Source organism: Castor canadensis, chromosome 12 (genome assembly GCF_047511655.1).
Source record: "Castor canadensis chromosome 12, mCasCan1.hap1v2, whole genome shotgun sequence".
Taxonomy (NCBI): domain Eukaryota; kingdom Metazoa; phylum Chordata; class Mammalia; order Rodentia; family Castoridae; genus Castor; species Castor canadensis.
This window is the reverse complement of record NC_133397.1, coordinates 38943199-40083218: the sequence shown is the minus strand read 5'-3', so window position 1 is coordinate 40083218 and position 1140020 is coordinate 38943199. Positions and strand designations below refer to the sequence as shown.

General features: G+C 41.6%; 5 protein-coding genes, 2 long non-coding RNA genes and 3 other non-coding genes across 13 annotated transcripts; 5 read left to right on the top strand and 5 right to left on the bottom strand.

The window, feature by feature from the left end:
- Nucleotides 1-19638: 19638 nt before the first annotated feature.
- Nucleotides 19639-20302, top strand: Atp6v1e2 (ATPase H+ transporting V1 subunit E2). Its single transcript, XM_020185204.1, is given in 2 exon segments — nt 19639-20036; nt 20038-20302. Coding segments are annotated over 2 exon segments (663 nt in total).
- A 25139-nt stretch (nt 20303-45441) lies between these two features.
- Tmem247 (transmembrane protein 247) lies at nt 45442-50582 on the bottom strand. Its single transcript, XM_020185203.2, has 3 exons — nt 50442-50582; nt 48927-49253; nt 45442-45696 (listed from the first exon to the last, which is right to left on the bottom strand). Exons 1-3 carry the CDS (start codon nt 50556-50558, stop codon nt 45442-45444), a joined length of 699 nt encoding a protein of 232 aa, XP_020040792.1. The 5' UTR covers nt 50559-50582.
- Nucleotides 50583-124911: 74329 nt separating this feature from the next.
- Epas1 (endothelial PAS domain protein 1) lies at nt 124912-207941 on the bottom strand. Of its 2 annotated transcripts, XM_020182984.2 has the most exons (17): nt 207374-207941; nt 183740-183883; nt 163563-163753; nt 155386-155537; nt 154646-154730; nt 150772-150890; nt 150459-150664; nt 141400-141506; nt 135313-135460; nt 134503-134717; nt 133317-133507; nt 132565-132675; nt 130876-131369; nt 129856-129982; nt 129588-129705; nt 129185-129358; nt 124912-127201 (listed from the first exon to the last, which is right to left on the bottom strand). In XM_020182984.2, the coding sequence occupies exons 3-17, from the start codon at nt 163609-163611 to the stop codon at nt 127050-127052; spliced, it is 2448 nt and encodes an 815-aa protein (XP_020038573.1). In that variant the 5' UTR covers nt 163612-163753; nt 183740-183883; nt 207374-207941; the 3' UTR covers nt 124912-127049. The 2 variants fall into 2 exon arrangements, with proteins under 2 accessions (XP_020038573.1, XP_020038572.1); XM_020182983.2 differs by lacking the exon at nt 183740-183883.
- Nucleotides 160784-165759, top strand: LOC141414807 (uncharacterized). The gene is made up of 3 exons (XR_012439676.1): nt 160784-160878; nt 164409-164441; nt 165289-165759. It is a non-coding gene; the product is annotated as an uncharacterized lncRNA (long non-coding RNA).
- A 95535-nt stretch (nt 207942-303476) lies between the features above and the next one.
- Prkce (protein kinase C epsilon) lies at nt 303477-794710 on the bottom strand. Its single transcript, XM_074049619.1, has 15 exons — nt 793862-794710; nt 613841-613904; nt 495460-495619; nt 493109-493143; nt 491709-491794; nt 487607-487736; nt 472932-473074; nt 470420-470516; nt 467525-467724; nt 464748-464921; nt 402600-402754; nt 341063-341201; nt 336271-336459; nt 329979-330125; nt 303477-306761 (listed from the first exon to the last, which is right to left on the bottom strand). The coding sequence occupies exons 1-15, from the start codon at nt 794207-794209 to the stop codon at nt 306615-306617; spliced, it is 2214 nt and encodes a 737-aa protein (XP_073905720.1). The 5' UTR covers nt 794210-794710; the 3' UTR covers nt 303477-306614.
- LOC141414806 (uncharacterized) lies at nt 402750-425930 on the top strand. Of its 2 annotated transcripts, none has more exons than XR_012439675.1 (3): nt 402750-402885; nt 422976-423151; nt 424687-425930. It is a non-coding gene; the product is annotated as an uncharacterized lncRNA (long non-coding RNA). The 2 variants fall into 2 exon arrangements; XR_012439674.1 differs by having other exon boundaries at nt 422971-423151.
- On the top strand, nt 473995-474103 carry LOC141415177 (U6 spliceosomal RNA). The gene has a single exon (XR_012440192.1). It is a non-coding gene; the product is annotated as a U6 spliceosomal RNA (small nuclear RNA).
- Nucleotides 794711-794832: 122 nt separating the features above from the next.
- Nucleotides 794833-1021992, top strand: Srbd1 (S1 RNA binding domain 1). Of its 2 annotated transcripts, none has more exons than XM_074049618.1 (21): nt 794833-794960; nt 836093-836172; nt 838758-838938; nt 841569-841943; nt 851389-851555; nt 853852-853969; nt 855511-855649; nt 859841-859937; nt 861206-861341; nt 866697-866800; nt 871939-872046; nt 875867-876024; nt 880423-880513; nt 881243-881350; nt 938613-938704; nt 946222-946304; nt 992519-992625; nt 993911-994087; nt 999367-999546; nt 1017366-1017550; nt 1021108-1021992. In XM_074049618.1, the coding sequence occupies exons 2-21, from the start codon at nt 836093-836095 to the stop codon at nt 1021395-1021397; spliced, it is 2976 nt and encodes a 991-aa protein (XP_073905719.1). In that variant the 5' UTR covers nt 794833-794960; the 3' UTR covers nt 1021398-1021992. The 2 variants fall into 2 exon arrangements, with proteins under 2 accessions (XP_073905719.1, XP_020024569.2); XM_020168980.2 differs by lacking the exon at nt 794833-794960 and adding an exon at nt 830251-830328.
- On the bottom strand, nt 854002-854192 carry LOC141415125 (U2 spliceosomal RNA). The gene has a single exon (XR_012440150.1). It is a non-coding gene; the product is annotated as a U2 spliceosomal RNA (small nuclear RNA).
- LOC141415171 (U6 spliceosomal RNA) lies at nt 927262-927365 on the bottom strand. The gene has a single exon (XR_012440184.1). It is a non-coding gene; the product is annotated as a U6 spliceosomal RNA (small nuclear RNA).
- Nucleotides 1021993-1140020: the final 118028 nt, after the last annotated feature.

The following is a 1140020-nucleotide window of genomic DNA, read 5'->3' as shown; positions in this document are numbered from 1 at the left end:
CCGCCGCTCGGCGCCCGCGCCCTCTCCGAGGCCCGGCCTCCCCAGGAGGATCCGCTGGATCATAAGACTGTCCGGCCCCGGGGGAGACAGCAACTTTGGGGAGGGCGGCGAAGGGGAGGGGCCAGCCGGCTCTCCCCGCCCGGCTCGGCCCGGGAGGAGGGCGGGCCCCGGCACCTCCCCCGAGTGCGGGCCGCCCGCCCCGCGCCCGCGCCCCCGCCCCCGCCCCGCTGTCGCCGCGCGGCCCTGCGGCTCACCCTAGCTTGACTCCCCGCGAGGCCGGCGCGGAGGGGCGAGGAGGAGGAGCCCGGGAGTGGGGGGGACGCTGGGGGAGGGGGTCGGCAGGGAATCGCTCTCCCGGAGCCGAGGGCTCCTCGCGAAAGTGCCCACAGCGCCCGGAAGCGTCCACAGGCCCCGATGCCGAGAGAAGGAGGAGGCCTCTCGGGGAACCACGACGATTTCAACGATGACGCAATAGTCATGCAAAATTATACATATATATTTAAACCCCACCCGGAAGGCAGGAGCCATCCTAACGGCCTCTAAGTGCACAACGGAACTAGAAATCAGGAAGAAAGGCAAACAGGGTTTAAAAAAAAAATTAGAAAGGAGCGCGGAGTGGCACGGGGAGGGTGGTGGGGTCCCTTGAGCTGGAACGAAGGGCCTTTCGCGCTTATTGTGTAGTCTCCCGCATCACCAACCCCACGCCTTTCACAGCACGAGCTTCAATAGTTTTCTGTGAAACTGGTGACTGAGGGAGGTACAGCATGTGGAACCACAGAAGCACCCCCAAGTAGCCGGAAAAGGGAGACCCCGGTTAGCTCTGGACCTGGGAGATGTACCTGTGCTCCTCCTGGAGGCGACATTTTCCGAGACCCCCTTTCGGCTCCAAGTGTCCCTCCATAGTATTTGGTTGTGATCCCTGAGGAGTCATACACTCTCCTGCCCTAAGACTTGGCCTGGGATCCTGGCGGCCATCCCTGCCCCTCTGTCTGGCAAAGTTTTCAAACACCGGTCTGCCCAGGGCGGGTTCTCTGGTCCAGAGCGTTGCTTTGAACATCGGGGACTGGAGCGAAGGCTCACTTGGCGCTGACACCGCACCGCACCCCATCCCCAAATTGCTGAGACAAGGGAAATTCTTTCCTCTCATCGACTCCCAAGTAGTAGAAAATGCTGTGTTGAGAGGCAGCAAGCGTAGAGGTCCGTTGGACCCTCACCTTTAGATTGTAGGTGAGGAAACCTGGACAAGTGAAGTGGTTATCACTACTGGTAGCGTTCATGGACTTTGTTCACTTTGGGAAATACTTATTGTATTCCCAAATGATACTTAGTGTATCATTTCTTGATCCCCAGCTCTCAGTTCTCAAACCCTGAATCTGATTTCTTCTCCCAGGAAGACTTTGAAGATTATTGGGAGTTCCTTGTAGAATCACATACTGTCTCTCCTCCAGACCCCGCCCAGACCCACCCATTGCGTTTGAGCATAGGTATTTACATTGGCTGCTTTACATTGAGCAATAAATCTGGAAGATAACTTTGTATGTACCGAATGAAGAGTTAAGAAAGGCAGTGGGTGCCTTAAAGTCAGGCCTTGCCACTTTCACTTATAGAAGAGAGGAGAGCTTGCGCCTTTTTTGTCTGCAGGACTATTTGCTCTGGCAGCATTTGCTGGGACTGTATTCTGAAAGAAGGGTCTATGGGAAAGGTTTAAGAGCTGCAAGAAAGGGAGGCCACTGGTCTAGGAGAGCTGACTTTGGTTCCAGCTCTGACACAAGTTAGTATTGCCTGCTAACTTTGCTCCCTTTCCCTGGGCCTCGGCTTTTTGTTCTGTAAATGTGAGCTCATCTCACAGGGACCCTGGGTTCTAAATGCTCTCGGTGAAGCTCTGGGAATGTCAGACCACTCCAAGTGGGGAACTGATGTTGGGTGAATCATGCAATGGTGACTTCACTGGCGACAGTGACCTCATTCTTTTGGCCCACAGTAATGCCAAAGAGACTGACAGGAATATTTAGAGCTCTGGAGCTGATCCCACCTGATGATGTGTGGGGGGGGGGGGCGGTGAGAAGAGAGGGTTATCCAGAATGCCCCCTCTCCAACCCCTACCTGCTTTAGCTGGGATAGCCAAGCAGAACTCTCCAGGAGCCTCCTATTTCTATTGGCAAAGAAGATAATGCCCCAAATGGTTTAAAAAAAAAAAATTCTCAAATGTTACCAATTGGAGGGACAGGAAACAACTTTGTTTCTAAGCTCCCATAGGCCTCTGCTTGCTCTTTTCCTTTTGTTTGAACTGGAAGTATTGAAACAGACACAGGTCTGTGTGAAACAATGAACTTTTTTCCGTAGCCTCCTCCTTCTCTTTTTTTCTCTACCCCCTCCTTCCTCCTTGTCATTGATTCATTCAGTATTTCATTTAACAAGCATGCATTGAGGTCTGCTAGAAGCTTTATTCCTGAGCAGTGGACGAAGAGCTGGCAAGCTGCAGTCACTTGGAGGGGGAACGGAAAGGAACTGATGAGCAAACAGATAATTACTATATAATGTGATCGGTTCTGTGGTAGAGAATAAAGAGCAGGCTTCTGGAAGTGCAGAGGAGGCGGTAGTGTGTAGCTGTGGGTGTGCTGAGGAAGGATTTGAAGAAGTGGTGTCATTGGCCTGGGACTTATGAGGCTAACAGAAGTAAGGGAAGAAGGGCTGGGAACGGCAGAGGACCCTGCACCAGGGCAAGAAGGAACAGCAATGATTTCCTGGGTATGGTGAACCATCTGAGGTGGACAGAGGGCAGAGTTTGTGGCCCATCTACCATGCAATGCAACCAGTCCATGGGCTTCTGAAAGACATGTAAAAGCCTTCAGAAAGCAGGGCCCTGCCCAGTTTGGGCAGCTGTGTACTATAAAAAGGCAAAGGGCCAGGGAGAGAGGGGATAAAGGAGAATGACAGAGGAGGTGAATTCAACTATGATGTATTTGATATATTGTAAGAACTTTTGTAAATGCCACAATGTATCCCCAGCACAACAATTAAAAAAAAAAAAAAAAAGGTGACGGGCCAAGGCAGAAGGAGTCATTGAGGGAGAAATTTGGCCCACACACTACCACAAAGTCACAACCTTGGCTCAAGGCTATGTTTATTACAAGAAGGGACACATTTTTCTTATTACAGATGTGACTTCTGTTTGTCAAACCATGTCCATAAAGGTATATCCATTCAGAGGGGGATACCTTTATCTACTTAACAAGATATAAAGGTACTACCTAAAAACTGTGACCCTGGGAGCAAGGATAAGATGAAGTAAAGAGAAAAAAATTTGCAGAGTATCTGCTGTGTACTGTGCACACTGCTGTGGGTACATCATGCTCATTGATGTTAGTCATCTTACTTTATCTCAGAAAGACTATGCAAAGTTGAAATTGTGCAGATAGCCATTGGTTTGTATATCCAAAGAATTGTGCAGATAGCCATTGGTTTGTATATCATTGCTTCTGATTAATGTTCAAATTTCATCTCTATCATGTGGTCTAACTGGAGGCTGCTATCTTGTACACCTTACCCTGACCCCTGTTGACTAACCCTAGGTGAGTACTTGCTCCAAGATAAAACCAGAGAGCTCTGTCAAAATTTTGAATTTGGGTTTCACATCAGGAGTTTTCCATCTTTTTGGTTTTTTTTTTTTTCTTTTCTTTTTTCTTTTTGCAGTACTGTGGCTTGAATTCAGGGCCTTTACCTTGAGCTACTCCACCTGCACAATTTTTTGTGACAGGGTTTTTCAAGATAAGGTCTTGCAAACTAGTTGCCTGGGCTGGCTTTGAACCGAGATTCTCCTGAGTAGCGAGGATTACAAGCATGAGCCACCAGCACCCAGCTAGTTTTCCGTCTTTTACTATACCTAAACTGGATAATGTGGTCATGCTGGCCATTCATGAACTACCCAATCCAACAAAATGGTCAAAGTTCAGAGAAGCTAAGATGGGAAGCTAACCTGCCCTGCCCTCCAGCAAAAACAGGCAAAGCAGGAACAGGCCATTTGTGAATTATTGATCCTAGTTATTTCTGTAATGTTATAGTACTGCTGTCCTTTGATTGATCATTTGGGTTAATAAATCTCTCTCTTTTTTGCCTAGAGAGTTAGGGTTAGAGTTCTGTCACTGGTAACCAAAACGATCCTGACTATTACAGTATTGTCACTATATCTGGGACAAGTGATAATAGAGATTAAGAAACGTGCTCAAAGTTACACAGCTAAGTGGCAGAGCTAGGTTTCAAAATGATCTGTCTTCAAAGCTCATGCTATCTGCCATGCTCCCTACCTGCAAGTGAGTAGGAAATTGACAAGTTCACATCTGCCATTTGAAATGGTCACTGGGACTAGAGAGTGGATTGGAAGAGTAGGAAAGTAAAGGCAGTAAGAGTGGGGAGGAAGGAGATCATGCAAGTCTCAACCAAGCTTGGCCATGAACATGAAGGTGAGAGTGGGGGTTTCAGGGATATTTACAGAACAGAATCCACAGGGCTTGGTAATGGCGTGGGAGGAGTCACATCACCATCTATTTACCACACTGCCCAGGAGAGTTTCCCTTGACCTATTCATTGAACAAAATTGAACTTCATCTGATTAAATCAACTTACTTTATCCCTGAACCAATCACAGTGGCCAGCAAAATGGCAGGTGGTTATTGCATTAGGCCTGGGCGATAGTCCCTGCCTAAAACCATCATACTGACAAGAGGTTGGGACTCTCCTGATTGATCCTATTAACTTCCCATCCAGGTATGGGATTTCACTCCCACTCAGATTCTGTGACTCCTGCATGGTGGGTGGCAGGTACTGAAAGGGAATCAATAATTAGCAATATCAATTATAAGTGGGTTGTTGCTTATCAAAGTTGGGTCTCCCCACCCAATAAAGGAAATAAAGAATTTGAGGAGAGCTCCAGGTGTGGTGATGCACGCCTGCAATACCAGTTATGCCAGAGGCAGAGGTAGAAAGATTGAGTGTTCAAGACCAGTCTGGGGAAAAGTTAGTGAGGCCCTATCTCAAAAAATACCAACAAAAGGGTTGGGGGCGGGGGATGTGGCTCAAGTGGTAGAGCTCAAGTATGAGACGCTGGGTTCAACTCCCAGTACTGCAAAAAATAATAATAATAATAAAAATGGAGGAGAGAAGCAAATGTCAAGGGAAGAGGAAGGTGAGAATGATCCATGTCAAATCCTTGATTTGTTCCAGATTCCTGTTTGTTGGCTTATCAATACGAGAGTCCACCTCACTTCGAATACCCATTCTTGGTCTGTCTCTTCTCCCTCTTGGAAATTCCTTCTTAGAAGTTACTGATAAGGAAGGGAAATGATATTGTCCTTTACCCTGGTGTTACTCTGCTCTTCCATGATGCTTCTTTCCTCCACATATACCTCCTATCTTCAGACTGCAGCCTCTTTACTGCCCAAGGCTCTCCTGCCACCCAAATGTAGCATCAGACCATTTGACATACCTGTTTCTCTATTCCTTCCCACTAACACCATCTATCTTTACCCTTTTCTCTTGGGACTCAGATGTAACGTACATTGCACAATATTTTGAGTTAAGGTATTTATGGCTTAAACACTGTAGGAACGCCTTAAAGTTCAGTGGTCTCCAATGATCAGAATGATTTTTTTAAAATCTAGTAAGATTTCAGTTAGGATGTATCTAGATCCCCTTTTTTCAGTTCATTACCTCCCAGCCTCTGATAATTCTGGCTCAAGTGACCTTAATAATGTTTGCCCATCTTCACTTCTGATTTTCTTCTACTGCAACCTGAGCTCAGGAGACCAGTCATCATGACTGGTGGCATCATCACCCATTGCTAAACTATTGGAAAGTACCCTTTCATAGAAGGTGCTGGAATGATGTGTCCATGTAATCTGGGGGTGGCCACCTTCCACAGGCTCCAAAGAGGGCCAGATCACAGATCCCTCTTCTAGAAATGAAATCAGTAATTTTTATCCCATGTTCCAGAATGAAGAGTGCCAGAAAACCATCCCAAGACTCATTTGTGGATGGCTATTCTTTCACGGTTGATGTTTTGGCCACTGAACATCAGAATCACATTTTGAGTTTGGAGAGTCATCTACTTTGAGTTTGGGTGGGAAGAAAAGAGCAGCTGTTATAGAAGCTGGAAATTACAGCTTCTCGCATTCCTTGTCAGACTCAAGAGCTAGTGAAACTAGAGTTAAATGTGAGGCACACTTTCTGGAGGTGTGACTTCAGTGGTGGGTACACAATTCAGTTCCTGACATAGGAAGTAGCACATCGGGGCAGGCAGTGGGGGTGGATGTGGTATAATTGAGTTCTTTGTTAAAAACTGACAGGTACACATGTGGGTTGTCTAGAACTTGATGACAGCAATGGTACTGGAAGTAGTTTTTTCACTGGAATAGCTCCTGAGGCAAGGGTTGTACACCATTCCTGTTTCCAGAGCTTCTTTAGCCCTCACACAATCCTATGAGCTACCTTTGGTCCTCTAAAGATTCCTTTTCTGTTTAATCATCCACAGTTTCTGTTGCTTGCCTCCCAGTCCTCTGAGAAAGTGTTAGAGAAGTAGATTACCATATTGCATGTGCTTCACATAGTGAGAGTAGAAATTTCCACTTCTGGACTGGAGATGTGGCTTAAGCAGTAGAGTGCCTACTTTGCAAGCGTGAAGCCCTGAGTTCAAATCCAAGTCACACAAAAAAATCAAATAAAACTAAATTGGGTTGACAGAGTGGCATAACTAAAAAGGAATTTCCATTTCTACCATAGCCAAGTAACTTGTGGTAGACTTATCTTCCCAATGTAAGCAACTTAAAAATTGCACAAAATGTATGAAACCACTGTTTTCAGGTATCAGACAGCATGTAGCACAGGGCTGTGGTTCCTTGAAATAATGGGGGAAGCCCTACCATCACCCTAACTTCTTGAAGGAATGCTTTGTGAATGGAACCATAGTGCGGGGAAACCCCAGCAGAGCACAGTGGTCTTGCTCAGCTGAGGAGATCATTGGGAGACTTTCCAAGACTTTCCCAAGAGTATCATAGAGGAGGGAGTATGTAGCAAAGAGGCTCCTGAGATCCCCTTAACTGGTTTTGTTGCACATGCGTGGGGTGAAATTCCACAAGACTAAGCAAAGAACTTCTAGGGTGCTATGAACTGATTGGCTCCCAGGACTCTTGCAGTGCTAGAAGATGTTTGAATTTCAATTGGCCAATGTGACAAGACCTTGTTGAATGTCCAGAGAATTCAGTAGAAACTACAGAAAGGTTATGTAGGAATATACGAACTAAATTAGCCCTAGAGTAGAGGTAAGTCTAGACATCCCCCCACCAGAACAAGAAATAAACTTCAATAAAAGCAAGTTCACCCACTATTAACCATAATGGCCAACCAAAACAAATTCATCATTTATACATAACAATAAAATACAGACATCCAACAACTTAAAATACAGAATGTTAAAAATTACTAGATGTGCAAATCTAGTAGGGAAATATAACCCCAAATTATGAGAAAACTCAATCTCTAGAAACAAACACAGAAATAACAGAGATAATGAAATTAGTAGATAAGGACTTAAAAAGAAATTTAAAATATGTACTAGGATTTAAAGGAAAACATGAACATGAGAAAGAGGAAAACAGAAGATATTTTAGCAGGTTTTGTTTGTTTGTTTGTTTGGTTGGTTGGTTGGGTTTTTTTTGGCAGTACTGGGGTTTGAAAACAGGGCCTCATGCTTGCTAGGCAGGTGCTTTACCACTTAAGCCATTACACCAGTCCAATAAAGATATTTTTAAAAGAACCAAAGAGAACATCTAGAGATGAAAATACATAATAATTCATTGTCTAGGTTAAACAGTAATTTAGACCTTGTAGAAGGAAATATTTATGATGTTGAAGACATAGCAATAGAACCATCCAAATTAAAGCATACACAAAGAAACACATGCACACACAAATGCACAATCTCTGACCTGAAAGACAACATTAAATGATTTAATATTTAAAATATAATTGGAGTTGTAGAAAAGGACTGAGAATATTTTGAGATGTAATGGTCGAAACATTCTAAATTTAGTGAAAATTATAAACTATGTATCCAAGAAGCTCAACACACTGAAGTAGAAAAACACAAAGAAAACCATATCAAACAAGCACTTCACAACTAAATCACTGAAAACCTGTGATAAATTGAAAATTAAAAGTAGAAAGAGAAAAAGGACATATACTGGGGAACCAAGATAGAAATAATTGCAGACGTCTTATCAGAAACAATGCAAATTAGAATTTAATGAAATACCGTCTTTATAGTGATGAAGCAAAGAAAAGAAAGCACTGCAATCCAGAATTCTATATCCAGCAAAAACTTGCCTTTAAAATTGAAGGAAAAGTAAGTGTTTTGTTTTTTAGACAATAAAAGGCTTAAATAATTTTTTTAAACCAGAAGATCTGCACTACAAGAAATATTAAGGAAGTTCTTGAGGCAGAAAGGGCCCAATGCCACATGGAAACTCAGATCTATACAAGGCAATGAAGAGCACCAGAAGTGGGAAATATGTGAGACATTTCTTTCTTATTTAAATTTTTTCTTTAAAAGATAATTGACCCTCTAAAACAAATATAGTAACAATATATTGCACCATTTATAACATTAGGAATTAAAATCTACAGCAATAACACAAGGATAGAAAAACAGAAATAGAAGTATATTCTTATAAAATCCCTACCTTATACATCCAGTGGTGTAGTATTACTTGAAGGTTGTCTTCAGCCATTCATGCTGTTATAACAAAATGCATTAGACTGGGTAATTTATAAATAATAGAAATGTATTTCTCATTTGTCTGATAAGGGTCTGGCATCCAGAATAAAAAACTCTTACTATTCAAAAATAAAAAGGCAAAATGACCCAGTTTTTTTAAATGGGCAGAGGACTAATAGACATTTCTCCAAACAAGATATGCAAATAACCAACAATATCTTTCATGTGAAAAAGATATCCAACGTCATTAGTTTTTAGGTAAATGCAAATAAAAAGCACAAGTCTACTCTGTGCCTGCTAGGATAACTATTATTAGAGGTGGGAAAGAAAGACAATAACAAGAGTTGATGGAAATGTTGAGCTATTGGAAACTTGCTCATTGGACCTTTGTATGGTTCCTAGGAGACACCCTGGCTCAGGATGCATAGAGCTCAGTGCTGTACTGCAGATGCTTGATGCATTTTTCCCATAACATCACCTAATCTCATTGAAGATGTGCTGCTTTTCAACAAATCTCAAATTTTTACCTTATCACTTAAATTAAGTACATTCACTTTTACCTTGCTTTTTGGCACCATTTGCTTTTGGGTGGCATAGTTTCACAAAATTCAGGGCAGGGAAACACTTAACAGATCGCTTAACACTTAACAATGATTTACACACGACTGAGAGTAACACTGAGAGCTTTTCCACACCAACTGAACTTCAGAATGCATGCAGGAATTAAAATTTGGGGGTTTTGAAATTTCATTTTAATTAACTAATATTAATTTGTTTACCATGCTTGGTCAAAATCACGTGTAAATGTGGAGGGCTTACATTATATAATTGATGGAAATATAAAACGGTCCAGTCTCTATGCAAAACAGTTGGAAGGTTCCTGAAAAAGCTAATCATATAATTACTCTACAACCCAGCAATTCTACTGCTTGGCATATATTCAAAAGAATGGAACATAAGTACTCAAACAAAGGGCATGACCTTTTCAAAGAAGTACAGTTAGCGATAGCCAGGAAGTAAAGAGAGACCAGTGGATAAGCAAATTGTGGTACAAGCATACAATGGAATCCTATTCAACCATCCAGAGTATTGAAGTACAATACATGCTGCAAGGTGGGTGAACCTCAAAACATTATGCTAAGTAAGGGAGACAGACATAAGCACTTGCCTCCTGTGGGTTTCCATTCATCTGACATATCCATAGCAGGTGAATTCATAGACACAGTGCAGATTGGTGGTTGCTATGGGCTGGAGGTGCTAGAGTGGGAGGCGAAAATGGGGAGCAATTGCTCGATGAGCATTAAGTTTCCTTTTGGGGTGATAAATATGTCTCAAATCTGGATAGAGATAAATGCACCAAATGCAATGAATTATTCACCTTAAAAAGTTAATATTTTATGTTATTGTGAAATTCACCTCAATTTAAAAAATGCACCAGTAACAAACAACAACAACAACAAAAAGGATGGGAAAAAAGGAATAAAAAAACAGCTGAGACAAATAGAAAACAAACAGCAAAGTGATAGACCTAAACCTAACCATATTGATAATTACATCATACATAATGACATCAGGGGAAGATGTAGGACAAGTGACCCTATTATCCACAGAAATGAGGAATATGAGAACCTTTGTGTTCTAGGGCTTAGAAAGAAAAACTGTTTGTTCTCTGAATGCACCTGAGGAAGAGAAGAGGATGGTGGTTCTGGATTCCTGAGGGGTGGGCGGGAGACTGACCTATCCAGAGATAGTGACCACCCCACCCACCACCACCACCCTGGGACCAGCACAGGCCTGAATGTCCCCCTCAGCTTCTATTCAGCTCAGTCTCCTCTCCTGGAGCCATCCTGCTCTCTCATATTTGGGGAGAGGGTTCTGGAGGCAGGTGTTACGAGGCTGAGCAGCTGCACTCTGGCATTGTGGGAGGCAGAGCAGTTGTGGCCTTCATGGAGTGTGCCTGAGACCTTCAGGTAAGGTTGGGAATTTCTAGCAGATGCCATAGGTCAAGGGCTAACTTTCAACCCCCGTGCAAAATGTGACCAAACAGGTTGTAAAAAATACCAATTTCACTTTCTTTGGTGAACACTTCCTGCTCCCTGGGGGGCCCCGGTCACCTCCAGGCCTTTCCCTGGCTCCCTTTGACCTCCTGGTTCTACTTTTAAAGGGGTCAATGCCTCAATGAGCAGGAGGGGCTTCAGTACCCTGTTTCAGTGGAAGCAGGACCACCCTGGTTGGTGTCAATCTTGAGTAGGGCATAGGTTAGAATTGTGACAACCTTCATGGGCCTCCAAGTCACCTCTCTGAGTAGAAAAGACTTCATCAGAGGACACTAAGCAAATTCATTTCAATAACTTACACTTTAAAAGTTCTGATGAGCTCTGTCCAGCAAAGTGCACAGGATGGGAGGAGGTATTCCTGTGGGGCAGTTCACTACATTACCGCTTTATCATCACGTTCATTCCTCACTCTTTCTAAAAAAGGGTATGAATCCCAAATTTTGTTGGAAGTTTATAGTGGGGACCATGTCCTCCCACCCATTCATAGGTCCAACAAATATTTATGATCAGACTGTTGCTACCTACTGGACTTTGTTAGATGAGATGAGTGCAGAGGTGGAAACAATTCTCTTCCTAGTGAGATCCCTGAAAATGTCCCTAGACATGGTGGGACATTGATGGATGGTATATGTTTCTTGCTTGCAAACCAGAACCTTCCCTTCTGAATGACAACATCTGACATTCACCTAGAACTTTCCAAAGCCTGTTCATTCCTAAGGCCTTTGGCCCTCCTAGTTCTATTGTGAGGGGGCAGAACTTGATTAAGGAACAAATCAACATCCTGATTTTATAGATGAAGTTTGTGTATTTATCTAAGACAGGATTTGGGCAGACTGTGGACCTTTATCCAAATCGTCCAGCCTGAGAGTGACATCAGGATCCATATTGGGATCCAAACCTTGGATCCAAATTCAGTGTGCGTCCCATAACACCAAGCTGTTATCTGCACTGCATCCAAGAAGAAACACACTTCCTATTTAAAGGGCAGCTCAGTTCCTGCCCTCATTCAGGGGAGAAGTGAGTCTCCCTGCATCAAAGGAGTTACCATTCTGTGATGTCCCATGTCTCCCCAAGATGGGGTCATATTGTTAGCTATATAAATTGACAGTATGCCATGTAGTCAATCTCACACCACTCTCCCCACCTTAGAATAGGTCTATTGGGGGGAGGGGACAAATATTTTCATATTCATATTTCAACTTATCTGAATCAAATAGGTGGTAGGAGGCTGAGCAGCTGCACTCTGGCATTGATTTTGCAGTTAAGCAACTATGAATTGTAACTTATGCAATACTTACCCTGGAAGGTATCAGGAACTCCCCTCAATCCACTTATGAACAAAACAAAACAAAAAACAAGCAAACAAAAAACCTCAAAAAATAACAAATTTTAGCAAGGATGTAGAGATATTGCTGGTATGATTGTAAAATAGCACAGCCTCTGTGTTTCTCAAAAAGAATTAAACAAAAATAGTTTCTGCCGGGTATCGAGGGAGTGGTGGGGAGAGGGAGGGGATAGGGTGGGTGGTAAGAGAGCGGGTGGGGGCAGGGGGGAGAAATGACCCAAGCATTGTATGCACATATGAATAATAAAAAAAAAATTTTAAAGTTACATTTTTCAGATACTTTTGCTTTATAAGACTTTCCCCCATTTCTAAGCCCAAAGTACTAATTTCTACCTTAATATTACTTTTCCCACTGATAAAAAAAAAAAGAATTAAACCTAGAGCTACCATATTGTCTTAGTCCATTCAGGCTGCTATAAGAAAACACATTAGACCAGGTAATTTATAAACAGCAGAAATTTATTGCTCACAGTTCTGGAGGTTGGGAAATCTAAAGTCAAGGCACTGGCAGATTCAGTGCTGGTTGAGAGTCCACTCCTCATAGATGAGACCTTCCATGAGCTCACCTGGCAAAAAGGGCACAAAGTCTCCTTTGAGCTTCCCATTCATGAGGGCCCCACCCTCTTAATACCATTGTATTGGGAGTTAAGTTTCAACATATGAATTTTAGAGGGAAGGCCAAGAACAGACCATCACACATATGACTTAGAATTCCACTTCTGGATATATACTCCGAAGACTTAAAAGCAGGCATTCGTACACCCCCTATTCATAGCAGCACTATTCACAAGAGGTGGAAAAAAACCTAATGTCCACTGATGCCTAAATAAACAAAATGTGATTTGTGTAGTAGTATTCAGCCCTAAAAAGAAAAGATTCTGATACATTGTACAACACGGATGAGTTTTGAAGACATTATGCTAAGTCAACTGAGGTACCTAAGGTAGTCAAATTCACAGAGACAGAAAGTAGAGTGGTTGTTCTCAAGGGCTGATCCCTGAAGAGAATGGAAGTAGTTTAATGAATCCTGAGTTTCAGTCTGGGAAGATGAAAACATTCTGGAGATGGATGCACAGGAATGTGAATATACTTGGTGCCACTCAACAGTACGCCTAAAAATGGCAAAATTTATGTTGTGTCTATTTTGACACAATTAAACAGAAACAGTTGATGGTTTTTGCTTTTAAGATTTTCTCCCTAGGAAAAACAGCCTCTTCAACAAAAACTGCTGGGAAAACTGGTTAGCAGTCTGCAAAAAACTGAAACTAGATCCATGTTTATCACCTTATACCAATATTAACTCAAAATGGATCAAGGATCTTAAGACCACAAACTCTAAAGTTGATACAGGAAAGAGTAGGAAATACTCTGGAGTTAGTAGGTATAGGTAAGAACTTTCTCAATGGAACCCCAGCAGCACAGCAACTAAGAGATAGCATAGATAAATGGGACCTCATAAAACTAAAAAGCTTCTGCTCAACAAAAGAAATGGTCTCTAAACTGAAGAGACCACTCACATAGTGGGAGAAAATATTTGCCAGCTACACATCAGACAAAGGACTGATAACCAGAATATATAGGGAACTTAAAAAACTAAATTCTCCCAAAACTAATGAACCAATAAAGAAATGGGCAAGTGAACTAAACAGAACTTTCTCAAAAGAAGAAATTCAAATGGCCAAAAAACACATGAAAAAATGCTCACCATCTCTAGCAATAAAGGAAATGCAAATTAAAACCACACTGATTCCACCTCACCCCTGTTAGAATAGCCATCATTAGCAACACCACCAACAACAGGTGTTGGCGAGGATTCGGGGAAAAAGGAACCCTCTTACACTGCTGGTGGGAATGTAAACTAGTACAACCACTCTGGAAAAAAATTTGGAGGCTACTTAAAAAGCTAAATATTGATCTACCATTTGATCCAGCAATACCACTCTTGGGGATATACCCAAAAGACTGTGACACAGGTTACTCCAGAGGCACCTGCACACCCATGTTTATTGCAGCACTGTTCACAATAGCCAAGTTATGGAAACAGCCAAGATTCCCCACTACTGACGAATGGATTAAGAAAAGGTGGTATTTATACACAATGGAATTTTATGCAGCTGTGAAGAAGAATGAAATCTTATCATTTGCAAGTAAATGGATGGAACTGGAGAACATCATTCTGAGCGAGGTTAGCCAGGCCCCAAAGATAAAAAATCGTATGTTCTCCCTCATATGTGGACATTAGTTCAAGGGCAAACACAACAAGGGGACTGGACTTTGATCACATGATAAAGTGAGAGCACATAAGGGAGGATAGGAAAGACACCCAAAAAACAAGATAGCATTTGTTGCCCTCAATGCAGAGAAATCAATGCAGATACTTTAAAACAACAGAGGCCAATAGGAGAAGGGGACCAGGAACTAGAGAAAAGGTTAGTTCAAGAAGAATTAATTTAGAATGTAGCACATATGTACAGGAAAGCAATGTGAGTAAACTCCTGTATAGCTATCCTTATCTCAACTAGCAAAAACCCTTGGTCCTTCTATTATTGTTTATACTCTCTTTTCAACAAAGTTAGAGATAAGGGCAAAATAGTTTCTGCCTGGTAGCAAGGGGATAGGGGAGAGAGGGGAGGGGGTGGAGGTAAAGGGAAGGGGTATGGGGAAGGGGGAGAAATGACCCAAACATTTTATGTACATATGAATAAAAGAAATAATAAAAAAAAGATTTTCTCCCTAGGCATCACCTCCACTTCTCAGCCAAATGAACAACTCTCTGCCCTAGCTTCTTTCTGAAAAGCAAGGTACCTGGATCCTTCTTTCCAACATCCTCATCCTGATCCCCACTGCTGTCCCCTGTGAAGGCCAGAACCTCAATCATCAAACCTCTTGGCTCTTGTGCCACATCTCCTTCATTCCCAACACCTTGTCACTTATCCCAGGCCTTATCCTTGCAGTCTCTGTCTGGTTTATAATTGGCCTTTCCTGCCTCTGCCTCCACCAGTTGAATCTTACTTAACCCAGGTTTGGCCAGGTTACAGCCCTGCTGTGAAGCCTTCAATGCGCCCTTTTGCCTAATCCCCCAACTCTCAGTCGCACATTGCCAGTTGAACCCCAACATTTTTCTAGGCATTGCCTATTGCAGGTTGTTGGCTGCCACCAAACCCATGTGCACCCAGCCCTCCCACACCTTCCCACCTTCATGATTTTCCCACAGCAGTCTCCCTACTTTGCTGCTTTAGTCTCTCTTTCTGCTTATGGGAATGTCCATCTGCAATGCCCATTTTTACTCCCCTCTCCTCAACTGACCCCTAACCACAGGACCACTCACTCCATTAGCTGGAACTTGCAAACACTGCACCTGTGCCCTTCTCTGCCCTTTACCCATCCCATTTTGAGTGACTCATACCTGTCCACATGTCTAAACTAGGCCCTCTCTGGAAACCCCAAGGCATTGCTTAGGTCTCCCTTAAAGACTTGATCCATCCTTGTCTATTTCAATAAATTCTTCTTAGAGAATACCACCTACTTTCTGCCTTTACCCGGTGACTTCCTCAAGTTAAGGTACTACATTGGGTGCCCCTGAAAACTCATTTTCTCATCTGAGTTTCCCAAATTGCTGTATATCCTTTTAGTCATCTTCATTCTTGTGCTTCCTCATTGGTGTTTTATTGCCACCAATAGGACTTTGCAAACCATCCACTGCAGGATTGAACTGTCTTCAGATACATTATAAAAGAGCCTATGATGAGTTTGGGAAGGGGCTTCAGGACTGGCTCTCTTCATTCATTTAGCTTTCTTGAAATTGCTGACTACTAACTCACCAGGCTGTGATGTGATCACCTGCTTACGGAATCCTCTCTCCTATCACAATTGTAGGCATAGGGACCAGCTGGCTTCCTCCTTGTTCACTACTCTTTCTCTGTTGCATACATAATACCAGACACATGGTGTAAAGAATATTTGTTGAAAGACAGAAAAGGGGATGTCCTTTCCACACATACTTAATATTTGAAAGCCCCAAAAGCATTTCCTGAATTTCTTCACCTTCTTCCTGGGTTCTATGCATTGCGCTGTACTCCAAGCTCTGGAAAGCCCCTTCCCTTTCTCACTCAGCAATCCCTAAAGTGTCTGGAGTCCTGAGTCTGATGCTGCTTCCCTTTTGGCAAGGGGTGGGGAGACCACACCAGACACATCGGACCCTCAGACTTGCTTACTAACCCAACTAGAATGAAGGACAGTTGCTTCAGGGTCTGAGCAGGGCTCCTGGCCAGCAGACACATTTTGCTTACCAAGCACTCCAGCCTCCTCCTCCTCTTGCCTCCCATAGAGCCAGGATTCTGTACTTCCCTGGCGTGCACACAGCCTCACATAGGTGAAGGCCCAAAGAAAACAGAGATCTCCAAGCTCACGCTTCCTGTAGGGACTCCCCTACATCCAATCAACACTTGTGAATGTCTCCTCCAAGGTCATAGGGAGGGGCTTCTGGGAGTGTGGGCAGTACTCTCTTTCTTGACGTGGGTGGAAGTTACAGCACGTTTGCCTCATAATAATTCACTACGGCATTCTGTGCACTTTTCTGAATGTGTATTGCATCTTACAATTTAAAAGTCAACAAAAGGAAAAAAGGAGGACCTATCTGCACCAGCCCCTTCTGTAGAAGGAGATCCTGTTCTCAAGGCATTCTTTGGAGAAAGCAAAAATACTTGGAATGACAAAGGACACTGGATCCAGTTCTGAATTGTATCTGGAAAATGGGCCATGCTATCACAATTTTGAGGAGTCTAGAGGCCCAAGAAGTGATGGGACTTAAACTGGGCCTGAAACTAAGGATAGAACACAGCAAAGCAGGACATTTTGGTGGGGGAGGAACAGGGTGAGCAAAAGTTGTTAAGTGGGACTGAGCTGCTGCATTTGGGGACACAAAGAAGAGGCCCTCGGACTTCATAGATGATGAGAAGTAAGTCTGGTTTGGAGGGCCCTCCTGTTGCTCCAGCCCGTCACAGGCAACACAGATGCTACTTTCAGGCCAGCCTGCCTCAGTAAGAGTGGAGGGATCTGAGCTCTCATAGAGAGAAGACAGTGTGTTTCTTGGTTTGTTTTGTGTTTTTGTTCAAGCCACGGGCCCATGTGGACTCATAATCCCCATCCCAGACAGCCTGGAAGTTGCATCTGCCAGACACATTACAGAGTCACCCACATTCCTGCAAAGAGAGAGACATTTGCTGGAGCTCTGACTTCTAACCTGCTCCACCCTGCGGCTGCGTCCAACCTGACACTAATATGCTGTTTAAAAGGAGGGGTGCAGGGAGTAACTGCAGAATCAGGGATCTATGACAGGCCATGAGATGACTCCATTCTACCCTCAGCCAAAAGCTCTGGAATTCAGGAAATTTGCCCACCATCACCAAGGGTGTGGCTGTGCCTGAGACTACAGGCAAGAGTGCCATGACACATTGGGGGAGGAGGGGTTCCCTGAACTCCAGATAGGGCTGCTAAGTCTAATAAAGACTAGAATGTGGTTCCACTTTAGTGAGTGGAAATCAAATCAGTCCTGAGGAAACGGAGACTTTGAGGATCAAGCTTCTTCGCCAAAGTCACACAAATGGTCAGTGCAGAGCAGGGCATTCTGGCAGTGTGACTGCAGAGCCTGCAGAGTAGAAGCAGGCGATGCCACTTACGCCTGTCTGGGTGTGGAGAGGCACCTCCTTTGTGGGCAGGAGCATGACACCCCTGTGGCAGGAGTGGCTCCTCTAAGGACCATCTGGTGAATTGTGAATTGTGCTGCTTTCTCATTAGACAACCTTCGGATTTGGCTGTCCAGGCGCCTTACATTCAGGGAAAGGAGGCCCATGTACTGCCAGCACGACAGCTGCATTTTTCATTAGAAAATTGATAAAGTGACTGCCCAGGTCTCCACACAAATCTCTCAGGTCAGGCCCACTCCAGAGTGGAGCCCACCGTGTGCCAACGTCATTGAGATTCTGAGTGTGCAAGGCTAAGCTCCAGCCATAGCCCTGGTGCCAAGGAAATCCCTTTTGGCCTCCTCCTGGCAGGCATTGCCAGCCATCCCCAGTGACAGCCTGGCTCTGTGGACTCAGGCTGTGTGGCCTGTACAAAGAAGGAGGTGACAGTGCCAGGTTCCAGCGTGTGTTCCAAGTTCCACATTCTATGTGCAGACTCCTGGCGCCAGCGGAAAGGTGGCCTTTGGCAGGGGACTGGTAAGAGTTCGCCTGGTATATTCTTTCCTCCAGGCACACATAACCAGGATTTGGTCCACCTCTGTGTTCACTCAGAGTGGCTCCCCAAACTGGTGACTAGCAGGGTCACAGGGGAAGCCTTTTTTTTTTTTAAACAAAACAAAAACATTTAATTGACTTGTGTAGAAGCAAAGAAAGTTTCACTGTATTTACAAAAATATGGTTTTGTTTAAAAGTACATCATGAAATAATGTGAGGAGATCGGCTAAATGGTGTTCTTTTTGACAGTGTGCAATGCTGGGGATCAAACCCAGGGTCTTTCTCATGTTAGACATACCACCAGTCTGAGTCTTTTCTTCTGGGGAGAGGAATACTGGGGATTGAACCCAGGGTAAGCAAATGCTCTACCACTTGAGCTACGACCCTAGTCCTTTTGTTTTTATTTTGTTTCTGAGACAGGGTTTGACTAACTTTACCTAGGGTTGACCTTCAACTCATGATCCTTTGCTTCACCTTCTGAGTAGCTGGGATTATAGATGTACACCACCATGCCCTCTCTGAGAATGTGTTTTTAAGATACAGATTCCCAGATGGTACTGACAGAGCTTCTGCCAACAGCAGTTGTGGAGCAGGACCTGTAAAACTCTATGTCTTAAAGGTTCTCCAGATGATTCAAAGGTATAGAGAGGCTTGGAAACTGTTCCCAGTGAAGACTACTTTTATGCCCTCCCAGCTCTGTCCAAAGTGGCATTATCCACCTAACAGCAATCTATGTCTTTGCATCATTTGAACGTTCTTGAAACCCTCTGTCTCCAAGCAGCTTGCCTGTATTGCACCTTGTCTGACCAGTTTCTTGTGCTTCCCCCTAATCCCCACCACTCCATGTATATAATTTGGTATTTCCATTCCATAGGCTTCCTATCTGAGTCTTAGGCCTGAGAACTTCTGGACTAGATCTACCCTGACTCTCTATTGTTATTAGATGACAAAAAGACAATGAGTTGTATGAGGGATGGAACAAAGGCTGAAGCCTCTGTTCTTCTAGGGGGTCCAACCTCTAACAAATTGCTTTCCCTCTCTGGTCCTCAGTTTCCTCCTCTGTAAAATGAGGGCTGTAGAAATGATCCTTTCCTTTAGACTTTCTCTTTCCTCCTTTTGTGTACTCCACAGTGAGGAAGTGGAACTTCAGGGACACTCCTGAAACTGCCTGAAATTAAAGAAACCACAAAGACCAACAGCCCTCCACCTCCACCTGCCTTTACGAGAGCCGCCATGGCCTTGAGCGATGTCGACGTACAGAAGCAGATAAAACACATGATGGCTTTCATTGAGCAGGAAGCCAATGAAAAGGCAGAAGAAATAGATGCCAAGTCTGAAGAAGAATTCAACATTGAAAAAGGACATCTTGTGCAAACCCAACGACTGAAGATCATGGATTATTATGAGAAGAAGGAAAAGCAGATTGAGCAGCAGAAGAAAATTCAGATGTCCACCATGAGGAACCAGGCCAGGCTGAAAGTCCTGACAGCCCGCGATGACCTCATCTCAGAGTTGCTCAATGAAGCGAAGTTGAAACTCAGTAGAATTGTGGCGGACCCCAAAACATACCAGGGAATGCTGAATAAGCTAGTGCTCCAGGCTCTGCTCCGACTGCTGGAGCCCGTGATGATTGGACATCCTCTTGGTAGAGGCTTCGGTGCAGAAAGCCATCCCTCAGTACAGGATAGTTTCCCAGAAACAAGTGGATGTCAAGATTGATCAAGAGGTACACCTGCCTGTGAATTCAGTTGGAGGTGTGGAGGTCTTCAGCAGCAATCAGAGAATAAAGGTTTCTAATACCCTGGAAAGTCGGCTAGATCTCCTAGCCCAGCAAAAGCTACCAGAAATACGAAGGGCTTTGTTTGGAGCTAATCCCAACAGAAAGTTCTTTGTATAAGACTCTGGAAAAAGCAGCTCAGGTTGAACAGCTAAGTCATAAAAGTCTAAGTTATTTGGGCAAAGAAAACGAGTAAGGTTTCCTCTTCTTTGAAAGCTCTGATATTGTCCTATGTTCTTTCATGGAAAAAAAAGTTTTAGCTTTGAGTAGCTACAAGCATTGTATGTTGTTAACTGCATAATAAAGATCAAAATAATGCTCAGAAATCAAATTCCAGTTTACTGGCGCATGGACACGTACAACAGCTTCTGGATCATTCTGCAGTCCAGAGATGAGGGGTGTGGAAATGTCTGGAAATGCCTTAGGTGAGATGTGAATTGTGTCCTTGACCCTGCATGCTCTGTTTTTTCAATATGCATGTGGAGTGTGTTTTCCTTCTTTTCTTCCACTCCAGTACTTGCACTTAAGTTATTTAATGAAATCTAGAGGTCTTCCTCGTGTACAGGAACAACTTTAAGGGCTTATGGCCAGTCACACAGGGCTCCATGCCCAGAAGGGCCCAGCACTTGTAGTATAATGCTTTGTAGTCACTGCCGTGAAATTCCTGATTTTATCTTTGGAGTTGTGTTTTATAAGTAAAACCCAATGGAACATTTTGAGCATGTGCCACAGGTCTGGAACATCAGCTCACGCATGCTACCTACTCCTAAAGCCTACCCACTCCTCAAGACAGATTGTTGGCCACCTACCTTCCCAGGCCTCTTGAACTCCAAGGCCTAGCCTTACCCTACCTCACCTGTGAAAGGTGCCACCCTCTATCCCTGGCAAAGCCTGGTATGTATGCAGGGAAGGTCAATGTGGAGAGTGCATGCTCTGTGGCCATCCCTGCCCTCAGCTAGACACAGTGCATAGGAGGCTGGTGGGAAGGGCAACCCAGAAGTTGACAAACTTGCTGGTCCTACCTTCAGGAGCTTAGGAAGGTCTGCATTGGGCCTGAAAAGTATCCCTGTGACTGGCAGAGTGCTCTCTTAGATAGTTCAATGTCTCGGGGTGGGGCAGGTGTTACTTAGGCTCACCTGTTCTAGCCAAAAAAGATTGTGTAATTTCAGTGATTTTGCCTATGGACACTACACAATATAAAAATGAATGGTAAAATCCATGCCGGTAATGAAAATGTTATTTTTTTAAACTAAGGATGACATTAAATAGCACCAAATAAAGTAGAGAGACTTCAGACAGAAAAGAGCTTTGTACCTGAGTCCTTTGACTGGCACCTTTTCCTGCTTTCAAACAAAGAATCCCACATTTTTGTTTTGCACTGGACCCCACTACATAGCTCAATACTCATGGGTATGAGTGCTTTAAAGTCCAACCTATGCCTAAGGATGCTTCATTTATTAAAAAGTTTTGGAGAGAAGAAACCCCAAGCAACTCTCTTGAGGGCAAATGTTGTGGACAGTCATGTAGATTTTATGAAAGTTTTGTGAGATGTTTAGTCCCATCTAAATATCTCTGTGTTTCCCCAACTTTTCCCTCTCCCAGAGCTCCCACACCTTCCCTTCCCTCCCTCCCTCTCTCTCTCTCTCTCTCTTTGAACTTTTCCTTCTCCTTCTCCCTGTGGGTTCCAGTCTCCTCCTTCACCACTTCCCCTTAGCAAAACAAAAACTAGTGGTTAATCAAGCTTTGGCCACAAGGACCCACCTGGCTTTCAGGACTTTGAATGCACGACCTTCATTTACTGTTAGCTACCTTTCCCACATGTCATCTTCTGCACACAGTGCCTCCTAGGCAGGGAATGTTTTTTTGTTCTTTTTTCACATCCCTGCTAGGTTATGACTGGCCCCTCACACAAGCTGCTTTGGACGTCATGGATGATTGCTACATCCTTCTTCCCAAATCCGAACCTGGTTCCTGGATAGAGGATTCCAGAGTCTCTCTTCTTCTGACCCAGAGGATGGGACAACAATGCCAGATGGGGGTCTGAGGAAAGGCATCTGCATTGTATTCTGGGTCCATTGTGACAAGAAAATTTTTCTCTATTGCTCTTGGGAAAAAGGCTGAACTTGAGAAAGGCCGTTCCCCTGCCTTGCTTCACTGAGGGGGATAGTTACCCCCTCGGTATGCCCAGGGGGGATGGGTACAGCACCTCTTTCTTCCATGGGAAGCAATCAGGAAGGGCTTTGCTTTGTAACTTGGTGCACAGGCAGAAGGCTTTGGAGGGACTGGGCCCAAACTGTGTCCTACACAGAGACCTCTCTGTGGAAGGGGCATATCTCAGCCTTCATGCCTGTGTGGTCCACAGTACTAACTTGACATTGGGGTAGGGTGCTGTCATCAGGCTGAAGATCTGCAACATCTGCACCCCTCTCAGGGTGTTTGGTTTAGAAATGCTTGCACTTTCTGTTGATGTGCATTCTATATTAGCATTCACAACCTACCCTCAAGAAGGCATGAGCCAACAGGAGCAAACTGTGACAACCAAAGGCAGGCAGGCACAGCACTTCCCATGCTCTCCTCATTAGCACTTCCTCCCCAGGTGCAAGGGAAGCTGTTGACTGTGAGGCAGAGGCTGTACTTGCCTTGAGATTCTGCTGTAGCCTCCTTCCCACTGTGGGGAGCTGGGGGAATCCCAGCCAGTAGCAGCCCTGCCCTGCATCCTGCTGCCTCCACCCAGCCCACTAGACTCAGGAATGTCAGCAGGTGGAAGGACAGTGTAGATTTAACTTTGCTTCTAAGCTGGCTGGAGAGCCCAAGATGGATGCTTTGACCATGTGGCAGCCCTGGGAGAAGGCAGGGAGACCAGACCAGCACCATGGAAAATGCTGCAGGGCTTCCTCTCCGACCCTGGGGTCATAAGGCCAGCAGATCTATTTTGGGCTCAACCACAGCCCTCTATCCTAGGGGAGCAACTGTCCCTTTGCTGGGCTCCCTAGGGACACTGCTCTTTGCCCCCTTCTTATGCTCTCCCCAGTATACCTCATACCCACTCTAATTCATGATCACATCTCTGAAGACATACTAGTCATTGACAGCACAGGGAAAGGAGTTCAATCTCTACCCACTGTCACCCACCATGTTCTGGTCTAAAGTATGAGAAACCCAAGCTCACAGCTCATGCCATGGGCTTTATTGGGAAGCAGGCTACTCCTGTACAGCTCCCATACCTACAGCCACCTCCTTGGAGTGACAGAATTGAGCACATTCTGTCATCACTGGGTGAAGAGCCCATAGAAGATGATGTTGAACTCATCCTGGCTACTACCAAACCAAACATGGGTAGATCCATGTTCTAGAGATTAGAGGTTTCAAACTTGAGGGGATCTTGAGAGCCTAATGTTTGTTTGAATCTGAAGCCCCGAGGAAGCAAGGAAGCAGTGCAGGATCATAACCAGATAATAAATCTCCTGGGACTCAAACAAAGTGCCTGAGAAGACTGCAGTTGTCACCATTCATTTTATGAAAAACTTATTGTAGAGAAGCTTGAGAGGCTGGGCTTCCAGCAGGACAGATTGGATAGCAGATGTATGACCAAAACTGGGACCTTGGAGACACCTTCATTCCTCCTTCCCAGGGTATCCTGAGCTCAGGGTTCAGTCACAGCGAAGGTGCAGAGCAAGGTGCCTGTGGCTGACTGCACAAGGGATGTGACTAGAAGGGGCCAGGGAAAGACTGGACTCCTGTACAAAGTCAGGGCACTGGGAATACCCTGGGGAGCAGTGGGTAGGAAAGTAATCCCAGCACATAGCACCTGGCCAAAGGCTGGCTTAGAGTAGGTATGAATAAACTTCTGAGAAGGAAGGAAGGAAGGAAGGAAGGAAAGTAAGGAGAGAGAAGAGGGGTAGATAAGGGAGGAGAGGGGAAGGGAAGAAAGGGAGGAGTGGAAGCAAGATGGGTTGGTGGAAGGAGAACAATGGGGGGGGGCATTTGAAGATTCTTGTATTTGCTCCTTTGCAATTTGAGCCTTGGTTAAATTCAAATCAGCAGACTTATTCATTCATCCACTCCACAAATATTTATTGAGTTGCTACCAAGCGCCAGGTGCTCTGCCATCCACTGCATTCCATGCAGTGAACAGGACAGTTAAGGCCCAGCCTTCAAAGAACACTGTACTATGCATGAACAGGCACAGATGAGAGGTGTCAGGGCCCATGAGAGGCACTAAAATAGGCAATGGCGATTTTCGGTTCAACTACCGAGAAGTAAAGAGTTAGGGACTGGGAGGCCTTCCCTGACCCTTGCTCAGGTAGGGCCCTCCTAACTCTCCTTGGTGATTAAAGGACAAGGAGGAAACAGGGTGGGGGTGGAGATGAGAAGGGTGCTCTTAGCACAGGGAACTACAAGTGTCTCACACTTGTCTTGGTCTGTTCATGCAGCTATAATAAAATTCCTTAGATAAGGTAATTTATAAGCAACAGAAATTTATTGCTCAGACTATGGAGACTGGAAGTCCAAGATCATTGATTCGATGTATGGTGAGGGTCCATTCTTCATAGATGGTGTCTTCTATGGGTTCCCACATGGTGGAAGCAGTCAATAGACTCCCTCTGGCACTAATCCCATTCATCGGGGTGGGGTCCTCATGACCTAATCACCGTCCAAAAGCCCCACTTTTTAATACTGTATGATCACAGGGGTCATTCAGTTTCCACATATGAGTTTTAGGACACAAACATTCAGATGACAGCAACACTTACACCATATTTGAACTATAAGAACATCAATGCAAATGAAGCTCTGCTGGTTTGAGAAGCAAAAAGGAGACAGTAGGGCTTCACTCAGTGAGTGGATGGCAGAGAGACAGGGCAGGGCCAGATCTCTCAGAGTCTTGTGGGCAGCATTTAAGATATTCGGATTTTTTCAGAGTAGGATGGGAAGCCATGGAGAGCTTGCAAGTGTGAAAAGGCAAGGGCCTCCTTTTACTCTATGCCCATTTTGACAGGTGCCAAATATGGGACTTGCTCTTCCCCTTCCTTGTCAAAAGAAATCTCACCGACTGTACAGAAATGGGATGCCAATGCACTGGGAGCAGCCAGCTCAGAGCAATGCACAGGTTTCTTTATAGGCAAAACTTCTCCCTGTCTCTCTCCCTTCTCCCTCTTCCTCCTTCTCCTCCCCTACTTCTTTTTCTGAAAAACTCCTTGTACATAGCATTTGGGCCAATGAAACCCCTTTTCCTTACAAAGAATTCCATTAACTTCACCTTAGTCTTTGGTAGCAGCACCTGCTGACATTCAGGTATTCCATAGTTGGAGTGGGAACAACACTTTTTTTTTTAGTGGTGGAAAAAAATTTTAATTCAAAATAGACATTTGGAAAGCAGTAAATAAAAAAAATGATAATAAAGTCCAACAAGCTCTCTCTGCGTTTACAACGGAGTACACCAAGAGTCACAGGGCAGTTTCACAACTGCCTTGAAATGCATGTCACAGCAATTACATACAAATGTTATATTTTTTAAATCTATATAGCAACATTAGGGAACAGCTAAATGCACTATTTCTCTGCAGAAATCCTTTAAGTCAGCAAATAACATCATCCCTGCACTCCTATCTCCTTTTCTCCTTATTGGGGCTGTGCTCTGCCAGCAAAATTGTAAAACCTTGGCTTAGCTCCCCTCTTAACTTTTTGTACCATACTACATATGCACTGTCTTTTGGTCCAAATTCTCTGGGTTGCCCAGTCTTCAAACCCTTTGACTGAACCAGCTGTCACTGTCCTTGACCTCTTCTAATCCTCTAGGCTTGCCTCACTGGTGCATGCCTGGTTTGCTACTGGCCTTGGGCATAGTAGGGTCCCTGCTTCTCCTACTGGGGCTATGGACAGGTTTGTACTTTAAAGGGGAGGATGAACTATAAGCCTACTGGCCTCATCCTCCATCCAAGATCCTGCAGGGCATATTCCTAGGGAGCCTGCTTTTGGGGACAAGGGTACCAGTGTGTGCATGGGCTTGGGAGGGTTGCAGGAGAGAGTGCTTCAGGCCTTAGGTGTTCCCACTCTGAGGACAAAGACGGCATGGTCTCCAGGCTCACCCCTGAGAGAACCCACACTTGGATCTAAGAGTTTGGGTTCTCAATAATGACAGTCTGTATTCTCCAGGCAGCACCATGCAGACTTTTACATAAGGAAATCAGTGTGTCATAGGCCAGAGTACTGGATGGAAGATGGACAGAGTAGGTGTTTGTTCCAGAGTTGCCATTCATTTGCTAGTTTACTCCAAGTAACTCACTCACTTCTATGCCTTAACTTTCCTATGAGTAAAGTGGGGAAGAAAATGCCCATTTTCGTTGGGCTGTTTTGACAGTGAAATGAGACAAAACAAAAAAAGCTCTCTAAAAAACCAAAATAGAGTCCCATGTGCTCCATACTAACTTTGATACTAAACCTTAACTAAGTGAAATTATTTTTTTACAAGAAATAGAAAAATATTTTGGAAGTTCAACAATGTTTACAAGTTTTGTTTTTAAATCTAGGTGCTTGTGGCTCATGCCTGTAATCCTAGCTACCTGGGTGGCTGAGATAGAGAGGATGGAGGAGGTGCAAGACCAGCTCCAACAATAGTTCACAAGACCCCCATCTCCAAAATAAACAGAGCAAGACCAACTGGAGGTAGGGTTCCAGTGATAGAGCACCTGTTTTATAAGCACAAAGCCCTGAGTTTGAGTCCAGTCCCAGCAAAGATAAATAAATAAGTTTTGTTTAAAAGTTTAAAATTTTGCCATCCTGATATAGTAGTTATCATTTTTCTCTTTCCTTACAGATTTCACAACAATATCTTTAACCAATCATAACACACAATATTCCTACAACTTTGTATCTTGATTTTTCACATATTGGTATCACTGGGTCCTCATAATCTTCATATATATACATATATAATAAATATGTATTTTATAATTTAATCCAATAGCAACTGATGTTTGAGCTACTTTCAAGCTTTCATTACAATGAATAATGCTATAATTAGCACATGGCTTTTTAGTGAAATCAATCCATATATAACATTTTGTCTAATTCTTTTTTTACATTTTACATTAATAATTACACTATTAGCATATATTAGTTGTACAGGAGGTTTCATTGTGACATTTATATATGTGCTTACAATGTATCTTAATTACATTCACTCCCTCTACCATTCTACCTCATCCCCTCTACCCGCTTCTTAGAACAATTTCAACAGGTTTCATTGTATTCATACATGTATACAAAGTACACTAACTATATTGCTCTCCTTCACCCTCTTTGTCTAATTCTTAAACTAATACATATATACTGTAGAAAATTTAAAAGAAAGTTCAAGTCACTATGTGCCACTGTACTGCAGTGAAGAGGTGGGAGTCTGCTTCTCCACTTTTTTTTCCACGTATATTGTGTGTGGGCACCTATGTGTTTGCATACATACACATCACTGGCCTGACAGTGGATATGCAGTGTTATATCTGATTTCTTACTGGTTACTGTTGTGGCAGGCAGTGAAGAGCATGACGGTTGAAAGGTCAGGCTCTAGACTCAAATTAACCAATAACTCAAATCTGGCCTCTGCCACTTAGCTCTTTGGATAAACTCTAAGCCTCAATTTTGAAACTTTATTAAGCTAGTCAACCTTGGGCAATTTCCTTCTTTAGGCCATGGCTTTTAAAAGAAGGATAATAATAGTATCTGTTTCTTCAGGATGTAAGAATCAATCCATCAAAAGCAGTTAGCACAACTGGCATCTAGTGTGTGCTCAACAAATACCAGACATTGTCATATTTTTATGCATACTCAAATTCTTGGAAATCACCATTTTAATGGCTTCCTATTACATTGCTCCTTTATACACTAATTTATTCCATCTCATCATATATTTTGTTCACTTTAATTAACAAGGCAGGGAATTTTGGGTACCTAAACCTTTGCCTCAGTTCGGATTATTTCCATAAGTTGGCATCCTAGAATTGTAATTAATGAGTTGAAGAGTAAGACGATTTTTAAACGACTGTTAAAACACATGCTAAATTGCTTTGGCTGAAACTATTTCAAAGAACAGAGCTTAATTAAGCAGGGTGTTCGAACTGCAACAGCAAGAATTGTAATCTCAGACTTCGTCCCTGCCTCACGCCTCCTTTCTTAAATTGCAGCATTTGGGAGCCAGCTATTTCCGATTCCTAGACTTTTGAGACGGTCCCTTGGTGGGAAAGGGGCCAGCGCCGGGGAGAGGGAGGAGGTGGAAGGAGCGGGTTTGGATGTCATAAACGCTCTGTCTCAGTAATTGTATCACGGTTGACAGATGCAGCAGCGGTCACGTGGCCTGAGCATGACCTCATAGCTCGCGGGCTGGGAGGCCAGCAAGTGACCCGGCAGCGGAGGGGGGCGGGGAGGGCGCCTCATGGCTCCAAGTTGGCAAGTTACTTAAAGGAGACCCCGGGCCTTGGGAACTCTTTTGGTTCTCCGGACACCGGAGGGAGACGTTGGGAAGTCCTGAGTTCTCTAATCGCAGGGGAGCGATATCTAAAACCACCTTACCCAGTACACGTTAAATGCAGCGGGTGCCCAGTTGTGCAGCCAGCGCCTTGCACATTTCATGTCACCGCATAGTGACCATCGCGTCTTACTGCTCACGACACAGGCACCAAGAGAAAACTTAGGTTCCAGAGGGAGGGAGGACGCTGTGCTTGCCAAGCTGGGGCCTGCTGGGTTGGGGTACAGCCGGCTGGGGGACGTTTCCTTTCCCAGAAGAAAGGAAGGGGAGAGCAGCCTGGGAAGACTCAGAACAGAACTCACTGGACCTCACGGAGACTCTGTAGTGCAGAAAACGGACTTCAGAGAAAAGCTAAAAATAAAGCAAGAGAGTGGACAGAACGACCAGAGGAAAGTACTCAGAACGAAGGAGCCCCTTGGCTCCTTTCCCACCTACCAGCGCCAGTTACCCCTATCTTCCGGCAGGTCCTCCAAGACCAGAGTATTCACAGCCCTTGATTTTGCACCTATTCCAGACACCCTCCCCTTTCGGCCACACACACACACACACACACACACACACACACACACACACACGCACACTTTCCTTTTTGTTTATGCAAATAGGGTTTATTGCTAAGGAAAGAATTGCTTTTTTTTTTTAGGTGTGGTTTTTTTTTTCCTTTTTCTTTTATTATTCATATGTGCATACAAGGCTTGGTTCATTTCTCCCCCCTGCCCCCACCCCCTCCCTTACCACCCACTCCGCCCCCTCCCTCTCCCCCCACTCAATACCCAGCAGAAACTATTTTGCCCTTATTTCTAATTTTGTTGAAGAGAGAGTATAAGCAATAATAGGAAGGAACAAGGGTTTTTGCTGGTTGAGATAAGGATAGCTATACAGGGCATTGACTCACATTGATTTCCTGTGCGTGGGTGTTACCTTCTAGGTTAATTCTTTTTGATCTAACCTTTTCTCTAGTACCTGTTCCCCTTTTCCTATTGGCCTCAGTTGCTTTAAGGTATCTGCTTTAGTTTCTCTGCGTTAAGGGCAACAAATGCTAGCTAGTTTTTTAGGTGTCTTACCTATCCTCACCTCTTCCTTGTGTGCTCTCGCTTTTATCAGGTACTCATAGTCCAATCCCCTTGTTGTGTTTACCCTTGATCTAATGTCCACATATGAGGGAGAACATACGATTTTTGGTCTTTTGGGCCAGGCTAACCTCACTCAGAATGATGTTCTCCAATTCCATCCATTTACCAGCGAATGATAACATTTCGTTCTTCTTCATGGCTGCATAGAATTCCATTGTGTATAGATACCACATTTTCTTAATCCATTCGTCAGTGGTGGGGCATCTTGGCTGTTTCCATAACTTGGCTATTGTGAATAGTGCCGCAATAAACATGGATGTGCAGGTGCCTCTGGAGTAACAGTCTTTTGGGTATATCCCCAAGAGTGGTATTACTGGATCAAATGGTAGATCAATGTCTAGCTTTTTAAGTAGCCTCCAAATTTTTTTCCAGAGTGGTTGTACTAGTCTACATTCCCACCAACAGTGTAAGAGGGTTCCTTTTTCCCCGCATCCTCACCAACAACACCTGTTGTTGGTGGTGTTGCTGATGAACACACACACTTTTCTTGCAGACGCCTGTAAGAACTTTTTGAAAAAATCGATGAATCCCTTTGTACATTTTTGGGTCCAAGCATTTAATTTTTTCCTTAAGTTCAAATAGTTACTTAGTGCATGCGTTCTGGTGTATTGCAAATATTGACATTTTAAAGAGTTACAGTATTCTGAAAAATGTTTCTAAATGCAAGACTAGTGATTGGCTATGCACAATCATGCCTTTTAAAAAAACAGGAAGAAGCCGAAAAACTTGTCTTTTTCTCCTTGAACTTATATTTCCCTTCTCCTTCCCCTACAGAATTTCACCTATATTTTTGACTAAAAATCTTTTAGTATCACCCTATCATACTTCCCCACAAAAGTGTATATTTATTTTTAAGATGTCCTGTGACCATAGACTTTAAATGTCTAGATTTATATCGTAACCAGTACACAATTAATCAAAACAAATGCAATTACAACCCTTAATAGATAATAAGGGAGCATAAAAATAAAGTCTAATTAGGAATACATCTTTTAAGGAGATGAAACTTTCCCCACTCTAATTAGTTCATAACCCATGGATGACTATCACATTGCTAGAAGGGGTCAGAGGTCAGCATTAGTTGTATTACTGTGTTTTGTTTTGTTTTTAACTAATGCAACAGCTGAGCTCAGAAACTTTTTTCCAGACGTGTACCAAGGAATGCAAAGACTTTTGTGATAGCAATGCCACTCAGTGTTACAAAATCCTTTTGAGTTACATGGTGACTCAAATGTGGGTAGGAGATTAAGGATCAGCCGACTACCAGAATGACACTGTTTCACTTTGAATGAAAGCAGAGAACTGAAAACTACTGGAGTTGCTCAGTCATGGGAGTCACTCCTTTTCTCAACATGAACACTAGGATTTAGATTTTCTTCATTACATCAGATATTTCCCCAATGCGCCAGGCTACAATTGAGGATGAGTGAGAGGTATGCCTTTATATCAGGAAATGGGGAAGGGAGACCATGAAAGAGAGGCAGGAGGGAGAACTGCCAGCATTCTTGTCCACATGCCTGGGCTCAGACGGGTCACCTGTATAGCAGGACCCTTGTAGAAGTTGAGGACTTGTTATGAGTCTCTTAAAATGACTAGGCCAAACATGTACCCTTTGGAAAACCTTCATGTATCCCCAAGAGCATCTGGGTTTTAGTTTATACTGGCCCCTTGCTAGATCAGTGAGCAGAGGTGGGCCAAGAGATTCCTGCAGGTTCTGAAGGTCTATTTGTAGGATAGGAGGTGCTCTGGGCAGAAGTGACTCCCTGAATTGTGGCCTTATTTATGTAGGGTCTTTCTTCAGAGGGGGCAGAAGCAAGAGCAATCTGAGTCCCAGACGCTTTGGCTGCTGTCTGTCCAGACCCAGACTTCTCTCAGAGCCTTCCTTCTCCTTTCATTTCAGACAAACCGAGCTCTTAGAAGCACTTCCTCCTTCTCATGTCTCCATGGGGGGGGGCCTCTTCAGGCAGGGTGGGGTTCAAATCACACCAGTCAAAGCAGAAAGGAGCAGAGAGGGGTCTTCTACTGGGCAAGCTACAGTCCCATCAGATTTTGACAGAGTGCTGACCTCCTTTGCTGGTTTATCTCTCCTTGCCATTTTGGGGTATGCTTATTCTGGGGACTTTGCTGCCCTCTGTGGCACCATTGCGTCATTAGGGAAAGGCCCTCTTTAGACAGATGCAGCACCATCAACCCATGGGGTGGGGAGCACGAGACACCTTTGTACCAAGGGAGAGGCTCCCCTTCTTCCTGGCTGATGATGCAAGTGAGCACCAAGGGACATGGCCTGACCAGGGGAAGGGGACTGCATTTCAGTCCCCACTTGTCTTCTCAGCTGGGCAGTGTTTGGCATATAGTTTTTGGCAACTATACAACCACATGAGCTATGCTGCTTGTTCCTGCCTCTCTGCCTTGGAGTACATTGTTTCCTACCTGGGGTGCTATCCCTCCAGCTAGATTAGCCAACTCCTCTCCATCCTCTGAAGCTCAGTTCAGGTGACCCCCATCCCAGGAAGCCAGGCTCCACCAGCTCTGCACCCCCCATTACCTCCACCTTTGGACCTTCCTTCTATAGGCATTGATTACACTGCAAATAACGGGTTGTGGGGGGGAAGCTATAGAGTGATTCTCAACAGGGAAGGGCTGACCTCCAGGGGATACTGGGCAAGTGTGTGGAGACATTTTTGACTGTCCCAGCTCGGGGCAAGGAGTTAGCTACTGGCATCCAGGAGGAAGTGGTCAGTAATATTGCAAACATCCAATGCACAGGATGACCCCCCCACACCAAAAAAAAAAAAAACAACCAAAAAAACCTACAGCAAAGGGTTATCTGGCCTCAAATATCATTCAGAACCAGGTTGAAAAACTCAGGATTAGATGCGCTCCCCTTGAAAACACTTTATGTTGAACCTGAAAGTACATTGTGGGGTTGTTGTATATGTGTGTTAGCACCAGTGAGTGTTTTAACACTGTTTACAATGTCGGTGTTAATTCCTCAAGGAGAAGGTGACTTCTTGAAGGTCAGATCATGTGACTTGCAGGTTTCTGTCCCCAAGGGCATTAGCATAGCATCCCCCAGGGTTTACACATGGGGAGGGATATAAAAGGATGGACTGATGCTCCCTGGCCTGCCCCAGTCCTTTTCTCAGATGTTCCTCATGTGCTGCTGCTGGAATTCCCTACCAACTGGACTCTATTAATTTACATCTTAAAAGAAAAGCCAAATAGCCAGACGGCCATGGAATTCTTTAGTACAGCTCATAGAACCTACCCTGTCTGCAGCCTGTACCTCACTGCATGCCCAAATCCTTGGGCTCAGCTAAGACCTCATTGAGAGAAATCATTAAACTTCAAGGTTGCAAGCAGTCATGTGGCAGCTTTCTCTTTAGCCTGGAGCAAAGAATAAACAAACTGCTCTGCGTTTTCCTAATCGGTAAATGCAGCCTGAGAAAACCTCACACCCTGATTCACTAGAAAGAAAAGGTCAGATTTCTCCCTTAAATGTTGCACCTCCCAGTAGATCAACTAACATTTGTGGGTCCAGGACAAGAAGACAGAGATCCACAAACCATGTGCTTAAATATGTTATAGTTACAAAGTGAACTAACAAACTGCCAAGCCTCCTATCTTGACAAATCTTTGTAACGACCTGGAAGTCAAGTTTAAATTTAAAATTCTCATGTTCTTCGGATCTCCATGCTGGAACCTGTGACATGGTGGTTGTGGGGAGAGCTGGTTCCAGCCCCCCTTCCAGCCCTCTGCCTGCCTGTGCTTATAGCCCATGGCCTGTTCTCCTCCTCTCACCCCCAGCTCTGTCTCAATTGGTACACATATTCCAGTCCACATCTCCAAGTTCCAAGCACACTACCTGGCCTACTCCAGCAACTCAGCTTACCCTAGGGAGGGTGGACTTGGGGAAGAGGACTGCAGGTTCCAGAAACAGGTTGTAGGTCCTTTGGGAAAGGAATTCTAATGAATTCTGTATAGGAAGAAGGAATCTTGAGCTTGGGTGGACACATGCACTGCATCCCATAAATTTCCTACCCTGTCAGGAATATTGAGGCTAGAGGAAAGCCAGAGTGGAGGCCTCTTAAAGTGTCTGTCTAGAGTAAGGTCTTTCATGTCCAGGTCTGAGGGCAGTAATGCCTCCTAGAATGGCAGCAGCTATGTGATGTGCCCTGGGCCTTTTGGAAGCTGACCTACCCCCCACCCCCCACACACACACATGAACTGGGTAGGAATCCTAAGAACCTTGTTTTTTTTGTTGTTGTTGTAACTGCTTCATTAATTCACATGGCATACATTCACCCATTTAAAGTATACAGTTCAATGGCTTTTAGTATATTCAAAGGATTGTACAATTTTAGAATGTTTCAGCTTCCCAAAGGAATCCCTTTAGCTATTATCCCCCAGTCTCCCTGTTCACCCTAGTCCTAGGCAACCACTAATTTACTGTCTATGATTCACTCACTCTGGGAGTCATACAATATGTGGTCCTTTGTGTCTGACTTCTCTGACATCATATTGTTTTAAAAGTTCATCCATTTCATAGTAATCAGAATTTCATTCCTTTTAATCACCAAATAATATTGTATCATATGGATGCCCTATGTTTTATTTACCCACTCATCAATTGGTGGACATTTGGGTTGCTTCCAGATCTTTCTTGGACCCTCTCATGAGTGCTTTCCTGGACTCCCTTGTGAGGGCAGTCCACTGTACGTCAACAGTGCGCAGCATACACTTGTTTGTGGGATTTCTCCTGGTCTTTCCCTCTCAGTGAGGCCCTGCCACTATTTCCCTTGGATCTATCATCAATGCCCCATCACTCGTAGTGCTAAAGCAGGGCTGTTTTCTCCCCAAAAGTGAGGAAACAAACTCCCTTCCCTTCAGAAGCGTATGTGTTTTCACATATGCCCCTAAGAGCTCTGCTTCTTCCCGTGTCTCAGAAACTCCCTTCCTTAAGTTCATCTTCACATCTTTCTTCATAAACAGGCTGGGGACAGATGGCAACATGTTTCTCTTATTAGCTGTTGCAGAGCCCAGGTGACAACTCACATAACGGGAAAGCCAGTGCAGAGCTCTTGGTTGCAAATGACAGAAACCCAGTTAAAATCAAAGTTCAGAAAAATGGAAGCTGAAAAGACGTCAGGGATGTGTCTTATTTCCAGTGGATTCAGAGGCTCAAGTCATGCCATGACAGGGCTCCCTTTCTCTGTCCTGTGCCTCCTTCCTCCTCTGTGTCTTTCCATCTCTTGGCTGTGCTTTTGTCTATATCAGTTCATTCTCAGGTAGACTTTCCCCAGTGGAACAGGAAGACTACTAGCAGTTGTACACACATATTCTACCAGGGTGGAGTGGCTCAAATAGTAAGAATGCCTGCCTAACAAGTGTGAGGCCCTGAGTTCAAACTCCAGTGCCACCCCCCTCCCCAAATAAAGAGTTCTAGTAGGAGTTTTGGGTTTGTGACTCATTGGTCAGGATTAGGTCATATATCTACACCTGAACTAATCATTTTGGACAGAGGTTGGAATGCTCTGATTGGCCACACCTGAGTCCTGAGTCCACTTCTTCCCTAGAAGTCAGCTCACCTGAATGTCAAGGACTAAGATTGAGGAAAAGGAAGCTCCCCAAAAGAAAATGAAGGGAAATAAATTCTGTACACACATAGCAGCTATCACTGGAACCATTCTGAGAATTGGCCTATCTGTGGTTAGCTCCATCAATTTATCTACACATTAAGCTATGCCTAAGTCCTGAGTGAACAGTCCTGGGCTGAAGCTGAGATAGTCTAAAAACTGACAGTCATGATATTAAACCTTCCAAAAAGGATTTACAATTGAACAGGAACAAAACTTTCATCCAAGAAATTCTGCCCTAATAGCAGAATCATAGGCTTTATGGCAGGACAGTGGAAAAAATATTTTGAATCCAAGAAGCCTTTTGGAGATCCAGAGGCTCGCTAAGCAGGCACCCATTCATTCTACCAGTGTTTAAGATCTAAGGTCCTTGACTTAGTTTCGTAATAATTGATCCATGCCAGGGATGAGCAGAGGTGATACCAGAGGGGCCGGAGTCCTAGACAAAGGTGCCTGAGTAGAGGGGTGAGTTTGTTGTAGGCAGCAGCACAGTGCAGCTCTTCTCTGAGATTCCCTCATTTTTCCTCCCCCTTTCCTTGTTCTTTTGTTACCATGGCAACTAATGATGCTCCTTCTTCCTCTTCCTTCTGGATCTCTCTGATCCCCAGACCCTACCATCTTCACAGAGCAGTTGCTAGCCTCTCCCCTCATTGCTCAACATGGGTCCTGGCTTTACCCTCTTTTCACCCTTTACCCCTAAAACCTTCTCCCACCTCATTTCCCTTCTCCCAGGCCTCCAAATTGAGTCTTCCTTAATCTTGATGTAGGCTTAGCTAAATTCCCATCTCCCTTCAAGAAGTTGTATGAAAATTAGATTTTTGCCACTCTAACCTGATTTGAAATGCATTAAGAGATCTGTCTCTTGAAACACCTCAAGGTGAGGCAATTTGGGAAGGGAAGAAGCACCCCTTACTGCTGCTTCTGAGCTTAAACATTGTTAGGGAGTGAATCACATTCTATTTTTGTACTAGGAGTGTTTTCTGTTTAAAGAAATCCCCCAGTGTGTCTGAGTGAAACAGACTATCATAAAGGAAATAGCATTTCAACTTCAGAGATTGTGAGCTGGCGGTCCGGCAGACTTTTGTTAGGTTTATAAAGTGGCTAAAGAAAATTGAACCAACATTTGAAAACCAGCAAGGTATTACATGAAAGTCTGGATCTCTGGCTGCCCTGGACTTGGACACAGGGCTAGCATCTCCATGTGATAAAGGTGAGTGGGAGAGAAGTGAATAGGGGCTTCCTGCTTTTACTGGCTCTTCATTTCCTGCCAGCTACACCTGGCCAGTTTCCTTCATTTACCTGACCCACCTGGGCCCTCCAAGCATCCAAGGGTCTGACCCTTTCCCTAACTGTTCCGTTTGGATAATTATAATTGTCCTCTAGTGTTTGTGGTTTGCTTAGGGCACTGGAGAGCAGATGAGCTTTCTGCCACCCACAGTGCTTCTAGAGCCTTCCAATCAAATCTCATCCTTTTTCTTTCAACTAACTCAGGCCAGCTCAGATAGCAGGGTTTTTGTGTATGTGAGGATACAAAATTGCCAGAAAGGAAATATGGTGAGAATTCCCTCATACCTCCTTTCCCCCACCACCCCACCTCCATCTTAAACCTGTTCCTATCCAAGAATGGGTCTTAACATACTGGTCTTCAAAAAACAAGCAAGCCATGGCTGATTCAGGAGGGAAAACTCCCAGACTGCAAGTTCTAGACTCACTGTCCTCCCTTCAGGGACCTCATAGATGATGTGGGTGGGGTCCAGAGGAAGCTATTCGGGTCTTTGAGCAACTGGCAGCTATGTGGAACAGGTGTGCCAGTGAGTGAGCACTTACCTTCTGTACCCTCTCAAGGACATGTTTCTCCTTAGTCTTTGGTGAGGGGAACAAGGACATAGAATTAAAGGTAGAGTTAACAGAACTCTGAAGCTCTACCCCTAGGTGTACACTTAAAGTGACATATGGATGGACTATGCAATACCACCTGAAATACAGTAACACTTCATGTATGTGATCAAAGAAGACTGAATCTTCATCCACAAACCAAAGAAGTCTAGGCAACTGATTTATTTGCTTTAAATCAGCTTTCAGCTCCTTGCTGCAATTGGTCTTTGCCTCCTTTTGACTGAGTAATTCAGGCATTTCCGGACTCTGTTTTCCCCTCTGCAATGTGGGTGTTAGGGGCTGAATGTGCTCCTCCCAAACTCATAGTTGAAGCAAGCTCTAATCCCTAGTACTTAAGAATGTGACCTTATTTTGACATAGTATTTTTAAGTTTTTTATTACCATAAGTTAATTGCACAAAGGGGTTTCATTGTGATATTTATATAATGCATATAATGTAGTTTGACTAAATTCACTCCTTCTATTTTACTCTTTCTTATTCTTCTCTCATTCCCCCTCCTTATTAGTAGTTTTTAGTGGGCTTCATTATGCTATTTTTGTTGTTGTTGTTGTTGCAGTGGGGGTTGAACTCAGACCTCATGCTAGGCAGGTGCTCTACAACTTTAGCCAACTCTCTAGCTCTTTTTGTGTTTGTTATTTTTCAGATAGGGTCTTGCTTTGAGAGTGGGCTGGCCTGGATTGCACTCCTCCTATTTGTGCTTTCCTAAATAGCTGGGATAACAGGTGCATGCCACCCCACCCAGCCATTGGTTGAAACAGCGTTCTTGAGAACTTTTTGCCTGGGGCTGGCTTGCTCAAACTGCTATCCTTCTGATCTCTGTTTCTAGAGTAGTTAGGATTAGACTCAAGCCACCTCACATCTGGTCTTCATTATGCTATTTGCATACACACACACTATTCACCCCTCCTCTATCACCCTTGTATTTGCCCCTGAGATAGGGCTTTCAAAGAAAGTGACAAAATGAGACCTTATTCCAATCTGATGGGTATCCTATACAAATAGGATATTTGGACACACAGAGAGATGCCAGGATGTGCCCACACAGAGGAAAGGTCATGTGAGGGCAGTAAGAAAGTGGCCATCGACAAGCCAAGGAGAAGGGTCTTAGAAAAAACCAGACCTGCTGACACCATGAACTCCCAGCCTCTTGAACCATGTGAAAATAAATGGCTGTTGTTTAAACCATCTAGTATGTGGCACTTGTTGTAGTAGCCCAAACGGACTAATGTACTAGGAATGATAAGAGTGCTCCTTTTCAGGATGGTCGTGGATGAAACATGACAGAGTACACAGGCAGGGACAACACCCCATAGGTGTTGTCAAGGTGAACTCCCTTCCTTGCTGCAAGAAGTCCTTGAGCTCGCATTGCTTCTTCCTTTTATTTCGCAATCCACTTGAACACAGAGGGAGCTCCTGTGGACTTGCTGTTGACCCTAGCAAGGGGTGAACCATGTAGTAGCACTATTCATTGCTCTGGCATCTCCAGGGCACGAAGCCATGGCAGGTGGTCAGGGAAGAGCTGCCCACAGAAGCGCAAGTACAGCCCCTGGCCAGTACTGGGGTAGAGGAAAGCTCCTGACATACTGGCCCAGCCCCCAACAGGGTCCCCTTGCTCAGCATTTTCTGTGAGGCTTCCTGGTGGCTGTCTTCCAAGGCCTGCTTTCTGCCCCAGGCCCTTACAAAGGCCCCTTTGATGAAAAGTTTCGGGCAAAGTGACTGTGTCATTTGACACAAGAGGCTTGAAGGGTAAAAAGTGTAGCTTTCTTCTCCTATTTTTGGATTTTCTAACCCAGAGAAAAATAGCTGGATTGGGCTGGGGGTGGAAGCCAAGAAGAAGAGGAAATGCCAAGTTGGAGACCTCAGGGCTTCTTTTAGCCCTGTGATTAGCAGCTGGAATCCTGCAGCCGACCTGCTCACTAAGATGCACCTCCTACCCAGTCAGACTACTTCCTGAGCTCAGAAGTGTATGCAGGGCTGCTTGTCCTGGAAGTGGCTTTGTCCCACACCCCAGACTACCAGACTCAGTGCCTTCTACCCCCTCAAAATGCACAGAGGCTTTTCCCTCCCTCCTGCTGATGGAGGCCAAGGACAGTCTCTGCTCAGGGTGGGATTTGAGAGGAACCATGAAAGCCTTTGACCCCAGGGTCTTCTTCACCTCCAGGGCTAGCTGCATGGGTGTGTATAACCAGGGCAGTGGCCTAGGGGCCTGCACGGCTTTAATGCTCTGCTGTGCGGATTGGGGAATTCTTAACAGATTTTGAACAAGGGATCCTGCATTGTCCTCTTTATTGATCCCCACAAATTCTGGAGTCTGTCCTTGCCACCTCACCCAAGTCTTGAAATTCAGGTGAGTCATCACTTCTCTTCACTGCTCATTTTATGCTAAGCCCTCTCACCTGTAGAGTTCCACATCCATCCCAGTTTTCACTTCCTTATCACACTAATTGTCACCACACCCCTGTGAGGGGCTGACATCTCAGACTGGGGCCTATTGTGGGGATTTGCCCAAGGAACCCAGGCCTTGATGCCACCTCTCTGCTCTCTGAGGAACAAAAATGCCTTTATCCTGATACCACCTTAATCCCCTCCTACTTGAGTGTGAAAAACTTGCAGGTCTAAAGCCTATCCCCCACTTTGTTCTTAGAGCCCACAAAGCCCTCTGAGGACCCTTAATAAATACTGACTAATGAACCTGCAGCTGCTGCTCCTTTGTCTAATTAAATCTAAATAAGTCACAGACTTTAAATTATGCAACAAGGCTTGGCCAAAAGTGCTTAAAAATGTGGGAGTCCTCACTTTTCTGCTGTGCCCTGTGGAAAAATCCTATCTTTTATCATGCTTAACCTTCCTGAAGGAACAGTGGTGACTTTTAAATAATGAATGAATGTATATGAGCAAGATTTCCTCAAAGCCACAGATAGAAGCCAGATCAAAAAAGAGAGAGAGGTGGACACTGGCCTGGGGGCATTCTAGAACTCTGTGGTGATTCCTAGGGTGCCAGGCAAAATCATTCAGTTCCTCAGAAACCTGGAGGAAGGCCTGGTGAAAGAGTGCAGAGGGAGGAGGGGCAACTGTGCTGTCTCCAGGCTCAGCTTCCTAAGGACACAAGGTGGCAAGTTCCTGCCACCACTTCCCTACTCCAGGTGTGGATGGAGGACGCTCTCTTTTGGTGTTGATGTTGATGGAGGAGGCTTTTTTTTTCTTTTCTTTTCTTTTGGATAGGGTCTCTTGTTTTTGCCTGGGTTGGCCTTGGACTGCCAAGTAGCTGGGATAGTAGGCATGTATCACCACACCCAGCTTGTTTGTTGAGATAGGGCATCTTTAATTTTTTTCCCCCCTGGCTGGCCTCCAACTGCAATCCTCTGATCTCTGCCTTCTGAGTAGCTGGGATTATAGCCTTCATCACCATGCTAGGCCAAGGAGACTCACTTCTAAGGTACTACACCCAGTTCTCTCTCTGTTTTATCTTGTCCCCTCTACTCTTTTCTCAAGGCCCTACAGGCCAAGAGCTGTGCCTTTCCAGCAGAGGATCAGTTGAATTATGTCTCTTCACCTGGAACAGGCTTCCCAGCTTGTTGCCAAACAATCACCAGAGTATTGGTCAAAATGTACCTGATTCGGTGTGTCTGGGGCAGGGCCTGGGATGCTGCATCCTAAGGGGTTTCCCAGCCCCTGCTGATCATGCTGGTCCACAGACTCCATGCCAAGGAACAAGGATTTAGCAATCCTGGTTGCACATTAGAATCAACTGAGAACATTTAAAGATAGCAAGTCACCTCTGGACACCATTGTAGGGCAATTAAATCAGACCCTAGGCTTGGGATCTTTTAATTTTTGCACTGAGTTAGAGTCTAGATAATTTACAGGCCACCCAAGTGAAGGAAGCTTAGAAAGCTTAACCAGTCACCTGCTAAACTGGGATTAGGAACAGACATGGCCGGGAAGTGGACTTTGGAATCAGAGCTGCTCCCCACTTACCTCCTGAGATGTCAGTTGTCTCTGGCTCTAGCCTGTCTTTGGACTGGTGTTGGTACCTGTGAGATGTCAATTGAGGAGCACGCAAGATTTTCCATCTTTTCCACCCTATTCCTGCCTGAAACTTTACTATTAGTCCTTCATTACTTGGGCTAAAGCTGTCATATGATCCCCATTACATGGTGTTTAGTAGCTGGTAGCTGAGCGGAACCCCATAACTGGCACTGGGCTGTGTGCTGTGAGAGGGCTCTAGACCACAACATGCATCCTCTAGTCACTTTGGAGGGACACTCAGCACAGAGTGGCATGCCCTTCTAAGTTCCTGGGCAAGGCTACTGACCTGGCAGTGGAGGTCGCAAGCAGTGGTCAAGGAAGGAGGAAGGCAGAATGGCTCCAGGCGTGTGTCCAAGGAAAGCCGTGACCTTCCCACTGTGGCATGTGGTTGTGGCCTATGGTACTCTTCCTCAGGGCAGGTGCAGCAGCTGGCCAGGCCCAGACTGGCTGCTGCTGAGCTCCACCGGCCTGTCTCACCCCACCAAGCTTCTGGGGCGCTACAGCTCAGCAGGGAGTAGGAGCTGGACCTTCGAAAGCTGGGATGGTGGTAGCCATTTTGTGATAACAAGGCTGAAAGTCATAGGATGAGGACAAAAACTGTGTACTATAAGAATGACAGAGCAAGGAGTAGCCCGAGTCCTCTGTGACTTCAAGGCAGTTTTATCAGCCACAGATGGTACAGAAGAAACATAATCCTCTATTTGACTAAGCCACTGGGCTGGGTTTCTTTTATAGCCGAATGCAATCATCAAACTCAGGTCGTCCAGAAGAATGTTTCTAGACCAAATGGGAAGGGAAAGTTGCAAGGACATGGTTCCAGAAGTTACAGGGGACAGGAGGCTTTTATCCCTCTCCCCTCTTTGGTCACTCCTCCACTCTATAAGTTTCAGTGATTCTCTGTTTCCCTAGGGATTAAGTTCCTATCCCCCAGACGAGCATTCAAAATTCAATAAAAGCAGGCCCCAAGCCAATTTTCCAGGCTTGTTGCTTTTTTCGGGGGCAGCATTGGGGTTTAAACTTGGGGCCTCTTTCTTGCTAAGCAGATACTTTTACTGCTTGAGCCACTCTGCCAGCCCTTTTTTTGTGACAGGATTTTTTGAGATAGGGTCTCACAAACTATTTGCCCAGGCTGGCTTCAAACCATGATCCTCCTGATCTCTGTTTCTGAAGTAGCTAGGATTACAGAGGTGAGCTGTGGCACCCAGCACCTGATGCTCTTTACACCAGTCACCAAAGCAAGGATGCCTTTTCTTCTGCATGGGCTCTGTGCTCCCTCCCTGATCTTAGTTCATGTAGGTTATCTTCCTCACTTCCACGGGCCTTCTGGAGAAGCCTTCCCTGTCACCCTTGGGTCCAGGGAACTCCTTCCACCAACTGCTTCATAACTGAGGTCTATATAGTGGTAGCTCTTTTAAATTTTCATATGCATTTATCTCACCTTCCTAGCAAGGTTGTGAGATTCTCCAAGTCAGAACGAGGGAACATGGAAAGAGCATTACTTTGGAACACTCTCTGAACCTCGGTGTCCTCCTCTGTAAAATGCTACTAATGTAAATTTCTCTCTCCCAGGGTTTAGGCAAAGATCACCTCCCTAAGCATTGAATGGAGTGGCTGGCACACTGGAGGTGCTCAAGAAGTGCTCGAACGTTGAGTTATCATCTGGCTGGTCACCATTTAGCTGTGCCTTTTTCTATCCTTTGTAGCCTGCTCTTTTCTGATTTTCTGCTTTGCATTTCAATCAGAGATGTATATTAATTTTAGGAAAATGGTTCTTATTTTCCTAAAGAGTAGAGCTTAGACTCCTAGCTTTAGACTTCAAACGCAATAGAAGGAATAGTGGGGGAGAGTTCATGTGCACAGAGAAGGGTGTGAGAGGCCATGCTTCCCTAATTACTCAGGAGAGTTAACTAAATCTTTCTCTGAAGGGTTTTAAGGAAAATGAAAATATTGAAGTCTAGTTTTACTTGGTAATGGGGGAGATTGGCTAAATGGTCTTAAAGCACTTGGGCTTTTGTGTTTTTACAAATGACAACTTCTCTCTGCTATGACCAGGGGAACAGGTGGGCCCTAAGCTTTTTGTCATTCTGATCTTTTTCTCTCACCTAAATCTTATACCAAATACTTGGATCAAATAATTGTGGGACGTGACCCATTGCAAAAAGTCCTATCTTAGAAAATTTAATGAGAAATGACAGTTTTAGCACTTCCAAGATAAGTAGCTGTCACACACAGCTATAAGTGGGGGTGGATGCATTGAATTGGATGGCAAATGAGAAGTCACCACAGACTTAAATGGCATGCTAATGTGTACTGACAGTGAAGTCCCAAGACGGTCTTCTTCGCTTCACAAGGTTTCAGTGAGCCATACTGAGAGAGCCCAGCCAGCCAGAAACTTAGTTTCATGTTTCTTAAGGCAAAACCCTATGCTATAGGGAAGAGGAGGAGCCAGCAAATACAGACTTTGCTGAGTGGGACTGGACATACCTGTGCAATCACCACACCAAGCCTCCTGTGCCATGGCTGGCCAGCCATCTCTGTCAGCCTGGGCTGGTGGGACCAGAGCATCTGACAGTCTGCAAGGCAGCATGTGTTGGAAAGAGGGCTGGGAACAGCCAGTGGGAGAGTCAAACTCCTTTTCTTTGTTGCACACTTGTGGGGCAGCTTCATTTTGTCCTGTTGTGAGCCCTTTAGTGTTCAGTCTGTTCTGTTTGGTTGTTCCTACATATTTATTTGGAGGGTCGTGAACATCTGTTATGGACAAACTATTTGTTTTACTCTGTGTAGGTCAGTATATTTGTTTCTGGGTTAGCTTTTCTGCTTTTTGGTGAATCTGAGTGCTTGGGTGGGTAGGTGGGCATGGGGAGAGGGGTGTGTGTGCGTGTGTATGCGCTTGAGGATTGGGTTATGTGTATCTGGTTTTTGTTGATGCTATTTGTTTCCTCCTCCCAGTTTTCCAGTAGAGCAGCATTGGTGACTTCCTTCAAGCCTAATCGGGTGTTTAATTCTAACTTTTTCTATCCCTTGGGAGTGTGTCCCTGTTTTGCCATCTGCCTTTCCAAGAGATGCTCTGCTGCTTCACAATAGGGATATCCCTTCCCACCAGGTTCTCAGAAGGCTGCCCTGAGCTCCCTGGCATCAGTGTCTCTCCTTTTAAGCAGATGTCTGAGGACAGGCTCCAAGCCCGCATGGCAGGCTGAGTACTGTTCTGCTCAGGCCCGGTGCTAAGTGGGCCTTGCCAATGACCTGGTGATATTCTGTCTTGGTTGCGTAGCAGCAAAGAGCTCAGGACCCTGGGCTCCTATGGGAGGTTTTTTTTTTTTTTTTTTTGCTACTGTAAAGAGGTTACCACAAACTTAGTGGCTTAACACAACACAGATTAATTATTTTATAGTTCTGGAGGTCAGAGGTCTAAAATAGGTTGGCAGGGCTGGCTCCTCCTGGAGGGTCTAGAAGATAATCCATATTCTTGCCTTTTCCGGCCTCTAGAAACTGCCACATTTCTTGACTTCTGGCCCCACATCACCGGCCCTGGAGGATCACTTCCCCTTTCTTTCACCTTCTCTCTCTCTCTCTCTTTTTAAATCAGAACACCCTAAGTTATTACATTGTTCCAGGATCAGATCTCCATCTCATGGTCCTTAACCATGTCTCAAGGTCTCCTTTGCCATGAAGGTCAAACACTCATGATTCTGGGAATTGGGGCATGGCCGTTTTGTGGAGAGGTGAGCTATCATTAAACCTACCACAGGCTCCCACATCTCAGAGAAAATCTATGACAGTGAGGTGAGTAGACACGGGGAACTCGAGCCAGCTTGGTCACGGTGTGTCTATGATTCTGGAAAGCCTTCTAAACCCTTCCTCCCCACAGAGACATCCTTAACCCACTAACTTCTGATAAAGCTTGGTTGCCCAGTGAGAAGAGACTGAGGACAAGGGAACTGAATGTTTTTGTTTCTTTATACTCAGGTATCAATGGCTGGCAGCTGCAGCTTTCCTAAGAACAGACTCCACAGGAGGGAGGCCCAGCATGGGGGCAGGGGAAGTCAGGGAGGTTCACATCCTAATGACACCACCATGGGGATTTCCAGTGATGGAGAGAGCAGAGGCACTTGGAAGTAGGACCACAAAGTTTTAATCAAACACAGCAAAATGGCCGCAATGCAGAACAGGTAGTGCTTGGAGAAGAGAAAGAAGACCATCTCCTTGGTGACATAGATTATGTGTACAAAGATGAAGCAGTACAGGAACATGGCAAACTGGTTCTGGGGGAGCAGGAGGTCCTGGAGGCCTCCTGAGAACTGTGGGAGGAAAGAAGACAGCAGTGCTGGCAATACCAAGGCTGGCAGCATGCAGGTCTGGATTTAATCCTGCTCTGTCCATTCCTGAATCTGACTTTGGACAGGTTAGTATCCTTATCTAAGGAAAGAATAATACTGACCACTTCCTGAGATCATGAGGAAGAAGAAAGAGAAAGTGAATGGAAAAAATTCCTAGTAAGGTCACTGACACATAGTAGAAATTCACTAGTTTTTAAATCTTGAGCTTGCTAACCAGGACATCAGGACAATACTTTCCTTTCTCTTTATATCCCATTCTGCCTGTGGAGTTACACATGTCAACAATTCTCTCTGACCCCAAGATCCCCAGATCTGGACTCTGGGTCTTGGGATTGCTCTCTGGACATTGCACCCTGACCCTCAACCTAGTTCTCTGGACTGTGGCACAATGAGCACAAATCAGTGTTTTTGACTTCCAGGTACATGTCATTTGGATCAGTCCATTTTTTGTCTTGGTATACTGGGGTTTGAACTCAGAGGCTTGTGCTTGCTAGGAAGGCATTCTACCACTTTACCACATAAGTCATTAGTCTATGGTTCTGTAATCTAGGATTTGGTCTTTCCTGTGTGTAGGTGCCAAGAGATGAGTGATAGCGCACCCTAAACCCATGGAGCACTGGGCTTGGGAGAAAGCAGTTTGAATGGTCTGGTCGATTCTATCTGTGATTTGTTCTTTTCTGGAATAATTTATATAACTGGGATCTGACAGACTTAACTTTAACTGTAGAAAGCATCAATATATAAATGAAGCAAAAGCTGATATAAGTCTTGATCATAGTTAAGAAAGTATTAGCCATAGTTTATTCTTTAAATACTTAAAAAAATCATGCCACATTTTAAAAAACAGCCAGATGGCAGGGACTAAAATGCCCTAAACTAGCAAGATATCTACCCAGAGAGGTATTTTCAGAACAATGAAATCTATCCATCCACCCTCCCCCTTCCCATCACCCAGAAAAAGAGAAGCGGTGGAGCTCCAACGTCAAGTCAGCCCACTGCTTTTTAGTAAATGCACAAGAAGTAAAACACTTGTAAACTATGACCAAAGATCTTTCACCGTTGCTGAAATAGCTACACAAAATGCGAAGGCAACTAAATAAAATTAAAAGGGACAGAAAATGATTCCGTCAGTGCTGCCTCTAAAATGAATAGCAAGGAAGGTTGGAGAGTAGAGAAATAACCCAGTGTTCTTCTAGGAGTGGAACAGGGCTCTGCAGACTATGGCTCAAGCTTCTGCCGCCTCTCTTCAATCTACGTGTTTCAGTCTGAGATGGTGATGAGGGGACAGTTATGACTTTGATATCAAAACATGCATTTGTAAAACCCTTTAGACTTTTTCAAAAACACTTTTGATGGTCTATCTTTTGAGCAGAAGGTGAGGCTATATGCCAAGGGTTTCTATCTCATTGCAAGGAGAAAAAAAAATTCAAACTTCCCAAGGTCTTTCTCATGATCTTGGGAAGTGAGCACTATTACCTTTCCTTGGGCTAATAAACTGTCCAAAGTTACGTTCAGGAAGGGACAGGGCAGGGTGAAATCCAGAGACACAGATCAAAGGCATGATGCAATACCGTACTTGCTTTAAATATTTTCAGGCTCAAATTTGTGACCAATTTTATTCCACAACACAGAGAAAATCCACATGTTTGGGAAATGAAGTTTATAAGAATTCAAAAATATCAGGAAATGTAACAGAATCTTAGAGACAAGCAAATATATTCTAGATGTTCAAAAAGAGGGAGAAAAAAGGATTTTTTCAATCTTATTGAAAAATAAGATTGGCTTGGCTCAGTGACATTATTTAATGTATAATTAAGCTGTTATTTCATGGCAAGTGAAAAAGATAATTGTTAGTAAGACAGCAGGTGTTCATTGAGAACAAATCATGTAAAACTAAGCCTATATTTTTAAGAAAAAATTGGCTGGTTAGTTAGAGAAATGTTACTATAATATCTTACTTCTGGGAAACCACTTGACAGTAGGTCTGGGGATAGTTTTGGGGTTTTTTTGGCCAAGCTGGAGAAATGTGAGCTGGATAAAAGGTAACTCTAGCATGTTGATTAATGGAACATTGCTAACCTATAATGAGATCTTTTAGTAGTGTTTACTTTAGGGTACTGTCTTCCTCAACAATTATAGCAATGACTTGAATAAAGACAGAAGGCCAGCTTCTCAGAATTGAGGATGAATCAGAGATGGGAAGCATAGCTAATACATTACATCCCAATAAAATTGAAAAGTGATGAATGTAAATTGCTGCATTTGGGTCAAGAAGTGAATTGCATGAGTACATAAAAATGGTAATATCTAACATTTATTGAGTGCTTACCTAATGTACTGGACTCATGGCAAAGTGCCTTACATGCATTCATTCTCCCATTGAATCCTCATAAGGACCCTAGGAGGTAGGTATTACCTACCAAGGATACCAAAGAGGATTAAGAACTTGCTTAAGGGTAAGGTAAGCAGCTTATATGAATGGTAGAGCCAGGATTTTAATCCAGCACTGTCTGATTTCAAAGCCCAGGAAACACTGTTTTGAACAGTATCATCTTTCATTAATGAGTGCTTATGATGGTCTGGCCACTGTGCTAAGCACTTCACACCCATTTCATCTCAAGTGGGCATCCTTATCCCCATTTAGTACTGGCAAGGGCTGAGTGTACATTTCTTGTGAAGAGAAGGCTGCTTCAGTTGGTACACCAGAAAAAAAGGCAGTTCTGAGCAGGAACCTGTAGTTCTATCAACATCACTGGCACCCCTGCAGGGCTTGCTGGGTCTCCCAGCATCCCATTTTATGAGATGCAAAGAGGAATGAATGGGGAAATCCAGTCATAGAGGGAGTGTTGAATACTGCTTCCTTAAGCTATCAAAAGGGCTATTGGGTGGACGGTGTGGTTCTAGCTCCCTCCTAGCCTCACCTCTCTCTAGAGTGGGATCTTCACTTAACATAAAGCTCTAAGCTCCTTCTGTGGGGTAGAAGTCTCAACCCATTCTGAGAAGTGACCCAAGGCAGCAGGGGCTGGGGATGGCTGCCTGGACGCTCAACCCCTCTCTGCCAGAAGGTAGATGTACAGCCAAGCAGGTAAGGTGGGCTTACTTCTGCCCTGGCCTGCAGGACCAACTACTGCTCTCTTCTTACCCCCCTCAAGTCTGGAACTCCTGGCACAGTGCCCCACCCCCATACCTACCTGGCGGGGGCCCGCCTGTTGCTGCAGCTGCTCCATCACCTCCTCATGTTGCCGCTGCCTCTCGTTCTCCTCGTGCAGGTACTTTAGCCGTGTCAGCTCAAACTCCATGCGTACCTTCTCCAGTTCCATCGCATTGTTGCATTCTGTCCCGGAGGTGGGGGGCAGCTCCGGAGATTCAGGTCCGGGTCCGTCGCCTGCCTGGCCCTTGGTGGTGGGACCAGCCTTCGGGGATGGTGAGTTAGGGGGGCCGTGGCAGCTTTTGTCCTCACAAGTTTCCATCTCCTCCAGGCAGTTATTGGAGGAGTCTGGCTTGGGGACCGCTGTCTCCTGGTGCAGGGAAGGAGTGAGAGGGAGGACAGTGTGGGGAGTCGGCGTAGCACGGCATTCCACTCCATCTCCAAGCCACAGTGGTCTGGGGTGTTGCAGAGTGTTCTGGATTTTAAAGCTCCAGACAGGGCTCTTATCAAATGTGTGCTCAGGTGGAGTCACCGGCCCGGAAAGTTAGAAAGGAGATGGCAACTAAACCAAAGGGTGGTGCCCTAAAATTATAAGCAGGTACTGGGAGTTGAGTTATGTGTCTGTCTTGCTAGTGATTTGCAAACAAATAACTATCCAGATAATTTTCCCACTCCCCACACTCTACCTAGCTTTAAGATACTAGGTCCTTATGTTCTCCCTCATATGCGGACATTAGATCAAGGGCAAACACAACAAGGGGATTGGACTTTGAGCACATGATAAAAGCGCGAGCACACAAGGAAGGGGTGAGGATAGGTAAGACACCTAAAAAACTAGCTAGAATTTGTTGCCCTTAACGCAGAGAAACTAAAGCAGATACTTTAAAAGCAACTGAGGCCAATAGGAAAAGGGGAACAGGTACTAGAGAAAAGGTTAGATCAAAAAGAATTAACCTAGAAGGTAACACCCACGCACAGGAAATCAATGTGAGTCAACTCCCTGTATAGCTATCCTTATCTCAACCAGCAAAAACCCTTGGTCCTTCCTATTATTGCTTATACTCTCTCTACAACAAAATTAGAGATAAGGGCAAAATAGTTTCTGCTGGGTATTGAAGGGGGGGAGAGGGAGGGGGCGGAGTAGGTGGTAAGGGAGGGAGTGGGGGCAGGGGGGAGAAATGAACCAAGCCTTGTATGCACATATGAATAATAAAAGAAAAAGGAAAAAAAATAAGATACTAGGTCTTCTAGAGGCCCCAGAAAGAGAAAGAAACCTAAGGTCTATGTTGAGTGAACCTAAATCTGTAGGGACCAGCATCAGGAATTTGGGAGGGGGGGATACTATCCACAAAGAGAGGAAAGGGCCTCAAATGGGAAGGTACATGGGTGAGATAAAGCCAGCTTCAAGATGGGTGCCAGTTAGGGAGATGGGGTACAATCCTGCCCTTCTTAGCAGCCCTCTTAATCCCATAACACTTGACTTCTACCACGTGTCCTTAGTGTGCTCTTCTCCTCCTGATGAAATGCCTATGGCAGTGAGATGAGGCATCTTTCTTACCAAAGAAGCTCTCGGCTTCCCTTCAGACATGGAGTCACCAGGCACCAACTTGGAGAAGGTGGGACAACTTTCTCCTGCCCCCTGGGCTTCCATCACCTCCCTGTCCTCTGTTGCCATCCAGAAGCCCACAGTGCTGGCAACAGGGGCCAGAGGACATCTTTTGAGGCAATAACACTTGGCCTCACTGGGTTTTACAGCCTGGCCACATCATAATCCCTTGTCCTCATAATAAATCACATTCTATCAGTTGCTAGGGCCCCTTTGGTAGAGGGTGTGACACCTTTGAGGTGCCATTATTAAGAACTGCAGGATGGACCTTTCTTGCCCCCTAAGGACTGCTTTGAAAACTAGAATCCCACCACTTGATATTCAGAATCCTACCATATGAAATTCATTCCCTTGGGTTCATCTTTTAAACACAGATTACATGGGGGTGAGTCACAATTAGCTTCATAAATTCGTTTATGGACTGAGTCTGGTTCCCCTATATCCATTCCCATGTTGAAGTGCAAAATCCCAGTACCTCATTGACTTTATTTGGAGATAGGTTCTTTACAGAAGTGATTAATAGAATTAGGGTGGTTCCTAATTCAATATGTCTGGTGTCCTTATAAGAAGAGAAAATTTGAACACTGACATGTATAGAGGGAATTTGTAGAAATAAGAGAAGCTTGGCATTGGGTTCTCTGGAGAAACAAAATACATAGGAGATATATAAAATGAGAGACATTAGAAGATTTGACTTAAGAAATTATGGAGACTGAGAAGTTCCACAATCTCGGTCTGCAAACTGGTCACCCAAGAAAACTGGTGGTGTAAATTCAAGTTTGAATCCAAAGGTCTGAGAACTAGGAGTACCAATGGTGTAAGCCCCAGTCCAAGGGCAGAAGACCCATCAATCAGTGTATGTAGTTGGGCAGAAAGAGTAAATTCAGCCTTCCTCTGCTTTTTGTTTTATTTGAGACTTCAGTGGACTGGATGAGGTCCACTTTTCTTAGTTCATTAATTCAAAAGCTAATGTCTTCTAGAAACAAATTCAAAGATATACTCAGGTATAATTGCTTAACCAGATTACTGGCCATCCTGTGGCCCAGTCAATGTGACAAAACCATCACACCTCTCTCACCACTCTCTGAAGGACCCAACCTTGCTGATACTTAGATCTCAATGTCTAGCCTCCAGATTTGTGAAAATATAAATATCTGCTGATTAAACCATCCAGCTTGGAGTACTTTGTTATTTATATATATATATAACAAACTAATACACCAGCAAACTAATACAGCCTGTGTTAGTCATATGTACTGATGGGTAGGCTGAATTAAGGATAGGTGACAAAGAGATTGGGGGGTTGGGAAAATTAGCTTTGTTGTCTTTAGTTTTATGAAAACTACAATGAAACATTTTTGGCAGGGTCACATTAGTGAAGGAGAAAGGGTTATGTTTCAGTTCTAACTTTGCTACCCTTCCAGCTGTGTGACCAAAGGAAGTTATTTTGCCAGTCTGATGCCCAGTGCCCTCATTTATGAGTGGTAATAATGACTTAGCCATCTCCCTACATTTTAGTACTGATGTGCCAATAAGATGGTGGGTTCAGCCTTGTCCATAAAGGGTCTAAGCAAGTGATAATCACTTTCATTATTGCTACAAAGAGTGGGTTCGTCATGAAAAGAAGACTGCTCAAAATTTGCGTTTTGTCCTTCTAGTAGATCTTTAACTGAACCATGGCTCTCCTCTCCTGGCTTTATGGTAGTACCACATGAACTTTCTCACAGCTGTTGTGTGTGATGTCTATCCTACCTCAAGCACTAGGAATAGGATTGCCAGATACATACAGGGTACCCAGTTGAATTTGAATTTTAGGTAAATAATTTTTAGTATAAATATGTTTAAAAATGTACAGGATGCTTTCTACTAAAAATGTTCATTGTTTATCTGAAGTTCAAATTTAAATTGGCATCTTGTATTTTTATTTGTTAAATCTGGTGGTCTTATCTAGGAGTGACCTGTCCCAAAACTGAAGAACAGGGTGTGTCCTGCTACAAGTTACTCCATATTGTGTAGAACAGTAACTTTTAGTTGGTACATTGCCCTGAGTGTCTCCATTTTATAAAACAGCATTTTGCTTCATTTTGAGTGCAAATGCTGAGGCAGAGTGATTCTACACCATTTTTCCACAAACCATGAGGTAAACTGATAAAAAAAAACCTTATTTACACAAAATATTATCACCTATGAACATATCAAATTAAATCAGGGACACAAGGGCATAGCAAAACCATACTGGAAAAACTAGGCCCATGAGCTTATTGAACACACAAAAGAATGATGCAGCCCCTTCACCTGGATCATAAAGGAGGAACACCTAACACACACTGACTTGTCATCAGACTATCTGTTGCATGCATCAAGGATCCATAGGTGATGAACTCCCAACTCTGTCCCCAGGGCTTCTATTGAGTTCATTACGTTAAAATCTAACTATCTGCAATGACTCTCTTTGCATGTATATCAGCTTTCTTCTTTTGTCTTCAGTAAGGCTTCTTTGAGCCACACAGCTGTTTTAATCCTTTCTTAGACATTGTGTAACCTATATATCATGTGAAGTGTAATGTGTGATCTGAGAGTTAATATTAGTAATTAAGATTGGAATAAAAGCACCTGTGATTGCAAATGGTTCTGGGGCTATCAAGTGAACTCAGTAGTACTTGGCAAATTTGATATAGCTTGTGAATTTGTTACTCAATAAATTCTGACATTGTGGAAAGACAAGCATTTTTTGTCCATGTTTCTGACAAAGTTTGTTCATGTCAGAAACAATTATATATAGCCAAATCTTTTGCTGTTAAAGCCCAGCAAGTACAGACATGTACAGTAAGTGCTAAGGGTAGCTGCATCAGCTATATACCAAATAACTATAAAATCTCAATGGCATACAATAATACTGATGTCTAACAACTGGCTGACATAGGACTCAGGTTGGACTCAGTTGGAAGCTTGACGGAATAGCTTTGGTTCATGTGTCTCTCATCCTCTTCTTGGGAATAGTGGGCTAGCCTGGACATGCTATTTTAATGGCCATGGAAGAAGCAAAAGAGACTTTGGAACTGGCACACCATTACTTTTGTCTTATATTCTTGACCAAAACTAGTTATGTGGCCAAACCCAAGATTAAAGGATGGGGAAGGATTCAAGAGTTGAGTGATGATGTTATTGGAAGAGCCTGGGTAAGTTTGGTGGAGGAGATGACATGAAAGGTGGGTGGGATTTGAATAGGAAGAAAGGATCACCATGGACAAAGTCTCAGTTGATCATCATTATCCATTTGTTTCCTCATTTCTACTCTCTGCCCTTCTCCACCCTGTCCATTCTCTAGGAGGCTGACTCCATGAAACTACATTAATTCATTAAGGAAAGCAACTTACTCCAAAGCAAAACAGAAACTAGTACTCATTCCCCATTCCCCAAGATAGGATGATCATAAGCCTGCCCTTTAGGGAGTGCCCCAGGAAGTTGGGGAGACAGGTTTCATGAGCTTTGGGTTGGTTTGTCACTCATGACAGCATGAAAAGAGCCTCTGCCTCCTCCACTGACGTAGAGAAAATGATTGTGTAACAAGGCCAGGGGGGAACAAGAGAGACAGAATTACATGGAGCCTGGCAACAAGGACTTGGGATGCTTGGCCTCACAGGGACTGTGCTGGATTCAGGGTGGTGCTGGAGACCAGCAGCCCCTTTACATGTGTTTTTCCATTGCTATGACTTGAATGATTTGGGGGTTTCTGTCTCTGTGTCTTCACATTGCTCACCATGGTCCTTCCTCATTTTCCCCCCATCTCATAGCTTCAGGGTACAAAAAGTTTCTGCTTTCTCCAAATTTCAGCTTACTTATAACTTCAGCCTCTAGTGGTCTTTCATGGCCCTGACACATGGCTTCTTTCCATGTCTTTGTGTTGTTTGTCTTGATTCATTTTTTATTTCCTAGTAGTTTTCCAAGGGCAAGAATAAGAATGACCTGGCTTATTGGTATAAGTACAGAGCTTCTCATTTTAACTACTGGGCATCCTATAGAAGGTACCCATTCCAATTCTGTCCCTGGTGAAGAAATGGAAGGATGGAGAGGCCAGGGTCATACACTACAGTAGCCTCAGGTGTCCAGCAGTAGGAACTGCAGGTGGGTCAGTTGCCCTTAGAAGGGGCAGTGGGAGTATAGCAGAAATCGTGTTGAAGAATAGAAGACACATTCTTAGGGAACTGCATTAATTGGAGGTTTGGCAAATAACCAATGAGAGACTTATGTGTTAGCACAGCACTCATAAGCTTTCTTGTGCATTAGCTCATTTGATTCTCAGGAAGCCCTTGTGAGGCAATGTAAAGCAGGTACAATTACTGCTGCCTAATAACCAGGGAACTTGAGTCATGCAGAGACATGAGGTGATTTATGTCTGAGTGCAAAGGCTGTTAGAGTTGAATGAAAACCAGAATGTAGGTTTCCCATTTCCTGTTCCTGCGTCTTCAAACTAGACAATCAAGATGGTCTTTGCGGCTCCAACTCTAAGACATGAGATAGTTTTCTGCCTCATAAAGAGAAAAGTTGGCATACACATATAGGTCTATTAAAGCATTATTTATAACAGCAAGAGACTGAGAGCAACTTAAATTCTACCAGAAAGGAACAGGTTAAGTAATTAGTACAGTATCCAGATCAAGAATACTAAGCAGGTGTTAAAAAGGATGAGATTAAGTCAACAAGAAAAAAGAATAGTGTAGCTGCATCAGTGCACATATCTTGTTCTCAAAGCATATTTGGAAAAGTGACAACTACTATTTGTATTAAAGTATGAAAATATACCCATATATGTCTGGAATACATCTGGAAAGACACATAAGAAACTGGTTCATGATGGCTGTCTCTGAAGCAAGGGAACTGAGGGTTTGGGAGCTCAAAGTGGGAGGAAGACTTAGTCTTAACTGTATGCCATTTTGTACTCTGACTTTTAAAAAGTTTATATATTATAATCTCAGTTAAAAATTTAAAAGTGTTGGGAGGAGAGCTTTGCTCAGCACAGGCTGGTTACTATGTGAGATTTGTTCAAGTTGAAGACAACAGCTGTCTCACATCGAACTTGCACATCACTTACCCTATCCCTTTGTCTCCTCTCCAATACAGACCAGTCTGTATTTCAGACAAGGATGGATATCTTCTTGCTAAAATGTCCTCTTGCCTTCCTGGTTGCCTCAGTTATGGCCTCTCTGCGACTTTGAGATACTTTACTCAGGGGACTAGAATATTTAAAAAATTATGATAAGAATAGTAGCAGTAGTTTACAGATATTGGACACTAACCATTTGCCAGGCACTAGGAGTTTTTTGCAGACTATTCCTCTAAATTTTCAGAGCAGCCTGTAAGTTAGGTACTATCATTATCTCTCCAGAAGTAGAAACTGAGTCATAAAGATGCTACATTGCCTGTCTACAATGTCTACCTTACATTGAATTCCTTCCTGCTTGAAATACTTAAAGGGGTTTTCTGTCTTCCTGATTGAACACTGCTGATAAAGGAGTATTCAAGAGAAGAAGGAGGTAACTGAAGATGCTCTAAGGATTTGTTGGGAGGAAATGACTGAGGAGAGAGCTAGGAGCTGCCTGACAAGGGTCCTTCCAGGGAGCTTATAAGGATGTACATGTGTGAGTGTTGTATTCATAAGGGCCCAGACAAGAGACAGAAACCACTCAGTAATCCCACCTCGGCAGGTAGAATATAAAGAATTATTAATTAGTAACGGGGTTTGGTTTCTAAGGGGGTAAAGAGAACTCTAAGAAATACAGAAAAGAATAAATTTGGGAAAGGCTGAGATTCAGACCTCCATGGATAGGATGTGGTTGAACCATTGGATGGTGTAAAAGTTCACTGAGATCAAGGTCAAGCAGGTCAAGATGGCAAGCCCACTGGGGGTGCCAACAGAGCTAACTGGGAAGTTGCCTAGGGGATGTTGAACTTGTCAAGAAGTTCCTGAAGAGAATTTAACTGGGAAATTTATTGGCGAGCTGCCCCCAAGGTGCTGCTGAAATTCTGAGGAGGTGAGTGCCACCAGGTGTTCTGCAGGTGGGCCAAGCATTACAGCATTATTTCCAGAGTAATAAAAAAGGAAGGTGCCCTGGAGTAAGGAAGAGGAGTCCCTGTTCTGTGCTGTCTCCCCAGTGCCCTCTACAGACAAAGCTTTAAAAAAGACATGCCAGTAGGCAAGAGAAACTTCATAGGGTTCAGCTTCAGAATCACAAGCAAGTAGATTTGCAGCAGAGTGGCCACACATTGATAATTGGAACAGCTTGTGCACACCAGCAAGTTAGTTCCCTCTTCAATATACCTGTCTCAATGTTCTACCTTTTGAGAAGTCACCAAAAGCCAATATTTCATAAGGTCCTTCCAGGTTTATGATTCTGTGTAGGGAAATACCATATGCAAGTTTTGTCTTTGTGGAGTATATAATAAATAGCACTGGAGAGAAAGGGAATACTTTTTTTTTTTTTTTGGCAGTACAGGGGATTGAACTCAGGGCCTTGCCCTAGCTAGGCAATTGCTCTACCATTTGACCCACACAGGCCTTTGCTTTAGTTTGTTTATTTTTTATTAGAATACATTCATCATACAGGAGGGATTCATAGTGACAATTCCGATTAGACTTATATTGTACATTATTTACATTGCCCCCATCGTCTCTCCCCCGCAGCCCCCTCCCCACCCAACTTAAAGCAATTGGAAGTTTTTTGATTCTGTTTCGTATAGGTATATGAAGTCCATCAGCCATATATTGTCACCTTTATCTCCTTCCTTCACCCTCTCCCTCCCACTAGTATCCCCCTGAACACATTGTGCCTGTTCTTCAGTACTGATTTTTGTTTATTAATATTTGAGTTGATGTTTGAAGGGGTGTCTCAATGTATGCCCACCGTGGGTGTGCTTTACTTTGATCTGTTCAATCCCTTCAAATATTCTCCCTCATCCCTTTACCTCCCACCCTGTTTTTCAAAAGCTTTCAATACACCTCCTTATATCCTCTACTTTCACGTGTTATGGTATGTGATATTACTGATGCTTTACCATTCTCTTTTCCTTTTCCTCTTTCCCTGAGTTCCATAGAGCAGTTCCACTGTTACAAACATGTTCAACTTCTGAGTTTGTATATGGTCATGCTTGTTTTGTGTATATGTTTATCTTTGGATCTCTTCCACATGAGAGAAAACATGTGTCTTTTGTGTTTCTGATCCTGGCTAACTTCACTTAACGTGATGTCCTCCAATTGCATCCATTTACCTTCAAACCTCATGTCATTATTCCTTGTGGCCGAGTAATACTCCATGTGTTTATATACCACAATTTCATGATCCATTCATCAGTTGTGGGCATCTGGGTGTTTCCAGAGCTTGGCTATTGTGAATAGTGCTGCAATGAACACCTGTGTACAGGGGGCTACCTATCCTGTCTTATGTTCTTTTGGGCAGATGCCCAGGAGTGGTATCATGGATCACATGGCAGTTGTATATCTAGTTTTTCGAGGAATCTCCATACTGCTTTCCATGGTGGTTGTACTATTTGCATTCCCACCAGCAGTGTATAGGGTTTCTGTTTTGCCACATCCTCACCAGCATTTGTTGTTGTTACTAACCTTGATTATGGCCATTCTAACTGGGGTGAGATGAAATCTAAGTGTTGTTTTGATTTGCATCTCTTTTATAACCAGGGAAGTTGAACACTTCTTCATGTATTTACTGACCATTTGTACCTCTTCCTTTGAGAATTCCCTGTTTAATTCATGTGCTCATTTCTTCACTGGGGTATTGATTCTTTGAAGGCTGAGTTTTTTTGAGCTCCCTGTAGGTTCTGGATATTAGTCCCTTATTGGATGAGTAGCTGGCAAAGATTTTCTCCCATTCTGTGGGCTGTCTCTTGACTGTTTCCTTTGCTGTGCAGAAGCTCTTTAGTTTGATGCAGTCCCATTTGTTCATTGTTTCTCTTAGATGCTGAGCCTTTTGAGTTCTGTTTAGGAAGTCGTTCCCTATACTGATCTGTTCCATGTATTTTCTACTGCTTCTTGGAGTTGTTTCAGATTTTCAGGACTTAAAGTCCTTGATCCACTTTGAGTTGATTTTGATACAGGGTGAAAGATGGGGATCTAGTTTCAGTTTTCTGTATGTGGATATACAGTTTTCCCAGCAGCAGTTGTTGAAGAGGCTGCCTTTTCTCCACCGTGTGTTTTGGGCTCCTTGTTCAAAGATTAGTTGGCTGTAGATGCATGGGTTTATGTCTGGATCTTCTATTCTGATCCATTGGTTTTTCTGTCTGTTTTAGTGTCAATACCATGCTGTTTTTATTGTTATGATTCTGTAATATAGTTTGAAGTTGGGTATTGTGATGCCCCCAGCATTGGATATTTTGCTCTGGCTATTCGAGGTCTTTTGTGTTTCCATAAGTATTTCACAATTGTTTTTCTATTTCTGTGCAGAATGTCATTGGAATTTTGATGGGATTGCATTGAACATGTATATTGGCTTTGGTAGTATGGCCGTTTTCACAATGTTGATTCTACTGATCCACAAGCATGGAAGGTCTTTCCATCTTCCGATGTCTTCTTTGATTTCTCTCTTCAGTGGTTTATAGTTTTCATTAAAAAGGTCTTTGGTTTCTTTTGCTTAAGTTTATTTCAAGGTACTTTATTGGTTTTGAAGCTATCATAAATGGGATTGTCTCTCTGATTTCTTTCTCAATCTGTGTATTGTTGGTATATAGAAAAGCTACTGATTTGTGTATGTTAACTTTGTATCCTGCTACTTTGCCAAAAGAATTTATGATTTCTAGTAGTTTTTTGGTAGAGTTCTTGGGGTCTTAGGTATAGGATCATGTCATCTGCAAAAAGGGATATTTTGACTTCTTTCTTCCCTATTTGAATCCCTTTCATTTCTTGTTCTTGTCTTATTGCTCTGGCTAGGAACTCCAAAACCATATTGAAAAGGAGTGGAGAAAGTGAGCAGCCCTCTCTCATTCCTGACTTTAAGGGGAACAGTTTCAGTTGTTCTCCATTTAGTATGATGTTGGTTCTAGGTTTGTTGTATATAGCTTTTATTGTGTTGAGGAACATTTCTTCTATTCCTAGTTTCTCTAGTACTTTTATAATGATGGGGTGTTGGATTTGGTCAAAGGCTTTTTCTTCATGTATTGAGAGGGTCATATGGTTTTTTTCCCTTGCTTCTGTTTATATGTTGTATTACGTTTATGGATTTGTATATGTTGAACCATACTTGCATCCCTGGAATGAAAACTGACTTGGTCATGGTGTATGATCTTTTTGACATGTTGGATTCTGTTTGCCAGTATTTTGTTGAGAATCTTTGCATCTATATTCATTAAAGATATTGGTCTGTAAATCTGTTTTCTGGTTACATCTTTGTTTGGTTTTGGAATGAGTATAATACTGGCTTATAGAATGAGTTTGGTAGTGTTCTTCCCTTTCTATTTCCTGGAAATGTTTGAGGAGTGTTGGTGTTAGTTCTTCTTTAACAATTTGGTAAAATTTGGCTGTGAATCCATCAGGTCCTGGGCTCGTCTTTATAGAGAGACTCTATATTACTGCTTCAATTTCATTGTATGTGATAGGACTATTTATGTGGTAAATATCTTCTTAGTTCAAGTTGGGTTGGTTATATGCATCTAGGAATTTATCCATTTCATCTAGATTTTCCAGTTTACTGGAATATAAGTTTTCAAAGTACTCTCTAATGATTCTCTGGATTTCATTGGGATTCGTGGTTCTGTCCCCTTTTTCATCTCTGATTTTATTAATTTGGGTCTTATCCCTCCTCTCTTCTGTCATGTTGACTAAGGGTTTGCCAATCTTGTTAATCTTTTCAAACTTTCATTTTATTGATTCTTTGTATTGTTTGTTTGGTTTCGATCTTATTTATCTTGGTCCTGATCCTTACTATTTCTCTCTGTCCGTTGGTTTTGGGTTTGGTTTGTTCTTGTTTTTGTAGGAGCTTAAGGTGCATCATTAGATTGTTTATTTGAGAGGTCTATCGTTTTTTTGATGTAGGTACTTATAGCTATAAGCTTTTCCCTTAGCAAGCCTTTGCTGTATCCCCAGATTCTGGTAGGTTGTATGTTCATTTTCACTGGATTCTAGGAACTTTTTTATTTCTTCCCTTATTACTTTGGTCACTCATTTGTTTTTCAGCAGTGTGTTGTTCAGTCTCCATGTGTTTGAATATTTTCTGGGGTTTCTTTTGTTGAGGTCTAGTTTTATTCTGTTGTGATCTGATATGATTACAGGGGGTTATTTTGATACTACTTTAGTTATTTTTGATAGTCTTGTGCTTTTTGCCCGGGCCAGCTTGGACCATAATCTTTCTACTTCCACCTCCTCACTAGTTGGGATTATTAGGCATTCATTTCTCCTGACCAGAGGGAATGCTTCTTGCTGCAAATACACCTATGCTCTTTCTTTTATCTTCACCTATGAGAATCCCCTCCAGTCTCCAGCCACATCCACCTGTGAGACTGTGCTTCACATACTTCTGGCCACTTGTGAAGATGATCTGGTGGTCATTTCAACTCCCTACTAGATTAGTAGATGGTTGAGGGCAGAGCTTTACTCACAGCAGGTGTCAGTAAAGAGCAGGTTAGCCCATGACCCTGGCTAGGCTATTGGCTCCCCTCTGGCTAGTGTGACATGGGCAAGTAGACCATGTCAGAAGGTCATGGAGCCATACCTTCTCTTTTTTATGTTGGAACACCCCAAGAAGGGCCAGAGACTTCCCTCCTTTCCTTTTTTAAAAATCTCTCTACCTTGATATATAGGTGAATTCCTACAAAGTTGGATGTAAATCCAATTTATGAAAGCTTAATTCTGTTTTCAGAGCTTGGGCAATAGGCCTTCCTGCACAGGTATGGGAGCTTTGCTGTTTAAATTTTTTTTTTTTTTTTGAGACAGAATTTCACCATCGTAGCCCAGATTGGCCTTGAACTTGGAATCTTCCTGCCGTAGCTTTCCAAGTGCTGGGATTATGAATGTGTGCTACCATGTATGGCTTATTTAAGAGAACTTTGCATAGTTTAACAAAGTTGCTTTCTCCCAGCTTATAGTTTATAGGACCCCAATGGCCATTCATATATAGGGTTTGTTAAAACAAAGCTCACTTAAGGTGACCTCAGAGAAACCTGAGTAAAGGTGCCTTTGTGTTTTAACTAGCACTCTCCTGGAGGAGAAATAGGAAGAGCCTGTGTTGAGCTGAAATCCTGGACTTTCATCCTGTGGAACTGGAAGGGGCCCTGAAGGCCCTCCATCCTGGGCCCACAGTAGCTTTCACCAACCACCAGCAGATTGAGTCACTTGAGGTCTGAGAAGGGGCCTGGTGATACCAGGGATAGGAATCCTGGGCGTCTGGTTCCACCTCAGCCATTAGCTAGGCTATGACCTTGCCAAGTCATTAAGAGTCCTCTGGGAGTGCAGCTTCTGCTTCTAAATCATGAGGACGATTAAGCCTGCCCTGCTTAATGATAAGGGCTGTCACCATTATCATTGAATTTGACTCTGAGGAGCCCAGCCAGGCACATGCTATTGGTGTTGCTCTCAAATGACTTTAGAAATGTGCTTCTAAACCAGCTCAGGTAAATGAGGAAATGGAGGGTCTTCCCCCAGTGCTGTCTTCATTTCATGCAAATTAACACAAATTCCCATAAAGAACTCCTCTCTCTCACCTTTGCATGCTCTACCTTCACAGTGTGGAGGGTGCCCCAGACTCTGGGACCCACATGTGGGCCAACACTGCCCCCTTGTGGTTCCAGTTTGTCCCTGTTGGAAGGTGTTCAGATCAGTTTTTCCAGGGAGTCCTACTCCTGGCCCTTTGTGGAATTATCAGAAGCTGCTCACCACAGAGACGCTCAATCCACAGACCTTTGGGAGGGTTTTAAACTCCAAGAGAGTACATGGTGACAATCTAAGTATGTGTTACTTGCTCTGTGGAGGCTTGTGTTCCAGATAGGAGAGGAATGTCCTACACAGGAACACCTGGGAGGTGGATCAATGAGACAGACAATGGCCTTAGCCATAAGGGAGATTTGGCATTAGAGACATCAACAAGAAGCAGTAGGAAGCTGTTCCAGTAGACAGGTGGAGGGAGCATGGGCCTTGGTGGCTCCTCCAGCGTGGGAAGACATTGGCAGACTGTGACAGTATGCTTATCCTGGGGTTTGGAGTAGGACTTCAGACCCTTGTAGGGATATAGGCCTAAGAGCTGGGGACCTAAAGTGGCAGGGACAGATAGAGAAATGAGGCAGGGTGGGAGTCAAGGGTGGGGCTCAGGAAATAAAGAGATAAGAGTATGGGTTCAGATCTTGGAACTGGGGTTAACAAGTGAGGCTCAGTTACCAGAATTGGTGGGTAAGTTACGATAGGTCTGACCCAAGACTGACCTATGCCCTTAAATGCTGCACAATCGCACAGGTAACCTAGGGGTCCCTGGGTAGAGCAGAATCTCCAGAGGCAAGCTGAACCTACAGGGAAGGATTAAGTGACTCTATTTGCATGTGAGGGGCTGTTAGCCCACACCTGTGTTGAGATTTTTAGTAAAATTCTGCATAAGGCCTGTCTTGGCAATACCGAAGCATGTAGCTTATGTATCTTCCCTGCAGCTCAGCCGGACTCCTGCCCCTTCCCTATGTGTGCCCCACTGAGACCTAGCTTTGAGTCTCAAGGATATCCTTGCCAGGAAAACAAAGCTTCTGCTGCAGCTGTGACCCTAACAGGGATTCTATCGATGAAGACCACTAAATCCTGGTAACTAACTCATAGCGGTTCAATTCACTCTCCTAGGCACATTTGCATTTGAACTAGTATCAAGGCCTCTTAACCCAGGTGGTGGAATTTTAGGTGCAGAAGTAGAATAGTGGGAGAGACGACATACATGTTTGTACCACAAGGCAATGAACATCCATCAGCTTAAAGTACAAGCACTTAATGTGCTTATAGATAACAGTATGGGACAGACCAGGAAGGGGCCAGGGCCTGTAGTGATGACCTTCTGAGGAATACAAATGGATAGACATTCAGAAGGACAAGGAAACAACTGAAAGGGAAAGAGGCCCATGCCCTGCCTCAGCAGCTGTGTCCAAGCATCAGATTCAGCCCTTCGATGGGGTTCCAGTGGATGAAGAGTGCCTTTGTCCTGTAGGACACCTTTCCTTACTCCCTGCTTCCCTGGGTGGGGCTAGGGAATGTTGGTCTACATGGACAGAGGGTCAAGGCTCTTGGAGGCTCCCTGGGGAGGCGGAGGCCTGGGTGGCCTGGTATTAGCAGCAGCAATGTGTGAAGCTGGTCAGGGACCAAAGGCTGGGGTGGGTCCACTGAGCAGCAAGGCCCATGTCCAGGGCAGATCCCCCACCTACCCTGTCTCCCATAGCAACATGGTGCAATAAATAAGGTTTCAAGTAGTAAGTCAGTGTCAGGCAGGAGAGCTGGAGGTTGGCAGGCAGGCAGGAACTTAGGAGAAGCCCCCCAACCAACTACCAAACCCTTTCAGAGTACTTCAGCTCTGTCAAATCTGTCTCAAGCCCCGGGTGGGCATCTGCCCCACAATGTCCACATGGGCACTCCTTGTAGGGGCTCAGCTCCTCAGACCAGCACCACAGCCTGCTCAGTGAGGTAAGAGCCCACAACATACACTATGGCTTCCAGGTGCTGGCCTTGTGCCTGAGGCCCATATTGCTGCATGAAATCTGCCAGATGCAGCAAACACTAGAGGGGGTGGCCAGAGAAACCACATTTCTTGGCATTGAAGACTGTTTGTTTGTTTTGTTGTTGTTGTTTTCTTCATGGCCCTCTCCTGGTAGCTTTTCTAGTTTACAGACGCCTGGGCCCATCACCACCTTGGCTGCAGTACTGGCTCTGTCCAGAAGATGGTAGGCAAAGCCAGCAGGAAAGATGGAGGCCCTCCAGGGCCAAGCTGGAGCAGTCCATTCTGTCTTATAAAAGTTGCAGGAACTGAAAACTATTTGTCACTGCTATAAATGTGTGTGAAGGGTAAGAACTGGCCTTTGAGGCAGGTTCTCTGGCTGACTCCTGAGAAAAGGAGTCAATTGGAAGGGGCATTTGAAGGGAAAATATAACAGGCTGTGAAAGGGCTGGACTTCACAAGGCCCCTTTGAGTACTGCGCCTTAAAAGGCTGTTTAAATGACCTCAATATAAGGCAAGAGACAGCCCTCCTACTCTAACTGGCTCTGGATACTGCCCTTCTTGCCTGGTGAAGCTCATTTATTTTGGAAATCTCTTGGCTCTGTGGCCCTTGGCAGCCCCTTCTCAACCCCCAGCTGACTGGAAGTTTCCTTTTTTTGCATACCACACCCCTTTTTGCACAGGTCCTTATACTCCACAGAGGTCAGTAAAGACTTTCTGACTTGAACCAACTGGAAAGAGGTTATAGCCTAACAAAATGGCTTGGGAAAATTCCACCAAAATGGGAATTTGCCAAATTTTGTGGGACTGATGAAGCCCATTCTCCTCAGTCAGCTGTAATCTGTCCTAGGGGCATAGGTGTGACTGTAGGAAGAGGTGAAACACCTCCCTAATCTTTAATTGAAACAGATTTTAAGACTGCAGCCACCCCCACCCCCATTTTCCTTCTGACCTAAATCCTCCCCTGAAGCCAAACTGGGCTCTGGGCCAGGGTATCAGCCATGCACAAAGGCACCCTGTTTTGAAGGCCTGGCTGGTGTGTTTTCCTGCAGGGTCTGACAAATGCTGTGGGCCTCCCCTAGTCAATGTGATAACATAGAAATACACAAAGATGGCAGTTGCCTCAGGCCTCCCTCTTGGGACCCAGCAACACTGCCCCCCTCAGGTTCTACCTGATGGGAAGGGCTACCTACATGAAGCAGCCCACTTCTCTGCCTCAGAGCTGCCTGATCACGTGGTGGGCACTGGGTTAGATTCTTCCTCTAGCTGAGCTTGCCCTATTTTTTCTGGCTGACTGGGGAGCCGCTTCTCTTCAGGGTCTTTGGACCGTGAAAGAGTGGCATCCCAATGTAGCCTGTTCTCCCTCCCCCTACTTACCACTTTTCCTTCACAATACCATAGCTTCTCTGCCCCTGGCATTGCAGAGACACAGTGGCAGAGGACCTAGCTGTGCTGGAGACCAGGAATAGTTATGCAGAAATATCTGTTGTGCATGATGGGAGGGAGACAGGTCTTTGAGCTCGCAGGAAGTAAAATGGGGATGATATCATAGGGCCTGTCCAACCTGCCTGTCATTTGGGTGCCATGATTACCCATCTAAGATAGGCAGGCCTCTGTGGGCCTGGAAGGTGCAGAAAGAAAGATGCAAGGTAGAAAGCACGAGAAGGATATAGACTTGTGCACACTATAGGCTGAGGGTGTCAGGTGGGGAAATGGTGGAAGCAATGGCACAATGACAGAAATCCATGGGACATTTCTGACGGACAGTGGGCTTAATCAAGCACAGTGTATGTACACACATGTGCAAGTACCTTTGAGGAGGAGGTGAGTCTGGAAACATGGTATGAGTTGCAATTACAGAGGGCCTCATGGTCCCAGCTCACTACTCTGGAACACTTCAAGTTCATGAGTAAAGATGCTGAAAGTCATGTTAGGAAGATTAATGTGGTTGTTTGTGTATGAGTGTGTGAGAGAGAGTTGGAGAGACCTGGGGGGAGGGTCTCCATTTAGGAGATAATTGTGAGTTCTGGGCCAAAGTGGATGGTGTGGGAGACCAAGATGGCACCTAGGGACAGAAGAGAACTATTATGCAGGAGGAATCAACAGGTCGTGCCTGAATTCAGGTCTCAGAGACCATAAGAATGGTGGTACTGAAAAAGAACAGAGGACCACAGAGGAAATCCCAGTGTGGGCAGAAAGCTTAGCCTCAAAGGTGATCCCTGCCCCCACATGAACCACAGGACCATGTTCATTTGGCCACATGTATGCATGGCAAGTGGGAAGGAAAGAAGAGCCCACAATTGGACAGGACCCCTTCAGTAGCTTCCCCTCTGGGCTCCTTGCCCATTCAGAAGTTTCTCTCCACTCTGATCCTGCACTTGGTTCCACTTCCAGCTGCCAATCAGTTTAAGAAGCAGGTCTGCTGGCCTGGTTCTCTGCTGGGGCCTGATGGTGGACTAGGCAGGAAGATCCCAGATCAGAACAAACCATGCTCAAGTCTCAAACCATGCTTACATCACCAGGGGCTGATATTTTGCTCTCAGATCCAACACGCAACTGTTTTAGGGGTCAGAAGAGAATGGAGCCATGTTTGGCAGGCTCTGTTTGGGGAATGGAGCCAGGAATTGTGCCTAAGAAGGAGGAATTGTCCACACAAAGGTGAACAGAAAATTTCTGGGAAGAGCAAGTGGCCTCAAGACGAATTTCTTTGGTCCAGTTAGGCTCTTTGAGAGAGCTACTCATATGATTGATGGTGACATTTCTTTGCTACGGTTTTCTCAGGATCACTGATCTCTAGTAATGCCCAGCGCTCTGTGGGAGAACACTGCTGGCATTGTGAGGTGTGCATTTTAATTCTAAAAGAGTCTCAGAGGCAGGCAAGACGTTGATTAAACCAGAGAACTGGCAGGAGAAGATGGGTGTAAGGACCCACAAAGAGGAGTCAGGGCGAGGTCCCAGCCCCATGACTAGTTGGGCCCTTCCTCCATCCATACAGCAGTTTTCTCATCTGTGCAGTGAGGCCACAGGGCTGGAGCATCTCCAAGCTCCTTTTGTACCTTGATGTTCCGTGACTTGCCTCGTACCATGATCCCAGCCTGGAGCTGGGTTTTATGGCAGTGATAGAGAAAACAGCATAGACTTTGCTCTCTGGACAAGGCAATCTCAGAATTGGCCACCTCAAGTCTCAAAAGCTTTTAGATTGGCCTGAACGGTATTCTGTCTTGCAGGCCAGTGTCAAATCTCATATTGTGTTCTGTTTGGCTCATACCAGAAATTGATTTTAAGAAAACACTTTTAAGAGAGATAGACAAAGACTAATTTTCAAGTACTTTCAATTGCAATGAAATCGTTTTTTCAGAGGGCATTTCATGTGGAATTGAAATAAGATGGATAGATAAAACTCTGGTCAAAAACCTAGAGTCTGCTCAGCAGCTCCTCCTAACACCTGTTCATCCCCCATCTCCTCTACAGAACCTGCAGACTCTGAGTAGGACAGTTTGACAGTGACCAGCCTAAAGGCCAGACAAGCTAATAATAGATATGGGGACAAGTGAGGTACAGGATTAAGTGTCCATGTTATGGAAGTCACATTAAGAACCAGTACAGGCAGGACTGGGGAGTGGCTCAGGTGGTAGAGCACTGCCTAGTAAGTGCAAGGCCCTTTGTTCAAATCCCAGTACTGTCAAAACAAAACAAAGCAAAAGCAAAAAAGAACCAGTACAGGAATTCTGTGTCTGCTGTGAGACTTCCACTGAAAGACATGCAATATGTGCTTCATTGGACCTCACACCACATCCACTATGGAAGTTCCTCTCCCCACTGGGAAACTTCCTTCAGCTGTTCATATTAACAAAAACCTTATCTTTTTCTCAGGAACTGAAATGTCTCTCAGCTCTTTGTTCTAAATCCACAAACCACCAGGCAAACAAAACTTTTGTCTTTGCCTAGAGAAACTTTTCCATTATGAGATATGGACCACTCTGTGCGTTTCCTTCTTTGTGCTGGGTGGGGGATGTGGGGAACTGGTCCTTAGTATACATTTCAACTCTTTCTGTATATCTTCCTGCTCCTAGTATTCTGTATAGAAATTAGTGTCTACCACTGTTCTAATGTAGTCTCTGAAGTTTCCACATGGAAACTCTCTCTCTGGGCCGCTGGCTTTTGTTGGTGATTAGTACAGTTCTGGGGTGTGAATGTTTCTGCAGCAGTGGCTCAGTGTTCAGCTGCTCACTCCCAAGGGTGGCCTGGTGTCACAGTGGGGTGCAGTATGCCCTGATTCTCGGATTGGAGATTTGGTAGTATGCTCTAGATCTGAACAATTCTGTGTGCTAAGCTTTGGTTGTCTGGTATCCTGATTACAGCTGAGATGGTAAATCCCATGCAGGTGAGTCAGGTGACAGGGTTCTGATTGTCACTTCTGATGGCCTAGCCTGTAGCCCTCTTCTCCTGCTATGCCTATGATCTATCTATAAGCACCATGCATTACAGCCTTTTTGCTTAAAGAGCAAACACACAAGAGTAGATTCTATTTCCTGTCCTTGAACCCTGACTGATACTCCTCAGTTATCAGGATGCTTAGATTCAAGTCTTTTTGCTTCTTGTTAAAGCTGTCTAAGGTCTCTAAGCCTCTGTTTCCACACTTTTAGTTCCATGACATTAATAAGCTCAATGTCTGGTCATTGTTTGGGTCCTTGTACATCTCCCTATTGGAGACATATGCCTCCAGAGTGATGACCATCTAGTTGAGGTTTTATAGCTACTGTCCCTATTATTACGTAACCAGCGCAGCCACCATAGGAAGTCAGTAGGGAAGGCTTATTGTAATTACAAGACCACAAGGTAAGCGCCATGGTGGAGACACATAGGAAATGTGGTGGGAGCTCAAGCAGGATGCTTCATGTTGCCTGGAGTCAGGCAAGACTTTTGGAGGATGTGGCACCTGAAATTTAAGGCTGTGATGTGTGAAGACAGATGGGCAGTAGGCCTTCAGCAACAGTGAGAAAAGCATGCACAAAGGCTCAAAGGCAGAGGTGGTTACAGTCCTTTGGGAGACTGCAAGGGTCAGGACTGTAGGTATGGGGTACAGTGAGGTGTTGGTGGAGAGGAGGCTGCCAGACAGGGTCTGTGTGAAGGGCCTGGCATTCCTGTCTGAGGGCAGTTTAGATTTCTTCCTGTAGATCAGGGAGCTATATGATCACACCATGACAGGCCAGAGGAGCAGAGTTATCGTATAGTACACAGTAGGGTAACAATGATCGCTGACAAATATTTCAAAATAACTAGTAGACAGGATTTTGAATGTTCCCAACTCAAAGAAATGATGCATGTCTGAGGTGATGGATATGCTAATTACCCTGACATGACCGTTACACGTTGTATACCCAGACTGAAATATCATATTGTAGCCCCAAATAGGTACAATTACTTTGTGTGTATTAAAAAACAATGAAGTGAGCCTGAGGCCCTGAGTTCAATCCCCTGTACCCCCCAAAAAAAAATGCAATAAGAGACTGCAGGAGGCTGTGAGGCCAGCTCAAGTAAGAAGTAGTTAGAAGATGGCAGAGGGGGACACGGGACTAGAGGTCAGTCAGACGTGGAGGCTTAGTGTGGGAGTAACCTGGGATGACTCAGTTTTCTGGATTAGCGTGCCAGGCAAATGGCACTCTAGAAGAGAATAGGCTTGGACACACTGAATCTGAGGTTATCTGGTAAGCAGCTGGTTAATGGGTTTGAAACTTGGGAGCTTCTCTAGGTTCAAGAGGCAATTGACTCCTTGAGTGTGGATGACTGTTTTTAGAGGAACATGGAAACTAGGGAGGAGGAAGTATTGAGGATATAGCTGGTAGGAATATTAGTACTTAAAGGAAAGAGAATGATAGAGCAGGCAGGGAGGGATATCCAGAGCAAAAGAAGGAAAATGAAAGGAGGAGAGAGATTCAGGGAAGATGCAGAGGTCAATAGAGGTGCAGAAATATCTGGCAAGGAGGAAGTCTGGAAATTTCCCTTTCCACAAATGTATGTTGAATGCCTTCTATATGACAAGAACTGTTCTTAGACCCTGGGATCAGTGAACAATTTCGTTCTAATGAGGGAAGGATAGCTAATAAAGAGTCAATATAACTAATTAGTACATTTATAGTATGTAGAACAAGCTATAGACAATGAAAAGATTTCAAACATATAAAAGAAATCAGGAGTGTTGGGAAGAAGTTGCAATTTTAAATATCTTAGTTATGAAGTTACATTTGAGCAGAGACTTGAAAGTGGTGAGGACTTGATCATGTGACTATCTGGTGAAAAAGTATTTCAAGAAAGCCATGAAAAAAGGTCTGGGGGTGGGATGTGCCTGGTGTAGTCTGACACCAGCAAGGAAGGCAGTGTGGCTGGAGTGGTGTGGGAGAGGGAGAGTGGAAGGAGGTCAAGTCAAGGAGTAGGGGGCAGGATAGAAATAAATTTTCCAGGCCCTGGTAGGCTGCGTCTGGAAGGAATTTGATTTTGGAAAGCCCTTGGAAGCTTTTGAGCCAATGAATGACATAGTATAACATATGCTTTAAAAATGTCACTCTGACTATTGCATTGATAACAGGCAGGTGGGAGGGTAAGAGAGTATAGAAAGATGAGCTGTCCCTGTGATCCAGGCAGGAGATGATGGGGACTTGGATCAGTTATAGTGAAGGTAGAGCCATAAGCATTTCCACTGGATTGACATGTGAGGATGTGAGAAAAAGAGAAAAGATTACTTTGGATTTCTGAGTGTGAGCAGCTGGAAGGACGCCATTACTCTCAACTGGGGTAGCAAAACTGGTGAAGGTTTGGGCTCAAAGACCAGAAGTCTGGTTGTGGACATGGTGAGTTTCAGCTGTCCATTAGACATTCACATGCAGATGTGGACTGGGGACTTTTGGTAGCATAGGAGGGGTGAAAGCCAGATTGCCCGATAGGGACGAATTGGAGGTAAGTCAGTGGAGACTGAAACTCCTGGCTACATACATGTGGCTGTGAAAGAAAGGTGTACCATGTGGTGAAGTTGAGGGGGATGGACTTGTGTATATGGAGGGTTAATGAACCCAGTGGGAATTCAAAAGCTTATAGTCATAGAGGAGAACTTGGCTCCAAGTTCTCAATGTCCACTGATTGAGGACATCAGTGATAACTACACCAAACACCCAGGATGTCTTTTCCTCTTAGGAGGGCTAAGGTTGAAAGAACATGCAGGTAGATTTCTACAGAGTGATGAAATGCCTCTCCCCATCTTTACTTTTATTTCTGTAAAATAAGAATTATGGAAAACTGAGAGAGAGAAGGTTGTTGAGACTTGAGGAAAAATGTGGAAGTTCAGAAGAGACTGGGAGGGGAATGGGAATTGAGCATTGAGGATGTTGTAAATGTGGTGGTGAGATTTTCTCCAGCAGCCTTAAAAGTGACCTTGGCTAGGGAGATGTGTGTTTAGATCACTTCAGGATTCACAGGAGGGGGGAATAGGATGGAAAGATAAGATGATAGAGCTGACAAGAGTACAATTGGAGGGAAACCCTTTGGGGCTTCAGCTGGACAGGAAGTAAAGTCAGGAGATGCTGACAGACAGGAGATCCAGGTAAAGGGAGATGCTCAAGGGTCCAGGGAAAGTCAGAGAGGTGTAGTGGAAGGCCGTGAGTAAGACTTGGAGGACTAAAGGTTGTGATCTGAGTGATACTGAGGTTAAGGCTGGAGTGGTAAGGTAGTTCTAGGCAGTATTAAAATGAAAGGTGTGGCTGGGTATGGGGGCATATGCCCATAATCCCTGACACTTGGAAGACATAGGTAGGAGGTCCAAGGCTGGTTAGGGCAAAAGTCGAGAGATCCTATCTGAAAAATAACTAAATCGAAAAACGAGTAGGGGTGTGGCTCAAGTGGTAAAGTACCTGCCTAGCAAGCAGGAGACCTTGAGTCCAAACTCCAGTACTGCCAAAAAGGAAGATGGACGGTTTGATGGGGGATGAGCGTCCCGATATGAAAGGAGGTGGAACGCTTGGGGATATACCCAAAAGACTGTTACTCCAGAGGCAGCTGCACATCCATGTTTATTGCGGCACTATTCACAATAGCCAAGTTATGGAAACAGCCAAGATGCCCCAGCACTGACGAATGGATTAAGAAAATGTGGTATCTATACACAATGGAATTTTATGCAGCCATGAAGAAGAACGAAATGTTATCATTCGCTGGTAAATGGATGGAATTGGAGAACATTCTGAGTGAGGTTAGCCTGGCCCAAAAGACCAAAAATCGTATGTTCTCCCTCATATGTGGACATTAGATCAAGGGCAAACACAACAAGGGGATTGGACTATGAGCACATGATAAAAGCGAGAGCACACAAGGGAGGGGTGAGGATAGGTAAGACACCTAAAAAACTAGCTAGCATTTGTTGCCCTTAACGCAGAGAAACTAAAGCAGATACCTTAAAGCAACTGAGGCCAATAGGAAAAGGGGAACAGGTACGAGAGAAAAGGTTAGATCAAAAAGAATTAACCTAGAAGGTAACACACACGCACAGGAAATCAATGTGAGTCAACTCCCTGTATAGCTATCCTTATCTCAACCAGCAAAACCCCTTGTTCCTTCCTATTATTGCTTATACTCTCTCTACAACAAAATTAGAAATAAGGGCAAAATAGTTTCTGCTGGGTATTGAGGGGGGGGAGCGGGAGGGGGTGGAGTGGGTGGTAAGGGAGGGGGTGGGGGCAGGGGGGAGAAATGAACCAAGCCTTGTATGCACATATGAATAATAAAAGAAAAATGAAAAAAAATAAATAAATAAAAAATAAAAAGAGACACCTCCATAAAAATAACTGCAGGTTTAATTATGCTCATTAAGGTGTAACAAGATGTCGTCGGTGTAACAAGATGTCGTTGGTCCTTAAGTGTGTAGATTAATTGTTCCAAATAAAGGGAACAGATGCAAATATGAAAAAAAAAAAAAAAGAAAGGAGGTGGAAGTCACTGGGGTTAAGAACGTTAAGGACCTAGAGACTGGGATGGTGAATATCATTCACTCACTTGGATGCAAAGTTCTCCAAAGATAAAAGCAGCAATTGTGCAAAGGAAGTGACCGGGAAGCTGAGACTCCTCAGTCTAGGCTGTGGAGACCCAGGTAGTCCCTGAAGAATAGAAGGAATGAAGAGTGGCGCACAGTGTGATGCTTGGCTTAGCTACCAAGTGTGTGTGTGTGCGTGGTGGGGGAGTTGCCTCAAAGCTGAAGAAGGGTGGTCTGGTAAGCTAGTGCCTCTTTCTTAAGTCCTTCTGCATGTGTTTTGTACCTCTTTGACAACCTCAATTCCATTTGGCCTCCTCCCATTACTCTTCATGTCTCTTTCTTCTACAATATGGTTAGGTTCTTGAGGACAGGTATAATGTGCTCTCCTATGGCAGGTGAGTAAAACTAACTTCATAAGAGTTGGTTTAAACATAGAAGGCTGGCCAGATTATGATTTATATTGGATACATTGCCTGAAACAAATTGACGAGGGCTTTATTTTTCCTCCATCAATTTACATTTTCAACAAGAACACCCCATTTCTGAAGTTTAAGGCCTGAGGATTTCTGGCTTCACATGGAAAACAAGAGAAATGTTAGATTTCCTTATGGGTCACCTCCTGAGAGCTTGAGATCTAAAAGTGTCTGTGAAACCTGAGTTTTCTTGGGCTCCTGATGACCTGACTACTGATGGGAAAACACAAGGAATTAGAAAAAGTGCCAAGCCCAGAAGTGGCTGCTGGCAACCAAAGACTTTAACAGAAGATTACTTGTACAATAAACAGCAAACTGTATGCAAAGGCAAATGTTTAATTTGAGGTGGAGTTTTATTTTCCTTTTGTCAGAATAACAGAGACCTTGGATCAAAGCCTCTGTGACTAATGACAAAAAAATTAAATTAAGTTTAATTATATGCCTCTCAAAGACTCCTGGAAAGCCATTCGAATATGTAAGTGTTCTTTGTGAGAGGAGGACTAGGCTCTTCATGATTGAGAGAGGCAAACTGAGGAGGAGGAGGGCGGAGTGGAGGTAATTGTATTTGATAAATTCAATTACCACTCCTCAGCAACTGTAATGGGCTCTCTGCTCAAGCAATGGAAAAATGATTCTGTCCATCTCTTTGATGATCCATATGAACAAAAGAAGGAATAACAAAGTTTCTAGAACCTGACAACTTCAAGGCAAGACCAGGTCCTAAATTATGGAAGATACTTCAGGACTTATTAATATCTATTGGACTGACCCACTTAGCCTGCTGGTGGATAGCAGACCTCCAAATGCCAGGGACAGACGGATATTGGTAACTCCCAAAAGGCAGGTACTATGCTTAATATTCTGATATTTTCCTGCCCTTGGCATAGGTGTGTCCATGGTTGGTTTGAAAATGTTCCATTTTTCTCCCCTGAGTAAGGAGGCTTTGCTGTTTTTTGGTTTTACTATAGTTGTATATATAGTTGCCTACATTGGTTTCACTTTGGAGGGCAGATGGTAAGAGGCAGCTTTAATTCACACACTGATTCTATGTAGAAGTTGGAGACTTAGATCAGTAAAAACTAGTAAACAAAGCCAAAACAACACCCTAGCTTTAGCTAGTTTTGCTAGTATTGGTTCAAGCCAAAAACTAGTTATGACTTGATTGGATTAGCATTATTCTTTCCTAGCAGGATGAGTGCCAGTAAGTGTTTTGGCTCTCCAATGTAGTAACCTCTATCTTTGAGAACAAAGACTAGAAGTCCTCAGATCACATGGCCAGCTGTGTATTGACTGCTTCCATAGGCACAGGTTTGATCCCTCCCTTCTGTTCCAAAACCTTCTCCTTCTCCCCATTTGTCCTTCACTTCCCTCCCCAGAGCTTCAGCCAACTCGTGGGAAGGATCTGAAGTCTCCTTTCTCTGTGAGCTTGTATAGTAGCTGCCTCCAAAGTAGCCCATTCTTCTGTGTCCTCTAAAGCCTGTCTTCTTTCTCCAACTCCAGTGACACAGTCATAGTCCATGCCTTCTTATCCATCCCTTGGCTGGGTGCAGCCAGTCTCTAGAGGGCCTTCCTGACTCCATCTTATCACCAGCCATCCTCTATGTTGTGACTCTTTGCAAACATAATGGGATTGCACTGTTCATGGCATAGGGGTTGGGAGCACAGCCCAGATTTGAAGGGCAGTTTGAACCCCAGCTCTACCATTTCCCAAATCAGAACCTTAGCTGCTTTGTTGGTAAAACAAGGACTAAAAACAGTCTTCACTTCGGAGGGTTATTGTGACAGTTCAGAGTGACTCTGTAAAGAACAGGCACAGAGTTAGCATTTGATGATTTAGTATCTTGAGTCTTATGAAATCCTGTCAGTGACCAGTGATAGCTTCCAGTACTCCTTTGCAGAGTGCTTTGGAAAGCCTGGGTTTCTTGTGCTAAGTATTCTGAAGGAAGACACATGAAAGCTTGTTCAGGGACTGTTTGCATTTCAAATTTTATATTAACTTTTTTTTTTTTTCAGTACTAGAGCTTGAACTCAGGACCTTGCTCTTGCTATGCAGGCACTCTACCACTTGAGCCCCTCCACTAGCCTGATGTATTGACATTTTTAAATTGAAAAATAGCTCTCCTTTAAGCTAACTTGCAAATATAATAACTCTATTTGTCAACCTAGCAAATTCTTAGTATCACATTAAAAGGTAATCACATATAATTTCCCCTAAAGTGCTCAAACTGCCTTTAAATTCTACATATTCTGTTTTAATTTTTCAATTCTACAACTGTGATTGGCCAACACTATCTTCTGAAGTATCTCATTTTTGAAAAATATGGTAACTGTCAATATTCCTTACAAATTTATGAGAGCATATTATAGTTTTCAACTCAAAATTGTAGGTCTAAAATAATACACATTTTAAATTAGAATCATAGTTTTAATTTGTTAGGTACTCTAATATGCAAATTCTCTTAAACATGATAAAAATTTGAATGTTAAATTTATACAGATTATTTCTAAATTTAACACCTTTCTTTTAGACAAGTTTCATTTATTTAATCATTTCTATACTTAGATCTCCTAAGGTTAGAATGTACTTACCCAATAAGAAAACAATTGTGGCTATCTTGTGTTAAGTGGCCTGTGGCTTCTTGATATCATGTTCCAAATTTTTTATTGGCCAGAGAAGTCCCTGGCCAGAGCACAGGGCTTGATGCTTGCTCATGATACTGGAGGAGAGCTCCACTCCCTGACCTCCGATGAGCACTGTAAGCCCATTACTCTATAGTTAATACAAAGTCACACATTGCCTAATTTTTGGTGACTGTATATAACCTCACTAAGAATACAACTGCAACTTTTTCCATTAAAAATCTACATTTCTTTGATTTCTTAAGGTATTTGCATATATTTTGTTCCTGACTCTTTATACCCTTGCAAAATAGTTTTATCATGTCTGATGAGACGGATGCTGTCTCATTCCCCCCATATCTTTCACTCAGAGATAACTATCACTGTCACAAATATTAAAATGATATCCACAGTTCTGACTTCTACTTCTGCCCAATATAGTGTAACCGGGACTGAATTGACCCTCTTACCTGAAACAACAAAAAACCCAGAGAGAGTCTATGAAACAATGATTATCAAGACTTGGGACAGGAATCCCAGATAGAAAAAAAGCAAACAAGATGAATCCTACAGTTTCCATAGCTTACTGCCTGGAGAAGAACTTCAGGCTGTGGATCAAGGAGGGAGATCAGAAACTACACACTGATCTCCTTGAGTTAAGTGGATGGAGGCAGGAGTATGGGGAATCAAAGATAGTGGGACTTTGCAGAATATAGAACAGAAAGGAGAGAACTACACACAGAGAGAACTCTAGAGATCTGTGGAGGGTCCTTGTCAAGTGTTCTGTTGTATACAGATCAGAACAAGCATGTGAGGGAACTACCTGAGGCCTGGAAAAAAGTTGTCTGAAGGAATCAGAAGGAACAGTGGCTAGAAATCACAGAGATGAGATCATGCCTGTGTGATAAAGCCTCCATAAAAATCCCTAAAATATAAGGAGCTTCTGGGTTGATGAACACATGCAGGTACTGGGAGGGTGGCACACCCCAACTCCACAAAGATAGATGCTCTTGCACGTGGGCCCCCTCCAGACCTCATCCTATGTTTGCCTTCATCTGGATGTTCATCTATATCCTTTGTAGTCATCACAGATGGCTGGAAACCCTTAAAACTTACAGAGTGTTGGGTAGACTAATTAAGAAGGATCTTCCCTTAGTAATGGGGAAGATGAACCTCAGACTAAATGCTGCTCTGGTGCATAAAACTTTTCCTCCAAACGAAGCTTAAGAATAATTATAGGAACACAAAAATATTTAGAATTCAACAAGAAAAAATTAACAGTGTTACATCCAAAGACTCCCAGACATGTAAAGAAAGAAACCAAAAATACAGCCTTAACGAGGAGAAAGATCAATTGAAACTGACCATTAAATGATACAGATGACAGAATTAGAAGACAGCTTAAAACAATTATTATGGTAACTATATCCTAAATGTTCAACAAGTTAGAAAAGAAAAGATTAGATTGAACATATTAAACAGAGACATGAAGTTATTTTAAAAAGTTGAACTTCTGAAGGTGAAAACTACAATGTCTGAGATGGAAAAATACACTAAATAGAATTACAGGCAGATTATATAGAGCAACAGAAAAGACTAGTGATCTTGAAACTCAGTAATAGAAATAATTCAAAATGAAACAAAGACACTGGAAAAATAAACCATGTATCAATGAACTTTGAGACAACTTCAAGTGTTTAGTTACTCCTGGGTTAGCATCCCAGAAGAGAGAGGGAAAATTATGGCTTAAAAATTTCCAAATTTAATTAAAAAAACCCTATAAATCCACTGAAACCCAATCCAAGAGCAAGAACTATGAAGAAAACTGTCCTAAGACACATCAAATTGTTTAACACCTGTGATGAAGAGATATCAACTAGGTAACCAGGGGAAAAAAGAGAAAGAAGCAAAGATAAGAGTGATAACAATTCTCATTAGAAAAAATGTAAATGAAGAGAGTGGAGCAATATCTTCAAAGTACTGAAATAAAACAAAAATGTTGATCCAGACATTTGACACTGTATATCCAGTGACAATATTCAAAAGCATATGTAAAATGAAGATTTTAGCAGACCTTAAAAAAGATGAAAAATTTCATCACCAGCAGACCTTCACTGTAAGAAATCTTAAATCTTAATCTTTTTTTCTTTATTAATTTATTCATATTAAATCTTAATCTTAAGGAAGTCATATTCAAGCAGGAGGAAAAAGATATCAGAAAGTAATCTGGATCTATACAGAGGAATAGAGTAAGTGCATAGGTAAATTTATAAATTTTCCTTATTTTTTATATTTCTTTAACAGATAGTAGCTTTTAAAGCCAACAAAACAAAACTATAGTGAGTTTTATAACATCTATTGAAGTAAAATATATGTTGGTAATACCGCAAAGGGCAGGAGAGAAACCTGGAAGTATATTGTTGTGGGGTTCTTTTTACTCCATGTGAAGTAGTTTGACACTTGAAAGTAAAGATTCACATTGCTTATGAAAAACAAACTGCTTTCTTCTCCTCCCACAACACTTCTGACAGTATATGTGTATGTGTGGTTCTTCCGAAACCAAGCGATTCTCCAGGTCTATGGATGCCAACTGAGTTTCTTGCAATTCAGTTCAGTTCTGACAATGGCTACCCAAAATTAGCTCAAACTCTGCAGGTTACGTGCTCAGACCTACAGACGGTTCCCAATTTCAGATGCCAATGGCAAGTGATAAGTTCCTTGGTTACCCACAGCAGCTGTATGACTTGGCTTCAGACTGGAGATTTCTTTGACCACCTTTTGAGCTTTTATCATTTGCAAGAGTGGTTCACAGAACTCAGGGTAACAAGTTTATCAGTTTATTCCAAATACACTGCAGAGGATATAGATGAACTTCCAGATAAAGGCACACACAGGATGAGGTCTGGAGGGACCACATACACGAGCATCTATCCTTGTGGAGTCATGGTATGCCACCCTCCCAGCACCTGCATGTGTTCATCAACCCAGAAGCTCCTCATATTTTAAGGATTTTTATGGAGGCTTTATCACATAGGCATGATCAATTATTAACACAGTTTATCCCTCGAGGGTGGGAGATAAAGCTGAAAGTTCCAAATTTCTTTTTTTCTTCTTCTTCTTTCTTTTTTTTGGCAGAACTGGAGTTCGAACTCAGGGCCTCATGTTTGCTAGGCAGGCACTTTTACTGCTTGAGCCACTCCCACCAGCAAAGTTCCAAATTTCTAAATTTGGTTTTGTCTTTCTGGTGACCAACCCCCATCTAGGAGCCCACCAAGAGAGCCTCTTGGAAAAAAAAGATATTTCTATCACCCAGGAAATTCCAAAAGATTTAGGGCCTCTGTTTTAGGAGCTAGGGTCTAATGCCAAATATTAGAACAGAAGGTGGGACAAACAGAAAACAAATACCAGAATTGTATATTAAAACTCAACCATATAACTAATCACATTAAGTGGAAATGGTATAGGCCCCCAAGTTAAAAGGCAGATACTGTGAGTGGGGTTAAAAAAAAAAAAAAAAAGCAAGGTGCAACTATGTGCTTCCTATAAGAAACCCATTTTAAATATAAAGAGTTAACCTTATTTATTTATTTATTTGGCAGCACTGGGGTTTGAACTCAGGGCCTCATACTGCTAGGCAAGCATTCTTACTGCTTGAGCCATTCTGCCAGCTCTTTTTTTGTGTGTGTGATGGGTTCTTTTTTTTTTTTTTGAAATAGGGTCTCCTGATTTCTGCCTCCTGAGTATCTAGGATTACAGATATGGGCCACTGGCACCTGGCTAACCTTCATATTTAAAGATTAGTATGAATAGTTTAAATATACAGACAGCAGATTTAAAATAAAAGGATGAAAAGGATATGCTGACTATATGAATGTCAAATAGTGGTTTTCAGAATAATTATAGATTCATTTCATAATGATAAATGGGTCAATTCAAGAAGACACTAGTCCTAAACATTTATGTACCTGATAACAGCTTCAAAATATATGAAGGAAAAATTGATAGAACTGCAAAGAGGAATTAGAAAAAAATCCACAAAGCAAGTAGAGCGGAAACCAATACAGATCCAAAAACACTTGAACAACATTACCAAACAACGTGATCTAATTGATACTTCACAGGTCACTCCACCCAACAATTGCAGAATATTGTACACAGGAAAGTTACCAAGGTAGAATGGATTGTGGGTCATAAAACAAGTCTCAATATATTTAACAAATCCAAGTCATACAAAATATATTCTCTGAACATAGTGAGATTAAATTAGAAATAAATAAAGGAAAGGTACAGGGAAAATATTCATATTTAGAAACATTGTAATATACTTCTAAATGACACATGGGTTAAATGAAAAACCAAAGGGGATAACAAAAAGTATTTTAAACTAAATGGATATGATAATATAGGATTTCAAGATTTATGATGTGTGGCTACAGCAGAACTTTTATAGTCCTGAAATGCCTATATTAGAAAATAATGTCTCCTATCAATGATCTGAGCTTTCACTCAAGAGAGTAGAATAAGGGAGTGAGATTTACCTCAGTGGTAGAGCTCTTGGCTAGTATGCATCAGGCCCTGGGTTTGATACCTCACACTGAAGGAAAAAAAATAAGCAGAATAAGAAGAGCAAATGGAACCCAAAAATGTAAGCAGAAAATAAAGAGTAGAGTGAAAACCATGTAAATAAAATAGACAGGGACAAATAAATAGGCAAAGACTGGTACTGAGAGAAGATAAAAGTGGTACACCCTTACCAAACTTACCAAGAAAAGACAGAAAACACAAATGACCAATACTGGGTCCAAGAAAAGCAGTATCACTATTAAAAGAAATGTTAATATGTAGCAATATGGTAATGTTATGAACAATTTTATGTCAGAAAATTTAGCAATTTAGATGAAGTAGACAAATTCCTTGAAAGGACAGTTTACCATTTTTCACTCAAGAAGAAATGAATAACATGAATGTTAAGTAAATGGAATTCATTTGTGCCTGACATATATCACAATTGCACTTTTAAAAATATTCAAATTTTCACTAGACTGGCATTTTCCCTCAGTTTTTCAAGCAAGTGCGCACATGTATGTGTATTCATATGCATCTGTGTGTGCGGAAAATTTTGTACTTTTTTCCTGAAATTAAAAAATTTCAAGTTTCTGAATAAAATTCCTTTCCATGAATGCCAAGTGCTCAAGAGGAAAGGTCTGTCATTCGAAGCTGGGCTGTACACAGGAGGCTTCCAAGCACTGAGTATCTGGAGATATCGAAGTCAAATCATGGGTTCCCCTTGTTTAAGGTCTAGAAAGTTCTGTGTGGCTTCATCTGGAAATAACCTTTGGGAGACATGAACAGCCTAGGGCTCCTGCACCTGGTTTTCTAGGCACAGTATACTCCAAGGACATGGGGAAAGGTCAGGCAACTGGCCTTATCTGCAATATCAGGGTTATTGGGAAAACCTTTAGCTTTCCTCCAAGGTGAGAGGGAGCCCTCTGGATTGCAGGACAAATTAAGGTGAAAATTGCTCAGGAACACCGTGGAGCAGGTACTCTGTTTTGAAGGCCACCTATGGCCTGACCGAACGCTTGTTTGTAAGAATTGTGGACACCAGAAGACACAGAAGCATTCAGGGGATTGGACCCCAGCCCGTAGTCTTGTTCCAGGGGCTAAACTGGGCTCAGTGTCTTCAATACAGCATTTGTTGAATGTTAAGCTCTGAACAAGTAACAGAGAAGCCATTACTGCCCAAAGAGAGGCTAAACTCAGGCACCAAGAGGTGCTGGCTGGCAAGCCTCTTCCTGTTGTAACAGACACAACACCTTTCTTGGATGAGACAATGAACATTAGACTTACTGCTGTTTTCTTATGGGATTTGTCCCATGCATGGAGATTTAGAGTGCACAACCTGTGGCTACTTCACATAAAAACCAGATTAGCCACAACAGCCTCCATTGACATATGACTGTCTCTTGAGGGGAAGGAAACTAGCTCTAAAAGGTAAGGCTGAAATGATCGAATATTTGTTTAAATTATTACTTGCTATGCAAATGATGTTAAGAAATTAATGGAAATTTTAAATATAGGTCTGTGGAGGAAGAAGGAAAATCTGTGTTTTAACTATTTGTCTTCAACTACTTTTTCTTTTTACACCATCATACATGTGCATGTGTATTTCATAAGTTATGGCCCCATCATATGTCTGATGTTTTCCCCTTGTGTTGGCCTTTGTACATAGCTACTTCATGGGTTTTCAAGGTGCCTTACTGCAGCATGATGGAATTGCATCATTGCAATGTGCCAGCGGTTCAGAGTTCAAGGACATATCCCACTTCTGTAGGAGAGCTAGGCTGTTTCTTGTTTTCTAATAGAAACAGTATTGCCCCATCAAGAGATGTGTAGGCTCTTGGATCAGAAAGATCCAAAGTTACTAGCCAGGCATGGTGGTACATACCTGCAATCCCAGCTACTGGAGGGGCAGAGGCAGGAGGCTCATGAGCTTGAGGCCAAGAGAGACTGTCTTAAAAACAAAAGATCTGGGGCAAGTGGTAGAGTGTTTGCCTAAGCATGAATGAGGTCCTGAGTTCAATCCTCAATACTAGGAGGATGGGGAGGAAAGACCCAAGTTACCTTTTCAATTTGCAAAGGGATAATTGGAGTTATACAACTTTAAAATAAATAGTGCACTGCATGTGAAGTGCTATGAGCCAGAAACCAGGGGAACCTTAACCAAAGGCTTGGGCCTCCCCACTCCCTTGTAGATCTATGGAAAAGCAAAGACAGGCAGTACTTACAGGATTCAGCTCACAATAATTTAGGAAAGTAAAAAAAAAAAAACAAACACTAGAAAGTATAGTGATTGACATTTGCTGAGCTTCAGAGTCAACTCTGGGGGAATATACACTCCCCTCCACCTTGGAAAGGCCTATTGGGCCCCTCATTTTGCTGACTATGCTCTCTGGGTCCTCCTGGCAGATGGGCATACAGCCTGGTAGACCAGAACCTTTCTTGAGACAGGGAGGCTACTCCCCGCATGAGCCATCCCCAGAGGTTCTATTTGTGGTCAAGCTTTGCTAGTGGTGACATCACCTGCCTTCTAAGAGCTTCCTCTGGTGGCACTCACCTCTGCTCTGTGGAGCAACACCAAATAACCTGTCTCTTCTGTCTATCCTGCCATTGTAACAGTGTTCCCGGGTCTGCTCCTGCCCAACCCGAACCCTTGTTCCTTATTGAACAAGGTTCTCAGATCCTTGCTATCTGGTCAATCTTGTTCCTTATTGAACAAGGTTCTCAGATCCTTGCTATCTGGTCAATCTTCTTTGGGCACAGTTTGGTCTGTCAACATCTGGCTTCAAGTGTGGTACCCATGACATTTCTCAGGTCAGAACTTGAGAAATCCCATTTAAAGCCCCAATGGGCAGAAGAAAACTCCCTCCAGTGACTTTGTCTTCTTTATGACAGAATGGAATTTAAAAACAGAAAAAAATAGATCTACTGAGTCAACTCAACTCTAGTTGAGTGCCACTGGCGCTCTCATGATGGGGCCCTTATTTCCCTGACTCATTAGGGGATGTAAGGGAGTGACCGGATGAAGGAGCACCAGAAAAGAAAACTTGAGTCTGACTTGCCTCTTCCCAACACAGAAAACAGGATCTCTTGTATTTGCAGTTCTGGAGGGTCAGAATTTCAAGATTTTTACAAGTCACTTCCGTCAACCTCCTGAAAACCTGATGTCCAGATAGGTTTATGGCACAGAGATTTTATGACAGATCTTAAGCCAGAGTCCAACACGCTAGGTTTCTTTCCATCAATTTCTGCTGCTTCCTACCTCTTTCTTCTGCCTGCTCTCAGCTTCTAACTCTGCACCTTCCCGGAGACCCAGTTTTTAGTCTTTCTGACCATTATTCTTACCTGAAAGCTTAATGCTGAAAACACAAGCACCAAAGTCATAAGATATCTTGGTGCCTTTTTTTCTCATGAGAATCTTCTGCACTGTGGTTTGTGGAGGAAGCTGACTAGCAATCTAGGTGACGTGGTGGTTATCAACAGAGAACCGTGGCCGTTAAGATAATTTATGTATCTAAGTATGTCAGCAGGTGCAAGAGCTGTCTTGTCCCACTGGGGCTACAGGAAATGTATTCACCCAAATGTTCAGGTCACAGATAGGTCAGAGAGATAGCATAGTGCCAGGGGTCAAACCAACCACAGTGTGGCTTTTATAGACATATATGGTCTCCCTAAGTCTGGAGGAACATAAATGCCCATCTCTAGAAAATGTTTGAGTGCTCACAAGGGCACTCACAGGGCAAAAACTCATTGTAACACAAATTTCTTCAGCAATTATGGCCTAGCTTTAATTTTAAGCTCTCATCAACTCACTGCAACTAAACTATTTCTTGGCTCTTCCGACTTCTTCTTTTGTTTTTCAATGCTTTCATTCATTCATTTATCCATTCAATAACTAATTTTGTGTGCCTCCTTACTTCTAGAAACTCTCTCTCCTTTGTATCTGAATTCTACTCTGAATCCTTTAATCCAGACTCAACTGGAATCCCACATCTTTTGGGATGCCTTTGCTGTCTACTGCCACTCACAGATTTCTTCCTCTGCTTTATCTTCTTTGGGCATTTAATGCACTCAGGTATAGGTTTTGCCAGCTGACCTTACCAATTGGATAAACAAACTGAACATTTGCTCAGTCATTTGTAGCCAGCCAAGTTCATGTGAATTGTCTCTTTTCACCTTCATAACATTCAGGTAGATATTCTTATCATTATTATCCTAAAAGTGAGAAAACGAGGGCTTGGACAGAGTAAGATCTTGTTTGTCACATCAAGAGTATCAGTGCAAGATTCAAAACTCAGGTTTGGCTCTCTAATTCTAAATTTTTTGCCTTTTCTCTTTCACCACACTATATTTATCTATACTTCTTCTTATTCCCTGTTAGGTCTTGATATTGTTGGCACTCAACCACCTTCTCACTGAAATGTTCTGAAGTTTGGTATTCTAGTGTGGTACATATAAAAAGACATTCATTTGGAAACCATCAAGAACATATGTAAAGGTTAGAATAAATTATGGCCATTTTTTCTAGTGTTATGTTAATTGCTTGTGATAAGGCTGACAGAAGATGAGGAAGAAGATGAAATAGATACATTGTCATTTTAAAATAGCATTTTAGTACCCAGCGTTGGCTACCATCTCATGCCCCTCCATCCCTCAGAACAAAAGTCAATATATTTGATTGAGGAGGGTGGCAGAGAGTACAATCAAACTGGCCTAAACAGGTTTGCTCAACACCTGACATCTAGTATAATTCTGCACTTTTTATTTAAGTGCTTTAACATTTGTATCAACTTAGTTCAAATTTGCTATTTAAATTTGGGGTTTGGCTAGGTATGGTGGTACATGCCTGTAATCCCAGCAGTTGGGAGGTTGAGCTAGCAGCATTGGGAGTTCTAGTCCAGCCTTGGCTACAAGGGGAGAGCCTGTCTTAAAAAACAAAAACCATAAATAAATAAATAAATAAACAAACAAACAAATAAATAAATAAATAGGGAGTTTGACTTAATTTGCTTTTTTTCCTCTTAAATTATGTCAGCTCTGGCAGGTCTCTAAGATGAAATTATTAAGTTAGTTGTTCTGTCTTGATTCAAAATTACACCACAAAATTAGTAAGGGTTCCTCCTATACTGGGTGCCAGATTGTTCTATTTACATAGATAATCATGTCATCTGTGAATAAAGATAGTTTCATTTATTATTTTCCTATCTATATACTCTTTCTTTACTTTTCTTGTCTTATTGCAGCAGCAAGAACTTCCAGTATGACACTGAAAAGGAATGGTGAGATTGGACATCTTTGCCTTGTTGCTGATATTGGTGAGAGGAGAGCATCGTGTTTCTCACCATTAAATATGATATTAGCTATAGGGTTTTTGTTGATGTTCATTATCAGTTTGCTAAATTTCCCTCTGCTGAGAATCTTTACCATGAATGGGTGCTGGATTTGGTCAGTTATTTTTTCTGATTAATTAATATGAACATGACTTTTCTTCTTTTGCTTCTTTCTAAAAAAGTTTGATTTATCATACATTAATAGTATGAGAGAATTTCATTGTGATAATTCCATACATGCATACAGTGTATATACCTTGAACAAGTTTACCCCCTCAATTATATTCCTGTTTCCCCTGGTCTTCTTCCCCCCCTTTCAGTGTTTGGAGGGTTTCATTATGCTGTCTTCATGTATATATATGTAGCATACTTTCTTTAGCTTCTTAATGTCTTGGGTTATACTGATTGATTTTTCAAATGTTGAACCAGCCTTGCATGCCTAGGATAAATTTCACTTGGTTATGGTATATAATTATTTTTATATGTAATTGGATTTTATTTGCTAATGTTTTATTGAGAATTCAGGTTGATCTACTTGAGGTACATCCAGGAAGAAATCAAAAGCCTTTGGCTCTCAGGTGCAATCAACTAAAATCCAAACATCTCTGTCATTCAAAACCCTATATAAGCTGGCCGAAATTTTTTTTCTATACTTCTCTCCCACTACTTTCTGTGAAGTACCACTATTTCCACAAACTTTTTCTATATTTTCTCACCATCCTGTATTTGAATACCCTGTTCCCTTCATTTGTTACTAGGCATAATACTCAACTCTTTTCACCCCCATTTTCTGAAATCTTATTTTTAATATGGAGCTCAAATACCAACCCTTCATCTACCTCAGTGTTTGTATCTTTTTTTCATCTCTGTATCTCCTGAAGCATACTGTGTCATATATAAAGTACTTACTGTGCATTTTTTTGAATGAAAAGAACCTGGAATTCAACTTTGACTCATTTCTTAGAATCTGACTCTTGGTCTTTGCTTTTTATTTAGATATGAGATCACCTAGGTTAATTTTTCAACCAGAATAGTGACCATCTCTATTGTTGTCTCAGACAAAAAGTTGTTTCTGCGATGAAGTGTTCATTACCTCACTGTTTATACTATTGCTGGACTTTGGAATGGTTAGGTGCTTCATGGGAAAGATTAAGCTGAAGTTTGCCCACCTGTGCTTTTTGTCATTAGTACAGCAATCACTGGAGGAACATGTAGCTCCAGTAAAGTGTCTGTGAAGAGGAAACCTTCTAGGCAAAGTGCAAAGAATGTAGGCTTCAACACTGGGTATCTGGGGATCAAAGTCCACTCTACTGCGTAGAAGCTATGTTGTCTTGGATGAGTCTATACATTTGCCAGAACTTTTGTTTCCCCACCTTAAAACTGTATATAAGAAATACTCTTCTAGGAGAATTATTAAAATGAATGACAAAATGTATCCTTCAAGTGCAACTCCTGGAATAAAGGAAGTGTTAACTAAATGGTAGCAATTATTGTTAACCTACACTGTATGCAGTACTCTACTAGACATCATGTTTATACACTAGAGTGTATAAGCAAATCCTTTCCTCTTAATGCACCTCAGGCTAATTTGAATTGTATCCCAAATTTGTTGATCCCCTGAAGAAAAGACAAGATACTTTGCTGATTCAGTTACCTGTGGAACTTGTAAGATGAACTCTCACCTTACAAGTGAAGGTTATAACTTCTAATGTCATAGTTTCTTGCGATCAGAGGTGACCTTCTAGAGTTAATTGATATGAAGTTGCCAGTGGTGGTTTGGGGAGGTTCAGTGTGATGCTTGTATAGAAAGGAGAAATGAAAGAGACCCTTAGGGCTGATGTGAACTGAGTGAGTTGTAGACTCACAGGGTGGGAGGGGAAAACAAATGAGAATTCCTAAGAACTTTCTTTTCACATCATCAGAAGACTTTGTGGGGCCAGTAACTATTTTCAAAGACAACTACTCATAGCCAAACCTTTTTTTAAACATTGGCATCCTCTTCCCCTTTCCCCTTTCCTCCTCATGCCAGCACTCTCATTTCATGGCTTGCAATGATAACTGTGTCTAGATTGTTTCGATGAGGCCATGCAATGTTGTTCTTGTTGTTTGTTTTTTAGCTATGGATTAGTATTAGGATTATAATGTCTTGGGAATGTTATTAAGTGTTGTGATCTCAGTGGGCAGTCAGTAATGGCTGCTTTGAACATCTAGGATAGGGGTTGATCCCTATGACCTACAGCTTTTGGAATTTGGCCTCAAGTTGGAATAGATGAAGAACTAACTCCTATGGGAAATTTTGTGGCTCTTGTTGGCTCCTTTATGAGTGGAGGTTTGCTGGATTTCATGCTGGCTTTCATCCCAATTAGACTTCTTAATTTGGCAAAAGAGGACATTGGCCCCACCCTGTACTTGGTTGATGGTTGAAGCAAATCTAGTGTTCCTTTAATGGAAGCCATAGATTATGTGAATTTCAAGCTTTTCCCTGAAAGTATAACTTTAACCTCTGCAACTTTACTCTCATCAGAAGCTCATTTGGAAGAAATAACACTCATGGAAAATTGCTTGAAGCATAAGCCATTGATCTCTTTCTATATTCTAAGTATTATCCTTGCATCAAGGGCCATTGTCTTGGTCTTTCAAGGAATTCATTTGGATGAGTTGAACTTTGACTTATACCATGAGTCAACATTAAGGAATTGAAGCCTGAAATTGTATACAGCATGGATCATTACTGAAAGTGGAATTCACTCCAATTCACTACATTGGATGGGGAGAAAAATTCTCCTTGGTTTCAGGACTTCACCTGGGCCCTGTTTTGAGAAACCAGGAAAGTTGTAATTGACATTACCCTCTGAACTTGCCATGGGGAAGCACACCGTCACCTCTGTCTCCCTGGCATCCTGTCTTATTTCTTTTGCCTCCTTTCTTTTTTCCTCAGCTCAAGTTTTTCTTTGAAACAAAACTCTAATTGTATTGCATGGATATCTGTAACTGCCAAAATCCCTTCTGGAGCAAATAAGAGCCTGCTCTACCTTGGTGAAGATCAGCACAGTATGTAGGAAATTCCAGAGGGAGAACAAAGGGGGAATGCTCTCCTTAGAGAACAACGGTCAGCACTTGCTTTCCCCTCTCTCTGCAAACCCCCTTTAGCCCTCACTGGTTGCATGCGCTATGCTTAGTCCACAAAATTCAGATTGCTCAGGAAATCACGGTGGTGTCCATAAATGGAAAGTCTGGGCCTTTCACTAGAAATTCAGTCACATTTTGTAGGTGGTTGGGGTAACAACCACCAAATCCAAACACACCCTTTGTCAAGACTCCACAACCTCTGTTGTTCTTACATCTGGGAGGAAAAGCAGTTGATCTGAGCACCCTTCTTCCTTCATGACAGATCCTGTAGAGTCCTAGACATCACTGTGTCTCTGAACAGTTAATTTTATTTCACTACCCAAGAGGCAGGTAGTCCTGAGAGGGTGACACAATGACAGGCAGTTTCTGAGACACCTCCCAGACAGAAGTTATCAAGTCTTCAAGCTGAGAATGTCTTCTTTGGCTATGACCTGTCTTCTTATGACCTCCCATGATCTATGTCCTTTCTCAGCCTACAGTGGCTCCAACTCTTTGGACATTCAAGTGCTATTCATCTTTCAAGGCCCAAAGCAAGTCCTCTATGTTTTCTCCACAACTCTAACAATTGTTCCTCCACCTGGCAATTCCTGCAGTGGTTGGTCTAGAACACACTTGTCCCATGCATTCTGCTGCCCCTGTGACTGGGCCATTTTATTTGTATATGGCTCCACTCCAATTAGATTTTAAACTTCTAGAGGAAAAATATGTGTTAAATTTCTCACAGACATTATCATGATTATAAGCACCAACAGGAGCTAAAAATATTAACTCTCTTCTCTCTCCCCTTGTCATCCTGTAGTGTCCTCTTTCTGCTCTTCCTGTTTCTCATCATTCACTGTTTAGGAACTCTATTATAAATTCTCTTTGCTGTTATAACAAGTAATCTCTGACCCTTAGCTGCTTATGAAGCATAGATTTATTTCTGTTTCATGAGCACTCTGGATCAGCCATGGCCCTGTTTCATGTGTCTTCTCATTAGAGCCCCAGGCTGAGGGAGAAGCCCTGCTTTGAGATGAGTCATGGCCAAGAAAAAGTGCAAAAGAACTGGAAGAAACTTATACTGTCCCTAAAGCCTTTTCACTGTCAGTTTCACTCACATATCAAATAAGTCCCATGGTTGAACCTGACATGGACAGGGGAATGTATCCTGCCCACAGGACAGCATTCAAGTCACATGGCAAAGGGTAGAATCTACTATCATCTTTCAAGGGAAGAATCCAAGAGTTGGGAAGAGTGAAGCATTTCACCAAGGACTCCTTCTACGAGTCTGGCTCTTCTTGGTGCATCACATAAGGCAATGTATGTTCAGCTTCAGGTACTGTAATTTTATGAAATATAACAGTTTCATAAAATGAAAGTTCAGATAATTTAATCAGTATTTGAGTGAGTAATGAACGGATGAATGGATATCTGCATTTCTCTCACTTTTTCTTGACACTTGCTCAGGTCCAGGTGCCAACAGTGTTTTTCCTATCCTGACAGTGCTGCCTCTTCCACTCTTATCATTTTCTACAAGATCCCATAGAAATAAGCCCGGTGCCAGTGGCTCATTTCTGTAATCCTAGCTACTCAGGAGGCAGAGATCAGGAGGATTTCGGTTCAAAGCCAGCCCAGGCAAATTGTTCATGAGACCCTATTTTGAAAAAATCCATCACAAAAAAAGGGCTGGTGGAGTGGTTCAAGGTGTAGGCCGTGAGTTCAAGCCCTAGTACTGCAAAAAAAAAAAAAAAAGAAAGAAAGATCTCTCAATAGATCTGAGTAGATTATTTCTCATCTCTCAGATTAAAGTATTAAAGGGGCGTCTGGGGCTGAGGATGCAGTTCAGTGGCAGACCACGTATGTGGCACACACAAGACCCTGGATCCAATTCCCAGTGTGCAAAACAAATGAAAAACAAAATAAAACAAAAGAAGTTCATTAATTCCTAATGGTGAATCTGGTGTTGGAAACTTCAAATACCACCCATATGTAGGAGTAAGAGAATCTGGGCCCTCTTACTAAGTGTTCCAAACTGCTGGTCCCGATCATTAGTGGGTCTTGACTTGAAATCAATTTAATGAGCCATGGAAAAATATTTTTAAAAAACGAAATGAAATAGGGTAGAAAGTATCAGACTGCCTTACATGTACTAAGGGTAAAAATATGTATGCAAATGTGTAGTTCCAGTTTAGGCTCTTGATACCTGAAAGAGAGATCGAACCTATTCAGGTCATCTAGGTCTGCCCTGCATGGCAGGGATGGAACATGAAGATGGACTTTGGCCTTCAAAGCTATTTATTTACTGGATGTCAGAAAGGGTGGATCTGGTGAATGAATGAATTAAATGAGGTATTATTTAGAGCAATGGCTTTCAAAACTTTTTGGGTAGCAACTCAGTAAGAAACACATTTTACATTGCACTTCTGTAAATTCATAGAGACAAAAAGTAGATTAGTGGTTGCCAAGGGTAGAGGGAGGGAGGAGGAGGAGTGCCTGCTTGATGGATGTGTGGTTTCTTTCGGGGTGGTGAAATGTTTCAGAATTAGAGATGGGAGCTGCACAACACGTGAATGTACTAAATACTGCCAGCTTAAACCCTTTGAAGTGGTCAAGTTTTGATTGTGTGAATTTGCAGCATTCAGGGTGGCTCCCAGCCTTGGGGAGGATAGGCATAGCGCTGGTGCTGGTTCTCAGAAGCACCTGGAAGCAGGGATTAGAAGGGCTCTGAATGGCTCTGTGATTCCTTCTGCTTTCTGCGTATCTACTTCATGCTGTCTGGCTGCTCACGGAGGAAGTGGGGAAGTGGGCACACAGAGCACGGCTGCCTCACAGTTTCTGTTACCATGTTAGATATTGGGCCTGCATGGACCAGTGGCCCACTGCTGGGTCATTCCAATGCAGTGAAGACAGACTCAAACACCTCATGGGGAACAGGAAACAGATGAAGGTAACAATGGTACGAGCCAATGTATGGATTAGATTTCCAAGGGAGAATAAAGAGACCTCTCCAAAGTAAGTTCACCTGGCACATTTCACACAAACATTCAAAGTAAAAGTCACCTCTCTGGGAAACCCCTGCCTCAGTGTACCTCCTCTTTCCCCAAGTATGACAAGTGATTCTCCCCTAAAGGGTCTAAAATAGACTATGGAGGAGTTTTGCTTTCATTGCTGGTGGGGTCCCAAAGGGCCAGTCCTGCACAGAGTAGGTCCTTTAGTGGTGCACAGTGGTACTGTGGCAGATTCCTGGACTCCCAGGATTTCTCTTATCCTTGCCTGGCTTGTCCCCTGACTCGCTTTACTGTCCAGTGGCTCCTAACTGGCTGCTAACACCCCGCTCCCTCATACAGTCCATTCTTCACAAAGCCTCATTCCTTAGCAGGTAAATTGAATCTGGTCACACTCACCCTGGGCTCTTCTTCACCTTCCCACTGCACTTAGAACAAATGCTAACTACTTACCAGAGTTTCCCTCAGTGGCTCTCAACACTGCCTAAAGGGCTGGGGGGTGTAGGTCGGTGGAACCACCTAAGCCTTATAATCACTTGGAGTGCTTTTAAAAAATACTGATACCTTCACTTTCTACAAATTAATCAAACCAGAGTATTGGGTGGATTGGTGTATGTGTGTATGGAGGAGCTGGGCATGAGAATTTTGTAGAAACTGTGTAGCATTCTAGTGCAGCAAGGATTGAGAGCTACTGCCTCCCATAGTCTCATGGCTGCCTGCCTCTCTTACCTCCCTTGTATCATTATCCCCTTTATTGTCCACACGCCTGCCACATTGTCCTTATTTTTACTCCCTGAGCCCATACTAACTCGTCCAGATCTACAGCCTTTGCACTGACCTTCTCTCCTTACCTTGAGGTCTTCACTGACTGGCTTCTTGCTTTTCAGGTGGTACTTAAATTTCACCTTCTCAGAAACTCCTTCTGACCCTGACCATTATATCTAAAATGTCTTCCACAATTCCAACCCCAGTTGGAATGTAAACTATCTTGTTAATAGTTTAAATTTTGTGATTACATGTTGAAATGATATTTTTGATATATTGAGTTAACCACAGCATATTATTAAAATGAACCTGTATCTCTTCCTTTTTTGCATTTTGTCATGTGGTAAATTAAAAAAATTCTCCTGTGCCTGGCATTCAATTTCTGTTGGACAGCTGAAGAGCTGAAAGGACAGGTAGCACAACAATTGCCTCTTGCAAGTGCCTTGTCAGTAGTCATCCTCACCAGTTCCCACAATGCACAGTGCCTACACTAGGAGTTTCGGTCCCAGATAAGTTTGATGATGTTAATGATTCCTTATTTCTGCAAACAATTGCCCATGGAGTTGCCTGTCTAAGGGTCTTTATTAGTTTGGTTTGAGTCCTCTGTGTCCTCTGTCTTGCATCTCTCTTTTCCATTACTCCATCCTTATTCCCTTCTTGAGTCTTCATTGTATGCAGTAAGTACTTAATCATTTCCACCAACAACTAGCTTTGTGAGCTTCAGTTACACATAGTAACCATGGTCTGAAAATATTAAGTGGAACATTCCAGAAATGAATAATTCATAAATCTTAAACTGCCTGCACTTTTAAGCAGTATGATGAAATCACTTGCTGTCCCACTTGGGGCATGAATCACCCTTTACCCAGCATAACCATGCTGTGTATGTTACCTGCTCATTAGTCGGGTAGCAGCTGTCACAGTCATCAGATCAATTGTCATTGTATCACAGTGCTTGCATTCAAGTAATCCTTATTTTACTTAAGAATGACCCCAAAGTGTAAGAGTAGTGATGCTGTCAATTCAGACATGCTAAAGATGGGCCAGAAAGCACTTCTTTTAAGTGAAAACAAGTTCTCTGGGTACACATAGGGTTTGGTACTCTTTGGTTTCAGGCATCCATTGGGGGTCTTGGTCCACATTCCCCACAGATACACTGTTTGGTTACAATCATTTTAATTTTCCATTATATCTTTTCTAAGAGTCACAAAAAACTGTTTAAAAAAAAGAATCATAGAATTAGAGCTGGATGGGACTTCCAGCTCTATTATATTATAAATTAGTGGACTTGATCCTTGGAGAGCACAAGGGCTTTTTCACCAAGAAGGTAGTCCTTCAACCCAAACTCAAATGCAGATGTCCATTAGGTATGTGAAATGTGAAGTGATATACGAACTATACTCCTTGTGCTCAGGAAACATACAGCAGCGTAGGTAGATAGCCAAGCACAAACAGATGAGGACATAACAAACCATACGTGTACTCCAGGAGCTGAGGGCTGGTGCTTGTGCTGATGAGAGGAAGGAGGCTTGAGTGAAAGAGATGGGGAACTTCTAGTTAGGTCAACTACTTTGGTACTTTCCTGAGTCCTGCTGTGACCCAGGATCACAGGCATATTGGTTTCCCCTAACTTAGATAGCAATCAGGGGTTGCTGAGGATCTGAGCCAAGCTTGGTATTCAAATCCTGTCTTTGGGCTGGGGTGTGGCTAGTGGCAGTGCCTTGTCTAGCATGTATGAGTTAGATTACCAGGACTGCCCAAATCCTTATTTTGTGAGGCTGAGTTCTAGGTCTATAACTAAATCCACTTGTTTGTATAGGATATTTTCATCTATGGTTGTAAGTAAGATAGGCTTGTACGTTTCCTTTCTTAAAACATCCTAAAGTCAGGTTCCAATTTCAACATAATGCTGATCATATAAAATCAGGGGTTTTTTCTTGGCATTATTGGGGTTTGAACTCAGAGCCTTGCACTTGCTTGGCAGGTGATCTATTGCTTGAGTCACACCCCAGCTCCCCCCGGCCACCTTTTTTTGTTTGTTTGTTTTAGTTGGTTTTGCATTTTTTGCCTGTGCTAGTTTCAGACTTTGATTCTCCGACATATTCCTCCTGTGTAGCTGGGATTACAGATGTGAGCCACCATGCTTGGTCCTTAAAATGAGTTGTGAAGCTTGACTTTTCTTTTGACACTATGTAAGAGTTTGTGTGAAATTATAAATTATCTTCATTAAATGTGGGGTAGAATTCAGTTGTAAGCATATGGGCCTAGAATTTCTTTGTGGGAAGGTTTATAGATTAAATTTCTTTAAAAGTAATATGCCTATTTAGATTTTCTCTTCCCTCTTTTGTTGCTTTGGTGCACTTTACTTTTCTAGGAATTTGACCATTTCACCCAAATCTCCAAACATTACTTTTATTTATATAGATATGATTTTGTTTTTATCAAATACCAAGAAAAGGCAAACTTATAGAGAAAAAGTAGATTAGCTCCTGCCTAGGGCTCAGGTTATGAGAAGGCCTCAACTGTAAATGAGCATGAAGGATCTTATTAGAGGGGTGACAATATCTGGAGCTAATTTATTATTTTTTTATTATTGTTGTGCTGGATGGGGGTACATTGTAGCATTTACAAAGGTTCTACAATGTATCAAATATATCATACTTGAATTCACCCCTCCCCTGCTCTCTTTTATCCTCCCTCCCCTGATTTCCTAGAACAGTTTCAACAGGTATCATTTTTGCATTTACATACATGTGTATACATTCTCAAATTTATTACTTCTCAGTTCAAAATGTCTCTTCTGAGATATGACTATGAGAGAACAGTGTCTGGAGGATCTGTAGTGATGCCCCTCATTTTATTCATAAAATTGGGTGTTTGAACTTTCTCATTTTGCTCAAACAATCTCAGCAGGATTTATGAATTTTGCTAGAATTTTCAGAGAAACAACTTTTGGCTATATTCTCCCTATTATAGAGGACTGCCGTATACAAACTGCAAACAATATATTCTATCCACCCTTCACAAATGCATCTTTGTAACAAGAAGATCAACTATGTGAAACTATGATTTTTATATGCCTAAAGTTGGTAAGATATCAGAGATGAGTGAATTTAATTTTTTTTTAGTGGTACTGGGGTTTGAACTCAGGACTCTGCACTTCCAGGCAGGGGCTGTACTGCTTGGGCCAGCCCTCAGCCCCGCATTTAATTTTTAATGAGTGTACTGGGTGCTCTGCATATGGGCCAATAATTTTTTGAGTGCTGAGAAGGACCAATAGTATTTTGATGAAAATATTTTGTTTCTTGTCTTCTTTTAAATAAATTTAATGATTATTTTGTTAAACTCAATATTTTTACAAAATTTACATTTGATCAACAAGTAATGCCAAATTAGGCATGCTATCCTGAGTTGTAGTTCTTAATTTTAAAAATTAATTTTATTTGGAAAACTTCTCTCTGTAGGAATAGCAGCAGGTGAAATTGTCAATAAAATGCTTAAAGCAGTACATTATTTGAAAATAAGTTTTGCATATAAGTACAAACATTGCATTGGAGTTACATAACATTATTACTAAAGAAATATGACAAAACATTTTTATTTTATCAGTCTTCCTCACCATCAATTTAAAGCCATGTCTACATTCCTCTAGGTTTAAGTTATTTTTTCCTCACACTTTTCACTGTTTAGATTTTATAATAAAGGCTATGCCTGATCTATAATTGCTGAAAAGTAGACTATCCAAATTATTCAGGGACCTCTTTGAATGTGAATCTTTTTCCTTCATATTTATGCAAATATTTTTGTTTCCTGGTTCCGAGCCTCTCGTGACTTATTAGATTGACTCTTCTTTTTAAACAAATTTTTATTAGTAGTATATTGTACAGGGGGTACGTTGTGACATTTACATAAGTACTTATAATATATCTTAATTAGATTCACCCCCTTCATCTTTCTCCTTTGTCTCTCTTCCCCCCTTCTAGAACAATTTCAACAGGCTTCATTGTTCTATTTTCGTACATGAATGTAAAATGCATTCACTATATTCACCCTCCTTCACTATTTCCTTATGCCCTCCCTCCTTCCACTGGTACCCACCTCCAGATAGTACCTGTTTTGCCTTCCTGTCCTTCATTAAAAAGAAAAAGACATTTCATTAGCTTATGATAGTTACACAGGGAATTTAGTTGTGACATTTCCATATATATATATATTTATATGCATTAAACCCTGAATAGGTCATCCCCTCCATTACTCTCCTTCCTACCCAATTGCCCTTCTTTTGGTGGTTTCAACAGGGTTGAATGTTCCATATTCATACAGGTATAGGAATTACAGCAAACATATTCACCCACTTTATTTTCTTCATTTTCCCTTCCCCTCCCACCAGTGCCTTCCCCTTTAGGATGACCTGTTGTATGTTCCTGTCCTTCATTGTTTAGGTGTCTGGTCATTGTTCAGTGGGAATTTTGCCTTGCCATTTTACCTGTAAATATATTGTGCTTAAGTTAGTCTAACCCCCTTCCACTTACTCTTCCTTACTATCCTGGGTTGCTCAATAGTTTTTAGTGTGTTTCCTTGTGTCTTGTTCTTACACAGATTTGATGTATTTCATTTTTGTTCACTAACTTTCTTTCCTTCTTTTCCTCCCCCCTTGGTTTCCTCTAACAGCCTCACATTTGGCCACATGTTCTGTATATATTTCTATGTGTATATGATAATGCTTGTATTTATATAGGCTCTACCTTCCACATATGAGAGAAAAATGTGACTTTTGTCCTTCTAAACCTGCCTAACTTCAGGTTCTGTTCTCCAGTTCCATCCATTTTCCTGCAAATGACAAAATTTTGTTCTTTATGACTGAATACAATTCCATTGTATATAAATAGCACAATTTCTTAATCCATTCATCAGTTGTAGGTCATCTTGGCTGTTTCCATAGTTTAGCTATTGTGAATAGTGCTGCAATAAACATGAGTGTACAAGTGTCTTTATTGTAACCTGGCTTACATTTCTTCAGATATATCCTTAGGAGTGGTATTGCTAGATCATATGGTTTTTTTTTGTTTTTTTTTTACTTATTTGAGGAGCCTCTATACTGCCTTCCATAGTGGTTGTACTAATTTACATTCCCACCAGCAGTGTATGAGAGTTCCTTTCCCCCTCAATCTCCAACATTTGTTGTTGGTGTTCTTGATGATAGCCATTCTAATAGGAGTGAGGTGGAATCTTAATGTGGTTTTGATTTGCATTTCCTTTATGATGAGGGATGTTGAACATTTCTTTGTGTGTTTTTTGGTCACTTATATTTCTTCCTGTGAAAAAACTCTATTCAGTTAATTTGCCAATTTCTTCATTGTGTCATTGATTCTTTGGGAGTTTAGGTTTTTGAGCTCCCTGTATATCCTGGTTATTAATCCCTTGTCAGATGTATAGCTGGCAAAGACTTTCTTCCATTCTGTGGGTAGCCTCTTCAATCTGGTTACCATTTCCTTTGCTGTGCAGAAGCCTTTTAGTTTCATGTAGTCCCATTTGTCAATCCTGTCTCTTAGTTGCTGAGCCACTGGAGTTGTATTTAGGAAGCTATTGCCCATGCCTATAAGTTCCAGTGTATTCCCTGCTCTTTCCTGCACTAGCTTCAAAGTTTTAGGTTTTATATTAAGGTCCTTAATCCACTTTGAGTTGATATTTGTACAGGGTGAAAGACATGGATTTAGTTTCCGTTTTCTGCAGGCAGATAGCCAGTTTTCCCAGAAATATTTGAAGAGGCTGTGTTTTTTTCCATCGTATGTTTTGGGTGCCTTGGTAAAAAATCAGGTGGGAGTAGCTGCATGGATTCGTCTCTGGGTCTTTTATTCTGTGTCATTGGTCTCTGTGTCTGTTTTTGTGCCAGTAGCGTGCTGTTTTCATTCCTATGGCTCTGTGGTATAGTTTGAAGTCAGGTATTGTGATCCTGCCAGTGTTGCTTTTTTTTCTCAGTATTGCCTTGGCTACTTGTGGTCGTTAGTGCTTCCAGATGAACTTTAGGATTGATTTTTCAATCTCTGTGATAGATGTCATTGGAATTTTAATGGGGACTGTGTTGAACATGTAGATTTCTCTTGGTAATTCTGCTAATCCGTGAGTGTGGGAGATTTTCCATCTTTTGCTATCTTCAATTTCTTCCTTCAGTGGTTTGTAGTTTTCATTGTTGATGTCTTTTATTTCCTTTGTTAAGGTTATTTCTAGGTTATCTTTCTTTTGTCTCTTTCTCATGTAGCTTCTTTTGACTTTGAAAAATAACTTTCTCTAAAAAAATTTAAAAGAATGTTTTAGCCCTTTAGAAATGCAGTAGTCAAATTAGAACTGCTTAGATTTTTTGCTAAGTTTTTCTATATTGTTAAATAGCAAGCAAAAGTTCATACAAAATGACTGTGTATTTGCAAATTTAAAATTATTGTCATCTTTCACTAAAGACCACAAAGCTTTCTTAATTTGAAAATGTTCTATTCTTTTGCTTATTTAGCACATTTCATAACTTGTCTTGATCAAATCTCTTAGCGTAAGAATATCTAGTCGGTTTTCCATCATGTCGACAAGATTAAATTTAATGGGTTTCACCAAGATGCTCCAGATATACTGTTATGTATAATCAATCTTCGGGTTGTTTCGAAGAATATCATTAGCTATTGACACATTTGGGCCCTTTGTCCTAGAAACAAATTCAAGCTATGTGCTGTATAGCACAAAGATTACTCATAGATTTTTGGTCAAAAAATGTGGTTTGTGATGTCTTTGTATTCATCAACTATCTTAGTGCTTGCACTTGACAGTTTTTTTTTTTAATCAGTTCCTTCACTGGAAGTAATTTATGTAATTTTTTCCCTTAAGACAAAATCTGTACACTTAACAATGGTTGAAAAATTCATCAATTCATGCTTCCCCTCTTCTGGCATTTCAGCACAAATCAAGGTATAAAGGTAACTTTTGTCCCTGTTACAGTCAAGTTGAATAAAGTAATATTTTTTATTGTATGCATTTATTTTGTGTGTGATTTCTTTTCAGTTTATTACCTTACTATCTCATTTTTGAATTGTTCATCTTACACAGTGATTATTTCTCCAAAAAATACATCTTCTAGATTCTGCCACTTAGAAATCATTGATAGTGAACAGTGAAAAATTTATTTTTCTTCAAATATATGCCTTTAATGTCTTAAAAGGCCTGAACTGAGTGCCATTGGTCTTCAAGTCTTATTATACTGTTTTATGGATCGTATGGAAACAGAACAGTTTGCTGCAGCTCCCTTTTTCTGCCCTTTGTACTATTAGACATTTTAGCTTGGCATATGTTACAAATCTCATAATTAACATTGCTGTTAATTATGTTTCCAGACTCTAAACTTGAGAAAAGTAAATACTTTTTTATTAATGTATTTTTATTAGCATGTAGTAGTTGTACAGAGGTTATACATTGTGACATTTACATATGTGCTTACAAATTATATTAGATCCACCCCTTCCTTTGTTCTCCCTTATCTTCCTTCCCCCTAAAAGTAAGTTATTTTATATTTACCCACACGTTAATCCTTTTTAGTCTCTTCTTTTACTTACTGATATTTCCCTTTGCCCACATTTCCTTTGACATTGTTTTTGTTATATAGATGTGGTGATGGTCAATTCTTTCAGTTTCCATATTTCTAACTCTGAAAATACAAATCATTTTGGGTACCTTATCTTCTCATTTCTCTCCAATTACATGTACTTGGTTCACTTAGCTTACTGATGATCTGTTTCTCCCCACCCACAAGTCTTTTAAACTGTATAACTGGCAGATAAATATTTATCTGTCCAATGTTTATCTTGTTTTTGACATTGAGGTTTTTTATTTTTAGAATTTGCCTGGGGTCTTTTAAAAATATTTTTCATGTCTCTAGCTAATGTGTTCAGTCTTTCCTCTACCTTCCTGGATACATATAGCTACAATAATTATTTTAATGGTTTTATCTGTTAATTACTTTAATGTTTTTTATCACTCGTGGCAGTTTTCGTATGTTCTTCCGTTGAGTCTTTTCCTCATGTATGTTATATTTCCTGTTTCTTGGCATGTCTGTTAGGTGCAGATATTGTGAACTTCTTCTTTTCAGGTGCTGGTATTTTTGGATTCTACAAGTATTCTGGAACTTTGTCCTGGGATGCAATTAAAAGATTTTTGAAACAGTGTAACACTTTCGAGGCTTATTTTTAAGTTAGGTGGGAATGTGATATCCTTTTGTGTAGGGTAAAAATCCTGCACAACTACTGAGCACTCCCCTTCTGAGGCCTCCACCTGTCTATCATGAATTAGGAAACATTCCATTCTGGCTGATGGGGATGCGAGCTACACCTGGCGCTGTTTGAGGCCCAGTGACTTGTTTTCTCTGTATTTTTGTGTGGCTCTTTTCTCATCTGCAGGTCCTTCTCTCACATGAGTTCACTGATTTGCTCTCAGATGAAAATGCAGGGGATCCTCCAGCAGCTCTTTGGCTCTCTGTTCTAGTCACCAAACGACTATGGGTAGGTGACATTACCATGCCACCTTCATAAAGAAAAAGAGGGGCCAATTGTAGGCCAAGGTGGGCATAGAGGCTAGGAGACAGATGAGATTCAAATGCTGACTGTTCCAGAGTCTGACCTAACCACTCTGCTACACTGCCTCTCCACGTACAGTAATAGGTATGAATTGAGCATGATTTTTGTGGATCAGCTTCTGAAAGCTCAGATCCCCATTAACCAGCAGCTGTGCAAATGAAGGCCAACTGCTGCAAATCAGGCAGAACTCAACCATTCTCTAATTTCTCTCCATTTTCTTGTCAGTTAACATACTTTTACCTTGAGAGGATGACTTGCGCCACCCCTGCCCTCAAGCCAAGGTGACCAGCTGCTCAGAATCAATCCCTTCTTACCTTAGACATCTCTCTACAGGCAGGGTCCAACCTGCCAGCCCTGTCACTTCTAAAATAGATGTCAGTGTTTGTGCAACCATCTGCAAGCTGGCACTTCCTGGTCCCCCCCACCTTTTTTTTAATAGTGTGACCACTGTCACACCTTGGAGTGGACCTTGGAGGGGAGGTCAGGCAGAAATGTTATAAGCAGGCTCCTTGACACTCCATTCTGAGCAGGAACAAGTTATGGGCTGAGGCGATTGAAAGGATAACTGCCATGCTTGAAGAATGAGACCATCAGCATTATTCAGCTGACAACTTTAAAATTATAGGTCTTGGGCTGTCTTGTCCTTTAGTCTGCTCGTTCTACCTGAATTTAACCTAACTTCTTAGTAGATCCAGTCAACATTCAGGAGAATTCCAGGCAAATGTCCTTGACACATTGTCTACCACATACATGGCTTTTAACTACTTCAGCATTGTCTATGCTGGCTATTTGAAAATCCTAAATATAAACAACTGTTATTTAATTATAATTATGTCATTACAAATCAATAGAAATCAAATGATAAATACTAAAAATAGAAAAGCCATTTTGGACACTATCAGCAACATACTGAAGTAATGTGATTAGTTTAGGAAATGTTAAAATAGCTTTTGGATGCATAAAGTCATTCTAAATCTGTAACTTTCTTTTGAAAATCATGATTTTGAACAACTGTATATGGCTTAGAACAGTTTTGTGAACAAAACCCACAAGGCTCTCCCTACCCAAGCAGAGGTATTTTGAACAAAAATGTAAAGGAAACGTCAGTATTTGCCTAGAGAGTAAGGGTTGGTCTATTTGCTTTTTACACATTGGGCTTATTTTTCTTATTTTCATGTTTTAAGCCAGGCATATGAGAACTCTTGGCTTTATTTCTTCCATTCCCTTAGGGCTGTTAATTTTTGTGTTTGGCAGGGAAAAGAATTTGGAGAAATTTCTTGCCTGAATGTCGGATTTCTTGGTCTAGTAGGTCTAAGCCTGAAGCAGGTGCTCCTGGGACATTTGTGGGTTGTCTAGGGTACTTGTAAGGGAACAGGAAGGTGATCACCCTGTTGACATAGCACAATAGCATAATAATTTCCCGGTATCCCATGCTTCCCAAATACCTGGGTCAGGCCAGGTCTTTTCAGTCCTCTGTGACAGATGCTTGAACTTGGTGACACATAGGACTGAGAGTTACACCTAAAACTTGGAAATGAGGAAAGCAAGCACACAAGCTGTACAGTGCAGTCTGGAAACCCTGCGGAGGAAGTTGGGGTGTGTGCTTTGGGCTTTCATTGGAGGCCATGTAGATTAGACTCTCTTAGTTCTCCTTGTATGGAGTCTTGTGGTAGAAGCAGGGACACTGAGTGTATATCCAAGGTCTTGAGTTCTGTCCCTAGTTGGTCATTCACCCATGAGTGACCTTGGACAAATAGTTTCCTCATCTGGGAATGAGAGAGAGAAAGAGAGAGAGAGAGAGAGAGAGCTGGGCTAATTTGGTGGTGAGGGCCCTTGAGAACACATATTCTGTGTCCTATGATTCCTGCTTCTCTGTCCCTCTTTCTTTTCTGTCACCACTTTGGGGCCAAACACAGGCCACATACGTAGTTGGAACCTGAACCTGAGTAGCAGACGGGGAGTAAGTGGAGGCTGGAGCAATTTATCCTCCCATGGTTCTCCCTCCCTCTCCTCCTCTCCTCTTCTTGGGGGGAAAGTGCAGCACCTCAGTGGCGGTACAGCCTCTTGGTGCAGGTGCAGCATCTCCATCCCAGTCCAGCATCTTCACACTGGTGCAGATCCTCAGCATGGGCACAGCAACTCCATGTTGGTGCAGCATCTCTGTTGGCACAGCATCTTGGCACAGGTGCAGCATCTCATGGTAGGTGCACCCTCGGGGACTCACGCAGCTCATTATGTGAGTTATTGAACCAGTTAAGTCTCCTCACAACTGCCAGCTCAGCACAGTGACTGCTGGTGTGTTAGAGAAATGCCAGGTGCATTTGGCTGGGATGTGGTGTGGTGGGGTGACTCAGGGAGCTGGCTGTGGGTGAGGGAGTGGTGTATGTGTGTGCGCGTGTGTGTATTGTGTGTGTGTTGATGGGACCTCACCTGAACCAATGACACACCCAAATGGGATCTGGGCAGAGGGCCAGGGCTGTTGGAGCTGAGGAAAAAACTTTTTCTCACTTTTGTCATCAGAAGCTACACCCTGTCTACAAGTGAACTGGGAGCCGTAACTGGGCCCACAATACCCTGGGAAGGGTAGGTGTACTTGCATTTCTAGAGTGTTTTGTCCCAACTCCAAGTCCTCTCAGTTCTTCTCTCAGGATGCCTCAGGGGCAGGAAGGTAATGCCAGCTTTGCTGGGCTCAGCGAGGCTATGAAATCAGGGCTAGGAACTGGAAAGAACTGAGTTTGCCTGGTTCCCTCTGCATGCTTCAGGAGGACAGGCAAGACAAGAGGCCCAGGCCTAGGATAGGACCTTTTCCTGTAGGCTGGAGAGACAGAAGAGAAAGGTGCCTGCTGGGTTCTCCTGGAGAGGATTTAGGCTGGCTGGACCCATTCCCCAAACAACCCCCTCCCTTGTGACAGAGCACCTCTCCCCATGTTCAATCATGGCTCTTCTTATGCATTCTTGGATTATCTCACCCCTCCTAGGGTGCTAACTGTACCCCATTCAAGCCACGTGGCCTCCACCCTCAGTGTCCCAAAGTCAATATGGAGCAGAGGAAGTACGAATGTGGGCTCTGACACTTACAGGCTTTTTACATCACTCTATCCTTCAGTTTTCTCATCTGTGAGCAGGGGATACTATACCCTTCTCAAAGGTCAATGTGAGGTTTAAATAAAATAATTCATGTAAAGCTCCTAGAGCGCTGTCTAGCACCGTTACTTTATCATTTCCATCAACTCCAAGAAGAAGACGCCATCACTCCAAGATATGCACAGCTCAGAAGATCTGGCCCTGCCAGCCTCCTGTCTTCCTCTAACCCCACACACTCAAGTAGCAGCCAAGTCAGACTGCAGCTGAGGTATCCACTGCCCTGCTCTTGTTCATGCTGTCCTACTACCTGGGCTGCTTTCCCTGGGCCCTTCTCTGCCTACTAAATGCCTACTTTTCCTTCTTGACCATGACCTTAATAAATGTTTACATGTGTAATAGCCAGACACTATACTAAAAGTGCTTTGCATGTTTGAATTCATGTAATCATTCAATCTCTTGAAGTAAGTAGCATTTACAGATGAGGAAACTGAGGCACAGAAAGGTCAGTAAACTGGCCATGTTCATTGAGCAGGTAACTGGCAGGGCCTGAGTGCTCACCCACACAGCTGATCCTGGAACCCTCATGTCAACAGTTCACTTCTAGCCCTTCACTGGCACTGCTCAGGGTTGGTGACTGCTCATTGTTACAGCATTTGTTTGTCATGTTGCTTTTTGGTCCTTGGGAGGGCCAGGACCAGGTTCTATTCATTTCCACATCTCCATTGCCCATGAAGCGTGGCACTTTGTGGGTGATTTCGGTTTATTTGTGAAATAAAAGAAGAGCCAGCAAGTGTCACTGGTAATATCACCTGGAATGCTATCTTATTCCTTCAAAGTTGACCCTCCATTTCCAAGATGTATCTGGGACTTGCCCTTCCCTGGAGCCTCACCCACCTCCCTTTCTTCTTTTGCTAGAAACACCCTCTCCCTTTCCAGGATTCCCGTGATTGGACATGGCTAGGGTAGGTTTATTGACAGTAGAGAAGCCACACATTGCAGGAAGACTAGTGGACAGTGTGGTTCTGGCTCCTGTGATTGGGAGAAGGAGGCTTTGTGGACTTGGCTCAGATTACCCCTTAACATTCTGGCCTAGCTAGACAGAGAACAGAGTGAAGGAGGGGGTGAGGGACAGGGCAGGGGACAGATTGCAGGTGAGTCTGCTGGGATGTCCCTCTGCCCTCTTCTCCCCCAGACAAACAGCAGGAAGAGTAACAGGGAGTCCAAAGGTAGCACAAGTGGTCATCCCCTTCTCATCTTTGTGCAAACAAGGATTCCACAGTGAAATAAAGGAAAGACACTGGGGCAAGGCAGTTGGCACAGACACAATGTTCCCATGGCACCCACTGAGTGCCTCTCAGGCTGGCAGGCTGGGTTTGTGGGTGTTGGCAGCAGTGGTAGAGGAGCAGGAAGCAGCCACCTTTTGTTGAGCTCCTCCGCGGCAGGTCATATGTGTGGGGGATGGGCTTCTGGCGCACTTAGTCCCACTGGCACTAAGACTCTAGGAGCTGGGGTGCAGTACCTGTGGTATAGAGGAAGGAACTGAGCCAGGAAAGGCTTTGTCCCACCTCAGGAGTTCTGGTGGCTTTAATACCAATCACCCAAGCACTTGGATGAATCTCTTCAGTTTTCTGTCCCACCAAGTCTGATGTGCCCCTAGCCTCTCTGCCCGTCAGCTCTCTGAAGGAACTGAGGCCCTGTTTTGTTCCCAAATGCTCCCTGCAGCCTCTTTCCACACATATGTGGAGGCTAAAGGTTGCAGTGGGCTCTGAAACACTCTCATCCCTTATGTTTAGCCTCTTATGTATGGATGTGTCCAAAGTACCCTGTCAGCAGGCCTCACTCCTACCTCATCACTCCCTTACCCCTGTCCTCAACCCCCACCCTACCCCTGACTTACCATCCCCAACTCCTGCTTGACCTTCCATTGATGGTGCCTCAAGAAAAGAATGCAACATTTGCATGTTACTTGGTAACTTTGTGTGCAGTACTGAGAATTGAGCCCAGGGCCTCCTGCATGCCAGACACGTGCCTCTTGAGCCATGTCCCCAGATATTTTTGAAATGGAGTCTTGCTAATTTTGGGCTGGGCTAGCCTTGAACTCTTGCTCCTCCTGCCTCTGCCTCCCCAGTTGTTGGGATTACAGGTGTAGATCACCACGCCTGGCTACTTCGTAACTTTCTAAAGCTAAATATTTAATATATGCCTGTGGCTGTTTTTGTTTTAGGGCCCGCTGGGGGCGCTCGTTTCTGAGTGTTGAAGCTCGGTGATTCCCCTGGGAGATGCCCCTGCCTGAGGCTGGGGCTCCCTGTTCTCAGCCTCAGATGGGGCTAAGCCACAAGGGCACGGAGTGGGAGAGGTCAGTGTTCTCAGCCTGGTCCCCTCTGGACAGTGGGAGAGTTGTTAAGAATCCCATAGGACACACGGCTGGACTCCATGCAGGCTGGGAGGCAGATCCCAGATGGGACCGCAGGGAGTCCTGACAGTCCTGGCACATGGCCGCAGGGCTGCAGGGAGAGCATTTGGCTGAGCTGGTGCAGGCTTTGACCCCAGAGAGTGTGAGCTCCAGCCCTGCCTCTTACCACCTGTGTAACCTTGAACCCGCCCTTCACCTCTGCGAGGCTCGGCATCCTTGTTCATGAAGGAGACGGAGGTAGCTTTTCCTTAGCTAGCAGTGATGACAAAGTGCTCCATCTGTACTTGGCCTGTGCCTTCTCCACACTTGCCCTCATTTTCTGGTATTTCTTCGTCTTCCTCACCTCTGCCCTGCAAGCGCTGCCTGGGGAAAGCACGAAGGAATGACATTTTTCCTTATTTTCAAAAAGGCTTCCCTAGGACTGCGATTGTCTGGAGATGGGGATGGAAGGAGGCAGGGACACAAAAGAGCACATGGAAACTTTTGGGAGTGACAGAGATGTTCTCAAACCATGGCGATGATTCTGTAGTGTAGATATAGCTCAATAAACCATTTGTATCCTTGAAATACTCCAAGTTTTCTGAACTTCAATTATACCACAGTGAATTTGGGGAGAAAATTTAAAAGGTCTATTTCGAATGAGCACAAAGGATGAAAATATTCTTTCGTGTTATATGCTAGCTTCACTAAAGCACAGCGGAACATTAAAATGAAAGGCATGCCCAGCAATCACGTCAATGGCCTCACAGTTTTCTGTGCACAGGCCAGTGTACGCTACAACCCCTAAGTGTCATAATCACTGTGGTTGTTTACATTCTTCATGCCTGGTCCAGAGCCTGTGTGCAGCAGGTGTGCAGAAAGGTGCGATGAATGAATGAGTGACTGGCTGAATGAACCGGTGGGGAAACTTCAGAGAAGCCACCGCACTTGAGGCCAGCCCTTCTGTATGGTGGCTGCACTGAGGCAGGAAAGCATGGTTACCTCTTGGCTGCCCAGGAGGCCCCCAGGGACCTTCAGTGCTTCCCCTCCCCATGACTTGTCACCTGCAGCCCCTCCAACCTCCCCTCAACCTGCTTTGCCTGTGCGAATTTCCTGGGGCTCAGCTGTTTTCTGGTGGCAAGGAGCCATGGCCTGGGTGTGTTGACCTCCCTGTGATGTATCTGCCATGCTGAAGGCATTCAGAGCATGTCTCCAGTCTCCCCATGGGCACAGGGAGGGGTGGGCCCCATGGCCTCTAAGCCTTGTCCTTCACAGGCATCCCAGGTATTGTCACTCCAGTCTCCACTGGCAAGGCCCCTCTTCTGCCTTGAAAAATGAGTCTGTGTTCTCATGTGGTACAGAACTCAAAGAGTTCGCCTGCCTTGCACATTGTCCCCAGCACCTTGTCACAGATCACAGAGGCTACCACCACGGCTAGCTCATCCTAGGCCCTCCTGGCCATATTCTAGTATCTGAATGTAACTTTGTAGGTTTAGGCCAGATTTAATAGACATTCTTTCTTTGTTTGGTGGTACTGGAGTCTGAACTCACTGTCTCCCACTTGGCAGGCAGGTGCTCTACCACTTGAGCCACACCTGCAGCCCTTTCCTGCTTTAGTTGTTTTTTAGATAGGGTGTTGCCTTTTTGCCTTGGATGGTGATCCTCTTACCTGCATCTCCCACATAGCTGGGACTATAGAGGTGACACACCATGCCTGGCTTATTTTTTGAGATTAGATCTTGGTAAGTTTTTGCCTGGGCTGGCCTTGAATCCTGACTTCTGCCTCCTGAAGAGCTGTGATTACAGGATAAGCCACCCCTCTGCCCCCCAGCCCTTGTGGGGTTTTTTTTTTAAACACTGGAATTGTGTAAATGCACCATTACTTATCCAAAGAATCCTCTTGACATTTAGGCTTAAACATGCAGCTGCTTTGAATATCCTATGTATCTTTGTGCCTATATAGAAGTACAACTGGAAGCATGCTAGAAGTAGAATTGTGCTTTCAAAGAATATAGAGGGCATTTCAATTGGTATAGATAAGACCGAACTGTCTTTTGAAGATAGTTACAACGTATACTTCCACCAACGATGAGACCGCCCTTCCTCCCTACATAGTCTCATCAGTATTTTATCAAAGTTTTTTTCCAGTTGATAAAATTTCATTGAGGCATAAAATTCCTGCAGAAAAGCAAACAAATATTAAGTGTTTGGTTAGATGAATTTTCCCAAAGTGAAACATCTCTAAATAACTGCCTTCTAGGTCAGAAGTAGAATATGAACAGCATCCCAGAAGCCCTCCCCATGTCCCTTTGTGTCACCATCCACCCTCTTGCCCAAAGATAGCCAATATATGACTTTTAATACCTAAGGCTTTAAGATAGGATTTATATAATTTGTAATCTATTGTTTCTGAGTTCTAACACTTAGCATCTCTGAAATTCATCAGTGTTCTTGCATGTAACGTAGTTCTCTCATTTTCACTGCAGTAGTGTATTCCACAGATTTTTCTGCTCCACTAGTCAGAGACATCCTTAGTCTGGGGCCACTGGAAATAATGCTTCTAGGGATGTTCTTAAGCTTGTTTTGTTTTGTTTTTTGCAGGAAATACGCATTCATTTTTCTTGGGCATCCCTAAGAGTAACAGAGCCAGGTAAGAAAATTTGCTTATGTTCTACTTCCCTAAGTAGTTGTATCTACAAATACCTCCACCAATACTGTGAGAGCTGTGTTGTTTCAGATCCTCCCCAGTGCTTGGTATTCACAGCCTTTTTCAATGTTAGTCATTCAGGTAAGTGGTTTTCATTGCAGTTTTAATTTTCATTCAACTAATGACTACTCAATCTGAGCATCATTTTATGCTTCTATTGGTCCTAAAAACTTTGTATCTAAGTCTTGGGCTTATGTCTCTACCGGGGTTTTTGATTAATCTGAGGAGTTTAATCCTGGATATGAGTCCTTTGTCATATGTAAATACTGCAAATATTATCTTTCACTGTATGGGGGTCTTTTCATATTCAAGAAGTATTGTGTACTTTGAGGTCATGAAAGCATACTCCTGCATTATTTTCTAGAAGCTTTGTCTTTTACGTTTACACCTCTGTTTGATGTGGAAGTTTTATACTAAGTATGGGGTGAGAGTCAAGGGCAATTTCTTCCCATGGATGTCCTGTTGACTCAGGGCACTGTCCTTTCCTCACTGCTCTACAGTGTTATCTTTGTCACATGGAATGTCTATATATGAGTAGCCAATTTCTGGACTGTGTTGTTCTATTCTACTGGCTTATTTGTCTATCTTCACACAATACCACATGGCCAGAATTATTATAATTTTAAAGTAAGTTTTGCTAATCAGTAGTTGACGTTTAACTTTGTTCTTCAATGTTGTCTTGGTTGGGCATGTGGTACACACCTGTAATAACAGCACTCAGGAAGCTGAAACAGGATGATCTCAAGTATAAGGCAAGCCTGGGCTGTGTAAAGAGACCCATCTCAAAAAATCAAGGTCCGGGGATATAACTCAGTAGTAGAGCACTTGCCTGGCATGTGTAAGGCCCAGGGTTTGATCCCCAGCACTAAAAAAAGAAAAAAAAAAAAAAAGGGAAAAAATTGTCTTGGATATCTTTGCCCCTTAGTATTTCCACGTAACTTTTAAAACAAGTTTTTCCGACTATAAGCACTTATGTACATACAAAATAGACTACTAGTGATTTATATTGGGGTTTCATTTAATAATATAGCTAAACTTGAACATAACTAGCATCTCAGACATACTGACTTTTCTAGTCTGTGAACATGGGAAAGCCTTTATTTTGGTATTTTATTTTTCTCAATATTTTAAAAGTTCTATATTTAGTATTCTCATGCATCTTTTAGATGTATTCTTATTTTTATTGATTTAATACACACTGGCACTTTAAATGTAACTTTCAATTATTTCTCATTGGTATATAAAATATTGTTGAATTTTATACATTACCTATGAATTCAGCAATCTTACTAAATTCACTAATAAACCATAATGGTTTATCTGAAGATCCTTTTGTGTTTTCTGCACGTAAAATCATGTAAATGGTAAGCAACAACAGTTTTTCCTCTCTAATCCTCGTATTTTTTCTTACTTTATTGCACTGGTTAGGTTCTCTAATATGTTTGTTTTGCTGGGAAATACATACTTGGTCTTTATCTCCTTTTCCCAACAGCTTCTAAAACCCTCAGAATCTTTGGAGTAATATGCCAATGAGATGACTGTGCCTGGAGGACTCATGGTAGGGACTGAGCATAATAAGAAAGACCAAGGTGGATGGTAAGGACCTTCACCCCCATCCCCAACCTCCAAGAGGGGAGAAGGGCTCAAGGTTGAGTTGATTGACAGGCATGCCTCAGTCATGACTCCTCTGTAAAACTCAAAAAGGATAGGGTTCAGGGAGCTTCCAGATAGCTGAACACATGCAGTTCCTGCAGGGTGACTCAGAGGAGGCCCAGAAGCTCTGCTCCCTTCTCCTATGTCTCCCCCTATGCATCTCTTCCACTTGGCTATTCCTCCATATGCTTTGTAATATCCTTTACACTAAGTTGGTAAACATAAGGAAGATGTTTCTTTGACTTCTATGAGTTGGTGTAGCAAATCAGTCAAACCCAATGGAGGGTTTGTAGAAACCCAAGATTTATAGCTGGTTGGTCAGAAATATAGGTGATAACTATTAACTTGCAAGGGCATCTGAAATGGGGGTTGAGGGATTGGGTTGGGGAACTAAGTCCTCATCCTGTTGGATTGATGCTATCTCCAGTAGATAGTGTCAGAAATGAACAGAATTATAGACATCCAGTTGATGTCTTCTGGAGAATTGTTTGGTTGGTATGTGGGGAAACCCCCTATACACTGGTGTCAGAAGTGTGGTTCCTTGAGTGACTCTGAGAGTAGAGCAGGAGAGACAGACTTTGGTTTTTCCTATCTCATGTAATGTTGAATAGAAGTGACAATACCTGGTATCATTGTCTTGTTTCTCTTAGGTGGAAAGCTTTCAGTATTTTACCATTAGGTGTGATGTTTGGTGGTGTTTTGTTTTTGTTTTTTTTAACCAGTATGAGGAAGTAACTTTCTGTTCTTAATATGCTAAGAGGTTTTTTTTTTTTTTTTAGGAATGCATTATGATTTTGCAAAATGTCTTTCCTATATCTACTGAGATGGTATTTTCCCTTTATTCTGTTAATATGGTAAACTACATTGATCAATTGTCCTGTGTTAAACTTTGTTTTCCTGTGACAAACCCAACTTGCCCACATGTGTAGTCCTTTTTAAGTATTGATGGATTTGACTTGATAATATTTTGTTCAAGAAATTTAATTGGTATTTTGGAGAGAATGACTTCCTGTGAATTTTTTTTTCTTGTCCTATGCCCGACAAGGTTTGAAGTCAGAGAATGTTGGCCTCGCATGAGTGTAGTGTGCTCCCTCTTTGATATTCCTCAAATCTTGGGAGAACTTAATGATGAAGCTATCCAGGACTGAAGTTTTCTTAATGGGATTGTTTTATTTAAAAATTCAATTTCCTTAATAAATATAGGACAATTTTTATACTCCATTCATTCTTATGTCAGTCTTGGTAAGTTTTATTTTTCAAAGAGTTAATCTTTTTCACCTAGTTTAATGGGATAAAATTGATAATATTTTCCTTCTATGGTGTTTAATTTTAATTCCCACTATTTTGTGCCAACTCTCTCTTTTCCTGATATATATTGCCCAGTGTTTATTAATTCTAGTACGCTTTCAAAGAACTTTGCATTTCCTATTTGTTTTCTGTATCACTAAGTTTTTCTCTCATATTTGTTTCTGTATCATTTTTCTCTTATATTTATTTCTTTTTTCTATTCTGTTTAATCAGTTTCCCTTCTAATTCCTTTTTTCTCATAAAAATTATTTATTTATTTTATCTTTTTCATATTTGTTCACATGTGTATACATTGTTTAGACCATCTCCCCCCCTTCTAACTTCTTGATATAAATACTTGTATCATTGTTTTTCATGATTTTTTCTTTTCTAATATACCCATTTAAGGCTGTAACATTCCCTAGAAGCATGACTTTCACTGAATCCCAACAGCTTAGGTAAATTTCTTTCATTAATATTTAAAGTATGTTCTAATTTCCAATGTATGCTCTTTTGATTCATGGGTTATTTAGAAGTGTATTGCTCAGTTCAGCACTTGCTTCTTAAACTTACATTGGGTATTGATTTCTAGTGTAATCTCACTGTGGCCAGGGAATGTATTCTGAGTCATTTTAAGCCTCCCTAATAGGTCATGGCTTGTTTAGTACTGGCACCGTGGTCTAGTACATGGCCAATTTTGGTAAATTCTCCCATATGCACCTAAAATGTCTACTGTATAGTTTTGGGGCACAGAACATATCAATTAGGTCTTGTTTCTTAAATGTGTACTTTAATCTTTTATGTCCTTATTTATTTTTGTAGAGATGTAATTCACACACCATGATATTTGCCTTTTAAATGTATAGTTCAGTAGTTTTTTAGTAATATATTAACAAAATTATTCAATGTTTCTAATTCCAGATCATTTTCATAATCCAAGAGAAACCCTCCCCATTTCCCCCTTCCTTTATCCCCTTGGCAACTACTAGCTTACTTTCCATATCTATAGATTCATTTATTCGGAACATTTCACGTAGAGGGAATTCACTTAATATGTGGTCCTGGTGTCTGGCATCTTTCACTTAGTATGATGTTTGTAGGGTTCATCCACGTATGTTGTATGTATCAGTACTTCATTACGGTGTATGGTTACATAATATTCCCTTATATGGCTACACCACATATTGTTTATTTATTCATCTGCTGATGGATATTTGGGTTATTTCTACTTTTTGGTACTTTGGGATAATGCTGCTACAAACATTTGTGTGTAAAGTTTTTGTGTGACAGTGTTTTCAGTTTTGTTGGGTATATGACTTAGAGTAGAATTGGGAATCATATAGGAGCTCTGTGTTTAAGTTCTGTGGAACTGCACCATTTCACGTCCTCACCAGCAATGTATGAGGCTCGCAGTTCTCCACATCCTCACCAACACTTGTTGTAGTATGTCTTTTAGATTTTTATCATCCTAATGATCAGCGAAGTGGCATCTCATTGAGGTTTTGATTTGCAGTTCCCTAATGACTAGTGCTATTATGTTTATTGGCCATTTGTATATCCCTTGGAGAAGTGTTTGTTCAAATCTGCCCATTTTTAACTGGGTTATTTGCCTTCTAGTCATTGAGGTGTAAGTACCCTTTCTATATTCTAGATGTTAGTACCTTATCTGATATTTGATTTGCAAATGCTTTCTCATATTTTCTGGGTCTTCTGTTTACTTTCTTGATCCTAATTTGCTTTCTTTTTACTTTTTACTTGGTTCTCCAGTCACTGCTATTACACTTTGTACGACTAACAATTTCTGAGGCTTATTGCATACATACAAGTAGGGTATTACTAATACTCTACTGTTGCATTGACCCTTTTGTTACTACAAAAGGTTCTTTATGTGAGGTTTTTGTGTGTTTGTTTGTTGAGACAAGATCTCATTATGTAACACAGTCTGGCCTCAAACTCGCCATCCTCCTACCTCAGGCCTCCGAAGTGCTGGGGTTACAGGTGTGTGTCACATACCCAGCTCCTTATCTTAGTTTTTAGTGCTTCTTCTTTAAAGACTACCTATATGTTGTTAATATATTACATCAGCCCTTTCTTTGAAAAGTGTTTGCCTTTTACTTTCTCCTGTCTGTATTCTTACTTATAAGACATATCTCCTGTGCAATCTAGGTATTTTTAACCTGGTCTGATAATATTTGTCATTTAATGGAAATAGTTAACCTATTTTTATTTTATGTAATTACTTATATATATATATATATATTTAAATTTAGCATCTTGTTGTTATTATTATTCTTTTTGGCAGTACTAAGGTTTGAACTCAGGGCCCTGCACTTGCTGGGCAGGTCTCTACCACTTGAGCCGTGTCTTCAGCCCCAGCATCTTATTATTTAGCTTCTATTTGTCCTACTCATGCCAAGTTTATTTTCTCTCCTTTTTTGCCTTCTAGAATAATCACATATAGTTTAAGGATCCCATTTCTCTCCTCAGTTAGCTTGTTGGTTACATATAATTTTAAAATCCTTCTAGTTATCACTGTAATGATTCCAACACCCAGGCTTGATTTATTCAAGACTCATGTAAATTAGTACATTTACTACTTTCTAGACAGTTCAAAGACTAAACACTACTTAACTTCATTTCCGCCTTCCCATCTTTATGCTGTGTTTTCAGTACATGAATCTCTCTCTATCTTAAACCTCACAATTATTATTATCATTGTTTTAACAACTAATACTGGCTTAGATTTACTCATTTATGTTCCCTTTGTTTTGCATTTTCTGTTGCATTTCTTTGTCTTCACCTGGCATCATTTTTAAAAACAAACTTTATGTCTTAGTATGGTTTTAGATTTACAGGGAAATTTACAGCTAATACACAGAATATCATCTACTTCACCCCCAGTTTTCCCTGTTAACATTCTACATTAGAATGATACATTTCTTAAAGCTAAGAACTAATATTAACACACCATTTTTAATAAAAGTCCATACTTTATTCAGATTTCTATAGTTTTTACAAGTGTTCTTTTTTCTGTTAGAAGCATCCTAAGGAACCATATTCTATTTAGCTGTTATGTCTCCTCTGGTGCCTCTTGACTGAGAGTTTCTCAAATTCACTTGTTCTTGGTGACTTTGGGGGTTTTGAGGAGCAGCAGTGAATTCTGTAGAATTTTCTCTAGCTGGGATTCATCTGGAGTTTTTTCATGACTGGACTGGGGTTGTAGTTATAGGTTTTGGGGAGCAGAGTCATAGAAGTATAATGATATTTTTGTCACACCATGTCAAGATACATACTATGAATTGGTCCCTCAAAATCTAGATCTACTCCTGAATGTGGGTAACTATGCTAGAAGATCATTCCAGGAATGACCACACATCCCCAAGAAATGATGCGGAAGGAATTGTGGGTCAGGTGTTTCCTCGAGGAATCTGTCACCACTTCCCTTTCAGGAAGTGATTGCCTTTCTGTGCTGAGTAGAGCAGTGTTAAAGATGTGTTTTCTTTATCATGTGATCTCTTGGTGTGAGCCGACTATGACATCTGGTGCTCATCCCAGGAAACCACAGTGCTCTGAGTAAGGAGGAGTTGACTGTGAGGGACAGACCAACCGGGAGGCTGGTGTCAGTGTCCAGCCTGGTCAGGTCACACCTCCTCTCAGGGTTCTCAAGGGTCATTCTGACTCACGTGGATTTTTACAATGGGACTCCACAGTATCTTTCAAAGAGAAAAAAATACTTCTTAGAGACCATTCAGTCCAAATCCTTGGAAGGAAGAAAAACATTTTAGAATCTAAAGTGAACTTTGTACAATTTCTTCTGCCTGCACTTAAGGAGGCAGCGCCATTTCCCTTTGTTTATTATGGGTCCCAGAGGGCCATCTGTCTCAGATGGCCAGCTTTATCTACCCAAAACCCAAGCCGGAGCTTAAAAGGACAGTTTTTACTTTCCCAGATGTCCCCAGAGCAGCATGCACTTCCTAGCTCTCTTTGAAAGATTTCCTTGTTAAATTGAGTGAGCAAATCCAAACACCAGGGGAGGGTACAGTGTTCCCAAGCACACTTGCGTGAGCTGTACTCTGATTCCCTGTAATCTAATTCTGACTTGTGGAGCTCTCAGAAGAACTCCATATACTATGCTTCTCCAGATAACTCAAGGTGGGCCTTTGAGTGTCCTAAATCTTATTTTGTCCAGGAGAAACTTCCTCCAGTTGGTTTTGTTGACATAGTTGAGAGTCCCCTCACCACTTTCATCATCTTTCTGAGAACCAATTCCTGTTTTACTATATTTCTGTTAAAGTAGTCCTCAGAGAAGGATATAATAAATTGGGATGGCTGTCTACCCCATAATATTGTAGGATTACCAGTTCCTTCGTAGTCAGTATTGGTCTTCCATTAATGTAGTTTAGGGTCACAATGTCATTATTTATTGCATAAATGAATACCAGCCTATGAGATATTTTTCAGAAACTCCACACCTCTGTACAAAGGTGTGGCCAACTGACTGTATTTCTCTCTATCTTGGTTCATCATCTCCAAATATGGAAAATTATGGTCCTGTGAGCTGACGGACTATTGGGAGGAATAGATGAGGCTGGTAAAGTGTACACAGTAAATGTAAAGTTGTTTCTGCAGCTGCTGCTGTGTGATCATGAGTACTTCTATGAATATTCTACGTGCACCTTCAGTGCCTCAACCACCACTCTGCACTACACACCTGTAGTTGTACAGAAACAAAGAGCATATTTGTATGAGGAGACAGGTCTTTCTGGAATGATTTGAGGAACAACAAGAAGATCCTTCAGCCTTGAATGGAGACCAGGTCGTCCAGTCTCTGTCAGGTGTTCTTCCAATGAGTGTGAGTCTCAGGGAGTAGTGCTTAAGGGGAGACTGGGCAATGGTGACTTGGAAGTCAATTTCCACCAGCTCTGCAATTTTCTTCAACCAGAGCAACCCATGAGTAGTCCCCAGTCTTACACACAACAGTTCAGCAAGGCCCCATGTTGGTCCCTGGTACATGGGTGGTGGAAATGACTGATCCTCACAGTAGAGGCCACCCAGCTGGTGCAATGGACTCTCCATGCTTTAAACAGCAGGAGTGGACACACAGACACTGTGGGCCAGGCTCCTCTCCCATTCTGAGTCATTATTCTCATTCAATTTGAATCTTCATTGGGGCCCAGCCTTGGTCTTCAGTGAGGCCCCAAACCATGTCAATGTTCACACTCAGCTGCCCTCATCTCAACTAGGCTAATGAGGCTCAGGGAAGTGTTTTCTATTTCAGGCCAAATGGGTCTTCCAGCTGCAGCTGTCCTCTGTTTTTGTTCCTCCAAGTGCTGGGCCCACCCCCAGGGTATAAAGCCAAAACCAGGGAAGAGAGGGTGTTAGCTGCCCCTGGCCACTCTCATAACTGCTATTAGAAAGCAAAGAACAGGGCTGGAGGTGTGGTTCAAGTGGTAGAGTGAAGCCCTGAGCTCAAACCCCAGTACCACACATACACACACACACACACACACACAGAGCAAGAAACAAAACCAAACGCCCTTAAAACTAAGTGACATTTGGCATTTGGAGTATACATGTGTGATGGCCCCTCTGTGATGTAGGATACAAGCAGGGTCTGCCCCTACTATAGTAGGAGAAGGCAGGCCCCAGCCTTTAGGCTTGAGTCACTGAGAGACCATCATGATGACACCCCCTAAGTATCTTCACCTGACACCAGCACAGACCAAGTCTGGTCACCAGTCATTACCTGACCTTCTCCCCACAGTCCTGCACATCGACTATACCCACCCTCCATGTCCTTGCTCTAACATTGGTCTGGCGACTGAATGCCTAGAGCCCCTCTCTTATTTGAACGTGACTTCATCCCTTCTGTGACACTGCCCGCTGCCTGTGTTCCAGGCCAAGGCCCCTGGTTTCCCTCTCCTACACGCAGGTGTCCCACAGGACTTGAAAGTGGAGGGGGGTCCTCCTTAGCTTCCTGTTGCTGTTTCTAAATCACTTCTCCCTCTCTCTCCCATTCATGTCATCAAACTCTTGGTTTTTTTCTCAAAGCCACCAACCCTGGCCTTTGTTCACAGTCACTGTTCTCTAGTGATTTGAGTCCCCAGCTCTTCTCTTCTATCTCCACCTCCCACCTTGGCACTCCTGATAACATGCTGGCCCTCAACTCCCTCAGACCTGTGTCTCCATTTTAATTTAGCCACCTCTGAAACCTCAGCAATTGCTTCATTTAAAAAATATTTTAAGTTTAACACTTTCTGATTTACAGACTTAGGAGTTTTTTACACATACATAAATTCTCAACAACCACCACCACAGACAGTGTATGGAATAATTCCAACACTCCAAAGAACTCTTCTCAGGCTGCCCCATTCATGTTCGAACCTCATTCCACTTCTATCCCCAGCAAGCAACAATTTGTTCTGTTCCTATAATTTTGCCTTTTCCAAAATGCCATATACATGGAACTAAATGGAATGTGTTTATCTTTTGGCACTGGCTTCTCACTCAACATAATACCTTTGTGGTTCATCGAATCAAGTGTGCTAACTTTAATTGCTGAGTAGCGGTCCATCTGCAAGAATATGGTTGCTTTGATGTTTACTCCTTGTGAGGAACATTCAGGTACCTTTGATTTTTGATTATGAAAAATCCTGTGGTAGACACTGTACAGATTTTGCATGAACTTAATATTTTCACTTCTTTAGAACACCTGGAAGAGGTATCACTGGGTCCAGTGGTTAATGTATGTGAAATGTCAATGTTAACTTTCTTCTCTGACTACTGCTCCCCATTTGCAGAGTTCCCTTTCTCTAGCATCACTCTGACTCTTCTTTGACCTCATTGAGAACTGCAATTCACTGAGACTACCAGGTTTTCGTTGACCATCACTCTCTTAATTTTTTTTCTTTGCTCCTCATACAACATAATTTCCATGGTCCATCATAATGGTCATTCTCTTGAGGTCTAACTCCCTCAAGCACACTTTCCTGGCTTAGTCACAACCCAGTAAACTCAACTCTTCATCCTTTTGACCTGCATCAGAGTAGAAAAATGTGGTTGGACAATGGGTCAATTTATGAACAAAAAAATCTCATTTGAGTTTCCAATAGTGATCACCCACCTGACGTTCTAAAATGACTATTTTGTACTCATAGCTCCTCAAGCCTGACAGCTCCCCTTTCTCTCAGACAATGGTTTTGCTCCATACACCATGGTGGATGGGGGAGGGGGCTAGAAGCAATGAGATTTGAGCTTGCCCATCACCTTCCCACCACCAGCTCTAACTGACTGACCACACCCTTTCTTCTGTTTTCTGCCTTCCTTCTGTTAGAGATGCCCCTGCCTCTGTCCAAAGCCAGCCCCCCATGCTGACCTGAATTCCTTCAGTGCCCATCCCACCTTTCAACAACTTTGCACTTACAACTATCTCTTCTCTTTCCTGCCTTCATCAAGTGCTACCTCTTCCATCACCATGTTAACATTTCCTAATATAGCTAATCTTCAAACATAACATACCCTAAAAATCCCAGCAACTTTACAGTGGAGATACCTTACAAACACTACCTCAGCCAAGTGATCAAGGTCAACATCAACAGTGATAAGTCATGTTGAAAGCATGTACCTTTGAATGAGGTGAAAAGAATGACACTTTACCTTTGAGATCTTTTCCCCCAGAAAAATAACTGACAGACCCAAACTGAAGAATGATCTACAAAATACCTGGCCAGTACTTCTCAAAGCTGTCAAGGTCATTAAAAAAAAATCACAGAAAAGCCTAGAAGAAGCTGAAGGAGATAAGATAGCCAAATGTGGTATTCTAGAACAGAAAAAAGGAGGGAGGGGAAAGAAAGGGGGGAAAAGGGAAAGAATTAGTTAAAAGCTAAGGTAATCTGAATAAGTGCAGACTTTACCTAATAATAATGTACCAGTGTTGGTTCATTAATCTTGACATGTACACAGAAATGTTAATAGGGGAATTGGGGCAGGGTGGGGGGGCAGAGAACACTGTAGAATGTTATTGCAACTATTTATTTTTTTCTGTGCTGGGGATTGAATTTGGGGCCTTGTCCTTGCAAGTGCTCTGCCACTTGAACCATACCTTCATACCTTTTTTTTTTTAGTTTGTTTTTCAGAGAAGATCTCATGCTAGCTTTACCCAGGTTGGCCTCAACCCATTCATCTTCATACCACTGTCTCCCAAGTAGCTGAGATTATAGATGTTGAACCACTACATCCAGCCTCTTATGACATTTCTGTAAAGCTAAAACTATTCTCAAATTAAAGTTTATTAAACATTAAAAACACAAACTAACAGATTCTCTTGATTTATGTCTTCTTCCAGCTCTACTCCTTTTCCTTGCTTCCCTTCACAGGGAAACTTCTTGAAAGAGATGTGTATTTTTATTGTTCCTGTCTCTGTCTACTCCAGCCAGTTCACTCCTTAATCCACTCCAAGCTACTGTCTTTAACTCCTGACCCAAACTGTTCCTGTTAAGGTCAGTGATGACCTTCATGTAAACAAATCCCACAGTCATTTTTTTCTCTTTATCTTTCAGCCCGGTTCATTCTCCTCTTCTTCCTAAATCTCCCTTCTCTTGGCTTTGGGATACTACACTCCTGGGATGCTTCCTGCTCATTGGTGGCTTCTTTTCCTCTGTCTGACTTTGACTGGTACTTAGGTGGCCCCCAGGCTGTACCCTAGGACCTCTGCTCTCCTTTATGTACACTCAAACTCATAGGCAGATTTCATCCCATCTGTCCCACTGTCCATTCCCACATGTGTATCTCCAAACTAAACTCCAAGAGGTATAGACTGTTTTCATGCTCATGATATAGAACAGCAGGCATCAGCTCTCAGGAATAAGGAGATTACATGAGGTTACACAGCTAGAAGCACAGAGCTGGGATATAAATCCAGGTCTGTCTGATCTAAGGCCTGTGCTGTGAGCTACCAGGCCACTCTGCTGGTGTCTGCCTCTGTCCCAGCCCTGTCCTGTCTCCTAGGGTCTGTTGGGTGTGCTGCAACATTTTTTTCTTTGTGCCTTTGTCCCCCTTGTCCACTTCTGGAATGACCTCTTTCCTTCCCCTAGCTTCTAATTCTCTTCTACCCCAGATCCAGTGAGAAATTCCCCATTTCTAAGGCCCAGGTTGATGTCCCTGGTCTTCCCTGTACTCTTCCAGGAGCTCAGAGACAATACCCTACAACACCCAGGGTTCACTCACATCTGCAGTGATACCATGTTCTGAATCCACAATGTGGGCTCTTAGCCCAAGTACAAGTGCACACCTGGAGACATTGAAGTGCAAGTTCAATACTGGAACTGCCAGGAAAATGGGGGTCTTCGCCTCCATTGTCACACACCCACCATCTCACATGGCAGGTTGTTGTCCAGCTATCCTGGAGTTATCCAGGATAGGTTCTGCTATGTTTCCTGTGTTAGGTAATGTTTGGAGAGAAGAATCGTGACTTCACTGAATAAGTCTCATTTTAAAACACTGTGAGTTGTGGATGTACAGGAGGTGGGCTGGGGAAGCACTTCCAAATCCATTCTCTAGATCCTAGGGGGTCAAGGAAAGAAGAGTCTAGAAGAGAAGGAATTGATTTAGACTCTACTGAGGTCACAGAGAGGCCAAGCAGTTCCTATAGGGGTCACTGAGTTCAAAGAAATATTTTGAAGAAACAGGATACTTCGATTGTGCCATTTTAGAAGAACTGAAAGTGCCTTGCGGGAAGGAAGGAGGAAGAGGCTGTAGACCCCTGAGGCAGTGGTGGGGAGCACCCACATGTGGGAGGCCTGTCTACCAGCTGCGATTGCGAACTGACCCCGGGGCAAAGGCCACTGGTCCCTTTCATTGATATGAGTTCCCGGCTCTTGGCCTGGGTTCTGCCCTAAGCCCATTGTTCAAGCACTGCATGACTTCAGGCAAGTCTCTTTCTTTACCTCAGTCTCAGTCTCCTCACCTCTAAAATAAGGTAATTGAAAATTTATGTGTTAGGTTTGGGCCATGGTCTTTCTAGGCCCCTTTCAGTATTCCGAGTCAACATACCCAAAACTGTTTAACTGATCCTGGGCCATCCCTGCCTGGGAAAGGAGGAGCCGTTATTTGACCACTCTTATACAGGCTTCTGGTACAAAAAGTATTTTTCACAAAAGCAGAACATGGGCCCAAAGAGGAAGGCTGTAGATGGTTGAATCTTGCATATTGTACAGGAAATGAGTCTGTAACATATCTCCGGAAAAAACATGGTTCTCTATCCCCAGTTGAACACTGATCAGAGACCATGCTGTGAATGGAATGGCTTGCTCTGCATGGATCGAGGGTGGGGGTGTGGTGGGGGGTGGCCCTTCTCCACTGGATAGAGCCTCCTGATGCTCCAACCTTGTGTCTGAGTCCCCTACCAACAGATATTTCTGATCCAGAGACTACAAGCTAGGGCAATGCTGAGATATCTTGCCTGCCTAAAGGGAAATAGGTCTAGAGTCAGGAGGAGCCTAAAGAGCTCAACAATGGCCAATTCTGTATATGGCCTCATGCGTACACTGCCATGAAGGTGCACACCTATTCCTAGGCCACTTGTATTTTGAAAAATAAATATGATATTGGGAGCACTTAAGCCAGAGTCTTCAGTGCATTGAGACAAAGCATGAAGCAGTGGTGGCTCCCGTGGGTTCCATGTCTTGTGCTTGAGTACTTTAAGGGGACTGGGCTTTCTAAACCATCAGGAACAATGGGCTTTGTTGTGCTTCCCCCCTGTTTGCTTGCTGGACTTGGAAGTAAGGGGAGCTGGGGAACTTCCTCTGTCTTCATTGGGTGGATGGCCCAATCCTGGTCTTGAGATAGTTAAAACCAAATGCTTTGCCCCAGGACAAAGACCCCTCAGGTCAACTGAAATTGTTGGAGGTCACAAAAGTGTCCTTGTAGGCTTGAGTCTTGAACTTGCCAGTGCTCTGAAGCAACTCTGCTCCTCAAGGTAGGGTGAGATGAGTTATTCACAGAAGACCTTGTAGGAAAGAACAACTAATGTTTTCAGGGAGTCCAAGATGACAGGAAGAAGTGGGTAGGTGGAAGGAAATGTGGCAGAGCCCAGAAAATCCAACCTGAAGGTCCAAGCACCAAGTTGGGGAAGAGAAGGGATTAGAAGGAGTAAGTATAAAAACCAGAAGAGGTCTAAAGGCTAAGCAAATATAGAGTTTTCTGTTTGAAAATGGAAACAGGGTCATATGATAAAACACACCTCCTAGCTAGAAGTAAGGTGTGATAGGAGAGAAACACTGGGCAAGACTACATTCAAGTTCTACTTCTCCTATAAATGAGATGGGACTTGTGTAAGTCATTCTGTATGAAGCTTGGTTTCACCTGTAAAATTAGTGCTCCCAGCATTGCTTAGGCTGAGATCAGGGGAGCTAACAAGGTAACATGAGACCATAGGATATGGACTGAATAGTCAGGCATACAAGGACATGCTGGAATGGCTGATTCTAGGACTCCAGTGTGAGTAGAGGTGCTGCTGGTTCTCTCATCCTCCAACTCCCTCCAACCCAAGTGACACCATGGAGACAGCTACCTGCAATTTAGACAACTAACATTTGGAATAAGAAACCCACCAGGCCCATGCCCAAGGCTAGGTTTCGCTGTGCTGTCTCTGGCTGAGGTTATCTTTGGTCTTCCTATCTAAGATCTATCTGGGAAGGCACAGCTTGAGCCCAACTCCTTCCAAATTGAAGTCTTTTCTGACCGCTAGAGTTCAGGCTGCCTTTCCTCTTTTGAACCTCTACTCAAAGTGCAATATGAACACACACAGACCAGCATGCTTCTGAAATTGCCTCATGTGGTTTTCTCAAGGTAGAAACCATGACTTCATTCCTTGGACTCCTCACAGCGTAAAAAACAAGAGCCCTGAGGCAGACAGGAAAATACCTGCAGAAATATGGAATATAAATGTGTCTTTCCGGGCTTAGGCAGTTGCCAAAGTATTAATAATACTCTTTTTCTTCCTTCACCAGTCTTCCTGTCAGCTGGGCTCAGTTGTCTGGTCAAGGTCAGGGGCAATGTTCATTTTCTGTAAACCATGTAATAAGTACTTCCCTTTTCATTGGTGATAAATCCATGAGAAATAAGAGCCACTAGCAGTGGTAGGATCAGAATACTTTAATAAGATATCAGTGTCAAAATACATTTCCCTATAAAGTTAAGCTCCCATACAGTTATAAAGTCAGTAGGAATTCGATAATATAATAATGTTCATGAAATTGTTATGTTGACAGATAAGGTTAATATGAAGCTTGGAATATTTTTTCAGAGTGTTTTAGTAAAACTGCAAGGGTAAAATGCCCTTAATGCTGAGGCAACAAACACAGGAAATCAAATACCAGCATTGACATGTCAGTAACCCTTCAAGGTCTGCCGCCATGTGTCAGGCAATGCTGAGTTGCCCAAGTGGGCTTCAGGCAACACCGCATCTTAGGTAATTTTACTCGGATAACTTAGATTGGTTTTCAAAGTTAATTTTTGGTTTTGGCAATAAGTCCCTCTGGTCCTACCAAATTCTTAGTCTGATGTGCTGTGTGTGTGTGTGTGTGTGTGTGTGTGTGTGTGTATGTTTAAAAACTTATTGTACTTATGACAGAAAAGTTCCATGTTGATTGGTATTTAAAAACCAAAGGGTGTCATCCCTCTTCCCCAGTGAGTTACAAAGTGCTCTGGGAACACTATTTTCAGTGCTTCTACCTGTACATGTCACTTCATGTGACAGAGACCTCAGCAAGGGCCTGAAGCTAGGAGCCATCATTCCTGGAGGTCTGCCTGCTGCTTGCCAGCAGGGGGTACTGCACCTTGGCCTTGCAGGGCCTTCTGCCTGCAGGCTGAGGGGGGCATGCAGGACTGGGGCTGGTCAGACCCCCTGCCCTCCCTGTGGCACCCTTTCTCAGTCCAGATCCAAGGTTGTGAGCTAGGAGGACAAGGGCTGGGTCACTACATCATTTCTGAATCCTTACTTGCTGCCATGAATTCCACCAAAACCATCTCATGGTAGTTCTGGAAATATCTGAATGTGCCACATAAGAGACCATTGGAGTCACAGAGCTCAGCGCACTTGAAGGGCTAGCAAGACAACCTGAAGAAAAGTTAAAGCACTTTCTCTCCCGTAGTGTTCTTCCCGCCCCCCAATGTGCCCTCAGACCCTCTTGGCAGCAATAATAATACATACATACATACATACATACATACATAGTACACAGAGAACACGAGGAGAAGACAGCTCGCAATGCTCCCACTTAATGATTCCACTTCTTGGATTGCTTGTCATACCTATGGCATATCGCAAAAGCGAAAAGCCCACAGAGAAAGAGCTCTTTAGCAGTGTTAGTACAGGCCCGTGGGAGTACTGTACAATTCTGCAGTGTCAGTAACACCGAGAAAAATAAAATTAACAGCTTAAAAAAGATCTTAAAGTGATTTTGTGAGCAGGACTCCATTTCTAAGTTTTTAGATATTACAAAGTACCCATATATATGATAAACACTTAACCCAGATATAAATTTTCCTTTAAAAAAAACTCAGTTATGCTTTTGAATAATAAAAAAATTCACTGGAGAGGAGGTGGGATGGGAAAAACACCAAACAGTTTAGGAAAAGTCACACCGTGCACCTTTCACAGGTAACTACGCACCCTGGAGTTCACCCTTCACATTGCTTCCCACCTCCCTGCCCCCCATAAGTCATATCAAAATTAGAGCAGAGTTGGCTTAAAAAAAACACTGAAATTTACAATATGGTGATTAGTTTTTAAAAGGAGAAAAGCTTTGAGAGGGAGAAGCCACAAATCAAGCTTGAAAAAGCAAAATCCTTTGTTTCTCTTTGGCAACAACAATAACAAAAACTCTTTTTAGTTAAATGAAGCCAAAGCTTTCTCTACACGAGAGCCAACATATACCATGCTTGTTAGTATGGAGGCTATGTGTGTGTGAGAGAAACCTCTGGGTAATATAAATTAGAAGTAATTGAAGGCGGGGAAGAAAAGTCTTATAAAATTTAAGAACATTTTCATTGACAGCAAAACGGAGCAGGTAAAACAACTGTGTATTTTAAAAATAAGGATAATACAGTGAGCATTTCAGAAAAAGGCCACTGCTTGGTGACCTGGGCAAATCAGCCAGGTAAGTACATCTTGTAAGAAGTGTGCTGGTGTTAGAAATACCTAGTTGCAAAAACAGATGTAGAGTGAAGCTGGTGGGATGGCATCAGCAGGGGCATGGCCGGCAAAAGGCCCTGGCTCAGGTGGCCTGGTCCAGGGCTCTGAGGAGGTCCCCTCCTTGCAGGAGTGTGGAGGTTCCTGGCACAGGGACGTTCACCTCACAGTCATATCTGGTCAGTTCAGGCAGTAGATAGGGCTCGAATGAGGGACCCAGCAGTCGGCTTGCCATGCCTGGAAAAAGTATTAATGCCATATTTTAAAGACTTAAATCAAACATTAGCAAAGTGCCTATTCCTCTAGAGACCAGCAGGGATGAGGAGGGCATTTCTAGTTTTCAGGCTAGGGGGCAACCTTAATTTCCCTGAGCTCCTTCAATGTTTGTCTTTCCTGTGACTTTCTCAGAGGATGGGCCCAGGAGAGAACATGTCTTAGCAGTGCTGATATCCAAGGAAGAGGAAAGCAGACAGCAGCAGAGGCAGGGCCCTCACGAAAGCTATGGGAAGAGCTGGCTAGGCCTGGGCTTGCCGGTCCCATGCCCACTGTGCATAGGTAGCAGAGATGAAAGGCTGAATGGGGAAGAAGGAATTCAGAACCACGTGGTACATGTGCACCTGGGTCCTCCAAGATTTAAGGGCCTGGAGATACCATTCTGCTTGCCACACTCCTTCTACCCCTAAGCCATTCTCTAGCTGCCTAACAGGAAGGAAAGGCTCAGGTGCTAGAGAACAGCAATCCATGCCGCTTGTTGGGATGAACTGTTTTCTTTTCCCTTGGCTTACCTATAAAACCTCACTCCTGGTGGCCTCTTTTTTTCTGGTCTTCCTAATCCAGGCCTTCCTGGGATCCATGCCAGGATGGTATCAAGAGATATTTGCTAATCATTCCTTGTTTATTTCCCCTCTTCTTTTATCCATAGTCAGAAATGATATGAGTTGAAAAGATGGTTCTCCCTTGATTGTGGCATTCAAGGAATACCACATACAGGAAGGACAACACTGACTACCCAGACTGATACCAGTTACCCAGTTCAATGCAACACATGCTAATCTCTTGCTGGAGCTTCCTGTCTTGCCCACTATCCCACTGGTAAACAGCAGAAGTAGAGTTTAAGCCCAGGGTTGTCTGGGGTTCTATAGCCTGAGCTTTGAGCATGAAACTATTAATTTTCCCCAAACTATACTACTGAGGACAAGGGCCTGGTATGTCTTTCCAAAACCACAAATTATTTCATGCTAAACAGAAACCTTTTCATGAAGACATCTATATTTCGGTGGCTGTAGCTGAACCTTCCAGAAGACAAAGTCCAATGGCCTCTCCCAGAGCTCCAGGTCACCCTCCCGGCAGTGTGCCCTCTGTGCATATGCTCAGTTCAGCTCCTGCCTGGCCTCAGCGCCATGCCCCTGGTGTGCCAGGGGGCTTTAGGCAATACTGCAAGGTGAGGAATGGAGTAAAAGACACACACTCTGCGACTCTTAGGAATAGCAAGAGTCCTGGAGGTGACCTGCTCCTTGGAGGGTTCCTTCTAAAGCAGGGTGGACAGATGGCCTTCCAGCCCCACTGTGATATTTCTGGGGAGGGGGAGATTACTATCCCTTTCTGTGGCAGCAAGCTTGTCTGTGTTCAGAGCCAAGATTAGTCACCTTGTGATGCCCATCTTCTGGTCCTCCCATCCTGACTTGGCACCTCCTCTCTTCAACAATCCCTAACATATAGCCGTGGACTCCTCGCCACGCCAGCAACCCCCTTTCTTCTGAACACACACTCCTGATGGTCCTTAGCCTTCAGTTTGCAGAACAGCATAATGTTCCTGGGGACTGACACAGTCTCCAGTTCTTCAATGATTTTTGGCTGGGTTTTAGACATACCCCATGACGAACCTGATTGGTCAGAAGAAACTTTGGAGAGGTGACCTGAGCCCTAGAAGGTGCTCTTTGGGCAAGTAAGTGCCAAGCACTGTGCAGGTGCTGGGAAAAAGGAGAGGTGGTCTTAGCCCTAGGGAAGCCAGCCCTAGGGTGGGCTGAGGAATCCTATGGGCAGTACTGACCAGGATGCCTGGGTACTGGGCAGGGACTCTTTAAAGGCAATGGTTTTAAGTCTGGAGCTTTTCCAAACATGGAGCTGCTGTGTGAGGACGGCTGCCTCTCAGCTCTCTGCTCTTCAGGCCTCCCACCTATTTTGGGCCCTGGGATGTAGCATCAGCTCTCAAGCACCTACCTGATACCTTGTGAGCTGATGGCTTGCTGTAGTCCTGGTACTGGGAGGCGTAGCACTGCCGGGAGAACCCACTCTTGGCGTTCTCCCCAGGGCTCATGGCAGATGGCGGCTGGGGTGGGGGCAGGTGTCTCAGAGGCTGGCCCAGGCCTCTCATGGGGTTCTGGGTGAACTCATCTGAAAGATTAAGGCCTGAGAGTGAGTGTGATGGCACAAAACTGAGGGGACAGGCTGTGAAGTCCCCAGCCTCCCTTTCCTTCACAAAAATCATGCAGAGCCTGAGACCTCAGAGCCCAGAGATTTCTGATGTTCTAACAAGGCTCAGGAAGCCAGTGCATGGAGGAGACAGGATGGACACTGAGGAGTCTCCAGCCCTCCACCAGACCCTGGGACCCGGCCTGCTCACCGGGGGGAACATTTGCACTCAGGGACTTGTCAGGCATCAAAGGGCAGGTCCCGCCCCGGAAGCTCTTCATGCGTTTCCACATCAAATGTGAGCTGCTGCCACTGCCTGGAGGATCCCCCTGCATGTGGGAAGGGCAGATATAGGGAGAGGGCCAGCATGCTACCTCCTGAGCCCAGGCTGCACTTGGAGGTACTCCCAGCATGCACATTTTCTTTGGCCCTACCTCCCACCAGCCTGTCAATGAGTTCCCAGGCAGGAGATGGCTCACCCCACTTGTGTCCTGGAAGGCTTGTTCCTCATACTCCAACTGTCGCTTTAGCTTCAGCTTGTTGGAGAGGGCTATCATAGCTGGGCTCATCACATCTGGGCCCCGAGGCCCGAAGTCCTTTGCAGACCTGCCAAACCCAAGACATTGGGGTGAAGGATTCTGGAGCGCCTTCCTCTGAACCCAACAATTACAACTAGGGTGACTCACAGACTCAGAGGGCAGAGAGTCAGAGCGGGGCTATGCACCTGGAGACTGACCTGTAGCTCTACTTCAGTTTCCTCTACCTGGTGAGATGCTGAATGGTTCAAGCCTCCTGTCCTTTCCTCCACATGCTTGTCCACCTTGGCATGCCTAGGTAGCTCATAGTCCTGTCCTGGTGTGTGGTTGCCCTGCTAGGTGACATCAGTCTCTAGGAGGGTTTCTTTTGCCTCTGTCTCCTCCTACCCTAGCCCTGACTGTTCTTCACTGCTCCCCACTGAGGACCAGCTGGGGTACTCTGTAAAGGGCATATATCCCATAGTGGTCTAGCCAATGAGCCTGGGAGCTCCCTGTCCTATACCAACCACTGTGACTTAGCCTAGTGAACTCTCAGCTGGTTGAAATGGGAAGAGGCTGAGGATAGGTGGGAAGGCAATGCTGGGGCCTATGCATGGCCCTCAGAGGGAACCCTGAGATAGGAACCCTAAACACCTTTTCGCTTTTCAGAACCAGGGTTCCCTGAGACAACTGAGAAAATTGTCACTCAAATAATTGCCTGTATTGGGTAGCCTATAGAGAGACAACAGAGTTCACAGCTCTTAGCAGGCCACTTTTCTCCTTGCCTATGCTCAGTCCCTTGTGACCTCCTCCAGCCCTGTGGACACTGGTACTGCTCAAAACTGAACTCTCAGAGTTCAGAGAGGGCTCCATGGAGCACCAGGTGCCTGTGGAGTGGGAGAAGGGAATGGGGCAGGGAGCCTATCCGTCCCATCCCCACCCAGCATGGCCCCTGCAATACAGCCAAGTGACTCTGCCACTGACCTCATCTTGAACATGGAAACATGGGGCGAGGTAATGGGGGGTCCCAATGGTGATGTCCCCAAGGACTCCGTGTGCGGCTGATCCCCAATAGGCCACTTTGTGGGCCCAAAATGTAATGGTGGATCTGGAGGCCACTGTGTGTTGGATCTGCCCCCCATGGAAGAGAGAGGGGTGCTGGCCTGGCCACAGCATGGTGGTAGTGACCCCTTGCTTCCAGCATCAAAGAAGATGGAGGACATGGGCCAATGCTCCGGCTCCATCTTCTTGCTCCCCAACTGCTGCTGGTACTTGTCCAAGAGGAAGGGGCTGTGAGAGGCCACAGGGGCCAGTGGCTGGAAGATGCTGGTCATGGCACTGAAGCAGTGCTGGGGGGTGGGCTGTGGGCTCTCTGGCAAACGCGGCTCCTCTGGGCAGATAGGGCTTAGCTGGAAGTCTTCTCCATCCATGGGGATGTAGGGTGCTAGAGTCTCCAAGTCCAGCTCATTGAAATCCGTCTGAAGAGGGACACAGTCAGGGCAGAAAGGCTGAGTGGATGACACCCCTTCAGCCCAGCCCAGAGCCATTCATCTCAAGCACAGCTCCCCAGGGCTATACCTTGCTCAAACCAAACTACACCCTGTGAACTACCAGCAAACAGTTGGCCATCTAAGTGTGCAAGGCCTTCTGTCAGGGGACATTGACCTTTCTGTGCACTTGTCCTCTTCAGTCTCCACCAATGTCACTTCTGTGCCCAAGCTGGATGCCTTCCTCTATTATACTTGTCCAAAATGCCCTGCCTCCTCTAGCTCCAGTGGCTGCCCCTTTCAGAGCCCACTGTGGGAGACAGAGGGCAGTTTGTTTTCCCCTCCCTCATAGGCCTAGACATACAGTAAGTGCCCATGGTATGTGTATGGACTCTTGTAGAGTATACAGTTGGCCTCCAGTGGCAGAGGGACTTCTGTTCCAAGCAAAAGGTACTTGGAGACCACACTCAGGGTCACAATGTCGTGATGTGCACCACTGAGAATACTCTCAAGAGGATGCAGAAAACACAGCTTCTATCTTCAGAGCCCTCACCCTCATGGGACAGAGCTATTTCCCAACAATTATGGGAAACAGCATAGACAGGTCATCTTAAGTACTAAGAAATTTGACAGAGAAGTGCTGAAATAGTTAGGAAAGGCATTGTAGAACAGCTGGAGGAAGGTGGAAACTAGATGAAGAACTAAGACAGATGTGGTGCATGATTTTCCCTGGGGTTCTATGAAACACCCACCCATCCACCCCCTCACCCGTTACGCTGTTTGCGCAAGATCATGTGGCTTTATGGAATAAATGTGCTCCCAAGAAGGACATTTGTAAGCACATTTGTAAATCAAATATCGTTCATTTTAAATAAAATAATTATTTAAAAAATTCCAAAGTGAATGGGTTTATGAAGGGAGTAACCATCCCACAAGTTCAGGAATGTTTTATGAATTTGGATATGATTTTTTTAAGAGGAGGAATTTCTTAAGGAAATGTCCACAAAGACCATTATCCAAGTATACAGAAGATAAACAAGTTGAGAGTTAAACACAGAGGTGCAGCAAAATTGACCAGGGGCAAGAGTGGGAGAAAGGCAACCACAGACCCTCTGTTCCCTCCCCTTCAGCAAAGGTATGAATAGTAGGCACATGTGCCACCCTGGTCTGCTATGCGGCCACTTACCTGTGTGCTACACTGGTCCTTTGCCTCTGTGTCCATGGCAAAGAGCTTCTCAATCACTTCAATTTTCAGGTCATCCTCCAGAGAAGAGTAGTAGTCTCCAGGGCTGCTGGGCTGGGGGCCAGGAAGCAGGGGATGAGTCAAGGACCATGGCACTCTTCTTCCCAGAAGTCCAATGTGGAAGAGAAACACGCAGCTGGACCCATTTAGCTCCATTCCACCAAGTATTTGTAGAGGGGCTACTATATATATATATATATATATATATAGTATATATATAATATGTATTTTTTTTTTGATGATACTGGAGGTTGAACTCAGGTCTCACACCTGGTAAACCGGTGCTCTACCACTTGAGCTATGCCCCCAGCCAGAGGGGGTACTATGTATGAGCTGTATGACTTAGGCCTATTCCTCAAGTTCTCTGAACCTCAGTCTCTTCATCATAAAGTAAGGCTCTTATCACTTCCCACACGTCTTGAGGAGCAAACAGGATAAAGGATCTGTCCTTTATCCTCTGCCTATACAGGCTTATGCCCTGCACAAGGACCATGCAAGATGCTTACAGCTCTTTCAGGAATTCCCACTCTGATGGGAGTGGGAGATGGATACTAAAAGCCACCAAATGGCTCTGATTCCTGGCAGGTGAGTGTCCAGGCCATACTCAGGGCTTTGCAATAAATTTGCCCAAACTGTCCCTTCAGTAGGAGGAGCCTACCCTTACCATGTCCTTGCCCAGAGGGTGGGAGGCTCACCGTGGAGCAGCTGCTGTTGCTTGTGGCACTGGGTGTGGTGCTTCCTGGGGTGGCCCCCTGGGGTACGGTGAAGGCAGGCAGGCTCCCAGCCTCCTTCTGGGCACTGTGACTCCTCAGCTCCGCAGACCATGGCTGGGCAGGGGGCAGGATGGGCTTGCCATAGGCTGAAGACTCCTCGAAGCTCTGGTTTCCTGTGGAGACAAGGGGCTGCTTGGTGAATATCCAGACCACTAAGTTCCCCCATGGCAGAGGAAGCCCATAAGTTGTAGGAAAGGTTTTAAGAGGGCTAAAAGCATGCCTGGGGCTTTGTTGGGACCTACGTGCCTTTGGCCAAAGCTGTGATTCAATGTATGGACTCCCTGTGAAGGGAGACTTTTCCTAGAATGTTTGATTTTCAGAGACTAAACTTATTAGAGCTACCTTTTCCTGAAGAGTGATCCAGAATGTAAAAGGAGTTACGAGAGGAGAGAGGCCATTTGCCTCAATACTGCCATGAAACAGGGGGCCCAACATGTCTTGTTTCTGATTCTCTGAATGTTGATTCTCATGTGGTCTAAAAGGGACAGTGATTCTTCCAGAAGTCACAGCAAGGCCAGAGGAGGATGTCCAACTAGGGAGGGGGGGCTTCCCAGGTGCACTTCAAGGATGTCTCCAGGATGGGTAAAGGCTTTGTGGGGACCACAGTGACTTGCATCCCAGCAAGACTTAGCAAATGTTTCAAAGAAGATAGGCATTTGAGGGCTTAAACCTGGGTCTGTTTTCTGAAATGACCTCTCCCATTGTTCCAACCTAGTCCTCTAACTAAATAAGAAGGCTGTCCTTTGAGATCCAGGAGGAAATCTGCCCTTTCTCTAGGACAAGTCCACATGGCCTTGAAGCAGACCCCTTCCCTCCCTTTCAGCAAAGAGTTTCGTTGCCAGGTGGAGAAAGGACCCCTCAGGAGGGAGTCCTCTTCTGACCCACCTCCTTTGGGCAGCTTTGGGATGGTCTTACTCAGTAGATAGGGCATATGTGGGGTTTTTGTTTTTTGTTCTTTTTGTGCCCAGCAGACCTATCTACTAACAGGTGGTTAGTAAGATATGGGGATGGATCAGGCAGAAGTGTGGCTAGAGAAGTCTGTTATGGTAAGAACTGTCCCTAGAGCCAAGAGGGTTCCATGGACCCAGCTAGGCTAGGAAGCACTGACCGAAATCCAGAGAGATGATGGCATCCCCAGGGGTTGGGGCCAGTTGGGCCAGCTCCTCGGGTTCCTCCTTCAGCTTGGTGAACAGGAAGTTACTCTTATCAGATACAGCCACCTCACCACCATTGTCAAAGATGTTGTTCATGGCCATCAGGTGGGGTTTGAACAGGGATTCAGTCTGGTCCATGGAGAACACCACGTCGTTCTTCTCAATCTCACTAATGGGACAAGAGAGCCGTTCAGACTTTCTGCGTTATCTGGCTCCCAGACACATAGAAATCCTGACAGCCAAGCTGCTCAGACAAAAAGATGGGCAGGACCATTGTGTTGGCACCTTGTAAGGAGCCACACAACGGAAGTCTGTGGGTGATGGAGGAAGAGACTGTGAGAGCATCCTCTGCATATGGGCCTGTTTTGATTGTTCTTCATAACTGCGCTGGAGCTGGCAGTGCTCATAAGACCAGGATGCTTTGCCCGTGTTTGCTTCACCATGGCAATACTGCTTTGATGGTCTTCCCAGGGGTGGTGGAGGAAAGGTGTGACACTTGCTTTTCCCAGAAAGCACAAGCAGTTCTCTCACCTGTTTCCCCAATCCAGAAAATATGAAGTGACTACTGGGTGCTACTTGCCTTCCCACAGTTAGAGACATGGCACAGTGACAGATAAGGGGGAAGGGGCAGAAGAAATTCCAAGGATCTCCCTGTTTCTGAGCTCTCCAGGCAAAGACTGCAAATAACTCCTAGATGCAGTGCCCAGGGTTCTGAGATGCTCACAGTTCTCAGGCACCCCTGCACCCTTTCCCTAGTGTCTCACCTCAGAACATAGTTGACACACATGATGCACTGAGGCTGCAGGTTTCGAGGGTTGTAGATGACCGTCCCCTGGGTCTCCAGCCACACATAGCCTCCGTGTTTCGCAAGCATCCGGTACTGACCACTCACTACCTGTCCCTTGGTACACACTAGGAGAGGAGAAAATGGAGCCTGAGGTCAGAGAGTTAGGGGAGCCAGAGACCCCACAGGGAGAGCAGTCTGCAGAGGGTGGCCAGAACTGGGCATGGGACAGTGAGGACAGGGAAAGAAGTGTACGTGAGAGAACTTAGAGAACATCTTAGTCAACTGTTTATTTTAAACAGAAGAAAAGGAGGTTAAGGAAGGGTATGTGACCTGCCCACAGCTGCACAGCAAGGGAGCAACCTGCTCACCGTGTAGCTTTGCAGTGGCCTGTCACCAGCCTAGCTCAGCTGCAAGCAGAAGCAAGAGTGGCAGAAGCCCTCTTTCCTCATGGGGTTCAGTGACAGGAGGCCCTCCTCCTCCTCCGTTTCAGTTGCTGGGGGCTCACCAACACCTTGGAGAAAGCTTGACCTCAGGGCTGCACTGTGCAGCAGATCTGTCACCAATACCATGTTTGTGAGTAAACACAGTTTTTTTTTTTTTTTTTTAATTGCTATCCTTGATTTTGTCAAGGTTGTCTGTTAGCACTGCCACCTTTGGTGCCAGAAAAGATTTGAGGCAAGCACACCATTTTCCAGCTGAGGACAAGCAAGGCCTGGGACCTCAGCAGCTTCCTTATAAGCTGTGATAAGATCTTTATACTTCTCTCAACTGCCCAGTGAGGCTGCCTCATTATGGCTTCTTCCCTCTTCCAGATTGTTCTAATTGCTCGTTTAAAATGTGTTTTTACAATCTGAAAACATTGTGGCAGGGGTCCCACATTCCAGATTGTCCTCTTCGCCAGTCCAGAACACTCTGGCTTCTTTCAATAAAAAGGAATCAACAAATCCCTTTACATTAAAGTCTACTAAGGTCAGAATTTCTGGTAGTTTTCACTACTGCCCATTTACTTTCAGTCCTTGGGAATTCATTGTTCAGAACTCCAGCTCAGAAACCTTTAAGTCACAGGGAACTGGGGAAAGTCATGATGGGAGGAAATCTTGATAGTTTGGGGACTTTGGGAGAGGAATACTCCTTAGTTTGTTTTCCTCTTTTGTATAATGGGGTATTGATAATAACTGTCACAATGATGACAACTGTATGGTACCCTGGGCACCACTGCTGTTTGTACTGAGGACCAGATGTACTTCGTGGCTTATCAACTGTACAAATGTTGTAGAGGAAAAGCCACCTCTTTCCCAAAACTACTAATGTGTGTAAGTGCTCAGGTCTCCAGACAGTTGTTATATATTTGTAGATAATGTCACCAAAGGCTCCAAGGGAGTCCAGGTTCTCTGAAAACAGTCTCCCGGTTTTTCTGGACCACCTCCCTCTTCCCCAGCCCTGCATGGGGAACAAGCTTGGTGCATAATAATGCTGACTGTAATCCTTTATGCTTATGTTTTACTTGGCACATTTTGCCCTCTTTAAAAATTCAGCAAGCACTTGCCGGGGGCAGGAATTACTGTAACTTACAAATGTAAAGTGCTCTGCAGTGTCCAAAACTGTCTCATGAGATAATTCATTTCTGCAATGCAAGCAGGTCACTGCTTGGCACAAAAAGCACTGAGGGGTAAGTGCCATTCTCACCTGACTACTCAATGCCATAAGCTATCTGTTTAGACTCTTGTCTCACATCTGGAGAACCTGCAGTCCAGGCAGATTCCCTTTTGCTTAAAACTGTTAGTGATTTGCTGAAAGGCTCCCTCGGTGGAAACAGGACACAGGATTACAGTCTCAATTAAAGATCCTATTCTAAGATTTGTTTGCGTTTTATTTATTTATTTTGGTGGTACTAGGGATTGAACTCAGGGCATTAAGCTTGCTAAGCAAGCACTCTACTGCTTCAGCCATCCCCCAGTCCTTTTGCTTTTAGGTAAAGTCTCACACTAACTTTGCCCAGGCCAGCCTCAGACTATGATCCTCCTAACTTGCCATCTCCTGAGTTATTGGGATTATAGGTATGCATCACCATGCCTGGCCCTTGCTTTTTGTTTTTTAAAATAAATTTTACTGAGGCTAATTTACCTTCAGTAAGAATGAACCTATTTTAAGCATACAGTGTAAAGAGTTTTGATAAATGCACCCACCTATGTAACTATCACCACTATGAAGGCATAGAACTCTTCTGTTGTCCCCAAATTTCTTATGCTTTCTCTCAGTCAATCCCCCTTCTCACCTCAAGTTCCAGACAATCACTGTCTTTTTTGGTCACTGTGTATTGTCCTTTCTATATTTTCACATAAGTAGAATCATGCAAGAGTATGTACTCTTTTGTGTCTGGCTTCATTATAGGCAGAATGTTTGAGATTTACCATGTTGTCACAGGTATTCATGGTTCATATCTTTTCATTGCCGAGTAGTATTCTATTGTATGGATGTATCATAATTAGTTTATACATTAACCTGGCTATTTGAGTTTTTAGTTTTCGGTTATGAGTAAAGTTGCTGTAGAGATTTGCATACAAATCATTGTATGGATATATTTTCATTTCTCATGAGTGCAATTAGAAATGTAATTGCTAAGTATATATTTACATTATCAGAAAGTATCAATTATTTGCAAAGGGTTTGAATCATTCTAATCTAATCTTTTAAACAAAATCCTGTGCTGTAGGGAGGATAGATATCATAATATTTTAATATGAGGAAACTAAGGCCAAAAAAGCTGATAACTTGCTTCACATCACACAGGATAATAGTGACACAGGCTGGACTAAACAACAGCTCTTGTGAGTCCTAGGACATTACCTTGAGCCAAAAATGGGCAGGAAGGTGGAATTTGCTGTTGCTATTGTCCTAAACCATCATGGACTCCTTGTCCAAAGGAGTAACTTTTCTCTTTCTTGCTTTCTGTTCCTCTGTGCCACTGATACTCCCCTGCTGAAAGTAAAATGATTCTTGCATAATTTTCAAGTGCCTGGAGTTAACTTATTTAGATGGTTCTTAATGCAAACCAAATTCAGGGCTCTTCTTCTTTTTGATTAAACAGTTCAGCAAGCAAGGCTTTAACTGCATTTCTAGTAATTGCAGACAAAGGCCTGTTCTGTCAGTAGAACATAATTCACACCAGCTTTCCAATCATCTGCTCATTAATGCCAGCCTTGGTGAAGGGCCTGCTACTTGGTTAGGGAGATAGGGTTTTTATGGCCTTTAATCTTGTTTTCCTAAGAGCACATAATGTCCTCATACAACAAAGTGAAGCCACCCCCAGCCCCCCTCTGAGAGTAACAATGTATAAATTATTAATCCATTTAGAAATGATGGCTTTCAATTATCTAAATCTGGTTGAGGACTGAGCTTCCCCAGGCATTTCAATGGGAAACGTTTACAGGCTGAGACACCACACATACATGGGTAAATCTGAGATGAAAGTGTGTAAACCTGGACCAGCCTCAACCTGAGCCTTCTGTTACTAGAGAAAGAAAAGGAGAGACTGAGTGGAGAGAAAGAGAGGGAGGGGCAGGGAGGGAGGGAAGGAGAGACAGAGAGATGGAAAGGCAGAGAGACCCAAGACCCACACCCTATTTCCAACCCATGCTGATTTCGCTTTGCTGCATGTGGACCTGCTGGTTGATCAAAGGGCTCTGAGCTTAGGGGAAGATTTACTTGGCTTCTTGGAAGAAGGAGCCTATGATTTTTTTTTACTGGGCTGTGAATAACTTTTAAGTGTGCTCAATGCTTAAATACAGATTGAGTACAAACAAAGCCAAAAAAAACCAAACCCAAAGAAAAAAAAACCAGCAGATTTTCCCTGGAATCAGAAGAAAACAGATACAACAAATTTTTACCCTAGTCCTTGTTATAGATCAAAGGAGTTCAAATGAGGAGGGGAGAGATCTTTTTTCTATGCCTGGTGAGAAGTCATGATTTTTGTTCCCTCTGACAGTAGCTTCTTCTGTCCCCTCCCCAGAACATAAAACACAATGCTGTCCTCCACAAATTCCCAGAAATGTTTTACATCCATTCCCTTTTTGGGCTTTCCCCTTGGCTTGGAAGGCTGGACTTTCCCACAATTTTACATGTAAAGGCAGAGAGGCCCAGAAAGCCAGGACCTGAGAAATCAGCAGGTCAGGTCATCTGGGTGAGAGCTGGGCCCTGAGTCCAGTGCCTGCATAGCTCTGCCAACCTGCCTTGGAAGCAGGAATCCCCCCAGGGTTCAGAAAAGCATGGGGAATCCCAAAGGAAAGGGTGGAGCCACATCCTATAATTCAAAGCTGGTTACATTCATGGGCTCACAAGAGTGCCTTGTCCTCTGTCCCTCATCCCTGGGTCCCTGAGTGGGGCTAGGTCTAGGTGGTTATGTTTATTCATTCATTAATGTTTTTGCCAGAGAGCACAGTGACAAACTTCTCTGATTTATCATGATGGTCCCTGTTGTACTGTCAGATCAGATGAAACCCAAGAGTCACAAGAAGGAAACAAAGGGGCTAAGTACAAAAAGCTCTCATTCTTTAAGAGAGTGACTGTGCTTGCACACAGCTTATAGAGTTGCCAGTCTGTTCGCTGTGCTAAGCCTCAGATCTCCTGACCTTGAGATGGATGGATGTATTTAAGAACAATAGAAAAATACTCATACTTTCATCCCTTTGTTGCCAGGAGGGCCACTGAGAATCTTCTCAGACTCTACCCATTTGTAACCCTTCTATACTCCTCTCAGCACCCACTATGGACATTTTAGAAGCATCTTTTACCAAATACTGTTTTTGCCAGTGGGTTTATCATTCATTTAGTGCTCACACTGCACCAGATGTTGGGAGAGATACTGAGATAAAAGATATGAGCCACTTAGCTTCCAAGGAGCTCATAGACTTCTTTTCCCTCAGAAACAAGATCTCTTAGGGTACAAATTATGTCTACCAATTTCTATGGTCCCCAGTGGCCCCACTCTGAGCCTACAGGGTTATAGGCTCAGAGTCCTTGTATGCTGGTGGTGTCTAATGACTTGAGGAAATTGTCTTGGATCACCAGCAAACGGAAACCTGAATTGGGAATCCGACCAAATGAACACTCTAGAACTGCCTTGTCCAATATGTAGCCACAAACCCAGTATGGCTAGTTAAATTTAAATTATTTTAAATTTAATTAAAAATTCAGTTCTTCTTTTGTACCAGCCACATTTCAAGTGTCGCACAGGCCTTATGTAGCTTATGCCAATGTACAGCCTTTCCATGGCACAAAGTTCTATTGGCTGACTCTGTTCTAGAATAAACAGATTTTTTTTCTCCCAGGTTATAGAGCAGATTTCCCATGTGCCAACACTTTGCTGCCTGGACAGCCTCCTCAGATGGGTTTTTTAAGATAGGGTCTTGGAATGTAGCCCAGGCTGGCCTGGAACTCATGATCCTTTTGCTTTAGTCTTCCAAGTTCTGCAATTACAGGCCTGTGCCACCACACCTGGCTTGGACAGCCTTCCTTCTTTAAAGTTACGTTAATCTGCCAAGCAAGCTCTGAGAGAACTGTGGCTGTTCAACACCTGTGTCAGGTGGGCCTCATTCTGTGTTTAGCCCCCTCCAGGTCTAAATCAAGTGTCCTTTGTTCTTTTCTTAGCTCCTCCATCTCTCCTATTCTATGCACAGGTGGGCTTTAGCAATAGCACAGACTCAAGGTGATTGTGTCCTGTCTTATATTATTCTCTACAGAGCTGCCCCAGAGGACTGGGCAGACTCTTGATTGTAAAAGAGTGCTCAGTGGAGGTGGAATGTGGGCTGAGGTTTAGTCTACCTTGCACTCCCCAAGCTCTGTGCCTTGGCCTGGGCCTGTCACTTTGGAGGAAGGATCCCTTTTCTAATTTTCCTGAAAGTGTATACAGGCTGGGGGCTGCCTTGGTTCTCTGACCATCTTGAACATATGGTTCTTATCTGACAACTCTGGGAGGGAAGTGACAGGTCTGTCTCATCAATCATACCCCACTCAAGGCCAGACTCCATGAACAGAAGGATGCCCATGAAACACTCCTGGAACTTACAGTTCTGGTGACTTTTGGTCATGTTCTCTGAGTCCAGTGCATGGTAGAACTCATAGGCAGAGCGGCCAAGTAACTCCTCAGGGTGGTAACCAATCAGTTCCGTGATTCTGAATTTAAAAGAAACCAGCTTGTGAAGAAGAAAGAACGTATGGAACTGGCAGGTGGACAAGTGTTCAAGAAGCTAGACTCAGATGACAAATAAAATGTACAAATTCGGATCCAGACCTCTTGGTCATACCATTCATTCAAGCACCAAACCATCACACTCAATCTGCAACTGTAGGTCTATCCAAATCACCATGGTTCCTGCCTGTCCTGAGGTCCTGAGAGGAAAGAAAAACACTTACTTAGAGGAACCACTGTTCCCCACCCCACTGCACACAATTGCCTGCTCTTCAAGAACCAGTGTGAAGAGTTCACACAGCTCAGTCCTGTAACTGTAGCTGAGGGGGTGAAAGTCCAGGAGGGAACACTGTCAGTTTCAAGTTCATACAAGTGTCCAGGAACAGAACAAGAACAAAACTGACCTTCTTGATTAGTAGCTCAAGCTCATTCTAGAAATATCATATCTATGGTGATATAAATGAAAAGTGGCAATTTTGTGGCCCAGGTTGGGAAGAGAGCAGAGTGAGGAGGAGATGGGCAGGAGAGCCAACTGCTAAAGCACTTCTCCTCAGATGCTTCTCCTCAGTTGCCCTGGAACATCAGGTGTGTTTTCCATGGCTGTTTCTACTTATCCCTCCTCATCTCCAGGAATGAGGGAGGGTGGGGGTGGCGAGGTTGGTGGGAAGAAAAACAAACCACAGTCCTCTCTGATAAATAGGCAGCTATGCCAGGACAGGGCATGGCTGGCCCAAATGTCACTATCTTCATTCTGTCCGGTGGCTGGTTTTGATGGAAAGTGAGCAGGAAAAAAGAAAATATGGAGAGCCATGAAGAATCTCCCAATCCTTAGGACCTTTGCTTTGTACTGGAAACATTGGAATGAGCAAACCCTGCCCAACAACCACCATACTGACACCTTCCCATGTCAGACCTAAATGTTATTCCTCAGTCTTTGCTATCTCACACATTTTTTCTCATGAGTTTATCGTCTTGTTTACTTGGCCTATCACAAGTTAGAACTGAGGCTAGAGGTTCATTATAACAGTCATAACTGAGAGCACATGCCTATGGGCATACAGCTGCCTGTGTCCACACTGGGTTAAGAACAGGACAGGAGGGCAGGAGCAGAAAGCAGAAGTGCTAGCTGCTCAGTTTGCTTCTCTGCTCTCAGTGCCCCTCCAAACAAGGTAACTGCACATATCTGTCAGACTTGACCCTCCTAAAGTACTGTTTCCATCCTGCCGTGCCCTATCCCTAGTTAAGCATCTCTAGTTTCCCTCTTGCCAATCACAATCAAGTGCTAACTGCCCAGTTTCTGGGTCCCCCACCCCCTAGAACCCAGTCTCCATTTTCAAGCAATGTGATCTTAGCTAACCTGCCACGTGCCACATGCCCTCTGCCCTGGTAGCCCACTCCACACACCTCCCCAGCTCTGGCAAGTTCACTCCTGCAGATGGTCTTTTGTGCTTCCCCTCCTGTCTCTTCTCCAAGTCCTGGCTCTTGCAGGGCAAGCTTGAGGCTTCACCTTCCACAGAACCTCTTTAATTCCTTCGGCTCTCACCACTACTCTTCATACAGTCCTATACAGCATGCACATATCACCAAGGAGGATGCATTTGTCTCTGCACAACCTATGCTGGGAGCCTATGCTGGCCCTGGACTCAGGTGGCTCTTTCTCTTATTGCCTCCCCTAGAACTGGTGCTTAGGAAGTACCTGAGTGGTAGATTAATTTTCTCTAGATCTCAGGGATAACCAGAGTCCTATCTATCCCAGCACTACCAAGGAACCTGGTTGCTAATGATGTACTTTTCTTGAGTATAATTAACTGCCCAAATGTATTCTGGCACATGTGTGTACACACACACACACACACACACACACACACACACACACACACACTCTCACAGCCTCCAGCAACCCCTCAAGATCCTCAATCCAGTCTGTAAAGTATCTGGTATTGAATTGAGCAGAGAAGAGGCAAGTTCTCTGCCTGGATGAGACACTGGAGATCAAAGTATCTGTCAAACAAAGGGGAGCTCCACCAACCAAGAGGCTGAAGTCGCCACCAATTTAGTCCTGGGGAGAATTTTTCAGCAAGATGCCAGCAACCACCTGTGCCAGCCAGTTGATCTCATAGCATGTTTTCTCCCCTCAAAGAGATCTCTGAACTCACTGGCCATGGACCTGTTCCCTGTAGCCTGACTCTGGAGCTGGTACCCAATAGCACCTCAGCTGAGGCAGAGATTGGTGGAGAAGGAGGTGATGGAATAGCACTGGCCCTGCAACCATATATCTTTTTTGTTGAGTCAAATACATCTTAAGTTTGGCCTGAGAATCAGAACTGTACTGGTGGCCCTGCTGACAACCAGCTGGCCATCTGCAGGCTGATTTGCCAGATAAACTGCTTCCATTTCTGGGCAGGTCTAGAATTTTCTAGCAATCCTCAATAATGAGTCTACAGGCATTCCAGGAAAAATATGATTCTATTTCCTGAAGGAATTAAATTTCCTTTCAAGATTAGGATCTTTAAATTAAAATGTTCAAAGTAAATATCATAATCATAATGAGATAATTTTTATCTAATTAACATATCAAAGGCACACAATGGACATGTTTTGGAAGTGCGCAAACAAACCTAGATTTCAAAATTGCCAGATATCTTCCCACTAGCAGCTTTCATTTATCTTGTCAACTAAAATAAATATTTAATGTCTCCTTCTTCATTCCTTTAAACAGACTACCATAAAAACTGGGAAATACACATATCCCAAACACAATTGAAGAACATTCGAGTTGTCAAACTTTACAAAGCCAGGAAACCCCAGCTTAAAGCGAATGGTCATTGGCCCCCATCTGCAGGCTTGTCGACGCCAGCAGGGAGGTTAACGAACCATCCTTGTTTATATGGTCGGACGATGGCACACAAGGGCCTTCCCCACTCATTTCCCTGGGCTTTGGACACACCAACAGAGCTGCACTGTGATAAGGATTGTGTCTGTGCTCTCCATCAGGGCAGGGAAACCATTTCTTTCTTTCTTCTTAATTAAGGACTCTTGACTCACTGGGAAAAAAAATCAGTTTGGGGCCAGCCATAAATTTAGAAGTTGATTCAGTAGGGTCGTTCTGCTTGAAGAAGAGAGAGAAATGTGTAAGAACTTAATTTATCTAATTTCAAAAAGGTGAAAGAAAGAGAAAGAAAAAAGTAGAAGAAAGATGAAAAGATGTGGACAAAGACAGGCAGCTACAAGGAGGCAGAGGAGGAAGGAAAAGAAAAATAGAAAACACAGAGAAAAAGGATTGTTTGGTTCTAAGTTAGTGTTACCCCAAGTCAATATGTGGGCCAGGCCTCTGGCTTTGGACTGCAGGTCAAACGGCCTATAAATTGTGAAATGAGTTATTCCTTGGCCTTCCATTGCTCTTTATCCTTACGAATGTCCGGAACTTCTGTTCAAAAGCGACTATCTTCAGTCGAGTGCTAGGAAGGAACTTATTCTCTCGGTGCTGTCCCCTCAAGAAGAAGAATCTAGTCACATCCTTCAAGAGGGCTCTTCTCCCCAGCCTGTGACCACTGCAGGCCGTCCTGGCACACAGCATGGTAGTCAAGCTCCTTGGCTTTGGATGCCACCGCCTGGGGACATTCAGGGTCCTGCTGCAGTTCTACACCTGTTTTCTACAGGAGTGAAAGATTTGCTAAGCAAATTAATCTCATAAACAAGCTGGTTGGAGAGCATTTAAACCAGTTAAGAGGGTAAAAGTTTTAAGTACTTCATTATCACCTATTTGTTTTCCAAAGAATGCATTTAAAAAAAATTTGGGCAGTATAAGAATTTGAACTCAGGGTCTTGTTCTTGCTAGGTAAGCACTCTACTGCCTCCAGCCCATAAAAGCAAAAAAGATAGTGTCTTGCATTCTTTTGCTTGGGACTGGCCTGGACTACGATCTACCTACCTACAACCTCCCACATAGTTGGGACCCCAGGTGTATGCCACAATTTGTTGAGATGGGGTCTCAAGTTTTTGCCCAGGCTGGCCTTGAACCATAATCTTCCTGATCTCTGCCTTCTGAGTAGCTGGGATTACAGCTGTGAACCACAATGCCCTGCTTCATTTGTTAATAAATACTTATATTAAAACCTGTTCTCTCCTTGCACCCTGCTGGCAACCTTTTCTTCATTCATTTTGGTTTCTATACACGCTTATAAACTTTGACACTGCATTTCATTAATATACAGATTGTTCATTAACTCAGATTTCAATGCTTCTTCCTTTTAATGTATTTTTACCCAGATTTTGCTCACTTTCAATACATCCTTAAGCCTGTGTCTTCCTCAAGTATTTCCCAGTTATATAACCCTCTACCACCAGCCTTGTAGTTCATGGAAAATCAATTTCCATTCTGTCAGCGTGGCATTACAGAGTACTTAGAGGATGATCTTGTGAATAGGAAGGTAGCTCTGGCTCCATCCCAGACCAGTCCTGCTATAAGTGCCACCAAATGCTATGATGGTCTTTCATTACACCAAACCCACAAGTGTAAGAGGAAATGTTCCTTGAATTGTGAGTGAGAAGCAGATCATGGAGAAGGAATAATTTCTGAATTGTGAGTCTATTAACTTTGAAATAAGTTCCAAAGAGAACTTACAGAGTTGCCTCTTCCAGGGGTTATTTTGAGCATTTCTTAACTGTGGTTAGGGAAGATTCCAGAACACTGTCAGCTGAGTAGACACAAGTACACACTCTAAAGTTCCTTCTAACTCGGGGAGTCTAAAGAAACACAATACTCTTTTACTTAAGATGTGTAGGAAAGACTAATGTCCAGATCTGTAAAAATTTAGAATTGAGCACATATGAAAATAAAATGCATGTAATGTATTTCTGCACTCCTGAAAGATCGCCTTGAATTTAGAGATGCCATCTAACCTCTAAAAAGTAGCAAAGTAAATATATTGCATTAAATTTACTCAATGAACACAAATTTTCTTCCCTCACTTTTACCACCTTTTCTTTTTTTTTTTATTATTCATATGTGCATACAAGGCTTGGTTCATTTCTCCCCCCTGCCCCCACCTTCTCTATTAAATAAAATAAATTCATTGTAAGACTTCTCCACAGAATTTGTAGCACAGTAATCATAACTTACTAAGCTGCAGCTCTTGGTTTTATTACATCCTATGCTGCCTTGATCCATTGGCAAAACAGGGTTGCCTTCAAACACTTCATCTGTAAAGATGAAATGATCTTATTTTAATTTAAAAATTTTACTGTAATTTTGATGCCTATTTTCCTTCTACCTTATCCACAAAGTTTGCATTTATAATTTATTTCTAAGACACAAGATGACTCCACAGAACTCACAAAGTCACAGTGCTAATTAAAACATGTGAATTAGAAAGACTGATCCAATCTCCTCCATGGCCTCCCTTCTGCCACTGTTACTCTCTTTCGCCACTAGATGGCACCTCCATATGAATTTAAGAACCACTCCACTTTAAAGCTAAACTACCTGAGAACAACTTGTCTTTCTCTTTGGTGAATGGAAAATATTCTATTTTATATATTATTTGTACATTCACTGATTCACTGTAGTTTCATTAAGTTGCTTATCTCTCAGACTCTAAACTGATGGAGTTCAGGAATCATCTCTTTTACTTCTTTGATATAAAAGTCTTGACACAGGATTAGATATATAATAGATACTCAATAAATATCAGTTCATGAATTGATTACTTAGTATTTTAAGTAACAAAGTTTTACACTTCTGTAAAACTCTATACTATATAAGTGGAGAAGATCATCAATTATACTGATAACCAAGACATTCTTTAACCTAGATACGAAACTTTTCTCTCCTGGTTCGGGGTCAGAACAGTCAGTTGTAAACAGACTGAACATCCCTAATCTGAAAATCTCACATCTAAATCCTCAAAAACTTTCAGATTTCAGAGCATTTTGGATTTTAGATTTCAGGTTAGTATGCTCAACCAATGGAGCCTATGCAAATATTCGAAAATTCAGTATTTCAGATAAAGGCTACTCAACCTGACATATAGGTTGTTACAGACATTAAAAATATTTACTGCCTCAAATAATAAGAGAACTTCATTCTGTCCTCTGATCCTTTATTAAGGAGAGAACAAATGCATTTAGAGCTATCTGCACTCCTTCATTCAATTTAAGATATATCATAATGGGTTGTCTCAGGTTCACTTATTGGGATCCTGAGAGTTCAACACAAGACAAGTCCTCTTTTTTCTCTTCTTCCTGCTATATCTCTTTGCTATCTTTTCCCTCTGTTCTCTTTTTCTCTATGACTCCTTTTTCTTTTTCTTTTTCTTTTGTTTGATTGTATCAAACTGCCTCAAAAGTGATTCTGATTGTCTGAGTTCTTCAGGTTCTTTCTAACTTTCCTTATGGGAAAACAATCATAGCTCCTCCTGTGACACGTGTCACTAAACCAAGTGAATTTTCTGATTAAAATGGGAGGGCCTGTCCCCTACTAGTTATCTTATATGGGTGTTCAGTTTTGAAGCAATTATCTCAGAAAGGTATTAAGGGGGAGGGGAGGAGAGACAGAGAGAGAGAGAGAGAGAGAGAGAGAGAGAATGTGTACACATGCACATATCTTTCCCCATCCCGATACAAAGAGTGAAAACAAGCTACCCCCAACCCCTCAAAATCCATGTCCTCGTCAAAGCAATTGAAAAATAACACTTAGGGATTAAGGACTTAAAATAGTCACTTTGTAAACTGTCTAAGCCGTGTCTGTGCCCTTGTTAACTAATCTGCTAATCGGTTAAACACAACCTCTGTGTGGCATAGCATTCTGCATGGTTACGTGCCTCTACAGTCATTTCTCCAGCACCACTGAATTTGAGTTGGGGCCATGTAATTAGGTTCCTTGAAAGGCAAGATTTTGCTGAAAATGCAATGTGTCCTGCAGAACTTATAAGCAATATCTCCCTCTGCACTATGAGTCACAAAGCCCTAAATCACAGGTTCCTTTAAGACAATCTCTACTGTGCCTGATAGTCTTGAACCAAACTAAGAAGTTGGTGGGGTATTTCTCCTTACCTGTGTACATTTCCTCCTCAATCACCTTTAGATGCCCAATTTCTTGTGTTTTTTCCCCCTCTTCTCCTATCCAAAGGTTAGTGACTTAAGAAAATTACCTTAAACTCTTTCAAACCAAGATAATGAATAAGCAGATTAATACTGAATTATCTTTTCCAGGGGATTTTTCCCCTCACTTAACAATAATCAAACTTAAGCTTTTTTTAAAAAAAAAAAAAACTCTTTTTGCTATTATCTAGGGATGGTGAGTAATTTTGAGGACAGAAGAGCTTGCCCCATGCTTGTGGAGTCCTGTGATGGCAGTGCTTCACTCACAGGGGACACCTCCAGCTTCCATCAACCCACAACACTAGTTGCTCCCAGGTTGCATGGCTAAGGTGTCCTGAGCACCACTTCACATCAAAGCCAGCAGCACTGGGACTTCCCAGGTCATCTCAGCAGACTACTGAGAGGGGTACACATCACAGAGTTATCTTCTGCCAAGAATGTTCATGTGAACACAAGGCCTGCAGGTGATAAATGATCTTATCCAGAACAGGGATTCCTCTTTCTCTCCAATTATCATCATTACAATGGCAGAAACAATAATAACAACTGTCATAAATGCTAACTGTTGAAGTTCTAGGAGAAAAATCTTCAAAATGACTTTCTCTTCCCACTTGGTTGTAGCATTTTTTCCTACTTATATAATTACCTACTACCTGCAAGAGCCTTGAGTCTTGGATTTACTGTGGTTGGAACTGGGGGGATAAGAATGTTTTAAAAATGCTTTTATAAAAGTTCTAAAATTGTGCCACAAGTGGTGGATAACTCCAAGAAGGGACCACTAGTCAACACTAGCCATGTCAGACTACAATCAGAGTGGAAGAAGTCTAACTCAGAAAGTAGGGCTGCACCCATGAAGAATCAGATGGCCCTGGAATGTCCAGATGGGAGAAAAAGGTGGTGGGCCTCAGGAAGACTGGGCAGGAGCTCCCATCCTGGGGCTCAGAGGGGTTTCCTGCTGGCAAGGAAGACAAGGCAGCTTCTTGCTGGTGGTCTCTCCTCCCTCTGCCAGACTCTTGATATTCAGAAGTGATCTTGTCTCTTTGGGTGTAGTGGGGAATTTTGCTTTGGGGAAGTCAAGGACAGAAGTAAGATGGTAAGCAGTAGCCAGGAGCCTCACATGTGCTGTGGCACTGTGCTTTCCTGAGTGCTTTCATAGCCATGACAGCACCACACAATAAAGGTGAGACCAAGAACTAATGCTGAATATGCACTACTATATCAAGCCTAGGCTATCCAGCCCCAGCGCCCATGCTCTTAGCCACTAATGTGTCCCTTAAGAGAATTTCCAGTAGGCCGAGAATTAGTAGTTAAGAATCTGGCTTTGCTCCTTTCAACTGAAAGCCTTCAAAACAAGGATAGCCAATGGCCAGAATGCATCTACAAAGCAGGGACAAAGGCAGAGGGAAAAGCTCTGTCAATCATGGAAGGGAAGCCAGCCAGACATGGGTCAGTGTCCAGGCCAGATCCAATGCTCTAGGCTTGCCTATAAATTGAGAGTATGGACAGAAATCTCTAGACCCTTGTCTTCTGGAAATTTCCTCAGGAGCCTGATACATCTGTGGAGAAATAGGTGCACACCACAATTATGACAACAGTCACACACCACAACAGCTCTGCACATAGACTCTGAGGCTGTATCAGTGAGAGACCATCAACTATGGTGCTTAGGGACCTCTGAGGTACACTGGTGAAATAAAACATGACACAGGCTCACAAACTTGTACCCAGCAAGGCAAGGCTTATGCTTCAGTACAGGTGTGTACACATGTGTGCATGCGCACACACACAAATCACCCTGCCCACAGCGCACATGCTGCACACTCTTGAACCCCTACCTGTCGTCGCAGTAGGTGAACTTCATGTCCATGCTGTGACGGCTCAGGAAGGTCTTGCTGTCCAGGGGGATGTCCATGTGCGATGGGTGCTGGATTGGCTCACACATGATGATGAGGCAGGACAGCAGAGGCTCCTTATAGCCACAAAGGCTACTGTGAGGAGGGCAGTTGTTGTAGACTTTCACCTGGCCGGTGCAGTGTAAGACCTGGGGACCAGCAAGAGAGGTCAGATATGGGGCCAAGAGGGTTGGGAACAAGGGCAGGGCTTTAGGCATCCACCTCTGCCATATCTGGGACTCCAACCCAGGCCTACCTTCCAGGTGGCTGACTTGAGGTTAACAGTTCGGCCTCTGTTGGTGACTGTGCACTTCATCCTCATGAAGAAGTCCCGCTCAGTGGACATGTCTTTGCTTTTCTTGCCAAAACCAGAGGCTGGATGGGGAAGGGTATGGGAACCAGTCAATATTTACATTTTACATTTTACAATATTACATTTACATTTACAAGAGAGGCCCAACTGCAGTGTTTCTGGGCAACTTCCTTTTTCTAAGAAAAGTTCCTTATTATTTGTACTTGTAATACCTGCAAACTGCCATGGGTACCAAGCTCCATCATGGCCTATGGACTAATAGTTTCTCATCTCCAGCTTTTCTCCCCATTTGGAGCAAGAACACTTGAAAGGTAGGAGATGCCCCATCATTTGATTTCTCATTGCAACTAGTGCATAGTACTGTTACTCAATAGCATGGCAATGAGTGACTATGGCCACGGTCTCAGAAACATCTCCTGGGGCAGGCCTGGATTCTCTAGCAGTAAGTCCAGGATTCAGTCTAGGAGAGACCACAGTTACTCCAGGTGTTTTAGCCTCTTTGCTTTAGAACTGTCCTCAGACACACTGAGTTTTCTTTATAACCCATCTTTCAGGAAGTTGAACTCTTCACACCTTAATTTGCAACCTGTAATCATTACATTCAAGATATTATGCCATTAACTTTCTTCCTAAAGTGGCATATGTCAATGCTCAAAGAGATTGGGTGAGCAAGTCCATTTTGTAGGTGAACTCAACATGGATCATTTCTCCTCTGAGCCAGAACTAAATAAATCACGCTTGTTTAAAGTACGCTATATATAATCTCTGGAATATCACAATGAAACTCCCTTGTATTATTAATGTACGCTAATAAAAATAATAAATAAAATAAATCACCAAGAGTAACAAGATGTAGTCTTCCAATAGCCTGCCTATTTTCTACTTTTGTGAAACAGAAGTACCAGCTGAGCCCCTTTTGATGGTGTCTGAATTCTACCTGTTGTACCACCCTTATCCTGGGCCTTCCAAGGTCCACCCCTGCCCCTTTACCAGCATCACAGAACAATCTAGACCTTGCTTCAAATAGGAAAAGCCACAAGCATTTGCACCTAAACCTCCAAGAGGTTGATTTATTTGGTTGAAGAGTGGGGTATCAAGGGAACTGTGCTGCTCTTGAACTGAACTTAAACATCCTTTAGAGAGCCTACTGAGTGACAACCAAATAGTGACTATTTTTTGTTGTTGTTTTAAGGAGAAAATATTCCCCCATATGATAAAATCATTTCTCCCATACTTAATTATGCTTCTTACAATTTTAATTTTCATAAGTAGAGTTTGTATATAATGAGATATACCTGTATCTTGGGGGCCCCAGGAATTAGGGTTGAGTGAGCTGGAAAGACTCCTTTGTAACTGTTTATTTGGGTTGTTATTGTGAGCTTCTAACTTGTTAACCTCTGGATTGTCCCTATTATGACATTTGATTATTTTTTTCAAACATAACTTGAAGTTATGTTAACTCCTATTCAGAAACCTTTACTAGCTTCCTACATCTTATAGGATAAAATTTGAGATGCTCTAGTTGACCTTCAAAGCCATCCATAATCTGCCTCATAGCCTTATCTTCCTTTAGGAACTCACACTAATCCTATGCTTCTAGATCATGAGTCCACCACAAGCCGGCATCGTCAATGAGGGTTTACTGACTCATTGAGTTTGACTGAACCAAAAGATCTAAAGTTCTGTGCAGATAAGTAGAAGGCACTTGGCCATGAGTCATGGCATTTGAAAGCTGGAAGGTCCTAGACTTTGCCTAGTTTAATGCCATCAATTTAAAAAGAAAGACTCTAAGGAACACAACAGTGAGATACTTGGTTCAGTCAAAATGAGACTATGGTCAGTGCTTGAACTGAACCAAGAACCCAGGGCCAGTGGCTTCCTGGAGGAGAGAAGAAATAGGAGACACCTGCTTTAGAAAATGCTTCCAAAGATCTAGCAGCTCCTTGCCCTAGAACCAGTCACTCTACACAGCATGGACTTTCTCAGCAGCACAGGTCAAACATTACAGAGCTACATGGTGCTCTCTAGTCTATGGACTCCAGGAGTTAAGCAGTCGAGGCCTTTTGGTGGTGAGCAGAGGGGCTGGGTGGGAGATCAGGGATGGTAGTATTTGAAATGGCACTTGAGTGCAGGCCAGAGTGAGGACTGCAGACAGTATGTAACAAAATGAGGCAGTGAAGCATCCGATTTTGCAGCATGTGCAGTAACAAGAGCAAAACTGTGCAGAGCTTGGTACTACTGCTTCTGTTACTCAGGTTGGATGAGCATACTACCCATGGCAGTGACAGGTGAAAGATAGTAAAAAGGTGTCTAGATGAGGGCAGAGTTTGCTTAGATAAGTGATAAGAGTCTCAGCTTCAAAAGGTATCTTCTGGTCATTGAGCCCCACTGCTGCCCAAAGCTTCAGTTCTCTTGACAATTAACTCCATTCATGCCTTTACTTGAATGCCCCCAGTTACAAAAGATGAAGCCCCACCATCAGTGCAAAGTGCCTTCTGCCTGTGAGGGTCCTCACATCTACTGGCATTGGCTGGATATCCCTATGGGTACAGCATGGTACATTAGACCTTTAAAAATTCCTTTTCTAGGTTAGATCAAAAAGAATTAACATAGAAGGTAACACACTCACAGGAAATCAATGTGAGTCAATGCCCTGTATAGCTATCCTTATCTCAACCAGCAAAAATCCTTGTTTCTTCCTATTATTGCTTATACTCTCTCTACAACAAAATTAGAAATAAGGGCAAAATAGTTTCTGCTGGGTATTGAGGGGGTGGGGGGAGAGGGAGGGGGCGGAGTGGGTGGTAAGGGAGGGGGTGGGGGTAGGGGGGAGAAATGACCCAAGCCTTGTATGCACATATGAATAATAAAGGGAAAAAAAAAATAAAAATTCCTTTTCTATCAAAACCTACCTGCCCTATGTCTTATCATCAGAGGCCCAGATTAATTCTCTGGGTCCTCCTTAGTCTCCAGTGGTAGGCCCAATAAGCCATGCCTCTTGTTTGTGGCCTTGGGTAGGTCCCTCCCACAATGAATCAGGGCTGGCCTATACATTGCTCTAACTAGTAAAATGGGGCAGAAGTGATGCTGTGGCAGTGTCAGGACTTGGCCTTGGGAAGGTCTGGCAGATTCCTCTTTTGTACTTTTGAGAGTCTTGGGCTGCTATGTAGGATGGCTATTCTGGAGGTGTGGAGAGGGCTACTGTGAGACTCCATGGAGTGAGAGAGAGGTGCAGCCACCTGCTTCCCAGCCACAGGCTCCAGACCTGTGTGTGAACCATCTTGATAATCCCAGCCTAGTCCAACCCCAAATGACTGCAGTCCAGCTCATATCACATGGAGCAAGAGTCCTGCCCACAGAACTCACAGAAACCCAAGAGAGAATCAAACGATTGCTTAAGCCCTGTGTTTTGGGTGGTTTGTTACACAGCAATAGACAAGTGCAACAGCTTCCATGAGTACTTTGTCACAGATGAGGTTATTGGTTTGGGTGGTGTCACTTGACAGAGATGTCTAGTCTTAGATGACAAAACTTCCTAGACACAGGATCTAGACTTTAGAGCATGCCCTGGTAGTGTGACATTGGGTATCATGTGGGGCCAGCAGGAGCTATTTCTGAATTCCTTTGAGTGCCCTCAACCTCATCTCCCAGGCTACATACCCATAAGCAGGCCAGTGCCACTGAAGGTTTTTATGGAGGCCAGTTTTTCCTGGCATCATCATGGCCACGAATCATCTCTCCTGTGCTTGTAGATAAAGGGAAGACAGATGTGCTCCCAGGTGGAACAAGAGGATATAAACACATAGGAATGCCTTACCATTTTTGAGAGTCAGGTTCTCACGGATCTCCTCATGGTCACAGGGATGAGTAAAGTCAAAGATACTGTGTCCTGTTAGCTCTACCTGTTTCAAAAACAAAGTTAGACTTCACTATTTCTAACACTGAAGTGAAAGGCTCCAAGAGGAAGCTGAGCTACCTTCCAGTTTTGGAGATAGGGAGGAGATCAGATCAGATAATTCTTCTCAAAATTCCAGGCCAGTGTTAGGTCCAAAGACATATGGATGTACTAGAGGACTATTGCTGGTGATAGGGCTTGATTCATGAGGGTTGTCCTGTTAATCTATTCAGGAGAAAGCTGCCCATCAGGATGGCCATCAGCAATGCCAAACCCAATTCCAAGGATGGGAGGGTGGTGCCTAAGGCTTGTGGCCTGAGAACCACAAGGGTCAGAGTGGGCAGGGAAAGGTCAAGAGAGACTGTGACCAATACCTTCCACTAACTTCCACCCCCAAATGGAAATATTTTCCCTACTTTGTTTTAAAATTTGAACTGATTACAGAAAAGTTTCAAAACAGTATATAGTTCTCACCAATCTTCCTCTGATGTTAATTTGCTTGAAAATTACTTTACAAAATAATGCATTTCATTATGATATTTTCATGTACTTTGATCATATTTAACCCCCATCACCCTCTCTTGCCCCCCTTCTGCTTCCCTGAAACATTAATGTCTTTTTGTTACATATTCCCTTTTTGAAGAGGTATAGGAGGGTGTCACCTGGGTGAGTCCCATGAACTTGCTGATGTTTTCTGACAGAAATATCATGTCACCATCTTGAGTTACCACGGCAATGAAACCCTCCAAGGCTTTCAGGTACAAGTTATCCATTTGCTGGTCAGCCTCCGCTTCAGATTCATTTTCAGAGCAAACTGGAAAGAGAGTAAGATTGGGCAGCTTGCGTGAATGTGGTGTAAGACACATGTGACTGGAGGGATTTATAGCTGCCAGGTATGGCTTGAGGGCATCAAATGGGCTTTTCTGGAAATGTACACTGCCAGCTGTCTTCCACATGCCTAAGCATCAGGGCATTAGATAAGCAACACTATACAGGACACCCTGATGGGCTCGTGGACAGAGTGGCTACAGTGAAAACCAGTAGTAAGAGCAGTAGTAGAAGTCATAGATACAATAGTCAGTAGTGGCAGAAACAGAAATTTTAGCTGCTAATGTACATTGAGCTACATTAATATGCATTAATGCACTAAGCATTCTATGAAGTCTTTCCCAATGACTCTCATTTTACAGATGAGGCATAGAAGGGTTAAGCCATTTGCCCAAGGTTGTAAAGGCTAGAAATATAGCAAGCTCCAGAAGCTGAATCCAGAAGCCACATTCAACTATTTATAGACTTTGGAGTCAAACAGTTTCTATTCTTTGTTCTATTTGGCTATGACTTTGGGTAAGTAACAACTTCTCTGAACATCAGTTTTCTCATTAGCAAAGTAGGGACAATACTTTCCATTTCTTTGAATAGTAAAGATTAAATAAATACATAAAATGTTTAAAACAGTATCAACATTGTGAATTCTTTCCCCCATCTGCTCAAAGATACTGTCACTGTCCTCAGATTGCTCAAAGTCTAGATGGGAACTGTATAGCACACAGAGATGCAATGCTTAAAAAACCCACAAAAGCATCATAGCTGGGCACCCAAGGAGGGGTCAGAGGAGGAAGTTTTTGTTTTTTGTTTTTTGTTTTTGTGACAAGCAGAGATGACTATTCCAAAGAGGGGGGATTTGAGGAGATTCATAAAAAAAGATTTCACTCTTTTGAGTGAAAGGATGAAAAGAGAAGGGCTTTCCAAGCTGAAAAGGGTTGGGAAGACCCTGGAAAACATATGAAGTGGGCTCCCTTCCAGGACTGAGCAGGCCTATATGGCTGAAGAGGAGGATCCATGTCCCAATCTCAGAGATGAGGAAGGCTCAGTGTCCTGGAGAGGGTTTAAGAGCAAAGAAGGCAGAACTGAAATCACTGCTTTGAGATTTATCTGACAGTAGATGCAGAAGGGTTTCGAGCAGAAGCCCAGAGGTGCAGAGTGAGGGAGGCTACCACTGTAATGGCCGGTGAAGAGCTGGTTGCTAGGGGTAGCTTAGGAAAACATCTACCCAAACCATCTACTTTGAGTACTCTGGCTTATCAGGTAGAGCTCTGCTACCTGAAAAATGTAAACTCAGCTCTTGTCCCAGACAAAAGAACTCACAGGCCCCAGGCCCTTCATTGCTATCCTCAGACCACAGACTTTATTTCACATACATTTCTCCTGGATCCTTATTTAACTCCAAACATATACATACTGTATTCATCCAGCACGAGTATCAGTCCAAAAATGCCTTTCTTGATTTACAGGACAAGAAGTTTAGAGAACAGCTTCTCACTTACAATAGTTAATATTCACTAACCAAATGGAGATTCTTGTAGGTTTAATTTACAGGTCACTTGGCAAGGGGCACCATCAATGCTGTGCAGCACAGATGAATGGGCTTTCTTCAAGGGCACTGTATTAATTTTTCATTTCTGCTTTTCCACGAGCCCTTAAAAATGTAAGTTCAAGAAGAACAGATCCAAATGAAGAGATGCTCCTACCAATGAACTTCAATGGTACCACTGAGACCAGCCACCTTTCAGGACATAGGCCCAGAGAACATGCTGCAGTCCCATTGCTGCCATCTCTAAAGAGGAACAGAGCAGGGCCTATGCAGGGACAGGTTGGCCTTTAGAGTCAAGAGTTGTGCTATACAGAGCGGTCTCCTGTGGCCTTCCCTCCTTTTACCAAAATGGTGGTACACAATTAGGAAGTTCCTTCCCTCCAGACCCTTGTCCAGACAGCTATCCTACAAAGTGGAAAACCATCATTCCCCACTTAGGGTGTCCACTGACTTATCTTTTCTTTGCCAGCTAACTGATGAGGACTTCTTAGTCAGCTGGACTGATGAGGGTGAGCGCACATTCCAGGAGACCTGCAGCTGCTATTGTTAGCTCCCCCACATAACATCCACATTTAAAAAGGGGCTTTAGGAAAGATGGTGAGGTAGCTCAGTTTATCTGGATGGGGGGCTGAAATGAAGATTTTTGAGCTGCCATATAATTTCTGGGCCCTAGAGCAAAGTAAAAATATAGGACCTCTTGTTGAAAAACTAAGCTAAGGCCCTTCCAACTGTGCAATCTTCCAAGACTGTACAAGTTTAATGGTACCACTGAGCACCAGCTCTTGGAGGGGGTCTCACCCCTAGAATTCCTGGTTCAGTAGAAATGTACATTACTACCAAGCACTCAGGTGACGTTGAAGCTGTTCTCCTAGGACCACACACTGAAGACCATTGCCTTAACTCCAGGGCCCTTAAGTGACTCCAGTGCTTGGAATCAGGCCAGTTCTGGCAGGAGGCGCCTGATCTGGGGATTGGGTAAGGAAAGGTTTTCTAGCACCATTTAAGTCACACCAGGTAAACGGTCACCTGCTCCAGACAAGCAGAGGCCAGCCCTGTGGCCTACTGAGAAGATATTTTCTCTTCAATTACTTTGATCTCAGTGGTAACACTGACTTCAAAATCTGGAGTAAGCCCAAGACAACCTATTTGGGTTAACTAGGCCCAGAGGAAATAGTTCTGCTTAAAATTTCCTGTTTTTAACAGGTCCAATGCAGCCAAACAGGCTTTCACTGGGCCCAATGCACTTGTTTCCAGGAGGTGGCGAAGTTGGGTATGGTGGCTAGTCACTGGCCTAGACTTCGAAGGGAAGGAGGGAGAAGGGTGTTCTGGGGGCATGAAGGGAAAGAACATCTTGGAACTGAAGTCACAATAGTTGGAGGGCCAGGAAGCCAGCAGACTGCCCCCAGGGACCCCGGGGCAGCAAGGCTCAGGCGGGGCCTCTTCCTTTGGTGGAACTATTTGCTCTCGCAGCACCTGCTTATCCTCCTGGGACTTCTAAGGAACCTAGCCTGATCACTCCCAGCCTGGAGCCTGGAGTCAGACCCTCCCCTGTGGGCTAGGATGCTCATGTCACGTGTGCTGGAGTCCTCTGCCTTTTCCCTGTGAATATTCATCAGGTCTTTCCTGACAGGTGGCACGTATCCAACTTGGTGCTGGGCACAGGGCAAGACACACTTGATGAGTGCACCATCACTAAGCTTCCACTGTGTGTCTGCACTGTGCTGGGTACAAAGAAATCTGTTCAAAAGTGCCTCCTCCTATGTGCACAGTCCTGTCATAGGGAGAATCAGAGATACTCAAAGGATAAGATCAATCCTGTCCCTCAAGGAATTGACAGATTGGTAGGGGAACACAAAGACAGACAACTGTAAGGTTACACAATAATTGAGAATAAACTCTTGGTGTAGAATAAGGTGAGGAGTGAGCCCACAGTAGGTGCTCAGTAAGGAACCTACTAGATCTTTCAATTATCTTGGGTCTTAGTTACTTGCTTCCTAGGACCCTTTGGAGTCCAACCCCAGAAAAGAGGGGCAGAGGTGTAAAGCAGAGTCACTGTTCCCAGGCCAATGCTCAGTCTGGGAAGCACAACGAGATTCTTTAATGCTAAAAATAGTCCCAGTAAACAGGCTTTGATGACTCCCCACAGCCAGGATACAAGCAGCCAAGGTTTTGGAGCACTTTTTCCGGAGCACTGCTCATTTCCTTTGGGCAGTACCACCCATGTGGGGCGGAATGCCATGGGCAGTGGGAGCTGGGCATCTGGGGTGAGTGGGCAGGTGGCAGAACAGGTAGCTTCTGACTGGTCTCTGAGACCAGTGTCCCAATGGTGCTGCTGGTCAGGATGCTGGCTAAAATCTTAGCCCACAATAGTCATTCTCCCTCTGTAGTTCCTTCTCTGACTGTTCCAGGACTACTCTGACTGTTCTTAAAACTACTAATATGGTCTTCCTTAGTCAGATGTGCTTGGCACTTAGTTATTATCACAGGGTCTTTCCTTTCAAGGGCTTTGACTAAACTTGTTCTCCCTTCTCCCCTCCTAGTACCTAGACCCACCAGGGCTGCCTCCAGTCTCTGCCTATATGCTGATAACAAACATGGTGCCAGTCAAGCCACAAGGAAAGGAGTTTGGGATCACCTGTTGGATCATTAGGTATACCTTAAGCCAAGATGGGCAGGATGGGGCTGTCTCACACATTTGGCAGAAGGATCTGTCCAGATGATCTTGCCGGGCTCCTGCAGAGCCCCAGAAGTCCACCACTGGAGATTCATGCCTTTGTTCTTTCAATATCTGCTTATCCTATTGCCCTGTGTATTACCCTGCGTCAAGTGTAGCACAGGGCTGGGTTCAGCAAATACCTGTTGGCTGACTAGACTTTTCTGGTTTAAGGGAATGACCTGAACCAAGGTCACTATTTCTAGAAGAGACTGTACATTAGCTGCTCTCAGTCATTAACATCCTTGCATGAATCAGATTGTTGGATTCTTTCCAAACAGGACAGAAAAAGGCCTTGATTTGGAGTGTGGGTGGGGCAATGGGTGGGACAGTGAAAAGGTTGGGGTGAGAGCCAGGGAAAACAAGTCTGAAAGTGGGGCATAAGAAGGCACCAAAACCCACATCGGTTGCCACAGTTTTGCTTTCCTTGTCACTTTTCCTGCATGGAAAGGTCACAGTCAAAACTTTAAAATCACTTGTCCCACATTTTAATGCCTCTTTTCTTCGCAGTGTAGAGATCAGGAAATCATAATCTCTTGCAAACGCTATGTCTTCACTAAGCAAATGCCATGAATCAAAAATAAGCCTGACATTTCTCTCTAGAAACATTGCTTCATGTTCATCTCCAGCTCTGATTTTACCAGGTATGAGTTTGGGGACATCCAAATTAATTTTAGACTGAAAAGTATATTTTGGACATGAACTGGTTATTTAATGTCTTCAGAATGCAGAAGTGACCCTTCTTCAGTCATGGCTCATATGGCTTGTCTAGAAAGAGGATTTAAGACAATCAAGTGGTATTTCCACCGATGTTCCCGTCAGAGTGTGCTCTGTCCTCAGCCCAGCGTGGAAGCAGATATCATAAAGCCATTGTTTCAGTTTGCTTCCTGTGATATGAATCTCAATTGGCAGCCCCAACCCACAGCCTAAATTTCTCAATGTTGAGGTTTCCTCTCCAACATTCCCACACACAACAGCCTACTGTGAAAATCAAAGGGAAGCATGTTACTAAGTAAAGAAGAACCTTTTCTAAAGCCAAACCTGGTATTTTTTAGCCTTTTGAACTCTGAGGTATGTAACTAGCTATTTCCTATTATAAAGTAAGCCAAAATTGGTGCTGTTCACCTTTGTCAGAAATGCTTAAATAATGAATTTGTGGTGTGTTTTGACTTGAAAAATATGGCAATTTGTGTGTGTGTGTGGAGAGGGAGATGGAATGCAGGGCCTTGTACATGCTAGACAAGTGTTCCACCACTGAGCTACATGCCCAGCCCAATGTAGCTCAGGCTGGCCTTTAACTTTTTTTTTTTTTTTTGACAGTACTGAGGTTTGTTTTCAGGGCCTCATGCTTGCTAGGCAGGTGCTCTACCACTTCAGCATCCCACCAGCCAGTCTTTAACTTTTGACTTTCCTACCTCTGCCTCCTAAATGCTGGGATTACAGCCCTGCACAACTTTACATTTTGATAGAAACTGCTGGAAGGTAGGTAAGAGGATAGTAAGGATTTGCCCCGAGTTTTCTTTTACATCATTTCTTCAAAAGCCTATTCTTATTACTTGTTCATAATAATTCCTATTTCTAAACTATAACTTATTGAGCATATCATCTTTATCCTCTAGCAACACTATAGGTAAGTACCATAATTCTCTATATTCAGAAGAGAAAAATAAGATTTAAAAAGGGAAAGAAATGCTTACAAAGTTGCAAGAGAAAAGACAGAAACTCCAATGCAGGGCTATCTGTTCACAAGTCTTATACTCCTTTTCATTATGGTATACATATTTTAAAAAGCAAAGCATGATTTAAAAAGAAAAAGAGGCTGTCTGGCATACAATTTCTGAAAACAGCTTCAACAACTGGTCCACAGAATGTATGGCAATATCCTGGAAGAGGAGATAGAAAAGGGAGGGCTGAGAGGCCATCTTGTCCTCCCCTAGGCTGTGCTCATTTTATGAGAACTTCTTCAAGGACAATAGGAGCAGATGGCCCAAAGTAGAAACATTGTATCATTTCTTACATTTCTTTTGTTGGGACAGAGATGTTCAGAGTTGACATGCTGAGGGCTCTGGTGGTGCTGGGGCTGGGGCTGGCCAGAGGGCGGGCAGTCTGTGTTCACAAAGCTCAATAGTTACTTAGCCAGAGTCGGAGTGTGTGATGTCTGGCTGAGGCCTCTCTGGTCCTGTCTCTGTGGATACATCTAGCATACTGTGGTTCACACCACACACACCCAGGCAGGTATGCTCAGAGAGCCTAACTTCCTACTCAGGCCCTCTTAGTTACCTGGCTTTGATTTTGGTTTCCTCCCTAAGATCCACTGGCCCTTGTCAACATCTCTAACTGACCAGGTTTGTAGAATCCTGCAAATCCATATCTGTCTTTCTCAGCTTTCCAAGAAGGCAGGTGTCTTCAAAGGGAAGAAGTACAGGTACCCTGAGACAAAGGCTCTAGGAGCCTTTCCTTTATCCAGAACCACAGCCTTGCAGGGCTTCCACCTGTGGTTACCTTAGTCTGCAGCAGTGGTGACTGTGCATCTGCCACTGCCTTGCTGTTTGCACACCGTCTTTGCCTTGCTGCTCTCTTCTATCTGCTCTTTTCTGAGACAGCATGTTCAGCCCATTCATCTTGCAGCACAGGCTTCAGCTCTTGGGTCCCTGAGCGGTCATCCTCTTCTCTCATATCCTTCCTGTGCTCAAGACCCAGAATAGCACAGGCTGGTCTGGCCTCCCTGCCTCACACTGGATTCTCTCTACTTAGGGTTTTTTTTTTTTTTTTTCCCAGAATAGCCACCTCATAACAGGATGGCAGAACTAACCCGTCTCCACGGTACCATGCTTACTCAGGAAAGCTGAAAATGAGTTGCAAAATCCCTTTCCCTCTGACTGCCTCCCTCACTTATCACTTCAGATACTGCTCACCTATAGCACCCAACTGGCAGCTACACACTGCTTAGTTTCCTTACAGAACTAACAAATTTAGACAAGATTGTCATATAGGATCTGAAAATGGAAAACTTCTCAGGTTGCCTCTTCCTGGTCAAGACTAACAGGAAATGGTTTCTGAAGAATGTAACTCTCTGAGGAAAGAACATTTTTGAGGACTGTGGGTTGCAGAGATCCTAGGGAGGGTAAGAATGCTTGGGTTTGCTGGGGAGGGGTGATGCTTGGGGCATCCCTAGTAGGAGCTCCCTAGTAGAAATGAGCACAGCTAAGCTATCGTCTCTGTAAATTCTCACAGATATCCTCTGCAGTCAGCATGTTTAAAACCCCATTTTACAGGTGAGGAAAGGTTCTGAGAGACCAAATGATCTGCCTGGCCTAACTGGTTTAAAAGAGGAAAAAGACTGAATGGGCACGCCATTTCTGCTGGTTGGAAGACAAGAATAAAACTCTTCCAGCAGATTCAACCTAGTGTGGAACAGGGGATCTAGATGCAACAGAATTGGCCATCAACAAAACCTGTTCTTGGTTCTCTCGGGCCCCCTCTGTCTTCCTTGCTTCCAGGTGCCCTTGCTTTGGCTCAGTGCTATCCTTGCCTTCCTCCTAGGCTACACTCATTACAAAAGCCATTGCTGGAGAGGAGATGTTTAACATGAAGGAACAAAGCACTGGTGATGGCCTTTCTGTGGGTGGACATTTGTAGAGCAGGTGTCTAGGTGGAAGGCCTCACATCTCTGGCAGCAGGGGGTGGGCAATGTTTGTAGGGACATGTTGGTAAGGCTGCCGCCTGCGTCAGCCTAGGGAATCTGCTAGCCTCACCTGAGGACAGGAGCTTGTGTGTTCGCAGGAAGCTGATAGCCAGTCGCATGATGGAGGCCTTGTCCAGGTGGGAGCTTACGCTGTGAGGCAGGGGTAGCTCATGGGCCAGCTCGTAGAAGACCTCAGTCTCCTTGCTGCGTCGACACCTTGCAGCATCTCGGGACTTCTCCTTCCTCCTCTCTGAGCTGCTCCTAAATTGAGAGACAAGGGGTTAGTCTCTAAAATGTCACTGTCATCCTATTGCACTCCTGGTCAAGACATGCCTGTGGCCACTCTAAACCACCGTGTGGCCAACTCTGCCACTGAACTGATCTGGGCTCACACTAGTTGTTTGAGCCATGCACCAGTTGCTCTAAGCTGTTTTCTATACTTTTGTATGTGCTCGTGTCTTCTTAGATGCCTTTCTCTGGCATTTCTGTTACGTCCAGAACAGGGCTTCAAGTGGTGGGGTTCAGCACAGATTTGCTGATTAATTAACTGGCAATGTCTTGGACCTGTCTTGGGTTATCTGGGGGCAGGGGTCAATGTCCAAGGCATAGAAAAGGAAGGGCGAAGAAGTTATGGTCAGTGGCTCAGATGACTCACTCTGTTGAAAGCTCTGAAGAAGATGAAAACCTGCTTCAAGTTTCTCTTTTTCTGTATAAGATGGACTCAGAAAAAAATTAAGCCCAGTGCTGGACCTTAGGTCCCATTTCATATCAGAGTGTGAGTTCTACAGTAGAGACTAAAAACACCAGTATAGCCCAAGAAGAACAATTAGTCAGACGCCTCCAGCTGCAGTCCTAAAGTGCAAGCCTGTCAAGAGTTACCAGCCCATCTTGTATTCTTTTTTTCTCTTTGTTACAGCAAAGATGACACACACAAAACATGCCTTTTTGGGTAAGTTCTAAAGAAATCCTGGATCTTATTATAAGCCTGTGTCAAGTTCTAATACAAGCAAGTAAAGCAAGAATGTCTGGGTTGGAATCCTAACTTCTCTGCTCGTTAGCTCAGTAAGGTAAAATTAAATGTGCTTAGCCCCTGTTTGCTCATTTGTAAGAAGGGAATGATAGTGTACCCACCACACAGAGTTATTGTGAGGACTAAATATGATATTTATGTAAAATTTTTAGCACCAGGCCTATCTAGCTGTAAGAAATCAATAATTAGCTAATATTAATTTTAAAATCTGTTCATAAAAAGATGGTCATGAGAATAAAAAAGTTACCATATAGTACAAGACCATCCTATTTTCATAGAAATTAGGTATTATACATAATAATTCCTACACATTATATAGGAAAAGTCTAGAAATATAATTAATAACTATTCTTACAGCAATCACACATATAGTGCTTAACATATTCCAGGTACCATTTTAAGCAGTACTATGTTTGCTTCTTTGTACAACTATCCTCGGAAGAAGTGTTGTTATTATTATGATTATAAATGTCCCTAATTACAGATGAGGGAAACATTCTATATTAGCTAAATAATTCATCTGTAGCCACTCGACAATAAATGGGGAAGTAGTGCTTTGCCTGAACAAGAGGGCCCCAGTATCGGGGCCCTTAGCCATCAATGACTGTCTTTCCCTCTACTCAAAACTGATAGCAGTTGCAGGGTAGTGAGGTTAGGGGAGGTTTTTATTCTCTAGTGATTATCTGTATTTTTTCATGTTTCTATAAATAGCTTACATTGCTTGTTTAACAAAGAAATAACGTTTGTTTTTTATTTTTGTGAAAAGTGTCCAGTGCAATTTGGGGCTCTCAAGGCCTTCAATCCGACCACCTCCGGCTTGCTCAGTACCCTGCCTTGTGAGATTGCCAGAGCTAGGGACTGCCTCTCCCTTTGTTTGGCTTTGCAGTCGCCTGTTATCTGGACAGAAAATCGGTATTTTGGGATTCATGGAATGTTGACACGCCTTGCAAACCCCTCAAGATTTGGGGCAGAAGCACTGTTTTGACTTTACGACATACTTCATTTACAAAGACAGAACGTCCAGCTCCCTGGGTGGATTACGCATGCTATACTCAGACTGTGGAAGGAATCCTCCAACAGCTGTTGACGGTCAAGAAGAACCTTCAGAGAAATTGTGAAATGAGTGAAATTGTTTTTCTTCGCCTGTCTCCTTTGTCTGTTTTCTTCGTACTACCCTGTTTTCTCCTCACTCCTTGATTCCACTTCCCTGAGCCCCACACCCATCTTCCCTCTCAGAACCTTCCCGTCAGGCAATTTTGCTTTTGTTACCAGACTTTAGTTTCTCAAATTTGCATCTTAATCCTGACCTATGATGGAGGGGGTTGGAGATGCTAAAGGTTTGCAGGCACTCTGGCACAGGAAAGGAAGGAGGAAAGCAGGACAGGCTATTAACACTGGACACATCACACTTTTGGGCATAGGACTCAGGTAAGAGATGTTCGATTCCATTCTCCACTAACCCTTGGAGTCCCTGACAACAGCATGACATAACCTCATCATGAGGGGCATCTAAAGAAGACATCCTGGGGCAAAGAGGTCCCAGCATAGGTTATGACATTAGCAACAACTACTCACACAAAGCTTCCCTTTGCCTTTGCCCTTGCCTTAGAGAAGAAGAGCCCTCAAGGCAAAGGAAGAGCCAGGTAGGGAAAAGGCAATCTAGAGTGAGTGCTGTTTTATAACAGCATTAGAGAGCTGAGTCCTGCCCACAAACACTACTGACCCTACTTGTATGTCTACACTGCACCAAGAACAGTGCATGCATTTATTATCTCATCGTCTTACCAACAAAACGTGGTAGGTATTATTTGCACAATTTATAGATGTGGAAATTGAGGCTCACACTAATATGTCATTTGCCCACGGTCACAAAGCCAATGCCTCTATAAGCCCTTGGAGTCAATGAGCAGACACTTAGAAGTCCTGAGAAGCAAACTCCCTAATTCCATTCTTGCAACCATGTAAGTAAGAAGGACAAGTCAGACATTGCCATCGTCCCCTACTTCAGAGACTTGGAAACAGACCCAACCAGGTTAAGCTACTCGCCTAGGGCAATCAGCTAATTAGTACCAGAACTATGGACTAGAACCTAACTTTTTCTGGGGCAATACTCTTTTTATTGCTTAACTGTAGGAGACAGTGGCTTTAGCAAGAAATAAACAGCAACATTTTACTTTTAGAAAAAGAACGATTGAGAACATTAGTCAGCCTCTTGGTTTAAAAGTTGTGCGTTCCATTTTAGCTACCTTGTTTTTACTGTTGCACTCTAGGACTAGCATGCTTTTAATTTGATTATCTAGTTAATCTTGACATAGCCCAGGGAGATGTCTTCCTAATGTTGACTCTTTGAGAAACAGACAAAAATCTTTAACACTGTAATCATTTAATTAGCAACACTGAAGAACAAGAATAATTAACACTAAGGTGTAGGTAAGACATCCCCAAGCCTAACCAGTGCATGTATACTCTACTCCCTCCCACAACTGATCATGGGTAGGGGCTGGAAGTTAGACAAGTTGGGGTTTTAATATGTTAGCCACAGTATTATCTAGTGACTGGTTTTGGAGAGGAAATACATTCCCAAGACTCTGATATCCTTACCTGTAAAACAGGAAGAATCCAGTGTCTTTATTTGTCAGAATCAAATGGGATAAATGCAGAAAGCTCTCAAATGAAAATCACTGTGGCAAATATTCAAGAACCACTGTCTGGCTCACCTGGGCTTTGTCACATTCAGACTCTGGCTACAACACCTGTTCTTCATCACCACATAGGCTGTCTCTGGGATGGAAAGGGCTGATCCTGACCAGTTTCTTGTATCATGTTCTTAGACCAATGAGGTGTTTCATTTCCTAAACTATTTGCCCTTTCTTTTTTCTTCCTAGATGAGTCCTAGAATTAACCACAATAAGTCAGATTTCTTCTTTTTTTTAAAGTCATAATCCTAAAATTTGCATATTAGAATTCTTTGGTTTTTCTTAGAAGGATATCCTAAATTTTTTTAAATCATTAGAAAACATTCATAAATTTCTTATTCCAAATTGCTTTTTTTTCTCCTAAGTTCCTCTTCCTGTCCCTCTTGGTGGCTCTCTTTCTCCCACATGATGGCCCTGCATAGGATGTGAGTTCTGAGGCACATAGCCTAAATGTAGTCCTGGATTACTATGTACTAGTGCAGACCCAGAAGTGTTTCCAAGTTCTATGCTGGACCCTGTGGTCGCTGGACAGTGAACGAGGCACACCACCCTGTTCTCCACGAGTATGCACTCTAGTGAGGGAGCCAGCAAGCTGCCTCCTTTCAGCACCGGAATAAGCATAGGCAATACACATGAGAGGGAGTTCTACAAAATTGTATCACCAAGGAAGGGAAGGCTATTCAGGGAGGCAGACTTCAGCTGAACCAGAAAGATAAATAGCAACGCCTTTGTAATGTTTTAGGGGTTTGGAAAGCACTTTTAAAGTACAGGTAGTAGCTTATTTGATTCTCGTGAGTACCTTGAAAGATAGAAACTATTATCCTTATTTAATAGAGAGGTAATAAAGATTTAGAGATTAAATCATTTGCTAAAAGATAGCAAAGGCTTTGCTATTGGCAGCAAGGAAACTCTTCACTGCACAATTTTGACATGCCCAGTGCTGTGTTAGATACTTCCCCACAAATTGGATATTTGCCCATATTATGGGGAACAGAGGATTAAGATTTGAAAAAGATACGGTGGCAAAAGTTCCTAGGAACAGGGACAGATTTGTCCTTAAACAAGCATCCACATGCCTTAGGAAAAGACCTAGACCCTTAGGAATAGGATTAGGAACCAATATCTGAGTTCAAATGGGTCCGAAGAGGAAGAAGGGGAGGCAAAGCAGTGGGCCTTAGCAGACACAGCCCCCTGCTGCTGTAGGACTGGTGTGTGCTGGGATGTTATCACACGTGACCCCACAGTGCTCTGTAAAAACAACCCTGCAGCAATGACTAATCATACTGCAGTTGGAGAATAAGCAGTTTTTGATTTGGGTGTTGCTTTTTTGTTTGTTTTAATATGCACAAACTTATATATACTCTTCTCAAGTTGGAAACCCCACATGATTCTGAAAGACTTGATCTTGACTACAGAAAGCAACTACTTCAGTATAGGAAGTCAGTCAAACGATAAAAAAAAAAAAAAAAAGAGGACCAGGCACACTAGCTGATACCTATAATCCCAGTTAATTGGGATTGCAGTTTGAGGAAAGCCTAAGCAAAAATGTTAGCAAGACCCTCATCTCAACAGATAAGCTGGGTATGGTGGTACACATCTGTGGTCCCAGCTATATGGGAGGCTTAGGTAGAAGGATCATACCTAAGCCTGGCTGGAGCAAAAAGCACAAGACCTTATCTGAAAAAATAACTAAAGCAAAATGATCTAGGGGCATGGGTCAAGTGGTAGACACTTCCTGAGCAAGTGTAAGACCCTGAGTTCAATACCCAGTATTGCCAAAAGAGATAAATAAATCAAAATTGACTATGTAGAAACATCAGCAGTACAGGGTTCCCTCAGCATCAGTGGAGGACTTGTTCCCAGAATCTGCAGATCCTCAAGTCCCTTATATAAAATAGTGTAGTATTTGCACAAAACCTCCTCCCATATACTTTATAATGCCTAATACAATGTGAATGCTATGTAAAACGTTGTTACACTATATTGTTTACAGAGTAACAATGAAAAGTCTGTCTGTATTCAGTGCAGACACAATATTTTTCTAAGGATTTTGATCCATAAGTGGTTGAATCTGAGAATATGGAACCTGGGGAAATAAAGTTTTGCTCCTGAGTATGCTATAACTCAACCAGGAAAAACTTGGCTCAGAACACACGTGACTTTTGCTTGAAATGTGGCAATGGATCCCTGCTTCAGTCATTAACCTACAGTGACCTGCTCTTGGTCAAGATTATCCTACTTTCTGACCTCCAGGTAAAAATGGCCTGGAAGGGTCCCCAGGTGTCACCAACTACACTATGGAAGTTGGTTTCTTAATTAGCTATAGGATCTTAACCTTTAGAGTGGTTAAAACCCACATACCTAGTGACTATGGCCACCAGGGTATCAAAACCATATGCCTATTGTAGTGTAAGGTTAAATGGCCTGGAAGTGGAATGAATTTCAGCAGATCCAGGAGACAGACTGAAGCTAATTAAGCCAGCTTGGCTCTGTCTATTGGCATGAATTCTAAGTTCATGCCAGCTCACAGGAGGCTGCGAATGAAGGAAATGAGGTTTAGATGCAATGGGGGATGGCCCTTCCACTAGGCTGTGTGGCTGCTGCACAAGGGCTGCCTGGTGGGAGAAACATCAGCTTCAGGTCCCCAAGATCAGGAAGAACTGGCCCTCATGCTTACCAGTTAATTGTTTCACAGATGAAATTAGACAGGAACCAAAGCCTGTGGTTCTCAATCTTCGTTGCTCACTGGAATCATCAGTGATTAAAAACTGATGCTAGAGTCCTAGCCCCACAGATTCCAATTCAATGGTTCTGGGGTACAATCAGGGAATCAGGAGTGCAAGCTCCCTGCTTAGTTCTCATGCACAGCTCAGAGCCACTGTTCAAAGTTGTTAGTTTTTAAAGTTTCCATTTTTTTTTTCATTGTTTGCTGTTATTTTTTGTGAGATTTTGAGTTTAGCGTCTTCAGAGATTCAAACAAGTATGTCCCTTTTTCTCAAAGATGTAGGAGGAAAAGAAAACTGACATTTTTGGAGCTCTGGGGCAAGGTACATTTCCTACAAATTCCATTTCCTCTTCACTTAAATTATGAAGTGCTTTTGGTCCCATTTTTGCACAACAGTGGTTCTTGGTTTTAGCCTGCAGCAGAGTCACCTGCAGGGTTTATTAACACAGATTTCTGGGCCTGTAACCCAGGTCTACTTCTAAAATCTAACCACTCCCTTTCCTTCTATCATACACTGTGTCTAGCAAATTCACAGTCACCATCAGAAACCAAACAGGTGTTTCTCTAGGAATTAGTAGGGTCATCACTTTACCAGGTGCCCTGACTATACAAAAAGGGAGGGGAACAAAGTATGATGCAGATTTGAAGCAGATTCTACATAAAAGATGGCTAACTTTTGTAACGGCCACTTTAGAAAAGCTGGAACTTTATTCTAATGAGGTGGCCACCGCTCTAAGTATTTTGAGAGGTCTTTTTGAAATTAATTTCAGAGCCACACAAGAGAAATCAGTCTCAAAACTTCATAGTACACACTATAAACCCCAGACACTGTCCAGCTTACCCACTCTGTAGTCACCAGACTGGGCTGTGGAAAGCTTGTGGTTTTCAGAAAGAATAAAATGTGCCCTCAACTGATAAGGTTTTACCACAACTGAAGGTACTCAAAAGAACACAGCATCTCAAAAGAATTTCTCTGAGGGCAATCCCAAAGGGTAGCAAAAAACTTTTTTGATGAAGGCAGTGTTCCAGTGACCAACTTTCTGGGAACATTCTGATTTTTGTCCAAAGGCAATAGTAGTTAATTAGGGGCATCTATTACTTAGGAGAGGAAAAGGTATCAATGTTACAGCCAGCCAAAACAGTAGATATTAAATTAGCAAATTCAGTAGGAACTATACAGATCAGACAGACTTGGACAAGTGAAATTGTGAGGGGCATAGTCTCTGTCCCGAAAGGGAAGACTAGTACATCAAACATCCTAAAAGAGGGGACAAAGAAGAGGGGAAGGCATGAGAACTAAAGTAGGGGCAGATGCTTTGACCCATACCTTCCCTGAAGGAAAAGTTCTGGAAAGCGTCTCACAGCCCAATCTCCCCTCCTCAGGACTCAGCCCCCAGCTGCCTGACCCACTCTGAGGGTCAGTGTCCCTGGAGCACAGGGTCTGCACTGCATTCAGAGCTGACAGTAATGTCTGAGGCTCACCCAGTTTGGCCCTCTAATGGTCAATTCTGCTTGGGGCCGACTGGAGATGCTTATCTGCTGGCCTCCTCTGCTCCAGGCAGCCTTGGAGAAGAGAGCAGCAGATTTAATTATTAGGCAGCCCATCTGGGGCTCCAGATACCCAGCTCCTTACGTCATCTGAGCACATGTGGAGTCTCCAGTCCTGCTAGGAAGTTGTGTATGGACAGGAGTAGCCGTGACAAACTGTTCCTGTGCTTAGTTTCACCAAGCCCAAGCCCTAGCAAGTGCTCTAGCCTCAGTGTCTGTGCCCCCCACCCCCCACCCCAAATTCTTATGCTGAAATTCTTACCTCCATTGTGATGGCCTTTGAAATGTGATTAGGGCATGAGGGTGCAGCCCTCATGAATGGGATTAGAGCACTCATAAAAGGCTCAAGAAAGATGCCTTGTGCCTTCTACAGTGTGGTGTCAAAGAAGGTACAGTTCTGTGAGCCAGGAAGAAGGCCCTCATCAGACACTGAATCTGCTGGTGCCTTGATCTTGACTGCCCAGCCTCCAAAACTATGAACAATAAATCCTCAGTTTATGGCATTTTGTTATAGAAGTCTGAGCAGTCTAAAACTCTCACTCTTTAATTAACATATAAGTGAATGATATTACTTTACATTTATATCATGTTATAGTTTATAAAACATTTTATAAGTGACTCTTACATGGTAAGATAGAAGGAGCAGCTACCATGATGCCCATTTTAGAGATGAGGAAAGCTGAGGCTTGGGAAAGTAAGAGGAATTCATGGAAACAAAACTACTGAGGTCTGACTTTTCAGACACATGATCAGAGAGCTGGTTGACAACCAGTGGTAGACATGCAGCACAATTGGGAAATACCTTCATTATATGTCACATAACCTACCTTTTCCTAACAGGTTTTTTCCTTTTTAAAAATACTTTGGTGTACATAAGGGTAATGCATATTTGGTATAGGCAACTTTGAAAACACAGAAAGGTTCTATCTGGCAGTACTGGGGTTTGAACTCAGGGCCTCACACTTGCTAGGCAGGTGCTCTACCACTTGAGATACTCTGCCAGCCTGAAAATACAGAAAAGTTTAAAGAAAGGAGAGCTCATTGGATTTATGGATTTTTTTTAGTTGGCTTTTTAACATTATGTCACATTAAGAATTCTTTAAAAATATTCGTAACAGTCAAAAATAGCATATTGTATACATCAATCACAATACATTTTCCCATTCCCTGTTGTTCAGTAAGGGTTTCCAATTTTTAGCTGTTATAAGTAACTCCATGGTGACTACCTTTCTAATTTATTTTTTATAATAAAAACTGACATGTATCCAGTCTCCTGCCAGCTCTCCATAGTGAACTCATTGTGAACTCTCTGTGAAAACTGAGTAGACACACTCGGCAACATCAGCGCTCTCAGGACCGTGACCACCACTCCTGAAAACAGAGCCCTGGAAAAGGGCTGTGGAAGGAAATGGCAGAGGGAAGGAAAAGTGAATGCACACACTCTCCCTGGACCTGGCTCAGCCTACTTTCCTTCCCCTGGGCACAGCTCTCTCAGACTTCCTCTTTTCTTTACAGCTAGGTTAAGACATCTGAAGAAAAATGATCAACTATGCTGTCTTTGATTCCAATTCAGTCCTGAGGAAATGGCCACCATGAAGGTGAGCAGGTCATCTCCTAGCCCCCCCATGTAAAATTAGTGTTCTTCCCATCTTTCCCCCTGCCAACACACACGCCCATAAACGTGACAGAAATCAAGCAGTGGCAGGGTCTTTTGACTGGCCATTCATCATTCTCTGTGATCTCTGATGACCACTGCTGCCTGACCCCAACACTGTGCAGACACCAGCCAAGGGGACAATTAGCCTCAGCAAGTTGGGATGCTGCTGCTACAACCAGCAAACTATCCCAGGCAGCACTTTCTGGTTAATAAACAACTCTCATCCTGCTGCCTCTGTTTTAATCCTGAAAGCTGTATGAGGTGGGTATGGCCTCATCTCATATGCCAGGAGGAAATGGCTCCCACAGATGAATGTTAGTGCATGCCTGGCACTCATCATTGGATGGAGCCAGCACTCACACCTATACAATTGAACCTTATACTCCACACTCTTGTTTGGCACTGGACAACCATCCCCCAAATGCCAATAAACAGGCCCTTACTTAGCAGAATTCACAGATGCCATAGGTAAACATTTCATTCTATTTCCTTGGTGCCACTTCCCTGGGCCTTAGGGTATTCCCCACATCGAAGCTGTTACCAGATGATCTACGGGGTTTTCTTAGGGCTAGCTTCTGCTCACTGGTGGCCTTCTTCCTTTGCATCCCACAAGTGCCCAACAGCACAATCTGTGGTTTGGCTCAAGCCATCCTCAGTGTACAGCCAGCCTGTTCCTACAACATTGCCTTCGGCTAAGAAACCTGACAAAGAAATCACGCAGCAGTAGGATAAAGAAAAAAGTGCCTGACATGGAAAATGTATTCCCTGGCATGCAGCAAGCAACTCTGGTGCAATGGGGAGCAGCTGACCAGCTCCCTACATTCCCTAAGTCACATCTCCTGCTGCTGGCCCTCTACACAGCCCTGCAGAACACTAACTCTTCATCGTCTTAGCCTATCTGTGGTGCACTTTTCTCTCATTACCTCCACATGTCCATGTTCTCCAGAAAGGCCTCAACTGTGCTGCTCTCTCCACGTACTGCTTCAGAGATTGTACACTGCACAGTCAACCCTGTGTTGTTCTCCCTTTATTTCACCCCACGTAGACCATATTCTTCTGGAAAGGCCCCAAACCTCTGTTCTTTTGGTATCCTCTAAAGAATAAGTAGTATAAAGTGGAAATATTGGATAAAAACCACTTCAGTGATTTCTGTTCTATAAATTCCCAAAAACCATTTACAGTTCTAAATCTTTCCTAAGAACTCTAATCTAGCACTTCATCATTAGAATAATAAGTCTCCTGTGGGACAAGACATTGGTGCAGAGACACTTAAAGATGTGTGTGTGTGTGTCTGTCTGTCTGTATCAGTTCTTTGAATAAAATCTAGGTTATAAACTAGAACTGCTGACAATGGCCTGTGGGGTCACATAGACCAGCACTTACTGTGCACACATATCACCAGAGATCTTGTTCCAAGGTACTTTCTGACTCAGCAGGTCTGGGCTGGGGCTTCAGATTCTACATTTCTAAACAGCTCCCAGCTGCTGGTCTGACCTCACACTTTCAGTAGAAAGAGACCCAGGACCCAGGAGATCTGGAGATATCATCTGTCAGTGTTAGTGCTACACTGATGCCATCTTTACCATAGGCACCTGTAGTCTAACAAACCAGATCTTCTCTTCTACCAGAAAGAATCTTAATTCTCTTTGTATATTTCTTATACTTTAAAGTCCTACTTTGATGTCACTCTCTTTCATGTCTTCTCCACTCTATCATCACATCCCTTCCTCTTTCTTAAAAATCCATCTCTTGGGCTCAGATCACACCCTACTTCCCCCAGACATATCCTTGGCCCCCCAGCTTCCTTCCCTGGGGCACTTCCTGCCCACATTACACACTGTTTTGCTCGTTTTTCTGTGCAGATGTCCTGCTGTCATATGGACCGTATGAGCACAGACTTTCCATCTTCTGCTTTTGAGTGTATTTCACAGGGCCTTGGGCCTGAGCACGCAAACTGAGTAAATATCTTCTAATTGATGCAAGGACAATTCAAGTGTCCCCTTTACATTCGGGTTTTCCATCTCAGGGAGGAAAGAGACAGTGATCACAGCTGCCTTGGCTTCTAGCCACAGGCCCCACTCACTCCCAGAACTGCAGGTGGGCCAGCTTGGGTTTTATTTTGCTCTCTGTAGCTCTTCTTCCCTTCTGTGAAGAGTTAAAGTGTTGAGAAGGCTGCTTCCCACTTGGAAACCTCCATTTCCTCCTGCAGTGTGAACAAGAGAACTCTATGGACAGAGGCTGAGTGGGCCAACTGCACAGGCAGTGAACTCACTCTGAATGAGGTTGTTCTAATGCCCGCCAAGTCAAGTCATTAAGATGCCAGCCCTGAGGTGCAGCCCCAAGCGTCACCTCTGGATAACCATATCCCCAAGCCTGCTGCTTACAGGGATGAATGGTGATCACAGAGCCAGTGAAAGCAAGCTCTGTCATGAGCAGGGGCAGAGACCACTTCTCCTCCTAGGGTGGGGGTGGGAAGCTGCAGAGATGCAAAAGTAGAAAGCATTCCCCATTCTACCCACCCCATCTTCACCATACTTACTAAACTAAAAGTAACCCTCAGATTTACATTGAGTTGCCAAAAACTGATTGCTCCTCAAAAGGCAAAGAAAGGGGGCTGGGGAGGTAATTATAACATTAGAGAAAAATATGTACAATGCCAAAAATAATCACTGTGTCATGAGAAAACAGAGCTAGGATGCCTCTGGGACCAGTGCTGGGTATATTCAGGAAGGAGGGGGCAGAAATTCTCCTGGCAGTGTCGTCAGACATTCTGGGTGGAAAAAAAAAAAGCTCTAACTGGAATGGACAGTTGGCAGAGATAACTCTTCTCAAGTACAGAATATGATTTTAAGGCTCGGTTTTCTTGTCTTTATTTCAGCACTTTAATTTTAAAGAAAATAACATTTGTTCAGTCTTTTAATCAGGACTGATACTTGCTGATGCTTAATTGCATGTGAATGGTGAAACATCCTAGGATCTTCCCTACTAATTCCAGTGTGAACCAGAATTTCTGATGCCTGGTATTTTAAGTATTTCAAAAGAAAAAAAAGAAAGGCCAGGAAATTATGGGATGGGGGCAGTACTCTTCTGTCCCCATCCCATTACCCTTATTGAAAAAAGAAAAAAAGGATGGCCAAGAGAAAGGAAACATAAAAGGAAAAAGCTGGTAGAGACTCTCTCCCGAGTGTGCCTTGCAAAAAACTAATTTGTGGCCTGTTTTCATGGTCACATGTCTGGCATGCGGGGTTTGATTCATGGCCACAGTGCAAGCACTTGCTTTCTCCCAATTCTGTCTCCTTTTACCCTGATGAGAAGTGAGATGTCCATGCACATTTAGGAAGCTTTGCTCCATTCTTTTGCAAATGAGTCATCAAAAGTCACAGGAAATGCTAAAAGTCTTCCCTAAATTACTATCATGCTCTCAATGATAATGCTGAGAAATCTGGAAAATTGGGTTGTGTTTTCCCCCAACAATAGTTTGTTCCCTCCACTCATTCCACAAATATGAGGCTCTCTTTATGTGCTGGGGCTGTGAGCAATAGAACAATTCCTCCTGACTCTGGGAGCTTCTCGTTTACAGAGAAGTGAGGGATTAAACCCGGAAGGACAGGCTTACTCCTCAGTCAATGCCATAGAAGTATGAGAGAAGAAAGTCTGCAAGGTTGGCAGAGCTCTGTGCTGGAGGGAGGATTTGAAGGAGGTGCAGATATGGGGAAGCAAGCAGAAGGTAGAGGATGGACTGGGGGCAATGACAGGTGCTAGTGGTGGTCAGGAAACAACTAGAGAGCAGGACAAAGCAGTAAGTCACAGTGGGGAGAATGCATTGTTGAGTGGCCACAAGCTGCTAGGACAGAAGTGGCTGACTAATCATGGGCTAAGGTGCCAGTGGTGGGCAGAGCAGGAGCTAGCCTTGACCTCATTTGTTCTGCTAGTCATGCTTTGGCCACAGTGGACAGCAAGTATAAGAACCTCTCTCTCTTTTTTTGTTTTTGTTTTTGGCTCCAAAGCCAAGGAAAATTAATCCCTTTGTTAGAAACTCTAAATATGGTAGCAACCCCTGGGCTGCCACAAGCTGGAGCCAGGCTGTGTCCACAGAGACGGTGGCAGGGCATTCTTGCTGAACAGCAAGTCACAATGTTTTGCCCATGGGATGAAAACTAAACTTTATTCAGCGTGCATGCCTCTTCAGCCTCCAGTGAGCTTTTATTTATCTCCACAGACATTAGCCACTGTCTCCCAGCTTACCCCCTTTATCACTGATCAAGAAGAATATAATTCCAATCAGATTTCAGGGAGAGGAACAGTTTACCAGTTCACTACCCTTTCTCCCAAACTATTTCCTGCATGATGTTCCCCCATTTAAAACTGGACATGGCTCTCTACTGTCCTTCGAAGCTGACCAGCAAGCTTCTTGAGGTTTCCCAGCCCCAGCCTTGTTGTTCAGATTTGGTTTTCCTGGTCCATAGCTCCATGCCAGCACCAGCTGGAATACAGTGTGCAGTGCTGCCCCAGGCTTTGTATCCTTCCTGCCATCCAGTCAGGCCCCCAGCTGCTCTGTTCCACCTGAAATGCTATCCTTCAAAACCCTCTACTGTGAGGACCGACCTAACTCTACCACTCTACAGAGGCTCTTCTGGTTACTCCAGAAGAGTGGTCATTTCTCCTCTGAACACTGACGGAGTTAGTCTGTGCCACTTACCTGCCCCTTATTGTTCCTTATCTTAAGGATGTCCTCTGAGGGAACAGGCAAAATGGCAAGCTTATGTATCACAGTACCTAATGACAAAAGCAATGGTGTCATGTAGCACTTTCAAATATAGGATGGCCAGCTGGAGTGAAGATTAGAGCAGTCATGGTCCCCAGTTGTGGGATCTAATGCTTTGGTGCTTCCTGACAGAAAGGGGGTTAACAATGAGGAGTAATGGTGGCTGTACTCATCACCAGCTTAATTAACATGCTATGACTCCTCAGTGTCCCCAGGGAACAGATCCCCATATCCTAAGGATGTTTTCTTGCAGAAGTGGCTGCCTGTTCCTGCTGGCCACATTTTAGGTATGTTCTGTGAACCAGCTGATAGTCAGCTCCCACTGCCATAGGTGAGCAAGCCCAGACAGGGGCAGCTCACTTCTCCCTTCCCTAAGAGCCTAGGGAAGCTGCTGCCTTGGACTCACGTAACCATACCATCGATCACCAGATAGAGCCTTTACATCACATGTTGTAGGTATTCTTTTTGGAGTCCGAGTCTGGCAAGGAGGATGCTGGAGCTTGGCCAGGGTTCTGCCCCTTTGGTGATGTAATTGGAGGTGAGAAAACAGAAGTATATCCCTTCTCCCCCCCCCCCCCAACGCCACCAAAAAAGCTACTAACCAAGAAATCAAACCAAAACAAATACATTTATAACCCAGTGACAACACCAAGCATAGTGGTGCACGATTTTGACTTCAGCTGCTACTCTGGAGGCAGAGGCAGGAGGATCTCAAGTTCAAGGCCAGCCTGTGCTAGGTTAGCAAGACCTTATCTCAAAAACAAAACAAAACAAAACAAACAACAAAAACTCCACATATAAAATGACTGGGGGCATGGTTCAAATTCTACAGTGCTTGCTCAAGACCCTAGGTTCATTTCCCAGTACTGGGAAAAAAAAAAATCAGCAAGTGGGCTTAAAGAATAACACACACTTTGGAATAAACACTCTCTATTAGCCCGATTTCCAACTTTCAAAAATCTGCCCTCCCCCTTCAATTTATACCAGACCCAACACACCTCCCCACCAGGAGGGGTTAATAGAGCACAGCTGCTTCTCTTATCTGGCTCACCTGCTAATGGCAAAGCTCTGCTACTGAGGTTGTCGGTGATCTCTGCAAATCACTTTGATTAGAGATAATGTCATTTTTATATCATTATCCAGCCCAGCAGTCAAAGAAATAACAAGTTGATATTTTTTCTGTAAAAACTGGTTTTGCCCATTAACACTAACAGGTGACAAGGAACTGGTCACACTTCTCAAGAGATTCTGGTGAAAACGTTAAGCATTTTACCTGTTCCCGGCCAGACTGGTGGAGCAACCGGAACTTCTTTCCACAGCCTCTGAAGCAGTGGTGAGTTTCTAGACTGTGATGCCTGCTGCTTTTTAACAGCTCAGGAAAAGACTACTGGCAACACAGTGGCCAGCCACCTGCGTGCTCAGCTCTGCTCAGCAGATAAACAGTTGTATAACATGCAGACTGGAGCGCAGAAGCATGGCTAATTCTACTGTGTGGAAAGCAGTAATTCACATGTAAGTCTGCTGCAAAGAAAGACCTTAAGACCGGGAAGTAACTACTCAGAAGTACCTGAAGCTTCAGAGGCAGTGCTGTGCTCCATTAAATTATTGGAAAAATGGGGAAACCTGGGTGGAGGGGGACTGGGCAACCCCCAGGAGCTCACCTGAGTTGTCTCTTAGCTGTGTTCAAGACACTCCAAGTCCTGCTGCCAGTGGTTATAAGGAAAAGTTTCACTTCTCAGGAACCACATAAGAAACACTCTTTTCTGTTTCCTATAATTGTTTTTTTTTTAATGTCAGATGTAGCTTTGGTCCCACTGGAGTGATTTTTAATGGCCACTGAGATTCTGACAAACACACTGTCCTTTCCCCAAGGGCAGTCTGCCAAATCCCATAGCACTATGCACCTAGAAGAAAGTTCTGAAGCAACTGGAGTTCTGAAACATCACCCCTGGCTACATAGAAAAAGCAAGAACTCCTTTGAGTTTCAGAATTTTTTTTAAAGAGGGCTGTTTGGAATTTAAATCCCATATGGTATTTGTGATTGGTGAGTTTTAGCTTTTGTTATTTAAAATCTACTAAGTGTCTAAAATGGGGCAGGCACTGAAGACACAGGGAACACAGGTCCCTGCCCTCAAGGGGCTCACAGCCTAGTGAGGGAGCCACACAAGCAGACAAGGCCAAGGGGCACATGCCAGGCCAGTGCCATTCACTCTGCTACCTGGGGCAATGTGGGGAGGGCTTTCTCATTTGAGATTTTAAGGGTAAAGGGGAGTTAGCCCAAAGAGATGGTGAGAGAGCCCCAAGAAGACAGGGCAGGCTCAAGCCTGATGAGGCTAGTCAGCTGACCTCCAGAGTGATGGCTGGGAATGTCCCTCCTGAGGTGTCCCAAGGTGCCCTCAGCGGGAAGCAGACTCCTGGCTAGCTGAGCCATGGGCAACCGATTGTAGCATTTCTTCTGTTTTTGCATTCCTTGCTCTTCAACAATGAGATGATTGTGCGGATATTACAAGAGGAGATTATCTCCATGGGCACTGAGCCTGTTTTAGTGCAGAGACCTGGCCTTGCCAGAGCCAAGGCTTCTGAGGTCACAGCTGAGTTGCCAATTCTAGAGAACCTGGCAAATCTCAGAGACACTGGGGAAACTGTTCTTTGCAGATGGCTTGCTTTAAATGATAAGCTATGCTAAACAGGTGCTGAACAGAGGGTAGGCCACGTGTACATGGGATCCTTTCAGTTCAGAGGCTGTGCTTGAAACATCTACGTGTGCCTGGCCTTGGGTGTAGGGATCTAGAGAAGAGAAAAGGCAGCCTGGGTCATGAAGTGATTCCTTTAGCTCAGAAACAGTCATCCACATTTCTGGAATCAGCAACGCCTTTGATCCTAGAGCACTTTGGGAATGGGGGAGGGGAGGGCTTATCTGATTCTGTCATGATTAAGAGCATTAAGATGGAAACTTAGAGGAAATGTTTCAAGACAAGGGAAACAAAATATTAGTGATGCTTTTGCATGTTACAACAAATGCAGGACATAAAAGTTCTGGGACCTCAATCAGAACGTGTTTAGCAGTTCCAGCTTCACATTCTTGGTTGGATTTAAGTCATTTTGTGAATGATTCATCTTGACGCCTACAGGTGAATTTCTTGACTGTGAGGAGGTAGCTAGGAAAATTAAAATGTGTAATATTCCATAGAGGCAGGCAAAGGCTACAGACTGCCTTTCTGTCTTTCAGAAAGTGGTTTTTGTTGTTTAATAAAAATCAGACAAAGAGGAGCACAGGACAATGAATAGGCAAGGTCTCCAGGAAAACTGAGCTTGATTGGTGGGAGAATTCCTTGGCCTTATTACCTTTTAGCTGCTCAGTTTCCCTTGAGCACCATCCTGTTCTAGGTCTCCTCTTGCCTCAAACTGGGATAGTGCGAGTGCTCCTATCCTGCCTCACAGGGACTATGAGGGGCTGAGTCCTCAGAAAGTAATAACATTCTAGAAACAGCTCAGGCTTTCTACCCTGCTGTTGCCTAGCACCAGATGACAATTCCTAAACCAGAGGTAGTAACCAACCCAAGATCTCCACTTCCAGACATGGCCTAATCGTCCAGGAAGGATTTCTGGAACTGTCCTTATTAAGGAAAAGAAATGTGATACATAACCCAACTTAAAAATCCCAGGAAGCTCTAACACTCTATCCAGTTGCTAAGACTTTTTCTTACTATCGTAGTCCTTGGTCAAGTTCAAAGGTGAGCCCTTTCCCAGAGGCTCATTAGGAATAATGTTTATTTCATAGATTCGGAGGTTGCAAAGTTTGGTTCCACTTTGCTTATTTGGAAAAAATAACTTTTTTTATGAATGAAAAGGAGGAGGGAAAGGGGAATGAGACAAGAGTAACAGTTGGGAGAGAAGAGGGTGTTTAAGAAGACAGTTATATTCTGAACAGGTTCACCTCAGATTTTCTCCAAAGGGTTCTGAAAGCAAATCACTGTTCTCTTTCACCTTTCTGAACCTTCCTGACTCCCGCCCTCCCTCCTATTTTGGGTGCCTGTGTGAAGGGGAAATTTGTTACATCCTTATGCCTTCACGGATGGTGCTATGCAAATAAAATGTATTAACACTTCTCACCAGGATTTCTGGGTCTGTAATAGGAAAGAAATTCAGTAGAAAGCTGTGAGGGTTTGCAGTCTGCTGGTCTGAAGCCAGGATGGCTTGAACTGACTACTATCAAACCAGGTCATTGCTGACTTGCTTGGGTGATGAGTAGGAATTCTCAGTAGCTGACTGAGGCCAGGGAGTTCAAGCACCTCACCTGTCATTTCCTCCCCCAGAATAAATCAGCTGATCTAAATGGACCTGCCACCTCCATGTTTGGTTTGTGAGAAGTAGTTTAGGAGGGAATAATAAGGGAAAGGGAAGTACTTGATGCCTCCCCCTATTTATCTTCTCACATATTCTTTACTCATTCTTCAAGGTTCATTTAAGCTCCTAGCTCACCCCTTCCAGTTCCCTTGCTGGGGTGACCCCACCTATTGTCTACACCACTCTTTGGGCCCTTGGGAGTCTCTGCTAAGAACTAATTTTCTTATCACTTATGTCAGCCAGTTTACATATAAATCCTGAGGAACCATGGGATAGTTAGACTGTAAAAGAAATTTGAGGCTGTTGCTGTTTCCTCAAAACCTAAATTCAGACACCGCTGGGGAGGGGGTGCCTACAGCTCCCCACCCCCCAATAGTTAAACCTTAGGGATCAGAAGAATTCATCTCTGAGAAACAGGGCTGGTTTAGGAGGCCTAAGGCAGTACTAAGCTTTTCCCAGCGCTCTGGAAGGCCTCCTCTGTGCACTGCCCTCTAGAGGCAGGGCTTAGAACACCACCCACTGTTAAAGCTGAACAGTCAAAACCCGGAGTTTTCCAAAGACAACTTTTTTTTTTTTTTGGTGCCTACTTTGTGCCAGACTCTATACTATAATGAAATTATCACCCAAGAATATATGGGAAGCCAGTTTGAACCTCCTCATAGTTCAATCCGTACTATCATTTTGGACAAGGAGTTTTATATACTTTGTCCCACCCAAATAGGTGGCAGTTGTTTTTCTACAGTTCAACTCAAATACTAATGCCAATGTTCCAAGCTTCAGAATTTTTGGATTTGACAAACAAGTCTGGGCTTCTAGCTAACGTCTTCATGGTTCTAAATGTTGGATGTCTGCTGTCAAGTCTCTTGACTACTTCAGTCCACTCAAAACTCTCTTATTCCTATTGTAAGACCCACACCAAGTCTTTAATTTATAATATTCTTTAATTTTCTAATATTCGCCTGTCTATTAATGTCTTCTCACTTACATGATAGCTCCTTGGGGGCAGGAATCCCAAATTCTACCTTTTCACATTTCCATCATGCCCAGCATAGTACTGAGGCATATAGCAGGTATTTAATGTTTACTCAGCCATAGAATCATAGCATTTTAAAATAAACAAGATGTCAACAATTATCCAGTCTGATCCTTTTCCTGTACAGATGAGGAAACTGAGACCTGGAGGTTGTAAGTCACAAATTCAAGGTTAGCACAGTCCCTCCTTTCTGGTCTTGGAGCTAAGACTAATGTTTGCAAGGCATAGGCCATTACCTTCTGATGTAGATACTACAGTGTCCCCATTTTGCAATTACAGAACATCGGTATAGATTATTTAAGTTACTTTTCCAAGATACCACAGCTAAGAGGGAGAGTCTGGACTTGAACCCAAGCAATCTGACTACAGAGCCTACCTACTGTTTCTCTCCAGAAGTCACAGAACCATTTCCCCCATTTCCATATATGGTATTAACTAACTCCTACCTTGACTGTGATCACATGTGTGGTTGTCTTACTCCTACTTCACTCCCACTCACTGTAGTCCAGTTGGCAGGAACAGTCCTCCTAATCCTCTGGGGTCTTCAGCCTGGTGACCTCCCTTCAGCGGGTGCTTTGTGAATAAAACTCCTGAAGGACAAATATGTATGCTAGGCTACTAAGGCAACCAATTCCTCCTCCTATGATGCTGTACAGATCTCTTTAATACTTGTTTTTCCCCATGGAGGAGATAGGGATCTATTAGGAGTGCAAACGCCTTTGCACTCCACCCTCGCTAAATGTTGCCCAATTCTTGCACAACCATGAAGTCACATGGGAGGCTCATCCCCCAGGCAGGTGATCCAGCCACTCCTTTCTGCACCCATTCATGGTTTTCCCCCATTGCTTTTCACTCTGCAGAAGTCTCGCCTGACCTCCAAAAGTTAAGCCACTTGGGAAGTCTTCCTCTTGGTATTATTAGGCACCTGGGACTGGAAGCTTAAAGAGAAGAACAGATTTCCCACTGTCTCAGCTTCTCCCAGGAGCATAGTATTTCCCAAATCCATACAGGAGAGGAAACTGGCCTATCTCAGGAGCAGCTGATGCCTGGAGGGAACTGGCCTATTCCATAGGATCTCTCCCATGTCACCCTGTCACTCGTTTCTCAACTATTTGAACTAGCTCTGCCAGGGTGCCTCTAATGAAGGCTAACTGGCACCCTTAATTGAAGTTTTTTTCTTTTTTTTTTTTAAAGGCTTTTTGTTGTGTTTGTTTTTTGTAGTACTGAGATTTAAACTGAAGGCCTCACCCTTGCTTAGGCAGGAGCTCTAGTACTTGGGCCATGTCTCCAACTCCCAATCACCATTTTCTCTACAGGAAATAATTACTACAGCTTGGGTATTTTCTGTCTTCAGGATGTAAATGGCCTGGAAGGGGTGGCTTTCATTAACCTTGTTCATAGTGGGCTTGTGTTTCTTCAGTACTTAATATCCTTGTTTTAAAAGACAAAAAGTTCCAAAACAAATTCTGAAAATCATCATGGTAATAGAGTTTCAAGTTTTTCACAAAATTTTCATGCATGCACCAGCCACAGATGGATATAAAACACACTGGAAGTGAGGATGCATACCCCAATAGAATTTTTCTGAATCAGTTCCCAGAAACAGAGAAATCACTTAGGGAACTCATCCCTCAACACCTGACACCACCAGCACCCAGACCAGCATTCTCCTACGGAGCAATGGAAAGGCTGACTAGCACATACAGCCATCCTCTACTGATCCAATTCGCCTAGATTCTCAGCTGAACCATGAGGAGGTCACCACTGTGTGAGTCATGGCATCTTCCACCTGTCTATTGGACATTCTTACACTGAGGCTATTAGGGCTTTTACTACAAAGGAAGCACACCCCTGGTGCCTCTCCCAGTCCCTTAGCCCCAAACAAATACCCACATCAGAATTTTGCTTTATATTTCCTCTCCCATCTCCAATGGACTGGGCAAAATAGCTTCCCCCAAAGGTAACTATCAAAAAATTTAAAGGACATTCATACTCTAATATAATACAGTAATGGTTTGCACCACACTTATTATCCAAGATTCGGACCTAAACATCTAGATCCACTGCCTACTAGAGAACACTGGGTTAACAGGGTTGAGAGACCTTCTTCACTCACCGGGCTTTTAGGGAAGACGGGGGCTCCTCTGGTGGCCGGTCAGCCCATGTTAAAGACAAACTACACCCTTTTTCTTCTCTTTGAATGTCCAAAGAGCTCCAGAACCTACCTAAATATTAAACAACCCCTCTGTGCTTGAGGGCCTGCCCCATCCAACAGTACATCCAAGCTACATGGGACAGAAGTAAGACAGGGGCAGGCTCCCAGCCTGGCTCCAATCCAATTTGCTTGCAGTACAGAGCAGAAATATTAACCAGTTATGGATTTCTCTACCCTTGACATTTTAAAAAAGAAATAGCTCCAAACTGAGAATTCTGCCTCTCCTGTTAAGTCTTTTATAAGGCACAGTTAGTTTTCCACTTATGTAACTACTTTTAATATGTGACCTTAAAACTTCTTGTGAAGCTGGGGGTGAAGGTCAATGGTAGAGGGCTTGCCTATCATATGTAACTGAAGTCCTGGACTTGATCCCCAGCACCAAAATTTTTTTTATATAAATAAAACTTAATTGCAGAAAAACCTTGGTATTGATGCTGCCAGAGGATGACTATTTTTCATTTTAACAAACCCACTCCCCCTCTTGCCCACCATGAGGCACATCACAGCCAAAGTCGGGCATCAATGTTTATCGTAACTGTGTGTTAGTTTGCTTAGAGACAGCCTTGAGGCAGTCTGTTTGCAGAGCTACCTTTCCTTACCTCCAACATACACCTCTGCTTTGTATTTTCATAAACAGGTTTGTACTTTCAGGTAATGAATTATTTATTATCTACTATACACAGGCATTGCTAAGTGTTGGGGGAAGCTTGAGACATTAAAAAAAATGGGTTTATCCTTGCCTTGCATTTAAGCTGCTTACAAACAGCTACTGAGACAAGAGATCACCCTGTACACACAATAGCCATAGACTAAATATTTATTGGTAGTGGTAATGAGGACCAGACATCATGTGGGCTGGCAAAAACATGGGAAAGATAGTGGTGGGTTATTTAGGAAGACAGGAAAATCATACCGAACATAGCTTCCTCTGATCACTTATATGTATATATATGTTAGGAGACTGACCCTGATCTGTGCAAAATTCTGGTTTGGCCTCTATTAGCTCCTTTTGGAAAACATATGAGCAAGTCCTAGAGGCATAACAGTGGTGGTACCTGATACAATTCACAAATTATTCTCTTGATGAGTTTGGTCAGTTTTCCATCCATTTCTCATTTCTTAAGAACATAAAAAACACAGAAATTTGCGGAAGACTTTGTGGCTCAAAAGTAGGATGTAAATTCAAGGTGTCGTCTCGTTGTTCAATCATGTTTATTCCCCCTGTAAGTTGGTTAAAAGATTTCATCATGTGTGGAGACAGTTACCTCTGGCACCTACTCTGTTTACCTTTCTTAACAAGTGTTTACTGAGCACTATTTCATATCCCTTGCCAAGCTCACTGCCAAATAATGGAATTTTTAGAACAAAACACAGGAGATATGAATTAAGAAAAAATATGGAAGCTTTAAAAAAATCTCTTTAGTTATTTCATCTATATTTAAAACTTTACAATAAGGGTAAGGGTCCTGCATTGCCTGGGTGTTAAATGAAGATTCTAGTTGTGATCTGTGAGGTCCTGGAACAATTTGGGGATGCTGTGCCTCTCATAGCTCCCATCCAATAACTATTTTACTCCTAAGAAAGCTAACTGAAGCTCAAGTGAGCTTTCTTTTTAGCTGTTTATAGATTTATTGGTAATGTCACATTTTAGATAGTCTATATAGGGTGGCACAGGGATAACAAACTTTGTTTCCATTGATAGGTAGGTATGTTTGTCGACAGCTGTGTGTGCAGAATTCCAAGGCTGCACACAGAAATGCCATAATGACTTAGTATTCCCTGTCCTGGGGTGGACTATAGGAGGGAAACTTTAGTGCTGTGATTCTGCCATTCCTGATATGATAGAAGCAACAGGCACTTTGGAGCTCCCCACCCAGTTTCAAGTCCAAACTCTGGCACTCACAGTCTTTAAGACCTGGCACAGGTCATTTGGCCTCTCTGTATTTCTGCTCTTCATCTATAAATGGGACAAATACTTATTTCACATGGTTGATGTAAAGCAATGAATGGGTCTCAAAGTATAGCCCAGGGACCGTCAATATTGGCATCACCTGGGAACTTGTTAGGACTACAAATTATCAGTCCCAACCCCAGACTTCTTGAATGAGAAACTCTGAAGATGAGCTCCCCCAGGTGGTTCCAATGCACGCTAGAGTTTGGAACCCTCTTGCAATTTATATTAAATTATAAGTCCTGTAGCACTTGCTTACAAGGACAGAAGCCATGTTTTCATCCACTATACCTGGCTAGCAAGGTGCCAGCTTACATTAGGTGCTCAATAAATTCTAACTTCTTTTCCTTTCTTATCAGAATATAAGTTGCTAAATTAAGAAGCTAGGAAGTGTGGATGAAGAGGGGTTTGTATATTGTTTCAGGAGAAGAAATTAGGTAGCAGGGTGGTTCAAAGACCTAAGCTAATGCTTTGCAAGATGTCTGGGTGATTTCCTCCCCAGGAAGAGGAAAGAAAATGGGCTCAGGCTTCTGTAGCAGATGACGACAATGATTATTCTCTGGGAAGAGGGAGTACTTATGCCCACACCTCACCCTAAACCAGGAAGGATTATACAGGGTAGATCCAGCCTACAGCAAGCTTGCCTTAGTTATATCTCACTCAGAGTTTCAGTCACTGAAGTTCCAAAGGCATCTATTTAAAATAGTTTCACCTACTCCACAGTACAAACCCTGCAAACAGATCTACTGAGGTGCCTGTATTGTATACATAGCTTGCTTCCCTACCTCATTCCCTGACACCTTTCACTCCCAACAAATATCATTACCCTGATAGCCTCACTTGCCTCACAGAGATAAACAATGGGGTAGTTATTTTCCATTTCTACCTAAGGCTGTATGTGTAGAGGGTGGGAGGGCAACATGTTTATAAAGACAATTTGGTAGTCATTAGGGAAATGCAAATCAGAAGCACAAGGAGATTCCATCTCATACTTACTAGGATGGCTATTATCTAAAAAAAAAAAAAAAAAAACAGAACATGACAAGTGTTAACAAGGATAATGTAGAAAAACTAGAATCCTTATATGGTGCTGGTGGGAATGTAAAATAGTGTGGCTGCTATGTTAGACCATGTGACTGTTCCTCAAAAATTGAACTAGAATTACCATCGCATCCAGGAATTTTACTGTTAGGCATACACCCAAAAGAACTGAGAGCAGGGACCCAAACAGCTATTTGTACACCCGTGTTCACAGCAACCTTGTTCATAACAATCAAAGCTGAGAGCCCAAATGTCCATTGATGGATGAGTGGATGAACAAAATGTGGTTTATACATACAATAGAATATTATCCAGTCCTACAAAGAAATGAAATTTTGATACTTGCTATAACATGGATGAATTGAAAGCATTGTGGTAAGTGAAATAAACCAGACACAAAGTGATGAATATTCTAGGTTTCCAGTTATAGGAGGTACTTTGAATTGTCAGACTCATAAAGAAAGTAGAATGGTGGTTACCAGAGGTGGTAGGGTAAGAATGGGGAGTCACTGTTTACTGAACACAAAGCTTCAATGTGGAATGATGAAAAGGTTCTTGAGATGGGTCGTGGTGATGGCAGCTTGGGCATATGTTTAATCCCATTGAATTGTATACTGAAAAATGGCTAAAGTGGAAATTCTTATGCTAGGTATATTTTATCACAATAAAAAAAGAGTACCTCATCCCCCCAGGACCACCAAAGAAAAATACAGAACAAGGCAAACCTTCTATAGTACTTCTAAGCTAAACTCCCACACAAAATAAATGTCTTGAATAAACAAGACCCCAAACCTCTCCAAGCTGGAAATTGAAAATACTTTTAAGACAGTTTCCTAAGGTACTCTGGATTGTCACAGTTCAGTCACATCTGCTGTGAAAAGAGACTCTTAGCTGAAAATGGAGATTTGGCTGTGGCTCTCCAGTGTGATCACCCAGTGGCTTCAAAATCCCCACCCTCCCTTCCGTTAATGAAGGTATACTTCGACCTTTCCATTAGCCCACAAACTACTATTAAAAAAGCCATTTATCAAATTAACACTGAGTACTGCAAAAGTCATCTGCAAGCGCCGTGCACTTTTCCACGTAGGAGTTGCCATGCCAACAGCTGCTGCATGTTCATTGTACAGACCTATCAATTTTAACAAAGTCCTGTTTCATAATTCTGAACACCAACTCGGTCTTCTTGCCCCTCCTCACTTCCCAAACACACACACACACGACCAGGATCCCACCAAAATCAGGTAATAACCAAGTAAGGAGTGCAATTACAAAATGAACTCTCTACCTTTCTATACACCAAAAACTCTGAAAAGCAAAGGTTATTATTTCCTCTTTTTAACTCTATTCCCATCCTTATCCCTCAGGAATACAGAGTCAAGGAATTTGATGTAAGAACAGTCTGGCCAGTAATTCTAGAAAAAGGAGTCCAGGGTGAATAAATTGAAGGAGAGACTATAATTATGCAAATTATTATAATAGATTATCTGCCTGGACAACAGACAACTATAAACAAAATGAAGTAAATCTTACAGTCTACTGGTGCCAAATTTTGTTGTAAATTTTTGTTTTAAAAGTTGCCTGAGAGTTTTTAAATAAATGTGTTTAAACTGACTGGCATGATCATGCTTTTTGATTTATGCAAAAATTCTGAAACAGCTTTAGGAGACAATTTGTCTTGACTCAAATGTAAACATTACAAACGATTCTCAACTACAAGTCATTATCTTCAGCCTCAAATGAAAGAAATATTCAATCCAGTATAAAGGTGAGTCAAAGAAGAGAGGCAAAGGCTGTAGACACCTGGGTCTACAGTAGGAACAGGAATCATCACATTGAAGTTTACTGTAAATCTCTGCTACACTTTTAGCATTGGAAGAATTATAACACAGAACACCACATAGATAACTTTTTTCCTCATCGATATTGTTCATGTTTCAATTTAAAACACTGCCGTATAAAGAAAGAGAATCCTCTTTAAAGATATGGATTGTGTCGTAAAATTTCAGGAGGGCAATAGCCAGCTAAAATTTTAAATGGAGCTTCTTTAAAATTGTAGGCAAGGAAAGGCACCAAAGAAAAACTTGTTTTACCAGGTGGTGGCTCCTTGCTTAAAGCACACACATGGGCCACACTACGAGATCATTTTACCCAGAGAGACCTGGCCCAACCCTAGGAGCTGTCATCACTGCAGTCTCCTATGTAATCATGTGAATTATTCTAAGCCTAGAGAAAGGCCTACATGAGAACATAACCTTTTATTTTGTAGTTATTTCTGGGATACTAGTGCTAACACATTGGTCAGAAATACAAGAGAGATGCTGCTTTTCAGGTTTGAAAATAATCTTTGGGCTGGTTATTGCTTGTTTTCTGAGCCTGGACATGTCAGTGAATAGGAGTTTACATCTTATAAGTGAGACTTAGTACATCTATTTATTAAATCTATGACTCTAAATAGTGAGAACTCTGATATGGTGCACTGTCACAACAGCATACAGCATGATATTTTGTAATTGTATATTGGTATTTATTACATAGAAAGTGTAGTCTCCAACATGCTAACTGTGGTTATCTTGGGGTAGTAGAATTTTGGTGATTTTTATTTTTTATCTTGATGCTTTCTTATACTATGACTTTTTATGAGGGGGATATGTATGCCTTTTATAATCAGAAGAAAACAATTTAACTACTTATAAAATAATTTTCCAGGATATATGATTCATGGTGTGTATATGTGTGTGTGTGTGTGTGTGTGTGTTGTGTGTGTTTAGGTGTGTGCATACCTGCTTGTAGGATCTTCCTAACTCCCTTCTTTCTAAAATTTACCACCAAACAATTTGAGGGACCCTGCCCCAGCTGCCTTCAACTCGCAAGCCCATGGTGACATTTGAATGTCCCCATCCTCCCTCCACATCCTGCTCTCCATCCAGCAGCGTCAGTTTGCTGCCCCCGCACTGGGGCCAGCCATTCAAGAGGCAAGGAAATATTATGCAAGAGCACAGGAAGTCACAGGAGACAGGATTCTGGGCAGGCCTGGCAAGGAGTCTGTGTGAACTCCAGTGAACAAGCGGACTTTGCTCAGCAGGGCCGAGGCCAGCAAAAAAGCCTTCGCAGGGCAGCAAAGGAGAGCCGTCCACTTCATGTCTCTGGCCAGTGGGTGGCCATCCAGAACTTGATGTACCCGATACAAGGCAGATAAACTCAAGTCCCAATATTTCTGCTTCTTTGGCCTAAGTTCAAGGTGACTCCCAACACTCTTGCACTGTGACTCACCTCTGTCCCATAGCATGCCACCACCCCCTGCCCTGTATAATATGACTTCATTCAATAATTTCAAGCTTGTTTCTCTCAAGGCCACCTACATTCCTGCTCAGTACTCTCACTGTCTCAGTTTGAAGGACAAAGTACTTTCAGGTTGCTTATGTCAATCATCTCACATCACTACAAGCCTTGAGTACCCCAGATATGTTCATGTATACATGAATCACAGTAGTAATAACCCCTTATCTTGCAATAGTTTGTTTTCAAAGCTCTAATCCAATTGGCATGGCACAGATTACAGCAGCCATCTGCCAGATTGGAAACTGAGGCTCAGAAGGAGTCTGTAATAGCTGTATCAGACCTGTCTCCAATCTAGGTGCTCTCTCTTACCCCAGAAGCCTGGATCAGAAGATGGAGATATAGCCCCTCTTGGTAACACAGCTGTCTCTTTTAGGAGTTGCCCACCCTCCATCACACCTCATTCCATTTCCTCCTAGAGGATGATGGTCCTGAGGGTCTCAAGGAAATGAGCTGGGCCAGGCCCAACAGCAACTTCCAATCTAATGGAACCTCCTCTTGAGAAAAGGAGTTACAGGGAATTGGAAAGGCTTCCTCCAGCCCCCACCAATCACCTTTAACTTCCTCCCCTGAGCAAGCACCTGGAAATAGGAGTCAGGGCCAGGCCTGCTGGAAGTGCACTTTGCAGTAGAGCTAGAACCCTACAGGGGATCATTGAGCCTATCTGGTCTGGTTCCCATCTACAAGTTCATCTTGAAGGTGAAGAAACAGAGGCCCAGAGTGGTAGTCTAGCTGGTTGGTGCTCACCTTTACCAGACCACAGGAATCCACAGACACACAGCACACATCTTCTCAAGCAGAAAGGACCTTGATACGTGGGGAGGGATAGACAAGGCAAGGCAGAAATGGGGCTGTGGTCCTAGCACCTCCACTCCTCTTTGCCTCTGTGGAGAGGCAGGCAGTGGTGTCTGAATACACAGAACCTGCTGTGTAGGGGGATCTGCCCACTCCATTGCTCCTGGCTTGACAATTGCTAATTGTGGTAAGAACCGACAGTGGTATCCCCCTGGGACTCAGTTGTGCATTTCCAGACGCCACCAACACACAATGGCTCCTACTCCTCCTGCGTAAACATTGCCAAATAAGACAAACAACATCACCACAACAGAAAAATAAAGTACCAAGAGAGACGGCATGGGTCTGTGCAGAGTTTGGGACTGACAGTCTATTTATGTAGACACTGTCAGCCCCTGGCCTGATGATCACATTTTTGTGCTTCAGTTGTTTCATGTATATGAGAAATAACAACTACTTTAATCTACATCAAGAGCTTTGGAAAGGGTGCAGTTGGCAGGGTGACACATGCTTATAATCCCAACACTAGGAAAGCAGAGTCAGGAGGATCTAGAATTCAAGGCCAGCCTAGACTACATAGTGAGTTCCAGGTCAGCCTGGACTACATAGCAAGACCCTGTCTCAAAACAAACAAACAGCTTTGGAAAAAAATTAAGTGCTGAACAAATGTAAGAAATGATAATGTTGAGAGCAAAGAGTCAGCAAACCTGGACTAATTATTTCACTAAAGGAATATTTAAAAGAAGTAGCTGGTATGTTCAGGCACTGCCCCAAACTCTGATAATAAAGTGGCCAGCAAAATGTGCAAGCTCCCTGCCTTCATGGAGCTTACAACCTGTGGGTTGGGAGTGATAGATAATAAGCAAACACATAAATTACAACATGTAGTAAGTGTTGTTTACAAAAGAAAAAGAACAGGCATGGAGGTTAACTGAGGAAGGTCTGGAATGGCTTACCCAAGGAGACAATATTGAAGTTGAGACCTAAGGCTGAAGTCAGCAGGCCAGCCTCCTGGGTGTGGCTGAAGGAAGAGCAAGTTCAGATATAGGCAGTATCAGACATGCTATGGATGCTAGTCTGAGGCCAGAACCAAATGACCTGCCAAGTGTGTAGCATAGTCAGGCTTCTGTACCCAAATCCACTTCTAGTAACTGCAGGGGCCACGATATCTTCCAGGTATGCATATTCACTTCTGTTTCCAGGTCTTCCAATAGGTTGTCATTTGCTTTCTTTGCAAGCTCACAATTAGGTCATGTTCATAAGGTACAAAGCAACAAGTAGAACCTGGGTATCTATAGCAGTGACAGCCCTGGAGATCTAGAGATTAGGTGGGTTACATTGAAGGGATCATCATTCTTGACAGGGCCACAGCTGGCATGCTCCCTCTTCTCCACAAGTGAGAACAACAGGTCAGGCATGGAACAGAGCATTATCCAAGATTTATCAGGAGCACTAGAAGTTTCCTCAGTCCCTTAGTATTATCAGATTTTCTTACTCTCCAGGTATGGAAAAAAAAATCACTCAGATCCTAAAATCATGATTGGTAAGAGCCCATGACCCTGGGCTCCCAGCTAGGAGGGACACTTATAAGCCTGGGAGCCAGAATCTCCTTTAAGATCTCCCACGGCTCCCTTCTAACTACAGCTAAATAACTTCAAGAGGTAATAATGCACCTAATGATTATATTGCTGTGTTTGTTAATAATAATGCCTTGAAGGTTTGCACTTTATACGTTTCAAAGTTCTTTCCATTGAGATAATGGTTGCAAAAGTAAATTTTTAAATATACCTTTAAAATGCATGGCTTCAGTGAAACTCTAGCTGGTTTCAATCCCCTCATAATAGTAATTTGAGAAAGCAGCAAGTATGACTAACCCCCACTTAGGAATGGGAAAAACATAGAGAGGTGAAAGCTCCCATTCTAGATCACATAGGTCAGAGAAGGATTGAGAACAGTCTTCCGGACTCCTAGAGACTTTTAAGAGCTTCTTTGAATCTTGTGGCAAGGCAGGCTTAGCCAGGCACACAAAACAAGAGAAGGTATCCCTGACAGCATCTATAATCTGTTTGGCAAGACAAAGGCTAAGAAACATAGAACCCTTGTGGTCATCTCAACACTAAATTTGGAAGCAAAGAAATTCAAGTGGGTGAAAGTTTGTCACTTTCCAAAATAAACATCAGCCTTGAAGATCTAATCCAAGGAGAATTAAGTTGTCGTCATGCCCTTGTAAAATTTGTGCCCATACAAAGAGATACAGTACCAAAAAGTGTCTTCTGATCTGGATGGAAAATGATTTCAAATGTGCTGAAGAGATGGCTCAGGACAAAAGGATCCACGTTCAGATACTCAGACTCCTTTCTGCCTGGGTCCTCTGATCCTTGGGATCTCCCATTGCCTTGAGCTGACTGGAGAAAACAAATGTCATGCCACCATCAGGTGTGCCCAGGACCTTCTGACCAAGGTGGGCTAGACCCTTCTAGTAGTTCAGCAGAGGCATAGGTAGAATTTTTTAAAAAAAGAACCTTTTACTTTGGAAAAGGAAAGAAACACAAAGGAATAGATACAGAGACATTCATGGATTTCACAGATGTGTAATCATAAATGAGTTTCATTAAGACTCAGTCCTTTTTCCAGTTCCTTGCAGGAGCTGCAAGAAGTTAGAGCTAGATGCACTTTTCTAGCCATGACACGATCTGAACAAACACCACTGTCTGCTTAGGAGGTTCTGAGAGCTTCTCTGAGGCAGCTTCCCAGGGAATGCCCAGGGCCCCAAACAGCCCATCTGGGCTGGCCTGCACTGTGCTCTGCAGCTGTCTAGCACCTTCTAAAACCTTTCTGGTTTTAACAGTCCTGGATGAGAAAGGCTTCTTTCCACCTGGATCCACAGGACCCTTCTCTGAGCACAGGCTCAACGCTAACACAACAGGCACTTAACCAGTTCTGCCTGGACTGAGCAGCAGTTTCCCAGTTCTACACCGTTTGCTGATCATTGGGGGAATGGAAAAGAAGAGTCAAGACACACAATTATTATCATGAGGCTAAATTCTAAGTGAAGAGCTTTCAGAAGCTAGGGACTCCCTCTAAGTACCATAGGACAGGGTAAGCTAACATGACTTAGATAAGACTCACTGGCCTCTGCTGTCCCTGGAGTGGGATCCTGTCCAGTTATTTGGGCTCTCTGGCCAATTCCTGGCCCATGAGTGCTCAGCTATGACTTTAAGTGCTTCTAAATTCCTTCAGGGGAAAGGTTATACCTACTTGGGGGAGGGAAAAGCCCAGCTGCCCTATCCAGGTGACATCAGAAAGATAAGACAACTCCCTTTTTTACTCTTCTGGTAACATCAGCTCCTGAACATCATAACTAGGACTTAGGGAATAGTGTGGCTATGTGACAGGAAAGGAGAAGTAATAGCTTGACCATAGCACTGTGGATAGGCTGTGTGATAAACAGTTATTGGTAGAGATTGACAAAAGGAATGATCTGATTTGGATATGGCTGTCTATGGGTGTTGAAGGGATGTCCTATTGTTCTGTAATAAGAAAGGGAAAGGTATGAAATGAAAGCCCATATCAAACCATCAGTGGGACAAAACCTTTACCATCAGAATGAGAACATGGGGATGAGAGTCACTGTCACTTTAGGGTACAGCAAGCTGTCCCCTTTCAGCTGGTTCATAAGGCACTTATTATCCAGAGGGGTGGTACGGACCAAAACTAAGCAAATACAAGAACTATTTGGGTACTTTTATAGATAACTGATTTCCTAAGAGGTACGGAGAGCCTTTGAGGTCAATACCATAGAGGACAACCATGGCTTCCTCCAGCCATCCCTGAGTGCTCATACTAGAGCCACGCTCACAGTTAGAGGGATAATGGAGGTGCCCTGAGCAGCTCCTCATGTGCCAAAAGAGGTAGGCACTGTTCCTGTGGCACAGGCAGTCCATCCATCAAACATGACTCAGATATACCTGTCCTTAAACTTGTGAGCACCAGCCCAAACCTGGTCTCCATCTCCCATTGTATTAACAGAACTCCAGATCCAGGTCTGGAAGGAGCTGCTCACCAGTCCTGGCCTGTGCCTCATCATTCTGTTCCTGCAGTCCACCTCCACTGGAATATCCCATACCCACTCATCTATCCTAATTTCACCTAATCTTCAAGACTCAAATCTCAATGCTCATTTATTAAACCTCCCTCTAATCTATGCCAATCACTTCCTTTTCTAACTATTTACAACACACAAAATCTATTTACCTGCATTCACTCTCAGTTCCTATCAACCTTCTGCTGTTTGCTCAATGCTTTATCTGGGCTAGTTTTCACTTCTTCACAGAATGGGAACATCCTAAATATGCACTAGGATATCCATTAACATAACATCTTACACTGTTTTAAACAAGTCATTTTAGGAGCCCCAAGCGCAAAGTCCATCTAATGCCACTTTGTAATTTCACTGTATAGCACAGCCTCTAAATTGGGAGGTAACCTGTCAATATTGATCAGTGTTGAGGCCAGCATCCCCACAAAGCTTATCATATGCTTGCTGGGTATCCAATGAGGATAGGTTAAGTTGATCTGAGCCAAGGTTTCTGCCTATGTTTCCAATCCTTTTCACTAAGTTTTCAAAATGCCTGACAGAATTAGTTAACTACTGAGCACCTAAGTGTGGACAGTCCTCTGTTTTGGGTGCTGTGGGAAGATAGAAAGAAAAAGATGACCAGGTCCTGGCTCCTAAAGAGCTGACTACCTCATGTGTGATTAAGGGCAGATACATACACACACTGAAGAGCAAGTTGCGAAAGTATCATACAAATGCTAAAATACACACTGAAGACCAAATAAATACAGTGTTAACCAATGTGCAGCTAATTATGGATGTTCTCTCAGGGAAACTACTGAGAGCTTCTACTCCTAGCATGTCTTTCCCACCTGGCAAGTTTTTAACTTTGATGGTAGTTGCCTTAGTGTATGGTGGATTCTTGATGTGAAACATTGACATACTAGCCTGATTCTTACATTTGATATAAAATCATGTATTGTCTGTGGTCTCCACATTTTCTCTTTTTCTTTCTTTTTAAAGGTAAATGAGTGAAGGGTTCATATGCATATGAATGAAAGCAGAGTTCAAGAGGCAGGCTTTCCAAGTTACCCAAGGGACATCAACAAAGCAATTCTATGACTTAAAAAAACAAAACAAAAACGAAGCATGATTTCAGAGCAAAAAAAAAAAAATGCAGGGACACATCAGAAAATTAAATATTCCTTGGGAGGTGAAGGCAGGAGGATGGTGAGTTTGAGGCCAGGGAGGGCTATATAGTGAGATTCTATCTCAAAAAAAAAAAAAAGGAAGGAAGGAGAAAATTAGACACTCTTGCTCTTGAGCAACATGCAACCTTGCAATCTTTTTGGAAAGGCAAGAGAAAATAAAATGTCATTAGATAACAAGGAAATATAATCAGGCTCTTTGGCAAACATAACCAAGAGCAGTAACGAGTAGAGGGGAAGTGCGAGTATGGAAACTACCGTGGAAGTTGAAGAGCTTGGGCTTACTCTAGGAAAGTGTGAGCTAGCTGATAGAAGAGAAGAAAAGCATTCAAGTATGGACTAGTGTGAGGGAACAGGTAGAAATGAATACTATGACACTGCTTTGTGGGGAGAGGGAGGAGGGTTGTGACTCTGGAACTTAAGAGACACATTGAATGACAGTGAATAGGATGAGCCAGAGAGCTCATGTGGGTTCCTTGTTGCCAATGAAGTTAACCCCAACTGCCTCATAAGCTGCCCTTGGGAAGGAAATTGGGCCAAGGCCCCATGCCTTCGCTCAGACTCCACTAATCTTTGGAGGTCCTTCAGAGAAATACACAAGTCCATGTAAGAAATCCCTTTCCCACACTGAAGATTTTCTGTGTCCCAGAATAGACAGAAGGCAGCCTAAAACAGGGGCAGTATTGGCACAGTGCACACCTTTTCTGGGAGGCTGGGTAAGCTGTGTTGCCAGCCAAGGTGCTTCCAAGGGAAATACAGAAGGCACTAATTTCCATGGAATGCTAGAAGATTCTAGAGTGGGGGTCACAGAGTAAACCAGAATTTCCCTCTGACTTCTTGACTAATGAAAAGGGCCTCACCAAATGGGAGTGGCATGTAACTGGCAAGAAAGCCAAAAAAAGAAGTTGAGAAGGCCTTGGCTCCCATGCCCCACCTACCATTAATTCCCTTAAGTCTCAGGTATAGAATAAAAGACAGACTCCTGCTGCACAGTGATAGGGTTGCATTTATAGAAGCTCCCTTGTCAACAGCGAAATGTGACCTTCATACTTTCTTTATCTTAATATCTGGGTAAACATTTGTTGTGCAAGCATACAAACAAAGGTTCTAAAGGTGAAATGTAGTGTGTCTGGTAACACCATGCTGCTCCAAACCCAGGTACAGAAAACCCTTTTGGCTCTTCACATGCCTTCTCTCTCCTTTTGCCCTGAGCACCAAAATTAGCTCAGTCAATCTCAGCCAGTGGTGGAGTGAATGCTACCATTCTAAAATAGCAGCTGAGAACCCTTTGGACACACAGGAGAGAAATATAGGGTACAGTGGTTTATAGAAACTTACTAAGAAAGCAATTTCACCTGACTGCTTTCACCAGAAAGCAATTTAAGACTGTAAAAAAATGAGCATTATCAGGATTTATTCTGCAGTCTTTATAAAGTGAAGTTATTCTTCTAACTCCCTGAATCCCCTGCATGGCATACTTTATATATCCAGATTTACTCTAATTAAGCATGATTATTTTCACACAGAAAACATTGTATAGATTATGTGTTCATAAAATATTGCAGAGGTCGTATGTTCTAAGTGTTATCCAGTGGCTCATGTTTCAACTCCAAATTTTACTTTACAAATTTATACAGTATTATTACTTCTAGAATACTCTAAAAATATCATTTGTCCTATTTCCCCATACATTTGATTGTCCAGAGTTAAATTTTTAAAAATTTTATTTTGAAATTTAAGATTCTCAAAAGTCCCTCATAAGCACAGTTTTCTGTTTTTTTCACATGGAATTCATAAACAAAGCCAAGTAACTGATTTTATTTCTGTGTGCTTAAAGGCATTCTTTCCTGCAACTGTGTATGACGTATTTTTTCCAGAACAATCTTTCTCAACACTCCAAAGTGCTTCAGCAACAGGAAGTCGTAAAGGTAGGAAGGAGGCCTGTAAATATTTGCTGTAATTACTCATTAGTAATGAGAAGAGGTAGCACTGCAGTTTGAGTCACTCCTTTGAGCTCTTGGCTCATTACCTCATAACAGGAGCCTGAGGTGGTACCCAGGGGCCCAGCCTCACCATGGACACTTTCAGTTGATGTAGTGTGCTTCTTTTAGCAGCTCCACTTCTCAAGTGCAAGATGAGGTTAATATGATGCCCTTCTTTTCCCCTATCTTCTACGCCCTACCCAGAGGCAATTAGGACAAATCTTCTACAGTGTGGTGACAGTACGAAAATTTATCATGAGTAAAGTATGAATATTTGTTAATAGTAACAGAACATTAAGAGACACAGAATACCACCTGGCTACACATACAACTCAGTGATTTAAATGATTATTACCAAAAATAATCACAGACTTTAATTGACAATATTTTAAAGGATTTATAAAAACTTCTGAACTTTTTCAGACTGAGCTCATGTGTCCTCTTATTCATAGCAAGCTAGTGACTCCCTATAATCATAAACCAACATCGGGAACTAAAAAGGAAACCAGAAGAAGCAACAACTAAAGCTGTTTTGGGACGGATTAACTTCTAAGAATGCCACTATACCCCTGCATTTGGGGGCAGCCAACATGGGAGTGGTGGAGTTAACCTCCAACATCACAGTCATGAGTATAACATAATGGATCTATTTATTTTTCACCCATGTGTTTGATTACAAAGCCTAACCAGATAAAAATCACTCATCTGCTATGATTACAGGCACTTATCTCTTTCATTTAATTTTTTTATTGAAGTGTGCCATGGAGGATTCAGTAAGTCACCAGGGGTATAGATAAAAAGATAGCTCTAACAATCTGCTTCCAAGGCTTTGTGGAATTAAGAAAATTCCATATGGATACATGACAAATATATTTTTTAATGCAGTCATTTTCCTTATTGACAAGCCACTCCTTCTGAAATACTTTTTACATAAGAAAAGGATCTCCTTCCTAGAGTTATTATCTGGCATAGAAATTACTCAGAACTTTAAAAAGGAAGAATCTTTCCAAGTCAAGGGGGAAAAATGTGCTTCCTGAGAACACGTGAAGCTTCTGGTGGGTGACACCACATAATGGAGTTTTGCTAATGTACTAGTGGCCCCTGGAAACAGCCTAAGGCAACCAAGGAAACCAGTATTTCTTGAGAGATTAGAAAAAAAGGCCACTAAGAAGCAGATAACATTCTGGTCATTGCCATACCTATCTCTTTGGCTCCAGGGATTTCAAAGGGCCCGACACTCTTCTCAACTTCATGCTTTCAGGTCAGTTCTGTATCTACCAAAAGCAGGACCAAACAACTCACATCAAATTATCAACAACCTCTTTTTGACAATTACAGATGCTGCGAGTAGCACATACTTTTGTGGATGGCCGTCACACACACAGTGATGTGCAATTGCCAATACAGCTGCTGATATGGCCAGCTTCTCCCTCCATTGTGATGTATGTCAGGGCAATTATGGTTTACAACACTGGGAAAATTCTAGAAACTCTCAAGATTCTAGATGCCCATGGTGCATGGCTGTGAAAGCCTGGGACTCACCAGAGAAAGAGCTCTATAAAAATGTAAAATATGATCACAACAATCATAGCAATTCTTTATCCCCCCATCCTTTCTTTCCTTCCTGTGCTTGCAATTTCAAAAGATCAAAAGAGCGAGAGGAAGTCCTGTGCATCTTGATTTGTAGATGGTTTTCAGAAGCACAGAGGAAGAGCTCCTAACAGGTCCTCCTGCACAATGGAGTCTGAAGACTGAGTAGTTATTGAAGTCTTGCCACCAGCAAAGGGTGGGAGGTGGAAAGCTTTGAACTTCTAGGGTCAGCAGAGAACCACCTCCTGTCAGAGTTGAGGAAAATCTATGAAAACTAACAAATGCCTTGAGTTGCAAGTCTACCCTTCAGACCTTCAATCCCTGTCTGTGTGAGGTTTGATACAAGTGATGAATCATAAAAGAGAAAAGTCATTATAACAATTACAAACACAATAACAAAACAGTTATCATTTATAGAATGCTTACCACATTTAGACATGGTGTTAAGTGCTTTATAGGCCTCTTAGGTAAGGTAAGGTAAGGAGGAATAGTGGATAAGACTAAGGACTTTGGTGACACTGTCCAGATTGAGTCTCAGCTCTGCCATACTACCTATGACCTTGGGCAATAACTTTGCTATACTTCAGCTTTCCCATCAGTGAAGTTTGGATAATAACAGGCTTATCAGACACAGTTATTATAAGTATTAAAAGAATTAATCCATGTGAAGTTCTGAGGATAGCACTGGCACAAAAAGACTAAGTGCTTTTTGTTTTGTCCTCCTGAATATATGATTTCTATAAGGACACATACATTCTTAGGGCATAGAAGGACCTCCAAATAACTGTTTGAGAATAATGGAAAGTGTGAACATGGATTTATTTTCATAGGCAATCTAAGAAGCATTAACCACATGAATTATATCAGAATTATCCCTCTGCACCCATGCAGACAGACAGGACAGCTAGGTTTAGGTAAGGTTAAGTCCTATCACAAAATCTTTACTAGATGCACACATCAACCTCTTGCCTCCTCTCCAAGACAAATGTGGGAGCAGTCTGGACCTAAACAGAAAGATCCTGAAATGTAAGATAATTGCCAAATCAGATATCCAAGAGCAAGGCTTTGCCTTTTCTAATTTGAAAGGCTATTAAGAGCTTAACAGCCTTTGTTTAGGAAAAAAATACTTATACACATAATACCTTGCACACAATTTCAGAGATTCATACAACACATCCTAAAGCCTATTTACAAAGCCTGAGTAAAAAGTCCTCACTCCCTTCTTAGCCTTCTGGGAGTCAACAGCTATCTCTGCTCTAATCCTCAATGGAACCAGAAACTTCTGCCCCTACAGTTCATGGAACCCTCCATTGATTCCTGCCTCCATTGCTCCTTGCTCTATGCCAGTGCTGAAAGTACACCAGTCAATCTGGGGGACCTTTCTGTCTGTGGTATCAAAGTTTATGATACAGAATACCGCTGAGCCCTCCATGTTTTCTTTACCCTCATTACCCCAAAACCACTAACTTCCCCAATGGACCTTCCTTGGGAGCCAGTCTTTATGCTGGTGTTCAGCACCTACCCTATGTGATTCCAGGGACATTATGAACCAGTCTCCCCACCCCCACACACAATGGTCATAAATAAGTATGTGTGTTTGTGTGTGTAGTTACTACCTGAAATGCTCTCAGGAGCTTCTTATCTTTAGCTTCAAAATATTTGCTCCCTCTAGAAAATTAATATGTAAGCTATCAGCTACTTAAATTTTCAATTAAGCTTTCTTGTGTTTCATTTTTATCCCCCAATTAGACTAAGCAACTTGAAGGCAACAACCATATCCCCTAAGAAGTGTTCAACACATGTTGTTGTCTTATTGATATCTTGGTGTGAGTATCACCATGAAAAAAGGCAGCATGGAACTAGGGAATTAGAAGTAGGGATGAAGGATTTGGGGCCCTGGGAGCAAATGCTGCTAACTGTATATTATTGGTAAAAGCCAGAAATATTATTATACTACCTGTGATGGTCACTAAAGGAAGAAGGGAAATCCACTGGGCTAAAATGAAAACTATCATGTTAGTATAGGATAGAACTTGGGAAAATAAAAACAAACAAACAAACAAACAAAAAAAAAGCACCAAAGCAACTACTGAATAGACAAGATTTCCTGAAAACAAGAAAAGCCTAAATCTTGAGATAATTAATAATAACAAGTATTTTCAAATGTATTGGGCTGAGGCTTGGAACACTAAGAATTATTTAATTGTTTCCTTCTATTTCTAAACACTTTACACAATAGATTCCTAGAAAGTTGGAAATCACCCCACACATCCACAGAGTCAGAGACATAGTGGGACAGAGAAATTTATTTACATTCTAAGTAAATTAGGTACTTTAGTCTCATGGTTTTCACTCCTAGTGAAAAAGCCAACTCAGCCCCTGCAAGAAACAATCTAGTAGCTGTGGAAATGTTCTTTGCCTTCGCAAAGCAGTCTGCTCTGTTGAGAAGTAGTCCTTACTTTGGTTTTGTTTAATGAGACCTACCTGTATAAGTAGATGTGTCTTACTAAAGGGAAGGCACTAAAACAATTAATTCATACTTTCCAAGTTTACAGATACTGAGGCAAGCATCAATTGTTTCTTTTTTTTTACTCTTTGTTTTTGTAAAAAGAAAACAGCCTGAGGTTCTTATAATTACCTAGAAAAGCAAATCTCCTTTCTATAAGGTTCCATGGCTTGGGACACGTGGTGGTGGTGGTGGTAGGCTGCTCTAATCCTTCATCTAGAGGCATTCCAGGGGTATTCTTGTGAACACACATACTAATTTAAAGTAATGAACCAGGGTTCTGATTCTTATCAGCACTAATTTCCCTGTGATTAAAGAAGTTGTTTTACCCTTGCTGGGCCTTCTCCAGATATAAAATATTTTCCTGGATAGTTTTCATGCTCCCTTATAAAATAATCCTAAAGTCCCCATCAGCAACACTGAAAAAAATCTGCAGCCATAGCATTCTTTTGAATTCCATAAAAGCAGTATGAATTAAAACCTAAAAACCTGAATTGATAATGTTATACTAATTCTGTACCATTTCACATTTCTGTTAATGCAGTGAAAACTGATCACATGTTGAAGGAATATTTATAAAAAGGGTACTTCAATTGAGAGAAACTATTCAGCAATAGTTTTCCTTCAGAGTTGGGAAAAGATGGAGTTTGATTTTACTTTAGCAGAGGAACAACCAAATCCAGCTGGCATGACAAGGGAGAGTTAGTTTGGACACTTCTAGTCCAGATGTCTTCAATTCCTCTTTCATTTTTCATGGTTGTCCTTTCTCTAAATAACACAAGCACTCCTGAAAGGTGCTCAGACCTGAGTCTGACGTTGGGATTGGGCTTTGATCCCTGATTATCCAAGATCTCACCTACATTTACCTGAACCACTTTGCAAACCCCAAGCTCAAGAATATCCACATTTAGCTCTTCCTAGAATCTAATGAGGTCTCCCTTCCACCAAAAACCAAAACAGCTCACTTTGGTTTGTCCTACCAAGGCCTGCTAGTCAGCCAGTATTTATTTTAACATATCCATTCATCCATATATGTTTTGGAACAAAATAATCCTAGGTGCTATTGCTAGAATAAACACTGCAGAAGTTCGTTTGTGCACCTTAAACCTTGGGGAAGAAATGGCTCTTGAACTAAAAGAAACACACATCTCTAACGACTGGTGGGCAGAATTATCACTGGGTTTGCATTGCACTTGTGAGGCACCCGCAAAAGCTTCAGCCAGCCATTTCCGGACACCACAAACTTTCAATTTATTGTTCACAAATGTTAATTACATGTTGGTCCTTCAAGAAGCGAGCAAACAGAGCCTGATGTGAAAAGTAAATGAGTCTCAAAATGATTAATCCAACAACTCCTCATGGGACTCTGGATGGTGAGAGACACAGTTTGCCCTGCCATTCTATGGCACAAAAACCCAGGCAGGTCGCAGAGGGCAAGTCCAGTGGCTACCACTTGAGCACTGCAATGCACTCAGCGGCCTCATAGGGGTTTCCCTGGCAGTCCCCGCACTACTTAAAGCGACCGCTCTCGCCAGTAATTTGAAGTCTCATTACGCAATTTTATTCCCGCTCTGTCTCTCTACCAAGCACTTTGCCAACGAGGCACTGCAGCTGGGTGTATCGAAATTATATCCCCTTGCTCCCAAGTTTCTTGAGACGATTAATATACATAATAGCAGAGGACCCGGCGCCAAAGCGCGCGGGAGAAGCTGACACTTCACACATTTGTCAAGATTACCATCAGGTCCCACCTCCTCCGCGATTGCGACATTCGCCGATAGGCATCACAATTGTAAAATGTACAATAAGTTCCCTCGCCAGCCCCGGAGCCGAGGGGCTGTCTATAACTTTGTGGGGTTTTTTTTGTTTTTGTTTTTGTTTTTTGACCGGTTAGGCACTATTGGCACCACGCTTGGCTTTACAAAATGCGTTGGACTGTTTCCTTGCCTTGCTTTCCCTCAAAGGACGCAGGACCTCAGAACTGCTCGAGGGTCCCTGGGACGCACGGGCTGCCCACTCAGTGATCCCTCACTGACCTCAGGCTTGGAGGCGCGACACTGAAACAACGCTGGAGAAGGGCTGCAGCCAGGATGGGGAGCAGGGCTCAATCCCCTCCCCCCAGCGATCCCGCAGTCTGGGGCTAGGGCGCCGGGCCAGGACGGGTGCGATTCGCTCCCGTTTATCAAATCCTTATCGGTGCCCCGAGGTGGGAGCCTCCGCTTTACACCAGAAGATACATTGTTTCTGGCTTCGATCCCACAGTGGAAGACTGAACAAGAACAAATCAGCTCCGGTACTAAAACCTCAGGGCTAGTCAATCCCTTCCTTTACGGATCGGTCCTCCCAGCTCTGCACCACCTCCCCGCTTCCCCGCCTTGGACTCTCCCGCGGCCGCAGGTTCCATTCCGGTCACTCACAGGCCAGCCCTGCCAAACCACCGCGGAGGGCTGGGATAGAAGCTCCAGCCCATCGGGGTGGCATGGTGGAGATAGAAGTGAGGGGCCAGGCTGGGAGCCACACGCATTTGTGGGAGTTGAGGCCGTACCCACGCGCCATGCGCGCTCACTCATACTCCAAGAGGGCTGGGCCCCGCGGGACCCGAAGCGGACTGGAAGGCAGCAATAGTTGGCCGGAGTTGCCTCTCACCCAGTGCCGATAGGCTAGAGAGGGCAGGCGGGCAGGTCGTGGCTGCCCTTCTCTGTCCTCTTAAGAGTCAGGCAACCGGGGACGCCCGGTGTGGCCATCCCCTCCTTGCCAAGACACCTGCCCCCGCAGGGCAATCCAGGTCATTACCCACTCTCTGGCTAAGTCAAGGTGCGGAGTGAGGGAAGTGGGGGAGGGCTCTACAAACTTAGGTGGCTTCTGGAGCCGGGACCGGGGCCCTCTGCCGCATCCCGGGCGGAGACGCGTCTTTACGACACACTCTGCCTTCGATCCCTGGCTAGTTTGGGGGCTCAGAGCTGGCAAAGGAACGTATGTGGACGGACCCGGGGGTCTGGAGTGAAAGAGAGGCGTGGCTACTGCCCCACCATGTGAGACCAGAGAAAGTCGAGGAAATCAACCCAGAAGTATTTCATCCTGCTGGCCATGGTAGCTTGGTGCCTTGGGACTTCAGATTTTGGAAGGCACCACTAGAGCAGCCCCGACTTCCAGGACTTTTCGGGCTCGTTGCACGCGCGGGTTCGCGACTCCTTCGGGCCACAGTACTTTCCACTGCAAATTTTCAGTTCCACATACCCAAACCGACACCTGTTCTCTCCCTCAAAACCCTCCAGGTTTTGGATCCTCAGGGTCCAAAGACCTCTTGACACGCCTTCCCAACCGCAACCGCACCTGATGGCGCCAGCCCCGCGTAGTTCGGCCATTGCCTTTAACCAGCTTCCTCGCCGGCCGGCTTACCTTTTCTTCTCTTTGTCAGCTGTCATTGTCGTTGTGGCCCTTTGAGAAACCGAGCACCTGGGCTTCCTGGCCGGCCGGAGGAGGCTGCAGCCTCTGCCCTTGCTGTGGCCCTTGTCTGTTCCCCGAGGCCTGGGCGGGTGTGAAAGGTCCTTAGTGTTCCCAGGTCCGAGCGCCCCGCAGTCAGGTGGAAGTTTGCGGGAGACTGGCTAGGTGCGGGGGAGGGGTGGAGAGGTGACGGGGAGGAACCTGCACGCGGAGGCGGGGCCCGGGAAAGAGTGGGAGGAGGTTGTCAGACGCGAAGAGTGCAGCGAGAAGGGAACCGAAGTTCCTTTTTTCCCCCTCGAACAGGAGTCACTTTTCTGGGTTTTCAAAAGAAAAAAAAAAAAGTGGCTCGGAGGACGCGAGTTGGAAGGAGTCCGGAGCCGGGCGAGCGCGACCGCTGAGATGACCATACAGTCTCAGGACACTGCCGAGGATTGTACGACCGTCTCGGGAGAGCTCGGGTGGAGCGCAGCGAGCGCTGGAGCTGGGCAGCTGGCCGCTCCCGAATGTCCGGCGCCCGCAGCTACCAGCCCACTTTAAAAACTCTGGTGGCCCTCACGGGGGCGGGCAGGAGCGTGAGGGCGCGGGGGGAGTCCCCCGCGGGCGCAGGGGGAGGGGACCGGGGCGGGCGGAGGGTGGTAGGCCCCGCCCCCCCCGCCCCCCCCGCCCCCCCCCCGCCCGGGCTTCCCACTGCCTCCTGGCCAATGGGGAGGTGCGGCCTCAGCCTCTGCCCTGACCCTGGCCCGCCTCCTGCCCCCGCGCTGCGCTGCCTGTCTGCCCGCTCGCCCGCCCAGCCTCCTCCCTCCGCAAATCTGCAAGTTGTTTTTGAGGTCGGCGGGGTGGCGGGTGGCGGGGTGGGACTTAGCGCTGGGGAGGCGTAGCTAGTGCGGAGCTGAGTTGTGGCGGTGAGCGGGCTTTTGGGAGTGTTTGCGAGAGCAGGAGTGAGCCACCGAGTTTATGTCCTACCACCCACGCCATGCCCTTGGGACGAGGGCAGGACCGCGGATGCAGAGGGTCCGGCACGCAGCTGGGCCTAGCAGAGCCCCTCCTCCGTGCTGTGCTTCCACGTCCCTGGCCCCGCTGTGTAGCCCCTCCGACCGGGTGGGAATAATTCCAAAGACCCCAGTGGCCTGGGCGATGCGCTCCTTTTGGTGGAACACAGCTGATCTTCCATCTGAAAGGAAAAGCAGCGCAGTGTAAACGAGTTAAGAGTGCGCCTGTCCTGCCCTTTCCTCATCCAGTTAATGGGTTGTTTGCCTATGCTGGGGTGCAAGAGAGAATGACTTTCAGCCATCTGGCCTGCGGCCCTCTGCTCTCAACACACTACCACTGCGCGTTTCCCCAGTCAGAATCGGAGAAATCAGTCTGGTTTTCCGCGTGTGATCTTGGGGTGAGAGTTGGCACAATGTCCTCAAGTCACTGGATCTCGAGCCTGCCCTTTATGTCTCCAGGGTTCCCCGGAAGTATAAGAAACGTGAAGACTTCATGTATTGGGAAACAGTGGATCTGTCTGAGGCTCTTGCAGGCAGAGCTCAGGGATTTTCCACCTTGGCTTTAAGCGCTGTCTTCCACCTGCGCTGTGCGCGCCTCTGCCCTGCTCTTACATGCTCCCCCAGGCCCTTCAGACGGTACCTCACGTGATTTAGCAGGAAAATTTCAGGAAGGAACAAGGGAGACTCTTAATTTTTGAAGACTGGGGAAGGGCCTATAGGTCCCACAGGTGTCAGTTGAAGAGAAAGCAAAGGCAGAGAACTGGACTGTCCTGAGACCCCCCAAAGCCTTGCTGTACCTTGCCCTTTCCCCGCTAGACACATTTTGTTTCAGAATCTTATGTATGAGAGCGGGGAGCTTAGGTTTGTTTCAGCAGTAGCATAACAAAATAAACACTAATTTCCCCCTTTGTATACAGGAAGAGGGACGGGGATACTTTGCAGGAGCCTTGGGAAAACATTGGAAAGTAGAATGGGGAGAGAGGGAAACCAACAGAAAGTGGAGCAACTGAACACATTTTCTCATTTTCCTGGAGCTGCTGAGCACCATGCATACAGACAGAAGTCAAACTGCGTGCCTGACAGGGACACTCAATGAATGCACATTTCTTAAAAATTTGGTGGGTGATTTCCTACCAGGCTTCTCCAGCCAACCAATCCTAGTAGACACACTTATCTTAATGAAGTATTCAAATTGGTAGGCACAGTTCTAATCAGCAACAGTGTATTCACTTCGGACTGGAGTGGTGGTGGTGCTGGAACCAAGGACCTTTGTGACTTCAAGTTGCCCCAAGTTGTTCACCACCAAGGCCTCTGAGTCCCTGGGTATGCTTGGCAGGTCCCAAAACAATACCTCTAACCAATGGAGAACATTTCAACTGGGTGAGGTTATAGAATTAGCTTTGGGAATTTTTTTTTAAGAGGAAAGGTAGGGGCTGGGGTTGCCTAGCATGTGTGAGATTCTGGATTCAGTCTTTAACAATCATATTAGCATAGCTCCTTTCCCATGCCCTCTTTCTAATTGGGATTTTGTCCTCTAAGTGAAAGATTCCCAAGTTAAAGTAAACAGATTTTGTGGCAATCCCAGTGAATAGCTTTGAAGACACTGGGATTTTGTTAGTGTCTGAGAGAGTCACCAAAACTTCTGTATAATGTTCCAAAGGGTTGGACCCAGCCTGCTTAGAACATAGCCAGGTAGCCCCATGGACCTTTTAAGTTTTCTTATCGGATTCAGTTTAACAATCTTTGAAAGAAGATGAGAGTGTAAGCCAGATACATGCTGTTTTTAATTTTTAGAGCCCATGGAGAACTAAAGGGAAAAAGCTTTAAAAGGTGATAGTGGGTGGAAGTGCAGGAGCTGGGTCCCTGGTTTTAAAGTGGTGTCTCTAGAGACATTGACCTTAAGGCCACAGACAGCAGCAGGGGGCACCCATAAGCAAATCTCCCAAGCTGCTTAAAAGGGGAGCAAATTGCCCATCTCCAAGCAATTCTTCTCACCTGTCTCCCAAATTCCTACTGCACTGCTTGGGGACAAAGGCTATAGAACCAAGGGAATGGCTACTTGTTTTAACAAGGAACAAGACTGAGTCTCTAGCTCCCTTTCTTATTTGTAGGGTATCCCGTGGGAAGGATGAGCTAGAGACAAAGGGTTAACTTGCAAACTCTATAGAAAGCAGGTACCTAAGCTGCAGTAGGCAGGTGGGAGAAAGATGATCTCAGGGTTTTATCAGAATAACAGATTATCCAGGATGTGGTTGGAAAGCAGAAGAGATCTTGGAAGGCCAATCTCCTTCATTAGTACTTACAACTTTCAATGCATTGTCACAATGGGACTAAGAGGAGGCAAGAGAGGGCCCTAGGGCTCAGAATTGGAGAAGGCATTCAGGGTCATGAAAATGTACTTGTCCCTGTCCTGGCATACATTTTTCTCATGTAATATTCATCTGACCTCATCTAGCCATTTAGTAGGTTTCGGGTGGAGAGAGCATGGGAGGTAGGGTGAGAGATGGAAGGAAGGGCCATCTGGCAGAGGCCATGGCTTCCCTGTATTGAAAAGCTATTTTGAGTCACCCTCCCTTCACCTTTGCATGGTACTCCATCCAAACAAAGCCAACCGATTCTGTGACTTTACAAAATCTTATCCTCACTCCCTGTCCCTGAACTCCAGGATCAGAAAACCATATCCCTGTGCTTGATTTCAGGCCAATACCCTGAGATAATTTTGTAGACATATGTTATATCTACTGTTAAATATGACTTTTGGCCCCACAAATCCTTATTTGTCATCTTTCAAGAGGAGCTATATGACTTTTATGGGATAAAAGGTTAAACTTTTTTTCTACTGAAATGCCTAACTGCTTCCCAATATGGATTCAGTAGTAACTAACCCCAGCTCTTCCATCCCTCATACCTGGATTACCAGTGACTTAGAAGCTACCATATTCCATTGCTAGGTCAAGGGGTAAGGTTGTGGCAATGAGAGGTCTTTGGATTTATCTCCCTGACATTCAACCAATAATAGAGGAGTCATTGGTTCAGGGCCATCCTCTGGGCTACTCTAAGGAAAACATAAGGAGTCAGTTTGGTGTAAGAGAGCCTCAGGGGCCCCTTCTCTAAGGAGGACACAGTCCAGTAGAGCACACACTGCATTTCTCAGATAGTGACTAAACATTTACTCACTTTTTTAAAGCTTCTGAAATCAACAGGCATTTTTAGCCATTCTAGGATTTCAACTCAGGGCCTCATGCTTGCTCAAGCACTCTATCACTTAAGCCATGCACCCAGTCCTTTTTGTTTTAGTTTATTTTTCAGATGTCATCTTAAGCTTTTGTGCCAGTCAGCTTTGGACCTTAATTCTACTACCTTCCCCTCCATGTACCTGGGATTATGGTTATATGCTACCGTGACCAGCCCCAACAGGCATCTTTTAAGTGGTAATTAATGATTCCTTTTGTCTCCCCCCAACTATTTTAAAACTGGTAAATATATATATATATATTTATATATAAATATATATATATTTATATATAATTAATATATTTAAAATATTTTGATATAAAAATTGAGAGCAAACTCATACTATGTACAATCGGTATGACAGGAATTTGGCAGTGGCAGTGCTCTGGGGTGGATTTAGAGAGTGAGTAAAAAGCAGAAAGTCTGGAGTCACAACCATGTCCACCTCTGGGACCCACAGAAGCCGAGCTGGACTGTCCAGGCTTTCAGGCTGGTGGGTGTGACCACTGAGGTGATAAAATAACACCCATGTGAGAGGAATGGCAATGGGAAGGACATGCCAGCCCCACCTCAGAAAATGGTCTGAGCAGAAATGAAGGTGTTCTGTCACTGAAAATGATGACATTGGGGCCCAAGCAGCTCTGCCCTGGAGTCTGATGGCCAAGAATGGCACAGAGTGGGAATAAGAGAAATTCTCCCCACCTAGTCAGGTGGCTTTGGCCTGTAACAGTATTAAAATGGGACTCTTCTACCTTGGTTTTCAACTGAAGTCCCAAGACAATGGGTACAGAATATAAAAACACAATAATATATCTATGTCTTATAAGAATATAACTCAAAGTATAGAATATTAAAAAGAACTTTTGAAAATGGTTTTGCATGTTTTCTTTGGCCACTGTACACCTCTAAGGACACATGGTTTGACTTACAAGAGGACTAACAATTGCATTTCTAGGATGGAGTTGTCCGCATCACGACAGTCCCTTTACCACAATACAGAGGAAGGGAGGATATGGCTTAGTCCTCTCTCAAAGGCCAGTGACTGGGGCTTACAGGAGACCATGTAGAGAGTGTGATACCTGCAGCATAAGGGGTTCAGGAAACCACCCACTGTGGAAAGGCTGGTCAAAGGGGCCTGTGGCAGTGAAGTGGAGGTCTGTGTCTAGAAGTTCCTACCACCAGTTGTCTACATCACTGCAATGGAGCATGTGGCTCTGAAGAGCAAGGTAAGAGCATGAGGTTTCTCAGGGCATGCTCTTGGGTTAGCACCTGGGGGAGATAAGGGAGGAAGCAAGATGGGGTAAAGGGAGATGTGGAGTTTCCAGGCAACCCCACAAAGGCTTTTTCCAACCCCAACAGAGATCTGAAGCTGGATGGAGCTGTCCCAAGGTGCAATGAAGAGGTCTTCCTACCCCTTTGTACCCCTACCAGCCATTGGTGCTGGCTGATCTTGGGGAGGGAGTGTGATCTTGGGTGTCAGCATCTGGGAAAATATGTCTTTCATTCTGAGGGGGGATTCTCTACGTCCAGTATGGAGCATGACCTCCAGGGACCAGGTGTTGGATCCAGAAGAATAGTCACCAGGGACTTTTAGGTAATCCTGTCATGTGAGTGTCTTCAGGGAGACCTCCAAAGAAAAAGGTGGAGCTGCCACTGGAGGAAGAAGCTGAGCGAGATCACCAGGGGCAGCTGAAGGACAAGCCCTTCAAGAGGGCTGCAGCTGGAGGGTCAAGGAAGAACTTTAAAGACCTCAGAGATACTAAAGAGAGACACCTGCTGCAGGCAGAGAAAAATCACCTGCAATACCTGTAATAAGAGACAGTCAGGGGGAGAAGAGAGGAGGAGAAGGAGAAAAAAGGAAGAATGAAGGAAAGAGGAAGAAAGAGGAAGGAAAGAGAATGAGGAAGACTGGGAAGGAAGAAAGGAAAGGAAGAGCAAAGAAGAAAGGGGAAGGAAGAGCAAAAAAGAAAGGAAGATGAAGACAGGAAGAAGGACCTTTTCTATTCCTTACTTTTCTTCCCTCCTACATTAGAGGGACAGAGGCAGGTTAGTAGGGAAACACAGATAGAGAAGCAAGGTGGGAAAATACCTTGTCCTCAGTGCATAGCAGGGCACTTGGCATAAAATGAGCACTCAATAAATAATTAAAAATCGTGCTTGCCTCTTAGTGATTTCCATGTCTTATGTAGGGGCCTTTTACATCTACATCATTCTGAGCACTAGAACTGGGTTCTTTGGAGGTGTTGGTGTCAGAGGGGAGAGATACAGGACAACTTCTAAAGCACACATGTGCTTGCACCCACATACACACACATACTGATGTGCCTCCCCAAGTGTCAAGCCAAGAAACAGGTTCTCATGCAAACCATGTAAGCTTTGTATTGCTCTCCAGTGCATACCTCTGTCTTTGCCCTTTGAAGAAAACCAGGGATGCAATGCTGAGAATGTGCCTGTAAATACTTAAGATTTTAAAACTCTGAGGATTTCCTCTTGGTCTCCTCAGAGGGCTGAAGTCTGGGGTGTATGAATCTTGGGGTTGCAAGGCCAGCTGTGCCTAATATACGTAATGACCTGCTGGAGTGGAAGGAAGATGAGGCCACAGACATTTTCAAAACCTTTAGACAATGGGTCTTGTCATGCCCTAGCTTAATTGTTAATTTTATGTCATAGCAGATTAGCTCTTCTAGTTGTTTGTATTTTAGGCTAGATTAAAATAGGTCCTGACCAGATAGTAATTTATGGAGGAGAGACGCCTTCTGGCCTAAAACCAGGTAGTGGTAAAGCTCCAAGCAGATAACTCTGAGGCAGAGAACCTGGAGCTCATTGTGTATCAGTATCACAGACTGGTGCTCACATGCCAAGGTTTTAAAGCATAACTAAGCCTTTACTTACAAGAATACTGGAAAAACCCATAGATGATTCCAAGCTAGTTTTACCTGTTAAGAGTAGACAGCTCATTTAAAAAGTAATAAAATGACAGTGTTGACACAACACGGTTTTCCAAATTTCCTCTTCAAAGTCTGTTGCATTTGAGGCAGTATCCACTTTGCATGATTTTGAATCTTTGTTTAATTGATTCATCTCATCCATTCATTCTATTCTTCAGCACTTACTGAGTGTTCAGCTCACACTCATCAATGTGGTTGAAACTCAGCTTAGAGAGATGAATGACACAAGCCCTATCATTGAAAGTTCATAATCTACTGTTGGAGACAGACTTCTAAACAGATAAAATACCACACTTCAGAGGTTAAAATCCTGTTTTTCTGGGAGCTTACAATGGGAAATGACTCTGCACGGCAGCTAGAGAGGGAAGGAGGAGAAGTTACAGAAAGCTTCTAGAAAAGATGACATTTTGACTGGATCTTGAAGGGTAACTGAGTTTTCTAGTCAGAGAAGGGAAAAAAAGAACATTTTAGAGTAGAAACTATGTCTTCTCTTAGAAGTGTCAAAGCTGAGGGCAAGCCATGCAGCAGCAACTCAAACCCTTCCAGAGGCTTAGCTATAATTGTTCATCTTAGATTTCAGCTCTTCCTAGTTTGTACAGTAGTTGGAACACAGTGCCTGTGATGGTGTACTGACCATGATGGTCACGTCTGTGCTGTTTATGAATGGGATTTGACCTCATATTTTGTACTGACATTTCAACTTTCCCACTTTGGGCTTGTCCTCAATAATTAAGTGGCATTAATGCCACCAAAGTCCACAACATGTGAGCATTTCTCTGCAAACTCTAGCAGTGTCTGTGGAATGGACTGCAGGTAACCTTGACCTGTGAAGCTTACCAGGAACTTTCTTCAAGTTCTTTGCAAGAAAAGCTTCTCTTTCTCATTCAGCGCAATTTGTTCAAAACCTGAATCTTTGATTTACACCAACCTTTTTGATAATAGGCATTAGCATCAGAGAAAAATTCCTGTGAGTTCTAGAATCTCCTAGAGCAGACCCCCTTTAAGCAATGAGGCAATTATTGCCACCCTGAATTTGGAGGGGACACTAATTGGTAAGTGTGGCCCTGAAAGTATAGGCAGATGACTTTGGAGGGCACAGTATCTTGGGAATGTTAAATAGAGTCAAAGGCAAATCAAACTGTCCCCCAATAATCTCACTCAGAGATTATTCATTTGCAGGTGTACATAGTGGGGAGTGGGGACCCTAGGGGTCTTGGGCCCTGCAAGTTTTTGTTAAATTTCTCATCCTGGGCATCCCCCCACATATACATGCCTTCTCTCTCTCTCTCTCTCTCTCTCTCTCTCTCTGCCCTTTTCTCCTCTCCACTCTTTCTCTTTCCCTGTTCCTCCTTTCTAGTGAATATATCTTTTAATCTCCAGAAGTTTCTATGGAGTTTATAGGTGTGAATGACCAGACAGTAACAACTGTAGTGATCACACAGATAAGACGGCCATGTCCATTACTGTCTCCCCATGACAGACAACAGAATTCACAAACAGGCTCCTGTTTATGAGGAATGAGAGGGAAAGACATGCTAGGCATTATGCTCCAAGCTAGCTTCTGTGGCCTTAAGTCACTCAGGTCAGTGGTGACAACTCTGCATTGTGTCAGGCCTTGTGGATGATGTTGGGTATAGACCTGGGGGTAGGGAGCGCTAGAGAGGTGTGGCAGAGAAGGGGCCAGAATCAAAAGGATCCCCTTTCCTATGTGTTCCTAAATTTATTTTTCTGCAAAACCAGCGGAAGCCTACTTTTCTCACAAGGTGGAGAAAGGACTGAGACATTGCATGGGAAAAGGGGAGAGTCCAATACACACATAAGGCTTAAACTAGACTGAACTGGGTCTGTGTGGGCCAAGGTGCTCTGAGTAAGGGTGGACCGGGCGTTTAAACATTGATCTTTTCTCCTTTTGGCCTAGACATGCCTGCATAAGATGGATGCTGCTGAACACTGGGTGGGGCAGAGTTTGGACTGAATCCTGGCCAAGCTGTAGTCTCCACTTCATAGAATCTGGAGCTCAGGTTCAAGTATTGGGACCAACATCTCCACGTCCCAATTGCTTTGTCTGCAAAATGATAACTCTAATACTCCTACCTCACGGACTGAGAGACAAGATCCAATGCAATACTAAGCCCAAAGGCACCTTATTACATGTTATGCAAATGTGGTCACTATGAGCCTGTCATTAGTGCCATGGTGTTTCCAAAGGGAGACTATGAGCACGATAAAAAAAACCTCAGAAGGAGTTTAAGAAACTAAATATTATGCACTAAAGTACTACAAATTCAGTACATTTTAAAACTTACTTTTTATTTAAGATCATTTTAATCAGTGTCCATTAAAATTCAAAAGCATTTTTAAAAAGTGTTAGGAAAGGCCCCTCTCCCAGCTTTTGGCCATTGTTGCATTAACCTCCCTCTGGAGGGGAAGGCTTTTCTCCCCTTTCTCACCCATTAGGGTAGGCTGTTCAGATACACTGTGCCCTCTTCTCTCTGAGCCCATGGGTGTGGACAATGGTAAGCCTCTGGTTATATTTTTAAAGTAGTGTTGAGAGGCAGGCAGGCAGAGAGGCTCATTTGACAGGAAGGGCAGGTTTTTCTACCCTCTTTCCCTCCCTGCCTGCCCTACGTGGAGTCACCTTGTCACCCCAGAAGAACTATTAGCCCAGCCCCACCACTAGAGGGTGCTGCATTGAGCTGGCCCCACATGACCTTTTCTCAATCTGTCTTTCCCACTGATTTTTCCCTTTTCTCTAAGAGCATTCTCACACTTAGAAAGAAATCCTTTCTCCTAGCCCAACTGTTGCTCAGGCCCTGGTCAACATTAGTCACTTGCCAATCATCACTTCTGGAGGGAAAATGGACAGGGGGACTTGGATTTGTGCCTGACCCACCTGAGCAACCCAACATGTGGGTGCAGGTTGTACTGGCACACTCAGTAGCATTGGTCTTGGTCTGGGTTTCTCCTGTGCCCCAGAGAGGTCCAGGTCCCCGGAAGGGAGGCAGTCAGGCTCTCAGGCTTTCCTGTAGTAGTAGCTGACCCCATGGAATTGTCCTCTCCCACCTGCCTCCTGCAGCCATTAATTCTGCCTTACCCTTAGCTCCTGGTCAGCTCCATTCTCAGTGATCATTGCTTCCCCTCCCTCCTTAACTGGGCAGACATGACTGAATCTTCCTTTTGAATTACTCTTAGGGATGCATGCCTTCTGCCAGCCCTGCCAGACATAGGCCCTCAATTAATATTTACTGGTAGAGTGATCATTTGTCTTCTCATAGATGAAATGGCAAACCAGCCCCAAAGCTGAGCTTGTCCTCAATCATGGCTGGCCTAAGGGGTTTCTAGGATGTCAGGAGCTGTGGCCTTTATGGAAAGAGAAATAGAGAGGTACAACAAGTACTTCAGGATGGTAAACCTGAGGACTGGAGAACCTATGATCTTGGCATTACACCAACCTGGACTAACTCCTAGCTCTGTAATTCATCTTATCAGCCTTAGACACATTCATTAACTTCTCTTAATATCAACTTCTGTGTCTAAAAAATGGGGATTAAGTTACCCATTTCAGAAGGACCCTGTGATGATTTAATGCACATACAGTGCTTTGGCATAAAAGTCACCTGCACACCCATCCTAAGTGTACTCCTCCTCCTCCCCTCCCCTCCTTCTCTCTCTCTCTCTCTCTTTTGTGATGCTGAGGTTTGAACTCAGGGCCTACACCTTGAGCCATTCTACCAGCCCTTTCGTAACGATAGGGTCTAGCGAACTATTTGTCCTGGCTGGCTTCAAACTGCAATCCTCCTGATCTCTGCCTCCTGAGTGGATAGGATTATAGGCATGAGCCACCTGTACCTGGCCTCCTTTTCTCTTTGTGGTGCTGGATTTCAAACCCATGGCTTCCCTCATATAAGGTAAGCCCTCTACCACTGACCTGCATCCCTAAGCCAGTGTCTTGTTTCTTCTGTTTTTTTTTGTTTTTGTTTTTTAATGCTTGTGTATGTGTGTGATTAAGCAAAATACCCTTCCATTGAGCTCTGGCCTGAAGGGCTGGGGCTGGGCAACAAGTAATATATTGCTGGAGGAATTCTAAATACTATGGCCTCTCTTGATGTGCCACAGGCTTTATTTCTCAATCCTCTGAAAGCAGGAATAGTTGTCCCTCAGCAAAAACAACACAAGTAATACCTGAATACCTCCCCAGGGGTTTCTGCTGACCCCACTGCCTTGGAGAAGTGAGGCAAATCAGCAATGGGGCCAGGCTTGAAGCAAGTCTCTGATTCCAGATTGTTGTTCTCATTCCTTGTGCCAGGGCTGCCTCATAGGTAAGGGAGTCACAGGGAATGATCCCATTATCTCAGCAGGGCCAGTGGGGATCAACAACACCCCATTAAGAGCTATCCCCAGTCTGGGAACTAAGGGAAAGGATCTGGCTAGCACTGGGGTTCCACCATTGAGTTTGGCTTCATTAATCAAATTAGCTACCCAGCTACTGTGTGAGTAATGTCTCAGAAACCACAATGTTCATTGAGGAAATTAACTCAAATTATTATCTTACAGATCCACTTAGTCAATTGGATTTAGCAACTATCCAGTATAGGGAGGAGGAGCAGAGCAGATAAGCATAGCCTTTGTTATGGCTAGCCCTTTGTTCTATAAAAGTAACTTTTTAAACATTCTGTCACTGACTCCCACTATGTTTCTATGACATAAACAGCACAGATATTACTAATGGCAGTTTATAGCTAGATAACCCTACAGCTAGATTAGACTAAGTGACGCATCTAAGCATCTAAGATCACAAAGCATATTGAAGAATCCAGGGTTCTTATCTTTCAGTCCATTGTTTTCTTCTGTTTGGTTTTCTCTTGTCCCTGCTACAGGCTATTCTCCACAGAGCAGCCAGAGTCGTCAAGGTCTCATGACCTCTAATGAGTCCATGTCACTTCCCAGCTTAAGGCTCCAATGGCTTCCCACTACAGATAGATTAAATCCAGGTGGCTTACCTGGCCCTGCCTTCCCCTTTCTTCTCCCTCTCACACTAGGCTATCTTCATGCTGCTCCATCTCTGGCTTTGCCCAAGCTGCCCTTCTCCCCTGCTGGCTCTTTCCCAGCTTGCTTGCTCCTCCACAGTTCCACGGGCTCCCCCAGGCCTCCTATCACTCTGTCTGTCCCACTGCCTGGTTTTTGCTCTCTGGAATCCTCTCATTTACTTGTTGACATGTTTGTTTCCTCTCTCCTACCAGCAAATCATCAGCTCCACTGGGTGAGAAAAACAACTGGGTCGGTTGTATTTTTCATGTTCAAGCCTCAGTTCCTAGGATGGGTTCTGGCTCAGAGAAGGTAATCAGTGAAGACTTTTTTTTTAATGACTGGATATTGCACTGTATGGATAAGAGGAAGAGAGAAAAGGTCCTGGGTTTAGACTGACCTGGGCCAGAGAAGAGGATAAAGAGGCCATTAGCAATGGGAAACAATGTGCCTAACTGACGTGAACAGCACTGAGAGAGTCTGCACAAATTCTGCTGGACCAGCCCATCCTCACCCCACCTAACACTCCTGAGACCAGCTCCCTCCCTGTCCACAGATCCAACCACCAAACATAGCAATCACTCCAGAGCAGACTCTGACTCCAAACCTGAAGTCACTTGAGGCCTGGTTGCTGGACTAGCTTCTTCTCTACCTTTTGCCCTGCCCTTTCAGTTGGTACATAAATCTCAAGTGACCAACACAAACCCACAGGCACAGTCTCTTCTACTTGGCAAACCAGCCATAGACCTAGGAATCAGTAGTCTCCACCTTATCCCAGTTCTGCCACAGCTAGACTTGACTAACTTGGCCTCAGTCCCCTTAGTGGGAACTCACAGTGGGATTCAGACTAAACCCAAAAATACTGAAGGCTCAAAAAAAAGACCCTAGAGGTCATCTATTATCCTTTTGGGATAATATTACAATTAACAAATGCTATCATTTATTTTCTATATGTCCCGTTGGTTTATTCTTCATTTCTCTTACCTTCTTTTTAATCAGTCAAATATTAATATTCCACTTTGGCTCCTTTATTCACTTTTTAAGGTAAACTTCTTTTATTTTTAAGTGTTTGTTCTGTAAGTTACAATGAGCATCTTGGTGGTAGATTTATCATTACCTACCTTGAATTCACATACAAGAACCTAAACCAGCACCTTTTCCCACCCAGTCTTTGGTTCTACTGCTTTCATATATATGTTGACCCTGAGTTTAAGCCTCACTACTATTGTATTGTTGCTATTGTTTTAAACAATTGTCATTTAACACAATTAAGAACTAAAAAGATGATTCTTTTAAAGTTTCCTATATACTTAAAGCTTTTAGTGCTCTTCATTCTTTTCTGCAAGTCAAGTTTCCATTTGGTATTTGGTCAAGATTCCCTTGCCTTCAGAATTTCACCATTCTCTCCCCATCCCCATGGACACTGCAATCTTTCTGCCCTCCCATCTCTGCTTCCACAAGTCTGCAATCTCCATCCATTTCCCACTGTGTGGTTAACTGCTAGGATGAATGTTGAGGCACTTGCAGGCTACAGATCCAGGTGGAGCCATAGAGAAGGCAGGTGGAGAGGAGAAGGCAAGTAACAAGGGGCCTCACCTCTTCTTCCTTCCTCTGTCACCTCCCCCAGCCTCCAGCAGGCCCTCTCAGACCCCAGAATATGAGACTAAACTATGGGGTTTATCATTATTATTATGTTTTACCCGCTTTCCTTCCTGTGGGGAGGGAGGAGAGCACCAAGCACTCTCAGCAGCTCTCTGCTCTCCTTGTCATCTCCAGGTATTTATCCAGACCTCTAGGTGCAGACCTCTGTTAGGTGGGGAGAAAGGTAGGGGGTCAGGGGCTGCAGGGAAGTCAAAGAGCTTAAAGACTTCCTGGGAGGCCATGCACAGCCATCCTGAGGAAGTCAGCAATGCAGTCTTCTCCCTCTTTCCTTCCTCTCCCTCCTCTTTCATCCCCACCAACTAGCAAAATCAGTACAACTATGACTGGGTAAGAAAAGACGATCAAAGATGTCCTTAGATTTTGGACTCTGCTCAGGATATTGCCTTAAGGCTCTGTCTGTCCCTAAATATTTGCAAGAAACAACAAGGGGGTTGGGTGTGATGGCTCACACTTGGGAGGCAAAGATTGGGAGGACCATGATTCAAGGCCAGCCTAGGCAAAAAGTTAGTAAGACTGCATCTCAACCAATAATCCAGGTGTGGTGTGGTTGCTCACACTTGTTATCCCAGCTACTCAGGAAGCATAGGTAGGAGGATTGTGGTCCCAGGCAAGTCTGGGCAAAAAGGAATACCTAAATAACCTAAAAGCAAAAAAAAAAAAAAAAAAGAAAGAAGAAAAAAGGCTGGAGGAATGGCTCAAGTGGCAGAACATGCTTGCCTTAGCAAGCTCAAGGCCCTGAGTTCAAACTAGAGTACCGCCAAAAAATAAAAAACAAAAGAAGATAACAGGGTGCCCCCTCAAAGCCTTGGGAAGATATGATGAGGACAAATCAAAAGAGGTTTCGCTACTGCACCTGTGAGAGATTTGGAGCGGAGATGGGCAAATGGCTGGAGGCAGTCCTCTGAAGGGTCAGTGAGGGGGTGAGAGATGGGACAGAGCATGTTCCCAAGCTTGAGGTGATGATCAGGAAGATACAGAGCGAGCCCTAGGCCAGGCTTCTCCTGGCTCCCAAGTCCTGGTTTTGTTCCTCCTTCTTTGTAAGTGTCCCCAGTCTCTCCAAAGTTGACCTCCAGTTGTACACAACATACTCAAGTTCTACCTCTAAGGGTTCCATAGTTACTGCTACTTTTCTCTCTTCTTGTTCTTATTCATTTTCTAATCAAGAGCTCTGGAACCAGTCAGACCTGAGTTCAAATCCCAGTTAGACCACCTGCCACTTCTTGTGGCTTCTTTGTCTATAAAAATGGAGATGTCTTTGTTATTTGGAAAATTCTTCAAGATTGAACATAGTAGGGATTAGGTTAATATACTTAAAATATAAAGAATTCATCTAAAACAATAAGAAATGCATCTGCTTAGTAAGCACGGGCTCTGAGTTCAATTCCCAGTACCACAAAAAAAAAAAAAGAGAAAAAAGGAATATCCTAAGACAAAACAATAAATTGATGGGATTCATGAATAAATAATTCCAAAAGATGAACTACAAGTAGCTAACAGCATTTCAAAACATGTTTAGCATTATTACTAGTAAAAATGAAAAAAGAAAGGGTCTAGAGGAGGTCAGTGAAGGATCACATGCCTAGTATTCATGAGGCCCTGGGTGCAATTCCATGTATAATAAAGAGAGAGATGGGAGAGAGAAAGGAGAGAAAAGGAGGAAGAGGAGGAGAGGAAGGAAGGAAGAGAAAAAGAGCAAGGAAGGAAGGAAAGGGAGAGAAAGAAGGAAGCAAGGAGAAAGAGAAAGGAAGGTAGGGAAAGGAGATAAAGAAAGAAAGGGAGAGAGGAAGAAGCAGAGAAGGAAAGCACCTTCTGTCTATGAAAAGCTAGTGTAGTTTTTAATCTACAATAACCAGTATTGGTTTGAGTGTGATAAGATGGACCATCTCTCCTTCATTCCTACAAATGCTTTTCAGAACACAGTTTGGCAATAGGTACTGAGAACTGCAAAAATGCTCTTCCACTATGACCTGGTAATTTCACTTCTAGGAATCTGTTTGAAGGATATAATCAGAGATGAGGTCAAAGATGAATATTTGCAGATGTTCAGATACACATCACAGAGTTATTAATAGGAAAATTTTAGAAACAGAAATCTGAACAGCCATGACTTAAAAAATGCTTAGTTGCTAATCCTGCATCCTTAAAGTAGAATTACACAGCTATTAAAATATTTCCAAAGAAAATTAATGACATAGCAATGATAATACAGTGCTTGCTGACAAGCAAAATATAACATTGTAAATAACATAATTCTAATTTTATGCACCTATATTTTTATCTTATACATATATGCCATTAGAAAAAAGACTGAAAAATAAACACCCCAAATACTAATAACAGTAATTTGAAAGGTTATGGATATGTTTTTAATATTTTCTAAATTTTTCACAATAAGCAAGCATTACTTTTAAAATTAGAAATAAAACTATTTTAAATAATAATTTTACTATCTGACTCAGTAACTTCTCTTCAAGTCTATCCCCCCCAAAAATTAGCAAAGCTCCATACATACACTAAGTATACTCTATACAGTATAGATTGTATAATTTTCTTCTTTTATTTTGATGAGACTGGGATTTGAACTCAGGGCTTCATGCTTGCAAAGCAGTTGTTCTGCCACGTGAGCCATACTCCTTAGATTGTATAATTTTCAAATCAGGGTAAACATCTATTTCCGCAAGCATTTATCATGCTTGCGTGTATGGTAAGATCATTTAAAATATCTCCTCTAGCTTTTTTTCACTTACCCTTAGCATCCTATGAGGAAACACCACCTCTGTCCCCATTTAATAGGCAAGAAACTGGAACTTTGAATGTGGAGGACATAGCTAGCCCCTGGGGAGGTCTACATTCAAACCCTGATGCTCTTACTCCAGACCTTCCTGCCTTCTTTGCTTTTGAGAACTTGAATGATTTGTTTTGGGAGGACTCTAAACAGCAGATATTTAAATCATTTCCTCTCCTTCAATTATGTTTTATTTTAAAATCACATAAAAAGAATGCAATTCTGAGCCAGGCATGGTGAGTCATGTCTGTAATCCCAGATATTTGGGAGGCAGAGATTGGGAGGATTGTAGTCTGAGGCCAGCCTGGGTGAAAACACAAGATCCTATCTGAAAAATAAAGCAAAAAAGGGTGGGACGTGTAGCTTAAGTGGTAGAGTGCTTGCCTAGCAAGCACAAGGCCCTGAGTTCAAATCCCAGTACTGACAAAAAAAAATGAAATTCTAATAAAGAAAAAAAATTCAGCAGAAGATATTATCAGACCATTATTTATAATTTCAAAAGATAGAAAAATATGTTCAGAAGTTAAGAAACTCGTTGTCCTGTAATCCCAGCTGCTTGCAAGGTAGAGACAGGAGGATTGTATTTGAGGCCATCCTGGGCAAAAGTTAATGAGATACTATCTCAAAAACAAGCTTGGTGTGGTGAATGTATACTTTTAATCCCAGCTAGTCCTCAGGAGGCAGAGGTAGGAGGATCATTGTCTGAGTCTGGCCAGGGCAAAGTTAGCATTAGATCCTAACTGAAAAACAAAGTAGAAGCAAAACGACTTGGGGTGTGGCTCAAGTAGTAGAGTGCTTGCTAGTGTGAGGCTCTGGTTCAATCCCCAGTACTACACACACAAACACACATGCAAAAAAAAAAAAATAAGGGAAAGAAAGAAAACTAGTTGCATCTCCACTGGCATATCATATGTGTTTAGAAAACACCAAAGATGCTTCTAAAGAATTTTTTAGAATTTTTAATGAAAACATTTTTGTTATAAAGGCCATTAAACAAACAATAGAACATACTGTTTGTTATTACATATGTTTAAACTGACTTTCAAAACTTGGAATACACACACTTCAGTGCTAACAATGGTATATTGTGATCATGGAATTATATATGGTTTTTATTTCCTCTCATACATTTTAATTTTATTTTCATATACCATGTCTATAATCAGCACCAATTACTTTATGACCAGAACTTAAAAAAAAGGAAGAAAAGAGAAAAAAATATTGTATATAGGGTGTAAACTTCAGTTGGGGAATAAAGCTAAAGAAGTTGTCTCACAAGATTGTTGGGAAGACCAGATGAGGAAACACACAGGGTGTGACCAGCACATAAGAGCTGCTCACTAAATGCAGGTCATTCCTCTCCTTCATCTCCACACTCACCATTCTCACTTTGAAACCTATTGGCAGTCTTTCTCATTCTCCTCACAGAAGCAATATTTGTCTCCCCAGCAGGTCTGTTGGCCCAGACACCAAGTTAGCTCTTTGCCACAGCTCTTCCTCCAGAGCAAGATGCCATCAGAAGCTCCAGGCAGCCTTGCTGACCAGGGACAGTGGAGTGGGAATGACATCTGCTTCCCTCCACCTGACAACTCAGCCACAAAGTCTCTTCTTAGGATGACAGCTAGGGACGTGAGGTTTGAGTAGAATGGAGGAACGAGAGGTGAGTTTCCTTGTAAATTGTTCCTTTTTCCTCTCCATCCCTTAATCTAAAGTTGGAAGAACACCTAGGAAAAGTTGGCAGGCAGTGACTCTAAGACAGGCTCCTATGCCAACCATTGGTCCCTCACTGATAACCGGTGTCTCACTATTAAAGTTTGGTGGCTAAGTAATGCACTTTCCAGGCACCCTTGACATTGTGTTTTCCTTCTAGAAGACAATCACATTGAGGCTCTGATCGCTCAGTATGCACAGTATATTGCAGTTCACTACAGAAGGTCTGTATGTGAGAATCCCGGCATTTGACAGATGAACCCAGAACTACTGAGACACCTGGGGATGAGGGTCCGGGATCTTTCCATTAGCAAACCTATACTTGGCCTCTTATCATGGGCCAGGCACTGCTGTATCATACAAGGTGCAGACTGGTACAAGGTGGGGTCTGGACCTCAGGTGGCTTACTCTATAAATGGAGAACTTAGACAAACATGAAAAATGACAGGAAAACACATGGTAGAATAGAATTATAGGATGGAAGAGACCATGAAAGCTTTTAAGTTTGACTAATTTAATCGGTTATTTAAATTACTGTTTCAGGTTATAAGTATGAGGGACACAGGTCTCAGAGACAGTTAGCCAGGACTTTCTGAACAGGTTTTGTATATAGGATTGTTAGAACTAGACAGGTGGAGGGGAACAGGAAAGCCCACAGGACAAGTAAAGCACAAAGCTGGCACAATATTTGTGGGATAGTGAATAGACTGTAAGAAGGAGGTTGGCAAAGGGGAGTAGAGAGAAGTACACACAAGGGAGTTAGGGGCAGTTTTCAGAGACTCCACGATGCCAGGTTTGGGTGTCTCAGCTGTGCCCTTTGGACAATGAGAGGCTCCCGCAGGTTTCTGAGCAAAGACACAATTTGGAAGAGAGAAGCTTCTGAAATTGTAAGATTGGCAGGAGAGGGATTAGAGATAAGGCTGTAAATCAGAGGAATTCATCCCATCCTCTCCAGGTGACATGACAGGGGCAAGGACAAGGACTGTGCAGGTGGGAATCAGAACACAAGGACAGTGGTGAGGGACTGTCTAGGGAAGGCTGGGTTGGCCTCGGGGTACATGGTGGTCAACCAGTCAGTCCAGTACATGCTTTGTAAGAACCTGGCCTCTGCTGCAAGGCGCCCCATAGCCCCAGGAGTGCTCAGCTCCCTGGGGGAGGGAAAGGAAGCACATTGCTAACCAAGGTTTCCAGGAGTTGTGTGGCCAGCCCAGACTGGCACCCAGGGCAGGGGTGGAGTCAGGGAGAGAAGGGGAGTCTCCTATTCTTTTGGACAACAATGCCCCTTGAGCTAGCAATTTTCTGTGGTGAAAATGAGGCCCCTCTGCTCCCCGCCCCACCCCCCACCAGTCCCTCATCCACAGGAAATCTGTGGTCTACAAGTCCCCAGCTGTGAACACAGTTTGTTAAATAACCAAAGGGAGACCAGGGCTGCCCACTGCAGGCCTCCAACACCCTCTCAGGGAACCAAAGCAGCCGAGCCTGGGTCACTCCATAACTCAGCATGCCTTTATTGAGTGACCACTTTGTGCCAGGCAGGTGTTGGCTAGTGGGGACACCAGGGAAGGGAGACAGTCACAGCCAGTGGAGCTGCAAATGTGTCAACAAATAACTTCAGGGTGGCCAGACACCTGCCAGTGGAGGTCTGTTAGGTGTCATATGAATAGGTTGGAGCAGGAATGTGCAGGGTGCCACAGAGGAGGTGATGTTGAGCAGAAACTTGAAGGAAGAGTGAGGGCTTGTCAGGCAGAAAGGGGCAGGAGGAGATGCCCTGGGCCTGAAGCATGGTGCTTCTACATAACCAGGAATCCTGGGTTAAGCTGCAGCTCCAGTGTGAGTAGAGAGGGGTGGGAAATGGAACAGGAGAGATAAACAGGGCCCAGATGACAGAAGCCTATAGGTAACCCAAGGAGGATGCAGTTTATTCTGTCAGATGTGATTACTCACTGTAGGCCCTAGACCAGGCAGCGTGTTCCTCCTGTAGCTGAGCTCTAGGAGTTCAAGGCAGGCATGGTCACTGAAGGGAAAAGCCAGTTGTGCACACTCACAATCTTCCAGGAAGGCTTTGCGCCACTTTCTCCCTCCACCTGGAAAGCTCTTCTGCAGGTAGATTTGGCCACACTTACCACTCCCCTCACCCTGCCTCCTCTTTCTTTCCTTTCCCCGGCACCTATCATGTGCACCTACTCTGTGCTATACTTACTATGTCAAATAGTCCTTGTCTGTCTCTCTGCTACATTGGAAGCTCCAGCAGCACAAGAATCTTGGTCTAGTTAGTTGTTCCCTGCTGTATCCCCAACATCTAGAACAGAGCCTGGCACAGGTGGCTCCAAAACTACTGGCGGAAGAAGAGAGGGAGGGAGAGAGAGAGGCAGGGAGGGAGAAATCATTTTGTAGTCTAGTGCCCAACACTGGAACTTTCTCCAGCAGTCTGTGGGAATAAAAGAAGGAAGGGACCCACAAGGGCGTCCCTTGTCTCTCACTGCAAACTTCCCAGGCCTGGTTTAGGCCCCAGGGTGGCACAGTCTGCTCCCCACCACCCAGCAGGCCACTTGGCATGGCCTGGAGGCGAACGTGCCACTCCTCGGGCAGCACTTCCTTCCTCCCCTGCCGCCCTGCCAGGCTGCCTGCGCCCTGCATCCCGGAAACGCCTCCCTTGCAAGGCCGGGCTGGCCAGGTCCTCCCAGCGCGACAATGGTTCCAGGAAGGGCAGCCAAGCCGTGGAAGCTTGGGTGGGGCTTTCTAGGAAGCAGACCTTGCCTGCCCGGTCTTGTCCAGCCTGGAGAAGGAGTTAGAACATGGGGCCGTTAGGCCCTGGTGCCACTGTGCTGGGCACCGCTCAGGTCTCTGAGAGGCCTCCTAAACAGGGCCACAGGCACTGTAAATATCCTGGTTTGCAGGTCCCCATTTGTAATTTTAGAATTACATTATTTTTTACTTAGATTTGAAAATGAATGCTACGCGATCAGATATGTAAGAATAGCATTGGGGTGTGAATTCAAGGGCATTAATGAAATATTTATTTCATACAAAAATAAAGTGATGGGAAGCAAATGTGAAATCTTAGTTTAAATCTTAGCTTAAATATTAGATGTTGGAAATATGGGTGGTGTTTACATAGTCTTTTCCCTTTTTTGTAACTTTAAAAGTACTTCAAGATGAAAAACAACCATAAAGAAGAGCAACAAGGTTCATATTTTCTTTTCCATGGTGATGACTTGGAGGTTTACTGTATTAATATCCTGAATGCCAGCCTTGGCATTGCCCTTAACCAGCTGGGAGGTCAAGGAGCTATGGCAGCAGGGGAACAGAGACCTGCTGGGTATGGGGTCAGAATGGGGGGAGGGGCAAAAGCACTTTGTTAAGGTTGGTTGAGCCTCACCAAACAGGGCTGCACACACTTTTCCAACATAAAGGCCCTGCCTTACTTCCTTGGCTTCCTGCATGCTTTATTTTCTGCCTCAAATCTAGACCTTAATTGTTGCCACATGAGTTAGATGGAGGAGGAGTTGAATAAACAGAAAACAAAGCCTAAGAGATGGTGTTTGGTAGGGGGGATCCAGCCAATGTCATCTCCTGGTAATTCAGGTCTATATCAATCAATGCCATCTCTAGGCAAGGGGGAAGATTCATGAGGATGCTGGTGAACTCACTAAATACAGTGAGACCCAGGACCCTCCTCTAGCTCAGTCCTAACTAGCACCTTCCAGTTCCCAGGAAAACATGAAAATGTAGCAGATTCCTGCTTATCTACAATCCAATGAGAGTAAATGCCATAGGAGTTTCTTCCTGCTTTCATGAGAAGACAGAGGCACAAGCTTTTCTTTCTTTTTTATGGTGTTGTGAACATCTGTCTCATAGGCTCTCACAAGGTTGGTATAGTCTCAGCTCCATCTCTTTAACCTACATGAAAACAATGACTTGTACAATGCCTTAGTCAACGCAAGCTGCAATGACAAAAAATAGTGGTATCACCCTACAGACATTATTTCTCACAGTTCTAGAGCCTGCGTAGCTCTGGTATCCCATGGGAATTCCACCCTTGTGACCTGATCTACACTTCATTACCTTATGAAGACTCTACCTCCAAAGCCACATTTGGGGCTGGGCTTCAACATATGAATTTTGAGGGGGAACACCAAATTCATAATACACGGGAATTATCTTGAGAACCAGGTCTCAAGGAAGACTTCTTTCTTTGAATGACCCCATGGGACGAAGCTCACTCACCCCATTCATTGGACACAGTTTTACCGTCTGGGCTGTGCTAATTTCTGTTGGACTTTTCCCATATTTGTAGAATGAGTGACCCTTTCTCTAGACTAGATGTCCTGGCTACTCCTGTAAATCCCTTCCTCTCTTAATGGACAGGTTTGTGCAATGAGTATGAAGATCCCAAGAGATCCTGATATACCTGTTTGCTTGACAGAGCTGTTCTATAAATGCTGGTAAGTGATCAATCCACTAGTGACAGCTTGGGGTTAGCAAAGCTATAAAATCACCCTGATCTATGTATTTTCTGGTTATCTGGGTCATAGAGTTGGTCAAAGATAGAGTGGCCTCCTGGAATTGTTTAATTTGGGGCTCACATTGGGCTCAGAAATCCTAGGACTTTCTTTACAGGAATATTTATCCAATCACTGCTCCATGAAACTTGTCAAGTGTTAACTCCTTAAGGAAATGGAAAGCTTAGGATTGTGGGTATAGCTCAGAGGTAGAGCATTTGCCTAGCATGCACAAAGCCATGAGTTCCATCGTCAGCACCACAATAAATCACTATAAAAATAAAAAGAAATAGAAAGGCAAGAACCTTCCACAACTGGCTCAGAAATACTGACCTAAAATCCTTAAGACACATTTTATTTAGGTTCAGATGGCCTCCATTATGTAGCAGTTCGGGGGTTAGCGACAGAACTCAGCTACAGTCAATGTTTGCTCAGAACAGGAGGCGTTGGCTAGTACTCCAGAGAGCTGGGTGGGGTGGGGCTTCAATTACAAAGGAAGAATGGGTGCTGGGGGTGTTCTGACTTTCTTCCTGAGACACTTGTCCTTCCTGCCTCACCCAGTGTCAACTCAGCTCCCCCTGGTTCCTGCCTACCTCCCGCTGTACCCAGAATTTTCCTTCAGGAGGCTGTGGGCATGGGGAGTGAGGGCCTATGACTGGAGCCACAGGTTTTAATCCAGGCTGCTTGCTGACTCATTTTGGCTTTGGGTAATTACACTGGGCTTTGTGTGCAAAGTGTCTAATTCCACACTTTGCAGCTCCCAGTACCCACCTCTAGATCTGTACATGTCCCTAGGGAAAGAGAGCAATGAGAAATGGATTTAGAGACCCACATGGTCACTCTGGGAAATGCGGCTCCAGGCCCTGGGCACCCAGTTTACCATGTGCCTCTGGGCCATAAGGCAGTTCTTAAAAATGCCTCTCTGGTTTCTTTCCAGGCCTACTAGGACTTGAGGAGAACAATGTGTTGTACTCAAGTTTTCTCAACGGAGTTCTGAAATACAGAATCAGCAGATGGAGAGAAAAATGTCAGCACTATGGTGGTCAGAGCTGCTGAAGACCAAGGGCGGCCTACTAGGTCCTTGAGAAGATCAACCTCCAGTAGAACTCCCAACTAGCCACAGCTGCCCCCACTCCCCCCACCCCAGTCAGGGTAGGCCCTTTACTGTTAACCCAGCCAGAGCAGTTTAGAGTGCCAGCTGTCTGCTGTAGGCATACTCAATGGGTATGCCTAGTTAACTAACCAAAACTGTTGGCTAGTTAACTATCAGTTCTTCTCTGTAGGAGGGCTCTGTGGAGCCAGCATCCAGGCTTACACAGAGTAGTCCCTCCTTAAGAAAATCAGAGTGGGGTTATGGAAACAGCCAAGATGCCCCCACCACTGACGAATGGATTAAGAAAATGTGGTATCTATACACAGTGGAATTTTATGCAGCCATGAAGAAGAACGAAATGTTATCATTCGCTGGTAAACGGATGGAATTGGAGAACATCATTCTGAGTGAGGTTAGCCTGGCCCAAAAGACCAAAAATCGTATGTTCTCCCTCATATGTGGACATTAGATCAAGGGCAAACACAACAAGGGGATTGGACTTTGAGCACGTGATAAAAGCGAGAGCACACAAGGGAGGGGTGAGGATAGGTAAGACACCTAAAAAATTAGCTAGCAGTTGTTGCCTTTAATGCAGAGAAACTAAAGCAGATACCTTAAAAGCAACTGAGGCCAATAGGAGAAGGGGACCAGGAACTAGAGAAAAGGTGAGATCAAAAAGAATTAACCTAGAAGGTAACACACACACACACACACAGGAAATCAATGCAAGTAAATTCCCTGTATAGCTATCCTTATCTCAACCAGCAAAAACCCTTGTTCCTTCCTATTATGGCTTATACTCTCTCTTCAACAAAATTAGAAATAAGGGCAAAATAGTTTCTGCTGGGTATCGAGGGGGTGGGGGGAGAGGAAGGGGGTGGAGTGGGTGGTAAGGGAGGGGGTGGGGGCAGGGGGGAGAAATGACCCAAGCCTTGTATGCACATATGAATAATAAAAGAAAAAGAAAAAGAAAATCAGAGTGGGGAAGAAGCCATCCTCCATCTCTAGAATTTATTTGGCAAATGGCATTGGCATCTCTAGGTTGTGAGGTGGGAAGCTTGGGTTAGGAACTGACTGGGGGAAGGTAGGAAGCTGTCAGTGGGGGAGGCCATCAGTGTCTTGGGCAAGAAGAGAAGAAGCATTCCATCTGATTCTACAACATGTTCTCAGCATCTACTTCGTGATGGGGCACTGTTCTAGTTTGGGAATACAAAAGATGCAAGATCTCTGCCTTATTATTTTCTCACCTAGGGTCAGTTCATATTGTGCTGCCTGGAACTGAGGAACAGGTAAAGTGCAGAGAGGAAGGAGAGACATTTCTGTTGGGAAATGTAAACAGAAACATACATAGCTTGACCCAGAGGACAGAGAAAGCATGGAAGCATTAAAACAAAACACATCAAAACAAGATGAAAATCTATATAGCTCAAATGAGATCCTTCCCAGGGACAGGGCACAATGCCAGGTAGATCATCTCTGAAAGTCACAAACTGTAAATATGTTTGTGTTTGCAGCAATAGTCCTTGGAGGAGAGATATGGCAATCCCACACAGGTCCCAAATCAGCCAGTGTACTGTGCCCAGCACCTCTGCACTCAGAGGATGCTTTCTGCAGGGTTTGGGAGACACTTGGCATCCTGCTGTGTGCACACTCTCACTGGCATCCCAAGAGGATGTGCACCCTACATGTTCTTGCAGAAGCTGTTGGGGTCTCCAACAGCCAGGGTTTTCTTCCCAATACTTTTGTGACACTATTGCATAGAAGAGGCCTTGAAACCAAATGGCATGTGAGGTGTAGAGCAGTTTCTCAATTTATTAATATTTTCTCTATTAATATGAGAATCATCTTCCCCTTAGGGCAACATTGTACTCGAACCCTAGAAAAGGCACCAACTTTTTTTACCAGCAGCTGTTCTTAGTCACCATAGTTCCATGTACCTGCCTGACAGTGACTGGCCAGACCTTCCAGGCCTTGATAAATGGCTTCAGGCTACAGCTGCTGCTACCATGCCCAGGCAAGTCAAGGTGCTGGCCTCTGTACCCAGAACACGGTTATGTCCAGTTCTGCAAAGTCATCATGTCTGTCAGCACTCACATGCCTGCTAAGGTCCACCCTGATTTAATAGGATGCTGATGTTGAACAATAACAAAGGATTAACGTCAGCGAATAGAGACAACCTGAGCTGGGACATTTGGGGCCACAGCGTGTGCTATTGCAGAGCTGGGTCCTGGGAGGCCAGAGTTGAGAGACTTGTCTGTGGAGCATGACTTCAAGGGGAAGGAAGTATATGGAGGAGAGAGGGATAGAGGTTGTTCACAAGGCAAGAGTGGCACTGGCAGCTTTCATCTGCCTGGGGATTTGTCCAATGGAATAAGTATGGAGGGGACACAAGGAGGTAAATGTTGGGGCTAGGTTTGTTTCATCTATCCATCTAGGGGCAGGAAGATACCTCTGGAATCTTTCAGTCACTTTGTAAACTCCTGGTAGGGAGTAATGAGTACTCATCTTTCCTTGCATCTTCAACAGTCCTTAGAAGCCACTCAGCCAAACAAATATTTGTTGAGCAAATGAATAAACCTATTTCCTCCCTGCCAGAAACCCTCCCCCCATTCTCAAAAGGAAGCAAGTCTTGAGTGAGTCACAAATACTCCAATTGTTGTATCCAGGACCCTCCATTCCCATATTGTCTATAGTTCTAGGAATTTGCTAAGAAACAGTCAGAGTAAGGATTTGCTTTATGAAGGAACAATGCTCCTGAAAAGTTGGGTGTAGGTCAGATTTTTATAAAAACAACTTAGTAATTGAAGTGCACAATGACAATTGGCTATTTTAGGAATGCTATGCATTTGTATAGAAAAGGACTAATTTGTTCAACTAGTCTAAGGTGAAATGCCGCTGAATCTCAGAAAGAATGCACACACACAGATGCCTGCTTGTTGCCCTCTGCCACATCTTTCTTTATCTGTTGCTAAAGATTGCATTACATCATTTAAAAAGAAAAAGAGAAATCTTACTGTTACTTCTTTTAAAGATGCAAATGACTGATAGGGACTGTCTGCATCTTCCAGGATTGCAGCACTGATTCCGAGTAGGGGCAGAGGGGAAATAAGCCCAGGAATCACTCACCAGCAGCCAGCGGCTGAGTTGCTGCTGGGAAGCCAGTGAGTCACACGGAACCCCTGTAGGCAGCCAGCATGGCATGTGGTCCCCATCAGGCAAAGGGTTTTGGGCCGGTCAGCTCACAGCATGGGAGCAGACCCAGCTTGCAGGGTACAAAGGAACAGGAGATGGACTGGGCAGGGGAGGGGGACAGAGGTAACAGACAGACACCTCGACACTCAAAGTCAACTCCTTTGGGTGGGCTTTGAGGCCTCACCCCTAGGAAGCTGAATCCTTAGAGGTTCTTACAGTGGAAAAGAATGTGTGTGGTAGAGGGAGGGGAATGGGGATGGCCTCTCCAGTCCCCAAACTTATTCCCTCTGGGGAGGAAAGTGTGGAGGAGGCTGGGAGAGAGAGGGTAGTGGGCTGTATTACTACTCACTGCTGAAAGTTCTCTCCTTGCAGGAAGGTTGTACAATCCTTCCTGGTTTCTGTTTGGGATTGGTTCCAGGACTCCTGTAGACATCCAAATCTGAGGATGCTCAAGTCTTTTATGTAGACTGTCACGGTATTTGCATATAATCTATGGATTTCTTCCTCCCCTCTAAATTTTCTCTAGATTTCTTCTACCTAATACAATGTAAGTGCTATGGAAATAGTTGTTACACTGCATTATTTAGGGAATAATGACAAGAAAAAAAGCCTGTTCATGCCTATTACAGACACAATTTCTCCTCAAATATTCTCAATCCATGTTTGATTGACTCCACAGATACAGACCCAGGGATATGGCAGGCTGCTGTAATTTCTCCCCTACTTTCACTCTTTAGCACAGGATGTCCTTTAGCCCATGGGATGTGTGCAGGAGTGACATGGGTCATTTCCAGGCAAAGACTGTGAAAGCCAGCACCTGGTGTCCCCACAGTGTTCCAGAAAGAAGCTGTGGCACATTATCCTTGATCCCAGCTTGATGATGGCACAGAGAAGCTGCCATGGGGGAGATGTGTAGAGTGAGAAATAAACCTCTGGGGTTTTAAGCCTTTGAAATGTGGAGATTGTCTATTATCACAATGTGACCTTGTCTATGCAAATGGATCAAGCATACATCCTATAGAAGATCCCACAGAGCCCAGGAGCACACATAACCAGGTCTGAGTCCCCTCAGGGAGGCGGGGAAAGGGGTTAGAGAGGGAGCCTGCATCTCCCAGGTTACCCCAACCTGGAGTCTCCCGGCCTCAAAGATCTGAGAGAAGGCTTGTCAGGTCTCTGGGAGATTAAGATAGTCTTCAATGGAACCTGGTTAATAGCTTCCCCCAAATGAACAAATACAGCAAGTTTTCCTTTCTGTGCTCTGACCTTTCCTGTCCTGTGTGGATCCCTCTCGTGAATTATGTACTACCTGATACCCAGCCACCATGGTGCTGTGTCTCACAGAATGAGGTGGGTCCCACACCCAGATCACTTGATGTCTTTTTGGGAAGAAAAGTCTAACCTGCAACAAATGTACACAAGAGAGACAGTGCAGATCTGAGTGGTAATAGACTGTGCAGTCTTTTTTCCACCCTAAGAATTGTAGTGAGACACACGTATTATAAAATATACCATCTTAGCCATTTTCAGTGTACAACCCAGTGGTATTAAAAATATGTACATTGCTGTGCAACCATCACCGCCATCTCTCCACAGAACTCTTCATCTTGCAAGGCTGAAACTTTGTCCCCATAGAAAGTCACTTGCCATTCCCTCCTCCTTCCTGCTCAGGAACTGCTGGCCTGCTGTCCCTACCGCTTCATGACTCTTGGTACCTGAAGTGCTTTTTGCTCCTGCTGAAGGATGGTGGCCTTCAACAGTTTTAGATCATGAATTCCCACTAGTTTAATATCTTGGCACACATACCGCCCAAAGGCCTATAATTATAAATCAATACATTTATAGTATTCTATAATTCTGTGTATGCTTAAAAATTCTATGTATGCTTAAAACAGACAGAGAGGCATAAAACTTTTATTCCTTCCTTTTTAACCTTTTAATGTGGAAATAATTTTAGATTTATAGAAAAGCTGCAAAATTTGTACAGACCTCCCATATTTCCTTCTTTTGGTTTCTCCTCGTGTTATAGGACAATTATCAAAACTAAGACAGTAGCATTGGTACAATACCGTCAACCAAGTGACAAATATTATTTGCATTTCCACTCAATTTTTTCACTCATAATCCCTTTCTGCCCTGGGATCCTGACCATTTAGTTGTTCTGTTGCTGTAGTGTCTTGGCCCAATCTGTGACAGTTTCTGTTTTCCTTTTCTTTCCTTTCTCTTCCTCCCTTCCTTCCTTCCTTCCTTTCTTCCATCGCTCCCTCCTTTCTTTCTTTCCTTCCTTCCTTCTCTCTCTCTCTCTCTGTTTCTTTCTCTTTCTCTCTTTCTTTCTTTCTTACTGGGATTTGAACTCAGGGCCTTAAAGCTTGGTAGGCAGGTGCTCTACCACGAGCCAACTTGTCAACCCTTTCTGCTTTAGTTATTTTTTGAACAGGGTCTCACTTTATGCTTGGTGTGACTGAATTGTTCAATGAAGAAAGTTAAAGCAGCCTCACTTACATTGCCTGCTTACCATAAACAAACCTGACTCTGTGCTGATATCTCTGAATCTAATGAACAGCAGAGTCAATTCTAGCCTACTTGTAACTTCTTTCCTACTTGTAACTTCTTTCTCTGATAGTAAGAAACTACGCTGTCCTTATCAATAATTTATTTACTTATTATTTAAGCCAAGTACATCCATTTTCAGAATCACTAATCCATATATCAGTGAAAAAATAAATTTGTAGGACTAGCCATGTTGGCTCATGCCTATAATCCCTGCTACTCAGGAGGCAGAGATCATCAGGGGAATCATAGTTCCAGACCAGTCCAGGCAAAAACTTAGCCAGACCCCATCTGCACAAACAAGCTGGGAGTCGCGGTTCATGCCTTAAATCTCAGCTATGTGGGAGATATAAGTAGGAGGATTATTGGCCCAGGCAGGCTAGGGCAAAAAGCAAAAGACCCCATCTGAAAAATAAGTAAAGCAAAAAGGGCTGGCGAAATGGCTCAAATGGTCAGAGTACCTGCCTAGCAAGCACAAAGGCCGGAATTCAAATCACACTACTGCCAAAAAACTAAATGAATAAAAGTAAATTTACTAGTTCCATTATTTGTGCATAGTCAAATTTTCTTTCAGGAGACAAATATCCAGTCAAAATACTGTTGCTTGCTTGCTGCTCTTCTTCTCTCCACCACCCCTTCACTGTGGTGTTATCCATTTACAATATAGTTTGGTTTTTTGTTACAGTTTCTGTCCTACTTTGAGCTCATCCCACATTCTAATTTTTAAAAAAATTTATATACTTCAAGATTTATTTCTCTGTAGTGTATAGTTCTATTGGTTTTTATCAATGTGTCCCCCCACCAGACGTGATGCAGAATGATCCATTGCCCCCAAATTCCACCCCACTGTCTTGCACAACACTCCTCTTCCCAATCTCTGACAACTTCTGTTTGTTCTGTTTTCTGCCCCTGACTGTTGCCTCTTTTGGAATGTCTTATCAATGGGTCTGGCTTCTCTCACTTACATGATACATTTAAGATTCACCAGTGCTGTACCTTTGTCAGCCATCTATACTTTGTTCCTTTTTATTGCTGAGTAGTATTCCAACCAGTGTGTGGTTGAAGGACATCTGAATAGTTTCTAGTTTTGAGCAATTATAAATAGAGCTACTATAAACATCCAGACACAGGTATTTATGTGAACGTAAGTTTTCATTTCTTTAGGGTAAATATGTAGGAGTAGGATTATTGGATCATGTGGTAAGTCTATGTTTCTATGAAACTGCCAAACTGATTCCTCAAATGCTGTGTGATTTATACTCCACCAGAAATACATGAGAGTCCAGTTACTCATATTTCTTGACAGTACTCTGTATTCTAGATTTCTTTGTATTTCATTTTGCATTGTTTTTAAACCATTCTAGTGAGTGTGTAGTGGTATGTCCTTGTGGTTTTAATTTGATGTTCCTAATGACTAAGGGTGCTGATGATATTTTCTCTATATTTTGACATAAGAATAACTGTGAGTCCATCCTTTAGTAGGACTTGCTTTACCTCAATGTTACACAACTGTTGACACTTCAGAGGCCATTGCTGTAAGAGATGATTGGAGGAAGATGTGGCAGGGCTGGAGAGGTTCAGAAAAGTGCCTAGGCTATGTGCATGGGGTGGGAGTGGTGCTATTAAACTGACCCTTTAGCAGTGGGATGAGTCGGCCATTTCCCTGCATCCTGAATCCAGCCACCAGGATCGCTGCTCACTGGAAGTACTTCTGATGCACAAGAAGACAACAAAAAACCTGGAGCAGACTGTCCACCGTTACCATGTCCACGTGTTTCACAAAACCAGTGACCATGTTCCTAAGGCAGATGTACACGTCACACTCATGGCCTCCTCTGTTCTTCAAAACTGCCTTCCAAGGTGGCTATTAGGCTCACTCCCATTTTACAGGTGAGGAAAGCAGCTAAGAGGGGTTAAGTAACCTGCCTGGAGTGACCCAGCAGACAGGCTATTGCAAGTGGCAGGACCAGGAGGCTCATGCAAGCTAGTTCTAGACCCTGTGCTTTTGCTATTGCTCCTTGTGTGTGTGCAGGGGTGGAGGGCACCATGCCCTTCACAGCTAAATTAATCCTGACTTTATTTTCTCAAATATATCCACATTTTCTATAAATACTATGGAGTCTCTGCTACCAGTTTATTTATTTTATTTTTTTATTATCTCTTTTCTTATTGTTTTATTATTCATATGTGCATACAAGGCTTGGGTCATTTCTCCCCCCGCCCCCACCCCCTCCCTTACCACCCACTCCGCCCCCTCCCTCTCCCTCCCACCCCTTCAATACCCAGCAGAAACTATTTTGCCCTTATCTCTAATTTTGTTGTAGAGAGAGTATAAGCCATAATAGGAAGGAACAAAGGTTTTTGCTGGTTGAGATAAGGATAGCTATACAGGGAGTTGACTCACATTAATTTCCTGTGCGTGTGTGTTACATTCTAGGTTAATTCTTTTTGATCTAACCTTTTCTCTAGTTCCTTGTCCCCTTCTCCTATTGGCCTCAGTTGCTTTTAAGGTATCTGCTTTAGTTTCTCTGCGTTAAGGGCAACAAATGCTAGCTAATTTTTTAGGTGTCTTACCTATCCTCGCCCCTCCCTTGTGTGCTCTCGCTTTTATCATGTGCTCAAAGTCCAGTCCCCTTGTTGTGTTTGCCCTTGATCTAATGTCCGCATATGAGGGAGAACATACGATTTTTGGTCTTTTGGGCCAGGCTAACCTCACTCAGAATGATGTTCTCCAATTCCATCCATTTACCAGTGAATGATAACATTTCGTTCTTCTTCATGGCTGCATAAAATTCCATTGTGTATAGATACCACATTTTCTTAATCCATTCGTCGGTGGTGGGGCATCTTGGCTGTTTCCATAACTTGGCTATTGTGAATAGTGCCGCAATAAACATGGGTGTGCAGGTGCCTCTGGAGTAACCTGTGTCACAGTCTTTTGGGTATATCCCCAAGAGTGGTATTGCTGGATCAAATGGTAGATCAATGTCCAGCTTTTTAAGTAGCCTCCAAATTTTTTTCCAGAGTGGTTGTACTAGTCTACATTCCCACCAACAGTGTGAGAGGGTTCCTTTTTCCCCGCATCCTCGCCAACACCTGTTGTTGGTGGTGTTGCTGATGATGGCTATTCTAACAGGGGTGAGGTGGAATCTTAGCGTGGTTTTAATTTGCATTTCCTTTATTGCTAGAGATGGTGAGCATTTTTTCATGTGTTTTTTGGCCATTTGAATTTCTTCTTTTGAGAAAGTTCTATTTAGTTCATGTGCCCATTTCTTTATTGGTTCATTAGTTTTGGGAGAATTTAGTTTTTTAAGTTCCCTATATATTCTGGTTATCAGTCCTTTGTCTGATGTATAGCTGGCAAATATTTTCTCCCACTCTGTGGGTGTTCTCTTCAGTTTAGAGACCATTTCTTTTGATGAACAGAAGCTTTTTAGTTTTATGAGATCCCATTTATCTATACTATCTCTTAGTTGCTGTGCTGCTGGGGTTTCGTTGAGAAAGTTCTTACCTATACCTACTAACTCCAGAGTATTTCCTACTCTTTTCTGTATCAACTTTAGAGTTTGGGGTCTGATATTAAGATCCTTGATCCATTTTGAGTTAATCTTGGTATAGGGTGATATACATGGATCTAGTTTCAGTTTTTTGCAGACTGCTAACCAGTTTTCCCAGCAGTTTTTGTTGAAGAGGCTGCTATTTCTCCATCGTATATTTTTAGCACCTTTGTCAAAGACAAGTTGGTTATAGTTGTGTGGCTTCATATCTGGGTCCTCTATTCTGTTCCACTGGTCTTCATGTCTGTTTTTGTGCCAGTACCATGCTGTTTTTATCATTATTGCTTTGTAATATAGTTTGAAGTCAGGTATTGTGATACCTCCTGCATTGTTCTTTTGACTGAGTATTGCCTTAGCTATTCGTGGCCTCTTGTGTTTCCATATAAATTTAACAGTAGATTTTTCGATCTCTTTAATGAATGTCATTGGAATTTTGATGGGAATTGCATTAAACATGTAGATTACTTTTGGGAGTATCGACATTTGTACTATGTTGATTCTACCAATCCATGAGCATGGGAGATCTCTCCACTTTCTATAGTCTTCCTCAATCTCTTTCTTCAGAAGTGTATAGTTTTCCTTGTAGAGGTCTTTCACATCTTCTGTTATGTTTACACCTAGGTATTTGATTTTTTTTGAGGCTATTGTAAATGGAATTGTTTTCATATATTCTTTCTCAGTTTGTTCATTATTAGTGTATAGAAATGCTAATGATTTTTCTATGTTGATTTTATATCCTGCTACCTTGCTGTAGCTATTGATGTTGTCTAGGAGCTTCTGAGTAGAGTTTTTTGGGTCTTTAAGGTATAGGATCATGTTGTCTGTAAATAGGGATATTTTGACAGTTTCTTTACCTATTTGTATTCCTTTTATTCCTTCTTCTTTCCTAATTGCTCTGGCTAGGAATTCCAGTACTATGTTGAATAGGAGTGGAGATAGTGGGTATCCTTGTCTGGTTCCTGATTTTAGAAGAAATGGTTTCAGTTTTTCCCCCTTAAGTATAATGCTGGCTGTAGGTTTGTCATATATAGCTTTTATAAAGTTGAGGTCCTTTCCTTCTATTCCTAGTTTTCTTAGAGCTTTTATCATGAAATGGTGTTGGATCTTATCAAAGGCTTTTTCTGCATTTATTGAGATGATCAAGTGGTTTTTGTCTTTGCTTCTGTTAATGTGGTTTATTACGTTTATTGATTTTCGTATGTTGAACCACCCCTGCATCCCTGGGATGAAGCCTACTTGGTCGTGGTGAATAATCTTTTTGATGTGTTGTTGAATTCGGTTTACCATTATTTTGTTGAGGATTTTTGCGTCAATGTTCATTAAGGAGATTGGCCTATAGTTCTCCTTTTTGGAGGTGTCTTTGCCTGGTTTTGGGATAAGTGTAATACTGGCTTTATAAAATGTGTTTGGCAGTTTTCCTTCCCTTTCTATTTCATGGAACATTTTAAGGAGGGTTGGTATCAGTTCTTCTTTAAAGGTCTGATAGAATTCAGCAGAGAATCCATCAGGGCCTGGACTTTTCTTTTTGGGGAGACTCTTGATTGCTGCTTCAATTTCATTTTGTGTTATAGTTCTATTCAGGTGATTAATTTCCTCTTGGTTCAGTTTTGGATGATCATATGTATCTAGAAATCTGTCCATTTCTTTTAGATTTTCAAATTTATTTGAATATAAGTTCTCGAAGTAGTCTCTGATGATTTCCTAGACTTCCATGGTGTTTGTTGTTATCTCCCCTTTTGCATTCCTGATTCTACTAATTTGGGTTTTTTCTCTCCTCATTGTAGTCAGGTTTGCCAGGGGTCTATCGATCTTGTTTATTTTTTCAAAGAACCAACTTTTTGTTTCATTAATTCTTTGTATGGTTTTTTTGGTTTCTATTTCATTGATTTCAGCTCTTATTTTTATTATTTCTCTCCTTCTATTTGTTTTGGGATTTGCTTGTTCTTGTTTTTCTAGGAGTTTGAGATGTATCATTAGGTCATTGATTTGGGATCTTTCAGTCTTTTTAATATATGCACTCATGGCTATAAACTTTCCTCTCAGGACTGCCTTTGTTGTGTCCCATAGGTTCCGGTAGGTTGTGTTTTCATTTTCATTGACTTCCAGGAACTTTTTAATTTCCTCTTTTATTTCATCAATGATCCATTGTTCATTAAGTAGTGAGTTATTTAGTTTCCAGCTGTTTGCATGTTTTTTGTCTTTACTTTTGTTGTTGAGTTCTACTTTTACTGCATTGTGATCTGATAGTATGCATGGTATAATATCTATTTTCTTATCTGCTACCAGCTTATATGGAGGTTCAAATATGAATAAAACATTGTTGTCCACATGGACAGACTTCCATGTAAATAATACAAATGAATGACCCTCAAATTCATGTCTCTGGCTTGAATTTGTGCTACTTCCCCAAATTCCACAGCCAGGGACAGCTGCCCACTTGACATCTCTACTTGGATGTCTAAGAGATTTCCAAACTCAAACACCTAAGGCAAACTTCTGCTGTCTCCCAAAGCCCACCAACCCTTCTTGTCTTTCCCCTGGGGCAGCGGTGGCCCTGCCCAAAAGCCTTGGAGTCATCCTGACTTCATTCCTTCTTTCATCTGCACATTCTGTCCATTAGTGAAACTCTGGGCTTCACGTTCAGACACATCGATAGCTGCCCTTGTCTCACTCACCACCAACATACACCCCATCTGCTCCCTTTGATCTCTATATCCTCTCCTCTATGCAAGTGACCTGGTTACAATGGACTCAGATCGAGTCACTGTTCCACTAAAGACTATTTCCATGTCACTTAAAACAGAAGCCAGTGTCCTCACCACCTGAATCTTACCTGATGTGGTTCTGACCTCAGCCACACTGGCTTCTGCTGGGCCCTCTTTCTGCGGGTGCTTGCACTTACAGACCCACTGCCAGGACCTCTCTCTCCAGATCGCCCAGGCCTCACTTGCTCAGCCCCCGCCCCAGGCCCTCCCTGCCACCCACCACATTCCTGTTCCTTCTCCTCTATAATGCTTTCTGCCATCTGACACATGTTAGCAATACTGTATACTTTATTTCTCTATGTGCCTGTAGCCTCACAGGGCAACAGTCTTAATCTGTCTTGTCCCCTGTGCCTCACCAGCCCTTAGAATAGCACCCAGGTAGCAATTCTACCTGGGTAGAAGATACTCAATCAGTACTTGTTGAATGAAGGAAATAATGAACATGAGAAGAATGTGATCTGTGTCACAGGTGGGGAGTGGAACAGGTATGACTGGATTGCCAGGGAGAAGGGATTCCAACTGAGGGAGTCTAGGAGGGCTTCGTGGAGGAGGGGAACTATAACAATTTGAGGAGAAAAGGATTTGTTTTGTTATTCTGTAAGCATGCTTGTACAGCTTGTTTTTTTCTGTTATATCCTCCCAACTCTTTCTTGTTTGAAGCATTTAAGATTATGATCAGAGGCAACAATTTGATAATGTTTGCTATTCTTAACACAGGTTGGGCAGGAACATGGTTATTAAAGAAAAACCGTGGTGGCTGATACTAAATAGCTAATGCCCTCCCCCTTCTCTGCGTGCCCTCCTAGCTGGTGCATCAGAAATATTCCTTTAGTGCTTCCTCAGTGCCTAGGGCCGCCCCCAGTCCCACAATGATAACTTAGTTTTTTGTCTATTTCTTCTCTCTCTGTCGCTGTCTCTCTCTCTCTCTCTCTTCTGGGGTTTGAACTTAGGACCTTGTTGTACCACTTGAGCCACACCCCCAGCCCTTTTTGCTTTAGTTATTTTTCAAGTAGGGCCTCTTGTTTTTGCACAGTCACACCACCATGTTCAGCTTATCGGTCCAGATGAGGTCTTGCTAATACCTTCTCCACCCTGCTCAGGCTGGCCTCCAGCCACAGTCCTCCTGATCTCCACCTCCCAAGTAGCTAGGATTATAGGCATGAGCTGCAATGTCTGGCCCCATTTCTTGCCTCTTTTCTTGTATTAGAAGCAATTTGAGGGTATGGAAGTATTTTTTTTTTAATTTGTCATTTTTTAAAATTCAGTGCATTTTCTGAATGTCAAGAACACCTGGTTTCAAGGACTGAAAATATTGCTTTCAGAGAGGTAGCCACTTTACCTTCACTAATCTGTTGTTTCCCAAGCTGAATCCAGTTAGTGGAAATTCTGTACCTAGGCAGAACACCAAAGCCTTCGTATCCACATCTTTCCCACACCAAAGAAATTGTAAAAGAAACCCAAAGAGTGAAACTGGGCAGCATTGAAGTGGTTTTTTTTGTTTTGTTTTTTTTCATTTCACTTGTTATAGTCAAAAGCAGTGGCCTTGGAGGCTCCTCCTATCAGGTGGCAGGTGAGGTGTGGGGTTTCTCAAGCCTGCCTGACTATAGACTATTATTAATTTATTTTCATGACCCAGCAGCTCCTCATCACTGGAGTGTGAGAGAGGGAGGCTGCCCAAGCCAGAGGCTCCTCCACATGCTCCCCTTCAGCCTCTACTCCAGGCCCTTCCTTTCCACCCCTGAGCCATCCTGCTGTGCAGAAGAGCTTGGCTGATGTACTGTCCTGTCTCTTTCTTTCCCCAGTCACTCACTTGTTCACTCCATAGACACTGACCAAGCTCCTACTAGACGCCATCCTAGGACTATGGAGACAGGAAAGGCTCACCCTTGCTCATGAGGAAGTCCTGTAGATTAAGTGCCAGGCCTCATCTGTGTATGTTTTGGGGCCAAAATCTTCCAGAAAAACCATCCTATGAGTGCTCAGAATTCCAGGATGGGGCAAAGGAAAGTTTGGAGTAAGGAGAGAAAATTGCAATGAAGAAGGAGGAGGAGGAGGAGGAGGAGGAGGAGGAGGAGGAGGAGGAGGAAGAAGAAGAAGAAGAAGAAGAAGAAGAAGAAGAAGAAGAAGAAGAAGAAGAAGAAGAAGAAGAAGAAGAAGGAGAAGAAGAAAGACAGAAAAACACAATGACCTTGGAATGGGAAAGATAGATATTTCTAGGGGTTAAAAATATCAGTACAGTCCCCAAAGAGTACATCCATAGCCTTTCAGTATTTTCTGAATGTTTTTCAAAGCCTTCTTACACATTCTCTCATTACAACATTCCTGCAGAGTAGGCATGGCAAGGACAATTATCTGCAATTGATTGATGAGGCATCTGAAGGTTCAGATGGGGTAAGTGCCCCACCCAGCCTTGGAGAGTGAATCAGTAGTAAAGCTGAGACTGGAATTGGAATTTTCTTTCTCTTCCCCCAATGACAAGGGCATTATCCTATTATGGTGAGGTCATGGGAGGGATGTATATGTATCTCTTAATTGGACTCATTTTGGCCAATTAAGTGTCATAATTTTCTGCAAGGATGTAAGGTGTACCTCTTGCCCCAGCCTGCAGTGATCTGTGATTGGTTGGCCAAGATGATGGGTGCCATGGTGATGGGTTGGCCACAAATAGCTCATAGGCCTCTGAGCAAAATATTTTCTTAGGAGTAGTTATTATGGATATTGGTGTGGTCAAGAGACCTAAAATGCTATTTGGGTGCTTATTGCTAATGCCAAGAAAAATCTTTCTCTGGAAATAGCATAAATCCCTGCTCTCAAGCAGTCCTTCATCTGGTGAGGATGGGGCTCTGAAGGATTCTCCAGTCTAAACAGAAGTGCAACCCCATCCTAAAGAGCTGTGTAGGAGTTCTGTGGTCATGCTATTAGGTCATGCTGATTTGGTTGGCTGTGTTGGCAACCCAGCCTGCTCTGCAGGTTTTTGAGGGATTCTGGCCCAGAACCTTCTCCTTCCCCACATGGAGTGTATAGTGAAAATCCTCCTACGTCAAGGCTTTCCTGGTGAAATACTCCCATATGGTGGGTGTAAGGGTTTAGGCCTAGGTATGCATCCTTGGCATGGCACAGGGAACTTTTAAAGCAGAAGACCACTTAGCTGCACCGATTGCCATCCTGCTAAAAATGTGGGGTTAGTGTGGTCAGATCTGATATTTCTTTTAAAAGTTGGGAATTAGATTTTTAACTGAAAATCTCCCAATGTTGAAATATTGGCTCAAAAAATTTTAAACTCTCTTAAGTTCAAGTGGCTGTATTTCTATAGCCTACATTTACGTTTATTCTCCCCAACTTTATTATGTTGAAAAATTTTCAAGTCTAGGAAAGCTGAATGAAAAGTAAAATGAATAACCTATTTCCTTCACTTACACTCAGCTATTGTTGATATTTTACATTTGTACTTGCTTCCTCAATCTCTCTCTCTCTCTCTCTCTCTCTCTCTCTCTCTCTCTGTCTCTCTCTTTCTCTCTCCACACATGCATGCACACAGGCACACGTACACACACACATTTTCATTTTGGCTAAATGATTTGAAAGTTGATGACAACATGATCCTTCACTCCTAAACGCTTCAGTACATTTCTCCTAAGAACAAGAACATATTTCTACATGACCATAATACTGTCATCGCACTTGAGAAAGTAAACATGATACAGTATTATCTAACATATGATCATGACCCATATTCAAGCCTCTGCAATTACCATGATAATTTTATTTTTCTTTTTAACATACACAAATTCTGAATCACACATTTTACTTTAACTGTCAAGCCCCTCCAGTGTTCCTTAATCTTCAGGTTACCTCTCTTTTTTATCTTGGAGATTTTTAGAAGAGTCCAGGCCAATTGTTTGAAGATTAAGTCTGCCTTTGTCTGAGGACATAGCTTCATAATGGAAGGGCAGAAGTTTTTGGCAAGAAAAAACTACATGCACCACATAGGTAAGGTTGTGTGCTTCTCAGTGCATCACAGCAGGAAGTACCATGATTAGTGATGCCAAGCGTAACTACTTACTTAAGGTGCATTCTATGAGCTATCTCCATAGTAAAGTGATCCTTTTCTCTTTGTAATTAATAAGTAATCTGTGGAGTGATATTTTGAGACGGTCACCTCTGGCTTATTTGGCAGGTGTTTGGGGAACATAAAAAAGAGAAAATGGTGTAAGAATCAGCAGATGTCTGGATTTTCAAACACTCACCTGAGGCCAAGCACACTGGAACTCCTAGTGCCTTTGCCCATTGCTGGGCTCTGAGCCCAGGAGGTGGGGGAAATGGAAGTGAAGATTGTATTTGTTACAAAAGCAGAGCATTGTTGATCCAAAACATGCATACAAACTAAGACAGACATAAACTTGAGTGCCACTACACTGACTGTAGGAGCGTCCTTTGGACATGCACGCAAAGTCACATAGACATGGTTCAGTACAGCAACATGGCTGGGACCACTTACTTGCGCCTTGTGGACCTCCATTTTCTCATCTGTACAATAGGCCATTCTAAGTTATTCCCCAAAGCCCATTGCAGCTGTACTATTTCAGTTTTGAAATTATGAATTATCTACGATGTGCTGTGCAGTTTCTCATATTGTATCTCATTTAGGTTGTCAAGAGCTCAGTTTTTATATATGAGGACTTGGGTTGAAGAAGGCTTAGTAACCTTCCTACAGGCCCAAGCTAGCCAGTAGGTGAATCAGAATTTGAATCCTGATATTACTGACTAGAGGAATAGTATGCTTTAATCCACTGGGGCAGAAAGTAGATTAGTGTTTGCAAGGGTTGGGAAGAGGGGTTAGTGGTCTGGATATGAAGTATCCCCCAAAAGGTTCATGTGTTGGGGGCTTTTGGGAAGCAATTGTATCCTGAGGGCTTTAAGCAATGAATTAATCCCTTAATGGATTCATAATTTGATGGCATTACCAGAAGGTGATGGAAAGTTTCAGAGGTGAGACCTAGTTGGAGAAAGTAGGTCACTAGGGTGTATCTTTGGGGGTTATATCTCATCCCTGACTTCTTCTTCTTCTTCTTCTTCTTCTTCTTCTTCTTCCTTCTTCTTCTTCTTCTTCTTCTTCTTCTTCTTCTTCTTCTTCTTCTTCTTCTTCTTCTTCTTCTTCTTCTTCTTCTTCTTCTTCTTCTTCTTCTTCCCTGACTACTACTACTTCTTCTTCTTCTTCTTCTTCTTCTTCTTCTTCTTCTTCTTCTTCTTCTTCTTCTTCTTCTTCTTCTTCTTCTTCTTCTTCTTCTTCTTCTTCTTCTTCTTCTTCTTCTTCCCTGACTACTTCTTCTTCTTCTTCTTCTTCTTCTTCTTCTTCTTCTTCTTCTTCTTCTTCTTCTTCTTCTTCTTCTTCTCCTCCTCCTCCTCCTCCTCCTCCTCCTCCTCCTCCTCCTCCTCCTTCTTCTTCTTCCTCCTCTTCCTCCTTCTTTTTCTTCTTCTCCTTCTTCTTCCTCTTTCTTCTCTTTTCCTTCTCCTCTTCCTCCCTCCCTTTGTCCCTCTCCCTCCTCTCTCCCTCCCCCTTCCCCCTTTCTCTTTCTCTCTCTCCTTCCTCCTCCTCCTCCTCCTCCTCCTCCTCCTTCTTCTTCTTCCTCCTCTTCCTCCTTCTTTTTCTTCTTCTCCTTCTTCTTCCTCTTTCTTCTCTTTTCCTTCTCCTCTTCCTCCCTCCCTTTGTCCCTCTCCCTCCTCTCTCCCTCCCCCTTCCCCCTTTCTCTTTCTCTCTCTCCTTCCTGGCTGCCATGAGGTGAGCATCTCTGCTCCATTATGCCCTCTCAGCCATGATGGTCTACCTCACTGTCAGGCCAAAGCTAGTGGAGCCAGCTGACCATGGACTGAAACCTCTGAAACTGTAAGCTAAAATGATCTTTCCTCCTTAAAATTGTTTCTCTCAGGTATTTGTCACAATGACAAGAAGTCTGACTAACATGAGGGCAGAGTGGGGAGTGACTGCTTAATGGGTACAGGGTTTCTTTTTAGGGTGAAGGAAATAGCCTGCAATTGGGATGATAGTTGTGCCACATTGTGGTTGTACTAACAAGCCATAAGGAGTACATTTTGAAATGATGAATTTTACACTATATGATTTTGCCTCAATTGAAAGAAACCTCCAAAAGCAAGCAAGAAAAGAAGTGTGCCTTTCTCTATACCATGCCAGCTTTTTAGTCAGATATTAAAATAAAATTAACCATAAATATGAGCAGATTTGCAGGTAAGTTCTAGTCTCATTATTTTTTGGAAAAAAAAAGAAAATTTGGAAATAACCTAAATATCCAATAATAGGAAATTAGTTACATAAATCGTGAGATAACAAATAATAGGCTATTATGGAGCCATTCCAAATTATGTTTTAAAAGCACTTTGGTATGGGAATGTGCTTGTGATATAATGTTCGGGGCAAAGAGAGAGGCTGCAGCACCATATATAACTATATATGCACAGGTGTGTGTGCTTAAGAAGAGGTCAAGAGGGAGCCATGCCAAACTTAACTTTGGACATCTCTAGATTGTAGGATTACAGATGATTTGTCTTCTTCTCCGCACTTTTTTGTATTTTCCAAGTTTTCTCTAGTAAGCATTTGTTACTTTTTAAATAAAAAAGTACAGTAAAAGCTGTTAAAGCAAATTTAGCAAAGTTTTCTCTGTATTCTGTCTGGCTCTGGGCATAGTTCCCAGGACCTCTTCTCTCCTCTTCCTCCCCCTCCCCTCCCTGCCCAGATAAATAACAAGCAGATAAACATTTCAAAGGTCCTGATCTCAGATGCTACCCAATCCCAGCATGAATTAAAGGGACCTGCCATACTCATAGGCCCGGACCTGGTTATGGCCCTGGAACTATCTTTATGGCTGGAATCCCTTGAGAGCTCCTCCCAGGAATCTGGACAGGCCTTAAAGGAAACAGCTGGTCACCACTGGATGTGGGATGGGAGAGAAGGGGGCATGGCTGCAGAAGGTCCCATGGCTCCTCCTGACCAGGACTAGGTGTCCTGTTAAGCTAACAAGTGTTATCAGTCATTAACACTTCAGTGGGGTTGAGCTGTCAGTTTCCTGAGACTAAGTTGATAAGAGAAGGAAGTTACACCCCTGAAAATAATGACAAAATCAAAGCCAAATTTCTTTAGATCCCCGGACTCTGACTCTAAGGAGTGACTTTCAGAGCTATGTAAAATTAGCAAGAATGGAGATCATTTTGGGGACAGGGACACTCTGCCCTGGCTTCACACTAGAAACAGCTGGGAAAGTTAAAAAAATACCAATGCCTAGCCCCTCCCACCAAGATTTGAATATCATTGTTCTCAGGTGGGACCAGATGATATTTTCTTTACACCCCCCCATTCCCAAGATTTCAGTCCAGGATTAAGAGGGAGGGGATTTATCCATCTTGTTCCATCAACTCTCCACTGCTAGAAGTAATTTTAAAAGTGCTCTAATTAAAGCATTCATAAGTACTTGACAATAAGTGATTCCTTTTATCCTGAGGACCAATTCAGGATTAGAAAATCTACCTTATCCTGGGGCATAATGAGAATTGACAGCCATAGTCAATCATTCTACGGTTAGAAAGAGAGCCAGAGGAAGTGATGAGAGATGTACAGAAAGATTTATTTGGATGGATGTTATTTATAACATCAAAGATTTTGAGACATTATCATCTGTTGTTTTTGATTCCCTGAAATCTGGAACAAGTTGAAGTTGGTAAAAAAAAAAAAAAAGTAAGCAAGCAAAAATTTTAAAAATACAATAGTAAATTTTTAGACTTGGGTATAAGGATGGAACTCTACCTCTCTGTGGATTAGTTTCTTCTGTCTGCAAACAAAGGAAAGATATTTGGGTTAACTCAGGAATGAGGTTTTTGGGAAAGGACACAGAGAAGTGAAGAACAGGAAACAAGCTCAAATGCACTAAACAGCAGATCTTAGGGAGCCTGAGCCACCAGTTGGAAAATATTTTATTGTTTAGGAACAGCACAGCTGTAGTGACATGGTTATTTACTTATCCCCTTAGCAACAGAAGATGAGGTTGCTCTGTCATTCTCCACCATTATGGTGACTGGTCACTCACCCCACCCTCCCATCCCCCACTGGCTATGTTGCCTCTATAGCTATGACTTTCTGAGCCTTTATAGGGTTGACTCCCCTGAAGGATGCTCATTTGTTTTAAATTCATTAAATCTACAAATAACTATTAAACCAGGCTCTTTTTTAGGCACTAAAAATATAGTATTAAGCAAGATACAAAGTCCCTGAGCTCAGGGTGCTTCCATTCTAGTTGAGGAAGAAAAAAAAAAATCACACATACACTTTTTTTTTTTTCATTTTTCTTTTATTATTCATATGTGCATACAAGGCTTGGTTTATTTCTCCCCCCTGCCCCCACCCCCTCCCTTACCACCCACTCCACCCCCTCCCTTACCACCCACTCCGCCCCCTCCCTCTCCCCCTCTCAATACCCAGCAGAAACTATTTTGCCCTTATCTCTGATTTTGTTGTAGAGAGAGTATAAGCAATAATAGGAAGGAACAAGGGGTTTTGCTGGTTGAGATAAGGATAGCTATACAGGGCATTGACTCACATTGATTTCCTGTGCGTGGGTGTTACCTTCTAGGTTAATTCTTTTTGATCTAACCTTTTCTCTAGTACCTGGTCCCCTTTTCCTATTGGCCTCAGTTGCTTTAAGGTATCTGCTTTAGTTTCTCTGCATTAAGGGCAACAAATGCTAGCTAGTTTTTTAGGTGTCTTACCTATCCTCACCCCTCCCTTGTGTGCTCTCGCTTTTATCATGTGCTCATAGTCCAATCCCATTGTTGTGTTTGCCCTTGATCTAATGTCCACATATGAGGGAGAACATACGATTTTTGGTCTTTTGAGCCAGGCTAACCTCACTCAGAATGATGTTCTCCAATTCCATCCATTTACCAGCGAATGATAACATTTCGTTCTTCTTCATGGCTGCATAAAATTCCATTGTGTATAGATACCACATTTTCTTAATCCATTCGTCAGTGCTGGGGCATCTTGGCTGTTTCCGTAACTTGGCTATTGTGAATAGTGCCGCAATAAACATGGATGTGCAGGTGCCTCTGGAGTAACAGTCTTTTGGGTATATCCCCAAGAGTGGTATTGCTGGATCAAATGGTAGATCAATGTCCAGCTTTTTAAGTAGCCTCCAAATTTTTTTCCAGAGTGGTTGTACTAGTCTACATTCCCACCAACAGTGTGAGAGGGTTCCTTTTTCCCCGCATCCTCGCCAACACCTGTTGGTGGTGGTGTTGCTGATGATGGCTGTTCTAACAGGGGTGAGGTGGAATCTTAGTGTGGTTTTAATTTGCATTTCCTTTATTGCTAGAGATGGTGAGCATTTTTTCATGTGTTTTCTGGCCATTTGAATTTCTTCTTTTGAGAAAGTTCTGTTTAGTTCACATGCCCATTTCTTTATTGGTTCATTAGTTTTGGGAGAATTTAGTTTTTTAAGTTCCCTGTATATTCTGGTTATCAGTCCTTTGTCTGATGTATAATTGGCAAATATTTTCTCCCACTCTGTGGGTGTTCTCTTCAGTTTAGAGACCATTTCTTTTGATGAACAGAAGCTTTTTAGTTTTATGAGGTCCCATTTATCTATGCTATCTCTTAGTTGCTGTGCTGCTGGGGTTTCATTGAGAAAGTTCTTACCTATACCTACTAACTCCAGAGTATTTCCTACTCTTTCTTGTATCAACTTAAGAGTTTGGGGTCTGATATTAAGATCCTTGATCCATTTTGAGTTAATCTTGGTATAGGGTGATATACATGGATCTAGTTTCAGTTTTTTGCAGACTGCTAACCAGTTTTCCCAGCAGTTTTTGTTGAAGAGGCTGTTATTTCTCCATCGTATATTTTTAGCTCCTTTGTCAAAGATAAGTTGCTCATAGTTGTGTGGCTTCATATCTGGATCCTCTATTCTGTTCCACTGGTCTTCATGTCTGTTTTTGTGCCAGTACCATGCTGTTTTTATTGTTATTGCTTTGTAATATAGTTTGAAGTCAGGTATTGTAATACCTCCTGTATTGTTCTTTTGACTGAGTATTGCCTTGGCTATTCGTGGCCTCTTGTTTTTCCATATAAATTTAACAGTAGATTTTTCAATCTCTTTGATGAATGTCATTGGAATTTTGATGGGAATTGCATTAAACATGTAGATTACTTTTGGGAGTATAGACATTTTTACTATGTTGATTCTACCAATCCATGAGCATGGGAGATCTCTCCACTTTCTATAGTCTTCCTCAATCTCTTTCTTCAGAAGTGTATAGTTTTCCTTGTAGAGGTCTTTCACATCTTTTGTTAGGTTTACACCTAGGTATTTGATTTTTTTTGAGGCTATTGTAAATGGAATTGTTTTCATACATTCTTTTTCCGTTTGCTCATTGTTAGTATATAGAAATGCTAATGATTTTTCTATGTTGATTTTATATCCTGCTACTTTGCTATAGCTATTGATGATGTCTAGAAGCTTCTGAGTAGAGTTTTTTGGGTCTTTAAGGTATAGGATCATGTCGTCTGCAAATAGGGATATTTTGACAGTTTCTTTACCTATTTGTATTCCTTTTATTCCTTCTTCTTGCCTAATTGCTCTGGCTAGGAATTCCAGTACTATGTTGAATAGGAGTGGAGATAGTGGGCATCCTTGTCTGGTTCCTGATTTTAGAGGGAATGGTTTTAATTTTTCTCCATTAAGTATAATGCTGGCTGTAGGTTTGTCATATATAGCTTTTATAATGTTGAGGAACTTTCCTTCTATTCCTAGTTTTCTTAGAGCTTTTATCATGAAATGATGTTGGATCTTATCAAAGGCTTTTTCTGCATCTATTGAGATGATCAAGTGGTTTTTGTCTTTGCTTCTGTTAATGTGGTTTATTACGTTTATTGATTTTCGTATGTTGAACCACCCCTGCATCCCTGGGATGAAGCCTACCTGGTCGTGGTGAATAATCTTTTTGATGTGTTGCTGAATTCGATTTGCCATTATTTTGTTGAGGATTTTTGCATCAATGTTCATTAAGGAGATTGGCCTATAGTTCTCCTTTTTGGAGGTGTCTTTGCCTGGTTTTGGGATAAGTGTAATACTGGCTTTATAAAATGTGTTTGGCAGTTTTCCTTCCCTTTCTATTTCATGGAACAGTTTAAGGAGGGTTGGTATCAGTTCTTCTTTAAAGGTCTGATAGAATTCAGCAGAGAATCCATCAGGTCCTGGACTTTTCTTTTTGGGGAGACTCTTGATTGCTGCTTCAATTTCATTTTGTGTTATAGGTCTATTCAGGTGATTAATTTCCTCTTGGTTCAGTTTTGGATGATCATATGTATCTAGAAATCTGTCCATTTCTTTTAGATTTTCAAATTTATTTGAATATAGGTTCTCAAAGTAGTCTCTGATGATTTCCTGGACTTCCATGGTGTTTGTTGTTATCTCCCCTTTTGCATTCCTGATTCTACTAATTTGGGTTTTTTCTCTCCTCATTTTAGTCAGGTTTGCCAGGGGTCTATCGATCTTGTTTATTTTTTCAAAGAACCAACTTTTTGTTTCATTAATTCTTTGTATGGTTTTTTTGGTTTCTATTTCGTTGATTTCAGCTCTTATTTTTATTATTTCTCTCCTTCTATTTGTTTTGGGATTTGCTTGTTCTTGTTTTTCTAGGAGTTTGAGATGTATCATTAGGTCATTGATTTGGGATCTTTCAGTCTTTTTAATATATGCACTCATGGCTATAAACTTTCCTCTCAAGACTGCCTTAGCTGTGTCCCATAGGTTCCGGTAGGTTGTGTTTTCATTTTCATTGACTTCCAGGAACATTTTAATTTCCTCTTTTATTGCATCGATGATCCATTCTTCATTAAGTAATGAGTTATTTAGTTTCCAGCTGTTTGCATGTTTTTTGTCTTTACTTTTGTTGTTGAGTTCTACTTTTACTGCATTGTGGTCAGATAGTATGCATGGTATTATTTCTATTTTCTTATATTTGCTGAGGCTTGCTTTGTGCCCTAGGATATGATCTATTTTGGAGAAGGTTCCATGGGCTGCTGAGAAGAATGTATATTGTGTAGAGGTTGGATGAAATGTTCTGTAGACATCTACTAGGTCCACTTGATCTATTGCATATTTTAGATCTTGGATTTCTTTATTGAGTTTTTGTTTGGATGACCTATCTATTGATGATAATGGAGTGTTAAAGTCTCCCACAACCACTGTGTTGGCGTTTATATATGCTTTTAGGTCTTTCAGGGTATGTTTGATGAAATTGGGTGCGTTGACATTGGGTGCATACAGATTGATGATTATTATTTCCTTTTGGTCTATTTCCCCTTTTATTAGTATGGAATGTCCTTCTTTATCTCGTTTGATCAATGTAGGTTTGAAGTCTACTTTGTCAGAGATAAGTATTGCTACTCCTGCTTGTTTTCGGGGGCCATTGGCTTGGTAAATCTTCTTCCAGCCTTTCATCCTAAGCATATGCTTATTTCTGTCGGTGAGATGAGTCTCCTGTAAGCAACAAATTGTTGGATCTTCTTTTTTAATCCATTTTGTCAAACGGTGTCTTTTGATGGGTGAATTAAGTCCATTAACATTAAGTGTTAGTACTGATAGGTATGTGGTGATTCCTGCCATTTAGTTATCTTAGTTGTTTGAAGGTTTGATTGTGTGTACCTAACTTGATGTTACTCTCTACTGTCTTGCTTTTTCTTATCCTGTGGTTTGGTGCTGCCTGCCTTTTCATGGTTAAGTTGGGTGTCACTTTCTGTGTGCAGGATCCCTTGCAGAATCTTTTGTAATGGTGGCTTTGTGGTCACATATTGTTTTAGTTTCTGCTTATCATGGAAGACTTTTATTGCTCCATCTATTTTGAATGATAGCTTTGCTGGGTAGAGTATCCTGGGGTTGAAGTTATTTTCATTCAGTGCCCGGAAGATCTCACCCCACGCTCTTCTTGCTTTTAATGTTTCTGTTGAGAAGTCTGCTGTGATTTTGATGGGTTTACCTTTGTATGTTACTTGTTTTTTCTCTCTTGCAGCCTTCAATATTCTTTCCTTAGTTTCTGAACTTGTTGTTTTAATGATGATATGTCGTGGAGTAGTTCTATTTTGATCTGGTCTGTTTGGTGTCCTGGAGGCCTCTTGCATTTGTATGGGAATATCTTTCTCTAGATTTGGGAAATTTTCCGTTATTATTTTGTTGAATATATTACGCATTCCCTTCGCTTGCACCTCTTCTCCTTCTTCGATGCCCATGATTCTCAAGTTTGGTCTTTTGATGGAGTCAGTGAGTTCTTGCATTTTCTTTTCACAGGTCTTGAGTTGTTTAATTAATAGTTCTTCAGTTTTTCCTTTAATTACCATTTCATCTTCAAGTTCTGAGATTCTGTCTTCTGTTTGTTCTATTCTGCTGGATTGGCCTTCCGTTTTGTTTTGCAGTTCTGTTTCGTTCTTTTTTCTGAGGTTTTCCATATCCTGGCTGTTTTCTTCTTTATTGTTGTCTATTTTTGTCCTGAGTTCATTTATCCATTTATTCATTGTGTTCTCTCTTTCACTTTGGTGTTTATACAGTGCTTCTATGGTTTCCTTTATTTCTTCTTTTGCTTTTTCAAATTCTCTATTTTTATTGTCTTGGAATTTCTTGAGTGTCTCCTGTACATTTTGGTTGACCCTATCCAGTATCATCTCTATAAAATTCTCATTGAGTACTTGTAGTATGTCTTCTTTTAAATTATTCTTGTAGGCTTCATTGGGTCCTTTGGCATAGTTTATCTTCATTTTGTTGGAGTCTGGCTCTGAGTTTCTGTTCTCTTCATTCCCCTCTGGTTCCTGTACTAATTTTTTGCTGTGGGGAAACTGGTTTCCTTGTTTTTTCTGTCTTCCTGTCATTGTCCTTGGTGTTGTTACTGTCCCTGTACTGTGTGTAATTAAGTATTTTCTAGCTTGTAATAATAACAATGGTAATATTGAGAATGGAAGAGTGAGCTGAGATGGAAAGCAAGAAGTTAAAGAAAAGGGGAAAACAAATATACAGACAAGAGGGAGAAAGCAGAACAAGGTATCAGACAGGAGAGTTTCAAAGGTATAAACAGGGAGTGTTAGTGTACTAATCGACAGTAAACTGGTCCGCGTCTTCCCAAGCCGTATGGGCACCGGCCCCTGGCAGCCCCGGGGGCCTCCTCGGTTCTCCGTTTAACGTGAAGTGGAGATTCTCTGCGCCGGCTGGAGGTGTCGAGGGGTCAAAGTTATGCCTTTTCTCGGTGATTATGCCTGCAAAGTGTGTCTCCAGCGTCTCTCCAAGATTTCACTATAGGAGGCTCGCTTTCTGCTTCCTCCCTCTAGCCGCCATCTTGGAATTCTCTCACACATACACTTATCAGATGGGAGATTAGAACCTAGCAAGGCAGGAGGGCAGTCTCCCATTTTTATGGGTGGAAAGCTGTAGGAGAACCAAGGAGAGAGTCTCAGACATCAAAGAACTGAGAGAGAGAGAGAGAGAGAGAGAGAGAGAGAGAGAGAGAGAGAGAGAGAGAAAGAGAGGAGAGAGAGATCTGGTATACTAGGCCCAGTGCTGCTGGGAGGTAGAGGAAGCTGGGTCTGAGAACTGAACATGTGCACCATTGGGTAACACGATGGCCATTGGTGGCTTTGGTGAGAAGGGAGGCTGGAGGCAGAAACCCACCTGGAGTGAGACTGAGAAACAAGAGGATCTCCTCCTTGCAGGAGACAGCAAATGGTGACAACACTTTTGAGGAGTTTTGAAGTAAAGTGGAACAGAAGAATGAGACTGTGGCCAAGTTTTGGGGATCGGGTAGAATCCTGTGTGCCAGTTGGCATCTAGTGGAGTCCATTCCTGTGGGAGGGGCAGTGATTTCAGATCTGTTATCCTGCCAGCCTAGGTTGCCTTGTCTTTTTGTCTCTGGCCAGATTGGGGTGCTATGTGGCACCAAGCCTGATGACACCCTAGATGAGAATCTCCCAAGGTGTGGGTATGGCAGCCATCCAAGCTTCTCAGTAGGGGGCAGTGTGTCTGATCTGCACTTTGTAAGGCCAGTCTGTGATGATCCCTTTTTTTTTTCAGATTTGAATTAGTATACGTTAATAGTACAAGGAAATTTCATTGTGATAATTCCACACATACATACAATGTACTTTGAACAAGTTCCCTCCCTCCATTACATTCCTATTCCCTACATGCCCCCTTCTTCAGTGTTCAGTGGGTTTCGTCATGTTGTCTTCATATGTATCATGGATATTTGATCCTTTTCACCCCTCAGTACCCTTTCTCCTCCCCTCTCTCACTAACCCCCTTCCTGGACAGACCCCCTATTAAATTCATGTCCTATTGTAATGATCCCTTTCTTTAATGCAAATGATATACTCTTAAAATAAATCCAAGAAAGACACGTCACTAATAAAGCCAAGTGACTGTTCTTCTGAAGTACTGTAGTCTCTTCTTCACCGTTGCATAGTCTGTATTGGTCATAATGCCTGCTCTGAAAAGAACTCTGTATTCCTCTAAGCTCCTTTACAAAGTCCATTCTACTCTCTTAATTGCAGGGAGTAGGAAGAGTAGGAATTATTTTCCTCATTTTACAGTTGATGCCTGTGAATATTAGAGACCTGACCGAGGTCAGACAGGAAGCTGGCATTAGGGTCCAGGTAATCTGGTGTGAGGCTAATGATCTCAATTGAAGGAGGTTGCCTGGGTGGCCAATGGGTTCTGAGTGCTGAGCTCTTCTACACTGAGGTTCAGGATAGAGTCAGCCTCAATACCCCTGTGTGTGGTCTACATGTGGGGGTGGGGCAGAGTTCCTCAGAGGTCAATCTAGACAGCATCACTGGGGGCAATGACCCAGGCAGGAGATCTCCCATGGGCTTGAAGGGCTTGATCAAGCCATCACACTAATATTTCTATTTGCATATTAAACCTCTGACTCCTGAGAGCAGAGTGTCACACAGCCTAGTGTCTTGGATCGCAGGCCAGTAGCCTTTCATCTTCTCCACCAATTCTCCCCTTGGGGTTACTCTTGTTTCTTATTCTTGATAGTAGTGGCAACGATTAGACCATGACCATGCTTCAATTCTTTGGGTTATGTCACAATCTCAGGCCTCTGATTCCCGCCTAGGGAGGCTTTTTCCCTCAGAGGAGCCCAGTCTTGTCAATGCTCTACCCTGGATGAAGTTTGATCTGGTGTTACCTGCATCCTCCCTCTCCTTTCTAGGCCTTTCCACCTTGCTTCCCAGGTCTCCAAGTTTCCTGACCCAGCAAGGAGCAGCTGGGGGAAGCCAGCACTTACAAGGGCATCATTTCTAATGAGAGAGTTTGGGTGGCTCCCAGGACTTTATGGGGGCAGAAGGCCTTCACAGAATGCTTCAATACTCTCTCCATTTCCTTCCCTTGTATACCAACTTCTCCTTTCCAGTCATGCAGGCAGACTCTAGTAGCTCTCTCTGTCTTCTTCCCTCTCCTCCCTCTCTCTTCCCCCGGCACACCACCCATCACACTGACTGACTCACTCGGAAAATGTGAGAAATTACTTAATAAAGAACTGCCCTGGGGAAATGGACAGGTAAAAGGCTTTAAAGAAGTGATTTCATCGTATGCTTCATTTAATAAGAACTATGCTCGCAGTCCCTCCACTGGTAAGGAAGATAGACAGCTGATAAGTGGATGAGGTGAACAAGCTGTCAGCACTGGAGCATGTAATCTCTCAGAGCTGAGGTTTCCCTCTCTGGATGTAAATGGGGCCATGCCAAGAGAAGTGGCTCTGCCTTGCCCTGTGCTGTGGAACAGAAGAATGAGGCTGTGGTCAAGTTTTGGGAATGGGGAGTGGGAATCAGCCCAGTCAGATGATAATTCCAGAACTAACACTTACTAGCTGTGCGACTTCAAGTAAATGACTTCATTTCTCTGAGTTCCATCCAGACAATGGGGGTAACAATACCTATTTAACTTTATTTACTCCACATATATATGCCAAGTGCCAGGAACATGCTAAATGATGGAGAAATACAAAGTGGACCATTGTATCAGGGACACTACAGGCTGAGGGGAAAGCACAAGAAGACTAGAATGACAGGGCAAAGGCCAGTTCAGAGAGGGGCATGAAAACCTGTACTATCACAGAAGTGGTGAAGTTGGTAATTGATGATGTGTGGTCAGAAATTCTGGAAGGTTGGACTCCTGTCCTGCTGATAATTTCTTCTCTCTTCTTCTCAGCCCCAGAGTTTTTCCACTGGAACAAACAGTAGCCAAATAGGAACCAAAATTGCAGTTAACAACTGACTAAGTGCTGGCCGTGGGCAAAAAGTGGGTTGAAGCATGAGGGCATACTCTTAAAGGAGTAGTTCTTCCTATTTCCCTAGAGGCCCAAATCCAACATTGTGAATTCATTGGCGTTTGCCCGGGGCTACATGCAATGAGCCAGGGGTAGAAGAGAGCCATACAGCCAGGTTTGTAGAGCAAGATTGGTCTTACTGACTGTCAACTTACACATCCAGTTGGGAAAAAGGACACTTGATCTGTTAATGAACAACACTCTTGTCTACCTCCCAATGGGATCAACCCCAGTGAGATCAACTCGGTAATTGTCAATATTCAGCATTCAGGCTTGTACCTCTCCTTGGGAAAGAGCTTGGAAAAAGTGGCAAGAGATTAACTTGGAGTAGGATAAGAGCAAAAGTTATAATATATTCTCCTTTCTTCTAAATAAGTCAGGTGAAAAATCTGGAAGCCCAGTGAGAAAGCTCCAAAGGCTATTGAGCCAGGAAAATGACAAAGTATGATTTGTATCTTTTAAACTTTCTTCCTCTGAGATCAACTCAGGAGCTACTGAGGGGTGGACAACTGTGAGGAGCCCCTCTATCAACAGGAACAATTTGACTTGTGTGGACAGTGGCGACCATGGTTTGGGGCCAGAAACACTCTAGTTTCCAGTACCCACTGACAGGATGAGCTGAAGGGAACTGTGGGCATTTGCTCTTGCTTTCCCACCATCATTTCCTTGGGTCAAATGGGACCTGTCCTCATAGATACTTATGATGCCCCAGAGGTGAAATCAGGCCAGAGCAGTAGCCCTAAGGGCAAGAGGAGCAGGTAAGAATGGGTGGGGACCATTTGATCCCCTTTCCTATTTCTTCTCCTTCCAACTTTGAAGTCCAGGGCATTTCATTCTCAGGAATGTCTCTTTTTAATGCACTTTTTCTCTGAGGCACTGAAAGAGAGTGAAGACCAGACTAAGGTGACAGTTGTTTCAGAGTGAGTAGTGACTGACTGCATTTTGTGGGGTGAGGACAGAGCTGCAGTATGACTTTAGTGGGTCCTGGATACCTTGCCTTCAGAAAATATATTAAAAAGTTTTTATGGCTGCATTGAATAAAGATGACTATAATCCAGGCTGGATTCATTACTACATATTCATTAAATTTTATTAATTCATTCTGATAGTAAAATAAATTAGAAATAAAATATCTTTGTGAACATTTAAAAATATTGTGAGGGAACTGGGTATGTAGCTCAGTGGTAGAGCATTTGTTTTCTATGCTTAAGGCCTTGAGTTTGAGTCCCAGTAACATAAAAATAGATAAATGAAATCATTGTGGACAGTAGGTTCTGTGTGTGCTGTGACTAATAGCTAAATTGACCCTGGGTAGAGATTGTGGTTTTCAGGTATCTGATGCTTACTCCACCCTAAGGCTTATTCACTCCCATCCCTTGAGTCCTTCCCTTGGAACCTTCAGGGGCTAGGGTCTGGCACTTCCCAGCCCATTGTTACTGTTTGACACAGTAGCCAATATCCTGGTTGAAAACGAGCCCAGAACTGAAATGAGCAGCAACTGGAAAAGCTCATTACAAAAGCAACCAAGTAGAAATATTAGTTATGTACATGTACCATTGGAATTAAAGAACACAGATGGATAAGTAACAAGATGGTTACACTGAGACATGAGTTCACACACCAGAAAATGAAGAGGAGAAAAACATTCAAACAGGACAGGGAAGGAAATAGAACCTATATAAGATTAGGAGGTATGATAGGATTTTAGAAGTGGAAATGCAAATATTTGCATTTCTGATAACTGGAGTTATCAGAGACAGAAATAAAAAGGGAAAAGATAAAAAAACTTATGAAATAATACAAATGTATTTCTTAAAAAAATAATAAAATAAAATCCCTGGGCAACCTCAGATGGAAACTATAGAGTGTCAAATAAGAGAGAGAAGAGACTCAAACCTATCTATAGTGCAATGAAATTTAAAACGTCAGAGCAAATATTCTAAAAGCCTAGAAAGTCCATCAAGGTGCCTGGATATAAAATCAATAAGCAAAATTGGTTGCATTTCTTAAACCAGCAGTAAATAACTGGCAAACACAATTGAGGAGAAGATATGGTTCACAATAACATTAAAGAACATCACATATGCAGGAATAAGTCTAAGAAAGATGTTGAAGAATGGGACTGTTATTAGTCAATACTTTTAAAGCATAGAGAAAATACTATATTTGTGAACAAGAAACTGATTTTCCTAAAGATGTCAATCATTCCCAGTCTGATCTGTAAATTAAATGAATTCCATTGAAAATCCATTTGAATTTTTTAATGGAACTTGGGAAAACACTCCTCAAATTTATTTGGGCAACTATAGGGCAAAGAATAGCAAGGGAACTTCTGAAGAGGACAAGTGGGAGGGGAGTTGGCTTTCTGTATATCTAGATGTGTTTTGAAGTTATTGCGGTTAAACAGTGTGGTGCTCCTATGCAGGACGGGAGTAGACCATCAGTGCGATAGACAGCTCAGAGACAGACCTTGCAGGATGAGGTTCTGGTAATTTGAAAGGACTTACTTCTACATTTGGTCTCCTGCTGAGGTTCTAGCATGCATAAGGTCCTGGGTTTAATCCCCAGCTCCACAAAAAAAAAACAAAAAACAAAAACAAAAACAAAAATAAGGCAAAACATAAGCAAACATTTAAGAGTATAAAAACAGAAGCCTTGGACTGGAAGAACATATGTACAAAATACGTTTCTGAGAGACTTTCATCCAGGAAACTTTGAGAAATTTCCAAACTCCATAAATAATAATAATAATAATAATAATAGTAAGAGAGGAGGACAGCAGGAAACTTTTGGAAGTGATACATTTATGCCATGTATTATGGTGGGAGTTTCATGAGTATATACTTTCCTCCAAACTTATCAAGTTTTGTGCATTAAACATGCATAGCTTTTTGCATTTGCATGCCAATCATACCTCAATAACGTGACTGAAGAATAATTCTGGTCACCATCGCAAAAAAAAAAAAAAAAACTCCATAAGAAGTAAACACACAATCCAATTAAAAATGGGTAAAAAACATCAATGGACATTACCAATGACAGTATATGGATGGCCATTATAAGCATATGCAAAGAAGTTAAATTCATTACTAATTAGTGATAAGTAAATTAAAACCACAATGAAATGTCCCTACTAATTTTAGTATGTCTAAAAATCACATACTGATTTTATCAAGTGTTGGAAAGGAGTTGGGACACAAACCATATGTTCTGGTAGGAATGTGAGAAGTACAATACTTTGCAGAATAGTTTGGCAATACCCAAAAAAGTTAAATATACATTAGTATACAAACTAGTCATTCTACTGCTAGATATTTGCTCAAGAGAAATTAAATCATGTGTATACAAAGACTTGTACACAAATATTCATAGCAACTTTATTTGTAGTATCACAAACCTAAAATCAGTACAAATGCCAATCCACTGGAGAATATATAAACACATAGTAACATATATCTACAATGAAATATTACTCAGTAATGAAGAGGAATGAACAAAAACATCAATGAATCCTAAAATTATTAAGCAAAGTGAAAGAATCCAATAAGAGCTCACACTATAATACTAAAGATGGAATCAGGTTGCCTGTGGATGAGATTGAAGTGAGGTGGGAAGTGTTCACAAGAGAAAGCTGAATGGGATTTCCCTATGCTTTTTTCTATGCTTTCATGTGTCTGAGACTTTCCTATTAAAAAGAAGAAGATATTGATACTTTGAGGATTTTAATTCTGTGATACGTCTATCTTCCTTAGGGAATGTCATTCCCAACTCTTGAGTGTGAACTGTACATGGTGATGCCTTCTAATGTATAAGAAAGAGTGGTGGTGATGACATGGAACTTCTGAGCCTAGGTCTTTCCTCCTTCCTCTCTCCTTGAATTTCTCACTCTGGGGAAAGCCAACCACCATGTTGTGAAGACACTCAGGCAGCCCATAGGGCAAGGAATGCTGGCCTGGGGCTAACAGCCAGTGCAGAACTGGGTTCTCCTGGCAACAGTCATGGGCATGAACTTTGTAGAGAGCCCTCCTGCCCAATCAGACTTTCAGATTATAGCACAGCCCTGGCTGACATTCTGCTTTTTAGCCTCATGAGAGACCCTGAGCCAGAGCTGCCCAGAATACCCATTCCAGAGTTCCCAAACTTCAAGAACTATGAGATAATCAATGTCTGTTGTCTTAAGCCACTATTTTTGCACGTCATTATCTAGGCAGCAAAAGATAAGTAATGTACCAACATTTTAAAAAAAAAAGCCAGACTGGATGCTGGTGGCTCACATCTATAATCCTAGCTACTTGGGAGGTTGTGATTGGGAGGATTGTGGTTCGAGGACAGCCTGGACAAAGAGTTAGTGAGACCCCCCATCTCAATGGAAAAAAGCTGAGTGGTGTGCCTGTCATTCCAGTGACAGCAGGAAGCATAAAATAGTAGATTATGATCAAGTCCAGCCTGGGCAAAATGCGAAACTCTATCTCCAAATTAACCAGAGCAAATAGGAGCAGCAGAGTGTCTGCTTAACAAGCATAAAGTTCTGAGTTCAAACCCTGAAAAAATAAAATAAAATCCAAAGGATAGGCAGAAAAGTCATCAACAGGCACATGACTAGATGCTTTAACATAGCTTCACAACATGGTGGTTGGCTTCCTCCAGAGCAAGGAAACCACGGAGAGAGGAAGAAGGAGCCTTCCCTGCACCTGCTCCCTGGCTCCTGCAGCCGTTACTGGTGGCCCTTCTCTGAGCCACTGCAGTCCCTGCTGTTGGTCCATGCAGTATCCACCCTGCCTTAGGCAGTGTGCCAAAGCACCATCATCTCTCCAGAAGCCAGTGCTGTAACGAAGTCCAGCATGGTCTCTCCAGAGAAGCCTGAAAATGCCAAAGACCAGCCCTTGCTTTCCAAAACACACAACACGGGGCAAAACCATAGACATAAGCACTTTCCCCCCAGCTTTTAAAGCTGTATGTTACTGTTTGCATGTGAAATGTCCCTTTCAAAGCTTGTGTGTCGATAGTTTATTCCCAAAGCAGCAGTGCTCAGAGGCGGGACCCTTGGGAGGGATTGGATCAGGAGGCCTCAGACCTCATCAATGGATGAATCCATAATCAATGGTTTTATAGCTAAAGGGCTCTCAGGAGGTGGTGGAAACTTTGGAAGGTGGGTGTAGCTGAAGGAAGTAAGTTACTGGGGGCCCCTTCCCTTCTCTGCTTCCTGACTGCCAAGAAGTGAGCGGCTTTGCTTAGTACACATTCGCTGCCGTGATGTGCTGCCTCACCACAGGTCCAGGAATAATGGAGCCAACTGACACATGGACTGAAACCGCTGAAACTGTGAACCAAAATAAATTTTTTCCTCCTTTAAGTTGATCTCCTCAGGTACTTTGTTACAGTGACAAAAAGTTGACTAACACATTGTGGTAATGTACACGTAATATAAAATTTATCATCTTAACTATTTAAGGGTACATTTAAGTGGAATTAAATACACTCACAATGTTGTACAACCGTCACCAATATCTACCTCCACAACTTTTCGTCTTGCAAAATGGATACTCTGTACCCTGTAAATGATACTTTGCCTTCTTTTTTCCCAAACTCTGCCAACCACACTCTACTTTCAGTCTGATTTTGACTAATCTAAGTATCATGTTTTGGTGAGTTTACAGTATCCATCTTTTTTGAAATTTCTCTTCAGGGTATTATCTCACCTCAAAGAATGATGAAATCAAAACTAAACGACCTTCAGAGGTAAGAATTCTGATTCCTGTGTTACAGGTGAAGATATGGGGCCTCCAAGAATCCAAGTAGCATGTGCACGTTTACACAACTGGAAGAGTTCTGTCTACTTTGGAGGTCAAGCTGAGGGTACTGGTGTGCTCATGAGTCCATATGGGCTTGTGCTCTCTCCTCCATTGAGGGAGGTCACATCCAAATTATAGCATAGTGTCTGTATTGCCATCCCCATATCAAGTGTGCCTCATCACCGTCTCCCTGGTGTACTGCTCCGTGCTACCTCCCCAGGCCGCTCTGGTCCACTCTGCCCTTCCTTCCTGACTAAACACAGCCCTGCTGGCCTCCTTCAGTGCTTGCTGAAGTCAGCATCCCTTTCCCTGTGTGCAGATAGGAGGCAAGGTAGCCCATGTGTAGGCAGCAAATGCATCTCCAGGATTTCCCCCAGGTCTGCTGCTTTCTGTGTCCTTGTTACTTGCTGAATGGCAGAGAATACAACTATACAGCTTCCATCTCTGAGCCTCTGCATAGTAGCCCTGAGGGAGCCTGAGGTCAGGTGAATCGAGATGTCACAGGCCAGACCCTCTGGTTGTGTTCAAATACCTCAGGTCCTAACAGTCAATCCTTTCTACTTCAGGTTTCTGGGTGAATGGGATTTCTGACCATACTAGAAGTACCACATGGTTCTGTAGGCTAGCCACAGATGAAGCACTAGGTTCTCCCTACTCCTGCCAGCTTCCTTCTCCCCAGGCTTGCTGAGCTCAGTGGGTCAGAGGTGGAGGACTAGAGAGAGAGCGAGCTGTAGTGGAAGGAAGGACCCTCCCTCTCTGTCTCTGTCCTCGGGGCTGTCCTTGGGGACAGTCAGACCAGACAGCCATGGCTGCCCAGGGCTCCTCCTCCCCAGACAGGGAACTCTCCTACCAAGGATAGCTGGAAAAAAGGCACAGACAACTGCAAACCCAAGACAGTAGGAAAGACCCCCTGGTGTGTGCACCACACTTTACTACCTGCAAACAGTTGTCAGAGCTAATTTGAGTTTTGAGAGAGTAAGGCACAAAGTCACACTGCCAGGTAGCTATGTCCAGTGAGAGTGGTGACTGCTTGGGAAGTTTGCATATCCCTGAGTGAGGACCTCAGTGTCAGGCTAAGACGTGCACTTGCTCACACTGAAGACTGGTTTTAAAGCCCTTCTGGATGTCCAGTTCACGCTCCATACTTGGTCATTGTGGTTCCAGGTGCTTAGAGACAAAGTGTGCTCCATTTCCATTTAGCAGACATAGAAATTCTGTCAGATGCTCCAGGACACAGACACTGACCCCAGGATATACAAAATCCCACACAGTGGGGCACACAGACATGCAGAGACTTTCAGAGAGCCATGTATTTTGCCATCATTGAGAGCCCTCTATCTCATCCTACAGCCCAGATGCAGAGCCCACAGATCCACCCATGGGTCCTGGGGTTCGGGAAAGGGTTGTCTGTACGTGTAACTGCCTCATGCTTTGCCACAGCAGAGGTGCATGAGAAGCCTAGGCCAGCAGTCAGCAAGCCAGGCCTTGGCCTTGAGCCCTCACTGGTGAGTCAGAGCTGTTCCCTACACTGCCATGTTCCTTAAGCAATCACCTGGCTGAATGTCAGCTTCCACCTTGCCAAGGCTCTTCTCCTCTTGCCATGATCTGAGCCTCTGAACTGGGCAAAACTTGGTCTGGGAGGCAGGTGACACTATCTTTATTGGTAGATGGAGATGGAGGTCCAGGAGGCCCTGGGCCAACCAAGGAAGGGCAGGCATTCCTCCAGACACTTCTTATTCATGGTCCCCCTTCCTCCCTAAGCCTTGCCGAGATACCACAAGGACACAGGCCAAGTCAACTAGGAGGGTGAGGGCAGCTAGAGACAGTGACCCCTGCAGGAGCTAGGAACAGAAGATGAGGCAGAAACCCTCTTTGCACCTCTCTTACTGTGCCTTTCTACTCCTCATCACCAGAGAAGGCTTAGAACGTCCAAACTAGGACTGGGAGGGGCACGTGGAGATCTACCCCCTGCCCTATACCCCAGCCCCCAGCCACAGGCCTTAGCACTTTGGGGCATCCTAAAATGGTAGAAAGCTGATGAACACCATGCCCACTCTAGGTCACAGTCATGTAAGGCCAGTGGTGAGCTTCATGTTAGCCATATTACAGCAGGTGAGACTGAAGTTGCATATGCAGAAGGACTTTCTGTCTCTGAAGTTGAAATACACTCGTCTGTGGGTTCAAGAAGAAGAGCGGCAGCCATGATTCTGGGACATACTAGACAGGCCAGCTCAGGAACTGAGGCTTATGAGTGTCATACAGTTCTTCTGTGGCTCTCAAAACCTGTTGACTGAAGTGGTTACAAGTAGCATTTACATGGCACATCATTGTCTATAAACCACTGCCAGCTAGAGTGTATTTTTATAATGAAGATGTTCATCTGGGAGGAAGAAAGGTTTAGTGCTCAAGAGCAGCACCAAGTCAAACACTAACTCCACTGCGTTCTAACCCTTTGACTTGGGGCAAGCCTGTTAGCACCTCTAAATCCATTTCTCACTTGCAGAAATGGCATACCTAATAGTTCTGCTCTTCCTTGAGGGTTGAATGAAGTTGGTAGCCTTATGCCTGGCTCCCAGGAGAGTTCCTTATATGTTAACTTTTTTGTGTTAATTAGTTGATCGATGCCCTGCCTCCATCCACAAAGGATTCAAGTTGGCTGCACTCAGCTTCCACTCTCCCAGCATCTGTCAGTTGTCCATGGCCTCCTCAGGTCACAGTAGAGGAGTGTTGGAGGGATCCGGTGCCCTGCCCAAGCCACACAGGATCAACCCAGGACTCTCACTCAGTCCTTCAGGTCATGTGTTCTCACACTACTCACAATAGCCGAGTTATGGAATCAGCCTAGGTGCCCATCAACGGATGAAAGAATCAAGAAAATGTGGCATATCTACACACATACACACTGGAGTGTTATTTAGCCATACAGAAAATTAAATTATGTTATTTTCTGGAAAATGGATGGAACTGGAGATCATCGTGTTAGGAGAAATAAGCCAGACTCAGAAAGATAAGAATTGCATGTTTTCTCTCATATGTTGACTATAGACCTTAAAAAAGGACATGAATGTGAAAGGGAGACTATTTGGGGAGGAGAGGAACCACCAGGAGAGGGGAGGGGAAATGTGGTGGGGGAAATGATGGAAGTACTTTAGATGCATGTGTAAAAATGTCATAATGTAACCCACTAAAATAATAAAAAGGGGGATAAGAAGAGCACTAGAAGGAGTGAACACAATCAAAGTATATTGGATTCATGCGTGGAAAGATCACACTAAAACTCCTGACATTGTACAACTAATATATGCTACGGGAAAAAAAAGTCATGTGTTTTCTCCTTGGACTACTCATTGATGCCACTGTGCCATCATGCAGCACCAGTGCAAGCCTGGAGTCTGGGACCTGGAAAGAGGGCCAGGCAAGGAGCTAGGGCCCCTGATTCTCAGGAGGGCGAGGTGCTGCTCAGCAGTCTCAGAACTGCCACAGCATAGAGTCTTGTGTTGCTGCCTCTGGTTTTAAACCTAACAGTCCATCAGACAGTGGTTGAAAGGGGAGTGCAAAAGGGTGTGAGGAAGGCAACGTCTGGGGAGATGGAACTATTTATTCTGTAACATGGATGGTAGTTATACCCAGATTGTCCAAAATGATGACATTGATATGTACACTTTATTACCTGCTAATCTGTCAAGTGATGTCAAGTTGTGATATAATGACATCAATGATATTTTAAAAATAAACTCAAGCCTATCTTTGGGGGTTCTCTGAGCTCAATAAAGAGCCAAACCTCTCTGCAGCTTGTGGCAGCTGGCATCTGCCAGGAGTGTGTACTCTTACATACACAAACATGCAACACATTCATGTACATATTAGACCCAGGTGGGAGCACAGGAGACCAGCAGCCAAGCTTTCAGGGTGAATTCAAGTCTGCTGTTTCCTCTTACAGCCAGGCACTGCTGAGGCACCAGTAGAAGGTGGGGCTAGTGGGTGGAGTGTCAGCTGGAGTGAACTGGTCACCACCCCAATCTCATTGCCCCCTCCCCCTATGTTCCAGGCTGCCCCTTCCTGGGAGCCCTCCAGAAACTCCGGGACTGAATTGCCTCTCTGTTCTGGGACCAGGGCATTCATCCACGAACTGAGATGCTGGTGCTGAGTCAGACCTCTGACGACGGGGAAGCTTCAAGGACGTGAGGGAGTGCACGCTGGAGCTGCCCCTGCCTCCACCCTGCCCAGGCCCCAGCAGCACTCCAGCCACATCCCAGGCTGCCTTGGCAGGCCCTCCAAGCAGAGCTCTGAACTATACGGGTTCCTGGGGTGGACCACTGGGATAGAGGACAGGACCCTGAGTCTGACAGAGAAGAATCAGGTGCAGGGGGAGAATTGGGAGAGGTGCCTTTGAGCCCTTAGTCTTTTATAAATGTGTTCTTAGTGTTTTTTTATTTTTTATTTTTAAGACGCATCTAAGAGAAAGGAGAGTTAATTTCAGGACCATCTGTTGGGCTGATTAACCCAGATCACTTATTCATTTAGTTATCCAATAAATTATTTAACTGAAAGCTTATTGTGTGCAGTGCACTGTATTAGGCACTTGGACTGTGTATAAAGATAGATGAAAACAGTCTCCAATTAAAGAGACAGATGGCAATGACTCAGAACAATAAGAGAAAGAAGGAAACTAGTACTAATAAGAAGTTACAAGCAACTATCCAAGTTGTCCAGCCGAGGGGCCACTTTGGCTGGAGGAGCTTAGAGAAGGCTTCCTGGGATGGAGGGGAGGCAGAGGGACTTACTGTTTAATCTGAGCTTTTGAAGCTGAGTGTCCCTGGTGAGGGGAACAGAGCAAGTGAAGTGAGATGACTTGGAAGAGCATCGTGTATTCTCTAACTGGGCTCTGGAGATGGTGCACAGAGGCTGGCTGATGAACAGAGCAGGTCTGGCCTTAGAGCCAGGTCCACTCTTGGATGAGGAGACCAGTTTCAGAACCTGATGAACTGCCCCATTCCCATTTTCTCAGTTGGTTGGATCAGCCTGAGCAATTGCTCCTTGTCCAATAGTGGCTTGGCAATAGCTCTGCCCAAAGGAATATTGGTACCAGTGGAATCAATAGATCCCTTCTCTGGGAGGTCTTGAAATAGAGTTAGAGAGAGCAGCTGGGTAGTGGCAAGAGTAGAAAGGAAAAGGCAGAGAGAGAGAGAGAGGTAGAAAGAGTGAGTGTTCCTTTGAGAGGAGAGCACTAGAGCTGGGTAACAGAGTACCCAGCCTCCAGACATCCTGACCCTGCTGTCCACCTTGACCTCTCTTGTGGCTTTGCCTGGGTTTTGCCTGAAGGTGCAGCCATGTGGTTGAGATTTGCATTGCCTGAAGTTCCTGTGTGACTTCTTGCCTCCCCACCTCACTGTTGGAGGGAACTTGATCTTGACAATTAGCCTCATGATGAAATAAGAACCAGGAACAGTAGACTCAGAGCTGGAGTTCTAGTTCATGGCACTTGGAATATTTTTGAGCTCTTTAAAAAGGTTCCTTTGGCATAGTATGCAGAATGGGGCAGAGCAGAGGGAGGCTGGAGGCAGGCCTACAGTCAGAGAGCTCTCCCAGGCCTTGGGAAAGGGTCTGCAGTGGAACTGGGCAGCAGATATGGGGGTAGAGAGACATGAACGGACTCAGCCACCTGAAATAGTCAGAGACCAGACTGGGTGATTGATAGAGAACTGGAGGTGAGGAGAAATAAGCAAAGACTCATCGGTACAGAGGGACAGGCATGGGGAGAGAGAATGGGTTAAATTGGAGGACCTAGTCAGACATTCAGGTGGTGATGGCAAGGTGGGGAGAGCTGAATCAGACATCTCAGCCCAGAAGTGACTGTGCATGACATGGACAGGCAAGCTGGCCTGGGGAGAAGTTTAGGACAGAACGGAAAAAAGACAGATTCCAATCCTGGGGAGACTAAGACTTCATGTCAGCAGGTAAAGGTGGGTTTGCTGGAAATCTGGAGTATGGAGCAAAGGCAGGTGGGAAAAACAAAAAGAGGAAAGGCAACACCCATTCTCTTTCCTTGGCCTTCCCAGCAGGTAGGTGATGAGGAAGAGAACTGCATTGTTTCCTAGGGCCACCATAACAACATAGTACAGACTGAATGACTTAAATCACAGCAGACACATTCTATCAGTATTCTTAATAGTCCATGAAATTGACACATTCATGAGGTATGGTCCCTTTGGAGCTTGGCTTTCAGCTGCGTGGTGCAGTATTTGTTATCTCACACTGTTCTCCTTGCATGTCTGTATCCAAGTTCCCCCTTCTCAGAAAGACACTAACTATATTGGATTAGGCCACCCTAATGACTACATCTTAACTTGAGTATATCTGCAGAGACCTGACTTTCAGAAAAAGCCACATTCATGGGTATTGGGGTTGGGATTTCAGTGTATTTTTTGGGGGGTATAATTATGTTAGGGATATTCTAAGGCAGCTAGGGGTGAGCAGGAAGGCAAGGTAGAGGGGATTGTTACAAGAATGACTGTTAATCAGCTTTATATTGCTGTGACAAAATACCTCGGAAAAACAACTTAAAGGAGGAAAGGTTTATTTTGGCTCACCAATTAGTACTTTGATGAGTTAGAGCCCTCATGATCTTGTCTTGGATGCTGCTATGGAAAGAGGCTTTTGACACATGAGTCTTCAGGGGACATTTTATATCCAAACCATAGCAGTGGCTCCATGAGGATAGAAGGTGGGGAGTAACACCCTCCACGCATCCCAACTTGAGCCTAAAATTGTTCCACAGACCCGTCAGGGCTCCTCCCTCTCCTTCCCTCCAGCCCTTTTCCCTTGGACTGTCCTAAACCTAATCCCAGGATACAGAAAAATGGCAAATATGACAAGAAAAGAGCTCCTTTCAAACCTGGGACACAATCTGTGCCCTGGTGGCAGACTGGCTGGCAGCTTGGGTAGGGTGGTGTATGTGTCTGAAGTGGGAAAACCTATTTTTGCTCTAGCCATAGGTTCATGGCCAGAAAAAAAATTGAGTTTTAAGATGACTTTGTTTTTTTCTTGGCATATAGAATGCAATTCAGCTACTTAAAAAAAAACTAGACAAAAGACTTTCATGCAGAATATATAAAGAACTCTTACAACTCAACAATAAAAGAATCCAATAAAAATGGGCACAATATTTGAAGAAATACTTCATCAAAGAATAAACATGAGAGGCAAAACCAAAACACATGACAGCATACTTATTATCATTAACCAGGGACATAAAATAAAACTATAATGAGAACCAATAAATATATACCCATGTCTATAATCAAAAAGACTGAGAGTACCAAGTGTTGGAGAGAATGAAACCCACCAGCTTTTTAACAGAAGTAGTTAAATAATCTCAGAGTAAGAACAGTGAATCCTAAATACATGTAGGTCTGCAGTGAGTGGGGGGGAAAAGAAGTGAGGAATGGATGGTGGGGGATGGGGAGACAGGAGACTAGAAGGAGAGTTGGAGCAAGCAGGCAGAGATTGGGAGGGAGAGAAAAACAGTAGAGATATACATTGATTCACTCAAGAGCCTATGAAAAAGAGAGAGATACCAAGAGAAACCTACAGAGAAAGAAAAGACAGGTGCATCCAAAGAGCTGGTGAGGGGATTGTATTTAGATGTGAATTCATCCTGTAACCATTACTCAAGTTCTTAGTATTCCAGTCTATTTACTAACAGTCCATTCTCAAAGACCTAAACCATAAAAGAGGAAGTTATTCTATATTACCCTAAATGCTGTTTCAATCCAAGGGGGCACATTCCTTTATAATGTCCTTGGCATGTCTTTGAATAGGGCAGTAAAAAAGGATTAACCTGGAACAGACCCTTATAGACAACATGTGATCATAGGGAGGACAATCCAAGAAGGAAAGGAGTCTCCTTCCAAATAACTTTCCAGAACAGCTTGGCCTCCCAGCCCAGGGGTCAAGCTGCCTCACAAGATGAGATGTAAGACACAATGGGGAGAGAGCACTACTCCAAAATACCTCTCTACTTCCTTTTGGGGCTCTGCCTCTAGGTAACAGCCTCATTTGGGACAGGAGTTGGTAAACCCAGCTGGGGGGGCTCCAACAAAGCTTTCCAAGCCACAGATTCCCCATATTAAATAGGGATAACCTTCCTGCCATGTTCAAGGGCTGTGATGACAGTCAACTTGCCAATGGATGGTCAAGATCATGGCCCAAATTTGAATCCTGGCTCTGCCACTAACTGACTAGGTGACTTAGGCCCTCTGTTCCTTGATGCACAATATGAGAAAAAGCAGGGTTGTCATGACAAAGAGGGAAAGTAATATTTGTAATGATCTGACACTAGTTGGTAGCCATAAGAAGGACTTGGGCATTTCCCCTAATGTAACTGTAAAGCTAAAAAAATGATTGATTCTGGGGCTAGGGATGTAGTTCAGTGGTAGAGTACTTATCTAGCATGGGTTTGACCTCCAGCACTGCAAAGGTGACCCATATCACCCTCTTTTTTTTTTTTGTGGTACTGGTGTTTGAACTTTGGGCCTCATGCTTGCTAGGCAAGTGCTCTATCGCTTCAGCCATTTCCCCGTTAGTAAGTTTTAACAAATATTTTCCAATAAAATAGTAGGCTGAGAGCAAGTTTCCGATGGTCTACCACAATATGCCTCAGGTAAGGTTTGATAAAGTTAGGTGAGAAATTGATTCAAATTTTGGGCTCTGCCTGGGTTCAGTGAAGCAATCACTGTTTTCCACCTGTCAAATTCTTACCAGTTCTGTAAATCAACATAAATGTCAGTTTTGCTGTGACTCCTTCAAGTATCATCACTGTTTTTCTATCACCATTCTATTACATCTCTCATGTTTTGCTGTAATTATTGTTGCCTCCCCAATCTGATCTTTTGAAAGTGGGGTCTGCTTTGATTGAGAATTACTAGCCCCTGCCACACTACCTAGCCCCCAACGCACTGCATTAATTGAATAAGTATACAGGCTCACATTTCCTACTGGGGAGCCAAGAAACAGGAATGTTTAACCTCTGAGAAGATCCTCTTTGTTATCAAAATACAAACTCTTTGACTGGTCAAAGCCTTGCAGATTGCAGGTTTAGATACCTGTTACCTCATTTGCTCCTCACAATGATCTCATGGATCATTGTCCTATGCATCCCATAGGACAACTGGGAACATCTAAGAGAGGCTGAGGTCACCCAGCTAGCGAGTAATAGAGCCAGGACTGACACCTAAGTCTACTGAATTCCAGTCCAGGAAAAATTGGCTGAGGTCTTGTTGGGTCAGGAAAGTACAGAGCAGCTGGGGAAGGAAACGGGGAATATTATATTTAATATCTTTTTTAAAAGAAATCTTGTTAAAAAATAGACCAGTAGGCAAAAAATACAAAAGCAGAACCTTAATTGAATTGATCGTATTTTGTAAGTTCAAATTGATTACATTTAATCACGATGGAGTTGATCAATAAACACAGACTGTGATGAATCACACTTAAAGATGACAAGTCAGACCATACATCGCTTCTGCAGCCCACTAAGTACTTTTGTACTTTGTTCTAGAACATAATCACTATTAGGGAAAGAAGCCAAGTACTTTTAAAAAATTGTGCTTTACTTATTTTTCAGACAGGGTCTCATGCTTTTTACCAGGCCCTGGCTTTGGGCCAGGACCACAGCCTGCCTACCTACTTACACTTTACAGTCATGCACCACTTGCCTTGCTTGTTTGTTGGAAAAAGGTCCCTGCAACCCCACTGTTTTCTTTTTGTTCAGGCTGGCCTGGAATGACAATCCTTCTAATCTGCACCTCTTGAATAGCTGGGATTACAGGTAAGAGCCTCCACACCTGACCTTCTAATTACTTTCTGTTGACTAGGAAGTAGGTGCCTCATCATTATAATATTAGCTTTCTCCACTAGTCACACAAATGGGCTCATGCTGTAAACACTGTTACCCCTCTCCCCCTTTTTTTTAAACATAAGATATCTTGTTCTGTCCTCAATATGAGTACTCACAGAGCAGTTGCCTTTCTTAGTGGTGCATAGTATTCTACAGGAAGGCCCTATCATTTGTTTATCAAGTTGTCTCCTGAGAAACATTTGCATTACTTCCAAGGAGTACCTTTGACATGCATAGTATACTTGTGTGAGAGCACTGTAGGGTAAAAATCCCAGGACTTCCATAGACACTCCAAGTTAGCCTTTCATGAAGTCCGCTCCAATTCATGGTCACCTGCCATGTTTGAGGCTGCCAATATCAATATCTATATCTATCTATCTATCTATACTAATATATATGTATATGTGTGTTAATATATAACAAAAATTGGCATGATATTTCTTTAATTTGCATTTTTAAAATTATGAGCATAGTTGGAAGAATAGACAAGTTCTATGCGGCTTATTACAAAACTTAGCACCTCTTTTCTATACCTTCCACTAATTACTGCTTGAAGAGGCAACCAGTTTCAAAGACTTTAGGTTGATTGCTGTGGTATTATTTCCTTCATATCTTAAAAAAACATGTTTATATTATTAATAATTGATTTTTCCATTCTAGATAATACCTACTGACTTCTCACGGTGGAAAATGCAGATTTTGCTCTCCTTTGATCACTGGCCTACCCATCATATATGTGTATGCTTTTCATTCCTCAGTACTCCCAATACAACTATTGAATAATTCAGCTAGGTCAGAATTTTATGTTTATCTTTTTATGACTTTGTAAATGCTCATTCCAGAGAAGACATAGAATAAGCTTTGATTGTTTTATCTTTCTTATAGTGTTTTGTTTTTCTCTGCAACTAATACTTATTTTTTTCATTGTCTCAATTTTTGAAATATTGGGGCTCAGAGAAGAATACTCCAAAAATATGTTGGTTTGGGGGCATGTTGAGAGCAATTTGATGTAAAGAGAAATGTTCTCTGTGGAATTCCCTCATCTGTGTTAAGACCAGACTGCAACAAGAAACACAATTGTCTTTATACCCACCCTGAAGTCCTGTTATTTATTTCAGAAGACTGAGGGACATTACCATATCGGAATAAACTTCCATTATAGAATGATGTCTGTCCCTTGTGCTCATTCAAATTCTAAAAAACTGTCTCCAGGACAATTCATTCCTTCAGTAATCATTTACAAGTCCTCAAAATTGTGTGCATTGCCCATTCTCCCCTGCCCTGTGGAAAAGGGACACACACTTTGCTGAATCATATTTAGATCACACTCTTGTAATTTTGCCCTTTTGCATGTTAATACACTTCTGTGCCTTTTCACCTAGTTAATCTTTGTCAATTTATTCCAGGGAAACTTCAGAGGTCAAAGCAGAAATTTCTCCTCACCCTTATAGAAGAATTTATCACTAGTTCAACTTCAGATTCTTCCCTGGTTGGGTAAATCTCCTCTCAATGTATTTAAAAAATCAGGTATTCTATTGATTTAATCTTGTAGAACAATCTTCTAAATCTGTTCTGCTTGCCCTGTGTACTTGACACATTGCTGTTGTCTTGGACAATCCTTTCCCCATCTTTCTGGGGATTTCCTTCTCCTCTTCCTTGTATTGAATCCCTGTTTCCTGGATCCTCTGTTTTCCCAAGGTGTCTCAGAAATGGTGGGTAGGAGATATATATATATATTTTTGAACTTGCACATCTAAGCGCTTTTATTCTTTACTAACACTTGCCAAATGGCTCTTTTTGGGAATAAAATTATAGTCTTAGATTAATTTTTTCCTCAGTATTTTAAGTATTGTGCTTCATGATATTTTGTCCTCATTCTTTACATATGACATGAATTATGCCTTACCATGTTGCCTTCAAGAAATGTGAAGTCATAATGATTCTCAATGTTTGCATGTGTCATCTTTTATGTACCTTCTGAGAATTTGTGAGATTTTCTCTTTGACTTCCAATGTTCTGAAAACTTATGATCATGTGCATTAGATGAAGGTCTATTTTAGTCCATTGTGGTAGAAACATAGAGCTCTTTAATCTGTACTCTCATAAACTTCAGAAGTGTTCTGTTTTTTCTTTGGGTATTTTTGCCCCTTTCCGGTGACCCTGTCTCCCAGTATTCATGCTCTGTGTAGTCGTCAACATTGAAAAGGATGAGCTATATGACCAGTAGAATATTTGTGGAAATGCCATTGGATACATATGAAGCTAGTCACAAAAGATATCTTAGCCTTTTTTTTGTTCTCTTGGATCAGTTGCTTTGAGGAAAGAAGCTGTATCATGAAGACGCTAAAGCCATCCTATGGAGAGGCTCATGTGATGAGGAACTGTGACCTTCCACCAACAAAGAACACACACTTACTAGTCATGTGAGTAAGCACCTTGGCAATGGATTCTCTGGTATAGTCAAGTCTTAAGAAAAGTGCAGCTCTGGCTGATACCCAACTGAACCTCAAGAGAAACCTTGAACCAGAGTCTCAGTGAAGTCACTCCCTGACCCCATAGCCACAGAAAATGAAAGAGATAGAAATGTTTGCAATTATTTCAAGGCACTACATTTTGGGATAATTTGTGAAGTGGAAATAAATAAAATATACTCTGTCTTCCTGAAACCTCCAATTATTGGGTGCTGAATCTCTAGTTCTCAAATTTTCTAATCTTTATATTCCTAGTTATCATTTCAATGTCTCTTCATTCTGCTTTCTTGAAAGTTTTCCTATCTTTAGCTTTCCATATTTCTCTTAAATGAAGGTCATGATGAAATAGTATCAGACTGACCTGCCACACACACACACACACACACGCACTTAAAATATCAATTTTTTTAAGGCACTAGATATCAAACAGACATGGTCTGGCTTTCTTGCTGGCTGCATTTTCCAAACGATGATACAGGAAAGTAGAACCTTAGCAGAAAGAGGAAGTATCCCGGGGCAATGGAAGCAGATACCAGAGTTTAGGGATGCTAGGGTGATGGCTGGGATTCAGAGGGGCATGATGCCTAGAACCAAAAAATACACATTACAAGACTATCAAAAATCTGTGTAAGGATTCCTTGAATCCTTAGCCTAATGTTCAGATGTGCGCTCATGAACTGAGACTCCAGGAGGCTCAAGAAAAGAGCTGTGTGGTACAGCCACACAGAGAACAGAGATCTTAGAGATTGTCTAGAGTTGGGAAGACATTAGAGTCAACCCAGCTAGAGCAGAGAACTTTGATGGCCATTCTGGGCATTCAGTAGAGACTATAGAAAACCTGTATCCTAGAAGTACACCCTCTTGCAAAAAGGCAAAAATCAATAAAATAGACCTGCCTCAAGAAGGGTGAAAATCAGACCACAAAGATCCAGGTGATCTATAGTGATATAACTGCCTTTTGCTCAGAGGTTGATAAATATTTCTGTAAAGAATCAGAGTAAACATTGGGGGCTTTGGGGTTTCTATGAAAACTGTTCAACTCTGCCATTGTAACTTGAAAGCAGCCATAGGCAATATGCATATAAATGGACATGGCTGTGCTCCAAGATGACTTCATTTTAAAAGTGGCCTGCTGTTTTGGCCTATGGCCTGTAGTTTGTTGATTCCTGTTTTAGAGAAAGATAGCATAATACAGAGATTCTATAGTGTGTCATCCAAAATGTCCAGCTTTCATTGACAACTTGGTATCTGATCAAGAAATCAAGGAAAAGGAGAGCATTGATCAAGAGATAAAAAAGATCAAGATAAGTAGAGACAGAAAGGATATAGTCATTGGAGTTAGCACACACTGATTTTAAAATAACTATGATTCATATAATAAAAATACAGAAGGACAGTGAATGAATGGGTAAATAATATCTAAAATTCAGAACAACCTGGATTGCATTGCCAAAGAAAGATGCTATCACTTACCAAATAGCAAAAAAGATGAATAAGTGTGCTACTCTCATAAGACACAGTATCTCTGAATAAGGCATAAAACTGTTCTTGTATCAGAATCAGCAGAATTTTAGAACTAGATGTGTTTAGGAATGATTGACCTTTGGCTATAGAAGCATGTGTTCCTAAGTGAGACTGCTGCTGATTGGCTGGTATTAGAAGTATGATCACTGAAACAAATTTTAATCAATCTTTTTAGATAGATACAAAACTGGTATTTTTTTTATTATTCATATGTGCATACAAGGCTTGGGTCATTTCTCCCCCCTGCCCCCACCCCCTCCCTTACCACCCACTCCGCCCCCTCCTTCTCCCCCCTACCCCCTCAATACCCAGCAGAAACTATTTTGCCCTTATCTCTAATTTTGTTGTAGAGAGAGTATAAGCAATAATAGGAAGGAACAAGGATTTTTGCTGGTTGAGATAAGGATAGCTATACAGGGAGTTGACTCCATTAATTTCCTGTGCGTATGTGTTACCTTCTAGGTTAATTCTTTTTGATCTCACCTTTTCTCTAGTTCCTGGTCCCCTTTTCTATTGGCCTCAGTTGCTTTTAAGGTATCTGCTTTAGTTTCTCTGCATTAAGGGCAACAAATGCTAACTAATTTTTTAGGTGTCTTACCTATCCTCACCCCTCCCTTGTGTGCTCTCACTTTTATCATGTGCTCAAAGTCCAATCCCCTTGTTGTGTTTGCCCTTGATCTAATGTCCGCATATGAGGGAAAACATACGATTTTTGGTCTTTTGGGCCAGGCTAACCTCACTCAGAATGATGTTCTCCAATTCCATCCATTTATCAGCGAATGATAACATTTCGTTCTTCTTCATGGCTGCATAAAATTCCATTGTGTATAGATACCACATTTTCTTAATCCATTTGTCAGTGGTGGGGCATCTTGGCTGTTTCCATAACTTGGCTATTGTGAATAGTGCTGCAATAAACATGGGTGTGCAGGTGCCTCTGGAGTAACCTGTGTCACAGTCTTTTGGGTATATCCCCAAGAGTGGTATTGCTGGATCAAATGGTAGCCTCCAAATTTTTTTCCAGAGTGGTTGTACTAGTTTACATTCCCACCAACAGCGTAAAAGGGTTCCTTTTTCCCCGGCATCCTGGCCAACACCTGTTGTTCGTGGTGTTGCTAATGATGGCTATTCTAACAGGGGTGAGGTGGAATCTTAGTGTGGTTTTAATTTGCATTTCCTTTATGGGAGAGATGGTAAGCATTTTTTCATGTGTTTTTTGGCCATTTGAATTTCTTCTTTTGAGAAAGTTCTGTTTAGTTCACTTGCCCATTTCTTTATTGGTTCATTAGTTTTGGGAGAATTTAGTTTTTTAAGTTCCCTATATATTCTGGTTATCAGTCCTTTGTCTGATGTGTAGCTGGCAAATATTTTCTCCCACTCTGTGGGTGTTCTCTTTAGTTTAGAGACCATTTCTTTTGATGAACAGAAGCTTTTTAGTTTTATGAAGTCCCATTTATCTATGCTATCTCTTAGTTGCTGAGCTGCTGGGGTTTCATTGAGAAAGTTCTTACCTATACCTACTAACTCCAGAGTATTTCCTACTCTTTCCTGTATCAACTTAAGAGTTTGGGGTCTGATATTAAGATCCTTGATCCATTTTGAGTTAATATTGGTATAGGGTGATATACATGGATCTAGTTTCAGTTTTTTGCAGACTGCTAACCAGTTTTCCCAGCAGACAAAACTGGTATTGAGGCAGGCTAGAAGTAGGAAAAGTTTGCCCAGTGATGGCCCAGACCACCAGAACCTGGCTGGGAACAGTTCATGCCCCTCCCCACTCATTGATTATTGGATGGGAATCTCCTGGGTCTGTCCTTCCCATGGGTTAGTGTAGGTTTTAAAAGAACCTGAAAAAGAAAAGCACACTCTCTCTTACTGGCAGACTCCACCTGCACCTCACCAGGCTCCCCTTTGTATTTCCCTTTCCCTAACATTTAATAAATCCCATTTACACCCATGCGTTCTGCTTGTATTCTTCCACACCAGAACACAAGAACCAAGGTCTTCTGGAAACACAATTTGCCTTTAACAGTTTCTGTGATTACGTGTTGCTGGAAAGTACAATGACTTCACGAGAAAATAATAATCTTAGTATTCTCAAGTTGAACAGCAGATTAGATATAGAGAAGAAGGATTTAGGGAACTTAAGAAGAGATTTTAAAAAATATCCAAACTGAAGTACAGAAAGAAAAAAAGAATGGGAAAAAACAGAAAAGGGGACGAAAGGTATGAGACACAGTAACAAGTATCCAATATATATGCGATTGGAGTCCCAGAAAGAGAAAGAAATTTGAATGAATGAAAAAGTTGAATTTGAAAAAATAGTGCTTAAGGATTTTGAGTCATTCTACTGTATTTTTCTTTTTTGTTTCTGTGTTTATAATTTCTAAAAGTGCCCTGCCTTTTTATTATTCTTTAACTTTTCATATTCTTTTAAAAATACCATTATTGTTTTAAAATTATAAAATCTTCTTTTATTTGAGAATATTAAGGATGGTACTTGGTTTTCTTTTGTTGTTGTTTTCTTCTCCCTCCAAATACTTCTTGTTTATTTTCTAAGACAATCTGATAAACACTTTAAAATAAGTACTTTAGTATCTTCAAGTAACTCATTAAATGACTTTTGCTACCACTGAATAAATACAGGCAAAAATAAACCAGTTACGAGAAATTATTAAAAAAGAAAGAAAGAAAGAAAAATACAGATCCATAACCCTAATCCATACTCTGAAACTCTAAAATTCCAAATACTAAAACTGTCTTTATAATCCATTGGTGGTGAAATGTGACTAAACTGAACTCACTTGGTAGAAAAACCTGAATTCAACTGATGTGAAATTGTATATAGTCTTTATATATCCCACCTAGTATGAGATTTGATATTTTTAAACTAAATAATATTAAGATGTTTGATCAAGTTTCACTACTCCAGAACCTGCTGTAGGTATGATACAGCAAATGCATGTAACATATGGTACATGCCCTATTACTTTCTTAAAATGGGAAAAGATTTTGAAATATATTTGACTCTAGGAGTTTCAGATAAGCTACTGTAGATTCATAGTTAGAAGTATATAAATGACAAAAATACATGATCAGAGAATGCAGTAAAAGGGACAATTAGTGAATTGGGAGAGAGTACTGTGAAATTCACTTTGTAGCATAAAAAGGCAAAGACCTAAAAATATTAAAGAGCAACTAGGATACCCAGAATAGGTTGACACTGCTCAAAACAATCCTAAAGGAATTTAAGATAAGTAACAAAGAGGGAATGATGGAGAAATAATATTTGAGAGATAATAGTTGAAAGGTTTTTGGAATTGAAGGAAAAGTCCTCAGGGCAAAATATATTCTAAATATAAACTGGGTAAAATAAAAATAAATTTCTGTCAAGACATGTACTAAAATTACAGAACATCAATAATAAAGTGGAATCTTAAAAGACACTAGGTAAAGACTATTTACAAATGAATGATGATTAGAGAGAAGATGTTGAATAAGCAAAAATGAAATAAAAAACGAGCCCATTGATATTCCAAATTAGTAACATAACCACATGGAAGGGAATGGGGAAGAATTAACTTGAATTACTTTGGAAAATAATTTTGATGCTCTAAGGTTAAAGAAAAAGACAGAAGAACTATATGCAAATCCTCTGGTGTTTTTGTGTAAATCCATTTCCTTCAGCTGAAGATTAGCAATTCTGAAAATACTTTTGCTTCTACTTTGGCTGGGCAGTACATGTATATATATCGTTATGGTAGGCAAAGGAATGGCTCTCCAGATATATCAATATCCTACGCTCCAGAACTCAAGAATACATTATGTGCTATGGTATGGGAAACGGGAACTAAGGCTGCAGATGAAATTAATGTCACTAATCAGTTGGTCTTCACAAAGCATGATTATCCAATGTTTTCTAGGCAGGCCTAATAGAATCATGAGAGTCCTTAAAAGTGAAAGAAAGAGATAAAAGAGAAGATTGGAGTGACGGAGTTATTCAGCGTGGTGGCACAACCTGCCATTGCTGGCCTTGAAGATGGAAGGGGATCATTAACAAGGAATGTAAACAGCCTCAAAGGAAAAACAGATTCTCCTCTAGAGCTTTGCAAAGCACGTATCCTGGCCAGCACTATCATTTCTTCCCTCCGACATCCTCATCAGAAGGATCTAACCCACAAAACTATTAGATAATAAATTTGTGTTCTTTTAAGCTACAGTTTGTGGTATTCTGTGTAGCAGCAATGGCACTCTAACACAATCATAGATAAGGAGAGGCAGCTTACAGGGAACAGGAAGGTAAAACAGGTTCTTTCTGGGGGTTGGTACCAGTGGGAGAGGGAAGGACATAAGCAAAGAGTGAAGGAGGCTGAATGTAGTGGAAATACTATGCACTCATGGACAAAAATGGAAAAATGAGACCTGTTGAAATGATTCCAGGAATGGGGGGAGGGAAGAGATAAAGGAGAATGATGGAGGGGGTGAATTCAACTGAGATATTCTAAGAACTTTTGCAAATGCCACAGTGTACCCACACTATAATAATAATATAATAAAAAAGAAAGTAACATTAAAAAAAAATAAAGGAGAAGCAGCTTATTTTTACTGCTGAGAAAGAAGTTGCAAGTGAGTAAAGGCAGAGGCTTGAACAAGCCTTATGCTATTAAGATAGAATTGGAGGTATCAACAGGAACTGATGGTTGCTGATAAACTATAGTTTTTGGGGGGTTGTTTTGGAGCATGGTAGCATAAGACAGCAATTTCCTCTTCTTTTTCCCAAATGTCACATACAAACAACAAGGTACTCCAAACTCTATTCTCAGTAAAGTTAGGGAAAAGATACACCAAACATGCTAGGAAGGTGAATGCAGGTCAGGTGAGCGTAGAAGCTGCCAGGGTAAACGTGGAGGTTCACTGCAGAGGACAAGGGCTCAGCAGCTTTGAATCTTAGGTTAGGAGAAGGTCTCACCCTGAAATAAGAAACTCTCATTCTTTGAATAGAGAAAGACCTATGGGAATCGAAGAAAATATGGAGAATAATGAGGAGGAGACTTGAGGTGAAGAAGCTAACATAGACCTGCAGAAAATATGCACGCAGCTCAGGGGTAGCACATCTCAGAGAGTGCACAAAAACACATGGGTGGCGATGAGTCCCACTGTGTTTATTGTGTGTATCCTTAAACACATCTTTCAAGATCTGAAAAGAACAGGGCAAAAGTGAGACAGAAGTCATTGGTAGGGAGGGGACAGGAGAGTATAAGGCATGGGGGAAGTACAAAAAATATGTAGGGAATAGTGAAACAGCCTCAGGGTAGCAGATTGCAGAAAATATCAGCAAAAATAAGTCTTGTAAACAGCTAGGCCAGGAATGTCCAATTCAGTGGAGAGCAACACATTCACTCCAAGCAGAACACTCATCAGAAAAATATTGCCGAGGGAGAGGCGAAACTTCGGTCAAAGCATTTCACTACCAACTTAAAAATTAAAACCTAGAACAGTTTCTGTCAAAAAAGACTGCAAAGAAGAAACATAAGAATTCAGGGAAGAAATGATAAGTAATACAAATAAGCATGAACTCAGAGCCCTCAAGAAAGAGAATAAACTATCACGAAGATGGAGCTATCAGAGGAGTAAGGCAAAACAACAGGGCAGGAGATAAGTGACATTGTTTTCAGAAATTTTAAAAATGTGACAAAAGTGACATGGAAATAAATCTTTTCAAAGAATTAGATCTTGGCAAGGCAAAGGAGGTCAACATACACATAATCAGAATTACTAGTAATTAAAAAGAAAAAATGGAACACATATTTAAATGACCAAAAGGTAAGAACACAGAACTCAGCTGAGGTAGATGGTAGTGGCTAGAGCCTGCGTTATGAAGGCGCAGAGTGGTGAACATGAAGACATAGACATGAGGACTGAAAGAAAGACAATCTTTTTGGCCAGCTATAAAAAAAGAATAGGTCGCTTTTAAGAGACAAAAACATCTGGTAAGCTCAGAGTTTTCTACAACAACGTTGAATGAATTAAGTCTTCCATCCTATGAACCTGGCAAATGTCTTTCATTTTTAAAAATAGTCTCCACTGTCTCTTAATGTTTTATAATTTCCTTGGGATTGTGGCTCATTTGCTATGTTTATTCCTGGGTAATAGGTATACTTGGTTTTTAAAATTTTATTGTTGATAACATTAAAAAATTTATTTCTACCTATTTATTGCTGGTATTTGGAAATGCAACTTGGTTTTGAACATTGTAATTGTGTGAAGATATTTTGTTAAATTTTCAAATTAATTTTATTTTCTTATCTGCAGTCTCTTTGGAGTTTACTTCATAGTCAATCATGTAGTTCAGAAATTTTGTTTCTTCCTTCCCTAGTCTTATAAATGTCATTTCTTGTTTGTTTGGTCAGCTATTTTTGCCTTACTGTATAGGCTAGGACATCCTGGAACAATGGCAAGTAGAGAAAAAATTATGTAGGTAACAGGTATTTTTGCTTTCACAATTTCAAAAAGAAAGCTTTCAACACTCTATTTATTGATTAAAATAGGTACTACCAAATTTGAATTTCTTTATTTTTCTATTTTATTAAAAGAGATGGTGTTCTGGTTGCTTAATTGTCATTGTCAATCAAAAGGGAACCCTATTGAGACCCCAGTCCTATGGGGCTCAGGAACGAGGCCACTCTGTTAGACAAGGGGAAAAGAGGGCCATTACTGGACCATGACAGAGTGTGAATTCTCAGCATCGCTGCACTTTTCTCTGTGCTGAAGCCAGGTATTCTGCTAGGTGTAACATTTTTATAGTGGTAGTGTCTCTGGGTAGATGGGCAGAAGAGAACACAGTAATGCCGCCCCAAAAATGCAGCACCACGTATAGGGCAGATAAACTCTCACTGGACATTGCATTTTAGAGCAGAGTAAGACCACCCAGAGTAGCTTGTCAGCAAAAGTCAGAGGCACTGGTTAGGTCTTCCTTCCTCACCTTGGATTTTGGCTTCTATGTTCTTCACAGCACATTGACCATTGCATGGTCAGTGCTCTGTTTGCCTTTTGTCTCCTCATTTGTTAAGTGTCTTTATCATAACTGGTTGTCTATTTTTCACAAATATTCTACTGTATCTTCTGAAATCATTGTATGAATTTTAGTTTGCAATTATTAGCATGATGAGTTATATTGATTGATTTTGTAGTGTTAATTAGTGGTTCTTGCCTGGGAACAGTTTTGCAAGGTGACATTTGGCAAAGTCTGCAGACATTTTTGGTTGTCACTAATGGGGCGAGGATACTGTTGTCTAATGAGAACAGGCCAGTGATGTGGCTAAATATTCTATAATGAACAGGAGAGTCCCCACAACAAGAATTATCCAGTCCTAAACCAGACATAGTAGAGTATCTCTGTAATCCCAGCACTCAGGAGGCCAAAGCAGGAAGATCACAAGTTCTGGGCCAGCCTGGCATACAAAGCGGGACCCTGTTTCAAAAACCCAAAACCAAAACAAAACCCAAAAAAGAAATTTCCAACCCCAAATGTCAATAGTGCCCAGGTTAAGAAAACTTGTGTTATCTAGACCTAATGTCACTAACATAAACCCAAGTTGCTAATGATATTTAAATTTTTAAAAAATATGGATTCAGTTTGCTTTTATTTTGTTCAGGATTTTTACATCTCTTACTTTGTTTTACATTTCTTGAGTGAGATGGGCCTGTCATTTCCTTTCTTCAACTACATTTGTCTTATTTGTATGCAGAGATCTTGTTAGTCTCATAAGTGAGATATAGAGTGAACACTCTTCTTATTTTCTAGAAAAGTTTGTGTAAAATTGCAGCAGTCTAAACCAGAGACTTAGGCAGGAGGATCACTTGAGCCCAGAAGCTGGAGCACAGTTCGGGCAACATGGTGAGATCCCACCTCTACAAAACAAAACAAAAGATTGCGACAATGTATTCCTTAGAAATTAGGTAGAATTTACCAATGACACCCACAGGTTGGAGTTTTCTTCATGGAAAGATTTTAAACTGCTAATTTATTTAATTTTATAGTTATATAACTTTCAGGATTTCTATTTTTCTTGTGAATATTTTGATAAGTTGTGTTTCCTAAGAATTTATTTCATATAATTTTCAGTTATTCACAAAATTTTCATGCCATCACTTAATTATATAATTAATGTCTGTGAAATATGTAATGATGTACCCCTTTTAATTAATATTGTTATATGTGCTTTTTTTTCTCTTTTATTCCTGAATGGCTGAACTAGAGGTTAAGCCATCTTAGTCTTTTCAATTTTCCCAGGTAAATTTACCCAGGTAAATTATCTCAGGGAAAGCATAGCTTAGAGTGAGTGACTAGGCTTGACTTTTGGGTTTTCCTTGTTTTGTAGTAATTCTTCAGCCTCTGTCAAGTTCTTTGATGCTACTAGTATTTGCAAAATAATTTATATCCTACTTTTTTGTGGTAGTGGGACAACCACATGCTAGGTAAGCACTCTAACACTGAGTTACATCCATAGCCCCTATATCTTTAATTATTCCCAGCAGAGGATAAGTTGGATTTACTTAGTCCTAGTCCACTATTTTCAGAAGAGAATACACACTATATAAGTCTTTATACCTTTAGATTTATAAGCTTTATGAATGTCTCACTTATTTAAAACATTTTTTAAAACTAGACGATGCTAAACAGATGAAATCCATTCCTAGGCCAATATAAATGGCAAGGATTGATTTGTGAATCAAATAAACCAATGAGACTGAAAGAAGGTGAGTCAGTAACCAAAAGCTTCCTTCTCTCAAACCATGCACAGATGGGTTTGCATGGAAGCTTTGTTTCAGAAAATAGAAAGCAAAGAAAAGAAGGGCTGAGGGTGTAACTCAGTGGAAGAGCATGTGCTCATCTTATGCAAGACCTGGGGTTCAATTTCCAGCACTGTTGCCCCACACCCCCCCAAAAAAAAGGAAAAAGAAGGAAGTAATTAAACTTATTTTATAAAGTATATTACTGAAATTTTGCTTTGATGATGCCATGTAACAAATAAGCCCCCGAATCTTAGTGATTTACAATCTTTCCACTCACTCATCTATGGATCACTGTATACCACATAGCTTTATCAGTCAGCATAGAAAACAAACCAGATCTCATAGCAAACTGGTATTAGAAAGTAGCACGAAAATAGGCACTTTCAAAAACTTACAGTACCATTATACTAGACATTGAAGCTACAGGAAATTTTCTTAAAACCTGGAACAGAGTATGTCCACATGATGGCTTTTGATAAAATTTTTTTAGTTGTTCTTATCAGGGCAGATTTGGAGATGGCAGGATGAGAAATTCTTTGACTGGCAGACTTCATTTTTCCCCTGAAGCATGAGACAGGTCATGATCTGAAAATGGTGGGATGGGGGTAAGAAGTTGCCAAGGGTTTGACCAGAGGTCAAAGGACTGACTAATCTCCAAGAGCGAGACAGAAAACTTATTCGGGAGCCATCTCAGAATTGGCAGGAAAAATTAGGTGTCTACTGTGTTTTGTGGTTGTGAACATAAGGGGAAAACTGTGAGCTAGAATTTGATAAGCGTTGTGAAACTGTTGGTTCAACCAAATTTAGGATTTTGCCAGATGAAAAACACTGAGTTTCAAGGAAGCTGAGTGTTTAGAAGGGAGTATTGTAACAGTGATGGAATCCAAGCTGGGCAAAGAGAAATCTAAAGACAAAAGAAGAATGACAGTGATGCAGTTACATCTTCTGGAAGTCTCAGGAAAGTTGAAGTTGGTTGAGGGGGATACAAAAGTAAGTTACTTGGGGCATGAAGGCTCCAAGTTTATGGTGAGAGTAGGCACTTGTGTCTGAATTTCAGAGGCGCTGTTATCTCTGGTGTTGAATAGGAATGGGGGGATCATGGAGCTAGGGCAGTGACTGAGCTAGAATAGAGAAAATGTTGGCAGCGTGGTGGGCAGGGATCTGGGAGACCAGGGTGTGTTAGATGGGGTGGCCATGTGGGTGGTAAAATTTTATAGAATGAAGTAGGAGAGAGAATCCAGGAGCTAATGATTGGTCAGGAATTGCTGAGAGGCCCATGGAGGGCTAGCAATCATAGACAACACGGGGAAATGGATTGAGTCATAGGAGCAAGGTGTTGAAAGAAAGAGTGAAGAAGATTAGAAAGGACAATGGAGGGCAAGGAAAATACATACCCTACTTCTAGATCCAGAGGAAACCTACTTCTACCTGGGGGATTGCAGGGGACATCCCTCCTTCTGTGAGGAGGGCACAGTGGGCTTGCTGATGGTGGGCTGGGAGGCTAGAGGACAAATGGGAGGGCTTAAGAATGAGGGAATGGCAATGGCAGGGGGTGGGATAATAGTCCAGGGAAAATTAGAGGACTCTATTTGTGATAGTGGCTGAAGTTAAGGGGAATTAGCTAATTTCTTGGGGAGGGCTGGGAGAAAACATTTTAAACTATTATCTGGTAGTTTCAAACTACCATCTCCTCACCTGTGGTTAGGAGAATTATCAGTATAAGTGGAATTGGATGGTGTACGTTGAGCTGGCTTGGTCAAGGGCTTTTCCCTGGTTCCTGAAAGAAGTTTCCAGACAGGGACCAGTAGAGGAGGAAGGAGAGTTCCCTGGAGGTGGATATGAATCAACAGGCTCACCACTCCAATACATCTTATCAACCTGAAAAGGAGCAGAGGGCAGCAGCTTGTGGGACAAAGGTGTCTACACAGGCTGTGTGTAAAAGTGCTGGGCAGAGATAAGGTCCAAAGGAGATGGTCTAACCTTTAAGTGGTGGCCTGTCCTCTTGAACCTGCTAGTAAACAACAGATTCCAGGAAGGTTGCTTTCTTGGACTGGGCACAAAGAAGCAATCCTAGTCACACAAAGACTAATTCCAAGTTGCTCCCTCAGGCCACGCTGACGAGGAAAATCCCTAAGGAATGGCTGCTGCTGGCCCTCCCTTCTTTCCTTGAGACAAGGTCCAGTGATTACTCTTAACACACTTTTGTCCTGTGAATATCACTCACACTTGCACTGTATCTTTCATCTCTCATTCAATTCTTCAAATATTTATGGGGCACCTACCATGACAGTCACTCAGTTAGAAACTGGGAACACCCTGTCCATGGGAAGACAGAGTTTCACAATTTAGGGCCTAAAGATCACCTTTCAACATCTCCCTAGGATTCTGACCTCATAAGGTAAGGGGTGGAGCCCAAGAGTCCTTTGAACTTGACCATAAATGGAAATGACAATGCTATTTCACATTTTCAAAGGGTGGGGTGAGGTCTGTTTTGGGCCATGAGGAGCTAGACCAAACTAATTTCCCTTCTAGACAGGCCAGAGAAGTGGAATGGTCTATCTTTGGTCTCTTATATCTGGGAGGAGCTCAGCCTTAAGCAAGAATTGGTTGAAGCTGCCTTCCACCCCATCTCCTCTAGGCTGCCTCAAACCCCATCTTCAAGGTCTTTTTGGATTAAAGTTTATGTCTAGCTAAAATGAAATGCCGCATGGCTGGGCCCGTGGAAGACAGAGGGAAAGGGCTCCAGATACTAACAGTTGCATAGCAGTGTGAGTTGATTGTTTTCAGTGCCCTGCTGAAGCTGAAATTACAAAACAGTTATTCAGGTCCAACTGTGCTGGCTCCTAGCTCCACAGGTGAGAACAACCATTAGAAAATTGGCAACACCTGACATCTGAGACTATCTAGAGGGAGATGGGAAGAAGAGGGATCAAGTACAGTGCTTGGGAGGAATAGGCCTAGAAAAGGAAGGAAATCCAGAGGGCACAAAAACAAGGACCATGGTACCAGTTGCAGGGCAGGTGGGGAGTATTGCAGAGGGAGAACTGGGGATGAAAACTTTATTCAAGTCAGGAAGGTTTCTGTAAGCCTTTGGTGGCAATCTGAAAGAATAATCTGATGGAGGGGAGGGTGGATGGAAAATGAAGGGCACTGGCAAAGAGACAGCAGGGAATAGGCAGAGGAACCACCATTTGGGGGCAGGAGGCCTGAGTTGGGAGCCTGGTGGGACTGACCTAAGGCTGGGCTTGGGCTGAGGGTGGTAGGGAATAGAGAAAGTAAGCCCTCCCTCTGGCAGCTTCAGAGGTGCAGAGAAAGGACAGGGTCACTGTGCCACGTAAACTTTTAGCCAGGCCTCCTTGACTCCTAGAAAAATCTGCACTGAGGCCTCCTTCCCTCCCTCTGCTGCTCACACTGGTGCTCAGCAGCAGAAACACTTGAATATGTACAAGATAAATTAGGGTTTTGAAAGGCTTCATTTAGCTTGCTGGATAGAGGAATTCATCCCCGGTCCTCAGTTTCTGAAAGCTCTTAACACCAGCTCTGACTTGCTTGGGTTAAGATATTTTCCCCCCTTTTCAGGGGTAGCTGGGAACCACAGTGCCTGTCTGGGCAAAATAAAAAAAGGAGATTAAAGAATTACAACCTTAAAAAAAGCTACAGAAGAAAAGTCCAAGATCAACAGGAAGTCAAACAGGAAGTTCCCATAAAAGATGAAAATATTTGAGATTTGTGCTGAGAGCAGCAGGCCGAGGGGATCTCAGGGATACATAACGATGGAGGTGGTGGTGGTCTGCCTTGCAACCTCCACCGTCCCTTCTTTCCCAGGATGCCCCTGATCAGATCCTGCCCACTCCCAGAGTCTCTAGAACATGCATGCTTAAACAAGGATGTGTACATACATACATACATACATACACATGTGGCAATTTGACTTGTGCTTTCCCTGGTGCATCATGAATGCACAAGCAAACACCTGCTCATGTCAATAGATATGTAAGCAGAGGGAACTAGTAAGCACACAAATGCAGAAAAAGCAAAAGTGCTCAGAGGCACTGTATGCAATAAAGTCAGCAAAAGTTGGAATCTCAGCCCCCTCTCACTTGCTGTATTTGACCACCTCTTCCCCAGGGATATAAGCCCTTGATCGCATCTGACTGCTGTGAGGCTCCTCACCGGTGTGCCCTCATGCCCACCCTGGTCAACCCTTGCTGAGAAGTGCTCTAGCTTATTTTCCACACCTGTTGTTTTCAACTTCTTGATCTCAGGACCCCTTTACATTGTTAAAAATTAAGATGACCCCCAAAAATCTTTTTAAATTGAGTTATATCTATCAATAGAACATTTTTTACATTTCCATAAATCTTTTTAATGTGCAGCTTAATGGAAGGCAGCTGGGTTCTTATATCTGCTTCTGCACTAAATCTTCTATGACATGTTTCAGTTGAAGCACATGAAGAAAAGACAGTATCCTACAGATTTCAAGTTGGAAAAGAGAGCCCCTCCCCACCTGCCCTTGTGGTAGACAGCCTCCAAAATATCTTCCAGTGATCCCTGCCCCTCAGGTATGGGCTGGAGTAAGTGATTTTTGGATGGGAGGTTGTTTTGAAGATGAAGTTACAAAAGGACTGTGGTTTCTCCCCTTGAATTTGACTTCCCTCTCTTGTCCTATTGCTCTGAGGGGGGCTGCTGTCATGTTGTAAGTAAGCTGTACTAAGGAGAGGCCACCTGAGAACTGAGAGAGGCCTCTGTCAATCTTCAGGGAGGAACTGAAGCCTCAGGGATCGCTAAATCTGGCAATGGCACAGCTGCGAGCTTGGACGAGCCCTTCCCATAAATGAGCTGTTGGATGCACCTGTAACTCCAGCTGACCGCTTAATCAGAGCCTGTGATTCTGTGATACCTTAGGCTCTCCAACTAAGCCACATCCAGAGTCCTGACTTATTGTGAGATACTATGAGACTCATGTTTCTTGTTTTAAGATGCTAAGTTTTGGGGTGATTTAGTTCACAGCATTAGATAATACACCCCATGGAAATATCATGGGGATGCCGGCAGTCCTCAGAATTCCCTAGTTCTGTCTTTACCTTCTCTGCTGGATTTTGCCCAGTCCGTATCTGCCTCTTCTTTCAGGTCCTGCTCTCAGTGGATAGTGGGAAGGACTGGCAAAGGACCCAGGCCTGTGTAGGTGACCATTATAGGAAATGGTATAGATTGCCACTCCCAAGGGCAGGGAAGTGCCTGCCCATCAAGTTACTTCTCTAGTGGTGGCCTTGCAGGTAGTGTGCGTTAATAGGGAGGTGAAGGCAAGACGGGCAGGTGTGTAGGTCATGGTCCCTTCCCCTCTCAGCTAATCTATTCTCTGGTGCTCATTGGGAAACCGAACTACAAACTTGCAGCATCGCCACTGGGCCTTGGATGGCTTTTACCACAAATCCTAGTTCTTCTGTCTTTTGGGTCAACATACTGACAGCTAGAATCTGACCTTATCTTCCAGTCTACATGAATTATCATAAGTTCACACAGACTCAAATCTATCTGCCCTCCTGAACTGTTATATTCCTGCGCTTTCACAGATGGAAAAACTGAGGTAGGAAGAAGAATCGGTGGTACCCACTCAGGATTTCTGTGGTAGAACCACGAAAATGACTTTCAAATAGAAGAACTCCTTTAACCCTCATATACCATGCAGAAGAGACAGTGGCTGTCACTTATATTCTCCCAAGTCTGGCTCTTACTCTCAAGAATAAGACCAACCCTAAAAGCACTTTCAGCTTTTCCTTCTTGTCATGTGCCTTTGAGGATGGGGACTATACCTTGAAGACCATCTGGGTACATTGTCCCACTATAGAGGAACCCATGGAGACCCAGGAGATGATAGGACCAACCCAAGGTCCTCAAACAAGGTTTCTGCTACCTTTCTTCACCCCCACAGATTAGAACACAAGGTGTGACATCTCCCCTGGGCTCCCTTTGAGGTTTGTGTTGGCCTCGCATCACTTGTCACTCAGTAGAAGCTCTTAAATGATTGGGAATGACTGAAGAAGCCAGCAAGTGTCTGATATTGGCCTGCGACCAGGGATAGGTTGCTAGGATTAGAGGTTAGTTTTTCACAAGGTCAAAGTGAGAGGGTCAGTCCACAGTGAGAAAGGCGAAGTTGACTATAGGAAGGGGCTAGGAGTCAGTCTTTGCTGGGGGTTAGCCAGTCTCTGCTGGGGTGTGGAGGTGAATCTGGCTGGGTAAGGGCTCTGCCTATATCGATGTTTGCTTCTTGAAAAGCTAATTAGGCTGTCTGATGCTTCATCCAGCATTCCTGGTATCCCAATATCTCTTGCCCTGGTCTAGAATGTTCAGTGTGCTGAGTAGAGGTGATGGAGTCAGATTTGAATCAGAAATAGAGGGAGCTCATGAGTGGCACCGTGGGTCACACTCTCAGGGCTGGGGGTTGAGCTAACCTGCTTTTCTAGGGCTGTCCTCAGCAGCTGGCTTGGGACACAGACCATTCATGAAGGGCTCAGCAACTAAAAAGGCTTCAGACCTTTGGAGGCATTTCCTGTTTTCCAGTGGACTGAAAACGGCTTCCTGCTTGGAATAGTCCATAGGGATGGTTTCTTTTTTTGATGGTGGGCGGGGTGTCTGGGGTGGAGGATGCAGGCGGAGTTGAGGACCAGCTCTCGGGACCCTTCTAGGAGGTGGCATGGGAAGAAGGGTGGGAAAGGAGAAAAAGAACTCCAGATGCCTCTGTCCTGTTTCCTGGTTCTGCTTTTGTATTCACCGGCAAAGTCTTTAGAAAGTGCAACACAAGTCTTACTTTGTAAAACAACTATAGGTTTCACATGGAAGTGAAATTTCTCTGGAGAGATAAAGCAAAAAGTACGCAAACTTGTGTTGGCATGGGGAGTAGGAGCATTCTGAGAAGAGCCATCTTTGATGCCAGGTATCAACCAGACCCAGGTTCAAATCATGAAAGACTGGATCTGTCCTCTCATGGCCTTGCTGCCTGTGTTGTTTAGCCAACTTGCTATTCTCTTTGAAATTCCCTACCCCTGCAGGCCTACTCTGGCCTCTGGTCCTCACTGTGCTTGGCTTCTGCTTTATGGGTGGGGAGCTGGGAGAGGATTAGTTGGAGGGTGGAGTTTCATGCTTTGCTCCACCCACCTTCCCTTTGCCACTTGGTCCTCAGCAGACAGAATGTAGGTTCCATTTCCCAACCTCCACACAGAATGCAGGCAAAGCACCCAGGGACAGAGGCAGTGGAAAGCAAGGCCATTTACAGAAGGACCTTAGAAGAGTATTGATCAGACAAAGCCCACTGTCCTCCATTTGATCCATCCAGTTGTACGACCTGAGCTCTCCAGGTGGGAGGGCTATAGAGAGAGACTGGGGAGAGACAATCCAGATGAGCCTGTCTTTTGCATTACCCTTGCAGTGACAGCATCCATTAGGACTGGCTCTTATATTTTCTTCTGGAGTGGAGTCTCCTCAGAGTGGTTGAATGGTTGCAGGCACCAAGTGACAACACTGGGGCCGCAGCAAATCCAAGCAGTGAACAGCCTAACAACTGCTGAGGCCTCCACCTACCCCCCACCCATCTTTCTCTGCCTTTAGGAGTCTCTCTCCTCCCTCACCCTTTCTTTAATGTCCTGGCACCTTTCATTTGCAGGATAATACAGTGGTAGTGGGGTAAGCTTGTTAAATCTGGGTGCCTATATATTCAAAGATATCCTGGGGGAGGTACAGTGCAGGCCAGATGTCCTGGGATTAACATATTCCTGGAAGAAGTGCCCTCCAAAAGCCAAGCTCTCTAGGCCCCCTGCTAGCTCAGAGCGGGCTGAATCACATGACTGTTCTGCTGTTCTGCTCCAGGACAAACTGCCTCCCAGTCAGGATCAAGTCTGCAGGAGGGTCTGTGTGATTTGTGCCCCCAGCAGGAAGAGAAGCCTGAGGGAACATCAACAGCCTCTGGTGTGTTGGAGGAAGCTGCTCATTCCCACTCTTCATCCAGATTCACTCCCTCCATCTTTCTCCTTCATCTCCTGTCTTCCTCCCCTTCTTAGAACAATTTCAACAGGTTTCATTGTTCTGTTTTCATACATGAACACAAATATTTGTCCTCTTTAACCCTCTCCTTATGTCCCCACTCCTCTCACTGGTATCCACCCCCTGAATAGAACCTGTTTTACCTTCCTGTCCTTCATTTGTTTTTAAGTATATATTGATAGTTCAAGGGGGTATCACCTTGGTATTTCACACATGTATATATAGTACTTTAATCAGATTACTTATTATTATTTAACCCTATTACTTACTCTTTCTCTATTGCCCTGTTCTCCCATTATTCAACAGCTTACATTGTATTGCATTATATCATCTTCCTAGACTCAGGCAGGAAGGGCCACCCTCGGATGTGGAGTGGAGTTTCCTACCCTCTGGGCCCAGAGTCCACTGTCCCTGCCTGTACAGCTCTTGTCCTTCCCAAGGAGACCCACCCCCCAACATGCATAGCCCTGGTCAAGAGTGTGGTTTGAACCTGGATATGATAACTGTGGTACTTTAGTGGCACAAGGTACAGATCAGGCCAGCTGCCCCCAGACAGCCGCATCCCTGGGAGCTGGCATTTGAAGGAATTGAGTATTCGTTCTCAATTCAAATCTGGTCTTCTAGGTTGTTATAAGCATGGATTTGTCAAGGGACAAAGCCAAGGCACATTTAACAGTAGCTTGACTTATAACTAAAAATATTTACCTATGTGGCCCATTTATATTATTGTTTAACTGTTGGGGGCAGCTTGGATCTCTAACACATTTTGTAATTTACTTAATGTTTGTTGCTTGACATTGTCTGTCTACACCCCATGTAAGACCTGGAAGTGCAGGGTTTTTGCCTCTTTTGTTCACTGGCCATGAGACGGATGGCTGGCACATAGTAGAACTCCATGAAAATTTGAGGAATAAATGAAGGTTTTTGAGGTCAGCCAGACCTGGCCTGTCATTTGGTATGAGAATTTGGGAAGTTTTCAGTTTTCTTTTCAGTAGAATGATTATACAAGTACAGCATCTTCATGGAGTTATAAGGATGAAACACCTTATATAACTTCTGGGCCTCAGTTTCTCATCTATAAAACAGGCATAACTAGTCTACTTCATGTGATTTTTATGAAGGTTTACTAGGTTACTTTATGGGTGTACATAGTAGAGTGTCTGGAACAAAGAAGACATCGAATGTTAAATTATTAATAACATAAAGAAGCATGAATGGTAGGATTCTGCCATTAGTGCCCAGAAGTTGGCCTTTCAGTCCACAGTTAGTCTTCTGCAATGTGCATCAGGCCTGAGAGGCAGGGAAGTGTGCACTTGTTCACCTGGCACGTGGGTCCTAGTGCTTGTTCTGATCTCAACTCTCAAGAAGGCACTGACCTGATCCACTCAGGGACAGGAAGCTGTGGCACACGAACTGTTCCAAAGACAAAGATGACTTTATTGAGGAGGTGGGCTGGGCTCTCCCAGAGATAGTCCCATCTGCAAAGATCATCAAACCACTTTAAACAATTCCCTGGCCCTACACAATCTCATGTTGAGAAAGGAAGTGGAAGGCTGCTGCAGTACTGCCCTGGAAATCAAATCCTTCCAGGTCTTAGCACTTCCAAGTCATGCAAAGCTGCGGAACCACCTGCAAGTCCCTTCCCTGCCCCATGCCTATCTATATCCTACTCATCCTCAGTATCCACCCATGATTGCCTCCTTCAGGAAGCCTGTCTTGATGAGCACACCAACCCAGTGCCACTGGTCTCTCTTGTCTGCCTTAGGCTCCTCTCCAGCATCAGGCCTGTCTCATCTCCTGCCGCTTATAAGTTTGCTAAGGGCCAGGACCTCGTCTTAGATGCTTTTGTCCCCTTCTGGCCCCAGAGAGGGGCCTACAGGGAGGGTATGGAGTGCTGAAGGGCAGGACATTCAGGGAATGGGGAAAACCAATCAGAGCAAAAGTGGCCCTTGTTACTGCAGGCCACATGTTCCTGTGATTCAGGCGGTGCACTGACCAAGAAGAGGGTGTGTGTGGCTTAAGGAGGAGAGTCATAGCAATGGTACCAGACACTGCCTGGAAGTGTCATATTTCACTAATGTTTTACATCAGGCCTTTGAGCGGTAGATCTTGTTTTACAAACACAGAAACGGGCTTAGAAAGGTACTGTTACTTGCTCAAACCTTGCTTCTTGTTGGCTCCCTAAGTCAATGTTGTCATGTATACCCTGAAATTTCTTGTTTGTTTTGGACAGATTTTTTTTTGAGAAGGATGTTGCTGTGTAGCCCAGGCTGGTCTCAACTTGAGACCCTTCTGCTCAGCCTCCTGAATGCTGGGATTATAGATTTGTACCACTATGCCTGACAACTGGTCTTTCCTTTCTTTTTTGATATAGGATCTCTGTGTAGCTCAGACTGACCTTGAAGTCCCTACATAACCTAAGGCTAAATGCTAACTCATGATCATCCTGCCTCTACCTCTGAGGGAAGTGCTGGAATTATAAGTGTGTACCACCATGCCCAGGCCCTGGGCTGGAACCCAGGGTCTTATGCATGCTAGACAAATGCTGTACCACTGAGCTACATCCACAGCTCTTGGTAAATCTTAGGGAGTAGCTTAACTACTCCCTACCACACTGAAGAAACGGAGTCACATCCAGGCATTTCATTAGCAAGCTAGCATGAGGAGTCCATGACTATTCTGAAAGCTCCATGAAGTTCCAGCTTTCTGTGACAGTGACTCACAGGAAAGGCCCACCAAAGCAAACTCAACCCTGTTCCATCCAGCCCCTGGATCAGGCTGTGGATGGGAGTTAGGCAACCAAGGTATCTTCAAGATAAGATGAGACAAAGGCCGGTCACGGGGTCAGTCTAGGGTGCCATCCCCAAGGAAAAAGACAAGGACATCTTAGTCCTTTTACCAACTCTGTTGCAGAACACTTGAGACTAACTTATAAAGGGTAGTTTATAAAGAAAAAGTTCATTTTGCTCACATATGAGGGGCTGGAAGTCTAAGGGTGCAGCAGCAGCATCTGGAGAGGGCACAATGACTTGGCAGAAGGAGAAAGAACAGGCAAGCTCACACAGATGAGAAAATCAGTAGTTATCTGGAGATAACTCACTGCTGGCCTAAGAATGCTTCATTGACAACCTGATCACCTCTGAAAGGCCTCACCTCCCAACACTACCACAGTGGCAATCAAATCTCAACAGGTATTTCAGAGAGGACAAACCACATTCAAGCACAGCAAAAGACCATTCCAGGTTTTCTAGGCTATATTTTATTGAAGTATAACACACATACAGAGAAGAGCATAGATTATAAGGATAAAATCAATGAATTCTCACAAAGTGAACCCACCTATTTGTCAGCTCTCAGTTCAGACACACAATGGAATGAGCATCCCAGAAGCCCTCTGTGCCCAGTCTGAGTCACCACCTCTCTTTCTCACCACTGGCCTGGTTTCTAGCAGAAGAGCTTGCCTTTGAATTTTATATACATGGAACCATACAGCGTGTACTCTTCACTGTTTGACTTCTTTTGCATTGTGTTGTGCCATTCACCTGTCATGTAGTTGAAAGTCATTCCTTTTCATGGCTATATAGTGTTTCATTGTGTGAATATTCCGAATTCATTCCCCCATTCATAGGCTTTTCTGTTTAGTCAAGGGCATATGTATTTGGCTTTAGTAAATACTGCCAAAGTTTCTCAGGGTACTTGGACCTCTTCATACTCAAGGCAGAGACATTGAAAGTTCCCATTGCTTCACGTCTTATGTCTGCCTTTTTGATTTAGTCATTCTGGTAGGTGTGAGGTACTATTACAGTTTGACTTAAATGTGCATTTCTGATTACTAGGAAAGTTGAATTTCTCTAGGTTCCTATATCCTATTTTTTTAAACATGGAGACTTGTCTTGAAATATTTTTGCCTTATACTCATCTCAAACACCACTAATGCCACCTTTCCAACATCTTTTGTGCTAACTAATGACCCACCATTTTTCCTCAGGAAATTCTTTTCTTGCCCTCTCTGTGCTAAAGCAAAGCCTCCAGGTGCGGTGGGAGCAAAATCTGAGCTGTAGCACCTGTAGCTGTTTGGAGTCAGTGCTGCCTGTTTGGTCAGTTGGAGGATGGATTCCTAATTAGCACAGCTGATCATCCTTCAGGTGTAGCTTAAAACTAATATGCCAATCTGTAATATCATTGGGATAAAGCATGTCATAATAAAACCTAGACTACAATTTTCATAACATGGTTTTTAAGCCTTCTTTCTATGCCACTCTGCACTTCAAGCACTCTGGTGCGACATGCTTAGTGGCTGTGCAAGCCCATCACGAGGTACCTTCAGACTACTGGTAACGCAAATGCTGGCCTGTACTCAGGAAAATAGGGAAATAAGGAAGGGACGACCTTCCCATAAATTCGCCCTGCACAAAATCTGTTAGACAAGCTGTTTCTTGGCTTGGGGCAGAGACACCCAGACAGTCTCTCCTGCAGCAGCTCTGGAGCCATCTATCCGTGGCCATGACTCCCCTGGAACCCATATTTCCTTCAGGGGATGCTTGGAGATGTCTTCTGACTTCCAGGAATGGCTCCTTTTTTTTTTTTTCTTAACAGCACTGGGGATGGAACCCAGGGCTTTGTGCATGTCAGGGAAGTGCTCTATCACAGAGTCACATCCTAGCCCCGAGTTCCCTTCTGTTTCTCCTTTTCTCAGTTTTAAGGTCTGATTGACAAATAAAAATTGTGGTGTGTTTATGGTGTATGCATTGTGATGTTTTGATATATGTGTACATTATAAATGATTAAATCAAGCTAAATAACATCTAGCCTCTTGATTACCATTTTTTTGTGGGGAGAACATTTAAGCTCTCGCTTAGCAATTTTCAAGTGTATATTATTGGCTAAATTTCCAGGCTGTCTGCTAAGTGTCTAGGACTTACTCCTCCTTGCCCATCGTCTCCCCATTACCTCTCCCTGCTGCTCTCCCAAGCCCCAGCAACCACCACACGTAACTCTCTCCTTCTCTGAGGTGGATGCTTCTCCTGATTTTTGTTTAAACTCATGATAAGACAGATAAGCTGGTGGGAAGTTTGCTTCTCTTTGGGTGGTCACTTACCTAGAAGCAGCTGACTGAATCAGAGAGGAAAATATGTGATAAACACACCCTTCTCCTTGGGGTGGATCTGGAGATCCATGCTTCCACGTCTTCAGGTAGGCAGGCCATGTTGCTGAGAGAGAGGGGGTGGGAAGGGCTTTCAGGATGGCATGCTAAAGTCCATGGAGGACTTTAAAGTGAGTTGGGACTAGAAGTGTGGTTCAGTGATAGAGTTACTTGCCTGACATATGTGCAACACCCTGGATTTGATCACCAGCACTGCAATAAGCATCATCATAATAATACAAAGTGATTTTGTGGGCTAAAAGGGTGACAAGTTAGGCTATCTTTTCACTTTAAGGTAACAAATAGTAAGTGTACAATCATTTCTGTAACTTGTAATGAACAGGGAGTGCTGGTTAATCAAAATTTCTGATGTATTCTACAGCACAATTTTTAGTTTCAAACACTCTTCGCGGCTGGGATGTAGTTCAGTGGTAGAGCTCTTGCCTAGCATGCAGAAGGCCTTGGGTTCCATCCCAGAGTTGAAAAAGAAAAGTAAAAACCACCAGCAAAAATAACAATAACAATAAAACATTCTTGTCTGTGTGGGAGAAAGAAGAGAAATCTTATAGTACTAGGGCCACATGAATGGAATGGCAGAAAAAGGAGTCCAGAAGAAAGGAAAAACTGGCAGAACCCAGGTGTCACTAGAATGATTGGGCCAGGGAGTGGGCGGGAGCTAAACAAGAGTCCTACTGCTATCTGCCTGCAAAGAACTCTCAGCTGCAAGGAGTGTCCTGGCCTCCACAGTTGGGAGCAGCAAGCCAGAAACTGAGTTCTAAGGAGATTTGAATGGGCTTTAGTTTCAAGGAGGTATAGCACATGCTTCTTTGGAAAGACCAAAACGCAGGTGACCTCTCCCAGAGCCCTCAGGTGGACAGGATGGTTTCCCTCCATGCCCAGGTAGCCAGGGTTTTGGAATTTTGGAATTTCTATGGTATAAAAGGCAAAAAGTTTCACTGGTTCTCCTTTGCTACTCATAAAGAAGATAGAAAGCCTTATAGGCATCAAGAAGTAAGATTTAATGTCATCGTATTTATTAGGTTCTGAAACAATACACATTCACATCCTTTTGAATACAGTACATTTGGCACAATAATGTTTACAATGAAATAACACTAATGAATGGCAAGAGATTAAAATTACATCCAGAAAGGAAAAAAGTGTACAAATAAAGCATCACAATACAAAATAAAACCCCTAAAATTGAATACATTTTATATTTAGCCAGAATTATTTTGCACATAATTTAAAAAGAGGTAATTTTTTAGCCTTCTTTTATTTTTTTTAAAGCAAGAATGCATTGTTTTATCACCTTTGGAGGAAAAATTATGTTTCCACTTCACAAAGTCCTTAATTATAACACAGGAGAACAGCTATCCTTCATATATTTTTTGGCATTTTTTTGCACTTCATTTTTTTCTTTAAAAGAGAGAAGGGGCGGGGAGAGAGAGAGAGAGAGAGCTGGGAGGATTATAAAGAACTGCAGAAACATAACAGTGTGTCTAGTTTCAAACTTTTTTTTGTGATACTAGGAACACAGACCTAGGGCCTCGCACATGCTGCGCAAGTACTATACCACTGAGTCGCATCCCTGTGCCCCAAATCTGTTGAAAATGAAAAGAAACAATGAACACCCAAGGAACACACAAGCCTTTTTCTGTAGGTCTCCACTGGATTTATATCTGCCTATATGAGAACTTCATCAGCCGGTGACATCCCGGCCAGTTGGGCTTTGGGTGCAAAAGGGAGCCAGTCTGGCTGAGTGCCTAGAGCTGCAGGTGGAATGTATTGTTTAACTTCCCAGCAAAAGTGCCAGTTGTCCTGGAGGAAGGGTCTAACCCCTGCCACCATGTGAACACCACTAAGCCCTGGGACAAGGCTACTTGGCACTGCAGTTGGAGCTGGCTCAGTTGTCCAAAGTTCATAATGGTGAAGGAAGCAGATGAAAAAGAGAGAAAGCAGTAGTTATGCATGAGTATGATGGGCGCATTTGTCATGTCTTCCTAAAAAATGAGATGATGCCACCATGAAGATGTTGCTGTGCTTGTACTCCACTCCAGAAGATAGTCTGCCCCCAGTATGCCAAGTTACCGAAGATAAATTAATGTTCTTCATCACTTCACTGGTATGCCAATACACGGACTGATACAGCATAATATTTAATATTTGCAATCATCATAAGAACAGATCATAGTTACACCTGAGTTTTAAAAAAAATAAAAGCAAAAGAGAACTGAATATCTCATTAGTAATAAGAGCTGTGACCAGTCTGATGCAAATAGGAACACACTTTCTATGGGCTCAAAATAGTCACTGTCCAAGTTTTGAAACCACCATTGAGAACATTCCTTTCTTTCCCCCATTTCTATCAGGGCATAATAGAGCACAGGAGAAATTATGTGAGATTCAACCTAGATTAATATATGTTTACATCTTTTAAGCCAAAATGAAACAATATAAAGGGCTCCAAACCCCTCAAAGGAAGGAACACACCTATCTCTCGGTAACTTGAACCAATACACTTAGAGAGTATTGCACCTGGACATTATTATAATTATTCTTTCATAGACTAAAGTTTTATAATATGCCTGAACATGCAGCAGTTGATACCTCTATATTCAATGAATTAATTCCACAGGCCTTGCAGCAAACACTATATACAAAAATCTCAAATGTACAAAAGGCAAAAAGCTTCATTAGTGCCACTTTGCCACTCACAAGTATATATATTTAGGGGCAGCTGGGAAATTCACGTGCAACGGTTGGAATGGATTCCATTCCTGCTAAATCAGTTTAATAAAATAGGTAATCAAATGACCTCCGGGAAACATATACACAAAGCCACAGAGAATCCTTGAAAATCAGAGTGTAACACTGTTAGCATATCTACAGGAGGTAATATTATGTCCATTAAATGGTGTCCACATGAGTTGCTAGTCACATGTCACGCAGAAACAAAACTCCAGGCACATCTTGCTACATTGTCAGTTCTCAAACTGGTGGTTCTTCATTTTCCTGGCACCTTCTGCCTGACCCATGTTGAGTTTCATTCCTCTTGTTCCAAAAGTAGATGTTTCATCATTAACTTTACATGTTTAATGTTTTAAAACCACATCACAGTAGTACTACAATTTTGTAGAAGTGTGCAAAAATAACACACTGCTGTAGAAAATAAATAGCATTTATTCTGGGGACTTAGGACGAAACTGGAAAAAGAATTTAGGAGCTGAGTTTTGCTACCACCCCAGGATGTCGGCCATGGCTGTGGCCTTAACAATGAGGAGCACTAGTTGCTTCCTTTCCTCTCAATTCATATAGTGCCCTTGTGTCACTAAAGCTTTGTCAACATAAACCCTGAAAGACTGTATTCTCACTGTATATTAGCCCTTTAATATCTACCTGTATTCATAGTGGAACTTCTATTGTTTGGTCAATTAGAAAGCAAATCTGGTAACATTTTTTCAAATGTTAATAGAGTTCAAAATCAAAATTATTTTTTCCACAAAGAATGATTTCGTTCATGAGATGCAAACTTATATAACTTTGGCATGCTCAAAAGCTAAAACCAAAGGAAGCAAGAATGTGCCATTCTTGAGCAAACCGACACAGCGAGCCAGCTCGTGCACCTCTCAGGCTCCCTCCATCAAGGGCACGCCTCCAGGCACCTGCCCTCATGTGGAAGAAGCACCAGTCTCTTCTGGGCAGAAGGGCAGGGATGGTAGCCCAGGGGACAGGAAGGATGAGAAGCAACAGGTGTCAGGATTCTACATCCAATGGCAGAGCCAGAGTCTTCTTGTTGGATTTTTTTTCTTTGTGGTAAAAGAACTAAAGTCACTTCAAGGCCAGGAGCCCCAGGAATGGAACCAGGCTTGTGGACGGACAGTCCAAACACGGCAGTGTGAACAGCTACCTGCTGACCAACTTGAGTCTGTATTCCTGGTGAGGCAAGACCTGAGAGTGCCCTCTGGTCACCAGGAGGATGAGGGAGGAGGTGGCCTAAGGTGGGGGAATGTAATAAATAGAAAGTGGACATGGGACTGGGTTTCTGGGGGCAGGGGAGGAGAAGTTTGAGACCTTCTGAGCCTCTGTAACACAGGATCTTCTCAGCACCCTCCTTGCAGCATCAGCCAACTCCACCTGGAGTGGCTTCTCAGGGCATCAGGTCTTCGCCAAAGTAGGAGAAGCCCTTGAATTCCTCCTGGTTGATCTGCTTCACAATTGCTTCATCCACAAGCGTGAGTACTGGCTCTTCCCGGGTAAAGTCTTGGTCAAAGTTATTGACGTCTCTTTTGGTTTTCTGTTGGAAGGAAAGAGAAAGCACTGAGTCGAGGCTGACCTTCCTCCTGGGGGCCCCCCACAGGGAGTAGGCATCAAGTTGACCGGCCTCTCGCCAAAGCGGGCCTCTAGCTACTGGGAGCAGACACGGGGCTGTTCCAATGAGGTAACGATGGATGGCCCCAGGACTGGGAGGTGACAGAGAAGGAGAGGAAGAATGAGTCAAGGTGAGAAGAAGGGTGTGTGGGTATGATGGAAAAGCAGGGAAGTGGGATTTCCACAGACTGTGTGTGTGTATGTATGTGTGTGTGTGTGCATGCATGTGTGTCACACCTGTCTCACATCTCCTTGTAGCACTTGCCATAATTATCCACCTCCATCAAGCCCTTCCTCCCTGTGACCAGGGGACACTCTTCAATCTACCTCTTACAAAGTCTCCAGTGTTCTTTCTTCGCTAGAGGCAGACCCTAGCCTTGCCTTGTCTGCCTCATAGGACATCTCTGTGAGTAGGAAGATGGGCTGAGGGAAGGGCTCATCTTCTGAGGAACCTGCCCTGATTCCCACCTGCTCACACAATGACTTTGTTTTTGCCATTATTACACCCAATACTCAGTGAGGCAAATCAGTCTTCCCACAACGTGTTTATGCTTTTGTCTGACCCATGAACTCCTTATCTTATTCAACCTTGGGTTTCTAGCAGTCGTGCTATAATAAGCATTTATTGAATGAAGTGAGAAACCCCCCTGCTCACTCCTCAGCTCAGAAAGATCCAGGCCTAGTTGGAGGCTCAAGTTTGCAGAGCAAGAATGTGTGGTTTATGGTTTCTGGGGCATGGGGGCAGGGCATAGGGAGCAATCAATCATTCCACAAACATATCCTGCTTTTTTGAGAAAATCAGGAATTTTAAACAATGTTCTCTGCCTTTCGGTGCTTACAGTTAAGTTGGGAAGGCAGTGTTCCTGCCTAGAACGCATTGCCTTGGTCAGAAAAACTTCCATAGAGAAGCCAGGAGACTGAATAACAGGCTACAATTGTGTTGGTAGAGATGGGAGGAAAGCACCTTACAAGGAGAAAGATGGGATAAAGGGGCAGAAACATAAATGATGTATACTCAGGACAATGGGTTTTCCAAGTTGCCTGGGGCAGAGTCTAGCATGGGGATAGTGGGAGGTAAGGCTGGAATCTAACCACAGGAGCCTTCAATGCCTGGCCTGCATCCCTTAGCACAAGTACAGTGGTTGGAAAGTTGGAGATGTTCCAGGCAGTACTTTTCAGACACTGAGGAACTGGTACTACCTAAGATAAGTGACCTGGATGATGGAACACATCATATGGAAAGATTAGCATTATTAACTATAGGAAGAATAATATTACTACACGCTATGCCCTGAGGAAATCAGTAACCTAAAAGATGTTAATAAGTAGTCCATGAAAAAAGTGCTTTTGAAACTGTATTTTGTACTCTGCTTTTGCACTTTTGCCATGCATATGAGCAAATTTAAATTTGTGACAAGTTCTAGGGTAAAGAAACCCAGTCCATTTTGTTCAAGCTAGCCTTCCCTAAACTTGACACAAACTTTTTCTTTCCCCAGAATAGTTTATGACCATCTCTCCCAAGAGCAGAGTACTGCAGTACTGGGAAAGCTTCAGGGTTTACAAAGGATCTTCACATTCATTCACTCATTTGACCCATGGAACAGGCATGATCCCAAATTTACAGTTAAGGAAACTGTGACTCGAAGAGGGTTGGTGACTTGGCCAGAGTCACCTGACCAGGAAAGAGCAGATCTAGAACTCAAATCCAGGGATTGGCAAGCTGCCTCCTATGGTATGAAATGTCTGGAAATCTGGGTACTGGAGAAAAGGTCAAGTTCAAGCAGGAGACATTTAGGAAAAGCCATCAGGCTAACATAAAACTAGAAAGGCCTACCACAGGCAAACATGGTGGGAAAGAGCTGTGAATAGGGGAGAGAGTTGGTGGCAGGGGCCAGGGAGCTGGCAGGGGATCCGTTTTTAGATGGCCTAGACTGAACAGAATCATAGGTGGTGCAGAACAGAGATGAGCTACTCTTTCTGGTCCTTCAGCTCCCATTCCTACTTGCTGTGCTCTCTCTGGGCTTGATCTGCATAGTTCAGGTCTCAGAGATTGCGGAAGGAGGACAGAGGGGGAGACACAGAAAACCCAAGGGATTTCCAGAAACAGGATTTGCAGCTGCAGGACGTCTGTGTTGCCCCTTGAGATAGAAAGCTCAGAAGTGGCTTGTGGTCTGTGCCAGGAGGGCTGGCCTAGCAGGAGGGGCAGGACTCGCTGTTCTTCTCCAGCATGTACAGAACCAGAGGAAAAGGGAGGCCCTGTGCGGAGAGTGACTTCAGAGAGGAACAAAGCCAGTCCCTGCGGTGACACACGCTGGCTATTGGAGGGGGGTGGCTGGGGAAAAGGACTAGGGTAGGAAGAAAACTCCATTTGTAACATTGCTAAGGATGGGCCATGAATAGCAAGTCTCTGGTATGCTTGGGTCGGAATGCCTCCTCCCTGGTATGCCCTCTCAACTAGCCACTAATGAGGGCTGTAAAGAACTTCAGAAAGTCCATAAATCTCTACCATTGGCTCTTCTTGTTTGCATAATTGTCACTTCACCTATCAGTCATTAGTGACTGATTAGTGTCTAGTAATTATAGACACTGGCTTCCTTTCCCGAGGTCAACTGGGCATAGTGATGGGGCTGGATTCTACAGGACTTCCAAATTTCACAACTTGTTGACTGTGTACCAGTGAGGCAGGCTCAGTCAATACAGCTAGGGATGTTGTTCCTAGACCTCTACCTCTATGGTCTTGGAGAGCCAATTAGCTCAGCTCAGGGTTTCTCATGAGTCCCAGAAATCACCTGTGGTATTCAAGAAAGTATGCCATTCTTTACTTTTTATTTTTTACACTGCAGGTCATCTGGAGAATCAAACTCAGGGCCTCAAGGATGCTAGGCAAGCACTCCACACCAAGCTATATCCCTTGCCCAGAGTATGTCATTCTTTTTAACTTTGGCTCTCCAATCCCCTTGCACAACTTGGCCCCTACCCTATTTTCCTTAGGACATTATTGGTGCATGTCAGTTATCCATTTCCAATTTAAATAAGCAACATCCCCACAGGGGATGACTGACTTTTAACATTAGAGGCTTCAGAAGCTTTCCACAGCAGCCTCTACCCCCTATTACTGGCATGTAGGCAGCATAGCCCTCCCAAATTTGGAAAGGATTATATTCCTTTTCATTAACTTCATTCTTGCAATGCTGCTGCATCTCTCACAAAGCAGTGACAAGACTCAAATGCCAAGATTCTGATGGGCAGATTCACAGAGACAATGTGTATCCTGGTCCTCACTCAGCCCATATGCCTTCTCAAGTACCCAAATACCAGCCTCTTAGTTGCACTGTGCATCCTGAGAGATGGCAGTGGACACATGGAACACCAATCCAACTCTATAGACTTTCCCTCCTCCACAAAGCTTTTCTCACAACCTGTAGGCCACACTCAGGGAAGACTGCATGAAGGGGAAGGAAGAGCACTGGCTGCATACCACCCTCTGCTTACATAACATGAATGCTAACCTGTTAACCGTGGTCTTTCATCTGTAAAATGGGGGTGATAACAGAAGCCATTTGAGGTAAATGAAAAGTCAGATATTGGGTGGTCAGACCTAGACACAGAGTACTTGGTTGACTGTGAGTTCCTACTCTGCTCCAAATCTTAGTGCCTGTGTGTCTTGGGCATGCATTACGTACTTCTTGGCTGTAGTACCCTGCCCAGTCCATGTGATGTGTTCATTGATAAGCTTCTAGAAGCTAAGGACTGAGCCTTGTATTCTTGATATGCCTCCAAATCCTAAACTAGTGCTGATTCTGGCTCTGCCTGAATATCTAGTGCTTCTCCCAACCATTGGGATTCTTTTGTGGTGCTCCACTGCTCTTGGGACCAAGTCCTGAGTTCCTATACTCGTCCACTTCTAAGGCCTTCAGGGTCTTGTCCCTATCTACTTCCCTGGCTCTATCTCCCTAGCACTGCTGAAGCTAAGTGCTCTATTCTCATTGGCTTCCTCCTGCCTCTAGCTTTTGCATAGTTGACCCTTGGCCCAGGGCACTCTCTTGCCTCCTTCCCTTCTGCCTCATGTCCCCTCCCCTTTCCCACCTTGGTGTGGATGTTCTTTTTCAGGGACCCCTTTTAGTCCTTCTGAGAGTGGTTTGAGCCACCATCTCTCCTACTTCATACTGAAAGTTTAGTCCTCCTTTCAACTGATCTGTGAGCCCTGCACAGGTGGGGACTGGATTGAACTCACCACTTTATCCCTAGTCCAGCACGATGTCTGGCACATACTGACACTCACAGATATCTGCTGGAAGAAATGAATGAACACACCTATCTTGCTGCTATTGCATCTAGAGCCAGCAAAGTGACCAAGGTTCAGGGCCAGTGGCTGCTGTCCTGCCAGAGGTTTGTCATTTGGAGAACTGGAGGCAGGAGTAGGGAGGAGGCTGAGGTCTGACTCATGAAGAGTATGGAACTAGACAGCCCAGACCAGCACTGAGCCCCAGGGGCTCTGCAAAACAGGAGCCTTCAGCCTAATTAATGGGTGCTCTTCCCAACACTCAGGACACAAGATTCTCTAATTGCTGTACAAGAAAGAAGCAGGAGCAGCTGCAACCATGACCTGTGAGCATTCCATCAAGATGGATGTGTTTAGGGATTTCGTGGGTATGCCTTTGACTCTTATAGTTGGCATTAGGGGAAAACAACATCTCTATTTCCCTTGGCATCCCTTCAGAAATAAGGTCTTGGATTTGAGGGCTCTTGAGTCTGGCCTCAGCTATGGATCACATTTGTGGTGTTTGTGGTGGGGGAGGGAGGTAAAACTTAGGGAAACAGTTCCAAATTCCTGCATATCCCTTTAAGAGTTTGCACTGGAGAAGCAAAGCCCTCAGGCCTGTCTTACCCATCAGGTCTGGAGGTTCCATGGTGACAGTGTTTGGACCCTAGCACTGAGAGACATGCATGCTTGCCATCTGGCTGGAGCATCCTCTCACAGCCTTCACACACTGAAGCCATAAACACAAGCTCTCAGAGGAGCCTGTGATGTCTGCTCTGGTAACTATCTGACTTCCAGGAGATCAACATATGAGCTGCGTCATGGGGCTGGCTTTCATGTGACTGCCTTGCTGGTCCCTTGCATTTTCTTCCTGTCTGCTTGGCATGAGTGACAGAATGGGCACAGATAACAGAGTGACCCCAGGCTGGTGTCCTTTGGCTGGAAGTGGGGGGACATGCTACCTTTGTGTGGTCTCCAATTGCCAGTTTCCCTGTAGGTCCCTCTTAAGGCTTCAGGGTCTTGTCCCTATCTACTTCCCTGGCTCTATCTCCCTAGCACTGCTGAAGCTAAGTGCTTTATTCTCATTGGCTTCCTCCTGCCTCTAGCTTTTGCATAGCTGACCCTTGGCCCAGGGCACTCTCTTGCCTCCTTCCCTTCTGCCTCATGTCCCCTCCCCTTTCCCACCTTGGTGTGGATGCTCTTTTTCATACCTTGTCCTCCTCCCAGTTGCCTGGACCCTGCTTTTGGCCTCTTATAATGTTGGTGTGTCATATTCCACTCTTATAGCCCCCAAGTACCTTCTGCCAAGTAATTGATACTTCATTTGCTTGAAATCCTTTTATTTTGTTCACCAAATTCCTTCTAGCTTTGAAATGCAATATTCTTATCTAAGTTTCATGTTTTTCCTTTCATATAATATTCTAAAAGAACAGGCAAGAATTTAAATCATTACAATGTATAATCAATATTGACTGACTGGATCTTTACATACATCCATATATATGTTCATTATAGACACAGATTCTAATCCACAGAGTATATGTGAATATGTTTATAATATTCTGATTAGTCAAGTTAAATGGAATAAGGAATTTATTACTGCATAGTGCCTTTCCTGGCAAAAATGAGGGCTGGAACAGAACTTCAATTAACTCTCATTAGAAATTTCTCTAATCACAACCCTTTATTCCTTCTTTTCCTATATAATTTCATTTACCAAAAATTGCTTATACTTTTGTATTTTCTTTATAGAAAACAAGGCAAAACATACATAGAGTTCATCTATCACTGAACTGCCAATAAAACTTTTCAAAGCACCCAACATGTCACTAGCCCTTGGAGTGCCCTCCTATTTTTTTGTTTGTTTTACTCATTCGTCTACTTAACAGGTGGCAGCCAGAGCTGAGTGCTCAGTTCTTGACTCTTAACAATGCCAAATGCAGTGGCAAGACCCTTTGCTTGGTGGGAACCCTTAAACTGATGCTAAGATAGCATCAATGCCTTATCATTTAAGTAGCTGTGATAAAAATTGATGCTATCTTAGCTGTAGTAATCCAGTTTATCCTGGGGTTAAATTGCATCTCCTGCAAAAAGATATACAAGATTCTAACCTCTAGTATCTTAGAACGCAATGGGACTTGAAAATAAGTCTCTGCCGATATAACTAATTAAGATGAGGCTATTAGGGCGGGCCCCAATCCAATGTGACTGGTGTCTTTATAAAAAGAAGGGAGAGACCACATGAAGAGACACAGGGAGCATGTCAGGTAAAGACTGGAATTGCACTGCCATGAGCCACGAGCCAAAATATGTCCCAGAAACGCTACCAGAAGCTGGAAGAGGTGAGGATCCTGCTGTTCCAGGTTTCACAGGGAGCATGCCCTGCCAGCACCTTTGTGTCAGACTCCACCCCCCAGAACAAATTTCTTTTGTCCTAAGCCACCCAGGTTGTAGTACTTGGTTACAGAGACCTAGGAAACAAATATAAGCCCCAATCTTATTTTTCTGAAACTGATTTTTTTTCAATCCAAATGTATTCCTTTACACTTACACTTGACTTCTTACTTTGGGACATATTTGTAGCCCAAAAAATCACCACAATGATTCAGTAACTTTCCTTTCTGATTCTCAGCTGCCTTACCTAGGAAGTAGTCATAACAAATATACTCAGCTTTCTGAGGGCTATATGGGCATATAGATAAAAAGCTCATGGAAACTCCAAAACATTCTGCAAATGACATTTTAAACCTGTCATCCATCTTACTTGCTGTATCCTTCAGCATTTTTGTCATTTTACAATTTGATGGCATGCCTACAGTCTATTAAGACACCTACAACATGTTTGGCATGGAATGACCTAGCCTCTGCAAAGAGGCTCCTATGAAGTTGACACCGGTCCCAGGTCCCTCTGTGGGCTGTGGTTAAAGTTCATCAAGCATGAAGCTTGGTCACATTTATTGTCTTGTTCATGAGGATGACAGTAAGGACTTGTTCAGTTGGTTGGCTTGAAGAAAGATAGCAAATGCCTCCAGCAGTTTTCTGCTAAATGTGATGTTAATTAGCTCCAACTGATTATCATTTCCCCCAAACATCCATAAACTAATTCTTTAAACCTTCTAGATACTTGCTTTAATCACACCCCTCTCAAAGTATCCTGAGTTTACATTTTCCTAATTTTAAATACTGGGAGAGTATTTGCCTGTCTCTTATCATTTGGTTTCACTTCTCTATTCTGTCATATCCAAATTACCAAATATTTTAGTAGGCACAGCACATTCTTCAGTAACCAGAACCTACAGCAGTGGTTTTCAACCCCAGCTGCACAACAGAATCACCTGGGGACTGGGGACTGGGTGGCAAGTAATGATGCTGTTGATCCATCCCCAGAGGGTCTGTGTGATTGCTTTGGGATTCAGTCTGGGCCTGAGCTATTAGGGCTCCCCAGATGAGCGTTATTAAATGCAATTAATTAATTCATCTCTTTTTGGGTTTCAGTTCCCTCCTAGTGGTTTTTGCTCTAATCATTGTATTTCACTGATATTTCTCTTGAGAGCTTGTTTGGCAGTTCTAGCAGGGGAGCGCAGCTACTTGTATACCCTTGACTGATGAAAGGTCCTCCTCTATCGGGGATGGTCGTCCTCTTTGACCGAGTGTGCAGCTTCAGGGGTGACTCACATGAAGCAGTGGAAGGGGGCACTCACCTAGCCAGCCAGATCCGTTGAATCAACCCTGGTGATCAATGGGGTGACAGATATTGCAGCCAGATCACCCTCACATCCTCAATGATATTTCCCTTGGGGAAAGAGTTGTATCCCTGCTTTTACTTTTTATTTATTCTGAATGTGTGGTGCAGAGAATTGAACCCAGGGCCTCACACATGCTGGGCAAATGCTCTACCACTGAGCTGCATCCCTAGCCCTTTGTCTTTAACTCAGAGGTTCTCATCCTGGTGGTGCACCAAAACTAAATACATCTATACAGATACCTAATCTTTGCCTGACTGGAATGTCCAGGGGATGGGGCCCCAGGCCTCTGTATTTTTTTTTTAAACTCTGGGAGTAATTTAGATCTATAGTCTGGTTGAGTCTATGTAAAGAAGCAGTAGATTTCTTTCTTGTTTTTCTTATCAGTTTTAAAAAGCCTTTTTGATGTCTAACTGCCTAAAGTTGTTCTTAGCTTCCTTTCAGGTTCCCATTATACATTGCTATACATTGTGTATAAGCATTCTTTTCAGTTTTATTCCTTCCATCGGTGGTTTATATTGATCTTTATAAAATTGGGACATCTGAGAGCTCACTGGTTTAAATGCCCCTCTCTGAGAGGGAGAATAGCTTAGTGGCTTAGCTTTTGCACCACAGTCCAACCACCTGGATTCCAGTCCTTATTCTCCAGTTACTAACCCTTCTGGCCTTAGGTAAATTATCTAGGCTCCTGTGCCCCCATTTTCTCATCCATTAAATGGGAACATTTATTATAAGGATTAACTAAAATGACATTCACGTGGTGAGAACAGTGCATGGCCTGGAGCAAATGTAAATTATTAGCATCTTTCCTCAGCATAGACCAAAACTGTAAATAGGGTTGGAATAAACAGCATTATCTTTGGGATGACCCTGGGAGAAGTTTTTATTTGGTCTTAGTTCCCAGAATAATCTGTGTTTCACCTGGGCAACCTATGCTTTCATTCCCATGTCCGCTAAGTCTAGAACTAAACTAGACTTCACGAGAAGCAGAAAGTCATGTGACTACTTGACAGACCATTCCTTTCTTCCTTGTTTTTTCTTTATTTTCACTGACATTCATGGTGTGTACTTTGTATATCCTGGTGGACATCTTTACACTTTCTGGAGTAAGGCAAGATAAGAAAAGCAAAATGCAAGGAAGAAAGAAGAAAAGAGGGCTTTTACTTTGAGCACTGCTTACTGTGACCTCATATCTCCTTTGCCTGTAATGGGGGTGTGTGTGCACAACAGTGCTGGGGAACCTGAGGCACCCATGGGAAGCGGCAGAACCAGATGAGCTGATGTTTCCTGTCAAGGGCACACACCTGGGTCTCCACATCTTCTCAATTGCCAAGAAATTCTCCCATCTGCATTTTCACATTGAATCTCCTGATTTCCAAATATTGCTAATTTAAGTTTATAATTAAATTAAAATTAAAATTTAATTAAAACAATTCTAGTCAAATGGGTTGCATAATCCTCCAGTTTGGGACCTCTACTGTATTTAGAGGTCAAATAAAGCCCCATTTGCCTTTTAAGCACAATGACTAGCTTCGTGGCTGTGAAACATGGGAAGCCACTAAGTTAGTGGCAATTCTGAGTTCTAAAGGTCAGGGTCCTTGTCGCTGGTCTGCAGAGGGACCTACACAAGCCTCAGACAGGGGCCTGGCCCGCCCCCCACCACACTGGTGGCCCTCCTCCCTGAACCACTTCTGGGGGAAAGGTACTTTGCTCCTTCCCAGGCAGTCTGTATACACTAAAACATTTTTTAAATGGATCGAATTCCCTCAGACCACCAGGCATTCTGAACAATTCACCACAGCTGAATTCTGTCAGATCAGCTGTTGGATGGAATTCAACCCCCATCCCCACCAGTTATTGTTTGCTAAACTATAAAAAACATATATTTACAAATTCCATTTAAAGAGTTACTTTGGAAAAAGAAAAAAAAAACCCTCAATTTCTAGTTATTAGCTAACACCTACCCACTCCCCTACACCTAGCGATATTTCAGTCATCAAGAGAGTTCAACCAAGACTGTGAACCCACTGGGCTCCATAGACCCAGCCCTCTGGGATCTCCATCGTAGGGAAGGCAGGCTATGACCAAATGAGGCAAAACTGCAGGGCAACTCCCTGAAGGTTTGGTTAGAAAGCAATGCCAGTTTGGAAGCCTCCAGAAGGAGGGGAGGACCCAACAAACAACTTCCTGGTGGGTACTACTCCCACAAAAGCAGGAAACACATCCTTGCTTGCCATTAGTTGGGTGGGCTTTTCAAGATGATTTTCAAAGCTGCTTCTACTTCTAAATTCTGTGGCTCAATTATTTTAAACAAAACTGAAAAATTTAAGCCCCCCCTTTTTTATTTCTCACCAGTATACCAATGAGGATAAACAAGCTTCTGAACTACTTCTAATGTGAGGGATGGCAAATTTTTCTGTGAAAGGCCAGATAGCAAATATCTGAGCTTTTGTGAGTCATGTAGTCTCTGTAACAACCAAACTACTCTGACCTTATAACACAAGCGGCATGGACAATATGTAAGCGAATGACCCTGGCTGGGTTCCAGTGAAACTTTATTTATGGGCGCTGACATCAGAATTTCGTGTGTCATGGAACATTCTTCTTCAACCGTTAAAATGGTGGGCTGCACAAACACAGCTAGGGGATAGATTTGGCCATAGTTGCCTGACCCCTGCCCTAGAGGAGAAACTACAGTGTTGCATGGACATCATACAACACAGTACAGTCACATTACATACAGGCACACATGTGGCATTTCTTGGAGAAGGACTGACACCACCCCTAGGTTAAGAACCACTGATTTAGGGTTTGGGTTGCATCTAGATGGCAGAGTGTTTGTACAGCATGTGAGGCCCTGGGTTCCATCTCCAGTACCACAATAAGAACCACTGTTTTAAAATTTTCCCCTTATTAAAAAAAAAAGCTGATTTTTCTCTGGCACAACAACTATCTCTCTAAGGAATCCACATAGAGGAGAAAGCCCTGAGAAGTTTATCCAAGCCTGAAATGTCCCCTTTTGCTTAAGGTCCTCAGACCACAGGAGTCCCCAGCATGGGACATCCCCTCTGGCCTTAGCTTCTATAGGATGCTCCATGGGAATGATGAAGTGTCCCATGTGAAACAAGTAGGGAACATCCAACATTCCCAGATACAGACTTTGAATCTAAGGCTTTTCCCAGAGGGGTCTTTTAAGTGCAGGTAGAGCCAACATCTGTAAGCATTAGCTACAGGCACAACTTGCCCCATTCTTCTTAGGGAAGAAGGCAGCTCCTAAGGACAGGGCTCACCCCTGCTTCTCCAAACCTTGTTGGCCCACCACTCTACCAGGCCTTCCCAGCTGTACACATGGACACACTTTGGCTTGGAGCATTTGATAGGAAAATCTGTTAATAGAAATATAAAGCATAAATTCCAGTGAAGAGCCAGATGGGGCCTCATGGGTGAGCCCACATTGTCTGTACAGTGCACATGGATGCTACTCAAGTCTAGAATTCGTGAATGGTTTAGAGGTATCTCTGAGGTGAGTTTCTGCTGAGGCAAGCAGCACCTGGAGTGAGGCAGGCCTGCTGCAGCTTTTGATACTGGCAGTGCCTGGCCCACCCTTTGCAAGTTTCCCTTTAGTTGAAAGGACCTGCAGAGTTTTCAGCTTTGCAGAGAGAACCAGGCTTTCTCTCTGCAGTTGAGTCTACTACCCCCTAAAGCAGAATTGAGGGCAGGCAAGGGTTCATTCCCCCTCTCCAGTGCTACAGATGAGCCCTGAAACCTGACAAGGATCTGGTGCTGCTGCTGTGTGGGAAAGGAAATGCCCTTTCCTGGGGAGCTGTCCGCAAAGCCAGCTTCTCCTGCCCCCCATCTCTGCCTCCCTTCCTCCCTGCCCCACTTTTTTCTTCCCTGCGACTTCTTGGAACTGGGGCTAAATGCTAAATAATAGCTCAGTCTATGACTAATTTCTCCAATAGCCTGGAGTTCTGGGTGGGTATCAGCCTCATGCTTCACCCAGCACTGTGCCTGGGCTAGCCTCAGTTTCTTCATGTGGAAAAAGTAATCAAGTTCACAGCTGGGGACTGGATAGGTGCTTGAGGTACAGACCCGGGACTCACAGGCCCTACACCCACCCTAAGCGAAGGTGAATGCAGTAGCGTCCAACCCCAAGAGGCTTGGAGATGTTAAACAGCTTGCCCACAGTGCCTTCAGCCAGCGAGAGGTGAGTCAGGACTGGAGTTCAGTTGTTCTGACCTGGAGGCTGGGTTCCCTGGCTTGTGCCATCCTGCCTCCCATGGTGACCTGCCAGAGGCAGCAGTGTGGCCATCTTGCATAGGAATGAAATACTCTGCCCAGCACAAGCTACCAGTTCAATCATTTCTGCCAATAGTGTGTAGCTGTGCTTAAAAAAATTGTATTCGCCCCACACCCCTCACAGTGCATGAGCCCACCAGGTCCATTAAGCTTTTGGGGGTCATTTCTTAGCTAACAGGAGTACAATGGGGCACAGCCCTGAGAAATTTTGTATTACAACCAAGAGTAAGAAATACACTTCAGGACTGGCAAAGTGGGTCAAGTGGTAGAGCACCTGCCTAGCAAGTGTGAGGCCCTGAATTCAAACTCCCACCCCAATAAAAGAAATACCTTTCATATATGTCCTAATGCATATCACCTCATGCCACCACTCTAAGCAAAGACTTAGCAAGCTAAACTTTACTACATGTGACCAATTCTACTCTAATATTCTACTCTTTTCTATCTTATTTTTTCCTACCCTATTCTTTATTAAATTTTTTTTCTGTACCTGACCACTAAACTGATTTGATAACACACTATTAGGTGGACCCTGAAGTATGGCAATGGGTATCAGGGGATCCAAGGATTGAACATGACATAGAAAATGCTCTGTGGATATCCAGGAATAAAAAGGAGACAGCACCCTGCCTGCCTCAGCTTGCCTGGGGCCTGAGTTCACTGAGCTGGGCTCTGCAGTGAGCTGGCCCCATGCAGTAAAACGTGCAGCAGCAGGACCTGAGGCTGGTGAGGCATTAGGAGCCTGTGTCTCCAGCTGGAAACAGGCAACAGTGACAAACCCGGCTTAACACGGCTGTTAACTGAGGAAACCTTTTTCATTTATTATCTGTTTTTCAAAGCAGTCATTGCTAGCAGCTGTTGGGGTTTAGCTATTCCAGGGATATTTTTGGTATCTAAAGGAGAAACTTTCTAATCTAATCTTGACAAAGGCCATGTTTCCCTACTCACCAATCTCCCCCTTTGCCTTACTTATGAAAATGTTCTAGATAGAGATCAGTTCTCTTGGTCTAGGATTTACTATTGTGCTGCCTATTGGCCTTGAAACAGGCACTGTAAACATTCAAATATGTACCTCTCACATCAAGATGAGGTCACCTACCTTCTCCCACCATTCGGCAACAATTTCAGGTTTCCTAATGCAGGATGTAACCACCACAAATTTCCAGGTATAAACTGGAATCAGTCTTGGAGGAGAGGAGAATTTAGAGATAGATCTGGGAGAGAAATACTCTCTAGACAGACATTGTGGACATTCCTGAAAGCTCTATAATCCGTTCATTCATCCACAAAAAGAGACTAAATACATGCTATGTGCCAGGAAGAGTTCTAAGTGCTGGAGGTACACCTGTGAGCAAAGCAGGTGAAACTCTATCCCTTGATAGATAAACCATATGGTGTTAATTTTTGACTTTGGGCAATAGGTCTATTGGACTGTTCTCTCTGTGACTGAAATTTTCTATAACTAAAACTTAAAATATAAGCCTCATATCTCAAAACCATGATGCTGAATGAGACCAAACACACAAAAAAAACGTAATAATACTATGCAGCTTCATTTATGTGAAACTCTAGAAATCCAATTTAATTGCAATGACAGAAAGCAGATTAGAGTCACTTGGAGCTAAAGGCATCTTTTGGGGGAAGACAGAGATGTTCTTTGTATTCAGCCTGTCAGCCGATACATGGGTACATACATTTAAAAAATTCATCAAAATGTACACTTTAAGTGGATGTGTTGTAGTGTGTAAATTTTTATTCCAATAAGATTGATTTAAAAACCTCATAAATCTCTGCCCTCACAGAGCATGCTTACATGGAGGGTTGGAAGGAACCTCCAGGATTACTTAAGTCCCTCGTTTTATAGGAAGGGAGTAGAGAGCTCCAGTCACTTGCTCAAGGTGGGCACAGATAGTAACAACAGGGACCAGCCACAGCTCCAACCAGAGTTTTCCCTTAGCTTGCTTGCTGCCTGTGATACAGTTTGGGTGCTTAATTCCGGAGTCCCATTTTTTGGGATTACTGTATTCTTAATCATTTCGTGAAACACCCACATGCCAGGTACCTGTGGCCCAGTCTCCCATGCCTCCACAGGAAGACTGTGAGCCCTGCTGCTGCCTGACACTAGCAGAGATGCTGACTAAAGTCCTAAGACCAGTTCTGATTTATTTTCTAGGTCATCTCTATTGATAAACCTACTTTCAAGGATGTGATTTTCCTCCTTCCTAACTCAGGGCAAGTTGATTTCATATTTCCACAGGTCCAGCCTTTCTCAATCCTCTTCCATATTCATCTGGGCTCACATGCCTGAAATGCTCCATTGACACCCAAGGTCTGTGCTCCAAGAAAGCCTCTTTCAAGAGAGAGTAGGTCTTAGAAAGCGGTAGCTAGAAAAAGATGGAGGGAAGTTGGCCTGGATGCATGTGGCCAGGTCATCTCAATCTGAAGAGACAGGGTTTGATGTGGAACCTTAGCAAACCTTCACAAACCTAATGTGTATCTGGTAAATCCAAAAATTCTGGAATAATAATGAAATGTCTGTTACTCATCCCCCTGTCCCCTCAACCACACAAACAATAGGAATTGAATAGGGCACCAGTCCCCCAAATGCAAAACTATATTCCCTGGGGTTTCTTCCCATGACCAATGTGCCCCTGAATAATCAAAGCCCTGAGACTCAAAGCCCTAACTTTGAAGGTCAATTCAGGCCAGGGACCTGGTTAGCCTGCAAAGTGTCTCTGTATACCTGTAGTCTTCAAATAGCAAATGCAGACTTGGCTTAAGGACCGTAGATCTGAGCCTCAACTTGGGGAGGATTGAGGTTCTTTCTGCTTTTACTTGGATGCACAAGAGCCAGCCTCTGATCACTATCCTTGTACTCCAGGCTACTGGACCATCTTTTGCCCTCTCTGCAGAGAAGGGTAGAAGGACATTGCTCCTCCAGCAATGTGGCCCCACCTGATTAGGATTTTCTACAGGGCTTGAGGGTGGAACATGGCCCTACACAAGGCTCCTGGGACCACAGATACCTTAGCTCTCAGCCTGTCTGGCAAAGCCCTCTTCTTCATGCCATCTCTCACCTTCTGTCCTGCAACCTTGAGAGGTAGGTTCAAAACTCCTCTCCCAAACAAGCACCCAGGGTTAGGTCCTGGGTTTTATACCCTATTGCCTGTTATACCCTAAGTGTTTCATCTTGTAGAGTCTTCTCCTGCTGCTAAACTTCTCCAGGTGGTACTGTGATGGTGATAATGGGGGATTATTTTCTTCCTTTTACCAACCTTCCCCTCAACTGCTGGGGAGAAAGCAGCAAGTACATTCTCAATAAATCCCCGTTGATTAGAAGTGATCTAAAGTCACCTTTTCCCAGTTGCTCCTCTTTTTCCTAACCTTTCCTAGCTTTCTCTGCCTAGATTTAGCTCCTCCAGAGTGTCAGCCCCAATTTCTCCTGCTCCTTGCTCCTTTTATTACATGTGCCCTTCAAGATCTCCCAGCAGGCCCTGTGCTACTTCAAGTGCTGGTGGGCAGGCAGAAGATTAAGGTCAATAAACACTACTTTGATGAACTCATGAAGGCATATCTCAACCTAACAGCCACATAAAGGAAAACTCAGGAGCTTATAAATGCCCAACCAAGCCCAGGCCAGTCTCACCAGACACTTCCCTTGGGTGTAAGTGGAGACTGGGGACTAACATGACATACTGGCTGGACCCCCACCCCAAGCCCTAGGAATCCTCGTGAAATCAAAGTCCTCAGATGGCAGAATTTCTTGTGCAGAGTCCATGATGCTCTACCACAGCTGCTTAGCTTAGAGAAACCTGGGAACCTGCCATCCTGGAATGGTGTCTCATTGGTGACAGCTACCATTTCAAAGCTGGGGCACTGAGACTGTGTTTAGCAAAACCATGACTGAGAATGAAGGTAGGGCCAATAAAGGAGGTGAGCATGTTCAGGGATTAAAAGGGGGTGACTGGTACTGTGGGAAAACTTGGAGCACTGCCCCAAGAGGCAAAAACACTTGGGAATCTGGCATCTGAATGAGTCACCCCCTCCTCTTATAGCACTTCCCTTCTCTAGAGATTCCCCAAGCTTAATCAGTGGCTATGTGAATTTCTGAATTTTGGCCTGGATTTCTGAGTTGTGTTCCTCCCTAGCCTCCAAAGGCCTTTCTGCACTCTCATGGCTACTGCCTGACTAAATGTGCTATTCTCCCTCTTATCTGGATGCCTGGCCCCTTACCCCTTCTGCAGAAGTACTGTCCAGGCCGGCTTTCCTAAGCCCAAGACTCCTGTGGCCTTCCTTGTCATTCCAAGTGCTTAATGGATATCAGGCACTGGGCTAATCATTCTAAGATCCCACAGGTCAAACCGGAACCGAGTTGTGTCTGATTCCAAAGCCCAGTCTCTGAACATTACATCACCCCTACAATCCGTAACTCTTAGTTCTTAGAGTATTGGGTGAAAGGAAGAGGACTTTAACAGGCTGGGGCAGGGGGCAGTACATGGAGATGACATTGGGAGACTAAAATTCCCTGAGAAGCTATAGAGTACAAAGCATCTTAGGTTTGTTGCTCGCCCTGTTCAGAATTCTAGGAGGAAGTAATCTCATCCCATTTTACAGATAAGGAGGCCAGAGGTCCAGGGTGAGGTGAATTCTTAGGATCACATGGCTGTCTTAGAAGAGCAAGCTTACTCAACCCTAGTCTCACTGAGGTCAGAGCCAGTTCCCTGTCCACTGTTCCATGCCACCACCAACAGGTTTCTAGACTCTTCCCATGCCCTCAAACCCTGGCCCAGAGCCCTCGCCCTTTGAAGGAGCTTATAGCCTCTTGGAAGCTAAAGGCCCTCACGAGGGCATGGACACAGTCTGGGGGATGTCCTCAGTGATAGGCTGTAGGACCTGGCTGAGTTCTGCTCCTCCTCCACTAGGATGGAGGATAAAGATGGTGCCTAATGGTCCTCTGGCTTCTGGCATCATGGTCTGTGCTATCACAGTCCCTGGGCAGGTGGGCTAGCTTCAAGGGAAGAGGCTGCCTTCTCTTTGGGCTCTAAGTAGGTGAGGGTGTGAGGATCTCTAGCCCACTTCCCAGGTTTCCTCTCAGCACAGCCCAATCATGCAGGAGCATGCAGGAGGGGCCTCCCTTGGGGGTCCTGCCATGCAGTATGGATGGCTGGATGGAGACGGATCATGAGGTTGAAAGGGGCCTCTATGTCACCGGCCTGTGGGCTCACCTACCTGGAGAGACTCCCCATTCTGGAGGCCTTACCTTAAAGAGGGACATTCACACTGAAGCAAACTTGAAAAGAGAGAACATGTACACAAAGAGAAGTTTACTTGGCCGCCATTTCCCTCATTGCCTTTGGCATTCACTGAGGACAGCTAGGCTTCTGGGAAGGTAACTCTGTCTTTTCTATACTGGATTTACTCATTCTAGAGCAGAAGCCCCAAGAGCTGTAATCTCAGAGCCTAATACTTTGGGGGACAAGAAGTGGGTACACAAGAGGAGGCCAGAAGCAAGCAGAATATCCCAAGATTTGCAAGGTCAGATGATACCCTTTGGTCACACCAAACATATCATTCTTCCCCTTATGGTCCCCAAAGAAGGTAAGCCCAACATTAGCACATGAGCTAAATGTGCTACTTTCATTGGTGATCAGAGAGTGCACCATCTTGGAAGGAAATCCCCAATGGGACAGACCACTGGATCCCATGCCTTGACATTGTATCCAGTGTCAAAAGCTTTGGCAGCAGCTTTGATGGATTTCCTAGATCCCTGTCCACCTACTGCTGGTGTACCTACCATCAGACATCATCCCCCAATCCCTCCCATGTGTCCTTGCTCTGAAGTCAGTCACCCCTGGAAAACTGATTTGAGTACAATTTGGCATAAAGTCTTTGGTTTGGCATGTGGATGGATAAAGGGTAGACAAGAGGAATATAAAAGAGAATGCAGAGGAGGGAGGATATATACAACAACTGGAAGAACAGATGAGAGGAAACTCTCCATGCTGAAGCAGAGGCTACTGAGAAGTGTCTTGGGTTGGGGATTAGTACAGAGGGTGACAACCTGAAGGCAGGAAACCTAGTTTGCATTCATGACAGCTGGAGAATTGGGACAGGGGTAAGAAAGAGAGGCGTAGGCGCCAGGAGAGCAGAAATCTCAGTTTAACAAACATCTCAGGAAGGCAAAAGCCTAGAGGGGACAGCAGCCAGTTGAGGTATGTGATGGAACCTGACCAGTGGCCAAATTCCAGCCTTGAATCTGGACAATCTCCTTGGTGATATCTTCAGAGCAGAGAGGCTTCCTGTAGAGGGGGTGGGAGTCAGATTGGGAGCTATTCTCCTAATGCATCCACATGCCTCCATCTAAGCATGTCCGGGCTGCAGCAGGTTTGGGTGTGTGGTGGGAGTGGGGAGGGTCAGAAGCTCTGATAACATGTGCCATTGCACCTTGGCTGTTCTCGAGTGCTAGACTGGTAATGTGGCCTTCCTGGCCTTACCTCCAGCACCTGACAAAACCAGTTCCTTCCTGAATCCTACAGGCAGGATATCCCTCAGATGATTCAGTTCCATGGCAAACTGAGGAGTGGGGCAATCACTATGGAGCAGGTTTCTGAGGATAGTGGCATTCTGGTGTGATATCAACAGGACATAGCTCGAGAGCAAGTGGAACTAGCCCTAGACAGAGGAAATCCCCAGCTCCCTCACATATCCAGCACGGGACTGAATTTCCCTGGAGGTGTCCCTTCTTACCAGGCAGGGGGCATTTGTGCACTGCCCTCCTTGCTTATTTAAACATCTCCAAATGTCTCCTTGGGCCACCACCAACTGCAAGGCTGGTGCTGTTTGCTCATAGACCCTTCCAGTGTCTTTTCTTTCACATAGAATCTATTCTTGAGTCCTGGGATCTAAGAACTTTATGCTGTTCCTGGCTGATAGTTCTCTGCCTGGGCTGCTTCTAGCCAATGTCAGGCTCTGAACCAGCTCCCCTCTCTGTCAAAGCCCTTTCTTCTCTAGCTCTCCTAGGAAGGCAACTAAGTTATATGACACCTTAACTTCAAGGAAAGCCAGTCTGATGATGGAACCCCTGCCCCATGAGTAGAAGGACAACTTTGTGGGGACATGCCTCAGCTTCCCACCGTCTCCCTTATGACTTCTTGTGTGTGATTATGTGGTTTGCCTATGGTAAGGCTGTATCTGCTAGTGGAGCAAAGGTCTGTCCCATTGCTGCCATCTGGGCTAGGCACCCGTACCACAGAGGGGGTGATGGCTCATAAAAACCTGGTGTGAGTTTTCACACTGGTCCTGTGAGGCTTTCTGAGATGAGAAATACAGTATATTCATTGTTGCAGTGGTTTTAATTCAACTTAACATCTGTTTCTGCTAGACTCAAGCCCATAGGTGACAAAGGCTAGGGCCATTTCCATGTTTCTGAAAAGAGATTTCAAGTCAGGGGCAGAGTTGGGACACCTTTCTGAGGGCTAACTAGATGTCAGTTATTCTTTTTGTTCTCCCAATTTTGATATTTTTCTTGAGAGCAATTTAAGGACTCAAGGATGGAAATGTGATCAGGTATTTAACTAGCTTGAATAGGTCTTGAATAAAGACCCATAGCTGAGAGCACTGTAAGGATCCACATGATTCAGCCAGTGTGACCAGAAACACCTCCTGTACAATGTTTCATGCTCCCCTTCCCAGATGTTCTCAGTCTCTGTTCCCATCTGACATTAAATCAGCCTAATAAAACCTCTTCCCTGACCAGGGTCAGGGATAACTCTGGCAATTTGGGGGCAGAGTGGGAACAGGCACAAGAGACGATTTCCACAGCAATAGTGAAGACACTATAGGAAATTGACTAAGACAGATGTTGGGAGCTTATAGATGACCAACATCATTCTTTTTGTCATCTTCTCAAGGGCTAGGGAAGCCCCTGGAAGACCACTTGATCCCCCCAGCAAAGGAAGTGAGCAGAATCCTGCCCTTCAGTCCAAGGTGGGGGTTCTGGAGTGACCCAAAGGAAGGGAAGTCCTGATCTCTTGTGCTCCAGGGGTCAGGGGGAGGTAGGGTCCCCTCTAACTTCTGACCTAGAGAAGTACTTTCTCCTGCCGGTTCCCAGGAGCTCCTCACACCTCTGCCCACAGTAGCCACTTCACAGTAGCCAGGACTAGCCAGAAGGGCTCACTGACTGCCTGGGCCAGGGCGAAGCCTGCACATTGTGGACTAGGTTGAGTGCTGGCATCCACTCATTTTTCCTCACTCTTTTCAGCTTTCCTGTGTCTGGCCTCTGCCTCAGTTCTCAGACACATAGTCACCTTACAACTCTTCCTCATGGCCCTCCCCTCATTCTACCTTCACTGTATGGGGAGGTGGGCACTGTTCCAGGAGTGACTTCTCTCAGAAGGTCTGCATTTACACTGGTCACTCCATCTCAAACTAAAGGCCGGAAGCCCACCAAAGGGCTCCTAGGAAACTTCAGTGAGGAACTCCTGGGATAGGAACAGTGAGGGGCTCCTGGAGTGGGAATACCGAGAAGCTTCTGGGGTGGAAACGGTGAGGGGCTCTTGGGAGTGCCAGGGCTTTGGGAAGGACTTTGGATATTGCTTAACTTCCAGATCCCACACTTCTAATAGATTTGAGTAAAAACTCTTGGGACAGGCCTTTGACAATTGAGTTCCTGTCACCTATTACATCTCAGGGAAAGACTTGTCTCCATGATTCCTACATTGAAATGTCCTTTGTGACTTATAATTAAGGCTCTTCACTACTTCCTTCCTTCCAGGGGTCTCTCTACAGACTTTCAGGCTTCCTCTGTCCACACCAGCCATCCTTCCCCTTCAGACTGCAGGGCCTTCCCTGTACCTCTCCTCTCACAGTAAACTTATTCATCCATTCCTGTCCACCCACACTGGGCCTGGGGCTCCCCAAACCTAGTTCATAGTGGTTTTGCTGACATAAGAATTTCCATGTAAGTTCTACCCATTCTGTAGATAGTGCTGATGTCTGACCAGTTACTGATCTCCAAATGGGTTTCTGTTCATTGAGCCTGGATTCTTTACTTAGCTTGATTTCTCATTTTTCTAGGAGTTGATTAACTTAGATTAAATCTAAATTAAGATTTACCCTACGATCTGAGCCTTTCTTTAGTTTTTCCTCCTCTTTCATGAGGCCTCTGGTGACCCAGTTCCCCCATTCTATCAGTGGTTCAGTTAATCTTGTTCTTTGAGACCACTCGTAGAGGTCCCAGCTCCCAGCCATTGGGCAGGTTGGCATGTGCAATGAGCCCTGCGGCAGCAGGGGACAGTCAGCCTGAGTGGCTTGTGACCCAATCCTTCCTTAAACCCACAGCATGGGCTTGGAGCAGAAGCCTAGAGCCATGGTGAGATGCGCTAGAGTGGAAGACAAGTTCAAAAAGAAAGATGGTGACCCTAAACCTAGCTGGTCCCAAGCTCTGTGCTCTCCCCAGAAAAACCATGCCAACTGAAGAAGGAAGCACATGAGGAACTATGACAGGATAAAGCATCCAGATATGGTCCACCTGCCATGCTCAGGTCTGGTAGAGGCCTGAACCATGCCCATGGAGCATTCTAAGATCATAGCACTATCAGTAATGGCTCCCCAGAAAACATTGTGGAGTAGAATGGAATTCTTCTCTCAGGATTTACAAAGCTCAGGAGGGTCTTTTCTACACTTGGAGGTGAGGAGACAAGGCTTTCCTGAAAGAATGTGGATAATGGAGGGCTGACTGGATGATCTCAGGTCAATTTTGTCTTGGGCCCTGGCCTCACGGCTCTGGGTTCCTGCCCAATAAACTTGTGTATTATATTCTCCCCTTTTACTTGCAAGAGTCTGTCCCCTGGCTATCTGGATGTTCAGTCTGAGAAAGATCATCTCACTGGGCTATGAAACAACAGAATTAACATCTCCCCATACACACACACACACACACACACACACACACACACACACACACACACACACACACTTTCCCTCTCTCAGAAACAGAACTCTCCCCATTTCAGCAGAAGACTACTGCCAGGACATGGTCTTTGTCTTCTGAGTCAAGCCCACAGTCCAGATGGCAGTTCTGCTCCTCTTCCCAACCTCTGAATGTCGCATACCCTTAACTCTCCTTACCCCCATGTTTGGCATGTGGGAGTTGGCAGAACAAGGATGGAAGGCAGGAAGAGAAGGGACTCTGAGAGGGCTCAAGAAATGGCCTATTCAGGTGGGACTGCCGTGCAGAATTCCAAGGCCAGTCTTTTTACACAGCACTGAGTCCCAGCATCATGCTCTGTGCTAGTGGCGCATAATGACCTTGAGTAGTATTTAGTTAATATGTTCCTTGAAATGTACTCTTTCAAAAACCAACCCCATTTATCTATGAGGAAACCTTATATTGCTATCAAGTAAGGAAAACTAGCATCATCTCTCTCTCTCTCTCTCTCTCTCTATATATATATATATTTTTTTTTTTTTCTTTTCTTTTTTTTTTTTTTTTTGGCAGTAATGGGGTTTGAACTTAGGGTCTCTTGCTTGCTAGGCAGGTGATCTGCTACTTGAGCCATGCCCCCAGTCATATTTTTTTGATCAAAATATACAGGTGAGCCTCTATTTAGATAAGAAGTGCTCTTCTGTGACCCTCACAGACCATCACCTCAGTTGATTGTTGGTTTCATATTTTCAGCTGTCAATGATCAGGGCCTGAGATTCTCTCCCTCAGAGAGGGTCCCAACCACAACCTGCCTTTGGCACCTGTGCCCCAGGCCAGGCCTTCTGGGCACACACAGCCTACTGCACAGGTGCCCAGCTGACCCTTGGAGTGGAAGGTGCTTAGGGCTCCACTTACAATTCTTGGTTTGAAGGGGGGCTTGATCTTCTTCTGCTCCAAGAGCACCCAGTCGATTTCCTTGAAAAACGGGTGCTGCTTGATGGCGTCCTCACCGTTCTGCGCAGCCACACAGCCCAGGCGCTTGTGGGGGTTCTTGGTCATGAACTGTGGACATAAGGAAATGACATAGAATTAGCCTTGCATAGGCTGCAAGGCAGAGACTGAAGCCAGTCTAGGAAGCATCTTCCAAGTCACCTCCTATGCCTGTGTTTGCACTTGTAGGAACCTCATTCTTGGGGTGTTCTGTGACTCTTGCCTATATGATGTGGTATGTGCCAATCACCACTGTAAACATAGCATGTGTGTGTGTGTGGGGGGGGGTACTATTGTTATCTCTACTTTTAAGAGAGGTACTTGAGGTACAGAGAGGCTAATTAACCAGGCCAAAGTCACATGGCTACCAAGTTGAGATTAGGATCTCAGATCCTTACTACCTCTCTGATTCCCTGAGAGTCCCAAGTCTTCTCACCAATGAGACTAGGATTAACAGCGAGAGGTCAAGTTCTTTTTGAGGTAAAGAAAGAAGACCAGGTATTCATGTACAGGTAAATGATCAAATGTAACTCCTGCCCCTTTCCTTTTCCCATCCCTGGCCATGCCCACTTTTTAATATTTGAATTTACAGTCTCTACACAAAAATGCCCATGTAGGTCAAAATGTAAAGAACAAGAAAAGGAAAGGATTATTGCTTATGGGCAAAGCACACTGAGTTGTATTATGATCTAGGTGGTGTTCTGTGCCCACCCCCCGACTCCAGGTGAATTCATTTCTATTAAATGAGTCAGTCCTGATGGTGAATATCACCATAACTGAACAACTGCATACCAATATAATCCCCCAAAAATGCTAGTAGGGGAAACATTTCTGAGAGCCGCCGGAAATGAAGGTGTATGTATGCATGTGTGTTAGAGACAAAGTGCTACATTTCATGGGGCAAAGGAACTTGAGAGTGCAAAGTATAAGACAATGGAGTAATCTATAATGGTTGAATTTCAGGATTCACCAGTAAGGGAGACAGACCGTCTTGGGCCGGGAGCAACACCTCCTACCATCTCTCACCTGGTACTGTTGAAACCAAATCACGTAGGACTGCTTTGGGGAGAGCTGCAGGTAAGAGGGTGAAGGAGCGCCGACGAGATGCGAATGGGAATGGGACAGAAGCATTCGATCTCTCTCTCATCTAACATGTCAGTGAGGTCACTCCTGCTTAAAGACCTTGGGTGCCCCACACCATGAAGTCTATACTTCTTGATATGGCACACAGGAGGCTCCCGTCTGAACCATGTCTACCTTGCCAGCCCTCGGCATCCTTTAATCTTTCTGATTGAATGCTCCTCTCCAATACTGAGCCATTCTCCAAGAATCTGTCAAAATGTTGCCTCTTCTGTGAAGTTTCCCTAGATTCCTCCCACTATTGGTACCTTGGGCCCCATGTTTCTTGTTTTTTCTTAAATTATAATTTATTCAAATGTCTCTTGGTAAGCTCTGTGATTTAGAAACCAGACCCATCTGCCTAGCACCTGACTCAGTGCCTGCCTCCTGTTTCCTGCACGCTGTAAACCCTGATGACTGACTAGGACGCTGAAGGCTGGGCCTCAGGACACAGTGCTGGGGAAGACAGGCAGTAGGATGGCCACTATTACAGAGGTTGTACATACATAACTCTCTGATTCAAATGGCCTTCTCTAGAGTTCTGTACCACGTTCACACAGGCAGTACCCCCAGAGACACACACTCAGAGACACAGCTCTGAGACCAGAGTTAGAGAAAACTCTAAAAATCAAATGACAATGTGAGGAAGTGGAGAGTTCAAGGCCAAGGGAGTAGATGTGTTCTCTTTACTTCCACAGCTCTTCCTGCCTCTGACTTCTGGAAGGGGAAGAATCAGGCTAGGGATAAGTGTGTCAGAATGCTTCCCCTGAGCCGGAGGCTCTCTTCTAGAAGATACTAAGCAGTTAGCATGGCGTGACCTCTGATTTCTGAATCTCTCCACGTCAAAGTTGTTCAACCTTGGTGCTGCTGACATTTTGCACTGGATACGTCTTTGTTGTGGGGACTGTCCTGGGCATGATAAGCTGTTTAGCAAACCCCCTGACCCATACCCTTTACAGGCCAGAAGCAGCCACCCCCACCCCAAGTTGTGTCATCCAAAAATATCTCCAGACATTGCCACATGTGTGTGTGTGTCTGGAGAGGGGGTGGCAAAATGGCCCTCAGTGGAGAACTACTGTTCTGAGTCATCCAAAATGAGAGGGCTCTGCTGCTGTGCCATCAGGGGGACTCACAGGGGGACTCATCAGGGGGACTCACAGTGTCCTGGCTGCTATGGTGCTAGCAGCTATTCCCCAGCTCTTCAGCTGTCTTGGGGCTGGATGGGGCTCTGAGAACTGGAGCAGGACAAGGTTCTGTGTCCACCTTCCGGCAATTGCCCAGGAGAGTCCTCTGCGGAGGACCCACCCAGCAGCTGCCCCACACCACAGCCCCAAAGTAAAAGGGCAGGCAGAGCAAATGGACATATGTGTGTCAAGCTGTGTCACTGAGTAGAAGAGTCAAGATTCCCTTGTTGAGAGGAAAATGAAATACATGTCAAGCCTTTTAGCATTTGTTTAAAAAAAGGCAAAGAAATAAGAATTGATATCTGTAGGCTATAGAAAGATCTAAAAACAGAGCCACCCATGGGGTTCAGACCATGAGACATGGGAGTGAGAAGACAGAGGCCTTTTACTATGCCCCATTTTATACTTTTGGCTTTTTCAAAAACCATGTGACTATCCTACCGATTCCAAAAGTAAGCACTCCTTCTCCTGAGTGAGGTGCTCTTCCTCTCCATGGCCTGGCCTTCCTGAAGGAATGCGAAGAGACTGGATAGAAATCTGGCCACACTGTAGTCACCTCTGGATTCTGAGAGATTTCCTGAATGCAGCCTGGGAGGAGCTTAGCACTGCTACTACAATCCCCCTCTCCTCTTCCTGTGAACATGTGACGATGTGAGACACATGTTTCCTGCATCATGGAGCATGCACATTAGTGAGGGGGGAGGGCCTGAGAAGACATCAGCAATTCACCAAAGAATCAATTAATTGAGATCGTGATGAATGACACTAGAGAAGCACAGCAGACCATGAGCCTATTATCAGGGAAGTAGGCAAAAGTTCCCCTGAGGAAGAAACACTGGGGTTGAGACTTGGGGGCGGAGCAAGAAGTACCCAGGCAAATGGGGAGAGTAGAGAGTAGACTGGGGGAAGGAAGACACAGAAATCTAGAGCAGGAAGGACTTGCACACAGGTCAAAGAGGCTTGAGCTCAGCCAGCGAGGTCACCTGAGCAGCAGACAGGGCCTGGTACAGGACCTCAGGGGCTGCTTTGAAGATGGGGTTCTTCCCTAATTGCAGCATGTGGTCATATAGGGCATAAGGCATGAGACGCATGAAGTACAGAAATGACAAGGAGGCAGGTGGGGGCTCTGTGAGGATGAATCATCAAGGGAGAGGTGACAGTGACTGACACTCAGGTATGTCAAATCTCTCTATGTGAAATGATTGTAACTTGTTCAGTTAAAAGGAATATGGGGCCAGGCATGGGTGGCCCACACCGATAATCCCAACTACGTGGACAGGGAGATCAGGAGGATCAAGTTTGAGGCCAGCATGGGCAAAGATAGAGAAAGGCAACCAGAATAGAAAATTTGGGGAGGAAGAAGGGACCCAATGACTGAATAGATGCGGGGGGGGGGGTGGGAGGAGGAAGGGCAAAGTCAAGGCCACCACCAAATTTCTGCTATGCAGGCAGGAGGTTGGAGGTACCAATCACTGAGCCAAGGAGCTTGGGACTGAGAAGGTTTGAGGCGGTCACTCAGGAGTTCAGTTTGGAGTGCACTAAATGTGGATAGCTGGGTGGCAGTACTGAGCAGGGACTTGGGGACACAAGCCTAGAGTCTTGGACCCATGCCTCTAGGCTGTGGGGATCCCTGACATTGGTGCAGAGCAGGGGAGAGCACAGGGCTGGTGAGAGCCCAGAGTCAGGCAGTGCCTAGAATTCTGTCCTAAAGGGATCAAGCAGGGACCAGTGAGTCACACCAGCAAGGAGCAGGCAAAGGTGGAGGTTAAGGGTTGCCACCCAAGGATAACTCACACAGGGCTTTGCTTTGGCTGCTTTTTCTTTTTTTTGAGGTACTGAGGTTTAAACTCAGGGCCTTGCACTAGGTGCTCTACCACTTCAACCATGCTCCCTGGCCTTTTTGCTTTAGTTATTTTTGAGATAGGGTCTCGCCTGGACCACGATCCTCCTACTTATGCTCTCCACGTAACTAGGATGACAGGCACACATCACTATACCCAGCTTTTTTGGTTGCGATGGGGGGTGGGGCAGGGGTCCTCGCTAATTTTTTGCCTAGGCTGGCCTCAAACCTCAATCCTCCTAATTTCCCCCTCCTGATAGGTAATTATAGTGGGAGCCACCATGCTCGGTCCCATATTCCTTTTAATTAAACAAGATACAATCATTTTACATGGAGAGATTTGACATAGCAATCTGGATTTCAGGCTTCCTTTGGAGAGTCAGGCATGATGAGGGGAAGTCCTCATTGCTGCATGCTAACAATCAGCTGGAGCCACAAGTGGACACCTTGAGACAGGTGTGGGCTCTCCAGCAGATTTGCCCCAACTGAGTCCACCTCCTTGGACTGTAGGCTTTAGTTTGCAACCTATAGTTAAGAGTAAAGAGTACAGCACTAAGAGCTGCTGCCACGAACAAATGCCCTACTCAGCACCTGTGATGCACCAGGCATTGTTCTTTGCCCTCAGGTGCATCCGTGAGATAAAGTAACAAAATCCCTGGCCTCATGGGGCTTATATACTTGTGGAAGGAAACAGGCCATAAACATAACACATCATCTTTATAGTAGATTGGAAAGTAGAAGCTGCTACCAGGAGTAAATGGAGCAGGATAAGGGTGAGCAGGGAGGATGGCAAGTTTACATTCTTCAAGTGGTGGGGTGGGACAGAATAAGCCTCATTAACCTAAGGGCTACTGAGCCAACACTTGGAAACACCCAAACTGAGGGGCAACAGCAAAGTAGATGGAGAAAAAACTGCCTACATGCAAGGGGAGACCATGGCCAGTGCCCAGAAAACAATGATGAACAGGGCTTTAACGTGGCAGGGTCTCAGCTGAGCCAGTGGCTGGCTGGGAGGCTTCAAGGCCTCAAGAAGCCAGGGGAGGCTGAGGAGGATGAGGGCTGAGGCAAGAAAGACAGACAGTTCAAGTCCTTGTTGCAAAATGATTAAAAATTTTTCATATGATGACTTATGTTAACTATGGCAAGTGATACTGATTTCCCATCTGTGGTGAGAGATAAATTTCTCTGCAAGATACATATAATGAAGTAACTATTGGGAGTCTATTAAAAGAAGCAGAAAAGTAAACAGCATACAGAGTGTGCTTGGATAGAGCAGATTTTGTGAATGTGGGGTGAAAACTACCCAGCTTTGTGGTGTTCTGGTAGGGTATGGAAGCCAGGACTGGAAGTTGAGATTCCTGTGCTGTCACTGGTTTTGCCACAGTCTAGCAGGGTACTCTTGGGTAAACTGCCTAACATTCCCACACTGAAGAACCACTACTTACTTGACATTGTATAAATGTCATTATGCTGCAGAAACAGCTGTGCTTGGAAAATATGGGGGATTATCTATGGGGCAGGAACAGTCTCTGCTATGTGTCTGAACCCAGCCTGGAGCTTAGGTGGATCACATCTTTTCTGATCAGTGATTCAGCCACAGTGATGCTGTTGTGGGCAGTGTTCTCCCCATCTTCCCCTCCTTTCTCTTCTCCACTGCAGACCCCCATGCAGACAGGCCCCAGGTAGGAGAGAAGGAAGGAGGAGCTTGCTCTATAGGGAAGGGGTAGAAATGACGTCTCATGACTTACTGCTGCCCCTGAGATGCTGGGGGGCACAGACGCACACAGCGTGCCATCTCAGGAAATGCATACACGCCGTTCCTTTCCCACAAGAAGAGCAATTGTCCTAGTCCCCATTCTCAGTAGCAGTCTCTGAACCCTGCCTGAACTCCCCATGGGTGGTCCTGAATTCTCATGTAGTGGTGGGCAGAGGTGGAGGAGGGAGAAAAAATGAGAAAGGAAGGTGTGTGTGTGTGTGTGTGTGTGTATGTGTGTGTGTGTGTGTGTGTGTGTGTGTGTGTGTGTAGGACTGGAGCTCCAGGGAGAAGAACCACAGGTGAGGGACAATGACTCACAGCTTTCAAGATGCTGACAGCCTCCTTGCTGAGCCAGACAGGGTAGAGCACGTCGTCATGGAGGATGGACTCAAATAGGTCATCCTCATTGTCGGCCTCGAAGGGGGGCTGCCCAGCCATCATCTCGTACATTAGCACCCCCAGGGCCCACCAGTCCACTGAAGGGCCATACTCCAACTCCTGTAAGATCTGTTTAGGAAATGGGCAACGTCAGAGACCACCAAAGACCACCACCTTGGCAACATATCCCTGCCCAAACACCTCTGGGAAGATCTGCACCTCCATTTCCAACTAGCTCCTCCATAGAGCAGATCTGTGTTACCTAAGGGGAGCATCTAAACCAACACATTCAGAGAGAACTGAGTTTGGGAGTACTTTGCTGGAGGCCAAAGTCAACATCAAAAGTCTAGCGTCCTGTGGGAACAAATGGCTGTTTCTTTGAGCACCAGATGTTCTTGACTGCATTTAGGGCCACATTTTTAAAAAAATGCACATTTTGACATTAAAATCAGACTTAGGGGACCGAGATGCAGATTCTGAGACACAAGCAAGCTGTAAGTGACCAGCAGTGCAGCAAGCTCAGATCTCCCACCACACTCAGCCCATGTCACACTCACTGTCTACATGGACAGGTGACCAGAATCTCCATCTTCCTCAAATGGAGGCAATGTTAAACTTACCTAAGCTCTGTGCTCCTTGGAAGGAAAGAACAGCAGTCTCTCCCACCCTTTGTGTTCCACCCACAAAGGACCACTTTGCTTTTAAATATTCCAAGAAAAGACCCACCTCTTTTTGTTCTTCCTCCTAATTCCCCTAAGACTTGTGGCTCAATCCCTTATTTATCAGCCTCTCAAATACCCCAGGGCCCTTCCTTTTCTTTGAGGCCAACCTTATGATTAAATGTTCTCCCTAGTGCCCAAGAACAGGATCAAATCAGTTAACTTGATTACCTGGTGCATTCTGTCTTTGACAATGGCCATTATCTTAGCAATGCTCTCTGTCTCTCTTTTTTCCTTTAGCCAAATGTATAGAATCATAGAATTAACTTGGGTTAAATGTATGTAGGATGTGCTAAACTCCCTTCCTAGAGCAATCCCAAATTGTTCGGTATAAACTTAGGAAGACTTGGGTAGAAGCATTCAAAAACACTAAAAATGTATAGTTTAGGGATCTCCTTAATTTGGAATAAAAAATAACATGAGAAAATGCAGTCAGTTCTTATTTGGGGTTGAAAATCTGGTTAGTATTGTTAGTCTGTCTGCCCACTGGTTAGTACAAGGTATCTATAAGGTCAGAGCTATTAGCTCCACCATCCTGAGGGGCCAGCATTCTTTGTTCCAAAGCCAAAGACAGCTTCTCCCTCAACCTCATGAGACTCAGCTCAACCAAGCCCACCAGCACCACCAGTTTCTGTCCTTTAAGGCCATGGCTGCATCCTACCTCCACTCTAAAGCTTTCCCACATTTCCCCAGCTCTTTCTCTCATCCTATGACATCCTAAGACCTTGCCTGGTCCTCAGGTTCACAGATACTTCCAACATACTACTGAGTTTTTCATTATTTTTCCATGGTCAACTCTTTCTCCTGGGCATCTCTTCTAGCCTTCTTCAGGGCCTACTGCTGTGATCAGCTCATTCTAACACTTACTTGGTATACACCATTGACTCCTGGACCCAGGGGCTCTAGGTACTAAGTTGGTCACCCTCTAGCCTCAGGAACGAGGCACAGCTGGGGTCTGTGCCTATGTGGTGTGGAGAGAAGACCTCCAGGTGGCTCATGTGTGCCCAGACTGATGGTGCTATGGAAACTGTTGAGCGGCTGTATCCACCCTTCACAAGTTCCCTTCAAAGCCTTCTTGTTTTGGGTGGCATCTATTGTAAAATTCCTTTTAGGCTCAGCCCTAATTATCTGTGTCCTAATCATCCTGTCAGCAATGGAGCTGGTGAGAAGGGCAAGGCTTTGCACACCCTGGGAGGGCACCTGGCATGGCAGCCAGCCTCTCCTGTCAGTCAGAGCTGGGGTAGGAGAGAGGACAGGTATTGGGCCTGATGGCATCAGGAGTTGTCTAGGGCTGACAGCCATTTCCAGGGGAGCAGGGGCTAGATGTGGAGAAAGGAGAGGTGTGCCAGAGGGTTCAGCCAAGGGCACAGGGTGGGAAGAAAAGTCTGGGGGCAGTGCTGATGCCTCAGAAGGTGGCTGTGGTTTCAGAGTTAGCCTCTCTTATTTGAATAGAAGCTTATGCCTTTCGAAGCCCCATGCTTTAATCCTATTAGAGTCTCCAAATAGCTTGCTGAGAGGGGTAGGGCAGGCCTTATGATTCCCATCAGAAAGATGAGGAACCTAAGGCTCAATCAAACACACTGTCTGACTTCATCAAGGGCACAGGGGGCATTCTGGTGAAGTCTGGCCTGGAGTCTCAGTTTTCAGAACTGTTTTTCCTGCTCCATTACATAGCCTAGCAAAGAAGATAACATGTAGGGAGCCATGTCTCAGCCAGAGCTTCCTGTGGGCTGGGCACTGTGCTAAGTGCTTTAGAGGCGTAACTTCATTTCATTTTCCCACTAGCCCCTGGTAAAGGCAGAAATACCTTCCTCTATCAGCTGTCATTTGCCTGCCATAAGACTGAAATTGTTGGCTGTTTCCGGTGTTGTGGTGATTCTGCACAGTGGGCAAAGGGCAGAGCGGGAAGGAAGAGTGACCCTGCCTGGTTATGAACAGACTTCAGAGTTTCAAGCACAGATTGCTTTGCAGGGAAGCTGAGTGGGTGTTTTGTTCATTGTAAAGTGAATGTTTGTCTTGGGCGGGGTCCCTAACACTAGCTGCTGACCCTTTGACTCTGGATCAACTCACAGAGGGACTGCAACCAAGTATTCTCATTGTAAAAAATAAATGAGGAAGATGAGAAAAGCAGGACCCAGTGGAAAGTCTTTGTTTTCATTTATTTCTCCTTGAAGGTTGCATTCTTAGTGTTCTTGCAAAGGGAACACACTAATAGAAACTTAAATCACTACTGTTTGGATCTCTTAGAAGATAACAGGTCTAAAGAGAATGGACTTGTTACAACTCACCATCCTCACTCCTGGGTCTCCTCAGGCCCTGTACGTTGTCCTGTCAGTGAGAAGACTCCATGGTATGTCCCCACACTCTGCCTGCTCATGGGCACTGCTGTGGCCTGACTTCTTTCTGGCATGGGTCTGATGAGCACCCACCTATAAAGGGAACCCTTAGTGGTCCACTGATCCTACAGGATCAAGGCCATATTCCTGGGTCCTTTATCCAAATCTTATTATTATGAGCATGAAGAAGCTCTTTGTTCTAGACACACTAGTTCTCCTGGAAAAGGTCAAGATGTTTTCATCTCTTGATTTTGGCTCATATGGAAATCTCACGAGTTCTCATCCATCTTTTCATTCAACAAACCATTACCAAGAGCTTGATTGTGTGCTGGATCCTGGGAGTACCCAGATTAGAAACACAAACCCTACCTTGAAAGGATTCAGAGCCCAGGGATATGGAAGCTCTTTCTCTACCTTGCCTCTGCTCAGATCCTTCTTCTTTTCAGAAGTGGCCTCCTCACCCCACAGTCAAAGGAAATCTTTATGCTTCACCACTCAGTTCATCCTCCAAGTGCTCCAAGAAGCTTTCCCTGATCCCTGAGGGTACTATCTTGTTTTAGGTACTGACTTATTCTGCTGAGTTTCTTGCTCACTTATCTTTCACTCTTCCTAAATCCAAAGTTCCTTTAGAAGAGGGACCAGTGTCTCAGCTAATTCTGTATTGCTTTCTGTCTAGCAGGTATTCAAACAATGCCCCTTGAAAGGAAATTAAATCCATATATGCTAATACCTCTGCTAGTACCATGGACTTTCTTAATGGGATTGGTACTCCCTTCCCATCTTTTGTGTCTCAAAACCATCAAGATCATTTTGATTAAGTATCTATGACAGGCTATGATAAGCCAAACATCCAAACAACTGCCACACAATGCAAGCTGTTGGTGAACCCACAATTAGCCTCTGCTCTGCTCCATTCTGTGTGCCCACTATGTAGAACTGCCCCTGCAGTGGAAATGGCAAACAATTCCTGGATCCACTGTAGGCAAATTCTAGCTGATGAACTAATTGCTGCCTTTTTCAATGGGGCATCTTTATTCTGATAAATAAGAATTGAAAACAATAATGCAAGTCAAATATCTCTGTCTTAGGGCTTTTTTTTTTTTTGGTGGTGGTACTGGGGCTTCAACTCAGAGCCTTGCATTTGGTAGACAGGGGCTCTACCACATGAGCCATGGCCCCAACCTTTTTTTGCTTTAGGTCATTTTTCAGGTAAGGTTCTATTTTTGAATAGGTTGATCTCAGACTATGCCTCTTAGTAGCGGGAATTATAGGTATGTACCACAATGCCAGCATGTTTGGGATCTCACTAATTCTTTGCATGGGCTGGCCTTGAACCACCATCCTCCCAATCTCTACCTCCTGGGTAGCTGTGATTACAGGCATGTACAACCACACCCAGCCTTATTCTTAGATTTGTTGGTGGTTTTATGGGCTAGGACAGGTGAGTGATGTTCAGTGAGGACTTGCTCAGATTTGAGGAATGAATGTTACTCTCAGTTCACCTACTCTCTCCCCACTGCCACCACATTGTTATGGAGAAATCAGCAAACCTTTTTCCTTACTGTTTCTCCTTCCTGGAATTCATCCTGCTTTTCCAGAGCCTTCTCCCAGCACCACTAGATGACCCTAGTGCATAGTGTTGGAACCTTGCCTTAGCCCTTTGTACAAGGGTCTTACCTCAGGAGCTATGTAGTCTGGAGTCCCACAGAATGTGGTGGTTGTCACGCCATTCAGAATCCCTTCCTTGCACATCCCAAAATCAGCCAGCTTGCAGTGACCTTCTGCATCTAGAAGGATGTTGTCCAGTTTCAAATCCCTGCAAGACAGGCCAAGCCCACATGGTTAATCTCACTCACCTGGACAGAGTCTTCTTGAGTTGGAGAGATGTGCACATCCTAGGGGAAACTCCAGAAAAAAATGTCCCGGAGGAGATTTGACCGGTACCAAACCAACCACAGCCCAGGGGCTCTCTCCCAGTTGGCCAACCCCCAATGGTACCTCCATATCCTCAGCAACAGGGAGAAGCTTCTACAACTCCAGCAATGTATCAAGGCTGCTGGTTTAGGTTGGGGATGTAGCTCAGTGGTAGCATACTTGCCAAGCATGCACAAGGCTCTGGGTTCCATCCCCAGTACTTCAAAAAAAAAAAAAAAGACTGCTGGGTTTAATGGATTCTAATCAATAGCTAGTTATTGAAGCCTTATTATGCGCTGAAATTCATACTATTTAGACCCTGCTGCAAGAGAAAGAAGCAGCTTATCCACTATCCCTATTCTCTAACCAGCTAAGGGGACCAGGCTGACACATGTCCACATAAATGAATCAGATAAAACCACGTAAGAATCAGTTACTATTGTGCAGGACATTGACTATGTTTGCTGCTAGGTTTCAGAGCGGGAAACCATGGGCAGCCAGTGCCTGCAATAACAGATCTCAGACTTGGACAGAGGCTAATATGTAGACAGGCTATGATGAGAGGGGATGGGAAGTAGGGGAGGTAGATGCAAAAGGTGGTGAGAAGACCAGAGAATTGAGTCCTAGAGAAAAGTGATGCAAGACAGGCATGTTGAAATCAACCTCAAAGAGCCTGGAATGCCAGGAAGAAGTGTTTGAAATTCACTAAAGTAAGAGCAATACAAGCTGTATCCAAGGGAGCCCAGAGTGTGGGCAAGACTAGATTCTGGGGGAATCAGGCTGAGAAGATGCAGGAAGGAAGGTATGCTGGTCGCAATAACCTGATCTAAAGGACTCAGGTAGTTCTGTGCCATTGGGGCATGCTTGCCTCAACCAGTGTGGCTCCCTTTTGGCCTATTTTACACTTTGGGGTTCTTATGTAAAACCTGGGGTCCTAGGTAAGAATTCTACCACCCAGGCCTGGAAATCCCAGGTCTGGCCCTGTAGAAGAATCTAGACTACCTGGATGGAGGTTCCCACTTTGGGTCTCTTCAGCAGTCACTCCAGGGTGGGCAGTTTTACAGAGAAGGTCCATCCCCCTGCATTCAGAGATCAGGAAGGGCCATGCTCATGAGCCTGCTGGCATCTGGACTTGAACTCCAGCAACTGCCAGGGACTCAGGCCTGTGTGGAGCTGGGGCAGGAAGTGCTTTAGGACTGGCCTGCCTCACATCTGTGACCCTGTTTCTGCTTATAGCTGAGACTCCTTGAGAAAGAAGCATATAAAATGTGAGATCTAAGCACACGCTGTGAACTACAGAAAGAACAGGGAGCCCAAACAGTCTGAGCTAGTGGGGCCAGGCTCCTGACCCCTGCCCTGGCACTGTGTGTGGTCAAGGCCCTGCTCTGGCTTGGGGTGGGGAAGTAGGGATGAACACTGGGATAGGATCCAGGCTGCTAAGGTTTTATCACCTTGCTGGGCTGGTACCCCCTCTGTCAAATGAAGAGGATATACTCTGCTTGTTAGGCTAATGGGAAAGACTGATAAGATAAAATATGTGGAAGCTGAAGGTCTTAGACATCACTCCAGTCACTTCATGAAGGGTTCCAATTGAAGAGAACTTCCAGGTGACCAGGGAGCTCCTGTTCCAAAAGCCAGTGTCACACCTCATGCTACCCTCTTCTGCCTTCTGGCCTTACTGTGAGTGGACTCTTCCAGTGTCAGCTGGCATCCTAACTTGGTAAAATGTTCCAAGTGGCAGCCCACAAAGTATTCTCTCTTAAAGTATTTGTTATGTCATAGGAAACATTTTTTCTAATTTCTGTATTAATGAGATAGATTTCAAAGATTCCATGCCTATCTGAACCTGGCCACCGTGGTGCCTCAGGTTGCTAGATAGAAGAGTTCTGGCCCATCAGGCACCTCCCTTCCTTTTGCTTGGTCTTCCCACTCTGCAGGAATAGCCTGGGGAAGATAGGCTTCTCATTTTCCCCACCCCCCCGCCTGCTCTTCTTCCCCAACTCCCATGCTAGCCCCAGGTATCCACTATCCATCCTTTGATTCTTCCTTCGAGACCAAGCCACCTCAGCTGATGGCCCAGTATGAGCATCAGCAGGCATAGCCCGTCCCAGAAGCAGTGCACAGGCAGCTCTCCTCAGCTGCCTCCCAGAGGCCCCAGGCCAACATAACGTCTTCTCATCCTCCTGCCACTGATACCTGAAATTTCCCCTCTGGACACTTTCTCCAATTCCACCTCTGGTAGGTGAGTTTCTTGAAAACTATCTCCTTACATGGAACCAAAACCCATGGAAGAGTGAGTGACTTCTCTTCTCTTCCTCTGTGACAGGAAAAGTTAACGTGGCTTAACAGACTGCTGGGAGGCAGGACAGCTGTTACTAGAATTTTATTCCTTGGGTGTGTTCAGGCTCATTAAAAGTGGTCCTCCCGTGGGACAAACTTGTGTGGCTCCAGGTTCTCAGTGGGAGCATTTCATGGATGGGATTCAGCAGAGGGGAGAGCCCAGGAAGTTGTGCCATGCTTGCTAGAGGAGGGGAAGAAAGAACATTCTTCCCTATTAAGGGTAGGGGCGAGGGCTGCTGGAAGTGGCGCCATTGTCATACAGCCACACTGGAGGCCCCTCAGTGGGTTCCCCCATTGTTTTCCACACTGCAGTTCACCAGCATGGCTGCAGACGATGCCTGCCTTTCCACTTCCTATTCCTGTCTCAGGAGTTTTACACCTGCAGGGGGTCTCTCTCTTTCATTAGTGTATTAATTGTACAAAGGGGTTTCATTGTGATATTTCCAGACATGTATACAATGTACTTTGACCAAATTCACCCCCTTTATTACCCTTTCTTATCCCCCTGCTCCACTTTTTAAAAACAATTTTAACCAGTTTCATTATTCTATTTTCATATATGCATATGAAGTACTTTGATCATAGTCACCCTCTCCTTGCATCCTACCCCCTCCCACTTATTCCCACCTCCAAATAATCCACCCATTTTACAACTCATGTCATTTTAAAATTTTCTTAGATCTAGATTTCACATATGAGATATTTGTCTTTCTGCAGTCTGGCTTATTTCCAGTTCATCCAATTCCCTGCAAATGACAAACTCATTCTTCGTTATTGCTGAATATTACCCCATTGTGTATATATATCACATTTTCTTTATCCAGTCATCTGTTATGAACACTTAGGCTGATTCCATAGTTTGGCTATTGTGTGTAGCTATCTCTATTGTATGCAGACTTCCATTCCTTTGGATATATGATCAGGAATGGTATAGTATTTTCATATGGTAACTCTGTTTTTAGTTTCTTGAGGAACCTCTATATACTGATTTCTGTGGTGGCTGCACTGATCTACTTCCCACTAACAGTGGAAGGGTTCCTTTTCCCCTACATTCTCACCAACACTTGCTGTTTGTTTCCTTTACTCATTTTTTTGTTGTTTTTTGGCAGTGTTGGTGTTTGAACTCAGGGCCTTGCACTTGCTAGGCAGGGGCTCTATTATATGAGCCACACCTCCAGACTGAAGTTTATTTTCTTGATGATGGCCATTCTGACTGGAGTGAGATGGAATCTCAGTGCAGTTTTGATTTGCATTTCCTCTATGACTAAGGATATTGAACATTTCTTCAACTATTTATTGGTTATGTGTACTTCCTCTATTGAGAACTATCTGATTCATTTGCCCATTTATTAATTGGATTGTTCTTTTAGTGTTTAATTTTTGGAGCTCTTTATGTGTTCTGGTTATTAATTATTTATCCAATGAATAGCTAGCAAATATTTTCTCCCATTCTGTAGTTGTCTCTTTTTTCTGGTAATTGTTTCCTTTGCTGTGCAGAAGCTTTTCAATTTAATACAAGTCCATTTGTCAATTCTTGCTCTGATTTCCTGAGCAATGAGTCACTCAGAAAGGCATTGTTCATGCCTATCAAGGGTCCTCCCTATGTTTTCCTCTAACAGTTTCAAAGTTTCAGATCTTACATTTAGATCTTCGAACCATTTTGAATGAATTTTTGACAGGTATGTGATGGGGGTCTAACTTTAGTCTTCTACATGTGGATATTCAGCTTTCTCAACACTGTATGTTCAAAAGACTGTCTTTTCTCCAGCATATGTTTTTGGCACCTTTGTCAAAAATCAGATGGCTGTAGCTGTGTGGGCTTATTTCTGGATCTTTATTCAGTTTCATTGGTCTATGTGTTTGTTTTTGTGCCAGTTTCATGCTGTTTTTGTTCCTATGGCTCTGTAGTATAATTTGAAGCCAGGTATTTTGTGTTTTCATATGAATTTTAGGATTTTTTAAATATTTCTGTGAAAAATGGCATTGGAATTTTTATGGGTTTTGCATTGAATCTATTGATTGATTTTGGTAGTGTAGCCATTTTCACAATTCTGCTGATCCACAAACATGGAAGGTCTTTCCATCTTCTAGTGTCTTCTTCAAATTTTATAGTTTTCATTATAAAGGTCTTTTACCTCCTTCATTAGATTTATTCCTGGGGGTTTAATTTCTTTGAGACTATTGCAGATGGGATTGTTTTCCTGATTTCTTTCTCAGCCTGTCTGTTATTGGTACATAGAAAAGCTACTGATTTTTATATGTTGATTTTGTATCCTGGTACTTTGACAAAAAATGTTTATCAGATCTAAGAGTTTTTTGGTGGAGTCTGTAGGGTCTTTTAAGTATAGGATCATATCATCTGCAAATAGGGATAATTTGACTTCTTTTCCTATTAGTATCCCTTTTATTTATTTTTCTTGCCTTATTGTTCTGGTTAAGAATTCAAGCACTATATTGAAAATGAATGGAGAAAATGGATATCCATGTCTCATGACTAACTTTAGAGGAAATAGTTTCAGTTTGTTCCCATTTAGTACGATGTTGGCAATAGGTTTATCATATATAGCCTTAGTATGCTGAGGTAAGTCCCGTCTGTTCCTAGTTTGATTGGGGTTTTTATCATGAAGGGATATTGAATTTTGTCAAAGGCTTTTTTGGTGTGTCTATTGAGATGATCATGTAATCTTGTCTTATTCTGTTATGCATTGTATTACATTTATTGATTTGCATATGTTGAATCATCATTCCATGCCTGGAATGAAACCAACTTGATTATGGTATATATCTTTTTAATGTGTTACTCAATTGTTTTGCAACTATTTTATTGAGAAATTTTGCATCTATGTTCCTCAAGGAAATTGGCCTTTAATTTTCTTTCTTTCTTTCTTTTTTTTTTTTTTGTCATGTACTTTTCCAGTATTTGTATCAGGGTAATACTGGCTTCATAGAATGAGTTTGGTAACATTCATTCCCTTTCTATATTATGGAATAATTTGAGAAGCATGGTGTTAGTTATTTAAAGGTCTGGTAGTATTCAGTAGTGAATCCATCTAGCCCTGGGCTTTTCTTTCTTGGGAGATTATTGCTGCTTCAATTTTATTTCTTATTGTAAATTTGATTAGGTGGTTTATATCCTCCTTGTTCAATTTTGTTAGGTCATATACATCTAGAAATGTGTCCATTTCTTTTAGATTTTTTGAAATTATTAGAATATCAGTTTTCAAAATATTCTCTATTGATCCTCTGAATTTCACTATATTTACTGTGATATTTCCTTTCTAATCTCTAATTTTATTAATTAGGGTCTTCTCCCTCTTTTCTTTTTTGGTTAGTTGGAATGAAGGTTTGTCAATCTTGTTTATCTTTTCAAAGATCCAGCTTTTTGTTTCATTGATTCTTTGTTTTGTCCTTTTATTCTCCATATTAAATTTTTGTCCTGATCTATATTATTTCTTTTCATCTACTGCCTTTGGGTTTGGCTTGCTCTTGTTTATCTAAGAGCTTGAGGTACACAGTTAGGCTTGAGGTGTATAGTATAGTGAGGTTATTTATTTGAGATTTCTCTGATTTTTTTTTTAATGTAGGCACTCTTAGGTATAAACTTCCTTCTTAGCAAAAGTTTTGGCAAGTTGTATTTTCATTTTTGTTTCATTCTAGAATTTTATTTACTTCCCTCCTTATTTCTCCAATGACCCACTGATAAATCAAGAGTGAATTGTTCAGTCTCCATGTGTTTGAATATTTTCTGCAATTTCTATTGTTATTGCTTTCTAGTTTTAATTCATTATGGTCTGAAAAAATATAGAAAATTATTTCAATTTTCTTGCATTTGTTAAGAATTGCTTTATGTCCTATGATAAGATCTTTTTTGGAGAAAGTTCCATGGGATGCTAAGAAGAATGTGTATTCTGTGGCTGTTGGGTGGGGTATTCTATAGATATCTGTTAAGTCAATTTGATTTATAGTGTAGTTTAATTCTGAAGTTGATATCTGTCTGGATGACTTGTTTATTGGCAACAGTGGAGTATTAAGGTCACCCACAATTATTGTATTGGGATCAATCTGGGTTTTTTATGTCTCATAGTGTTTGCTTTATGAAAAACATCTAAATACCCCAAAGTTTAGTGTCTATAAGTTTACAATTGTTATCTCCTCCTGCTCCCTTTATTAATATGAAGTACTCTTATTTGTTTCTTTGGACTTATTTTGGTTTGGAGCCTGCTTTGTCCTATATGACTGTGGCTACTCCTGCTTGCTTTGGGGGCTTAATTTGCTTGAAAAATCTTTTTCTATCTTTTCATTCCTGTGTTTGTCTTTTGCCAGTGAAGTGCATTTTTTGTAGGCAATAAATGATCAGCTCTTGTTTTTTAATACAGTTCACCTATCTGTGTGTTTTTTTTTTTAAATCGGAGAATGGAGACCATTAAAATTCAGAGTTTTTATTGAAAGGTGTGTGGTAATTCCTGCAAATTTATTGATTTTGTAGTGCTCGATTCTGCCTTACTCCTCATTGGCTTATCTACTCATCTAGTGAGACTTATTTTTTCCTGTATTTTTGTGGTTGCATTTATCTTTCTCATATATGTGTAGTATTTCTCTAAGTACCTTCTACAGCACTGGTTTAGTGGTTGTGAATTGTTTTAGCTTTTATTTATCATGTAGGTTCTTATTTGTCCTTTAATTATGAAGAATACCTTTGCTGGGAACAATAATCTAGGTTGGAAGTTATTTATTTTTTCTTTTTTATTAATGTTACTGGAGTTTGGACTCAGAGCCTGGCACTTGCTGGGTAGGTGCTCTACTACTTAAGCCATGCCTCCAGCTCTTTTGCTTTGGTTATTTTTGAGAGAGGACCTCACATTTATGCCCAGGCTGGCCTGGACCACAATCCTATTTATACTTCCTATATAGCTGGGGTGTCAGATGTGTACCACTACACCCAGCTTTTTGTTGGTTGAGATGGGGTCTCTTGAACTTTTTGCCCATGCTGGCCTTAAACCTTAATCTTTCTGATCACTACCTCCTGAGTAGCTTGGATTTCAGGTGTGGGTCATCATGCTGGCTTTGGTAATTAGTTTTTTTCAGGGCTTGAAATACATCATTCTAAGTCCTACTTGATTTTTAAAGTTTCTGTTGAGAAATCTGCTATTATTCTGATGGGCTTGCCTTTATAGGTGACTTGGTACTTCTCTCTTACAGCTTTCCATATAACTTCCTGGTTCTTTATGCCTAATGTTTTAACTATAATATGACATGGCGAGGTTCTTTGCTGGTCTTGTCAGTCTTCAATTTGATCCAGTCTACTGGAGAGACTTTTAATTGAGTATTTTATTTGATTTTTTTTTTCAGAATTCCTATCTCTCTTGAATTCTTCCTTCCTATTCTACATTGTATTCTTTATTTCATTCAGGTGTTTATTTGAATTTTCATGGAGTTTATTCAGGTGTTTGTTTGCATCCTCTTCAATTTCATTATAAGTCTTTTAATCATTTGTTTTGAATTTTTTGAGATTTCATCCACTTCTCTATCATTAGTTTTTGTTATTGTGGAGTTGTTGAGTTTTGGACAATTCAGGTTACCTTGGTTTTTGGTATTTCTTGTGTTTCTGTATTGGGATTTGTGCCTCTAAGGCCAAATAGCTGGTTGGAAGTTTTAATTACTTGTAGTATTTCAGTTGATGTTCAGGCAGGACAGTGTAGTGGCTGGGTTGAGGTAGTATTTCTCACCTCTAGACTAGTTGTGTGGATCAACAGCCCAGTATCTGACCATGGCTCAGGGGACAAGGCCTGTCACCAGCACTGCTCAGCTCAAACCAACTGGAGTCTCTTGTAGAAGCGTCAGCTGTCCACTTCTGGACAGTTTTCACTATAGAAACTTCCCTTCTTTGTGTACTGGGAGCCACTGCAGGCTATAGGGAACTTTATAGTTTGTGTACTGGGCAGATTCTCACTTGTTCCACAAGCTCTCCAGTTTGTGCCCCAAGTCACATCAAGCATCCAAGCCTTGGGGTGACCCCTGAATGTGTCAGAGAGTGGAGGAGCAAACAGAGTACTGAGTTCTGCACTGGCTGGTGGATAGCTGAGGGATCCACTTGCTCTTCTTGCTGGTCTATGCTTATAGACCTAATCCAGCAGTTCACTTCCTTGTGGGAAGGAGGAGGCTATGGAAATCTCATGATTCAGAGGATCTGGACTCTGGACCTTCAGTCCTACATAACAGCAAACACAGGCTGTGAAGTGGTTCCCAGAAGTAGGGTCTCAGGTGCTTTTAGACCCTACTGGACTATTCCTCTCCTTTTCGGGGGAGGAGGCTGTGGAAGTCATAGGCCTGGGCTGAGGATTCTTATATCTACTTGTCAGCAAATATATTCCAGGATATAGTTCCCAGAGGAGGGACTCAGTGCTTTCAGACCCTACCCAGAAGTCTGCCAATTTGTGGTGGGGGAAGGAGGATATGGAAGTCACATGATTCAAAAGGCCTGAGCTCGAGACCTTCAGAAGGGCTGGTAGCAAACACATGGCAGCATGCAGTTTCTCGAGGTGTTCCTCAGTGCTTTCAAACACTTCCCAACAAGTTTACCTCCCTGTTTTGGGGAGGAAACTATGGAAATCATCAGCAGGCCTGGGCCATAGGCCCTCTGACCTACCTAGTAGCCAACATATGCAGCCAAAATATTATGCCAGCCACAGGCTTATTGTTTTGTTTCTCCACAATGCTCACATGTGGATTAGCTCCTTGTAAGAGAGGGTGGGATCTCTGGCCACTGCACCCTTTGATGCTGGAGCACCCTACTGCTTAAACTTCTCAGCAGAATCATGTGCAACCCTCTCCACAACCATCTCTCATGGCTATCTGCCACCCATACACTTTGGCAGTGTGCTCTATCTCCCTGAGCTGTGATCGTTCCTTGTTTTTAAGTCCCAGAGTAACTCAGTCTCAAACAACAGTTCCATTCTCAAAATGGCATCTTGCTTTAGATTTAGATGACAATATCTTTCTTGACCGAAGCCAGCCTTCTACACCAGAGGAATCACTGTCTCTCAATCTCTGCACTGGGATTAAGGCTTGGAAGATTTGTGGGTTTATCCTGTACATGAATTGCCAGTCTTCTGCCAGAGCTGCCTGAATTACCTTGTAATTGTGTTTTCAGCTACCCTTCTCCCTCTTGGGGATCCTTGGATGGGTGTGGAACTGTTTGCTGCTTTCCTCTGTTGTCTCCATTTCTCCATGCTTTTCTTTGTCCTTCCACCTCTTTCATGGTTCCCCATGTTCTTCCTCTTTTTTTCTCTTCATAATCTGTCCTGTATTATCTGACTCTTCTCACTCATGGAGTCAAAATGGTAGATACTTCTAATCTACTATCTTGACACAGCTCCTCAAGGGTTTTTATTTTTTTACTTTGTAGTAGTAGGGCTTGAACTCAGGTCCTTGCACTTTACCGCTTGAGCCACATCCCTTTTGGTTTTAGTTTGTTTTTCAGATAGGGGCTCACACTTTTGCCTAGGCTGGTCTTAGACCATGATTCTCCTACCTCTGCCTCCCAAGTAGCTAGAATTATATGCATGCACCACCATGCTCAGTCATTCACCTGCAGAGTTTTAGTGCTTCCTCTTCCATAGGGACTTTTAAGTCTCCCTAGGAGGAGTGTTGGGAACAGTAGTATACCCAGCCTTAGCCTACTCTGAGGTCCAGCTTCAGGGTAGGGCATGGCAGAAGTCTTTCCTCTTGGAGAGCTCCCAGATGCACAGGTCATGGCCAGGCATGCATAATAGGTACTCCACAAACTTTCTGACTAACAGCTTTGCAGAGAGGTAACTGCCTAGGTATTAGTCCCTATGTACTCAGACCTCAAATATAAGAACACTTTTGAGGCCTGGGACATTTTTTAAGGAGTGGGGTCATTTTTTAATAGAAGGGATGAAAATAAACAAAATCTCTTTCCCCTATAAATGAGTCAATCCCATATAGGTGAATAATCTTTACTTTTTCATTTTATCTATTAATATTTTTTCATGTGTTCTTTTTCATTAGGTCAGACAATCATGTGTTCAAAAAAATAAAGAACCCAAAGTATGCAGGGGCAACCAGCAATAATTCTCCCTTTTGCATCTATTCCCTAGATAGTCCTTTCTCTCATTACAGTCAATTACTTTTTATCTATTCCTTGAGTATCCTCTCAATCACACTTTATACATAAATAAGAAAGTATGAATATATGTTTACTTCTCCACTTTTAACAAAATAGGTGATGACTACATGCAACCTTTGGGACCTTAACCTTTTTCACTTGATATACATTGAAGATCTATCTTTTTTTTCTTTATTCATTTATTCATATGTGCATACGTTGTTTGGGCCATTTCTCTTCCCTGCCCCCCACCCCCTCCCTCTTTCTATCTTGACACTTAAAGAACCTCCTAATTTTTTCTTTATGGCTGCATAATGCTTCAGGAATTTTATTGTGTACATTTAGGACGCTCCCAATATTAGGGTATAACAAACAATTTGGACATACAACATTTTGCACATGTATCAAGGAATTGTACTCACTTCTTAGAAATTCTGAATTAGATATAAGAATGTGAATTCTAATGGATGTTGCCCAGTTGTCTTCCCCAGAAGATGAAAACTGTATACTTCCAGCAATATATGCTACAGTCTGCTTCTTCACATTCTTGCTAACATGTTATGATACCAAGTTTCAGTAGTGTGTTAAGTTAAAAACGTAAGTTTCTCTGTAAGTCTGAAAATTCATATAATTCATATATTTAAAAGGGAATTCTAGTTTTTGGATTATTTGTTGCTATTTTTTGTTTGTGCTGTTTGTTTCTTACTGATTTTTAGGAGCTCATTCTATATTAGGGAATAAAATGTGCAGGATAAGAACTGCAAACACTTTTCTCAGTTTATTGTTTGACTTTGGCATGGCTCATGGTGGTTTTGCTGATACTGTTCATTTTTATGTGGCTGAACTGATGTTTAGTTTTCTGGTTTTTGGATCTTATATTTTAATTTGAAAGTTTTTATGCATTTAAAATTTATAAAACCATTTTCCCAAGGTTTCTCCTAGTACTTTTACTTTCATTTTATAAGCATAAGTCTTTAATGCATTTGGAATTTGTTCTGATAAAAGGTGTGAGCTATACATTTAACTTTACTTATTTCCAGATATGCAGGAACAATCCCAAATGTGAAATAGTTCATGACTAATAGAAATACCACCTTTATCAAATACTCATATTAAATCTTCATATGCACTTGGAATTTTTCCTGTGCCCCTTATTCTGTACCACTGCTCTATATAACAATTTAAAATTATTGTAGGTTTATAATATGTTTAACACCCTCTAAGTCTGGTTCCATTCTTCTTTTTCAAAATTTCTTGGCTATTCTTATTTATTTTTCCATATGAGCTTTAGAATTCTGTGTCTATTTAAAAAACTCCTGGTGCTGTTTTTATTGGGAACCTGTTAAAAGTTATAAATTAACTCAGGGAGAATTGGTATTTTTATGACACTGAGTCCTCCTATCCATAACACTGTTTGTCTTTCCATTTGTTCGGGGCTTATCTATATCCTTCAGGAGCATTTTAATAATTCTCTCCTAAAGATCTTGTACATGTTTCGTTACATTTTATGGCAGATTGTTGATTGTCCTCATATTCATCCTCCCTTCTGTAGTGAGAGAATGTTTATTATTTTTTTTCTTTTTAAGCCATGCAGCTATAAGCTAGAATTAAAAGCCTCCCCTGGAGCTGGGTGTGGTTATGTGACTAAGTTCCAGCCAATCAGATATGTGGAACTTTCTTTAAAAAGAAGGGCCTTCCTCTTCTCTTTCCTCCCTCTCTCCTGTGTCCTGGATATCTTGGTCCCTTAGACTGTAAAGGCAAGGACTAAGCCCTAGGAAAGGTCAGATGACTTTCACTTTAAAAAGAAAGAACACTGTATCTTACTTAAGGCACTGTTGTCTGGTATTTATGTGTTAATTGGACCAAATCCATTTGTAAATAATCCAAGTTATTATTTTATATTTTAAATCCCTATCATGAACATCCAGTTGCACATGTATATTCTAGCTAATGACTGCCGCTTATCATTTTTCCCCCACTACTATAATGAGTTCTCTTTACTTTTGTAAAGGAGGTTTCTAGTTGATTCTTCTGGATTTTAAAGTTGTCTGAAATTAATGCTCACTTCATTTCTTCCTTTTCAGGATTCATATTCTAGCTCATTTCTCTTGTCTTATTATATTGACTTAGCATCTCAAGAATAATGCCAAATAACGTTGGTGATAATATTATGATAGTATTGTAAGCATCTTTGGGAGTCTTTCATCTTAGGAGGGCTATCCCCAGCACTCCCCTCAGATAGAATGCCTTTCTCATAGTCTACAGCACTTGGATTGATAGCTACCTCACCACTAGACTGGTGATCCTCAAGAACTTCCAAGGAATTACACTTTCCCTGCCAGCTGCCAGAATACCATGTGGGCCATGGGCTATGGGGAAGAGGATAAGAGCAGGTCCTTCAGTATCCATCTAGTCCAGGACAACCTCAGCATGTTAAGGTCAGACTGACATTTGGGGCCAGTCCTGTGCATTGTGGAGTGTTTAGAACCATCCCTGGTCTCTATGTATTAGATGTTATTAGTATTATCTTCCTCCAGTTGTGGTAGACAAAAATATCTCCAGACATTGTCAAACATCTCTTGCAAGGCCTATGATGGACAACTACCATTGTAATGTAAATCTTACTCAGTGATCATGGTTCCAAGATGGTCTGGCCCAGATCATTAAGCCAAATAGGGATTTGGAAGCAATGCTCTGGCTTAAAGGAAAGGATATATTTGCCTGGTGTATCCTCTACTGTTTTATTTTCAGGAGACAGGAATCTTGACCATACCAACTCAACTAACACTTGGCATCATCAACCTACCTCTAAAAATGTATGAGAAAACTGAGGTCACATGACTCATTACAGGCAGCTCTGGGCTGACTCATGTGACTGCTTATCTTTTAGTAAGATACATGAGTTGGAAATCTTTACTGGATGCATGGACCCAAATTCCTTTGGGCTGGGAAAAGAAGACTCTGTGGTGAAAAGGGAACCACAAGGGCCAAGAGGTCACAGTCACTGACAGGGACAGATTGATTTAGAGGTAGGATGGCATAACCAAGGCTCCCCTGGGGCAGGAATGTAACCTCTTCAGAAAACCAAAACACGTCAAGAAAGGAAATTCCTTAACTGATGTACTTTTTAAATTTTATAAAACCTACTTAATAAGAAAAATAAAATAAAATCTATGAAGTTATTTTTCAAGAGGAAAAGAAAAATCTTGACTTCTAAAACTAACTGTTCTTGCTACCTTATTGGAGAGGGAAAAGGGAAAGGGGTTTGTAAGTAAAAACAAAGCCCCCTAAAATGAGTTTGCTGCAAGGCAGGGAAAGAGTGATCGAATACCAAGGGAGAACTGATAAGATCTCAATATCAGGGATGTCTATGGGAGATGGGATAAGATCAGTGATAGGTCAAATTGTACTTATAACAAAGCGTGCTCTTTTCTCTCTCTCTCTTTTTTTTTTTTTTTTGTGGTGCTGGGGATGAAACTGAGGGCCTTGTATACTCTATCTCGAGCTATATCCCTAGCAGTATGCCTTTAACATGACAAGAAACCAACTACTGAGTTCTCTAGCAACATTTCTAGAATGATTTACAATATTTTGGATTATATGACTTGCCCCCAAGCTGTGGCTATGTGTGTATCTATTCTGCATATGGTAGTTTAGTATACAGGAAGTTGCCAGCTCGTTATGATCTGAGATGCTGAGTGAATCTCCCCACAGCCTTGACCTCTTTCTTCCTGACACCAGGTAGGAAATGAGGCAGTTCTGAATCTGAATTTCAATTCTGCTGCTTCCTAGCTATATAAGGCCAGGCTGGCCCAAAATATCTTTGCAGCTCAGTTTCTCTCTACCTGTTAAATTGGGATTCAGTTGCTATGACTGAATGATGTAACCTATGTGAAAGCTCTAGAATAGCACTTGATACGTGTAGTTATCCCAGAAATTCTGCTTTCTCCAGGGGTCTATAATAGTCATTAAAAAATTTACGCATCCCCTGCCAGGGAAAGTCACTGGAATTCTAACGCTTACTTTCAAAATATTTATTACCATCTATTTTGTTTAAGCCACCAAGGAAGATGTTGTATATGTGTGTGTGTGTGTGTGTGTGTGTGTGTGTGTGTGAGAGAGAGAGAGAGAGAGAGAGAGAGAATGACATATACAGTCTTTCAGCCTAGCCTAGTGAGAAAACTCATGGCATTTCCTAGGTGCCCCCTCCCCTGGGAAATGACAGCATGTATGAGAACCCAAAGCTCCCGAGGGGGTAGGGAAGGGTAATAGGTGTTAGCAACCAGGATTGATGTGACAGCTTCCAGACACTTAACAAACATCTTAGGCCTTGGATCTCCATCCTGGGAGTGGCCACCATGTGCTATCACATAGGGATTTCTGGGGTGTAGATGGGGGTTGGGATGGTGAGTAAGTCAAGGCTAGTGAGGTGAGCTGGAACCTGAACTTCAGGTGTTCAGAGGACTTCCACTTTCCTCACATTTCACACTGCACCTCAGCTGTCTGAGTATGTTCTTTTCCACTTGGAAAACTATTTTCCCAGTTTGATGACAGATTCCGCAAAAATAAGGGCCAGAAAACTTTCCTTCTATGAAACCATTTACACAGTATTTAGCAAAGGGTTGGCACATGAGCTCCTTAACCTATCAGAAAAATATAGGAAAAATTGTCTTTGCTTGACTTGAAAGTATGCCATGAAGGAAGAGCCTCAAATGATCCTGTGTTATTCCCTGAGGACCTGCATTTTAATGTCCAAGCACCCTTGGAATGTTAGTTTCACAGAGCTCAGGCCTGACTGCCATATAGTTGATGGCAAATCCTACAGTTATTTGAAGATAAGAGAGCGGAAAAATGACTTCAGGGATGCCAAGAATTTGGATCATCAGAGAACAGACCCTTGAGGGGGTGATGAAGAAACTGCTTATTTTTGGACAAATAGTGGAGACTTGTGAATGACTGTGGTTAATCAGATGGGAATGGAAATGCTTCTGGCAGATGTTACCAAACACTTTCATATTTCACAATATAGTCAAGAGACGAGAATTTTCTCCCCTCAGTATAGTAGCAGATGCTGGTGGCTGGCTGGCACTGCCATTCCAGGATTCTCTGTGGCAGGGACCTCCCCTCACTTTTAGCAATGCCAAATCTCTCAAAGCCCATCCTAGGCCAACTAGGAAGGCAAGTCGGGTATGAATATTGCCTCTCCATGAAAAAGAAAAGCCTAATTTGTTTCACATGATTTTTAAAATCCTCTATTACAGTGCTGAGAACTGAATCAATGGAAATATTTCATTCTGGGTCAATCTGTACGGATAATCTTCTCCAGGTCTTTTCATAGGAAAACCCAATCATTTAGGAGCAAAATAATAACTATCTTAAAGATAAAAAACATTTCCCCCAATACTTTTGTATGCAGGGCTCAGTGTTAAGTCTTTCACATCTATTATCTTGTTAATTCCACAAATTCTGTCAATCTGGTGGGACTATTATTGTTATTTATTATTATAATCTGAGACAAGGTCTTTTTTTTTTTTTTACAGTGAAAGCAAGACTTTAATGGCAGTCTTGCAACATCTGGTGTCTGGTTGGCAAGCATGCCCAGAGTGGTCACAATAGGCATTTTATCCTTAGTATGCAGGTCCTTCTCCCAGTTCCTCAATGGCTGAGTACTATGGGGTATACACTCTTTCTGTATGTCGCCTAAATTTCCTATTGGGTTATTTTAAAATATGACTCTTTTGGATTGGTCAAATTTTATTTATTTTTTCCCATTAATTTTTTATTAGCATATATTCATTGTTCAGCAGGGATTCATTGTAACAATTCCAAATAAGCTTATATTGTACATTGGTTGGATTGCTCCCATGGTGAGACATGTCTTAATATGTTGTTCAGGATGGCCTCAAATTTGTGGGCTCAAGCAATCTTCCAGCCTCAGCCTCCTCAGTAGCTCACAATACAGGTGCATATCACCAAAACCCTGCTGGAAAGACTATTATTATTCCTAATTTTTAGATGAGTAAAAAGGGTCTGCAGGGTTATTTAACTGATCCAAGACACACAGGTGGCTTGACAACACTTCCATGTTCTTAACCATTTTGCCATGTGGCCTGAGGAGAAAAAAGTGTCTTGTGACCACACTCCACCCTTTTGTGGGACAGAGAGCACAGTTACTGCCACTGGGGTAGTGGATGCTTCTGACTCATGGCAACACACTTATAAGATATATCCGATAAGCTGGACAAGGCTATTTTCACCAATTAGATGGCCCCTTATCAGGAGAGAGCAGACTTTCAGCCACTACACAGACAGCTGGAAACCTGAGTCAAACAGCATCCCGGTTCACAGCCAAGATAGACAGCCTAGGGCTGTACCTGGGAATTAAGACTTGGAATCACTGCAGAATAACTCATCTGATTGCAAGATTATCCACTTACTTTTTAAAAAATCCATAGTAAAGAAAGCACATTCTTACCCTTAATGTTTCTAGGTAGTGTCCTGACCCCCACTGATGGAAAATAGGCATTGACTTGTGTCCCCAGCATGTGGAAGTACTCCCATGTCCACTATGACACCAGACCTAGTTTTCCATCTTTTTCCAAGTCATTCATTTGGAGTTCAGCATACAGATTAGAGCCAAGGACAGAAGTGACCTTAAGCAAATTGCTTCCCTGAGTGATACTGTCCTCAAACATGAGATGAGATGACTAGATGAGTTAATTCCCAAGGACCCTTCTAGTCTAAAATCCTTGGGAGCACAGGCAGCTGGAACCCATGAAGCTTAAACTTGTAATTCCTGGCTTTTGCACACCAAATATTTCCTTTTCCACTTTGGAGCAAACCTTTGTCAGCAGGCATTTTTATACAAAGTGTAAATCATACAGACATTGCATTCTTCAGTGGTTCCTCAGGAGCCCAGTTCCTAGTGTGGAGGGAAGGGCCTTTTGTCATCTCCATTAATTTAGGGGTTACAACCTAACCTCATCCTTTACCATGTCCCTTCACAATCTTATCTGAGCCCAGGGGCCTTCATCTGGCTTCTGTGCCTTGCCCTAAAGTCCTAGCACCGCTCCCTAAGCGTCTGTCTTGCACAAGGGACCACTCCACAAGGAAAAAACCTTTGAAATGCTACAGTGCCTGATACACTTTAGCATCTCAATATTTGTAGGATAAACAGATGCAGGAATAAGTGAGCAGAGAGAAGAATTCTTAGATGATGGTCACAGGCAGCCAGTTTTCAAATAACATTTAGAAGTATTTAAACATATTACTATTGAAAACTATTAAACTAAGGCTAAAACTATCAGAGGCAGCTGAATCTGACATTCTTGCACCATCCAATCCATTCTCCTCATTACACTCAGGAAGAGCCCCAAGAAATCATGGCTCCTCTGATACACTTCCAGCAGTTTCCATGACAGCATGGCTCTGGTATTGGCTCCTCTCCCCATTGTTTGGTGCCACCTTTCTCTTCTGCTAACCACGTGGGTCTCTGACAACTCCTCAAGTTCACTAGGCTTTTTCCTGCTTTGGGACTTTTGCTATATCTCTCTTCCCTTTCCCTGGAGAACAAACTCAGTGTGGGTTAGGTCTCTACCTGGACTCCTCTCCTCGCAGATGCCCTTGGCCACTCTCCTCTTTCTAAAGCAGTCCACCCTTTTCTAACTCTTATTTTATTCCCAGCCACAGCACAGCACCTTGGTCACTCCCTTTGCAGAGCTGTTCACAATCTGTAATTATTCTGCTTGTTTATTTCCTGCTACTGGCTACCCTCACATGAACTCCATGAGAACAGGGACCACGTTTTTGTGTTCACAGCTCAATCCCCAGAGGCCTGCAAAGTGCCTGGTACTTAGTGTTCATTGAATGTTGGAATGAAATAATGGGCAGGGCCTCTATTAAATCCATTTTAGTGACTGCCTAGAGAATGGCATGATTAACAACTAACATATCCCTGTCTACCTGACCCCAAATACATAATAATTCCACAATATTTGCTGAATTTCTACTCAGAGTCTGTTTTTGTGCTAGGGCTTGAGGATACTGAGGGAGAAGACACAAAGTCATGTACTCAAGGAGGGGCCTATGGTCTGGAGGGAGACCTGGATGTGAGGCTAGAGCACTGGGACTGGTTGAGTTCTACAGCAGAGGGCAAATGGGACATCATCATTGTCCTTAGAAGGCAGCAGCCGCTGAGTTTGCCTTTTTTGGACCCAGTGACTTGGAGCTCTTAGTCCAGCCAATACTCTGTCATCACAGAAAGGGCCACTCCAGCAAAAGGACCAAGAGTAACCTCTTTTGGGGGCGTGCCTAAAGCCTGGCGGAAGTGGTCCGCAGAACCTGACGCAGGGCCCAGTATTCCGGGATGGGAAAGCCAGAAAACCACCCTTCAAGATCGTTTGTCAGGGCAAGAAGCTGCCAAAACTAGTTAGTGTTCATCTTCTATGTCCAGCTACACAAGGGACCACGTGTTAAGAGAATGGTCAACTTTGCAGGTCACCCCAACCCCAATAAAGAGTTGAGGAAACACAAATGTAATTCCACACAAGTTGAGGGAGATGTAGGGAAAGCACGTCTTCCTGCAAAAGGGGGGTCACCCAAGCAACTTGGAGGATATCAGAGGCCTCCTGCAAGGCCAGGGGGCTGAAAATGGACTGACCCCTGAAGGGACAGAAAACAGATTTTATTATTCTTAAGAGAAGAAGTCTCACATTTGTATTTGTTTAATTTGGCCATGGAAGATATTTGCTTTCAGATTGTGTGGTGCATTTCAGCTGGTCAGAAATGCGTGTGTGCGGGTGCATGTGTGCATATGCATCTGTGCCAGTGAGGAAGGATGGAGGGCTATGCACATTCCCACACATGGGCTAATGGAGGAGGAGGATGCAGAGGCTCAGGAACATGGGCCAGGCTAAGAAGATTCCTCATCATCACTGGGGAGGACACAATTTGCGGGAGTTTGTAAAACAAAGACAGCATCCATTGCTCCATTTGATGAATATTTACTGAGCAAACACTATGTGCCACAGAGGTCTAGGTTTTGCAGTGAAGTCAAGGTCAGACCAGCAGTTCAACCTGCACACACTGAGTCTGAGGGGCCCTGGAGACATCCTACTGAGTGGGATGACTGGTAATATGTGACTGTTTAGGTTGAAGACAATGGGAGTGGGTAAGATTTTTCCAAGAAGTGGGTATGCAGTGTGAGAAGAGAAGAGGGCTAGAGCAGATGTGGAAGCAAGCTCACTGTTGAATGGCCAGGACTTATATCAGAGCAGCAAGGGAGGAGGCTCAGAAGACTGTGGTGTCTGGAAGCTTAGGACCAGGTGGAATCCCAAGCAAAGGCATGGTCAGTCAGCAACAAGACTCCCAAATCCAGTGATTCAGAACCTTTTATACCAGCTGTGACCCAGGGAGAGAAAGTTATTTGTCCTTATTTAGTTATTTTTCCTTTCTATGTTTTGTTATTCCAACTTAGAAATAAAAGCAGGGCTGGGATGGAGCTCAGTGGTAGAGTGCCTAGCACGCATGAGACCCTAGATTCCATCTCCAGCATCACAAAAACCTGTAACTTAGAATTTATAACAGTAAGTAGTACTAGTCATATTTTTTGAGGAAAGACTTTCCAGACCCATAGAGGTATCACATACCAGGGTCAGTCCCCTGAATAGTTTTAATAAAGAAAAGAGGTATAAACCTCAAACCTGCCAATGGGAAAGAGAGAGGGGATTTCCAGAATTCTGTTCAGGGAATACAAGAAAAGAAAGCAATAACTCTGCAAGTGAACTTGGGAGACATGGCCTTGTGCAAGGCAGTAGCCATCCTCAATTGGGAAGAAACCAATTTAGAGAAAACCTATGGGGTTTCATGTTCTCCATGAGCTGCCAGTCTTCCAGTCTAGAAGGATGAGAAGCAGCCTGTCCACCTGAGCTCAGTGGCAGCTTGTCTTCTGCCTCTACCCACCCCTGCCTGTCCCTAAGGAATATAGTGCTGCTATATAGTCAGTGTAGTGCTGCTCTAACACAATAGGAGTTCAGCATTCCTGGGTCCCCTCCTCCTCCACTCTATCAGTCCCAATGCCTCTGGCTGTCTGACTATTCCCCCCAATGGGTATCTGTTCCAGACACTTCTTTACTTCCTTCTCACTAAAATTCACCCTTTCCCAAACTATGAGCCCTTCTAAACTACTTGCAAATCTGGTGTCACTGAGCTCAGGTGGATATACATGACTTGAAATGCAACTTTCCCAGGGAATCTGAAGGCAGGAGAGTTGGAGGAGGTGATGGAGACCAGGCACAGCATCAATGCTTGGGTCCTGGCAGCAGGGGCCTACTTTTGCCTCTCCAGGACACACCTCATAGTCACTGCCTTACCCTTGCCTCAGAGTCCACTGCTACCTTGTTTTCGCTTTTAACTCTGTGGTCTTCTTGGAGCAGGATTTCGATTTTCTTGATGTCATTCAGCTGAAATGCAGAGTGTGGTTCATTCCCTGGTTTTGCTGGCCATCAGCAGTCGAATGATCTTCACACTTGGGGTAGGTATTTGGCCATAGACGCGGATGAGATATTAATGAGATATGTGCAGTGGAGGGAGCTACCTTGGAAAGGTTAAGTCATCTCTGCTTTGGGGAAAAGTGACACCTGGCTTTTAAACAAAGTCTCTTAGAATTACTTTTCAGGTCATGGGAGTGTTCGGAGGGCCTGGGGCACAAACATGCACTCTAGAAGGCCCTCCTGTTTAGAATTTATGGCTTTTCTATTCTGAAGCACCCTTGAGGGTACAGTTACATAGTGCCTGTGTACAATACATATTTTAGCTTGGTTCTGAATAAAGAGAATTTGGGGGTAAGCTAGTTGGCCAATGAATGAGCCAGACCAAATGGACACAAGTGACATGCTCAATGAAAGGGACATTTCTCAGCCAGAAAGCAACAGGTGTGAGCTACTTGTTGGTGGTTCAGATCTACGACAATAAGTCCTCCAAATGTTCTATTCCGAAATAAACCAAGGCAAGTGTTATGGCCCAAACTAAAACTTCAGAGAACACTAAGAAGGTAGTTAACATGCTGAGAGGATTTGTTAGAAACACACAACTTTCAACCTTGCTATAAATCTCTATCTCTTGGTGTATTAATCATAACCAGACACCTTATTTCATGCACTTGTTAAATAAAATTTATAGGAGGCCAGTTTGGACTGAGTTCTTTCTGAACTAGGCCCAACAGACCTGGTCAAAATGGAGTCACTCATGCTTCAGGTCCACACCACCAAGCCCAAAACTAAGTTGTTTATCTGACCTTCCCAGAAATCAGGAGAGAGAGATAACGTCCAAATCTCTAAACAAGACAGTCTTAGCTGGTGTGATAAGGAAGTCCCACTCTGCTTTAACCCTTATAATAAGTAATCTGGTGTTAACCATTGTTTTCTATTATTCTATCTCTTTGTTGCTACTTTGCAAAATCCACTGTTCTGCGATTGCCCAGTAGAAGCTCTGTTTCTATTTGGTAGATTTGAGGCTGTTCCAACTCATGGATCTCAAATAAAAGCCAATTAGATGTGTTATAAAGCATACATAAAATAACATGGAATGAAGTACATGAATAATATACAGTATGATCAGCAAAGTATAGAGATACAGATAGAAAGAGAATTATGTGCTATTTTTATATTTACAAAATATATTATGCAATAAGGTAGTTATGTGGTATGAGAATAAGCCCAAGCCATATATAACTCTCAATCTTTCTCTGTCTCATATATTAATCATATATACAGTTAGGAATTACTGATAGGGACATGTTCAGAGAACTGTGTCCTTAGGCAGTTTCACTGTTGTATTAACAATATTGAGTACACTGAAACAAATTAAGATGGTTACCACATTGCTACGTGATAAGATCTAATGGGACTGCTGTTGTGTATATGGTTTGTCATTGACCCAAACTTCATTATGCAGGGCATAACTATGTTTATTATTTTTATAATAAGGTATTCATAAAATAAAGTATACATCATGATAAATATATCATGTATAAAGGGATGTTGGGAATTATATGTTACCACATTTATACAATAAGTTATATATACAATAAAGTATATAGTATGGTTAGTATTATAATAACTATTTAATGTTATTTATATAATCTTATTTGTATTTTATATTACATGTATATATAGCATACATATTATATAAAACCAACAAAAGCGTACTTCTCAGTGACTTACTAGATTATACTTGGTATTGTTGATCTCTTTCCGAGTTTCCAATTTCTTTTTTACCAACCCAATAGTACATGCTAATAGAAACAGAAACAGCAACAATGAAAACAATTATAACCTCAAAATATATATAAAGAAAATCTGTCATCTTATCAGGCTAAAATAAAAACTCACTATTTTCATGTGCTAAGCGTCTGCAATGGAGGTTAAACAAATGCTAATTTTCTAATCTGGGGATGACTAGCAAATAGTGTGTATTGCCAGAGATTAGCTGTTAAGATAAACACTCACAACCATACCTGCTCTTTTTTTTTTTTAAACATTAATGTTCTGATTTAGTGGAAAATCACTGCAGGGCACAAGTATAAACTAAAACAATTAAAATAATAAAGCCAATAGCAGCAAACTCCCAGTGAGTCTTACTACATCAAAGTAAGTAGCTGCCAACCTATGGAGCACTGCCCTGAGTCCTATAGGTGCTGGGGCAAGGGACAGGCCCAGGCAGGGTTGGGGGTAACCTCCAGGAAGCAGTCACAGCTGGCTGGAGCCCAGGGTGGGAGATGGCTGGCAAGCTTAGGCTCAGGAAGTCCCATGACAGAGGTTGCCCACAGGTGCCTAGTCCATTTGTTTCCTTCCATGGGCAAAGGTTCATTCATGCATTCAAATATTTATAGAGCAAATACTATGTTGACGTGCACTGATCTTGGCCCTGTAGAAATAAGGTGCCTGTTCTCAGAGAGCTTGCATTCTAGCACGGGAAGAGACAACCGACTAATATAGCAGTAAATGATAGAAAGTCAAGGAATGATAGTGCTATGAATGTCCAAGCTGGGAGTAACTCTGTTTCATGCCCTTGTTCTTTTTCAGGAAACAACTAACATGTACTGAGCACCCTCTATGTGCCTCAGCCTTTGTGAGATGAATTCCAGGAGGCAGAATTCTAAGATTTGGCCTTTGCTGTCTATATGGGAAGTGGGGGGACCAACCATACGACACCATGCTCAGTGACAGTGCTTGCCCAGCATTTTCTGCACAGTTCACATGGAAAAGCTCAAATGATTCTCCCCAAACTCTCTGAGTGGGTCTTATCACCACTCCCATTTTATTTTATTTCTTTTTATTTAGTTTTATTTATTTTAAGACAGGGTCTCACTATATAGCTCACGCTTGGCCACAAACTCATGATCCTCCTGCCTCAGCCCCCCAAATGCTGAGGTTACATGTACCACCATGCCCGGCATAACACTCCCATTTTAGAGATGATCAGACTGAGGCTTACAGAGGGTGAATACTAAGCCCCCAAACCCACAGCTAGGATGGGGTGAAGAACCCCACAGAATGAGCTGTGAACCCTATCTTGCATGGGTGGTAAGAAGGGAGATCCTGAGAAACTGTGAGTTCCTTAAAGAAGGGCCTGCATCTGCTATGCTGTCCATATCTTCCTTAGTCTACAATGGCAGGTGCCAGGAGAAGGTCAGAAAACACTGCCCGGTTGCTCTCTGGTGACCTCACTTCAGGATCACTGAAATACCTTGCCCAGAAGGTGTTAAGGAATGTGATTCACCAGCCCTGATGTCCTCTCAATAATGATACTTTACTGGCAGATTGACAGTATTCGTAGTGGCCAGCCAGAACCTAGATCAGGGACCCTAAGAAAAGTGGTTAAAAGATCAAGGATGTAAAGATTAGGGAACATTTACCCAAACAGGGGCCCTCCGGGATGCTTAAGAGATAGGAAGGCAAAGCTGCCTAAGACTGAACAGAACACGATGTTTCATAGAGCTGAGTTTAAAGATTACTCTACTTCTGGTTAATGACATGTGATGACAGTGACTTAATTTCACGGAACCTTGGGTTCCTAGTCTAAAATGGGGACAACAATACTCATTTCAAAGGCTTCTTGTGATATTTGTGGGATAATATGGAAAGGGTTCAAAACAGTTCCTGGCACAGAGTAGGTGACAAATATTAGTTCCAACTCTCCTTCATGAGTAATTTCCAAATAACCATTAAAACTTCCAGTTTCTTACTCTTTTCTCACATGCAAACATATTTACCATCTGCTACATAAATAGATTTGAATATCTGCCTTTTTTAAGACCAGCCACATGGAGACACTGTAAGGGAGCAACACAAAAGCAAACAACAACAAAAACCAGAAGGCAAAACCAGAATGAGGAGCTATAAATGGGGTATCAGTTGATTAATTAACCTAGGAATTCTACCATGGTGCTGTACCTGTTGTTTTATTTTATTTTCATTTCTTGCCTTAGCAGACTTTGTCACGGATGGGGGTGTACTCCATGTAAGAGTTGTGGAAGCCCAGGGGACATGGAGGTTGGCCACTTAGATACTCTTCTGACTTATAAGGCAGTGTCATGAAGAGAAGGAGGCAGTAAGCTGCCCAAGTTGTGGCTTTCCATGGCCATGTCCAAGAAGCTGGGCTGTGCCTACTGTCCCATTGTATTCTAGCTTCTCCACTGTATCCATGAGCTGCCCCATGTCTTTTCAGAAAACCCCTTTTTCTTTGAAAGCTAGCTGGAGCTATGCTTACTATAAAGAACTCTTACTAAAGATCCTAGTCCTGGCCAGTTTAAACCCCTTGCTCTTCCATCATAGCAGGCTGCTCATGGTGACAGCCACTTACTCACTGCTCAAGGCTATAAATTCAGAACGATCTCAGGGGCCAGAGTCATGTATTTGAGAGTGGAGAAGCCTTGCTGGCTGTCACCCATGTACCACAGGAACCTGTTGATCATCTGTGTGCACAGCTCTGGTTGACAGCAAAGACTAATACTAGGAGAAGCAGTCCGGGCTTCATGACCAGCATTACCAAAGGCATTTGGCCTCCATGCTCTGAAAGCAGATGGAGCATTAACCACTCAATATGTTGATGTGACTATGAACATCAATATCCAGAAGCTGATCAGGACCAGACGCTGGTATTTAGGGTACAAGCATCTCTCTCTCCCCTCCCCCTCTCGCTCCCTCTCCCTCTCTGGTTTCTCTTCTTAAAAAACAGAATCTATACAACAGTTTCTACTCCAACTTCAAAATAAGAGAAAACATCAAGCAGATTATTAAAACCTGAGGAATCATTGTGCAGCAGGCCTAATTAAAAAGATTCTAAGAATCCAGGGTTTAGTGATATGTAAAGAAAATATCATTGATGAATTGTTCAAGGGCAAGGATTAACGATGCTGAGCTGCAGAAACCTGAAAGCTAAATAAAGAATCGAAACTGAGGGGGCAGAAGGAACCAGGAAGGCCCAAATCTGTAGGCTTTCTGGCCCTCGAGGCTCATTTGCCCCTCAACTTCTAGGCTAAAGGTCTTGGGACTTAAAATAGCACTGACGGTAATTTATTCTTTAGCTCAATACCACCATACGTCAGAGGAGCTCATGTGGGAGAAGTGTGTCAATGCTAGGCCTTAAGAAAAGCAAATCACTGTGGCAACCCTGTCTCAGGCACCTGGCTCATTCCCAGTGCTGTCCTTTCCCTGGGTCCATCCCTGTTGGCCTCCACGCCTGCTGGTCTCCATACTCTTCCTAGCCCTTTACCCCCTCCCCTCTCCCAGGGAGGCTGTGACAGCAGTGCCCCTTCTTCCTCCAGTGTGAACTCTCAAGGGAAATGGGGAGGCAATTCACATTTGTCAAATCCTTACCATATACCAGCTCTGTACTAGGCCTATGGGGGCCATGCAAAAAAGCTGGGAAAGAATTACCTCCAGAAATGGGCTTTAATCTGGTATTTAATCTGTTATTACAATGGGAAAGATGGATTTGGGTAAATGTCAAATGAAAGATACAAATATTAAATGCTCACTTTTAGGCTTTTGCTTAAACCATTCCCTCTGCATGTAACACTCCTCCCTTTTCTTCACCGGCCAACAACTCCTATTACTTCCTGCTGGAAGCACATATAGACTCCCTCAGTTAGATTCAGTGCCCCTCCTAAGGTGTCCAAAGACCTTCCCTGATGTAGTATTCATCACAAGGACATAAGGAGGTTCCTATTAGACAGCAAGGTCCACAAATAGGGAACAAGGGGACCGGATCTGGTTTACAACTTTATCCCCAGAGTACCTTACACAGTGCCTGGAATACAGTAGGTACTTAATAAATATCTAATGACTGAGAATGAACACAGGGGCCAAGAGGAGACCCAAAGAGTCTCTGTAAACTGAATGGAACCCACTTAGAAGACAGCAGACACCTTGGAGTACTTACTAAAGAAAGACCCATTAAGTAATTTTCTTCTGGAAACTTCATGTTGCCTGTGTCCAAACTTGGATACCAAACTGACAAAACAACACTACCTGAACCCATACAACAAGCACCAACCTGCTGGGGTATTAGTACCTGGCTTGGCAGTACCAGCCCTGTTGCTTACATCTGCCATGCTGTTCGCACAGATTAACTTGTCTTAAGTAATTCTTAATCATTTAAAATAGGCACTTCACTTACACACAATGAAGACACGTACAACTGGATTTTAATTCACATTCCATTTTGTTATGGTGGTAATCATGTAAGGAATGGACTCTGGTTTCATGCTTATTTAATCCTATTGTGAATTAAGAATGACTCACTGTCATAGGCTTAACCTTTGTTTTTCTCAAAGGATCCTTACTTATAAATGTACTAAGTGTCTCTATACTGTTAATGTTAGTCCATACTGTACTTGGCTAGGTGAAGTGACTAATTCATTTCCCCGCTCATGTTAATCATATCCAGGAGGGTGACCCTCCTTCCCTCTCCCCCACTTACACCCTGTCTCTAGCAACCAAACTTAGGTCAATATAGACTTCAGAAAAGATTCCTCCTTTCCTGATAAATCGATTACCATAAACTTAAACCTTTATTATTTCAGACCTAGTCATTGTTACCTAAAATGTCTACAAAAAGTCACTGTCATCAGCTGGTTCCAAAGAACTTTCTAGAGCAGCATAACATATCAAGAAGCAAACAATCCTCTTTGTTAACCACATAATAGGAACTATGACTATTTTTCCTACCAGCATTTGGATTACCGAGTTATATAAATGTATGAGGTAATGAACATCAATTCATTTTCCCAAACACCCTTAAGGAAGATATTTCTATGAGTGTTTGATAAATGTAACTGTATATTGATTAAATTCCACTTTTCTAAAGTATAGATACATATAAAAAACTAAGCATGGCAGTGAAGACGAACTTGAAAAATTGTTACAGGGAGCAAGCATTAGGCAATTAGAAGCTGAAGTAGGTAAGACAGCATGGTACAAAGAATTACCAGAGTGTGCCTCACCATATGCACTAATTAAGTGGAGGTTGCTAGTGGAGAATTATTTTCCGTTGCTCAGGACTACCTGATATCCCAAATCTATACTCCTCCCCATATCCATATTATTCCCCCCTGTCGACTATGTGTGGATCTCTGCTAGATAGAATGAAAGCTCAGACAACTCTAAGGTTCATGGCCAGTCTTTAAAGAATTGGGTTTGTGACAATAGATCACTGAGTAAAGTACTGGGTACAAAGAAGTTGATCTCTTTCCTCTTCCCAGAAGTCCCCAAACGAATGCAGAGCCATGGATTTCATTTTCAACATGAATGGAGTCTCTAATTAGAGACTGAACACAAAGTTACATACAAAGTCAAGAGAACTGATCAAATAAGGTTTCACACAGCAAGAGGGACTTGTTTACATTAACATCAGTTGACTAGATTGCACTACTCTTTAGAAGGAAATTCTCTATGGATAATCGCTATTCATGGTCGGGATGGGATGTCTTGGGAACAACATCACCTTTAAATGAGAAATGCCAGTGATGTCAGTCATTTGACATTAGTATCACTTATATTAACAAGCAAACATTTAAAAATCACTTTTTAGACTGGGGTATAGATCAGTGATAGAGTGCTTGCCTTGTGTGTGCAAGGCCCTGGGTTTGATTCTCAGCACAGAAACAAACAAAAATCCATCATTCTCCCATTACTTACTTATTTTTTGGCAATGCTGGGGTTTGAACTCAGAGTCTCATACTTGGTAGGCAGGTGCTCTACTTCTTGAATAACTCCCTAACGTTTTTTTGTGTTGGATTTTTTTGAGATATGGTCTCATGGCTAGAGGACTTGCTGAAATTGCTTGAACTCAGCATTGCCTTGAGTTTGGTTCTCCTCCAATCAGTAATGTGTCCCATTTTCTGTTTCTTCATTCATTATTGGCAACTTTTGGTTTTAAAAGGCACTAATCCTTCCCACCAAACATCTAGGATGGGTGAATAGGGAACAGATACAACATAACATAAAACCTTATTGTTTTTGATCTATCTGATACGTAATTCTTAATAATTCTGAAAGTAAACAGGCCATCCATTCATTCTTTCAAAAGAGTAATTACTTGTTTTTGTGTAGTACTTTTTGACACCTACCCCCAATTCTTTTATCCTCATTGATCCTCATTTCAGCCTCACTACTTTACAGTTACTGTCCCACAATTGAGGGTCACAGTTTGAAACATGAAAGTACATGAGCTGCTTATCTTTTGACTCTGAGTTTCCTTTAAGTAGTGTGTAGACAATAAATAAATAAATAAATAAAAAGAGAAAGGCTCAAGTGTTTTCCTTTGTAAATTTTTTCCTTTCCTTGTATTTGTACATTTTTGCTAGGGAACTTGAGTAAACTTGCTTTTTAAAGTTTAAGCATAAATTCCAGAGAGAGGCTTCAGAAAACATGGCCACTGGGTAGTAATACTCTCACAAAGACCAATGGCAGGGTGGTCTGGTAAAAAAGTTTTAGAATCTTTTCTCAAATTTCACTAGGGAGGAAAGAACCCAGTTTTATATGAAAAGTAATTTGGTTTCACAAGGGCTCTTCTACTTAATAATATAGGCAAATACGTGTTGATGAGTTCTAAAGGGAACAGACGACTGTGTCAGACAGAGCCAGGTGCTAATGCTGTCCCCCACTTCCTGGCCATTGGACATCTTTGCTTCATGATACAATGTGAAGCCTCATTTTCTTCATCTGTAATACAGGGATATACTATATACCTCACAGGCTGTGTTCCTGAGGGTTCAAAGAGCATATGGAGAACACTTATTGCCAAGCCCAAGGTAACTCTTCAGTCATACTAACAGTTATCAAAGTGAGGATATTCAAACAGCAACTCTAAGGAAAGGTCAGACAGTGAGGGTCATTTAAAGTGTTTCATCATTAGGGTCAATTTTAAAGGGACTTCACAACACAACTCATCTATGGTCAGAATGGTAGTCACTTCTGGGGTAGGGGTGGATCTGGGAGAGCCTGTTGGTGTGCTGGAAATATTCTTCATCTTGATTTGGGTTACACATAGTTACATATTCATGTAAAAATTCATTAATAGCTAAGAATAGTGGACTTTACTTTAGGCCTACCATTTCTCAATAGGAAAAAAGAAAGAGAAAGGAAGGAGAGAGGAAAGAAGGAGGAAAAAATAAACCAAGAGAGTACAAATGATTTCTCTCTTGGCCTGGTTTGCTCCTCTTTTTTTTTTCCACTACTGGGGTTTTGAACTCAGGGCCACACTCTTCCTAGGTAGGCACTATACCACTCTATCACTTGAGCCATGCCCCCAGCCCTTTTTTGCTTTATTTATTTCTCGGATAGGGTCTTGGTGTTTTTGTCTTGGACCATGATTCTCCTATATATGCCTCCTGCATAGCTGGGATTACAGGCATGATCTGCCATGTCAAACTTATTTGTTGATGGGGGTCTCACTAACTTTTTGTCCAGGTTGGCATCAAACCAACATCCTCCTGATCTCCACCTCCTGAGTAGCTAGGATTATAGGCATGCACCACCAGATCTAGCTCGCTACATCTGAATGGCCTGCAAACCCAGGGTTGAGGGTATAACTCAGTGGTAGAGCATTTGTTTAACATGTTTGAGGCCTTGGGTTCTATCTACAGTATAGCAAAACTAGATAGATAGATAGATAGATAATTGGCAAACCCAATTCAGGAGAGGCCCACTCAGTGAGTGAGATGAATATAAAAACAACAGTGCTGTCTTACTCTATGATCAGATCCTGACTCCCATAAGTGGGTATTCCTGAGCATCATTTTGGGATGCATGAGGCCACGAGAGCATGCACATGTTACCTGTTTTCAAAACAAGTGTGCTTATTGACGTGTGCTGAATGCCTGGCTATATATAATCCTTATATTAAAGCTGGTGGGCCTATCAGCCCAGGATTTCCCACCAATCAATTTATCAACTTGTTTAGCCATTTCCTACAAGCCCAGCACCATTCCAGGTCCATAAATTCTCTACAGGCATCTGGAACACTTCAGGCCTACTGTGTGGTGCTGTATAGACTGAGTAGGAATTTGCAGGCACCTGCTTGTGGGTGTCGAGACAGGGAGGGGCAGCCATGGGCACCCTGGTGTCAGAGGGAACAGAACAAGAAACCCCTGTCAGGGTGCAGAGTAGAGCCTGTCTCACAGTCTGGGAATGGTCCTACACAGACTGATCTCATGCCATATAATGTTCAAGGAAGTCTGGCTCCAAGAGGCCATAAACAGTGCAAAGTCTACAACAGGTGCATCAAGGTGGAAATGAAAACTGTCTACCTGTATATTCTTAATCCTCTTGATCCCAAGGACACCAAATCATTTATTGGCATAAACTCCCATGAAAGACACTGAAACTACTCTGGTTAGATCAATTTGTGACGGTAAAATGACTTTTTAAAAAGAATTGTTTTGTTTGAAACAAATTTTATCTGGAGAGAAATAGTTTTTATTTTGGCAGTAGATCCAAGCAGTTCAAAAGGATACCATGCTTACTTAGATAATAAATTTTACGGCTCTGGCTGAGTTGAATTTTTTTTTTAATTGTCTTTCTCATTACATAGGTCAAGTGCCTGCAAATGGTGGGAAACATATCAATATATTAATCGGAAGAAGATTATATTTAGACTTTTTAGTTTTTCAGTATGGGCTATTTTCTTGACTTAATGTTGAAAAACCAAGCCCTCTATTTTTCCAAAGATGGAGGTATTCTTTGAAAGGAGTTTCCATACAATCTGAGAAGCTAAATTATAAGACCTTGTTGAGTGGAGTAAGGAAATAGATTGACAAATGGAAGTTTCTCCCTGTGCCTTTGTGTATCTTCAAGAGTTCAAAAAGGCTTCACCATCTTGAGTTGATTCTTTAGGATGTGAAAACTTGCAGATCTGGCTATGTTCTGCCTGACATCCATGGTGAAATCTGAATAATCTTTCTCACCAACACAAGGGACCTGTTAACTTCCCCAGATCTTTACAGCGACATAATCAAAGAACTTGAGAGCTATGGAAGGGATTTTCCACTTGACGCTGCTTCCATCTTAGGCTGGACAATCATTTGTTGTGGAGGTGTCTTGTGCAATGTAGCATGGTTAGCATCCTTGGCCTCCACTCACTTGATGTCAGTATAGCACTGCCCCTCCCAGCTTTCAACAAAAGCTTTCAAAAGTCTCTAGACATTGCAAATGTCCCCTGGGAGCAAGACCACCACCAGTGCGTGAGAACCACTGTGCTAGGGGAACATCAAAAATCACCTGTTACTATCTGGGAGATGAAGAGAGGTGAAGAAAAATGGCCAATGAATAGCTGCAGTTGAGGTCAGCATTTTCTCTTCTAAATAATTCTGCCACTTAAGAAACAAATTCTGTTTTCTACCTGAGCAGAACTGAGTAGAACTGAGTTTCCTGTCTACTGCCCAGAATGACGGCAACTCTTGGAGGTTTATAAACAAAGGAGGCTCCAGGTGGACAGTACTGTACCTCCTAGGGATGTCCAAGTGGTCTCTTACCTGCAAACTCCCAGGGTACCGCCCAGGAGAAAGCCAGGAGAAAGCCAGGAGAATCTAACAAATTCCTAGATGACTTTTAAAAGATATATTATTACTATAGACTTTTACACTTCTAACTAATTGCAGCAACAGGAATTAAGATTTGAAGCTACAATTAAGATGCACTGAATAAATGCCACTGGTGGACTGGGTAGGGTGTTTCTTGCTCGCTCCCCTTTGGTGAGAATCTAGCACTTGTTTTCCGCTGTTCAAACCACGTGTTTTTGAAAGGGTCACTTTACAGGTACTAAGCAGTGATGGCTTTTAGGAAAGAAATTGTTGGAAATACTGTTATGTTTCCTAGCACTCATACAGACCATACTGAGCAACAGGGCACCATGCTAAACACTAAACTCATCTTGTTCTTTCTGGAAAGATAAGAAAGTGGAGGAATTCTGAAAACATGAGCTTCCAGAGCCAATAAACCAAACTTAGAACCATTTGTTTATATGTTATATTCATAGGATTTATGAGAAGAGTTTCAATGTCTTTTCTTCCACCTTCATCTATAAAGATGAAGTGACTTCACTTAGCTGGAGTAAGAGGGCCCTAAAACAAAATAGCCCAAGTTGTTTCTACTGTTCAAGAAAGGGGGTGGGGGGTAACTCTAACAAACCCTTTTTTTTTTTCTCCACAAAAATAACAGAAGGAAAGCTGCTACTGTAATCAGCAGTGACTGCAGGCATTTCCTGTATTTTTATATCAAGCTGGCTGTTTTTTTTCCATTACATACCCAGTGAACTCCACTTAGGTCAAGCCTAGAGAAAAACAGGACCAATTATGCCTCCAACCCACAAATTTGCCTACTTAGCTCAGCTAATTTTATCATGTTGACTCCGTGGTTCCAAGCAGCCAGAGACAGGAAAACCTCCATGGGCCATTTGCCCTCCTCCTCCAGGGGCCAGTTCCCTGCACTTCCGTCTCTACTCCAATCCCAGGGAGTTCTCCAGTATACAGTGTGGAGTATTTGCTTCATCTGCAGCAGGTTGTTTGAACAAGAGGGTCTCGGGTCAAGTCCTGCTTTCTGAAAGGTTCCCAGGCTCCCGGGCTCCTTGGGGTCAGTGCTCCAGATTTGCCATTGGACAGGTCAATGCTTAAATTTCCAGATTCCAGAGTTACTCATGTCCATTGCTAGGAATCTTTGGTTTTCTTCTACAACTCATACTTCCTGTTCTTCTTCCTTTTGTGGTGCTGAGGTTTGAACTCAAGGCTTTGTGCTTGCTGGGTAGGCACTCTATCACTCAAGCCATACCTCCAGCCCTTTTCTCTCTGGTTATTTTGGAGAGAGTCTTGCTTTTTGTTCAGGGTGGTCTGGACCACAATTCTCTTATCTTATGCTTCCCACCCATCACTGAGATGTTAAGTGCATGATACCATGCTCAGATTTTTTTTTTCCAATAAGATGGGGTCTTGCAAACTTTGTCCAGGTTGACCTGGACCCCAACCCTCCTGATTTCAACCTCCCTTGTAGCTTGGAATGAATGACAGGCATGAACACTGAACCCAGCTATTGGTTGAGATGAGGTCTTGAGAATTATTGCCCCAGGCTGGCCTTGAACCATGATCCTGATCTCAGGTACCCAAGTAGCTGGTTCCTGGCTTGGGATCTTTGTTGTCATACTTTCTTCCCTATGCCTCACCTTCCATCTCTTTGCCTTTAGTTTAAGTTCATATCCCATGCTCTGGTTTTTGTGGTTACATAAGAGAACTAGGAACCTCTTTGTGGAAATCAGTTATCAGGCAACAATCGTCAAATAATAGCCTCATCTCCATTTTACCTTTGTTACTTCAAAACTTTCTATGAAAAGTGCTTTCTATGGTATCTCCACATTTTTATAATAACTTTTTGTGTGTGTGTGTGTTACTGGGTTTGAACTCAGAGCCTACACTTTAAGCCACTCCACCAGCCCTCTTTTGTGATAGGTTTTGTGGTGATAAGGTCTCTTGAATTATTTGCCCGAGGCTGGCTTTGAACCGAGAGCCTCCTGATCTTTGCCTCCTGAGTAGCTAGGATTACAGGCATGAGCCATCAGTGCCTGGCTTCATAATAACTTTTAACACCTTGCTTCTAATACCAGATCACACAGATTTTTGCAGTCAATGCAGTGTGTTCACAGCTGCTGGGAGCTAGTCTCTCTTTCAAACTTTCTAAAAAGCTCTGAAAACCTTCTTTACCAATTTGAGCTCATTACATAAAGGTGGCCAGATCTTTGGCTAACTTTGGGCAGTTTCTCTCTTCACCTTGACCTATAACCCAAATGCATGCTCTCCTGTGTGGGTGGAATTTCAGGTAGGCTTCCTTCTGTAATGCCTCTTCTACTCTAGGGGAGCAATTACTTCATCATCTTAAACAAGACCATAGAGGAGCCTCCATGGTTGACAATCCCACAAAACTGCCCTCTGTACTCTTCCTCTGACATTACTTGGCTCTGACAATTTATTCTTCAATTTTCCATGCTACCTATCATCATTTTCTTCTTGTTGTTCATATTAATCCTTTTGTCCTATGCAATTCATCATCATGGTTTCACAAACTATTAAAGCGTGGGTGTACCTTACAAGGGACAGAATGTCAGCCAGGAATAGTTTTACAGGATCAAGAATTAGAAATGCTTTTCTAGTCCTTCTGCACTTACCTCAGGTGACCCTACTCTTCAAATAAAGGTGGACATTCAAGTCCAAACCTGGCAATCTTAGCATCACCTTTGTGACCGAAAGACAAACATTTAGCTATAACCTACCACGTAACCTGACCCCATGTTAAGGTATTTAAAGGAATAATAATAAACATTACTAATCCCTTTCTATGTGTTTTTTTCATGCATTACCTCACTTAATATTCACAGTAATCACACGAAGTAGGTATTATATCCCAGTTTTTAAGTAAGAAAATTGAGAGTCAGAAGGGAAAAGGAACTAGCAAAGCCAAGATCCCCAAGGTGTGTCTGGCTCACAGGTGTGTATCCTACAGTCAGGCTATAGGTTGGCCTTTCCAGAAGGCACTGTGGGGAGCATTAAGGCCTCTGCCTATATGATTTCATTCTCATGTAAAATTTCCTTCAGAATCCATCAGTTCCAAACCACTAAGGAAAAACAATTTCTCCGTTAACATGCATGTTATTTTTTTTATATAAAATCTGATTTACTCTCAAAGTAGGGCTATTTAGCCACAAGGGATTATACTCATATAGAGACAGAAAAAAATACAAAAACATTCAAAGTAAAAGTAGTATTTTCCCTGAGAGTGAGGTCTCCTGAGAAGACTATTAGAGGGTAATACTCATTGGGATGTATAAACTCTGGTATGTTTGCTTTTAAAAAATCAGTCTATTTCCTTGTGGCAAAATTTAGATGCTCCCAGTTCCCCAGTCACCACACATGCTTTCTGAAAGAGCTAATTTGTCAGATTCTACAGTAATTTTCATAGTCAATGGTTTTCCACTTCAAACATCAAATTGAATTCTTAGCTATTAAAGATACGATCTTTTGTTTCAGGTTCTATTTCTCTCTCTCTCTTTTTTTTGGTGGGACCGACACACTTGCAAAGCAGGCATTCTACTGCTTGAAATATGCTCCCAGTCCATTTTGCTCTGGTTATTTTCGAAATGGGGTCTCATGAACTATTTGCCTGGGCTGGCCTCAAATTTCCATCCTCCTGAGCTCAGCCTCCCAAGTAGCTAGGATTACAGGTATGAACCACCACCTCCTCTACCCCCTGCCCAGCTCAGGTTCTTTCTTATATGATACTTGACCTACAATTTCCTTTACTCCTAGCATCCCTTTCAACAACAGCAAGAAAAAAACACCACGCAATTCTTTGGATTCTCCAAGTTTAATGTCTTTCTATTAACCATAGTTTTGTTTTCCTTCTCCAGACCTAACCTCTAATGTATTTCTCATTTGCTACTTTCTCCTTCTAATTTCAGTCGAGATATTTTTACTCCTCCCATCTCTCTAGCCAGCTTTTCAAGGAGCATTTTTCTTTGAACAGCCTTTTTTGTGGGTGCTGAATGGTGTCCAGCCCCAGGGGACAGTAGGGACAACAGATGGACTATCACCTGCCTAACAAGCAGAGGAAGGCTGCAGGGTAGAACTATTGAGAACACAGACCCAGCCCAGCAATTTAAAGCCCCACCCGATTTTGACAGAGGGCAGATAGTAGGGGTGTAGTCTGATGGGCAGAGAAACACACACTCAGGATGATCCCACCGTTTTATTTCATAATTATTTCCAGGTGTCAGCTCTACCAGGCTACCTCAGCAGCTCTCCAATCTCCTCTCACATTTTTTTAAATCATCTCATATTATTTGAAATTAGGATGAAAGCAATCAGGTCATGGTTACCAAATTGCTTATGGCCTGGTCAGGGAGATGCTTTAGATTAGAATCCTATGGATTGTGGTTGTAAAGCAGCTCACACCCATCTGCTTTCCGAGAAGTTCCGCAAAAACAACTATAGGCTGGGCATGCTGGCGGGCATCTGCAGTCCCAGCTACTCTATTCACAGCCCTCAGCTGGCATCTTGGAACACCTGGGAAAAGGAGTGTTTTGTGGCTCCTGATATTGAAGGGCTGACATTTTAACTGGGGACTCAACATTCACAAAAGCAAAACACTTCAAGACTGAGCAAGCACCATATCCCTACTTGTACTCTAAAACCCCATAAGCCAATGGGCAGAGGCTCATTTGCCTTTTGAGGAAATCTCATCCCAATCTGCCTGCCCCTGTAAGAAAGAGAAGCAAGCTCTTTCCTTCTGTAACTTTAGGCCTTTTGTTGAACAGGAGCTGCAATTTCCTATTATTAAAGGATTCTTTTTTGTTTGTCTTATATAGAAAAGAAAAAAAAAGATGAAAAATCATGTACAAAGATAAAGGAAAAGGCAGCAAAGGATGGGAACATATTCTCTGAGCTGAGTTCCCCAGGCTACCCTCCAGGATGGGTGCTTATTAGAGAGGGAGAGTGGCCTATGTCTGGTTCCAAGCAGGTTTTAGTTTTAGCTCTGAATCTTGCTCCCATCTAAAACACTGATTGATAATTCTGACAGACGCACACAAAGAACTTGGTAGCTTTGAAGTGAGCAACGATGCACATTTCCAACATTTGGCCTTACGCATACAATGATATATATGTACCTCCTCCATGGCCAGAGACCATGTTGCATACACACAAAGTTGCCCTTAAAAAATAAAGGGCTTCATGCTGCAGAATGCTGGAGAACCTGCAGGAAAATGAGATTCTGGATTGTTTATACTTCTTCACTTGTTCTTCCTGCTATGTGACTGGTAGAGTAAATCTCTGGGCAAGACTGACTGGATAGAAATTTTTCAGTGGGAACTTGAGTTTTATGAGATGTACATTTCTTTGTGCAAAATATCAGACTCTTGCCAGTGGTAATCACCTCCTCTACTTCTCAGAAACCTGGAAAGGGTAGGAAGCAGCATCTTTCTGTGGAAGTATGAGAGGGAAGGTGGCAAGAGTCCCAAGGAGACAGGCTGAGCTTAGAAACTTCGCTGTAGTTTGGACAGCTGATGACCTGTGAAACTTTACTTCTCTGTTACCTCATCTGAATAGAAGCTCCCAATGCCAAGGACTGAGACTTAAGCTGTGGTCAAGGAGGAATTCAGATGAAGCCATTTTCCAGCAGCATGATCCCTGTGAAAGGCCCCTCAGGACAGGCTGAACAACTTCATGGGACTGCATTTCCAGGGCATCCCAGGCAATGGGACAAGATTTCCAAGGGTTCTTCTAAAACACATAATCTTGGGGAAGAGGCTTCCCTAAATACATATTGTCGAGGCCTCAAATACTTTTTCTCTAAATTCTTCCTTTTCCTTGGCTTAAGTAATCTAGCAAATTGCTCTAAATCTATATATATGCATATAATGTACATGTATATATGTGTATTTTGCACAAACATGCATTTTAAGCTCATGTCAGTATATTAGAATTCTCACTAAATCATAAGGCATAGCATTGGGACTCTTGAAGAAAGAAAAGGTTTTAGATTCTCCTAGAAGCTTTGGTTTGACTTGGGAGGGCCATTCTGTTTCTAGCCACGTTGTCCATCCTCTGGGAAAATTGCAACCTTGACTCAGAAAAATCACAAAAAAGCCCCTTGACCACAGGAAACTAAGACAGACACAGAAATTTCCTCATAGGGCAGGCCTAGCTCTGCACATATCCGCCATTCCTGTGAACCAGAGCCAAACACTTCAGGATTCTTCTGTAAGTAGCCTTTGCCGACTTGTCTGGGCCCAAAGGCCTAGGCTGGCAGTTGTTCAGACATTCAAAAATGTCTGGGGAGAGAAGAGAAAGGCAGTGATTCATTCCCATTAAACCAAAGCTATAGATCCATATAACAAAAATATAAGGAAAAAAAAGTAATTGGAAAAAGAATAACTAGAGTCTCTAAACTATCTGAGACAAAAAACAGTGGACTGTTGTTGGGGTCCCTGCAACAGCTGGGATTGAGAGAAACAAGTAGCTGGTACTCCTTTTGGATTTACTGCTTTGTGGTGGGTGAGAGAGAGATGGCTACTGTCACATTGCCCCATTGCCTTCATCACTCAGGAAACCCTTATTGTTTGGAAGCTGACATACCCAGTGCTGAGAAGGCAAGCCAGGAAGTAGCACTATTCTCTTTCCCATGGTTAACTCAGGGGCTGAAAATTACCTCTATTAATTAGCTCTAAGGCTCATGACCTTTTCTCTGCTAATGTTTAAATCATTACATGCAGTCTCTGCCTTCATCAGATCCAAACTGCTCCTGTCAGAATGCTGGCCTAAAAAGGGAGACTGAGTCACAGGGGAGCACCTTGCTTAGAGGAAGGGATATGATGAGCACTAATATCTGTAATAATATCCGTGGTATGGGCACCTGCTGGGTCCTGACCACATTCTGTGAGAAAGGTATCAGGGCACACATTCTACAGGTAAGGAAATTGCCACTTATAGAAAGGTCACACATGTAAGTGACAGGCTGCTATTCAAACACAAGGCTGCCTGACTTCAGAGTACTACATTTAACTGTGACTACAGAGCAGACAAGAGAGGAGAGTATGTTCACAGTAAGTGATTTCACAAAAACAGTCTAGAACTATATTGCTATACATTTAGGGTTAATTACTCCCAGCCTTGATACAGTGATGGGATTGGAATGTCTAAATCAGTTATGAGGTCCATAAAATAATTAGGTAGTTTTACTACAGCAATTATGGTAATATGTAATAGCACTCTCACTGGCAAGCCAAATACTGTGCTACATTGTGACACATTGACCTCTTAAAGCCTCAAAACCTCCCTGTGAGGGCATAACTCTGATTATATGTCATAGATTCTAGAACACACTTTGTCACATTTTAACAAATTTGAAATTAGATGAATCTTATAATTGCAATTAGCAGTTTTTCTTTTTAGTTAAAAAATAAAAGAAGGGTGAGGGAAAGGAAGCAAAGAAAAAGTGTAATGAATAGGAAATATTAAGAGGGTAAATATTAATACTAGCAATCTACTTTAATATCAATTAAAAGATTGTCAGAATAGTTAAATAATAAACAGGCAAATAAACAAAAAAAACCTACCACAAGACCCATATATCTAACATATAAATAACTGTATGTTATTTATAAGAAACCTACCTTAAATATAAAGGCTCATATAAGTTAAAAAAGAGATAGAGAAAGAAATACCATATAATACTAATCAAAAGAAAGTTGGATAACCAGGCAGAAACTGCCTTTTCTAAAAGAAAGCTGGAATGAATATATTAATTTCAGACAAAGCAGATTTAAGATGGAGCTGGAGGATATTGTAAGTGAAATAAGCCAGATGCAGAAACACAAGTACTGCATGTTCTTGCTTATATGTGGAAGTTAGAAAGAAAGGAAAAAAGTTGACTCGAAGTAGAATAGTGATTAGTAGAGCTTGGGAAAAGAGTGGCAGAAGAGTGGATAAAGGAAGGTTGGGTTTGATCACCATTCTGTATGCATATATTAAAATATCACACTGAAACCCATTAATATGTACAACTAATACATGTTTAAAAAAGAACAAAGGAAATTGTCAGACATAAAGAGGGACATTATATAATAATAAAGAGGTAAATTCTTCAAAATGGCCTAAAAATCTGAAGCAGGTATGGATCTAACAACAGAGAGTCAAAACTAATAAAAGCAGAAACTAATAGAACTCAAACCCACAGTGGAGCACCTTGTTTAGAGGAAGGGATATGATGAGCACTAATATCCATAATAATATCCGTGATGTGGACCCACGTCCACTTCAATAAGTAATAAGGAAGACAGATAATGATAAGTGATGGTGAGGATTTTGAGATATTGGAACCCTCATTTGTTGTTGGTGGGCATCAAAAATGGAGCAGCTATTTTGGAAAACAGTCTGGTAATTCCTCAGTTAAACATGAAGTTACCATTTGACCTAGAAATTCCACTTGTAAGCATATATCCCAAAGAAATAAAACATATTTTTATTAAAACAATGTTGTAGGCTAAGATTTATAGCAGAAACAACCCAAGTTCCTATCAAATGATGAATTAATAAACAAAATATGTAATAGTCAGACAAGTTATTTAATTAAAAAAAGGGACAAAGTACTGATACTTGCTACAAGATGGACAGAATTTGAAAACATTATGTTAACTAAAAAAATCCAGTATCAAAGATCATATGTTATATGATTCTATTATATCAGATGGCCAGAACAGAAAAATTTGTAGAGGAAGAAAGTAGATAGGTAGTTGTCAAAGAAATGCAAGGGCTAGGGGATGATAGATGAAAAGAATGGAATTCCTTTTTGATATAATAAAAATGTCCTCAAGTTGACTGTGGTAATGGCTGCACAACTGTTTATACACAATAAGAACCATTGATATATGCTCTTTAAATGGATAATTGTATGGCATGTGAATTATATCTCAATAAACTTCTTACACAAAGATGACTGAACTGAAAGGAGAAATGGAAAAATCCCCTTGTCCACTGATACACAGAAAATTAATATGGGCATAGACAACTGGAATAGCTGGACCAATTGACTTGATCTAATTGACATTTATAAAACACCCTGTCCAACAACATCTGAGTATATATTTTTCTCCAGCTTTCATGGAACATTCATCAAGATGTATCACATCAAGGCAACAAAAGAAAAGAACAGCTTATTTTTAAAAGAATTAAAATTGACAAATAATTTGCTCAGACTGTAATAAAATTAAATTAGACATTAATGTGATAAATAGCTGAAAATTCCCAAACAATATACTTCTAAATTATACATGTGTCAAAGAAAGAGTCTCAAGAGAAATTTAAAAATATTTTGAACTAAATGAAAGTGAAAAGACTACTTATCAAAATTAGTGGGATACAGTGAAAACAGTGTTTATACTGTTTATTCAATTTATAGCATTGAATTCCTTATAAAGTAAGGAAAACTTAAAAATCAATAAACTAAGCCTTAAAAAACTGAAGGAAGAAGAGCAGTTTAAACCTAAACCAAGCATATATAAAAACAGGGTATACAAGTTATGGAAACAGCCAAGATGCCCCACCACTGACAAATGGATTAAGAAAATGTGATATTTGTACACAATGGGATTTTATGCAGCCATGAAGAAGAACGAAATGTTATCATTCGCTGGTAAATGGATGGAATTGGAGAACATCATTCTGAGTGAGGTTAGCCTGGCCCAAAAGACCAAAAATCTATGTTCTCCCTCATATGTGGACATTAGATCAAGGGCAAACACAACAAGGGGATTGGACTTTCAACACATGATAAAGGGAGAGCACACAAGGGAGGTATGAGGATGGGTAAGACACCCAAAAAACTAGATAGCATTTGTTGCCCTCAATGCAGAGAAACTAATGCAGATACTTTAAAGCAACTGAGGCCAATAGAAAAAGGGGACCAGGAAGTAGAGAAAAGGTTAGATCAAGAAGAATTAACCTAGAAGGTAACACACACGCACAGGAAATTAATGTGAGTCAACTCCCTGTATAGCTATCCTTATCTCAACTAGCAAAAACCCTTGGTCCTTCTCCTATTATTGCTCAAACTCTCTCTTCAACAAAATTAGAGATAAGGGCAAAATAGTTTCTGCCTGGTAGTGAGGGGTAAGAGGGGTAAAGGGGGAGGAAAGGGAGGGGGCGGAGGGAAGGGGGGAGAAATGACCCAAACATTGTATGCACATATGAATAAAATAAAAATTAAAAAAATAATTAAAAATTAAAAAAATAATAAAAACAGGGCATAAAACAGTGAATTTTAAAACAGGAAAACAATAGAGAAAATCAATAAAACCAAAAGCTGATTCTTGGGAAAGATTAATGATATTTATAAGCCTCTACCTGGGCTAATCAAAGCAAAAAGGAGAGAAGGCATCACTACCAATCAAATGAACATTAAAAGTATAATAAAGGAATACTATGAAGAGCTCTGCTTACAAATTTGATAACTAAATGAAATAGACCAATTCCTTGAAAGACATGAACTACCAAGACTTACACAGAAAGGTACATAATTTGAATAGACCTCTATTTATTTTATTATTGTTGTTAGTGACTTTTTTTCTTATTGTTTTTACATTTACTCATTGTTTGGGCCACTTCTCCTTTCCCACCTTTAGGCAGAACCTGTTCCACCTTCTTGTTCTCTAATTTTGTTGAAAAGAAAACATAAGAGATAATAAGAAAGATAAAGTGTTTTTGCTAGTTTGAGATAAAAATAGTTATACAGAGAGATTCCTAGTGTTGCTTCCATGTATTTGTGTATTGCAACCCACACTGGTTCATCACTACCAGACCTCTTCCCTTCTTCCTAGTTCCCTTCCCATAGTGGCCTTTGCTAGTTTAAGATTGCTATTTTCGCTCTTCTATAGTGAGCACATCAACTACATTCAAGTTTTAGGTTGCCTTCTATTTCCCCATTCCTCCCATTTGCATTCTCCCCTTAGTGTGTAACCCATGTCCAATAATATTACTGCATTTGTTTTGGGTCTATAATCTGCATATGAAGTTGAGCATACAATTTTTGGCCTTCTGAGTCTGGCTAACCACTTAGGATGATGTTCTCCATCCATTACTTGCGAATGACAAAATTTCATTCTTCTTTGTAGCTGAATAAAATTCCATTGTTTATAAATACCATATTTTCTTAATCCATTCATTGGTAATGGGGCATCTTGGCTGTTTCCATAGCTTGGCTATTTTGAATAGTGCTGCAGTAAACATGGGTGTGCAAGTGCCTTTGTAATAACCCAAGTCACATTCCTTCAGGTACATCCCTAGGAGTAATATTGCCGTATCATATGGCAGATCTATGTTTAGTTTTCTTAAGAGGCCTCTATATTGTTTTCCAAAGTGGTTGTACTAGCTTAATTTCCACCAGCAGTGTATGAGGGTTCCTTTTTCCCCCTCATCCTTGCCAACATTTGTGGTTGGTGGTGTTCTTGATGCTAGCTATTCTAATAGGAGTGAGGTGGAATCTCAGTGTGGTTTTAATTTGCATTTCCTTTATGGCCAGGAATTGTGAGCATTTTTTCATGTGTTTTTAGCCATTTGGACTTCCTCCTTTGAAAAGTTCTGTTTAGTTAAGTTGCCCACTTCTTTGTTGGTTCATTGACTTTTGGGGGGGTTAGTTTTTTGCGTTCCCTGCATATTCTGGTTATCAGTCCTTTGTCTAATGTATAGCTAATAAATATTTTCCCCTACTCTGTGGGTGGGTCTCTTCAATTTAGAGACCATTTCTTTTTATAAATGGAATCAATAAGTAATTACCTTCCAAAAAAAGAAAGTATAAGACCTAGACATTTTCGCTGGTAGATTCTACCAGGCACTTAAGGGAGAAATGAAGAAATGACATCACTTCTTCACAATTTGTTCAAGAATATAACAAAAAGGGAACACTATTTTAAATCTATGAGGTTAGTATTATCCTAACCAAAAATCAGACAAACACATTAAAAAAAATAAAAATAAAATTTCAAAATTCAACAATGTATAAAAAGAAGTTAATTTCAGAACTAAGTGGGACTTATTCTAAGGTTGGCTCAACATTTGAGTAGCTATGTAATCTCTATATTAATTGCTTAAAGAGGAAAAAAATCATACGATTATATCAATTGATTAAAAAAAGCATCTGACAAAATTTAATGCACATTCAGGATAAAAATTCTCAGTAAAGTGGAAATAGAGGGGAACTTTCTGAACTCTTGAGAGAACATCCTCAAAAAACTTACAGCCTAATGTCATACTTTATGGCAATAAACTGGGATACTTTCCCACTAAGATCAAAAACAAGACAAGAATGTCCTCTCCCACTATTACTATTCAACATTGTACTAGATGTCCTAGTTTGTGTGATAAAACAAGAAAGGACATAAAAAGTATACAGACTGGGAAAGAATTAACACAACTGTTCTTTCACAGACAATTGGCTATATAGAAAATCTAAAATAACTGACTTAAAAACTCCAAAAGAGACTATGGAAAGGCAACAGGATACAAGTTTAATATACAAAGGTAAAACTGGCTTCTTATATACTAGCAATGAATAACTGAAACTGGAAATTTGAAAAAAAAATGCCATTTTGACAGCACATAAAAATTAAATTTTGGTAAGAGTGCCTGCCTAGCAAGTGTAAGGACCTGCGTTCAAGCCCCAGTACTGCCAAAAAAATTTTGTATTTTTTAATGCAAATTTAATAAAATATGTATAGGATTTTTATATGGAAAACTACAAACCTCTGATGAAAGAAATCAAGGAAGATCTAAATATGTGGAGAGATATTTCATATTCATAAGTTGGAAGACTCAATATTAAGATGTTGATTTTCCCCCAACTCAATCTATAGATTTAATACAATACCAACCCAAATCCCAGGAAGCTAGTTAACAGATATCATCAAATTTATTCTGATATCTAACTTTATATTAACAAATAAGATATTCCATAGACCTACAGGAAATATTTATAAAACTTTTATTTGATAAAGGATTTGCATTCAAAAATATTCAAAGAACTCTTAAAGAAGAAAACAACTCAATTTAAAAAATAGGCAAGTTGGGCTTAGTGTAATCCCAGCACTCAGCAGGCCTAGGTAGGAGGATCACAAGTTCAAGGTCAACATGGGGTTACACAGCAAAACCCTGCCTTGGAAATGGGGCAAGGCAAAAGACACTACACTGAAGAAGATATACCGATGGCAAATAAGATGAAAAGATGCTTAACATATTTACAATTAGGGAATTGCAAATTAAAACAACAATTACCGCTACATACCTATCGGAATGTAAAACCTCCAAACTAATAATATTACATATTGGTGAGGCTGGGAGGCAACAAGGGCTCTCATTCATTGCTGACAGGAGTTCAAAATGGTTCAGACACTTTACAAGATGCTCTGTAAAGTGTAAATGGCTAAGTATAATCTACCATATGACTCAGCAGTCACTCTCTTAGGTATGTGAATGTTTATAGCAGCCTCATCCATAGTCACCAAAACTAGATCAAACTGTGATATATTTATAAAATATATAAATATATTGATGTTACTCATCAATAACAAGAAATGAGCTGTCAACAACAACAAAGACATTAGATAAATCTTAAATGCTTATTACTAGGTACAAGAAGATAGTCTACAAAGGTTACATACTGTATAATCACAATTTTATGGTATTCTGAAAAAAGGCAAAATTATAGTAATGGTACAAAGATAAAGGCTTGCTAGGGGGTTAGGGAGGCGGGGAGGGTTGAATAGGTGAAGCGCAGAGGATTTTTAGGCAGTGGAACTATTCTATAGGACTCTGCAATAATGGATATTTGATATCCATAATTGGATATTTTGAATTTGTCAAAATCCATAGAACTTTACAGCATGAAGGGTAAGCCTCAATGTATGCAAATTTAAAGTCATTTAAGAGGTTGAGAATCCCAGGATGGTATGAAAAATGTGACAATATAGTCAATGTGAATTACAAATGTATGCAGTAATTTAATTGAAAGGCATGGTGGGAAGTGCTGACCTAAGTAATTTAGGAAATTAGTGGAGTCTATAAGACTATATAAAAAGAAGCTATACATAACTACTATACTTGTTATGAGTTGAATTATGTTCCCTTAGATGCATAAGTTGAAGTTCTAGCCCCAATTACCTCAGGATGTGACTATATTTGAAGACAGAGCTTTTAGGAGGTCAATAAATTAAAATATACCACCAGGATTGGCTGTAATTCAATCTGACTAATGTCCTTCTATGAAGAGGACATTGGGGAATAAGAGATACCAAGTATGCATGTGCACAGAAAGACAATGATATGAAGAGGCAGTAAGAAGGTGTCATCTACAAACTGAGGAGAAGGGCTTAGAGTAGATCTTTTTCTTTTGGCTTTCACAGGAAACCAGTCTTGCTATTACTTTGATCTTGGACATCCAGCCTCCAGGACTTTCATAAAATAAATTTCTGTGGTTTAAACACCCCAGTTTGTGCTACTTTTGAATGGCAGCACTAGCAAACTAATTCAGTATGCTAAGTCGATAAAGTTGTTTCCCATGTTAGTTTGGGTTAACAATTCTGATACTACTATAGATATATACTAGAAATGAACAGTTAAGCACATAGATGGTAAATGGCTGAAGCCAGTTTTTTTTTTTTTACTATTAGAGTGATGTTTACAGATAAATAAGAGGAGGTAGATAGAATGACCCAGGTGGTAACAGATTAGAATTGGAGACATTAGTATGAATTCATGTTAGTTTAACACAGACACAAATAGTTGCACATAGAATATTTATAGATAAGTTTACGTCTAGGAGTTAGTACACATATAATTCCTTGCTTTGTCATTTGAGAGGGCCTAAAAGAAATGACACTCAATAGCAATAAGCATACCCATTCTCCAGGAAAAGGAGATGGGGATTCTTGGGAAAATGGTTGACTTGGGGACCAGAACAGGAAATTTATAAGAGGAGCTGGAAGATTTTTGTAGTACTAGAAGTAGGGAGGTGCTCAAAGCAAAACAACCCCCCCAATGATGGGGGTATGTTAAAGAAACACAGGAATCAACTGAAATAGCTCCCAGTGAGCAGATCTGGAACAATTTGAAAAATTAAATAAGGTAGTTTTAGATTTTAACACAAGGGATAAAATAAACATCTATGAGTCCATACTGATGTAAATAAATGAGTAAATAAATAGTGAAGGACAAAGCAAACTTCACATGAAAAAGAATTCTAACTAACTAATGTAGCTACTGTGCCCTCACAGAGGTGCGTATGATTCTCTGCTTCTTAAGTACGGCTTTGTATAGAGCCTTCTTTCCAAGAACACAGCGTGATTTTAAAAAAGGGGAATAAGTTCTCATCAGAGAAACCTGACAAACACTACTTCAGCTGGGTGATCATGGTTGATATCAACAAGTCATGTCAATAGCAGGTACCTTCGATAAGATGTGGTGAAAATGGTACTTTAACTCTGGGGTCTTCCTCTCCAAAGCCCATAATTACAATCTAATCAAGAGAAAAACATCAGACAAATCCCAGTGGAGATATATTCAACAAAACAGCTGACTAGTATTCCTCAAATTGTTAAGATCATCAAAACAAAATCTGAGAAATTGTCACAGCCAAGAGGAACCTATGGATATACAACTACTAACTGTGATATAATGGGATATTCTGGATGAGGTCCTGGGGGCAAACAAAAAAAGGTAAAAACTTAGTAAATTTGAATAAAGTATGGACTTAGTTAATAATAGTGTATCAATATTAGTCTATTAATTATGACAAATATACCATAGTAATGTAGGATTTTGTGTTAGCCTTTTCATTGCTATGACAAATACATGAAAGAAAGAATTTTTTTATCATTTTTATATTTACTCATATGTGTATACATTGTTTGCCACCCTTCCTCCCACCCCGCCTGCTTCCAGGAGAGGGAATTTATAAGGAGAATTTATTTTGGCTCACAGTTTCAGAGATTTCAGTTCAAGTTTGGCTGGATCCATTGGTTTGGGCCTATGATGAGGAAGAATATTATGACAGTGGGAGAGTATGGCAGAGGCTTCTCACCTCATGGCAGCAGAAAACAGAGAGGGAAAGACAGGAAGGGGCCAGGGCAAGATATACCCTTTGAAGACATGCCCTACTTCCTTCAACCATGCCCTACCTTCCACAGTTCTACCACCTCCCAATAGCTTATTCAAATATTGAATCCATCAAGGAAGTAAACCATCAATTAGGTCAGAGTCCTCCTGATATAGTCATCCCTGGAAATGGCCTCATAGACACACCCAGAGGTGTGCTTTACTAATCTCCTAGGTGTCTTTCAATTTAACCAAGTTGGCAAGATTAACCCTCAGATGTTAACAACAGGAGAAGCTAGGTATAGGGTATATAACAACCCTCTGTATTATCTTTGCAACTTTTCTATACATGTAAAACTATTCTAAAATAAAATATTTTTAAATCTAAGAACACCGGTAAATCTTAAAATGAAAACCATCTTAAATTTACTGAACTACAGCATTATCCCTCCTCTGTAGATGTGGGAATCAAATCCAGAGTTGCAAAGTAACAGTGTAGGACAGTCAAGGCAGGGAACACTGTCTTCTGAAGAAGTTTCTGACTATTGGTCAGGGGAAAATGTACTCAAGTAGTATACAGATAACTATGCAACAATGGGGGAGGTGGTTTTCATCAGCACTGTTTGTTGATTTACATGGTATAAATATCCCCACAATGGCTGGCAGGGAGCTGGGAAGAGATACATACAATCTGCTTTCCCACTGGGTGCTATGGCTTGCTTGTACCAACTCACAAGAGCAGATTGCACAATTTTCAGGAATTTTTTAAGCCAGTTATTAAACATGGGTAGCTTGAAACTGGCCCCAGGGGGGATATTTATACTACAGAAATCAATGAATGCTACAAATCAGGTTTGTTTTGCCTTTTAGAGAGCTAATTTATCAGCACACATCATCAAGCCCCAGAATGCTGACTCACAGTTCTGTCTTTGTCACTAGGAGAATAGTGACCTTGAACAATTCTTTCTGAGTTTAATTTATTCATCTATAAAAGATGGAATTAGAGAAGCTAATCTCCCAAATTTTCTTTCCCCTCTGAAATTTTGTTGGACAGTAAGTCCATAGTTTACAGTTCCCACATACAGTACAACCGAAATGTTACTGTGCACATACAGTGCTTTGAATTATTCCACAACCCCTTGGGCTGCAGTCCCTGGTCTCCCCTCAAACCTCATTGCTCACTAGGCTTCACTTTTTGCTCTGAGTTCCAGTCATATAGAGACTCTTTAAACCAACAGACCTTGTACATCCTATCCTCATTCCTTGTCACACTTTTCATGTCCTCTTAGGCCATGTCCACCCGCATCCCATTAGACCTCTCCAAGACACGCCATTCCCCTACCTCCAAGCCTTCCTTGACTTTCTGCAAATAAGCTGAGGTATCTCTCCTTGCTATGTTTCCCTGGAAGTGCCCTGTATTTTCCCTATCATAACTCTTATCAGTTTTTATTGTTATTGCTTGTTTCATTGTCTGCCATCTCCACTCAAATTCAAGTACCAAGAATGCAGAGACTGTGTGTCTCTTTTCCTTACCATGGCATCTTGAAGGCCTACACCTGGCACACCAAGGCAACTTAACAACCATTGTTGATTACATGAATGAATGTCTGCTGAAACCCACTGTTATCCAAACAAAGATGTTTTCTTGATTGGTTCTCAACAACCAAGAAAGCCTCTTCAAATAAATGATTTTGCATGAGCAGATTTCCAACAAGAAAACAAATTTCAACCCTGCTTCCAAGATGGCTATGTGATTCTCAACCCCAAGTGGACCAGGACTTTCCAAATCAGATCCCTGACCCTCAGTCAGGAGTCCTTGCTCACAGGATTAGTTGAATCCCCTCAAGGGAATGCTGCTGACCACAGGGATAACTTGGCAGTGTCAGGGCCTGGAATAATAGGAATTGTGGGCTATATTCTCTAAACCCCACTCAGGGCCATCTGGGTACTCTTGCTACATGGAGTTACTCCTTATCCTCCAGAACCTCCATGAGGAACATGAGTCAGCATTTTCAAAGACCCAGTTCTGGATTCTGTTTGAGACATTCCTAGATCAGACAATCTTAGGGTCACAGAGTTAGATCATCCCACCTGGTCACTAAACTCCTGGATATGGAAACTAAGACAAAGGGAACAGAAATAATTTGCCTAAGGCCATCCGGTTAAGAGAACTTTATTACAGTTCTGGTTTGATTCCTAGCCTAGTATTTTTTCCCCCAGGAATTCATCAATCAGATATTATGAGGAATAAAAGCACATGTGGAATGTGGAAAGGAGGTTAAAAGAAAGGTAGGTCCTGTGAAAAGTCCATGAGAAAATGTGTCCTTGTGGCCAAATATTGTTAAAGAATTCCCCACCTCCCTGGTGGTATTTTCTTGATAAATTTGAAGATTGGCCAAGAAATCATAGGCCACTGGGAGAACCATACGTTTATCATAATCTATGGAAACCCCATAGGATTATCCAACCAAGAAACAGTCACAATACAGTATGAGAATGCTATAATATACTAGAGCATAAATGTAATGTTAATAGGAGGAAGCAATGACTAAGTTTTCTGGGAAAGGTGAGGGGAAATGGACTATTGCTAAATCTTAAAGGATGAGAAGGAACTCACCAAACAATCACACAAACACACACCAGGGTATTCCAGGAAAAGGTATGATATTCTTAAGCAAAGATTCAGAGTGGTGGAAGCAGTTGTAACTATTATTGTCAAAATTGAGAGAATAAGTCCACACTGTGCCTGGGAGTGTCAGAGGGCTCCAGAAGTAACTCAAAAGACAAGGTTGGTGGGAGAATCACCTAGGAAGACAGGCAGAGGATACCTGTGTACAAATCCCATGAGTCAAAGCTAGTGAGAGCCAAAGCTTGTGAATGGTGTTACATGAGAAGTGGAAGAGTCTAGACATTACCTTGAGATAACACCAAGTTGTTAAAGGTTTCTAAGCAATTAAAGTGCCCTGAGTTCTTGCTTTATGAGTTAACTGGCAGGAATGTTGGGAGACGAGACCCAGAAGCAAGGAGAGAAAAGGAGGCAGCAAACACAGGCATTAATTCTTCTGTCTGTTAGCATATGACCAAAGAAACAAGCAAAGCTGACTAAGTGTGACCCCTACTGCCTCTGCTCACTTAGGTCCCCCTGCCACTCCCCTCTCCTGTCCCACCTGTGGCCCGAGTCATCTTGAAACAAATAGCCAACTGGGAGGGTCCACAGAGCCAGCCAGAGACGTTCACACAGGACTCTGCTTACTGCTGTAAAGCCACCCGATTGTTTGCTAAAACAATTCCCATTTTTAGTAGCTCAATCATTAGCCAACAGCATTGAAGAAACAAAATCTTATGACTCAACCTTGGAGAATTCAGTCCTTACTATTGAATACATTGCAGTAACACTTGTTCCAAGATTTCTACTTTCTACAGAACATTACATACTCATAAAATAGAAGTAATATGCAGATATCAAATTGCCCTTCACAGGACAGGTAGGAGCCTGAAAGCAGCCTTTGTTTGAAGACTCTGACCAGAAAAGGTGTTTTCATCAGTTTGCCAACTGGCAGGACGTATCCATGGTGAAATGTCTGAGATGGACAAAGCTGAATTTTACCAACAACTTACTCAGCTGCTAACATTTAGTGAGCCCCTACTCTATACCTGAGTAACTGCTTCACATGTATTAACTCATTCGATTCTCACAATACCTTTGATTCTCATAATCACAAGATTCTCACAAATCTTGCAATATTCCATTTTGCAGATGAAAAAACTGAGGTTTAGAGAAGTTCCTTGCCTAAGGTCATATATTTAATGAGCAGAAGAGGCAAAGTTTGAGCCCAGGGCTTCTGGAATTGTGCCCTTAATCCCTAAACTGGGTTCTCGGTTTTATGCCAGGTACCAGCAGACAAAAAGTAGATCACAGAGTTCTTGATCTTGTTTTCTTTGAATGAACATTAATAGCTGAAACACTCCAATTTAATAAGGAATTTCTCTCTGGTTCCAAACTTCCGATTTGCTCTGAACTCACAGAGTCAATGGAAATTCTACTTCTGATCTGGTCAGCAAAATCATGGCTTCCTCAGAGGAGTGTAAACTTGGCATTCATCCCAACCAGCTCTGTTTCTGCTCTCTTTTCCCCTCTCTTTTATGTCACAATGACTTTGTCCCACACTGTGATCAGCAGGTAACACTGCCTGAAATCAGTTTGGGGGCAAAGATGGTCTCACTCTCAAGTAAATCTGAACCTACAAAAACCTGGCTCTTCCTGAAGACCCCAGGCTAATAATTAGCATGCCATTATTAGGGGGATACACCCCTTCAATTACATAGCATGATAGAAGGACAGAAGGCTCTCATGACTAAAATGCACATTGCCAGAGTAAGTTTCTTTGCTGAAGCAAGTCACATAGGGACAAGGTAGTATGTGTGTATGTGTGTTTGTAGCTCATGAAAGTGGTGGGGAGCAATGAAGCCCAACAAGGAGGTTGAGGAGGTCAAGTCAGACTCTACAACTTTCCAACATAAGCAGATATGTTGGGCTATTCTAGCTTGTTGCTTACTGTCATGCACATATGGCAGTCAGTCCTCCATACCCACAGGTTCCACATCTATGGGTTCAACCAACCTCAAATGGAAAATACTTTAAAAGTTTCATCTGTACCAAAACTGTACAGGCTTTATTTTTTTGGCATATTTCCTAAACAATGCAGTATAACAAATATCTCCATAGCACTTACATTGCTATAGGTAGTATAAGTAATCCAGAGATGACTTAAGTATACGAGAGGATATGTGTAGGTCATTTGCAAATATACACCATCTTATAGAAAGGACTTGCACATTCATGGATGTTAGTATCTGCGAAGGTCTTGGAATGAAGTCTTTGTGGGTACTGAGGGATGATTCTACTTACTTATCCTGTCCTGGAGTCCCAAAGTGCCAGCAGGAATAGAATATCACCAAGAAAGACTCCATTCCCTGAAATATTCCCTGGTGCCAAGATCAGGATCCTGCACTAGATGTGCTTTTAACTTGCACTAAGGACACAGACTCATGTGTGCACCCACTGTCCTTTCAAACAGGAGCTTACGATCCTGCCTTCACTATAGGCAGGTCTGTACCTCTTCAGACACTGGCTGAGCCCCAGAACAACCTCCACAGGCATTTCCATGTCCACTAGCTTATTTAAATTCTTACAACTTATACCAACTCCACAGGTCTTACCATCTTATTTTTTTTATGCCATTTTACAAATGAGGAAACTGTGGTTCAGACAGATGAGGTCACATAGTGAGTGATTTAAACTCAGGCTATCTGAATTAACAAAAAGCCTTAGACAATAGACATTTATTTTCTCATAGTTGTGACAGAAGCTGAAGACCAAGGTGCTGATAGACTGGCTTGTTCTGAGGCCTTTCTCCTTGGCTTGCAGATTGCCATCTACAGCAAGTGTCTTTACATGTACTTTTCTGTGTCCTAATGTTCTCTTCTTATAAGGAAACCTATCAGGTTGAATTGAGACTATCCTAATGGCTCATTTCACTGCAGTTACCTCTTTAATAACCCTTTCTCCAAATGGAGTTATATTTTGAGGTACTGGGGTTTAGAGCTTCAACATACGAATTTGGATAAGTACGATATAATTTAGTTCATATACTCTCTCTGACTCCAAAACCTGATACTCTCTGTCCATCTAACCAATATTTATGGAGCCTACAAAATACTAAGGATTATACTTAGAACTTCTATAGATGTTTGCTCATGTAGTTTTCAAAACAGTCTAATGAAGTTTATGTTAAATTCTCATGGTATAGTGAAGAAACTACATTTCAAACAGTCTGATTATTCTGCCCAAGAAGACACAACAAAGATGATGCCTACCCAGCATTCAACCCCAATTCTCTGACCCCAAACCCAGTTCTGTCTCCAAAATACAACTTTGCTTCCCATGCGAAACTGGGATTGACAGCAATAGGGACAAGGTGACTCAACAATGGTAGTGAAGGTGGTGGGATCTGGTTAAAGTCTCCTGCTTGGGAAGATCAGAGATCCTGTGAATAATAACAATAGCTACCTCATGGGGTTGGTGTTGTTACTGCTATGGTTATTGTTATTATTATTATTATTGACTTCTGGATAAAGAAGTCAATAATTTTTCTCTCCTTCACAAAATTATATACAAGTGAAAAAACAACAGCAACACAGTTTTGGAAGTTGGAAAGCAAATAGCGATTACTGTAATAGACTCAAGAAAGCTGATCCTAAGCTAGCAGTGAAGAAAGTCAAGAAAACATACATCTACACTGCAGTATTTCACCCCTTTTTCCAAAGCTCAAGAATAAGCAGTAAGTTGCCACTGAAGATGAGGGTGATGTGAAGAGAGAAATCAGAGTTTGGGTTGAAAAGCAGTTATAAAATCACATTCCCATGTTTACTCTGGACCATCCCTTCCCTATATCCAGAGGGTTCTTTTCTAGAGAAGAGAAACAGAGGGTGGACAGACTTGGGGGTAGGTGCCAGAGTACAGTACTGGTAGTAGAACCAAACAAAGATGTGATTTCCAGAAGCTGGTCCTCCAGTCGTCTCAGGGATGAGTCATCTTAGAGTAAACTAAGCACTCCATCAGGGAAGGTTTAAAAATATCAACAGAATTTCCTCAAATAAGCAGCCAGCCAGATGAATCTACAATGAACCCCAATTCTGAAATTACTGGTAATTTCAGAAAGAGAACACAGGAGAAGGAATCATTAAAGAACAAACACACTTTCTAGAGCTGAAGGTCTTGATTTTCCAAATTGAAAAGATCAATCCAGGTTTTAGTACAATGAATAAAAATAAACCTACTCCAAGTGATTAGTTAATTTCAGCATAATGGAGACAGAAAGTTTTAACACATTTCTGAAAAAAAGAAATAGACTCATACAAAATCAAAACAACTAGACTTCTTAATAGTAGTACTGGGAGTTAGGAAATAGTAGAAAAATATCTTTGAATTTTGAGAGAAAATGGTTCTTAATCTAGAATTTTATGCCTAGCCAAAACTTCAAAAGTAAAACAGATGGTTCCAGATGTAAAGAAAAGGTCTCAACAATTCACTTCCCATATTTTTTCTCAGAAAATGACAGCAGATGCATCCCCAAATCAGGGGAGTCTATCAAAAAAAGGAAGACATGAGATAGTTGGAAAGAGGAGTTTTAACAACTTTGTGTCAGGTAACAGAGAAAGGGGATCCCAGGAGGCAGCTCTGCAGCAGGTGTAGAGGGCAGTGATTCAGACTGGAGCTGTGTAGAAGGCTCTGGGAGAATTCATACAAGAATATGAAATTGGTAGAACACCAAAGACATCTAACTATCCTAAGGGATGATAAGGACAATTTGTAGAGTCTGTGGTTGAATGAATAACAAATACATAGAAAACAAAGTGTTAATTATTAACTCCACGGAAAATAAACCAAAATAATGGATAGTAAGGGAAAGCAATTCTAGCATACTACATTACTCAGTTCCAAAGGGCATTTTATAGTCATAATAATGTATACAGTGTATAATCATTTAGCCAAAATTACAGGAAATTATATTGAGAGGATATGGGGTTGGGAAGCATGTGTATAAGTGACGGGGTGGTGGGGGTGGGTAGTGGGCAGCAGGTGGCTAAATCTTCATCTTCCATAATGGAAAGCCACTAGATAATGCCTAAATACAAAAAAAGTAATGATCAAATAATGCCACTTAGGAATACAGAGGTCCATTCTAAAAGCTAAAGGAGTTAAAAGTGGCTGCTTCTTTGGAAGGGAAGTGGGAGAAGGGAGGATATAAAATGGCCCTGTATTCCCCTAACACCTTGCAGAACTATTTGACTCTTTATCTATATTTATATCTTTTATTAAAATAACATTTAAATTTTATACTATCTCACTGTGTAAACTTGGGCACGTTACTGCCCAATTTTGGTTTCCAAGTTTCATATCTATAAAAACAAGGAGTTATATAGTCTCTGAGGCCCTTGATTTAGCATTCATTCGTGATTCCTGCCATGGTAGCTGATATCATCTCTTTAGAAACTCAGCCCTTAGATTCTTAGGAGTTTTATGTCAAAATATTATATTCTACAATGGGTGAGGAAAACTGAAAGCTGAGAACAAGGCTCTGTGGGGAAAATGATGCTCAACTCTCCCAGTGATTTTCTATGGGCTAGGTCCTATTAGATTGGGAAGGCAAAGGCAATGGATCACTCCATCACTCCTTCCTCCCCTGCTTTATATTGACTTTAGACAAACTGATAAAGTATTGAAAGGAGATGAGGCTCTACAAATATTAAACCTTCCAGTTATTAATGCAGGTTTAACTAGAGACTTTCAAGTCAGGCCATCCCCAATTGTGCTATTGGCCGGAGATGATTCCAGGGACCAAGGTGCATGCATCAGCCTTCGACTAGCAGCAAGGCCAGACTAAGGTTTATACCACAACTTGGTATTCGTCTTCCAGGGAGGCCTGGTGTGGAGAGCAAAGCTAATATTTTAGGCATCTAGGGAACACTAACTCTGGAAGTGATGTTGTTGGTTCATTAAGGATCAAAAGTCTTGGAGAACATAAGAGGCAAGAGAGCTTTACAACTTACAACTTCCTTCTCTGGTAGACAAAGACCAAATTTTAGTATTTGAAATATCAAATGCTAATCACTCATGACATTTTACATAAATAAAATGGCTGTCATTCTTCACTTCCTTTCACATCCTCTACCACAGGCAGATATCCTTCCAGCAACCACGCTCGACTACTGCGCAAAGGAGCGGAGGCAGGTGTTATCTGAACTTCTCAAATGGAAACTAGTCACAAAAAGGTTTCATACTTGCTTGAGATTTCTCAAAGGATTCTCTGGAAGCTGTTAAACTGTTTGACTCTGAAACTGACCTCATACCTTTCTTTACTGTTTAAATTTTTATTTGTCCTATGACTCTATTATTTGTACTTTAAAAGTTCAATTTTATCAGAAAGAAAGCAAAAGGGTAAGAAGAAATTTATTCTTCTAATGTGACTTCAGAATCCTTTTTGGAGCCTGGGCTGAATAAAAGATATCCAATTTTAAAAAATATATCTTAATAAAAATAAATTCAAAGTATAATAAAGTTAGCTTAATATTTATCAACGATTTACTGCATGGGAGGCACTAATCAAAGACATTTAGACTTATTAACTCACCAAATCCCTACAGCTTCAAGAGATAGGTACAACTATCAGTCTCATTTTACAGATGATGACCCTGAGACATAAATATTAGGATCCTTGCCAGAGCCATGGACTCTGTGATGAAAGAGAGGGAGTACTAAATATTAGACCTTCAGTTATTACATCAGGGCATCCCCATCTGTGCCAGTGACAATGAAGATGAGTACAGGGATTAAGACATATACACCCCTCTTCCACTAGCAGGAAGGCCAGACTAATGTCTATATCACATCCTTCCACCATTCTTTTTGTCCCTGGGCCATATGATGCCTTCCATCGTATCATGATGCAGCATAAATGTACTCATCAGTTTCCAATACCTTGATCTTGGACTTGTCAGCCTCCAAACTATAAGCCAATAAATTTATGCACATTATAAATTATCCAGTCTCAGGTATTCTATTATAACAGCACAAAACAGACTAAGACACACAAAATGACATCCTCTTGGGGCTGCAGCTGCCCACAAAACTAGAGTGGTACTGGATGCTGTCCCCAGTCACTGCCTGTATTTTTCACTTTTATGCTATACCCAAACCACAGAGCGGTGTACAGCAGCCCTAGGGCCAGGGCAACAGGAAGTCCAAAGCCACAACATAAGGGCCGAAGGATGCTAAGAAGGGGACATGTAGCAATCTGTCTCTGCTTAAAAGAATACTGGGAAGCAATGAAGATTGAGGAGGACAGATTGGAGGGTGGAAATTGAGCCAAGAGGCAATGAGCGAGTCAGCTAGAAAATGCTATGAACTAGCCATGGCAGGTGGGCAGAAGATCTTGAAGGTCAAGCTTCAACATGGAGAGCTCTTGTTTAGGGTTCTAGAGAAAATTAGGGGCTGGGTATATAGATATGGGTATCATTTTAAGTCATGGAATAGGTAAAATTGCTCAGAGAGCATATTTAGTGTAAGAATAAAGAAGGGCAAAGGCCCTGGGGGCAAGCTAGCATTTAGAGAACGGGGGCAGTGAGGAAAAAAGCCAGCCCAGGTGAGATAGATATGGAAGAGAAATGGTCAGGGAGCTAGGAAGGAGAAAGAAATGGAGAGAGAAAATGGCTCATAAAAGTCAATGGAGCAAAAATGGTCACAGGTGTGGTGAGAGGAAGCAGGAATATAAAAGAAAGGTTAAATTTGGGAGTACCCAGAATGTCAGACTAAGGAGTTTGGAGCTGGACTTGGAAAGGCAAGGTATCAATTGTCATGGTATACTGCAGGAGTTGGTCAGTCATTACATTTCCTGTATTTGTTATTTACCAAATATGCCCTTTGCCCTGTTATTACAGATGTCTCAGTGTCCTGCAAGTAAAATGTGAATGACTGCACCCACTCTAACAGACTGATGTGGGGAAGACATGAAGGGGTGACAATGTTTCTTCTTGTCATTAGCACCTGACCAGCCACTGCTTTGTAATACGGAGCAAGTTTCGAATTGCAATTTGTTCACCAATGACAGTGTGAAGGCTGGAGAGGCTCACTATAGCTGATGGGGCTGGGGGGGTCAAAGGCTGCTGACTGGACACAGGAGGTGCACAGAAGTGCATAAGCACAGAAAAGCTGAACACTGGCCAGAGAGTGTGAGGACAGCTATGAACTGCAGTGGGTTCAAAACAAGGTACTGTGGGAAGTGAGGAGAGAGAGGTGTATTGGCCTACAGGTGGCTCCCAATGAGCCACAACCTGGTCTGATCCCAGATACCAGCCCCCACCCTTGGGAAGGCAGAATCTGTGATTCACCTCTGACTAAGAGAAAATAGCAAAGGCCACGAGATGTCACTACTAAGATTATGTTATGTGATAGGGCAAAGACACAGATTTTGTTTCTTGGGACAGGGTTTCACTATGTAGCCAGGATAGTCTTGGTCCCATGGGCGCATATGATACTCTCACCTCAGCCTCCTGAGTAGCTGGGATTATAGGCATGTACTTCCATGCCCAGTGGGGGCACAGAGATCTTGCTGATACAATTAAGGCTCTGAATCACTTGACTTTAAGTTACTTAAAAGGGACACTATCTTAGTGGCACTGATTAGAGCCCTTGAAAAGAAGGGTAGGTCCTCTCTAAGGTTAGAGAAAAAGAAGCAAAGGCCTTCTCTCCTGCTGGTCTTGAGCAAGCCTCATGAGTTCTAAGGCTGTAAGGACCAGAATTCTGCCACCAGCACAACAGCTTTGAAGAGGAGTCCAAACTTCATATGGGAAGGCAGCCTGGCTGTCACCTCCACTGCACTCCTGATCCACAGAAGCTAGGAGATGACAGTGGGGGTGTTTTAAGGCTCTAAGGCATAGTAAAGAGTTACAAAGCAGTAGGAAGCACAGGCTTAGACTTGTGTGGGGTAGGGGACAGCACAGTAGGTGAAAAATTATAGGTTTTGTCACATGAGCCTTAGTGAACCCCTGACTTTTCCCCCTTGCTTTAGGTAGCTAAGAGTGGCAGAAGAAAATGAAGTTGAGGGGGGTTGAACAGAACCCTTCAAAGCCCATCTAGTCAAGCCATTGTTTCCAAGAACAGAGGCAAGTCAGAAAAGTTTAGGTGAGTGACTAGGTTCTGGGTTAAAAATCAAGCTGGCTGCCCTTTTACCCAAATTAAAAAAAAAAAAAAAAGGCAGAGACCAAGTAAAGAAATTGACAGTCACTGAAAAAAACCTTAAGAACTTTGGTGTCCTTGTTGCTAATTATAAATATTTACTCCTCCAAGAATTCCTGACCTCACACAAGAGCCTGCGTAAATAGTCCTGCTCTCTTACTGGAAAATTAGCGTGTGTGTGTGTGTGTGTGTGTGTGTGTGTGTGTGTGTGTGTCTGTGTGTGTGTCTGTGTCTGTGTGTGTGTCTGTGTGTGTATGAGTGTATGTGTGCATGAGTGTGTGTGTGTGTGTGTTTCTTGGAGGGGACTGGGAAGAATACAGGACTAGACAATCTGAAAAAAGTCACTTCCTGTTGGAAGTGTTCTCACTCCCCAGCCTCCTCCCCAGACCATAACCCCCAAGACCTCCAAGCAACTTCTCCTCCCTTGATTCTATGGGCTGGAGACAACTAAGCCAAACAAACTCAGGAAGTGGCAAGAGATCGTGAAGGGGAGGAACTTCAGGGCACAGAAGGAAGAAGTCAAGAGAATGCCCTGATGTTCAAGGGAGAGAGTGGGGGAGAGGGCCAAATGAAGGTTGCCCCAAGGTTGCTCAGTGACAAGCCTTGAAATGTTGTGCTGGAGCTTTAAATCAAAACTGGCACAAATAGTTGGTCAAATCTCCTGGGGCCATTCAAATATCAACATTCACAGTGATAAACAGACCCCAAAAAGTCCTCTGTAAGCAAATTGAAACAAACAACTAAGCTAAAGCTGGTTGCCGAGAGACCAGTTGGGCAAGAGCCAAAGTCAGTTCAAGCTCTGAGGAAGTCTTTATGTTTTTGCTTTCAGGAAAGAGAATAGGAGAGAAGAGGCTACCTGTAGATCACTCCATGTTGGTGGAGGAACATGAGGGCAGATGTGACCTCTGCAGCATAGAACCGTGAACGAGGCTCGTCAAATTTTCGGGAGCGCTGAATCTGGAACATGAGGTCCCCACCATTTACATATTCCATGACGAAAAAGAGGCGGTCCTGAAAGAGAGAAGAAAATGCCTCTTAGGTCACATCATTGCAGCTGCCTCCTCAGGCCAGCATCTTGTGGCCTGTCATTGGTGGACAAATTGCAATTTGAACCAGGACTCAGGATGGACGAAGGCCCAAAGGTGGGTGAATGCTGGCAGCACACAATCTAGAAAGGCGACAAAGCACACACTTTGGGGTATCAAGTGTCATTTAAAAGTCTCTGTCTTGCTTTTGTGGAAGTCAGCTTACTGTAGTGGAAGAAGCCTGTAATTGACAGAAAAGATAACCAGGTCTTTGATTTTGGTCATCACTTAAGGCCTGCCACTGCACAAGTCTCTCTCCTTTTGGAGGTGCTAGGTATCTTTGCATGTGTGGTAGATTGAATAATCATTGTCCTCTGAAAGAAATTACACACACACTTGGATATGTGCATGTTCCCTTAGAGGGCAAAAGAGGATTTTTCAGATGGGATTAAGATGGAGATCTTGAGAAGCTGAGATTCTGCTGGATCACCAGTGTGGGCCGTAAATGCAATCACAAGCATCTTTACAAGAGGGAGGCAGAGGTAGATTTAAGAAGGGAGGAGAAGGCACTGTCACCGTGGGAGCAGAGAATGGAGATGTGTAGCCACAAGCCAAAGTATGCAGGAAGCCCCAGAAGAAGCAAGGAACAGAGCTTCTGGAGGGAGAATGGCCTATTGCAGTGACATTCTGATTTGGACTAATGTCCAACCTCTGGCATCTGGAACCACGAGAGAATGAAGTCTATTGTTTGAAACCATGAAGTCTGTGACATTATGTTAAGGCAGTCCTAGGAAACCTGGCATAATATGAGAAATAAATTATAATAATTTTACAGTTACAGTTAGAATTATGGGATAACGACTGCGAGACCCCATTCCCCGTGAGGGCTGCTTTTTGCTCTGGAGGATGTCCGTTCCAGGTTTTCCAGGGATTTTCTCTCAAGGTACCCATAAGAGGGCCATGCCACAGTCACACCTCATTAGGGGTAGCACCTCTTTATCTGAATCTATGCTAACTTGAGGAGGGAGTGGACTAAAATGCTGCTTTGTATGGTTCTTGATGATTATTTTCCAAGCACCTAGAATATGCATATATGGGATACTGGGCAGCTGGCGAGGAAGGATCAGCTGTGTAAGTCATTGCTGCCCTGGGGGCTTACAGGCCAGGGGTGGAGATGGCAAGGAAAGAATAATAAAAACAAAATAGGAATACAGTTCAGTAAAAACACTGGCAAAAAGGCCAGTCTCTGCACTAAGGGGCCATGAAGGATTCTAGATGGAGCCAGGCTTTGAGAGAAAGAGAAGGTGGAGGTGAGGCAAGAACTATACCAGGATGTGGAAAGAGTGAGCATGCTCAGAGGCCGGGAAAGTGACCTCTCCAGATCAGCTGGAGAGGAAGGGTAATAAAGATTTGAGAGTCTGGAGAGGTAGAGTGCATTCTTAACATAAATATTGTCCAAGTGAAGCCTCCCAGAGGAGATCATTTGCCATTAAGACCAGTAAAACCTACCACTGACACTTCTTTATTCATGAAGCATATTAATGTCAGTATTGGCATCTCTTTTACAATAAGCCTGCAGTTAATGACTGTTACTGATCCTAACTGCCTTCTCCCCCTCCCCATCCAGGAATTCTTCAAGCTTTACTGGTATTCAAGGGCCGAAGGTGGAATTTCTCTTCCATTTGCCTTATGCTTTCCCTTTAAGGCCTGCCTTGCTTTCTCCCCAGGGTACAATCTTGGACTCCAAAGTTCAAGGTTGCTTTGCTGACCAGCCAGTCATGCCTTCCCCATTCATATCCTCATTTCAAAATCTGAAGCTCAGGCCAACTCCAGCCCAAGGGAATGAGCATCTCTGAGGGTAGGATACAGGCCCTAGTCGTTGTTAAAGCTCCCCAGTAACCCCACTGTGCAGCCAGGGTTGAGATGCACAGGTTCATTCATCTGCTTTCTGTCAAGGTATTTTACATTGGTGCAACTGAAGGATTATACATTAACTCCTTGTGTTCTTTTCACATACTCCCCTAAGAATAAGAGTTCTCAAGCTTACGTATCATAAGCAAACAGAGGCTTATTAGAACATGGACCCCTAGACCCCTTGCCCAGAGTGTTCTGATCCAGGAGATCTGGGATTGAGCATAAAAATCTGCATCTGTAATGAGTTCCCAGGTGATGTTGATGCTGCTGGTCTGTGAATCACACTTTTAGAACCTTGGCCCTAGAGCACTTGGGGCCAGGCTTTCACGTGGCAAGCAACAGCTACATCACCCATGTAACACTGCCTTACCAGCTGAACCGCTCTGTCAGAAATAGCAACTGCAATGCCCACTCCATAGTCACTGACCCTAAACTTGGGCTTAGCAACAATGGAGGAGTTCCTTGGCTTTATTTGAAAGAATTAAACCTCTCCCCTCCTTACTCTTCTCCCCAACTGCTTTTTACTCTCCCAACACTAGACATGTAGCATTTAAGGATAGGGGCCATGGTGTGAGAAAAGAGATCCTACCTGACTTCCTCACTCACTAGTTGTGTGACCTCAAGCAAGTGACTTCATCTCTCTGTACTCAGTTTTCTGACTCTACTATAGGCTTCTCCCCACTCCCCACCATGAAGTGCTAGACTCTCATAAGGCTTGGTCCTAGGCCTTCCCCACCAAATGATCTCATCCACACCCCGTTTCCAAGTCCCTCCACACGGATGACTTATGCACTTTGACCTCTATCCTGGACCTCTCCTCCAGGATCCAGATCCACTCATCTAACTGTGCCTCTGACCACCCTCCAGGTGCATCAAAAGACACTCAAGTGCAACATGTCCAAACAGACTCCATCATCTTCCCCCGAAAACTAATCCTTGCCCAGGGCTCACAGGAGGTCTTCACTTTCAGCCAGTTGAACAAATCAACAACTGGAAGTCATCCTTCAACCTTCTTGTCCCTCATCCCTGACATCCATCACCAAGCCCTGTTGCTTTTGCCTGTTGCACCTTTGCACCTCTCATACTTGTTCACTTCTGCCCATCTCCACTGTGGTCATGACCACCACTCTGGTCCAAGCAACTATTATCTCTTACCTAGATTCTTGCATTGCCTTGTTAGTAATGCACCCCACACTTATTCTAGGCCCCCTCTAAATGCTGAGCACACTATAGGCAAAGGGACCCTGCTGAAAGAGAAATCTGATTGTCAACTCATCCCCTTTCCTTTTCTCATTCTATTGGTTAATTTTTTTAAAGGGCTTGTTGTTACTCATAGAATATGAGTAACATAAATAAATAAGCTTAATAAAAAAAATATAAATAAGTGATCTGCTGAGTCACTTGCCTTGCAATTGTCCCTGTTCCCTCTGCCCCAGGACCTTGACTCATGTTCTTGCTGCATGGGATATTTTCCTCTCTCTCCTACAGGGAATCCCTTATCCTCCAGATTTTGGTGCAGCCATCTTCTCTTCAAGAAAGCTGTCTTTGATTTCTCTGACAAGGTCAAATGCCCTATTGCATGCTACTCTGCTTGTTGTAGTAGCATTCTACCTACAATAAGGTCTTGTGCTTACTAGGCAATTGGTCTACCATTTGAGCAATGCCCAAATACAATGTCCGTTTGCAATTTTAGTTTGTTTTTCAGATAGGGTCTCACACTAATTTTGCCAAGGCTAGCCTCATAAAGTAATCCTCCTACTTCTGTCTATGAGTAGCTGGGACCAGCAGCATGCAACATCATGCCTGGCTTCTGGTCTGCTTTTTAAAGGAATTAGAGACCCCCAAAGGGAGGCTGCTATAACTTCATTTTAAAATAAGCACAGTATGGACCGAAGAACTGCAAGTTCTTACTATGCTAAGTTAAAAAATTAATCAGGCTGGGTACCAGTGGCTCACACCTGTAAATCCTAGGTACCTGGGGCCGGTGCGGGGGTGGGGAGGAGGATCAGGAGGATTGCAGTTCAAAGCCAGCCTGGGCAAATAGTTTGCGAGACCCTATCTTGAAAATCCGTATCACAAAAAATTGGGCTGGTGGAGTGGCTCAAAGTGAAGGCCCTGAGATCAAGCCTCAGTGCCTCAAAAATAAAATAAAATAAAATAAAAAGAATCAGCCTACTGCAGAGCGCCTCCTGCCTTACAGTATCTAGAGAGAGGTGACCACTTGAATCGTTTCAGCCTTGAACAATTCTCTTGGTCAGTGGAGAGATGTCTTTCCTTCCCAGTGAGACAGCCTTTTGAGGTACACATCTTCCTCTTCCCAATAACTCCAACCAATATGAGCTCAAGACTGCACTTAGTAAACATCTGTTCCTTCCATTTAGCATTAGGAAAGCAGGCAGTTTTGTTGCTTGAGTTCCTTACTGTATCTCTAGAGGCTAGGACCAAGCCTGGCGTGTGGTGGGCTCCTAGTGTGTCTGCATTGAGTGCCTGCGTTCGCGAATGATCACCATGGTCAAGGCTCCCATTGCTAGGAATTCAAAAGTAACCCAGAGTTGTTTTCCCATGTCTCTTGTTAATATCACTTTGAGCTACTCTGGCTTTAGCCCGGTTTGAAATTTAGTTTTCACCTGCTTTCTTCTCAACATAGCTCCATCACACCAAAGTGTAACCAATCCCTTTTTCATATTAGGGAGTTTTAGAGCAAGATAAGCTTTTCACTTTCCCTCCCTCTATTTAGTAAATTGGATTGTCGCTGACCTCCAACTCTAACACACTTGAGAAGCATGTTTTGTTGCAGAGGTAGAACCTCAAGTCATTCTGGGAACTGCTTAATTATATAAACTGAAATCAAAGGAAAGCTGGCAAACCCAGCAGCTACTCATTAATCCCCTCTTGGCATTGCCAGAAAACAAAACAAAAAACCAACTTCCTGGTAAAGTAAGCAAATATGTTTTCTGAGGTAATCAAAGATTTTAAAAGCTTTGTTCCACCTCCCCCCTCCCTTAATTTCTCTTGAATGTCTAAAATGTTACGGTCTTGTGTTAGCAAGTAAAATAATCAAGTTAGGAAAGAGATTATGTGTCGTGGCCATTTAGGGTAAGAATCATAAATAATGATCTACAAGTTGGAAGGACCACACCGTGAGTCTGAAATTCCCACTGGGCTCCATTTTCCCAGTACACTGTCCTTCTTGCCTTTGAAGGGAGAACCATTCCTGCCTGCTCTTCCTTCAAGGTGTGATGGATAGCCAGAGCTTCCTCCTGGCAGCACTGTTTGTACTGTTTGTTTGGACACATATTCTTCATCATTTGTTAGCTGTTTATATGTGCAAAGATTCTCTCGCTTTTCTGTCAATTTCACATGAGTGCCCAACAAAAGACTAGACTTGGAACAGTCTGCCTTTGATGCACTAGTGTCAGCATGAACAATATCTCCAGTGTCCCTTAGGGAATCACGAGTCTCCATTTCACATCCTTTTTTTTTTTTTTTTTTTCCTTTTAATTTCCCTCAGTGCTGGGGATTGAACCCAGGGCCTTATCACTGGGCAGCCCTTCATTTCACATTTCACATTCTGATCTTCTTCTCTGTCTCCCCTCCATGTCTATGTCATCTAACCTATCAATTCAACAGATCTTTCCTGGGTGTCCAGCCCTCAGTTAGGTGACTTGGGATCTGAAAAATGATGTAAGTTACAGCTTTGGTTTCCAGGAGCTAGGAATGGAACACGGGAAACCACAGAAAACAATACAAGACACTAGGTCACTGTGTACTAAACTCTCCAGTATCAAATCAGATTGTGAAATCTTCAGATCTGGCTTGTATCTTCTTACCCACCCATAGAAAATAATCATTTGTCACCCAGCCTTATTACTTACAGAAAATCACTTATAGAAAACAACTCTTTCTGAATGTTTTCCATAATGCAGAAGCAATGATGGAACTGGCCATTGCTACGGGGTGAACTGGAGGAAAGACCACAATTAACTGAGTAGTCTTGGACAATGTGAGGTAGGAAGAGAAGGCCCTGCAAGTGAGAGTGGAGGTGAACAGAAATGAACATGGCCTGTGGGAATGAGGAAAGTAGGATGAGCTCAGTAAACAAAACAAAACAACAAGAAAAAGCTTTCCGTCTAGGAAACAGTGCACAAACCCAGGATATAAGTGTGAAGGAGATGGACTGTAGGGCGGGGGTGGAGGGTTCTGCAACACAGATGGGAAGAAAGACCCCTGAAAACCTTTTGACTTATAAAGTGAGATAATTAAAGCTGATTTTAAGGAAAAATATTCTGCAATGAATTAGAAGAAGACTGTTCAAAGTCATTCTGTTTTTTCCCTTTTCCACTATTCTAAATGTTATATTATCCTTAAATTCTTTTGTTGTCATGCTGGTGATTGAAAAACCCAGGGCCCTGTGCACAGCAGGTGAGTACTCTACCACTCAGCTGTATCTCCAGCCCTATAATCTTGAAACAAATGGGAACAAGCCACACTCCCTCCTTGCTATTACAGTTCCTTGGTAGAAATGAAGAAAATATCTAATCACTTTAGGAAACTTAGCCTAATAAATTTTATTTCCCCCATGGAAGGCTAAGCCACAAAGAAAGAACAGTCTTCATTGCAATAAACAAACAATAAAGAACAAGTGGGACTTTCCAGCTCTGGAGCAGCCACACCACATGTGAACATAGCACGATGCTTTGCACATCAGCAAAGCCTGGCTTAACTGGTGTCACAGATCTGCTCACTGTGTACCATTGGAAGGTGTGGGTACATATCAAAAGAATCTTTTTTTTTTAATTACTAAAGATTTACCTGTCAATTCATAGAGAATGAGTCTCATCTGAATAATTATCGTTAGTAATACAAATTTTCCTATGCCATAATAATAATAATCACCTTAGTTATGTTCAAAACGTCATTTCACACATTTCAGCTCCTCTAATAGGCCTTCTCCTCTTTCCACCTGCCGTTGTTGAAGGTCTTACTCATATATAATGACCTTGCAGCGATTCACTAAATCTGGAATTATTGCAACAAGATTTGTATGCACTGGCCAATTCCATTAATATCAGTAGAATTATGGGAAATCTAAAATGGGTTTTCACATGGTTGTTTCTTTTTCTTTCTGAATGCAACACCATTATTTTATTCACTTCTTCTAAAAAAAATCCACTTTATTGAGGGATGATTAACATACAAAAAGCTGCCTGTGTTTCTTACACAAAACTTAATAAACTTGGAAAGAAGCATACAGTGGTGAAACATTACCACAGTCTATGCCAATAAACACGTCCATCATCTCCAAAAGTTTCCTCCCACCCTCTATCATTTGTGTATGTGTGTGACAGAACACAAGAACTACCCTCTCGGCACAATTTTAATTATATAATAGAGCACTGCTAGCTCTAGGTACTATACTGCACCGATATCCTGGACTTAACCATCTTCCATAACTGAAACTGAGTAATACCTCCTGATTCTCCTCCCCCTGGTCCCTGGCAACATTTTCCTCTCTGCATGTACCAGTTTGACTAGTTTACATTAATCATGTAAGTGGTATTGTATAGTGTTTGTCCTTCTGTATCTGGCTTAGTCCACTTAGCATTATGCTAAGTGAAATACATGTTATTCATATGTTTCATACATGTTATTGCAAATGGTAGGATTTCCTTCTTTTTAAAAAGCCAAATAATACTTCACTGTATGTAGACATGTTCGTTTCTTATTGTGAGCTTCAACGGACCAGAGAGGGCAGAGTTAACTCTACCTTTGGTAAAAGGGGAGATACCTTTTTTCTTGGAAACTCGACCCAATTAGAATTGACCAAATAGCAAAACTTCCACACTACAGTTTGCTGATTGAGAAGGTATAAACTTTCTACATGCACGTGTGATGTTTATTTCCAATTACTTAAAACTACAATTATTTCACCTAAACAGGATGGCCCAAGTTTAAAGTGACCTAAAGTTGTGCCAAATGGACTCACTCAATAAAACTCAAATAAACATTTCCTGCCTCTGATTAGAGCTGTACTTAGCCCAGGGAATAATCTCAAATCACTGCCCACCCCCTATCTGGGTGTGAAAGGCAAGGAAAGGAGAAGAGTTTCAGTTCAAGCATCCAGAGAATACCTTCATTTTCCAGGGAGCATCAGCATCTTATGGAAATACAGTTTCTCTGCCATGATATGAAATTACAAATGGGCCAGCCCCAACCACACACATTCCAGCAATGCTGGTCACCAAAGGGACGTCCTGCCAGAAACAATGCAGTATTGAAAGCTAAGCAGGCATGGTGTGACTTTAGTTTCCTCTATGAAATGATGGAATTAAGAGAGCTTAGAGAGAGAACCCACCACCCATGAATAGCACAGTGGTACTGTTCTACAGAAGCTCTTTCTTTTCCTCCATTGTTTGATTAGCATCAATGTCCAGGCTGAACTGTCACCTGCCAGTATCCTATCTTCTTCCTGGTTTTTTACCTCATGGAGTATTTCTCTATTAGTTGTCATCTGTGAGTAATGGCATTGGGCTGTCATCCTTTGTCCCCACATTTCATTTGGACTCCTGGAGATCAGCAGGCCTTCAAAACCTTCCCCATTATCTATGTGTTCAACACAGGGGCCTGGTCACCTTGCAGAGATTTTATGCTCTGTGGTGAACCTGGGGCCCACCTAGAATCTGCTCCGCCCACGCTGAGTTTGATGATGACATAGGCAAAAATCTGTCTTTGATGCTATCAAGAAATAACTTAAGCAAAAAAGAAAGAAGGAAAGGTTGCTTATTGAGGCTCATTGGCACCATCAGCCATTTGAAGCTAACATTAAGGACCTATGGAATATTCCTTAAAACCCTTCTTAACCATAAGAATAAAAGTATTCTTGTTTGAATCTCATTTCCCCAATTCAGCTAAGGCCTACCTGATGTCTTGCTCTTTACTAACATGTCCGCACAGTCCAGTCCATGGACGGCATCAAACTCCACTGTCTGGACATAAACTGTTGGACATAAGTAACCAACCGCTGATACTTACTTGTCCCTTTCTTATGACTCTCTACCTGTCTAGGCTCAATGCTTATGTAGCCCAATAAAAAAAGAACTCAATGAGCCTCCTTGGTCTCCAAATTAGTGACAGTGGAGATGAGCCCCACACAGCACTGAAGCAGCCCAGGACGCTGCTAATCTTGACTCCAGAAATTCAGTTACCTTATCATTGCCTGTGTCAACAGAAAATGTAACACCCTACAGAATCATGACAGAGTTCTGATTTCCAGGAGGCTTATGTGCTCAACACTATTGTCAATAAAGCCATTAGCCCTAGGTTAGGTCAATTCCCAACCATTTTTTTACTGCTGCCTTTGTTGTTTTCTCATTTCCTCAACCCAGCCAAGGCCTAACTGATGGCTTTGCCCTTTACCAACACTCCTCCCAAGAACTCAGGCTGTGCTCTACAATTCAGTGCATGGACTGCATCACATAGTCCAAAGAATGAAGATCTGTATCTTCGTTCTTTGTTTCTTTGCTTGCTTACTTAATCCTATTTAGAAAGAAATCCTGCTAACTACCCAGAGGATTAGAAGGTGCCTATATGTATGTTAAATGACCAGTCAATTCAGGGAAAAGCAATCAGGGAAACTTTTTTCAATCTTGGGTAGATGTAATGAATAGTTCATCTTACAACCAGTTATCAACATCACAATAGTTCTTTTCCTACCCCTTTCTTTCCAAGGAATGTGCAAGCTCTTGGGACAGTTTTAAAGATAATCAAGTGTTAGGAAGCTGATTCCAAGCAAAGAAGGTACATCAATATTTTTCTTCAGTTGTGGGAAATAAATACATTCTATATAACAGGAATATTTAAGTTGATCACACCATACAAAGAAGGGAACAGCTGCCCCCTCAAACCTCCTTGGTTCAGTATGACAGAGCTGATTGTGGCTACAAGAACATACTACACATTGTGGTCTATGCAGCAATTGCTCAGATATTCAATGAATTGTTGCTTCTTTACTCGCAATAATGGAAGGTAGGTGTCTCTCTCCTATTCGAAAGCATGTACATTAACTAGGACCTGGATCATGCCTGGTAAATTCAAGCTGACCTTTTCCCTTTCTCATCTGCTACAGGGCTTTATGTCTAAAGTTTGGGCCTTTGATTATTCTCAGAACAGTCTTCAATAGAATCAGTTGAGAGTCCAGAATGCAGAAGCAACTGGATCCAGTTGTTCCTCTCAGACTCTGCTGGTCAGACCACACAGTAAGCATGGTGTGGAATTCTGGGCACCATATTTGATGTTAATAGACTTGAGTTCATCCAGAGAAAGGCAAATAGGTTGGTGAGGGGAGGCCAGGACCCACAGGGAGCAATGTGGCAGTGGTCATCTTCAGTGTGTCCTGTTTTAGAGGAGCCTGACATTCCAAACGGAATGAATGAACAGACAAATGAACTATCAGACAAAGGGACCCACTGAAGAGGAACTCTCTTAAAACATTTGAAGGACTTTCATGCTGAGAGGAGATTCAGTCTGTGTTACTGCCAAGCTAAGACCAATAGGCAGAAGATAGAGCAATCAAGGCCCCTTTTATTACAGCAAAAACTAGCCTTTCCTTACCACTTCACTAATACTTTCAGTGCCTTGTTCTGTGGTGAATTCCTTCCAACCTGAGGGATGCCGGCCTCAGCCGGGTGATCACTTTGCTAGGTTGTTAACATAGGCACTCTTTGTTCATGGAGGGGCTGGACCAGATGAGCTGGAGGAGCATTTTAAAGCATACAGATTTCCAGGCCTCTCTATCAGAACTTCTAACTTTGTGGTGGCCCTGGGGAATGTGCATTTATGCTTAAATTCCTCAGGTAGTGTCTCTGAGAAGTGAGGGTTGGGAACTAGTAGACTACATAAGTACTAGCACGCCTTCTAACATCGAGACTTGGTGCTTTCATTGCATTTTGTTCTATATATTCCATTGATAGTTTCATGTTGATAGATCCAGCTAAAGTGTACATTCTTAGACAGAGGTACCTATTCTTCCATCCCAGCACATTACTAGACAGCTTCTATCGTGAGGAGTATCTCATAGGGCCAGGTCTCCTCCATCCAGCTGTGTCCCTACAATGCTTGACATCATGCTGGGTTCATCCAAGCCATTCCAGTAATGCTTTAGTAAAGCACTTGGTGTGTACTTGACACTATGCTGTATTGTGTTTTTGTACATGGCAAGGTCCTATGAAATCAAATCAAGGGCCTAATGGTCCCTTCCCACATAAATGACTGTGATCTGACCACATAGCTGTATTTCTTGTCCACTTGGATGCCTTTTAGCACTAAAGATGTGTTGTTGGATTCACATGCATGGCTGCTCTAAACCAAAGAAACCACTTCATGATGGCAAGAAAGTATAGTTGGCATCTTGATTCTGCTAAATCCCCTTTCATGTTCTGACTGCTTTAATAAAGCTGAAATGAAAATGTGCTAATCTGGGAGAACTGGCAACTTGGAAATAATACACTAATGTCCACATATAACTCAATTCTGTGGATTCTGAACACTTGGTCACATTGTTTTAAATTTCAAGGGGCAAGGCTGGAGGCAGCAGGCATGCTGAAGAGGGTTTCCATACCACTTCACTAATACTTTCATTAGCTGATAGATACAGCATGAATGGGTTTTTTTTCTTTTTGATTATTAAGGTCTTTGATCTACACATTTCTATTCAGGTTTACTCAGAACAGTGAGCAGTGTGGAGAGATAAATATTTGGTGTAATAGCACAGGGACTTCTGAAAAGAATTGCTGAACCATTGTTGTACTATTGGAAGAAGGACCTGAATTCCCGTTTATGTTGTTTATTTAAAATATATGAGCACAGACTCCAGTCAACACCATGTAGTCCTCATGAACCCGGCGTTGGTGCTTGCAGAAGCAGAACAAAAACAGCCTGTGTTTAATCTGTTCACAAGCCTTTTGTTCTTAACTACCTGGAGACGTGGTGATGTAGACATAGCAGGTGAGATTTCAGGATGAAGCTGAAGTTCTGGTGTTGACTGTGAGCCTGGTTTCTTTCATTGTAGAAATCCCTCCTATAACATATTTGTTAGTAAGAACGAAAGAGGAGCTTGGGAACTTAAATTGAAATAGCTCATGATCTGATTGTAGTCAATCTTTGTTTGTGGCCCTCTTCCCATCAGTGCTTAACTTTTTTCTGACAGCTTTCCCCACCTTCACTTTCATCTATCTGGTGTACTGGCCCAAACTTAGCCTCTGGCTGCAGACTGCCTGGGTTTAAGGCCTAGCTCAGCTACTTCTTGGCTGTGTGAGCTTAGATAAACTGAGGTGCTGGCTTTCCTATTCGTATAATTGAGATTCAATAGTAGCTACTGCATAGAAAATTAAAATGCATTATCTTATTATAAAGGGCCTGACCTATGAAAAGTTGCTCATGAAAATATTAATTCTGATTTCTCATTCACAGGCTTACATTCTATAGCTCCATTTGGCTCAGTGATGGACAGATTTAAAATTAATCAATTAGTTTGTATTCGGAGAGTGCTTTCAGAAAGGCTAGTCTATTTGGAGAATGAGAAGCTCCAATGTCTGAAGGGTCTCCATTGTCATTTGGGAACAAAACTCAAATTATCAGCAGTGGAGCATTCCAAACTTTAGTATGCAGAAGACTCAATTGTGAACATTTTTTTAAAATACCAATTCCTGGATGCTACATCCAAATATCCCGAGTCTCTTGGTCTAGGGTAGGCCCTGAGATTCTGCCTTTCTAGCAAGCTCCTAGCTGACTGACGCAATGCATGTCTAGAGTGAACACTCTGAGTACCACAGGTTAGACCTCCCCCAAGCTGTCTATTTCAAATGAAGGCAGCCCTTAGGTAATTCTTCCTCTTCTGTGTCTGGGGCAATATTTAAGCAAACCACCCAACTGATGATTAAGCCTATTCTGTCCACAACATAATTTTGGTTCTACATAGCTAACATTGTCTGAATTAACCATGTGAGTGAGCACGATTATTCTAGACAACCCAATGTTACATTGTTTTATAATCTTGACTCCCAGAAAAGCTCCTGACACCTCTTTCTGAATCCTTTTCTGGATCTACCGGAATGGACATGCTTATAAATTAAAAGGCTAATTCCTTAAGTAGTTCACTCAAAGAGAATACTTCTCTTCATTCTGCAAACAGACTAGTTAAGGTTCATGACCCTTCTTCTCAGAATCCCAAGAGGGAATTCTACCCACCAGTAATATAAAAGGATGGGCAAATCACTAGTCTTCCATGAACAATGATGACAAAAGATTTTTCAGTTACCTTCTAATTCCTCAGTTAAGGATAGAAGCTGTAAACCAGTGAGGAAACCCCACTTTTATCCACAGTATTATGTAAAAAGTGTGTATTCTCTTGTAGTACTGGACGAGCAATTCAATGCCAGGAAACTAAACAAATGCTTGGAAAGCTGGTTCTTTCCAGGCTTATGTGACTTTTATGTACCCCTACTTTGCATCAGATTCTTAGTCTGCCAAGTTAAGCAGACAGCTAAGTAATTATCATCAACAGAACTGGCTTTCTTAGGATGACCAACTCTTCTATGTTGAACCTTCAGGCTTGGCTTTAAATTCACTGGAAATTTTGGGCATGACATTCATGAATGCCAGTCAATCTTTAGTGGGCATATTATGAGCCTCTGCTAGATACCAGCTATGTGCCTGCAATGTACAACCTGTTCACTTTTCATCTTTCAGAATTCCAAGACATGTCTACCTTTGACGTTATACATGTGGTTTCATTTTGTACCATGTAAGTTGGGCCCAAATCTGAATATACACAGAACATGCAAAGAGACAAGAAAGACAAAAGGCTAGACTAGAGCACAGAACTCACTGCCTTGGGTCAACAGGTCTCCTCTCACCTTAGCCTTCCAGGCAGAGCCTCTCAGATGCCACCTTAGGCTGTTTCTCATGGCTCTAAATCACTACTTTAAGTGCCTTTCTCCTCCCAATAAACCAAATAGCCTGAACTAATTGTTTTGATGGACTGGGACTCTCCATAATGCACACTGTTCATTTAGCATTTATCCAAATACAATACGGTGATTTTTTTTTTCCTTCTTTGTGCTGGGGATTGAACCCAGGACCTCACCGATGCTAAACATATACTTCCTACTGCCTTAAATATGATGATACTTTGAATAGGACCAGAATGAAAATTTATTTTTATAAAGAAATACATTGCTTGCCAACTAATGGTCAATTCAAATGCATAAAACCCTTTAAATAATTTAGTAACATAGATTCTTGGGCATATCAATAACATCTATCTATTTGGCAAGTGAGGTAATCAAAATTATTCTTATCCGTTATCATATCAGATTCTTTACCTGAAGATAATTTGTTAGCAGTTCTAATTTCTGTCCATGCAAAGAAGTAATGTCAGGTCATCCTTTGAACATATTCCATATAATTCAGATCAACCATCAGTTCTAATTGCCAACACAGTTAAAACAGAAGCATTGGCAAAAGAATAATTAGCAAGAGCTTCCCACCAACCCAGAGACAGACCTCACCACAGAATTGTCTTCTCCAATCTATACAGCCCAGGGCATGGTTCCCAAGAACCACTAACCAGAGGTCAGCCAGTGACAACAGTTGCCTGTAACCTAACAGAATAGTGAGAAACTTCTGCTGTGCTCTGGTCATCTAAGTAGAAAACAGAGATTGAGACAGATAATAGACTCTGCTCCAAGCACTAGAAATAACTTATTTTCACAACTTATTTGAATGAAATGTAATGGGTAGTATAAATTTAAATGAATATAAGTCTAGGACTCTTAATTGGAGTAGATGTTTCCTTTCTCTGGAAACTGGAAAGTTAAGATGCAACATAAAGCCTTAGCCAATTCAACCCCTTCTTATCTATTTCCTTCATAAACTTGGAGTGGGGGGAGAAAGGAAGGGAAAGAAAGTGATATCTAAATAAATAAAGTGAGGTAGGTGACTCCTATTACTTCAACATTTCCCCTTGGGGGATGATAGCAGAAACACAGGGGAAAACAGATACAACAAAACAAAGGAAAGGAAGTTTATAAAGGGTTCCATTCACCTGATATTGTAAGGGGCTACCTCATCATCCCATAACCCCTGACGCTCCTTGACACTTCCATGTCCTACCTCTAGGTCACTGCCTACTACCCACATACTCTCTTAAGGGAAATGCCAAGGTCAAAATGGTGGCTGAACTGTCAGCACCAGCCCTTTGGAAGTCTGTGAAATAGCAATCTTTGGAAGGATGTTGCACCTTTGTAAACCAAAAGTGCAGAGGTAGGGGGGTGCAAAAAGGGAGGGACCAACACAATCTCAGAAGACATACTTAAGATGTGGTTCCACCAACTCCAGTTGCCTAAGGCAAGAACACATAGCTTCCCAAGAGACAATGCCACCAGCTAAAACATGAATCAACTGCTCTGTTCTACTTTCTAAACCTGTATACTTTCCTGGAATCAGCAACATGACTCAAAGCACCTGTGATTGCATATGGCTTAGAAATATAATAGAGATATTTTAGGATAACTTTCCCATTGAAAAATATTTAAATTTTCATTTTTACATATTTTTATGACCTCTAGAGACTTCAGATCTTAGTCATGAAGATAAAGCAAAGACCCATCAGAAGTATCTAATTCTAGAACAGGAAAGTAAAAGGGATTCTGCTGAAATCTGAAAAGTAACTTCTCCAAATTTAGTTACAACAGATCTTATCTGAACTGTGTGCTCCTCACACACAAACTATTTTTTGGCTATTTTGATGGGAAAGAACAGCAAATCTTTCACCAAAATGGCTGTGTTCTTCTTTGACTTTGAAGCTTAAGTGGACAGGAGAGAAGGTGGCCATCCTGTTGGTGGAATCTGAGAAAGTTGTTTAATGAGGTGACACCTGCTTTCCTTTGTTGGGAAACAGACTATTTCAAAAGAATGTCAGAAATTATGACAAACCCAAAACACTGTTTTGTGTTGGGATTCTTGGAGGAGCTGAATAGTGACCCACCAACCACTGCCTGCCTGTAGGATACTAGATAAACAGCATTCTTTCAAGCTACAGGGCTCGAACGGCCGTCCTTCCTTTTCTCTTTCATAATAGTACCCTTTTTAGTTTTTGCAGTGCTGAGGACTGACCCAGGGCCTCATGCACACCAAGCAAATGTTCTATTCATAACCCGAACCCCAGCCTACTTGCTTGCTTTTAAGTTTAAGTTACCCAGGAAATGCATTAAAACCCCTCTCTCCTCTCTTCTTTTTACCTGTGTGAATGAAAGAACCCTGGAGAATTCTTATCATGTTATTTATGATTTCAGCTCTGAAGTGTGGCAGAATTTAATTAAAACATTTTGAAGGGTCAAGGGAAAAGCATAGATTTACAAATTAAGAAAGTTACCACTTTCTCTTGCCTACTCTGGCTAAGAAGGAAGCCAACAGCTATAGAAAGCTAAGGTTCCTGTGAACAACAGGGCAGCCAGTCCTTCCCACCCCCACAGACAAAGGAGATGAAGGCCACAGGCCATGCATGTAGACAGGCAGAGAAATGTAAGTGACCATGAAGTAGCCAAATCCTATAATACTAAAGAACCCAAAGAGAGACCCCAAGAGAATTTTAAAAAAATCTGTAAATAGAACTCTGCCTTTGTACTTATTTATTATGTTACCAGTTTTAGACCAATGAGGCATTTTCCAATTCCCACAGTTTGTATTGTCACCAAAATCAGAGTATAATTGTCCTTTGAAAATGTCTTCTTGCATCTCCCTAATTCTTCTATCTAATCTAGAGAAGAGATAGCATTCAGTAAGACTTGGCTTCTGGTGTAGGCTGCTGATGATAATCTGAATCCCTTGGGCTCTGATTTAAACATTTGTTGCTAAGAATGTCCTTTTACCATCACTGGATACCATTTATGAAAGAAATCATCCACACAAGGAATTCTTATTAATTTGGGATTGCCAATTAGTCAATATTTGAGAAATGCATCATTAACTGAAATTCAAGTGACCTTCATTTGTAACTATATTTAGATGACTTTAGGTATTAATAAGACTGCATATTTTAAAGACATTTTCATGAACAGTAAAATGAACTTGAGAACTAAAGCTTCAGATGGTCTATAGCCCGGGGGTCAGACAAGAAATGGGGTTCTGTGAAGTCTTTAGAAATGAATGTTCCACTCTCCTCCTGGGTTGTTTAATAATTTACAGGGTAGAAGAGTTTGATAAGAAAATGTTACTCTAGTTTAGGCAGAAGAGGAATCACTGGACTGTCAGGATTATTACTGAAGAAGGAAGTAGAGTTGAGTCTCTGACTAACCAGATTCTTCGCAGATCCTTTCCTGTCCCTTTCAAATGGTTAGAGTTGCTGAATTCTCTTTCCTGGGAGTATGCTTGGCTTCCATTTTCAAATGCAAAAGAAAATAAACAAACTTAGGCTGCTTCATAGAGCATCAAATAGCTCTTTCCAAAGATGAGCAACATTCCTCCTCAGGTGGGGTTTTGAGGATCCAGACTTCAGAGACTGTCTGGAGTCTCTGAGCTCACAAGCTCAAGGCAATTTAGAAATTATTTCAGCTGTTTTCATTTTAGAGGTAAAACAAAAGCAGCAAGTAGGAACAAACATACATACAGTTCTATGCATCTAGGTTGTTTTTTTTTTCCCCAACTTTTTAGGATTCTGCACATGAAAGAAAATATACTACAATGCTAGAAACAGGAAGTTCCAAATGTTCTCCTCTTATAATGTCACACCCTTGCTCCCCTTGCTCAGTTTAGGGCATTCTAGGTTTTTAGTCTCCTCTTCCTGGCCCTAGATCCACCAAACAGTTGCAATTTCATCCTTACTGACCCACTTAGCTCTGTGTTTCCAACTAGGATTGCCCTCTAGTGGCAAAAATTATCAACTGCATGCTGCTTAGTAAAGATGTTAGAGAGGGAAGGAAAAAAAAAAATCTACTTTTTCCGCCAAGCTATCTTGTGTGATTTCTAACAATGCACTTAGTAAAATGGGAGAAGGGCTCAGATGTTTTTGTGTTACTGCTTTAAGTAAAGGAAAACGTACATTAATAAGCTGCGCTTTCATCCTTCAACTCTTAGTTAAAAGAATATTGGAGGTGAAGGGGGTGGGGGCGGGGAAGAATCTACCAATAAAGGAAACAGATTGTTAGTGTGTTACAGAGAATTCCAGGCAGAACGTCCAACATTCCCATTTACCTCTAAGCCCCCACAGTTTGTATCCAGTCTCTAATTCCCAGGGACAATTTTAGAATCCCAGCAGGACATTTTTGACTTGAGGGACTTCTCATGGCTTCCCAAGGAGAACTTTTGCAGGAAGAGGCTGAGTGGGTGAAGCAAGACGCATCTGCCCAGGAAGCAACCACAGGGAGGACCTGTCACCACACCATACACCCTGGCCCTTGCTCTGGGCCAGGTTGTGTTCTAGAAATCCCAAGACCCTTTGCTCAGCAAAACAGGAGCTATGCCAGCTTGTTCATTCCCCATCCCCAGCCCGTGACATTGCACTTTATACTTTGCAGGAGAGCAAGAAATATTTAAGCTGCACGAATGAGGGGCATGCTGGAAGGACATGCAGGAAAGCAAGCTTCATTCTCATCTCCAGAACGCTGATCAGTAGTCCTGATTTCTCCTGACTAAAAGGGGACAGGGAGGCAATGTGGATTTAAAACTACTCCACCAATCCTTACAGACATCAAGGAGATATCCTGAGGGCCAGCCACCTTTAGTAACAGGGGGATTCCCATCTTTATAATTTCAACCAATGAGAGCCTATACAGGACTCTTTTTTTCTTTGCATGCTTGGGGAACTGAACCTGGGGCTCCAGGCTTGCTAGGCAAGTGCTCTACCACTGACCTATACTCCAGCTCCAAAGGTTTTAAGGTTTTTACTTTTTTGGTGTTAGGGATCAAACCCAAGGCCTAGCCCATGAAGCACATGCTCTACCAGCCCATGGCAGGATTCATTTTAAGGAAGGATTCCATTCTTAAAACTGCCTAAAGCTACCTTTTAGGCCACTTGGGTTGGCACAGTAACATGGAACCTGAGAGAACTGGTTCTCCTTAGAACCAAAGAGAACAAAACTAACTAAATTGTAGAAAACAAGTAGAATGAATAGAGAATCATTAAATAAAAGAATAACATCTGAATCTAAGATTGACAGGACTAGACCAAGTATTTCTCTGGGGCGCCATGATGAACACACAGATGCAGATACCAATGAGGAGATGCAGGTACCAATGAGGGCTATCTGATGAGCCCACTGGCCCTCAGGAGTCCTGGAGGGAAGGCCTGCTTTGTGTGGCTGACACAAGTGGGTAGTATTGATCTTCTCTGGTCTTGCCCATCTCTCCCCTGTATTTAACATCTTTACCATAATTTTCTTATTTGGAATTATTCTTACCCTCCCCTTCCCTACTTCCTGTTGTCTCTAAGCTGGATTTGTAGGATTTTAAACTCAGATTGTTAGGCTTCTTTGGTTGAAATTTGGTTTGATCAAATAAATATTTAGCATCCTAAACAATGAGCCAGTTCCTTCCACCCCTACACAATGAGTGCCTGGATCCCAGCCAGTCCTGTTCCAGATTTCCAGAGGGCTGGCTGGCTGATGTGGCTAGCTGATCACCTCTTGCTTGACCTTCTGGGGTCACTAAGCTGGGGTCATTTGTGCCCTCTGCAGAGGTTGCAAAGCCTGATCCCTTCCTCCAGCCTTGTCAACATTTTGGGAGCTTGAGTTAGTCACTTTACCTAATAGGAACTGAACTACATAGTACCTAAGGTTCCTTCCAGCTTGACCTACAAACTACAGAGAAAAGCATGCATTTATCTATTATTTTGCTGTTGCAAATGAAAAGGTGAGGGCAGAGCAAAGGGAATTGGGTTAGGAAGTAACTCTGGAGGTGGGAATCTAAGCTTTGCATTGTCTTTGTCATTGGCTGGTAAGTGCTCCTTTGCTTTTCTGTTTCAGTAGTGCTAGCAGCAGCACTGTAGAGTCCTAATGATGATGTTTATTCTCAAATCTGTTCACAAGTGGCTGTTGATCAGATCCTCACAACATCTTGGCAAGGGAGACAGGTTGTAATAGCCTGATTCCCATTTTTATGGAAGAACAAATAGAATTCTTCAAGGCTTGAGTAAAACACACTAATGCAAAACAACATACAAGGTCATATGGTCACTCAGCAAATGAAAGGGGAAATTTTGTTTTCTTACTCCAAGTCTCACTCTCTTTCTACTAGTATAGAGCCCAGGACTCTGCACTGGGGGAAAGGGCAGATGTGGAAGGTGGGGAGAAGACAGAAGACTGTATTTTTCCAAGAGCGCTACAACAGTATTTCCCATTTTATGTGCCCCTGAAAACGAGGTGAACTTTCGTGGCAGAAGTGATGCTCTGTGACTTCTGAAGCTATATCACAGAAGGTATTACAATTTCTGTATTACTCACTGAAATATATTCTGTTATTTCTCTCTCTGTCTCTCTCTTTCCCTCTCTCTCTCTCTCCCTCTCTTTTTCTCTGTAACTCTCTTAGGAGACAGGGTCTGGCTATGTTGCCTTAGGCTGCCTTGAATTCCTGGGCTGAAGTGATTGTCCCACCTCAACCTCCTGAGTAACAGGGACTACAGGCATGACCCACTGCACCTGACTGGAATATTCTCTCTGGAAGACTTCAGATCATGTAGGCTAACTGCCTTGAGGCCACCATGCTATGAGAGACCACTTGCTGAGGCTCTAAGGCTCCAAGAACAAAGGAATAAGTACAGCTAGCCCCCAAACCACCATCTGACTACTGATAAGCCACCAAGAAGCTCTGAGCCAGAACCAACCAATGGTGCCCCAAGGTTTTGGGCAATTTCTTTTGTAGCAATAGTAATAGGAACAGCTACCAGTTCCATCTTTGCCAGGGCAGAAGTACTTCCACCCATTTTGGATACTTGGATTTTTCTCATTAACATTAGAGTTGTGAATTTCATCGCTTTAAAAAAAGTTGTAAAACTATCTTTAAGAATTCAAGAAGGTAATTTTAGCTCTGCCACTGCCCTCTGAAGGATGGTGTGATGGCGAAATCTAACTGCAGGTTTGACTGGTGGAATCACTATATTTATAGAAAAAGAAATAGTTACCCATAGTGCAGAGGAAGGCTCTTAATGAATAGATTCAAGAGGGAAAAAGATCTAAAATGTAGAATCACTTAAATTCACTAATTGCTGCCAATTTTTGTTTTGACACAAACCTTTTGAGAAAAGGAAGATGAAAGGATTTGGGGAAAGTACCATACAATCCCTCCAGATGACATGCAGAAAAATGAACATAATCCCATATAAAAGTTACTTAATGCTTGGCTCACGGCACAGGGGACAGTTCTGAGCTCAGGTCTGTCTTCTGTCTTTGGGACATACATTTAGAGGTAAAGCATACCTAGAGGAGAAAGATCTAAAAATGACAGGCTTGAAAGACAAGAGATGAAATGAAAAAAAGTGCTAAGCACCAGACCCAGAATATTAAATAGTGAAGAAGATTAAGATAGAATGTAATCGTTGCTTCTAAATACGTTGAGAGCAAGCAGCCAACTAAGTTCCTGCTAACGTTGCATGTCTGATTCACTCCTCTAAATGGCTTGTTCCCATTTTACAGAAAACTAAGGCTGAAGGTTATAGGGCATGTCTGTGGCAGAGATAGCAGTTAAGCCCAGGAAATTGGTCTCCTCACTCCTGTACTTTTAACCACAAATGACTGCCATGTAAAAATTAGATTTACTGAGCATGGTTCTAAAGGGCAGGATAGAAGATTCTCATTGAGAATGGATGTCATTAGTGGCTCAAAAAAGAAGAATTTTCTCTTTATTGGGTGTATAAAGGAATCAACAGCTCCAGGGAGTGTTCCTCATACTTCAGAAAATAAATAAACTGGAAGCTTGCTGGGAAATTTCAGCTCTGTCTGTTTTTTTTCTTCCCAGGGCTGGGGATCAAACCCAGGATCAAATACAAAAAGCTGGCCAGTGTTCTACCCAGCTGACCTCCATTCCCACCTCACAATCTCAGCTCTGATTGAGACTGAACAAGAGGACATCTTCAAATCCTGGACTCCATGGCAGGTTGAAACAGCAGGAATTCTAAATTTGGACATTAGTTGCCATAAGGGTTGAAGAGTTTTCATCCCGCTATAATTCTTCTCACACTTTACATATGTACATGACAGAATACAAATACTAAACGGAGTGTTAGGAGACTTCACTTGCTATGTAACCGTGAATGAATCACTTACTATTCTTGTACTTCAGTTTTCTCAATTAGCAAGCACAAGTGATAAGATGTCAAGGCAGTCCTGGGGCTGGACTGCCTGAATTTGTATCCCAGTGTTGCATCTTACCAGCTGCAAATCACAAAATCATTTTTCTTGCCGGAATTACCTCATTATAAATTAAGAGTTATAATAGTATCCACCTTCTAGGACGATTGTGAAAATTCAGGGAGTTTATAATTTGTAAAATACATCCAACAGAACCTGCGATCTAGCAAATAAGAGAAGTGTCAGCTAAATTAACAACAATGGTAATTATTCTACTAATTCACTAGGAGGCTGTGAGTGAGAAATCGCTACCCATAGCACTGAAATAAGAAGTAGCTATTTTTGTTGGTGGGCATGAACAATGGTACAACCGCTGTGAAAAAACAATATGGCAGGGTGGTTCCTCGAAAAGTTAAAACTAGAATTAACCATAAAATCCAGCAACTCTACTGCTGATATATGCTCCAAAGAAATGAAAGCAGGAACTCAAGGAGATATTTGTACACCTATGTTCATAGCAGCATTGTTCACAATAGCTAAAATGTCCATTAAGAGATGGAGAAGAAAAAATTGGTATATGCATACAAGGGAATAATAGCCTTAAAAAGGAAAAAACTCTGATATGTGCTACAACATAGATGAACCTTGAGGACATTTTGGTAAGTGAAATAAGCCAGTCACAAAAAGACAAATATTGTATGATTTACTTATATGAGGTACTTAGTCAAAAATCATAAACACAGATGATAGAATGGTGGTTGTGGGGTGGAGAGAGTATGGAAATTTATTATTTAATAGGCATGGAGCTTCCATTTTACAAGATGAAAAGAGTTACGAAGATGGATGATGGTGACAGATGTACCACATATGAATGCATTTAATCCCAATAAACTGTACACTTGAAATGGTTAAGATAGCAAGTTTTATGTATATTTTATCACAATAAAAATTGGGTAAAAAGAAGTAGCTGTTTTATATTAAAACATAAGCTCCTTTATAACATAGCAATGTCCTTTCCTTTGGTTTTTCTAGGCTGTAAATGTCTAATTCAATCCAAACAGCTTCCTCCTTAGTCTAGGGACCCTCACCATGTTTGTCCTGCTCTGTCTCTCACATCCAGTTATTTCTTTGAAAGCGCTGAGGTTCTTTACAAAAAAAAAACTTACATTCTTGCTTATATTTCTTCTCATCCTTGTAACTTCACAGTACCTTCAGGTGTATCAAACACTGAGTTAATTTTTATGTGTAAGACTTAAGAGGAAAAAGTCTGTCTTGGCATCATTTCTTGAAAGCCACTCTTTCCCCACTGAATGGCCTTGGCATTCTAGTAGAAAAATCTATGACCATAAAGGGTTCATTTCTGACTTTTGACTCTGTTCCATGGATTTGTATACCCGATCCAGTACCACACTGTTTTGATTACTGTAGCTTTGAAATAAGAACAGAGTCCTCCAACTTTGTTCTTATTTTTCAAGATTGTTTTGGTCATTCCAAGTCTTTGCATTTCCAGAAGAATTTTAAAATCAGCTTGTCAATTTCTATAAAGAAGTTTGATGGGATTTTGATAGGAATTGTGTTGAATGTACTGACATTCTAGATAGAACTGTCATTTTAATAATACTACTTTTAAAATTCATAAACATGGACGATTTCTCCATTTATTTAGGTCTTTCTTAATTTCCCTCAGGAATAGTTTGCATTTAAAAAATATACAACTCTTCTGCTTCTTTTATTACATTTATTTCTGAGCATGTAAGTCTATTTGATGGCATCATGAATGTAACTGCTTTCTTAATTTCACTTCAGGATTATTCATTGCTAGTATAAAAATGCAATTGATTTCTGGATACTGATCTATGTCCTATGGCTTTGTTCTACTCGTCTGTTAGTTCTAGTGGGTTCTGGTGTATTAATTTTACATTAATATTTCTACATATGGGATCGTGTTGTGTGTACTACCTTTGCTCAAGCGAGCAGACACACTCAATTAGTGAACGTAAGAAGGGACGGTATTGAAAGTGACACAACTTTATGTGGCTTATCTCCTCTCTTCATGCACTGAAAAGCACCACTATTTGTTTCTCACTTGATTTCAGTACAGTGGAAATGGTGATGATGGTGGAGGAGAGAAAATAATACCTGCAGGTAGGAAAGCCTCTCGCCCCCGACAGGAGACAGCTCATGAGAAACTGAACTTGAGAGTGGCTTTAAAGCAGGTGCTAGATGCAGGAAATATCCCCCAGGTTCCCCCAGGGCTCAGGGCCTCTACAATCAGCAGCAGGGAGAAGAATGAACTGCCTTGCACTCAGGGGATCCTTTGGGCCATTGGCCACATAACTTCTCCAATTCTTGGGTTTCCTCCTCTATAACAGTGAGATAATGACATCTGCTCTGCCTGTGGCCTCCCAGCTTTTACAGTCAGGGCTCAGAGAGAAAGTGACAGTATTTGGATGGTATACAGAGGTAGGAAGACAGCTCTTTGCTGCCAGAAACTAGCCAAGGGCCCCAGTGCCTCAGGCTACTTCAGGGCTGTCCCAGAGCTGAGAGGAGGACCTACAACATTGACTGCCTATAACCCGCTCCTGATAACCCTGGTTGGGAAGGTCAGATGAGAGCATTGAATGACATGAGCAGAAAGCTGGTGTTCTGAGAATTGTAGTCACGAGGATTTGTTATCAGCTGAACTCATATAGAAGGACCAAGAACCATCTCAGTCCTTATTAGTGGGCTTGCCTAACAGAGATTGGTGCTCATGGACAGAGCAAATTTCTCACCCTGATGTGACATACAGATCATTCTGCCCCTTCCTGTCCTTTTCTCACTGGGCATGGGGATGGAAGTGAGGTATGGTAAGAAGAGGATCACTGAGAATGAGGCCTTCATGGGACTTCTCAGGTGATGGCACAGAGTTTTCTGTCCAAGGTGGGCATTGAAAAAGACCATCAGAGCTAATACATGCCGACGGGCGCTGACCCCCTTCGCGGGGGGGATGCGTGCATTTATCAGATACTTGGATAACTGTGAAAAAGACCATCCGTTTTTTTTCTTTCTTTTTTCTTTTTAAATAAAAGAGTGAGGCTTTAACAAAAGGAAGGGAAATGGGAAAACTGGTATCCAAAATCTGTCAACCTGCTCCCAAATTACTCTGAGGACATGACTTTAAAAAAAGAAAAAATATCAAAGATATACCACGTCATGTTCTTTCCAGGCCCTGGGTGGCAATGTTCTGAAAATGTCCCCAGTTACCTTTGGAACTGTATCAAGGAGTAGCGCTGGGGGAACAGTATGAGAGGGAAACAAAAACCTTTCCTTTTCCCACCCTACAGGCTCACACCAAAGATTTCATAATCCATGCAGCTCCCAAGGGAGGGGCAAGGAGAGAGAGGAGGGGGAAGGCAGGAAAGGAAGCCAAAAGACTAGAAGTAATGTTTTCTCTCCACTGCAACCCACATGCTTTAAACCCATTAAACTCCAAGGTGACTGTAGAAATTAGACACCTTCTAAGGAGCAGAACACTGGAGCCTAGGTGTGCCACAGCACAGGCGTGCAGGGACGGCTTGGCAAATAAACGCTCAGACAGCTTCTCACGGCTCAGGGATTAGGAGAAGACTGTTTACTTAAATTTCATAAACTCTACAGTCACAAAAGGCTCAGAAGAAATTACCAGGGCTTGAATCTTGGTGGCAGTGCCTCTGCCAAGCTTTCCCGCATTGGGTCTTTTCTTGTGAAGGGTAAACACGATTTGAGGGAAATGACTTTACAGATCTGGGAGGTACACTGCTGGCCAGGAGCTCACCAAAGCCACGCCACAAGGAAGCAATGGGAAGCCAATGGAGGACACACCTCCAATGCTGCCAGGCTTGAGGTCTTCCCATTCTAGCCTTCTGCATTGGCCCCAGTGGGGCCAGCACTGTATTGGATTCTTAGACAGAAGGACCTGGCTGGTCTTTATCCCAAGTAATGTCTCAAAGTAATGAAGGGAAATATAAATAACATGAAATCTATTGTGGACCTGAAAATGGTCTGTCATCAAGAGCTAAGATGATATGGAACAGGAGAAATTGGGTGAGTCACGTCCTAGGAGTAATTTGGTAGCAGAATAGCAAGGCTAATGTCCTAGAGGAGGTGGGACTTGAGATTCATAGTGGATAAGCAGAGGGAAGTCCCTCACCCTTGGAAGACCGATGTGCACTCCAATGAGACTACTTCCTCACAGCCACAAGGACAACAGAAGGCACGTCCCACAGCACATACAAAGAGTACTTTGCAGCAACAATTCAGGCACAAACCAGTTGGCTTCCCAAAGGGCTGGACTCTGGTCTAGGCTTGCAGTTAATTGCAAAATGTTTGTGTAAAGGGCTTTGCACCAATCTGACACCTGCTGGGCCATCTCCTGCTGCCCTATCTCAGACCATTTGAGTCAACAGAGGCTTAAAGGATCTGTAGACCTGAGAGAGACTGAGCTGTGTGTATTATCAACTGGAGAGAATCCAGTGTGGTTTCACTCAGTGAGGGGGGCAGGCTTCCATGGTACTTCAAGCCTACTCCACAACCAGTGACTGGTAGTGGTTAGTGTTGTTTCAGCAGAAACACCAAGGCCCCTGACCCCACCAAATAGTATAAGAAATGTGGTAAGTAAATGTCCAGGAAGTGTGGGCCTGGGCAGTCTTGCCCCAAGCTCAGTCTAGAGTGAGAAAGAAGAGCCTTGTCTCTTCTTCCTTTCCTTCCAACTATGACTTCAGAGGAGAGTTCAACTAAATTGCTCATAGACCCTTTCTGGAAAGTCTTTTGGTCAGATATCAGGAATCACTGGGGAGTCACTACAACCTAGGCTCAACTCACTATTACACCCTAAGATTTCTGCTATATGCAGGAATGAAAGGGCAGAATCTCTTCTCTCTGGGATAAAGAAAGGAAGAAAGCAAGCTAGGTGTGGTAGTGCATCCCTATAATCCCAGCACTCAAGAGGCTAAGGCAGGAGGATCGCAAGTATAAAACAATAAGCCTAGACTACATAGAGAGACCCTGACCCAAAAGATGAGAGAGACAAGAGAGAGAAACACTGATTTGGGGCTTGCAGAATGAGCAGAGTACTTCCCCAGGTGGAGGAGGCTCTGAGCACACAGGCCCTAATGCATTTCCCAAAGGCAGAGCTCATGTGTTAGATGCTGGTTCCCCTTCACCACATGCTTCTCCTTGACCAGAGTGAGACTCACCCAAAACTCCCATGCAAAGCAAATCACTTCTGGCCATCACCTGCCGAACACCTGCCCAGCCCCCTGGAGAAGGGCCAAGAGTTAGGACAAAAAGGGATCAAGGGCAGCTGGACAGATCTCAACATTGGCAAACCTGCCTCTCTGTGCTAAGTCCTGTAGACCTTGCTCAGAAAGTCACCTTTTTGTGGGACACACTAACAGAGGGGTACTGGTGGGACATCAGGACCAGTAAATCCCAGGTTGGGGGGTGGCTCAAGCAGGTAAGAGTGCCTGCCTAACAAGTGTGAAGCCCTTAGTTCAATACCCAGTACCACCAAAAGAAAAAAAAAAACCAGTGAATCCTACATGGGTCCCTGGTAAAAGTGAAGAATCCCTGGAAATGGGAAACCAATAGGAACTGGAATACAAAAGGGACACACAGGTGGGACTTTTCCATGGTGTTCATGCTCTTGGTGTTTTAAAAAAAGTACTATCAATAAAGCCACAACCCTGAGAATGAGGTTGGGAAGGAATGTTGACCTCATTTTAAAAATGAGGCTCAAAGAGATCATGTAGATGTCCTAATGCCAAAGTCAAAGAAAGACAAGAAAGTAGAGCTTAATTCTCCTTTTTCTCCATGTGCCCAAAAGCAAGTTGCTAACCCTTACTACAAGTGGGCAGGTTGACACATCTGTGGAGTTCTTGACACTGGGCAGAAGTAGATAAGTCAAATTAAAAGACACCAATTTTATTACTATCAATGATAATTAGTGTGTCTGCTTTTCAATTTTCAAAGCACTGTTTACATTTAATGAGCTGCCCAGCTGATCCTTGTGAAGCCAAGAGAGAACTGCATTTTAAAAATCAAATTTAATTTTCTACGATTTTTTGATACTTGACAGAACACTTCCTGTAATGAAGGTCAAAGGTTAGCAACCACTAGAAATACTTTGATGGGATTTATTTCAGGCTAAGACATCCTTTCCACTAAAAGAAAACTTCCTCCCATGGTTTTGCTTTTGAGTCATTTAACATTCTCCCTCAAAAATAAATTAGTTAATTAAGTAAGTAAATAAGGGGAGGGAAACAGGGAACCACTTTGATTTGAAGCTTTGAACAATCAACATTATCTAGAGTCTGTTCTGATCAAATTTAGTGTTGTGAAACACACAGCTCAAACATTTGACATCCAGCACGTGACTAACGGGTCTGAGCTTGAGAGTGATCTCTAACTCAGCAAGTTACACAGGATGTGCCAGTGAAAACCCTCCGCTGATCACACTGGGCACTGTGAGCACAGAAACCTGCTGGGTGGGTAGATGGTGAGCCTGCTTCCCATAACACAGGTTTCTCCTTTCTCCAGTTCCAGCCATGTGTCTTCACTGACCACCTAGGCATCTGCTGTGCTTACCAACCCCTAAGGAGATCTTGTGAAACCCAACTAACTGGGGTTTCCTTAGCCAACTTGGAGAAGACATTTCTGAATTCTTTCCAGTGAGTTTTACTAAACATTTTAGCAAGGGGGGATCAGACAAGTGGTACAGTTTAGTGAATACCCTAGCCATTGACTCACCCAGCCCAGCCTGCTCTTCATCTTGTGTCTTGAAACATCTCTAATTAGGGACAAATGTGGCCAGAAAGGCTGGGTCTCTAGGAAAAAATGCCACAGGATTCCTCCCTTAAGCATTTTTTGGATATCAGTTCCATCTCTCCTGGCCTAAAAGGAATTCACTTCAGGGGAAGGGGCAGGAAAGGCAGCTGCAAATAGCTCTGCCACACTGAGTTGAGGAAAGAGGCAGAAGCTCAGTGTTCCTACATGGGGAGCTCTCAAAAGCTGCTTGTAAACTGATAGGTGGAAATGGAGATCAAGCTCTCCTAGTCATGCCCACTCAATGACTAGACTGGAAATAAGCAGAGAATAGAGTGTTCTCCTGAATCCATCCCAGGAACACTGGTTATTAAAGTGCTCCAAGTTCTTACTTATAAGATGGTATTTTCAAGAGGATTTTGGGAGGTGTCTTGGCCATGATACAGACCTTACTATAAGGCTATGGTGTTACCTCTATAGCTAAACTGTTGACTTGTATACCCCTCTTTCAAAGTTCCAACTAGGTATGTCAACTCTGTAAGAAGGACCCAAAAATTAAGCCAACTAAAAGAAGAGTCAAGTTTTAAAAATGCTACATGCTATTTTTTCCCATTTTTTTTCTTAGAGGACACATTCATTAAAGAAACGATAACATTGAGATCCTCAGCCAGGTATGGTAGTACACACTAATAATCTCAGCTACTTGGGAGGCAGAGGCAAGAGCACTGCAAGATCAAGGCCAGCCCAGGCAAAGTTAGTGAAACCCTATCTCAAAAATAAAATAAAATTTAAAAAGAAAAAAGGCAAAAGGGATTCGGGGTATAGCTCAAGTGGCAGAGTGTTTGCCTAGCAAGCTTGAGGCCCTTGGTTCAATCCACAGTTAAAAAACAAATGAGGAAATAAATAAATGAAAGAGAGAGAGATCCTCAAACTTGAACAAGTAAAAGAATCTCCCAGAAGGCTTGTTAAAATCATCTGCATCTCTGCCCAGAATTCTGCTTCAGGAGGTGATTCTGATGACAGTAAAGGGTTTTTTTGTTTGTTTTTGTTTCTGAGATGGGGTCCTGCTATGTTGCCCAGGCCAGTCTCAAATCATGGGCTCAAGTGATCCTTCTGCCTTATTAGCCTACCAAGTAGCTGGGACTATAGGTGCACACTACCTTTGCTTAAAAGCAAAGGTTTTAAGGACCACCCTTTGAGTGACATTGCCCTGTGGAGCTAGGTGTTACCACACATTGCTGGTAAAAATTACTTGTAGCCTTAGGGTGGGGCAAGCCTGATTACCCATGCCTGACTGCTGGAGAATACCAAGCCAGGTTAGAGACAGGAGACTGGCTTGCTCTGAACAAAGGATGCCACTGATCCTTTAGAACACACGGGTCTGTCTGTGTTCTTGCCCAGCACTTCCACAGGATAAATCCCAGCCTTAGCCTCTCTGGGAAAAGGAAGATTTCATTTGCCAGCAAACACCATCCTCCCATGATTGAGTATGTTCACTTGACTCAGATCTCTTTCTAAGTGTTGCCTTTGCCCCCCCACCCTGCCTCAGGGATGCTGTTTTATGACACTGTCCCCCCAACAGTGCCCCACATGGTAAGTCAAGATCTACAAGCTCCATTTTCCATAGTAGAGCAGATGCCCAGCACCCCAGAGGAAAAAGAGAGAAGGAGTAGAACAACATGCAGGCCCCATGCACTGGGGCCAAAATGTTCCACCAATACTAAGATCCTACACATCTCTGCCAACCTGTGCACTTAATGACAGACTAGCTGAGGCAAGAGCAGAGAATATATCAGCATGACACAACATTGTGTGTTGGAGGATGGTCAAAATTGCTTTAGACATCCCTTAATTTAGTATTTTATTTTTTAACTACAACATTCAGTTCTGGTGTATCATTAAAAATGAATGTGTAGAGATGTATGTGGTTATTACTTATTCAAACATATGAAAGTGTTTGAATGTATGTGTGTAATATGCACATGTATACACCCCACACAAATAACTGAAATGAAAAGTTCACCACTACAACTTTCATATGTGCTATCCTACTCTGTTTCAGGAAACAGTTGTGGAGGCATGCTGAATGAATTTTATGACCCACTACTTAGACATGATCTGGAGTTTGAAAATGCTACTTTCTCAGCACTTAATAAAGGTCATGAGGTTTTGTGTATTGCTCTGTAAAATACAACATGAGAACAAATACAGAGCACAAATAATAATATACAATATAGACTAATGAGGCATAAACACATCCTACAATACATACTGAAGTCACACTCAGAATGGAGCAATGCCTCCTGGGAGAAGATTCTCTGTTTGGAGGGGTGGTGAGGAGCTGAGTGATCTCCAGCTCATTTATCACATTCCCTATAAGGTGGAAGAGGAACTCAGTGTACCTGCTCTCATTTATTTATTTTCCAACAACTTTGAATTTTTAACATTATTGTTGTACTGGGATACAATATAACATTTACAAAAGTTCTTACAATATATCATAGTTGAATTCACCCCCTCCATCATTCTCCTTTATCCTCTCTTTCCCCCATTCAAATATATCAAACTGGCAAACTGGATTAAAAAGGAAGACCCAACAATTTGTTGTTTACAAGAAACCCATCTTATAGACAGAAACAAACATTGGCTTAGGGTGAAAGGGTAGAAAAAGATTTACCAAGCTAATGGCCCTTGAAAACAGGCAGGAGTAGCTATAGTTAAATCATATATAGTAAACTTCAAACTTAAGTTAGTCAGAAGAGACAAAGAAGGTTACCTCATACTAATAAAAGGAGCGATACATCAAGAGGAAGTAACAAATGTTAACTTATATGCACCCAATGTTGGTGTACCCAACTTCATTAAACATACACTTCTGAACTTAAAAACACAGATCCCAACACAATGGGAGACTTGAATACTCCTCTATCACCAATATATAGGTAATCCAGACAAAAAAAATCAACAAAGAAACTCTAGAATTGAATGACACCATAGATCGAATGGACCTGACAAACATCTAGAGTATTCCATTCTGCAACAGCAAAACAGGCATTCTTCTCAGCAGCCCATGGAACTTTTTCCAAAACAGACCATATTTTAGGTCTCAAAGCAAGTCTTAACAAATACAAGAAAATTGAAATAACCTTCTGCATACCATCTGAACACAATACAATAAAACTAGAACTCAACAACAAAAGAAACAACCACTTTTAATTAAGTTAACATAAATTAAAGCTTTATGTGTGGTGACTCCTACTGATATCAGGGGCTGCTGGGCATCCCTGGTTGCTATAGGACTTTGCACTTAAAGTGCTAAATAATACAACTAAATCTAATTACAGCAAGAACTGAGCAAAAACATGAAGAGAACATTCTAAGCAGAGTGAAAAAATGGGACCATATCATAGCTAGGTACTACAGTATTTATTACATGAATGTCTCCAGTTGAAAATTAAGTAGTTACACTTGAAGTTCCACATGAAGTCCATGAAGGCCTTTGTTGGTCTTTTCTGAGACCTAACAACAGATTTAGGAATCAATGGATGCTGAGTGGAAGAGCAAGTAGAATCACTGCCTGAGTATTTTGTAAGGAAAGATACTTGAATCACTATATGAAAATGACAAAGCAGTTAAATGTTGCCATACACTGGTCAGACTGCAAAGCTACAGGGCCACTACCCACATCGCACTTGTTCCTCCAGCCAAAGGAAGAACAATGGGTAGACCCATTACATTTCAGCTTGGCCTCATGGCATCTGGGGTGATAGACTTTTCTCACAGTGGGATCCACAGCCTTTTATCATCTGGCTCCATCCTACCTACGAAAGCTCTTCTGTTCAGGAGGGTGTCCTCATTACCTTCCCTCACCCTGAACCTACTCTATAACAGATCCATCCTCTCAATCTCTTCATTTTTCCACTTATAATTGTCTTTAAGACTTCAGTCTGGCCTCTAGGGTTTGCCACTGCTCATCTCTGGGACTCCAAATGCACCAATCTTCCTTCTTCATGAATTCCTTCCCTGGCATTCCTAGCCTATGTCACAGTGACAGTGCCATTCTCCAACAAATCTTATTATATATTTGGAATTTCATGCAGCCAAATCTTCTGTACTAAATAAGAACCTGGTGGTCAAAACCAGACTTTCTCATTCATTCATTCAACAAATACTTACTGGGTATCCACTAAGCATCAAGCTATTCTTACATTCTTCTTAGTGTCTAGACTGGGGTCTGCACGAGACTTTACTCTATACTTATAGCACAGAATTGAATTTAACTTGCATAATCTGTGACTAGGGTTAGAAAAGTACTTTGGCCTCTAATCCAAGATAGTTGGCACAAAATCCTAACAATGGCAGAGCTCACGATGTCACCCACTACCACTGTGCTGAAGACACTCCAACCAATGGGTTAGATGCTCATGACCCTTTCTATGCAGAAAGGTCTTCTACCTTCAGAATTCTGCATCAGCTTACAGATCGTTACAAAAGAATAAATGAAAGATTCTTACATAATAAGCCACTAGATCAATTACAAAAACACCCACATTTTCAGAGCAGATTGATAAGAAGTATAATTCTTTATGGACAGGGAGAAATTCCTTTCTGACTCCTTCCTTCTGGAGTTCCATAATGGAGGTCTAGGGGAGCGAACAGAAGCAATGGAGCCCCTCTCTCACTGGACTGTCTCTGATACATTATCTCAGTTTCCCCAAGCCCCATCCTATGCTCCCACCTGCACCACATCCTTACCACCTAGACATATAACCAAGCTTGCTTTGTTTTTGCTCATAATAAAAAAGCTTACCAAATGCTTCCATTACTTCCTTATAGGTGACAACTGCCTTCGTCCCACTTATCTCTAAGATGTACTATATAACTGCCCTTTAAGTTAAAAAAATTTAAACATAATATATTAAAAAGACATCATCAGGGTATTTCTAACATTACTTTAAAAAAATCTGGAATCATTACTCATGTATGACTCTTACCCTCCACTGTTGGCCTGGAAGTTGTTTTTCTTGCCATATAAGCATGTCTATAAGAAGTCCAAACAAGTTCTGAGTTATATAACATATTTCACATTTTTGGGGGCTATAATTAGAGTGATAAGATTATGGCAAGGATCCTAGAACAGATTAAGGGCATAATTCTGATGAAAGAGGGTTTTGGGTCAGTAAAAGTACAGATCTGAAACTGTTTTATTTAACATGACTTTGGCACAAAGATCAGTAATAACTTCATATTTATAGAACACCTTTAAAAACTGTTTTGCTGAAGGCCCCACATAGTTTTCCTATTTCAAATGTTGAATTTGGTTGGGAAGTTGCCTGTGAGTTTAGAATGAACTTACAAAACAGAGAAAGTCTCCCAGGAAACTTCCACAATTCAAAAAGGAGTTGGAAAGACCTGAGCTGTGGAGAAGCCAACCTGGTTTCTGAAACCATGTTCTCTTTCTATTAAAAATGCTATGAACAAAAGTGTGGATACATCAATGTCTAAAAATCCAGATGTTGACCAGGGAAAGGCCTGGGAAGGAGGATGTCCACAAGAAAGCCCATGTTGGGCCAGAATCACCATTGCTTGATGACCTGGGAGAATGAGAGGGCTCTATTGCTGGGCTTTGGGAATGTGGTCCTCTGGAATTTTATAACATAGAAACTTTATTTAACAGAATTCTGCTCAAGGCTCATTAGCCAAAATTAAACCAAAGGGCCAAGAACAGTTTATGTGATGAGCTTTAAAACAGAGTCTCTGGCCAGGGCAGAGGGAAAGGACTGCAGGCTGCATAAGTACCTCTTAGGCCCAGCTAGCCAATCTACCCTGAGGTTGGACCTTATTTTAATTTGGAACAGAATCTTAGACTCTAACCTCTCCTGCTTGCTTTTGTTTGTTTTCCCTTCTTACTGACACTCCTTGTGGAAACACTCCAACTGATTAGGCAGTAAACAAATGGAAGAGTTTTCCCCAATAAGAATAAAAAGTGGCAACATGATTCTTTTGGGACTGAGACTTTGGGGAAAGTGAACAGAAGAGAGAACTCAAGAGACAATGTCAGTCAGCCATGGAAGCTACTGCCCTTCTTTGCTGGGGGAAGTCCATGAAATCCATGTACTACACAGAACAACAATAGTTGGGTACAATAGCAGACACCTACAGTCTTCCCTACACAGGAGGCTGAGGAAGGAGGATTGCTTGAGCCCACAAGTCTGAGACCATCTTGGGTAATACATGAGATTGTGTCTCAAAATAACAAGACCAGTAAGCACTAGTGTTTAATAAACTGCTAATTTAACAATTTTGATTTTTCCTTTTCATACAAACCTTCTAATTCCAATAATATTAGTATAAACCAGTTGGTATTCCCAGTATTCAACATTTGAAGTTTAGCTATAATCATGTATTTAAAAATGTAATAAAAAATACAATGGGATTCCTGTAAAGGGGACTGCCATATCAAATTAGATTACAATCTGTGATTTAGAAGTCATATGTTTTGATAATGAAAAGTTAACCACTTAAAAGAAAAGCTCAAGTTATATTTTATGCATAGAAAAATCAGATTATTCATGCTGAAATGTTAAAACAGAGGCTAGCTTTTTCCAGTATGAAATTGTTGGCGTTACAGTACAGTTTTAGGGCAAATTCCTCCAGTTCAGAGAATTTAAATAAAGTATTGTAAACTGATCTATATTTTGTCATGATGCATATGCAAAGGTATTCACAAGGAAATGCTGTCTGGTACTGTGTTGTTCATTCCATGTGAAGCAAAACAGCTAGCATTTGTGACTTGGCAATTCGGTTGGTAATCTCATCTGAAGTCATTGCTTTCATGGTTATGTGGGATAATACTCGGGGAGGCTTATCCAGGACTGTGTGGAGACACTCCTGGTTCCTGCAAATGCTGCAACTTCCTGTACTATAAGGTTTTCTGTTCTTTCTTTCAGAAGCCAGCAATGGATGTGACATGAGTTAGGTCAGGGGGAAAAAATAATATGCGTTTGTGTTTTTATCTCTTTAAATCCAAAGTGTCACCAAAGGGTGTGTGTGGCTCTATAAGAGTGAATTAAAGTCAAATCATCAGGTAATAATTTACGGAAGGAAAGATTAATCTCTAGAGTTGAATTTTGCTTTGTTTTAATACTGCTTTAAAACTCTTACATGGGACATAGGTACCCAATACTCTAAGATCAAGGGTAATTATATGTTAGTCTAAGTCCTGTCTCTTATCAGCTGGTACCAATATGAAAAAAGCTGACACCTTGTTCCTGTTATGAACTTGAGGATCTGGGTAACAGTAACCTACTTATGAAATGAATACCTCAGGCCATTTACTCATGGACAGAAATGATTTGCCCAAAGTCAGAATATGGCAATTAAATGGAATTATTTATTTTAGCTACTGGAAAAATAAACAGTACCCTAAGTGATTTGCAAATGTTTCATTCCTGGTACATATGGTGGCTTTAGCTGTGACCTACATAAAGGACAGAGTCTGAATTCCATTTAAAATCAAGATTAGTCACTTTGTAAGCTTTGTGGGAAATCAGCAATTTTCAGAGTGCAAAGGATACAATTAAGGGAAATGTGGGGGTGGTGAAGTCCTAGTAAGTTGTTAGCACTGCCTGTCCAGGCTTTATTAGTCCTTGGCGTTAACTCTGTGTTATAAACAGATCTCCTTCCATGATTTTTACCTAATTCTTTGTAGGTTCACTCGAAAATTCTGAACCTGGGCTTGGATGACTTAGAGGCATTTCTTCAAGAGCATTAGTAAATTATAGGTAAAAGGGCCTCCTGGTGTGGGGCTCGCTGCTAAGTGCCCCTGAAAGACCTGAGCACTGGCTCTAAGCCCCTCTCTCCAACGGGAAAGCAAGTTCCAAGGCCTCCGTCATAGAGAGTCTGTTTTACATGAACTTGGCTGAGGCCAGGAGGTGTTAGTTTTTAAAATATCCAAGGATTCTAACCTGAAGTCAGACAACACTGTCCGACTATGCCGTCTCTCTGTCTTCCGATTACTCTTGTGTGTCGCTACACTGCTGTCTAATTGCTATTTACCCTTTCCAATTCCTGCTTCCCACGCATCTCCTCTTTCATCTTCATCCTCCCCCTGGAATGTCCCTAGCTCTCCAGTTCTACCAGCTAACATCTTAGTCATCTTCAAGGCCTAGTTTTGTTCAATTTCCTTCCCATTCTCTAGGTACTCACTGTGAGCCAGACTTGGGATACCGCCCTAGGAATGCAGAGAGGCCCAAGACAAAGGTCTTGCCTTCTGGGAGCTTCCAGCCATGGTTAAGGAATGTGTAGACCAGGCTTAGAGATCAGAATGTTCTAGGAGAGGCTCAGAGGCATGAAACAAAGCACAGTCAACTGATACGGAGGTGAGTAAATCTCAGATGCTGAAGGAGACCCATGAAGAACCCCAGTGAGGGCAGACTGAGGTGAGAACCTGGCTGTCCTTCTGCTGAATCTGCAACAGGGATACAAAGCTGAGCCCTGAAGGCAACTGAGGGGGCTTGTATATGCCTCAGCCAAACCTCAATATTGTCATACCTGACTATTTCTGGAATAAATAACAGGAAAACCAAGAGGAAAAGATATTAAAGGACATGAGGCAAAGCAGCATTCTGGAAGAGGAAGACTGAGCCAACCCAGAATTCTAACTTAGACCCTGAGAACAAAGTTGTTTTTTTTTTTAATAACATGGACCAATAATGCATCCAGAAAAACATGTTCAGCAGAGATAGAAGAACAGACCAGGTCAAGATTAATTTAACAACAGTGTTCTGGAACACTAGAGTAAGAACTTCAAGTTCATATGGGTCAAGAACAACTGAAAAGAAAAGGGCAACAGACGGACAGCTGGATTCCAGGCTCCCCCAGAAACTGGGGAGGAAGCAGGGGCAAGAGCTAAAGAACTGGAAATAATGGTACGAAAACAAAGCAGATCCCAGTGCCATGTACTTTTCTAAAAGCTTCACACTGTGTGCACTCATCGAATTCTCAGAATTAGCCTATTAATGGCCATTGTTATCTTTATTTTGCAGATGAAGAAATGAAGGCATGGAGGAGTAACTTGACCAAAACTGCACAGCTAGTTAGAGCAGAGGTGGGATTAAATCACATTAACCATTTAAAGCCACATTCTTGACACCACCGACTGTATCTCAGATGCCTAAGAAACTAGATAAATTGCACTCAAACATATATTCTGATTATGTACTAAAAGCAAGGAACTGTGTTGGTACTTCAAGTGTTGAGTAGAAAGAATCGATCCTCATCTGGAAGACATTCATGGCTTTGTGCAACAGGTAGGAAAATCCAAAGTGAATCAGCATTAAAAAATCGTAATAAATCACTTATTTCTGGCATTCCCTTTCGGAGTTCTTAGAGGAGCTCTGTATTATCATATAAAGTATGCCCAAGCCTACAAACTTAATTTAATGGAACAAGAGCATCACAAAGAAATGTCAGGCCAAAGTGTGTCTGTGTGTGTATTTGTGTGTGGAGTGGGCCTTCATTTCATTTTTCTAGATATTTCAAACCACATCACCAAGGACCATAGCACGTTTCAGGGAACGTTCAGAATGCAAGAGGCTTTGTGGACCAATCCATTTTTGGAGCCTTATGTGAAACCAGTTCATTTTTAGTTCATGCATTACCTGGGAGCGAATAGCAATCTGAACTTTTGGCCTAGGAGATATCCTGCCCATTGGTAAGCAAACATGTGTGGGGACAAACAGTTTTTATACAACTCTTCATTGTATAGTGATAAGATCTGGGGAAATGTTTTTTTTTCCTAGTTAGATTTCTTTATTCAAATATCACACTCAGAAAATTCCCCACCCAACTTTGCCAAGACCCGACATTTGCTCTCCCGTCTGGGAACTTCAATAATTTAGCATTTGCCTCTAGTATGTCTTTAAAAAAGAATTTTAAATGCTATGTATCTTTTTGATTTTTGGCCTCAATATTATATCAAGCATATAAATAGCTTGTATGGAAGATAAACACAGAGGCATGGCTGATTGATAGCCATGCTATCACAAGCAACTGCTCTGCTTCTTCATCCTCAGTTGATGCTAGACAGGAAGTGGTATTTAGTTCCTTCACTGGCCATTTGCCTACATCATTGCATATAGCCTGGAAGCAGTCCTAAGGAAAGGTCATTATCACCTCCCCCACATATACATATATATTACATTTTGGTAGGACTGGGGTTTGAACTCAGAGCCTCATGCTTGCTATGCAAATACTCTACCACTTAGCCAAGCCCCCAGCCCTTATTTTTCTTTTTATATGAAGAAACTAAGGCTCCAGGAGGTTCAAAAATTTGCCAAAGTCAACCAGCCCCCAAAATAGAGGCCACACCTGGCTTTGAAGCCTTTGTCTCTATGGTACAGTGAGGCTGTCATCTCGAAGATGTTCTCTCTGGCTCTCACAGGGCTCATAACCTCTATAATCTGACTGTTGCCCAGACCAGTTTCTGTAGGCTGAAGGGTGGCCTGAGAAGGAACAATAGCCCCACGTCCTGTCCTCAGAAGGAAAGCCTGGGAGTTGTGGTTGTTTCCTTTACAAGTCTGTCTGATGACTGCACTGAATAATGGCTTGGGTATTTTTTCTCCCTCTTTGAAGAATGGCAAGTAAAACAACACTCAGGTACAATGTTACCAACCTGGGGCTGGACGCAGTAGCCCAGGGGATATCTGACTCTTCTAGAGTGTTTTATGTAACAATGCATCACTGAACCAAATGGCATTAGTGGTAGTCCCTTTTCACATGTCACAGAGTAGCAATGCTTTTCCCATACACAGGTGACGAGTGACAGCAGAAAGGAGGTGGTAAGCAAGTCTCAGGGTTTGCTTGCAGACAGGCCTGGCTTGGAGTTTGCGTCCTTATCGTTCTGCCAGAACCAGAGCAGTGCTCTTCCTAAGAAAAGCTGTCTGCTCTGCTTGTGGGATCCCAGTGGTTCCAGAGAGGCGGAGAGAGAATTCCTGAAGACCTCAGAGATTTGTGTCTGGGAGGGTGTCTGTGGTTGGGATGGCCCTGGTTTGTGCCCCTGGCAGAGTGACAGTCATCACTGGATGGGGTTCAGGAAAGTCTGACTCAACAAGTGCAGGAGCTGAACCCAAGTAACCATGGGGAGGCTGGCGGGGTAAAGCGTCTGGGCCTCAGCAGCATTTGGGAAGTGGAGGCCAGAATCTTGGACAGCCTGGGACCAGCTGCCTGTGTGGTGGAATGGAATGTGGGACAACCAAGCTTCCACTGGTTGTGCATGTCATTCTCTGTCTGCCGTCAGGCCCTCTAGACACAGTCCTTACCTTCTTCCACTAGGCCCGACACCAGCTCTCCTCTGGGCTTTGTTCACATTTCTCCTGCCAGGAGCATCCTCAAACACCTACTTGACTTGTGAGTTCTTTAGTCAATTTAAGTTCTGCTCTTGCAGGAAGCCTTCCCTGGCCACTCCAGCCCAGAGAGGATGCTCTCCTAGTGTTTTAAAACTGACTGTTGGTGCTCCTTTCCATGTGTGCTTACCACTTCCTGCCTGTCTGTTGACCTCAGTTTTTATGCAACTGTATTCTTTCTTTTCTATGATGGCCAGATGAACTTCTTCCTCTGAGCCCATCTCCTCTCACTCTCCCCTTAGCTCATTCTACCTCCAGCCATTGCTAGCCTTTTCACTGGTTCTTAGAAATGCCAGGCACATTTCTACTACAGGGGCTTGGCACTGGCTGCTTCCTCTTCCTCTTCCTGTTCCCCAGGTGTCTGAATGGATTACTTCTTCACTTACTTCATGACCCTGGTCAAATGTTTCTGTCAATTATCAGAGAGGTTTTATGATTCCTCTAGATTACAAAGAACACATACCCTTTCCTGACTCTTTCACTTTCTCCCACTTTGTGGGTCTCATTTTTATTTTCATCTGACATCACAGATTTTCTGAACCTGTTTATTGCCTTTCTGTCTCTACTTGAATGTATATTTTATGAGGGCAGATTTCTAGCTGTTTTACTCTGCTGGATCACCAACATTCACAATAGTGTCTTGTATGTAGTATACATACGACAAACAGGCATTGAATGAATATATTATAGCTACTTTGCCCAAGTAGTATGTAATCTACCATATACAGTAATTTGTATTTACTTTACCAGCTGATGTACTTATACTGTGTATATATATCTATATCTATATATCATAACATATATAACACACACACAGTAACTGCTCAACAAATACTTGTTACGGATGACAATATTATTCTCCCAATCAGCTCATACCACTATTGGTCAAGGCTGGGAGGGTACCCTGTCCTCCCCAGACCGAAGGTTGAATATGGGGTGGAGCTGAGTAGGCAAGAACTGGGAAGGACGAAGTGTGTTATTGTTTCACTATCTCCAACACCATACAATCTCACAGTCAGGTTAGATCTGTGTTCATAAGACAACTTTAGAACCATCCATTTGATACCTGGCTCAAGGATGACTCTGGCTGGTAGCTCTGAGAAGTCAAGGGGAAAATTCTTAAGTTAGGCAGCACCTGCCCAAAAGGACCTTCACCATGGAGCTTGGTCTTGTCATACAAAGCCCGGTTCTCTGTGTTTCTTGTCTATATAGGAGGTCTGGGTCTCATTCCCTCTGTGAAAAAGGAGTTCAGTGGACCTAGGTGTGGTGTTTCATGCCTATAAACCCAGATACTCAGGAGGTGGAGGTAGGAGAACTGCTGTTCAAGACTGATCAGAGACCTTATCTGAAAATAAACTAAAAAGCAAAATGTGGGGATGTGGCTCAAGTGGTAGAACACTCGATAGCAAACGTGAGGCCCTGCATTCAATCCGTAGTACCTCCAGAAAAAAAAGAGAAAGAAGTTCGGTGACTTAGGGCCATAAGGAGGGCTCTGTACATTCAGCCCAGCTTTGATTCTGCTGTTTCTGTAGAAGCCTCCAGTTGATCCTCAGGTGTGGTCTCATGAGCTCCATTTGGGAAGCTTGCAGTTTTGTGGGGCCCTGGGGCAGCTGGCTGACACAGGCTGTGCATACTTGAGGCTCAGAAGCCCTTGATCAGGGACCATCTTGATCTTGCTGAGCCAGAGCTAAGGTGACCCTGTCTGAGGGAAGAGGAAGGATAAGAAACCAGAAATACAACCTATGTGATTACAGGCTGCTTCTGAGAATGGGGTCTTTGGGTCAAATCCAAGGTCTGTAGAACCAAGATGTACAGAGACCACATATCATAGGGCCATCACGTGGTCACTCTAACATACAGGTAGAATGTGTCAATGAGGAAGCAGTCTACATCTCAGAATCTGCCATCAGTAATGAGGCAAGCTATTCTTCATTAGGTTCTGACATGATACTGTGCTAGAAAGAATGTCTCTAAGCTTCCCAACAATCCTCCAACATGGACCAGAGCAGTTAATTTGCCAAAGGACCCCTGTGGTTAGACAGTAGAGCTTAGACTAGAATTCTGGTTCAGGTTCTGTCCAGGATGCCAGGCTGCCTCTCATAAGCCCATGCATGGCCTCAGAATGTTCCCAAGACTACGGGACTGCCACAGAGTGTGTGTTATAGTGGTGTCCCTCACATGTGCAAGGATGGTCTGTGGACAGGAAGTGGCAATTCAACCTTCTCCAATAAGTGGATGGTTATGCTACTATCAGACAGTGTTTCTCAAGGTGTGATCAACAACTCCTTGCATTAAAAAATATGAATCTCTGAGCCTCACTGAATCAGTATTTCCAGGAGTAGGACCTATAATTTATATTTAATTTGGCCAGATTCCCAAGAGATCTTCTGCATACTGTTGTTTGAGAACCCTGCCTTAAGGGGCAATGCAACAGTCAATTTAGATAGTAAAATTCACGTCCAAAGGCTATCAGAAGATGGGTGCGGGGCACTGTTGTGAAGCCCAAGGAAAGCACCCCCTTTAAAAAGTCTTCCTACCACCATGCCTCATGAGGACGATGAGGAGGGGTAGGCTGCTGCCTGATTCCTCTTTTACCCTCAAGTGAAGAGGTGGTGAGGTATTGTCATTGCATCTACACCTAAGTTCAGAACCAATGTTTGGATCATATTTTTCTCTCCCATCCTCCCAGAGATTACTGATCTTTGTACCACTCCACGTTGACCCCTTGTCATTGCATCCTGAGTGTAGACCATGGGACCCATGCTCCCATACTTCCCTACTGATTATAGATGAAAATGGTTTTCTATTCCAATGGGATGGCTCCATTGCTATAAATGAAACTTTGACCTTTAGAAATAGCACTTGCAAGAGCAACTTCAACCCATACTTTCCTGTCTCCAGTACATGATGAATTCTTTGGCAAAGAGCTGTTTTCTCACAGCCCCCAAAACGCTGGCAGGCTGCAGATGTAGAAGTCTCATCTGGGAAACTTGAAATTTTATGATCTCAAAAATACACACCTTGAAAGAGAAATTTTACCCATGACTAATTAGAGTCATTCTTAATGAGGAAATCACAGAAAGGATTAAAAAGCTTCATCCCTTTCTCTCAGCCTCCTGACTAGGACCTTCTAGAGTTACAGGGCCTTTCATAAATCACTTCTTGCTCTAACCAATCTGACTCCAAGCATCAACACATCATCGTTGCCTGGGTATTTTTAAGGCTAGCCAATAAAAACTCTCAAGTCATCCTGGAACTTTCTGAGATGACTGAGATGGAAGAAAAATACATGGTTGCCTTTAACAAATTATACAACTGGAGGAAAGCAGAGGGAAGGTTCCAGAAAGTGGGGTGGCCTGACCACAATTAAGGACAAGTACTGCCAGCAAACTCATGCCCATTTTAGGAAAGGGATGGTGGTTTTCTCAGGGAAAAGCTGGGAGTTGCCCTTTCTCCCCTCCCCAAAATGCACAGCACCAAGAAGAGAAGGGATACCCAAGAGGGTCTGGAAAGATCTGCTCCAGTCCCAGCTCTTAATGAGTCATGGGCAAATCCCACTTATTCAATGCCTATTTCCTCACCTGTCAAAGAATAATCTACTACCACACTGCCCATCTCATAGGTACTGTGAAGATAAAGTGAGAAGATAGCATCAAAGGACTCCACAAAGCCCTTTAAAAGTTGCATGCATGCTACATGCCACACTGTGTGCTAAAGGCTGTCTGTGACATCACAACTTTCATGGTGTCCTTTGAAGGAAGCATTACTTTTATTTTGTAGAGGAGGAAACCAAGGTTCATTGGTATTCTTCATGTTTGCTGGAAGTTTAAACACAGACAAAACAATCATAGGTACAATCACCTTAGCTGTCACTACCATCACTGCTGAAGGACATGTTTACTGAGTACTTACTGTGAGTAAGTGGGGTTCCTGTACACCTAGGAGAAGGGGTAAAATAAAGTTGTGTCTGTCTTTGGATGTTTGTAGCTGGATTGGGGAGAGAAGGCAAGCATGTTGTACATGTTCTAGTGAGAAGAAGAATTTATAGACAGAGGAGGAGTTTGGAAGCATGGAAGGGTTCATGGAAAGGCAGGATGTGAGAGAAGCAAGGGAGGGCAGGGTAACCAGAAAAGCAAGGCCAAGTTAGCCTGCACACAGGGAGGAGGCAGGAATCCACAGCCAGCTTCAAGAAAGCAAGCAGTGAGATTGAAGACAGTAGGTTGAAATCCAATGAAGGAGCAGGAAGAGACTGACATTTTGGTTTTATTTTTAATTAATTAATTAATTAATTTTGGTGGCACTGGGGATTGAATTTAGGGCCTCACACTTGCTATGCAACCATTTTACCACTTCAGCCATGTCCCCTAGTCCTTTTACTTTAGTTTGTTTTTCAGATAGACTCTCGCGCTTCTGCCCAGGCTGGCCTCAGACTATGATCCTCTTACCTCTACCTCCTGAGAAGCTGGGACTATAGGTATGAATCATCATGCCAGGTCTTCACACTTTATTTTATAAGCCTTAAGTGGTACCCTAAGTTTCAGAAGAGGGTGGCAAAAGCAGACAAGTTCTTTTCGTCTATTTGTAAAACCATTTCCAAGAGTGAGTGATTTCAAATAAAAATCTAAATGTCTGTCTCACTACAATATGCTGCTCCTGTTACTATCCAAAAAAGATAGTAGCAAAGGAAAATTCATTCCAATATGCTATCACATGAAGCTTGCTATCTCACTCATAAGGAGGCTGTTTAAAAATAGGATGCAGTACAGGTAAAGAACTATGTACACAGGGCTCTGCAAGATACACACTCTCACCTACTGATCATAAAAGGAAACAAAATGAAAACTATTTTCAGGGAGAAGAAACATACTTATTCTGTGGATGACAAAGATGGCAAGGATCCTAGAGTTTGTGGCACAGGAAGACAGGAAGTACCCCACATCACACAGGAAAAAGGAGAAACAAATGGTGGATTGGGGGGCGGGGAAGGCAAAGTCATTAAGTGGAGAATTCCTTTTTGTGGGGGCATAATTATAATTTTCTATGGGACAGTGTTCCCATAGCAACACACCTGGGAGATGTTAATTTCAGGGCAGCACCTTTACATTTTATGCATCACACTTGAAGGATGCAATAGCTTTTTCGAAGTAACAGTGATGGGTGGGGGAAGGGGCAACACTTGGGAATTCCCACTATGGATGTACAGTTGGAACATCCATGTCATTTTGATAATTATGTCTTCTGTCCTGGTCCCCCACTGCCAAATGCCACTGCTCTGAGGTATTCTGGGATGACAGGAAATGCTTAAGCCCAGCAAGGGAGCCAGAAAAGCCCTCCAGAGACTTCTACTGTGGATGTAGAGGACATAGGCTTTACACAAGGAGGTTGGCTGTCCAACTGATGAGAAAATGGCAAGGCTGCTAGAAGTCTGAGCATATCTGTATCCAGACGATTCTCTGTGACAGTCTTCAACATGTGCTACAGGGATGTCTAGAACTGTGTTCAGGTTCTTAGGTGAAGACAACAGCAGTGAGAACACTGCACCTCCAGGTCACGAGGCTCTCAGGGGGCAAGTCTGCTTGATCATCCCAGAGTTTTGTAAGTGAGCTTTCCACCTCTTCCCTGTGGGGAAGTGGCTCAATGGTTTCCAGAATCCTTTACCCATGTTTTGCATGTGGATTTCCCTCCTTACATCATAGAAAGGGCATTTAGGAGAAAGTACAGTGTGGGAAACATTTACTCAGATAAAACGGAGCTTGGAAAGGGGGTGATTATTTGCTGAGCCTTCTATTATAGAGACCCTAGCAAATCCCCTAAACATCATTTCCTCACTTATTAAAAAAAAAAAAGTTGCAGGAATTTGGTATTTTCTTGCAATTTCCTTTTCCTGACTCTGTGCAGGATGACGTAGCTGTTTACTTTAAAGCTCAGGAGTCAACCAGCATTGTATGAAAAGCTTTCCCACAAAACACCCAGAGTAAGACACACTCCTTTCCATGGTATTTGAGCACTGAGCAGTATACAAAGACTCATACTCTTGGTCCTGCTCCTGCCTCCTGTCACGGAACCAGCTCATCCTGGCATTGGGAAAAACAAGGAGTCCATGGGGAGGGAGGTCAAGAGCAATAAACAAACAGAATCTTCATTGGTCCCATCTCCAAGACACTTTAATGGCTCCTTCTGCTGCTCACTTGTGCATGAAACAAAATGCCCCACCTCAGTATGAATATCCATAAAATGGGATGATAAAACTGTCAGAGGTGTGGAAGAGATTAAATCACACCTGTAAAGGAGTGAGTGCATCCTCTGAGGTAGCACAGTGGATTTGTGAGCACTGGAAAAATGGAGCAGAGACTGCCTTGGATCAAATCACGGTTCTTGCTACCCCTGTGTCTCAGGACACTTGTCTCTTATGGCATTGCAAGGATGAGTCAATGCATGCAAAGAACTTTAAAAAAAATGACAGGCCCATAGTAAATGCTGTAAAAATGTCAGCTGCTATTATTGGCTTATAAAAGTAATCTATAAATCTTAGCTGCTGTGGTGGCAGTAAGAAGAGCAGTTATTTTCAACTAGTGGCAAGGAAAGGGGGAGGAGGAGGATGGCCCAGCAAGGGACATCTCTCCTGCGACACACATAAAGCATATGTCAGACTGTGGAGGAACACATACATACATCTATACATTAAAGTCTAATTTATAACCTGATTTTATATGTGAAAACACAAAGATGCCTATGGTTTTCATAATACAAATTGCCAAATTAAATGTTTGACTTCAACTTAACTATAAAACCTGGCTTAAAAAAATATTGAGAGGCCAGTAGAGTGGCTCAAGTGGTAGAGTATCTGCCTAACAAGCAGGAGGCCCTGAGTTCAAACCACAGTACCACCAAAAGACAAACCCAACAAAATTAAAAAAAAAAAAACCTGAGACACACCAAAATTGTGGCAACTAGGAAAGATTTGTCCTCTACTCAGGGATTTATGCCGAGTAAGGCTGGACTAGGTTACTCCTGAGGAATTCAGTCATCAAGAGGAGGTCCCTGGGCAGGCTGAAAGCTCCATCTTGGCCTTCTCTTGGAAGGAGCAACAAAACCTTCCAGCAACAAGACCATGTGACCAGTCACTACACTTCCTGTCCTTGAGACAGACTTCACTGCCAAAGACAACAGGAAAATCAAAACTTTAGTGGGCAACATAATCATATGCAGACATTGTCCTCAAGCTCAGTTCTTATTAAAGCTAGATTTTTTTTTTAACATGTCACTTAAAATGTTAAGGTCTGAAGGTTTAAGTCTGAACATGATACTTTTGTGTCTTTGACTTCTTCCTCTTCTTTTTATTGTAAACTACACCAAAAGAAGTATAAATAAAACATCCATGCAGCCTTCACAGAATAAAATAAACTCCCTGTTAGTCATGACCCACCTTGGCATATACAACATAGCTGCCAGTCCTTACAAGCTACTTCAAGTCTCTTTAATTGCATCTTCCCACCTCCCTCCCTACCCAGGTGATCACCACAGGTAATCATCATTTGGACTTTCCTGGTCCCCACTTCCTTGATTTTCTGTATGGTTTCATCATCTGTGTATTTACCTCTAAAAACTATGTTTAGATTTGCCTGTTCGGGTACTTTCTATTCATGGAACCATGCTGCATGTGTCTCTCTGGTACTTGGTTCTTTTATTTTACCACTCATCCGTATAGCCCCCTTTTAATGACCAGCTTTTATTGCTCAGGCCTCTGATCTTAAGGAGTTTCTCTCTATTAAAAGGTTCCTTAGAAAACATTCCTCAATCATTGTTCTGAAAAGATGACACAGCAAATAAACTAATGCATTGTGTTTTCTCACAATGTAAATTGTCTGCCACATTTAGGGAAGCTGTGGCCAGTTCCCAACCTCTTCAATCCAAATGGTGGCATCTGAATGTCTGCATTTGATGCTAAATTTACTGTCTTCGAGGTTCAGAGAGGAAAACTGAATCCATCTTTCCTGGGGTATAGGTGCACACAAATCACATTTTTTGAGCTGGAAGTATCTACTTGTTATTTTAAGTGTTCGGAAGGCTCTCGTTTGCTTCTGCCTATGGCATCTGCAAGGTACCAACTTCCCATGTTTACTCAGTGCTTAGGGCACAGGCTGTCTCTGATTGCCATGGTGATGGGCTAACTTTTTTCCCCCAGATTAATGTGGTTTTAAATTAGCACAGATCAACAATGGGTCAGGCAGCTAGATAGGAGGATCTGATCCACATAAATCTCCAGATCTTTCTACTACAGGATCGATTCTTTTCCACATAATGATAAGATCCCACTGAGCCAACCTCCTTGATTCAATGGGCTCTTACCATTGTGCTGAGGGGTGTATGGGACCCAAGGTTCTCGTTTCTCTGACAAAGTCCTTCATATATAAGAGGAGCGTTACCGAGGGAGCACCTGTATGTTTACGCCTTGGTTGTCCCCAACTTCTGAAATATTCCTATTTCCTCAGTACACTCATCTTTCTTTGACTTTCTAAGATAATTTCTACACTGCTTGTTTTCATACAGAATCATGTTTCAAACTGTGATCTACCTGTTAGCCTTCCTTTCCTAGGTAGACCAAAAGTTCTTTGGACAAGAATTGTATTTTTCTATCACTGGACTATGCAGTACTAATCCACAGATGCACCAGGTATTTCAAAAAATGGTTGCTGATGTACATGAAAGCAGAAAACCTCCTCCCCAGCTGCTGGTGTGGGTTCTAGGTGTCTTACCCTCTTCTGCTACTGTTTCTAACATGCCAGGTTTCAGTACACTGCCTAACACCTGTACACCTCAGCCACCCCAGCTGGCAACCTAGATGGATCTTGCCAACCCAGAAAGTTTTCTAGGGAAGGCAACTTTAGGGAGTTGGCTTTGGTGAGGTGAACGATTCACTTCTAAATTTATTTGCTTTTTTAAGATCAGATTTTATTTTTAAAAATTTCTTCTAGTGGTGTCTCCTTATATTTCTTTGTGAAGTTTATCTCCAATTTATGCACATAAAAATATTTCTCCAGTCTCTAATAAACTCCCTCAAAGGAATAAAACTGGGTAAATTAGACTGTGGAAGTATTTAAACACTGATAGTAAAGTGTTTCATTTGATCATGTTGGTATATTTTTAGAGTGAATATTGGTGAACCTAGAAAATCTTCATAAATTAGAGCGTGATAAAGGAAGTTAGATTTAACTTATTACCTGAAAAATAAAGAAAACAGGCATGGGTTGGATGAGTGGTGGTAGAATCACTGAGCGGTCATTTTCCCTATCCTTTCTCTTATCCTCAGATTCTCATTGTACTGTACCTTCCACAGTCCTTTTGGAGGACCAGCAGAGACTGCAAGCCTGGGGGGAGGAGGGGACCTCAAATATAACCTCAGAGCCAGCAGGTTCAACTCTGAGAGTAACTCAGGTAATGAGCTTAGTCCCTAGCAACCTGCACACCAGCATGGCTGAGAAAATGGATTACACTCTGCTGATGAATCCTGAGTGAATGTGGTATTGACCTACCTACCACATTAAGAGGGCTAACTGTGGTCCATCCTGGCATTCTCCCTGGAATGTCATGGTAAAAACAAAATGCTCCGATTGGATCAAAAATGGGTGCTTCAACTTCCTATTGGCTCTGCAAAAAATGTCCTCATAGAAGCAGAGGGTCTGTTTTTCCTTCTCTAGCTTTTTGGTTCAACTCAGAATGCCCAAAATGCCAGCCCTAAAGACTTATTCCAGGGTACCCTGGGCAACACAGATACATAGTCTGACTACCCCACTACATATTAACTAACTGCCATTTTGTTTATATCTTGGTCTCTTGGAATTTAGATTTATGTTCATCACTCATCAGGAACTTAATTTCTCCAGGGCATTTAGACAAAATGTAATTTCTGGAAGCCAACTAATTGGGTTTTAATTCATGCTTTGCCACTTCCCACTGTGTGACCTCTCTTTGGGAAAATAGTCCTACCTCATAGGGTTTGATGTGAAGACTAAATGAGTTAATATATGTAAAATGCTTGAAATTGAACCTGGCATATAAAGGAGTACTATGTAAGTTTTTCCTAACATTGTTGGCATTGAGCCAAGCCTGACCCCAAAGTAGATGATGACTAGCTCATCTACATGACTTCTCTCTCCTTTCAAGGCACACCACCAGCCCCCAAAGGCTGGTGATTACTGAAACCAATAACCATCTGTGTCAGTCATCTTTCCATCACTGTGTAAAATACCGAAAAAAATCAACTTAAAGGAGAAAAGATTTATTTTGGCTCATGGTTCATGGCCACCTGGCTCTATTGCTTTTTGGTCTGTAATGAAGGAGACCATTATGGTGGGGAGCATGTGGTAGAGCAAAGTGGCTCACCTCATGGCAGATAGGAAGCAGAGAGAGAGAGCGAGCGAGCAAGAGAAAGGGGCCAGGGGTAGATACAGTACTCAAGGGCACACCTCCGAGGACCCACTCCATCAGCTAGACTCCACTTCCTGTTTCCATCACCTCCCAATAGAATAGTCTTCAAATTACATACCCACCAAGGGATTAATCCAGTGATGAGGTCAGAGCCTTCATGATTAACTTCCCGAAAGCCCCATCTCGTTCTTTTTTGGGGGGCAGAGCAGCAATAGGGTTTGACCTCAGGGCCTTATGCTTGCCAGGCAGGCAGCGCTCTTATCATTTGAGTCACTCTGTCAGCCCAAAGCCCCACCTCTGAGCACTGCTTCATTGTGAACCAAGCCTTCAATACTACAGCCTCCGGGAGACATTTCAAATCTAAACCATAACATCATCACTTCCGACATGTGAGGAGCCAGTTGGTATGTGATTTTCCTCAGTGACAGAAAGGACAGTCCATCAAGAACTCACTGGGATTTTTTAGATGAACCAAAGCTTTCCAAGAAGCCATGAAAAGCTCCTGTTCTGGTGACTTGCTTGTGCTTGCCCCAGTTCAAACAATGGGTCAAACAGTCAGAGGACAAGGTCCCTAACTCTTAGGAGGACACAACCAAAGATGGTGCCCTCGTATTAACCAGCTACCGCTCTAAATTTAGAAATAGAGTTTATTATTAAGAAATAAAAAGGATGTAACAAAGCATGCATCTTTTAGCTGGATACAACTTCTTTTGGGAAAGGCGGTTCTTGGTCCTTTCTTACTTGACACCCTCCTCACCAAGCGTTTGCGAGATCACGAAATAGCTATGGAGTTGGGCCAAAGCTATAGTTAAGAATAATGTAGACTCTGGTGAGGAAATAGGGAATGCATATTTTCTTTTTATGAAATTACATGCCCAGAGGTCAAGTCTACCAACAATAGTTTCTTAATTCTCCTTTATGAACAGTTGTCCAAGTAGTCAGAAAAGACTCAGAAACATGGTGAAGCTCTTAGTCCAGCTTGGGGTCTATCTACACAAATGATACTGAAGTTGATAACAAAAGCTAAATTTTGTGTGCTTGCAGTGTGCTAGAAACTTTGCTGTACTTTAATGAGACAACTATAATTCCTCCTGGTAGATCATACCAGGTAGGACCATGAGTCACTGAAAATATGTTTTGAGTACAATACATATCAACTAAATATATTTGAGTTCAGTTCTGTATCAGAACCCTGATATAGAATGACAGTCTTGTAAACATACAGGCTTTGATGAACATTTACTGAATTGAGCTTTAAAAAAGGAACACTCACAGAAGCCCTGGTTATTGAGTTTATCACTATCTTCATCTCACTCATGCATTAGCAACAGGTAAGTCTGTAGTGGTTTCATGTTCAGTCCCTAGTGAGTTGTATTTTAATAGACTCTTAAAGTCAGGTTCTGGAGGGATTTTACAGGGGTCATGTAGTCTGAACCTTATGCCCTTCCACACTTTTGCTTACGAACCAGGAAACCAATGCCCAAGCATCAGCGTCAAAAGGCAGAGCCAGAATAGAGCCCTCCTTACTATGTCTGTGTTCTATGAATCAATGGGGCACTCATGAACTCAAGTGGTCCAACAGGCTGTATCCACCACCTAGCAAGACCTTCAAAGTCAGAGCAGTCAGGGCCAGTAGGTTTATATGAAAGATCAGAGACCACTGGAACAAAAAGTTCAGATTATATGAGGAAATCCATTGCTTCGGCAGAGAAATTTCAATAGATGAGGTAGAAGCTTCTTTACAAAATGCCCCATGTGACCTTCCCTGTGGAAAACATCAGACCACTATCAAAATTCAACATGAGTCTAAAAATAGTCACTCTGAAAAAAAAGGTAAATCCTGAAACCCAATAGAAGGCAGCTGTTGGGGAGAGATTGGGAGGTCTGATATCAACCATGAGGAAACCGGTTTTGTTTGGTGAGCAGGTTAGATAACTGGGAACTCTGGTTTTAGATTTCAAGATGAAACTTCTTATTCAGATTGGATCATTATGTACCCATTGAACTGTGGGCAAATGACACCTTAGAAGTGTGCAGATCACTTACTGAAACTGGCAGTAATCTAAATACTCATTTCTAATCATTCAGGGCTAAACAGTCAATATTTTCTAGAACATCAGATGGAGTACTGTGCTTTCTTCACAAGGAGGTAGGCCTTTCCAGATGCAGAGGAGAAATCCAACGGCCTTTGTGGATTCTTCCTTCAAAGGCTTCCCAACTTCTGCCACTCATGGTTATTGAACAGCCTCCTTACTGGCATTTCTGCTTTTCATTCTTCCCTGTAATCCATGCTATCCAGATCTGCCAGGCTATGCTTTCTAAGTCATCATTTCTTATATCTTCAACGAGTCCCCTTCCAGAATAAGTCCAGACTCCTTGCTTGGCATTATAAGAACTCCTCACCTTGGCTAAAATCTCCTCACAAAGTTGTCTTCCTTACAACTTCCCAGAGTGAGCCTGCTGTTCCAGCACATTCTGGCATTAGGGGGTCAATTCTTACAAACTCCTCCCTCCCTAAAACTTACTGTATCCTTCTCCCTCTACCCAGCAACAACCTAGAGGAGCACATTCCCCATCCACCCTGCCCCGAGAGTTGCCCTTCTCTCCCCCTGGAGGTAAGGATGGGGACTACTGATCCAAATCCCAACTTCATCCCTTGCCTCTGTGTTGTCCTAACCAAGTGACTAAGCCTCCCTTAGTCCCAGTTTCCAAATCTTCCCAAAGAGCTTACAACAATACCTATGTACTTGTGTAAGATTTATGAAATTAGCTCTACCTTGCACAAGGCTTGCCACTCTATAAATATAAGTCTCTCCTTCTTCTTCATCACATACTGCTTCTATTTCAAGTCATTGCTTGATGTATATTATGTCATCTGTCCTTCAGCATGAATCCTCTCTCAGTTATCTCCCAAGGGAACTACACTGGGAGTGGCATCCTATCCCAGTCACATTCTCTCAGCCTGTATACCATCAGCAGTGAGCCAAAGGTTTAAACATGCTTTTACCTATTGACTGGCCCAGTAATCCAAGAAAATTAAAGACAGCATTCATGCAGAAGATGAGAAACCTGAGTCTTGAATCTGTTTCCAAAATTCTATCTCTATCCAAATCTTAGGAATATACCCATTTTAATAAAGGAAGCACATTTGTAATGTGCATCAAATTAGGGTAGGCAAAAAGTCATTAAACTCACTTCAGTCTCTCTCATCAAGACTCATTTCAGTCTCTTACTAGAAGTTGTAGTGGTTTAAGTTTTTTTCAAAGTGAAATCCTTCCTTCAATTGTTATCTTGCTTGGGATATTAACACGTGAAGAGGGAAAAGCAGGGCTGCCAGGCCAGATGGAGAAAGAGGGGCATGAAGGTTTTCCTGCTATAGCACATATGGGTCTGTGTGTCCACGTACACATGTGCACACACATAGCAGCGACTAAGGCACCAGCAGCATTAGAAGAATAAGCAAATAGCTTAGAGGATGAGTAACGTACTTCTTTGTGGTGCGGAAAACACCCATTAGAAGAAAAACACACACACGTTAAATTTAATGCTTGGTCTATATTATGTCAACCAGAAACCAATAGGTTATTTATCAATAGGTTAACCCACAGTTTTTTTTTATAAGTTGTATTCAAGTTTATGTTATAGAAAGAGAGAATTATAGAGGCAGTGGTCACAGAGAGGCAAGTGCTGTTACTGAGCAATGGTAGTAACACATTATGGTTCACTCTGCAAACATCCTTCTCCCAGGAAGCCACACACCTGCAGGTGCCAAATGTGGAAGTTTTTTGCAAGAGGCCCTTGGATATTGTAGAATACCAGAACCTATTATTGAGTGCCAAGTGAAGCAAAGACACTATATAACTGGGTGAAACAAGTTATCATAGAGTATGATACCAATTTTATAAATATATATGTATACTTTTAAAGATGCATTTTTAAAACTGGGAATGTGCTCATTAAAATTTTTAGTAACTATCATTTGAAACAATCTTATTTTTTTCTTCTTTTTCCAAATTTTCTACAATGAACTTTACCTAGGCGATAAAGAATTAAAGAGGCTCGAGACATGGCTCAAATGGTAGAGCACTTGCCTATTATTTGAGCGAAGCTCTGAGTTCAAACTCCAGTACCATCAAAAGAACCAAAAAACTGCTAAAGAATTAAACATATTTTTTGAAAAGAGCCAACAGTTTCTGAAGGTAAACAAAGCACTATGTTTTGGTACTAGAAAGAAGCCAGGATGTCACACTGCTGGTGTGTGTACACTCAACACCTTCTCGAAGTCCAAGACACACACACCTCCCTTCTTCACTGCCACATCCTGCCGCATGGCGGTATGGCGTCTCATGCCACTGCCTGTAGTAGGCACTCGACAAACTGCAGTGGAATGGATGAGCGTGGAAACCTGCCATGCTCTAGTCCATTTAGGATATAATCCCTGTGCCTATATCTTCTCCTCCCTCTGTCTTGTACTTTGAAAAAACCAAAATGTTTCTGCAGACAGGCTGAGTGAGAGACTCTGCTACTCTGGACAGCTTAAGGGGTATTGAATCTATGTAAAACATGGGCCCTTTCTCTGTATGTGACAGTAAATGGGGACTAGGGAGAAGGGATTTAGGGGTAAGGATATTTGAAGTAGAGAATGTGGACTGAAGGAAGGAGGCTGGAGGCAGAAAAGAATAGTGTGAACAAGAAAGGGTGTTGGGAAAGCTTAATTCCAATGTGTGTTTTGTTACAAATAAGTTATAAAATCTGTCTGGGCCTCAGTTTTCTCACCTATAAAATGGCCACCACTAATCATTAGGGAAACTGCAGTGAAATACCACCTCACACCCATCAGGAAGGCATCTACTGAAACAAGAGAGCCGAGGGCTGGCAAGGGAGTGGAGGGACTGGAGTCTTCATGCACTGTTGGTGGGAATGTAAAATGGGACAGCCACTGTTGAAAACAGTCTGGTGGTTCCTCAAAAACATTAAAAATAGAATTATCATATCATCCAGGAATCTCACTTCCAGATACATAGCTAAAACAACTGAATGTGGGATCTTAAAGAGCTATTTGTACACCTACGTTCATGGCAGCATTATTCATAATAGCAACCCAAGTACCTGTCAAGAAATGAACAGATAAGGAAAATGTAGTACATAAATGCAATGAAATATTATTCAGTCTTAAAAAAGGAAGCAAATTCTGACACATGCTACAACATGGATGGATCTTAAGGTCATTATGCTAAGTGAAATATGCCAGATACAAAAAGACAATTATGGTATAACTCCATTTACATGAAGTACTTAGTAGACAGAATCACAGAGTGATAGTAGACCAGTTGTTGCAGGGGCTGGGGTATGAATTTCAGTTTTATAAGGTGAGAAGTTACGGATATGGATGGTGGTGATGGGCGCACCATATTATAAATGCATTTAATCCCACTGAACTGTACACTTGAAAATAGTCTTTCTATGTAGTCTAAGCTGGCCTCAAACTCACCATCCTCTTGCCTCAACCTTCAGAGTGCTGAGATTACAGACCTGCACCACAAGATGATAAAGTGAGGCATTTTTAAAGCAACTGTCTTATTCAAATGCAGGATTTCCTTATAAGAGGAACTAGATAAAGGAGCAACTCTCCTCCCTTTCTGCCCCAGGCTGGTGGCAGGGTAGTATTAATACACTCTACAACCATGCATTGCATAATCAGAAATGAATCCTTTATGCTTCCAATCCTGGGTAAGGGACCTTTGCTCCATGATGCCTGGTGGGTTGCAAAAACCTACGATTCCCAAGCTGGGCTGGAGCACTCCCACTCAGGGGCTGTCTGCACTTGAATCACCCCCACCACACATCTCTCAGGCCTCCTCAGGACAAAAGAGCTCCCAATAACTTTGAACACTGGCCCTCCCATGAGGTCTCCTGCACTGCAGTGAGTTGCAGGCCACTGGCTCTCAGCTGGCTGATTAGAAGAAACGGCACTGTTGTCCATCAAAGATGGTCTTTGGCAGCCAGGAGATAGAATTTATGGGAGATGACTTACCTACCTGGGATAATGAATTCTACCAACATGTAGTGTGTAACCTCCACGTGGACTCATTTCACTGAAATCTGTTAAAAATTACTCAGGCTATCTCTACTTCAAATCTTTTATTGGCAGGCACATTGATTCCCTGGTGGCTTCCAAATCCACAAATAACTCATGATATTGAACATCTCAGGCTACTCTCATAAGGCTGTCACCAAATGGGTCAAAACCCCTCCACCACCTACCAAGTCCTGCTGCCTCAGACACCCGCACTTCACTTGGGTGCTTTCTCAGCTCTTTTACGTTTATCTGGCATAGCCATCTGTTTTTTCAAAAATCTACCAATGGTCTAATTTTTCAACTTTAGTTATATTTTGCTTTAGGATTAAGAGTCAGAAATAAACATCAGAGTTCCTTGAAACTACAACTTTTCTCCTACATTGTCAACACTTGTTCTCAGCAGCTCTCCCCATGCTCACAGAGATTACTGAATTGCATTTGAAAAATGTCTCCAGTTGCTTTTTAAGGATTTTCCATGCTGCATTTTCCCCAGGGCAGGGAGAAAGGCTGGCCAAGGGGGATCCTGCAGGAGTTTAGCCCCAGTTTCCTTCAGAGCAAAGCCCTCCAGGATTTAGCTTCCCAGGCCTGGCAGGAAATGCCAAAGGTTGGGGGGATGGGTAGGATTAAGTTTGAAAGAGGAAAAATCATGGGTAAAGTTATTCAAGACAGGTTTTGTGGGATCTCGTTGGAGGGGATGGTTTCGCAATGGGGAGTCATAAAATACAAATACACAGAACCTAAAAATGGCTGGGAATTTTATTTCTTGTAATTACAAAAACAAAATAAATCTATCTCTCAGTGGCTCTCCTATCCCCAGCAGTCAATGGATGAATGGGAACCTAGACTAGGCAATTTCTGAAGTCACTTCTCACTAAGCTCTCACCCTGACCAAGCCCATGGCTTTCAGGGTCTAGCAGGATGCCCCAAGCCCCATGAAGATGGGGCTACATCACTGCCTGTCCTCTCTCTACCCATCTGAAGCAGGAATTTCTTTCCTTATTTTCCAAATATTGCCCTTCCCTCCTCTCCTTTCTTGTAGCATTTCCGTGGAAGAAGTAGGACACAGGGGGTTGTGAGTTCTATTATTGGAAAAATAACGCAAGTGAGGTCTGATGATAATTTCTAGGTTTCATCAACCATCTCTTGGCTCCCACTCTCTTCTGAATGCTATCTGTATTTCAAGGCCTACTTTTGTAGATTCCTCTATTTGTTCCTTTATTCTAAAAGGCACACAGCATAGTGCAATCTCAGGTGAAACAGAGGGTTTAAATTTGATTGAAATTTAACTTATTGTCCTGTCTGCCCTTTTTCACTACACTGGAAAAATGGAGCTTTTTCACTTGTTTTGGGTCCTTCTAGAGTTCAAGAAGAATGACTAGAGCACATCATTCAAGAGCAGATAGGCTTAGGACAGGAAAGCCCAAATCACTCTTTCATTTCAACTTGGTCATTCAGTGGGGTTCAGTGACCAGGCATGGCTAACCATTATGGTTGATGCCAATGGGGTTACACAAGTACCAGCACTGGTTGCCAAACCAGATATGGGACTCTCATGCTACAGATTTCCAAAAGCTGCCAGGGAACCTGTACTTAGCATAAGCCTAAAGTGCTGTGTAATCTATCAGGAAGTTCTCAAAGTAGTGTTTCCCAAAGAGCTGTTTCTTCCTACACACTAAAAACTAAGGCTCACCTAAAATTAATTAAGCATGACTTGACATTATTGCTGTCCTATGTATCAAAATTAAGTAAGAATGAAAGAAATCTTATTAGGACTGCAATCAAGTCTTTACGTTCCTGAATCATACATTAATCTTAGTCAAAACCAAGTTTGTGGTGGCTGAGGAACTGTACTTTTCTTCTTTTTAAGAAAAAATAAGATTTGAGCAAGGCTGAACATTGGCTATGGAACCTAGCTCCCCTTTCTACCCCAAATAATACCCCAATCCTCTCTACCCTTAAACCTTGAGCTCTTTTCCTCCACTAGACCCCAAAGAGCTCCCACTTCCAAGTCCCCTTAGTTTGAATACCCCTACCCAGAACAGGACATCTCAGTGCTATTTGTTGCACAAGTTAGCATAACCTCCCAATCCTTACACAGTACTCCTTCTACTTAAGAATCATCTTCCATTTTTCTGATAATTCCACACCTAGCACCTACCTCACTCAGCGGAAATAATAGCTATTCCCTAAAACCGTACTATGGTGATCACAGAAAAAGCCAGTCTTAAAAAGTTAAATTGGAAGTGTTTAAAATGATTCTTCATAAGGTTCTTTTCATTAGCAAGTCAAGGTTCTGCAGTGAGATTAAATCATGTTGCACTTTAGAAAAATTAGATGAAAATACACTATGCTATGTAAAGCAAGGTATGCTACTGAGAAGTGATGCCATAGGAGAAGTGGCATAAACTTGTTCAGTAACTGTGGCTACCTGACATTGGCCTGAGGAAAGAGTCGGTAGATCTTTGAACTACAGAGGAGGTTTATTCTCTTCCCATCTTTACTCTCCAGTCATTCAGACTCCCAAACAATGTCAGTTTGACTACTATTCTGCCATAAATGAAATGCATGGTGTAATTCAATACCATTTTATGTTTCCAAAACTGTCACACGATGAGCAACCATGGCCTTAATATTCTACAGTGTACAGAGGGAAGCACTGCTGACACTGAAGATATCCATTGCTCTTTTTCACTCATTCACCAAGCTACCTTTCAATTGTGGCTTACTAAGATCCACCAAATTTTAAGCATTTGTTTAGACCCTTTACCTCAGATGATGTAACACAAGTTAGAAGTGGTTATGGTGGTCTTTACTGTTTTTCTTTTGACCTGAAAGCAACACAGAAGTTAAGTAATGTGACTAGTGATAGAAATTTACAAGCAGAGCAGAGCAGAGCAGAGCTATACCATACCTGTTGGTTTTTCAATGAGAAACAGTGGGGTTAGCCATTTGGCTTTGTACAGCTACATTTGCAAAGGAGTCTATTGCTCTCTCATTCCTGCACAAGCACAAGACAGAACCCTCACAACTAGACTAGAGCCTGGACATTTTGGCAATGTGTTCAGAAAAAGAAAGCCAATATGGCTCCCTCCCCAGTCTGCCACCTCAGAAAGTGAGAGAGATATATTATAAGGCTAAAGGAAGTGAGAAAGTGAGTTCCCTTGTGGAAGAGAAGGCCCCATTGGAAGGGGAGTTCCAGAGGCACTAGGTCACTGACTCTGCCAATGCTGAGTTTCTATGGACAAAAGACTTTTACTTCTCTGAACTCCCCTTTTTTTACTGGTACAAAAGGAGAATGAAAGAGATGTTTAAATTTTTTTTTAATTCCAAGATTCTTGTGAGGTTCTATAATAGGTAACATGTAAAATAAAGATATATAAGAGTTGATACATTTCTCATAAATCTAGATTTAAGCTATAGTGAAGAAGAAGAGAGAGTTGACCTCTTTATTGGGCTTCTACTAATGGTGGACTCTGCGTTTGCACACATACATGCACTCACCCTAACCCACTAAGCATTGCACAACACACATCAAAAACAAGGATAGCTGGTAAATCCTGAACTTGCCCAGAAAAGGGATAGATTACTATTGAATAGGGGAGTCTGAGGGAGGCTTCATAGACAAAGAAACACAAGTGTCCCTGAAGGATAAGCAGAATGACTTTGAGATGTTGCAGGAGATATTTCTCATTCTCCTAAGAGATCGGAGAGAGAGGAAAAATTCCATTAGATCAGTGTTGCTCAATGTGGAATAGGTGCTGGGTATGTGGGGGTGGGGTCTGGGATCAAATAAATTGGGAAATAGTAGATTAAACAAAAGTAATCTATTTCTTTTTTCATTGCAGGTCTCCAACAAACAAACACATGTTAAGACTAAGTAAGGTCAAAACTGCAGTGTCCAAAATTATGGGCTTTAGAATCCTTTATTCTTATAACTTCTCAGAGTGATTACAGTTCTGAGAAACAGCCTTTGGGAAACTACCAAAGAGACTGTAAAGTCCCTGAGGTCAGGGACGGAGCCTGGTTCATCACTGCACCTCCAGTGCCTGGCACTGCACCAGGCACATTGGAAAGATTCAATAAAATAGAAAAAAAGATTTGCTGAATGAACAACTGAGTAACTCTTGGATCCTAAGCAAGAAGACTGGCATTTGGAAAAACATGATGGTGAAAGTATGCCAAGAAGCCAGAAATCACGTGCTCATGGTGCCACCCTTTTCTGCTGGGGCTCCAGACAGGCATGGGTAAGAGTCTGGAGTGAGATTATCTTTGCCTTCTAAGAAACCCAATCACTACATATCCATAATGCATCCTAGAAGACCTTAACTCCCTTAGCCAAAAAAAAGAAAAAAAAAAAGACAATAAAACAAGAGCTTCATGAAAGATATGTATATTTCTTTCCTTTTTAAGAATGAGTAGCAAATCAGAAATCACACTCTGTAGTCTGAGCTCTGTAAGGACTATCTTCCTGTCTTTGCTGCCACCTTCTGGTTCCCAGGCACTTACATGGCAAATTAAAAAATACCACCTGATGCTTGTAGTTCACTGTGGAATTTTAAGCATCTGTTTATATTCTTTACCTCATATTATGTAACACAAGTTAAAAGTGATTAGGGTGGCCTTTGCTCTTTTGCTTTTGACCTGAAAGCAACATAGAAGTAAAGTGATTTGACGAGTAACTAGTGATAGAAAGTTAGGAGCAGGGCAGGGATATACCACGCCTGTTGGTTTTTCCAATGAGCAAACACTGGGGTTAGCCATTTGGCTTTGTGCAGCTACATTTGCAAAGCATTCTACTGCTCTCTCATTCCCCCACAAGTACAGCCTTGAACGGAAAACCCCACGATCTTAGAAAAAGAAGATGGTGTTCAAATAACCCTTATCTTTTCAAGGGTAAAATTCACTCCACTTACAAAGTCTTTGAGAGAAGAATGTAGAGTGTGGAAAATATGTATTTTATCTGACAGCTTAGAACCATAATGTCCCAAAGTCCTACTCCAACATGGTGGTCAACCAGCCTCTTTGTAAGCATACCTTGGTCTGGAAGCAGCAGTAGAGTTGGGTTAAGTAAGGGTGTTTCCTTGCCAGAGCCAAAATTCTCTTCTCTGTCATTGTGCAGTCCACATCATCGTCCTGAAGGATGACATCCTTCTTTAAGACCTTCACAGCATACACTTCATCTTTGCCCTTGAGTTCTGCCAGCATGACCTACAATCAATCAAAATTGTCCCCATTAATCTATCTGTATGTTGACTCAAAGGAGGAAATATAATACTAAATATGTTAAAAAGAAATTTCTTTTTTCTTTTAGTTTAAAATAGAGTAGCATTAAAAACATTTGGGGGAAACCATCCTAATATAGCTACCGTAATTTCTTTATTTTTAATCTCTGGCACAGTGCTCAGGCAAAGAAGAGTTCAATGTACATCTATTAAGTGATTATTCATATGTTCATATCTACTGGTAATACTTGTAATTATAGCAAAGCAAACATAGTATAGTTTTTACTTAAAGCTTGGCAATTCTCTTGCCTCAGCCTCCCAAGTGCTGGGATTACAGGTGTATAACACTACACTGGACACAAAGATAGTATAGTACTTTTTAAGAGAACTACTATTTTTTAGGCATTTTTCTACATGGCCTTCATCATTATCACAGTTGCTGATATTCAATTCAAAGTGAATATACTATAATTTATTTAGTTATCTCTCTCATATTAGAAACTTAAGTTTTATTTAATTAATCTTCATATAAATAAATTACATGAAGTCTTTTTGCACATAATTAAAAAATTTCTTTTGCACTATATCCTTAAATTCTCAATTAGATTAACTGGTTACACATTCTGCATATTTCCTAACTGATTTTCAAGCAGGATATATTCCTGCAGTGTGTCACTAGTTACTAGAAGTAATTTAGTTTCATGGCATTAACATCTGGTATTTTCACTTAAAAATGTTTATTTAATGTGGGAAATGTTACCTTGATACAGTTTTAACTTGCAATGAAACTTTCAAAATGTAATTGAATTTCTTTGAGGGGTTGAATGATTTGTCTGTCTCTTTTGATCAGTTATCTGCTGTCTTATACAATTTCTTGCTAATTGGTACACTTTACATAAAAATACTAGCCCTTTGCTTTCTTCAAATGTTTTTCTAAGCCTGTTTTATAATATTCTTTCATTTTTTTCCTATTGAAAAGCATCTTTATGCACTTAAATCTGTCCTTGTCTGCCTTATGGTTTTGCTTTCACATTTACAGCTGGAAATGTAATTCCTTCTCCAGAGGGCTAATTAACAGTTTGTTTTCTTATCATTGATATTTTTGTACTGATTTACCTATAAAAGTCACAAGCCTTCTTTTTAAATAACTAACTCCTAAGTACAATATTTCAATGTTAGTTGTCAAAGCTAAAGAGCCCAGCTCAGAAACTTAGTAAGGGAATTTGTGATGTTAACCTGAAGACTTATACCACCCACATAAAGAGCAGACTATAAAACTACCTCAAACCTTGGCTGCCATTTTTGCTGAGAAACCACCTGAGTGTTCCAGAATCATCAAAGATCCTATCCTGCCTACACCATGTGGAAATTCTGAGTGTACTCATTTCCCTTGAATTTTGCTCAAAATTAAATCTAGAGCTGCTCACAGCCCAGAGTCACACCTAAGCCAGAGGCCTGGGGTCTGTTTCTTATTTAGCCAGTCTCTAAAGAATGGATTGCTTCAGCTGTTGCTACTTAAGTAAACTCTAGTTACCTCCCTGCCAGGTGATCTCTGGAGGCGATATGGGCAGGTGAGTTAGCTGGGAAACAGACCTCACACCCTGGAACTTCTCAGAGTTTTCCCTTTGGAGTGTCTGGAATGGGCCTGAAGCTCAGCCAGTTGACTGATCTCCAGGCTGCTGCTTTCAAGAGTCCAGGAGAGATGGGGTCATGCTGTTCTCCTTCCTTCAAATCCCTGGCACTGCTGGTTCTCTGAGCAGAGCTTCTGATTCAGGAGGTCCCCAAAAGGCAACTCCCATTATTCCTAGGCATGACTTTAAGCAGAACAAGGGGACAATCAGGGATCTGAGTGGAAGTGCTAACCAGCTTCAAGGCTCTTTGCCACTCCATCTTTCTAACGCATACAGGGATTATTTTTGCATCTCTCCTGGTATTCAGAATAGTGGCTGATCACCAGTGACACTATATTGAGTGCACTGAGAGGCACATTCCACACCAGGTGTTCATCTAGGGTGGGGGAGCAAGGTACGGAGAATAGCCCCAAGAGCAGGACCCTGATCCCAGACATGAGATAATTATTTGATTCTTTTGTTCCATGCAGAGGATAAAGAGAACACTTAGTAAGTGCCAGAAAACTCAGCTAAATAATATTTAACTGCCAAAGTACTACATGGAAAATTTGCTCTGAACCCTAAGCTCGCCAAGGGCAGAGACTCTAGAGCTCATGTGCAAAGTCTTCATAATGAAATAACAACATTTCAGGTGGGTCTTTGAAAGAAGGGGAAAAGTGCATTGATTCTCATATTGACAGTAGAATGCTAAGCACGCATAAAGCACTTCAAACTTCAAAGTTGCTCCCTCACCCACTCAATTCCTGCTGCCATTTGACAAATGAGAAAAACTGAATCCCACATAGATGAAATGACAAAAGTCCACAGCCAGTTGACAACAGAACAAGGCCTCCTATCTGGTCAGTCCATTTGACTCAATAAGGAAGAAAAAGATGACAAGATCAGACTGAAATGTTCCTCATTGACTCATAGACCAAACAATGCCAAGGATAGAGAAAATTAGTAGCTTGCCACAGACCTTGCCGAAGCTGCCTTTGCCCAACACCTTGATGAAGTTGAACTCATCCAGGCCTAAGCGCTTGGCCTGGCCTTGCCGAACTTCACCGTTCTCGCCAGGACTTGCTAGCTGGCCATCAGTGGATGATGATGCTCGGTGCTCCTCACCTCGGTTGTCAAATGACAAGGCTTTCCGGATGTTGTTTTCAAGTTCTTTTAATTCTAGGGCCAAAGAGAAGATGATACTGTATTAGTGCATGCCTCATGAGCTCTTCCTTTTAGGACTCAATACTCAGAATTGAGGTCTCAACCCTCTTTCAATTCTTTATAGCAATGAATCCAGGATGGCATCTCTGCGTATATTTCATTGTGTATCCAACACACCATTTTCCTCTGCACCTACTGTATAGTGGACCTCGGTAAGCAAAGAGGAGGAAGACATAGGTCCTGCCCTAGAGGGTTCCCTGCGAGCAAAGTCCTTCAAGTTACGTTAGGGCCAGCCATCTCTCTGAAAGCCCCCTAGTAGCCTAGTACATAATTCTAGGTGTAGTACAAGAATCTGGGCTTTTTCTGAAACTCTGCAGTTACAAAGGCAACAGGTACCTGCCAGTTTCCTTTGAAAATTAGAACAGCAATGAATCTAAAAATCACCATACCATATCATTGGTGATATAATTAATTAATCTATATGGCCTATAAAGCCTTTGCCTTCTAAAGGTCTTTACTTGGCCTTGATGCTGGGTTTACACCAAATACTCATCCCACACAAGGCTGTCTAACAAAATGACCAACAGGTTTATCATTAACAAAAGAATTGCTTCCCACAATGACATGCTGCAAATTTATCTCTGATGGGGCAGAAATTCCTCAGTAAATTTCACAACTATGAGACAGACTTGCCGCCCTCTGGGGTATGTGACCCGAATTACCTAGGGATGAGAATGTTGGGCCACCCTTTGACCTTTTCTATTTGAAGAAGCTTTATAGTTGGCTATTCATTCACTAACACATGCATTCGTCTGTGTAGAAATGGGTATCTTGAGCATAACATGACTTTAAAAGATGCTCTTGAATAACTGGAGTTACAGAAGGGAAACAGACTATTTATCCCTGGGAATCACAATTGGGGATGAGCACCTGGTACCTCTTGACAGAAAGATCTTCAGTTTCTTTCTAGAAGGAATAAGACCACTAAAGTCCATCAGGAAATCTGTAAAGATTCTTAAGTCTGGAGTGAGCTCCTCTGAGATGGGTTTGGGTTGGAGTGGTGGGGTGAGAAGAGGTGGAGACAGATTTTGAATCTCCAATTTAGTAGTTACCTCACTCTTAACTAAGTATGACTTTTAGTCTCACCATAGAACTAAAAGTTTCAGTTATTAAATGGATTTTGGAAGGCAGAACTTCAAACCAGAGTTTGAAGAAAATGTCTTTCTGTGTTCTTATGATAGAGGAAAGAGAAACTGGCTTGTTTCTGGTTTATAATAATGTTACATCTTCCTATGAAGACTTTCCTGTCCATGAGTGCTCCCACCATGCTAGGAAACAAAATCTACATTGACTGCTATCTCTGTCTAAACAGAAGCCCTGGGAGGCACAGGCAGGTGCCATGGCTGAAAACCATGGGCATTTCACTTTACTTGGGGTGTCTTCCAAGCTCCAAAAGGATAACAGCATTAAGAAGGAAACAGTAAATGCCCACTCTGGTCCAGGATAATCCTACAAGTTTGGGGATCTCAGAATACCATCAGTCAATGACTTATGAATGGGTCAAATGTCTTTTGGAATGAGGACACTGAAAGCAAATTGGAGAAACAGGAAGAGGAACTGAGACCAATCATTTTGTGGCCTGAGGATTGGCTCCTGGCCCCTGAAGCTGTTTTACTTACTCCTGGGTAAGAAGGGCTGGGTCACAAGTGATGACCTCCAGGGAGGGTTTCATGGCCCAGGAGAAGCACAGGACTGTCCTTACCACCAACTTAGTTCTTGACCTTGGGACAAACCTTTCCAACTCTTTGACCATTCACTTCTTACCCTGTAACCTGGAGGCAGCAATGGGACACCAGTATAGAATTGTTGTGAATATAAATTAGGAATATGAATGCAATCGGAGCTGTGGAAGATCCCAACACCATTGTTGTGCTGTGAGGATCATTCCTGCTTTGCAGGTGCATAGTCCCTTCCCAGGGATATTTGGGACTTGTCAACAGAGGGGTTGGATTCAGTTATGTGAGTCTATGCTCAGACCCAGCATTTTCTGTTTGCCTCCAAAGTTATTCTTATGCCTCTTATGCCTACAGAACTTACTATTTCAATACATATTTATACAGAAAGAAAGGTGATATCTGGAGCAGGGACAAAGAGGGAAGTCGCCCCTTAAGCTGGCTCCTCCCCACTTCTCTCAGACTCCTCTTCAACTTCATCTTTGTATGTTCACCCACCCAATACCATGATAGATGTCCTCCAAAACCCATCTCTCAACTCAACCTGATACGAGTTTTTTGGGTTTGATGATTAGAGCCAAGAAATAGTGTGTCCAACTCAACTTAAGTGAGTACACTGACAGGTCTAGGGCCAGACACCCAGGCACAGTGGTGAGAAAAGGAGCTGGAATCTTCTCCCTACCTACACTTGGAACCAGAGAAAGAGGAAGGGAAAATAATAAACGATTAACATTACAGCTGTGCTGCTTTTCTCTTACCCTGGCCTGGAATGAATTGAAGGCAAGTACAGCCATGTACTGCTCCACCCTCAAGACCTTACAGGGTGAAAAACCACCACTACCCCAACAGGGAAAAGGTGTGGGAGGACCTTCAGGGCTGTGAGCTGTTTTAGCTAACAAGGCCACTCTGGGCCTTATGCTCCTTGGTCCTTCCAATGACAGAACTCAGGGTTGAGAAAACAAATCTGAGGGTCTCACCCTGGTCACAAGGGGAGGTGGGTGCTGACTTGGATCGATCTTCCTCAGATGGGGAGTTTCCAGAAGTTGGCTGCGGGGATTCAGCTCCAGCAACAAGCTAGAGAGAAGAACAGGAAGAAGAGAGAAAGGCATTAGAAAGGAGGTTGTATGTTTCCCTGAGGCCAAGAGCATCAAGACACTGTCCTAAGAGCTGTAAGAGGCTCTGGTGCACAGTAACACCTGCCAAGTTGATGTTCTGAGAGCAGACTCAAGATTTCATTCGCCAATTAAAGGGAAGAAAATGAGACAGTTCAGCTGGTTCAATTTTTATTCTTTCCAAATACAACTGACCTTTCTAAGAAAAACTCAGTCCTACATCTTCAATAAAATCCCCCTCTGCTTGTCCAAGCAATGCAAGTTCTCTCACCAAAGCATTCTTATGCTGGCATTTATTTTGGCATTTATTCATTATCTTATTCAGCTTTATATGGCTAATAACATCTGTATGTGTATACAGTATGGAGTTCTCTACTCAGGCAGGCTATGGGTTCTTTGAAGGTAAGACTCTACCCAGTACATTTGTTTCCTAATGACTGGCACAGAATAATACATAATAGATCCTCAATAAATATTTCAGATACATTTGTGTCTGTTGGCAAGTTTTAGTGAAACACTTCCAGGGAAATCTGCTTCCTGGCATAGTGCTGGCATATCTACTTTAAGTCGTCATTGAGTCAGCAGTTTAGACTGCGATCACAAGAGTTCTTTCTCCTTTCCTTGTCTATCCACTGTGCGCACATGTCCTTTCTGGCAAAATGAGGGTAACCAGAGCTCTAGCAGGCCCCATGTTTCCACAAAGATGACCTTTAAGCTTCTGATCAAGGTCACTTCTCCCCCATTCATCACATAACTTCGCTACTATGGGTTTTTCCTAGCTTTTGAATCAGGAGCATCATAGCAATAACAGCATCAGGACTCCAGTCCCTCAGCCTTTACTCTTGTCCTTTCTCAATTTCTCCATGTTGGCTTCTTCCCACCAGGTTTCCCCAGATGTGAGACAAGCAGGCAATGTCTCATTCCCCACATTCCAGCCCTTGTACATCTAGGAAAGAGGGAAGGTAGTGAGTTTTCTTTGAAATGTTTCATGACAAAGAAAGTCTGTCTTACTTTACTTCTAGCAGGGGAAAAATTCCACCTCCCAACAAGGGCTCTCTCTGGAACTCAGAAATGTGGTAAGCATTGTCACCAGAGTTTCTGCTTAGTCCACCTCTTCAAAGGGCAGTCATGTTCTTGGGTACTGACACTCGTAATTCTAGTGCCTTGGATCAGTAACTGAGATCCCTTATCTACCAGGGGATTTACAGAACTGAGAAGAGCCAACCAATACACAAAATCTCACAGTTAACCAGGGAGGAGAGGATTGTTTCTGCAATTGCTTACAAAACAGCTTTGTTTTTTGGGAATGGAGAGAAGAAGGAGATGTTTAAGAAGATAAAAATAATCCAGCCCTTTCCATCAGATGGAAAGAAGCTCTTCTGGGGGTGCCAGAGGAAAGCCATGGGTGGGAAAGACAAGGAAATGAAGGCCTCCTCAGAAGGTATCTCAGGGCAAAATTTAGGGATAACATTTAGGAGTCAAAACCCTGAGGCCCTCTAGGGCCAGACGTGCTTTTCTAGTAAAGTGCTTGGAAATGTTTGACACTGGCAGCAGGATTTCTTGTCCAGATAACATGGTTCTGGTTCTGATGTAACTTACTTTCCAAAGACTTCTTTTCTGACTTTTCTAGGCCAGGAGTCACTGCTAAGGAAGAGCCTGCTATGGATGTCTTTGGCTCTATTTACATCTGACTCACCAAAAAACCACTTCAGCATACAGAACTCCTGCTTCTGACATCCAGAATGTCACATGGCTAGAGATAAGTCTGTGGTCTCCAAAGAAAGGCCCAGATGTTTCATGCAATGGGATGTTAACAGGAATCCCTGGGTAGCTCTGTGCTGGTACTGACAAACTGGCTGGCTACTTACGGAAAACTATGGTGCCAGCCAGACTTCATTTAGCCTATCATGACACCACAGGCCAAGTTCAGATACTGATATTGCTTCTCTGCCAGTTCTGTAGGCAGGTAAGTCTACATCCTTGTCTAGAGTTGTTATGCTTTTTCTAGAAGGAATTCCAAAGTCCTCATCTCAAAGCTTATATTTCTAAACTTCTTTCTTTTCTTTCCTTCCTCTCCCCAACTCCCAGTCCTGGGGATTGAACCCAGAGCTTCACACATGCTTGATAAGTAGTCTACCAGTAAATTATACACCTAGCCCTAACATAACTCTTAGGACTTTCTTTGTTACCCCTCCTCCCACTTTGGGGACTGTCACTTGCCTAGCTTCTTTTTTACTTTAAGCACATGCTACTTTGAGTACAATGCTTCAAACCCAGGAATATTTCACCCTCACTCCAGAGCACCCTCAGGAAGCCAGCATAAGCTGGCTTTCTGGTCCAGAAAGAGCTCCAGACACAACATCAAATAGCCACTTACCTTTTTCCTCCTCTGGCCACTGTTGGTGATTTTGTCTGGAGTGACGCCCAGGTCAGCCAACACCTTGGCAATTCCTCTGGCATCTACTCCACAGTTGGGGGCCACATTGGTTTCACACCGACGGTGAACATTCATTTTGCAGACTGTAAGAAAACATAGAGGAAGACATCCAAACGCTCATGTCTAAACATTATCTTTTTTTAATTGTGATATATGTTCATTTGATAGAATTTGAAACTGAAGAAAAAATTAAAATAGAAAAATAAAAATTATGATTCATCTCATCACACAGAACTAAAAGTATCTAAACCACCTGTAGATAACTACCATTTCTAGCTGCTTCCTTCCAGTCATTTTCTATATATATGAAATACAAGATAAACAAAGATCACATTTATACTTCCTTTTGGGGAACAGAATACTGCCTCTAAAAGAGCTAAATTGAATTCTCTGAAAAAAGTTTCATTTTAGTTCTGTGCCTAAATGGGTCCTATGTACACATGTTCCATTCCGCTACTCTGCTGCAGGTTCCATGCATGCAATGCATTCCACAGGAATTACAGGAAGACCATCTCTGCACGCTTCCAGCAGGGTGAGGGGAAAAGGAACTATTTTGAAATAGGCCAGAGCAGTCTACTCTTCATAACAAGGCCTACCCTTAGGAGAAACTATTTTTACAGAGCTTGAGCAACTGAGTTTTATCAGATCCTAAACTGACCCAGGGGAAAACAAATGCCCAACTCCAGTCCACTCCAGCCATCCTATTCCACCTAAGGCCAGGGGAGCACTGAGAAGCACTGTGAAGGTCATAGTCCATAGGCACAAGCTCACTAGAATACTTACACACAAGACTTTCTTACTCCCAAGTGTATCATGTCTGGTCATCAAGAAAAAATTAACAAATGTGCTAAAAGATAGAGTATCAGAACTAGACTCTGATATGGTTCAGATGTTGGAATTATCAAACTGGAAATTTAAAACTACAATCAATATGCTTTTAGAGGGGCTTGAGATATACCTCAGTGGTAGAGCTCTTGTTTAGCATGCAAAAGGCCTTGTGTTCATGCTTGCTTCGGCAGCACATATACTAAAAAATTGGAACGATATGGAGAAGATTAGCATGGTCCCTGAGCAAGGATGACACACAAATTCGTGAAGCATTCCATATTTAAAAAAAAAAAAAGGCCTTGTGTTCTATCTCCAGATAGAACACAAACACACACGGGATGCCTTCAGAAGTCCCACCTCTTAAAGGTTTCCACTACCTTCCAACAGCACCAAACTGAGGACCACGCCTTTAACACATGGACCTTTGAAAGACATTTAAGATCCAAACTATAGCACATGGTGTCACAGAGCAAAGAGTTCGGATGCTGGCAATTTTATTATAGCATGTTGTTACAATGATTTTATTTTATCATCAGTTGTTGTTAATCTCTTGCTATATCTAATTTATAAGTTAAATTTGATCATAGGTATATGGACGTGTAGGAAAAGCATAGCATATGTTTGATATTATCTGCAGTTTCCAGCATCCCCTGGGGTTCTCGGCATACATCTCCTGTAGATAAAGGCAGGGGAGGAGACCACAGTATATTAATTTCAGGCACAGAAAACTTCAGAATAAGGACAGTAATCAGAGTAAAAGAGGAGAATTATATAATGATAAACAGGTCAATTCTACAAAAAGACATAATCCCTATCATGTTTGCTTTTTACAAGAGAATGCAAAAATATATAAGATAAAAACTGAAAAACAGATGATCCTGCTATTAGAATTGGAGACTTTAATACTCTTCTATCAGAAAGGAACACATTCAGCAGGCAGAAAATCATTAAGAGCATAGCTGAACTTGGTAACAGCAACCAACTAGATATAATATTTATCTATTGACTACTTTATTAAACAATAGCAAAATATGCCCTAGCTTCAAGCTTATGTGGAACACTTGCCAGATACACCACACTTTGAATCTTAAGACAGCATATGAAATTTAAATGAATAGGAAGGGGCCAGGCATGGTGGCTCATGCCTGTAATCTCAGCTATGCAGGAGGCATAGGTAGGAGAATCACAGTCTGAAGCCAGCCTGGGCAAAAATGCAAGATTCTTTCTTAAAAATAACTAAAAGCTAAAAGGTCTGGGGGTATGGCTTAAATGGTAGAGCACTTGTCTAGCAAGTGTAAGACGAAGTTTAAACTCCAGCACTATAAAACAAACAAAAAACAAACAAACAGGAAGATATGACTTCATGGCCTGGCCTGTGCCAGACCAGTGGATTAGGTAGGTGCCTATGGTTGTGACCAGATCCAGCTGCAGCTTGAGAGGTAGTTCTCTAAGAACAGCAGTGGCTATGAAGAAACCCATCCTTAAGCTCCAGGATGCTTTGCACTAGGACTTGTGCAGAGGAGAGAGGCTCAGCACTGCTGCATGGATGGGAGGCTGGGGGCTGGGGCTGGGCTATGCCCAGAATGAGTCTGAGGCTGTGACTTGAAGTGATGGTCATACTCCAGCTCTCCAGCAAGGTCCCAGACGAGCCATGGCAGGTAGGAATGTCAATAAAGTGCCTGCCCTGCCTCTAGAGTAGCAGAGCAGTGCCTCTCCCACATCCCCGCCTCTTCAAGATCCCCAAGCAGCTGTACTATGAAACACCAAGGCTCCTTCCTGGGAATCCATCCTAACAGCTGGATGGATGAGGGGTGAAGGGTGGGTAGAGACTGATCCTCACATTAAACCACCGACTCAAGTATAAGAGAGAGGGAATGTAGCTTTCAGAGTATTGTGTGCAAACCATTACTTCCCTATGAAGGAAAATGGAAGATTACTGGCTTCTGTGAAAACACTGAAGTTCTGAGGGAAGAACCAGGAAAACAGTGTCTGTAATGCAGAGACTGGGGCAGTCTTGATTCTGAGCATGAGCTCTAAGTCACTGGATTTTATTATGCAAAGATATTTGATTTTTTAACTTTTTCAAAAAGCATTTAAAGAATAGAAATTATATGATATTTGATTTCAGACCACAAGAGAATTAAGCTAGAAAGATGGCTAGAAAATCCCAAACACCACATGGACAAACAAGATATTTTTAAATTTTTGAATTGATTGAAGCTGAACATAAGCTTATCAAAATTAGTGGGATGTAGCCAAAGCAATGCTTAAAGGGAAATTTATAGCAATGGATACATATATTAGAAAAGAAAAGACCTTAAAATCAGTAATCTAAACTTCTATTTCAGAAACCTAGAAAAAAAAGAGAAAATTAATCCAAAGTAAGAAAGAGAAAAATGATAAAAAATTAGAGCAAAATCAATTGAATTGAAAATGTGAGATCAATAGAGAAAAAGCTGGTTCTTTGAAAAGATTGATAGCAATAATGAGCCTCTAGCTAGTGAGAGAGAAAGGGGAGGGGGAGAGATAAAGGAGAGAGATGGGAAAGACAGTGGTAAGAGAGGAGAGAGAGAGAGAGAGAATGAGAATGACACAAATCACAAATTCAGGCTTTTTGTTTGAGAGAGAGAATGAACTCAGATTTAGGCTTTGTTTGTTTGTTTGTTTTGGTCAGGCTAGGGATAGACAAGGCTTGTCTAGCCTTGTCCATGCTAGACAAGTGCTGTACCACTGAACTACAGGTCCAGCCCTCACAAATTCTTAATATGTGAAATGAAAAAGAATAACAGAATGAAAAACACAATCTACTAAAACTCACACAGGAAGAAAAAGATAACATGAATAGCTCTACATCTGATAAAGACATTGATTCAGTAATAAACAACCCTTCCAAACAGAAAACACTAGACCCAAATTGATTTATTGGTAAAATCTCCAAAACATTAAAGGAAGAAATACCTATTCTCTATAATCTTTTCCAGAAGATAGAGGCAAAGGAGTAATCCTAATTCATTTTTTGAGGCCACCATTACCCAAACACCGAAACAAGACAAAGATATTAGGGAAAACTACAGACCAATATCTCTCATGAACTTAGATGCACAATCCCTCAATAAAACAAAACAAAAAATGAATCTGACAATGAATAAAAATAATTATTACCACATGGGATTTATCTTAGATATACAAAGCTGATTGAACATTTGAAAATAAATTAATGTATTTAATCAAACAGACTATAGACTACAGAAGAAAACCACTCAGTGTTATCAATAGGTGCAGAAAAAACATTTGACAAAATCCATTCATGAAAAAATATTTGCAACTGAGAAATAAGCTGAACTTTTTAAGCTTAAAAAAGAACACCTACAAAAAAATCTACAACTCACATCATACTTAATAGTAAGAAACTAGAAGCATTCCCTGAGATTGGGAACAAGGTCTCTCACTACTACTTGTCAACATTATACTGGAGGTATATGCAATATATATAATATATTAATATATAATAATATTTATATTATTTACATAAATTATAAATAATTTATATAACTTATATTATATAATATATAATAAGAAAAAACAGGTACACATATTGAAAGAGAGGAAATAAGGCTATCTTTGCAGATTAGTTGATCATCTCTGTAAAAATCTGAAGGAATTAATAAAAAAAAATTTTCCTGGAACCAATAATTGATTATAACAAGTTTCAGGATTCAAGGTTAATATGAAAAAGTCAATTGCTTCCCTATGTGCCAACAATGAACAAATTAAAAACAAACCCAGCATGGTGGCACCTGTTTGCAACCCCAGCACTCAGGAGGCTAAGAAAGAAGCAGGAAAATCTTAAGTTTGAGGCCAGCCTGGGCTATACAGTGAGACCCTGTCTCAAAATAATAAATAAATAAAACAATATTTACATCAACATCTCCAAAACACAATATTAACAAAACATATACAAGATTCATATGAAGAAAACTATAAAACTCTGATGCAAGAAACCAAAGAACTAAATTAATGAAGAGATAATCCATGTTTATGGGTAGAATGCACGACATTGTCAAAACAGCAACTAAAATTCCATCAAGTTATTTTTTTGGATGGCAACAAACTGCTTCTAGAGTTTATCTGGAGAGGCAAAAGGTCCAGACAAGTCAACACAATGCTGAAGAACAAAGAGGACTGACACTACACTATTTCAAGACTTACTATGAAGCTATCGTAATCAAGACAGGGCAGAATTGGCAACAGAAAAGACAATTAGATCAATAGAACAGAATACAGAGTTCAGGCAGAGACCTTCATGTAATCAGTTGACCTTTGACCAATGTGCAAATGCAATACAATGGAGCAAAGATAGTCCTTCAACCAATGGTGCTGGAACAAGTGGACATCCATATGCAAAAACAAACAAAAAGCACTCTCAGCCTGGACACCGACCTTATAGTCTTCGTAAAAATGAACTCAAAACAGGGCTCAAGTGGTAGAGTGCCCTTCTAGCAAGCGGGAGGCCGAGTTCAAAACCCAGTATTGCCAAAAAAATATTTAACTCAAAAATGGATCATACACCTAAATATAAAATGCAAAAGTATGAAGCTCCCAGAAAATTTAGAGTAGAAAATTTAGGTGATCTTGGGTATAGACATGACTTTTTAGATACAACACCAAAGACACGATCCATCAAAAAACTAACTAGTAAACTATGCTTAATTGCAATTTAAAATGTCTACAAAATACACTGCTAAGAGAATGAGAAGTCAAGCCACTCAGAGAAAATATTTGCATAAGATATACCTTAAAAAGGACTGCTATCCAAAATAGAAAATTCTCAAAAAAAAAGTTAACAATAATAAAACGAACAACTCTATTACAAAATGGGAAAAATATCTGGGCAGACAGCTCATCAAAGAAGATATAACCACATGAGAATGTGCTCTACTTCGTATGTCATTAGGGAATCACAAATTAAAACAGGGCTGGGGTGACTCAAGTAGTAGAACACCTGTCTGTAAGCAGGAGGCACTGAGTTCAAACCCCACAAGCACTAAAAAATTTAAAATGGAAAAATAAAACAGTTAGATACCAAAATTCAAAACACAACCACAAATACTGGTGAAGCTTTGGAACAACAGTAAATCTCATTCATTGCTGATGGGAATGCAAAATGGTATAGCTACTTTAGAAGACAGCTTAGGACTGGAGGCGTGGCTCAGTTGGTAGAGCACCTGCCTAGAAGACAGCTTAGTCATATCTTACAAAACAAAATATACTCATAGCACATAACCCAGCAATCCTAGGACTTACTCAAATGAGTTAAAATTTTATGTCCATGCAAAAACCTGCACAAGGATGCTTACAGCAGTTATATTCATAATTGGTCCTTTTGAAGCTAGCTGTGGTGGAATGCACTTGTAATCCCAGCACTCAGGAGGCTGAGGCAGGAGGATCTCAAGTTTGAGACCAGCATAGTTACACAGTGATCCCTTCTTTCTCAAACCAAACCAAACAAATGAAAAGAGGTATCTCTGTAGGTGAGTGGATAAATAAACTTTGGTATATCCACACAGTGGAATATTATTCAACCTTAAAAAGAAATGAAAAGACGTGGAGGATTAAATGCACATTACTAAGTGAAAGAAACCAATTTGGAAAAGCTACCCACTATATGACTGCAATTATATGGCAGTCTGGAAGAGGCAAAACTATGGAAACATTAAAGACTCGTGGTTGCCTAGGGGCAAGAGGGAGGGATGAATCAGCAGAGCACATAGTGAAACTGTCCTATCTGATACTGTAATGGTAGATATAAAACACTAAACATCTGTCTAAACTCAAGGATGGTATAGGACTAAGAGTGAGCCCTAATGTAAACCATGGACTTTTAACAGTAAATCTATGTTGATGTAAGTGCATCAATTGTTAACTTGTGTGGGATATACATGTGTACAGCAGGTGCACATGGGAAATCTCTGTACTTTCTGCTCAGTTTTGCTATCAATCTAAAAGCATTCTAAAAATAAAGCCCATTAAAAATTTAAGAAATTTAAGAAATAAGAAACTGTTCCTGGAATAAAGCCAATCTGGCTGGGCCAGACCTCTAGCTTGCCCTGCATAACCTGGTCACATTGGCCTGGAGGGAGGGATGGCAGAGAACATCCTAGCCCCAGCCCCATTTGGAGAGTTCAGCTGAGCTGCTGAATGGAAGATACCCCAGGTTAGAGGCAGAGTGACTTTCTCAGATAACAAAAACCATGAAGGCTCTACCACAGCCAGGTCATGGTGCTGACTTGCCTAGCTGAGTTATTGCTAATGACTGTCTAAAAATCCTCAACTGACCATACACTCCAGGCAATAGCACTCTGCTCAGAATTTTCCATTCCTCCCTCCTTAGCAGCATCTCACCGACTCTGCCCACCAACCCCATACCAGCACTCCCCTGTCTCTCTGAGGAGATGAAAAGGCAATAAAGGAAACAAATTAAGAATTTCTTGGCAAGACTTGTCCACATAATTTAACCACTGGTGCCCTCTGGTGTTGAAATGACAACTTGAATTCACAGGTCAGCAAAATAGATGTTTTTAGAGGACTTTGCTTTTTATTTTTAAACCTCTGTTATTTCCCTATGATAGTGGTTGTCTTAATACTTAAAAAATACAAATCATACATCAGTTAAAATGGACAACATGGCATAGTGACCCTGAGAGTACTTTGAAATGCTGTAGCAGTGGGAGCCAAGCTGGCTAAGTGCGGGGGTGCTTAAGGCAGCCATGGTGGAAGCATGGGCTCCTGGAGGCAGCGGGTGACACCAAGAGGCTATAGCAAAGGAAAGAGGATGTGCCAACTGGTGCCAAAAGAAATTTAAGGTGCCTTTGCATGATTGTGTTCAAATGAGCCATACACATCACACACCATCACTATTGGGGAATACCAAAGCCAAGTGCCATTAGCCCTGGGCTGCCAGCCCACTCATAGGCTGCCCTTTAGGCTTCTCTTTCCTGGAAGCCTGTTAATGTTTATTTGCACTGGTTTCACCAGGATGAAGTTGTGCTGAGCAGAGGCAGAGGCACTTTGCCTAGGCTGGGCTTGTATTAAAGGAGAATCACCATCGTACAGCTACCCAGCTATTCACTGCATGTGTGTTGAGTACCTGTTACGTGCTGGGCGGGTGCAGCAGCAGTACCATCTCAGGGTAGCTGGGCTTTGGGCACACTGCCCTGTGTCTTCTATGATATATCCTACTATCCTTTGGGGAGACTTTGTTTCCACCCTTCTTATGCAGGAGATTAGGATTGTAACCAAGAGGGTCAGTCCGCGCTCAGAGACAGAGAACAAACAATTGTAAATGGGACATTGTATAACTGTGTAATGGAAGTTGGCAGAGAGACTAACTGCAGAGTCCCAGGCAGAAGAGAAAAAGAGACATCAGAGGGGTGGTCCCTAGTCATGTCTGGTCAAATGTCCCCAGAAAGAGACACGGGGGTCCTGGTCATATTGGAACCATAACTCAATACTTTCAGAGACCACTGTTGGCCAATTATCTTGCTAGCAAGCATTCCTCGGAGAAAAGCTGACTACATCTTTTTACCAACTTTCCATGCATGGTGATGGATGTTCCCATGGTCCCTAGCGCTGACAGATAACACTAGAAAGATTCTAAGTCAACCGTGAACTCTCCTTAGGCACTGCAGTCTTAAGCAATGACCTCCTCCTGCCCTCGACCTATGATATGGTCCTTACACCTTTCCAGGTCTTTCTTCCTCAAGCTCCATCTCCCCCAAAGCCTCCCCTGACCACCCCCACCCTACTGACCTCTCTTGCCCAGGAATTGTGCACATTTCTTTTTGACTCACTGCTTATTGTCTATTTGTCTGATTTTAATGCCCAAGTAGAGCCCAAGTTTCTGGGAGGCTAAAATAGTGCTTTATCTCCAAGTGGGGTGCTGCTTTTCAGTGTACTTCAACTCTGTGGGAATTAGCAATATTTGGGTAACATAAATGCAACTTTCAGACCTGACCTCAGCAAATAACAGGTAATTGACTGAAAATCCAAACTCATGACACAGGCTTTTTTTTTTCATTATTTCTTTTTCAGTGCTGGGGATTGAACCCAGGGTATTGTGCATACTAGGCAGGTGCTCTATCACTGAGGCACATCCCCAGCCCAATGACACAGGCCTTTGCTGACTAGACAAAATTAAATACCAATACAAAGGAAGGTGTAAAACAGTTGGTTTGTATCTCTTGTTTAAAAACAAACATACAACAAATAAAGGTGCCCTATGTTCCTAAGCCTTGCTTACATAATTCAATCATTAAAAAAAAAGGATATAGGCTTTTAAAATAGGGTTTCTAGGGGCCTTCCTTCCAGGACCACTTGTACATACACATGAAGATCAAGCATGGGGATGTTTGTAGCAGCATTGGTTGTAACAGTGACAACACAGAAATAGTAAATGACTTTAAAGATGGCAGTGTTTAAATAATCTATGAATCTCCGGAGGTAACATGGTCTAGTAATCAGTCATTAAAAAGAATGAAGTAGCCAGGTGTGGTGGCTCAGGCCTATAATCTCACCTACGCAGGGCAGAGACTAGGAGGATCAAGCCTAGCCCAGGAAAAACGTTAGCAAGACCCTAGCTCAACAAATAATTCAAGTGTGGAGGTGTACACTTGCAATCATGCAGTATATGTGGGTGGATCTGAATCTTTTGTAGTAAGAATGTATTTATATATTACTGGTGCAGATTTAATTCTAAAAATACAAATCAAAGTTGAAGTTATGACAAGGGGTCTAGTTGTTTAACAGTATTGAATTTTTGAAACTGACAAGAATAAAATTCTTTTTCATGTTTTCAATTTTTTTTAATATCCAAAAATACTTTTTATTAAAAAAATGGAAAAGGAGGAAGGAGGAAAAGGAGGGAGGACTTTCTTTCCTCTTGTGGATCAGCACAGCCACCCTCTGAGGTATGAAGCTAAGGTCACTGTTTTTATTACTTACATTACTGCCCTTAGAGGGCAGGAGGGCAAGTGGAGGGGGCAGTAACCAAGCCAGGGCCAGGACAGATCCCCCAACTCCTCGCCTGTGATTTCCACAGGCTACTGCTGCCCCAAGGGTTCTGCTGATCTTCATTGCTTCCTGCAGAGCAGATGACACCCTGAGTCTTAGGTCAGGAAAGCAGCCTCGGATCAGAGCAGTTATTAAGATGGATCTCAGACAGAGGCAGGGGCCGGGAAGGAATTTCCAAAGTGCACTTCCTGAAGTGCATGTTTCTCCTGCCTAGACAGGGTTGATAAAACCCAGGGTTTCTGCAGGACCTGCAAGGAAGACTGCAAGCTGTGTAAGGAGGTCTGGAGTCACTGTTACAATATCCCTCTGTGACTGGTGACTTCAGGAGGGTGTATGAGATATGAGTGTGTGTGCATGGGCAGAAGAGAAATGGTGACTAGGCAGCTCACGTTCCCCTCTGATAACCCCATGTTTTCATTAGAGGAGAAAAAAAATAATCCTAAGGAACTGGCATTTTCCCTTCAGAGGAGGAACTGACTCCAAGTGTCAGCTGAGAAATAAAACACAGGTAGGAAAGCCCACTGTGCAGGTAAAGTGAGGCCGGAGATGGCAGAACTCCTAAAGTCAAGACTGAAAAGGGTTCAAATGCCCCAGGACTCATGATACCGACATCTGGAGCTTGGGAGCCAATTTCTAGACCGTTACAGTGGCCGAGGTGATCAGACAGACCAGGAGGAAGTCTGAGAGCCTCAGACTCTGCAGGTCCTGGAATTATAGCCAAAGAAAGGAGTGAAATATTCAGTTTGCTTAGTACCAGTGTGCTTCCGTCCTTGGTTGAGGAGCTCAGTTACCCAACAATTATGTGAACATCCTCCAAGGGTTTGGCCCCTCTGAAGCAGGGACAAGGAAGAGACAGCCCAGAGGCCAGCCCCCAAAATGTCCCTAGCTCTATGTCCTTATGCATGTTTCCCAACCCTCCAGCTCTCCACTTCCCTGCCAGGCAATGGAAGAACAGTCACATACCTCATAGCAACACTTCCCTCCACAGTTGACTGCATGTAACATATTCAGTGGTGGCTACAGAAGATTCTATCACCTTGTAGCATCATCGCCATCTTAGTTTGTGTCAGTACACTCAGTGATGTTTGCACAACAGCAAAGTCTCCTAACAATATACTTCTCAGAAGCATCCCTCCCATTAAGTGATGCATGACTACAATTTGCTCCCTCTATCTGGCTGACAAAGGGTCAATTGTGGAAAGTGTATATACACAATTCTTAAACCGATATGGCTCGAACAATTTTAGGCTGAAAGGGGAATGACCAGGACAATCTCACAGACTGGACTCAAGATTTTGAAAAATCTATTTGGCTGAAAACACTGGAACCTATTCCCAGGAGTAGGAAGGGCACCAAATCTGGGTCCACAGACCAGCAGGCCAGATGGCTGAGCTGCAGCCAGCCGTAGGGGCCCAGGTTGCAGCTCATGAGGCCAGCCAATGTGACTAGCAACAGTGAGAACCTAGTTAAGCTTCCTGAGCAGGAGATGGATATAGCTGTGATCAGAGCCAGATGCAGGCCTGAAGTCCATGGGACTCCATGCAGATTGTTATGTACTGATGTGTTCTTAATAATCAAGACACAGGCTCAGGCTTAGATCTGAGCAAAAGTAGGCAAGCTGGCCTCTTCAAGCCATGCTGCATCTTCATCTTCATAGGGTAAGGGGGCTGCAGAACCTAGAAGACTCGAGGTCAGCAAAGGATGGAAAGAAATAAGGAGAAAGAGGAGGTATAGCATGGGTGTGGTGGTGCACACAGAGGTGTAGAGAGGGAAGATCCATGATTTCTTGCTGGGGACCCTAAATTCTGAACAGACTTTGCCGCCCAGTCCCAAAGTGGCCTGACACCCATCATCGTGAAGACACAGCAGGCAGATTTACTTTCTCCTCCCTTGCTTGAGCAGGTGCAGAGGCATTTCCTGCTGCACGTGTTGGAGACACTGTCCCCACGCCAGCCCTCTTTCTTCCAGGGTCAGCCAGGGACCCAAGTCTAGCAGAGATATCTGGGCATACATGCTGCTTTCTTAGAATTAAATAGTTATGAGATGACAGGATCTTCATTTAGATTCCATAGATAGGTCAATATTTAGTATCTTTACTGAAAACTAGACATTGCCTCACTGGAGTCTTATCCAAAGTAGGCTCCATGCTTCCTGGCAACAACATTCATCTCTCCAGAAATGCCATCTCTCCTCTGCTAAAATTGTTTGAGATTCCCACTCCATTCCTTTCTTCTTCCTCCCTTGTTTTTAACCTCACCTCCTGCCAAAAAGGATTTCAGGCAGGCCATGTTTCTTTCCAAAGTACTAGAATACTGCAAAAGGAGATTGGGATGGCTTCACTACCCCCTTTGGAGAGGCTGCGAAGATCAGGACCCTAGATTGAGGCAACAGTTAGTACTTTCTCTTGTCCAAGGGCAGAGTCATCTCTAGGCCCCACACAGCTATTTCCAACTTTGCCCACCCTCCTCAGCTCTCCATGTCCACTTTTCCCCTCAATTTCAGTAAGGACCTCTCATTTCCTAAACTAAGGAAAATCTTAGTGAAAAACTTTCAACAGATTCAAAATGTAAATGGTTACTTTCCCACTTATCTTCTTTCTCTTTGGGTTCTGGCCCTATGCCAGAAATGCACCTGCATCCAGGCCTGGTCTGCAGGCTGTCCTCTCTTAGTTGGAGTGATATCCTGCTTTCTCCTTAGGACCTACCTGGTCTTTGCCCTGGCTGTATCAACAGGGCTCTCCCTGCTGGCTCCTCATTCTTACCATTCCCACTGTCTTTTTCCTGACTGTCAGAACATTCTGAAAAAATTTCCCCCTCCATTCTTGCTTCAGTCTACTATATGTGGGCTTCCATATCAGCATCCCACAAAGATGGTGCCTGTCAAGGTCACCAGCGACTTTCTCATTGGTAAATACAACCTCAGGTTTCATGTCTTCCCTTAGATAACCTCTTAGAAGCATTTGATACCACTTGCCACTTCCTTTTTAACTTTAAAACAACAACAACAACAAAGCCTCTCTCTATACTTTTGCCTTCCACAGTGTCACTCCTTACTTTTGTTTCTGCCTATGAGGTTGTTTCCTCTCCCTGACTTTGCAGGCTCATCCTTGGATGGTGATAACTTCCCAAGGTGTTATCTTCAACTCCTCTCTCTTCACACTCAAGGTATGTATCCAGAGGGGGCATTTACTCCACAGCTGTACATGGTACTTAGATACTGATGGATGCAAATCTAAATGCTCAGTCTGACTCTCTCCCCCAGGTTTCAATGAGAATGATCCACAGCTGAACAGCTCCATGTCAGGCACTTCAAGATAACACATGCCCAATTCAATTTCACCATTTTCCTTCCAACCCTGTCCTCCCTCTCTATTCCCCATCTCGGTGGATTCTTCACTGTTCTCCCAGCTGGATCTGGTCACTCTGTCCAATAAATTACTTCTCTTTAATAGTCTTAAGCTATTCTCTTTATTCTTGCTGCAACCATGACCTGATTTCCAATTTTCATAATTTTCTCATTGGGATCCCTTCAATGACAAATGCATCCATGTCCTCAGTTTATTTCCTTATAATCTGCCTATTTTTCTAATCTTTCCACCATGGGAATGTATTAACACACTCAGAACAAACAATAAAACACTATTTTAAAACAATAACCTAACCATGCAACAGTCCTGCCCAACAGATCATGGCTGTTCAACTCTGCGGGCACATTGCACCACTTATAAAATCAGACACTTTATTCAGGACCCAGAACATGTCCCCACCTCTGGTACTACATGCTAATTGGAAGAGACAGTTTATGGGAGGGACAGTAGAGTCAGAGGAAGGGAGCAGAGATTCAAGAGTCAAAGTTCATTTAATAAGCTGTGTGATAGCTACAAATTATTTCATCTCCGAGTCTCAGTTTCCTACCTGGGGACATGAGGACCTATGGTTTCTGTCATACCTGTGAAGGACCAGTAAGACATCTTTTCTTTTTTGGCAGTACTGGGATTTGAACTCAGGACCTTATGCTTACTAGGCAGGTGCTTTGTCACTTGAGCCATGGTCCCAGTCCTTTTTAATTTAGTCATTTTTCAAGTAGGGTCTCGCATTTTTGCCTGGGGCTGGTCTCCGATCATAATCTTTTTACTCTTGCCTTCTGTGTACCTGGGATAACAGGCATGCACCACCACTCCTGGCTTTTTGATTGAGATGGTGTCCTGCTAATTTTTGGTCTGGACTGGCCTCTAACTGTGATCTTCCCCATTTCAGCCTCCTCAGTAGCTGTGATTATAGACATGAGTCACCCAGCCCTACTAAGATAGCATTTTATGACAGCATTATAGCACAGCTCCTTCTGAAAGTCAGCTCTGAACAAGGGATTAAGAAAGAAAAGCCCCAATTCATATTTATTATCTACTTCTCAATCTAACTCCAAAAGTGTTTCTTCCCTCAACCTCAATATATCTTTTCCTTAAACTCTGTCTATACTTCTGTAGGCTTATTTTGTCTCCCTAGATCATTAGCTATCTTAAGAGGTATGCTACACCTTCCTCTTTTGCCATGTTTCCATCCATAGTCATGGTCTGTCATTGCACAGAAAAGTCTCAATAGAGGTGCACAGTTAGGTGCAAGGGCTTGTGCCCACTGCTCCAGTCAAATCTGGAACTTACTTTCTAAGATGAGACAAAAAGGAGCATGTGGGTATGGGTGAGGGGCAGGGAGACAACTCACCTTTACACTGCAAACCCTGCCGCAAGAGGCCCCAGAGCAAGGACCCACAGTGGTCACAGAAGGTGGGGACCTTGTAGTTGTGGATCCCAAACTTGTGGGGCATGTTGACGCTGAACCGCTGGGAGCCCACCTGCAGGGACAGCAAAACATAGAGTGAACGCTCAGCTGCTCCGCTCCCCTGGGGGCTTATCCCAGGGCCCCTACAGAAAGCACGTGTCACTGTAGGCCTCTGCTGTGCTGTGAAAGCTGCATGAGAAACGGAATGAAGATAGCCTCCCTCCTGGCCCAGCCTTCACTCTTGAGGTCCCTAGCCCATTGCCTGCTGCACCAGCTGACTTGGCAAGGCCACACAGCATCCCTTTGGGACTTTGGGTGTCTACACGATGGCAGCACCCAGTCTACAGTGTGAACCTCACACTGGAGCAACCCAGGAGATGTCACCATGTTTTTTCAATGCTGCTTTGTGCACAGAGGACTTGCGTAGGCAGAGAGCTTCCAGGACCTAGAAAGTGGATACAAATCTTGTAAAACAGTTTATCAACCCAGCATGGTGTGGAGGAAACTGTAGTCACCAGGTGGACAAGTAATAATTCCAATGATGATGGCTAACCACGAGGACAGTAAGGTATTGGTGATGACCAGACACCAGGCACTGTTACCTCACTTAAATCTTGCTACTACTGTATGGGGAAGGACTTTGTGCCCCCAAATTCACTGATGAGGAAATTAAGACACAGTGAGGTGGGGAAACATGTCTATAAGCTGATACACAGGGTTGTGTGGTAATGGAGCTAACAGGGATAGAAGAGGTGGGAAACATGAAGGGTTCTACAGAGGCCATGGTCACCAGTGTGAGCTACTTCTTGGGTCTTCTCTGCCCCTCTCTGCAGATACTTTCTGCCCCTGTCTAGGGAGACAAGCCACACAATCCAACCCTTCTCAGACTGGGCAGGAGACTATCACCTTCAACACTAATGAACTGGGGAGGAAGCTGCTCTTCTGACTCTTGGAACTGGAGAGTGGGTAGCACACAGCTATGAAGTTGTGCCTTGGCTCACTAGCTGACTGATGAATGAAAGACCCCATGGGAAACTTAGGATGGGAAAGATGGTGGTTGGACATTGACACGGACTGGGAAACAAAGATGAAGTCATGGCTGCAGTGTACACAGGCACACGCACACACATATACACACACAAATACACTCCCGCCTTTATAGCCAGTTCCCTATCACCCAGCTCCTGGGAATGCCTGGTCCTTCATGGGACTAGGATGCTACTGAGACCTGCTTGAAGGACACAAGCTACCAATTAGGGTCTTGGCTAGGTATATGATTTCTAAGAACAATTATGCCCATCCTACCTTAGATTCATAGTTGAGGTATGCCATTTGTGAATATACCTGTCAACCCTACATTTGTCTTTCTGAGCCCTAAGGATGGATGAGGTCACTGTGCCCACTCTCTTCCTACAGCCCTGAAGACCTTTACTGAGATCAGAAGCTGGTCTTCCAGGAGCAGTCCTACAGGGATGTGAATGACAGACTAAGGTAAAGAGGTGAGGAAGTTGTTCCAGGTTACCAGGAGGTCAGTGTGGGGTTGGAGTGAGCCATGTGGTCCTCACTAAGGACTGCAAGGTATCAAAGAGAGTGAGAGGAAGATGAGGTACATGAGCAATAACTTGCCAGAATCTAACAGATGGAGAAGCAAACACAAAGGCCACATGCATGCAAATGAACACGTATGTGCGCACACACACAGAAAACAGAGAACAAGGATTGGGCAGAAAGATAAAATTGTGAGATTCAAAATGAGAAGAAGGAAAGGAAGTGATACAAAGAAAGATGCCGTATTCCTTGGTTACCACACCTAGAAATACAGGAAGGAGTCAGAGCCACATAGACGCAAGTCAGGGTGAGCAACTTGCCAAGTGCTCATGGTGGGAAAAATCCACGGAGCTCATCCACAGAGCACATTTACTTGAAACAGAGTCTTGATACGTAGCCCAGGCTAGTCTCAAACTCACTATGTAGGTCAGAGCATTTTTTGATAGGAGGGAGGGGATCAGAAGCATGGTGTATGGAGTGTCATGTGTTCGCAATGTGTATACCTGTAGGGGTATGTGTGTGTGTGTGTGTGTGTGTGTGTGTGTGTGTGTGTGTGTGTGTGTGTGTCCACATACATCACTGAAGATGGTTACACAAAAGAATGAACTTAAAGGTTGGTTCTCAGTAGGGCAGAACCAGCAAAAAGGCATGTCCATTACCAACAGGCCAGATAAATGACACTAAAGGAAGCACGAGATGGCAGCAGGGACACCTGGATGGGCAATCAACTCTAAGAAACCCAGAACCCCACTTCCTTAGTGTCCCTGTTGGTCTGTCTCCTGGGACACATACCAAATCTAGAAACACACCTCACTAGAGACTTTCTACTACTCAATGTATCAGGAAAGATAGGAGGGAGAACTAAGTCACAGATTAAGTAGGTTCTCTGTGTTTCAAACCTCAACCCTCTAGCCTGCGTGGCAAGGAGTCTTGTGTGACTTTCCTTTCAAGGAAGTGAGGAAAAGCTTTAGAAGGCTACAGAGGTTTCCAGATGATACCCTTGAGAACAGTACTTGTGTGTTCTTCGCTTCCATGGGACATGGCACAATGCCTGCCATAAAGGAAGTGCCCAATACATAGTCAATAAGCTATCCATAGAAGGAAGGAAGTCAGACAGCAAGCACGCCCTCTCTTCTTTCATTTTCTTGTGAAAGTATTGAGGGTAACAATGTACTATGGGGTTATGCTCTGAGGCCAGGAGTTAGGAGGTCCAGGCCCTGGCTTATACTTTTAACCACAACAAGAGACCCCCTGAAAATGACTGAAGTGCTCAGGGCTCAGTTTACCCTTCAGGAGCATGGAAGACTCAGTATACACCTTGCCCCTTGCTGCTTTCCAAAGATTGTAAGAAGGCAAAACAAGGTAAAAGATGAGAAGTGTCTTAGATGCAAAGATACTATTTGGCTGAATTATTTTTAAGTAGATAGAGGTCTCTATAAATTAATCTTTTTGGAAGCCAAATTATAAACCCACCTGATTCTAAATTCAGTGATTCTAAATCTTCTCAGGGCCTCTCTCTCTCTCTCTTTCTCTCTCACCTGATTTTAGTGGCTTATGATTATACAGAATTTATTTTACCTAGAATTAAAAGCATGTCTTTGAAATCAACCTTTGTGAACACAAATAACACCCTATCTACAGTCAGACCCTGGCATCACCCTCGGAAAGGTTTTTCAGTTTGTTAGTGATAAGATCATTCTTCCAATTCAGTTAGTGAAAACCTGGCTCCCCTGTCAAATTTTCATGCTTCCTTATCCCTCGCAACATCCTTAAAGCCAGTCTGACACTAGTTTCTAAGATTAAGAGACAACAGAATGTAGCAGTCAAGGGCTCAAATTCTAGAACAGACCACCTGAGTTTGAACTTGGCTCTTTTACATACTAACTGTGTGACTTGGGGCAAGTTTTCTGACCTCTCTGTGCTTCTAGTTTCTCTGTCCAAAGATGAAGATGATAGTGACATCTACTTTACTAAGATTGTTAAAAGATTAAATAATATATGATAAAGGGTTTAGGTCAGGACATAGTAAGTGTCCAATGAATGCTGACTATTGTTATTTATTGTAGTATTTCCATCTCTTAAGTATTTCTTGGATTGTTCATTCCACTCCATTTCCCCATCACCTCATTACAGATAAGGTTCCTGCTTGTGTGTGATATTTCTGTCTCTGTTCATTACCTGTGTGGATTTACGGACACATCACCTAGCCACCTGAGTGTTCCAATAAGGTGAAATGTGAATTTTCCTTGTGGGCTTTCTAGCTCTGGGATCTGATTGCTCTTGAGATAATATCCACAGGCATAAAACTGAATGCTCATCCTATAGATTGTGCCTCATGCCAGAAGACCATGGACAAGTCCCCTCATGCTTGATCAGCACAATGAAGACAGAAGAAGGATCTCAGAGAGATCAGGTTTCCTTGGGAACATCCTTGGAGGCAGAGAAGGGAGGATCTGGCAGGGAAGAAAGCCCAGAATCCTGCATTATAAATATTTACCTCATCGGGGGTTTCCTGTTTCTTTAGTCCAGCACACTTTGTAATGATGAGCTCATGACATCGCTTGTGGACGACGCAAGTGCAAACTGCAGATAGCAAAAAAAAAAAAAAAAAGCAAGGGTGAGTGATGAGAGGAGGAAGAAAGTTTCCATTCCGGGATTTAATCAGGTCTTGGTGGAGGCAGAAGGGGTGCTATGTTCCTTCTGCCATGAGTTTTAGTGTAATTATTCTCCCCTCACACCTGCTGCCAAAAGTCCTTCATGCAGTCATTTAAAAACACTGCCGTCAGAACCACTGGAGACAAAGAAACATTGATGTTCACAGGGCACTGGAAGTTTTCCCTGGTTCTGAGCATACTGATCAACTTTCCCACTGTGATCTGCCAAGGTTAGGGCCTAGCTTCCTTCCCGGCCATCCCATGGAGTCCTCCCTACTAAAGGTATTGTATCATCTGCAATATTCCACTCAGGGTCATGCCAGGGTGGCTAATGTGAGATGGAGAACTGCAGCAGATGGCACAGAAGTTTTCAGGCTTTGAAAAATATGTGGCTGTGCCTTCAATGCCAAACTTTCAAATTGCTGTTGAATTTAATGTGTCCACAAGACGTGGCCGGTAGTACTGTCTGGAGGGTCATGAGGCAGTGGGGACCATCAGTGGTTAAAGAGGTAAGTCACTCTCTAATTGCACACACGTATCTCCCCAAAGACACAGCCACCTCTAGCAGAACCACCTCAGTTCTTCCAAGGGTACGATCCAAGTTAGATGGTGCTTGGCCTGGAGGGGGAGCGGCTCCCTGTCCTCACCTCAGGGGAAGCCTGAGCATGACCACAGCGAATTCCCACCCTCCAGTTTTGTATGACTTAATTTTGCATTTGTAGCTGAATAACCATAGAAAAATATAATTTTCAATACCTTCAAGTGAGCTTTAAAATTTTAAAAGTTAATGATTTCACAGTAGAGATTTAAGAGAAAGAAAAAAGAGTTGGCAAATACCAGTCAGTGATACTGACAGAAACAAACAGGGAACAAGAGAGGAAGGAAATGAAAGAGCACAAGGACCTAGCACAGGACAAGTGGGACTCCAAGATACCTCTGGTTAATGCCTAAGTCTCACTAGGAAAGATTAAAGTGCCACCCACTACCACTGCCACAAAAAGCTGGAGAGCTTGGGGGTTTGCTGGGACACCAGGAGATAGGTGGTACTGCAAAATACACGTCCTATACCTGTACACGTGAGTGATGGCCAGGCAAGGACAAAGCAAGCAGGGTCCCAGGGCCTGCACACAAACTATCTAGAGTCTGTAAATGTCATCAGTTCTGGTCCATGCCTCCCACAAGCAATAGTGATCTGATCCTAACTGTGAGCTTCTGAAAGCTTAGTTCACAAAATACCTCTTACCTTGACATTGGTATCCCTGCTTTCCTATGACACCCCTGCAAAGAAGAATACAATTCTTTAAGAAAATAAAATATTGAAAACCATGCATGCAAAGCCATCCAAATATGATCACTACCCTTGCTGCACTGAGGGAGTCCACTGAGCGGTGAGACTTCACTGCCACTTGCAGTAACTTAAAATACCCTCCAGAAGGCCACAGAGGTACATTTAGAGCAGGTGGACAGTCTGGTCAGCATCAGGACAGGTTTTCTGTACAATCAGCCACACTAGTTGAGGGTAGCAGTGTTCTGAAAAGCTACAAATGGCCTTCTCTGCTCTGGACAGAACTTGGGCAGCTACACATCCCTTTCCTCATGGGTAAAACCAATGTTCCCCACCTCCCAGCATCAGAACAAGCTCTAAGGGCTTTTCGATGGTAAGGAAGAGCAGAGGCTGGCAGGCATATTCTGTGGGCAGCCCACAGACCACCTAGGACTACAGGCAGTCTATAATCAGGACTGAGGGCTCAATCTACTGTTTGGGTGAAAGCCAACATTAGGGTTCTTTTCATGGTCCCAGCTGGGTCTCTGGAACAGGGCAGGGAGTCAGCATAAAACAAAACAATCAAACCAACCCAGCCTTATCCCCATGCTTGGTATACCTGACAATACAAATGCCCCCTGGATGAGTTTCTACTGACACTTGACCTCACTTGCTCTCTCTCACTGGGAATGAGAAGCACTGGTGGCAGAAGTGGGCAGTCACTGGTTTGGTTGGGTTTCCTCTCAGTTGTGTCACCTCAGCAACTTGCTTTGTAACACCACAAGGGTAAGACAAGTGACTCCTAGACATCGCAGGAATTCAGAGGTCCTCAGCAGAAGTCAAATGCCCCCTGGCTGGGTTCATACTGAAATGTGGCCTCTCTTGCTTTCCCCACTGGATCCAAGTGTGTAGGCCACTTCTCCACCAGACTCATCAGATGCTCAGCAAACTTGCCAGAAAGGCTGATGGGATGTCAGGAAAAACCTGAGCCTTAAATCAGGCTAACATGGGGTGGAATCATACTCTGACACTTCCCAGCTGGAGAATATTGTCCCTTTGTCATTTTCCTAGTGTTGGAATGGGGTCAATACTACATAGTTCCTAGGAGAGTGGGAAGATTTAATTAGATATTCCCAGTGCTTAAAATAGAACCTGGCATGTGGTGGGTACTTACTAAAATTCATGCTCCAGCCCTAGACCAGTGTTTGTAATTCTCCTCTACCACATGAAAGGCCTACTGCCTTGCCTTGCTCTATCAAAATCCCATCATCATGGAAGGAGAAATGGCACCTCCTCCAGGCAGCCTTCCCAGGCTACTCCAGATGCTGCTGCTGCTCTCTGGCTCCTGTGGGATCTTAACAGTTAGCAGCAGGATGGTTAGCCTGCTTACTGAGAACTGCTTATGCCACACATAAGCAGTTTTCACTTCATTATGGAAAAATTTAAATATATATTAGAGTGATAAATATAATGGGACCTTATGTACCTATTACACAGTATCAACTATCAGCACATGGCCTGTCTCTATTTCATCTTCTTCCAGGATTATTGTTTAACAAACTCCAGGCATCACAGTTCATAGCAAATAATTCACCTTGTCTCTATAAAAGACAAGGATTCTTTTAAAAAAAACATACAGTGTCATTGTTATTGTTACAAAGTCCTAACTACTTAAATATGATAAGATCCTAGCATAAAGTCACCAGGATCTTTTTTCTTTCCATTTCTTCCCCCGCTCGCACCATTTAACACATCACCCACATAACCTCCAGAAAAGGCTCAGCAATCAGACACACAAGAAACAAAGCACTTCAGTGCTGCTTTTTTTTTATTTTTATTTTTTCACAGTGAAATTAATTTTTTATCTGAAGCCAATTCCAGTGAAGGTTTAAAATCTGAGAAACTCTCTACCACCTACTTTATTAAAGGAAATACTTTTGTCATTATCTAATTCTTTAAGGCTTATGTCTGTATTGTGATGAGATTCAAGGAAGGCAATGGTCTTTCTCTTTGGAGTCCATCTTTTAAACTTGAAAGTCAGTGTTCTAAAAAGATGTCAAAATTACATTACGGAACCTCCGTCCAAAGCTCATACTTAACATACATCATACTCGGACTTTTATTAGAGGTACACCTCCTTCATTTCAAGTTAAAATACAATGATTTTTGTCTGGAAGAAAATAATTCCCTCACCCATTAACTTTCATAAGAAAATCTCATCTTTTATTGCCATCAGCATTTTAAAATAAAGTTTATCCTGTCCCACCCCAACCCCACCTTCTTGCCACAGAAAAGTCATAACTAGAGGTTACCAGAGAGAGGGGGCTTACCAGATGAAATCTCTGCAGTGGGAGCAGTAGGTGGGCTGCCGAAGGTAGGTGGCCATGAACTTGTGGCCATTGACCTGGTGGACCCTGCGCCTGACAGCCCCTTGCCGCTTTCTCGGCCGCATGCGCTCCCGGAACACGCGCTCTTCATTGTCCTTAGGGGCTGGGGAAGGGCAAGAGCAGAGGAGAAAACAGTGTGGGTTAGTGCACCTTCACAATGACCTTCTGCTGCAGCACTGCCCCGTCCTCAGGTGAGTGAAGACGGGCTCGCTGGAGAGCAGCCTCTGGGCTTTTGTTGGGGTTCAGGGGTCTGAGGAGTCTCGCTGCTCAGGGAGGAGCTGAGCACATGGGGTGGACAGATCCAGAATCACGCATTCCCACTTTTCCACATGCTCAGAGTCCATTCCAATCTGAATTCTGTTCCTAATACAGCTGCCCATTGCTCTCCACCAGAGCCTAGGGGTTTAAAAGGCTTCAAGTGCAAACCTTGGCATGATTTCTGAGCAATGTGACCTTGGACAGATGGTGTGCCCCACCCTGAGTCGTTGCAGGCATCTCCTGAGTAAACAGGGACCACACTGCTAACCACATGGTGTGGCCTGGAGGAGCTGCTCACCTGCTGCCTGCCTCAGAGCAGTAGCTGCCTAAGAAATCCGCCTTCTTCCTTCTGCCTCATACCCCAACTAGGAAAATCAACTCTTCTCCAAAGGTCAAAAGGAAGGTAATGTTAATACCGTGAAAGCAGACAAGGGTTCCAAAGGTTCCAGACCTACCACCCCACTGGAGATGAACGGATCTTCTTATGTTTTTCTTCCCTCCACCTCTGAGATTGCCCCAAGCCTAAGAACTCCTTGCAAGGGGGACTAATAGATGATAACAAAAATTATAATAATGATTGTCATTGACTGTTAATGGTCGTGCTCCCTGACCTCCTGCCAAATTCCTGTGTTGAAGCACAAGCCCCACTGGAACGGTGTTTGGAAATGGACCTTTAGGGAGATAATTAGGGTTGGATGAGGTCATGACGGTGGAATCCCCATCATGGTAGGAGAGGCGTCCTTGTAAGAGGAAGAGACCTGAGTGAGCTCCTGTCCACCATGAGCACACAGTGAGACGGGAGCTGTTCAAAAACAGGAAGAGGGTCCTCACTGGAACTGACCATGCTGCCACTTCAATCTCAGAATTGGGGTGAGATTACAGATCTCACAGAGCCTCTGGTACTGTGAAAAATAAATGTCTGTCTGTCTGTATTTTTTTTTTTTATGGCAGCCTGAGCTAAGCCAGTGGTAATGGCTAACAGGCTGAGAGCTTCCTCTCTGCTCTGGCAGGTGCTGAAAGCATTGTGTGTAGTAACTCACTAAGTCCTTACCACAGCTCTTCTTGAAGAGCATTATGGTCTCCATTTTACAGGTGTCAACCTGAGGAACAGAGGGTGTAACTAATTTACTACTAAGTGGAGCCCAGATTTGAGCCCAGAACGTGGGGAAGCAGCCAGTGTTCCACTGCCACTGCTCTAGGGATAGCTCTCATCCATACAGGAAGTCCCAAAGTTCTCAGATGAGTGGCTCTTGTTACGGAAAGAGTGGAGGTGCCTGTGGACACAGACTTCCTGAGGACAGAGTAGACAGGCTGTGCGCCTCTTGCCAGGGTGCCTGGAAGGACCCAGCATGCTACAGCTTAGAATGCACTGGGAAGGCTCTATACACCAAAACACTTCCCATGCCAGTTGTACCCAACATCCCACCACAGTGATGTGACTCCTGAGGAAGAAACCTTGCTTGCTTCTGGACTTCTGAATACAAGAGTCCCTGCAGCTGTTTAATACTTCTTAGCTCAGCAAGGGCAGGGAGAGGATAAGAAAAACTGAAGGCCCTCCAGGTGGACCTCCTTCAGGTGGGCCTGGATGATACTGGGGACCAAATGTCCAGGTGAGCTCAGTGAAACAGGTGAACAGGTAGCTGTTTACTGTGAAGATCCCCTAGTACTTCCAAGCTACAGCTCAAACACAACCTTAGATGACCCAGGCAGAAGTCTGTTTCCTGGCCCCCAGGCTGCCTTGGTTTCATGCACCCCCACCCCACTTTTTTTCCTGAAGTGCTGAGGTTAGAACCCCATACCTTGCACATGCCAGGCAAATGCTAGACTACTGAGATACATCCCCAGCTCTTCTGGGTTTCCTATTAACTGGTGGCTGTTGTTTCAAAAAGTCTCTGATACTGACTGTACTCCAGGTAGAGAGAGCCAACCACCTTCTTCTACCCTGTCATAACACTGGGGACTTGACCCACTGACCAAATTCTCAGGTAAACCCCCATGACTTAAACAGAAACATCTACACACACACACACACACACACACACACACACGAAAGCGAGAGAAACAGGCATGGTAATCATCGATCAGTTCTGCAATTGTAAGTGATTTTTATTTTCCCCTCCTATGTTAACTACATTTACAATATTCTATTTTTATGAGCAAGAAAATAAACATAAGTAAAAATCAAATTTGTTCAGTAGCCCTTACTTGCTATAAACCTAACATACAAAAATTCAACCCCCACACCCCAGACCAGGGGATGATTGCATAAAAGCATCATTCCCTTCCTTCACAGAACTCCTCAAGAATATACTGAAACCATAAGTCAGCTCTGGCAATCTGATTTACAAATTTCTCAGTCATTTTGCATCCTGGAAATCTTTACTTTCAGTTAAAATGGCAATAATTCCAATCTAATTTTCTCAAAGAAATTCTGCCATACTTGTGGCCAGAGTCTTCCCTTAGAGCAATATTTCTCAGCCTTTTACAGAAATGACCAGCAATGAAATGTTCTAAGCTATGTTTGCACTGATTTAACAGGGCAATATGGCAACCAATGAATTTGAATGCATTTATTTTTAACGACCTCTTGAGAGGTGGTGGACGCCTGGAGAGTTTAAACTTGAGGTCGTGGTGGAAGGGAGGGCCTGCATGCAGGTTAGGCAGATAGCTAAGAGCTACTACTGTATGTCTGAGTCTATCTGAGTGTAACTTCCCCAAAGGCTTTTATTACTCCCATTTGTAGAGGTTATAAGCATTGCCTAAGTCAGATTTTATGTCAAAGATGTAGAGAAACAGAAGGCAATAGAAGCAAAAGAATACAAGGAAACTTCATGCATCAAATGAGGCCCGTGTGGGAAGCTACACACAAGAAACAGGATTGGAGCTCGTGGCTGGTGAAAACACCCCTATTCCACATTCTGCTAGGCAGGGAAGGCAGAGTCTGGCCCAGTACATCCCTGTCACCAACAGGCAGGGAAGGAAGCAGCCTACATATCCTGAAGGGAGAGAGAAGTCACAAGGCTCCTCTCTGCCTCCTCCGCCTCTCCTCCTCCTCCTCCTCCCAAATCCTCCATGCTAGGCTACAGAATCCACCACCAAGAACGTATCTCTCCAGCATTTCCTGCTGCTGCAAAGGGTCTCTCTCAAAATGCAGCTCCCACCCATGCACGGATTTATTTCTGGGCTCTCTATTCTCTTCCATTAGTCTATATATATTTTTTATGCCCGCACTATACAGTTCTAACCACTGAAGCTTTGTAATATATTTTGAAATCAGGAAGTGTGATAACTCCAGCTCTGTTCTTGCTCAAAATCACTTTGGTTATTCAATCTTTGAGGTTCTATATGTATTTTAGGAATTTTTTTTCTGCTTCTATAAAACAAAATGCCCTTGGGAATTTGATGGGAATTACATTGAATTTGTAGGTCACTTTGAAAAGTATGTACCCTTAACAAAACCTAAACCATGAAGAGTCACTCAATCTTCAATAAGGGTGCTAAGATCTCATAATGGGGAGAGGAAAGTCTCTTCAGCAAAGGGTGTTGGGAAAACTAGGTATCACATGCAAAAAAGTGAAATTGGACCCCTATCTTATAGCATATGTGAATATCAACTCAAAATGAATTACAGACTTAAAACAAGACCTAAATTCATAAAGCTCCTAGAAAACTCAGCAGAAAGGCTTGTTGGTATTGATTGGCAATGATATCTTGGATGTGACACCAAAATGCTAACAAAAACAAAAATAGACAATTGGGGCCATAACAATCTAAAAAACCTTTTCACAACAAAAGAAACCATCAATAGAATGAAGAGGCAACCTGTGGAACGGGAGAAAATAATTGTTAATCTCCAAAATCTATAAGGAACTTCTACAATGCAATACCAAAACCCAAATAATCCAATATAAATCAGAGAGAGGAACTGCACTGGTATGTCTCCAAAGACGTACACATGATCAATAGGTATATAAAAAGATGCTCGACGTCACTAATTATTAGGGCGACGTATGGCAAAATGATAATGAGACATCATGTCAGGCCTATTAGGCTAGTTCTACCCAATAAAACAAAAGATAAGTGCTATCAAGGATGTGGAGAAAAGGGAATCCTTTTACGCTATTGGTGGGACTGTAAATTGGTATGGCCACTATGGAAAACAGTAGGGAGGTTCCTCAAAAAATTAAAAATAAAACTACCATAAGATTCAGCATCCCCACTTCTGGGTATGCATCCAATGGAATTGAAATCAGGATTTTTGAAGAATTATCTGTACTCTCATGTTCACTGCAGCATTATTCACAAGAGCTGGAACACAGAAGCAACCTGGCTGCTCATTGATAGGGTGAGTGATAAAGGGAACTGTGGCACCTACATGAATGGAGTATTAGTCAAAAAAGAAGGAAATCTTGAACCTGGAGGACACTATGCTAAATAAAATAAGCCAGTCACAGGACAAATACCATGTGTCACCACTTACACGAGGGTTCTAAGATACTCCAAATCAAAGCAGGAGAGAGTAGAATGGTGGTTGCCAGGGTTGGGTGGGGAGTCAGGGTGGTATTAGTCAACTGCATCAAGTTTCAGTTACGCAAGATGAGTAAGTCCTAAAGCTCTACTGCACAGCACAGTCCCTACAGTTAGCAATACTGTATTGTATAAAAATGTACTAAGAGGGTGGTATTAAGTTTTATCACAAAAATAAACAAATTAATAAAAATGAAGCTTCCATAGTAGGGTTAATGTATCATGCGTATGACGTATAAGAAAATAGGCATATGATTGTGTATGGAAGTATGCATATATGTACGATCTATTAATTTATTGCATACTATATCGTTATAATTTATATAACACTGTACACTGATCTATGAGATAGCACATATTAGATATAACATATTTGATAACGCATTTGGCGCAGTGATACTTTACTCCTGACTACTTCAGCTGTATCTCCTATATATTATCCTATATAAGCACAATGTAGCATCATGAAATTTAATACTGATGTGACATTAGCCAATATGTAGTTTATATTTAAATTTTCCCAATTATTCCTGCTGTGTTCTTTATACTTTGAGATTTTTAATCCAGGATCTAATCGGAGCTCTGGTATTGCATTTAGTTGGCATATCTGTTTAGTTCCCTCAGTCTAGAACAATTTCCTTCTTTTTTTAATGATTCATTTATAAGGCGCATAGGGTGTTGTCTTACAGAATGTTCCACAGTCTGTTATTTCCTCCTGATTAGTTTCAGATGAAATGGGAAGAATACTACAGAAGTCTGTGTGCCAACAAATTCAAATATGCTCATCAAGATCCTTAAAACTGGGTAAATGACACAAACATGAAATTTGTAGGAGGAGAAATATAAAATATTCATTCTTACCATCGATTTTAAAAATGCAAAGCAGAGTAGTCTTGACAAACCACTGACATACCATTTAATACCTGCTAAAGCAACACACTTTAAAATATAGTATGCATATTGGCAAGGCTACTAAGAAACTGATTTATTCATTCAGTGCTAGAGGCAATGCCAGTTGACGTATATTTTCAGAAAGCAATATTACAACACAGAGCAGACACTACAAAGAGATTCACATCCTTTGATTTGGCCATTCCTTAGGAATTAACTCTTAAGTCAATAATTAAACAGAAACTAGATGCTATATACTTATAATTTATAGATGTTCCCCATTGCCTATCTATGTAACTAACAAACAGAAATAACTTAACATTAGGAGAATGGTCTACAGACATGATTACATTACACCTATAGTAATTTATTTATTTATTTTTCCTTTTTCTTTTATTATTCATATGTGCATACAAGGCTTGGTTCATTTCTCCCCCCTGCCCCCACCCCCTCCCTTACCACCCACTCCGCCCCCTCCCTCTCCCCTCCTCCCCAATACCCAGCAGAAACTATTTTGCCCTTATTTCTAATTTTGTTGTAGAGAGAGTATAAGCAATAATAGGAAGGAACAAGGGTTTTTGCTGGTTGAGATAAGGATAGCTATACAGGGCATTGACTCACATTGATTTCCTGTGCATGGTACCTTCTAGGTTAATTCTTTTTGATCTAACCTTTTCTCTAGTACCTGTTCCCCTTCTCCTATTGGCCTCAGTTGCTTTTAAGGTATATGCTTTAGTTTCTCTGTGTTGAGGGCAACAAATGCTAGCTAATTTTTTAGGTGTCTTACCTATCCTCACCCCTCCCTTGTGTGCTCTCGTTTTTATCATGTGCTTATAGTCTAATCCCATTGTTGTGTTTGCCCTTGATCTAATGTCCACATATGAGGGAGAACATACGATTTTTGGTCTTTTGGGCCAGGCTAACCTCACTCAGAATGATGTTCTCCAATTCCGTCCATTTACCAGTGAATGATAACATTTCGTTCTTCTTCATGGCTGCATAAAATTCCACTGTGTATAGATACCACATTTTCTTAATCCATTTGTCAGTGGTGGGGCATCTTGGCTGTTTCCATAACTTGGCTATTGTGAATAGTGCCGCAATAAACATGGGTGTGCAGGTGCCTCTGGAGTAACCTGTGTCACAGTCTTTTGGGTATATCCCCAAGAGTGGTATTGCTGGATCAAATGGTAGATCGATGTCTAGCTTTTTTTTTTTTTTTTTTCTTTTTTCTTTTTTTTTTTCATTTTTCTTTTATTATTCATATGTGCATACAAGGCTTGGTTCATTTCTCCCCCCTGCCCCCACCCCCTCCCTTACCACCCACTCCACCCCCTCCCGCTCCCCCCCTCAATACCCAGCAGAAACTATTTTGCCCTTATCTCTAATTTTGTTGTAGAGAGAGTATAAGCAATAATAGGAAGGAACAAGGGGTTTTGCTGGTTGAGATAAGGATAGCTATACAGGGCATTGACTCACATTGATTTCCTGTGCGTGGGTGTTACCTTCTAGGTTAATTCTTTTTAATCTAACCTTTTCTCTAGTTCCTGGTCTCCTTTTCCTATTGGCCTCAGTTGCTTTAAGGTATCTGCTTTAGTTTCTCTGCATTAAGGGCAACAAATGCTAGCTAGTTTTTTAGGTGTCTTACCTATCCTCACCCCTCCCTTGTGTGCTCTCGCTTTTATCATGTGCTCATAGTCCAATCCCCTTGTTGTGTTTGCCCTTGATCTAATGTCCACATATGAGGGAGAACATACGATTTTTGGTCTTTTGAGCCAGGCTAACCTCACTCAGAATGATGTTCTCCAATTCCATCCATTTACCAGCGAATGATAACATTTTGTTCTTCTTCATGGCTGCATAAAATTCCATTGTGTATAGATACCACATTTTCTTAATCCATTCGTCAGTGCTGGGGCATCTTGGCTGTTTCCATAACTTGGCTATTGTGAATAGTGCCGCAATAAACATGGATGTGCAGGTGCCTCTGGAGTAACAGTCTTTTGGGTATATCCCCAAGAGTGGTATTGCTGGATCAAATGGTAGATCGATGTCTAGCTTTTTAAGTAGCCTCCAAATTTTTTTCCAGAGTGGTTGTACTAGTCTACATTCCCACCAACAGTGTAAGAGGGTTCCTTTTTCCCCGCATCCTCGCCAACACCTGTTGTTGGTGGTGTTGCTGATGATGGCTATTCTAACAGGGGTGAGGTGGAATCTTAGTGTGGTTTTAATTTGCATTTCCTTTATTGCTAGAGATGGTGAGCATTTTTTCATGTGTTTTCTGGCCATTTGAATTTCTTCTTTTGAGAAAGTTCTGTTTAGTTCACCTGCCCATTTCTTTATTGGTTCATTAGTTTTGGGAGAATTTAGTTTTTTAAGTTCCCTGTATATTCTGGTTATCAGTCCTTTGTCTGATGTATAGTTGGCAAATATTTTCTCCCACTCTGTGGGTGTTCTCTTCAGTTTAGAGACCATTTCTTTTGATGAACAGAAGCTTTTTAGTTTTATGAGGTCCCATTTATCTATGCTATCTCTTAGTTGCTGTGCTGCTGGGGTTTCATTGAGAAAGTTCTTACCTATACCTACTAACTCCAGAGTATTTCCTACTCTTTCTTGTATCAACTTAAGAGTTTGGGGTCTGATATTAAGATCCTTGATCCATTTTGAGTTAATCTTGGTATAGGGTGATATACATGGATCTAGTTTCAGTTTTTTGCAGACTGCTAACCAGTTTTCCCAGCAGTTTTTGTTGAAGAGGCTGCTATTTCTCCATCGTATATTTTTAGCTCCTTTGTCAAAGATAAGTTGCTTATAGTTGTGTGGCTTCATATCTGGATCCTCTATTCTGTTCCACTGGTCTTCATGTCTGTTTTTGTGCCAGTACCATGCTGTTTTTATTATTATTGCTCTGTAATATAGTTTGAAGTCAGGTATTGTGATACCTCCTGCATTGTTCTTTTGACTGAGTATTGCCTTGGCTATTCGTGGCCTCTTGTGTTTCCATATAAATTTAACAGTAGATTTTTCAATCTCTTTGATGAATGTCATTGGAATTTTGATGGGAATTGCATTAAACATGTAGATTACTTTTGGGAGTATAGACATTTTTACTATGTTGATTCTACCAATCCATGAGCATGGGAGATCTCTCCACTTTCTATAGTCTTCCTCAATCTCTTTCTTCAGAAGTGTATAGTTTTCCTTGTAGAGGTCTTTCACATCTTTTGTTAGGTTTACACCTAGGTATTTGATTTTTTTTGAGGCTATTGTAAATGGAATTGTTTTCATACATTCTTTTTCCGTTTGCTCATTGTTAGTGTATAGAAATGCTAATGATTTTTCTATGTTGATTTTATATCCTGCTACCTTGCTATAGCTATTGATGATGTCTAGAAGCTTCTGAGTAGAGTTTTTTGGGTCTTTAAGGTATAGGATCATGTCGTCTGCAAATAGGGATATTTTGACAGTTTCTTCACCTATTTGTATTCCTTTTATTCCTTCTTCTTGCCTAATTGCTCTGGCTAGGAATTCCAGTACTATGTTGAATAGGAGTGGAGATAGTGGGCATCCTTGTCTGGTTCCTGATTTTAGAGGGAATGGTTTTAATTTTTCTCCGTTAAGTATAATGCTGGCTGTAGGTTTGTCATATATAGCTTTTATAATGTTGAGGAACTTTCCTTCTATTCCTAGTTTTCTTAGAGCTTTTATCATGAAATGATGTTGGATCTTATCAAAGGCTTTTTCTGCATCTATTGAGATGATCAAGTGGTTTTTGTCTTTGCTTCTGTTAATGTGGTTTATTACGTTTATTGATTTTCGTATGTTGAACCACCCCTGCATCCCTGGGATGAAGCCTACCTGGTCGTGGTGAATAATCTTTTTGATGTGTTGCTGAATTCGATTTGCCATTATTTTGTTGAGGATTTTTGCATCAATGTTCATTAAGGAGATTGGCCTATAGTTCTCCTTTTTGGAGGTGTCTTTGCCTGGTTTTGGGATAAGTGTAATAGTGGCTTCATAAAATGTGTTTGGCAGTTTTCCTTCCCTTTCTATTTCATGGAACAGTTTAAGGAGGGTTGGTATCAGTTCTTCTTTAAAGGTCTGATAGAATTCAGCAGAGAATCCATCAGGTCCTGGACTTTTCTTTTTGGGGAGACTCTTGATTGCTGCTTCAATTTCATTTTGTGTTATAGGTCTATTCAGGTGATTAATTTCCTCTTGGTTCAGTTTTGGATGATCATATGTATCTAGAAAACTGTCCATTTCTTTTAGATTTTCAAATTTATTTGAATATAGGTTCTCAAAGTAGTCTCTGATGATTTCCTGGACTTCCATGGTGTTTGTTGTTATCTCCCCTTTTGCATTCCTGATTCTACTAATTTGGGTTTTTTCTCTCCTCATTTTAGTCAGGTTTGCCAGGGGTCTATCGATCTTGTTTATTTTTTCAAAGAACCAACTTTTTGTTTCACTAATTCTTTGTATGGTTTTTTTGGTTTCTATTTCGTTGATTTCAGCTCTTATTTTTATTATTTCTCTCCTTCTATTTGTTTTGGGATTTGCTTGTTCTTGTTTTTCTAGGAGTTTGAGATGTATCATTAGGTCATTGATTTGGGATCTTTCAATCTTTTTAATATATGCACTCATGGCTATAAACTTTCCTCTCAAGACTGCCTTAGCTGTGTCCCATAGGTTCCGGTAGGTTGTGTTTTCATTTTCATTGACTTCTAGGAACTTTTTAATTTCCTCTTTTATTGCATCGATGATCCATTCTTCATTAAGTAATGAGTTATTTAGTTTCCAGCTGTTTGCATGTTTTTTGTCTTTACTTTTGTTGTTGAGTTCTACTTTTACTGCATTGTGGTCAGATAGTATGCATGGTATTATTTCTATTTTCTTATATTTGCTGAGGCTTGCTTTGTGCCCTAGGATATGATCTATTTTGGAGAAGGTTCCATGGGCTGCTGAGAAGAATGTATATTGTGTAGAGGTTGGATGAAATGTTCTGTAGATCGATGTCTAGCTTTTTAAGTAGCCTCCAAATTTTTTCCAGAGTGGTTGTACTAGTCTACATTCCCACCAACAGTGTAAGAGGGTTCCTTTTTCCCTGCATCCTCGCCATCACCTGTTGTTGGTGGTGTTGCTGATGATGGCTATTCTAACAGGGGTGACACCTATAGTAATTTAAAAAATCATGCAGAAAGACCAGAGCAAAATGGAGAAATGTGGACAATACTGTGAAAATAGAATGCACATCAAAGCCCTATATAAAACATAGCTGTAGGCTGAAGGTAACATAAAAGAATTATGCTACACTAGAATAATCGATGATGGGATTATGTATTTTAATATCTATAAATGTTTTCTAGAGCTCTCCTCTATCTTTTAAAAGTTTTCTCTGTGCCTAAAGCATTAGGGAATGGAAGGCTCCCTTCTGCTGAGGGAGTGGGGGCTCTCTGGCATGAACAGGAAGAGAGGGCATCAGAGGTTGTCCTGGACAGCAGGAGAAGGACAGTCTCATCAGCTTTCCAACTGCTTGTGGATTTGAATTGAGCAATGCCCAGGCCCACTGGACAGCCAGAGTTACCTGACCCATCCCCTATAGCCTAACTCTGTCCAGAGGACCCACGGTGCTGTCTCTGGATGCACTCAGTCATACTGGTGTGACTCCATTTCTCTCAGCCTTTGAGCAAACCTTAGGCGAGCTGCTCCCTTAGAGGACCCATCCAGCTCTTTGCAGATGCCTTATTTTATGGCTACATCTGTTGCCTAGCAGAAGAGGTGACCCCGAGTTAAGGAAAGGCCAACATAGGGCTGGCAGAGTGGCTCAAGTGGTAGAGTGCCTGCCTAGCAAGCATGAGGTCCTGAATTCAAACCACAGTGCCAACAACGACAACAACAACAACAAAAAACCCAACCAAACAAAAAACATTATACAGGGAAGGCCAATACAAAGTTGGATATCTTTTGTGAAACATTCTGTGGAAATGGTAACCTGGCTCGACAGCAAGAATGATGAGAATTCACAAAAGTCAAAATGCTGAGCAGTAATGTCCTCCAAAGCAGCAACAAGATCTGCAGTAACCCCAGTCTGCAACATTCCAGGCATGTCTTCTACTTCCTTGAATTCCTCTGTAAACATCAAACTCCTAGGAGTTTGTACACCAGCAGAAACTTAACAACTCCAAATAAAGAATCTGTGAAAGGTTGTGGATGGTGAGAACAGTGGAAAAGAATCTACACTATGCAGTTATTACTCTGCCTATCTAAACTCACCTGGTCCCTTTTCCTTGGGGGTAAGACTTTTCTATCTAGACTAGAGGAATTCTCAAAGATGCAGAAGAAGGCAGCCCCTGGCACCAAACCCTGAGTCACCTTTTCTGGCCCATCTGGTGGACACTGAATTCTCCACTGCTCCACTGTCCTCTCTCTCACTAGCTACGTCTCATCCTGCACAAAAAGGGAGCCAACAGATCTGAACATTGCCCTCCATGATGTCATAGGCATTCTTAACCTTGCTCTTCTGAGATGCCTTTCAGTTTAAGAAAATCTAGTAGGGAACTTCAAATAGTCTTTGGCTTCTGAACTCCAGGATGCTAGCACTTCCTTCTAGCGTAACTGTGGCTAAGACTGCGAAACTCAAGGGTCAACTCTGCTCAGACCAGACTCAGTGACAGGCATGGCCACCTCTGCACCACCACTGCCATTGCTCACTGCAGGTTGGTCATCTACTCTCCAAGTTTGGGATACATAGGGGTCTTTAAACAAGTAAGTGTGCTGTAAGGTCTTTTTTCTGAGCTGGATTTTGGGTTTTATTTGTCTGGTTTTGAGACAGAGTCTTGCTATTTGGTCCACGCTGGTCTTGAACTCATGATCCTCTTGACTTAGTCTCCCAAGTGCTAGGATTACAGGAGTTCACCATCATGCCTGGCTTTAGGCTCCCTGTTTAGAGTCCCCATTCTGCCATATGGCTAACCTAGGTGTGAGCAGATGAGGCACATTTTGCCTTTGCCCCAAAGTTGTTTTATGTTCTTGCGCGGTCATTCCATTTCTTTGGGGCTCTGTTTTCTTACCTGTCTGGAGGAGAATTGGATTAGCTTGGGCTAATTCAAACCCCAAGCTGGGAGGAGCAGTGCCAGGCCATGTTGGAGCTCGAGGCATGTCAGAACTTGACCTCTGGGGAGTTTACTTAATTTTGCCTTTCAGTAATTCTCTGGTTTGACTTTACGGGAATTGGTAAGAAATGCAAAGTCAGTGGAAGGAAAACAAAATAAAATGAGGTACTGAACATCAAAGCTGTGTGCCTTTTAAAATTTTTGTCTTCCATGTAGAAAATAGGCTGTAATATTTTGAATTGAAATGCTTCATGACAGTAAGTCTTAAATATTAAGTAAATATTTATTGTGACGTCAAAGAATACATCCCATGTGTTGTACTCACACAATACATTTTAAAAAACTTCACGTTCAAAACAGGAAAGAGGAAACGGCAACTGAGTCCCTCAGAGGGATGGTTCTAGGCTATCTGTATCTTCCTGGAGTCACACAAAGTGCACCAGAAGTGTCCCAGAGCAAGGCTCGGGGTTATCTGTATATTTGGTTCAGTGTGTAATCTAATCAGAAGAACACTGCTGGCATTTCAAGATTAGCATCTCAAATTTAATATAAACTGTTTTCTTCTTCCTCCTCTTCCTTTTCAGAATGATCTTTGCTGTGTTCATAGCAGAGCTTATATTCTGTCTCACTATGAAAACAAAAAAAATTGTGTGCTATGGAGAAAAAAAAACCCCAACATGTGGAGACACTGCACATTGACAAGGCAGGTAGCAGCACTGGTGTAAACCAAGGCGAAACACGTGATTGTCGGGTAGAGAGAAGAGCGGGAATGGGCAACCCGCAGTCTCACCTGCCCTGCTTGCTGGTGCCAACTGCACCGTGCTGAACAGGGAGAAGTGCTGAAGACAAGGATTTCACTTAAGCAACAAGTCTGCTTGTCTCCTGTCTGCATTCCTTCCTTCTTTTAGCTGTTCAGATTGGAGTACCAGTGGAGCTCTGGTACCCAGCAAAAGTCATTCCTCCTAGGAAGAAACCACAGAGCAAAACACCCTCCGGGTAGACCTGAAAAATGCTCAAAGAGGACTCCTAGCCCAGGAAGTCAGCCAAATGGGACACCAGCCAAGGGAGGGGCCAGAGCCTGTGGTGCCAGTGATGTCCAGGATGAATCACAGGAAACTGAGCTATTGCTGAACTCCTGGGCACCTGAGCACCATGGAGCTTATATGCCATGGGGTCAGGTCCTGTCCATCACTCATGTTTGTAAAGTGAGATATTAAAACCTACCTGTGTTATGCGGTGTCTGGTCTTAACTGGGTGTCTCTCTGTTCTCAGGGGCCTACTGGTTGTTGGGGAGTGTCAGTGCTCCCTCAAATTAAGGACAAGCCTTTTCTTGTCATATGCACTGTAGCCAAAAAGGTTATGGGGTTATTTACTGAGAAGCCCACGCCCTTCCAACATTGTTTATATCAGCCATTCCAACCATCCAGTCATGGCAAGCAGAGTTCAAGGAAAGTTGAAGCAGAATGAGCTAAAAATCATAGTTTGTCATGCCCAGGTGGCCCTCAGCTACCTCACCAAGGCTCCACAGACCTAAAGTGCCCATACCATGTCTCATAATACCACAATGAGCTAGTTTCCTATTTCTCCCTGAGCTACTTCTTTGCAGAGGAAGTTTTGAGTTCTCACTAATTTTAAAGTTAAAATTAAAAAGAAAAGTCCTGATCTCTCAAAGAGATCTGGAGTCCTGGGCAGGGTTGCCAGGAAGCTGACCCACCAGGAAGGAGTGTTTCAGGGAGTCTGAAGATAAAAAGAAGAAAATAAAAGCCAACTGAAGCATGGAGACAAAGGAGATGGAGAAAGAGAAATGAAGAGATAAAAAGAAGCAAAGATGAATATCAAGGCACTGAATCCAGGATGTGAACTGATTAAATGAGCCCCATGTCTTCCTAAAAAGCAGGTGGGCTTGTTTTTATGTAAGACAACCTACTTTCCCTGGTCTTTTCATTCCTTCTGACTAAGATATGAGCTCCCCTTACTTCTGTCCTTTCTTGTAGGCCCGCCTTGTCCCAAGGCACACGCTGGGGAAATGGACCTCCCTGAGAGAGCATCCTGTAGTGAATCTGCTGAAATGACCAGAGCCCTGTGGAACTGTGGACATCAGGGCTGCCACGAAGAAAGTCTGATCTCTTCTCAATCCTGGTGCTGCAAAGATTGAAGTTACTATTTCTGTTTGTGATTTTTAAAAAATAAACATTATTCTTTTTCTCTCTTTTGCTAACTCAGCAGTTAGCAAAGCCCAAGTCAAATGTTATTACTGGAAAATTGGAATTGAGATGGTGAGAGAGAGAGAGCATGGGGAGGAAGGAGAGAAAGGGAAGGGAAATGAGAGAGAGAGAGAGAGACAGACAGGCAGACTCAGTTAAGGCACAAGAACTAAAACAAGTCACTACACTATCTTTTGTTCCTTCAAACCACCTTCCTGAGAGAACAAGATGACAGTGATCAGGAAGGCACCCTTCTTCAACCTGTAGCTGCCCTGGCTCCTCTGGCTAGCAGCCCAGCCCAAAGGATCTGTTAAAAGGAGGTTCTTCTTGCACCTGGAGTCCAACACCCAGGAGCAGGACAACCATCTTGCTCTCATGCTGGGGAGCTTGGTGCTTTTAAAACAGCTCACTCAAAAAATCCTTCCCCTTTATTTACAACTCAAGAGAAGAACTCCAGTTGATTTCTGAGTGAGAACTACCTGAAACTTGACATGTCATTAACCAGACTTCAGGATGATTTTCAATCTGTCCTTTGCTGGTCAGGATACAAAAAGCACTCTGCCATTTTACAACAGTTTCTTATAAAATCAAATGCATGCTTACCATACACCATTTAGCAATCCCACGCCTATGTATTAATTCAAATGAAGTTATATTTACACAAAAATCCATATGCAAATATTTACAGCGCCTTTATTTATAATCAACAAGAACTGAAAACAGTTCAAATATCCCTCAAGTGAGGGATGGATAAACAAACAAACTAGGGCACATTGATGTGGTGGAATTCTACTCAGAAACAGGCAAGGATGGATCCCAAATGTGCCATGCTAATTTGGAAAAAAAGATCAAAATCAAAAGGTCACATACAGACTGTATGATTCTATCTAAACAAAAATCTTGAGAAAAAGTTATAGACATTGAAAAGACATTCATGGTTACCCAGGGCTAAGGGTGGCAAAGGGTTTGACTACGAAAGGGAAAAGATAATGGGAGAACTTGGAGGGTGATGAAACTATTCCATGTTTTGATTACTATAGCATTCATTACCAGTTGCATGGATTTGTCAAAACCTGAAGAACTGATTGCTAAAAAGGGTGACTTTTACCAGTATGTAAATTAAATCTTTTTTTTTCTTTTAAGTTTTTCCTTCTTTTAAAGGAAAAACTAACAAAGGACCTACTGTATCCTCAGCCCTGTTAGGAGCTAGTAATGATGGCAGAGCAGCCCTGAAGACAGTTTAGAATGAACATCTTCCTGAAGCATTTAATAGCCTACCACTTAGGACTCCAAGGAGCAGACTAGATTGTCACTGTGAGTTCAGAGAAAGCTGCCATACCTGCTACAGACCCATTCCTTTAATCCATGGGCTTTTCATCCTTCCTGCCATGTTGTCATCCCCTGTCCTGCCTCCTAGGACAGGAAGGACACAACAGCCTTCCCTTCCACAAACAGGTCTTTCTCTCCTTTCTTACTCAAAATCTTTCCCATCCTTTAACATCTCACTCTCGCATGAAAATTTCCCTTATCAGAGCAGTCCGCAGAGACCTCCTCTTTTTGAACTACCATAGTACTTGGAGTCTTTACTATTCAATTTGATATTCATCCATTAAACATTTAATTAGATACTTGCCAAGTGCTTGATGTGGTGTTCATATTATTCTCTCAACTAGATTGCTAGTTACTTTAGGAAAAGAACTCTATAAAGTTTCTTTAGCATCCCTCTCCCCAACCTCACCCCAACACCCTTATTGCTAGCTCTAATCATCATTAATTGAGTGAAATGCCAAGTGTTGGCAATAATAGGTAAGAGAACATTGGAATTCATACACTTAGAGCTCAAAATTACTACGTATTTTCCCCTTCCATACAATGTGATTAAAATGTTTTTTTACAAAATAAAAGTGTTCCCTGGTTCTAAACAATTTAACGATCTACAAAGGGCCCACAATAGCACAGTAAGTAGATACACTTCTTGACGTGAAATTGTTTCCAAGTATGAGATTCCTTTCATGTTATAGCGCATTGAAATGAGGGTTCCAACTCCCCCCTTAAATCAAACAAATTCTATTTCTTTTCTCTTCTGAAGGTCTGTGGCCACACATCTTGAGCTAATATGCACCCTCTATCAATGCTTCCTACTTCCACGCATGTTTATCTGTCTTTCAATTAGACAGGCCGATTTAATTAGTCTTTTAGTCCTGAACTGAGGTGCACGAAGAACATCAAGCTGTGTTGGAGCCTCATGCAGTGTTTTATTAGTTGCTCTTTTCTTATCTTAATGGTATATCTTAAAGGTTAAATGGACCATGCAATACTGAGAAAGAATTATTTGATTGCAAGTAAATTATTTTTTCTTCAGAATTTTTCAAATTGATACGTAAAGTCTTTTGCGTCAGTATTGAGTTTTTGATAAGGAAACCACTAGTACTAATATGGTTTGGCTACATAACTGCTTTCAATAATATCATAGAGATATGTAGGAAAATGAGTTTGAGAATTATTTTCTTCTCTGTCCAGAGTCTTTGGGGGCACACAGACACTGTGTACTCCGAAACTCCCTTCAGTGTGGGAGAGAAGAACTGAAAAGGCTTAGAAGGTTGAGATCATTGTCCAAACTGACAATCTCACCACCGGGGGTGGGGGGGTCCTCTCCCCTCAAAGTTTCTATTCAGCAGGTGTGGGGTAGGCCTGATAATTGCATTTCTAACAAGTCCTCAGGGGATGCCGATAGGACTGGAACTGATTGCAGCTTGAGAGCTACTGCCCTAGTATGTCTATAGTCCTCTAGATCACCAGAGTTATTAGACATTTATTTCTGTGCTGAGAGGTGAGAAATAGCCCCAGAATCTGTTTGTCAAGGCAGTAAGGGCAGCTTAGGGAGGGGGCCCCCTGAGGCATTTCTAGTAAGATGTCTCCAGATGGATAAACAAGGAGTCTCTGAAGTCAGCTTCTTGTATCCTGCTGCAGGTTGGGCAGGTGACAAGCACTGAGGAACAGAGCAATGCAAGGACAAAAGGGAAAACGGTGTCACTGAACAGGAGACACTCAGAGTCTACATCCACCCCAGAGTACCTGCTATGTGTCAAGAAAGCTGCCAAGCACTAATTCTTTATTTGGGCCTGCAGATATCCAAAAGGTTAACTGAAAGCAGAATAAAAACTTTGCATCTCTGCCTTCATTTTGTATCTGTTTCCTTTATTCCCTTTAACTTTGGGTCAAATTCCTGCTCAGCTCTACATATAGACTTGTTGATCATGTAAGGAGTGTCTGTCTAAACACTGGTAATACAAGGTTGGCTAGCCCTAAATTTACCTAACTTATCTTGTTCCCCTTTAAGACTGAAGACATCAAATTAAGAGAAATTAAGAAAATTTCAAGATTCCAGGAACAGTGAGCCTTGCAGGCATATCAGCCTATAGTGAGACTGTCCCCCTAAATGAGTTATCACCCTATGATGGTAAATGAGACTGTCCTTCCCAAGCAGGAGCTATCATCTCAGGATGGGAACCAAATTACTCCTCAATGATAATGACTTCTCTGGAGCCAGCAGGACCTCACAGAACCAGACCTGAGATAACAATCAACCAGACCAGAGTCTGACCAGGACTGCTTACCTATGCATACTTCTTGCCCCTCACTTTTGTCCCTTCACTATTTAAACCTAAAACCCCCAAAGACAGGGCTGGTGATGTTTGGTCTCACTTGTCTTCTACACTGAAGAAATTCCTTTCCTGATTTTCACCATTACCTTTTCCATTTGTATTTGGGGGCAAGTGGCCAGCCCTGATCTATTGAGACTTCCTGGGGCCAGCTCCCCTCCTCAGCCTAGGACTCTGGTGACAATTTGTGCCTCTCACACATTTGAAATTGAGACAAAGCCCTTGTCTATGTTTAACTTCTTCCAGGTCCTTCTGGTGAGACACCGTGGAGTCTTTCTCACTATAAAACAACTAGTTCTTTAAAATATACCCATGCCTTGGCCCTGGCTTCAGAGACTCCCATTTCAGTAGTCTGAGACAAGTCCCTGGTCCTCACACAGGGTTTTAAAGCTTCCTGAGTGATTTAACAGAGGAATAAAATTGAGAACCACTGGTGGACCAGATCTGGGTTTCTGGTACCTGTGGAAATCCGTGTTGTCATTCTCTGCGTTCCCGGTTCTTCTCCTGGGGATGAGAACCAGTAAGACATTTGTTTCATTCCAAGAACCAAGAGTGCTATAGAAAATGGTGTTTAAATATATTTTCTTAAATTTAACAGCAAAGCCACTAGGTGAGATAGCAAGGGAGAAGCACTGTAGCTTCCAAGCCTGGGAAAATAGACAGCTTTTGTGAATCCATTTATCCCTCTGAAAACTCGACCCTTCTGAGCTTCGCCCACATCAGCTAGAAAATTAGGTTCAGCAGGTATATAAAAATACTTCGAATTAACATTGCATGGCACTGGATTCCAACCCTGGCTGCACAATACACCCACTTGGAGAACACTGAGATCACAGAGATAAACCTGTCCCTGGAGTCTGTCAGCCAACTGAGTCATGCTTCCTGGGGTGCAGCCAGGCACTGGGGTTGTGTTAAACCTCACAGTGACTCTAATGTGCAGCTGTGTTGAGAAGAATTGACAAGAGTGGGATGGTGCCATCAAAAATCAGGAGAGGCACTGAGAGTCAACAGCAATGATCAAGCCAACAGTTTCTGACTCAGCAGCTGCTAGTGACATTGAGCATGTGTTTGAATTCAATGTCATTATTTTATTTTGGGGAGCACCACTCAGGTGGGCATTCCAGGTACTCAGAGAGAAGGGGGTAGGGAAGGAAAGAAAGGGAAGAGATAAAAAGGAAGGAGATAGGGGTAGAATGTTCTGTCCAACTCAATATGCACATGAAATATGCCTGCACCTGGGATTCCAGAGATGGAGGATAAAGTCTTGGTCCTGACACTAATTAGATATGTGACCCCAGGGTAGGTCACTCTTCTTCCCTTGGCCTCATCCTCCTCAACATAAAATTACATGGGATGACTCTTGTTGTCAAGTCCTGTCAAGTTGTGTTCCATCATAATCATCAGGGTGCTAAATGTGCATTTGTCCAGACCCTACAGAAATGGGGAATAGGGAAAGGGCTTCAGAACTGAGTATCTCCCAAGAATCTAACACAAATGCTAAAGTTTGGCAACTGGTCTGGGCTCAGTGCAGAGCTGTCATTGACGCAAACACTGCTCAGTAAAGTCAAGAAAGGCACTGGCCTGACCTTCCCGTCCATGAAATTAGCTTTCAGGCTGAACTCAGCCTACTGTGTAAAATACATTCTCCTACTGTAACCAATAGTTTTATTTCACTTGCTGTGTTTTGTCCTGTTATTTTATAAGCTCCTTGAACTCAGGAACTGGTTATCTAATAGGATCTTGGTGTTGTGTGGCACAATATGACTTAAACAAAGCACTTTCAGCCTTCTTTTTCTACAAAAGTTGTGATTCTGGAAAGCCACATGTCAATGGACTTTTCATCAATCAAACCTCATTTTAAATGTACATTAAATGCTCTATGAGGGTGCCCTGTGGTGGGTGCTTTCGAAGAGTGACTAAAGGTTTTAGTAATGCTAATAATTATATCTTAATTCAACTATTTGGTAAATCTAAATTTTAACATAGCAATTTCAGTGTAAAATAAAGGTTCTTTTATGTTCCTTTAATTTAAAGTCTTACCAAGGGGCTCTGGGGCATTTTATAATACATTTGCTTGTACTTCACGCTCCTTCAGAATGCATACCCTCAGCAAAAGGAGGGGGTGTTTTATTGATTTAAACTTTAGGGGGCTTTCTTATGTACAGCATGTGTGTGTGTGTATGTGTGTGACTGAGAGAAAGAAAGTAAGAGACAGTAGCAGCCCTGACTTGTGTGTGATTACAAGGCTGAGAACCAATATGATCCCGAAATGAAACCAGCATAATCATTGAGTTGGGAACCTCATTGCGTGCACTTCTTTCTTTCTCTGGACTTCCTTTTGTTCATCTGTGTGACTTAGTAATTTCCAAGTCCTGTTCAGCTCTGATATTCTAGGGTTTTAGGAGATCCTGGATCATCTTAGGTTTTCAGGTTTTACAGTCCTGGAAACACTTTGTTAGTGCTTTGATCCAGTTTGCACAAACTCAGAAGATGCAATATGGAAAAATCAAACTCACTTGGTATGATTGCACAGATTGTATACTACACCAAAGCCCTTAGTCGATGCATATTTGCCTCCAGCACAGGGCTTGATTGGCTTGGTTGGGACCCCCATTTTGTTAGGTACTGCATGGTCCAGCCTCATGTTAGTGACACCAGGCCCTTTAAACCTAGAGGCAGCAGAGTACAAATCTGTGGTTAACACCTAAGTGTGGCCTCATGTCACAAGGGCCTCTATCTGGGCCCAGAGAACCTTGGCTCAGGTGAAAAGACCATGGACACATAATATTGCCTTGTTTCAGTGAAGAAGTAAGGGTTATATATGAATTATAGAAGCCCAAAGACTTGCAAGGCAGAGGGACATACCTGAGATGACTAACTAGAGATACCACTAACCAAAGACTTTATGGAGCTGCTTGCTAGATGAGCTGTGTCCTCCCCAGAGTCTTAGGCTAAAATTGTGTATGGCAATGGTTTCTGGCTTTGGTCACTTATCAGTCACCTGGGAAGTTGGAATAGCCAGACTCCAGGGCCATTCCCCCAGTCTTACAGCGTGAGACTTGAATCTGTCATTTTCATCAGTTCCCCAGGAAATCTATTGCATCCAGCACAGAGCAGACAACACTGCAGTATTTGAAAAACTCTGGTTTAGAGCCAGGGTCTGGACCCTGGGTATTAAGCCATGAGAAGGTTCAGAGTGGAATTCACAATCATGCCAGGGATAGACAATAGCAGGGGACACACAGGGACACCTTTTGGGGATTTCTGTCATGGTAATCAAATGAACATGTTTGCAGGCAGAAAATCTCAATGCTACGAAGTGGGCATAAAGAGATCAAAGAAATGAGCTTGCTAGTTCCAATACATTTAATGAAAGGATCTGGGTTTTCATATGAACTCAAGGAATGCCAATCCTTATGCTTGTCCTCCAGCCACTGCTCATGGTCTCTGCACACATCTTACTCTGAGCCAACAGAAGCATAAATGAAAAACCCCAGGCAGACTCAGAACTGATCTTCAACCCTTCTCAACAGCCATATATGAATGTGCTTGAAGTCACCTCTTCTCAATGGCTTGTTAGGCACTTAGACTGGAACATCATTAAACCAAGGATCTAGTTACTCCTGGGGAAACTGGAGCAGAGTCAAGAATAAACCCTGGTAATGACCTTGACAACTATTTTCTCCTCACCTAGCCAGAGTTCCTCATGCAAATGTGCTGTGACATCTTTATCAGCTATCCTCAAATTAGAATGTGAGAAGCAGAAATAAATTAGCCCTCAGTGAGTGTAACTGAAAGTCTGCCAGCAAATTTCAAGATAAAGCTCTTCACAATAAAGTGAGAAAATCAAACACACTTGTCTAAAGATCAGAGATTGGCTGATCTCCATTATGGGATAATAAATTACCTGATCTGTAAGGCAGTGACCTGTTTTTATACATAGTTTTTAAACTAAGGATTAGTTTTTAGTAAATGTACTAATCTAACTAAAGGTAAAAATTTTAGCTGAAGATGGCTTTGCCTTTGGTCATTTTGCAGAAAATTACTTAGTGATGATTCCCAGTATACCAATTAGGGATGTATTTCCTAAGATTTGTTTTCATTCATAAAACTCAGAATAAATTAAAAACTGCACTATATCTATAACCATTTGAAAAAAATCAGCAATTCAAAAATCAACACATTTCCCATTTAAATCCCAATGAGTTTTTCATGGAATTGGAGAAGACAATCCTACAACAGAAGAAAATTGCCAAAAAAATTAGCCAAAATGTTGGTGAAGAAGTATAATGGGAGCCTGCTCTATCTTATATAAAATTTTATTTTATAGCTGAGGCAATTAAAACAGTGTAAATTGGCTCAGAGGTCTAGACTTATGAAAAGGATAAAACTTCAGAAATAGGAGGTTCAATGGCAAAACAAGGGTTGATCATAACATGATCCTAGGTCCACAGGTTGTCATTGGGGGAAAGCAGAATTAGATCCAAAGGTAAGAACTTAAACACTAAACTTTTATTTTAAAATAAGAAAGTATTTGTGTCAGTTAGAGGATATACTATATAGAATGAAAAAGGGACAAGTTGAATATAATCATAATAAAATATAAAATCTCTATGCAGCAGAAGACACCATGAATAAATTACAACAAGTCATGCACACTAAGAGAAGATACTTGCAATGGATTAGCAGACTCAGTAGTTCAACATATATCAAAAAATCCCTCCTTGAATAAAAAAAAGGCTGATGACTAAAAAGAAAAATAAGGAAAGCATATGAACAGTTTTTTTCTTGGATGACATAAAATAGTACTACAAAAAGACTCAACAGTACAAGTAATCAGAAAAATACAAACTACAATGTCATATGAATTGGCTGGCAAAAATTAAAACCTGGTATTACTAGGTTCTGATGAGGATATTAACAAACTCTTACACATGGCTGGTGGGAGTCTGAACTACAATAGCCATGTTGAACAATTTGGCAATGATTGACTAAGCTGATGCTACAAATATCCTACAAACAACTAATTCCTCACTACATATCCTAGAGAAAGTGCTCATGGATACTCAGAAAGGACTGTTTATTAGAACACTTTTGTGATAATAAGAAGCTAAAAACAACTTAAATGTCCACCAATAAGTGAATGGATAAAAAGTGTGATATTGTCATAGGATGGCTATCAAATAGCTGTTAAAAATGAATGAACTAGGTAGATTCTATCAACACAGACAAATATTTAAAACATGCTCCCTTTAAAAATAAGTCACATAAGGACACATACAATATACCATTAATATAGGATAAAGATCATAGGACAACATGTATGGACACACAGGCATGTGGTTTATTTTTAAGTACACACTTATGAATGAACTTAATACCAACTTCAGCCCAGGGGTTACCTCTGGGAGGAAGAATGGAAACCTTCCCACAAGGACTTTATCTAATGTTTTATTTCTTTAGTAAAGCAAATGAGAAAGACCCAAAGCAAATATTAAATATTTTGTATTTGCTAACTATGAATAATGTGTAATTAGGTTGACAGTAAATTGTCCTTGCCTTTTAAAAAAGATATTTTCAGCATTTGTAAAGATGTATACTAGTCCATGTGCTAATGAACATTTGTTCTGGATGTGCCCCACTATGGTACAGAAGGACTTAGCCTCAGTGCACTGGATTTGAAGATGTGACACACAAACACTAATATGTGACTGTCTCACATAATATGATGTTAGAATGATGCAATTTATAGATTTATTTATTGTTCCCCAGAGCTATAGTAATTAGACGGCATCTGACATTTATACATTCAGTGTTTACATATGTGAGCAATGCCTCAACTCCTGTAGGCTGTGGTAAGGGAGGGAATTTTATTACTGTATGAGGATGATACTGCTGACTTCACAATACATTGTTCTCCAATTTCCTCCTGCCTCCCATTCACTTTTACACATCCAAACTTTCGAAGATTAGAAAAGGAATATAAATTTCATAGCAAGAAATTTTGACTTAATATTCTGTCTCTCAAGAAATAACCCTAACTAAGTGCTTTAGTTTTATGGAAATGCTGTTCAGAACAACACCTCTGGAAATGTGAATACCTACCAATTGGGAAATAATTTAGCAAAATAGCAAGCTGATAGAATACAAAAGATAATTATAAAGACCACATTGCAAATGTTTGCTAAAGAAAAAACTTAAACCTACAAAAAGATGTCTTCAAGTAGCCAAAGATCAGATGATATGCAGCAATTAAAATAGCTGTTTAGTATTGTATTGTAAACTTTAACATTTGAATACTTTTAGTTTACATTATTTTTTTCTCAAGCATCTTTTTTGGGGGTAATAGTTTATTGAAATAATTTACATACCATACAATTCACCCACTGGACATGAGCCACTGGCAGAGTTGTGCAACCCTCCCCACAGTCAGTTTTAGAACATTTTCATCATCCCCTGCAAAAGCACTATAGTTCTAGCATGTATCTCCCATTTTCAGTGGGCCCCCAGTTCCTGGCACTCATTAATTTACTTTCTACCTCTATGGATTTGCCTATTCTGGACATGTCATATGAATGAAATCATATAATATGTGGTCCTTTGTGACCAGCTTCCTTCACTTGGCATGGTGTTTTCAAGGTTTATTTGCTTGTAGCATATATCAACACCTCATTTTTATTGCAGAATACTATTCCATTGCACATATACAATACACTTTTTTAACATGACACTGATTTTAACAACAAAAATAAATACACTAGGTGATGGAGAAAGGTTTCAAGAGCTTTCTGTCTCTTATCCTGGCATAAGTTACTTAGAAGGCTGAAAGATGCAAGAGGAGCTGAAGGCCTCACACACTCCAGGTCTCACAGTTTTGCTGAGAATCCTTGACAGACAGAGGTTCCTGCAAGCCACCATATTATAACTCTGGTATATAGAAGCTGAGACTCCTCTGAGAGATGGGGACAGCTAAGGCTTGTGCTGTTGTCACATCCTGGGCTATTCCAGAACACGCTCATTCACCTTTATCATACTTTCTTCCCACAGAAACCACATGAGGCAAGCAGGGGAGGTATTAACCCAGTAAATCATGTTGGTGCCTTTATCCCAATCTGGTGCCACTGACCTGGAATTCATCTGCTCCTCTATGGCACTCCACTAAGAACCTCTTACAACTGGCTGTTACCCAGAGCTCCAGCATGGGCCTCACTAAGATTAGGGGCAGTTTGCTGATAGGGGATTCTCACCATCTCTGACTTTTAGAGAAGAGCTGGAGGGCGGATTTCTTTGGACTTTGATGGCTCCATTCTCTCAGGCCCTTGACTTCTCTTCCTCAAATGGACAGATATTTCAGCCATACCTGCTTTTCCTGCCAACCCTGGGAACTGCTGAGCCAGCACATCCCAAGGTTGTGATTTGGATCATTTATAAGTCATACCATTTGCATAAAATTTCAATGGATTCAAGTGAAGTGAGCCAGAAAACAAATGGGAAAGCAAATAGTCCAAATAGCCTTTTTATACAGTTAGTCACAGTTGACTGTTCGTGACTCACAGCCACAATGACCTAATCAAGAGTCCTGCCACTGTCCCAGAACCTGGTAGTGGGCAGAGATGTAAGAGATGCAGGCTTTCCTGGTCCCTTCACAGAATGGCTCTGCCAACTCTGGTCACCTTGGTTGTTAGTTAGCCACTATTTTCATATGTCCTGAGAGGGCCTCTGCCACTGTGCTCCTAATCAATCCTGTCCTTGTAAATGGGAGACTAATAAACACAAAATAATGTGTACATGCAGAGCACTGAATTCACTACTTTTTTTTTTTGTTTCATCACCAGCAGTTACGGCTTTCTATATAGGGATAAGTGGCCATTCATGTGGTCTCAGTTAAGGAGATGGGGAAATCTTTCATCAAATGGTCTGTCCCCACCAGTGACTGACAGTCCACATGGACAGCCATTCTCTCTTCCCAAGAAGCTGTATAAAATAGAAATTCTAATTCTGGCTGTGACCAGTGGGGCACAGTCACATGGCTGCTCTGCAAAAGGGGTAATAACAGTGTCCACCTCATAGGTCACAGGTGACTGTTGAAAGCACTTAGCATAGTGTCCGGCAGTGAAGGGAGTGTTCAATAAACGACAGCTGTGGCTGTAGTGTCACTCTCCCTGGGTCTCCTCTAAGACTGAAGCTCCCAGAACACATGCTAGTTTCAGTGCATTGGTATGTAGCAGTCATTTCCCTGCTTAATGGGAGGAGGAGCCAGTGGCACATGAAGCTTCATGGAAGGCAGAGGTTGGAAGGAAGCAGGAATGGAAGAACCATTAGTAAAAAGGGAAAGGGCTCTGAAAAGGAAGGCTGGGAGCATGACAGCAAGTGTCCCCACATTGCTGTAGGCCACCTCGGTAGCTAGTGCAAAAGTCATCTCTCTAAGAATTTATAAGTGAGGTCACCTGAGCAAGGTCCTTTTTTGTTTGCTTTTGTTTAAATTGAGGAGTGGTTTACAGAAAATTTACAGAATGCATAGATCTTAAGTTTGTAAGTCCCCAAGTTTTGACAACAGTATACAGCTGTGTAGCTACCCCTCCAACTTAAACTGTCTTTTCTGTACCTGCTCAAAGGCATCTCATACAGCTCTGAAGCATCAGGAACACCAGCTAAGGAGAGAATATGTAACTGGCCCTTTCCCTATAGTCTTGGCACCCTGAGGACACACACAACATGCAGAATCAAAGTAGCATCAAAAAGTCAGTCAGAGACTGTGGCCCAAGTGGTAGGGCACCTGCCCAACAAGCACTAAGGTCCTGAATTCAAACCCTAGTACTACCAAAAAGTCTGAATGCAGTAAATGGAACTCCAGAGGTTGAGCAGAATGCAGAGTAGCAGTGAGTCATCCACTAAGCGATTCAATTCTAAAAGGCTTTCAAGGGTAAGAATCCATGCACAAATTCCCATGGAATGCCCCTGTGGGAGAGCTGTGGTGGGTGAGTACAGGAAAAGCCCCAGAATGCCTAGATTCTTTCCACACCTGATTCAGCCACCAACTCTTCCGTCTTTGACTAGATGGCATCACAGTCCAGTGCCTCAGGTTCCAAACCCTATAAAACAATGAGAGTGGATCTAATGTTTTTTGTTTGTTTGTTTGTTTTTGTTGTTTTTTTTTTTGTCCTCTGGCTTTGGCAATTTAATTCTCTGTTGATTTTCTAGAAAGGGCAGTTTCATTGTGTGGGGACTTCGAATTCTCCTTTGTTGACTTAACACAGACACAGCCTTCTCTGCAGCTGTTGGGAGCATTCTGTAAACGGGAACTGTCCTGACAAAGAGGACACAGAAGGCAGGAGAGAAGGCTCCTCAGTCATGTGTTTTGTTATATCCTAGTGTCCGCTGAGAACTTATATTCCCATGTCCTCCTAAAAGGCATACAGGAGGGTAGACCTAAAAAACATTTAAGGGCTGGGGAAGGTTCTGGAAAGAAGAAAATCTGGCCTATATAATCTCAACAATTTTGAGCCTTTGTAGGAAAAGCAGATCTAGTCTTGTATGTCCAAATTATAACTAACCTGCAGGGCCCAATTCCAGTTTTACTGCCACCCCCCTCTGCAAACCCCTTCCCAAGCCCCTGGCTGTAGAGGTTCACATAGAGTTCCCATGCCTTCTGCCTACATCCCTGTTTTGGCACATACACTCCATGCGTGTATAGGCATGCAGCTCTTACCCAGGTTCATATGTTATGGTCCTTTAATCTTTCATAGGCTAGATGAATGCTTTGTTAAGTACAAGATCTTTTTAAAACGGAGGAATAAATGAATGAATTTTAGTCTGCTTTAGGGGAAATTTAACTGTGTCCTTTAACAAATGAACTTACTTTCTATAACAGTCAAACATTCGTATGTAAAACGAACTCCAAAAGCCACTGGGATCGTCACAGTGGGGTCCATGCTCCAAGAGGAAATCACTCTCTTTGGCTTACCTGATTAAATGCTGTAATATTACAGAAATAAATGATAATCCTAATCCCATGCATTGCGTAGCCCTCCCAGGTATGAAGAGAAACGGCTGCAGTTGTTAACTTCTGGGGTGTACAGGTAAGAGTTTGGGGAGGCTGGGCCACTTTTACTCTGTACCTTAAAGCACTATCAAATGTCTTAATATAAGCATATATGGCTTTCATTATTTAAATAATGTTTAAAGATAACATTTTCAGTTTATGTGTATATATGTATATGTATATATACTTGTTTAATTACATAATGTATCATAATACATTTTATCACTGAAAAAAAAATTTCAAGGCCATTCAGTGACTTTCCCAAGAGTTAATCAGCAAACAGAATGTGCTTATGCAACAAGCACAGGGAGGAGTGGGATTTGTATTCTATTCGGGTCCTCATCCTTCCTATGGGGCCCTTCCATTAATCCACCAATAACTTAAGGGTATGCCCTGCGCCAGCCCAGGTCCCTTCTACACTGTGACCTTTCACATCGCAATGGTTGTCTATCATACATGACATGTCACATGTAATAATGAAATATACAAGACACTTGCTCATTTAAATTTACCTAATGGATTTAGAGAGGATCACATTTCCTATACCTTGTTTTTTTCTTTTCTCTCACTTGCACACTTTGGAAGTCAAACCAAATGACAGTATGGCTAATATCTTACCCCACTTGCATGTTTTTTGAGGCACTCAGGGTACACCCAGATAAGCACTATCTTTGGCCAGAAATGATTCTTTAATTTGTATTTTTTAACTTAATTAGCATAATGATTCATTTTGCCAATGTTTAACAGAACCAGAATCAATGTTTTATAGGAACGACCTCAGATAAACCTGAGAAGTAAAAAATATTTATTTTTAGTGCCTGGTCCCTATACCTCTCTCTCTAAGCAAGAGTACTTACATTCCAGGCCAGGTCTCACACCTTAAAAAGAATTAACAACCACAGACTAGCAGAGAGGTTTGGCTTCTAGGAGTTTGTTTTGACAGCTCTTTGGAAAGTTGGAGCCAACTCAGATAAAACTTCAGCTACCCGCAGCAGCTTCTTGCCTGCCTCGCCTATTTTAATCAGAGTAGAAAAGGTAACCCTCCGCAACAGCAAGTGTCTTATAGACCATTGAACAACCTCTCTACAATCAGTGAATTTATCACCTCCTAGCTGGAACAGGGCAGGCTGTCATATTATCATAAAATCCAAGGGCTTAAGTGAACCTTCAAGGTTGGCTAGTCAATAATTTTCCATCACTTGAAGCCTCTCCATAGCTCCTCCAGTGCATGCTTGAATTGCCCAGTGACCTAGGGACCACTTGTGTCAGGATGGCTCACCAGGTCCTCAGTCCCTCAATAGATGGAATAGTGCTGTCTGAATCTCTCCTTCTCTGTCTCTGTTACTTCACTGTCTATCATTCAAAATCCAATCTATCCATCTTCCCGAAAGCCTGCCCCTAATCCATCCTTCATGGCCCTCCTTCTGAGCTGCACAGTCCAGTACTTTATACGCATCAGCCAGTGCCAAGTTTAATGGGTATCTCCTTATCCAACTATTAACTTTCTGCAGGTTAGAAACCGTCACATGCCTTCAGATCACCTCATTCCACAGAAGAAAATATTGACAGCTCCATCCAATACGAGCTGACTACACAAACAAGGCCTTTCTCACTATGCACTTGCTGTGCTGGCTTCTCAAGGTCCAAGAATGGTACCAGCTATCAGGATGAGTTACGTCAATCATCGGGTATTTATATGAGGGTTTGCCAAGGGATTCGCTGTGCTGCTGTGCGCGCTTGCATTCACAGGATCACATGTCCCTCCTTTGGTTAATCTGTGAGCCATTTGTTCAGTTAGGAACAAGTGTCACCGTAAGTTATCTGGCTATAGTGTAGATGTGTCTGAGAGTGTAGGTGTCTCAGTTTGTGGTGGGGGACAAGTGAAGGTGTGAGGTGTGCATGTGGTATGTGAATGTGGGTCGTGTGTATCAGTCCAATCGTGTAAGTGTAAGAGCACATGTGGATGTGCAAATGTGCACGGGGTATACAGCATGTGAGGGCATGAGTGCATGGGAAAGTGTATGCAGTTGCCTCTGGATAAAAGTCATCATCTTTGCTCTTACTCAAATTGACACACTCTGCTTTTTCCATTTTTTTGGCCCTACTTGGACTTACCAAGCCAGAGATCTCCAATTTTTTAAATTTCAAATACCAGCAAGAAATTATTACTTTTCTTATAAATTATAAATGTGTATTCCTGGCAATCCATACATTAACTATTAAATCCAAGTCATTTTCTTGTTTCTTAGGTAAGAAAATGAATACAGACAGATGGTCTGTTGTGTGTTTTCCAAATCCCACAAGCTCATCTTGCCTAACCTAAGCTATATACCAGTTCCACTTTGCAGTCATAACTGCCCCAAATCTGGTCTCTCACCCAGATCCTAGACACCCAGACAGCTGTCCTGCTGAGGGTTAGCCTTGGATTACTTGAAGCAAATGTCAGGTGATGAACTGGAACTGAGGTCTGTGTCTTTTGCAGGAGTGAGAAACCTGTAATTTGCATTGCTGATGCCAGTTTCTAGAAGCCAGAAAGTGAGGGAGGAAAGGAGAAAAACAGGATGATGCAGAAATGAGCTCTAAAACACCAAGTCAGCTGAGCAATGAGACTTTGGGAAGTTAGAATGGGGGCAGGAGAGAGTTTCTCTCTTTTCTGAATGTACTTGCTGGCTATACACTGCCAGTCCTGCTTGGTGAGGGTCTAGACTGCACTCCCATCTCAGAAATGACATCTGACTCCCATGGCAGTTAGCTAACTGCTGCTGGGTCACATAAGTAAAATATTTTTTTAATTTATTGCATTTTCCCTTAATGACAGGGACTTGAAAATATGTCTGAAAGTCTCAGAAATCTGGTCACAGAGAGCTGCCCAGATGGCACTCTATAGGAGAGCAAGGAACAAAATGAGGAGAGCAGCAGCAGGTGGAAGTAAGTTCAGTGCCAAGGCGCAGTCACGTGACAATATGGTTTCTTAGGCAATGAAATGGAGCCAGAGGAGGATTAGGAGGCTAGCTTCATATAAGCCTGTCTCCTGTCTGTCACTACGGAGGAGTCACCAAAACAAACCCTTAAGGTTTTTAAACATTTCATACTTGTATCAAATGTCTTTTCTAAAACCCACCTTTACCATGACTTCAGGAAAGCCCCCAAGTTCCCTGTGAGGGAGACTTACAGAGTATAGAAACTTGTTTTCAGTGGCTTTTGTTTTTACATTTTTCAGAAACACCAGGGAAAGTTCCAGTCCAGGGTGTCCTCCCCTGACAGGCTGCTCTGGCCTGGATCTCACCAGCACAGTGGGGTTGGACGAGGTTGGAGCCAGCACAAGAATGAGCCTATTGTGCCAGATTCCTGAGTGTTGACTCAGCCACACAAGTCCATGAGGGCAGAGCCTTGGGTGCACCACTAAGTGACCAACGAGCTGCCTGCAGGGCCCAGCTGAGTGAGAAGACCTGGCCTCTGCCCTCAGGCGTTCACTCACAGTCTAGTATATCAGGAACAGGGCCAATGTTTTAGACGCTTATAAACCAGTGAGAGAAACCTGGCATAAGTTAGTAAGTACAAGTGTTCTCAATGTAAGCAAATTTGCACATGTGTGCACTTTGTCCTGAAAGCTGCTGAGTAAGGCATAATACAACGAGTTTATGGTCAGAAAGCCAGGAAAAGGCAACATTTAGGCAAAAGAGAAAGAGTCCATGAGTTAGGGAGGAATGTAAGTTGGAGCCAGAAAATGTTTGCTAGCTAAATGAATAGCTGCTTCCAGGATTTGGGGGGGGTGGGGATGATAACTGACCCGTCCAACAGGCTCACGGAAACAGGGTAGGAAATTCAGAAGTGTGTACGGAGCATCAGGTAGTAAGCAGCTTCCAATCCACCAAGGCTAGTCCTTGCTTTTGCCTGTTTTCTGGGAGCATTATAAGTAGTATCCCTTTTTATTCTCACCTTTTCATTCTGAACTACGTAGTCACCCTAGTTCTCAAGACCCACAAGTTGCACTGAATTTCCCCCTAGTCAAGCTGTCTACACTGGCCTCTCCATTTTCCCAACCTGTCCAAGGGACTTAATACTACCCTGTCAGCCCTGCGTGAGGTAAAGTGCACTCCAGTCTTCCCCAGGGCAGATGACTATGTGTGATGGGGACAATATTTCATTCCTCATTTCTGGGGCCACACAGGCTCCTAAGAATGTACGAGCAATAAAGGGAGGATTAAAAAAAAAAAAGGAGGTAGAAGTGGGAAAGAGACAAAGACTTGGCAGTTGGGGCTTTCTGAGTGACATTAGTGATGAGTCAAGTGCAGATGGCTTTTGCTGCAGAGAAGCCAGGGTGACAGGCCTTCATTCCAGTAATACCTGTGCTCTGCTCCAAGACCCTTATGGTCACTTGCTCAGACTCAGTTTTCTCATCTCTAAAAAGGGAGTTGAAAGGACATATAGAATGTTATCATTATGAATTATCAGGCACAGAGAAGGTACTCAATAATGGTGGGTGTTATTAGAACAATCATATATACCTGAAAGGAATTTTCTTAAAAGCAAATCACCTAAAATGTGGAGCCTATCAGGTTTTAGCAGCCACTCCATAACTTTGTAGTTTAAGTCACCCTTTGACAGAGAAACGGGAAGTCATAGGTTTATTGTACAGGTGATCGCTGTAGCAAAACCAAGGGACACCATTATGGGCAGGACAACAACTTCATCAGTTACAACTACCTTGACAGGTATTTTTATCTAAGTTCCATTGTAAAACTATGCACAAAGAAAAAATATTTTAAAGGAGTAGATAAACATTCATTCGAATCTTTTCTTCCCAACTGAAGGGAGTGACTTTGTTCAATCTGGGAGCACTCTTTCATGGTCATTGCTGAGGAGTGTACAAGAAGGTTGAGTTCAAAATGCAGCCACTGGAAGCTTTGTGTCCATTCCAGGCTCTGAGCTTAATGCTGGGGGTTCCACAGTATAGTCTTGGCAGGTGTTTGGTAAATCCCTGTTGGTTGATTAGGGCCTGAAAGTGTAAGAGGGATAGGAAAGCTGTAGCTTTTATCCCTGACGCATTTAATATGAACGCAGACTGGTGATAGACCATGGGTCAGAGGAAGTCTCTTAGAACTGGGAGGGGGCATTCCCTACACCAACAGAAAACCCACAGGACCCAGAATCCACACGTCACAGCTCAAGTTAAGGAGGCTTGGATGCTTAACTGTTAAGAAATAATGACAAGACAGGCATGGTAGATCATGCCTGTAATCCCAGCATTTGGGAGGGTGAAGCAGAACTGTGAGTTTGAGACCAGCCAGGACCAGATAGTGAGATCTTGTTGGAAGGAGGGAAGTGTGGGAGAAAGAAGGAAAGAAAGGAAGATAAAGACTGTCCAGCCTTGGTTGCCTTTTCTGAACCACCAATGCCGGCCACACGGGGGCATGCAAGTCAATGCCTTGACTCTGCTTCCCTCTGGCTTCCTCTCTGTCAAGACACACTTTGGAGGAGGAGGACAGTGAGGTACTACTGGATGACTTGCTGCTTGGCCCACTGCCACCAAGGCAGTGACTCAGGCGGATCGTCCTCGGGTGTTTCAAAACTGTAAGTGCTGGCCCAAAGGCTTCCCTTGGCTTTCTAAGCACATTCCAGGCTCTGCCTAGGCCACAGGTTACTGCTTTCCTACACAGGGGGAGGGGAAGAGAGTGGAATATGTAAACACAATTTTCAAATAAAATAACCTCCTAAACTGACACCAGTGAAGACAATGAATAACCCCAAAGGAGGGCTGTGGACCACAGGCCAAGGCAGGAGGGGACAGAAACAGCCTGTCCTTCAGTGGTCTTTGGCATGGGCCTCACGCTGGCCCTCAGTGTCTACCTTCCCAGGGGAAAGAACCAAGCCTCATATGCAGGGCAGCAAGCTGGCTCCCACTGGGACTTGCAAGCTTCTCAACAGAGTTTCTCCCAATGCGCCCTAGGCCTATCTCCTCATCAGCACCTGTGGGAACCCCAGGGGACAGATAGGGGCCCAAGTCCCCAGCATTGCCGGACACCACAAGGCACAGGCAAGGGGAGCCCATTTTCAAAGATCCTAAAGGATCCAACAGTATATGGACACAGCAGGATTTAAATCGTAACTTCTATCGCAGAAGGGCTCGGCTAAATTGTCACTTTATTTGAAGATTTGGAAAAGAAATATTTTTGTCTTGCTTAAAAACTTGGAGTAGAATGCAAATTTTGAAGTATTAATATTTTTGCTTTTAGATGAGGTTCTTAGCTTTAGGCCAGCCCTAGGGGAAAGGCTTTTTCCCCTCTGCCCCTCTTATTTGTAGTGAACTGAGCAGTACTTCATTACTTGAAAAGTTAACTAAAGCAAAGAATCATGCAAAAACAAGACCTGTATTTTGAATATTTTAACTGATGATATACATTCAAACTTGTAACACTGATCTGAAAACAAATAATAATCTATATTCATTTGCCAATAACAAGGCTAGTACCTCGAAGACACGGTCTCTGTTTTGAGTTCTGCATTGTTTTTTGTAGACAGGGGTTATGGATGACTTCCAACATTAGCATCATTCTAACACAGCAAAAACTTGATGCTGATGAAGCATCTGAATTTGTCAAGTTTTAGAACTTTATCATCTCTACAGCCAGCATTTTATTGCTCTCTCTCACCCATGATTCAACGCAATTTTATTAGCAAACCATCTTTGACTCTTTCTATCACCCTCAACTTAGTTTTCAGAAACATTTGCTTTTCACACTTGTATTTCACTAAATTTTAGTCAAAATTATGTAGTTAGAGTAGAAACTACAAACACAGATGACTTTTTTTGTGCAGTACTAGGGCTTGAACTCAGGGCCTACACCTTGAGCCACTCCACCAGCCCTTTTTTTGTGATGGGTTTTTTCAAGATAGGGTCTCATGAACTATTTTGCCCAGGTTGACTTCGAACCATGATCCTCTTGATCTCTGCCTCCTGAGTAACTAGGATTACAGGTGTGAGCCATTGGTGCCCAGCGACTTTTGCAACTAAAATGATGGGACAGGGCTAGTGGAGTGGCTCACGCGGCAGGGTGTCTGCCTAGTAAGTACACGGCCCCAAGTTCAAGCCCCAGTGCCACCAAAACAAACAAACAAACAAAAAGTGATGGAACACAATGCACAGTAAGACCAGAGCACAGTCCACTCTATAGCTCCAGAGCCTTCAATCACACCTTGAGCATCAATCAGAGAATGGGAGGCAGAGGCAATTTTACAAGTTAGAGTGGAGATTGGTTAGTACACCTCCTAAACTTTGGTGAAAATGTCTGAAAAGTCACAGACTTGGAGATTATAAAATGGTGCAAATTTACTAGGTATAATTTGCATGTAATTCTTCACAAAAACAAGCACAAGAGCTGGAGCAAGGAGCACCTATGCCCACGTATGCTTCTACCAGTCCTCTGACCAAGGTCAGCACAAGTTCACTACAAGGTTGCCCAGATCCTGTGTTTTGTGCTGTAATCAGCCTTGTTACCCTCGGGGTCAGAAAACAACTTCCAATAGTAAAGGCAATCTAGCAGACTAAAAGTAAAACAATAAAGTTTTTGGAAGAAGTAAAAATCATAGGTGAATATCCTGATGACTCCTGGTAGCAGCACTTTCTTAACTAGAACACACACCCCCCCAAACATGCAAACCATAAAGGAAAAAAATCAATCAATTGGATTATATTAACCTGGAACTTTTGCTCATCAAAATACATTCCTAAGTAGTAAAAAGGAAGAGGGCACTTGCAACTCATATATTCAACAAGGACTCAAAGTCCATAAAGGGTACCTACAAATCAATAAGAAAAAGGACAGACAGACAATCCAATAGAAAACTGGAAAAAGATTTGAGCAGGCACTTCTAAAAGATAATATCTAAATAACCAATTCACGTATAGAAAGGTGCTCAAGAGAAATGCAAAGTTGTCAGGGAGTTAAAGGATGGCCACATAAACAGAATGTGGTACACACAGAATGAAAGAACTGGAAAGGGGGGCTCAGCACATCTGCACTCGATGTTCACAGCACCACTATTCACACCAGCCAAAAGATGGAAACGACTCACGCGTCCATAAACACACAGGCAGATAAACAAAATGAGATCAACACGATGGAATGTTATTTAGCCTTAGAAAAGGAGGAAATTCTGACACATGTTACAACGTAAATGAGTCCAGACATGATGCTAAGTGAAATAAGCTAGTTTTAAAAAGGCAAACAGTGTTTGCATCTGTTGAGAGTAGTCAAACCCACAAAGGCAAAGTAGAATGGTGGTTGCCAAAGGCGGGTGACAAGGAAAGGGAAGAGTTAGTATTTAATGACTAAGGAGATTCAATTTGGGAAGACAAAAAAGTGCTAGAAATGGATGGTGGTGATGGCTACTCAACAGTAGGAATGTGGTGAAAGTCACTCTCCATTTAAAAAGGCTAAAATGGTTTGACTGTTATGTATATTTTACCACAATAAAAAAATACTATGAAATACATGCACCAGAACAGCTAAAGATAAGAAGTTGGTGAGCAATAGCCACTGTTGGCAGGGATGGGGGACACTGTTGGTGGGAGTGTAAATCAGTGGGGTCATTTTGAACAGAGTGTCTACTGAGGTCGAGTGGCAGAAGGCTTGGTACTTAGCAAAACTGTTCCCAGACATGCACTCATCACCAGTGTACACATTTGCACACCAAAGACACGAGCTAGAACATTCACTATTGCATTGATTGTACTAGTAAGCAGAAAACAACCACATGCCCATCAATACAGAATGTATATATAGTCTTACCACAATGAAAGTGAACAAAATACACCCAACAATGTGGATGAATCTCAGAAACACAATGGTGATGACAGAAACCAGATACAAAAGAGTATTTACTACAGGAACCCACTTGTTTAAAGGTGAAAATCAAGTGAAACTATTCCCTGTTCTTGGCAGTCAAGAAGGTGGGAGGAGGGATATGACTCGGAGGGAGCCTCAAAGGGGCTGATCATGTCCTGCCTCTTCATCTGAATGCTGAGCTCATCATGTCTCAGGTTGTAAAAATTCAGGAAGCAGCTATGTATTGTGTGTGTGTGTGTGTGTGTGTGTGTGTCTATGTTACTTTAATAACAAGTTAACAAAGCTGGTCACCGCATGCAATGTTGCAATATTGCATACAATTAAGTATGCAGTTACAGAATATTTAGGACCCAAGAATAGGGAACTTAAAGCATGCAGCATCAACCATCAGCAAGCTGTTGAGGAGGGGGGGATTTAGGATTTAGGTCAGTGAGCTGATGCTCCTAGAAGGCAGTGTTATTGTTTACCCCATGTCGTTCATCCTGGCATTGGGCCACATGGAGCCTGTGTTGAATGTTAAATGCATGTTCACCTTAACTATAAGCTCCCCCAAAGCAGGAACTCTGGGGTTATTTCTTATGTGTAAATCACAGAACCTAGCACAGAGCCAGATGTCATAAACATCAAAACTACTTATTAGAACAAATTCACCATAATACTAAAATTATACGACAGGGACAGAATATATTAAATTTTAATTAGTGGATGCCAAGCACAGTGGTAGGCTCTTGTACTCCCAGCTACTCAGGAGGATAAGGCAGGAAGATCACTTGAGCCCAGGAGTTTTGAGGCCAGCCTAGGCAACACAGCAAAACTGCATCTCCAAAAAACAAAACAAAAACTCACAAACAAATAAGAAAAATTTAAAAACCAATCAAGAACTTGTACAGCAAGAACTTGGACTTCAAAGCATGCCATATTCTAGGCAAGTAATATAATGCCCCTATCCTCTGCTCTGCAACTTCAAAGTGGGGACAGTGGTGACCTCACAGGGTTGGTATAAGGATGACATAAGTTACATGAAGTACAGATGAGAAAATGAGGGATAAAGGACACAACTATGTGCCTCGCAGCATCCAAGCAATCCGGGTAAGTTGCCTTTTAAACCCCATGTACGATCTACCCCTGAGCAGAGGAGAGGGCAGGAGACCAGCAGAGGAGGAACCTGGATACCTCTCCTTACTTCATCTCCTCAGATCTTCCTGCAGCCAGCTCCTATGGAAACTGTCATCAAGCATGTTGAATCTGTCACCTGGAATTTCTTTTGCAGCCACAAATTTTTGAGGCACATAAAACCAGCCAACAGATGCATTAGGTGGACTCCAGTTGCCATAAATCATCAAGTCATGTTGATCTCCCCATGAGGCAGCAGAGTTCATCATGAGTAATGGCAACTATGAGGCCAAATACAGGCATGCAAATTGGCAGGTGGGCAGTGAGAGTCTTTCCGGGCACCACCTAGGTATAGGCGGGCTACCCTGCCTCTTGGAGCAATGGACGTTACTTTTTATACCAGCGAGGGGCAGAGTGGAAAATGAGCAGGGCTGGATTCTGGAGTTGTGCCTTGTGCTTGTAAGATTTATTGAGCATCCAACATGAGCCACCAGGCACTATTCTGGATCTACCACTAACTAACCATGTAATTTTGGTCACATTTTCTGAACACCCTAGGCTTTCATTTCTTCATTTTTAAACTGGTAAGTGGTACCAGATCATTTCCAAATTTCTTATCATCCTGTGATTCTCTAACCCACGCATTACACATCTAAACATTCAACTTCTTTTAATTCACTTATGACATCATTCTGCTGTCTTTAGAGTCCTTAAGTCCTCACTTGTGGAGTGTCACACAGCACAGAAATCAGGTGACCGAAGAGCTGGATGAAAGTGTCATCTGCCAAGGGAGACCAGTCTTAGACTGCAATAAGAACAAGGTTTATTTCTCGCTGTGTATTTCTCAGAAACCGTAACATGCCACCTTTGGATTGTCCACTGACTCACTGAAATATTTATGTGTTCAACAAGCAAACATTTGGTGCCATCTTGGCCCAGGTACTAGGCTGGGCATTCTGAAAATTCAATGGTGGGTTAGCACAAGACCCTGCCCTTGGAGTGTGTATGCTGTATAGGTAATGTAAACACCAAACACAAGTCCCACACAATGTGGCAGTACAGGAGGACTGAACATGTTGCAGCCCAAGGGGAAGAAGCCAGGAAAGAAAGAAGAAAGAGAAGAAGAGACAAATGGAGGAGTGGGAGGTAGGCTGGAAGGATAGCTGAAGGATAAGAGTTCCACCAGATAATCAATTGATATCCTGATGGTTATCAGTTTCTAGAGTAGAAAGAACCCTTTGATAATTTGAGTCTTCTAAGTATTTGGCTTGGTAAGGTGGAAGAAGTCAGAGCAGAAGCTTTATTTAGCATTTTAACACTTCACCATCCACCTAGACACTGCTTCCTTCAGCCCTAAAGTAGCAGCTCTCTGCATCCTTTCTTTGATGCTCCCTTGGTCTCAGTTTCTGCTACTCTAACTCGGTCCCATGAGAGGATGAGTAGGAATTAAACTTGGTTTAAAAGCCACAAAATGGAGAATACGCACAAGAGTAAAATAATTTATATACGGACATCTTTGCTGGGAGGAATTGCTCCTCCATTGCTCGTTCATGTCTCAGACGAAGACTAAAGCACCACTCATTTTTCGCTTTTCCATTCCAATTAGCTGCATATTTTTAGCACGTGTTATATAAGGCTCATCTGTCCAAATTCGTTGGCTTGGGGCCTTCCTTTCCTTTCATTTCACTGGTGGATTGACCCGCATGGTAGGATGACGAGCAGATCATGACAAATCTGTAAATAGCTTGCCCGAGGAGGGGTGGACGGAAAGAGTTCTCTAGATGAAGTGAAGGTTTGTATTTGGCATGCCAGGGCTAAATCTATCCCTTCTAAAAGCGGAAAGCAGAAAGAACGCACAATTCCAAATCAAACTGTAGCATGTTAGAAAACGACTGCTCCGCCTACCATAAGGACTGCGGTTCAGAAGCACAACTCAGACAGGTGCAGCTAAGCTCGACAGAGAAGCCCCCAGGCTTCCACTGAGGTGGCCACCCTGGGTGCAAAATGTTCCAGTGGCCCCGTCAGCTGCAGAATGATCTAATTCTGGTTGTGTGTGTACTATATGCAGGAGCTGCAGGCCTTTCTAGGAAAAAACTGCCCACTTTCACTGTTGGTGGGAGGCAGGAAAATGCATTAGGAAGGACTAAGAAAACTTTGCCCCAGCTCTCTCTGTCTTCAACTTTGCCCTTCTAGGGAAAACACTTCATCTCTCAGGGCCAACAACCTTGTGTTAAAAATATCTACCATCACTTCTATAGACAGGGTTGTGGAGAGACTAAAAGAGGACAATGAAGGTGTCTGGAAGCATGCAAAATTATATTTGAGTGTATATCACTGCTGTTATGAATCTGAACTGCACTCATGATTACATACTCCAAGTCAAATTTGCAGAGGTCTCTGGGGCCAGGCTACATCTTTCCAGAAATCACAACACTGAAGAAGTTCCTGGAACCAGTTACTTATAGAAACAGAGACTAAAAATGTTTAGGTGGAGAGGAGAGCAAACCTTAGAAATTAAAGAGTTTAGCGGGACTACTATACAGTCCCAAAGGACACACAGAAGCCAGATATCTTTCCCCAGGTACTGGGCTCATCAGACACAATCCCTGTACGCTGGGCATCAGGAACACCATCCAGGTCCCTATAAGCTCTGACCTCCCAGAAGTGAAGGTTAGGCAAAGGGCACTAGCCACCTCAAAAGGCTCAAATGTGAATGAACCCTTGGATATCTCAAAGATCATCTGCTGATGCCATGGAAAAGTCACTCTAGAGCTAACAAAAAATAAATTAGAACCCAGTCATGGTGGGGCATGACAGTTATCTCAGCACTGGAGAGACTGAAGCAGAAGGATCTCAAGTTCAAGACCAGGCTGGGCTACAAAGCAAGACTCTATCTCAAAAAATATATATACAAATAAATAAATGGATAGATAGATAAAGTGGAATCTCTCCTCATCCAACATCAACAATCAGCAATTATGTATTTACCTATTTAATGAGATGACAAACATTTGGATCCACTTCAGGAGTCAGAACCATCTATATATGAGATCTGACTTCCTATTAATTCATAGTTCTGGAGGTGAAATATTATCTCCAGCACCCTTCAGCCTGGGCTGCGGCAGTGAGTTACACATGCCAGGTGACATACCCCTGGACCAGCAGTTATAAGCAGGTGCTTCATATATGCAGTCTTGGTTCTTCACTGGGGTGCTAGAGACAGTTACAGCCCCTGAGGGCAGGCAGCCCTGGACTCACATGTCTTTGCTATACAACTTTGAGGGAGGTATTTATTACGTTTATATGTTCATTTTCAACTTTACAAAATGGAGACAATAATGCCTGCTATCCAGGAAGGTTGTAAAGATTAACTTAGATATGTACACAGAAGTGCTCAGCATAGAGCCTAGCACAATGAACAGGCCAATGAATGTTAGTTCCCTTCTCTTCTCTAGGTTCAAATCCAGGGAATCCCAACTAAAGTCATTAGTTCACAAATTACCTTTATATCTCCCTTTTCTCTGACACTCCTGCCCCATGCATACATACACCTTTCACTATCCTGTGCACTACTTTTCAGCCCAGAGTTCCATGCTCAAATTCTAGTTCCAGAAATCCTCTTTGGTGCCTCTGTCCTACAGGATCCTCTCTGTCTGCACACTTCTAGCCATCCCAATCCATGTCACTCACTTAACACTCAATGACAAAGAGACATGGTGGTTAAAAAAAAGAAAGAAAAGAGCACTGGCTTACAGATCCTTATAAATCTCAGCTTCCATCTTTCAACTGGAGATAATATCTGCTCTGTTTACCTCAGTTTTGCTTTAGGATCAAATATGATTACCTGCATAGAAGAGCTATATAACTTGTCAGTACATAAGCATAAAGTCTCCTCTTCGATACCACCACTACTGCCACAATCATCACCAGAACTACCACTGTTACCATCAACATCATTGCACTGATTGCTACCACACTCGTCACCTTGCACCACTGCTGCTATGATCATCAGCGCAAAGACTGCCACCATCCACGACTGCCATCATCATCACTAACTGCCACTATCACCTTCAGCACCTGTGTAACAGGGTCCTTAAAATGGGGGCACTCACATAACTCATTCTTGATGAGCTGTGTAATTAATACTTGAGACAGGATTACTTTTTCTTTAAAGAGAGTTGTTATATATGGTGGTTTCTCTGAAATGTATTGTGGACTCCTCCCCACCTCCCTGTCTCTACTGTCCTGGCCAGGGCCCTGGAGGAAGAAGAATTCAAAATCAGCCGGCCAAGTTTTCGTGCATATCATTGCAAGCCCCAGCAGTCAGCTGCTGAGCAGCAGACTGAAAAATCATGCCTGCCAACCTTGTCATTTCCCAAAATTTTTGAGTTATTTATACTGCACAAGTCTGTAAGATACAAGTTTCCAGTTTCCAAGTATGTAAAGAAATTGGCACGATATTCCAGAAACTCTCAACCAAAAGTGAATGGTGCTGAGGCTTCTAATATGCTACTCCACTGTCTTCAAATCTGATTCTACTCACCTAAATTCACCCTGCCTCCCCACTGAACCCCACCCCCAGGATACTACATGTTAAGACCAGCCTCCTGTCTGCTTATGAAAAACCTTTAAAGTCCAGCACAAGTCCCACCTGTTACTAGAAACCTGTCCAAGTTTCCAGCCCATCATGACTGACAGCAGCTGTCTCTCATCAATGCCACAGATCTAGCTCACAAGAAGAGTGACTTCCTAGCTAAATGATCCTTGTCCAGTCCATAAGCTGCCTGATCTCATGCTCCAGAACTTTCCCTTGGATTCAGTGCTCAGCTGGATGAGCCTCAGGTACATGGAGAACACTTGTTGATCATAATCAGTGATTAAAAACACATGACGCTTAGAAAGGGCAGGTGAAATAAGCACCAGGATATTTGTTCTGCTCATAGAACAGGGTCCCTAAGAAAAGAAAACAAAGGGGGGGGGCACCTTCAGTATAAGGCATAAGTCTCAGAAATGAGAAATTTGGCATCTTAAAGAGAGGTCCTCAGGTCATGGCTGCCCAATATCAGGCTCCAGGTAACTGTCTTCCAACTTCAAAGCCTTAGAACAAGCTTACCTTGGAGGTAGGCTGGATACCATTAACCTCCAGGTCCACTGTGCCCAGCATCACCTACCCTTGCTCTCTTCAGTGTTCTCAGTTTCCCCTCTGAGCCTACCCAAAACTCTGGCTGTTTATCCCATGCACCTCAGGCTTGTCCCATGGTACTCTGTACTCAGAGAGCTATCCATATCACTAGTGGCTGATGCTCCTCGACTCCCCCAGAGCTCTGTTGGTTCCGGCACAGCCCAACCTGGATTTGGGAATCTAGTCATGCCTCTCACCATATTTGCCACCAATCCAAGTTCTGTATTCAGCCTCACTTCTCCCACGAATTGGTTTCTGTGGAACTTCCTGCTGCCACCATTACAGACTAAAACATTCAGCATTGTGTAGGCCAGGGACATAACAGTAACATCTCTCACATTTATTGAAAACATTCTATCTCCCAAATACTCTTTAGGTGTGTTAACCCCTTAAAGCCTCATAATGACCTGATGAGTCAGGAAGGTGGATCCTATTATTATCCCTGGTAAGTTAAATAACAGCCATAAGGCCCCACTGCTAGGAAGAATTCAGTTTGTCATGGAACCTCCATTCCAACCTCTCTGCAATCCTGCTTCAGTGATGAATGCTCCTTCAACCCTTCCCAACAGTCACTGTTTTCTTAATGTCTCCCTTGCCTTCTGTCCTTCACCTTCCTATTCAAAAATAACTGGCCTGGAAAAGCAAACCTCAACTTTGGCAAAAGGATTTCTTTCTTCTGGCAGTCAATGTATGTGTTTTACCTCTCTCCACACAAAAATATGTCACTTTTCCTTTGTTATGAAGATCAAGAAACAAATTAATTAGCAAGTAAATGGCCAGGTCAGGAATGAACAGTCAATTCCAGTGCCTATTCCCCACCCACCAGGAAGAGATCCAGTGAAAGTTAAGTCATGGGAGGAGAAGGGAGAATGTGGCTTGGTAGGTTGGATCTGTTTGTTTTCCCAGAATCAAAGCCTGTGGAAGAAGTGCTCACCAGTTGTCCCTGTGTCTTTCTCAGTATCTCTAAGGAGCCTAGAATGCAGCAAACTCATGGTTAAATGTTGATTTATTCACACCTTTTTTTCTCTAAGCTTCCAATTACCACCAATCTCCTCACTGCCTATTATACCCAAGAATAATCAGCTCTGGTCAGCTTCATTCCCCCACATTCCAGTTACATTCCAGCTCCTTCAACCACTTCACCTCTGCTTTCCAAGCGTTCCCTGGCTGGAATTTCCTCCCTCCTTCCCTCAGCTCATAGAATTCCATCCTTCAAGGCCTACTCCAGTCCCACTTCCCCTCTGACTCTCCCCAACTCTTGAAGCTTAAGGGATGGCACCCATCTCTATCCTCTCACAAAGTCTGTGCTACAAAAGTCAGCACTTAGTTATATGCTCTCATACAAGTGACTTCTCAACGCCTCTGGGAGGATTCACAGGTCTTAAGCTTCTGTAAACATCACCACACCTAAAACAGGGCTGGGAACACAGCAAAGGTGACAAACATACTTGATTGGTTGATAGACCTGTCCCTGGGCTCTGCTCTACCTCCAAAGCTGGCTGCAAAATGATAAATGGCAGGCAAAGTCACTTATCATACTCTCTTTGCACATCTTCCTGGTAGGAGAAAGAATTTAGGTCCCCAAGACTCACTTTGTGAACCTAGGGATGCTGGGCTGGTGGCGGGTATGTGTCTGGGCACACAAATACATCTGTCAGCAATGTGACTAGTTAGACCTCTCAACTCATCCAGCACTTCCATCTCCAGCTCCAAAAGATGTCAAACCTCAAGAGGAGCTAAGTACGTCATGGTAACAGTCCTGGGGCCTGAGGACCTGTAATTTCTACATTTTCTAGAAGACTTCCAGTGCCACAGTCACTCCCACAAGAACTTTCTGCCATGTTCTCTACTCAGTGACACCCACTCCTCTGATAATTTCTCTCATACAAATAAACATTCTGAGGAAATTCAAAAACACTATTTTCTGTTGCTCCATTACAAGCACAAAGGTTCCATTTCTGTTTCTTTCCATTTTCTAGAATTTTCCTCCCTCTTGCATCCTGAAAAAAGAACTGTCATGCCCCACAAACAGGGGGATATCATAACATGATCTGTTGTGCAATTCTTATATCCAATGACTAATATGTGAAGGATGCCCCTTTTGGTTCAAGGCATTTAGCATGACATTGGAGGTGTAAGGGAAAGGTCTGGTGGTGCTTAGGTGATCAAGCACATCCCCTCATGGATGAGACCAACACACCAGCTCCACTATCTCAACTCCATGATAATCTCCAGGCAACCAAAAGCCAGCTGCTTAGCAACACCAGCTGGGGGATCAGTGTGCACACCTCCAGCAGAGATCTGTTCCTGCTTTCTGGTAAGCACAGGCCTGAACCAGGAGCCCTGGGCAGCCACTGCCAAATGCAGGCTACCCCCTGCCTTCTCTTCCAGACTCAGGGCAAGAGGAGCCCAGGAGGAAAAGCTTAGTGACAACAGTCACTGGGAAAGGAAGTGGCAGATTATGCAGAATTGGTTAAAGGAGGGATTTTAAATGGAGACTATGAGGCCCTCTTTTCTTACTCCTCTGCTGCTTCTCTGGATGCTTTGCCCCATTAGGGCATAAGGAACTTTGACTTTAGAGACATCATGTAGTCAGTTAGCAGCTCAGCTAATACAGTTGGCCCTCTCTATCCACAGGTCCCATCCAGATCCATAGATTCAATCAACTGCAAATCAAAAATTATTTTTTAACTGCACATTAAATATGCATAGACTTCTTGTCATTATTCTATAAACTACTTACATAGCATATATATTGCACTGGATATTACAAGTAATCTAGAGATCCTTTGAAGTATATAGGAGGATGTATGTATGTTACATGCAAATACCACACCATTTATACAAAGGACTTGTCATCCACAGATTTTGGTATCCACAGGGGTCTTGGATCCAATCCCCTAAGAGCCTGAGGGATGACTGGACAAAAAATTGAGGACCTGTAGTCCAGCTCTTCTCTTTGAGCCATGGTAAATACAATAGGAGATTTTAAAAATCACTATTTAATAGGTTCTTATGGAACTCAAGCTTTCCCAGATACTATGGGGGATAGAGACAAAAGTATAGTATCGAAGAGGATGTGGTGACTTGGGACTTAGGCTGCCTAGCTGGACTCTACCATTACTCAGTTATGGAGCCCTGAAAAAGAGTACTCCCAGAGCCTCATCTATAAAAGAGGAACAAGAGCACCTGTTTCCCCAGGGTTGGTGTGCAGCTCAAATGGGAAAATGTATGTCTGGAGGAAGTTTAGCCTCCCTGTGGAGCTGTACTATTGATATTATGATAAATCAAAGTGCTTCCCCTAAGAAGATGTCAAACTGGATGGAAGGAGAACATGAGTGTATAAAACCATGTGAAACAGTGACCATCTGCACGCTTAAGGCTGCAGGACAAGGGAATCAAAAGGCTGGAGTACATTTCCTATTGCCCAGTGTGCTAACTTCTTGCCTGAAAGCTGGGCAGAGGAAAATGTAGGAAAACTAATTCTCACAAAGCTGGAGAGGCCCTTGGGGACAGTACCTTCATAGTGTCTCTTAACTGGTCTGTGTCCTGAGCCAATTCTATGGATTTTCATTGTCTAGAGTTAGAGATAACCTCAAATTGATATCAATGGAGAGACACTCATGCCATCTCTACACCAGATCTTTCAACTCGACCTCACAGAAGGAACCTCAGCTCATAAGCACCATATTCACGCCATAAGGTACCCTTAAGAAAATATAGCCCCATGTAAGAACTCCCTTGTGCAGAAAAGGCTTATCTTCAAGATTACAGAGCCCTTGCTATCTGTAATCTCATTTCATTTTTCACCTATCAGGGAGGTTATATATTACTTGTAACTATAATTCTATCCCTTCCACTAAACCAAATATCAAAACAACCTAGAAATCAGTTAACTCCCTTAATGTATTATGCATCCAAGTTAATTCAGTCCAAGGCAATAAATATGTGTTGAGCCCTTTCTGTAAACCAGCAGGTATCATGCCTGGAAGGGACCAAAATGAAGTCAACGCTATGTCTCTGTTCAAAAGTTGCACAGAAGGGTTACAGCCTAGTCCCCTCTATAATGGCACATGTGGAAAATCATATCAGCCATCAGGGTAACTAGATGAACCTCTTCCAACCAGGGATGACCAACCAAGAGGCTCTAGCCATTGGCCACCTCATCAGTTCACCACTCTGCCACTTACCAGCTGCATGGTCTTGGACAGATGACCCAACTATTCAGTGATCATGTTTCCTAGTCTAGAAAATGGGAATAGTAGCAGTAAATAGCTGGGTTGTTGAAGCTAATACATGTAAAACTTTTAAAATAGTGCCTGACACATGGTAAGTACTCAATTAAAGTCAACTATTATTACCTGCCCCCTTGAAAAAGGCTCTGTTGGCTCCTTATACACTCATTTTTATTTCCTATCATCTTTGGCCACAATCTATTTCTAGTTTGTGACTATGTTTTATAGGTAAACACTTTAGGGCAGGAGCCATCTCCAGACTTCTTCAACTCCTACAGAATGATCTGCCCTTTCTTCTCTTCACTTCAGTTCACCCCAGAAGTGATGAGCTAGGTCTGGCTGGTCACTACTAATGTGTGTGCATGGAGTAGAGAAGGGGGTCAGGAGGCAATTATTTGGTTGAGTTTTATACAAAGAACTTTGAGATATGAATCACAGTGAAAGTGTACAATTTGATGGTTTTTAGTATAACCACAGATGAGGCAAACATCTCCACAGTCAGTTTTTGGAAAATTTTCACCACCTCGAGAAGAAATCCTTTACCCTTTAGCTATCACCTCCCTATCCTCCAATATCCCACTCCACCCCCAGCACCATTAGTCTACTTTCTATCCCTGTGGATTTGCCTGTTCTGGATCTTACCATTATGGGATCATTTGTCCTTGACATCATTTACTTAGTATAATATTTTCAAGGTTCATCATGTCACTGTTTCATTCCTTTTTATGGCTGAGTCATACTCCCTTATATGGATATTCTATACTTTATTTACCCATTCAACAGGTGATGGTCATTTGGGTTAGCGGGCATGGATATCCATATACAAGTTTCTGTGTGAACATGTGTTTTCATCTCTCTTGGTATTATACCTAGGAGATGAATTGCTGGGTCATTTGGTATCTATATTTAATCATTTGAGGAACTACCAGATTGTTCTTAGAAGCAGCCATGCCACTTATGTACCCATGTTTGAGGGATCATTGAGGAGGAGGTTAAGAAGTTTTGAGCTGAGGCCTTCTGTGCACTCTATCTCTCCTAATACTTCCACTATATTTTGCTCCATAAGACCTCCAGGCACATTTTTCTCAAACAGAAGCTTACCTGTGTGACTCCCTAGCCCCTGCCTCTATCCTGAGGAGGGGGTTGTGAGTTCTGGAGACAAGGGGCCGGGGTGTGTCTGAACTGCCTGGGGCCACAGTATAAGTAAACAGGATCTTGGGAGATCTGTGAGTTACTCAGCAAATGCAGGACCAGGATGGGAGAAGTCAGTCTCAGATCCCAAGCCACTTCCTCTCCATTTGTACCAGCACCTTCCCCTCACCCTGTGTGTGGCTAATGGTGGCCAGAGGGAGTGCCATCCTAAGCAGAGAGGATGTCCATACACATGTGCTTACCTCCTCTGCAGAGGCACTTGCACTTGTTTCCTTCCACTTTCATAGGTCAAAACAGACCCTATGCATGCCAGGCTAGGCTTCTCAAGGTCATTTCCTATGAATTTCTCTGACCCTCACCCTAGAATCACAGAAGATCTGGATTTTAAATAAGGCATTTTGTGACAGTGATCTGTAACCACTTGGTCCACTTTCCTTAGCTTCTTCATGGTCTTTGTCTCTTGGTAGTCTTCCCCACCTCACATTTTGTCAGTGCTCTCCAACACGAGAGCCTAATAGCTCTGAGCACCTGGGGGAGAGCTGTGGGATAAGAGGCACAGGCTGTGCCCCACATGAGAGAGTCTCCAAGCCACAGATGAGGCATAAATACAAACGGCAGCAGTTTGAAAGAGACTGCAGGGTAGAAGGCAAACCCTCATACACATTAGCTTGCATGTCTCCTCCACCAATCTGGTGATCACGTGTTCTAGAAAGGAAGAGGATCTCTGCAGGGCCTGGAGTCCAGCCCAGCCTGATCACCCTGGGTTTCCTGAACTCTGAGCGGGTGCTCACTGCTCGCCTGCCTGCTCTCTTCACCTTGACTGGCTATCTGCAGTGCATCATCCAAGTCCAAGTTGCTTCCCTCTTCCCCTCTGTCCACCCCACCTTGTCTCCCCACCCTTGATGTCTTGTTTTCAATTTAACTAAAGTGAAACCAGCTGTCTCCCCATAACAACCTTGATTTACATAGATCTCATCAAGTCCACATGGGTTGGCCTCTGGTCTTCCTGATACCCTCTGGGGGTGGGGGATTGGCCATCTCAGCTGGGCTACCCTTTCCACAATCATCTCCTGCCAGTTCTACCATGCTGTGCACCCTACTGCCTCTGAAGTAGCATATGTGCTCCTCCCTTGGCAGGTTCTAGCCAGACATAACCCTCCCTTTCTAACCCAGCCTGAGTCACCTATCTACAGAAGCCTCCCCTGAGCTCTGGCCCACATGACCCCAGCCCACTCACTGTAGGCACCACCCCTCTTTCCTTGGCCTTTGTCTGCCTGACTGAAGATCTGTGATTCTCCTGATATTACATATGAAGTTATTTTCATCAGAAACACTATACAATATCATTAAAGAAAAATTTGGCCAATTAAATTAGTGTGGAAGAAAAAGAATTCAAAACCCCACCACCCAAACACAATACTGTTAACATTCTGAGTTATTTCCTCTTAGGGGTGTGTGTATTAATACTTCTCAATTCTGCCCTTCCTATGCTCCTGTTAAGAAAGGAAGCTCCCTGAAGATGCAGACTGCTTGAGAACAGAGAGGCAAAAAAGAGGCAGCAAAAGCAGCTGTGAGACCTTTCAAATTCTGCCACATTCTTGGGAACACCCCCTCCTCTGGGTGTCTGCAGGACACAGAGGTGCTGAAGACCTGCATTCTCCCTCCCTTTTCGCTCCCCTGACATGCTTAGCCCCTCACAGTCTCCTGGGTGCCTCACCCAGAGCCTTCCTGGACAGCCACAGAACATTCCAGGCCATAATTCCTGTATGTGCCTTTTCTGCCCAGCTGGTGGACAGATTGGTTTACTACACACAACCATGAAAGCTTCAGGGATTTGGGTTGAATTTGAATCATCTGGTTTTAAAGTAACTATAGAAACCTAAAAATGGTTTATATGGTGATTTTCCTCCTCCAATTGCATTTATTGTCTGAACCCTTTTCTGGTTCTTAATCCTACCTAATCTCTCAGAGTTATCATCTGAGCATGCATATTTGCACACACAGGCCTTAGCAGCAACAAGAAAGCAGCTTCTACCTGGGTTCCCTAACATATCCTGGTGCCTTCTAACTCTGGTCATGTTCTCCTCCATGGTCTTTGCAAAATGTGCATTGACTAGTAGAGGCTAAATCTCAAACATGCATTGTTGTTAACACTGGTACAATGATCAGAGTTTAACCAAAAATAAACAACTGTTTTGAGAAAGAGGTGAAGCCCTAGACTAGACAAGAGATGAAGCTGAAGCTCACATTACATACACGATGCCCCTTGTGCTGGGGAAGCAAAGGCACCATCTCCAGAGCGTGCACAGGATGCCACCTGCAGCACTAAGTCTGTGAATAACAAGGTACTAGATAATGGACCTCTGCTACATGGTTAATAATATGCTGTTTTATATGCAAACCTAGAAAGTACATCCAAGATTCTCCATTTGACTAAACAAATACTCAATTTGAGAGGACATGGAAATTGCCCAAATAAAACTTTATTACTGTAGACATTACCCAGTAACAAATTTCCTCAACGCGCATAGAACAGAAGAATAATTTCTCTCTCCTATCATGAGAACACTATGTCATAGACAACTTTAAAGGAAAAGCCCAAAAAGAACCTCACCAGAACCGCATCCTGATCACTCTTCCCTTTGTCTATAGATTTCCATCCCAGCGTGGCCATCCTTCATGTAAGCATCCTCACCTGAGTCCTCCTACTTTATTGTAGTAAGTGGTGGGCTCCCCAGACACGTTAGTTACGCTATACTGATTTTACTTCTGTTCTGAGAGTTAAAGCTCGGTGTCCTCTGTGTCGGGGCGTGTCCTCCTGTGATCCTGCTCACATTTCTTTAGCTACTGATGGCTCTAACCTTCTTGAGACCGAGGGCATTGAGCTAACACCTGAGCAGGTCATGAATTGGCTCCGCTAGCAAACATGGAAAGGGTTGTATGTATCTGCTGAAAGCCCGGAAAGACTTGAAACACCCCTAGGAGGCTTCAATGTCTTTCATTTGTCCTCTGCTGGCTCTTCACATAGAAAGGACTTGCTCCTGGGAGGCCCAGGGGAACCTAAATCTAATGATAAGGGGCTGAGTTCTTTAGGGTTCACTGGAGCATTAGTAAATGCTAAAATACTCACACAAACAGCTGATTCCCAATCCTATTAATATTTAAACCCCTTTTCTTGTAAATTCATGCCACAGATCTTAAAGATGTGCTTGGAGGCTAACAACAGATGTGCTGGCTGAACACTTTAAAAAATCTATTTCTTCCTAAAAAATAAAACAAAAAACAAAAATTCATTGGGTTGAAAGAACAGCATGCCCTACTCCTCCATTATCTTATATTATCTTACATAGAATTTCAGGTATACAGAAAGAACAAAACTCTTTTCAGTCCAAAATACCATGTAGTAAATCTTACTAAAAGGATACTGATAATACCAGTAAATCTTACTAAAAGGATGGCTGATAATAAGGGAAATAGAATTTTGAGTGCTCCTGGGTAGTCATTTACCATATTCATCACATCTTATGTATGCCAAGCCAATAAATGCAACTCTTGATTAATTTGCCAGCACTGAAAGACCCTATGGACTCTTAAAAATTCCTAATCTGATTATGGCTCATTGACTTGAACATGAAAATGAGAATATTATTTGCTGTTGAAAGTCATATACTTGCCTCCCAGTTCATAAAAACAGAGCTTTGTAAAGTGGGTCACTCAGCCAAGCAGCCTCACTGTACAAATGAGGACACCAAGGGTAAGGGCCACATCACTAGCGGTGGTAAAAGCAGAACTCCCTTCTCATAAATGCCACTTACCCTGTATTTGACATACTGTGTTTTCTCTTTGACAAAAGAACAATTTAAAGATGCTAGTGTAGGGAAGGAAGAATGTTGCTACCATAATCAATAAGGACAGACCCCAGAGTCTCTTGGCTCAAGAAAATGAGAGCGTTACAAGAAATGAGAAGCTGCTTTTTATTCTCTCAAAGGCTGTCAGTGTGGAAGACATGACAGATTTATTTGTAGAGCTCCAGGGGATTGACCAAAGCTTACAAAGGTAAGAGATAGAGGTAAGCAGAAATTGGGGCAGTCCCTCCTCTGGGAGGGGGGAAGTTTCTAGTAAGATGATGCATCCTTCAAAGTCATGAGCTGCATGCTGCTCCATGAAGAAGGGAGTTAACAAACCAGGCTCTTCAGACATACACCTCCCTGGCGTGAACAGGGAGAGAGATAATGCTGGCACCCAAAGACTTGATTCATCATCACCTGCCAAAAATAGTGCAATAGAGAATTTTCTTTAGGAAAGGAAAGGAATCACATCAGACTCAGACCAGCAAATCTTGTTTTTTTTTAGACCAGCGGATCTTAAACCTGGATGATGGCTGGGATCTCTGAGAATGCTTTCAAACAGAGATTATTGAAACCACTGGTTGGAAACTCACCTGGAAATAGGTAACTAAAAAAACCCTGTGTGATTCCAATGATCAGAAAAATAGAGAATCATACTGGAAAAAGACAGTGGCTTTCACACCTTTTGACCATAACTCATAGCATGAAAAATATAGTATGGAAACTCAGGATGCACATATGTTTGCATAACTGAAACAGTACTTTCATAAGACAGTCTTTGCCCACAATGCATGATGTACTTTGTTGTTTTCTACGTTTTCCATATTTTTATAAAAGTTGGTTGATAATTCATTTCACAACACTCTAATAGGTCACTTTGGGAAATACTGATCTAAATTATCTCTAAGAACCCAACAATCAGAAAGTAAAGATGAGGAAAAAAAAATGTGCCCACAGGAAAAAAAGAGAACCATGACAAGTGATTTGATTCTTAGGGGTGAAGGAAAAGGGACCAACCAGAGACTTGAAGGGAGTTGAGTGCTCATTCAAAAAAACAAAACATTCAGAGAGAGGTGGTAGCTGTAATTAAAAAACATCACGAGTAGGCAGTTATTGAATCCTTTAGAAGCAAAATATCTGAGAAAATCTCTATGCACATGAGTTATCTTCCCTTGGAGTGGTCTAGAGAGGCAGCAAAGATCAGACTAATCTCTGCAGCTTAATTAGGCTAGCAATTGAAAGGGTGTTTTCTTCCTTTGCATCTGCATTATTATTTGAAGAAAATGGCTGTTAATTAAAAATGGAGCAAAACTTGCCCAGAGCTCAATATACTCCAACATCCTATGGTAAAGGAAGAGCCTGTGTCTTGGGCTCAGGTGGAAAGGTCAGTAGCTGCCCTTTTGGGCCCTTTAAGGGCAGCTGAGGACATGTGGTTGTCTGGGGCCACTGAGAGCAAGGAGGAAGTTGTGTGTTACTGTCACATTTCTGTCAATCCAGTTTTTCAGGTCCTTCTTACCTCATACCTGAATTACTAAATTGAAACAAAGTGGGAAAAACCAAGTAGACTTCCTACACTTTAATGTGCATGTGTGTTCCCAGGATTGTGAGGTACAGATTCTGGTTCAGTATGTCTATGGTGGAGCCTGTGAGTTCGCATTAAATCAGGTCCCAGGTGACGTCTGTATGCCTGGTCAGTAGACCACACTTTTGAGTAGCCATGACCTAGATTTTGGAGTCAAGTATATTGGGATTTGAATCCCTACTCTACCCCTTTCTATTTGTACTAACCTTTCAGAAAACATTTTAATAACCCTTACTGGGGTAAGGTGGAGGTTTCTGTTTATAATAGGAATGTAGAAAAGGACAAATTATTTTCCCTCTCTCAGCTCAGTCTCCTCTGTAAACAGAAACCCTCCTCCCCATCTCTGGAGTCAGGAGTATTAAAAGCTCCTCTCCTTATGATCTTGAAAGTGGGAGCTCCTTGCACTTCTCCTACCTCTCCACTAATCTCTTATTTCCAGTCAATGTAGTGTCATGTGATCTCTGATCTTAATTATACTTGAAACTGCTCCCTCCCAGGGCACAGGATCCATGGGTAATTCCCAGTTCTCAGTGATCACTCTTGACCACCTAAGACTGATAAGAACTCCTTTATTCTTAAGATCCTCTTCAATTTGGGGACTAGCCCCTACCCCTGGGTTTCCCCTCCTGCTCTTCTTGCTCATCTTCCTCCATCTGCTTCATAGGTTGTTTGGAAAACCATCATGGCTTCTGAATTATCTGTATGGTAACAATTCTCAAATCCAGACCTACAGCACAGAGCAATCTTCTGAGCTGTAGACCGAGGGAGCCACCAGCCCTCTGGAGAGTATGTTCCCAAGACATAGTCAAGTCCATATGCCTAAATAAAACTCCTCTCTTCCTCTGATCTTCCCACATACAGTCATGGGACCCACCATCCCTTCATCTTATTAGCTATTCTAAGCATGCTGGCATGTACCCTTAACCTGATTTGCATCATTTTTTTGAACTTATATATGGATTTATTATCTCCATAACTATATAGTCAACTTCTTTATGCTCTCATAGTGCCTAGCATGACACTATATTCATGTGTGTAATGCAAGTTACCAATAATTTATTTCAGGACTAGAATGTTCATCACACTTTGCTACACATGTGGGGAAACTATCCACTAATGGCTCTTGGCGTTGTTATGGCGTCTACCCAGAAAGAAAAGTACTGGGCTGTTTTAAGTATGAGGACCATAAATAAAATCTCAGTACATTCTACAAGAAGAGGGGAGGGAAAAAGGGTGGTGGAATTTCTTGCTTTTCTATGACTTGATGAGCAGACATTGAAATTTTGGTTCCAGAATCATCATGGAAAAAGGCAAACGCCATGTTGTACTGTACTGTGTCTGTTTACACACCTGACTCCTCTCCCTGATTGTAAACACTCGGACGGCAGTGACACTGTCTGAAGGCTATACTCCCAGCAACTTGGACTGTGCTCAATATATTTCTTGTTTAAGTGAGTTAATGAGTAGATAAACGGCTAGAGTAAAAACTAATCTAAGGATGCTGAAGTAGGTCTTTTTGCTGGAAGTTCTCACCACTGGGGCTGGACAGATCAGCTAGACTTCAAGCAGCTCTCAAGTGAGAACTGCCTAATCCAACAAACAGCAGAACCTGGAGCTCTACTGAGCAACGACGGCTGAGCAGAGAGTCTGTACAGGAGCCAAAAGCATTTGTCTGACTGACTATAAGGAAATGCTTCCAGGATCCTTTCCTCATTGTCTGATAGCACCTTCTTCTTACCCAGCATTCGAGGCACTACCTCACTTTTCTAATGGTGGCACTTGCACTTGTCCAAGCCCTCGTTAAGTGGCTCCTGAGCACCAGTTCCAAGCTCTTCTCCAATGTCACCATGTAACCACCATGTCCCCAGAGTAGCCTTGTAAAGTATGGGCTTGGAATTCATCAGGCTATTACTTCTTCTGACCTCTGGTGGACATGGTTGGTGGCTCTCAGGAAGCTTCCAGGCAAATGTACATGTGGCCCCACTCCAGACATCAGAACTAGGTCTATTTTGTCACTGCCAAACCTCTCCACCTCTTCTTAATTCCAAGATTTTTCTTAGAAACCTACTCTGTTAGAAGCCCCCAGTTCTTAGAGAAAAGGTGAGATCAAAAAGAATTAACCTAGAAGGTAACACACACGCACAGGAAATTAATGTGAGTCAACTCCCTGTATAGCTATCCTTATCTCAACCAGCAAAAACAATTGTTCCTTCCTATTATGGCTTATACTCTCTCTACAACAAAATTAGAAATAAGGGCAAAATAGTTTCTGCTGGGTATTGAGGGGGTAAGGGGGAGAGGGAGGGGGCGGAGTGGGTGGTAAGGGAGGGGGTGGGGGCAGGGGGAGAAATGACCCAAGCCTTGTATGCACATATGAATAATAAAATTAAAAAAAAAAAGAAGCCCCCAGTTCTACCTGGCTGAAGTTAGAAGTTAAGAATGGGTCCTGAAGTTCCAGTGGAGATTTCTGGCAAGATATGCCCATGAGGTTCATTTCTAGCTTCCTGGTACTTTATGCCACCTGCAAAGCCTGTCTCTCACTGTCCCCAGGGAGGCTCCTTCCAGCCTCCTGATTATCTCTACTGCCAGGAGCTGCTGATGCCTTCCCTTCTGACAAGGCTGGGGGCAGGAGCCTCAACCCTCCACAGTCAGAGCCCTTTAGCACATAGCAGAACCCCAGTCCCCACCCCTTAGGCAGGAAGCACCCTCTTCCGCACAATAATGGCAGAGAAGGCCCATGGCAGTGTCTACTCCTGATTTTCTTCTTTTTTCTCTCCAACCCTCCTCACACATTCATACTGGGAGCTCACTCCCAGGGCAGTACCTGGGTCTTGCAGCTACAGAGGTGGTCATGGGGCCACTATCTATTACTGATTAGTCACATAACTCGAGCCAGGACACTCAACACTTCAGCTCATCTATTACCCCAGAGAATACCTTCTCTTCCTATCTTTTACAATGCTGTAAAGACCCAATGAGATTATGAAAGTGCTTTGAAAATGCTTGCTGTTATTACTGGCATTGTTCTTACTGCTATGACTACTATGCTCCATCGGTAGAGCAAGGAGAAAGAGAAAGACCCCACAACACATTCATTGTCCAAAACCCAGCCAACAAAATGTCTAGGACATATTCTCCTAGGCCCCTGGCAAGCTGAAAATCCTCTAGTTACTTTGTTATCCTAAATTAAAACTACCACCACCACCACCAATACAACATCACCACCAACAGCAATTGCAGCTGATATATCAACATCAATAAAGACTTACCAGAGACCAGCACACACACTATTGCATCATTCATCTTCATAACCATCCTAACTAGACAGTCAAAGAAATAATAATGAGTTGCTACTGTTTTTGCCCTTTTTTTTTGTTTGTTTACAGTACATGGGAGTTAAACCCGTGGCCTTGTGGACACTAGGCAAATGCTCTACCACTGAACTACACCATTGGCCTCATTATTGTTATTTGCATTTATCAAATGAAGAAATTAAAACTTGGAGAAGTAAAACTAACAGAGCAACCAACTGGTGGTACAAGACTGAAAATAGGCCCAGTTCACTCCCCTGCCCATTGCACTATGAGACCTCCATTTCCCACAAAGCCAGGGAACAGTAGCAGTCCTGTTATCCTTGTGGCTGGAGGATCCTACATCCTCAGAAAGTGGATTGACAGAGACCCTGAACAGTCACCTAATCCACCTATCCTTCTGCCTCCAGGCAGGGCTAACAAAAACTACTCTTTCACAGCAGCTTATCTAGTCATTAGGATTTAGGGGGACAGTGACGATGTACATCCCAGGGGCATGGCTCCAGGAAGTGGCTTCAAGCCGCACTTGAGATTTGTTGACCCACTTTCCCAAGAGGCTGTGCAGTACTCTGCATGCATCACGCAGCACTTCTGAGCAAGTGAAACACTCCTCCCTTAGCACTATGTAGGAGCTATCTGCTCTGTGGCTTGTGTTCTCAGTGAATCAAAGTCCCCCCACCCCAGAGACATAGTGGGGAAGGTTGTGTGGTGGAGTGGGGGAAAGGATTTATGAGAAATTACTAATGCCTTCCTAATTTTGATGGTAGCGACTTCTCTGAATTTCAATCAGAGGAAATTGTAAAGAAATGCTGTTGAGCAGTGTCTCTTGGGGGTAAAGGTAGGATATTGGAGTTTTGCTCAGGTTCAAATACAAGTCCACAGACAGGAGCTACTCACAAATTAGGCAAGCTCTCTGACGCTAAAAAGGCACAACAATACTGCTTCCAGTTTTTCATTCTGATTGCCATCACTTTTGCCCTCCTCTCCTTTCCCCTTCAACACATCCAAGATGCTCCATGAACTCTCCTTAATACTCTTCCCTTTGGGCCCTGGTGCCACACTGTTTGCTTTGCAGAGAACTAGTGTGAGACTCTGTCTCACACAGCCCGGATGCCCACTGCTCCCTGACTGTGCCTAGGCTCCAACCTCCAGCTTGGTGATGTTCTCTCCCAGCCTTGGGACCTTTTTTCCTCGCCCCTCACCTCCGGCCACACTCCTCTAGTAGGTAGGAAGGAGAAGATAGGAACTAGTGTCTAATGAGTGTTTCCTGTGTAAAAGACTGTGCTGGGCTCTCTAGCAGGCACCATTTAATGCTCATAATACACTTATTGAGCAAGTAAAGCAGCTGAGGCTCTGAGATCTTGAGAAATCCATCCAAAGACACCAAGCTAATAACTGGAAGAATTAGGATTTGAACCCTTGCCCACCCACGTAAGGTGCTACTAGTTTACCTTTTCTGCTGCTGCCCAGTTTGTGTACCAATGTAGCTCTAGGACAGAGAGGGCAAATTTGTGTACATGCCTATCTCCCACTGGGTGGCCAAACCTTTCCAGGCAAGGATCCTGGATTAGCACTTTCTAGATTTCTCATCACCACCTGCTCCCATTTCCCAGTTACTTCTATTCTGGAGCTCTGCACACAGCCAGTGGGACTGAAGTCCCACCAGTGCACAGTGACAATGGCCTGTGTAAAAGAGACACTTTTATGCTGAGATTCTAATTTTTGGTGACTGTTGATGACAGTTTTTTTTTTTTTAAACAGCAATTCAGCAACTACGTTTCTAGAATCATTAATTACAAATGGAACTACGAATTATTCTTCTTAGGTGTTTTGTTTTGCTTTAAAAAAAAAACCAAACAAACCTTGTACTGTGAGTTAGTTGCCCTTCTCATGCATTCTTGGCCACTCAGCTGGGGATAAGTTTACTGGAAAGGGCCTTTTACAGAAATGCTACCCTGTCACCTCTACCTTGCACACAGGCAGAAGTGTGATTCCAGTTCTATTTAAGGGAGAGAGCAGTAGACTGTCTCCATGGCAACTCCAAGCAGATGTGAAATTAGAGCCTAAATCAGGTTTGGGGAAAATTAAGTTGTGGTTGGCTACATGTCTGTTTCACCTTGTCATGGATAGTGGCTTAGAAAGCCTATCCAAAGGAAAGACACAGGTAAGGTGACCTGGAGGTGACATTCCAGAAGCAAGTCCAACTAGCACTGCTTTATAGACTCTTCCCTGGATGGCCTTTCTAAGTGTCTCATTGTGAAATGTGAACCTCACTAGGACTACTAAGCAGTGTGTGTGTGTGTGTGTGTGTTTGTGAGAGAGAGAGAGAGAGAGAGAGAGTACATAAAGTATGCTCACTAGCTTATTTCCCTAGGTATGATTTGCTAATTTTTATTAGCTTTGCTTGCTATTTTAACACCTTTATAAACTTGAGAGCATTCTCAGCTATGCCCTTGAGGAGCAATATGACCATATCATTCTGGGAACAGTCCCAACACCCAGTTACAGGCTGGCCACACCTTATTTGGGATGAAATGGAGAAGTCTAGAACAGGGAAAATCGCCTCAGCATCAGCCGGTCTATTGAATGCTCAGTATCAACTCTAATCAGAAAAAGAGCATCCATCACAGTTCTTCCACACTGCCTTGTGATCTCTGTCAAGCTCCCAAACCAATCCAAGCCTCAGTTTCCTGGGGACAATAATCTGCTTTCATCTCATAATTGCATTTTGAGTATCAAATAAGATAATGACTGTGAAAGTGCTCTGTAAAACATAAAATAATCCACAAATGGAAGGGAATGGTACTATTATCATATTATTAATAAATACAGGATTTAATGCAAAGAAGCAGCATTACTAATGACAATGTTATTTTAGCAAAATGGCTTGGTATTTTTTCGGCCAACCTTTTTCTAAGTTCAAAAAGATAGTGAAAGACAGAGGTTTCCATGGCTGGCTGGCTTCAAGGTCAAGGCTCAGTCATGCATTTTTACATGGCACAAAGAGTGGCCAATCGATTGGACACAGAAATCAGAGTGCTAAGTAGAAAGCTGCCTGAGCAGATGATTGCCGGCCCAGAGCAAGGAGGAGACAGCATGAATTTGTCTGCTGCCAAGCCAGCCTGCTCCCTCCTCTGTGGGATTTTGCCTACCCTGGAGGATAATTCCCTACACACAGGGAAACTGGAGGGACTCTCTCTCAGAGAGGTCCTCCACATGGCCCCGGTGGGATCTCATTAGCCTCACCCAGCCTTGTTCCCATCTGCCAGCTTGGTACTGAAAAACCTGTGAGTGTGAGAGGGAAAGCAGAACTACTTCCTAGGAATGATGGCTCCTGATGGGAATGGCAGACTGGCCATGCCAGTGTATCCCCTAGACCCTAGCTACAGAGATGAGGTCCCTGAACAGCAGCATCAGTGAGACTTGGAGCTAGTTAGGATTACATAGCCTGTAGCCACATGCTCAGGTACTGAATCAGAATCCCCATCATAGCACAGACATGGGTCACTTGTGTGCCCATCAGAGTTTGAGAAGCAGAGTTGGTAACCAGGAACTGAGGAGAGCCATGGTAAATTCACTTACCTGCCTTGGTCCTAATGAATCTGGAAGCCCCTGCACCTGAATCATTTAGGAAGGAGCCATCCCAGTTTTCAGCAAGAAGGTGAGAGGCTAGATAAGCCCTTTTAAATAACAGCATCCTCATCCTATTGCCCAGATGATTTGAGACACAGGTCCCTGTGGTGTGTGGCAAATGCACCTTTCTGGTTGGCTAGGCCTTCATTCAAAGGGTGAGAGTGCCAATTTTCTTAGCACTGGGGAGTAGATGAGGCCTTCAAGTCTTTAAAGCCAAGAGTGTGGTCCCTGCAGAACTGTGCAGTCCTGGCCAGTGATGCGCTCCTCCTCCGCAGAGCTGTTTCCTACCCACTTATTTCTTTTTAGCACCTAGAGGCTATTTTATCTTTTTGTTTATCTTCATCCAGAACCTGGGAAGTAGGCTTATTGGGTCAAGGATGAGACTGAGAACCTAAGGAGGTAGAGGGTAAATGAAGACACAGCATGAGGATATGGGATTCAAATGTAGTTCCTTCCCCTCTGCACGTAGTGTGGACAAGTGTTCAGGAGACTTGGTTTCCACCTTGACCATCCATTAACCAGCCACCTGTACCTGGAAAACCTAAGGTCTCCTGTTCTTCCCCTGTCCCCATCCCAGGATTAAAAAGGATGAACTGAGACAGAATGCTAGGAAGAGTAAAGTGGACAGACAGGAGAGATAACTTTGGATTCAGAGTTTTATTTAATGTAGATACCAGGCACTATTCTCAGAACTTGCAAACATTAGCCCATCAAATCCAACAGGGCTATGCAGTAGCCCTTTTTAGGAAGAGGCAACAGAGACTCAGAGAGTGAAGGAATTTGCTCATGTTCTCCCAGGTGGTAACTGGACAGCTTGGTTAGACTTATGGAAACACATGGCATATCTGGACCTTTGCTTCTCCCTGAACAGATCAGTCCCTAGAGTAATGAAGACCAGCTTTGGGAGAACACCAGTTATATGACAAGGGAGATGTCTCAGCTATATCCTCTGGCTACCTCCACTGCACAGGAAGAAGGGCTAACAGACCCAATGATGAGGTCCTCAGAGAAATGTGCTCTGTCCAGTTTCTTCCCTGCCCAGGACAATACTCAGTCTTATCCAATTGTTTCCTAATTCCACAGGAGGGTTACTATCAGAAACTCTTCAGATCACAGTCAAGGGCCTCAGGGATGTTCTTGGCCTCCAAACTCAAACACAATCTAGTCCATTCAAATGCTTCCTCAATATCCAATCTGCCTGTCTCTAATTCCTGAAAGTCACTCAATAGGGGGCTGATTTGTTTCTCCCCTTGCCAACAGCCAGTCCACTTAAAACCCTTTTACTCTCAGTCAGATGCGCCCTGACATTTAAGGCTTGCTTTTCTCTCCTTTTAGGCTCTCTCCTCCATTATTGATTTAATCACATTGGCATTCCTGCCATTTTACCTCTGTTCTTCAGCAATTCAATGCACTGGGCATGCTCTCTGACCTCCTTCTTTCCATCTTCACCTTACTTCTTCCCTACTGCCTTACTGTGGAGCCAACCAGGGGCACTGCCCAGCCCCCACAAGGAACTATAGGGAGATACTATGTGTATCCTACCCACACTCAGTCCCAATAACCACTTCTTCTGGGCCAACACAGCCCCGTGGGGAAGAATGACAGTCAGAGACCCTGTGAAACACTACCCCAGCCATGTGGAGGGTGTGACAAATCTTCAGAGAGGTTCTGGGAATTAAGCAGAAGTTCTAGTCAGTGCTAGCCCCAGGCCTCTACAGGGCTGGCATGCATAGCCAGCCATCTGAGAAGCTTCTGGAGTACTGACACCCAGCATTGCCATCTGACAGGACTGTGCTGGCAGCTATAGATCAAGGCCTTTGCTCCAATTGCTTCTTATACTGGTGAAGGAGCATGCCACCCTACTGGAGCAAAGAAAGCTTCCTCTACCTTAGACTGGCAGAGAACAATCAAGGGGTGAAACTGAAGTCATAGCAGAGTCAAAACAAAGATGCAGAGAGAATACTGGCAAGTCTCACCCTCTGCCCACCGTGAACTATCCTGAACCCTGCATGGCACCACCCAGGGAGATGGTTTATCTTGGTTGAATTGTGAGTTTGGGTTTTGACTTATTTATGTCCTCAGGATCTCTCAGAGCAATTCTGTAGCTGGGAATTGTAGGGGTTTAATTAACGCAATTGCCTTCAACTTCCTGTCTCCAGGAACCTTTCCTTTGCACCTTGGTGTGTACTGCCCTAAGCAGAACTGCCTGTGCCTATGAATTGTGACTCATCAACCAGTGACCCAAATGACCAGGAAATGCCCAGTAATTTAGGTGGTTGACGTTCTTCAACTTGGCCTTAGCTATCATCTAGTGGGTTTCCCTCCCCAGCTTGATGTATGTGTCATCTAAGAGGTAGGAGAGAAGCCAGTTCAGGTAATAAGAATTTATACTAGATTCCAGCATGCTCCACTGTACCAAGTCATGCTCCCCACCTGAGACAAGTAGTAGGAAAGGAAAGTCAACCCTGCACTTGCACTCACATCCTCATCCCTACCCGGACATGTCCTTCCTCCTGAAAGCTTTTTGAACTAACAATGCTCACAGAAATTATTTCCCATTATGGAGTCACATCTTATCCAACTTATGGGTGTGAGTCCTAAGAACAGAGCTGGGTAAAAAGTTCAGGTGAACGTGTGTGTTGGTGGACTGTCAGGGGCAGGAGCCAGTCTCCCTAGCTTCCATCCATTCTTCTACAGACCTCCTGGCTTTAAGTTAGCTACAGAGTTTTTACCACCTCGCCTCCACCTTCCCTGCATGTCTGCTGCTCATCAAGCAGCCATAGAGGCTTCAGAAGGGACCCTGGACGGCCCATCTGTCTCTCAGAACGTACCTGCAGGGCCCAGTGACAACCCTACTCTGCTCAGCTTTCAGGAAAGCACACAGGGCACCCATGTGCTGAAGCTGTTTTACTAGACGCAGGATGTTTTTAAGCTGATTACTGAAGCCGCAGTCTACTATGGCCCATGTCTACTATGGCCCATCAACAACCAATTTGGCCCCAGCAAAATAAATTCCAATTCCCTCAGCACTAGTCTCCTAGCAATCAGCTCATCAATATACATAACGTTTAGAAGCTAGATATTGATTGCGGAATCTAATGCACTCATTGTTCAGGGTTCAGCTTGACCTCTGAAATAATATTTATTGGAACTTCCTCCTCCTCCCTCTACCAGACTCCAAAACCGGGTCAGGGTTGGATATATTAGAGAGCAAGTAAGAGGGTTCTTGGGGCTTGGCTATAAATCAAGGACTCTCATAACCCAGGTTTTGTCCTGGCCAGTGTGAAGTAGCCCACAGCATCATTGTGAATTAACAAGGAGCTGCTGTTGCCATAGGATACAGTAAGCACCAGCAGTGAGATGAACACAGGCAACGGCCAGTGAGTCCTGTGTGTCTCTGTGCTTCAAGTGACATGGAGCCCCTGCTGGTGTCTGTACAATGCCAATAGAAGCTGCAGGTGATCCATTTACTTCTTGCCCTGGCCCTTATACACAGCCCCCACAGCCCACCTCTTCAAGTTCTTCAGTGTTCCCCAAAGCCTGCCAACACACCTTCACAGACCGAGATCTACCCCTAGCCCCACCACAGAGTGGGGCCCTAAACCTGCTGTTTAGGGGCATGCCTCACCTAGAACTGGGAAAAAAGTAAGTTTCTGAGGCAAAAGGGAGAAGGAGTTGTCATAGAGAAGAGGTACATAGCTAAAGCAGGCTGTCCAGCCATCCAACAAGTCATAGGAGATACTTCCAAAACGATCCGTTGATGCTTTGCCTCTTGATGAGATCTCTGAGCAGAGTCTCCTTAGCCAAAGCCCTGGCCATTGGGTAATCATCATTAAATGTGGAATATTGGTTCCACCAAACTTATCTCTCAAAATCTCATCTCATCCAGAGCCAATACAAAGGAGCCAGGTGTAGTGGTGAAGGCCTGTAATCCTCCTGCAGAGGCAGGAGGATTGTACATTCCATGCCAGCCTGGAAAAAAGTTACCAAGATCCTGTCTCAAGAACAAAATACAAAAAACAAACAAACAAACAAACAAAAAAAGGGCTGGGTGTGTGGCTCAAGTAATAGAATGCTTGCAAGGCTCTAGGTTCAACCCCCAGTACAGCAAAAAAAAAAAAAAAAAAAAAAAAAGTGAGAGGGAGAGAGACATGGAATTTTAAACCACTACGTTACTCTTACATGTGAGATAAGTGGGAAGTGGCAGGATTTAAAAAAACATTATCTCCCCCCACCCTGGGTTTGTCCTGCATGGACAGCCAAAAAGCTGAAAATTTTTCTTGGTAAAATTATGGTACTGACATTTGTCTTATGTGAGCCATATAGAATATTAGCCAGGCTACAACTTCTCATATACAAATTCTTTAGAACTTGAAACTGAGCTGTGCTATTTTGCCCTGCACATTTTATGTCACTTTTTGGTCTGTGTGTCTAAGTTCTCCAAACATCTTGCATGGGATTGCCAGATTTAGAAAATAAAAATATAGGATGCCCACTTAAATTTCAATTCCTAAAAAGCAATTAATAATATTTTTGTATAAGAATGGCCCACATAAGTTTTGAGACATTGTTGAACTGAAGTATTTTGTGGGGTTGATCTGAAATTTGAATTTCACTGGGTGTCTTGTACTTTGCCTGGCAACTCCAGTCCTGCCAGCTCTTTTGAGCTTCACCTTCCCTCACAGCTCCAAGTTCCCAATGGGATAGTGAAGCCCATTCTCAAAATAAGAAAAGAAATAACTTTAGCAAAAGTGGTACTATTCCAAGCCTGGGTTATGGGTCCATTAACCTATTAAGGAATAACTTCTGAACTGAAATCATCCTTGCATATTTTATTCATGGCTGAGATTCCTCAGAGGGCCACTCATTCACTGGTTTCTTTAAATGAAGTCCCTCTGACTTCCTTCTAATCAATTTCCTGGGACATTCAGACCACTGAAAACATGACTATTGGTAATGACATGCAAGAATAAACACACTGAAATAACATCATTTGGGCTAGCATTTTCCCAGTTCTTTGGAACTCTATTCCTGTAGGATCTTCCTGGAAAACAGTATGGTGATAGGACAGAATAAGCAGGAAGCTGCATGCTGTGTGTGCCCATCAGGGAATATCACATGTGAGAGACTTGAGGGGTCTGGCAGTGGGAAATTCTTAGTTGCTTGTTCCAGCATGATCCAAACTTATTTGGCCATCAACCCCACTGGTCTCCTTTTCTCCTTTCTAAAACCTATTACCCCTACAGAGAACACGGTGGATATTGGGAACCTGGGAGCATTTCTTTAACATAAGTAACATGAGCTAATATTTCTAGTTTAAGACAGGGCAGCTGAATTCTCCAGAAGTCTTCCAAGCCCAGGTGCAGCCCTGTTCAGTCACAGTCCCATATCCTTCAACGCACCTCCCTGACCTCTCCAGTCCACAATGACCACTTCCTTATTGCTAACTTTTCATCTAATACCTATTTCCAGTACACCTTTTCACATACCCCATGCTCTCAGGATATTAATCCAAATATCCTCATTTGACTCTTTTACTATTAATGTTTAACTACTTCATTTCTCCATGTTTTGGCTTCTTATGCAAACTTGAAGCTACTCAGGAGCAAGGGTCTCCTGCTTGACCATGGCCCCTTTATGAAAGATGGGCCAGGTGTTCAGCAGGCCTTTGGCAAGAGCTTGTAGACAGAAGAGTTTATCTTATACCTGTGTACCAATTATTGCAGGTATCAGAAACAATGGAAATCTTTTCTAAAAGAGTCATCAGTGGCTTCTCTCACACAACTAGGAAAGATGAAAGATCAATTCTGCAGTTGCCTTTTGGGTTCCAGATTGTCTGTATTACACATCAGTTGCTACAGCCCTGGAACACATCCCAATTTCAACCAAGTCCATGGAAATGGAAAAGATCTACAAGAGTTGGAGATTTTCATGAGGATGAAATAATTTCCAGATAGTAGGTGAATCAAAATTCCTAAGAATTATGCAGTCTACTACCTAGAATTTAAATGATTTCAATTCTTTTGTCTTAGCAAATGCCACTTCACTATGCTAAGCAAAGATAGCCAGGTACATTAGTAAAGAACACTGCAAGATGACCTACTCAAACTCTGAAGACACTGCACTCTTATTTAATATGTCTGGCTGGACTTCAGGGTTTTATAGACATGGTGCTCTTAGCTTCATTTTGAACCAAGGCCAGGGCAATACAGACTTCAAATGATTCAACTGTATTTCCACATTCTTCTACACCAAGACTGACTTTAAAAGAAAAATCTGAGCAACAAGGGAATCTCTAAAACACATAATAGGAAATCTAAACACATTGCACAAATCAACTGTGTATATACTTCATTGTCCCAGAAGCATATTTCTTTCATCTCAACTCAATTATAAGATAATCTTAAATCTCCATACTCAGAGCCTTAAATAAATAGCCTTAGTTTCCAAGGTGAAATAGACTGATCTCCTTCTAAATGATAACAAAAATTTCAGTAAATCAATTGATTTTTATAGGTCAGTTACTTTCTGAAATGCATAAAGTCTCTCCAAGAAAGCCTATGGCAAACTTTATGGGATTTTAAAATTAAATGAGAAACACATAATTGCCTAATACATTTTTTCTGGATAAAATCAGCATTCTAAACCACCAGTGCCTTGGTAATCCACATCTCAATCTCAAGCCACCAATTAAGAATACTCAAAACAGTTACTGTTGTTTTACAAGCACAATTTGTAATAAGTTTGAGATTTTGTAGCAATTTTTCTATATTGCAGAAATCCCAGTGAGATTTCTGATAAAATGGAATCCAAATATATATAATAGGGTTTGGTAGATCAAATAACTTCTACTCATTTGGGACTTAGGCCAAATAAACATCAATTCTTCAGAGTCCTTCCCATACCACCCAGCTCAAACACTCCCACCCCACACATGTAGCACCTGATTCTCCTACCATGTTAGGTACCTACTTTTGTCTGTCTCAAAGTCCTTATAATACCTGTATTGTCTTAGCCATTTGTTAAATGCTTATGGCCCATCTCTTCTCAGTAGAAAACAATCTAGAAGATCTCCTTGCACTTAGGCCCTCTGGTTCAGTGCAGTATCCCAGTGCCTAGATCAAGGTCTAGCACCATAAATATGTGAGCCAATTATATCATTAAGAAATTGTTTAATTTTGGTAAAATATAAATTATATAAAGCTTACCATTCCAACCATTTTTAAGTATTCAATTCAGCGGCATTAAAGATATTCACATTGCTGTGGAATCATCACCACCATCCATCTCCATAATGCTTTCCTCTTCCCAAATCAAAACTCATACCCATTGAAAAGTAACTCCACATTACTCCACACCCTCCTCTGCCCCTGTGACAACTTCCTCTCTCTATGAGTTTGACTACTATAGGAACTCAGAAAAGTAGAACCGTACAGTATTGGTCTCTTTGTGTCTGGCTTATTTCACTTAGCATAATGTCCTCAAGGTTTGACCATATTGTAGCATGTGATGGGATTTCCTACCTAAGGCTGAATATTCCACTGTACATATATACTACATTTTGTTTATCCATTGATCCAGGGGACATTTGAGTTATTCCTACCTTTTGGCTATTGTGAATAATACTGCTATGAACACTGGTGTATAAATACATGTTGGAGTCCCCGCTCTCAGTTCTTAGAGGAAGACACCCAGTAGTGGAATTGCTGACTCATATGGTAATTAAATTTTTTGAGGAAATGTCATATAGTTTTTTACAACATCCATACCATTTTACATGCCTAGTAGCAACATACAAAGGTTTCAATTATTTTACATCCTCTTCGACACTATCTGGGTTTTTTGTTTGTTTGTTTTGCCAATTGCTTTTTATCTATAGTAACAATTCCCATTTAAGTCTCTTATGGATCAGTGTGCCTGTTGAGAAAAAACCTTGAACTGACTTGGTTCACTGCATTATACATAGAGGTCACAAATAGCTTAAAAAATAATTTACCTTTCACAGTTCATTCTGGGTTAATAGCAAAAGGATTATTTTGAGTATTTATAGTTACTTTATACTAGAAACACAAGTGAGCAAAAGAAGGTAAAAAGAGCCAACTGTGTAGTGTCTCCCATGTGGACTGGCATCTACTTAACCCTGCAAGTGGCCCAGTCAACAGCAAGTGGAACCTCCATCAGGGGCTAGTCTTTGCCTCCCTAACTTCAGGCCTTGCCATTTGGGGAAGTGCATGAATGGGCCTGTGGAAACTGTGTGGTGTGGACCATTAAGACTTGGAAGGAAGGAAGACTGGAAATTACAGTCATCTGACTGCAATTGCTTGGCTTTGTCTTTACCCAACACTCTAAGAGCCTACAAACATCAATGTGGGGAAAAGGATTTAATTTCCAAAGACATAAAATTTTCAGAGCTATATGACCTCTGAGAGAAAAAGGCCATCTGAGAAAACTATTTCCTGCAGCTCAAATCCAGGCTTTAGGGAAATGAGGCCACCAGTCAAAGCTCAGTCTTTGACTCAGAACATTTACACATCCAGCCTGTCTTGCTAGGCTTGGATCCTGAGGAGAGGGAGCTATACAGCCTCCTTTCCCATGCCTCCCTAGGCCTACCATGGGGTGTGTCACACAAGTGGGAGTGAACATTGCCCTCCTGAAATAATAAATGAATGTACAACCAAACTAAGAGGATGGGGGACTTACTACTTTCTGTTGGTACATTTTGCCCTGACTGTTGCCCTTCTCATAGACTAGGCCTTAGAGTTCTACTGAAGACCCAGGACATTTCTAAGGTTCTTCACAGAAATCCCACTGAGGTCTCAAGTCCTCCAGCCCCAGCCAAACCTTCAGATCCTACAGTACCAGCCAGAAGCCAGACTGGCACTTCACAAGAGTTCTTGAGCCAGAACCAGCAAAGCTAAGCTGCTCCTGAATTGCTGACCTACAGAAATTATAAGAGAATAAATATTAAATGTTTAAAGCAGCTGCATTTGTGGGTAATTTGTTATGGAGCAATAGGAACCTCATACTGTTTTCTATCACTTAGGGAATATTTATTCTTTAAGAAAGATGACCAGTAAAAAAAAAATTCTATTATTTTATTTTAATCCCATGAATGTATGCTTTTTAAAATGTTCTCCTTTTATTTTTTCATTTTTTACATTTATGTATATGTGTATACATTGTTTGAGCTACCTCCCTCCTCCCCACCCCAACCCCACTTCCATGCAAAACCTGTTTCACCCTCTTCTTCTCCAATTATGTTGAAGAGAAAACATAAGAGATAATAAGAGAGACATATCATTTTTGCTAGTTTGAGATAAAGTTAGCTATATAGAGAGATTCCCAGCATTGCTTCCAGGCACTTGTGTATTGCAATCCACATTGGTTTGTTTCTACCAGACCTCTTCACTACTTCCTGGTTCCCTTTCCATAGGGGCCTCTGACAATTTAAGATTAATTTATTCGCTCCTCAACAGGGAGCACATCAACCACATTCAGGGTTTAGGTTTCCTTTTCTTTCCTATTTCTCCCAAATGCATGTTTTTGTTATAATTTTAAGTCTAGATAAAAGACAACTTAAGAATTATCCATATTCTCATCTAGAGAAAATCATTTTAACATAACTTTCTATGTTTTCTATTTATGAGTTTATTTATTTTTACAAAAAATGAGCTCATACTATTTGGAATTTATGTCTTGTCATTCAACACCACTGGGTGCTATTTCCAATCACTAAATATAGAACTATAACAATGTTGGAATAGCTGTGTAATATTTTATTGTGTAAGTGTACCTAGAACTGTCTAAAATAAATCTCCTTTTAGACAGAGATTTAAGCTATTATCCATCATTACTATTATTGCTGAGCCTACAGTGCCTTTTATGTACTTGTCCAACTGTGTCCTCTGCATAAGTAGACAAAAGTGGAAATGCCGGGTAAGAGTATAGATTTCTGAAATGATGGCCATACATATTGCTCAATGACAATGGTTTGGCTAATGTAGAGTCAACTATCAGTTTATTAAGTGCCCTTCTCACACCCTGGCCAGTAATGATCACTAGAAAAAGCCAATTCTTAACTATGGAACTGAGTTTCAGGAAGACCATCAAGAAGATATTTGAGTGATTAAAGAAGTATTTCTCTAAAGCTATATACCATATTGCAACAGTCCCTCTGACTTAGAACTCCTCCAAACTGATCTTGACTCTTCTTACTTCAGAAAGTTAGTGACTAGGGCTGGAGGCAGAAATAATCTCTGCCAGGAAAGATAGTTGTAAGGAAGTAGGTAAGACCTCTCCTGTGCCTCCAGATAGTTCATCATTATCTTTGAGCAATGTGCCTTGTTTCCCCTAAAGATCCTCAATTGCATTTTTTTTGTAACACTACTCATTCATTCCTTTGAGCTATATAAACACATTTAAAAAATGACCTATTTCTATCAGCACCAAACAAGATGGGCAACCTTCAAACATGGGAGCCTGAATTCAGACTCACTAATAATGGTGCCTCAAAGAGAGATTACCAAGTTGTGTCCCACAGAAGTCTGAAGGCACTGGAGCACCTTTCATGTGCCACAGTCTGGGGAATGCTGGCCAAGATCACACACATCAGTGGACGATGGACTGATGGATGAGTAAAACAGCTGTTAGTGCCTATACTTCTTTCTGAACTTAAAAGTGGACAGTTTTAGATGATTTAGGTATCTACTTAATATAATTTTAGTTACTTCTAAGTTTATATTTACTAACACCAATACAGTTTGTAATGGTCATTGTTTTCCCTCATATGTGCTTCTATGGGAGGTTGCCCATGAGGCTCTAGACACACACAGGGTATTTCTCGTTATTTATGATGACATCGTTTTGTGCATCATCAGGGTCATTTGCTAACTGCAAATATTTTCTCTGCAATCTGCTTAAATCCAAGTATTCGTATACATCACCGTAACGAAGGCATCACACCTCTCATTTGACTACTATCCTGTAAGGAAAACATGCTATTTACCAAAAAAATCAACTTTCTTGATTCTAATGTGTAATTTTAATATGTCAAAACCCAGGAAAGAAAAGTGCAAAAAACAAAACTGAAGAAGAATGCAGGTTTTTATGTGGTCATGACAGCTCTTTAGGATTTGCAGGTGATACTTTCAAGGAGACAGATTAGAGCAGAAAGGTTCCTAAGCAATTTCCCAGCCACAGCCACTCAAAGTCCATGACTTCCAAATTTCATCCCTTGGGCTCGGCACCTCTAGGCAGGGCAGGGATGACTCCAACCTACTACCACCTACGTGCAACTGAAAGAAGATCAAATGACTTGGATGAGGCTACACGGCCAAGTTCAACGTGAGACCTAGGATATAGATCACTTCACATCACAATAGCAATAGCAGACCAGCAAACATTAATTCATGGGTGACTGGCACAGCTTATGCACATCAGGACAGCCATCCTAAAGGCCTGACACACTACAGAAGTGCCTTACTCACCTGAGGCTTTCCTTGTTGATACAGCTTTACACACTGAACTTGAACTACAGCACAAACCTCAGCTCCTGTGGGAGCCCATGACCTCCACCCTTTCCATATCACAGCTTTACCTCTGCAGGCCCCTCAGCACTTCCTCCACACCCAGGTGGATGTCACCTGACTGAGCAGATTCTTGCTTTCCTAATGCCCTGGCTTGGGAGCCATGTCCTCTTCCCCTGGATTTCCCCATCCTCAGCAGAGCATAAGGACTCAGTAACATTTACTCCAGCTGAGAGGAAAAGCTGACATCATTCACCCTGCATGCCTAACTTAGACTGAATTCTACAAAATGATGAATAAATCATGATTGTTTTGCATAAACCCAGAAAAGCATTTTTCTCCTAGCCAAATTGAAGAAATAAAGAATTAATTAGCCTTTTCCTGGTGTCCTACAGTGATTCCATTTTACACTGACACATGGCTGTGTTGCCTTGGTCTGTGGCACCATTTATACCACTATCCTAGGACCAGCCAGGTGACATCAGGATGCACAAATAGCCAGGCCTCCCCCATTGTACAGTAGTGCCTTTTTGTTTTTAAGAGAAAGTCCCATTGGGTTTTTTTTTTTTCAGTGAAAATCCCCACAGTCAACATACCCAGCATCAGGCTGATCACTGCTGGGAATCCACTATTGCTGTAGCTGTGTGCCTTCCAAAGACACAGTGACAAGTGCTGGTGAAACTGTTCTGGGAGCATGTGCCTCCTCTGCACCATTTTGTCTGGAAAAAATTCATTTTATTTCCCAGGAGACACCTATTCACCTTTCCCTTCTCCTTAGCATGCAGCCAAAACCTCTCATCAATGTCCTCAACAAGTGACTCTGTCCTCCCACCTTTGAAAGTATATGCCAGTAGAGACAGATGACTTGATGAACTTGCTTTTAAAATAAACATTTGTTGCTACTTCCAAGGGAAATGGGAGGGAAGTACTTGTGTGCTGGGCAACGTGGAGCGTGTTTCATACAGAGATTCCATGTAGGAAACTGTAGCTCAGGCAAGGTAAGAACTTGCTCAGATCCACCTTACCTCATTTTTCCACTACACCTTCACTTTAAGAGATTCTCTGATGTTAATATAACAGGAACTCCCAGAGCATTCAATCTATTTTTCCCTCTATCTTAAGCTTATCCTATTAATTGTATTGGTCCCTTTATTGGACTCTTAACTTTCTCTCTCTGGTATTCATTACTCAACAAAGCAATCCATTTCCTTAATCTTTGCTTTATCAAACAACCTGTTTCCTTAATCACTTGGAATAAAGAAAGTTACAGGTTCCCCCAGGGATCCGGGTACCAAGTGCTTGCTGGCTAAAATCAGTGCTCTAAAAAGGACCTTCAAAAACTGATACAACAACTCATCTCCATTAATCAGTAGATATGCATTTATTAAATACCTATTGTGTATCAACCCTGAGTGATGATAATGATATGCACAGGCTATTTACAGACTGCTATGTCCAGAGCAATATACATGTTACCTCTTGAATCTGGGGTATATTTATATCCATTTTACAAACAGGGAAACTGAGATTTGCAGTAGTTACAAGTCCCTTGGCTGGAAGTACAAAACCTTGGGTCCTGCTTCAGGGCTGCAGCCTCTCCAGGGCCTCCCACATGCTTACATGGTGCTGCATATGACAGCAACTCTGATCTTCAGAAGCTCACAGCCAATTAGAAAGTCTGGCTGTTCATTAGAAAAAGAGCCTACAATTCAAGTGAGTGAACACAGGATAACTGATTGGTATTTGAATAAGAGTGGCCCTAAGTTCAGAAAGAAGGTGCTGGGAGGGGCCTCAAGTAGAGGGACATGAGCCAGACAGCGATAAGGAGGAGAGAAGGTGATGATCCTGAGGGACCCCTCCCTGTGGGCTCCCATCACACTAACCTCCAGACAGCTGGCATTTTCATGTGGGTCATTCCTCTCTATCACCAAATCTCCAAAAGCTTTCTTGAGGGACAATGTCACTTCTTTTTATATTCACCAAACTGCTCCTCTGAACACTTTATACCAACCTTTCCTTCTCATTCTTCCATGCTTGAACTTTACTATGGACATGACCTTTGGGGTTCTATAAGGGCCTCAAACAGTCCAACTTGGAGCACATTTCAACACTCCTCTGAATAGCAGAATGAGCTAATGGGAGAATGGGCAGGAGGCCCAGGCCTACTTTCAAGGTGAATTCTCTAAATTACTGCCTTTGAAAAGTTATCTGTCAGCAGCAATCGGGGAGGGGGACACATTGCTGACTGCTATGCATTTGTTACTCTTTCTACAAAGAACACAAGGATATATATATATAAAAATTCCACACACGACATAAGCTGTGAGCACAATTCATTTTCTATTCGTGTGTGTTGGTAAATCCACGTCCCATTAATCAGCCATTTTTTTCTTGAGCACATACCATGTCTAACTCTATTTATACAGACACATGCTTCAGTCTCTGGAAACCCATGCGCCTCGATTCTGGGCTACCCCAGAGTATACTTTAAATCACATAGACACTCAAAGTTCTTTGGAAGCAGATACCAAAGAAGCTCCATTTGGTTTATACCACTAACAGAGCAAAAACTTAACACCCATCTTTTCCAACTTACCTCCCACCCCTCCCCACTCCAATTTGCCTATACTCTTCTTACAACTTGCATTTCTACCACTATACTGCACATTTCCTGTTTCTACATTTTTGCCTCTGTTCTCTCCTATTAAAAAAGAAAACATCAAATATCTAAGGAGTCCCCATGTGTTTAAATGCATAAGAGGAATGTAAAGAATGGTAGCATTCTGTCCAATGAGTTCATCCATCTAAACAAACAGAAAGGCCTGGAGAGCAATGCACACAGGTGTTGTAGGAGCTTAAGAGAGTGCTTGTCTCTCTCTGAGGAGGTCAGCAAAACCTGACTGGAATAGAGGTTTTATGAGGCCAAGAGATGAGGGAAGGCCTATGGACAACAGAACTTCCAAAGACCAAAACACCTAGGTGGTAAGGTACAAGTTATGTCTGGTAACTTGCTTAGCTGAAGAAAGGTTTATGGAATGACAGATATGCCTGAAAATGGAGGCTGGATGTAAACTGTGGAAGGCAGAGCTGAGGTAAAGACTTAATCTTTATCTTCCAAGCAGCAGCAGGAGGATATTAAAGATTTGAGCCACCATGCTGCTTTGGTTCGTATTAACACAGCAGCATTGTGTAGGAAGGACGAGCTGGGAGCAACCAGAAGCAGGAAACCTGTACAGGAGATTCTGAGGCACCTGACAGTGAGAAATACCTGGGCTCTCATAGTTGCCATGGGAATAGAAAAGCAGAGTATCAGATGCACATGGAATTTTCAAGGAAGGAAAGGAGCCTGTGACTGTGCTGGGAGAGGAGTAGGTCCAAATGGCAGTGATATTCAGAGTGGACACTCATTTTTTCAGGTGTTTAGCATTGAAACCCTTTCTCTATCTCAAAGAATCCTAAATCCCCACTGCATGATTCTTGATGGAAGCCCAAGCCAGGTCTGTGACAGAGCTGGACTCTAACAATCCTTTCACACTGGCAGGCCCATTAACGTGTGTGACCTACCTCAATCAGAAAGTCCCACCTGAGATTTGGAAACTTGAGGAGGTGACAAGGATGGTTTGAGGATTCGGTCCCACAGCAGACATCCAACAATGATGGCCAGCATCAGGGGAGATGGCAACACTGGGAGATTCTGTGGAAAAACTTGGGCTGAGCTTCCCAAGGCCTGGCAGAGTATTGTTCACCAGCCACATTGCAGCCTGGTGATTCTTTAGTTACCCGGTGGGTACCCAATGTGTTCCTCTAGTCAGAATCTGTTTCCATTATATGTGGCTAATGTGAGAACAATATTAAATGCCTGGGGTCCTCCTCCCTAAATACCCAGACCACACAGCCTCTTGCTCTGCTGAGCAGCTGAAGAGAGTATGGACAGAAGTATACACTGAGCACCTACCTTGTGCTCACATCTGCTAACCAGTATTCCAAGGACCAGCTGGGTTGTAAAGTGCTGTCAGGTCAAGAGCTAACATCTTGGAAGTCTACTTCTCCTGCCCCACTTTCTCTGACAAATCCTGGCCTTCCCTGACCTGTGACCTAATATGGTGCCTTGTGCAACATGGACTCTCTGTGCACCTGCAGAATGGTCTGAATTTATTTCTTCTAGGCACAATCTGAACAGTCTCTCAAATAAGCTAAAATTCCAGGTGCTGCACTGTTTAGAAAACAGCAAAAACATTGAGAAAGAAAGAGAAGGAAGAGGAATAGAAATCTTGATGATTTTTGTCTCAAAATCATCTGGTAGGGGATGGGAACAAGGTCTTCTGTAGCTGTGGGTTCCACATCCACAGGTTCAATCAATTACAGATCAAAAATGTTCCAAAAAATCATTCTTGTACTGAACATGTATAGACTTTTCTTGTCATTGTTCTCTATTTCTGTAGCACTTATATTGTATTAGGTATCAAATAATCTAGAAATGATTTAAAGTATGCAGGAGGATGGGTGCAGGTTATATGCAAACACTATTGCCATTCTGTACAAGGGACATGAAGCAGCCACAGGCTTTGGAATCCATGGTGATGGGGTCCTGAACCCAATATCACACAGATAATGGGGGACAACTGTATAGATGAGGCACTGGCCAGGAGCACATGCCAAATTTGGATCTTGAATGTCCTCCAAAGGCTGATATGTTGAAAGCTTGGTCTCTAGCCTGTGGGGCATTACTGTGAAATAGTTGAACCTTGAGGAGGTAGAGCCTAGTGGAAGGGGCTATTGTGGCCTCAAACTCTCCTGTTTCTCTCCTTTTAGTTTCCTGACCACCATGAGGTAAACAGCTTCCTCCATCATGTGCTCCCTGTCATGGTGTTTTGGCTCATGACAGGTCCAAAAGCTATGCAACCAATCAATCATGGACTGAAACCTGCAAAGTCAAAATAAAGTTATCCTCTTTTTAAGTTGACCCATCTCAGTATATTACATTAACAGAAAGCTGACTAACACAGTAGATAACTCTTTATGCTAGGCATGGGCAGATGGGGTTTTATTGTATTTCTCATTCTACTTTTGATACTGAAACTTTCCATAAAAATATATAAAGACTAAATCAAAGCTATCAATATTAAACGACCATCCTTGAGCATCTCACTACAAATGTGAGAGGGGATTCAAATTTCTGGTAACTGTGATAAGTAATTACTCCAGGACAGATAAGTAAGCATAGCACTGCATATTATTAGGAAAAGCTGGGATTTAGTAATAATAATGCTAAATGTCTACTTACTGAAGTGCTTATGGTGGGGGGCACTCCAATAAGGGAATGAGTACTGAGGGATTTGAGCCCAGAAGGGGAAAGCAGCAGTGACTGTATCACTGCACAGCTCATGCAGCTCCATCTGAATCTGACGTTCAAGATAACTGGAGGAGGATATGTGGTAGACCTTTCCTTGTATACACAGGATGCTGGTATCCATCCCTGAACTTCAAGTTCAGTCAGCCAGAACTAAAACACACTGATGAGTCAACAGACAGAGCTCCCACCTTCCAGCAAATAGTTTAATTCTGTAACTCCCAGTTCCCCATTACTGGAGAGGCTATGTATAATCTCCGTAAGGCACCACTGACTTCCTCTGGGAACCCAGCAAGTGTTAAGAAGCAGAGCTGTATGCTCAGAGCTGAGTGCTTTCCCTGGTTAAAAACTTAAAATTGAAACCTCAAAAAGAACTTGCTTGAGAACAACACCCACCCACCATAATGGCTATCAGATAGTTAAGGAAGGAAATTAAAATCAGTGAAAGACACACTGTAAGACCCGAGTTCACCTCTGAAGGGTCTTCTCTTATCCTCCTTCACATTGTCTGATTTTTGGAGGATGCTTACTTACTACATTTACTCCTGGTCCAATCTCACTATCACTTACGCTTTGCTGGCTCAGCTGCAAATCCTTAGCAGGCAGAGTCTACTTTCTCCTGCCTTATGCTTATTTTATGCCCTGCCCAGTTGCCAGTGACAGGTACACTTGCACCAGAAATGTCCCCTCCTTCATCCAGGACACTCTTACCAGTGACCCTGAGCTCCATATCCCACTGATGAATACAGAAGAGCTAAATATAGTTATTTCTCAGCAACATCATCTACTTCCATAAGAAATCAACACAAATGAGGTATGGTCGACAATTGAGTAGCACTTTATTATTGCTATAATTTTTAATAATGATCACAGGTTCCTCCTGAGAGGCCCCTAGGGATGACCCTCAGGCCATATGGATTCCTATGAGAATCCTCTGACCACACAGCCTGATTTCCCAGGTCAGGGTCCTCTTGAAGGACATGGTGCCATTTCAGTTCAGGAAACTCCATCATTTTGATAATAAATGTTCCAGATAGAAGCTCTGGAAATGGTCACCTCCCTAGAAATAAAGCAAACCTCTTCTCCACAGCTCACCCTGCTTCCTCTTCAAAATAGCATTTCTCACATGTGTTGAGAAACACTACTTCTGCATTTATTAGAAATGGGACTTTCCTGTGGTCAAGTAATTTTGGGGAACCCTTGCATGCAGTGTGTCCATCTAGATATTCACAAAAAATACTAGCATAGTAGAGGCTCTGCAATTAAGACAATGGTTTAACACATTATTTCCCATAGCCACATCCAGTAAGGTTGGAGCTTGTGAGAACTTCCCTTGGGATGTTGCAATTCCAGTTTAACAGCCTCAGAGAGGCTAAGCAGAAGCCAGAGGATAAACCTGTGACCTTTTGCTGCTTGTATCTGAGGTCACCCACATAAACCAGAAATTTCACAACTATTCCATGCTCTGACTGTAATGTCAGTTCTGGCCTCTTCAGTTGACTCTGGAAATCAAGGTCCATTTCTACTGATCACAGTGCATGAGGGATATGATCAGTGTTTAACCTATCTTCTTCCCTCTTTCTAGTGTGCTCACTTCCCTCGCAGAGGATAGAAAGCTAAAACCCCATTGTTCAGAGCCCTTGCAGGCAAGCTTCCAGATATACTTTAGATTTGACCAATCAGATGTACTTTTGTGAAGCTTAGAAGGCAAAAGTAAGAGGGCTGGGGGTGTGGCTCAAGGGTTAGGGTGCTTGCCTAGCAGGCACAAGGCTCTGAGTTCAAAGTCTAGTACCACCAAAAAGGAAAAGTTATGTAAAGCAAAGTAAGGTAGACACTGCACTTTGGCAACAGCTGCTATTTGCTTATCAAACAGAACAGCCCAGGACACCTGGTTCTTCTTTGCCAGTTTGATTAACCAAGTGTTCCAGCCTCAGATATCCACTTCATGGATGCCAGGAGACAGGACCAGGATATGGGTTTGCAGGTGCTGATTCTAGCAGATATGACATGGGACAAGAATCATGGCTACCTGATTGATGGGCTCTCTCAATCATGGCTGTTGTAACATGGTTCTGGAGAAGCTGCTTCATGATTGTAGAAGAGGTAGAAGCCTCCTTGGTGGTCCAGCTCTTCAGTGTGGTTTGGGAGTACGTGAAACCTGCATCCAGAGATCTCCTAATACTTAGACTTCCTAATAACACTTTCAAGTCATTTAATTCCTTATGATAGATCCTTTCTTCTGAAATTGGCTATAGTGGACTCTAATTTCTGCAAATTTCTCAACTCAAGCTGTGCTCCAGGAACAATGTTCAAACTTCTCAGGCTTGCTTTGATGGCCATAAGATTCCAAACACAAACCACCACCTATGTTCCATTCAGATGAGAAGCCACCTACGTGGTTGGTTGAGGCCAACATGCTGAGGGCATACTGGCCAAACTAACTTTCTGTAAATATGCACGCATATTTACAGATCAGGTCAACCCTCATGTCTGCCTCTTGAGCAGTAATGAGGCTGAAACTCCTTGTGGAGTATCACCTTTATGTGATAAGCTACCACAGGGAGAAACCATGTAGGCACACACACACCTGAGTTCTAAGTCCAGTCCATGTTAAACTCGGAGTTTCAGTCTGCTGTAGGGAGATCATGACATCATCTGTTTCATAAGAAGACAGGAAGAGAATATGCCTGAAGGGTCTTTGAGAAAAAAGCATTCTATTAAAGGATGATGTTTATTACTACTAGTATTATTACTAGCACCCAGAAATCTTAAGAAAAGAGAAACCCTTTCCCACACTTTTAAAGATACCTGCTAAATCTTTACTATTCATAACTTTTCAGCACACTGGAATTTAGAAACAAGGTTTTAGGAGCTTCAAAAAAAAGTCAAGACTTTCAAAGTGCAATGCTTCCTTTAGATTATAGCCAAGTACTATGTAGGTTTTAAAATGAAATATCATTTTATTTTGGTATCACTGTCAACACTCATTGCAGGGCCATTGTGTTCATGTCATTGTTTCTGTCTGTCCTACAAGATGGCAGGAGTATTTCCTGTACCTGTGGCTATGTACTTCTGGGGTATTGATGCTGCCAGTCTAGTTTTTGTTTTGAGGCAAGCATCACTCCTGATTCTCCAGCTTTTGACACAGAGATCAGAATGGCAGGTTTCTTCATTACTAGCCTTAAAATACCATGTCCCTCTCAGCAAGTCCTTTTCACACACAGTATGCTGAGAGCAGACAGCTACCAGGCAGGGGTCCTCAGAAAGAGACAGGCAGGGGAGCAGGCATCAGCTGGACAAGGGCTAACTCACTGAGCTCCAGCCTGCAGTAAGTTAGGAACTTGGAAAAATGAAGAGAAACTAGAGTCACCAGCAGCCAGCACTCCCTGGGATGAGGACAGTTCTGTAATTAGTTCATCAGGCTCTGTAGCGCCCAGCACAGGAGTCATCCAAAATGTGGGGCCCAGAGCCTGGCCAGGGAAAGTATGGGCTATACCTGTCAGTAAAAGCTGTCAGCAAATACCCAGGCAGGAGGAAAAGGAGGAAGAGACACTGGTCAGGAGTCCTTTGGCAAGGACCCACGCCTAGAAAAGTAGTGGGCCCAATATTCCTTCCACACCGGTGATTCTTGTGTTTACATTTGCAAAACAGCCTTCATTGCAACAAAACAAAACATACAACTCCATGTGCTTCCTCAAGCATTCAAAGTACAGTTTGGCTTTTTAAATGATCCTACTCATGACATTTTGGAAAAATATTAACATCAAAATCAAAGCACAAAACCCTACAAATCTGTGGATTTTTTTTATAAAACCATAAGTGAAACCATTTCACACTACAACATGAAACCATAAGAATTGCTCTAACCTCATATATTCACTTTAAGATGTTGAAATGTTGGATTTAGCTAGAGAACTAAATTCCATTTGTTGCCAACAACAAGCAAAGAAATCTCAACAGGCTATGACAACAGCCTGCCTAAACAGCCAGCCAGGCCAAATGCAATCAAATGGATAGACAAATTCTTGTTGGTGAACTGTTTTGTTTGGTTTTTGTTGTTGTTAAATGAAGTTGGCCAGGTTTGTTTTGTGTGTATTTAAAAATATACATAGTCACTCTCTGCAACCCAATTAATAGCAACAGCTTCTCCCAAAGACACTGGAGAATGAGTTGCAAATATAAATGTCATAGGCAAAAGGGCTCTGAAAGCATGGCCTTATGAAGAGAACGTCACTGTGTTCACAAAGATGTAAAAGAAAAGGGAAGCTTTGTCAGGTCCTTTTCCTGCAGACACACAGACACACACATCATTTTATTTAGAAGTCACATGGTATGATTAAATTTAACTGGGTGGAGCAGTGGAAAACCACGGTATTAACAACACAATTCTGAGGAGAGATTCAGTCTGCCAAGTGCAAAATGTTGAATTCTGAAAGCTCTGGACCATGAGGTGCTGCTTTCAACATCTGTTTTATATCCAAGGGTACTGAGATGCAGTCAGTCTCTCTCTGCCTACTGTGGCATTGTTCCTAAAAACCAATATCCTGGAAACTCTCCAGATCGTCATCATTTGGACTCTTAGCAATATACAATGGATCACAGCAGCTTACATAACTACATGTGTATATATCTATGTGTCCATGTGTCCATACACAGGCAGGCAGATGATTCCTGGAGGAACAGACAAGAAGTAAACAGAAATCATCCCTAGGGAAGGTGATGATGGAGGGGTATCTCTCCCATCACCTCGGTACTAGTTCAATTTTTCTCCGTATGTATTATTTTTGAAAGTAGAAAAACTAGCCATGAAAATATTTCTTAAAAATAATTGCAAGAGCCCACAGGCCAGGAACTCTGAAGTGTTCATTGTCAGTCTGCTCAGTGGAAACACTTTATAGCTATAACATTCCTAACAGTTTTTAAGGCATGGGGCACTTCTCTTTATTCTTGTCACATTTGTCATTGGTGCCAAGGCAGGATCCTTCCTGAGACAGTTACTATTGCCATTTTATCTGCCAAATGACCTGCCTGGGACCACAGGGCTCAAAGCGAGGGCACATGCACCAGAAGTCTGTCTGCATGCTGTGAGCCTTAAGCAGGTCACCTATGGTCTTAGTTTACCCAGCAATAGGATGGAGATACTATCATAGGCATCCTTTAGCAAGTGAGTCCACAGCAGTGTCTCTATTTTACTAAATTGGAAACTGAACTCAGAGGTCAAGTAACTTGCCCAGCAATAAGACAGAATTTGAACTCAGAGCCCTTTTACACTGCCTCGTGGCTGCCATTCCAGGCTGCTGCTCCCAGAATTCACCACCTGACATGATACTGGTTTCAGGACCCCAGATGTTCCCAGCTGTCCTGGTTTGTGACAATTTGCAAAAACAGGTGTTCCACAAACTAGGTGCAAGGAGCAAAGTTCAATGGCAACCAATAAAGCCACCTACTCTCAAGCCATTTGCCAAAAAATAGCATTGTGCCCCAGAAGGCCAAGAGTTGCCTCGTGAATTCTGAGCTGTTCTGCAAATATAGAACACACACATACTCCTGTTCCACGAAGCTCTGGGATGAGGTAAGCCACTTCCACAGAAAAAGTTCCAGACCCAAAGCTAAGTCTGAGTACTTTCCAGGCTGGGAAGAAGCAACTGTCTCCCGCCCACTCCCCTGCCTGGGTTGTGACCCCACACTCCATTCCCACAAGGGCTGTGCAGAAAGTCAGGTCCACCAGCCCAATGTCCCCTTGCAGCATGACATAAAGGGGAGGGAGAGAGCCCCTTCCTAAGGGTCTGACTCACATTCCAGTGTGGGAAGGACAGAGTGGCATTGCAGAGCACTCACTCTCAGCTCCTGCATTAGAGGAACTATGAATGTGTAAAAACCACCAGGTACATTTAACTCCTCTATCTATAAAAGGCAAAAGCCCACACAGTGAGCAAGGGGAAGGAGCCAAGCAGGGTGGCACCAGCTTCATGTCTGAAAGATGACAGTAGCTTCAGATTCCATAGCTATCTACTGTAGGGCATCAGCAGCTGGCCACAGCTGAGGCAGCAGCAGGGGCCCTAATGGCCTTCCTGGGATACTCACCCAGACAAGGGGCCAGCCAAGAGTCAACCCTTCAGGGAACCACAGAGTCCTCTCCAGATTGCTCTGCAAGGCTCCAGCTTTCAATCAATGCAAATGTAATGACCAGTTAATCTCTACAAAATCAAAATCCATACTTGGCTCTATTCATGAGCAATCTGTCAGGGTAGTCCCCAAATGGTAGGGTTGAAATGCAGTGAACACACACATGAATACACAGTATGGCAGGCTGGAGGAGTGAGTCACTACGCAAGAAGTACCAAAATGTGAATTTGAATATATGAATTCTTTTATTCTTTTTTTAAACTCAACTGAGATTTAAGTACAGTGAGCGAGTCAAATATTTGAGCCGTGACTGGTCATTTCCACACATTGCTGTGGGGTGTGGTTTCAGACTGGCTTTGCCAGATGAACACGTGTGGAACCTTGACGTTTCCTGAGTGTGGCCAGCTTTATCAACAATTTCCTAGTCCTTCTGAATGGAGCCTGCTTGCCTCCACAAAGGCTTGTCCTGCCAGAGGTGATGACAGAAGCCAGGGCTGCCTTGAAATCAACTGACTCAGGGGTGCATGGGAATATTTAAAGGAAAAATTCAGTGTGGGCCCAGCAAGGCAAGCAAAATCGTGAATTCTAGCTTGGAAGGCAGGGTTTTCCTTCTTTACCTTTCTCCATTTGTGTACAGGTCCTCAGGGTCAGGGACTCATTGAGAATTAAGCCATTTTGGTGGGTAATTTAGAAAGAAAAATGCCTACCATGCACTAAGGTAAGGAAAACATCTGGGAGAAAGCCAATTGATGACTTATTTCTGCAGTGACAATTTTCCAAACATCATTTTTTCACAGGGTAGTTGAACCCAAGTCCCTTCAACATCTTTGTATTCTTCAATGCCAGCAGCTGTAGGAGGACCCAGCCCCACAGAGGAACTCATCTAGTGAAGCAACGACCAACATCACTGCCTCAGACTACCAAGCAATTAACAGTGTATAAGCAGAAATTTGTGTTGACCCACAGCAAAGCTTTCTTACAAACAAAATCAGCAATAATAACAAAAGTCCAGAACTTCATGGGTACAGGAAAGAGCCTGTCCATATTGCAGGACAGCACAAAATGGCAACTCATATGACAACCAAAACCCTGCACCTCACAGCTTCTATGTGGAGGTGCAGCCCCATGACACCCTTACCCTCAGATTCACAATCCAATTTCCATCATTCTTAATGATGCTGTCATGAAATCGGAGGAGATAATGTGAGACAATTCACGAAAGCATAAGAAACAACTTGTTAATTTCATGTCTAAGCTTTAACTCATGTTTGGTTTCTGTCTTTCTACAAAAACACCTTTCCCCATTAGCCAGTGACACCTGTCATACCTGCCTTTTGGAAGTAACTCCTAAGCCAAAGAAGGGCAAGGATAACACAGAGCTCCAGGCACCAGAGCCTCAGGCATCATTGGGCTTCTAGTTTCCAGTTAATCTGCAGAACTATACATAGCCCCAGGGAGCCCAGAAAAGCCAGTTATAATACAGTCTTGTTCCTTTAACAGCAGAGGGTCAGCATAAATTCAGACATCAGAGCCTGAAGAGCTGAGTTTGAATCTTGGTTCTGCCTTTCACTATGTGACGTAAGGCAAGTAACTGCATCATACGGGCCACAGTTTTCTCATCTGTAAAAACAGTGATATTAATAGCACTGACCATGTAGTAATTAAATGCATAATACACATCATATGGTTAAAGTAGTTCTTGAAATTTAGTAAGCACTAAATAAAAATTGATTACTAATTGTAATTACTTAATGCACATTTATTTAATATCTACTAAGCACTGTGAATATAAAGACTTTTAATTGTAATAATAGCTATACAATTTTTCCTGACTTGGGTCAGAAATATTACCTACATTTATAGTATCAAAAAATAGAAATGGGGTTCTAGAAATTCTACTTAAAATGTGTCGAATTGCAACATTTATCTCATTATTTGGTTTTCAGTATGTACAGAACTAAATTAAAACACAGCATGTCCTATACATACGCCATCTTAATTCTGTGATTCTGCTTTTCCCCAGATACTACACAGAATAAGAAAAGGTGGGCACATAAGGATGACAGATGCAGTCCCCAAGGCCAAATGCACCCTGGAAAGAGCTGTTCTGAGTTCATGGTGTCTAGTTCTTCCCAATAAATGAAAATGAAAGTTACAAATACTGCTTCTTCATAGGACTGTATTCAAAGCATGAAAGTTCTTTGCATCTAGCCAATACCCGTACACATCAAATACTCTGATGCATTCATTTTTCTAGAGACCAGCTATTTATCCTGAATTTGCTCCAAAGCAGCCATTGTGCTAGGTGCATCCCTGCCCTCACATACTATCTAGAGAGTAAGTAAGTTGTTTTAAGTCATAAAAACAAATATAGAATCACAAATTGAAATAAATGTCATGATGGAAAAAAACAGGGTTATATATACAACAAAGATGGCTAATTAAGGCTGAGCTCAGCCAAGTCTCAGCCGAAAAGTGACACTCAAGTGAGTCCTCCAGTTTCCGGTAATGACAGAATAGGTTAAGCCAACTATACCACTAAAAATAACCACACCAAAAAATGCTTCATAAAAGTGCTAAGAATCCTTTAAACCATCTAAGTAGAGACAAGATAGTAGTAAAGAACTAGGAAAATGAAAGAAAAATGGAACCCAAAGAAGTTACCTCTGCCCTAAGGGCATCTTCCAGTCCTAAAGTACTCAGATTTGGTTTGGAAGACTTTAAGATTAGGAGGTGACCAGGCATGCTGGTACATACCTGTGATCAATCCCAGCACATGGGAAGGAGAGGTAGGCGGATTGTTACTTTGAACACAGCCTCAGCTACATAGCCAGATCCTGTCTCAAAAAAAAAAATACCTTACCCCTCCCAAAAAACACCACAAAATAAAACAAAGTTTAGGAAGAGAGATACAAAAGATCAGGGCCTGCTCAAAGAGGAGGTCCAAATGAGACCCTCTCCTCGGGATTCAAAGACTGGAAAGGACCCAATTATAAGGGTTAGAGTAGACTGGAAATTAACTCCTTCTGAAGATTTGGCAACTGGGTGAGCTAAATCCTCAATTAGGTTTAGAATGGCTTACCAGGCCCCTAGCAGAAGTAAACCTTGGAGGACAGTGCTTTCATAAATAAAATTTAAGTATAATGAACAGTCTCAGGACAACCAAGTTTACAAGGAAATACATCATCATAAGCAAGAACCAATCAAAAAACATAATAAAACAGAACCAAAATCTTTAGGTTTTGGTATTACCACGCTATAAAACAAACATGCTTATAATGTTGAGACAAAGAAAAAAAGGACAAGTTTGAAAATATGCCAAGAACAGGAAATATAATGACCTAGAAAATTTAAAAAAGAACCAAACAGAACTGGAAATTAAAAAAAATATAATATCGCAATTTAAAAACTCAGAAGAGCTTAAATATTAAGTTAGAGCTGAAGAGCATCTTGGCCAGAAGTTATCCAGTATGAACCACTGAAAGATTTAAAAAAAAAAAAGATGGAAAATACATAAGATAAAAGATGTAGACAAGCAAGAGCTATATTTAGTGAGGATCCCAGACAAAGAGGAAAAAAGGATGGACTGGAAGTAATATCTGAAGAGACAATGATTGGCAATTTTCCACAACTTCTGGAAGATATCAATATGTAAATTTAAAAAACCATTGAATTTTAAGAAGGAAAAATAAAAAAATTCACACCTAGGCACATTACTATACACACAAGAGACAAAATAAAATCTCAAAGAAACCCTGAAACACAAGAACATTATCTTCAAAAGACTGACCAATTGACAGCTAACTTCTCAATAGCAACAATACAGATAGTGGAACACTAGTTTACTGGAAGAAAACTAGTTTACTGGAAGAAAATAATACCATACCAAAATTTTATACCTTCAAAAGAGAAAAAAAAAATCAACCAAAGAGATGATTAAAAATATTTTCAAACAAATGAGTTTGCCATTAGCATGTTTCAGCAAGGGAATTTCTAAAGGATGTTCTTTAAGAAGGAAATGATTCCAGGTGGAAGAATTAAAGTATAAGAAAAAATTTTAAAAATTAGTAGGTATAGGAACATAGCTACACAAGTATCATTACATATGATGGTTATTTCTACAGTTTCCTTTAATATAATTAAAATTTCCATCAACAAGAGGATGTACGATGAAGATGTTAAAAGTAAGTGTAAAATATGCTATGGCCCTTATATTATCAGAAAGAGGGTTAAAATCCAATTAACTTTAAAACTTGATAAGTAGAAATAAATATATTTAAGAAGTAATGTTCAAGGTAATCACTAAAGAAATAGAAGGATAGAAACTAGTAAATAGGGAAAAAAAGGAAAAAAATTAATTTAATCTAAAAGAAGTCAAGAAAGGAAAGAAAAAGGCAAGTCAAGATACATATACAAAGAATAAAATGTTAGATTTAAACCCAAATACATCAGTTATATTAAATAGAAACAGACTAGAAACTAGTTAAAAGACAAAGATTGTCAGACCGAATTTTTAAAAATCCAAGAGTCTGTTATTTATAAGAGATAGGGTAAAACATAAAGGATGACAAACTAAATTAGCTGAGAATAGCTATCCAGGCAGAAGGAACGACGTGCAAAGGCCTAACAATGGAAAAGTGAAACCAACTGCTCAGTGTGCTGAAGAGCAGAAGCTAAAGGGAGATACAGCCTGAATTGGGTCTGAGCCATCCCATACAAGGAGAGGCCAAAAGAGAATTGCAGAATTTATCCAAATGGTTGAAAAGTATTGGAAAGAGATAGAAGACACCAACCATGTCCTTAAGTTGCAATACAACAGATTTAAGCACAAAGAGCTAGTGCTTTTAAACACAGATAAGAAAGAGCAACTTGGCCCACTTGGGAAGTGATATGGCTGGAATGTGAAATTTGAAGTGAGGATAAGCTAGAGATGATTTGGAAAATACCACAGGAGGCAGGTGACGGAGTTTCTGTTCTGATACAGTAACTTAGATTTATGTTTTGCAGAGGATGGGGAAATACTAAAAGATTTTAAGCTGGGGAGTGATTTGCTGAGATGTGCATTTAAAAACCACTCAGGAAAGAGTGTGGAAGATGAAATAAGGGAAAACTGGAAGCAGGAAGATTGGTTAGATCACTGTTGACTTTAGAGCCACTGCAATATTTTCTTACATATATGGTTACTCAATGGTGTAAAGAAGTGGTAATTCTTACTCCCGCTCCCCACACGGAGAGACCAAAATCTGGAAAGCAGATGTGTATTTTTAGCACCCAAAGAAGGTTATTCTCACCACTGTTACCCAAGTCTTCAGAAATTCCTTCATTTTGAAATTCCAAAACCTGCCTATTGTGCTAATTAATGAATATTTATCGTTTTCTGATGCAGCATCTGCCTAGCACTATGAGGGAGAACAAATACATCCTTAAAGTAGGAGATATGCCATTCATTTTCTAAAATATGAGTTTGCATATTCAGCTACTCTAACTTCCCAGGCACTGCTGGAACCTCTTTTCAGAGCAGAAAGTCATCTTATGAATATTTTCAGGGATGGGAGCTCACCCCCACAAAGCAGTCACTTTAGCTGTGGGAAAATCTTTATCTTCAGCTTCCATTTACCCCGCTGGTCTTTTCTGTTTTCCTGATTGAGGGAGAACAGAATTAGCCCCCTTTTTATATAACCACTCTTCCCATGTGTGCTGATCACTCTCCTGGGGGCTAGAAACATATAAGGTGCCTCTGCCATGGACTTTCCTTTGTCCAAGTCTCCATACTCCTTTCCTGCCCCCCAGTTCTGGTGTTTCAACATCCTCTTTAACATGCAATACCAGAACTGGTTGCCAGCTTGAAGAGTCTTCAGTATGGTTGAGAACATCAAATTGGGAGGTTTTAAATTCTGTCAACCTGAATCAATAGATGAAAATGCTAAGACAGGAATTTGATAAGGTGCAGGAGTTTTACAATATTGCTGGTTGAATCTGGACTCAACTGCATGACTTTCTCTCCTAGTATGCAAGGAAATTTGCATTTGATTGTTCTTTCCTCCCAGACTCTGCTGTACCATTTCTGGAGGACTCACCTGGAGAACCGCCTCAGTCCCTGGTACCCATGTCATCCAAATTCTCAATCCTGCAGGAGCTGAGGGGACCCATGGAGACCAGAGGCATCTGTGTGGAGTTCTGAATGTAGGTGTATGATATATGGCACATGTGTATATATATATATATATATATATATATATATATATATATATATATACTCCCTTTATACTTAAAATGTTTTTACCTATTTCCTCCTCTGAAATAAGACAGAGTACTCTTACCTGGTAGAATCATATGTCAAATGGACATAAGCTATACTCCCAAATTAGAATAGGCCACAGCCAGACAAATAGAATGAGGCATTTAATTCCCAAATATCCCCAGCTGCCATCTGTTTAGTGGCACATCCTGATATCTGAGATCCAGTGCCAGGTAGAAAGCAAGAATCCTCCTTAAAAAAGGGGAATACAGCTTGTTGGAACTATAAGCCACTAACTGTATGTTAACCACAGGAATTTAGAACCTGAAGGCAAGAGTTACTTAAGAGGACTCTTTAATAAAAAACAGGTAATGCACCTGAGTTAGATATTTGACATGCCCCATGGCTCCACCTACCCCACCCTCCCCATGTATCTCTTCCAAAGACTGAAGCCAGACAGTGAGAGAGAAGGAACTGGGGGTCCCAGGATGAGTGGCAATTGGCACTTGGTTCAGAGGCGAGTGACAAGTTGGGAAAACAGCCCTAGGAAGTATTGCCCAAATGTCAGGAGGATCTACTTGGGAGTTGGTAGCACATTCCAGCTGAGCTGCCTTCCCCCTCCCTCAGCCTCATGGACAGAAGGCTGGGAGGTTGGGAGCAGGCCAGTATAACTGCAGAAGACACTGCAACTTCCTTCTCTCACCACCTGCAGGAATGGAGGACTCTGGAACTGTCAGTGGCAATAGTGGCAGCCAGTCCAGCCACTTGACCAAAAACCCCACAGGCAGACAAGGGAGGAGAGGGAAAGAAGGACTACCACATAGGTCTCCAAACAGGAGCCAAGAGCTCCAAGACAGGAGTTAATCTGGATTCCAAAGTAAAAGTTGCCAGCACCGTGTGACTTCCTAGAACTGTGTTGAGCATCTCCTCAGGACCACGTCCTCTGCTAGGCACTCACACCATGCTGTCACCTAACCTTCCCAGCCATACCGTGAGGTGGGAAATGTTGCCCCATTTTATAAAGAAGGACGATTAATGACCTTTGTCCAATGTCTATCTCCCTCCAAAATTCCTTTCAACAATAGCCCAGTGCCCAGCTGAGCCCAGAATCTCTCTGGCCTGAAGTGGAAATGAGAGACCCAGCTCAGGAAGATTCTAGGTATTGCCTGGTAAACACTGCTGGGCTTACACTTTTGGACAGGTTGGAGTGGTTGGGAGAATAGCTCTCAGGGAGGATGCTGGCAGTTTCTTGGAAGATGGCATAGTGGATCCACCAGCCTTCAGAAGAAAACTGAAGGAGGCTTTAGTTGAAGGGGCAGAGGTAAGCTGTTGAGCTCATTTAGAAAAGGGCAGGGTCTGAATCTTAGACAGCTGGAAATAATGTAAGACTGTGCACTGACATTTACCAAGTACTTATCAAGGGCTGACTTCGGAAGGCAACACGCTGGGCTGTACTGCACAAGTCAGTTGTGGTGAAGGGCCCATGTTTTAAAATTTTATTTGCAATCTACTACTTGGTCCTACCACACGAATCACAGGGAGCTCATACGACATATGACCCACCAAGTGAGAATGACAATACCCAAACTTGCCCACGCCCTGCTCAACATGAGTCTATTCATGTTGCTTTTGTATGTTGTGACACTGTCAAATTGTCCTAAGAATTTCCAGATGCTTCCTCATAGGAAGCATCTTTCCCAGTCAGTAGCGAACTGTCTGTAGGCTGTACTTGGGGATTAAGTCGAAGGTTAGGGCGTGGTTTTCCTGTATTAGCCCAGTTGAGTGTGTAAGTGTTCACGCTCCAGGCAACTTTGCCAGCTTCACAGCTCACATAAAAACCCTAGAAAGAAGGGTGTGGGAGGGAAGGGCTTAGCGGAGCAGGGCCAGGACTCTAAAATCAGACTTCCTAACTGACTGAAAGTCCAACCTTTCACTTCCATGTACCTGAGTTTCCCCCTTAGAAATGACAGGTTTGCAGCAGGCAGCCACTAAGCACCCTTCCAGCTCCCAGGCATCATGAATACTAGAGCCATACATCCAGCCATCAGATGTCTCAGGTTTAAAACAGAGCTCCAAAACAGACTTCCACTCGCTTGTAGTCTCTCATATCAGTTAATGGACGGACTCCCAGTCACTCAAACCAAACAGCTTGGAGTCATTTTTTATTTTTTCCTTTAACTTTGCAATCCACTTCCGGCATGTCAGTACAATCTAACTCCACTTGTTCAAATAGATCAACTCTACTTTTTTATCCCTACCACGCTGACTCAGGCCACTGTCATCACTGGCTGGATCATAGTAGTAGTTTCTAATCAGTCTGAGGTTCTGCCTTTGCCCTTAATGTTTATTCTTACAAGCTTCCAGAACGTTTCTGTTAAACCTTACATCAGGCCAATCCTCTGCTCAGAGCTCTCTACTAGCTCCCACCTTACTTCCAGAGCCAACACCAGATCCTAACTGATTTGCAAAGCATGACACAGCTGCTCTCTGCTGCATCTCTAGCCTTGTTTTCTACCTTATGTCTTGTAGGTCCGTATGTCTGGTCCATTCATGCTAGCTTCCTTGTGTGGAGGGCCTTTGCACTTGCTGTTTTCTCTATCCAGACCATTCTTTGTACATCCCTGCATGACTAACTTCATCATGTCCTTTAGAATGTTACTGAAAGGTCTTCCTGCTCCCCTAACTTCTCAGCCTCCCCAGATAGTTCATATTTTTCATATTTTTCTCCTTAGCAGTTATAATTGTATGACTATGATATATCTTGTCTGCAATCTGCCTCCCCTACAAGGGCACAGATTTGTTGTTTTGTGCATTTATCTCCAGTGTCTACTACAGGGCCTGGGACAAAGTGAGCAGGGGATGAAAACATTTGTGGAAGGAGGGAAGGAGTTGTATGGGTCATTGGTCTAGCTGGTCTAAGGTCCTCAGGTTGTCCCTTGTGCACTTGGTCACCACCCCCAGACAGCAAATACCTCAGTGAATGAGCAGATGGATGAAAGGTTTGCCTTCTTCTCTGGACACTGTCCCAGGAAGGGCATGAAGTCCTCTTCTCTTCACTTAAATCCTCGCCACTGACCTGGCTTGCACCCTTATTTCTGCACAGGAAAATGCCCCTAGGACAATGTTTTTAAAGCTTAAGCCCAAGTAAACCCTTTAGCTGTTTACCTGAACCCCATTTAATCTCCCATGGAGAGAGATGCTTCTAAGTCATCACTGTGGAGGAGTCAGAGAAGCCCTGTTTCTCCTCTGAAGATGCTTTTATTGGTCTTGCTGCTGAGAAACAGGCTTTAATTCCCATCGAGAGAAGCAACGCAAAACAAGGGAGCCATTATTTATAGTGTTTTTCCTTAGTGCTAGATTATCTAACCATGGGTCTCCTGGAACATTTAATCTCCAGCAGCTAAGAGGTTTTATCCATTTAAACGTTCCTCTGGACAAAGCCCACACTCCAGCTGCACTGCATGTGTGAACCTGCTAAACTTTTTCCAATTGTCCCCACCAGGGAGGGCATGAGATGCTCTCAAGGACAGAGCCACACACAAGTGAGCTGTTCCTGAAGAGGGTAGGGACTTCAAGCCAGGCTGGCCATTGAGGGCGCTCCTATCACTGGTTAACTGAGCTATCTGTGTAATAGTTCCGTGGTCAATCACGGTCTCTCCAAAAGGAGCAAGACACCCCAGAATCTTTGAAAACAAGATGCATTTGCAAGCCCCACTCTGATAAGTCTCTTCCACACACCCCTGAGAACTAGGCCCCACTGTGTGCCCAAAGGCTCCTGTGGACAGGTGAGGACCTGACAGGTCACTTGTCACCTCCTAGGAAACCTGTTCTCCAGAGTTCTATTGGTCCCACTGGGATCTACTCCCTTCAAAGACTGGGGTCTTTGTCATATTGAGGGTTTACCATGTGCCCACAGCTTACGAGCTTTGCTGAGTCATCATAAGTCAAAGAGAGAAAATGATCAGCCCCACTTACAAAGGAGCAAATCAGCTTTAGAACAGCTGAAGAAATCTGCTGCAGATGACACACTATAAGCCCATCAAAACTACATTGGAACAGAAGGTGTGTAGCTCCAGAAACGACACACTTGACCCCACATCTCCTTAGTGTCAAAACCACTTCCACGATGCTAAACGAGAGAGGCAGGCTGGAACTTTGCTCTACTTGTCTGACAAGACAGAAAGATACCAACTGCAAAAAAAAAGAAAAGAAAAAAAAAAACCTGCACATGAGCTCCTTTTATTAAAGAAAATTTAAATGCCTGAATCAAATAGTGATCCTAAAATACGTAAATAATGAGTGATGAACTATTTTTCTTCAATTATACTTTTAAAGTAGGTCAGCCTCTTAAGATTATCCAAGCAGAAATACTACAGAGGCACTAATGACTGACTATGTAGGACCTTTCCTTAAAACAGTAGTCAGATTCCTTCCTTAGGACCACCTCATACCCCTTATCTACCCACCCAGTACTGCCTGACTGCACTTTCTATCTCAGGTTCTGCATTTCTAGCAGCCTGGTCACTCACCAGGCTCCTGAACCCCACCACCCAGGAGGATTAAGAGTGATTCTGCAGTACTCTTCAAGCAAGGTGAGAAGGGAGGTGAGGAGGCCTTCCAAGGCAGGCTCACTAGCCTGAGAGGGAGCAGTAAATCCAAATGCCTCACCTCACAGGTGAGGATGCTGAGGGTTGAGAAGACAGTACCCACCCAAAGTCACTGATCTCTAAGGAAGACCTCAACAGACCATGGAGACAGACTACCCGGGCTAAGAACCAAGGCAAGCAACTTTAGGTAACTCAAAACCTCCCTCCACTCAGGACAATCAAAGAATAATTATCCCTACCTCACAAAAGATGGCTGTCAGAGAAAAGTCAGGAACATGTATAAAGGGCTCAGACCAGTGCCTGGAACATCACAGGTGCTTAATAAATGGGCAGTTTGAGGGGATTTAAAATCATTAGCCGTATTTTATGGCTCTTATTGGTACTAGCAGCTATTAGTTGTATTACAAGCAGGGGCTTTAAATGGGACATAGAATTTACTGTGTTTTATTCTCTCATCTAAGCCTTTTTTCCCTGAGGACACAGTTGGAATGCACAGTAACTCAGTCACAATGACAATAGCAAGGGTGACCAGCATTTAGTACAAGCTGCATTATGCTAAAACTATTAGTGAATCAGAGACATTCAGGTTGGCTAATTGTTTTTTTTATATTTGAAGTATTTAGTCAAGTATTCTGGAAAGCATATGTCAAATATTCCTGTCAACTACTAAACCCAGTTGTAAAATGGGTCACCTGCCATAAAGTGTCTGGAAGGTTAGGAAAATCCATACACCTGGCACACCAAATGGTCTTTTAATCTTCACCTGACCATGCAGCTGAAAATTCTGCCATTTATTTAAAATGTAAAAGTTGTGGGGGAAAAGAACAGAAGCTCAGGTGAGTTGGTCTAGCAACCGCCCACACCTTAGTGTAAATTCATTTAATTCTCTTCCCTTTCTTTCTGTGGCACCCAAAGCACCACAGAAAATAATTTTGTTTCTTGACAGGAAAGGGAATTCTCATGTTTGAAACTTGAGGACCAATGTTCTCAAACCAAGCTGGGCATTAGAATTACATGGAAGACTTAATATATATATATATGTATATATATACATATATATATATATATGTATATACATATATATATATATATGTATATACATATGTATATATATTCCAGGCAAACACCCCAAACCAGGCACAGTTGTTTTTCTTTAAAGCATCACAGATAATTTCAGTCTGAAGCCAGGACTGAGAACCATCAACATAGGGTGAATAAGGCAGCCAGACAGCAGTTAAAAGATGTGACCATGTGAGTCTGCAGGCGAACCTGGTCCAAGTGAGGTATTCAAATGGGCTTCCTCTAACTGATTGGGAAGATGTTTTAAGAGCCTCAGAAAAAAAGTGACCCAGGTCTCAAAGGTTTTCCTGCTGAAGAGTGGTAGTAGGGTAGTATGATAGTTAATCTTGATTTTCAATTTAATTGGGTTGAGAAGCACCTAGGAGTTTAGTAAAAGCCCACCCTTGAGTGTCTATGTGAGTACTTTTCCAGTGATATTAGATCATGAAAGCTCTGACCTAAGGAACTATTCAATCCATTAATGGATTCAAATTGTGACAGATTCTTGGAAGATGGTGGAACCGTGGAAGGTGGAACCTGGAGGAAGCAGGTCACTGGGGGTGTGTCCTCGGTAGCTAGATCTGGCTTTAGCTACTCCCTTTTTCTACTTTCTCGCTTCCTGTCCACCATGATGTGAGCTGCTCCATCATGGCCTCCCTGCTGTGATGGACTCTCAAACAGTGAACAAAATAAATCTCTGCTCTTTTTAAGTTGTTTATGGCAGGTATTTGGTCACAGTGATGTAAAACTGACCAACACAGGTAGAAAGCCCATCCATTAAGAGGCCCTGATCTCTGGGCTTCCTCAGTCCTGGCACACCCTCCTCAATAAGATAGGAAAGTCAATGCTTACCTATCAAGCATCTATCAGCAATGAACAATTGAAATCTGAAATTAAAATCATATTGGCACAGACACACACACACACACACACACACACACAAACTCCCACAATCCCTAAGTTGTAAATCTAACAAGCTATGTGGAAGATCTATATAAGACAACTGCAAATCTCTGAAGTAAGTTATCAAAAGTCTAAATAGTAGATTTAAAAGGATACCCTGATTCTCTCCGTAGACCCGATCTCCTTCACAATGCTGGTTAACAGCCTCCTGGATCTGCAGCAATAAGCAAGAAGCCCAGTGGCCCCACCCTGCTGTAGGGAAAGAGGTTGCCAGATAAAATACAAATAACTTTTTACTGTACGTCGCAAATATTGCTCAGAACATGCTTACATGTAAAAGTTACTTGTAGTTTGTCTAAAACTCAAATTTAACGGGGCCTCCTGGATTTTTATTTGCTGTATCTGGCAATGTTACTTCAATGCTTGCTTCACTGTGGCCAGACTCAGAACTAGGAAACTTACCAACTTCTTACATGTATACAATGCTTGATGATTTTCAAAGCCCTTTGAACTCTCTTCTCTCTGGATTTTACTATACATTTGAGAGGAGAGCAGGAAAGTTACTGCATCCTCATTAACTGTGTCAGAAAAAAAAAATAAAACAAGTGTCAAGCAATAGCATGAAGGTCACAGGGGTCAAGATGGCAGCTGAGTCTAATCATTCTTAAGCACACCTAGTCAATTAGCCCAGTGAGACTCAACCCTGGCTGCACATCGAAAACTCCTGGGGAGCTGCCAAAACACTGAGGTCTAGACCCTACCCCTAAGGATTCTGATTTAAAATTGATCTGGAATGGGACCTGGAACATCTTTTTAAAACAGTTTATTATGAAGAAAAATTTAAGATATACAAAAGTAGACTATACAGGATAATGAGGTCCTCAGGATTCAATCAACCAGTTTCAACAATAGTCTACTTGTGGCTAATCTCCTTTTACACATCAGGGCTGTCCAGTCGTTTTCTGCAATGATGGAAATGTTCTAAACTGAACTGTTCAATATGGTAGCTGCTAGACACATGTGACCACTGCACACTTGAAATGTGGCTGGTGTCATGGGGGAAATGACTTTTCCATTTAAAACATTGTTATAGTTACTTTAAATTTAAATAGCCATAACAGCAACCTCCCAAATTTGAGAACAAGATTGACAACTTTGACTACCCATTCAAATCATCTGGGGAGCTGTATCTAAATCTAGACCCCATTCCCAGGGATTCTAAATTAATCTATTTTGGGATCTAACTCTTTTTTCTCATCTTTCTCTTCCTCATTTTTGCACAAGCCCCTCACGGTTTCAAACATATAACCAGGGTTGCAACCCATTAAAATCTTTCTACAAAAAAAGCATGTTCCACAGTCCAGCAGAATTAACATCATTTGGGAGCTGGTTAGAACAGCAGAATCTCAGAGCCCACTCCAGACTTTCTGATTCAGAATTTCCATTTTAACAAAGTCCCTCAAGTGACATATATATGCATCTGAAAGTTTCAGAAGTTCTGCTCTAAAATAGTGCCATCTCCTAACCTGAGGTTTCAAATTACCTGGGAGCTTGGTAGAAATGGAATCTTGGCCTTCCTCTAGATCTCCAGGATCACAAGCTCTGGGGTTGTCCCCAGCAGGGATGCATGCTCAACTTTGACCCCACGGCTCAAGTTTAAGCCTAGAACATAGCTCCATATGCCCAGGCAGCAAGCGATGATTATAAAACAAAGCAAAGCGAGCACTTCCCTTCCAAAGAGAAGCTGATGTTATCCTCAGGCTCCCACACAAACAATTATACACAAAATAAGATGTCTCTTTATAATCCATAAGTGTGGTAGGGAGGAATTAAAGATGAAAGAAAGCAACCTGGGGTCCTTTGGCATAAGGACAAACCCTACACCACTCACACTCCTTAGAAGAACACAAGCCAATAATTGATGTTCATAAAAAAGTCCAAAACATTATAAACACTTAAGTTATGTTCAGTACATTCTCCTTAAAAAGGCAAATAAATTGACATTTTAGAAATATTTCTATTATAATAGAAATATTATACTTCTTTCAAGTGGAAAATAATTACCTAGAACAATCTATTAAAGTCAAGTATTTTATTCCTAAAACTGTGGGCAGCAAAAAAGATCAGGAAGAAAGATTACACCAGGGTGGCATGGTAGGACCCAAGACCGTCCTCCACAGCAGCTATTCTTAGGCTTTCTGAGGTCTTGAATTCTGAGAACTGGAGCAGAGCTATGGACCTTATTCCCTTTAAATGTGTTACCACACTATACAGAAAAATTTTCAGGCAATATCAGAGGGTACAGGCTTCTAGGCTGGCCGGTCTGATATAGAAAGCTCTGTTCTGAACTGGAAACAGGCACAGAGAACAGAATGGGGCTCTTTCAGGGGAAGAACCATTCAGACAGGGTTTGAATCCTAGCTCGCCTTCTAACCAGAGCCTCAGATCCCTCCTCTACACAAAAGTAACTGGATGAAGGGAAGTTTAGTTGCTGCCATTGGAGGCATTCAAGAAACACCACCTCAAAATATGCCACGTTAGACTTCAAACTCAGGGCACTTGGGGAATAGCAAATGCATGAAGGGGTTTCCCCTGAGCTCCCCCGTATCTGCCAAGTGACAGGTCCTCCAAATGGAACCCAATTATCATGCCTCCTTCCCCTGCAGCCCCATCAACCAGAGAAGATTAAGCTGGAATCCATAGGAGAAGAAAGAGACTGGAGGCCAACAACAAAGGCAGCCAAAGGCTGTCTTTCTTCTCAGGGCCCTTGCATCTTTTCCCCAAATTATTTACTGTCCCCTGAGTTCATATGATGCCCATGAACGGTGACCTGTCTCCTGTTGATCTGTCCACTACCAGCTTATCATAGAGTCAATTAAGGAGTCTTCAAAGGATTGGGGGAGTATCTCTCCCTTTTTCACTCTCTAAGGAAGAAAACTGAAATCTGGAAAAGTGAGGGATAGTCCAGATGAGCCAGTGACAGGGCCAAACTTTAAGTCTTGATGGCCTCCAACTGGCCCAGCTATTACCCAGCAGGAGGCAGAACTGTCTTCCAGGCCTCTCCAGTCCAGCCAGCCACACTCTCCCCTCTCTACTACTTAGCTAAGGCCCCCAGAGCCCATCTCCTGCATGTCCAGAGGAACCCACATCCATGACCACCTATCTTTTCCCATAGGAAAGATATGATTTCAAAATCTCTGCTTCCAAGTCAGGAAATGGTAATCAGCTCATCCCTTGAACCTTCAGGAATTCAGACAGAGTGAGTTCCTAAAGTCCATGGCAGTACATTGTACTTGGTTTGCTGAAACACCCATTCCTATCACTAAAGCATGAACTCCTTGAATGTAGGGAATGCCTGTGACTTATTTCTGCATCCCCAGAGTTAGCCCATTGAAGAGAACCTGACCAATGAGGAAAGGAGGAAGGAAGGAAGGGAGAGAAGGCAGACACCACTCCAGTGTTCACAGAGACTCCCATTTGGGGTTCTGATTCATAAATGGAGTAGTCATTGGGCCTTTGCAAGTGCTTTGTTACTTAGAGACAATTCTGTCTCTATGACTCAACTTTAAGCCCTTTGAGAGTGCAGATGAGTTTTCCTACTTTTATGTAGGAAGCCCCCAAGATCCACATTATGTATGCAACATAGGGGGTGGCCCTGAGACCTTCCCTTTTTCCCAAAGAGTCAAATTCTTCCAGACAAAGTAGCATAGACTCTAGACATCAGAGTTGAGGTTAAATGTTAATGAGATGTCAGGAAATGGGGACCCTCATCCTGCTACCCAACTTCCACAAACTCCAAACATACACAGTAACAGGACACACTGCCCTCTCCTGCAACCTCCTGTCCTCAAGCTATACATATTGCCCCCCGACTACTCTCTTTTTCTCCAGTGGGGGGGGCCAGCAAGAAGAGGGGAAAGAGTCCACAGACACCAGGGAACAGGACAGAGAACCAGTAAGGCTATTTTTTAAAATAGGTGTTGTCCAGAATGCTCTGATGTGGGGCAGGAGGGTCTTATAGCCCCTGCCAAGCTTTGAGCCCATAGTACATGCTACAGGTGATTTTGAATGCATGTAATTGCACATTTGTACTCACATTCATCATGCATCACACACACACACACACACACACACACACACACACAGCACTGGGGAAGAATAGAATAATAAATCGCTGTGCTGAGTCCTAACAGTCCCCCAAACCGTGAGCTTTGCAACCTGTTCCTGTCATCTGTAGACTGACCTGGTAATAGGTTTCCCAGTACTGCAGCCCTTGGGTATGGATCACAGTGGCTGGGGACTCAGAGTCTAGCTCTAAGAACACAGGTATCCAAAAGAGCCAACCCAAAGGACCCCTACCTGTCAGACTGCACAGATAAGGAGAGCCTGGTGCTTCCTAGTGCACAGGATCGCTATTTCTGACAGTCTGGCTGGAGAAGTTAACAGCAGAACCCTCTTAGAGAGCCTTATGTGCCACCAAGAAGTATGAACAGAGGCTATGGGACTCTTCATAGAAGGCCAGGCTGCAATGGGGAGAGGTCCAGGAGGTGACCTGGAGGGGAGACCTGCAAGAAGGAGGACTGTTGGGGAAAGAGGAAGTGGTCAGGGCATTCCAAGAGGAAAAATGATGTGGAATTTAGAGTAATTGATGTTCACTATATATCAACCAAAAATATCTATGAGTTAAAGGACAAAGAGGAAACAAAAGACCCCCAGGTGTTCCTTCTAACTTTTCTGAGGTAAAAAATTTTTATATGTATACAAGTCTAATGTGTGTGTATATTTATGTATGTATATGTGTTTCTTTTTTTCTTTTTACACAAATGGGCTCATAGTATACCTACTATTGTAACTTACTTTCTTTATCCACTTATTTTTGACATTGGTCCTCATTAATATGTAAAAATAAGCCTAAAATCTCATATGGTTAATTACTATTCCATTTTAGGGTGGTGTGGAATGCCCCTCAGCTATAGACACTCGGCTAATTTCCAACCTGGCCATTTGCCTTTGCAATACCTGGGCAGGTGATGGGATCCCATCAGTGGGATAAACTATCTGGGGAAGGGGAAACTGGTTTCATTCTCACCAACAGTTCAAGTGGTATTTATTGACTACCTACAATGTGCAAGAAAGAGGTCAAAATAAAGTGACACTGAAAATAAACTGTTCATGGGCCTCTGGCCCCAAGTGCAAAGAGGTCCTTTAAAGAGGACAGGTTAAGGGCATTTCTACTCAAATTTTTTCTTCTTTGCGTGTGTGTGTGTGTGTATTATGATAACTATTAACTGTATAATCCAATATATAAGTAATAAAACATTATTGCAGAACAGGTACACATGTCATATCTATCTCCAACCTATTATACATCATAAGCTCTTTTCCACGTCTTTAGCATATCCAGTGTGCTATGAATTATGTGCATAAAAACTCAGCATGCACTGTTTCAAAATCATCATCCAGGGGTTTTCAGGGTTGCCTGTAGAGGTCAGAACCAAATTAGGCCTTAGACTCAAGCCCACCCCACCTCTAATGTCAGTCCCAGCAAGAAGACACAATAACATCAGGCAATAGCTCAGCTCAGCCAGTTATTTTCCTAGCCAGAATCCCATTAGGAGGAAGCAGGGCTCCCCCACTTGAGTTCTGGTTTCCTGAAAAGCCAAATTCTCATGGCTCTCCCTGCCCAGGCCCTTCTGCCCCCACCCTTTTATCGAAGTGAAAGTGTGACAGCAATAGCACACAAGCCTTCGCATCAAAGATCTGCACTACTCACTGGTTCCCAGAAACACACTTGTCTGGGACATGGGATAAGGAGCAGCCAAGGAGAGGTCATTGATCTATGTCTCCAGGGCCCTGCAGTTTTAGGCACAGGGAGGGGCCAAGGATTTCCAGATGTTCCACTAAAGGGCTGGACCAGTGCCAGGGAGCCTAGTGGCTCCACAAAGGAAGCCTGTTCCCCAAGTGTGCATCAGGCCAAATCAACGCTCTCTGAAGAGAGTGCCCTCAAAGTGGGCTGGGCCTTCAGAAACACTTCCATGGTGGCTGTCTTCCACTGGCCCCTCTCCCTTCATGGCCATGACCACCAGCTCTGCTACACACATCTTTCCCCAACTACCAGCTCTGGTTTCTATAGCAACAAAGCAAAAGCCAACAGGGTTTGAAAAAGCAGCAATCTTAACAGTGACCATACATAAGGGCAAAGAAAATAGCCTGGGAAACTCTGATTCCAAACTAGAAATCTTTGCTCAGAGGAGTGCCAGCCCATCAGGGGGCCCCAGCTTCAAGTCTAAAAACTGAGCTCTCTATTCCCAAGGGTGCAATTCCCCTTCTCTCTGGAAAGGAAAAGGCCAGAGATAAACTGATCAACACACTGCACAAGTTTGCAAGCTAGTTTGTCAAGGAGCAACCCCTGCATATTTATGATTACTTAGTATACATGGTCACCATTGACATGACTTCCATAAAGAAATGCAAGAACATAATCAACACAAAATTCAGGATAGTAATTGCTTTGGGGGAAGAAAGGGTGAAGACAAGTCAGGTGGGGGGATCCTTAAAAAGTCTCCAAAGACCCCAGAAATGGACTTTTTCCCTAAACTGGGTTATAGGTTCATATGACCCATGATATACAATATAATTTCAGAATAAAAATAGTGGGAAGGAGGGAGGACAATTAAGGACAAATTGGCTCAAAAGAAACAAATCACCGAGAGTGTTTTTTTCCTTAAGGTAAGCAAAGAATCCAACATTTGTTTTCTAAGGCAAAGAGAGGCCTTGTGAAGAACTCATACAGTATGGGGAGTGAATGTGAATCTAAAGGTCCCTGGTTTGATTCACACTTTAAAAGATTAAAAATAAAAACAAAATAGGTTCCTCTCCAGGCAGAGCTAGGTGTTTCTGGTTGACCTGGCAGCGGAGTGGCTACAGGGCCATAATTACAGATAGGGAGAGGTCAGGCAGCTGACAGACATCTGTAATTAAGCAGGTGAAGTCTGTCTTCCTAGTTCCAGCCACTCTGCCAACAGCCTTGGTGACCCCAAACCCACCTATTACAGGCAATTCTTGACTTTCACCCATTTAGCCTTTAAACAATATGCAGGCCAAATGTAGCTGCCCAGCCATGAGCTGGCAATAACATTTCATGGGGGGCTTTCTGCTTGCCAAGCATCAGTGCCTCCGCCAGCCTTGCCATCTTATCTGGACCACAGTCATTCCTTAACTCATTTAAAAATATTTTCTAAGTACAGCTGTAACCTGGCACCCCCTGAGGCAGTGCAGGTACACCAAGGATCAAAACAGATGCAGCCCTCCCTGGCAGAGCTAAAGAGAGTGTTTGCACAATTATTTGACTATCTCATTTCTCTTATCCTTTTTCTTAAAAAAAAATAATAATAATAGGTAAGAAAAGCTGTGAATGTTAGTCCTTGAGGGTGAAAGATGGATCTCTTCTACTTCAGAAAATTGAGGTCAACAGAGCAAATCTGCCAACCTGTAGTCTCAGCTGGACCCTCCCAGCAACCTACGCAAGTTGACATGCTCCCCACGATCAAGAGCAAAGAAAAACTACAGTTTTAAAAAGCACAAGATGCTGAAAATATCACCAAAGTTTGTGTCTAAACAATAAGACATAATGAGAGAATTTGGAAATACATTTTAGTTCCCTGGTAATGAAATCCCCCATCATAAGTTTTAACTTAATTATTCAACTTTGTTCCTCTGGCTTGCAGATGTATTTTCAGAAAGCATCATGTGCAAAGCTGCCTGTGGGATCTTCACGCATGAGGAAGACTTAGGAGCTCATCTTTCTGTAAGGGCCAGTTTATTTTATTTTTTGTTGTAAAAAGGGTTAGCTCCATGGGCATGAAGAGCTTAAACTAGCATCCATGTTAAAGCTCAGAAGGAAAACATCAAGCACTGGACAGACAGCAGGTCAATGCTGGGGGTCAATCACCCTACCCATAACCCACCTCTTCCAGGCAATGTGTCTGTTGGTCCATTTGTGGTGATACATCACCTACTCAGATGAAGACATTTCCACCCAGAATCCAGCCTTTTCCCAGGACAAGAGGCTGACTAAACCCTTTCATGGAAACCTCAGCCTCTTCTCACTTGGGTGCCTTCCTTGCAAGAATTCCCCAAGTTTGCGGAGAGAATCTTTACCACACGGCACATGTAAGTGAGTGAGCATGGCGGAAGAATGTTTCCCTTAACTGCTATGGCTGTTGCTGCCATTTTTCCTCCTTGCAGTTTGCCTCGTTTATCTAGGGGCACAAATTCCACATCACATCCGAATGATAGAAACAAAGGAATATAAGGGAGAGTACTTATAGATGTGTACACTGTATGCAACTATGGAATTATCACAATGAGCCACCCTCATATCAATGTTTGGCAAGTAAAAAGTAAAATAAAATTTAAAAAATTAAGGAACAACTAGTGATGTTACGAGAGACTTTTTCAATTAAAAAAAGTTTTCATAGAAAGGGCTCTCACAACTTGGGTCCATTTAAGCACAGAGCTTTTTAGGAATGAAGAGTCAAGAGTTTTATGTTTTGTTTTTTGAGACAGGGTCTCACTGTGTTGCCCAGGCTGGCCTTGAACTTGTTATCGTCCTCCCTTAGCCTTCCACATAGTGGGAATTACCAGGCATGCACCACCACACCAGCTCTAAGATTCAAATTTAACATTTCCTGTTTTGCCTAAATTTTCAAGAAATATAACGATTCTATAAATACATGTTAAGATCCAGTTTTTCCCCTTTATTTACCTACTTTTTTTCTGTACCTTTTAATGACATAGGCCATATATATATATATATATATATTGACATAAATATATATATACATTGACATAAAGGTCTCACTATATAGCGCAGGCTAGTCTTGAACTTGCGATCCTCCTGCCTCAGCCTCTCAAATGCTGGCATTATAAATGTGTACCACCACACCTGGCTAGATTTTTAAAAATAAACAGTTGCCTTATTATCATCCACTTATATGTATTCATGGAAGTTATTTGTTAGATGAAATTAGATCTTATAAAAAAAAACCATTAGATGAAGGGAAGCCTTTGGTCACTAAATCAAAAAATAACTGCAATTATCCAATCCAGCCCTCCAGCTAACATATGAATGTTTTCTACAACATTTCTAAATGATCCTTCAGTCCCCATTTGACTACCAACAGAGATGGAGCACATCCTGTTTCTGTTCTGGTGAATTTAACTGCAGGAGGACTCTGCCTAGTAGAGGCTTTTCTCATATACTAAACTAAGCTTAGATCCACCTCTCTGAGCCCTTCTGGTCCTGTAGCTTCCCCGAGGAGCCATAGGGTAAGTTCTTCCCTCTTCCCTTTGACCACACTTTAAGGACTTACAGATATACACCAGATGTCACCCACTGCTAAGGCTAAGAATTATTGGGTCTTTTCCCCCAGTAATAAGAATAAGGAGAGAAAGAGGTTCACTCACTAACTCAGCCTTATACTCAGAAAGTCTTCAACTGAGAATCCCAAATCCCAAGCATCTACTGAAACAGCATATCAATGCTGCCAACACAATCCAGGTGAGGGGTAGATACATCCAGTATCTGTTCACCTTCACTGGGATGGCAGGGGCATGAACAGAATCCAAGCTTCTGATTTCAATGGAGTTGCTTGCACTGTTTCTCACCACAAAGCTGCTTAATGCTAAAATCTATGTAAATGATCACAGGTCCATCTCGTGCCCAGCACCAGCAATGCCCTGCAATAATCAAGACTCTCATGTACTTCATCCATGCCTCTATGCTAAGCTGTTTCACACTGGGTTTTGGTTGTCTATCTCCATATCTGGTTCCTCATGGGATACAGCTAGAGATGGTCCTTGTTCCAAATTGGTTTTGTGTAGCCAGATGGTAGGATGAAGTTCCAGGCTCAGTGTTGCCATATCATGGGGAAAACTGGGAGCCTCAGGGCATGGGGCTAGCTCTAGGATGTGGGTCACCTCTCAGCTCTAGGCTCACAGTGCAGAAAACTCTGCTCTTGGGTGGCTATGGTTTAAGGGGCCGGCCAGGCACAACTTGAACTCTAGTTACAGTAGCTAAAATAAAAAACCAGATATGAACAAGGTTGTAAAGAAAGACAAGAGGAGTCTGGGGGCAATCACAGTGTTATGAACCAACCAGAGGATAACATTCGGGTGGGCCAGTGTGGGAAGAATCACCAGAGGAGGAAAACGTGGAATCTAACTTTGAAAGAATGTAGAAATACTGAATGAACAGGGAGGGGAAGGGGTATTATAACTGGAGATTTGGTGTATGATGAGGCACTGAGGTAGACTCAGAAAGCACCTAATAAGTACTTGGCAAAGAAAGCTTAAACACTCAGGCCCACGCCCACCCATGAAATCAATTGTACACTGGAATATGAAACAACTGATTATCCAAAGCAAACTCAACCATACACCTTATTTATCTCAATAGTTTCCTTTAAAAGTGACACTTTTTCCTGTTACTTTAATTTAGTCACACATTCACTTATCCAACAAGCAAAAATGACACCCCTAACTGTGTATCCAGCCCCTAATCCAGAATTCTCTCTCTATATATATTTCTCCTTCCATAAAAAGCAGGTGCAACCTGCCTATCAGAGGAGGGTCACATAGAGGTAAGTTCTAGCAAGGTCCCTGGGTGAGTTACTTTAATTAAAGCCCCAGGAACCAGGAGAAAATTAGCACAGTGGGATCAAATTCAAGCACCATTCAATACTTTGGGATATTTATAGAAAAACAAACACAAAAACAAAAAATTCAATATCCTGACTGGCGGCTTTTAGGAGGGCTACTTAGTGCTTTGGTTTCCTGGTATAAATTGGTTCTCATTTTCATCCCTGAAGAACACTGACGTTGTCCATTTTGACCTTCTGCAGACTAATAAACCCAAGCTAAAACCCAAGGTGGGGGCATTGCCCAGCCTGCCTAATAATATCAAGAGCCTTCTCAACATCCTTCCAGGTGAAAGGAGACTAGGGAGAGAGAAGATTCTACACTCAAAGGATCCAAAGATATTGACTTTAAGGTGTACTAAGTGATTGAGAGTTTGGGAAGAGAAGGATTGGTAAATTTCCTATAAAATAGAAACCAATGCCTGCTGAGCACAGTCCAGAGGAAATATGGCAGGCCTACTAACTCTTGCTACTCAAAGAGGAGATGAACAGCTGGGTTATGTCCTGGGAGCTGGTTAGTGATGCAGAACCTCAGGACTTGTCCCAGGCCTGCTGAGTCAGAATCTGTAGTCTCATAGGTCCTGGAGTGACTAACGGTCTTAAACTCTTACAGCCTCATTCTCCCCATACATAAAATAGGAATGATAAAACCAATCTGGCTCATCCATTTAGGTATAAATAAAATAATCTCTGGACTGAGATCTGACTTGAAAAATTTTGTCTCCCACCAGCTATGAGCAAACTTCTATTGATTTTGACCCACAACTACAGAGCTAGAAGGAGACCGTAGGGCCACCATCCCCATGTGCATAGCAGGCTACGGGTCCTAAGTAGAGTTATTTGACTTTTTGCTAAATATCCCCTAGCTTGGGAACTCCTGGAAGACAGGACCTGTTTCTTTTATCTTTGTTTCTTTATCCCTGAGTGTGGTGCCTGGCAGGCAATAAACTGTCAGTATACATTTGTTGAATGCATTGGTAAATCAAGTGATTAATGGTGGAGCAGGAACTAAAACACAGGTCCCAATAACAATACATACACCTGAGAGTGAGCTTTAACATCCCCTGAGTTCATTCTTCCTGATAGTTTCAAAATAATTCACATAGGTTACGAGAGGACGTCATGGGTGCTTGATGCAGAGACTACTTCCCTTTGAAGCACTTATTAGCAACATTAGAAAAGAGACAGATTGGAAAGTCTGACCCACTGGCAGCCACTTATCCTGCTTAGCTAGACAGAAAGTACCAAAGCTAGTGAAGCCATTTGTCTATGGAGATGACCAACCTTGAGATAAGAAACAGGAGATGTTAGGTGCTAAACAGTGCTGTCACCAGAAAAGCACAGTAGGATGGTCATCTAGCAGAGGCAAGCACAGGCAAGGTCATGGGAGTCCAGGCTACCAGGCTACCATGCCCCATGCTCTCTACATCATGAGTACTGAGTACTCAATGACAGGCACAGTCTGAGGGAACCCTAATTTCAATACTTCCTACTGTATATTAGAAGGGTCTGATGAGCAGTAAGTGCATGAAGAGCCTTATTTCTGGAGCTCCCTGTCCCTAGACCCATTGTTCTGAAGACTCAGTGGGTCACACCTCTCTGACGGAGTTTTCTGCAGCTTGTTGCAGCTTCTGGCCAGGTCACTGTCTCTGTGTTCCACCTAATTCTTTTTTGTTTTTAATTTCTAAGTAATTTTTTAGATAGCTCATACACACATTTGGGAAAGGAAAACACAATTATAGGCTAGACAAGAAATGTTCCTTCTTTTCCAAATTCTCCTTTCCCTTCCCCAGAGGCAACCACTGTTCTCAGTGTGCAATGTATCAATGTAGAGTCACCCTGCACACACATGCACACACATGCACACACATATAGAGAGGGAGGGAGAGAGGGAAGGAAGAAAGAGAGAGAGAGAGAGAAAGAGAGAGAGAGAGAGACAGAGAGACAGAGAGACAGAGAGACTTGAATGTAATTCCCCCACAGATTTCTGTTTATATTGTTCACTGCTATGCCTCAGCACTGAGCAGAGTAACTGGCATACAGTAGGTGCCTGATAGCTATATGTTGAATAATCACAAAAAGCTCAGTTTAATAAATCAAATCGTAGCTCCTCTTTATTTGCTTTTCTGTCTGGATGAATCATCTGTGGCAGTAGCCCTGTTTTCTCAACCTCTTTTCCGAAGGATAATTCTTACTACTTGCATTTCAGGCTTGCCATGTGGGTCTAATGGGATCGTGAGGGACCAGTGTTAGCAAGTTTATTGACTGCCTACTCCAAGGACAGCCCTCAAGTGGAAGGAATCCTTCATGTTGGCCCCTCTGTACCCTGTCCTACTAAGCTACCTGACAGTTAGAGTACACTACTGTGCTTACTGGCCTGCCTCATGCTATCAGGATATGAGCTCCCTAAGATCAAGGACCAAATTCATTACTTCTACACCCCAAGCCCATATATCTATATCTATATCTATATCTATATCTATATCTATATCTATACATGTAGATATACATATATCTACATATCTATAGATACATATAATATAGATATACATATATGTATATATATTAGATACAAAAATACATGATGCTTCTGATGAAGGAAACAAAAGATTTACAATAAAGGCAAGAAGATGAAAGCCCCAGTGTTAGCTCTTAGATTAATGATGGTGAATGCACTTGATTGTGAAAATGTGAGTGTTTCTACAAAGCTAGGTAATAAGGATCATCAATAAAACTGTCAGCACTGGCCAATTTCAACTAGATAAAAGAATAGAATAATTGGTACTGAAAGACAACTCTCTAAATTAGGTTAGATGAATGGAAATACCCTTTTCTTCTAAGCCAAATCATGAGAACATTAACAACAGTAAATGATCAAATTATAGGCCACTTTGACCAAATATAATCTGAGCTGCAAACATGAATTTCCCAAAACAATCTTCTTTATAAGATGCAGAAATGATATATAACAAGACAACAGAGACAGAATAGGAGGGCATGGGAAGAAATATGGAGCTCATGTCTTGACTAAGGACCTATTCTAAACCCACCCTTCCTATAAATTTATTTATTCCACATGACTATTCCTTCTCCAATTACTTCATTAGTAAAACAAGCACATAGTCAACATAAAATATATATCCACGCTTCCACAATGGCAGACGGGAAAGAGGCCCTAGCAGTGGGCTCTGCTCTCTAAACATTCTACATTCAATTCTGTGTCTCATCTGCTAATCGTTGCCGTTTGGTGTTTTTAACCATGGATGATTCATTTCAGAGGAACTGCTGTGTATCTAGAGGCTATTTGGAAGGAAATGAGGGTTTCTTGGCTTATTTCTCATCGAGCATTTTAGTAATGTCTCTATGTGACATTATAAACTCCTTGATGGGGGCTTGGTGCTTACTGTTTTCAAGCTGACTCCCATTGTCTCATCTAGTGTGTGATCACTTCTAGGAATGAACATTTATTTCATCAGAACAAGAATGGAGCCAAAAATCTGGAGATTAAAAGGCCTGCTCCCCATGTCTGAGTATCCGTGGTGACAAGCAGTCATGCTGCGATCAGCCTTGGGGAATGTGGGGTTCATGTTGTAAGAGCAGTTTTTTTTTTTTAACACCTGAATTTTTCTATTTTTTATTTTCTCAACTTTGCATACTCCCAGAGAGTCTGATATAGACATGATGTCTGGGTAGCCCAAATGGTGAACAGAACCAGAATTTCAATGCCTGGGGCACATCACACAAGGGAGATGGATCAGCACCTTGCTGCTGTTGTCTCGCTTTGAAATTTCCTGTTTTGGAAGCTAGAAGTGCTCCCTAGTCTCTCAAGTAATGTTTCTTATCAGAGTCTGAACAGAAGCTGAAAACAGGAAGCACGGGAATGTCCGAGCTTGATTTTGGGACACTTTAGAAAGGCTGGGAGAGGGCTACAGGTGTGGCTTAATGGTAGAGTGCTTGCACAGCATGTGTAAAGCCCAGCACTGAAAAAAAAAAAAAAGGAAGGCAGGAAAGGAGGGAGGGAGGGAGAGAGGAAGATGGGCTGGAGAGGAGGAGAAGGCTAGGGATGGTAGAGTGAATACCATTGGACTCTATGAGATTGCAAAGGGGAAAAAGAGGATGCAAAGAAAGGTCACAAAGGGACGGAACTCAGTACTACAGATGTAGCATGTACTCTATCCAATGTCCTGAATTTCATCAAATTTGACCTGGAACACTCCTTCTCTTGGGGGACTGATAAGGAAAAAGACCTTGACCATGAAGTTATACTCAGAACAACTACCTTTGACCTTCAAATCCAGATTAATGATTTATTGCATTTTGCTTTCTTGCTTGCATAGCATGAACATTTCTGTTTGCAACACTGCTGACTGTCTTTGTTTGGATGTTCCTGAAGAGCACAAACTTCATTTATTTAATTTATCCTGACTATCCTGCCATTCCTAAAAATAAGAGCCTCAAAACTGTCTTTGATAATGATGACATGAGTCCCTCAGCTCAGAATGCAATCTCCTCTTCTTTCCTGAAAAGCCAACCTATCCACCTTTTCCTTTATAATGCAAGCCCTACCTCTCCCTTGAAAACTCCCTGGGTTATTCCACTTCCAATTTATTCCCTGGTTACACCCAGTTCAGCATTCAATGTGATATTTATTGGCTTACATTTTTCTCTCATGATTTCTTCCTGAAAGTCTTGGAATCCTAAATGAATTGCAAACACATAAAGGCAAGGGCCATGTTTCTATTCTTGTGAATGTCATCTCTCTTTTCCATTTTCTTCCCCACCCCCTATTCCCCAATCCAACTGAGCACATTTGTTGAAGTGCACTGGTGACTATTGCTGATTTGAATAAATGGTTCCTTTTATCTACCTAGAAGGAATGGATTAAGTGATGGGGAAATTGGAAGAAATGAGACAGAATTCTTTTGAAGTGAAGGTTCAGTAGTACTCTGGAACCTGAGAGATACTATCTAGATACGTCCTGCCACTGGCAGAGGTAGAATTTCCACCCTAAAGATAGTGCTCAAATGCCTGACATGGGCACAAGACTCCAATGTCTCTAACAATGAGAGCAGGTCAGTAGAAAGATCCTTGTTCTGATCGGATTTGAGGCAGTTCTAGTTTCTGACCAGGACCTACTTACAGACCCATATTACAGAGTGCCTGAGAGGAAGCGACCATTCTGAAATGCAACCAAAGCAGTTTTCTAAGGGAGTGGGAAAGAGATCTATTTATGAAAGAGATTTATAGGCCACCTTTGGATTAAAGGCTAAGAAATTTAACTTTATGTTTCTATAAAGAGCTTTCTGAAGAAAAGAACTAAAATAAAAAGAGCAGTAAGAGGTCATTTCCATGTTGGCAAACTCATTATCAGAGCCCTGACTTGAAACAGGATCAGAGCCTGGGGTCTGGATCCAGCAGTTCCTCGTAATTGACCACATGGCCTGAGGCACATCACTTGCCTTCTCAACTTCCCATCTCCACATGGAGATGACACTATCAGGCACTTAGTAAAGTGAAACTCTCTACACACATGTTGTCTTTCCAGAACCAAGCAAAGCTGGCTTGGTCACATCTGTCTCCCTGTGCAATCTGAGAAAAGTTCAGGAGAAAGCTGCAAAGAAGAGTTAAGATTTTTAAAATATCTCTTCCAAAAGGTTAAGGGATTTGATGGATTCAGCCTGAAGGAAAGAGATTTAATAACTGTCTTCAAACAGATGAAGAGCTTTCACCCACAGCCAGAGAAAGCATGGGGACCACATGTTCCCAATCTGAACACAGCAGGGATGGGGTAAGCCAGGCTTCAACAAAGAGATTTTTCTGACATTAAAGATCTCAAGACACAAAAGAGCGGCTCAGGGAACTAGAGGATGCCCTTCTTCACTTCATTTGGGGAAGAAGAGGATGAGGGAGAAATGATGGGGCAAAACTGGATGAGTCTAAACTCTGCAGAAAACAATCTTATAGCCCCTGCCAGACTTATTGTACTGTAAATTGCCTCTTTGTTACCTTGCTCTGTTCTTGGCCCTGTGAGCATATGACACCCAGAGTCAGAAACCAGCCCTCAGACTGTTTCCCTGAATAGTGACTGGGTGGAATTATGAGCACCTCCTTTCTATCAGGTCTTCAGGGCTTTTGAATACTAACTGAGCATGGCCTGTATGTGAGGGCACTGTACCAAGGCTCTGTTCTTATAGCAACCCAACCATATTCTGATCACAGGTGTTCCTATTCCCATCTTTCAGATGAAAAATTTGAAGCGCTAAGCAAGTAAACTGACAGCCAGGATTTAAATTGAGGTCTGATGGACTCCGAAGAAGGCTGTGCTCTTTTCCAGAAAGGTGACTGAATATTCTCTGCTGTGTGTGACTGCAGAAAGAAAGGAAGACAGGGAATGTGGTTCCCTGCCTCTCACCTTCCATTTGTGCAACACAGAACCTTGCCAGAGCTTGATTTAACTGCATTATTTATGATGCATGTGTGCAAAAACCATTCAAGTTATGTTGCATCTCCTGTATGTTATTGGAGAAACAATTTGGTGGAGCAAACATCCCATTGAGGCCTACTTCTTGTTGTTCCCATTGCCAGTTTAGACTCTGAAGAACTCTCCCAAAGTAGCACTGCCCCTGGATAAAAAGCAGAGGAAGAGGAGACTATCAGTCCCAGATCTGGCCCCAACCATCTCTCACCTTGAGGCCTGCAAATAAAGGTGCATTCTCATGTTATTATAAAGAATAAAAAATCATATACAGATTACAACAAAGGAAAAAATAATAATGCGTCCAGCAAGAAATAACCATTTGAGAATTACACTGCTGCTTATTATGCTTCTATTACCTAGGCTAATTGTGCTTTGACTAAGTGTCTGGTGTGCCCATCGCTTCCTATTTACCAGTAGGAAAGGCACATGATTGCTATCTATGATGAAAGCCAAGCACTAAAAGCACAGAACAAGACAGTTCTGTGAGTAGGTTTGCTACTTGGGATAATGGAGGTGAAGTGTCTAGGTAGGACCACACCTGTCCAAAATAGTCTGTTTCTTTGAACGCCTTCTCCCTGTGGTGAATATTAGCTATCCTTCAGCCATGAGCTATGACAGATGTCTATTTTAATTATACTAAAAGGTAATATCACATGACTGGAAATGACCTTCACTGTCATCCTGCCTGACCATTTATATCTGGGGTTAAGTTCCCTGGTCTAGCTAAAGCACACGCCAATCAAATCCCATTATGGTGAACTGCACAGGACATGCAAGCAGTGGAATTTTATTAGACAGTTAGAAATCACATTATATCCAGCTCCAGCGGATGCAGACGCCCAGGCTTTCTTAAGAGCATGTTAGCAAGGAAAAGAATCCTTTGACACATCCTAGATGAGGGGATGTATTCACACTGTCTCACCCCCACACCTTTCTCTGAGCTCTTCCAAATTTGCATGTGTTGTAAAGTTTGTGCAATTTCTATGAATATATTTTTTCACTGACGGGGCTGGAGCACTGGAGACAGAGGAACTCAAGAGAGACTTGATAGCAGAGTAATAGAGAGGTAAACCTTCAGTTACGCCTCATTTCAACTCTTCACACTTGCATAGCACACATGTAGTATTTTCACTCAAGAAAGGGACTTTGGCAAGAACCTATGAATGCCCACAGTCTGTAAATCAAGTTGGGTAGCTGTGACAACCATGTTTCACCTGAACCCTTCACATGGTCTTGTTCACAAATGTTGTAGTCTCTTAATCTCTAGGTCCTCTCTTTTGAAGAAAGCCAAAACCACCTCCAGAGCAGAAGCCTTCACAGTCTAAGCTAAAAGACTGGGAGAACAGATGGGCACGACACAAATGGAACACAACAAGATCAAGCTTCGAGGAAGGGAGTGCCACACCCACCACCCACAGAAAGAATCCCAAGTCCAGGAATGGCATGAAGAAAAGAAAGAGTAGAAAAATGTCTTCTCTTCTCCGTATCAACACACATTAACACTTTACAGAGTCTGGCATGCGTCAGTGGTTCTAAAGTAAACCCTATTTTTGTTAGATGAAAGAGATTTAAAAAACAGACTCAAAGTTTAACCCAATGAAAATTGCTTTGGCTATTCACATGCATTAAAATGTGGAGGCAAGGAAAAAAATTAATTGCTTCTGATTTATTTATTCATTCATTGTCCATCTCCTTTGTAATGGAGAGAGAAAGAGAGATGCCTTCTATAATCTTGCAAGTCACTAATCTTTTTGAGGAAAAAGAAAATAATCCAACCCTGCCACTGGTTGCCCCACATCTTGGCAAAGGAAATACATGCTTAATTAAGTTGATGTAAGGGAAAAAAGGAATTGATTGTAGCCTTTCAAATGTCTCACCAGGGGCCGAGGGCTAAAGTGGCAGAGCACTTCCATAGTAAGCACAAGACCCTGAGTTCAAACTCCAGAATCACAAACAAATAAAATAAAATGGAAAATGCTTCACCAGCATTTACAATCAGGAGTTCACTGTAAAGCCTTAAGTCTGGTGACTATGGATCACATACTATATTAAAAATGCTAAAAGAAACTACAAGGTGTCACTTTACTGTTTGCTTTTTTTTTTTTATTTTTAGACAAGGTCTTGCTATGTTGCCCAGGCTGGCTCAAACTTCAGAACTCAAGCAATCTTGTCTCAGCCTCCTGAGCAGGTAGGACTACAGGCATACACTACGGCACTCAGCTAGGTTGCTCTTTCTTAATCTGAGTGGTGGGTGTGCTAGTGCTTGTTTTACTTTTCTTTAGGCCCTTTTGTAGGTCTTAAATATTTCTCACTAAATATTGTTAAATCCTCAAATCTTCTACAACAGGTTCTATTCTGGGCTGTTCAGTCTGAGAGCAGAGAAGGGAAGTTGGGAATGCCAAAATGTAATTGCAACAAAGAGCAGAAAATGTAAGCAATCCTGAAAAGATGTTTAAAGCTTCAAACCTATGCCAAATCATTGAGATGTATTAAAAGAAGACTGAATTCTAGTTTGATCCCCATATGCACCCAATTATTGAATTATTCTGAACACCTGTTGAAACCGGGCGATGAATAAGCCAAATGAAAATTAACACACACCACTATCAAGTTTATCATTCGGCCAGCAACTCTGAATTTGCTTGCACAATCTTCCCTCACCCCACCCCACACACACACCTGCCCCCATGATCCTTCGGTTAGAGACCTTATGTGGAATTGTGACTTTGTGCTTGCTGATTGCTCAGTATTCAGGAGAGACACTGCGAATGGCCTGAGTTCTCCAACCAGGAGAGCTGAGGGGGATGAGGGCCTTTCTTTTCCCACAGGAAAACAGCCCCCAAACACCATTTTTCCCCCCACTGCCAAGAAGAACCAGCCGTGGTTTCCCAATCTCTCTGCTGTGCCATTAAAACCAACTGTTCTGTCCTTCTTTCCACAGAGGAGGAAGAAGAAAGATGGTTCCAGCAACTACATTTCTGTCCTAATTCCCATCCTTGTCAGTGCTTAAGTCTGCCATGATTCCCTTACACTTATCTGGACAATGTTTTATTTTCTAGCCTACCCTTCTGCCCCGAATGCTCAGTCTTCACTACCCAACACAAAACCTTAAAAGGAATTAAGTGAGCAAAGAAAAAAATTGAAAGAAGAGATTATAAAAAGAAGACAGAAGGAAAATCCAACTATCAAAGAAAATCTATATGTAGTACAATCAGCCAGTAGGAAGCAGATGTTCTCTCATCCCATTATATCTTCTAAGAGCAGGGCTTTTGCTCTTTATTAAAAAAAAAAAAAAAAAAAAAAAGAAAAAACTGGTGAAAGAATCTATAAATCTAAAGAAGTAAGATTCTGAACTTGGACATATTATTTGTTTTGCTTCTGAATACCGTTAGACCAACTGCTTTTACTTCCTCCTCACTGCACACAGACAAACCCCACTTAAGCCTCCTGGGAGAGGCTGCAACTCTGCCGAACCTGCCTTGCACATGGCATGTGAAAATGCCTGTTTTATTGGCCTCACTTTGGTAAGTCAGAAATCTTCCCTCTGCTCCACAAGTAACAGATGGCTGGTCCCTTTTGGTACACAGGCGTAGCATCTTCAAAATAACCTTCTCCCTTAAAGTATGCCAATTAATCAAATGTCACTGTGATATGTCCCAGCCAAGAAAGAAAGAGAGAGACCAAGAGGACAAAGGGTCAACAGAACAGGACAAAGATGAGAGGTTACACTCTCCTACCTTCACCCGACGACCCCGAGAGATCGATGATCACATATACTTTTCCTTCTGGCTCCAGATCAATCTGCAATTAAGAAAATGACAGTACCTCTGTTAGCGTATGGTGTGGGCAACTGGAAACCCCACATATTTCTATCCCAAGCTGCTAAAACCTAAAGCCACAACTTCATGCAATTCATCAGCCCACAATGTGTCAGGTCCAAGGTGAAGTAGAAATGAAGGCACATCAACAATGACTGAATGTCCACTGTGCCCTGGATGCAGTACTAGAATCAGACCCCAAAGTAGCATCATCCTTGTGGTTCTCGACTAGGAGTGATTCTGTTCCACAAGGGGCACTTAGCAAATTCTTCAAGACAGTTTTGATTATCATGATGGGTGGAGAGAATGTAGCAACTGATATCTAAAGGGTAGATGCTAAGGAGGCTACTAAACATCCTACAATGCATATTTGCAGTCCCCACAACAAAGAATCATCCAACCTAACATGTTGATAGTGTAAAGGTTGAAAAACATTGTGTTATTCCTTTTTATAGAAAAGGAAACTGTGCTCAGCATTCCAAGGTGAGATTCAATGCCAAGACTGTCCAAAAAACCTCATGTTCTTTATTCTACACAAATTACTTCCAGGGGAAGTAAGAGACAGAAAGGAGACCATTCCTGCTCTCATAGTGTTTACAATCTTATCAGGGGTTAAAAAATAGTGCTGAACCCAGTTCAATGATGAGTGACAGAGAACAACTTAATAACATATCAGAGGAGCCTAAAACCAGTGCAGAAGAGCAGTCTGGGGAGTCTTCATGGGCAAGAAAGGGAAGATAGTCTGAATGGAACAAACAACATAAGAAAAGGCTTGGAAAATGTGCAGTGCTTCTACGAAATCAAGGGGTCTCCCATGCTCAGAGTGTTTCTTGACAGCACGTGTGTTTGGCAAACTCAGATTCTACATGGTTGCAATGAAAAAGTAAATACTGCTAAGTGCTTATCACTAACTTCTACCTACCCCAACTTGCTCCCTCTCTGCCTCAAATCCAGCTAACTACTCCTGTTATATAGAACAGGCTGATGAAATTACAGTAGAAGGAAAATCAGAGGGCTGGGCCTCTTGAAGTTAACACATCTTGGCAAGGTCTGAACTCTCCTTACAGAACTTGTGCTCCTCATCAGAAAGAGTAGTAACTCCGGAAACCCTGGATCACCAAGTCCCCCTGCTAGCCTCTCCCGCCTCCACAAGCCCATCTGTCTACATAGAGCTCTAATTGGCTCACAAGTGCCAGTCTCTCTCCCCAACAAGCTGTGCATTTTTTGAGGGCAGAAACCACTATCCCCTCCTTTTTTTTTTTTCCATTGTCCCCAGCAAAGAGCAAGCATACATTTAGCAAGTAATACTTAGGAAGAGGCAAACTGGTGGACACCTCCTGCTACTTCAAGGTCAAGGTCAATTATCGCCTTCTCTCTGAAGCCTTTCCAGATATACCCAGTCAGAATTCATTACCCTATTATCTGTGTTCCCACAGTTCACCCTAATCAGGGCTCCTATTAAACTGTAACACATTGTTCATCTAGCTAGCTTTCCTGCTAGACAGAAAATGTGATGACCATAATTGCACCCTTGGCTCAATGTCTTTTGCTCAGGAAATATCCAATACACATTTGAGGAGATGGGAAAGGGCTCTATGTTCAATACTTCTAGAGCCTATTGTATGTCATTTGTCCCTCCAAGCCACCATCCATAGGGAGGAAGGCAAGCACATGAAGCTGAGGTGGCTGCACCACAAATGCCACATGTGAATGTTCATGAGGTCACCCCACCAACATCTCACACTTCAGAGTCCAGGTTCCCAGATCCACTCATGAACCCCACTGCTTTGCCAGACTTGTCCTTTCATGGTTGAGAGTACTTACTATTTTCCTCAAATGTTTGTTTTTATCCAAAGGGGTCTTCCATGCTTCATGCATGAGACCAGTGGGGAGAGAGAGTTCAGCCACTCTGTTGGGACAGTTTGTGAGGACTGCAGTGAGCAGATCTGCTCACCTGAGTTCAAAGGAGCTGTTCACCTGAGTCTGGGATCCAGATGGGAACCAACACCAAACTGGTGGTTCCATGAGATGACTTTTCTCACCCCTTCTACCCAGAGAGTCCATACTGTTAAGTTTATAGGTAAAGGAACGATTCTCTAGAACTCTCAGTACCAGTACTGACACGGCTCCTGCACTGAACTACAAACAGGAAGACCAACCATCGCCTGTTGTCCTTACTGAACAGAGCCAAACCAGAATCCTGTCCCTGCCAAAGTTCAAAATTATCAGGGGCCCTCTTGCCCCAAAGCATGGAATTTAAATAATGTATGCCTTTTAGAGATTAGATCATGTGCTAAATCCCCCAGCAAAATGAAACACTTTCTCATATCCTCCAAGTCAAAGATTTCCCACGACTGTGGAGTTTATTGGTGAAGCACAATGCTATCTGTAAAAAGCAGGGAGGAAGACAGCAAAGGAATGAGATGGGCAGCAAAGCCTATCCGAAGGCAGGCAGTGAGCCTATCTTTGCAAAGGGGGAATGAGAACTCATGGCAGGGAGGACAGGTCATTGATGATAAAATGTATTAGGATATTAACATTCAAGATAGCAATCAGAAACCATTTTAGCACCCACTGCTGCCTCAAAGCTGGTGAACTGAATTCCCAACAGAAAAATAGGAATTAAGCTATTAAACATGCCAAAAGCAACAAAGAGCTTTACAGCCTGAGCAGATGGCTGCAGAGCACTGGCCAAGCCCTAGCCAGCCAACTGAGGAGGCTCTGAAAATCCATCCAGGGTAGCAGCACTTTAGTGTCATGACTGGAGGGGTTGTGATGCAATTTCATGGCCAACTTCATATTATTACAAATTCTACCCACCATTACATGGCCAGATAATGACGCAACGTGGGCGCCCAGCCCTGCACAACCCTGCAAGGTGTCAGTGTACAGTGATACTAGGCATGACATAAAAGCAGACTCACCATTTCCTCCCAGCCACTCCCATGTTAGTTCTGAACCTTTCCTGCACTCCAGGTTCCTACCAGCTGTCCCAGGTACAGCCCAGCCCTATTCATCAAATCTTTTTAGCCCTCATACCTCTCTTATCAGACTTCTCAGCTACCATCTCTGTTCTCTTTTTCATGATCCTCTTTTAAGGTACAATGCCTTTGGCTATGCCTCTAGCTAAGGCCAGAAGCCAGGTAGTCAAACACTGGGGTAAACAACCACAGCCTTTGGCATCAGACCACGGATGATCCCAGTTTAGTTCCTTACTCTCTAAGTGACCTCACAACTACTTACTCTCCGTGAGTCTCAGCTTCTTCATCTGTGATATGGTTATCATGAAAATTTCTTGGGACCTGCATGCAAAGCCTCTGGCTCTCAGGAGATACTCTGTGTTAGTTAAGAAACAATGGACTGGCAAGGTCACCTGAGGCAAGCAACCCCTGTAACTCTGAGATTGCTAGTCAGTGACAAGGAGCTTAGCAACAACTCTTGTGTCACTTGGGCTGCTACAAGGGCCAAGGAGATCTGCTGTGCATGGTTTTTAGCATGTGCCTGACATTAAAAGGGGAGAATAATGGAGGGTATGAACCAAACAAGGGCAAAATACATGTATATATAGAAATGTCAAAAATTAGTTACTGTTGGTGCTGTTATTATTAAAAGGCTAAGTCTTCAAGTCTTCTGCTTCTTAGTCCAATGTTCCTTCTACTCTGACAAGCTTTCCTTTCATTAAAAAAAAGGTATTTTCTTGCCCCTAGTTGATATTATTACATGTTATTATAGGATATTTGATGACATTACAGTGGTAAAGTAAGAGTTTTGTACCCAGCCTGGGGGAAACCCAGAGACAAGCAAGGCTACACCTGTGGGCATCAGAAGGTCCAGAGTGCTCCAAAGACACAAGAATTGGAGGGTGACCATGGATTTTCTAGCACTTACTGTGCCTTGAACATTGGAGTGGATGTTGTACCTGCCTTGGTTGACTTTGTCTCCTACAAGGCTGGCAATAGTCTCTCTTCCAGATGAGAAAACTGGAGTGCAGAGCACTTTCAGCAGAGATGCCCACTCAAGTCTGCCAGAGCACACAAGAGAGATGGCTCTGCCAGAGCTCAAAGGTCAGGCTTGGCTCCCAATCCTGCCTGGCCCACACAGACATCTCTTGATAGTCCAAGGTACATTCTCCTCCCTCCAGCTTCTGTCTCCAGTGACCTCTTTCCTTTTCAGGTGCCATTGGCTTCCCTAACCAGATAGATAGATCCTAACCTAACCTAAGATAACCTAAGATAGATCCATGCCTTGCATACCTTCACTATCCAACTGAGCACAGAGAGAAGGTCTGGACATAGTAAAATCTCCACTCATTTGAACTCAGAAAAAAGGTATGGAGAAAGACCAAACATAGAAGCTCCTAGAAAAGCAATCTTTGAAAAAGTAAAAAAGACTTGCAAGGACTTCTGAGTGATGCCTGAGTATTTGCAAAACATTTCATGTGTCTTCACATATTCATATATTCCTCACAATTAACCTACAAGGTAATAGGTAGGATTCATGTCGTTCCATGTTTGAGAAAGCTGAGATTAAGGAGGCCACTACACCCCACAGTGCTAGTAAGCTGCACACCTCCAGGGGACATCACACACCCCTCATCTCTGGGAATGTATCCCTGCAGCTGGGCAGCAGAGAGGTAACAAGCACACTCCAAACGTGTACCCTCAGCTCCTGACTCTCAGCCCAATATTCCTTCCAGCACCTCGCAACTGCCCAGCATGATTCAACCCCAAGGAGTCAAAAAGCAGCCCACTATGGGCAACTCGCAGACACTCACAGGTGTTTATGTGTCTGAGACTTGGACACAATCAGGTTCGAGGACAGAGAGGTCAGAATTCAAAGTCAAGATTCCTCTTAACCACAGTCAACTTTCACCTGAGACCTCTAACAAGCCTTTCCCCAGACAGCCCGCAGGGTCACACACACCCAGTTTGAGTTTCACTTCCGTTTCTAGCTGTCCTCAGGCATGAAGTTGCAGGAAAACAAGATGGTAGGGAGAGCATCAGAGAAAGATGAATCCAGAAAGGATGAGAAATTAGAAGAGAGGGTTGTTTCTTTTTCTGTCTTACTTGGAGGAGGGTGGGGAGTAAAGACAGAGGAGGAAAACATTAAGACAGGAGACTCAGGGATATTTTTTCCTCAACTAGAGGACCTGTTGTCCAAGTCCTGCACTCCTTCATTGTTGGCCATTCTAACCCACCACAGGCACACTACAGCCCCCTAGGCCACCCAGCATGGAAGAGGTGAGCTGGACAGAGCAGAGGACATTCACACAGCAAGCATCCTCCTAGTATCAGCTCATGGAAAACACAAAATGTTGAGGCACTACAAATGGGCAATGTTGAAGCAGCAGCTGATTGCTGGTTTTGAAGTTAGCAGCTGATTTAATGGAAGTGTCTTCATTTGGGGAGAAATTTGCTACTCATTCTATTAGTAGGGTACACTGACCAGTCAAAAGGCAGAGGATACACATGGAATGAAATGTTTTCAGGGTTCCACATGCATAGGGAAGCACTTACTTTCATTAAATAAGGGGAGAGGTAAATGAGATGTGGTGCTGGGGATTAAATCCAAGACCATTTGCATACTAGGTAAGCATTCTACCATTGAGCTATCCCCCATCCTTGTAGATATTTGTACATGTTGTCTCAATAAATGAACAGCTTTATTTTATGCTATGTCAATACATTTTTTTTAAAACCCAGATCTGCACAAGTGAATGATGGAGATGACTTACTTGGGAAGCCATCAACCTGTGAGCAAATATTCACATCGGTTTCATTCCTTAACATCCGCACAATGGAAAGAACCCCAATGCCCTGGTACATGAATTAACAAGTCATGTTACATCCACTCAGGAATAAAAATGAAAGAACTACTGATACTTACAACAAAGTAGATGCTACTCCAAAGATAACAAACTCTGTGCAGCTCTATTCTTAGGATTTTCTAGAACCAGCAAAAGTAATTTATAGTGACAAAAAGCACATGGGTAACCTGCTGGAGGTGGAGGGTGTTGGAAGTTTATCTTGATTGTGGTGGTGGCAGTTATGTGAACATATACATTTAGCAGAATGCATCAAACCATACACTTAAAATGAATGCCCTTAATTGTGTATAATTACACTTCAATGAGATAGTTCTTTAAAAAGGAAAAAAAGAAGCCTTCATTTCACACAAGGATTCCTCCACGTTTCCTTTAAATAACAAATCATCTCTCCACCCTCAGAGTATTTAAAATTTCATATTCCATCTTTAAAAATAAAAAAAGACTCATTCAAAGTTTTTCACAAGCACATCTGTCACACAACATAATGTACACCTACCTGTGTGGGCGCACACATTCACACAACACCCACACGTGCAAACACATTCACAAGCACACAGCTGAGCCACCTTCTCCTGTCGTCTGTGATCAAAATACAATAATAGCAAGAAAAACACATTCAAAATGTAGGTTCAAGAGTCTACTGAATTATTTAAATCTGTCTGTGTGTGGCTCTCCATTTCTTCATAGATAAAACAAGATAATTAGACCAAATGTTCTAGCATGTTTTTTAATGACCTACATATATAGGAAGAGCGGGCTTCTTAGAGAAATGTTGGTACATCATTTGGTAGATTACTATGCCAGTACTAAAAATAGAATAAAGAGATCAAAATGTACTAAATGATATAGAACTATCACTGGGATATATTAAGTGGGGGAAAAAGCAAGGCACAATGTGTTTATTATGTTATGCTGCTACCTAAAACAACAGGGTACATAGGTGCATGTACACACACACACACACACACACACACACACACACACACACACACGATCTAGAGATGGATCATCTCTGATTGGTGTCTTCATCTATAGGAAATAGGGACTGCCTCAAGAGATGTATGGTACAGGATGAGAAACCAGGACAGAGGCTTATTCTTCACTCTAAGCCTTTTTGTTTTTAAAATTATGTTCCATGATAATTGGTTACAACGTTGAAGTCAATAGCTTTAAAAAAATAAAATATCCTTTAATTTCATTGGCCTATTCTAACCCCCAGTCTCTCAGGGTGTAGCTGGCTTCAGTTACCAGGTACACCTTAAATAAATGTCGCCTCAAAGCTAGCTGGCGAATTACTTTTCTATTGTCCACAGCCAGGTCACTGGAACCAACTGAATAGCAGCCACACTCTCCTCATGAAACTCATGTAGTCTGAATAGAGACCTACAATACACATCCTTTGTCTTGGTGTGCCACAAATCGAGTAAACTCAAGTTAGCACCTGCTTCCTCTTTTCAGTGAGACACAGAAATGGTTCTAGAGAGCTTGTTCCCTCAGAGGACAGAGGTGGCTCAAAGCAAATAACTCCATGTAGATACAAGTACTTTCCAGAGCTGACAAAACATCCAAAGATATCAAACCTAACACTGAGAGTGTGTAATGGTTTACAAAGCATCATCCAACCACAGCGTTTCTGTCCTCTTTGAGGGAAATGGCAGTGCATGACTATATGTACTAAGAGGAGGTGGTGAACACAAATAGCAGGAAATGTCACAAACTGCGTGGTACTTGCTGTGATTTCCTCATCTTATTAATTGAGAATGCCCTTATGATGCAGGGAGGATTTGACTAAATGGTGAAGCTCTTGAAGCCATGCCTAGCACACAGCTAGCTGCCTACAAATGCCAGCTGTCAGGCCATTGCTGCTACTTCCCACCAGGCCAGTAAGTACCTTGATGGCACAGCCATGACCTTCTTTTGAGGGCTCCCCAGCTCTTAATCCAGGACTGGACATAAGGTAGATAATCAGTAAAGACTCCCAAGTGGAACTGAGCAAATCCATGAGGAACACAGGCAAGCTCAGCTAGGAGCTCAGAAATTTGTAACCAAAAATATTATCTTTGTACCAGTACTCTTCTGTCTGATAATATCACAATCTAGAACCTTTCGCCAATGACTTCTCACCAAGATGTTCAGTTGCTGACGTTTTTCAAAGTCTAAGACATTATCATTTTCATCCAGCTCCTTGAGCTGCTCAGGAGGGGAGACTTTTATTCACAATACTCAATACTCATCACAACTCTGATAAACAACCTTCATTGAGCACTCTACATGTGTTACCTATGTGAGGGAGGCTGCATGACTGAGAGTCGGGTATTAAAATAATGTTGCCAGTTCTTACAACCTGAAGAAGAGTGTAGATTAAAGAAGGGCTATCCAATATCAGACCCAATTGTTGCCCTGAGGCCTGGCATGTTGCCCAGCAAGCAGCCTGTGCTCCAGGAGACTCAGTGGAAAGAACTGTGAGCTGTTCCTGGAACCCACACTGTCTGGATAACAATAACAGAGTTGCTCTTGGGCACAAGAACAATAAAAGTAAAACCCCTCTATTACCCTCCTGGAGCTCATAGTTTGAAACACAGCAAATCCACAGCAAAGCAGCTGAGCCTCTCAGACAATGAGCACAAATATAATGAAGGCTGCACAACTTCAGGGAATAAGTGACCACTTGGGGACATTCCTGTATAGTGACATTCTGGATATTGAGTCCTATTTGCCATTGCTTTCCTTCATATACTGGGAACCATGTCCTCTGAGAAAAAGAACAGTTCCATAAAGATCATGGAAACATGAAATTTAAGAGTTAGAAACAACTTAGAAATTACTTTGTTCAAGTATGTAAACAGATACAAATTAAAGCAAAATTGAAGCTAATTTGTCTACCAAATTAGCCAAACTTCTTTTGGCTGATGTATTTCTGTGTTATTTATTTATTAAAATATAACCAAAACTAATTATCATGATGTGTTCAGTATTAAGAAATCAAAAATTACAACCAGGTGTGGTGGTGTGCCCCTGCCTGGAATCCCTGCTACTCAGGAGGCAGAGGCAGGAGGGTCACAAGTTCGAGGTCAGTCCAGGGAAAAAGATGGTGAACCCCAATCTCAAAAACAAAATACAAAGAAGAGCCTAAGGAAATTGCTTGAGTTTTTCGCAAGCTTTTGCCTGGCAAGCATAAAGCCCTGGATTCAACAAGAACTACATGTTTGCTTGTGATGAGAAGCTACAGTACTTCACCCCATCACTCCCCAGAGGGAATCAATTTTAACAATTCCTATTTGGGTTTTTCTCGTGGTCACTGCCATGTCAATAAATAAAATGTTGTTCCTTAATTTCCTGATTTCTTATTTCAGACATTGTCTCTTACCTTGTTGCTGTAATAGATGAAGATTTAGTTCACTCAACCCTTCCATCTCTTTTCCTTTCAACAAAATAATTATATGTCACAATTTTCATTTCCTGGACTGGGAGTGTAACGCACTTGTAGAATGTCTAGCATGCATGAGACCCTGTGTCTGATCCTTAGCACTACACACACACATACACACACACACACCCCACCACCACCACCAAACAGGTCACTTTAGAATTTAAAAAAGACTTTGAGTTCCTTCTCCATTCTTTGTTGCCACTTGCAAAAAGTTACCTGAAGTGTCAGTTTCTTGTCCCATCAACTATAGACAATCACCATGACCTTCCCCACTGTAACCACAGAACATTGACAATTCCCCATCCTCTGCCTACCTCCCCTCTGTCTTTTGTGTCTACTGTGAGACTGTCAAGGTTACAATAATGACATTCTCTTCTCCAACCACAGTGCCGCTGGTTTTAAAATCTAAAACTTAATTAACAGCATTTACATGTTATGGTTTTGTAAATTGTATTGTATGTATTTACTCCACCCTGGACCCAATTCTTTCTTTTCATTCTACCAATCACCTTTCTCAAATCTTCAAGTTTTCCTAGGGTCTTTTCTCCAGGATTTGCTCTTCTAGAGTCCTCTCTCCGTCATCTGCCTGACTGCTGTCTGCTCTCACTGCACAGCTACAGTACTGCACGGCTCTTGATTGCTGTGCTGGGTGTAGCTACTGATGTTGGAATCCTTGTTCTGAGTTATTCCCTTGTTTTGTTAGAAAAGTACATTCTGGTTGAAATATTAAGATGGTATAAAGCCAATTTTTTTTATAACTTTGCACACCTGTCTTCACACATAGCTGATAGTATGGTTAGATACACAATTCTAGCTTGACAAAATCATAGTCTATGAGAACTTTTTTCTAACATCAACACTACCAATAGACACTGGTGTCAGTCTGTTTAGCATGTGACTTAAGTTTGCTTGTTTTGTTTTCACTCTCTGAAAGCCTTGGGATCATTTTTATCCTGAGTGCTCTGCAACATCACAATGATATAGCTCAGGGAATCTTTTTTGGTGCACCGTGTTGAATGAAACTGAACTTCTGAGAAATACTCTTGGATTTGTTCTTTGTTATTGGCCTCCTCTCCGTTTTCTTCCTTCTTTTTCTGAAACTCCTATTATTCAGATATGGAACAGTTGGATTAATCCTTAGGTCTCTTATATTTCCATTTCTTTTATCTTTCATTCCATATTCCAGGAGATTTCCTTGACTCTGCCTTATAATCTATCTACTAAACTTATTATTCCTGACAAGATTCTGAGTTTCCAAAAGTACCTTATTATTTTCTCATGGTTCTCTTTTCTTTTTTCGTTTTAGTTTATGAATACAACACTTTCTAAGGATATCAGCCCCATCTGCCCTTAGCATTACATGGTGGAAGCCAGTCCTTATAGCAGGGGATCCAGGAATGAGAAATGGTTCCTTCTGCAACACTAACACCAGCTAATGCTTTGCTTCTTCCCCCCAAACCACTATGCCATTTCCTTTTCAAAGATCCTTCCTATTTTTTACCCTGGGAGTCACTGTCTGGTTCCAGATTCTTCTGCAGTGAGAATGGGAAATATATCACATACAGTCTTAAGGCACACAGCTCATTCCTACACTCAAGGTAAGCAGCCTCCCAGCCTGGAGTCCTTTTGGGCTCTGCAGAGAAGCTCAGTCTATTCTCCACACCTGTTTTTAGCTTCAGCTTCTGAGTGCTTCTAGTCTGTTCCATCATTGGCTGCTTTGCCCTCTATGCTCCTCTCCCAGAAAGTCACAAAAATAGTGTGATGACATTGTCTTTCTGCTCACTTGCTCATTATTACAGGTTCCTTTTTCCTTTACTGTTATTTAGATGGAGTCTTTTTTTTTTTACTTCTATGTATTAATTTTTAATTTGTATTTTTTATTTTTTTATTGTTGTACTGGGGGTACATTGTGGCATTTACAAGTTCTTACAATGGAGTCTTGAGCAAGCAAAGAAACAAAGACATTTGCTTTAAATCACCTTGAACAGAAATTCCCAAAACATGTCATTTGAAATGATATTCTGCAGTGCTGGTGAGCATGAGGGAGAGACAGACATTCTTACATGCTGCTGATGAAATATAAATTGGCACAAAATTTGTGAGGAGGGTTTTGGCATTACATAACAAAAAATCCCTTGACCTTGCAATTCCACTTCTGGGAATTTATCCCAAATCACACATGTGCAAAAAAGATTTAAATACAAGGATGATCATGACAGCATTTTTAAGAGTATAAAATTAGAAACTAATTGTTTAGTAATAGCAACTATTTAAATAAATTGCAGCAATTCAATTAGATATGCAATCATGAAAAAGTCCTTAGGATTATATTTAATAATGTGGAAAAGATACTCACAATATAGTATTAAATGGCAAAACAAGATTATAAAAGAATAGTCTATGATCCAATTTTGTAAAAATAGGTATACACACAAAGGAAAATGTTTTCTATAGAGGAGTGGAATGATATGTGATTTTTGTGTATATTTATAGTTTAAATACTTGTAGTTGTAAGCTTTCTACTTTTCTTCTACTTTCTACTATAAGTTTTGAATTAAAAGTTAATAAATGTGTTGTTGCTTTAAGAACATCATGTAAGTCAATTTCCTCATTGATAGGTAAGAAAACTGAGGCACAAGGAGGTTAAGTGATTCATTCATGCACCTAAGCAAACTGTCAGAGCTGACAGAAAGAAAAAAGAAACGTGGTTATTCTAATTTTCAGTTATTGAAGGTACAAGTTAAAAAGGAGACAAATTGTTTTAAATTTGCATATTTCTTTAAAAGTATAATTTCTGGTCAAATAATAATAACACCACTCAACCCTAATCAACAGTTAGGAGTAGACAGTAGCAAGTGTATCTCTCAGTTGGGTATAATTTGAACATACTGAAGAAAATCCTCAAATAAAATAAACTAGGTTAAATTTCTTTGCCTTGATCAACTATTCTTCTCTAAATGACAGTGTTCCTTCGTTGGAGTAGGGGTGATAAAGCCCTCCATTTTTCTTTTTCTTCATGTTACCTTTAACCACTTTTCATGTAACAAACATCCTAGCCACATAGACTTCATCCATCAGGTGCTGAGCAAGCATCCCTGTGACCATCCAGTGCCTCTCATCCAGCAATCAAGTACTACCATCTTTGTTTCCACAGTCATCTTTGAAGAACATTCTCTTCTCCTATTTGTCTTGTTCAATAAAATTAGAAAAAAAATGCTGGTTCTAAGAAAATCAAGTATAAATCTCACATTTACATCATGCAAAGTAAAACGGAATTTATTAGGCAAGCCAAAATCAGTGATATTTTAACCTCAGTCAGATATTCACCACCTTGACTCTATGATAAATTTTAAAGGAAAGTAGCAAATTTTTTAAAGGCTTTTAGAATTGTACCAAAACAATGAAGAAGTAAGTAAGAAATGTGACACTATTGTCCATTTTCTGGGATAGAGCCTACCTTTATGCATAAATCAGTATGTATGAATGTTCAACTGGATCTTTCTCTATAACCTAAAGAATATATAAGATTTCATGTACAAATTATATTTGAAAATGTCCAACTCCTGTTATATATTCTGTGCATTTTTTCCTACACTGCTATGAAGTCTAGGTCTTTACAAATGAACAGGTTAATGTAGCTAGACACACAAATTGGACTTCCTGCTCTGAAGCCCACACCAACATTTTAACTAGAAGGGGAGACACTTCCTGAAGTGCACAGCTGAAAGATGTGAAATTTATGTGTTCAAGCTCTGCATGTCAGAATCCTTCCTCATGTGTGGCACTCTGTCCTGGGTATTAGATTTCCACATGGTATCTAAGCCAGCACAGATAAGAGTTCTATCACGTGGGATTCATTACAGACCACATGAGAGCTCACATCCACTTTGTGAGGACATATTAGGGCCACTTAAAATCCTTAATTAATTTTAAAGGGGGGGACAGGGACTGAAGTAAATCAAAGAAATAAACCACTCTTCAAGCATAAAGGAAGTTTTCAACCTTTCAGAGATATCTAAGGAAAATAAAATTTAAAAGTTTCACAATGCCAGAGTATTCATAGCTATAACCTAGCTTCCTTAAAAGTCTTTTTCTAATGTGTTGAACCTTCTGTTGGCTTTCACTTCAAGTATCTGATGCCATATTTGCAAAAAAAAAAAGAGGTTCAAGGGTTTGGGTTTGGAGACTGTGTTAATTAACATGAAGGAAAGTCTTCCTGATTCTAGGACTAGCCCGGTATATAGGTGAGGACACAGAGAGAATCAAATACAAAGGCTAATAGGTGGTCAAGGACTTGGCTTTTGCCAGGGTAGTGGGGAAAGGAGTAGGGAAAGAGGACACAGCTGGCATTAAGGACAGAGGGGAAGGGGAGGATTATGACAGTACCTTGGCTTTGGCTCTGAGTGGCCTGGGGAGCTAGAGCAGAGTTTGAGTCAAACAGTGGCATGCTGTAACTCCCACTTTAAAAGGACCCCTCTGGGTGCTGTGTGGAGAGTAAGTCTTAGGCACAAATGAGGAAGCAAGGAGGCCATTGAATAATCCAGGCAAGCGGGAATGGTGGCTAGGAAGAGGTGGTAGTAGTGGAGATGCTGGGGATTGACCAGAGTCTACATATATTTTTAAGATAGAACCAAAATGGCTGAGGGTTTGCATGCTTAGAGTGTGAGATGAAGAGGAAGTTAAGTATAGCACAGAGAGAGTTCTGGCCTGAGAAGAGCATGGAGTTGTCTTTTGTAAAGCAGAAGTCTATGAGCAAGGGTAGGTGCAGGCATCAGCCATGGGCACAGACTAGGCTGGCACAGCCAGGGGCAACAAGATAAAGCAATCTGGAGTTCAAGGGAAAGTTCAAGCTTAAGATTGATTTTGGTAATTACAAGTAGATAGATAGTGTGAATCTGCCACCACTTACCCATAATCCACAATCCTTTTTGACAAACCACAAAGCTCCAAAGTCTGTTTTGTTTTTTTATTTTTAAGTTTGGTTCAAAATCACCTGGCAACAAAACCTGACCCAAACTGGCTCAAGGCTCTTTATTATGTATACTTACACACTTTCCTGTGAATATTTACATATTTGTGATATAGAAATATTAGTTTAATCATGAAGGGATTCCCCAGAACCTACAGAGGATGTTAGGTAATAACAAAATATATACTATATTAATCTATTAAAATAAGAAAAGTCTGACTTTCTAAACAAATCTGGTCCTACTGTTTTGAATAAGGAATGTGGATCTGCAGTTTGAGCCATAAAGCTAGCAGAATGAGGACTGACCCCCAGGGGCCTCCAGCACCCAGAGATCAGGACGATGAGGACAGATCTGCCCAGATGTCTGGAAAGACTTCTGCTGCCCTGGGTGGAGTCTACCCTGACTTCCCTCCTTCCTCCTTCTGAGCCACCACCAAACATATACAGTCGTCACAGACACACAGCTTCTAGAAGCCTTGCTGTTTTTAATCATTCTTTAAGTCTTCAAAAAGAGATAGCAAAAAATATCCTCCCAAACCCTCCATGCACACATACACTGCAATTGTTACCAACCCAGCCATAACACTGACTTCATGCATCACTGAACTCACTCTCTGCCCTCTTTGCAAGGTGAAGTTTGTGTGGTTAAAAAAAAAAAAAAAGGTTGAAGAACTAAACTAACCTTTGAAGTTAACACAAAGGCATTTCCTGTTGCTGAGGAACCTGTCTGCCTGCTGCTGTGGCTGTACCACATTTGTATGTCCCATCTTCTACCACAAACACCCAAACCCACAACTTCAGTCAGAAGTGAGGAGCCTACAGCAGGCCTCCCACCTCCTAGGCCTGCGGCAGAAGCACCAGGCTCATGCCTCCACCCCTACCCAGAGTCCCATGGGTGCAACTTCACGGTTTAAGAAGACACTGAACAGGGCTAGGAGAATTTGAGACCGAGACCAGGTGAAGGTGTCACAGACATGGCTGGTGTTATGGAAGTGATTATTTCTCTGCTCATTTCTGGGTAATAAAAGTGCTTTGGAATTGGCAGGCCTGCTGAAGATGACTGGCCACATACAGTAAAAAATATACCATGAAAAGGTGATCACAGCACTAGTACAACCAATCTACTAAGTGTCCCCACACTCTACAGCTCTCTTCCAGGTCCCACTGTCCAACCTTCCCCAGCCACTTGTGCCCAGATGCTGCTTCTTAGGCTCCAAAAACTTCCACATATACCTAGTATTGGCTATTCAACTTCTAGGGAGGAAGAGAGACTTCACCATCAGAAATTCCAGTCACTCCTTCATATAATAAACAGATGAGCAGCACTCAACAAATGAGAAACATCACACAGAGGGAGGGGGTGGTGATAATTAAATACCAACTGGAAAATTGGTCATTTTCTGCTCTGCTTCTGAGTGTGTTTGAAATTTTCCATAATAAAATATAAAGAAAAGGAGAAGAGAGAAAAGTAGAGGGCGACTAATCTTAGGTTTTCTTAAATACCTCAATTAGGGAATGAGGTCCTTCCCACCAGTCCAACCCAATGCCCCATGAGGACTCTATGAGCCCTTTTCCTGATCCTCTCATGTAGACACAGGAGCAACAGTTGTTTTAATGCCCTCTTCAGGATTCACAATGATAAGTGCTTTAGAGAAAAAAAGGGGTTGATCATTTCATCCTTTCCTTTCTTCATCAAGATGCTTCCCTTACTTCAAAGGCCATCTGTTTACCTTCCATGATTGGGAGTATTGATGGAACTGATTGTGTGAACAACCAAACTATCTTGCTGAAGCAGCAAATAATTCCAGATTCCCTTTGATTACCTCAGGATGACCCTACCATCCCTAAACATGAGAAACCTCCACATGGCACATTGGTATATACCCCAAAGAAACCCAGGAATGCAGACTCAGCACTACAGGACAGAGCTTCCTGGGTATGCACCCACAGCATTTGGGGAATGAAATAAGCCACCCACCTGGAGCAGTGCCAAGGGAAAGCTGGTGTTCAATAAGCATTTCCTGCAAGGGCAAAGATCACCCCACTAGCCCTGGAGGCTGTGACCATCAGAGTGGCATTTGCTGAGCAAAATGTGGGGACAGGAGCAGCTTTCAGAGCACATGCACTCATGCCTCTGTGGCTACCAGCTGCAGAACTGGGCATGCCCTCAGAGGTGGAACTGGGCCCAGTTCCTAGGAAATAACAAAATTCAGCCAAAGGAATACATAGGTATGCTGCACCTGCAGCTTTCCGTCACAGGCAGGTGGAAGCTGCTCTCCTAGGAAGACTGCAGGTGGCATTTAAACCATATAGCTGGAGGTTGCCTGCCACCATTGTCTACTCATGGTGTCCTCTTTGCCCCACCCTCACCTTCCCGCTAAACTTTATTGTAATGGAGTGACTATCCTGAAGTGTAACATATCCCCTGGTACGTAAGTAGTCAAATATGAGAAAATTCACTACTCTGCCTCTTAGAAAGTTGAGTTAGTCTCTGATTCTTTAACTCACTAATCTATCAGTGAATGGCAGGTTTCCTGACTTTATAAGATCTAAAGGTTTCAATAACCTTTCTGAGAAAGTAAATTCAACAGCTCAGCCATTGGTGTGGAATATTTTCCAAGAAACTCCAATTTGGTTTTATCCAGAAAGAACAGAGGATCAAAGTAACTGCTGATACAGCCTGCAGGCCTGGGTGGGTTAGTTTGAGGCAGTGGGAAGGGTGGGGGTGCCAAGAACAATCCCCTCAAACCTTAAGAATCACTGCCATTGGAATCTACCCTAAATTCAGAGCCCTAGTTGAGCCCCATGTTGTTCCTTGCCTAATTGCCCAGGGCACAGTGCTGGACAGCAAAGAATAACTTCACTAGGACTCCAAAGAGCCCAGGCTCCCATTCATTTTAATCTCCCTTTGGCCTAGCATAGTGCCTGGTGAATGATGGTGGGAGGGAGGGAACGTAACAGGCGTTAGTAACAAAGAAGTGAAAAGACTAAATAGGCAATCACTTATCTGTGATTATGTTTTGTTTTGGACATTAGATATCAATCACAGGCCCTTTAGTGGGAAATAAGGGTAATTATTAATGCCGGTTTATATTTTGCATAAGGGAATTATTACCAAGATAAAAAGTTAAGAGGTAACTCTTCTTGTGGAGAGAAAAGGTTAAGAGGCAAACACTCTTAACTAAATCAGAAAAGAGAAGTCAGTCTTATGGGTAAGATTAGCCTGATTAGCCTGATTATACATTCAGTGCACGACATAGATTCATACCTCTTGCCCCACAGCATCCCCAAATGCACCCCTACCACCACCTACATTGCCAAGTCATACTAGTTGAAATTGCAGATCCCACAGCACAAAGCTCCCTACTGCCTGGGGTCATTCCAGAGCATTTAAACCAAGGCAAAGTTAAAAAGCAACCATGCCAGAGTTGGGGATGGCTGACAGTCATGCTCACTACACATCCAGCAACAGGCTCATCCATCCACTCTGCAGGCAGAATGCGAGGGCGCTCCAGAGGGCTTGCACCCCCAGGCTCTGACCTTACCTATGAGGGCTGTTTGTGGGTACACAACTGGGCTACTTCCTAGTTTTTGTCAAGAGCCCATAGTACTTCTCTCCAGAGTTGGCTCAATTTTCATTCTCTATAAACCAGCTGCTGTTCTCCAAACTATAAAATTACTTTTCTCCCTTCTGGAGATGACAGGAACATTTAGTTTTCCTGACTCCATGTGTCTTTGTACACACACAAATCTGAAATATACAATAACTGTTACAGGCTTACTTTACACAATAATTTCTGAAAAGATATATACAAAGAACTCAGAAATTAAGAGCACTGGATAAGTACCAGAACATTCTATAGCCTGTTCTCCCAGGCCCTTCATTTGAAGCCATTTATGGGTTCTCCTTCCACACTCAGCCCCTAATATCTTATCAGTTCCTAAGCCCCTTTGGTCTTTTTTTCACAAGCCGCTGTGCCAGCTTTGGGTCTATTACTACACATCATTCCACCCTCACAGCCTTGGCCTCATAGTTCCTCATTCTCCTCAGCACTAATTCACTAGCATGGAGAAACTCAACTGACCCATCTAAAACGTATCTACCACCATGAGACCCTTTGTCCCACATCTTCCCTCAAAAACCACCCACAGGGTGACATTCAGTTCCTCAACACAGTGACCCACTTCCTCTGCACTGTGCCCTGGGTTCACCACTACAAATGCCTAGTGCTTTGGCGAGGTTCACCTAGCCACCATCTTGCCTAAGTACTCCTTCACATGGCAGTCTCAATGTCACCATTTCACTGGGTTCCTTCCTGGGGGCCACCCCTCCCTCTCCTATCTCCTAACAAATTCTCTATCTGAGCCACTTCTTTGGCACTGAGCATCATCTAGGTTGCTAGGAACTCTCTTCTCACCTGTATTACTGGTCCCCAAGTAGGCTCCACAAACAGTTCTTCAGGGATACCACCTACCCTTGAACTCTCCAACTATCCCTCAGTTCCTGGGGACTATCCAAGGGTTCCACATCTAAGAGCTGCCCAATAAACATTTGTGGCTTTCTTCCACATCAGGCTACCATGCTCTATTGCTTTCTTTAACAACTAAACTTAGGGAGATTGTTACTTCAACTTCTAAGTGTTCCATGATGTAACATTAGACATAAACTATAAATATATATATATATATATATATATATATATATATATATATATATATATATATACACACACACACACACATATATGTATATATGCATATATATATTTGGCAGTACTGACTTCTGAATTTAGGGCCTTGTGCTTACTAGATAGGCACTCTACCATGTCCTCAGCTCTTTTTCTTTTGGTTATTTTTTAGATAAGGTCTCTGAGCCAGCCTGGACTGTGATACTCCTATTTATGCTTTCCCCATAGCTGGGATGGCATGTGCGCACTACCACTCCCAGCCGTTGGTTGAAATGGGGCTGAACAAAACTTTTTACCCAGGCTGGCCTTGAACCACTATGCTCTTGATTCCTTCCTCTTGAGTAGCTAGAATTATAGGTTTAAGCCACCTTTCCTGGCTAGACATAAACAATATTTTTAAGTGCTTCACCTCCTTTCCATCAAGTTACCAGTTTCAAAATATTCAAAAAATAATGTGGCCACAGGGATCTCAGAGTGGTGAGTTACCCCAAACTCTCCTTAGATGTTCTGAACACAAAGCCTCCTCCACCTCCCTTCCCTGAACATGGCTCCCCAATATTTAAGGTTCAGAGATGCTGACTCCATGACCTCTTGTGTAAGATTATCTGTCACCAGACCTAAACAAGCTTTGCTGAGGTGAATGGGTCATCACAAGACTTCAGCTGGTTGCCAAGGGGAAAGAGCCAGAAGACAAGGCTTCTTGCCTTTTATCACAAAGGTCAGCATGACCCAGGACAATCTCTCAGAGCCTCTGTCATCTCGGCTAAGAACTCATGCAGGGGCAATAAAGAGTCTATAAAAATCATGTATCAGAGCAAATGTTTAAAATAATCTACAACCCAAAAAATGAAGAGAGAGAAGTTTTCTAATAGGAAACTTCCTCAACATTTGTATCTGAATCAAGACCCACAGACAAAAGGCCACCTAAGGACCTCACTTGAAATAACAAAGTTAAAATCTTAACTGTGTAGCACCTACTGCCATAAGTCACATCTCTTGCTGGCATTTAACATCCTTCAAAGCCCAGCCCCAGTTGAAATTTCCAGCTCTCCCACCCCATTATGCTTCAACCAGATTGCCCTCCTACTACGCCAGGCCATTCTCACTGTACGCCTCTCCTTAGCACAGCTTGTTCCTCCCAAACTCTCCCCTCTAAAAAGTCCAATGAAAATTTACCTAAACTTTCAGGCTCACATCCCCTTGGGATCTCCCCACTCCCCACCCCCCCTAATTACTGGAGTCCCACCTAAGCAAAGCCACATCTAAATCCTTCTTGCTAGGCCTTGGAGATCCTCCTCTCCCCAGCATAAAACATTGTTGGGCACTTAAACAGTGCTCAATAAACTTTTGTTGGTTTGATGTAATACCAAGAAAACCGAAGACTCCATACTGTTTCCATTATATTCAGCTGGAAAATCGCACTGAAGATTCACCCTTCAATCAACCTACTCAAAACGCCCTCCTTATTGTGCCGCTGAGTTCATCTCAGCCCATAAAAGTGCTGCATCCGGGTTCCATCTGCACCCCTCCCACCACAGACCAGTGATCATTTCCAACCCCCGTTAAACTCACTATTGCTTTACACAGAAAACAGTCCCCACCCAGATCCATACATTACGAAGGCTGTGCAGTGACATGGCCCAAACCCATCTTGATGCAATTATTTCCTTGTGTTGTTGCTTTCCTCTAGCCTTGCCATTGTTCTTTATTTATCCAGAGAGCTATTCTGAAGCTTTATAGGAAAAATGAAATATGACTTGCTTTACATTCCACACCTCCCAGTGTACCACCATGGGTTTCAAAGCTTTAGTCAATGGTTCTCAAGGTTCTCAGTCAAACAATGCCACAAAGCAGCTTACTATACAGGGTCATCCAGATCCTGCCTCAGTCCTTTAACTTCCCACAACCCATCTGTACTATGTGTGCGCTGCCTTCTCGTCACCTGGACTCTTATTCCAGGCCCAGAAACATGACTAACCACACACTATCATCTAGCCAGCTCCAGAGAGCAAGCTGGAAGAAGAGAACCAATTCTGAAACCACAGGCTTGGAGGAACACATTGGTCACTCAGTTTTGTGGCCAAAGCCATTGAGGACAATGTGTCCTCTTGGATCCATGCTGCAGACCTTGACTCACAAAGCAGTTTCCCTGCCTCAGAGGCAAGGCAGTGTTCTGAGCCAGGCAAATTCTCAAGACAAGAGGAAAAGGCATGCCACATGGTGTAGAAAGCATGGGCTTGGGAGTCAATACTGAGTTCAAGCCTCACTTAGCCATGTGACCTTGGGTAAGTCAATTACTCCCTCACGCCTCGTTCTCCATCTGCAAACTGGAACAGTAATGAGGTTGTTGTGGGGGTCTGATGAGTTAATTTGTATAAGATGCATAGAAATTACGCCTGGCAGAGTAAACCTTCATCATCATCGCTCTGGTTATTATTATCACCTACTCCCTCCCCTTTGCTTTGTTTATAAAGGAAATCTGTTTTTCTCCCTACCTCCTCCTTGTCTCTCTAACATTTTAAACATCAAATATCCATTCTGGCATTCAAGCCATCACACCACACTGACCCAACTTGCTTTCTTCCCCAGCAAACATCCTAGATTATCCCAAGCTACTAGATATACTTGGTGGCCAAGTTAAGAATGTTTATACAGGTTTTTATCATTTGACATGTTTTGGAAACATGTGTGGTGAGTGCTAAAGCTGGGCAAAGGAGAAAACAATGCATTAAAAAGATCAAAAACAAGGCTCTACCTCCTCATATGAAAATTACAGTGGTCATTCTCCACCAAAGTCAGAGGCTTATTCTGAACTCAAACTGTTAGCTCAAAATGTTGGTCTGAGAAGGAGGAAAAGTAGATGAGAAGAATTGGGGATGAAAGGAAGGTAGAAGGGTCCAATCCCCACATGTCAGGTAAATACTGTGGATGTTCCCATTTAATAACACAGTTTTGGAGAGATTTGCACACCAGAGTCCTGTCCTTCCAAACAAACATCTGGTACAATGACTGAGTCACAGGATCATTTATTCTTTCTTTGATTAAACTTCTGGTGGGGTATTGATCTCTTAAGTGTCATGCTTATGGCTCAGATGAAAGTCAACTTTCAAATCCAGAAGGGGGTGTGGGACAGCCAATCCACCTAGCTTTGAAGCCAAAAAGACAGAAATCCACAAAGTCATAGATTGATTTGGGATTATGGCTTCAATCCCAAATATTTGGAACAAACATTTTGATGTTACAAAAACATGTCCTATGCATGCCAAAAAATAAAAACAGAACCTAAATTTCTATGTGACAGACAATAAATTTTATCCTACAGATTGATTATGCAAAATGATTATGAAATTCTATTGCATCAAAGAGAGAAAGTGGCAGAATCATAAGAGTGTCACTCTCTTTTCTCCTGTCATACTCTGATTTAAATTCTGTCCAGCTTCAGGACTGAGAAAGAAAAATTCCACGAAGACTGAGACTGGTCTGATTGCTACCACAGTTGAAAGGAACCCTGCCTCTACCTTGCCCAGATCTCTGACAGCAGTTCATGAGATGTCCACCTGTGTCTCTGCCCTGGCAGGACTCTGTTCCTAGCTTCTCTCTTACCAAAAGGTGACCTCAGACAGGCTATCAATTTGGTTGAGCCTCTGGGTCAGCAGAGTTTGAGGGTTATTTGAATATTTAAAAAGGGTAAACTATTTGAAAGTTGGCACTCAGCAAACTGTAAAACTCTGTTATTCACAAACTGCTAAGTGCAATAAGAGGTCAGCTACATGACAAGGTGTGGGGTTGCAGATGGTAGTATAGAGGGATGTCAGAAAGAGGTCCCACCCCATGGTGCCCCAAGCATACACACACACACACACACACACACACACACACAAATATCCTCTGCAAGCTTTTTATCATAAGTCATTTCTTTACACTGTAATTTTTTCCCCACTTTCTATGCTCTTATGGACTTTCAGAAACACTGTTATGGTAAAAGTTCACAGAGGTAATAGTAGAAAATGCTTTTCATCATTGAATCCTATAACATCTGCTGAGTAGGTTCTCTTTTTAAAAAGTACCCCTGAGAGGAATTAAACCTACACTGTTCTTCATGTCTGGGGTCAGCTCTGCCTTTAATCATGAAGAAAAGGTAGAAGGGGGTTGACAAGAATATCACAAAGGGAACAGGGGCAATTGGAAGGTAGGGAAGGAGCAGTCTGCCTGAAATGTGAACCTGTGGATAGACCAGGGCTCAGGAGTAGGGTGGTAAGAAGTGCAAAAATGGAAAGCTAGAGTATTTCAAAGATAAGGGCCTGGCACTTGGAAAGTAATTATAATAAAAAATATGACAGGAATCTAAAGTGAAGGAAAGAAAGAGTAATTGAAGCAAAACAAAGTGAACAAAAGCTAGGAATTTCACAAGAATTTTGGAGTCTGGCCAGCATTGGATTGCTTCTGTCTCCCTAGTTACACAGAAAGGCAAGTACACCTCTGACTGTTAGAGATCATGAAGTGTTCAGTTATCCACCTATGGGGATACCTGGAGAAAAACCACATCTCATCCCCAAGAAAAGGCATCAATCAATTTCCAGTCCGGAGCATCAAGACACTCTGAAAACTTTAGACTTCGCTACAGTGAACAAACACCATTCAGGATGGTCATTTAGGACAATTCTTCCACATTCACAACTGGTGTAGGGCTCAGAGAAGAGATAAACAGAGCCTCTAAAGCAGAATCCTGAAATCACACACTCATTGGGAAAATCCATACCTCAAACCTCTGTATTACACAGTGCCAGGCCATAATAATAGTACGAATTTTAATATAAGCAAAAGACATACCTTCAGTCCCTTCACAGACCAAAAGCAAATGGTTAAATGAGAGACCCAGGAGATGTGCCTTGCTTTGTCAGGTTCATAATGGTACACCATTGATTCTCTTATCTGCTCCTTTGTACTTCATAGCATTCACATCTACAATGCCAGTGCTGGCCTGGAATTGGTGGCATGGATACTATTGCTCTTTTTCAGATGAGAAATTGAGACATAAGAACGATTTAGCCAGGGGCTAGGCAGCTGGAAAGAGGCAGAGCAGAACCAAAACCATTTTAATAGTAGTAGCTACTGCTCATGGTGATTTTCTGTTCTAGCTCCATGACATTCCTCAACAACACTGTTTTTCTTTAAAAAGAGACAGAAATTAGCACATTTGCTGGAATGTTCTATAAATTAAGCACCCTCCCTACATGGGGTGGAGCCTGTGGTTGAAAATATCTGAACATTTACAATAACCTGGATATGTTTACTTAAGCTGAGGTAACTGGACAGGAAGTGCAGCTTGGGCACTTTTTGGGGACAGCCCTTCAGTGACATCTGATGGAGAGGACCCAGGAAGAAAAACACAAAGTACTTGGTATTGGACCACTGAAAAGAGACAACCCAATAGAAAGAAAGAAAGAAGACTGTAAGACAGGGTCAGTGGGGAGAATGATAGGGGCAGGTAGTCTGGGAAGACACACCTAAGCCATGGAGAAGGAAAGATTTAGAATACCCTGGAATCGTAGTGCCTACTATAGTCAAAGCTCAAAGAATACACTGCTTTTTGGGGGAGGAGGAGCTGTAGAAACAATGTTTTGCCAATTGTTTTCATTGATAAACGCTTAAAAAAATAAAATCATATTCTTGAACCACCAAAGAGAGACCAAAGGAGAGGAGTGGTGATTTATCAAATTTCCTGCATAAACCTCTTATGAGATTAGAGCCTTCTTAAATGGTAATGAAGTTCTGGCAGAGGGACAAAACTATACCAGAGAGTAATTCTCCTATGGAAGCATGCCTGGTTCTGAGAAACAGGGCAGAGACAGGAACCTCTGTCCTGCTCTGAACTAGTGCAGCTGGAGCCATTTCAACCTAAGGGCATATGGAGCTTGAGAGGATCTTAGGGAACACCCAAAATCAATATCCTGTTACTCTGTTTTTGGAGGAGTCACATTGCCACAGCCTCCAAGCCTGAGGTGTGGAATGCAGTCCCAAGATGTCTTCTTGAGTCTCTTCTCTTAAAAGCCCATTAGGACAACTGCGGCTTGTGGCTCAGGTGCTACAGATGATTCTCCTCTTCCCTCCCCTCTCCCACCAGGGAGGAGAAAGTATTCTGCAAGACATGTTAGGGCTGGGACATTTCAGCAACTCCATTGCATCAAATCTCCTTGGCTCCTAAGCCACCTCCTGGATATGCCTGGGGTCTGAAAAAATCAAGATGCCTGGCTCACATTCTGAAGCAGCTCTGCCCCAGGAGAACTGAGGCTTCTCATTTCCTTCCAAACCAATGGTGATGGGAGACTATCCATCGCTCCTCCTCCTCCTCCTCCTCCTCCTTCTCCTCCTTGTCCTCAAGTACATATTTTGTCTGTGAGGTTTTACTCCCAGTTTTCAGCATAAGCAATTCCTAAAATCCCCCTGGAGGAAGAGTGAGTTTGGCCCCCAGCAGTTGTGCCAGGAATGAAAATGGAGATCTGAACTCAGGCAGGGCTCTGACCTCCAGCTATCACAGGACACTGTAGTCTTCCAGAAGGAGCACTTCCTCCAGAGTCCTCCCACAGCCCCTCAACCCAGCCAAGACTCACGTCTCTTGCTCACTAGGAAAATGGCTCCTCGCCCTTCTCAGTGCAGGAATCTGATCAGACCCATTCAGTTTGCCATTGTCAATCTCCAGGTGTGGCTTCAAGATTCTTCTCTACCTGGCACCAAGATTGTGCTAGAGTCCCCAAAACAAAACCAATCAAACAAACAAGCAAAAAAAGGCCTGGAATTCCAGTTGAAGCAAGCCTCATTATCATGATGCCTTGGGGTGGTTACCGTCTGTGCCAACTTCAACTTGAAATCCACCTACTCAAATCCCTCCTTTTCTCCACTCCCCTCACCCACCACCTTCTCTGATTATCCTGCTCACACTTGGGCTCTGTTCCCTGACAAAGGTTAATTTATGATTCATGTTGGACACACACCGATATACTCAGGTTCAGATTTACTGTTCGTGCTCTTGGAGGTGTAGATTTCACAAATACTCAGCTGGTCTCAGCTATGACTGTATTGATGCTGAGAACCCACACATGCTCCATGGGTGCTATTGGGCTATATGCTATCTCAGTGATTCCTGACCAATGGGCTATGGGCTATTTCCATTTTGCAAAGGAGAATTCAGAATAGGCCATGAAGAAGACCCTACTCAGCCTTTGTCCTCCTGACTGTCCTGTGCAGCCTCCAGGACTGGGACTCTGAAGTCCTAAGTGCTGGGACTGGTTTGGCCTGAGTCTCTGGGTGACCTCTTTGTCCCTCCCTGGTCCTCTGTTTCATCTTCTGTGAAGGGGAGGGCTGGCCCCTGGGGTTCCTTTCAGCTGTACACTCTCAGTCCTACATAGTGTCTATCAGAGGGCTGGGCACCAGCTAGAAGCAGAAGTGTGCCTCCTCCTCTCCTGTCACCTCTTTTGTCAGGAACAAGCCCCTTCATTAGCATCTGCTTCCTACAGAGAGTCACCAGGCAGAGCCATCTGTGTGGAGCCATTAACCCCAATGTGCCCTTTCCCTCTAATGCAGGAATGGAGTCACTTTAAGTCCCCTTTTAAAAAATGACCTGTGGCTATCAAGGCCCTGGCAGACAGAAACCAATGAGCCCACCCCAGGCCCTCGAAGGAGGCAGCTGCACTTCTGAGCACAGTTTGATAAGTGCTAAAGGAAGGTGTGTGGCTTCCTGGCTAGTGATTAGCACATGAGATGAGATCATGCAGAATTCCCTGAAGTTTTGCATCCTGGAACTCAATGCCAAATGCTTATTAACTCCATCCCAACATGCTCATTCTTGGGCTGTTAGCAGGGAAACCCTAGAAATGGAATTTTCATTACCCCATTTTCTTCCAATTTTTGTCCTGTGCATTTTTGCAGCCAAGGTAATAATGTTCCTTAAAACTTTCCTTGTTACCCTGCCAAGGTTTAATAACTCTAATATGCCTATTCAGTATTGAAGTATTCACCCAGTACAATATCATTTTTGTTAGTATGTGTGGTTTCACATAAACCTTTTCACCACTAAATCATAAGTTACAAAAGAGCAGAGAAAAAATTTATTACCAATTCTACCTCTACTCCCGCTCCACTACGACTGTGACACCACCTTGCTGGGCTCTAGTTTCCATGCTGGGTGCTTTAAAGGTCAATGGCACATTTAACTAACACAACCTATTAAAGTAGATACTGTTACCATCACTTCAAGGCATTCCATGTGCCAGGTGCTGGTGTAATGAGTGTTATACAACTATTAGTGCATTCAGTCCTCATAACAATGAGGACACTCATTCTATCCCCATTGTTAGAAGAGGACACGGAGTCACATGCTGGAGGTTACCCAGGAGGTGGGAACCAGGAGTCGTGGTCTTTGGCTCTTCATTATCTTGCATTCTATAGCCTCCTGTGTGGTCCACAGCATGGGGGTCACAGGACACCCCAATGTTCCCTAAATCCTGGTTTTACTGACTAACAGGTCAACACTTTCTATTCTGCGCTTCATGTTTCAAACTGCCTTTCTGCTGCCCAGGACAGAATTTCCTGTGTGAGATCTGTGGCCTCTCGCTCAGTAGGTAAAAATAATTCTTTACATTTGAATAATGTTTTACATTTTTCATAAGCACTGACAGATTACTTTCCCCTCCAAACACCAATCCTGAAAATGTTTCTGTAAGGCAAGTGGAACAAGTAGAGTTGAGCCTGATTTACAGATGCAGAATCTCTACTCATAGAAGAGATGACTCACTGCAGTCACAGTGCTGCTCAGGGTTAAGCTTGAGGCTAAAGCCCAGGCTGCTTATCTCTCCACCATTTTTCTTCCCACTGTAGAAAGAGAAGACTGGAAATAGTGCCAAAAGGTTGTCCCTAAGGTGGAATCCCCTGGACAAGAATGAATGAATGAACAAATGAATGAACAGATGGGAGTGTATGTAGATGTGTGAACATATCTGTAATAGCTACTATAATTATTAAATTCTTATTTAATATTTAAATATATTAATATTTAAATAATATTAAATCCATGTGGTTTGAAATTCAAGAATCACAGAATATGCAGGGAACTGACTCCTAGAATAACCATGTGTTGTGATTCTAGGATTCTATGTTCCTCTCCCCATACTGGCAACCTGTTGTAACAATCTGTAAATTATACCTCCTCCCCAACCTCAGACCAATTCGAATTTTCCTTAAAGTCACCCAAAGATGATGACCTTTTTCTTGACAACTGATAATACATAAACATGACACCAATTCAAAAAGAACCAAAGGCAAGTAAATGCAAAATCCTTCTTTTCTCTGGTCTCTAGTTATCCAGAGACTGTTGTTCATACTTTTCTTCAACTCAAAGAGTAGCCTGCTATACACACTTTTCTGCATATGTTTTCCAGTATACATTCTCTTGGAGATCTTTGCATCAATACATACACTGCTGCCTTCTTCTAAGGACCATATTCCATCAGATGGATGTACCCTAAGTTATTTGATGGACCTTAGTGACCTTACTTGCCTCTCACTGTCTGCAATAAGAACAGGGCTGTAATAACCACAGATGACAGCTGAAGCACAGGCTGCTGAATGTCTGTGTCTATGGTCCCCTTCCCCTATATAACACATTTCCTCTGTTGGGGAGGCCATGTGGCTAAATTCTGGCCATAGAATATAAGCAGATGCATAAATAGCAATTTGTAGGAACTTTCACTAAGAGCAAGCAGTTATATTCTCTTCATGCTCTTTGACTTCATCTTGTCAGAAAAAAAAATGGTTAGACTTTGAAATGGACAAAAATGATTGAGTGTCCCTTCCAAATAACACTTCTATGTTATATCAGACTTTCTTTCTTTGAGCTGTTTTACAACTCTGTGAGTGAAATTATGCTGTTAAAAATAAAAAGTACCCTATCATAAAAAATGTACATTATGTCCAATGGAGATGAAGCTAGTATTACAGTGGATATGGATCAATTATGCACCTATCTGTAGGTTCATTTCAGCATTCTTGATGGACTGTATGTCTGCTCAGTTCTTCCTTGAGCCAGTTGCACCATCTACTGATCCCCTCATTCATTCATAAGTTAAACAAAATCTTTGCCATGTATTTATTTTATGTTTGACAGTCATAATATTAGCTTATTAAAACATATCCTTTAATAATGGAGTAACAGAGGAGGTGAATATGACCAAAGCATATTATATGTATGTATGGAAACATTGCAATGAAATCCTTCACTCCATGCAATTAATATATATGCTAATAAAATAAACCTTTTCTCTATTCTTTTGTCTGAGACACAGATGCCACCATCTTGGGTAACAGTGAGACCACCCCTAGTTAGAAGGAGCTGAGAGTCCTTGTGACCTTGGGGCACCTTGCCCTCTTTAGGTTTCTACCCAGCCTTTTATGTGTGAGAAAAAAACATGACTATCTTCTTCAGGACACTGTTACTTGAGATTTTCTGTTACAGTCAAACCTAACAAAAAAATGACTTCCAGGAAAAATTTCTACCAATAGTCTCTGTAGTGATTTCATCTGTGTGCAGTTGCAGCTACAAATTCCCCTTTATGCTGTTCTCAGCAGACATCATTAATCAGTCATGGTGCTTTCTTCCCCCTGGAGCCTTTGCTCAAATGCCTCTCAAGGTCACATTCTAGGGGCCATTAGTATCAAAAAGAGTTATGAAGGACACTTAATTACCATTCTTGCTACAGGCTAACAAATCAGGACAAGTTTCTCGATTTTCCAGGTTCTAACACAAACTTACTGAATTATACCCTTCCTATCCTGAGAGAACTTGAGGCAGCCAATTACAGGGACTTGAACAACTGCCTGTCCTTCCCATCAGTCCACAATGCATCCAGCCCAAGGACCTTCCTGTCAATGAACTTGCTAATACCCACACACGGCAGAGGGAACATATCACCAGGTCAGATGAGGTCTGTCATGTTCTTGCTTCTCAGCAGACTGGGGCAGGTAGAGTGGTAAGTTAGGAAGATTGGCCTAGCAATGGGACGGAAGAGCAGGAAACTGCCAAACTTATCTATCATTCAACACATGCCAATCCCAGGTATAATCAGAGAACGAGCACTAAGCTAGGAATCAGGAGAGCCAGCATCCCCCTCCAGCTCTACTCCTAATTAGTGCTGTGACTAAGCAAGGCAATTCCCCACAGTGGGCCTCAGCTGGCCCATCTGAGACTGGGCTACCCAGTTCCCAGTCATAAATTAAATTTCTACCTAGAACAATGCATTGCCTCGGCGGCCTTGAAAGTATCTTCAGCTGGGTAGGCCAGGTGCATATACGACCCTCACACCCACCCCTACTGTCACCATGTGGGGGATGAGATTCTGCCAGCTCCCTGCAGCTGGCCTGGTGGCAGAAGAAAGAGCTGGCTGCATCAGTGACTTCATGTTCTCCAGACAGTGTGCAAACAGGAAGCCAGGGAGGGGTGATAATTGTTTAATCGGTGCTCCAGCAGCACCTGTTGAGTTTCCTCTAATGATGTGAGAAGTCGGGCGCGTAGGGAATAACAGTTTCTTATGGTTGTTAGTGTTGATCGTGATGTACCATCAAAAATGACAGGAACAGTATTCCCTTGATGGCTTTCTACAGTTCTTTTTCTCTAACCTCCAAGTTTACAAATGTCAATAAACCCACTAGGTATATTTAATGTGCCTGCCATATTCCCTTCATGGTGCTTACACTGGTGAAAGACACTTTGAGGATTAAAGTAACAGGAGGCTCACCCCTTGCCAGACAGCCACTTATCACTCTGACCACTGGCTATCCAATGGCAGTGAGAAGGGTCAGATCATAAGATGATCAGAGAGGCAGTGACCATGATCAACTGACCTACCAGGATCAGTTTGGGCACTGAGATCCAATCTAAGGACAGCATTGGTGGATGCCTAGGCTTCCAAAATAATCTGACTGCAGGTGGCAGCACAGCAAGGGCATCAGGGTAGAAATGTCCCTTGTATTTTCAAAAGGAAAACAAGTGTAGTTGGAGCACCAAGTGTGTGCTAAGCAGTAGGGGGAGAAAAAGTAAAACTGGGGGTAGGGCGAGAGTGGGACAGGAGCTTTCGAACTTGAAATCAGGATCATCAACTTATTAAAACTCAGGTTTCTGGGTCCATCCCCAGAGTTTCTGATTCAGGAAGTCTGAGGTGAGAATCTCAGAATTTACATTTCTAACAAATTCCTAGAAGATGCTACTTCTGTGTGTCCAGGGTCATACATGGAGAAGCACTGGGCTGCTGACGAGGGGCCAGGAATGCTGAGTGATGGGAGCACCATTGGGAGGTGCTTCCTCAAGGAAGTAGATATGAAGTCAGGATTTGTTTAATGAGCATCTGCTCTTTCCCATTTCAATGGATGGGTTTCCAGTCCCCTTCACTGTTTTCTGTTTTTGAGAGATAAGATGAGTAGACATCAACTACTACCTAGCATGTCTGCTCATGCTTCCACTTCTCATTTCTGTGTGAAACACACTTTAAAAAAAGAGAAGTTGGCAGCCATGGTTTTGGGCCATCCACAAAGACCAGAAAACAATATCGGATTGGAGATTTCATCTTTGAAATGCTAAGTATGAAAAGACTACCATAGATCATTCCATTGTTACTAGCTGTGAGTGCCTACTATGTGCTAGGCATTGTGTTTCATATTTTAAGTACATTACATCTTTACAACCACGGTGACAGGTAGGGATTATCATCTCCATTATACGGAGGCTGAGACAAGTTAGGCAGCAAGCTCAAAATCACATCTCTAATAAAAGGCAGAGCCACTATTCAAAACCACAGTCTACCCACTCCCCAGCCCAGGCAGCCCTGCATGCTATGTCCCTATTGCTCCATCTCCCAGACCTTACAGAAAGCTCTCAGAAGCTACTTGCATAGTCGTGTTGGGTTCATTGAAAGCCACCTATAGTGGCATCCTGGGCACAGTGTCCTCAGGGACCCAACTACTAAGCAAGTCTCACAGAGGCTGTGAGTGGCAAGCCATCATCTTAACTTCATAGGCCCCTGGGATCTCAGCATGCACTACCTGAGTGCCTGACACATCCACAGTCCTTCCTGGCACACTCACCTCTTCACCCACCTTGGAGTTCTCCCCTCATCTGTGTTCAACCTGAAGATGACTGAGGGGAAAGAATCACGTGAGCTAAGTGAGACAAGCCAGCCACAAAAGGACAAATCCTGTGGGGTTCCACTTATGGAAGGGACTTGCCAGATTTCTAGACAGAAAATAGGAGAGTGGCTGCCAGGGACTGGGGGAAGCAGCTTGAGGGGTGGTTGTTTAATGATGCAGTTATAGGTTGCAAGATGCAAAGGGATTTTGGCTAGACAGTGGTGATGAAAGCAGAACAATATGAATGTACTTCATGCCAGAGAATACACTGGAAAATGGGTAAATTTTATGTGATGTGTATCTTACCGCATTTTAAAATTTAATTAATTCGGTGAATGAATCAAGTGAAAGAAGAGAGAATTCGATTTCTTGAGGTCCTGCGCTGGCCAGCCATGTCTCCTGTGTCCACAGCCCACCAGGTTGCAGCAGGAAGTGAAAATGAACATGAGGGAGGGCTGAGAAGGTGAAACTGGGGGAAGGGCAGCACTGCTGGCGTGCAGCGCCAGTGCTGAATCTCAGGCCTATACTCACAAGCCTCTCATGCACATGGGCTCGCTGGGCTGATGCACCAACAGGGAGTCTCTTCTACCATCTCCTTTCTCAAGGTTGTGCATGGGAAATAAGAATCTGGCCTTTGAAGACTGAGATGAGTGCCCCAGCCTCCTCAGGTCTTCCAGGCAGCTAATTACTTCTATCCCAAGTCCTGGTCCTGGAGCTCAATTCAGCAAGCAGCTACTGAGTTAGTGCAGAGCTCAAGTGCATGGAAGTATGGATGCGGACAGATCAGATGGTTAAGTGACCTTGGGCAAGTTCCTTGACCTCTCCAAGGGTCCTTTCTTTCTATGTGAAACAGGAGAATTGTGATAGGATAGATGAAGTGATACATGTACCTGCTTCCCAACAATAAGTGAACATTCTTCAAGGATCTTTAATTGCCAGGATCTGTGCTGTAGGATTCACTCTTATTCTCCAGGAGTCATGATCCAAGGAGGTGGACAAGTTAAGAGCAGACACAAGTAAATAATACCACGGTGCACTTTGTGAGTGAATAGGCATGAACATTAAGAAGGGATAGAGAACATTGTCAAGAAGCAGGACTCATCTCTAATTGTGTAACTATTTCTCAACAGGCTCTTTCTTGAGAAGAGTTATGTGTGCTGGTTGCAAGTACAAAACATGCTGCCAGACCCCTTTAAATCCAGCTTTATGATCTTGGGCAAGTTACTTGCCCTCTCTGTGCCTCTGTTTTCTGTCTACAAATTAGGGATCATTATAATAATATTGTCTAACTCATAGAGTTCCTATGAAGATTATATAAATTAGTGCTCACAACAGTATATAAAAAGACCAAGATACTTATGGCTCAGCCATTATAATTATTGGGTCTTTGACACATGCATGTGTGTGTCATGTGTAGTGTGTGTGTGTGTGTGTGTGTGTGTGTGTGTGTGTGTGTGTTTTCTTCTCCTTTGCTTTTACATATCCAACCTTGTTCTAGAAAAGATTTCTAGAATAGTTATTTCTTTCCATGTAACGCAAACAACAGTAAATGTTTAAAAAAGTTGATAAACATAATTAAACTTTTTTTAAAAAGGCTTAAAATAAAATCCTGTCCCAAAGAAGCAAACAGCGAAGCCTTTTAAAACAATCAAATTTGATTCCTGGTTGGCCTCCCTATGCTAACTTGCCCTCCCCTCTGATTTCTGACATACAGAAATCAACAAGCCAAGTCCACAGCAACAAACTAGAGTCCCTTGATTTCCATATTGCCAGGTGCATGGGAGAAAAAAGGGCAATCTCTCGCCTTTCAATTGGAGAAATGAATTGCTTCCAGATTGGAACTATCCTCCTTCCCAGTGAATTTGTCTCCACGAGTTGCTGGCTGACCCACTCCCAAGCCCAGCAACAGACTGTTTTCTGGAACAGCCTGCAGAGGTTTCCCTGGGATCAGTCCTTTTCCTAGCCACATCCTTCAGTAATACAGTGTAGGAAGAGTTCATTCTGACCAGGACAGGGCCTTTCCTGATTTTGCTTGCCTAGCCAAGGTAAGGGGCTCTCACCCTGGAAAGCCTTTAACAATGACCTGCAGCCACCTCAACTTGGATGCCCAGGTCCTCTCCCCAGGGCTCAAGGACAGCAGGTTTGGCACTGGTGCTTTTTAAAGCTCTTCTAGATAATGCTGATGTTAGTCAGGGTTGAGACCCATCCCACTGTTTCCCCTAATAGCTGTCTATACTGCATTAAGTTTGCTCTGCTAGCTGCAGTATTTGCATAAAGCACTACCTAGAGTCATGCATTGAGCACTCACAGCAGGCCAGACACCAGCCTTGGTGCTGCGGGGTGGGGACCTGGATGGATCAGTCATAGACAGCCCAGACAAGCCAGGAAGGGACAAAAGTGTTCCTGCAAATTCGAGGCTTGGTTTAAGTGTGTGGCCAAAGGTCCTTTCCCAGGTGGGGGAAGTATGAGGACATGCAATTCCTAACTTCCACTTTTGCCCAAGAAGCATTCTACCTATAGGATCTGTGCAAGTTTAAGCAGACTATTTTATGGGATTCCCCACCCCCAAAGCATAATACATTTTATAAAATTAAATTTACAGTGTGTACAATACTTTGGGGAGAAGCACACTGTTACTAAAACATTTCAGAAACAATTTGCTAAACATTTATTCCATTGACCTAAATAGAGCATAAGCCACAGTGAGGGAGCCAGCACTCATTACTGCCGATGGTAACTGTCCAAATCTAAGCCATCAAAAATATTAGAGGCCAAGTCACAGCTGAGGACCAGAGAGGGATTAAGGTTAAAAGCATGCCTGGGATGCTGTCTTAGGTCAAACATAATGAGCACAGCCAAAAGGATTCTAGCAAACCCATCTTTGATAATGCCAGTAGGAAAAGCATGTCATAGGCTACCTTCCAATGGTAACCCATGCCCAAGAGAAGCTGAAATTGTCCATGTGGCAAAATTCCAGCAGGAAATAAACCCTGGAAACTGGACTGTGTTCAGGGATAGTACCGGCTCTCATCATGCAAAACAGACCCCAAACCCCTTATCCAAAATTCTTATCCCAGGATTTAATTTCAATGTGTTATTTTGCAACATAAAATGGTCACAGGTAAATGACCAGGTCATCTTGTACAGTTCAAATCCCTGTGCATAGACCAAGTCTTATTCTCTTTTTCTAAACATTCTCCTTTGTCTTCAGGGCTTGTTGTGTTCATTAATTTGATTCATCTAAGATGCACTACTCTCTGAGACATTTTAAATTTTGCATTTTCTTTTAAATTTCTTTGGAATATTGTTTAGAAATCAAGTATCCACTTTTTAAGCCATATTTTGATATATATAAAAATATGTGTTTATTTCCACAAAGCCACATTTGGTAAACCTTTCATGTAATTAGCCAACTGGTCCCAATCTAGGTTGCTCATAAATGACCCCAAATTTAAGACTTTCTCAGAAAACAGGTGACCAGAACAGTGCTGTCCCATATAATCCAGACAAGATCTGTGTTCCCAGCCAGTGACCAAAAATGTTGTATAACAGTCAAAATTATCCTAGAAAATAGTTTTTTTCCCAGTGCTGGGGATAGAACCTAGAGCACATGCTAGGCAAATGCTCTACCACTAAGTTCCAACCCCAACCCTATCCTAGAAAATTTTAACTCACTCTTATGCTATGGTGTCTATGTGGTGTGTATGTTTGCAATTCTAGGTCCAGTGATCTGAATTCACACATAACTTTGAAAACCACTGAACTAGATTCTGGTGGAAGGAACAAAGGGAAGCTCATACACATTCAAACCTTTTTGCTTTTTGAGATCTATCAAGCCCCTGACTGAATACAGCATTCTAAAGCAATCTGCCTTCCCTGGAGAGTTTATACCATTTGCTTTTAGAAGTATGCCTTAATACATTTTAATTTGTTTGTTGTTGTGAAGCTTTAGCCAGAAGACAGAGCCTTACCTTCAGTGGGAGGCAGGCTGTCACAAGCCTTATGATAGTCCACGCTGCTGAGATCTTCAAAACACATTCACATTAATTACAGTAGTTCATCCAGTCTAAGACCCCATCACTATAAGATGGACCATTCTTTTATGTATTATTAAAAAAGAATGCAGCAAATTAAAGTATAGCAGGCTAGCTTTGTAAGATATGCCTGGAATTCTTAGATGCTAAAGCTATAAAAATGTCTTTGACTTGACGAAATGAAATGCAGTGCTGCTTTTAATCTCAGCCTAGATGACAGGTATAATTATTCCTACTTTCAGAAAAGGAAAGGAGAGGTGCAAGATCGACCCCAATCACAAGGACAGCATAGGCTGCAGTGTTGGAACTCTGACTTGGGTTTCTGGATCAGCTCTGGCTCCACTCTCAGACCCCCAGCAGCCTCCCTCAGGTGAAGCAACCTGCCAGTAGAGACACTCATGAAGAAAGGATGTTCTCTCTAGGACTTTGCTTCTTCCACCCTGTCTATGGCCTCCAGGCTCCCACAGCCTCCTGTCTACCCAACACTCTACTCAAACTGCAAACTCATCTTGCCTCATTCCCGAACCCCACCAGGAGGTTCACCCAGCATTTTTCATCATCCTGTTCCACTTGTCCATCCCTGGGTGCTAGGTTTCTACCCGCTTCTTGCCATGTCAAGCAGCTATCTACTGGTTTCCCTCCCTTCTCATCAACTTCATCCCTGAAAAGTTCACTTTAAAACCCATTCTCTAATCAAGTAATAAAAATGGCCTTTCTAAAATCTAAATTCTCCTGGCTACTCTTCAGCTTAAAACTCTTTCACCATGGCCTTCAAGATCAAGTGAGGCCCTCCTGAACCCTGCAAACCAGGCTCCCAGGTATGACTGAGCTGTCCCTAGACACATGGGTCCCCAACCTACATGAAACTTTGTATGTAAGACCCCTTACACATTAGAACTCTCCAATACTGTCACTTTCCTCTCTGCTTTTGCTTACACTATTCCTTCTGCCTGTGATGGCCTTTCCCAGGCTAAGTCTTACCCATTTCCCGAGATTGGCTGAGAAATATTTCTATCCAGGCATCCTCCATGTTTCTTTCTGGCCACACTGCCCATAATGAGCTATAATGGTCAACTCTTTGGTCTAGCTCATACCGTGGACTTTCATCACCCAGTGAGGGAAGGAGCTGAAACCATGCTTCATCCCTAACTGTGAGTGCCTCACACAGTGTGTGGTACATGGGAGACATTCAGTGTATATTTACAGAAGGAAGAAAGCCAGCTTTCCTGCTGGCCCAACTCTAGATTCCTTCCACAACTTAAATGATAAGAGTTTCTTTTGCTCTTCTGACTTGAACACCCAGGTTGAAACTTCCCATAGGGCTTCAGGTATAGACTTGATCTCCCATCCAGCAGTCCAGTGCTGCCAAGATTGTGGTTTCTCTTTTGTCCTTCTCTCCAGTTCGCATCCTTTTGGGGAATAGATGCTGCCCTTGAACCCTAGTCCTGATGGGGTTCTCATTGCCTGGGCCCAGCCCTATAGCTATTTATTAAAACCTCCAACAGAGCCTGCCAAATTTTGCTGGTCTTCTTGGACTTTATCCAGTCCAAACCTGGCTTGGGACCACAAAGAAAGACACAAGTAACCCAAATGCTTTCTTGGAGTCAGAGCCCTGAGTGTGAGGTTTTAAGGAAGTACTTCTGCCTGGGCCATATGATTTCAAACAAGATCACAGGCTCTCAAAGTTTAAATCCCATCCCACCTGTCCAGTTCCTTCTTGTCTCTTGAAAACACCCTAACCCACCTTCCCAGCAAAATGTGGCCTGACTGCAGAATTCGGAACACTGCTTCATGCCTCTGCTTTAATATGTCATCCAGTTTTAGGTAGCTTGGGGCTCCTGTACCACCTCACTACATGCTATAGCTATATTCTCATCTAGTCAGTGTTACACAATCAGAATAATTCTGGGAAAAATCCCTCACTGCTTGGCCAGCTTGGAGGGCATAGACCCCACCCCCCTCCTAGGACACACCATGGGACTAGTCCCCAACCTAGGCTTTTCTTGCTTGTGAAGTCTGGACATCCAGATGCTAAGGGGTTACCTCCCTCTTCACTGCGCCTGCTGGCATAGATCCATCTCCTGACCCTGACCACAACGAAAGACACAAGTAACCCAAATGCTTTCTGGAGTCAGAGCCCTGAATGGGAGGTTTTAAGGAAGTACTTTTGCCTGGGCCATATGATTTCAAACAAGATCACAGGCTCTCAAAGTTTAAATCCCATCCCAACTGTCCAGTTCCTTCTTGTCTCTTGAAAACACCCTAACCTATGCTGGAAAGCTCTGGCCACAGGTTGGGCCCCAATTTTTTGATAACTACTCCCAGCCCCAGCAGGAAGACACTGAGTCTGTCTCTTGGACAAACAGAATGTGTGAGTAGCACCATCCCTATGTCGGCTTGGGCACCAAGCCTGAGCTCCATGCTTCAGAAAGCTGTGCATGTCGTAATACAAAAGTGCTTAGTTCAGTTTTTAAAACTCACATGGTGCATCTGTTGCTGAGAAATCAGTGCTGTGCACAGACACAGCACAGCCCATCACCCTGAACGTCTGCTCTTGTCATTAACACAGTTCAGGCCCCAGAGAACTGTTTCTCCACATTGCTTGTCTTAGGTCCTCAAAACCAAGACAACTCCATCCAAATGCTAAGAAGAGTGAGTTGTGCTACTTCAGAAAACGGAGACAGCCCCTGCTTCAAAATGTGGGGAGAATCTGAACAGTGGAGACTCTTAAGTCAAAGAAGACACAAAGTAATTAACTGGAAAAAGTCTTCCCTTCAGATAGTATGGATGAATGCCATAGTCTTGCATAACTGAGTATATTTCTCAGAAGCACCAAGCCACCACTTTCCTCTGCATCTCTTTGTCTCCCAAGTCATGGTTCCAGAGATACTCATAAGTGAGTGTAGCTTTGGGGCTACACATAGCAGTTGAAGCACATTTTGCAATATCAATTTCTATAATCCTCAAATGTATAGACTTAGGTGTAGACACAGAAAGAGAAAGGTGATACCGCGTCTGTAGATTGGCAAAAAGATAGAATTGAGTCTTGAATAGTTGTTTGGGTATGGTGGCTCATGCCTATAATCCCAACTACTTGAAAGGTGATGAGGAAGATCTCTACCTTTTTAAGCCATATTTTACTATACTTAAAAAATATGCATCTATATCCACAAAGCTTTATTTTGTAATCCTTTCATAAAATTAGTCAACTGGCCTCAATCCAGCTTATAGATGACCCAAAACTTAAGGCTTTCTCAGTAAACAAGTGACAGGAACAGTGGGTGTCCCATTGTACCCAGATATGAGCTCTGTTCCCTGCCAGTGAATAAAATGTTTGAGATCAGGCTGGGCAAAAAGTCAGTGAGACCCCATCTTGACTGATAAAAAGTTGTGCATGGTGGTGCACTCCTGTCACCCCAACTACACAGGAAGTGTGTAATAAGGGAATCAGTTCTGGCTGGCCCAGGAATAACATGAGATCTTATTTGAAAAATAACTAAAACAAAAAGGGCTGGATGTGTGGACCAAGAGGCAGAGTGCCTGCCTCACAAGCACAAGACCCTGAGTTCAAACTCCAAAACCTTAAAAAAAATGTGACTAGCTTTATTTTTATAAAAAAGAAATAAGATTTAAATTTTCAAAAATTAAAATGTTTAATTTTACCTAAAGAATTTTATTTAAAATTTTAATATTCATTAATTATGTTGGCATTTGCCATTTAATTTCAAATATTTGGCAGAAAAGTAACTTCTGAAAATATCAGCCTAATTTTAATTTTTATATTTAGTAAAATTTACATATTTGTTTAAAGTATTGGTTTAAAAACTTGATTTTTATATATTTTGAATGTAACTATATTTCACTGAGTAATTCTTTTAGATCATTGAGAATAAGGATAAGTTAGAATCATGGCAGAAACAAAAGAGAAAGTAGAGCTCAGAAAAGAAAAAGGAAAAAAAATCGAAATTCAATAATGAATGAAAATGTTTGCATTTTTAACAACTGACAGCAATAAAAGAAGAAACATTTCTGTTGAGCCTGACCCACACAAAGTTTGAAACAATATTACAAATTCTTTATTTAATAGACTCAAGTTTTACTACTAATCAAAACTATGAAAATTAGCAAGAAAAATATTCCCATCAAACGTGCAACCCGAACTTGATACTTTGCTGACTTTCAATCATTAAAATGTCCGGCTTTACACATTTCTTATTTTGTCATTCTATGTAAATATGTCATTCTATGGTACTGGGATTTGAACTCAAGGCCTTATGTTTACTAGGCTGGCACTCTACCACTTGAGCCATTCCACCATACCTTATTTTGTCATTCTAAAGGTCTATTTCTAGGAGGCTAGAACATATTTCTACAGTCGTTTGACTTACACCAGTTCAATATTTGGACACATGGTATGCAGCTCTCCATCAGCACCTACAGATCCCACAAATAGGGGCAGACATGTGTGGGAGCCAAGCAGTGTAAGAGCTTGGCTTCCAAGTTCAAGTCACAGCTCTGCTACTTCTTGGCTAGAAAACAACTTTTGGGAGCCTCAGTTTCCACATGTATAAAAATGGACATAGTAAAATCTAGCTCTGATATGCTCCATACACAAAAGTTCCTCTTTGTTAGTCGATAATTATTATTTACTGCTCCCATCTGCCTTCCACAGTCTTGCTCAGCTTCATCCAGGGCCACTATACACTTCTCTTGCACAAATGACCTTGCTATGCTCCTTGAGTCCAAGACCAGAGAAAGGACACTCATTAAGCCTGACCTCTTTATTTAGGACACCAAGAAGCCATTCCTGGATTTAGCACTCTATGCAACCTGAGAATTCCTCATACAAGTGCTGTATAAAATGAGGAAATGGGAACCATCCTACATTCCTGGCTTTTGGCAAATCAAGAAACTCAATAACCCAGCACTGGTTTTGCTGTGGGGGCAATTTGCATTGCCCTTCAAGCTAAAAAACAGCTAAATGCCAGTGTTCCAATGGGAAGCCAGGATCTCCTCAACCTTTACCAGGGTGGGAACACATGTAAAGAAAGCAACAATTAGGCCAAAAGCACCAAAGGCCCCAACTGACAAAGATGGGGCTGTGACCAAAGGAGAACCAAGTAGTGCCATGTATTCCTTCCTGAATGTGTGCGCTCCAGCCAGTCATTCCAAAATGCTGCTTCTAGACATGCCTGTTGAAGGGCTCACTATCTCTCTGAGCAGCTCTGCCTCGCCTCAGAGCTTCACTTGGCTCTACTGGTTTGTACAATGCATAAATTGGGAGGAGTAACGGCCTTGACCTGGTGCCTAGAAGAAGCCCGCTAGAAAGTCACAAAATGAGGACTCAGATCTCTGGAACAGCCACTCCTGAGAGTGAACAAGTTTGCTGTGCATCATTTTATTGGGCCCATGTGTGTAAACTGCACTGTTCCTGGCAAGCTAGGATGTGTGGCCACTTCAGTCACTGAGGGCTGAGTAACCCTAACAAGGATCTGAAGATCCATGTCTCCTCTCCCCACTTTTGTCTCTGGTAGGGGTTTGGCTCAGTGAAGACTAAGCAATGGGGAGCAAAGAGTAAGGTGACCCATGTGGCCAAGTGTGTAATGCCAACCAAAGTGAAGAGGGCTTGGACATAGCTTCACCACATGGACAACGAGACTAGTGACACCTGTGCCACCTGCTACACAGTGGTGGTTCATAAGTCATTTGGGAAGACACTGAACCCTGCACAGCAGGCATTGTGCTCTCCCTTTCTTCACCCTCAAGGTTACCTGTCTGGGCCATGTTTAATGTTCCTTATATTGTTATAGCTCAAATAAATAGAAAATAGAGCTATGTGACCTTCAGTGAGTTTGTAACAACTTTGAGATCTTTATCTGTGCAGTTAAAAAAAAAAAAACCCTCAGGACCTCTGAAGTCCTTTCTGGCTCCACAATTCTTGACCTGAGCCCTAGGGGAAATGTTCAATAGCTAATAGCAATTACTCGCCCTTACTTGTCTCAGTGACATACTGGACACACAAGCTTTGCCTGTGTGTGCTTGTTTCCTCCTCTCAGCTACCCAGTGACATAGATAGTATGTAATCCAATCTTTCAAATGAAGGTGAGGCCAGCAAGATTAGGTTAATTGCGTGGAATGAGACTGCCTAAGCCAAGGGAACACAGTGCCTCCTCTTGAGAATTTCAAGGTTGGTGATGATCAGAAGAGACTCAGCAGTCGCCAGTGCTTACATATGTGCCACTGGCTCTGCACCAAGCTTTGTTCTCATAACATATTCTTTTCATGCTCATTACATTCCCCAAGAAGTGATATTAGTATGCGTGCCCCAGAAGAAATCAAGATCTAGAGAGGTAGGTAACTGCCCAAGGTCTCACAGCTTCTAAGAAAGGTAAAATTTGAAGCAAGGCAACCTGGCTCCAGATGATAAACTACTATGGTCTACAAATGGCACCTGGTCACTTTGTTAGCATAGAAGGGGATAACTACCTTGATGCAGACAGGGTATCCTAGAAAAGATGTCAAAGAATTACCAGGAGTTAAGCAAGTAGACCAGGAAAGGCATTCTACACTGAAGGCGCAATATGGCCAAAACACAGGTGAAAAATCACTGCTGTCGATGAGCTGCAAGCAAGGTGAGAGTTAAGGGTGGAGGATGGAGAATTACTGGACATAATGAGCTGGGATTACTTTTCTGTTCTTTTCAATTTTACTATGTGCTTGAAATTATAAAAAGCACTGTCATGCTTCATGGGGGTCATGCTAAAGGCAGCACAGGTCTGCAGAGAGAAATGCTCGGGGTCCTTTGGCGTATTTGTAGCCCTGCTCTGCTCCTAGCACCTGGTAGGTGCAATGGTTTAAAGTGACTGACTGATGTTTGGACGAAGCAGAGAATCCAGTGTGGACAGACAAGAAGTTAAAATTGAAAATGTTGAAGTGTTTAAGGTTTGAGTGAGCAGAGCAGGGAGGAGAAAGGAGAGAGACCAAAAGCAAAAGGGAAGAATCTGAGGTCAGAAGGGCAGGTGCCAAGATATCTCAAGGGAAGAAGTTCCATGGAAAAGGTCTGATCCATGTCGCTGTGCTGAGGAGCAGAACCTGTGAGGTTGGGCATCCAGTCGGGTGTTCAGCACAGATTCTGCAGTTTCTGGAAACCCCAGTGAGAGATCTCCAGGAGATGAAAAGGTGCTGCTCTTACCATGTCAGGAAGACAGAAAGGGATCACTTGACCCAACAGCCATGATAATGTACCCCTAAACATGTAGGGTGGGTGGTGTAGAGATTAAAGGAAAGAGTTTGCTAAATAACAACAATGGGGTATGATTTTGTGATTTTTTTCTTTAATATTCAATTGAAAAGAAGGTTCTGTTAAGAAGGAAGGCAGGAAGGAAAGAAGGGAGAAAGAGAAAGACGGAAGAAGGAAAAATGGAAGGAAAGAAGGGAGGGGAGGAAAGAGAGAGGAATAAATAGAGAAAAGAGGGTAAAGAGAGGGAGAGGAAGGGAGAGAGAAAGAAAAAGGGGTGGAGGGAGGGAGGAAGGGGAAAACAGAGGAGGAAATAACAGCCCCTCCTCCACAGGGTTCCATAGATAATCAATAAATATTGGTTATTATTGTGGTTAATACTTTAAATAATTAGAAATGTAGAAGTTTGGACCTACCCAGAGGAAGACAGAAATCAGAGACCCTAAGAAGAAAAAGGAAAGAACAGTAAACAGTCAGAGACCTTCCCATGTCTCTCTCCAGGGACTGGGTTATCAGATGATAATCACACTCTGAGATTTCTGGTAACAGCAATGCCCAGCTTCTTCCCTAGGTACTTTGAGCCACTGAGAAGACACTAGTGGGTAAGAACAAGCACCGTTTCATTCAGGCTGGTGAACCCCTCTCTAAAAGATAAGAAGAAACCCAACCCAGAATGCAATTCCTTCCTTCCGCTCTGTCTTGGCAATGCATTTGCCATTTTCAAACACAAAAATCTCTCCCTGAATAATTCATTATTCAAAGGAAACACCAGCCCAGAGTGCTCTATTCCATTTATTCGGGCAGAAGAGCTAATAAGGGGCCATGTGTATGTGTTTCTGAAAGAGATCCACATGAGAAATAGCTTTTTAAAATGTCGATATTTGAGAAGGCAAGCAGAGAGTTTAAAAGGGCCGTAATTCATAAATCAATGATGCTGCACTCCTGAGGAAGTGTTCTGCATTGACTGGTCAACAATTCCATTTGCAGCAAGCCGAAACAGCTGCGTCTCCAGCGGGGTCCACTGGTTGCTGCTCATGACAATGACACAAGGTTTTCAGGATCATCAGAATCCTATTCTTTGGGATTCGGGCACAGGGATATGAGGTTGTTGTGAATTTGATCTATACCTATTACTTTCTGTGAGTGTCTCAATAACCAGAACCAATCTTAAACAGGAAAAACAGTAAAATTTGAGCCAGGCAAGGTGGCTCACACTTGTAATCCTAACTACTTGGGAGGCAAGGCTGAGATTTGGAGGATCACAGTTCAAAACCATCTCTCAAGGTTGTGAGATCCCATCCCAACCAATAGCTGGGCACAGTGGCATGTGCATGTCATTCCAAACCATGAGGGAGGCCGAAATGGAGAGAATAGAGGTTCCAGGCCAGTCCAGACAAAACTGATTTAAGACACCATCTCAAAGGAAATAGCTGGATGTGGTGGTATATGCCTGTCATCCTGGCAATGGTAGGAAGCTTAAAATAGGAGGATGGCCTGGGCAAAAATCAGGACCCTATCTCCAAAACAACCAGAGCAAAAAGAACTGAAGGCCATGGCACAGGGGTAAAACACCTGACTAACAAACACAAAGCAATAACTTCAAACCCCCAGTACCTCCAAAAACAAATAAACAAAAATCTGAACATCCATGATTCTGAGTCCTTTTTGCCTTGCCTGATAATGGTTAGCATAAGACACTGCTCTTTTCCTTATCCTTGACAGCCACCAGCTCAGGTTTTGGCTGAGCCCAGACCCCAGGTACAAACCTATCAGTGGGGACATTTAAACAACCCTCACTGTTGTTGATGGTTGTGAAGGGCCTCAATCAAAGCAGAGTGCTTGGCCTCAGACACAGAACTCCACAGCTGGAATTGACTAATGACCCAGCCATATGCCTATACGGAACTCAAAGTAAGAGCAGCAGAGGGAAGATCACTAAGTGCAGGCCACTGATCAGAGTTGCTTTTTGACACAAACATCACAGAAGATAACCTGAAGCTTTGGGCTCGTTAGTAATTCTCCTTGTGGAGAAAAAAGAGACAGAACACAGGTTAGCTCTCAAGGTTTCCAAAGAGTGGGGTCTGGGAAAAGCTGGGTGTACTGCCTTCCTCCTTCTTCCTCTCTCAGCTTGCTTGCTTTCCCCTGAGCTAGGTAAGCAAACACAGAACCCACCAGGGAAGAAGAAGGAAGAAAAAAATTAAGAAAGAGCAGAAGCCCAAAGAGATCAAGAACCAGTGGGATTTAGAGCTGTGCCTCCTGAGTACCTGGGAACATGGGTGCGAACCACCATGCCTGGCAACCTCACAGCTCTCTTATGGTCAGCAAAGAGCTTTCCAGGACACTTTGCTTATTGAGGACCTCTTCTGTGCCCTGCTTAAATATATTCTGGAGCAAGGAACATAAGAAATTAATTATACCACCCACCTTTTATCAGTGCTTGACAGGATGGGTGGTATTTATCCTCTCATTTGATCCCAAAAAGTTTTTTGAAGGAAGAAACTACTCCTAGCCCAATTTTACAAGTAAGGAAACTCAGGCAAGAGAAGTTAAGTAAATCATCCAAAGTCACACAGTTGGTAAGTGGTAGAAGGAAAACGTGAACTTGAACAGTTTGGTGCCAGAAGCCACACTTAGCCACCACAGTCTTCCACGTGTTCCAGTCAGGAGAAGATGCTAAATATAGGTGAACTGGTAGAAGGGGAAGTTCTGCCTTGTTTGAGATAATGATGGGAATTGGCTAGTGACAATAATTTAACACTTACTGAATGCTTATAGTCATAAAGCATCCTATGGATTCAGCATCATTACCCTCATTTGGCAGGTGAAAAAATAAAAACATAGGAAGGTCCTGAAGTTCATATGTCCTCTAGCCAGGACTCATCCAGCCCATTGGGGCCAGCACATGTGCTCTTAACCACTGTGCTGTCCTGGTGCAGCAGCAGGAAGCCAGCATCTGAGCTTCGGCACCTGTCAGTGTCGCGAGGCAGAGGGATGCACATTAACCCCTGTCTGGAAAAGGCTGGCCTTACGGAAGGTGGTATTTTGTGTAGCCACTTGTAATGATTCTAGGATCAACTAAATTGGAACTGAGTTGATCAACTAAGTCAGGCTTCCATCTAGTTACTCAGCATCAATCAACTGATTCCATGCTTCTAGAGAGAAAGAGAAGAAAGAGAAATGAATGCTATAGAAAGATTCAAATGCTGATCCTCTTGGCCACAGCAGCGCCTAAAGCTAGAAGGAAGCATGTTCTGGTGGGTGCAGGCCTTGCTCCCTATCTCCATGGAGGAGAGCTCCTCACCTGCTAGGCCTCCCATCCCCACTGAAAACCAGAGAACTGGGCTTACAACTCCTGGGGGCTTTTCCATCTCACCTGTTCTATTATTCTTAGTGGATTTTAATATTTTGGTAGCATGATCCTCTTATGTTCTATGGAAATCTCAATATCTGAAATGGACATAAGGAGCTGGCCAGATAAGGATGGAGGAGGACATGACTCAGTAGAGTGGAGGCCACTCTCCTGGCTCCTCAGGCCCCAGTCAGAGGCATCTCAAACAAGCCTATTCAGAAACCTCCATACTAAACATTCCCATTGTCGCCAAAATGAGCTGGCTGTAGACTGCAAAGAGTCTATGTGCAGGAGCCCAAGAGCCTACGATGCACATTTGCTCTGTCTCCTTTTCAAACATCTAGAGGCACTGGCCTCCACAGAGGTCATATCAGGTACAGGCCTCAGATCTCAGACAGCCATGCCTCCACATGCCAGCTCCACCACCACCATCACCATTATCACCACCATCACCATCATCACCACCATCACCATCATCACCACCATCACCATCAAGACCAGAAAATTATGTCATCAACTGCTTGATTAGAGAGTCAGCATCCTTGAAAACTGCCAAGGCAGGCACTAGAGTGATACAAAGTATATTCACACGCCAATTTCCCAAAGCCTAGGGCAGCCCACTCCAGCCTTCCAAGTCTGCAGAGAATAAAAAAGGAACAGAAAAAGCAGAGGGTTACCCAAGGTTGCAAGCACAATGGCCACGACCTGTGTAAATCCTGGAGGGCCCTGTGTCGTGGCTGAGTCCCTGATAGAGTGGCTATTTCCCGAAGCCCCACTTCCTTTCATTGTATTCCAGTGGAACAAAAATGTTACAGTGAGCAGCTACTCAGTCACATAGATTATTTGAATAGATACATCCTACAAGCCTTGAAACCTGCTTTGGGCTTTGATAACAAGTCTAAAAATACCACAGGCCCTACTAGTAAATTTGAGAATCCAAATCAAAGACTGGAACACACATGTGTGTTTTTCTCAGTACATCCTGCAAGTTTTCCCAACCTGCAGCTTCCACCCATGGTTGCATTCTCCTCCCCCCCGAACCTTGGTTTAAACCACTGCTTTCATGCAACACTGGAGAATTTTGTGGCATTGATTTATTTCTTCAGTATCCCTTATTCAGCTGTACATTTAATCTGAGATGAAAGGAGGGCCTCATCTTTGTGTATCTTGTCCCTCCTTCCCATCAAAGTTCCATGAAACACCTGGTTAGGAAACCATTCGCTGAGTCCTGCTACCCACACATGAACTTCCCTCCCCTCAGGCTCACCTGTAGCTCAGTCCTGCTCTGTGGTCAACCTTACCCAGCATTGATAACTGGCCAAGTGTCCTCAGCTGCTATTCTGACTCAGGTTCTTTCCCTCTCCGCCTCTCATTACACTTCACCCTACTAGCCTTTGTATTTCTCTTTCAAGTCTTTCTCCAAGCCTGTCTAGGTCTGCACGTTGAGTAGTGCCTGGAACTACATTTTGGCTAAGGTCCTAAATATGAGCTCTGGTCCAGCAAGCACAAGCATGTCTCTCAGAGGCTCAGTGGTCCCAGCAGGACCTACAGTGGCAGCCGGGTTTCTCCCAGCTTGGGGGACAGCACCTCATTTTCCTATGGCCTACTACAGATGGTCCTAAACCCGCCAGCAGGTAAGATTCACTCTGAGTCTCTAGTCAATGTACAAATTCCAAAACACATGGATCATAGTTTCTGGTGGTGACACCTGGCGAATGTGGACTTTAACCAAAGCTACAGGTGAATTACTAGGCAAGTTGAGAAACATTAGCTTTTTTTGGTTAACAGTAGGTTCTAGAACTTCCTGGGTTTGAATATCAACTGTACTATTACCATGTGATCATTGTCTTAAGCCCTCAGTCTCCATGTCTGTACAACAGGGCAAATAATAGTAGTTACTTTGGACTGGGGCTGTAGCTCAGTGGTAGAGTACTTGCCTAGCATGTATAAGGCCCTGGGTTCTTTCCCTAGCACTGCAAGAACAAGACAAAACAAAACAAAAAAATAGTGGCTATCTTTTCTGGGTTGTTAGAGCATTAGGAAGCCTAGAGGATATATGAAGCTCTTAAGGCTAATCCACCCCACAGTAAACCCCCCAGGAAGGTTTTCTGCTGTTATTTGATAATGAACTTAGACACTTGCTACCTCACTCCACCTCTGACTTCTCACACAGAATACCCTCCCTCACAAATGAACTTCAATGCCAAGTCCTGTTCCATCCCCAAGAATGGAGACTGACTACTTTGGGAAGCCTTGTCTGGTGGCAGTGAATCAGGTAGTGTGCAGATGGAACCTAAAGATAAAATGGCCAAAAGTAGACACTGGAAGCAGCCAGAAAGAGATGGAGTAGGTGGGTACAGAAATGAAGGTTGGGGTAGGGAATACAAATTTCATTGATGTCACAGTTTTCTTGGAACCCTGCAAATGAGGCAGTTATAGCAACTGTCACTGAACTCTCTGCTGTAACTCCTCCTAGAGACTTGCGACACATCCTTCTAGGCAGCCAGGCCAGGGACACCAGGAGATGCTGGAAAGCCCAGCACTCCCTGGAACCCCAAAGGCAAGGAGGAACATAGGGCATCAATAAGGCATTAGAAGACTGCTATCAATGTCCCTGCCACATTATCCATTTCATACAAAGATCCCAGCATGGGTCCACAGAAGGCACAGGTCCCTAGGGAGATCCTGCAAGGCTGTGAGACTCTTGGCCCTTGGATGACATCAAGGCAACTTGGTCTTACCTATTGCCACAGAAGGGGCCCTAGAAGGTATGGGGTTACCACAATAGGTAAAGAAGAGGATTCAAAGCAACTCCCTGACACTTTGTCTCCATCTCACTTGAACAGGAAGCACGGGATGCCTCCCACTTACCCAAAGCTACATAAGAGGCAGAGGTCAGAGTTTGGCTTCCTGATGGAATCACACACATCTGCTCTATTTCCTGGGCCTGCATTGGTTAGTCTCCAGGCCACCACAGACCCCTTTTCCTGATACAATTACTTTGTGTCATTGGTTCTGAGCAAGTTTGTCACCATGAGTTTGGAAAATAAAATCAAGGAGTACAAGTAATATCCAGGTGATGCAGAGAAGAACAGATCATTTTTCAGCAAGACCCTCTCATCAATCCCACAGGGGTACCCTGACATAGTAGCTCTTACCTTACCAGTGTTCCTCAAACCTTGGCCAGCTTTCACAGTATATGCTTACTGCTGCTGTCTCTTCTTTCTTAAAGAGCTTTAATGACAATGGAAATATACTAGTGCTTAGGAAAATTAGTAATGCCAGCCATAAATATTTTTAATATGAGGAAACAAAATTACATTATTCTGAGGCCTTCTGCCCTTGTTTTAAAAAGGAGAGAAAGAAAACTAGAGGAAAGGGAGAATAAATAACTTTATTTTTCAGGTATAATTATAGGCAGTGCAATACCCAGATTCTAAGTACACAGTTCTCTTGAATTTGGCATAACCAACACCACAAAAAAAGACAAAAAATGTCATCTTTATCCCAGAAAATTCTGAAGTATCCTTTCCCAGACAAAGAACCACCACCCCCATTAGAAACAACCACCATTTTTATTTCTATTCACATAGCTTAGTCTGTTTCTGCTCTAAAACATCATATTACTGGCTCATGGGAATAGCTTTTCCATTGTTAAACCAAAATTCTGATCATGTCATACTTTTGTAAATATTTGAATTTTTTGGCTAATGGAAATGTTCTTTAAAAAAAAAAAAAGAAGATAAGTCATGACCTATTCACACTTAACCTAGAAAATTGCCAGACCCTCCAATGAAATGAGATCTCTCATTTGATGCACTTTGAGTTAATGAAATGGGAGGATACCACCTTAGGAAACTGAATTCTGGCTGCAAATCAGGATACTGATTATAGTAATGACTTGTCAAATTTTTCCCCCTAAATACCAGTTAATCTGATTATCATTTAATCTCCCCCAAAGGAAAGCTTCTACATTCACAGCCCCTCATAAACCAGCCCAATTCTACCTTCTTCCTTGGTTAATTTGGCTCCATAGCTCACCTAAACATGTCCCTTCTGCTCCCCACCAGGCTGCAATCTATACTGCTGTGGGATTGCTTTCCTGCCTGTAGGCAACCTTATCCCATCCTTCTTCAGGGTCCCAACGGCTCTCCTCTAAGTTTATACTTCACATTTGCATGTGACCTTCTTTGCCTTGTACTGCGACTTTTCTTTTAATATGAGTACACCTTATTTCTTCATCTACATCCTGGGATCCTATAGGGTAAACACAGCATTATCCTGATATGGACAAGATATTGGAGATACAGTGATAGTGGTGAGTGGATTTATACATATGACTGAAAGGGAATGTAAACTGTCATCTGGTTGGATCCTAACAAGGTTTGAGGTCATCGCCTTGAAGATTAAAGACAGAAATGAATGAAGGCAGCAGCAATATCTTTGGTGGTGTTATTTTGTATGCAGATTTATGGTGTTTCTGTGACACTGTGCTCTCAGATTTGGGTCCCACCACTAGAAATTGAAATTCAGTGAATCTGTAGAAGGGCTTGAGAGCTTGCATATTTCCCAGGTCCTGGTGGAATCACACACATCTACTCTATTTCCTGGGCCTGCATTGGTTGGTTTCCAGGCCACCACAGACCCCTTCTCCTGACACCATTTCTTATTGTCACTGGTTCTGAGGAAGTTTGTCACCATAAGTTTGGTTCATGTACCACCATACCAAGAGTAAATGCCACTTGTGACCAGAGCACAGAGTGGGATATTGAATACCCCACATCTAGAAGACCAAGGAAAACCTTGGCTAGCATGGGGCCTAATTGTGTTCTAGTTAATGCTACCTCCATCATTGCAGGTGGCATTGAACAGTAAGAAAACTACCCTGATAGAGCCAAAGGTGAACATGAAGTTTAAAAATGCAGATAGAGGTAGAGTCCCAGTGAGGGAAAAGCTGAAGGAAAGGAAGGAAACCACAGTAAACCAGCCAAGAGTTCCCAGCCCTATTTTCCATAGAACATTACCCAGTGGTGTATTTCTGTTTCTGGGAGGAGAACCAACAAGAAGGCAAAACATCATAGTGCAGTCTTGGGTGTGTGTGTGTGTGTGTGTGTGTGTGTGTGCAAATGCACAGTGATTTTTTAAAAATTTCACATAAAAAGGCTAACCACAGGACAGCAACTGGCAGGAAGATGCCAATACAACTGGGCTTCTTACCACAACTAATGAAACCCTAAGCATTTGTCCTCTGCAACTAGGAACAAAGAGGGGTTTGAGATGGCCCTATGGAAAGGAGGTAGAAGTCATTCCAGCACTTAGAGCTTCAATTGAAAATAAACAAACAGCCCCAGCCTGCCCAAAGCCCTGGGCAGCAAAACACCACTGTGCAAACGCACACGGCTTGATGGGCCAACATATGGCTATTTATATTTGTAATCTAATTTGGATGGGGAAAGCACATGAAAATAAATTGATTATCTTGAAACTGTAAAAGCAAAATTCACCGAGATAAAAAAGTAATGAAATAATAGACAGGAAGTACCTGAGTAGGTCATCTGAGGGGATGTTTCTCATGAACAGTTCCTAACCCAGTTTGCTTTCTGGATTCAGACAGGAGGAAACTGTGGCTGGCTGGAGACTCGCCAGAAATCATATGCCAGCTTGTGGGTAGAGGTTTACTGAGTTTCTTCCCCTTTGCTCTGTGTGTGTAAGTGTGCGTCTCTTTGTATATACATACACACACACACACATATATATATATATATATACACCTAATCAACTAAAAATACACTCGAGACAATGTGACAGGGAGTTGATTATCTCAACTCAGTTTATAGCTTGTGACAAATAAAAGTAGATACTTCATGAAAAACAAACAACCATCTTTCCCAAACCTAAGGGTCAAACAAAAGCACACATCATCCTGCAACACTGGCCTTCTATCTTAGATCTCACTCATTTCCTATTCCCTGGAGGCTGGATTCAACTCTGCCTTTCCATGGCCACAATAACCACCGTTGATTAAACAAGTGGTGCAATGCCAGGCTGAAGATGTACTGTTAGGAATAGCCATGCCAGATCTGGGAGAGGGATTGTCAGCCCATCTTAAAGATAAGGAAAATGAGGAACATAATCTAAGTGACTTGCCCAACACCACATTGCTACCAAGTTGAGACTCAAGATTTGAACCTAAGTCTGTCTGAAGTTTGTTTCATGCCACCACACTGCCTCCATGGAGGAACCTAAATATAGTCTCCAAAATCAACATAGATGCCCAGAAAGTGGGTAACTAAGCCCATGAGCTTTTGCTGGGCATCATCAGAAGGATGGACATGTGGATGGCAAGAGGAAGCTTGGTGAAGTTTCGGTAGATACTTTGTTAATCAACAAAGTATCCCTCTCTTAACCCAGTTCAAGGGCATCTAGAAGGCAGATTTAAGGAGAGATACCTCCCACTTTGCACATTGCCTATAGGAAGTGACCCACTGTCACAAGCTTTATCTCTGTGGGTTCATCATACAACACCTAAGAATTCTGATAAAACTCAACAGACATAACCAAAGACTAGGCTTCAACCTCACTTCCACTTATTACCTAGTGATTCTGAGAAAGGATGTAACCTACATACAGTTCAGATAATTTTGTTTTAAAGCACAAGGACTGGAGTTGGGGTAGATGAGGTAGAACCCTGGACCAGGTCATCTTCTGTGGTTCTCTCCAGCAATGAGATTGATGACTCTAATAACTACAAAAACGCAGCCCCATCCCATAGCACCCGAGTCTAGGAGCTCAGGAAAGTGATAAGAAGGAACCATTATTAATATTTCTGAAAGCCAAAAGAAAAGCATACATCTCACTGAGTCAAGACAGCAAATGAAATGGTTAAGTCTAGTTGCTTTAATATTATATCAATGTGGAGACCCTATATAGGCTGCTGGTGATGACCAGCCTTTGATTAATATAAAAGAGGAAAAAAGTTGTCTTGAAGAAGCACAATTTATTCCCATGGTGGGAGCAGGGAGGCTAATCAAAGGCATTAAAGAACTCAATATGATCACTTAAGAAAAATGGACTCCCAGAGATAGGGTGGGATGCAGAATTCAGGGACAGTCATTGGATTTCTAAATTAAGTGCTTCTTCTGTAGGAGTTTGTGATAAGACATGCAAAGAGTTTCAAGAGCCCTGGCAATTTCTTCAAACACTGTCAAGGTTTTTCCTGCCTTTAAATTGAGATAGTTAAGCTGTCCTCAGTGGTGAAGCAGTGTTAATCGGCTGAATGGGCTGTGAAGTACAAAGAAAAACATTTTGAGGGTTTCTTTCTAAAAATGGAGACATATTACTTCTGGGAAGAAGGAGAGAACAGTGTACAATCACAGTGAAAGGAGAAAGCCATACAGCCTTCCACCTGTTGTGAGAACAAACTGTCAGTCAGCCTTAGCTGACCAGATGGTGGGATCAGGTACTCCATGAAAGGCTCTAATGAGATGCCCTCCCCACCCCCACCCCGCTCCACCACCAAGAAACTGAGCACCTCTGAGCCAGCCCTACAGAGTTTTGGGGTACCCCCCTTTGTCTCCCACCTGCACCTAAGGAGAAAAATCAAATCAAAGGGAGTGCTTGGAAAGGCCTGTAAGGTATCTCCCCACCACCACCATTGCCTTGGTTTACCTCACTCCCCTGCCCAAGAAGCACCAGCCTTTTTGTCAAGACAGCAGATCTGATTCTGCTCAAGCCCTAGAACTAACTACTGGTTTACAAGAAATACAGGGACAAAGGAACAGGTTAAAAGAGACCATGGGGATACAATCAGCGAAATCCAAAATGTGAGAAAATGTACAGAACAAATGACTAGTTTCTTCAACAACAACAAAAAATGGCAGAAACAAACAAAAAAAAGGAAGCAGTAGAAACCTGTGTATAAAATGAGACTTTAAAAACATCAGTCAAATAAGATACATTGACCTTATTTGACTCATCATTCAAAAATACCAGGGATTAAAAGGTTATAAGACTTTAGAAATATTTAAACACTGGTTAAATATTTGATGATATAAAAGAATTCATGCTTTTTTAAAATGTGATAATGGAATTGTGGTTATATATATTTTTAGAAGTGTCTTTATCTTTTGAGACAGATATATTTATAGATATAATGTGTGATGTCTGGGACTTTATTTAAAATATCCTAATTTGGGGAAATTGACAGAGAGAGATAGAGATAAAACAAAACTGGCCATGTATTGACGAATGTCGAAGTGGGGAGGAAGTGGATTTATTATACTGTTCTATTTTTTTGTATGTCTAAATTTTTCCATAGTAAAAGTATTTTATGTTAAAAGATGACTGTGATATATTTTTAAATTTTTAAAACAAAGAATAAAGTACTTATGATATTCAAAATAAGTCACATGTGTGAATTTATATTATTAATTTACATCATACATGTATTTATATTTCTATCTTCATATAAATATATATTTATATATTTCCTATAGCTTTACAGGCATGGGGAAACTTCTGGAGGCATATACAGATGCTCCTTGATTAACCATGGGTTATATCCCAATAAACCCATCGTAAATTGAAAATACACCTAACCAAACATCACGGCTTAGCTACACTGTAGAGCTCTGGTTGTATCCACTCATGATCACATGGCTCGCTGGAAACAGCGGTCACTGCCCAGCACTATGAGAAAGGATCACACTGCTTATTGCTAGCCCAGGAAAATATAAAATCTCAAAATACAAACTATAGTTTTTACAAACATATATTGCTATCACCCCATCATGCACCAAACTTAACTATTAATCCTTTTTTCCTGTGGGAGGATAGGACTAGAGGGAAACTTTCCTTTCCTTTTTCTGCTGTTTTTACTTTATATACTTCTGCACTGTACAAATTTCCTCCATCAAGGACATCTTCCTCCCCAGTTCACAAATGAAGCATGGGAGTAGCAACTTCCTGGAACCCCCAGCCAGCTTTCAAGGGCTCTATATCCTGGATGCCTCCTCCCACTCATGATACCTGGCATGGTTCAGGATTGGCAAGCCTTTCCTTGCATGTGTACATCCCTCTTACCAGGATCTCTTCCAGGCTTTCCTCCACCAAGACATGCAACCTTCCACACCCCAGCTCCAGATCCTCCCCTTCTAACCAGGCAGTCCTGCTGGCCAGCTCAGTGTACAAGTCTTCCTTCTTCTTCAAATTGGCCAGGACCTGACAATGCTCTTCTGCTGGAAGAAAAATCCCAGTAGTACCTAGCTTGCCTAAAACATGGTTGGATACATGTTAGGTGCTTAATAAAGTTCCAAGTTACCTAACCTCTATGAACTTTGTTATCCTCATTGGTAAAGTGGGGTTTGGGTACCTATCTCACTGGACTGCCGTGAGGCATGGTCAAGGAAGAGCAGGTAAACTCCCTGAGCCTGCTTCAAAAGTTCTGCCTGGTATAGACAATTAGCCCCTCTGACATTTTCAGCTATAAGTTTCAAGAGAATAAGAAGGGATCCATACACTAATAAGAACACTGTGCCCAGAACTGCCCACTAGTTTAAATATTAATGTTAGAGATCATGTATTAGGGTCAGGAGGAGGAGCCTTGAAGGTCACACTTTTAACTCCCACTAGGTGGCAGTATTGTTTTCTTACCATTATGCTAATAGAGGGGAGGGCCATCAGTAGAGAAAAACAAACATGTTTGTGAAATGGATGATACAAAGGAGGAAAATTCAACATTAATTTCCCCTTAATAATGAAACTGGAGTTAGCCTGAGGAAATGTACCGACCTAGAAAGACATCCACTAGTACAGATGATGATTAAATCCTATGGAGGATCCTTGGTCTCTCTGTAAGGGATGGGTAGAAATGTTAGGGGGAAAGTGAGTGGGTACATGGGTGGATGGAGGGAAAGTTGAGTGGAAATGGAGATTCCATCTCAAAGACGGAACACCAGCCAGAAGTGAGAAATTCATTGAAGTTCAAACCTTCCACCTCTAGGAGGAAACTTCACAAAACCAGTGGAAAAGGGATCTCCACAGCAGAGACTCCTATAGCACAAACCCATGAACCTAAGCATTCTCTTGGAAGGCCAGTCTCCAAAGAAACATGGATGGAAGATAAAGGTCACTCAGGTTCCCCTTTCCACTGCTCAAAACCTCTTCCTGGTACCCCATGCTTCAGGACCAAGTCTGAACTTTTTTACCTAGTGGCAAAGTCTTCAGCAGCTGTTCTAGACTCCACCTACCAACCTTGGCCTATAAACAAAGGATGTACTTACTGCAGAGAGATTAGGTATCAAGCTCTTAGGGCACTCCAAGTGCGTCTGGCATGTAACAGGCATAGGTGTGGCCATGTGTTCTAGTCACAGTTCTGCTGCTTATTAGCTGAGGACCCTGGGCCAGTCACATTACATCTGGGACTTTATTATCTGCCCTGGCAACATAGAGGAAGAGTGAGAATAGGAGAAGGAAGGCTATACAATCTTCTCCAATGCCCATTATGGCTCTGAAATTCCATGCTTCTCTGGAATGTTTCACATTTTCCCCAAAGGACTTCTCTAATAATATGAGCACAAAAGGGATGGAACCCAGGTATTAAGAACACTTACTTCAAACCTGACCTTCTCAAGGAGGTTTACTCTGACACCCCACTCTCACTCCATTCCCCTTTAACTAGGTTAGATCCCTCTGTTCTGTGTACTCAAAACACCCTATACTTTGCTTTATAATACATATGCCAAATGTCGACTGAATTATTAATTGTGGGTTGCAATCCCGTTTTTCAGATGAACATGATGAGGTTCTGCAAGTTTTTGCTATACATCTAAGACCCACCCAGCCAATAAGTGTCAAGGCAAGATTCAAGTCCTGGTCTATTTGATCATAGATTCTGCAGGGTCTTTATTCTATTCCTCATATGGCTTAGTATTAAACATTTGATACTTACAGAAGGATATTTATAATATATATGTGAGTTATTAAACATAAGAATTCCAAGGATCAAAAACCTAGCACACAGCATTTGATGGTTGCAGTGTGCTTCCATCCAATGCCATCTTCCTGTTTGCCCTGCCCCAAGTAAGCACTACCCTGAATTTGTGTTTGCTATTCTCTTACTTATTTTTTCTTCTTCACTTTAGATTGGGGTATAATATACTCACAGAAAAATGTACCTGTATAACCAGTGCCAAGATCAAGAAACAATGCATGCATCCCCTAAAGCCCCAGGTATCACTTTCAGTCCTGAGATCCAGACTCTTCTCATTAGACCATGCTCCTCCCAAGGTTCCTTCTTTCTATCCAATACAATGAGAATTTTCATACTAATGCTGGAGTCTTTCTATCAAACAACATGCCCAAATTGGAATGAAGTTTGGCATTCTGAGCTTTTTGAAGGAGTTTCCTTGGAGAATTCTGCTCCAGAAAAGATCCAGAACCATATATGACAAAAGACCATGAAGCCAGAATCACTGCATAGTGGGTACAGGGATGGAGAGGCAGAACAGAGGGTAGTGTGTTTTTTGATTAGATCATCAGGCAGGTCTTGATTAATAGCAAATAAATTTTCGAGCAGACCACCTACTAAAAAATACTAGACACCCTAAGAAATCATCCTTTAACCTGTACATTTCCTGTGTTTTGCTCTCTTTAGGGACAAATGGCACTTTCATTCCTCTTAGGTCATTGAGCATGTGCTGAAAACATGCTCAGTGCCAAAGCTCAGAGAGGACTCAAAGGATGATGTGTGACCTTGGACCTCAAGGAAAACCAGAGGATTGGTTTAGAATGAAAGGACAGTTTAAATACAGTCCCATCAGGTTGTGTCTTCTCAGAAGCTTCACTATTCAAGCCCTTATACATGGAATTCATTGCTAATTATCCTGGAAGGGTAAATTTACTCACTGACCACAGCAGTGAGTAAAATCTCAGCACTGTGGGCAAGAAGGTACCCCAGTATCTTCTAATTCTTTTTACTTGCACCCACTTCTAGCACATCAACTCAATGTTCTCCAGAACCCACAAGGAACCCGTGGCTGGGGGAGATGAGGAACTCTTGGTCTAGTATCTGAGATGGGTAGGAATGAGAAATGCCCTTGAATGAACACCTGAAGTGAGGGAAACCTTCCTGTCTCCATGGGACCTTCCAATACCTGCACTTCTTTGGAATCCACTGTTCCTAAAAGTGTGTTGATGGTCCTAATTACTCCTTTCTTTGTAGCTATCAGGAGGATTTCTCCTGACCTCTCTGGGCAAAATGGATCTGTGCTTCCAAAGTGTGAGCTATTAAAACTCTGGGGCCAGCTTGCCTGGCCTTTCACATTCAAAGATGATGTCACCATCATCATAAAACCCTAGTTAGGTGTGTGCCCCTCACCCAACACAGAGACCGATCTCCTGTTTGCCTTAATGTCCTCTTCTCTCTCTTAATTCTTAAGAGCACCATACATTAAGATAGTGATTTGCAATTGAGGAATTATGCACAGCACACAACTCATAGATCACATTGATGCCCCTGATTTATGGATTTATAATGAAATCACTTAACATGGGGATCACAGAATGTGCTCACACAGACTAAGTCAGCTATGACATCAGTGGGGAATATAATCTTATAGGACCACTGTCATACATGCAGAACATGACTATTGATCAATTTGTATGGGATATCTAATCTCCATGAGTAAAACAGAAACTCTTTGTGTTAAAGGAATGAATTCACCCTTCACTGCATCTTCCCTGGCTCCCAACAGATCTGGAGAGTGAGTCTTTCAAAATGCATGGGCATGTGCTCACCTAAGGAGGAGGCCGATGGAGGGCAAAACCAGCAAGTCCACCTTGACCTGGATTCCCTGCAGGTTCCCTTCATGGAACTAAGCCTAAGCTTGGCTGGAGAGGGGAGGACCACAGTGGACAGGACTCCAGAACTCAGCAGCTAACCTACCCCTTGATGAATAGTTAAACTCTGCAGTTGCTTTTTTGCAACCTCTTTGCTTGCTTTAGATGGTGCTTGGGCAAAAGTCACAATGTGACTTATGAGTCCCAACATGGGTGCTCATACGTAACTACCCAAGACCTCAGTGGAAAGGAAGAACAAGATAGGAGACCAGCTTATATGGTACTGGAGAAGAAGAGTTGGGCCCAGAAGATGTGGTCTGGGCATCTTGAATTCTGCATAGCTTGTAGGGCAGTGAACAGCAAACATCAGGATTAGCAGTGCTGTTTTCCTCAGGGAGGTGCAGTAAGAGGCTTTGAGCCAGATAGACTTGGGGTTAAACCCGGCTCTAGCCCTGACTGGCTGCGGCCAATGGGTCCACCATTTATGTGTGTTCTTTTGAGTCTCTCTTTCCTCCCAGGAGTGATGAAGACTGGATGAGGTAATATATACACTGTGCCTGACAATAAATTTCATACACAGTATATGATGGTGTCCTTCTTCTGCTTTCTATGGTCATGTTGACTTTTGATGTCACTCAAAAAATATAACTGTTTCTTCTAACATTAAACACTTGGGGAAAGATCCTTACTTCAGGATTAAAACCCAGGACTCGAGTCATGACTTCCTGGTGGATCTGGTATGTGATTTCATTCACTCATCAAATACTGACTAAAATATCTACTATGTACCAGATGTTATTTTAGGTACTTGGAATACATTGGTGGAAAAGAAGAGGAGTAAAATTCACTGTCCTTGTAGAGGCTATGTGCTAGCAATAAATAAACAACATGTATGATATTTTAGAACGAGACAATCACTTGTGACAAAAGAACAAACAGCATAGGGGAAGAAAGACTGGGAAGAGAGAAGATATTCTGGGTTTTTAAGCAGGGTATTCAGGGTATACCCACCTCACTTTGGGGACCACTGAAGCAATGACTTACAAGGAAGGGGTCAGATCAGAAGTGCCCCCAGGCAAAGGGAAGAGCAAGAACAAAGGTAGGAGAATGCTGACATGTCTAAGGAATAGCAAGAAGCCAGTGGAATAGTTTGGGAGCACAAGACATAAAATGAGATCACAAGAGAGTTGGGGGCATAGACCAGGTTGGGCTTCAAAGGTTGTTATAAAGATTTTTGGTATTTTGAGACAGGTCTCACTATGTAGCATGGGCTGGTCTTAGACTTGCTATACTCCTACCTCTGCCTAGTGTGGGATTCCAAGTAGAGGAATGATATAACCTAAGGTCATATTGGCTGGGGCAGCTGAAAGGGTCACAGGTAGAGCAAAGAGTAGGAGGCTACTTCAATTATCCTCAGGAGATGGTAGAACAGACTAGGGTAGTGAAAATGGCAAGAAGGGATCCAATTCTGGATTTATTTCCTTCTTTGGTCCTCAGTTTCCTAATCTGCATTAGTATGGTACTCCCTTTCCATCTTCCACTGGAAATCAACCATATGGAAATGTTTGGGGCCACTTCCGTTTAAATCCAAAAGGTCAGAGCAGTATGAATAAATTATTTCTGGTGGGGAAATTTCATGAGCCTCAAATACCATGAGTTCTACATGAAGCTTGAGGACAGTGGTCTGTATGGAGTCCATCTGTCCATATGCCTGTCTCAACGTATGTACACACACACACACACACACACACACACACATAGTCACAGCTCACACACACAAAGCAGGAAGACAGTCACTCCTGTAGCAAGACAGACCACCAACAGCTTGACTAGTACACATCTAAACCATGAGACTATGAGAAATTTAGTCCAAGTCCATAAACCTTTGTTCCTTGTGAGCAAACTGGGGCTACAAACACAGAGAGACGACCACATGAACAAATTGTGGGTAAAGTGCCTGACACATAATACAGTACTTCCTTCCTTAGGGCTGACCCTCTTGGGAATCAGTCCCACGGTGGGGGGTAGGAGGAGAACCATAGTTCATCCCAAATGCAGAGGGATCCACTTGTAAATAGCTGAGAAGAGCCTACATCACTGTTGTTGTCTTACTATCCTGTTTACCATTAGTAGAAACAACTGCCCTGACCACACCCTGTTGGGACTGCGCCACTGTGCTTCCTCAGGTCAACGTGATACCCTGGACTTGGAGACGCGCTCAGGAATGGGAGGAGCAGGGCCAAGGCTCATGGACCCATGGGAAAGGGTGCACTGTGCAGCTTGGGCGGGTCCCTCTGGGAGGGATCAGAGTCAGGGTGACCAGGCGTCCTGGCTGGATTCATCTATCAGGAGGCAGAGTTAGAGGTCAGATGGTCCCAGAAGCCAAGACCTGACTGTCTCCCTCTGCCTGTGGCTTCGGAACTCCACCGTTGGCTGAATTCCACTCCTCATACCACTTGCTCTGTAAGGTCACACAAAAAGCCACACCTGACTTCTAACACTCAGCTCTCTCCAAATAGACGGAGAAGAGGCCAACAGGTGCTTTGCCATAATGAGAGACAGCAGAGATGGAAGGAAAGGAAATCTGGTGAAAAATAGAGAAAAATGTGAGCACACAATCCCAAAAGCTAAGCCAAGTCTGCCTTTACGGCCCCTGGTGGGATTCCACCCCATTCTGTGTCCATGGTTCAATACGTGTTTAGATTATACTTCCACAATGGAAGGCTGGAACTACAGAGGAACGGTGAGGCCACCCTGCCAGGATGGCAGACTGTGTGAGGCCTGAGAGCCAGTCATCGACCTTGACAAAGGAAGGGGTGATCAATCTGATGCATTCCAGCCAAGGATGGCCCTGGAACTCCCAGGATGACCAGTTCCTGCTTCCTCCAGCCCCCTGAACCTCCAAGAAGACCCTACCAACTGAGGCAGTGCAGGCAGGTCTCCTATGTGAGCAGCAGTAGAGCAGAGGGCACATTCTGAAGCTGGGAAGAGAATTTCTATTTCTAATTGATGTGGCAGACAGGAGCAGATGCACATGACAGCAGACAGCTCTAACTCCCAAGCATTGCCAGCAGGAATGCGTGCTGTAGAAGAGGCCAGGTCCAACCTGCTCCAATGCACCTGGCTCCTAGAGACTGGCAGCTCTGGGTTTGCCACAGGGCAAGCTGCACTATGGGCCAGGAAAAAAATGAGTTGGGACATAGGCCTGAAGCTGCTGTGAGCCAAACAGGGGCTTAGCAACTTGGGTCTCCTCTTCCCCATCATTCCTGAAGCATCACCACTCCCAAGACCAAGGCCTTTGGTCACTTGGGGACATCCCTTCTACAAAATTCTAGGATGAGAGTTCCAAGAGGGACTCAAGCAGTCAGTTCATTCAAGTCCTAATCTCACAGGCCTGAAGCACGAGGAGGGGGATTGGTAGTAATGGCAGAGGTGATGTGGCTTGGTCGTTACCCTGAATCTTTGGAGTAACTGGGCACCCATCAGCACTAACTCCTCATGTGCACGGGGAGGACTTCTCCTCCATCACAGAGCTGCTATAAAAACACAGTAAGCTAATTGCTATAAAGGGCTTGGCACAGGGCCGGGCACCATGAGCTGAGTGGTACTGCTTACTACCTCTGTCCTTGCCTTCACCCTGTGTCACATAGCTGACCAGAAGGAGCAAGCCTGGATCAGTTCTCCTCAGGTACCACATCCACAGGACCTCACCCTTAGCAGTCTGGATGGCCCTTCTCCTGCGTACAGTGACATGGACTCTAGCTAGCCTAGCCATCAGAGAATAGAGTTGGAGGGCTACCGGTCCCAGGAGCTGGGACAGGTCTTCTAGGGCTTGTGGCCTTCAAAGACGAACCTGGGGCAGATCATTTGAAGTCCATGTAGCCAGAGCCCCAAGAAGCTTGAAGGGGGAAGGTAGATGAGGCAGAGGGATGCCATCAAGCCAAGGATCTTGCTCTCTAGGACTGACTGTGCACCTCTCCCAGAATGCTTTCCCAGTTTAAACTTGGATCCCACCCCAGCCACCTGCCTTCACCACTCCACTCAACCAAGCCAAATCTTAAACACCTAACAAGGAGAGGCTCTACAGTTTGCCACAATGCACAACACTGTCTTAGGCTCTGGTTCCCATCTGTGCTCAGGACAGAGAGAACACATATCCTCTTTAGGTCCTGTTCTTGTTATCCAGATGCCTCCCACCACTACCACAGCCTTCCCCACACAAAGCCTGTTCCATGGAACTCACAACTTAGTCCTATATGGTATGAGCACGCAGTAGATGGTTAGCTCACATTTCAATAAGCAACTGTCTGCTGTCACTTAGCTCTTTCAAGTATATTCACCCAGCTATGGCTATAGGATCACTGGGGAAGAGCCCAGAAGACTATCAACTGACAAGGAAAGTGATGGAGAAAAATCAGGACAGCATATTGCACTTACTGGGAGATTCTTTACAGCAATTCCTTTTCATGGTGACCCTTGGTGGGAGGCATAAATCCCTCCCCAGTTCCATGACCTCCCTTTTCTCTTTCCCAGTGCTCTCCCCTTTCTCATTTATATACTTTTACTCTCTACCTTTTCCTCTGTGCTCTGGCTTTATGAAGAAGAAACATTGAATTAGATATCAGCACATATGGATGCTAAGTTCTGCTACCCAAACTACCTGCCTCAACTGACTGAACAAGCTACTCAGCCTCTCTGGGCCTCAGTTTCCTCTGCTGTCTAATAGAGACAATCACTTGGGAGAATGAAATAATGAAATGATGGTGAGGGCTTCCTTTTCCTCCACCCTCTTCCACTAGCCCTTGTGCTTTTAGAAAGTTGGAGGCTACAGTTTGGCCCTCCTGGCAGTGAGTAAGCATGCTACCCAGGAAGCTGAGGTTACACAGGTGTCTACAGTTATACCATCCCTGCACCAAATAGCCTGTGTAAGACTCAGGAATGTTTTGCACAGGGACAGAAGAGAGCTAGGGTCTCTGGAGAGGAAGGGGCGAAGCCTGACTGGAGATGGCAGCCCCTGGAGACACACACACACACACACACACACACACACACACACACACACACACACACACAATCACTCCATAGAGTCTTAGGCAAGAGAAAAACCAGGACTGAAGTTCCAAGAAAAGACACGGCAGGAAGAAAGGGAAGATGGCCAGGATTTAGTCCACATCACAATGGGCGGCTCTCAGAAGGAGGAAAAACCTAGGCCATAGGACTGTGGGGAGAGAGGTCAACCTGCGGCCGACAGGTTCCTTGTCCCTACTCGCGGGGGAGGGAGGTGGCAGCGCCATGGTAGAGGAACCTCTCATTAGCTGTCTGAGAGGCTTTCCTCAGCCGATTTCTAGCAGCCTCTGCCAGAAAAAGACTGTGCCCAGCACAAGTCTCAGGGAGCTGTACTTCAACAGATCACGCCTCTCCATCCCACTTTTCCTTTGTCCTGAGTCCTTCACTTTGTTTTCCTTGAGCTTCTAAATCCACTTGGTCATTACCATCTCTGCCAACACAGCACAATGAAGACTCAGCCTGGCAAGGGAAGTCTGAATCGACCAACTTCTTCCCAATCCCCCCCACACTCATTATTCACCAGTGGACGCCCCCTAAACTACTGAGGCCTCTTGTCATCACCAAATCTAGGGGTCAGCTGATCTTAGCACCCCAGAGCTAAGAGGGCACTTTGAGGGAACACTACATTTTCTTAAAGTCAGTTCCTAATCTAATCAAACTAGGCAGCCTAAACAATGACAAAACTTATTTTCCACCCACATTAATCAGTTCAATAACTCTGTAATGACTTCCTAAGAAAAGTGTACAAAAATAAAAAGCCCTTTTTTGTTTTGATTTGGTTGGTCTTTTTCACCCTTAGTTAAGGATCTCATTGTCTCTGCATGGCAAGAAACAGCCTGGTTTTTAGGAAGGAAGAAATAATCCACTGCAGCTGGGGCTGGTGCGGGTGACCTGCAGGTCAAGAGAGAGGGTGTGGTTGGAGAGCTGGCATCCCAGCCCCCAGGCTTCTCAATTTCGTCATCCACCTATGAAGGAAAGATAACCTTAACTGCTGCTTTCGGAAATCACAGGGTGTTTCTGTGGTTTTGGGGAGCAGCACCATGGCCTGCATGGTCCTCCTGTGAAGGTAAGGCAGCCTAAGCAACATCCAGGCTGCAGTGAAAACAGTCACTCATCTTTTCTGCAAGCCCTAGCAACATGAGATGTCATGTATCTGAAGTCTCAGACTGAGCTCCAAAACTACAATCTAGGCAAATGTGAAAAGTGGAGCAATATTTGTTCTTTTGAAACAAACTAGCAACAACATGACCCTAAAATAAAAAAGCCACAGCCAGTGTGGTTGTGGAAGACAGAGGAAGCCTGATTTCTACCTTCCCAATGTATCTGTATAATTATTCCAGATTGTCCCTAACTGCAACTCCATGGAGGGGAAGCCAGAAGAGGACCACCCACTACCGCTGTAGTCCATGAGCTAGGATCCAGGCCCAGGCAGCACCAATAGTGTCCACTCTTACAAGAACCACCTAAGTGAAAGAACACAAGACAGGAGCATTCTTGCCAGTGGGCCCACTGGAAGGAGATCATCTCACAGCCCTATCTCTGCAGAATTGTAACCCCTTTGTGGCAGACATGCATATCACCTGGACATCAAGGAGCACACATGCATGTCAGTCTGAGTTTTTGTTACCGTTATGAAATAGCTGAGAAAATATCTTAAGGGAGGAAGGATTTATTTTGGCTCATAGTTTCAGAATTTTCAGTCCATCATGGTAGGAAGAGCATGTCAGGGCAGAGTAGCTCACATCAAGGTGGCTAGGAAGCAGAAGAGAGAGAAGGCCTGCATTCTCAATGGTCTTCTCCTTTTTCCCTTTTATTCCATCTGGGTTCCCAGCCAATGGGTTGGCACTGCACACATTTGGAGGGTGGACCTTCCCTCTCCCACAGACATTCCCAGAGGTATGCTTTCCTCATCTCCTAGGCACTTCTTACTCCAAGAAAGTTGACAATCAAAATGAAACATCGCAGCATGTTAGTGACTGAGGACTCTGTACTGTAGTTTTGTGCTACTGCATGCTGGAGAGAGCAAGGAAGCATGGGAGATTGGGGCTGGTACCTGTTTCTGCCTGCCTATCCTCAGAAGGGTCCCTTCCCACACCTCTCATCATTGTATTCAAGGTGTTGGAACTGGAAGATTTGGAGACAAGTATGAACTTAGTCAGTGCTAAAAATCCACAGGTTACCTGGGTGCTGGTGGCTCACACATGTAATCCTAGCTACTCAGGAGGCAGAGATCAGGAGGATCAAGGTTTGGGGCCAGACTGGGCAGATAGTTTAAGAGATCCTATCTAGAAAATACCCATCACAAAAAGGGCCGGTGGAGTAGCTCAAGAAGAAGACCTGAGTTCAAGCCCCAATACCTCAAAAAATAAAAATAAAAATAAATCCACAGGTTAATCTATACCTGATTGATCCTGTTACCCTAGGTATGACCTCGAGAAGCAAAGACTAGCAAAATACATGAGCACAGAAGACAAATTTCGTGCTAAAGGCAAACTGGCTAAAGCCTGTTGCTATAGTCTGGATATTGAATGTCCTCCAAAGGCCCATGTGTTAAAGTCTCGGTCCCCAGGGTGGTGATACTGGGAGGTGGAGGAACTTTTGGGAGATGGGGTCTAGGGGGAGGTCCTTAGGTTATTGGAGGTGTTTCCTTAAGGAGAACTGTGGGACTCTGGCCCCTTCCTCTTCCTCCTTTGCTTCCCAGCCATGAAGTGAGGAATCTGCTATATGCTCCCACCATTATCATCTGGAACCTCAACAGGGATCTAAAAACAATGTGCCTATGTAAGTATGGACCGGAACCCCCCAAAACTGTGAGCCAAAATAAACTTTCACTGTACAGGTAAATTATCTCAGGAATTTTATTGTAATGAGAGAAAGCTTTCTAACACATCCTTAGGGGAGAAAATACCTTATAAACTCATAAAATAGAATCCCTCCATAATTCTATATTACAGATTAAACAAATTTGATGTCAGTGAGAAATGAACCACAGTCTCTGGATGAAAAAGGTTAGCTTTTCCCTTTGCTGGGCCTTAGTTAGACTCCATATCATCATTAAGAGAATACTCACCAACAATTGTGCATGTGCAAACAAACAACACTTAGGCATGCACACAGAAACACACACACACACACACACAGTCTGTACATATACACATGTACGTACGCATACATATAAGCACAGGTGCACACACACAAGGGCAGATGTATACACACCTATGTAAACCCTGCCAAAGGGCAGGCAGCATGACTGTGAAGCCATGGCATCTAACAAAAGGGGTGGGAGAGAGAAATGACAACTAAAAAATACCCATGGGAAAGATGGAGAAGAAAAGCTCCTTGGGACACAGCTTGACTCACAGTTTTTAAGGCACCAGGTGGGTGAGGATAAAAAGACCTTCATCAAGAGTGCATAAAGGAAGTCAATGTAACAGTTGGACCCTTCTGGCTCCCACGCAGAACAAGCCCAGCTGGACTCCAGATGATTAAAAATGAGCTAATCTGATTCAAGAATTTTAAATTTGGATTGACTTCCCAGTTCACCAATAAATGGGAGCAAATAACGTAAGTCTTGCCCTACAACTGTGTGGCCAAAATTGCCCAGAGTCTGCCAAGCACTGAAAGAAGGTTTTGATAGACAAATATGTTAACAGCAGAAAAATTAGACAATCAATAAATATCAGTGGCTAACCTTTGTGCTAGCAACATGAAGAGTGAAAGATGTCCAACCCATTCTGGGTGTCCAGTGACCCCAGTGGAGACAGCAACATTTGGCTATATGAAATAGCAGCCAATAACTAGGTATAAAATTTATGTTGAACTGCATGGTAAATACTGTAATGGCTGTAGTCACTCAGAGAAGGGACACAGAAGGAGAGATGGGATCCCTTCATCTGGCCAAACGAAGGATTTGGATAAAGAGAGGGAAAAGCACATAATTGATCAACATTCTTTCTAATACCCACCTGTTTGGTCCATCATTCAGGTAGGACTCCAGGTGAGAAGGACAAGAAGTATTTCATATTGTCTCCTCCTAATTCTCCAATCTTCCTTATCCCTTATGCAACTATCAGCGACTTGGAGTTTTACGGAAGAAAAGAGGTAAGGAAAAGCTAAAATGTCTGTCATCTCTCAACTAAATTGGATAGGGATATTAAAAAAAAAAAAAGGAGCCTGACTAATAAAATGTGATATGGTTCTGGATATAGGTTCTAAAACCTATCCCCATGGATTCACACATAGACCATGTCATTTGGAGTTAATCCTATGTCACTGTACACGATTAGAATCAGGCCAGGCCAGAGCAAAGGAAAAAAAGCATTCCAAAAATGTACATTTAGCAATGTAACAACTTTCTGAGGCTCTATAATTATTCTGACTTCCTTCCACTACAAAAATTGTTAAATTTCCTGAGAGGTCACGTCCACCCACTGGAAAACATCTAGATGAGAGAGGTGTGAAAAACTGAGCCATCTCAACTTTCCTTCTCCATGGTCTCAGGCATCTGGGTTTGGGTAACATCCACAGGCCTAACCTATGGTTTTGTTTCTCACCAGGGCACTGGCAGCACTGCCAAGAAACAGCTCCTCTCCAAGAAGAGAGACTTGTCACTTGGACTTTTAACTCATCTGCTTGGATTCAGGCCGAAGTGTGCATTTCCTGAATTTTTGCATGAGTCCACTGTTGCCACAAATGCTTTCTATCCCTTGATTTTTCTAGTTCACTATGATCTTCTTGGAGGCAAACACCTGTGGCACCTTGGGTGTGATAGGAGAGGCCCTTCAACTACTAAAATAAAACTCTAAATCTTCCTTCAGTCAAATTATCCCCTAAGGAACCCCACACTTGGACCCTTCTCAGTGGCACCTGTGTCACAGTGAAGGCAAGGCCACAAAAGTCCTGCTGAGAGTAAAGACACGAGCTTTGTAAGGCCATTCCTTTGATTCTCAATAAAACTTGGAGACAATAACTAGAGAAAAAGTATGCCACTAAGGCCAGGTGCAATGGCTCAACCCAGTAATCTTAGCTACTCTAGAGGCAGAGAGAAGGACGATCACGGTTCTAGGCCAGTCTGGGAAAAATGCTCACGGGTCCACCATCTCAACCAAAGCCTGGGCATGGTGGCATGCACCTGTCATCCCAGCTATAAGGAGAAGCACAAATAGAAAGATCACAATCCAGACCAGCCAGGAATAAATCAAAACCCTATCTCAAAAATAACCAACACAGAAAGGGCTGGTGGAGTGGCTCAAGTGGTACAGTGCTTGCAAGGCAGGCACAAGGCCTGAGTTCAACTCCCAGTACTAGAAACACACACAACACATACACACACACAGAGAGAAAAAAGTATAAGTATGATCCTGTAGTTTGAGTGTTTAGGATAACGAAATTCTTCTGTATGCACAGACTTCAATTTTACAAGGGCTGTATCAGTGTTTTCCTGTATAAACTCTCTCTGAGCATGACCTTGGCTGACTGCATACTCTTTTCTACATAAATGTCCTCAGAATGAATGAGAAGAGGCAGGAAAAGCCCAGACTTTTGGGTAAGCATAATAAAAATGCTGAGACAATACATATCTCTGAAATAAACATTTTTCCAAATTATGACAGCACTTGAAATTGCCCATTAAAAGGCTGGTTAAGGCTGGGAGCTGCTGTAATCCTAGCGACACAGGAGGCAGAGATCAGGAGGATCATGGTTCGAAGCTGGGGTGTGGCTGGTGGAGTGGCTCAAAGTATAGGCCCTGAGTTCAAGCCCCAATACTGCAAGAAATTAAATAAATAAAAGGCTGGTTAAGCACTGGGGCCATGGCTCAAGTAGTAGAGTGCTTGTCTAGCAAGTACATGGTCCTGAGTTTAGACCCCAGTACAGTCAAAAAAAAAAAAATGAGGTTGGTTAAAAGGGGACATTGCTGCATAGACTTATTATTTTCTTGTTCCTGTTTTTAAATGAGTTGCAATGACCATCAATGTCTTCAGTTTAGAAGTTGGGCTTCTTTCTTTCTGTTTCCCTTCTAGAAAAAGAGTATCTGAGAAAACTGTTGCCTCCATCTTATTTTTATGACAACTATTTACCCAAATTCCTTCAAAAGTGAAAAGTACATTTGCATGGGAAGCAAATCCAAAAATCAAAATAGGGCATGACAGTGCCATTTTCCCAAAACTTTCCACAGGACATTAGACTTTTTCTTTGTCCTCCCTTAAGAACTTGAATGTAAGTGGAAGAGACACCTGTGAACAATGATTCAACAGGCCCAAGTTCTGTTATTCAACCTAACCATAACACGGCCTTATGCAGGAGGCCATGCAGGGTCTGAAATTCTATTTATTATTCTGAGTTACACAGAGACAACTCAGGCTCTTTCTTTGTCTTACTGTGACTTATCACACTTCTGGCATTACTTCTCTCTGTCTTCTATCTTAGCCAAAGTAAAGTAGGAGGTCTGAAAGCTAGGAAAAAGAAGAGAGTGGAACCAAATACTTGTGGTCACAGGGTTTTCTCTCTTACTCGAGTGAGAAGGCACAAGTCTGGCCTCTCTCTCTCAAGTCTTCCTCAGAATTAACAGAGATCGGTCCAGCACATAGAATCAGCAAGGTAACAGAACATTTGTGCAAGTCCTTCAGACTAGCAAACACCCCGACCACACACACACACCCGCTTCCTTCCTCTGATTGATTATCTCGTCCTGAAGTTTTTAGATGAGAAGGAAACTTTTTTGACTACAGAGTCTGTGCACTGGAAGCCCTGCGCACTTCCATCCACAGAAGCTCAACACTACAAATTCCCATAAACAGATATTCAAATTGGGCGTCTGCCAGCACCACAGGGGAACTGCTGTGTTTGCTAGAGTCCTGAAATATCACTCCCATCTCTAGTATTTCTTTCAATTTCCCTAACTGAGGCCTGGAGGTAGGAGAAGGGGGTTCAGATTGGAACCAACTTCTAGAATTGCAAGTTCATTGTAATAAGGTTCTTAGTTCTTTCTACTATCCCCAGTTACCCAGCGTCATTCCCTTTCCTAAACTTGGACAGGCACTTGTGGATGAAGTGGGAGGAGGGGAGATACCAGAAAGAAGAGGGATTTTCCCTTTGTGCATTAATGTTCTAAAAGGCAAACTCTGCCAAGAACCTAGTTCTGGGCAGCAACTCTGAGGGGCAGCCAAGGATCCTGCTGGGTGGTCTCATCTTTGGGCCTGGGGTATGAGGGGTCAACAGCCCAGAGTTCTATTTCCAGCACCATCAGAACTTCAGCCAAGATGCTTGACCTCTTTTCATAAACCCTTTCCCCCAATTAATGGGGGAAAAGGGGAAAACGAAAAAAGAAAGGAAAGGTAACAACAACATGTTGGAAAGAACTATGTGATATCAAATACCTTTGAAGGCAAACCATAAAAGGTATTCCTACACCTCACACCATCCTTGTAGGGAAAGAAGAGAATGACAATGAGGCCAGATTGAAGGTGGTGACTTTGATGCACCAGGGAATCCAAATGAAGCATCTCTTCAGAACCCTACTATGATTCACACCTTATAACCCAACCTGCACGCTCAATAGGATTGGGATAGTCATTCTACCTTTCAATGAACATTCTTTCTTTGTCAAGAAAACTTCTTCAGAAAGCATGGTTTCCAGACTTACTCATCATTGTGGTGTCTTCCTTCTTGAAAGAAATGAAGAAAGTAAACACTGAAGAATTAAGTAAAAATTAATGAGAAGCACATGGTTAAATTTCTCTTAAAGTTTTGCATGGTTAAGAACACATGAAGGGTGAGGCATTTCCTCCACCCAGGCTTGAGGATTTGTTGAAAGCAAAGTAGTGGGCTGTAAGGGCTGGTATTGAGGATTGCCCCAGGCCACAGCCACAGAGAAGAAGGCTATGACTCCAGTGGGGGCCAGGTTCTTTAGCATGTCTGCTCCTGATGGTGGTAGAGATCTGAGAGATGCCAGAGGTCCCTTTGTCTCCAAGACATTTAAGTCAGACCATCTGGCAACACATAAGAGCAAGATCACAAAGACTGAGGGGAAGAATTGTAAATATTTTTATATATGTTGATTTTAAGAAATAATCTAATTTATTTCTAACACAATGGATGGCAATTTCTTTCTACTCCAAAAATAATACTAATCCTTACCTTGAGCCTCCAGCATGGAAATAATCGTGGAACTTACTTCTAGATGGGCTTAGTCAATAAGTAGATCAATTTTTCTCAACTTTATTTATACAGAAAATGGATAGAGAAACTTAGAGACTTGAAAACTGCTGTTGCCTGCCATTTTCTCTCAGCCTCAGGTTGGAGTTTCCCTTTGAGTTTTGTGGCCAGGCCTGTCCCCCTCCACACACCTGGGCTACAAAATTAACTTTCCTGTATATGTTCATGGGTGGGTCATGCCTAAATATTGAACTCTGATTGCATCAGAAACCAGTTAGGAGATCAATTAATTAGGTAATTATTTAATTGATTAATCCTTAATTCAGGTCCTACTTTGGCTTTTATTGTCAATCATAATCTTTCTTTAACTAAAGATTGTTTTTTGGAACTAAAATCTTTTGCCTTCATTTACAGGTTTCTAGTAAAACATGTGTTTAAATTTCCTCAGGTGGGTTAGAATTTCACCCATTTTATATTACATAACTATAACTTAAGTGGATCCAATATTTTCACTGCTATAACTGCATCCTCAATGTCTCCCAAAAGCCCATGTTTTAAATAAAGGTTTGGTCCCCAGTTTGCTGCTATGGACAGGTAGTAGAAAACATAAGAGGTGAGGCCTAGTGGAAGGTCTTTAGGTCATTGGGATAGTCTTTTAAGGGGGACTGTGGAACCCTCACCCTCTCCTTGCTCTCTTTTTTCTTCCTGGCCATGAGGTAAGCAGTTTTACTCTACCATGCTCTCCCATGTGTTGCCTTGCCACAGGCCTAAAGAAATAGGGCAAACTGATCATGAACTGGAAAACTAAGAACTGAAAAAAAAGTTTTCTCTGTATCAGTTAACTATCTCTGGTATTTTGTTATAGTGTTGGAAAGCTAACATATTCACCTATTGATAGTCATCTATATACCAGTTTTGCTTAAAGAAATGCAAAATGAGCAAAACAGAGGCAATTGTTGTGGCAGAAGGGCCCTGGTTTCTCCAAACATTTACCATAGCGAGAACTCCTGGATATTATAATGAAAGTACAGATCTCACCCCACTGTGGGTGCCCATAAACCTTTCTAGATAATGATGATAATGATTTGAGCAATAATCCTAAAACTTTGCTCTAAAGAGATCACACACTTGAGGACATCAAAGTTTCCTTCTAGTTCTGAGATTCTATTGTTTGATACTAAAAGTAAGAAGCAGCCTTAAACATAAGCAAAATGGGAGGGGTGCTAATTAAGTAAAAGAACTTCAGATGTAAGTGAAGAAATTTCAGGTGTGTAGGGAAGAGTTGTCCAAAGCAAACAATAAACAAAGCCCCTGAATCTGTTTATTTCAGCTTTCCATCCACCATGAAAGAGAAGCTAGAACTTCCCTTCTATTTCCCCTACTGATAAGGTGAGTGGATTAAACTATATGATCTCCTGGTTCTTCCTCACTCCAGGACTCACCAAGTCAGGGCAGGAGGGCAGCTAAAGAAAACAGCGGGACCCTTGTATCAGAAACTAGAAGAAGAGATTTTACCAAAAGGAGCTAGAGAACCAACTTCCATATTGGATGTCACAAAATTCCAATGCTGATAACCTTCACGAAAAGGGAAAATCAATGAGGCTGAAGTCATTTGAAGAGGGTTTCATGGGAGAGAGTTTGACTGTGACTGAAACCTTCACATTTCCTGCTCTCAGTTGTGCAGCACTAGGTCTGGGCTTAGATGTTAAGGATGAAGAAAGTTATAAAGTTATGTCAGCATTCAGCATAAGCTTGGGCTCAATCATCCACTAGACAGATCTCTGTTGATTTTCTTGCTGGAAGGGTTCCTGATCCAAGGCAAAAACACCTGTCCCATGCACAAGCCCTAAGAAGCATACCTAGGATCCACACTGGCTGAAGAAGGAAGCACTCAAGGGAACAGAACTTTCTACCAGCATCACTCTACACCACAAGCCTAAGGATCTCCAACAGCATAGAGGATTCCTGTTCTGGCCCTGCCACTTTCTCATGTGTAATAGGTATGTGTCTATTAGGTTGATGGGTAGATTAAATAAGCAAATGCACTTGGCATATAGTAAGCTGTCAATAAATGGTAACTATTATGCTGATGGATGAAATGGAGCTATCCATGCAGCTTCAGGTACACTGGCTGGTGCAGGGAAGAGCCACTCACAACGCATTTCTTGGACAAATACCTTCCTTGCCTTTCCAGTCCAGTCCTAAGATAGACCCAGTCATAAGAGGCCATGGTGATTCCATTGAAAATACAATCCTTCAAAAAAATTCCAAGAATAAAAGAGAGCCTTGGTGCACCAAAGGCAAGGAGCTTCCCTCCAAGCCTCTGAGTCTATGACTTTGAGATCACCCAGCTCATCCTATCCTACTCCCAAGCAGTAAAGATCAGCAGGGAACAAAAAAAGAAGACTAACCGGGGACAAAGGAAGGAATTTGGGAATAAATCTGAAAATCATTCATTTGATCACTGGCTTTCCCAATGCAACAGACCAATTTGGCAGTATCCCCAGATACACAATCTCTTCTAACAGAAAGAAATGTATACTGATCTTAGCGGCTGAAGAGCCATGAAGTATGAGTCCAAGTTCTTCAGAAAAAAGGAAGCTAACAAAATGTCATTCTTGTCCTCCTCCTCCTCTTCCTGTCTTGATGAGTGAAAATATTAATGTATTTTAAAATATTTTTGATAGGCTAAAACAGCAGTGGCTTACAGCAGCTACTCCCCTGGAGGATGGTTGAGTGGAGCACACCAATCCAGGGTGAGAGGGTAGAATGGAAATGAGGCTGGGCCTGACCCTCCTCAAATGCTGTCTGTGGATTTCCCAGAGGGGAAGCAGGAACTCCCTGGGTGGTCCTGAAGGGAAGGCAGGCTGTAAAAAGTGGGAGACCTAAACTCTGCTTTTATGATGCTTGGAATGTATTAATTAATGCAATGCAAACAGCACTGGCTCAAGCAAAAAGGGTACAAAAGTGTGTGGCCCTGGGGACAGAACGTGACAGCATGAGGTCCAACAGAAAACCTTGGAAATCAGACACCTTGGAAATCAGACAGGGAAGTGCTTATCTCATACAAAAGGCCAGGGACTTGCTAGAGGCCCAGGATAGGCTTGGAACAGAAGACCCTAGCCATTATGGAGGGGTGCCAGAAGGGAGAAGAGATCTATAGTTGGAGAGTAGACTGGAAGCCAACACTGGCTCCACCAAACCCAAAAGGGAGGAAGCTAGAATCTTCTCAAGCTGGGGGCTTGAGAGCATATTGAAATCTCCACTAGCCCCAATGCCTGTGATAAAATGGAACTGATACACAACAGCACATACTTCTGGAAGCTGTTGAGAGAGTGCAGAGCTATCCTGTAGACAGTGTTTAGAACAGAGTAAATACTCCGCAAATGGCAGCTATTGATAGTACAAATAGTGCAAAGCTAGCCCATAGCATGTAATCCTTTCTGTATTTTTTAAGTAAAATTATCCTTTTATTTATTTTTAAAATTATTTTATTAGCATATAATATTTGTACAGGGGGATACATTGTGATATTTACATGTGTGGTTACAATATATCTTAGATTCACCCCCTCCATCATTCTCCTTCTTTCCCCCCTCCCTCCACAGAACAATTTCAGAAAGTTTCATTCTTCTATTTTCATATATGGATACAAAACACATCTTCCACATTCACCTTTCATTCACCCTTTCCTTGTGCCCACCCTCTTCCACTGGGAGGGACCTGTTTTGCCTTCCTGTTCTGTTTTTGAAAAAAAAGACATGTTTGTTTAAGATAGCTATACAGGGTGTTTCACTGTGACATTTCCATGTGCATATGTATTATAACCAGAATTGGTTCATCCCCTCTATTTTTCTCCTTTCTACCTTATTCCCCTCATGGTGATCTCAATAGGTTTAAAATACTATATCCATTCTTGTATAGGAAGTACCTCACCCATATTCACCTGAATTTCTGAACCTGTCAGGGCTCACAGCAGGTGCTTTAATGGCTCAATTAACATAAACCAACAAATCGTGTGCTAATGGGCACTGGTGATACAGCCAAAGCCAGCTCTGGACTCTGATACTGAAGTGTTTTCTTTTATGTGCCTGGACATCAGGACGCTCATAACCTAATCCAATACCCAGACAGGGTAATTATATGATGCTGAATGGGAATCAGAGGGAGCATCCGTGGTCCTTTCACTGGGTGTAATGGCTCTGGAACCAAGGAGGTCCCCTCTATACAGTTTCTCCTCCATCGGGGACATGTCCTCAGTCTCTTCTTCTAGCAAATGCTTCTAGCTCATCTTACATCAAGTCAGAGCCCCCAAACACCACACAATTGGATTTTGCCAGTTTACCCGCTGGCTGAGTTGCCTTTCCTGTGACACACCTATGTGTCCTACTCCCCATATTTATAAAGGCTTTTGTTGTTGATGGACCCATATTCATTATACCAATGTGTCCTTTGAGCAAATTCCCACGAGAAAATGATTTTAGAAAAAGGTGCCAGGTCAAATTTTGCCTCACTTTAGGAACTTGCAGACTTTTCCCTTTGCAATCAAATGTTCTGTGGATTTAATGTGGGTTTCATTTCATCCCTGCTGCCAAAGAGCACAGACCAAAGTCAGTGCTCACTGAAACCAACAACATAAGCCATTTTTTGGTTTTACCGTGGGCTTGTTTTTGCTCATGTGTGTTAGCTTTACTGTACAAGGTAGTTTGCAATAAGGTACCTCCATCCTTAGCAGACAAAGGCAGGCCAAGACCAAACAAAAACAAATATTCTTTTTTTGTCAGTATCGGTTGTTGAACTCATGACCTCACACTTGCTAGGCAGGTATGCTAGTACTTGAGCCATGCCCCAGCCCTTTTTGCTCTCTTTGTTTTTTGTTTGTTTGTTTTGCAGTACTGGGGTTTGAACTCAGGGCCTTCACTTTGAGCCACTCCACCAGCCCTATTTTTGTGAAGTTTTTCAAGATATGGTCCATGAACTATTTGCCCAGGGCTGGCTTTGAACCACAATCCTCCTGATCGCTGCCTCCTGAGTAGCTAGGATTACAGGTGTGAGCCACCAGTGCCTGGCTCCTCATTATTTTTGAGATAGGGTACACTGGGTGATCTTCTTATTTGTGCTTCCCCACACAGCTGGGATAGGTGCATGCCATCGTGTCCAGCCATTGGTTGAGATAGAGTCTTGAGAACTTTTTGCCCAGGCTGATCATAAACCTCCATCCTTCCAATCTTCACCTCCCAAGTAGCTGGGATTACAGTCCTAGCTAAAAGCAAAATATTCTACCCCTAATATCTTCACCTTTTGCATCCTGTCCCCTCCAGGAAACCTTCCCAGATCACCCCCCACACAAAGATCTTTCCTTCCTCTCTTTGCAGCAGCTCTTCAGTCTTTCATGCCACATTCTCAAACACGTCTCTCTTCCATGCATAGGTAAACGGCCCCAAAGCTGAGATTCAGAGCTGCTCCAATGCCCGCGGTGCCTTCCGGATCTACCCACGGTCCCACATTAGGGACTCAAAGAACAGGAGGTGCTTGCTGGGTTGCCCAAACACAAACTGCGAGGAAACCTACCCCAGGATTTCCCTAAGAAATTCTGCCTCTCCTCCCTCCAACTCTAAATGCTGGACTCCAGAGCATGTACTCTGAGTTTAAACAGCCCATAATGCCAAGGCAAGGATGATCCCTGTGCATGCTGTCAGAAGATTACTCACCAGCCCTGACTAGCTATTTCTGTCTTACTCCGGAGATCATAATTGAGGCACTTCTACACTGGAATCAAAAGAGGGTGACAACTGACATTTCAGATTACAGCAAAGCCATGTACCCTGAAAGAGGTAGAGATGCTAACTGCTGACCTGGAGGGACCAACCAGCCACTCTGGGCCACTGCTGCCTGGCTCCCCCAGGAGGTTCAGTGCAAGGGGAGAGGCCTCAGGTCCCCGGGCTGGGCAGCCCAAGAAGCCTCACAGTGCACCCCAGCTGCTGACTGACACGGGTAAACCAGAGCCATCTGGCTGGCTCCTCTTCTGACACATGTGTCAGCTTCTCGTGCAGCCTCCACGCCCCTTCAGCCTAATGTGCTCCTTATGCACTGAACCTGGAACTGGCTCCCTTTCAGAGCAGAGCAGCATGTGACATGTTAAAATGATGACCCCACATACCATTCATTTGTCATTTATCGACACTGCCGTGTTCTGCCATGTTCTTTTCCTGGATGTGTCTAGAGCAAGAATTCACAATGCAGAGCCAGGGCACAGTGGGAATACAGTGTCTCAATGAGGAGAGCTGTTTGAAAGGTCACAGTCCAAGTTACCTTTAAATAACAAAACATACTACTTGTCACTTCAGACAACATGTGGGAGGTATGACATGTTTAACTCTCAAAAGAATGAACTTTGAAAAAGGAGGGAAGACAGAAACTAGCCTGTGCGTGTTCACAGTAGTAGCGTTATTCATAATAACCCAGATGAAACAACTTAACTGTCTATTGGCTGGTGAACTGATGAACGAAATGCAATTGTATTGAAGGGACCTGAGCTCTCTCGACAAACAAATAAACCAAAACCCAACACACTAAGTGAAAGAAGCCAGACACCAAAGGCCGCAAGTTGTAGGATTCCATTTATATAAAATGTCCAGCATAGGCAAGTCTGTGAAGATGTGTACACTGGTGGTTAACAGGGGATGGAGAGAGGACATGGGGAGTGATCGCTAATGGGTGTGGAGCTTCTTCTTGGAGTGATGAAGATCTTCTACACATTGACTGAGGTGATGCTCGCACAACACTGTGAATATATCAAAAGCCATGAACTGCACATTTTTCAATAGGTGAATTAAACTTCAACAGAGCTATTATAAAATGGTTGAGAGGTGGGAGTGTATAGGTTGAGCGATGCTTCTCCTATGGTTTGAATATGCCCTCCAAAAGTTCAAGCATTGTACAGGCTGGGTGTCGATGCTAACACCTGTAATCCTAGCTACTCAGGAGACAGAGATGAGGGAGATTACAGTTGAAGGCCAGCATGGGTGAAAAGATCGTAAGGCCCCAATTCAGCCAATGGCTGAGTGCAGTGATATACACCTGTCGTTCCGGCTACTCAGGGAAATACAAATAGGAGGATTGTGGTCCAGCGTGGCCTTGATATAAAACAAGACTCACTCTCAAAAATAACCAACGCAAAAAAAGCAAAGTTTATGTATTAGCAACTTAACCCTCAAATATATTAATGGTATTTGTAGGTGACGTCTTTGGGAGACAATTAGGCCTGGATGAGGTCATGAGTGTGGAGCCTCCATGATGGCATTAGTGGCCTTATAAGAAAGGAAAAAAGATGCCAGGTACCATATAAGGGACTTTGCCCTTATAAAGCAAACAAACAGGAACTTACAAGATGCTAAACAAAGGCTGACACCATGCTCTTGGACTTGCCAGCCTCCAAAACATTGAACCTTTTATACATTATTCAGTTTCAGGTATTTTGTTACAGCAACATAAAATTGACTAAAACACTGGTCTAGACCACAGGTACTTGTAGGCAGTGACAAGTTTCTCCCTTAGAATCCTGTAATACCCAGCACAGGACTGACCACAAGCTCCTTCAGAAAGCTAACTCCTGTGCAGAATTAAGCGATTCTCATTTCTTCCCTCACCTCCCCAGGTCCTGGTGGCCTCTCTTCTCCCTCTTTTTCCTAGATGCCCTCTCACTCATCCCCTCCTTATCTTGTGAGTTCTAACAGTCCCCCAGGTTCGCTTCATCATCACCCCTGGCTCCATACACAACCCCATCGCCTTCAGGCTGGAAGCAGACATCAGATACAAGACCTCCACGCCACACAGAGGAAGAGAGGATCTAGGTGATTCACCCCAGGACATAGCTTTCCAAGTCTAAAATCAGCAAATATTTATCCAGCATCTACTACTCTCCAGAAAGTGTTCTGGGCTCAGAGTACATGAGGGTGGATAAAACAAAGCCCCTTACATTCTAGAACAGAGAAGGAAAAGTAAACAACAGATATATATCATTGTTAGGTGGGGGGGAGGGATAAGGAGATTATTTTCAATATGGTGATCAGCAAAGGCCTCTCTGATAGGGTGTCATTTGAGCAGAGACCTGAAATATGTGAGGGAGGGTGCCAAGTAAATATCTCAAGGGAGATTATTCCAGGCAAAGTTTTCCTGACAAGTGCAAAGGCCCTGGGGTAAGCACAAGCTAGGAGTAGTTCCTCAAACTCATCATCAGAGACGTCCACCATATATAAAATACGCCCATTCATGTATGGTAGACACACCTCTGTGCCTTTCACATATTAACTCATTTAATGTCACCGGAACCCTGTGGGGCATGGACAATTACTATTCCGAGTTTTCAGATGAAAACGCTGAGGCACAGGAAAGGTAAGTATGTGGTCAGAGGTCACCCAGCTCCTAAGTGGCACAGTCAGGACACAGACAGGCAATGTGGCCCCAGTCCTATCCTCTTGACCATGACTAGCCCACGTGGCCTTCAGACTTGGTATTAGTCCTTGTCAACTCATACCCTCGACCTTCTCTGCACGGCCCTCCCCTCTTGTTCATCAGCACGACTTTGCTGTTCTGTCTTGTAGACTTTGCTCATTTGGCATTTTGCTGTCTTTTTTTTTTTTTAATCAAACTCAAGGCAAGAGCTCCACCACTTGAGTCCCCCTCACCCTTGCTGTTTTACCGTATTTCTCAGGTAGGGTCTCATGCTTTTTGCCCAGCGTCAGCTTCTTACCATGAGCTTCCTACCTACACCTCCCATGCAGCTGGGATTACAGGAATGTACCCCCATGTCTGGCTTATTCTTTAAAATAGGATCTTGCTAACTTTTTACCTGAGCTGGCCTCAAACCACAATTCTCCTGTCTCTGCCTCCCAAGTAGCTGGGACAACAGGTATGAGCCACCACATCTGGCCTCACACTTCACCATCTTTAATGTTCTCTCCACTCGTGAAGCCACCTCTGATCCCACATCCAGCTCAGAGCCCCCTGATCAGTCCCAAAGGTAGCTCTTTTTCTTCCACTAGCATTAAACTCCATTGAGGCTCCCATGATTATGGTCAGTTTAAGTGGCGGTCTTTCTCCACCATCCTCAGCTCCTTGAGGCTGCCTGATGCTTCTGTCATTTCCATGACAACAAACTAGTTCCAACTTGGGGAGAGCCTATGCATCAGTGAGTTCCACAGACATGTGTGCCACAATACCCAGCTTTATTAGTTGGGATGGGACTTCATTAACTTTTTGCCCAGACTGGCCTAGAACTAAGATCCTCCTGATATCTACCTACCAAGTTGCTGGGATTACAGGTATAAGATACAACACTTGGCCCAACTTTGATAAGTTTTGACATACATTTATACCTATGAAACCATCACTACAATCAAGACTATGAATATTGGTGTCAGCCCCAAAAGACTCCTCATAGGCCTTTAGCATCTCTCACTCCTACCCCTTCTGTACAACCTCCACCTCTCAGTAACCACTGTTTTACTTTCCAGCACTCCAGGTTAGCTTGCATTTTCCACTGATGCTTGGCCTTTTGGAATTTCCAGAATTTCATATGAATAGAATCATACAGTATGTCTTCTTTTTTGTCTGGCTTCTTTCACTCATCAGAATTATTTTGAGTTCCATCCATTCCTTGCATTGCTAAATAGTATTCCATTGTCTGGACAAACCACAGTTTGCTTTTCCATTCTTTCCTTGGGACATTTGGATTCTTCCCAGCTGCAGCACTAACGCCTGAGGCTGGGAGCTCCTTAAGCCTCTTCTATATCATCTGGTGTCTGGAGACATGCTTTTTCCTAGTGCAAGAACCTAGAAAGTTGGGTGGATCTCCTTCTGATAAGCAAATGTTTATCTGTCTTAGCTTGACTCATCCTCATCAGCCTCACCAACACCAGAGCCAGCATCATGTTGGAAGAATTCTGTGGCCACCCTTCCCTGTGGTCATTCTCTGTGGTCCCTGGCAGCTCACTGCATGTCTAGTCGACGCCCAGAAGCCAGAGGTTCCAAGCTAATTAGCTTCATCTCCTGATTATTCCCAGCAGTGGAGGTTCAAATATCCACGTGGAGTTTGCTCTCCATCCTCCTCCTTCTCAATCTTATACCTTGTCTAGCCCTCTTAGCACCAACCGACCATCCCAGCCACACCTTTAGGAAAGCTCTCCCTCCTCTGAGCTCAGACAGAACCACTGTGAGCCATTTCTTCAGGATCACCAAGCACAGAGCCTGGCATTGCACCAGGTGACTAGTTTTCAGTGTCTGTTAGCATGTGTAAACCACAGTGCCAGGGCTAAGGAAGATGGATGGAGAAAGCAAGTAGAAATGTTCTCATAGCACATAAGGTCCATATCAGGATCTTATTATTTTGATTGTGATTACTAAACAACCTAATAATGGCCTTAAGAAATTTGAGCTTGATCTCATGGAGTTTGGCATTGTCGGATAGGAAAAGGTAAGGAACAGGACATCAATAAGCAATCAGTTGTCAGCAAAAGAGCAGTCGTTAGCAGTCCCTGGAGAATGAGGCCCATGTCCAGGGCATTCGGGACAATCTTGAATTATTTTTGTACCACAGGCCTAACTAATCCACCACAAAGACACTTCCTTGACCTCCCTTTCCTGGGCTTCAGGAATGTGTTTTACATTTACTGAGCACCACTGTATGCCAATTAGCAAGGTGGTCAACATCACCACCCTTAAAGCTCTTCCTTCCAGTCCCAAGGAGGGTAGGACACAGCAACAGCCCATTGTAACACAAGGTGGCTATTGGTGCCAAGTTGGAACACGCTGAAGGGTCACAGAAAAGAGGTGGGGGATTACTATTATCCCCATCCCTAGGGATTTAGAAGGTAGTTCAGGGAGCTGCATGAGACTGAAATGAGACAATCAGCCAAGCACACTCCCCAGCCTCCAGACCCTCCTTCCCAACCACTCAGAGCATCTCTTGGAGAGCTGCTGTCCCTCCCCACTTGAACTCATGTAGAAAGACCCCAAACCCCTGACAATCAGGACCCTGTTTAGAAAAGTCCTCCCCTCCTGCCAGCTTCACGCCTCAGTCCTCAGCCCAGCTTGCCTTTGGCAGCCTCTTCTAGCCCCGTGTCATGGGCCATATGGCAGTACAGCTCATGCCGTGTAACGCAGGACAGCCTTGCTTTCCAATACACGTCAGCCACGGGTACACCATGGCATTTAGATTATAGTGAGGGACCTTTGATTTGGATGGGAAAGCTAAAATAGAGTCTGCCACGTGTTCCAAACACCTACATAGGGATGAGCAGGAGAGCAGGAGTGCCAGGGGGGTGGGCATAGCACATCAATATTTATTTATCATACTTCTGGCAAGAAACCAGACCACCCAAATGGACTAGGTGTGTGTGTGCTCTCAGAGCCTGAAGTGCGAAGGAATATTTTCGATCTGTAGAGCCTCGGTGAAGGCCAGAGTTTTACCAGGAGAAGAAAGGAAAAGCAGTAGGGAATAAAGAGAGCACATGCCCCAAGCACTAGAACAGTTACAGCCAAGAATCCTCAGGGCCGAACTCGTTTCCTATCCTGGGCAACTTAGCTATTCTACAAACCTATTAACACACACGTACTCACACATGAAAGCCCCTCACTGATCCAAAAGCCACATTCCCAGACTCCTTGACTCTCTAGATCAGAGGAAACAGAATAAAAGCTGAACAGATGATGGAGGTGTCTCCAGGCCCCCATATCAGAATTACCTAACTCAACAGCTGCTTTCACTACTTTAGATGTATTTCATCAGTCTGTGTAACTATCTACATCCATCGCCAGCACACTAACAGTCCTCCCTCAGCCTCCAAAAGGCAAATTTGAAGGAAAAGGTACCCAATAACCCAAGGTAATATGAATATTGATCTTGCTACTAATTCAACTGGAAAGACTTTTTTGAACAACTAGGGAAATTTGAACATGGATTAAGTACTAGATTATACTAGTATAATCTAGACATTAATGAATTTTGTAGTTATGATCATAGTTTGTGGTTATACAAGAAAAGGTCCTTAGTTTTTAGAGATGCTGTTGGAAATTTTGGGGAGGGGAATGTTAGGATGTCTGGAATTGGCTTTAGAATACTTCTGCAAGAAAAAATATGAAGCAAAAAAATGTTAACAATCCAGATGAAGGGTAGATGAAAATTTAATGTTCTACTTTTCCTATTTGTATAGGTGTGAATATTTTAATAAGAAAAGTCTGAGGTTTTTTTTACTCATTTGTTTGTTTGAAGCTTCAGGCAGGGAAGAATGCTACCAGCATGCTATTCAGGAAGAGAGAGGCATTCTGACTACAAAGGAAGGATCTGGAAATGCAAACTACAAACCAACAGGCAGGCAGGGTCAACTTCAAAGAGGTCTCAGCACATCCTGAATTATAGCCAACCACAATAAGGAATGGATTTAATTATGACTATATGTCAAAAAGACAGGCAATTATTCTTTTTGTACACTGGAATACAGGTAAATAAATTTTACTTAAAATCATGGCCAGAAATGTCTTAGTTTAGTTTGTTTAGTGTTAAAAGGGAAATAAATTTCTCTGTACAACTTCTCTGGTAGAGTAGTTCAAGTGTAGTCCCTAGACCCAACATCACCTGGGAACTTGTTAGAAACACAATTGTCAAACCAGGTGTGGTGGTTCACACTTGTAATCTCAGCACTCAGGAGGCTGAGGCAGGAGAATCATGAGTTCCAGGCCAGCCTGGGCTAAAAAGGGAGACGCTGTCCAAGAAAAGAAAGAAAGAAAAAAAGAAATGAAGAAAGGGAAGGGGAGAGGAAAGTAAGGGAGGGCAGGAGAGGGTGATGAGGGGAGGGGGGAGGAAGAGGAGGAGGAGAGAAAGAAAAGAAGAGAAGACAGAGAAGAGAAAAGAAAAGTACACATGTTAGTCTCTGTTCCAGATCCCAGAATCAAAAACTCTGGGGTGGATGGGCCCAGGAGTCTGTTTTAACTAGATTCTGATGTACCTTGTCCTGCCATCCTAAGTGACCCAGACATTACCTGGCACTTGTCATACGTACAGAAGAGGTATACATGCTCAGATAAACTCAGCTCTACACTCTTTGCTTTGCTGGCAATGGAAGAAATGAAAAGACCCAGCCCCAGTTATAGGTATGTGCCCTGAGGAAGCCCCATGGATCCTGGAGGCCTTCCCTAAACTATGCTCGAAGGATGCAAACTCTATTAAGACAGATAGGGTCCAAAATGACTTACAGAACCAACTATGCCCCACTTCTCCCCAGCAAACCCCACTAGTGCTGTAGTTCATCTGGCTGGCAGCTTACACAAGCACATGGGGGGAGGTGGAGAGAAGAAGGTATCTGGGTCAGGGTGACTTGACTGCCTGCCTGCATGGTACATAAGATAATATGACTGCAGGTACCAGAGTGGAGGACAGGAGGGAAGAACACACAGAAAAGCAAGTCCTCGTTTCCATGTTTAATTCCTAAAAGTCACAGAATGTTCTGGCTGAATAATGGAGATCATTGAGACCAGCTCCCAGATTTATAGATGAGAAAACAGTTCAAAGAGGTGAATGACTGCCCTAGAGTAAGCATAAAGGAGAAAGAAAGCCTAGCTCCTTTTAGTCCCCTTTCCCCCCCACCCACTGCCAGTGTTCCATTAAACATGTAGGGAGAAGCAGGAAGAATGTCTCCCTGTGTTGGGGGGAAGGGAGGGCAAGGAGAAAGCGGCTTAACAGATTTAGGGGATAGACCCTGAAGCCAGATTGCTTGGGATTACAACAGCTCCTCTACTTCCAAGCCTGTGCTTTTTGGATAACTTAGCTTCTGTTTGACTCTGTTTCCTATTTTGTAAAATGGGTACACTGATTTCTACCTCACAGCAGGAAGAAAGTTAAATCTGAATGAAATCACACGAACATTTAGCAGAGAGCAAGCATTAAGTAGCTGTTAGTTGCTAGACTGACAGTAACTGGTTTTAACGTTCATAGTGGCTAGCTCTGGAAGACAGGGTAGGGGTGGCGAGGTAGATTACAGGAGATTTTCATTTTTTTTTTGTATTTCCAAAAAATGCTGCTTTGGTAATTTTTTCAAGTCAATTACATCTATCAGGGATGAATTAATCAAATTTAGTCTCCCCAACCTGGTGCTAAATACCATGGAAAATCCACAGGCCTCCTTCAGAGAGCTGATGTCTTTGATTTGATTAGAGAAGCCAGAGTTAGCACAGAACTGTTTAGAAACCAGTGTAGCACCTGGTGCCAAGTGGAGATGGCATACATAATATAAACATAAATATATAACACATGATAATTATCTTATATAACAAATAAATGTGTACACATGTGCTGAGCACTCTGGGTCAATGGTGGATAGGATTTTACTTCAATTTAATAAATAATATGAAAACTTTCTCTGTGCCGGGCACTATGAAAGCATAAATGGAGATATATAGAGGTTAAAAGACATGGAGGTCCTCACAGAATATGCCGTATAGTTGGGAAGGCAGATGTGACAAATGGTCCTGCCATAACATGATATATGACAGTAACACAGGGAACAATGACCAGACGTCACCCACACAGATGGCTTTATTATCTCAGGTAATATGATTATGTACAAGGGATCATCCCAGTGATGTATTAGAAGCATGAAAACAACCCTATGATGTCCACACTCTTGCGAGTGATGAAAAACCTGAGGGAAGGAACTGAGCAGAGTTTTGCCCAATGCTGATGAGTGGAAGGCTGTTCCCGGCAGAGCGAAGAGTGGGAGCAAAGACACCAGGGCGAGAGGACCACAGAGAAGGGCAGGGAATGGGGTCCTGGAAAACAAAAAGGGAATCCAGGTAAGTCGCAGAGGGCTCTCAAGGCAAAGCTAAGGAACTAGAACTCTCTATTTTGGATTGTGGAGAATCATGGAAGGTTCCTGAGATGAGGGGTGAGTGATCAGTGCTGCGCTGGGGACGATATTTAGGCTGACTCTAAGGGAAGATGGGAAAGAGAAAAACCACTGAGGGACCTTCATGATTGTGCAGTGAGTGATGTGAGGCCCGGTCTAAATACTGGCACCAAACACTTACCAAGTATACAGTGCTAATCCACACTGAGCAAATTCCACATGGAGGCACTGTTCTATGTACTTGACAGAACAACCCATGACAGTGACACTATTATATCCCTACCTATGGAGGAAGCAACTGAGGCAAAGAAATAGTAAATAATTTTCCCATGGCCATTGACAAGTAACCTTACATGGGTCCACTCACCTCTCCCAACAACCTTGAAGACTCAGAGAAGTCACATAACTTGCCCAGGAACTTGCCTGGCTCAGTCTCCTTGACCCCAAAGCTGTACTCACCCTGGGACTCAGCACCCACTGGCTATGGCACAGCTCCCCACTAGAGCAGTGGAACTGCAAATTTTGGTATGGAAAAGAAGAGCCATGGGTGGTAAAATTCACAGGACCTACACAAGGCCTCATATATATATGATTCCATCTATATGAAAGCCTAGAGGCAGTAAATATAAACCAAGACAGAAAGCAGATTTAAGATTTCCAGGGACTGGGGAAGGAAGCAGTGGGGAGTGACTGCTTAATAAGTATAGGAATTCCTTTGGGCATGATGAAAATATTCTGGATCCAGGCAGTAGTGAGAGCTGCACTAGTTTATGTCATGTGTATTAACCAATATTTTAAAAAAAAAAAAAAAAACCTCTAACAGGACAGAACCACCGTTTGGGTGTATGGACAAGGGGTTTGTTAAAGATGACATGTTATTCACTTCTTGTGCTGAAGAGGCTAGAAAAATCAGCTATGTTGGAAGAACTCAGGCTACAAACAAGAAAGGCTTTCTTTTCTTTTTGGCACTGGGGTTTGAACTCAGGACTTCACAATTGCTAGGCAGGTACTCTAGCACTTGAGCCATACCCACAGCCCTTTTTTTGCTGTAGTTATTTTTCAGGTAGGGTTTCATATTTTTACCCACACCAGCCTCGAACCGCAATACGCCTACATATGCCTCCTATATAGATGGGATAACAGAAGCATACACCATGCTCAGCTTATGGATTGAAATAGAGTCTTGTTAACTATTTTGCCCAAGCTGTCTCTAACTGTGATCCTCCTGATTTCCACCTCCTGAGTAGCTGGGGTTACAGGTATGAGCCACCACATCTAGTCCAAGAAAGGTTTTCTTTAATACAAAATATATGTTCTTCCCAGAAAAGGCTTTCATACAGTTCTTGATCCCTACATGTCACTGGAAAATGCTGTGGACAAAGGTTAGAAGTACTTAAGTTGACTTTCTTCATCAACGTGTGCTATGCCTTCCTGTACAAGGAGGAAGGAGGAGGTAGTTTTGTGTGGCACTGAGAGCAAACAACACATTGGGAAGAAACCAGCATCACGCTGAAAACAGAGTGAATCCTATTGTCTACAGGTTGAGAGGCTCTGGAGAATCCACTCTGCCTCAACAAAGATACCTATTTTATATAGCATTTTTACAGAAAATGGAGACCTTGCTCCTAAAGAACTGACTTGTTCAGTGCCCAGGATGTACACTGTTATTTAAAAAATAGGCAATCCAGGTGGTAAGACTGCCATTCCATACCTCGTCAATCCCTCTTTAAGGCTGGTGACGCACTCTTCATTTGCATCCAGCATCCATCCAAGTGGTTGGGCTGTGTCCTGAACACAACCATTTCCTGAACAGAACCGTATCCCTGGAACTACGAGCTATATGCCAAGGATGATCATCCAGTTTCCAAGTAAACTGAGGCCTCGGGGCTAGAATAATGCATGATTACATCCCTTAGCTGCACTGTACCTCTGTTCGCAGCACAGATACTGCTTCAATATGCTTCCCTCAGCCTGCTCTTGATAGGTTGGCTTTGCTGAGCACATGCTCACAGTGGGTCAGGAAAGACGATTCCAGAGTCTGGGTACCCGGCACTACACTGTTCACCTGATTTTCAGAGACCCCACATTTCCTGATTACTCTTCAGTTGTGTTTGCTGCCCAGGTCCATGCCCGTGGAGCACGCTCCTTCAGAGCAGGAAGCCTTCCCTCTATGTTCCACAAGAACCCTGGCCTGCTCAGCATGGACTTCCTGTCCAATGAAATTGACGAATGTGGGTGAGCGACTCTGAAGACCCAAGCTAGAAAAAGGAGAGTAGAGGTGGTAAATGAAGAAAGCCAGAGAACCTGCCCTCCCTGTGAAGGCTGAGAAGAGGAATACCAGGTATGAGTCCTGCTGAGACCCACTCTTACAGAAAGAGGGCATTTGCACAGTCCCCAGTGCTAGCAATGGTCTGCTGGCCACCACAAGGGTTTCTTTAATGAATGTCGGCCAAGAAGAGAGATGAACAGCAGATGTATGAAGCCGCGCACCAGCCCTCATGCAGTCCGAACGTGTGGAGGCAATGTGGGAAGCAGACATTGCGGCTTCATATCCTACTTCTTCCACTTGCTAGTCTGGGGGACCCCAAGCAAACTGCTTGACTTCTCTGAGCCTCAGTTTTCTCATCCATAAAACAAAAGTGGTACCACATACCTTTCAAGGTTATTGTGACTTTTGTAGGAGATTAGCTATGGAAAATGCCTGGTATACATTGATAGATCAAAAAGATTCTTTCAATTGCCTGCCAGATAGCATTTCAGGATGTTCAAGTGCAGATTCCTACAATACTCAGCCAATGGCTCTTAATAAGTTCCCTATCAAAAGCATCTATTGGTGCAAATCACATATCTGATAAGAGGTTAACATACAGAACGTATAAGGATCTCCCACAACTAAATATAACAATAAAGCCCAATTAAAAAATGCACAAGATTTGAACAGACATTTCTCTGCAGAAGAAATACAAATAGCCAGCCAGTAAGGACCTGAAAATATGCCCAGTGTCACTCCATTAGAGAAATGCAAATACAAAAAGAAAAAAATCCAGAACAAGTGTTGGCAAGAATGTAGAGAAATTGTAACCCTTGCACACTGTTGGTAGAAATGTAAAATGGTACATCTGCTATGGAAAACATCACAGCACTGCCTTAAAAATATCAAGAATAGAATTCCCACATGATCCTGCAATTCTACTTCTGGGTATCTATGTAAAAGAACTGAAAATGGGATCTCAACAAGCTATCCATGTACCTATGTTCATAGGAATGTCACTCACAATGGCCAAAAAGTAGAAGCAGCCCAAGCATCCACTGACAGACCAAGGGAAACTCAAAATGTGATATGTACCTGCAGTGGAATATTGTACAGCCTTAAGAAGGAAGGCCATTCTGACATAAGCTATCACGCAGATGAACCCTGAAGATATTATGCTTAGTGAAATAAGCCAGTCATAAAAAGACCAATATTGTATTATTCATATATGAAGTACCCACAGTAGTTAAACTGACAGAGAGAGAAAATAGAAGGGTGGGAGAAAGGAAATGAAGGGTTAACATTAAGATGTACATTAGTCAACATTCTGTCACTATAACAAAGTATCTGAGATAATTAACTTACAAAGAGAAAAGAGTTGTATTGCCTCACAGTTTTAGAGGTTCCAGAGACAGGGTATGCTGGAGTACCCTCATCCCCTTCAAGGGCATGTCCCCAAGGACCTCCCATTGGCCCTACTCCCTAAAGGGTTCACCATCACTCAGTAGTACCACCCTGAGGACCAAGCTGTTAACACACGGACTTCTCAGAATGTTCAACGTCCAAACTACAGCAAGGGGTATGGAGTTTCAGATCTGCAAGATGAAAAGAGTTCTCAAGAATGGGTATAAAAATATAAAAATACTTAATACCACTGAAAGGTACACTTTAAAAAATGGTTACAATGGTAAGTTTTATGTTCTGTGTCTCTTACCGCAATTTTTTTTAACATTTGAAAAAAAAAAAAAAAAGTACCCAGTTGTCTCATGCTTTGTGTTCTGAGGATGGGGAGAAAGAGAAACAAGTGCCTTGGCTTCCAGAGGTCCCTGGCTCTGAGGGAATGAGATGAGCACAAGGACAGGGAGGCAGGGGAGACCCAACTTGGGTCAGCACTGGAGAAGTCAGAGAAGCTGCTGCACAGGGAGGGGATCACTATGGGAGGCTGTGGGGATGGGGGCCTAGAAAGGTAGGAAAGGTGTGGAAGGCTTGGGGGATAGAGGAGAGCATTCCACCCCTGGAACAGAAAAGGAGGCATAAGGGAAGGAATGCAGTGATATGTTCCCAAGACAATAAGAAAGTCTGTCTCCTTGGAGAGAAGAAATCTGGGGAGATGTGTCAAGTAGTCTTGAATAAAAGCTAGGTCAATTGTCCCCATGATGCCACAGGAAAGGGGGCACAGAAGACTAGGGAGCAGGTACACAACACAATACCTTGCACTTACATACCACCTCCTGGTTCTCACCTATGTCCTGGAACAAACTGCGAAAGAGCAAGCACACCATCCACATTTCTGTGACTACACACTGGAGTAGAAAGTGGGAGCAACTCACTGGTAACACGCATGTCATTTGCCACAGTGTCGGACTGGATCCATGCCTGACTCCACAGCTCTATACAGCTACAAATCTTTCACTTTCTTATTCTTTAGTCTACAAATATTCATTGAGCCCCCACTATGGGCCAGGTGTCCTTGCTGACCTTGAGGATGGGAAAGACTGCTGAACTAACAGATTCAAGGAGGAAAACCAGGAGCTCAATTTTGAACAGCTGACTTATGAGAAGCCCAGCAGATACTCTGATACACTGGTCTCCAGGTAGAGGAGAGGCACAGACAGAAGTAAACATTAAAGAATCCTCATACAGAGGAAGTACTTAAGACCATGGGACTGGAGACAGGTAACAGCCCTCCTCACGCATAGGAATAAAAGCTGAAAGAGGGAAAGACAGAAGGAAAGGAAGGGAGGGAGCAACTGAGAAAGTGGAGACAGGTAGACTCAGGGCTTCTGCCTAATTTCCTTTAGTTCCATAGTCTAGCTTCTTTCAGCTATCACTTGTGGGCACAGGATAATTGACATATTTATTTAAGAATGAGGAAAAACATCTTAGTATGGTAAAAGTCTGCAGATTTGTGATTCCACCTGTAATGACCACTTAGGCCATCCATTTAAATTAGTCATTGGCCTAGGGCTAGAGAGAACTGAGATACAACAGAAAGAAATTAGATGCTGAATAAGCTGAAATATAGAAATCAGAACTCTGATTCCCAACAGGGCTCTGATACTGTTCAGATTTCCCAGTCTCACCACTCTTTGGATAGTGGAACGCTAGTGGGGTCTGGTCCTCACGTGTTGTCTATGTCTGTGGTCTCCCTGGGAGACAAATTTAGAAGGCTGATCAGTATCCAACCCTCTATCTTCCAGGCACCCCATTAGCCCAAAACAAAATTAACTGGGATTACAACAATTTTTAAAAATACCATGCCTAGCTCCATCTGGGGGCAGTTATCAGTGTAGACCACAAACACAGAAGAGCAAAAGATATCTCATCTGTTTTAACAATAAATCACCATCCAGTTACAGCCAGGGCCAGAGCTCAGATCTCCACAGGGCACAGGGGAAGAAAAGCTGTTCAGAACAGGGATGAGAAAGAAAACACCACAGCACAGATGGGGGAGGCAAGCTCCCCAAAGCTGTGATCTGCAGACACTGCAGGGAAAGTTGGGGTGGGCCTGTGACAATGCAGAGACCAGGGTATCTGGGTCCCAGGCCTCCTCCCCACCACTGTCTGCCTCCATGACTGAAGAAAATAGGAGAACACAGAGGATGGAGTGGTTTCCACAACCCACATAACAGACAGGGAACGCAATGTGATGGAATTGATCTCACAGTTCCCAGAAAATGGCTCTCCCTGCCCTGCAAACCTTGTCTCCCCCACCCCACCACAGCCCCCAACACCATTGCCTGAAATCCTACTCAGGGCAGCTCATTCTTTTGGCTTAAACCAGAGGGCACATTTGAATCACCTGGAGTACTTTGAAAACCATGGATTCGGGGCACCACCTGCAACTTACAAATGAAAAACGCCAGGATTAAAAAACCAGGCCAGTGCATTTTTAAAACCATTTCATGTGATTCTGATGTGGGGCCAGAATTGAGAGGAAAACACAGTCTTCTCTAGGAGCAGTTTTTGGAAAGCAATCCTTGTAGACTCTCCACCTGACAGGCAGTCCTAATAGCAATCGCTACCATTGATTGAGAGCCTCCTAGGGTCTGGGTCCCAAGTTTGTACTTTATAAATAGTCTATAGTATTTCCCCATTTTACAGACCAAGAAGCTAAACTCAGAAACATCGAGTAGTAATCTAAGATTGTCCAGCTTGTGAGGGCACAGGATTTGAACCCAGGGCCATCTGCTTCTTTCCCATATGTCACTTTTATTGGAGGCACTATTCATCAAAAACAACAGCCAAATTCACAATCCAGTTAGCTCCCAGGGTCAGGCTCCTTCCTGTGCATTCAGGTCTCTACGCCCTTCAACAGGCCCAGTGATGACGTCATTCTGGCACTCAGGCCCTCTCTGACCAGGCCAGTTTGCTATGTCTGTGGCTCAAGATCTGACAGAACATCTGTAGGGAGCAGAGCCGGAACCAGGAGTCAGCTAATGTGGATGTATTGGCTCAGATGACCTGGACTAAACACAGTCTAAAAAGTCTCCTGCTTGGGGCAAGTATTTGAAAGAAGCAGTGGAACTGAGGGAGGTGGGGTGGATACCTACACACATAATACGGATGTGAGGAGTAAGTAAATATACACAGATGTGGCTGGGCACAACCAGAGTTGGCTCGGTGGGAAGGGATGAGCTAACTTCCTACATCAGCTCCTTCTGGATCCCTTCTGCACAGCAACTTCAAAGGCAGAAAAGAATGGAGCCAATCTTGAAGGCTCCTGGACTTCTGTCTGTGAAGGGTAGGCACAGTAAGGAGGAGAAAGACTTCCATAAAGTTGCTTTTTTCAACTTTATGTGGATATAACTGACAGATAAGATTTGCATCTATTCCTAGACACAATGGCTCACACCTGTAATCCCAGCTACTTGGGAGGCAGAGATTGGGAGATCACAATTCAAGGATAGCCAGAGCAAGAAGTTATGGAGACACCCATCTCAACAAAAACAAGCTAGGCATGGTGGTATGTGCCTGTGATCCCAGCTACTCAGGAGTCACAAGAGGATCAAGTTCAGGCTGACTCCAAGCATAAACATGAGACACTATCTGGAAAATAACTAAAGCAAAAAGGGCTAGAAGTGTGACTCAAGTCACAGAGCATAGCAAGTGCAAGGTCCTGGGCTCAAACTCCAGTATTTTAATAGACATATACATTGTAAAATGATTACCACCATCAAGCTAACTAACAAATCCTAGTTACCACACCTAGTTACATTTTTTTGTGTGGTGGTTATACTTAATATCTACTCTCTTAGCAAATGTCATGTATACAATGCATTATTATTATCTATAACCTCAATACTATACATTAGGGCTCCAGAATTTAATCAGCATACAATTGCAAGTTCGTAATTTGACCAGCTCCACAGATCCTGACAACCACCATTCTACTCTCTGAACCTGAATTTGACTTTTTTCAGAGTCTACACATTCATGAGATCATGCCAAATTTATTTTTCTGTGACTGGCTTATTTCACTTAGCATAACCTTCTCCAGGTCCATTCCTACTGTCACAAATGACAGGATTTCCTTTTGTAAGGCTGAATAATATTCCATTGTATATATGTACCACATTTTCTATCTCCATTCATCCATTGACAGACCCTTGGGTTGTTTCCATGGCTCAGCTATGGTGACTAATGCTGCAATGCACAGATGTCTCTGAGATGGTGGTTCTAATTCCTTTGGCTATATACCCAGAAGTGGAATTGCCGAATCATATGGGAGTACTATTTTTAATTCTGTTTTCCATACTATTTTCCATAATGACCATGCCAATTTACATTCCCACTGACAGAATTTACAATGTTTAAGGATTTCTTACTCCCTTATACTTATCACTGCAGCTTATCTTGACTTTTTGATAATGGCCATTCCAACAGATGTGAGGTGAAACTACATCTCATTGTAGTTTTAGTTTGCATTTTTCTGATGATTCGTGATTTTGAATATCTTTTCAGATACCTATTAGCCATTTATAGATCTTCTTTGGGAAAATACCTATTGTGGTCCTTTACCCTTTTATAAACTGAGTTTTTTGGCTTTTTTTTTTTTTTTGCTATACAGTTGTATGAGTTCCTTATATATTTTTGACATTACCTCCTTATTTGTATTTATGGTCTGCAAATATTTTCTCTCATTCTATGCACTGCCCCTGCATTTCATTGATTGTATCTTTTGCTATGCAAAAGCCTGTGCTTTTGGTGTCATATCCAAAATATCCCTGAGAAGGGGGGCAGAGAGCACCTGGAAGCTCACATGCAGAAGGCCCTCTGCAGTCTCGTTAATGCCCTTCACAGCACAAGGCAGACACTCAAGGGCCCTCAGAGGCTGAGCAGCCAGCCAGTGTTGCAGGGAACTCCTTGTCCTTTAAATGGGTGCCCCTCCACGTCCCACAACCTTTGGTAGTGCTCCACAAGCCCTGAGAGGACCGTGCTGGGCAGCAAAGCCTTGTTAAGCTTCTCTGGTCATGGTGGCAGTCATGCTGGCGGTCTTCCCAGTAACCCAGCACAGCCTGCATTAGCATTGAGACACCCCGTGAACTTGCCCTGCAGAGACCACAGCCCACAGCCTGTCAGCAACACTGGCCAGCCCAGGCACAGGTCCAACATGTGCACATGCCCATACGCATCTGCCAGGCTGAGCTGGCAAGGTCTCCAATCTCATCGGTGGGATCTGGCTGGAGTCCGAGTCAGAGCCGGAGAACAGGCCTCGCTCAACCAGGGCATGGCTGGCTTTGCCAACCTTTCCATCCTGTGTGCCACAGCCAGGATCCATTCTTTGGGTGCTTAGCCCTAGAAAGGCACTGATATTCATTCTCAGTCAGCTGGAGACCCTGACTTACCCCCTACAATCGATGGGGTAGTCCGCCGGGCTTTAAAGTACGAAAGCATCCAGTCTGTGTGTGCTGGAAGAAAACTATAAACAACCATGAGGAACTATTTCTCAGAAGCCTTCTGCAGCTAGAGTGTGGACTACTGCCAGGGTATGTTGTTCAGTCTGCATTTCCAACTCATGGAAAATCTCCTCTTGTTGCTGCACATACGGCTCTCTGTACCAGTTAAAGGTCTTACCTGGCCTGCTCCCCTCACCAGTGACTCCCTTAAGCAGTTTCGAAGACATCACACTTGGCACTCTTGAGACCAGCTTCCTAATGTCTTGATTCTACCCTAGAGCCTTCCCATTTACTTTGAGTAATTGGAGAGCAACGTTGATTTTTGCAGGAAGACCAGTTCAGAAAAAATAAAATCATTGCAATTCATATAGTTTTTAATCAGGTGTTTTCAATCAGAAAATGGGACACGTACAACTGAAAGTATTTATTACTTCCCTATCAGAAAAGGCTTTGAGTAGAAGGCGACTAACATCTCAGAAACTACTATGTCATTTGTGTATTATGTAGCACCCCCTCGTGACACTGTGCTGTCAAACTGTGGCTGGAGAAAACAGCAAGAAGTAGCGTTGGGCAGGGAAAGAGCAAAGCATTTGGAGGTGCAGAAGTGAATAAAGCAGCACAGGAAGACGAGTAGAGGGAACTGGGAAGAGTGCGAGAGAGAGAGAGGAAGGTACAGAGGCTGGCATGAAAAAGACTCAAAAGACAGTCCCCTGGGGAGAGTCTGGGAGTATGAAGACTGTCAGTGGGTAGAGGGAAGGGAGTTTGTCCTACAGAATTTGTGGGGTGATGGGAGGGTGGGGGAGAGGAATGAACGCGGAGGGAGTGCTAAACGCTGTGAATGCCAGATTTTCCCATCCCCTCCCCACCTGGGAGGGAAGCACCATTTTTGCAGCACCATCAGGGTACAAGAGGCCACACTGCTTTCTCCCACATCCTTACTTCTCTGGCTCTGCAATCCCACACTGTGCCCCAAACCCTCTGCCTCAATCTCAGCTCCCACAGCAGCTTTACCTCTCTGGTCACATGGTAGCAGTCAATCTCCTCCGCTCAGGGGCAACTTGACCACTTTCCAGGGAATGACAGTCAATTACTCTTGAGTGACTCTAAGACATGTGGCTTCTTATTCTTGATATTAGATTATGGTGGATCTCAGAGTTACTTAGTTCATCACAGCCTGCAGTTGGGATGTTCCTTGCAATGTAAATTCCCCTGTCACTCAGGCCTGAACAGGATCTAAGGGTTTGGGTTGTTTTTAGAATTTGTATACTATTAAATTTATCCATTTTAGCATAGAGTTCCAGGGATTTTGACCAATATATACAGTCTTGGAACCACCACCACAATCAAGTTAGCAAGTAGAATACTACCTTAAGAAATTCCCCATGCCCTCTAACTTCAATTACACTGGATCCTGATGTCTCTAGGGTTGGAATAGCAACCTTCCCAGAAGATCACATACAGTATACCGCTTTGGTTCTGGCTTCTTTCCCTTAATGCTTTTGAGATCAATATCAGATTTTTAAAGAAGATGGGAAGAAACAGAATTTGAAGGGACTGGGCAGTAGCTGCGTCCTCAGACCATTAAAGGGTACAGAAAAAGGAAAGTAGGAATCCCCAAAATACCATCTGCCACCTTTGCGACTGGGCCAAAAGCTGTCCCTAAATTATAAAATGGGATGACACTTAAGAGACACAAAAAGATACTGATTGTCCAACACTGACATAGGCAATTTAACAAATATGAACTTTGGTCAGCCACTCACTTCAGTCTGCTGTGTGATCTTGAATAAGTCACTTTGCCTTTCTGGGCTCATAATTTTCTCCTCTGTCCAATGAGATCCAGACCCAGCCAGTCAGGGCACCATGTCTCTCAATGGTTGCCAAAAACAGACCCTTCCAGTGACTTCTGCTGAGTCTATCAGGAAAGGCACCTTCTCTTGTCATTCTATGGGTTCCTAATAGTTAATATTAGTAGTTGAATTTAAGCCTGGGGCTGTTGATGGCCATTTCTGCCACCACTTAGGAAGACTGGAGAATGTAGCCAACCAGAAGACAGCAGTCTAGATGGACAAAGTCAGCAACACAATGAGGTCACATAAGCATGCTGATGCAGCTCTGCTTCCATCTGTCTGTGGGTCACTGCCTGAACCAATGAACCCTTCATTTGTTCATAAAAATAATACACGAACAACCTATTACTCAGAGGTGTTGCAAGGACCATAAAATAACATCCACCAAGAACCATTCAAACAGCTACCCAGATGTATGACATTAAAATTCATCTATTTCAGTCTCTAGAAACATTAGTGCCAATCCTGTGCATTTAAAAGCTATCATTTCTTGTTGCTGTTGTTTGGATGGGGTCTCCCTACGTTGCCTAGGCTAGTCTCAAACTTGTGGGCTCAAGTTATCCTCCTGCCTCGGCCTCCTAGGTGGTTGGGACTGCATCACCACCACACCCAGCCTCCCTATTTGCACTTTTTCTCCACTGCTGGGGATGGAACTCAGGGTCTTACAGATGGCAGGCAACTGAGAGCTATCATATCTTAATTTCCAGTACCGCTAAGGCCAAACGCAAGCACATAAGACACATATGCTTGCTATAACAACCAAACATCTATGATTTCTCAGCATCAGTTACACCTTCTGAGAGACTCACCCTGACTCATCTCAAGATACTTAAATTCAATATAATTCAGTCAAATCTAAGAACAAAATACAAGACTAGGATATGTGATTCTATAAAGATTAACGAGATACTGTCTCTTGCATAAAGCCAACCCAAAACAAAGAGAAAACACATCTGGTCAGAAAAACATCCTTGAGGGAATGCATTTGCAAATTAATGGATGGCAAACAGTGAGGAGGAAAGGCAGGTAAGGGAAGGCAAGGTGCAAGCCAAGATGTAAAGAAAGGAACCACACAGTGGGTTCAGAAAGCATCAAATAAGGTCTTTTGGCCGAGGTGTGCTTTATCAACAGGTGCAAAGAAATTAAGTCAGAAAGGCTGAGCGAAGACTATGAAAGACTTGAATTTTTAGGAAAGAAGTCATTATTTAATTCTAAAGTGATAAGAAAACCCAGAAAGATCTGAACAGGAAAATAACATAATTAAAACTGTTAACTGATTATTTTAATTAATGTAATTAAAACTATAAATCTTTCAATACCTGTAGAATTACTGGCGACCAGGAGTCCAGGTGAGAAGAAATTCCCAAAATCTAAGAGAAAGTTTACAGGTGTCTACAGTAGGCCGTAGACAGGTGGCTCTGGGGCTGGGAGAAAGCAATAATAGGTCTTGAATGGAGTAATCAAGGTCAAGGTGAGAGGGTAGGGAAAATGGAAAGGCATGAAGGGAAGCTCAGGTTAGGGATGGGCCGTAAATTCTTTCCTAGATTTGTTGAATTTGGGGCGCTGGAGTGCTGTGCAGGCTGAGCTGTCCATGAAGCATTTAGAAAGTCACACAACTTAGCAGATGGGGTGAGCGTCAAGACCCAGATTGAGGCAAGGCATTGCTGTGAAACCAGAAGGGCTCTGTGAACACAGCAAGGAGATGGTGGTGGGAAGACCAGCGGAGGGTGTGTGGTTGATCTTGACCCTTTCAGTCCTGACATTGTATATGTTATAGCCATGGAGAAGAGGGCCCAGTAATGACAGATGCCTGGAGAATATTTCCATGTCAGAAGCAAGAGAGCGTTGCCTGTGAGGGTCAGAAAGACACAGAGGAACCCAAGTCCCTGCCAGGCATTTGTCAGGTGGAACCACAGGCCCCTGGGCAAAACTGCCCCTGCTCTAGGTTTCTCACCATGTGAATGGGGACACCACTCCCCACCCTGTGTCCCTGTGCCACCCACCCACAAGAAGCTGGGACAGGTGATATATGTCTGAGAGCTCTGAAGAGGAGCACAGAGTGTTCCAGGCCTGGCAGGCCTTGATTCTGCCAGGCGCAGGCCGGGTGGGGAGAGCAGGATGATTCCAGGAGGAGAGTTCCGGAGTTCCTGATTTATCGAAGAGATGAGAGAAAGCTCAAGCAACCAGGCAGCCTGTACGCCAGCCAAGACGTGGGCCAGCGGTAATTCATGCTCACTGGCTTGCTCACCCACCTCCCCGTCAGGATTTCATGCGGAAGACAGCTGCGTAGGAGGAACATTTGGTCTCAAGTTGGCAGGGCTGGTATAACCACGCTCCCTTGGGGGAACTGGCCAGCCCCCACAGCGTGCTGCAGGAGGGATGCTGGAGGCCAGGGTAGGGGCCTGACAGCATACAGGAGAGGAGACAACTGTCCATCTCCCCTTCTGAGGTCAGCTCACCTTCTGAGTGGCCATGCCCTCTTCCCACTGCTCAATCATCCCCTAGTCACTCCCATTCTCCAAGATTGGGGTGCGGGCCTCACCTCCTCAGTGAAGTCTCCCTGATCACCCTGCACTGATGTGGTCCTTGTCTCTGTGGGATTTCAGAAGCACCTGAGGCCACAGAATCTAGTTCCTCACTACCACTGTCTAATGTTCCTAGATGTTCATTCTTTCCACCTACTCAAGAGGAAAACATGCACGACAAGAGGAAAGATGTTGGGTCTTCTCTGTTCTCCACCAGCTTGACTGTACAACAGGAGTGAGGATGGCCACCCAGTAACCACCACACCTGGCAGAAAGTGAAAGGACCTTTAGAAGTTGATGAAGAAGCCAGCACTGCCAGAGAAGTCTGAGCAAGGGGCAGACTCCAGGGCAGGGGAATTCAGGATGACTTCCTGGGGGAGGTCGCTTCTCTGGGTCTGGCTTGCCTAACAGAATTGATTTTTTCCCATGAATCTCTGGCACTGACATACGACAGCTCTGTGATCCAGTCACAGGCACAGGGGCCCTACTTTCACAGACCTGGCTTCTAACTCCTCCTTTCACACAATAGTTTTCTGACCTTGGGCAAGAGACTAAGTTTCTCACAGCCTCAGTTTTCCATCCATGAAAACAGGAATGGAAGTGTGTATGTCAGGTGGGTATGGTAGGAAATGAATGGAGTGCTACATGGAAAGACAGGACATAGTGTCAACATGCAGTAGCATTAATTTCCCACAACTCAAGAGTCAAATCCTCGGCTGTATAGTAGCATCTCCTGCCTCCATGCCTGCCTGGTACCCATGCTCCCCAGAAGAAGGACCTGGCCTGCCTTCCTCATCCATTCCCCTGGGCATCTGCAGACAAGTGCAGCAGGGCTCATGTTGTAAGGGTGACCTTCTCTTTAGTCCCCACCACATGCAAAGGAGCTTTCTGAACTCCTTCCCCTTCCTATTAATCTGTGAAGAGCCACACTCATTCAGGAATATGCAAGGCTCCCACACCACTCCACTGACTCTGTAAAACCACCCTCCCTCCATTGACAAAGGGAGGGTGCAGGTGAAACAACCTGCCCATGGTGACCAAAGCTAATGCATGGGAAAACTACAAGTTGAACCCAAAGCCTAGCTCTTACCCCCAAACTCTACCACTCCATGCTCCTTACTGCTCTGTATTGGAACTAAATAGTTCAGAGATATCTGTTCGTGTGGAAGTAATGACCCCTGAGCACACTATGAGCCAAAGAAGGACAATGTTCAACCCATAAGATACAAACTTCTAGGGTGGGAGATAAGGAAAGATAGCATGGCCGGAGACACCAAGCCATCCACAGAGGTGATGGACCACACACAGTGTTGCAAATATGTGATGTCTTGAGGGCTCTAGGGAATCTGCCCACATCATGGGCTGTTTCCAGCCTGGTGACTGAGATGGAGATCTGCATGAAGGTTTCTTGGGGACTGTCCCAGCACCAGCTCTGTGGAAGGACTGATGGGAGCAGGATGAGGCAGAGGGAGATGTGGGCTCGGATGAACCCACAAGAGAGGTCTCGGCCAAGCTAAGGGAGCCCTTCAGCTAGGACGACCTTGCAGAATTGTCTCAAATGAGGCACAAGGGCTGTGCCTTTTGATCCCCTGTTAACCTGTCTTCCAATGCAGGCCACTCACAGGAGAGGCAGGGCCTTGGGCTCTCTTCAGCTGAGGATGACAGCCCTGGGAAGGAAGGGCTCAGCTGTGAACTATCACAGGCCACACCTCAGCAGCTGGGGGTGAGATCTGCAGGCGTATGGGTGATCTGTGCATACAGAATCCATCCTCCACTCAGTCTCCAGGATTATTACAACACATGCTAGGGCCCAAGTGGAAGGTCCTGCTGCTCCAGGAAGGCGGGCACCCAGCCCTGGGCTCCACATTTCCCCTGGGCCTTGACCGACTCACAGGCTACACCATAAAGCCACGTCTTCTCTTGCTGACATTCAATGATTCCCAGCACTCAAGCCACTTGACACAGGCAAGCCCATATTCACACGAAGGAACACACTGCCTCTCTGAATTGCACTCATTGTGAGAAGGAGTTTTAACAACAGACATGGAGTTTCAGAACTGACTTTCTCACTGGCTGCACTTCCTAGCCAGCCAACCTGAACAACCTAAATGATACACTTTATAACCACTCATCAGCACTCAGTTCAACTGCCATCCACATTGTGCCATCCGCTAGCCAGCATGCACAGAGACTATGGCCGGTCCTGCCTTCAAGGAAGCTTGCCTGGGAAGCTAAGACCCCAATGACACCTCTGAGCCCCAGTGCCACATGACAGGCTTGGGTGAAATCACTGTTCTGAGAAGGAAGGATTAGGACTCAGCAGAGCAGAAAGAGGCTCCAGGGATCCAGGCAGGGCCTTGCTTAGAATCCAGTCTTTCTAAGCCCTGAGCTCTTCCTACCAGCTCCTTTGGGTAGACAGACTCTAATATGAGTGAAAAGAGGGCTGAGGTGTGGAGCTGGTGGAGGAAGGAGAAATGGCATTGCAGGCCAGCTGCCTGGCTGACCCACGACCTCCTGCAACTGTTTCCTCAAACCTCACCCTCTCGACGAGGCAATGCTGACCAGCCTCTATCATACTGCAACCTGCCCATCCCACATCAGCCCCAGGAATTCCCACAGCATTCACTTTGCTTGCTAGCTTCTCTTTTATCCCTAGCCTTTATCATCTAATCACAAACATCATTTAGTACTTGCCATATGTATTGTTTATTTGTCTTCCCTTGCTAAAATATAAGCTCCAGGAAGACAGGGATCTTGTTTGTTTTCTGCACTGGTACATTCCAAGTTCCTAGGATGATGGCTAGACACAATAAGTCCTCGATATATACTGGTTGGGTGAATGAATGAGCAATAGCTAAATTCATTGAGCATTTCCTACATATCAGGAGAGGGACAACCACCAGAGAAAAATCGGTAAGCAAGTCAGAATCTCTGCCCTGGGCTGGAAGTATGGCTAATATTACCAAAACACTCTGCTCTGATGGAGCTCCCAGTCAGTCAGTCTACTGTGTCCTCAGCCAGGTTGTGAGACAGGAGGAAGCACTAAAGTTAAGCCAGGGAGATCAATGAACCACAGCTCCAGAGCCAAATTCCCATCTCTACCTGTAGTGTTTCTGATAAATGATTCATTCATTTTCACTTGCTATGACTGATTTTGTGCTATACTGGTACAACTGAGTTGTTTTCACAGACTTTAGAGCCCACAAAGCCAAAAATATGTACTTTCTGATCTTTAGAAAGTAGCCAGCCCTTGGTCCAAGGAAGTCATGAATTATAATGAATTAACTTCTTCCCTATTCATCTACAATTGAACATTATGTGTTTTCCTTGGGAGAATGAGAAAATATTCATGCCATTTTTGTTGTTGTTGTTCTCTGGTTCAGATGGGGAATTCTATTTAAGACAATGGAAGAGACAGGTAAGCAAACATTCAGGAAGAAATAAATTTTGTGTTAGGTACTGACTGGGAGAAGAGCAGGCAAGATACTACAGAAGCACATAGAAAGCTGCAAGTAGCCTGATTTGGTGGATCCTGGAAGGCTTCCTAGAAGAAGTGACATCTAAGATACTATTTTTATTTCTGTCACTCTTATTGCCCCAAACAAGTTATTTGTGAAGCACATAACAATACAGACTGACTTGAAATCTTTTTTCAAAGAGGTGCATACTAATGAATGTCATAAGCCTAAATAACCAGGGGAATGAACAATAACTTTAAATCTGAATATTTATTAATTTCCTGGTTGTCACAAAAAAAAAATGTTGTCCTGTGAGATGACGTCAGCTATGAAGAACCTCGACATATCCAGACACCTTAATATTACCAAGCTGGGAAAAAATGCTCACAAAGGTATTCAGGGCTCACTTAGAGAAAAATCGAAGTTCTTGAGACTTACCTGTTTTTCTCAGCATCCCCATGCAAGACTCTTTGCCTGCCCTGGGATGCCCAGGGCCCCCATTTTCTCCCTTGGAGTGACAGTCTGTCTCAGGTCAAACTCCCATCAATTTCATTTACACCAACATTTGAATACCTGTGGCCCTTCTCTGAGACATCTGTATAGTCATAACAAGGTTCAAGTTCCAAGAAAGACTTCTTAAGGGTGGGATTTCAAGGACAGTGGCAGACTGTGGGAAGCCATCCATGCAGAGTGGGAGGTCATTCTCCAAAGTCTAATTTGCATCACAGATAGCAGCCTGCAGTAGTAAAATATCCAGTAGTTGAAAAGACCCTTGGTTTTTAGGCTTAGGTTTCCCACTTAGTAATGACATACTCATGACTAAGACAGTTAGTCTCTGAATCTCTTTCTCTCATCCCTAATATGAACGTGAGAGCTAAAGAAGGAAACTTCTGTTTCCAAAAGTGACATAGTAAGTGAAAAGTCTGCAGGTAAAAATTTATTACTCTCTCTCCTCACCCCTTTGGGCATCTCTCCCAGGCCACACATTCATGTATCAAGCCTGCATGGGCTGTAGCAATGGGGGTCCTAACACACTGAAAGGAAAACCACAGGGAATAAGGCTGCTCTTTCTTCATGAATGTTCCTGGCCCAAGAGGCTGAACTGTGAAAGGCAGGCAATCTCTTTAGCAAGTGACCTCCATCCTTACACAATCATAGAAAAAGATCAATGTGCATCCCTCAGAAGCCATACCTTCCTCTCCCATCACTACCAGTAATCACATCCTCATCTGTAAAAACAAAGGCAAGTGCTAACTAATAGCAGAAATCAACTGGCCCAAAACTGCACCTTCATACTGGTCCTCAAACTGTCCACAGCAGCTACCTTCTACCTCAGAGGTGTCCTGGCTTAGAAAGCACCCAAGCTTCTACTTTTCCAAATTCCTATTTACCTCATCTCAAAGTTTTCATGAACAGCCTCCACACAATGTATTAAAATAGTGAGATTTGCTTTTCCTTTTAGGTAAATCTGAGGAATATCATTTTTATGTTCCACCAGCATAAAAATTTATTTCACCCGTAATCTCTTGACCAGACATACAACTTGGGCTTTTTTTTGTTGCTGTTATTTGTTTGTTTTCATGGAGACTTTCTTGATAGAAGTGTCTTGTCAAGGATAGAAAAGGAAGTGGTAACTTTTCACAGCTAAAAACATTGTATTCTGTTAAGCCCCAAATAGCTCTTCAGAGTTGACATCCTCAGCAACATGACTGCACCCCCCACTGTTCTTTCCATGTGTGGTTTCCATTTGTCTTCCTTTATTTAAATCCAGGGTTAACCAAAGGACTCAAAAGCATCCATTCTTGTCAGTGCGGCTGAAATATAAAATTACGACCCGGTGCACTTTTTAAAAATGAAAACATGTCCGTCACCCACTGATCTCCTCCACATTGATCTAGTCCTCTTATAAGACCCCAGATGGGTAAAGGAACTGGATCCAGGTAGGTGGGCTTCTAAGTCATTGCCAAATTGGCTCCTATGAATGATAGGAAGGTAGCATTCTTTACCGGGCTCTGGGCAAGTAGCTTACTAACATGCCTTGGAATATTTTCTGCTCAAACTTGAAAAATAAGGCCCTATGAGGATAAAGCCTTCAATGGATCCCAGAATCAAAAGCAGCTGCATTCCTGAGTTATGCAGCTGCCTGCAATTCTGTGTAAAAGTTCACATAAGCCAAGGACTAGTGATCATAGCCTCACAAGGTCTAAGGAGGTTCTCCAGGCTGAGCTGTAGGAAGGGAAGAAGGAAAACAGAAAACACAACTGAAAGGAAGGCACATGAATGCAGAGCTGCAGGTAGGAGTCCCTTGGCTAGCTTGGTATGACATTTATGGTGGATATCCCTTAAGAATATTGGGAATATATATATATATTCCCAATGCCCTGACTACTTGAATTAACCAGCCAAGGGCTCATGGCATTAAGTAAAGTGGTATCAGCAATTTAAGTCCCCATGGGGAGGATCCAAAGTACTGAACAAGGCTTTGGAGCAGTTCTAGGGGACCCCAGGCTCCTGAGTCATTGTGGTAGCCACAGTCAGAATTCTACTGCAGTAGAGAGGGAGCTCCCTGTCGGGGTGAGGGGTAAGACAGCGGCAGCAGTGGGGAAGAAGTGAGAACATCGAAGCCTTCCTTGGAAAACACAGTACAGCATAGCCAGTTAGGAGCTAGAACTCAAACCTTTGTACCATCACTTATTAACATCGAAAAATACTACTCAACCTGTGTAACATTAAAGGAGGGATAATGACAATATCTTCCTCATTTAGTTGCTATGAAAAACAAATGACACAATACATGAAAAACAATTAGCAGGAGGTTTCAAAAAGGGGTAACTGAGAAACCTAGCTCAGACACTAAAAAAATACGTGAGCTGGTGAAGGAAAACCCAGACTTAGAGTCAGGTAACGTGGGCTTTCAGTCCCCCGTGTGTAAAATAAAGGGTTTATAATGAAGGCTCCTTCCAGCTCAAACACTCTATAGTCTATGAGTAAGACGTAAAGATTCAAATGTCATATGGCAGCACAACCACAATATAAAATGATGTCCAATAGCACATTCACCCCCATCAAAGGAAGCAACATGCATGAGGATTTAAATGAAGAGTGGGAGCATGTTTGGGTGTGGGAGTGTTGGGGCTGTTGCTAGGGAATGTCATTGCTTATATTGTTAATCTTCAATTTGCTAGACCAGTCTCCAGGAAAGTTTCTGGTCATCCAGGTATCAATCAGGTAGTTAATTAGTGTGTTATAAAAAAATTCTGCCAGGTGTGGTGGCTCATACCTATAATCACAGATATTCAGGAGAATCATGGTCTGTGGCAGTCCCTGGACAAAAGTGAAAAACCCTATCTGAAAAAATAACCAAAGTAAAAGGAACTGATAGAGTAGCTCAAGTAATAGAGTACCTGCCTAGCAAGCATGAGGCTCTGAGTTCAAACCCCAGTACCACCAAAAAAAAAAAAGAAAGTGCACTAAAAGAGATTTCTTTTTACCCTAACCTTGATCTTTCTTCTTAAAGCCCAACTGACAGTACCTTTAATCTACATAGACTAGCTTCTTACCCATCAGCTTGCTCCCTTGATGGAATACAAAAGGCTTTCTGAAACAAGTCATATTTTAAGAGCGAGTCATGGTATTTAGATGGTACACCACTTACTTCAGTCTAAACAAGAAAGACTTAAGCTTCCCTCCTGGTTTCCCAGAGTGCTGGTTCAGTATGAAAACACCCCTCCAAAGCAGGGACCAACACAATGACAAGAAACAAGTGCATCAAAGCTCAAATGACAGCCAGCACATCTGGGTGGAATGACAAATGTAGCACAAAGGCTTGGTCAAATCCTCTAAGCTACCTGGAATGCCCTCTCTCCTCATCTAAATCCTTTTATCCTTTAAGGCAGAGGTCAAACTCCCATCCACTGATAACAAAGCATCACATTGGGGGTGCCCACTCCCACTATGTGCCCTGCGGGAATGTACAGAACATTCTGCCAATGCTTGTTTCCCATCCTCAAGACACAGCTCATCCTCTTGAAAGGACTTCCAGGGGATTTGACCATATCTCTCACGTTACCTTACACTTGGCTCATGCTGAATAATAACAGACTGCCTAAACAGATAAGTAAACTATTCTTGTATACACACAATGTATTCTTCTTCTTTTCACATGAAGACTTCACCATTTGTCTAATAAAGATGAACTCTGCCCAGTCATAAAGTTACTTTCGCCTTGGGCAGATAATGGACTGTACTATGCCATGCATCCAGGTCTACAGTTTTACTCAGAGAACTTGCTCAGCAAATGGCAGGACAATTAGTAAGAACTCTCAGGCCAAATCTATGACTAAATAGAACTGGACAATAGCGAGTCTTTACACACATTCCTGTTTCCTCTAAGGAAAGGGAGGCCTGAAAAGGTTAAGTGGCTTGCCCAAGGTCACTCAGCTGACATGCAGCAAAGTCAGGTCTGGAATCTAGTTCCATCCCCCTTTCCATTCTCTATAGCCACTCCAGAAGTTCTCCATATCACCTAGACAAACAGGAAGATGGACAAATAAGACAACAGTATCAGAGGGCAAGGTTCCCAGGTCCTATCTGAATCCTTAAATCAGCAATATTTTTATAAGGAAAATATATCCTGCGATCCAAAACTATACAGCTGAGATGTCAGTATACTGCCTGGCATCTGAAGCCAGACAGTGGTAACCGAAATCCCAGACTGCTGAAGCTGCTGGAAAACAAACTAAAAGAAAGGTCCCCTAAAGAACAGGCCCTGTCACCACAACATGAAGAAATTCAAAGAAATATGCTAGAATGTTGAACTCAAAACCAGTGAGCTGTCCTGAGTAGCAGAAAATCACAGTGGGCAGAAGTGAACAGTGAGTCACGACCATCAACAGGACAAACTGCTTAGGGAGAGGCCAGTACCTTCCCTGAAAACAGCCCCAAGAAGGACCCACTTACCCAGGAGCCCCAAAGCCCAGAGGCACATCTGTGCTGAAAATTAACACTTTAGCTTCAGGCTCTAAAAGACTCCTGAGGCTTGTTATGGGCACCCTCTAATTACTACCCTGTAAACACATGAGAACTGGATCCTGGCACTCACAGGGGCCTTGCTACCCCCCCCCGCCCCCACACACACGCTTACTGCATTTTTTAACAGGGAGGAGTCACAAGAATCTCTGTGGGCAGAGCAACCACACGTGTAAACCATGCGGAATGAAAACTCAGAGGGCAGCATAAGTGCTGTTAATTTCTCTTCTAACTATTACAGTGCATGCTGGGATTATATAAAGACAGCTACAAGATGTCTTTGTTACATACTCAAGATGGGATTAGAACTCCAGAAGGAAGTGTCCCCACCACTGACTCACCTGGTCAATGCACCAATTCACAGAGACACACCATACGATGGTGCCAGGAGAGAAAGGATGGTGGCCCACCTGCTTCCCCTTTTCCCATTTCCTAAGGAAGATCCACTAAGGCCCAAGTTCAGTGCCTTCTTCTGCCCGGGTTAAGTTTAAGCAGTGGTTCCTGAAGTATGTTCCTGGATCCCTGCAGGGGTGGAGGCGTCCCTGAAACCTTTATAGTTGGTCTGTAAGGTAAAAACTATTCTCATAGAATACTAACACATTTTTTGTCTCTTTCACTCTTGGCCGCATACAGGGACTACATGACTTGTGATATTGCAACAGACTGAATGCAGAAACTAATATAAGAATTCTGCTAATGGCTGGGTGTGATAGCTCACACCTATAATCCTAGCTACTTGGGAGGCAGAAATTGGGAGGACTTTAGTTCAAGACCAGCCTGGGAAAAAAGTTAGTGAGACCCCATCTCAATCAATAAGCTGGGTGTAGTAATGAGAACCTGTGATCACAGCTATGTGCGGGGAGGCCATAGGTAGAAGGTTCATGGTCTGAGGCCAGCCCCAAGCATGAAACCCTATCTGAAAAATAGCTAAAAAATAAAATAGGGCTTGGTTTATAGCTCAAGCGGTAGAGTACTGCCTAGCTATCTCCAGGGCCTGAGTTCAAAACCCAGTACTGAAAAAAAAAAATCCAGCCTAATTCTATTAAGCCCAATACTACAGAGATTTGCAAAAATATAAAGCAATGCTATGCTTCCAAGAAAATATGATCTTCATGTTAACATGTGATGGATTTATTTGTAGTTAACTTAATTTTTTATTTCTATTAGTATATACTAATGTAACTGTAAGAGGTTACATTGTGACGTTACTGTACATGTGTAACCATATTCTCTCCCTTTATCACTCTCTCTTATCCTCCTCTCATCTCCCCAATTAATTAACTTTAAAATGTATGTGTTTTCATTTTGATGTGTAAATGCTGACAGATATAGCCCACAAAAACAAACACATTTAAATAATTTAAATTTTGGTCACGAGACCCAAAAATTTCAGAACCACCAGTTCCTAAGAAAGAAAGATGCTGGCATCCATCTGTTTCTTGAGAAATGAAATCTAAACCGTGTACTGCTTTTTGCCTGTTGCCCAGGGTCTAGGTCAGGCTCCCAAAGCTTCTGAAGACCAAGTCCTGGTCCTCTGAGAACCCCATCTTCTGAACTTCCCTGACAGTTTTTCTCTGCCAGCTAGTATGTGGTCATGCACTGCTCTGTGACATCCACTGCACTATTGTCCTAGTTACATAACCTCTGTTATTTAACTTTCCCTGTGGGGATGTCTTGCTCCCCCTGCCCCAGGCAATTCTGCTCTGTGAAAATGGATCTGAATCCAGCTCCGCCTCTTAACTAAAGGGCTGACCTTAGGCAAGTTACAGAGCCTCAGTTTCCTTGTTTCACTTCCTACAAAACCCAGGCAATTACCTGCTCTTCTAACATCACCTAGCTCAGGATTTTCCTGGAAAGTAACTGGCTTAGAGGAGGCTGACCAATCTTCCCAACCCCACAGCCAGGACAGTCTGGAATGACCTTGGCTCACCTGCATGAAGGACTAGATGATGAATGGATGATGCAGGAATCAATACATCAAGTGTGGCCTCATCAGAGAACAGTGGTATCCTCCTAAGGGGAACATTTGGAGCTGAGTGTGGGCAAAGGGGGACTACTGGCTTATGGTGAACAGGAATTCAGGAATTGGTGCTGTTATAGGCTGGGGATGCAGCTCAGTGGAAGAGAGCTTCATCAGCATGTGCAAGGCCCTGAGTTCAATCCCTAGCACTGCCAACAACAACAACAACAACAATAAAGATCTTTAAAAAAAAAAACAAAGAATTGTTGGCATTTAGCATGCAAGGGAACTTCTAAGTCTTCATCTTCCCAAATGCCACAGTTTTCTACTTCAGAAATGAACTTTAGGATCTCAGGATTCTGATGCCTCTTATTGTGTCTCTTACTCATAGAACAGTCAGTCCCTCCAGTGTTGCTCCCAAGTTATTCCTAGGGGGCATCAGGAAATCCTCCAATCCCTAGGAGGAATGCCAACTCTCAGCCAACAGGCTGAAAGTGTGCAGATGTCCATTTCACTTACCTCAGATCCCTCATTTTATCATAGGTCCCCAGACGGGTGAGAAAGTGGCCGCTCCAAGCTTTGGGAACTTGTTCCCTCACCAAGAACAGTTTGCTGTGGTCTTTTTACCCCTCAACTGTCTCTCTGTCTCTCTGTCTCTCTGTCTCTCTCTCTCTCTCTCTCTCTCTCTCTCTCTGGAAAGCAGCCAGCAGATCCATCAGAGAAGACAGAAAGCAGCCAAGGAACGCTGTTTCGGTACAGATTCAGATTCCACTGCCTGGGACTCAAGCAAACAAGCTCAAGTGGACTCACTACAGACCATCCAGGTATTTAATTGTTTTCTGAGGGTAGAGGAAGGTCATGATTTTGTTTAACCTAGTCTGCAGAGGGGGTAGAGAAAATCTCCAAGCCATGTCCACATGTCCCCACAGTATGCACTATGCACTTGGGGTTCAGGCATGCCACACTGGAGATATGTGTTAAATAAAACCCTGGCCCTGTCTTTCTTGTGTGGCCCTCTATCCATCCATGACTTGGTGCTGCCCACCTTGCTTTCCTCTGAGAAGGAATTAGACCACAACAGCCCTCTCCGTGGCCCACAGGACAGCTTGGGATGTAGACTAAAAGGATGTCACCATTTGGCCTCCAGTGACATTCCAGTCAAGGGAAAAAAAATTAAAATAAGACAGATAGTTTGCCTTCTGAGAATAAAACTATAAGAGTCCCACAATCATGAATCAGTGCAGAGATAAGCAAAATCAGTCACACTACATCTCAATCAGATTAAATACATTGATATAATCTCAAAAATGCAAGAGGCTGGGATGGGGCTGGGGTGCAGGTCACCCAAGACAGCTGAGGAAGAGGAATTCCCCAAGCATCCATTGACAGAGTCCATCCTAGTACAGCCTGTAAGAGTCCTACGGGAGTCTGAACATGTGGGGCCTTCTCAACCTGTAGCTAATAAACCAGTTATTGTGAAATATAGTGTCAAGAGATGCCCTAGTAGTTTTAATAAATTTGTCAAACACTGAATAACAACCCTCTAGGAGACTTGTAAACCACATTAGCCTATTAAAGGTTCTGAAAAGTTGAAATAAACAAATCTCACCTGGGCATGATGACACTTGCCTGTTTTCCAAGCTACTGGGAAGGAGAAGGCAGGAGGATCAGGAGTTCAACGACAGCCCTGGCAAAATCAGTGAAACTCTCTTAAAAATGAAACACGAAACAAGTGATAAGACATTTGCCTAGCATGATCAAAGCCCTGGATTCAATACTGCCCCCCACCAAAAAAAAAAAGAAGGAAAAAGGAAGAAGGAGGAGGAGGGAATAGGAAGGAGGAGGAAGAAGAGGAGGAGAAGGAGAAAAGAGGAGGAGGAGGAAGAGGAAGAGGAAGAAAAAGAAGAAGAAGAAGATCGGTTTCACTTTTGCTTTTAACTCAGTGTTTTCCCAAACTCAAGTGACCATAGAACAATTTTTAATGGAACACTCATTAACAGTCCCCAGGACTGGTGTTCCTTGGAACTTAATGGAAGCACTGAAATCATCTCCCTGATTCCAGCATTGGAGTTAGGCTTTCTGCAGAGCCTACCACCAGAGCTATACATGAAGTGAATCGATCCTAGAACCCAGATGGCACAGCACACACCGGTCCTTGCAACTTAAACCTGAATGGTGACCTTACACAACAACAAGTACTTGGTTACCATGAGCTGTCCCCAAGTGGCTGGGGCCTCGCTCGTGGGTCAACCTAGTGGTTCTCAACTGGGAGCAGTTTTACCAAGGCGGAAGGGGCATTAGGCAATGTCTGGAGCCATCTTTGGTTGTCACAACTAGGAGAAAGTGCTACTGGTGAGCAAAGGCAAGGGATGCTGTTCAACGCCCTATAGTCCTAGGACGGGCCTCACAACAGAGCGCATCTGTCCCAGTGGCAATAGTGCTGATGTTGGCACCCTGAGAGCTGAGAATATCAATCAATTCACAAAACAATGAATGCCGCCCTGAAAGGATTCTTGGCAACCAGCTGTTGGCTTCTCTACAGGACCCTTTAATGTCCACAAGACATGACACCTGGGGCTGGGGCACAAATGCCCATTACCCAAAGAGAAAGCCTGGGATTCTGGGGCAGTCATTGTCTGCCCAGTCCTTTATCCACAGTCAATGGTCACATGGAGCCATCTCTGCTGCTTACCACTCATTTGCTCCAAAATGAGTAACCAGCTTAAGGAAGTTAGGCCAATGGGAACTTTTTCCTCAGCTGCCTCCTTAATCCCGGGAGCCCCAGCACAGAGGCAGAAGCCAGAGTGTGTCACTCCTGCACAGGCCACCTCAGTACATGCAATGGTATCACAAGCTGGCAGGAAAGACATCTCAGGATCCCCTGCCTGCAGGTAAGACCAATTAAAGAACCAGCATAGACAGGACTTGAGGCCCCAATAGGACATACAGACAGGCACAACGCATGCCTTAAGCTTTAGGAGGGCCCCATGCAGGTTTCTGTATGCAAGCAAAACTCCAAACTGCATGTGTATCTGTGTTTAGGCACATGTGATCATGTGTAGAGAAGTGGACAGAAAAAGGTGGCTGATGGGGGCAGTGACTGGCCATCCCGTGGTGGCTCTGGCCAAGGGGAGTGGGTTAGGGCAGTAGTGTCACACTCGTGAGCACTGGGAAGGTGGAGTGTGAGCCTCAGCATGCCTGAGAGCCTGAAGTTGCACTGCAGCCAGGTTGGCCCCTGCCCAGGACATTGCTGGCTCCACATCTGCCAAGACAGCATGTCTGACTTCCTCATCACACAGGCCCAGGAAAAGCGAACTTTCAAGAAGTTCAAATATAACAAAGGTCACCTTGTGAAGGCAGAATGACAGAAACCAGTTGCTAAAAGTGACGGTAACTCTTTGCCAAAACGTGGCACCACCTGAGGCCCCTTGTGAAAAGAGTTTGCAGAAGGTGGCACATTGCTCCCAGGTGGGCAGAGAGGCTGGCGTCTCTACCCAGTAGGAGGCTGTAACTCTTCCCCATGGCAGTGGCCACTGCCCAGCTGTGAGTGGCACTTGCTCAGCTGACTGATTCTTCTGGAATGTTGAGCTCAGACAGGACCTGCCATCATCCTCTTCATGCCGGCCTTCAATGAACACATGAGATTTCAGAAAAAAATATTTCTGAGCCAAACATGGTAAGGACGATGATGATGTGGAAATGCAGAGAAGGCACAAAGTGACATCTTTGTGTATTTAGTACAGTCAGCAAGTTGACAATTTAACAAGCTATAGGATTTATATAAACTATTTCTGAGATAAGGTGTTTTAATCAAACTTCAAAATTGACGCATAAAAGTCAACAGAACAAAACACCAGACACCTGAAGAAGGCTTCCTGGAAAGACCCGTCAGCTGCTCTTGCTGGGCTGATGTTTTTTCTTCCCTTTGTATACACCGGGTGCCAGCAGAGGCAGCCAACAGGGCTGGGCAGTAAGCGAGCGCCATTTTTGTAAGGAAAACTCTGCACTTAAGCTTGCTAGTTTTAATAATATGCAAGTTTATTTTCCCTTATTCAACTCTGGTCATTCTTGAGATTAATTCAAAGCCAGTTCTTAAAGAGCTCTTCTGTATTTCTGAATGTGAAGCTAATGTTTACCTTAATTTTTTTTTTGCAAAATACATACCAAAAAGAAGTAAAATATATTTCGAAAACTTTTTTTAAAAAAGAAAAAGATTGCTGATGAATATGAAGATTGATGACTGACTTATTGATTGAGAAAGATTACAAGCAGTTAGTATCTAAGTTCCTTAGCTCAAGGGTCCAGCTCTCCTTGTTCAATGCAACAGACACACAGGCAACCAGCAGGCAAGGGAAGCTGCAAAGGACAGGACTTGGCTCCTCCTCCTTCACAGCAGTGACCATGTGCTCCTCTGGGCATAGCCCATCTTGAGGGCAGACTCCCTAGCCTTTTACCCAGGGCCTTGGGGAGGCCCAGGATGGCGGGACAATCCCCATGCACCAGCTTTGACCTTTGAAAACGGGAAAGATGACCACTCCCAGAGACTCGAGCGCTGCCAGAGCCCATGTTCAAAAGTCGTGAATAACAGACAAATGCAGAAAGGCCAGGGAAGAAGAGGAAGAAGGGCTTGTGGGTTTTGATAGTCACTTTATAAATTAAAAACTGAAATTGGACTCAGCTGCAAATGTGGACCCAGCACTGAGCAGAGACCCTTGGGTCTCAGTGAGGGGGGAAGCAGTCAAGGTGCTGTGGGATGAGAGGTTTTGGGTTGTAAAACAGGAAGGGGAGGAAAGGCAACACTGGCAGGCTTGGGGACTTTGGCTTGCCTTTAGCTAACACCGCTCCACCTGTCTCAAGCCATCAGACCCCATCCTGCCTGCCCAAAAACTAGGAGCAAGAAGTAACTACCAAAGGCAGTTATGTGATGAGAGGCAGGTGACGTGATGGGGAGAGGAGACAGAAAAGGGGGCAAGATGCCATGGGCCATGTGGGGAAGAAAAGAGCCACTCTCCCTCAAACCATCTCTCACCAGGGACCAGGGAGAGGACTTGGCTCAGCATAGGAAGCAAAGTCCTAAGTTCCAGCTTTGGAGTCCGAAGGATCCAGACTCAAATCTTGGTTCCGCCACTGAGAACCTTAGGCAAAGAGACTGACATCCCAAGACTCAGTTTCCTGCTCTGCAAGATGGCACAACATCTTTATCTGAGGCTGAGGCCTGAGATGATCTGAGGAAGGCAAAGGGCTCTCAGCATGCACCCATGCACAATCTCCCTTTCCCCACCTCACTTCCTTTCATCTCCTCTCCATGCAGGCTTTACTCTGAAAGGGATGCAACTCTTGACAACATCCCAGCCTGTTCCTACACAAACAGTGGACTGACACTTGTAGAACAACCCAGAAGAGAAGCCAAGTCTTTGGAAGGGATGAGCAGAAGTTCCCACTTCTCGGAAGGTCCCTGACAAGGAAGGACAATGGACAGATGAAAGCAAGAGAGGAGAAGGATTCCAAGAGGAGGCCAAAACTGGCCAGAGAGGAAAACCAATTATGTATTCAAGGACTGAATTTCCTGAGGCCCTGAAAGTTGGTGACATTATTCAGAATTCACAAGCACCTACCAGGGTGGTCGAGAGATCAGAAAGGAAGGAGAGAAGCTCCATCCCAGGAGCTTAAAGCTGGCAGAGGTGACAAGACCAGTACACATGGGACAGTCCAAGGCAGAGGACACCCAAGTACAAAGAAGAGCAGCAATGGTGGACTCTCCTCTACCCTACACACACACAGTTGCACACAGTAGGTGCTCAAGAAAACTAGTTAAGAGCTGATGATGTAGCGGAAAGATACAGCACTTGCTAGCATGGGCAAGGCCCTGGGTGCCATTCTCCACACTGCCACAAAAAAAAAAAATTAAAAAGAGTATTTCCTAAGTGAGTGAATGAGTTATGTTATTCATTCAACTCACACTCTGAGTGGCTTGCCTGTGGAAAAGCTCTTGTGAAGCCCAGTCTCGTTTTGCACAGGGAATGATTCCAGCTTGCTTCAAGGAAAACAGCCCAGGGGAGCAGATGGTGGAAACCTGGAGGCTGAGAGGTGAGAGGTCTCATAGCTGTCCACTTGCCCAAACACCAGCAACACAAGGCTGATACCATCTTACTCACACATGGGCAAGTAACTAAGACTGTCAGGTTGATGGCCGGTGCCCCAGGCCCACGTTGGTTTTGAGGGACACAGAAATTAGTCTCTGAGAGCTCCAAAGAGATTCCGGACTTAACAGGCTTGCAGACTGTCATTCCTCCCCCCACCTCCGCCGCCCCCCAGTCCAAAAGACATCACTGAGTCTAACCTTCAACTCCCTATGTTACCCACACAATCTGTGTCCCCCACACTTGAAGGAAAGCTCCCTCTTTAACAGGATTACAAATGCTGAATCAAGAAAGCCTTTCACTAGGCCATAACAAAATAGGGGAGAAAGGGAAAGAAAGACAGACATTGTCATTTTTTATAAAGTTAAAGCAACAAGTTCTTTCCCACCTCAGGCCCTTTGCACATGCAGTTTCCACTGCCTGGAACACTTTCCATCTCCAGCTCCTCTCCCTCCGTGTCTGAGTTTAGTGCCAGAGTCCTTCCCATGCCATGCCATGGAAAGTGGGGCCTTCTCTCCTCACCTTGATCTTAATCCCATTTTCCTTCACAGCCCTTTGCATACATGCATTTGTTTGTTGCTTTGTTTCACATCCATCCTGCACCCAACTCTAAATCCCACTGGAGCAGGGACCATGCCTGTCTCATCTGCCACTAGCAAGCCACTCCCTAGCATAGTGTTTGGGGCATACTGGCTGTCGAAAAATGCACATTCAGTTATTGAAGTAAATGTTCCATTTGTCCATGAAATAATTATGGTGGTAAGTTTATTCCCTACATTCTTACGTGGTAAAATTAGAACCTAGCTCCAGGTCAGCCCCCTCCCTTTTTGCAGGGTGGGGGTGGCAGGGAAGAGGCATTTTACTCTTTCAAGAAATGTGTAAGTGGCAAATTAATGTTCCAATCACATTTCAAGAAATGTGACGTTTGCAAACCGGCACTCTACTGAATAATGATCTTTTTGTGTTACTAAGCCATAGACCTTCTGAAGCAGGTGTCTACAAACCCACATCTTTTCCAAGGAGCCTGGCTTTTTCAGACGTGTTTGATCTTTATTTCTTCTGAACACCACAGCTTTAGGTTTTTCTGCCTTTCCCTTTCCTTGCCAGCCAAGCTCTTTAGAATGGAGGTTTTTATTTTTCAACCTGTACATCACAGGTTCCTATTAAAGAAATACAAGACCCTTCCTTCAAATGGGTTCTCTGTGCTGTGTGCTGGCTAGGATGTTCATACCCTGAGTTTTCCTACAGAAGGGCCCCATGAGCACTGGCTTCGCTCTGTCTCTCTCTCTCTCTCTCAATCTCTGTCTCTCTCTCTCTGTCTGTCTCTCTCTCTCTGTCTCTCTCTCTCTCTCTCTGTCTCTCTCTCTCTGTGTCTCTCTCTCTCTCTGTCTCCCTCCCTCTTGGGACCCCAGGTCCCCATCAGTAATGCGGGAGAAGGATGCATGGCCTGTAGCCAACAGGACAAAATGAGTCTTTACGGCGCTCCACTGCCACCAGGTGCCGTGCAATTATATAGGGCACAAAAGACACTCGTTATTAGCCACCCTTGGCCTTGTGCTCCCCTGGGGCTGTTTCCATCTGCCAAGGTGATTGCTGCCAAGTCCAAGGGCAGGATTATAGAAACAGTGACCCCTTCTCCATGTCTTCCATGTCTGGAGCTCAGTTCCAGACTCATTCTTTTTTTTCAGTATTCATGGGAATTGAACCCAGGGCCTGGCACTTGGTAGGCAGGTGCTCTATCACTTGAGACACACCTCCAGCCCTTTTTTGCTTTAGTTATTTTTTGGATAAGGTCTTGCGTTTTTGCCCACAGCCGGCCTCTAAACACAATCTTCCTATGCTTCCCAAGTAGCTGAGACTACATGGCCCAGCCTAGACTATTAGACCCAGCTATTGATTGAGGTCGGGTCTCACTAACTTTTTGCTTGGCCTGGCCTTGAACCATCATCCTCCCTGTCTCTCCATCTACCTCCCAAGTAGTTGGGATTACACAGATGAGCCCCTTTGCTCACTCAGCCTTTTAGACGAGCTAATTTATGGAATACAGTGCTGCAAGCCAGCACCAGGTCAGCACCGGGATGAAAATCAAAGACGTCATGGTGAGAATGACACAGGCAAGGTGGGAGTGTGTCACTGTCATCACTCTTCATCCATTCCAAATCTCTGAGCACTTACCATAGGCCAGTCATACTTCAGGCCTCAAAGAGGGAGAAGGATAGGGTGGGTACAAAGATAAACAATGCAAGCCCCCTGCCCATCAAGGAAGGAAAGTGCACTGAAGGAGGTAAAAGACTCCTAACAAACAAGGACCACACAAGGGATATAGATCCATGGGGATGGGAGCTAGAGAGGCCAACTTGACTCTCTAGGAGCAAGCAGGAGCTGGCATTTGAACCAGACGGAATAGAAGCAAAAGGTGCTTCCAGGCAAAGGGGACAGTGTGTCCAGACCTTGCAGGTGAGATGGGTCATGAAGGGACTACAGATGTGGGTAGGATGGACCAGTGCCATTAGCCATAACCTCTGCAGGCCTTGCTAAGGATAGGAGCCTCTCTGGAGGCTGCCATTGGCTACCCTCCATCCAGGCTCTTAAATAGGGGAACAGATAATCAGTCTCATGCATCAAGAGAAGAGGACAGGAATACTGGGGACACAGAGACCAATGAGGAGCAGATGTGCTTGTTTAGACAAGTGACAAGAAGCTTAAACTGGGGATCTGCCCCTGTTACTTAACCTTTAGTCTGCAAAGTGAAATAACAGTATTTGTCCTTTCTCTTTTATGGGGCTATTATAAAGTTATTAATAATAGAAAGATAATAACAATAATAGCCAATATGTATCAAACACTTATGTATCTTATTTAACAAATACTTAGCATTTGCTAGGCACCATTGTCCTAAAGGCTTTACAAATACCAATTCATTTAATCTTTATGATGATCCTATGAAATAAGGACTTTTTTTTTTTCTCTTTTGGCACTACTGGGGTTTGAACTCAGGGCCTCAAGCTTCCCAGGCAGACACTCTACCACTTGAGCCACACTCCCATCCCTTTTTTCATTAGCTTGTTTTTAGATAGGGTCTCACACTTCTGCCCAGGCCAGCACTGGGCCAAAATTCCCTACCTCCACTTTCGAAATAAATGGGATTACAAACTTGGCTTGTTTTTCAGAAAAGGTCTCACTAACTTTTTTGCCCAGGCTGACTTCAAACCGTAATCCTCCTACCTCTACCTTCCAAGTAACTGGGATTAGAGGTATACATCACCATACCAGCCCCTGAAATAAGGACTTCATTTTACAGATGAAGAAACTGAGACACAGATATATAAGTAATATGCCAGGTCACACAGCAATGGAGCTGTGATTTGCAGCCAGGCAGTCTGACCTGAGTCCCTGTTCTTTCTCGCCATGCTCACAGCCTCTGGCCGCAACGTGCTCAACACTGTGCTTAACACCCCATGGCAGTTACTTTGGTCCTCGCAATAATTCTACCAGGTAGGCACTCTTTTTTCATCTGATACACAGAGTGGATGAGTCCCTTGGCCAAGGTTGCATGGCCAGTAAGTGGCTGAATGGCAAACTGGTCTGTGTGAATTTAACATGTGTGCTCTTAACAGCTCTCTCCACTCTCTTCATTCTGAAAGAATGAAAACCAGGGGGAGGGGAGGGACGGCACCTGGAAGAAAGGCTGAGCATGTGGAAGAGTGTGCTATCAAAGGGCATGCTTGCCTGGCCAGCATGTGGAGAGGAAACAAGTTGCTCCCTCATCCAGGCACCCTGGTTCAGGCCCTAGTCAAGTCAGGCCGTGTCCACTGGGCCACGATCACCCCGATCCCTTGTGGATAAGGGTCTGCATGCCTCTGCACTGGGCGCAGGAGGGTGGCAAATGGGAGAATCTCAGTCAGGCCCCCCATTCTGATTGGTCCTGGCAAAAACAAGATGTCAGTTAATAGGGCTATAAATCCCTGACAGCAGCTCCCCAGGCTGGGGCATGCTCTGGGCCATGCTGGAGCCACAGTGTCCAGAACTTTCTACTGCCACTTCTTCAGATTAGGAGTCCTGGCCAGGGGCCTGGCGATGGAGTCATTAATCTATGAACAGTCTTCATCAGAAGAAAATGTGCAGGAAGTTCTACAGAAGGAAACAGAGCTGAAAATAAATTCACCAGCGTTCGGCTGAAACAGACCATCTAGAGCTGCAATTCCAATGCAAGAGACAAAGCCCCAGCAAGATGTGTTAGAGGCTTTGATGATGTATGGACTTTGAAGGAGTGCTGACGAGAGGCATTATGATGGTCAAGGGCAGGGACCCTGAAGCCTGACACCCCGGGTTCAAATCCCTGCTCGGCCTCTTACTGGCTGGAAGATTCGGGGCCTGTATCTTAATCTCTCTGGCCCTGTTTTCTCACCTGTCATGAGGATAAGGACAGTAGCTACATCATAAGGTAATTACAGAGATGAAATGGAGAAATAGACAGTTCTAAGAACAGTGTTCCACGCCTGGCCACCCCTCTGCATGTATTTAGTAAATAAGGTAAACGTACTTTGGGGAAACATGCAGCATGTCTTCCCACTGGAGGAAATAGTAATATCCCGGTTACCGAAGGTAGGAACTGAGCATGAGATGATAACTGTTTCTTCTAAAAGAGTTTAGGTTTGCAAGTCACACACTTAGGGTAACGGGGGTAATCCAAGTGCTATTCAACCACACGCTGTAAGAACTCTACTAAGGCTCAGCCACAGCCTTGGAATCTGGGGTGAAGTAGGGTGACCCAGGAACTCCAGAAACTGCTCAGGGTGTAGTCTATACTAAAGCTTTCAAATTTCACTCTCATAATAATCCAAGATTATCTACCCCCACCTGGCCCAGGAAAGGAATCACACTGAAGGCCAGAGAGAAGACTTGGCCAAGGCTTGTGGAGCAAGAGCCAAGATCTGCTAGAACTGGGGTATCTTTCACCACATCAGCCTTCTGGCCTTGACCCTGGAAGGCTGGGAGACCATCCTGTGGGTCTTAGCCTGGTTGAAGCAGCTGCTGCCCCGCCCTGGCAGGGCCTGCTAAACGTGCTGGCCCCTGCCCAGGGAACTCCTGACCAAAACCTGCCACCAGGCTCTGGCAGATCATAGAGGCTCAATTTCCTCTCTCAGAAGGGGGGTGCCAAGGAGGTCCTAAACTCCTATACTTTCACACCCAGAAGGGGCTCTCGGCAGAGGTGTGTGTGGGGGGTACTAATCAGGAAGCAGCCCAAGAAGTTCCACAAGTCCCAAATATCTCCTCCAGACTGATTCCATATTCCTGTCCTGACTCAAGCCAGCATCTCTAATCCTCAAACTAATATTTTAGGTAACAGGTAAACGCCAAAATATCAATGGCACAATGCAAATGAGGTCCAAACTGCATGTGCTCCAATCAACACGGGAGTGGTTCTCCTCCAAGCAGGGCTTTGGAGACCCAGGCTCCTTCCTCTCTAATCTCTGCCACCTTCAGCCCATAGCCAAGAGCACAGTGACAGGTTGCTTGGAGTGGATGGAAGAGGAAGGTGCCTGGGGCTCAGGCCCAGAGGTTTTTGTAGGCTGGCCTAGAAGAGGTACTTTCTCTTTTACCCACATTCCACTGGCCAGAATTTACCATTTGGTCACACCTGGTCACATATGGACATAAAGGAATAAGAGGTGCCATCTAGCTCCTTGCCCAGGCTTCAGTGGATCTATAAGTTGTCTTTGATACAGGTGACCCTGTGGCATTTGATGGTCCTGGATTGGAGCTTCTGCATAAATCAGCAGTTTGCTCTGCCCAGGAAGACATGAAAGGGGATCTGATGGCCCTTTATATCCAGTCTGTGATGTGCAGAGAGGAAAGGATCTTGAAGCTCACTGAGAGCAAGAACTGTGTATAGCTCCCTGCAGCATGGCTGGCATTCCTCACACACTACCTGCCACTGGCGAGGCCCCTAATCCGTGGCAAAAATCCCACCGATCAATGAACAGATTGATGTGTCTGTTGAATAGGCAGAAGGGTACAAATGCAACCTGAAGGGCGCAGACACAGTGATGCCACAGAATGCTGTGGACTGACTGGCTGGAGCTTCGTGCCTGGGACTGCTTCCTACCTTGGAAGAAGACAACTAGAGCCACCTCCCCCTCCACACTGGCTCTCACATCAGAGGCAGATTCTCAGCTCATCTGTGTGGGAAGGAAGCAGGAGCTGTTTCCATTTTATTTCATATTCATCACGAACTATGTCCCACAGACATAAGAATTCACAGAAGCAACATTCACGCCCCGCCCCCCCCAACTGCAGCTCCTCAAAAGCAAGGGCTCAAGGGGTACATATGAAGGGAACACCCTTGACATCTGTGAACAGACAAAGCCTCCCCCAGGAGAGGCCAGCACAGAGGAATGAGCAAGAAGCAAGAACAGCTATGAGTTGCTTTGTGACCTTGGGCAAGTGACAAATTCTCTATACCTCCATTTTTCCCCATCTGTCAAATGGAGATAATAAAGGCTGTTCTGAAGTTAGAATGAGATAATCAATGTTTAAATGGCTCTGGAAAGTATAAAGCTTTATATGGGAATATAAGGTGTTATTATCCACTCACCCTTTTGCCTCTCCAGTGAATTCAGATGTTTGGTAACAATTACAATCTTGGCTAGAACTCAGTCTTGATGAGTGGAAGAAATTCAGCGGCCTCCACATTACAGAGATGGTGCTATAGTTTGGATCTTAAATGTCCCTCAAAGGCCCACGTGTTGGAGACACTATTGGAAGGTGTTAGAACCTTTAAGAGGTGGAGCCGAATGGAAACTAGGTAGGTCATTTGGGGCGTGCTCTTGAAGGAGATTGTGGAACTCTGGTCTTTCTCTTTTTTGCTTTCCAGCCATGAGGTGAACAGTTCTGCTCTACCACATGCTCCCTCAATGATGTGCTGGCCCAAGACAACAGGGCCAACTAATCATAGACTGAAACCTCCAAAACAGTGAGCCAAAGTAAACCTTCTCCCTTTAAAAGCTGATTACCTCAGGCATTTGCAATAATGATGGAAAGCTGAACAACACAGATGGGGACTGAGACACAGGCCTGTTCTATCCACAGACCCGAGCAAGTATGGGGACTCATGCTTTAACCAGAGATGCCTGTGAAATAACAAACCATGACCCACAGGGAACTTCTGCATTCATCAAAAGCCAGTGCTTGCAGACTCAGGTGTGGTGGCTGGACTGTGAGGGATATGTGGTGCTAACAGCGGAGAATTCTGTTGGCTAGGACCCCTTCCTTAGGGAAATGAGCTAGTTCCCAAGTGAAAGTGGAAAACCAACTCAATTTCCCATTGACCTGTGAAAGGTAACTTGGGTTGATGTATCATCATTTATTTGGTTTGGGATCTTGAGCAAAGCACTTAATTACCCTCTGGCCCAGGTTTCTCCTCAAAGAAATAGGAAATCAGAAAGCTGTTTGGGAACAAAAAGATACAGTTATATGAAAAATATCTCTTGCTATGTCATTGCCATGTTCTGAGTCTCTCACACGTAGAAGACAGGGGTTCCCATTTTCTTTCTGCTGGAATGTAATTCATTGGGAAGGCAGGGGACAACCTGTCACAAAGCCAATACAAAACTCTCCCTCCAGATGAACAGAGAAGATACTGCTGGGATGCAACACCAGAGATTGTGACATGTGCAAATTTTTAACTAATGCAATTCTGAACCAAGAGCTAAAATCATCCTGGATTTGTCTGGCCTGCAGGGTGGAGCCTAGGCATCTCAGCCCTCTCTGGGCCAAGGTTGTTTGACAGACTCTGCTTTGAGCTACCCTGAACTTGAATGACACTGAGCAGAACCACATGAGGCTGGAAACCAGGAGCAGGAGAGGATTCAGGGAAAAGCAGCAATACGACAAGGAAGTAAAGCAGGACATGTTGAGAGCCTCGGTCTCCCATTACCATTAGTGTGCACTAATTTCCTCTGTGGGAAGGGGGAAGTTCTCCACTGGGGGTCTAGGTCAATCCTGTGTAAACCTGTACTTCATAGCCACTCTCTCTTGCCAACTACAACAGCAGCTATAAAGCATTATTCTTGTGCCAGCCTGTGGCCTTTCTACACAACAGCCACTCAGAATCCTTTCCCCAGAGCTTCCATGGCTTTGCCTCCTACCCCAACCTCCAAGTTTTCACCTGGCCATGCTTTTGCAGATGAAGTGCTTGGTAGAAATGATTTCTAGTCCTCAATGTTAAATTCAAAGGCCAACTTAAAGGACCAGAGATCCCTTCATGTACTACAATGACCTGTGGGACACAATGAACAGGGATAGAAAGCCAGACACAGAGCTACAATGCAGACCTCTAATGGTATGAAAGCCCTGCTTAGCACCCAGGCCCAGAAGCATCTTCAAAAAGCCCCTGGGTTATGCCAGCCACCGCACTGGACAGATTCATTATCCTGAGCTCCAAGGCAAGACAGAAGGCTTAATCAGGTCAGCAGCTTTTGATCTGAAAATAAGTACCTTCTTGACACCCCATGGATTACAGGAATTATGCCTGGGAAAGCTACCTATACCACCATCATGTCAGAGGATATTCAGGATATTCAGCTGAGAGGAATAATTATATAGCCGAATACCATCAAACCCACAAAATGAAAGCAAGCCCACCCATCACTCCAGAAGCCCAAATCTTGAGGTTTATCCAACAGTGGAGGAAAAAAAAAAAAAAACAGACAAACCGTAAGATTTTTTTCATGCCTCCCTCCTTCTACTGAGTCTTCACCTATGGGCAAGGAGGGTTCGGAGGTATGACTGGGGTTATACCCAGCCTTCTCTCACAGCTACCTATATGCCAGACTGAAGTCATTCCTATTTATGACTAGCTATCCTTTTCAGCAAAAATTTTCCACTCCTGGACTTGGCCCAAAGGTAAATTTATTTTGGAGAATCTGAGCCAAATTCTTCTGCAACTAGAGTTTTAAGCAGGTGAAATAAAGGTTGCTGCTTCTCCCCATATAAAATTATGTCCCAAGAGCACAGCAATAGTTCAGGCCCCCAGCATTACCTGGAGCCAAGTTCCACAGATCAAGGCCAAGGATGCATTAAACATGGTATACTAAAGATATGCCTACACAAATGATACTGGGTGAGGAGCTGAAATTTAATTTTGACATGTCCAAATAGAGATGATAGTAAGTCTCTGGCATTTATAAGCTTTAGACATCTCAAAATACTTCACTGTTATCTTATTCATGTCTCATGGCTGCCCAAGGAAAAGACAAGACCATCCAGGCTCCTGTATGCCAGATGATAAAGTAGGAGCAAAAGAGGAGCTGAGAATTACCTAAGGTCACTTTACATGTTAGTTGGCAAGGTTAAGACCACTGGTTTGACCTCTGGTCTTGCTAGACAAAAAATAGCAATTAAACTGAATCTTAAAATATGGCACTGTATTAGTCCATTTTCTGTTACCATAACAAAATACCTGAGGATGGGTACTTTGTAAGGACAGGGGTTTATTTAGCTCCCAGTTTTTGGAAGCTTAAAGTCCAAGATTGGGTGCCTCATCTGTTCAGGTTCAGTAAGAATCCCCCTGACTACACCATAACATGGCAGAGAAACAGAAAGAGAAACGACCACGTGCAAGAGAAGCCAAGTGCTTGGAATGGTCTCACTTTACGATAACCCACCTTCACAAGAACTAACTCCAAAATAGTCGCATGAATCCCTCCACAAGCAGCATTCCCAGTGACCTAACCACCTCCCACTAAGCCCCACCTCTTAACGAGTTCACCTCCTCTCACATCGACATACTAGAGACCATGCTCCTAATACTTGAACCTTTGGAGTACACAACTCAAATCATATCCAAACCATGGTATGCACTGAACTGTGTTACCAAGGTCTCTTAGGCATGGCATTTCAGCCTACTTCATGTTATCTTGAAAAATCAGAGGGGAGAGGAAAAACTTACATTTACTGAGAATCCATGCATGCCAGACAAGGGAATAGGCATTTCTTCCTCATGATAATTCTACAAAACTGGTATTGTGATATTCACTTTCCAGACAGGAGATGAGAGATCTAGACAGTAAGTAGTACAGTTAACGTTAGCAATCAAGAGAGTCTCTGACAAAGGATGTCACCACACCATACTGCCAGGCAGAGGAAACCCAAATACTTTCACACCATATTTTATGCAGAAGGCCATTTTAGTATTTGCATTCTGAACTAGTCTTTAACCACAGCGGCTAATAAAAAGCAAAATCAAAGTTTTACCTGTCCACTCTTATCACTCTCCCACTGTCCAGTCACTGGTAAGGGAGAGACACAGAAGGTACAGAATATTCAAGAAATAAGAGAAAGAATAAAAAAAGAACAATCTGATAAACAGAAAACCCAACTGCTACAAATTAAGCCAATACTTTCCTTGATATATAATATACCTATGAGTCACAAATAGATTTGTTTTCTACATTTAATCCTAAAAACAATGAAAGAGTAAGTTGAGGTAAATGTTAATAATCCCACACAGTATGCACTGTTCCCAGCCATGACTTCCTTGATCTTTTTCTATATAGCTATATACAACCCATATGTCTTAAGGACTGGTACTAAATATATGCTTAATAACTGAAAGATTGATGGACAGATGGATGGATAGATGGATGGAATAATAACATTCTCAGAAATAATGCCTCCTACTCCAGGTGGAATTTAAGTATGTACTACTCTAACCATTTGATATTTGGGGATATATTTGTCATTTTAATACTAGTAATATAAAACAAGTTATTTTAATTTTATCTTCTGTGAGCATATGGATGGAAAAAATATTATTTTTTGGTTGCAAGTGAACAGGCTGCATAGTTAAGATAGTTTTCCAAAGAATATGACAGAAGCCCAATTAATGCTGTTTAAATAACAACACAAAATAAATGTTCTAGGAAAGAATTTTTATAAGAACAAATGGAGATTTCTATGTAGGACAATTAAAGAAAATCCAAAGAAGATCCACTTCCTTGAACAGAAAGCCCGTGTTCATCCTTCCCATGGGAGAATCCCATGAAGATTCCACCTACAGAGAGCTTCACGTCCAGTGGCTCATGGACTAGAAAACGCAAGGTAGGCAGAACACGTCTAACTTGGATTGAGGAGACATAATAATAGTCATCAGGAATACAAAAAATAATTACGTAGAAGCTAAGGCCTAACATGTTTCACCTTGACTAAGGGCAGCCAGCTAGTAAGTCTGGGAGTCAGGAATCAGGATGGACTCACAGGGTAAATGCCTTCTTGAAAGAACTTTGCACCAAGACCATTAGCTGTTACCTGACAGCAGCCCTCAGGGACCCAAAGGTTCAAAAGTCTTTCTGTGGCACAGTGCTCTCTCTCAAACTTCAATTTCTGCAGTTTACAGTTCTTCTGCTCTAAGCATAAGGTACACAAATGGCTCCTTCTGGGGTATCATCTGGGCGACAATGAAGGAATGGGAATGGGGACAAAGAGAGGCGGGTCCTAGCCCTGCTTTCAACCACAGAAGTTCCTCTTCCATTTACGAATTGTGCTAGGACACTCCCAGAACTTCATGTTGCAAAATAATAATAATAATTTGGATATCACTGTTGTAGGGCATTCAGTAAATCTCATTTAATCATCATCCAACAAATAAGCATGGAAACAGGTACAGAAACAGATGTTTTAATTAACTCCTGCAATCAACCCTCGGGATGCACATAGTCCACAGCTCATGGCAGACACACCCCGCTACATATTGCTCACGTGGACTAAGATCCTACCATGGGCCAGACAACTGACTGGGCAAATGATGCATGCTGTCTTATCTGATCATCACTACAAGAACTGCTCATAGGCAAGAAACTGGCTCTTGAGGAAAGACAAGTGATCGTGCCCAAGAGCCAAGATTAGTGCCCCAGGCTGGCTGGCACCTAAGCCTTCCATCAGCTTCTGAGACCACAATGATCTCCACATCTGTACCACAGCGGGCAACGCCCATTTCACATGAATAATTCATCTCCATATTTGTTTTGTGATGGTGAGTACCATGCTAAGAGAAGGAAGGAAACAATCTAGACACATCAATGTTTCTGAGAGTTCAGGCATTTTCTAAAACACTTACATGAAAGGTAAGGCTTTATTAGACTAGAACTGAAGTGGGAATAAGAAGCAGCCTGGACCAGGGGGGAAAATGTGCTTTCACCTGGAACTATGCTTGGGGGATCTGAGGAGATGGGCAATACTTGCTTTATTTACTGTGTCACCCCTTCTGGGACACCCTTGACATGCTTCAGACCTATGTGAGAGGCCTGAATGCCTATCGCTGACAGGCTTTGTGTTTTCTCCTTGTGGCATCAAAACTGCCCTCTAAAAAGATATGGAAATTAGTCATCTATTTGCCTGTTTGTGTATCTTCAGGTCACTATGACCCACCTGCATTTTAAAGCTCTGTCTTCTGATGAAAGAGCTGGATATTTATCAGGGGTGACTGATGGGGGCATTTTTTAAGCATAGGTAAGTGAAGAATTCTCCAGGGTGTATGTGTGTGCATAAGGTAAGCAGCTCAACTTAACCTTTGAGTATTTCTAGTCTCTCCAAAAATAAACACAAAAACAAACCCCATCCCTTTACAAAAATGGAATCTACCCCTGTTTTCTCCTCTGTGAGACAACTGTTACTATTCATAGAGCATCTGTTATGTTCCAGACCTTGTCCTAGGTATAAATATGCTCTATTTGACCCTAACACAATCCTTTGCTTCTCTTCCTTCTCCTACTCTCTGAGTTTCCTATGGCTGCCATAACAAAGAGCCACTATGAATGACATAAAGCAACAGAAATGTATCTTTTGAAAGTTTTAGAGAATAGAAGCCCAAAATCAATGTATTGTCAGGACCATGACAATACCTCTGAATACTTTCCTCCTCTGAAGGGAGGCCCTTCCTTTTGTCCTCCATCTTGTGGGAGCCCCAGAGCTTTGCTAGCTTATGGCAGGATCACTCCATATTCTGTCTCCACTCTCGCATGGCATCTTCTTCCTGAGTCTGTCTCTGTCCATATTTTCCTTTCACATAAGTACACCCACCAAGTATATTCTATTAGAGCCCACCCTAATGACTTCATCTTAACTTGACTATATCTGTAGAGCTTACTTTCAAATATGGTCACATTCTGAGGTACTAGGGCTAGGATTTCACCATAACTTTTTTTGCTGGGAACACAATTCAACTCATAGCACCCATATGTAAGAAAGTAATGACTAAAGGTCATACAAGTTCTCACTCAACAGAAAAGAACCTCCCCACATCATATTATAGGTAAAAGTCAACAGCACAGAACAAAGAAAGAGTACTAGAGCTGCAAGAGAGAAGTGTCAAGTCACTTACAAAGGCACACCTGTCAGAATAACAGCAGAAACCCTAAAACAAAGACTGATCTATTACAAATCTTGAAACAAGGTAACTGCCAACCAAGTTACTACAAATTGCAAAATTATCCTTTAAAATCAAAGAAGAAATACTTTCTATTATAAGCATAAACTTATTCATGACCACTAAGTTAACAACGTAGAAGATACTGAAAGATATACATAAGCATGAGAGCTTGAAAAAGAATAAATTCCAGTAGAAGAACAGAAAAACAAATGAGAGGTAGGAAAGAATGAAATATTGTTAACTCAGTAAACAAAGCAACTTCTAGGATGAAGAAGGGAAAAGTTAGTAAATACCTTTCAATAATAACCCTTAATGTAAATAGTCCTAATGCTCCAATTGAAAGATGCAGAATTTTAACCGGAGCTGAATAGATTGGAGCTGGATGAATATATTAAAAACAAGATCCAACCATTTTCTGTCTATAAGAAATTCCCCTCACTGGCAAAGACACACACAAACTGAAAGGGAAATGATAGACAACAATATTCCAAGCAAATGGAATCCAAAAGCAACTAGGAATAGTCATACTCATATCTGACAAAACAGACTTCAAGCCAAAATAAGTCAGAAGGGGTAAAGAATGTCACTACATATTAATAAAGGTAACAATACATTAAGAAGATACATAATTGTAAATATAGATGCAGCAAATGCTGGTGTAGTCACTGTCATAACACAAACACTACTGGATATAAAGGTCCAGATAGGTCCAGATATAGTAACAGTGGGTGACTTCAGTACCACACTCCCATCAATAGATCATCAAGATAAAAACTCAACAGAGGGCTGGGTGTGGTGGCACATGCTCATAATCCCAGTTACTTGTGTGGTGGAGATAGGTAGATCATGTATGAGGCCAGCTTGAGAAAAAGTGTCAGACTCTATCTGAGAAATAAACTAAAAAGACAAGGGCCATACTTCAAGTGGTACAGCACCTGCCTGGCAAGTGCAAAGCCCTAAGTTCAACCCCTAGTCCTGCTCTTCCCAAAAAAATCAATAAAGAAACTTCAGAGTTAGTTTCTTTATACAATAAATCAAATGGACTTAATAGACATATGAAGAATATTCTGTCCGATACCTGTGGAATACACAGTCTTCTCAGAAGCCCATGGAACTTTCTCAAAACAAATCATATTTTAGGACATAAAGCAAGTCTTAACAAATACCAAAAAAGAAGTAATTTATTTATCTTATCAAAGTATAATGAAATAAAATTTGAAATCAATAGCAAGAAAAACTATACAAACACACAGAGATTAAGCAATACATTTCTGAAGATCTGTGGGTCACTGAAGAAATCAGAGAAGAAATTTGAAATTCCAAAAATGAAATGCAAAAACTTATTAGACTTCTGGAATACAGCATAGGCAGTTCTAAAAGGAAGTTTGTAACTATGAGTGACTATTAAAAAGTCACAGACATTTCAAATGAACAACCTAATAATGTACCCCAAAGTCTTAGAAAAGCAACAATAAGCCAAACACAAAATTACATGGAAAGAAATAATAAAGATTTAGCTTGGAAATTAACAAAATGGAGACTAAACAATACAAAGGATCAGTGAAACAAAGAGTTGTTTCTTTGAAAAGATAAACAAGATTAAAAACCCTTAGCCAAACTAACCAAAAGAAAGAGAACACTCAAATTAATAAAATTAGAGATGAAAAGAGGGTATTACAACATCTACTACTGAAATCCAGAGGATCATTTGGGAATATTTTGAAAGCTTACTTTCCAATAAATTATAAAATCTAGAAGAAATTGATGAATTTCTAGATACATATATTCTACTAAAATTGAACCAAGAGGATAAAAACAACCTAAATAGATCTATATCAAACAATGAGACCGAAGCAGTAATGAAGAATCTGCCAACAAAGAGCCCAGGACTGGATGGATTCACAGCTGAATTCTATCAGAACTTTAAAGCACTAACACCAGTGCTCCTCAAACTATTCAATAAAATAGAAAGGCAAAGAACACTTCCAAACTCATACTCAAAGCTAGTATTACATGGACACCAAACCAGATAAGGACAAGACAAAAAGACAACTATAGACCAATTTCCTTGATGAACATAGACACAAAAATCCTCAATAAAATACTTGCAAATTGAATTCAACAACACATCAAAAAGATCATACACCATAATCAAGTCAATTTCATTTCAGGGATGCAAGGGTGCTTAATATATGCAAATCAACAAAAGTAATACAGCACACAAACAAAATCAAGGACAAAAATCACATGATCATCTCAATAGATGCAGAAAAAGCCTTTTACAAAATTCAATATTCATGATAAAAGCCCTGAAGAAAATAGGAATAGAAGGATTATACCTTAACATAATAAAGGCTATATATGACAAACTTATCACTGACATTATACTGAGTGGGGAAAAACTGACAGCATTTCCTCTAACATCAGGAACGAGGCAGGGGTGTCCATTCTCCCCACTGGTATTCAAAACAGTACTTGAATTCTTAGCCAGAGAAATAAAGCAAGGAAAGAGATCAAGGGAATACAAATAAGAAAGGAAGAAGTCAAATTATTTCTATTTGCAGATGATGTGGTCCTATATAGAAAAGACCCTAAAAACTCCACCAAAAAATTCTTAGATCTGGTAAACACTTTCAGCAAAGCTTCAGGATACAAAATCAACATATAAATGTGGGTAGCTATTCTATATGCCAGTAACCAACTTGTTGAGAAAGAAATCAGGTAAACAACCCCGTTCACAATAGCCTCAAAAAATGGAATGAAATGAAATATCTAGAAGTAAACCTAATCAAGGAGGTGAGAGACCTCCACAGTGAAAACTATAAAACACTGAAGAAAGAAACTGAAGACACTGGAAAACAGAAAGATTTCCCATGTGCATGGGGTCACCAAAGTGATCTACAAATTCCAACGACGTTCTTCACAAAAAATAGAAAAATAATTTTAGGATTCACGTGGAAGCACAAAAGACCCCAAATAGCCAAAGCAATCCTGAATAAAAAGAGTAGTGCCAGAGGGATCACAATACCTGACTTCAAACTATGCTACAGAGCCATAGAAACAAAAACAACATGGTACTGGCACAAAAACAAATATATTGACCAATGGAATGGACCAGAGGACCCAGAAATAAACCCATGCAGCTACAGTCATCTGATTCTCAACAAAGGGGCCAAAAACATATATTGGAGAAAAAACAGCCTCTTTTAACAAATGGTGCTGGGAAAACAGTATATCCACATGTAGAAGACTTAATCTAGAGCCCTATCCCTTACCCTCTACAAAAAATTAACTCAAAACAAATGAAAGACTTTAATGTAAGACCTGGAACTTTGAAAGTTCTAGAGGAAAACACAGGGGAAACAGGTCAAGATCGAGTCACAGGCAACAACTTTCTGAATAGAACTCCAATAGTCCAGGAAAGAATAGCAAGAATTGACAGATGGGATGGTTTCAAATTAAAAAGCTTCTGCCCAGCAAACAAAATAATTCCCAGAATGAAAAGACAGACTACAGAATGACTCTCTTTGCCAGATAGTCATTTGACAGGGGATTATTGTCCAGAATATATAAAGAACTCAAAAAGTTAAACACCAAAAGAACAAATAATGCAATTAGCAAATGGACAAATGAATTGAACAGTTCTCAAAAGACGTGCACATGGTCAATCACATCCTTAGCTATCAGGGAGATGCAAATCAACCTGTGCTGAGATTCCATCTTGGTCTAGTCAAAATAGCTATCATTAAGAAAATACATTCTAGGCACAATGGGTCATGCCTATAATCCCAGCTACTCAAGAGGTGGAGATAGGAAGGGTTACAATTCAAGGCCAGCCCAGGCAAAAAGTTATCTCAAGACTCAGTATCAACCAATAAGGTGACTGTAATGGCACAGGCCTATAATCCCTGCTATATGGGATGTAGGAGGGTCATGGTATAAGAATGGCCTCAGGCAAAAATCGGAGACCCTACCTAAAACACAACTAGAACATAAAAAGGGATTGGGGTGTGGCTTAAGAGGTAGGGCTTCAAAGCTCTGAGTTCAAACTCCAGTATCACAAAAAGACAAAAGAAGAATGAAAAGAAAACAAATAACAACAAATGCTTGCAAGAATGCAGGAGGAAAAGGAACACTTTATACTGCTGGTGGGAACTTAAATTAGTACAGCTGCCATGGAAATCTAAGAATAGTCCTAACATACCATCTAGCTGTACCACTCCTGGGTTTGTACCCAAAGGATCAAGGTCAGAATACATTAGAGACACCTGCACAGCCATGTTTATCTCTGCACTACTCACAATAGCCAGGTTATGGAATCAACCTAGGTGTCCATCAATGGATAAAGAAAATGTGGTTTCTACACACAATGGAGTATTATTCAGCCATAAAGAAGAATAAAATTATGTCATTTGCAGGAAAATGGATGGAATTAGAGATCATCACATTAAACACAATAAGCCAGACTCAGAAAGACAAAAATCACATATTTGTCTCACATATGGAACCTAGATTTTTTTAAAAGGACATGAAAGTAGCAGTAGGACTATTGGGAAGAGGAAGGGAACTAGCAAGAGGTGAGGAGAGGTGTTGAGAGAGAGTGAGGGGGGGTGAATGTGATCAAAGTACATTAAATGAGTGTATGAAAATGTCTTAATAAAACCCATTATTTTGTACAATTAATTAATGCATTTTATAAAAAGGACAAAAAAGATCTCTGTCAAAGCAAAGTTCAGTTTCATATCTCACATTTTCCCCAGTCAGGCAGCAGCACAGACTTGAAAACCCTGAAAAAATTGATTCTTCCTGCTGTTCCCTTCTTCACCTAACTACTCAAGCATCCTGACCTCCCAGGAACCCTCCTGGACCTCCCCAACCTCCTGGCCTGGCTCAGAACCCCTTCCCACGGCTCTGTGCACATCACCCAGCTCTCCTTCAGCCACTGCTGCAGCTTTCCTTTCCTTGGGGATTATGGAACCTATAAGGGCAGGGGCCTCTCTGCTTTGGTCCCACTGGGAACCTGGCTCTCAAGAGGGACTCAGAGGCTAAGAAAAATTCCAGCACCCAATTCTTCCTCAAACCCACACTGGCTCCTCACCTGCAGGCATCCACTTCGTGGCCAGCACCTTCCAACTGACCGCTGCCTCCTTCCTTCAGCCCAGCCTATGCCTGGCAGTCACAGGAGAGCAGAGAGCTGTCCCCACCTACCTCCTGGATGTCTCAGCTGTGTACACCGTCTCTGTCCCTCATCAGGGTACATTCACACTGGGGCCTTCCAGCACACAGAAAGGACATCTCTACTTCCCATATTCCACACCAGCCAGCACCAACATGGATCTGCTCTAAGCCAGTGCCACCAGACAGTTCCTTCTCTGACCTTTAATACCATACCCTGAGCCCCCCACTCCCCCCCGACCACACCAATCTGCTGAAATCCTCCAGGACCATAAAATACATGTTAGGCTGCCTTGAGGTCAGCTTTAAACAGTTACTGCATGAGACTGACACAAGTGTAGTCTGTGCACAGAGAAGGACAGTCCAGCCAGGCCTACAGCAACCTGCCCAGCTTGGGGACTGGAGAGAAAATCCACGAGCCCCTCACCCTTGTCACAGCTCCTCAACCACACAGAGAGGCTCAGTGTGTGGCACCACGAGGAAGGCCATTTGGCCATTTCTCCTTCACTTAAGTCACTCAGTTATTCATTCACCTCCTTTATTAGGCAACCTTGCTTGAGTTCCAATAGTGTCACTGGAACAATTTGGAACACTGGGTTTGACAGAGACTGAGAAAAAGAGGCCCATTTTTTCTCTGATAAGTCAACATCTTAACTCTGAGGAGAGACAGACAAGCAAGCAAATCACAAGACAGATTGAGAAAGCAGAAGGATAAACACAGGGGCTGCTGGGACCTGCAGGGTATCAGGGGAGTAGGAAAGCCCCTCCTTCACCTTCAAGGATGGGTAGAAAGACCCAGAAAGAGGGGAGGAGTATGAGGCAGAGCTTCAAGGCAGAGGGAAAGAAAAATAAGTCATGAGAACAGCAAGCCTTGTCATTTGTCTGAAGTGTAGGGCATCTATTAAAAACAGAAATAGATGAAGCTATGAACAATAAGAGGCCAGTTTATAAGGGGTGTGGCAATAAACTGACATGTATAACTTTTCTTGACAATATAGAAATTCTTTTAGAATATTCAGTCAGATATTTATTAACATCATTTTTTTAAAAAAAGCTCCGACTTAAGAAGAAGAAAACCACCCAATTAAAAAATGGGCAAAAGACCCGAACAGACACCTCAGCAAAGAAGGACAATTATGTCCACACAAAAACCTGCAGGAAGTTTCAACGCATAAAACCAAGTGAAAGAGCCAAGCTATGACTCCAACTCTGTATGACGCTAAGGAAGAGGTAAAACGAGACAATTCATCATTTTATCACCTCTCGTGTGAATTTTAAAGCTCATGGATGCTAATTCCCTCAAAGGGTGAGTGGCCACCTAGACTTTCTGTAGCTAATGCCTGTTCTGCTCACGTCTATGTACAAACCAGACACTAAGAAACCCAAACAGCTCTCTCCCCATGGCTGTCCTTGGTCACCATCAGGGTGGTCTCAAATTGGCTCTTTGTCCAAATTGGACTCCTAGGATACATGGCATTTGCAATCCTGCCCAGATACAAGAATTTGGATTTGAAAAACTGAATCTCATCCCTGATGCCTCCTACTTACACCACTGACCTCTCTCCCCATCTTGTCCTGTCTTTTCCTCTTCCTTTCTTTTTATTTTTTTTTCCTGGGCTCACTGCTGTTTGCGGCAGCTGCTGAATTTCACATATCTGGGAAGTCCATTAACTTGCTGTTTACTTGTGCTACACAGCATTAGCGGCGCTGTTGGACAAACTTGAGCCTCTCATCCCACCCCCCCCCAGGAAGCCACATCCCCACCACCTGGGGACACTCCTCCCAAGTAGCCCCTTCCCTTTGTTCACATCCCCAGCTGGATATTTGTGTTTTATATCAAGCCAAACTATATTAATTTTGACAAAATACAATTCTAAATATGTCTTGGAATTCTAGCAGAAAACAATCCCACCAAATTCACCTCATCTGGGTACTTAAGTGTAAATCTATAAAGTGGATAGCAATACACAAAGCCCTATCTTAACCGCTTTTCCAGGAGCAGACCTGCAAAATGAGCATAAGCTGCCTGACCTGCAGCCAAATGGTACATTTGCATGTGGCACCACTGAAGTATTTGCAGAAAATAAAGCCAGCATGGACTTATGGCCACTCAAGTCATAGCTGCCTGGAAATTGGAAATAAATCTACAGGGAGATGACACACGCTTGGCAGCTCATTGGAGACTGGTCTCTCTCTTTCTTCTGTCAAACAGCTGCTTTCTATTCAGTCTGGCTGAGAATGGTGTGAGCAGCAGTTTTTTGGGGTTTTTTTTGTTTTTTTTTTTAGTATTCTCAGTTTCTTTCAATGTAAAAAAAATGCAGATTGAACAACTCTAACCTAAAAATCCAAAGTGCTGTAAAATTCAAATTTTTTGATACCAACATAACAGAGAATTTCACATTTTGGATTCTTGAATTAAGGATATCCACTTAGTGGAGGTCATGCAAATACTCCAAAATCTGAGAATCTCCAAAATCTGAAACATTTTTGAGATAAAGGATGGTTAACAGTTAACCTGTATATCATCAAAGAGTCAAGGGACAAATTTCAGCTATCTGCAGGGATACTTGGGAGCTGCCTTATAACCAAAGCTTTCCAGGAATCGGGCTGGTCAGTGGAGCTGGTCTGCCCAGGAAGGACTTGAAAACAGGAAGCAACTTCCAGTCAGGCCATGAGAATGGAGACAAGTGAGGGTTAAGGGCCTCCAGGTAAAGATGGCACCCATAAGGAAGCCACCTAAGGAGTGAGGTCATCAGGGCTAGAGTGAAAGAAAGAACTGGAGATGCCATCTACATGGTGCCAACCAGTTCGTACTGAGTCAACAGCAGAAGCTGGGTCTCTGCCCCTCCATTTGCTTGCTTTTGTTGGGGGAGGTTCTGGCTGTCAGTTTTACTCTGGTTTTGTTTTATGCTGTTTTGTTTGTTTGTTAGTCCTTATCTATCCTATTTAAATAAAGAATAAAATAGATTTCACCCATATTTTGACCAAGAATCATAGAGGGCCAGAGCACCATTTCAGGAGGTAGAAAGTGCTGTGATGTCCAGAGGTCCAGGTCCCTCTAGAGCCCCAAGAACACCTCAGGTCCACAGGAAGCAGAATGTGGTCATTCCTAGAGCAGGGCAAAGCCAGCAGGGGGCGCTTGCCTCCTCCCCTGTCCAGGCCAACTCAGGTACAACACTGACTCTTCATGAGAATATAATCACCATCAGCTACCTCAGAGAATTACACTTTACTTGAAGGCATCGTGCTAAGGATTAAAATGACATCCACCTTTGATCTCAGGGACTAATCTTCACTATTATCATGACATTAATGGACAACTGACTAGTCATCAAAGGATTTGTTTTCAGCTCTGAACCAAACATGGGCCTTGTTGGCTGGTACAAAAGGGCGAGGGGGGAAGAGAGTTGAGAATAAAAAGGAAGTGGGGTGTGAGGCCCCAAGAGAAGAACAGTAGCTCTGTGATGGGGGTGAGGGAGGGGTTGTGGTCACATGACTGGTCACATGCTCAACAGAGTCCCAAGCAATCACTTCCTAGTTCTCACTTGGCCACTCAAGGGCATTAGCGTTCCTTAAAGCTCTGCAATTGGTACAAAATTCTTCTAAAAGATCTAATACTGGAACAAGAAACCACGCCATGGCCAGATTTTACTGTGTGAAACAATTTGTCAATTAGCATTCTCAGCTTCCTGTGAGAAGATTCTAGCTGGGTGGGAAAACTGAGATTTAGGGCCATGCCCCTGTTTGCCCCCACAGACTCCTGTCAGGCCTTTTACTTATCCAGAAAGATCTACATATTCCAAAGCAAATGAAAAGATGACTGCAAGTAAGAACATTTAGGAGATGGTGTTTTTGTACCAATTTTATCCCAACACAGCCCTGGGGAAGGACAACACCAAGCCCAAGACATGAAATGGAGAAATCAGAGCAAAGGCACACAAAGCACCTCACAGAAACTCCAAGTTCAAGAGCAAGAAGAAAACGGTGCACCTCCACTGCCTCCTGCCAAAATCCTCAAAGGGATCTGGAAAAACAAGGTGTCTCTTTCAGGGGCCCCACCAAATCAAGGAACTGCAGGTGGTATTTAACAGGGCTCCAGAAAGCGTTTTTCATAATTTAAAAAAGTAATTATTTTAACCACTGATGTGTATAATAAACTCTTGTCAGCCTGACATTAAAATCTGTTTCTTTTCTTTGCTCCCCACCCCCTCCCTCATGAGCTCTCGCATCCCACAAGCCTGGCACATGTTCTATTATTGTTATTTTAGGATTTCTTCAAGGAGCTCTGTGATGGGCAGTTCTTTTGTGAAGTGGTGGTACATTTACCCAACACAGACACCATCTCCCTGCAGGAATGGGAAAAAGACTGTAATGCAGTCAGTGCTCAGTCCGCAGCTCAGGACTGGGTTCTTTTCTGTGGGTGGTAAAGTTTTCGTTAAAATCTTTGTGGAAACAGAAAAATCTAAAGAGGACTGTTCCCAAGATGAGAGGTTACAGGCAAAGGAGCAAAGTCACAGGAAAAGAAAGAAGAGAAAGACTGAGAAATGGGGCTTATTCCAGCTTTGCAATAACCTGCATTTTGCATGGCTTACAGAAATAAATCCAAGCTTCTAAAGGAAAGGTCCCTGACCTGAAGAGGAAAAAAGGAAGGACCACCTTTTTTCCAGAAAGGCAGGGGACATGGCCAAGCACATCGCATGAGGCACTTAGCTCTTCACAGTCAAAGAAAGGTAGCTCTCTTTCCAGAACCCCAGCTTCTACAGGCGACCCCTTCTCTTCCAGTAGCTCCCATGCAGGAAAAACTGCAAGCTATTTGGTGTGCACCCCATTCTTCGGTGTCACTCCCAGACACACTCTGCTCCTGTCTAGTCAGTCATACTGACTCCAGGACACACCACATTCCACCATCCTGAATGCTATGCCTGCCTCAGCTACAGACTCATGCCCTCCATGAACCCTGCTCCAACACTGACATGGTTTCTCCTTTAAGAAACATACAACTTTCACCTTTTTTTTTTTTCAGTGATACTGGGATTTGAACTGAGGGCCTCACACTTGCTAGACAGGTGCTCTACTGCTTGAGCCACTCCGTAAAGAATAATGACATGTGGTTTGAAGGTAAATGGATGCAATTGGAGGACATCATGTTAAGTGAAGCAAGCCAGGCTCAGAAAGACAAAGGCCACATGTTTTCTCCCTTAAGTGGAAAATAGATCCAAAAGATAAACATATACACAAAAATAAGCATGATCACATACAAACTCATACATAGAACATGTTTGTAACAGTGGAACTACTCTATGGAACTTGGGAAAAGAGGGAAAAGAAAAGAGAATGACAGAGCATCAATAATATTGTAAAACATAACATCTGTGAAGGTAGAGGATATAAGAATGCATAATGGAAGCTGTTAAAAAATGTGGGGGGCGGAGGTAAAGGGGTAAAGAAGAATAATGGAAGGGGTTGAACAGACCAAAATAAAGTACACTCACAGTAGGCATACATTGAGAAAACCCCTTTGAACATCGACTTAAGTATTAATAATGAAAGACAAGACTGTAAAATAGGTACAGTGTATGGAGAGACACTAGTGGGAGGGGAGAGGGTGAATGAAGGATTAAGGTAGGGGCATATGGTTGATGGACTTTATATACTTTTATGAAATAGAACAAAGAAACCTCTTGAATTGCTTTAAGTGGGGTAGGTAGGGGGTTAAGAGAAAAGAAGACAGGGGTGATCTGAACAATGTATAACATAAGCTTAATCAGAATTGTCACTATGAATCCCCCCCATATAACCAATATATCCTAATAAAAAATTATAATAAAAAGGAGGAGATAAAAGGAAACACACAACTTGTACATATGTATTTCCCTGGGAACTTTTGCCTCCCCCCGCCCACTAGCATAGGATAGGCTGTGAGTCCTACGAAGGCAGAAAGGCAGGAAACCCAGCCCTCCTGTACCTGTCAGTACTTCACACAGAGCTGGACAGACGTGATACCTCTGACTCCCAGGGAGCCCAGTGTGGGGTTGAAGGGGCACACTCCATGACTCCTGATCCCATTCTCTCCTGCCCCATGCTCCAGGTCCAGAAACTCAAATCCACAGAGAGACAGAGGCAAGGGGAAAGCATGGTTGTTCCCTTTGAGGGTAATGGAAGAAATTATTTGTTATTTCCAGGTCAGACTCCTACAGCTCCTTTGTCTCCAAGACAAGACATTTACTTTGCATTAGTACTTGGGCTAAAGAACACCAATGTGGGGAGTAAGAGCTACTCCTGAGTTCTGGAGACAGACATAGCACGAATGGGGAAGCCCGAGGAAGTGAGCAGAGAGCCCCAGGCCCCATGTCAGTAGGCTCAGCAGAGATCAGTAACCACAGTTCACATGTCAACAAGCCCACTCCCCAATCTTCAGGGAGGTTGGGAAGCCCACCAGCAAGAGTGTCTCTCAACGATTAAAAGTTTCCATGATTCAGACTTCTTTCACACAATGATGTGTTCCCAAGAGTCCCAGGAGAACCTGTTCAACTTTTCTCTCTGTGATTAGTCCCACACCTGCCATCTTTTCTAGAACTCACTTCATCAATTAATTATTCTCTCTTTTCTATCTTCCTCATGAACAAATGTCCTTCTCTTTCCCCTGCTTCCCATTTCTTCTCACTTCTCCCTGCCAAACCGTTCAGGGGTGACAGTCAACCCTTACTGCTTTCCTTTCCTACCATCTTAATCTCTGGCAGTTTGGATTCTGTCCCAATCACTTCACTGGGAGCATTTTGTTGAGATCAGCCTCTCCAGCAGAACACCAATTGCCAGATCTGGCAGCCTCCTCATTTTCTAGTCTTCTCAGCTAGTGCAAGGCAGACCAGCCTGCTGGGTATTCCTGCTCCTCTTACCTCTCTTTTTCCTACCCTTCTGGCCTGCACTATCTCCTCACTCTGTGCTACTTGGGGGCATTCCCCCAAGGCTTGGCCCTTGCCCAGCTTCTCTTCTTCCCTCATCCACTCTCTCTCTAGGTCACCTCAGCCACTCCCATGGTTTCAGCTATCACATTGGCAGCCTTGCTCCAGCCCTGGTCTCTGCTTCAGAACATCAAGCTCAAGTTTCTAATTTGGGGCTGGGCACCTACACCCACAGCTACAATTATCTCAAATTCAACATATTTCCAAGCACATTTATTATCTTCCCTTCCAAATTGCTCTCCTCCTGAGCTCCCTATCCTGTCTGAAGGAATCACCATCCTCCCAGTCAATCCCACCAGACATCTGAGGGTGGGCTATCTTCTGACCATCTCCCACCTGCCTGACTATTGCCATCTTCCATCACAACCCCCTGTCCAGCAACACACACACACACACACACACACACGCACGCACTTACTTCTCATGGTCTCTGTCTTCTCGTTCCATTGCCATTCCCGGGTCCAGGTCCTCCTGAACTGCTTAGCCTCCTGCAGAATCTCTCAACCACCCTCTAATCCTTCCCTCCTACTTCTACAGAAAGCATCTCCCCTCAGACCTGACCATGTGTACTTTCATAACTGCACATACTCAGCTTGAAATGCCCTTCACCCATCCTTCAAGGCCACATGCCAAAGCAAAACTCCTCTGTGGAGCCTCTATAACTTATACAATTCTGTGTGTTTGGAATTGGTGTGTGTGTGTGTGTGTGTGTGTGTGTGTGTGTCTGTTTTAGCACTGACTCTACTGTTTTTTCTACCAGTTCCCCACTAAATTGGAAGCTTCCTGAATACAGTGGGTATTTGGGGTTGAACTGTGTCTCACCAAAAGATATGTTGAGTCCTAACCATCAGTACTTGTGAATGTGACCTTATTTGGAAAAAGGCCCTTTGTAGATGTAAGATGAGGTCATTAAAGTGAGCCTTATATCACACAACTATAGATCCTTATAAGAAGAAGAAAAGACAGAATGAAGGAGGGAAGACGGCTGGGCAAAGGCAGAGAGCCAGCAGTGGAGTTGTGCTAACTCAAGTCAAACAATGCCTGGAGCTACAGGGACTGGAATTGACCAGGAAGGATTCCCTATAGGTTTCAGAGGCAGCATGGCTCTGCCAACACCTTGTTCCAGACTTTCAGACTCCAGAACTCTAAGAGAATAAATTCCTGTTGTTGTAAGCTACCCAATTCATGGTGTTTTGTCATAGCAGCCCTGGGAAACTAAAACAAGTAGGAATTATGTCTTATTTGCTCTTCATGGACTCCTGACTGTCCATGAAGAGTCCTTGAAACTCATTAACTTCCTAGTGAATTCATGAACAAAATGAACCATACATACCAAGAAACTTTTGCCATGAGTGAAGATTTTATAAAAAAATTAATTCCTGAGACTTGAGTGTTAGATTCCTATTAAACCAGCCTTCCCCAAGATACAACTAATAACTCGCAATCAGTGGAACCTCAGAGCTAGACTTTGTGTTCAGAGCAAGCCAGAGATGGGTTCAGTTTTACTGTCCCCCTTCACCTGCCTCCTCAGACATCATGGAAACATTGCCAAAGCAGCCGCCTGGGCTGAGGTGTTCACTACAGGAAAGAGACTGTCTGTCCCTCAAATTCACTAAAAGGGGCATGGCAAGGGATGATTGGTAAAGACTCTCTTCACATGCAAAGACAAGTAGAGTATAATTATCAAGAGATCAACACTGACACAGAACCACTTTAGGTTCAACCATGTGGACACCTGAACCAAAAGCTGGGAAGAAGTCTGTAAAGATCATGAGTTCTATTCTTTTCACTCTCCCCCTCTTTTGTATTTTGAGTAACCCAGGCCAGCCTGGAACTCACTATATAGCCATGAACTCATGACCTTCTTGCCTCAGACTCTGAAGTGCTGGGATTACAGGTATGAGCACTACTTTCTTGAATATATGCTGAAAATCAACATGGGGGAGAGCGTCCCAGAAAACCCTTTGATGGACAGAGGAGAAACATTCTCTGAGCCTGCATCCCTCTGTCTCTTGGTCTCCAGTGCAGAGGCCAGAAATAATATTCATGAGTCACAACCAAAATCCACTTTCTCTTTGGAGACACAGAAGGCCAGCGACAGGTGCACCCAGCCTGCTCCTGAGAGGAAATCAAAGCTGGGGCAATGGGGTGGGAAAAGGACTATTCCTGCCACCACAAAAATGCAAGCAGAGAACCACCCAGCCTGACCACAGATGGACATGGCTCCTGGTCTTCAAAGGACACTGCTCAAACCTGGTTACACCTTTTAGATCTCAATCCTGACACCAGATGCTCCCATTGTGGGTAACTTTAAATAAAATTCAGATTAAGCCATAAAGAATGGAGTTCAACAAAGACAAGGCTTTTTTTCATGATCAGTATTTGAAGGTTTTGGTATTTTTTTGAGGGGGGGCAGGACAGGGGTTTGAACTCAGAGCCTTATGGTTGCTAGACAGGCACTTTCCCACTTGAGCCATGTCCACAGCCCTTTGTGTTTTAATTATTTTTCAATAACTGGACTTTTTGCCCGGGCCCATCTCAAACCTCAATCCTTCTGCCTCTACCTCTAATGTAGCTAGGATTACAGACATTCACCACCACACCCAGCTGCCTTTTGATAATTATTAAGCATAAAATTCCTTCCAAAATAAGTTTGCATGTCTCTACTGAAACCCTAAGGTATGTGCTTCATCTCCTTCAGGGTAATCCAGTGTGGCCTGTGGTAAATTGTTCTTAAACTCTGGGAGCATCAAGATGCTCTATGATTGCCTTTCCCCTTTCTTCCACCCCAACCCCAAAAAGTACATTAGTCTCTGCACTTGATATCATTATGCGGCAGGGCAATCACTTGGACCCTCTACCTTCCTAATTCTATCATCCCCCACTACTACATTCCACACTATATACTCAACACTCTCTTTAAAGGGTTCATCTGTAACCCAGATGATTTTTTTCAAAATTTTAAAAATGAAAAACCTCATACATAGACACGTAAGTTTTTACTTCCAATCTGATCAAGCCTTTTGGCAGTGATCCATCATCCACAGGAAGAGCAGGAATCACATGGTTAAAATTGGCAACGCCAAAGTCCAGTCCTCACCAGAAGTCAAGATGCTTCCTCCATCCGCTGCTTTGCTAAGAGGGGGACCAGTATGTCGTCCTTGCCCCACTCCATATGTGAGTGTGGCAATGACTGATAACTGGTAGGCCTTTATCTCCCAAGAGAGAGGTGCATCTGATTTGTAGCAAGTATCTCCTCTCTCTCACACATCTGACATCTTTTTAAACATTAAAGTCATAGAAATTGAGAGCTGTAGGGAACTAAAGAGAAGACTTGTAAGAACAAACTAAAAAAATGTTCACCAAGAGACTGGTTGAACTAATTATTGAACTGTGCATTACTATACTGTTGAGTCTTTCCAAAGAAGAAAGTAGATCAAGATGAGCTAGTAATAACAGTTTCCAAAATTTGTAAGAAATAAATGAAGCAGGCTCGGCCCAATGGCTCACACCTGTAATCCTAGCTACTCAGGAGGCTGAGATTGAGAGGATCACAGTTCAAGCCCAACCCTGACAAAAAGTTAATGAAACTTCTTCTCAATCAATAAAAGGTAGGCCAGTGGCTGGGCACCAGAGGCTCACACTTGTAATCCTAGCTGCTTGGGAGACTGAGGTTGAGACCCCATCTCCATAAATGACCATAGCAAAAAGGCCTAGAGATGCAGTTCAAATGGTAGAGCGCCATCTTTGTAAGGGTAAAGCCCTGAGTTCAAACTCCAGTCCTGCCCCCAAAAATCATAAAAATAAAAGGCTGGGCTTAGTTGTGTGTACCTATCATCCCAGCTACGAGGATGCTTAAGTAGGAGGATCACAATCCAGTTGGGGGATGCAAAAAGAACTATTCCTGCTACAAAAATGCAAGACCCTATCTTAAAAATAACGAAAGTGAAAAGGGCTGGGGACATGGCTCAAGTGGTAGAGTGCCTGCCTAGCAAGCACAAGACTCTAAGTTCAAACCCCCTTACCATAAAAAAAAAAAAAAAAAGCAGGATGGAGTATATGATAATCAGCCATTTGTTTTCAAAAGATACATGCGTAATATGCTCTTAGAATACATAGAATATTTCCGGAAGCCTCTAGAAGGAGGGGCAAGAATGGGTAAGAGGAAAATTCATTTTGAACCACTTGCCTTTTTATTGTTTGAATTCTTTACTATGTATTTATTAAATTTTTAATATTAAAATACATGAATGTAATAAATAAATATTGGTATACTTAGCAATATAAATCCTTGTTGAAACCTATTACATTATCAATTTTGTTTTTTTGGCAGTGCTAGGGTTTGAACTCATGGCCTTGCACTTGCTAAGCAGTTGTTCTACACTTGAGCCATCCCCCTAGCCAGTTTCACTTTGGCTATTTTTTGAAATAAGGTCTTGCTTTATACCTGGGCCCACCTGGACTGCTCTGTACTCAGCCATTCATTGAGATGGGTCTCACAAACTTTGTGCCCAGGCTGGCCTCAAACCTCGATCTTCACACTCTCTGACTCCTGAGTAACTAGAATTACAGAAATAAGCCACTGTACCCAGCCTACATTATCAATTTTTAACAAGGAGAGGGACACCTTGAAAATGCCTTCACTTCATCCATGAGGAAAACAAGGTCATAGGAGGTCAGGCCTTTCTCTGGCCCTTCAGTTCATTTCAGTTCTTTCTCCTCTTGCAAGCATTCTCTTATTTCTGGTCATATTCTGCCTGCCAAGGTTACCTGCCGTCTGCCCCCTGTTAAATGGGGCTCCATTGTCTGTATTTCATGTAAACAACATGCTTTAAACAAGGGCTCTGTGAGCAAGATGTTTTTGTAAATTAAATTCTATTTCCAATGCCGTAAAGAGTTGTGCTTACATCACTCCCATCTTGTAAAGCAAGTACATGAACCCCAACTTACAAGGTTTCTTTTACCCCTGCTGTTCTTTTATGAGGTTTGCCTGAAACAGAGCACAGTCTATGACTCGTTTATGCCTGCAACGTTTTGTTCATTTTTCTTTGCGTTCTCGCCATGTTCTAACCACATCAGCCTATCTGCTTTGAAAAGTGAGCTCCCAAAAGGCAGGCAGGGACTCCCGTGCTGTTGGTGCCAACCAATGAATCACACTTCCTAGAGGCCATTCAGACGCCTTCTGATACCACAGTCTCTTCTGCTAATGCACGTGGACCCAAGCACCAAGGGGCAGTGGCGATAGGTGCAATCTATAATCTTAACACAATCAGTGATTAGAAAGTGTGTTCCTCCAGTACATATAGGAAACTTTATTGTAGCCTGTTCTCTGTTCCTTATTTTTTGTGACTTACCAGTGCAATAGCTGAAATGTTACATAATTCAGGGAGAGTCTGAATAGTTGGTCTCTTTCAAGAAACCCACAAAATCAACACAATCATTTGGTGGTTTAGGCATTTGCCATTAACAAACCCCAGACTGATGCTCTATTACTTATGCATAATATATTTATCCAAGTTAAATTCCCTTCCTTGTACTAAATTCTAGCCTCTGCTGTTTACAAACTCCCAGAATAGTTGCTTTATTTGACCTTATTTGGGAGTTATAGGGGAAAAAGAAAGAAGAAAAGCTAACACAGTACCTTTAAAATAATATCACAAAGAAGAAAAGGGCTTAAAACCAAAGTTAAAATATCAAACTTACTTTCTTCTTTTCTGGACATATATCAACTATGACATCTTACTCCTGGGAATTTCCTTTTTTAATATTAAAAAAAATTTTAACCAGCCTACTCATTAATTAATTGAAAATTTTCCCTTCTGGCCTCCAAGTGCTCAGGGACCTCTCTTAACAATTTTCTCACCTATAATTATGTTGATGGGCTGTGTAACAGGTTGCATCATTATCTGAGTCAAATTAATGTAGATGTGAATGGAATGATCTGAAGGCTCCTCACTTGCTGGGACCCAAGAAGATGGCCTTAGAGGAGTTTCCCCCTGAGGTACTGCCACACGGTGGGAGCAAATCGGAGACAAACACATCATCTGGACACTGGCACTTTCTCTTCAAGGCCCCAGTGCCAACTACCTCCATCACCCTCACTGCCAAAATGCTTCCAAACTGGGCACTGGATGCCAGGGTAGAGATGCAGGCAGGAACCTGGCATGACTGGGCTGTTTTCACCCTGGCTCACACTTACACCTTTTTACTTCATCCAGGTCTTTGCACACACCTACTTCTGAAGGAAGACATTTCAGGGAGTGGAATTACAAGCTAATGGTGATATGTATTTTTCATTTTGATGATTATTGAGGCTGGGTGCATAGCTCAGTGGTAGAGCACATGCTAGCACACACAAAGCCCTTGGTTCAATTACCAGCATCAAAAAAAAAAAGTAAAAACCCAAAGATTATGAAAGAACCACTATCAAAGTTGTTCTAGCTTATGCTCCTATTAAGCCTGTGTGTCTGGTTCCCTCACTGATCTTTTTTTTCAAGGCTTCCCATTCTGACAGTAACATTTAAAAAGACGATTTATTATAAGTTGAATATCTTTTTATAGATTTAAGAGTCATGTGTATTTCTTTTTTCTATCAGTTATCTGTTTATGCCTTTCCCCCATTTTTCCATTATATCAAAGATCTTTTCTTATTAATTTATCAGAGCTCTTTCTAAGCTAAGGATATCAGTCTTCTGATTTTCATATGTGGTTCTCAGTTCATTTTTGTCTTTTTGGCTTTGTTTGTGGTCATTCATGAAGTTGTCAGGGATTCCGTCCCATTCAAACTGGTTTTTTTTTAGTTTTTTGAAATTTAATCAATAAATCTTTCTCTTCATGACTTCTAGGGTTTATGTTCTAGCTAAGAAGTTGTGCTATTACACCATTTTTTAAACTTCTCTCTTTTCTTCTATTACTTTTAATACTTAAAAGTTTTGATCTGCCTGACATTTATGTTGACCTAAGACACAAGGCAGAGATTCAACTTTAGGTTTTCCAGATGCCATTGTCCCAAACGCTGTACTGAATATCATTTCCTCACTGATACAAAATGCTGCTAGAGATACACTTACTGTGTGTACCGCTGTTGGGTTCTGGATTCTAGACTGTGGTATTTACCTTTCCATTTAAGTGCCAATTCTGCACTACTTAAATATCTATAACATGACTTAAAATATACACTATGGGACAGAGAAAGCTCATCTTTACTATTCTTGCTATCCCTATCGTGAAGAGGGTCTTCGCTTCCATTCTGTTTTCCATCTGGTTGTTTTCCTCAAAGGCTATTTTGTGCGTTCATTTCAGGATAAACCACCTCACAGTGCTCCCTTATTATTGGTAATAGAAAGCATGTCACACAGTACTTAAGAACGTCATAAACACATAATGATACAGGCATCTCTTGCTTGCCACCTGCATACTTATTTATTTCTTTTGTCCAAGGGCATCAGCTAGCACTTACAGAATGGTGTTTACTAAAGGCAGGGAAACAGATGTCCTTATCTTTGGCAAGATGACCCCTAAGCCCTGTGTAATCCTGCAGACTCTGCTCTGCAAACCCTGCAGGGAGGGGAGAAAAGAGAATCAAGTTGCTGATTTCTGCCCTGGAGCCCAGGTAAAACAGAAAAGACGCAGGAAAATGATAAAGAAGGAAATGCTCTCCTCTGGGCCCCTCCCACTGCAGAGCTCCACTAAGCCCCTCTGAATTTATGCTGGTCTCCCCTACCCCTTTAAAACTGTCCATACTTTAAGAGGGCCAAGTGTCTATTTTGTGTAGGACAAATACAGGATAAGGGACTAAGGTTTCAAGTTAAGAACACCCCTGTGTCTATTGTTTGTTTCTCAATATTACTCCTGCCAAATCACCTGTACTTAAATTTTTAAATAATAAAAATAATAGCTAAAACCTGCTAAACTCAAACTTGTCCCTTGGGACCACTGGGTGGTTAGGATTCTTTCCATGGGTGAGTAGTGACCAGCCTATCAAAAAGGACAGTGTTTTAAGCTTAGCAGGGTCTGTGGTAGACTGTGTCAGCCAGTGTCATTCAAATACAACCCAGTCCAGGAAAGCCTAAGTCACATCCCACACCCTTACAAAGTCCTTGCACAACACTGCACCCCATATTTGGGGAAAAACTGCTAGTTGCCTACCTCAGTATCCATTGTCCCCTTTCTCCTTAGTAATAAGTGCTTAGTGTGCACACGAATATCTAAAATAAATATTTTATTTCCCAATCTTCCTTAAAAGCAATAAAGAATACCCTTCTCTTCTTTCTCCTGGAATGAATGTGTGATGGCTGGAGCTCTGAGAGCCATACTGAATTATGTGAATGAAGACCACATCCTAGTGGAGGTGGAGGGGAAAGCTGGCTTGAGTTTTGGTCCCTAATGGCTTCAAAGAACATCCTGACCAAACATGTTACGCCTGAGAAGATAAAACCTTGCATCTTTAACTTACTGTTAAGTTGGGTTTTCTATTGCATGCAGACATTCTTAATCCAAAAGGGTGTGTACTTATTGGCACCCCACCAGATCACCACAGAAGAAGGTTCAGGCTTGTTCTGGTGCCACCACTTGAGAAGACCTCACTTCCTCCTCCACTTGGCCCCTTAAGGGCAGGGATTCTCAGCCCTACTCCATCCCTTGTGTCTCCTCAGTATCTTGAGACACAGTGGATATTCAATAGACACTTACTGAATGATAAGCTTGAGTGACTCAAAAAACAAAACAAAAAAACACCTGTGCTCTATGTGGTATTACCAAAGTCATGAGGAGATGAGGAGAAAAAAAGTCTTTTTTTTTTTCCTGGCCCTAGACAGCTGCCAAACGTTTTGGTAGTTTTAATTAATTCCCTGGTGCCCTCCTGGCACAATGGCCATGATTTGAATCACAGCAGCCCAGTCTCCCTGGCTTTCAGGAAACACATGTGGGATGACCACCTAGAAGTGAAAGAAAAGGCCCAGGATTTGTAGGACATCCCTGTGGATGGCAAATCTCATCTCTGCGAAACAGAAACTGTTGTACTCTACAGTGAGCATCAGGATCTGCTGGAGCAACACAGGGTCTGGCTGGATCCCATGCTCACAGAAAGTTTTCAACAAACAGTTGCTGGTCAGCTGAATAACAATAACAAAATTTCCACTTTCAACAGAGAACCGAGCTTTCTTTCTCTTTCATGCCCAGCTCTTCCCTGTGGCCAAATGTTGGTTGCCTAAGAACCTCTGCCGTGTTCAGGTCACCTGGGCTTCACTGCTCACCTCAGTTCAGCACCTTCCTGATCCTCTGGCTGGTTTTCAGATCACAAAGAGCAGGGGGAAAGGGGACTGAAAAAAAGCCAGAAATAGACATTCCGGCAGGTGCCACAGCCAGATCCTTCCTCCCCTTGCACCTGGCCTCTCCTCACCTGTGAGGCCACCTTCTGTTTCCTCGGCCTGGTGCACATTGCCAGCCACACAGATGCTATTTGTAATGACAGATGGGATTGGGTGGGGACTCTTGAATACATGAGTGCCCTGTGCACATTATAAAAAGCAGCCTTCCCCCTGACAGACCCAGCCCACTTGGTCTAGTGTCCACTTGGGAGAAGAAAGGAGAACCAAAGTTCAGCCCCAACTCTTCCTTTGACTACATACTCAGGAGCAGAAAACCCCAAAACTCCAGCTTGGCCTGGCCTGACAGTCACGGGCCACGAATGGGTTGTGAAATCAATTGAGTAGGGCCCATTGACATTTTTTAAAAGTAAAATAATAGGTTGTTAAAACAGATTGGCACCTCTCATTTAGTAAGGGTGAATACTGTATCACTCCTGTGTGTGTGGCAGCCCCCTACCTCATGTGGCCGGCAAAACGTATTCCCTACAGAATCCAGGCCAGCTGTCTGAAAACCCAGCATCCAGCCTGCTCAGGCACTTATGTGTGTACAAACGAGGCAGCCTCACCCTCCAGTGCAGTCTCATGATTGCGCTCCCTCAGCTCTTGTACTCTGTCACCACGGGCCACTGCCTTTCAGCTCACAGAGGGTCAAAGGCAAAGTTCGGAAAAAGGAGCACATTGACTCACATCCACAGAGTTCAAAACGGTGGCTTACGGGTGCTCGGAAGACAAGGTCCCTGAGGTAGAAAGACTATCACATCACTGAACCGACAGCAAGTTGAATAGGCCCTCCCTAAGTGTCACCATTCTGTCCTACTTTGGTCCGATCTCACCCTCCCTCTTACCCAGCACCAAGCCCACTGTACTCTGAAGGTGTCTATGGGGTTCAATGGCAAGGAAGGTTGAAACTGCAGGCTAACAAGGGATTCCACATGGTGGATTTGGCTTTCCACATTCATTCTGTCCCCATCAACACCACAAATGACAGCACTGGCTGCTTAGGGGTCCATCAGTGAAAAACATGTCCAGCCAAGGGGCTGGAAACTACAGCCTCCACCACTCAAGGCAGACACTGGATCCCAAGTGAGATCCCAGGTGAGCAAGGCTGGAGAGGGCACTGGAGGCTGTCTGTAGACTGATGGCTTTATTCTTTTGACATTAGAATGCAGTTCTAGGTGTAATGACTTGTTCAAGGTAAAAAACATGCTTTCTAAAATGACCATAAGTACTGTCCCAAGATGCATTTCACCAGCTCCCTCAAAACCTGAAGCCTGACTATACCCTATACCCCATTTTTCATTTCTTCCAAGTGCACAGTCAGAGATATTTGAAAACAAAGATCTTCAACATCTTCTCCCTACTGTGCTTAGGTCCACAGTGGGGGCTAGAACATGCATTGCCTGACACCTTCCTCCCCAGGTATTTTCATTTTTCCTTATCTCACTTGTTCCCTCTTTATGGGAAAGATGGAGCTTGCAAACACGGAGCCTGAAAATAGTTTTGCCCTTTTGGTGTTTCCAAAGAAAGATGTCTCACATTTCCTAATGCCACGTGGCTGACTGCTGGAGGAAAAAGAATATTCCAGTCTATGGGGGTGCTAATTAGCACCAATTAAAACTCAGCTGAGCTGCTTGGGCCCGGAATTACCTTGCAGGACTTGCTCAGCCCTTGTGAGAATCAAAAAGGGCTCCAGAAAGAACGAGATTCTGCAGTAAGGGGAGTACCAGCTTACTCTTCCCACTAAACCTCTCAACTAGCCTGGGCCAGCCAGCATCCTTAAGTCAGGAAGTCAAATCTTTGTCAAGAGCATAAAAGGGCTCAACTTGCTGACATCATTAGAAACTCTCCCCCAGTTAAAAAAATACACACACATATATAAGCAAATATATATATGTGTGTGTATTTTTATAAAATAGATATACAAAATCTCAGCTACTCAGAAAGCAGAGACAGGGGACTGCAGTTAGAGGCCAGCCAAGGTAAAAGTTAGCAAAACCCTATCTCAAAAGCAAACCAAGTGTGGTGGTACTCACCTATAATCCCAACATACAGGAGGCATGCGGTCTGAAGCCAGACTGGGCAAAGGCACAAGATGCTATCTGAAAAATAACTGAAAGCAAAAAGAACTAGAGGCATGGCTCAAGTGGTAGAACACTTGCACTGAGTTCAAACCCAAAACACAACAAATGAAAGATGCAAAGTACTCTTCGTTTGAAGAGGGTGCAGAGATGAGGACTTTATAACTGTGCACATGACCTCCAATGAGCAGGATTTAGTGCAGCCAGGAACACGTCAACTCACCACAGCAGAAAACTAGAGTTCAAAAGCCAAGTATCACTTCAGAAACACCTGTCTTTCACCCTGAGAGAGGCAACTTACAGAAGATTGTGGATCTTGAGTGCTGTTTGGTGGGGAGGGGAAGAATGAATGAGAAATCAAGTTGTCAAGTTCAAACTTTAAAAACTATGACTTTAAATATATGGTTTATTATACATCAATGAGGTTTCCAAAAAGTTGTTTTAACTTCAGTAAGTCAAAGTCAACTTATAATTGTTTGAATAAAATAGCCTCATATTTTAATAAGATAGTCATCCCCACTTCATAATAAGAACAAAAGTCAAGTTTGTTCCCCACCTGGAACTGAGGGGCAGAACTTGAATGGGGAGGAAAACCCGTGTCCCATGGAAAGAGAAACAAGTGCAGGCAAAGGTTACTAACAGCCCAAGACAGGATGTTATAGGTGCCAAATGAATGACTCAGGCAGCGCACACTACAGGAGTGACTGCTGACTATGCACCTGGGGACGACCAGCCATTCCACTGCTCGACAACAGGGAACACAGTCCTCCCAGTCCTTGGTATTTGGATTTCCACCGCCAGTGTCATCTGTGTCCACACTGATGGGCATGGCCCGTGTGTCATCAAGAAATACCCAGAGCTGTTGTCTCTTCCGTCTCCCCTCAGGCTAAGGCAGGAACACCTGGCATAGTCAGATCCACTTTGGAATACAATCCCAGATGAGGTTGCCCCACAGTGCAATGTGGCATTCATCAACCAAAACAGAGCTGACGCATCTCTATTTAGGAGCATCATAAAGTCCTACCTGGGCACTCTGGAAACTTCATGACTCAGTTTATAGACAGACCTAATAGGACCATTTTCCAAATGTCGATTTAAAAACCACTCAGTCAAATTTAGGATAAGTACATTGCCTTAGATACTCAGTTACAATCACTTCCCACCATGAAGCAAATGAAGAGTGGCCAGAGCGATTATATGAAGAAAATGCAGTATCTGTGAAAGACATTTACAGATTATAATAGCTAAATGACAAAAGTTTTAACAGCTCAGCCTCTAATGCAGGGCTTAGGACACAGGAGGCAGTCAATAAATGTCTACTGAATGGAGAACAAATATATTATAGGAGAACTTTTGAGGATCTAAGTCAACTCTCTAATTGATGTGCTAGTCTGGTTTTCATTATAAGCACCTTGAGATAAGCCATATCTTCTTATCTATCTTCACAAGTTGAAAGGTCTAAGCTGCTGGAAAGTTTCTATACAATGTGTGGTTGTTGAAAGGTTTTTCTACTCCCCTAAAAACCATTTAACAGCAAGATGCGTCAGGTATAGACAAATGCATATATTTATAAGTGTGTGCGTTTGAACCTAATGGCAGCACTCAGCTGTTCTTTATCAGACTGCCGTTATCTTCCATTCCCAGTTTGGCTCTCCATTTTCCTAAGCATGTAAACAGTCCAGCTTTAATGTTTAACCCTGGTCACCATAAAACTATCAGTCAAAGGAGCAGGCTGGAGCCCAAGGGGCCACAGTGAGCATCCCCACCACAGGCTGGCTGCTATTCGGGACATGAGAACCGTGATCCTTGTTGTTCATTCTAAATCCCAGGGAAGGACAGAGGAACTTACAGTGTGCTTACGCCACTCTGTCAGCCCTAACAAACTAGATCTCCTAACTTGGAAAGAACAACTCTTGTTATTAGCTCTCCCCAGATTACCACACTTCCCATTCAAATCCTTTGAAATTTAGGACCAGACCCTCTACAGGCTTACAGCACCAACACCAAGGCACCTCTCTCTCTGCCTTGTCTGGTGACTTTGTATTGTCTCTAGAAACAGGCAGTATTGTTCTGTGCATGCTGGTCTCATCCCAACACACCCCGGTCCATCTCTCAGTCTTTCTCTTTGCCACCCTCTCAATAGTTATTATATGTGTCTCAAAATGCTCTACTAATACAGAGAGATACCAAACCTCTTCCCAGATAACAGCATAAAGTAAAAGTCTGGAAAAAGACAGAGGTTGGATTGGGAAAAGAAACACCTCACGCCCTTTGTTCTACTAGGAGTTCACCTTCCTGCTGTAAGGTCCTTTGGTCAGACTTGGAACAACTGAGCTGAGCCAGCACTTTCTGCCCTAACAGGAGGAACGCTAGATAAAGGAAAGTCAAAATACCTACAGAGGTCAATTAACACACAACTGCAGGCTCCAGGCTTCCTACTCTTGGCAGTCACCATCTCTCAACACCTCCTCATCAGGTCGTAATTCTACATGCATTCACTTCCATGCATTGTCCCAATCCATACCAACTTCAACCCATTATTCAAGTTCCCCTGACTATTACAGTCCATCCAACCCTAAGCTTGACCTCCTGAGATCCATATTGCTTCTGATCCAGCATCATCTACTCAGCCCTTAAAACAAACAGACTTAGATTTGAATATATGTGCATTTTGTTTTCTCAGTTGACCTGCAAACTGAGGGCAGAACTTTCCCTACCAGCGCTGCCACCTTTCTCATAGTAGGCATGCTAAAAAGTTTGTGAACTGACAGAGAATAGAGGTGAAGTAGAAGCCGTTACCTTCCCCAGTGTCACTCTTAGAAAACTCTCCTTATCAATGGAAATAAATCACTAGGCTTCCTATCCTATCCTTTGAGATCTAATATATGTGTGTGGTTCAGTGTTTGCAGCAAGGTATTGTCCATGGATATTTAAGGCAGATTCGGTTCCAGTCACATTGTCATTTGCTGCTTGCACATTTATGAAAAATTAGCCTTTCACTATGAAATTTTCCATGGCTGGCTTCAGATACTAACTAAGGGTGTTTCTCTTTCTCTCTCTCTCTTTCTCTCTCTCTCTCTCCTTTTTTAACTTTTGGAAAATTTGAACAATATCCAGTCAGCCATGTAGAAGTTGGGCATTAGTGAAAAAAAACAATAACATGTTTTGTCTTTCAAAATCAATGTAAGCCTTTCTTTTGTGTGACCAATTAAAAAACAACTAACTTCAAAATGAGAAACTTTCCACTTGTCTAGGCCTCACCAAGGATGAACCTTGTTGATAATGTGAGATAATGGAATGGGAACAGAACACAAACAAAAGGAAGATGTGTCTCTTCATAGCACTCGTGTTAAGCTTCATAAGTTCCCAAAGCTGCATTCTCCTCCCCAGAACTTCTGGATTTTAAAAATTCATTATATTTGCAAAGTCTCAGAGTTCATTAAGGCTGAGCTAAAACTCAGTAAGAAATGAGAAGTTTCCAAACAATCCAGGATAAACTTCTGGGCAGCAAATAGTTTAGTTATCTTGAAAGAATTCCCTCCAAATTTCCCTTAATATAGACTCTTATGCCTTCTCAGCTCTCATCTATAAAAATTTCCTCACAGAACATGGATTTTAATACTCTGAATCATGCATGTTCATTCTATGCCCTTTGCAACTAGAAAAATAAATGGAAACAACTGGTCACTTTAATTAGTAAATACATTTTTAATTTGGCAATGTGAGTTGCAAAACATTTGCAATCTGTAGGGCTGGGGGTATAGCTCAAGGGGAAGAGCACTTGTGCCAGGCCCTAGGTTCCATACCCAGTACAGGAAAAAAAACTGTAATCAGCAGAATACAACATTGGAGAAATTTTTTAAACCTAATTCCTCAATTATGTTACCAAAATTCTACATTACAATTACAGTAACAACTACCAAAATAAAATAAAAATCTTCTTTTAATTAAAAAAAGATACTTTTAAGACTATTTGGGGTTAAGAAAGAGTAGTATAGATGGGTGAATTTGATCAAAGTACATTATATACATGTATGTAAATATCACAATGAAACCCCTTTGTACAATTAATTTATGCTAATAAAGAAATTTTAAGGATATTTGGAGAATGGAAATGAAACTCAGTAGTAGAGCACTTGTTGAGCTTGCTCAAGGACCTGGGTTCAATCCCCAACGTGCCCCAAAAAAGGATATTTTACATGATATAATTCCTAAGAACTATATTGTATATTCTAAACACATTCAAACATAGGTAGACTATTAAAGATCTTAAAAGAAAAACCCAAAGTTTCAGTATGACATCAACCAACTCCCAAGAACCAAAAAGGAAGAGGTGAGAAAGGCAGAAAAGACAAGTGTGTAGAAATTCCCTGGTTACAATGAAGGAACAAACTACCAATTGGTTAGACTGCACTCTAAAAGATTCCTGAACAACATCTAAAATAAAGTTGATGCTAACATTTTAGGAGCAGAAGAAGGGTAGGAGCAGCTGTTGATACGCTCAGAACAGTTCCGGCTACCTCTTCACACCGCCCATCCCACCGTTCACCTTGCCAGTATTCTCCCTGCTGCACATCTTCAGCCACAGCTCTGAAGCAGAATTTCCCAATGCATATCTAAAGCAATCACTAAAGAAGCCAGCACCCACCCTTTACTGAAGTCAGGTACTTTAGCAACAGTACTTGACTGTAGGCTACTAACTAACTAAACAGTCCCCCTTTTTATCAGTCTATCCCAAGTCCATTCTTCAGGGAAACAAATCAAATTCAAATCTGATCAGGCTTTTTTCCCTGCTTTAAATCAGTCATTCACTGGCTCCCCCATTGCTCTCAGAATAAAGCCCAAACTCCTAAACAGCTATTCACCTGAAGTGGCCTTTCGGGATTCCAGGGTTAAGTTAGAAAGAAGGGAGGGAGGAAGACAGATGCCAGCTGACAGAAAACTCTTACTTGTCCTCATGCCACCAACTCACTCCCACCCACCACACTTCACTTGCAGTCACACTGAACAATTTTCTGTTTTCCCTTTCTCTTAAATGTTACTTTCTCCCAAAAGCCTTCTCAGCACCACACATCTAGGATGGGGTCCCTTTTAAATGCTCTGGTGACATCCATCACAGTGCTTTCCATACTATATAATAATTGTCCTTTTGCTTATCTGTCCCCAATTTGAGACTAAGTCCTCTGATCTCAGGACCCATATCTATCATGCTTATAGCCATATCCCCGGGGCCTAGCTTGAGACCTACCACTTGAAGGGGGGCCTCCTCATGGTTTGTTGAATGAAGGAATGATCTAGAAACTAGGAAGAAAAAAAGGAAAGGGTGGATATGCTTGATTCCTTCTCCCATGAGCAGTAGGTAACTGACCCCAGCAGAATTTGCCAATTTAACTCCTCACCTCTGTGAACCCTATGCTGAGCTTTTCACAGACCTTTGTAGCATAACAACTTTTTGTCGCAGTGGAACAATGTGTGCGCCCCCTCAAGAATGCATAGGCAATGGTTGGTGCTTCCCCCCACTAGCCTCCCTTCTGGTTCATTTAGGAGCGCTGACCAGTATTTATGTCACAGTAAAACCACCTTCCTCTCTATCCACACTCTGGTTTTAGTAAGTTTTGCTCTTCAGGGAAAAATATAATCCTTATTGATGTTATTGTGAACTACATGCATTAAGAGAGGAATCAAGTGTGTATGTTTTAAGAAATTATTAAAATATTTTAAATTGTTTTGTTGCACTTGTCTTTTTTTAAAAATCTCTTTGTAGAGCACCACTTCAATCACAGTAATATTTACACTATGTGACAAACTGTTGCAAGCAACAGGCTGCTGAGGGACCTTTCACAGGTGAGCTATGGAACTTCAACAGAGCTACATGCTCTGCAGGAAGCCACAGGGTGTTTCATCCTGAGTCTGGGAAAGCCACCATTGAGAATGACCAGTTAATAACACCTGCAATGAAGCCATCTTGAGGCTTCCTGAACTTCCCAGGACCAAGTCAACAAGTGGTATCCATTAACCACCATGACTGTAGAAAATCAAGTAGAAAACCACCACAGCAAAAAATCAACATGGTGCTGCCCCTGAAAGAAGCTTCTCCTGTCAGAGCCTGGAGTGGAGGTAGCAACCCTGATAAACAGGAGGCAGGTTGGTGAGACAGTTTCACAACCAGAACTTGCCCCCTCCCCTAGCCACCTAACCTGCCATCTGGAAGCTTCCTGGTGGATGGCAGCCTCCCATCCAGTTCTAGACCCATCTGTGAGCTGAAGGGCAACTCTCCAAAACCCCTGGGAATTCTAAGTGGTGCCAGGTGACAAACACAGGCCTGAACTCTTCCTGCATGACCTTCAGCCCAGTCCTGGCCCATCCTCCCCTGTGCCCCACCTAAGATGATCAGAGATAACCATGCCAAACAGACCAGCATGCTGAAAGGAGCTAGGTTGGATGGAAATAAGGGGTGACCAGACTGGGAAATGCACCACTGACTTTCCCCTAAACCACACAGACCTCAAAACTTGTCAGACCGGTTTAAAATTAGCCAAGACCTGGGAGAATCATTTATTAAATGCATCTGTGATGATTCATTTAGATTCACTCCAGTTCTGAAATGATAAATGACAGTGAAATGACTGGATTTATCTCCCCCAAACGGGTCACAAGGGCCCTCCCATGGCCCTAATGAAAAAGATGGGATAAAAAGCATGAAAGCAAGAACTTAAAAACAGCATTGTTTTTATTCACTGGAGGAAAAAGAGAACTGAGAGGAGTTGAAGGCATGGGCTCAGTCTAAGGGGCATGCAGGCTCTTCCTAGCCTGAGGAAATATTTTCTGGAAAGGAGTCAGCTTAATGTATGTATATAAAGTACTTTCTCAAGCCTGTGTTACTTTGTATTGCAACTTACAATGTTCTGGATTGCTCTGTTTGTTTACAATTGTGATGAAATCCAGTCCCCCAGAATTTGCCTGCTTTCTCCAGGGTTGACCAACCTCAGAAACTCCCACCACACCCCTTCCTTTCCTTCTCCAACATACAACACAGAATTATATATGAATGACCCAAGGCAAATGGAAATAAAGATGCTGGATTTATAACAGGCATAATCCAAACAGACACACACAAAAGATAACTGCTTCTCTCATGTTCCCCAGATACAAAGTTTAATTGCCTGCTTGACTTTGCCTTCAAGGTCATCAGGATGAGACCCAGAGTTCTCATCAATTGCCCAACGCTGCCAGAGCAGGCATTTCCATAGACTAACTCAAGGTCTCCTCTTCTTCCTATAGTTCCCTGCTCTTTTCGGGAGGCAATTTCTCTTTTCCATTTGACTTTTCATGAAGAAGCTTGAGTTTCATTTTCCTTTGGCTTCCAATCTGAGCTTTCCAATTCAGACTATGCTATAAACTTCCTCAATGACTCAGTGATTTATGGCCTGTTTTTCCTTTAAAGTGGAAAAGCACTAATCCCTCAAAGTGGGGAGACTACGTTTCAAATGTGACGTAATCTGGAAATACGTCCACTCAGCATAGTGAGTCTGGACCTGACCCATCACTGAAGGTGTATATAAAGATCTCAGTCCTTGACTGAGTATGGCCTCAGCCACAGTGAGTCCTCCTGACCAAAAAATTCCAACTTCACCTGTCACTGATATGTAAACAAACATTCCAGAGGTTGAAATACCACCCTCTAGGAGAAGGAATTCATCCTCCACCACACTCTTCTAAAATGCCAGCATCAGAGAATTTGTGACCAACCATACAACTCATTGTGAGTGAGTTTTATCAGCCAAAACAAACCCAGGTATCCCTACTGGGCCTCAGGCTAGGAGAAGCTGGAAGTGGAAGACAGGACAAAAGAACCCGAAGTTAGTCTGCCTCCTTCCCCTTGTGGCTGGAAGTCAGCCCCAATGATCACACATCTTTGTAAGCAGCTGTTTTATAATCTTTCCCAATAACACGAGGAAATGAAATATTGGAAAACACCTTCACAACAGAGTTGATTGGTAGCAAATGGTCTGAATCCTGTCAAGTGATAATGATTTTTGAATAGAAACAGCAAGAGTTAAATTGCACTTGGATCATATTCACCCTAACCTGATTCAAGAAGGAAGAGCAATGGTCCCATGTAATTCTCTATGAACAGTCTCTAAAAGCATAACATTGGCTTTGCTTTATAAATGTCAGTGTCCAAAGACACAGCAAGGATGAACTCCTAGAATGTCAGTTAGAAAATCCTGCTAATGGGAGCCCTGTGTGCACACTCCTATTTTAATATACAAACATTTGTTTAATCTAAGCCCTTTTCTCTTCCTTAGAGTCAGCAGCCTGTAAACAACACTTGGGATCCTACTTTAAAAACTAAAGCTTTAGCCTTTCTGATAAAAACATTAACAAAAATGAATAATGACTCTTTCCTGCTCACCACATTAGTCTCCTTTGGTCAACAGCCCTAAATATTTGCTTAAAATGGTAGGGGGCAGATTCTAAGACATGTTTCCCAAGTGACATAGTGAGACATAAGTACTGTCCCCAAAACAGTGTTGCATGATCAAGTGAGTTCGGAAACAGTGCTCATGCCGTTATAATCCAGGAAACTGACGGAAAGTAGAGTGAAGGCTATGAAAAGTCCTACAGTGAGTGTTTAGCTTTATTTAATCCACCAGTTTCCAAATGTTCTTGATTATGGCACTCAGTTTTGAATGTGTACAACCCATTAACCTCTTTTATTGTGTGGAACACATTCCAGGAACCCCTGCTTTGAAGGAACTGCTACAACTCAGAAGGAAAACTGGAGCTGTTTCAGTAGGTTGATGTTGATTGAGTTACAAAAATAAATGTATCCTGATACTCTAGAGTGTTCTGGAAGTAGTGGAGACAAAAAGGGCACAACTAAAAGAAAAGCAAATTAAAAAAAAAAAAAAGACACCCCTTATCTCTGGTTTTTGTCATCCATCCTCCTGACCTGTACAGACCAACCACTGAGAAACAGGCAAGTGGTTCTCTCAATCAAACAGACAAGTTTCAACTTTTGTCAGCACAAGTGGTGGTCTGATCAATTGCTCCAACCTCAGTCAATAGCAGAGGAGCATACTGAAAGAATAAATAAATGAAACCGCCTATTTTACCAAAGGTTCTGGACACATGGTATTGGCATTAACTATACAACTAATAAACTGGCTGGTTTGCTGGCTGGCTAACTCAGTGGGTAGATGGATGATGGGTGGGTGGCTAGATCAATAGATAGATGATGGATAAGGAGAGACAGTAGTTGGAAATAGTAGCAGTACAAGCACCTTAGCAGGAATCAGGAAACCTGTTTTCTCAATCTCTATGAAGTTTTTTTTTTCACTTTGATCAAATCACTTAACAGAAGTTAAGAGCTTTTATATTTTTATTTATAAGTGATGATTTCATGAATATTTGATATTAAATAGCAGATTTTACATTTTTTTATTTGGAGGAAAATGTTTCATGAATCTTTCCCCACCTGATCTGCCCTGAAAGAAACACAAGAAGAAGAAAAAGAAAAGGAAGGAAAGAAAAAAAAAAAGAAGGAATTTTGATTCATTTCGTTGCATTTTGAATGGAGCTTAAATGCTTAAATTGAGTTCAAATGCATAAAGGTATTACATGTGCAATTGTAGTGATAACAATACCTCCAGACCAGACCCTGGGTTCTCCTGGACCCAGTGTGTTTGGGAAACTAAATGTACAATGAATAGCCCCAAACTAAAAACCAAAAGACCCAGGTACTCTTCATCTGCTGGGGCCACCAACTCATCATTTAACGTCCCTGGGTCTTGTTATCTTCAAATTTCAAATTAAGACGAAAAGATGTAATTTACTACCATATAAGTTTGATGGAAAAGTCAAGACAGAAAGTACAATTGTGTCTCACAAAGGGCGAGGCAGAAATACCTTATCTTCCCAAGTCCCTGCATTCCTGATCAGAACCAGCAAAGCTCTCCTGGGGTGGCTAGAATGGTAGCTTGTTCTGGGGAAATCCGCAGTGTGCCATAGGGCATGAATTAAACTCTCTATCCTTGAATTTCATGGTTCAACCAGGAACCCATATGCACCACTATCTGATTTTGAATGCTACTTGAAGGGGTTTCAAGAGGTGGGAGCACTTGGAGAACTGAAGTGCATCAGGGGATGTTTCTGCACTCTTGATGGTGGCAGACTGAGGAGCAAACTGAGTTTTCAGAACCAGTTCATCCTACCCAACCTTCATGGTCAAGGTCAAAGCTACCCCCTCCAGTAAGCCATTCATTATCTGTCTTGTCCTGAGCAGTCCTAACACATCTGCCTTTATGGAACTGAGTTGTAAACTGTGAGGTATTTAGTGCTAGAACCTCTCTGCTTTCTTATCTTCATCTCACTGTACTCGTTAAAAGTATGCTAAATGAAAAATTGTGCTCCGGGACACTGTTGCTCAATTTTTTTTAAACTGGAACTTACAGTAAGACCCAAGATCATACATCTTTATATAACTAAAACTGCAACAGTTTTTATAAAGCAATATTTGCCCTTACTGCATACAAGGCATTCTGATAATAACTTCAGTAGTTCCATATTTAAAATTGGTTTGGTGTTTGAGATCTACTTAAGTAGGGCTGGGAATTATCGCCATGACAAAGCGCCTGCCCAGCATAAGCACAGGTCCTGGGTTCAACCTCTGGTCAGTGGAGGGGGGGGGGAGGGGGGAGGGGGGGATCTACTTAATCAGTCCTAACCCACAGTTTGAAAAGCAGGGCTCCAGACAAGATGCACTTTGATTCTTTTTCTTATGCCTTCCCCTCTCAAAAAGAAAAATTTGAGCCTGTGAAAAAAGTATATAAATTCTAAAACTTCCTAAATGTCTTAGCCAATTGAAATTTGGAAAGGATCAGGTGATGCCCTCTTGTTTAATACCCAAATCCGCCTAGAGAAGGAGCATGGCACCTTGCTGTGAAGAAGGCCCTTGCCTTCCGCCAGCAGACAGCCATGTCTGGATCTCAAGACTATCAGTGTACCACATGCACAGGCACACATACTCACACACAGCTGATCCTAAAAAAGGAACTGATCATCTTCGATTATATATGTTTTAATTTTTTCAGATATTACCTGCCAGGGTGCTTTCCAAAAACAGTGCCTTTTATTTACCCTTCAACCAACAGGAGAGGAACAGACCCAGTTTCCTCTCCCTGAAACTCATGCAATCAGTCTTTTTTTCAAATGGGCTTTTCTTCCTTTCAGTTCCAAAGACACAGGCTCCAAACCCTTTCTGGGGAGTCCTCACTGTCCCCAGCACAGCAGCAAGCACAGAGCAGCATCCCCCCCCCCACACACACACACACCACTCCAGGAGGGCAGAAGTGCTCAGCACAGCGCTAATGAGGCCAGATACAGGCTGGCCTTGTGAAGGGCGCCCCATCTGGGCAGTAAAACCCCTTCCCGCTGGGCCTAATTTGCTCTCCAGGCGCTAAGGAGTCTCAGTGCAAACCCCTGCTGCAAGTCTTACCCACTAGTGGACTGCCACATGACTCCATCTTCCTGCCTGTTTTGGAATCACTGTCTTATCTGTCTTCCTCCCCTTTTCCCCTGAAATAGTGGCTTTGTGGGTATCTGTTCACAATCACATGATAAGCAGTGATAAAGAGAAACTCTTAAAGAGCCAGGCAGGGACAAGGAAGCAAAGAGAAAGTTCCATATCTCGAGGTGGGGGAGGGGGAAGGCTTCTAAGACACCAGTTTCCTAGAAACACATTTTATATCTTCAGTCCCGACAGTGTACAGGAGTGAGGCAAACTGTTTGGCTAAGAAACCCAAATGGTACTCATGCTTTTTCTTGGGAAGATAGTCTAAGACCCACTCTGGTCCCTGCTGAGAAACTGACTCTAGCCTCGGTTCACACATTCATATAATCTGGGTGAAAACTCCATACTCCATGCCCACCCCCAGACCCTAAAGCAGTTCATCATTAGGACTTACATGTGTGTGGCATGTTTCATTTTTCAGTGGCACAGTAAGTGACACTCACAACCCAATGAGGTAAGCAGAACCAAGATGACTACTGCCATCTTACATTGGAGGAAACTGAAGCTCAGAGAGGTCAAGTTTCTTTCCCAAGGTCACACAGCTCATTAGTGGTGGAGTTAGGCTGGTGAAAAATAAACAAGCTAACTGTGACTGCAGCACTTTGTGAATATACACTGGCCTATAAATGCTTGAAAGCAGGCAGCAAATACAAACTTGGCAAACCTCAGCCATTTCCTATGTAACTCATTATAATGAGAGCTACCATCTGTCTCAGCCTTTTCCCTCGTGCGAAACACAACCTGTACCCCCAGTGACCCTTGGACACATAGAATTAAATCAAATGGCCTCTTTAACAACATCATCAGTCCCAAACCACATAAGCTATGATTCATTTTAGAACAGTGAAATCACTACCATTTTTGTGTGTTTATCATGTGACAAGCACTGCTCTAAGCACTTGTTTGCCTTGCACTATTCCAAATAACACAATTAGATAAATACCACTGGCTTCGTATTACGGATGCAGAGATGACAGGTCAGAGGTTACCCAGCTTGTCAAAGCTGGCACAGCTGCTTCAGACCCTGCACTCACCACTATACGGCCTGCCTGGCTTTTGTGCTTTTAACTTACATCTGTGCACGATCGATAACATGAAGGTACCTTTTTAGTGCTACACTCCACTTTGTTATGGAAGGAAGGAGAACAGCTCAGCACAAATAACTAAAGGTCATCTATTATGGATATAAAAATTATAATTTAATGTTAAATTTTTATTTCGCCAATCCAGCATCCATTACGTACATGTTAAGTGTTAGGACCAAAAGGCAGGGGAGTTCACTGCCAGGAGCCTTTCTTGTCTCTGCTAGAGAAAGGACAGAAGGCATCTAGTCGAAAACACCAACATCAGTGATTTTAAATGGAGACACAAACAGTAAATGTTACTGGGATGAGGAGGCTGGACTGCATTCTGTAGGCTACCGGTGCTGAGTGGAAAACAGCCATTGGCTCTGAGCATCCTGAAAGGTATTTACTACCATGATCAGGACCCAACTCTTACACAAGTCCCCTGGATTCCAGGGAGACAGACTAACAAAGATAGGAAGAGGACTCCTAAAGCTGTCACCATGACTTAGTACTCAGGCACCTGGAACGCAAATGAGATAGGCTTTTCTAAAGTGAAGAAAATATTTTTTAAACCAGCTAGGTGGTCATGACCAGGGATTGTCACCTTCTACAAGCAGAGCCATGAGTGTCATTGTGGGGGAGGAGAGGCCTGGGGTCCTATAATACAAGACCAGCCAAGGCACCCTCCTTGAGTCTATGAGCTCCAGAAAAGAGTAGCATACAAAAACACAGGCCTCTACTTTTCACTATTTCTGGGACTTTTTTTTAACAGAAGGTTAAATCCTCCTCAGTCCTCAGAGGGGCAAGATGACCCAACAGAGTCATTCCCGGTCATGTTTCATTATCAGGGTTATAGAGACCAGAGGCTGAGCAAATAAAATAGAGGGCTTCTAGCTAAATTTGAATTCCAAATAAGCAATGAACATTTTTTAGTATAAGTATATCCCATGCAATATTTAGGGTATATCTTTAGTTTAAAAAAATAAGCTGGATGCCATGGTACACATCTGTAATCTCAGCTACTCGGAAGGTAGAATCAGGAGAATTGCAAGTTTGAGGCAGCCGAGACAAAGAGACGGAGACCCTGTCTCAAAAACAAAATACAAACAAAAGGGCTGGGGGCATGGCTCAAGTGGTAGAGTACTTGCCTGGCATGAGTAAGGTCCTGGGTTCAATTCCAAGTACCACACTAAAAGAAGTATTTATCATCTGAAGTTTAATTTAACTGAGCGTCCTCTATTCCATATGCAACTCTAGGCTCGGGGTATTTCTAAGAGAAATAGGGTGGATGTCACAGGAAAGCAAAAGACACAAAGGAAGGAGCGAGCTACATGTAACAAAGATCAACTTTTTTTTAACATCCCGTAAGATATGGTGCTGGAAATGTACCTCAGTGGAACAGCATTTGCCTGGCATGCACAAGGCTCTGAGTTTGATCTGAGAGAGAGAGAGAGAGAGAGAGAGAGGAGGGAGGGAGAGAGATAGGAGGGAGGGAGAGTTACTCAGTTGCTCCTCAGTAGGGCAGAGCTGATGCTTAAACACCCATGTACTTTCACCTGCATGTCTTATTTAACCCTCACAGCAAGTCTACAAGCTAAGAAGGATGATTATTACTAACCCTTTCCACAAATTAGAAAACAAATGTTTGAAGAGTTAAGTGAATTTTCTCATAATCACAAAGCTATAAAACAGAAGAGCCAGGCCTGGTGCTCTTGGTGAATTCTGAAAAAGATGAAAAGGACTTCACATGGTTGAAAGACAAGAGGGAAAAATAATTTCTGAGAACTGAAGGTTAGGGAGATTCTCTCTCTCTTCTCTCCTTTTTTTTTTTTTTTCCAGTACTGGAGCTTGAACTCAAGGTCTCACACTTGCTAAACAGGTGCTCTACCACTTGAGTCACTCCACCAGCCCTCTAAATGAAGGTTAGAAGAGATATTTGCTACATTTAGTTTTTTGTTACTTAAGTATAAATTATCTAAAATGAAGTCTGATGCTGGCTGAGTGACTCAAGTGATAGAGCACCTGCCTAGCAAGCCTGAAGCCTTGAGTTCAAACCCAAGTACCACAAAAAAAAAAAAAAAAGAATAAGTCTAACCTTAAAGATCAAAGGTCTTAATTGACAAGTAAACATCTAATTCCTTAGGAGGACAACAATGTTTTCAAAAGCCTGGCTCTTCTTCAACTCCAGTTTCTCCTTCCTAACTTCAGCAAAGTGGTCAAAAGGAAAGCCTTGCTCTCCAAATGGAATATCTTTGTGCACTGTCCAAATTTGGGCCAGGACACCAGAACAACCACTGTGCTCTTCACAGGTTGGGCTTACATAAGCGACACATGATAGGAAAATGAAGTCCAATGCTTTGACCTGAGAAATGGGATGGACACCTGGACACAATGGAACAGGCTGTAAAAAAGCCTCAAACCTCAGTTACCACACTAGGCCCGCAAGCTAATGCAGATGATGTTCAGGTCAAAATACAACACCATCTCAGCTTTGCAAAAATGCAAGAGGGAAATGCATTAGGCAAACCCATGCCCTGGGACAGAAGCCAATCTCTGGGCTGCCAAAGAATAGCCAGTGTAGAATTCTCGTCCTGTACACCGTCACTAGCTCATTTCAGAGGGGGAGGGAAGTAGAGATTGGAAAAGGTTTTGCTGGCAACTCCCCAGGTGGTTATTACTAACAAAGTCCTCAGACTGAAGTTCAATTTTACCCATATATAATAATGAATTATTATTCACAGATAATTTCTAGTAAGAATTAGTTATCCTTTATTGGGAACTTGCTATAAGCCAGGTACTTTCACATATTTTATCTACTATTGCAATACCTCCAAGATAGCTATGATCCACATTTTCCATTTGCCCAGTATCACACACCCAAAACTTAAAAAACTAGAATTTGCATCCAGGACTGACAGCCTCCAAAGCCCATGCTACTCTTCTTAGATTCATGAACTTGGACCAACCACCCTTCCAGTACAGAAAGGATGTGCTACAAACTGATTCTCCACCCCAATCAGGCCTATCAAGACATAAAGGAAAATTAGCTGGGAATAACACACGGTAGACTGAGGTTAGCTGTCAGGTTAGATTTCTTCTTAACCAAGGGATTCTGTTCAACACTTCGCCCAAAGAAAAGTTCCTAGAACATAAAAGGTATTCATTCCATTTACATGTGTTGAACGGCTGGCTGGATGGCTGGATGGTTGGATAGATTAATGTCCATTCATCTAGTACTCCAACTCTTTGGATAACTTGGCTTTTGGTTTTGGGGTTTTATGTTTTAATGAAGTAATTATTCTTGGATTGCATCCCAACCTTAATTCTGATTGCTCTCATAACCCAAAATGTGACATTTTTTATGCTTTTCTTCCAACTTAGAGGGGCTCCCATCCCTGCTTGTTTAGAACCCATTTTCTTCAATGCCTGGCTCAAATCTTACCAAGAAACCTCTGCCAACTAGCAGAACCCTTGTCACTCCCTCTCTCCTTTGAATCCCCACAATTCTTCAAATTCACTCTTTCATAAAAGGGTGTTAATCTTGATTTCTCAAGTGTCCCCTTTGAGGAAAGTTCATTTCTTCTTTCATCTAATTATACATTTTTTTCAAAATATATCCACAGAACACTAGCTCTTGATGTTTCACAAACAAGACATCCTCTGATGGAACACAGCTGAGAAATGTCTGGCTATCCAAAGGTGTACAACTGCCTTTGCTATAGACCATCTTGAAGTCTCTGATACACACATTTGCATCTGATTCTGTAACATTTCTCTGTCTCTTTGATCACTGAGACCTGAACACATCAGAAGGTTCCTATCCCTTGAAAGAGTCTGGAAAACACGGAGTGATTATTTGCTCCAACTCTGATGACTGATGGATCATTCTCTCAGCTACCTAAAATGGTTGAGATAATCTTCAGTGCACAAGGCAGGAAGACAGAGTCATAGACCTTGCATTCTAGAAATTCTGCTTGCCTGCCAATTTGTTTTTAGAATACCCTTGATGGCTCAATAATACAGAAAGAGGGCTCCATTTTAAAAATACATTTACTTTTTGCAGACCTTGAATACTAGGTAAACAGGCAAGCTATCAAAAATAGCTCTGTGGTTTTGATCACAACAATGGAGAAGGATAAAGAAAGAGAAAAAAGGTAACAGAGGCTGGCAGTTTTGCATTGGAGACAAGACAGCTTCAGGCAGGACAAGAGAAATAAAATATTGTCAAGTACTAGGTTGAATATAGTCAAAAGTCCAAAATGTAGGGTGCAGAAAGCTAAGCCAGGATTGTTAACAGGAACCTAACAGAGAATCTGAAACATGCTAACTCCTGATTTCATGGATGTGGAATTTAGGTCCAACACCACTGATTGATAGGGGTCACCTATCTCCCCATTCAATAAATTTCCCAGGGAAAGAAAACAGTAACCCTGAAGAGGTATGTCTAGGTGTTGTCAGGCTTTGAAAGAATTATGATAAGATCTTCTCAGTTGTAATTTCACACACTAACACATTTATGTTACTCATTGATTAATACTGTGTCTTCTGCTAGGCCATAGATGCTCACATGCCATGGTGCCTGGCACAGAAGGTATTCAATAAATATTTGCTGACTAGACAAAAACATTAGCACTCTGTCCACTGCTTGGTACCTTTGTGTGGCTGGCCATCTTCCTTTTCAACACTGTACCAGATTGTGAATTTCTAAAAGTACAAACTAAATTAGCTGGAATATAAGACACCCCCAGAGAGCCTTTCATTCAGCCAACCACTAAGTGAATGGGTTACACGGACATCTTGAACAGCTCATACTCTGACTGGAGAGCCAGGGAGGGACAAGGAGAGACACTTCCTGCTCACAAGATGCTTATATCTGCTGGAGGGAAGAAGACTGGCACCAAGGATACTATAGTCTGAGAAAACAAATAAACAGATCTATTCAAAACAAACATCAGCAAAATCAAAGACTATTTTTACCCTAGAAATTAACTATGAATTCACCTACCACGGCTTTTCAAACCCATACTTGAGCTGATGCAGTCAAGAGCTCAGTGAGTGTCCTCCTTGCTGGCAAATAAAGGTGATTTTCACTAGCTTAAAACTACCTCTCTGATACTTGAAGGTGAGGTGGAAGGGTAGGTGTTGGGGAGACAGGAGGTCATCATTGGAGCCCTTGGGTTTGGCGGCAGGCTCAAGTTTCTCTTCTTCCTCCCTGGCACATTATGCAGCTCAATCATGTTCCCTCTAGAGTTTCAATTCTGTTCGGATGTTGATGAATTACAAAGACATGGTTATTTCCTGTCCTCTCAGTTCTCCCAGCACAGTACAGATTTTTGGCCACTTCACATAGTTTCTGCCAGAAAATTAAATTTCAAACAGGTGCAGTTCAGCTGATTAGCATTATAATAGATTGTAATTACTTAACAAGACCATATATACCCAGAGGAACTTGGAGCAAAATATGTTTTGCCAAGTGTAGCTTTTATTTATGTAAAATACTGCAGGCCTTCTTTGGAGTTCTTTTAGCCTAAGTGAAACCCGTGGAAGCTTTGTCTGCACCATGCTTCAACGGCTCGGTGAATTCAGGTGCTGGTGTCTGAAATTTCATTTCTTGTCATTGCCAACTACAAAGGGCTTTGTATCTAACACCCTGGTAAGAACTTAAACTTGATTTTAAATTGCAAACAAGGGCAAGTGGGTTTGCTTCTTCCCTCACCACAACCCTTTGCATGGGTCCTGGACACCCAGAGAGTACATGATTCCTGCTTTTAGAAACTTCATACTTGATGGAGATTCTTCAGGACACCTTTAAGGATCTCACAGACTTTAATAAAATAAGATATCCTTTTCTTCTGTCTCCTCAGTTCTTTTGACTGTACCCAGGGACTGCTGAAGGAACCCACTCCACTGCTTCTCATGCGGGGCTTCTCACTAAATGCCACACTTTTACGGTCTTTGGAGGTAAGAACTAAGCCACACACAACAATTGTTTTACCAAAGCCTCAATGTCTATTTAGTGCTAGACCACAGTAGGTGCTAGGGGAACACACTGATTAAATTCATTCATTCATTCATTCAACAATCTGCTAGGCACTGTTTTGGATGTCAAGAAGATAACAATGAACAAAAACCTCTACATTTATAGAACTGTTCTGGTTTTAGAGATAGATAAGGAAGGTGAGTAAGGAAAGTATATATGAAACAGATGAGTGTTAAGGAGGGAAAAACAAAAACCTTGAAAAGGAGCATATGAAAATCCTTGAGAGCCAGGCAAGTGGTACATGACTATAATCCCAGCACTCTGAAAGCTATTTCTCAAACTAGGGAAGACTAGGTTAGACTGGGGAGGGTGGAAGGAGAAATTAGGTGTATGATATTAGGTATATTGATTTGTAGATGCCCTTTATACAGTTAAATGGCAGTGATGAGAAGGCAGATCCACATATGAATTCTAGAGTCGAAGGTTGAGTATGAGCTGGAATTAGAAATTTAAAGTTAACAGCACTCAAATGTATTTAAATCCATTAAAGTAGATGAAATTAGAACAGTACACCAAAAACACCAACTCCTAAATATTCCTATTTCCAATTACATGCTTCAATAAATAATTAACCTTTGTCTTTAATGGTCATAATTCCTAGACCTTCCAAAAACAATCTCATTTGAAATAATTCAATTATTTCCGAAAAAGGCAATTTATTAAGTGTAACTAAGTTAAATTTATTTTTAGACTATGTAGGACTTTTCATATAAATACATTCACAAATCAAGAAGAAAAATATCTTTCACTGGACCATATGTTCAATTTAAGATTCTAAATCTATGAGCATACACACATACACATAACTCTTCAAATACTAATAAAATTGCTGAAATGTATTGTGGCCAGATCTTTTGCTAAGTGTTTTACAAAGATTTCCTTAGTTAATTTTTGAAACAGCCCTCAGAGGTAAAAATTATTATATTCCCATTTTGTAAATAAAGAAACAAGCTTAACAAGCCTAAGTCAAACACTCAAAGTCATAATCGGTGAATGGCAGAGACATCCTGTAGTTATCACTCACTGATTCCAGGGAGAGGGGTCCACAGAGGGGTTAAGGAACTGAGGATCTCAAATATCCACAAATTTGCTTGGTGTCAAAAACAACAAGTTGAGAAACAAGACACACAGACAATTCTTAACTCCCCATGAGGCGCAAGGTTATCTCAGACCCTTAATTCCAGGGTCCCCAGGCCAGGAGTCCATCCATCTGTGATCGCACTAGATCAAGAACTAACCCTTAAGGTAATTGTTTAAAACAAAACAGCTATGGGGCTGAGGGTGTGGCTGAAGTGGTAGAACACCTGCTTAGCAAGCACAGGTCCTAGTTCAAACCCTAGTACCCCACCAAAGGAGAAAAACAACATGTACCAAGGGGAGCAATATTGATTATTGAATTAGATGAAAGTATTATAGAAATAGAGAAAAGCTAGGGATCTATGGATTTTCAGCTTCTAGGAGACAAACTCAAGGTGTAATGTCCACAAGGGAGTCCTGAACCATTCCCAGCCTTCAACACCCAGTTGAAGATGCTTCTCACTTCGCTGTGTAAATGATGCTGGAGGTTTTCAGTGATTCCCTAAGATTTCCCAGCAAGTCCTAAAGATAGAGATATGCCCTGGGGTAGTGTATATCAAGGTGTGGCCAGGAAGAAACTCGGCAGGAGGGCTATTTAACCACAGCCTATGTCCCCAGCCTCTACCCAGGAGATCAGACACAGAAGAGCTATATGTTTGAGCAGAAGGAGCCTCTCCCACATGATTATGCTAGGCCTAACCTCTCCAATGCTAGGGGATATAACTCAGCAGAAAGAGACAGGAGGATCACCAGTTCAAGGCCAGCCCAGGCAAAAAAAGGAAGATAGACCCTGTCTCAAAAAACAAAGTAAAAAGAACAGTGGTACATGCTTTTAATCCCAGCTAGTCAGGAGGCAGAGGTAGAAGGATCACTGTCTGTCTATCAAGGCTAGCTCTGAGAAAGTTAGCTGGAGATCCTTTCTGAAAAATTAACTAAAAGCAAAAGGACTAGGGTAGAAAGCTTGCCTAGCAAATGCAAGGCCCTGAGTTCAATCCCCAGTACTGGGGGAAAAAAAACCCAGTCATTGAGCATTTGTTAGCTCAAGCACAATAAACTACACGTATTAATTTACTTAATCCCCACCACAACCATTTTAGTTAGGTAATTTTACCACCTCCCACCTTTATACATGGGAAGAAATCACAATTCAGAAAGGTCGAGAGGTTCAGTAAAGGTTACAAAAGTAGTTGGTGGGAGAGGTGGTAGTGAAGCCCAGGCAGTCTGGCTCAGAGCGAGGAGCTTAGCCACACTGGGAAATCAACTACCTCCCAAAAGATGACTTGTTCACCACACTGGATTATGAGGGGTCTTCCCCAGGATAAAACAAGAGTGACACAAAGCAGTGATGTCCTCCCAGGTAGGGTGGACAAGAGAGGAACTGAGCTCAGTATGTAGACTACTGAGGCAACAAGAGGGCAAAACCCAGCATGTGAAGGGACCAACCAGCTGTCACCTGCATGCAGGCCTCAAAATCCTTCCCTAGACCCTGTCCCATGTGCAGATGCCACCCATTCAACACTCATTCAGCCTCTGACTCAAACGTGAATCCTAATACTTCTAACTTACACAACTACTCTTACAAATCTTACTGTAAGAAATACAAAATTCTACCATGAATTTTGAAGACATCTGTATGTATGAAAGCTCAGCCCACTAACTGAAAGCCCTATCCTACTACCATTTCTATTCTAGCCCAATGCATCTCAAAGAAAGCATGGTCTGTTCAGAATCCTAAGGACAGCTCACTAAAAATGCAGATCACTAGCACCTATCCCAAACCACAGAATCTGAAGGGGGCAGAGAATCTTTATTCTTAAAACGTTCTCCCTCCCCCAGTGATTCCTATGTCACCCAAGTCTGAGTAGCGTTATCATACAGTTCTTAGAAAACCCAACTAAAACAATAGCATTATAATAGATTCTGATTCAAGCCCAAGCAAAATCTTTCCTTCTCCTTATGATAACGAGCTTTCTGTAAAGCAGGCCCCTCTGCCATCACACCTGAAACGAGTTCTCATTAGCTGAAGAATAATTACCTCCGCCTAGCTTTGAAACATTCTAGAAATCTACTTCAGTTCTCTAAATTGTCTCCTACTCAAAGTGCCACCCCACATCCCTAATGATGTTAAGAGGCACCCAGGATGAACTTCCTTTCTTTGTATTGTACAGCCATATTTATTTTAAGGTGAACAAAGAAAAATTACAACTACAAAATCCAAACCTGTGATTTCATGATGATTAGTGGGGCTTAAGAAAAGACTAAGTAGAAAGCAAAGTGATCAGTTTTTTAAAATATTAAATAATAGAACAGACAGTACTCAGATAAAATCTTAAATTTGGAAAACCTTGTCTTGCCTGGTCCTAACTAGCACCCTCAGTTTCAGCCCTGCTTATCTGTTCTCCAGCCTTGACCACAGGCATCCTCTGCCTTTCTTCCAGCTGTGTCTGTGCCTGGCCCACTGTCTCTTTTTTGCAGGTGTTTCTTGAGATGTTACCTACCCTTTCATGTCTAGCTTGTGCCTCTTTCCAGAAACCCTGCTGGATCCTTCCAGCTCTCCTATCACACTCCCCTTTTGATCTCTTTTAGCCTACTTACAGTACTGCTCATTTGGAACCTGATTGCTACTTAAGTATCTGTGTGTATCCACTGTGTCCTTTCCCTAGTGAAATGCAAGCTCCTTGAGAGTAACCCATGGGGTTTTTTTGTTTGTTTGTTTTGGTTTGAGTTTTGTTTTTGTTTTTTTTAACCTCTTCTTTAGTTACAGTGCTAAATTTCCATGGTGGGATCTGAGCACCAAACATGAACTCAAATGAATCCCTGTGAATTCAGAGTACAGTTGAATGACACACTCTGCACAATGACCAAGGCAGCTGCTTCAAGCTCTCCACATCCCCTCCCATCAGGCCAGACTTCTCAGTCACACCTGAGAAAGGGTGTGTACCTTCCGTTCCTGCCAGGTAAGGAACATAAAGTCCTGAACCCAGGAAACTCAATCCGAAGGTGTGATTCTGTGGGTGTATCTGGATGATGGCAATGGGAAGATGGCCTTAGTCAGTCCACTTACAATTTGTCTCCATTTCCAAAGGCCAGTCACCTGTGCTGACGCATCTGTATGTTCAATCTGGAGGAACCAGAGCAGTCATAGCATCCTCTAGTGAGAACATCCCTGGATGAGCAGTTATCAGAACCATTCCCCCACTCAATTCATCCTATGACTTTGGGCTTCTGTCTCAAGTTTTTTAATCTGCCCAATACCTGCCATACCTAAGTCATACTTGCTATAAAACAAAAGAGATAATGATTTTGAAAGCCCTTTAAGCTATCACACACACAATAAAAATGTCAGGGCCACAGCACATGAATCTGCAGGGAGAGTAAACAGACTGGGAGGCCAGATGCTCGGTCCCCACCAGGCAAACAGTAGGCAACAGGAGGTGAGGGCCCATCTCCCAGCCCATCTTTGCTTGCCATGTGACCTTGGGTACCCACTTAGCCTCTCTGGAGCTCAATGTCCTTGTCTGTAAAACTAGCAACAATCTGGTCTAGGGCCAAATCCAACATGAATGTGAGAATCTTAGAGAATGGCAACCATGGAAGGAGTTCCCACTGCTCACCTGATGCATCCTGAGTTTGCTGTACACCTCAGTTCAGTGGCACCAGAGGCACTGGTCCCTCCAACTGACACCTGTTTTGTGAGTAAACACAGACCTCCCATTCATTCATCTTCCCTGCTGTCTGCCTACTTTCTACCCTGCAGAAAGGCCCCATCTCCTTCCTATCACAGTTAAGGTTTTCTTTCCCTTCCTGTTGAAAACAACTTTTTTTTTTTTTGGTAGTAGTGGAATTGAACTCAGGGCCTCATGCTTACTAGGCAGGTACTCTACCACTTGAGCCACTCCACTAGTCCCCAAAACAACAACTTTGAAACCACAGGTGTTCAGTGCTCAAGTCTGATTCTGAAGTTAGTTATCCCTTCAGTCTCCCAGGGACATGAGTGACTGGGAGGCCATATGTAGATAGGGAACAGGGAACAAGTGGGAACTGGTGTGGAGGTGGAGCAGAGGGGAAAGACATCTGTGAAATGCAGTTGAATGGCACTGAGTTCTTTAAGATTCCATAAAGATTTGTCAGCTCTCCAAAGTGGAAGCCACAGACCTCCTAGGGTTGTACTGGTGTGGCTTATTGGAGCTTCTCTGTAAGCCTGTAACCATGGTTGCAGGCAGGCTACATCATAGCCATGAACATAAAAAAAGCATGCTTTTTTTCTATTTCCCCTAAAACTCCATGTCCTTGAAAAATATATGTAGGTGTTATACCAAGGAAGTTCATAGGCAACCTTGACCCCTTCACGAAGTTATCAGTTTTTGGTAGAAAGTGATTCCTCTACAACTCTTTGTGAGGAAGCTCAGCTATCTCTTTCTGTGTAGACCAAAGAATGTGAAAATATATTCATCCAGAGCAACACTTCCTCTGGATAGAAACATGTAATAAGTCTGAAAATACAGATATTCATTTCCTAATTTAGCACCTTCCCTCCAAGAAGAGCTTAAAAAAGTCGTAAGCCCAGCTTGCTTCTTTCTTCTTGTCCAAGTGCCAAATTTGAATGTATTTGGTTTATAAAACATTGACAAGGCCTTATTTCCAAGTCCCCAATATCTGACAATGTAATCAATTAACAATTAACTCAACCTCAGAGTTAGAAATAGCATTTCATTCCACTGTATCTTGACAATCAAAACAAGGAAACAATATAACCTTCAGATTCAAAGCACTGACTTCCAATTACAAGCTGTACCATTTTAAAAATACATTCTGAATGGATGGGCAAAGAATTGGACAAAACAAGCTAGACTGATGTTTCTGAGACCCTAGAGGGGACATCCTGGAGAAGAACACGTTTTTCTCTTCGTATGACAGAAGATGTGATAACCACCATGAAGCGGAATAGAAAAAGCAAGCTTCCTCTTAGGAAAAATAAAGCAACTCTTCACTTGGCTACGCAGGACAAAGCCAGGACGTGCAAGAAACCATCAGTCTGAGCTCCACGTGCCACTCCAAGGACAGAGGGACCCACCCCCCACACAATCACTCACAGCCAGCCCACCAGGCGCCAGCGGAAGATACCAGGTCCTCAGTCAACCTCCGCACCAGCGAGAGCTCCCTGTACTACCCGATGTCAGGAGGGCACGGAAAGGGCAGAGGCCATACCCTCTTTCTTATCTTTCTTGCCTCAATGTCTATTTCTCCCCAACTACGAAGTGAAATGTACCTGCCTAAGGAAACTGAGATACACACCCACACACACAGTCCCCAATCCCCACGACCAATGAGAGGGCAGCGAGTCTTTCCCCGAGACCCCATGGCCGAGTTCCCGGACGCAGAGGGGCTGAACTCACCCAGTCCTCGAAGTGGCGGCTCCCGTTCTGCAGCAGCTCCTCGAACTGGATGGTGCAGTTGGCCACGAAGTCGTCGTAGCCGATGGGAGCGTCGTGAAAGACAGCCAGCTCGATCTTGCGCCCATTGCACACATCAGTGACGAACTCGTCGTGCCAGGCCGGGCTGTTGGTCTTCTGCTTGGTGGCCGTTTGACCGATGCGGGAGTCGTCCACGTTGAGAGCGATGTAAGGGTCGAGAAGGAAAGTCTGCGGCCGGGGTCCCACCGCATGGCGCAGCGACCAGGCTGTGGGCTTCAAGCTTACGGCCTCGCAGATTTTGATCTTAAGAAGGCCATTGAACACTACCATGGTCGGGGCGGGGAGCGGGGGTCGGGGTCACTCCGTCCGCCCCGAGGGCAGGAATAAAGAACCGACAGTGGGCGCTCGGAACTGTGAGGACTCCTAGGTCCCCTCTTGCGCTGCTCTGCGACTCACTCCCTACACCTTGTGGCGTTGCGCCCTGGCGCCGGCGATTCTCAACGAGTGCATGTATTTCCTCGCCGGGCTCCTAACGGAAAACAGGGAGGGGGGGAGAGCTGGGAGACGTCCGTGTTTGGAGCAAGCCTCTCCCCCCCTACCACCAGCGGCACCTCCACAAGAGGAGACGAGCTGTCGGCTCTGCTGCAAGCCGCGGGAGCTGCCTCGCCACCTCGCTGGCTCTCCGGGTCCGGGTGCAGGGAAGCGGCGCCGCGCCCGGCGCTTACCTACCTTTCCGAAACATAATCCCCGGGAAATTTCGACTCCGGGAGGGGGAGGGGGCTGTGGGACGGGGCGGGGACGAGAACCGGGGGCGCAGATTTCAACCCGGATCCTCTTCGCCCACCCAGCGCCTGCCTCTGACCGCCCGGGGCGGGGGATAGAGCGAGGGATGTGCAGTCTATCCGGAGGGATGCATCTTCCAGAGGAAATGGTCCTCTTCGGAGCCAAATTTTTAAAAATCCACAAGCCACACAGCCAAGCCCGGCCGCCGCCTCCTGGGCGAAGCAGCGCCGCGCCGTAGCCGGCGATCGCGGGGCGCCAAGAGCCGGGAATCTCACATCCGCGCGGGCTCCGGAGTCAGGTTGGCCCGCCGATCCGGCTCGGGGCGCAGGCCGGCACCGGGCGGTGCGCAGCGCGGCGGCGGGGCCGGGACTGCGACTCGGCGCGGCCCCACCTCCTGGGCGCCGGCGCCCGCCCGCCGCGCTCTCCGCGTCCCGGCTCTCGGCTGCCGCTGGCTCTCCGCCCTCCAGCCCGCTCTCCCCGCGATCTCCTCTCCCTCCGTCGGTGTGCGAGCGAGTCTCCCTCCCTCTAATGCAGGAAATGCGCAAAAGACGTCAGTGTGTGTGTGTGTGTGTGTGTGTATGTGTGTGTGTGTGTGTGTGTGTATGTGTGTGTGTGTGTGTGTGTGTGTGTGCACGCGCGCGCGCGCACGCCAGTGTTTGGGGAAATAGAAAGTTTTGCCGGTTGGGGGAGCAATACAAGAAAAGTGAGCCGAGGAGAAAACAGCAGAGTCGGACAGTCTGCCCGGGTCGCAGCTGCGGGCAGGGCAGCCGGGCGGTGACATCGAGGGGGACCCCGGGAGAAAGTTGGAGCACGAGTGCGAGTGCGACGGGCTGTGGATTGGTGGGCTTGGGTCTCCACCGGGAGACCATCGAGCGCGCATCTGTCGCGGACTCTGCGGGCCAACGCTATCTTTAGAGCCGTGGGGAGAGCAGTCGCGGGGATCGAGTTGCCCCAGAGACTCAGGACCCTCCCCCAGGCCCATCCTATTGGGACCGTGGTGGGGAAGGGCAGCCTGCCGAGAGCTAGCGTGACTGTCACTCTGTCCGGGGATGCTCTGCTCGGGGCGGTGGGGAAGGGCGCACGGGGAGGGTCCAGGAAGGCTGGATCTGAGTTTTAAAACATGATTGTCCTGTCTTCCCTTTCTGGGGGTGGGGAGGGAAGGGGATTGGGCAGTGTCTCCTTTGGAATCAGCCTGGACTTCTCAGGCTGTGAGAACTTGTTGACAATTGAAAGCGTGGTAAGAACCCCGGCCCGGCTCGGTTGGGGAGTCTGTTTATTTTTCGCAAAGTGACTCTTCCTATTTACGCGAAACCTTGACTGTGCCTCTTTGAGGGACTTGACTCTGATCCGCGCGCTGACAGCCGGCGTCCGGGCAGCGGGATAGTGGGGCGCGCCCTTCGGGGGGCCATAGCAGTGTCCATGCTAGTTTCCTCCATAACCTTTAAACTCTCGTTGGAAGCCACGGCGGCTGGTCACGTGAGGCGAGCCCTGGGCTGCTGGGGAAGAATTTCCTCCGCGGGGAGCCGGGACCGAGAAGGCGGCCGGGCGAGGGACAGCCCTGCGCGCGGGGACTGGGAACCTGGGAGGGCGGAGCCCAAAGCGCGGAGGCCCGGGGCGCGGCCCAGTTGGAACTGCGAGGACTGCGCACGGAAGGGGTCAACCTGGGAGGCAGGGCTCTGTGAGAGTGGAGAGAGAAAACCTCCGCCCCAATCGCTATGCCAAGTCAAGTCGGGATGGGGGGTGGTTGTGTAGATGCCTGCAGTAGCTCGCCAGAGCTCACTAGTATTTTTCTGAGCTGTCCCCGTGGCGGGGACAGCTAGATATAGAGATGGTGCTAGAATACAATCTTGGGGGCAATTGAGACATGAGATCGTTCACATGTATAAAACCAGAACTTAAAAATGTCCTTTACATGGTCACTCCCACTAGCTAGAAGTATGATATTTTCAAATATCAGTTTGACAAAACATAAGCATTGCTGTTTAATTTTCATTTCTTTGATACGTGAAATTTTTTCCTCCTTGCTTTTCGATTCCACCATTCATTCTATCCTTATTTAACTTTTTAAATTCCCCTTCACAAGGCATGGAGTAAAAGGTAATTGTACAGAGGGCTCGATCTTTGGAAAATGCATTTGAGAAGCAGGACCAGCCCTAAAATGAGATGAGTGAGATGCTTTTCTAACAGGCAAAAACTTAAGGGTGTCAAAAACCTCATTAATCAAAATAATATTTTAATGCAAAACGTTAAAGTAGAAATTAATGTAAAATTTCAGGATGAACAGAATATCCAAAATTAGATAATTTTGAATGCTACACTGAGATACTATTTATGTTAATCAGTTTACTGACACTCATTAAATTTTATACTCAAACCGAATGTTTCACTTGCCTCACCTAGCCCTGGTCCAATTGGATAGCCTAGAAAATCAAGGATTTCATGAAGTTAGGGATCCTTGGCTAGTTAGTGTGCCAAGCTTTGGTGTCTAGCTCTGGTGGATCCTGTGATACATGCAAACAAAAATGCATGGGATTACAGGGTGCTGATGGCTCACACCTGTAAACCTAGCTACTTGGGAGGCTGAGATGGGGAGGATCACAATTGGAGGCCAGCCCAGGCAAAAAGTTCTGGAGACCCCCATCTCCAAAATAACCATAGCAAAAATGGACTGGAGGTGTGGCTCAAGTGGTAGAGCACAGCTTGCAAGTACGAAGCCCTAACAAACCCCAGCCCCACCAAAAAAAGAAATTTTTTTTAAAAAGGCATGGGTTGAAAAACCTTGACCTAAATCTCCCTCCCTTTTGGTGTATTAAACAGGAAATAAGTTTCAAATAAGAACATACAGAACTTGAACTTACTGCAAATCTTACTCCCTCCCCTCCCCCATGGGTGTCTGGCTTTAATAACTTTTTTAAAGTGTAGTATTACAGACACTTGTCAGGTCATGGAAATTATGATACAGAAACTTGTCAATGACTGTATAGTATTTTTTTGGATGTGTGTTAGATTGACTTTTTAAGATTTCTATCCTACCTTTCCTCAGTAAAAAAAATTACTCCAGCTGAGCTTAGCTTCTGTGTGACTTTTTTTTTTTTAAGGAGGAAAGATTTGTTTTGGCTCACTATTTCAGTCTGAGGCAAGGCCTCAAATCTATGGTCTTGCCATCTCAGTGGCTGTCTTAAAACAGATAACCTACAAACTGCCAACACTGTTGCCTTGCCCCCTGGTTAGGTTACAGGAGAGCAGCACTGCTCTTAAGCAACTCTTTCCCCATGTGAATAGCCAGACTACAATTCTCATGGGCGAACAATACCAGTCTCCTTTCTAGTATGAGTCTTTCTGGGGGTGGGGAGATACAAAAAGATTTTGCTAAATAAAATATCTGGTCTGTATTGGAGGAGTGTTTACATAAAAAGGGGAAATGCTGGGAGTCAGCATGTAAACACTGCTAGTTTCCTGCCCTTGTTACATTCTTATTTCTAGGTGAATTGCTTGCCTTCCCACTCTCTAACTTGGCCAAATGAAAATATGTATTCTCCATGGGTATCTACTAATTTTTTTTTTTGAGGCATTAGGGCTTGAACTCAGGACCTCACACTTGCTAGGCAGGCGCTTTTACTGCTTGCACTACTCTGTCAGCAAAATTTACATAATTAAGTTATACTATATATATTCGGCAGTACTGGGGTTTGAACTCAGTCTTCACAGGTATCATGCACATGCCAGATGTGAAGTGGTTTAGGGGAAAACTCTGAAATTTACCTGAAGGGGAGGTGGGTCTAAAATAAACCTTTTCAGATTGCATGTGAAAAGAAAAGCCCTTGTAGGAGTGCGGGGGCTTAGAATGTAAAGTTCCAATAAAAAATTACCAACTGCTTCATCCTGCTCCTGGCCTCTGTATCCAGCACTAAAGGACAAGAAGATAGTTGGTGTGTGCACTGAATAAAAGGCCCTTTGGATTCCAACAGTGACCTAATTATTTCATAATCTTTGAGAGAGGGAAGAGAAGAAGGAAAATGGTGTAAGCATTTAACATAGATGATCAAGATGGGGTTTTTCTTTTAAAATTATGGCTCGTGGGAAAAGACTAATAGAGCAGCCAGCATGTTGCAGGGCAGTGTAACCAATGTTGCAATAGTTCTAGAAACAGGAGCAGCATCCGGGCCACAGGAACTTAGAAAGGCATCACCTAGGTCTGGCGGAGTGGCTCAAGTGGTAAGAGTTCCTGCCTGGTAAGTGTGAGGCCCTGAGTTCAAACCCCAGTACCACAGAAGGAAGGAAGGAAGGAAGGAAGGAATCACCCACAAGGTCCTTTGACCTGGAGTTCTTACAGCAGCTAAAAGAAAAGGGAAGGGCATTAGAGGCAAAGGAAACAGACTGTGCAGGACAGGTAGGAAAGGCCATGGCTGTCTAGGATGCCAGGCTTGTGGCGGGTAGTAACAGGAGATGAGGTAGGATGGAGCCAATAGTTAAGATCTTGCAGGGCCTACAGATAGGTTTGAACTGCTGGGGAGCACTCCAGGGGGCAAGTTGGAGTTCATACTTTAAAAAAGCAATTTGTAGCAAATGGAGATTTTTTTCTCTTCTGTAGCTTTTCCCCAGCAGATTTGCCTCAAAACAGGGTGAAAGAGAGAAAGAGAGAGACACATCGAAGATCCAAGTCTGAAGACAATTTCCATGCTGACCAAGAATGAAACAGTCTGCGGATGTTATTTAGATGGGTGAAAGGGAGCTGGCAAGGGAAGTCAGAACCTTACACTGGCATGTTAATATTGACGGTCCCTGCTGCTTTGTTAGTTGTTGACATTTATAGAATGTTAATGGGGCTCTTCGAAGGTCTGCCTGGTCAGGGCCTGTCATCCATTCCTCATTTGCTCCCTTGAACAGAATTCATTCACCTGGGCCAGGGGATGAAACACATAGCAGCACAATGATACAAAACCATCCAGAGACCTGCCAGCCCCAACCCAGTCCAGCCTCAGCTCCCACCAAAGCCCAGCCTGCTGTTAACTTCCCCACTCCTGTTGCTGGCTTTTGTCTGGTCAGACGTGGTTTCTTAATTTGGCCCCATCACTGCTCTGAACTTTGTTGCAGTGACTCAAAGGCTAAGCTTCAATTACACCTGCAAGGAAATAGGGAGGCCAGAGGTGCCACAGAGAGACGAAAGGACTCGATGAGCTAGTGCTCTTCTTCCTCAGTTCCCTACACAGCTCTATGAGCCTCACTCTCTAGGGAACTGGCACAGAAATAACATCGCATACATCCTCTCCCTTGGCTCAGATATTGCACTATGTCTTGGGACTTTTAATACTTCTATTGATTCATCCTTTCGAAGTACCTACTATATACAAGATTCTGGGGCAGATGGTCTAGGGAGGACAAATAGACATTGGATACTCCAAGCAGGAAGATAGGTGAATCAATTCATTTACACATTTATTAGTCGAGATCGACCTTTCATTAGTCAGAATTGGCTAAGACATGTTGCTATAATAAACAATCCAAAAATCCCAAGGTCTTTAAATTACAAAGGTTTCTTCCTAGGCATGCCAGGAGAAGACTGGGAGCTCTGCTCCCAATCTCACTCCTGTGTCCAGGATGACTGAAAAGTTCCTGTTAGGAACCTAGCTACTGATAGGCCGAGAGCAAAAGGATGTCTGGAGCAAAAGGATGTGTGGAGGGTCTTACACAGGCAATGAAATAGCTCTCCCAGAACTTCCAAGTCTTTACTGCTCACTAGTTGTTACCTAGAAACAGTCACATGACTCCTCTCCCCCAACTACAAGGAGAGTAGAGGTTCTACAATCTGCCCAGGCAAGGACCTGGAGTATTTGGTCAGTATCCCTGGAGACTAATCTCCAGTAACTGGTCCAGTATGGTGAGTCAAGGTGACACCCAGCAAATGACAAATAAATGGCCCAGACAGGAAGTGGTAGTAATGGTCACAGTAAGAGTGGAACTAGTTTGATCCCCTTGACCACTGCATACAGAAGACTTCAGGTGACATGGGGAATCCTGCCAAATATCAGAACTAGCTTCTTTCCCCTCTCCTTCATATGCCCAGCCTACAGGGCCTGCAAGTCCCTGAAGCCATGTCAGAACCAACACAGCACTAGAGAGACCTCTGGACAGCAACAAGCTGGAAGACTTGTTTGTCATGCACTATAGAATTTGAGAGACCACTTCTATATTCTGTATAGTTATTTTATTACATTCCTCCATTAAATGAGGAATCTGAGACCCAGGGAAGTTCACCAACTTTCCAAAAAAGAAAATAAAAACCAAATACCAGTAATTAGAGATCTAGACCCAAATTTTCCACCCCCTGGTTAAACTGACTGCTTTTCCTACACTTTCATGCCAAACCAATACAGTATCCTTTAATGATGATAACATCAATTACATTTTAATTGCTTGGAAAGCAAAAATTTCGGTAATTTCAAGGTGTAAGAGTTGTTTTAATTTATTGGTTCTAAATTAAACTGGCCTTATCCCATTATAATATAATAATCTTATAATAATATGTAATATATTATAATGATGTAATAATTCTCAAGGGGACAATGATTTTGATAGAGTTCTTCCTTAAGTTGTTTTGGTGAGAAGAAACTTTAAAACAAGAAAGAATTTATTGTTCCTCAACTTCTATATCCGTGCACCTTCCCTCCTAACACCGCAGGATGTACTGACGTATTCCCAGCCCAGGGTTTTATGACACCTGTGCGAGTGTAAACAGTTGCTTCCAGAGGCTACTCTGTGGCCATTTTATTAATGAGCAGAGTGACTGTTCTGACTATTCAGGCTAGGTCCTACATCCATAGCATATTCTGGACACTTAGCTGATCCATTTCTACTTCTAATTTGCCTTTCAAGATCAACAAGCAGGGACTCAAGGGTAGAAACTACTGCCATTTATTACTGATACGAATCATTTAGGACTAGCAAACTGATTTACTAGTATGGTTAAATCCACAGGTTCTGTTGCAAGTACATCCTCCATAGGCCAGGCATCATTCCCCCAGCTGAAACTGCCCTCCTCCCTGACTCCCCCACCACTTCTTCCTCATTTTCCTCAGAGCTCTTACCTCTTCCTACTAGATGGGGGGATAATTATTTGGCACCTATTTAATTATCACGTCCCTGAAAGGTCCCTAAGTTCATCTTGATACTCCCAAGCACTTAGCATACTGTGTAATAATGTAATTTAAATGATTCTCCTGGGACAATAAGGATGGAATTCTTGAAGTTGTTTTGGCAACAAGAGTCCTTAAAACAAAATAACTTTACTGTTTTAATAACTTTGTGATATATAAATATTTGAAATAAGAGGAGTGTCACAAATGGTCCTCTAGCCGGTTCTCCCTAGTTTGCCCAAATGAGTGCCTTTGGAACTCTGGGTGTCCACTGGACTTCAGCCCAAGCCTGGGGTCTGGCAGGCACTGGCTGGCTGCAGGGCCCGGCTGCACGAGCCAACACCGCCCTCTGGCGGACACAGGCTCGCAGGCCCCTGGGATGGTTGCCAGAGGCAACCATCTAACACCTGCTTACCCGGGTCCATCTAACACCTGTCTGTTTCTCTGTTGGAGATGCTGGGTCCCCCAGGTCGCCACAGTACAGAGCGACGCGGAATCGAGAGGCAAAGAGAGCCTTGGGTCTAAAGAAGGGTCCAACGAGTCTGTCCCTGGGGTGGGGGCAAGCCGCAGTCCCCACTCCTCTTCCCTTGAGGAGGATTTTGGAAGTGGGACAGCTTCTAGGCCCAGAGCCAGGAGAGGAGAAAGTGACTGGGAAGGAAGAGGGGGTGCCAAGGGGCCACCGCCCCAGGAGAATTCTGGAGCCACCCTCTCGCCTATGTTAAAAAAAATACAGAGACCCTGGAGAGAAGGGAAAGGGGACAGACACAGAAAGGCCACTTGGGTTAGCATGACCAAGGGGTCAGATTATAGCATAGTAAACAGGGGATGCACTTGTCCAGCCTACTTCCAACTGAGTGACTTAGCCACCCTGTGCAAACTCCATTTCTTCTTCAGTGGAGCTAATAGTATTGTGGAGGACTGTCTGTGGACTGACATCTGTCTATTGAAGTGTCCTTCCTGCACATGGTAGAGGGTTACTAGACAAGAAGGGGATAAGTCAAGAGAAAGACCACAGGGCACGGGACCTTTGGCTTTAGCCACACAGGAGGAAGGGTATCACAATAGGGGACAAATGCAGTCAGTAAGTGCTTGTATGCTAATGCTGTGCCCAGAGTCTTGACTTTATTTATTTATTTTTAGACTAGGCTTCTCAAAGTGAGGAACTCTGTTCTTAGCACCACATCAGAGCAGCAGGCTGTCTATTTGGCAAGTAAATCCACACAGTTCAGGAAAAATAGAGAGGAAGAAGTTGTGGTCCTGGTGTTCAAGAAGCTGAAACTTGAAAGAATTCTAAATGCCCCCATCCCTCAAGAAGGAAGAAAGGTGGGCAACATTGGTCCATCCCACCAGTTGTTACCCAAGCAGATCCCTCCAGCCACCACCCAATCCAGCTTCTCAGGGACTCTGCTCTGTTGGTCACCTCACTTTTCTTTAATCTCTTCCCATCTAACAGCTTTCCCCATCAGTAAACGTACCTTAAATAAAATAATTTTTAACCCTTCTTCACCCCACATTTCTCTCCTACCACCACTCAACTCTCCCTCTTCCTCCTCAATTTTCTCGTGCTCTTTATTTTTACTCTCTCCATTTTCTTACTACCCACTCCTTCCTCTGCCTACACCACTGGGCTCACTGAAATGCCTCTAGTTTCCACCCTGCAAAACACTTTTTGTAGCCTCTTCCTTATTTATCATCCTTTCTACAACACCTGCTCTCTCCCCTGATTTCCACTGAGCTCTCCAAGTTTTCTCCCTACCTCCTTTTCGGTTTCTTTTACTCTTCTTTCCCTCTGCCCATCTCTTAAACACATCATTATTTTATAGTTATATTGTCCAATGCTAAGACAATAATGCAAAAGTTGTCTTGATGAATTGCCAAGGGACTACACATAAGGCACTGTGACTTTGAAGGAAGGAGAGGTAGCACCCCCACCCATCCCCTGGCCTCAGATGGCACAGAAAGGCCCTACGGAGAAGGAGAGGGGGGAAAATGATATGGACAAGATGGAAGAAGTCCATAGGGAGGAAAATAAAAAAAGGAACAGACATTCCAGGTGGGGGAACTTCCACTAACTGCACAGAAGAATTGAAAATAAGATTTAATACAATGACTGTTAAGTGTCTCTTTGGGGTCTAGTTAGGAAGGTGAAAAGGGGACTGACCTCATACTTCTTGGAAACTATGCCAGCTCCTTTCCCTTGCCTGGGTCATGCACGAGGTTTTCCTTCTGCCAGTAATCCCTACCCCAACCCATGGGTCTCAGGATAGACAGCATTTCTTCCAGAAGCTCTCCTCATCCCCCAGCAGCCCTAGATCCCCCAGCCCCCTGCTCCTAAATTCAGAGTCTTCATTCTGTATTTTCTTGCTTATAGCGGGCCATTTAAGCTTCAGGCCCCATAAAACCTGGGTCCACCATGGCCTTTCCCATATGGTGTGGTTTGACAATGCCGTGACACCTCCAAAACTCATGTTGGAGTTAAATCCCCATTGTGATGCATTGAAAGCGTAAGAGGGTATAAACCTAATACAACTATGGTGTTTGGAGGTGGGACTTTGAGAGGTGATTACAATTTGATAAGGCCATTAGAGTGGAACCCTCCTGACTGAATATTGGTGGTTTTATAAGAAGAGGGAGAGAGACTAGATGTCACACTGTCTTCTGCCATGTGATACCCTACACCACCTTAGGACACAGCCAGCAAGAAAGCCATGACCAGATGTAGCTCCTTGGTGTTGGATCTGAACCATGATCCCAAATAAAGCTCTTTTCTTTATAACTTACCCAGTCTTTGGTATTCTGTTATTAGTGACAGAAAACAGACTACTATACCATATGCTACTACTCTGCAAATTCTCTGGATTAAGACACTTGTCTATTTCCTGGGTATTCCTAGCATCAACGGAATATGCCAGGCTCCCAAAAACATTGTCAGGTGAAAGGATGAAAGGAAAGAAGGATCATTAACTCATGCTTAGGTGACCAGTGGTTTGTATGAAGAATCCTCAGCACTGTCCCCTGGTCAATACAATGGCTGGCATAAGTGTCTGTCCCTTTATCACAGCACAGAGTCCTTGGGAGAATCTAGCTTGATGCTCAGGTACTTTGTTCTAGGATCCTGGGCACGTTACCTGTTTGTCCATGGGCCTTGATGCACTCAAGTGTCACAGAGGTTGTAACAACACCGTGCAGAGTAACAAGAGGAATTGAATTCTGAATTATGGGTAGGGACAGTACATAGCACAAGTAGTTCTCAGGAAATGCCTCCCAATGGAACATTTCATTCTTAATCCTTTTATTACCAGCACTGACAGCAGCCCCCTTTTCCTAGTGGCTCCTGGATAATGCAGTCAGGGTGGGGGGGAGTCAGGGTTTCAAAAACATTTTCCTTGGGCCCACTAGGATAGCCCCAAGCCCAAGTCTGGATGTGCCCTCCTATACCTGCTTCCTCCTACAATAAGAGATAGGACTTCATGGGAAAAATCAAGGACCTTGAATAATAATAAAAATAAAAATACAAGAAGCAAAGAATGTGTTCACCAGCTTCCCCGTGCAATTGTGGTTGAGTTGTCTAGCAATTTAGCCCATTAAGAATTCTAATTTATCTGTCTCCCTCACAGAGCTTAAAGTCATAATTCTGTGTCTCACACAGAAGAAACTCAGACTGAAAGGAGCTATGTGCTTTAGGTGCCTTGGTGGGCAATTGGTAGCCCCAGAACTGTGGCCCAGGTCCAGGTCTTTGCTGGATGTGGCCCTCTGACCCTGTCATGCTGCTCAGTTAATTCAAGTTCTCTCCCTCACTTATTCGTGAGAGCCAGTGCGCCTGCCAATGAGAGATCTGACCCTGCCGCTACAACTTAGCATGTCATTGTGGGGTTTTCTCTAATAAGAATTGAGAAGAGGCAAATGTTTCTCTCCCTCCCCTCTGCGGTTACATGTGCCAGAGCTTGACAATTCAACAGCAGGGCATGCAGATGGAGGATGGGTGGGACAGGCATTTTATAATTTATTGCAGTACAAGCTTCAGTGTACATTTCTTAAGATGGTAAAAGTAATAGTAATATTAATAATAACAAATATGGTGGATGTGCTTTCTATGTATAAATAAAATAGAACAATGAAACCTTTTGCAATTGTTTTAGGTGGCAGAGGGTGGGGGAGATGGTGGGGCTACCTAACCAATGTACAATGTAAGGCTATTCAGAATTGTCACAATGAATCCCCTGTACAATGAATGTATGCTGATAAAAATGAAAAACAAATAATAACAACAATAGCTAACAACTATTGAGAACTATGTGCCAGGTATTAACATTTAACAACTCCTTTCATCATTAAAATCAGTCCAATGAAATAGTATTACCACATTTCTCTGATTCTAAGATGTGTGTTTTTAAAAATTATTTATTAACACTTTATAATCCATGATAAGAATTGACTGTCATGCTGCAATAGATGAGATTTTTTTAAATCACCTATCGGTATGTAAAATTAGGGTACGATTTACAAATAAAGTCACTAAGTTGGAGAAACACTAAGCAATGTTCCCGGGTCCCACAGTGAGTGGGCAGCAGAGCCTTGATTCACAGACCACCAGTGATCCAGCTCCAGAGCCCCTCACTTTTCTTCTTGTGTGTTTGTTTGTTTTGTAATTTCGAGCACCCCGTAAGCATCTCCCCTCATTGTCAGTCATAGGTCATCCTGGAGCCAAGGTCATCATGATGTACACCCTGTAAAACAGAGTATGTATAACTCATGTACAATGCTTTCATTTTAACTTGCTTCTGTAATTGTGATTCTATTCTCTTTCACAATGAAGTCGGAGTTTAGATACTCCCTAAAGAAAAACAGAGGCCAAGTTAAACCTAGCTGGATGAGTCTGGAGTGGGGGACAGACATCAGAAATAGTTCCCAAGAGAAAATCCACTCCTGTGGTTACTTTGTACTTCTTTTGTCCTTGACTAAGTTACTTTTAACTTTCACTGAGTTTCTCAACTGTAAAAGGAGACTGCATCACTTCCAAACATTATTGATAGTGCATCCTGAACATTTTAAACAACATTCCAGCACATATCCTCAATATATACACATCCACTTTTTCTCTTATTTGCAAAGAGTAAAATTTATTGTCATGCATGTGTACAGTTCTCTGGTCTTTAACATATGTATGGATTTGTGCAACCAAAACGCCAATCAGAATTCAGAACAGTTCCATCCCCATGGAAATTCCTCATGCTACCTGTTTGTAGTGGAACTCTGTCCCTGGCAACCACTGAGGGACTCTTCAAACTGATTTTGTTAATGTTTCCAGTCCTTCCTTCCTTTCCCCATCCTTCTCTTCTTCCCTTCCTTCCTTCCTTCCTCCCTCCTTCACTCCCTTTCTTCCTTCCCTCCCCCCTCTCTCTCTTCTTCTCTCCTTTCTCCTCTCCCTTCTTTTCTTTCTTTCTTTTTTTTTTTTTTTGCAGTACTGGGGTTTGAACTCAGGGCCTTGTGCTTGCTAGGCATGTGCTCTACCTAGCCACACCCCCACCCCTTTTCCACTTTAGTTGTTTTTTGCATAGGGTCTTGAATTTTTGCTCTGGGCCAGCCTCAGATCAGGTTCCTCTTACCTCCACCTCCCACATAGCTGGGATTACAGTACTGAACCACCACACCTAGCTAGATTGGTTTCTTTTATTCAGCAAAATGTCTTTGAGCTTCATTATGTTGTTGAGTGTATAAATAATTTGTAGGGATTCATTGAACAAATATCTGTAGTGTAACTAGCCACTCACTCATTGAAGGCCATTGAGGGTTTCCAGTTTGGGGTGATTATAAAGGTACAGTACACATTCATGGACAAGCTTTTGTATGAGCAAGTTTTGTTTCCCTAGAGAAATATCTAGGAGTGGGATTGCTGGGTTGGATGGTAAGTAAATGTTTATAAGAAACTGTCCAACTGTGTTCAGGGTGTCTACCATTTTGAATTCTCACCCACAGTGCATGAGAGTTCCATTGCTCTGCATCCTCACCAGTGCTTGGTATTTTCTCTTGGTGTTGTGGTAGTAAGAGGTGGGTAGTAGTGTAGTGTAGGTCATGGCGGTTTTAATTGTCATTTCACAAATGGCTAACAATTTTGAGCCTATTTTCATGTGTTTAGCTGCCATTTGTATATGTCTTGGGTGAAATGTTTATTCAAATAGTTTTCTGTTTTTAAAAATTGGGTTGTTTTCTTACTGTTGGGTTTTGAGAGTTATTTACATATTCTGGATACAAGTCCTTTGTTGGATATGTGATTTCCTAACATTTGTCTTTAAATTCTTTTAGTCTTTTGCCGAAAAGAATGTTTTCAATTTTAAGTCTAATTTATCTAGTTTTTTCTTTTACAAATTAGCTTTTGATGTCATATCTAAGGACTCTTTGCCTAAGTCAAGGTTATAATCATATGTAAATAAATATTTTATAGTTTTTGGGTTTACACTTAGATCAATGATTTATTTTAGGTTAATTTTTCTATAAACTACCCTCCGGTGTATAGGTCAAGGTTCATTGTTAGGCTTATATATGTCCAGTTGTTGCATTTGTTGAAATGACTATCCTTTCTCCATTGAATTGCTTTCATGCCATTATTAAAAATTAATTGCTTATAAATTAAATATATTAAAGTGATTAAAATGATTCATTTTGTTATGTGAATTTAGTCTCAATGAAAGATTTTGTCTAAAAAAATCAATTGGTCATCTTTTTGTAGATCAACTTCTGGACACTATTTTGTTCCATTATTTATGTGTCTGTATTTTCACCAGTTCCACACTATTTCAATTACTTAGCATTAAATTAAATTTTGCAATTGGTTAGTATTGAGTCTTCTCACTCTGATCTTCTTTTCCAAATTGAATTGGTTATTCTAGGTCCTATATATATATTCATATATATGTAGATAGATACATAGATAGATAGACAGATAGATTGAACCAGCTTATCAATATCTAAAGAAATTAAATCTTGTTGGAAGTTTGATTACTACATTTAATGTATAAAATCAGTTTGGTTCCCTTAGGATTTACAGGTAATATACAGGCTACCCAGTTAAATTGAATTTCAGGTAAACAACAAATTAATTTTTAGTACAATTATGTCCCAAATATTTCATGAGACATAATTACACTAAAATTTATTTGTCATGAATGGATGTCAAAATCTGTCAAATGGTTTTTGTGTATCAATTGATACAATATTTTTTTCTTCTTCAGTCTGTTACTACACTGTATTACATTAATTGTTTTAAAATGCTGAACCATATTTGTTGCCTCAAGATAAATTCCACTTAGTAGTATACATTATTTTTTTATATATTGCTCTATGTGATTTGCTAATATTTTGTTGAGGAATTTTTGCATCAATATTCAGTTTAGTTTTTTTCTATTCTTCTGTTTAAATGAACTTCACTATTCTCTTTTCATACATGCATATAAAGTATTCCAGTCTTATTCACTCCCCATCACCCTCTCTTTTTGCCCTCTTAATTCTCACTGGTTTCCACACCCCCAAACAATCCCCATTTTACACTCATGTCTCCCTTATGAGTGAGAACATGTAACATTTGTCTTCCTTAAATTGATCTCAATGAAAGATTTTAAGATAACAACTGGTCATATTTTTGTGGTTCAAGCTCTGGACTCTATTTTATTCCATTAGTTGTCCAATTTAAACATTTAATGCTCAAAATTTCCCTGTAGGCAGTGCTTTAGTTGTATCATGTTCATTTACTTCTAAACTATTTTCTAATTTCCCTTGATACTTTCCCTTTCATCCTTGGATTATTTGTAAGCATTACTTAGATTTCCAAGTTTGGGAAATTTTCTAGCTATCCCAAGAATTATTGTCCCCTTATATGCAATGTATAAATTTCTCTGGCTGTCTCAAGATTTCTCTGTCTTTGGTTTTCGGTGGTTTGCTTGTGATGGGCCTCAGCATGAACTTCTCTGGATTTTCCTGTTTGGAATTCACTGGATCTCTTGAATATGTAAGGTCTCTCAAATATATCTTTTACATAATTTGGAAATGTTGTAGCCATTTTTTTAACTATTTTTATTTTGAAATTTTTTAATTTGGAAATATTATTTCATCATTTGTTTCTGTTTCACCATCTTGCTCCTCTTCTGCAAATATTAAAATTAATAAATTAAGTTCTGGGTTTAAGTGGTATGGGGTGGTATGTGGTAGCCTCCTATGAAAGATATGTCTGCATCTTAATTTCTGGAGCTTTATTCTTGAATTGTAGCTGCTACTTTATTTGGAAAAAGGGTCTCAACAGATCTAATTAAGTCAAAAGATCTTGAAATGAAGAAATAGTCTTGGATTGTTGGGGAGGATTCCACATTTGATGACAAATATCCTTAAAAGAGTGAAGCAGAAAGAGATTGATGTAGACATAGGAGAAAGCAATGTGAAGACAGAGGTAGTGATTGGAGTGATGAGGCCAAGGAAGCCCAAGAATGCTGACAATAACCAGAAGTGGAAAGAGGCAAGGAAAGATTTATCCTAGTACATCTGGGGAAATGAGGCCCTAATTTTGGACTTCTAGCTTCAAGAACATGAAAGGTCTTTTCTTTTCTTTTCTTTTTTTTTTTTTTTACTTTAAAAGCCCATTTCATATAGTTTATTACAGCAGCCACAGAAAACTAATATATAGGCTTTCTGAGTTCTTAAAAGAAACAAAGACCCCCCAAAAGGGAAGCCTATGGGTCAGAAGAGGAACTCATGGACTCTGTAAGTTTGCTGATGGTCAGCCTTTCTTCAGAGTCCCAGTTCGACCCTGAGTGGACCAGTTAGCCTGTGCTTTTCCATAGTCAAAGACCAACTCCTATGTTCTCCAGTCACACGTTTTATCCTGATCCTAGGTGTAGAAGTTGCTTCTCACCTTGGGCATTAGTCTTTATGATATATGTCTTAGACTCAAGGAAGACAAATAAAACACTATGGTAATTATTCAATACAATTTTTCTCATTTCTAGGTGTTATGATAGAAGGTTCATGTGTGGAACGCTTGAAACCCAGCTGGTGGCACTATTGGAAGACAATTAAATCCTGAGGGCACTAAATAGACATTAGGAGGTGGGGTCTAGCTGGAGGAAGTAGGTCACTAAAAACGTATCTTTGGAGATATGTTTTCACCAGATCCTTTCTCTCTTGCTCTCTTGTTCTCTCTGCTTCCTGGACATCAGAGGTGAGTGCACTCTACTACACACCTTCTCCATGAAATCCGGCCTCATCACAGGCCCCAAAATAACGCGTCCAACAACCATGGACTGAAACCATGAGCCAAAATAAATCTTTCCTCCTCTTAAATTGTTTATCTCAGGCATTTTATGACAAAGATAGAAGTCTTTAAGTTTCCATAAGGAGAAGGACACATTGGTAGTTTCACTCCCCCAGGTAACTAAATAAGATAGTTAGAGATACTGACAGAACCAGGATCAGAAGTTGGGGATGATGTTTGTTGTGCAAGTATCATGAGCTGTCACCCATCTTAAGTAAAACATACATAATCTAATTCAGCTCCCATTAGGATTGCATAAGGCAAGTGGCAGTAATATTCTATTTTGTGTATGTGGAAATCAAGGCTCAGAAGGAGCAGAATGTGCCTAGGATCATAGAGCGCTAAGGGATGGGAACAGTGATGGTCTATTTGGCTTCAAAGCCCATGTTTTCTACATTAAGAATTGCTATCTCCTGTGGAAGCTAGGAAAGGCTCTACACTGAAAGCACAGGATGGATGAAGGAAGCATTGGGTTCATACTTCTGTCACTCTTTCCCCACAGTCAGCAGAAGAATGTCTTCACAGTCCTTGGAAAGGAGCAACCAGCTCTCTGATGAAATGGGTTCAGGTTGTTAAGGCAGAAATACCACTCAGGATGAAGTGAGGTAGCTTTAACATGGCTCACTGAAGGCCTAAGCTGTTCAGTGTCTCTGAGACCACTGGACACTCAAAAGGAAAAAACAGAGTATTTGTCTACCTGGGGCTTTGAGGCATGTTTCTACCCAAGTCTGGGGACCAGTGCAACTGTGACCCAAAAGTTAATTTGAAAGCGAGGCACTTTCATATTCCTTACCTATTCCACTTTCCACTTCCCTCACACCCCAGCCCACCCTCCCTGTGCTGCAGGACAGCATCCCGGAAAAGGGAAACCCACCCCACGTGAACTGCACCAACAACATCTCTTCCCCTGATCTTTCTAAGAAATTTACCAAATTTAAGCAGCAGCTAAGCTTTTAAAAGAAAAAGGAATAGAAGATTTTCAACTTCATATCTCCTCATTATTAACACCAATTAATCTCCTATACCCCCACAGTTTGGGAAATTCCTGCTTCCTTCTCAGTGCCCTCTGTCTTCTTTAGGCGATAATTGTCCTTTTCTAGGAAAAGAAAATGGTCTAAGTGTCTGATTTGCAAATCAAGCAACCACAGACTTACTCCTTCAGTTAATGAGCTTGGCTCAGAAGAGGCAGGTAGAGGGCTGTCTCTGGAAAAGTGTCATGGGAACACACCTTAAGGCTGGTCTCCTTTGCACTAGTTTGTTTGCTCTCATTAGCTTTGCAGTTTACCAGAGACTCTTCTGGTCACCCCCACCCCCAGCAGGATATGTCTCTGTGCTATTTCTCTTAGGACATGGATGGGATCCAAGTTCCAAGTCCCTGCCTGGCCAGTTACCAGCTGTACGATTTTGAGCGAATCACTTAATGGCTCTGAACTTCAGTGTCATCATCCTACAAAAGAGACCAGTCACCCCTGCCACTTACTCACAGTGCTGGTCTCAAACCAGGCGAGGCTTGTGAAAGCACACTGAAAACTTGAGAGGCCAGTGCAGATGTAAATAACATCTTTGTGAAATCCTCTTCCCACCAAGACAATAGCTGTCACTCATTGTTCAACACTCAGCATTGAGCACAGATCCTGAATGCCAATGGCTTGTAGTTTGATATAGAGAGAACATTTCTTTACATCTATTTAAGGTAATAGCTCAACTGTGATCCACTTAGAGTTGAGTAGTCCAAAACTGGATCCTAAACCACAGGGAGAAATATCCTGCAGAGACATCCTTTCTTCCCACATAGGAGCCTCAACAGCAACAATTCTACCAGGGCCACCAAGCTTCTCTTAGGTTAGGAACCTTCTGCTAATTCTTTTAAGGGTGTCCTCTTCTCACGTGGATCAGTTATGACTGTTAGAAAATGACTCTTGGGGTTGGGTCTGGTGGTGCACATTTATAATCCCTTCTACTCAGGAGACAGAGGTAAGAGGATCTTGGTTCTAAGGCCAGCCCCAGCAAAGGTAGTACAGAAGACCCTATCCCAAAAACAATCTAAAAGCAAAAGGACTGGGGGCATGGCTCAAGTGGTAGAACCCCTGCTTAGCAAGCAGGAGGCCCTAAATTCAATCCCCATTTCTCCCAGTTTGAAGATCTTTGTCCTGGAAGGCAAAATAAAGATTATTGTGTTGGTTCTTTCACCCATCTGCAGTTTATTCACTAGCTTTTCCAAAGATACTCACTATCTTTTCCTTCCTTCTTCACTTTCTGACTTAGGACATACATTTTAAACTTCTCTTTTCACTGGTCTGCCATGACTTACGAATCAGCCAGAAAAAGGAGAAAATGTCTTACTCCACATATATGGTTGAGTAAGGCAAGCATGGTGCAGAATTGTAAACAAATGTAATTACCTTCTGTGTAAAATGGGAATAAAAGAATATAGATAATATTTCCTTAATTCTAACATGCACATATCTTCATATTTTTTGTTTCTGAAATTAGAATACGTTGTATAATATATGACATTATATAATGTCATATATTGTTTAATTGGTAGGGCTTTTTTAGAAATTTCTTTTGTACTAATATACATAATGATGCATCTTACAATTGATGGCATATTAGGTTTGATAAAATATACTATTTGCCTTTATTTGCAAATGCATAGAATTATCTCTGGAAAGATTCTCAAGTAATTAGTAAAATAGATTACTTATAGGTGGGGAAATAAGGTGACTATAGCAAAAATGTGACAGAATTCCTTCTTTTTATGATAGAATTTTTATTGCGTTTCCTTTTGTATTTTTCACATTTTGAATCCTGTAACTATGCTAACAAACAAAACATTTAAGCAATAAAATCAAAATTTAAAAGTACAACTGGATGTGAGTCCCTCAGACACCACTACTTTTTGCAGTTTTGCACACAGGTTTTTCATTTGTTTGTTTCTTGTACTGGCCAGGGAGCATAGGGAAGGAAGGACTGTGCCATTTTATGCACTGATTTTCATCTTGAGTCCAGCATGGGGCCTGGTCAGAGACTCAATCCAAATGGTACCATCCCCTTTTCCCACTTGTAAATCATTAATCTTCCTCTGTTAAGATTAAGTTTAATATAACTGTTCTTCTTATTGCTTCCTTTACCTTCCTGTTGATAAATATATCTGATGCTCTGTTTTTATTACATTTTGGTTTCCAACAGAATCATTGAACAGCATCTAGGGAGATAAGAAGAGAAACATCTTAAAAAGAAAAGAACAGTTTAATTGGTGCCAATGTACTTGACAGTGATTAAGTTATTATGATAGCTCAAACATAGTATTTGTTAAATGAATCAGGCAGTGACCACAAGGAGTGACTATGAGATTTGGCACTTACACATGTCATGAAACACAAACACTGAGTCATTCCTGTTGATGATGATACTTACAAATGCAAATAGCCACTTCCCAGACTATTCTGAAGGTTACACACATAAAAAGTCATATTAAAGTAAGCAAAATCAATCCCAGATACCCTGGGTAGTAAAGAGACACTGATGTCTAGTATAGAGCTAAAATATCAGGACTACTCCAAAAAGAAGTAAAAAAGCTTAATACAAAGTAAAGGTGTATTTTCAGGGCCAGGGTTTTCAAGCTCGATTAAGATGGCTATAATGCTCTTGGGTGTAGCCATTGGTTCCTAGTGGTATTTGTGGCTCACTCTTATCAGCAGGCCAGTGCAAGGAGAAGGAAGTGAAGGATGAGGAATAAGTGAACAACTTTTGTGGATTATGTGTTAGAGTATAGATAAAATTATAGAATTTCTAGAACTAGAACATACTGAATTTTATATAAATTTACTCTTCAGTAAAACATAATTTAAGGTGCAACTAACATGAAACATTTCACGTAATAACTTCTGAAATTAAGTTTGTTCCAATCTATGGTACAGAAAATGTGGTTTTCTTATTTGAATACCAGATCATAAGTATTGTTCCCAAACTTCTTTCTCATGATTTCCCTTTCCAGAATCCCTGGGTTCTTGGTCCACTATGGCTTTTCTTTCTCTGTCACACATTTCACACTCCATGGTGCAATTAGGCCTTGTGTCAGATACCCTGTTTGTTCCTCAACCTCCTCGCTGCCCTGGAGGCTGACCTCTATGTGCAACCTCAAGGGCGCCCACACCCTGCAGGTTACAGCTCAGTTTGGCCCCTGGGGATCTTGGGCAGGGGGTCAAAAGAGGGAAATGAAGTGAGGTTATTTATTCTCCACTTTTGCTAACTCAGGTGGGCAGTGACCCTTGACAAAAGGTCACTGCTCTTGTCAAGGAGGCTAACTTTACAGAGCTCTCTTGGGCTGCATTCCTTCCCCCCACCCCCCATCTCTTTAGGCCCAGGGGCTGTAGCAGCATTCTCTTACTTTCCCCTGTGGTTCCCTCACCCAGGCCAATGAATAGCTTATCTAATTTGAATCTGCAAATAGTTCTGGGTTAGTTATCATAATTCAAATTTGGCACTCATCTCCTCTTGGGATTCTGACTCTTATATTCCCCCAATTGAAAAAAAAAAAAAAGGCCCTCCAAATCAAGTTTTTAAAAATGTGGCAGGGAGCCAGGCATGGTGGTGCATACCTGTAATCTCAGTACTCAAAACGCACAGCAGGAAGAGCAGGGTTACATAGCAAGATCCAGTCTTGCTATGGGGGTGGGTGGGTAGATGAGCCATATCACAATCATCTGGAACTTGAATAAAACACAGATTTCCAGGCTAGTGCAGTAGCTCAAGAGGTAAGAGTACCTTCCTAGCAAGCCTGAGGCCCTGAGTTCAAACCCCATTGCCAACCCCACCCCCACAAAAAACCAAAAAAACCCCACCCTTTCCACAGACTAGAGGTATAGCTCAGTGGTAGAGTACTTTCCTAGCGCATGTGAGACCTTGAATTCAATCCCTAGTACCAAAAAAAAAAAAGGTAGATTCTTAGACCCCACCTAATTCTACTTCTGGAAGTCAGGCTGGGAATGGGGATTTATCAGTATTTTAAATGAGCTTTCCAGTTGATATATACATATATAGTCCCCTCAAAATGGGAGAACTTGTCATAGGAGTAGATATTCTTTTAAATATGCTGTTAATAAGGGTTTTTTTTTTTTCTTCAAATCTGATCAAGAGCATTATCCCAATCTCCTACTTGGACTCTAGATAGCCTTCCAAATCTCATTAAGAAGCCAAAATTAAAATTAGAAAATTAATGCAAGATAATGACTAGCATTTCAGTGTCTTAAGAGAGCTCTTCTCAGGTGAGAAAGTCCTTTAAAAGTCTGATATAAATCCCACAGGTCAACCATATGAACATGAAAAATTTTGGATGGAAAAGTTATAAGCGAGTATGACTTCAGATGCCAATATCAAAGTAAATAGATAAACAAATAATGACAAACTAAGAAAATATCTTTGCAATACATATCAAAGGGCCTTAAAATGACTCTTTTTGACAACATTTTCCCCCATTTTTCCAGTTTCTTAGATGGGGAGTGGGTAGAGGATTTGTTGACCTCTTTACTCTACTATAAGTCTCACTAATTCTTAAAATTAATAAAACCAAGCAAACAAAATCTCAATAGTCTTCCCACAAAGCACTTAGTAAGTGGTATGACTTAGTCAGTTTTTTTTTTTTAATTCTCTCTGATTCTCACATCTGCATTTATTTATTAGTCAGCTTTCTGTCACTACAATAAATACCTGAGGTAATCAAAAAGGTTTACTAGGATCACAGTTTATTTTGGATCACAGTTTTAGAAGTTTTAGTCCAGGATTGGTTGACCCTGTTGCTTTCGGGCCTCTGACACACAGTATATCATGATGGGAATGTGTGTTGGAGCTATGGAGTGAAGAAAAGTAGATGATAGAGTCCTGCAATCCCTTTCAAGGGTACACACCCAAATGACCTAAAGACTTCCCACTAGCCCCATCTCCTAAAGGCTCCATATCTCTCAATAATGCCACCCCAGAGATCAAACCTTTACCACATGGACCTTTGGAGGATACTCAAGATTTGAATGATAGCATAGTATATTTAATATACTTGAGTTTTCCCTGACCCTCTTCTAGTGACAGAACAGTCATTAGAAAAGTGGAAGGGGAAGATAGAGGCACAGGAGGAGTAATAGAGCTCAAAATGAAGAGTAAGCGAGCAATTCATTTCTTTAATAAATCAGTTTCTCTGTGCTTCTGGGTTAGTCATATTTTAAAAATATGGTTCTGTTAATACTGCATTATTCAAACACCTTAGAAAACAGCCATAGGATATTTCCTTGGTTATCTAAATGGTGTCAAAACCTATTCTGCTTTTCAGATACTTACTACATGATCTCACTTGTATCAGCACCTGTTATATCAACCCAAGAGTCTCTTTGAATTGACTTTCTATGAACAGTGGACTGAGATAGATTTGACAGAATTAAATGGCAGATTATGGTTAGAACAATTTCATCTCCCACCAACCTTAAAGACCATCATTGTGAACTTCATGTGGATTTCTGTTTTCTGTCAGAACTATCTGTGAAAAGCAATCTACATGTTCAACACAATTCCCATCAAAATCCCAATGGCATTCATCAGAGATTGAAAAATCAACCCTAAAGTTCATTTGGAAACACAAAGCACTGCAAGTAGCCAAGGAAATACTGAGCAAAAAAGAGAAATGCTGGAGGTATCATGATACCCGACTTCAAACTACAGTACAGAGCCATTGCAATAAAAACAGCATCGCATTGGCACAAAAACAGATACGAAGACCAGTGGAACAGAATAGAGGACCCAGATATGAATCCACACAGCTACATTCACCTGAGTTTGGACAAAGGTGCCAAAAACATATGATGGAGAAAAGACAACCTCTTCAACAAATGTTGCTGGGAAAACTGGATATCTGCCTGAAAAAAACTGAAACTAGATCCATGTTTGTCACCTTGTACAAGTATCAACTCAAAGTGGATTAAGGACTTTAATATCAGATCTGAACCCTTGAAGCTAATACAGGAAAGAACAGGGAATACTCTGGAAGCAATAGGTATAGGCAAGGACTTCCTCAGTAGAATTCAAGTGGCTCAGCAACTAAGAGAAAGGATTGACAAATGGGATTACATTAAATTAAAAAGCTTCTGTACAAGAAAATAAATGGTCTCTAAATTGAAGAGGCCACCCAAGAATGGGAGAAAATCTTTGCTAGCCCTACATCAGATAAAGGACTGATAAACAGAATATACAGGGAGCTCAAAAAACTAAACTCCCCCCAAATCAATGAACCAATAAAGAAATGGGTGACTGAACTGAACTGAACTTTTTCAAAGGAAGAAATCCAAATGGCAAAAACAAGAAAAAATGCTCCATCCCTGGCTATAAAGGAAATGCAAGTCAAAACCACACTAAGATTCCACCTCACTCCTGTTAGAATAACTACCATCAAGAACATCAACAACAACAAATGTTGGAGAGGATGTGGGGGAAAAGGAACTCGCATATACTGCTGGTGGGAATGTAGCTAGTACAACCACTATGGAAAACAATATGGAAGCTCTTTAAAAAACTAAAAATAGATCTGCCATACAATCCAACAATCCCACTTCTAGGGATATACTGGAAGGAAATGTGAGTCAGGTTACTACAAAGGCACCTGTAACCCATGTTTACCGCAGCACTATTCACAATAGCTAAGCTATGGAAAAAGCCAGAATGCCCCACTACTAATGAATGGATTAAGAAAATGTGGTTTTTATAAAGAACGGAATTTTACTCAGCCACAAAGAAGAATGAAATTTTGTCATTCGCAGGTAAATGGATGAAACTGGAGAGCATCATAAATGAAGTTATCCAGGCTCAGAAGGCCAAAAGCCACATGTTCTCACTCATATGTGGATTATGAACCTACAACAAATGCAGCAGTATTATGGGACACAGGTCACACTAAGGGGAGGCTGTGCATGGGAAGGATAGGGCAAAGGAAGGAAACCAAAAACTTGAATGTGACTGATGTGCTCACTGTACCGGAATGAGCATAGAAATCTTAAACTGGCCGTGGCCACCATAGGAAGGGGACTAGGGAGGAGTGAAGAGGACTAATAGAGAAGAACCAGCTGGGGTTGTAATACATATATGCATGGAAACAACACAAGGAATTTCCCTGTATAGCTACCTTTATCTCAAATTAACAAAAACACCATGTTTCTCTGATTATGTTTTATGTTTTTTCTTCTACAAAATCAGAGAACAGGAGGGTGGAACAAGTTCTGCTGGGGGTGGGGGTGCAGTTGGCCCTGGCGTGGGGGGGAGGTGGCAGGGAAAGGGATTGAAGGATGAATATGGTGCAAATAATATATACATATGTATGTAAATGCAAAAATGAAACCTGTTGAAGCTGTTCCAGGAATTAGGGGAGGGGGAATGGAAGAGAGCAGTGGAGGGGGGGAATTCAAGTATGACATATTTGATACATTGTAAGAATCTTTGTGAATGCTACGATGTACACCCACCCAGCATAATAATTAAAAAACATATAGGAATAAAAATTTTTAAAAAGTAATATCTATGAAACATGGTCATAGGGAACAAGTAGGCTTTGCTTAGATCCTAAAATCTGTGTGACTTTTTACAAGTAAAGACAAATAATTTGAGTTATGTTTTTCCTCCTCTTCTTCCTTTCCTTTCTCCACTTCCCTTCCTCCTCTTCTTCTTCCTTCCTTTATATTCTTCCTCCTCCTACTACTTTTTCTTCTTCCTCTTCATTTTCTTCTTTAGTTAAATTCATACTTATTCTGATGCTCATTTGACCTGTGCACTGTTAGACATAACACTCTTTTTTGCTCTTTAATTAACACTGCTAATATTTCTTGTATATTCTCATAAAGAAGTTAATAGTAATATTTTTCTACTAAATTGTCTATTTCATTTAAATTAAAAATAAAAATAACTTTCTGTACTCTGAAACAGTTTTTAATATACACCCTTCATATATAGACACTGGCACTCTGACTCCAATTCATCTACTTTGGTTGCCAAGAGAGCCAATGAATTATTTATGGCATTAAAAATATTTAGAGGTAGGGCTGATGGAGTGACCCAGGTGGTAGAGCGCCTGCCTAGCAAGTGTGAGGCACTGAGTTCAAACCTTAGTACCACCAATATATATATTTAGTTGTAATTTGTTTGCAGAAGTAATTAGCTAATATATATGGCTTTCATTGACGTAAGTATGGCAGATAACTAGAGCATTTTTAGTTTCTGAGGTTTTTGATAGATTTACTTAATTATGCTTTGTAACTGCTTGAATTACTTAACCTCTTAAACTTCAGTTTTATCATCTAAAGTGGGGATATCACCTATCTGCCTTATAGGGTCATTTTAAAACTTAAAAAAGCCAAACAAAAACTTAAAAAAAATGTATACAGAGTCCTTATTATACAATCTTGTAAGTGTTAAACAATCTATAAGCACTAGCTATTGTCTTTTGGGAGGGGATGTACTAGGGGTTGAACTCAGGCCTTCCAGCTTGCTAGGCAGGTGCTCTACAGCTGAAGTCATGCTTCCAGCCCTCTTTGTTCTGGTTATTTTTTAGATAGGGTCTCACTTCTTGCCCCAGTGGCTTGGATGCTGATTCTCTTTTTATGCTTTTCAAGCTTTTTGCCCTGGCTGTCCTTGAACTGTGATCTTCCAGATTTCTGTCTCCCAAGTAGCTAGGATTATAAACTACCAGAACCTGGCTTATTATTTTCAATTAATAAACTATACTATTGTAATTGGTGTGGCTAGCAGAAACCATGAATTGCTGGTCTACCTTTGGGTTCCACAAAGTGCTGTATTTAGATACCACCTGAGACAGAATGGAGGACCAAACCCTCCCTAAGGGTATTTGGCCAGGGGTAAGCATTGTTAGGAAAAGTTCCCTGGAAAAGAATGTCAATTCCATGTCAGATCCTTGTAGCTAGCCCCATTAATGTTTTCCCATTAAAATGACTAAAGCTTCAGGAATGAGCAGTTCTGCTGTTGAATGACAGCTGTTAAACTCCCCCCACATCCCATTCCAGGCCTCAGTGACAGCTGCCCAAGAGAAGAAACTTGCCACTACCCAGACAGGGAGGAAGGTTGGATTGGGAGTCGCTGCTGTTATGAACTCTATTGCTGGGGTTCCTAAAGGTCACCAGGGGCACTGGCAAACACAACTTCAGTCCACTTATTTTCAGGGGACCCCAGAAGCCATCAATCAAGCAGCTGCTCCCTCCATGGATTCTCAAGTTGTCATCTTAACAGCTCTGCTGTTTTAAAAACTTGGAAGCTGCTTGGGGGACACTGTAATCCAGCCCCTGCTGCCTGGAGAAGACTTCAGACCAGTCACAGGTGACCAGAGAGACTTTGTACCAGTCACAAGAACCGCCACAACTGTCCTGGCTGCCATTCCAACCTGGACATCATTTTGGAGAGCTCACTTGGGCTATGACAGCTTCAGATGACCCTTTGATAGCTCCACCCTCACAGCCTCTGGGAACCTCCTCATAGATGTCCTCTGTCTGGCCTGGAAACTGCACTGCCTCCCACCCTTATGACAGCTAGTGTGCATGTCTGACTGGCTCCTCCCACTTCCTTTGGAGCAGTCTGGAAGACTGCTTCTGTACACTGCACCTTTGGGACTGCAGCCCTAGCCCAATAAAGCCTCGTGCATGTGTTTTATTGGCTACTCACGGTTTTTCTTATCATAAGTAGAGCAGGCTAATCTGGTAAGAGGAAGAGCAAATAACTCCTAGGATTGTTAGCTCTAAGAAGGTGAGAGAGCTGGAATATAGCTCACGGGTAGGCATCTGCCAAGCATGCCTAAGGCCCTGGGTTTGATCCCTGGCACTTAAAAACAAAAAAGTCCCAGAGAGCAGCCAGGAGCAGAGTCTGCAGAGCATTGAGATTGTGAAGGGAGAAGAAAGCAAAGAACTGTGAAGAGCCTGGGTTACGGAAGGGCTGCAAGCCTGGTCACCAGAAGGCTGTTGGGAGTTACTAGATCTGGCTACTGAAAAGCTATAATACTCAGAACATGAGGGTGGAGACATATCAAGCTCAGGGCGCTAACACCAGCTGCTGGGCACTAGGCCCCTGGCACTTAAAGCCCAGACCTGTAACCCTAAGAGCAGAGAGAAACTTAGAGTTCCTGACACTAAGGGAGTTGCACTTTGCCTATACATAATTTCCATCGAAACAAAGCAAAAGAACCCTGATCTAATTGATTGCCATATTACTATAGCTCAGTCTTCCTCTAAGCTTTCAAACCCAGTGCTCAGTAAGTATTATGGCAATTCTTTTTTTTTTTTCATTTTTCTTTTATTATTCATATGTGCATACAAGGATTGGTTCATTTCTCCCCACTGCCCCCACCCCCTCCCTTACCACCCACTCCGCCCCCTCCCTCTCCCCCCCCAATACCCAGCAGAAACTATTTTGCCCTTATTTCTAATCTTGTTGTAGAGAGAGTATAAGCAATAATAGGAAGGAACAAGAGTTTTTGCTGGTTGAGATAAGGATAGCTATACAGGGCATTGACTCACATTGATTTCCTGTGCGTGGGTGTTACCTTCTAGGTTAATTCTTTTTGATCTAACCTTTTCTCTAGTACCTGTTCCCCTTTTCCTATTGGCCTCAGTTGCTTTGAGGTATCTGCCTTAGTTTCTCTGCGTTAAGGGCAACAAATGCTAGCTAGTTTTTTAGGTGTCTTACCTATCCTCATCCCTCCCTTGTGTGCTCTCGCTTTTATCATGTGCTCATAGTCCAATCCCCTTGTTGTGTTTGCCCTTGATCTAATGTTATGGCAATTCTTTTTGCAGTGCATAGAACATTTCATCAGGATTACCTGGTGTTTTCAGATACATGTTGATACCACCTTAGATTAATTAATTTGGGATCTTACGGCATTTATAAGAGGCTCTGACAGTTGGGAGGCTGAGATCAGAAAGACTGAAGTTCGAGGCCAGCCCAGAAAAATGGTTCATAAGACCCCCATCTCCAAAATAACCAGACCAAAATGCAGGTGTGGCTCAAAAAGTAGAGAGCCTGCTTTGCAAGCATGAAGCCCTGAGTTCAAATCCCAGACCCACCAAAAAAAAATGAGGTTCTTATCGTCATTCTTCTGTGCATCAAAATTCAAGAAGTATTAGCTCATGATTTCTGGAAACAAGCCTGAAAATCACAGGAATTATAGACCTGGGATCTCCAAACTCACAAAAGCTCCCTAACACATGCCTACTTCTTTGAAAATCTAACTTGCAGGATCCAACAGCAGTTTCTTGTAGATTCTCTGGATTTTCTTATATTCAGATCATGGTCCAGTGTAAACAAATACCAGTTATGGCCTAGCTAACTTCTTTTTAAAGCTTGTGAATGCCACCTTTTCTATTTTAAAGTATTACCTTACAATGATAAATGAACATATTTTAAGCCCATTCTTTTATCCTTCACTGTGAAATTAGGTCATTTTTCTATAAAGGATGTTTTTCTGTCTACAGTTATGTTGGTGTCAGGAAAATTTATGTATGTCAAAAAGATGGTAATCTCTCTCTGTTTTCCTGGGGATCGAACTCAGGCCTGTGCTTGCTAGGCAAGGGCTCTGTCACTTGAGCCACGCCCCCAGTGCATTAGCTAATCTCTTGAAGGACATTTGACGCCTTTTGAGTTTCTTTGTGGACAAAGAAGGAATCAGATTTTTGTGGGCTACTATGTTGGCAGCTGCCAGTGATAAATCACATTGTTAAGGTGTCATATTTGATAAAGGACTAGTATTTGCAGTTTAAAGAACTTTCATAATTTAATAATCAAAAATGCAATTAAAATTGCTAAAAGATTTGAACAAATACTTTACCAAAGAAGATTTATAGATAGCAAATAAACACATTACTAATAAACAGCACTAGTCGTTAAGAAAATACAAATTAAAGCACTAATGCTTACAATTTCAAGTTCTGGCAAGGATGTGGTATAAGTCAAACTCTTAGGCATTGCTGATGGGAATATAACATGGTACAGCTACTTTGGAAAACAATTTAGTAGTTTCTTATAAAATTAAATGCATACCATATGACTCAGTAATCCTGTTTTTAGATGTATTTACTCAGGAGAAATGAAAATATATGTCCATCCAGAAACTTGTACATGAATATTCACAGCAGCATTATTCGTAATGTCCCTAAAGTGGAAAAAACTTAAATGCCCACTGATGAGTGGATAAATAAACTGTGGTATATCCACACAATGGAATGCTAATGGGATACAAAGAGAAGTAAAGTACTGATACATGCAGTGACATGGATTTAATCTCAAATGTATTATATTAATTGAAAAAAACCAGACTCAAATGGTTACATACTGTGAGATTCCATTTATATGACATTCTTGAAAAGGTACAATCATTCGAACAGAGAGCGGATCAGTGGTTGCCATGTGCTGGGAGGTGAGGAGATGGACTACAAAAGAGCAATTTATGGGGGGTGAAGATGGAAGGGTCTATCTTGATTGATTGTGGTGTTTAATTACACAGCTTAATGTGTCTGTCAGAATTAAAAGATGAGTTTTAGCCAGGCATGGTGGTGCATGCCTGCAATTCCAGCACTTGGGAGGATGAGGCAATAGAGCAGGAGTCAAGGCTAGCCTATGGACTACATAGCAAGACTGTCTCAAAGAAAAAGAAAGAAAAGACAAAGTTGAGTTTTACTCTTTGTAAGCTGCACTTCAATAATCTTGACTTTAAAAAAAAAGCACACACAAACTTGGATGTAGATTGGTCTTGCAAACAATGTTTTTCTGAATTTGAATTGCAATTAGTGTATAAAGACTCTAGTTTTAAAATTTTGGCCATAGGCATTCCTGGATAAGTGTTTCAAGAGAGCATTTTGCAGGATAGTTTCAAATGGTTCATCTGGAATATGGACTAAAGGTACTAAATACAAAATGTAGTTGTGATGTATAGAGTGTCCAGATGTGTCTCTCTGTGGTTAGCATACATTAAACTAAAACAAGTCCCATCTTGCAACCTAACAAGCTATGTCAGCATAAGGATCTGAATGAGCCTTTGGGGTTTCCATACTTGGATCTCAGGTAGTTTAATAGAAGTCTTATGCCTTTGCCTCAAAGGTCACTAGACACTTTTGATGAGAAATTCACAGGGACAGAATTTTGCAGTATATCTGCTCCTGAATGCCACCAAATGAGTGCCTTTCAGCCAGTGAATTTACCAGGCAAATGAGGAGAGGAACAGTGAACCACACAACAGAGACAGTATTTCATTTATTGTTTATGTTTTTTAATGGGTCTTAATTTTGTTTCTAATTGTATTCATTGCAAAATACCTTGGGATATAAAAAAATAAGTGGGATAAAACATTGCAAATTTCAAGTTTTTAGCTAAAGCTAGAAAATATATCCTATGATACAATTCAATACAGTTAAATTTAAAGGGCTCATAATTTTATTTCATGTGAGATTTAAATATATGTAATCCCTTTGATTCCCAATTCCTTGAAAAAGCTGTACAATTAACTTTCTCAGGCTTAATTTATGCCTCTTGCAGATCCATTTACTATTTCATCAAGACTCAGGATTTTAATCCCTTAAGTCTTTCTTCTTTTATAAAAGAAAGACTGACAAACTTACTTTGGGGTAGAAAAATGGCCTCAACACCAAACTATCACTTTAGAATTATGCTGCTGCTTCTGGTCTAATTGAAAGTAACAGGACAGGACACTTTGGGAAATTCATCTACCAGCCTAGTCTACTGCACTTAACAAGAAATCCCTTTATCATTTGGGAAGCAAAGGCAGTTCCCCTCTGTTTATCAATTTCTTAGATTTTGCAGGAAATCTCTAAATTTCTGAATTATTCAGAAAAACTCATTGAGGCCAATAAATTTCATTGTTTAAGAAGAAGAGCTTCTGATAGTGGCAAAAGAGGATGGGCAGGGGTTAATGTGCAAATAGTCATGAAATGAAGCTCAGTTTCAATTTGTACATTTTTTAATCTGAAACACATTTCTACCATTTCTAATTTAATTTTCAGGGCTTTCCAGAGAAACAAAACCAATATAATGGATGGATGGATAGACAGATAGATTGATAGATAGACAGACAAGAAGGGATTTATTAAAAGAATTGGCTCATACCATTATGTAGACCAAGTCCCGTGATAAGCCATCTGAAAGTTGGGGAACCAGGAAGCAGGAAGTCTGGCTCAGTTCAAGTCCAAAGACCTCAGAATCAGGAAAGGTGATGAGGTAACTTTCAGTCTAAGGCCCAAGACCTGTGAAACTGATGGGCCACTAGTACAAGTCCTGGAGTCCAAAGTCTATAAAACCTGGAGTTCTAATGTCCAAGTGTAGGAGAAAAAGGGTATTCTAGCTCCAGAAGAGAATTTTCCTGTCCTCTGCCTTTTTCTTTTATCCAGGCCCTACACAATTGAATGGTTCCCACCCACATTAGGTGAGAGAGGATCTTCCTTGTCCAGCCCATTAAATTAAAATGTCAATCTCTTTTGGAAACACTATTACAGACATACCCAGCAATAATGCTTTACCAGCTATCTGAGTATTTCTTAATTCAGTCAAGTTGATACCTAAAATTAACCAGCACACTAAGTGACTATTGCTAAGGGACAAAATGTTTTAGTCTTCAAAAGTACAGTTGATTAAAAAAAATGGTAACCTACCTTCTGTGTGGCAAATTACTTTTCTAGTATGAGGAAGGAGTTCTCTTTACTACAAGCACATTCTTGGGTCCAGGAGTTAGTATATAATTTTATTAAGTACCTACTATTTGTTAAGTATTATTAGGTACTCTGTAAGCAGAGGGAAAAATGGGTGAAAAAACAATGACCTAGACTTAGGTCCTAGATTCAAATATCTTACAATTTAATGGGTGAAATAGTTGCATCTATGTTAAAAATTTTTGTTCTTGTGGAACTTCACTTAGTTTGAAGCTAATTGTTATGTTTCAAATGGTTAGACAGTACTTTAGTGTTTTTAGATATTCAACAGTTCTTGAGCATCACAAGGATTCTAAATATTGCATGGGGCAACATAGTTGAGACAGAAAAGATCTTTGCTTCAGCTGGGTGCCAGTGGCTCACACCTGTAATCTTAGCTACTCAGGAGGCAGAGATCAGGAGAATTGTGGTTCAAAGCCAGCCCAGGCAAATAGTTCATGAGACCCTATCTGGAAATAAAAACATAACAAAAAAGGGCTGATGGAGTGGCTCAAGGTGTAGGCCCTGAGTTCAAATCCCAGTACCACAAAAAAAATCTTTTCTTCAAGCTGGTAGTATATGGATGTCTTTAAAAGTACTGACTTTGGTTGGGCACAGTGGTGCATAACTGTAACCCCAACACTAGGTAGGCTGAGACAGGAGGATCAAGAGTTCAAACCAGCCTGTGCTACATAGGGAGAATCTGTCTCAAAAACCAAAAACAACCCCTAACAAAAAAGTACTGGCTTTGCAGTCAAGTAGATCAGTGGATTTGAATCCTAGATCTGCAACTTAGCAATTAATTTGACCTTGGATTAATGATTTAACTTCTCTATATACTGTTTTTCTCATTTACAAAAATAAAGAAAAAAAATAGGATAACAGTAAATCTCATTTAGCTGATAAGTGAATTAAATATATAAATATATGCAAAAGCATTAACTTATTGCTTGGTGCATGGTAGGTAATCAATAAAGTTAAGTTATTGCTATTATTTTGTTTCATACCCCCCACCCTGGGGTTACAGAACCCATGGAGAAAGGAATTGAAAACAGTGACAATAACATATAAATAATAAAGTACCTGTGAGTATCATAGGAAGAGCTGTATGTTTTAGAACAATAAATAACCTCTAAGCAAACCCAAAACATGCGTTAATTACTTTCAAACCTTATTGCATAGTTTTAGGTGGGTGTCCAAATTATTCCAAGCTGTGAGTCTAGACCTAATGAATTTCTTGGCATTCTGCATTTGAGATCCAAAGGTAAACAATGGAGTCGGCAAGGTTCTAGACAGAAAAGGCAGTTTTGGTGGTGGGGGCCTGGTTTACACTTAAAGTGATTTCACTTGACAGCTTTTAGGGGGAGTGGTTCTCTTGCAGAATTCCAAAGGAAATGTTCTCTTGATAGTCTTACTTGCTTTTGGAGTAGGCCACCAAGTAAAAATTTTAATTTTAGGTTTTTCCCCAAGTTTTATTTTTCCCAGGTTTCTGACGTCTAAAACCTTACCAGGTTTTCAAACTTTAGCTTAGTAATCTTTTTTTTCTTTCTCAGGTGAAGGGCAAATAAAAACAATCCTGGTGTTGGCTAGGGTCCAACAGCATGCTGCCAAACCCCTACTCTCTTCTCTGTGTAGTGTGGCTACTACCTGCTTAACTCAGTCCTTAAATCGAGACTGTTTTGCTTGGGTCCCTGTGGCTGTTTCTAGTTTTCAGTCTTGTTAGTAAATTCCTCCAATGCAGGAATTATGTCAAAAGCCTTTGTAGAATATTGATTCACCTTGACTCTTTCTATGCTCTACTTTAAACATATCCGGGACAATGCAATACCAAAAGGAGGTGAATAGTAAATAGTAAATTATTGTTGATTGTTATGACCTTCCCATAATCCTTGACTGTAATGTGTATTCTAAGAACTCTAAGTTCTTTCAGGACTATTGTGGAGCAGACTATGATTGTGGCAGACATTCCAGTCCTTCTGGAAAAAGTAACCAATTGCAAAAGACAATGTAAGACTATAAATTAACAAGAAAAAAAAGCCTAACAATCTCAGAAACTGATCCATAGTAGCCAGTGACTTAGGATACAAACAATTAGATTCACCAAGCTTAAAAGAAGTTCTATTTTTCTTCCTATCACAAAAATTATCCAGTAAAACATACACTCACTTGGGGATGGATCAGTAGCAAGGTCCACTTATGGGTCATTTCAATACCTTGCTAGACTGTGTACTCAGTATCTCTGAGTACTGGAAATGAGTCATTATCAGTGGAAAAGCTGCTCTCTAGAATCCTATAAAACAAATCTTTTGACTGCTTAATTCGAATCCAGACTAACAACAGCCTCATTTCCCCAATTTTACAATTTAATTTCTTTGGCTGTTTCTGAGTTTAGTATGCCTGATAAAAACCACGATATTAAAAAGAAGTCGTTTTTCATTCCTACTGGGAATTGAGTTTAAGATGTAAACAGAGTAACAGAAAGAAGCTTTTAAATTAGATATGTGAAAAAAAAGTGGAGGATTCAGAAGATGAAAGTGGAGAAAAGATATTTAGATCTGCTAGAATTAAAAGGTAGAAGCTACTTCTGTGTTTTGAGCAAGGGAAATGGCAACGCAGGATATAAAGCTAGCATACCAGGTTACCAGGACTTCAATCACAGCACTTTCCAAGAATTTGAAAATGAAATGGTACAGGGTTTTCCATTCTTGCCCAAGGAAAGCTAAACTGGGACCTGCATTTGCCTCAAGTAAAATAGACTGAGCATTTAACCCTAATGAGCCTGGTATCTTAGCAGATAAATGATTAGACAAAGGGAAAAATAAAGACGTAAAGCGGTTTGCATAAGTTTACAAAGAAGTTCCAAATCTGTGTACTTGTCAGTGTACCACCAACCTGCCTGAGAGACCAAAAATAGCGATGACTCCATGGCTAAAGCCTTCCATTAAGGTAGAGCTCACGACAGGCCGAGCGAGGGCTAAAGAGGAAGCAAGATTTTCACAAGAATGGAGCAAAAAACCGTATTTCAGGGCTTAGAAAATAATGAAATACGCTAAGAACAAGCCTGTGGGAAGTTAATTAACGACACTTTAAATAGCCAAAAAGCTTAACTGTTTTTCATTGCAAATGAACAATGCAAAGGACCATCCTTAAGTGAACTTAAAAAATGATAGATGAAAGCATAAAGCAAGTAAGAAGAGAAAGAAAGACACGGAAGCAGGCCAGCATTCACACCTCCGACCCCACTTGCACCGGGATCCCGGGTTCACCTCAGCGCTCTCACAGGAGCGTAGCTTTGGCCCCACCTCCGTCCAGTTTGGACCCGTCCCTGTTTAACTGGCCCCGCCCCTCCCCGTCCTGTACAAGTAACGCCGCGCGTAGGTGGCGGGTGTGTTCCTACTTTCGTCACGGAGAAGCGAGGCGGGACTTCCGGTGTTTGAAAAACTTCCGGCGGGAACCGGAAGATGCTGTAATACAGAGCCCGGGTCTCCTGACACGCCAGGCGGGAAGGTGAGCAGTGCGTCTGCCCTGGCTGCTGTCCTGCAGGCTCGCACGAGCCTGTGTCCGGGCTCCGGTATTTTTGGGGCCATTTAAAAAGTTCAGAGCGCTCATTTGGGAAATCACAGTTTTTAAAAGTGACAAGTTTTATTACAGCTTACTGTCAGCGCTCTGTATATCCCACCATCTGCACCCGGAAAATCCCTCCTAGCTGCCTCGTGTCACCTGGCATGTCTTCTGTGTAGTTGCAGCAGCTCTTAGGGCATAGGGACAGACACAGGATGCCCAGGCGAACCTCTATTGTTTTTATACACCAAGGATCAGAGAGGAGGGATTAAGCACCCTTGTCACTATCATATCGTGGCCCTGTCTGAACTGGCAGCATCTTAAGTCGTGGCTGGGCGATTCAGGAGGCTCTTGAGTAACTTGTGGAAAGGAATTAATGGGAACTCTAGGCAACTTTCCTCGTCTTCTATATGACATCATGTCACTAATATACTGTATGTAGAGTGGGTAACAAGGCTGCTCTTGGTTTTGGGGGCTGTGACTTCTGGGTCCTTTGCCATATACTTTTGCCGTTTGAGTAAACTGTTTTACCTCGAGGCTCAGTCTTCTCTTTGTTAGAAGAATATAGCAGGGCTCCCCGTTCGTTCTGAAAGGCTCTTTCCAACTCTTCCATTTTGTTGTTGTGGCCTGGGGATCTGTGCTAACACTCGATGCACTTCTGTTGGTTTCCTCAGGAAAACTTAATTTAGATTATCCCTGAAGAAGTCGTTCCTCTCTGCTCTTCTTGAATTTTTAGTGTTTTTCCATTTTAATGTTTTCGTTTGTGTAGATCCTTCTGTCTCTCCCTATTTTCACTTGTCCCAGTTTATAGTGTCCCCCTCAGCATCGCAGCCACCCCTAAATTACTAACCAAATATGCTCATGTGCTCACAGAGATAAGAGCTTGAAAGAGGGAAAATCCCATATCACTAAAGAATAAGAATGTTCTTATATGCCACCACCTTTTCAAGAAATAAGTGAGTGCTACATATATAATTGCCTAATAGTAATGAAAAACAAATTTACATTCCTTTATAGAAACCATATTTGTTTCTATCATGCTTATTTAATAGACAGGAGCCATTAAGTGCTTTGCTCTGTGGGATACTGAAGTAAGGGGAATGTGTTTCATTTCTTCATAGCGTTTACTGCATTGAGCACGATTCTGACAATAGAAAAAACCCAAAGGTATAACTTAAAATCATGTTATACTACTGTGTAAAGGAAAAAAGAGTAGGGCTCTTCTTAAATATAGAAACACATTTTAGACCTAAAATGCTGAGATCTAAGAGATGAGAAGTAGCCAGACATCTGATGACCAGAAGGAAGAGTGCTCCAGGTAGAGCATATCTGAGGTGGGAAAGAATCATGCTTGTTACTGGACTGAAAGAATGTGACAAGAGCTGAGGACTTAGAGCAAGGAGTAAATGTGATTTGAAAGGGAAGTAGAAGTCACTCCTGCAGGGCCTCTGAGTCAAAGATAAGGTGGGAAGTCACTGAATGCTTTTTAAGCATTTTCTAAATGATCTCAAGTTGATACGTGGAAGATGGGTTGTAGAGGTAAGAGTGGAAACAGGGAGTGCAGATGAGAGGCTATTGCAGTACTCAGGTGAGAGATGGGGACTGTTGTGGTTTGAATATGTCCTCCAAAGTTTATGTGTTGGAAACACAAATTCATATACTGATTGTAGGTAGGCCTTAGGTAGGTTAAGTAGGGTTAGATGAGGTCATGAGGTGGTGCCCCCATGATGGGATTAGTGGCTTTATAAGAAGAGAAACCTTTCTTTAGCCATTTGATGCCTTCTGCCATGGGATCACTCAAGAAGGTACACTTTCCAGCCTCCAGAATTGTGAGAAAAAATTCTTCATAAATTACCCTGTCTTTGGTATTATGTTACAGCAACAGAAAACAGACCCAGACAATGCCTAAAGACTCACTTGAGATCATAATGATTAAGGATATATTTTGGAGGAAGAATTTATGTGGCTTACTAATAGACTGGATATGGCAGAGGAAAGAAAAAGATTTGCAATGTTTTGGCTTAGCAAATGGATCTTTGGTTATGTTCATCATCTTGATTGTTGTGATGTATATGCATTTGTAAAAACTTACAAATTTGAACACCTTAAACATGTATGATAAATTGCATGTCAGTTACAGCCCAATTAAGCTGTAAAATTTTTTCTCAGGCTCTAGTTTAGCAAATAGATAGAATGTGGTACCATTTACTGAGATGAGAAAGTCTGGTAGTAGAGACGGGTTTTAGGACAAGGAATAGTTATTCAAAGAGTTCCATTGTGGATAGTAGAATTTAAGATAAATATGAGAGATCTAAATAGTTTCAGAAGAAGCAGTTTATTATGTAAATCTGAGTCTTATAGGCAAGGTTTGGGATGGAGGGATTAGGATTATTAGTAGGTATGTATAATCATGTGCCAATTAACAATGACATTGGTGATGGATGCCAAGGAGCATCCATCCATTATGGGACATAGGAAACTGGTCCCATAAAATTATATCACCTATGATGTAGCTGTCTTAGTTTGTGAAAGTACACTTTGGTGTTGACACAATGATAATCTCCTAATGTTGCATTTCTCAGAGTGTACCTGTTATTAAGTGACACATGACTATATTTAAAACATAGAAATGGATGAGATTTTGATTAATCTGACAAGTTGTGTGATATGAAGCAAGGGGACTTGGGAGGAGTGGAGATACAGGAACAGAACCTAAGAACCTTGGTATTTAAATTGGAGTCTACATACCCCTGGGATTATACCTGGCATGGATAGTTTTTTTATAAATAATCTCTAGCTTCTTATATATATTCTTTCTTCTTACATGTACTCTTTTATCTGTTTCTTATGTGTACTCTTTCTTTAGGTCTGCCTGAAATTGTCCTATGTGTTCACGCAGAGTCTTCTTTCTTAGCTTCGTTTTTACACTCATATTTTTTCGCACTTGTGGAAAGAAATGCTTATGTCTTACTCACCTTTCCATGATACATTGCCTCCAGGATGCTTAATAAAGGGGCAGTTGGAAGTATTTGTTTCAGGGAAACCTTTTTTGAAGCTAATGGTTAATCAAAACATAATCCTGACATAATCTTTGCCTGTTTTAAACACATTTCTGGTAAGGCTGAAATGTGGAGGTGGATTTGGTATATGTTGGTCTGTGTGGGAATGTTTTGAAGTTAGGTGTAGTAGTTCCCCCTTGTCCTCACGGAATACATTTCAAGGCCCCTCAGTGGATACCTGAAACCTGAGATAGTACTGAACCCTACAAATACCATACTTTTTTGACATACATACATACCTGGGATAAAGTTTAATTTATAAATTAGGGTTAGACATTAACACCAATGACTAATAATGAAGTGGAGCAATTATAACGTTATATGGTAATTGTTAGCATTTCTACTCTTGTGCTTTGGGGACATTATTCAGTAAAATAAGGGTTACTTGAACTCAAGCAATGCAATATGGTGACAGTTGATCTAATAACTTAGATGACAGCTTAGTGACTAGTAGGGGTAGTGAATACAGCATGGATACACTGGACAAAGGATGGGTCATGTCCTTTACTGGATAGAAAAAGATGGGAGAGTTCATCACCCTATGTACAAAAACATACAATTCAAGGCCTATGGATGGTTTATTTCTAGAAGTTTTTGTCTAATATTGGTGTACCATGGTTGGCTAAGGGTAACCAAACTTGGATAAGGGGGAGTATTGTACATTGTAGATTGGGGTGGTAGAACTAGCTGTAAGGTCATCTGGGTAAGTTGTTTGATGGGGAGCTTAGCACCTTTAGATTTTTACTCTTTGGGTGGTCAGAGAAAAGTCAGCCCTTTGTCCTCCATAGAGGGTAAGGATCTGACTGGTGACACTGAGATCTTCGTGAAGTAGAGTACTAGGGGACTTTGGATTTGACATTCAGTTTTTGTGGTGTCCAGGAACACAATTGCACTTGATTCTATTTTACCTTCTTTGGAAAATAAACCTCTAGACCTTTTCTAGAGCAGTTGCCTAATAGCATTATATGTGGTTGGACACCTAAGAGATATTCCTTTATGTCAGACAGTTTATAATCAGCCCTAACCCCTTCCCTCTTGATCTCAAAGTTATCAGTGACTGCTTCTGTGATTTTTTAGAAGAATGGAAGGGTAAATTGGTTTTGTTCTCAGATGCTCCCACTGCTGGCTTGGGATTTTAATTTTTATGTAGTAAAATCTGTTAATCTTTTTGGCTTTGAAATTTTGAGTCATGTGTAGGAAAACCTGCATTCCCTTACCCTATTCAAGATTATGAAAAGTCATTTTTGCTTTTTTTCTAGCACTTTAGTAGTTTTATTTTGTGTGTTTTAAATGATTAGGTGTTGTAGAATATGTTTTTTTGTTCATGATGTGGAGGTAGGAATTGAACATTTGCTTTGTTCAGAGGAATAGCTGGTTGTCTCAATACCATTTACTGAATAATCCCTTTCGCCCTGACTTGGTTTGAATTATCATCTCTGTTAAACACTAACACCCTCTGTTTTATTATATATTTTTTATAGTGGCAAAATACACATAGCACAGAAATCATAATTACCCATTCCCTTATGATCAATAACTTGAGCTGCTTATTGAGGAAGCATTACCTACAGAATTTAAAACTCCATAAAAGAAAGTGAAGGAGAAGATGGAAATTATCCTGTATCCTTCCTAGAGACTGTTCTCCTTCTGCTTTTCTGTTCTGTCCCAGAGTTCTGTGCTTAATAGAGTGAGTTGAGCTATAGTTGCTGGGAGAAAATGTTCCCTTTTGTGACAACCCCTTGAGTATTTCTGTGAGGTATTACTTCCTCTCCTAAGTGGATGTTGGAACCAGAGGCATTAAAATTAATATGTGACTGGTTTAGGAACTTGTTTAAAGAGTTCCAAATATGTCAAAATTTAATGTAGTTTTTACAGGATGACACACATTCGTTAGGTAATAAATCTTATCAGCTTAAGTTTCTTTACTTCTTTTATTATGTAATACCTCTTGATATTTGTCTTAATATTTTAAAGAGCCTTTGAATCTAGTAAATATTTTAAGTGGCATAGTGATTACTCACTTTATTTAAGGATTAAGAACTTTTATTATAATGTGGTGGCTGCTTTATGTGATACTTAACCTTATAGACATGCCTCTACTTTGTACTGTAAGAAAATATAGAGGAAAGTTTCTTGTCTTTTGATATATAGTTTAGTAAAAGGGCTTTATAATTTGCTTACTTGATAGTATTACCATCAAATAATACTTGCAGAATACCTAAGTATGTAATTCTAAAAAACTAACAATTGTCACTATATTGGATCCTACATTTTTCAAAAGATAGTCCCCATTCATAAGGCATTCGAAACCTCTGGGAGGCTGTTATATGCATTTGTTTGTTTGTTTTTGAGCATAGGCTGGACTGGAATTTGCTCTGTAGTTCAGGCTGATCTTGAACTCATGATCCTTCTGCCTTAATTAGAGGCATGCACATCATGCCTGGCAGAGCTGCTCTATCAATCAGCAGCTATATAGCAAGGGAAAGCAGTGTTTGGAATTGTGAATAAGACTTTTTTTTTTTTCCTCCCCTATCACAGGTTTTCACAGCAGAGCTATTGGAGTGTTTGCTTTGAATGGTGCTTCATTTTGTAACCAAATGAAGTGATTAGGCTATTCAAGTCATACTGACTCCATGTTCCATTTCTTCCAGATGTCATCATTGCTAAGAAGAGCAAAAACACAGGTCCAGACTACAATATCCAAAGATGAATTTTCATACTTCTCTGAGTTGTAAGTGTATTGGTTTAATATGATGGTGGGGGAATGATGAATATTTTAAGGTATAACGCTTTCTGTCATTTACATATTTGTTGAGTCATTTAGGTGGAAGAAATCTGTGTTTTTTTCATTCATTCATGCAACAAATGTTTGTTGAACTCATTCTGTGTTCCAGACTGCATCTAATGTTCGTGATAAAGTGTTAAATAAAGAGAAAATAACCAACTAAATATATAACATATTTATAGTAGAACATAAGCTCCACAAGGGCAGGGAGTTTTTTTATATTGCTTTAGAGCAGAGTTTCTCAACCTCTGTACTGTTGACATGTGCAGGATAATTTTTGGTTGTAGAGGCTGTCTTTTGCTCTGTACGATGTTAGCAGCATCTGTGACCTCTACCCAGTAGATGCCAATAGCATCCCTTCCCTGTTATGAAAGTCAAAAATGCCTTAAGATAGTGTCAGATGTCTCAGGGGGTCAAAATTATCCCTAGTTGAGATTTTTTGCTGTAGCACACCATATTAGGTACTCTTAAGATATCAAGGAATGAGTGCTTAATGTTAGGTTATAATAAGTGCTGTAAAGAAAAATAAAGCTGGCAAGTGGCAGAGCATGGTGAGTAGGTTTGATGGAGGGGCATTTTGGATAGAATAGTGAGGATATTCTTTAAGAGATCTAAATCTAAATGACATTTGTGAATTCTGTGATTTGGAGAATGACCCCCAAAGGTTCATGTAAAAGCTTGGTGTCCAAGGTAGAGGTATTGGGAGCTGATGGGACCTTTAAGAGGTGAGGCCTAGAGGGAAGTGGTTAGGTCATTTGGGGCATACCCTCTTAGGGGACTGTGGGACTCTGACCTGTCTTCTTTTTCTTTATTCTTACCTCAAGATTGTGTACTTGTTCCAACATGTGTTTCTGCCTTTGCCACCTGCTGTCCTCCTTAGGTCCAAACCAAAGGGGCTGTCTGATCTTGTTCCTGAACCTCCAAGACTGAGCTAAACCATTTATCTTTATTAAGTTAGTTGCCTCAGATATTTGGGTGTAGTGATGCAAAACTGACTAACTCAGGAGTGCACCTCTCTCTGCAAAGGCCTTGAGGATTGTGTTCCACTGAGAGAGAGCAGCTAATACAAAGACCCTGAAGCAGGAATGAGTTGGGTGTGTTCAGAAAACAGCAAGGAGCCCAGTGTGGCCAGTTCAGAGTCATTGAGGCAGAGAGTGATAGGAAATGAGATTGGACTGGTAGGATCTGGGAGTCTATGACAAGGGCTAGGATTTTATTTGGAGTGGGTTCTGCCAAGGGCTCACATGTGATGGAGAATGATAGTTGACTAGCTGCCTCAGAACTGCTTCTTGTGTAACAAAATGATACCAATGCTTGTGTTTTATTCATAATAAGGAAAAGTCCTTTACTTTTGGCAATCTGCCCATGTGAAATAGGTTTAGTCAGTAGTTCTGCTTGTATGTTATGAGACACTGAGGTGGAATGATGATATCCTGCTTGATTTGTTAATAGAAGGGAACCTTAGTTTTCTAATTCCTTGGTTTTCACATTCTAGTTCCTTTGGAATCCATAGCTATTATGTTCTGATGGTTTTGTTTTTTGCTTAGTATCCGCCTGTGAAAAAAACTTGCCTTGAGGGTATTGGTGGTTTGACCTATCACAATTATGCTTTTCTGGAGCATAATTTTGCTAAGAAGCCATCCAATAAGGTTTTTGCCTCCAGACCTTTCAGAAACCAGACATCCCTATACACTAGTCTCAGTGAGGGAATTCATCATTTTTCCCACTAGTGCTGACCTTTTATATTAGGGTAAAAAATAGAATAAACCATGTTAGTGGGAGGGCTGTGTTCCTTCAACAGTGTTCACATGGCTGTTTTTTCTCCACTCTTGCTGTGAATTTGATTCTTGATTGTTAGAAAAATACGGTGACTGTACCTGGTCCAATCTAATCAGGATACACATCTATTCTGTGAAAGAGTAAAAATGGTTAGTAAAAATAGTTGGAAGGGTCTTGGTGCTGACCTCCTGTGTAATTTAGAGTGTTTATAGGGTCATTTCCCACTCCTTTCATTGAATCTAATAACTTAATACAATTTGAATGAATCTGATTAACACTTGGGAACTTACTTAAGTGCTTGTCAGTGTTAAAATTGAAAAGGTCATATTGTGCATGGTGGGACATAACCTAGGTAATAAGTGATTATTTCCTATATCATGAAGATATATGTGTGCATGTTTGTCAGGTAGGTGAGAAGAGAGTGGCGACACCTGTGATTTATAGTGTATGGTAGGGGAGGGTAGTTTTACATTGCCTCTGATCAGTTTCAGTTTTTAGTAATAACTTTTCATAGCCTGTGCTCATATCACTCACTCCATTTTATATTAAACACCTCCAACTTTATCACTTTTTTTTTTCTTTGCTCGTGCTAAAGTTTGAACTTAGGGCCTTATACTTGCTAGGTGGGTACTCATATCACTTGAGCCATGTGCCTCACCCTCTATCTTTTTTTTTTAAAGAAGCATTTGTTTGTCTTTTTCTTTTGACATTTGGTTTCATTTTTCCTGGACATTCTGTCAAATTACTCCTAGATCATCTGCCTCTGAAGAAGATGACAAGGAAGATAGCATCTGGGAGCCCCAAAAGAAAGTCCCAAGAAATCGTAAGCAGCTTGCTCCCAAGGAATCCAAACCAAAGAGGGCAGCACGGGCAAAGAAGAACACACCACAGTTGAGTGAGGGCTCAGAAGGTGTGGCTGTTAAGGAGGAGCAGGTAGGTGCTATAGCTAGATTGGGGCGGGATTTGAGGGAAGGCAGAAATGTTTTCCTTTTTCATTACACAGAGTAGGTCAAATCATGGAAATGACAAAAACTGTGGGGCAGTGGTATCACCTGTCACAGGTCTTAATAATAGCTACCATTAAATCCATGGTGTTTTTTCACCTACTTTCTTTTTCCTCTCCTAGGAGGTGAGTTAGTTGTGCTAGTGGTGGTTGTGATGGTGATATAAACAAATACTTAAGTGCTTACTGTTAGCCAGGCAACATGCTCCACATTTCACTCTTATGATCTTGCTTAATCTTTGCAACAATCATTGAGGCAGGTGCTGTTATTATCCTAATTTTATAGATTAGAGAGCAGAGACAAGAAATGTTAAGTGATTTGCTCACACAGATTGTAAGTGGTGCAACTGTGTTTCTAAGTCAGCATTTCAGGAACCAATATACCTCGCAAGGGTGTTTTTACATTAGCTCACAAGAGTGATGTATACAACCAGAGTGCTGGTTTAATAATTAATACTTTGAAGTAATCATCACAAGAACTGGAAATTCTTATGGCCAGTACTTTTTCTCCTTGGAGGCTGAAATAAGTAGGGAATTAAATAATCAGAAATTACTTGATGAGCACAGACTGAGAGAATAGGAGAATTAGATGATAAGTTCATTTGGTTTTATTGAATGACTGCTGTGGTCTTGGCACTGTGGTTGTCATGGTGACAGTCGAAGGGTTTAATTGCATGGAGCTAAAGTAGTCTGAAGTGTCCATTTCACAGCAGGCTCTCTTTCCATTGGAACCAAAGTACACAGAATTTATTGAGCTTTCTTCTCTTTTGTACATTTCTGGGGAAAATGCTGATCATATTTACTATTTTATAGTTCTCTTTTTTTCTGCTCCTTTGTGATTGACAACTCCCTTTATGATTGACACATTCTTTAGTTATCCCAATTCATTTGGTTAGATTATCAACTATTATAGGCTCAGAATCATTTTATCTTCATATCTCTACTCTGATCCATTATATTTCGAGTGTAAAATTTGATACTCCAGAGCTATCTAATATACATCATTTTCAAGTTTACATGGTGGTGGTGGGTAGGCATTGGATAGGAGTACTCTTATTGTAGGTTTTAATATTCATATATATAATTGATACAATATTCAATATATATTATTGATACAATATTATATATATAATATATATATATATATTGGTGGGACTAGGGTTTGAACTCAGGGCTTTGCACTTGCAAAGCATAAACTCTACCACTTGAGTCATACCTCTAGTCCATTTTTCTCTGGTTATTTGGGAGATGGGATTTCTTGAACTATTTGCCAGGGCTGCCCTTGAACTGAGTTTCAATTTTCCTGATTTCAGCCTCTGAAAGTAGCTAGGATTACAGGCTTGAGCCACCAGCTTCAATACTATAAATAGTAATTCTGGAAAAAATTTGAGAGAAGATTGAATTTTGACTGAAATTTTGTTTGGGAGTTGTTCGTGTTTGTTTGACTTAAGCGTCATCTGTGACACTCAAGTTTATTAGGAATAAGCTAGCATGTGAAACTGTAAGCTCCTTAAGGGCAGGCTCTTAATCTTATTTACCACTCTTTCCAGTGCTAAGATGAGTGCCATGTCTCTTTCCTTCACAGCTAAGCTGGCACATGGGTTGAAAGGGTGAGCAGTGGTGGTACAGAGTGGTCCTTGGATACCTGTGGAGACAACTGGGTAGACTCTTGTTAAAGAAAAATGTCTGCCATTAGCCTGCTGTCATTTTATTGCTTTTTTTTTTTTTTTTCTTTTTCATGGGATTGAGGTTTGAACCCAGGGCTTCATGTTTGCAAAACAGCCACTCTACCACTTGAGCCACACCTCCAGTCCAGCCTGCTATCATTTTGTGTTGTCCATCTTCTCAATGTCTGTATAAATAGGTGACAGGTGTAGCCTCTTGAATTTTGTGTGTGATTATTGCCCTTCTCTCTCTAAAAGGTTGACATTGATTATAACTTTTAATCTTGGTTTTCCTGGCAGTTGTAGACCTGTCCTTTGCTCATTTTTCAAAATCAAACCTTATTTCTAAATAATTCACATATATGTGTAACAAATAATAGAGATTCCATGTATTCTTTATCTGATTTGCCCAATGGTAAAAGTTTAGTTATTTCACATAGGTGGAGTAAAATATCATAATCAAGGTATTAAAATTAATAAAATCCACTGATCTTATTTTAATTTCTCCAGTTTTACTTGTATCCATTTATGTGTATGTTTGTGTGTATGTGTTTAGTTCTCTGGAATTTTATCACTTGGATAGGTTTGTGTATCCAGCACCATAATCCTTAGTGTTACCCTTTCATAGGCACACCCACCTCCTGCCTGCCTCCCCTTCACTCATGTCTTACTCCTAGCAACTACTAATCTGTTCAGGAATGTCCTATAAATATAATCGTATAGTATGTAACTTTGAGATGGGCTTTTCCCCCCCACTCAACATAGTTCCAAGTTTTTGTATGTGTCAGTACTTTGCTCTTTTTCATTTCTATAATAGTATTTCAGATATTTGAGAAGCGTTCCAGGGCAATTAGTTTTTAATCTAATTCTCATGTCTTCTCTTTGTGGTTTGATAGAATTGTCCTGTGGCTGTTGCTGATGTTGATTTGGAAGAGAGAAAAAGTAAGAGTAAATTGGATGCTGCACAGACTCTGAAAACAGCAAAGACAAAGCAGAAAACTTCAGCTCAGAGGACCAAAAAGGTGAAAGCTGATGAAGAAACCAGCAAAGCTGGCACGTTAGAGAGTGGAAGTAGTAATACGGAGACACCGTCAACAAGTACCATGTGGGAAGGTGTGTGCAAGAAAGAGGAGAATGATGATTTCACATTTGGTCAGTCCCCATTAAAGAGAATGAAGACTGAAACATGTCCTCAGGGGCAGCCTGTCAAGTTTCCAGCGAGTGCCAACAATATTAAAGAGGAGGTGGAAATGAATTGGGACATAGTACAGGTATGTGCAGCCATTTCCTGTCACTTACTTGCTTTTTTTCCTTCCTTCCTTCCCTCCTTTCTTTTTCTTCCTTCCTTCCTTTCTTTCTTTTTGATGAGACTGGGATTCAAACTCAGGGCTTCTTGCTCACGAGCTCTACCACTTGAGCCATACCTCCAGTCCATTTTGCTCTAGTTATTTTGGAGATGGGATCTTGCAAACTATTTGCCTAGGCTGGCCTCAAACCTTGATTCTCTGGATCTTAGCCTACCAAATACCTAGGATTATAGGCATGAGCCACTGTTGCCTGACTTACTTAGTTGCTTTGATTCTTTTCTTTTTGATTAGCATAGGGGTGGTGCTGTCTAAGAGAAGGGTTGGGAATTTTGGATTCTTCTTTTAGTTTTGTTGGTGATTTCCAGAATCAAGCTTTGGCCACTGGTTCTTTTCTTGTGTCCACTATTTTGTATTATGGCTTATCATCATTGTTCTCTGGTTAAGAGCTGTGACTTCAGTCAGGAAGGGTCTTTGCCATGGTGCCTCAGTACACATAAGCTATGCCCCAGCAGCTTGGGTCCTTAAAGGTTGATTGTTAAACTTGCTTTGTGCTTGGACCGTATTTCCCAATAACATCAGTGCAGGTGATTAGGTCATTGGCTGTTTATATGTTTATTTAACCCTTGGTGTACTGTAACATGCTATGAGCAAGAACTAGCAATTTCTTTGAAAGAGAATTCTATAAGAATTCCAACTTGAGGTACCAGAATTATATCTCTATAGGGGAAATTAAATTTCCCATAGGTTGTTTTTTTTTACTTTTTGTTTTTTTTTCCCAGCTGGTTTTGGAAATGGTAGAAAAGACCAGAAGAGAATGGTTCTTAACCTTTTGTCTCTTCCTACACATTCTGGGACCATTTCAGGGTAGATGGCAATGGCTTTTCTTGCTATTGTCTGTCTTTGGGGAACTTGGTATGTATATATCCTTCTTTTTCCATGAAATGCTGTTGTACAGCCCAGCGCATCTGCTGGATCCTGATACTTCTTCTCATCTGGGACTGTTTGTGTGTCACTTTTTGTGTTGAGTAGAATGTTTTTTTATCCATGATACCTTTTCTGTTACTACTAGTCTCATGTCACCAGTAATTTTTAATTATGATTGTTTTTCTCTCTGGCCTACGAAGGGATAGAATGTTGCCTCACAGCTTTTTTCTCACTCTTGTTCCTGAACTAAATAGTGCAAAGTACCATGGAGAAACAGTATACCTAAGCTCCTTCTTACACTTTCATTTTCTTTATTTATTTAGACCCACAGGCAATGTTTGCAAAGTATGGGTCATGGACCACCTGCACCCAGAAAGCTTTCCTCTTTTTCTTTTTTGGTGGCACTGAGGTTTGAACTCAGGGACTCATACTTGCTAGGCAAGTGCTCTACCATTTGAACCATGCCTCCAAATCCTGAAGGCTTTCTTGAAATGCAGAGTCTTTGGTCCCAAATGAGACTTAAAAGGGCAGGTGGACATATCCTACTTCCTTTGCCTTGCTGTTCACTAACACTGTTAAACTTACTTCTTTTATTGACATAGACCCACCTCTAGCAGTAGATAATGTGTAGGAAGGAAAGAAGGAGGCTTCAAAGACCAAAATGATTTTTTATTTTTTTGAGGGGCAATACTGGGGTTTGAACTTAGGGTCTTGTACTTGCTAGGTAGGTGCTCTACCTATTGAGCTACTCCGCCAGTCCCCCAAGTCTCTCATCTTTGAGACTTGGTAATAAGTTACTTATAATGAAGAGCTACTCACTCCTAGGACACTTTGCTTCCTACCCTATTCTCTAATCTTTGTTACAGAGGAAGAGATGAAAATGGCCTTTCCTTAGCCATTTGTTCCTAGAGTAGAAGTAATAGAAACTTGTTTGTAATGAGCAGAAAAGAGTTTAATACCAAAGCAACAGGGGCCTCTCAAAAAACAAAAGGGACGGATTGTGATCAAGTGTCCCAAAGAACTCTAACTGAAAATTGTGGGAACTTGGAGAAGATAACCTCACCTACTTCTGCTGCTTTTCCTTTGAGTTACTTTTTTCTCTCAGCAGATCTAATTTCTTTGTTTCTTTAAGGAGGATGAGTGATGACAACTCCCCAGTTCATTTACCATTAGTTTTATTAGTTAGGTAGATTTACTAATTAATCCTGTTTTCTAATTCCAGATTTCAGGAAGAGAATCTGATTGATTGAACTTGGGCCAGGTATCCATCTTTGGTCCAGTGCCCTAGGTGCACAGTCTTATCATATTGTGGAAATAAACACCTGTGTGTCTGGGGTGGTGGTGGGTGAGGAAGGCTGGGGAAAGGAGGATATTTGTGGGCCACCTGAAAGTATCTATTTCAGGATCAACCTTTAAAATGTAAATTTATAAATCTAGGTGATGATCAAGTTCTTAATGAAGATTTACATAGGTTTCTTTCTTTTTCTTTTTCAATAACTAATAACACCTAGAAATGTTTGTTTACAGATTTAATTGAAAAGGGATAGTAAAAAATACTTGCTATCTATTTAGAGATGGCTGTGTGTTAGATTTCATACCAGCCACTTGATTATTACATTCTTTTACTTATTCATTGTCATGAGAGATTATTAGAAATAATGGGTAATCTAAAAATCAATTATAGCTAGGATTAGATTAGACAGAAAGCATTCTTGTTTATATAGTAGGGGGCTTAAGAGAAATAACTCAAAGTGTCTTTAAAATTTAGTTTCTGTATGTTGTGTTCTGTCTCTAATACCAAAACTATAACCAAAGTTTATTTCTGATTTATAAGAGAAGAAAGTTTGTTCTGAGATTTTTTTTCAACCTGGACTTTAAATTTTTTGTTAGAAAAGATTAGCTGGGCTCACTAATAACTTCTTTAATATCAATAAGATAGCAGGTTTTTAGAAAATACATTTCAAGAGAAAGATCAGATTACTCGGTCAGTAGAATGAGGAGGGAAAAGTACAGTGAGATACAAGGACCCAGCTGCCAGAGGTGAGTAGCAAAAAAAAAGTAGGAAGAAAAGCTTGGCCTATTTGGAGAATATAGGCATACTCTCTTCACTTTTAGCTCCAGGCAGTTTCCCCTCCCCTTACTGGAAGTGATTTTTAACAACCAGAGCTTCATTTGGGTGCTCCTTGTCTGTGAGTTGGGAAAATGGTTGTCACAGCTGCCCCTTTGCTGAACAACTTGATGTCAGCTGGTAAGCCCAGCATTCTCTAGGTGAGTTTGAGGAGACTTGGTGGGAAACTAAAAATGAATAGTTAGGTTTGGGTTGTTTTTATTTAACCAAATGCAGTCATCTTTCCCTAACTTTTAAAGAAAATTCTTTTGGTACATTGGATTTTCTCTCCTATTCTTTTAAAATTGCCCTATAAAAAAAGAAACTATGGGAAAGAAAATTATTTTGTGTTAAAACTTACTCCTGGGCTGGAAGTGTAGCTCAAGAAGTAGAGTGTCTGCCTAGCAAACATGAGGCCCTACGTTCAAACCCCAGTAGCACTAAAAACAGAACAAAATAGAACAAAAAAACCCCCCAAAAACCAAAACCATACTCCTACTTCTAATCATGGTCGAGAATAGTGGCAGTTGTTGGAAGAACAGGAAAATGAGAAGAATGAGAGTCAATAATACCAAGTTAGAAATTCAGGAGGGTCTTAAACATTTAGATAAGGACCAAACTGAATGAAATGCCTATAATATATATATTATCTGCCACAAAATATATGTCTAAGGTTTTGAGGAAATCTGAAAATTGATTATATAGAAATTATTAATTATGTCTAACTGGACAATTTGGAAATGTTATATGTCTCCCCCATTTAGTGGGCTACTCCCTGTGATCCCTGCCTACTATCATGCCTTGGTCCTTTGATTTTTCTCTTCAGGTGTGTTTTTAACTCTGAAAACTCTATTGCTTTTTCAGGAACATCACCATCATATTTGGGAAGAGAGAGCTCTATAGCAACACTTGATTTATTTTCAAGCCTAACTTATGAACATGCTTTCTGTCCATTTCCTGATCACGGGCTGGGGATCACCAGACCTCTTGAGCAGAAGCACTCTATTCTTTTTCATCCCTTTTCCCCAAACTAGAAATGTATGGTCACCATCAGAAACTTGTTTTTATTAAAATCCATTATGCAAATAAGTTATAAACATCATGCACTTTATAAGAATTTGAAGAACTGACTAGCTATAGTAAATTGTTAAAAATTAAACTGCTCCAAAGTTGTGATTACTTTTATGTAGTTTATTTTAAGGCTGGTGGGCATAGAAGAGTGGAGCAATTGTGTATATATTAGTCACATTTGCTAAATTAGGGAGAACAAGGAAACAAAAAATTTTGTAATAGCCGTTTTCCCCTTTGTTTCAAGAGATGATATGGGATTATGTGGGTGAAAAAGACCAGGCATGGGATGACAAAAGTAGGGAAAGAAGTGGGATGAAGAGGTGGCCTATGTCTCTAATGCAGTACCACTGGGTATGGTTAACCTGTTTGTCACCAGAGAGATTAAATAAAAGAAATTATGATTGTATTTTTTTGTTATTGTAATTTAGCTGGTAGTATTTGTTGTGGGAGTTTAAAATTGTTTTTGATGTCTAGCATGCAAATGGGAAATAGCACCTAAGTGTACAGCCCAGGAATGCTCCAAAGTGTAGCCATGTAAGCAGCTCCAGGTCAGGAAACAACAATCCTGCTTCCTACCCTTTTCTAATTTCCCCTTCCCTGTTCTATAAACACTCTTCTGACTTCTAGCAGCATACATTAGTTTTTTCTTCTTCAGTCTTTAAAGGAACCTTTTGTCTGTGTAATAAACAAGATATAATGAACTCTAGGTAAAGGTAGAAAGAACAGCAGGAATCAGCAGCATTTAAGAAGGGAGGTGCTGGTTTGGGGGTGATACTGAATAGAAAATTCTCTCAATTTTACTCACTAGAGAGTCAGTTCTGATGTTAGTTCTCTTAAAATGCAGATGATGCCTGGATGATTAAAGCTAGAGTAGATTTGCTAATGCCCAGATGTTTTCTTTTTAATTGAGGGAGTAAATTTTAGGACATTTTGGGGGAAGGTTTTTGACAGCTAGAGGGCAGTCTAAAGACACTGTGTCTTACCTGCAGTAATGCTGAGGAAAATTAGTGAGGCAATTTAAATAATTTTTCCTGGAAAATCATCTTGCTTTTCATATAGATTGAATTTTTGAAGAGGTAATGTAACCTGTGGGATTGGGACAATTTACGTAATTTATTTAGGCCTTAGTTTTTGTGTCTATAAGATGGGAATAATCATACCCATCTCATATAATTTAATGAGTTAATAGTGAATGTCTAAGAGTAGTTAGAATATAAGTGTTAGTATAAAACAATAGTCACAAAATACCTAAGTCTTAGAGGTTAAAAAAAATCTCAAGAATGTCTTCTTTAAAATCTTTGTTTCATATCTACAAGTTTATTTAAAAATATTAAAGTAATTAATGTGAGTAGTTTAAAAGTAAAGACTACAATAGTGTCCTGCCCTGTACATCCCTATCCCTAAGGCTTGCTCTCTACTTTTCTCTGTTGTTTACCTTATTTTTCTAAAACACAAGACTGTCAGGCCATAACCCAGAGCTTCTGACTTAGTCTATTTAGGTGGTACCCAAGAATTTGCATTGCTGACAAAATCTTAGATGATGCTTATGTTGTTAGTTTGGGGATGACAACTGTGAACCACCACTGTAGTCCATAGATTTCATCCATTTTTCACATGTAACAGCTAGGGGTTGAGTCAGTAACTGAAACTAAACAATAAGCAGATTAAGTGGTTGAATGACTTATTAAGCAATAAGTGGTTGAATGGCTTCCTTCTGAGCACAGGATAAAGTTCATTCTTTATAGAATTTCCATCTAGCCCCAGCCAACTTTCCATTTCTCATCTGATTTCAACATCACAACATACATTTCAGCATTACTGAACTTTTGGCAATGTAAAACAATGTGCCATATTTCTCATCACTAACTTCTGATACGCAGTTCTTTCTTCTGAAATTACTGTCCCTCATTTAGCTGTCTGAAGGTACCTTCATTTACTTGTTGCTTTTGCATCACCGCATTCCTACACTCTTAAAACGGTATGTATATGTTCTGTCAGAATCCAAATCACACTGGATTTTCACTGTTTACTGTCTGTCTTCTGTTAGCTTGTTAGCTCCTTGGGACTTTGTGTGTGTGTGTTTTGGTACTGAAATCAAACTCAGGACTTCACATATGTTGGGTAAGTATTCTACCACTGAGCCACACCCCAGTACTGGGACTTAGTTTTTTTGTATCTTAATTATCACTGCTTTAGTATGGCTATTGGCATGTGATAGGAACTAAAATAAATGTTTGACTAAATCAATATAGAAGACATGTGGAGTGATGACTGCTCATATGTAGTTTTGTTAGCTTTAATTTGCATAAGCAGCAGCATGTACTCCCTTAACACATAGTGATGCTATCTGGATTTGTTAGGAGCCAGTACTATCCAGCTGTAGGCCTGGAGACTTAACTGTCTTAGATTCCTTTTCCTTACGTAGCTGAACTGGTTTAGAGTAGTGGAAGCCCATGGGGTGCTCTAATAATCCACACAGTTCCAAAATGATGACATTTTGATTGTTCTCACCTCTCAGCATCTTTCAGAATTTTGCATATTTTTTAAGGACCAATTGAAGTGCTAGCCCTGCAGCAAACTTCCCTTGCTTATCCCATGGAAAGCTTTCTCTTCTCTGTAAGTGTGGTATCGCTTAATGCTTGGCATGTGTGTTTTATCTATATTATTTTCATTAATGTTTTATCTTCCCTTTTAGGTTGCTAACTCCTTTTAGGACGGTGAAAATCTAGGGCTAAGCTTAAAAATATGCTACAGTGGTTGGGCTTTTACCAATAGATAGATATGAGTCACTAGAGTGTATATTCAAAAAAAGAAAAGAGAAAATAAGGGGCTTGATTATAACTGTATTTTAGAAATATTTAATGGGAGGCATAGAGAACAACAGTGACAACAACAGCAACAAACTGTTAGATGATTCAGATAAAAGATGCTATTTAATGTAAAAAGAGGATGGAATAGAATAGACATCTTAGAAATTTCATTTCCTCCTTGATGATAATTACTTGGGTGTGATAGAGCACACACCATGATACCGAGGCCATTGATTAGGATATTCTTCCTTACAGTAAGAGAAAATCTATCTCAAAACTAATTTGAGCAATAAAGGAGATTTATGGGCTTATGTTAAGTTAGGGTCAGTGCACTGAAATGATCTCTGCTATTCTCTTAGCACTACCATCCTCTTAACACTAAAATAGCTACAGCTTCATGCTTTTACTTTAATAAGCTGTATTTCTCCAGAGGAAGAAATTATACTGAGGCCCGGAGTTCCAGCCCAAGTCTTGAGCTTCATGTTGATTGAGTTAATCTCTCTGGCTGTTAAATCTTTAAAAAGAACAGCAAAAAATAATTTATTATGTGACCCAGATATTGTGGACCTGGGGCTGAAATACATGTATAATAAGGAGGTAACTACAATATTAGAGGAGATAAGCACAACATCCTCTAAAGTTTCTGTGGAAGATAGTGATGATGTTGATTGTAATAGGAAACAGGAAACATTACAAGTTTGAGAGAGAAAATACTAGTGAATTTGATTGGGGGCAAGGAGTGGTCAGGAGAGATAACAAGAAAGAGGAGAATTTCTGAGTGAGGGAACAGCTCCATGAAGGCCTTTCAAGAGAGAAGCAACTGGACTCATTCTAGAACTGAGAGAAGGCCATTGGGCTTGCTGCTAATGATGTAGAGGAAACTGTGAGATGAAGTTTTAGAGGGAGGGTGATGTCTTTTTGGTTATGGTAAGAAGTTCAAATTCCAAATGCAATGGGAAATGAGTGGCAAATATGACTAGTCAAATAACATGATCCAATATACACCTTTAAAAGAATATTCATGATGTTTTACAGAAAGAAATAGATAAGACTCAGGGACTGTAGAAATAGTAAAGGCTATCTCCTTAGTTTATAATAAAACTATACTGGGGTGTGGGGCAGAAGAAATGAAGAGACTAAGGAAATATTTTGTAATTAGAGTCAACTCTTATGATGGATTTAATTTAAAAGTTAAAGGAAGAGTTTTCTGTCTTGAACTAGTTTTCAAGTAGACATTACATGGGGAAAACTGGAGGACAGATAAGGTGAAAGGAAAATCAACTTTGCTAATACAAAGTTGAGAAGCTCTTTATTTCTGAGAAAATATTTTAAATAGTTGGCTAAATGGATCTGGTGCTCATGTGGGCTTTTCTTTTCAGTTTTGGTAGATCTTGGGCATCAGGTTCTTTACTCTGAAAAAGTTGCTTAGGTTTTCAGAGTAGTTACTGAAATTGCATTTTATTCTTTTTCTTCACTGGGCTGACTTTTCTAAACTTTTCTGCTTATATGCACATTTTGCTGAGACTTAAAAACTAATTATTAAAAAATAATTATTTTGACTATTTTGTATCTGTGCATGATAGGAAGTTCAGAAGATACAGTTGGACCTTCCTATTGTCAATTAATCAGTTGCCTTTCCTGGAAGCAAGCTGTGTTCCTCATTCTTATAAATCATTCCATACCAGTATATAGAGAGCTGCTTTTAATGGTTGCATGGTGTTCTGTTGTACAGGCATATCATTTATTTACAAGTTTCCCATTGTAAACTTAGATTTTGACAACTTTTACTATGCTAGGATTAGTTCTTTAGTTTATATAAAGAATATATTTGCACGAGGTATGGTGGTGTGCCCTGTAATTCCAGCTACTCAGGAAGATCACTGTTCAAGGCCAGGCTGGGCAAAGTTAGCATGAGACCCTATCTGAAAAACAAACTAAAAAAGCAAAGCAATGCCGGGTACCTGTGACTTATAGCTACAATCCTAGCTACTCAAGAGTTAGAGATCAGAAGAATGGCGGATCAAAGCCATCCCTGGGCAAATAGTTCGTGAGACCCTATCTCGAAAAAACCCATCACAAAAAAGGGCTGGTGGAGTGGCTCAAGGTGTAGGCCCTGAATTTAAAACCCAGCACCGTGGAATTTGATGCTGTGCTTTTGACTGGATTTTATTGAGTTAATGTAATGACTGTTTGCATTATGATTGCCAGTACATCTATGTAATTTATATAGTTGTTCTTTTTTAAAAACTACTGCAAGTGGTTTCTAAGTAATTGGAGAACAGTGCTTAATACTATATTTGACACTGGGTATGGTGGTGCACACCTGTAATCCCAGCACTTGGGAGACCAGAGGTAGAAGAATCACAAGTTCAAGTTCAGCATGGAGTTCATTGCAACACCTTGTTTCAAAAAATAAAGTGCTATACTTGAAACTCTATATTATAACATAGACACTTAATGTTAAGTATTTTCAATCACTATTATCTTTAATTTTCAGGTTTTATCTGAGAGAACTAATATTGAACTTTGGGTTTGTGCCAACATCATTTGTCTCTTTAATGATGATAACACAATTCCCTTCATTGTGCGCTATCGGAAAGAGCTCATTAATAATCTTGATGCTGATTCCTTGAGAGAAGTTCGACAAACCCTAGAGGAGCTACGGTAAGAATACCTGGGAAGGGATGAGCCTAATGTAGGGGATAGAGGCTGTGTGGGCCAATGGGGAGAAACAGGGAAGAAGTAAATGATAACATTTTTTTTGACAGTTCTAGGGTTTTGTTTCCTTGGATTATTGTGATCTGAATATAGTCTTTTGACAAAGAGTCAGGTCTGTTTTACTTATTTGAGAGTGTATGGAGTCCCTCTGCTGGTGTGTGTATGTATAGCATGGGCCTATATTAACAGAAAGGTGATTTGTAGTAAAAGTGTATATACCTCAGGGTGAATGTCTCATGAACACCCTTCCCCAACCTCTCTTCTATCCATGATCCTCCTAATCACCTTCTGGATAGCTAGGATTATAGGTGAGCGCCACTGTGCCCAGCCCTAAGCTCAGCATTTGTATTAGTAGAGCATTGGTTTTCAATCTGTTAATTGCTGCTATACATGAGAAGTGAATCCAATTTAACAAGTTATACTTAAAAAGCAAAATAGAGAATAGAAAATGTAAGAGTGCAGTTTATCTGGTGGAGGTAAATATTGTTTCTTGTAACATTTTTTGAATTATATTTATGAATGTATATACTGAGTTGCAAGGTAAAAAGTGTTACTGTTATAAAGTGAATTAATATAATTATGAACAGTAAGAAAAGTTTCTTGCATTTTTCTCTAAAGTTGCCTCTCAACTTCTTTATATGTATGTCAATAGGATTTTGGCTTTTGTCAAAATGATCCTGGTGGTCTTTAGCCTTTATAAAAAGTTTTGGGCTACCAGAATTACAAAAGACATACAGATTATAATCTAAGGACTGCATATTCTTTCCTTTACTTAGCAATCTTCTTTCTTTAGTTTAAGAAATATGTAATTATATTTGATTTTCTTTTCCATCAATCATTTTAAGTAGTTCATGTTATCATCTCTAATGTTTGGCCATCCTGTTACCAATATCATTATTGGACAGATTCTATAAGTGGGACAGGTAATGAAATAGGATGGGAAGCATTACCTATAATAATAGGATTGTATATTCACAGTGAAAACCATTGTAAAGTGGGAATTACTGTGCCCACCCTTGTCCCTACTTGTGTGTTGGTTTCTGTACATCGGTTCCTTGTTCTTTTTAGTGGAGAATGCAGTCCTGGTTCTTCTTAGTGGAGAATGGTATTTAAAAACCAATTGTGACTAAGTATGCCCATCTTGAGCAGTGATGCTCCAATAGCGATGAGCAAACCTAATACCCATAACTTGATTTCTAAGTGCCAGCTTTCTGATTCCTAGGGCTGAGACAGGGAAAGTAAAAGGTGAATCTGAAATATCTTATGGCAGAGAATAAGGAAGTACCCAAAGGATGAGGAGGACATGTTGACAGAATACAGCAGCTAACTTGAAGGAGTTACTTGTGGCCAAATCTGGGACAATGTGAGCATTAAGATAAGTGGCAGAAAGGGTATGGGACATGGCTCAAGGAGGCCCTGATTTCAAGCCCCAGTGACCCACCTCCAAAAGAAATGATAGCAATGGATTTTCACCACTAAATCAAATAAGAAACCACGTCTATAAATAAATCAGTGAATAAATTGAAAGCCTAATAAGGAATGGGCTAATAGTCTCAAAATACCATTCTACAAAATATTCATGATTTGCAAAGGGATAAAGAGTTCTGGTATCATGGGGAAACCCACAGACACCACTTAGTCAAATGATCAAAGGTAATTAGTAATAGGACAAATAAAAAAATCATTTGTCACCTAATAAAATGTAGTGAGAAGGACACAGTGGTACTTCTGTGATATAGCTGCAAGGAAGCACCACCTGAATTTAATTGTAAGGAAATAATTAGAGGAACTCAATCTTCAGGATATTCTACAAAATAATTGGCCTTTAGCATTCTGAATCAAAGAGAATCAAGGAGAGTCAAGGAGAGCCTGAAATACTGTTTTAGCTTGAAAGTGACTAGACACATTGCAGCTAGATGCAACTCATGGTTCCAAAGTAAATCCACTACAAAGGGCATTACTGACACTGTTGGTAAACTGGAAAAAGGCCTCAGGTCTGAGGATTATATAATAGCAATATATCAGTAATAGTTACCTAAGATTGATGGTTACATTGTGATTTTTGTAGAAGATTATTGTTTGTACGAAGTGCATACTAAAGCATTTGGGGTGATACTGTCAAAGAGCCAGAGGAAAAGGATTCTTTTTACCTTTACCTGCAACTTCTGTATAAATGTGAGAGAGCTCAAAGAGAAAGTTTTGATGTATAGGTCTTGTGTACTACAAAACTTTTTATTTTCAGGGCTGTTGCAAAGAAAGCTCATAGTACAATCCAGAAAATTAAGAAGGATGGGAAGATGTCTGAGTGCTTATTGAAAGCCTTGTTGAACTGTAAAACTTTTGAAGAACTAGAACATGTGGTAAGGAAGTCTTTTTTTATTTAAATCCCACAGAGAGGTGCACCATTCTTGGAGGTACCGCACTATCAGGTCGATGTGTGGAGTGGATGGAGCAAGCTCCTATTCCATCTTCCTGTTTCAAAAATCCATTTAATATATTGTCCTTGGATAGAGGACATATCAGATAACAAACTGATAAGAATAGATACTACACTTGATCTTAGCCAAAAGTCCGAGAAGTGATTGGAAAGGAAATCTTTTTATCTTTTGATGTAATAACTAATATATTGTGATTTGAGTCTTTATATAATTAAAAAAGGCTAAGGCATAAAAAGCTAAAGTCATTAGCCACCATTATTCAGTTCATCAAAATACTTATCCTTTATTCAATAAATATTGATTGCATGCTTTTTTTTTCCTGCCAGGCACTTGGGTTTACAAATTCAGATAATACATAGTTCTTGTCCTCAAAAGAATTCCCATTTGAGTGAGGGAGAATAGATTATACCAATGTGAAACGTAAGGATGAGTGCTGAACTGGAGCTCTAGACACAGAGTCTTCAGCCCGTAGTTGGTAGCTGGCCCTCCAGTTATTTGTGGGTTCCACATCTACAACTCTGGATAAATGATCTTTATTAATCATGTACAGACCTTTTTGTTATTTCCTAAACAATATAGTATAACTATGTATATAGTGCTTACATTGTCTTAAGTATTATAAGTAATCTAGAGATGACTTAAGGTTTTCAGGAGGATGTGGATAAGGTTATATGAAAATGCTATGCCATTCTATATAAGGGACTTGGCATCCTCAGATTTTGGTGTTCACAGGAGTAAGAGGGCTGTTCCCAAAATCAATCCTGCAGGGATACTTGTGGGAGGGTTGTATTTGGAAACTATGGGAATGGAAGAACTCACTCGAGGAGAGCTGGTGAGGGAGTAGGTCCTGGCCAACCATTATGAAGCACCAGCTTTTGAAGTGTGAGAGAGAAAAGGTAACCTAAGAGATGAAAAAATGGTCAGAGAATAATGAGGAGAATCAGGGGGAGATGGTATGTGAAACTGCAGAACAGAAAGTTTTAGGAGGAAGTAATGATCAATAGTTACATGTAACAGGGAGATTTGATAAGATAAGATTGAAAAACTATATTTTATAATTAGGGGATCATCATAGATCTTTGTAATACTACTTTCAGTAAGGTGTGTGGGAAGAGAAGCCAGATGGTGATGGGTTGAGTAGTGAATGTGGATTAAGAAGTAGAAGCATTGTGTGTAGACATCTTTAGAAGATCTTGCTTGAATTGAAGAGGGCATTATAGTCCAGGCAATGAATTTTTAAGATGAATAAAACCAAACAAATAGCTAATTAAACATGTAAAAAAGTGTAAAGAGTAAGATAAGGTACATACCATTCTTAATACATGCAGTATTAGCTAGGTAGGAAGAATTCATCTCTGAAGGAAGAGAACAAGACTAAGAAAAGGATATCTGTAGCATCCCAGTTTTAACTTTTGTTTTTTAAAACCGATTCCTATGATATGTTTTCTGCCTCCTCCCCCCAGTCTGCTCCATATAAAACTGGGAGCAAAGGCACCAAAGCTCAAAGGGCAAAACAGTTGGGATTAGAGGGAGCAGCCTGGACCCTGCTTGAGAACCCAGGAGATCTAAATCTGCTGTCGTACATCAGACCGGACATTAAAGGTACCACCGCTTACCTAAGGAGATCAGTCCTGTGCCTTCCGTCCTCCTCTCCCCCATCCCTCCCTTCCTTCTCACCTTTCTCCTCCCTATTCAAAAACTTATGTTGAAAATATATAAAAGAATGACTATACAACAGAATGTACAACAGGTAAAGAATGAATGAGTCTAATAAACTAGACTCTGGCAGACCCTTGGTTAGCCGTTCTGCCTGTTTGTCATTTGTCCATTGTTCTTTTATGTTGTTCCTCATTTTCTAATGAACTTAAAAGTATTGAAAAATATTCTTGGAGGACTTTCAGTGTATAAATGGCTTTTTTCAGGATTACTTTTAGGATTTAGTAGGGAGATAGATGTTTTGTTCTACTGATTCATTCCTTCCTTCTCTCTTTACCTCCCTCCATTCTTCCTTCCCTCCCTCCTTCCCTTCCTCTCTTCTTTCCTTCCCTCTCATCTGTAACTCAGGCTGCCCTTGAACTTGTGATCTTTCTGCTTCCACCTCCCAAGTACTGGGATTATAGGCATGCACACAAAAAAAATTTATATTTTTAAAAATTGTATGTCTTTAAGACATACAGCATGTTTATATGTCTGTATATGTGTATGGTTAAATGGTTGCTATAGTCAAACAATATTGTACATGATAATTAAATTAATATATCTGCCACCTGACAGTTACATTTCAGCTCTTACATTTCTTTTAAGAGCTCCTAAAAGATACTCTCTTGGCGAATTTTTAGTATATATGCAATATTATGAACTATAATCTTCATGTTGTACGTTAGATCTCCAGACTTATTCAACCTACTTACCTGCAAATTAACTGTAACTTCTAGTTTCTTTGCCTTTCTCTTGACTCTTTAGCCTGGGAGACATAGTGTCTATAGGGGGCAGTCTCTGATAACAAAATCCATACTGTGTGCCTAGCTCTAGAGAATCATAGCATCCCATAAGCTATTTTTATTTTAAATAATCTAGCAAGTGTGAATATGTGATTTTAAAAAATTAAGTATGTATGTATGTGTGTGTAAAATACAATATCTGATCATACATGCATCTTAATATGTTTGTGAAAAGACAATGATGAAAAGAAAAGGCAAAATAAAATTATTTCAAGCTTAGAGATACGTAGAAATGAGTAAAATTCAAGTTTGTTTAATTTTTAATGTTTATTTATAGTTGGATTTTCAAATAGTTGCAACATTTACTCTCTTAATAATAGCTGAGACTGAATAGCCAAGCCTTAAGGTTAGCCACAGGGGGAACTGCCTGTGCCTCTCATCATATGCTTTGTTAGAATGGCACATATGAGCCCTTGCAGTGTTGCCTGTTCTCCCTTTTTTCTTCCTATTCTGTTTGGTACAAAGGTCTCCTTAGTTCTTACTCACACTGAGTTCCTAAGGGGTAGGTTTTAGATAACCATATCTCTTTGATTGTTGTACCTGGGATACTCTTGAGACAGATGATGATGATGGCCACCAGGTAGTGACATTTGTGATCACGTGGATAGCTGGAGACCCAGCTTAGTGATAGTAGTACTTGCAGACATAGCAGGACTTTCTGTTTGCTTTTATCTCTCTTTCTTTCACCTTGATTACAATTATAATTAATTATGTTTAATTAATTCCAAAAGCTATACAATGCATTTTAGCTTGTTTGAAATGTTTTTCCTTTCTTACTGCCTCTTTGTTTTTTATGCTATACACATACACGTGACCACCCTCAATTCTGTTACTGTTTTTCTTTGTTCTTTTAGGCAAGTGCTCTACCACTTGAGCGCTTTTGTTTCTATTTTGTTTTCAAAAGGTCTCATTAACTTTGCCCAGGCTGGCTTGGATTTGTAATCCTCCTGCCTCCACCTCCTTAGGAGCCAGGGATTATAGGTGTGTACTGCTGTGCCCATCTCTGTTAACTTTTTTCTAAAGAATTGTTTTCATCATTCTCATTATTTCTCAAAGAAATATTTAAGAAACCAGATACTTTGTTTTCTTTTCTCCCCTGAATAGAAGACATTTCTTTCTTGCCACAGACCAAGGATTTAAGAATTTGCTTTGAATAAAGAAGCTGTACTGTGCTACAGTTGGGCTAAGTCCCAGAGGTTCCAGAACATCCCTATATTGTACACATGGAGGAGTAGCTGATTGATCTCATCCTCCTTTGTAGCTAGGATTATAGGCATGAGCCACCCAGACCCATATATATGTACGTACATATACATTTTTTGGGGGGGGGTGGTACTAGCATTTGAAGTTGGGACCTCATGCTTGCTAGGCAGGCACTCTATCCCTTGAGCCACTTCACCAACCCTTTTTGTGTTTTTTGGGTATTTTTGAGATAGGGTCTCATGAACTGCTTGCTAGGACTGGCTTTAAACTGTAATCCTCCTGATCACTGCCTCCTGAGTAGCTAGGTGCCTGGCTAGAGATGTATATTTTTAACAAGCTTAATTTCTGGTCCTCAGACTGTACTTTACAAAACATTGCTCTAGAGCTCTAGCATAATTTTAATTATATAGGATCATTAATAATTGCATAAGATTCTTAAATTCTTTTCACTCCATATGATGGGGGCTTTTCAGATGCCCATTGTCATAGCAAAGCCTATATTTTCTTTTTTCACTAGTGGTTTTCACTATAGGTTCCCCCCCACCTTTTTCTTTTAGCAGTACTGGGGTTTGAACTCAGGGCCTCACGCTTTCTAGGCGGACGCTCTACACTTGAGCCACTCCGTCAGCCCTCCATTTTTACTACTGACTTCTCACTCTTGTGTTCTCATTAAACTTTGTGTGATGATGCTCTTTGGAGCTCCTGGAGTTAGTGCATAATGAATAGTTTTCTTAGGTGAAGATTGATCTAGAGAGATAGTTAAGACAAGTGCAAGCATTTATTGAGTTTTTACTGTGTGCCACTACTGTTCTAAGTCCTTAAAATATACAGTTGTTCATGTTGTGAAGGTAATTTGTTACTGGAGATTTCCTCTAGAAAAAAAGTATTATATATTTGATACATTGTAAGAACCTGTATAAATGCCACAATCTACCCCACCCAGCACAACAATAAAGGAAATAAGTAAATAAATAAATAAAAATATTCTTAAATGTACACAGAATTCCTATTAATTTCAATAGTCAAACTTCTTTAAAATACATACAGTTGCTTTAGTAGTTGCCATTATATATCATAGCACAATAAAAAAGGTGTTTTCTCTTCAATTAATTATGCCATATGTCTATTTTTCTGTTTTCTTTGGCTTTTAAACCTATTACTCATTAAAACTGCTTGCAGAAAAACATGTTTATGATACTCAGTGCTTGTGAGTTCAAGCCTTAATGTAAAACAACAGCAAAAGCTTTTTTTTTTATTGTTTTGTTATTCATATGTGCATACAAGGCTTGGGTCATTTCTCCCCCCTGCCCCCACCCCCTCCCTTACCACCCACTCCGCCCCCTCCCTCTACCCCACACCCCCTCAATGCCTGGCAGAAACTATTACAGCAAAAGCTTGAATGCAAATAGAATAATGACAAAAGAAAAGAAAGTAATGCAAATAGTCTCTGTCAGTGTATAAACTGATATCATAGGGCTCATGATGTACAAGATGCAGTGCTGAAAATCAGCAAACTAAAAGTGCTTAGAGAAAACTTAATGTACCATTGTTAGATGGTTTATTTGTGAAGATGAATACCTGTACAGATAGCTCTTGTTTTGTGTTTTTGAGATTTAAAAAATTCAGTTAGGCCATTAAAATGTGAATAAATGCCTCAGAACCCAAAATAGGAGTATTTATAAAATTGCTGAAGGAATTTTTTGTAATAAATGAAATTGTAAATATGACTCTGTTAATACATATTTCCTGTGACATTTAATATTTTCAATAACTTTCATGAAGGAGGTACTATTGTTTCATTTTCACAGGAGACAGAGGTAGAGAAGTCAAGTTACTTGTCTGTGGTCCCAGAATTGATAAGAGGTGGAACCAGGAGTAGACTAGGCAATTGGCCCAAATGCTACCTTGTCACCACTAGGCAGGGTACTATGTAAAAGGCCAGCATTATTAAGACACCAGTCAGTACCACTGTACCTTTCTGTCTTAAGTGTGTTAATTAAGTTTTTAACTAAAATTTAGTAAAGTGGGATTTAATTATAAAACCAATCTCATGCTTTTTGTTTTTGTTCTCCTTACCTCTCTCCTAAAGGGCTTTCTGCACTCCAGGACATTGAAACAGGAGTGCAGCATATTTTAGCAGATATGGTTGCTAAAGATAGAGATACTCTTGACTTCATTCGGAAATTGTGAGTAATTCTTTCGTGGAGTTTTTGCTTTGTAGACTCATGCTGTTAAAGGTCACATGGGTTGTGCTAATACCAGTGTTCATTAAAAACTCTGTTTTCAGGCTTGTTTTAGTAGCAGGACTCTTGTTCAGACATTAGAACCCTAATATATAAAACAGATAAAAGTTGTTTTAATTAAGTTCTGGGCAGGGAGCCTGGAACTCTGCCTACTTATCCTTCTTACATGAGGCACCTCAGTGGAGGCTCTGATGAACACAATTTTAAAAAGCTTCATTACACAGTGCATAATAGAGAGAGTCCTGTTCATTTCCAATGGGTGACAGTGCTTTTTAAACATGTTGATTATGATGTATGCACTTAATTTTATAATATTTTATTTCTGATGTTTACCTGTGATTGGGTTGAAATGACAACGTATGATAGCAGGTGTGGATAAAAGTGCTGACCTCAAAATGAATTTTAGTTGTTGGGAAGAGCAGCTAATCTCTGGCATCACTATCTAACTATGAGATTATAGCTTTCTTGGGCTTATGGATTTTATACCTCATTAAAAGCCCTATTTATGCACTCTGTTTTTTTTTTTGCTAAATATCAGAAGAGAAGACTGACTTGCCAGATTTCTCTCTCTCTCTCTCTCTCTCTCTCTCTCACACACACACACACACACACACACACACACACACACAAACACTTCTTGCCGTATGACTTCAGAGTAAAGGCAAGGCTATTAGCCAGTTGACTACTGTTGCTTGTCAGTCTTTGAAGAGACTTTTCTATACACTCAGTGGCCCTAGCAGGCATGAGTTGAAGTAGAATTGCTTAGGTTGAAAAAAGTGTGTTTTTTATAAGCAAGTATTCTGCTGAAATTTGGTTCATTTTCAGAAAATTCTTGGTGGAAGCTACCCTCGTACATTTTTTGTTTCTTCTTTTCAGCTTTTATTTGTCTGTGGCTGCCTAATTCAGTAGATATTGGATGTCTAGATTATTGGTCTATTTCATATAGACAGTTTTGGTCTCTTGCATAACTATAAATCATATCTGAACTCATTTAGTCATTTCTGGGGGGATTGGTGGATATATATAAATAGATCTGTAGGACATAGCATGATAGGCATAGTCCTTTTGGCAGGTAACATCATTTTCACATTTGGGCATCATTAAAGAAGTAATGGTTTAACTTTTTGCTATCCTTAGTTCCATATAACTGTTAAAAACTAAAGTATATATTAATTACTATTTGTTTTTCAAACATTTTTGTATCTGAGCAGGTGCCACAATAGATACATTAGTATCCAGTCATCTCTGGCAAAAGTGTCCTCAAAAAAAGTAAATGAGAAAGATGTTGATAAGTTTTTGCTCTACCAGAACTTTTCATGTAACATAAGAAACATCCACCATCATCAGGTAAATAAGGACACTGCTTATGCTTACTGACTGTAGTAATAATACTTTGAACTTGCTTTATACTTTACTAAGGATTTAAAGAATTTTATATAAACTACTTTTTGTTTCATATAAAATTCTTAAAATATTGTGTTCTTCTGATTTCATAGTGGGGGAAATGAAAATCCATAGAAGTTAGTGACACTGAAAAATTTTAGCTGAGCGAAAAATGTAACAGTTCAGGTGTCTTGCTTTCTGGCTGGTGATCTTTCCTGTTAGATCCGGCTTTCCATATGCATGGGTTTAAACTCAGTTCTAGATCTTTTCCATGTGAAATACAAATTGGAACTATCTGACTTAGAGCCAGGTGCCCGTGGCTCACACCTGTAATCATAGCTACTTAGGAGGTAAAGATCAGGAGGGATGGGGGGAGGAGACCCAGGGCGGGGGGAAGAAGAGGGGAGAGAACCCTTTCTCAGAAAAACGGCTGGTGAAGTGCCTCAAGCAATAAGAATGCCTGCCTAGCAAGAGTGAGACGCTGAGTTCAAACCCCAGTGCTGCCTCCCCCAAAAGAAATAACCTGATTTACAATGAGGTATGAGAGATCTTATTTAGTAGTATGAACTATAGTGATTATATTAGTCTTCTAATTTCATTTTTCAGTTTACTATTTTATTTTTCTAAATGTAGTCATAGACTTCATGAACATTGTACCTTTTAAATAATATAGAAGAAAAGAATTGCTGCAAGGTAAAAGTCCAGTATTTCTGGCTTTTATATTTACACATGAAGCTACTGTAACCAGTGTTCTTTATTTCTTTATATGGCTTTGAGTTACATCTAGAATTTCTTCATTCCAGACTTAAGGACTATTGTTTCATGTAGTTCAAGTCTAGTGGTGACAAACTGCCATAGTTTTTGTTTGTCTGGAAAGTCTTGATTTCTTTTAAAAAAGAAAATTTAGTAGCAAAATGCTTCTAACAAAATGTGCCATCTTAACCATTTTAAGCATATAGTTCATTAATGTATAGCATATTCATATTGTTGTGCAGCCACTCTCCAGAACTTTGTATATGGTTTTTGAGAAATCTGGTGTCAGTCTAAATTTCTGTCTCCTAGAAATGCTGACAATGTCCGATGTCATTTATTTATTCTCTTTGACTTTTGTAGTTCTTTTAGGAGGGGGAAAGGGAGACTGCCACTGTTCTTCAAACCTAAAAGTTCTCAACAAATAATTTTAAGTTTATTTTTCTTCCTATCTGTATTTCAGTACTGTAAAGAGAGGATAATGGAAAATGCTAGAAAGTTTTACCTTTTATGTGATATTTAATTTTTATCATTAAAATGTTAAGAAAACGTCTGCTGGCAGAGACATGAAAATTTTTTGATTGTTGTAACATGACATAAAGAGACTTTAATTTTCCAAAGAAAATTTTTGAAATCCTTAACTATGTAATAGGTTTTATCTGAGCTATAGAGGAGACATGGCTCCTGTCCCTTAAAGATTTAAAATGTTTTGCTATTATACCTAATGTCTATTTTACTTTTGTGTACATTGTATTTATCATGTCAGGTGAAGTACATACTTTCAATAATTTGAAAAAATGTTGATAGAATAAAATTTTGCTTGCTTAGTTAACACATGGAGTGTAATGAAACATAATTTTTAGTAGCATCAGTGACTAGGGCTGGATATGTAGCTCAGTGGTAGAGCATGTGCCTGGAATGCCTGAGGCACTGCAAAACCAACCAACCAACCAAACAAAATGGTATCAGTGATTAAGCATGCTAAGATTTCCTTTCAAAAATAACTTAATGTCATAATTTGACCCCTCTTATGTTTTTAAATTTTTTGTTGCAACTTTAGAAAACATAAATACTTTTATTCTAATAAAAATCAGCCTTTGTAATCTTTGCTTGAAAGTATTTAGTCAGTCTCAGCATTTTAAATACTGTGTTTAGCACATGTGGCATTCTGAGTGTGACTGAATGTAAATTTATGATTGACACAGGCTTCTGAATGTGACAGCACTCAGGCCTGAGAAGGTAGACCATTTGGGGAATGTCAGCTTTTAAAAGCAGTTCTGTGTTTTAAGAACTTTTTAGATTATCTTGTAGGCTGGAGGAATGATGTACTAGGGCACAAAAATAGCTTTGCAATCCTCATAGTGCAGAGTCTCCATGTCCCTAGCTCTGAACTCCACTTTCCACCCTGCACGGAAACATGGTAGCATATAATACCTAGGGATACAAGAATGGATGAAAGTCAGTGGTAAAGGAACAACATAGCCTGAAACTTCCCTGTGTACTGTGGAGATAGCTCTTATGCCTGTCTAAATTAATTCTCTGACAGCATCTTGTTTTTTTTTCCTTAAACATGTAAATGTTTATTGACAACTTTATTAAGCAATGCCACTGAAACAATTTAAATTAATTACAAAGTTACAAAGACTTTTGTTTGTTTTGTTTTGTCTTGCTATGTAACTAGGCTGGCCTGGAATTTATGATCCTCTTGCTTCAGCATCCTGAGTGCTGGGGAGGACAGTCTTTAGAACATCTCATATGCCATAAATAACATACAAGCCATAAATAAGTACCATATCTCCTCTATGTTACCTTTTAGTTTCTTTTAAACAACATGCATCTAGTTCATATCACCATTATTCTTATACTTTGTTCCGTATTACAGTAATACTTAATTTTGATGCCTTCTCAGGAAATAGTAATTTTCCAATCTCAAAAAAAGAAGAAATACCTCCACAGAGCGGCAAGGCTCAGGATCTGGTTACTAATTCTTGTGTGGGCACGAGACCTGTCTGCCTCACCAAAGTGATTAAAACCCAAACCCCCGGAGTCCTAATGCTGTTTCCTTTTCGTACATAAACTTTACTTACATTTGTAAGACTACTTAAGCCCACATCTTCCATTTAGATTTTAGTTTTTTGTTACCTAGTGCTCCCTTATAATGCTGGATATTGAATGGAAAAAGCAACATGTGGAAGGCTGTCTATAGTGTCCACTTTTGTATAAGAAGTCACATGGGGAAGAAAATACAATATAGTTGCTCATATATTTCTGAAATAAACCACAGAAAGATGGAATAAAAACTACTACAATTGGTTACCTAAAGTCTATCACAGTTCTTAATATTAATCATAACTGGACTAGGAAAAGTATAAGTAGCTTCAGTCACCAGTTCATTGAAGTTAGAGCTGTCACTTTCCTGGGCTTGGCATCAGATGATCTAGGAATGACCCAGGTCTGATATCGCTGTTTTAATTTCTTTCTAATCTTAAACTGATTTTTTATTGCCACCAATTCCCTTGACTCAGTCATTCTTTCTGGCAGGAAAACTACATTTCTGTTTGACTCATGACCAAGCCCTTTCTTCTCCAAATTGGTCCTTAGTGAAGTCGTTTCTTCCACATGAATTTGTAATTCAGCCTTCATGTTCTTTCATGAGATCTTCCATTCCTGTTCTTTTTTGTTATCTGTTTCACTGATATCCCACTTTCTGTGCCTTTTATACGCTATTTCCTGCCCACTGCTGCCATCTACAGTGATTCTGCTTTATACCATTACTCAACTTCTATTCTACTTATTTCAACTTAAGTTCTGCCACAAGCTCTATTATTTCTCAAGTTGAAGAACTTTCCTTCTGTTCCTAGTTTGTTGAATTTTTTTAATTAAAAGGAGCTGTTGGATTTTGTAAAATGCTGTTTCTAAATCAATATATTGATTATAAGATTTTTGGGTTTTTTAAATTGATGTAATGTACTCTATTAAATTGATTTTGTGATGTTAAACCATCTGGGCATTCCTGGAATAAATTCTGCATTATCCTGGTATAAAATCCCTTTCATGTGTTTCTGGATTTGGTTTGCTAAGCATTTTACTGAGGATTTTTGCATCTATATTCATAAGATTTTCTGCTCTCTAGTTTTCTTGTGAAGTCTGCTTTGGTTTTGTATCAGGGTAATACAGGCTTCATAGAGAGTTGGCAGGTTTTCTTTTCTCTTATATTTTTGGAAAATTTTATGAAGAGTTAGTATTAACTCTTTAAATGGAAGAGTTCAATAGTAGAGCCACCTAAGCTGGGCATTTCTTTATGAGAAATTTTTAAATTGTGAACTCAATGTCTTATGTTGTTTTTGGATTTTCTATTTCTTTTTTACTTGGTTTTGGTAGTTTTTGTCTTTTTTTCTTTATCTTCTTTTTTTGTTTTTGCAGTTCTGGGGTTTGAACTCAGGGTCTACACCTTCACATCCACCAAGACTCCTCCTGCCCCATTTTTTTTTTTTTGGTGTGTGTGTGATGGGTTTTTTCAAGATAGGGTCTCATGAACTATTTGCCCAGGCTGGCTTCACACTGTGGTCCTCCTGATCTCTGCCTTCTGAGTAGCTAGGACTACAGGCATAAGCCACCAGCACTCTGCTGAACCTTCATCTATCTTAAGTTATCTAATTTGGTATATTGTTCATAGTACATTTTATCACTTATTTCTATAGGATCTGTAGTGATGGCTTCTCTTTTGTTCCTCATTTTGGCAATTTTTGTTTCCTCTTTTTGTTAGTCTAGCAAAAGTTCTGTCAGTTTTGCTAGATATTTTCAAAGAACCAATTTTTGGTTTTGTTGATAGTCTGTCTCAGTTTTCTGTTCTGTTTTATCAATTTTCACTCTACTATTTTCTTCCTTCTGCTTGCTTTAGGTTTTGTATGCAATTTTCTGAGTATTTTTAATATGTTTTAAAAGAGCTACTTTCTTGATATAATATTAATTAAGAGCAGCATTTGAATTTAAATTCTTCCTTTGCTACTTGTTAGCTTTGTGATTTGGGAAAGTTAGTCTCAGAAAAATTATATCAAATGAAGATAAAGCATACATCACTGGTTGCTGTAAGGATTAATTACTTAAGATAATGCATTTAAAATATTCAGATGGGCCTTATAAATGCTTAGTAAATGGTAACAATTAGTAGTTGTTAAAGATTCCTCTGAGGATTTTGTACATTTATATTTGTCTTAGCACAAATCATCTTTTCACAGTTATAAAAGGTATATTTTCCTAGCCCTAGTTGGTCAAAAATGCTCTAGTAGTAGAATCTGAGCATGAGAGTGTCTCCTCTTGTGAAGATGATTGATCTTGTACCTGTATGTTATTTTTAAAAAGCATGCCATGGTTTTCTTTATAAGGAGATAGGCTACATGAAGAAAGTACAAATTATTATTTTTGAATACATTTTTTTGCAAATTAAAAATCATTGATACAGCTCTGGACTAGATATGCTCTTGATTTGTTTCATAAATGTTTATGGATTACATTTATCACTTGCATGTTTTGTGATTATCAGTCTTTGCTATATATGTTTGTGTGCAGATTCTAGCAATTAACCGTGGAGAAAATTTGAAGATACTAACTGTCAAGGTCAACATTCCAGATGGAGTAAAGAATGAATTTTGTAGGTGGTGCATCCAAAACAGGTCTGTTTATAGATTTCTACAGAATCTCTTTTCTTTCTAAAATACCTTACTGATATCTTTATGTACAAAATGGAAAGATGTCTGTTTTTTTTTTTAAATCCTGTTTGTGTCTTAGTCTTTAGCAAAAAATTGTAAAAGTAAAAAAAAATTTTAATGGGAAATGTTTATAGGATAAGAACAGAAAATATTTTTGTACAGCTGTCTTGCATCTTAAGCTAAGTGTTATTACAAAAGTCAAAATTTAAAAATTAAATTTTTATAAAGTAAAATGTGAAATAATGTCTTCCTTCTAAATTTAAGGAAATTTAGTAATGTTTCATGTAATTTGGTAGCATAATGTCTGATACCGAATAGGCCTTCGATGCTATCTATAATTGCAAAGTGGTGGGATTTTGATTGCTTTAGTAAATAGATCATAGTAAATTGGGGACAATTTCTAGCTTATAATACATTACAATATTATAAATATTCATAATTCTTAGTATCAGAGTCAGTCACCAAAAAGAAGTGTTAGTTATACTTTTAACCTATTATCTTTATGCTAAGTAAATATCAGAGAATGGTTTTCCTTACAAAGATTTAATTGTTTTTCCTTGGCTTATCTATATTTTATTTTATTTGGTTGTATTCCAGTTGAATAATCCATAATATTATTTAAGTTACAATGTAACATGTTATATAACTATGGTATTTTAATATAATTTTTAATCATATTTGGAAGTTTTTCTTCATATAGATAATTCCAAGAGCTGAAACATTTCTCTGGGCGCTGAAGGATTACTCTCAAAAACCTTTTTTCTTTTTTCCTTGTTGCAGTACTGGGGTTTGAACTCAGAGCCTTGCTAATTCTACCACCTGTGCCATATCCTAGCACTTTCTTTTAAGCATATTGAAATGACTAGACATGCTTACTCAGTGAACATTTTTATGTTTGGTTGTTTTTACTCTTATTACTAGTTCTTCTACCCTTCTGCTCCCCCACGTACTCATTCATTCAGATTGTGTGTTAGATGTTGGCAATATAGCCTTAACCTTGATAAATACATTGTCTGTCCTGGTGACTATGTAGTTTAATGAGGAAGACAGTAAGAAAATAGTTAAAAATATGTTGAAGTTACACAGAGGAAGTATAGCATACCTGTAAGAGTTTGTAACAGAGAACCCTAATGTATTTGGCTCAGCATCTATGTAGGTTGCAGACAGAGGGAGAGGGAGCAGTGACATGAGGCTTGAGATGTCATCATAGGCCAGATTATGCCTATCATTGTAGGTAAGAAAGGATTTTGTTTTTTATCTTACGGGTAGTTGGAAGCTGATAAAGCTTTTAAACAAAGGAGTGTGGTGATCAGATTGCATTTACAGAAGATCCCTGTGGTTGCACTATAGAGAATCATTTGGAAAGAACTAATGGAGTAGATATGGAAGCAAGAGGTGATGATAGCTTGGACTAGGGTGATAACAATAGGAAATAAGGCAGATTTAAGCAATATATAGGTGGTAGAATCTAGAGTTAAGATGAGGTGTCTGTTTAAATGGTGGGTAGATTGGTTAGGGAGAAGAAAAGTAAAGCATAACATTCTAATGGCTTGAACAGCAAGATGGTGGTACCATTTATTATGCCATAAATATATAACATACAATTAGGACAAAGGATGAGTTAGATGGAGATTTTGTTATTATCTAAGTTAATTAGAATAGCAAAGAAAAATGTAATGTATTAGTATTAAAAATAATATCTGGGTCCAAATCCAAAAACTGAACAGTCATCATTTGGAATTGTATGTTGCTAGTTCAGGAAGATTTCTAAACTTGTCAGATGTTGTAATAGTTATGTTTGTGAGAACCCAAAAATCCAAGTTTCTGTATTTGCTCTTTAAACAAAAACACATGTAAGGGAATGATCTCAACAGTTCCTTGTTCACGACTTGGATTGTATAGTGACCAGAATTTGTCTTTTGGAACTTGCAGAGTTTTGTGTTTTTGACCTGATGAGTAAATCTCTATTATCTAAAATTGTGCTATTGTTTTTCATGTAGAAGATTTAAGGGAAACTATCCTTTTTTAAAAGTGGAAGAATGAAAAGTCCATGGAGAGAGCCTATCTTTATGATACCTAGAAGAAATAGGAAGAGCATATTTCTTTGTTGTAGTAGAGACTATTTCTTTGTGTAATGGATCAACAAAGCATGTCTCTGTCAAAAACATACAATTTAGGGGAAAGTATTCAGTTGTTTAGTATTATCCTGGCCCTTGTGGGTTTGTAAGTTGTGATCCCTGTCTTAATTCTTTGCTTTATTTTATACCTCTTATGGCATGCGTTTTGTATTGTGGAACTAAGTGTGGTCTTTCATAGTTTTAATCAGATATTTAGCTATTGAGTTAGAGAAAGAATCAAGTTTTGAGATGATATCATATAAGGCAAATCCATTGTGTTTAAGTTTAATGATACAATAAATAATAAATTTGCTATACTATTTTGGATCCCTTAGTGTGCTAAGTGCTGTGAATAGATCCCAGGGAGTCAGTGAAGGGATAGAAATTGTTGGGTAAGGAATAAAAAGGAGCATCTATAATGTAGGAAATGTATGTAGCCTTTATCTTTCAGTACTGAGCCCAGTGGTCAACTGATTGGGTACAATTGAGGCATCCTCATGTATAAAATAGACACATAGTACTGTGATGCAGAGCAGAGCAATTTCGAGCCAAGGCAGTATGGTGGGGTCTGAAGTAGACCACATTGGGGCTTCAAGAGGCTATGGTTAAGTAATAATAAGGATTTCTGGTTTTCTTTTTTTTTTTTTTCCTACAAGTAATAGAGAAACCTTGGTTGGGGCTTAGAGGTAATGACTCTAGAAGACATCAGATATGCACATTAGAAAAAAATCACTCCATTAAAGTCTTCCTGCCTTTAAGCACTGTCTTCCAGCATGTTGTCCCATGATCCCAGGATTATGTCCTTTTTCCTAACTAGCCAGTCTTTATAGCATAGTTTATAAGACCCTTTACAATCTGGTCATTGCCATATTTTCTAGTCTTATCTTCCCCTGACTTGACCCTGCAACTTTGTGCCCTAGCAGTATGAATCTGCTGGGATTTACTTGAGTTTGTCATTCTGTTTTATGCCTCTGTAAGTCACAATTCGTTTTTAAAACTCATCTTCAGGTGTTTCTTCTGAGTTTTTCTTCATATTGGATTGCCCAGTAACACTAGCAGCAGTGGCAAACACTTAAAACATAATGTGCCCCAAACTTTTATAAATCCCTTACATCTATTAACTCACAACAACTCCATGACGTAGATACTATTATCATTCTCATCTTATAGATGAGGAAATAGTAGTTATGGAAATCTGCATCAAAGATGAAGAGCAGGATTTGAACCAAGGCAATCTGGTTCAGATCTTGTTTTTCACTAAGTATGTTCTACTGCTGTCATCCTTTCAAGCTCTCTGTATCTTTATGTTATGCATATTTCTATTTTTACATTTATTGGGCTTGTTTGTTTGTTTGTTTGTTTGTGATACTAGGGATCAAATTCAGGGCCTTACACATTGCTAGGTATGTGCTCTGCCACTCAACTACATCCTCAGCCCTTGTGTGTATAATTGTTACCTTGTTCTTTTACACCTTTCAATGCAGAGGGAGAAAGTGACAGTGGAAAGTAGCAGGGATTTGGGTAGAGGATGTATATTTTGCCTAAAAGCCCTTTCATTCAAATTAAAAAACAAACTATGTTGCTAAAAGAACATCCTTTGAAAAAGATTCAGTTTTTTTTATTATAACATATAACATTGTAAATGCTTAAATGTTTATTTACTGAAATTTAGTTTATGTCCCACTCTCAGGTAATCAAGGGAGATGAGATTAACCCTAAGGTATGGTAGTGGTTTATTAGAACCCATTAATATTTTGTTAATGGTTTCTGTTCAAGAGCTATTGAAGGACAAGAGTGTATGGTTAAAAATGCTTAGGGCTCAATTTGTCCTTTTTAGCTTTATTTTTCTCTTCTATTCTGTCTCCAGTGTCCACTACCAGTTGGTTGTGTGGCTTTATATTGGTCAACATGTATTCAGATACAATGTGCTCTGAGCAATAGACTCAGAGCGACAGACTGCCCAGATGAGGTTCCACAATGTGATATGAAGTCAAAGATCCTTTCCCTTCTTTGTAGAATTAAGATAACTTTGATTTTATAGCATTTGATCTCATTTAGATTTTTGTTAAAAAGTATTTCAGCAGTATCTGATGCAGGGTTTTTGCTTTGTTGTTGTTTTTATCTGCTTATTTTTGTCTTAACCATTTCAAGCTTTGGATACTCAAGACTTTAGAGGGAGAACCTGGCTTTTGATTATGTTGGCTTTTTATAAAATTTGAATTATATAAGATTTAAATGAGTTTGCTACCAAGGGAAAAAATGCCCAGAGCAAGGTTAAAACAGTTTCTCTGCTCAGTCCCCTTTAATTCTCAGGAAGGGATCAAGAAATGGGAAAAGGACATAGTGCTTGTCTTAGCTTGGGCTGTCATAACAAAATACCTACATTAAATGTCTGTCAGTTCTAGAGGCTGGGGAATTCCAACTCAAGAAGCTTACCACTCACTTCCTGGGGAGGACTATCTTCCTGGCTTGCAGAAGGCTGCTTTGTCCTTGTGTCATCACCTAGTAGATGAGGAGAAAGAGCAAGCTGTCTTGTGTCATGGCCTCATCTAGCCTAGTTATCTTCCAAAGGCCCCATTTCTAGATATCCTCACACAAAGGGTTAGGGCTTCAATGTATGAATTGCAAGGGATGGAGGGGGAGGTCACAGTTTAGTTCACTGCAGTGCTGTAATAATTTTTTGGTGACTTTCTTGTATCTTAAGATTTTGGCCATTATCAATAAAGCTTTGTAGACTCTTCCCAGAAGATGAAAATTTTTCTTTTAAGTTTTGTCTTACTATAGTTAGCAGGTTCTTAAAAATAAAAACTCCAGATGTTAGGGTAACAATTTCCAGACACCACATCCTCTCCTCCAGATTATATTACTTTGGCTTCTATAGAGACCCTACCCCCTTCTCTATTCCACCCTCCCCTTCTTCCAGGTGCCCTTTCATGGTTTCATTATTGTCATATCAGTTTTAGTGTGGGCTTTTCTTTTTTGCAGGTGGAGACCACGTGGCTTTGCAAGGCCTGAGTTAATGAAGATCTTACATAATTCACTGGATGATTCCTTCAAACGCCTTATTTATCCTCTCCTCTGTAGAGAGTTCAGGTATGCATCTTGTCTTGTTTAATTTTGTGTACTGTTCATTATCACATGCAGTACTAGTCTCATTTGAAGCATGTAGTAAATATTTGTTTTGTCTAACCAAGCCAAAGAACTTAGGCAGAATCACAGTCTTAAATTTAAGCCATGATTTCAATCCTAATTGTGATATGCTCTTTAAACCTTGACCCCTTAATATATACCCCTTACAGTTCTGCAGTACTAGCCTTGCAATTTGACAACTAAGCCAAACAAATGATTTTATTGATTAGAGATTTGACTTAGAAGAAACTGACTGAGAAGTTAACGGAGAAGTTACTTGGAGACTCTTTCTTTTTGAGGCACAAGAGCCAAAGAAAGCTTAAGGAAATCAGTGGAGGACATGATAAATTTACTACTATGAAGAGATAAAGTTAATGTATATGTTTTTATCTCAAAGTGGGAATTGTTTGGGTGAAAAAGTTACCAGCAATGATAATCCTCAGGAGATGACTGAATGAAATAGCCATGTCAGTGGACTAGTAGAAGTTCTAATAGTAATAACAACAAAATTACAAAGGAGATGAGGCATAGAATTGTTTTTAGAGAAGATGGAAAGAAAAGAAATTTAAGGAGGCAAAACCCCCTGTTCTCAGTTCTTTGTAGCCTGTCTTGATTTTTTAAAATTAGGCATTCGCTCATATATGTGTACTACATTTTCTGTGTGCTATGGATTTGTTTCATTCTCACTTAAAAAAAAAAGGTGTTTCAGCAAGAGCTTCCTGGGGACTGTGGTCTTCTAGCCGTCCTGTTAGTTTCACTATAATTTCTAGCAGAGTGTAATGTTTATCTTTTCTTGGATTTGGCCTTTGAATTCAAAAGTGTTCAGAGCAGGGAATGAGCTGGTACTATTAAAAAAGTAGAATATTCCATCGTCTAATTTCTTTTTATCAATGACATTCAGTCTCCTATTTCATCCTCTTTGGCTTAGATGTCACCTAAAAATAAAGTTCCTTTTGGGATTCTGTTTTACTTCAAGTCTGAAGTAACATCTCTTGCTTTTGAGTACTAAAGCAAAAATTTTAAAAGTAAGGGATTCTGTTCTTCATGAAGGAAAAACTTATCTAAAATTTCAGTTTTGTCCATTGTTTATATTGTCTAGTGGCATTTTGATATTTTTGTATATATTTGATTTGAGTGACTTCATTGCATGAAGAGTAATTTCATCGATATTAAATGTAAGCAGTTTTGTGTGTTTAATATATAATCCTTTTTTATTTTCATTAGTGATGGGAAAGCAAGAGTACTTTTTCCCCGTTTTCTACAATACCTATGGTTAAAACAATACATCTTAATCAGTTTCTAAGTTAGTTTGTAGACATGCCTAGCAATGTGTTTCTTAATAGAAATACTTATCTGAGCAGCAGTTTAAAAAGAGAATACCACTTGCTTTTATTATTTTTTGAAGGAAAAACTTTATTTCTCTAATTAAAAAGAAATGTGGCCTAGTGTTAGAAAAATGGAAAGAAAATCAGTAAAGTACAAAGGGAAAAAAAAAACATGTAATATTACTACCAAGAAATAACCATAGTTAACCAGAATTTTCTCCACTTGTGTGTGTATTAAAAGAGATCATAGTCCAGTGTGGCAGCACACACCTGTAATTCCAGCTACTGAGGAAGCGGAGATAGGCCTGTTGTGGTCTAAGACTAGCTCAGGGAAAAGCATGAGACTCTATGTGAAAAACAAACTAAAAGCGAAAGAACTGGAGGCATGGCTCAAGTGGTAGAGTACTTGTCTAGCAAGTGTGAGGCTCTGAGTTCAAGCCTCAGTACTGCAAGAAAAAACAAAACAACAACAGTAAAAAAGCAAAAATGAGCTCATATAGACTATATTACATTTCAGTCATTTTATTCGTTGATTATATCATATGTATAGCTTACTTCTGCATTTCTTAGTTCCATGACTATCATTACCATTCATCTATGTGTCATTCTTTCACATCTATTCTTATCAGTCCTACCTTGTCAGTTACCAGGTGCTGTATATTATATCTAAATTGTTACCTCTTTTATTATATCTAAATTGTTTCTCCATTTTATCTCCATGGTTACCGTCTTAGTTTAGGACACGATCATTTCTTGTCTGGATTACTGTACTGGGGTCATAGATGATCCCTGTCTTCTGCCTTGTCTATCCCAGTAGAGACTCTACATTGCCATTTTAAAATCCAGTATCATCATTTCACACATATCTACTTAAAATCTTCCAGTGGATAGTCTTCGTTTCCAAGAAAGAATCAAGGTTCTTTAGAAGAACATACATGATCCTGTGTGATGTTTTTTTCTTGGCTCTACAACTTTTATGTCTTTGCTATTTGGTTTTTACTTTATTATATAAAATTGCTTACTTTTTCTATGATTAGCCATGAGCCTTTATGTGCTACTTCCATTATCTGAGATATCTTCTCCCTGCTTTCCATCTACTGTCTCCATCTTTGTTTGTTTAATACTATTGCTTTTCCTTCTTTTTTTTCCTGAGAAGACATCACTTCTAGAAAGTTTTCCCAGCTTAGCTATCCCTCTGATGGGTTCCTGTACTTATTATTTTAGACTTACCCATGTATTTTTGTGTTTTTTCCTCTAGACAGTGGTCTTCAGGACAGGGATCTTGTGTTTTCAGCTTTGTATCTATTATACCAGTCATGGTACCTTGTGTAATAAGACTGTCAACAAATGCTTACCCAATAAATAAAAATAAAACATGAAGATTCACAGATACCTGTAATGATACATTTTCATCTTGTTTGGCTGAACACAGAGAGGATAACAGTGAAATTTTGGAGAAGATGAGAGAAATTGCATTAAGCAACAGAAGCAAAAATTAGTTGGTTGTGTGCATCTTCATATATGTAGATATTCTGCCTCATACCACTACAAAACATGCTTTGAATTACTTTTGTAATCTCAATTTTCTTGCTACCAATGGCATGTATTTTTACCTGGTCTAATAGGGAAGACATACTTTTAATAAATTCTTACGACTTCATAAATAATATGTTGAGTGCTTTTGTAAAGTAGAGGAATGGCATAAAACTTAGCTTCTGGATGCCTTGAAGCCCGTAATAGACACATATTTTAATCCTAAGAAGTCTTAAAAGTATACTTTTTAATAATTTCTCTGGATAAAACTGCAAGTTATGTACATGAGTCATGGTTCTGGACTAACTATTAGTATCTGTGGTGTGGCCATGTCACTGAGAATGATAAGGGGTAGATGGAATATGAAATTGAGAAGATGAGATATTTATAGATGAAGGTATAAAGCTAAATATTATTGGAGGAGGCTTCTTATGATTCAATAATTTGTTTTTCTAATTTGTGTTTATATTTAATAAACTTTAATTTTGACATCCTATGTATCCTATGATATCCAAATCTTTTCCTTTTTTTTTTTTTGTGGTACTGGGGTTTGAACTCAGGGCCTTGCATTTGTATGCAGGTGCTCTACCAATTGAACCATGTCCCCAGTCTGACAATGAAATCATTATACAAATGATTATGTCTTTCTCACATACATACACAGTTACACATATGACTTGTGTATAACAGAGAGCAGACAGAAAAGGAAGGTGGGTATGACATGTTTATAAGGTTTGGTTCAAAATTGTGGTATTGTGTATTATTGAGATTGACAAATAGATTCAATATAATTTTTGTATGTGATGTTTTTCCTCTTAAGTTGTTGTAGTAAATGCTCCTGTGAGAAATAACTGTACAAAATAAATATGCCTTTCCAAAATTTGTGTGACTAAAAATCTAAGTGCTTGTTTTTCCTTTTTTTGAAGAGCCAAACTGACATCAGATGCAGAGAAGGAATCAGTAATGATGTTTGGACGGAACCTTCGTCAGCTTCTTTTAACCAGCCCTGTTCCAGGCCGCACCTTGATGGGAGTAGATCCTGGCTATAAACACGGTTGCAAATTAGCTATAATTTCTCCTACCAGTAAGTTTTCTTTCAGATTTTCACATAAGAGTTGTTTAGTTGATTATTAAGTTTCACTTCATAGATTTCATGAGGATTTGGAAATAATGTTGATTTCTGAGGCTTAGGAAATGTTTTCCATAGGGATATCAGAATCAGAGAATCAAACTTCGTATTTCCCTTACTTGATCAATTAACACATTGGATCCCTTTCTCATATCTCAATGGAGATACTGAGAATTAATTAGGCTCATATTTGAACTTTTACCCCCCAGTTTCTTTCAGTGTATTGCAATGTGTTTATATGTGATACATTTTAATTCTTTGTATATTTTAAATACTCAAAGACACTGTATTGCTTTGTCCAGTTAATATTTTTTTCTGTTTTTTGTATACTTCCTATTACTTTTCATTTCTTTCTGCATTTTTGTGTTTCCATTTGAAGACATTTCTTTTTGCATGAAAAACTACACTACTTTTTTTAGTGGTACTGAGGCTTGAATTCAGGGCTTCATGGTGCTTGCTAGGGAGGCATTCTACCACTTGAGCCACAACCTCCAGCCCTTTTTACCCTGGTTACTTTGGAGACAGGAGCCCACATTTTGCCCAGGCCAGCCTGCACCAATGTATTCCCATTTACTGTTCCTGGTAGCTGAGATGACAGGCATGCCACCTTGCCCTGCTATTGATTGAGATGGGGTCTCATGACAGTTTATCTAGGCTGGCCTCAAACCTCCATTCTCCTGGTTTTTATTGTTAATTTTTCAATTATATTTTTTGTTGAGAAGTTAGCCAAAAATCTTAATATTATTAAGCCATAACAATATGAAAGTAATATGCCATTTTTCCTATGAATGCTAAGATTTTCATATGATGTGCTTATGTTGTGTGTGTGTATATGTACATGTGAATGAATTCTTGTTGAGTTGTTGTAGCTTCTAGCACTCTTCCTGGAATTTCAGTTATCTGTATATTATACCTTTCAGTCTTTTCTATTTTTCCATTCTTTTGTTTTATGTTTTATTACTTGTTTAAATTTATTAATCCTCTAATCTGGTTTGTCTAATTTACTATTAAATACATCTATTTAGTTCTTTATTTATGTTATTGTTTTTTTCCAGTTTTAGAATTTCTCTTTAATACTTACTACAGTTTTCTGGTGACCTTCTTTACTGTTTAACTTTCCTTTTATCTTGTAATGTTTTACCTTTTTTTATCATATGTTTCTCTTACAACATTTACTATTATGTTTATTTGTTCTTTGTTTCTTTTAGGTTAGATTTTCATTTCTCCAATAATTTTTCTTTCATGTCATCCTTGGACAGAGGCCATGCTAATCTGTATTGTTTCTTTTCTTTCTTTTTTTGTTTTTGCATTTTTATTAGCATATATTAGTTGTACAAGGGAGTTTCATTGTGACATTTAGATATGTGCTTACAATGTATCTTATTTAGATTCATCCCTTTCTTCCCCCTTTCTTAGAACAGGTTTCATTGTTCTGTTTTTATACAGGTATACACAAAGTGTATCCACCATATTTGCCGTCCTTTGCCCTCTCTGTTTACCTCCCCCTCCTACTGGTACCCATCTCTAGATAGGACTTATTTTACCTTCCTCTCCTTCATTTTTTAAGTTTGTATTAATTGTTAATTGGGATTTTGCCATGGTATAACACATATGTATACATTGTATTTTAATCAGATTAACCCTGTTACTTATTCTTTCTGTATCTCCTTGCTCCCCTATTATTCAACAGCTTTAAGTGCATTTTGTTATACTATCTTCATATACAGATGCAATGTTTAGTGGATGTGTTACAGAATTGAGCCCTATTACTTTTTATATCAAATTAATTCCTGAGTTATCTCATTTCATTCTTTAAGTTTTCTTATTCTGATGTGTATTATAATGTTTCTGGTTTTTTTTTTTTTTAAGGCTCATTCTCATATATTAGGTTTTGTTTTATGAGCACATCTTTCTGTAAGAACATTATACTAGTCTTTTATTTCCTGTGTTAAAAAATAATCATTCTGATAGAATTTGACCATCCTTTTCTAATGCTTAGTTTTATATAAAACTGGTTTTACTGATCTTTTAGAAAGGAGAGACTGGGACAGGAAAGATTTTCTAGCTGTGTACCTGTAGAACTTTGCTTCTGTTTTCTCCCAAATTGTTAAGGAAAACAAACCACCACCAACAAAACCAAGCAAACACAACTCTGTGGATATGGAAAAAGCCTTACACTTTCTGAAATCTGCTTCTTTGTTGCTTTTTCCTCTTTTATCTGGGCTTTCTTTTTCCTTTGCTCATACTATCCTTGCTTTGCTCAATTTGGAGGTAATTCCCAGCTGTTTCTCTTCATTGTGGGATTTTGTCTTGAAAGGGGTCTTCTACCTTGTTAGTTTCAAGAGTTCACAGGGATTGGAGTTTTTCAGTCCTTTCAGAATTTACTGGACAACTTTTATACTTACTCTCTCAGTTTCAGCTCCTGTTCTCAAGCTGACTGTTGTGACTTCCAGAGAAGTACTTTTTGACATTTTGGGAATCCCATCATTGCCAGGGCCATCACATACTCTGTTCCTGCTTTCTGGTTATTCCCACACAGATGTACCTGTACAGAGGAAGAGACCAGTTCATTATTCCCACTCGTTCAAATTTTTGGTGTTTTGGGTAATTTTGTTGCCTTTGTTACAGATACAGTCATGGGTTTTGGTTTTGTTATCCTACTTTTTATGCTATTCATTTGTATAGCAGATGGGAAATATATTTTATCAAGGTTTTTTCCTGCGTGTATTGAAATATATAGCTTTTATCCTTTACTGTGTGACTATGGTGAATTATTTTTAGTTTTTTTTTTTTATGTCAAATTACACTTTCCTTAAATAAATTCAACTTGGTCACGATGCTTTCTTCTGTATATGGTGGTAGATCAGTTTGCATATTGTATTGCTATAAGCAATCAATAATATTTTTAGAACGTTTTTAAGCTTACATTCTCAGTCTGCGTTGGTGAGAGTTTTCTAGGAATTTATTCATGTCACCATTTAATCTAAATCAACGTGCAGTTATTTATGATAGTCTCTCTTTTCTTTCTTGTACTTTTCCTTTTTTCTAACATGGTCTCACTGTGTAACTCAGGCTAGCCTCAAACTCATGATCCTCCTTTCTCAGTCTCTAGTTTTGGGATTATAGGCAGAGTTACCATGCCTGTCTATTTCTATTTGTATATTCCTTTTCCATTTCTAATGTAATTTATGTCTTCTACTCTTTTTGTTGATTGATATTGTTGAAAGTATATGTTTTCTTAAGTTTTTTAAATTTTATTTTATTATTCATATGTGCATACAAGGCTTGGGTCATTTCTCCCCCCGCCCCCACCCCCTCCCTTACCACCCACTCTGCCCCCTCCCTCTCCCCCCCCACCCCCTCAATACCCAGCAGAAACTATTTTGCCCTTATTTCTAATTTTGTTGTAGAGAGAGTATAAGCCATAATAGGAAGGAACAAGGGTTTTTGCTGGTTGAGATAAGGATAGCTATACAGGGAGTTGACTCACATTAATTTCCTGTGCGTGTGTGTTACCTTCTAGGTTAATTCTTTTTGATCTCACCTTTTCTCTAGTTCCTGGTCCCTTTTCCTATTGGCCTCAGTTGCTTTTAAGGTATCTGCTTTAGTTTCCCTGCGTTAAGGGCAACAAATGCTAGCTAATTTTTTAGGTGTCTTACCTATCCTCACCCCTCCCTTTTTTTTTACTTTAAATTTTGTTGATCCTTCTGTGTGTGTTTTTCTATTTTGTTAATTTCTGCTTTTAACTTTATCATTTCTTCCTTTCTGCTTTCTTTGGGATTATTTGATTGTCACTTCCAGACTTCATAAGCTATTTACTTATAGCTCACTTAGTTTTATTGCTTAAATGGTTCCCCTCAGATTTTTATAAATAACTTTAATTGAAATAGTGATTGCAATTAAAGTAAAATATTTTCTGTATAAGAATACAGAAAAGCTCACAGTTCTTAAATACTTAGCTTGAAGAATTATACAAGGTAAATAAATTAATAAATAAGTTCATATATCTACCACTGAAAAAGAAAAAAAAAGAATCATATCACAACAGTGTGTGATTTGTAGTGAATATTCAGTTAGTGTTAGCTTTTACAATTATTAACATTAGGTGTTATAACCATTTCTCTTTTAGTTATCTTAGTATATTATCCTGTTAATAATGTTTAATGGAGCAAAATGAAATCCTGTGCTTTGACTATGAAGTATTTCAAAGTTCTTAGGGAAAATCTAATATAGTGAATATGGATGATTCAGACTTCACTTTAAAAGACCTGCCAGTTCCCTTTATACTTTATGATTGCAAATTGATATTTTGTAATTCTTATAAAATGGCTTTTTTTCTTCATTTTTTTAAAGGTCAGATACTTCATACTGATGTGGTTTACTTGCATTGTGGACAAGGCTTCCGAGAAGCAGAGAAAATAAAGAGACTTTTGCTGAATTTCAAGTATGAAAATAAGTAATCTTTCAAGTACTTCAGTGGCTCAGCCAATGAGAGGTGCATTTGGAGGGAGGGATTAAGGGAAGTGCCTTGGTGAGAAAAAGAAGGAATCATGTAAAATAATACTGGGGCAAATTGTTGGAGAAATCTACATATGGAGACTAGAGAAGTGCTGGTCCTGTCCTCTGCCCCCATCACAAATAGAGGTGGTGATATGGGGAGAAGTAAGCATTTCTTTCCTTCCTTCCTCCCTCCCTCCTTCCCTCCTTCCTTTCCTTTCCTTTCTCCCTCCCTCCCTCCTTCCTTCCTTCCTTCCTTCCTCCTTGTTTCCCTCCTTCCTTTAGGAATGTATATGGTAGTAGTTAGAAGCCCTAGAAATTAACAACATATTAAATGATTCAGTTGTAATGTCTTTATTATGACTTCGAATGCTCCTGAGTTTACTTGTGTTTTATTTTGGTTCTTTGTAGATGGGAAGAAAGCTATATGACTGTTCTTGAGATTATATGATAGTAAACCATTTCTCCACTGCCTCCTGTATCAAATGCAGGGGTAGTGTTTTTATTCTATTTAATTCTGTATTTCCCCTGTGAAATAACGGAGAGATTGTGTGAATATACGAGAGAATAAGAGCATTGTATAATGATGTATTTGTGCATTCTGTACATTTTTCTCTGCTTGATTTCAAACATGCCTTGAACTCATCCAGTTTCTTATTCTGTTTCTCCCTTGAAGCTGCAGCACAGTGGTGATTGGAAATGGAACTGCCTGTCGGGAAACTGAAGCTTACTTTGCTGACCTGATAATGAAAAATTACTTTGCACCGCTGGATGTTGTTTACTGGTAAGGATGTTAAGAATATTTGTTTTCTTGAGAGGCATGGGAACGTCTAAAGTTCCTTTTGTGATGAATTCTCCCTCCTCTTTTTAAGATACATGTCTTTCAAATCACCACTTGATATTCATAAGAATTTTACAAGAATGATTAGAGCAGGAAAGGGTCCTGAAATTTCTTACTGCAGCTGCATATGGAGGCTCAGTTAATTGCATGGGGTCTAGAGTGAACATGGTCGGAGAGTTCTAGTTAACCATTAACTAATAAGTGAATGGTATAGCAGGCTAGCAGCCATAGACTGTGATAACTTAGCCTTCTTTTCCCAAAGTTTTTAAGCTTATAAATCATTGCCCTTCAGAATGGAGAGCAAAAGTAAGTATTACCAATTAAAAAGTATTTCTGTATCTTTTACTCCTGTTTTTCTTTTGTAAAAAATACTGTTTTCTTTTGTGTAAGGAATGAAATTTGTTGAAATGTTGAAATAACTTGGCTCCTTAAGAGGCATTTGCATTCATATTCATTGTAGCCAGGCTTCCTTCACTGACGCCTCCTGAAATCCAAGGTCCATGCTCTTTATTTGTCTCTACCTCCTTCACATTCAGTTCATTACTTATGGGTTTATCTTAATAAGTATTTATTAACTTTGTAAATGTTTATTAATATTAAACATTAAACTATTTTTAGTAAGTCTTCCCAAGATTGTTGACCAGAATTACTATAAGTTGAGTATATGTATCAGAACCACTTCACATTTTGTGTTTTTTTTTTTTTTAATTTTGAAAAATTCACATATGCATAATGAGATATCCTAGAGATGGGACCTAGGTCTAAACACGAAACTTATTTTTGTTCTCTCTCTCTCTCTCTCTCTATACATATATATATACCATATGCACATAGCCTAAAGGTAATTTTATGCAGTGCTTATGGTGTTCCTGCATTTTGATTGGGATCTATCACATAAGGTCAGGTATTGAATTTTCTACTTGTGTTGTCAAGACAACACTCAAAAAAGTTTCAGATTTTGAAGCATTTCAGATATTAGATTTTTGGATTATGGATGTTTAGCTCATATAGACAAAAATCATACAATGTTGCTTTAGTAAATGTTTATTAAATCTGTGAACTACTCTTCTGGTTTTTGCAACTGAAAAATTATAGGCTTATGTTTTCCCAGAGATAAATGATAGTTTTGGGTGATTTTAGAAATGATTACATAGAACTGTATATTTAATGAACTATGAAAGAACTGAAAGTAATATTTAATGTTTCTACTCTGAAAGCTGCAATAAATAATGAATTTGAGTAGGCAAATATAGAAAATAAGAGAAATTAATTTTGCTGCTTACTGACCCCTTTCATGAGAACAGTGAAAGAATTAGAAAAGAGATTGAACTAAGAAGGTAGAATGGTATGTGATGAAGGAATGATCAAGGGCTGAAGATGTAGTTTTGGAGGTTAGATGTGCACCAGGGACCTAAGCCAGATCATATTAGGAAAAAAGGCCTGGTACTAGACATCTGGGAATCATACGTGGAAGCTTGTTCTTCCTTAGTCATTCCAGTAGGGTACCAGCCTTTCATAGAAGGAAAACACAATTTAAGGAATCAACACATGTATGTAAATGGAAAAATGAGAACTGTTGAAACTATTTCAGGAGTGGGATGAGGGGAGGATAAAGGAGAATGATGGAGAGGGTGAGTTCATGTGTGATATATTTGATATATTTTAAGAACTTTTGTAAATGCCACAGTGTACCCCCAGCACAACAATAAAAACAAAAAGAAAAGGAAATCATAGCTTTGTTGCTTAAGATAAGTTCATGTACCTTCTTACAGAGTTTCTAACTTAATTATGGAGAATAGCTTGAGCATTAAAAAGTTAATTCATTTGTGAAAAATGCCTGATAGTGAAGCTAATGAAAATTGTTTGCCTTAAAACAAAAAAGGTCCACCTTTTACTTTAGAGGAATTGAAAATTCTAGGTTAATTAGAAAATATGGGTATGTGGTAGGATTTTCTATTTTCTATTGCCTAAATTATTATTTATAGCTTAAGAGTGTATTGCTAGCTCTTTCTTATATGTATATATTATGAAAAAGACTCACACTTCTTTTTTGTTTGCTTGTCTGTGACAATGGGGATTCAATCTGGGACCTCACATATACACACATACTAGGCAAATGCTCTGCTCCTGGAGCTGTGCCTTAACCTGTTTCTTTTGTGTTTTGTTTTTGAGACAGGGTCTCGCTACCTTTTGCCTAGGCTGGCCTCAACCTTGTGATCCTCTTGCCCTGCTCTCCAGTAGCTGGGATGACAGGCCTTTACCACCTGCCTGAATGACACTATGTTTTATATCCTTTTCCTCACTTAATTTATTGTCATCATTTTCTCATGCCAATAAACATACTTTACACTATAATTTTTGTTAACTTTTTTTAATTTTTAAATTTATTTTTGGATTATCACATGTTAATAATATGGGAGAATTTCATTGTGATAGTTCCATACTTTTGTACAGTATACTCAAACAAGTGGTGCTACCACATCATTTAAAAACCACTGCAGATACACTCTTGTGTGGTTATACCCTATTTTAGTCATTCCTTATTTGATAGCTGGGGTTTTCTAATCATTACCACTCTGCACTAAGCTGAAGTGAATGTTTTTATGCTTAATCTTTGTGGAATGTGGGTTTAAACAGACACCTTACAACTCTTCCTAACTGAACGGTGCTGAAATACCAAACCCAATATAATAAATCAATTCTGTACTGGATATCTCCCTCCTCTCAATATGTTGGCTAATTAGGGATCTGTTATCTAGAAACATTTATATCATCAGGGCATATAAAAGTCCAGATGGAATGGGAAGAAAAAAAATTATTGTGAAATAAAATATTATATATATATAATATGAATATATTATATATATTTCAGCCTTCTCACTCTGTCCTTCATGGCTTTTAACCTCTCTCTTTTTATTTTCTATCTCTTGTCTGTCTGGGCTGATTTGACATTGATTTCTCCAAGTCTTTTCCCCAGTACTCTCTAGCTTTTTCTTTAGCTGTCAAACCCATCTATTGAATTTTTAATTTCAGTTATCATGTCTTTCACTTTTAGAAATTCTGTTTGCTAGTTTTTTAGCTTTATTGAAAGATAATTGACATGATAAACTGTACATATTTAAAGTCTACAGTTTCATGAGTTTGACATATGTATACTCCCATGAAACTATCACTGCAATCACAATAATGAACACATCCATTACCCCCCATCCAATTTCCTGGTATACCCTTTAATCTACCTTCCCCTGCCCTCCCCTGTCTTCTCCTTTGCTGGGCAACATCTGATCTATTTTCTATAATTATACAAAGTTACAGTTTTTATTTTCTACACTTCCATACAGTGGAATCATAAATGTGATTTTTTTTCTTACTAGTTTCTTTCAGTCAGCATAATTACTTTGATCTTAATCCATATTGCTGCATATGCCAGTAACTGTTCTTTTATTACTGAGTAGTGGTCTATTCTACTGTATAACTATATTATAATTAGTTTATTTATTCACCTGACATTTGGATCCTTGCCAGTTTTTGGCTATGACAAATAAAAGAGCACAATTATTTTTGAACAAAGTCTTTGCGTGGACATTTACTTTCATCAGTTTTTTCTGGGGGGAGGTGGCAGTACTGGGGATTGAACTCTGGGCCTCTCACTTGCTGGGCAGATATCCTGCGACTTGAGCTATTCCACCAACCGTTTTGTATTGGCTGTTATTTTTGAGATAGGATCTCAGTTCATGCCTGGGCTGGCCTGGATAGTTATCCTTCCAATCTCTGCCTCCGAAGTAGCTAGGATTACAGGCTTGAGCTACCCACTTTGCCCAGCTGCTTTCGTCTTTCTTAGGTAAATAATCAGACTTGGAAAAGCTGTCTCATATAGTAGGTATATGTTTAGTTGGAGAAACTGCCAAACTATTTTCCAAGGTGGTGGTACCATTTCATATTCCAATTAGCAGTACATCAAAGTTCCAGTTTCTCCATATACTGACAGGAATTATGAAATTATGGCTGGTGCTTGGTATAACGGGCCTTTTTAATTTAGCTATCCTAATGGATGTGTAATATCTCATCGTGGTTTTAATATGTATTTCTGTATTTTCCTAGTGATTAATGACATCAAGCATCTTTGTTTATTTATTTTCCATCATGTATCTTTGGTGAAGTATCCATTCACATTTTCCCATTTAAGAAATTGGATTATTTTTTCTTTTTCTTTCTTTGCTTCATCTTCTGCTTCTTCTTTCTTTCTTTCTTTCTTTTTTTTTTTTTTTACAAAACAGAATCTTTTGAATAGAAAAATATTTAAATTTTGATGAAGTCCAGTTTTTCAACTTTTAAAATAGATTTTGCTTTTTGTTTCCTATTTAAGAAATGTTCTGCCAGGCGTGGCAGTACATGCCTGTAATCCCAGCACTCAGGAGGCTGAGGCAGGAGGATCTTGAGTTCAAGGCCATGCTGGGTTATGTATTAAGACTCTGTCTCAAAATAAAACAAAAATTTGGCAGAACCAAGCTTTGTATGGTTTTGTTCTAGAAATTTTGTAATTTAACTTACTTATGTCTATCATTAAATTTTTAGAGAACTGATATCCATCCATTTAATTTTTGATTTCAGTTATTTTTTTCATCTTTAGATGTTCTAATTTTTTCAAATCTATGTGATTATTCTTATAAATGTGTTTTTAAACCTGTCTTTATTTAACTGTATTAAGCTTTGTATTTTGTAGTCTGCGTGATCATTCTAAGTGTCTGGGAACCTTGCAAGTCTATTTCTGTTATCTGTTATAACTGCTGGTTCTGCTTTGTGGCGCTTTGTTTCTTTTTCTGTTCAGTTTGTTGGAAAATTATTTTCATGGGGACTTTTTCTGTGGGAATTCACTGAGGCCTGTATTGATTGCAAGTTATTCAAAGAGGATATGCATTTGCCTCTGCCAGGCTCCTGTAGATACTACCAGTTTGGGGTCACTTAAATTAAATTCTCTGCTTGAATTTTTTTCTGCCCACCCACATAGTGTGAATTTAGTATGCAGACTAGAGAGAAGGCTTGTGGTTCTATATTCTTATCAGTGATGCCTCTGACAAGGTTTGAGACAGTCCATTTTCATTGTGCTCTCTTAGGGGTAGGATGTAGCTAGTTTATTTCTATGTCACACTTCTACCAAGGGTGGTGTCTCAACTTTTATGTGTAAGGGTAGGTGGAGAACTATTGTGTCAGCACTTACCTTAGGTGGACCCTGGTTTTGCCTTCTATTCATTGGGTTCTGTGAAGCTCTGGGAGGCCATGAAGCAAAAAAGAAAATGAAATTGACTCTGTTCAGTGCATGCCCTCAGTTGAAAGCCAGATATAGAAACCAAGCTTTCCATTTCCATTTCTTGTTTGCTAAGGTCTCCCTTGGGAACTTACTGATGCATTTAAGAAGCTGTATCATATTTAGGATTTTCAGTTGTAAAATAATAGCTTCGCCCAGGCAGATAATTTGTCATATTACTGGGAAACAGAGATCACCTCTTGGCTTTCTATTTTAAATTTACTTTAAATTTAAAATTTGGGCTTTTCAGTAACCAAAAACAAATATGAGATCATAAGAAAAATTTTGAACATGATTGCTCTTAATCACCTTAGTTAAGAATTTTGAGAATTACTTGTTTCTTTCCTCATTTCCTCAGTTGATGACCAGCCTCTTAACTTTAGCTTTTGTTCTCTGGTCACTTAATTTTTTTCCAATTTGATGTGTGCTCAGAGAGATTTTGAAAAATTTAGAAAAACACAAAGAGGAAAATAAAAATTATTTATAACGCTCTAGTCATGGAATGACATTTATACTTTAATAAATTTTTTCTAGGTATTTTACTTATGTACTTGTTTATTCAACATGTATTTGCCATACACAAATGTTGAATTGAATCAGATAGACTCAATAAGTGCCTGAAGAGAACCCTACCCCCCTTTTTAAAGTTACTCTAATTCCTTATTTATGTTTGAATGAGCTCATATTCATCCCTGCCTGAATAATGAACAGATCTCAGAGCTTTTTCAGTCCTTCTTAGCCATTAGCACAGTCTCATTTCAGCAATTGAAATATTTTTCTCTAGTACAATAATCAGGGCTATAATCCTGATATAAGTTCATTTCTGTAGCAGGTCTGTTTCACTCTGGGGACATTGCTTCACTATAGTAGTTTGCACTTGGCACGATTAGCTTCCTCTCTCTTTCCCTTTTTATTATTCTTTTCTTCCCCAGTCCAGTAGTTGAATTTTCTGTTCCCTCTAAGTTGAGGCCTCAGAGCTGAAGAGAACAGAAGAAAAGAAGCATACTCTTAGGAGGTAGGAACAGTTGCCATCTGGGGATAGGGCCCTCTGGGTGACCCAAATACAATTTCTGATTCTTTCATGGAATGTTTTGAAGAATTTTTCTGTTTGTTTTTTGAGATTTGCCCTCTAGGAACTGTGACACAGCAGATATCTGAAGGTGGACCACTTGTGGCTGTCCTCCAGAACTGGGCTTCACAAAGTCCATTCTTGTCTAGGTAACTTGCTACTCAGGCCTCAGGACAGAATTTCTTTAAAGTCTACCATACACTTCCTCTTGCAGACCCATTTGGTTCTGGTATCCTTGCCTCCTCTCAAAGGGGGGTCAATAACTTATCCTTAGCATGGTTTTGTTCCTTTCCCCCCTTACTTTCTCATATGCTTAATGCTTGCACTGATTCTGTTTTTATCTGTCTTCCTTACCCTCTCATACTTTCTTTCTGTGTTCTTAGAAGAGTTCTTGCTACTCATTTCTCTAAGGCATGTTTAGATCTCCATACTCCAGCAAACACAGGTGAAGTCATGGTGTGGGCCCAGTGAAACCCCTTTGACATGGCTTGTGATGAATGGGATACCCTCCCTCCGTGAACTGTTGATATAGCAGAAGTTCCATAGTATCTAGTCATCTTCCTAAAAGCATTTTCTCTCTCAGCTCTTTAGCTCCTTCCTGTCACACTCCCAAACACTCACCCATTTTATAGGACGATGATGAAACAGGCCTTCCAAGAACAAAAACATTCCATTACATGTGCTTTCATACAGTTAGCAAAATGTTACTCAGCACCCAAATGTATGGCAGGCACAGACCTATACTCTGGGAATGAGTGAACAAGACAAAGCACCTTCTGTTTGGAAGCTTTCATTCTGGTGGAGGAAGTAGACAAAAAGGTAAATGTGAATATTTATATATGCTGTGTGAATTAGTGATAAATCCTACATAGAGAATTAAAAGCAAGGGAAGGGAACAGAGGGTGGCAATAAGTATGAATTTTAGATAGATGCAAGTATAACAGATATTCTTATGCCATCATAATAGAAGTTCTATTTTGTGTGATATGGTATAAGAAACCATTGCTTGTTCTCCCTCACATGTGGATTATAGACCTAAAACAAATGCAGTGATATTATTGGACATGGGTCACACACTAAGGGGAGAATGCACATGGGAGGAATAGGGAAAGGGAAGGAAACCTAAAACTTGAATGTGGTTGATATGTTACTGTAGAGGAGCAAATATAGTAATCTTACATTGGCAGAGGCCACTATGGGAAGGATAGGAAGTAGTAAAGAGGACTGGTAGAGATGAACCACTGTGGGTTGTGATACCCATGTGCATGGAGGCAACACTAGGAATCTTTTTGTACAGCTATCTTTATCGCAAACTAGCAAAAATGCTGTGTCTTTCTTATTATCTCTCATGTTTTCTCTTCAACAAAATCAGAGAACAAGAGGGCAGAACAGGTTTTGCCCGGAAGAGGGGGTGAAGGTGGCCCAAACAATGTATACACATGTACGTAAATGTAAAAAACTATAAAATAAAAGAGAGAAAAAAAAAGTCGTCCAGGCTGAAGTAAAGTGTGACGAGTTTATGTTCTCATTTGTTCATATCATTCAGATTTATATCCTCATTACCCTCGTTTTGCCATGTCATATGACCTCTCAATGGCCAGATTTTTCAGATTGTAGGTTGCCATTCATTGGCAAAAGGTAGAATCAATGTAGTGGCTACCAACAAGCACTTTTTAAAAAATGTAGTAGGTTAAGTATCATCTCATGAATATTTTGGTTGCATATCTGCGTTTTGTACTGAACTGTGATATAAAGTGTATTTTCTACTGTCTATGATAACCAATCAAGTTTGAGAAAGTTTGCTGCATGAAATATAGCAACCTTTTTTTACTTTTATTTTTGTGGCACTGGGAGTTGAAGTCAGGGCCTTGTGCTTCCTCTACCACTTGAGCCCCTAGTCCTACTTTTTTTTTTTTCAAGGTGGGGTTCTTTTTTTTTTATTATTATTATTCATATGTGCATACAAGGCTTGGGTCATTTCTCCCCCCTGCCCCCACCCCCTCCCTTACCACCCACTCCGCCCCCCTCCCTCTCCCCCCCCTCAATACCCAGCAGAAACTATTTTGCCCTTATTTCTAATTTTGTTGTAGAAAGAGTATAAGCCATAATAGGAAGGAACAAGGGTTTTTGCTGTTTGAGATAAGGACAGCTATAGTGTGAGATTCCTCTCATTGCTTTCCTGTATATAAGTGTTACTTTCTAAATTAATTTTTCTCGAACTGACCTTTTCTCTAGTTCCTGATCCCCTTCTCCTATTGGCCTCTGTCGCCTTAAAGTTTCTGCATTAGTTTCTCTGCATTGAGGGCAACAAATGCTATCTTGTTTTTTGGGTGTCTTACCTATCCTTATACCTCCCTTGTGTGCTCTCAGTTTATCAGGTGATCAAAGTTCAATCCCCTACTTGTTTTTCAAATGGTCTCTAACCCTAAGTCTCCCCTGCCTCTGGTTCCAGAGTTGCTGGGATTTCAGGTGTGAGCCACTGCAATTGGATTCCAGCAACCTTTTAACCTTTGAAAAGTTTATAAGTCTTGAAAAATACAAAGTTAAGAGAGAAAGTCAGCCTTCAGGAGTCTCTAATGAGAAGGTAGGCATCTCTTAGAAATATAATACTGTGTTATAAAATTGCAAAAGATCCTCTCAAGGAAAGAAAATAAGGCAGTAGTTCACAGAACACATAAGAGGCATGTGAACTGACTAATGTACTCTACCAGTAAAATTATGAATCATAATCCTTTCCAAATTTTCTGGAAAAATTAAATTAATAGAATTATCTCAATTGTGACTCCTTTGTCAAGAAAACGTTCCAAACGCTTTGGTTATTCACACATATCAAGGATTTATTATAATTTTACTGTAAGGGAAAAAGCTTCTAGTGGGCCAATTCAGAGAAGCACTCTTGGTCTCAACAGTTATGGAAAAAAGAATGTAAATAATCATTGCAGAAAAACAAAAATATTTGTGATTGGTTTGTAGAACAAGTCTTAATATCTGTTAAAGTATATTAAAAATTGTTTAAGCATTTTATTAAGAATGTGATTGGACTGGAGGTGTGGCTCAAGTGGTAGAGTACCTGCCTCACAAGCACGAGGACCTGAGTTCAAACCCCAGTACCACACACACAAAAAAAGTGCTAATTTTTTTTTCTAGAAGAAGATTATGAATTTTCTTTGCCAAACCAAGTTTGAGACAAATTTTATTTTACATTTATGAATTTTTCTTAATTTTCTGATGATTTCTAGTATTTGATTTAGCTCATGAATATTTAATCATGTTTAATATGCAAATGTTCCATCTTGTTCTGAATAGAGCACGTTGACGTCCCTGAATTTACCACAATTCAGAAAACAATTGGAAATTGAAAGCCAACCAGTTTGTATGTACTGACTACAGACTTAGTAGTATGTACTACTGTCAAATGTGGATTTTTACAAGGACATACACAAAACTGAAAAAAAAAAAAAAAAACGTAACCAAGAATGTGTGGAAGAAGGGAGTTATTAATCTATCAAACACATACTAAAAGACTAAAGATTAAGGTCCAAAACTCTCCCCAAGTGCTAAGTATAGGATAAAAGACTTTTAGTGGTTGTCTTAGGGAAAAGAGAGAAAAGGGATCCCATTGTTTGTAGATAATTCTAATTGATTGGCAATGACCTAATCAGTGGCTAAGAGAAATTGGAATTGCTCACCTCCTTTTTCGGTTTGTCAGGTAGAATGATTTGAGGGCTGAAAAGATAGAATAAGTATAAATAAAATAAAACCGGAATGCAATTAAAATATGATGATACCAAGAGAGCTTCTCTTTCTCATTTCATCCTCTGACCAAGATGAGATATTTTGTGAAGTTCTGGGTGTATTTATGAATAAAATTTTGATTCCACTGTTGGTAGTTGTTGAGAAATTGTGGAAACTTGGAGATGTTAATTTGATGTTCCAAAGGGGGAATAAAATAGGCTACTTAGAAGACTACTGAATGTGATCGTGGTCAGGCAATCAGGCAAGATTATTATGAAAGGTTAGTTAATATGCACTTAGAAGGGGCAGTGGAACAACAACCTCTGGCACTTTGTCTTATTTCATTTTCTCTTAGGAAAATTAGACTGGTAGACACATATGGGGATGAGCACAGCGTTTGATAGTCTCTCAATATCCTTATGGACCAACTAGAAATTTCATTATGTGCCTCCCAAGAGGGTACTGAGTAGCTAACCTCTGATGTGAGACCATGGTGCCAAGCCACCGAAACTATATTAGTTAATATTCTAGTGATAACTTTTTTGGGGGGGGTTGAACATGGAGTCTCGAACTTGCTAGGCAAGTGCTCTACCATTTGAGGCACACCCCCAGCCCTCTAGTGATAATTTTATCAAGATTTGGAGGCATGCAAATACATGCACATTGAGGTTTTCTAGAATTGGTATCTTAAAACAAAAAGCTTTGAAAGACTTTAGTATTTGGACCTAATTTTACTCTATGAACTATAATTTGAATAAATGTCTTTTATGATGCTAGAGGGTATTTTGTAGAAACTTTGATGGAATGATTTCTAAGGTTTCTTTGAACTCTGACCATAGATGAGTCTATCGGAATAAAATGCAACAGATCTCTCCTGCCCTGAACCAACTGAACTTTTTTATTTCACTTTAGTTTAAAGAAATTTGCTTTCCAAAAAATCACTAAGCTTAGTTTAAGATATATCTAGCTATGTAAGGCACATAATGTTATGAAGTAATACTGTTTTATTTGGAAAAAAGTTGTGGTTACTTTTATTTATTTCTCACTAGTGCAATACTTTCTGTTTTACATAAGAAGGTGTTCTATTAATGAGAAAAGGCCATGAATTAGCCTTAGAACTTTTTCTCTTTTTCTTTCTCTCTCTCTCCCTCCCTCCTTCCCTCCCTGCCTCCCTTCCTTCCTTCCTTTCCTCTATTTCTCTCTTTCTATCTCTCCATCCCTCCCTTTCTCCCCCCACTTTCTCCCCACCCTCACTGTCTTTCTCCCCCCTCTCCCTCTCTCTCCCGCTCCTTTTATTAAAACAGTTTTGGCAGTGTAGCCCAGGGTGACTTCAAACTTGCAATTCTCCTGCTTCAGCCTCCTGAGTGCTAGAATTACAAGTGTGCACCACCACTCTGGCATGAATTAGCTTTATAACTTGGGACAGCCTACATTGTTTTCTGGATATTAATTTGGTTATTATATGTAACAACAAATTAAGGTGATATGGTATTTGAATTCCTCACTTCTTTCTTTAGTAGTGGCTTGAGATGATATAAGTGCCCTTATAGAATGTTGTTGCTGTTCACATTTTTATGTTCCTGTCTCTATTCCTCTGTTTATCAAAAACACTGGACTCTTGTCCAGTGTTTCCTTGCTGGGATATTTGTGATAGTAAGTTTAAAAATAAATTATGCTCATTTTTTTGAAAAAAAAAAAAGAATGTTTTTAAAAAATACATGGTTTAAATAGACTTTCAGTGAAGTATGGTGGGAAAGGAGGCATAAGGAATAAATAATTGGTGTGCGTGTGCATATGTGTGTTTGGGTTTAAAATAGTGTTTTGATTTGAATTCACTTTGACAGTTTTTGATCAAAATAAAATATGTTTTACCAGTTTTGTAACCCATGTGTTTTTGTGTTCCGAAGTCCAATTTAAATATCTGTAGACATTATCCCAGCCCACCCTTAACTATAGCCTTCTTGCAGATTTTTGTTTATTGACTTAGATTAGAACTGGCCTAGAGCCCAGTGATGGTCATTTCATGTCTTTAAGGTTTTTGGTTACAAATCTGCTTTTGTTGCCAGTTCCAATACAAATTCTTGATTGTTTTTGTTAGTTTTATTGTAAGTTCTTGCCAAAGATACAGTGTAGTATAACTAAAACAGATGTTCTGTTTAGACAAGTGTATTTGCTAAAACAGAACCTAAAATACAAATTAAACAACAAAATGTTCAGCATTAATGTAATAATTGGTGAAGCTTGGGATTTTATGTGTTTTTGATAACTTTTAGAAATCAAAGAAATAAGTGCATATTTTGAGCAATTATTTTACATTTTTTTCTCTGTCTATTCTCAGTTTGTGTATGTGCCATTTTACATTCCTGGTACTCCTCCAAAGTTACATTTCACTGTGATTTTGAAAATAGCATAGAGTTCACCAATTTCATGTCTATCATTCTGTTATTTTCTAAAGTAAATAGATCATATAAGCAGTACTTTCTGTCATATAGATATCAGTTGAATAGAAAAGGATAGTGTATAAGACTTTAATGCTTGTAAATAGGCGGGTGATATAATTATACACAGATCTTTCCATTAATGATGTTCTTGGTAAAGTTAGGAACCAAATTATAGGATTGTATAGTCCATCTTTGGGGACTTTTTGCAACTATCGCTAAATAGGGATGAATGTAATCAGGATTTGTGCTGAAATTCTTTGTTGTAGTGAACACAGACATGTAGTACATATAAGACAAATGTTAATATTCAGTAATTTCAGCTCTTTGATCATAGTTCCTGGAGTAAATTAGATGGGTAAGGGTTAGAATTGCATTGTCATGGGTTAATACCATTTTTACTTTGAAATTATTAACTCTTAGTCTATTCTCATGCATGTTTTCTTTTCTATGGTATTGAACAGCTTGCTGTTTTCCCTTACCTTTAGCCAACACATTAAAAAGAAGTGTTCAATTGATTGCTGAGGAACACTTAAGTTTTTTCTTAGTATTACTGTTTGAGTTGTGCACGATCACTAGGTTATCTCATTTCAGAACTGAAAATTGCTGGAATCATTTGCTGAGATCCTTTTCATTTGGTTATATAGGACTTGGAGATTTAAAGGCCAGACAGTGAAAATAGTTCTTGAATCTACCTTATTTGTGTTTCTTGGCCTGGTGGGGTGGGCTTTTGATTCTAATGTATTTTATGTGGCTAAATCTTTGTTTTAAGCTCTCCTAACTTATTGAAATACCACTTTCAAGTTCTCCACATCCGTACATTTCTAAGGTTACACCCAGCTTAATTCCCATTACTTTTCCGCTTCATGGCACTTGCATTTTGAAGGAACCCTAACATTTGGGTTCACATTATGATAATGAGGTTTCAGGGGCATGGAGGATTAAAGATGTCTCAGGTCTAGTTGCAGAATAAAGTTCAGAAGCACTTGTAAAGCTGGCCTGATTGGTGGGTTGGGGTGCTTTTATTTATTCACTACTCATGCAGCATTAATCCGTATTTCATCAGGTACCTACAGTGCTGTAATTCTAGACGTGACCTTGGGTCTTGATTTACTTCGGCTCCGTTTTCTTTATTAATGTGCCATGAAAGAGGTACATGAAAGATAGCCAACATCAAAGCACCTTTTAAAGTAAAATGGTTGATAGGAATTCTCTGGTATTTAACACTGTCTGTCAAATGTTTCAGCTGGTTTGCATCCTTTTACAAGCTATTGCTTGCTGCACTAAAAGAAATTTAAAGCAGGTGTTTCAAGTTTTTTTTGGGGGGGTGGGGTAGGTATGGTGGTGGTGGCAATGGCCATGGTGGGGTGGCAATAGTTAGACATAGGGTAAATGAGAGGTCAAGAACACACTCTTCTTCAACTGTGCTCCTTCCAATCTTGTTTTTATGTTTTTCTGTGGGTTAGGCAGTCTAGTCCAACACAGTGCTTATGATTCCAAGGAGAAGACACTTACCTTGGTTGTCAGTAGAATGAAGAGGGTGGCCAAAGAAAACAGAGAATAAAAGGCAATGTTAGTATCTTATACAGAAATCATTTAACCAGTTTACAGCCTGTTTATTTTTTACTGAGCCATATGAGAAAAAGCTGTTAAACATGGTAATGTGGGAAACTGAGTCTGAGGAAAGAACAAAGGAAATAGGACCCAGAGAAGGTTTTCCATATGTATTATGGAATATTTATTTTTCCATAAATACATCTTTTAGAAGCTATTGTCTCTGTTCTGGGCTGAATATATGAGGGCACAACTTCTTGTAACTAAGTTTTGAAACTGGTTCCTTTTTTGTTTCACAGATATTAATTAGCTGTTTCTCCCTACTTCAGACAAATCATATAAAAGACTTTTACTTTTTAGATTTCTCACTGTGGTTATATATGGATCTGTTTCTATCATCTTCACCATAGAACTTTCTTAATCTCAATAGTGAAAACTTAGAAATTTTGGAATGGTTTGGAAAATGAAATTTATTTGCCTTCAAACTTTATATTTTGTTTGTAACTCACTAACATAACCTTGATTTGTAGAGGTCATTTAAAATCTATTGTAATAAGAACTCTTATAAACATGTTTGTTAATGTGTATTTATATATTACTAAATACTTCATATTAGTATATAAAAATAAGATTATTATATAAAATTAGTATATTTCTATGATTTTGCTTGTAATTATCTGCTTAACTAACTTTTTATTCATGTAGGGGCTTAAAATAAATTTCAACTTGGACCTGGCTTTGGCAACTTATTGGAATAAAGATTTTGGTCTATAAAGTATAAGAAACCAATACTAGCTGACACAGAGGAGCTTAATAGGAGCCTTTCCTTTTCAAGGAAGGCACATTAATTGAGATACACTATAATTGTCAACACAGAATAAATGACAGAGGGCTCTTTTTGGGTTTTAGGAAAACAGATAGCCTCGTATTTATGAGGAGTGAGCAGTGCTGCAATTTATTTGGCATGTGAATCTGTGATTAAGGAAGGCAGTTGTAAGTGGTATATCTTGCTCATTTTCTGATAAAGGTTGTGTGGAACTTCTTGTTCCCATTGCCATATGCCGTATATGGCTCACCTGTTCCATTTGAAAGACTGATCTCTGGGGTTGAAAGAGATGGATATTAGAAAATAGGTAATAAAATAAGGGCCATATTGCTCTTCAAATCCAGTCCCTCCGTCCCCTTCACAGTTAACAGTGTCTTCTTTTACAACTAGGACACATTCCTTTAGTAATTTGGTATGATCTGTCATAGTCATAGAGAATTGGGAGACTATGAAATACAATATTGCTTAGACGTTATCAAGATCTTATTTTTTAGCATTTTAACTTTCTCTTAGTTAGATTAGAGTCCTTTGGTTGACCTGTGACTCATGCTTTTTTATTTATTCTTTATTTTTCTAAGATTCTAAGATTTTGTGGAGTCTACCTAGTTTAGGATCGGCATAGTTAGTTACAGATCATAAATTGGCCCTAGTATTGTATATGCTGACATTCAAACACATTAATTGCAAGTTAGTCTAAAGCTAATTTGATAAGGGTCACCATAAACAAGGATCATTAAGTAATATTTATTAGTTCCTTGGTGATAAATAACTTGAATCTGCAACTTGAACTTGAATCACCAGCTTGGCAGTTTGATGGTGTATTTTTGACTGAATCTTTAATTTACCTTGTTTGTTTAAAATTCTTAGTATTTTTCAAGGCATTTTTATTTTCCCTTTCAAAATAGTGGTTTTCATGAATCTAAGGACTACAAAGGACCTTAACATGTGACAGGTTTGTATTAGATAGTTCCATTATTTCAAACACCTCTACCATCATTGACATAGTCATATTCCACTTTCTGCTTTAAGTTGTTCTTGGCAATGTATTTGGGCTATTTCTGGCTCAGAACTCAGAACTTTGTGGGATATAGATACAAAGAAGCCTCTGTAATGCCATCAGTAATGAGAAATACTTTGAGAGTGCCCATTTCTATTCAAACCATATGTGTAAGTTTCTAAGACTCAGTGATTTATTCTCTTCAAGGTCCTTGGCTTATTTTGGATTAAGATCTACTGGCTATGCAAGAGGAGCTCAGATCCCTATTTTCTTTATCTCCTCCCCTTTTTAGGGGCCCCCTATGTCTCAAGACCTTTGGGGCATTCTTCTGTGTTGTTCTCAGTAGAAGATGCTACTAGATGGTTTAGACTTTTTTGGGAAAAGTAATAATTAAAATTTATACCACAAAATCAGTTTTTTCTATTTTAAAGAGTTCTTGTTGAGTACAGATAGACTGAAAGGATGTTAGGAATCCCTACTCAAACTTTCAGATACAGGAATCAACATTTTTCTCACTCATGGGTTTTGGCAGGGTGATATGAGAGTAGATAAAGAAAGCAGACTTGGGACTACCTCAGGAGTGCATTGTGCTATTGTATCTTAGATCTTTCGGATTTGATTTGCTTCTACTCATCTTCTTTTTTTTTAAGCTGCTTTTTTCAACTTACTTCTGACTACCTTTCCTTAGTGAGAAGTGGTGCTTAGTGGAAAAATGTAAAATGTATCTGTCTTCCTTGTATTTAATATCTTGAGGGAAAGTTTGCCTCCAAAATCTAGTGTATGTACAGCATCTTTTTTTTTGCATTACATAGGAATGAAATATTTCATTTTAATTCACCTCCATAGCTAAAAGCCTGAGAGCTTACTACAGTGTCACATTCTTTTGTCTTTCCTATATATCTCATTTTTTTTAAATAATCGCTTCATCTACTTGTGGGGTTTCATCTTTTAGATCTTGTAGGTTCTAAGACTACATTTTTAGTTTCAAATTCTCTCTGGTGACCTAGACTTCAATTAAAAGTTTTATGCTAGTCTCAGGTATCCTTCTGATGCCTCATGGTCAGCCAAATTTAACAACTTGCTTTGGACTCAACCCTTTTGCTTTTCCTATGTTCTTTTATAATCTCTTCCTTTGTTGGTGGGCTAATAATTCTCTTGGGTATGATGTGTAATCTTTAATTTCTTATTCTGTCACATCCTCCATTCAAACTGCCATTAATTCCTATTAATTCTTTTTCTGGAGTGTTTTTCCGTTTCTTTCTTTTTGTCAATGTCTCCTGTTTGTCGGTCTTCTTTCATTGAGATGCTAGGACTTTCTTGAGTTGGTCTCGACATACTTTTCAAGTATAATCTTGCGACATACCCTTCTCAACCCAAGACATGGCATTTGTCATTCAAACATTCAGAATCTGAGTCTGAATAGTTATTTTCACATTGTACCTTTAATGCCATTTATTAAGGACCCATATAATTTTTAAAAAGTACATGTATTTCAATGGCCCACTTTCATTATCCGTTATAAGAATTAGAATAGTTGTAACTAGATCCTCCATTTTATTAAATATAAGCTAAAATAAATCCTTTTTAATATTTTATATTTCAAGGCAACCTCATTTAAGTTCTCTTCTGATTTGTTTCTGTTATTTACAATGGAATTTTGGTGCCTGTTTTCAGTGTGTTCTGTTCAAATATCCTTTCACTACATACCAATAGTCCTAGATTCACGCCAATAATCTTAGATGCTAATAATTCCTACAAACCATATAAACTGGAATATTTGTTCTTTGAGCATGTTTAGAGTATTTCCTCTCTCTTTTGTACCTGGGAGCTGTGTAGTCAGGTTTGAATTACACCTTTATTCCTTATTACCATAGTGACTGTGCTTGAATTACTTAATCTCTGGGTGTCATCTCTAAAGTGGGGGTAATAATAGTATCTATTTTATAGGGTTTTTTGAAAATGAAATTTGGTAAGACATTAAAATACTTAAAGTAGTTCTTGGCGCATACTATGCAATCAATAAATGTTAGTTGCTATTATTTTGGTATAACTGCAAAATGTATTATAATAATAAGTATTATTGCTCCTACTGTTCTCCCCCACACCCACCCCCTGGCCTTGGAATACCCATTCTTCATCCTTCATCCTCTGCTTTCCAAATCTTACCTTCCCTTAGTGGCTGTCTCTGATTCCATACTCCATGATATTCTCATAGATGTTTCAGGTTGGAATTAATCTTATCTCTGTTTTTAAAATGTTCCATAGAAATAGTTCAAATAGTCATGATTAAATGAACTGCGTCCCCATCACTCAGCCTAACATATATTATTGTCAGTCCATCTGAAGCCCCTTGTTGGTCCCTCCTTCTTCACATCTCCTTTCCAGAGATAGTCACTGTTTTGAGTTCTGTGTTAATAATTCTCTTGCTATTTTGCATGATGGCTCCTTTCCCCATCAAGATTATTGTATAGGACTAGGAGTATGGTTCAGTGATAGATCACTTGCCTTGCATGCATGAGATCATGGGTTCAATCCCTGGACAAAATTCCACACACAAATGAAAGATTATTTATATATATATATAGATAGATAGATATAGATACACAGACACATATAATCATATATATGATTAATTCATTTTCAGTGTTTTAAATTGTACAATATTTTTCTATTTTAGAGTTGATAGATATTTGGATTGTTTTCCGTTCTTTTGTTTTTGGAGGTCTAAGTTCATTTATTTTGGGCTGGGGTGTGGCTGAAGTGGTAAAGTGCCTGCCTAGCAACATAGGCCCTAACTAAAGTCCCAGCACTACCAAATAAATAGTTTGTCAGAGTAACAATTTTTTTGAGATATAATTCACACACCATGATTCACCCATTTGATGACTTTAATATATTCACCATAAGTACAGTGATTATCACTGTCAATTTAAAAGCATTTAGTCAACTCAGAAAGAAACCCATATCCTTTAGCTGTCAGTCCCTACTTCTCCTTGCTTACCCTCCCACTCCTAAGTAATCCCTGCTGTGCTTTAGGTGAGTATCCCCCAAGGATGCATGTGTTAAAGCTTGATTCCAGGGTGGTACATTTGCAGGTAGTGAAATCTTTAGGAGGTGAGGCCTTTGGGAGGTCCTAGGTGATTGGGGGCCCTGGAAGAGAATTGTGGGACTCCTAGTCTCTTCCTCTTTTACTCCATTTTTTGGCTCATGAGATGAGTGGTTTGCTCTGCCACAGACTACTATCATGATGTACTGCCTTGCCAGGGGTTCTAGGCAGTGAGCTCACTTAATCAGGGACTAGAAACTCCAAAATCATAAGCCCTAGTGCATCTTTTCTCTTCTGAATTAATTGTCTCAGTTGTTTTATCTTAGTGAAAGAAGCTGAGCAATACAATCAATAATCTACTTTCTGTCTCTAGATTTCTGTTTCGGATATTTCATATAAGTGAAATCATGTCACGTGTAATCTTTTGTAACTGGATTCTTTTACTTAGCATAATGTTTTCAAGGTTCAAATATATTGTAGCTTGTATTACAACTTTTATTTCTTTTTATGGACGAATAATACTCCATTGTGTAAATATACCACATTTTGTTTATTCATTCATCAGTTGATGGGCCCTTGGGTTATTTCCATTCAGTAGTTATTATTAATAATGCTGACATTCACGTTCAAGTTTTTATGTGGACGTCCTCATTTCTCTTAAGTGTATGTCTAGAAGCACAGTTACTATGGTAACTCCTTTTAATTATTTGAGGAACTGCAAACTTTTACAATGTAAAAGCAGCATTTTACATTCCTGTCTGCAGTGTGTGAGGGTTCTGATTTATTCTCATCCTGTACACTTGTTAGTTTTTTAGTCTAGACATCATATTGCATGTGTCCTTTGAGTTGCCTTTTTTCCATCAAGGTTGTTTTATAGGACTGGGGTATGAAGTGGTAACTCTTCGTCATTTGATTTGCATTTTTCTGATGACTAATGATGTTGTTGAGCATCTTTTCTTATGCTTTTTTTTTGGACATTTGTATATAATTCCTGGATAAATGCCAATTCAGATCCTTTGCTCATTTTTCTTTCAGGACTTAAAACATTAATAGTATGGTTGCTTGGTGGTGGTTTTAATTCCTTTTAAAATTTTTAATTTTTTTAAATTGACAGATAAAATTGTAAGTATTGTGTAAGGTGATATTTTGAAGTGTATTTACTTTGTACAGTGACCAGGTCTAGCTAATTAACATATGCATTATCTCATAATTTTTGTGTGAGAACACTTTATATTCACTCTATTAGCATTTCTCAAGAATATAATGTAATATTATTTAGTCACTGTGTTGTTAATAGATCTCTTGGACTTATTCTTCCTGTTTAACTAAAACTTTTGCTCTTTTTAAACTTAGATTATGTTTTTAATACTGATTTCTTTATAGTTAATGGATATAATTTCCTTATCAATACATGACTTGCAAATATTTTCTTCCTTTCTATGGATTGTCTTTTTACATTCATTATGACCCCATTTGAAGTACAAAGGTTCTAAATTTTGCTGAAGTTTTATTTTTCTATTTCCTTATGTTATTTAGGCTTTTTTTGTCATGTATAAGAAACTTTTATTAAATCTAAGGTCTTGATTTAATACTCATTTGCTTTCTCCTAAGAACTTCATAATTTTAGTTCTTACATTCAGTTCTTTGACTGATTTTCAGTGAATTGTTGTAGTAAAGGCAAACTTCATTCTTTAGTATATGGCTGTCCAGTTGTCCCAGCAATGTTGGTTGAAAGAACTATGCTTTCCCCATTAGGTGAACTTAGCACCTGCCAAAATCAGTCGACCATTTGTATGTGAATGTATTTGTGGATTTTTGCTCCTATACCATTGGTCTCTAAGTCTGTCCTTGTGCTGGTACCAAACTGTCTTGATTGCCATGTATTTATATTACATTTTAAAATTAGGAAGTAATAATTTTCTACTTTGTGTTTTGGAGGTATTATTTTGGCTATGCAGAATCCCCTCTAATTCCACATGAATTTTACCATCAGCTTGTCAGTTTCTATAGAAAAGGCAGCTAGAATTCTGGTGGATATTGGATTGAATGGGTAGTTCACTTTGGGGATCACTGCCATTTTAACAATGTTTAAGTCTCCATGGTGATGCCTTTCAACTCATGTAGATATTCTTTAAGTTTTAAAATATTTTTTGTAGTTTTCAGAATGTAAGTTTTATATTTCTTCTATCAAATTTATTCCTAAATATTTTGTTAATTTTAATATATTATAAATGGAATTTTTCATTTTCAGATTGTTACAAGTCTGTAGCAATATGATTGGTTTTTATAATGGATCTTATATCTTGCAACATTGCTGAACATTACTATTAGTTCTATGATTTCTTAGCTGGACTCCTTTGGGATTTTCTATGGACGAGATCAGAACATCTGTGAAGATAGTTTTACTTCTTCCTTTCAATCTGATGTCTTTTATTGCTTTTGCTTACCTAATTGCCATAGCTAGACCTCCAGTGCATTGTTGAATAGAAGTGACAGGAACAGACTTCCTCATCTTATTCCTATCTCAGGAAAAAATACATCCACTCTTTCATCATCAAATATGTTGTTAACTATTGGATTGTCCTAAATACTCTTATCTGGTTGAGGAAGTTCCTTCTACTCCTAGTTTGTTGAGTGTTTTTATCAGGAAAAGATGTTGGTTTTTGTTAAATGCTTCTTTTTTCCTATGTGTATTGATATGATTATATGAGTTTTGTTTTTAATTCTTTTGAATAAAAATATCCTGTGAATTGATTGTCAGATATTGAACCAACCTTGCACTTTGGGGATAAGTCCCCACTTCATTGTAGTATGTAATTCTTTTCATATGTTGCTAGATTTTGTTTCTAGTATTTTGTTGAGAATGTTTATGGCCACACTCATAATATCTATTGGTTTATAGCTTTCTTATGATACTTTTGTCTGGTTTTGGTATCAGGGTAATCAGGTAATCTGGTTTTTGGTGTTAGATTCTATAGAATGAGTTAGGAAGCATTCCCCTCCTACTTTTTGGAAGAGTTTGTGAAGAATTGGTATTAATTTTATTTATTTATTTTTGCGACAGAGCCTCACTGTGTTTCCCAGGCTGGTCTCAAACTAAAGTGATTTTCCTGCTTCAGTCTCTCATTTAGCTGGGACTCTAGGTACCCACCACCATGCTCAGCTAACTGTTTATTTTATTTTATTTTTTTAATCCTTGGTAGAATTCAATGGTGAAGCCATACTTTTCCTTGTGGGTATTTTTTTAAAATTATGGATTCATTATCTTTTATTCAGATTGTTTCTTTCTTTTGCAGTTCTGAGGATTGAACCTAGAGACTTGAGTTTGTTAAGCAGGCACTCTACTGAGCTAGACACTAGTCTCGGATTGCTTCCTTTTGAGTTATTTTGTATAGTTTGTGTGTTTTGGGGATTTTTTTCATTTCACTTAAGTTGTTTAATTTATTGGCATATAATTCTTATCATTTCTTTAGAGTCATTTTATATCTGTAAGATCAGTGGTATTGTCCTCTTCTCATCTCTGGCTTTAGTCTTCTCTTCACTGCCAACAACTCACAGCTTGTTGATCTCTCTTGACTGACATCCATGGGATGTCATTTTTATTCTTTTATTTGTGTCCTTTTGATTTGTGTTGACTTTTTTTTTTAAGATACAGTAGTTCCCCTTTATCTGTGGGGAATGTGTTCCAAGACCTTTAGTCAATTCTTGAAACTGTGGATAGTACTAAACCCTACATATACTAAGTTTTTCCTGTACTGTACATACATACATGTGATACAGCTTATAAGTAATAAATTAGGCACAGTAAGAGATTAACAATTATAAGGTAAAACAATTTAATAATATGCTATAATAAAAATTGTGAGGAAATAGTCTCACAAAATATCTTACTGAACTATTACCTTTTCACTTAAAGGAAGCACTTTATAATTTCTCTCTGGCCTATCCAAATTGCCAAAAAAAAAAAAAAATCCAAAAATCAAATTGCCACTGTTACTACTCTTATTCTGTGAGGCCATTACTAAGTAAAATAAGGATTTCTTGAACACAGTGTCATACTGCCATAGTTGATCTGGTAACTGCAGCAGATATGAAGTGACTAATGAGCAGGTAGTACACCAGCATGAAGAGGCTGGACAAAGGGATGATGGTGTCTGGGTGGGAAAAGCTTGTATAAGCAAGAGGTTAGGGGCATCATTTTTTTATCCATTCTGTCTGAGTTTGAATTCTCATTCCAACACTTAATAGCTCTTTTATCTTGATCAGGTTACTTTACCCTTTTGTATCTCATTTTCTTCATATGTAAAGTTGGGATGATAATGTATTGGTAAGATTATTGCATAGAGGAAATGAGTTAATGTATGAAGTACTTAGAAGAGTATTCCAGTACTATAATACAGAAGTGAATTCCATCCCCTCTGAAGGAAAAATGTTAAACTTAGACATTAAAGATATTCTGAAATTATGCAGCTGCCAGTCTCTCACAGAGATCAGGAGGATCGTGGAAGCAGAGATCAGGAGGATTGCGGTTCAAAGCTAGGTGGGGCAAATAGTTTGCAAGACCCTATCTTGAAAAAACCCAAAATAAAGGGCTGGTAGAGTGACTTAAAGTGTAGGCCCTGAGTTCAAAGCCCAGTACCACACACACACACACACACACACACACACACACAAGTTATTCTGAGATTAAAATTCCAGGAAAATGAATGAACAATTTTTAAAAATCAAATAATATATGCACTTAACTCAGTAGAATTAATAAAATTTTTGTTTGATGCATTAAATACTGCAGTCATTGGAATTAGCAGATTAAAATGTCATTATGTTCAATATATTTAAGAAAATAAAACATATGAATGGACTAGTAATTCTTTGGAGGTGGGGAACACAATGAAAATCATGTTTAATCAAAGATACCCTTTATAACCTCAGTGGCCAATACTGGGTCCTTGAAAGCATCAAAGGCCAGATGAACCTTATGTCTCTTTTTGTGCCTTGGTAAAGGCCTTCCTTTCCCTAGACCAGTAGAGGCTTATGTTTAACATGGAAGTGCTGGGCATGAAGTAAGGTGAGGTGGTGATGAGACCAAAGGTGCCCTTATGTTAACAGTTGAGGACCTTCAATGTGAGAGTATGGTGAGAGCAAAAAAGTTGTTCTCTTTGTCTTTTTGGGAATAACTGTGAGGAAATGAAACATTTCTATTCCTTTTTCATTTTCCTTTATCTTTTATTCTATTCATATGTGCATACAGTGTTTGGGTCATTTCTCCCCTTCCCCCTGCCCCCTCCCTTCCCCCCCAAACTCCCTCCCTTATCCCCCTTACCCCTCGCTACCAGGCAGAAACTATTCTGCCCTTATCTCTAATTTTGTTGAAGACAGAGTATGAGCAATAATAGGAAGGACCAAGGGTTTTTGCTAGTTGAGATAAGGATAGCTATACAAGGAGTTGACTTGCATTGATTTCTTGTGCATGTGTGTTACCTTCTAAGTTAATTCTTCTCAAACTAACCTTTTCTCTAGTTCCTGGTCCCCTTCTCCTATTGGCCTCAGTTGCTTTAAAGTATCTGTTTTAGTTTCTCTGCATTAAGGGCAACAAATGCGATCTAGTTTTTTGGGTGTCTTACCCATCCTCATACCTTCCTTGTATGTTCTCGCTTTATCATGTGATCAAAGTCCAGTACCCTTGTTGTGTTTGCCCTTGATCTAATGTCTGCATATGAGGGAGAACATACAAGTTTTGATCTTTTGGGCCAAGCTAACCTCACGCAGAATGATGTTCTCCAATGCCATCCATTTACCGGTGAATGATAACATTTCGTTCTTCTTCATGGCTGCATAAAATTCTGTTGTGTATAAATACCACATTTTCTTAATCCATTCATCAGTAGTGGGGCATTTTGGCTGTTTCCATAACGTGGCTATTGTGAATAGTGCTGCAATCAACATGGGTATGCAGGTGCCTCTGGAGTAGCCTGTGTCACATTCTTTTGGATATATCCCCAACAGTGGTATTGCTGGATCATATGGTAGATCAATGTTTAGCTTTTTAAGTAGCCTCCAAATTTTTTTCCAGAGTGGTTGTACTAGTTTACATTCCCACCAGCAGTGTAAGAGGGTTCCTTTTTCCCCCCGGTATCCTTGCCAACACCTGTTGTTAGTGGTGTTGCTAATGATGGCTATTCTAGCAGGTGTGAGGTGGAATCTTCCTGTGGTTTTTTTTTTTTCTTTTATTATTCATATGTGCATACAAGGCTTGGGTCATTTCTCCCCCCTGACCATACCCCCTCCCTTACCATCCACTACGCCCCCTCCCTCTCCCTCCCCACCCCCTCAATACCCAGCAGAAACTATTTTGCCTTTATTTCTAATTTTGTTGTAGAGAGAGTATAAGCAGTAATAGGAAGGAACAAGGGGTTTTGCTGGTTGAGATAAGGATAGCTATACAGGGCATTGACTCACATTGATTTCCTGTGCGTATGTGTTACCTTCTAGGTTAATTCTTCTTGATCTAACCTTTTCTCTAGTTCCTGGTCCCCTTTTCCTATTGGCCTCAGTTGCTTTTAAGGTATCTGCTTTAGTTTCTCTGTGTTAAGGGCAACAAATGCTAGCTAATTTATTAGGTGTCTTACCTATCCTCACCCCTCCCTTGTGTGCTCTTGCTTTTATCATGTGCTCATAGTCCAATCCCATTGTTGTGTTTGCCCTTGATCTAATGTCCACATATGAGGGAGAACATACAATTTTTGGTCTTTTGGGCCAGGCTAACCTCACTCAGAATGATGTTCTCCAATTCCATCCATTTACCAGCGAATGATAACATTTCGTTCCTCTTCATGGCTGCATAAAATTCCATTGTGTATAGATACCACATTTTCTTAATCCATTTGTCAGTGGTGGGGCATCTTGGCTGTTTCCATAACTTGGCTATTGTGAATAGTGCCGCAATAAACATGGGTGTGCAGGTGCCTCTGGAGTAACCTGTGTCACAGTCTTTCGGGTATATCCCCAAGAGTGGTATTGCTGGATCAAATGGTAGATTGATGTCTAGCTTTTTAAGTAGCCTCCAAATTTTTTTCCAGAGTGGTTGTACTAGTTTACATTCCCACCAACAGTGTAAGAGGGTTCCTTTTTCCCCGCATCCACACCAACACCTGTTGTTGGTGGTGTTGCTGATGATGGCTATTCTAACAGGGGTGAGGTGGAATCTTAGCGTGGTTTTAATTTGCATTTCCTTTATTGCTAGAGATGGTGAGCATTTTTTCATGTGTTTTTTGGCCATTTGAATTTCTTCTTTTGAGAAAGTTCTGTTTAGTTCACTTGTCCATTTCTTTATTGGTTCATTGATTTTGGGAGTATTTAGTTTTTTGAGTTCCCTATATATTCTGGTTATCAGTCCTTTGTCTGATGTGTAGCTGGCAAATATTTTCTCCCACTCTGTGGGTGTTCTCTTCAGTCTAGAGACCATTTCTTTTGTTGAGCAGAAGCTTTTTAGTTTTATGAAGTCCCATTTATCTATGCCATCTCTTAGTTGCTGTGCTGCTGGGGTTCCATTGAGAAAGTTCTTGCCTATACCTATTAATTCCAGAGTATTTCCTACTCTTTCCTATACCAACTTTAGAGTTTGGGGTCTGATATTAAGATCCTTGATCCATTTTGAGTTAATACTGGTATAGGGTGATAAACATGGATCTAGTTTCAGTTTTTTGCAGACTGATAACCAGTTTTCCCAGCAGTTTTTGTTGAAGAGGCTGTGTTTTTTCCATTGTATATTTTTAGCGCCTTTGTCAAAGATAAGTTGGTTATAGTTGTGTGGCTTCACATCCGGGTCTTCTATTCTGTTCCACTGGTCTTCATGTCTGTTTTTGTGCCACTACCATGCTGTTTTTATTGTTACTGCTTTGTAATATAGTTTGAAGTCGAGTATTGTGATACCTCCAGCGTTGTCCTTTTTACTGAGTATTGCCTTGTCTATTCATGGCCTCTTGTGTCTCCATATAAATTTAATAGTAGATATTTCAATCTCTTTAATGAATGTCATTGGATTTTGATGGGAATTGCATTAAACATGTGGATTACTTTTGGGAGTACAGACATTTTTACTATGTTGATTTTACCAACCCATGAGCATGGGAGATTTCTCCACTTTCTATAGTCTTCCTCAATCTCTTTCTTCAGAAGTTTATAGTTTTCCTTGTAGAGGTCGTTGACGTCCTTTGTTAAGTTTACACCTAGGTATTTGATTTTTTTTGAGGCTATTGTAAATGGAATTGTTTTCATATATTCTTTCTCAGTTTGTTTGTTATTAGTGTATAGAAATGCTAATGATTTTTTTATGTTGATTTTATATCCTGCTACCTTGCTATAGTTTTTGATGGTGTCTAGGAGCTTTTGAGGTCTTTATGGTATAGGATCATATCGTCTGCAAATAGGGATATTTTGACAGTTTCTTTACCTATTTGTATTCCTTTTATTCCTTCTTCTTGCCTAATTGCTCTGGCTAGGAATTCCAGTACTATGTTGAATAGGAGTGGAGATATTGAGCACCCTTGTCTAGTTCCTGATTTTAGAGGGAATGGTTTCAGTTTTTCACTGTTAAGTATAATGCTGGCTGTAGGTTTGTCTTATATAGCTTTTATAATGTTGAGGTACTTTCCTTCTATTCCTAGTTTTCTAATGGTGTTGGATCTTATCAAGTGGTTTTTGTCTTTGCTTCTGTTAATGTGGTTTATTACGTTTATTGATTTTCGTATGTTGAACCACCCCTGCATTCCTGGGATGAAGCCTCCTTGGTCATGGTGAATGATCTTTTTGATGTGTTGTTGAATTCGGTATGCCATTATTTTATTGAGGATTTTTGCATCAATGTTTATTAAGGAGATTGGCCTATAGTTCTCCTTTTTGGAGTTGTCTTTGCCTGGTTTTGGAATAAGTGTAATACTGGCTTCATAAAATGTGTTAGGTAGTTTTTCTCCCCTTTCTATTTCGTGGAACAGTTTAAGGAGGGTTGTTATCAGTTCTTTTTTAAAAGTCTGATAGTATTCAGCAGAGAATCCATCAGGTCCTGGACTTTTCTTTTTCGGGAGACTTTTGATTGCTGCTTCAGTTTCATTTTGTGTTATAGATCTGTTTAGGTGATTAATATCATCTTGGTTTGGTTTTTGATGATCAAATGTAACTAGAAATCTGTCCATTTCTTTAAGATTTTTGAATTTATTTGAATATAGGTTCTTGAAGTAGTCTCTGATGATTTCCTGGACTTCCATGGTATTTGTTGTTATCTCCCCTTTTGCATTCCTGATTCTACTAACTTGGGTTTTTTCTCTCCTCATTTTAGTCAGGTTTGCCAGGGGTCTGTTGATCTTGTTTATTTTTTCAAAGAACCAACTTTTTGTTTCATTAATTCTTTGTATGGTTTTTTTGGTTTCTATTTCATTGATTTCAGCTCTTATGTTTATTATTTCTCTCCTTCTATTTGTTTTGGGATTTGCTTGTTCTTGTTTTTCTAGGAGTTTGAGATGTATCATTAGGTCATTTATTTGAGATCTTTCAGTCTTTTTAATAAATGCACTCATGGCTATAAACTTTCCTCTCAGGACGGCCTTTGCTGTGTCTCATAGGTTCCGGTAGGTTGTGTTTTCATTTTCATTGACTTCCAGGAACTTTTTAATTTCCTCTTTTATTTCATCAATGACCCATTGTTCATTAAGCAATGAGTTATTCAGTTTACAGCTGTTTGCATGTTTTTTGTCTTTATTTTTGTTGTTGAGTTCTAGTTTTATTGCATTGTGATCAGATAGAATGCATGGTATAATTTCTACTTTCTTATATTTGCTGAGGCTTGCTTTGATCCCTAGGATGTGATCTATTTTGGAGAAGGTTCTGTGGGCTGCTGAGAAGAATGTATATTGTGTAGAAGTTGGGTGAAATGTTCTGTAGACATCAACTAGGTCCATTTGATCTATAGTATATTTTAGATCTAGGATTTCTTTATTGATTTTTTTGTTTGGATGACCTATCTATTGATGATAATGGGGTGTTAAAATCTCCCATGACCACTGTGTTGAAGTTAATAGATGCTTTTAGGTCCTTCAGGGTATGTTTGATGAAATTGGGTGCATTGATATTGGGTGCATATAGGTTGATAATTGTTATTTCCTTTTGGTCTATTCCCCCTTTTATTAGTATGGAATGTCCTTCTTTATCTTGTTTGAAGTCTACTTTGTCAGAGATAAGTATTGGTACTCCTGCCTGTTTTCGGGGGCCATTGGTTTGGTAAATCTTCTTCCAGCCTTTCATCCTAAGCCTATGCTTATATTCTGTCGGTAGGATGGGTCTCCTGTAAGCAACAAATTGTTGCATCTTCCTTTTTAATCCAATTCATCAAACGGTGCCTTTTGATGGGGGAATTAAGTCCATTAACATTAAGTGTTAGTACTGATAGGTATGTGGTGATTCCTGTCATTTAGTTGTTTTAGTTGTTTGAAGGTTTGATTGTGTGTACCTAAATCGAGGTTACTCTCTACTTTCTTGCTTTTTCTTTTCCTGTTGTTTGGTGCAGCCTGCCCTTTCATGGTTATGTTGGGTTCTACTTTCTGTGTGCAGAATCTCTTGAAGAATCTTTTGTAGTGGTGGCTTTGTGGTCACATATTGTTTTAGTTTCTGCTTATCATGGAAGACTTTTATTGCTCCATGTATTTTGAATGATAGTTTTGCTGGGTAGAGTATCCTAGGGTTGAAGTTATTTTCATTCAGTGCCTGGAAGATCTCACCCCAAGCTCTTCTTGCTTTTAATGTTTCTGTTGAGAAGTCTGCTGTAATTTTGATGGGTTTACCTTTGTATGTGATTTGTTTTTTCTCTCTTAAAGTGTTCAATATTCTTTCTCGAGTCTCTGTATTGGTTGTTTTAATGATAATATGCCGTAGGTGGTTCTATTTTGGTCTGGTCTGTTTGGTGTTCTGGAGGCCTTTTGCATCTGTATGGGCATAGATTTCTCTAGATTTGGGAAATTTTCTGTAATTATTTTGTTGAATATATTATGCGTTTCCTTTGCTTGCACCTCTTCTTCTTCTTCAATTCCCATGATTCTCAGGTTTGCTGTTTTGGTGGAGTCAGTGAGTTCTTGCATTTTCTTTTCACAGGTCTTGAGTTGTTTAATAGTTCTTTAGTTTTTTCTTTAATTACTATTTCATCTTCGAGTCCTGAGATTCTGTCTTCTGCTTGTTCTATTCTGCTGGGTTGGCCTTCCATTTTGTTTTACATTTCTGTTTTGTTCTTTTTTCTGAGGTTTTCCATATCCTGAGTCTGTTCTTCTTTAATTTTGTCTATTTTCGTCCTGAGTTCATTTATCTCTTTATTAATTGTGTTCTTTGTTTCACTTTCGTGTTTATACAGTGCTTCTATGGTTTCTTTTATTTCTTCTTAAGCTTTCTCAAATTCTCTATTTTTGTTGTCTTGGAATTTCTTGAGTGTCTCTTGTACATTTTGGTTGACCATATCCAGTATCATCTCTATAAAATTCTCATTGAATACTTGGAGGATTTCATCTTTCAGATTATTCTTGTGGGCGTCATTGGGTTCTTTTGCATAGTTTATTTTCGTTTTGTTGCAGTCTGAATCTGAATATCTGTTTTTTTCATTTCCCTCTGGTTCCAGTATTAATTTTTTGCTGTGGGGAAACTGGTTTCCCTGTTTTTTCTGTCTTCCCATCATTGCCCTTGGTATTGTTACTGTCCCTGTACTATGTGCAATTAAGTATTTTCTAGCTTTTAGTAATAACAATGGTGATATTTAGAATGGAAGGGTGAGATTAGAGGGAAAGCAAAGAAGTTTAAAAAAAAGGGAAAAGCAAATAAGTAAAAAAACCAAAACAAACATGCAAAAAAACAGTGTCAAAGATATAAACAGGGAGAGATAGTGTACTAATTAACAGTAAGCTAAATAGGCATTGGAGAGACAGGATAAAAAAAATCTCCAAGTTCAAATGCAATAAAGTTTCAGTCTTAATAATTTTGGTGTTAGTCCCTCAGCCTCCAATCCTGGAGACGGTGTCTCAGAAGTAGTTCTGTCGTTGTCTCATCAAAGGGGAAAAAAGAGAAAGCACAACAAAGTGTCCCAAGTTCAAATGCAGTACAGTTTTCAGTAAGTTTTTCAGCATGCAGATGTAGTTCGGTTGTTGTCTCATCAAAGGAAGAGGAAAAAAAACAGAGAGACTGGAGACAGCTTTGTGAATATCTATCTGAGGCTGCAGCTAACCTGCCCACTGTTGTCAGCCAGCTGTTGTTGCAAGCTTTATTGATTGCAGATCTCAGGAGTGAGTTTAACTCTCACCTAGCCCCTCAGGCTTTGTTTACTTAGAGTTCTCCTGGGCTCCACTGCCACTGTTACAAGCTTTGCCCTTTCCAAGCACACTAGGGGAGGTGGCACTACACACACCTTCTCTGGCTGGCTTGTTTATTTACAATTCACGTGGGGAGTGTCTCTTTCCCCCCTCCAGTGGAGTTTTCCTCACACCACTGCTTTTCCCACTCCTGGTTGCTGGGCAGGTGACATCACTCCTGCCTTCTCTGGCCAGCTTGTTTATTTACATTTCTGTGAGGGGTTGCCCCCTCCCCCCTTTGGTGCTCAGGGCGCCCCACCTTCTTTGCTATGTGTCTTTTTTACTGTTGTTATTTATTATTCAGTTTGGTTTTTTTTCTCTTTTTTTCCCTGGGTAGGGGTTGGTCTGTCCAGGGGGTATGCTGATCTGGCCCAGGGTTGTCTATGGGAGTACCACATGCTGCTTAGCTCACCTGGTGGTCTACATCTTCCCGAGCAGTCTGGGAGCTGGCGTCTGGCGGTGTGGGAGCCTTCCTGGTTTCTCCGTTTACCGTGGAGTGGGGATGCTGTGAGTGGGCTGGGGGTGTGGAGGAGTCAGGGTTTTGTCTCTTCTCAGTGGTTTCTCCTGTAAGGTGTATCTGCAGCATCTCTTCAAGATTTTATTTTAGGAAGCACGCTTTCTGCTTCCTCCCTCTAGTTGCCATCTTGGAATCTCCCCAGAGCATCTCAGTTTCCTTTTTTAACTAAGATGTATTTAGTTTAACTTTTTTATGGCTATAGAAAATGCCTTGATTTAAAAATTATTGCTTGCAGTCATTGCTAGAATATCTTTAATTTTTTGTTACAACTTTTTGTCTTAGCTGTAAATTTTCTGGGCTTTTTCTGTGTGCTTTGTTAGAAATTCTACTAGACAAAAGTGATAAAATTCTACTTTCTTTTTTAAGCCATAAATAAAGCCATAGATAAAGTTGAAGAAAGCCATAGATAAAGCTCAAATCTGCTTTTTCTCAAGATGACGTTTAAATATTTTTTTAGTTGTAGAAACTACAAAAAGTACACATTTTGCACTTTGTAAATTGTGGACTCATGAATGTAAACAAAATAAATTAGATATTGTGTTTAAAGACATCGAAACTCAATTCAGTTATTTAAATATAGCTGATCCTTTATATATAGAAAAATATCAGGTCATGAGTGTATAATCTGTCCTTTTCCTAACTATTAAAACATAAAGAAGCTATTTCTTTGGTTGATTCCTAAGAAAGCTCCAAGCATGCTGTAAAGGTGTAAAGTGGAAGATTGCTGCGTACTTATCCTTAGCTGTGGTTTCCCAATAAGGTGCTGTGGATTAGGAATGAGAAGCATGACCTGGAGCTTTGAGCCTCTGTTTGTCTCCAGATTTTTTCCCTTTACTCCATTCAGCAAAAAACTGAATTGACAAGTGCTACCATCCTACCTTAGAAATTATAATTCAGTAGTATTCTCTCCTTTATTTTCCCCAAAATCATCCCATAAAGCAGTGTTCAAGTACATTGGGAGGTGACGGTATTGGGTAATTACTGAATTATTCAGTAGACTGTTTGAAAGGGAAGTATTGCATAGCAGAACTAGAATTCTACATTCTAGGTTAATTTTGATATTTTGGTGGTTTTATTCCCTTGGGTGAATTGCCTAACTTTTCAGTTTTCTGGTTTGCAAAAATAATGGTGGTAATCATACTAATAAGATTATTATGGAAGCTAAATATGTTATTACTATATATCAGTGAGTCTAAAATATTACCAATTTAAAGACCCTGTTATACATATATATATTTAAGAAAAAAATCCTGTTATTAAATATGTCATTTTACTTTCTTATCACATAGAACTTTTTGAAGTATTGAGAATAAATTTTTTTCATATATTATTCTTGTGCACACTTAAAAAGTATTATCTAAGGAAGATTGGCAAGCTATTTCTGAAACTTTATACGTATTCAAAGACTGAGTTGAGGGTTAACTCAGGAAATTTCTAACAAACGAATGCTTGGGACTTAGCTGTGGACTTGCTCAAAGCTTGTCACACCAGCCTTCTGTTCTGAAATAGCTTTCATCTATTCTGAGGATTGAATAGAATAGATGCTTTAGTGCTTTGCTGCAAACTACTTGTTATTTAGGCTGCTTTTTTGCAACAATGTATTACAGTGAAAATTTATTAATAGAGAAGTTGTGTTCTAATTGAAACTAAACATATTATAAAGCAGTGTGATACAAAAGTAGGAATAGATATCAATAAATACAATAGAAAATGCCAATGCAGTGCCAAAGCATGGCAAAATAATGGGAAGAAAATATGGTTTAATGATCCAGAATTTATGGATTCTAGTACATGTTGTTGTACATTTATATATACAAAATGCTTTTCCCTACAGAGCTACTTTAAAATTCCTTATAACGTATCTGTAGTAAAAGTCTTAGCCCTCTTTAAAGCAAAACATTTTTGGTGAAATTAGAATGTGTCTTGTTATAACTATATACTTTGTTAAGAATAATACTAAATTATATTAAATGCTTTTGAGGAAATGCTTCTGGAAGCATTTTAAATAGTACTGAATCACCTGAAAAAGACTGAGAAAATTATCTATATTCCATTATCCAGTAATAAAAGTCATTATTGCATTGGTAAACATGATCCAGATTTGTCTTTGTTATGTATGTATGTTTGCTATATAATTTAACATTTATGGGAATCTGTCTTTTCCTTCACTAATGTGTTACAAATATCATTTTTAAGGACTGGTGGTAGGTATTTTATTGTGTGTGTATACTTTATGGTTCACTTTCTGAATGTGGGTTGTTTTTGTCAGAGGTACTAAAGCACATGATCTTACCTATCAAAACCAACTGCTAGTTATCCTTAATATTTATTTTTGAAAAATAATAGTGATTTATTTTTGAAAAATAATAGTGTACTGTCTTATACTTTTGTTTATATCTTTGGAATGTGTGTTTTGTCCCCTTAAGAAAATGATTCTCATTTTAACTTTATGCAGTCTACCTTTAGTAGTTTATTCTCAAATCCTGTTTGTGAATTGGACATACTCATTTCCTAGCACTTTGAAATGAGCTAATTAGAGCTCTCCCTTTTCTTTTCCCTGGGTTCAAAGTCAAGGCTGAGAACTTGGCTTTCGAGTGGAAGAAAAGATAAGTAACTCAGAGGACAAGGCAAGGAAGGGTTACTGAAGATGAGCACAGTTAAAATCAGGAACTCTGAGACTTGTTGGTATGTCCCAAGCAGCCAGCCAGCATGCATGGTGGTTATGAAAAGGTGAATTCATAACCTGCCTCCTAAGCGTAGATCTTAAAAAAATTATTGGCAATGTTCTTTCTGTGTAGAGATGACTTAGAGATATCACAGTAGTTAAATGAGCTTTCAGGTCTTTCTTTATAGCTAATTTTCCATCACAAATTTTATTTTATTTTCGTACCTATCATTTTGTTAGCAATCCAGTGAGACAGAGGAGGAGAAATGGTCTGACAGTGATTGGTGAGAGGCCACGATGATGGTGGTAGAGTCACTGCCTCCACAGGACATGGTATGGTACTAAGAGCATAGACCTTAAAAGCTGTACAGTTCTGGGTTTGAACCTCACCTGTGTTCCCTGCTAGCTGTGTGACTTTGGGCAAGTTTCTTAATCTTTCTGAGGTTCAGTTTTCTAATGAGTAAAATGAGACTAATAATCCCAGCTTCTCAGGTTTCTGTGGGTCAAATGAGATTTTTATAATGTACTGAATAATAGTTCAACATAGTGGTTAAGAATCTGGGCTCTTGACTTAGATTGAATGTACAGATCCCACCTCTGTCACTTACTGGTTGCATAACTTCACTAAATTACCTGACTTCTCTGTAGTACTTGTTTCCTCAGCTGTTATCTGGAATAATAGTAGGTTTGTTGTGAAAATTAAAGAAATTAATACACATGTATTCTTATTAGTTAGTATTAATGCTTGTTGTTGTCTGATTCTATAAACTGTTAACACTGGGTAGCTAATAAGAAGTCTCCTTTAATGCTGAGATGGTTCTACACTGTGTGTTTAGTAGGATGTAACTTCAACAACTCTCTCATCCCTTGATTATCACTGAAATTTGTTGTTCTTGGATGTGAAGTACTATTGATTTCCAATTACCTCACATTGCTCAGTGGTATGTTTTCTTACAAGATAGAAAAATTCCTTTTAAAATTGAAACCCTGAAAACCCTGGAAACCCTGACTCAGACAATTCACTGATTTCCGTAGTGGTGGAGCCAGAAGGTCTTGAATACTTTCAACTCCCCCCATTCTATTTCTTTTTTGCTGAGAAGGGTCTAGGAGTGTGACATGTGTTTGTTTTCATTCTAGCCATGGATTTTGTAGGCATGTAAGAAAAATTATTTTTCTACCTAGTTTTACCATGAAAGTTAACTAAATTATTTGTGTTTGAATATGTTTCTAAATAGTGCTTTTCCTTTTAGGAGATACAGTAGACTAGTAAAATAATATTTTTTCCATTTCTTTCATAGATGAGTTGTCAGAGAAATTTAATTTCTCACACTTGTTTCTTGTTGAGATTCATTCCCTTTTACTGGGCTGGAGGCATGTCTCAAGTGGTAGAGTGCCTGACTAGCAAGTGTGAGAATCCAAACCCCAGTAATGCAAAACATATAGGCAGACAACCCCAAAACCCTCATTCCCATTAACTTGTGAAATTATATTTAAATCATGAGTATTTAGAGGTGAATTAATGCCAATTTTAGTAAGTTCTTTAATTCAAATTTTATTGTAATATCCAGTGGGTTTGCTGCTGCATTTTAAGTGTTTTTATACCACTCATTTAATTCTCAAGTTTAACCCCCCATTATTGTATTTACATTTTATAGGTAGGAAGCTAAACTGCAGACTAATATGGATTAAAGAATTAGTGGAAAGGAGACTTACGTACAAGTTATCTGATTTTAAATCTTATGCTGTTTCTAGTTTTCTGTGCTATCTTTTCACCTTTCCATTGTTCGGATATCCCTGCCTGTTACTAGAAAGTTTGACTTGGGAATAGTTTCATAACACTCTAAATTTTGCCTTTTTCCTTCTCAAACACAAGCAAGCTAGCAAGAAAGAAATAAAAAAAAAGAAACTTCTGAACATGTCTTAATTTATGTAAGATTGATTAGTCTTCATGGTTTTCAGCATTAATCTCAAGTCAGCCAGGTGCCAGTGGCTCACACCTGTAATCCTAGCTACTTGGGAGGAACAGGTATCAAATAGTTCAAGAGACTCCCATCTCCAAAATAACCAGAGCAAAATGGAGTAGAGGTGTGGCTCAAGTGGTAGAGTGCCTGCTTTTCCAGGGCAAAGCCCTAAATTCAAACCCTAGTGCCACCAAAAAAAAAAAAAAAAAAGAAAAGAAAGAAAGAAATTCCCAAGTCATGTATTTTATAATGTTGGAGTTGGAATATCCTCAGATCTAGTCCAACTCCTTGTCTAGAAGGAATCTGGGACCCAATGATGAAGTCATGCAGAATTTCTTTATAAGCCCTAAAACTCCTTCAAACAGTTTTTTAAATTAAGGTGGCAGAATGTAACACTTCTTGAATTTTTCATCTTCTTCAATTCAGTATGAACCTAATTTGTCTCAGTGCAAGGTTGAAACTAACTAACAATTTCATTTACTGGTCAGGTTTTAAAGGGCAGCATTCAGGAGGAGAGGCTCTTACCAGAACCCTCGTTATGTAATGAGAGTATATGCCATGAGCTCTCACCGTAGCAACTGGCAAAAAAAAAGTCATTGAGGGCTAACACACTTTCATATTATTAGGAGGAAAGGGGAGATCTCTTCACCAGTCTGACATGCTGTCCTGTGGATATGATCTTGCTGGAGAAATAGAATGAATGTTACAGAATGAAAGTGGCATGATCAGGAAGGAAGGGGTTCAAAGGGAGAGCTTGACTTCTAGCTTTCCAGTTGTGCTTCCTGTCAGCTGAGGAATAATTTGTACAGGGCTAATTTATGTGCTGATTGTGTGTTTGTTTGGTCCATCTCAGCATGAGGTTTATATCTCTTCCCACTTCCCTTAAATAAGCTACGTTTAGGTTAAGGGGTCATACCTTTGTTTCCTCTAACAGAGCATGGGGGCTCATGTTTCCATGATTAGCATAGGTATGATGTAGGAATAAAGAAACATATTATTCACTTATATAAATTCTAAACACATAATCACAAGTTCAAAGCTCGTAAATGAAGGGGTGATCGTTTGCTTTATCAATGATTTCTTTGCACTGTAAAAATTTCACTTTGTAGTCCCTTATGTTAGTGAACGCCTGTGTTGCATTCAAAATGAAATTTGACTTCAGAAAACTCAGTTTAAGAGCAGATTATCCTGAATCCACCTACACATAATCATCATTTTTGTGTTCAAATGCTCAGTTGAATGTCCCACAGAAACAGTGAAGAGTTCCATATATGCCCTTTGGTATAAAATGCCTGAATTTGGTGTGCTAGAAAACTGTGCTATTCTTTAGAAATTTAAGATTATCTTTCTTCACCAGATAAGTACAACTTAGTATATTGATAGAATTAACCTTTATAGATTCAGATTTTCTTTTCATTAAGTAAACAATGGATATTCATCCTGAACTAAACTAAACTAAACTGAAAGTTTCTCAGTCTGGAATTGTAGATTGCAAATACAACTCTGAAATTAAATATATTCAGGTTATACAAATATATGTAAACTAAGGAAGTATGGTCTATAAGTAGAAAACTTGGAGGAACAAGAGTCAATTACATGAAAATTTTCTTTCCTTCTCCTTAGCCTTCAAGCTTTGAAGCATACTTAAGAAAACAGTGTTTAACCATGAAAAAATCCCTTTGTCAAGACTCAGGTCTTAACAAAGTTTGTGGCTCTTGTGCTACTTTGCATAAGAGATGAATATGGAAATATATTTCAGCCTTTTTGCAGGATAAGGTGAAGCAAAGAAAATGGCCCTGCTGAGTATTTCAAAGAGCCCTTGTGTGGGTATTTCAACTTGAAAGGAGATTAGTATTGGAAGTCTGTGATCATGTCAAACGTTTGTAATTGAAAGTGGCTGCTGAAACGAATTCTTTACGTAACTTGATGTTAGAAGTCTTGCTGATGATGAGGTAAGTGGATTGAGTTGGAAATGACCTGTTTGTCATTGCTTGAACTACTAAGCCAGGAAACTTGTTACCTGGAAAGAGACTTTAAAAAGCATCAACACTGAGAAGTGTTTGATAATTCAAGTCTAAGAGGCTCTTTGAAAAGTACAGAAGGAATATATGCATAGGAATATATACCCTTGAATTTTGCTATTAATGTTGTCTCTTGCCATAGTTAAAATGGAACCTTTTGGTACTTTTGTAGCCATATATTATAAAATGATTTTTGCCCAACTCTAAGCCTAGGCATCTCTAGTACATACCTCATATAGAAAGTCTTATTCTCTGAGCTGGTTTTGATCCTTTTGCTTATATTTCTATCCTTTGAAATCAAGGTTTAGAACTTCTGGGGGAAGTTTGTGGATTGTCATAGCTCCTTCCTATACTTCTCAATGTAAATTAAAAATATACTATAAAAATTCTTTTGGACTTGCAAATGAAAAAAACATACTCTGATTGGCTGCCTAACAACATCTATTACATCTGCATACTAACGAATGAACACTTCTACCAGGCAGTTTCTGAGTGATGTGCAGCTTTTGGAAAACAACAGTGAACAGGAATTGTTTTTCTTAGAGGATTTTATTTGCTTATCCAAGGTAGTAGAGGAACATTAAATGATTTTTGATGGATTTTATTTTCTTGGAGTACCTTCTACAACCTGAAATTCAGTTGGTTATTGTGCTACAGGATGGGTGCACTGACTTTGTCAAAAGAATGAGCAAGAATTTCATTTGACTGTGGTTTGTTAGTTCACAATACTCATGGATATCTGGATCTCTAATCTTGGCTTTTTATAACTGTAATCCTAGGCATTCGCTCACTATGAGAACACTTCTGTTTCTCTTTTTTTCTTTTTATTTGTTCATTTGAAAAGCCTTTCAAAAGGAATCAAAGCCTGCATGTGATTATAGCTATCAGTAGCACTTAAACTAACTGCTGAGATGAAACTTTTCTTTTTGGACCCTGCTAATTTCACGTATCAGTAGAAAAAGAATACCCTTCCCACCTCTTAAAAAGCCTGAGTTTGCTAATTGGTAGCTGCCTTTTGGATTGAGCCAGATTCCTTAAGGACAGCATTTGATAGAATAATTTTTGACATTTTAATTTGACAAGAAACAATTCAGGGAAATGACTTAGACATGTTCTTGAAGTGGAGTCTTCTCTTGCTATGATCACATCCTTAGTGCAGGGAATGCCTTTGAAGGTCAGCCACACTTTATAAACCCTGTGATCCATCTCATATGAGAGTTCAAGCCATTTGGTAGGTGTTTTTGTAGGAGCGTCACGTAAAAGACTTACATTGTGTAAAGATTTTTTATCCTGTACCTTTAGGATTTGGAAGGTAATGCAGTACATTCTAATCTTTGTGATGAAAAACACAATTTTCCAGAACAACAATAGATTTTGGTATAAATTGTATACATTTTCTGCCCTTTTTCTTTAATTATGATATAGCCTACATCTTTTTTCCCCTCCCCATTTTGAAGGGCTGGGGGATTGAATCCAAGGTCTCAGCTGTGCTCAGCAAGTACTGTGCCCCTGAGCTACTTTAGTCTAAGTCTTTCTAGTTAAGAAGTATTATTTATTTTCAGAGTCCCACATATACTTGAAAATGGTAGAATAAACTAATTTTAATTACAAGGGTTTTTGTGTGTTTTGAATCTCTATATAATGGAAAACTTATATTTTAAACCATGAAGTTAAAGCTTGAAGCAAATATACATATATATAAGCATGCATACTAATTTATTTCTGAAAAAAAAACTTTCTTAGGAATCACGTTTCTTCAAGAATTGCTGGGAATATTTAAATGGTCAAATTGGAAGCGAAGTAGAAGTTTTTATCTGGTAATAGAAGCCTGGATTCAAAGCCTGAAAAATAGATTCAAAGAGAAGAAAGTAACTTAGATTCTCTTTGTCTCTCTCTCTCTCTCTCTCTCTCTCTCTCTCTTCCCACTCTCTTTCTCTCTGTGTTTACAATATGTAAAGTTTTGCTTTTTATTCACGACTTGAGGTTAAAAATCAGTACTTTCAAGCTTGCTTCTGATGGTAGTGTTCATTCCATGAGAAGAAAATACATTTTGCTACTGATATAGCCTCCTGAGATTAGGGTGAGCAAATGATTCAGAGTAGCCTGCTTAGTGTTGATTGGTTGTATTCTGTTACTTCTTTACAAGCCATTATTATTTTGTATTGTAGTTAAAAAAAAAAAAGAAAGATAAATTTTAATGGATTTGCCAGTCATGTACATGTGTGTGCTAGCTAGCCTTTTTTCTTTTGCTTGCTCCCCGTACCTCCTTCTTCCCTCCCCTTTCCCCACTCCCTCTTCCTCTCTCTCTTTCTGTCACCCCCTTAACACACAGACACACACATGTTTGTTTTCCTTCCTCTCTCCTTTTACTTTTCTCCCATTTAAATATGGGGAAAAGGTTAATGTCTTTGGTTATAATTATGAAATGCCTATAGCTATAAATAACTTATTTTATGATGAGTTATAATTCTTTAATTTATTTTTAGTAAATTCATTTATTACATTTAGCAATCTGTTGGTTAAAATTGCTCAAAGAAGAAATACCACTATTCAATTTTTCTCTGAGAAAAAGGTCTTAAGAATAAATGTGTAGCATATCATACACATTCAGGTTTGTATTCTAATACTATTTTTGTTTTTTAATTTTCAAATGAAAATGATGTTGGCACATGACTATTCACTAGTATGTGATATGCTACATTAATACTATTTTAGAGATTATAATGCTATTTATAATTATAATTTTCCGAAATTGGAGTTTGAAAACTTGAAATTAACAGGAAAAAATTATTGGAGCCCTTTGATATAAAATATATTTAAGACATTAAGTTATTTAAAATTTACTTTGGAATGGAGACTTCATACCTTATATCAAATTTAGGGAAAATAAGATAATCTTTAAAGTTCTTTGAGCCATTGTGCATAGTTGCTGTAGGAAGTGCTGTTCAGCACTGGGGATTCAGGAAGTCTGTAGTTTAAATTCCTCAGGATCAGATTATTTTACAGATTTTTCTTTGCATATGGTATTAAGTATGTACTAAGTGACAACTATAACTTTTCTTTCCTCTCTTTCCTTTGGGAATTTCATGAATATAGCTTTAGCTTTCTTCTGATTTGTGTTATTTTTATACTTATTCTTAATTTTCAAGAATATACTTGTTCTTAATTCCTTTAAGTTGAAGCAGTCTTTTGAACAATCTTCAAGTTTCTTTAGTATATTGTGTTTTAAAAGTTATATAAATATCTATTGGACATGATTTAAGAATTTGGGGCAGGAAACTTCAATAAGGGGTAGGGAGACGTAAGATTATACCAAAAAGTTCCATTTACTCATTTGTTGGTTTTAGGCATTTTTTTCCTGCCACTTATTGAAAAAAATATATTTGCCAAAAATTAGGTCCAACAGTTAGATTTTTAAATTACCAGAATATCAAAGGAGGAATTAGAAGATTTGGGTGATTTGAAGGGAGAATTGACTGAATGTGAATTTATTTTTAAGTTAATGGTCAGTAGTTTTGGTAAGCATAGTCTCTGTGCTTTGGCTTAATCAAGGAGATTGTATTGAGTGTCATTAGCCAAGTAATCCTAAGTGTCCTCATTTTGTTTGGTTTTTTTTTGTGGAGTGGAAGACTAATGGCTGTTAATTTGCCTCTGTATTTTCACTGGAGATTATGAGATAATTTGTGTCTGATTTATCCTAATCCTGCTTGTATTTTAGTTGAAAATGTAACAAATGTAAGTGCAGTGCCAAAACTGGCTGTGTCACATGCTTACCATTTGCGTGAATTCCACAATAAACTCTCCTTAACAACAGCATCACATTTTGTGTTTAGTTTTACTCATCTTTGATCTAAACATGAATGCAAATCCATTTTTATCCATGTTAATGAAAAAGCATCCCTCTATTTTAATATGCAAACAGAAGACAAGTTTTCTGGGAAGTCTTGAATGAAGTCAGCAGAGGGTCTAGAAAACAGATAGCAGATATGAAAATTATATCAAAGTAACTTGTTTTACAGAACTAGGAACATGCAAACAAAATGGCAAACAAGAAATTAAGTCAATTTAGAGATTTTTATTTGATATCTAATTTTAATTGAATGGTATTGAATACTTTTGTTTTCAAACTGTAGAATATGTGTGTGTGTGTGTTGTATGTCTAAAAGTACTGTTGGTCTATACAAATGTGGTTCTGTTAGTTGGCATTTTTTTCCTTTCTATACTTAATGTTTTAATTGGCCTTAGAAAAAGATCTGAAGTTACTTCAGCAGCTGCAGTGTTTACTTCTTCTTCTCTTCCTCCTCTACCTCCTCCTCCTTCTTTTTCCTCCTCCTCCTTCTTTTTCCTCCTCGTCCTTCTCTTCTTCCTCCTCCTCTCCCTCCCCTCACCTTCTTCTTCCATCTTCCTCCTCCTCCTCTTCCCTCTCCTCTTCCTCCTTTTTTTTTTTAAGGGAAGGTCTGACTGTGTAGCCCAAATTGGCCTCTAACTGTTGATTTTCCTGCTTCATCCCCAGCCTGGGATTGTGGCATGCACCACCTGCACCCAGCTTGCATAGTATTGAAGAACTGTGTTTACCAGACAAGAAAACATAAGCTCTACAAAGTTGTTTTAGGGTTAAAATAGGTACAAAATGTATGGCAAGTAAATAAATCTCACTGGTGTCATCAAGGACGGGGGTGTAAAAATATAAAGAAAAAAAGAGATAACTTCCTTGTGAGAGAATTAGAAGATCATGTATTAGAAGATTCTAGATACTTCCAAAGGCTCTCACATTGGCACTACTTTATGTTAAAATATTACTAACTTGAATTCAATTCCACTTGAATTTTTATTTGTGCTTCATCCTGTGAAGTATTGGAGGAAAACAGGTAGATGTGAAATATCAATCTTTGGTCTGCTCATCTCTTTGTATATTCCAGTAAAGTACAAAAGTCTAAATTAATACTAATTTGCTTTTTCCATGGATGGATTATATTGTTAACCATGCATTGCTGATCTGAGTGAATTCTCATTTATTTTGTTTCTGATGTATTTGATCAGACAGGTTGGTAGTGAGTGTCCTGCCCTGAACAAACACCTCATTTGCATACTTCTCTAGCAATCTCCAGCTTTGAGTATCTGTCAAACATATTTGTCATCTCTTACACTCAGATTAGAGGGGAAACACAGTAGAGCATTGTGCCAGTTTTTATTCTGGGAACAGAAATGTTAATTGACTGACTTTTACAGGCTACTTGAAAAAAATTGTCATTTTTGGGAAGATGTGTAGAAAGATGATTGGGAAGAGAGGCGTGGACAGAGGGATGCTTTCTAAATAAAAAGAAGTCTGGCCCAATGAGCCAGAAACTAGGTTTTTCTTTTTTAACTCTTGGTTTTATTACTTAGTTTTGGATGATCTTGGTCTGATTGCTTAATTCTTTGGGTCTCTGTTACTCCAAAAATAAGATTACTTATGGTCCAGACTTCCTCATAGAGCTATAGATATGAAAAGTGAGTTAGTTTGAATTAATAGATCTTGATGCATTTTCAGAAAGCTCTAAGTACGGTTATGCACTACATTGAGGACATTTTGTGCAAGGATGAACTGTATATACAACAGATCTCCTGTAGGACTATATTGTCTAGTGTCACTGTAGCCATCATAGTTTGTGAAGATATACTCTATGATGGCCACAAAATGACAAAGTTGCCTAATGATTCATTTCTCAAAACCTGTTCCCATCATCAGTCAACACATTACTGTATTATGCAAGTATAGGAGATTCATATTATTTACTTTAGAATAACCAAAAATGACCTTAAGAAAAATAATACCCACTTGTAAACTCAAAAAAAGAATTCTAGAGCCATTTTCTTCACTGCATAGGAAGCAGTAATTTGACCAAATTGTTATACAGATACAACGTAGGTGCCATTTTGCTTAGCTATTGTCCCTTTTTGTGAGAGTCTCAAGTTGAATGCTTTTCTGGGCAGCTGTTCCTTGGCACCACAGCCTCATTCTGCTGTTGGCATCTGGCATGGACTGATTTAACTGAGTCTGAGGTTTGCTCTTTTCAGAATATGCTCTCTAGGCAGCTTCTGTGTGGCTCTGTCATGACCACATGCTAATGCTGCCTTTTCTGCCTTCTAGCACCATGTGTGAGGCTAAGACATTCTGACATCTGCCATTTGGAACCTTTACTTGATGAAAAATGTCAAGATTTTCAGACAAGATGAAGACAGATATAACTGATCATCCTTCCTTGTGTTGGGAGTAGGCTGAGGGTATTTGTTCATGGATGGATTGTTGAATAGTAGAGTTCAGTTATTTTTAAGAAAGCCTACATGGACTTTGTATAGAAGATTTGGGTGTGTTTATATGTTCTTTTCTCCTTTGCACCTCTTTGATATGGTACTGATTTGCTGTTTGTGTAAGCAAAAGTTTAGTGTTAAAGAGATTGGCCTATAATTCTTCTTTTTGGATATGTCTTTGTCTGGTTTTGGGATGAGTGTAATACTAGTTTCATAGAATGAATTAGGCAGTATTCCTTCTCTTTTTATTTCTGGAAAAGTTTAAGGAGAGTTGGTATTAGCTCTTCTTTAAAGGTCTGATAAAATTCAGCAGACAATCCATTAAGTCCTGGACTTTCTTTTTTGGGAGACTTTTGCTGCTTCAATGTCATTTTGTGTTACAGATCTATTTAGGTGGTTAATATCCTCTTGGTTCAATTTTGGATGGTCATAAGTATCTAGAAATTTATCCATTTCTTCAAGATTTTAAAATTTATTGGAATATAGGTGCCCTGGATTTCCATGGTGTTTGTTGTTATCTCCCCTTTTGCATTTCTGATTTTACTGATTTAGGTTTTTTCCCTCCTCATTTTAGTCAGATTTGCCAGGGGTCTGTCAATCTTGTTTATTTTTTCAAAGAACCAGCTTTTTGTTTCATTGATTCTTTGTATGGTTTTGTTTTTGGCCTCTATTTCATTAATTTCGGCCCTTATTTTTATTATTTGTCTCTTTCTGCTTGTTTTGTGTTTTGCTTGTTCTTGTTTTTCTAGGAGTTTGAGATGTAGCATTAGGTCATTTATTTGAGATCTTTCTGTCCTTTTAATGTATGCACTCATGGCTATAAACTTTCCTCTTAGGACTGCCTTTGCTGTGTCCCATAGGTTCTGGTAGGTCGTGTTTTCATTTTCATTAACTTCCAGGAACCTTTTAATTTCCTCTTTTATTTCATCGATGACCCACTGATCATTGAGCAATGTGTTGCTCAGCTTCCAATTGTTTGCATATTTTCTGCTGTTGTTTTGTTGTTGAGTTCTAGTTTTAATGCATTGTGATCAGATAGAATGCAGGAGATAAAAAATATGGAATGCTTCATGGATTTGCATATCATTCTTGCACAGGGGCCATGCTAATCTCTGTATCGTTCCAGTTTTAGTATATGTGCTGCTGAAGCAAGCACTTTCTTTATCTTTTAAACTGGATCCTTCTTGTAATCACAGAGTGTGTGTTTTAGGTGATAAGTATAGCATGTCTTTATCTTAAGATTTGATGTTTTGGGTGTAGATAATAATTAAGGATTGAGTGTCACCTTGGAAATAAACTCTTAAAGTGGCTTTTACTTGAATCATACATACTTTATATTTACTTTATATCTATGCCAGATTTGAACTGTAGCTACCATCTTTGGTTCCTCCTAATTCAAAGTACAATAGATTTTCAACAAAGAAAGGATTGTATTGGTACATGAGCGATTTTTAAAAGCCCTGAGGTGAAAAGGTCTAATAAAATTAGGCAAAAATACCAAGATAAATCAAATATGTCTTTCAGCTGATATGTTCTTTGTAATCTTTATCATGGTGCATTAGTTATCTTTTTCCCATTAATCTGCAGAATGTATATCTTTCTAACATCTTTAATAAATATAGCATCAAAAGCCATAAGACTGACCAATGATTGGCTCAGAAGTTTTGTTTTTAGTGCCAGCTTTCCATCCAATGTTTTCAGTTGATAGCTTAGACCTACCTGAAGCTGTATTTATTCATTTCATAGAGTATTAAAATCAGTTGTAAGTTTTATTGTCACTCCTCCTAAATGGGCGTGTTGAAGATGATAGTTCCAGAAGGCTTTGGTAAAACAAAATAGGAAAGCACATGCTATGGATGATGTACATGAGCAGCATATGAGTGACAGGTATGCCTCTGGGAAGGCATGATGTTTCTTTTGAGTTTTTGAGGCTTCAGAGCCTCAATATGTATTCCTGGACTTCATCAAATTTTAAAACTTTTGTCTTTCAAGACTGTTAAGAGAATAAAAATACAATCTGAAAATAGGGGGGAAGTAATTGCAAGTCATATTCTGGTAAAGGACTTGTGTTTAGAATACATAAAGAGCATTTAAAACTCACTAATTTGTAGACAAGCCAACTAAAAATGAGCAAAAGATGTGAATATATATTCTGCTAAAGAAGATTAGCAAAGACTAATAAGTGTATTAAGTAAATGTGCAGCATCATTAGTGATAAAAGAAATGTAAATTAAACTCCAAATAGATTTTGCTTTATAGCCACTAGAAGACAGACAAATAAAATTGCCAAGGATATGAACAAACTGGAGCCCCTCATTTATTGCACTTAGGCATATCCTTATAAATAATTAAACTTAAAGTTCCAACCCAGCATTTCTACTCTTGGGAATGTATCCTAGACAATTGAAGTGTTTGACCACACAAACACTTATATGTGAATGTAATAGCATGATTTATAATGCCAGGAAAGTGGAGCCAACCAACAAGTGAATGAATAAACAAATGTGGAATATCCTTATGGAATGCTATTTAGCAATAAAAGGAAGTGCTAGAACATGGATGACTCCCAAAAACATTATGCTAAGTGAAGGAGCCAAACACAAAAGACCACATACTGTATGATTCTATTTATGTGAACTGGGGAGTATGTGGAGAGGGTAGATTAGTGAGTAACCAGGGTCAGAGGCAAGAATGATGAATGACTGCAAATGTCATAAAGAATTGTTTTGAGATAGAAATATTCTGAAATTGAATTTTGGTGTGGTTATACATTTACTGAAAGCCATCAAATTACATATTTAAGATGGGTGAATTTTATGAAATGTAAATTATACCTCAATAAAACCTTAAAGCCAAAAGTTTGGTCCCAGGACCCAGTAGCAAATCAGAATTGCCAGTGAACTTGTTAGCAATGCAAATTCTCAGCTTTAGTGGAGCAGAAATTCTGTGCTGTAGCAAGCCTTCCAGCTGATTCTGATGCAGGGTCAAGTTTGAGGATTACTACTCTAGAATCAAGGAAAGTTAAATGGAGACGTGGGTAGTTTTGGGTACAGTTTATGTACATTCGATCTACCCTGTTCCTGTAACTGCAGGAAAGGTTTGAATTAAGGACTGTTCTAGTAGAGTTAAAGAAAATTACAGGGTAGTGGGAGTAAAAATAAACTGGTCTTTCATGTTCTTGATATGTCCCCCCGAGAAGCTTTGTGATTGTTATGTTTGTGTACCACATATGTTAGTAAATTCCTGTGTTCTTTTAGGCTTGCTGTTAGTTAACGAACATAGCATAAACAGGGTCATTTGCCATAACGACAGTGGAAGTTTAGAGCCTTGAAAGGAATTAGTTCTCCTAAATATTTACACAGTGTAATATAGCAGAGCCAGAAATGTTCAGTGATCCCAGAAAGGTAAAGATCTGACTGTAGATAAAGAAGTAAGTAGAGCAGCCAGCTGGAATGAGCAAGTCATTCTCTCTCTCCCTCTGCCCAGTGTATCTTAAAAGTCACAATTAAAAAAGGAATTGATGTAAGGTAGTGGTCTTCTACACAGCATGTACTTTCAGGATTCTTTTCAGCATTAGCTAGGTAGCCAAAAGAAATTCTGAAGGTGGAGGCTGCTCCAGAATAGGGCTTGTAGATCCAATTTGGAGGCTGCTGGTGGTGTTAGATGAAGTTTATAGCTAGGGGGTCCCCCTTGACTAGGGGGGTAATGATTTCTGATGTAGCATAAATTCTTTTCAGAGGGAAGTAGAAGCTGTTGGGAAAAGGATAAAACAAATAAATTAAGAGAGGGGAGAAAAGGAGGAGTGGGAACCAGTTCATGAAAATCAATAAACACATCTCATTTATTAGTGGAATTTAGATTGCTAACAAAACTATTTAGAAGAGTATTAGAAAATGTAGCACAAATCATTGTTATTTTCAAAACTTGATTAACCTGTAGGTGAAAAGACTGGGCTCTGTGTTGCTGGCAAACCACAACTGCATCTGTCCCTCTCTCTTTTTTCAAGGTAGAATCTCTGAGTTATTTGCCCGGGCTGGCTTCAAACTGCCATCCTCCTGAACTCTGCCTCCTGAGTAGCTAGGATTATAAAAGTGAGCCATCGGTGCCTGGCTGTCCCTCTCTTTTTAGTGATTATTTTACTTCTCACGGGTCTTTTTCCCTTTGCTTGTTTTCTGATTGTTTGCTTGGGGTTTTCTTTTTGTTATTGTTGTTGTTAAAACTCTTAATTCTCAATATTATGTTGAGCCCTCATTACCAAATATTAGAATATTATATTCTCTTGATCATTCCTCTTCTAATTTCTGCTATTGGGTAGATAATGAAAGAGTAGAGTACTTCACAGTAAGTTTCATCCTAATAATTTCTTTACCATAGCAGTCCAAATTCCTCATATTTATTATTGGTCAAACTTTCAATAGTGCATCTAATCTAAAAACAACAATAATGATTTTTTAAAAAAGGGCTAGAAGTGTTGGCAATAATGGTGCCGATAGGTTTCAGTTCTTACTGCACCCTTAAGCTCCTGTTTTCCAGGGTCAAGGTCCTGCCTCCCAGGGTCATGGTCCTGCCTCCCAGGGTCACAGTCCTGCCTCAAATCTAGCTTGAATCCTCCTTCTGCCCCAACCTCCAATCAGCATGAACCATAAGATCCTAACCAATCAGATCATGCCAAGTCTCACTGAGGGGTATTTAAGCCCCTGCTCCTCTCTCCCTCTCTCTCTTGGCTCTCTCTGCTCTCTCCCTCTCCCACCCTGCAATAAAGAATCTCTTGGCCAGATCACTCCTCTCCACGTGGTCATTTTGGGGCCTATATTTCCTTACAAGAAGAGTGAATGAGGCAGACTTTTTTCCTTTGAAAGAAAGCTTTATTGTTTATAATTCTCTATGCAACTTTCATATCAGTTATTTCAGTAGAATTAAATAAGAATAACAAATGCAGATAATCTTAGATGCCTAAATTTAAAAAAACTGGCAGTTTTGGGTTAACTGTGAGAGTCAGGAGAGTCATACTTTCAGGTGTCAGGGAGATGGCAGGTAGGTTGATGTGTTTTCTTTCTTGGTCAATACATTTCAAAGAATTGACTAAAAAGCATTTTGATTATAAAATTCAAATTTTCCTGTCCTCTGAGGTTTTGTATCATGTTAGTGGTGAACCTATGTTTGCAGTACTGCTGAAAATAACAGTTTTCTTCATGGGGAGCTATGATCTGATCTGCTTTTCCTGTCTCTGAACCACCTGTTTCCCAGGCTGTGACTCACTTAGTGGTGTCATGCAGTATTTGTAACTACTTCATGATAGTCTCATATATATGTGGGGGAAAAAAGAAATAAAGGAAGGGTTTTTCAAAAAGGAAAGCAGAAGAGGAAGAGAAGGGAGAAAAGTAGAAAAGAGATGCTTACTATGGAAGGTAATAAAGAATAACAATTTGTGCTCCTGCTTCTTTGTCCAAAATTGCTGCTACCTCAGTGGAGGTTCTCAACCTATAAATAGGGCCAAGCTCTCCATCTTCTTTGTCCTTCAGCTTATTGATTTACTTTCCCCTGTGGTAGCATTTGAAGGTACAGTTTGGCTTGTTATCTGTCTTCAAATGGCCCAATGACAGCAATAAAAGATATGTGTTGTGTTTTGACCCATTGTGGCACATGTTAGCAGCTCAGCATCATTGTGAACATAAGCCTGAGAGTCTAAATAGGAGAGTCAGGTTCTTTGGTTGAATGCTGCTTGCTTTGTTTTGTTTTAATGGCATATCAAGATAGGTAGCTAGTGCTTACTCAAACTCCAAATTAAATTTCTGCTTGGTAGTTGCTAATTTGGGTCTTGTCTTTTTAGGTTTCTATTGAGGCTAGAAAGGATCTTTTCATCCTTGTGATGTGGGGGCACTAAAGGTACAGTGGCCAATGGAATTCTGTTGCGTTGAAATTGCTTTGTGGATAAGATGTGTTAGGATGGCCATCTGGGAGTACATACAAGTCCTCTGCTAGGTAGACTTTTCACATTCTCCTGCACTTTCATGGATCCTCTGAAACACCTGAACCATTGCCAAAGCTGTTCTCTTTGGCAAATGCTCACCTTTGACTTTTTTCAAACTGGTAATTAAAGACTAGATTGTTGCTAGTGTTCCACCAGATGGTGCTAGTGTTACATATCTAGTTGTTACATATCTAGTTGGTGCAACTAGAAAACTGAAGCTGTGTATTTTCCTTCTTTTTCTGCTTTATTATATTTTGCCCTTAGTGTTTTCTTCATGCACACTCCTCTCCCCATATTTTGTTGTATCGCCTCACTTTTTATAGTGTGGTCAGTGAGCTGTTGTGCCTTTGTGATTATGAAGGATAACTTGAGAGATGGATTTGGAGGCTAAGGACTAAGTAAAACTTAGAGATAGATAATACAAAGTTTCCTTTTTCTTCTTTCTTTTATTTTGTCATTTTTACATTTACTTACATGTGTGTACATTGTTTGGGGCACCTCCTTCCCCAATACATACTTTCTTATAAAAGTTTTTATCATGTATTTGCTTCTTATCTCGCTTGTGTGCAAAAATTGAAAACATATTCTTGAATTTTCTGCTTAGTGACCTTTCTTTCATGTATCACAACAGTGTCATAAAATAGCACTGTTTAAGATATTCTAGAGGCTGTGGTCATTGGTAATAAATGATGTATTTACCCAGATTTAAGTTAAAAATACCATGAATAACTTTAAAATAAAAATTGGTAACATTAAAAAAAATTGGCCATTATCTGATTTCAGATTTCCTGATCAGTTAATAGTTGTGCTTAAACATTAAAGTTTTAATTACATGATTATTTTAGAAAATAAAGTAACAAGAATATCATTAAAAGAATGATTCCTTTTTAAGTACTGTTAATATATTGCACAAACCTGTTTTTTTCTTTTTGTATATATGTTAATTTTAAAACTATCAAAGTTGGTCTTTTATAAAGACGTTTTCCCCTTAATTTATGATTATTTTATATGAGATCAAAATATTTTACAATAGTTATTTTTGACAGCATAGTTATCCACTTAATGAATGCTTTAATGATAGTTATGTTGATTTTCAGTCTCTTGATCACTGCTGTACTGTGATGAACAGCACTATTTAAGTTTTTGTGTTTTAAAATTTCAAGTAAATTCTTAAAAATATAATAGCTAGTTCAGAAAGAATGTGCATTTTTAGGACTTGCTCTAATTTTCAGATTACCATCTGAGAGTTCTACAATTAAACATCTTTAAAATACTTGATTTCATTTGTTTCACTCTGTCCTCTTTATTAGTAAATTACCTTTGTGATCTTTTTGGTTTTTTTGTTGTTTCTGCCTCAACCTCCCAAGTTCTAGGATTCCAGATATGTGCCACATGCCTGGCTAGATTATGTTATTTATTTTTATTAAAAAAATTTTTTTTGGGTGGTACTGGGGTTTGAACTCAGGGCTTCACATGTCTAGGTAGGTGCTCTACCACTTGAGTCACTCTGCCAGCCCGTTTTTTGCTCTTGTTATTTTTGAAATCCGGTGTCATGAACTATTTAGCCTTAAACCACGATCATCCTGATTTCTGCCTCCTGAGTAGCTAGGATTACAGGTATGAGCCACAGTGCCCAGCCTAGATTGCGTTATTTTTAAAAATGACTAGATACTGTTTTGTTGAGACTCCTTGAAATGATACTTCTCATGAAATAATGGAATTTAAACTAGATTTCATATTGTCTTAAAAGTAAGCTGTATTCTTTAAGCATTAAATCCTAGAGCCCCTTGTATTTGTGCTGATTTAGGTTTTTGGCCTTGTCTCCCATCTTTTAAATGCAAACATTTACACTTTTCATACTTCAGAACAGATTATCTTGTGTGCAGAGCAAAGAATTAAGATCTGTGTTGGCTGATGTTTTTAGTGCTTTTTGTTCCATGTTGAGACTAATGAACTCATTTAATCTCTTGATACGAGTGTTTCCACTCTGAAAAGTTGGAAGGAAGAACAGTTTTTAGATAAATTATTTTTTAAACTTTGGTGATAGTATCTATTGAGCACATAGTTTTTGGTAGGCAGAAAGAAGAGGAAGGTGCTACATAGTGACGGGGCTTGAGGAGTTCTAGTATACTTTTATGAAGAATGAAAAATATATCAGTCTGTGTTAGTTTAGGAAATGTGTCCTGGTAGATTTGTTTATATCTTACTAAGTAACTACATTTTCATTTAAGTAAGTTACCTTAGAATTAAATTATCCAGCTAACATAAAGAAGCACATAATTTATTTTAAAATCAGAAGAAACAGTAAAGGTATATTTGGGAAACGGGGAAGGGGAGATTCTTACAGAGGCTTTATATAACTTCACAAATGAATGTAAAAACTATCAGTCCAGTATAATTTTTTTAAAAAGGTAAGCCAGTATTCTTGTGAAAAGAATCAACACATTCTCCTACTGTCTGAATGAACAGTCGAGTAAGAAAAGGTACCTGGTTTTAAAAGCTTCCTCAACATTCTGTCATGTAGCTGTGGAGATACCAATTCTGCAATTTAAACATATATCTTTGAACAAGAGAACAAGTTGTATTGATTAGAGAAAAGTTTTATGTAAGTAATATTTTTAAATTTTATTTGCGATAACAAAATGCAGTCATTTTAGTTCATAGGGGCTTGGGGGAAAATTTAGTGAATTTAAAAGTGAATGTATCTACATTGTACATGTTTTACTTGCTTTTTAGGTTATGAAGGTGTTGTTTGCTTTCTTAAAATAGAAAGACCCTAAAATAGTGTTGTTAGCTGGATAAAATGTTTTTTAAATTATCAATTTAATTCTAGAAAATTAGCATCTTAACATAGATATGATAAAATGTAAACTCCAGTGTTAGTTTCTAAAATTACTTTCATCTATTTAAAGTTCAAGATACCATATGTATCTGTTTAGGTATTTATCTAATGTGGCAATTCAAAGGCTCTTTAGAGTACGGTGATAATCTTGAAACATAAGTTCAGTTATAGCTTTGTCAGTTAAAATCCCCCTAAATTCTGCTCAGTCTTGTCTGCTTTATGGTCAAATATATAAAATAATCAAATTGCTAAGATTCTGAGTCTAACTTGTTTATAATGGAGTCTAACTTGTTAAAAAGTAAGAGAGAAATTTACTTTTTGAAATATAATATTAAATTTATGAATTTATATAAAGCTCCTTTTTGCTTTCCTCAAGATAGTAGAGGTAGTTAGAATAATTTTCCAGTAGTTTATTGGGAAACTTCTCATTAAACAGAAAGCACTTAGAAATCCAGCATGCTTTCTGCCGAAGTATATCCTTAAACTCTAAATAGGAGTGAAAAGGCATAGAGAGTGGGGGTATTGTAGATTGTGTTTTTAGCAAGTTCTCCTGGAAAAAATCATCACCACTTTCAGTTTGATTTGTTTCATTTAATTCTTGCCACATATACTTCTTAAGTCTTTATATGTTTTGTATTGAAGTAATCAGTGTTGAGCCTTTTCTTTTCATTTTGTAATCTAAACTGTCTGATCTACACTGAGTACTGAACTGTTTATTAGACCCATACTATTCAATAGTTAAAGCATAAGAAATTTACTACATTTTGTATTGATTTAATATTAATGTTAATCTAAAATCTTTGGGTGCAATGTGTCACATCTGTTTTGTATTCCTCTGTTTAAAAGAAGTGGCAGTTTGGTATTTGGAGGAATATTTATTATCTGAGTGTTTTTCTTTGTAACAGTTTCCCTCAGTCTATTGAGAATTATAACCTCCAAAAGACAGTGAATCACCCTGCAAATTCTCAGGTACCCAATTACTGAGGGCACATTTAATTAGAATTTTAATTTACTATTTAAATTCTCTTTCCTTAAATAATTGTAACTCTGGAGGTTTCTAAAAAAAAGGAAATAAATTTGAGGTAAAATTAAAAAAATATATTTTCTCTTAATAAGTCCTACCTGCCCTTCATGGATACTCTAGTTTTTTAGAAAAGACTTCATTAGATTGAGTGTTGATTTGTGTTTGAGATAGAATTTTCTGTGGCTTGTGACTGAATATTCTTATCCTAAGGTCGTGTTTTATAACCTTTTCTGGGGTCATGGATTTCTTTAGGTAATCAGCGAAAGCCATATCCCATTTTCCTAAGGCAGAACGTGCATAAACACAAACATTTTACATATAGTTTTATTAAGCCTCCTTTTCCCCCTGCCCAGGGCCCCAGGTCAGGAAGCTGCTACACTGAAACTAAAAAAATCTCTTCTAGTGTGCTAGTTTTAGTATCAAATTAGTATGTCACACTTAAGAGTTTTCTTCATTTCAAACTTTAATGTTACATTTTTCTTCTTGATTATTATGTAGAAGATAAGCATAATTTAAATATTGAGGAAAAAGCACAGTTTCCTTTTATTTTTAAGTTGGTACCTGAAATTATAGAACATATAATACTTTAGGTTCTACCTTATGTTCTTAAGAAAATAAAACTCACTTTATCTTTGGGTCAAAGGTGAAGAAAGTAGAAGATAGGAGTTCTTATTGATCTCTTGTTAGAGAAGGTCATTCTTCTTTAGAAAAGATGTTGCATTGTTATTTGGCAAACAAAAAATGGGTTCTCATTTTAATGAAAGGTTGTGAAACTATTTTAGAGTTATGCTGGTTAAGAGCTCAAACTTGACCATCAAGTAATTTAGGATCCTAATCCAGCTTAGTTGCTTACCAGCTATATGGCCTTGAGCTCCTTATTTGCCTGTAAAATAGGATCTAATCCATTAAATGAAATGCTTTTTATAAAGCACTTGGTTTCATGCTTTGTATAAAATTTGCATTCTGCCCTGCTCAGTGGCTCATGCCTGTAATTCCAACTGTTTGGGAGGCTGAGATTGGGAGGATTGAGGTTCAAGGCCAGGTGGCAAAAAAAGTAAGAAAGACCCCATCTCAGGAAAGAAAAAAAAAAAAAGGCTGGGTTTAGAGGCAGGCACCTGGCCTTTTTTCCCAACCATGTGAGAAGCATTAAGCAGGAGGATTGCAGCCTAGGCTGATCCAGAGAAAACTATGAGACCTAATCTCAAAAATAACTCAAGCAAAAAGGGCTAGAGGCACAGCTCAAGTAATAGAGTGCCGGCCTAGCAAGTAAGATGCCCTGAAATCAGACCCCACAACTGCCAAAAAAAAAAATGCATTCAGTAACTGTATCAGCTCAATGATTGATGAGAGACAGGATGAGCAAAGCCATATTTTTCAATCACAGTGCTCATTTTCCCATCATGAAATTCAGGATAGTAGATCTTCATGCAAAAAGATAAATCCTCATGTCCTCTAGAATAATCCCAAATCTTAATGTCAAAACTTAGTGAAGAGTCTTCTCCAAAGACAAGGAGTAGCAAACCAACTTTTCCACATTTTATTTCTCAGCGCTCAATTGTTACAGTGAGGCAATATGTTAAAAGTTATCCACTAAATTGGTCTCATATAATTGAAGAAAATATTGAGGAGAAAGAAAGGGAGAGGTTGCTAAGAGTGTATTAAAAAATTGAGCACTAACATGTTTCTGCTTTTAAATCTTGACACCTAGATTGTCATGTCATAGAGCTTGTGTATACTTAAAAGGATATGGCTTTGTTTGCATATTAGGTCATAAAGAAGAACTGTAGTTTAAAAGTGTTTGTAAAACCATATAAATGTGAATCGTCATACAGATGTCATCTGTAAGAGTGTTCTTATTGTGGTCTGTAAAGTATTTGGAGAAATACTTTCATAGAAGAAAGGAAGAGAATGGTTTGTATAATGCTTTGATTAAGTAAATTATGAAATGCAATGGTTTGACACCTGCCTAAAGTGAAAAAGCTTCAAGTTCACCAAAAGTATAATTCCAGACCGTCCTGAAAAGAAGTACAATGAGATCCTTTCTGGTCTTCTTTTTTATGTGTGATTGCTAATTATCATTGGTAATAACAATGACAGTGTTTGTGGCAATGCTTTTATTTACCTGTATGACTGTACTTTCCAAGATGCTCTGGAATGATTAATTTAAATGGGAGTCATAAATGTCATCAGCAATAGATTCTAGACACAGGAAAAGCTAAGTATATTATGATAATTTTGAAGTTGGCACCAGAGGAAAATATTCATTGTGTTCATCAATAAACTGCCTCTCAATACCTTTGGCAGAGAAATCAACAGAATGAACTCATCATGGATTTGAGCCTGTGTATTTCCTATGTGGGGAAAAAAAATCATTGCTTAATGACTTTGAATTCGTGGAGTATTACATACATAAGGTATCATTGAGATATAAGAACACGTTACCCTGGTTTTTTTTTCTTGTAATACATGCTTTTACTCACTTTTTTTCACTCACTTTTTTTTGTTTAATATTCTTGGACCAGGCATAAAGTTTGGAAAATAATGTTTCCCTTTGCTTTCTTCTCAGTATTGTCAGTGAAGCTGGAGCTTCAATCTACAGTGTCAGCCCTGAAGCCAACAAAGAGATGCCAGGACTGGATCCTAACCTGAGAAGTGCAGGTAAGAAGCTGTGATCCATGGCAAAAAAACATGTGATTCTGAACTTGCACATGCAACAATCTAAATATTTTAAATACCCAAGAAATTGTAAAAGATCTATGACATGCATGAGAATTGGCAAATTAGAAAGAAAGTGGCTGATTGGAGTAATAACTGGAATTATGGAAAAGAAAGGAAAAATACTGTCCTGTTTATAAAGAGCACCACAATGCTCTAGAGAATAGTGAAAAATTAGCCTAAAAAGTCTTTTGTAAAATTGAATTCCAGAGTTTAATAATAAAAATTATAAAAGACTACAGTTTTTTATTATTAATACAAAACATTAATTACTGTGGCTTTTGTTGGCAGTAAGTAACATCAAAAGTTGTAGCTCAAGTGCCTGAATATACACAGGCCTTCAGTTTATTGCTAAATATTTGTCAAATGAGTAGTCTCTCTTGGCTTCCTAGTAGAGGTTGTCATTTGATAGTATATTGCTTTCAAAAGCCTTCTTTTATTTTAGTCGTATTTGATTGCTTTGATTTCTGTGATGTGGAATAGTTAAAACTTACATTCAAAGAAGTTAAAATACTTTTGATATAGCTTGTGGGAGCAGTTGGTATATAAATAAAATATTAGATCTGGCTAGAGCATTTTTCTGTGTAATAGGGGATATTTAGATCACTTTGTTAGTAATGAACCTCTTATTTTTTTCCCTAAATATTCCCATTGGATTTCATTGGCTGTTCTTTAAATCTGTACCCAGATTATACATTTTTGAAAAGTTGCTCTCATCTAAAGCTAAAACTTTTTTTTTTTAACTGTCAAAAGACTTTGTAGCTTCCCTTCAGTTGTTTGTTCTGGGACACAATCCCCTGTCTAAATTTATCTTCTCAAACTTAAATTCCAGCTGAATGTGAAGCTCTTCCCTGTCACACCAGCTCAATTTGGTTCTTAGGAGCTCCTTAGGAGCTCTTTGGTACTTGCCTTATAATAACAATAGTAGTGACAATGGTAGGAGGAGTAGAAATAGCCAGCCTAGTAGGAACTGATAATTCTAATCTTTCTTAAGCACTACTGTAAATGAAACATTGTGGGGATGTACATTACCAGTATTACTTCATTTTATCCTCACAATTGCCCTGAGACAATATCATTATTCTCACTTTACAGGTGAGGATACTAAGGCTTAAAGAGGCTACACATTCAGTAATGTGTGTGTGTAATATTTGTGTACCTAATGTCGATAATAAAATGATGCTTTTCTTTTTAAAAAATAAAATCTAGAACTTCCCAAGTTGTTGTTAAAAGAATATCTTTCAGCTGAGTCTTGGAAAAAATATTTGTGCTGTATTTTCTGGGAGGCAGTAATCCCTCAGTCCTCCAACTAAAAGGTCTGCTATCTCTTCCTAACCACTGGCCCATGTTGGTGCATAATGGCAGTTATAGGTGAAACCAGATTATATCATTCCAATAAGACCCTATGAAAATAGAAGACAATAAAAAGGGGATCCACCATGGCTCTAATTGCCTCTATTTCAAAGTCTAGTTAGCTGTGTCTTCAGTACGTGACTCACTCTAGGTATGGCTTCCTTTTATGTCTCAACTTGCTTCTCTGTGGCAGTGATGATTAATCCCTATCAACTCAAAACACCTACCAAGATACTTTGAGTAAAGTCCAGTCCTAAAGATACATATTCAAAGAGTGGACTCTCCACTCATGGTTTCCTACAGCCCACTTCCTTTTCAAGTATTGTTTTTGACTAGAATCTTCCTGTTTCCTAGTGATTAATACCAAGGATGACTTTATACTTTATTTGAGGCCTCGAGTACCTCCAAGTGTAGATTTTACCTTTAAACACTACTATGGTTCAGGTTATGACTTGTCCCCAGATTCACGTGCGTGAAGGTTGGTCCCTGGTGTGGCAATGTTGACAGGTGTTAGCACCTTTAAGAGGTGGGGACTAGTGTCAGATAATTAGATCATGAGGGTATCACTCTCAGAAGGGGTTTATTCTGGTCTTTTGGAGTGAGTTCTCCCAAGAGTGGCTTATTATAAAGTGTGTCCACCTCATTCCTTTGCCACTTCTGCACATGGCCAGTTCCTTTTCTGTTTCTTATCCATCCTGTGACCCAGCAAGGGCTCAGAAGCCAGATAGATGAGGCCACTCAACCTTGGACTTTCCAAGGTTAAACTGTAAAACTGTGAATTAAATAAACCTCTTTTCTTAATAGGTATTTTGTTATGTCAACAGAAAGTGAGCTAATATAAATTCTCTATAAGTTTACCTTGTCAGAATATAACAGACATGTTAAATATTCATGCAAGCATTAAACATATATAAAAATGACCTTCCTATTACTACATCTCCTTAGCCAGTTTATCAGCTTATTGAAAACAGAAACTGTCCATCCATACATCTCCCATAATAAATACATTGCACAGAAGAGGCATATAAATTGTATCGACAGACTAGTAGATGAAAGATAATAAAATGCTAAAGATTTCTGATTTAAAATGGCAGAATTGAATGTGACTTTTTCCTTTCCTTCCTTCTGAAATCCTAATAAAATAATAGAAACAAGATAGAATGAAGGAATAAACCCATGAGGACAAAAGAATGAGAGAAGAGATAAAAGCAGCAACAAATTTTGAAAGTGAGAGCCAGATAGATGAGTAATAAGTGGTCTAGTTGACTTAAGAATTAAATCCTAAGAAAGCAGTGTAGGAAACAAAAGTAATTAACTGATGGATTGTGGAATCCCTACTGGTTGGGGAAATGGTATGAAGTGCCTTTGGAAGTACATTGGGGAGGGCTAAGGGTGAATCTAAAATAAGCAAGTGGTTGAAAGTCTGTTTTAAAAGCAATGAGACCAAATTAAAGCAAATACTTATACATAAATTCTTATGGCAGTACTAGTCACACTAGCTAAAAGCTAGAATCAGTCCAAATGTCCATCAGCAGAAGAATTAGGAAACAAAATGTGTTCTATTCATGCAATAGAATATTAGTCAATCATAAAAAGGTTGAAGTACTGATACATGCTATAACATGGATGAACTTTGAAAAATATTAAACCAAGTGAAAAAAGCCAGTCATAAAAGATGACATACAATTACATTTATATAAAATATGTAGAATGTACAGACAGCCAATTGTGGTCATCAGGGACTAGGGAGAGATGGGAATGGGAACTGCTTAATGGGTTCATGGTTTTCTTTGGGTGAAATGAAAATGTTTTTAGAGCTTAATAGAGGTGGGGTTGCACAAGGTAAGTTATACAAAGTAGTACTGACTTCTATACTTCAAAATGGCTGATTTTCTGTTACGTGAATTTCACTTTAAAAAGATAAATTTGACCTCTGCTTCTGCACAGTTAAGTAATGCTCTTCTTCAACTTTTGCAGAAGACTGGCTATTTGTTCTTGGAGAAGGGCTCCACAGTGGTACACACCGCTTTCACATGAGAGTAGGTATACCTACTGAGAAACAGGGACTACTAGAATAGAGTAGAGAGGAACAAGCCTTCCATGCAGATTATTGACTTTGACATAACACTCAAAGAAACTAGGATCAGAGGTGCTACAAAAAATGGCAAGAGCACCCTGCAGTGAAGCTCACAGTTGACAAGTCTTACCTTTGAGCAAAGCAATTACAGGCAGCTTTTTAGTACCCTGCCTTTGGTGGATAGTTAAACATCACCTAACATCTAAAGAAAACTTAGAACATTAAAGACAGAACATAAAATATATTGGAGGAAAACAAGCATGATTTGGAGAAAATAGAGATGATGCAGACAAAGGGAAAATAAAGAATAGTTTAACATTCTCAGAGAAATAATATATTTCATTCACATATATGTATACAATTGTAATTTGGAGTTGTTGACTTAAAAAGACAACATGAGGAAGTTGACATATTTTCCTTTGTTCCTTTCTGATTAAGGAAAGGATAAATAGATGAACATTGCATTTTAAAAAATAGAGATGTTTGTTATTGTTAGATAAAGCAACAAATTTTAAAGAGACTATTTTCTAGAGTCTTTTAGGCAATAACTTTATTTGCTCTAGAAGCTTCAGAATTCTGCATATCTCTAGACAGTTCCATCTAGAAAATCCAGAACCCCTGTATACCTTTTTATCCTTTGGATATTAAGACATGTTATGAAGGAGGAGAAATGTTGCTTTCAAGAGTACTTTATATGGACATACAGGTTATGTACTGTGCGACTTAGTTAACCATATGAGGAAAGTGTGTGTTCCTTATGTTTTAGTGTGATAAACTTTACTAAATCTGGGCTCCCTTTTCCCCTTCTTTCTACTGCTTAAATTTTGGTCTCTATGACCCTTATTTTCTTCCTTTATACATTGACTTACATTACCACTTAACAAATTACTATTCATTAAAAAAAATGAAAGTTCCATATATATTTTCTGTCCTCTTTTCATTGGTTTTTCTAACCTACTACAATATTAGACTCTACTCTTAATTTCTGTGGCTTATAATAGGACTTGCTTTTATCTTTTCTAATTGCAGTTTTTGCACACTTCCATTCTTCTCCCCATCCAATATCCTAGCACCTAGCAAAAACAATTCTTCAACTCTATGGATTTGCCTGTTCTAGACAGTTGATATAAATGTATTCATATAGTATGTGTCTTTGTGACTGGTCTCTTTCACTTAGCATAGTGATTCCCAGGTCCTTCCTTGTTGTAGAATGTATCAGCACTTTATTCTTTTTTATTGCCAATCAATACTCTATTGTGTGAATAATGCTACGATGAACATTCATGTATAAGATCTTATGTGGACATATGTTTCCATTTCACTCCAGTATATACCTAGGGGTAAAAATTTGAGGGCATGTGGTAACTATATTTAATATTTTCAAGGTATCTTTTTGACTTCAGTTATGATAATGTTCTCATAATTCATTCTTTACTACTGTTCCCCAAACTTGGGGGCACATTCTTCCTCTCTCTTACTTCTCTCATTCTATCATATAGTAGCCTTTCTTGCTGAGCTGCCTCTTGGTCTGTTCCCTTTAGCAATCCGTTGTCAACCTGATCGTCTTCAACCAGGAGCTTTTCATTATTACCATGTCCTAAATAACTCATTCTTGGTGGTCTTGCCAGCAGGAAATCAGCTGGATCTTCTCTCCAAAGTCTAGACATTCAACTTTTGAGTTATGTTTTAAACAGTATTCATCTTTCTGTCCCCACTTCCTCTACTCTGTACTTAGCTTTTTATACTATATGAAATGAGCAGCATTTGAGAGGGAATTATGAGGTCTAGAAACTTTAGGATCTCTGTCAGGGTTGCTTACTGAGGACACTAATGCCAAGGACTCTTTTAACTTGTTGTAGAATTAGTATGTCTCCTAGAAGCGATAATTTCCATTCCACTCTTCTATTGCATTTAATAATATTAGAATGGAAAAGAGGACACAACAATTGGAAGTGAACCAGGTGGGAAATAGTTTAAAACCCTTTTGTATATTTCAGAAATTTTAAAATATGAGAATCTACCCACACTTACCAAATTATATAACTACTCTAACCAATTTCTGTTGTTTAGATTTTCATAATATGAGTTTTCCAGTAGGGAGAGATTTGCCCATTGTTGATTTCCTTTTGTTGAATTTCTAATGCTGCCTTCCTACACATTAATTGTTTGGATGCCTATATTCTTAATTTGATTTGCTATTGTGTTTTTTTTTTAACTTATTTTGGCAATGTATGTGTGTGTTTGAAAATCAGTCTTATTGCATTATAAAAATAAGGGCTAAATAAATAATATTTGCTTTAGAGAAATTAAAGCATATCTCTGGTATGGGTTGGATGAAATTATTTCTCCTATAGCTTGCTATGCCTGCTCTAATTAACCCTTTGTGATTTTTGATAAAAAGATATTATGTGAAAGCCTTAGAATCCCTGTCTCTTCTGAGACAGAAATAAGCAGATTGTATGACACCAGCTTATTGTTCTCTAAGCTTGCTTTGTGAGCTTCTGTTGTCACTAAATGTTAGACATAATAATAATAAAGGACATAGAAAAGACTTGAATGACCGTGCAGTGAACTTGTTGTTCACAGTAGATCTTATCTCTGGTGAGAGAGGTGGCACAAATCAGTGACTGGAGAATCTGATCTTTACTAAAGGAGGTGATTTCTCTTGCTAGACCTTGAACAGTTTAATAGGAAAACCAGTATGGGATTTCCTTTGATAGTGGTAATGTTTTCACTTAAGTTTACATTCCATCCAACCTATGTAAGTAGGTAACACTGATTGACTTTCATGTATTTAAAGATGGAATCTGTTCATATGTAAGGACTCAATGTAACTGTGCTCCTCAGAGTTGGGTGGGTGGATGCCTTTAGAAGTATCTGTAAGAGTCATAACAAATACCTTTTCTCTAGCTAAATCTATTGTATAAACTAAATTAGATATGAGGTTTTATTAATATTTGATAAGGGTTGATTACAATAAATGGTAACCAAGTAAAAATCATGGTAAAGAAATGTTTAAAGTTCACTTTCAGATTTCTTTTTTTTTTTTTTTGGTGGTGGTCCTGGGTTTGAACTGAGGACCTTGTACCTGTTAGGCAGGTGCTCTACCATTTGTGAACCACACACCCTAGGTCCTTTTTAGCTTTAGTTATTTTTTTAGATAGGGTCTTGAGTTTTTGCTTGGGGCCAGCCTCAGACCATGCTCCTCCTACCTATTCTTCTCAGTAGCTGTGATTATAGCATGTGGCACCATGCCCACCTTGTTGGTTGAGCTGTGGGGGAGGTTTCACTAACTTTTTGCCCAGGCTGGTCTTGAACTGTGATCCTCCCAATCTCTGACTTTCTAGTAGCTGAGATTATAGACATGTATCACTATACCTGGTCTCAAGTTTCTTGAACATGGATTGTGATGGTCATGAAAGAGATGTGATTAGAACTGTTTATTTGTTCACAGACAAGCAGCTAGGACTGTGGAGCATTTCCTGATGCACCTTTGCAGTCATGTTGAAACTGTACAAGTGTTTCCATCACCCAGCAGACTCTATCTCTGGTTACATTAAGATATGATTCCAACATTTATTCATTGTTATCAAGTTCTACTTCTAATAAACATTTGATACATAAATCAATGTGTGTCATATTTATAATAATGCAGGACTTTTAAAAGTAAAACAAATACCTGCTTTCTCGTTAAAGCATGAAGTATCCTATTATGCTTTATTTAAAGAATGCACAGACATTCCTATAAGTATAGGAACAGATAATTGTGTGTTTTATTTTTCTGAATCCTTTCCATCTATTTGTCTCAAGAATGCTTGACAATTCTGATGATATAATTAATTCTGAGATTTTTGTATTCATTTTTTGGGAAAAAAGAGCTTTGAAATTTAACTAAATTGTTGGTCTTTGGTAGGGGGGCATAAGGAGGGACAAGATTAAGGGCTTGCATTATGAGAAACTAACCTAAGTAATTATCCGAGTACTGCTTTTTACATTAAGTCATACTTGTTTTCTGATTCTGTTTTTTCAGTTTCCATAGCAAGGCGTGTACAAGATCCATTAGCTGAGCTAGTGAAAATTGAGCCGAAGCACATTGGAGTTGGAATGTATCAGGTAAAGCAATGCAGATCATTTAATTTATGAAATATATCAATACAAAGGGCATAGTCAAACCATGAATAGTAATTAAGTGCTTGTGGGAATAAATTTCCATTTTCAAAGGTTATACAGTTTGTGGGAAGAGTTTTAAGTTTGTGGGAAGAGTTTTAAGTTAGGAGTTTTAAGTTGTCATAGCAGAAAAGAGTTCTTTTTTAACTCCTATATTGATAATTTTGATCAAATCTTAAAATTCAGCATAGTCAGATTTCAAGACTATTAAAACATTAGATCAAACAACTAACTTAATTTGGAGACTCTCTTCTTCTTACAGTATTATAAAAACGGAGGGAATGTGGAACATGGGGCCATGTTGTCTCTTTACACACACCTGCAGTTCCATCTGCTTGGAGGCAAGAGGATCATTTAAGCCCATGAGTTCGAGACCAGCCCAGGCAGCATAGCAACACTCTGCCTTAAAAGAAAGAAAGTCCTTCTTAAATCTGAAATTGAATATTACCTTACCCTCTGTATAATTTTAATAGGATTTCAGTGATAGGTATAGTAAGCACCCCTAATTTGTGGACTTACTTCATGCAGTTTTGACCAACTGTGGTCAGAAAAAAAATTCCATCTTCATTATGCAGCACAGGTGATGTGGAGAAACTCTCAGTCAGTCCTACTTTATCATTAGTTGTGCTTAAATCATTGTGTGATCTGCTGAGTATATATCCTTGCCTTTAATTTTCTGAAAATATACCTGCCCCAAAGCAAATGGTACCCAAAAAGCAAGATAAAAGTTATGGTAATCTTCCCAAGCCAAAAAGGGTACACATGTGCTTAATTTCAGTGATAAAGTAAAAATTTTAGATTTGTTGAAAGGCAGTATGTTTTTAGCAGAAGTTGGGCAGCATTATGGAGACAAGTCAATCATCCACAGTATTTAAGATAAAGAGCATGAAATAAGATCTAGGTTTTGATGAGCAGTATTAATGGCAGTAATTTTTATGACAGTTATGTAGCCTACTCCATGCAGTCTCAAGTTATGGGTGCTCAGCCTACTGTAGATATATACAGTATAAGTAAATTTGAATAACTTTAGATTATTGAACTGTACATCCTGAGCATTCACAGATTGTTCCTTTTTGGTGGTCTTCTTGGAACCATATACCAGCAGATACCAAGGGTCTACAGAACTATATTGCCCTTTCTTTAAAGAAATACTAAGTCATAAAATCTGTGATTACTAGAAATGGCAGAAAAGACCTTAGAAATCATACAACTCTACCCCCTCATTTCACAGAAAAATCAAAGGCTGTATCATTTTATAGCAAGTTGGCCAAAGAGCTATGATCATCAGACCTGTGATGGTTAATCTTTTTTTTTTGGCAGTACTGGGGTTTGAACTCAGGCACTCACACTTGCTAGGCAGGGCCTTTACCACTTGAGCCACTCTGCCAGCCGATGTGATGGTTAATCTTGGTTTTCAGTTTGATTGGATTGATAACTTGAGTGATTAGTAAAGCACACTTCGAGATGTGTCTGTGAGGGCAATTCCAGAGCAATTAACTAAAAGGGGAAGACTCAACCTGAATGTGGATAGCACCATCCCATAAGCTTGGGGTCTGGATAGAATAAAGAGCTGGATAACATAGATATGCTTCTCTCTGCTTCCTGGCCACCATGAAGTAAGCTTCTCTATTCCACTATGCCCTCCCCATCATGATGGACTGAAACGGAACTAAAATAAATCTTTCCTCCCTTAAATTGTTTGGCTCAGGTATTTTGTTCAGTGATCAAAGTCTGACTAGCACAAGACCTTTAAATGTCCTTGTCTGTATTTGAAAAATGGTTACTTGGCTGCAAGTAGATAGAAATGCCTAGAATCTAAAGTGTATAACTAGAGCAGTTTGTGATATAAGCAATTACCATGAAGGGGATTATAGTTACCTTGTTTTAACTATAAGGTAGTAGTGCAGGAAAAGAGAAAGATTTCAAGTTTATAGAATCCAGGCAGTCTAATGATCAGCATCAAAGGGCTCTTTAAGTAAATCACAAAGACCTAAGCTCCAAGTTTGAATTCAGAGATCATGTTTAATGTGAGAAAGAGTTTGAAATTTCTTCCAACAGCAGGGAGAAGTCATACAAGAGTTTTAAGCAAGGGAATGACATGATTTGTGTTTTTAAATGTTGACTTTGGCCACTCTAGGGAGAATGAATTAGAGGGGAAGAGGAGAAGCAGTAAGGCTAATTAGGAGGCTGTTAAGCCTGGCCAGGTGAGAAATGATGGTACTTGGACAAAGTTAATGACTGTGGAGATGGAAAAGAGTCTGTTTTGTAGCAACTACGTGCTAGTAAGTGAGGGAAAAGGAATTATGAAGGATTTGTTCCAAGAGTTCTGGTATGTGTTTCATGTCTAAGTAGAACAAATTTTGTGGGCAAGATCAGTTTTTCAGTTTTGGACATGTTGGTTTGAGAAGACCATAAGAATCCAAGGAATGACATCAAATAGGAGTTGGATCTATAAGCCTGAGACTAAGAGAAACAGCAATATTAAATTGGAGTATATACTGTTTAGCAAATATTGAAACTGAGAAAGTGGTGAAGATGGTAGGTTGAACACATATTCTTTAACCACGCTACTACCACTACCGGTGTATCAAAAGCTCCAGGTTGGACAGGAAAGGTATATATATGTATCTGCACCCATATAAGTGCATATTTATATGAATAAGTTGGGAATAACTGGAAAAACAAGAAAGGGTCCCATCAGTGGATGGAAAGATCAGGAATTCAATGACAGTCACAAAGAAAATACCTGATAGAGCTATAGCTCAGAACATATATGGGTAGTTTGTTACTGCACAAACTTAAAACTAAAATGATGAATTGAGGAAATTATTTGCCACAAGCTTATATGTATATTATGGTAACTACATATTTCACTGTTAAGATTTTGGATTTTTTCTTGTTGATTTGTACACATTTTCATGTTGATTCATATGAAACATTTACATGAAATATATGAAGTCTCTTTGTACTATTTACCATGAAAGAAATATAAATTTCTGTCTTTATCAAAAGCCCATATTAAATAAAGTGATATTATTTCAACCTAACAGTTGAGTAAAGTTGTAATAGAATAAAAATCTGTGTGGGTGAGAAAGATAACAGTGAAATCAGTATTCACATGTACTGCTGATAGAAATGTAAATTGCTGTTCCTAGAAACAGTCAATACTTGTCAAGATACAGTTTTTAAAAATTCATCCCTTTTACTTGGAAATTCTTTATCAGCTAGTTCTAAGGCATTAATGAGAACTGGTAATATCTATATATAAATTTTCTGTATGCACAAGTAACAAAATATTGGAAGCCTCTACTGTAGAAGAATATTCTGAAGATTTATGGCACACCTATCAGATGAACTATTATATAACTATTAAAATTCAGGCTTTTGAGCCAGTGAGGTAGCATGTGCCTGTAATCCTAGCTACTGATGAATCTGAGCAAGTAGGATTAAGAGTTGAAATCTAGTGTGGGTGCAATATTAAGACCCTGTCTCAAAAAAAAAAAAAAAAAAAAACCAAAAGAAAGAAAAATATATATATTTAGGCTTTCAAGGAGGACTTATAACATGAGACTTTTCCTTCTTTTTCATTGTCTAAAGCGTTCTGTAACAAATATATAAGAGGAAAATTTTGTTGTTAAATATGTATCCATTTCCTTATCCCTGCCAATGGATCTCTTAATTTTATGCCTTGATGTAATGAATTTCCAATACTGTCATAGTAGAATGGCCTTTCTTTTTAATTAGGACCTCCCTGTGCTTTTGGTATAAATTTAATAGTTAACATTCATTCTGATTTAAAATATGAGTAGCTGGACAAACATTGCTGATTGAAACAATGAAAGCTGTTCAAAGAAAGAATGCTAAATAATTAGATGAAATAATAGACACTATAATGTTATTTCAATAGAAACTAAAATTCCTTTGGTTTAATAACAGCTAAAATGCTAAGGGCAGCACTCCAATCCTTGTCTTAGAAAACCAGGAGAGCTGATTTTAAAAACACATGCCTGTCATTATTTCTGGAGAGAGAGGCAACTAGTGTGGTCAAATGACAGCATATCCCTAACTGACCCCTGAAGACTTTGCTGGAAAGTGGCTTGGTGTTACTCCCAAAAAAATACTCCCGGGTGAGACAGGATGATGCAGGGTTGGCTGTGTTGAGTTCTGTGGGACATGGGGAATGGTGATTTAACTTGGCCTTGTCATACCTCAAGTTTAAGTTGAAATAAGTTGGATTTACTTGCTATTTATTTTTCTTTTGACTGTGTTCTTATACTTTCATGCTCATTAATACCTTCATTTGGTAACGAAGCATGTGCAGTCAAATAGGAAAGACTCTGAACAGCCCTTTTCCCCTCTTATTGTGCCTCTCTGGTAGATCACTTGATGATGTTAAATGATGAAATGGTTGTCCAAAATAAGTTTTTGGAGCCCTTAGTGGACTTTTTATACAGGCCATCTTTATTCCTCATTATTGAGGATAACGAGGAGTCCCTGTGAAAAGATAATCATCTTCCCAGCTGAAATTTTCATGGTAGAACCTCAAAGGTATTAATTTACATTTTATTTCACCACCCCCTCTGTGGTATCAATTCATGGTTAAAAAAAAATACAGATAAAGTCAGCTTTAGAAGCTCTATGAACTAGTGCTTCTGCATCTTTTGTGTGTTTGGTTTTGTGGATGAGGATTGAACATGGGCCTTGCACTTTCAGGACAAGTGCTTTGCCACTTGAGCTAAGCCCCCAGCCCCAAAACAAACAAATAAATAGAAACAAAACAACTATTTAGTTAGTTTTGACATAACTTTGTTACATATTTTTATAGTTAAAATGTAGGGATTGTTAAGTGTAGTTTTAGTTTAGGTCTGTGAAAGATAAGATTCCTAATCTGTCCAGTTTTATTTGCTCAGATCCTTAAAAACATTTAAATCTCTAATTATTTGTCATTGTAGAATGGGATACAGAGAAAAGTCATGGACATTCCCATGATTTTTGCTTGAATTTTTGCCCCCTACACTAAAGCAATATTTTGAAATAGAGAAAACACAAAAGTGAAGCTGAAAACTGCTCTAAATCTAAGGCATTATTCATATAGGTACATTTCCTGTCAGAACTGTTTTGCAGTCTTGCCCCTTGACTCTCAGTTCTTAGCATATGGGCTTATACTGAATCCCTGCTTTACAGAGTATTATAAATAAAATTCATACTTAGCCTTAAACTCAGATGTTTCATTCATTTGCGACCATGCAGAGATCTGTGACTAGAAAACAAACTCGTGTATTAGAATTTGCTAATTACTCCTCAAAATTTCAAGTTTAACAATTTCTATTCCAGATATCTTTTTCTTTCAGGATGAATTATGCTTCCTACATTAAAATATCAGCTTTAGTTTTCTTGGGTTCTTAGACATCACCAACCCATGTGATAATCTATGTACGTATACAAGTATTCTAGTGTAGTATCATTACTTAATTTTAAAAGAAATCTGAAATGTTAGTATTATTTGAAGAAACTTTTACCAATAATACCTTCAAATATTAATAGTGACATAACTGTTTGCTTACTCTTTGTATTTCATTGACAATTTGCAGTGAAACTAGACTCGGGTCAATTTCTACTCAAGTTCACTTTCTAGTTTTGATATACCAACACAAAAAATCACTGTCATGATTTCTAAAACTTTTAAAGATATTTTCAGTGTTTAAAACTAATAATATGCACATTGAAAAAAGTTATGACTTGACATTAAAATATGACCATAAGGAAAAAAGATTAATAAATTCTACTGCATTTGATTCTAAAATGGTCATGGATTAGAAAACAATATATAGACAATCCAAAGACAGGGAAAAGGTATTTGAAATGCATAATCCTATAAATGATGTAGAGTATATAAAGATCTGCTAATCAAGAGGGAAAAAAAGATAACAGAAAAATAGGCAAAGACAATTCGTAGAAGAAAAGGCAGAAAGACCTGTAAAGATAAGGGAAAAAATACCACTCTCACTATTAATGGGAGAAATGCAAATTAAATCCTTGTTGGGAATCCCTTCAGATTGTCAGAAATTAGTCTGATGATTCAGATTTTGGCAAGTAAGAAGAACATTAGCAATGCTGTACATTTTTTTGGGTGTATAAATTGGCACAACCACTTTAGAAAGCAATTGGAAGTCAGTAAAGTTGAAGATGAAAAGTCTGCTCTGTTCAGTAGTTCTGTTGCTAGAAATATGTGGCCTAGAGAAATTCTCTCACATCGGCACAAGAAGTTCATTGAAGCACTATTTACAGTAATGAAAATTTGGAGACATATGTCTGTTATCTGAAGAATGAAAAAAAAAATTAGTATACTTGGACTTTTTAATATTACATACCAGCAGAAATAACCCAGTTAGAGCTACCTATGTTAATATAGATACATCTTAAAGGATATAATGTTAAGAGAGAAAGCAGGTTGTAGAATGTGTATAGTATTATACAACTGAAAAAATTCAAAATATAAAAACAATACTATATTATTTCTAGATGTATATAAAGAATATAAAAATAAGCACAGAACCTTAAGATAGTATTTACTGTGGAGCACAGAAAGGGAGAAGACTGGGATCTGATCGAGGTAACCCAGGAGTTTCAATTTTATTTATAATTTCTTTTTTTTGAAGTTGTTTGGTGGGTACATGGTATCTCTTTTACTGCATTATAATATATATTTTTTTGTTAAATGTTTCATATTTTTCAAAAAAATGGAGGAAAGTTGGGTCAAATGATAAAGATGCTTTAGCTTAGGAACTTTGGCTTTCAGTTGGTTTTAATTTCTTCCTTATACAACTGTGTGTATTTTTTAAATGAGACTTTATATAATTATAAAAAATAAAATTATTTTCATTTTTCAGTGAAATGAAGAAGTAATATTATAATATTCATAATATTCTTATAGATTTTCTTGTTTATAACTCTAATCTTGCACCAAGTTAAATATTCTTAAATGCTAAATCTTGATACGATCTTTAGAAAATTTTCATCTCACAAATACAGACTTTTCTCCCGTGAATTTTATGATTAAATATCATTTGTTTTGTTTCCTTGGTAATTTTAGATAAATTTCTAGTGCTTATTTAATGGGTATAGTTGGGTAGAGCAGATGTTTAACAAATTGTAATATAATGTGTTATAGTAGTGATAACATTATTTAATGGGCATTCATCCTTACTATTTTCTTTTCACAACTAGCTCCCTCCCTTTTGCCTAAATTCTCTAAATTAGAAACCTTAAACTTAACCAGGGAAGCCTTTAAAAGTACCTAGCTTAGATTCTATCCCCAGAGATAATTAGTTTAATTGGTCTGAGGGTGGGCTTCACATGTCAAAAAACTTTTTCAAGTTTCATAGGTGATTCTAATGTACAGCTCTGAGAACTATTGATTCACAAAATAGGTCCCAAGACCAGCAGCATCCATATCATCCAAAAATTTGCTAGAAATGCAAATTCTTACACCCTTTTCCCAGACCTGTAAGATGAGACATTTGATGGGGGAAGGGCACCAAAATCTGTGCTTTATTGGCATAGACCTGAGAACCACTGATAATATTTTTCAAGCTTAAATGTACATATAAAGCCTGTTGGAGGTCTTGTTAAAATGCAGATTCTGATTCAGTTGATCTGGGTTAGGCAATGAGATTCTGTTTTTCTAGTAGGATCCCAGGTTATAGCAATGCTGCTGATAGCAAGACACCCTACTCAAGACCTCTTTGGGCCACACAGGAGGCCTACTCAGTCAGAATCTGGTCTTAAAAGATTTCCAGGTGTCTTGAATGCACATTACAGTGTCTATAATGTAGCAGAAAAATCAGGACATGGAAGTATTGAAGGGTAAGAGTTCGAATAACCAAAAGTAAGGTTGGAGGTATGGCTCAAGTGGTAGATGGCTTGCCTAGGAAATGCAAGGCCCTGAGTTCAAACCCCAAAAGTAGCAAAAGTCAATGTTGTAAAACACTGCAAAGATGAAGTAGGATGAGAACTGAAAGTGTGTCTTTCACATTTCATTTTTTAAAATGGGAGGAGGAGAAGATGGGTTGAGCAATGAGAACTAAGTTAAGATCAGATGGGGTAAGACATTCTGATGTGCTATTGCACGGTAAGGTGACTGTAGATAGCAGTAATGTTCTGTACACTTCAGAAAGGTAGAAAAAAGGATTTTGAATGTTTTTAACATAAAGAAATGATAACTATTTGAGAAGATAGCGGTCAGGACATTTCCACCTCTGTTATCTGTATCCCAGAACTGGGAGCATAGTGGGCATTCAGTAAGCATTTGCTGAATGAGTGAATGGTAGGTTTTCAACATAGTTGATCATTTATTGTATTTTTAACTCTTTGTTAGGAGTACTCCATAAAATTTTGCAGCCTCTCACTAAATTTTTTTTGTGGTATGTCTGAACTGTTAGTTCCTAATATTTTTAAAATGAAACTCATTTCAGAAAAACATCTTGAAAATCCTGTTGTTTTCCTTCAGTATTAACATTTTTATCCTTAAAAGTTCTTTGTGTTCAAGGTAAGAATTTGTTTAATTCTTTGGCTGGACAGGGACCATGATCTACTCCTACAATTTGAATTATTTTCCATCAGAATTTTGACAACTGTGTGTGTGTGTGTGTCTGTGTGTGAGCATGCATGTGTAATATCTCAAACATGACATTTTCTTTTTAACACAGTTTGGATACTCAATCCATTGACTAGTTCCCATAAGTGTTTAAAGGTGATAGTGAAATCACTTTACTCTTTTTTCATAAATAGGTCCTTTTCTGATTTTAGTTATATTTATCACATACATTTTTAGAGCCTTAATGTTAATACTTCAGTTACCTGAAAACATTTGTCTCTTTTACATATTCTCAAGTCTGGAACATTGACAGTCTCCAATTTTGTGCCTCAGTGTTTTTTCCCAGTGGGGATTTCAAGCTGTTAGATTTAGGTGGCTGGCTTCATGAAAGCTTTTTTACATACTCAAAATGTGATTTGTCTCAAAGTTGAGGGGATGACCAGAGTAACCAATGCCCCATTGTTATGGTTACCTGTGATAGACTGCTTTGTGTAGTCCAGTGAATGGAGGTGATACTCTATAGCTCTCACTAATTGATCCTTTAAGAAAGCTATTCTTTCCTTACTAAAATCTCCATTGAGCCAGTGATCTGAGGACATAAGATGTTTTTTCAGAAGATGCCTTAGAATACTGTTTTCCTGTAATGAATTTTAGTTAAAATAAGGAGTTGAAAAGTAAAAAGTAAATGTGAATTCTCTCTATGGTGAGTGAGTAAGTAAAAACTTTCTGGAATAGGGAAGAACTGTCTTGCACAGCCTTGTCTCCTTTCTGTTCTTTGTCTTGGATCTTTCTGTGGGAGCACCAGCATTGAAAGGTTTTGAGAATTTAGGGACAGAGAGCATTAAAATGGCCAGGTAGTTGACATGAGAATGACTAAGGAAGGTGGGGAAGGACAGCTATTAATGAGAGAACTAAACTCAATGAATTGCCTCTCTACAATGAATAGTCTACTCTCCATGGGAATAATTCTTACCAGGACAGACTAGAGGGAGCATTTACAGAGGAATGCTCTTCAATTATCACTAAATCAGCAAGTCAGTATATTTAAGGACATTTAATTAATGTAGTTTATACTTTATATCTTTATCTAAGAAAAATCTTTGTTGTAATGGGATTCATTGGAGTGGCATCTTTCCTTTAAAGTGAATTATAAAACTGTATGTTTAAAGAAGTTCTTAATCATTTATCCTTGTTTGATACAGAACCCTGAAATTGGTTAGGTCTCATATTGGTTGTGGACAGATAGTTTGTAGATTATAGTAGAGTTACAAGAATATTCTAAAATGTTCAATTCTGGTAATGATACAGTTATTTTGTTTTATGGGGGGACATAATTTACATGTGAGGAACTTGCATTCTAAGAAAATATTGGATGTAATTTTAAACTTTAGGCAAAAAAACTATGTGCAATATAATAATATTTACATTAGAAAAAATAGTTGAAGTGTTGTGGATATAGCTCAGTGTAGAGCACTTGTCTCATGTGCAGAAGGAGTTGAAAACCCAAGTACTATAGGATTGTGCTAGGTGATTATTGCAATTGAGAAAAGAAATTAAATGTGTAAGTTAGGTTCACTTCTAAGCATTTAAAAACTGTATATTCTGAATATCTGATCTCGTTCAGGAATGTTGATAAATTCATTCCTTTGTGTGTGTTTGTGTTGGAGGGTGCTGATCATGGACTTTAAGAGTAGCACAGGTAAATTTAGTTACTTGTAAGATGACATTGCATCTTGCATTCAAGGCAGGGGGGCATCATCATTACCAGAGTGACAGCATGCATTACATACATGATCGTGTGGAAAAGACTCTGGGGTGTGCATAACATTCAGGTGAACAGTGAACCTTGCCTCTGCAAAGTGATAATAGCTCGATGTAGAGACCAGAGAACTGGCCTCATTGAATTACAGTGTGAGTTCACTGGTAGCGTATGACATCACCAAATCCATCTTATGCTATGGGCAGTTGTATTGCAGTGTCTGGTGATTATAGAAAGGAATTCCAATGGGAGCACTCTGTATTGAGGACAAATTAAATTTATGAGAGTTTTTTTTTCCCCTCTTGCCCCTGTTATCCTCAGTAGTTAAATACCATTGCCAGTTGTAAAGAAAGCTCATTTGCCAGGAATTACATAGAATGAGGATTGTTTCTTAGTCCATAGAAAGAAATACACATGTTGCTTGGCATTTTGAGCAACTAACTTTAGAAAATATCTTTATTTTGGGGTGAGACTAGGTTAGTCAACTGATTTCTTAGGACACTGTTTATTCCAGTGATAAATTTTCTTTAAAATCCAGATCAGGTACCTAAGCTTTTATTGTTTAATATTATTAAAAAGTATATGTTATTTTCAAATGTATAATTGAAAGGGAGAATTTTCTCCTGACATGTTCAAGGCTTTCATTTCATTTATTTAGCATAAGTGAGGCTAAAGGTTTGAGTCCAGTTAGGTTTTGTTGGAGGGCAGCTTGCAAAGACCTTCTGAGGCATGATGTGCAAGTGAGTGTTTTAAATCTCAGAGGTGTGATTATGTCATAACAGCCATAACCTCTGGGCTTGCTTTATTACTTTTATTAAAACAAATCTGTATGGGGGTGCTGTGTATATTTTGTTGATGAAGGAAATGAGGTGGTTAATTTATTATGTGAACAGCACTTTCAACTAACCGCAGCGTGATTCACTGAGAGTGTAGTAGAAAAGCCTAGCTCTGTAGACACGACTGCTTTTTGATTTGTGGGCCTTAACTTTCAACACCAGAGCATGAAGTTTATCTTCAAAATGATTCCTTTTTTTCCTATAATGTTTTTGTCCACTTTTAAAGTTGAAAAATTTCCTTCATTTTATTGTGGCCATTTACCGAATATGAGTAGTCTGAAAAGTCCTTGCCAACAAGTTTAGGGAAAAGGGGGGTTGAGAGTCCATGTGTTGGGAAATTAGAGAGTTGGGTAGCATCTTCACTTTCCAAACCCCAATATATACCTTAGTGGAGGATTCCACAACATAAATTGATATTCTCAACCCTCAGTGAATGAAGATAACTATAGAGGCAGAGGGGAATTTAAGAAAAGTAAGGTGCCTGTTGGTCTTCTGTTTTTGTTGTCTGCATTTATATATAGATAATATAGGGGGAAAGAAAGTCAGTCTCCTGCAAAGTCTCTGACAAAATATTTGTTTAGCAGTGGGTGTGTGTGGTGTTGGGGAAGAGCTGAAGGTGTTTACACCACAGGGAGGTACATGTACTACAGTGAGAGGTTGAAAGAGGACTTGAACGTCTAACAAGCTCTCAGTGTATATAAAGCACTTGTCGTATACTCATAAACAGCCACTGAATGACCAAGAAAAGGTTGTTTTCCCTGGAGCTGAGCCATATCCAGCATCATCCGGTGACGTGAACCTGCCCAGAAGGAGAGTGAAAATAGGCCATCTTCCCAGCATTTTTTTTTTTTTGGAAGACCTTTTCATTTTCCAGATGTGCCCAGTACCAACCATTTACAGACAGAGATACTTCGAATTCAGTTAGACATTTAATTGATTGACAGGAATTAATTAAGGCATTTTGTACCTGGAATATCACAAGTTTCTGCAAAAGCAAGATAACAATCAGTTTTATGTTTTATCTCTGCTTTGGGGTGTGATACCACATTTCTCTTCAGAATTCTAAATTTACACTAAAAATTATCTCACTCATTATATACTTCCCCAAGAGAGTTGGCAAACGCGCGAGAAACATTTGTGGAGTTTAAAGATGACATAGAGAGGGGCAGGTCAGATCTGCAGTTTCTGTAAATAAGGTACATGGGAAGGGAGCACTGGCACCTGGGTAGTGTCCAGGTAAGGTACTAGGCAGGGTACTGGGTAGGTTGTTACTCAGTCTTCATGACCAGGCAGCCCTGGTGACAGCGTGTCCAGACGTGTTGAGACTGCTTCAACCACAGTGATTAGTAATGATCATCCACAGTCCTGACTGTGTAGAAATTTAATCTTCAAAGAAATTGATGTAGGCAGACTTTCCATTTTAGTGATATTAGTTGTACCTTCCCGAGCACCCAGATCTTACTAGTACAATAAAACTATGGAACATTCCAAAAGAGACACTATGTTTGACATTATGTAAGTAGCATTGAATTTGGTAAACATGGGCTCATGTTCATAACATTTTTGCTACTTTTTAAAAGATTGAGATTTTAAAATTATTCTTGGGAGTTTGTTTTTAAATCTGTTACTTTTCCTTATCATCCAAATGTCCACTACAAACCAGTATAGAACTTAACAGTTATTTTTAAAGCACTGATACTGGAGAAGGTAAAGTACTAAGTGTGCCTTCCATTCTCTGCCTTCCTTGGCCTTTCCTCCTTCTTGTCCAATTGCTTATGTGCCTCTTTACTACCTTCCGACTGCCTGTGAGCTGCTTTGTGGAGAGGTGTGTTGTTCCCTAGTCCCTCACTTAGGGATCCCTTCATATGCTCTGAAATACAGTCACGTTTTTACAAAAGCAATCCAACACTTGTTTATAATTTGAAACGTGCTCAGATGTGTGTTGAAAATTTAGGCAACTTTTTCAGTTTTTCAAAATACAAACTCTTGGGCATACTACAGAAGTTAGCAGTAACAGCTCACAGATGGCAGCAGAACACAGGAGGTATCCAGCCCAGTCTGTGAGGTGGTATGGGTGTGCTTTTAAATGAAATGCAGTGTTGCAGTTGAGAATGAGACAGAAGGAATCTTGTTTTGTAGAGAGTCGTTGTGTTTATCATTAAGTATGTTAAAAGGAAATTTGGATTTGCTTAATAGTACCTGAGGCACAGAATTGTGCTCATTGACCTATGCCCATCCTTGTAGTTGAGTAGTTATAATTTGGGTGTGTTTAGTCAAAATTCCTTGAGAGCTAAAGACAGAGCTTGCCTTAAATTGCAAAAGCATTCTCATTGGCACCATCCTTATTTCTGCGTGGTTCAGTGGAGAGAACACAGAGCCCCGGGGCATCGAGGACTGCCTTGGCCTCATTTTTGCATGTCACCTTGGGAAAATAATTTTACTTCTTTGTGCCTTATTGGAAAATATGGATACCTATGTTTTCTTGAGGAGTGTTAAAAGGAGAAAGAAAAAAAATACACATGAAAGTGCCTGAAGGTACAGTTGTGAAATCGATTTAATTTCCTATGATGGGACCATTAAATAAGCAAATTCCATTTACTTTAGTGTTTTTTTTTTAAACTTTAATGGTAAAGTCCTCTTTATTCCAAGTGTTTATTCATGTACTAAGCTTATCAAGTATTCACAGAATCATTTAATTTCAAGCTCATTCACTTCACACCAGTAGGTAGAAACATGTTCGTTCCCTTCTACCAAAAGGGAGGAGGACAGAAGAAGCTGCGTGGAAAGCTTCCTGAACAAAGGATTAGAGAGGTGACTTTGCCGTGGTCACAGTCCAGGAATGAGGAAGTAGAGGTCCATTGCCTGGGCTGCCTCTTATAAATAGTAATGACAGAATGTGTTGCACAGGAAAAGATAGGCATTTAAAGTTGAATTGGAAAATACACTTTAAACTTCTGTTAGTTATTAGCCTCAAAATTTTGTGTAAGTCTATTGTGCTTTACTTGTTATCCTCCTGTATCTGATTCTTCTGTTGTGGTTCACATCCAGTATTTAAATTGACTCAGGATTTTGGAGATGGAAGTGGAAGAGAGTAGAATAGTTAAAAACAAACACAACAGCAACAACAGAAACAAACCCCTTAGTTTGTTGGGAAGCATGCTGTAGTTCTGAATTGGCAATAAAAAACAGCTGTTTGTTTGTTGACAGCCTGCTTTTCCGCTTGCATAATCAAGCTGTTTCTCATCATGTAATTACCAGCTCTTTAGTATTTGAGGCTTGTTGTAAATTTATAGTTGGTTACATAACATTTGCCAAACGTCATAGTTTAGATAAAAAATTAGTGATTCCCCTGTAGTCATTCTACCGAAATGGGAATGTGGTTGTAATAAAAGAAAGATGCCTGAAAAAACTTCTGAAATTCATTACAAACTGAAGGAAATTTGGAGGGTGTTTTGTGTGTTTTCTAAGGAGGAAGTATTGGTGTAATTTACCATCTTATAGACTTATTGTCAATCTGAAATGCATTCTGTTTTGTGTTTTTACAAATATAGGTCTGCACTTGCATAGACAGCAAAAAAGTTTTGTTCTGAACCAGAAGAACTTGCTTGCTTACTGTCTTTCTGACTGTTTTCCACTTTTCTGATGGCAAAGCCAAGAATGAAAGGAAATAAAGTTAAGTTGAGGTCCTTTGGGAGTCACAAGTGATGTTTCAGCCTCCTGGTAGCTTTACCAGCTGAAAAAAAAAGCTGGATGTGTCTCCTACTATAAGGAGACGTAGCTAGGCCATTTTATAAACAGACCCCTTTTCAATCTGGACTGTGCTGCATGAGGCCCATTTGAAATAAGGGGAACTCTGTGTTGTAGGAAAACAAGCCAGAAAGGTGAAGTTTCTATTGCTTCATTTAGTTTTACTCTTCAGAATAGAGCCAAAACACTTTCTAGTCATGGTTAAGTCACAGCCTCTTTAGGCCTGAAAGTCCTCTCCTTAATTAATCTTTTCACAGTACAGAGTTACTTAAGAAAAAGCCTCTCCAAGCTACAGTGCCATGAGGCTTTATTTTCAAAATATTTATTTTATTACTCCAAGGTAACATCACACTTTCTCCCTGGTTTGATAAGTTTAAAATTATAATGGAATTTAAAATATTTTAGTAATTTTCTCCCTTTGATCTCAAAGGCATTACATAAATTAACAATTGTTCTCTTTATAAATATATATTTTCAAAGATAGAGCAGTCTGCTAATAGTCTTTTTGTGATAGAAGATATAACTGGGAGAAGGAATATGTTTATTTAAAATTTGTAAAAATAAAATTTTGAAAAGTATATCTTGTATGTGTATAGTTTTTATTTTCATTATTTGCATTTTGTTTGTACTGTATCATTCATCTGAAGTTCACATCTAATAAGTCATAGAAATATTTTACTTTAAAAGTGTTTGTCAAAATTCTTCCTCTCTCCTAGCCAAATGATCCCAGCTGTTAACAGGAATTAAACTATCAATGATTTCACTAGGTCCCTAGTGACAGTTATTACGTAGGGGTTATTACCAGAATATGACATGTTCTGATTTTGTGGGGTTTTTTAAACTATACCATGAGAATGATATTTCTTTCAGCTACTTTGAACTATTTAATCACAGTTAGTATCAGGACAAAACTTTATCTTAAAACACTAGTTATACCATGAGTTTGGAATCCAAAATTAAAAGATTATGTCTGGCTCAATTGGAGCAGGTAGGAAGTGATGGAGTATAAAGGTGAATATTTTCATATGTGCAGCTGTGCATATATTCTTAGGGATCTATTAGTTAGTCAAACCCTGTTGTCTTAGTAGTACACTCAGGTACATAATTTAGTCAAATGAATCACAGATGATCTGTTTAAAGGCACTCTTTGATTTGGGTTTGGGAAGAAGAAAATTTAGTTACAGTTTTAAGAATGTCATCCCAAAATCACTTAATATTATATTTAATTTTAGCTGCCCTAAGTCTTTATGAACAAAAATTAATCAGTTGTATATAAAAGATGTGCAAATCCTTTCTCTAATAGCCTTTTCTGGGGAGGGCTAGAGTATTTGGAGACATTACAGGATATCATTACAGTTTTCTACTTTATTTCTCTGAGTTACCCTTTTTAATTTGGTAATGCTTTCTCAAAAATTATGCTAAAATCCATTATTATAGAACCATTAAAAAGACTGGTTTATTATCCAGTGATTAATACCCATGACCTTTATTTTTGGACCAGATTCATAAATCTATACATTTTCCTCTGTCAGTCATTGTCTAGAATTTCATTTTTGTTCTGTTTTCCATTACATACCATGAATTATATGAAATTAATTTAATCGCTACTACAAACAAATTAAATGTGCCCTAATCCAGAGTTACGTTGTTTGCTTTTACAACTGTAAGTCATAAGTAATTAATTTTCCTTGGAAAATTAATTCACTTAGCATTCCCAGTAGCATCATATGTTGACACAGGGTTATAGATAGTTTAATATTTTTCTTCAGCATGCTGGCCTCAACTTTAGAAGACTTTAAATGAAAACAAATTAAAATTTATTCAACTGTATGTAATTTGGGCTTATTTAAAATAAGTGTTGTTGTTATTGATGTCATCCAGGTGATGACTCGAAAATTATATTCAAACTTTATAAAATCTCCATTAGTATATTAACGAGTCTGAAAAAATACATATTTTTGAAAAGTTCTTCATGTGGTCATAATGTGTTCTGTCCCTCAGTTCTGAATAAAGATTTTCCATGACAGCAACAGTAGCTTGGAGAGTTTTACTGTCACTTAACTGGTGGGAAAGCAAAGTGGGTAACTTTCTTGTTAGACAGTATGGCCACCTACGGTGGCAGACCATTTTGTCTGATTCTTACAGAGCTTGTTTTCAGTCTCCACTTTCAGTCAGTGGGAAGATTTCCATCAAGGTCATCTGAAAATTATAAAAGATATCTTTTAAACACCTGAATAAATTTTATATTGTCCTTTTCTAACTCTTTCATTCTTTCTTGTTTCTCTTCTTTCTTGCGTCTCAGAAAGACCAAAGAAGAAAATGAAATAAGCAAAGGTCTTTCAGTTAAATGAATTAGGTTTCCCCCCTCACTACTTCTTATATTCTGGGAACTCAGAAAATATGAGCAAACCAAATTTAGCTTTTCTTTTGCATTTTCCAGGAGGTTATTTAGTAAGGTGATTTTTCCCCTAGTTCATATAACTCTATAAAACATATAGTGTTTATTACTTTGTTTATATTTATTTAAGTCACTAAGGTGAAACTCTAGTGATGGTGGCAATGTTACAAGTGGGGGCTTATTTTATAAATGTGCCTTTGTGGCCAGAGCTTTCAAAAATGCATGAGGTTAATAGTAACATGCTCTTTAAGCCTTTTGGAAGGAAAATTTGCTGTTTAATTCCAATGTAAAAGTACTACTAGAATATAAAATCACTGGTGTTATTTGTTTCTATTTATTGTTATATTCAGCTTTTTTGATCTGTGCTCACCTGCTTAACTATGTGCCTTTAAAAGCTGTGTCAGAGAATATGTTTATTTGCTACTTCTGTCATAAGGAAGGTTATAGAGGTGTCCTCTCTGATTCAGTTTCTCTGTCAGAGTGGCCTTCAGAATTAGAATAATGCCTTTCTTTTTTATAATCATCAAACAAAGCAAAAAATCTACATGTGTCAAGTCAAGGGCATTTATGTTTGTACTCCAACCCAAATATAGATTGTTATATGGTCAGGTTTAAGGAAAGGCATTCTTTCAAAAATGACACATTGTAAGCATCAGGGGCAATGATTATTTGAAAAACTTTATCACTAAATCTCTCACCATGTAGCTACAGTATGATTATATACAAATATATATGATAATTCTGCATGTATTCTTACACAGTTTAAAAATGCTTCTGCTTTTCTGAAGCGAACTGGTTTTCTTTATCCTTGTTTTGATATGGAAACGTGAATGTGTCCTTGTAATGTTAATGTGCATTTACTTTCACAATATAGTCTCTAAACTTAAATTTAAATGAAGGGAGATTGTAATATTGTCCCTTATTTTTCATATTATGGTGAAATGAATGTCTTTTAGGGAAACATTATTTTTATAGTGAGCTAAGCAGTGTAAAGGGGTTGTGTGTATGCAAAAGGAGGTCACAAGAGCTGGAATCAGAGGTGCTGAATTTGAGCTACATAATATTTACTCAAAGATGGCAAATGGAAACTTTATGTGAAAATACACAAAAATTATGTGTTCAAGAAACAAAATTTGGAGAAGCAAAGTTTTTTACTTTCCATGTTGATTCAAATGAGAATAGAAAAAAAAAACCTCAAAGACTTCATGATAGAAATATAAATGTTTTTAAAAATTATATAGTGTTAAGATGGTACAAAGTTTGTAACTTGCTAAATAATAGTTGTAACATATATTTTAAACTATTCTGTGCTGTTTTTGACAAGTAACAAGTGTGTGTACCATGAGAACTTTGAGGAGCTTCCTACAGAATCTGGCTCGAATTTGGTTAATAAGAATTTATTTTTAACTTGTAAGCAGAGTATAAATAATTATATTCATTCCAAAATTGCTCCCTAATGTATGGTAAAAGTAGGGTTTGCAGGTTGCTGATACCGTTGGAGAATGATCTGATGTTTTCTAACATGTTGCTATTAAAGGCTCCTTCAGAATGCCATTGAATGGAAAAGTAAATTTGCACCTAAAAAAATGTACAGCTAATAATTTGCTTTCTATTCCACACTGTTCTTTCAAAAAATTTAATTTATATACGTTTGTACTTATACTCACAAAGGTAATGGCTAAATTAAGGTGATATATAGGAAAATAAAGTGGCATTTTACCACTACCTGAGATTGACAAAAGTCTCCCAGGTCTTTCAGAGTGAATCATGCTCCCAGTCATTATCCCATATGACATAGATCTTACATACTGACAATGTGATAAACTGGGTTACACTTTGGTTTGTACTAGAAGCTCAAATCACAGGCAAGGCAGGGAGTATCCCTTTGGAATATCCTGCTTTTATGTTCCTGTTAAGGCTGTATGTCAACCTTTGGCTATAGAAACCAGTTTACCTAGATATTGCCCTTTCCTTTTGTGTCATCATTTGTGGTTTGGGGCCATCTTCAGTCTGATATAAGAACTTTGCTTCAAAAGACCATGTGTTTATATAAGAAGGTGGAATAATTTAAAATGCACTAGAGATTTATGTTAATTGAAGTGCGTGGATTGCCACGTTTGTCCTAAAGCTGTTTATCAGAAGATGAAAATGAGTAAAACCTTTAATGTCTGTCACCCAGTTGTTTCATATTTATTTGCCTAGTAATCCAGACCATTTTTTCCTCCAATATTGGAGAAAATTTTTTGAATTATGATTTTTATCAAATTGGTAATGGAGATCAAAAACAAAAACAGAACCACTTCCTAAAAGACATCACTATTACATTTAAGTTTGTAATTTTTAGAAAAAAGGAACACTAGTTATTTAATATTTTGGGTTTTACTATTTGCCAAATTTATAGAAACCCCTTAACATGTTATGGTTTTATCTTTTTCCCTTCATGCATATAAACAAATGAGGTTTAATTTGCCCAGTGATTCCTACCCTAGAGTGATTAAAGAAATGTATTACATTTGTTAATAACAAACTTGGACTTATTTTAGTGTTATTGTAGACTCTATGTTATAACATAGAAAAACACTCCAGGAGTATGGAAAGAAATACATGGTTCTGTCTAATAAGAACACTTAACACTGGAGGAGTCATCAAGGAGTCTGTCGTGACTGACAAGCATCTACTTTAGTCTTTCTTTTCTTTTTCTTCTGCTTCTTCCTCCGTGCCCCCATAGCAGTGTTGAAGTCAGTCAAAGTACATATACAAAGCTGAGTGAATACCAGTTTCCCCAGTACAGGGGCTATTTTTTCAGGAAGTCTAACTAAAACCAGATGTTTTGCCTAGACCTAGAGCTTGTTGCTGCCAAGCATCTCATCAGAGGTCAGAGTTCTGGGCTCTGAGCCCTGCTAGAATTCTTTCACAAATTGCTATTTGGTGAGGTTTTAATCCTAATGGAAAGAATAATGTGCTTGTAAAATCTGCAGTTATTACAAACACAGCATACATATTGTGGACTTCAAATGAGTACGTATTTCATTCTCATAAACAGGGAGTGCAGATGAATGCCTTGTGTGATAGCTTTAGACATTCTAACTAAAACCTAGTATACAGTTTATGCCACATTAACCATTTGCATTTGTAATATCCTAGTAAAAGCAGCCGTTATCTTTGGGTGACAATTGATAACCAACTCATGCCCACCACCACAACCAATTTTTTTTTAACAAGCTCTACAACCTCATACAACTGTTTGAACATAAGAATTAAAATCACTTAGAACAAAACATTGCATTTTTCTCATAGGAAGATTTATGAATGCTACAGTACTAAATAAAAAGTACTTAGGGTCATGCAAGCAACACCATTTTGCTAAAACTTAACTATCTCATATTTAGAAACACATCTGTTGAAACCAAATTCATTTGCTTAGGTTAGGATGAAGAGTACTTTTCTTTGTGATGGAAAATGTGATTGGTAGATAGCAAAACATGAATTGGGGTTCTTTGGGAAAGATTAAAGAAGATTAGAAAGATTTATTATTGCTCTGCTTAATTAATATTATATATAAATATTATTAAATGCTTATTTGGGGGGCTCCGTTGTTGCTGATTATAAACCCAAGAGAAATTCTCCAGTGAATAAAAACAAAGAATCACTATAGTATGTTAACTAGACTGTATCTATCAAATTCAATAAATCTTTAGTTTTGTGTCAACAAAATAGTGATAGTCCAAATTTCTATGATATAGAAATTGAACTTTTAAAAAAACCTTTAAAAGACAAATTCTTACATCCTTGAATTATGCTATACCATATGAAAGCACCATTTGATTTGAACAGTTTGTAGCATTTATTTTGGGGTAGGATTCTAATTTCCTTTTTGCTTGACACCCAGTATAGGATATAATAAATACATAAACAAAGCTCAAACAGGATCTCTAAAGTCTTCCAAATAAATGAATATCAGTTAACCTCAGGAGCTTCCAAAGCTCTAATAGAACCTAATAATATGTGTACGGTACAGGTAGTGCCTTTCATTTCTATAAAAGAAAATTAACATTGATCTAATCCCTACTGCACAGACTGACCATTGCATTGGTGTTGAGAGGAGTCATTATTTCTATGAACTTATTCTCCTAATGGCTGCTAGCAAATGAAAAAAATATTTGTTGAAGTGTGTGATATAAAAGAAAATAGAAGATGTTTGTGCTGTACTACTTTCTTAAAAATCTTTTTGTTTCTTTCATTCTTTGTGTGTCTTGAGGATCAAGGCAAGAGCTTTGAGCTAGCAAAGTATGTACTCTACCAGTAAGCTATCTCCCCAGCCCTAAAAAATGTTTTCTGATTCATCTTTTTTGCTATGGTGTGCCTCTGAAGATATAATATGGTTGGCAGATCTCTCCCACATAGTTTTATTTTCTTATCTCCTTGAGTGAATCCTGTGTCTCTTCCACAAAAACTCATGGTGCATTGCATTTGGTACTCTATTATTTAATCTCACTGTGGTATATAATTGCTTACAAGGGACTTTTTCTTGGAAGACAGGTACAATATTGATGTATAATACTTTTATTGTCTTTGGTGTTGTGAAAACCTAGATAATGTTCCTTTTTTCATGTGTTCATAAACTATAATTAGTGGACTTTTTTCTCATAAAGTCAGTGGTACCATCATCAATTTCTGTAAACAAGTTGAAAATAAATGTCAAAACTTAAGGTTACATTTCATTCTGTATGGCATAATCATTCAAGCACAATTTAAAAAATAATCTGAGACTATGATCACTTAATGAGAAACAAACAATTTCATATTAATGAATACCCATTTTACAATAATTCTGTCATTTGTAACTTGAATCAGTCATCACCCCCACAAATAGCCCTTTCAAGACATTATTTGCAATTTTGTCCTCTGTTTTCTGTCCTTGATGTTGTGAAAATGGCCGTCTACTGTTACAGGAATGAAAAGAGATCCCGTTCAAACATCTTTTGTGTTTCCACTTTCAGTGAAAAATGTTTTTCAAACCTGCAGCTGGTTATTTCTGCAGGAGTTCCCACTTATGCTCAGATTTGATTGACATTTTGAAATGGCAGCTTTTCATGAAAAGCTGTTAACTTGTAGAATTCAGTTATGGTACTAAGACAGACTGACTTTGTTCTGAGGCTGGGACCTGTCCAAACTAAATAGAACCCTGCATCTGAATTTAATAGTGCTACTCAGTCAAGATAGGGCACTTTTGCCTTTTTTTTTTCTCCAAAACTCTGATGCCTCTTATGTATTTTAAAACTAACTTGATGGATATTCATCCCAACATCTTTCTGTTCTGCAATTGCTTTAATTGACATATATAGTCATTCTCTTGTTCCCTCTTTTGAACATCTAATGGACTAGGACAAGGCTCCATTTTAAGATATAATACTAATTGAGAAGAATTTCTTAATTTGAACTAATGTTACAGAGCACGAACAATTTAAGAATATTGTAACTTTTTCTAGTATAGAGAGTGTAAAATTTTTGGAAACATTGCTACTAGGGATGTAGGTTCATTCATTATGTGAAAAATATTTTGCATATGGCTACTACACAAATATAGTTTGTATTTATTTATTATTTACTCAACAAATAATTACAACAACAATTTCAAGAACAATGTACTATAAACCATAGGAATCACAAAGTATATGATCCATGCTCTAAAGGGTCTCTGAGTTGATTGTTTTCTTATTAGACTTAACTGATAATTAATCCTTAAAAATATACCAAGTTATAACATTTAGTGATGATGGTTTTTAACTTTTCAAATGCCTAGCTGTTCTTATATTTGATTTCTATAATACCCTCATGAGATGAATATAAAAATTTAGTATCCTACCTGGGCCCATTGTGCTGCTTTTTGTGATCCCCTGCAGTCTGTTGGGAAATGTAAACATCTAGAAGTTCCAAGAATTTGGGCACTATTTGTTGTATTACAGGGGCTACTTACCATAATAGCTCTGTGGGATAACCTGGTATCACCTATCTTAAGGCAGAGAACTAAGACAGATAATTGCTATAGATCCTGATCACATTTTAATGGCCTGATTTTCACCTTTTCTGCTCACACACTAAAGTTTCATGGAAATACCTGACTCAAGAAGATTATCTAGTTTGTGTCAATGTAACTGTCTTGTCCACATGTGTGTAAGCTAGTGTTACACAGCATGCCCTCTGAGAGTGTTGCTATAAGGTTGTATTGATCCTCAAAAGTGCTGTATATTAGTTGAATATGAATAAATTTATTTCAGTTATCTCAATTGTTGAGGACACAAGCAGGGTAGAATACTGAAATTCAGGAAAAATACTAAATGTTAATTAATTAAAATAATATTTTGTTCAGCACTGTAATCCTCCTTATCTGCACTTTTACTTTCCATAGTTTTAGTTTGTGCAGTTAACAACAGCCCAAAGGTTTTAAATGGAAAATTCCAGAAATAAAAATCCTTAAGTTTTAAATTTCACACATTTTTGAGCAGTCTGATGGAGCTTCACAGTCTCACTCTGTCCCTCCCACATAGGGAAAACCATCCCTTAGTCCAGCGTATCTGCATTGTTTGTACTACCTGCCTGTTTAGTTAGTAGTTGTCACAGTTACCAGATCACCTGTCCCAGAATTGCAATGGTTGTGTTCAAGAATCCCATATTTTACTTAATAATGGTTCCAAAGTGCAAGAGTAGTGATGCTGGCAATTTGACTATGCCAAAGAGATGCTGTAAAGTGTTAAAGTGTTTCCTTTAGGAATAAAGTGAAAGTACAATAAGGGAAGGAGTGGGGAAGAAAAAGAGGGAAAGGGAGAGAGAGAAAACTTAGAAAAATTGCCCTTTTTGTTTCTGCATGTCACAAATAAAAGAAGATAAGGTTTCTAATATTATTCTTTGTATTTTTTTTTCTTTGGTAAACTAAAATTTTTTTATTGTTGTGCTGGGTAGGGATATATTGTGTTATTTACAGATGTTCTTACAGTATATCAAATATATATTCTTATTAAACTGTAAACTATGTTATTTCACTTTTAATTGATTATTGTACAATATGTGTTGAGATATGGCGAGAAAACACCAGTGATTACAATGGAAACTTTTTTTTAAGACAACAGAATTTATTCTTTCAGAATTATTGAAGTTATAATTTCAAAACCGAGGTGGTAGCAGAGCCATCCCATGGAGACTTGATATAATGTTATTCTCTGTACTAAGGAATAGTGTGCTCACTTTGTATATAAAGTGTTAGCTTCAAATTTGTAATTCTTATATTCTCAGCTTCTGATACGTAACATATTCAGGACCATAACCTCTACAATAACTATTTAAGCCTGTGGAAACAAGCTGTCTGGTAAATACTCTGCTATACTAATTTCTTAGCTTTATATGTCTGATGCCTATTATTTCAAATATATGTTTGGTTTTTCCTTTTGGTTTTCTTTTGTCAAAAGAAACCAATTTGGGGAATCCTGTTTGGAGGGAAAAATTCACTTTTCTATGGAAAATAATTTGTATTCTAAAATTTGTAATAATTCATGAAGGCTAAGAAATATTTTTTCAGCTCCTTACAAGAGTCTCAATGGTTTCTTCCTATTTAAGAATATGGCTATTCAAAGCTGAAGGGAGCTTTGCTGTATGTAGTGGCGTTTGGCTTATAAGGATCTCAAGAGAGTAGGTGGGAAATGTCTACATGCCAGATTTCAGAGTACTTTTCCTCTGGAGCCTTTATAATCTCCTTAGTGAAGAATCCTATAATTTTTTCTCCTTCTGTGGGGGAAGGTGGAATAAATATTTAGCTTTGTAAGTAGAATAAATATTTTGGATGTGATTTGTGGTGAGTTTGTGAGGTGTACTGGTTGAGTAGTGCCCCTCCCCAGCAAATTCATGTGTACCCAGAGCCTCAGAATGTGATCTTGTCTGGAAAGAGGGTCTTCGTGGATATAATTAAGATGAGATCATAATAGATTAGGATGGACCATAGTCCAGGGACTAGTGTCCTTACAGGAAGACATGAACAGAGAATACCATATGAAGAACACATAGACTGCAGAGATGCAGCTGCAAGCCAAGGAATGCCAAGGATTGCCAGCAACACAGAAGCCAGGAAAAGGGGCTGAAACAAATTCTCTCAGTGCCTCTGGAAGGAACCAACTGCTGACATCTTGATTTCAGACTTCGAGACTCCCAAGTATGAGAGAATAAATTTCTGCTGTTTGTGGCAATTTGTTACAGCAGCCCTTAGAAACTAAGACTGGGTGAGTAACAAACAACACTTGACGGCTTGATCAGTTCCCCCTGTCCTTCCGCCATCCCCCACGCTTTGAACAGCATGTCTTACTCCATAGCTCTTGTGTTCAGAAATATTGTAAGAAGCTGAAGGAGCCCGGTCTTGGACTTGAGAAGTGGCACTAGGGAACCTGATTCCCAGACCTTGGGCTATGAGAATTGTAGGCTTAATGTTTTAGGAAAGGATTGGGAAAATTGAATTGTGGTGGAGAGGCGGAACTTTTGCCTCCTCTCCTGTTCTACTGTCTGTTCATAGATAAGTGACCACCAGCTCTTTCCCCGGCATCATAAATTGAACTGGGGTCTCAAGACTTGAAGTTCAAGCATTGAGGACATTATGAAGCAGGGACCTGATTGATCAGAATAGCTTTCTCTCAGGATTGTCATAAGCACTTAGTTACTGTCCCCATGGCACACTGCCAAAGGCCAGATTCCTGGGTGAAGCCAGCCTGCTGGGCATCAGTTTTTCTACATCATTTTGCAGTCAATTGCTTTGTAGCCTGATTTTTTTAATAGATGCTCAAGCTCTTATCCAGTGTGAGCTCTGACATATCCCAGGCCAGAGCTCTCTAGAAGTTCTGCAAACTTATAAGCTTCCTCTTCTGCTGTGTCCTCACATGAATGTTCTAGCCTGCAACTTCCTTCTTTTGATTTTTCTTCCTCAAGGCAGTTAACACTATAGCCTTGAGACAAATCTCTGTTTCAAGTCATTGAAATTCTCTAGTAACAGATACATCATAGAGGATTTGGCAAGGGAAAAAACCCATGATCTTTTTTTCTTTTTAAGCTATTCATTTTTCTTTAGCTTTACTGGGGAAAAGGTATAGAACTCATACCTTTAAATTTAATCCCTATTGAGATGGAAAAGTTTCATAGTTGAGTTATTTCAATAGTATATCTGACTCTTAGTAATAGCCATTATTAAAACAAGTATGGCCTGGTCATGTTTTCAGTCACTGATAGCACATGGTTTTCCATGCTGTCTGTGCATTGGCTTCTTTAATGTATTCCTAACTTTTGTTCTGTGGCTTCACTAGCCTTAATTCTTTCTCTGTTTTTTCCTTACCTCTGGGAAGATATTGCTTCTGTAGGGTTCACATTGTACAGAGAAACTTGCCTCATTGTGACCCCTAACCCATGCAGTAAATCCTCTGAAATTAATTTTGGTTCTTTCTGATCTGTGCCCTATATGGCTCCCCCCAAGATTTCATTATTAGATTTTGACAGCCTTTTAAATTTGTAAGTGCCACAAATTTGTCACTAGAGATGAATGGGTAAAAGAAAATTCCTTGCAGTAGAGGATATGGATAGAATATTTCAAATGACAGATCTGCATCAATAATGTTAATGTTTATGGGGTGATGAAAGCCATGTAAGTTTTAAGCCAGAATCTTGTTTCAGCTGAGTCCCAGAAATTTTGACCACAGAAGCCAAGGCACATTCCATTTATTCCAACAAATGTTTTTTCAAGTCCTTTCCAACTGTCTGAAAGACAGTTGTCCCTCTTGAATGCCTGAAACCTTAAATAATTTTTCTACTATATTAGTTAAAAGCAATACAAATGATGTCTACTGTTCCCAACATGACTCTTCTCTTGCCTTGAGTCCCTAAAATGAAGAGCCAATTTGCCAATGTTATTTTGCCTCTACTTTTTGTGCTTATGCTCTGGCATTAGTTTTGATGAATTTTGCATAATACTTTCTGACTGACTTCTGGCCTTACTTTCATGCCAAAAGCTTGCTTTTTCTGAACACCAAGCAGTCCCAGGGCCAGGACTTGTTCTTGTCTCTTACTAATACCAAGAATTACTTCCGATTTTATGCAGAAGAACATTAGTATTTGGGGGACTGAGAAATATATTCAGATGAAATTTAGAAGAAAAAAACCATGAAATTATCCTGACTATGATGGCAGCTAGTATATTTATGTTATTTTTTTAACTAAAAGAGAAGGATAAAGAACTATAAACTAGTATATTTTTGTCAGTTTATTTGCATAGCATTTCATATTTTTATTGAAAAACATACTAGCATGCTAGGTACTCACAGCTATGATTACAGCTACTTGGGAAGCAGAGATAGGAATGTCCTCAAAATCCAGCCTGAGGCAAAAATGAGATCCTATTTGAAAAACACCTAAAGCAAAAAGGGCTGGGGACATGGTTCTAGTGGTAGAACCATTGAAGGCCCTGAGTTCAAATCCCAGTACTGCCAAAACCAAACAACTACAAAAAATTCTAAAAAAAAGGATTAGAAACTAAGTTATCATAAAGTTTCTCTAATGAGCTAAAAGCAATTCTTCTGAAGAAGAAGAAAGAAAGGAAGGAAGCAGAAAAAAAAAAGACAAAAAATTACCCCAACTCCATTCCAAGTCTACAAGTTTCCACCCTGTAGATACTAACAAGCTTATCATTTATTTACCAGTTATCTGGAAATGATAACCATAATGTAGTAAGCATAGTGATTTTACAGGGGAAATTTCATATTACACATATTACAAGTTTTTACAAAGTCTGGTTTCTCAAAATGGGCCATTTCAATGCCGGGATGTTCAAGTCAATTATAGTAATAAAGAAAACAGTACTCAGTACTGGGTAGTGAAGAAAAGGCATTGTTTTCTCCATTTTACAACTGATGGTAGCAAGGCAGCCGAGTATTATTTGACATGCTCGGTTATTCTTACTACCATTTATTTTCATTCATTTCCTAACATTAAGATAGCACAGAACTGGCATGTGACTCAAGAAGTAAAGCACTTGTCTAGCAAGCATGAGACCTTGAGTTCAATCTCCAGTATGACCCCTCCCAAAAAATGTGCGAGCTCTGCAGTCTAGCTGCTTGAGTTCAGTTTTTAAAATGAAAAAATTTTGTACTGGGGATCAAATTCAGGCCCTTGAGCTTGCTAAGCAAGTGCTTTACCATTTGAGTCACTGTTACCAGTCTTTGAGATCAAATTTTGACTATACCATTACTCATTATTCCTACTATGGAATTGTAAATTGTAGAATGTTAGCTTTGAGAACAGTGTCCATGAGACTGTCAAACCCAATCCCCTTTGTCTAAAGAAACTGAAACCTCCAAAATTAAGTGATGTGTCCACTACTAGTTTGTGAACTATATTCTTTCACCTTTTATGTCCTTTCTACTACAACTGTGGTTTCAGACTTCTGAGTTCATGGACTAGTAAAATAATTTTTTTTTAAATTGTGGTAGCCAGCCTCCAAGATGGTACTCAATGAACCCTGACTCTCGTATAAACATCCTGGTCTACTCTCTTCTTTCATTGTATTGGTCTTTGTGACCAATAGAATATAGCAGAAGTGATGATACTCCATTATGTCATAAAAGATAATGTGACTTGTGTTGTGCATGCTCTCATTCCCTGGGTTCACTCAATGAGGAGAGCTTTGGGTCACTCACTGTGAGGGAGAACTTCCATACCATAAGCAGCTGTAGGTAGTGACTCATATGGAGAGAAATGGAGCCTCTGGCCACCAGCATCTGAGGAATTCGAACCTTCTATGAGTGCACCATCTTGGAAAAGGATCCTTCAGCCTGTCCAGGTCTTCACATGACTGGCCCCTGTCTACCTTTTAATAGCAGCTCATAAGAGACCTTATGTGAGCCAGGACCATCTGGTTAAGTGCCTCTGAAACTGTGCAAGATACTAAACATTTGTTGTAAGTGTCTAGGCTTTAGGATAATTTGTTGCCCTGCAGTAGGTAAGTAATGAAATGGGGTCATGGAGAGCTGGTGTATTTCTAGTTTTTCCTCGTCACAGACAAGGAAAAGACAAAGGACTATCTTAGTGCCAGAACAGTAGGAATGTCATAATTATACAGTAAATGAGTTACTTAAAGGAAAAAAAATTATCTCATTGAAAAATTATTCTTTTCTTCACACTTTGGTATTTTTTTAAATCTTTGGGTTTTTTATTTTTTATCTTACATTAATATGAGATTTAGTTGTGATAATTTCATACATGCATACAGTGTACCTTGAACACGTTCACCTCCATTATATTCCTGTTCCCCCTCTTTTTTCTCCCTGCGCCTCACATTTTGCTATTGACCATGGAAAACTTTGTCATCAAGTAGCATTTGGGAACTATTGTACTTCATCATGCTGTATTTCAATTAGTAACTTTCAGCTTTGCCCTTTTCTTGTCTTCTGAGGTTTGCCAGATAAAGGAAATTTTGTTGTCTTTTGAAGTGTGGCTACAGAAGAAGCAGACTTGGGAAGCTCAAGTTGTATTTCTTAGTTGTGGTGAAAGGTACAACAGCACATAAAGACCTTTAATCTTGTTCACCAGTTTCTCTGTTCGTAGACTTTCTCATCTGTGAACTGAGTACTATAATATAACCCCTTGTAACCCTTTCCAGCTCCCAAAATTTGATATCCTACAAAGAAGACCTTTGGAAATCACTCTTTTCTCATGTACTGTTTGCCAACAAAAGGAAGGTGACAATTGTAAAACCTTTACTTTTTTCCATTTTTAAAAATACACTTGTTAAAAATCAAATTTGGAATCTGATTAGGACAAATACAGTTACCCAGAAAGAAAACAAAAACAAAACCCACCAGTTGAAGGGACATATTTATTTCTTTTCCTCTAACTCTGATATGTGCATACTTATACCCTAACCTCCATGTTTACTGTTGTTCCACTGTAAAGAAACCAACCAGTAATGGAAATGTCCCAAAGCAATGAAGTTGCCTTTGAGAAAGAAGTGCATCTGTCATTCATAGCTGAGTTGATTAGTTGGCAAATCATAATTATTTTCAGTGTGTCAAATAAAATGGTGCAATTGATCTTTCTTAGTGACAGAAGGATAGAAAAATTAGAGGGAAAAGGGACAGGAGAAAGTAAATTACAGTTTTATAATTGAAAAGACTAGTGCTCTGTCAAAGCAAGTTGCCATATAGTCTCTTTAGATATCACTTATCCTTTTTTTTCCTGAGATTGCACACTGTTAGCACTTACATAAGGTTTGTAATAAGAATGTGATACAGAATTTTAAAACTATATTTGTTTTCTCAGAACATTTTTAGCTAGAGTAAGTCTTATGAATGAATGGAAAATATTGTAAACAAAAATATGTTCATGATTATTAAAAAGTTTTCCTTAAAAATAAAGTAGGCAAAAATGAATATATTTTCTTTGCAATCCAACAAGAGAACTGAAATTTGCATGCAAGATCAAGTAATACCACTTGATCATATTACATATTGATCATATTGCATGTGTCTAAAAGCTTGTTTGGGCTTAAGCTGGTGGTACATGCCTATAATCCCAGCATTCAGAAGGCTGAGGCAGGAGGATTGCAAGTTTGGGGTCAGCTGGACTGCATAATGAGACTCTGTCTCAAAAAAAACAATAAATAAGTAAATGACCAATCCTGAGTCTATTAAGTGATAGACTCTTTGTATTCAGTTTCCCTCTGGCACTATGACCTCTGTCTCAGTTTCCTTTCTGTAAAGCAGAGATAATAATACATTCTACCCCACAAGGTTGTGAGGGTGAATTAAATCAGCATTGTAAGATTCCAGATACGTACTAGCAACCACTATAAATATTTTGTTATTATTACCATAAAATGAATCTTGTATGAGGACACTGAAAATTTTTGATAGCTTAATGTAGATTCCCTGTAATACTTTGCATTTTACTTCCCCATGAAAAATAACTGAGCAAAATTAAGAATTCTTACCTGGATATTCAGCCCTTTCACAGACAGTTACTTATCGTTTACCTGTTACTAAAGATTACTTACCTCTGGCTATCTATGCACAGATACCCTGTACAAAAACCAATTCCAAATGCATCAAAGATCTTAAAGTAAGAAGACATGAAACTTCGAAATTACTCCAGGGAAAACTCCAGAAGAAATAGGCATAGGAAATTATTTTCTGACTAGAACTCCAAATGCCCAGGAAATAACAGCAAGAATTGACAAATGGGATTACATCAAATTAAAAAGTTTCTGCTCCTCAAAAGAAACAGTTACTATTCTCAAGAGACAATCCACAGAATGGGAGAAAATCTTCACCAGCTATTTAACAGATAAGGGATTAATAGTCAGAATACATAAGAGCTCAAAAAACTAAGCTGCAAAATAACAAATAGTCCAGTTAGTAAATGGGCAAATGAATTGAGAAGACACTTCTCAGAAGAAGAAATACAAATGACTAATAAATCCACAAAGAAATAGTCAATATCCTTAGTCATGCAAATCAAAACTACACTAAGACTCCGTCTCACTTCAGTCAGGTGGGCAGTCATCAAGAAAACAACAAATACTGACAAGGATGTGAGGAAAAAAGAACTCTCATATACTATTGGTGAGAATGTAAGCTACTATGACCACTATGGAAACCTGCATGACAGTTCCTCAAAAAACTAAAAAGAGACCTACCTCATAACACTGCCATACCGTTATCCAGCATATATCCGAAGGAGTACAAATCAATAGACAAGAGGAATAACTGCATGCCCATGTTTATTGTAGTTCTCTTCACAATAGCTAAACACTATATATACATACGTATATATATATATATAGAGAGAGAGAGAGAGAGAGATTACTCAGCCATAAAGAAAAGAAAAATGAACTTGTCATTTGCATGGAAATGGATGGAGCTGGAGATCATTATCAAGTGGGATAAGCCAAGCTCAAAAAGCCAAATATTGCATGTTCTTGCTCATTTATGGAACCTAGATCTAAAGTGTTGATGATGATGTGGTGATGATGAAGATAGTAGGACATGAATGTAAATGTGAAGTCTGGAAGGATCAGGGGAGGGAGAAGGGGAAAGGAAGAGATTCTGATAGGTGAAGAGGATTGAAGTGCCCTTCATATGTACACGTGAAGATAGCATAATGAAACCCACCAAATGCTATTTGAAAAAGGGAGATAAAGGAGTGGAGGGGGTAAACTTGTTCAAAGTACACTGTACACAAGTATGGAATTATCACAATGAAATTCCCTCATATTATTGATGTACACTAATTCAAAAATAATATTAAAAAGATTAAGCACCTCTTCTAGTGAAAATTCCTGGGTATCCATAAGAATTATGGAGGCAAACTCCCTGTAAACTACTAAGGAGCTATTATTACCTGCTCCCTTTTGCAGATGGATTTCAGAATGGCTTGTATATAGCAACTGCAAAAATAGCCTAATTCAGTTTTTTGTTCATTCTCCTGCTTTCAGTATACACATTACCATTTCTACTTCTTGATGGTGCTGGATATCTGACCTGCTATACCCAGCCTCCCTCCCAAGGTTTTAGTATTATGTTCCTCCCATCTATCTATCTGCTAGACAGTTCATCCTTTAATGCTTTGCTATAGATCTCCCTGAACTCCAAACTCCATGTATCTATCTGTTAACTAGATCTTACAATTTCAAAGTCTAATAGGCTTCCCAGATTTAACATGTTTATAAAAGAACTCTCAACCTACTTCCATGAACTCTCCTCCAAAATTTAAAATTAAAGCCACTGGTCTCTTTGTCTCTATCCTTCCCCACTTCACTGATGGCATCACCATTCACCCAATTAGTAAAGCTACAAACCTCATTAAAAACTTCTTTTTATTTAAAACTTGAGACCACACTCAGGTCTCCTTAGAGGCCACCCACAGCTCCTTGCCACCTGGGCTTTTCCAGTGTGATTGCTTACTTCATCAAGACATTAGGAGACTCAACTTTACCCTATAATGTAATGTAGTCACAGGAATGACATCCTGTCATTTTTGCCACATTCTACTTAAGAGCAAATCACAGGTCTTACAGTCAAGGAGAAGGGATTACACAAAGGATGGATATCACTGAGGGTCACTTTAGAGTCTGGCCAGTAATTAATGATAGTCAGTTTTTTTTCCAGTGCTAGGGACCAAACCCATGGCCTTGAGCATGCTAGGCAAGTGTTCTGCCTCTGAAGTATATCCCCAGCCCTCACTGTGTCAGACAAGCTTACTATTTCTTCCCATTGGAATGAAGAACTGAGTTGCCTCTGAAGTTTCCTATTCAAAACCACAAATATTTATGAGAGACTTACTTTATGAATCAAAGACACTCATGCCTCAAGAAAAAGGAAAGAAGTCTTAGAATGTTAACTATATGATGATTATGGCACATAAAGAAGATAGCAAGATTGCCTTTTCCTTCCATTCTCAGTGTTAGAAAAAAAGGCTTTCAGGTTAAGATGGAAATTAGTTGCTAATTTATTTTAAAAACCCAAGTTTATTTAATTAGTTTGAAACTGAGATCTACTCTAATTGAATATTTCCCTTAAGGTTTGACCAATTAATAAAATGAAGAATTATTTGAGTCCTGACCTTAGTTGGGCAGCTGATCCTTTAAGGACAGTGTTTAGTTACTATGTCCCAGGTTTCTTTCTTTGCTGGAGAGAAGTTAGTGATTCCAGAGGCCTTCAGTTTTTCAGTTTAACTCTACAACCTAGCCCTTGTCCATGCCTCATTACTCTGGGTCAGATAGTTGTGCTTATACCTAATCTTGTATGACCCATAGAGATATTTTAGAAAAGTAAGTCATTATGCTACATTGAGTGTTAAAAGTTTGTGTCTGAATGGAACATCTTCATATCAAAAATATTTATTTGCAGACCTGTTAGTTGTATCGTTGGGTTGGTAGCTATATCAAGGTAATGCTGTTTCTGGTAGTGGTGCCTAATCAGTTTTTAACTATGCCAGTTATGAGACAATCTGTCTGTGGTAAATGGCATTCCACAAATGAGCTTTACAAGGCTTGATGGAGCTGACAAGTGCGGCTTATTTCAAGTGTTTCTTTGCGTTTTGGTTTCAAATCACCCAGTTGCTTCTGTTATTTCTTGAGTTCACTTTTTATTGTGTGAAAAAATACTGCACTTTAGCTAAGTTCATGATAGAAGCTTAAGTTCTATTGAGTCTCCCGGAAAAAAGACCTAAGCATTTCCAATTAAAAGCATCACAGATTATTCTGACTAGGATGTGAGTTAGCAGGAACTCTGTATTGTACTAGAACCCTTACCAGAAACCATTGCATTAGGATGTGGCAGCTTGCAGTGGGAGGACCTGTAACATGGTTAATCTAATGTGCTATATGTTAGGGCTTCTTAAATGATATTTTAAATTTTTCACCTATGAGTTTGCTGTTGATTATGCCTGCTCAAAAGGGTTTTCTATAATATGCATTTAGGTTGTACAACTATAATACCCTGAAGTAATTCCATGCCACTAATAGCTCCTTTTATTTTAGGATAAATCCCCCTACTTTTACATTTTTATTAGCGCATAATAGATGTACATGGGATTTCATTGCGATATTTGCATATATGCTTACAATGTACCTTGGTTAGGTTCATCCCCATCGTCATTCTCCCTCACCACCTCCCCCTGTTTAAAACGATTTTGACAGTTTTCAATGGTCTATTCCCATTCACATATATATAATACATGGGCCATATATATTCACCCTTCTTAACCCTCTTCATTATCCTCCCCTAACAGGACCTGTTTTACATTCCTGTCCTTCATTATTTAAGTGTATGTTCATTGTTAAGTGAAGTTTTGCCTTGGTATTTTACCTGTGAATCTATTGTACTTTAATTAGTCTAACCCCCTCTATGACTCTTCCTTTCCCTTTCCTCCTACCTTGTATTGTTCGATGGCTTTTGTCGGAGCCAGCAGTGGAACCTTGCCTATGTGAGTTGGTATCTGGCCTTGTGAGAAAGCTCCAGTTCAGTTCTGCTTTCTCACAAGGCCAGATACCAACTCACACAGGCAAGGTTCCACTGCTGGCTCCGATAACTTTCAGTGTGTTTTGATGTGCCTTCTTCCTACACAGATGCAATGAATTTCAATATTATTCACTCAAGTCTTTTCCTCTCCCTCTTCCCCCAGTCTCCTCAAAAAGTTCCACTATTGGAAACATGTTCGTTTCTATATGTATATATGATTATGCTTATATTTGTGTATAAGTTAATCTTTTGAATCTATCTTCCATATGAGAGAAAACATGTAACCCTTGTGTTTCTGAACCTGGCTTACTTTATTTAACATGGTGTTCTCCATTTCCATCCATTTATCTGCAAACGACATAATTTCATTCTTCCTTATGGCTGAATAATATTCCACTGTAATATATCATACTTTTAAATCATCATCATATTACTCATCATCAGTTGTAGGGTATCTGGGCTGTTTCTTGGCTATTATGAATAGTGCTGCAATAAATGTGGGTGTGCCTTTATTGTATCCTGGCTACATTCCTTCAGCTACATGCCCAGCAATGGTATTGCTGCATCAGATTGTCGCTTTGTTGTTAGTTTTATGAGGAACCTCCATACTGCTTTCCATGGTCAGAATAACCTTTCTTCTTAAATGGAACCCCTAACTTCAGCAAGAAGAACCCAAAGGATGAACTGCTAGAAATTTACTGTGGTTGTCCCTTCCTTTTTTTCCAGTTTATCAAGTACCTACCTTATACTAGGAAGCATGTTATTTATTAGAAAGTGGGAATACAAACAATAGTCTAAGTAACTAGAAAACTACAAAGAGATCCTCAACTAATCTAGTACTGAGAAAGTGCAAATTACAATGGCAGTAGGATTCAACACCTGCTGTGTGCCAAGATACTGCAACAAGCAAAACACATCTGTTTACTTCTGCACGTGCACACACACACACACACACACACAAACTCTTGTGTGTGTGTATCAATGACAATGCATGTATGAAAATAAAACAAAGAATAAGGAGATTATGGAGGGCAGAGTCAGAACCCAGACTTTGCTCCTACCAGTGAAGAAAGCTAAGAATGGAGTATCTTTCGTAGTATGAAGCACCTGGGCTCTCTGTCACCATGATCATGTGGAGAAAAGAGGCACACAAATAACAGGGAGCCTTGCCTTTCCATATTAATGCTATGACTCTGTGCTGGAGTGTCAGCCTCAGGTGTAACTGGGAAAAATGAACTATCTTTAATAGTAAGGAGCTGGAAGCCAATTCATATCCAGCTGCACATCTGGCTGCGTACATGTATGTGTATATATATTTTGGGAAATTAAGTGTAATTTTAGAACTGGAAATGTCAGGGAGCCTTATTTCTACTTTCTAGAAAGATTTTGTTTTAACTTTGTATTAATTATCACCTCCCCCCCAACCTCTGCTCCCTCAAACAAAACAGTTTACACATTAGGCTGTCAAAATGTCTGTGCATGAGGAGGGCACTTCCCTGACCCTCTCCCCATACACACACTCATAGTTTCAGATCAAGTTTTCTACACACTGTTTTACTTTTAGTTCATTAGAAGGAAAAATTCTCTGTTGTGGCGAAATCTTTGTACCCTAATTTTTTCTGAAGTCTTTTTTATGACTAAGCCATAAATCTCTAAAAATAAAGATTTACAGTGGAAATCTCGACTCCTTTGTATTATGTCAGGTCAAAAAGTGTCACTAATTGGTGTGCATTTGTTCATGCCTATGACATGAGCAAGGATTGTGTTTTAGCTGGGTGACCACACATGGAGCAGATAGGTGTGGTCCAGTTCAGATGTGTTAATAATTTCCTAGTTTATGGTGAATGAAATAGTGTCAGGCATTGGTTTGAAAACGTATGTGAGCAAGGCAGGCATTTAAGATTTATGAATCTTTACTTGGCTAGTATTACCCCTATCTTTCTTCCACCATGTCAACCTGTATCCACTAGGGGACATAAGAGCACCTGCTGGAAGCCAGAGTGAAAGCCAGAATAGATTAAAATTTAAACGCTAAACTGTTATGATAATACATGAAAAAACTCATTTTTACGGTTTATAAAGAAGTTATATATTTGCTTAAATTTTAATCACTGCATGTTCATTTTTTTAACTGAGTTCTCATGTGGTCTACTGAAGCTGTGCTGAGAATGATTCAGAATTTCAAAATTACTTTATATAGAAAAGAATTACCTTTTAGAGTTAGAAGTTGAGACATCTGGAGAGGACATCTACTATCACATTCCAATGGACAAAACTCAGAAGTGTTCTGTATTTTGTACCCCAGCCACCACCCGTTCCAGTGTAGTAAAATCTGACAGATGTAACTAAGGACATCTATGTTAACTTCTAAACTGATTTATCTGAGCTCAGTTTAGAAACTTAGGTTGGATTGCTGTTTATTTACAGTTATTTTTAGGTATAATCTATGTATTAAAAATGCAAGGATTTTAAGTGATGAAAGACGTTTGTTTTTTAATTGAAGCACTTATTTCACTTAACATGTAATTGTCCATATAGTTGAATTAAACTCTATGATTCTATTATTATTTGATTTGTTTTTCCCATCCACCTTTTGGTCCTCTTTTTCTTTTCTGACTTATTTTAGGTAGAAATCCAATCATTTTTGTTTCTTATTTTAATTTTATTGGATTTTCAGCTATACTACTTCATATTTTTTTCTTAGTGGTTATTCTAAGGATTATAATATACTTATTTTTTCATTGTCTACAGTGGTTAATATTATACCACCTCACCACCCTCCTTCTTTGCACTATTGCTTGTACACATGTACATGAAACTATATATGTGTGTGTGTGTATGTATGTATGTATATATAACACAAACTGTATATGTGCATTTGTTATATGTATTTCCCAAAATACCATGTTATAATTTTTGCTTTAAATACTTACATATCTTTTAAGTAAAATTAGAATACATGCACAATTTTATGTTTGTCCACATATTTTCCATCTGTTGTCAATTTTCTTTAGTCTGAAAAATTCCTTTTAATATTTTTTGTAGCGCATGTCTGCTGGCAGTATGTTCTCATCTATCTGAAAATGCCTTCATTTTTCCTTCATCTTTGAAAGGTATAGAATTTGCAGTTGGCAGGGTGTTTGTGTATTTTGATTTGGCACTTTAAAGATGCCATTTCATTGTCTCCTAGCTGCTATTGTTTCCCATTAAGAACTTGCCCTTCCTTACATTGTTTCTCCATTTACAATGTGTCCTTTCTTTCTGACTGCTTTCACAGTTTTCTCTTTACCTGTGTTTTCCAACAGTTGAACTATAATAGTCCTAGATGTGGTTTTCTTGTTTTTATCTCTCTTGGTGTTCACTGAGTTTCTTGCATCCATACAATGTTTTTCAAAAGAATTGGGTGTGTTTTTGATGTTATTTCCTCAAATATTTACTTCAAATATTTCTTCTCCTATTTACATGGTTTTTTTTCTGTCCCACAGATCACTGAAGCTCGTTGTCTCCCCACTCCTTATATCTTCATCTTCAGATAGTATGATTTCTGTGAACTCTCATTCACCAACTTGTTTTTTTTTCCCAATCTATTAAGCCTGTCATTTTTTTTTTCAATTTCAGACACTATTTCTCTATTCTCTGGTTATTATTGCTTCCATTTCTCTTCCTCTATTTTCCATCTATTCATTCATTTGTAATCATGTTTTTCTCTTAGTAGTCCTACAACTACTTAACATTCTTGTCTGCTGTTTCCAACATCTGGGTCACTCTAGATTGCTTTCTGTTTAATGACTGATCTATTTCCCATTACTCTGTTATAGGTCATACTGGCTCGGTTCTTTGTATACTAAACTATTTCTTACTGTATTATGCATCCTATGTTGCTGAAAATGCTAATTTTGTTGTCTTAAAAATATTGAATTTTTCTCTGACAATCAGGTAATTTACCATCAGACCAGGTTTTAGAACAGTTTTAGGTTCACAACAAACTTGAATAGACTGTATAGAGAGCTCCCATAGACATAGCCTCCTACACTATCAATATCTAGCACCAGAGTGCTATGTTTATTACAATTGATGCTACTGTTTGACTAGAATTGTTTTGAATCTATAGGTCAAAAAGGGAAGAACCGCTGGAGGTATGGCTCCAAGTGGTAGAGCTCTTGGTCAAGGCCAGTACAACCAAGAAAATATATATTTTAATAGGGGATAGGAAGAACTAACATCTTGATAATATTGAATTGTTTTATCCATGAACATGGACTCTCTACTTATTTAATTCTTTGATTTATTTCACCAGAGTTTGTAGTTTCATCGTGTAGCAAATTATATATAAATATGTATCTATATATTTATATATAGAGAGAGAGAATATAGAGAGAGAATATATATAGTCATATGGAATATATATACACATATATATGAACTCTATATATATAATTAGATTTATACTTTATTTCTGGGGTGGCAATATGTTGGCACATATGTCATTCATTCATTGATGATATATAAGAAAGTGATTGACTTTTGTATGTTGACCTTTATTCTGCCTCCTTGCTATAACCACTTATTAGTGCTAGGAGAGTTATTTTGGTTGATACTTTTGAATTTTTTGCATAGATAATAATACCAGTAGTGAACAAAGACAGTTTTATTTCTTCCTTCCCAATCATTATACCTTTTATCTTCTTTTCTTGTCTTACTGCATTAGCTAAGTCTTGTGGTATGACATTGAAAAGGTCTTTCAGTATGATGTTTAAAAAGAGTGGTGAGAAGGGACATACTTGCTTTGTTCATGATCTTACTGAGAAATTGTCTAGATACTTACCGTTAAATATGATGTTAGCTAAAGGTCTGTTTGGGTTTTTTGTAGATATTTTTAATAAAGTTGAAGATATTCCCCTTTATACCTAGATTACTAGGAGATCCTTGCCATGAATGGAGGTTATGTTTTTATCAAATATTTTTCTGCATCTACTGATAGGATTATGTGGTTTTTCTTCTTTAGCCTGTTGATGTGATAGAATCTACCAATCAATGTTTGATTGTCAAACTAGACTTGCATACCAGTGATAAAGCACAGTTGGTTGTGGTGTATAATTCTTTTTATACTATGTTAGATCTTATTTGCTCATATTTGTTGAGGATTTTTGCATCTCTTTTCACAAGAGTTACTGGTTTGTAGTTTTCTTGAGTTGTCTTTATTTGGTTTTGCAGAATCAGTTAATTTTGTCTTCTGAAAGAGATTATAGAGAACTGGTATAATTTCTTTCTTAAATGTTTAGTAAAATTACCAGTGAGCTCATCTGAGTAAGGATTGTTTTTTAGTTAGGAGGAGTGTAAGGTAGCACTCACCCTGTATTAGAATAATCCACTGTACTCTTTCTGGATTATAAACAAAGTTTCTGGGGTACCCAAGGTGGTTTCCATTTTGCTTGTAGGACATCTTACATTTCAAAGCTCTATGTAGTCTCAGGAATCTCTACATAACCCAAAACTTCAGGTAGCTGTTTTGTCTCTGTCCTGTAGAGTCCTATCCTAGTGTCCTGGGAATGTGTGCATCTTCACTAAATACTTAAGGAATCTCTTATATGACTTTCTGGGATTCTGCTCTTCAAAGTTCAATTCTTTCTGATGAGTTCTTAAAATTCCAGTTGTTTTAGCAGCACTGACCTCAGTCTACACCCAGTAAGACTGCCATGCTCTGCTTATGTACAATCTAGAAACTGTCCTCAGACAGAAAGCTGGGCAGTTGTGTGGTTCATCCTATGTATTTCTCTGTCTCAGATCATAGTCCTACATTGCCTGTTGTCTGCTATCTAAAATTAGTTGCTAGGTATGAAGGTATGTGTATGTAGGCTTAGACACCATAAAGCTAGGCAGAGAAAAGCTGCTGGAGATTCCAGAGGGCACACAGAGCCCTAGAAACATAAGCATTCCAGCCATCTAGAGTATGCTGAACCTCACTGAATATCTGTGGACACCCATTTCATACCCTAAAAGGTCAGTGCCTTGGGGGGAGGCTATTCGAGTCCTTGACTATTAGTATTTTTAAATTAGCCCATTTGTCTTGTACAAAACAAATAAGAAATTTTTGTCCCAAAGATCTTTCTGTCAAATTGTCTTGAATATTTGATGTACTTTCACTTTACTATTCACATTAAAAAGTATAAGTTCTTGCAGACTGAAAGCTTAAATGCTGATGTAGCAACTAAGGAGTCTTCAGCATACTTTCTGTATGCTTTATCAGAGGAGGAAGATTTGCAAAAGAGAACCTTTTCCTATGTTGTTTTTTCCCTCTCCTGACCACTGGTGCTGTTTCAACCTAAGTTTCCAGATCTGGAAAAATCCCTCTAGTGCTGAAAGACTAGTGCCCTTTGCCATCTTAGTCCCAGAGCCCCTAAGTATAAGTTGTTCATTACAGTTTATTCATTTAAAAAATAAAATTGTTCTACTAGGGTATAAAGTATGTATTTTTAAAAGAATGTGCTTATGAAGAAATCTTTTCTGAGTTTTTTTTTTCAAGATTATTTGTCCTGTTGTGTATAATTATCTGTGATCAGTTAGAGCTAGAACACAGGTTTTTAAAGTATTTCTATAGTGCTGAACACTGTCTTTGTCTTTCAGGGGAGTACATAAAGACCTCTTGTGTACTGGTTTTGAAGAATTAGAGGAGGAGCTCCTCTTAAGCACACACTATTCTGTTTTCTCAAATGTTTCCCATTCTCCTGTCAGTTCTATCTTTCATGGGTCATTCACACACTCCTCTGGATGACTCTTTTAAACTGTCACATGTCATTCAAAGAAAAGTAGCTGCAAGGTGAGGAAGTAAACTTGTTTATTTAAAATTGGGGAGACTTTTCCTATAAATCTCTTTTGTATTTTTTAGTTTCTAGCTGCATTCTGTGTTTTGACAATAGCAAGGGGCAGGAAGGGACATGAGTGATAATGCTAAATAAAACAAAGATTCAAAGTAAGAATACTGTGCTAGAAACCTAGTAGGGAGTAAACTTTAATATGGAATATATAAAGTGAAATTTTGCTGTTGTGGAACTTGTAATTCACAGTGTTGCATCTGGAAGGACTTTTTTTTTAAAAAAAATAAATTGTTAGATAATTTTAGTGCTTCAGGACAGAACAAAATGGAGAAGTTTGATGAGCAATTCTTCAAAAGTTTGTGGTAAAGTAATAATAAAAATGAGGATTCTGACCTCAAAAAATCTGACTCGCATAAATAACTACTTATATTCTTTTTGAAAATCTCATAAATTTTATGTAAAAATATAATGGCCCGAAAAGTATGTCCCTCAATTTGAAAAAGTCTGTTTACACAATTCAAATAACTTGCCCAAAAATTCAGAGTTGGGTAACTTCTTTTTAAAAACAGAACCATCCATATTTCCTGGCATCAATTCTTTGGGGATTATTAGCACAGCCAGTACTGGGGCCCCTCACTTCTTATACCATTGACTGCTAGTAGGGCAATGTGTCACTTCTCAGCTTTCAGCAGATTAAGCACAGCTTCTTGAAGGCATGGAATGCATATGATTGTTCCTGTACTTTCAACACCTAGCACAACTAGCACAGTGTCTAGTACATAATAGTTGCTTAGAAAATATTTTTCAATTGGAAAATAAATGCCTCTGCTTTAATGTCAAAGATATTATTGGGGACACAGAATAGAATTTCTTTCAGTATCCCCCCCCTCAAATATATAAGACTTTTGCTTTTAGGAAACAGTGTCAACTCTTTAGTACTTTCTGAGCAAAAAACTGAGAAAATTTTGGCAAAAATCCATAGTTATAGTAAATAGTGGTGCTTATGGAAATTTGTTATGTAAGTAGTTGCTAGGGGAATTAAATTTTAACTCAGTGTTATCTTGGAAGTTTTTTGTAAAGTATTTTGGTGAAATAGCTAGTATAGTGTGTGTCATTTTTTATTAACTTCTTCATATTTATAAAACTTTTAAAAATCAAGTTTGTTTTAAAGTCTTAGAATTATTCTTTCCTGTTTAAAATGGCTCAAGTCAAAGATTACTAAATTGGAGTCAATATTTTCTCTAAATTTTGTCACTGTTAACCTAAATGTGGTAGTTGTACCTGTCTCTATAGATCTTACTTCATTGTTCTTTTTTTCTTCTAAGTATAAAATGATTCATTTTAAGGGCAACTTATAGTAACTCAGCTAAAATATTACAAAATATTATGCTTTGAGAGTTCAAAAAATATAACATCCTTTCTGGAAAATGCAGTGCAAGTTTATAACTAAACTTGTTTGAAAGAATCAATACTTTGCCAATACATTTCTCACATACCTGCCTCATAACTCTGTGAACTTACTTTAACCTGTCCAGTGTATCTGAAGTTCAAATGAGATATCCTTTAACCAAATACCTATTCCTGGCCAATTCATGTTTTCCTTTCACATGATAATGTCATTGACCATATTATTTATTATACTATTTATACCACATTAGGGTGACATGTGCAACATACTTTGTGAGTTCTTCTGTATATCTTTTTTGTTTTTTTATGCTAGTGGCAAGTTACTGAAATGAGTTTATGACCCACTGATTGGTTCAGCTGTGTTTGAACCAGTAAATATCATCTGCTGTTGATGAGGCCATCTTCCCCATTATAGCCTTATGAAAGTGGGGGTGGATCCATGAAGCCCAATACGGCTTCTGTTTGAAAGGAGGAAAAGGGAAGGGGGCTGGAGACTGGAGGTAGGAGTGGCAACCAAGATTGTCTTCAACAGGGACCATAGCTTACTTAATTAGCTATCCCAACCATTCAGTATGCTTTAAATTAAAGAGGAGTTGCTTGCCCTCATTCTAATGGCTCCCAACTATTAGTCTTCCTTTTTCTAATTTGTTTATAGTTTTATCTTTTCCCTCATATATATTTTCTTTGTTGCTGTCATCATACTTGTCTTTGTATTATCATCCTATTAAAGGCCCCCTTTTTATGTTTCTGCTTAGACAAAGAGAAAGCTATGTAACTTCTTAAAACTGGTAGCTGTAATCAGATTCTCATGAGGTCTTAGATTGTACTTTGTAGCCTTTTTCATGATTGTATTTGCTTATTAGATTTTTTAAATTATATCTAAAATTTTTAACTTGTGGACTAGATAGTTGCTAAGTTAACTCTAAAATACAGAAGCATTCCCATACCTTCAGTCTTCCAGAGTTTCAAAAAACTCCGTTCTTAATGGTAATAAAATAATCACAATGCCTGGGGGCACCAAATTGTTATTTCTTACTTCCTTGAGACATTTAACAAGTACACTGACCTACTCCATAACTAGAAACAGCTAGAGGACCATTAATTTTTGAATTATGAATACCAAGTATATTCATTGTAGTAACCTATCTTCAGTTAGCCAACAAATATTTATTTCCAAATAGTGCATTTCATCATTTGTAAGATGCATATTTTCTCACATTTTAACATATCGAAATCAAGATGCATCTTACAATTAATGGTATCTTGCAGTTGGCCTGTTGTAAATCATGGTGTAGTTTCTGTATGAACTTGTTAATCTCAGAGACATGATTGAACTGCAAACCCTTCACTGTTTCAGTTAACAAATCATTAAGGAAGGAGTTGTCGTTTTGTAGAGGTCCAAAAACTTTTCCTTTGATAAGTTCTGTTAAGATTACTCTCATTAAAGATTGCAAGAGTCACCATCTGAAACTTGAAAGAAAATCCCAGAGACAATAGAGGATGGGTCTGTAAGGAAATGCTATATTCCAAGGGACTTGACAGCATAAAAGACAATACTATCTGGAAAATACTGACACCTACAACTCTGAGTATAAGAGTGATTCAAAAGAGTGATTTCTGAATGTGAAGAAATTTTAGGAATACGTTAACCAACTTAGATTACTATGTAATTTCATAAATTCTAAATAAGTCTACAAGACCTCTTTCAGTGTTTAAAAATTAACAAAAATTCTATAATAAAAAGCATTTAGTCATGGTTGAATTGACAGCATATTTTCCTTAACATCATATAAAATAATGGTGCTTCATATAAGCAATGCTGTCTTCAGTTCAATAAAATATGAGTTTGATTTACTGTGCAACTCACTGAGTATTATTGTACTGCTTCTTATTATAACAGTATTTTCTTAAGAACAACTAAGGAAGCTGGGCATGGTGGTACACAGCTATAATCCCAGCTATTTAGGAAGTGGAGATAAAAAGATCTTAAGGTTGAGGTCAGTCTGGGCAAAGTTAGCAAGACTATATCTCAAAAACAAAATACAAGCAAAAGGGTTGAGGACATAGCTCAAGTGGTAGAGTGCTTGCCTACCATGCACAGGCCCTGGGTTCGATCCCCATCACTGGAATTAAAAAAAAAATCTAAGAGACAGCAGCCACAATATATCTGGGAACTTGTTAAAATGCAGATTTTCAGGCTTCACCCTAGACCTACTGAATCAAAAATCTAGATGTGGGGCCCATTAGCTTACGTTTTAATTATACCTGCATGCTTTTGATGCAAGCTAAAGTTTGAGAGTTACTACTATAAGCAGAATATCAGACAAGGGAAAAATACTGGTTGTTATATTCAAGTCAGGTGTATGGGTAGCTTAGGATGTAAGGGAACACAGATTCCTTAAGTTCAGCTCAGTTACATCTGTTAACAGTGTGTTTAAGAGGAATGAAGAAGTTTCTCATGGTGTGTGTCAGCCAACTACCAGTAAGTATCTGCAGAATAATAGAATGGTACAAAAACTGCATGTGCTTCACTTTCGATTGGTACTTGATCTTTGTCTTTTCAGCATGATGTATCCCAGACTTTACTCAAGGCAACACTGGACAGTGTTGTAGAAGAATGTGTCAGCTTTGTGGGAGTAGATATTAACATCTGTTCAGAAGTTTTGTTAAGGTGAGACAAGAAGTCTATGGCTGAAGATCACGGAATCTTGACTAACTGGTTATTCAGTCTAAATTTCACCATAACAAGGGGACACATGTGTAAAGTTGTCAAGTGTAGAAAAATCTATGGGTTTATACATCACTTTAGATAATCAGTCTGAGAGGAAGACATCATTTAAGGAAAGAATTGTAACAATTCACATTATCATTTTTAATATTGCAAGTCTAAAGTGAAAAGCATATGGTAACCATTGAGTGCATTAGTGTCACTTATGGAATTTAAATAAGGTTAACATGGAAAGAACCGTTTCCCACCACATAAGAGTAGGTATTTTTTGCCAGTCCAGTGTCTTGCATACATCTGTGAAATCTGAAAGTAACCAAAAGATGATAAATTCTGAAATTTCAAGGTATGGTTACCATATTTTTCACCCCGATTCTGCAAGTCAACTATCAAAATTTTACTTTTCCCTCCCTGTGCTTATAGAAGAGCTGCTTTTTTTCATTGTTGTGCATAGTTTTGCATTTCTTACACAAGACTGCTGATGCAGCATGAAATTCCCTTATCTGGATGTTTTTCACTAAAACTGGTGTAGTAGAAAATATCCTTTACATTTTAAGGTACTGGTTTTCTACTATAACTACAGATATTTCATAAGTCCACATTTAGAACTCCATAATAGAATTAAGATTTTTCTAAATATTTTAATTACCAAGCGAGCTACCTAATGATATTGTTTTCATAGTTTTATTCTAACCTCAACATTCATAGAGAGGTACCTTCCTATAGTTCAGCTCTTTAGATTAATGAGATCAGGCACTAAAAAAGAAAAAAGTTGGTCTAACACAAGTGTAGCTATTATAACTTCTGCTGCTAAGTCTTTTTGTAAGCTAAACAGAAATGGGTAGAATTGTCTCTTGTCTAAGAAATACAAGGCATGTAACTAGTATAGAAATACTGTGTGAGGAACAGTTTTTTTTTTCCTTACATCATTGTTGACCAGTTTACCAGCATCTTTGACAGCAACCAGTTTTGTCATTATTTTGCATTCTGTTGTCCTTCTTTCTTCTTTGTCTTTTTGGTTTAACTCCCTTTTGTATTAACTTAATTTAGACATATGACAATATGTATTTGCTATTGATTTTATAATCTATATGTTTTATATCATTATATAGACATGACAATATGTATTTGCTATTGATTTTATAATCTAGATGTTTTATATCATTATCTTCTTAGATGAGATCTTTCTTTTTCCTCCTTATTTTATTTCTTTTCTTTATTTATTTATTAGGCATATTGCAGGACTCAATGCCAACAGAGCCAAAAATATTATTGAATGGCGAGAGAAAAACGGGCCCTTTATCAACAGAGAACAGCTGAAGAAGGTGAAAGGGTTGGGTCCAAAATCCTTCCAACAGTGTGCTGGCTTCATCAGAGTCAACCAGGATTATATTCGAACATTTTGCAGGTGAATATAAAACTGTACCCTTCTGCTAGTATTGCCAGCCTCCTTTCATTATTGTTACCCAGCCCACTGACTGGTATAAATTCTAGTTGCCCATTGCTCATGTCTTCATTCAAATGTGTTGAATGTCAGTTCTTTTAATCACTGGGAATAAGGCAGTCAACAAGTCAGCAAACTCCCTATTCTAATGGAGTTATATTTTAATGCTTGAGGAAGATAATAAACTAGTAAAATAAATGTTACAAATGGGAAATATGTGCTATAAAAATTAGAATGGGGAATACTGTCTTGGGGAGCAGTGTAACTGTATTAGATGAATGATTTATTTAAAAGTTATTTGAGCAGAGTTTTGAATGAAACAAATGGGGCAGCTGCACAGGGATTAGGGGGAAAACAGACACTAAGTATGCAAAGTCCTGAGATAGGACAAACTTTGGTGTATTCAAGAAACAAGATGAAGGCCAGAATAATTGGAGCATAGCAAATAGGAGGAAAAGGTATGAGATGAGGTGGTAAACGTGATATCACAATGACTATACTGATAGGGCTCTTCCCTTAGCATTCATTGTCTGTTGTATGGATTGAGTTAAATTCTTACTTCCTAGTCCTGGTAGCACAAAGCAAACAAATTGGGTAAACTTAGCATTTTATAATTGTGAAAGAACAGGTTTTATGTATATGCTACTTTAGAATTACCTGGTTTATTGATATATATTTTTCTTTTGACAAAATCACAGTAAAGGTTATATGGAAGAATTATCTTTATTCTAAAAAAGACTAAGTTAAAAGAAAACCAGCCCCACAAGATAATAGAATACATTATATAGCTTACTAATAAACATAGTAATTAAACAGCTTGGTTTTGATGTAGAACTAAATAGAACAGAATAGTCTGAAATCTACCAAAACATAGTTGACATTTCAAATGCTGGGAGAAAATTGATCAATTATCCAATAAGTGGTGTTATGACAACTCTCAGAAGTTTGATACTTGCGTAGGATGCTGTAGTCCTAACTCACTCCTTAGACCCAATAAATTCCAGGTAGATCATAGACATAAATGTAGAAAATAATACCATAAAAGTACCAGAAGAAAACATGGATATATCTTGCAGAACAGTGGACTGTGGGAGTTCTTTCTAAGTAGATCACAAAACCCTGAAGACAGCAATAAAAAAAATCAAAGATAAAATGATCCTATATTTATTAGTTTATATGTTTCTGAACACTTGATTAGGAAATTCAAACAGTATTTTAAAAGAAGAAATAAAAGGTACCTCTATTTCTGACTTCAAAGTAGTCTCTTATATATTGCTTCCAGAAAGTAAATGTGTTTTTATATCACTTTTGAGTACATTTATTTTTTAAATACATGCAGAAGACACAGTGCTTCAATAACTATTTGAAACTTTGCTTCACTCTTTTATGTTCAGTCTCTTTCCAAATTATGACATATGGATTTCTGTTCTTATTTTTCTTTTATTATTTATAAGGTCTGTGTGATATTTGATTGCATGAATGAGCCATAATTTAATGTAATCATTGCCTTATTGATGGACATTTGGGTTATTTTAAATTCTTACATTTTTTGAACTAATAATCAGTACTTAAAGATTTATGATTGCTGTTATCTTCTTGACAGCTCATATGGTTTTTAAGAATATGATATTGCTACCTTGCTTAATATTTTTGCTTTGAAATATATTTGATTGCTAGCATTGTTGCTATATTTGACTTCAGAATATGCTTGGTATTTTTTATTTTCATACTGTGTGGCATTTAATTTTTCATATGACTTGTGTAGCTGGATTTTACGATTTTTTTCAACTTGATATTACTACATTTATATTTATTGTATTCATTGATATGTTTGGATTTAGTCTCCTATTTTATGTATTTTTTTTCCTTCATGCTTTCTGATTCTCCCTTTCCTTTTCTCTCCTTTGGTGATCTCAAGATTGGACATAGTCTTCTTTTTTTTTTTTTTTTCATTTTTCTTTTATTATTCATATGTGCATACAAGGCTTGGTTCATTTCTCCCCCCTGCCCCCACCCCCTCCCTTACCACCCACTCCGCCCCCTCCCTCTCCCCCTCCTCAATACCCAGCAGAAACTATTTTGCCCTTATTTCTAATTTTGTTGTAGAGAGAGTATAAGCAATAATAGGAAGGAACAAGGGGTTTTGCTGGTTGAGATAAGAATAGCTATACAGGGCATTGACTCACATTGATTTCCTGTGCGTGGGTGTTACCTTCTAGGTTAATTCTTTTTGATCTAACCTTTTCTCTAGTACTTGTTCCCCTTTTCCTATTGGCCTCAGTTGCTTTAAGGTATCTGCTTTAGTTTCTCTGCGTTAAGGGCAACAAATGCTAGCTAGTTTTTTAGGTGTCTTACCTATCCTCACCCCTTCCTTGTGTGCTCTCGCTTTTATCATGTGCTCATAGTCCAATCCCCTTGTTGTGTTTGCCCTTGATCTAATGTCCACATATGAGGGAGAACATACGATTTTTGGTCTTTTGGGCCAGGCTAACCTCACGCAGAATGATGTTCTCCAATTCCATCCATTTACCAGCAAATGATAACATTTCGTTCTTCTTCATGGCTGCATAAAATTCCATTGTGTATAGATACCACATTTCTTAATCCATTTGTCAGTGCTGGGGCATCTTGGCTGTTTCCATAACTTGGCTATTGTGAATAGTGCCGCAATAAACATGGATGTGCAGGTGCCTCTGGAGTAACAGTCTTTTGGGTATATCCCCAAGAGTGGTATTGCTGGATCAAATGGTAGATCGATGTCCAGCTTTTTAAGTAGCCTCCAAATTTTTTTCCAGAGTGGTTGTACTAGTCTACATTCCCACCAACAGTGTAAGAGGGTTCCTTTTTCCCCGCATCCTCGCCAACACCTGTTGTTGGTGGTGTTGCTGATGATGGCTATTCTAACAGGGGTGAGGTGGAATCTTAGTGTGGTTTTAATTTGCATTTCCTTTATTGCTAGAGATGGTGAGCATTTTTTCATGTGTTTTCTGGCCATTTGAATTTCTTCTTTTGAGAAAGTTCTATTTAGTTCACTTGCCCATTTCTTTATTGGTTCATTAGTTTTGGGAGAATTTAGTTTTTTTAAGTTACCTGTATATTCTGGTTATCAGTCCTTTGTCTGATGTATAGTTGGCAAATATTTTCTCCCATTCTGTGGGTGTTCTCTTCAGTTTAGAGACTATTTCTTTTGATGAACAGAAGCTTTTTAGTTTTATGAGGTCCCATTTATCTATGCTATCTCTTAGTTGCTGTGCTGCTGGGGTTTCATTGAGAAAGTTCTTGCCTATACCTATTAATTCCAGAGTATTTCCTACTCTTTCTTGTATCAACTTAAGAGTTTGGGGTCTGATATTAAGATCCTTGATCCATTTTGAGTTAATCTTGGTGTAGGGTGATATACATGGATCTAGTTTCAGTTTTTTGCAGACTGCTAACCAGTTTTCCCAGCAGTTTTTGTTGAAGAGGCTGCTATTTCTCCATCGTATATTTTTAGCTCCTTTGTCAAAGATAAGTTGCTTATAGTTGTGTGGCTTCATATGTGGGTCCTCTATTCTGTTCCACTGGTCTTCATGTCTGTTTTTGTGCCAGTACCATGCTGTTTTTATTGTTATTGCTTTGTAATATAGTTTGAAGTCAGGTATTGTGATACCTATCCTGCATTGTTCTTTTGACTGAGTATTGCCTTGGCTATTCGTGGCCTCTTGTGTTTCCATATAAATTTCACAGTAGATTTTTCAATCTCTTTGATGAATGTCATTGGAATTTTGATGGGGATTGCATTAAACATGTAGATTACTTTGGGGAGTATCGACATTTTTCTGTGTTGATTCTACCAATCCATGAGCATGGGAGATCTCTCCACTTTCTATAGTCTTCCTCAATCTCTTTCTTCAGAAGTGTATAGTTTTCCTTGTAGAGGTCTTTCACATCTTTTGTTAGGTTTACACCTAGGTATTTGATTTTTTTTGAGGCTATTGTAAATGGAATTGTTTTCATACATTCTTTTTCCGTTTGCTCATTGTTAGTGTATAGAAATGCTAATGATTTTTCTATGTTGATTTTATATCCTGCTACCTTGCTATAGCTATTGATGGTGTCTAGAAGCTTCTGAGTAGAGTTTTTTGGGTCTTTAAGGTATAGGATCATGTCGTCTGTAAATAGGGATATTTTGACAGTTTCTTTACTGGACATAGTCTTCTAATGCTTATTTTTAAATTTATTTTGAACTGACCTCTGGAGTTAATAGGTATTTGTCCTCAGGGGGAAAACTAGAAATCAGATTCTCAATACTCTTACCAACCTTCCTCTCTTCAATTCCACTTCCTTATTATGAGAAGACCTGGGAATTTTAGGTTTTTATACATATAGTATATATATTTATATATATATACACACACACACATATGTATGTATATATCTACACTATTCATAAGCATTTGTTTAAATAATAACCTTATGACTTCTGTACTTATCACAGTTTTTATAGTCCATTTTGTTTTTCTTGAATTTGTTGTTTTTTCTGGAATTTATCTTTAAGAAATCCTTTCTAGAAAGGATGTATAGGTTATACTTAGGGTTTTACATGTCTGGAAATGATTTTAATTTGCCCTCCTACTTGAATGCTAATTTGGCTAAGGCATAATTCTAGACTCAAAGTCATTTTCTCTCATAACTTTTGAGAGATTGTTCCACTGTGTTCTGACATCTGATGTTTGCCAATAAGAAATCTGATGCCTGCCTGATTCAAGTTCTTTTTGAAGTAATCTGTTTTGTTTTACTCTTTTGAAAACCTTTTAAAAAAATTATATACATACATATATATATATATATGTTCTGAAATGTCCTATGATATGTTAAGTACGAGTCTTTTTCCAAAATTCATCCTATTCTGCGCTCAATAGTTTCTTTTTGAGAATTTGGATTTTTCTTCAGCTCTGACAAATTGTATTATTATTATTGTTATTATTAATTATTATTTTCCTCCATCTTCCTCTATTTTCCTAAAATGCCAATTACACAGACTGGATCTGTTAAAAATGTTTTTGATTTAAGCAGCAGAAAGTCCAATTAACAATAGTTTATGCAAATAAGTGATAGTTCCTGTGAAGTGAATGGTTGCTGTCTGTGTGAATTTGTGTGACTGAGAAATAAGCACATCTTTAATTAAAATCTCTTCTCTTTTCTACCCAACTTCCCCCTCTTTTGACAATTTGTTTTACTCTGGTTTTAAATGACTGTATTAGTCAGCAAACTGAATCTTCAGACCAGAGTCAAGGAGTTGCCATGACATCTTCAGCAGGTATTGAAGCCAAAAATGAGAAGCAGGGCAAAAAGAGGAGCAAAACTGCAGTGGATGTTGCACTGAAGCCAAATCCTTTAGACCAAACCTGTATTCATCCGGAATCATATGACATAGCAATGAGGTAAGCCTGGGCCCAGAGTGAGCTCTCTATAGCAGATGGCCTTTGTTTTGGCATAATGACAACTGAAAAATATGACCATGTTTAACATGACAACATTCTTTAGAAGTTCCACATTGCTGAGTTATGTGGCACATTATTTTATTTCAGTGAGGAATGAAACCATTATTCCTGGAGCAGGGTCAAGCTAATAGCCCTGGTTCCAATGGTGAAGTGTGTGTGTAATGAAAATTGCATGGCACTCTCCTGTTTGTTTTGGAAATTAACAAGACACAATTGACTAGTACCTGGCATAAGCTTGTGCTTTTCAAAAGATAAAGCCTTTTTGAAAGTATAAACAGCTAACTTGGATTTCCTAAGAAATACTGCCCTAATGGATTATTATAGTGTCTAAGAAAAATAATGAACTTTTAGTGACTACACATTAACATAAAATAATATTACAGGGAGGTTCTTTAGTACAAGAGAAGTTTAATGTAAAGCATTCAAAGAGAAACCAACTTTCTGTTTTGGCAGTATTGGTATTTGAACTCAGGGCCTCATGCTTGCTGTGCAGGCACACTGCCCCTTGAGCCAATCCCTTTTTTGCTTTAGTTATTTTTTGGATAGGGTCTTGTGTTTTTGCCCTGGGCCAGCCTCAGACAGTGATCCCTACCTATGCCTCCTGCATAACTGGTTCACAGGCATGTGCTACCACACTGGGTTGTTTGTTGAGATAGGGTCTGACCAGCTTTTTGCCCAGACTGGCCTCTAGTGGCCATCCTACTGATCTCCCCCTCCCAAGTAGCTGGGATTGTAGATGTGAGCCGCCACTCCCAGCCCCAGAAGCCAACTTTTTATTAGCTATTTAATTAACTTTAAGATTTTCAATTAGTTCAAAACTGGTGACATGCTATATAACCAAAATTTTTAAGATTCTTACTGTATTATATGATGGTGGATTTAAAAACAGTGAATATTCTAGCTTTTATTGACTCTAAGATGAAATATTTAACTTGTTTTGCAATCATTTATATTTGCTTATTTTAGTAAATGGCATTGGTTTTATGTCTTTTAAAAATGTTTGGAATTATAAATGTACAGCATCTTATAAATAACTTAGAAAAATAGTAAAAGAAATATAAAATAATGTTCAAAATAGTAGTTCCTGTTTTCCCCCAACATTTTATTATGAAAAAAAATTGAAGCATGCAGAAAAGTTGAAAAAATAATCTACAGTGAGTTCCTTTACACCCACACCTAGATTTTATTATTAACATTTTTGCTACACCTGTTTTTCCACATATCTATCCTTATTAGTCCTTCAGTTTACTTTTGGATGCATTTCAAAGAAAATTCCAGACATCAGTACACTTTCTGCTAAATTCTTCAACATACAGTTAACTACAGTTTGATAATGCTTTACAGTTTTTTTTATTTTGAAGTTAAATTCATATACAGTTAAATTTTAAGCATATGTTAGCTGAATTTTGACAAATACCTACATCTGTGTAACTCAAACTGTTCTTAGTAGTTTGTCAAAGACTAGTTTGCTGCTTCTGGAACTTCATAAAAACAATAATACCATACAGATGTACTCTTAGTGTAATGCTTCTTTCAGCATAATATTTATAAATTTATCTATGTTTTAACAAGTACCAGTAGCTTGTTCCTTTTTATTTCTGAGTATTACTCCATTGTAAAAATTTACAACAGTTTATCTATTCTCTTATTTATGGAATACAAGTGATACAGGAAAAACTAAACTTTTTTTTAATTCTGTATTCTCAATGCAACATAAAACACTTCTGTGACCCATGTTCACCAAAATGTGTGTCACCAAAAAAGTCCAGTCAGTTCTGCAGCCGATTCTTTAGCAGACAAGAGCTGGATATCCTTTAATTCAATTATGACACTGTCTTCTTGGAGAGAGCATCAGATTCCACAAGTTGAGTGTTGCATCCCATGAAACTGTACCCTGCTTCAGATGCCAGTCACAAGCACGTGTTGTGACCTGTACTTTTGATTGACCTGCTATAAATTGGGTTTCCTATCATGTACAAGGCCTTGGGTTCTACTCCTAGCATCACAAAATAAGTAAATAAATAATAAAATGTAAATATAAATTGTAGTTCCCATGATGCCCTCCTTGGGTTTGGTTAATTTGCTAGCTCGCAGAACTTTACTTATGTGTACCCTCTTATGGTGAGGACTATTCCTAAGGGTACAGATGAGCAATCAGATAGAATGGATGCCTAGGGCAAGATGTGCGGAAGGGAGCACAGAGCATCCATGTCCTTCCTGGGTGTGCTGCCTTTCCACCACCTCTACATGTTCAGCTGTCTGGAAGCTCAGCTGAACCCAGTACTTTGGGGTTTTATGGAGAGATGATCGATTACATCATTGGGAGTTGATGATCAACTCAAACTTCAATCCTCCTCCCCGCATTGGGAACTCGGGGCAGAAAATTCCAACCCTCTAATCACATGTTGGCTTTTCTGGTGACCACCTCCCTCTTGAAACTACCTAGAGATCCCAAGCCACCAGTCATCTCATTAACATACAGGAGATATTTTTATCCTGAGATTCTAAGGGTTTTAGGAGCTTTTTGCTGGGAAACAGAATGAGGACCAAATATGTATTTCCCAATATCATATGGAACCTTGGCTGTTTTCAGTTTTTGGCTCTTAGGAGTAAGTCTGCTGTGAATATCCTTATATAGCTCTATGTTGCTGTTGACATTTGGTTTCACTTAGCTTGGACAAAAATACCTGGAAAAGAAATTGCTGGGTCATAAGGTAGATGAGTATTTAGTTTTCTTAGCAACTTTAGTTATATCATTTTACATTTTACACTTTCACCATGACAGTTCTGGTTAATTCACATCTTTGTCATCTTTTGATGTTAGTCTTTTTTATTTTAGCCATTCTAGTGTTTGTAATAGTGTCTCTTGTGGTTTAAATTTGCATTTCCCTAATGACATTGGGTACTTTCTTATATATTTATTAGTCATTTGTGCATCTTCTTTTCTGTAGCATATGTTCATGTCATTTGGCCATTTTCTCATTGACTAGCTTGCCTTTTTATTAATGAATTTTGAGAGTTTTAAAAAATTACACACACATATACAACACACATATAAAAGTTCTTTTTCAGAATGTTTTATAAATTTTTTCTCCCAGTTTATTTTTTCAATGGTATCTTTTGATGAACAGGAGTTTTAAATTTTGATGATGTCTTATCAATTTTTTTCTTATGAAGCAATTACTTTCCATTTTCTGTCTTAAGAAACTTCTGCCTAATGTAAGTCATGATGTATTCTTAAATAGTTTTTTTCCCAAACACTTGGTATTTCAGCCTTTACTTTTAGGTCTATGATACCATATATTCCTTCTTGTTTATGGTTGAGATACAGGTTAAAGGTTCATATTCTTGTGCCTTTATGAACATTCAGTTTTCTAGCACTATGGTTTGTTATTGGTGGTGGTGGTAGGTTTTTTGAGTGATACTGGGATTTGAACTCAGGGCCTTAAACTTGCTAGGCAGGCACTCTAACACTTAAGTCATACCCTGAGCCCTTTTTTGCTTCAGTTATTTTTCAAGTAGAGCCTCATGTTTTTTCCCCAAGACTTCCTCCTACCCATACCTCCTGTGTAGTTGGGATCACAGGCACATGCTGCCACACTAGGCTTATTGGTTGAGGTGGAGTCTCACTTTTTACCCAGGCTGGCCTCAAATCAAGACCCTCCTGATCTCTGCCTCCTAAGTAACTGGAATTACAGGTGTGAGCATCATGTTGTAAAAAATAAAAATAAAAACTCTTTCCTTTATCTATTGCTTTAGTGCCTTTGTTGAAAGTCAAATAATTATGTAAGTATGGGTCTATTTCTAGCTCCTTATTCTGTGTCATCGATCTATTTAGAATTTTGGGGGGTGGCCAGTGTTATGGTAGAATCTAGGGTCAAACACATGATGGGAAAATGCTGTACCACTGAGCCACACCCCATCCTCACATTCTTATTGATCTGTTTGTCAGTTCTTAGGTCAATACCACACTCTCTTGATAACCTTACTCTCTGTTAAGTTTTGAAGTTAGTTAGTGTAAGTCCTCCAGTTTTGTTCTTAAGAACAAATATTTGGCTGGGTACTGGTGGCTTACACCTGTAATCCTAGGAGGCAGAGATCAGGATTGCAGTTTGAAGTCAGTTTTTTTATTCTGGGCAAATAGTTTGCTAGACCCTATCTCAAAAATACCCACTAAAAAAGAGCTGGTGGAATGGCTCAAGCGGTAGAGCATCTGCCTAGCAAGTATGAGCCACTGAGCTCAAATCCAGTGTTGCCCAAAACAAGGAACAAATATTTGAACATTCTAAGCGATTTACATTTTTCTATAAATTTAAGAATCAGCTTCCCCATCTCCATTTTAAAAAAAGCCTGGTAGGATTATGAGTCCACTGAGTCTGTAGGTGAATTTAGGGACAATAGATGTCAAGTTTTTTGGCCCATGAACTTATTCTGTCTCTCCATTTATTGAGGTCTTCTTTCATTTTTTTAAGCATGTGTTTTTAGTTTTCAATGTACAGGTCTTATATGTGGTTTACTGAATGTTTTGTGTTTTTCAACACTATTGTAAATGGGATTTTTAAGTTTGCAGTTGTTTCTTCCTTAATAGGTAAAAGTACAATTAATTTTTGTATAATAACCTTGTGTCCTTCAGACTTATTAACTTAGTAAGTTTTTGTAGATTCCTTACATTTTCTTATATAAGCATTATACTGACAGCAAATCGATTAAAGATTCACTTCTTCCATTTTAATTCTATGCTTTTTATTTTTGTTTTCTTGCCTATTGCAATAGCCACAACCTTTAGTATAGTGTTGAATAGTGGTGGCGAGAGTAGTCATTCTTATCTTGTTCTCAACCTTAGAACATGGTTCCCATTTTTTTCATATCAAAAAATATTGTAAACATGTTGGTTCAAAGATCCACTGTGTTGTTGGAGCCCAGGGATGTAAGAGAAACAGGCACATCTTTGCTCAACTCCAGGCTACAGATAGAGGTCTTAAGGAAAGAACAAAATGCATATAAATGCAGTCCATGTCTTGGAAGATGCAGGACATCAAGAAGGGAATTTTCAGAGCTTTCGATATACAACCTAGCTGTTCAAGTTAATGTACTGTCACTTGCATCTTCCTAATAAAACTGGTAGTAATCTAATAGTAATTGTACTTGTAGTGTTTGTTTATTGAGAAGGTACATATGTATACATGGATTCACAGACTTCCTATAATAACTCTTGAAATCTCCATGGGAACTAAACTAGCATTTTGTTCTATGCAAACCAGTGTCTTCTTTTTTTTTTTTTTTCTTTCAGTACTGGGGTTTGAACTCGGAGCCTTGCACTTGCCAGGCAACTGCTCTACTACTTGAACCACACACTCCCAGCCCCCCCCCCCAGTGTCTTTTTTAATATGTGTTTTTGTTTGTTTCCATAACGTATTTGCAATATGGTTTATATCTTTTTTATTTGCTTTCTCTTGTAAGCACAGGTTGCTTTGTTTCTACATACTCTTTTATTAAAAGGCCACATATTATTTCATCAAGTGGCTTTTGAGCTGTAATTTCAGAATAGTTCTACTTAGTAATGGTTCCTTATGATGGATTCCTAGAAGTAGTACTACTCTGCCAAAGGTTTGAAAGTTTTTGTGACCCTTCTATTAGTTGCCAACTAACCTGCTGGTTTATGCCGTATGCAGTATTCGAGCCTGAACGATCATTTATTTCTCCTGCTTGACAGGACTTTTCTGCCATTTTTCTTATGACCAATTTCTGTGTGTAGAACATAAATGACCTACCAGTGATTTCACTCCTCTCTGGGCTTCCTTTGGCAACAAGCAAGTATTTGCATAATATTTTGTATACATTTCAACTCCTGACCTTTAAAATCTGGAAATTTTAGATTGGTAATTTTCCTGATTTGCTTGCCATCCCCATTATCCAGTTTGGAACTATAATAGTCATTTCTGACTTTCAAGCACACTTAGTCTAGATATCACTCATCGTAAGTAATTTATACTGTCATATATTATAACATGAGTGTCTTCCCAAGGAAGGAAATATGTCCATGCAGAATGTGATTAGGTCATTCTAACAGCTTCAGTTCTGTAAAAATAAGTTCCATTGCGGTGAGTTTCAATTTTAGTTTTATCAGAAAAGTAGTAAGAAGGAAAATGACTTTAATATAACTGTAGCAATGTCACCCGCAGAAATATATCAAAATGTGAAGCAATGAGTCTTTTTACTTTTCTATGTATGGTACCCTCTCATATTCATATTTTGGAAAATTGAGATCATGATCTTTTGTAGCAGCCCCATGAGGTTGGTGTACAAAGTCTCAAAGGAGACAAGTAAATTGTCTAAGACAACTCAACTGGAAGGACCAATATTTGAACCAGATCTGTGTCATTCAAAGCCTGAGCTCTTTACTAGGTTATAGTTTTAAAAAAAAAAAAACTAGCTTGGAGCCATACTTGAATGTAATCCTAATGTTCTTTCAGATTAAGGTTGATGAATCCTTACCAACAGCATGTTTTGTTTAGCTCAGAAAAGTAACATGCCCTGTGTTACATGTACCCCTTAAAAGAAAAGAATGGTTATCTGGGACCGGACATGGTGGTGCACACCTGTAATCCCAGCTACTTGGGAGGTAGAGATTGGGATGATAACAGTCAAAAAAGTTAGCAAGACCCCATCTTAACCAGTAAACCTACAGTGGTGGTCATACCAACTGGGGGTTGAAGGAAGGTATGGGCATGCATAGGAGGATCATAGTCTTTGAGGCTGGTCCTCTTTGAGGGCTGAGACTATCTGAAAAATAACTAAGAAACCTTGAGTTCAAACCCCAATAATACTGCCATGTGTGTGTGTGTGTGAGAGAGAGAGAGAGAGAGATGCTATCTTGAGTGTTCTCTATCATTACATGGCTGAAATTATACTCTGCCCTTCCTCAAGAAAATGTAACCTCCTCCAATAAATGAAACTTTACCTATTTATTTTATTGAGGTCTGTAGGATAGAGTGTCTAGAATTTTATGCTATTCTATCAAAGATACAGTGCCTCTTTAATATTGCACTAAAAGAACTTTCTTCCATTATGTTTTTAGAATGAGCAACGTGCATTTCAAGTAAGCAGCTTGATACTTCCTGCACTTGCTCTCTGCCCGTTTCAGGAGAGGAGTGGGGCAGCATCTTCATCCTAGAGCTAGAATAGGTCTGAAAGTGTGGTGGCTGATGTCATCACCAGTTAAAGGAACCATGGTAAGAGAACCCATATCCTTGAAGATAGAGGGAAATATGAGATTTAAAAGGCTACCATTACTACCAATGGATTTCCTTTCATCAGTCCTTTGAAGATGCTCTATTCTAAATCCTTTTACTTGTTTCTGGGTCTTCTTACACTCACCTGGTGACTTCACTTCCTTCCTCATTAAAGAAATGATTAACAAATCATCACCAAAAAAATTCATAAGGTAAATATTGGAGTCATAAGAAATGTATAAAAATTGGGGAACAATTGAACTGATTTAGAGATCAGGGATCTTAAAAGGAAGGCTCACCTTGCATAAAATAAAGAATAATAGGTTTAGTTTGTTAATTGAACAGCTTCTTAAACAGGTGTTTTTATTAGTATATATTAATTGTACAGAGTAAGGGGTTTCATTGTGATATTCATGTGTGCATATAATGTACTTTAATCATGTTCACCCCCTCTATTCTTTCTTATCTCACTCCCCTTCCCTTTTTTCCTTTTCCTTTCTGCCTTCCCACTAGTTCCCCTTTTACGTTCATGACCTTTGGCAGCTGCTTTTGTTTTTTTTTTAATTTTTATTTTATTCATATGTGCATACAATGTTTGGGTCATTTCTCCCCCCATCCCCTCCCTTACCCCCCCTTACCCCTCGCTACCCGGCAAAAACTATTTTGCCCTTATCTCTAATTTTGTTGAAGAGAGAGTATAAGCAAGGAAGGACCAAGGGTTTTTGCTAGTTGAGATAGGGATAGCTATACAGGGAGTTGACTCACATTGATTTCCTGTACATGTGTGTTACCTTCTAAGTTAATTCTTCTCAAACTAACCTTTTCTCCAGTTTCTGGTCCCCTTCTCCTATTGGCCTCAGTTGCTTTTAAGGTATCTGCTTTAGTTTCTCTGCATTAAGGGCAACAAATGCTAGCTAGTTTTTTAGGTGTCTTACCTATCCTCACCCCTCCCTTATGTGCTCTCTCTTTATCATGTGCTCAAAGTCCAATCCCATTGTTGTGTTTGCCCTTGATCTAATGTCCACATATGAGGGAGAACATACGATTTTTGGTCTTTTGGGCCAGGCTAACCTCACTCAGAATGATGTTGTCCAGTTCCATCCATTTACCAGCGAATGATAACATTTCGTTCTTCTTCATGGCTGCATAAAATTCCATTGTGTATAGATACCACATTTTCTTAATCCATTCGTCAATAGTGGGACATCTTGGCTGAAACTTTAATAGCAAAATGAAATGTTTAGCTTTACTTCAAATATTTTTTTCCAATATAAACTGGCTTAGGTCAATGCAGTTGTGTACACAGCACTGTTGATAGAACATGTAGATCTTCCTTTCCTGGCATGGCCTTGTCCACATGTTGAGTCATTCCTTTCAGAATACCATTTGGATTTTTTAAGAACTTGAGGAGTTTTCTGTTCCTACCTGGAATCTTACTCGCCTTCACAGGGCATCATGTCCAGTACCCAGGCCCTACAGGTTCACAGACTGGAAAAGCAAGGACAGTACATGAAAAATTTCTTCCTGATTTTTGTTATAAAAAATCATCTCAGTCTGTCTAAGTGTGAGTTGTTAGTTCATTATGTTGAGTACTATAAACCATGAGTAAAATTACTGCTATGTTATTAAGTGAATGAGGCTCAGAAGCAGCTGATGTAGGGATTATCCCCTCCCTGTGCTTCTCCTTTTGTCCACCATCTGGGTTGATCCAAAGAACCAAAGCACATATCCAATTTCCCCTTTCTCTTGAGTAAGGTGCCAGAGGAAGTGCTCTGAGCCCTGGGTTATGCTGATTTGTACATATCACAGTGAGACCTGGCATGCTCTCAAATAATCTGGTACCTTAAGAATTTGATTGACTCCACACAGTTAAGATCAAAGTTGTCGTGCTCTTGATTTAACTTGAAAAATGTCAAGAAATTGAATGTCAAGACTGTCACTTAGCACTCATTTTGATAAAGCATTAGCTAGTCTTTGTTATTTCCACTTTGGCCCTTGGGGAGAAATCTTAAAAGCCTGGTTTATGGAAGTGGTTGTGTAAGCAGGAATGTGGTGCACAGGGCAATGGTGGTGGACTAGGCAAGTGTATAGCAAGGAGTGATTTGCATCAGTACTGCACTGTCATAAAAAACTGTGGTATTTCCCTTGTTACTGCTGACATGCCTATTTCTGACTCTTTTAATCCATGCTGAAAACTATATTTTGAGAAAGTTGAAAACTGAATTTAAAATTCAGGTCTTGCACAGGAATAATCACATATACCTGGCAAAATCCTTGGGAAGGAAAAGCCAAAAAAAATGTTTATTTTAATATGCTAAAAAGTTATGTCACATTTTTAAGACCAAAAGTGGAATTAATCCAACCAGTACACTCATAGATGGTGCCCATAGGGTAAAAGGAGTTGGAGTGGGGGAGGTCCTGCATTAAGTCAATGATGAATGGTGAGTACGAGGCCCATTTCAGATATGTGTCCCTTTCCCATTACTGTTCAAGGACTCAGTATCCCGGAACTCCTGTTTCCGAATTGCCCTCACAAGTTTTATAACCTTCTCTCCAACTCCAACTTGCTGCCCAGCGAGGAAACAAGTTATCTAGCTAATAAGCAGCTATGATGCAGGGAGTTTAAGCGGGTTTTGTTGAGAGAGAGAGAGAGAGAGAGAGAACAACAGTAGAGTCATGATGGTCACAGATTTTATATTCATACCTAGGACTTGTCATTTGTCTGAGCAGTGAGTCCCTTGGATTACTATGACAAAAAAAGTTCACCACAGTTTTGTCCTGCCATGCCAAAACATTTCTTTGTGGGGAACTTGTCCAAGAAGAAATCCAACTGCAAATGTTGTAAAATAAATGATGATTGGGTAAACAGACCTAAAAGCTTTGCAAATTTGAGAGATCTCAAATTTTTCTGGACTTGCCTCACAAGAATTGGCAGTATTTGAACATGAAAATTAAGGTAGAATCATTGCTAGTTTTGACAAGCGACTAACAGGATGTGTATCAATTAGTTATCCTACATTAATTTCTAATGGAGCTATGATTAGGTAATATTAGATTACTTTTTCATAGAGACAAAGCATCATAAAAAAGAAGATTACTCATAGTTGAAACCTAAACATCTTACTACAGCTCCCAGAAAGTACCATTCATCTTATTTTCAAAAGTGCCCTCCCTCACAAAAGAGAAAATGAGGGAAAAAATCCACTCCCTGGAGAATTAGGTAATCAGGCCATGGCATTCTTAGGAACTGGTTGCTGTATCTGATGTCTTACACATGCTGTTCCAACACTTGCCCCCATGAAGTTCTCCACAAAACTCCTGGAGGAAACTAAGGAAGTTCATTGACCTGACTCTCACTTTCCTCTGGCTCAGCATGGCGCAGTGGCAGACTGCCTGGATTCAAATCCTGCCTATCTGACCTGGGAACATTACTTAACCTCCTTATACCTCCCTTTTCTTGCCTATAAATGGAGATGATAATAGTACCTATCTTATGGGATTACATGAGTTAATATTTACAGAATACTTAGCTCCTGGACAAGGCAGTTGCTGTAATTATTGCTGTTGTTTTTGCTGTGACTGAGAAGGGGTTGTCAGGCTGAACCACAAAAGAAAAACAGGTGAAAGTCACAACAGTTGGTCTCTGAGAAAAAAAAAAAGTTTGTTTACCATGCGATCGGATGTAATTTGGGGCATTTAACAATGGTAATATTCATATTAATACAAGCTCTCGAGACTGGAGGAAATTCTGACTTCTCTCCTGTATATATGGAACAACCCATTAGTTCCCAATGGAGGAGGAGTAGAGGGAGTTGCCACCCAGCCATGAAGTTGTGCTTGCTTCAGTCTCTTCCATTGCCAGAGTGTTGGTCTGCCGTCCTTATCTGCTCTTCTTCAAGTTTAAATCACTCAGTCTGGAGCCTGATGCCTGGAAAGATAATGATTTAGTTCCCCATTCTCTCCCTTGCCCCTTGCCATCCCCAGGCTACCTATGGATTTGAATCTCAGCCTGTCTTCTGGTTCTGTGTCACCATAAGCGAGTTAGTTTGACCTCAGTTGCCCACTCTTTAAGTGGAGTAACAGTGTCTCTGCCCATTCAGAGGACAGCCAGGGACTTGCTCAAAATGCAGATGTTAAGCATTTTGTGTTTCTTGAGAAAAGGATTCCTTGACAGGTTGGCATTCATGATTTAAAAAAAAAAAAAGGCTGTTTCCCAAGGAAGAAAGTCCTTTCTCCCTAATACATGGACTTTCTCTCTGGTCATCCTAGAGCTATTTAGTTTCAGCCTTTCCATCACTAGCCTGTGTGTTTTTGAATACTAGTTTTATTCGCCCTCCTCTTTCAAATAGTCACAGGCACTAATCCACATTATGGCTTTACAGGCAGTAAATTAAATTATATTAATTCTAAACACAGTGTTTTTGAACTGTATACAGTCTGCAGCCTTTGAAACCACTAACTTAATTTTGTCCAACTCTTATTCAGTAACTCAAAAAGAGCCAAAGTTTTTTTTTTTCTTTCAAATTTGGTTTAAAAAATAATAATAAATTGCTCCCAGGCAGTGGTCCTGGGTGCCAAATTTCATCTAAGATCTACATCTTCTGTCTACATTGAAAATCCTCTGAAGTAAAGGAGTAGAAGTGCTAATGAAGATGTGATGTATTATAATTTTTACTTTAGCTACAATTTTGTGGTCTTAGCTGTGCGACTTTCTGCTAACCACTTAATCTCCATGGGGTTTGATTCTGTTTTCTGCAAATGTACATCCACAAAAGATTTTTCAGAGAATTAAATGAGATCATCTTTATTGAGCACTTTCAAAGTATCTATTTATCCTGCTATAAAATCTACCTCTAAAAGAACAAATATAAATTGGAAGGCTCTTGATTCCAATTATACTGTCGACACAAAATTAGACTGACTCAAAGCTCATTCAGGGCAAAGGCTCTGTTACTATCTTTGATAGAATCTTCCTCCATATGAAATAAATGCTTATTGAATAAAGTTGAGTATGATTTTTAATTGGCCAGCATTTGTCACATTCCTTTGAAGAACTTTGATTTTAGCAAAACTTTATCATTTGAGTTAGGGTATGTATATTTAAAAACAACCACACTCACTGGAAAGAAGGTGACCAAACTGGGTATTTCTGGGTTGTTGGTTTTTTGGTTTTTGGGTTTTTTTCCTGGTTCTTTTGCATGGGGGAAGGGATGTTAATAAGGTAATAAAACTGATTTCTTGTCACTTGTAAATTTATTTCTAAGGCAATTCCTAAAACAAAAAACTAGACATATTTAAAGCAATAAATAGCAATATTTTAGTATATGATACCTTTATTTTTACTTACTCATACTCATTTGAATGTATATGTGTATATCTGTGGCTTTAATAATTATCGGCTAAATTATGACAATTACACAGTATATAATACATAGCATGTTGTTCCAGAATAAATAATAGTCACTGTTACTATGACATTAGTTATTATTTCATGATTTAGATTATTTGGTGTAACTATTTGAGCATTGTCTTCTACTATTTCTAAGTGGAAGATCATCCTAACTCTTAAACTTAGAAGATTTCTGTGTAAGTACATTTTAACTGGCATGAAAAACAAGCTAATTCCTTATACTAAATTGCTTCAGTGTATAAAGTTTAAAACAGCCTTCTGAGGACAGGTCTCCCTCCATGCAATTACTATACTACAACATGCAATGAGTATCCAGTTTCTGAGCTGGTATGGCAGACTCTTGAGAAAGAAGGAAACATTTGGTAAGTTCTTCGGAAGGTAAAGCAGGTAACAAACAGTCTGATGCTTCCTTTAGGAAGAAAAATTTACCCTCCCTAATTCATGATGACTTCTTGTTGATTTGTGGTGGTTGTCTGCTACATATCTATGCAGGAGATGCTCCCAAGACATTTTAAATGGTGCCAGTCAATGATACTAAAGGTGCCTCAGACTGGCCCACCTAGCTGTGTTTAAAACTGTGATCTCAGGTCAGAGTCTATGAGAGCCTTTGGAACAAGCCTGTCACCCTCCGTAAAAGGATCATATTTTAAACATATCCATCTATAGTTTTCTAGTTTTTAAAAGCCAGTCCACTGTAAGTTCTTATGGAGCTTTATTTGCTCTTTCTGTGATTGGTTAAATGTCAAGAAATGCCATTTTGATATTGTTTTCACTAGCTCTCCACTGGCTTCTGTAGTGCAGTAGGTGGTTCTGCAGGCCTCTCCATAAATGCACTCCCTTTGAATTTACAGTTACTTGTGAGGTTTGCACAGCACAGATTTCTAAGGATTGTGGTCGAGGTCCGTGTCTTGGTTTAACAAGGATGGTAGAAGTTTTAAAAGAATCTTTGATATGATTAATTGCTGTCCCTGTGATTGGACTGCTGCGGCAGTAGATGTGGTGAAGCTGGTGCTCTTAACTTCAAGCCAGACTAAGTGGGTGCTTTGCGCACGCACCTGTGTATGTGCAGCTCTCCTGGAGAAAGGGCAAAAGAGCAGCAGGTTTTTCTCCTTGTCCACGTTAAATTTGTATTCATCATGTCAAGAGCAGCAGATTTGAAAATATACAAAATAACTATGGGTTTAGAGTAACAAATGACTATAGAACTTTGCATTTGTACCTCACTACTTAATCCACAATCAGCTTAAAAAGCCAGATTTCCTGTAGGGTATAAAATCTCTTTAAATCATCAGATCTCTTTCTGTATTACCAATTGTGACCTGCACTATCTGTTCCTATTCATTTCCAATATGTCTGTGCTCTTGCCTGTAATTTTTTACTTGTGATGAAATTATGTTATAACTGAGGGAAACTAATAGATAAAAAGAAACAAGTATGAACAGCTCTGAAAAGTGCAAGAGTAGGTAGACAACTAGAAGTAGTTTGCCCTTAGAGCCTGGTTCTTGGAGTTGTAAATCATTTGTGTTTTGCCCACCAAGCACGCGTTAATATTAAGTTGTTTTTAAAGTGATTGCGCTGCATCGCCATGGCTCTTTTGTACTCTGCAGGATCATGTTGCTCTAATGTAATGAACCGAGCCCTCAGCTCCTAAATCTCAATGCTGGAAACGATTACAGAGAGCTGAGTGGCTATGTCTGAAGTCTTCAAGTCTTGAGAATTTCTTTTTCTTTGGTTAAAAAAAAAATCTTACATAGATATTTCTTATTCTTTGAGGGGAAATAAGCCTGCATTTGTAAGAAGTTTCTGTTGAAAATATTGGTGATTGTAGGTTATCTGGCTTCCTGTTTGAAAAATAAGCATTATCTCTGCTGTAAGTTCTGTATTTTAACTTTGTGCAGATGTGCACTAAAAGAACATGATGTGCTTATTTGTTGAATTTATGCTACTTTCTTACTTTAAGTAAGATGGATGAAATTACATATTAAATAAAAACAGCAGCTCCACCAGCAATCCTTAGCTAACTAAAAAAGCCTTCCAGGGAGAGTGGAGAAAATGAGACTATGACTGTAATAACTCATTTGCTTTGGAAAGAATTGCCATTTAAAAGCTTATGTATAGTAAATTCTTGGGATTTGCTCTATGTTAAACTGTCTTAATGTTTATAAGTAATCTGTCATTAAATAGTGTTGGTAAACTATTGCCAAAAGTATTGTGTTTTCTGTCTTAACCAAATAGAATACATGAAGTTTTATATGCCCCAGTGACACACATACCTTGTGTATGGCATAAAGCTCCCATGGATGTGAACAGCCACACAACCTTAGACAGGTCATTTAGCTGCCCTGAGCCTCAGTTTTCCTTTTCTACATGTTGTCACACCTACCTTTCAGGATTATTGCCATGATTAAATGAGAATGCCCAACTAGCATAATGCCTGGCACATATTTCCCAGTACAGGCTCACTTAGATTCTGTGTTCCAACTTTCTTAAAGTAGAGTGTATTTTCATTTAGTACTTTTGAGCTAGGAAGTACCTTGTGTTGACTATTACTTCTCAGTGCTACTTGAGAATTTGGAATATGTAGAATAAATTTTTCTGAGGATATTTAACGAGCGGGTCTATTGTGTGGCCACTAAGCATAAAACATTGCTTCCTATCATATACAGTTGAATATATTTGAAATCCAGTAGGGTAGAGGTCAGTCCCAGTTCTCTTTAGACTCCCTCTCCCTTTGTTTGCTGCTTTTCTTTTTCTGTGACCTTGTTGTTAGCTTTAAGAAAGTTTTCAAAATACAAAAGCACCTAATGTCACTCCTTAGTCATTTAAAAATAGAGTTGATCAATATGTGGCATTAACTAGAAGGAAATTTGGTGCTTTTTTATTGATTTCAGTTGCTGGTGCCCTCAGGCTTGTGTGTATGAGAATGAAAATAATATAAGAAATATGCACCCAGGTTAAACAGACCGATTTTCCTCTTACATCTGCAATCACTATAAGCAGACTTCTTTATATGGAAGTGACATTAGTAGCAGTTAGTTCCTTTCTTACACACACACACACACACACACACACACAATCTAAAGAGTCCAAGTAGCCTGCTGAGCAGTTGTTTTTGTTATTGAGGCAGAGTTGTACAGTGCTTTGGGAAGTGTCCACTATTAGTTATTATTACTACTTGTAAGATAGTATTCAGGGTTATAGATTTATAGCCCATAAATACACTTACAGGCATTGTAATAAATAGGTATGAACTAGAATTTTGAGGATTTGAAAGATGTTCTGCTAAGTAGCCAGTTGCAGAGCAGTAAAGCCACCACAGTCAATACCAGGGAAGCCTGCTCAGCAGGGCATGAATTATTTAGAAAGTTGTGTAAGGAAGTTGGCTGTAGGCAGAGGTGGTCATGTGTCATCTGCCCCATCAGTCAGAATTCCAGCTGCTGGGCTCTGTCACCACAGCCCATCATTCAGTGCTAACAGATACGTGCTGCCTCTCTGACCTGCTGGGGAAGCCACAGACAGGGACTTACAGTGTATATCCCCCTGACCTGCAGTTTTAATGGAAGCTCATTTCCAAAGAAGGATACTAAGCAACACTTCTTGTCCTTTTTAAAAATCATTAATCAGAATACATTGTCAAGGGAATTAGCTGGATGCTTGAGAATCTTTTTTTAAGCAAAAACATGGCTGCTGAAGTATAGAAGAGTTGCACATTTGAAGCCAAAGAGACATCCTTATTAAATGACAGATGGGAGAGCTTTCTGTACCAGATACAAGATTATGGTATCACAGTATCACTGAAGAGGCCTTTCTGGGTTGAACACAACAATGTAAGAAAAGGCTTGGAATCCCAACATTCCTTTTGTGATGATGCAGCCACCTGCCAAATGGAATCTATCCCAATTCTGATTGTAGACAAACCTCCAGCAGTTTCCTTTTTTCCCTTCTTGTATTCAAGAGACATCCTTAGAGGAAAGGATTTGAAGGCATTAATATCGCTATCTGTCTGATTAGTTTGTTGACATTTTTAAAGTGCCATTAATCATAGGAAATGGAACTTAATGATGTAGAAAAATACCAAGCCAAGGAATGTCAAGAAAGTAAGCTATAGCCCCATATTCATGTAAAATTGAATGGAAGTACATCTTAACCCTTTAGTTGTGGGTTTGGTTATTTTGTTGTTGTTTTGTTTTCTTTTCACATTTTTGAACTCCAAAGTCAAGTAATCGAGAAGCATTTGTAAGCAAGGGAAATAGTAAACAGCAAAAGTAAATTTTAAAAGGCAGCTATTTTTATTTTGCAAGTATTATAGCTATGTGAGGTATAAAGTATGTAAAGTAACACTTGTGTTTAGATTGTATCATTGAGGTCTCATTTGTTTTATTTTGGAAGAAAGTTACTTTTTCTTTCAGATAGCTCCTCTGTTTTTTGCTTACTTGCTTGTTTGTTTTTTGATTGTTTGGGTGCTGGTGATTGAACCTAGAGTTTCACATATGCTAAGCACACACTCTACCACTGAGCTGTACCTTGTAAATTTTTTTGTTTTCTCTGAATACTCCATGTTCTTGATATAATTTAGTTTATGTGAACTTGATGGAAGTTGAGAGTCATTAGGCTGACAGTATACTGACAGGTGGCACTCTGTCATGGATACAAAGAAGTAAAAATCAATAGAGTAATTCATTTGTCAAAAGCTGTAATACTTGATACATACTTTGTTGGATTTTGGTATCATCAATAAATTATCTCTTAGCTAATTTAAACTTAAATCCTTTCTTAATGGAAATTTTAGGAAACAAGGCAAATATGTATATCCTTATTTAGAAATATATATTACTAAACTATAGTGAATGTTACACTGTAAAATATTACTGGTTTTGACTCTGAGCAGGTACTTTATTTCAAAAATAGCACAAGAACTTAAATGCACCTTCTCCCCTCACATACCTCTTTTCCTCCCAAGGTAGATTACTGTTACAGAATAGGTCACATAATAGATTCTTAATAAAGACTGATTAATACATGGTGATGTGTAGATAAATGAATTTTAGGATGACCTGTGTAAGGAAATTGGAAAAGAAATAATACTGATAAATGTTGCACTTTTCTTTTCATTGAAGATTTGTGTCACTCATCGGAGGGACAGTGTGTGAGATTGGGAAGCCTGAAATGCAACAAAAAATAAATTCATCCCTTGAAAAGGAAGGAATAGAGAAAACTGCAGAAAGGTTGCAAACAACAGCACACACCTTACAGGTCATCATAGATGGTCTCAGCCAGCCTGAAAGCTTTGATTTTCGAACAGGTAAGTTGAACCAGAATTATAGCACTTGGCATTTGCAATCTACATAGCTCACATTGTCACCTTTAATCTTCACAGCAAGTCTACAGGCCTATGCCATAAGCAAAAGAGAATCTCTTTTTTTTTTTTTTTTTTTTTTTGGTGGGACTGGGACTTAGCACTTACAAATCAGGTGCTATATGACTTCAGCTGTACCTCCAGTTCATTTTGCTCTGATTCTTTTGAAAATGGAGTCTTGTGAGCTATTTGCCCAGACTGATCTTGAGCCTCAATTCTCTCGATCTCAGCCTCCAAGGTAGTTAGGATTACAGGTGTGAGCCATCAGCACCAAGCAAAGTCTCATTCTTTACACGAGAAAATAGGAGTTTAATAACTATCCCGCCAAGTCCAAAGCTAGAGGCCAGGTCTACAGACTGCTTGTCCACTGTTTATTTGTCCTTACGCAAGGCTAAATGCACCATGTATATACTGGTGCACAAAGGCACAACATACTTTTCATGATTCTACTGTAAGTTTTTACTGTTTTCATGATTCTACTGTAAGTTTTTTCTGTCCTAGGAGCCAGAAATCCAAGGTAAAGCATTCCATTCACAAGCTAAAAAGTGAATCTTCTTCCTAAATTACAGCTTTCCAAGTTTCTAGATTCTGTGTCAGTGAGCACATTGAACAAATAAGATGATATCTCTCTGTTGATTTTCCTTCTAATTAAAAGTGCTCTCAGCTTTCAGCACAGGTAGAGGGTAAAGGAAGTATAATAGCCATAGTTGTTGAGAGCAATGACCCGGTGAAAAAGAATTAATGTATCAAATGACCTACTTCCTAAGGAAGTTTGAATAGGAACCCCTGAGTTTTAAATGAACTTGCATACTTGTCTCTTATAACCAGTTTTGATGATACCATATATAAGGTTTGTCTCATCATTCTGGGTATAGGCTGCCTTGAGGTGGTTGGACATACTTCCTTGTTTTAAAAGGAATTTTAAAACAAACCCAGCAAATTTATTGTAAACTATTCCCTCAACTTTTCTGTAGGTTTTAATTTTTTTCAATTTAAAAAATTTTAAATTTAAAATTGGAGAAAAGCAAACACCCAGTAAGACCAATGACAAAAATGTGGAAGTAGGAGCCTCCAGGTGGCCTTTCACACATAACAGTTGTTTTAGCAGACAAATCCATCTTCATTTGGAAGCCTAGTTCCTTTTGTGTGAATTCCAAAGGTAAATTTGGCAGGAAAACTCAGTAGAACTGTAGGTCTCAAACAGGGTGGGAATTCAGGTGATGTGCCTATAGCACTGCATTAGAGGGTTGACAAATAAGCTTCAACTCCAGGTATCATATACTGGTTATTCTTGTCTATCTTTGTTTTTCATGGTGTTGATTGACCCATCATCACAGTGACACTGTGCAAAAATCAACACTCAAATTACATGGTCCAGTTAACCAGTCAAGCCAAGTAGAGGTCCTTTCCCAATTTGCCCTTCATTGAGCAGAAATACAAATGGATCTGGGCTCTGGACTAAGCTTTTCACTTACTAAACTGTTTGTCAGTGTGACAAGTGAAATTTTAAATAGGTCTCTTTAAGCAAACTTTGGAACTGACCTTGCCCTAGTATAAGTCACAATTTTCAAGATACTTGAGAACTGTCATTTTACTGCTACACATATCCCCAAGGAAAAAGGCAAATGAGTCATAGTTTTGAGGGATATTTTGGGCATTTCCACATTACAGTATTTATGTTACATCTCTTTTCTCTATTTTCTCAAAAGTATTTTCTTTCTTAATGCTTCATTCTTTCCTTATACTCATCCTGTTTTCTTAATGATATAATCAATTCCATTTTTATTAACGCTCTGGTTGCAAGTTGGCTTCCATAATTGGGCTCATCAGGAGTAGTCTGAGACAGAGGACTGAATATGTACAGCTTTGGCAATCAAAGTGTTAAAAGTTTGCAGGGTACATGGAGGATTTTCTGATTTCTCAGTGGCCCAGACTGTCTTCAGGAACATGTTAAATAGTTTCTGACTCTGATTTTCCATGCAAAATTAAACTAAACAGCTGATCAGAACCCCTTGGAGAATCTGCAGCAGCTGGACTTCTGCAAGAAAAAGAGAAAAAGAGTTTCCAAGTGTAAAAACAATGCCTTATAGGGCCTCAGAGACCAGCCTGCCTCTGGCCCTGATCAAGGACATAATTTCATTTTGCTTTGACACAGCCCTTGCCCAATGTGATATTACATTTCAGTAGGTTTCTTGCTTTTGGAATTCACTGCTTCAGCATCAGGTGAAATCCTACAGAATCTCTTCCAATTTTAGCATATTCTTTTTTTTATGAAGAAAATGAGATTTAGGGTTTAAAGAGAGTTTTGTTTTGTTTTGTTTTACAGGAAGCTTAATTTTTGAAAGATCCTGGGTTTTGAATAGTTGGGCAGGGGGAGGGGAAGAAAGCAGTGACCAGTTGTTAATACAAATGTAAAGGATAATTTTAACAAGTAATCAGGATAAAGCCAACAGCTGTAGAGGAAAAGGAAATGGTCTGGGTGGAGAGTAAAATGAGGCCTTAGTAAAAGGAGATCCAAGCATAGAATGTGTTCTTTGTTATTAGAGTCAACACAGTAATCCTAGGAAAGGGGGGGGGCAAGAAGAGCATGGATAAGTGAGGCCACAGATAATTCACAAGCCCCATTTAAACTGTTAGTTCTCACTCTCTCCCTCATAAAACCTTTGTTGTCGTTTCTGTTTTACGTACAGCCATAATGATTCCTTGACATGCTTTATGTCCACTTTTAGGGGACAGGGTTAGTGAACAAAGAAATGTTCACTGGGATGAGCCAGGAAAGAGGGCAGTAAGGAACTTGAGAACAGAGAGCTAAGTGTCTTCACTTTTGTATCTCTAGCATCCAGCAGAGTGTCTGGCCAGGAGGTCATAATAGCAGGAGGTAATGAATCCAATTGAAAGAAGAGAAGAAGTTTAGGTTCTAGCTGGTCTGGGTTCCTAACAATAGTCAAAAATCCATACATTTTGATTGGATAAATATATTTGAAATGGAAGGGATTGATTCCTGAGTTCCAAATTTGTGAGAAGATGTGAAAAAAGAGAACATTTGAATTTCATCTACGTTGAGCCAAAAGTTAATGTACTTTCTGCCACTTTGAAGAATTTAAAAATCTAAGCATTGAAAACAAAACTCCCAATTTCCTGTCTCCAATGATCTTACTTTCTCATTGCTTGTGATTTAGCCAAGTGTGTTCATTGAGCAAAGATATATTTTCATCATCTCTCACAGAGAGGAAAATAGACTGTCTGCTCTTAATCCTGATAGGTAGTGTTCACATTAGTGAAATGAAGTTTGGGGAGAAGAAATGTTTGAGTAAATTTTCTTGAATTATTCTACTGTGTGAACACTATTTCTCCTAGAATGCATTTCTTAGAAGGGAGGCCTGTGTCTTTAGGTCCCTCCCTCAAAGCTTAATAATGTTCTGGGCTTATAATCAATGCACAGTGTGAATGCCAGTCCTCTAAGTGTCTTAGCTACACTAACTTTTTTTCCTCTTCCCTCATAGATTTTGATAAGCCTGACTTCAAGAGAAGCATAGTATGCCTGGAAGATCTGCAGGTTGGGACAGTTCTTACAGGCAAAGTTGAGAATGCCACTCTGTTTGGAATTTTTGTGGATATAGGGGTGGGAAAATCAGGACTGATTCCCATAAGAAATGTAACAGAAACAAAACTTTCTAAAACGAAGAAGAGAAGGAGCCTTGGACTGGGCCCTGGAGAAAGAGTGGAAGTCCAAGTACTCAACATTGACATCCCCCGATCTAGGATTACTCTGGACCTTGTTCGGGTGTTGTGAGTGTCCCACTGAAGGCCCGCTGCCAGTTTTATTTCCTCATTTCTACAGATTGACAAGGTTATGTCAAATGTTCAGGAATTCTGGATAGCAGATGAGAAAGAAATCACTTATTATCAGAAGTATTTTCCTTTTCCCTTATGAATAAATAGCAATTTGATTCTTTTCCCCTTAAAGTGAGCAACTAGGAGACACCCTCCTCCAGCATTATGTAGTGGTAATTTTATGAACAAAATTTCATTTTTTATTTTTTGTAATTCATCTTTGACTCTGCATTTTTTATAACAAGTTGCTTCATATTGCCCACACCTGCTTTGTTGTCTTTGTATGAATTATCTTCTTGATTGAATTGCACGATGTTTTTTTGACACAGTAGGGCTGGCAGTGTTTAATACTTCTATTTTGTAGAATTTTTTTTTTTAAATCAGGTGTTTTGGACGTGAATTCATGATTTTGCAGTAATCTTTATTTTCCCTTGCCAAGCAAACCAAAAATACACCAGATTCTGATGTGTTTGTGACTATCATGTAAATGGCTCAAAGCATTTTTCAGAAGGATATGTGTACTGACCCCTGTAATAAAACTTTGTGACTAGTGACTTGTTCTTGCTGTGTTGACTTAGTGAATGACCTAGAGGTCAATCTTTTTTTTTTTCTTTTTTTATAGACTTGGGGGTTGGACTCATGCCTCATGCTTACTAGGCAGGTGCTCTACCATTTGAACCACATCACCCGCCCTAGAGGTCAGTCTTGACTAAAGAAGATGTGGCTCATGGGATTGTTTGTACCTTTGGGGAAAGGGAGGCCACTGAAAATTTGAAGAATGGCTTTATTTGACTTAACTTACCACAGAAGAGCATATACTTTCTTAACCATCGGGATTAAACTTCAAATGGTGATAGAAATGGATATAGATCAGGTAAGAAGGGGCAAGATAAAACAGTGGACAAAATGACTCTTGCTCTGTTTTTATTGATTTTGACCATTCAGGGTCAAAATGTAAACACAGCCTGCACTACACCAGTATCCCATCTGTTCTGACTACTGCTGCTGTTGTTGGGTTGCCTAATGAAGTTATAGTTATTAATGAGTACCTGGTTTTCTCCATGTGTGATGTGTGGAGAATGGTTACTAAAGTATGACCAGTACTATTTATTTGCCTGGGACTGTCCTAGTAGTAAATTCAGGGGTGATTCCAATGCTTTTGACCTGAGCAGCCAGAAGTGTACAATTGTTGCTTGCTAAGACAGGGAAAGCGGTGGAGAAACAGTTCGGGTGAAGGAGTTAATCATTTTGGACAGGTTAAATTTGAGATAGTTAGTAGATATCCAAGTGGAAATGCCAGGTTAGGCAGTTGGCTATTTTAATCTGAGGTTTAGGGAAAGTAATCACTAGCATACAAATGGTTACAGTCATGAGACTGAGGGAGATCACCAATGGGATAAGTGGTGATGAAGTAGGAAATAGTCTGAGAACTGAGTCATTGAAAATCCTCAACACTCAGCTATAAATTCTCTGAATCTTTCCACCAGGGTAGGAATTTATTTCTCCCCTTCTTCCTTACTAAGAGGATGCTGATTCTAAGGGAGTGATGCAGTGGCTAATGGAGACAAATGTGGCCATGTGGTATGCTTCTGGCCAGTTGACTGGAGGCATAATTCAGAGTGGAGTTCTAGGAAAATTAGAAAGGGGAGGTCAGGCTCAGGTGCCACACTTTTCTTGTCCTTTTTTCGTGTCCTCTTTCCTGCTTGGAATGCAGACAGAATGCTGGATGTGCTGGAGGTCAATGACCAGTACGCAGTAAGGACTGCTAAATAGAAAGACCAAAACCCTGAACTCATCTTGGCCTTGTGGAGAACCAAAATAGGCCCTTAATTGCCTTTACTTGTTCATTGAAGCTGAGAACAAATGAAGAGCGTTTACAGGAAATATGTTCTCTAATAAACATATGTGTTGTTCCTGAGTGTATCCCTTACATTTAGAAAAATGGCCCACCTGTTATAGATACTCAGTAAACATTGATTGGTGAATAAATGAATGGATGAACATCTAATAAGAATTTAATAAAATGTTGAATATAGACATAGAGATCAGGAGGACAGTCTGAGCAAAAAGTTAGCAAGACCCCATCTCAACAAACAAACCAGACATGGTGGTCACATCTGTAGAATCCCAGCTATGTGGGAGGCTGAAGTCTGAGGATTGCAGTCTAAGGCCATACCCAGGAAAAAACATGAAAACCTATCTGAAAAATAAAGTCAAGCAAAAAAGGGCTGGGGGCATGGCTCAAGTGGTAGAGTACTTGCCTAGCAAGGACAAGGCATATCATGTTCCTGAGTGGGAAGTCATGGCTTAAAGAAAGACCAGTCCTTCAAAAATGTATATCTACAAAAAAGCTTTTACACACACACACACACACACACATTTGCCAAAATTCCAATTAGCTTTACTTACATTATTTACATTTAAATTCATTTGAAAGAGTCTATGTGAAAAAAGTCAGTACTTTAAAAGAATAATTAAATTGGAAGGTATGAGGGAAGTTTCCCTTTCTTATATTAAAATATTCCCTAAAGCTACCATCATTTGAACTATGTTACTAGCACAGGAATAGACAAACAGAAGAATGGGTAAAGCAGAGAACTAACAATGAAATTCAGTATATATTAAGAAGTGGCATTTCAGATTGGAGCAAAATTATATTTCCATTTACATATAAAAATAAGTTCCAAGTGGATTATATGTAAATAAAATTATTTTTTAAAATTACAAACACTGAATCATTTTTGAAAGGTCATTGAATAGCCAAGGGTGTAGAATGCAAGAAAAAAAAGAAAAGCATGGGCTTTCTGACCCTAAAATTCTTCTCAGAAGGCATTTCCTAGACAACTATGGTACCTGGTACCAGGAGCTAGGTACAAAAATGAATAAAGCATCTCTGGAGGATGTCTTCAGCCTGGAAGTGTTAGGATTTAAACTGCAGCCAAGGATGTTTTAAGTTCAATATGAGCATTCTTTTCCGTCCCCTCCAGAATCTGGTGGCATCCCATCTCACTGGAAGCCACAGAGCTCTCTCTTTGGAGAGCCTAACTTGGATTAATGGAGTACTCGTGTGTGGGTGTCTAATAACACTTGTGTTAAAATGGGAAATGGCAAGAAGGGACAGGATGGAAAAACCAAAAATAAATGTAGTCAATCTTTTCATGTTGGCCTCTGGCCTACAGTCAGTCATGATTATGAGTTGGTTATAAATGACAGATCATAGAGAACTCCTGAATGACTGGGCTCATTGCCAAGGCAGTCTGTTCCACGGAAAAAACAATGAGATTTCTTCTCACTCACTCATCCTGTATAGCGAAGATGATCGTGCACAGGCTGGGTTTCTTATTTAGGAGAGAGCAGACTGGTCCCATGAGCACTAAAAATTACCTGCTTAGAAACTGATTTAAAAACCTCTCCTATAAAACATTGGGTGTTTTCTTGCCTCCTACCAGAAATCCAAAGAAAGATTGAAAATACCCATCCCTCAAATATTTTGCAGGGGAAAAGCCTCATACTGAAGAAAGGAAATAAATGATTAATCTAAATACCACAGAGAAACTTCTCTGATGCCAGAGAGCTTTTCGCAACAGTATAGCCCATCTAACAGGCCTCAAATGTTACGGTGCCCATTCCTTCCAGAAAAAATCTACAGTTAAAGATACAATGGTGGAGGCAGAGAAAGGAGGAAGGGGATGAAGAAGCAGTGTAATAGCTTCGCATTGTTTGAGAATCAAATTTTGAGAATCCTGTTTTATCCAAGCAATTAGGCCAAACATAAGTCTTCAGGTTTGTTGCAGTATTTTGCAAAAGCAGTCAAGCAATGGATGAAGGCCTGCTACTGCAAGCTTTTCACTTCTGATAAAACTTTGCACCTCCTTACAGCCAAACCCATAACACCATGAAAATCTCCCCCAAGGAAGCCTGCCCTTGGATGTCTTCTCTGGGCCCAGTGATGGGAACTTTGACTTTGCTTCCTTGCTTCCCAGGTTTGAGTCTCTTGGCAATGAAGGGGAGGGTGCACTAGTGAAAGTCAAATCTAAAATTTGCTCAAAGTCTGCTTCAGAGGATTCAACTGAATCCATGAATCCAGCTAAAATGCCAAATGCCAGTTTAGTCAAGTTTTATGTAACCTGTTAATTAAAAAACCAAGACAACTGAATTCCTTAGTAAGATATATAATCATGTTACCTTTAGTAGGAGCATAAGAAACATCTGAAGTTATTTTTAGTTATTTTATGATCATTTTGTGATTGAAAAAGTACTTGTAACTTCACTTCCTATGCATACACATTTGTGTATATGGTAGGTAACAGCATTTAATTAATGTCTTCCTCTGTTGACCTTACTTAGATTCTTCCAGATGTGGTGTTTGCCTTGGCTCTGTCTTAGCTCACTTTTTCTAGAAAATAGAGCATGAATAAAGTAAAGCTTACATACTAATGCTTTATTGGGAGTTATAATCCCAGCGTAGAAAAGGGAGGTAAGCCCACAAAATCAGAGAAAGCAGATATCAAGGGCTGTGTTTCTAAGCTGGCCACAGTCTCATTAGAAAGCCTTGCCAGTTTCTTAGTCACCAGCTTGTGTTTGAAGCAGCTATGTGGAATGATGGTGGCTCAGAACTGTAGGAGGGTGGAAGCAAGGTAAGAAACAGAAGGTGTTTATTTGCTTTCTTCCGGTCTCCTGTTTCTTAGTGGCCAATGTTCACCTTAGCAGACACCAATTCCCCTATACTTTCAGATTTTATTTCCTGACCTTTGTGGACAGCTGCTAAGGAAGTGGTTCCAGAAGGGTTAGATGCTTGTGCTGGAGCTACTTTGGATCTTATGGCAGCAGATGTGATGGAGGCCATGCTGATGTCTTGTCCTTATCCACACACACATCTTGCCGATGTTAAGATAGCAATCAGAAGGACTGCAGTAGCAGCCAGCCTTCCCATGGAGCAATTGGCTGAGAATGGGGCTGGGGGGTGAGGCAGGTGGGACCCAGTGAATCTGGGGAGTCCCATAAACAAGACCCCCACAGTACATTAGAATTGATGTTCTTCCAATACACTTCGCTTGCCTAAATTAAACTGCCCACCAACACCCCTGTTTTTCCCCTATTCATTCCCTACTCCCATTCTGTTTTTGTGAAACTCAACTCTAACCCAAACTAATCAACCAACCCCCAGGCAAGCCAGTCCCAGAACCTACCCATCTTTGGCCTCACAATTTGCAGCATCACCAGGGGACTGAAGTGCCAAAAAGGCTCTGTTTTCTTCATTGTTTACAAGGTCCCCATGGATTGCTTCCTTCTCACCTAGCCCTCTGAGAACACTGAGCAGCGGCTGCACATCCATTAAAGAAAGAAAATTAGAAATTCAGAGCTGTGGAGAGATCTGGCTCATGGCGAGTTTGGCTCCTGTGTGATTGATACTGGAAGCTGTTAGAGTTGAAAATGGACGTGAATCAGGGGCCAAGAAAACTAAAGCTGAAAACTGGCCTTTAACCCATCACATCTTTCAAAGGAAAACATACTCTCTATGCCCCGCCCCATTTCCAAGATAAAAACATCAAAACCCTAGGAGAAGATATGCAAAACTATACTGCGTATGTGTAATTTGTCAAAGAGTTACTTAAAAATAAATTGCTTAAGGCAAAACACAGAGTAAGAGAGTTCCTTTGGGCTTTAGCCAATTCTTCATTTCTACAGTCTGCTGGCCCCAGTGAGCAGGGTCAGGACCAAAGAAAACAGTCTGCAATCAAAAGTTTCACCCTGAGAAACTTTACCTTGCTCTTTTTTTGTAAGTTTTATTGAGATATAATTCATATGCCATTTATTGACCCATTTAAAGAGTACAAATCAATGGCTTTTAGCATATTCAGAGTTCTGCAACCACTATCATAGTAAATTTTAGGACATTTTCATCACCCCAACAAGAAACCCTGTACTCCTAATTAGCGGCTGCTACACATCCCGCCATGAGCCCCAGCTCTAGGCAGTTGCTAATCTACTCATGTTCTCTATGGGTTTGCCTATGCTGGACATTTCATATAAATGGAAACATACAATACATGGTCTTTTATGAACGGTTTCTTTCCCTCAGCATGCTTTCACGGTTCACGCATGTTATGGCATGCATCAGTGCTTCATATATTTGTATTGCTGAATACTGTCCTACTGCATGGGTATATACATTTTTTTAATCCATCCATCGGTTGACAGCATTGAGTTGTTTCTGCCTTTGGGCACTGTGAATGATTTTGCCATGAACACTCTGTAGAAGTTTCTGTGTAGAAACATTCTCATTTCCTAGGGGTGAGATTAATGGGAGCCTTATGTTTAACCTTTTGAAGAACTGCCAAATTGTTCTCCAAAATTGTTGCATTGTCCATTTTTTGCCAGCATTATATAAGGGTTACAATTTTTCTACGTGCTCATCAATATTTGTTATTGTCTGTATTCTTATTATAGTCATCCTCATGAGTAGGAAGTGGTTTCATATCATGATTTTAATTGGGTTTTCCTCCTAGATAATGTTGAGCATCATTTTATATGCTTATTGACCATTTGTATATCTGCTTGGAAGAAATATCTATTTAGATTCTGGCCACTTTTTAACTAGGTTATTTTTCTACATTGTAGGTGTTCTTTATGTATTCTAGATAGAAATTTTTCATCAGACATATGACTTTCAAAAACTTTATCCCATTCTATAGGCTTTCATGTCACTTTCTTGATGGTGTCCTTTGAAGCACAACATTTTTAATTACCATAATATTAAATTTATTTTTTCTTTTGTTACTTGAGCTTTTGATATCAGGTTTAAGAAACTTTTGCCTAATCTGAAGTCACAAAGATTTATCCCTATGTTTTTCTTTTAAGAATTTAATAATTTTAAATTGGGCATGGTGGCACATACCTGTAATACCAGCACTTAGAAGGCACAAGGAGGAGGACCTTGAGTTCATGACTAGCCTGGGCTACAGAGCAAGTTTGAAGCCAGCCTGGACTACATACACAGTGAGATCCTGTCTCAAAAACAGATGTTTTTAGCCAGATATTTTTGTCTTTAATTCATTTTCAGTTAATTTGTAGATGCAATGAGATAGAGGTCCAAATTGATTCTTTTACATGTCAATATTCAGTTATCCCAGTACTATTTGTTGAAAAAGACAATTTCTTCCACATTTAATTATCTTACCACATTGTCAATAACCATACATGTAAGTGTTCTGTTCTATAGACAATATAGACCAATTTTGATCCATTGATCTACATATCTGTTCTTGTGCCAATACTGTACAGTCTTGAGCACTGTAGCTTTGTAGTAAATTTTGAAACTGGGAAATGTGAGTCCTCTGACTTTGTCTCCACTCTCAAAATTGCTTTTGCTATCCTGGGCCCCTTGCATTTTATTATGAATTTGAGATGAGCTTGTCAATTTCTGCAAAGCAGTCTGCTGGGATTTTGATGAGGATGTGTTTAATGTGTAGACCATTTGGGGAAATGTTGCTTGCCATCTTAACAACATTAATCCTTCCAACCCATGATCATGGGATGTCTTTCCATTTATTTATTAAATCTCTTTCAACAATGGTTTGTTGTTTGCAGAGTACAAGTTTTGTACTTCTTTCATTATATCTCTTCCTAAGTATTTGAATCTTTTTGAAGCAATTATAGATGAGGTTGTTTTCTTATGTTCACTTTGTATATATTCACTGCAAGTATATAAAATACAGTTGATTTTTTAGAGTTAGCCTTGTATCCTACAGCTTTGTTGAATTCATTTATTAACTCTAATATGTATTTCTTAGGATTTTCTATATATAAGATCATGCTTTCTGTGAATGGAGATAGACTTATTTCTTTCCCTTAGTAATTCTATTTATGTATCTTTTTTTATTTTATTTTTGCCTAATTGCTCTCACTAGAACCTTCAGTATGGTGTTGAATAGAAGCAGTTAGAGTTATCATTCTTGTCTTATTCCTGGTCATGATGAGAAAGCATTTGCTTTATCGTCATTAAGTACAATGTTACCTATGGGTTGTTTAGTGGGGGTGCATACCCTTTATCAGGTTTAAGTTCCCTTTTATTTCTAATTTTTTAATATATCTATTCTCAAGGGATACTGAATTTGACCAATTCTTTTTCTGCATCTATTAAGATGATAACAGTGTTTTTGTTCTCTAGTCTATTAATGTGATGTGTTGCATTATTAATTTTCAAATATTAAACCAATCTGAACTCCACTTGGTCACAGTATACATTTATGGGTTGAATCATGCCCTTAAAAAAATATATATATATATATGTTGAAGTTCTAATTCCTAGTACCTCAGCACATGACCTCAACTGCAAAATAGGGTCACTGCAGATATAATTTGTTAAAATGTCATACTGGATTGAAGTGGGCTGTAATCCAACATGACTGGTATTATTATAAAAAGGGAGATTTGAACATGGCACACACACAGGGAGAATGTCATGTGAAGACTGAAGTTAGACTGACACAAGCCAGGGAACCAGAAGGTCGAACAGAGGCCTGGAACAGATCCTTCCCTTGTTCCCTTGGAAACAACTAACCCTGCCAACACATTATCTCGGACTTTTAGCCTCCAGAACTGTGAGATAATAATTGTTTGTTATTTAAGCTGCCCATTTGGGGTAACTTTGTTATAACAGCCCTAGAAATTTTATATCACTTATGATCTTTTTATATATTACTGGATATGGTTTGCTAGTTTTTTTGCATCTGTATTCATAACAGATGTTGGTCTGTAGTTTTCCTTACTTGTGCTGTCTTTGTTTGGATTTACATTGTTAGTGTATATCTAGGCTTGCCATAGACATCTTTTCCCATTGCAGTACAGAATCATTACTCCTACATAACTGTACTTCCTCTCACCCCTTTTTGTACTTTCATTATTGTTATATCATATCATATCATATCATATTATTGTTGCATCCATATATGTTACAAACCCAATAATGGAGTGCTGTATTCTTTTATATAATTTAGTGTCCATTAAGGAAGCTAAGGAAAGAAGATAAGCGTGTATCTGTAGAGGTTGTTATATTAACCTTCATATCTATCATTTCTGGTTCTCTCCCTTTGTACATTGTTTTCTAAGCAAAGAGGGTCACTGAAGTTTTGTGTGGAAGAAATGAATAGGGAGCATTAAATATATAAGTGATATTTAGGACACTTGCTCTGGCAGAAGGGTAAATGAACTGGGGTGGTGGAAGGGATAGAAATCAGGTAGACAAGTTAGGAGGTAGTTGCTGTGATCAGGGTACATGTTATTGAAAGCCTGAATTTGGCTCTATTGCCTGATATTTTGATTTCTGGAGCTAGAACATCAAAGTCAGTATGAGTAGACATGACTCTGAATCAGTTATATTTATCAGTTGATGAACTGACTTCAATCCAAGTATGGGCCTAAGAGGAGAATAATATCTGTTCCAGTGATGTGAAGGACCCACAAGGAGAGATTTTCCCATGGCGAGCCTCTGGAGAGCATGATACCTAATGAGTAAAGCCCATCCCAGGACATGGAGATGAAAGCAAATTGCCAAGCAGCTACATATGAATAGCAAGGGGTGGGGGCCATTCTTCCTGTGCACGTGTCCCTGCAGCTGTCAAGGATGGGGTTACAGACCAAGGAAGAGAATGCAGAATTCCCCTCTCCTTTCCCAGGGAAGATGACCTTTCAGAACTCAAACAAATCCTTTCTGTGTCCTCAGGAAGCAAGTTTGACTGCCCTGATTCAATGGGCTCTGTTGTTTCGGGTGAATCCAGGTGATTCAATTCTTCACTGATATCCTCTCCAGGAGGTTTTGTCTGTGAATTTTTGTCTGGAATAATTTTGTAAGATCTGGATTAGACCTGCCACTATATATCGTCCAAACAAAAACACAAAACAAAAAGGACAAAGAGCATTCTTCCCTCAGTGTAATGACAACACTGGTGTTACAGATGGTGTGCAGTGGCCATTCTACACAAGCAAGAGACAACTACTGAATGAAGCAGTAGCGATTGACATTGCCTGGCAGAATGCTCAGCGAGGTAATCGAGGGCAGCAAAAATCAGCAACCGATATTTGAAAGTTTAAAAATCCATCAATCAAAAAATAAATCAAGGTGAAAGAAATATTTATAACAAAGAAAATACAGCCCATCAAAACTGCTGTTTAGTACTGCTGATTTCATGTCATCTGAATGATCCCCAAACCCTTAAGCCAGGAATATTGCTTAAGATGACTAGGTTCCTTGGTGCCTGCTGAAGTGACAAAAAAATCTCTGAAGAATTTGCTCAGAAAAGTTCCAAAGAATATAGCACAGCCAAGAATTTAAAAACAAACAAAAGCAAACTTGAACAAGAAAGAGCCCACTGAATAAGAGCTAGCAGACAAAAACAGAATTCACTTGTAAATTTTCTAGAAATTGACCTATTTGTATTTTATTCCTGTTTATTTGTATGTTTATTCCTTTTATGAGACCCATAAAGACTTTGCATACTGAAATTGTTAGATGACAGATTATAAATTAAGTGTATTTGCTATGCTTAAATGAAAGAAAGGATTTAAACACACAAGTCATTTGAATAAGAACAAAAAAGAATATTTTTAAATGACCAATATATGTCTGATAAAAGAAGCTAACAATAATTGGAAGTTAAAATGTAATTAGTGTTTTTCTGTAAATAAAATCAAAATTTTTATAAGGTTAAATATAAAATTTTGGTCACTTTTATGTTTAATTTTTTCATTTAAATAGTTAATTTATCTAGAATTTATTTTGCTACAAGGGGTGAAAGAAAGAATTCAATTTCATATTTTCTATATGGCTGCCCTCTTATCCTCATACGATTTATCAAATATATAATTCTACCAATTTGAAATGCTATTGTTATCAGAAGCTAAACCCCAGTGCATATTTATATCTATTTCTGGTGTATCTGTTTCTGTCCCACAGATCTTCCTATACATGTGTTGGTACCAAACTGTTTTGATTACTCTGATGTTTTTAATACTTTCAGTACCTGGTAGGGCTGGTCCTCCATTGTCACTCTTTTCTTGCTTATTCTCACAATAATGGTACTGGGGGTTTTATTAAGGAAGTTCTGTGTGTAGACTGACTTAGAGAGGATTGCCGTCATGTTGCCATCACTCCTTATTGGAGAATATGGTAACATTTCACTGTTTATCAGGTCTTCATTAATAGCCTTAAATAGTGTTTCCAAGTCTTCTCTGTGTGCACAATGCACATTTCTTAGGTTTATTTCTAAGAATTCTACCCTATTTCTTGATATGGTAAATGGACATTTTCTTCTATTTTCTAGATTGTTGTTTATATAGAGAACTACTAATTTTTGTGTTCCAATTTTGTTCTCAGTCACCTTACAATTATCTTACTCATGGTAATAGGGATTTTTTAGTTGATTTTCCTAAACTTCCTGACATAGTATCATCTCATCTGCAAATAATGTTTTTTTCCTTTTCTTTTCTGACCTTACATACTTTTTTTCTTTTTCTTCCCTAATGTCATTGCCTAGTATTGCCCAAACATAATTAGGTAATAATGATAATAATGTACACTCATATTTTATTTCTGGTTTTAATGAGATTCAATGTTTCACTGTATAGTTTCTGGCCTTTGAAATGATAAATGTATATTTACAAGCTCAAGGCCCTGTGTTCAAACCTCAGTACCACCAAAAACAAACCAAAACCTGCTTGTCTGTTAGTGTTTTACTTATGGATCTTTTTTTAATGCAAAAGAGATAGCTAAAGTATTAGATGCTCTTTCTGTATCTGCAGGAATTTCCCCTTAGCGCTATATGAAACTAACATTATGGTGATAGATTTCTCAGTATTGAACCGTCTTTGCATTCTTGGTATGTGTTTGATTGATCATGATATATATCTGACTAATGTGCTACTAGAGTCTACTGCTAATATTTTATTTATTGTGTTTAGGAACTGAACTGTTCCAATATTGAGTTGATAAGATTTTGGGATGCTTTCTGTTCTCTGGAATCAATTTAAATAATATTACTGATATATGTTCCTTAAATATTTGCTAGAACTCACTTGTAAATTTTACAGAAATTGATCTGGTTGTATTTGACTCCTTTTCTGGGGTCACGTTTGATCATTTGTATTTCCCTAGTTAATGATCTATTACATATATAATCAGCCGTTTGTATCCATGGTTTTTCATTTGTGAATTCAACCAACTGTAGCTCCAAAATGTTTGAAAAGAATTCATCTGTACAAAACTTGTATAGCTATTTTTATTATCATTATTCCTAAATAATACAATACAGCAGAGGCTGATATAGCATTTCCATTATATTAGCTATTATAAGTAATCCAGAGATGACTTAAAACAAACGGGGATATGTGGGGGTTATATGCAAATACCAGGCCATTTAATATAAGGGAGATAGATGTGTTGGCATCCACGAGTCCTGGAACCAATGTCCCACTGAGACCAAGACAACTATTACAAAGCTGAGCAATGAGTTCTCTTACAATTAGATTTCCTCAGAATTTATGCTTTTCTCTACATGCTCATCTCTGATGTTGTCGGCATGTCTTCCCTTTTTATTTATATTATTTTTCTACTTTAACTAAATGTTAAAAACTAAATGTTTTTCCATGAAAACATTCTCTAGGAGATGCTTAAGCATCCTACAATCCTCCTCTTGTCTAATTCTTTGTTGTTTTTATCTTTACAATATCTCACTTCTTTTGTTCTTAAGGTCATTATACTATTCTTTTTCAAACTTACTGAATTGAACATTTAATTAGTTTCTTTTTCCATTTGCCTTTTAACAGACAAAGCTATTTTTTAATAGTTTTTCAAGAAAGAGTCCTAGAAACTGCTCTTTGAATATTTGTTTGAAATCTCTACATGTTGCCTTCATGCTTGAACTGTACTTTGGCTGGAAATACAATTCTTTAGTCATAGTTTTCCTAAAGTTTTTAAAGACAGTGGATTTCTACAATGTTGAATGTTGCTTTAAGAAAGTTTAAAGCCAGCCTGATTTCTCGCCCTTCTCCCTGAGGCAATTAGATTTTCTGTCTGAATGATCATATCTTTGAAGTCAAGTAACTTTGTTAGGTTAAGTTCTAGGACTGGTTACTCTTTGTTAGTTCTTCCTGGAAGATGAAGTGCTTGTTTAAATTTATAGATTCAAGTCTTTTATTTCAGCAGAATTTTTCTTAAATTATACTTTGAATTTTTGGTTGACTGATTGTTCTGTTGTCTTCCAAAAAATATGTAATTGAACCTTAACACTTCTCTGTCTCCCATATAAATGATTTTTTTCTGTAATTCTTTTAAACTCTTCTTAGCTTGTTTCTGTTCCACATCTTCTCAGGGTTCACTCAGCTCAATTTTGTCTTCTGACTCTGTCTTATCTTTTCTTCTTCAGTACTTTTATCTTTACTTTATATTCTTGACCAATAGAAGTCACGTCTTCATTCAGTCCTTTGAATCCATATGAAGCTATTTGGTCAAAATTTTATTTTTTAATTTTAATTTTTCATTAGCATATAATAGTTATATAGGGGGTTACACTGTAATATCTGCATAAGTGCTTAGAATATATCTTAGATTCACCCCCCTCCAATGTTCTCCCTCATCCCTCCTCCCACCTAACAATTTTCAATAATTCTATGTAGTTTTTTACAATATAACCTAGACTTTTTTCTTAACTCTTACATTTTTTCTGCAATGATTTTATCTCCTGGTTCTTTTTTTTATTAAAAAAAAAGTTTTATTGAAGTATTACTCACATATAACTCATCCACTTAAAGTACACAATTCAATTTATAAAAATATATGCATAGGTCGTGAAACCATTCCTGGTTCCTTTTTCAGGTACTCTCATTTTTTTAACACAAGGTTAAGTCTTTGTACAAGGACTTTGAAGAAGGACTTTTCTTTGGGAAAGAAAATGTGACAGGTATCAGAGGTTTTTAAACAACCTCTGGGTCAACCAGGTGTCCCCTAGCTCAGTGATGTTCAACATATGTAAGACTGAGTGGAGTGCATCATGAATAAACTAAGACCTCACAAAATTTTATTTATAAGAATTGGTAGCTTTAGGGCTATCCATTAACCTTAGTTTCTCTACTTTCTCAAGATTTTTCCTTGCAGGAATGTCCTATTTATGTAGTTTCAAAAGGGAATCATGGAAAATTCTATGATTATAAATCTTATTCTACTTCAAACAAGAAACTGTTGCTTTTGCTTCTCAGGGTAAATCTCTAACTTGGGAGATGGCATTGCTGACTGCTTGAGATCTGCAGCCCTGGCATCCTTGCTCACTGGTCTAATTTTCACTGCACTTGGTAGCTTTTCTTTGTAAATGTTAAGATTCCAGACATAGGTGTTTCCTGAATTCCTCCTGGATGGAGTTTTCCTTCTGATTGCTTCTGGTTGGTTTTAGAAGGCAGATGAGGTCAGAGGTTTCATTATTCCTCCATTATAAAATGACAGAATGATAACTTACTATTAGTTTATTATCTTGAGTATTTTTCATACTTTGATTATATATTTAAAACTTTGTTTCTTGCTCATCAACTTTATATATATATATATATATACTATGTAATATAAACTATACATATATATATATATATATTTGTAAAGTGAGAAAATAAACATATCTACAATTCCTTCTGCCTTTTTTCTCTAATTTTGCCCTGCAACATTTGATAGTATTCTGTTATTTTTACAATGAGATTTAAGACACTTATATTCATTCTTTTCTGTGCTTTTTTTTCAGCCTATAAATTGACTCTAAAAACTGCAAAAGCAACATTTGTTTAAATTATATGGACTGTGCAAATTTGGTGAAACTGTGGTTTCAAATAGTGCTATTGGAACATCAGAGAAGGAAACAAAATCTTATGTCACTAAATCTTTAAGTAGAACATTCCAAGCATCCTTGTATGTTTCTTATACTCTGAGAAAATTATATTATATTTTAGTTGTTCACATTTTTTATACCATGTCCTCCACCTCAGGCTTTCGATTACCTTTCTTTTTTCTCTTCAATGTTTACATTGTACACATTAGATACAATATATATAATTTGTGTATTCATCATAACATTAAAATATCCATCTTGTTTACCATATTACATTTTGTTAAAATCCACTTTCTTTTGGAAGGTAGACTTACTGTGCTGCAATTGGAATAAGTCACTTTCAAAGCCTATGGATCTGATATCCTGGGGATTTTTTTTGGTCACATTCATAGGTAGCTATCACTTAATTGAAGCTTTGGCATTCTTTCTTGAATTTCTGTTTTATTGGTTAACTAGAATACATTATGATTTTTTTAAGTATATGGGATGTAAGTTTTTTGAGGCTTGCATGTTTGAAAATATTACCAATCTATCATCTTACTTGACTGATAGTTCAGCTGAGCATAGAATTCTAGGATAAAAGTAGTATATTTCCAAGAGCTTTCTTTTTAAATATTGCTCTGTTGTGTTGTAGAAAATTATTTGGGCTGACAGCATGGCTCAAATGGTAGTGTCTGCCTGGAAAGCACAAGGCAGAGTTCAAACCCCAGTACTGCTGAGAGAGAGAGAGAGACAGAGATTATAATTTAAAAATTTCATACAAAGAAAACTTCAGGCCCAGTGGGGAATTTACCAAACATTTAGAAAAAAAATGCTAATTCTACAGAAATACTTCTAGAAAATTGAAGAGGAGGATATTTCCAGCTCATTCTATGAAGCCAGCATTACCCTGACACTAGAAGCCAGTATGTGGATAAATATAATGAACACTGAATATAATATAGAATACCTATGTTAATATACATAATTAATATGTAATTATATAGCCAATAGCACAAAAGGCTGGAAGAGAATAAAGGGAACAAAAACATTCCATAGTCCTTATGTTGGTGAAAACACAAATTTATGTCAGGTTCTAGTAAATGAAGATCCATGTTGTAATCTCTAGGGTAACAATAAAAAGACTAGTAAAATAATCAAAAGGTAAATGTAGTGATGAAATGTATTTGATTTTCTTGTGCAGGAAAGAAGGGTGACAAAAAGCATAGAACAGATGGGGCAAATAGAAAACAAGTAGTAAGATGGGAGCGTTAAGCCCCATCTAAAGAAACCACATCAGTGATTACTTTATCCTTTGCTTAGAAAGCAGGTTATTCCTACTGGATGGAAAGAAAGCCCAGGGCTGTGGCACTCGAGCTGAAGACGTAGAAGACAGAATCCCACTGGGGCAGAGTTACGAGCAGCCTAGCAAGTGGGTTTCTTAGACTTGAGAGACTCACTCTGAAGGGCAAGACCTAAAGCCTCTGTGCACAACAGCAAGAGAAAATGCATAGTAGGCTGATGGCAGAAGGTTTCTGGAATCCAATTGAGTTTGGAGAAATAAAACGAAATGGACTAAACAAGCAATCACACACTAAGTTCAGAAGCGTGTGCTGCGGGGAAATGTCTAACTGCTGGCTGCCCACTGTAGTCCCCCGTGACTGTTGACTGGTACTTTCTTTCCATTAATGAGTAAAATGAAGGCGAAACAATGAGAACATATATTGCAACTTCTTGTTCCTCAGCTGCCAATGGCAAGTGTGATTTCTTTGTTGAATTTGATAAATTTTTAGTACTAAGAGAATGGTTCTTTTTTTTTTCCTTTTTCTTTTTTCCTATTCTCAATACAGAGACTACAGACAAAAGCTACATTATTAACTTATCCATTCAGATCTAAATATCACAAATATTAGTGCTTTGATATGCACCAAAATACAAGAGTAAGCTCCTTTTACTAGACAAATGTATGTACACCATTTCTGTTTTCCTTGAACTGTTTCCTTTCCACTACCATATAATTTCATCCAAAACTAATATCTTTATGTATAGAAGAGATTATTGATATACCTTATATATTGATATCATATCTCTCTGCAATAAAAATTACAAATTAAAATTGAATTCCTTTAAATGTCCTGATCCATAAGTCTCCTGATTGAGTTACTGCAATTATTAGGAGTAACTAATTAGTAATTAAGCTAATTAACTTATAAATAATAATTATATTTAAGAAGTGAAAGTTTATCAGAAAATTATCACTCAATGATACTGGATTTAAGCTTTTCAATTAGTTCACATAGCCATTATATTTAAATGTAAAGCCATATATTTAAATCGAGATAGGTTTAGCATCAATTCTAGTCCTCCTTTTAGTTTTAATAGGTGCAATAGTTTAATAGGTGTTTACAAATAAAGATGGAAAGAATTTTTTTAGATTTTACCAAAGGCTTAGAAATCCTTTCAAGTTATATACCAAAATCATATCATCATAATCAAAAATTACTTTTAATCATCTATAGCTGATAATTTGATTAGGTTCTCTCTCAATTTTGTTAAAATCAGCAATGAGAACTCACCAAACTTGCCAGAGAATTTTTTTAGTCTTTACAGCTATTAAATTTCTCAATTTCTGATAATTTTGCTCAAAAAAAATCTTCTCATGACTTATCAAACCATTATTAATCTTACTATTTTTAGAAGAACCTCATTTTTACATCTTAAAGATTTTTAAAGAACAGCGTAAAATTGAAATTATACCTTCATTGTGAACGAAGTATAGTCATGCTGAATTTCAGTTTTCTAGGACACCTTAAAGTGTCTTAAAAAGGCATGACAGGTGGACAGTGTTTGATGCTTGTCAAAGATAAGTCAGTAATTCACTTAATGGTAGAAAAGGAGCATGTTGATATTATTAGGAAGGTACATCAGTATCTGAGATGGAGGAATTATCCCTAATTAAATAAAATTGGTTATGTAAGGTTCAGGATATTGTGTTCTAGTATATGTTTTGGGAACATTTTATCCTATACCTATGCAGAGTGTAATGGGAAAGGGAAAGCACTGGGCCATCAATAAGTGGAGGACTTATAAAATATTTATGAATAATTGTTGCTGTTTGTATTTTTGAGTAGTACTGGGGCTTGAACTCAGGGACTCATGATTGATTGCAAGGTAGGCTCTTTACCTCCTTGCATCAAGCCCTCCAGTCTCTTTGCTTTAGTTATTTTTCCAATATCATCTTGTGTTTATGCCTGGGCTTGCCTGGATGTTGATCCTCCTCTACTTAGCTTCCCACATTGCCAGGATGATAGGTGCATGCTACCATGCTCAGCTTTTGTTGGTTGAGGTGTGGTCTCACTAATTTTTGCCTGGTTTGGCCTCAAACCATGATCCTCCCAATCTCCACCTTCAGAGTAGTGAGGATTACAAAAGTGTGAGCCACATAACCAGCCTCTATGTGTATTATTTACAGTGGAATCTGGAACATATTCCTGTTACTATAATATAAATTTTAACAATTGCATGGTGAAAGAAGAATAACTGAAAGGCATATGGTTCATATGCCCAAGTGAAAAACAAATGAGTTTATCCCATAATCTTTGGCAAAAGTCAATAAAAATATTTCTTCTTCCAGTTTGAAAAAAATGTTCAAGAAAATATAAACCCTAACAGGTGTATTTTGTATCTCTAGATGTAACGCTAATCTGCTGTGAGCATTGAAAACTGGTGTGGAATTTTTATTTCTTCCTTCTCAGAATCACAGATATGCACCTGCAAGGGACCAAGACATGGGTGGATGAGAATAATCTGCAAGCTGCATCACTAAAATTGGTGCAATTCTGTAAGAGTGACTTGTGGTAGATTGATGTGTCATTTTAATACTCAAATTCTTAGATTAACAGATATGTAGATAAGATAAATCTTGTCATAAATTTGTCTCTTGCAAAGACTCACCCATGGGGTAATATATTCTTTGACAATAGTTATGAATTAGAAGAAGTGAAATTAGTAAACAAAATTTGTCATCTTTGTCAAATTTTGTCAATGAGTCAGAACATGCCAACACAGGCAACATTCTGTTTCTAATGGCTTGCTTCAATCTTTTTTTTTTTTTTTTGGCCTTCAGAGTTCAGTGTTTATTGAATGTTACAAAAGATTTAGTTTAAAAAAAAAAGACAAAAGCCCATGTCATCGACAGACTCCTCAGATTCTTCTTTCTTTGCCTCTACTTTCTTCTCCTCAGCAGAACAGCAGTGGTAGAGGGGCAGAGCCTCCTGCTGGCACAGCCTGAGCTGCTGGAGCAGGTCCTCCAGCCCCTATACCACAGAGAGGGTTCCCAAAGTTGACACCGGCCAAGGCCTTTGCAAGCAAACCAAGCCATGTTCAACATTGACAGCAGCTGCCTTAATGGGGCAGTAATGCTATCCTCCATGATGAATTGTGTAGGATGAGGGCAGAGCAGATGCAGGCAAGTGGGAGAACAAGGCCAGGTTGTGGGTGAGTGGAGGGCTGCTTGGTGCCATTCTAGTCACTGGGTAAAGTGAGGATCTCACCCCAATGAGATCATAGCTTCCTAGGAAGGACCAAGCACCTTGGCCATAGCTAAGGAAAGGTAATCTTAACATAAATGTGTATGAAAAATGAAAAACTTGAAGATCTGCTGTGGGCTTCTGGTGATTGAAAGGAAGTTCCATGGATACTGAGTGACTGAGGAAGCAGAGCTGGAAACCCTCAAAACATCTCAGCCTCAGATATGTTTTCTGGCACATCAATTTTCAGGAAGAATTCATATGGAAATTGAAAATATGGGAAGTGATGCTCTTAAAACTATGCTTGTGCATCCCTTAGAAAGTCTTTTCCCAGGGGTATCCATTCTCATTCAAGACTAGTAGCATACAGTAAAGAAATGAGTAAAGATAGCAAAATTAAGTGAACACAAATGAATGAGTAGAAAAGTTTAGAGGGGAAATAATAGTTATGGGAGAGAAGCCAAGGAAGTCAATGTAGAATCTTCCAAAAAGCAACAGAAATAATGAGCAGAATAAATATTTAAAGTTAGAATTCAAGACAACATTCCTAAAATATAAGGAAATGGCACAGCTAGGAAATACTGAGACAGAATAGTTAATTTAGAGATATATCCTCATAAAATTGCTGAACCTCAAAGAATTCTTTGAGAAAGTAGACAAATAAAAAAAATGAGTTACTTACGGGAAAGTAAATTATGGGGATTCTCAGAGAAGCCTCAAAGTGACTAAATGACAACAGGATACACTTTCTTGAGAAAGTATGACTCAGGAATTTTATTCCCAACCAAACTATCATCCTAATACTGTACTTAAAACAATCGACAAACAATTCTGAATACGTAAGAACACAGTAGAGGACATATTGTTTCACTGAACCTTCATGAAGAGTGAGAGCATGCATTTTAATTAACTCGGAGAAAACTGAGGAGACTACAGCAAAATTATCTGGTGAGCATTAAACCTATCAAACTGTGGAAATAAACTAAAATAAATATGGAATGTTTGATGTTAGAAGAGAATTTAAATATTATAAACCAAAATATCATGAAAATGGAATAAAGTTGGGAGGAAAAGGAAGAGACATGAATGCTCCAAGTACAATAAATCTTCCAAAACCTGGGAAGTCAAAGGATATCATTTAATAATAAAAGGATAAGTATCCCTATGATGATATTTTGAATTTTATCTCTGACACTCAGAAGCCTTCCTCTTGTTTCCATATAGTTACTAAACCTACCAAGAGCATCTACTGTATGGAATTTCAATTAAATATATTATTGTGTCTTTTTTGTATGTTATATAATCAGGTTTATATACTATCATGTGTCTAGTTTTTTTTACTCAATATTACGTTTTGAAATTCATTCATAGCCTTGCATGTCATAATAGTTTATTCATTATCGTATATATAGAGCACTCAGTTGTTTGAGTATATCACAATTGTTTGAGTGTATCACTCTACTGTTGATGGAATTTGGGTCAATTTTAGTAAGAGGCTATGATAAATAATTCTGCTGTGAATGTTCTTGTACCTATCTTCTTGATGAACATATGCCTGTTTTTTTTTGTTGGGAATAATTAATTTAGGGGAATGTATTAATTTAATGTTTTCAAAAATATTAATCCTGTCATATAAAATATAAACTCTATTGAGTTAACAAAAAGTGACAACATAATTATAAAAAGAATGGGAGAGAGGAAGTTTGACAGAGCTCTATAGCTTTATCATACAAAATAAGAAACCAGTAGATCATGTCTATTACTTACAAATCAAGAAAATTAGGTGGCGGAGTGGCTCAAGTGGTAGAGTGCTTGCCTAGCAAGTATGAAACCCTGAGTTCAAATCCTATTACCACCAAAATAAATTATAAAATATTATAACAAACTTACTTTAATATTTACCTTTATAATATTTAAAACTAAATCGAGATGTTTCCCTATACACAAATCAAATTACTTTAGAGAACTTATGTAAGGAAAGTTTTACATATCTACAAGTTTTGTTTTATTTTACTTAAAAAATGAAGTATTAGGGCTAGGTATAGGGCTCAGTGGTAGTAGAGGGCTTGCCTATCATATACAAGTCCTGAGTTTGACCCCTAGCATTGCCAAAAAAGAAAAAGTATTACAATTTGTTTAAAAACATGGAGATAAATACCAAAATAAATTGAAAGTGACTGCCAAAATAATTGAAAGTATCCTGGCGAGTTGGGGAAGACTGCTTTTGCTTATAGGCCTTATAGTAGTACATAGCTTTTCTCTAAGCCCCCTGTACTATTTGATTTGTTATTATGTAAATATATTATTTTAGTAGAATTAAGGGTTTTGCTTTTGCACAAGGACATCCAGTAATTGCTTAGCTCTACATAGAAGTGGTTCTGAAACATATCTCACCAAATCCAAACTAAATGTACTCCCCAACCTAACTTTCCTTTAACCAGAGCCTAAAAATGCTCTCAGCCACTTAAAGGCCACCCAGTAGAAGAGGAGCAGGCAGAGATGAAAAGGCCAGTGGTTTCGACTAATTGACGTTCACTCTCTTACATCTCCAAATATTACAAAAATACACGACTGTATAAACACTTCACAGGGCCTCTCAGGGTCTTGGAAATCATGGTGCCAGTTGTCCTGAAGTCTTGAATGCCAAGACTTATCTATCATTTATCCTGATACAGAGATCTGCAACTACGAGCAAAGGGAAGAGGGTAGAATAGGAGGCAGATTCAAGTGCGGTTTTTCCATTTAGGAATTAGGGGATGTCAAGTGCTAGTGCTTAGTCAACTTGGGTTCTCATCCAAACCCCAGAACACAGTGATTTGAATGGCTGTGTTCTCAATTGGCCCAAGAATGTATACTGCTAGTGCCATTTTGAATGCATAGGAGAACAGTTAATTTAAAGACTGTTGCCTTAGAACATCCAGAGTTGATATGGAAATATTTGCAAGATATAAAGGAAAAGAAGTATATATTATAAAATGAGAAAAGCAGACCGGCAACAAGCAAGATAGATAAATAATCCCTTCCATGCAAATAAAAAGGCTATCAGTATAGTTGTTTGGATGGTAGGAAGTGAGGTGAGCTGAGCTAGCAGCTGTGCCCAGAGCCTTGAGCACTCAGCAGGGGATAGGAAAGGCCTGTCCTTGGGCAGATACAGGACGAGAAGGACAGGTCCTCTGTCCTTGGTGCATACCAGATGTGGCCTTGCTTTCTTGCCTCAGGCCCTTTTACATGTCTTAGATGGGACCCTACTAATTTGTCATTGTGAGGGTGGATTTAGTGTATGTCCCACAGGAATGGAATCGGTAGGAAACTAAATCTGAAGGAATTTCCATTTGGCCCTGACTCCTACCCCATGTGGCCCCTGCCCCATTGGCCTTGCCTGGAATTGTGTTTCAGACCATTCCTGTGCATTTAGAAATAAAACCAGGCTGCTGCTCTGGGCACACTTGGGAGGTGATGCTGGAGCCTCTCACTGTTGGGCCAGAGATTGATATGGTGTGTGCATGCTGAGGCCAATACATCCCTTTTGATCTATTTCTGAAGGCAGCTTTTGCCTCCTGCTTCAAGTGATTAAGTTGGGGTCTTTTTTCAGGAATGCATCCCACTCATGCTTCCTCACAGTGAGCCATGCCAAATTCTACTCTCCTTTTATGCTCTAGTTTGTTCTGTTCCATGTGGGAAAATGGAAACTGTTCCTAATATGCAATCAGTTACCTCATTCTCTACATGCAGTCAGTTACCTTGGAATTCCTGTTTTGCATTCTGCAGCGTACGGGCATCCCCTTCTCACGTCATCAGTCATTTCTAGCCTCATGGTTAGGGAATAGCTTTGCTTCAAAACTTTCTTCCTCCCGCTCCCATCTTGGAGTGAGAATCATGGGGAATCAAGGGTGATAGCATTTGTTTTGCAACAAGCCAGGGCACGTGTTTGTAATGTAAGTAGATTCCTGTGATCCTCTTCAGGCTGCAGCTGGAGAGGGGACTCTGGTGCAATGGATCCTGGGACAACAGAGATCCAAGGTGTTTCAAAACCTTCCTAACACCCAGACCTGATGCAACTCCTGCTTTCCAGCTCAGTGTTTGCTTGGAAAACTTGGACTTAGACATTGTGTCTTGCATAGGAGTGTTGAAAAAAATTGACATGAGCGAGTTAAAATACAAGCCATTTTTTCTGTCTCCATTTCTATGTCCCCCTCTGCCTCCCAAAAGTTACATGGTCTTTCTCAAAGTGTCCCAGCTTGTAATGTGACAGGGACTGGTCCTCAATGAAGATCACACCCAGAACCCTTTCCTCTCTGTCTTCTGTACTCCTCTCACAATGCCTGTGACCTTGCTCACTGTAGACCAAGCTTTTCTTCCAATGTCCCTGGCCCTTTGCTGAAGTCTTGTTTAGATGTTCAGTCCAGTCTCAGCTCTGCTAGGAGAAATTAGAGCCACGGTGAAATAAGTAGTAATTCAGAGCTCTTAAGGTGGGGAGGTGGGACTGTCAGGATGAGAACCAGGCCCAGCCACTCGTCCAACCCTGAAAGATGACTTTAGTTTTGTTAAGGGAGCTAGGAGTTCTTATAATCTATAGTGTTAATCTTAGTGTTTTTCCTACAAAGAAACCCAGTTTTTAAAAATTACTACATGAGAGTTACTATGTACATGCAAATGAAGATAATATTGCATTTGCTTAGTACTTATTTATCCATTCACTGATTCACTCATCCAACAAATAGTCCTTGAGTATCTCTCATGTCCCAAGCACAGTGCAGACACAGGGGATGTAAGAGCAAATGACATAAATGTATACATACACACATGGATCTGCCTGGGCACAGGGCTTAGCATTTGAGATTCTCAACAAATGGGAAAGGAAGAACCCATAGGAGTTACCATTGTCCAGTGATATTGACCAATGCCACAAGACTCAGGGAGGAGGAGATGAGCAAGGGCTGGGAAGAGGGGAGGGAATGCAGTCCAAAGCCTTGCAGTCAGGGTTTGGCTTTATAGAATGGCAGGTTTGTCCCAGTGGAGGAAGAAGGGAAAGCATTGCAGGTGAGGGAAAGGGAAGAGCAAGAACCCATGGGAGATCTAGTCCTGCTCAGGGGGTGATGAGGCCAGCCTGAGAGGAAGGGTGAGTACATTGGGGAGTAGCAGGCACACACTGGAGGTCCGAAAAACCAATTTAGGATCGAGAGTGAAGGACTTTGCAAGCCACTTCTTTGCCCTGTGGGGGATTTTAACTCATAAAGAGAAGAAAGTGTGCTTCCCTTCAAGTTGGAGCTACAAGTGGTTCAATGTCTGAAGGATCTTGGAGGGCAGCAGATTGGAAAAAAGAAAAGAGGTGGGGATAACACTCTGCCATATATTTGCCACAAGTCAGGACCTGGAAGGATGACTGCTGTAAGTTCCATGTACAGGTGGCCTAAACTGGTGGCTCCCAGTGACTTCAAAACAAAGCAAGCATCTAAGGCAATTGCGTCGGCAGCACTATTGTCAGTTATTAAAATGTTTGCTGGAATTCGTAATAACAGAACATCCCCTTCCTTTGACAGAATGCCCTAGACTGGAGCTTAAACGGTGTTTCTAGCTCGTAAATTTCACCTTTACTTTACGTAAATATTTGCATTCCCACCTAACAGGCATGCATTTTCAGACTAGCCCTGGCCGACTAATGGCAAGGCCACAGCAGTACGTGTCCAGGGCACTGAAGTGTTCTGGCAGTCTAAGCACCAACACCAGTGCCACCTGCTCCTGTTAGTCACTCAGGGTAGAAGGCATACAGTGAGGGGAATGGGACACATTTCAAGGCTGTGACCCAAATGGAAAGGAGGAGGTGGGAGGGCCTGAGGTTGCTATGCTTTGCATGGCCGAGAGACTCCGAGTACCAGGGGCTGGTATCACTGTCGTGCAGGCCTGGATCTCCTCCAGCTGCGTCCTTAACACCTCCTGTCCAGGGGGCTGCTGCGGCTGCAGAAGACTAGACACAAATGTCCACAGTGCATATAGTATGGAAGATGGCAGCCACATTAGCCCTGGCCACAGGACAGAGCAGGGACCTGAACTTAAAAAAATGCTTTTCAGTAGCTAAAAACTTCATCCTGCTGCCACAGGTACTTTGCTGCACGTCATTGTACTTCCTACCTCATAAGAACAAAATCCCTGTTGAAAACAAATGCTCAGTTTACCAAACAGGAAAAGCAAACAGTAGAAGATAAGAAAACAAAACAAGAAAGAACATGCTCCAAGCTATCTTTGTCCTATTATATTTTGTCTTTCAAGCATCTTTATATGTAAGTCCATTTTTGTATATTTTGACTGATTGCTGGCAAGATAGACATAAATATTTCTGGAAATGGACATGACATAAACATATCATTAACTGAGCTGTGATTGTGTGTGTGTGCATAGCAACACAGGGTTTGAGGAGATGTTTATGGTGAGTTCAGTCAACGAGCCCTCTGATCAACAGTCTTCAATGACTTGAAAGCATCCTCTAGAGAGGATAGACAGGAAAGATCCTCAGACTGAGGGGAACATTTCGGATTTGAAGCATTAATTAAATTAGAAACTCACCATCTGCATACCTGCTCATAACTCCTCTGATCATCTTTCTTAATTTTTAAATGTATGAAGCGAGTTTAGTCATCCCCCACGATGCTGATGTTGCTTTAGAAATTCCAGCTGTTGCTAAGCTCATCTTAATAACATTACAGGACGACTTGGCCACTATGAGGGAGAAGGTGTTTTTGACCTCATACTCCAGCAGAGCCCAGGTCTGTAAAATACATGTAAAATAGGTCATTGTGACTCTTTCCTTTCCTTTTTAAAAATCAGGCCTAGTCCCATGGAGGCTGGGCTCCAGTACAGGAGGATTGAGTGTAAAGACGTTAGCAGTGGAGTTGAGATGGGAATGTTTTCACGTCTGGGATATATTGCTTTGTCTAACAAGGCGCCCCAGCAGGCTTGCAATTGTGGTGTCTCCAGACCCTCCCAGCTGCACAGGCTGATTGACAGACTGTGGGCAGATGTGGTGCCAAACTCCAATAAAGAGAGGGCCTTGGGAAAATATAAGGCAATTATTGATGGGCAGCAATCCACTAATCAGACAATTTCAAAATTAATCCCATATTCCCTTACTGTATTAGCTTGCTTTATGTTTGTATTTATATAGCAAATTCATGACTTCAGTGAAAATTCTTCCCTCCAGCCCAATTATATCTCTCTGAGGGCATTAAATTAAAAAACAAGAGATATTGAAAGTGGCTTGCAATTAGTTTCTTTAGTTAAAGGTTCTGTACGTACTTAGCAACAGTGGGGTTTGTAGCAGAATGCATAATAATAAAAGTAAACACTCCTATTTTTTCCTCTTCTTGCCAGGGGGAGGGGAAGGTGAGAACAATGTGTCTGACATTACTCTGGACCAGGGATAATGGGTTAAATAATTGTGATTTGATTTTGAAGCTGATTAGATTTGCATAAAATCCTACTCAAATGTCTTGACAGGCTCCAAACATCTCCAGATACTCTGCCCTTCTTGCTGTGGTCCATCCTGGTGGCCTCCTCAGACATTGCCATGCCACATTAAGAATGATTTGTTTTTTTGTTTGTTTTTTAAGAATAAAATCACTCAGAAAACTCACCCACTTTCTATTACAGGTTTCACATGCAGGATAACTTTCCAAGTAGTGGGTGAATGAGCTTTTTAAATACACACAAAGAAATTTCGCATATTTTTCAGTTACATCTTATATAAGTCAATCTCTATTAACTTTCTCTATTCTTGTGTCATCTCCTTTTCCCATTCCCCACCTCTAGTTTTGGTTTTATTTGGGAGACCTGAGACAGATGGAATTCTCCTTTTGTTCATTATAAAAATTGCTTCTGCAGAATGCTTCCTGATCATATCACTTTACCACTAAACTGGGAACAGCGAAGGATCAGCACAATTTGGAGGGGTTGTAAATGGCCAGAGCCTCATGTGGGCCTGGAGATTGTAGCCGAGGCCCACCTGGTCTCAGTCTTGGCTGTCTCTTGCCCCATACTCCCTCCAGGTCCAGCTATGTTGCAGTCAACAAAACTTGTGATTTAGCAGGAGGGATTGAGACAGCTCTGGTTCAACCTTGGAACTTAGCAACTTCCAGTACCATTTGGTGTCCTTCCCATTCTGACCCCAGCCCCAGTTCTTGCTGCTAGTTTGGAAATATTCAACATTTACGATGCTACTCTCCCCATCCTATATCTGGAGTGACATTGGTAATCAACCATGAATTTCCTTTCTGGAAACAGAATTCTAACTCTTATCTTAGAATTCTAGGATCTAGATGAATGAAGTACTGGGGGCTCCCAAGAATAGGCCAGAAGAACAGGTTGAGTCAAGAAGAGCAGGCCAGATATAAATAAAATGAGAAGAGCCAAGAGTGCTTTCTGTTCCAGAGGTTGGGATGGGAAGCAAGAGGAAGAGAGGAAGAGAAGAACCAGTAAACAGAGTTGAAACAACGTAGAGGCTATGAAGGAACCATGAAGAGTCTGGCTTACTTGAAGCAGACACTGCAAGATCCTGCGGGAATGAGAATCTTCTTCAACATGGTGCCCCAGGACTCTCTACCAATCAGTTAGAGCTGGCATGCCACCTAGACAAGATGAAGTCCCTCTCCCAAATGCAGATATGGGGCTCAATTCTCTGTGCCTATGTTTCTGTTACTGATGGCTTTCAAAGAACATACTCCCCTTAAAATGAATGCCCTGGGCCTGAGGCTTGGCCACTTGCTGCAAAACTTTTCTGGTGGCGCTGTCTGTTTGGTTCTTGGAGTGTTACTTGCTCCTAGATGTCTGATCCCTATATCTATAGGCAGACTCACTGTGTCAGACAGCTTTCTGTTGCTGTGACAAAATACCTGAAAGGGATCAACTTAAGGAGAAAAGGTTTATTTTAGCTCATGGTTTCAGATGTTTCAGTCTGTGGTCACTTTGTCTGGTTGCATTTAAGCTATGACAAGGCAGTACATTGTGGTAGAAGGGTAAGCTAAAGCAAAACTACTCACCTCATGGAGGCTGGGAAGAAGAGAAGAAGGAGAAGAAGAAGTCAGGAACAAAATGTACTCTGTAAAGGCATGCTCCCAATGACTCACTTCCTCCAACTAGGACTAATTAGGTTACTCTAAAGTCACCATCACCACCAAATAGTCCATTAAGCTATGAATCCATCAGTGGATTAATCTATACATGAGGTCAGAGTTCTTTTGACCCAGTCACCTCCCAAATGCTCCACCTCTGAACACAGCTACACTGTGGAGCAAGCTGTCAACACATGAGGTTTAGGGGGACATTTCAGATATAAACCATAACACCCTCCTTCAGACCCTCACTGTTGGACTAATTCCTTGTTGACTGATACTGCTTGTTTCCATACCCATTAGATAATTGTCATATTCTGGTGTTATACTTGACTTCCTCCCAGAACCCATTACACCACAGCTGATGCATCCTGGTCCTATCCTGTTCTCATCTACACATGACCAAGGGATGGATCATTTGGAAGGAGAGGAGATAAAACCATGCCTTTACTAGATTTTCCTCTGTTATGCTAACCTGTGGAAGGGATACTCTGAAGTATCTCAGAGAAAATGCAGAATATAATTTTTCCTTCTCTAAAAAGTAAGTAGAGTTGGGTCTGGTAGTGCACACCTGTAATCTCTGTACTCAGGAGGCTGAGGCAGGAGGATTGCAAAGTGGAGTTCAACCTGGCCTACATATGGTGCTCTTTCTCAAAAGTCAAGTTCTAAGAGAAAAGAACAAACTGCCTAGGATAGGTTAAAAAGTCAAGCCAGTGTAGTGTAAGAATTACAAAGAGAAGATTCATTGAGTAGGTGCCAAAGATACAATAGAAGGCTTGAAATGCTGAAGAGCTGTGGTATAGAAAAGCAAGCAGTGTTTCTGAATGGCCCTAAGAAGTGGAATGAAGCCAATGGACAGAAGTCACAGGAGGGCAGATTTGACTCTATCTAAGGAAATTATTTCTCAGAGCCAGAAAGATACTTCTAAAGAGAGAGAGGTTGCTCCAATAAATCAGGACAGCAGTGTCAATGCAGGGCTTCAGGCAGAGGCTGGACAATGGTTTGGCAAGAAAGTTACTTCAGAACTTAGGTTTCACATGGACACATCAACGACTTTTGGACTTTAAATGAAACAATTTGGTGTGACTGCAGAAATAAGTGACAAGGCCATTATTCTTGTGCCTATTGAATCTAACCAATTCTGAAGAGTTTCCTTCTAGTCCAACAACATTCCTGGGTGCAGGGTGGGAGGGGGAATCCAATGAAGAAGAGAGCATTGGGATTTTAGAAACTTTTCTCAACATCTCATAATTAGAAGTATTTGTATAAACTTCTAATTGCTCTCCACTGGTTCCATTCCTCATGAAGTGACCTCTGCTTGGATGGTTATTAAAGACTTTCTTGCAGTTCAGGCCCATAAGCAAGTGTTTTTCATTTTAATGACTTTTCTACAGGAGCCTTGGAGACTCCTGTCAGTCCCCTACTCAAGAAGTTCCAATGACTTCCCATGGCCTGCAAGAAGGGGCCTCCATCCTTAGCCACTGCCCATGGCCTTGTAATTCTGCCCACCCCCCCAGCTCTTGTTTTCTAATCCCTTCCTACCTTTCTCCCACTCCCCACCCCAGCATCTGGAACAGAAAGCCCTCCTCACTCTTCTTAGCTTCTTTGTAACTGTGCTTTCTTTTTGACCTAGCAAATTGGGTGCTCCAACACCTCATTCATCTGTGTATGTCAAAGCCTCTGAACTTCAGGAGAAATCTTCTTCCAAGTGGAGTAGGACTTATATGGGGCTGGAGGGAGACAGAAATTAGTGAAATCAGGGACTTCTCACTGTCTCTGTATGTTTGAGGTGTGTGGTCAATGTCGAGATCAGTGGGACATTTAGGGGAGGACCTGGCAGTTCACCTGTAGGTAAACTCCTTGCTTGTGTGAGACAAGTATTGGGTGATTATTTTCTCAAGATCTATCTGTGAAGTTCTGCCCCTCTGACCTTTGGAACATGTGCTCGAAGCACAGGATAAGGAATGCTGCACATGGAGAGGAGGGTAAGGGCCAAAATTAGACAAAAAGAGAAATCTGCAAGTGGCTCCCTGTTGTGATGATTTGAAAGTGCTGTTGTTGGTCAGACTGTGAACCCTGGGAAGGAAAATAGAGGGTGCTGGAGTTTGAAGGCTGGAGTTTCAGGCTCCCTCTTCCATTTGTTAGATGAGTGACCTTGGACACATTCCTTGATGTTTCTAAATTTCAGTTTCCATGTCTGTAATTGTGATAAGAAGACTTGCCTTCATGACTGTTTTAAGGATCAAATTGGTAGGTGATTTGCACATTATAAACTATTAGAAAAAGTTCTATACTGTCTCTGTTTTGCCTTAAGAAGAGTTTTTTGTTCTGGTCCCAAACAACAAGGACATGAGAGAGGCCTCCTGTGTCCATGAGTGCTGTGGTATGGATCATTGGGAGGCTAATACATTCTTTCTTTAAAAATTTTACGCACAACTCATATAATATAAAATTCACTGCTTTCAAGGATTCAATTCAGAAAATTTTAGTATATGCACTATGATGTGAAATTATCACCACAACCTACTTCCAGAACATTTCCATCACCCCAAAAGAAACCTGGTACCCATTGGACCCCCAAGTGAAGAGAGAGTAGGTAATCACACCAACTACCCATCTCCTTTCTTTCTCATGAGTTTTTCTAGAAATTTTCTGTAGATTGAATCATACAATATATGGCATTTTGTGTCTTCTGCTTAGCATAATGTTTTAAGGTTTGTCCATGTTGTCGCATGTATTAGAGTTTCATTTTTTTATGGCTGAATAATATATTGTATGAATGCACTTCCCTTTACTTCTCAGTTCATCACTTGATATCACTGTTGTGAATAACACTGCTATGAACTTTGGTGTACAAGTATCTCAGTCCTTTTCCAAATCTTTTAGTTATATACAAATATTGTCTGAGTGTTTGTGTCCTCCAAAATTTGTGTTGAAACCTGCTCCCAACTGTGGTCATATTAAAAGATTGGGTCTGCAGGAGATTTGGTCATGGGGGCTTTGCCCTTAAGAATGGAATTAGTGCCTTACCAAGAGGCTTATGGGGTAAAAAAGATAGACTCTCAAGGGAGCAACTTGTCCCCACCTCCCCCTATTCCAACCACGTAATGACACAAAGCAGGACCCTCACCAGACACTGACTCTGCTGATCTTGGGCTTCCTAGTCTTCAGAACTATGAGCAATAAATGTTTGTTGTTAATAAATTACTCAGTCTCAGGTGTTTAGTTACAGCAGACTAAGGCAGATACTGGGAAGTGGGGCCTGCTGGATGTATGATAGTACTATGCTTAACTTTTGAAAAACCACCAAACTGTTTTCCACACTGGCTGCACCACTGAATACCCCCACCAGCAGTGTGCGAGGGCTCCGTTTCTCACATCCTTGCCACCACTGTTATTGTCCAGTTTTCTTTGTCATAGCTGGCCTCGTGAGTGTGAAGTAGCAGCTCATTAGGGTTTTGATGTTCATAACCAGAATGAAAGAGCCTAATGTGTTCTTTTGGGGAGGGTTAGACTTAGGCTATCACACGTCCTACTGATGCTCTACCATTTGAGTCATACCTCCAGTCCTTTTAATTTTACTTATTTTTCAGATAAGGTCTCATCAGGGGCTGCAATCCTCCTGCTTTAAGGTCTCCTGTGTAGACTGGATGACAGGCATGCTCCTCCAGCCTGGCTTATTGATTGAAATGGGGGTCTCACTAACTTTTTGCCCAGGTTGGCCTTGAAATGCAATCTTTTCAATATCTGCCTCCTGAGTAGCTGAGATTATAGGCAAGAACCACCACATTTGATCTTGAGCTTAATATATTCTTAACAGAATTGAGCAGTCTAGGGAACAAGGCATCTTAAACACTGCTCAGAGACCTTCATGGAGAACTAGAGGCTCTGAGGTTACTCGTCACCTCTGCCTCTACTGCTATCGCTTCTGCTCCTAGAAGCCAATGCTAATGTGCTTCTGGGTGCCAAGGCCAGTGCTCCAGGTTTTAAGGTCAGTATCATTGTCTCAATTTCCAGCCATGGAAGCTGAGGTTTAGCTTGCCAAAGGCCACACAGCTGAGGGGTAAGGCTGCTAGGATTTCAATCCCAAGCCAAGCTCTTAACCACAATGCCACAATGACCCCTTTCCAACAGACTCTGCACTCTCAAAACTCAACAAATGCTTCCCGAGTGTCCACTGTGTACCAAAACCTGTGTGGGGGCCCTGGGGCATGAACCAAACAGCTTTCTGGGGCAGCTCACAGTCTAGAGAGTTCTGTTTGAGTTTGCCAGTGATTTTTGTAAAGTGAAGAAATGAGTTTTATAATTTTTATTTGATTTAGTCCTCAAGTTGTTAACACCTCCAGCGCAGGGGCTGGGGAGAGAGTTGTCTATAAATATTAGCTCCCAAAGTAGAAATGACTCTTTCATCTCAGCAGACTTAATTAAGCTGTCGATTAGAGAAGGATCAACACCTCCATCTGTAACAAAAGACACTATCTGCCAGAAAGAGGTTCTGTCAGGGTGATTTTTCCTCCAATTTAGAACATTTAGGAGGACAGAACCCAGGTGACCTGGGTGTCAAAGGGGTAGGTTTTATGTCACCTAGCTCCCCACATATGGGCATATGCCTGCACAGGCACACACACACACACACACACACACACACACACACACCCCTCTAAGGAGAATGGAAACCCTGCAGCCCAGTGGCCTGGGAAGCACTTGATTTCTCTCTAATGCACATAGAAACTTCGAGCAACAGACAAATTTGCTGACAGAATCAGTGCTATTTATAGGCATGAATGGAGCCAGGCAGCCTTGGAATGTCTGCCAGTGTTAGAGGACTCAACTAGGACAGGGGGTTAGGCTAGGCTCTCACCTTCCTGACCAGGTGTACAGAGAAGCCAGCCCCTTCTCTCCAGGAGCACTGGTAGCCCTTGGGGCAGGTGAGGTGGCAGTTCTTTCTTGGAAGAGTTGTAAGAATGGGCTTTTTCCATGGAGACCTCAGGACTGGCTCCAAGAGGAATTAAAAAACATGGAAGGGTTTTAAGCCATGATAGAAAAAGAAGCATGACCTCTAAGAAAAGGATGGTACCAAGGGATGAAGCCAAATCAGTGAGGAAGCTGCCACAGCCGCATAGCTGGGGACTGAAGGAGGCCCAAGGAGGCCTGTGAGCAGGAAGGAGGGGAGTCAGTAATGGGTGCCAAGAGACACAGGAGACAGGCAGCCACTACACGATGGTGTTTCCTGGGAAGGGACATCTCTAGGTTGTGACCAACACGCTCAAGATAAAAGCCATGGGCTTTCCTGCCTTTACTGGCAACAGCGAACACTTCTGAGGCAGGAAGAGGGGCCCGAGGCTGTTTCTCAGGGCAAATTGTAGAAATCAGTTGGCAGGTACCATGTTCCTGAGGGGCGGCATGAGGGAGCGAGGTGGTGGCTTCAGGAAAGGTCAGAACTCTGGTGCCTGAGGGACAAGAGGACATCAGGATCTGCTTGGAGAGTGAGCAAAAATGCCAGGGCCACCACCGTGCCATAGACACACACTGAGCACCAACTGTGCCACAGGCTTTTGGGGAGCAGGGAGTGATTCATGGGCAGAAGTGACCTTGGGATTCTGCAGGTGGAGAACACGGTGGACAGGGAGGAAAGTGAGATGAGGACCACCAGATTGCCAAGGGCTAGAGAAGGGAGCGTTCCAGCTCTGAGCATCCCGCTCATTGAGAATGTGTCGCAATTGACCACAGCTCCCTGCCTGAGCTCTGCAGCCCCTTACACACAGCGTCTAGGAAGAGAAGCAATCACGCTGGATCTAAATGTTAATAAAAACGAAATCCCTGAGCAGTCACCAAAATTAGCCTGGGTATGATTGAAATGCCAAGGCAGGTCTTGTTATTTTTATGAAGCTGTGAATAATATAAGTATCCAATTGATAAAATGTTATTAAAGCTGACAGCCCTTAAGTGATCTAAGTGGTAAATATTGAAATGAGGTCTCTGCGACACTGTGCCTGGGGGCCCGCGGCGGTAATAAGCATTGAACAATGATTCCACAGGCTCCGGGGGCCTGCAGAGCTTAGGGGGCCAAGAGTGGGTTTCCTCCTAAATAATTAAACCGGGATTCCAGGGATGGATTGCAGGTCCTTGTAGTGGTTTGTTAACGTCCACAGGAGCTGGCTTCAGGCAAGGACTCTGTTGGGTCAGCCCTCCCCCAACTCGGGGCAGCAGGCAGCAGGGCGGGGGCTGACTCCACTCCCACCAGCCCCCAAGGAGCCTGCCTGAGCAAGCTGCATATTTCAGCCTTTATTTATAATACAAACAGACTCATGCAGCCTGAGGGCAGCTGATAGTTGATGAGCAGAGGGGCTGCTACGTGGGTTAGAGATTTTATTAGCACTGCTTAGGAATAAAACACCAAGGAGAGCAATTTAAAATGCGTTACCCTCCTGATTACCAGATCCTTAAAGATGCACAGAAAGCATCTTTCTCCACCCTGCTCTTGGAAAAAGAAGACAGAGGCTCTCTAATGCTGTCATCTGTTCCATCTCCAGCCGTGCTGGGTCACCTGGGTCACCTGTACTTGACCAGGTGAAAAGTGAGATTGTGGAGTAGGGCACTCCTTTGGTGACTAGAGAAGGTGCACTTCAAGCTAGTCTGTGAAGGACAGAAAGGTGATGTAGGTAGAGTGGCTTGTGACTCCCTTCAATGATGGAAGGGACAGCAAAGGTGACTCAGCCACAGACTTTGGTTCCTAGGGCTTGTCTGGTTGGGATTGTGGAGAGGGGGGCATAGACCCTTTGGAGATCCTGGGAGCCCTGCTGGGTGGTGACAGTGTTTGGGGACAATGAGGAGACTCAGCTTTAATCTACCCCATGTAAGTCCAGGACATTTATGCCAAAAGCCTGGGGTATTTAAATTGACAAGTGTGCTCCCTTGGCCTAGGGAGCCAGGGTGGAAGAGATTGATGAAAGTCTGGATTGTCCCCTGGTAGCCCAGGCTGTCCTCTCTGTAACATCCTGTCTAAGCATGGGGTGAGGATAGATGAAGCCACTCATTCACTGAAGTCCTCCAGCCTCCAAGGTGGAAGGTGGCAGAAACATAATAATGCAGAGCAAGAGCTCTTCAATGATGGTTTTTCACTTTTAAAAGCAACTTGCTTTTTTCAGAATCTGCTTTTTAAATAAAGTGAGGCTCAGAAAGATTAAGTAATACATCCAGATGATATATAGCAACACAGTCCTGGCTCTGAAAACCACTATGGCTGACTTTAGGCCCCAGGGAAGAAAAGATTTTTAAAAGTGAATTTATTTTCCCCAGTCCTAATTTTGCCCTCCATTTCCAACCAACTGCTGCTTTTGTAACCTCTCCTGGGTCTCCTGAAGCCCAGTGTGGGCTCTACTGAGAGCCAGGTGCCTCCTGCTCAGTCCACAGCGCTGTCCACACCACAGCCTGGCCCTGGCCCTTTCCTCTGTTCTCAGGGTGCTGGCTCACAGCTACTGCTTCTAACTTCCTACAGATAGAAATTAATCTTACCCCAGCCTCAGGCCCAAATCCAGGCGATAGCACAACACTGTGTGTATTAATCAGCACTGAGAGCATCCTCCCACATGGCCCAGCTCCTTCATACCCATCTTCATACTCAGGCTCACTACAACCCTGTAGTGGGCAGGGCAGGTTTTCCCAGCTGACAACTGGGGAAACTGAGGTGTAGAGCAACAGATGTGACCTTAACCTTGTTAGTCAAAGTCTCCTGGTGCCAAAATAGTCTTTCTACCTTGACTCACTGGTGGCTGGTGCTGGGGTTAAGGGCAGTTTAGGGGTTTTGATGGGTAGTCATCAGATTTTAGCAAACAGGACTTTCTCTGTGGTGAATAATCTAATGCACTGTAACTCACCAGCCATTTTTGACACCTGAATAAAAAGATTATGGGATATTTTTAAGGAACAGATTTGAAACCTCTGGGCAGTGGCTTTGAGTATAGCTCAGGAACAGAAAGCAGTTAGCAAATGCATTCAAGACTATTTAAACTTTCAAAAGCTTCAAGTAGCCTACTTGTGTGTCTCAGTGCCTCTTTGGACCTCTGCAAACAGCAAATCGATTGAGTGTCAGACTTGTTTTCATAGCTGTCCTGCACACTGGGAGTATTAGATGAAGCAAACCTTTTATTTAGTTCCTGACAGGTAATTAAATTTGCCTCTGCATTGGTTTGTGATCCAGCCAAGGAGCCAGGAGTAGAATTCTGAATGGCTATAGCTATTTGCTGGAATATTACAACTTAATTTTGCTTCTCAAGTTGCAAGTAGCAATCTTGATTCTGTGGAAAGTTTGACTCATGATTGGTGCTCCATTTTTTCCAACAGGAGTTTGTTCTTCATCTCAAACATGTGAAAGTTCCATTTGCACAATTTTTTTCCAGAATGACAAACTGTGGGAAAAACTGAAAGTTATAAAGAAAAACATCAACTGGCAACAGAAGGAAAGAAATCTGGTGCCTTCCAGAAGACCTGTTTCTTCTGGAATCAGGGTGTATTTCAGTGAAAGATAGCTCTGGATTCTATGTTTACTGCAAATGTCAGAAAAAGCTACCGGGGCCTGAGAGTTTGCATAAAGAACTCATGGGATTGAGGTATGCAGACAGGGCCCAGTAGATGCAGCTGCCCCCAGGACTATGGGATGGAACGCTTTTCTGTGTGCCAGGCCTGATCACCCCAACCCATCCAGGGCAACAAGTCCTTGGCTCTCCTCCTTCCCAGAGCTGGAGCTTTATCCTTGTTCTAGAAAAGAAGTGAAAGTATTTCCAGCTTCTAGGCCCCTAGAAATATTTCTTGCTTGAACAAGTTTCAGGAAGTTTTTATGATTTTCTTCTCCTGCCTCACGCCTGCAGCTTCACTGTGTTGCACTGGGTCTTTAGCCTGCTCTATGCTCAGTGACTACTTTCACTCAGATGACATGCATCTCTCCAGTTTTGGAAAACTCCCAGCACCGTCTCTTTGAATAGAATTTCTTTTTCTTTATATGCTGCACTCAGAAAATACCTTAGTACTGTCTGCTAGTCCATTTCTCTCTTTATCTCCCATGTGGAATTTATTTTATGTAATACATTTTTAACGTCATTTACTATATTTTCCCAAGGTTTTGGCTTTCTTTATTTTTATTTTATTTTTTTTTTCATATTTTTTTTTTCATTTTTCTTTTATTATTCATATGTGCATACAAGGCTTGGTTCACTTCTCCCCCCTGCCCCCACCCCCTCCCTTACCACCCACTCCGCCCCCTCCCTCTCCCCCCCCAATACCCAGTAGAAACTATTTTGCCCTTATTTCTAATTTTGTTGTAGAGAGAGTATAATCAATAATAGGAAGGAACAAGGGGTTTTGCTGGTTGAGATAAGGATAGCTATACAGGGCATTGACTCACATTGATTTCCTGTGCGTGGGTGTTACCTTCTAGGTTAATTCTTTTTGATCTAACCTTTTCTCTAGTACCTGTTCCCCTTTTCCTATTGGCCTCAGTTGCTTTAAGGTATCTGCTTTAGTTTCTCTGCGTTAAGGGCAACAAATGCTAGCTAGTTTTTTAGGTGTCTTACCTATCCTCACCCCTCCCTTGTGTGCTCTCGCTTTTATCATGTGCTCATAGTCCAATCCCCTTGTTGTGTTTGCCCTTGATCTAATGTCTGCATATGAGGGAGAACATACGATTTTTGGTCTTTTGAGCCAGGCTAACCTCACTCAGAATGATGTTCTCCAATTCCATCCATTTACCAGCGAATGATAACATTTCGTTCTTCTTCATGGCTGCATAAAATTCCATTGTGTATAGATACCACATTTTCTTAATTCATTCGTCAGTGCTGGGGCATCTTGGCTGTTTCCATAACTTGGCTATTGTGAATAGTGCCGCAATAAACATGGATGTGCAGGTGCCTCTGGAGTAACAGTCTTTTGGGTATATCTCCAAGAGTGGTATTGTTGGATCAAATGGTAGATCGATGTCCAGCTTTTTAAGTAGCCTCCAAATTTTTTTCCAGAGTGGTTGTACTAGTCTACATTCCCACCAGCAGTGTAAGAGGGTTCCTTTTCCCCCGCATCCTCGCCAACACCTGTTGGTGGTGGTGTTGCTGATGATGGCTATTCTAACAGGGGTGAGGTGGAATCTTAGCGTGGTTTTAATTTGCATTTCCTTTATTGCTAGAGATGGTGAGCATTTTTTCATGTGTTTTCTGGCCATTTGAATTTCTTCTTTTGAGAAAGTTCTGTTTAGTTCACTTGCCCACTTCTTTATTGGTTCATTAGTTTTGGGAGAATTTAGTTTTTTAAGTTCCCTATATATTCTGGTTATCAGTCCTTTGTCTGATGTATAGTTGGCAAATATTTTCTCCCACTCTGTGGGTGTTCTCTCTTCAGTTTAGAGACCATTTCTTTTGATGAACAGAAGCTTTTTAGTTTTATGAGGTCCCATTTATCTATGCTATCTCTTAGTTGCTGTGCTGCTGGGGTTTCATTGAGAAAGTTCTTACCTATACCTACTAACTCCAGAGTATTTCCTACTCTTTCTTGTATCAACTTAAGAGTTTGGGGTCTGATATTAAGATCCTTGATCCATTTTGAGTTAATCTTGGTATAGGGTGATATTCATGGATCTAGTTTCAGTTTTTTGCAGACTGCTAACCAGTTTTCCCAGCAGTTTTTGTTGAAGAGGCTGCTATTTCTCCATCGTATATTTTTAGCGCCTTTGTCAAAGATAAGTTGCTTATAGTTGTGTGGCTTCATATGTGGGTCCTCTATTCTGTTCCACTGGTCTTCATGTCTGTTTTTGTGCCAGTACCATGCTGTTTTTATTGTTATTGCTTTGTAATATAGTTTGAAGTCAGGTATTGTGATACCTCCTGCATTGTTCTTTTGACTGAGTATTGCCTTGGCTATTCGTGGCCTCTTGTGTTTCCATATAAATTTCACAGTAGATTTTTCAATCTCTTTAATGAATGTCATTGGAATTTTGATGGGAATTGCATTAAACATGTAGATTACTTTGGGGAGTATCGACATTTTTACTATGTTGATTCTACCAATCCATGAGCATGGGAGATCTCTCCACTTTCTATAGTCTTCCTCAATCTCTTTCTTCAGAAGTGTATAGTTTTCCTTGTAGAGGTCTTTCACATCTTTTGTTAGGTTTACACCTAGGTATTTGATTTTTTTTGAGGCTATTGTAAATGGAATTGTTTTCATACATTCTTTTTCTGTTTGCTCATTGTTAGTGTATAGAAATGCTAATGATTTTTCTATGTTGATTTTATATCCTGCTACCTTGCTATAGGTATTGATGATGTCTAGAAGCTTCTGAGTAGAGTTTTTTGGGTCTTTAAGGTATAGGATCATGTCGTCTGCAAATAGGGATATTTTGACAGTTTCTTTACCTATTTGTATTCCTTTTATTCCTTCTTCTTGCCTAATTGCTCTAGCTAGGAATTCCAGTACTATGTTGAATAGGAGTGGAGATAGTGGGCATCCTTGTCTGGTTCCTGATTTTAGAGGGAATGGTTTTAATTTTTCTCCGTTAAGTATAATGCTGGCTGTAGGTTTGTCATATATAGCTTTTATGATGTTGAGGAACTTTCCTTCTATTCCTAGTTTTCTTAGAGCTTTTATCATGAAATGATGTTGGATCTTATCAAAGGCTTTTTCTGCATCTATTGAGATGATCAAGTGGTTTTTGTCTTTGCTTCTGTTAATGTGGTTTATTACGTTTATTGATTTTCGTATGTTGAACCACCCCTGCATCCCTGGGATGAAGCCTACTTGGTCGTGGTGAATAATCTTTTTGATGTGTTGCTGAATTTGGTTTGCCATTATTTTGTTGAGGATTTTTGCATCAATGTTCATTAAGGAGATTGGCCTATAGTTCTCCTTTTTGGAGGTGTCTTTGCCTGGTTTTGGGATAAGTGTAATACTGGCTTCATAAAATGTGTTTGGCAGTTTTCCTTCCCTTTCTATTTCGTGGAACAGTTTAAAGAGGGATGGTATCAGTTCTTCCTTAAAGGTCTGATAGAATTCAGCAGAGAATCCATCAGGTCCTGGACTTTTCTTTTTGGGGAGACTCTTGATTGCTGCTTCAATTTCATTTTGTGTTATAGGTCTATTCAGGTGATTAATTTCCTCTTGGTTCAGTTTTGGATGATCATATGTATCTAGAAATCTGTCCATTTCTTTTAGATTTTCAAATTTATTTGAATATAGGTTCTCAAAGTAGTCTCTGATGATTTCCTGGACTTCCATGGTGCTTGTTGTTATCTCCCCTTTTGCATTCCTAATTCTACTAATTTGGGTTTTTTCTCTCCTCATTTTAGTCAGGTTTGCCAGGGATCTATCTATCTTGTTTATTTTTTCAAAGAACCAACTTTTTGTTTCATTAATTCTTTGTATGGTTTTTTTGGTTTCTATTTCGTTGATTTCAGCTCTTATTTTTATTATTTCTGTCCTTCTATTTGTTTTGGGATTTGCTTGTTCTTGTTTTTCTAGGAGTTTGAGATGTATCATTAGGTCATTGATTTGGGATCTTTCAATCTTTTTAATATATGCACTCATGGCTATAAACTTTCCTCTCAAGACTGCCTTAGCTGAGCTTTCTTTATTTTTAGATCTTTCTTTTCCTAGTTTATTCTCTGTTACATTATTTAAAAATATAAGTGTTATATTTCTTATTTCTTTTACCTCTTTTATCTAAACATACTTATTCTAAATTTGCTTTCAGATTTCTCTATTATTTTTATTTCACTTGGAATAAATTTATTTCCCACTTGATTTTTCAGACTGTTTTTCCGAGGCTAAGTTTTCCTAGTTGTTTGCAAGGTCATTCTGAATGGAGTTTTCCTCTTTGTCTGTCTGGCTGTCTCTTTCTCTCCCTCCTGCCCTCTCTCTACATTATTATGGGGTTCCTATGCCCTGTATCTGTGGGTGTTTATGGCTTGGGCCGCCCATCTTAAGCCAGTGGGGCTAGGCCTGGGTCCCGGTCTCAAGAGTGCACCATTTCCCTTGCCCCTCCAGAAGCAGTCAAGAACTATTCTATACCCCACTCATGAGCAGGGAAGCCCCAGCCCAACTCCTGATTTTCCACCATGGGTCTTGATCCAGCTTCTTACCTCCGTTGGGCACTTTTAGGGTCTGCTACTCTGCAGTGGCTAAGCCAACTTATTTTTCTGTTTGGTTTAGGTATTTATCTGGTTTTCAGCTATTGGAGCTCTGTGTTTTTAACACCCTCTTTTTATATTTGGTCTAAAATTGCTATGTTTTAGAGTGCAGGAAGGCCTCCAAGTATGAACTAATAACACCATGTTAATGGAAAGTCCTGAGGCACAGTTTTAAATCTTTGTGGGAAGATATACGGAAAAGGAGTCCTCATATTCCCATCTCCCCCACCCCCCACCCCGCCCTAGGAGCTCTGGGACAGGACAATTGGCAAGGATTTCTGGAAAATGTCAGCAGGTACTTGGTTTGAGGGATGAAAGTGAAGAGTCTCGTGGCAAAAGCACAGGAGTAGAATCATAGAAACGTGACTGTTAAAAAGGTGTTAAAGATCTTCTGCCCTTTCCGTGTACTCCTGTCCCATGCTTACGTCACAGCAAGGGCTCATGCACACTATGAAAGATCACCTCCAGTGGAGAGAAGCTCACCACCCACTACTGCAGCCTTTGGTATCTCTGCATAGCTTTGTCATTTCCTTTACAGCCTGATGCCTTTCTCCCTTTAGTAGCTTCCCTTGGAAGCAGGCGAAAAGTTCCATCTCTCTTCCACCTGGCCCACGCAGATGCTCGATAACTGCTCTGTACCATGATTTTTTTCTGAATGCTATTAACCCAGCTAAGCTCCTTCTGCACCACTCCTCCAGTCATTTCACAGCTCACCCCAGGTGTGATGTGGTTTTGCACTCTGCTTCTGCTGTCTGTATTTTTTCTGATGATGTTCTAATATCACTGTTACGTTGCTTAGAACAGGAATGAGAAGCATTAGGACACTACCTTCCCTCCTGACCCTCTGGCTGTGCTGCTTAAGCCATGGGCAGAGGTAGCTGACCCTTTCTTCTCCCAAATCAGTGCAGGTGGGGGCTGCAGAGTTTCAGGAAGCATTCCCTTAGGAGCAAACAGACTGTAGTTCTGGGCCAAGTCATGGGCTGAAAGGAAACAGCCTGGCACTGTGTTTGGTATGCATGGATGGTGTCCCCAGAACCCTGAGTTCCAGCCTTGGTGCTGACTTGGGAGAGGATGGAGCATGGGTGGTTATTCCCAGGAGTGAGTTTGGACTTCAGGCTGTGCCATTCAAAGTCCATCCTTCTGTTCCAGAAAAGAAATCCTGAGCTCCAGGTCATCAAGCAACCAGAAAAACTTATGTGGTTTTAACAGCGATGGTCCTAACATACTTTGACTCACACAACTATAATTGGAATCAGTACACACTGCATATAGGTATTAAAACGTCATGCTGTATCCCATAAATATGTATGATTATTACATGTGAATTAAAAACAAAAATTGAGGGCTGGTGGAGTGTCTCAAGTGGTAGAGCCCCTGCCTAGCAAGCATGCAGGCCTGAGTTCAAACCCCAGTACTGCCAAAAAATTAAAAAGTAATCTAAAACCAAAGACTGTAATTGGAAAGTTTTGAGAATTTGCAGATGTCTCAGGTTTAAATACCAGTTCCTCCATCACTTACCATGTCCTTGGTATGTCTTACAAGCTCTCTGATTCTTCTTCCTTGTTTTGGCCTTAATTCATTATGTGTAAAATGGGTCCTCTGATATATAAATGCCATACTTTTCAGAGTTGTCCTAAAGAATAAATGATTTCCAATTTGAAAATGGTGCCAAGCATATCTCTGATAGACACTTACTAAATATTCTTTTCCCTTAGTTCCCTTTCATTTTGTCATCTTTTCTGTGACGATAATGCTGACTTCATAAGATTTTTCAGAATCAAATGAGACTGTCTATAAATCACAAAGCAGTGTACAATGTTCAGCAGCTTCATCATCATTTAGAGAGGAACATATTGAATGGTCTTGGTAGGGACCAGGGATATTGGCTGGACTGTCTTCCCAGCTCAAAGTTCAATGACTGGGGCCAAAGCTCAATGAGTGTCCACCTTCTTCTCAGTGTGGTGAAGGGACATCACCAGACAGTACCAAGGTTTCCAGAAGGGAGCAGGGGTAGCTAAGGCTCTTATCCAAGTGGACAGAGTTGAACATAAGGTTTTTTGTTCATACATTTATTTAGTCTGTTTACTAGGGCTTCTGAATGCTATGTGAAGTAAGGTCTTCTTCAGGCCTGGTGGCAGACTTTTTCAATATTGAGAAAACAAATTCACTTCAGAAATCAGCTCAGATGTGGGTGAGTGTTTAAGTCCCATAAGTTTGATCTTCATCTGACCATGATGTAGGGAAAAGATGTTTTCCCTATAATGTTTGGATTTTAGAAGGAAGGAATGAAGGTAGGGGCAAAGAAACCTGGCAGGTAATTTTAGAATTTCTTAAAGAAATTTTCCAAGCACTCATGGCTTCTCACAGAGTTATAGCATAACAGTTGTCAAGGTCAGTAAAAGTCTTATAGCCTGGCTTGAGTGTCAAGAAGACTGGGTTCCTGTGGACAGCAGAGGTTTTAGGGGCCTGAAGGTATGGAGACAGGGGTCTTCACAGGTTCTCACAGTGGGAGTACCCCATATAGGAATGCCAGTCTGTGGTTCTTTACAGGCAAAAGTGACTGGCACTGCCATTTCTCCAGGGCTGGAGGTGCTCGGGCTGCTTATTGCATTTGCAGATTTGCAAGCAAATGGATGTGTTTTATAAATGGAGCAAGCGCCTTATGTTTCTGATTGATGGGCCATCAGTTGCACAGTTGTTGGGCAGTGATTGATTTTCCAACCCAGCTGCTCCAGCTGTGCTGCAGATGCTCCTTGTCTGAAGTCGGAGGGCTGGTGTTATAAGCCACAGAGAAGATCCTAATTGGAGTGCTCCCTGAGAAATCGCCATTGTGATGGCTAACAGTCATACATTTGGGGCTTTGCTGGAGTGTTAAACGACAAGCTCTCCCTTGGTAATTGCCATTCCCAACTGGAGTGGTGCCACTTTGAAACACATGATGACGCAGATGGGGCCGAGCTGAAGCTGACTCTTGCACAGTCTGCTGAGCCGAAATTCAATTTTTAAAATATCTTATTTTAAAATTCAAAATTAACAAATGCTCCTTTTAAAGGCCTTAAAATACAGAGAAATGGAAGGTGGTAGAAATCAACCACATTCTTCTATCTGTGGATAACCATGCTTGATATCAATGCATTTTTATTTTCGTTATTTTATTCTATATGAGTGTGACATAGACTTTTTCAAAGTTGGGATCATACTTTAAACATAATCTTAAATCATACTTTTTATTGCTATAATTGGGAGCATAGCATGTCCCTTTAATTAAAAATAGAATTCATGAGTAAGCAAATGGTGTAAGTTTGATTGCAGCTGGTGTAAGCTAAGAATTGTTTAACAGCAACACGAGGTGAAGATAAGACCATGGCAGACACTGGAAGGACCTGGCTTACAGAACACTTTCTCCTTGGCATTACCTTACACTAAGTGCCTAATCTGTAAAACAGTGACATCGATACCTGCCTTGAGAGGGTATGCAGGGCAGGACCATACCACCCAAGTACATGGAAAAAGTGTTGTCATTATTACTTACAAAAGGAAAACCATCAGTTGCACACATTTGCATAGAGCCTGGTTAATGAGAAATAATCCTAGTTCATTAAAGCAAACCAGGTAGGCTGCACCTGCTCAGCCCTTCCTTTGGGTTTTTACTGCAGAGGTAACATGGGGATGAATACCATTCCTGCCTGCAGGTAGGGCTTGGGCAGAGGGCTCCTGGAAGCCTCTTTCAGCAACACATCTGCTATTTGGTGCCTTGGAGAGTGTTAACATAAAATCTCTCATGAACGCTCTGATGAAGAACTTTTTGCTGCTCCTCACCGTCCACCCCACTGTGATCCCTAGAGTAATTTTGGGTAGTATTTGCTTACATGCCTGAGGACAGAGCGAGGCTTGGAGGAGTGGTTGACTACACACACACGTGGAAACTTCCTGTCAGGGATGCTGAAAAGGTTCTTCCCACTTGGGGGTCTGGGTAAGGAAGTAAGTAGCCTCTTTGGCCCACTTCTGACCTGCTGATGGCCTAACTTTAGTGCCATAATTTGGAGAGACAAATCACCTTGAGGGCTTTTTGAGTTCTTACATGTTACACTCCAAGAGAAGAAATTAAACTCACAGGAGCTCCCTCTTGAATTTCCAGGCCTGGTCTCTAGGTAAATCTATAAGTCAAGGGACCTTGAGGGCAGTGTCTGGCTGGGAGTGGAACAGGCCTGGCAAAGAGCTGCCCACCAATATCTTCTTAACACAGCTGAGGAAACCAAGTCAGGGAGCCAGTAAACAGCAGGGTAAGAAACAAAACCTCAGCCTTTTAAATTCAAGCCCATGTAAACGGCGTTAGTCATACCTGCCCAAGTCCCGAGTGTGCAGAGGGAGGGCAAAGGGAAAGGAGAGGACAGAAAGCATCAGAAGCACCAAGGGGCTGAGTCTAAAGTCCTCCAGGCCTGGGTTTGGGCTGTCAGGGATGCAGTCACTCACTAGGACCTTGGGCCCGAGTTCCCTGGCGGCCAGAGCGCTCCAGACTGAGGTGGGGCCCTGCGCACCGCCCCTTGCTGCTAACAAAGGCCTTGCGCCCTGGCGGCCTCCTGGAGGCCGGCGGTCTTTGAAGCACACAGCCTGGATTATTTAATATAATGGAACAGTGCAACTCGACCCATCAGAGACATAAATTTCCAGGTGGTTTAAATTTGTTTTCCCCTTCAGAATGGTAAATGGCAGATAGTAAAATTCGGCACCAGGTCGTGGCTGTGGAGCAGTCAGCCTTAGGCTGCCCTCTGTCTGCTCTCGGGTGGGCTGGGTGACCCAAAGCAGCCAAGGGTTCATCAGAGACCCGCCCTGTGTCCAGGGCCTCCTGGACGTGAGACCCCAAAGCTAGAGAAGGATTCCTGACCCCGGCTGAGCTGGAGTCCTGGGCGCCCAGCTTCTGGAGGGTCTCAGGACGCCTCATCTCTTGCTCACAAGAGTCGCTCACCAACGCAGACATCTGTGCGGGGAAACCCACAGCCCCTCCGCCCCCAGGTTAATTGAGGTGCGAGTGCCTGTAACACCCATAACGAGGTTTCTATTGCTCTTGCCAAGTTCAATTATGGGCGCATCTGCTTTCTGATTTTTCCAAGATGGCTTGACAAAAAAAAAAAAAAAAAAAAAAAACTACAAAGGAACAGTCTGCACAGTAGCTTTTTGCAGAAGGTAAGAGATTCGGACTGCTTTTTCCAGACTCCTGCTTTGGTGAGATGGGGTGGCTGCTGAGGTTGAATATTATTCTGAGTGATTCTGGAGAAATCTCATCCCTGGTCTCACTCCCCACAATGCCCTATTCCCTTCTGAGTGTTAAAGGATGTCTACTTTTTATGAGGTGGGTTCCCCTGCCTGCTACTCAGGAACCTACTGTGATCTGTCCCTTGGAATAGAGAAGTCATTTCACATATAACTCCCAAACAGGAAGCACCAGCTCAGAGAAGGTAGAAATGCCAGGAATTAGTGCAATGTGGGAGATGAAAGTGGGGGAGAAGGCTGCTACTTCTTACCACAGTTATTATCATTCCCAACTTGCTTTTTTGTGTGAGGTTTTTTTTTTAAACCCGGGCTTGGTTTGGAACTCAGAATCCTTCTGCCTTAGCCTCCTTGGTGCTGGGATTACAAGGTATGCTCATTACATCAGGTTCTCCCTACTTGCTTTTAAGGACAGGGTCTTAAAAAGGGATCCTTTGGAGTCTGGAGAGACTATGATGGCATTTCCTTGGTGGGGAGTAGCATTCTTTCTGTTGGCACAGCAGTGGGGGGAAGAGGGTCAAGTGTAGAGTGTGCCTGCCTAGCAAGCGTGAGGCCCTGAGTTCAAACCCTAGAACCACAAAAAGAAAAAAAGGGGGGGGGGGCAACCCACAGATGGGGTGGGGAATGTAAGGACAGTGAGAGATGGCACTGTGGAGACCAAAACCGGGACCTTCCTGTCCTCAGAAATCTGCTTGCAGTTAGTCCTGCTGCTATGTTTTACCCCTAGAGTGACTTCATGACAATCCCTCAGGGGCAGGAGTTTGCTTCAGAGGTCAGCTTCCTAGATGTTTTCTGGAAACAGGAAGCAGAAGCTAGCAACTCAATTAAAGCCCAGGGAGTCACTGGATTGTAGAGTGGCTGTTAACTGAAGACATACTTCAGCCTGCTGCTTGCTCTGATTTTGGGTCAGAACTGACCAAGACAGCACAGCTAAGCCATGAGCTTGGGCCCTACCTATGTCTGAAACTCCAGCAGCCCCACTCTGCAGAGGACAGAAATGACCATAGGTAAACCAAGGAGGTCACAAGTCAAAAAAATAATTTGGTTGACAAATAAGAATATAAACAAGACCTTGATTAATGAATTTCCTAATAGTTCTCTGTTTATTGACATTAGCTCAGCTTGGTCATTAGGCTTCACATTGCCTATATATATATAGGCAATATACTACACTATATATATATATATATATATATATATATATATATATATAGTGCAGTATAACATCCTGCATTCATTCTGAGGCTGCTGCATGGCTTTTGCCTGGATGTTTTATGTCTGTAAGTCTGGTCTCCCTGACTGGATCATGAGGCCCTGGTCTGATAACTTGTGATGTGCTTACTGGGTGAAGAGTAAGGTTGTGAAGTTTCCTGTGAATGGCGACTAGAGAGATGAGAGAAGTGGGAAGAGCATTCAACGTGGGCATCATTAACCTTCAGCATTGGGCTGAGAGTCAGATCTTGTGCTGTTCTCTGGGAATGTTTGTTGCCTTTTTAGACTCATCTCAACACCATTTTGTGTCCCCATTGCTCCTTCTTTTGCAGGTGGAGTCATCCAGCAAGCCTGTCCTTCTCCTGGTGGTACAGGCATTAGAAAGCGAACACAGAATGAGGTTATGGGCAGAAAAGCATACTAAACAGAGTGGGGTCTCCCACAAGGCCAAGAGCTTCCCAGGGGCCTATCTTGGTCATGACTTAGACCGCCTTTAACAGAGCTTATCTTGAGGCTTTGGGGGTCCAGTGCTTCTCATGGCCAGAACCCAACACAAGTTTGTCCTAGGAAGGTGCCTGGTTAATCACCAGTCCCTGACCAGTAAACCCCAGGCACCACGGACTGTCCTTATCCACGAATGGGCAGGGGACTTGTGGTTCTGGGCCAAGACTCCTGCCGGGGGCAGCTTTGTCTGCAGTTAGCAAGGTAAGGAAAGGCAAAGGCAGGAGGGTTTGAAGCTGTAAATGCCAGCTGTATTTTTATTGGTCATCTGTAACTTCAAAGGTTTCCCTACTTTAAAGGAGGCCCAGGCAGGTATCCAGTCAGCTCTGAGCTCCTGGCCTTGATGCCTTATTGATTTTCAATGTGGCTTGACTCCCAGGTGGGCAGACTTCAAAAACAGTGTGTATTTTTCTGCTGTCATGTTTCCATTCATGTTCATTCCCATCTCCAGCAAGACTCTGGGTAGGTAGAGGACAGCTTTTCCTTCCTTGGCTTCTCTCACTTTTCCCCTGGACAGGATTTCAGATGGCCAGGGCCAGTTCTGCTGGGGTCATGTCTGTGGGGTTTGCATGGAGCTGTGCCAGATACTGGCAAGTGTGAAGGAGGAGGTACAGCCCTTGTAAAAGGGGTCCGTGCTTGCTGGCCATCTAAGTGTGTTGTAAGGTCTGGCCAGCTGTGGAGGGTGGAGCCAATGACAGAGGCGTCTGCCCACTTTCACCCATATTCTTCAGAAAGGATTCAACCTCCCGAGTGTTTATTGAGCTGTGTGTCTGGCTGCAGGGAGGACAAACACTGCCTAGATGTCCACAATAGGCCAGGCACTGTGCTTTGCTCTTATGTACCCATGTAAATTCTGCATTGCTTGGGAAAGCCGATTTTGCTTAGCACCCCTTTATACTGGGTAGCAGGAGCCTGATAACTTGCCCAAGTTCACTAGCAAGTAAGGCAGAATAGGAGCTAGGTTGCCCTTGCCCAATGCCAGGCTACGCTGGGTGTGACTGCGTGCCTGTTTGTGTTGTGGAGAGAAGAAGAAAAAATGAACACTGTAAGCCTGTCATCTCCTTTGTTGGCAGAAACTGCATATTCACACAGAATAAATAAGCAAGATGAAACTCAGGTGTGGCTATAATAGTAACAGCAAACATTTCTGTAACACCTACAGGGTGCCAGGAACTATTCAAGTGCTTCACCAATATTAACTAATCCCCATGCTCTGTGCTCTGAGGCACAGAGGGGTTGTGTCATTCTCCCAAAGTAGTATCAGAGTTGGGATTCAGACATCAATTGTGTCTTCTTGAACCCTTCATTGAGTTTTAGGACTGCCAGAGAGGGACACCAGTCACGTAGACTGAGTGGTACCTTCTATCGAGAGCTCTGTGACCTATTCTCCCATACTTGTCCTCTTCTAACCTTCAAAAAGCTGTGAGGCTATGGGCAGACCTTGGTGTCACTTTCTTTGAAACACAAGGCAAAGAATGTCAAGTGGGGGCCCAGGGCTACACGGACCACACCAGGGCCTCCTGTCTTGCTGCTGAAGGGGCTTTCTATATCTTTTTTTAAAAAGTCTTCTATCTAGTTGGAACAGTGAGCAGACACTTGGTCAGAGATGTCTTGTCTGCAAACCTGGCTCTTCAAGTCCATGAAAACAGTCTTCTAAGCAGGCAGCTCCTCTCCATCTGCCATGACCACAGAGTGAACTGGGAAGGTGATTTTTGTGAGCATGAAAGAAAGAGGCAGGGCTGGCTGGAGAAGAAGCAGGCTAGGTCTGGGTCCTGGGGGAATTAATTCCCCAGTGCCCTGGGCATAGGCCTGCTCTGTAGCCTGCCTGGCCCAGTCATGCAGAAGGAGAGGCCTTTGAAGTCACAGACCACCAATAAAATTGCAGCTGGCACCAGGACCGTGCAAGGCTCCAGGCGTGAGATTTTACACCACGAGGGGTTAAGCCAGCGCTGACAGGGCTTGGAATGTGCCCTGGACTCTGTTCTGCAAAGAGCCACTAGGGTGCCTCCGACCCTGGCTACTCTGTCACCCAATCAATCAAGGCTACAGCCAGGGTCCATCAGTAGCCACAGGGAACAGTTCTCAATGGACGCGTGGACCCAAGACGGTCACACATGCAGCAAACAGGCACTGTGCAAGCCGGCAGTGGGGCCAGGCTGGGCTGTGAGGACACAGCCAGGCAGCAAAGCCTGGGAGGAATTGGCAGAGTGGGCATGGGAGGAATTCATGTGAGGCAACCTCTGTGGGTTTCCACACAAGCAAAGGCACGGAGGCTGGAAAAAAGGGATGCTCTCTTTCATCTCCCCTCTTCCTCTCTGTCTTCTCTTGTTCTCTCTCTCCTTTTCTTATACACAGAGTGAACTGTGATGTTTATGTCTTGCCCTATGCTAGGGGTGGCCCCCTTTCTCCTCCTAAGGAAATCATGGTGTGAGACAGGCAGAGCCCTTGTAAATTAACTTTTGGATCAGAACCTGAAAGAAGATGGTTAAGCCAAGCACTGTTTCCCCATGAGCCAGTGGGGAGCAGAGCAAAGCTTTGGAGTCCTTCCTTCCACTGCCCAGTTGTCCCTGGGTCCCTATCCTTCTTCCTCTGAGGAAGCAGATGTTGTCCAGCCCTTAGATATTTGGTGATGGACAGGTTCAAACCCCTCAAGGGTGGCAAACAAGAGAGTCCTCCGGGTTGGGCCAAGTGGGGAGAGCCATGATCCAGAAGGTATAACAGGGACAATAAGTTGAAATAGAGGTCACACATTCATGGGGACCAGGCAAAAGGATAAGGAAGGAAGAAGGCTGGGGAGCAAGGAGATGCTAGGCGTGGGTCTGTGCCTGGGGTCTTCACTGACTTTACCTCCAGACCATCCATGGCTGTGCTGCTTGCACAGAGACACTTCAAGGAGAAAACAGCTTAGTGCTTCTGCTTAAGGAACACCCCCAGCTTTGCTGGGGGTGTTTAGGGTCTCCAGGGACACAAGAAGCTCCAGGACAGGGAGCTTTCCCACTGTCCCTGCACTGGGATCACACTGCACAGGTAGCTGGCTCATTTGTCCTTACAGTGCTCCAGAGGACCCTGTCTGCAAAGCTGTGGTCACTGCTGTCATCATTTGTCTTGGAAAAGCAGACCCTTCTCTCCAGCTGGGCCCATGAGAAGAGGGTGGAGTGGGGTGATGGGAAGTGAATGTGGTCCGAGAATCACATTTATGTATGAAAATAGCATAATAAAGCCACTAAAAACTGCTAAAAATGTGTGGAGAGGGGAGTAATAGAGACTGGATGAGTATGAATCAAAGTATATTATATGCATGTATGTAAATATCACAATGAAACCCCTTTGTATAATTAATCTATGCTAATAATAAAAAAAAAAAACCGGAACAGAGTGTAGCGAAGAAACTAATAGACCCAGATCAGACACCCAGACCTGCTGGTGCTTCGCCCATCAAGGTTGCTGGGACTGACACCCAGTCTGGTGAGATAATCAGAATGGGGAATGCTTGATCCCCATCCGTCACGTCAGCCTCAGACATCTCACTGAATCTAATGAGGAACTGATGGATACCTGCTATGTGCAAACACCTTAAGGCATTATACAGTTAGTCAAACTAAGCCCATGTCCACTTTTTGCTAATTCTTCAGAAAGGTGCTGGGTGCTGGTGGCTCATGCCTGTAATCCTAGCTACTTGGGAGGCAGAGATCAGGAGGAACGCAGTTTGAAGCCAACCCGGACAAAAATCTAGAAAAAACCCCATCACATAAAAAAAAGTGCTGGTGGAGTGGCTGAAAGTGAAGGCCCTGAGTTCAAGCCCTAGTACTGAAAAAAAAAGAAAGGCAGTTAAATGTAGAGACAGTTTCCCTAGAAGAACGTGGGAACAGGGGATGATTAAGTATGACTAATCTGATAATGGGAGTGACATTTTAAAACTGAGTTTACAAAACATACACGGCCACATGAAGCTCGTCCCTTTCAAAGGAGCCAAATTGCAAGGCCAGTACTCCCTGGGATGTTCATGTTTTTCTACACATTCTGTCTCATTCTAGAAAGAATTTGATGTGCCAGTTGGTAAAGACTCCGTTATTGCTGAGTGACTGACCTTTACTGTATGTGGCGAAACTCTTGACCATACTGTGTCTGATTTTAGAAGAGAGGTCACCTGCTGTCTAAGGAGAAATTGTGGGAAAAACTCAAATGGTCAGGCTGAACACAGTGGCTCAAGCCTGTAATCCTAGCTACTTGGGAGGCATAAATCAGGAGGCTCATAGTTCGAAGCCAGCCCAATCAAAAAAGTTCATGAGACTCATGTTAACCAATGGTGGTGTTCATCTGTCAACCCAGTTATAAGGAGAAGCAAAACAGGAGGTTGGCAGTCCTGGCTGAATCAGGCATAAAGCAAGACCCTATCTCAAAAAATAGCCAACACAAAAAGGGCTTGTGGAGTGGTTCAAGTCATAGAGTGCCTTCCTAGCAAGTGTGAGACCCTGAGTTCAAACCCCAGTAAGACCAAGAAGAGAAAAAGATTCCAGTTGTTCAGCGTGTACCAAGTTGTGTCTTGTTGCATTCACTAAATCTTACAAGAGAGTGACGAAGCCAGGCCAGCATTAGCTGGGGTGAGAGCAGGTGGAAAGGAGTATGGTTCTGCACTGTTCTCTTGCTGTAGCTCAAAGCTAAATTGAGTGGGAGTTCAGTAATTGGAGCCTTGCTGGATTGAAAAAGCTACTATTTCTGTGCCTGAAGGTGACACAGAGGGTAAGTGGTATTTGAGTGGTTGTAGACTTAGGAGAGAGAACCCACTTTTGGCCAAAGTTTTCTTTTCTACATATGTTTTCTCAAAGTTGAGATCATGTAAATATGCAATTTGCTTTAAAAATTGTCGTAAAGTTTAGTTATCAAATTTTGTCATAAACATTCATAATGGCTGTGTAATAGTCCTAGGTGGGGCACCTAGAGTTTCTTTGTATGTTTCCCCATTATTACACATTTAGGTGTTTCCAATTTTTCTTATACCAAAATATGTCATCTTTCATAAACATCTTTGAACATAAAGTTTTTCTTCATTTGGATTATTTCCCCAGAACCAGTTCTTACATGTGGAACTGCATGTGTTTTAAAATAAAAGATGCATAGCTATAGGAAATATGGAGGAATGCCCTTAGGAAAGGCCAATTGGCTACTGGCCAAATCCCACCAGATTGGGATTAAGGATTAGTTGGATAAACAAAGGTTTAGGTCACTCTCGGAAGCTGAATGATGGTACCTCAGAGAAATCCTCTGAGCCTATGAAAAAGTTACCTTACCTGATAAAAGGGATCTTGCAGATGTAATTCGTTTAAGGATTCTGAGCTGAAATATTTTCCTGGGTTATCTAGCTGAGCCCCACGTAAGCACACAGGTCCTCATGAAGGGAGGCAACAGGGTCAGAATTACAGAGGGAGATGTGACTAAGCAAAAGCAGAGAGAGAGAGAGAGGTTTGAAGATGGAGGAAAGCGTCACAAGCCAAGGAATGTGGGCAACCTCTAAAAACTTGAAAAGGCAAGGAAATGGATTCTTCCCTTAGCCCTCCAGAAGAAAAACAGCCCTCCCAAACCAGAACTTTAACTCGAGTTGCATGGTGTGAATTGTGGGTGTCCCCACCAGTCTTGATACTAGTCAGTTGACAACTGCCCAAGGCTGACAGGCATCAGACATCAATGACTGAAATTCTGACACTGATTCATGCGTGTAGTAATGCTGTTCTCGGGAAATGAGTGAGTTACTTCGTTATCTGATATGTAAATATTTTAATATATCTCTAAAGAGGTTACCTGGTTCTGAAAACTGCAGAGGAGCCATGGAACTCTATAGGAGGCCAGCTCCCTCTTTGGAAGGCCAGTTGCAGGGACCATCAGCTACCTGATGCTGAAGGACTTACAGAAAAATGCAAAGCCAGACAGCAGGCATTTATCCCACACGTTGAATATGACTTTGTAATATTCTGTCCAGAGAGGTGAGTACGAGAGACTAATGTGATCCACTTATGGTGGTGAAGAAACTGGAAAAGGAAAGCCCGTTTCAAATGCACTGAAGTATTAATGGCACGCTCAATGTCTGAACCTCTATTAATTAGAGTTATACTAATTAGAACAATTTTATTAATGGAAATAGATCTATTATTATTGTTAGAAGAGAAGTATCTTCTTCATTTCTAAGTAAGTGTTAAATATTTTTTAAATATTCGTTTTGGAAGCTTGGTGTCATTTGTCCCTCTAAGAGCCCTTCAGGAGCACTTTCATTTCTCTTTGACGTGGGTTTCCACCAAGTGGCATTCACTTGGCAAATTCATTAGTGGTGGATCTGGCATTCAGTCTGGCTCGCTATGGACAGACTCCCCATAGGCAGAACTCACATTAATCATACTCGCAGGTTGCTGTGACACTAGAAGTCTAGCCTGAATCTCAGGAGGGAGAGTGCAGACATTAGTAGTGTGGATGTGACAGCCCATGTGGTAATAGGGATCGTCACCAAGGAGGTGGGAATGTTCCCCCATCTGCATTCCTAGACAGGACTTGGGTGGACAAGGCAGTCTTGCTTCACACTTCTTTTCCTGGCTCAGCGGGGAATTTTCAGCCTCTTTATCAATATCTGTTGGTCCTAAAGTCATTCTGTCTTAGGAGTTCAACTTTGCTCCACTATGGGTTGATTTCAACAATAAACAAAGTGGGCAGCCTCCAGATATGGGGTTTCTAATCTCTAAAAAGAGATTAGATTTACTTTTCCCATCTTTACTTCTGAGACATTTAAAAACATGCTTTGTTACATTATGAAAAATACAGATTGTCATGCTTTAGCTGCACAGTGACTTGTATGTCCCAGAATGCCTGCTGTTTCAGACTCCTTTGATTTTTCCCAGGTGGGAGAGTGTTAATCTACATCCCACTTTCAATACCAGCATTTCCCATTGCTGCATAGTTTTCACTGTGGCTTCATCAGGGCCTTGCAGTGAGCGTGTCTGAAATAGGCTACCTTGTCCCTACCCACTTCTCTTACCCCAGATCTGTTTTTGGTCATTACAGCGCCATGTTCCTGATGATCCAGGCTTACAGCCTTGACATCTTGTTGAGCTTCTCTCTGTTCCCTGGCTTTTCCATCTAATAAGTCCCTCAGTCTAGCTGCTTCTGTCTTCCACAGGTCCCTGACCTCAGCCTCCTCCTCATCCCCTTATCTTTCTCAATGCTATCTTCCTTCTCTTTTCCTCCCGAATAATTGCCATTCTCCTAGCTGCTCATGCCTCCCTCCTCCAGCAGCTGGATTGACCAGCTAAAGTGTAACCCTCATGGGTTCCTTCCCTGTTCATAGCCTTCCAGTAGCTCTCTACTTAATCCAGAGTTTGGAATCAGCCATTTTTTTTTGCAGTACTAGGGTTTGAATTCAGGGTCTATGTCTTGAGCCACTCCACCAGTCCTTGTTGTTTTTTTTTTTGTGTGTGTGAAGGGTTTTTTCAAGATAGGGTCTTGTGAACTATTTGCCCAGCTGGCTTTGGACTGTGATCCTCCTAATCTCTTTCTCCCTTCTGAGTAGCTAGAATTACAAGCAAGAGCCACCACTGCCCAGCTGGAATCAGTCTTTTGATAGGATTCCAACCTACCTTTCCGGTGTTATTTTCTAGGTGGCAGTTAAGCTGGCTCCTAGATGCTCTTCAAGGATGACCCAGGCCTCTCCATCTCTTTAATGCCACTGCATTCATGAGAGGACCCTCTTATCCCCCTGCCTTTTCTGACCTGTTGAAATCCTACCAGTTCTAAGGCTTGCTCAGTTGTCCCTTATAAAGCTTTCTCAGTCTGTCACTTGGAAGAGAGCTCTTACTTCTTATGCATTCTCTAGTCCTTTTAAATTATCTTGGTGCATTATCAAGTTTGCCTTATATCATAATTATTATGTTGAAGTCTTATCTTGCACAGTAAACTACAAGCCCCTTGAGGGAAAGAACTGTTTTTCCATTTCTTCAGTCATCAAGAGGGCCCAGCAGATTTCTTAAACGGTGTGCCTGCTCAATAAACATTGCTAACTTGAGCCAGTTCCCATCTGGCATGCAGCCAGGCTGAGAGCAGAGAAATTAAACAGCTTGCACCAGGTGGGAAACTACTCTCACAGCCCCCAACTCATAATGCAACCTTTCTTTCCATTTCTTCAAGATTAACTGGATAGCAGGAAGTCCCATTGGTCATTCAACAAACATTCATTAGGTGCTAACTATGTGTCAGGCATTGGATTGGGATACAATGGTGAACAAGACAGGTAGTAGACCAGTTCTCATTGGCAATTCAGCCCAGTGGCAGAAGGCAAGCCTAAATAAATGGTAATTAGGTGCTAGGAGGGTTGAAGCCCAGAGTGTTAGGACAGCATGGAAAAATGAATCAGATCTGGAGGCACTGCTGTTTAAAACAGCCAGGTGAAGAGAACCAGAAAGGAATGGCTTTCAGGCAGAGAAACAGCATGAAACGTCTCAAGACAGGAAGTATTGGGAAATTAAAGAAGGCTGGGTGGCTGGAACACAGAGGCAGAGGGAGACATTGGCAAAAAATAGGGTGGATAGGTAGGTATGGCAGCACTCATATAGGTCACTTAGAGGCCACTTATAGGAAGGGCTCTGGTCAGAGAGGGTGAGGGAGAGAAGTAGGGAGATGGCTGGAATCATCAGACAGGTGAGGGCATAGACAGAGAGCTGCCCTCTCCATGATTGCAAACTGTGAGCTCATGCTGGAAAGAGTAAGGCAGGAGTCACGGCCTCTCCAACTACTGGTTTGGAAAGACTGGAGCCTCTTCCGTTTTCATTTCCTAAGTCATGTAGTGGAATTAGTGAAGCCTCACAGTGGATGACAGTAAAACCATTTCGGACACAACTCTAGACACCCTGTGAATAATCACTGTTATTTATACTCTTCTAATTAGTGTTTTCCTCAAGAAGGAGGTCTGTGTATGAAAGAAAATGCTAAGAAACAAAATGAAGAAGAGAAATTGGCAGCTCTAGAAACTTGTCAGTGCAGATTGGCCTTTGTAAGGTGGACAAACCTGAGATTAAAAAAAAGTGCAGCCAGCACTCATTGGATTAAGAGTGTAGAAAAGCAAACGTGTTCAAATCTTAAACACATCATAATTTTAAGCATCCACAAGTGTTTAAAAAGTGTTAGTCGCTATGAGCACATACATCCATTTACTAGTTAAAAATCATAACCTGTTTCTTTTCTAAACACACGGGCAGGAGAACAGAGCATGGCTAACATGTTAAACACACTGACATGTTTACAATGTGTTGCAAGAAGGTGTTTAACTTTTTGTGCTCCAAAGCTAAACACTTTGGAATTAGAGGATTGGCTAATTCCACCTTCATTGCCTACAGGTCCCTTTGGCTTTGGACAGAGCACCTTTGGAAAAGGAGACCATCCCAGCAATGGCCTGGATTTTACACAGAGCAGTCTGGGTGGCTTCAGGACCCTGGATATGATGAAACACATTTCTGAGAGCAAATCTTAAGAGAAGTTGGTCCTGAACCCTTGAGTCACTGAACCCAGTCCTCTACTTCAGATTAGTATGGCACTATATCTTCTCTTAGGTGTTCATTCTGTCCTGCTGCTAGGAGTTCTCAAGGAGAGCCCAGCCATATGCCAGCTGGGGCCTGGGTCTCTCCTCCATACTGGCTCAGACTTTCATAGGGAATAAATAGATCCCCAGAAACTAAATTAGGAAGAGGGAGAGAAGGAAGGAGAAGGAGGAGGAGGAAGGAAGCAGGGGAGAATATTCTTTTCCTATTGCTGCTGAAACAAGTTACCACACACTTGGTACTTAGCACAGCAGACATTATCCTACAGTTCTGGAAGTCAGAAGTTCAATGTGGGTCTCTTTGGGTGAAAAATCAAAGTGTCAGCAGGGCTCGTTCCTTTTGAAGGCTCTAGGGAAGAATAAATTTCCATGCCTTTCCCACTTCTAGTAGCTGCCTGCAGTCCTTAGCTTGTGACTCCTTCCATCCTAAAAACTAGCAATGGCCAGTCAAGTCTTTCTCACACTGTGTCACTTTGACCACTGCTTCTCTTGGCTCCTTCTTTCACTTGTAAACCCCTTGGTGAGTACATTGGGCTCACCTGGATAATTCTGGAGACCCTCTTAAGCTGATTAGGAACCCTAATTTCGTCTGCAACCTTAATTCCCTCTTTGCCACATGTCATAACATTCACAAGTTGTAGAGACTAGGATGTAGATATCTTGGTGGGGGTTATTATTCTGCCTGTCATGGGTCATTATAGAAAGAAAGGGCAAGTGAGTAAGATAATAGGGGGAAGGACTTATTCTGAATTAGGCTAAATTGAAATCCTATTGCACTTAGGAAAAGAGATCATCTCAGACAAAATTTAAAATTTGTTGTATCAGTTGGAAATTGTTAAGAAAAAAAAGCAATTGGCAACTCTGGGAACTTGTTATTACAGAGTGAAGCCCTGCCTCATTCCAGATACACACAATGGGGTTGGCTATGGAGGGAAGGTGCTGAGGGCGGCCACCAGTGAGGTGCATTTATAGAGTCTTTGTCCAGGGCGCTGGATGGTCAGCTGGCATCCCTTAGGTAGAGCCGTCTCTGGGGTCTGGCCCATCAAGTTTTGGAGCCTCACTTCCCAGAGCTGGGAGTAACCAAAGGCATTTCTGGGAGGCAGAGGGTTATCATTTTTATGCTATACATCATGAGAAGTAGCTTGACTGGTGAGGATCACTGATTTGTAACCATTGGTTCTGTGTGCAGTGGGTCCAGAGTGACCTTGGGAGCTCTCTGGACTAAATCTGTATAGGGCAGTGTATTTAAAAGGCAGACAGCTGGGCTCTAAGTCTGTTTGTGCCATTTGTTAGCTCTGTGGTTAGCACCTCAGCTTCCTCTTCTGTAAAATCAGGACTGTTATCTCTCACACAGGGCTGTTGGGAAGATTATATTAGGTAATATGAGGGAAAGACTTAGACTATCCCTGAGACTAAACACTTGATAGGGGCTACTCACTTATTGCTGTATTCCTTAGATGTCTACTGTGTACTTACTATCTGTAAGGCTCTGTGCTGGTTCTAGGAACTTGAACATAGCAGTGAGCTAAGGAGATCAGTGGTTATATTGCATAATTCCTGCTGTTATTATTGTCATTATGATTCTGGAAATAGGTCTAGAGATTGACTACTGGTGAGTAGGTGGGGCTGAGCAACAAATCCTGGGACTTAATATATAGGAATGAGGCTGCTGGTGAGGTCCATCCTGGATGCTTGATGGGAGGCTGGCTGAGTAGGGAAGAGTAGAAGGCTGACTGAAGCAGAACAGACAAGGACTTGGGCATATAAGTCAGAGGCAGAGATCCTGAAATGTCTAGAAATGAAGAAGACATGAATGGAGGTGAGGCTAACAAACTGGGCAGGGAAGGGTCAACTGTAAGAAGAAAGGCAGGAGAACAGGCAGCTACATGGTGGAGCTCCTTCAGCCCAATGTGGAAGAGCTGAGTGGCCCGGCTAAGATCGAGGTAACTGCTGGAGCTACTCCTGGTAAGGCCAGATCTGCTGATGAGGCCATGAAGTCTCTGCCTTTGGGGTAAATGGGGTTCTCCATGGTGACCTAACAGCAGCCCCTTATCTGTCTTTTCCACTGCCAACCCTGGCATCATATCCCTTCTCTTGGGGAGCTGATTATGAGAGCAGGTTCAGGAAGCAGGTCACCTCCATTAGGTCATCAGGGAGTTACGAGTTAATGATGGCTCCAGGCATCAAAGCTGAGGCTTTTTTCCATCTACAGCTCACTCTTGGCAAAGTAAAAGACCTCACATGTTCCCACTCACTGAAGTGGAAACCCTTCTTTCTAGATGCAGTCATTACAGTCACTCCCTCACCAATGCCTGTGATGCCTTTGTCCCTTTGTGCTATCTTGGCAAACCCACAACCATGGTTAAATCCAGCTTTCCTTTTACTCCATACTTTTTTGAGGAAAAAAAATACAACCATGCTGAATGATCTTATTTTCAGTTCATGCCCACGATTTTCCAGGAGACCTTTAGTTGTTCCCAGGTTATCACACACTTCGTCCCGAGTCCGATCTACTAGATAACAACTTTGTGCTATCGCTTCTCCCTTCAGACCCCTAACGCCTTCCTCCCACTTTGCTTCTGACTGATGAACTCACTTCCCTCCTCATAGTCAGACCACATCCCCCCTACCTGCATCTGCCCTCCAGTCCTCAGTCTCCTTGGCTGACGGGGTGAACTTGCCATGCACCTCTGCAGAGCCAATGCATCCCACCCTTCTAACCTGCCCAAGGATGTCACTCTGGCAATATTGCCCATGTCTCATCTTCCTGAGTCATTCCCATCACACACACATGGGATTATTTCTCCTATTTAAAAAGCACCTTCTCTTGAGCCTGCTTCACATGCAACCCATGGTAGCAAAACTTATGCACAAAGTTACCTGTGCTCGCCTTTTCTTCTTCATTTCCTCCTATTCTCTTTTCAACTCAGTCCAACCAGTCTTTTGCCTCCATGCAAAGACTGCTTTTGCTCATCTTCATACCACTGTGTCCAGTGGTCATGTCTCAGTTCTCAATTTAGCTGGCCTATCAGCTTCATTTGACACAGTTGATCTTTTTCCTGCTGTGCTCTGTACTCTTCACCTGACTTGCAGATAGCATGCTCTCTCAGTTCTCCTGTCTCACAAGTTGCTTCTTGATCTCCTTTGCTGCCTCCTCCTCATCTCATTGATCTTTTAAAGTCGATATCCCCAGATTCAGTCCTTGTTCTTCTTCCTTTCTTTATCTACACTAATTTTTTTGGTGACCTCACCTGATCTCATGGTTTTTCATAACGTATACTGCTGATGCCCAGATTGAAACTGCTATCTCTGGCCTTCAGATCTTTACTTGATGTCTACTTGATGCTATCTTTTTTTCCTGGTGGTACTGGGGTTTGAACTCAGAGCCTCACACTTGCTAGGCAGGCACTCTACCACTTGACACATGCCCCTGCTTTTGCTTTTAGTTATTTTTCAGGTAGGGTCTTGCATTTTTTCCCAAGGTCAGCCTCAGACTGTGATCCTCCTACCTACAGCCTTCTTCATACCTTGGAACACAGTACATGTTACTATTCCTGGTTTATTCATTGTTAACTTTTTGTTCCAATGGCCTCAAACTGTAATCTTCCTGACCTCCACTTGCCTCCCAAGTAACTGGGATTGCAGATATGAGCCACTGGTGTCCAGCCTTCATGATGGTATCTTAAACTCAGGTATTCTCCTCATCTGCCCACACCTAGTGAACCTGTTTCATCCACATCCACCTTCATCTCACTTGATGTCAACTGCATCCTTCCAGTTACTCAGGCTCATCAACCTGCATGGCTACCATCCTGGTTGGAACCTTCCTCATTCTTACCTGAATTATTGTTTTTTTTTTTAATCAAGAAAATATTTTAAATGTTTACAATTTCTTGTATACATAAATCATAAAACATTCACCTGTCTATGCAAGAGCATATTCTCTTGCAGGTCAACTGCACCAGAAAACAAGCTAAGTTATGCTAAGGTTTTCGTTAAACTTGATTTGTACAGTATGCAAAAGACATGGTGATTTTATAACTCTAAAGAAAATCTATATTCCACTCTTAATCATACACTAAACACCTGAATATTTATTTCATCACATCCACTCACAAAATAAATAGTAATCTAGTCAGCACACTGAAAATAAACCAACCAGTCTCTCTTCTTATATTTATTCTCTGTCCAAAAATGTTTGGTCTTCTGCTATATCTCAGAAATGTACTAATGGCTGCTTTTTAAGCTACAAAATACAAAATAACAATTTATTTCTTAGAGAAAATCTTGGGGATTATTATTTAGAAATGACTTTTTTTTTTTTGCTTATAGTCTTTGAACTTTCTCATGTCACACATGAAGGCTACCTGTGACATGTGGTACCCTGGCCTCCAAATGGACATACTTGCATTTATAGTTTAGAGAAAATACAAACAGAAGTTCTGAAAGCAGCCTTAAAAGAAAGTGCCCTTTGCTTTGACATAGCGACATCGGGAGCAAGTGGGACTGTGTAATCAGAGCCATGGGTTTATGAAAACTACTTTCCTTACACACAATCTGTGTTCGAGAATGAGTGCACACTCATTGTGATCATGTAATATCACATCTGTGAAATAACACTACTACATTCATGAATTAATATTACCTAACAAGAGGCGCATCTTCAAATATTAAATTAAGAAAATCTTGAAAATCAAAACAGTAGAGAATACATTAAAAATCAATACTTAATTTGTAAACTTCGATAAAATAATAGCCTGTTCCAGTTCTTCAAGGGCCTGTGAACTTTTTATGAGTGGTCAGGAAGAAGGACAAAATGATAACTTTTCTTTTTTAAAAAAGTAAGCCACAGAAGTCTACTTTTATAATGTTGATACAAATTAGCATGTATTATAGAAGACACAGACTCAGAAGTGACAGACATTACAACCTGACTCTTCTAACCATGTTCTAAACTTGAATCTAGCACAATTTGCCTGGATTGTTGTAACAGCCTTTGTCTCTTCAGTTTATTCTCAAAACAGCAGCAGGAGAGAGTCTCTTAAGATTTAAATCGGATCAAGTCATTCCTGTTCTCAAAATCTTCAAAGTGGCTCCCCATTTCCCTAAGGCCCTATGGGATCTGCCAGGCCACCCAACTATACCCTCTGTCTATCCATAATTCCTATGCCTTGTCATTCATCAAGAGTAATTTGGATGCCTGGTCATTTTTCATCCTGTGCTTTAGGTTGTAGGAAAATGGTGTTTACCCTAAAAGAACTTTCAATCAAGTTAAGGGAAATAACCCTGACAGAAGAATCATTAAATAAAACTTTCATCTAAGTTAGAATTAAGAGCATAGATATTTTCCCACTGGAGGCTGGCATAGGGGTGGTAACACAGTATTTATGGGATGGCACTGCAGTAGATTTGAGATGAAAGAGTCTTTAGGACCCCACTTCTGCATGTCCTGAGGATGCTGAGAATTTGCAAGGAGGTGGGGAGAAATGGCTTTTGGCAGCCCTGGGAGCCCAACAGCCTAAACAGGGAGCCCCAACGCTGAGAGGGAAGCTGTTCTCCTGCCTGATTCCCCCGTGTCCTTTCAGAAGCTCCCACTCCTGGGAGAAACCCCAGAGCAGAGGGGACATCTGGCCAAGTGTGTCCTGGAACTGTCCACCCCTGATAAGCAGCATTTGTTGGCGGGGGAGGTTGGGATTCCAAGCAGCAGCAGTGAGAGATGGGAGCTCAGAATCCGGTCCTGGGCATCCTCAACCTGGGAGCCTTCCTCTCACCTGTCTCCACCTAATGCAGAAAGAAAAACAGTCCTAACCCTATAGCCCCAAGTTAAACAGCTCACAGCTGGCCAGCCCACCAAAATAAATAAACCAGGCCTCCTGCAAGACTCCATCCTTCTTATTTCACTTGTCTTGTCATCCAGTGAAAGTTTGAGGGGATTGGGGGTGGTGACACAAAAAAACACATCTGGGGATACTGTTGCATCTTTGGGCAGGATGTATTGAGGGGCTCTGAGAAAGAGGCAGACTGAAAATCTACCCTTTCCCACTCCCCCACCACACACACACACACACACACACACACACACACACACACACACACACACACACACACACTCTGTGGGGACACTTAGTGGTCATAGCCCAGGACTGCCAAGGAATAGCTTACTTGGGCCTTGACTTCTCCACACAGAGCTTTGATGGGGCTGTTGCCCTGCATAGCTATTCGCCTATGTACTGAGAGAGTTAAATCCTCAGGCCCTAGAGAAGAAATCACAGAGCAGGTTCCATGGCCTCCAGTTTTAGAAATACCCATCATCTAAGGGCAAAACAGCTTCTGACTGGAAGCGAGGGGGTGGAGGGGAGAGGGATGGGGCAACGAGAAAGGGAGGGGGCGGGAGGGTTAGGGGGCAGAAATGACCCAAACATTGTATGCACATATGAATAAATGGAAAAAAAAAAGAAATACCCATCATCAAAAGGAATCCTAGCTTCCTTACCACATGCCTCTTTTAAACTTTAAATTTCTTGATACCAGTGGTTCATATATTGTATATGAAGTGCAGAGAAATTAGGAGGAGAAAATTGCAATCATCAGTAATCCCCCTCAGCCAATCAGAAATGATCACACTGGGGCACACACCCTGCCAAATTTGTTTCTGCATACACATCCACCAGTCAAGAACTTCCCAGAGCTGCTTACTGAGGTGGCCCCTTCTCTCCTTCATCTCAAGGTCATGCATTCCTAGCCTGGGGAGGTTTAGTTAGAGAAAGCAGCAGGAACAGTCTCTCTGTCTTTATCTCTCAGGAAACTTCAAGTTCCCCAAACTGCCCTTTAGGACAGGGGTGCATAGGCGGAGTACCACTGGGGGCTGGGAGAGGGAATGAGACAGTGCCCCAGCCCTGTAGGATGGAGGGTTCCAAGTTTCAGGAAACTCAGAGCTATCTTGGCAGCCTGTGAAGAAGGGAAAGGACACTTGAGTGAGATGATTGTCCCAGGGCACAGGCTATGGCCCCTGAGCTCCTGGTCCTCATGAGCAGCCTGGTGCCCACAGGTGCCTCCCTGATCAACCGTGAGGATGCTATGTCCAGAAGGGCCTGGAGGCCGAGGCCAGCCTCTGTTTCCAGTGTATCCTGTCAGCTGGCAGAGATCTCCACTGGCCTTGGGCAGGGGAAGAAATCCCAGAGGTACCTGTGAGTAATTCCCTACCAGCTCAGCAGGGTAAAACTTGGAGTCAGCTTTCAGCTGATTTCAAGAAGGTAATGACAAGTGATGCTTCTTGCACATCAGAGCTCATGAAGTACAATTGCTACACACTTTAAAAAAGTTCTGTCCTGTTATCCGATTATTTCACTCAGCATAATATAATGAATTTCCTTCTACTCGTTATTTTTAATGACCACTTTGCATTCCATCATATTAGTGTATCACAGTGTACTCAGTCACCCAATCCAAATACTTCCTGACCCAATCTCTTTCCAATATCCTCCTCTCTGAAGGGCAGGAGGAGGGAGGGGCCTTCATCACGCTGGGATGTTCCCTCCGATCTCAATTTTTCAAGACCTGGTGCCTGGGTGATTGGTAGTTGTGAGAACAACATGCTCAGTAACAATGATTTTGTAGCATTCTGTTCTAAACACCTTACACATATTAGCTGAGTTTTCACTGCAATCCTATAAGGTAGGTGCTATTTTTATCCCTTATGAGTACTGCAGGGGGTGCGAAAGAAAACTAAAATGGTCCATAGGAGATTTCAACACAAACTAATGAATACATATCTGTGGTTCTCATTAACCACAGAAGCCAGTGTGGCTCAGATGATGTAATATATATATTTGGTTTCAGTCCTCAGGTCCAGGCTGGATGCTCCTTAAACCTTTGTGATTTTCTAAGAGACAGCTGTGCTTGGTGCATCTTTTGTTCCAGTATTCAATTTTTTACCTTGGTTCCTGACAGAGGTCCTAAATCCCTTGAAATTACCTGGGTGATAAGAATGTCAATTGTTCAAATAAAGTGACTCCAGGTGGGCTTCAGGATGGTAGTCAGTTATCAGAAAGACCAAGTCATAAACAGCAACTTAGCACTTTCAGCCCCACCCCCATCTTCTGGGGAGGGGAGAAGAATTAGAGATAGAGTTAATAATCAATGAAGACTACATAAAAGTCCTTGGAGTTTGGGATTTGGAGAGTTTCCAGGTTGGTGAGCAAGAGGGTGGTACACCCCAGCCCCACAGGGGAAGAAACTCCTGTGCTTGGGACCTTTCCAGGGCTCACCTTTTGGCCTTCTTCCTCTGGCTGTTCATTGATAGCCTTTGTGATATAACAGACTGGTTGATGTAAGTAAGCATTTCTCTGAGTTCTGTGTGCTTTTCCAGCAAACTGCTGAACTTGAGGAGGGGATTATGGGAACCCAAGTTTATAGCCAGTTGGACAGAAGTGTAGGTGACAATGTGGGATTGTGATTGGCATTGGAAGTGGGGACAGTCTTATAGAATGGAGCCCTGAATTTGTGGGATCTGTCACTAACTTCATGTAGTGACAGAATGGAATTAAACTATAGGACACTCATTTGGTCAGGGACTTGGAGAATTGTTAGTGTGGAAAATCTCCCTTTTGGTGTCAGAAATGTCAAGAGTTAAAAGGGTTGGGGTTTTCTGGGTATATAAGAAAAACATACCCAGAAAGCCTCAAACCTTTTAAGTTAGGATTAAAAAAAGTTAGTGGAGAGCAACAGGAGATTGGGCTATGTACTGTATTTAAGAAAAGAGTGCAAACCCCATTAGAACCCACGTGATCTCAAACGTGTTGTCCTTCAAAGCAGACCCTTGCATGGCCGTATGCGTGTTCCCAGGCTGCTGTCATTGTCTGCTCTCAAGAGCACTTTCTCTGTGGCGCTCCCAGAGCCCAGCCCTGGTGCAAGGCAAGAGAGGCTCCCCTGTCCCAGAGCATCCGTTGTGCAAGAGCTCCCAGCACAGCATGGTCTGGTCTTCTTGGTTTATTCTGGTTTGGGATTTTGGGCCACTCATCTTTTATGTAGATCCTGCTCCTTGGGCTCATACATAGGGGACCCTGTAGAAGCACACTGAAGTGTCCTGCACACTGTTCCACCTTGGCCCCTCCTTGGACTCTGCCACTCAACCTTCTGGAAACAGGGGAAGCTGTTTCTCCATCTTCTATTCAGGAGTAGGGGGTCAAGGGCACTGGGGTATATCCTCCTAACCAGGTAGATGGCAGTCAGCCCTGTGTGTCTAGACATTATCTCAATCTAATCACTTTTACTCCCAGTGCCTAAGAAAAACCAGCCTACCCTGAGTAATTTATAAACAACAGAAATGTACTACTCACAGTTTTAAAGGCTGACAAGGCCAACATCAATCTGCCAACAGATTCAATGCCTGGCGAGGACTCAGTCTTTTCCATCTGCCTTGTTATTAAGCCTTCATGTGTTGGAAGGGAAAAACAAACTCCATTAGGTCCCTTTTTATAAGGGCACTAATTCCATTCATGAGGGCTCCACCCTCTTGACCCACTCACCTCTTAAAAGTCCCGCCTCTTAATACTATTGCATGAGATTAGGTTTGGACATAGGAGTTTTGGAGGAACATAAACATTCAGACCATAGCAGTGGCCTTGAATGAACCTAGTGAAAGGAGTGGGATGAAAGAAGGCATAGCCATACTGACTATTGGTGGCCAGGTGCCTTGAAAATACTTATCTATGGAAATGTGCTCATGCTTTCTGCCTTTGACCTTGGCCTCCAGGGTTAGAACTCTGATGTGGGGACTTTGGGATGAGTTTTGAAAAAGTGACCTCTATGTCCTTGGGGTAGCTCAAGGCAACGTCTGTTCTTGATCCCTGTCTGTCATATTCCAGGCAGTCTACAGGGCAAACAGCAAGCAGTTAGCAGGTAGGAGCCTGGAGATCACCCAAGCCCACATCCTTGTCCTGCAGGCAAGGACACTGAGGAACAGAAAGTACTGAAGTTGCTAAGGTAAGGTACCTATCTGGAGAGAGACACCACTAGAACAAGGACATACGTAGGTCTTCGGGTCCTCTGATCCATGGGTAGCCAGACAAAGCAACATTGTGTGTGCCCAGAAATGCAAGAGTATGGCTAGAATGTTCTTCTAGCTATTCTGCCAGCCTTCTGAGCAGACACTGACTCTTCTCATACATACATCACACAAATATAGCTTCTTGTGATCGCAGAATTTCTAGAAATGATGGATAATGGCGTCGTCTTGCTTGAGAGCATGTTCATGGGTACCCATCCCAGAAATGTGGTATATTAGAGACTTCACAAGATAAAAAAAATCTTCACTTTCCAAAGATATGAGTCCTCAGTAGTGGTTCCAGCACCCAAAATACTCCATAAAAACTTGTTGAATTACTAAAACTGATACCAGCCAGGAGTCTGGGTGCCCCTCTGTTGAGAGTATTCCATATTCTTGGTAAATTGACCAAAGAATTAGACAAAACCCAGAGAAGTAGCAAGAAAAATAATGATTTATTGCAAGCAGAAATGCAGTCCCACATAAGTAAGAGGACCTTAGTGAAGGAGCTTAAGCCACCAATTCCCTGTTCACACTGAAATTTACAGCAGAAGCTGGGGCCAAAGGAGGGCTGAAAAGAGGCTTGAGAAGGGAGTCCGTCTTATGATTTTGACAGCTTTGATTGACAAGAGGATGTTACAGACTTATTCTTGATTGTGCATGTTTCTACCCATAATGCATTCTGTTGTAATTACATGCATGAGATGCAGTCCATATGTATGAAGCTTTAAGTAGGGGGTGTCTCAAAAGGTCATCTGAGAACAAGTTCCCCAGCCCTCAGCGCATGTGCTAGCTCCGGGACTTTCCCTTCTGCACAAACATCCTCTTTTATCATGATGCAGTGGCTACTGAGTTAACCACAAAAACAGGTTCCAAGGACATTCCCAACCAGATGTCTCCTGAAGGGGGCATGTCCTAGGTGGGACTTTTATGACATTTTATCCAATCAGTCTCAACTCCCATCCTGACCAACCTGTACTTCCCTATTTTCCTGTCAAAACCATTTATTTGCCAAATTGGGTCCAGGAACAGAAAAAAAATGACCTTAGTAGAAAACTACTGCAACCCAAATAAAACATGAGGCTTGTTAATTGTGGTGTACCAATGTGAATTTCTGAGTTTTGAAATCTGTGCCCCGGCCATGTAAGATGTTAACATGAAGGGAAAGTAAAGAAAGCGTATGTGAGAACTCTCTTCACCACCTTTGCAACTTCAGTAAATCTAAACATATTCTAAAATAAGAAGCTATGGAGCCAGGTTAATGGAAGACTTGTGAGGCTTCTTTCTGTGTCTGGCAGGTGTGTTGGAGGCTGCCTGCGAGGAGTCTGCAGAAGTTTTATCTCAAACAGAGAAGCCCCTAAAGCATAGCACTAGTCTTGGGAGGATGACTTGTCTTTGTTAAAAACACTTTAGAAGATAAAAACAAGCAAACAAAAACATCTGGAAGGAAAATATAAGGATAGAAGAGGAAGAGAAGAGAGAAGGGTATTGATATGCTGAGAAGGGCTACTTCTGAGATTAGATCGCCCCGCCTTCCCTACCTTTCCACCTGCCTTGGCCTCTGGCTCCTCCCTGTAGGGGGCCAGTTAATAATGTTGGGGGTGTCAGGATTTGATTGTGATAAGCAGATGTCCAGAGCCTGCATTGGGAGCTGTGCCCAGGCCAGGTCAGGGCCATCCTCTATCCCTGTGAGATGTGTGGGGTAGGTCAGATCAGATCACAGGCTTCTCACACTAGGGGCCAGCTCCATGGAGCCAGGAGGCTTGCTGATCCAGAAGGCAGGGATGCACACACGGAGCATGAACCAGTGATTCTTGAACACCTTTATGTCAGGCGCTGTGCTGGGTGCTGGGGATACACAGTGACTGAGTGGTAAAGTCCCTACCTGCCTCATTCTACAGCAGTGGTTCACAGTGTGGTCCTGGGAAAGCAGCATCAGTACAATAAATACACACAGGGACTCTGAAGGTATGGCCACCATCTGTGCTCAGATCTCAGGAGATTCTTAGATGTGTAATATTTGAGAAATCCTTCGCAAACGCTGACATGAGGTATATACTCCATGCACCAGGGCCGGTGGCAGAGGTCTCAGCAGGAATAAGGCAAACTATGTTCCCAGTCCCTCCCCCTCCATACAGACTCCCATGAGGGCCCCTAATTACACCTAAAAGGAAGCTGTCAGTAGCTCTCCAAGGCAGGGATGAAACAATGACCATACAACTGTTACACCCGCTGGCACCAAGGAGTTCTTGCCATGTCAGCCACTGATCACGTGCTTCTGATGAGCCAGCTTAGCTCACGAATCCACAGATTGATTGATTGGAAGTCAGCCCTGCCATTATTATCTCACCTCAGTGAAGAGGAGACTGGCACGGAGAGGTTATAGCTCTGAGACAACAGCCAGCCTGGTGGTAGACAGGGTGGGGTGCAGGGGCAGCGGAAATCACTTGGGCAGCGGGAAGGGCTGAAACGGGCAGTCCTAGATGGGAACAGAGAATGTTAGTGACAGAAAAGCTGAGGAACGCTTTCCTTCAGCTCCGCTTACTTTTCCAGAATGGAAATGCCTGGGTATTGTGCTTGACCCCAGTCTTCCACCACTAAGCCCCTTCCCGCTGTGAATTCTCTACCTGTTGTCTATTTGGGTCCTTGGTGGAAGGTTCCAACTCAAGAATCCACATTTAAACGAGAGGCCTTAAAACTTGGGGTGTCATCTCCCTTGACTCTTGACTTGGTCCACAGGCTCTTGAAAGCTGTGGGGGTAATGTTGTATCTGAGGAGCCGTGAGCTGTCACAGGGGAAGGTGAAGCCCTCTTAATCTCCGGCTGGCCTGTGTCTACCCACTCATGCTCTGTTACCAGCAGTTGCTCCATCTCCTGTCAGGCCTCAGGACAATCTAAGGATCCCCCCATTCCCTCCCCATTCCTCCACACCATCCTGCCACGTGGCCAGCCTTTAGTGCTGAGGCTGGGGAGATGACTGGACACCCCTGAACATCCTCAGGTGTTTCCTGCCTGTCTCAGTCCTGGGGGGAACTGAAAAGAAAGCTTGTCTCTGGGCAGTCCTGGGATAGCTGAGTTCAGCCCTATGAAATCCTGCTTCAGGCTGAGCACTAAAACACAGCCTTCCTCCCTTGCTTCCCTAAGAGAGTTCCCCAAATATGACACAACAAGGAGAAGTGAGAGTGCCAGGCATGGTTGGAGGGAAGAGAAGAGCAGACATTAGTAACTCAAGCTCTGTGGACTTCACAGCTTTTCTGAGACCTTACTCCATTGGGTGCCTCCATTTGGGACCATAACGAAAATGAGTATATCATTGATAAGAATTTGCTTGAAAGTTTCAGAATAAAGCACTTCTGCAGGAAGGGAGGATGGCTGGAAAGTGAACAACAGTTGAGGTGTAGTACACACAAAACCTAGCCTGTCTTGCCCATTGATCCATTTTCTATTAATATAACTGAATACGTGCGGCTGAGTAATTTATAGAGAATAAAATCTTATTCAGCTCACAGTTCTGGAGGTTTGGAGATCTAAGGTTGAGGAGCTGCATCTAGTGAGGGCTTTCTTGGTGATGGGGACTCTGCAAGGTCCCAAGGCAACACACAGTATCACATAGTGAGCTGGGCATATACAGGAGACAGAGCCAAACTGGCTTTTCAACAGACCAACTTTCAAGATTACTCCTAATCCATTAATCCATTCAGGAGAGCAGAGACCTCATGACTTAATCAACTCTTAAAGGTCCCATCTAGTCTCATCTCTTAATACCTCACAATTGGGACTAGAGTTTAACCTGAAGTTTGGTGGAGACATTCAAACCATAGCTCTTAGTTATCTACAGTGTGCAGTTGATAAGAGTCCAATAAAATATTTCTCTGAATGAGTGTGTCCTGCTGTGGACCTGGAGAAGGCTCCAGTGCTGTCCAAACACTCCAGGATCCACTGTGCCCAGCAGGAGGCAAGATGACCTGGAGCATAGATGTGGAGTGGAGAAGTAAGGCAGTCTCCCTGGAGGAAGAGGGCTCCAGCCTAGGCTGAGAGGTCTGGCAGGGATTCCTTTCCAGCTGAAAGTGTATGCACGGACAGGGTCGTGAACCTGGAAAAGTGTATATTTGTAAGAATGGACATGGAGGATGATAAGGCCACTCCATAGTTCCCCAACCCCTGAACCTTGGATACTGGGGCGCCTGTCTGTGTTTCCAGCCAGCAACAGACTCCCGCAGGTCATTAACTGTGGCAGGGGAAGCACCTGCCCCTGGTCCGTGCCAGATTTTTATGTTCAAAAAATATCTTCATTGCTTTGTGCTTATCTCATTTATGATTACAGAAAAGATTCTTGGCAGCTGTCATCAAATCCCAATGGTGCCTTTAACGTCCCTCATATATCCTGAGCATGTCAGTAATTCCACACTGCACATTTCTGCATTTCTTTTACCTGCAATAAAATTTTAGAAAAATGTAGCTTCAGTAGAAATGCCTGTGATGACAGTGAGGAACATGAAGACACCCTTCTAATGCTTAAAGGGTCAAGCACAGTCATGCTAGTGAAGTGCCCTGGCCATCATGAAATCAGGGCCATGAGGAAGACCAGGCTGTGGGTATCTAGAGATTCTACACGCCTGGACAGCCATGCCACTAGTGGGCTGGGCATCCTTAGGGTTATGGATGAAGGCACATTGAAGGCACATCACAGGTAATGCGTTTACTTTCTTGCCTCTCTTTGGGTTAGCTATTTTTATTATGCCTTCTTCTTGACTGTGGAAAAGGTATGCTGAGGCCCTGACAGCACGTTCCTGTCATCTTCCTGTTGGGGTCATGGACAGTGACTTAAACTTAGTCCTACCTGGATGCTTGGACTCACTTGCTGCAAACGAGGGGCTCCAGGCTGGCCCCTCAGTATCTGACTGTGGGTTCTGAGGTTGTGGTCAGGACATGGCCTGGACTGTCCCCTGAGCTTCAGTCTCTGCCCTACTTCCTTTGTTAGATCCAGTTCAACTGGAGGTGACATCTTACCTTGGGCACCCTTCTTAGTCTCCCTGGTACTCCTGGGCCAGTCTACAGGCCTGTCTTATGTGAGAGGCCGCCCTGGTACTAGATCCAAAGCTGTCTGAATTTGCTCCTGGGTCCATCAGCCTTGTAGGTCATGCAGGATACCTGTGTCTGGACCCTTAACAGCTCTCCTTCTAGATCTCTAGTATACACACAAGGGGGCTTTGTTGCCTGCCTTGCTGTTGGCTTGGTCTGTGTTCTTCCTTCCTCTTTCCTGCCCTACCCCCTGGCACAAATATAGCCCATCTTATGGTCAACAGTGGCCTATTTGTGGATGCAACTGTATCAAGGCAAAAAATAAATTCATTTAAGGGCTGATGCAAATTGGTCAGCAACTCTTTGTTGAGCTTTTACAGTCTGCCCGGGCCCAAGAAGAATGATGGATACACAGTAGGTAGGCACATTCTGGCTCTCAAAGCATTGTGTGCAGTCAAGTCCATGGTTCTCTGCTTTCGTATGTGGCAGATGGTCCTCACAGGTGATGCATGTCCTCACTGACTATGTGCATTCTCAGGGCTTAAAGCCTCACCCGAGCCTCAGGAGGAGCTAAAAGCACAGAGCCCTTGGCAAGGAATTCCGACGCTCTGTACCACCTCCAGACTGAGCAAAGGCTAATTCAAGTTCAAGGGAAATCAGAATACGTCCACGTCATTCAGGTATTCAGGATATACTAATAATTAGTCAACTGCAGCTGACCACAAACCATTCAGAAGTCCTTTTGAGTAGAGGCTGTGAGCTCAAACCTGCCTTGCATTATAGCCTTCACATTGTTTATACCTGGAAATAGTGCCACAAAGCCAGATGCAGCATGTGGGAGCAGAGCCTCTGTAGAGGTGACAGGTACCTACCTTCCAGTGTCTCTTAGGAAGATTACAAGTATAAACTACCCAACCTGGTCCTGGGCCCTAAGAGATACTCAGTCATTCTCTCCCTTCCCTCCACTTAGCTCTGGGAATGGGAGCCAGGTCAAGGGGGAAACCACCAGGTTCATTTCTTCCCTAAGCGTATGGCCTTCTTCATACCCCATGATTTTATGAGACCCTGGCAATGGAGAAGGATGGCCCTGAGATGGAATGGGGACAGGACTGGAAGATCCCAATGTCCCAGAAGCCTTCCTGAGGAACCTTGAGAAGCCAGTTTCCTTACAGTATGGAGTGGAGGTGAGTGGGAATGGTGAGCAAGCTGTCAGGCAGAATGACTCTGCAGAATGCCATCTCCACATGAGGGACAAGTCTGGAGTATACCACAGCATGTAGGTTTCCAAACGGGCTGGTAACTGTGTTATACAGTCTTCTTTTTTGGGGTAAGACAGTATTGGGGTTTGAACTCAGGACTTTCCCTTTGCTAGGTGGATGCTCTACTACTTGAGCCACACCCCCAATCTTTTTTTTTTTTGACACAAGCTCTCAGTATATGACTCAAGTTGGCTTTGAACTTGAAATTCTCCTGCCTTCTGAGTGTTGGGATTACAGGCATGTACCACCATGCCTAGCTTGTTATGCAGTCTTCTAAGGGCTTGAGTAAAACTAAAAGTGAGTCATGAATGAGGTCTCAAAACCATGTCAGAAGCTCCACTACAGGGAGCTCTTAAGAGATAGTTGCTAAGACTCATCTCTGTAACATTTGATGAAACTGGTCATTTAAATTCTGGCTAAAATAGATTACTGAAGCCAAGACAGTGGTGACCCAGAGATGTGGAATAAAAACTACCTCTTGAGGCCTTTGGGGTCCAGGCCAGGCTCTGTAGGATCTCTGGTACTGGGCAAGATACCTATTGATCCCTTAAGGAAGATCAGAGATTCCTAGGTCTAATTTCTGAGGCTGACTTTGCTCTGCAGTTCCCAACATGGACCACTGAACACTTGTTGGGAAAATCCCAATTCCAAATATATTCTTTCATCCATGTCTGGGGCTGCCACACTGGGGCTATGTACCCACAGCCCCATGGAAATTTAAAAAAGTCAAGATAATAGCATAGCCTTGTGGCAAAGAAGCCAGATGTAACTGCAAAAGAAAAGACCCCAGCTGCTGCCAGCATCTGAGCTGGTGATGGACACTGAGGCTGTCTGGGGGAAGCCAGAAGATAGAGCCCAGGGACACTCTCCAGGCCATAGGATGTGGAGTTCTGAGGTTATGTCCTGAGGGTCTTCTGGCTTGGTGGACTTGAGGGACCAAGTCTGCCATTTGTGGGCTCTTCCTAGTGGAGCTTGGGGTGGGTAGAGAAAGTGATATTGCAGTAGTTCTGAAGTCTGCTGTCATCCCTGGCTTCCTGGTCCTGGCTTTCTGGGACCTTCCACAGTCTGCTCATTAGTTAGGAGCTCATAGTTTCAGGATGTCCAAATCAGCACCTGTTTTTGCTGAACTTTCTGGCCTAAGCCTTAGATTGAAAGTGCTTGGTTATTGTGTAGACACATTTATTTATTTTCAGGAAGAAATTTATTGGCAGGCGTGCATGAAGTCCCTAAGTTATTTTTATTTGACTCACTTTTATTTTTAATGGGACATAGTTGAATGCTAGGAGTGGAGAGAAGGGGTTAGAAATCCTGGCAACAATCTTCCAAAAATGTCTCTTTGAAGATCATGAGGGGTAGATTCCCTCCATCTTTCAAACATCCAATCAGCATCTTGATGGAACAATTACTATGTGCTAGGGCTTTAAAAGAAGATAGTTTCAGGCTTCAAAGAAATTTATAGTCCATTGAAGACGCAGGTGGAGGGAGGATGTGTTAGCTTTCCTCAACTTATAAAGAGAAAAGATCTTCTTTGGCTCACAGCTTTGGAGGTTCCAGCCTATAGTTGGTTGCTCCAACTACTTTTAGGCCAGTAGTGAAGCAGCCCATCATGGTGGGAGCACGTGGTGGAACAATGCCTCTCTCCTCAGGATCAGGAAACAAACAAGCAAGAAAGAGGAAGGGGCTGTCCTCATCAGGGGCACACCCCCAATGACCTAAAGACCTCAGTAAGTTCCACCTCTTAAAGTTTCTGCCTTCTTCCAGTAGCACCAAGTTGGAGGCTGAGTCTTTACTACATGGACCTTTGGGGACATTCAAGATCCAACTCTAGCAAAAGGCTACAGGGTATGCATGAAATAATTACAAAGGAAACCCAAGACATACTTGTCACGCTGTATGTATAGGATGGACTGGGGGCTGGGAGAAAAAATTGTGAATGAGGTCATGGAGACTGATGGAGGAGATGAGACTCTGGTTTGGCCTTGAAAAAGAATTAATTAGCCAACAAAAATGCATTGGTATCTGATATAAAAACCATGAGGCTAGAGCTTAACTAAAGTCAAAAGGCAGAAACATACAAGAAAACACAGAAATGTGAAAAATCATTCACACATAAAAATAGGCAAACAAGAATATGTGGATCTGCATTGTATACTCTTTGTTCATTCACTTACCCCTTCTTTTGAATCACACTCACATTATAATTGAGGGAACACCCTATGGCAGGCATGTTATGCCATGGCTAGTTAGGCAGCAGTTGGGCAAAATAAGCAATTAAATGGCAAAGGGAATCAGACAACAGGCATATGTGGTCAAGTGGGTGTGGGCAAAGGGTGCCCTTGAGTTGTGTTCTGAAACACATTGGATTTAGACTGTGTAGGTGGGGAGAGGAGAATATAAATAATTCATTATTGGATTGGAGAGACTAAGGGACCAAATGTGAAAAATATGGAGAAAGAAATGAAAATACACAAGGCTGAGGGTTAGAGTGAGACATCACTCCCCACACTCCAGGCCTCAATTGAATAGGTTGGTCACATGTCTGTCACTTTCCAGACTGGACTCCTGTTCAGGTCAGGACTGTGCAAGAGGAATTTAATGTGAGCCACACAGGCATCTTAAAATTCCCCAGTAGCCACATTAAAAGAAACAGGTGAATTTAACTATAATAATATATTATATCTAACCCAGTATATGTAAAATATTATCATTTCAACATGCATTCAGTTTTAATGAACTATTTCATGCTTTTTTCAGTAATGAGTCTTTGAAATCTGGTGTGTATTTGCCACATTCTAAGTGCTGATAGCCACCTGTGGCTCAGTAGACAGTAAGATCTATGCATCTCCTTTGCAACCACCAATCACCACTACTTTTGTGCCTTGGTGGAAAAATATAGATATTAAATGGATTGGTATTTATGCACCATTCTGAAAGTCGAAAATATCATAGGCATATGAGTTAAATGGGATTAAAGTACATGTGGACAGGTAGGATGAGGTTTGTAGATAAGTATGGGACGCAAAGCTAGAGGACAATGACCAAGACTGGCCAAAGAAGCTGTCTATGAATCAAGGTAGTGACATTTATGTCTGACATCTTTTCTAGCATATCCTTTCCTTGTGGCACTACCTCTGCACTGGATTTACATAGGGATTATTGAATCCACAAATCATCTCTTTTTTTTGGCAGTACTGGGGTTTGAACTCAGGGCTTCACACTCTCTAGGCAGGCATTCTTACCCCGTGGGCCACTCAGCCAGCCCTTGAATCCACAAATCTACTGAGCACTTACTATGTGCCCAGCACCCTTCTAGGTGGAGACCACAGAGCCCCTTGGTGTGCCCTTGATATTGACTGGGTAATGCCAGTCAGGTGATGCCTGGAGAACGGATATGGTGATGTTTAGCCCACCTGCCTCCTTGTGAGGCATGGGATAAAGAACACAGAGAGGTAAGGAGCAACTACTTATGTTGCCAACACAGGTTGGCTCAGGGAGACCCTGGAGAGCACCAGAAAGGAACAGTCACATGAGGTTGCATGTCTTCAAAAGCTGGTGATTTATTGGATCTCCGGACCCTCTGCCTGGAAGGTCCATCTTCCTTTCTCTCTGCACAATGCACTTCTTATCCTCTGAGACCTTGGTCAGACCACTCCTCTAGGAAGCCTACTTGGACTGTGGCACCTTATTCTGAGTCTCCCTGGCATTGTACCCAGGTTCTTCTGCCTCACAATCCAGCTAATCCTTATGTCAGTCTCCTCTATTGGACCAGGAATGATGAGGAAGTAATGATTTTATTTCTTTCGTCTGTGAATCCCAGGACAGCCATCTGATACCTATATGTAGCTTTGAGCTGACTGTTACCTCTTTTGTCTCTGTAATCTTCTCGGGGGGAAAAAGAGGTTCTAGGCTCTCACAGCCCTTCCAGGGCCTCTTGTTCTTTGCTGAATAAGAATTTGGAGGCTGTTTCTGATTTGGAAAATGCAGTCAGTGTGTTTTTGGAAGCGTTTTACAAAATCAACATTCCCAAGCAGAACTGGGGTGGAGAGGAAACAGTGCCCTGGACACTGGAAGACAGGATCAGTGTGGTTCCATTATTTAATTAGGCAGAAGAATGCTCATGGGCCTTCTTCCTGAACAAGAGGAGGGGCACACAGGAGGGGGTTTCTCCATGTTATAGGAACATCCTCCAAATCTTAAGAGGAAGCTTGTGGCAGGAGGGAGAATGGGGTGAAAGGTCAGACCTCTGGCCACCCCAAAGATACAACTAATTGTGTGTGGTTAGTCATTCAGGGCCTCAGTTTTCTCATCTGTCAAATGTGGGTTGGTTGCTATTTCCCAGAATTATTGTGAGATTCAGTCTTCACTGAAAAAAAAAAAGCTTTGAGAAGCTTTAAAAATCACATTATGGTGTAATGGAAACCTCATTGGATAATTCACTGTGCCATCATGGTCAAGTCCCAACCCCCTCTAGGCCTTAGGTTTTTTATTTGGAAAAACAGAAGTGCTGAATTGGATTATGCTGAAGGTTGCTTAGAATTCTAAATGTTTGTTTGCTCTTCTGATCAGAAGAGACCCAAAGAGACACACACACATAATCAGTTTGCATTTCAAGGTCCATTGGATAAATTACGGCTATCATCAGCCAGTGAACATTGGGAAGGTGTTGAGAATTGCTCTTGACCTTGTGCCTCTGGACATTTTATTGTTTGGTTCTTATATCATCATTGACTTCCTGTGTGCCCTTGTCTGTGATCCATCTAGACCTACACTGCTCAATGGAAAATGACATGAGCCTCATGTACAATTTAAAATTTTCTAGTAGCCACATTAAAAGAAGTCAAAAGAAACAGGAGAAATTTTAATAGTGTTTTATTCAACTCAATGTATCAAAATACTATAATTTTAATGTGTTCAGTATAAAACACATTAAGATATGTTTACATATTTTATACTAAAATACACATACTCCCAGTGTGAATTTTATACTGACAGCATGTATCACTTTGAACCAGTCATATTTCTTTTTCTTCTGTTTTCTTTTTTGGTAATACCAGGTTTTGAACTCAGGGACTCATACTTGCTAAACAGGTACCCTACCACTTGAACCATGCCTCCAGTCCTTTTCTGCTTTAGGTTATTTATCAGATAGGGACTCACTTTTTGCTTTGGGACAGCTTTGGAACACAATCCTCTTACCTATGATTTCCGATGTAATTAGGATGAGAGATGTATGCTACTATGTCTGGCTTGTTTTGTTGAGATGGAGTCATGCTAACATTTTTTTCTGATTGGGCTCGAACGGTGATACTCCAGATTTCCACCTCCTGAGTAGCTGGGATTACAGATGTAAGCCATGGTGTCCAGCCTGCATCAGCCACATTTCAAGTATTCAATATCTATATGCGGCCAGTGGCAACAGTAACAGTCAGTACAGGTTTAAGTTGTAAGCTGCTTAAAGGGGGATTTCATTTTGTGGTATTTACTATTGGGCAATACTTATTGTTTAGTGAGGTTGATATAATAAGAATATTATTTTATATAGAAGGAGACTGAGACTTTGGGGAGATCAAACCCTTGCTCAAAGCCATGGCACAAGTAGGAAGAGCTGGGATTTGAACCCAGGGATTCTGGTTCCAAGTGTAGAGAGAGTTCTAGTAGGATAGCTACCTTCATTTATTTGTCCATTTATTCAGTGATTTGCTCATTAGTTAATCTAGTTGGATGCTGTGTGCCTGGAGCTGAGATTAGCAAGACAACTGTGCTCCTGGACTTTAAGAGGAGGCAGAAGTTGGGTGTGGTAGTCACGCCTGAAATCCCAGCTATTTGGCAGGAGGAGCTTGAGGCCAGTCTGGACAAAAGGTAGTGGGACCCTATCTTGCAAATAAAAACAAACAAAAGAGCTGAAGATGTGGCTGAAGTGTAGAGCACTTGAGCAGAGGCCTTGGATTCAATTCCCAGTATTGCCAAAAAAAAAAGGAGACAGAAAGGGGAGGGGCTCCTTGTTGTTTCTATTTCTTTCTCATTTCCAGGTTTGAGAGAAAGACAGCTGGAGGATGGCTCCAGCATTATTATCAGCATCTTTACCTTTTTAACTTCATGCCTACTTCAACATGTTCGGTGAACCAGAGCTGGGGAACATTCCTGTTTTTCAGGCTGTATTTTCCCTTGTCTGTTATATCCTGACTCATGGGTCCCCTGCCAGGCTCCTCTTTACCCCTTCATGTGTATCTCACATTGGTCCTGGTGATGCTTATCACACATACTTTCCATTGCACCTGACTTTGGTCAAACCAGTTTTCTCTCTTGTGTGGTGATCTTAGCTCATTGTTTTTAGGAAAGGATGCCCTCTTTTACTTCCTTGAAAAGCATTCTAGTTCTGGGAGCCTGAGGCCTTCATGCTTCCTTGGAAGTTTGAGCTTTCTTGGGGAAGAGTGTGACCTGGTTGTTGTAAGCTGCCAGCAGCAAGAGGGAATCTGACCAAAACTGCCCAGGGACTCAGTCCCCTGGCCTGGTGATGAGCACTTTGATGGGCCCAAGCAACAACTCTTCTAGTGAGGGATGTGCTTAAGGCCAGCTGTGGACATCAGGCCTCTGTCTCTATTTTCCCATGAACAGAAGAGAGAAGCCTGTTCGTATGCCCTGCTAGTCTTCAGGAATGGGAGGAACAGAGGTCCCTCTTCTGCAGGGCCCCAGTTAGAGACAGTAGGGACCCAGGTAAAACTGGCTGTTTTCAGTGGATCCCCTTTCCTTTTGGAGGAGAGGTGGAGTAGCTGCAGTTTCTCCTCTGGTCTTGAACAGTTAATTCTGCTTGGGCTCCAATTTATGTTCCCTTCTCAGTAAAACCAAAGCCCTGGAGCTAACTGGGCCCCTAAGTGCAGTGTAGAGACCATGTGCTGTTATTTGAGAGTGACCCTGGGAGACCCCAACCTCACCCCACCTGCTGTCAAAGAACTGTGCCAATCCCAGAGCCCAGGGGAGTTCTGGTGCAGGTGCTGGTCTCCATCTGACACATTATTGCTCAGTTCAGCAGCCCTTCCAAATTGAAGCAAAGGTGCGCGGATGCCACCCCAAATGTCTGCTGCCTGTAAGGAAGATGTTCGACCCCAAGGATGTAGAAGACAGGCCCTGAGGAAGAGCTTTTGAGTAGGACCCTTACCGCCTCACCTTCGCCCTAGGGAGAAGTTCAGTCAGCAGGAGGTAGACTGGAGGAGATCTGGAAGGACAGAATTCTTCCACACTGGTGCTGGTGAGGGGTGCAGTGCCTGCAGGGAGCAGTTGCTTTGGTCGTGAAGGTAGAGAGACCGCATCCGTAAGGAAAGGGGAGCAAGCTGTTTCAAGGTGGAAGAGCGCTTTTGGGGTGCGGGTTGGAGAGGAGACAGTGGTGAGAAAAGAGCTGAAAACACCTGGGTTTTAGAGACCCTGGAATGCCATGCCGAGTTTAGACTGGAAGCAGAGATTTTAAGCCACTGGCCCTGCATGGAGTCACATTGTGATCCCAAAGCAACACTGGGTGCTCTCCTTGCAGCCTGTAGCCTTTCTCAAGCAAATGTCAACACAACCTGCAAAAGCCGTCTCTGTTTTGGACTGGAAGGGAGGTTGTGGCACTCCTGTAGCCCTTGGGAATCCAGATGTTCCTACTGCTGGGAGAGAGCTCATTTAAAAATCCAATAGTTTGTAATGAGATGCAATTTTCTCCTGAAAGCAATTAGTATCTGCTAATGTCTTTGCACACAATTGCTTTCAAGAATAAATTCCATGCTCTATCCAGTATCCCATAAATCATGTCGAAAGGTTTCTTTCTCCCTATGCATGTTATTTTCAAACAGGTTCAGACTTTAGTCTGTAAGTAATGAAGGATACCAAAGTACATACAGTCTCCCTCCTCACTGTGTGTGAGAGTGTTTATAGCTAAAATTCTAGATGTGATTAGAATCCAATTTAATGTTGTTGATGGATTAGTCGCTGTGGCTACGCAAATTCTACTTTGCCATTTTCAGGAGAGAGACAAGGTGAGCAATATCTGGAGTTTCTAAATAATCCATGGGTTCTAGGTGGAGGATGATAAGTAGTTAAAATGAAACGAAATGGGAATGGCTGAAGAAAGCCCCCATGGAGGTCTGGCCCATCTGTGTGGTGAGGAGAGCAGAAGAGGGTGGAGGGTGAGGGCGGCGGGAAGGAAAGAAGAGGTAATCTCAATGCATAGAGCCCTTCGATGGTGGTGGAGATGGGAGAAGCGCTAGGGCTCATTCCCAAGTGTGGCTTGAGAAGGAGTTACAGAAGTGTTAATGTGTAGCAATGCTTATTTCCAAACTCTGCTTAAAAACAATCTTGCATCAGAATAGAGACTTCCCTGGCCCTAACTTCCCAGAACCCTTGTGTTACTAGGCCTGTACCCTCTTTAGTACAATAGTTAAACAAGGGGATTGCTAGACACACTGGAAGATTTATCTTCGAAACACTCAGAACCTGACCAGAGGTGAAGGTCTCTTAGCCAGAGTGTCAGAGAAGCCAGCAGTGCTTCCATAGCCCATCCAAGATCGTTCAGAGGTAAGGATGGAGCAATTCTTAAAGGAGAAACAATGGGGAAACTTGGTTCCTTTGGTGAAAAATGCCACCTGGAGAACAGTTTGCAGGTCTGTGTGTCCTATCGTAAGGAGTGAAGTCTGTCTACACAGAAATGACTCTGGAAAATTAAGAGCTTTTCAGCTTTCCTTAATGTGGAATGACAGCCATGGTGTGGGGAAATTAGCATTTCTTGGGGAAATTTTCTCCCATTTGCTATTGTGTTGTAGGGGAAAGCAAATAATTGAATAACCTTAGTGAGGTCAGAGCCCTGCTCCTGACTGATAGAGAAGTGACTTAAACTGCCACATAAGTCACTTAAGTGTAGATTTCTCATCTTTAACAAAGAATGCATCAGACTGTGCACAGTTGGTCAAACCTATAATCCCAGCTACTTGGGAGGTAAAGATAGGAAGATCAGAGTTCCAACAAGCACTGGTTCCCATGATTCTGTTGGTTGGCTGGGCAGTGTTTTAGGCCTGGGAGCTCTCAGCTGTAACTTAATGGACCAGCATGACTTCACTCTATGCCTGTAGCCCCAGCTGGGATGGCTGGAACAGCCAAGGTCTTGCTCCATGGGTCCCTTATTTTCCAGGAAGCTAGCCTGCACTTGTTTACATAGTGGCAAAGCAACAGGAAAGTGAACCCTGATATGAAAGTACTTTTCAAGTCCCTGTGGCATTGTGTTTGCCAACACCCCATTGGCCAAAGCAAGAAGGTGGCCAATACCTGATCCATGGAGAAACACGCTCTGCTTCTTGATAGGGTGGGATGCAAAAACATTGTGACTATGTTTTGCAATCTACCATAATGGATAATAACAAAACTTACCTCCATGGATTATTATGGGGCCCATGTGAAACACTAGAGCTCTTGGCACAGTCCTGGTGCACAGTAGGCTTTCCTTTTCTCCTTCGTCTTCTTGATTAAGAACACGTCATTATGGAAGGCACAATGGATCTGTTGACTCCAATTCCATTCTCTTTCAGAGCACTTGGAAACTGAAGCCATGTGGGGCTTCACAAGAGATCAAATAGTGCCTTAAACATCCAAGGGCAGCAGCCCTGTCCCTAGAGCCTAGGGCGGCCCCTGTGAAGGGGCCTGTCTTTCCTGGTGTTCTGGCCCCTCCTCCCAGCCTGCTGCAGGTCACTCTTTTTGTTTCATTACAAATTGCTTGTAAGCACACACATCCCCAGATGCCCGCATAAAAGCTGGCATTAAAGTGGTGTAATGATGGAGGGAGCCTTGTTCTGATTAGTGCAGCAGTGAGCTGTTCCCCAGATTTCAGGGCTCCAGTGGGAAAGCCCTGGAAAACTGCACAATCGACAAATACAATCAGATGGCCCCTCGTCAGTGAGCTGGAGGGAGGAGGATATTGGGTTGTGCAGCCTGATGGTGAGTCAGTTATCAAAGGAACAAGAATCAGAATGTGGGAGCCAGAGACCTCTGCAAACAAACCCTGGGATACAGAGAGAAGCAGCTGAGGTCTTCAAAAGACTCCCGGGTGAGTTTTCCCAGAGACAGGTACCAAAGATTGGTACCTGTCAGAGGATGCTACAGTTCTTTTGGATGGCATGTCATAGAGGACCAGGATCCTGCTCTTATTGGGGCCCATTGATAGCCCAGTGAGGCTGGCAGCACAAGCCCTAGTTTATATTGTGGACATTGGGGTTTGGGAGCCTGGAATAAATATTGGGTGGCCCTTCCTACACCTTGATCCTGAATCAACGATGTTCAACAGTGATGATGGTGTTGATGAAACATTAAATACTGAGCTCTGGAATATGCACTCCATAACAAGTGAAAGTGTGTGCCGTGTGTGATAAATCATTCTGCCTTTTGCCATCGTGGCATCTAGAGTTCTTCTCATAAGGTATACTGGGCTTGCTGGAAGTGAGGAGCTACAAAAACCTGAGTTTGGAAGGTAAAAGAATTTGCAAGCTAGAAGATGGGCAACTGTTTCTTAGAAAACTGGTAAGACCAGAATAGAAGAAAAGAGAAAAGATTAACATTTATTCCATCTTTTCTGTATGTCAGAAGCTATGCTAAAGGTTTACATGGATCATTTCTTTCATTATCACCAGCGTTAAACATTCTCACCATGGCAGTGCTCCCTCATAGCTGGGTCTCTTCTAGACATCAGAATGATTACCGTTGGACACACCCTGGCTGTGGCTAGATTGACATATGGGAGTTATGTGCACCACTTCTGGGCTAATGCAATAGTCTCTGTGGGGCCCTCTAGATCTTCTTCCAATCGTGGTAGACAGGGTGACACATAGTTGAAACAGCTTGCATTGTGGAGCTTCCTTATGGAGGACAACTGCTCCCAAGGCAATTGTAGTGACTTTGTTTGAATAAAAAAAGACTTGGTTGTGTTTAATTTGCTGCTATTTGGGGATTCTTATTATTGCAACGCCAGTGTAACATATTCTGCCTAGTGAAGACCTCAGAGATTGGCTCTGAGTAGGTAAGAACCTGCCAAGGGCACACACAGTGTCAGTGGGAGTGCCAGGGTTCGGACCCAGGATATGGCTCCAGAGCCCAAGTTCTTAACTATGATATAATTTGCAAAAAGTTTTGGTCAGTGGGAAGTCATCAAAGTGGAGTTTGCAGAGTGGAGTTCACCTGATGAGAGCAGAGTCTGTGGGGGCTTGCAATGGCTTATGTGTGAGGGGTGGGCTGGATAGGGAAGCAGCCAGTCAGTTCACCTGAGGTGTGATGTTCTTCCCGCCTCAGCCACGTGAGGGGAGGATAGTCTTGTGGCCCACCTGCTTGGAATTATTGCCACTGATACCTGCATGTTTCTGAGGAGAGGTCAGCAAGAGCTGCTTTACCTTGAGCAGGAGGGGCGGGATGAGACAGGGTAGCTGGTGTGGAGGTAGGGAGATGCTGCGGGGGATGGTACAGGCAAAATCGCTAACCCACTCCCAGCTCACTGCGGTCCGTGGACGGAGAGCTTGTTCAATACCAGCCTACCTGAACTGTTTCTCCTGGTAGCAAGGACCTACGTTACACGGAAGGCCACATGCCCAGGATGCAGTTTTCATCATCCAGCTCAGCCAGATGTGTGAGGGTTGGTCCAGGTAGGCTTTGCAAAGGTCCCCTGGACACAAGATCACCTGGGACCACACTCCTCCAGGATTCCACCATGGGCTATTTGCTGTGGGTACCTGTGCTGAGCAAGCCCTTCAGGGGATTTATACCTCCGGTGAGGTTTGGAAACAGTGACTCCAGCCATGCCAGGAGTGAGCTTATGAATTACCTCGGCATCCTGAGCAATTCATTTGTCTATTTCATGCCTTTACATGTAAAAATAAACTTTATTTTGAAACCAGATTTATCTAGCTTTTTTGCTTTTGTTTTTCAGGATGAAAACCACTGGTATACTATATTTTTAATATTTCCTCTATAAACCCATGTGAGAATTGCTTTGAAGTCTCACTCCCAGGAATAGCTATGATTCTTCTGAGCAATGATTTGTATTTTACCTTACTGACACGGTAAGTCTTATACCTGATAGTATTACCTCTTTGCTGTAGCATCTTGGAAGTCCAGAGCCCAATTTGTAGTTCTCTTTATCAAGGTAGAAACTTCAGAAGGGATGGGGAGCCAAATTTGTGGGGGAAATGAGTGAACAGGCTGTCCCAATGCCAGAGGCATAAAGTTAAGAAAAGTATCTATGTGCTTGGGGTGGGGGTGGGGAGACCCTAAACTGTCTTTTCCTAAAGTCCTGGATACCATGCAGACTTCCTTTCAGTCCAGGACAGTGATGTGGAGAAAAGGGGAGAAAGAATGGGATAAGCTTACTCACAACCTGGCCAAAAACAGTTGCAGAGTCTTTAAGGTGTTTTTGTGTGCACTTAAGAAAGATCCTACATGCTGGGAGTTCAAGCCCTGCCTGTCCTCTAAAAAGGCAGAAAAAGCAGAGTGCTTAGGTGTGAGGAGCCCCAGGGAGTAGAACACTGAGTTGTGGGGGGGATGTGTTCAGAGGGGAACTTGAAAGCTATGAGCCTCCCACCCTCCCTCCTGTGGTTCCAGAACTCCTATATATCTCTCTGGTGCTTTTGTGTTTCCTGTGGAGTCTTGGTTCAAAAGTCTCCTGACTGTAAGGAACTCAGCCCTGCAGCTTTCTGGCTGTGTCCCCAGCCAGGCCAGCCCTGCCCTGGCCCTTCATGAGGCACACATGTGTGTACGTGTGTGTGAGTGTGCACGTGAGGCTTGGTGGGTATACAGAGGCTTGCCGACGTCTATTACATGGAGAAACATCTGTTTTCTGCAGAACGTCTATAGTATCAGATGTTTTATTGCAAGGAGCCCACTTTTTAAGTGAAACGAAAATGAGACATGGAAATCAAGGTAACCACATTTTCAATGTTTATGGAAGATAAAGGTTTAACCACAAGTCTTTCATCAAATGGAGGACAATAGAAAAGTGCTTAAGGAGTGCCCTTTGGCAGTCCTCGCCTCTGTGGGGAAATCTCTCACAGTCTCACCTCATATAGCACTTGGGCCCTCTGGGCAGCTGCAAGTGTTTAGCCATGAGTTTCCCTGTTGTTGCTGCAGCAGCCCCACCATCTTCCTGTCCAGCTGTGACTGTGGGGAGGGAGACTCAAGGGTGACTGCAAATGGTGCCCGAGGGTGTGGAGTAGTGGAGGGCAGAGCTAGGAGGATGGGCCTCCTGGCTAATTCCAAGCACTGAGGTTGTGAGCATGTGGAGAAGGGAGGCGCTGGAGTCTTGCCCCCTGTTCCTGGGGCCCTGAGTTGGGGTAGGAAGGCCCCTCTAACCTCTCCAGTAAAATCAGCAGTGCCAGTGCCAGCCTTTCTCTGAAAGCTGTCAGGGACTTCTTACATATCCACCACATACAGCTTTGGTGAAAAGTCCTCACATGGCACACCGTCATTCCCACGCTCTGTTGTCACTGCTAAGGAATAAAATGAAGTGTATCTCTGCGCTTACATGATCACCCAAATGGTACATAACCTTCTCACTCATTTCAAGGGTTGCCCTTCCCTTGACACGCACTAATATCGTATGATATTTCATTTCCCAGCGGAGAGTAGTCCCCAGGTCACAGACAAGACCATGGAGTCAAGAACCCCAGACACAGTTCTAAGAAAGCTGTCTGGATCACAGGCAGGGTGAAGGGCTGCATCTTTCTCCTTGGTTTCAGAGAGGGAACTAAATGGAGACTCCTGGTGGGGTCTCCCTGGGATAGTGCCCCTCTCCTCTCTCAACCTCCCCTCCCCTCCATGAGGTTTTAAAACAGTTGCTCCTCTTTGAACCTGAGTAACTTTTCTATTTTTGAGCAATCCTTCAAGTCACATTTCCATAACAGGGACTTATCTCTGTCACCATCAACTGTGTGCCCCCCAAAGCACATAAAGTGTAGGATGGAGTGAGAGATCAAGTTGAATTATGTGACCTACAGTTCACAGTGGGGGCCTCTGGACATCTGAGCTGGTGTCTGAACTCAGTTACTGAGGTACTGGCTGCCTGTGATTAGATTCTACTGAGAGGGAAGCCAGTCCTGAGGAAGAGGATGCTGAGGCAGACGAGGGGCCAAGAGCTGGAGCTCCACATGGCAGTTGGCATGCCTCGGACCTCTGTGGCCTTGCAGTTGTGTAGGTCACTGAAAGGTTCCTGCAGTGATGTGTGTGTGTGTGTGTGTGTGTGTGTGTGTGTGTGTGTGTGTAGCTCATTGGAAGATGAAGTGAGAGGGAGCCCACTGGGGGTTGCTTTGGCTGTCTGTGAACTGGATTGAGGGACAAGAGGTATCTTTTCCTGACAGCCTTAATCCAAGCTATATTCATCTTGCTGAGTTAGCAGGAAGTAAAACTTACAAGGGGTTTCAACTGGGGCAGTTAAACCAAAGGTATTTTATAGACTCACAAACCTCTTAAGTTATCAAATAAACTGAAGGATTCTGCTTGGTCCACAAGCTGAACCTGTATTGGAACTGCTGTACCCAGCTGTGTGGCTGAGTTGCCCACAGAATGTTGTTTTGTTTTCTTAGGCATATGATATAAGGCCATTTGCAAAACCCTGAGACATGTCACTTTTGCCAGGTTTCTTTCAGCCTGAGACTCTTGATTCCAGGAGTCCCAGGGTGCACTGGGCAGACCCAGAACTCTGAGAGCATCTGGAATCAAGGGTTGGAACAAACTTACAACCTAGAGCCTGGCATGAGGTAGGGGCTCTCTACAAATTTGCTGAATGCATGACTTACAACTTTGATAGGACTCAAGAGACCCAGATCCATATCTTGGTTCTGTCTGATGTTTTTAAAGAAAACATGGAACTTCTGAGCTTCAGTTTCTCCTTCTGTGAATGGCCTGGAAATGCCTGTTCTAGACAAGCATTTGTGAGAGATCAAGTGAGAGAGTAGATGTGAATGTGTGTTGTGCTCGGTGAGGTCTTCAAACAGCCTCATTGTACCACACCCCTCTTACTCCCAGAGCCCTCATAAACACTAACCATGACCCTTCTTTGTCTCATCCAAGCAGAGCGCTTCATTTTTGAAACCTTGCTTCCCAAAGACTTCTGGTCTCTACTTCCAGCCCCAGCCAACCCTGTCATCCTCTGCTTCCAGCTAACTCTGGGAAGCTTCAGTTCTCCAGGAAGGTGTAACTCTGGCCTTGTCCTTGTTAGTAACAATAATAACAATAATAATAATAATAATAATAATAGAAAGACAGCTTCCTTTTGTATAGAATTTTTCTTCTTAGAAACCATTTCTGGAATTGATAGACTCAATATAAAGGTATCCATTTCCTGTTGAAATAATTTCCAATTATTTAAAAACTTGTTGCTTTCCTAAAACAGATTCTCCTGAGGGTTCCAAGTTATGACTCCTTTATTTCTCAATTGCTGCAGGAAAGCTACTTAATTGAAACAATTTAAAATGCTTCTTTAAAGAATCCATGAATTCCTTGATAGCTTATTATTGAGCCTCTATTATGTAGAGGATGTCAAGTGCACTGTTAGAAATCAATGGAAGAAGATTCAGAAGGCATGGTTGGTGATGTTTGTCAGAAAGCTAATTCAGACCATGACTTCATTCCTCACGCTTTCTAAAGCAACACTACTAAGCAATGACAACAAAGACATTTTTTTTCTGGAAAACTAGACACAATGCCTATTAGAGCATGGTGGGCATTGGAGACCATGGCAAGTTCCATGTGTCTTTCCATCCCTGTCTGGATCCCTATTTCATCTCCCTGATGCTGCTAATTTCAGCTGCTCCTTTCAAAAAATGCCTTTAAGTCCTTCATATGACTGTAATGACCATAGCATGAAATAAAGTACTCTGTGCATAATAATTTAAAAAAAAAGAAACCATTTCTCAGTAACAAAATTACTGCCAATGGGTTAGTCACAGTCTAAGCCCTTTATAAACAAATGACAAACTAGGAAAAAATATGGTATTTATGAGGGCTAAAGTTTATAACATATAAAGAGCTCTCACAAGTTAATAAAAGATAACTGTCTCAAAAGAAAACTCATCAAAGGATAGAGTTAGCAGTTTGCAAAACAAATAGTAGCTATCTTATTACTCCTTTTCAGAAGCCAATTCCCACTTTATGGATGAGGAAACTGAGGCCATGAGAAGCTAACTAATGCTACACAGCTAGTGACCTGAGCAAGAATATGAACCACGGTGGGTCCAGAACCAGGCAGAAGTTTTGCCTGTCTACATCAGAACCCACACTACTTAAGGATGTAATTGTTTGCTTTGGACATCAGCTTAGACAGTTTCCTCACTGACTGAGGAGTGGTGGACACAGGAATGTGGGAACTGGAATTGAGGTTGGGGAGGGTGAGAAGTGGGGGTGCTTAGGCAGACTAAAGTTAGAATTTATCACTTGTGGGTTCTGCCTCTCCCATGGGCAACCAGTTGGTGGGTAGCTGAGCCAAACCTGCAGCGTAAGCCCTGTGAATGTAGCAATGAGTCCTTTAACCTGGCCCTCAGCTGACTTTGGCTTCTGCTCATGGCTGCAACCGACATGGGCATGCAGAAATGTGTGAATACAGCTTGATTTTTTTTCTTTTTTCAGCCTGCTGAGTTGTGGTAGATACCTAATCTGGGGAGATCTCTATTCCTTGACTCAGAAATTAGCATGTAAGTACAGAAACCTAATAACTAACCAGAGACAAAGTCTATAGCAAGCCTAATAAGTTTTAATTGTTTCTGTTTGTAATCTGAAATGACCTGGCTGGATTGCTGGGGCTTGGGTTGGGGCCAGGTCTCTTTCTTTATTTAATATATGTTTGCTACCAGCTGCTGAGGGAGCCTTCCTGTCTGTATTATTAATATGATATAGGCCTTGGGTTTCCAGTATCATCTCTTTGGAATTTCTCTCTCAGATCCTGTGCAAATGAACATAATCCCCTGGCAGGAAAGGCGTTTCAGAGTCCTGGCATCAGGCTTAGATTCTCTGGGTTTCACGTGAGGAATGCCAGATGCTCTTGGCCTTGCTTCTCTTTGGTCAGCTCTCTATGCTAGAGGAAGTATCCACCACCACTAGGGTCTCAAGGAGTTTAAATCTGGACAAGGAAGAAGTTTCGGAGCGCTCTAACTGGAAGGGAGAAGGTCACTGGCTCAAGAGGATTGCAATCCAGTTATTCTCCCAAGACAAAAGCTGTAGAACAATTTTGCAACTATCACAGAACAGTGTTTGGATAACCAACAAGGGATAGGGTGGAGCTACAGCCCACCCTCCAAGCTTTTGATTAGGAGGACAAATCTTTGCTCTTTAAATGAGACTGTGCTATACTTCTCACACTTGGTCAAATTATAACACACAAATAATAATCCTTTTGCATCCCAGGGAAAGGAGGCAAGACTGTATAATTGGAGGAGGTTATTGGTCCAAGGGCTCTGGTTGCCCAGGTGGCCAGTCTACTTGTAACCCACAGCGCTGGTAGGTTGGAAAGCTGTGGTTGGAATGCATGGAGTTACTTAGTCTAGAGACCATCGGGCCACCATTCATCTACTTGACATGCATCCCGCAAGCTTTGTTGAGCAACTGCCCTTTTCAGGTTTGTCACTTACCTATGTGAGTGAGTTGGGAAAGTCATTTAGTCTCTCTGAGCTTCGCTTTCTTCATGTGTCATTGGAGAATAAAAAGCATGTACCTCATGGGAGTTTTTGTGAGAATGGACTGGGGTAATAATCGTCATCAAACAGATAGTAGGAAGCACTTTCAGTGGGAAAGCACTTGATATACAGTGAAAGGCTCTTACAGGTTATTCCTTATCTCTTTCACTCCATATTACTGGATAATATTTTACAGTGGTTTCCCAAGAAGAACTTTTCCAATAGTTGCATAGAATCATATGGTGGGAGGAACATGAGAGGAAGTAGACATGGAAGAAGAGGAGAAAGCCATTGCTAAATGTACTAATTGTCTTGTCCTTTTCCTAGAACATTCCAGGGGAAGTAGACAGGCTGCTTATAGGTACAGTCTCTAAATAAGTCCTCTGAGCTAGTTTAGACTTTGGGAATTTGTACATTTCCCAAGATTTCCAGGTGATTCTGATGGAGAGACAGGTTAGAGAAACGTAAGTGTAGTTGACAATTTGGGAGTGGTTCTCCTGCCCCCATCCAACAGTCAAAGGCCACAAGGGCAGACCTCTACCTACCATGTTGGTGGTACTGACACCAGTACCCACTTTAGCTGATTGGATAAGGGGTTGGCATCTGGTTATTAGAATTGCCTTCAGATCTGGAATAAGAACCTCAAGATCTTATTCTTGGTTAGAATTTTGAACAAAGGAGAAACATCAATTTAGGACAAATGAGATGGCTTTTCCCCACTAGGTGGACCGAGTTAACAGAAAGAGAAGAGTGAAGTTGGGAGAGAAAGAAAGGATGGTCCCTGGCTTCTCAATGGTCTTCCATTTTCTGATTGTAGTCCCTTGGTAGGGCTCAGCTGCCCTCACCCTCAGGGTCTGTGATACCTGCTTGTGTGTGTTTAAGTGGCCTTCAGTTGGTTTCTTACAAGAAAAACAGCTCTCCTTAATAAAGAAGGTGAACTTATTTATTTTACTATGAACAAATATGAGAGTTTGGAAGTTGTGTTTATCAGCTTTCTGTCACTAAGTAAAAATACCTAAGAAAGACAATTTAAAGGAGAAAAGATTAATAGTGGCTCAAGGTTTCAGTCTATGGTCACTTGGTCCCATCACTATGGGATTGTGGTAAGGCAGAACATCATGGTGGGGAGTGTGTGGAGCTGCTCATACACACACACACACACACATATATACACACACAATGAGAGAGAGAGAGAGAGAAAACGGCCAGGATCAAGATTTGGTCCCCAAGGACCTAATTTCTCCAACGAAGCTCCATCTCCCAAAATTCAGATTATGAATCTATTAATGGATGAAGAATCCATTGATGATGTCAGAGCCTCATGAGTCAATCACCTTCCAAAAGCCCCAGCTTTGAACACTGCTGTGTTGAAGACCAAGCCTTCAAGGCATGAATCTTTGGAGTACAGTTCATATCTAAACCATAACAGAGGGCAAATTTCTGTTGAACCAAGGAACTTTATTTAAGTTCAGGGTCTTACATCTTAACTCTTCTCACGAACTAAATTTTAGCATGGAACTTTTGTGACTTGCTTCTTACACCTGAGAATACATGTTCTCTCAATATCACTCAGTCCTGTAACATTGGACCCATAATGATAATGATACCACCTTACCTTTGCACAGTGATTTACCATTTACAAAGCCCAGGTCACGTTTATAGGGTATCACTGACGCTTTGCTTAATTTGCTTATTCTGTGCATTGTGCTGTGTGCTGTATAAAATGACCATTTAGTTCACAGAAACTTTACTGTCTTTTTTGTTGTTGTACTGGGGTTTGAACTTAGGGCCTCATACTTGCTAAGTAGGTGCTCTACTGCTTGAGCCATGCCCCCAGCCCTCAGAAACTTTGCATTTAAGCATTTTTCCCTTGTACGGGTGACAGAATAAGGCAAATTAAGAGAGAAGGGAAATCCGCTCAGCAGTTGGGGAAGAAACAATGGGTGATGGGGTGGGGGAGGGGCACATGCCCCAGGATTTTGAAGAACAGAAGTGATATGATCAAGACCTGTGCTTGTCTGAGTCAGTGACTGAAGCTCGGGTCTCTGAGCCCTGGCCTTTTATGTTTCTAAGTGGCCATGCCATCGTATACAAACATGCCCAACACACTGTGTCTAACTGATCAATTTATTCCATAGTGGCTCAGTCTTGGCACCTATTCTCACAAAGCCTATGTCATCATGACCTCATCCATAAGGTGGGGCTGGTGATACTGCCAGTGTAGTAGTTTGTGTGTGTGTGTGCACTTGTGAGCGTGTGAGAGAGACAGAGAGAGAGGGATTGATTTAAAGAATTGGTTTATGCAAGTATGGAGGTCCAAGTTCAACATCCACAGGGTAGGCCGGTAGGTGGAAGACTCAGGGAAGATTATGGCAGAATCCAAAGGTAGTCTATGTGCAAAATTCCTTCTTGCTCTGGGGAAGTGAGTCTTTGTTCTCTTAAGGCCTTCAACTGAGGATGAGGCCCATTCACACCATGGATGGCAACCTGCTTAAGAATCCACTGATGTAAATGCTAATTTCATCTGAAAAACACCTTCATGGAAACATCTAGAATAGTGTTTGACCAAATGTCTGGGTAAAATAACCCAGCCAAATAAATTGCTGGGTCTCAGCAATTTATTGTCACAGCTGGTCTCACAGGACAGACTTGAAGATTTAATTAGTTAGGAAATATGAGAAGTGCTTTGTAAACTGCTGTGTACCACTAAGTGCGGTGGCAGGCTCTACAGATTGCTCTCCCAACCTCAAGCAAGAGGGTCCTGGCAGATGGAGAGTTAAGGAGCACCTGGCCCCACTGTTCTTCCACCTGCTGTCTTAGCTGCCGCACCCCTTCCTTGTCACCCCCACAGGTACCCTAACCCTTCAGGTGAGAGAGACCGGAGAGGGCCTGAATTGCCTGACACTGGATACTTCCTTCCTGCCTGGATTAGGGGGGGTATTGTCAATATCATCTTGGTGTTTACCAAATTAACAAATGGACTTCAAGTTAAACACTGGGCAATTTGTGAGACGGAGTTTAAAAATACTGTGCCAAAGCTTAGGGACTCACTCACTGGTGATGGGTTGTTTGCCTTTTTTGGACTCATTACTTTCCATGGAAAGCTGCCTCCCTGCCATTCCTCAGCCTGGGCATGGCCTCCAGGCAGGCATTCCATGCGCAGCAGGAGCCCTGCTTTGCTGTGGGCCGAACTTCTTTCTTTTGGGCCCAACAGAGACAAACATTCTCTAGTCAGTGGCTCCAGAATGGAAAATAAAGTGTGTTGAAACACTTCACTCCCCACTGGGAATCTCTACCAAAGGGCAGAGTGAGGCTTCTAGCCAATCATTCCGTCTGCTCACAAGTGGCAAAAACAGCAGCAGTTTTTCTGGGAGGTGGACAGGGCATCAGTGCCTGACTCCCCTGTCTGTTTGCATCTGGACATTGGTGTCACTCGGTGGGGATGTGACTGCATCTTTGCCTCTGCACCTGGAGAGGAAGCCTCAGGGGTCAGGCCCTCTCTGCCATAGGGACATAATGAGGGGAGAATCCCTGACCCCCAGGGGACAGGCTGCTCAAGACACAGGCCTTCACCTAGACAAGTGATGAATGTCTTTGTAGGTTTTTCTTTTGAGCTTAGTTCTGTAGTCTATTGGTTTTTAAATGCTATTTATTTTGGAAAGGTGTTAAGAGGAAGGAAAGGAGCGTGTTTCAGCACCTTCCCCCATGCCCTCCCGCAGTAGCTCCTGTCAGGCACAAAGCAGCTGTCTAAAAAGCGCAAGACTTAGGTCAATTATTTTTCTTTCCTTGGCTTACTGAACAGCAAAGAGCTGTTTTAACTGAATTGACCAGTTGTTTGATGAATCAATCAATCAGCAAACATTTGTTTTGTGAGGTTTGTGAGCAAGGCACTCACTGTTTGATTAAATTGTTTGATGAAACAGAACAAATAGACTTGTCTTCTCAGCCCCTTGTAGACACCGGCTCGCTGTGCGCAGCTAATTACTCTCCTACCTCTAATTACAGATACACCCTCAAACTGAGCTCTTTTCCTTGAACCAAAAGTTAATCCTGGAAATCTGGTAATGCAATTACTGTACTTGTTTCAACAAGTTGGGGAGGGGGCAGGGGGAAGAAAGAGAGAGAGAGAGAGAGAGAGAGAGAGAGAGAAAATATGAATATGCCCCATTTATGAACCCCACAATGAGGGAGAGTTACAAAAAAGCTTTAGACCAAAAGAATAATGAAGGTCTGTAATTCAGCATGGTTTGGTGTCTGAGATCTGGCTTTGAAAGGGAGCCGGAACCTACTTTTCTAAGTGGTCTTTAATGTGCTCCTGTGGGTTTAGCCTTTTTATTAGCTTAGTTTTTAATTGATGTCACAACTCAAAGTTAGGACCATATTTTAAGAAGTAGAAAAGAATGAAAACACTCAGGAAATACACAAAACAACCCAAAACCCTAAACCACAACAGTGAAAAAACATGTCTTACTTTTAAACATCATCTTAGTATGAGGCATTCGATCTGTCAGATATACTTGTCATACCCACGTATTTTATAATCCAATATGTTCAGGCAAGAATTTTGGCACGACCTGCGAGCAGCAATCCTGAACTTTTCTTGACACTTTAAGGAGCACATAAAATGTTGAAGGCGAGGTGGGGGGGTAGGAGGGGAGTCTGGTTTGGAAGAGGCCTTAACCCTTTCATTTAGGTCTAAGAGTCCTTTGGAGATACACAGCATTTAAGAACATGGCCAGGGTGGAGCCTGTCACTGGCATTGGTGATGATCAGGACAAACCTATGACAGTGGCACTTGCTACCACCCCCACCTGTGGTCTTCTCCTGCCTGTGTATCAGAGGAGCCTTGAGGCAGACTTCCTTTCAGGGATGACCTTGGTTGGAATACCATCCAATTCAGTTCTGTTCATGGAATCACATTGTTGCACGGAACTGTTTTGATGATCTCATCCAGTGGTTTGAAGTCTTGCCTGCATATTGGAATCTCCTGAATGCTTACAAAAAAAGACAAAACTTGACTTTGGATTGTACCTGCCTACCGAGATTGTTTGTAAGTTCTCTGAGGATTCTAATGTGATAGGAGGACTGAGAACCACATCTCACTTATGGATGAGGAAACTGCAGCCCCAAGATGGAAGTGATTGGTACTGTCTGACCAGGACTCAACTTGTTTGAACACCTGCAGAGTACTCAGTCCTACCTTGGGCACAATAGGGCCATAAGAAGAACCTGCCCTCAATGAGCACCCAGACTGAATAGAGTGTATAGGGCAGCACTATTAGAGCGCTGCTGGGGTCAGGAAGTTGGAGACAGAACTCAGATATGGCCAGTGCAGAGGAGAGGATGTTTGGGGTGCAGAGGAGCTTGAGTCATACTCCAGAGGCTGACACATGTGATGTCCATGTCATGTGCTTTGGTGGCCTGTGCTGGACAGAACCTCAGAGTTGGAGGAATTATGTGAGGTATAAAGAAGGATTCAGGGCAAAGAGGCTGGTGTTCTTGATTGGGTGGAAATCCTCAGCAAAGCTTAAAGGTGATTGCCACACATGGAAGGAGGACTTTGCTAAAGATTAAAACAGTGTGAAGCACTAAGATTCCACCTCACCCCCGTTAGAATAGCCATCATTAGCAACACCACCAACAACAGGTGTTGGCGAGGATGCGGGGGAAAAAGGAACCCTCTTACACTGTTGGTGGGAATGTAAACTAGTACAACCACTCTGGAAAAAAATTTGGAGGCTACTTAAAAAGCTAGACATTGATCTGCCATTTGATCCAGCAATACCACTCTTGGGGATATAACCAAAGGAATGTGACACAGGTTACTCCAGAGGCACCTGCACACCCATGTTTATTGCAGCACTATTCACAATAGCCAAGTTATGGAAACAGCCAAGATGCCCCACCACTGACGAATGGATTAAGAAAATGTGGTATCTATACACAATGGAATTTTATGCAGCCATGAAGAAGAACAAAATGTTATCATTTGCTGGTAAATGGACAGAATTGGAGAACATCATTCTGAGTGAGGTTTGCCTGGCCCAAAAGACCAAAAATCATATGTTCTCCCTCATATGTGGACATTAGATCAAGGGCAAACACAACAAGGGGATTGGACTTTGATCACATGATAAAGCAAGAGCACACAAGGGAGGGGTGAGGATAGGTAAGACACCCAAAAAACTAGATAGCATTTGTTGCCTTCAATGCAGAGAAACTAAAGCAGATACCTTAAAGCAACTGAGGCCAATAGGAGAAGGGGACCAGGAACTAGAGAAGGGTAGTTCGAGAAGAATTAACTTAGAAGGTAAACACACATGTACAGGAAATCAATGCGAGCCAACTCCCTGTATAGCTATCCTTATCTCAACCAGCAAAACCCCTTGTTCCTTCCTATTATTGCTTATACTCTCTCTTCAACAAAATTAAAGATAAGGGCAAAATAGTTTCTGCCTGGAAGCGAGGGGTTGGGGGGGTAAGGGAGGGAGGGGGAGTGAGGGAGGGGGCGGGAGAAGGGAGGAGAAATGACCAAACATTGTATGCACATCTGAATATAATAAAAAAAGAAAAAAAACCAGTGTGAAGGAGTAGTTGGTGGGAGTCTTCTGATTGGCACCCAAGTCATAGCAACAGTTACATATTTTGAAGATCGTCCCTACATCACATGCTTGGCTAGGGGTTCCCTGGACTTTGGAGGTATTAATCTTGAGCCATGCATTTGAGGGAATCCTGGATGGCTTTAGGGAGGAGGTAACTGGTGTTCAGTGACTCTTGGTGGAATTGGTGGGCATGTAGTGACAGGTGGATGAAGAAATGTTCAACCCAATGCTAATAAAAAGCTCTATGTTATAAGATCCAGCTGGTGGTTCCTGTTCTCCTGCTGCTGCTATCTACAACAGTCTGGGAACTATGGTAATGATAGGACACTTCTCTCTTGCACACAGCTTCTCACAAAGGCTATGTGGTCTTTTGCTATCTCTCCTCCCCTGTCTTCTCCTCCCTTGCATACGCGTCTGTTTCCTTCCTTGATTCTGTGGATCAAACCTGCCTTTTGTTGTGCTTTGTGTAAGGACAGGCCCAGAGGGTAGGGTCTTGGGGCCAGCATCCTGGACTAAGAAGTAGCTTTTAGAGGGGGAGGAGTGTGGTGTTTGTGTACTAAATATCCCTGTCCTTCAAAAACTACTTTGCCCAGAACCACTTAAGGACTATAGGAAGACAGGCATCCCTGTTGGGTCCACTCCTCAGCTATGCTCCCTCCTTTCAAACCTCATTGTCGTCACTTGGTTGTCATTGGATGTGGCTACTAAGAAGCCATTCCTGTTCTACAGAAGTTTGTCCTACCCCAGCCCTGTGTAAGGTTTAGAAAGTCCACAAGATCCATGTCCTCTGAACCCACGCCCAGGACTTCCTCCAGGAACCCTTCCCAGGTTCCATTTTGCCTAACTTGGCTCATAGAAAAGTCAGCTCAGAATTCCCTGCCTACCAAAACCTGCAACGTAGACTAAGGATGACCTAGCTTGGCTTTGTCTTCATAAGAAAGGATTTTGCTTTATTTGAACAGAGCCCTTGTACTTCAGCTCTGGGAGCACATAGATGAAGAGACCTTTGAAATTATTTGATCCACTCCCTTCATTTTAGTCTGTGTGGATGAATGGCTAAGAAAACAGGATCCGGTGTCATATTTACTAGGTTTAAATGTTGCTGCCACCACTTGGAAGCTGTATGACCTTGGACCTGTCACTTAAATGCTGAGCAGTTGCAATACTCCTGTTTTTCATTGGGTGGTAGCCATGTTTAAAGAAGATAATCCATATAAAGCCCTTAGGATGGATCTGGGCATATAAATGTCATTTGATTATGGCCATAAATGAAGAACTTGAGACACAGATGTACTCCGTAGATTTTTTGAAAACTATTTTGTAAATTGTCTTGTTAGTAAAGTGGTTCTTAAACTTTCACCAAAGCATCCCTGAGAGCAGAAGGGACTAGAACCATGAACCCTGAGAATCTACAGACTTAGCTCCTTCCCATAAGAATTGCATATTATGGGTTTTGTGTTATATTTTAAATGCATAAAAACTTTACATTCTGTTTTTTTAACGTATCTGCATTTTTTTCTAATATAGAAACCTTTTATCTTTATAAAGCCAACTTTTCTGGACATCTATCATGCACAATGGATACCTTGTGCAGTGTGCATAGCTACAAGTGTGCAAGTCCAGCTTGAAGCACCATGAAGTTAGCATGTGGAACATCTTAAACAGCGGTTGCTGACTGCTCTCAAGAAGGACAGACTTTCTGATCCTTACAGGAGAGGAAGTCAGAGGGAGAAGGTTACACAATAGCAGCGCCTCCTCCCTGGGAAGGAGGCGAGGCCAGCAATATGAGACCATGATAACTTCATCCCTGAAGTTGGTAGCTTTTTGTTCTCAGCAGACCTAGAGGCCCCTCCCTGTGACTCTGTGAGCTCCAGACTAGGGGCCCAGGTCCCGCCATGCCCCAGGGAGGCAGAGATCTGAAAGAAGGAGCGTGACTTGGTGCCTGGAGGCTGGCTATGTGCTGAAACACATAGTCGAGACAGACTGTCAGCGTGGAAACCGTGCAGTGACAGCTTCCTTCACCCTCCAGACCTGTCGGCTCACAGGGGACTGACAGGCCTCGACTAATAAGGCAAACAAAGGCTTTACAGCATGGAGGAGGAATGCTGGAATTCTTCCTTTAATGTCTCCCTATTCATAACATGCCACAGAGTTAACTCCTGGCCCGTTGGAGGTAGCAGTTCCTCGCTTTTAAGATCTCCCCAAGGTGGTGAGGAGACGGGCCTGGAGCCCCAGAGGCTAAGCACAGAGTCAGAGTAGCTTCCTCTCCCACCAGATATCTGGCCACTTCCTTGGGAAGTCTAAGGCTTTCAAGACCACATTGCATCTTTGCAAATAAAGTCCAGGTTCTCTAGCCTGGGGGTCAAGGATTGGACAAGGATATCCAGCTTTCTTTCTTCCCACTCCCCAACATTTTTTAAGTGCTCCTTGGCTTTGCAACCCCATCCTGTCCTGGGAGTTCTGCTCCAGTTCTCAACAACTTTCAGGAAGAGCCATCCTGGCTCTGCCTTCTCAGCATTATAAACAGTGTGCCTGCTCCCATCCAGCTCCAGAAACGCCACCAATTTTTCTGAATCAAATTCCTCCTACCCTGGGTGTTTTGCCTCCTTCACCTCTTTCTTGTTGCCCTCCCACACTCCTTTACAGATTGAGGATGGCAGTAACACTGTATTGCTGTGCCATTACTTACTAAGACAAATGGCCTGTTAGCCTTTTAGAATGTAATTTAAAGGCCATTTGTCTAGGGGTAGTAACTGGAAATGGACTTCCGCTCTAGGCCAGTATGACTTCCTCCAGGATCTAGGGGTCAGCTGCTGGCATGTGGCTGCTCTACTGACTGGTTGGCAGCCACTGTTCCGACTCACACTCTGTTTCCCCTGGAAGGCAAGGCTCAGAAATGGGAAACAGAACGCTGAGGGAACTGTGAGCTCACGGTGGGGGCTGGGGAAAGGCACACATCCTTCTCTCTAGCCAGGATGGGCTTCACGGAGATAGTCTTGAACTCTCGCCATCTGCGGAAGTTGGGCTTTATCCTTATTCTCTCTTTTAAGAGTTTGCAGGCAAATCTGAGTTACCTGGCTTTGGCACACCTCAGAAGTGAAATTTCTTAGACAACTGAGGCTTTTTCCTTTAACAACAAAACTTTTATTTCAACCATTCAAAATACACATTTTTCTCTCTTTAAAATTTTATTAGCATATAATAGTTGTACAGGGGGATACATTGTGATATTTACATATGTACTTACAATATAGCTTAGCTAGATTTACCCCTCCCATCGTCCTCCTTCATCTCCCTCCCTGCCTTGTTAGAACAATTTCAACAGGTTTCATTCTTCTACTTTCACAGATGAGTACAAAGTGCATTCACCATATTCACCCTTATTCACTCTTTCCTTATACCCACCCCTTCCCACTGGTACCCACCCCCAGAAAAGACCTATTTTAGCTCCCTGTCTTTCATTTTTTTAAAGTGTATATTGATAGTCCAAGAGGGAAGGTTTTGTCTTGGTACTTCATGTCTGCATACATCGTGCTTTAATTAAATTAACCCTCGTTACTGACTCTTTATCAACATGCTCCCTTAAAATCCAGCAGCTTACAGTGTATTACATTATATGCACATATATATACATTCATATATAGATGGGCTGCTTCAATGTTTTTCATTTTCTAACATTTCCTTTCTCTCTTCTACTTCCCATAGACCCTTCAAACAGACCCCCTAACACAATCTTATTATTTCCTCACTATATTTATGTGTACATATGTATATATATGATCATATATGTAAAATACACAGTTTTTAGTAAGATATTTCTTGTGCTTCTCCTTCCACAGAATCATCGCAGAGACACGAAATATTTACTGGTGATGAACACACAACACTGCCATGTTGTGTGTTGGTTTCAAAGTCTATCTGTTGTTTACTATTCTTTTGTTCATTATATGCTATTTTACAATTACATCATGTGCCTATCCTTCTTTGTTTGTTTGTTTTGCAGTACTGGGGCTTGAACTCAAGGTCTACACTTTGAGCCATTCTGCCAGCCTTTCGTTGCGAAGGGTTTTTTTCAAGATAGGGTCTCGCAGAACTATTTGTCCTGACTGCCTTCAAACTGCATCCTTCTGATCTCTGCCTCCTGAGTAGCTAGGATTACAGGCATGAGCCACTGGTGCCCAGCAATGTTGCCTATCTTTGTATTTAATGTCTACTCAATCTTTATTTGGTGTGTGTGGGGGGATGGGGAATGATGGAAACATCCCAAATGATAAAATAAATGATGTGTTAACTCAGTGGTCTGTTCTGTGACCTTTGATGTTCAAGACCATCGGTAGAGAAACTGGAACATTGGGAGGAAGTTTTTGCTGTATCACCAAGTAGTCTGCTAAATAGAATATACATCAGGATCACCCATACCTGAAGAATCCAGGTGAGCTTAGATCCCAGTCTCTTCAGATCTATGAATGAAGATGCCAAAGTACTCAGCCTTGGTTGAAAGTTCTGTGCACACAAATGTGAAAGATGAAGGAAGTCACATTCACTGATCACCAACCATATGCCAGACACTACTTAGGCACTTTCATAATTCTCTCTGTTAATCTGATATTCATGCTCTGAGGCTCTCCTTGTTCAATAGATAAGGATCCTAAAGCTAAGGGGAGTTGCACGACTTGCTCAGGTATGCAGTTGATTTGAACATAACTAACACCGATTCCAAAACCCATGTTCTTTCTACTCCTCTATACCAGTTACCCCTTGTCTCCATAATGCTACATCATGCATGATGAACACCCACAAAACCTCAGGGGCATGCAACAAAAAGTGCTTATTGCTCAGCCTTTGAGGGTCAGCTAAGAGTTTCTGGCCACTTCTGGGCCGGGCTCACTTACTTATCTGGTGGTTGACTGATCTAGACTGGCCTCATCTGAGGAAATGGGAGAGACTCAGTTCTGCTCCACATATCTTTTCATCCATTATCAGGCTAACCCAGACATCATCCATGGCATTGGCACAGGTGAAAGAGAGTAAGAGGAATCACACAGGCCCTGGAGCTTCAGCCTGGAAACCAGCATCATCGCTACTGGACAAACCAAATCACATGGCTGAACTCAGAGTCAATGCGTGAAAAAGGAATTGAAAAATTACGTGATAAAGGGTGTGGATACAGAGTGGAGGGAAGAATTGAGACATTAAAACAATCAGCCATAGGCAGCAAGCTGCTTTTCAAGCAGGTGTTCTGAGGATCTTACCTGGCCATTCACCTAACCTTTTTAGGGACTTGGTGAGGTAATGTGTCTGAGAAGGATGGGCAAAGGAAAGTTAAGGATGGGCAGATAGGGAAGAAGGAGGCAAATATATATTTAACTAAAATAACCTCATTCTACAGTTGGGCTGTACTAAGGGAGAAATTTTTTTACCCTGAAATCAATTTGTTAGGTGTTGAATAAATCAAAGTCAAGGTTCATTTACTCCAATTCTTCTCAGTATCTTCAATATTTCAATGTGCATTGAATATAAGGGGGAGTATTACATATTTTTCAAACTAATTTGATAACAAGTTTAGTTTTATACAGCCCACCTATTAACATTTTTTGGGAAAAAATGTTCTGGGAAACCCACGTTTTAGAAATACCCAAATAGGTGACTTGTAGGGTGACTTAACACCAGGTTTTATTATTCTATTCTATTTTATAACACAGGACTGGGACTGATAAAGGAAGGAGGAGCTTTTGTTGTTATTGTGTTGTTGTTGCTTTGTGTTCCTACATGAAACAGACCCAATTCATGACCCAGAAAGAAAACAGACCGCAGAACTGTTTCCATGGACTTCCTGGGCTGTCAGCTGTGATGCAGCATTGCTGTTGATCGTGCCCTGCCAGTCTCTGCCTCTGAGATGCTACATGTGGGCAAGAGGCTGAAGGACAAACTTCTGAGAAGTACAGTGCATGTACTTTAAAGCTATTTGTGCCTCTGATAGTCTTGCCAGTGCCCGCTGGGAGTATTCTAGTTCTGTGTGCTTGAGATTCCTGCAGATCTTCCTTCAGGTCACTGTTGTGTGGTATGAATAAAATGACAGAGGGAATGGAAGCTCAGTTGAGAGAGCAATTTTCATGTGCGTGAAGACAATCATTCATATGAACGGTAAGCTTTGATTCTTCTCTCTTCTCAGATTTCTACTTCTCAGTCCCTGTTAACCTTATTCCAAGTCTTGTGTGTATATGAAAATATCAGAACAGCATGAAAAAAGAAAGTAATGGAACTCAGGCTTTTCACAAAAGTGGCTTGACTTTTCTGGAAGGGGTTTTGTTGCTTGTGTTGTTCACTCTCAGCTGAATGATGACTAAATGCTGCTGGCTGCTGCTCTTCCTTGCCTGTATTCTGACTCACCTTGGACTCCTGTACAGCCAGAACTGAAAGGTGACAACACCACTTCAGCTCCGCTGGCATCCCATCTGGGAGGGTGGAGGACTGGTCCCTGGGAACTGATTCTACCCACCCCTGTCCCCTTGGAACTGCACTCATTGATCTCTGATGTGCACTCTGCAGTTACCCAGCCTGCTATGATTTCAGGCCTGGAAAAAAAAAATGACTCCAACAACGAACTCTTACTTTCCTCCAGATACTCAGTGGACATGATTGTAGCTATTTTAACAGGGCTGGAAAGGACCTACGATGCCCATCAAACCCTTCATGCACAGGACCGGGACTCATCACCACGGCGTGGATGGTGCGGTGTGAACTAGGGCTCTTGGGTAGTTTGTGCTCATTTACGTAACACGTTCCTCTGGTGAAGATAAGTGATGCGTGGGGTTACCATATAAGTTATGATCTGGACTTTTAATTTGAACACAACTATTTTTCTTATCCCTTGAATTTCTCCCTTTCTTCCCCTAGGTCATCCACACTTCAGAAGCAATAGTTTCTTTTCCTGACTTGACTTTTAAGGTGTCTATGTATGGTGGGAGTGGGAAGGTGCTCAGGAGCTCAGATGGAGTGGAGCACCTTGCCTGAGGTAACTTACTACTCACTACTGAGTGAGCCAGTAGAGGATCTTGAGAAACCCCAGGCATCCCTCCCCTGCAGCCCTTCCTCTTCCCTTTTTCTTCTTTCCCCCAGCAGATAATTGAGTAGGGCATCCCTAACTTTGCTCTGTGCTCAGGCTTCTGAGAGCCTTTCCCAGATTTCCATCAGGGAAGGGTTCATATCTATGAATGTCCAATAATTATTTCTCTTTGCTAGCTAGAATTCTCAGAAACTGAGGGGGATTCTTCATTGCTTTCTCACAAGAAGTGAGTTAAAGAACAGAGCTGAGGAGCTACACAGGACAGAACTCTAATTAGTTCTCATCACCGTGTCCCCCGAGGGAATTGAGTATCTCCTTCCCCTGCTCCATCCTGTTCCCCACGTGTCATGACCCCAGCAAAAGACAAGTTCAGTTCCCACAGGTGTATGGGCCCCACTCCCCTAAATGAAGGAGGAGAGAAGAGTGATGAGAGGATCTCCTGCTCGGAAAACAGGAAGCGAGCTGGATAGATTGACCTGATAGGGGGCTATCAGCCTGCACTGGCTCATGCTGGGACTCTTATCACTGCCAGTCATCAGAGCTCTGGTGAGCTCATGAATAATACATTTCCCAGTGATTTCCTTCCTCATTTGCTACCCCAAGGCAATAGTGACTGAAAAAAAAGTCTACAGAGTTGGGCTGTGTTGTGGTAATATTTATTTAAAATGATTTGGAGACAGAACACACATACGTTTATCTCTGCATACCTGTGTTGGTGTCTGTTGTCTGTGGTAATGACATTTGTTTAAGGGACCATCGCAGCTATTCAACAATGTTTTTCAAACCAAAGGTTGGTTCAGATTGGATCCCTGAAATAGCTGTGGGATAGTGGTCCAGGAAGGTGAGGCAGAATGAGGGGAGAACCAGAGGAGGAAAACTGGGAGGTGGAGGTGGACTGGGAGAGTAAGTGTGGAAGAGCAGAAGGTAGACTGGAAGGTCCTGCTGGTGACAAGAACAAATGCAGGAGAACTAATGAGGACTCAGGAAAGGTCTGGTTGTCACTGTTCACCTTAAAGGAGGCAGGTTGCAAGTCATGATGAAGAGGCAATGTGTATGGAGACTTCTTTCTTCACAAGTTTGGGATTGAAGAATGAGAGAGCTAAAACTTATGGCTAGATGAGACAAACTGAGTGAAGAATGTGGGGGAGGCTGTAGACTTTGGGCAACTCAGATAGTACACAATATGTGAAAGGACCTTCAACACAGTACAGAACCATATAGATTAAGGGACTTGGGGTCCTGATGATTGCCTGGTAAGAGTGCTGGAGTCACGCCTCTGAACCTCCATTGCATATTAGTTTCTCTCCAGAACTTCAGTAATGGTGGCTTCTCCACCTCCACCATTTATACTCCCTACTCACACAGGAAATGGAAACTTGAGCCTTGAGTGACTGAGAGAGGATGACTGGGGTAGCCTTCTCTTCCTCCTGCTATCCTCTCTCAACACTAAGCAGGCATCTGGCACTTGTAGACGTTCTCTTGGGATTTTAGAGGGAGAGACCAGGGTGTTAAGGGAGCTGGTGAATGGGTTGGGAGATTTAAGTTTCCCTGAAGGAGACTCTTCTTGGAATCCCTGAAAGCTTGTGTGACAATATAATTAAGTGGGAAGCTGCGACAGCCTGTCAGATTGGAAGTGTGCTACTTTGGGCTTGCCCGAGGTGGTGGGTGGGTATGCAAGAGTGGGGTGTCAGTCCTGCCATCAGCACAGTAATTCCAGGTATGCACTTCTCTGTCAGTCTCTGAGCCATAAACGAAGTGAACAGAGTTTCTGAGACAGGAGCTTCAGCAGACAAGGATGCCAGCTATGCACCAGTGCATAGCCAGTCTTGGTGGCTTCAGCGGGATGGAGCCACCCATGGGAATATGTGACATCCAGCCCCACTTGACCTCTTCTAGGCAGGCCCTCTACCACTTGAGCCAAGCCTCTAGTTCTCCCACTTAATCTCTTCTTGCTCCAAGCTCAGCCTCATGGTGCCCAACCCTGGTTAGCACTCATATTATTTTAGTTTCGGCCCCTTTGCAGATGTGTTGCCCACAAGTCACTGTCGCTTTTGTCCCTTGGCTATGGAGACTGGTGCAGCCAGAAGGGGCTATGACACAGGTAATAATTGCCTTCTTTTTCTCACCTGTTTTTGGTGCTTGTTTCCAGCAGCCCCTCAACACTGCCCTGTGTGCACCCTAGCCCCTTTCACTGTTCTTGGGTTGATGCTGAGCTGACCATGGCCTCTACCTGTGCTACTCTCTGTCAGCAACCCTCCTCCTTCAGGAGTCAGCTGGAGCCTCACCTTCCAGGGCAGGGCAGGGCAGAGTGGACAGCCTTCCTGACCTACATCATGACACTCAGGTGTCCTCTCCATCCTGTTCTTTGGTGATGGTGTGACTTTCTTCCTGAGAAGACAGAAGGCTCAAGCAGGCAAGTGCTATGTCTGTTTTGGCTTGGTATCATTTCCCTGGAGTATCCAGCACAGTACATGGCATGAAATAGAAGCCAAGTTTTGTTCAATGGATGAATGAAGGATGGAATGCCAGAATTTCTTCTGGTTCTGTTTGGAAAAGGATTTGATGAGCTCATTCATTCTGAGGAGTTAGGGAGCATATGTGTTTTCCTACTTGAAGCATTTGCTCATGAAAGAAATGCCTAAGTAAGGCGATGGTTAACCCAAGAAAACATGTCTACATGGTGTCCTTCCAGGTGTCATGGGAGATGATATTTTGGGTCAGGCAGCAATGCTAGTGGTTTTTTCAAATCTTTCCATTTAGAGAGTCATCCTTTTAGCCAACATGCACAGGTTGTCCCTGGTTCCTATTGCTAGTGATACCAGGAAGTCACCCGGCAGTGAACCTCACCCTCTCATGTTTTGGGGGAGCTGATGTGGTCTGGGAGACCCAGTGCTCTGGGTTTTGAACTGCCTGTTCCCCCCATTTACCGAATGATAAATGGAACTGTGAGTCTGCCTCTCCTTTCCTCATCTTGAGGTGGAAAGCTTGAAGCTGGAGTTCCTCTTATGCTCAGAGCTTTGCTTTTGCTCACTGAGGAGGAAGGGAAGGCTTATTGCCTCTGCAGGGGTTGGAGAGTGGAGCCTGCACCAGCCGACACTCGTTTATTTACAATTGCTCTGTGATGGAAGGTGCTCTACTCAATCATTCCTCCGAAAATGTCAATTGGAGAAATGTGAGTTCCACATTTATAAAGCCAGAAAAAATGGGGGCATGTCCCCACCTCCCAGGTGTGCACTTATGTATTGATGGATGACCCCAAAGTGGGTTTGTTACAGAAAGTCCATGCCAAAGGCAGAAAGCTTGCATCTGGAAACCCAGTCTGACAATTGGGCCTCTGAGCCAAGAGGCCAGTGCTCAGGCTCGTAGTTTCCTGGCTCGATCACATCCTCAACCCTGGGGTGAACCTAAGGGTTTTGGAATTTGGTTTCTCATTGTTTCCACAGCACTGTTCCCTGAGGTTGCTTGTTTCGTTTTGGTTGGTTGGTTTTGGTGCTGAGGGTGGAGCTTTAAAACTCTTGGAAGCCAATAAAAGTCAGTGCAGAAGAACAATACTTACCCAAGTCTCTGGAAGAGAGTCTGAGGAATGAGGAGTTAATGGTCACCTGGCCCTGTGTAGCTCCCCACATGCTTGGGGCATCCTGCTTGTGTGGGAACTTCCCAGGAGCTCTGGATCCCCCACCTTTACTTGGGGTACACACACACCTATTCTAAGGGTGATCCCTGACCCCTACTGTCCCACCCTCCTCTCCCCTCCAGACCAGCCTCTCCTGCCCCTAAACAATGGCATCCTTTGTTTTAAAAGGAGGGTGAAATAGTCGCACTTCTGAAGTGACATTTACCAAAAGGAACAGGAATGAAAAATTAGGCTGGGCTAAGCCAAATAATGTGCCTTTCTTGGGCTCCTACAGGTCTCCCTCCTTTCAAAGTGTGACCTCAGCTGAGGTCTGAGCACCATTGGTCTGACAAATTAGTGCCTTGTGTTTTACGAGTGTTGGAAAAAACAGCTGTTGTGAAAGGGTTAAAAATTAGTTTTCTTGGTCAAGAACACTAGCGACAGACAGGCACGTTCAGTTTCAGTCAGAAAGAAAGACAAGTGTTTGGTTAGTAACTGGATACGGCTGGGGCTGGTTTCTGGCCTCCGGTCCCTCTGCAGGTTGAACAGTTGAAGATGGCCCACTTCTTGTGGTTATTTGGAGGTGGAATCAAGGCAGGCAGCTCTGCGCACCAGAGCCTCAGGAGGTGCTGCCCACTCCTTTACACAGAAGGAAACTGAGGCCTGGGGAGAGCTGGGGACTAGATTCTGATGTGGTCATCCTAGTTAGTGGCACAGCAAAGGCAAGAATGGGGCAGGCTGGCTTCCAGCCCCAGTGCTCCTTCTGGAAAGCAGGGGGGTATATCAGACTGTGTGTTCTGGCAGAGGGGGTCCTGTGCTGTTTCAGCCCACTTTGTGCCAGATTACTTCCTACAAACCATTCTCCCACTCTGTACACATACCTTCTCTGTGAATGGGGTTAAAAATAGCTCATTGGCTGGGATTTTGTTATAACTGAGAAAGTACATATAAAACCCAGAGGTTTGAGTGCTCAAAAATGCTCATTCTTGGGCTAACAGGAATGCTCCCAGGTTCTGACCACTCGTGCAGATGGAACAGCCTCCACTAAAGCCACAAGGATGTCAGAAAGCCCCTAGAACCAGATAGTCCCATTGAGTCCCACACACTCTCAGAGGAACCTCATGTTGGAGGAAAAGTAAGTGGAGTGGGAAGAAGAGAGAAGAAAGGAGCCTTTTCTGAGCAGAGAGGAACTTACCCCAGAGAAGCCCGAGTTCAGATGCCCAGAGCAGGCCTGAGCAGTTGGAGGCCTGCAGATTAGAGGGGCTATAATACATAATGCTTTTCTTGTCTTGGCCTGCAGTGGCAGGAGAGCAACAGCTGGCGGGCATATGCAGCCTGTTAGGGGCACGCTCCCACCAGACAGAAGGAAATCCTGCTTGGCGCTGGCAGGGCCAGGGCAGCCACTAGGGAGTGGCAGTCTGGGGGTCTCAACATTCAGAGGTGCTGCTGCCAAGGCGCTGTGTCCCTCCTCAGTGCCTGAGCAGGAGCCTCCCTCCCTAGCCCCCAGCCCCCCTAAGGCCCTTCTCCTCCCAGGAGGTGTTGGATCCAGTGATGCTATCAACAGAAACTGTGAGGAAGCTGGGGGTTTATTTTGCATCGACTTCAAAACGCCTGTGAATAATCCCCCCCTCTGGCCAGACCCGGATGGGTGACTTTGGCCCACTCTACAGCCTGGAATCCATTTCTCCAGCCAGGCTAGACAGTGACAGTCTTTCTTCTTCCCCTTCCCGTTCTTTCATGGTTTTCCTTGTCTGACCCAAAGGCTCAAGCTCATGAGAAAGGGGCCTGGTTGGACCCCTGTGACAAGATGCCCAGCATTAGCGTCTGCTAATTAATCCAAAAGCCGACTCCCCGATGGCCTGTAGATTTTTACAAACCTGAATTAAATGAAGTGTTTATGTGACAGATATGTGGGAGGGATTTCAGATATAATCACCATCAATCTGGCTGCAGCCAAAATAAATTCTGTGAAAAGTAAAACAAACTATTGCACAGACAAAGTAGGCCTTAGGGTCTCCGGCAATAATCTGTGTTTTCTTATTTAGCCGTGTCTAATATTTCTGCACTCTTCAGCACAGATAGGATCTCTGCACACAGGGCGCTCTGGCTGTAGCTGACCAAGGAGACACACGCTCCCTCCTGAGTGGAAGGAGAGGGGAAGGGATGTTGCATGTTTACATTTGAAGTTTAGTTCAAACAAACCTGCCAGGAGGGAGGGAGCCAGCTGTAGAGACTGGGACAGTCCTCCTGTCCTCCAATCTGCCTGGGTTGGGGCTGCCCGAAGGAGGAAGCCAGACCTGATCCATCCAGACAGGGCTGAGGCAGAAGCCTCATCAAGGCTTCATGCACTGCAGGCTCCCTGCTTTCTCCTTCAATAATTCCCACACTCCTGTGAGGAAAGAGAGTGAGGACTTTGGAACTCTGACCGTAAAGACTTGCCTAGCTCCAAACCAGTCACTCTACAAGCCCTAAGCAGTCTGTCTCTGCAGTGCCTTGCCTGCCAATACAGAGGAATTGGACTTAGTCTCTTTGGGTACTGGGGTCAGCCCTTTCCTGGATCCCTACCTTTCTCCACAGCTGGGGCTGCTCCATGATGCCTCCCCTACTGGCTCAGCATGTCCTCAGTTCTCCATTTCAGGCCTGGGTCTAGGCAGGAGGTGCTGAGGGCACTCTCAGGCTGTGCACCCAGTCCTCCTCAGCTGCCCATCTGATTGCTGAGTAGGGCACTAGCCTGGTTCTGAGCTCTGCTCCTCTCTGCTGAGTTCTGCCTACTGCTCGGCCCAGGACTTCCACCCTCAATAGCAAAGACTCCAGCTTTCTCCAGACAGACATCTGGGTGCTGGAAGTCAGCTCTGCAGCTTGCCTGTACCTGGGCTTCGCATTCTTACTGAGATTCCACAACTTCTGAGAACCTTCCTCCTACCCCGACCCCTGCCCCCTGCTCAGCACTTGCTCTGCTTGGTAAAAGAAGCCACACCCCTGGAACTCAATGGCTGCCAAACAGACTGCTCCTAAGTCCTGGTCTGGCTTAGGTGCCACTCTTTCAGTGGCTCTGGTGCCACATCCTGGCCCTTGCTCAATATCTAGAATTGCTGTGTGCGGCACCCTGATTCTGGGATGGTGGGAGAGCTCCTGTGAACATTGGCTACGAGGCATGAGTCTGCCTCATCTGGTTTTCCCATCTGCTCCTGCTTGCAAGAACCCCATTCTTCAGGTCCAGTGGTAGAAGACATCAGATCAGTAACCCAGGCCATAGCTGCTACTTCTTCTTTCCCAAAGGAGAGACAACCCTGTGGCACCAACAAAGAATCAATTAAATGATGGCTTAGCTTAGATATCTTCAATAGACAAGAAAGAAAACTTCTCCATGCAGTAAAAGTATGTTGTAACTTTGCTAACCTATTCATCCCTGCATCCATCTATCTATCCACGCATCCATCCATCCATTCATTCAGTAACACTTGAAATGATACTTCAATGACTTAAAAATTCCTGTCTTCACAGAACTTAGAGTCTAATAGGTGTGTAGAGAGGCAAGAAAGGACAATCATAAGATATTAGAAATATGTACACAGGTAAAAAATGCCATTGAATAGAATGGAGCAGGGTAAAAATTATAAGAGGTGCTGGAGTAGAAGATGGGTTATATGTTCAAATAGGATGTCCGATGCAGGCCCTATAGAAAAGGTAATGTCTGAACATGGACTTGAGGGAAAAGAGGAAGTTAGCCATAAGTGTATTTGGGAGAAGAGTGTTCTAGGAAAAGGGAACAGCCAGAGCAGAGGCCCTGAGGTAGAAGTATGTCTGGCGTGTTTAAGGAACAGCAAGGAGGCCAGAGTGACAGAGTGAAGACAGAAATGGGACAGGTAGAAGAAGGTGAGGACAGTTAATAACAGAGAACAGCAGATTATTTAGAGCATTTAGGCACTAAAAAGTCAGACTTTGACTTTTTCCTGTCCCTACTTGAGTAAATTGATAAAGGCCAGTCTCTTTCATTAGTTAAGCCAGAGTTCAAGAAATTCAGCACGTATTTCTTTAGTTTCTGTGCCAAGCCCTGAGGCGACATCAATGATTAAGGCAATCTCTGCCATCATGAAGCTCATGTTTGAAATCCAGTACCTGTGGCGGCAGGTGCAGAGGAGAGAGCACACCTGCCTAGGGGTTAGGGAACCTGAGTTCTGCCATCCAATTTTATGTTGACCAGCCAGTAATCTTCAGCTTCCTGTACTGCTGCTATTTGTCTATGCCTGGTCACTGCCTTGGTGCTATGGTGACACAATAAAATAAGAAATGTGGAGATTCTGAAAACTGGAGTTGCATATTGACAAGAAGTTGACTAGGGAATCCAGTTAAGATGGTCCTTGTCCTAGGCCCCTTTCCTTAGGCAGAAGCCTCAGGCTGTGTTGTCATTTTTTGCTTTCTCTGTGACCTCTTGCCACTCACTTTTCCTGGTGAGAGCCAGTGATGTTATTTGTTCAAGTTGATGTGAATTTCCAGCACGAAAAACACATCCAAGACCATCTGCTTTGCGAAGGGAATTTACCCATTCCTTCTAGTTCATGCTTTCCTGATCAGATAAATCTGAATTTTTTTTTTTTACTTGATATAGAATTTATTTATTTATTTTTTTTTTCATTTTTCTTTTATTATTCATATGTGCATACAAGGCTTGGTTCATTTCTCCCCCCTGCCCCCACCCCCTCCCTTACCACCCACTCCACCCCCTCCCGCTCCCCCCCTCAATACCCAGCAGAAACTATTTTGCCCTTATCTCTAATTTTGTTGTAGAGAGAGTATAAGCAATAATAGGAAGGAACAAGGGGTTTTGCTGGTTGAGATAAGGATAGCTATACAGGGCATTGACTCACATTGATTTCCTGTGCGCGTGGGTGCAAGATCCCAACCAACAGTAACAAAGACAGGCCCACCAGTTGCCAAGCATCATGAGTTTTATAATGCATTCAGACAGTGTGAGGATATTAAGAGGGAGACACATATCTCATTTCACCACAAAGCCCATCCTGCAGTGGGACATGGAAGTGCTGGGTGCTTCAAGGTTAGCTTAAACTGAAGAGAGGAACTCAGTTGGAATAAAGATGTGCCTGGGCTCCCAGCTGTAATGGCACAATCTGACAGCTCAGCTCTGTTTTGAATGGAACTGAGCACTCACTGATGGCCAAAGCCAGCAGGTAACTAAAATAATTAAGCTAGTGCAGACAGTGATGGAAGCGGAGAAGGGTAGAGTGGGATGGGTCCTGTGGAAATCATCTTGAACATCCTTCTTTATTTCACAGGTGAGGATACCTTGCATGGCCTGCCGGTTACATTGTGACTTGGTGATAATTATGAGACTGAAGTTCAAGTTCCCTCACTCTCACGCCAATGTCATTTTCACTATGGGCACATTTGCCTCCTCTTTCAGTGTTTTAAATGTCCTTCCCTATCCTTTTTTCATGACAATGGCCATTTGAACTCAGGACTAGCAAGGTGGAAACTTGGAGATTTTTTGGGTCCAGTCATAGGCATAGACTATTGGTCACAGAGGAGGAGACATTGGGTGAGGAATCCTAGGTCTGAAGACGGGCTCTGTACTTATTTCCATTCATTTTTCTGTTTTCCCAACTGCAAAACATAAAGGGTGCCATGACAAAGGGTGCTGAAGGACTTTGACAACTGAGACTAAGCATGTAGCTTTTATAACCATTATTTTGCATCTCTCTTTCCCAGATCCCAGCATTTCTGAGGACATGTTTCTGAAGTAGGGATGAGGTCTCTGAACAAGAGAAACTGGTTCTCCCTACAAGGGCCCATTGTGGAACCCTCGTGTGGCCAGAGGACACAGGACTTTTCACTATCAGTGCCTCCCCAAACCCCAACTCCCTGTCACACCCCCAGATAGATGGCCTTGCACTCTCTGCCCTCAAGTTTGTCCCCACGTTTGCAAAAGTCTCTTCACCACTCAGTGAACAGTACTTTGAAGCAGGACCATGCTCAACTCCCTCAGACAGGTTAGTTACTCCATTAATCTGTGTAGAAATAATAAAAATGATCTCTAGAGCCAGGCAAAGTGGAGGTAAACCCAAGCTCTGCTACTTACTAGATCGCAGCCTTGCACAGGTCATCTGGCTTCTCTGTGCCTCTGTTTCCTTATTTACAGAAGGGAGATAATAAAAGAATCTATGTCATAGGGTTATCCTGAGGGGTGAGTTAGTGTAAGTTAAAGCATTTAGAACAATATCTGACTCATAAGTGTTACATAAATATTTTCTGTTACTATTATTGCCTGTATATTCATACTTAATATATAGTATGCAATGATATCATGAATTGCATATCTGCCTCCCTTACTAAGACCACTAGAGCCAGAGTGGAGTCTTATTTTCCTGTTTTCTCAATGCTTAACACTATGTCAGGAACATAGTAAGTGTTCAATAAACATTTGTTGGATAGATAACCTACATGGTCATGTCTATGACATCTTGATTCATGTCATTTTTTTTCTCAGTAAACTTCATAGGATAGGCAGCCTATTAACTACACCTCTGTGGCCTTCATGTGACTTGTCTTGTGGTTTAAAAAATACTGAGGTCTTATTTTTGTTCAAATAACAAAAGAAAGTTGTCCTAGGATTTTAACCAATAGAACTACAATGTGAAAACAAGTGAATCTCAGCTGGTAATAAATCTTTCCACTTGGAGTTGTGGTCCAGTCACACTGCTCTCAACATAGTTTCAAGAACAGAGTCCAGGCTGGGTTCTATTAGAAAAGTAATTTAAAAAAAAGAAGACTCCCCCAAGTTGTTGAGATCATATGCTGTGATTGGGTACAAATGACTTGGAAAAGCGAGCAGAACCCCTGGAGAGAAACAGAAAGGCAAAGGATATGCAGCATGAGGGTGAGGTTGGAGTGGGGTTGGGGTTGTAATTTCCTGAAAGAATGGGTTTTAAGCCTCTAGTTCACTTCCTGCTCTAAACCTCACTGCCCTGCACTACATCCTGAAACTGTCTATCTGCCAGCTTGGGTTTACAGTAAAAAGCACTGTGGAGGAAACCGCCATTTTCCTATTGCATTCTTAATTTCCTATTTCCAATTACATTCTTAAACACAACAAAATATAAGCCCTCTAAGGGATTGTAGGGTTAAAATTCAATAACATTTTCTCTTACTGAAATGTAACAAATGGTCACAGTGGACAATTGAGGCAGTGTTGTAAATATACAGGTTTATGACTATAACATGCATGTGTGTGGTTATATTAATATTTAAGCAATTTAAATTACAAATGGATAATCAGAAATATCAACATACTCCCTCATCTATCTTCTAATATGATTTTCAGGCCAATAGATACACAATAGGATCATCGGATGATCCAAGCAAGTATGGTAAATTGTTTATAGAGATGGCTGCCAGCAATTCCTCCCCTCCCTAGATATGCATGGTGGGTTTCCCCTAAGAAGTGGAGTCTATTTCTTTGTCCTTGAACCTAGTGACTTTATGATTTGCTTTAGGCAAGACAATTCTGCTTGTAAGAGACCCTTAAGAAGTCTGACTGCTTCTACTTTCACTCTCTTTATAGCCTTGAAACATCTTAACTGATTTATTGGGTGGGGGCCTATTCACTCTCCACCATTCCAGGCTGCCCATGCCAAGGTAACGGACAGGGGAGTGAGAAGCTATTTTGGATCCTCCAGGGTTAATCAACAGTCTTTGTCTCACCACCCCTTGGAAAAGAGATGAGTGGTGTCTAGAAAGTTTTGTCCAGATTGGACCATCATAAGTGTAAGGCTGTTTTTTGAACTACTACAACTTGGAATGTTTTGTTATACAGCAATGCATATCCAAAACGAAGGATAGTACTATTCTGAATCATGTCTGAAATCTCTCCCTGTGTGGTCTCCTTCTTGGACTCAGTCAGGTTAGGAAAAATCTCCAGTGCCTCTGTTTCCCCATAGCTCATAGCAAACACTGCTAGCTGATCACAGCTCTTTCCCGTCCTGCCAAAATCCTGCTGCAAAGCTCACTGCAGAGCTCTTGTAAACCACTGCTAAGCCATTGACGTAGGTACTTTGTCATTCTAGGGTTAGCTATCATGCTTTTGGGGTGGCTGACAATGGAAGGAAAAGGGGGTGATGATGTACCCTAGTAATCCTACGTTAGCACCTCCTAGAATCATGGCAAGCACAAGATAATCAACTTTAGAGATCATCCAACCAGTGCTTCTGAACCCTGGATGCTGATCAAAAATCACCTGGGCTACTTTAAAAATTGGACTGATGTCTGGGCCTCACCCCTGGAGATCTAGATTTAATTGGGCCTTTGTCGTGAAGGCATTTGACTTCCCAAATTGGAACCTGAAGATGTGGCTTGCAACTGGCTGAGCCCTTCTGGAGAGGTTAATTTACTTGAGATTTTGGGGGGATTTTTGGACATCAGGGGCAAGCTGTCCAAGGACTCTGCACCCCACAAGTGATAGGAGTTTCCTAAAGGGCAAACAAAGATTCAGGTAAGGGAAAAGGAGGAGACAGGATCCAGGATAACCAGCCCCTAGTTCAGAAGATGGCCATTCCTTCCTTTCTGTCAGAAAAAATCTAGTTGACTGGGGAGGGCGATTTCTGGTGTCTGGCTCCAGATGTGAGTGGAAGGTATGCTCCATGTTTTGAGGGTTTTGCTGTGGAGAATTTCTTAAACCTCAGACCTGACTGTCAAAAAGAACTGAGATGAGGTATGAAGCGCGGGAAAGATGTGTTTGACACAATAGGGTCGGAAGTTCAAGGCCCCTTTCCTTTTGTCAAGCTTAGCAGGAATGCTAAAATGCAACGAGGGCACTGGAAACCTTACGACAGTAAAATTTTAAGGCTTCACTTTTGGTAAAATATGACTTGCTGTCAGGTATATGAGTTGGTAGCTTTGATGCAAATATATAATAAATCTCACCTCTTTGCCAAAATCCAAAGAGAGTTTCTGCATATAAATAAAAGCACAAATGTGATAAAATGGCTTTTGATCACCTCACATGAAAGGTGTTAGGAATTTTCAAACTGTTAACTGTAATTAAAGTACTGTGGAATGAAGAAAAGGCTCTTATAAGAATATCTCTTCTCCCATAACTTTTTATTTAC

What these genes read in the sequence shown, in the direction of transcription:
- Srbd1 (XM_074049618.1), top strand. Translation starts at nt 836,093, where the DNA reads ATGTCATCATTGCTAAGAAGAGCAAAAACACAGGTCCAGACTACAATA. An exon ending in CATCAGACCGGACATTAAAG is followed by an intron (nt 855,650 to 859,840) that starts GTACCACCGCTT and finishes TCTCTCCTAAAG; the next exon opens with GGCTTTCTGCACTCCAGGAC. An exon ending in TCCTAACCTGAGAAGTGCAG is followed by an intron (nt 938,705 to 946,221) that starts GTAAGAAGCTGT and finishes CTGTTTTTTCAG; the next exon opens with TTTCCATAGCAAGGCGTGTA.
- Tmem247 (XM_020185203.2), bottom strand. Translation starts at nt 50,558, where the DNA reads ATGGCAACAGAGGACAGGGAGGTGATGGAAGCCCAGGGGGCAGGAGAA. An exon ending in GGAAGCCGAGAGCTTCTTTG is followed by an intron (nt 49,254 to 50,441) that starts GTAAGAAAGATG and finishes TCCCTGCACCAG; the next exon opens with GAGACAGCGGTCCCCAAGCC. An exon ending in AACAGGCGGGCCCCCGCCAG is followed by an intron (nt 45,697 to 48,926) that starts GTAGGTATGGGG and finishes TTCCTCCCACAG; the next exon opens with TTCTCAGGAGGCCTCCAGGA.
- Epas1 (XM_020182983.2), bottom strand. Translation starts at nt 207,399, where the DNA reads ATGACAGCTGACAAAGAGAAGAAAAG. An exon ending in GCTGACAAAGAGAAGAAAAG is followed by an intron (nt 163,754 to 207,373) that starts GTAAGCCGGCCG and finishes CTCTCAATTTAG; the next exon opens with GAGCAGCTCAGAGAGGAGGA. An exon ending in ACACAAGCTCCTGTCCTCAG is followed by an intron (nt 155,538 to 163,562) that starts GTGAGGCTAGCA and finishes CTCTCTTTCCAG; the next exon opens with TTTGCTCTGAAAATGAATCT.
- Prkce (XM_074049619.1), bottom strand. Translation starts at nt 794,209, where the DNA reads ATGGTAGTGTTCAATGGCCTTCTTAAGATCAAAATCTGCGAGGCCGTA. An exon ending in CTCGGGGTCGTCGGGTGAAG is followed by an intron (nt 495,620 to 613,840) that starts GTAGGAGAGTGT and finishes GCCCTTCCCCAG; the next exon opens with CCCCTAAGGACAATGAAGAG. An exon ending in CACCTCCCCTTGTGACCAGG is followed by an intron (nt 467,725 to 470,419) that starts GTGAGACCCTCA and finishes CTTTGGCCCTAG; the next exon opens with AATTAAAAGAACTTGAAAAC.